General features: G+C 37.3%; 9 protein-coding genes, 1 long non-coding RNA gene and 1 pseudogene across 23 annotated transcripts in view; 3 read left to right on the forward strand and 8 right to left on the reverse strand.

The window, feature by feature from the left end:
• The window catches only part of LOC128598360 (histone H3.3A-like), a 2,300-nt gene extending 1,295 nt beyond the window's left edge, over nucleotides 1-1,005 (forward strand). Inside the window, exons 2-3 of the mRNA XM_053608710.1 lie at nucleotides 19-107; nucleotides 145-1,005. Of these exons, the coding sequence (XP_053464685.1) occupies nucleotides 19-107; nucleotides 145-540 (485 nt within the window). The 3' untranslated portion in view covers nucleotides 541-1,005. The remainder of the gene's footprint in view (nucleotides 1-18; nucleotides 108-144) is intronic.
• Nucleotides 1,006-26,987: 25,982 nt separating this feature from the next.
• Nucleotides 26,988-30,043, reverse strand: FEZF1 (FEZ family zinc finger 1). Its single transcript, XM_053609567.1, has 4 exons — nucleotides 28,937-30,043; nucleotides 28,576-28,710; nucleotides 28,165-28,297; nucleotides 26,988-27,760 (listed from the first exon to the last, which is right to left on the reverse strand). Exons 1-4 carry the CDS (start codon nucleotides 29,735-29,737, stop codon nucleotides 27,417-27,419), a joined length of 1,413 nt encoding a protein of 470 aa, XP_053465542.1. The 5' UTR covers nucleotides 29,738-30,043; the 3' UTR covers nucleotides 26,988-27,416.
• A 16,071-nt stretch (nucleotides 30,044-46,114) lies between these two features.
• On the reverse strand, nucleotides 46,115-550,507 carry CADPS2 (calcium dependent secretion activator 2). 9 transcript variants are annotated; one of them, XM_053609270.1, is made up of 30 exons: nucleotides 549,858-550,507; nucleotides 430,820-430,933; nucleotides 374,978-375,310; nucleotides 358,246-358,326; nucleotides 350,992-351,228; nucleotides 344,943-345,064; nucleotides 302,853-302,964; nucleotides 267,538-267,677; nucleotides 224,497-224,563; nucleotides 207,546-207,654; nucleotides 206,284-206,484; nucleotides 196,416-196,552; nucleotides 193,731-193,918; nucleotides 172,962-173,063; nucleotides 168,118-168,181; nucleotides 164,744-164,867; nucleotides 162,805-162,825; nucleotides 139,723-139,826; nucleotides 130,767-130,923; nucleotides 116,255-116,396; nucleotides 110,646-110,801; nucleotides 108,645-108,792; nucleotides 107,898-107,912; nucleotides 101,365-101,439; nucleotides 85,751-85,834; nucleotides 85,611-85,643; nucleotides 72,423-72,530; nucleotides 52,051-52,155; nucleotides 49,173-49,316; nucleotides 46,115-46,444 (listed from the first exon to the last, which is right to left on the reverse strand). In XM_053609270.1, the coding sequence occupies exons 1-30, from the start codon at nucleotides 550,194-550,196 to the stop codon at nucleotides 46,271-46,273; spliced, it is 3,936 nt and encodes a 1,311-aa protein (XP_053465245.1). In that variant the 5' UTR covers nucleotides 550,197-550,507; the 3' UTR covers nucleotides 46,115-46,270. The 9 variants fall into 9 exon arrangements, with proteins under 9 accessions (XP_053465245.1, XP_053465254.1, XP_053465246.1 ...); XM_053609279.1 differs by lacking the exon at nucleotides 49,173-49,316 and adding an exon at nucleotides 116,010-116,129; XM_053609271.1 differs by lacking the exon at nucleotides 162,805-162,825.
• On the reverse strand, nucleotides 393,176-394,623 carry RNF133 (ring finger protein 133). The gene has a single exon (XM_053609280.1). The coding sequence runs from the start codon at nucleotides 394,380-394,382 to the stop codon at nucleotides 393,252-393,254; it is 1,131 nt and encodes a 376-aa protein (XP_053465255.1). The 5' UTR covers nucleotides 394,383-394,623; the 3' UTR covers nucleotides 393,176-393,251.
• RNF148 (ring finger protein 148) lies at nucleotides 396,992-398,282 on the reverse strand. The gene has a single exon (XM_053609281.1). It carries the CDS (start codon nucleotides 398,070-398,072, stop codon nucleotides 397,161-397,163), a length of 912 nt encoding a protein of 303 aa, XP_053465256.1. The 5' UTR covers nucleotides 398,073-398,282; the 3' UTR covers nucleotides 396,992-397,160.
• Nucleotides 512,361-513,503, forward strand: LOC128598647 (V-type proton ATPase subunit E 1-like; annotated as a pseudogene).
• A 94,965-nt stretch (nucleotides 550,508-645,472) lies between the features above and the next one.
• On the reverse strand, nucleotides 645,473-646,378 carry TAS2R16 (taste 2 receptor member 16). The gene has a single exon (XM_053608711.1). The coding sequence runs from the start codon at nucleotides 646,376-646,378 to the stop codon at nucleotides 645,473-645,475; it is 906 nt and encodes a 301-aa protein (XP_053464686.1).
• A 94,246-nt stretch (nucleotides 646,379-740,624) lies between these two features.
• On the reverse strand, nucleotides 740,625-831,308 carry SLC13A1 (solute carrier family 13 member 1). The gene is made up of 15 exons (XM_053553809.1): nucleotides 831,127-831,308; nucleotides 809,934-810,062; nucleotides 801,056-801,192; nucleotides 798,480-798,667; nucleotides 797,837-797,894; nucleotides 797,707-797,755; nucleotides 774,158-774,309; nucleotides 761,129-761,248; nucleotides 757,413-757,511; nucleotides 756,651-756,752; nucleotides 753,346-753,452; nucleotides 751,208-751,317; nucleotides 745,381-745,542; nucleotides 743,876-744,013; nucleotides 740,625-741,179 (listed from the first exon to the last, which is right to left on the reverse strand). The coding sequence occupies exons 1-15, from the start codon at nucleotides 831,223-831,225 to the stop codon at nucleotides 741,042-741,044; spliced, it is 1,788 nt and encodes a 595-aa protein (XP_053409784.1). The 5' UTR covers nucleotides 831,226-831,308; the 3' UTR covers nucleotides 740,625-741,041.
• Nucleotides 831,309-950,421: 119,113 nt separating this feature from the next.
• On the forward strand, nucleotides 950,422-952,427 carry LOC128598787 (uncharacterized). 2 transcript variants are annotated; one of them, XR_008383704.1, is made up of 3 exons: nucleotides 950,422-950,654; nucleotides 950,749-950,944; nucleotides 952,376-952,427. It is a non-coding gene; the product is annotated as an uncharacterized LOC128598787 (long non-coding RNA). The 2 variants fall into 2 exon arrangements; XR_008383705.1 differs by having other exon boundaries at nucleotides 950,749-950,940.
• A 110,456-nt stretch (nucleotides 952,428-1,062,883) lies between these two features.
• Nucleotides 1,062,884-1,138,513, reverse strand: IQUB (IQ motif and ubiquitin domain containing). Of its 5 annotated transcripts, XM_053553874.1 has the most exons (14): nucleotides 1,138,381-1,138,513; nucleotides 1,138,149-1,138,209; nucleotides 1,120,983-1,121,374; nucleotides 1,118,908-1,119,042; nucleotides 1,115,372-1,115,533; nucleotides 1,115,108-1,115,280; nucleotides 1,114,760-1,114,915; nucleotides 1,103,762-1,103,972; nucleotides 1,087,361-1,087,536; nucleotides 1,077,546-1,077,716; nucleotides 1,073,358-1,073,534; nucleotides 1,069,799-1,070,047; nucleotides 1,066,533-1,066,718; nucleotides 1,062,884-1,063,109 (listed from the first exon to the last, which is right to left on the reverse strand). In XM_053553874.1, exons 3-14 carry the CDS (start codon nucleotides 1,121,368-1,121,370, stop codon nucleotides 1,062,936-1,062,938), a joined length of 2,358 nt encoding a protein of 785 aa, XP_053409849.1. In that variant the 5' UTR covers nucleotides 1,121,371-1,121,374; nucleotides 1,138,149-1,138,209; nucleotides 1,138,381-1,138,513; the 3' UTR covers nucleotides 1,062,884-1,062,935. The 5 variants fall into 5 exon arrangements, with proteins under 5 accessions (XP_053409849.1, XP_053409854.1, XP_053409851.1 ...); XM_053553879.1 differs by lacking the exon at nucleotides 1,077,546-1,077,716; XM_053553876.1 differs by lacking the exons at nucleotides 1,138,149-1,138,209; nucleotides 1,138,381-1,138,513 and adding an exon at nucleotides 1,138,036-1,138,064.
• A 3,699-nt stretch (nucleotides 1,138,514-1,142,212) lies between these two features.
• Nucleotides 1,142,213-1,148,918, reverse strand: NDUFA5 (NADH:ubiquinone oxidoreductase subunit A5). The gene is made up of 5 exons (XM_053553866.1): nucleotides 1,148,823-1,148,918; nucleotides 1,148,460-1,148,504; nucleotides 1,146,518-1,146,634; nucleotides 1,146,244-1,146,309; nucleotides 1,142,213-1,142,529 (listed from the first exon to the last, which is right to left on the reverse strand). Exons 1-5 carry the CDS (start codon nucleotides 1,148,841-1,148,843, stop codon nucleotides 1,142,428-1,142,430), a joined length of 351 nt encoding a protein of 116 aa, XP_053409841.1. The 5' UTR covers nucleotides 1,148,844-1,148,918; the 3' UTR covers nucleotides 1,142,213-1,142,427.
• Between the last annotated feature and the right edge of the window lie 4,515 nt (nucleotides 1,148,919-1,153,433).

The raw sequence follows: 1,153,433 nt of genomic DNA on the forward strand, positions 1-1,153,433 counted from the left end.
CCTGAGATTCAAAAATAGAACTTGAAGAATTGTGTTCGCAGCCGCCGCCGCGCCGCCGTCGCTGTCTAACGCCAGTGCCGCCTCTAGCTCGCCCAAGAAGAAGCGGGGTAAGTAAGGAGGTCTTTATACCACGGCTGTACAAAGCAGACTGCCCGCAAATCCACCCGTGGTAAAGCACCCAGGAAGCAACTGGCTACAAAAGCCGCTCGCAAGAGTGCGCCCTCTACTGGAGGGGTGAAGAAACTTCATCGCTACAGGCCTGGTACTGTGGCACTACGTGAAGTAAGACGTTATCAGAAGTCCACTGAACTTCTGATTCGCAAACTTCCTTTCCAGCGTCTGGTGCGAGAAATTGCTCAGGACTTTAAGACAGATCTACGCTTCCAGAGCACAGTTATTGGTGCTTTGCAGGAGGCAAGTGAGACCTATCTGGTTAGCCTTTTTGAAGACACCAACCTGTGTGCTATCCATGCCAAACGTGTAACAATTATGCCAAAAGGCATCCAGCTAGCACGCCGCATACGTGGAGAACGTGCTTAAGAGTCCACTATGATGGGAAAACATTTCATTATCAAAAAAAAAAAATTCTCTTCTTCCTGTTATTGGTAGTTCTGAACGTTAGATTTTTTTTTCCCCCCATGGGGTCAAAAGATACTTAAGTATATGATTGCGACTGGAAAAATAGGGGACAGAAATCAGGTATTGGCAGTTTTTCCATTTTCATTTGTGTGTGAATTTTTAATATAAAATGCGGAGATGTGCAGCATTAATGCAAGTCAAAATGTTTCAGTGAACAAGTTTCAGCAGTTCAACTTTATAACAATTATAAATCTGTTAAATTTTTCTGGACAATGCCAGCATTTGGATTTTTTTAAAACAAGTAAATTTCTTATTGACGGCAACTAAATGGTGTTTGTAGCATTTTTATCATACAGTAGATTCCATCCATTCACTATACTTTTCTAACTGAGTTGTCCTACATGCAAGCACATGTTTTTAATGTTGTCTGTCTTCTGTGCTGTTCCTGTAAGTTTGCTATTAAAATACATTAAACTGTAAAAAAAAAAAAAAAAAATAGAACTTGAAGAGGTGAGCGTTCTTGCAGAGAGGGGGGTGAAGGTTCCAATCAGAACCAATAGCATAGGCAAAGCTCCTGTAGCAGGAAAGGTCCAGCACATTACCATGTTAGTCTTCATGTTTAAGGAGCTAAGAAAATATCATTGTCAGGATTGTGGAGCAGATGAGCGAAGATGTGGTAAAAAGATATAGGATGACTATTCCACTTTTAAGCTGGCAGAGAAAAAAAAATTTGAGACAAAGTCTCTCTGTTACTCCGGTTAGGGTGCCATGGCCTCAGCCTAGCTCTCAACGACCTCAAACTCCTGCCTCAGCCTCCCAAGTAGCTGGGACTACAGGCACCATTACCATGTCCAGCTAATTTTTTCTATTTTTAGTAAAAATAGAGTCTCACTTTACTCAGGTTGGATGCTTCCACCTACACCTCCCAGAGTACCAGGATTATGGGCATGAGCTCCTGTGCTTAATTCCAGAGAAATCTTTTAAGAAGGAGAAGTAATTGTGTCGGGACTTTAGAATGACCTAGTAAGGAGTTCAGGGCCCCATGCTTCAGTAAAAACAACTTAGATGGCAAAAATTATGTAATTATATATAGATAAATCATTAAATTATCCGAAAATTGTCTTTAAGGACATACAACAAATGAAGCACCATACATTCAAGAAAGCCAACTAGCTCTCAGTAACAACAGTGAGAGTGGCATTTGAACCACAACCCACTCCCTTGTCACCTGCTCTGAGGTCCATCTTAGGGAAGTCCCACCCTGTGTGGGGTCCGCCAGGCCGGAGCAGCAAGAAGGCAGCTCTCTCTCCCCTCAGCTCCCAGGCTGAGGCTTTAGTTTGCCCTAAAAGGTCAAAGCCACTTTCATTTCTCACGTCACAGGATCCAGTTCCAGGACTGAGAGGATCATCTATCCACCCCGACCCCCACGCAGCTCCAACTCACAGGCTGAAAGCTCCGCCTCAGGCACAGCAGGGCTGAGAAAACTGGTGCTCAGAGGAGAGGGGCAAAGGCTGGAGTTCATTTCTATGAGAACAATAATTTTTTAAACAGATTTTAGTCTTAGTTACACAAATCCCATAAATTCTCCTAAATGAATGTACATTTGGGGCAAACTGTGAATTGTGAATTATAGTTCAATAAAGCTGCTTCAAAAATTGTCTGAAGCTTTTACTGACATTTCCTTGTTTAGACTTACAGAAAGGAATCAGTTTCAAGACAAGCTACCAGAACTCTCAAAACCACTAAAATCTTACCTAAACTCCAGAATCAGCCAAGAAAACATCAGATGAAAACTTTCTGGGTGATAGGTGACATACAAAATAGGGAGGTTTTTTTTCTTATTCATATACAGTAATTACTAGTTACAGTTTGAAGCTGAGAAGCCCCTCCAAATTCACAGTTGTCTACAATAAGTCACCATACTGTCCTACTTGGCTAGATGTTGACAATCAGCTTATTTTAGAAAGATTCAATAATGTTAATATGTCTATTTTCACTAAATTGTTCTGTAGATAAAACACGATTCCCCTGTAATTCTTGCAGGATCTTGTGCTTGAATTGACAACCATGTTTTCAAATGTGTATGGAAATCTAAAGTCTTATAATGGTGATAGCAATCTTTAAAATAATTAAATATAATCTTTAAAAATAGCAAAGTAATAGTAAAGGTAAAGGTACAGTAATCAAGAGGGTGTACTATTAGAATAAAGATAGACAAACACATCAACTTAACCGGGCAGCAAGCTGAGATATAGATCTACAAATATATGCTTATTTGATTCTCTACAAAGGCACCAAAAAAGTCCAGTGGGAAAAGGAAAAGTTTCTAAACAAATGCTGACAAAACTATATATGCACACACACACACAAAAAAAATCTCAACTCTTACTTCATATCCTGATCCAAAATTAAATCAAGATGGATTATAAATCTAAATACAAAATCTAGAAATAGAATATATTTAAAAGAAAACAGGAGAAAATTGGGCAGCACCTGTGGCTCAGCGGGTAGGGCGCCGGACCCACGTATGGAGGATGGCGGGTTCAAACCCGGCCCTGGCCAAACTGCAACAAAAAAAATAGCCGGGCGTTGTGGCGGGCACCTGTGGTCCCAGCTACTCGGGAGGCTGAGGCAGGAGAATCGCCTGGGCCCTGGAGTTGGAGGTTGCTGTGAGCTGTGTGACGCCATGACACTCTACCAAGGGCGATAAGGTGAGACCCTGTCTCTACAAAAAAAAAAAAAAAAAAGAAAACAGGAGAAAAGTTTCATGTTTGGGAAAATGGGTAAATGGGTTTCTTAAAGAGAATAAATTAAAGGATTGAAAAAATAAATTTATCAATATTAAAAATTGCATATTAAAACTCATCTTTAAGAAAATTAATTAGCAAACTACAGATTGGGAGAAAATATTTACTAAACATGTTTCTGATGAAGGGCAGGATTTATATATCTAGGATATATAAATAACACCTACAACTTAATGATATAAAGGTGAGAAGCCCAATAAAAACCTAGGTGAAATGTCTAAGTAAATATTTCATTTTTAAAATGAATATATGAAAAGCCAATAATTACATGAAAAAGTGCTCAATGTCATTAGTCATTAAAGAAATGAGATACTAGTAAAAATCCACCACAAGGCTAAGATTAAAATAGTTACCAACATCAAATATTAGCTAAATGCAGATTCACATATAGTTTTGATCGAGTGCAAAATGTTGCTTTGATAAACACTTTCTTTAAAAATTACATATAAATCTTCCTTATGAGGCAAAAATCCCACTTCAAGGTGGTTACTCAAGATAAAAATACGTTCACAAAAAGACTTGTATAAAACGTTCACAGCAGCTTATTCAAAATAGCCAAAATTGGAAAAAACTCCCAGATGTTCATTGCTAGGAGAATACACAAACTGTGGCGTATTCATACAATGAAACGCAGTTACTCTGCAATAAGAAAAATCCTTGCAACGACATGATCAAGCTCAAAAACCCTCTGATTGATGAGAGAAGTCTTACAAAAAAGTATTCATATCATATGATTCTCTTTCCATGATGGAATAGGCAAGTTGATCTACTTTAGAAAAAAACACACATCCTCTTGGATGAGAAGGTGACAGTTGACGTAGATAAAGAACAATTATCTAAAGAACAACAACCCTTTTTGGGTTGAGAGCAATGTTCTGTTTGTTGTTGGGAGTTTGCCATATGTATATGTTTGTATTTGTCACTTAGAACTTCTACATTTCATTTATAAATTTTACTGCAAAAGAAAAATGCTACAAACGTATGGTGAACTCTAGTTAATCTCACACATGCTGAAGTACCTAGCAAGAAGGGTATTGATATCTGAAATTTACTTTGAAATGCATCATGAAATAAGATGGACTGTTAGAATGACAAATGTGTTGATAAACCAAATATAGTAAAATATTTATGGTGGAATCTAGGTGATGAGTATATGTGTTTACTGTAAGATTCCTTCAAATTTACTCAATGTTTTTTTAATGATCAAAAGCTGGGAAAATAAGCAGAAGAACTGTTTTTATTCTTCTGAATCTCTTTATGGGTCATGAAATCCTCCTCCAAAGTAATCCCCAAAAGACTTTCCTCATTTATCACTGGCAGGGACCCAGACAGATATCTACATTACCAGCGTATTATGGAGTAGAACTGCTTGATAATGATTTGCAAGAGCCAATTGTTAGATTCCTAGGAATTTTTTGAGCCAGTTGATTTCACAGTGGTAACTTGAATTGGCCAAATTAGGAGTATTGTTAAGAGCTACAAGTCAGGGTACTTTTTTAAATAGCCTGTTGTTAAACATTTCCCAATATGCCTCTGACTGTCCAGTTTCAATGACCTAGAGCAAAGAAGATAAAACACAATAATATAAATTAAGAAAGACATATTTAAGTTACAAGTCAGAATGTGAATACTTGAACCAAATCAGGTCTTTTCCAGCATGAAAGAAAATAAAAATGACTAATGATAGGCAAACAATAATGTCTGTCACATATACATATACTGATAGCAAATTACAGGCATCAATTAAACCATTTAATCTTTGTAACCAAATTGTCATGTCATTAAATATGTCATATAAGTTTTGATAATTTATTTAAGGATTTTAATTTCATGTTTTTAATCTATTTATTTTTATTCAGACATGAACCATAGCAGCCATTAATTTTTTCAGTGAATTAGTGATCTACTTTTTTAAATTTTGTGTAAAATTAAGTGGTAATAAAGTTTATTTACATATTTTTTTTCAGGTTAGTATTAGGGTACATGAGATTAGGCTACATTATTTGTGTTGGTAAGGTACATACTTGTATTTTTAATAAAAGTCAAAGCTCTAGATTAAACCAAAGCATAGAAGTTCTTTATTAAGTTGTACACAGTAATTGGTTGAAATAGGTTATGGAGTAAAAAACATTGCTTTCTTTGTTAGCAACTAAATTCCTTTTTTTTTTTTAATGTAATGAAACTAGAATAATTGAGTTAGACCCTTCCCATTTTCTATGACTGATCTAAATACTGAGAGGTATACAGCAAAAATGCTCAGTTCCAGCTGTATATTAAAATGTCCTGGGAAGCTTTGATTGCGAGAGAGAAAGAAAGGGAGGGAGGGAGAGAGGAGTTAAAAAAATATATTTTTGAAGCAATTATGGACAAACTTCACACAGAAAACTTTTCCACTAATACAATTAGAGAAAATTATGTTATAAGTCTGTTTCATCGCATCAGAAAACTCGAGGAAGTGAAAATATGGAAGAAGAAGATGGAGAATAGAAGCCCAGAGTGGTAAAGCTGGAATCAGATCCCACTTTCTATTGCTCCTAGCATGCCTTTGGGGAAGGTCTCGGTGGTCCTTATCGTTTAAGTAGTATTTGAAATAGATATCGTAGAATATACATCTGTAATCAACTTTTTGCTCATGCAGGTTTGAGGATTCAGTTCCCTCAAATATTTAGTAGACGTCTTGTCCATTTCCTTCTAAAAAGTTCCTTGAGTCGGTAACCATATACAAAGTTCTTTCCTAGACAAAGCTCTTTCCTTTTACACTTGAGTTTTATTCTTGCTTCACCATGCCTCTCTCTCAACTCAATGATGCCACATGAAATAAGCAGTGTGATTTAAAAAAAATCAAAGCCTCCAAATCTACTCTTTGGGGTTTAATGGGCTTTTAAATCCTGGTGATGACCCCAATTTAGGAACTCTGTATTCATCTCTTTAGTCTAACATCTTCTCAAGCATCAGGTACAAGCCAACCAACATGTACTAACTCTGACTCAGTAGTTAGTAAATAGTACTAACTCAGTAAATAGTTTGCCTTTCCATCTACTGCAGTTGGTAGTTCTGTACTGTAAGCCCCAGAAGTCTGACAGTTTACACTTCCAATCCAATGGAACTATTACCATGTCCCCTCATGGCAGTGTTGCTCCTTAGGGATTAAGTACTCTCAACCATAAAACCCATTGCAGGTATAGAAAGCAAATTTTGGAACAGAGATTTTTAGGAGTAATATTGACTGGAGCCACTCACATTTTTACTCTCTATATTCCTACATTTTATGGTTACAAAGAAGTAACTCAACTACTGGTTGTTGAGTTAGAGCATATGATGTATTCTGTAGTTCAGCTCCATCATCTTTCCTTTCAAGATGTTGCCTCTCAGCTGGCAGGTAAACTGAGTCAACAATAGGCCAGTTTATCAGTCTTAGTTCTATTTCTTCAAGGTAATGGTTACAGGAGAACACTGAAAAAGCATGGATGTGAGCCACTGGTTCTGTTTTTTTGCTGTAAAATTAATTTCTTGGTCTAAAGAAGTCACGTTGTATGATGGTAAATGGGGAGTTTAAAGAATCTATTGATGGAAATGCTGGCAAAAATAACTGTACATGGAAAAGATCTATTTTTATATAGCATAATTGGTTCTTCTACCAAAGACAACATGCTGTCCTCCAGGATAAAAGAGTCTAATATAATCAATGTATCACTAAATGGCTGCCTGGACCCATAGTACCATATCAGAGGCTCAAAGTTAGATTCTAGTATTGGCATAAAGTTTACTTACCCATGAAAGTCATGCCAGTCTTAGACAAAGGGACAGCCATTGAGTCCAGGCATAACTCTCATCATCACCACCCACTCACTTTGTTTATGAACTCACTGAGTAAGTATTGTAATGGCTGGGGAGAGAGACTGATATTCCCAGAAGAGGCCATCTTCTCCACCTGATAATCAGGAGATTTCATCACAATTGATTTCTGTTAAATATCAATTACATGAGACACAAGTACTTGACATGCTGAGTCCATTCAGAAAGGTCCATTTTACCTGTTTTCTGGATTTCTTTTTCACAAATATTCCAACCATGTTCCTTCTCAGTTCTTGACTATCTAGGCAAATAATTAGCTATGCTTCAGAATAAATGTAGATCCAAAATTCTTGTTATCACTACTTCAAGTGGGCAATCAGCTACCTTACTAAAGGGTTTGTTCTGTTTGTTTGTTTAAGAGAGTATTTCTCTTATCCACTCTCTTAGAAGTTTTCCCTGTTTGGAATTACAATGCTTTATGAATTCATTTATAACTAGTGTCAAGATGAAGCGGGTTCACAGTGCACTGGTTGTCATGTCAGCCCACTTCAACTTGGGCAGCAGTGTTTACTACTTGCGTGGGTCTGGTGAGACTGACATGCCTGTGAAAAAGTCAGCAAAGCAACTTTATTAATTACAGATAGGTATAAGGGAAAGAAAAGTCTGGCTGAGGGGGTCAGCCAGTACCCCACAGCTCAGGAAAGCTACCAGGGGCAGATGGAATCCTGTCTGTAGATGCCGTACATCACCTGGGTTTTATACCGCAGGGATAACATGAACTACTGGGCTAAATAAAGCATTATAGGACCTTCTTCCCTCGGAGAAACAGGAACAGAGTTGAGGCTATACCAGCCAGTTCCTCCTAATCTCAGGATGTTATATTCCTGGCATATTTTACAGTTATTCTTTAGAATTAAAAGTACGAAAGGAAGAAGCATCAAGTTGGTCCAATGCACCAGGAAAACTATCTTTCAGTTTGCATATTAGGCGGAATAACCTTTAAACTAGATTCATGTTTTTCCTTCCTTCAGTCAATTATTAAAGAAAATGACCACCAAAATACCATAAATATGCATTAAAATATAAGTGACATGAAAGGCTGGGATATCTGCTCTTGCAGCTTACTTGTGCTTTTAGGAATTAATCACACCCAATTTCATATCTATCACTTTCTTTTGTGACTGGATCATGTTACACATACCCAACTCTGTAGCTTATTTGATTAGAGATGCCCACTTCACATTGAGAAGATCATGTTTTAAAGTTATTTGAGGTCCAATTGTGAGGCGTTCAATCTCTGCCAGATATGAGCACGAGCCAAGATTAAAAAAAAAAAAAAATAGAGCATAGGACCTTCTGGGTAGCTGAACTTGTGGCAGTTCGTGGGGGATGTGTTATCCCTTGCCCCACACCTTGCCCAGGGAGTCTCTTCATCTGTATCCTTTGTAATAAGCTGATAAAGTCCATGTCAGAATCTTTTGGGCTGTCAAAGTGGATGACGTGAATGTGGCACTGCTTATCTAACCCATTATGCCTTTCAAGAGAAACAACAATCAAAATAGAGTCAAATAGATTGGAAGAGGGGAACCAAGGAAGAACATTCTAAACATTGGAGTGTGGACAGGGCCTGGACTGCAGTTGGTCATTGCTGATTCTGCGGCATGGGAGTGAGGAGATAATAGTCAACTGAGAGGGAACCACACAGGAGAGGCAGTGCCCTGAGGCACAGAGCAGCAGCCTTTTTTGGCAAAAATATGGCCCACCCCCAGATATTCCAAAGCCACAATACCTGTCTCCGGGGGCAACCAGAGGAGGCCGGGCATCTTCTCAGATGGCAACCACCATGGAACAGATCTGGGACTGAAACACAGGCCTCGTGAGTAAAGGGTTTGCCTGTGGTGGTACCTGCCCGGGTGGAGCGCGGGGACTAGAAAATGCATGTGCAGAGCTGGGAAATTCCCAGGATGGGGCTGACCCAGAGGACCACTTTACTGAGCCTAAGATGCACCCGGCCCTCAGGGGATCTTCAGCCTATAGACAAAGGAAGGCAGGGGGCTAAAGCTGACCTACTACGAATACAAACCTGCAGGAGTAAAGACAAGGCCTGAGGCACAGGTTCTGGGAACTCAAAACAGCTTCTCTTCTGCAGAAGAATTTAGCGGGGACAGAAACAAATTCCCACAAAGTTGTTCTGTTCTGTCAGTAACATCAATCAGGGGCAGGGCTGGAACTGAGTGAACACGCCCAGCCTCAATCAAACACCTGAGGTTTTCAGGTCTCACCACCCCCTGATGGATAGAAACAGAGAGCAGTGGCCTGGCTGAACAGATACAGATTTCCTTGTGATTCAGGCAGGTGCAAACCCCTGGAGTATCTGAAATGGGAGGCAACTGAATCACAGCCCTACGGGGCTATCAGTAACTGGGTGTGACAGAGGTACAAGGTGGGGAAGGAGGCATCAACCTTCGCAGACTACTCTATTTGCTGGGTGGGTCCTCCTGCCTTCACGGAGCACCCGAGCAAGTCATATTTAAATTGTCACCAGACCCCTACGATACATTTGCCAGAGACTTTTTAAACTATCCCACCTGAGACAGGTGCTGACTGAGACAATTGCTTTGGACCTTTTGAACTGAGCCAATCACCCAAGGACTATTCAAGTGGTGCCCTGGGTGTGTGGTTGTAGGAAGGTTTGATTTTCCTTTTCCAATTGTTGCCTGTGGGGGGGGGGTGTGTGTGACTTAATTGCTGGTATTTCTCCACAGCTGAAACTTCAACCCAGAGTAACTGCTTCACTAGGGTCGAACAGAGACCAGCTGAAAACAAGACAGAACAACAGCCCCACCACACCAAATAGGTCCCCAGTTTCTCAGGTGGTAGCACTGTACGGGTCCTGCTTCTGTGTGGACCCCTTCTCCTGGGGAGCCTTGGGCCCTCTGTGCCAAAGTCACTGGGCTCCAGGCACTCCCAGAACCATGCACACCATCCCCCACCCTGTTGCTGGATCCAGGGGTGCCGGAGCTGCTCCCACAACCAGAACTCCCTGGCTGGGGCAGCCCCAGAAGAGCTACACAGGGTCACTCCCTACAAAGATCCAGCAACAATAGAGTGATCCCCTGAGTCTAATCTTGAAGAGACACCACCCCAAGTCTGAGGACAGCCAGAAGCAATGGTGAAAAACAATCATGAGAGGAAATCAAAGGAAATATGCTGGCAATATGAATAATCAGAGTAGATCAACTCCCCCAAGGGTCAACAGGGCAGACACAGCACAAAATCCCATGCACAAAAAAATAGCTGAGATGTCAGAAATAAAATTCAGAATCTGGATAGCAAATAAGATCGAATTAGAATTCCAAGCACTAACCCAAAAGATGTCTCAAGAATTCAACAAATTCAAAGACCAAATGACCAAATATTTTGACACATTGAGATAAGAAGTTGCAGCCCTCAAAGATCTGAGAAACACAGTAGAATCCCTCAGTAACAGAATGGAGCAAGTAGAAGAAAGGATTTCTGACATTGAAGACAAAGCTTTCGAATGCACCCAAACTCTCAGAGAGGAAGAGAAATGAAGGGCAAAAACAGATCACTCTCTCAGGGAGCTCTGGGATAATTTGAAGAAAACTAATATTCATCTTATAGGGATCCCCAAAAGTGATGAAGTGGCTTCACAAGGCACAGAGTCTCTTCTCCATGAGATTATAAAAGAGAACTTTCCAAATATGCCAAGAGATTCTGAATTTCAGATAGCTGACAGTTTCAGAACTCCAGCACCGAATAAGACATCCCCTAGACACATCATAATCACTTTCACTAAAGTTAATGTGAAGGAAAAAATTCTGAAAGCAGCCAGATGAAAGAAAACCATTACCTACAAGGGGAAGAATGTCAGAATAACTGCAGATCTCTCTGCTGAAACCTTTCAAGCTTGAAGAATGGTCTTTGACTTTTAATCTCCTAAAACAAAATAACTTTCAACCCAGGATCCTGTACCCAGCTAAACTGAGTTTCATTTATGATGGAGAAATTAAATACTTTAATGACATTCACATGTTGAAGAAATTTGCCATAACTAAACCAGCTCTCCAGGATATTCTCAGACCTATCCTCCACAAAGACCAGCATAATCCTCCACCACAAAAGTAAACCTACCCAGAAAATTTTGATCAAATTCCAACTTCCACAGTCGCAAAAGGATTTAAAATATCCACCAGACTCTCGAAAGGCTTATTAATATTCTCAATTAATGTGAAGAGTTTAAATTGTCCTCTAAAAGAGGCACAGGTTGGCTGAGTGGATACAAAAACTCAAACCAGACATCCGCTGCTTACAAGAATCTCATCTTACATTAAAAGACAGATATTGACTTAAGGTGAAGGGATAGTCATCTACACTCCAGGCAAATGGAAAGCAGAAAAAAGCAGGCATTGCAATCCTATTTGCAGATGCAATAGGCTTTAAACCAACCAAAACAAGGAAGGATAAGGATGGACACTTCATATTTGTTAAAGGTAATACTCAATATGATGAGATTTCAATTATTAATATTTATGCACCTGACCACAACGCACCTCAATTTATAAGAGAAACTCTAACAGACATGAGTATCTTGATTTCCTACAGTTCCATAGTAGTTGGAGATTTTCACACCCCTTTAGCAGTGCTAGATAGAGCCTCCAAAAAGAAGTAAGCAAAGAAACCTTAGATTTAAACTTAACCATTCAATATGTGGACTTAACAGACGTCTACAGAACATTTCATCCCGACAAAACTGAATACACATTCTTCTCATCAGCCCAAGGATCATACTCCAAAATCGACCACATCCTAGGCCACAAATCTAACCTCAGAAAATTTAAAAAAATAGAAATTATTCCTTGCATCTTCTCAGACTATCATGGAATAAAAGTTGAACTCAATAACAACAGGAATTTGCATACCCATACAAGAACATGGAAGCTAAATAACCTTATGCTGAAGGATGGATGGGTTATAGACGACATTAAGAAGGAAATCACCAAATTTTTGGAACAAAACAATGAAGACAAAAGTTATAAGAACCTCTAGGATACTGCAAAGGCAGTCCTAAGAGGGAAATTTATAACACTGCAAGCTTTCCTCAAGAAAATGAAAAGAGAGCAACTTAATAACTTAATGGGACATCTCAAGCAACTGGAGAAGGAAGAACATTCCAACCCTAAACCCAGCAGAAGAAAAGAAATAACCAAAATCAGAGCAGAATTAAATGAAATTGAAAACAAAAGAATTATACAACAGATCAATAAATCCAAAAGTTGGTTTTTTGAAAAGATCAATAAAATAGATAAACATTTGGCCAACCTAACCAGGAAAAAAAAAAGAGTATAATCTCTAATTTCATCAATCAGAAATGGTAAAGATGAAATAACAACAGACCCCTCAGATATTCAAAAAATCCTTAACAAATATTACAAGAAACTTTACTCTCAGAAATATGAAAATCTGAAAGAAATCAACCAATACTTGGAACTACACCACCTACCAAGACTTAGCCAGAACAAAGTGGAAATATTGAACAGGCCTATATCAAGTTCTGAAATAGCATCAACTATACAAAATCTCCCTAAAAAGAAAAGCCCAGGACCAGATGGCTTTATGTCAGAATTCTACCAAACCTTTAAAGAAGAACTAGTACCTATATTACTAACCCTCTTCCAAAATATAGAAAAAGAAGGAATACTACCCAACACATTCTACAAAACAAACATCACCTTGATCCCCAAACCAGGGAAAGACCCAACAAGTAAAGAAAATTATAGACCAATATCACTAATGAATATGGATGCAGAAATACTCAATAAGATCCTAACAAACAGAATCCAACAACACATCAAAAAAATTATACACCATGACCAAGTGGGATTTATCTCAGGCTCTCAAGGCTGGTTCAATATATGTAAATCTATAAATGTAATTCAGTACATAAACAAACTTAAAAATAAAGAACATATGATTCTCTCAATTGATGCAGAAAAAGCTTTTGATAATATCCAGCATCCTCTCATGATCAGAACACTTAAGAAAATTGGTACAGAAGGGACATTTCTTAAACTAATAGAAGCCATCTACAGAAAACCCACAGCCAATATCATATTTAATGGAGTTAAATTGAAATCATTTCCACTTAGATCAGGAACCAGGCAAGGTTGCCCATTGTCTCCATTGCTCTTTAACATTGTAATGGAAATTTTAGCCATTGAAATTAGGGAAGAAAAGGTGATCAAGGGTATCAACACAGGGTCAGAAGAGATCAAACTTTCACTCTTCACAGATGACATGATCGTATATCTGGAAAACACTAGGATTCTACTACAAAACTTTTAGAAGTGATCAAGGAATACAGCAATGTCTCAGGCTACAAAATCAACACTCATAAATCTGTAGCCTTTATATATACCAACAATAGCCGAGCCAAAAAAACAGTCAAGGACTCTATTCCTTTCACAGTAGTGCCAAAGAAGATGAAATATTTTGGAGTTTATCTAACAAAGGACGTGAAAGATCTCTATAAAGAGAACTATGAAACTTTAAGAAAAGAAATAGCTGAAGATGTTAACAAATGGAAAAACCTACCATGCTCATGGCTGGGAAGAATCAACATTGTTAAAATGTCTATACTACCCAAAGCCATATATAATTTTAATGCAATTCCTATCAAAGCTCCATTGTCATATTTTAAAGATGTTGAAAAAATAATACTTCGTTTTATATGGAATCAGAAAAAAACTCAAATATCCAAAACGTTACTCAGAAATAAAAACAAAGCAGGAGGAATCACGCTACCAGATCTGAAACTATACTATAAATCAATAGTGATCAAAACAGCATGGTACTGGCACAAAAGCAGAGAAGTAGATGTCTGGAACAGAATAGAGAACCAAGAGATGAACCCAGCTACTTATCATTATTTGATCTTTGACAAGCCAATTAAAAACATCCAGTGGGGAAAGGATTCCCTATTTAACAAATGGTGCTGGATGAACTGGCTGGAGATCTGTAAAAGACTGAAACTGGACCCACACCTTTCACCATTAACTAAGATAGACTCTCACTGGATAAAAGATTTAAACTTAAGACATGAAACTATAAAAATACTTAAAGGAAGTGCAGGGAAAACTCTTGAAGGAATCGGCCTGGGTGAATATTTTGTGAGGAGGACTCCCCAGGCAATTGAAGCAGTATCAAAAATACGTTACTGGGACTGATCAAACTAAAAAGCTTCTGCACAGCCACGAACATAGTAAGTGAAGCAAGCAGACAGCCCTCAGAATGGGAGAAAAATATTTGCAGGTTATACCTCTGATAAAGGTTTTTTTTAACCAGAATCCACAGAGAACGCAAACATATTAGCAAGAAAAGAACAAGTGATCCCATCTCAGGGTGGGCAAGGGACTTGAAGAGAAACTTCTCTAAAGAAGACAGATGCATGATCTACAGACACATGAAAAAAAGCTCATCATCCTTAATCATCAGAGAAATACAAATCAAAACTACTTTAAGATATCACCTAACCCCAGCAAGCAGCCCACATAACAAAATCCCAAAACCAGAGATGTTGGTGTGGATGTGGAGAAAAGGGCACACTTCTACACTGCTGGTGGGAATGCACACTAATACGTTCCTTTTGGAAGGATGTTTGGAGAATACTTAGAGATTTAAAAATAGACCTGCCATTCGATCCTATAATTCTTTTACTAGGTATATACCCAGAAGGCCAAAATCACAATATAACAAAGACATCTGTACCAGAATGTTTATTGCAGCCCAATTCATAATCGCTAAGTCATGGAAGAAGCCCAAATGCCCATGGACCCACGAATGGACTAGCAAATTGTGGTACATGTATACCATGGAATATTATGCAGCCTTAAAGAAAGATGGAGACTTTACCTCTTTCATGCTTACATGGATGGAGCTGGAACATATTCTTCTTAGCAAAGTATCTCAAAAATGGAAGGAAAAGTATCCAATGTACTCAGCCCTACTATGAAGCTAAATTATAGCTTTCACATGAAGGCTATAACCCAACTATAGCACAAGAATATGGGGAAAGGGCCAGGAGAGGGGAAGTGAAGGGAGGGCAATGGGTGGGGCCACACCTACGGTGCATCTTAGAATGGGTACAGGTGAAACCTACTAAATGCAGAATACAAATGTCTACATACAATAACTAAGAAAATGCCATGGGCAGTGCTTGTGGCTCAAAGGAGTGGGGCGCTGGCCCCATATACCAGAGGTGGTGGGTTCAAACCTGGCCCTGGCCAAATACTGCAAATAAAGTAATATAAAATAAAAAAAAAAGAAAGAAAATGCCATGAAGGCTATGTTGAACAGTTTGATGAGAATATTTCAGATTGTATATGAAACCAGCACATTGTACCCCTTGATTGCACAAGTGTACACAGCTATGATTTAACAATAAAAAATATATATAAAATAAAAGTATACTTTTATCTTTAACTATAGAAATATTGAGGAAAAAAACGGAGGGCCCAGCCAGCCCCTGCTAATTAATAATTATAAAATTGACTCATTCTTGGTTCTAGTCCTAAGACATCCATTGTCAGGCCTTGCTAATTCCAAGAGTTTTCTTAGTGGAGATATCTTAAGGTGCCCTCGTCTAGAAGTCAAAAGAATTGACCATGCTCCTAGTCTTCTGGCTTTTGGTTCTTCCTCTTATTAGCTTGGTGACTTTAAGCAACTCTTCTTACCTCTGAAGTCCTTAAAATCATTTTTTGTAAATTGGTGTTCCTAACTTGGTCTTCTTAACTCACAATTTTTTTTTTGTAGAGAATCAAATGAGATTATATACATAAAAGCTTTAAAACATAAAGCAACATACAAACGTTATACCATCATTAATTGTTGTAGACTATTTCTTTTCTAAAGTGACTCTTTTTTTGTTTTGTTTTGTTTTGTTTTGAGACAGAGTCACCCTTGGTGGAGTGCTCTGGTGTTACAGCTCCCAGCAATCTCAAACTCTTGGGCTTAAGTGATTCTCTTGCCTCAGAGAGCCTCCCAGGTATCTGCGACTACAGGCGCCTGCCACAATGCCCAGCTATTTTTTTGTTATAGTTGTCATTGTTGCTTAGCAGGCCCAGGCCAGTTTGAAACCGCCAGCCCCAGTGTATATGGCCAGCAGCCTACACCACTGGGCTACGGGAGCTGAGCCTTCCAAAGCAACTTGACTTCATCTCCTTGCACCAACAGTTAGACTCATCTGGTAAAGGTTCAGTAGTGATTAAGCACCTACTTGTAGGAAACACAGCTCTAGACATTAAGTAAGAGTTATACTAGACAGGCAGGATTATAAACGAAGAGTTAAATGTCCTTCAAAAATTAAGACCTAAAACGTACATTAGAAGTTGTTTACTTTTTTTTATACAAGTAAGTTTTTGTTTGTTCGTTTATTTGTTTGTTTTCCAGTTGCTGGTCTGGTCACAGACCCTTCCTGAGGTAAACAATCCATTCAGCTCTTTCTACATACAGTTTCTATGGTTTACATCATGTGCTTTGGAAGAAACTTAACTGTCCATTCCTACAATAATGGTACTGTGGGTATCAGAGAAGCTCTCCCACTGTAAAAAATTATAACAATGGACAAAATACATGAAAAAACTCTTTCAGGTATTGAATAACAGACTGTGCAGGACTATCACAAAAATCCAAGCTCCCCAAAATATAAAACCTATAACATGTAGCATATAATAAAAATGTCTACTGGACACGAGAAAATATGACATATATTTTGGAAAACAAATCAGCTATAGAAACAGATCCCAAAGATGACAAAAATGTCAGAATTAGCTGGCAAGGACTTTCAAGGAGCTATTATCAAAATCTTCGTTAGTTCAAAGGAAAATATGGGACATAATGAGTAAACAAATGAAGAATCTTAAAATAAGATTAAATAAACAAAATTTATAAACAAAACAAAAAATTAAATAAACAAAACAAACCCAATTTAAATCTTAAACTAAGGGAAAATAAAAGGAAACTATGAAATAAAAGTAAATGAAAATTCTTAGCCGGGCCTTGTGGCAGGTGCCTATAGTCCCAGCTACTCGGGAGGCTGAGGCAAGAGAATCACCTGCACCCAAGAGCTGGAGGTTGCTGTGAGCTGTGATGCCGCAGCACTCTACCAAGGAAGACAAAGTGAGACTCTGTCTCTCTAAAAAAAAAAAAAAAGTAAATGAAAATTCTAAAACTATCACCAGATGAGTTTAATAGAATATTGGACAATGCAGAAGAAAAATCCAATGAACTTTAAGTGAGGTCAATAGAAACCTAAGTTGATATTCTGGCCACAATTGAGTGGACCATGAATTAGGACGCAGAAGAATAGGTCAGGTGAAGAAGCCAAAATGACCCTATTAGCACTTGTTTCAGGAACTTGACCCTCTTAGTCAAGGTTTCTCAATCTTGGCACTATTGACATTTAGGGTCAGATAATTCTTCCCTGTGGGGGACTATCCTATGCATTTTAGGAATTTTAGCAACACCCCTGGTCTCTCTTCGGTTGATACCCAGTTGGATTCTATTCATTATTGTTGACAACCATAAGTCTCCTTGGCCAGTGCCAACGGTCTCCTGGGTGAAAATCATCCCCATAATTGAAACCCATTTCTCTAAGTGAATAAAGAGAAAATGGATTTCAGGCTAAGCTAAAGGTATTCCCACTGTTTGATTTCTGTTTTCCCTGCTAAAATTTAAATTTTATATTGAAAACAATATGAGCCTTGTTTCCTATTCCATATTCAGCACCTACGCAGGTCCTTGCACTTTGGATCAATGAATTAATTAAGGAACAGCAAGTTTTAGTTCTGGTTTCTAGAAGGCCTGCTGTATATCTCAGGCTTTGGACTCAGGGTGATTACACAATGCTGAGATACTATCCCTTTTATTTATTGCCTTTCAATAAACCCACATCTGAGTATGTTTCTTCTCACTACCTGAAATGGCTAACCCATATAAATTTTCAATTGACCTTTGCTCTCAACTCTCTCTTCTTCTCAGGAAGAGAACAGATGACCCAATTAGATAATCTTACAATCATCTAAAAGTAAGATAGATAACACTTCTGTATATCCTTTATATCATTAACTGATAATTATTGAAAGGCATCTTCTACGTCTCGTAAAAACCCTTCTCCCTTCCCACTTCAAATGCTTCTACATACCTTTATTTCACTTAATTTTATATATTTCTACTAATGTTTAAAGCTCTGTATTGTAACAGTATTAGTCTGGAAATTACACCAGGAATGATAATGTAAAAAAGTACAATTAGTGCTTCACAGATTGTGAATGTTCAGGAAAAAAAATGTTTTTGTGACATGGGTGCAACTTACTGTAAGAGATTTAAACAAAATGTTTTGTTGTATAAAATTTCAAACTAAAAAAACAAGCATTCAGAATTTATAACATAATCTTGTTTATCATTATCAAGCTTCAACAATTATTACATGTTTAATCTAAAAGATCTTATTTGATCTATACCTCTACACACTTCCCTGTCCCATATTTCTTCTAAGCAAATCCCAGTAGAACACATTGCTCTAAAAGAACTATTTATAAATAAAACCATAATACATGTTTCACATCTTAAAAAGTAAATATGATTTCTTAATTTTTTTGTTTTTTTTATTAAATCATAAACACATAGTTCCTGTATACATTAATGTATTTATAGGGTACAATGTGCTGATTTCATATAGAATTAGGAATGCTTACATCACACTGATTAATATATACCTCATCTCATAATATTAAGTGTTACCTCACAGTAACACTTAATTATTGTGTTAAGACATTTATACACTGTACTAATAGATCTGACCTGTACCTTTGCATTATGCACCATAGGTGTGATCCCACCATTCACACTCCCTCCATCTGACCTCCCCTCCTCTTTCCTTCATCTTAGGCCATAGTCATGATCTATTCTTCATATGACAGTGTGAGTGATTGTAAATTGGTTTCATAATAGTACTGAGTACACTGGATATTTTTTCTTCCATTCTTGAGATACTTTACTAAGTAGGATATGTTCCAGCTCCATCCATGTAAACATAAAAGAGGTAAAGTCTCCATCTTTTTTAAGGCTGCATAGTATTCCATGGTATACTAATTATTATTAATGGATTATTATTAATCCATTAATTATTATTAATCCATTCATAGTTGATGGGCGCCTGGGCTTCTTCCTGGGCTATTATGAACTGACCTGCAATGAACAATCTGGTGCAAATACCTTTGTTTTTGGTCTTTTGGATATACACCTAATAGAGGAATTACAGTGTCAAATAGAAGGTCTACTTTTAGATCCCTGAGTTTTCTCCATACTTCTATCCAAAAGGGACGTATTAGCTTGCACTCCCACCAGCAGTGCAGGAGTGTTCCCTTTTCTCCACATCCATGCCAGTATCTGTAGTTTGGGGATTTTGTTATGTGAGCCACCCTTATAGGAGTTAGATGATATCTCAAAGTGGTTTTGATTTGCATTTCTCTGATGATTAAAGATGATGAGCTATGAGCCTGTCTTCTTCAGAGAAGCTTCTGTTCAAGTTCCTTGCCCACAATAAAATGGGATTACTTGTTCTTATCTTATTAATAAGTTTGAATTCTCTGTGGATTCTGGTTATCAAACCTTTGTCAGAAACATAACCTGCAAATATCCTCTCCCATTCTGAGGGCTGTCTACTTGCTTTACTTGCTGTGTTCTTGGCTGTGCAGAAGCTTTTTAGTTTGATCAGATTCCAGTAATGTATTTTTGGTGTTGCTTCAATTGCCTGGGGGGGCCTCCTCATAAAGTGTTCTCCCAGGCCAATTGCTTCAAGTGTTTTTCTTGCACTGTCTCCAAGAATCTTTATAGTTTTATGTCTTAAGTTTAAATTTTTTATCCAGTAAGAGTCGATTTTTTTTTAACAGTGAAAGGTATGGGTCCAGTTTCAGTCTTCTACAAGTCGCCAGCCAATTCTCCCAGCACCACTTGTTAAGTAGGGAATCTTTTCCCCAATTTATATTTTTGATGGGCTTATCAAAGATCAAATGACGGTAAGTTTCTAGGTTCATCTCTTGGTTCTCAATTCTATTCCATACATCTACCTCTCTATTTTTGTACCAATACATGCTGTTTTGATTATTATAGATTTATAGTATAGTTTGAAGTCTGGTAGCGTGATTCCTCCTGATTTTTTTTATTTCTGTTATTGTCATGGCTATTTGAAGTTTTTTCTAGTTCCGTATAAAACGAAGTACTATTTTTTCCAGATCATTAAAGTATGACAGTGGTGCTTTGATAGAGATTGCATTAAATTTGTAAATTGCTTTGGGTAATATGGACATTTTAACAATGTTGATTCTTCCGGGACCAGATGGCTTCACATCAGAATTCTACCAAACCTTTAAAGAGGAACTAGTAACTGTATTACGTAACCTTTTCCAAAACACCAATAAAGAAGGAATAATTCCCAGCACATTCTATGAAGCAAATACCACCCTGATCCCCAAACCAGGAAAAGACCCAATAAAAAAAAGAAAACAATAGACCAATATCTTTAATGAGCATAGATACAAAAATAGTCCATGAGATCCTAGCAAACAGAATCCAGCAACACATCAAACGAATTATATACCATGACAGAGTGGGTTTTATCCCAGGGTCTCAAGGTTGGTTCAATATACGTAAATCTATAAATATAATAAATCACATAAACAAAATAAAAAACAAAGACCATATGATTCTCTCAATTGATGCAGAAAAGGCTTTGGAGAATATTCAGCATCCTTTTATAATCAGAACACTTAAGAAAATAGGTGTAGAAGGGACTTTTCTTAAACAGATAGAGGCCATCTACAGCAAACACACAGCCAATATCATGTTAAATGGAGTAAAATTGAAATCATTTCCACTCAGATCAAGAACCAGGCAAGGTTGCCCATTGTCTCCCCTGCTTTTTAACATTGTAATGGAAGCCTTAACCTTCGCAATCAAGCAAGAGAAGGTGATCAAAGGTATACAAATAGGGACACAGGAGATTAAACTTTCACTCTTCACTCTTCGCAGATGATAGATACCTGGAAAACCCCAGGGACTCAACCACAAAACTCTCAGAAGTGATCAAGAATATAGTAGCATCTCAGGATACAAAATCAATACTCACAAATCTTTAGCTTTTATATATACCAATAATAATCAAGCTGAAAAAAAACAGTCAAGGACTCTATTCCCTTTACAGTTGTGCCAAAGATGAAATATTTGGGAATTTACCTAACAAAGGACGTGAAAGATCTCTATAAAGAGAATTATGAAATTCTGAGAAAAGAAATAGCTGAAGATGTTAACAAATGGATTTCTTAATTTTATTAACTACCCAACTATGTTCAAATTCCCAGTAGTTTCAGATGTCATAAATAACTTTTTATTTTTATAGTTTATTGTTTGAATTGAGACTGAAATGAAATTAATACATAAAAATTCTTCTGTTTTTAAATTTTTCTTTAATGATAGATTTTCATGGTTCTCTCTCTCTTCCATGATGATTTGTTGAGGAAAGCAGGTTTATCCTGGAGATATTTTCCAAATCTGAATTTTGCTATAATTTTTTAAACAGAGGTCCATTTTTATTCAGAGTTTTGCATTAAAAAGTACACTTTTGGAGTGTTTCACCCACAGCTATGGATTGAATTGTGTAATTGTGTGGCCGCACAAAATTCAAATGAAATGCTAATTCTGAATCTGATGGTATTTGGAGATAGGGCCTTTCAGAAGTAAACATAGTAAAATGAGGTCTTGAGGATGGAGCCTGAACAGAAAATGTATACGATTTCATAATAACTTTATGCCCATTCAACTGCATGATAAATTTTGACTTTTTCTCAAAGTTCACTAGGGGCAACATGTTACAATACATGCAGAAAAATATAATAATGTAGGAGAGATAGATTTTCCTAGCAAGCAAGGTCATTTAAACACCAGGCTTCCTCTTCTCTATTGCATGGAGATAGATAACCTACGTTGGCTTAAACTATCACTTGCTTTAACACCAAAATTACTCAGATGACCAGATGGCTGATCTGTTACTAAACAAATAGTGTTGATATCACTATTTGTTTTTAGTTTGCTCTGCAGCTGGAATGGACATATGCATTAATTCTTAGAAGCAATAAAATTTATAACAAGTTATCTTCTACTTATAAATACAGTTCATTTTTCAGTTTTTAATTAACCTAATGGAAACATAGAACTTCTTGGACGGTGACTGTGGCTCAAGGAGTAGGGTGCTGGCCCCATATACCAGGAGTGGCAGGTTTGAGCCCAGCCCTGGCCAAAACTGCAAAAACCAAAACAAAACAAGACATACAACTTTTGCTTGAGGGTAATCAATGGTTTTAGCAAAAACAGCAAAAGGGCAATGTTTTATTGGGTTCAAATTTATTTTTCTCTCAACAGCCAAGAACTTCATGTTCTTATCCATTAGGATTAAGGTTGGTTTTAATTTTAATGATTTTAAAAATGCACTCTGGGCCAGGGGCACAGTGGCTCATGCCTGTAATCCTAGCATTCTAGAGGCCTTGGGAGGTAGGTTGTCTGAGCTCAAGAGTTCAGAGACCAGTCTGAGCAAGAGTGAGACCCCTAAAAAACAACAACAAAAAAAAAAAAAAAAAAAAAAACTGGCCAGGCATTGTGGCAGGCGCCTGCAATCCCAGCTACTTGGGAGGCTGAATCAAGAATCACTTGTGCCCAAGAGTTTGAGATTGCTGTGAGCTATGACACCAGAGCACTCTGCCAAGGGCAACAAAATGAGACTCCATCTCAAAAAAAAAAATGCACTCTGGTAACAGAATAAGTCATGATCCCTAAAATTATAAACTTCATGAGTAACAAAGATTTACCTAGTACAAGAGTTTATAGTGTAACAAAGAAATTTTTGTTTCTGCCCCAATTTTGAATATTATATTTTATGTTGGATGTTTTGGGATAAATACTTTACAAAGGAAAAACATGCCCATTATGGTTACATCTTAATTAAATCTTTGAGGTGTCACCACTTCTAGCAAAATTGTGATTTCTGAAATTGGTAACTGACACTGGCAAATATGGGAAATCTACCAAACAGGGTGCACACATTCTGGGAATTGTGACCCTACCACATGCATCTTGTGGATTAATTTCTTCCACATTTGGAAAGGACTAAAGTTCCATAAGAAACTCAACAAGCTTCAAACCTAACAAGTAACTGATTGATGAGATTTAAATATAATGTTTTCATTTATTACTAAAAAATGGCATCTTCTAGTCCTACTCTCACACAATAATTTGTTCTTATACTAAAATTTTGGAAGTCTACACAAATTATAACCTGTAGGAAGAGATTATTGGAAATCAGGATTTAAGTTTAGTGTTGAAATAGAACAGGTAGAAATTAACGCTTACCTTGCTGATTCTATTCTATACTTTGACTTCCAAAACTGAATTATACATAAAGCCACAATAAGTCACAAAACTGGTCCCTGCGACCTTTTCAGAGGAAGGCCATCTTCCTCTGTACCAAAAGTTAATTCTAATGGAGGAGGTTGACAATAAACCATTTATTTCCCTTGGAAGATTATCTAGACACTGGTCTCTCTTCCTAACTAAATATAAAGGAATTTGCTGCTTTACATCTGGTAAAATGAAGGTGAATTGGGATATAGCCAATATGAATGTATTCATATTTTTAGGATACCTGTTTCATGAACAAGCATAAATATCTACGTAAGCACACAAAGACATGCTCATACGCAGACACGCACACATACAGGGTTAGGTAGTTAAGGGGGAAAATACCTTTCAATATTAATCGAAGGGGGGAGAATTGAAAGATTTTCCATTGACTATCAGCTAAGTGTCCAACTTCATCCCTAAGCTCACACTCACTTTAAGAAGATCCTCCTTGGTGGAGGGACGGCTCTGACCTACAATCCTAGCATTCTGGGAGGCCAAGGCAGGAGTATTGCTTGAGCTCAGGAGTTCCAGCTGGAGACCAGCCTGAGCCAGAGGAAGACTCCCCCATAGAAATTGAAAAACTAGCTAGGTATTGTGGTGGATGCCTGTAATCCCAGTTAATCGAGAGGCTGAGGCAGGAGGATCACGTGAGCCCAGGTGTTTGAGGTTGCTGTGAGCTAGGATGAGGCCGCAGCAGCCTAGGTACTCCAGCTCAGGTGACAGAGTCTAGTTAAGTATTTAGTTTCAGAGAGTTTCTTTTTGGCCTCCTCTACTTAATCATCAACACTCAAACTGCGGCCCACGGGCCACATGAGGCGGTGTGATTGCATTTGTTCCCGTTTTGTTTTTTTACTTCAAAATAAGATATGTGCAGTGTGCATAGGAATTTGTTCATAGTTTTTTTAAAAAACTATAGTCTCCTCTCTCCCCCTTCCTTCCTTCCTTCCTCTCTTAATCCTGCTCTCCTTTCTTTTTCTCCCTCCCTGTTTCTTGCTTTCTTTATTGCCACACATCAGTTCTATTCTTCCATGGAAGACTTTTCTCATTACCACACTGGCCTATGTTAGGAGGTAGAGACATTACACACAGATACTTCCTAACTGGAAGTATTTCATGGTTTAGTAATTTTCCTCAACAATGTTTATTGTTTTATTCACCAGTAAAATTGTGCCATCTTGACTGTCTAGAAGAATTACATCCTGCGTTTTGAGAATAAATTCAAATATTTATTGAAAATAAATTCAAGGAGTAAACACCATTTTCTGCCATTTAACTTAAATATATAGGTTGTCAGTTTTAATGACTCTTGACCTCATTCTGCTCACTCAAACCAAATGCTTTCCAGATCTGACTAAGCCATCTCAAAAGGTGATTCCTCATAGATTCTGTGGCGTTTTCCAAAACAGTGTCAGGGGCAGCTGTGAGGGGATGTGCTCAGAGCCTGGGACAAGATTTCCAAGCCAGCTGTGATATTCGGTAGGAGCACAAGCTCTTGAGATGGGCCTCAAGAATGTCGACTCCAAATACAGAATTCCAAGATCCTCCATGGTTTTCCGAAGTCAAATCTCACAAGGGACAAGATGCGGTGATGAGACCAAGAAAAAAAACGGGATCAATCTGATAATTGCAGGGCTGGGACCTGCCCCCAGTGGCCGCGGGGTGCGCGATCTGGGGCCATCACGGGACAGCCTGGACCGAGGTCTGTAGCTGTGTCAAGACTTGCCTGCCCTCAGAGACTTGGACCCTTCACCCTGCGCCTGGCATCTCGGGATCACCCTCAATTTCTCTCCACAACACGAAAGGGACGGGGAAGGGACTTTGTAGGCTGTCACAGAGGGCCGGCTAGCCGGCTCCTGGCAATCACCCCGCAGGGGCCATTATTCATCTCCCCGCCTCGCAGGCCACAGAGTCGCTCGCTCAACTCCCAGCGCTGTCAATCCTTCCCCGCCTTGAAATACGAGTTCCGGCTGCCAAATAAATTGCCCCTGCACTCCTGAAGTGTCCTTTGCTCATCCCTGGCCTCGGTCCGACCTTTGGCCCGCGCTGCGCCCCCTTCCCCTGGGCGCTGCAGGACGCGCGAAATACGGCAGAACCGGAAATGCAAACTTCTTCCCCGAGCCTCCGGCGTGGCCGTCGGGGCGTTCCCGGAGCCGGCAGGCTGCGCTTCCTCGGGGTCTCCGGAGCCCGCGCCGCCTGATGGATCAGCCGTGGGCTCTTCTCTGCGGCCCGGCGAAGCGCCCCCACGGGGCTGGCGGGGCGCCCTGCGGCCGGCGCCCCCGTCCCACTCCCGGGACCACTGAGCTGGGCTGCGCCTGGCAGCTTCTACTGAGCAGCTAGTAGTATAACAACCCGGCTTTGATAAATCTGAACTAATTACCCCTCTTAATTAAAGTCTTTAGCAGTTGCTTCACTGTTTTGGCAAGAAAACAGGGGAGACTTGCAGTTAGAAAATAGCAGAGCCAGAGCTCGCAGCAGAGCTGCTGATTAACACTTGAAGCATTTCAAGGACCTGGCACCCGCCACAGTTTGGTTTTTATCCATGTTTCCTCCTTGAACGGAAGTATAATCGTCTATAAACATATATACACATATGGAAACACGGAGGCTCTCTTTGCCAGCTGTATACAAGTTGGTATGTGTCTTCAGGATGCAAACAATATATACCTGTCTACTTGGTATTACTGTAATGCATTTGTGGAATTGTTTCCCGTGCAACCCCTAGGTGTGTTGCTCCTATTTAATTGGGCCCTACAAACGTCTGAGGCCAAGCCAAATTCATGTTTCGTTAGTAAATTTCACATCCTCCGTTCCTGAACTTTACCAAGTTGTATAACTTTACCCAAAGCTATAACTATTTGAAGAGACTATTTGCACTTGGTGAACTTTCAGATCAAAACATTAAGTATGAATAATCTAGGGCTGAACTTGCTAAAAAGAATGAACGGGTGAAAGGGTCAGAATCAAGAAACCTTAACTGAATAATATGAACAAAACCCTAAAGTTTGTGGATTAAATAAGCAGGTTCCAAGTATTTATTTCCAACAGTCAATGAATCAATTTTCACGTGCAAGAATCAAAACCAAAATTCACAGTCATCCATAAAGAATCACCCTTATCTAAAGTGTATGTGTGTTTATGTGTGTGTGTGTTGACAAGTATGCAATGTGCCATTATAGGTTCACATAACCTTATGCCTGTGTGTATATACAACATACACACCGTATTTTGTTATTTCAGAGAAAAAAGGATAATAAACAATCAGCAGGCATCTTGAGATCGCAGAATCAATACAATGTAAATATATACAATAATAAAATTAAAATGGTGCAGCATTCCCGGGTAGAATAATACAGATCTCAATAAATAAAGCAGAAATTTAAAAAAAACACACACAAAAAAATCAAACATCATCTCTCTGCCTGAGATGAAAAGTCTTTCCATATTAACAAAAATACCAGAAAACAAACAAAACCCTCCAAATTTCTCATAATTGTTAGTGCCTATATAGAATATAATACACAAAACCATTTAGCAGGTGCATGCAAGAGGCAAAAGGCTGGGGACTGCAGAGGCTTCTGGTCGGCGTTAAAGTGTGGAGGCCAATACACCCTGGATTCTGCAGAGGAGCTTGGCCTGGGAGCTCTAGTTTGTCGCTGTCTCACCAGTAGGGGCACGGGCTGGTGCTGGAAGGAAACTTGGCCTTGATCACTGGTGGCCCTGGTGAAGCCCGGGCTGCAAAGGCCCAGGGGGTGGCAGCGGCGGCAACGTCGCAGGCGGCTGTGGCAGAGGCGGCGGCGGGTCGGTGCCTGGTTCCCCAGCAGGCGTGCGGGTCAGCCCCAGGCTGCTGTCGTGAAGCTTGCGGACGTGCTTCTTGAGGTCAAAGTTCCTGCAGAAGCCCTTGCCGCACGTGGGGCAGGTGAAAGGCTTCTTGTCATTGTGGGTGTGCATGTGGAAGGTGAGGTTATAAACCTGGTGGAAAGCCTTGTTGCAGATATTGCACTTGAACTGCTTCTCCCCGCTGTGGGTCAACTTGTGGTTTTTGTAATTTCCTGAAACAGACAAGTGACAAGGACTTGATTCTGGTGAGGAAAAAAGAGCTTACAAAGGGTGGAGCAGATGCATGGAAAGGAGCGAGGCAAGTGGAAGGGTCACCACAGATCCCACAGCCAGCGCAGGGCTGCCACCTGAACCTGGACCTATCTACCCAGGTTTATTTTTAGATACCACACAAGTGAGACGTTTCCTCTCTATTTTAACGCGCATCCACTGATCCAATTACATAAAATGAGAAATATACATACCACTGGAATATGCAATCAGACTTGCAGTAGGAAGTTAGAATGGCACCAAATGAGTCGTGTAACTAGCTACACAATAAAAATCATTTTCTACAATGTTCCAAAAGGATGGCTTTCGGTATACTCCCATGAAAGGCACCGCCTGCGTTCCATACCTTTTTGATGAAATCCTTTGCCGCAGAATTCACATACAAACGGTTTGTAGCCTGCGTGTATTCGCGTGTGAGTGTTTAAAGTGGAACTTCTATTAAACGCTTTGCCACACTGGTTACATTTGTGAGGTTTTTCCTAAGCAAGAGGGAGGAAAAACAGATTTTAAGGTATTTTGTTATTATGTAAAGTCCTGTAAGCTGAAAACACAGTAAAGTTCTAACGCTTTTAAGCAAAACAAAGGTAAACAATTCATGACATCTTCCATCCCCAGCACTTTAAAAAGAAATCATATGGCAAAGGGGAAGGTTTAGTGACCGAATCTTTCTTTTTCTCTTTCTTTCTTTCTTTCTTTTTTTTTTTTTTTGCAAACAGTTCCAAAGTAAACTAGGTGAAATTGAGAAAGATGAACACACCTGTGTGTGAATGATCTTGTGTCTGCACAGCGTGCTGGCTTGCCGGAAACCTTTTCCACACACTTTGCAAACGAAGGGTCTGGCTCCTGTGTGCACCGGCATATGACGGGTTAAGTTATAGTGCGCGTTAAAGACCTTAAAATTAAACACACGTTGAACAAGTTAGCTAAAGAAGTACTTCAAACCGACAGATGGAAGGACGGGAAAGATAACTTTATAACAGGTGTATACAAATAATTCCCCCCCATACATACATATATATATATATATTTTTTTTTTTTAAAGCAAGGAAGGGAACAGGGAGGAAGGAAGTGGGGAAGGAAAGGAGGAACAAAGGACCTCCCTTCTGCGTAGTATTTACCTTTCCGCACACTTCGCAAGTGAAAACTTTGGGCTTGGCATTAGGAGAGCCTCGGCTGAAGTCCGAAGTTTTGAACCCGATTTTCTCCGACAGAAGCTGGGTGCTTTCTTTCATGTAATGCTGCAGCTGAGCCTGGGACAGGTCTTTGAAAGCTACTCCGGAAGGGTACTTCTCCACGGCTGGGACCACCAGTTTATTCCTTTCGGCTAAATACGTTTTTGGCTGCGGGTGCAAAGGGGAACTGAGGAAGTAGGAGGCCACCGGGTGAATGTTCACGCCGGCCGCCGGGTGGCACGGGCCGTCGCCTCGGTTCAGGTAGCACAGGGCGCCCATGGCGTGGAAGGAAGAGTGGTTCACCACACGCGGCCTTACCAACTTGTACTGCTGCAGCGGCAGCGCGTCGCGGGCCAGGTCGCCCTTCAGACTCAGCGCGCAATTGAGCAGGTCGCTGCAGCTGAACGCGGGCGCTGAGGGCACCGCCGCGGGCGCCGCCGGGGCCTCCAGACTCGCCTTCCGCGGCTCAGAGCCGGTCACCCCAGCCTTGGGGCTCGTGTCGTACGCCACAGGAACGAAGGGGAACATGCAGGGGATCGACGAGTTGAGATGCAGAGAGTGCTTGGGGTCTCCCTTGGGCAAGGCTCCCTGCAGGAAATGGGGGACCGGCAGGGCCTTGGGCTCAGGGGTGCGCGCCATGATCCGTTCAATGGAGAAAGCCAAGGGTTTGGATGTGCTCATCACGTTGCCCCGGGCTGGAGCAGTCGCTAACATTTTGGTAGTCGCGCTGTGGCAGCTACTGTCCATGTCTGAGTCGCCAGAGCCCGTTAGCCAGAGCTGGGCTGCGCTGTCGTCTCCTTCCCTGCTTGTCACAGACCTGCGGAGAGGGGGACGGGCACCATCACCACCAGCGGCCTCCTCCTCCTCCGCCCCAGCATCACCAGCCGAACCTGCCTGCCCAGCCCAATGGACTCCTGCCAGCCCATTGCAGAGTTCTTGGCGCACCAATGACTCGGGGACAATCACTACTTATTTCTATCAATAGAAAGTGTTGTGTCAATAACGCAGCCAAGATCTCGCCAATCGTTAACTTCCAAGAGGAGAAGGTAAACTAGATAATTGCTCAATTCGCTTCCAACAGTCAACAGAAAAACTTTTTTTTTTCTTTGCAGTCAGTGACTACTTTTCATTGGCGAATGAGGTTCCCCCGCCCAGAAGAGGCGGGGGCACTCTCTGCCGCACAGCGCTCCCTCCCCTCCGCTCATACACTCTCCCCACACACTTAGCTCCCCTCCCGCCCCCTCCCTCCCCTCCCCCCGCTTTGCTTCCTCTCTTTCTAATTCTCAATCTGCTTAACCAGGCTTTAGAGGCCAAGCAAATCTGAGATCAATTTTCTCGTTTAGCTCTAAGTGACATCATCTAAAATCATTGTGCAAGGGCTAAATAAGGAAACGGAATCTAATTCAGGGGCAAACGCCAGGCTATATTTATTAAACGCCAAGCTCCAGAAAGCCTTGGCCAGGAAGCCTCCAACAGCGAAATCCCGCGTTTCCCTGCTTGGTTCCTCTGGGCCGGAACTGGGTCCGAGTCAGGGCTCTACCACCGCCTCCGTGGCCCTTTTTCTTCCTCCAGGTTGGGGAGCTGCGCGCTCCTGGTATCCCGGAGTCTCCGCTGCCCGAACTGAGTCTGGACCATTTGGAAGACGCCAGCAGGTAACTGGCCTCCCCAAATGCCCCCTGAGAATTAAAGGCCTTGGGAGGCTTGTTAAGTATTTGTCGTTTTGTAAAGGCGATGCCCTTGGCAATAGGCGGGGGAAAGACCCACTGCGGTCCACAAAGTTGAGGAGTTGTAAGGAATAAGCGGGCATTACACCACAAGAAACCTTGACTCAGATCGGACCCTACCAGCTTACAAATAAACGCGCTCCTGCTCTCCCATCAGTTTCCTTTCAGGGTCCCGAAAGAGCATTTCTTTCTTAAGTACCTGAGCTCTGCTCGGAGCATTTTAAATACTAAATGCCGAGTGGAAAAGGGAAATAGAACCTACAGCTCCCTACCCTGGCTATCAGGGTCCGTGTGCCTCCCTGAAGGCGTGCAGGTGGCAGCCAGGGTGTGGGTGCGCCGCGGAGCGTCAAGCAAAAGGACCTGCAGGCGCCAGACTTGTGGCCAAAAATACACGTGGATCTCCCAAAGAGTGCACATAGACCGTGCCCCTGCAGCCCCTCTCAGCCTGGCGTCCTCCGGGTGTGGCTTCTCAGTCCAAACTCCTGGGGTGGGACGGTAGAGCGTAGGTAAGGTTGCTGCCAGAAGCTAGAGGCTACGGCTCCGACTGTGCGGGTTCCCTCTGCTCCAGCAGGCGCGACCCAGAGCGTGCGGGGAGCAGCGGCGCGACGCGCGCCTTCCTCTGCGCAGACCTTTGCAATCCTGAGATCACCCGGAGAAAACCCGGGGCTAGGCGGGCACTAGGGACAGCAGCGAGCTGAAAAACGCAGCGGCTGCGAGCCGGCGCTGGGAAAGCTAGGAGAGCAGGCAGAGCGGCATATACAGTGCGGTTGGATGTCCGGGTGAGTGGACGCCAGCTGCAGCCCAAAGTACTGCCTCGTCTGCCAGGTGAGTTAACCCTGGGGGGCTGAGTGTGGAACGGGTGGTGGCGACTGTCAGATATCCGGCCAAGCATGATGTGGGTGTCCTTCTGCAAGAACCTTGGAAAGGATGGGCAGCGGAAGGCTAGATGAAGGCGGACTGGAAGCCCTGGCATTGTTGAGTCCCTGACCGATTCACTCAAAGATGTGGCGTTGGACCTCAAATGGAGGGCCTCAAAGTATTGCCTCCTATCTACCCCATTCCTAGCACAATCAGGCCGGCGATCTAGGCCCTTCAGCCCCACTCCCACGCTGGCTTTCCTGGAGAGTCAGTTCAGCCCACTACGGTGAGAGCCTAGAGGGTCGGAAGCCGAGAGGGCTGGGTCTGGGAACACACAGGATACCCAGCTGCAAGGCAAGGCAGCCCTGTGGGTGGTGGAAACTCACTCGCTGAAAAAAATGGGGGAGGAATGAGTTCTTTTGGAAGTTGAAGGCGGCCAAGGGGCTGAGGGGGGAGAGGTCTGGCAGAACACTACCCCCGCCTTAGCTGCCAGGCCAGGGAGTGCGTCCGGCTGAGAGCACAGAAACAGCGATGAAGAAGGGCCGAAGGTGTGCGCACAGCGTCTGAGCAGAGCGGGGAAGAGGCGCTCCACTCCCGGGGGCGCTTCGGAGCCGTCTTTGGCCAGGGCACAGCCACTCCGGGTTCCGAAAGCTGGAAATTTCCTTTTTGGGGCCGCGGAATTGTCTCCTTCTTTTCTGAGCTCAGACAAAGAGCACGGGACAGACTTTGCTGGGGGAAAGGGAGGTGCCTGCCCCCTGACAGATGGGTAGCAGTTAGGACTTTAATTGCTGTCTTTTGGGGCAGATCAGGTTCCCTTTCCTACCTGTCACTTCCCAATAGCGAAAATTCTCCTCCTGCTGGACTCCTCCATCTCAGGGCAAGGGCGAAGGAAAGAGCAAAGAAGCACGAAACAGCCCGCTCCGGAAAGCTTTGGACAGCCCAGCTGACTCGCACGACTCACCGGCCTCCGGAGCGTTACCTGCCTTCTCGACTGAACCGGACCAGTTTGTTTTACGTTTGTCGCCGGTCCCTCCCCTCCCCTTCTTCCCCTCCCCCTCCCTTTGCCTTAGCGAGAAAAAAGCCTTTATTTGACCTCGGTAAATTTCTCCCTTGGTGTACACTGAACTAAAAAGGAAAAATATTGGCTAAGGGATGTACATGTTTTATATGGTTAATATTTCAACAGTTTGCTTCTCACTGGTCTTTTCAAGCTTTGCCTTCTTGGCAAGTGTTTGAAAGTGCCATTTGAGTTAATACAAATATGGCAAAATGTCAATTATGGCCTTCCTTTGAGGTAGCCCTGAGCTTGCTAATCCTAACGACTGAAGAGGTGCTGTAGACATCCAGGTCTTGATATTCCAACATATGTTAACTTTTCCATTTAAAACCTAAACAAAAATGTGTTAATCTTTAATAATATCTTCATTAAGTAAGAATTTGTCTTAAAACACAAAACGTATTTAGAAAAGCCTTCCATATTATTGTCAAATCTGTCCAGTACTTTATTTTATTTCCAATCACATTTGAAAATGAATACAAGCAGAGCATACTGGGCAAATTAAGAAGCTTCTAAGACTGGTTTCAGACTTTGAAACTTTTTAATTTACTAAAAGGAATGCAAAGAAGATTTGTTTGTTTTGTTAATGACAAAAGGGAAACTCTGCTATAGTTTCTTTGGATTTTCTAGGAGAATCCTATAATCCCTCCTTTTTTGTTCAGAGCTGATGGTTTCAGTGTTCCTCCTCTTCCAAACCAAGGAAAGGCCGTATTTATAACTTTAAATCACAGTGGAAAGCAAGGTTTAAGTGTATAGTTTGTCCTGTGCGAAATATCCTGAGGGACTCAGAGCAGTTCTTGAGATAGAGAGGGCACATGACAAACTCTGGGTTAAGAGATTCTGAAAGAAAATAAGAAAAAAATGTGCTTTTCTAAAATCATTCAAAATTCTCTCGCTGGGAAATCTAACTTTCAATTCAATGCTTACTAAACTGTGTTCTTGATATAACTCAAGAGCTTGCTTAATTTTCACAGGCTTTGCATGCAAGTCCCTGTCAGAAGCAAATGCACTTTCTGGTTAAGATAACTGTACTGCAAAGTGAAATAAAAGCTCATACATAAAGACATAAATTACCAAGTACTACATAATCTTTAGTCTCTTCTTCCCTGGTAAATCACAAGATACTGTTGAATTTTTTAAAAAAAATTTTGGGGGGAAATTTTATAACTTCTCCAGCCTTCTGCCAAGTGCATTCATTTGTCACCGGTCGTATTTTTACAGTTTTCAGGCCTGTCCAACATCTCTGACCCCCACTTGCTTCACCAAGAACAGCAAACTGCTTTCTATTAGCTTCAACTGCAGTGCAGTAAAGCAGGGGGGAGACAAAAGGCATTATTATTCTGACCCCCACCCAAGACATTCAGAAAAATTCATATTATCCTGTTTAATAAATAGCACCAAAGGCAACCCACTTCTGGAAGAGAAAACACATTTTAAAATTTCTCTACGGTTTTGCTCCTAGTCTTTATCTCCGATGGGTCTTTTGTTATTTCTTTTGGTGTGGAGGCAGAGTGATGGAATAGGACACTAATAGCAAGGGTCTGTAAGGTTCAAGGAAAGAATTTTCCAGCTTCTCAGATTAGTTACGGAATACACCTTGAAAACTAACTGACCAGCACATTAACCATCACATGGACAAGAAGTTCAAACTTAAGGCAACTGCTGTGCTTTTAGTTAGTTTGCTTGCAAATGAAAAATTCTTGCTAATCTTGCATTACCTATAGAGGATGGTTTCACCGGTAAGACAGTATGAAAGGGTGAGTCAACTCAAAGAGCCCTCTCTTTTTGTGGGGGAGAGAGGAACTGGCAGAGTGGTTTGTAGTTTGTCTCTTCAGACCTTTGTTGTTACTCTTTCCTTTATATTAGGATTTTGCATTAACCAGTAAATTGTTCTTCTCAAAACAGCATTTATGTAGTAAATCAGTTTGTAAAAGAAACGCAGAGTCCAAACCCCACGAGCAGTGGAAGAGAGGCGGGCATTATAAGACAGCTATCCCGGAGCTTGCACCGTCCCTCCACTAACGCTAAGATTTTTCTCATCCAGTTCTCACAGGCCTGTGAGGTGCGCTCCGCCAAACTTCGAGGCTACTACCCGGCTGGACTTGATGGAAAAAGTTTATAAACAAGCGACCTAATTTCTCCAACCTTTTCATGGAGTAAAAAAGTCAAACAAAAACCAGCAAAGTTTTGCTTGTAATGTTTAATGGTATTACTGAAACCTGGGAGCCAACAATTGTGAGTCCAAACATTTTGCTGGACACTGATAAATTTGCCTACAATGATAGAAAAAACTGGTTGGGCGTTTTTTCAGCTGTCCCCAAACAAGTTTAAAGTCATGTTGTGGTCAAAATAAAAACGGTATTCAACTCAGTGCGGCTCTTTCTTTGGCACCACCCCCTCGAGGTTTAAGGCGGTTTTGATGTTGTTTTCAAACTTTCTTCCTTAGGTGATCCCATGAAATAAAAGTCATTACTAGAAATCCAAATGGCAGAGAGCAGAGGACGAGCTTAGAGAAATGGAGAAGCAATGGAAGTAAATCAAAATCGAGCCAGAAATCTCTTAAGAGCCCTTTATAAATTCAGTTACCTCTTGAACGCCCGCGGACCGCCGCTCTGGCCCGGGAGCGCCCCGCGCCGACCCACAGCCCTCTGCAGCCTCGGCCTCCATTACTGCGGCGGCCTGGTCGCCCCAGGTGCCCCCTTGGCCCTCGCTGCCCAGGGGAAATGCGTTCCCGCCGGCTTGGGAAGCAGAGGTGCCCGCCTCATTTAAAAGATCCTGTTGCCAGCGCATGACCATTTAATAGGAGCCCGAAGTGAAACACAGAGGCTGGAAAAACCCCTTTCCCCAGCCAGGCTCTCAAACGATTAGAATAACTCTGGCAAGGGGGAGAGTGACCGAGCTCTAAACGGCCACGGAGGGGATAGGGCGCAGTGGCTGGAGAGGCTGGAAGGAGCCTGAATTGCTGGGGCGCAACTCCGGCAACGCGCAGCGGGCCAGACCTCTCCGACCGCGAGGTGCGCTTAAGGGCGGCTCCGGGGCCCCCACTGGTCTCCCGAGTTCCCGGCCGGGCTGTCGACGCTGCACTGCGGGCGATCAGGCCCGCAGACCTCTGGTCTCTGGACTTCCACCGCCGCAGCAGCCCCTCCCGGGCGCGATCACCTCCCTTCTGGGTCCCCGCGAGTCAGCTGCGACTTCATCTTCCCCAACACTAGAGGCCGGGAGACGGCCAGGGAGAATCCAAAGCGTTTCGGGAGGGGGCGTCGGATCCGGTTTAAGAGACCAAGTAACAAACAGCGGAGAGCTCCTGCTTGCAAAGTTTCTTAGTAGTAGTTTTTGGCTAATAGTATTGCCTTGAGGACGCAGGGTGTAACTGAAGGTCATTTAATCTAGATGTCTGGTGAAAGGAAACTAGCTCGGCTGTGCAGCACGCCTAAGAAAGAACGAGAGCATCTTACTACTACTTTTGCCTGTCATTTTGAGTTTCCCAGAAAATACGTTCTTGACCCAATTGTAAAGGGTGTTGGGGGGAGCTGGGGACATCTCTGAGTAACTCCTCCAAAAACATTTTCTTGTCCACCTTCATATGTTTGTTTGTTTGTTTTCCTGTCCACCCCCTTTCTCTGCCAATCTTCTCTTCGGAGATGTTACGACTGACCAACTGTCCTCAAAAGTACGTGGGGTCTCCCGGTGGTCCTAGGGAAAGAGAGAGAATTTTTAAACCAAATCCTCCTGTTTAAAACCATTTTCTTCTACGTTCCCTTCTGGGCCAAGAATTCTTTGTCCTTTTGTTGCGATTCCCGATTTCTCCCGAGCAAAGCCCTGGCTTTCTGAATGAGACGGCCGCCTGCAAAGGGCAATGCCCGGGGCTTCCCGCCTCCGGCTCCCGGGATGCTCGGCCAGGCCCGGGCCCTTCTCTGGGCCAAGCTGGACGCTGCTCTGCTAGTCCCTCCCTTCCCGCCCTTAAGCTTCTCCTAGGCCAGATTGCGCACGTGTTGTGTTCAGTGTTTCAAGAGTTGAACTCCAACATCCACGCTGAGAAAACCCAAAGAGAAAAGAGGTGTGATTCATCTTCACGATTCACACGGACTCGCACTAGTGTTTAAAATGTTAAGTTAAATTATTGCCTTCTTAGTCTGAGTTAATTTGGAAATTACATTCCTCTCCTTCCACCATCTTCTTTTTATTCGAGAGCAGTCAATTCTTTGAATTTCACTAACAGCGGGTCTGTGCTCCTAGTTTCTCATTAATCTCACAGGGGATGAGCGTCGTGGAAAAAAAAAAAAAAAACTCCGGGAAGCGCGAAGCGCTAAGCGCCTGGAGTTGGTGCGAACGCTGGCAACGCGCTCCCTGCACCGGGTCGTCCGCAGTGACCTGGAGGAGCTCGGGCGACCCCAGGAACGCCGCCAGCCAGGTCGACCCGGCTGGAACCGCGGCCTGGGGCTCAGGAGGGAAAGGGAAGTTGGGTCTGGGGTAAAAAGCCGAAGAAGAAACCAACAAGGCCTCAAACCATTCAAAGATTAAATAGGGTCGGCTCCTGTTGCTTGGAAAGCAGACAGGGGTGGGGGCCCTCCTCTGTCTAACCTTGTGATTCACAGCTTCTCGGAAATTTACATAATACAAGGGCGTAGATGTAAATCTAAAAGACAAAAATAATAACTCAACAGCATATATTCCACTTTCACACCGTGGGTCTGGATGTGTTCCCAGTGTTGGCTCATTAGCTGATTTCCAGAGCTTTTTACTCACGACAGAGAATATCTGAACTTTCACACCACTGTTGAAAAGAGAGGAAAAGAGAGAGAAAAAAAAGGGAGTGAGAGAGAAATTGGCTTTAACGATGCTGATTTAGATTTCTGAACAATGAAAAAAGACCTTTTTAAAAAAATTCAGAACATATGTTGTGTACAAAAAAGGGCAGGCATGGTAATATTTGGGGTTTCTTATTTGCCAAACTATATATTCTCCTTTTATTTCTTTGACATTAATGTTTTGTTATAAAAGCAAAGTCATTGCCCTTTAATCTTAATGGGCAATTCCCATTTAATATTCCCCAGAATGAGTGAAGCCCACAACATCTGATGAAGGAGAGAAAGACCTGGCTGTCAACTGGGCCATGACTTGCCAGTTAAAACAGAGATGGAAAAGTGAAACGTGGCAGCTACGAAGTACAGGCGATTTCTGTCATTGCTCAAATGCCATCAGCATTTGAACTCAGATGTCACCAACAACTCAAACTTGGGAACTCTGCTTGCTGTACTTTTTAATGCTTCCCTGGGGAACACAGGAGAGGGGTTGGAGTCAGGGACAGGGACTGTGGGATCTCACTGTTTTAGTTAAGAGGACTCCATCGGTGCAGGAGCCTTTGATTTTGCACTGTGCCTCTTTCAAGTGCAGCTCCGTCCAAAGTCACTTGGAAAGCTAAAGGACACAGCCTTGTGTGCACAGTTGAGCCTTCTCTCCTATTGTTTAGGCGCAGAGCCGTGATTGCTGGGAATGGAAAAGGTATTTCTCTTCCCTTCTCTGACTTCTGCATTTTACTGTTATTTCAGCTTTCCTTTTCTCTGAAAAACTTGTAGACAAAATCATCCATACTTTCTGAATTCCATCTAATTCTTCATTTAATTCTTCTAGTTTGCACATTATCTAAATTTCTAGAAGTTTAATTTTAAAAAGTATAGGTTGTAACTTAAGTTGAGAAAATGTCCACTTTCTCAAACATATACAATCTATTCTGCCCCACCCCACTCCCAATTTCTGCCCCAATAAAGGGTAAAATACAATCCCCTTTTCTCTTCCCTGTCCCTCACTATACTTTTAAACCTGGATTCTTCAATTATCTGTTGAAAAAGAGAACAACTTTTCTCCCCTTTACAAGAAAGTTCTTCGTAAGTATCCACAAGACGAATTTGTCCTGGACATTTTGAGCACTAGAAAAAAAGATGCCCATTTCCTGCCCTGCCTGGCCTTCTAGCCAACTGTCTAAAGCAGGTACCCTCAAACTTTTTAAACAGGGGGCCAGTTCACTGTCCCTCAGACCATTGGAGGGCCAGACTATAGTTTTAAAAAAAGAAAAACTATGAACAAATTCCTATGCACACTGCATATATCTTGTTTTGAAGAAAAAAACAAAAAGGGAACAAATACAATCACACTGTCTCATGTGGCCCGTGGGCCGCAGTTTGAGGACCCCTGGTCTAAAGCTGGATGAAGGCCACACAGCTAGTGGACTTATTGTTCAGTAGCAGACAATGAAAATTCCCCTTTGCCTTGAGTTGTTTTTCTGTAAAATGGGACTAAATCGAAGTCTCCTTCATCCCTGGGAGACATGGAGATTGAAAGAGATTTTAAAATAAAGCCACTTTACATTTGAAAAGCTGATTGAAAAATTAGCTACAAAATTAGCTACAAAAATTTTTCACCTGATTGAAAAATTAGCTACAAAATAGTTTCAGAAAACTGGATTGAAATACAATCCCTCTGCCCAATGATAGATTGCCAGTTAAATACCTAGACTTGAAAATATTGAATATACATATAGGAATCACATTTGCTAAGTTATTTTTCATAACCTCAAGGACATCCCTTGCCCTTAGGGACTTGGGGACTTGCTGTCCTGTATTCAGTCTTACATTTCCCAGGGAATACTTTCTTCCAGTAGATTCAGGAATTAACTCCCACAAAAGCCTTTCCAAAAATCCCAGTTTGATTAAAGCAGATTTCATTTCTTAAGAAGTGGTTATACATTTTTAAAAAATAATCAACTTTCCTTAGGCTACTCTAGTTTTATGAAAGAGCATACCTAGCCATCATGCAGTGTAACAAAAATCTGATGTTTGAATGAATGATACTGAATGAGCTTCTTCCATATAGAAACTTTGAAGTGTGTTTTTAAAAATTATTACCAGGTCATCCAGGAGGGAGGACCTCCCAAAAGCCCTGCCCTCCTCCCATAGTCTGCGGGCTCAGCAGGCCTGTCCATATCCCACTTTCTACTTTTTGATGCCTGTAAGTTTCTAACCTTTTACCATGTGATCTCTCTTTACTGAAACTTTTTCTACCCCTTTACCAAAATCTCCTTCCAAAGTTACAGTGAGTTTTGCTTCCTTGGCATGTTAAGGAAATGCCCACCTAGAATAAACTTTAGCATTAAATCAAGTTTTCTTTCTTTCAGTCTTATCCAAGAGAGTTGTAGCTTGTAGGGTGAGGGAAGAGAGACAGTGCTGAAGGGCAAAACATTGATTTTTGAGTGGAAAAGAAAATGTATCTGATACAACACTTTTAATTTTTGTGTAGGACACAGGGATGTCATCTGTGTGTAGGGACTCTGGAAACAATCCTAGACGGGGGCTTCAGGAAGAGTAACTGCCTTGTCTAATGGTTCTTGGAATCACCTCTTCACTTGCCCTTGGATGTGAAAATCATTGATCCTAGGAGGAATCAACATGGACAGAGATGGGGGACAAGCTTAAAATACATTTAAAATTCACAAATAAGTACACAAATACAACCACCCTCACTGTTAAACTGCGAAGTTCAAGGAGACGGAAGTATTGAGTCCCTGGGTCTGTGACCAGCAGCTGCTGGTCAGCTACTTTAAAGGAATGACTGGGGTGGGGAACACCCCTCCGGTCAAAAAAAGTTGCTCCAGTTTGGGCAAAGGCAGGATGCCAAATCTTCACCCTTTTCCAGAAAGTGCTCAGTTTCTACCCCCCTAAAGCCATCAAGCTGCCAGACCCAGGCACTGCCAGGGAGCATGTCTCTGGAGACACCAAGGAGGAGCCGGATTGTGAGCTGGGGTGTGCCCTCCCCCTGTGCTGGGCCTCTGCAGGGTGCTGCTTGAAGCTCCAGTGTTTCCAGCATAGGTGATGCTAGTTCAGCAACTCCAGAGGGTTGGTTTTGGTGCTGGCTATTGCCCTGAGCCCTAAATGCTTTCCTTCCTTCCTTCCTTCCTTCCTTCCTTCCTTCCTTCCTTCCTTCCTTCCTTCCTTCCTTCCTTCCTTCCTTCTTTCCTCCCTTCCTTCCTTCCTTCCTTCCTTCCTTCCTTCCTTCCTTCTTTCCTCCCTTCCTTCCTTCCTCCCTTCCTTCCTTCCTTCCTTCCTTCCTCCCTTCCTTCTTCCTTCCTTCCTTCCTTCATTCCTCTTTCTTTTATTTCATTATTGGCACAGCTGGGGCCACCTTGGAGCCTGCAGCCCCCTCTGCACTTCTTGGTTCTGCTTTTCTCATTTTGCAAGTGCTTCTTTATGTTCTTCTGATCTGGATGAAGGGAGTCATTAAACCTTAAGGGCGTCCCCTTAAACCATGGGAAACATCAATGCACACCATTTTGCCCCTGTAATTTCCTTGAACTTAACTCACTGGCTATAGACAAGGCTGGGATTTCTCCTTGTGGTCTGGATCATCCTCTTCCTGTTTCAAAGCCCCTCAGTGATATCATCCCCAGGTGGACTCAATAACCTATCTGCAGCTGCCTCCCTTCCTAATCGCAGCTCCCTGCTGTCCACAAGGCTGCCTCTTTCTGGAGAGCAGTTGGCTTGCCCCTCCCTGTCCCCTCCTTTCCTCTTAGAGGCTGGCTGGATAGATAACCCAGGAACTGGATAATTCTAGGCAGCTCTGGGACACTCCAGGGGGGTGCTGAAGATCTTCCAGCTGAGTGTGATCCACAGCGGCAGGGAGACCCCCCAGTGAGAGGGTGGTGCACACTGGCAGAGGAAAGCCTCCTGAGATTCCTTTCCAATCCATGCCTACGGCAGGAAATAGGTAATAATGGCCACACCTTATTACTCGCCTCCAAGGTTTACAACAGCCTTCCATTATTAAGTACCCATTTTACAGAGAGGTTAAGTAGCTTGTACAAGGGCACAGGGCTCAGACTCTTCTGAGTGGCTGTTGATACTCGAACACAGACTTTTCTGACTCTGAGGCAGAGCTCTTTGCCATTGCTCAAGCTGCTATCAGGTGAACTGGATTTCTGGGTAGTCCTTCAAGTCGGGAGTCGCCTTCATTTAGGAAACAGATTGAATTCTTCCTTCATTTCCTCTTCTCTGGATGGCACAAGTTCACACTCCAGTGACTACTTCTCCCTGAAAACAAATCTGCAGGTGACTGTCTCTAGTGACTCCTGGAAACCAGTCTCAGAACTTTGCATTCAGCCCACACGTGCCTCCGCTGCCTTGAATATCTTACTCGGCGTCGCCGCGAAGATCAGGCGAAGGTCGCGCTGTGCTCCATTTTCTATCTCAGAGAGAGCCTCTCCCTGAGTTCCTTGCCTGGGTACTAAGGGGCTTGGTGGGCGTTGCTGCTCCCAGGCCCTTGTTTTCACTGCCCCACGCCCAGCCCCGCGGAAGGACGGGAGTCCATTTACAGCAAAGGACGGGGGCAATCGACTCACAAGCTTCCCCAAAGGTTACTGCAAGCAGGACTTGGAGGGAAAAGGAGCCGCACTTGCCCTGTCCCTGCACAGTCCCGGGACAGGCGGCGGCTTCCTCCCCAAACCCCAACAAACCTGGCCTACAGATTCTGCATAAAACCAAAAGAATGGGATGCCGTGAGCTGTCGGTGGGTGCGTACGTAGGGTTTCTGTGAAGCGAGAGGCGCAAAGCGCACCCCGCGGTGAGGGTGCCGTCCTCCCCCGGGTGTGGATGCCCCGCCGCGGGCCCTGCACGAACATCTTTCAGGAACATGGGATCTAGCATCTCCCTTTGGGAACCCAGGCCGAGAAATTCCCATTTTTTGTTTTTGGGGTAAGGAAAGCAACCGAGTTCTTGTTTTAATCTCCCCCCTCAGGTCCTTCCCCCAAACCCAGGATCAGAACGCGGGGCCGCTCTCCAGGAAGATGGGGCAGGGAGTTTCCCGCGCAGGGCGGACACCAGGTGCCCCGGCCTAGAGGCCCGCAGGCTTTTGCCCAGCGCGTTCCTGTCGGGAGGCGGGCTGTGGAGCAGAGAGGGGTTTCGGGGGATCTCTGAGCAACGACACTGCATGATCTTCGCACTCAAGCTCCTCCTCAAGGAGCTCGCGGACCCTCTCACCCCCGGGAGCGTTGGGTGAAGCGGGGCTGCGCCCACCAGGCCGGCTCCGCCCTGGGGGATGGCGTGGCAGCTCCTGGACACTTGGGCCCGGCGTTTATTGCAAAAGTAGCAGGAAATTCCTTCTCCTGAGAGCGCGACAATGAGCTAGGACTAAAGGGAATTCAAGTGGAAACATCCGTGAATGCAAGAACGACAGAGAGGTTCCCACGAAGCTCTGTGCGATTCTTTCCCTTTCGGAAAAGGTATTCTAATCTTTCTCCAAGGGTTTGGAGAAAGCTTCCTCCTACCGGGCGGCTCACAAGTCGGCCCTGAAGTCGCCATACATAGGGAAAATGGGAAATTGTAGCTAGATGTACTTTGATTTACAAAATATTCATTAGAAAAATTTATAAAATGTTTATAAACATCCACATCTTGGCCACCTCTGTAACATTTTCGTACATTTAGCTGCAATTTCCCATTTTCCCTATTGTGTGGCGACTTTAGGGCCGACCTTTGAGACACCCTAAGACGTGTTATTTAACAAACTCCCACTGGCCAGTACACCGTATCATGTATTTTCTCCTCCAATACCCACTGAACTGTCTTAAAGAATGTACTTTTTTGCTCTGCCCCAAAACAACTTAGAAGGAAAGTTATTTCTTTTAAGTGAAAAATTATTACTTCAAAAAATTCTGCAAAGCTTGTTAGGTTTTCAATTAAATTCATTCAAAGATACTACTCTTTAAAGAATACCACCGTAAAACTTGCCTAACTTTAATAGACACATACTTGGGCATTGATTCTCACAGCTACCAACGCCAATGAACAAGTATTAAGTCGTTTCAAGCAATTTGCAGTTAGTTTTGGGCAAAACCCTCCAAACCAATCTTCATTGGTTTTCAAAGTTACTTCATTTTGTTTTTATCTATCTATTTATTGTTTTGAGACAGAGTCTATGTCGCCCTCGGTAGAGTGCTGTGGCGTCACAGCTCATAGCAACCTCCAACTCTTGGGTTTAAGTGATTCTCTTGCTTTAGCCTCCCAAGTAGCGGGACGACAGGCGCCAGCCACAACGCCCAGCTATTTTTGGCTGCCGTTGTCATTGTTTAGCAGGCCCTGGCCAGGCACAAACCACCCTGGGTGTATGAGGCCTGCGCCCCTACTCACTGAGCTACTGGCGGCAAGCTCAAAGGTACTTTATAATGTGTTTTTCTTCACATAACTTTTTGTGACTCAAAGGTTAGTCTAGGTAATTCTCATAAAGATGTGAGCAACTACACAACCTGCCCTTTCACTGCTGTTGTCTTTGTTGTGGCAGCCACAGGGCAAGGAGGGGTAGGGAGTAGAGTTTTTAGGGATCTCTTAGATGTGAGGAGAAGGACCAAAGAACATCAAAATCTGGAGAGAAGCTCAAGGAATGTGACCAGCAAATGAGGCAAGTGGGCAGGTTAAATAGGCTGGCAAAGCAGCAAGACTGTTCAGAGCTCAAATACTTTCCCCTGAACCACCAGCTTTCCTTATTTCTGAATTCTACCAGCTAAACATTTGAGTAAATACATTAATTGTTATTTTATTTTATTTTTTTAATTTATTTTGAGACAGACTCTCACTTTGTCACCCTTGGTACAATGCCATGGAGTCATAGCTCACAGCAACCTCAAATTCTTGGGCTCAAGCAATCCTCTTGCCTCAGTTTTTTATCTTTCATAGAGACAGGTCTCCCTCTTGCTCAGGCTGGTCTCGAACTTGTGAACTCAAGCAATCCACTGCCTTGGGCTTCTAGAGTGTTAGGATTACAGGCATGAGCCCCTGCACACTGGCCCAAATGCATTATTTTTTATAGTTTCAATAGAGTTACGAAGAATCATCAGTCATTCACACATTAAGACAAAATGGATCAATTGTTCAGAGATGGCAAGGAAATGGACATTTCAGTGAAAGGAAAAGAAGGGGCTCATCTCTGGGTTGAGAAGAGTTTGAGCAGTGGAAAAGCAAGCTTGAGAAGAGTACCACTGGGGAGCTTAGGATAGCATGACCGAACACTTGAGGGGTAAAAGAAAAGGGTATTGGGTATGAAGGCGAAGAAGAAAGACAGTTTTCCAAGACAAACTGCCTTTCAAAAATAGTGGACCTAGGGCAGCGCCTGTGGCTCAAGGAAGTAGGGTGTCAGCCCCATATACTGGAGGTGGTAGGTTCAACCCCAGTCTTGCCCAAAAACTGCAAAAAAAAAAAAAAAGAGCTAGTCACTACTTCAGGAAAAAGGAAGAAGAAATCTCCTTCTCACATGTTTATCTTATCTTACCCCTAGGACTCAGAAAATAAGCCAAAACTAAATAATTTTTAAAAATTAAATAGATTTTTGCATGCTGGTCTGAGTACTTGTGACTGAGTACTGAATCTAAAGATTCAGAATATAGGTTTTCATAAATTCAAGGATATTTCTACTCACTTGGCATAAACTGACTTCATTTGAAAATTATTTTTGAATGAATGCAGGAGCATGATATGCCAGTATATTTTAGGAAAAACTATAAAAATAATTCATAAATTACAAAGCATATTAATGTTATCTTTCAAAATTCTAGGAAGAGACTAATCTGAGGGAATACCACTAATCATGTCAATTGCTACCTTGCATTACTAGCATTACTAACACTAATTATTAGTTAATATTAATTATTAACTAATACACAATATATTATGTACCACACATTTCCTTTGGTACGGAAACATGATGTTATAGTATTAATTCTTTTTGCACATGTGTATGCCTACTAGGTATAAAACGCAGTTTAATCTTTTACTCTTTTGATCAAAAACAAAATATTATAAAACAAAAAAGCCAGAAACAAAAACACAAGAGCCAGATAATTGGGATGTTCAAAATACTGCAAACTTCTTTTACTGCATTTAATCTATACAAATCTCATAAATACAGAAGTGGCTGTAACCAAATGGATTTTTATTGCCTGCAAGCTGTTTGGAGTAGGAGAATATTTTAAGTTGACAGAAGCAAACTTGCTACCCTACCCCTTGGGATTTTTCACACTTGAAAGAAGACATGTTCAGAATGGAACAAGACACAATGCCACTGGATAATCTAGTCTATATTTGAGGCTGGCAGGAATATGCCTGCAGTTCAATTCAGAGTACTAAGAACCAAGGTTAAAGTTTTCATACACATCACAACAAAGGCAAAGTAAGTACAAAACAAACCTCACACATCAATTATGAACTGTAAGGTACACATCAGTTTAACAAGGGTACGATAAAGTTGGCGTGGTGATTAGAAGTGGCTTCTCACCATGTTGTATGATCAGACATACGTATCTCACTTCACACACACGACATTATTCTGATGTGACGACAGAAAGAAAGGTCATCTCTTAAAAAATGTTTATGCTCCAATCACAAAAAGAGCCAAAGCTCATTTTTAGGTCAATCTACACAAAAGAGAATGATTTTCTGCAAAAAAATACTTGGCATTGTGCTCTTTAACTCTACTTCCGGTTTACTTTTTAATGAAATGCAAGCTTTTTTATTTGGTCAAGACAATAAGTGCAATTACATGGACAAGGTAAAAAAAAAAACTACAGTATCAAGGTCCTCCATCCTTTTCCAGAGCTGTGTGTTATCAGCCTTCTTCTTCTTCATCACTGTCTTTCATAGTGATGCCCTGAAGTCCTCCTCCTTCTGAAACAGAGGCTGTGGCTTCTTCTACTGTTAAACGTCTGTGCAGAGTATCATACGTCTTACTGTTCAGCGTTCCTTCTAACACACCCTGCAATCGGAAGTCTCTGTAGGTTTTCTGAAGAAAGAAGACAGAATTTGTTTAGATAGATTACATGTACATAGATATGAGTGTCTTTGTATATAGGTAAATGTACTCAGTTAACATTTCAAAAATTATCTTGGCCAATCACTAATGGGTTCATATGGTCAACATGTCAATCATCTTGTTGGTGTATTTCTGGGGAAAAAAATGGAAGGAGAGGTTTTGGATAGTGTTACTCAAACTGCAGTCACTGTGAATAGATTACAATGTTGTGACTAGTAGATGATGAATTAGCTTTCCTACTAAATGCACAGAATTTACTGTTTGAATAAATTGTGGCAAAAAATAAAATGATACGTCCTTTTGCAAGTTTTTAATAATGAGTTCATTTTTTTAATGTCCTTTAATACTAAAAAATACATTTTATGTTATAAAATGCATTACTTTGAGGGGGGCAGATATGTAAAGGAAGAGGATTAATCCTATTATCAGTAAAAGAAATTCACATTTTCAACATTTGTAGGTTATATAATAGTTTATAATTACCACTGAATAAAAATTTATATATACCTAAATGTCTGTATGAATTTTGCTCTTTCCTATTGAAATCCCCTTGTCATATGAAGTGCCAAATTCTGGCATAAGGCTTCCATAGATGGAAAAATAAAATATTCACCTTTTTGTGGATATATTATAATTCAGTATATTATACATATCAAAAAATAGAACGAACACACTTATTGTTTCTACAACAATTCTTAAAACAAAACCCAAGAGTCTTCTGTGACTCTTAAAATATTAATTTATAAAACTTCACTTATATTTACTTTTTAAAACACAATTTTCTTTATATATGATCTTCCGTGGCTAAACAAGACTGGTATTTTTATTATTATTGGTTTTTAAAGTTGGAGAAAAGGTCCATAGTTCATTAAATGGAGGAAACAAAGAAGATATCCCATTCTGTGGAGGCACTACTAAGGTTATTTTAATGCTCTATATTTTTCAGCATTACTCTTCTATGTTAGATTTAGAATCTTTTTTTTTTTTGTAGAGACAGAGTCTCACTGTACCGCCCTCGGGTAGAGTACCGTGGCGTCACACGGCTTACAGCAACCTCTAACTCTAGGGCTTACGCGATTCTCTTGCCTCAGCCTCCTGAGCAGCTGGGACTACAGGCGTAGATTTAGAATCTTAAGCAGTCAGACTTCAATGTATTGGCCCAAAGTATGGATACATTTTAATATGCCATTATTCCACTCTAAGTGATGGCTAGTAGCCACTTTTTTTTGTTGTTGTTTGCACTTAATAGATGAAAAAAGTCAAATAAGAAAAAAATGCTGTACTTCATGGTCCAACATCATAACTCCAATAGCTGAAAATCAATGTTAAGAGAAGCTTGATTTCACTGAACACAGAAATGTTCATAATACTTATGACACTCAGAAAATAATATAACATTCAGACATGTGAGTTGAAGTTACTTATTCACATGAGGTCAGAAATGCTGATGGAGGACATCCTAATCCTTTCCATCTATACACTTTGCCTTCACTAACTTCCTCCCGGGAAGTAGTAGAGCCATTACAAGGCAGTGAGACCACTGGTATTTTCCCATTTTATCTTCCTGTGTTCTTCTACCTAATTTAGCTTCAGGATCTCATGCCAAGTTTCAGAAATTATATGTCAATAGTAAGAATGGAGAATAATATATATGTATATATATTTCCATTTTGATAGTCTCTTGATATAAAAGTAAAGTTCATATTTGTAAAGTCTATCACAGGTCCAAAAAATAAACTGAACTCTGAAGAATTCTGCATAGTATCTGAGGTCAATTCTCAATAGGGAAGTGAAATTCAGATTCAAAAAGAAATTTTTTTCTTAAGCGATCAAACCTGTTTTCACTTAAATTTCAAGACACATACAATTCACCAACCTTGTATTCTCTTATTCTTTCTCTAAGTTGTAAGTTATTAGATAATTTGCATCAGAGCCAGGAATTAACTTTGAAAATCAAGTTTTACCTAGATAATTTGGTAAGTAATACACAGGGCACTATTACCTTGGAGATTTGAGTCTGTTCCTATAACTGTCTTAAAATTAGATTAAAAATGTTAAACACAAAATGTTCATCTATAGATCACGTACCTAATAGAAAGTATTATCCTCCCCGTAAAAAGCCTGTGAGTCTGACTTTCTCATTTTAGTGGACTGACTCCTTTGATTTAGCTTAATTACCAATATATTGGCCAGGACAGATTTGAATTGTAGTTTTGTAGTCCAGAAACCTTTCTTATACCATTTGCAAGCAATAAATAGTTAGGTGAGTTTCTGGGCAGATATCCTTGCAATCTCAATCTCTCTCTCTCGTAAAATGTTATTGACACTTGGACATTCTCTGTAGCTTCCATGAACATTTGGTTGGCTCTTATTTGAGATAAATGCCTGCTATAGGGTGCCGTTCCCTTTTCTTCTTTTTGCCCAGTAAAAGAAACAGCTGATTTACATTAACTGCTTTTAAATGTCATATCATATGACCACTGGGAGGAACACACATCCAACAACCATTTTGATTATTTGAAGAGTCTACTTTTCCTCTCCCCATATAAATAATTCTGATGTTACAACTTCAAAAATAATGTCGTAGTCCTTAAATGTTTCTGGAAAGCTTACTGGGATTTGTTTCTTCTGAGTAAGCAATATGAACAAATCAATTCTGTAGGTATCTTTGTAGGGCAATGTTGGCTCTTATACATACCACGCCTAAATTTTGATGATGTCTGGGTCTCCATGAGCATAGAAGAATGACAATGTCTGTAGGCAGGAGGCACTGGACTGCTAGAGTCGAGTAACGTGGCTTCTGGGTAGAATGCACAACTCGGCTATAATGTGCAGTCCACGTCTAAGTGGAGGGAAAGCCTGCATGTGGGCTTTGACAATTCTGTATGTGTGTTATTTAATTTAATGTTATTTAAATTCACTGGAAAATGGTCATCATGAACAAAACCATACAAGTTCTGAAGAATAGTGCATCTATGTCTGAAATTAACGAAAAGTCTGTTTATAGTCAAAGTAAAAAACAATTAGAACATTTAAACATTAATTTACCTTGATTTTCATTGTAAAAATAATCATTTTTAATCATTAAATAGAATTCTCTAACTTGATTAAATCTATCAGTTCAAGAAAGCATTGGTTGAGCCTGGGGACTTGCTTGTAAGAAGCAAAACATGTAAACCCTAACATATTCATGAATTTAATTTAATATTTATCAGTTTTGACTATTGAAGGCCATAATGAAGACTATAACAAAATCACATACACTGATTGGCTCAGAGTACAATGGAAATGTCATCATATAACTCATGAACTTATGAACTGTTCTTTTATGCTAAACTATTCACTGGTGAAAATACCTAAGATCTACTTTCTTAGCAAATTTCAAGTACACAATATGTTATTAGCTATAATCACATTGTTTATCTTGAAGATATACAATTTTTATTTGTCAATTATACCTCCATATATTGAAACTATTTCACTAGTGCTTGATATTTAACTGTAAAGATGTGTGAATATTAAAATGAAGCAAATGAAAGGGTAATAAAATTTGGAGGTTTTTATTCTATAAACGAAGTAAAGAACAATCTATCACCTAATATGAGTTGGCTTAATATGTAACTTACGACGTTCTGAGCACAGTGGGCATTAACTTGAAAACATGGCTTATCACACGGATAACTGACTAATTATCATGTAGACAGCGACCTTAACATGTACTTAGAAGGTAAATTTACATTATTCTGATTCCCTTCTATGAAAAACAAACTTCATTTGAAGGCTCTTCCAGTCACATTTACAGAAACAAAGGAAAAACAATGGAGAATGAGGTAAACCAAATATGAACCCATCATATTGTTCTTTCAGTTTCTTTGTGAAATAAATGACACCAAGTAAAAAGTATTCTGGATCAAAGGTATTTTTTACATTGACATATAATGTATAGCTAGCTACACAGTATTAAAAATTTGTGGGTGGCTATAATTTTACTTGCCATTTGTGATTAATCATAATTGCCATTGTTGTGAAATTATAGGTCCGGTTCTACGTTCCAGTAGATTTGCTAATTTCCGATTCTGGAACAGAATTTTTTTATTTGTAAGGCTTTCTAATAAGATAACAAGTGTGCGTGTGGTACCAAAGAGTTTCTATTCTAATTAAACTGCAGGAACCCAGAAAAAAATAAAAAAACAAAAATCTTAAGGCAGATAGAAATTTCTTTTAGTGGCATAATAACACTGTAGTTTTTTGCAAACTTTCGCATGTGTTAGAATCATCTGAAGCAGCGGGTTCTCAGCGGTTCTGGGTGGGTCGCGACCCCTTTGTTACAATGAAAATACCTCCTGCATATCAGATATTTACATTACGATTCATAACAGTAGCAAAATTACAGTTATGAAGTAGCAATGAAAATAATTTTATGGTTGGGGGTCACCACAACTGAAGAACTGTATTAAAGGGTCGCGGCACTAGGAGGCATTAGGAAGGTTGAGAACCACTGATCTAAAGGGACTGTTAATATATAGATTTCTAGGCCCCACCCCCTGAGTTTCTGAATCTTTGGGTCTGGAGTGGGGCCCAAGATGGTGCGGGCCTAACAAGTTCCCAAATGATGATGAAAATGCTAGGTCAGAATGACACTACGAGAACCACTCCGTATGTATGTGTGTGTCTGAATATTCATGCATATACATAACTACACAGATATACATTATTTGTATAGGCACACACACATATGTACCATTAATTAACTAAAATGGAAGCAAAGGTCTTCTGTTTAAAAGAGCAATTGATTCTCCATGGCTTAGAGGTATGTTTTCAACCATACGTTTAACAGAATTTCTGTCTCAATTAAAAAAAAAAAAAGTTAAGTTTTATGCTTCCAGTAGAATTTACAAAGTCTGAAAAATTATGTTGAATAAATATATTATTTTAAAACCCTTACTCACTAAATATAACACATAGGTTATTACCTTTTCTTTTGAAGAGAAGAATTCAAAATGGCCTTGCTGAACTTATGACATCTATGTTAGTAGTTTTGGACAGTCTCCAACACTCCAACTGACTGTCTTTTACATATAAGAAGGAATATACTTTCCAAAGAATTTAGTCAGTGACAATCTATTGCTTTTGTACCAGGATATAATAAAATTACAGAGACTCTCCTTACTCTCTTGGCAAATATAGTTCAAAAGGCCTCATAATGATATATAATCCTACTAAAGTAAATGCATTGTGAGAAAACATTTATATACATAAAACAATTAATGCAGAATTATTTTGGACCTACTACAATTCAGGTAAATATGCTAGGGGCTTTACATACATGATCTTAAAATGTGATTACTTGCCAGCAAATATTTTTAATTTATTAGTACAAAAAGGTACATTTGTGTTTATTTACCAGTCTAACTGAAAATGGAAGTAAACAGCAACATATCACTGCTAATAAGTGATGCTTTTTAAGTTCTTAGATTCACTCAGTTACATCAAATAGGATTTTCTTCTATGTCAATATCTTCCCATTATTCTTTATAGCGTGGCAAGTAATTCACATCTAAACACATTTTGTTTACCTTCACAATCTTGATGAGCGTCTTCAGTTGGTAAATATGAAGCTGGATGTCTAATCTATCAGCCAACCACAGGCAAATGACTTTCATGGAACTGCTGTACCATTGCTGGAAGGAAGGGTTGGGGCAGAGGGGAGGAGGACAAAGAAGAGAACAACCTCTGCAGTATTCATTTAACAGATTCAGTAATGAGGGGGTAATGAAACACTCTGAAATGACCACAGATCAGCACTTGAAGTCAATAATGCTATAATTTCCTGTTAACAGAATTGTATGTTTTGCTAGAAAATCTGCTAAGTTGACCTGGGCTGTTCTTTCCATGAATTAGCATTACAGTCTTTCAGCTGTAACATATTCATGGAAACAGTGTTTTTGCACTTTGCAGCCTAGTGGCCTGCTTTGTAATTTGTAGGGAACAATGGGTACTAAATATATGTTATAGGACTACATGGATTGCCAAGCAGCAGGAAAAAGAGGTAAATTAGTCTCAAAAGAAAATTTTCTGTTAGCCTGAATGTCAAGTAAAAATCAAAAAGATGATGTATTATGCCATAAATTATGTGATCAATATTTAAAAATAACATTTTAAAGGAGTAATGGCAAAAAATAACCACAACTTGCTGAACAGTCATCCTCAATCACACTTTACCTACTATTGATTGTTAAGTATTTGCCAAGACATTTTAAAGCCATGTAAACTAAAGATTTATTGAGATCTTAGGAAGGAACATATCAAGATGGAATTCTTGGGTCTTATAAGAATCACAAAATAGGTGTCACTTGATCAAATTATGAAAGGATCATTTCATTTTGCAAGAGTTTTGAGAGGGTTTATAATTTTTCTCTGTGTTTTACCACTCTTTTGAGGGAAAAACAGAAATCCTTCTCTAATGCAATTTCCTATATAATGTCTGTGATTATAATAAAAGAAGAAATTTTGTTCCTATTTTCAAAAAAAGGAAATATGCCATCAGAGGTGACATTTTAAGGGATTCAGTGATAATGTGCTAGAGGTAGGTTTAGGTTATACTGTAAGAATAACTCACTCAAAAAAACTGTGAGAAATAGCAACATCCATTCCACTCTTAGGAAATTATAATTAGAGTTTTTGAAAGAAGGGATTTTGTGCCTTGCTTATATCCATAAACCCAGTGACAGTTCAGATCACATATGTCTGCGTACACATTCTTAGGTATTCATACACAGAAAAAAAAAATCTAAAAACAAAATTTTCTCCACATAATAAAATAGTACATTCAACTTTGAAGTGTAATCTTAAGGATTCGTTTAAACATTGTTCTAATATGATGTTTATAATAAGAAATGGTATTTTAAATAAAAATTAAAAATGAGTTTCACATTTCATCACACTTATTTTTATTAATTTGTTAGTAAACTTCACATATATGCATACAATGATATAAGCTAATTAAAAGTGAATAACTGATTCTTAATAAATACTATCGATTAAAAAGATGAATGAAAATGCCAAAATTTTAAAATGTGGGACTGTTATTTTTTTAAAAATATACTATTCATGCACCTAATTTTATACCTTCCTACCTAATGATTACTTTCTTATTTTTTAAGACATACACAAATATCAGTAATATATTTTATAAAATAAGACACCTACACAACTAAATTCTTAAATAAACTGTTAGTAAATTTAGCCTCAAAATCTTTCATAGAGACTTTAATTTCTGACATTTAAATTCTATCCTTCCTTACTTCAAATAATTTGAAGTGTCAGCTTCTTGAGTTCTATTTTAATACCAGTAAATACTCACAAGCACTTGAGATGGAATGTGAGTATACTGAATTAGGACCCTCACTGTCCCCACCACCACTCTCAAGATAATTTGAAAGCTAACCTGTCAGAATGTAGGCAACTCTTAAAATTATAGCCCTTCTGCAAAGCATAGTAAATTTTTCTTTTCTGTTGCAGCAGAGAATATATTGTACAATGGCTAGCATAACAAACTCGTTATCTGTCTGACAGACTATGCAGTTACTATGTTCATGGTAAGTTGTATAAATCTGAGAAAAATGAAAATTTTTTCTTAAAATTACTCCATATGCATCTTTATGTTCTTAAAAATCCTTAAGTGAGTTTAAACGAATTTGGCTTTATTTTCCTGCTATCCATAAATGGTAGTTATGATTAAGGACATATAATATGGCACAGAAATCATTAATATAACTTTTAATATAATGCCAAAATTGTAATTTTAGAGGAAAAGAATTTGGGAATAAAATGGCCTCAAGTGAACTATGAAAAGCAGAGAAAAAGAGAACTCTTATTAGGTAAAATGTTTCAGCCACTTTAAGATCATCTTACTATGAAGGCAAGTAAATTGTTTTATTAAAAATGTCACTAAGAAAAATTATCTTACCAGGTCAGAATGCATATTTTGGGTTCACAAATCAGAGCACTTTGAGGAAGGCTTTCAGCTAAATTAGGCAGATGATGAAGGGAAAGTGGTTCTGCCACCAAGAACAGGCTAACAACAAACTCTCACTACCACTGTTTCTTTTCTGTATAAGTTGAAACTTGAACACACATACCCCTCGACCCAACAAACCAAGCCACCAAACAGAAACATCTAGCACCTTCTTATTTCTGGTGCTAGAATATGTCCTTTTAAGACTATGGTAAGTCCCAGTTTTTCATGTTAAAAAAAAGTCAAAGATTGGTTAGCTTCATTCCCTGCCTCCCTCTACCTACCAAACCAAGCCAACCCCCTCCCCCCACCAAAGAAAAAACAACAAAAAAACACAATTTGAAATTTGTAAATGTACACAGTAAAGTCGGTATGCTAGAAACTATCTTCTCATTTTGGAAAACTGAATTTTATAAAACAACTTGGTTGACTATCCACTTTCCCTTCAGGGATGACAGGAAGGGCCCTGCAGCTCACACTGGAGTTACGGGTACGGCATGGCTGCTTTATTCTCTGCTTTGGTCTGCACAGGAATAAAGCAGTAAGTGTATATTTTACAATGTTTTTTCTACATCTATCCATGACAGCAGCCTACCACTTCAGTGAAAAATATGTTTTTTTTTTCCTTCTTCTTTTTGTGGTTCATTCAACTCCTGTAAGGGCATGCGTTACTCACTTCATTTTCTTGAGATATCTCTTTTAAAGCAAAAATAGAAGAAAAAGAAAGGCTAGGGTTGACTCTGTGAGACCCCTGTATTTATTCACACTTATTGTGCATGACTGTAGACTGGTAAATCATATTAGCAGCCCGTCTCCCCATCAAGCTGCTACTTGCTTTCCAGCCCTGGGAAGGCTCAACAAATCAACAGGAGCACGGAAAACAGAACATCAGTCTAATCTAGTGTTTAAGGTGAAGTTTTCAAACCCAATCTAAGAAGATCTTTAGAGCAAGCAACAAGCTGAAGGGCTCAGAAGGTGGTATTGACAATGAAAGAGTGTTGAAATATTGAGAAGTGCAGCACTTGTGCATTTTTAATAACAAGAGGGTCAACAAGGACATAGCTCCCTCAGTGCCAGGAGTTGCCACTGACTATGGAAATTGCCACACCAGGGCTATAAATGCTTGCAGTTCATCAGCTTTCTTAAACAGTTCATCAGCTTTCTTAAACACCCTGAACCCCCTCAGTGGACCTTTAGTCTTGAATTAACAAACCAAAGCAATGAAAGAGGGTGCAGTCTGAATGGCTGGCATTGATCCCCAACTGTGTCAGCACTGCTACAGGCCCTGAAAAACTCTCTCCATTGTCAATAGAAATTGACAAACCTTCTCTCCTAAATAGTGCAGCTGAGCCGGGCGGGATCCACGCAGCTGTAAAGGGCTCTGCTCTTGGGGCCAGGGAGCACTAACAATAGAACAAGCATGAGCTCTTTGTCAGTCCCAGACTCGGCAATTTTCTAACAAGGATTAAAGTTGTTTCTCTGCAGAGCTGGTGAAAAGAGATTTAGCAACATACCGTGCTTTCTTCATGCAAGTTAAAGAGAAGTAGTTAAGGAATTTCATTATTCTGTTGAAGAGTGCAAATACAAAACAAATATATTAAATATGCACAACTCCTCTTTTTTGCCTAATTTATAACATTTTGAGGATGATTCAATTAAATATAATGCTTATCACCTGGATACAAGCACTTCACATTTATTTTGGAAGTTTTATTTTAAAAAGTCCAGCTGCTTGCCACCTGGAATGAGGTCTCAATACATACTAATGCACAATGCCCTGAGCCCCTCGAATGCTTATATTCCTAAATCTGAATCATAAGACCACATAGGGTTTATACATCGTGGCTGCTTCAAGCAAATGACTTCTGTCAGAATGCCGCTTCTGACGATGATGGCAAGGTAAAAATAGCTGCTTTGCTAGGGCAGAAATCGGTGATATGTTTTCTGCTTAAGTGTTTAGCTTTTTATTGATTATGAATCAGTGTATGTAGTTGATATATTTTTATTCTTCTCTGGCTATGCTTGTGTCCAACAGGAGAACAGAGGGGGGAGAAAGAAAGAAAAAGAACCAACACTCCTTAGTGCATTAAGACATGAAATGGCTAAATTTTCACATGATGTATGTTTTTCTTCATTCATTTCAAGAGAAGCTGTCTGTTTGACAAGAATTCAGTCACTGTGTTGAAATGCAGTAACACTTAGAAAATCCCACATAGGCTACATGTACTTTTAAATGTAAAGTTAAATTGAAGAAAAGAACAAACAATATATTTTTTAAATGCTGATGGTTTTGATAAATATAAGACATCCTTTAGGACCATTTAGTAGCTTTAGAAAGCAACAAAATATTTAGAAACCTTAATGCCCTGAAGATTCACAAGTATATGAAGAAGTAAATATAAATGCTTTAATATACATTGAGGATTCATTTTGTCAACAGCAAGCACGTCTATCAAAGTAACTAAATTCATGGCTCTCCTTCACTCAGTTCCCATTTCTAAACACTAAAATGCACATTTTATATTAACACTAGATTTGATACAATAATGCCAATGTTCCCCTCTATTCAAGGCGTCTCACTGAAACTATCATACCTTGTTCCACAAAACAGACTCCCAAAGGACAGGCATTTTGAAAGTTTTAAATGGGAAATTTTTGTTGGCTTGGAATAGGCTTCAGGGCTGTATTTAAGGAAAACTGAAACCAGCCTATTTTGGTTAAAAAGATAGGAAGGTTTCAACCCAACCTAAACCTATCAACATTCCCAGCTTGACCCACAGACAATCTTGAGGGGGAGGACAGAGACTTGAGTCTGGACGTGGCAGCTGAGGGCTGGCTGTCCACACAACAGAGGGCAGGAACGCAGAGCACGGAGGGCGGGAATGCCAGCCCCTCTCACGCTGTTTGCTTGACTGAGCCTGTTGCGTTTCTCATCTGTCATATGCTGGATAGATTATATGCATCTAACTTGGAAATAACAAGATTCTAACATGTTACAGAAATACTGTGACTTTAAATTTGACTATTTTTTTTTTTTTATTAAATCATAGCTGTGTACATTAATGCGATCCTGGGGCACCATACACTGGTTTTATAGACCGCTTGACACATTTTCATCACACTGGTTGACATGGCCTTCCTGGCATTTTCTTAGTTAAGAATAGGCATGAGGAGCTTGTGATTCTTGTAAAAATGAGTGGAAGGGAAAAGCCAAGTTGTCGTTCTGTTTTTAGATGCTGCTTCAAAACAGCTTTGTTCTTCTAGAATAAAGAAAAGTGCAAGGATAGGGTTCCGGAACTTTCTGTTGTTTTTAATTTATTTAAATTATTTGGCCTCTTAGTACTTCACTTATATCCTACATTTGTGAAGTACAGCCAGGGTGTAAAAAAGAAAAAGTATAATGGGAAATAAATGAGATTTATAAAGTATTTTTATTACTAATACTATAGTTTAGGAATTCTGATTATAAAGGTTCCTGGCATTTTCTTTATTTTCCATTGGATGTTCAAGGGAATCAGTAAAATTTCACTTAATTCTTACCACAACCTTGAGGTGGATGTTTTTATTTCCATTTTGTGTAACTCAAAAGTAAGTTCACAAAGGTAGAGTTTATATAAACTGAGTGTAGATTAGGTAGTTATTAAAATTTATACAATAAACATAATAAGTGGCAGGGTTAAAATTATATTTATGTGCCAGACTCTGGGTTCATAACTATTGTGTTATTTCTTTTACCTCTGAAAAAAAATCTGGATTTCTGTTCTGCCGATAAAATCTCTGATTGTTAGGAGCAGTTTGGTGCTTCTAGCAGAAAACTAAGAAGAAAAATTTTATCATTTCCAGTGGTCCCTCACAGTTATCATAATTCAGGATTGTGTGTGAATATAGAAGATGCCTATTAAGAAAAGTAAAGCTAGCTAGGATAGGCGTGGTGACTCATGCCTATAATCCCAGCACTCTGGGAGGCGTGGGTGGACTGCCTGAGCTCACAGGTTCGAGACCGGCCTGAGCCAGAGTGAGACCTCATCTGTAACAATAGCTGAGTGTTGTGGCGGGAGCCTGTAATCTGTAGTCTCAGCTACTTGGGAGGCAGAGGTAGGAGAATCACTTAAGTCCAAGAGTCTGATTTTGGACTCTACCAGGGGTGACAAAGTGAGATTCTGTCTCAAAAAAAAAAACGAAGAAGAAAAGTAAAGCCCATCTAATTTCCTTGTAGGTTGTAGTGATTCACATTACAAAGACCAAACACATCTGAAAGCCCAAAAATGAGGTATGTAATATAAATAAATCCTCTGAAGATAAACAGACAAATGGCTATATGCTACACATCTCCTACCTACTCTGTTAAGACTTGTTTTAAAGTGTCATATATCCTGATGCCTAAAAACACTGGAAAATATTTGTTTTACTGTAACAAAACAGTACAGTTAAAAAAAAAAGATCCGTGGTTCACATATGCTTTCTTCATCTTTTTTTTTTTTTTTCATAAAAAAAACCACACAGAGAACGGAATGGCATTTGATCGATGCCATTTTCTTCCACATTGAATCTAAAAGTCACATTCAGGGCAATTTTCATTTTTTAACTTCACCAGGAAGTTTGTAAATTAGGAGAGCATCACAAAGTCTGGAAGGAAGAAAACATGTGGAAAGTGCTAACATGGAAGGTATAGCATATAAAAGGTGCCTAATTAATGCTTGTTGCATGCTGAAAAAAATTCCAATCTGTAGAGTTCCATAGTTTCTCTTTTCTAACAAAAAGCATGAGTATAATAACTGAGACATTTCTAGATGAACTAGGTCTTATTCAGTTACGTAAAAGGACAAGCTCTTGTCAGTCCACTATAATTACATTCCAAAATGTTCTGAAAGTAATGTTACATTACCTCTTTCTCCACACTGGATGAAGGGTCTTAAAATCAACACCATTCTTTATTATATACTACCATCAAGTGGGCAAGTACCTCCATAAGATTATTTTGTTGCCCTTTTCCTGGTACTAAAAAGAGTAGTAATTATAAAGTGACAATTTCAGATACGCAGCTGTTTTCCACTCCCCTACTCAGTGAGTGATGACAGTATACTCACTGGTTGGCAAGTAATTGGAGTGAAATGACTAATCAATGGTTTTGCCTGAACTCAGTGGCCAATCCAGTTGTAGCGGTGTATGTACCAGTTTGGGGAACAGACACTGTCTAGGAATGATTCATTGGTGCAATACGACCTTTTCATCTGTCATATGGCTCATTTTGAACACTGAACATTGCATCTTAAATCCATAATGCAGGATCTAGATAAAAATACATTGGACTTGGAGAACTGTTATTAAACGGAATAACTTAATTTTGAGATAAAACTCAGGTCTGAGAATTAGCTGTTACCATGTCTTTTTGCTTCAATTTTTTAAAATAAAACATAGGAAATCACTTTTTGAGGCCAATAAGGATGGAGGAAGCAGCTATCCTGTTCCTTGGAGCCGTGGTGCACTCCCATGCCAATCCTTTTCAGCTGAATGACCTGCAGCTCTGCCACCTTGGGCTTCTCTAGACCATTTTTATGGACATGCTTGTCCCTCTGCTTAGACTTCTCTTCCTCTCCCTGGCTGGATTTATGTTAGCTTTAAGACTTAGCTTAACCTTAAACAAAAAAAAAAAAAAAAAACAACAACAAAAAAAAGATTTAGCTTAACCATTTCTCTCATCAAGCTAATACTACTTCCTGCTAGGAAGAATCAGGTGCTCACGTATTTTCTACTCCTATAACTCTGTGCAGGTATCTATACAAATGTTGCACAATACAGTATAGGTCTTCCTCAGGCAGCTGGGAGCATCCACTAGGCAATAACTGAATCTTATTTTTATTGCTATATCTATCCTTTAGCAAAGTGTCTGGCATATACCATGTATTCCCATTTTAATTAAAGGACTAAATGTTTTTAAAATTTGTAACTGCAAAATGCTATATATATATATATACACACATATATACATATATATATATATATATATATATATGTTAACAGCGGGGCAATTTTTCAATAAAAAAGGAACGAATGAGCACCCCGGGTGACTGAGGCAGGAGGATCCCTTGTGCTCAGGAGTTTGAGCCCAGCTTAGGTGAAAGTGAGACTCCATCTCTACTAAAATAGAAAAACTACCCAGAAATATCAGGTTGCTGTGAGCCAGGATGATGCCATGGCCATTTAGGCAATAGAGTGAAACTCCGTCTCAAAAAAAAAAGGAAAAGGAAAGAAAACAGAAGATGAATACCAAAGACAGATTCACTGTTGTGTTGAACCAAGAGTTTAATTAATAGAAAAATAATTTCATAGATCCTAAAGTTATAAAAAAGTACTGAAAAGCAAACAATGGCATTTGGCTAAAAAATATTTAATGCAGGGCTAAAATGGGGTTTAAAATGTGATAGCCTAATTTCATTTTCAGTGAGAAAGGACTATAAATTAATAAACTCACGTCTAGTGAGGTACGTGTGTGCGTGTTCACATGTACACACCCACATACAAAGATACGCTAATACTACAAGTTCAGACACTCATGTGTCCAGCCCTTCAGAAGTTCTCACCCATGCAGGGAGCTGCATTCCAGTACGTGTCCTGGTACCCATTCCTGGGGGTTATCTGAGGCCATGGAGCGCATTTATATATAAAATTTTGGCCAATATTGTATTTTAAATCCATAATGCAGGATCTAGATAAAAAATATATTAGACTTGTAGAACTATTTTTATTTTTTATTTTTTTTTGTAGAGACAGAGTCTCATTGTACCACCCTTGGTAGAATGCCATGGCCTCACACGGCTCACAGCAACCTCCAGCTCTTGGGCTTACGTGATTCTCTTGCCTCAGCCTCCCGAGCAGCTGGGACTACAGGCGCCCACCACAACGCCCGGCTATTTTTTGTTGCAGTTTGGCCGGGGCTGGGTTTGAACCCGCCACCCTTGGCATATGGGGCCGGCGCCCTACTCACTGAGCCACAGGCGCCGCCCCTGTAGAACTATTTTTAAATGGCACAACTTATTTTCAAGATAAACGTCAGGCCTAAGAATTAGCTGATACCAGGTTTTTTTTTTTTGCTTCAGTTTCCTTATAAAAAATGGGAAACATCCTAAAATCACTTTTTGAGGCCAATAAGGTTGGAGGAAACCGCTGTCCTCTGTCTCCAAGTCACGGTGCATGAAGGTGTGGCTTGCTGTGCTGCCTGTCCTTTCACCATTAAGCAACATGTTCCTGGTACCTCCTGTCCTCCTTGGCCTTGTGACTTGCTTTTAACGAAAGGCAGAAAAATATTGTTGATGTGGAAATATTGACTTGTATCTAAAAGACGATGAGAGCTCCTTCAGAGCTGATATAGATACAGAGCTGATAAAGAACTTAGGAAGGGGGCGGCGCCCGTGGCTCAGTCGGTAGGGCGCCAGCCCCATATACCGAGGGTGGCAGGTTCAAACCCTGCCCTGCTAAACTGCAACCAAAAAATAGCTGGGCGTTGTGGCGGGCGCCTGTAGTCCCAGCTACTTGGGAGGCTGAGGCAAGAGAATAGCTTAAGCTCAGGAGTTGGAGGTTTCTGTGAGCTGTGTGAGGCCATGGCACTCTACCGAGGGCCATAAAGTGAGACTCTGTCTCTACAAAAAAAAAAAAAAAAAAAGAACCTAGGAAGGATAGAGAGGAAGACTGTGCTTTCTCTCACAGTCAGGGCAGCTGAAGTTGAAGTGTGAGAACTCAATACACACTGTGTGTTGGCACAAAGCTTTTGGCAAGTTTCTAATCATCTCCTTGGAAACAGAGATAGAAGGACAGACATAATTAAATAAACAATTTTGCAGATAATCACTATTCTATTTTGATTTGCACAGCACAGATGACAAAGTGAAATATTTTATGTGGAAATGAATAATCTCTCAAAAAGACCCATGCAGTCATCAGAATGTAAGCTCCCTTAGGGCAGAGACTTGGTCCATCTTGTTTAATACTGCATTCCCAGCCACTAGCAGAGTGTGTGGTCTATAGAAAATGTTCAATAAATAGCACAGGTTTGATGAATAATTAATGAGAGGTTTCAAGTTTTTATTCTAATTAGAAACCGATTGAGTCATTGTGAGAGAGACACCCAACCATGTGGGACAAAGCCAATGGCCTACTGTTCTAACACCAACATTCACCACCATTTCTTACACTTAGTAAATGAATAGTGAATTGGATTTGTTTTTAAGACTTTACACATGTAAAAACATCACCTGAATGGGTATCCCACATCAACAAACATGTTTACTGCCTATTTCAAAGAGAGTCCATGACTGATAGGGAAGTCGATTAAAAAAAAATGTAGGGAATATACGGAACCAAATTTCGGGAGCTTGGAAGAGCAAAACTATGGGAGAGTAATATACCAGAATGCATGGCTAGGAATAAAGCTTTCAAGAATCTTGTTTAGCCACATTCACACACGGCATCGCATCTCTGACTCTAAATCCTAAGCATGACAGAAAACACTCTGAGAAGTTTCAAAGGACAACCACAAAGATGATTAAAGGGTTAGGAAAGGGGGCTGATGAAGTGAAGTTAAACAAATCGGGATTATATATCCTGGAGTAGACAAGTATGACAGATGCCTTAATAACAGTCTTCATATACAGGAAGGATTATTCCCTGGAGGATGCTGGCTCCCCACTTTTTGTTCTCCACTGAGAGGAAAAGGAGAAATGGGTTTAAAGATCAGCACGTAGAACCAAATATTTTGCCCAGATCAAGACAGCAAACTTTAGATGATCTCTTCTCTAGGGCTAGGCCAAGATTAAGAAATTGAGGGCTCTCTCTAGAGTTTAGGTGTTTATGAGAACCTTGGAAGATTATTTTACATTGTGTCAATGCGTTCAATACACACATCTAATGACAGCCTTTCCACAACAGCCTCTTCATCACACAGAAGCCTTTTTTCTTTTTTAGGTAGATTTATTCAACAGTGGTGACCTGGTGTGCCCACTTGTGAAGGGTGCCAATCTTGCAGAGGGGGCTTCAGGGACAGTCTGAAGAGGGGGTGGCTCACAGAGGGGGAGTACAAAAAGCCACCGCAATGGCCTTTAAGCCACACGTGGCATTTGCTTATGAAGTTAGGACTGAAGGGAGAGAGAGTAGTAGCTATCAGCTCTATGCAAACATTGACAGAGATGCTGGTCTCAGGGGAGGGCTGGGCGCTTCCAGTAATAGGGCACTAGCGGCCAGCTGAAGTGCAGGCATGCAGAGTCACTGTGGAAAAACCAGGCTCCACGTGGAAGAGGCACAATTTCCAGACTATCTTAAAGGTGAAAGAGACATGCATTGAAGTACTTTTGAAATGATCAACACGCTGCTCATAATCAATTCAACTATCTTTTATAAAATCAGCTATCTTTTATAACTTCCTAATGACTATTAAGTCTTCGTTACTAATGTGGTTGGATGAATGCAAATGCACATTTGTGCAATTGGTATTTAGAAAAATTTCTGCGTGTAAAGGAAAGTTTTGTCACCTTCCATCCATGAAAGACAATTTTATCATTGCTAAAGAGAACTTAGATGATCAACAACTATCTTTTTCCTACTCAAGGAAAAACCTCTGATCAGTTTGCATGGGGATTTTTTTTTTTTTTTTTAATTCTGAGCACAATTAAAGGTGAGTTTAGGCTCTGGTGGAAATCTAAAGAGCATCAGCAAATCTGAGCACTGCTCAGCTTTTGAATTGCTTTTCTACTTCTCAGTTCTTTTAAATGGTTTTCTATGGCAGGGACATTTTTCTTAATTAGTCACAGCTAATTAGTGTTCTGGCATAGACAAGTAATCAGAAATGTCAGAGCTGCAAGGCTACATCTCCCTAATCCTTTGATAATAATTTAGCCTCCTGGGAGGGCCCCAAGCTGCGGTAAGTAGTGACTGACAATAAGGCAGAATTAGGTGGGCAGCAGACCATTAGGATAGAAAAATAAAAAGCACTACCAAATCCTGCTGAGCACCATCAGGCAACTAACTGCACTGCCAGATGAGGTGCCTGTTTAAGCCTGTGTTGTTAATTAGCTGATTCTACCAGACCTGCCACATATGTCCAGGTGCCTCATGCAAAGATGTGTATTTCTGGGAATGTGCCAAATGACAATTGTGTACCACGATCACATTTCAAGAATCTAAGTAAGAAGTCTACTATTTCTTAAGGATTCTTTTGAATTATCAAAGAAATAAGATCAACAAGCTACAATACATTTTCTTGTTGAGTTTCTTCTAGGCAATTAGGCACGCTGATCTCAAGTTTCTCAGGTTTTAATTCACCATCAGCTTACAGTCAAATGAGGGCCTTTGGCTTCTCTGAACCGCGCCTGGACTTGCCAGAGCTATTTTGGCATCTACCATACATCAAAAGTTGATCCTTTTATAAATTCTTACACTTACAAATAATAACTTAACATTAGAATGAGGATTATTAACTTAAATGAACCAGACAGCTGTAATCTGAGAGTGGAGATTTTTTTTTTTTTTTAAGAGACAGACTTACTTTATCACCCTCAGTAGAGTGCTGTGGTGTCACAGCTCACAGCAACCTCCAACTCCTGGGCTTCGGTGATTCTCTTGCCTCAGCCTCCCAAGTAGCTGGGACTACAGGCACCTGCCACACTGCCCGGCTATTTTTTGTTGTAGTTTGGCCGGGGACAGGTTTGAACCCACCACCTTCGGTATATGGGGCCAGCGCCCCACCCACTGAGCCACAGGTACTGCCCTGAGAGTGGAGATTTTAAAGGGAAACAAACTTTGAGGGGGATGGGGAAGCCAAGGAGGAAGCCAGCTTTATACGGCATTACTGAGGCAGATACACCAACATAAGGAACAGCTCTTAGTGTCTTAAAAGAAGTCGAACAACTTCAGTGTGAGTCCAAATACCACAGGTAAAACAAAACAGGAATATGTACACTTGACAACAGAACAAAATCTAGGAAACACCTTGTTGAAGCAGCTAAACTACAGGGTCCCAACATGTTAGATGAATGAAATGCTGCTCTTCCAATATACAATGAGTCCAATACATTGTATACAGTTTGTATACAAGGAGGTAGGCTGGTGTACAACATAGCAACACTGAAAAATTCATTACCTCTACCAGCCTCAAGCTTGTCATTGAACTTATATTATCCATCCCTTTCTATTGATCGAAAAAGAAAGTAATGATTATGACATGGGAATGATACTAGTATTTAATTTTGAATGTTGATAGGAAAATCATGGTGGGGCACAGGGGGACTAATTTTCATGTTTTATATTGGACTACTTTTTGTATAGAAACAAAGCCCAAAAAGAAATACTTGGTAAAGGGGACCTGTACTAATTTATGTGGTCCATATAAAAACTGTTCTGTTATTTGAAAGTGAAAGACCAATTAAAAGAAGAAAACTGCTATTTTTAAATTGACATTAAAATGTAAGAATATTTCTAGATTATCACGAAATTATAAGAAATGCAAGAAGGGAAAGACAGTTTTCCATCTCAATAAATTCTAGCCTGCAATTCTAGTAAAGAGGCTGATTACACATACGAAGAAACTCACCCAAAGAATACGATTGAACAAGTGCATGATAAGCTCTAAATACATACAACAAAGTGTGTTATAGTTACTCTTATGTAACCATGTTTTGTTGATTTCAACTATTCTTAGGAAAACAACATGGTAATAAACTGAATCTCTGAGTACATTAAGGATAGTAGCATTGATCTTAATAAGAATAGATAAACTCTGGCACCACAAAATTTGGCCATTGACATGAAACACTAACTCAAAAATTTTGAACACTCCCCTCTTTTTTAATTGGGAGTCCAGAGATAAGTAAGAACATGTAAGTGAAAAAATAGTTTCATTTTGAGAAGTGTATGCACTTAAAATACATGTGTATTTTTCTTTTTCCATTAGCATAAATGGGCTACTGAACCCATTTGTATAGTTTAGGTCAATTTTACTTAAAATGTTTAATTTCAAGTTCCTTGGAATTGAGATTCTTTTCATAGAAAGTCCTGAAAAATTAATCCTTGATAAAACACTATCTGTATGAATATACTTGATTAACTTATCATTAAAGAATTACTCTTAATTTTACAAGACATAATAACAATATTTTTAAAAAAGTCTCAGTGAGATGATATTCCTCAACAATTAAATATTTAATCAGTTTATAACCAAGAGAATGTTCAATCTGCATGATTTACCAATTAAACGCTGCACCCTGATGTGTCTATAGCAACATGAGAGCTAAGATGAGATTGTTTCAAAGGGATTCAAGATGGGCAATGCTCACTCAATAAATGTACAAAGGTTTAGAGAGTTAGGGAGGTATAATGTCTGTCTTGGAAAATAAGGGATGTTTCAGTCAATGGTCAATTGCCTCATGGAGTTTAAGAACTACAAAGGGTCTAGTTGTGGCAAGTACTATAAATGTCAGTTTTGAGTTCTGCAACATCACCATTTTCTAGCCCAGAGAACCAAGGCTCTCCAGGAATGTAGCAGCATCCCTCCTTTCACGTGGAGACTTGTGGCTTGTGCTAAATGTTCAGAAACCTAAGAGAGGGAGCAGCTACTCCACATCATAGTAGGGATACAAATGGAATTAAAGAACTAGGAAATCTTTGTTCTACTTTAATATTGCCATTAAACAAATTGAAGATTTTCTGATTTAATAAACATTTCAAATAACTGCTGACAGGCTGGGGGCAGTGGCTCACACCTGTTAACTTAGTGCTCTGGGAGGCTGAGGTGGGAGGATCCTTTAAGCTCAGGAATTTGAGACCAGCCTGAGCAAGAGTGAGACCCCGTCTCTACTAAAAATGGAAAAAAATAACTGGTGTTGTTGTGGTGGGTGCCTGTAGTCCCCTCTACTTAGGAGGCTGAGGCAGAAGGATCGCTGGAACACAGGAGTTTGAGGTTGCTGTGAGCTATGCTGACTCCATGGCACTCTAGCCTGGGACAGCACAATGAGACTCTGTCTTGAAAAAAATGTACTGTTGACAATGATCCTGCATATATTGTTAGAAAAAGGAAGACAGTGGGTAATCACTCTTGTGCATGGTATTTGGAAATAGACATTTCTCTTATTAAATAAACAAAAAATTATTAAATAAACAAAAATCTTTTGGAATGTTCATAATCTTTCCTACTGTAGGAGAACTTCCTTTAGATTTCACTTGACCAATATGTAACTTTTTTTTAAGACGGAAAGGAATATAACATGTAGCTGGGCGCAGTAACTCATGCCTGTAATCCCAGCGTGATTACCCCTCCTGTGGGAGGCTGAGGAGGGAGAATGGCTTGAGCTCAGGAGTTGGAGACTTGCCTGAGGGAGAGTGAGACCCCGACTCCTAAAAAATGGAAAAACCCAGCTGGGTGCTGTGGCGAGTGCCTGTAATCCCAGAGGTTTCTGGAGGCTGAGGCAGTGGGATGCCCACAGTCTGAGGTTGCAGTGAGCTATGACGCCATTGCACTCTGCTCAGGGCATAGGGTGGGACTCTGTCTCAACGACAACAACAACAAAGCAAAGACATAAAAAATAAGCAAGGAAATAAAAAGAATATAACATGTAGACTTTAAATTTAGCATGTATCTTAGTCACCACTGCAGAGGCAGAGACAGCCTCTGTTTACAGCATCCTGGTCACTTGGGAACAGCATGAATACAGAGCATATGAATTCCAGGTATTTTTCTAAATTTTGGTTTCAGAATGTCATAAGGCATAGCTATTCTTTTAGACAGACCTCCTTTCCCACTTACCTACTGCACTTGCTGTGGCTTCCTAGGGGAGGCGCTCTGCCTTCACCTGGCTATCACTTAAGAACTTAAGCATCACTACCCCAGCCAGGAACTCTGGGAGACCAAGGCGGGTGGATTGCCCGAGCTCAGGAGTTCAAGAACTGCCTGAGGATGAGTGAGATCCCAGTCTCTAATAAGAAAAACTAGCTGGGCCTTGTGGTGGGTGCCTGTAGTCCCAGATACTTAGGAGGTTGAGGTTAAGAAGATCATTTGAGCCCTAGAATCTGAGGTTGCTGTGAGCTATGACACTGGAGAGCTTTCTACCCAGGGAGGTAGAGTGATAATCTGTCTCAAAAAACAAGAAAGAATCACTACTCCTGGGTGCAAGACCTACTTAATGCAATTAATTTCTGTTCTCATGCTAAAATTAAAATGAAAAGAACCATTCGTTTAAAATCTGGAAGGGTTACAGAACTCATTTGGACTTTAGGCCAACATCTTCCATCTATACATACTACTGAAACTGAGTTGGACACAGATGACATAAATCTTTCAAGTTCATCTGGACAATTATGGGCAACCTGGTTGGACTGGTTTCTGTATGCTCAGTCCAGTGTTCTTTCCATAACCCTATTTTATCATTTCAAATTTTGTAAGTGTAAGGTAAGGTAGAAAGAGCAATTGGTTTTCAAACTGAAGAGACATGGTTTCAAAGTATGACTCAACACCCCACAAAACACCGATCTTCTCTGAGTGGGAGATTCTTTAGCTTAAACATAAGGAAAGAATATGAATGATGGCTTCTAGCTCAGAAGGTTGGAAATGATATTGGTGAAGCACCTAGAACACTTCCTGGCACATGGAGGTGCCCAGAGAATGGCAGCGGTGACAGTGGTGACAGCTATGGCTACTATTATTATGACAGCTTGAAAAGATTAGAAACATATCTTAAATAAATTCAGTTCCTTTTGTTAACAAAAAAATCCAGTTCCTTTTATTTGAAATAAATCCAGTGGCAATCATTTATTTATACTTTATTGGGGTTATTTCTGTTTCAAGCAAAAAGAATTTCTGTAAGTTGAACCACTTGTGGGCAGAATGGAATGCCTTCATATTTGTTCCAGTATTAACTTTTCTGACCTTCAAAGTACACTTTCAATTTTAATATTTCAAGATTTGATGTAACAGTCTGGGATTATCCTATGTATGGCCTTTAAGAAAATACAGATTTTAATACTTTCACTTTTTATTACTTTGAAATGAAAAACTATTTTGAATAAATAAAATGATTCATTTGTAAAGACAGGAACAATCATTACAGCAGGGCAAGAATTACACTGGGAACCTCTCTCATTCCCAGGCGTCCCAAGACCATGGACACAAATTTAGGGCAATAGCCAGTTTTTTTTTTTGGTCTTTGTCAGTGGTACAACAATTTACTAACCTTTGGAGTATTTCAAATCACAAATCAGGAATAATTAAGATTTTTAATGATCAAAGACATTTAGAGGCCAGGGATACCACCAGTGGTTAGTTACTGCTGTCTTGGGAAGTTGCACAAACTTTTCAACAGCCTTTCCCAAGGGTAGGGCATCATTTGGGAAGATTATTTAGTAAAATATACTGTTATAAATGGTGGGGAGAGGGCAGAATGAAGGTCTGTTTTACAGACTAGTTGTTTTATATAATAACAGTGTTATATGTGCCATTTCCAAAACTAAAGTAATGTCTTAAAAAGTTAGGTCCTCATATTGCATGACCAAAACCTGTACTCCTCACTGTTTGATCTGGGTTAGGGGATGCCAGGAAGTGTTAACTTACTGTAATGTGTGAGCCCCTCCCTGGGTGTTTGTGTTTTCTTTCACCTGGATCCTAAGTTAGCAAAATCCATTTACTTACATAGGAAGTACTCTAATAGGAGTAGCAAAAGTTTGTCATGGTGCCAGAATAAAACTGTTCTCTTCAATCTTTTATCTGTAATAGGATAAGGTTGCTAACGAGTATTTATAGGGTCGTTATTTTCAACTGTTTCTTGACACCTAACAATATTATTTTAAGCTTCAGCCAACTAGATTTCCAATAATTATATAATGTCTTTCGGTAATGATCTGTTGCTTAAGATACACATTCTACTTTACCTTTCAACACATACTTGATAACCTCTCATTTTCTAACTGTAATTGAGGCAAATTCAGTCTTGGCTAATTAGGGGCTCTTAGGACTCCTCAGACATATTATTCTTGATGACATATCAAAAGTATTAGGGTCTATTTTTATTTTTAATTAAAGTAATAAAAATGTGCAACTTACAGATATTAAGAATGTTTAAGGACATTGCAACTATTTTACAAATAAAAAGTCCAATGTGATACTGGGGATATGCAAAACAACAAACCCCCACAACCTAAAAAGAATGGTTGCTTGTCGAGGGTTCCTTCTAGAAAGAAACCCACAGCCACGTCAGATGCTTAGGTATCAAAATGAAAGTGTACATCACCAGGGCATTTATACTAGTGCAGTATTTTAATGCCAGTCTGCTTGGATCTACTTTAGATAACTCTGTTATTGTTGCCACACAGGAAGTCTTCCAAAGAACTTCAGTGAATAAAGAGAAGTCGAAAGTGGGGAATATCTTCAAGGAGAAAAAAATTCTACTTTTGGTAAGAACTGATGGGAAGAATGGTTAAGTTGCAGTAAATAGGTCACCAAACCAAAACATCAGAAATGTTAGCAAAGTACACACCTGAGTGCACAACCCCAATAAATCTATCTAATGCTGGTCTATTTCCAGAATGGCTCTAGTTTTTTCCACCACAAAATATGTGCTTTAGCTGTTCTAAGAAGAAACATAATGGTAATACCATCAACTCAACTTTCCTTTTCCATTCAACATTTTTGAAAATCACCACAGAAGCAGAAAAAGTAAAAGAGAACTTGGATAGGAAACATATGCTTGTAAATTCAGAGCAATAGCAAAAGCAAGCAGAAGTTGTTAATATGGTTTCAGTATTTTGTGAAAGAGCCAGCTGGATGGATGATAATTTTTCTACCCCTGCAGGGCATCAAAGCTTTTAGGAAATAATTTTTTTCACACATATTAACACTTAGCTTATTAAAACAGATGATACTTTTATTGTAAAATGGCCTGGGTAGAGGCTAAAAACATAAAGTATGAAAAAGATAAGATTCATTTTGGCCACCCATTCTAACAGGGAACACTGGCGGGACAGACCCTGGTGGAGATGATGACGTAGCCGACCTTCTGTAACTGCCACAGCTGAAGTGTCACCAGGAAGCCCGTGAATTGCTGTTATGAAAACATTTGCAGTAACTTGCATAATTAAATGAAACTGCCAGAAAAGCATTCTAAAATGCAGGAAGATGCACATAAATAAGTATACTTCAAAAGCCATATTACATTTCAGAATCAGCATTGTGGTGAATTATGCAAAGTTATATCACAAGCACCATTTCCTCTGAACTTACTGTTAAATAATTTCAAATGAATGACAGCATTCTTATTTAAATTGACTGCTCTCTTAGTCTCCTTTACAGATACTCAATAAATGCAACTTGATGATCTCAGTATCTAAAACCACAATCCTCTACTTCTTGGAGTTGTCATGCTTAAATAAAGACATTCGTACTGATAAGACTGTAATTTCATATTTTCTTTTAGCATTTTTCAGTACTTTAAATCAAGATAAAAATGTTCAACAGCAGCAGAGTGGCAGATAAGAATTTGGCCTTACAGAAGCTTATTTCTTTGTTTAACTGAAGAATATTACACTGACTTAAAAGAAAACTTTGATAGTAAAGGGGACCACATCTATTACAACATGATTGTGTTTATAAAATGTTGCAAAAGGCGGGTGAAATCATGCTGAACACAATGGTGAAATGATTATCGTCTTGCTTATTAAAACTAACCTCAAAAGGGTTTTGAGACTTTCATTCTAATAGTGACAGTGTTCATGTAGAAAAGGAATCTAATTAAAGCTTCCCTCAACAGTCAAGGAAATATAAAGATTATCAACTATATTAGCTACATGGAAAGAAAGGATCAAAAAAGGAGAGCATGCTTTACAAATGTATTATCAAATTGCCATTTTCCTCTCTGCTGTACGTCTATCATGCCAGCATACCTTGCAAGGGTAGTTACTTACATCAAACAACTTTTCAATATACATTTCCTCATTGACCTTTTCTCGAAGAATATCCTGGTTTTGCCGAACAAACATAATGTAGGTGTCTGCCAGATCCATTCCCGGTTTCTGTTGTGAGTGAAAAGCAGGAGGAATAAAACATCAGCTCTCAGTTCTGAAATTCTTTATTCATTACCTGAAAATTAAGTTCGAAAATGACACCAGAAAAATGTGCTCAAGAGCCGATCAATAGTGAGCACTTTCAATAGATTTCATAATTAAGTAAATAAAATAATTTATTACAACTCGAGTATACAGTCATTCATCATTTTAAAATATTTAAAAAGACAACGTTGTATGCCTGAAGATATCATTTTTTAAAAAATGGCTATCTTGACAGGTCAATATGTCCATCAGAATAAGTGAACGAATTTTTCCCCAAATTTTTGCACATGCAATTATCATTTTCTAGCTGAAAAGACAATTCACCTGTCATCATTTCTGCCAGGTTTATCTATGCTATTAAAAAATGTTAGCTTTCCTTGGAGTGCCTCCTTTAACACCATTACGGGTGTTAAAGGAATACAAACTACATTTTCTTATTAGGCAGAATAAAATACAATTAGGAAGATATTGGGGGAAAGATTTACTACATTACAAAATGAACATGAAATATTTTGTAGATTATCTGTTGCTTCTGCTCAATATTTACTGATAATATTCCAAGACTTTATCTTAGAAATGCAGTAAAAATATCAATGAACTTCCTATGTAGAGCCAAAGACATGGATTAGGGAGCTTTCCAAAGTTATCTGACGTGTGGTGTCTTCTCATGGTGCAGGAGGTGGAATAGGTAATGTCGCTTTTCCTTGCTACAGATGCTACAGAATCATGCCTCGGAGGGACAAAAGCCTGAATGGCCGCTACAGAGTTTTTATTCTTGATCTATGTTTAGCTCTTTTTTGAGTTTTATTTTGCTGGACTAGTTAATAAAAATATTATTTGTGTCATCTACACCTGGGCTTGATTCATAATCTGTATTGACTTAGTTATTTGATGACAGTTTGACAGTAATAATAATAAAATGGTAGAAATAATGGCCCAAATAAAACTATGAGCCTTCCATCATTTCATGTCCACAGAAGGTACTTATAATCTTTGTCAGTAGACTCATTTGCAAAAGTAAATATTGTAAGAAAATTAGTTGAAAGAGGATATTGATCATCTAACTATTACTACTGCTGGAAAAATAACTCAAGGTATACATCTGAGTAATGCTAGGATAGGAGTGGCATCTTCTCCCTAAATAAAAGATGGAAGCCAGGCCTGGTGAAATGTCTACAATCCTAGCACTTAGGGAGGCAGAGGTGACTCAGTTTGAGGCCAGGAATTCAAGACCAGCCTATGGGAAACATAGTGAGAACCTACCTCTACAAAAAATAAGTGAGAAAAACTAGCCGAGTTCAGTGGTGTATGCCTACAGTCCCAGACACTTGGGAAGGTGAGACAGGAAGATTGCTTGACCACAGGAGTCTGAGGCTGCAGTGAGCTGTGATCATGCCACTATACACCAACCTGAGCAACAGAGTGACACCCTGCCTCTAAGAAAAGAAAAAGAAAGTTCTTGCTATTTTTTTGAGAGGTGATATATATTACTTATTACACTAAACTTGACCATTTCTTAACCAATATGTAATTTAGGCAATGAACACATCTAAATTATTCCACTTATAAAATTTAATTTGATTTTTTTTTGTTACAAAGCTATTTCTGTGCAGTAAAAATGACTGGAATTTCTTACTGCTCTTATATTTAACCTAAAGAGAAATATAGTAGAACCTCTGTAAGTTGGCCACCCAAGGGACTGTAACAAATGGTTAACATAGGGAGGTGGTCAAGGTAAGGAACCAGGCCTACTGTACTGATAGGAACATGTGGTGCGTGTCCAGTCTATGACAATTAGGTCAACTTAAGAAGATGGTCAATGTAGGGAGGTGGTCAACTATGGAGGTTCTACTGTATATGCCACATAAATTCAAGGATGCTTTCCACATAACTCTGATATAATAAAAGTACTTATAACCTGAAATAACTATTTATATAAATGTCTTCACCAGCCTCCCCTTCAAGAGCATTCTTATACATCATAAGTAATATATCCCAAACTCAAAAGAGGCAACTTCTCAAATTTATGCCTGCAATATTTTTCTTTGCAATTCGCATAAGCAATGTTTGACAGTTTAAACAAAGAAAAATCAATAAAAACAAAGAAAAATCTTTTGTTTGGGCAGTGGAGAGTTATACATTAGTTTTTCAGTGAAGAGGCAGGGTAATTTGCACAAAGACCGCTACTATTAATACCTGACGACAGCTAACTCATAAGGTGCCTATTTTTCTCTGGGCCCGTCAAACTTTGTCAAAACACTGAAACTGAGAACATTCAGAAAACACACTGTCATGAAAGGAAAATGACATAATTCTATACATAATAGTAAGTTAGCTCAGCATCTGACTTTCAGTCCAGTGCTGGGAAACAGGATGCTATAATATACATAATACCAAGGCAGCTGGGTCCAGCCCAGTTAAACTGGGAGGTGAAGAACAGACAAGTGAGAGGCTTGCTTTCTCTCCTATCTTTCCCTATTCCAATCCAATTTTTGTTTCTGCCTTTCAAAGAAAAACTGTGCTTAGAAGTTTAATACAGTCAATCACTAGGCCCATTGGACTTGAGGGAAATTTATGGCTAGGAGGACTGGATAATAATGACTTTAAGCATTCACCACTGACACCAGGGTAATTTCTTTAGTATTTCCTTAATCACTTACCAGATAACATAAGACATCATGAAACACTGCCCAGGAAGAGTTTATCTTTCACCATCTAAAACTAACAAATACTTTACAGATTAAGCCTAACAGAAAACTAAATGCTGTTCTCTATTGGCAGATCCAAGGGATATAATGCTGACATCTATAAGTTGAGATACTTCAAGAACTTTCTAAGGAAATAAGACTCTCTGGTTGGGGGTCTAAGGTAAAGCTTATTTAAAAGTTTGATTTAACAAATTAAGTGTTTCCTTCTTTTTCTCTTTGAAATTGCCTTTTCTCCCCTTTTGGCAAAGTAACATCCACTTGCCTGGAAAAAAATCCTTGGGATTCTGACATTCCCCACTGGCACTATTTCTTCCTTTATCTTTGAGCTGTTTACTTAGTCTCGAGAAACTGTGACATATGGGAATTTCACACCTAGTGAATATATTTTCATGTAGCTTGTGGCATAAGACTATAATCATTAAGAGAATATACACAAGTAAGAGTCACTGCAACAGCTGGTGACATTTACCAATTAGAATTGTAGTTCCTTAAAACACTTTATCCTTCATTTGGTGTACGAAGGGTAATTATCTCTGATAAATTGCTGAAAAAGATGTAATTTTCCTTCTAAACAGTTTCTACATACAGTACAAACGTGTTTGGATAGAAGACATTATCACTGGTTCAGCGCTCCTTGCGCTGTTTCATGGCAGTAAAATTTACGCACTTTGAAAGTCACCACATCTAACTCCATTTCTAAATGTTATCTTATTAGGAAATAAAGTTTAGTTAAAAAAACAAACCAAGGAAGCATACTGTTCAATGTTTGTGGTTCTTCTGGGATGTAAATGAAAGAATGAAGGTGATTTCACTGCAGAGAGACCCCAGATACAGATTCTGATACAAGTGGGCACCTACCGACTTTCCCAAAGGAGTGGGCTGTTAAACTTCAACAACCGGGGATTTGGATGAGTTTTTATCAAGGATATTGTATTTTAAAGAGCTATATTTGGCAATCTTTTATAAATTGATAGTTTTTTTTAAAAAATTATGGTTTTTGAAACAAGAAAATGGCAAAAACCACATAGCAAGCACTCTATGTCTTAAACACCATTTAGAATAAGTAAAGGGCTTTTTTCATTCTCCCATTTAAACCACTGAGATTCTTAGTTCACGAAGCCCTAACTTCACTTTGTTTTTTAAGGTAGCAATCTTCAAATGAAGTTCCTAAATTACTTTTAATCTGATTCAGAAAATAACAGAATTTGGCTAGCAAAGACACAATAAAGGGACAAAAACATCTAAAAAAAATCCCCCATCAGTGTTAAGAAATCAAAACTACAGAAAGAAATGAAATATTTTAAGGTGAGTTCTTCTTGTATTGGTTGTATAAGTAACTGAATACATCAGTGAGTGAATGAGTTTAAGAAAAGGATGCAGACTCCAGCAAATTTTTTTCAAGCGTTAATCACCAGTTAACCTAGCAAGATGAACATGCTGTTCAAAAAAAAAAAAAAAAGAGGAAAAAAAAAATCCTTGTTAATTATATGCTGCAAACACTCTTACTTCCTGCTGCTATACCTAATCCCACAGGTGCAAGTCTTCGCTTTCCCTATTCATGGGTAGGTGGGTGCAACCCTGCAGTCACTTTTCACAGCAACAGATTTAGATACAGAAGAAGCCGCTTAACCTTCCACTGGAGGTTAACAATACACTACACAAACACTGTCATGGTGCCTGTTTAACAAGGAGACAAATTTTTAAATATACTACTCCAGTCTCCAAGATTAACTAGAAGCTACGGTGTAATTGACTTAATTTAAAAGTGTACTTCTCATAACCTAGGAAAGCTTGCCTTAGAGCAACAATCAAGAGTGGAACCGTGATATCCTGACTTATGATAACCTGCATGCTTCATAAATGAAATACTTGTGCCTGGTCATTCACTATCACAGGGAAAGAATGGATCTTTAAAAATATAAGACAATAGCATGTCTTCTAAACTTGAAATTGTAGTAAAGACTATTTACATCTCAACTCTGGCATTTAAGATTCAGTAACAGTTTATAACTGATCATAGAACATAGTTCTGCAAACACAAAATTTATCCTAGGCATTGTTAAAAACAAAAATTTTCTCTTACTATTTAAAATAGCCTTTATTACTTTGGCACTTGTACAACCATTTTTATATTTTGGTATTTGAGTAAAAACATTCTGAAACTTTTCAGAAGCATTTGGAGTAGTTTAAAGAAGGCACATCTTCTCAAATACTTAGAAAAAAGAAGGTGTATGTCTAACAATGATGATTATGTTGTACAAACACTATATTTTACCAAGTTTTCTGCAAAGGAGAATTATTATATTGCATTCACACAGAAAACCAAAAGGAAATATACAGAGCAAAATCCTTCAAATTAGATTTATGTGAACTTAAATATTAAGTCAGCCTGATGGGAAAAGGAATATATGTTCATAAAAAAGGGCAGACAACATTGAAACAATGAAAAAGTCACAAGCATGTGAACTTTTCAGATTTTTTTAATGACAGACTAAGTTTTAAAAACCATGAATAAAAAGTCTCATTGTTATTTAGAAAACTTTCAAAACATTATTTCAGGAATGAAGCAGCCAGAATCTCCTTCCTTTTTGTTAAATTTAGCACTTTTCAAAATTTCATTCATTAACATTATTATTTAGATACTTTGACTCCAAATTGGAAGATAAAATTTCTGAATGAAAGATAATACTACCCACATCTTTTCTGAAAACATCATTTAGACTTGGAGCATGTGACATGTGCTATTCCCTATGTATATTTCCTTAGCCCCAAATTTCTAAGGGATTGTTCCGATATTTCAGAGTTCTTGTTCTGGATAAGGGTCTTCTGTCTGTTCCTTGAACATGACTGTAAAGAACAGAATCCTACTATTATGTTATAAGAGTATCTCATGCCGGATTATAATTAATGCAGCTACAATTTAGGTATTCACATTGTTTTCATTGTTAACATTCACATGGCTGTGTCACTATTTCCTGTAAGTAGTGACATAATTCATATATTCATAGGTTTAGAAAGAATTGGTGTGAGCATTGGTATGCTCAAACACTTTGTTGTGTCACTGGGGAAACTCTCTTTAAAGAGGAGTTTAATCTTAATCTTAAAAGAAAATGGAGCAATAATTTAACATATTAGCCTGAAATACTTAAGGAGAGGAGGCCGCTTAATTTTCTACTGAGATTTATGGATCTATTATACTTTCTGCGTTTGAGATTATGAACATTTAGTGTCTTTCTTGCTGTTTCTGATCTATAAGAAGGCTCACTAAAATCCCAGGGTTTATAAGAATGGCCACTGATACAGCGGCACCGAGCGAGGAATATGCACCCAACACACAAACCATGTACTTCTGTCTTCTTGAGTGATGATCATAAGGATGATGAAAATACTAAATCTCCATTTACAGTGAGGTTCACTACAAGAGGATTTGACAAAGTGACATTAAAAGGCTGTAGATGTGACTTCATTCTTAGCTTTTGAAGTGTAGATGGACTGGGTTAATTGACTCAGCCCAATTTGGAACCTTTTGAATTTTGGCTTAATGGGTGCTAGAATGTCAGGGGCATTCCACGGATTAACCTTCTAGGAGAAGGAAGAGCCAGGCAGACAAAAAAACACAGCAATAAAGATGAGGGAAACAAATGCTCTTCTGGGCAGCACAAGGCACAACGTTCTCTGCTCCTTTAACAGGGAAGCTCATTCTCTGGTCCTGGTGTACTTCTCTCTCCAGGTGAGTACGTCCCAGAGGGCCAGCGCTCCATCCCCCAAGTTCTGCCTGGCTCTCATTCTGACGTAAATCACTGAGTATTCAGGTGGCCTTATCTAAGTAATAAACAATATCAGAAGCCAGTAAACACAGGAAGATTTGTCCATATAATATAGATGGGATCAACACAGGATGGAGTGGAATGATTATTTTCTAGAATCTGGACACTAGCTTTTATTGTAAGCAATAATAACTTATGATAATAGCATTTATTGAGCACCCATTCCACTGCAGAAGCCCTGAAAAGTGCTTGCTTTATTCACAAGAAGCCTATAACAGGCATAATTATATTGATATCTTCATTCCTTAGATAAACTGGTGTACAAAGTCAGCCTGATAAGTGAAGTGAAGGAACAAAGATTCAAACACAGGCAGGTCCGGCGGTGTTTGTAACTGTTCTTTTGCACAGCTGTGGTAGGTCCATAGTGCCCAAGTTTTTCAAAAGCAATTATCCCACATGATTTTTCATGCAAACTACTGAGCACACACTGCTATCAGCTTCAACTTACCTATATTACAGGAGAGCCAACATTTGTTCTAGTTAATTTTGGACAATACTTTGAATTGGCAGTGTTGCTGTCTGGTCCTACATCTAATACCACCTCTCAGGTGTGAGTTCTCTTCTAAGTTACTGCTGAATACCATGAACTCATCCTGTCAAAGTCTTGCTTTCATAAAAATGTATCTGTGGTCTTTGCCAAGTGAATATTCCAATTGTCTATAGTGGAGCCATGAACTGTGTAACTGCACCGGAACTCCTCTCCGGGAGAGGGTTGTTTAACTGACAGTGACCAGACTATACCGAACGCTATTGTTCATCACTGTGATCAGAAATGTACCAAGGAAAGACCTGCTAGCTTCTCTGCCGAGAGGCATGAAACACTGGAATTTAGTTCTGTTCAGGAATATATTGAAGATTTTTTTCTCTTACGTGTCCTTTTCTTGTATAAATGTCATGAAAAGTATACTTTACAAAAATACATAAGACTTGTCTGGTCACAATACATTACATTTAAATGGCTTGGTTTATTTTCTATGAGCTCACACATCTTCAACTGTGCTATAATTACAAGGACTATCTGACAATTGAGTATATTCTGGGAACATGAATTCTTCCTTTTCGGCATTAGCAATGTCACTTAATCTCACAGATAATTTCACTTTACAAAATCAATGTTTTTTATTTGCTTGAAAAGAATTCCTACAAGTGAGTATTGTAAGAGGGTACTGTCCCTTCTCTACAGAATTTTTTCTAGCACTTTATCGTATCTTCAAGGAGATATTTTTGGGGCTCTGCTGTCCCTTAGATGGAACTGGGCAGACATGAAGATTTCACAAAGTGAAAGAATGTTACGATTAGAAGGATTTATGGATTTATGCAGTTCTATAACTTATTCACTTATTTTATAGATGAGTAAATTATGGTCATTTAAGTGAAGTAATGCCCAATGTAATACAGTTAACTCAAAGGCGTATAGCCACCTAAAATCAGCTAAAATCCAGCTATTACTAAATCCAAAGACAGTGCACCTCTCCTTTAAGAACATTTTAGAATAATTTCAGCTTTATAGAAACACTGTGAAGATAGCATGACGTTCCCATATACCCCATGGCCAATTTCCCCTAAAATTGTCATCTGAAGTTAGTATAGTGCATTTGTCATTGAACATATATTAATATAGTATTATTAGCTGAAGTTCACCCTTTATTCAGGTTTCCTTAGTTTTTATCCCACATATTTTTATGTTCTATGATCTCACCCAGGATATAGCACATTTAGTAATTGGGCTTCTTTAGACACCTTGTGGTTGTGTCAGTTTCTCAGACTTTTTTAAGAGGGGAGTTCTTTGTGTTGCCCAGGCTGGAGCACAGGGGCACAATCATACTTCACTGTAAGCTCGAACTCCTGGGCTCAAGCAACTGTCCTGCCTCAGCCTCCAAGTAGCTGGAATAACAGGCTAACACCACCATGTACAACTAATTAAAAAAATATGTGTGCATATATATATTTTAATATATATTAAAATATTTATGTAATAATATACTACATACTATATCATACAATATATCATACAATATATACAATATTATTACATAATATATCATACAATTATAATATATTAATCTAATATATTTATATATAATATATTAATATATTAATGTATACATTATATATATATATATATATATATGAGAGAGAGAGAGAGATACGAAGGTCGTGCTGTGTTGCCCAGGCTAGTTTCAAACTCCTGGCCTCAAGTGATCCTCCCACTTTGGCCTCTAACCTCTTATTCTCACAGTGAGAAACTTCTCATGGACCACCGTTCATTTATATAAATGTTCAATTATAGTATATCTGTACAGTGGCTTCAGAACTGGTAACCTGTGGGGAAAAACTTTATCAACTGGAGTATAATATTCATAGTTCTTTTGTCTTTTATTCTTACAGGCTCCACTCATTTCCAAAGTTACTTACATTGGCACATTTCATCCCCCACCCCCCCATCCCCTTCAGTGAGTTTATTTCATCCACTTGTAACACAGTCAGTTAATTATAGTTTCCTTTTCATCCTGGGTTCCATGTTAATTGAACAAATTATATACAGTTATTTTTGTAACTGTATATACCCTGTTTCCCCGAAAATAAGATAGTGTCTTATTTTAAGGTGTGCTCCCAAAGATGCGCTAGGTCTTATTTTCAGGGGACATCTTATCTTTCCTGTAAGTAGGTCTTATTTTCAGAGGATGTCTTATTTTCAGGGAAACAGGGTATTTGAGTTCATTCTTTGTGTTACAAAATTGAGTCCTCACAAATGTACAGTGTCATGTATCTAGCACTATAGGATCACACAGAATAGTTTCATTACTCCAAAAATCCTCTGTACTTTACCACGCATCCCTCCCTGACCCTAAACTCATGGAAACCACTAAGCTGCTCATAATTTTTATAGTTCTGCTTCTTATAGAATGTGATATAAGTGGAATCATATAGCATGTAGCCTTTAAAAATTGGCTTCTTTTAGCTGTATCCATTTAAAATTTGTCCCTTTGAGTGGCCTGAGGGCGTCTCTCTTTTCTCTCTTGCTGAATAGTACACCACTGTATGGATGTACCACTGCTTGTTTCTCTGCTCAACTATTGAAGGACATTTTTGGTTGTTTCTATTTAGGAGATGCTGCATAAAGCTGCCAGATTTGGGTATGGTCATATGTTTTCAAGTCAGTTGGATAAATACTAAGGACTAGCATTGGTGGGTGGCACAGCAACACTATGTTTAGCTTTTAAGAAGCTGGAAGTCTTCCAAAATTGCCATACAATTTTTGAATGAGAGTTCTTGTTGCTTTTTATCCTTGTCAACATTTTGCTGTTGTCACTGTTTCAGATTTTAGCCATTCTAATAGGTCCATAGTGGTATCTCATTTTTTAAATTTAATTTCTCTGTGACAACTGATATTGAGCATCTTTTCATATGCTTATATTCGATACCTGCATGTCTTTGTTGCAGTATCTGTTCATACTTTTTTTTCCATTTAAAAACCTGGGTTGTTTTCTTATTATTAAGAGTTATTTGAACATTTTGGATGCAAGTCTTCTCAAATATATGTCTTGTAAATATTTTCACCTTTTGTGGATTGTTTTTTCATTCACTGAACAGTGAAGACTGGTACACTTATCAATTCTTAAATCCAACTTATCAATTTTTTTCTTTCTTGGGTTCATTACTGGGGTTATCAAATCCAAGGCCATCTATATTTTCTCCCACATTTTCTTCTACAAGTTTTATTTATGTATTATTTTTTAACATACAGGGTCTCACTCTGTTGCCTATGCTGAAATGCAGTGTTATGATGATAGCTCACTGCAGCCTCCATCTCCCAGTTCAAGCTAGCCTTCTGTCTCAGTCTCCTGCGTAGCAGGGACTATTGGCACAATCAGCACACCAGGCTTAGTTTTTACCTTTTTTTATTTTGTTGTAGAGACAATATCTCACTATGTTGTCTAGGCTGGCCTCAAGTGATCTTCTGTCAGGCCTCCTGAAGTGCTAGGATTACAGGCATGAGTCACTGCACCTGGCCTCTTCTAGAATTTTTATAGTTTTGTGTTGTATAGATAGGTCCTATCATCTTTTTTGAGTTAAGTTTTGTGAAAAGTGACCCAGGTGCTCTTTTTTCTCATGAATCTCTCAAAAGACGCTTCAGAAACACATGCTTGCTAGAATTTGGTATAAAAAAAGAATAACAGCCAAAGGGTCAGCTTTTATGTAATTTATTTGAGACAGAGTCTTGCTCTGTCACCTGAGCTAGAGTCCAGTGTGTCATCAGTGCTCACCGCAACCTCAACCTTCCGAGCAGCTGGGAGTGCACCTCCATGCCTGGCTAAATGTTTCCCTTTTTGTAGATATGGGATGTCACTCTTTTTAGGCAGTTCTCAAACTCTTGGCCTCAAGCAATTCTCCTGCCTCAGCCTCCCAAATTGCTAGCATTACAGGTGTGAGCCACCATGTCTGGCCAGATCTCGTAACTTTTAAAGTTAATACTCACAGACATCAATAAAAGAATGCTCACATTTGAAGGAGAAACTCACCCCTTAATAATTTTTCACAGCAAGACCAGAGCTATGGTACAGTGTGTTGTACTGGATGGGGTGGTGGGGCTTGATTTAACAGTGAGATTGCTAGGCTGAAAGTCATCTAGGAGAGTGATTGGCATTAAGAGTCTGGGTATAATGGTTGTACAGTGTTGTTTGTGATGACATATCTTCTATGTCTTTATCCTCTGTGTTGTGAACCATTGGAAGGCACGAAATGTACATTTCATCATGTATGTCCATGACCTAGCACTCAGTGTGTGTTAAATAGATACTTAATTTGTGGCTTTATTGAAAATCATTGAGAATGTTTAATATAGAAAATAAGAGACCCTCAGACAGTGCATGCCTGTGAATAGTGATCGTACCTCCTGGGAAGAGGAGACATGGCAATTATCACCAAATACGTGAAGCGCTGCCTTGCTGAGGAGGACTCAGAACCAGGACTAATGGGTAGAGTCCACAGAGGTACAGAATTTCAGCTCATAACACTAAGAGTAGGGTAGGCTGCTTTCTGGTGAACCTACAACTGAAATAATTAAACAGAGCCCAAGAGAATCTTTGGGAGGGAGTTTAGAGGAGGGGCTTTCTGCACTGAGAAAAGAGCGAACAAACCATTTTATGTCTCTTTTGACTCTGAATCTAGGGGGTGAAAGGGATCTAGTACAAATAACAAACTTTAAAAGCCGTAAGAACATACAGAATTATGACATCACATTCCATTTGTAAATGAAAAAAAAAATACAAATTATATTATAAGATTGTGTTAGGAAGCCCAACAACATTCAGATGTATATAAGATCACCTGCTCTGTCTTTTTAAGATGCCAAATATAAAATCTTTCCTTATTCTCCCTTTCACTCTTTTGTGCCGCCACTTCGCGGGCCCCTATACCCGTGATTAGTTCTGCTTAGTGCCCAGCATGGCTTTTCTCATTCTAAGTACAAGATAAGGAGCATGCAAAGACTTCTTTAGGAATCATTTATAAATTAAAAAGCCCTGTCCCAGAGAAAACATGTGCAAAGGTAGAAAAGTCCTGGGCTTTTTAATTGATAATGTCCATTTATAACTACAGAAGTAGTAAAGTCAAGGACAAAACGTGGTTATGTAATCTAAAAGTAAGAGCCATGGACAACTGGCACACACAACAGCTTCCTAGGGCTCAAACTGCTAAAACTCATTGTGGTGATCCAGAGATGTGATTTTCCTCACGCGCGAAGTGATGATTTGTATTCCATCTGGTTTTAAATCTGAAGGATTTGTCCAAATATATGATTACACAAAATACCTTAGGTCTTGATCATACATGTCATAATAGAAGTGAAAGCAAATCTATTAATAATTTGGTTTATCAGCTTAAAAATGCCACACAAATTTGCTGGGTTTATCTGTCCAGTGAATTAATTGTAGCTAAATAAATTTCAACATTTCCATGCCTGGGGCAATGTAATTTTTGAACAAATTCATGGGTTATGAATTATTTATGAAGAGTTCTGTGAAAAATCAAATGTTAAAATAAATGACTACTGATTTATAACACTCTGTATTTAGAAAACTAATTCTTTGATGTAACTTGTTTATCTTTGGTATTTTAACTCCTATAGTATATTGGTTAGAGCTTTTACTTAAAGGGAAGAAAAAGTGAGTATTTTTTCTATAAACAGTGTGGGCCATTTTGTATGTCATCCTATGGTGCTGTAACTTCCCTCTGCGACTCGGGCGACATGGTGTCATGATGAACTGACCTCCTTAAGAGTTTCTGAGGTCTAACGGGGAAAGTAAACTGAAATAGCCTTGCCAAGTCTTGTTACGAGGATTAGGGCTTACTTACGAGAACTACTCCTTAAGGGAATGGCACTGGTTGAAAGATTTGAAATAAAATATTTATTGAAATAAACCCATTTCATTACATTTGAAATGAACTATAATTTTTTAAAAAAGGAATTACAATATAGTTTTTAAAAAGATGTAAGAAATACTCACTGGAACATCAACGTATTTGGCAGCTGCTTTCACCTTAAGAGGGGAAGGAAGAGATAATTATGAGAATTATTTTCTTAACTGCTACCTAAATTCTGTAACAACAAGTGAAAGAGCAGAAGAGAACTCATTCATATACTTACAGTGAATGACAGAATGGATGAAAGGAAAGTGCCTTCGTCATACCTCGACAGCTTAGACAACACCCCCTCCAGCACTGAAACAAACTATGATATAATTTGTAGTGAGTATTTAGAAAATTACTGTGTACACATACTAATAGCAGGGCAAACAATTCCTGAATCGGCTTTCCCCATGGCCCCCAAATCCACCATGAATACTGAGGTCAGGCTAACCTGTGATGTTTATTCTTTCACTCTGAACGTGAGCTAATTCTAGAGTGCTTTCCTTTCCCGTGGCTGGAAATAATAATTTTAAAAGGTAATGCATAATAGGAATATAGGAGTCTAGTCACTATACATGTGAGATTACTTAAACCATTAATAAATAATGTTAGGTGGGTTCATGAGATTATTCCTTAAAACATTTTTTAACTTAAGTGTAGAAGTTGGTAAACAATCATGGTCAAGCTTAATCAAATTCCTTTGTATCACATGTTATGTGACCATCCTTTGGGTTTTTCTATATCTACGTAGGATGTTGAATAAAAAAGAATAAATGATGAATGACAATGGAACAAAGTCTGCCGGTCAATAAACATCTACCGAGTGGTTCCAATTGGACATATAAGGACCATCCCTGCTTCCAGAAGCTTATACAGCAGCTGGGGAGAGAAAACAGACACACACACCGCAGAGTACAATAGAAGGGACACTAGGTGGAGAATAAGTATCCCTGTTCCACTGCTGAGTGTTATGCAGGCTCAGTCCCTCCACCAATTAAATAGATCATGTGCGTCTCTCTGTGTGGGGGCAATGAGAGGAGAAGGTGGGATCGAAATTCGTCTCAAAAGTGTTTTACATACCTAAAAATTTATATTTCTATCAAATGAAAAAATCTCAAGTGTACTATAATAAAAATATGGAGAATTTTACTGAGTGGAAACATACTAAGATTTAGCATGAAGATCAATGAATAAGAGATATTAATAAGTATTACAGCTCCACATCTTTCCTCTTTAGAATGAAAACAATATGCACTGTTGACAAATTATACACTCCCAGAGGGAAAATACTGACAAGGTTTTTTAAATATGAAAAGGGAAATTAACAGAGGCTGGTTTTTGTTCACATAGCAGCTTCTTCGACCAAGTGATAATAGTTCTAGGGACACGGCTTATTGGCCTCTGGTGGCCAGAGGACTCACTGTGAGTGCACAGGAGATCATCTTTTCTCTATGGCTGATCAATTACTGCAAAATAGTTTATGCAAAAGAAACAAAAACTTCCCCATAGGTTTCCCCAACACATCACTTGTGACATGATGTAAGAACACAGAAACAAAACTGTGCAGCCTGCTGACAAATTTTTTTTTTTTACAGACTGAGATTAACGTACGGCTGGGTGGTTACCCTAAAGGATACAAACAGCGAAAACCACAACATTACAAATTGCTGACAACTAAAAGGCAATTTACTGTTTCCCTCCTGCCTGTTAGGATTTCTCACCAATCATGAGTGGCTAACTCAACTTGATATGGTTTGCAAAGGCCCAGAAGACTAATACTCTAGGGCTATGGCAGACCAAGGGAAGGGAATTCCAAACTTAATGGCCCTCTGTGGAAAATGCCTCATCTCTTGTAACTCAAATCTTGAGAGCAAGTGTGTCCTGGGTGATCTCATTTGCCACAAGCGACAATTGCTATAGTTACAAGACGGCCTGAACCCGTGAAGGCTCTAGTACAACACCTGATTCTGGACTGCTTCTCGTGAGTGTTTGCATACACTCGTGACTGATGCTCAGGGACAATGAGGCGGAGCTAAGGCTCTTGTACATGGATTGAGGAGACTTCAGTTTGAGCCAGAGCTTTGCTACTGTCTGGCTGTGAGATAATGTCAAGTCATTTTGCTTCTCTTACATCAGTGTACTCATCAGTAAAATGGGAACATGACAGAGGTCCTGGCCATTTTTCAGGGATAGTGTGAAGATCAGGGGTGATGAGAAGGTAGCAAAACAGTAAAGAAATGTAAAATACAACACTAACACTGCTGGTCTGATTAGTTCCTTCACTACCCATTATATGGTAACCTAAATATGTAAAATCACAAGTTCATGGGGGTTGCCTTCAGATTGCTAGTGATAGGAGTAATAATGAGTTTGGTTCTTCTTAGCTAATGGGTCTAATTCAATGAAATCTGTGAGGCTTTTCATGAAGGTAGAATAGAGTTGAGGCTGTAAATCAGAGGATGTTAGAGTTCAAAGATCATTTAGCAGATGGCAGAAAGAGAAAGGCTGTGAATACAGGTGTTATGCTCCAAGGCCCATGTTCTTTACCATCATGCTACGGAGTTGCAAGGTTTAAATGAGAAGATACATGTAACACGCCCAGAAGATAGGAAGTACTCAATGAAGGTCATTTTGTTATAGTTATTATTATTCAGCACCTAAGCTAGTAAATGAAAAGGTACAAGAGCCATAGCCCTTTGCCTTCAACAACGTACAAAGTAGTGGCAGAGATGGTCATGAACACAACCACAGGTGACATGAGGCAGAAGTCTGATGGGCCTGGGCAGATGGGCAAGTGTAACTGAAATGGGAGGAGGGAGAGGGTAACTTTGACCAGCGGATATGGGGTGACCTTCCTTCATTTATGGGTGGCCCAAGAGCAGCAGAGATGTAGGCTAACAGAAATGGAGTGGATAAAGTGAGGCTTGGGAAAGCCTACTTGTGGATGAATTTAGGGCAGAGGTTTCTCTCTACTGTGGTATCTGGCCGCCTGTCTGGCTCAAGTTCTCTTCTGCATATGAAGAAGCTCTGGATTATATCTGAGTAAGTCCTATGCTCTGCTGAGACCATGTCCCAGCATTCAAAAATAGCAGAGAGCCTCTCCTTAAGTTCCTCCTTATAGCAAACGGTGTCTGGGGAGGCGGGGTACAACACGAAATCTAAATGCTTATGTCATAGTGAACAGTGACTGGACCTCTGGAATCAGCCAGCTGACACGGTTCCTACCAGAAGGGTTTCTCCGCAAGATTATTGCTGAGGTACACGTAGCAGAAGAGCTCCCTTAAAAATCAAACTCCATTATTAACATCAAGCTTGACTAGTAATGATACATTTTTGATCTGGCTTTTAATTGCATAAAACAGCAAGATTCCAAAGAAATCCAGTAAATGCTGGGGTTAGTGGCCGCATCTTTAACTGCTTCCTATGGACTCTCTGTTTAGCTCAGGGAGTATATAAATACGCAGGGGTTTGCCTCCTGCTTTCCATTCTCCTGAGGGTGGTGTGGGATCAGAAGGAACACTGTAATCTCTTTGTTTCCCTGCTCTTTATCATGGATGCCTTGTGCTGGGTTTCTTTGAATAATACTGAACATCTGAAGTCTGTCTAGGTAATTACTGCCTTTGCCTCAGTGATAGACTCTCCCAAGGAAATTAAAGATGAAAGCACCTTGAAATGAACATAGAGTGCCGTGAAGCAGGTGGGTCTGCACCTCCTATTGAATTTTGACAGGCTATAAGATTCATAGGCAAGGCAGAACCATACATTCTAAGTGATGGGGAGGATTCTAGCTATAGACTGATGGGTTTAAAACACACAGTTCTTGATTTGTTAATGGTGGTATTTTCTGAAGTAAATGAGATTCTGCATTATTAACACTGCAATTTACAAAATCTTCCACAGGAAACACAGTCATCCAGAGTAAGACTGATCATAAAAAACTAAGTGTTTTTTTTTTTTGTGGGGGACTGAAATTGGGGATATATATTAGCAGGTGTTTGGGGTTTGTTGGCTAAGATTGGCACTATCTAGTATTGTTAAAAATCCACACAGAATATTACAGACTGAAAAAGAAAGTGATGCTTCTCTGAACCAGGATGTAAATGTTATTCCAATATAATATGATTGTTTCTTCTTTTCCCATTGATCCCTCAAGGGTCCTTCCAGATCCCACACATCTTGTGCAGGAAGGATGCCGTTTAACAGCGTGTATTTATCTGTAACATGTCTTATTCTGGGAAGGATCGAAAACAACTTCCAAAACAGCACACTCAGCCCATGTCAGTGAAATCTCCACACTGTTTTCTTTCACTGTTCCTTTTCCCGTGATCCCCACAGACAGAGTGAACGATTTTTTTTGGACTTCTCCTCTGCCAATGGCTCCTAACAGTATATGTTTTTCCTTCTGAGCACATACTTGTATTTGAACAGGTGCCTTCTGAATATATGCTCTTGATAGAAATGAATAAACTGAGTAAATTTAATCAAATTAATTTCACTAGATCGAACTGGGAAGATGCTTTAATTTTATCATCTGGGCAGTTAGATAAGATCTGTCTTCTGTTCATCTTATTCTTACAAAGAATTCAGGGGAAAATATTCTAAGTTTTAAGAAAGATACATGTGCCTATATATACACCTGTATATCTATCTATGCTCTCAATGAGAAAGTCATCCTTTTTTAAATCCCTTATTGCAATAATTGAGGATCTAGGATCATTGTTGTGATGGTCTTTTAATCCATACCTAGAATTGGCCCAGCCCCTGTTCCCAACAGTGCCTTTGGAGAGTCGTCACTTCTTCCATCTTTGCTCTGACAGCTCTCACTTTCAGCTCTTCTAGTTCTTCTCCAGCATCTTCATCACTAAATAAAATACTTTCCACTCTCACCGACCAGACATGCAGTTGCCCTCCCTGGCTGCCTGCCCAAGCTGGTCCCACAGCACATACACGAAAGGGGGGTGCACAGGCTGGTCTGTGCAGCCAGAGACAACGAGGCTGCGAGGGACTAGGAGGGTCAGTCTTCTCTGGCCTTGCTGAGTTCTGAATGGAGTTATGCATGTTAGGTTATAGGCTCAGAGACCACAGGGTCAACTCACAGCTCTGTTGGTGTCTACCATCTGGGCTTGTTTCCTCACCCATGAATCATGGAATTGGACTCTGGTAACCAGGTTTCATTTCCCTTTTCAATCAAAGCAGCTTTGCTTTGAGTGATGTTGTATTTTGCATTGCTAAGACATACCTGAAGGTATCACGCACATATATCTTGTATACATTTTAAATTTATATAAAATATACATCTTATAAACATTATAAAAATGTTTGAAAGTCCCTGTTAGATGACCTTCAGGGCTCTCTTCCAACTCTAGCATTTTTTGAGCTATGGGATTCTAAAGCCTGGGGACAAAAGATGTGCCTCCTCCCCCAGCAAGTTCCACATACACATGGAAGGATTCTTATTTTTTAATTTTAATTTTTTATTTTTTGAGACATAGTCTCACTCTGTGACCCTGGAGAGTGCTCTAGAGTCATAGCTCACAGCAATTTCAAGCTCCCGGGCTCAAGTAATCCTCTGGCCTCAGCCTCCCAAGTAGCTGGAACTACGGGTGCCCACCAAATGACTGGCTAGTTTTTTCTATTTTTAGTAGAGATGGGGTCCTATTCTTGCTCAGACTGGTCTTGAACTTCTGAACTCAGGCTATCCACCCACCTTGGCCTCCCAGAATGCTAGGATTACAGGGATAAGCCACCACCAGGATTCTTATTGCAAACTGAGAATAGACTGTAGATATTTTTTTCATCCAATAGCTTTACTTTTTTGATGAAGACAATGAGTGGTGTAAGGAGACCTAGCTGGTGGGACCAGCGTCCAGCTCCTCTGACTCACCCCAGCCTTTAGCTGATTTAATTTTAACATAAAGTAGCAATAAATATGACATGTCGTGTACCCTTTCCTTGGCAAGATTTAACGTTCCTCCTGTTATTTTTTCTCAACAAAAATGATCTAAATTCCTTTCTGGCTAGAATTATCTTAATTTTTCCTCCTTTCCTTTACACTGGCTTTCCATTTTTTTCTATAGGGATTTCAGTTATAGCACCTCACCTGATAACAGTAGCTACTGATACAGAATCACTTTTAATTGAAATCTTAAAATTACATCTATATTCTGGGCCCATATTCCTCCTTGGAGCTCCGGACCTAAATATCCAGATATTCTCCCTGCTGCTTCCTCCCTTGGATGTTTCAGAAGCAGGTCAACTCCAAACATGTCCAATGTTGTAGCCTTTCCCTCCACATCTGTTCCTCTTCCAGGATACCTACGTCAGTGAGAGATGCCACCATCCACCCCGTGCTTCAAGCCATACACCTAAGAGCTTCTCACCACGCCCTCCCTGTGTTCCTCTTAAATATCTTTAGATTAGTTCACTCCAGACCTACATAACAGCCTCCCACTACCCCCTCTCCAAATGTTTGCTGCAGGCAGTCAGATGAATCTTCTTATAATGCAAATTTGATTTAATTCTCTATCCCCATCCTTCAGTGACTTCCCATTGCTCTTAAGATAAAGACTTTAAGCTCCTTAACGCATCCTACAAGCTTCTGCACTTCTGCAGCCTCATCACACACTAGGCCCTAGTGCCTGTAGTTCCTCCTACTGAAATGGTCCTATTGTCCCTGGGTAACTCTTTTATCCTCTGGAGATTCAGCTTAAGTTTTACCAGCTTGGGAAAACTTTCCCTGTCCTTCCTCATTAGATGAGTCCCTCTATCATAGGTTCTGCTACAAGCCACAGTTGTCTGACTGTAATTCTATGTTTGCTAATGTGTCTCCTCCGAGGGTTAGCCAGCTTGCTGTGGGCAGGGACCTTGTCTATTTTTTTTATCATCAGATTCTCAGCATTGAGGCATATTTTCCTTCCTCCCTCCCTCCCTCCCTCCCTCTCTTCCTTCCTGCTGAGACAGAGTGTCGACTGTTGCCTTAAGTAGAGTACCAGGGCATCATAGCTCACAGCAACCTTCAACTCTTGGGCTCAAGTGATCCTCTTGCCTCAGTTTTTATATTTTAGTAGAGACAGGGTCTTGCTTTTGCTCTCAAGCTAAAGCCTCCCAGAGTGCTAGGATTACAGGTGTGAGCTACCGTGCCTAGCTTTGGGGCCTATTTTCTGGCATATGGCTATACACTGTGACTCTAAAATACCTTTTGGCTATGAATTTCAATCGTTTTTTAAAAATGAATATTGCCCTTTTTCTTTAGGGCAATAAATCAATCAATCACAATAAACAATCTTATATCAATAAAGGGCTTTATTCCATGTTCCAGGTATGGACAGAACAGAACAACAGTACTGATGCCAGAGCGAGTTTCCGGATCATTTTCCTGATTTGCTTCCATCTTCTCTTAATGCCATTTATTCAGCAAACACTCACTGGGTATTTGTTTTGTGACAAGTAGTATAGAAAGCACAAAGGATAAAGAGAGCAAGATTCCTATTCTCAAGGGGTTCAGAGACACACATGTAACCATGTGGGGGAAGCCAGAGGAAGTAGATACACAACCAAGCTAAACGTGCCTAGGAGGGTGAGATGGCTTCTAGGAGGGAGAACACAGCCAGACTTTTCCAGTCAAATTCTAAGAAAAAAGGAAGAAAGGTCTCTCCTTCCGGGGGCAAAGGCAGGATTATGAAAAGGCATAGAGGTCTTGCTAAATGACCAGAACTCTGCAAGGGCAAGAGCTTAGGACGTGGGTGACAATAGTATAAGGACAAGAACAATTAGACTGTGAAAGGACCGATAGGTGTTGCAAAAAACTTTTTTCTTATAGGCCAACCTTTCACAAACCCTATTTTCAGGAATGTTAATTTCTGTTAGATATTATTAGGAATTCTGGTGTAAAGGGTCCCAAGGCTGGTTAAATATAGGAACATTGCACTGTCAGACACTGTATCATCATGAGGCTCAAACATCCTGGGGTCTCCCAAATACATTTTCAACCTCTTCTCAAGAGCAGGGTGCACCTGAGGCAAAATTTAAGACATAATGGCATCAACATAAAAGAATACCAACAACATATGAAAGACACTTTGGCAAGAAATGACCAAGTCTGTATTTTGGAAAGGCAGTCTGGCTGTAGGGTGGAATGGGGGGTGGGGAACATGGTGGAGATCAGTGATGCAAGAATTTAGATGGAGAAGTGATGAGGGTCTGGAAGAGAGTACCATCAGTGAGAATGAAGCGGGCAAGAAAAAGGGGTATTTAGGAAATTGATGCAATAAACCCTGCTGTCCTCTTGTGTGAAGTGCTTGAAAGGATCATAGAATGGTAAGAATTTTAAGACGATGGGGTTTTACAATGGTGTGATCTGTACTGCCAATGGAAAATGCAAAATGCAAATGCAAAATGTGAAGTGCTTGGGGTTGAGGGGAGGTAGATGTCTTTACAGATCTTGAGCTTGTGGAGATACAGAGGAGGCCACTGGCAACTGGGTTTTCAAGTGATAACAAGAGCAACAGTAACAAAATTAACTAATAGAAAAACAGTATTTACAACATGTTGGCCAGTGTTCTAAGTCTCTATTAATATGCACTAATAAGTGGTACTGTTACTCCTACTTTATAGGTAAGAAAACTGAGCCATAGAAAGATTGCTTAAAGTAATTTGCCCAAACTTAGACAGTCGTGGCAGAGTTGGAATTTGAACTCAGGTCTGAAGCTGGGCTTGCGATCACGATTCCCTGTGGCCTTTCACACACACACACAGTTGGGAATCACCATCAGATAGTTGAAACCAGAAGTGTGAAAGTCAAAGAAATTTCTTGAATGAGTTCAAAAGATGACTGATGATGGAAGCCCAGAGAATATCATAATTTAGGTGCTCATGGAAAGAAAAGTACACAGAAATGTGAGGACCAGACAATTTTGAGGAACATGAAAAGTTGGTGCAGGAAGGGTCCACACTGTCAGCTGCTGTGCGTGATTGAGCCCTGGCTCATTCTTTACTATTTGTGGAGACATGTGAGATACGAAGAGGGTAGGGAGGTGGAACTGAAGAGGGGAGAAAGTGTGGCTCCTTATTTATCCAAATGTAGCAAATGGATAAATACCAATATGCTAGGACAACTGAAATATGGGAACAAATATTGGAGATACAAGAAATTAACTATTCATCTACTTTATATTGAGTTAATTATTGTGTTATAAAAATGTCTAGGACATGGCTCTTGGAATCTGGAAGCATAAAGATAGTTAATGTAGAAGTTGTATATTTTAGTTTTTACAAGCTTATTGCTTTTTATGGATTTCCTGGAGATTTAAAATAATCAAGTGCACTAGATTAGGAATCTGAAGCTCAAGGACTTGATTCCTAACCCTCTCACTAAGTAGGTGTGTGACTCTGATCAGTTTATAAAACTACACTAAGAATTATGTTCTTATCACTGACTTAGAGTAAGACTGCCTATTTTATAGATAATTTGAAGTTTAAATAAAATCACACATGTACAATGGTTGTTTCACAGTAGGTCCTTCACAAATCTCTCTTTTTAAAAAAGTTCATCTCCTCTTTAGAAAGAGAAATGTGAACAAATTATCTTATAGCCCTTTTAAAAATGCATACTGAAGTTTAAAGATAATTTACGTGTCAGTCTGGATGGAGATTTACCAGAGCAGTGTTTCTCGAAGTCTGGCTCAGGGTTCCTAACATCAAAATCACCACGGTAGCTGGTTACACATGCACATGTGTAAAAATCATTGTATTATAAAATGTTTAGGTTTTCTTAATGAAATAAAACCACCATTTATCCTGGCCATGGACTCTGGCTCTAGGTCTATCTGCCTATGGACTCTGACAGCAGGCAAGCCCAAAGATCCCACCAGCTGGCCCACATGGACTCTCGAGCTGGGGTGATGGGTGAAGGGCTTTCCCTCCTGAAGTCAATCTGTAAATGGTGGAAGAGGTCACTGTTCCTTCAAATTCACAGAAACCAGTGTTAGCTGTAGGAATGACGAAGAATCAGGGAAACATGACACCACCAAAGGAACAAAGTGAAGCTGACCAATAACAAATAAAGAGACTGGATCAGTACTCAAATACTGCCCCCCTCGCAAATCTAGGACCACATGTATTCTGAAGTGAATTCTGCCAAACATCTATGGAAAAATTAATGCCAAACTTCTTTAAATACTACCAAAAATAATAAGGAATATTTCTGAATTCATTCTATGAGGACAGCATCTTAGCACTCTGGGAGGCCGAAGTGGGATGATCACTTGTGGTCAGGAGCAAGAATGATATCGTGTTTCAACAAAAAATGGAAAAATTAGCTGGGTACGGTAGCATGCACTTATAGTTCCAGCTACCAGGGAGCCTGAAGCAAGAGGATTTTTTAAGCCCAGGAATTTGAGGTTGCTGTGAGCTATGATGATGCCACTGTACTCTAACCCTGGAAATAAGGTAAGAAATGTCTCAAAAAAAAAAGGAAAATTAAGAAACAATTCCATTTACAATAGTATCAAAAAGAATTTAATATCTAGGAATAAACTTACCAAAAAGGTGAAAAATTTGTACACTGAAAAGTATAAAACCCTGAAGGAAGAAACTGAAGCAGGCAACAAAAAAAGGGAAAGACATTCACATTTGTGGATTGGAAGAATTAATCTCACCAAACGTCCATGCTTTTCAAAGGGATCTACACATTCAATGCATTCCTCTCAAATTCCCAATGGAGTGTTTTTCACAGTAATAGAAAAAGTAACCTAAAATTCATTTGGAATAACAAAAAAACCCCAAAGCAAGAATTTTGAGCAAGAACAAAGCTGGAGGTTGGAGAGGATACCTGAGAAGGGTGAGGTCTAGGAGAACAGGTCTTCTCAAGGAGACCACAAAGATACACCTGTGGGGTCCTCTCCACAGTGACTCAGCTCTTGGGAATTTGTAACTTAACATCCTGGAACTTGGAAATGTCCAAGTTCTGTGAAATCCTGTAGTTCTGTAGGGGCTGGAATAGCATCTTCCACTTGATTCAAACTGACCAATGAGAAGGGTACCTGTGGGGTCGAACTTTTTGACTGTCAATAAAAAGGGAAAGACCAAGCCAGTTGGGGAGTGTGGCCATTTGGAATTCTTCTATGCCATAAGCTCCCAGTTGGTGAATAAAACCCTTCCTCTTATAAATGTAGTGTTTGGGTACTCTTTTTCTCCATTGGGCCTCATCTTCCTGCAACAGAGGTACTAAATTTCCTGATTTCAAAATATATTACAGAGGCACAGGATGCAAAATACAATGTTATTGATACAAAAGCAGACCAATTGGACCAATGGAACTGGACTGAGAGCCCAGAAATAAATCCACACATCTATGGGTCAAGTGTGAAAAAGTGTACAATGGGGAAAGGACAGTATTTTCAATAAATGGTTGGGTGAAAAGAGGATATCCACACACAAAAGAACAAAATTGGGCCCTTATTTGATGCTATACACAAAAAAAATCAACAAGAAACTGATTAAAGTCTTAAGACCTGAAATCATGAAAACCTAGGGAAAAGTTTTCTTGACAGAGACCTGGATTTCTTGCCTATCACCCCAAAAGCATAGACAACAAAATAAAAAAGAAATGAGATTACATCAAGCTAAGTAGCTTATACACAGCAAAGGAAACAATCAACATAGTGATCAAACAACCTATAGAATAGGAAGAAATATTTACAAACTCTGTAACTGTTAATACCCCAAATATATGAGGAACTCCTACAATTTAATAGCAAAAAGGGAACAAAACAAAAACCAAAAACCAAAACAAAACAAACAAAAAAACACTCCTCCCTACAAAAATGGGCAAAACACTTAAAATAGATATTCCTCAAAAGAACAAAAAGAACACATACGAAAAGGCAATAGGTATATGAAAATGTGTTTGCTCAACATCACTAATCTTCAGAAAAATGGAAATCAAAACCACAATGAGGTATCAGCTCACACCTGTGTGTACAGCTATTATCAAATAACCAAAAGATAACAAATGTTGGTGAGAATATGGAAAAAAATATACACCGTTAGTGGGAATATAAATTGGTGTAGCCACTGTAGAAAATGATATGGAAGGTCCTCGAAAGTTAAAAGTGGAACTACCATATGATCCAGCAATCCTACTAATGGATATATTATATGTCCAAAGGAACTGAAATCAGTGTATTGAAGAGCCATCTGCACTCCCCTGTTCACTGCAGCATTACTCTCAATAGCCAAGACTGGGAGAAGCAACTTCAATGTCCTCTGAGGTGGACAGTGGCAGGGCCCTCACAGCCTAGGGAACTTTCAGAGAATGAACCCCCAACTGCTTCTCCTCCGATCCGGAAACAGCCATATTCCTTTCTTTATGCTCCCTCTGACAGAAGTCACGTAGCTCTTTCTTTGTCCAGTTAACTATGCAGAGACCCTTGTGATCTTTGCCTTCCTACTTCTTGTAACACGTTAATGAAGCTGAGTAGAAACTACTAAGTCACACAGTTCTTCCTTTATTTTATCAACTATGCTGAGATCCTGGGGATCTTGCTCTTCTTCTTGTCATACGTTAATGAAGTTGAGTAGAAACCATTAACAAGAGGATTTGTCTTTATTAAAGTCAATTATATTTTCCAATTGTACTGTAAGATCAAAATTATGTCTTTTGTTTATGCTATTTTCGAATATTGTCTATGCTACTTCCCCCTGGACAGCCCTGTACAGATATTATAAAATAAGGCTGATTTTGTGCTTTGGTGCTGACTGAGCTGATGGCTTCAGCTCAGTCAGTCCTCCCCATCACATCCTTTATCTCTGTGTCTTCTCTTGTGCTGTATTTTCCTCATTCCCCACCCATTCCACTCTGGTTCTCTCCCCCTCGCTGAGCTGGTTCATGACACTATATGAATGGAAAACCAAAATGTGGCATAGGCATACAACACACTATCCTTCAGCCTTAAATAAAGAAATCCTGTCATTTGAGACAATGCAGATGAATTTGGAATACATTAGGCTCAGTGAAATAGACCAGATATAGAGAACAAATACTCCATGATTCCAGTCATGTGAGGAATCTAAAATAAGTCAAGCCAATAGAAGCAGAGAGGAGACTGGGCATCTATCTGCAGAGAGAGAAATGGGAAGATATTTTGTCAAAGGGTGTTTTCTGTAATGCATGGTAAGTAAGTCCCAGATCTACTCAACAGCACCGTAAACAATACTATTTGCTAAGAGCATTGATCTTAAGGGCTATCACAACAAGAAAAATTAAGAGGGCTGGAGGAAATTTGGGGAGGTGATAGGTTCATGGCATAAATTGTGGTGGTGACTTCACAGCTGTCTACTTACTTCTAGACTCATTAAGATGTACACATTAAGAAATGGTATCAGTGTACAATAATATCTCAATAAAGTAGTTTTATAATACTGCAATTATACAGATTAATTCTGAATCAATTAAAAAATACCACTTACAGTATTACAGAAGCTTGAGGTGTTTGGTTCAACCTTACAAATTTATTTTAATAATTAATTTATACTTTTCAACCAAAGAATTAAAGATAATTAATAAGTACGATTTAACAGCAGGAGAAATGATCCAGACAGAAAAACAATAATCTAATCCTGATTTCCAAAATGCAAAAGCCAGTAGTTATATGCAGCTCCTTTAATTGAAATTAAATTAAATTAAAAATTTCATTCTTCAGCTGCACTAGCCACAATTCAAGTACTCTACAGTCACATGTGACTTGTAGCCACTGCACTGGACCGTGAAGGATAAAATTTTTTATCATTACAGAAATTTCTATTGTATAGCACTGATCTCTGGAAGCTTTTCCTTACTCAACTCAAATATGCCATTTTTAAATTAATCATATGCATCTGATATAGAAAAATTTGTTTCTTAGTTTGTTAGAAATGAATGCACAGATGATGTGTAGCCCTCCCTGCCTTCTCTGTACCCTTCTCTCCCCTCCTACACCCCCTCAAATTAGTTGAATGCTTTTTTTCCTTGTAGCTTAATTCTCCACCCCACCCCCATCATCTGTAGCTAGCAAGTAATTGCCACTTATTATGCAAACTTCTCACAAAATGAAACTTCCAGAAGAGGCCTGTGCTGATGGGGAGGCTGCATCTGGATGAAGTCTCCCCAGGCCTCCCAGAGAAGGGCAAAGTTAACTATTTCACTTTGGAGGGTGGACTGTGCCCTGCTGCAAGGTTCTGTGCTGGGCTCCCCAGGGGATGGAAATCTCACTGTTGGCTCACTTCTCCCCTGACTTGCCAGATGGATTCCTTTTATCCTGTTCCCTTTCCACTTGGTGAGTGTGTGATGCATGTGTATGTATGTGGGGTATTTGGTGCCATGGCAGAAGTCAGGGGAACAAAAACAAGCTGGTGAGGTGCTGCTATTCTAAAATCCTTTCTTCTTCATTGTTTCCCACCTTAAGACCTGCTATCAGAGAACTTGGAAACACACACACAAAATCTCAAAAAAAAAAGCACAAATCAATTATAAATCTCATCACCCAGAGGAAGAAAAGCTTTGTTAACATTCTGCTGTTTATTGTAACAGTCTTTTCTCTACATGATGCCAAATCAGATCATACTCTACCCTTTAAAATATTCATCTTTTTTCACTTGACATATTATGAAGCCTTTCCTTTATGATTAATAGTCTTTGTAAGCATCTTAGTTACTATGGATATCCTGTAATTTACATTTCCTTTATGTTAGAGATTTAAGATGTATCCAAATTTTGATTAGACATAAAGTGACAAATACTGATGTATATAAATTTTGTGCATCTCTCTCAGTAGTGAGAAAAAATGTGAAAAGATGAAAGGGTAGTAATACACTTGATATATCCTGTACAGGAAATGTGAGTGTTTTACCTCTCATTTTTAAAACTGGTGTTACCTTAAAATATTTATGCTAATTTTCTAGAAAAAAATCATATACTATTATAGTTTCACTTTGCATTCCTTAAAGAATTGAGTCTTAATTTTTTTTATGTTTATGAAGGATCTCTTTTTTTCCCTCTAAAAAACATATCCTTTGTCAATATATTAAATTGGGTGTGGCTTTTCCTTTGTTTCTTCTACATTCTTCCAATTGTTTCATAAAGTCTAATTTGGAGGTTCTTTGATGAAGTCTTCTGAGAACTTCATCCACTTGCAAGAAAGTGACACTCTGGGTTCCCCCATCCTCTCTCCTCATCTCTTAAGTTCTTGGTGCTTTCAGATTCTCTCTTCATTTCCTTATCAGCCCCTAATCCCAAATGCCACCCGTGACTGTCTGCTACACCTTAGTGGGAATCTAAATCATCCATGACTTCATCCTTATTTATACAATTAAACATTGCAGTTTCGTCAAAGGTATTATGAGTATAAATTAAATAGGAAATCCTGGGAGATTCCTGGGAGTGGAGAACCTCAGAAACCATCTGGAAGCTTTCTGTATATCTAGAACCAGATCTAGAGTCCAGTGCTGCAACCCCAGTGCTGTAACCATGACAAACAGGCCTGATGACTATTCAAGTTTGCCCTGGAATTAAAACTAACAGTAAGAGAATGCGAATATGGTATAACAAGGAATTACCAGAAGACGTAGTTTTAAAAGGACAATCTCAAAACAAGTCAAAATTCACTGTAAACAAACAACAAAAAATCAAAAGTTGTCGACACAATGTTCATCTCCTATTTTTTGTTTTCAACTTTTTTAAAACTCAAATGTTTTTTGTAGTTATTTTTTAAATTACAATTGATCAAATATTTAGAAACGTAAGACAGATATTTTTAAAAGTACTCAATTGGAAAGTTTTAAAATTTGATTTTAAAAGGTGAATAAATAATACATTACCTTTGAAACTAGTAGTGAAATAATTTCTTTTACGGCGTTGTCAATCAGATCATCTATTTTTGAATGGTACTGTTGCTAGACATTAAAAGACAAAGATGTATTAATTGAAATGGACACAAAAGTTTTGTCCTAAGTCATAAATGCTCTAAAGCTACTAGTTGCGACCTATTCATTTTTTACTTAAAATGATCATTTTAAACATCAAAAAAACAAAACCTTGAAAACGATCCACCCAATCAATACTTTTTACATTGTGGTTTGAAAATTTTCCCATGTGCACTGTTGAGTTAAGCAGCTAATGGGGTTATTATTTAGATGAATTGAGTTCTTATTCTTATTCAGCCAGAGGAATGTGAAGGATACTTTTTGTCTTCTCCTCTATAATTAAGGTGGCTGTGTATTTTTCTAAAGGGTTGGTTTAGCTGGAGAAGCAAAAAGACTAGAAAAAGATTTAATTAATACTGCATTTCATGTCTGACAACTCTCATTCATAAGTTATTTTAAATGTGCTCTAGAAATAAAATGAGCTCCCAATTGTTCACTCTAAAAGGACATTTTTGTCGGCACCGGGAGCAGCAGTACATACAATTCTTACAATACGCTCAAGCAAGGGCAAAATTAAAATTTCATCAACAAAGGTGAATGGATGGTAACAAATTAATAGGCCATAAAAGGTATAATGAAACGGCACTCACTCCCCGTAGTTTTATTACCGCTTCCTCACGGAAAAGACGCCTTTAAGTAAATACAAAAAAGATGTATTTAAAATAAATCTGAAAAACTTTTTTTTTTTCTTCAGAATACTAGAGGGTTCCATTCTTAAATTAGCAGGAGCCTGGGCTTCCGAGGCTTCTGAAGGCACATCCATTTAAACAGTAATTCTTCTTTTAGAAGCATTTATCTGACAGCAGATTGTCCCCCAATAGCCACTTCACAGAAAATGTGACTTGTAAAGACTAACCCTATCTTGATAGTTCAAGGCTTCTTGGAACGGCTAACAAAATGCAAAGAGTAAAAGTATTCAGGTCAGTATAAACATTACACCAACTTAGCTGCCAGCTGAATGGTTTCCTAAGATGTAAGTGTTTGAAAGCTACTACCCGCCCCCCCGAAAACATGTCTCAAAGTTTCCACACAGAACAAAATGTCAATTTAGATCTGCCTTGTAATACTCAGGAAAGTCACTCCACCCCCTTTCTCAAGGGCTTTGACAGTTAACTTTCATCATCTACCCGTATCAATAATAAAGAGAACATATCTTTTTGGGGTGTGTGAATTATTTTCTTTTCCTGCATGTGAGTGTGTATGGGAGTGTGCGTGTGTGATGAAAGTGGCTGGAAATTAACCACACAGGTAGAAACCTGGAACTCGCCAGGTACATGCTGCACCCAATGAAGCCTGCCTCACTTAAAGCTTGACCAATGCCCAAATTTGCGCTTCCCCGAGAACAAACAGAAAAACAGGGGGTGGATTTCTACTGCAGTAAGGCTAATTACTTTTGCTTTTGGAATAGACTGAAGAGAAAGAAAAGAGGAGAGAATAAAGAAAAACAATGTAGAAGAAAAAGAACCTGAAAAAGCAGGCTGGCTGGTAGTTAAGGTTCTGATCCAGTCTAAAATATCAATAATTGTCTGAGCCAGGCAGGCCCTCACATGAACATATCAGAGCCCAGTGAACAGTTCCAGTACATTGGCTGACGAGTAGGGTAACCTCTACAGATATCAGCTACAAAAAAACGGGCCCTCAGTGCTGCTGCGAGCTAGCTAACCGGGGTGGAGGAGCTCATGCTCAGGCTCGCCACTCTCCTTTCATAGCCTTCTTCCTCCAGATCTGTATCTGTGCAGCAAGAAGAAATTAAATACCAGCTTGAGGCTCCTCTTGGGGGGAAAACAGCAAAGGGATCCCGAAGATGGACTTCAAGCTTCTCATTTCCTTTGTATACAGAAAGTGCTCCAAAGGGTATCAGGATTGAGGCACTCAGACCTCCAAACAGGTTCTTAAACTGTCTTATCCTTGGTGTCCACCTGTGTCATACAAAAGCTCTAAAATAACAGAGCTTCTACATATTAAACTTTTGGATTAGATTGATTCTGACACATTTTTTTTTTGAGAAAGGGTTTCACTCTGTCACCCCTGTACTAGAGTACAGCAGTGTCAGCCTAGCTCACTGCAACCTCAAACTTGTGGGGTCCAGTTAGCCTCCTGCCTCAGCCTTCCAAGTAGCTGGGACTACCCATGTACACTACCATGTTTGGTTCATTTTTTTCTTTTTTCCTTTTTTTGTAGAGACAGGGTCTTGCTCTTGGTCAGGCAGGTCTTGAACTTCTGCCCTCCTGCCTCAGTCTCCCATAGTGTTAGCATTGCAGGTATGAGCCACCAGGCCAGCCCTTCTGGCAATTCTTAAAATCAAGTGATGAGCCACTAAAAAGGTTCTTTATGTCCATTTTATTGAAAAGAAATGTCAGCGGACCCCCAAGAGCCAAGAAAATCTCCTAAAATGCATACCTTGAGATTGTTATTTTCTTTGATATCTCACCCAGCCTTAAACAAAGAGAGGGAGGAACGGAAAGGGGAAGGAGTGAGGGAGCGAGAATAAGAATGAAGAAACCAAAACAAAAATATACAAAGTTAAAAAGAAAGGAAGAAGGAAGAAAGAAATGTACATCTTTAATGTATTACCCAGGGGATAAACACAGATTATATGATGTTTGTTAGGCTTTTATTATATTTTGTTATTTACTATAATATGGGATTCTGCTATTATAAATTTACCTGATTAGATATGACTTACACTAATACTGCTGGGAACTTTCAGTATCTGCTTTGGCTGCACAGTTGACAAAGGTGGTTTAGGAACACGAGTGGGAGTGGGGACATGACCTGATAATTCGTACTTCACAGATACATTCTGCAGAGATAATAACCTACACACAGCTGATAGAAAGTTAGCTAAAAACCGTTACTCGTCAGGAGATCAGGATAGCTTTCAAAGACAAACACAAACACTCCAAAACAGATCACAAAGAGGTGAAAATAGAATTTATCTGCATAGACATTTATATTATTTAAGCCAAAATAGGCATTTGTTTTTTTGGATTTAGAATAATGGACATATTTGATAAAAATTTAGAAAGTTTGGTCTCCAATAACGAAAGCTTATTAAAGTCATAAACAGAATACTTCTAGTCGGAGTGATAATTTTACATAACAGGGTTCTGCTAAATTCCAGCTCATTCTTAAGCTAAGATTCCCCATATTGTCCCTCAAAAGCAAACTGTGCCCTGCTTCTCCAGCACATGCTTCTCTGCCTTACGGCAGAATGAATCCTCTCTATGAGGGCTTACCTAATTAAAAGGAAAAGCACAAAGTCCAGAACTCTAAAACATGACCGCCAATGAAAAACAGAGAATGTGTAACTCTCTTATATCATTTACATGTTCTTTCATTTTTTTTTTTTTAATTTTGGCTGGGGCTGGGTTTGAACCCGCCACCTCCGGCATATGGGACCGGCGCCCTACTCCTTGAGCCACAGGCACCACCCTACATGTTCTTTTAAAAACCTAAAGTTGCAGATGAGTTTAAGAGGACCTTCAGGAATCCTTACTTTATGGAACTCACAGAAACCAGAGATCAGGCACAGTCTGAAATCCTAGCTCCCCACACGCAGGTGGATAGCGTTATTTTGCCTCAACATTCTCATGCAAACCAAGAAATAAATGCTACTCAAACATCGGTGTTTTTAAAAAAGATCTGGAAACTTGTCTTGGGATAAACTTTAAAGGTACTGAATAGTTAGCTCTGGAAATGAAAGCATTTTACTTTAGCTGGGAACAAATCCTGCACAAAGGGTCCTCTGCTCCCCAGCGTTGCCACATTCAATGTTTTCAGTCTCATCCTCAACTGATGGGACCACAGGATGAAGTGGCTCTGAGGGCAGACAAATGCCTCCAGCCCACGCCGTCGTCTGCCTTTGCGCAGTTATGGATAACGAGGATTCTGACTACTGTGGTGGTGTTGTGGTCGCCACGTCTGTCCCTAAGGGACTGGTCTGAGATTGCTGACTCATTACACACAGCTGTCACATGAGCGGATCGTTCACTCACTAATCACTCCATTAAACACTCCTCCGGGCCTCAGCTGAACATGTTTGCATTGTCATGTGGCATGTACGAAAACAGAGTCATAATTTAGAAGCACAGAAAGGGGCGGAGCCTGTGGCTCAGTCGGTAAGGCACTGGCCCCATATACCGAGGGTGGCGGGTTCAAACCCAGCCCCCGGCTGAACTGCAACCAAAAAATAGCTGGGCGTTGTGGCGGACGCCTGTGGTCCCAGCTACTCGGGAGGCTGAGGCAAGAGAATCGCTTAAGCCCAGGAGTTGGAGGTTGCTGTGAGCTGTGTGATGCCACGGCACTCTACCATGGGCGATAGAGTGAGACTCTGTCTCTATAAAAAAAAAAAAAAAGAAAAAAAGAAAACTCTAGAAGCACAGAAAGGACTGCATTGTGGGTAAGAAGTTGGGAACATCCATCTCAGTGATAACAGTATTAAAAATTTAGAGGTAATTTCCTTAATAATTTAGACCAAAAAACCCTGCTATGTTTAACTACATAGTATACATTTTTGCATGCTTCCAAATTATCTAATAATTTCATTTTTCAATACCTTTATTTGTTGCTTTCTATGAAATGAGGTTCACTGGCTCACATGTGCATGAAATATATGTACTAATTTACAATTATTCCAAAACTTATCTTAACACATACACAGGGAGAAAGCTGGAGCAATTATGTGGTGTATTTTCTGGAGAGAAAAAGCAAAGTGCAAAATCCTTCTTTTGCATTGAGATTCTTGTTTACCACTTTTCAGGGTTGCTAATGCGTTTTACACCTGCACATTCTGAACTATTATTAATTGTGTGGAAGTTGTGGGGAGCTAATTGTCGCTGGTGAGAAGGTACAGGTGCAGACATAATGAACAGTAGCAAATTACTCTTCAAAACTGTCCACCTATTAATGTAAAGAATCATTGGACAATGCAACAATGTTTGTCATTTGTATGTGTGTGTGTGCCTGTGCCTGTTTTGCTTTTGTAAGTACTAGAGTAAGTTGTTTCTTACAGAAGAGGATTTTTAAAGCCGTGACGACAAATCAGCTTGTTCATTTACTCAGCCAATATTTACTCAATGCCTAGTACGTGTTGGGTAGTTCAGTGCATGCCAAAATAAGAACAAATGGATAAACCAGTATTAGTGGAAGAGAGGCAAGATGATTCTATAAACCAGATGAGAAAAGAATGGATTTATGAAGAGACGAAGGATAACATTCTCAGGCAGCTAATCAAAGGCTTCCATCTGGGTATTAAAAACACAAGGAGATAGATAGGAGCCATTGGTATCCAAACCAGCTGCCCATTCTTTAGATAATTAGAGACAATAAATCATGTAAGTAATCAGTTATCAGATGATAACTACTGAACATTCTATAACACCTATCAGCTACTTAATATATTTGTAAGGTTCCATGCTATGATGTTAGAAATACATGTTTTCTTCCTAAAATGCTTGAAGAAGGAAATGTGTACACATATGTGAACATAAATTGTGGCCATATAGCTACAATCTATATTTATAGGAATATTAAATAGGTATAAAATTCACAAAGGGTGGGCCTTCTCAGCTGTTTCACAGTTAGCTAGTCCCTTCTTCTTAAACGAGAATTGTTAGCTCAGTATGAGTCCTAGTTGTCAACTGAAAGACTTGTAAGATTTAACCTATCCATACAACAGAAAGACATTTTGATTTACAAAAAGAAAAGTATAATCTAGTTAATCCTGTATGATAAAAGTTTTCAAACTATGTATCTTAGAAATTCTGGGGTGGTACTTCAGGACAACGCTTGGTGGGGAGGGTGAAAGTCTCATGACAGAGGCCAGCATCTTCCCCACCTCCGATGTTGGTTACATCCCACGCCAAGGATGGGAGGAGAGCCTGTATTATGGGTGGACCTTGAACCTCACTGAAGACCATCTTTGGATTCATCTGCATGAGGTGACCTTGGGTGTGACCTCCTGGTCCAAGCATTTAGAAGTTATCCTGATATATGCTATATTGTCATCTAAAGCCCCAAAACTCCAAACTCACCTGTAATGAAAGTATGCTATAGACATATGCTTGAAAATGTTAATCCCTCTGCTTCTAAATTTGTTTTGATCTCAATTTAATACATTTGGTTTTAAATAATTTTACTTTTAGAAACGAAAGAGTAGTTTGAAGATTCTACAGCCTAACAGGGAAGAAACATTCCCCTTGACATTCCTCAAAAATTATTTGAGGTATTTAGTATTTACAGTGTTTTAATAGTTTTTGGCTATTCTATATTATAGTTAGCTGTAAACACATGAGGGTTTTAAAAATCTGAAAATGGAATTAATTACATTGCTTTAATTTGAAAAGATGAAAATAAAATAAACATTTACAAAAATAATTAAATCAAATGAAAAATGGGTTTTTATAAAAAAAAAATATGAGACTTACCCACTGACAACCAAACTGGATCATGCCATGGAGGGTGGGGGTGAAAAAATGATGATGAAAGTGAACATAAGGGAAGAACAAAGAAATGATGAAAAAGTAATTACAATGGCAAAAAGAGCAACAAAATGTCAACTGAAACTGATAATCTAAGAAAAATAAATCCATTTTCACCCAGTCCATTTTGTTGTCACCCGCAAGATCATGTGGTAAAATGAAACTATATTTTTGAAAATAAAACCAAATGAAATATAAATAAAATTGAGAGAATGTAATATTAATTGACATGAACTAGGGGTAGATTTTAAACATGTTTCTACTTGATCTTTAAGAAATGGACATTTCTGTAGACGGTACTTCATATGCTATTTTTTTCTTGCTTGCTTTTATGGATGCAAACCCCGGGTACTCTAGATTTGTATAAACAAAGCAGGTCACTTTCTAGGCTTTCTTATTTGCTTATAAAAAGCAAGGTTCATGTAAATATGCAACACCTAAGCTGTCAAAAGTATGTCTCAAAGTCAATGGCTACTTGCAAAATTTTAGGCAGTATTTCTATAAAAAGGGAAAAACTGATCTGAGCAAAGGATAAAGGGCATTCTATTTATTATGATAAGAAAAGATCAAACATATGGTGTTAGAGAAATGGGTCTTTTTAAATCAAATCGAAGAGGGTCTTCTGGGAAGAGCTGTTTTCCTTGCCAGGGCACCCTGTGTTGCATTTCCCTGCGTGGCACACCCTGTGCTTACCTCTTGTCCTCCGTCCAGGGCGCAGAGTTTAGTGCTTTGCTTTTTGGCATCGACTAACACATTAAACATAGTGCACATGGAAGCTGGAATGCGCAAGTCGGTGGTTTTGCTTGCCTTTTGCAGCTTGAGTTCAAATGCGGTTCTTGTTCTAGTTATTAAAACACGAATTCAGAGTAAGAAATTCTGACAGTCATCTCACCTGTTTTGTAAAAATGAAATCAACACCCCCACGAAGCTAATTTAAAACATGCAAATAAAGGGTAAGCAGTGTGGCAGGGCTTGGCGTCCAGAGGGTGAGATGCTCTTCTTTTCAGCAGTCTCAAATAACAGATCAGGCTGTGATATTTTATAGGAAACCTAGCTTCATGCAGTCACTCAGAGAATATCACAACCTAAGTGAAGCTATTTGCTCTATCTAGTGTATCACATTTAATGGAAAAATCTCACTGTTACACTTAACTACCTGAATTACTTTCCAAATAGCAAATGTGTAAGCTTCTCTGTATTAAAGCAGGATGAATCTTCTATATGAGGGATTATCAGATTAAAAAGAAAAGCAGAAGTCTAGAAAACTCGGAAACACAACCATCAATGGAAAACAGAAAATGTGTAATTCTTTTATATCACGTACATTCTCTTTCAAAAAGCTAAAATTGCACATAGGTTTTTGAAAGAAACTGCTAATGGGCAATTTAGAATTGGTTTTGCTGAAGTATCTGATGAATCTCCACAGACTTGAGACATCAGGATTACAGATGATTTTTTAAAAACATCAAATAATCTAATTAATGACTGCTTTAGGGGCCCACTGAACAGTATTCCTAAGACAGAGCTTTTCTTGGTTTAAAAAATGTAGGGATATTCAATTGCTCCAACCAGTGTTAGACTGCTTTTCCAAAATGATACCTAACATTGTTCTTGCATATATATATATTATGAACTAGGGCAATGGAAAAAAATGCTTGACTAAGTAGGAAGCAATGGTGATTTTGTAAAACTATTAAAAATAATGAAAGCACATTGGAAGAACCCAAAACTTCACAAGTTATTTCTGGTTAATTTCTTTTTTTTGTAGAGACAGAGTCTCACTTTATGGCCCTTGGTAGAGTGCCGTGGCCTTACACAGCTCACAGCAACCTCCAACTCCTGGGCTCAAGCGATTCTCCTGCCTCAGCCTCCCGAGTAGCTGGGACTACAGGTGCCTGCTACAATGCCCGGCTATTTTTTGGTTGCAGTTTGGCCGGGGCCGGGTTTGAACCCGCCACCCTCGGTATACAGGGCTGGCGCCTTACCAACTGAGCCACAGGTGCCGCCCTATTTCTGGTTAATTTCTAAAAAAAATGTAAATAAATACAGTAGATCCTTTGTAAATTGACCACTCAAGGACAAGGGACTGTAACAAACTTATCAACATTGAAAGGTGGTCAACGTAAAGAACTAGGCCTACTGTAATGATACACACAGGTGGGACATGTCCACTGTATGAGAATTAGGTCAATGTAGGGAGGTGGTCAACTACAGAGATTGTACTATACTTGGAAGTCATTTGATGTGGACAGAAAGGTGTGAAAAATCCCAGAACTGCTGGTGCTAATCGTATTTTGAGCTCGCCATGCCATTTCACAGCACACCGTCACGGTACATAATGCATGAAGAACTCAACAGACCTTCTCCATATGTCTCAGGAAATATTACCTGGGGTATTTAAAGCACAGAATTCCCAGAGAGATAACAATAAGCACAGAAGAAATCATTAATATCATATGGGTGCTACCGAGTAGGGCCTAGCGGTCACGAGATCTGAAAAATGTATCAGGCCAATTTCATCCCTTACATGGGTCCCCAGATTTTAGGCCACAGAACTTTATTCATGCCATTTAAATTTTGGAATAATAGTGCATATTGAAACCTTCCCTGTGACAATAACATAGCAGGTACAGGGTACGGGATAGTATCCGGGGTGCTGACTCACTAAGCAGTGACTTGAAAATACACGTCTACCTTTTGACACAGGCCTCTATCATATCACTGGCCATTAGTTTAAGTCTTTGCTCTAAGTGGTGGGCAAATTCTTGTTCTGGCCAGTGTAGATCACAGACAAACATTTGCAGGGCATCAAGTTTCCAGAAAAGATCTTCGGATGTTGCTGAACCATTGCTAGAAGGAAAAGGAAAAATGAAGAACATTATAAACTCCCACTGTTAGCTATGTAGACTACCAATACATCGTTTCTCCTTTCTGTATCAATTGCCATCAGTGAAAAAGATACCACATACAATCTGTAATGATCCAATCTTTGTTCAGTCTTCTAATTCTTCCTTTTTACTTCTCAGTAAGGTAGGACAAGGTGAACATCATGGAAATGAATACATTAGTAAGGTTTCAGGAAAAAGGGAGAAAATGAATAAGGATATTTTCCTAAGGAAATAAATCAACTTGTGTACGTAAGAACAAACATTTTAAGTGTTCCTTCTCGATGTCTGGGATACACACTTATTGTCTCTGAGGAATTTTGGCAAGTATGTTTTATATAAGAAGATGGGACAGCAGCTCTCATTCATGCATGCGTGCCTCTGTCAACGCTGTAGCTTCTGTCTGGCTACAGATGGGTTCCACTTATAACCCTCAAATGTCTCGATTCCTGGGAAAGGTTAACACAGGCACTGAAATTAAATGGCTAGTATAGAAGCAATATTTTATTTTTATTTTGAAATGCTTCATGCCTTTTCTGGCTCATAATTAAAACTGAACTTAGTACCAGCTATGATATAATAAAAAAAATGATATTCAGTTAGAGCAAATCATGTATTTCAGGTCCTTATAGCTAACTAAGGAGCCACGGTTTGCTATGCATTTACTACTATGGGAAAAGACAAACATACAACAAAAACACCCCACTGCTGCATGAGTGCTTTGTCCCCAGCTTTCCAACAACTGATTCATCTAGGCGAACCCAAAATTTATACTTTGAGTTTTCGAAAGAAAATTAAAGAAATAAAATAAACTCATTTATCACTAGGGCATAATGAAAAAGTCTTATAAAAAAAATAAACTCGTTTTAAACAATCACATTGTTTAGCTAAATATATCTTAATTAGTCAGCTTTAAAAAAAACCGCCTCTTGCTTTGGCTCATTAAAAGCTTATTTCTGCCCTTCTCTCTGACCTCAGCATCTCAGCTTACACCAGCCTACACTGCTTTCCTTCTTCCATTTTGCCAATAATTCCTTCTGATCTCCTTGTCTACCTAAGACACCCTCAGAATTAAGTTCTCAGGGACCGGTCATAGGAAAGCAGCGAAAGCTTCCCACTTATTTCTTATTTACTCACTGGAAGCCTCCTCACCTCTATATTCAGTGTCCTAAATGTGTTAAATATAATGCGTTGAATAAAAGAACCAGACAACACCATCCTAACACTACTGCGGAAATGACCTTTACTTCTCCCTTTGCCATTTATATAATAAAATAAGAGAAAAAAATGGCCAAGCAAAATCTCCTTATAAATGCACAGTGCTCAGTTTGGTAAACAAGAGTATCTATGTTTTAAGGTTAATTGAATATAATTGGCAAAGAAGCAAATTGACTTCTGATCATCTTCTTACTTTGGAGGAACAGAATTATTTGAAATGTATATATTCTTCAATAACACAGTGAAAACAGAACCAAGTCTAAAATACTAAAGGGAGAATTCTGCTAAAAATGATCTTTCTCATATGATGTGACGATATATTATAGAGGCTATAGATACATTTTTCTTTTGTTTGATGATATGGGAAGAGTCTATGGTAAGATTCTAGACAATGTATGTGTTAAATTGGGAATGTAATTAAGGTAACAAGTGTTTGTTATAATTAAACAGATTAAAAAATGTACATAAGCTTTCTCTGGAGTTGATGTATGTAACCTGCAATTTATTCAGAGCTTTTTCATTTTAAAATTATTTCTAATTAGTGACCTATTCCTCAAAGTATTATTAACAGATTAAAAAATTCAAGTGTGAATAATGGACTCTGAGATAACTCCCTAAAAAATGCCAGCAGGAAACTTACCATACTGACATTCATTTCTAGAGCTAAAAAGCCCAGAATGAAGATTCTTTATACACCTCCTAACTGGATTCATGTGTTAGTAGGTAGGAATGTGTCTTGAAACACATGGTTACTTTTACATTCTTTTCACTTAATCAGTAGTTATATTTTTAATTCTTTAGGTTAAATAGAAATGTTTCTTGCTATTTAATGTTTTAAACTTCAAAAAACAAACTGCAATAGTATTGTAACATCACATGTATTTTTGAGAATTCTGAAAAGGAATCTAATGCTGATAACCTTGGCAGGTAAAAATAACAGTGATAATTTGTACAATATATTTTTTAGTTTGCCCAGAATGGTGAAATTACAATCACTATTTACAAAGCCCTAATTTATCATGATTAGGAATCATTTATCATGATTCCTCTCCTGAGACTCAGAATTTTTTTTTTTTTTTTTTTTTTTGAGACAGAGTCTCACTCTATCACACTGGGTAGGGAGCTGTGATATCACAGCCCACAGCAATCTCAGACTCTTGGGCTCCAGAGATCCTCTTGCTTCAGCCTCCCCAATAGTTGGGATTACAGGCACTTGCCATGACACCTGGCTATTTTTTCTATTTTTAGTCTGGATGGGTCTCCCATCTTGCTCAGGCTGGTATTGAACTCCTGAGCTCAAGCAATCCACCTACTTTGGCCTCTCACAGTGCTAGGATATGAGCCAGCAGGCCCAGCTGGACTCAGACAACTTTAAAAAAGGGGCTCTCAGCTGGGTGTGGTGAATCATGACCATAATCTTGGCACTTTGGGAAGCTGAAGTGGGAGGGTTGCTTGAGGCCAAGAGGTGAAGACCAATCTGGGCAACAAGGAGAGACCCAACCTTTGCAAAAAATTAAAAAATTAACCGGGCATGGTGGCATGAACCTGTAGTCCTAAATACTCTGGGGCCAAGGCAGGGGGATTGGTTGAGTCCAGGAGTCTGAGGTTGAAGGAAACTATGATGACAGCATTATTGTGGACAACAGAATGAGAACCTGTCTGAAACAAAACAAAACAAAACAAAACATATCTTTAATCATAAAGGATTTAGGGTTCATACAAACCTCAAAGCTAATAAAATAGTAATAACAGGCACACTAAATTTTAAGGATAATGTTCATAATAGTTTTCTTGGTTAAAATCAAGGCTGTTAAATAGATGAGAGATGAGGAAGAAGAGAAGTTAAATTATAAAACAGTATAAAATACAAAAAATCATACACTTAGAAAGGTTCATTATACCTCCTAGGTAATTCACGAGCACACAAAACACCACTCTACACACTATAATGGCCCAAAGCATTTGCCTGTAAGCAAAAGACTCACATGTAACATAATATCCTAGTAAGTATTTTAAGTACAGTGATTATTTTTAACTTGGACAAATACTGTCAAATTATTTTGCAAGTTACTATTCTCTTTTTTGGCCTTTTCCTCTCTTTTTTCTTGATTATGTGCAATTTGACAGGGTATAGATTTGAAAGATGGTGGTGGGATAGATGGAAAGGTATTAAGTTCTTAACCACTATGTTCTTTGGAAGCAGAATGAATTAAATATAAGACGGAGGGCTTTGTAGTCGAGCAAACCTAGGTGGACATTTTTCCTCTACCACTTAACTGCCTGTGAGACATTGGGCAAGTTTTGTTTCTTAACTCCTTTATGACTTACTTTCCTTAACTGTAATGAGGATATCACACTTACTTCATAAAGTTATTATAAAGGTTAAACAAGATAAAGAACTTGGTACTATACCTGGAACATAGTAAATTCTCAATAAATAGAAACTATTTTTCTTCTTCTAATTATTATTCTTTCTAGCTGACTTCACATGAGATCTTGGGCAAAACATGTAACTAACTGCCTGAGTTTTCCCATTTATGAACTAGGACTGTTATTTAGTTTTGAGTGCCGTGGGGCTCACAGTTTTAAAAACTATAAAGTTGGGCCAGGCCCAATAACTCCGGCTTATAATCCTAGAACTCTGGGAGTCCAAGGAGGATGGATTGCTTGAGCTCAGGAGTTCGAGACTAGTGTGAGAAAAGTTAAGACCCCGTCTCTATCAAAAAAATAAAAAAATTAGCTGGGCATTTTGGTAGGTGCTTGTAGTCTCAGCCACTTGGGAGGCTGAGGCAGGACAATCGCTTGAGCTTGAGAGTTTGAGGTTACTATGAGCTACAATGACACCCCAGCACTCTACCCAGAGTGACAGAGTGAGACTCTGTCTCAAAAAGAAAATAAATAAAAGTAAACTTTGGAATAAAAAAAACTATAAAGTTATGAATAATAATGACGATGGCTGAGATGAAAATAATAACAACAATAATAATGTACAATGGTTATAATTATAATATATCGAAAGCCTAGAATATGCCAAGTAGTTCCATATGTTTTTTTTTTTTTGCAGTTTTTGTCCGGGGCCGGGTATGAACCTACCACCTCTGGTATATGGGGCAAGCACCCTACTCCTTAAGCCACAGGTGCCACGCCCACTATTGTTTTTAATCCTTACAAAAAATGTTTTTAGAATAGGTGTAATACCATTTTAGAGTCAAAGAAACTGAAGCTAAGAAAGACTTATAATTAAATGTATAGTTAGTAAGTGAAGATCTAAATTCAGTCCTGATCAATCTCAATGTCCACAACTTCTCACTTTAATGACTTTTAGTTACTGATTAGTTACTGAATCTGCAAAAGGCAGGTTCATTACAATGCCAAATTAATAAATATGGTTTTTAGCAATGTTGATATTTGTAAAACAAAGTATACCAATTGATATATGAAAAGAACAAAAGATGAGTTTCCTAGTGTTGGCAAATAAAGGATAATCCCTTTCCTGAAAGGTGCAGTTCTGTTTCTTTGAAGTTGAAGATAAAAATAGAAAAAAGATTATATTCTTGAAACCATTCTTCCAATGCTTTTCTCCATATGTAAGATGTACGTGTGGGCAGTAACAAAGCTGGCGCCAACTAAGAATCCTCAAAGTACTGTTTACCACTTTGATCGTCTACATAAAGGGAACTCTAGTTTTATCAGTTAGTAGAGTCTACAACTTGGGTCACAGTTTGCACATGAACTACATCAAACCAGTGTGTTCTTTTCTCTTTAAGCTACATCATTTATCATCCATCTACTAAGCTTAGCGTACTGGCTTAAAACACTTAAACAAATCAACCAAAAGCAGTAGTCCTCAACCAACGATAATAAATGCCATGCAATCTAAACACGTGTGCACAGAACACAGCCCAGGCCATGCACTAGCTAACACACCACCAGGAAATAAGTGAGGAATACACACGTGGACTCATATAAAGAAGCCATCCACGAAGGAGTAGAAAAGTTAGGAATCTGTGGAAGATTAAGAGGCAGACTTGGAACTTTTGGAAGAGCTACATTGGGAAGACTGTTGGCGATATTCCTGTAAAGAAACAAACAACGTGGGAAGGGACCACCATAAGCGATAACTAGAGACGGCCATGAGTAAAGTCATAAGGTCAGGATTGAAGAGGCAGATACTCTACGGACATGAGGTGAGATACCTACTTGACAGGTTGCCATGTCTCTTGCTCAAAACCTCTGTGAATTGACTGGGCGATGGAAGACTCCATGAGATCCACGTAGCGCACAACCAAGGGCACAAAGATTTCTTGCAAGTGTTTGTGAAACTTTCCGTTACACAAAAGTGCTGAAATAGCCAAGCAGAAACAGTATTTGTCAGAGGGATAATATTGCACATTTGGAAAATATGGGTGAAAAACTTGTCCTGAAAGACTCTGACACGGAAGAACTGATAGGAGTATGGATGATAATGGATCTTGCTCCCCATGTGGAATATCATACCATGGAAATTGATCAAAAGGGATAATTAGCCTTCTATATATGGCTGTCAAAACATAAATAGATTATATCTCTGTAAAATGTTCCTGGAAGGTGGTATGTTTTTATTTTCTAAGAGGTTTAACACATAGGCACATGACTACTTGCTAGAAATTCAAGGGAGCTGCCAGCTTCCCTGAAGGTCCTGACACATGTAAATGCAGCAATTAAGCAAAGAGTTATTTTTGTGCTATGCTGTGTATCACAGAGGAGCTAAACCTGTCGATTCTAAGAGATAAGCTTGATTACTTCTACCAGCTACACTTGTTTAATTTACTGTGTGGGTGACTGTGGCCTTGGGAACATCTACTCTGACTCTTGAATACTTTAGTTATTTGTGGATTTTCTTTTTTAGTCATTTGATTTTGTATATCTGTATTTAAAAACAGTATACCACCTGCATTTTTCAATTTTCTATTTGTCTTTAATGAATTGTAGTATGGAACATCCCACTCAGAGCAGTTAAGTTATAGAAGTCTTAGAATTCATGCTACTGTAACAGACTGCTGGGCAAGGTGCACCCACCTCCTTGGAAGGATATGATTTCATTAGAACACAGGTTAAGTATATGCCTAAGGGCACCATGAAAGAAAACAGAATCCATAGGAAAATACTAAGTAATGCCAAGTAATATTCAATAAATAATTTGTGACTTATTTTATTGGATGACAGTGCTATTGATTGTAAATACAGTAGAACCTCTGCAAGTTGACCACCCAAGGGACTGTAACTAACTGGTCAATGTATAGAGGTGGTCAACATAAGGAATTAGGCCTACTGTACTGATAGGTACATGTAGTGCACATCTGGTCCATGAAAATTAGCTCAACTTAAGAAGGTGGCCAAGATAGAGAGGTGGTCAACTATGGAGGTTCTACTGTATTTCTCAAATGTACACATCCTAAGCCCAGTTGGGACTTTTTAAAAACCTTTGTGAAAACGTGCTCATTTCAAACATCCTCTGTAGTCAATAAAGGCATTTCTGAAGAGATGGTATTTCAGTTCAATCTAGTGACAGAAAATCCTTCCATGGGAGATTTAAAGGAAATGTTTCCAGGTAGGGGACAGAGTTAGCACAAAAGTTTGGGGGAGGAATAAGCTAGTGTCCTTCTAGAAAGATGAAAAGGCCAAAGTAACTGGAGCGTAGTAGTTTATCATGGGGTATAGATCCTAGGACATAATGGGGAGTGTGAGTTTTATTACTTTTATAAGTAGAGAAATAACATAATCTCTCTGGGTGCTGTGTGGAAAAGGGAGTAGGTAGCCAGGGTGGAAGCTGAGGTTTATTGCCAGAGTGGTGAAAGATGAGGTGGCTTTGATCAGGGTGGCAGAAGAGGAAGATGGAGGAAAAAAAAATCTCTCAGTAATCTCATTCACTTTTGTGGATCTGAATATTTATATACTTACAGTTATTGCATCTAATTACTAGCAACTCCAAAAATATTATCTTATTAAATACTCTGCCAATTTCCCACATTATCTTCTTCAAGACAAAAATACCCCCAATAGGCTAGTGTTTTAAAACTTGGGCAAAGTATATGGTTATTTCCATGTGGCATGTATATGAAGATACCCTAGACATATTTCCTTATGTGATTCTGAAATTTGTCAGAGGCTATACAACTCTATACATAAGATTGGCATGGAAGTAATTCTAAATACAGAAGAAAATACAACACTGATTTTTCCCCCTCTCTGATATGACTTAGTATTTTTTTGTGGTTAAATAATCTTTTTCTAAAAGCTAAAAGATTCCACAGTCAAGAGGGAATGATAATCATATTCAATGATAAGTGACTTATTTAGGAGACTAATGTTACCTTAATGATTTTATTAGCACACTGAAAGGAGCTTTATTTATTCCTGGAGATTTAATTATGGAGCTAGAAAGTACTCGAGAGCATGTAATTCAGTTGCTTTTACCAAATGTCATTTAAATAAGGATGCTAGGCTTTAAGAATAAAATATTCTCACTCAAACCATGTAAATCATTGTGTAGGTAAATTAAAAAATATACTGAAATCCAAATTTACTGGATCTATAATTAAGGATCCCTCTTCCCCATACCTAGCATTTTTGAAGTGCCAAGCACTGTGCAAAAGTTCTATATGTTCATTCTCTCATTGAATCATCACAAAAACTCTGTAAGTGAGGAACTTTTCTCTCCCATCTTATCAATAAGGAAACTAAGGCACAAAGAGTTTTCGACACTTGCCTAAGATCATTCAGTCATAAGGCAGAAAATTCAGGATTTGATACCAGAGCTCCACACTAACCTCTTTAGTTTCTAAAACCATCATCCTTCTACTTAGGTTACCACAAACTGTTATCAATCTGTCTATCCATCCATTCAACTAACCATCCTACCTAACATCAGCACTCAAGCATCCTTTAAGAGCTAGAAATGTAGTAGGTTGCTGCAGGTAACAAAAGAATCTTGGATAATACGTTAGAATATATCTTAGACATAATATATATTTGGAACTAGAATTTTGAAAAAAAAACCCAGAATAGGAAAAAATCAAGCAGTTGAGCAAAACTGTTATATTCAGTGAATGAAAAAAAAAAAAGAATCAATACCAGAGATGTTCAATGTGATTATAATACAATATTTACTGAAAGCTAGAAGGTTTTATATCACTGTCTGTACATTAAGACTATATGCCTAAACCTTAATTTATCCAGCCTATTAGAAATACTACATAAAGAATCTTAAGCTCTCCTTCTTGAAGGGTACTGTTACACATTGTCCTTATTTTCAGCTATACCAGGACCAAAACACTTGTTCATGTAACAAATTATTACATTTATAAATTACCACTCTACCTCCTAATTTCAAATGCTACTCTATTATACATTTAGAGATTAGGTGTCTTGACCATAGAATCATACTTAGATAAGGAGACTCACAATCAATATCAGTATTAAATGCTACACTGATCCTATGTTTAGGTATTAATTGACTCAAATATTTTCCTAGCAAGAAGTCCTTCTGATGAGTTTGAAAACCGTGATTCATTGTCCTGGTAAACTGACTTCTTTTCTTGTACTTTCATCCTTGAAGCAAAAATGAAGATTGTCCACCTGATAACCACACCAGTAGCACGGAAGTCATACTCCAAGCCTTTCCCTCACTTCCAAGTTCAATTCATCATCAAGGCCTGTGCGTTTTTTACGCTAAATACCTTTCCAATATGTTCTTTCCTCTTTTTTTCCAACACTGCTGTTGCCCTAGTTCAGCCCTCCCATCTCCTGTTTTAATAAATGTAAGAATCTCCTCATTGGTCTTTAAGCTACTAATTTCCCCTCTGCCAATCCATTTTCTCAAAATCTCAATGAGAGGGGCTTGCTAAAATATAAAACTAATAATGTCACTTCAAAAGATTATAATCCTTCAATAAATTATCACGAAAATTTCAAAAGCCTTAGCATGTCATGAAAGAGCGCCTAGATCTGTCTTAAAGTTCTCTCTTGGGCTCATTTCTGTAGCCTGAACACCAGGTTCCTGTGGTACAGTTATAACGATTTACACGACTCAGTTCATGTACTCACTTGCTCAACTCCTGCCTAGAACTGTTTCCTTCTACTGTCTTCTTGGCCAATTACTGGTTTCGCTTGCTTACTCTCTGACCTGTGTACAGTGTTTCCTTGTTGTAAAATGGTCTTTGTACTTGTCTGCCTTCAAGGATGCAAGGTCCTTGAGGCAGAGGCCACGTCTGTACTTACATTGAGAAACGCCCCTCGCTCATAGCAGTGTTCCAGTGTTAATTGGATGAATGAATACTTAAACATAATACTAAGATTACTATAATATTATTTCAAGAGATTATATTAAATGGCAGACATAGAACCTATTGAGGCCTACACCATCATAATTTATATAAAAATAGATGGTATTAAATGATATTGCTATAAGAAATTCTATTTTTGACCTATATCTAAGATCAGACTGCTAAAATTTCTTTTAGATATAAAGATTGGCTATTTGATATCTCTTATTTTATTTTATTTTATTTTATTATTATTATTATTTTTGAGGCAGAGTCTCACTATGTCACCATGGGTAGAGTGCTGTGGTGTCACAGCTCACAGCAACCTCAAACTCTTGGGCTCAAGCAATTCTTTTGCCTCAGCCTCCCAAGTAGCTGGGACTACAGGCGCCCTCCACAATGCCTGGCTTTTTTTTGCAGTTGTCATTGTTGGTTAGCTGGCCCGGGCTGGGTTTGAACCTGCCAACTTCGGTGTATATGGCTGGTGCCATAACCACTGTGCCACAGGTGCTGAGCTGATGTCTCTTATTTTAATAAATGTAGCGAAGGGATGATTTTCTTTGGCCAATCATGAGTCTTGATAGTGAATAATTATATCCTGCAGAACATGGAGCAAATAAAGATTATCTCTATTTCCTATGAACTGTAACAAATCTTAAATTCTGGTCAAAAATTTGCTCAGATTTCATCTTAAAGTTTCTTTTTATTATTTTTTTTAATCAAATTACAAGCCTACATTTGTGAGTTTTAGAAAAGTGGCCAATTTTGCCATTTCTAATTGTATCATAGGGCTCGATGTCACTGGTGCTTTATTATTTTCTGACAAGGTGATAGCTGGAAATATGGAGTCTTTTGGGGAAAAAAGTTTTATTAGCAAAATCGGTACTAGTTTCTCACTTCTATTGTGACCACTTTTTGAGATTCTTCGGTAATTAGCAATAGAGGGAGATAAAGTGATGAAGGAGAGAGAAAAAGAAGGTTGGGGGAGGGAAAGAGGGGCAAAGGAGAAATAATGGAAAAATATACATGGAGGAAAGAAAGAAAAGAGAGAATCTGGTTTCATAAGGCAGAACTATAGAAATGCACTGTATCCTACACTTGTCTATATAAACGTGTGCTTCTTTTCTTTGCTGTCCATACGCCAGCTTGCATTCCACCCCTATCAGACACTGTCAAAAGACCCTCTGAATATGTAGCCCGGGGCATCAGAATGAGTGCTTCTATGTTCTCCATATGGTTTCCTAAGGATGGGTTATAATCTGGGGCTGTCATCTGTCCAAATTAAGCCTTTACACGGCACTCATTCCAACAGTTCACAGGAAGAGCAGATTCTCAAGGTGGCCTTATCCAAGAACACTTCTGACACTAAAAAGATTGTTCAGAAATCTCAAAAAGTGGTCACAATAGAAGTGAGAAACCAGTACCGATTTTGCTGATAAAAATAACTTTTTTCCCCAAAAGACTCCATATTTCCAGCTATCACCTTGTCAGAAAATAATAAAGCACCAGTGACATTGAGCCCTATGATACAATTAGAAATGGCAAAAAGAAAGTGAGAGGCTTAAATAAAAGCTCTACTCGGGAGGCAGATGTGCCCAATTATTTTGAAAATCCCCAATAATTAAGAAATTAGTGTTGATTATTTACATACCAGAAAGAGTCTTACATTTACAAAAGTACTTGTAGGCTTTTAATGGAAAGATTTCAGCAGAGAATTTAAACGATCTAATTAATTAATAACAATTACTGAGACAATAATCACTGGGCAAAATGAAGAATATGCAAATAAAAGAGTTCCTGTATTGTTTTAGGGTAAAAATATACTGCTGGCATTTGAACTCATATAATCCAATTTTATACTTCCCTACCCCTTTTCTAATTAACATTAATGGATTTCTAGAAAGAATGATTTTGCCCCCTAAAATTGTAATTAGGCATTTTAGAAGGAAATGGGTAATTCATGACTGGCAAAACAAATAGCACCAACCACAATAAAATCAACAGACTTTGTCATGAAACAATTATTCAAGACTACAAATTGCATCAACCCTGAGCAATGCAAGCACAGAGGCCTAAGATATTTTTTAAAAGGCCACTCTTTGTGCTGAAAATGCATACAAAGAAGACCCCCATCACAGGAAATATGAATATGGGCTTTAGAAAAAGAGTCAGAAGTACTGGCCGGGCGCCGTGGCTCATGCCTGTAATCCCTGCACTCTGGGAGGCCAAGGCAGGCAGATTGCATGGGCTCACAAGTTAGAGATCAGCCTGAGCTAGAGCCAGACCCTGTCTCTAAAAATAGCTGGGCATTGTGATGGGCGCCTGTAGGGCCAGTTACTTGGGAGGCTGAGGCAAGAGAATCCCTTGAGCCCAAGAGTCTGAGTTTGCTGTGAGCTGTGACAGCACAGCACTCTACCACGGGTGACAAAGTAAGACTGTCTCAAAAAAAAAAGAGTCAGAAGAACTGCAGCCTAGAACAGCATTATGGATAAGGAACATACACACACACAACCAGACAAAACTCCTCCTGAGATCCGGGAATAGTGCCCAGCCAAGAATCTGGCACCATTAAGGAGGCACTCAATAAAATGTCTGTTTATTAAGTAAATATCACTACAAATCCACCTCCTAAAGGAAACTCTAAGAACTTCCCATTGGAGTTTAAGTAGAATAGGACATACAGTGAATTTCATTCTTAATTAAAAATGTGTATCAGTTGATAATATTCAAATATACCTTAACAAGCATAATAACCTTCTGCAACTATTATATAAGCAACTCTCCCATTCCCCTCAGGGCAGTTGTTAAAAGTAGATAGACATTCACACTCTGGGAGGCTGAGGTGGGTGGATTGCTTGAGCTCAGGAGTTGGAGACCAGCCTGAGCAAAGGCGAGATCTCATCTCTATTTTAAAAAGAAAAATGTCCAAGTGCTGTGGCTGGCGGCTGTAGTCCCAGCTACTTGGGAGGCTGATGCAAGATTACCACTTGAGCCCAAGAGTTTGAGGTGACCATGAGTGACAATGCCACATCACTCTACCCAGGGCAACAAAAGTGAGACTCTGTCTCAAAAAATAAATTAATTAATTGAAAAAATGAAAATAGGCTTGGTGCCTACGGCTCAAGCGGCTAAGGCGCCAGCCACATGCACCTGAGTTGGCGGGTTCCAATCCAGCCTGGGCCCATCAAACAACAATGACAGCTGAAACCAAAGAATAGCTAGGCATTGTGACAACCACCTGTAGTCCCAGCTACTTGGGAAGCGGAGGCAGGAGAATTGCTTGAGCCCAGGAGCTGGAGGTGCTGTGAGCTGTGATGGCACAGCACTCTACCCAGGCTGACAGCTTGAGGCTCTGTCTCAAAAAAAAAAAAAGGAAAATAGACATTCATATACATATACATATACATATATATGCAGAGAGAGAAAGTGACCAAGAGTGACAGAGCACAGATGTTATAAGTTTCTTATTTTTTGGTCAACAAATCCTAATGTAACAGATCCAAGTTTAAGCCCATAATGAAAAATTTCAGAGGAAAGTGTGAACAATTGAATTTTATCTCTTCAGTGTATTATGTTACAGTTAGTAGTAGTATATGTACATGCACGGCTCCCATTTTAAAACTTTTCAAGGCACAAAATATATCTTATTTATCCATGTATCTTCAAGGTGTCTGGGGTTTATAACTTGTAGGCATTCAAACCTGTTTCTCATGGGACTAATTCAGGAAATTGTCAACATAAACCTTAACCAAGGCTTAGGGCAGAGATAATCAAAAAAGTCTCAAGGTCCAGCAGTCCTCGTGCTCTGTCTTTCATGGGCTTATTCAATACACCAGCGGTGCATCTTACAAGGGTATATGTGAAACTTGGTAAATGTGGAATGTAAATGTCTTGGCACAGTAACTGAGAGAATGCCAGGAAGGCTATGTTAACCAGTGTGATGAAAGTGTGTCAAACGGTCTGTGAAGCTAGTGAATGATGCCCCATGATCATATCAATGTACACAGCTATGATTTAATAAAAAAATAAATAAATAAATAAAGCCAAATAGTTGTGTATTTTTACTCCAACTATATATGGCCTGATTGCTGGGATAATTCCCCACAGTACCTACTGATGGGAAGGACTGAACATGGCTGCAACATCATCAGCAGCCGTCAAGAGTGGGGTCTCGTGATCACTACGGTCTTCGGAAGTTACAGATGTTTCTGCAAATCTGCTGTGAAAGACATACCGGCATTCTAGAGCAGGGTACTGTCTTTAAACGGTTAAACCTCCAGAGAATATACGAAACAGACAATTTTTAAAAATCTACATATAGTAATGAAACTAGAGCAGTGCTGTGGAATTCTGCTGAGGAGGAAAAAGGTAGTGACTCCCTGCTTTTATAATTATTATTATACTGGTTAGGAAAACAAATTCTGGCATGCAATTAAGAATTCAATCAACTGTGGCAATTAGAGTTAAACACATTTTCACATTTTGCTGGTCGTTTCATCATTTGTAAAAGTACGTAGCTATAAAACTAAGCTGGCACACAGCCTTGCTATAACTTAGAAGTGACACCCTTTCTGCATTGTTCCCAGTATTTCTGTAGACAGATACATGTATAAACACCACTTCGTGAATTTCAGATGCCTGGCTTGTTTAAGCACTGGGGGAGGTAGAATAACACGCAGGTGTCAGTCCTCCATGTTTCAAAGCTTGGAGATTAACCTAATATACAATATGGTGACCTAACAGTTCTTCATTTGAAAGAAATCTGAAAAATACTCTCTGACACAGCCTAAGTGTGAGAATAACCCAGCGGGATTTCCACCTCTTCATTTCTTAATGAGTTTTTTGATAATGAGAGGTGACTTTGCCAGTCACTCTGGGCTCTATTATGGCTAATTTGACTCTACTTCACTCTCCTTGTTAATTATTAACACTAGCCTTTTTATCCTCATGAGACCACATTCCAAGTTTTTCCTTTTTCGATTTTTTTATGAGCCCATCTTTATGAAGGTGAAAATCTTGGAGAATAGGTTTTCACTTAGTGTAGAGCCTGAGCATTTATTATTCATTTAGGCAGAGATGCTGTGACATTGATTATATAAGCACGGGTGTTCTTCAGGATGGCTTTAATGTGCTAGCAATGTGAAAAGCCTGTTAATTAAAGAAGCACCGTGGTATTTTTCACTTGGGAATCAGTTCCCAATAGAATGGTCATTTGCCACTTGCTAGCATATCCACAGATTAAGAGGTGACTAGCTCCAAGGGTTTGCCTTTCAGTAGTGCTGAAAGAAATGATCTGTGTCATTTGCAGATGGCTTTCATTTGTCAGACGCGGCCACTTGCCATACCCATTATTGACTGGGGAACAGCGTGCAAGGGTAGGATCTATTTGTACCAGCATCGGAGTCATTCAGTATCATTTAACTCACATGTTAATTGCTTTATGATGAAAACATTTATCTTCTCTCAGTTTTACTACATCTCTCTTTCCAAATTGTTTCCTCAGATGCCATTTAAAGGGATTGCCCATCTAATTATCTCTTTAGAAGGGGGTTGGGGACACGGGTGCATGGAGGCAGGGTGGATGGAGATGAGGTGGAGAGGCACTCGGGAGCTCAGTCTTTTTTGGCCAGAAATTAAGGAGGCTGAGTTTGTTTTCATCACTAGACTTGCTTTGGGAATCAGTGTGTGAGTCTGTGAGGGGTGGGAGATTGGGGACAGTTGCTAAAATTGTGGTGCAGCTGGTACTCTTCCCTTGAGGAAAATCACTTTTCTCTCCAAGGGTTCTTAAAGCTACGACTTTCCCTAATCATGACTAAGTGTAAGGAAAGACACACACTCCAGACAGATTTTTTTTTCCTCCTTAAAAGAGTTAACTGAATTTTCTGTCTTGATCTGTCCTCCCACTAACTAGTTCAATCCCACATAGTCACAGACATTTCCTGAAGTTTGTACTAAGAAAACACATACTTTTATCTGAGCCTTTCTGTACCCCTTAACCAACTCTCTTTGGCCCCACAACCCAATTTTCTTATAAATATTTTGAGTTAAAAATAAAAGTTCTTGGACGGGCACCGTGGCTCAGGCCTGTAATCTGAGCACTCTGGGAGGCCAAGGTGGGTAGATTGCCCAGCCCTAGCTCAGGATTTCAAGATCAGCTTGAGCAAGGGCAAGACCCCATATCTACTAAAAATAGAAAAACTAGCTGGCATTGTGGCTAGTGCCTGTAGTCCAGCTGCTCAGGAGGCTGAGGTAAAAGGATCACTTGAGCTCAGGAGTTTGAGGTTGTAGTGAGCTATAACACCAGGGCAACTGAGTGAAACTCTGTCTCAAAAAGAAAGAAAGAAAAAGAAGAAAAAGTTCTTCTTTAAAAAGATTATATTATTTTATGGATGCCCCCCAAATCTGCTTTTATTAATGGGAATAAGACTGATGTGGAGAGCAGGGGCTCAGGCTCTGTGTCACCTCTGTCCCTAATCCCTTGTTCCCAAGCTCCTGCCCAGACTCAAGGTCTTGGAGGGATTTAGTTTCCTCAACTGGAAAATGAAGGACTTTGTTTAAGATTCCTGCTGCACACTCCAAAAACATCTATTTTAAAATGTCAACACATGAAAGATTTTAATTAAAATGGTAAAGATTGGGACCATCTGAATTATTCCTGAAAATAAAAAGAAACAATTCAGCTATCAAGTTTTTAAGCCACTAACAAAGTACAAATTCTAACTAATATCTCCATTAGGTTGAAGAGTCTGAGTAATTTTAAAGTTTGGAAAAGCAAATATAAATATGTGACATTATTAGTGATAAATCACAACCATTTAAAAATCTGTGTATACTTAGCAGCACCCCTCATGTAATACACACACACACACACACACACACACACACACTTTTACTTATGTAAATGCTGTTTTTCAACAAATTAACTCCTTCCAAGATTGGACATTCAGAGTTCTCTGTTTCTTGGCTAAAGTCGTAATTATTGAAATTTAGACTCTGACTCCGATTGGGTCAATTTTGTAAAAACTGTAATTCGCTGGCCATGATGTAAGAATCTTTTTTCAAAGGGGGCTAAAAGGGTAGGTGTTCAGTGTTTTCCCGTAGTTTTCCAAAAGGACAATTTAGAGGCAGCTGTAGGTTGACATTAAACATTTGAATTGAAGCTGCTGAATCACCATCTGAATATCTAAGGAAGCTATTTACAATAGTCTTCACTACCATCATGGATGACAGTAATAGCTGGAAAGATTATGTTTTACCAACTACTAATACTACTCGAGGGTCTTTTTTGTTTTTAATTTTAGATTAATATATGGTTACAAATGATTAGGTTATATCGTTTGCATTTTTTAGGTAAACTCCAAGTTGTAGTCAAGCTGTTCACCCAGGAGGTGTGCCATATACCCCTACACTGCACCTGTTAGGTGAGAGCTTACCAAACCCCTTAGCCCTCCCTCCCCATTCTCCTCGCCTTTCCCTTCTTTCCCTCCCCACATTTGAATTTAATTGTGTGTTTCTTTTTTTTCTTGTGTAGTATTTTATCCACTAGTTTCATATTAGCATTGAGTACATCGGATGCTTGTTTTTCCATTCTTGGGATACTTCGAAAAAATGTGCTCCAAGTGATTGTGGTTTTTGATAGTAACTTGTGAGTTTTTGATGAAAGTCACAGCATTGTACTTTAATTCCCCAGATCACACCATACTCCCAGTACCAAAAGGAAATTATGGCACTGGGGAACTTTTCTATTTACCTTACTTCATGGAGGAGATGTTTTTCTCAGATAATTGATGTTTTCTAAAATTTGTTAATCACTGAAAAATCAAAGCTAAGATCTAGATTTACCCTCAAAATTGAGAATACTCAAAGAGAACAGTAAAAAAACGCCACTCTATTGTGAACAGTGTACAAGAAGATAACAGAAAAGCATATTTTATGTATTTAATAGCAGCCAGTGTTATAGAAATGGTATAAAATAGGAAAGGAATATTGAAACTCCTGAGAATTAAACATTTGAAAATATGGCTGAAAATTTAATTTTTGTAGTTCTCATTTTGGCATCCTGTAAGTTTCCAATTGCAGTGCAAGAACTCGTCTTAAAAATGAATATAAAAGTTAATTTATTGGAATTATAGTAGAAGTTTCCCCAAAACATTTCTAAGACATCCACGAAATGTTTTCTTCTCCATAAAACAAATTCTAATATTTTGAGAAGTTAATGGACCTATCATCTTTACTAACACCTTGACTATGAATATTAATAAATGCCTCATCTTTTAATAAACCCTGATATACATCTAAACATTCTGGAGTTTTTGTTCAAATGGAGAAAGCAGTATTGAAAAAAGTTCCATACCTATTTGTTTTCATTTAGGGACTCAATGAAAAATATAGGCATTTATTTTTGGCAGGATACACCTGTTTTAGGATACTATTAAAAACCTGACTTGTAATTTCTTAGCAGAAAATGAAAGGTGGTAAGAGATTGGGAAAACAAGAGAGTCATTCTAAGATGATAGCTGGCAGCAAAAAACTACATTAGGACTTAAAAACCATCTGAGGATAATCCTAGGAATGAATGACTCATATTTGGATAATTGCATGCAGATTGTTCAGCAACTTCTAAGAACAGACATTGTGGGTGAATTTGAGATATAAGTTGTAGCTTAGTTCTTTGGCTTTATAATAACATATTTTCAAAATGAAATTGGGTAGAAGAATAAATATGATGACTAAAAGAATCGAGGCTACTAGTATCTATAATATTTATTTGTAATCTGCTATATGTGAGTTATCTTATTTAATCCTCACTGCCAACAAAACCGTAGGTGCTGTTAATCTCTTTCTTTTATAGATAACCTAAATCTTGGAGAGGACAAGCTATTGTCAAAGGTCAAATAGTAAGTGGCAAAGGGACATAAATCTGTTTGGCACTGAAGCCCATGTTATTAATTACTATAATATGATGCCTCTCTTGCTAGAACAGAGGTTCTTAAGCTGGTGTCCTAAATCTGTGATGATATGGGAAGTACAACATCACCAAATCACAGGTGATTTGGTACCTGTAAAAATTGTTTCCTAATTTTATCACAGACTTACAGGGATGAACAACTAAAGGTAAAGTAAGAAACACTGGGCTAGAGCCAGGAATAAAACTAACACAGCAATTTTTTTTTTTTTTTTAAACAAAGACAACAGCAAAAACATAGATTTAGGTTTAAAACGAGATTGATATGCAGGGTAGCCTTCAGGCATGAGAACAGCAAAGAGATTTGGAGTTTTAACATATAGAAAGTTCTCAATGTATTACCAGTGAGATGAAGTTCCTTGGAGAGCCCAAGCAGCCTTGGGCTGCAGGTAGACTGGGCAGAAGGAAGGCACCTCTTTGGGGGTCTAGGTTATTCAGGTAAGAAGGTGAGGAAGGACCACACTCCAGACTACACTGAGAAATGGAGTGAAGTCTATTCAGGGGAAGGTGATAAGAATGGTAATGGAAATAAAAACTCTTAACACACGAGGAAGAGTTGAACATTATGTGAATAATGGGTTGGAGAAGAACACACATGACCGAATCAGAGAGATTCTGATCATAGAGAATGAGTCAGAATCAGAGATTAGAAGGAGGGAGAGTTTGACTTGATCTGTAATGAGAAGAATTTTACTGAATAGGGAATTAGTGACCCCCGCCCCCATCACTGCAAGTGTTGAAACAAAGGTTGTCAGCGCGAACCAAGCTCAAGACTAAGCAAAACTTAAAAAACCATCACAGAAAAGGCCCAACAATCTATATGTTAAAATCTTTATGAAAAACTAGGTTGGTATTGTCAGCTAGAAAACCCTCTACCAGAATACTATAAAAGATAATACTGCATTGAGAACAAAATCTCAATAGAAAACATTTACATTCTTTTTAGTTTCTAAACGCTGAATGAGGAAATGATATCATACAGCAAAATGTGATAATCATCTGTAGAAATGAATCCACTCTCAGGCCAACAGCATTACCATAATGCATTTCAGTGGGTGCCGTCACACAGCATGGTTTTTAGAACCATGATAAATTCCTATGGTGTCTTTCAGAGATGTAAATATTCTCAAGTATTCTAGAAATGACAACTTTTGAGGATTGTCTGACATACAAGATACAATGAGAAGGAGCCTATGTTATCAGTCCTCAGTGAATGCAGTAAGGTAGGAAGAAGATGAAATTTAGAACCCAGTGGAAGAATGCGGGAGGGCTGCTGGTCTCCCCAGATTGGGCCTGACATGATCCTGGAGGCTGAGCAAACCTTAATGTAACCTCTGCCAATTCTTGTTGGGCAGGAGCTAGGGCTCTGTCAATACAAATTCACACACATGCAATTCTCCCAGCCCTCCCCATTTCACAGACTAAAGAAAATACAAATGCTCACTGTCATTTCTGAGGAAATTATTAAGCAGTTGGAAAAGAGGAAAACTATCCCAAGAGTCTTGTGGTTGAGCCTCCAGTGCAGTATCCATATCCACTGTGAACAAAGCCCAAAATTTCTCTGCATGTTCGGCCAATAAATCAGGCCACCAGGCAAATGCCTATAAGAGGATAAAGAAAAACAATTACAATAAATTACCTGGTAGAAACGTACATAGACACTGTGCCACATTTTATAACATGTCTTAGTTTCACAAACAAGTGTGACAAAATACAATATTTTTAAAAGGTGTGCATTTAAATAATAAATGTGGCAATGATTCAAAAATAAAATCCAAAATAGAATTAAAATGTACAATGAGGCTCACGGCTTTATAAAAGAAACACATGTTCAGTTTACAACATTTGGAAAACATAAAATGAAACAAAAAGTAAGCTAAATTCTTATAACTTAAGCATAACTACTATGACTGTTTTATTATATTTATCTCCAATATTTATTTTTTCTGTGAAAAGAAACATTAAAAAATTTGGTATCATATTCTATAATATTTTTCCTATGATTTCATTCTCATTGATAGCATTCTATTCTCTTATAAGGATATATTATTTGACCATTCCCCCATTAAAATGTGTGCTTCCAAATTTTTGTTCTTCCTAATGATGCTGTGATAAATATGGTTAAGTAAAAACCTGAAAAAAGTACTGATTATTACCTTAGGATAAACTTCCTAAAATTACTTGATTAAAGGGTATGCATTATAGAGTCATTATACATTGCATTGTGCTCTCCAGGAAAAATGTTTGTTCCCATCCTTTCTTCAGCCATTAGCCAGTCAGCATTTTATTTATTTATTTATTTATTTATTTATTTATTAGACAGAGTCTTTGTCATCCTCGGTAGAATGTCATGGCATCATAGCTCCCAGTAAACTCAAACTCTTGGGCTCCAGCATTCCTCTTGCCTCACCCTCCTGAGTAGGGACTACAGATGCTTCAAACAATACCTGGCTCTTTTTTTTTTTTTTTTTTTTAAAGATAGGCCTGATCAGGCTGGTCTTGAACTCCTGAGCTCAGGCGATCTACCCGCCTCAGCCTTCCAGAGTGCCTGCACCTGGCCCAGACAGCATTTTAAAACATAAAGTGGATCACACTATGTCTCTGCTTAAACTGCTTTTGTTGCTTTCCAATGGATTTAGGATAAAATTCAAAACACTTAAATGGCTTAGAAGGCTTTTATGATCTCTCAGTGTACTCTAAAATATAATTTAATAGAGAGGAATATCTCAACCCTCCAATGTAAATTAGGCATTCCTAGAAAGTCTCTCTGATAACCAATATTATTATTATTATTATTATTGCTTTTTGAGAGTCAGAGTCTTGCTCTGTCGTCCCAGAAAGAATGCAGTGGCAACATCATAGCTCACTGCAACCTCGAGCTCCAAGGTTTAAGCAATCCTCCTGCCTCAGCCTTCTAGAGTGCTAGGATTACAGGTGTGAGCCATTGCAATCAGCCTAATTACTAGTATTTTTATTTCATAGGATTTGGCATTGCTTATATGACAACACATATTTTAATATCTGCTTCAACAATTATACTGTAAACACTATAAGGACAGCAGTCTGTGTATGTTCTTTTTATCATTTTATACTCAGCTAGGCACTTCATTATGCCTTTTATGTAATGGAAATTATCGCTTTTAAAAATCTCTGCTGGTTTGATGGGTGAAAACAATATTTAGTTTTTAGAATGTTCTTGAAAATAATGTGGACTTCTCTGGCTATTGTATCTCAGTTTTGTTTTAGTTTGTATTTCTCTATTTCAAATAAGTTTGAACAGAATTTTATGTTTAAGGATTATTTTGGGGGCAGTGCCTGTGGCTCAAAGGAGTAAGGCGCCGGCCCCATATACCAGAGGTGGTGGGCTCAAACCTGGCTCTGGCCAAAAACTACAAAAACAAATGAAAAAAGGATTATTTTGGTGAATTGTCCTTCAAGTCTTTCTTTCATCTTTCTATTGAGTTTTGGGTACGGTCATACTCTTTTAACTAAATAACTATGAAACATATGCGGTACAGATATTTTTGATATGTGTATTATCCCAATTAAAATTATTTATTTATAAAAAGTAAGATTCATCATACATTAGCCCATATATTTTTAAGAACTCTCTAAGAACATATGCCATATATGTTTGTAAAGCTTCATTCAATTTCTTTAAATAAGGCGGTGCCTGTGGCTCAAGGAGTAGGGCGCTAGCCCCATATACTGGAGGTGGTGGGTTTGAACCCAGCCCCGGCCAAAAACTGCAAAAAAACAAAATTTCTTTAAATATAAATTAGATAATAACTGGAAGAGACAAACCACAAAACAATAAGAAAAGTGGATCATAGCATTTTGACACATTAAATATTTTCTTAAAAACTCATAAAGTGAATATGGTCTAAAAATAATCTTACGGCTGGGCGCCGTGGCTCACACCTGTAATCCTAGTACTTGGGAGGTTGAGGCAGGTGGATTGCCTGAGCTCACAGTTTGGAAACCAGTCTGAGAAAGAGTGAGACCTCATTTCTAAAAATAGTTGGGCATTGTGGTGGGCACCTGTAGTCCCAGCTACTTGGGGGCCAAGGCAAAAGAACTGTTTGAGCCCAAGAGTTTAAATTTGCTATGAGCTATGATGCCACAGCACTCTTGATGCCACGGCACCCTACCAGGGGCAACAAAGTAAGACTCTGCCTCAAAAAAAAAAAAAAAAAAGTAAAAATAATCTTATAAGAATAATGAATATCTTAATAATAAATATTGCCATGTAACTAATTAGCAGGTAGTAAAAGTTGACTTAAGGAAGAATAGTGGAAGGAAGACTTAAAAGGGGTATTTTCCTGCCTATATGCTATAACCAATATATGAAGGTGAAAACCTGTTGGGACTAGTACGGTCTACACAATCCGAGCATCTTACTCTCAGTAAATTTTTTCATTCGTTACTTTTTGCCTAAGTATCCACTGGAATGGGTATATAATAATAAAAAACTAAAATTAACTAATACGTGTGATTATGTCTGTCTTCCTCCTGTCTTTTTGAACTGTAGTGGTGACAAGGAAAAGAACCACCTGAGATTTCTCTGCATTGAGCGACATAAATTGAGTAAAAACGTAGCACCACAGAGAGGTTTCCAAATCTCACTTCCAGTTCACAGCCATTACCTTTGTGAAAAGTTAACATTAAGAAAACCACCATCATTTTAGCTCAGCAATGTTTCAGGTCTCTCAGGAAAATTTCCAAACTCTTTTAAAAGTTAAGTTGGAAGACAGAGCCAGGGTAAAGAATGAAATAAAATAGAATATTTATGTTTTTGAAAAGAAGTTTTAGGTTGGCAAGGTTTTGCCATCAATTAGAAAACTTCACGTTTTGTAGTATTTGTCTCAAATTGTATTCTTGATGATGTTATTTCTGATGAATGTAAGCCAGTCTGTGAGGAATCCCTGTTCTCTTGGTGGTGACTTAAAAGCTTTAACTGATCACCATCTTAGAGAACAACAGCAAGACTTGTGGTTGTCATGAGAACACAGGGTCAATTCTACCACCTCACTCCTCTTTCTTGCCATCTTACTGGGTTGGAGTTGTCCAACCCCCTGGCCAGTAGTGAGAAAAGGGTTGTATAATTTCCTCCCTTGGGTGCCATTTCATGAGAGGTGGCTGAGCTTCCAAAGCACCAGGGTCTCCATGAGGGAGGAGAAAACCCATTTCAGAAATGCATCTGTCTGCAGGGCAGCAACAGAAAGTAGTGATTGTCTGGGTTAAAGTTATCTTAGCCCTATTTATAAGCCACAAATCAGTGTAAATGAGATGGTAGAGAAAGGATGTTTAATTTGCTGGAGAGGAAAATTCAAAACAAAACTTGTATTGTGAAGTCCTTACCACTTCTATCACAGTTCTAACAATAAATAAATCTTGCATAGTGAAAATACTACAAACACACAACACCACGAATATATGGCAAACTGACAATATTTTGGAAGCCTGATTTAATTGAAAATTATGGCAGATTAGAATGAATCATGAACCTAGAAGCAGAGGCCTGAACTTTTGAACTTGGGGTGAAACTTGAATGATCCTGGGCAAATTAGTTCCCTGAGCAGATTTCCATTTCTTCATCTGCAAATTGAACAACAATAATACTTACCCTAACCTCCCCCAGAGTTATAGTGAAAATCAAGTGAACATAAACATTTCTTGCTGTACAAATGTAATAAGTGAATATTGCTATCAGTAATTACACATATGCATTAAAATTCACATAAATCATATGTGGGTTTATGTGTTTTAAAACTCAGAATGTCCAACATGAATTAAATAATACCTATGTACAAAGTACTATTGTAAAGTTTTATAAACATTATCTTCCTAAATCTCCCAAATAACCAGCCATTATAGGTAGAGTGTATAATTATCCTTATTTTATAGGTTAGCAAATGGATTAAATAACTTGCCCAAAGCTGTATAACTGGTAGGGACCAGAGCAATGATTTGAATCTAGGTCAGTTTAAGTTTAGAGACCAAACTCTTACATACATAGTCTCTTCTTCAGTAATTATATTTGTGCATTGCCTATTTACCTAACATCCACATTTTTCAGACCACGATTAATGCCCTCTGATTTCTTCTTGCTAGAAACAACTATTAATATTTGATTTTTTTAAGCACTGAGGCTTTTGGTTACTTTTATCCTCAAAATATAACAAAAAAATTATAATTTAAAACAAAGAAAAGTAGGATGGCTGCATTAATGGACAAAAACAGTGAACCTGACTTTGAAATGTATTATGTGCCTGTTTTTTCCCAAACATGATATTGATTTGGAATTGGTAATTTGTAGATGATCCTGAAATCTCTCGAAATAATCTGGCGTCCATTCTAGAGTATGCACCGTCCCTACCACACATGTACACATATTCACAAAGAAAATGATGCTGAGGAGCCATATTCTAGAAATATGTTAAGCTCCCTGAAGGTGCCAGGGCAAAGGAATAAAACCTTAATACCTAAACTCCTGTCGAACTCAACGTATGTTTTTTAAAACTCTTTTGAGTTTGGATAATCTCACCTGATAATCACGTTCAAATGTAAACATGGATATTGAAATGACCCAATGAAATAAGCTGAAAATGCTTCAAAACATACATTAATTTAAAGAAGGACCCTTATTCTTACATATTTAAGGACACTTTCTGGTCATACTCTTCCAAAATGAAGGAGATTTGTTGGTCCAGAGGCTAACATCATCTTAAATTTAATCCCATCCTAAAAAAGGATAGGTTTATCCTGCTAACTGTGCAGAAAGGCATAAAATGTAACGGAGATCATTTCAAGTGTCAAAATTATTATAATCCTATTAGGCAGTAGGTATTAGATAGATTTTTTTCCTGGTTAATTCTTTCACATAACCACACTTTAAGATATTTCTTAGATATGGATGCCAGTTAGAGAGAAATGATACCAATAAGCATAAACAAATGGAAAAAAAAATCAAATACTCTTTCCCTTTACGTTAGAATCTAATATGAAGCGAAATTTGGTCCAAATAATGATATTTAGGGAATGGGCATACACAAAAATACATGTGCCTGCACTGAACTCCTCCCTCCGTCACAGTTCTGTGGCTGGAGCATCCTGGGCCTGGGTCACAGCCGGGTGAAGTGAAGGAAGAACCAGCCACACAGGGAACCGGGCGCTGCCTAACTGCAAGTACCAAATTACTGCCAACTAACCTTCTTCTCTGTAGTATCACAGAGATGGTGGATGATATATTTTTCTAATTTTTTAGGGACTCTACATCAGTACGCTGTTGTAACAATAAACAATGAAGTGACAACTTAGAGCTGTGCTTTTTTTGTTCACATTTCCTCCAACAGCCCCTCTGTTTATGTTCTCCGCATTCCATCCCCCGTTAGGTGGAGTCCTGGGATATACCAGAGTCTCAGGAAAGGGAGAGAGTGGCAGAATAGAAGGAACAGCCCCAGGCTGACAATAAGGAACAACCCTCATGCATTTGCATATCTGCTGTGAAGCTGCATGTCAAACGTGTCAGCGGAACCAAGGTAGGACAACTCTGGGGCCATTCTGCTTACACAGAAAAGCATCCAGGAGGTTTATTAGAAAATGCCCAGGTCTGGAGTCTGGCAGAGTCTTCACCCAGTTGCCAACTAGCTGTGCACCTCTGGCCAGTCACTCAAGTATCCTGAGTCTGTTTCTTGTCAGTACAATGGCCCATGCTGGTGAGAGTCTGCGGCTTTCCCGGCAAGCATTTCAGACTTTGCAGCCTTGTCAAAGCAAGGGACTATTGGAGGGAGTGTTTTTAGGTCGCTTTGCCTCAAATTTCTGGTCACCGTAATGTGGAGACAGCCTTAAAGCTTTTCTGAATAGAGGCTTAAACTACCTTTCTAAGGAGAAAACAGGAATTCTGCAGAAAAGCCTGGGAGGAGAGAGGCCTTCAGAGAGAAGGGAAGACGGCCATACAAGCAAGTTACTGTCAAAGACCTGACGACCAGGAAACCTGCATAACTGAGAAACTGTTGAAGGATGGAAACCTCTTAGCCCTGTGAACTGCCACTGTGAGAGAAGTAGAATGAAAATAAAAGGAGCTGACACACGAGTCCCTTGAAGGTCTCCGTGAGGCAGACACGTTAACCTCTGCCGAGGGACTTTCAGGGAGTAAAGGAACTCCAGCTTGAACATCCAGCAAAACAAATCTCAGTGTAGAGTGCACTCTACCAATTCACTCTGGAAAGTACGCCGAGGCAGACCAATTCACTCACCAGTATTGTCTGGAGAAAAAGTTAAGATTTTTTTTTTAGGACAAAAAGACACAAGACACAAGACACAATCAAGATACAAACCAAAGTATCAAAATCATTTCAGTCATATTTTACTTAGATCACCATCAGTCATCAGACAAGCAATTGTAAATAAGACACATTCACCTAAACGATATAACAAGATTAGCACGTTCAAAGGGACATGGACAGCCTTCCATTCCAAAGAGAAGTTGGCTTTAAAATTAACTATAATGAGAGTGGACTCTATTTTAAATTTACATAAAAGTTATTTTATGCTAGGAAAACAGTGGGAACAATTTTACTCACCTCTCTTCCCTGAGGGTTTCCAAGAATTTGGAAGCATTGTGGAATAGAAAAATGCCATAGTGTTACGAAGCATTTTCAAAAGGTCATCATAATAGTTCTCTATTTCAGCATATAATAGAGTGAGAGTAATGCACTATGATTATCTCTATTTAATAGGCAGTTAAGTTTTAGGGATTAGAAAATAAATAATATTTATATTTCAATGTTTTGGATACATTATACTTGAATGAGCATTTTAGCACAAAATATAACACTTAATTTTAGTGTTTGTAAAATGATTGGGAATAGTAGATGTACCTATTTAGCTGAAATATATACTGCAATTGCTATACAATCAGATATTTTTTAATTCAAAAAACCCTAATACCCTGATGATACTGCCTTTTAACAAAAGACAAAGACAAAACATACATACATTTTATCATATAATCGTTTTCTTTGTAACATAGCAGTGGCACTAGCTTAGAAAAGAACCTCCTGGGAATTCATTTCAAATTATTGAAGCAGCTGTTTCTTCAGTTTAAAATAAAATATCCATAACGAGTTCACACATGACAGATGCAAGCTAAAAACTAGATTCCACAGTGTGAGCTAAAAGCAGATGTTTTGAATGATCATATTTATAACCAGAGACAATAAATCTTAGTTGCCTATAGTAAGGTTTCATGAATACTCTTTGCTAATAATTGGCTTAAATTGTAGTTCCTGCAGTTTCTTATATTTTTGAAAACTAGGCTTCAATAAATACAAATATTCTATGAACCCATATGTATCTGGTATTCCATTCTTGCTCATTTCTTGTGCTTCCTCAAGAATAAAAGCCCTTCCAGGGCACTGACATTTATACTTATTAAATTCCACACATTTCCCCAACTCAACTCAAAGTCAAAAAAACTTTTTGCTATTGTGAATAAAATGACTATTAGAATAAGAATTTTAAGCCTTAGAATAAGCAGTCTGCCTGGTGAAAAGGTAGCCCAGATCTTGTCAATGGTAATATGTAATGAAAACTTATTTTTTTTTTGAGACAGAGTCTCACTTTGTCACCCTTGGTAGAGTGTTGTGGCGTCACCACTCACAGCAACCTCAAACTCTTGGGCTCAAGGGATCCTCTTGCCTCTCAGCCTCCCAAGTAACTGGGACTACAGGTGCCTACCACGATGCCCAGCTAGTTTTTTTCTATTTTTAGTAGAGATGGGGTCTTACTCTTGCTCAGGGTGGTCTCAAATTCCTGAGCTTAAGCGATCCACCCGCCTTGGCCTCCCTGAGTGCTGGGATTATAGACATGCACACCACATCCAGCCGTAATTAGAACTTCTAAAAATTGTAAGCGATGCTGTTTGACTGAAAATTTAAAGAATAATTTGATGCTAAGGGTACAAAACTAGAGATATCAATTATACAACTATGATATCTTCTATTATATTTTATTTTGCAGCTTATCACAAGTTTCCCTTTTCCATTCTAAATAACTTGCATTTCTAAACAAAAGTAATCAGGGCATGGGGAAAAGAAAGTTATTTGGCGTCACAAGACAGGCTTGGGTTCCATCTTCACTTCTTTCTAGTTATGTTTCTTTGGACGGGTCCCATAAGCTCTCCTATATTCCTGACAGTAAACATGAATTTATATACACATGTAATTGCTTTGTCACACACAGGAGTAACATTTCTAGCAAATAGATGCTCTCCTTTTTTCAGATATGTATCTAGGATTGCCATTAAGCCATTTCCTCCTAGTTGCTCCCGCCACAGCAAAGCATCCTGTGCAGTTAAAACAAGTACAGCTTTAGCTATAGTTAAAATAAGTCATCACCTCTGAGTGATGCTCTTCATTCTGCTGTAAGACTTCTATGCACAGCTCTGCTAGATGAAGAACCTCTTCCAGCTTTCTAGCAGGAGTTGCTTGGTTCATGGTCTCTATATTAAAAAAAAAAATCATAGTATTACCTTGAAAATAAAAGGGCAAACATGTTCTAAGATGTAATGATGAGACCAGGATGTTGAAATGAGAAAGCATATTTTTGAGAAATAAGAGATGCAAGAAATACAAATGAATACATTATTTAGGGGGGAAAAGCCATTTCACCAGATAGCAGAAAATATTTCACCCACAAAGCAATTCCAGGGAAGTGCAGGTGCTTTGCCATTTAACATATAAAACAGGTGCAAGGGCGCATGAGATGCTCAACTTCTGCAACAAACAAGTTATAATTCTCCTCAAGGTCAGCAACACAAAGAAAGCAGATACCACTGTCTTTTCTTCCTCTCTGCATTGTATTATCAATACAATGCCATTCTCACCAGATGAACCATTCCTGCTATTAGCAAAAGCCCTGCTTTTTTGTTGCTATTTGAATTCCCAGCCTGGAATGTCTGTAGTTCGTGCTGATCTTAAATTCAAGAAGTAAAAGTCACCTCAAACAACTCTTGACAGGCTGCAATTAACTGACTTCCTCTCCTCTTCCCCACCACCATCCCACTGCACCTTCCAACTGAGGTGGGGAGGAGGGAGGACAGGAAGAGTTCTTTGATGCTGAACGTTCTTTCAGCATTAAGCCAAAATGGTGTAAAAAGGAGAGGCCACAATAAGATTAAGTGTGGTACCCGAAATGCAGCAATGGAGAAGGCAAAGCAGCTAATTTCTAAGATACTGTGTGCAGCAAACTGGCGGAGATCAGAGGTGTAATGAAGGCGTTTCAACACAATGTGAAGAAGGGAGTTTCCAGTGAGGACATGAACGGCAAATGCCATCTTAGGGTCACGGGCTCTCTTTCTCTGCCCCAGCGAAGAGGTTATGAAAAAGAAAAATCAATTTTCAGTGAAAAAGCTGCTTCTAAGGAATATAACCATTTTTTTTTTAACTGCTACAGATCTTTTCCTTCAACTTAGTTCTCCCTAAAACCTCAGCCTTAAATGTGGAACATTTACTCTGTTTTATGGTGTTCCCAAGGATGTATAATGGCATACAGAAACACGGACTACGATCAGGGTTTGTTCATTAAACATATGTGCACGCCAGGTCAGATGGGTGCGAGGCCTGTGGGTTACACGTTCTGCTAAATGTCCCTGCAGGATGGAAAGCCACTGCTCATCTGTGATAGGGATCAAAAAGGACAGTGATTCTTCAGAAAAATCAGCCTGTCAAACACCATAGTTGAGCGTGCCTATGGAAGTGGGTCTCCCAATCAGCTGCGTTCTAAGTCGTGGGAAGTAGGAGGGAGTGTAAGGCATACCCCTGATCTCAAACAACTCAGAATCCCCAAATCACTACTGAACAGCACCTTAGACATCAGTGATCAATCCTGCTGCTTCCTGAACATTCTCAAACAAGGGTGAGACCAAGAGGCTCATGGCTTTGCCTGACAGCCTACTTCATTTGGGGGCAGCTCTAGCCCTTAAAGATTAGTAAGAAAGAGAAGACCTTAGGAAGGTTTGGAAACCATGGTAAGCAAACAGCAGTGCTGTGGGAGAAAGGAGGAGAGACAGCTGAAAGCAGGCTGGTTTAGGGCAGACGCCAGGGAGAAGGCAGTAACAGACGACCCGGGTAAGAATACAGAGTTGTTTTTTTAGAAAAGGAATTGTATGACACAGATGAGACGCACTGTGGAGGAAGGTGAGGTCAAGGAAGGTTTCAAATGAGAGCAAATTGTGTGTCAGGCACAACGCTGGGCTGCTCCCATGTGTTATCACACTAATTTTCCTAATCGTCTTTATTCTTCATATTACTCATATGTAAAGAAACATCCGAGAGATGAAATGCAATACCTAAAAAGCAGTGATGGTGAACTTCACGGGGGCTCCTAATGCAGATTGCCTGATACGTACCCGGCTGGCATGAGAACATGCTGGGGAGGCTGGGTAACTGTGGCAGCTTCAGGTAAAGTGCTAAGTGGACTAGATGATCATGTCCTGTAGATGACTTGGGGCAATTGTCTCTTAGCAAAGCCTCAGAATGAATTAATTTTAGGAAAATGTATTGGATGGTTGTGTGCAACAAGAATTGTTAACCTGGGTCCCGAGGGTCTGGTCCAGTGGAATGTCCGGAGGGAAGATGTAAGACACTGTGAGTCACTGGAAGGGGCTAGAAATTGCAGGCCAGAGAGGAGCTGAGCCTGAGGTTTGGAGAGTACACGATTCAGAGAATGACGTGTGGTTGATGACACCAGGGAAAGAGTCTTCAATGGCTTTCCCATATATTTTAGTACTAATTACCACATAAGCACAATTTAAAGTTAAATATTCCAAACTAAAAAGTTATTATGCAAAATAAAATCTGCACACACACACACACAGAGTCAGGATCTGGATCTTCTGTCTGGCTAACTAGTTGCCACTCGAGGCTTAACTTCAAATGTTGCCTTACTGTGGCACCTTGTCAGAGTTCTGAGGGCTGAATGAGGTGCTCCTTCCTCTGAACTCCCCTTACGACGCACTCCTAATTCTGATACTAAACTGTGCCTCGCTCCAAGTCAGAAACTGGTTCTCAGTAATGCAGTTACCTTGGGCAGGCTTTGAACCACGGCGGGAATTTAATGAATGTTTACTGAGCATGGAGCAGCATAATTATGGGGAAAAGGCATAGACGTTAAAAATTCAATCAATGCTCAAATTATTTTATTTAACTTTGCATGAGATTGCAAATCGCTCTTCTGTTACTGATACATCAAGGGCGGACGAAAGAGCAAGTCCACACATAAAACACAGCTACAGTCTGAGAACGATGAGAAAACTGCTCAAATAACTGCTTTGTTTTTAAGTTATTAAAGACTCTTTCCGAAAACAGCCCTCAAAATAACTTTTAATTCTCAAGAGCTTATCACTTATCTTAATCTACAAATGAAGATGAAGAGTACGGAGGTAAATTGGAGATTCTTAACCCAGTGAATTAGGGACATGTTTCAGAGGGTTCTTGAACCCCTCAAAATTATAAGCTAGGTTTTGTATGTAGAGTCTTTTTTGGGGGGAGAGGAAGAAGGACCGTAACTTTCATCAGATTCTCAAAATTGTCCCTAAACCAAACAAATGCTGAGAATCACTGACACAGATCATCCTCATCCCTATGATTCTAGCTGAGAGAATCTATGCTTCTTATAAATGTTCGGGTTTATCTACTGGATTATATAATTTAACACACATATTTATAAAAAAACACATTTTTCCTAAGAAAATAGAAAAAAACAAAATGTATTTATCACAGATTAGGAACTTATTTTTCTTACATTCTTTTAGAATAGTATTTACTGAATTCTCAAAACCATTCTCAAGATCCCCATTTCCAGAATCTTGGGGAGTGTGTAGAAGAAGGTGTCTGAAGTCAAATAGCTACCAGTTGAGGTGGGATTAAATCCTTCCTGTGATTAAAATCTTACCTGTGATGCCACACAAATAGCAATTATACAATGACTTAAATTCTTTTTTATTTTCAATTCCCTGAACAAAAATCTCCAACACACACACACGCATACACACTCACACACACACACACCCCTTGCCAATATCCTTAGCCACAAGTATGCAATAATGAAAAAGAATCACAGAAAGAACCTCTAAACTTTTTTCTGTTTATGTGTGAATCTGTCAAAATTAGCTTTAACATTTGACACTATCTTAAGTAACGACTCTGAGAGTACCCTGTGTTCTAGTGAAATTTAAAAACATTCTAAAACATTTTATTTTTCATAGATTAAGTTTATTGAGAGGATTGAAACTTTGTACTTGAACATAATGGCCACTCTAATGCCTTAAAAAAAACCCAGAATTTTATCAAGTACACTATGTATGTCACCCATTTGGCGATAGCCAAGAAGTTTAATGCATTCTGTTATCAGAACTCTATTAAAACAACAAGGTTATCAATAGCTCCATTAAAAATCTGAACACTGTGAATATTTGAGAATCCGCCTTAAAATGTTTTCTTTCATTTGTTTTGTAACGATTCCAAAGCATTACAGATGTCTCTATATTCTTCAAGCCTCACACCAAGTTGCTGATTGTTGTAATACATTTCGAATAGTGACATTTAAAACAAATATGCCAAAAGTAACAAGGTTTCTTGATGAATTTCAATGCACTGTTGTTGGCTATGAATCTTCTTCACTCTGGAACATTTTTCGTTTTCTGTGTTAACACTTTTTGGCTCCCCAAAGCAAATTATTTTAATTATACCCCTGTATATTTAAGAAGAGGTCCCGCTGGAGAAAAAGGCAAGTCTGGGAAAAAGTAAGAAGACAGCTTGACAGTTTGCTTTCCCGGGCTTCAATTCTACTCCCTGGCTTCTGAGCGGGGGTGTGCTCCTGGCACATTTGCTGGGTGGCCTCCCTGGCTGCTATTTCCCGTCAGAGTCCCTAGTGGTGGAGACTTCATGATACTCATGGTGAACGCTGTACGGAGACCTGAGAAAGAAGAACAGTTCCTTTTTCTCCATATATGATATGGAGAAATTTATCAGCCTTTTGACCTTAACTTTTATTTTAAAATATTTTATAAAAACTCCATATATTCAACATGTACCATGTAATGATTTAACATATGTATAAATTGTGTAATGATTATCAAAAAATAATTTTGATGAGAATGGTTTTAAATGTCCTCACTTCTGCCACCCCCATAATGACCTTGGTTTTTAACAGACTGATTGTATCTGTACTTGGAGCTAAACAAGAAATAGTGCTCAAGATGGTGTTAAATTGAAGGATTATGGCAATGACCCCATCCCAATATTGCCCTATCTTCCTCTCCCCCTTGCCTGTAGGCCTTGAGGACCTGCCAGATAGCATGGAGAGAGAAATTCCGTATGTACCCTCAGATTTTCCTCTTGGCCCCAGAGGCTGTGGCCCTGAATTTGATTCCACAAACATTCATTTCATGTAAGGTATTGTACTTGAGACTAAGGGAACACAATGATAAACAAGAGAGCATTTCTGCCTTCAAAGAATTTATGTATATCTTTCCTTAACCAGATTACAAGGCAGAGACTTTGACCCTATGAGGAAGTTAAATGCACTCAGAATGTGAGAACAGGTTTATCAGTGTACAAGAAACAGGATCAAAGATACACCAACCGGAAGGCTTTAAATTGCTCATATATATCATTTGGAGTTCTTCAGAATAAAATTATTATAGGGATGTGTGTTTGATTTTAGGAAGCTAGCAGCAATCTAATGTGGAAGTCTTTTACCTTTTGTCCTCCCATCCAAGGAAAAAGAACTCTTATTTCTCCCCCCAGCTAAACAATAATAATGATGATGATGATGATAATGATAAATTATAATTATATCACAATAAATCAGATATATGAGAAGGCCATGACATTCAGGAGATAGCTGAGGTGAAAAATATAAAAGACTTAAGAAAGGGCTTTAGACATATCCTGAGGAAACTGGGGAAAAAAGTGTCCAAAGGGAGAGAAAACAGGAAAATGGCTACCATCTAATGAAAGGCATTAAAGCAAGGACTACATTTGGGAAGAAGCAGGGATGTTAGTGACATGGAAGCATTCACCTGGGACTTCTCTTGGGTCCAAGTGGAGAGATTTTACCTTGACAGGTTGAAAAGAACAAGGAAGTTGGGCCAAGAATGCAGAATCTGATTTCTTTTACCTGGAACCCCAAAGGTCCTCCAGGGGCAAGAACTTTGGCCTCTTTTCTGTGGACTGCTTATTGGCAAAACTTATCTTAGATTCAGCTGAAGAAATAGTGGAACGGACCCCTCCATCTCTCTCTCCTTACTGAAACAGTGACACGCTCCCCTAGCTCCTCACCCCTGCAAATATAAGGCAGCCCTCAGTTACACACTCGTGTTTACACAATGCTATGGGCATATGAACAACATTCTAATTAGAGAGGGCAGAAAAGGCTCCATCTTAACTGATTCCTCCATGTCAGATGCCATCTGTCCATTCAGAAACCACACACTCCTTTAGTCCACCTGATCAGCGAATTTCTACAGGATCCTTAGTCTATTCTAATTGGAATCTTAACTCTTGTCTTGTGTCAACATTCTCCCACTTTGCATAGTCCAGATTGATGACTCAATTGAAAAGTCTAAATTTTTACGGAGATTTTCTGACCCATCCAGGCAAAGCAAAGTCTGATAAATGACATGGTACGAGAGCTTAGGCTCCAGGGAGTCTTAATCCCGACCAGATCTCAGTACTCACAGGACTTCTCATCCCAAGAGAGAAGGGTGGGAAATCAGATACTTTTTTTCTCCATTAAACAGAACAACCTATTCTTCCCCCTCCCACACACCTGTCTGACTAGGTTAGATGATGCTGGGGGAGCTCTCCGGACTCGGTACCCTAGAGAGAATGGTATATAACTTGCTAAGAAGACTGCCTCAAAATTTGGGGAACATCTGGTTCCTAAAATTCAATATACTTTCCCAACTTTTTTTTTTTTTTTGGCAGTTTCTGGGGCTGGGTTTGAACCCACCACCTCCAGCATATAGGACCAGTGCCTTACTCCTTTGAGCCACAGGCGCTGCCCTACTCTCCCAGCTTTTTAGGGTCAATCTGTCTTGTATTTGCTTCAATACCTGCCATACCCGCCACTGCCAACTAATGGAAAAGAATGAGACATCACTGTCTCTCTCCTGGTTCATCCGGCTGCAATCCAAACAATATTAATATTCCAAGAGTGCTGGAATATATCTTTCTCTTATCAATGCAGTATCTTCAGTGTAGATCTGCGGCTCTTAAGCCTGCATTAGAGTCACCTGGAAGGCTGGCAAAAACATAAATTGCTTGGCATCACTTCCTGAATTTCTGATTCAGTAGGTACTTGGATAAGTCCCCAAAATTAGGATTTCTAACAAGTTCCCAGGCAATGTTCAGGATGCTGGCCTAGGGAATGTACTTTGAGATCTCTACCATTTACAATAAATCAAGTTAAAAACAAAGGCAACCTATGTAAACTTTGATTACTTTCTTCTTTCCCTGAAATCAAGCTACATGTTTATAGAAATCCCATTTTAGGTAAAAGATGATTTTTTCTGCAGAATTTGAACTGACTCCTGGAGATAATGGTGTCCATTCTTGGCATTCCTATCTATCAATGAAAATAATTAATCTAAGATGGCACAGCCTCTATACAGATGAAAACAACTGGTCTGTGGCCTCTTCCTTCCATGGCTCCCCTTGGGACTAACTCATTTAGTGACTATCATTTAAAGTAATAGTTCCAGTTAATATTTCCTTGGAATTAACCATGCTAATGATATAGGGCTTCGGAGTAATTGTTGTGTGATCACTGTCACATTAACTGTTTCACTAGGATTATCTTTCATGTCAGTAAATTCATTTTTAAGCCAATGACCAGCTGTGGAACAAAGGAGAATTGGCCACTAGAATAGAGGCCATAGAAGCTTTCCTGGATTAAACTGAGAGTCTCCATAAGCCATCAGTAGTAGTGACCCATGAGTGATGGGCCAAAGAATGTCAGATACATATGGGAGGGAAAAGTCAGTGCCTCTCTGTGAGACTTCCTTTGGGAGAAATCCTGAGACATATTCTCTTCTGAAGATCTTAAGAGATGATGGTGATGGAATTACAAAGAAAATATTCCTAGGACACCCTCCAAAATTAGTATTTGATTTATCATTCGATACAGGCTTTTATAGTTCTCTGATTCACTGGGTTTCTGAGGGAAACACTGATAACCCTGATTTGAGTTTTATGAAAATTGTCATTTTATTGAGACCATTGGCTCTTCCCAAGTTCGTGAAGTAGGAAAATCTAAGGTCTCACAGTGCCTTCACAGCACTGATAGCTGTAAAGATTATGAAGGCTTGAAGGAAAAGAAAATTTTTCAAACTATGCCCTTAGTGTGCTCTGGTTAGCTATGGATAGAATTACTAATATGTTTTGAGATTCTAATGACAGCATAAAATCTTTCCAGCTCTCTGTATCATGAGAGGTTTTTTAAAAAGACTGGTCCTTAGCCATGTCATATACATATGGGGGTGTGTGTGTGCACGTGTGTGTACACATATACATATATATGTGTGTGCACACACACACTTTCAATAGCTGAAACTAATAAATGGTACCCTTTCTGGTATGGTTTTCTTTATATTCATGTATCCATTTCTTCTAAATATAATTCAAATTCAGAAACTGAAAGCCATTAGAATAATCTCAGTGACTGCCATGCCAATATAGAATCAGACATATCATCTAAAGTCTATAGCATATTTCATTTCATGCCTAGTCCTTCCTATCTTATAGTTGCATTTACCTAAAACAGCCTTTCCATGTCATTTGTTATATTCCTACATAAAAGAAGCACCATCACACCTCCTCATCACATTCTCCCCATCCCTTGCCCTCCTTAACTCTTTTTTCCACTCTAGGAGAATTTCTGCCTGTGACCTGTGGGGGACAGGAAAAGCAGGGTTCAGAGAGGCAATGGGGATGAGGATAGTTTGTTCAGGGGAAGGCAATGGGACATGAAAAGGGATTACAGAGGGTTGCCAGCTGGGAGGGCAGGTCAAGGAGAGGGGAGGGAGGTTTTCAGAAGAGGGTAACCACAACAGGAAAGATTCCATTTGAAAAGACCTGTACTATGGATGATAAGAAATTAGCCAAAAGACCCTGACGTATGTATCCGTGGCTGTGCTTCCTTTGATACATATCAAGGTCATCTAGGGCAGCCAAATCAGGTATTAGCAATGATAAGATACTTGATGCTAAAATTTGGAAAAAGTCTAATGGACATGTGTAAAAATCAAGTGTAGAGAATAAGCTTGAGCTTAGTGCCATCGTAACTGTTTCTACAGCTTTACCATCCTGAGTCTGCCATCCACTGTGAATGTGTGTGTACAGTGCAGAAGCCTCATGGATATTTTAGATGTTTCTAATTTGAAATACATATATATCTGTTAAAAATTAAGGCCAGTTGCTGTGGCTCGGGCCTGTAATCCTTGTGCTCTGGGAGGCTGAGGTGGGTGCCTGAGCTCAGGAGTTCAAAACCAGGCTGAACAAGAGTGAGACCCCATCTTTACTAAAAGATGGGTGTTAGTTGGGTGTTATGGTGGGCCCTGTAGTCCTAACCACTTTAGAGGCTGAGGGAGGAGGACTGCTTGAGCCCAGGAGTTTGAGGTTATTGTGAGGCAGGCTGATGCCACCACACTTTAGCCTGGGGCAACAGAGACTCATTCTCAACAAAAAATTATGTATATGTACCTCTTAAAAGTCTTCAGTTAGGCCTTTTAATTTGGTACTTAAAGTTACATGGCCACTTAGCTATGGCCGACAATTAATGAGTCCTCCTAATTTCCAAAACTATTTCACCTGTGCAGTCTTTAGGTCCATACAAACCCTGTTGATAAATAAAGAGTTAGGAAGCTGTCAGTTTGCATTAGCCTGGTTTTGTCCAATTGCAAAAGACTCTCTAACACTTCTAAACTACTGGGATTAACAAGGTGCTGCAAGAGCCTTGTTGCTGTATGTCACTTGGTTTACCTGCTGACATATGTTAGTAAATTAATAAGAGGCCACTAATCAGTTGCTTTCAAACTCTTGCTTTAGGAATGACAAATTCTGCAAAATTTCTCGTGAAAGGAAGAAGGCTTGTTATTTTAAGACTGCATTTATCTGAGTCACATTGTAAAGTAAAAAAAAAAAAAAACAAATACATGACACACTGTCAAGTGCACAGAGCAAACTGACATCCTCTTTGAGCCTTTTAGAAAACAGGTGTTGAACGCTTGGAATGAGATTTCCGTGCATCTTCAGAACAAGGAGGACAGATTCCAGCAAGAGCTGTTCAGAGGATCACAGATCACAGCTGAGGGAGTAATTGGCTCGTGAAGAGCACACCGAAGGAGACATTATACAAATGTTTTGTTTTTTCAGGAGGGTCTTACATTCTCTCTAAGAATTTTTATAGAAGATACATTCATCAGAGAAGTTTTTGGAAGAACATAAGATTATTTTTTCCAGGTCTCGGGGAACCTGGGATATATTTAATGAACTATTTCTGATGCATCATCAATGTATTTATTTCTGTGTAAAAAATGAAGTAACTAAAATGAGGCATGGTGTGTTTTACCAGAAAGTTAAAACAATTTTGCCTGAACTCAGATATTAGACAAACTTTGAAAATCATCTACAAGAAGGTAAAAATAAAAGTTAGGTGTAGTTACAATAAAGAGAAATTCCTTATTTACAGTGGTAGTTTTTTTAAAAATTACATTTAGATCTCTAATCTCTGGGGAAACCAATTTTCTCTCATAGAGAAATCCAGCTTATTTTATCCATTTAATAAGCCCATCTTTCAAACATCACCTCCTAAATAGACTATCTTTCCCCCACTGAACTATGTCCACTTTTCCTATAAATAAAATACATTAAGCTTCCATATATGCCCGGGCCTGAATCTGTATTTCTATTCTGATTAATCTGCCTAATCCCAGGTTTTTAGATGGCTAGTCTGGTAGGACAAGACTCTAATACTTTTTTCCCCCAAGTTGGCTTAGTTATTCAGTATTCTTTATTCTTGTATTTAAATTTTAAGGTCTAGTTATTGAATTCTTAAAAAAATGGAATATAGATGGGCATTGAAATGAATTTATTTGGGTGAAAAATTTATATCTTACCCTACTAAGTCCTCCCGCTCAGGTCATGGAATACCTCTACCTACATTTATCCAGATCACCTTCTATTACCTTTAAGTTTCCAGGCTGAGATAAGAGAATCACTTGAACCCAAAAGTTTGAGGTTGCTGTGAGTTTGAGGTTGCTATGAGCCATGATGCCTATAGCATTCTACTAAGAGTGACAAGGTAAGACTTTGTAAAAAAAAAAAAAAAAAGTAGCATATAAAGAAATGTGTGAAAGAGGCAAAACATTGTCATGTTTCTCACTAAAAAGTTGTTTTGTTTTATAAAATGCTATTTTTTTTAAAAGATATTTTACTCATATCTTGATGGGTAATGGGTTTACTCTTATTTTTAAACATTGATAAATAAATTATAATTTTCTTAGTATTTCTAATAGGGTAAATATAGGATGATAAAACCCACAGATAAAAGCTCTTTGGGATCTGCAATAATTAAGAGTGTTAATTAATAATTAAGAGTGTTCTAATACTAGGATCGACGCCCGTAGTTCAGCAGCTAGGGCACCAGCCGTATACTCTGGAGCTGGTGGGTTCGAATCCAGCCAGGGCCTGCCAAACAACAATTACAACCAAAAAAGAGTCATGTGTTGTGGCTGGTGCCTGTAGTCCCAGTTACTTGGGAGGCTGAGGCAAAGGAATAGCTTAAGCCCAAGAGTTTGAGGTTGCTGTGAGCTCTGATACCACAGCACTCTACCGAGGGTGACATAGTGAGACTCTGTCTCCAAAAAAAAAAACAAAGAGTTCTAAGGCTAAAAAGCTTGAAAACCACCAGTGTGAAACTGATGTTAAGAAAGTGATTTTAACGGGCGGCGCCTGTGGCTCAGTCGGTAGGGCGCCGGCCCCATATGCCGAGGGTGGCGGGTTCAAACCCGGCCCCAGCTGAACTGCAACCAAAAAAAAAAAAAAAAAAAATAGCCGGGTGTTGTGGCGTGCGCCTGTAGTCCCAGCTACTCGGGAGGCTGAGGCAAGAGAATCGCTTAAGCCCAGGAGTTGGAGGTTGCTGTGAGCTGTATGATGCCATGGCACTCTACCGAGGGCCATAAAGTGAAACTCTGTCTCTACAAAAAAAAAAAAAAAGAAAGTGATTTTAACTATTCAGCTATTAAAAAAAATGGAGACTTTACATCCTTCATATTAACTTGGATGGAAGTGGAAGACATTATTCTTAGTAAAGCATCACAAGAATGGAGAAGCATGAATCCTATGTACTCAATTTTGATATGAGGACAATTAATGACTATTAAGGTTATGGGGTAGGAGGAAAAGCAGAAAGAGGGATGGAGGGAGGGGGGTGGGGCCTTGATGTGTGCCACACCTTCTAGGGGCAAGACATGATTGCAAGAGGGACTTTACCTAACAATTGCAATCAGTGTAACCTGGCTTATTGTACCCTCAATGAATCCCCAACAATTAAAAATAATAATAATAATAAATAAATAAAAAGAAAGTGATTTTACATATCTGGCAAACTTGCTAAACCTAGGACCTGTTGCATTTTCTAGGGAGCTGACAATCTGCAAACAATGATGGGTTTATCTCCTTTCTTGCCATTTCTTTGATTTATTTTTTCATTCTTTCATTCATTCTATGTTACCCAAGATGCTCAGAATTAGGATAGTGTTCCTAATTCAACAAGGAATGCCTCTAAATTTTCTCCATGAAGAAAAATTATTCTCTATAGGTTTTTTTGAGTATTTATAAAAAGTTAAGGATGTATCTTTTCTAAGTTGCTACAGTTTTTAATCATATATAAGTGGTGAAGTATTTCATATTTTTTTGCATCTAATGAGTTTATATGATTTTTGGTCTTACTTGTTTTTCTGATGTTGAACTCCTTTTATATTCCTGTGATAAAATTCCACTGATTGGAATATATTATTTTCTAACACACTGCTGGCTATTGGGAGCTAAGATCGTACTAAGGAGTTTTGCAGATTTGTCTTTATCTGGTTTGGGAATCACAATAGTTGCTCCATGAAATGAACTGGGCAGCTTTCACTCGTTTTCCATTTTATGGAACTTATTTTGGATATAATTTGTATCTTAAAAGCTTGGTAGAACTCACCTCTAAAACCAGTGTGGCTTATGGACTTTGGAGAGGGGTCTTTAAGATATTGCAAAGATTTCCTTAAAGCTTATCTGCCTACGTGAGTTTGGTTTCTTGTGCAGATTTTGCCACGATGTAGTTTTGTAAGAAATGTTCAATTCTAACAAAACTTTCCATTTTTGTATTTGTTCACAATATTCTTCCATTATTTTTGGTGTCTTTTGTCTTATTCTCATCTTTTGGGCTATGTGCCTTTGCATCTCCTTTTTAAATCAGTCTGATGGATGCGTCTGTGACTCTAGTTCTAGTCTCCCCATCACTTAGCTTTCCTTATATATTATCTGCCACTTTCTCCTTTACTGTTGTCCTCATTCTGAATTTCCAAGTTACTCACAAATTCTTTATCTGTATTCATCCTGCATCCTATTTTTCTTACAACGACATCATTTTCATACTCAATATTTTTATCTAATTTTTCATGACTTCTTCCTGAAACAAATTGCTAGTGTCTTTCTATGTTCCCTTGAGAGTATTTATCTTATGTTTAATTTATTAATTTTTTTTTTGAGACAGAGTCTCACTATGTCACCCTTGGTAGAGTGCCATGGTGTCACAGCTCACAGCAACCTCAAACTCTTGGGCTTAACTAATTCTCTTGCCTCAATCTCCCAAGTAGCTGGAACTACAGGTGCCCAACACAACGCCCAGCTATTTTTTTGCTGTTGTTGCAGTTGTCCTTGTTTAGCAGGCCTGGGCCAAGTTTGAACCTACTTGCCTCAGTGTACATAGCCGGCACCCTAACCACTGAGCTACAGGCGCTGAGCCATCTTATGTTTAATTTAAATTCTTGCTTCTTCAATTCTAGCTCGTCCATACCATTCAGCTTGCTACCTTTATAGGAGCTACACTCCTCAAGAGTTGAGTTGTTTTGGCTGAGAGCTCATGATCTTTTGGAATTATTGAGAATGAGATGATAGGGAAGACCCTCCCTGTGTCCCCTGCAGGAAGATTGAGAGGCTTAAGCTTTGGGACACAGAGTCCAGGCAATAGAGAATCAGTGCCGATAATCTCCTGTTACTACTAACCCATTTGGCAACTTCTATGGACAGGGATTCATCTTTAATCTATTTTATTCAAAGCAGCAGCACTTGGCCACACAGAAGGCAGATCAGTCTCCTTGGGCTGTACATCAGGCCTGGGGGGTAGGATGCAGAGGAACGGTGACTGTCTGAGGGTGAGTCGGCCCATTCTTGTTTTCATCGTCTCACTGCAGCAGAAGTGCTGCCCTGTCTTAATATTATTCCCGGACACTGGTGACCTGGCTTACTGCTAACAACTCTTACCCAGCAAAAGGGAAGATATTGATTGTCCTAAGGCAATGCAAGGGAGCGTCAAGGGCAGAATATACAAGCTGATCTCCCTTCCACCTTCCCTCTCACTGCATCATGTTCTGGGCTCGTGTAATCCGTCCAGCAGACAGATTAGTAACGAGAACTGAAGGGACTGACACTATTTTTTGGATGGCAGCTGGAAGGAGAGCTTGGGTAGAGCATGATTTTTAGGGTGACACCATGGTTACAGACGGCAGGGAAGGATCAACAAAGAAGACGGAGTACAAGTCAAGACAGAAAGAAAAGACAGCGATAGAACAAAATCCATCCAGAAAGAGACAGGCGGAATTGGGTTCAATACCTCAGAAGTGTGAGTTGGCTTTGAAGAGGGAGGTACCTCTCCCCTGACACTGGAGGATAGAGTTGGGTTTGTAGGGGTAGAGCTAGAGAGCCGAGGCCCATCATGCTTACAGGTCTTCAAAAAAGCAACCTCCCTCACATACTCCTTACTGTATGTATTGTTTTTGTTTGTTCGTTTATTTAGAGACAGAGTCTCACTCTGTTGCCCTGGGTAGAGTGCCATGGCATCATTGTAGCTCACAACAGCGTCAGACTCCTGGGCTCCAGAGATCCTCTTGTCTCAGTTTTTCTACTTTCAGTAGAGACAGGGTCTCTTTCTAGCTCGGGCTGGTCTCTAACTCCTGAGCTCAACCAATCTGCCGCTTTCAACCTCCCAGAGTGCTAGGATTACAGGTGTGAGCCACCACACCAGGCTCTACGTGTCCTTTAAAAATCAAGTTCCTATGATAGCCTGACTTGGAAAGAGAACATTGTTCAAGACCAAATTAAGTGTTCATTTTTATACGTGGGATTAGCTATGGCCACTGCTGATTGCGATTGTCCTTATCTTTTATAGCTCACACAATAAAATAAGTAAATTAAGTGAGAAAAGGGAAGGACAGTGTGAGTGACTCACTGACAGTTACTGCGGATGAAGGAAAGGTGCCCCTTGTTTGGGTCATGGGACACTTCTGCACCAGCACAAGTCACTGGGTGCCAGTGAGATTAATTTCAATTTAAGGGGTAAAAGCAGGGGCCGGCAGGACAGTGCAGGCAGTGGTTGTTCTAAGTAACACGCATTATTATTTTCCTAGAATTAAACTCAGATAAACCAGGAATGATGTTAAAGGAATGCGGACTCAGACCCAATTTTAGAGGGGAGGGAGGGAAGTGTCAGTAAGCATCTTCATGGTTTCTCTGGGGTTGACAGAGCCCTCGTCCTTTTCTTTGGTCACTAAATCTGTGTGTAAATAGTGAGTGTAGAGGCCCTGGGAGTGTGTCCAGCATGGCTTTCACGTTGCCTCCAGAGCGCTCATGTTCTCACCTGACCTTTCACTTAGTTTGTTATGTGAGTATTCAAGGTATTACTGGGTACTGCATAACACCAACTTCTCCTCTGCATTAATCCAGCTGAAGGTACACACAGGCTTTAAAGCCCATTAGGAGCAAATAGTGTTCATGTGTCCCTTCTAGTCAGTAGTCCCACAGCCTCTGCTTATTTTGCCTCCAAACATCCCTTCTTAATACGTAGGAATTAATCTGTCAGCACTGGGAAGGGCTAACTAATTAGTGTGCACACACATTATACAGCCTGGGCTTGTTTTACTTGGGTGGTTAGTGAGGTTGTAGAGAAGCACCGGAGCAATTAACCAAATAGCCATCTCCATTCATTCCAGATCTAATATGGAAAAGGCCACAGTGAATTAGTATTACTTACATGGTATTTAGAAATGAATATATTACTCATTCTTTTTTGTACATACATTAAATATAATAGAAGTATAACTGTGTGGTCAAGAAGTACCTTTAAAGATGCCTAACTCAATACATTGATAAGAACATATTGATAAGGAGTAGCTTAAAATTAACATTCCAAAGTAATGTACTTTGATTAATTTTTAATTCAACTTGTTAATATGTTGTTTAGGATATTGCATCCTCATTTATAAGTGACATATGTTTGTAATTTCCCCTCTATAATAATATATTTTCTCCAATTTTAATATCAGGTGGACCCAAATAGAGTAGAATGATTTTGAAGGATTTCTTCTTTTTCTCTTATCTATAAGATTTGTCATGATCTGTTTTTCGAAATTATCTTTTACTTTTATTTATAAATATTAGTTGTCTATTTTTTGAGACTTAAAAAAAAAATAATAAGATGTTAACTGATGACTCCATACTGAATCTCAGAGTCAAAGCATTCTATAATGGACATACTTTTATTTGACAATGTGAATGTTACTTTCTTTGCATCATTATTATTATTATTGCTTAATATTTTGATGTAGTGATTGTCTGATTCCTTTTCTGATTGTATTTATGTTCGTTGGTTCTTTACGAGGTTTTTGTTTCTAGTCTTTATCTTAAACATTGTTATTGTTATTAAATTTTAAGCCTTTTTAATTTTGTGAAGGCAAAAAAATGGAAACCTAATAAATACATGTATATGTAAAAAAAAAAATAAAATAAAAAAATTAACATTCCAATTCTATCATATTAGATGATGGAATCAAAGTATTTAATGGCTATCAGAAAAAAAATTACCTTCTTAGGCAATTTAAATAGTTTATTGACTATCTGAAAAATGCCTACATCTTTTCTTTATATATAGCACAAAAACAAATTTCAATTTGTTACCTGTCCAGATGATCACTAAACCAGTGCAGAAAATACTCAAGCAATGAGTATTTTCAACACATACACATACCGTTTTACAAATTAAAAACATTTTCTTAAGTATTCTAAACAAAATGGTATTTTAGTCTCTTCATTTTAGAGCAAAATGACTCTTTATTTTAGAACAAAAAGTCTGTATCTGTCAATTTGTCCCTAATCAGCCAGTGACTTAAAAGCAAAAATGGTCACAGAAGTTTTTACTTTCAAGCCAATGTCCCATCATCAAAGCCACATTGTCCAAAAAGCTGAATGGAAAATTCTTAGATTCCTTCTAGGATGAGGGCTAGGTTTCTTTTAAGATAGAAACCACACTTTGCGAAGTGTTGTCATTGCCTATGGGAAAGTGAAATTTCAAGTCTATTATTTAGATTTCAGAAACTTCAGTTCTTGGAACCCTATAATACTCAAAAAAATTTAAGTGTATTTTGTAAGGAAACATAACATTTTCTGAGAGAAAATTATCTTAGAAATATTAGTAAGAGGCCGAATGTGGTGGGTCGTGCCTATTATCCTAGCACTTTGGGAGGCTGAGGTGGGAGGATTGCTTAAGGCCAGGAGTTCAAGCCAGCCTGAGCAAGAGTGAGACACCTATCTCTAGAAAAAATAGATAACTTAGCCAGACATGGTGGTTCTTGTGTACCTGTGGTCCCAGCTCCTCTGGAAGGTGAGGAGAATCACTTGAGCCCAGGAGTTTGGGGGTGCAGTGAGCTATAAGCACTGCACTCTAGCCTTGGCAACAGAGCAAGACCCTATCTCCAAAAAAAAAAAAAAAAAATGAGAGAGAGACAACCCCCACCCCACAACCAAAAAACCTGGAAATCAGTAAGAAATTATTTACTAATAATATAATTATAACTAAGAAAAAATTATTTCACCAACTGTCCAGTTTTTCGTATACACCTAGCTTCCAGAAACACAGGTTCTTAAGCAGAATGGATTTTATTTACTTATTATTTATCACTGTCATCTGACAGTGGAGTGCCAAATTAAAATGTCACCCACAGGACATGTGCATCCTCATGACGCAAGTACTTAAGCTTCTCTTCTCAAAGAAAGTAAGTGCCACGGCCCTCTGGGAAAGCATCTCTACTTGGTTCAACCAAGACTGAAAGTAAGAGCACTGGGGTTAGACTCGGGAACTTGGCAACCGAGGACCGAGAAAGATCCTCACTCCACAAAGACGTTGCCTGTTCATGTCATGCTACCTTTTGTTCTAGGCACCACCACATTTCTAGATTCCCAATAAAGAGGAGCACCACGTCTTTGTAAAAGATCCATGTCATACAAGGTCTAAGGACCAGCCTCCCCTTTATCTTAAGTCACAACTTGATACCCAGTTTTCAGGAGAAAGCAGGAACTATTATTAGAAACATGATTGCTGCTCTTACCTACAAAGCATTCTTGGAAATAACTAATTGAGTCTTCTTCAAAAATCATACCTAGTTTGCATCGACAAGGCATGTGATTTAAAAAGAAAACACAACTAGGAAAATGAAGTTTCAGTGTCACTTCTGGATCCTAGGTCATAAATAAAAAGGATCTGGATCTCACTATTACATAAGTAGTTAATGATAAAATGAAAACAGAGGTGAATATTCATCAAATTATATCAGTTTAAATCAAAGATTTCTTAACTGGTACTAAAACAAAGCCACTTTAACTAAGTGGTGGAATTTTATAACCCCCAAGTTATAATGAATTGCTTTGTAGAAATTTCAAGTTCTCAAAATAAACTATCCGTTCTAATGAAACCTGCAAATAATACCCAAGAAGGAAAGAAGACATTTAGAGAGAGAGGTCATTTGTTTTATTTAATCCATTATAAAATTTTAACATCCTTGTATTCTGGCAAATTTGTGCTACCCAGCGAGAATTGGAAGAATTTCCAAGGATGGAAGAGAAATGGTCACCATTGAGCAGCATGCGGATTATAAAAACAACCAACAGAGGTGAGATTACTGCATATTGCTAATGCACTGCTATTTATCACTTCCCCTCCTGTAAGAAGGGTATAAATTATGGCTTATTTTCCCCAGTCTGACTATTTTTTAGTGGTTCGTTTTACCCTATGTGTTAATTGTTCAGGGGCAGATATGAATGACCTTTTGCAAGCTACCTTACCAGTTTAAGAATGTTCCTTCTGCTGTAAGTAGCCTGATAATTCCCTGTGCCATAAATCCATTTGTTTATTCAATGTGGGTTTATGGCACAGGGAGTTATCAGGCTACTTACAGCAGAAGGAACATTCATACACAGCTTAGAATACCACCTTCCCTGCCCTCATGCAGCTAACATTCTAGGACAATAAGTAGGATGAATGAACTCTATGGTGTGTTAGATCATAATAAGCTCTGGAGGAAAAAAACTAAAACAAGGATTAGGGAGAAACATTCTGGGTTGAAGGCAAGGTTTGCAAATTTTAATCACTTTCAATATCTGATATTGTGAGATGGGTGGGGAAAAATGAACAAAAAGATTTTGGCTAAGTGCAAATTTAACTAAGCGAGCTTGTCAAGACTGAGAAAGAGGGATATAAAAAGAGCAATAGATAGATATTGGGCTCTGGCCTCCTAAACCTGTTTCCCTGAAAATAAGATAGTGTCTTATTTTAAGGCGTGCTCCCAAAGATGCGCTAGGTCTTATTTTCAGAGGACGTCTTATCGTTCCTGTAAGTAGGTCTTATTTTTGAAGCATGTCTTATTTTCGGGGAAACAGTAGCTATGTTATGATAGACACACATATATGTATAACCACTCTTGTTCAGTTTCCTGGAAAAGGAATAATAATGATACCATTGATTATAAAGGTTTGTTAAAAGGAGAAAATAGTTTATACATATAAAGTGCTTAGAATAGTGGCTGGCACACTAAGTTTTTGTTCTTCTTATTAAAATAACTTATTATTTTTGTGAAAAGTAGCCCTGTTACGAATATTAACACTTGGCTTTTGTGATACGATTGCATGTTTATCATAGAATGCCATCGCTTTCAATCAGACAGTCTTGGAGGCATGGCAGCCAGTGAAAAGAGTATGAAATGCCTTCTGGTATCTGAGAGACTCAGGTATGAATCCCTGGTCTGCTGAATTTTATTGGCAGCAGCAGGACCTTGTCGAGGTTACTAACTTTTTTCTGAAGTCTGAGTAATCTCTTCCGCATAATAGCTACTTTGTACAGTTGTTTCAATAACTAATGAAGCAGTATAAATAGAAAATTTCTGGGGCACATAGGCAGTCAACAGGTGACAAAATTTTGACTAATTCTGGGCAGAATGCTCCCCTTCTGGAGGGTATAAGCGAACAGGAAAATGATAATACTGCTAAAGACTGCCATAAAGTCATATCAAGCATTTGAGTTCTTGCACACTCAACTGATACTCTCATTTTTACTTGCTTTTAAAACACCCTTCCCCCACCTCCAAGAACATTTACTAGGTAACCCTGTTAGGTTAACTTGCTATCAAACGTAACTAAAGGAATATAGCCATACTTAAAAAAAAAACCCATCTCCTGTTACTTTAGAACATTCCTCTATAGATTAGCTTTTCCTCCTATCCATTTAAATATCAGAGATTACAATGATGTTTCTCTTTTCTATACAAGCACTTAATTTTAACCAAAGTATTTTTCCTAGAGTTGCCAACCTGTACAGTGGAACAGTAGCATGGATGCTAAAGAAGTGTGAAGGGAGGTCGTCCATCTGGTGGGAGTGAGGCCGGTGGGAGCCAGCAGCAGCAGGGCACTTGCCCCCGGTGCCTCTGCCCCACACACTTCATGGAGGTGCAGCGTGATCTTTTCATATTTCACAGGGGAAGGAGCGCGGCCCCTGTAGGTTCAGGATCACAACACCTGAGTCCAGTCCCAGCTGGCAGACTTATTTACTCCATGGCAGTGTGAAAGCCACAAACAACCCTGGACTTTTTTGTTTATAAACTACAATAAAAACTGTTTCCACAACAGGAATTTTGTGGGGTATACAACTGTTTGAAAAGTTTGTTGGAGAGCATTAGACTGCCGCCATTAACAATGGAGGTGATGATAATCGTCTCATTTTTTTGCTAATTCATTATTTTCTTTCTTTCATTTTTATTTTTTTCCTTTTAGAGACAGAGTTTCACTTTGTCACCCTCGGTAGAGTACTGTGGTGTCACAGCTCACAGCAACTCCAGCTCTTGGCCTTACAGGATTCTCTTACCTCAGCCTCCTGAGTTTGGGACTACAGGCACCTGCCACAACGCTGGGCTTATTTTTTTGTTGCAGTTTGGCCGGGGGGTTTGAACCCACCACCCTTGGTATATGGGGCCGGTGCCCTACTCACTGAGCCACAGGCATTGCCTCTAATTCATTATTTTCTAAAGTACACTTAGCGATCATTGTAGGTATGTTTTATTCCCTTTTGATGGTTGTGAGCGTTTTGTTCCTGACACTTTCTGAGGTCAAATACTGGACAATAATTGGAAAGGATTGGGCAGGGGAAGAAATAGAACCCTTAATGGAAGACCTAAGTTAAAAACAAAACAAAACAAAACAAAAAAAAAAAAACAAGCAAACTTATCTATAATAGCATTGCAAATGAAATTTGACAAAAATGAGGTAATTAGGACTGAAAAGGTTCATCACTTGTCTCCCGCCCCATTGCTTTCAGATGGAACTCAGTAACCTCTTGCCTCTCTCCAAGGTACCAAGTGCCTGTGTTGTGTCAACAGGCAAAGTGCTCAAGGCTGGGACACAGGAGTGAGCAAGATGCTAAAGACCTGCCTGCAAGAAGCCGCAGAGAAAACAGGATAAACAGATAGTGGCACCTATGTTGAATTAATTACAGTTGTGATAGGGGTACAAGAAAAAGGTAACAAAACCTTTAAAAATTCAGTGACTCAAGAGAACTCTTTCCTAGATATTTCCTGAGTGAGATTTCATAACCTCAGTTCATCCCTATGATTTACAACTTTCAAAGTTAACAAGTGCTTACTTTTTATTTAAAAGTATTTATGCTTTTTTCTCTGTTATTTTCAAGAGTGAGAAAGACAGATGGTCCTCTTTTCTAGCCATAAGAGTCCTTCAAATATTGGCAACAGCTTCCTAATAAGAGCAGCATCTATGCTTAAACACAATGCCGAATATTAATATAGCCTTGGATTCTTTGCTTTCAATTCGTATAAAAAATATTGCCGACCATTTACAGAGATAAATCGCCTAAAGTTTCTCTACAAAGCATTAGCAATAGTTGTGATAAAAATTAAAGCATTTTCAGTATCTTAACCAAAATGATCTAATAAAAGCCCTGAAAAAGAGATCAGCTATTCATCAGTATCAAGATATCACACCACCAAAAGCAAAGGAAACAACAAAATAAAATGGCAACCTGCAGAGTAGGAGAAAATACTTGCAAACCATATATCTGATAAAGGGTTAATATCCAAAATACATAAGTAACTCATATAGCTCAATAGCAAAACTCCAAATAACCCAATTTAAAGGTAGAAAAAGAAACTGAACAGGTATTCCTCACATGAAGACACACAAATGGCCAACAGTCATATGAAAAAGTGCTCAACATCACCAATCTTTAGGGAAATGCAAATCAAAACCACAATAAGATATCATTTCACCCTGTTAGGATAGCTGTTATAAAACAAAACAAAACAAAACAAAGCAAAAGACAGCAAGTGAGGTGAAGATGTGGAGAAAAGTAAACTCTTGTATACTATTGGTGGGAATGAAAATTGGTGCAGATACTATGGAAAACAGGACAGAAGTTCCTGAAACAGGTAAAAATGAAACTGGTTTAGTACAATCCTACTTCTGGGTATACATGTACAGCCAAAGGAACTGAAATCAAGATCTCAAAGAGATCATCCGTTCTCCCACATTCACTGTAACACTATTCCTGATAACCAGGACATGCAGCCAACTCAGCGTCCACTGATGGATGAATGGATAAACAGATGGGTATCTATACACATACACACACACAGTGGAGAGGTATGTGGCCGAGAGTACAGAGATGGCTTCATGGCCAGGTCTTTATCTCCAGATTTATCAATTATATACATTAAAGATGTATAGCTTTTTGTCTGTCAATCATATATCAATAAAGTGGTTTTGAAAATATCACACAACACATGGGAAATAAGAGCACGTGCATGCAAAAATATCAATTACCTGTTTCCTTTTCTGCTGGGCCTAAAACATAAGAAAAGAAAATTTAGGAGAAGAGCAAGCTCTACCCACATTGCTCACAGGATGGAGAAGCCCAACCACGCAAGGAAAAGTAGCCCACTGCGTAATTCTAACTAACATTTAACTTTGTTCTTGGACTGAGCAAAGAACAAAAGCACTTTTTTTTTTTTTGGTAAGATAAAAAATGGAGATGAGGGAAAGGAAGATAACACAACAGCCCAGAAGTCTTTCTCATCTAATGACCAGTTGGGGACTACGTGGCAGTCCTACCTGCATGGAGGGCTTGATCCCTTTTTCAGAATATTCTCACTTTAGACTCTAATGTGCCTGGAGAGAGAGGTGACTTCAGAAAGGCAAAAGGTGGGAATGTTTCCTGCTCACTGTTCATTTGGCCCCACTATTGACTTTTCTCTAACACAAACTTGGTTTTTTTGGCAGAAACAAAAGAAGGTTTCTTATCCATATTGAAATAGACCCTATGACTACATATAATTATAAATAGAAAAACATACTGCTTATCTTTTCTGTATTCTTGGAAAAGGTAATGGCCAAAAATATTCACTAAAAAAGAAGAAAAGAATTCTTATAGTTTTTTTTTTTTGGATAGGTTTTATAACATTTATATAAAACAATGTAGTGTTAATTCAAATTGTGTACAACTTCTTTGGCAGATTTGAAAGGGTTTATTATGTCTATTTTTATATCAATTCTTTACAACTGTGTTCAGAACACTCAAAACTCCCAAAACATTCATTATTTGAATGAATATTTAAAACTGAAAACCAACGTGTTTATCTTCCACTTTCCCCAAATGACTGAATATTCTTAACACAACATGATATCTTAATTAATGATGTTAAACTGGTAACAAAGGAGGTTTCATGTTGTTATTCTCGTGATATAATATTGGTTGCTATAGTGATGAGATGGCTTTTTTGTTAATCACTCAGGAGGTTGGTTATCGCATGCTTGTTAGAAAGGTTGACCAGATTTGGAGAGAAAAAAGGAATAATAACAGAAACAATTATAATCAATCTTTTTCACTGGCTGAATTTTAAGAAAACTAATATCAACTAATTAATAAATGTATAATTCATTACAATTTTATATTAAATGTTACTAAAAATTTTTAAAAGGATAACGTAACTTTTTGTTTTCAGACATGATAATTATTTAACATCAACTGAAAACTCTTTTCTTCCTTTAGTTAATGCTACATGTATTATTATTCAAGCCAGTTTCCTTTTTTGTTATTTTTAATTACATAAATCAAAGGGCTGTTAAGTAAAAGCTGATTTTGTGACTTTCCCTCAAATTCCAATCTACTTATTTCTAAACATTTAAAACATCAGTATACTTAATGAATAAAGCCTGAAGAAAGAGAAAAAAAAAATGCACAGTCTTCTCATGAGACCTAATCTTTCAAATGCATCAATATACTGCAAGCAATTAAAAACTGCAGGAAGTTCTATCGGTTTCTTTCAGCCCTCACTATAATCAACAAGTTTCCTCCTTCTTTTTGAGTGACACTGCAGAAGAGAAAATAAAATTATGTAACACTACACTGTTACTGATCAGGAAAGAATCCACTGTCCATAGTTTAAATGTTAGACATACTTACAGTAATGTCAAAAAATACAACCCACGAAAACACCTTTTGGTTTCCTGAAAACTCAAAATAAGAACAAAGGACAACTTAAGCACGAATCCCGGGTCTTTCATTCAAGCAGAGTCCCAGGAGGCATATTAAAGCAATGAATAGGAAAAAGCTCTTCAGTTCACCAGCTGAGATTTTAATGAGACATTTCCCTTTGCCACCGCACAGGATTGTTCAGGGAAGGAAAGGACTTCTCATAGAAAATGCAGTTAATAGGCATTGTCAGCTCTCCCTGCAACTTTGGCAAGTGCTCACTGCACTGACCTTCTATTTTGGCGTATTCTGTGAGCCTGGTGTAATTGATCAAGGCAGCTTTCTCAAGACACTTTCTGACCACTTTCTTCACCTCCTCTGCTGGTATGGGAGTGGCAATATCTTTCATTAATACCTATCAAGAGAGGAAGAGGGGGTAGAGACAGACAGAGGAAAAGAAAATAGATACTGCATAAAATAAATACTAAAAACGAATTACACAAATTGTCCTGGACCTATTACTAGAAAGGGGGAAGTAATGAGCTGGCCTTCGTAACTGGGATTGTAATCCTCTAACCTTGGCTTCTCCCATCTGAACCTCATTTTATGCCCATCACAACCTCCCACAGACCAGGCCAACCATTCAGGGTGACTGTCACTTTTCCTCTGGGGACCCACAGCACCATTAGACCAACTGTTTCAGATCGGAATTATAGTTCCTGGGACAAGTAATAAAGTTTGTCTTGCACATGCCTTACTTAAAAGCCTTAAATCTTCTGAGCAGTATATTTGAAAACAAAAATGAAAATTCCATTAAGAATAAACATAATTTTTGAACTCTAAAATAATCAAGACCTCTAGTCTCACTAATAAAGCTTTAATGACTGTGATTTTCTGAATATACCATGGCAGATTATAAAAAGTGGGAGGAGTAAAACTCTTTGTTTTAGTGAAATGAATGCTTATGGAGAGTCAAATGTTATTAAATAAAATACATGTAAAATATCTGTGGTTTCCAAAAAATAACTGATTATTCTCTGTTGGCTTCCTGAAATATGCTTTAGAATTTTTTCCTTAAAAAGTTTTATTGCTGGGCAGGGAAAACCTATCATTATATCCAAAGTTCAAAATGTAGTATATTTAAACACTTTTTATATTGATCCATTGATTATCCTCTTTAAAACTTTCTTAGTGATAAAAGTGATCATAATAAGTTTTGTTACGGTTTAGTCAAATTTTTTTTCAGATACTATTTTAAGGCAATTTTTCTTGCTTTGCTTATATTCAAATTATAAAATGTATGGCAGAAGGTTAATATAGAGAAAATAATGCTTTTGTAAGTGGTCTAAGTATTCCATTAGTCTTTTGTTTTGAAAGGAATATTCAAAGAACATGAAAACAACTATTTCACACGTTATCATTTCATTCTATTGCAGTCAGCCTCAGCACTAAGGGTTTTATAATTTTAATTTATTTAATCAGGATGTGTCAGTGATTCTTGACAAGTTTTCTTTTAAGGCTACTCACTGACAACATTTTAAAGCTTTTGTTACATTTATTTCTTACAAATTGCAAATTTTATTATTTAGAAAATTTCTTCCCCTATCAAAGCCAATTGTTCTTCATTATTTTGACATATACTTGGCACTTTAATTAGAACTACATATTACACTGCAGCCAGAAAAATACTTCTGTGCACAGTAAAAAATATACAAGCATTAAACACACACTATTATATGTGATTGTATCTAAAATTTGATGTTAAGATTAATTTTGTTACAAATGTAGAACCACGAACTTTACTATTAGATTTCCCACGGTGACAAAATTTAAATAAAATAAATAGCTGTTAAAATTAGAATGGATATATTTGCCATAGAAGTGAGTCTACGCTTTGAATCAGAAAATAGTTCACATTACCTAGGAGTGAGGCAATTAATATGGAGTGGGGGGAACTAAATCTTCATTGCTGGCAAAGTGCAGATAAAAGGCAGGCAAATGCAAAAAGGGATATGCCAGCCTCTGTTTCATGATTCCTCCATGTTCTTCCAAATGGGGGTTCCAAGAATTCACATGTAGATTGTTTTATTTTTCTATGTCAGGCAGTAAAGAGACATAAAAATGAAGACATGGCCCTTAACATTTCTCTGTCAGTTCAGCAAGTGATGTGATGAATGACTGTCACTGGAATGAAGGTCCCTGTTCACCTGTTACCTGTCAATGGAGGGCACCAGGGCGTCTCAGTTACTGCTAACTCTTCCCTGTTGGGGTGAGGGAGGTGGCTCTGTTATAGAAATCAGAACACCGGCTGTACTACCTGTACCCATGATGGGATGCTTTTCCAAAAAGTAGTGCAATCTTTAAGGATTTTATATATCTTAGTGAACAGGATACAATGAATACTGGGAAAAATCTGAGTTATGTGCAGCTTTCAATATCATACAAATTCTACTAAAACGCAATTACTACAATAATATATCTATCACACAATGCACAATAATCAGGGATAAGACAGGGATCTAAAAATAAAATTGATCTATAATCCGATCTCATTTTAATCAACAGTTCTAACCCTCATCCTCCAAGTTCTTAAATCATGAAATAGAGATGTAATGTCTGAATAATGTCTTCTCTTTTTGCTTTTAATAATGATGCTAACAAACAATGTAATCTCTAAAATAAATTTGGCAGAAAAATGGACAAGAACAAGTATGTGAAGTCAATAAATCCAGATTAGGATAATTAAACTATGAGCTATAGACGATATCTAGAAATTCTTTTAAATCCTGATAAGGAATAGTTAACCACATCACTTAACCATTAGTATCCAACTAGCATATGAATAGCTTGAGAGACACATGAATATACATACTTCTCTTTCAAACTTCAACTTTCATAAAAAATAGGAACAGAGCATATACTTTCCGTAAAAAATTATTTTCTAACTGGATTTTAAATCTTGTTTGGTAGTTATTTTCTGAAGGAGGGAAATGAATTCTCGCAACTTGTAAATTCATTCAAGGTAACACACAAATTGAAGTAAATGAAATAAATTCTCAAATGAATTTTGAATGAGAAATGTTATGTTGGTGAATATTAAATGATAAACTCTTACAGGCATGAGGACTATGACAGGTGGAAATACAAAAATAAAGTTGGAGGAATAATAAAAGGCAACCATGAAGTCTGCAGAGGAAATCATCCTTAACTGAAAAATAAAAATACTATAGGCAGTCCCCGAGTTAGAAACATCTGAGTGATATATGACTATGAATATAGTCACCTATGAATGAAAGCTATTACAGGTAATAAGTAAATGTACCCGTTCCACCTTACATACAAATTCAAGCAAAGAACAAATTTACAGAACCAGTCTCATTCGTAATCCAGGGACTGCCTGTTTTTTATGACTCAAGTAGGAGCAATTGAATACTATCAAAAGGATGCCATAATATCAAGATAGGATGGCAGTGGTAGGCTTTGGAAAGACTGCAGGGAAGAAGTGAGTACAGGGAGAATTTGAATATAAGAAAAGGTGAGAAATTCAGAAAATGTGATAGACTATAAAGAGTACAGAGGAATAGGACTATCTGCTTAGTTCAACAACTAAAACACACAGCAAGTGAAAATGCATCTGGTATTTGTAAAGTAAGGTTCAAACATACCCTTTCAAGCAATGACAGAGTGGCTTTTAGAGCACCTTCAGGTCGTCCAAAGGGAAAACAGTATCTTTAAAAACAAAACAAACAACAAAAATGTCAAATATTTCATACCCAAGACTACTAAATAACTTCCACTTTTTTACTTGGCATTATTGGAGAACAATGAAATGAGATGAAAATAACATCTTCACATTCAGGACATTTTTAGCTATTAAAGTCTACCTAGCTCTTCAATTTCAGTGCCTTTAACAATACAGGTGTAAACTGTGATGAAAAGCTTCCCAAATTTTGATGATACATGTATTAAAATACAGTGAACCAAAAAAAAAAAAGAAGAAGAAGAACTTGAAGGGTCATTAGTAAAGGCATAATATGCATTCCCTAATAATGTCTTGTTTAAAATTTGTTGTTATTTAACTCTAAGAGACAATGAAATGATTCCCCCCATTTGGTGGTTTAGGATGGCCATACACAGAGGACAGTAACTTCTAGGACAAACAGGTTCCAGCTCTCTGCTTTGCTCGCTCACACTTGCCTATCTACCATGGTGGCGAACACTTCAGTCTCCTCGCACAACACACATAAACCCTCCGTGGTTCTTTTGTCAGCAGGGTGATGTATCCCGAGTATTTCCAGTCCTATGTATTCCTACCACACAGTCAACAACCAGAGGCCAGGTTATGGGATGTTCTGAAACCAGGGTCAGAGGCTGGAAGAGGGACTGGGCCACTCAGAAGTTCCTTGCTACAAGCTGGTCACAGGTTTATTGCTCTTTACAAGGAGGTTCCTCTTCAGGTCAATTTCCACTTACAGAGGACTGAACATCATGGCCATTTCATCCCTCTGGAGCTCCTTGCTTTGTTGAGCCAGATTCAGCAAAGCACCCTTCTGGGACTTCAGCTCCAGCCCCAAGATCAAGTGCTACTGGCAGCTGAGCTGTCTGTCCTTACACTGCCACCTTGCTCTGGTTTAGAAATCTGCAAACTAATAACTTAGAACTTTACTTATCTCCATATTTTTTCCATTATTCATGGACTTAGTTGACATGTTTTCTCAGATAATACAAATACTTTTTTACACTGTAATGTGAATGAGTTTCCCTAAAAATATTTAGTTTGTGACCAATTTTAAAGAAAAAAAAGATTTTCCCTGTCTTTTTAAAACAAAGCAATAGTTCAATTTATAGTAGGATTTGGATTTTAGTTTTGTGAAACTGTCATTGGTCTCAGACAAATGCAAATAAATATTACATAAATCTAGTCACTCCAATTTTTCTTTGAAAAAAAAAAAACCTACAGCCAATTTATTTGATAAGTTTCTCCTGGCACTTTTTAGCATTAGCATTAGCAAATTAGCAAAATAGCTTTAATCATTTTGTATACTATAAACCCTAATCCACGTTTAAATAAAACACAAATTGGGTTCTTGTAGTCCCCTCCCCCTGCTTAATCTTTTCAGTATATTTGCATAATCCACCCATTGTCTTTCCTATTGTTTATTTCCATTAACCTGTGGGTGACACATTTTATGAATGGAATGTTACTGATCCCAAGATTACATTTAGCATTTCAGGGCTCTGAGGTCCCACTGGGTATGTTCTGAATTAGCATTAGCTGCCCATGATGTGTAAATAATTCAACACATTTACAGAGTACAAGTAATCCTGAATCAATAAAGTACAGAAAATAACTACACAGAAGCTTAATTAATCTTTACAAAGCAAGTTTTAAAGAAGGGAATCATTTTGTTCTGCCTTTCAGGATAAATATTTGGGGTTTTTACCATTCTGAAAGCCCTATCACAGTAAAGCAAAGTGGAAAACACTCAATTATCAAATAAAATTCAACCACATTTAATACCTAATCTGAATAAACTGAAGTCACCCTTATTTCCACTTTCGTAATTTAATTTATATATATAAAAGATTGTGGCTAGGCTTGTCCGACATAGACTTATCCCTTGAGTAAGCCCTTTCTTTTCCTTATACATTTTTGAATATACTATGTTTTTATCAAAGTTAAATAGGCACATAGTCTAAAGACACTTCTTTAGTTTTAAATAATTTTTTTAATGAAAAACAGAAGTCCTTTACCTCCCCAAGAAATTTTTCTCTAAAAAAAAAAAAATGCAGTCAACTTTTAACTGATTTCTTTGGTAATTAAACTTTATAGCCTTACATTGTATACTAATATTTTTACTTCTTGATTTTTCAGTTTTAGATATCATACCATTAACTTCACACTGATAAAGAAGCACTTAGCTTTTATTTTTTAAATTAACTCATTTAAGGGGCACACAATGAACGGCACATATTTAAAATATATAATTTGATTAGTTTTGACATTTGTATATAATTGTGAAACTAACACCACAATCAAGGTAATTCAATGACTCCCAAATGTTTTCTCTTCACCATGAGCCAACTAATGATGTACTTTCCGTCAGCTGGATTAGTTTTATGTCTATAATTTATTATGGAGGGACCATTATAGTATTTATTTTGGGGGCCTGATTTCTTTCACTTGGTGTAATTACTTTGCTATTTATGCTGTTGTATGTATCAACAGCACATTCCTTTATATCACTGTGTAGTATTCTGTGTTGTTTATCCATTCCTTATTGGTTCATTTGGCTTATGAATATTCATATAAAGGTCTCTGTGTGGACATGTGCTTTCATTTCTCTTGGGAAAATACCAAGGAGTGGAATGGCTTGGTCACATAGTAAGTGTTTATTATTTTAAGAAACTGCCAAAATAATTTCCAAAGTGGGTTGAAACATTTTACATTCTTATCAACAGCATATGAGCGTTCCAGTTTCTCCACAAGCATGCCAACACGTTACATTTGCATTTGCTGTGTTTTGAATTTTAGTTATACCAATTGTTATGTAAAGTAATGTCACTGTCTTTTCACGTTTTTTTCCATTGTTTATGTTTGATAAAAAATGTGTTAAAACTAATTGGGTTAATTTCTTACAATTAAGTTTTAAGAGTTTATATATTCTGAATTAAAAATCTACTATAGGATATGTATTACTTTATCTTTTCATTTCTTTAGCTATATTTTTAGAAGAATGATTATTCCTAATTCTGGGGACATTTTACTTTTTCCATTTATGAATCATGATTTTGGTATATTACTTAAGAATCTTTACTTTGCCCAATGACACAAAGAAATTCTTCTACTAAATTTCCAAAGTATACTTATTTTGAGTTAACTTGTAAACCTAGGGTGAGGTATGACTCAAGATCAATATTTCGCATTTTACTACCTAATACTTGCAGCACCATTTTTGAAAAATTACACTTTGCAACCTGTCCTTGCACATTCAATGAAAATCAGCAGACTATATTGTGTGTAAGTCTATTTCTGAACTCTCAATGGCATACTCCCTTGATCACTGTAACATTACAAATCTTGAAATGGGGTGGTGTTATCATTCCAACGTTTCCCTTTAAAAGTTATTTTGTCTACGGGAAATTCTTTGCATTTATATACAAATTTCAGAATCAGGTTAATTTATATAAGACCCTAATGTGAATTTTCTGGTCTTTTGGGCAGAATAATTCTGCAATGCAGGATTATACCATGTACTGCACTTCTAAATCTAGCACTAAATGCCTGTCTCCCACCCCTGGTTACTGTGGCAATGAAAATTTTCCCTCATTCACTAACCCTAAGGTAGTGACCAGCCTCAGTTGAAAATTACTAATGTAGGGGAATAGATGCATGATATGTGCTTGGAGAATTAATCTTGAAATATTATGTGAAAGTCACAAAATCTAAGTTCTTCCTATTATACAGCAAGAAATGGAGACTTGGAATCACCCTATTCAAATGGTTAAAAAGAATTTTTGGGGGAGCATAGTCATTGAGATTTATATTTTAAATAAGCTTACATAAAATGATTCCACATTGCAAACATGACATGAAGATATATATATATATATATATTTTTTTTTTTCTCTGCAGTTTTTGGCCTGGGCTGGGTTTGACCCCACCACCTCCGGCATATAGGACCCGTGCCCTACTCCGTTAAGCCACAGGCACTGCCCGACATGGTAACATTTTATTGGGGCTAATAATAATAGTGATAACAAAAGAAAGTGTATTGGCCTATTTCTGTTTGTAACATTCGGTTCTATTGAATTCACTATAATCACAGAAAATGTACTGAGATATTTATTGCTCATGCTGCAAATGTTTCCTCATATCGACAGCTAATTTTTCTGTGCAAGGAACTGTGCCAGGTGCTTGTAGCCCATGTTCTCATAGACTATAAATACAAAGATAATTAATGAGCGAAGCAATGCATGTAATAACTATGTTACAAGTGACAAGTGAGGGACACAGATAATGAGTGCTAGAAGACTTCAGAACACTGTTTGCTGGAATCTTTGAGAAAGACCCCACTGTGGAGGTGGGATTTGAGGGTCTCCTGGTCTTGTAACCCAGAGAGAAGGAGCAGTAGTCACCAGAACTAGGGGGAAGGGGCCACGTAAGGATGAGAAATGCGAAAGGCAGGCAACAGGTGCAGTGGAATGGGCAGCCCAGAGGGCTGGGAGACCTAAGAGAGTTGGGGACACTGGATGGCAGGCCGGGAGGCAGACCGCAGACCTAAGAGTGAGGAGGAGGGAGAGATGGCTGACAATTCCTGTGCAGCAGAAAGACACAATCAACAATTTGTACGGGAAGAGAGGGTTGAGGGAAGTATGAAAGCAAATATTAACGAATAGAATACACACCAGATATGGTTCATCTGATAAGTATCTGTATTAGTGAATAGACTATCCATCTGAAAAGGCTTCTCTGATAATTATTTGTATTAAAGAATGGAATATACACCTGAAATGGCTTATCTGATTTTCTAAAAGGGAAGAGAGTCTCTCTTTTATCTCCTCAAATCTCTCTTTTTCTTCCACTGAAACAGTTCCGATTCCATCAGGCCTGAAAAAAACAACGAGAATCAGTAATTTATACTGAGGAAGCATTTACTTTTATATATTTGATACATGTAAATGTATTTCTCTAAAAAGTCCAAATAATTAAAGAAAAGGCTTATCAGTCCATAGTCTACATATTAATTGTGTGTATCGTACAAATTTATTGGAGATATTTGCAGCCATTTGCTCCATATAGTGATGTGAAATGAAAGGAATGAAATTATTCCTTTTACTCAGGCTTCAAGGTAAAGGATTACAATAAATATTTACTGGAGCTACAGAAAACAGTGACTAGTCCTTGAAAATAGCAGTGAAAAGGGTTTCATAGTGGCATCAAGCATTTGATCAACTAAATGAATGTCCTCTGAATGAAAATATTTTTAAAATACGCTGAATGCAAGCTGAAATGCTTCAACTGCTTCTCTTCCAAATAAAAATCAAGCTAACATGAAATTGGAGGTTTAATTTTAATTATTGTATGAAATACAGACATTTTGAATACATGTAGATGCTCTATCCTCTTGCTATTTGTTTGTTTAAATATGTGGCCATATACACAAAAATGAATATTAGAAAGGAAACTTATACAAAGAAGAAAGACTGGTTAGGTTTCTTTCTAAGATTATTGCATTTAACTAAATATCCCTATAGAATCAAAGTGAGTTTCATTAGGATCTGAAAAAGTAGCTATAAAGACCGAAAATAAATCTTTTACTAGGATTAGGATATAAAATATAATAGCACAGATTTAAAATTTATTCTGTATCAATTTAAGTATCTGTATTTATAGTAAAAATTTACAATCATCTAAAAAAATGTAACAATCATATAAAAAGTTAAACACGTCAATTTTATCTCTCTGTCTCTGATAATGTGCAGGGAAAATACATATTAATCACACATTCATTTCAAAGCCTGTTCATAGATTTTAACAACAAGATGCATTTCTTCTACTTAATAATTAACACCAATCATTTCCTACCTTATTAGCTTATTTGTCTAAAGATTATAGTTTCATTCCTCTAAACTTATATATTTATTGTTCCAATGTACTAATTTAATGGTTATATATAAAATGGGTAGACACAGGGATTATAAAAAAAATGAATGGTTAAAATAACTTTGCCAACAAGATTTCTATCTGATGCCCTCACTTAAAAAAATATGTAGATGTACTTATCACATGTACGTATGTTTATGTATATATGTTTGATGCTTGTTAACTACTCAATTAGGAGAGAAGCAATTAAACTTATGTCTGAATCATAATGACATATTGACCTTTGATTCATATCAAAGCATTGTTTAATTATGAGACATTTTCTCAATATAGAATAAAAATTTTTACTTCAGAAACTAACGTGCTGCTGGAATTTACGCTTTGAAAAATTTTCTTACAGTTATATTTCATTCCTAAGTAGGGAGTCATCAATTATTTAATTTCATCTTCAGAATAACACATCAATCACATTTATTCTATCACAATTCATTTTGGATGCTAATTATAGAAAAACTAGTCAAAAAATATTAGTCTTTCAAGTTCATTTAGGGAGGATAAAATTCTGATGCATAAATTAAAAAGCAGTGAACTATGGGCTAAAATTAATGTTTTATTTTAATTATTAATGGATTTCTCACATTATTATTACTTCTGAATCAACTCCCATGGAGCAAATGTTAGCAAAAAACCTAGACTATAACTTATGAATAAGTTCAACCGGGGGGTTTTACATAACCATTCATTTGGGAATTTGGACATTCAGACAAAAACTATTCCTAAATTTTGTTATTACATAGGTAGCAACAAAAACTCAGGTGGTTATTTCAGTAAACATGCCTAAGCAAATTTGACAAAAAGAACAAAGGACTTATCTTTACTATTCTGATGTTTGATATAATCCTTTGGCTTAGCTATCTGGCAAGTGCCATATGGTTACATTTAGGTTAATTTACCAGTTTGGTTCAACTGTCAAATAAGATCATGATCCACAATGATTAAGTTGTCCTGTCACATTAAATGTCACTGTGGCACACGGCCCACCTGACAGGACAGAGGCAGGTGTGCAGGTGTGACAAGTGCAAAGGGTAAGTTAGGGGAGCGCTCTTGTGTTAACCTTCTCTGAGATAACACACAGTGAAGGACCATTGTTTTATTGAGTTTACCACCAAATTAGGTATAAATCTGATAGGTTAAATGCAACATGTAACCATTTGGACTTGCTTTTATTTACATGTCCTTATTTTAGTGTCTATAGATAACAGTCTAGGTACTGAACATCAGATTTATGAAGTAGCTTTCTATATCTAAATTATTGGTAACAAACAGCAACTTTGCTGTAGTCCAGACTAAAGGCCATAGTTCCTCTTCATCATAATTCTTCCCAGTCAATGGAAATACTTCCCGTGTCATCAATATTTTCCTTGTCACTGTAATTATTTAAAAAAAAAAATAGCAGCTAGCAGTTACAGAACTTAAAATCTGCACTAGGCACCATGCTAGCTGTTTTATATAGAGAGTATCAGACTGCGTGCAGTAATCCTGTCTCTGGTTTTCCACTGAGGCTCAGGGAGTTTAGGTTACTTCACCAAGGTCACACAGCTTGAAAGTATAGAGACCTGAACTTGAACCTAAGTCTCTTGCATTCTCCTTCAGTTCAAAGTCAGTACTCTTAATTCCCATGACTTACTCTTTACCCTACATTTTCACAGAAAATAACACAGAACAATTAAAAAAAAAACCTCACTGAACCATGGAAGCCATATATGAGAAACAATAATGATGGAAATATTTGAATTACTCTTGCTTACATCAGGCATTTTCTATTTTACTTATATAAGGTGGTGAAAATTAACAAAATTTAAGAAATAATGCTAACACTGAATTGGTTAAAGACTTGAAAAAAAAAGGGAGTCCTAAAACTTGCTCATTCCTACATTATAAAATATGTTATTGCGGAAGGCATCAAGAAAATTTCAACTAGCTACATGTAGAGTCAGAGTAACAGAGATTTAAAAATTTATACTTTATACAAGCTTAATTTATAAGTTCATTTCTGTCAGCTTTCTTCAAAACGCAGCCAGAGCCTGACTGTGCCTCAACACGCCTACAGCTACTCTGCTGGTCCAGCCACTGTCAGTTTTCCCCGAGGATGGGTGTGGCTTCTTTGGTCTTTTGCTCTTTCTCCTTCAGCTCTTCTTTTGCCAAAATCTCAGCAAAACACTATTATGGGTCTTTTCAAGCATGAGACATATTCCGGTGCACCTTGGCTCAAAACCCTGTAACAGGGGCAGTCAACATAAAAGTCAAAGCCTTTGTAATGGTTTAGAACAAAAATCCCCAACCTTTTTGGCACCAGGGACCAGTTACATGGAAAATAATTTTTCCACGGATTGGGGTGGAAGGGATAGTTTCAGGATGGTGCAAGTAAGCACATTACATCTCCACCTCAGATTATCAGGCAGTCGATTCTCCTAAGAAGTGCGCAGCCCGATCCCCAGCAAGCTGAGTTGCCAGCAGGGTTCATGCTCCTGGGAGAATCTAATGACAGGAGGCGGAGCTCAGGTGGTGATGTAAGCCAGGGGGAGTGGCTGTAAATACAGATGACTGATGCTTCACTCACAGCTGTTCACCTCCTGCTGTGCCACCTGCTTCCCCAGCAGGCCATGGACTGGTACTAGTCTGTGGCCCAATGGTTAGGGACCATAGGTTTAAAAGACATTACGGGCCCCACCCCCCATTCTTACAGCTTGGCCTCTTGTATCCCACACTTGCCCTGTGCCTATACCCCAGCCGTGCGGGCCTCGTAGCTGTCCTCTCACAGGGCCTGCAACTCCAATCTCAGGGATTCTGCAGGTGTCGCTTCCCCTGCCTGGGAGCTGCTCCTCTAGGCAATCAAGGCACACACGGACGCACACACACTCACACACTCCCCTTGCTCATTCATTTCCTTCTGGTCTCTACTTACATGAGGATTAGCAAGTTTATCTACTTACATGAGGATTAGCAAGCTTATCTATAACCATTCTATACAAAGGTATATTTCCCATTCCATGGGACTTATTTCTTTTAATATGCATTGCTGCTGGCCAGTGTACACATGGCCACCATCTGACATTTTTCTCTTTCTCTTTTGTGCTGTATCCCTAGCTCCTAAAACAGTGGGTAGGGCATTGTAGATGTTCAATGTATTTATGCTGAGAAAAGAATAAGTGAAATATAAAAAAAATTACTTAAGATTATAAGAATTTAAAATTTTTTAACATGACAAATTATGCTTATCATGGCTTATTAATAGTATTAATAGGATGTAAATGATTTGGAAATTTTTTTTTTTTTGAGACAGAGCTTCACTATGTCGCCTTTGGTAGAGTACCATGGTGTCACAGCTCACAGCAACTTCAAACTCTTGGGCTTATGGGATTCTCTTGCCTCAGCTTCCCAAGGAGCTAGGACTACAGGTGCCCTCCACAATGCCCAGCTATTTTTTTGTTGCAGTTGTCATTGTTGTTTAGCAGGTCCTGCCTTGGTGTATGTGGCTGGTGCCATAACCACCGAGATATGAGTGCCGAGCCCATTTGGAAAGTTTTAACCAATATCTGTAGGTAAAATAGAAAATTCTGGCTCAGCGCCCATAGCTCAGTGGTTAGGGCGCTGGCCATATACACTGGGGTTGGAAGGTTCAAACCCGGCCCAGGCCTGCTAAACAACAATGACAACTACAACAACACAAAATATAGCCAAGTGTTGTGGTGGGCACCTGTAGTCCCAGCTACTTGGGAGGCTGAGGCAAGAGCATCACTTAAGCCCACGGGTTTGAGGTTGCTGTGAGCTGTGATGCCATAGCACTCTACTGAGGGCAACATACTGAGACTCTGTCTAAAAAAAAAAAAAAAAAATTGTGAAAAACAAACAGAAGTAGAGATTGTAGTTAAGTGTTCTGGGGAAAGGATCTCTAATAAAATTAGCATGTCATTATACTTAGCATCTTTAGCATTCATTTCTATTTTAATTAATAGCAAATAATTTACTTTAAATCTGAAGAATGTTTTCTCTTTAGATAATAAAAGTAAAAATAATAATGATTCTGTGACACTGATAAAAAGTCTATGTTACAATGTGGTTATTCAAAATTCTAACATCAAAGACCAATTTTCTGATTTGAACGTTAACTGGGGTTTAACTCTATGACTGATAATTAAATATTAAAGTGGTTCTAATGAGAAGGTAGGGTATTCTCATGTCTCAAGATTTAATATTTCTTCCATTCCTGGGGCCTACAGTTATTGAAGTTATATGATTCTAATAAAAATGAACTGCTCTGTGAAAGAAGTTTAAGAAACAAACAAATTATAAAACATAGATTAAAAGTAGATACACTTATTTTAATTACAGAAAAAAATCAAAGAAGGTATGACACGGGACTTCCTCCTGGTATTAAATCATAAGCAACTGAATATGGAACACTATTACCTGTTCTAATTATACTTCCATGATTCTTAAAAAGCAGAATGTGTACAATAGAACCTACAGCCACTGAAATTTAATAGTCTGATCTTCTATCCTCGTATGAGTCACATTCTGTTCTCAGAGAATCTCTCTCTCTCTCTCTCTCTCTCTCGTACACACACACACACACACACACACGTGGATACAGAGGCAGACATACCCATGTGCTTACTCACACAGTATCTTTTATGAAAGGCAAATTCATCCAAAAAATAGTTTATGGGGCCTATGCATGATAATTTAATTAAATTTCTCCATGAACTAAAAGATTCTGCAATTTGTGCTACTTATCAATCTGGTAGATTAAGACATTTTAAAACAAAAAACAAACAGTATCCATTTATCTATACTGAACATCTTGCCTCAATTACCAATTTCTCCTGTAACAAGTACAACATGAGCTCTAAAACGATGTTTTTAAAAGACAACTCTGGCACAAAAAGGATAAATAGTAATTCATTTTCCATTACCTCGGATGACTTTGGAGTAGAACAAATAAGAAATTAGTTTCTACAAAGATAAAGAACAATTACACTAAAGATTAAAAAAGATTAAAGAGAAGAAGGGTTTAAAACAGGGCTGCAGAATCTGGTATTCAAGCCAAAGAGAAAATATCAATGAGGGGATTTGTTTAAATATTGAGTTATGGCTCAACCTAGTAGCTTTACTACCCTTGTGTGAACAGTTTGCAGTTCACATGTTATATTGTGAATAATAAAGATTGTCAGAGGTTTATAATAGCAACAAAAACCAATTTGGGCATGTTTAATATCAATTTCTGTTTGGTAAATTTAAGTAAAGAAGGCTCACTGGGTGTCATCATTTTCCAAAACACGTTGTGAGGAATAAAGATTCTGTAAGATGCCAAGAAAATACATTAAACAGCTCAGACATTTTTTGAACAATACAAATTATGCAAACATTTCAGAGGTTCATAGTGCAACCAGGTACGTGAAGGAGTCCACAGAAATCTGATAGTAAAATCTGTTTAACTTTGTTTAGAAAGCACTTTCCAAAATCATTTAGTCATGAGCTCTCACCACCTCTCCTACTTAAAAATCATTCTTTAGCATTGATAAGCATTTTTTATACTTCCAGAGTTATTCCTACGACCTTCCTACATGGACCACCTTAAGTTGACGTAAATTTCATAGGCCAGACATGCACCACACATATGTATCAGTCTGGTAGGCCTAGGTCCTTATGTTGACCCTCTGTGAATGTTGACTAGTTTGTTACAGTCCCTTGGGTGGTCAACTTACATCGGTTCTATTGTATTATTTACTATAATATTTTCTATGGTTATTTTTTCAATTTTTACCAGCAGACAGCTTGTAGATACTTGATGGATAAAGGTGTCCTTGGCTTTATAATCTCTGGGTCCAGAGTGCTCAGGAAGTTTGGGATTGAATGAACATACTGGAGTTAATAGTGTACATAAAAGTCTGATTAGATGGATGAGAGATTTCTTTTAATGACTCCACTCCACTCATATATACACCCCTATAACTGATGGGGTTAAGTTTGTCTTGGAAGTTTGGTGGTTTGTTGTATAAGATTATTTCATAAGCAATGAGTAGGCAAATGACAAAGTTTGTGGTGCTTTTGAGTTTCTCACAGGCTTCTTTTCACTTGCCCTCGCCTATGAGGAATGTGTGGCATCTTCACTTCCTCCGAAGAGAGCTAGAAGGGGAAAGACACCTGCAAGGTGGTGTCTCTGCATTGTCAATTCTGCCTGCAGCACAGCAGCTAAAGTCACTTTGCACTCTGTGTATTTCCCGCCAATAGCCATTAGTGAACACAACAAAAAGGAGAGGCTATCACAGCACGAGAATAAAGGACAAAAGATGATGAGGGAGAAACCAACCCCTTCTTTTTTGTTTCCCAGCTTATAATACCTCCTGCTGTTTCAACAAAAGTGACACATTATTTGGCTAGCTATGCATGTCACATAAACATTGTCTTTTCACTTCCCCTGAACTTTTAAATATTTTGTAAAAAATTTAAGTTGATCCCTATGCGTTCACTGACATAGAAGAAATAGTTTTTCTATGAGAACTATTTTAGAAGATAATATTCTGAAACCATTTTCTTCTTGTTTCATAAACACTCTTTCCTCATAATTTTCTCCCTATTTGGATGTTTTAATGCATTCCAATTTCTATGGAGGCTTTCAACAATGAAAGCAATAATCTGATTCTATGACACGAGATCTTGGGACTTAGTTTTTGTGTTAGAATGGTGATAAACAGGCCAGGGACCAAAAAGTGTTCAATAATTGGCCTCTCCTGGAATCAACCAAATAAAGAAATTTACATCTTTTATACTAACGTGGATTGGGGTAGAACACATTCTTCTTAGTAAAGCATCACAAGAATGGAGAAGCTAGCTAGACACAGTGGCTCATGCCTGTAATCCAGCACTCTGGGAGCCTGAGGAGGGCAGATTGCTTGAGTCTAGGAGTTGGAGACCAGCCTGAGCTTGAGCTAGACCCAGTCTCTAAAAGAAACATAGCCGGGCATTGTGGCAGGTGCCTGTAATCCAAGCTACTCAGGAGGCTGAGGCAAGAGGATCACTTGAGCCCCAGAGTTTGAGGTGGCTGTGAGCTGTGATGCTGCAGCACTCAATCCCGAGGCAACTGAGTGAGACTCTGTCTCAAAAAAAAAAAAAAAAGAAAAGAAAAGAAAAGAAAAAGAAAGAATGGGGAAGCAAGAATCCAATGTACTCAATTCTAATATGAAAACTGTAGGTGATCTAATACAAGGTGGGGTGTAGGCTAACCAGGGAGCCGGGCGAGGGGAGAAGGAAGGGAATGGATAGGACATGCTGTATGGCGCACTTCATGGGGGCGGGGCACGATCGTAAGAGGGACTTTACCTAACAAATGCAATCAGTGTAAACCTAACTTTTTGTACCCTCAATGAATCCCCAAAAATAAAAAAAAAAGGAAAAAAAAACTTTTTGAACTAATGCAAATTAAAACCATTCATTTAATTATTCAACAAATAGTCAGGAAGTACCTAGCCAGGTCATAGGAACAATATAAACACAATACAAACGATCCCTCCCCCAAAAGTGTTTATAGTAGGGAAAGGAATAAAAAAATGAAAATCAGACAAGTATACAATTACATGGAAGAAAGGTAAAAATACGAAGGTTTGATTTAGTTTGGAATGTCAGGGAAGGATTCAGTTTGAGTACAAAAGAGTTAGGTAGAAACTGAAGCACAAGGGTATATGGAAAGGATTCCAAGAAGTTCTCCATGAATACATCCACAGTTTTTTTTTTTTTGCAAAATGCAAATTTCATCACCTGACTACTATTGCCAGCATAGTGGATAGACTTGATACCCCCCAAATTCTTCTTCATTATAAAACACTTCCATACTATAAAAGTTACAACAAACATAGGTTAAATGTAGTTCTACACTTATAAGAAAGCAAATTAATTCTCCCAAGATCAGAAAAACAAAAAATAAACCAGAAGCTGAAACCAGAGTAGGAGTAAATCTGAATACCAGGGCTTCCCTGGGAGCAAATGTCAATACCAAGAAGTCTTTACAACTATGTTCAAGGGAACAGACCCCTGGGGGCCATAGAACAATTTGGGGTGGGTTGCTGAGCTTCAGATGCCTGCATAAAAATGAGACCCTTGAATGGCTGGCTATACTATCAGTGAAAGGATGTTAGTACCACCTAACACTAAGGAAAACCAAGAAAAAAAAAATCGTCTTTGGAAGGGTGCATTCTCAACCTAGTCCTTGTAGAATTCACACAGATTCATTTCAAGAATATGTGCTTACTACAAAAAAAAAAAAAATGCTAGTTACATAGGAAAAGTAGAGAACATGGAAAAAGCATTGGCAGAAACAACAGATATAAAAACTTAGAAATTTCAGTTACTTGAACAGTAAAACAGTTAATGACAAAAAGGTCTAAGGACAAAATCTGGAAATCAAACCTGGAAAGGAATAAGACAGGTAATGAATGTCACAGTTCTGGATTAGAGCTGGAGACATCAGCATGGACTCACAGATCAGTATATATACAGGTATCTCCTAGCTCTGTCCACCAGGAGGGCCTGGACGATGCGTGGTCCTGGTAGAAATGAGAGTATCTGCCTCTCAGGTCCTAGTTTCTAAGTACAAGTCTCTAAAAAAAGGAATCAGAGGTCCCTGGAGAACTGCCCAACTTTTAGGTTGGGATACGGACAATACAAAATGAGCTTGGAACACCAGAAAGTTAAACAAAATACTAAAAAACCAAAGGTTAGGGAGCACCAAAGGGAAGCAATGTGAAAGAGCTCCCAAAGGGTAACACTGGAACAATCTGAGCAACAAAATAATTTAGGTAGTGTTAGATGATGGCCCAAAGCATGAAACAACTATACGTGATTCTAAACAGATGTAAATAAATAGTTAAATAAATAAGTAAACAGGAGAGAAGAGACAAATCTTCCTTATAGAAGAATTCCAAATAATAGTTCCCCTTCTAGCAGGCAGGGTTTAATTCCTCTGTCCAGTATCTGTTGAACTTATTGATTTACTTCAAAATAGAGCGTGGAGAAAAAAAATAATTTTTACAGAGGAGCAACCTGAAAAGCACTACCCAGATGTCAGGCAGCTATGGTGTACTCCCTGATCTGATGTGTTATGATGGGTATTTCTTTATCCATTCACCCACTGATACACAATGGAATATTAGTCAGCCATAAAGAGAATGAAATCCTGTCATTTTTCAGCAACATGGATGGAACTGGAGGTTATTATGTGAAGTGAAATAAGCCAAGCACGGAAAGATAAGTATTGCTCATTGTCATCCATATGTGGGAGCTACAATAGTTGACAGATACCTTAAAGATAGAGAGGAGACGGGTGTTTACTAGAGGCCAAGAAGGGGAGGGTTGAAAAGAGGTTGATTAATAGGATGTAAGCACTCAAATTTGTACAAATAATCAACACATTGAACCCAATAATGGCATAAATGTATTTATGATCTATGTACAAATGACTTAAAATAAATAAAAAAATTCAACACTACAGATGTACCTCTTTGAAAGTCTGATTAAACTCATAAAATGATACTTAGTATAACATTTGCAAAGCATACTATTATATATCTGAAAATAATGCTTTAAATTGTTTTGTCAATAAACTTGTTTTATGATAGATCAAAAAAAAAGAAAAGAGGTTGATTAATCAGTATAAATATATAGTTAGGAGAATTAATACTTAGTGTTTGTTAGACTAGTAGAGTGACTATAATTAACATTAATCCATGGTACTTTTTGAAACAGCTAGAAGAGAATAATTTGAATGTTTCTAACATAAAGAAAAGGCAAATATTTAAGGTGATGGTTGTCCCAATTATACTGATTTTTATCTTTATACATTATATGAATGTATCAAATTATTACATGTACCCTGAAAATATGTACATCTATTACATATCAGTAAATGGGGATATTTCATCTCTTTTCAAAACCCCCAAACTCCAGGATAATCATGAAAATGTCAGACAAGCTCGAATTGTGGAACATACATCAAAATACTTGCCTAAGACTCTTCAAAACTGTCAAGGACATGAACAACAAGGGAAGACTGAGAAATTGTCACAAATGATGACCAATAAATGGAATTTGGTATCCTGAATTGGATCTCAGAACACAAAAAGGACATTAATTAACAGTAGAGTGCCAATGTTAGTTTCCTCGTTTTGACTAATATTCTAGGGAAATGTATGATGATAACATAAGAGGAAAGTGAAATGTTGAAAATCTCTGTACTATCTTTGCCACTGTTCTGTGATCTAAAATGATTCTAAAATTAAACATTTATTTTAAAAAGAAACAATATAGAGTTCAATAAAGCCAAAAGTCGCTCCTTTGAAAAGACTAGTAAAGGTGGTAAACTTGGGTGGTAAGATGGATTGAAGGGAAAAAAGAGAGAGGAGGTAAAAATAAATAAGAATAGAAAAGAGAGGTGGCACCTGTGGCTCAAGGAGTAGGGTGCCGGTCCCATTATGCCAGAGGTGGAGGGTTCAAACCCAGCCCCGGCCAAAAACCAAAAAAAAAAAGAATAGAAAAGAGAGATACCTTCAGATAAAACAAAAAAAAAAATAAAGAAAATAAACTGAAGAACTTAGTATCAATCAATTTGAAAACTGAGGTGAAACCCATCATTTCTTTTTTTTTCTTCTTTTTTCTTTTTGTAGAGACAGAGTCTCACTGTACCGCCCTGGGGTAGAGTGCCGTGGCGTCACATGGCTCACAGCAACCTCTAACTCTTGGGCTTACGCGATTCTCCTGCCTCAGCCTCCCGAGCAGCTGGGACTACAGGCGCCCGCCATAACGCCTGGCTATTTTTTTTGTTGCAGTTTGGCCGGGGCTGGGTTTGAACCCGCCACCCTCGGCATATGGGACCGGTGCCCTACTCACTGAGCTACAGGCGCCGCCCCCCCATCATTTCTTAGAAATTCATAGCTTGTTACATATTACCCAAGAATAAATGGAAAGCCTGAATAGTTCTGTAAATGCAAAATAAACTGGTGCAACAGTTAAACATGTTTCCACCAAGAGATCCCCACGCCAGAGGGTTTAAAAGATGAGTTACTCATAAACTTACAAAAACAAGACATTCAAATCCTGCCCAGAATACTGTGGGATAGCTCCTCATTTCACTTTATATGGCTACAATAAACTGGATATCAAATCCTAAGGGAAACAGCATAAGAAAGAAAAATAACAAGCCAATTTTGTACCAGCATAGATCTAAAAATGCCAAACTAGGCCACAGTAATGGTAAACTGTTTCTTGTTTCTATATAACAGCATTGTATACTACGTTACTGAAAAACTTAGTGTGTTAGAAAACTATGGATCTAACTCAAGACGCAAAACTGTTTTCTACACCTAACTCTACCACTAAGAAGACTCTAAAGATACCTCATTTCTGTGTCTGGTTTCTTTAAAACAGTCTAATATACACTGAAGAATCCCTTTTGTCTTGTCTTTTCCCCAGTCACTTACCTTCAGTAGGCTCTTTAATCCAGTATTTCAGAAAAATCCGGGAGATTTTGCCACCCTCCGACTGGGAGTCTAATTTTTTTTTTTTTCCTCAGCAACATGAGGTGAAGGGCTGGGAGGTCCCAGATCTTCCCCAGAGCTTTTCCCTGCAGTCGTGGATACCTGAAGCACTGACTTGGTGCTCTTCCATTTCTATCCTCCTGTTGGAAACTTGCCTATGGTGTGTTGTTGCAACAATGATGCTCTCGACATTCACCCGAGCACTGTCAGAGTTAAATAGAACAATCCCGCCAAGCTCACTTACCTAATACACTTTATGTAAAATATCACCACTTGTTTTTTAAGCAATATCTTATCACTTACAGAGTGCTCACAGGATTTTATTTGACCTATTTGAGAACTATGTCAAGTAGGTACCCTGATGCTCTATGTACAATGAACAGGTGGGACCTTGACCAACTGCTCAAGGTCAAATAAGTCATAAACAGAAGAACCAGGACAGGAACACAGATGATCTGACTCTTAGCTCAGTGCTATTTTTAATGCACCAAGTCTGACCCTACCGCTGTGCTTTCCTTTTTCTTTGTTTTGTTTTGAAAAGCATTAGTATCTTGCTACACTACTGAACTTAAGGTTAGGTGGGTAGAGATGTTATTGCTGGGAAAATTTGATGAAGGCAGATTTAGGGTTGTTCTTCTGTTTTTGATAATATAAAAAAAGATCCTTCAGTGCAGATTTAAAATATATTCCTTGATAGTTACCCCTTCTGCCTTTGTGCCTTTAACCCAGCAGTTCTCAACCGTCATGACCCGTAGGAACTGTATTAAAGAGCTGCGGCATTAGGAAGGTTGAGAACCACTGCTTTAACCCATCGGATGAAATCTGTCAGGCCACGTTACATAAGGATAACCTCATCTATGACAGGTGAGCTGGTGCCTGCTCTCCACAAAGGAAGTCTCCAGATTTACAATGTGTGTGGCACATACGACTTAGAGCAGCGATCTCAACCTGTGGGTCGGGTCAGGATGGAAGTTTCCCGTCCTGACCCACAGGTTTCTCTAAGTCCTATATCTAAGACTAGAATGAAAAAGTGCTAGTGAATATTTCTGTGGATCCTGTTTGATACGGTTAGCTCAAATTGTGGGGCATATGTCAAAATACTTGCCCAGTACTCTTCAAAACTGTCAAGGACATGGACAATGTAAGACTGAGAAATTGTCAAAAATGATGACAAATAAATGGAATTTCGTATCCTGAACTGGATCTCAGAACAGAAAAAAGGACATTAATGAAGATTTAGGGTTGTTCTACAGTTTTTGATAATATAAAAAAAGATCTTTTAGTGCACATTTATATTCTCCATAAAGTTTCTCTAAGTCCTATGTCTCAGACTAGAACTAAGAAGTGCTAGTGAACGTTTCTGATGATCCTGTTTGATACAGTTATCCATGATTTAACTAAAAAATGCATCACTGCTTCTAAAATTAGAGGTAAGAAGTCAGGGCACAATTTCTAAGGTGAATTGTTAGCATCTGTGAAGACAGGGCTATTGTGATATGATGCTTTGATTGATGCCCATTAAGGTAGACAACTACCCTGTGAAGTGATCTGGAATCCACAGAACACAGAGGGTATTTTATATATAAACTGCAGTGATGCTGTACTCTTGTCCCCTGCACTTGAAAGCGAGCACATCTGGGCCGGCCTTTGTCAGGCAGGCAGCAGCTCTGCACGGCCCTAGGAGACCACAGACGCATCACTGACTACACTGGGTGTCTTACATTAAATTGGAACATAAAAGCCATTTTATGCTGCTGCTTTTGTTTCTCCACCCTCAGCCTGACTAACAAAACCACGATGTATACCCACACACGTCAGCCTAGAACTTTGCCCTGGGATGCATTGTCCCTGAAAGTCTCTTTTCTCCTCCCTGCCAGTCCTCAGCAGCACTGTGGCTCCCTGAGTGTTGTGTTCTTCACAGACGTGTGGCTCTCATCCTGCGTGAGTGTGGCCCTTTCTGTCCTTGACTCATTTTTGCTTTCTTCCTTTTTATTTTCTCTCTCGTCTTCAGTCTTAGTACCAGCCAGACCTTTTCTGTTTAACTCTATTCTTTTATTTCTGAAACACTCAAAGTGCTTTTCAGAGAAGATGTATCTGAACAGAAAGAACACACCTAGAGAGCTCAGCGCTGTGTAATAGGATGCGCTCCCTGAAAAACTTCACATCCAGACAGCACTGCTGTCCTTCACTGCAGTAACAAAAGGAAATCTTTTCTTCTTTTGAATTTACAACAGAGGTAGTTGGAGTAATGAGCAAAATGACTCTCTGAGTATATGTCTTGACAGATATAAAAATAATCAGTAAAAAAAAAAAAAAAGACCATGGAAACACTGCAGAAAAGTCAGACTTAACATTGACGGTATTTTTAACAAAAGTCTATATAAATATCAGATGCTACAGACATGGAGCAAAGAAGCACATTGGCAACAAGGGGAGGTTGCTAAACCCTGAATGTCCCATTAGCAAAGAAATTAAGACAATAATTACCTATACATTGAAATATTTCTCTACTTAGCACGTGGCACATTCCTAACTACTTGTTTTTCATGTTTTTCCTTGTTTCACAATTTACATCCTCTTAGGCTATGTGACAAAGGAAAATACATTTGAACAACACAGTAATCAATACCAATAATAGTACTTCATAATTTTCTAATACCTTCATATTAATGACGTTTATGATAACTTTGAGTTTCAGAATGATTAAGTGATTTGTCAAACATGGGTCTGTTTGCAAATTTTGGTGCCGGGATAGAAGAAGAAATCTTTTGCCTCTTTTTATTCTTTCTTTCTTTTCTTTTTATTAATCTCACATTTTTTATTTTACCAGGAATATATTAAGATTTGTAATACACTTGTTCATTAGAGGAAACTTACAGGGAAAAAAGAAAAGTTGGAAGGAAAAATAATCACCCATTATCCTAATGCAGGAAAAAACAAACTAGCTCTGGGTTTGCCCGTGAACTTCAAGCATCATGATTGGGGTGATAAAAAACAATAAACACAGAGCTACAACATGCCCAGCTGATGGTGTGTCCAGGTAACCCAGCTCCACCCCACCAAGATAAGCTCAGACAAGCACGGTTCCTCTGAACCCAGTTGCACACTCCAAAAACCACAATCTTTAAGGCCACAGATTCCTCTTTGTCTACCTTCCTCTTGGTGAAAGAATTAAGCTTGGAATAAGAATAACTTTATGTGGCCTGGTGCTGTGGCTCACGCCTTTAATCCTAATACTCTGGGAGGTGGAAGGGGAGGATTGCTTGAGTTTACAGTTTCGAGATTAGCCCGAGGCACTGTGAGACCCTGTCTCTACAAATATAGCTGGGATTTGTGGGGGGGAAGGGGGCACCTGTAGTCTCAGCTACTTGGGAGTCTGAGGCAAGAGAATCACTTGAGCCCAAGGGTTTGAGGTTGCTGTGAGCTATGATTCCAGTGCATTCTATCAAGGGTGACAAAGTAAGACTCTGTGTCAAAAAAAAAAAAAAAAAAAGGCTTTATATGTGGGAGTTACAGAAGAAAAAATTCAGCACCTGGTGTTTATGTACCATAAAGTCATTACTGTGCCTCGCTCAACTCTTATTTTCTTTTTTTTTTTGGCCGGGGCTGGGTTTGAACCTACCACCTCCGGCATATGGGACCGGCGCCCTACCCGCTGAGCCACAGGCGCCGCCCTCAACTCTTATTTTCTACCAGTGGAAAGGAGAAGGAAAGTGGCTACATTTAGAGGCTGCATTTTTCTACCCTAGACAGCCAGGATCTATGGGTTGACTAGCTAAGCGGAAGCACTAATGCCCATAACGTAAGGATTTTTGCTTAGGTGCTCTCCTCAGCAACCTCTCTCTCTCCTATTATGACATCAAGTCCACAGGTCCCTGGTCTTTGGCAATTGGAATATCCCATCTTGAAAGTATTCCATTTTCATGTCAATAGAACAAAAGTGTTCTATGGACAACTTCAAGGTGGAACAAATGTACTATTTGATAGACTAAGAAACACTATTTCTAAACCTATGAGAAGATGAAATCTCAGGGGAGTCAGAGGATGTCTGCATATTGCTGGAGGCTTTAATAAGTCAGTCCCTGAACAAAGGCCTTATGCTAATGACGTGTGGGGGTTTTTTTTGTTTTTTTGGGGGGTCCACATATATGGTTTCCTTCTGATTACTTTGAAAGAAATTTAGTTGTGGGCCCATAAGTAAATAAATATTAGTATAGTTGAGTATAATTTACTAATCACTTTTTTTTTTGATTTATCAATAGAAATTTATTTCTCAGAGTTCTGAAGGTGTCTAGGATACAGGCAGAGCCAGAGCAGTGAGGTTCCTGGTGAGGACTGTTTCCTGGGTTGAAGATAGCCCGTACACTTACATGGCAGAGAGAAAGGCCATCGCTGGGGGTCTCTTTTTGTTTTTTAATTTTGGCGTATTATGTGGGTACAAATGTTTCAGTTATGTGAACTGCTTTTGTATAATTTGAGTCAAAGTTATAAGTGTACCCCTCACCTGGACAGTGTGTATTGCACCCATTAGGTGTGAACTTACCCCTCCCCTCCCACCTGGTTGCTTCCCGTTGAGTTTTATTACCAAACGCGCACATGGGTGTCAATCAGCTTTTATTCTTTCATTGTGGCAGCCTGGCATTTCTGAATGACATCAGTAAACATTACAGGAAACACCATAACTTTCACCTTATCTTGGATAACTTCTACCCTAAAATAAGGTTCACATTTCCCTAAAACCCTCTTTAAAAAACCTTCTTTCCTCCTTTCACCTTCTTAAGCTATGTCACCTAAATGTTGAATCAAGGATTGATGCAAATTTCTGTCCTAAACACCACCAGAGATACTGAAATGTATACATAGCTTGATCTTCTGGAAAGTGGATTTAATGAACGTGTAATATGAAAGATAATATATGCATGAACATATAAACATATCTCGAATTACACATTACAGAGTATCATTATAAAGAAAACAAAAGTTTTACAGAATAAAAGTAACTATGGCAACCTCAAGATTCAAATCAGGCTGCCTCCCAGGCAGTGGGCAGCAGCTCCCAGTTGCCTCAGTAACTTCCTATTACAATGTGTCTCAAACACATAAATTTTAGGGGCACATCAGCTGAATTTCTCACTTAATGTTGTCAATTTAATTTTACCTTTCTATGGTGATGCCTACAATAATCTGATTAAACAATATTCTTTGGTTGTGGCTGTTTCACTGCAGTCTCTTACCCTCTTACCTTTCCGAGTGCTGCTTACCCTGGAACGCTACTCTCCTGGCCGCTGCTAGGCAGAAAGAATTAAGACAGAGTGAGGAGGTATGAGGAAGTTTCAGGAAAACAGCCCCTGACATTGGCTATCAAAGGTTGGTTATCCTCACTGGTCCCTGTACCCCAGATCTTCTGAGTAGAGATCGTTTAAATTGGGGTAATAAATAACTACAATCAGCAGCTTTCCCTAATTGCCAAGCGATGCTGGGCTACCTAATAAGGCAAAAGCCTGAACAGATGGATATTAGAATCAGTCTTATTTTACTAAGGGCTGAGAAATGGCAGCATTGGGGACTTCAACAAATATTTACTGTGTACCCACAACATGCAAAGCACTGTGTTAAGGTAATGAGTAGGATAACGGACGAATGAGGACTAGTAGATTTGAACTTTAAAATGACCTAGAGGAAAAGAAGCAGGTGTGTGTGTGCGTGTGTGCACGCGCACATGTACACATGTATTTAGCACACAAGTACACACGACAAAAGTCATAAGCAAAGGCTTTTATTATTTGTATGAGTTAACAGAAGTCTTCTGAGAAGAGTTTTGTGATACTGGGGAAAAAAAAAAAAAAAAACTTTCAGGTGGTGCCTATCGCTCAAGGAGTAGGGTGCCAGCCCCATATACCAGAGGTGGCAGGTTCGAACCCAGCCCCAGCCAAAAAAAAACTGCAAAAAAAAAAAACTTTCCATGGAGAATAAACAGGTTGTCCTGGGTGATACGTGAAGTTTAAGTAGAAAGAATGGGATAATAATGGGAAAACATTGCTACTATAGCTTGGACTTTGTATTTAATAATCAAATGAAAATCACTGAAATACTTTTGAAAGGGGGCATGGTTAAAGTTAATCTATAATTTGAAGGTGTCTGATCGAATACCATAGAAAGAAAAAAATTAACATAGTGATAAATTAAGATGTACAGACATGAATCAAAATGAAGGCCAGAATCATTCCAGATAAAATGAAAATGGAAAAAGAGAGAAATTTGAGAGGTATTATGGAGATATAATACTGACACTGGAGAGTGAGGAGGGTGAAGCAGGAGAGGCGGCTATTGGATCAGAACCTTAGAAATCCAGTTCAGGAAACAAGCTACCCTGAGTGACACGAGAAGTTTGGCTGGGAAGATGAAGAACAGAAGGTTAGCTGGATGGGATAAACGATCAGTTAACAGTTTTGTGAACACTCACGTGCCAGGCACGATGTTAAGTGTTTGATGTTTATTAATGCACTTCATCTCTACCATGATGTGTGACTGAGGAGAGAGATTATTATTATTTCCATCTCACACGTGGGGAAGCTGAGGCACATGCTAAGAAACTTACCCAGGGCAGCGCCTGTGGCTCAAGGAGTAGGGCGCTGGTCCCATATGCCGGAGGTGGCGGGTTCAAACCCAGCCCCGGCCAAAAAAAAACCACACACACACACAAAAAAAAATCACCAGGCACAAGAAACTTACCCAGTACCATGTAGTTAGGGAATGTTAATGGGAACCCAGATGGTGTGACTTCAGAATTAGCTACCCCTGTACTGTGTTGTGAGGCTCCCTGAAGCTTGAGAGTTTTGTGGGAAGAAGTGTAAAGAGGGGGAGATGAGGAATGGTTAAAGCAAGGTCAAAAGGGATGTGATGACAGGCACCCTCTTTATAGGAGGAGGCCTCACAAAGGCTCTCTGAGGACAACATTAAGAAAAGAGAAGGAGTGTGATGTGGGCAATTTTTTTTTTTTTTATTGTTGGGGATTCATTGAGGGTACAATAAGCCAGGTTACACTGATTGCAATTGTTAGGTAAAGTCCCTCTTGCAATCATGTCTTGCCCCCATAAACTGTGACACACACCAAGGCCTCACCCCCTCCCTCCATCCTTCTTTCTGCTTTTCCTCCTCCCCATAACCTTAGTTGTCATTAATTGTCCTCATATCAAAATTGAGTACATAGGATTCATGCTTCTCCATTCTTGTGATGCTTTACTAAGAATAATGTCTTCCACTTCCATCCAGGTTAATACAAAGGATGTAAAGTCTCCATTTTTTTTAATAGCTGAATAGTATTCCATGGTATACATGTACCACAGCTTGTTAATCCATTCCAGGGTTGGTGGGCATTTAGGCTGTTTCCACATTTTGGCGATTGTAAATTGAGCTGCAATAAACAGTCTAGTACAAGTGTCCTTATGATAAAAGGATTTTTTCCCTCTGTATGTGGGCAATTTTTAAACTCAGGAGTACACAGTTGTGGAGCCAAGATTAGATGATTTTTTTTTTTTGTCATCTCGGTGAAGCGATTGGTGAGGTCACTGGCTGAGAGGGCTAAAAGGGGATACTTGTTCCTAAAGCACAGTTAGGGAAGGGGCTAGAAGAAGACACTACATAAAACCCATTATTTATCTTGTTTTATGAGTGAGAGTTGATTCCACAGAGGAAAAGAAAGGATCAAAAGGTATGTACAAATCTATCCACACATCCTAGCCAGGCACACATCCACACTGCAACAGGGATCACAGGGATACCTGTAGCCACGCAGACTCCAGTACTAGGTTTGTGCACAAGAATTAAAAGGCAAGTTCTAATCTCATAGACCTTTCTCTCTCTCTCTCTCTTTCAAGTGGCTTAACCAGCAAAAAACCAAAGTGCAGCCCACCTAAATAAACAGCATACTGATGTGCATTTTTCCTTTGTCATTTTTTTTCCCTCCTAAGAAATGTTTGCTCTTTAAAATCTGTTACCAGGTGATAATAGCCAAGCACATTTCTCTCTGTGTCTTTCATAGTCACCCCCACACATTTCACCGCGTATTTGCAAGTAAAAGTACCTGTTGCCGTGCACGTGAGAGGCACAGAATGCAAAGCTGTAATGAAGCAGGGTAGGGTCAATGACAGCACCATTTTCTGAATGTTCCATCAGTTCTGTAAGGTAGCAGAGATGTCTGTGACAGCCTCGCACACAATAACGGGCACAGTACTCATCTAACACAAAGACTTGGCCAGGACTAAACCAACCCTGTGAGGGGAAAGAAAAAAAGAAAAGAAATGATAAATGTCCATTTCTTTCTATATTAAGATTCACTTGTCTGTAAGCACTTTCAGGCATTAGAAACAGAAGCTGCACAAAAGTGTCTTTTGACACTTACTTTATTAGCGCTACATTTCACGGTATTTTTAGAAGAGCTCAGGTCATCAATTTTGGAGCTGATTTAGGACCCTGGCCACCTAATGCTTTTTTCTGTTTATTGCTGCTGTTATGAAGTTGAGCAAATTGAAGTTATGTTCAATTTGCTCTTCTTCACTGCCATTCGAAAGTAGTCAAATTTATTCATAGGATCTAAACAAAGAGTGATTCTAAGAAATTCACTCTTGTTACAAATCAATTAATAAGAGAATGTTAGGGAGGATACTATATTTGAAATCTCCTCCTTACCAAAAGCATTTGGTAAAGTGAACTCAAAGAAAATGTCAGTAAATCTGCTAGAGGTATATATATGTACCACTTCAGAACTTAAATATCTGAGATATTTTTTTCATTCCGTTTGTCTTTCTACAACAAATGATATCACCAATATAACAGGGTGGATGTTTTACATCAGTAGCTTGTGATCACCCTGAAATGAGATGTTATAATGTGTGAGTGTGCGTGTGTGTGTGTATGCACGCCCTCTGCAACAGCAGGCCGCTGGGTGGCTGACACTGGAGGGCAGGATTAGGCAGACTTGGTTTACAACCTATCTCAATGGATTATATAGATTTACATGGTTTAATTTAAAACACTAAGGGATAAGAAGGGAGAATGGAGAAGTTTTTTTAAAAAGGGGGCAGAATAATCATGCAAAAGAAGGAAAAGCACAGCAAGAATAGGAGAAAGATGAGAAGACAATAAAGAAAAGGAGAAAGAGGAAAGAACCATCATGCATGGTAATTATTATGATTTTCTCATCATGAATAAATAAACTAAGGTTTAGAGGTATTAAGTGAACTGTCTGAGACCACCCTGCAAACTAGTGGTGGAGGCATGATTTACACCCCTGGTCCTCTGTCCCCAGACACTGCAGTCATATCACACTTACTCCCTGTTAGGTGTAGTGGAAGACACCACCGTGTTCTCCTTAGATCACATATTACACTTGGGAGCATCAACAAAATCACAATACTTTTTGATAGTTCAGTAATTAACACCTTTCAATGGAATCCCAGAGGATACCAGCCCTTACTGATGTTTACTCTATGGGCACCTGTCCATGGAATGACATCATAGCGCTTTGCGATGACTTGTTTCAATCTCCACGTAAAGTCTGAGTTAGGTCAGATTTAAACTGTATAGTTACGTGTAGAGTAGCTACTTAACACACAATCTATAAATAAACTAATGAATTGTTAGTGTGATCATGGCAATAATTTGTTTTATTTATTCCTGAAAGTACCTCCAATGAGTTGGGAACACATCCTGTCCAAAAATCTTATTTTAGAGAGAATATTAACTTTATTGTATGAAGTTACAGGTTGAATATCCCTAATTCCACAGTCCAATATCTGAAAGGCTCCATAATCCAAAACATTTTGAGCACCTATATGATACTCAAAGGAATGCTCACTGCAGCATTTAAAATTTCAAATTTTTGTATAAACCAGTAGGTATAATGTACATATTTTAACCCTGAAAAAATCCAAAATCTGAAACACTGTAGGTTCCAAGCATTTTGATTTTACATAAGGGATACTCGAGACAGTACTATGTTCAGTGTTGAAGAGGTTAAAGGGGTCATAGAAATAGGCATATTCTGGCAGGAAAAATTCCAGGGGAATTGCCATTGACACTGTAAATCTTTAGACAGATGGAATTAATTCTTAGGCTATAATGTTTAGCACTCCTATTCTGAGGCATCAAGCATTCCTTCTAAATACAAATTATAATTTTTATCCCAAATTTTGGCTACTGTTCAACACATACCAGGTACCAATTTACTCACTTTCATTCCCTCTCTTTCTTTTGTAAAAGTCAAGTTATCTATGGAGGACAAAATAACATTAAATCTTTCCTCTGTTAGGTATAGCCCCTTTCATACTGCTTATCCTGCTGTTTTATTTTTTTCCCCCTGACACTTAGGCTATCCTAAGAACAACAGAGAGAAATGCAAGGTGTCACTGTCCAGGGAGCAGAATCCAAACCTTAAAATGTCTAGTAGCTATTAGCAAGTGCTGTAATAGAAGTTTCTTTAAATCTTTATTTAAAGCCTTCTTCTTTCACTCCTTCTCCAGAGAGACTGATAAAGCTCGGTTTAGCATATGTTTGAGTCTATTCTCTTTTCTATTGGGTGGCACAGCTGTCATCTTCAAGAGTATAGTTTTCAAATTGGGCAGCAATCGATTGGAATCCTTTATCCCTAACTCTAAGTATGGTTATTCAAGGAATTGGGAATAAAGTGCTACTTTATAACAGGCATTTCTCACTTTCTAAAATCATTTCTTCTATCTAGAGAGGGCCAGCTAGAGCGACTTGTACTCACTAAGCAAGAATAGGAATCATTCAGTCTGTGCTCCAAAGTCTGCCTCTGGAGTATTCTAAAAAGGAAGGCATGGTCCAGCTTGCACGGATTAGCAGAAATAAACTCGTCCATACCATGTTTCTGAAAACGGTCTGCATCTGTAAAGACGGAAAAGCACGCATAGTACATTTATTTGTCTGGCTTAATAATGGAGAAATATAATTTTTTGAAGAACACAAAATTCTGGCTAGCAGTGGTGTCTCACCGCTGTAATCCTAGCACTCTGGGAAGCTGAGGAGGGAGGACTGCTTGAGCCCAGGAGTTAGAAACCAGCCTAAGCAAGAGCAAGACCCCATCTCTATTGAAAATATAAAACATATTAGCCAGGTGTCAGGGCACGCGCTTGTAGCCCCAGCTATTTGGGAGGCTGACGCAGGAGGATTGCTTAAGGCCAGGAGTTCGAGGTTGCAGTGAGCTATGATGACTCCACTGCACTCTAACCTGGGGCAACAGAATGAGATTGTCTCAAAAACAAACAAACAAAAAGAACACAAAATTCCTGCCTTATAACAGAAGACTACCTCCTATCACAGAAAATATGCCAAGAATTCAGCATATTAACATAAATTGCAAATTTCTGAAGCATAATAAATAAGAAATAATCCATAAATCATTTGGAATGAGAAATTCTGCTTTCATTCAAAGCTACTTCTTATTTTCTAATTTTGAGAAAAGTCGATGTACTTTAAATGTGTATTTACTGATGGAATTGACTAGTAAAGAACCACGTTCTATTCATGAAAACAGCAATGATGGCCCGAAGCCTGCTTTCCAAATGGCAAACTAGAGCAGAAATGAACACACAAGCCCCGTCTGGATCATTTCCAGTCTTCTTTTTGAATGAAGCTTTTAATGGGACCAACCTGAATGCAGAAATGGCAATGAGCACTCTCAAGCTTCAAGTTTCAGAGACAGAAAAAAGGGAGCATCATGTCTGTGCAAAGCCTAACGTCCCAAATGGCACTTCAATCAAAGGCCCAAATTTATTGTTCTTTACAGACTGCATCATCTTTCAATGCCTATAGACCCTGCGGGTTTATCAAAAGGCAAGCTTTTATGATTGCTTTCATTAATGGTATGTTTTGTCAAAGTCTTCAGTGTGAGTTATTTACTAAGTATAGAGAGAACAAGCCACGCACTACCCCAAAGGAGTGCTTGGGTGTTATGACATTAGCTCTGTTAGAGACATAATGCATATTGAACGAGTGCTCGTTTATCAAGATAAAAGTAGACTCTTCTCACAATGGCGGAGCTGACGCTCCATTGTCCCTTAAAATTCATAGATAGATCTCTTTCTGGCCTGTCGTAAGAAGAGCAAAGTCCTAAATGTAACCTACATGTAGTTTCTAAAACCTACATGGTACAACCCTAAAATTGTAAAGGGAAAGAGACAAAAGTGTATTGATTAAATCCAATTATAGACCCAGGCTCATAATAAAACTCAATATTGATCTGTGGACATGATGCTAACATAATCAGTCACATTTAGATATTTAGTCCAGATCATATTGATCCATGTCAAGTTCAACTTTCAGCCATATCTGTGGATAGAAGAACTATATAATTCAAGCTGAAGGGCCCTCAGAATCACATTAACAAAAAAAGATACCCAATCTAATGTACATCTCATGTCAATGACAGACATCAAAAGGTGAATGCAGCAAGTAAGGAATGAATGGCAGTGTATTGATATGAAATGGATGAGGTTATGAACCATGTAGAAATAGCATATGTATTCCTCTGCATTTCATAATTACTTACCTGAATGATTAAATACATTTCATGTGATAAATCAGTATTAATTGGATAAAGACAAAACTAAACTGCTTTTCCTGAACTGAGAAATGAGACAATTGAACTTCTCTCATATTTTATTCTTCTGTTGGAGTGTTTTAATATAAAGTTAAATATATGACAATGTGAACGTATCATTATGTATCAAAGTATCAAAATGCAAAGCACATATATTATAAAATTGGAAGTTTATTTTGTGTTTTAAGAAATTTATCTTAGAAACTTCATTTTTCTAAGTAAAAAAAAAATTTAGTATCACCTTTATGAAATTGAATTACTAGTTTTATAAAACATCTGCTGAATTTTATTCCTTATTTCTTTACCAGAGAAGGTTATCACCAGTTAAAAATAATGCCTATTAATGGCTTGAGTGCTGAGTACAGGATATATAATAAATTTCAGAGGAAAAAGATTCATAATTCTTCTTTTACTACAAAAGTCAGTGAAGGCATTTTTTAAAGACAGGGTCCACTCTGTCTCCTGAGCTAGAGCATAGTGGCATCTTCACAGCTCACAGCAACCTCAAACTCCTGGGCTCAAGTGATACTCCTGCCTCAGGTCCCAAGTAGCTGAGACTACAGGTGCACACCACCACATTCCACTAAATTTTCTATTTTTTGTAGAGATGAAGTCTCACTCTTGCTTAGGCTGGTCTTGAACTCCTGGCTTCAGGAGATCCTTCCATCTCAGACTCCCCACGTGCCAGGATAATAGACCTGAACTACTAAACCAAACCTATATAAGCAATTACCTTTTTTTAAGAAAACAATAAGCATTCAGTCTTTAAATAAAACATGTAAGATTCTGAAAACAAATGAATCTATAGTTCATGTCTATAAATCATATATTTTATGAATTTACTAAGTATTTTCCTTATGAAATACAACTCCAAAACATATATTTACGAATGTGACAAGCCTTTCCAAATTACACACGAGTGGAAACTTACATTTCTTTTCAGCAATTGCCATTAACATTAAATATGATATTCATAATAGCCCTTTAAGCCACAAATAGAGTCCATATTGACATTGAAAAAACTGACAGGCAAACAAACCCACTAAAATTTTTATTAAAAAATTCCTTAAATCCCTCCACTATAATTTTATGAAAGTGAAATATGTTTCTAGGGATTATGCTTTTTAAAAAATATAGACTGTATAGACCAAGCATCTCTGCTTCTTTCCTTCTATGTCGGATAAGCACAATTCAAAACATTTTATGCTAAATACTTTCCTATCTATGTACCAGTATTCCACTCCACCGTGTCCCAAAAGTCACCACTCCTGAAGTTACCATACATAGACAGGGAAAATGGGAAATGGTAGCTCGATGTATCTTTATTTACAAAATGTTCATTATAAAACTTTACAAAGAGGTGGCCAACACATAGACAATATTCTGTAAATATTTTGTAAAATTTTATAATGAACACTTCATAAGGATACATTAGCTACCATTTCCCCTTTTCCCTATTTTTATATGGTGACTGTAAGGACATCCTGGAGTTCCTAAGAATTTAAGAAGAAATAAAAATAAAACAAAAGCGCAACAGTTCTGATCTCCTTGTGTGAGAAATCTTTTGGGGATTTTTTGTTTTGTTTTGCTTTTGCCTTTTTTCAGTAAAACTTAATTTTCAAAAACAGGCAGTTGGATTTAGTTTGTCTGCCCTTTGGACCTTTTTTTTTTTTTTTTGTAGAGACAGAGTCTCACTGTACCGCCCTCGGGTAGAGTGCCGTGGCGTCACACGGCTCACAGCAACCTCTTAACTCTTGGGCTTACGCGATTCTCTTGCCTCAGCCTCCCGAGCAGCTGGGACTACAGGCGCCCGCCACAACGCCCGGCTATTTTTTGGTTGCAGTTTGGCCGGGGCTGGGTTTGAACCCGCCACCCTCGGCATATGGGGCTGGCGCCCTACTCACTGAGCCACAGGCGCCGCCCCCTTTGGACCTTTTTTAAAATGAAACTAATACTATAGCAATGAATGCTAGTGTCTAAAACTCTCAAAAGTAAAATGCATGACAACAATACCATCAAATCCAGGAGGGGAGAAATAGGTGTATAATTCATTGTTTTTAAAGGTTCTTTTTTGTTTTGTTTTGTTTTGAGACAGGGTCTCATTCTGATGCCCTTGCATTCTGGGCTACAGTGCAAGGGCATCATCACGGCTCACTATAACATCACACTCCTGTGATCAAGCAATCCTCCTGCCTCATTTTCCCAAGTAGCTGACACTCTAGGTATACACCATCGTGCTCAGCTAATTTTGTTTTATTGTAGAGACAGTGTTGCACTTGCTCAGGTTTGTCTGGAATTCCTGGCCTCAAGTGTTCCTCCTGCCTCAGCTTCCCAAAGTCCAAGGATTATAAGCAAGAACCACCACATCTGGCCAAAAGTTTCATTTTTTTTTTTTTTTTTTTGAGACAGAGTCTCACTCTGTTGCCCTTGGTAGAGTGTAGTGGCGTGGCGTCACAGCTCACAGCAACCTGAAACTCTTGGGCTTAAGCAATTCTCTTGCCTCAACCTCCTAAGTAGCTGGGACTACAGGTGCCTGCTACAACGCCTGGCTTTTTTGGTTGTAGTTGTCATTGTTCAGCAGGCCTGGGCCAGGCTCGAACCCACCACCCTCGGTGTATGTGGCTGGCGCCCTTACTCACTGAGCTATGGGAACTGAGCCTCATTTTTTTTTTTTAATAATATTTTTTTCGGTGTATATTCGAGCTTTAGAACATGATGTTATGGGATACATATAAATAGCAAAATGGTTACCATAGTGAAGCAAATTAATATCTATATCTCATGCAGTTGTTTTTTTTTGTGATAAGAGTAGCTAAAATATACTTATTTAATAGACATTGCCAATATGATACAATTTTATTGACTCTAAACTGCTCTAGACCAGCGGTTCTCAATCTGTGGGTCCCGACCCCTTTGGGGGCTGAACGACCCTTTCACAGGGGTCACCTAAATACCTCCTGCATATCAGATATTTACATTACGATTCATAACGTAGCAAAATTACAGTTATGAAATAGCAACGAAAATAATTTTATGGCTGGGGGTCACCACCACATGAGGAACTGTATTAAAGGGTGGCGGCATTAGGAAGGTTGAGAACCACTGCTCTAGAATCTTTCATCCGCTACTTTGTGTCCTTTGACCTACATCTCCACATCTCCCCCATCTTTCTCTTTAAAGTTCTCTCATGAACTAAAGTAAACCAGGAAATCAGATGTCATTAAAATATTATCTAGTTTGTTATTTTTATTTTATTTTATTATTTATTTATCTTTTTTTTTTTTTTTTTGTAGAGACAGAGTCTCACTTTACTGCCCTCAGTAGAGTGCCATGGCGTCACACGGCTCACAGCAACCTCCAGCTCTTGGGCTTACATGATTCTCTTGCCTCAGCCTCCTGAGCAGCTGGGACTACAGGCACCCGCCACAATGCCCGGCTATTCTTTTGTTGCAGTTTGGCTGGGGCTGGGCTTGAACCCGCCACCCTCGGCATATGGGGCCGGCGCCCTACTCAATGAGCCATAGGCGCCGCCCTGTTTTTTTTTTTTGCAGTTTTTGGCCATGGCCAGGTTTGAACCCGCCACCTCTGGTATATGGGGCCAGCACCCTACTCCTTGAGCCACAGGTGCTACCTTAGTGTGTTATTTTTATAGCAGTATATTTTCCTATAGTTTTCTCCAGACATACCACATATTACATTTTACTCTTTACAGAGGCAGCATCTGGATCAAATGGAAAACATGCTTTCAGTCAATAACATTACCAAATCCAGGGCTTTTAAAATTGGGTTATACTAGATTACCTACAATTAATGTCTATTTTAACACAAAATTATGGTGACTAGTTTTAAACAGAAAATTATTCATGGTACTACTCCAATGTTCTGTGACAATGGCAAATTTCATTTCAGTTTGTCCTCTGAAACAATACAAGAATATTATCAAAGGAAACCAATAAGATAGGAGCTTAAACAATCTATTGCAAAACTGACATAAATTGTGATGATTAACCTATGGACTAACTACAGATGTGGGACATGGTAATTGAGGATACTGGTAGGGTTTCTATGGCAACGATCTGATACATGCTCCAGCGTCTTTAGGTAGCACTGTCACCAGGTGTGCTAACAGTAGATGGAATAAAACCCAAGTGAAGAATGATTACTATGTATTATGGGTTTCAGAAGTTATAGAGGCTTTATTTAATAACCTGAAACCTAATAACCTAAAAATTTTTAATATTTATTAGGATAATAGCTGTTGCAAGGCAAGGTAAAAGGATAAGTTAGCTGACAGTATCCATTTAAATGGTTAACACTGACTTGAAAATAGCACAGAGAACACTGTGAGAACTACCAGCCAGCTGGGAGACCCCACTGGGGGGTAGGGTATTTGGTGGGCACTGCCCATAACCAGCCTCAGAGTGTGCAAAAATACAATTTCCAGGAAAGTCAGTTAAGTCAGACTGGTGACTTAACTGAGCAAAGTATTTTGGTCCGAGAGAGCAGAAAAAGATAGATTAATCAAAGAAATGTTTGGCAGTCTGGCAAAGGCAGCACATGATGTTTGTTTAAACGTGTGCAAATTGTTTAACAGTACAACTCCCACTGCTCTGGATTATTTTACACCCTTAGAATTTCTACGTATCCTGAGAGTCAAAGAAAAAGGGAGGGAAGTAGAATAGATTCTTTTATTAGAGAAGTTTACAAATATATATTATTTATAGACTAAAATAGTGCCATCTTCTAATAAGCTATATTTCATAAATTTATTAATTTGTTTTGATTATTCTTAAATATTCAGTACGCCTAATTTTAAAAATAAGATTTTCTTTAGTTATAAAATACACACTTCAAAGAAAATTCAGAAAATAGAGGAAATAAAGTGGTAATTAATCGTCCAATTAAACTTATGCATCATGAATATTTTGGGCATGATTTTACCTATACTTTTGGGTTTTTTTAATCGGGCATTTTTAATATAGTGAAAATAATACCACATGTATAATTTAGCATTTCTTCCACTTACCATTCATTGACCATTTTTTACATGATAATACCTTTGTGACTACACGAACGGTAGATATTAGGTTGTTTCTACTTTTCACTGGTAATAAGAAGACATTTTTACTTAATAGATGCTTAAACTAATCTAGATATTCTGGGCTTAGCTAGTAAGTAGGAGACTGTAAACAAAATCATGGCATTCATCAAACATCACATCATCACAAAAATTTTAATACATTTAAGCAAAAGGAAATCATGAAAATACTTACCTTTACCAGCTACAGGTCAGCCAGAAAGTGAGAAACAAAGTATATTTAAATGGTTAAGAATACATACATTGACATAAGGAGTCATTTTAATTTTTATGTTTATTTTCTCAATTTCTACTCATGACTACAAAAGTCTTCTAAAATATAGTCAGAAAACAAGAAAAATAAATATGGAGGTCAAGAAACAGAGAAAAATACTAAGGCTAAAATTGCTCTCTGGAAAATACTAAGGCTAGATTGCGCCCTGGAGCAATTCAACGTCATCTCTCTGACATAGGTCAGGGTCAACATTCTCATTCTGATGAGGTAGCAATTTATTTTCTTCTTGTCTTTCTTTTGGTTTTTGTTTCTTTCCTTTTCTCTTCTTTCTGCTTTTTGTTTTTATTTTTTAAGAAATAAAAAAAAATCCGCTTTGATTGAAAACTTTACTAGCAGGCTGAAATACAAGAGAGCTGTTGTTAACATAACCGTAAGTTCGACTTTTTAGTTATACCAATTCAGTTGCCACATGTAGCCTGACCAACACTCACTTGACAATAAATTGGTATCAAATACTGAAGTAGAAAGGGTTTGTTAGAAATAGATTACAAGGCTCTCCAAATGAACTGATTATGTAAATCTTTCATTCATTAATTCTGTATTGGCTCGCCATGGTCTAAATGTTCTGGGCTAGCAGGTCCCACAACTTTTCTCGCCACTGTGTGCAAGATGGATGATATCCAGGAACTCAGCATACTCCTTGGGCATTCTCTGCGCCCTACATGTAAAGAAAAAGTACTGGAAGACAGGTGAATGAGGGTGACAATTTCACAGAAGTAACTATCAAGTCACTGTATTCAGTGGTTCTTAACTGGGGCTGATTTTGCCCCAATTTCAGCACTGCCCTCTAGGACTTTTGGCAACATCTGGAGATAATTTTGGTTGTCACACTTGGGAGTGGAGTCTTTTGGCATCTAGTATGCAGAGGCCAGGTTTGCTGCTAAACATCCTATACGCACAGGACAGTCCTGCACTCTGCCTCATATCTCAAAATAAAGGTCCAATTATCTGGCCCAAAATGTCAGTGGTGCTGAGGTTGAGAAATTCTGCTTTAAGTTATGAAAAAAAAAAAAAATCACTCTGCTCCCATCACAATGGTGTCATTGAGAACAGATTTACCCTTCTATCTGAAATAACTGAAAATTTGTGAAGCAAATATGAATTGAGACAAGGAGGAGGCAGATACCTGGCCCTCTTTGCCAGGTGTCATGGCAGGTACGCAGTTATGAGTAATGCACACCAGCAAACATTTAACGGAACCAGTGAGATAAGTTACGTCTTAGGCCATTGTAGACAGAGAACAATCCTGGATTGGATACTACATTCGATGATACTTCAGTGTTATGTACTCCCTCTGGAACTTAATTTACTCTGGATGAAACGAAAGGAGAAGAGGGAGAGGAAGAATGTAGAATTGGTTGACTTTAAATCTGTCACTAAGTTACTCTGAAATGATGAGTTTAAGTTTTTTGGCAACATTAGAAATAAGAATTTAAAATACGTTCGATCGCAGAGAAATAAAGTTAGATTTCTTTAAACCTTGGTTCTGATGAAATTTCTTATCTGCTGTACCATATTCAACGTGCATTACCAGGGGTAAGAGGAAGAGAGTTAAAATTTTAAATAAAGTGGAAATATATACCACAATATGCTCTTTTTAAAATTTATTTTTAAAAAGAGCAACTAAAAGACAACTAATTTTAAGTGAGAATAAATAAGATGCTTCCGAATCAATTTTTAATACATAATATTCCAAAATAGTTTTCATTATAATTTTTAAAATGTGCCCCTAATCAATTAAGATAACTTATGAAAATGGTCTGAGGTTTCTGAAATAACATAAAGGAAAAAAAAAACCTTCTGTTCCACCTTTAATTATTTGGGCGTAAGTGCTTTTGTTTAAGATGCCAGTGACCGGACGTGGTATTGAAGGGTGTCTAAAAGGAAGGCAGAGTAGTTATTTGATGGATGAAAAGAAGAGGAAGAAAATAATGCATTTCAAGATGTTATTCCCTTGGAGAAGAATCTGGAGAATAAAAAGCCACAATTTCAGCCTAAAGACAAACAGTTGCAGATGAAAACAGAGAAGTTTTGCTAAGGAGTCTAATGAATTAAAACATTTGGTTCAGTGATTATTATAGCTATGTTTGAATCATCAGTAAATTAAAATGAAAAAAAATAGCTCTTAATGATTTAAATCGGCATTCAAAAATGACTTTTTTTAGCATTTGGAAAAATAAAGTTGGCTTTATAATTTATTCTTTTTTATCACCCTACAAGAGAAAAAAGCTCTATTATTCTTGTAGGTTAAGAACAGCTCAAAAAATGAAGGTCCATCATTTTGATGTGCTGGAATCTTATCAATGCAAATTTTATTTTGCAATCCTTTTCCTGTTTCTACAGGACACCTAATTAAAATCCTGGTAAACAAAAATAAACTTTCCCTTGAGAAGTTTTAGTGAACTGTCTTATGTGCTCTTGGGACATAAGAAATATACCAATGTTTGGCAACCGCATGAATCATTTATTCCAGATTTGTGTGAAATTAGATAACTGATTCTCTGACTACTAATATGAACTATTTTTATTTAATTAGGAATCAGTTAATGATGTAAACTATAACAGTGAACAAATTTGCCTCTGGCAATTTTATACCTTATTAGGGTTATTAATTGATAATCTAATTATTTCTTAACAAAACTTACAAAGCTGAGCATCTGCCTGGAGAGTTCCTCCTTTAGGATTCAGCTTCTGAGTTTGAATCGCAGGAATTGGTTTATATGATTGACCTGTGGCTCTGTACATGGCTTGGACCCATAATATTCTGTCTTGTTCATCATCACTGGCAAATATTACCGTATCTCCTTCTTTAACAGCATTGAAGAACATGTGACCACCCTGGAGACCTGTGGAGGGAGAAAAACATCATTAAACATCCTTTGGGCTGGTAGAGTTCAGTCTTATTCACTAACGGGCCTCATGGAAAAGAATGAATTTGATATTAGCAGATCAATGCTTCACAGGATTTTTAGTTGAAGATCAAATCCAAAGTCCAAGATTTGAAGGGAAACAATAATAAAAAGGTTTAAACTTCCTTATCACTTTGGAAATTAAAACAACTCAGGGAAACAAACAGTCCCTGGCACACTAGCATCTTGCAGCATGTGCAAACATATCCCAGGAAAACGTAGAGCAAAATATGATACTTTATGCCAGACAAGGAAGTCTTATCTGTTCATACATTTATTATTCCAGGAAAAATATATGAGTATAGCAGGAAAAATATATAGGTAAAGCAAAAATGGCACTTTCTATTGTATGGTATTTTTATCTTTGGTAAAATTCTTTCACAGAGAAGATAATATTTTGCATTTCCATATGACCAATTAGTGAATCTGATCACAGATTTCTATTTCTTAATCTCTATTCACTCATTTTTAATCTGTAAGTTATTAATATGTACAAATTGAAATCTTGCCACATTAATGTCATTAATATTCATATATTCATTCATTTACTCACTATTCTTAGATACGAGGGACCTAATACCACTCCTATTTAGAAAGAGAGAGAGTACAATAAGGTGTCATGGGGAAGAGTTAGTAGAATATTTAATCATGCATTTTCCACTTCTTTCTCTTTTTCTGTTGTGATTTTGGCTTTCCAGCTCTCCAGTGAAGAAGTTTACGTAAGTGCTATTAATTTCTCACCTAATTGTTCTATTACAGTAAAATTTATGGACTTCATCCTTGTACTAAAATAACAAAGATGATGAATTATGGCTAAAAATAAAAACCCTCAAAAAGACATAATTGGACTCTGCTAAAGTCATGACCCTGTATGTAAGTGAAACACATGGTATGTACCCTATTAATTGTGCGGAGTTTGACATGCAGAACAGACAGAATATTTATAAGAATTTCATGAACACACGCACGGCTGGAAAGGTAAGTTGACTTAGAATTACCTGGGTGGGGATCTGTATAGTCCACAGTGTATCCTTCAAGTTGCATTAATTCTTGTGGTTCCGACTTTTTTTCTCTGTAACTGCACATAGCAAAGGTGTACTGGCTAACCTGATCGAGGAAAAGAGTTTGCTGGTTGGTAATAAATTTACAAAATATAATTTTAAACATTTTCTTTCTCAGAAGACATTTTGTTCAAATAAAAGTAAAACATAATTTACATATAAATTTTCAAACGTAGCCCCAGAATCAAAGCACGTTACATTTATTAGGTCTTTCGCGCCCAGGGTCCAGCATTTCCCAATTTGTATGGGATATTAACACAGCACCATAGATAAGTAGTCATGTCGCCCAGTTTGGAGTCACTAGGTTAAATAAAGATAAACTAATCCTTTACTTCAGGATTTCACATGGCATTTAATATGCTAACATAGATTGTAAATCTCTAAAATGAGATTAGGAGTAGTCCCAAACTTACCTAATTATGGGACCACATTTTCGAGCATACTTATTTCAAGACCTTTAACCAAGATTAAAAAAAAAAAAAAATCTCAATAAGCGTTGAGAATTTACTTTCCACATAACCAAACCCACAGGAAGTGCCAGGGTGAAGTCGGATTTGGGCAGTGGCAACACTGCCACAGTCCGCTCTGCCCCTCAATTCTTCTCTTTCACAACAGGCTTTATTTTCGTGTGCTGGAAGCTCACTTGGCTAGCACCATAGCTGCGGCTAAAGTCTTAAAGACACCTGTCTGATTGTCTCAGCTTGGGTCATAAGGCCATATTTGGACCAAATATTGTGGCTAGGGGGAGAAAGTTTCAGTAGCCCAGTTTGGGTCAATAGTTCACATAGGTGGCCAATAGGCAGGGTTTTAAAACTTCCCCCAAGATAGCATGTAATGCTGTTCCCAGAAGCAGGAAAGGATGTCTTGGCAGATAATAAATATCTAAATCACAAAATACCCTACAAAACAGGTGGAAATAGTTGGTTAATGTGAATTATTTCTCGTTTCCATTTTTAAATATAAAATGAAACTAAGGAAAAGCACCACCCATCGTAGACAATGATTACCTCAAAAGGACCCCAAGAGGAACTAATTATACAAAAAACAAAACAAACAAAATGGCATGAACTACAATAAAATTAGGAAATTCTTTTTGTTAAAGGTACCACGAAGTACAAAAAGCAAAGCCACAGACTACGAGAAGATGTACGAAAAACATACATTCAGCAAAGAACTCACATGGGAAATACACAGAAGGAATACAGACATCCACTGAGAAAACCCAAAACATGAGGTAAAAAAGTGGGTGAAAGATGACTGTTCTTTTACTTTTTCTGTTGCTAGAACAGAGGTGCTCACTCTGCTCTTCTACAAAGTAAAAGGCACAGGTGTTTTGTGAAAATTATATTAAAAATATAAAAGAGTAGCGCACTGGCCCCATATGCTGGAGGTGGCGGGTTCAAACCCAGCCCTGGCCCAAAACTGCAAAAAAAAAAAAAATATATATATATATATATAAATATTTTATTATATATTTCTTATAAATATATATATTTTTTCTAATACATTCTTATATATATAAATATATATAAGAAATTACATTAAAATTTAAAATAAAAAAATTAAAACAATTTTTTTATATATATAAAAGAAATTGTATTAGAGCCAGCCATACTGCACTACACATTTTAGCTTTAAAACTTAAATGATACATCTATTCATTATTTTTAATTCAATAGATTCAGGGAGGACAAGTGGTTTTCTTGTTATGTGGATGAATTGCATAGTGGTGAAGTCGGGCTTTTAGTGGCCTCATTACCCAAATAGTGTATGCCATGCCTGACAGGTAGTTTTTGCTACCTCATTGCTGTCCTATCCTTTTCCACTTAAAATTTAAGATTAACATGACTGTAACGTACCATAAGAAATAATACTGCTTAGATTAGCAAAAATGAAACAGGTGCCAACTGTTACAATGTTGGTAACTACATAGAGAAAAGGACATTTTTATAGACTTGTGGGAATGGAAGCTGCTTCAGACTTTCTGGAAGGTCATTATTTAGGTCATTTATGACCTATAATGTTCTTAAGCTTTATGTATCAACTTGGCCAGGCTCTGGTATCCAGTTATTTCATCAATACTAATCTAGGTCTGATTGTGAAAGCATTTTTGTAGATATGGTTAACATCTATGATCAGTGACGTTGAGTAAAAAATATTATCCTTAATATATAGATGAATCTCATACAAACCAGATCTTAAGAGGAACAACTGAGGTTTCTTGAAAAAGAAAAGAGATTTGCTTCAAGACTACACACCGTATCAACTCCTGAGTGCCGGCCTGCTGCCCTCTCTGGAGAACTTTCACAGACCCACTACCAAATGCCTCACTATTTATTACACACTTTCTTTGATAAAGCAGATTTCCAGCCAGGAACTTAACTCAAGGAAACACATGAAACAATACCAAAAGAGGTGTGTGCAACTTGTTCACTGCAGTGTTGCGCACAAGCAAAAACTGGTGAAACGATCAGATGGTTTGCTGAAATACATTACAGCATAACCACACAATAGAACAGTACGAGACATTAAAAGAGGTGACAGATTTTTTTTCCAAACATGGGAACCACTTCTAAGATACATTATAATATATAAAGAGCAAGTAAAAACCAAAAGTGTAGAGAATGATTTTTTATTTTTAAAGATGGGATCTCATTCTGTTACCTGGGGCATCATAGCTAATTACATCTTCCAATTCCCAGATTCTAGTGATTCTACCTCAGCCTCCTAAGTATCACTACAGGTGTGTACCACCATGCCCAGCGAATTTTTCTCACTTTTATTTTTTGTGAAGACAGGGATTGGCTATCCTGCCTAGGCTTGTCTTAAACTTCTGGCCACAAGTGATCCCCCCATCTCCAAGTTCTACGATTACATGTATGAGCCACCACGCCTGGCCTAAAATGTGATTTTATGAGTCAACATTATATATGAAGAGGAAGATGCATAGTAAAATACTTACAGCGACTATAACAGGGTGGTGAAATTATAGATTATTTTAAACAATCTCTTCAGTGTTTTTTGAGGTTTCCTTTTCAAAGACTATAAATTATTTTTAATGAGAAAAAAGAACAAAGGTATTTCTAGTCTGAAAAATGTAAGCCATCACAGACTTACTGGGGGAGAGTGAGGCCAAAAGGTTGTCTCTCTTCTGGTTCCTGCTATGCTAAGTTTTCCTTTTCTGTTTTTTTTCATCTTACAGACTGTAATGAATTTACTCTTTGCGGTGCACATGTCTAAGGCTTATCAACGAAAGCCTGGGGCTGCCATAAGAGGTTTGTTATTACAACTCAAAGGGTTCAGTTTCCTGTGTGAAAGGTATGACTATATGTGTTTTGAGGGGGAGGAATAAGGAGGGTGGTGGAGTGGTGAGCGATATACAAAGAGTACACTTCTATTGTTCAAAAAAGCAGTCCATCCTCTTACTTCAGGACAATAACTTAATGCAAAATCTCACTGCTTTTACATAAAGCTATTTCACACATGCATTATTTAAAAAATATTGCGAAATATCTCAAACATAAAGAAAAGTACAACAATATATTAACAAGTAAACACTCACCATCTAGCTTTGTGGAATAACATCATATATATATGCTATTTGTGTGTGTGTGTGTGTGTATATATATATATATATACAGTATTTGCATAGATATATATGCCTTAAGGATTTTCTTAAGAAGAGATATAATTGATGCCTACACATGTATTTATATATATATATGTGTGTGTGTGGGGTTTACTTGTGTGTGTATCTATACACACACACATACATACAACCCAAGTCCATTTCCTTTCATTTCTCAGAGGCAACCACTATGCTGAATTTCCACGTTTTAAAACTTTTATTACAGATAAATAAATTGACAAATAAAATGAAGGATTTGTGCATGTTTTCAAACTTTCTATGAGTGGATCATATTCTTCTGCAACGCTTCCCCTCCCAAAGTTTAACGTTTATGATGCTGAACCATCTTGATACATGCATTTATTGCATTGCTTAAATTGCCACACTTCACCTACCATCCTAGTGATGACTGACCTTCCCTGTTTTTCGTTTCTTGCCCAGGCACACAATGCCACAATAGACCTCTTGTACACATCTTCCTGCCTCTGTGTTTGAGAACTGCGCTAGGATTACACCCAGGAGTGGCACTGCCGGGTTGTAGGGCATGCAATCTTCATCTGTGCAGGATGTTGCCAGGTTTCTTTGTACCCTTATCCGGTCATCTGGTGGTATGGAAGAGCTGCAGATGTAACACATCTCTGCCAACTTTGGTATTTTGAATCTTTTCATTTTCTGCCAATTTTGACAGGTTGGAAATACTATTCCACTGTTGAGTTTACAACTCCTATTACCAATAGAGCTGAGAATTTTAATTCCCCTGAGTCTCCCACAAGATCACTGTAAGCACCCACCTCTTCAGTCTTAAGCTGGAGCATAAGTGGAAACAAACAACCTCTAACCCAGTTTTCACTCTCTGGAAGACGTTTACTTAGTGAGGTTGAAATGGGAATTCTTCCTGTCACCACTGTATGTGTCAGAGGTAAATAATTTATTTTGAAAATCAGACAGTCCTCAAAAAACATTTATTTCTGGTTTTGCTTTCAGAAAATATTATAGAAAATGTTAATTTAGTTATAACATGAAAGATATTAATAATAATTTTCATGATATATCACGATGTGTTTGGGCCATTTAACTCAGGGGTTAAAAAAGCAATTTGAGAAACAGTGTTTCTATTATGAAAATATTTCTGTTCCAATCTACATACTTAAGTGAGCCAAGCTTCTGCCTGCTTACAACCTTGAAGATAATAAAAACAAAAAAGTAATTTCTCATTCTAGAATAAATAATATTAATTCACAGACAAATTAGGAAAGGAAGCCATAACCAGCTCATTAAGAAAGGTATTTCCAATAAAATTTAACTTTCTATGTTTAATAATTCTTCAAAATTGGTCATAGATTTCTGTTTTAATTTGTTACATAGTACTCATAATTGCAATCCTACTTCAAAGTAAAAAAAGTTTACCAGAAAAAACCACCAAATAGCCAATACAATGTTAAGAAATAAAAATAAATCTGGAGGCATCACAGCATATTACCAGACTTCAGGTTATACTACAAGTCTACAGTGATTAAAGCAGCATGGTACTGGCACAAAAACAGAGATATAGATGTATGGAATAGAATAGAGAATCTAGAGATGAACTCAGACACTGTTCACTATTTGATCTTTGATAGACCAAACAAAAGCATGCACTGGGGAAAAGAATCCCTGGGTTAAGAAATGGTGTCGGAAGAAAAGGTTAGCCACATGCAGAAGACTGAAGTTGGATCCACAACTTCCACCACTTAGCAAAATTGACTCTCACAGCATAAAAGATTTAAATTTCAGACATGAAATAATAAAAATTCTAGAAGAAATTGTGGGGAAAACTCTTGACGAAATTGGCCTGGGTAAAGATTGTATGAAGAAGACCCCCCTTGGCAATTACAACAACACCAAAAATAAATAAACAAACAAGATCAAGCTAAAAAGCTTCTGCACAGTGAAGGGTAACCACAACTAAAGCAAACAGACAGACTTCAGAATGCAAGAAGATACCTGCATGCAACAGATTTGACAAAGAATCTGTAGAGAAGTCAAATTAATCAACAAGAAAAAAGCAAAGTATCTGCAAACTCTTCATCTGACAGGGAACTAATACCCTGAATATCAAGGAACTCAAACAATTCAACTAAACACAAACAAATAATCCCATTAAAAAGTGGGCAAAGGACATGGATGCTTTTCAAAAAGAAGACACAAAAATAGCCAACATGTATATTTTAAAAATGCTCAACATCACTAATCATCAGAAAAATGCAAATCAAGATCACAATAAGGTATCTCACTTGAGTCAGAATGGCTATTTTTTTTTTTTTTTTTTTTTTTGTAGAGACAGGGTCTCACTTTATGGCCCTCGGTAGAGTGCCGTGGCCTCACACAGCTCACAGCAACCTCCAACTCCTGGGCTTAAGTGATTCTCTTGCCTCAGCCTCCTGAGTAGCTGGGACTACAGGTGCCCGCCACAACGCCCGGCTATTTTTTGGTTGCAGTTTGGCCAGGGCCAGGTTTGAACCCGTCACCCTCGGTATATGGGGCTGGCACTCTACTCACTGAGCCACAGGTGCCGCCCTAATATTATTAAAAAGACAAAAAAATAGCAGAGTTGGCTACGGTGTGGAGAAAAGGGAACTGTTACATAAGGTTGATACAAGTGTAAACTATACAAACATTAGTGTGGACATTTATAAAACAACTAAAAATAGAACTACCATTCAATCCAGCAATCTCATTACTGGCTATTAACCCCCGCAAAAAGGACATGGGTATATAAAAAAGATAGTTGCATTTGTACATTTATCAGAGCTCTATTCACAACATCAAAGATATAGCATCAACCCTAATGTCCATCAACAGATAAATGGATAAAGAAAATGTGGTGTGTACGTGTGTGTGTATACTAAATATTACTCAGCTGTAAAAAAGGATGAATATTTTAGCAATATGGATATGGATGGAGTTGAAGGTTATTACTACAGATGGTGAAAAGAGCCGAATGATAGAAGAGGTGGTATGGGGAAGATGGTGAGAAATTAGTTGATGGGTACAACATACATTATACCCTAAAAGCCCTGACTTGACCATCACACAGTCAATACATATAACAAAATGGCACATGTATTGCATAAATTTGAACAAAAATAAATAAAGACAATCTAAGCATGCTTTCTCAAAAAAAACAAAGATAAAAAATAACTGATATTTTATAACAAAACAAAACTGTGTTGAGGAGACAGATATTAAAGGTGGTCTCATTTTTGATGGTCTGGTCTGAAAAGGCCTCTCTGAAAACAATCATATTAGAGCATTTCAGTTAGAAATGAAGAGGGGATGAACCAGGCTTGACAAATGAGTTTGCCATTTCAAATGTAAGTTCCAATTTCACGTTTTCCCTTGAATTATTTACATGTGTGTGTATACACACACACACACACACACACACCCCTACACAATGAAATACTATTCAGCCATAAAAAAGGATTAAAAGACACACCTTTTGTCAAGACCTCAGGCAAATCACGTTAATCCTCATATGGGTCATTTGATTTTTTTAAATACATAAACAACAACAACACACCTAACACACCTAATTCTTTTGAGGGAATTAGAGATCAAGGCAGGGCACCTAGCAAGATGCTTGCTTGCTATGCAGTAGTCTGCCTATGCATCTAATCCAGTCACCAGGAAACACTATCCTTCCCTCACTTTATTCTCTTTGTGTCTTACAAGAGTCCTTTTGAGTTCAGATGCAGTTTGTTACGGCGACCCAGGGCAGGTACCCAACTGACCTGGGGACTCAACTGCTTTTTGAACCCTAGGCTTACACCGTCTGAGTGAAGTGGGGACCATTGACTCTCTGTGTCTCAGCACTCTGTCTCCTAGTCTCATTTGGCTCTCCCCTCTTCCCACTCTCATGGGCTTTTTCCTTTCATATTTTAATGAAAGAACATAGTGATGGTGTTGAAGACGTTTGTTGAATGAATACACAATTGAATAAGAAATTGAGAAAGAGAGGTTAAAATGGTGAAGTATCTAAATGTAGTTTCAGGTACATTTGCCTATTTCTAATGGATTTTATCCTGAATATTTATTATAATGTATGTTTTAAAGATTAATGTTGTCTTAAAAACAAGAAAATATTGATTATTCTCCAAAACTTTTTACATAAATGATTAATATAGTCAAGTTGTCACGTGTTAAAAATCCAGACTTGATGTGTTTAATCCACCTAAAATGCTAAAAGCTTACTTGCCATTTAAAACCTAGCCCTAAAAATTATCTGTCAAAAGGCATGTAATGTAAAATGCTTACAATATTGCTTTTTCCTTTATATAACTTGAGATACTATTCTAGTTGTTTGATGTATTTCTAGCTAACTTGAAATGATACATTTATTTTTTAACATGATTAATATGTAAAATTTTAAGTGCCAATTTAAAGAGTCTTTAAGGGAACTATAAAACTATAAAAGAAACACAAAAATCTCTAGCTTTAAATGAATCATCCCATTTCTAATGGTCATTCAAATGATAAAGTGTGAAGATATTTGTTTTAGTTTGTACTTCTTTTAATATTGCTTATTTTAATATCTCAAAACTGAGCCAGAATCTGTCAGAGATAATCGTTCCTAGAATTATAACAAAGAGTACAGATGGAAGAGTAATCAAATACCAACGACTAACAAAGCTGTGGCCGAAAATTAGGAAATCTGATCCGCCAGACAAATAAAAAAAAAAAAGGAATTTGGCTTTTGGAACACATCGGCTTCAGAAGAACCAAACTATTTATGCGATCCTTTGACTCACTGAATGGAGGTTCTATTTCCATAAAATGAGGCATATTTCATACTTCTTTTGTTTCCTCTACTACCGTCAGTAGCTCTCACATCCACCCATCCCTTTTGCAGGGTCATACTTAATTATATTCCCAAGGCCAGATGTACAACAAATACACAGTGTAAATTCAGGTGAATCCTTCCATATCAAGGGGAATCTGTTCTCTGAAAGAACTGTCAGTATCAGTTAGCACTAATAGTTAAAATACGCTGCTGAAAGATTACCTAGAGACACCAGGGGGTCGCCCTGCTCCCTGTGCTCAGGGTTAGTGAGAGACAGTGGTTCAGCCTTCACTCAGCCCCAGCACCACACACCAGGGATTTAGAGAAAAACCAGTGCTCTGACCTATTCTAATCTACTATTTGTCTGTGCTTATAATCTTACTTGTGTATTACCGAACAAAGCTTATATAATTTACTATGTGGAAATTGAAAATCCCTTCAATGGGAGAGCAGCAGTGATAAACATTCAATCTCTTTAACCCAATCCATTGTTAATAACTACACGAAGAATGGATTTGTTGAGAATTGGGGGATATAAACAGACTTAAATCTGCAGAGAGTATTAAACAAGGCTTCAGCATCACTACTTTGGATAGGGCACCTTCACTTTAAGTGGCTGTGGTACCATGAGGTACCTGCATCTGGTACAGAAAACCTCCCATTTCGTTCTCAATTGCCAACCTGTTCAACACCTGTTCGTGTCCTAGCACATGTAAGTGCCAACGATCAGATTTTAGAGACTACGGCATTCAAGTTTTTATGTGACGTTCCTACTGCAGGGATCATGTTAACAGCTGGCAGCTTAGCAACTGCCACCATCTAATTTCAGTAAAGATTAAAGCTTTCAAAATCTTTAGCTGGAAACGCTCTTGGCAGAGGCCAAAGGTGCTGCTAAAGATATATATGTATATTATAAATCCCAGAGCTTAGGTTAATAAAAAAAAAAAATGAATGTATGTTCCAGATCCTGATAAACTTGAGGGGACTATATATATAATATATATTACCAAATGGTATAAAAGGATTCAGCAATCAGTGTGCAAATTAGAGAAAAGAAAGGCAGTCTTTTTATAACTAGGTTAAAAGTGATTTGCATATATTAATTTATTTAAGAAATAGTTTCTACTTATGTACCGGGTAGTGTTTAAAGTTCCATAGATCAGTAGACTAAAGGATAGTTAAGGTCCTTATTTTCATGGAGCATACATTCCAATAGGGGTAAAGAAATTAATTAAATGTACAAATAAAAAATGATAATTTGAAAAGGAGATAAATGCTTTGAAAAATATGAAACAAAATAATGTGAAAGGGAACGAGTTGAGAGTGTTTTAAATTGAGCAGGTGGAAAAGTCACATTTGTGAAGGGGACATGTGAAACGATACTTGAAAAGTTGTTAGAACGAGCCAGCCATGGGGAAAATAAAAGATGTAGGATGTTCAGAATTTTTATAGATAGGATTAGGAGGGTTAGCCTAACAATCTGGATGGAAAAAAGGGACTTAACCAAAGGCACATTTGCATAGAAATCACACTTAAAAACAAACCCACATTATTTATTTCTTTGAGGTACCTTTGTGGCACAAGGGCTGTTGACCTGAGGGTGCTAAACTCCTATTCTGGGCACTGGAATTTATCTGGGGACAGAATGTTAGACGTCAAGACATTGCTCAATGACAGGGAAGGATTAAAGAAAAAGGAAGCTTAAGGTAAGAATATGTAGGATACATATTCTCTACATCACAGTTACAGGATATTCAAGGGCAAAGACAAGTCATGGGAAAGACTTAAACATGTAAAAATGGGACTTATATTTCAAATAGACTATTCTTGTATGTGAAGAATAGTTTGTAAGGGGAATTGTAGAAGTGGAATCAGAGAGAATAGCTAGGTTGCTATACTGTAGGAGTCTGTGAAAACGGTGGTGTATCAACTAGTATGGTAGCAGAGGAGAGGTAAATGGAATACTGTTTTGGACATGAAATAACAATATTTTCTGATTAACATGGGATTAAGGAAAAGAGAGATCAAAGATGACACCTAGGTTTTGGTTTAAATATGTTCAAATATAAGAGCATTTTATGTTCCATACAGAGGTTTGAGATGGAACCTAAATGAAAGGACAGATATTCATTTAATAAATATTTCCTGAGTTTCTACTATGCAGCAGGCAGACCATTTGTATTAAACATTTTATAAACATACTTGTATATAATATATGGACACACATATAAAGATATATATGCATATGAACACATAAATATACACAAAGATAAACAGAAACTCACAGCATTTTGAAATGGAGTCTTATAAAGAAATTTTCAGAAAATATTAAGTTTACCAAAGTTTAATTTAGTCTCAATAATATAGAATTCTTACTCATAGGTCCCCTGTTCTTTCATGCAGCTATAAGCTATAAAACAAATGAAATAAGACATTGCCATGAAATTTAAACAAGAAAATAACCAAAAAAATATTTTTTTTCTCAGATATGGGCTCTCACTCTGTTATCCAGGAGCAGTGAAGTGGTATGATTATAGCTTACCACAGCCTTGAACTCCTGGGCTCCAGCAATCCTCCCACCTCAGCGTTTCGAGAATCTGAGCCAGGCATGCATCACCATGCCCAGCTAATTTTTTGTATTTTTTGTATTGCTGAAGTCTCACTATGCTGGTCTCAAACTCTGGCCTCAAGTCATCCTCTCATCATTGCTCCCAAAACACTGGAATCACAGGCATGAGCCACCATGCCTGGCCAACAATATTTTTTTACAGGAACACAGGGTATATGTAAAAGAGAGGAATTTTCAAGTTGGGAACACTGCCTGACCCATTCAAGATTCTCCTTACTAAAGCTAGCCCTGTTTCTACTCCAACTTCTCTGTCTCCTTTTAGAATTTTAGCTCGGATCGTACTTAATATGGGTAAATGCTCATTTTAACATGTATTCACTTTTAGAACTGTTTTAGACAATAAATGCATTAATATTTTTAAAGACAAAGGCAGATCATATAAATTAATATGGCCATTACCATCTTTTATTTTGCCATGAAAACAATATTTCTCTTAAAAATGAAACCTAAAATAAAAAATTATTTTCTGGTGACATTTTGGTCCAAATAAACCCAACAAACAAAAAAATTTTCAATTTGATTTCATATTGAAGATGTACATTTTATTTTATTTTATTTTATTTTATTTTTTCAGACAGAGTGCTGTGGTGTCACAGCTCATAGCAACATCTAACACTTGGGCTAAAGCAACTCTCTTGCCTCAGCTTCCCAAGTAGCTGGGACTACAGGTGCCCGCCACAATGCCTGGCTAGTTTTTTGTTGCAGTTGTCATTGTTGTTTAGTGGGCCCTGGCTGGGTTCCAACTCACCAACCTCAGTGTATGTGGCTGGCACCCTACTCACTGAGCTCCAGGTGCCAAGCAAGATGTACATTTTTAAAAGATAAATAAGTTAAAAACGTAAAAAAGAGAAAAGACAAATAAATAAGTAAGATAAAATAGTATGCAATGAACACATGATGAGTATTTATGAACTATAAAAAGGTGATTTAAATTAAAGAAAAAAAGCAAGCCAAAGTTTTGGTGGATATTTAAGTACACATAAGTCATCTAAATCTAAAGCTTTTATACTCTTCCTAATATTTCGAATATCTATGCCTGGCAATTTTATTTCTATAGGAATACACTTACATATACATGAATATTAATATCTAAGAATTATATATATTGATGGAGGCATTGTTTATTGATTTTAAAAAGTTCAACATCCAAACATGGGGAACCATTAAATAAATTATGTTAATCTAATCATTATGAAATCCAATCACGTTCTTTAATAAAAGAATAAGTTTTTATATGTTAACATGGCAACTTTTCTTTAATATATATTTTTATAAGGGGAACAAAGCAATTCACAGAACAAAAATATGTGGAAAGATTCCATTAGGGATGGACGGACATGTGTACATAACGTAACGATTCAAGTTCAGAAGTTAACACGACTACTCAGCAACGGCTGCCTGGCTACTTTTGAGAAGGAGAATAGAAGAAGGTGGCAGAGGTGATAGTAATAATTTTGTTGGGTTTTTTTTTTGCAACTGTAAAAACTGCCTACTCTGATTTCATCCTACACTGAGCATGCCTTGAGTTTGTAAATTTTAAAGTACTTTACAATGTAAAGCTACAAAGCTTCTATCCTTTGACTTTCTTAATCTAGCAGCAGATTCACTCACTTCACATTGCCTTTTTGCCACAAGCAAACAGCAGCTGATGTCCCAGACAAAACCTGTATCACTCAACTGAACCCCAGGTCCCTCAGGGAGCAGTGAGAGGAGCCTGCTGCAGTGGGTCCCATGTGGGCAGAATACTTCAGAAGTCCACAGGCTGGGGAAGCCACTTCATATTTAAAGCAGATCCTGGCGGCATCTGACTAAGTGCGTCATGCATGTGTGCAGCGTGTATGAATCACTCGGTGGCATGGCTGACTGTTTACATCCTGTGCCAGCTCAGCTGATATGTAATTAACATTACGTCTTGATAGCCTGCTGTTGTTTGCAGCAACTTCAAGTCATGATGCTGACACATTGACAACAAGTAGGGAACACTTTGATACGGGGCCAAAACAACATAGGTGTCTACTGTAGTTCCAGTGAGGCCACACAGGCAGTGGTCTTCATGAGCCCAGACTGTTTCTACCATCCCCCCTCGGCCATTTCTTTAATGTGGTAACACTCTTGTACTTCATGAAATTAATGGAGTGATTATTCATGTATCTGTTTGTCTTCAGATCAACTGTACTTGTGTGCATCAAATTAACCACAATAGCATGGCAGAGGAAATAAAGGCTTAGTCTCTACAGTTTGATAGAAATGGATTTGCTTGACTCTATCACACACTAAACTACAAAGTCCTATATTCTACAGCCCCTCTGTACACCAATTTTCTTATCTGTACAATGAGGATAAAATAATACTCACCCTCATAGGCTTATTCTGAGGAATAAATAAAGTATTGTAAGTACTTTACCCAAATGCTTTCCTCAAAGTAATTGCTTAATAAATGTTAGGTATAACAATAATTACATTAATATAGTAGGTAAGTACTTCAGGAATTTTTGGATTTACCACATATTATGCAATACCTGGGACTTACAGTTATTTAAATAGACCTTAACAGATTATGGAATAACAAATAACTCAGTCGGTTAAATCACAATTTTAAAGCTATTAAATGAGTTTATTATAAAGAGCTATAATAAAATATAAGTATCATAATATCCTCCAAATTTAATACCAAAACATGGAACAATCATAAGAAAAATAATATATATATTTAATTTTGGTAAGATTTCAAGGATATTCTTCAAATTACTGTCCCTTCAATTTGGTTTGAACCAAAATTTACCTTCATTATAAAAATGCAGCCTCTCAGAAAGCCATAAGATCTACATATATTCATTGCTATAACCATATCAACATCAGACTCTAAACAAGGACAAAAGCAAATTTTACTTAGAGGCTAAATACTCAATATCAACAAATATTTACATGCTAAATAAGCACTCAATATTAGCAAATAATTTATTTTCCCATTTTTCAGCTACAATTTAAATATTTACATGAGAATCTTTGAAAAGCCTTTTTTCCTCACTGGCTCCACAAGTGTTCACTTTGAACGACTTTGCAGCTGGTCAAACCTGACTCTCAATCAATTTTTATGAGCACAAATTCTTGAGCTGATGGCTGGATCTCCAGCTATATCACTCATATAATACACACTCTCATGCGGTGATGAGATTCACATTATCACCAGAGCCCCATTCTGCTGATAGCAGCAGAAGAAACACAGCAGGGGTCTACTGTCCTCCCTAAGAAAACGATTCCTTCACCTTTCAATAATGTAGCCTGCAGGTATGGACCTACAAGCTGTGTGCAGATAGAATAAGAGCTGTCTTTAAAAATACTAATAGAAACTACCTAGTTCCTCTAAATGGGTCAGTCTCACTGAATCTCCATACATATCCATTCTGATTTTGAAGTATGTGCCTTCAATTTGTCTTTTCATTACAGTGGAATTGAGTGACAGATTCAATTGTGTTTAAAACTTCAAAAAGTTGTCAGAGTATGTATATATATACTGCATGTATATCTCAATACATTCGGGCATGGGATTCTCTGTGTGAATGCATGTGTGTTATGTACATACATGTATATACATTTATAATGCTTAAACATGTTTTAAGATGTGCTTAGGTGTGCTTAAACAAGTTTTAAGATGATACCTAGGTAGAATAAATCCAAATTCATTATAGGTTTGTATTGTTTTCCTAAATTTCAATTATGGAATGCGTGGGTTTGCCTACTTTGATTTAAGTTAAGATTCTGCCTTTTAAAATGGAAAACATTGAGAGAACTTTTAGCTCCTCCAAGGCATAATTAATCTTCCCCAAAGACATACCAATTAACAATATCAAAGTATTCTTTTCACTTCTAAATGCTCTTATGGGTGATAGAGTATACATGTTTGTCCCATAACATTTGATTCTTCTAGAAAATAAGATAAAGGGCAAAGGATTACCTTGAACCGTACCTGGCCAAAAGCATAGGGTGACCATTTGTCCTCTTAAAACTGGTCTACAAAAGCCTATTTAATATGAAAACTATTACTATATTAAAAATTGTTTTGGCCTACTGTCATTTAATCAGGTTTCCGGACAAACACTCTTTAAAACATAGTGACTAATATGAATGACATGTTGAACATTTGTGGGTATTGAGTTCCCATACTGGTGTGTTTCTACTAGTTAAACTCTACATCATCTAGGTTTTTTTCCGAACTAGTATATGCCAATAACATCAGCTGCTGAAATTATGGAATAAATGAGATTCTATATAAATGCATAAAATATAATTGGAAAATAAGCTGCTATTTCTATGAAAATCAGTTGACTGATTTAGAAAAATTCGATAAAGAAAAATCACTAATAAAATTTTGTCAAATTAGATGTGGATGAGACATTTTATAAGATATGAATAAAATTTAAACGTCCAGAAAGATCTACACTCAAGATCTACATTTACTTAGCAAATGCATATGCCAATGTAAAGAAACCAAATCTAGAAACTATTGTAGATAACTTTCTGGGTATTTCAGAGGACAGATCACACAGAACCCTAAACAAGTGACTTCCACTCTAACAAATGCTTGGGTTCCATATCAAAAAATTGAGAGAGTGTGTTTCTTTTATTAAATTAATCCAAATATTAGTCCTAATAACATGAGGTTACCCTTTAGGCGGAAAACAACACATTGCAGTTTGCCATGTAGATAACACTACTTTTGACTGAATTTTCACACTTTTCATGAAGTTACCATGCTGTCAGGGGACATCAATAAAGTAATTTTAATCCAGCAATTGATGGATGGCTGTGCGTATTTCTGGAAGACAGCAAATGATAATTTTCCTTCCTTGGCATTTCACCATGTTGTTCTGATGTAGCCCAGATAAGCTTGCTTAGATGTGTGATAGCAATCACTGAAATTTTACAGACTGTTTTATGTTAAGAGTTCCAAGGATCGTTCTTATTTCATCTATTTCCACTGGGAATAAAATAGCTTAGATTTATAATGTGATAGAATGACTCTTACTTTGAAATGAGCATATTCTATGAGCAAAGGTTATTGATGATTTACCAAAAAAATATCAGTCAAATCTGTTTATGTTCAGAAGCCAATCATAAACAAATTACATGCCAGTCGAGGTGATGTAAAAGCACATTTAGGTGATGAAGTGATTTGCTGGCTTATTTGTATTAATATGCCTAAAATATATGGCGAAAATTTTATTAAATATGGCCTAAAAGGCAGCATATTTACATTAAATATGCCATTTAGTACAGATATGATGCCCTTATATAAAAATGAGTGATTACATGTATTATGGTTTATCTATAAATGGTGCGGTGGTTCTCAAGGTACAGTCCTGCAATCCCATGTATCAAGATTCTTTCAAAGAGTCTGCAAGGTCAACGCTGTTTTATAACAATAGTCAGACTTTATTTACTTTTGAAAATTTACTCTCCCATGAGTGTATGGTGGAGTTTTCCAGAAGCTACATTTTATCTGATAATACAGCAAATTAATGCAGAAGTTGATACAAGAATACAGTTATAGTCTATCAATCCAGACAGTAAAAAGATACGGAAAAGCATGAAACAATGCCACATGTCACAAAATCATTTAGCTTGGAAAATAGTTATTTTACATAAAAATGTCATCTGTATTAGTATGTAATAAATTTACTTTAAAATAAATATTTTAAAAACTTTTTCAGTTTTCACTTCTAAAATAGTAAATATTAATAGATAAAACACAAACAAATATTTCTTGTCTGAGAGGGACTATGTAATAGGAAAAAAAAAAATCACTCACCTGAACAAGAACAAAGTAGCGTTTTTTCCATCTTTTCCAAACCTTCTGTCCAAGGGCATACAGATATCTGGTAAGAAAAACAAACAAGCAAAAGAACATTTTACATGAATGATGCTGTGGCTCGGAGGAATCCTATTTCTTCTATAGGTATTTATTCTTGAGACCAGCCTGCTAACGGCAAAGTTGAGCTCATTTGGAATCTGAGACAACATGCAGTTTCTGTGTTACAAAATGAGTGAGCTTATTCTAGGTTCTTGAAAGGAAATTGATTTATGTGGCTTATCAATTTGTCAGTCTTTACCATAAATTGAACGAAGTAGGAGTTTAGAAAGGATAATCAAAGAACCAGTCGGAATTTTATTCTTGCACACACTTCTAAGGAGAAACAAAAGGATGTGAATTGAAGACCTGGTTCTCTATGCTTCAGTTCTCAGATGACCACAGCTGTGTGCCCTGAGAAGGAGCTGGTCGTACAGTCAAGAACTCTGGGTTAAGGGTCACTGTCCAGCTGGGTGACCACACAATGTGCCTGTACCAATCCCAGTTTCCATTTCCTTGTCTGTTAAATGAAAGGATGGACTTGCTGATTTATTTTTTATTTCTTTTCCTTTTTTTCCTTTCTTTTTTTTTTTTTTGAGACAGTCTCACTATGTCGCCCTCGGTAGAGTGCTGTGACGTCACAGCTCACAGCAATCTCAAAGTCTTGGGCTTAACAAATTCTCTTGCCTCAGCCTCCCAAGTAGCTGGGACTAAAGGCTCCCAGCACAACGCCCGGCAGTTTTTTATTGCAGTTGTCATTGTTGTTTAGCTGGCTGGGGCTGGAGTTTGAACCCACCAGCCTTGGTGTATGTGGCTGATGCCATAAGCACTGTGGGACAGGCGCCTACCAGGACTTGCTGATTTCTAAGGTCTCTGCTAGCTCCATCATTTGGAATTTATTTGGCTTATAATCATACCTCACTGAAAATTTTTTAGCTATAAAATTCAGACAATAATGAAGATGACAATGTGCAGTTTAACATAGCTTCAACCATGGCTTCCGTTTAAGTTTTTATTGACCTGAATAAACAAAACTGAAATGTTCGAAGTAGTCAATCATTTGAGAATATTGTCCTTACTGAAGATGTACTGAAGTACCAGAAAAAAGAAGAAATTAATCAATTCATCAATTTAGTGAACTTGTTTTAGAGAGCTATTTTATAATCATGCCGCAAAACTAGACACAAACTTCCTACAAAAGTAGAAAATATTGTTATGAGTTTAAAATACAACAGACGGAAGCCCAATTCTAAAAGTGAGGAAAGATTTTTCAAAATCTGTACAATTCCCTTTTCTGAAGTGAAGGTTTAACAGCACAGAGGCTATGCAAACTAAAAATTAATGCATAATGCTAAATGACTGAAAAAGAACATTATGGCTAACATAGTTTATTTAGGGGCTTCAGATCTGTAGACTTCCACAATTTTAAAGCTAAAATCATAGTTTGAATTTTCAGTTTTTTTCTTATTAAAATAATTCTCTTTTGCAAAACAAAGCAAGCATACTATTTGCCTCCTTTAAAAATAGTATCATGGAATATTGACTAAGGTGTGGTGAAATGAATAGGCCCTGTTACTACTTGTGAGAGTGTAACAAAAGAACGCGTTCTGTAGGATAACATGGCAATATGTAGAAATAGTCCTATCCTTTATTTCTGCAATTTATTAAGATAAAAATTAGAGATGACATAAGGATGTGTTTACTCCATGGATTCACATAACAGTGTTATTTATATTGTTAAAAATTATTATATGTAGTAATAACAACTTAAACGTCCAACAGTAGGGGATTTAATTAGTAAATGCTGATATATTTACAGAGATACTTTGCTGTCACTGAAACTTAAACTGTGAAATTGCTTTAGATAAAATCAATAACATAGAAAGTATCTCACTACATAATGTATTTTTTCTTTTTTGAGACAGAGTTTCACGAAAAGAGCACAATTCAAAACTATACGCATACTTAATGGTTTAGAATTTGTAATAAAAAATAAATATTCTAAAATATTATAAAGGCTTTGAGTAGTTAAAATTATGACAGATTTGGGCGGCGCCTGTGGCTCAAGGAGTAGGGCACCGGTCCCATATGCCAGAGGTAGCGGGTTCAAACCCAGCCCCGGCCAAAAGAAAAAATTATGACAGATTTAAGTTTCCTTCTTTATTTCCTGTGTTTTGTAAATTTTCAGAATCAAAAAGAAAACATGGAATTACTAAAAGCCAAAACATAAACAAACTTCTTGCATTGGAAAATATTTCCCAAATGTCCCACATCAATTATATATTTTTCACCTGACACATGAGCTAGCTGACATGCTTGGTGAACTACTTGGCTCTCAGAATGCCCTAACACCTTCCTCTGTGTTTGTGGACATAAGGTGAATTCATTTCATGACTGGCCAAGAAGTTGACGGCTCTTGTTCTCACCTGTTTGCTATTTCTTCTCGAGGTCCCCCTAAAAATCCTCTGCCCCACCTTTGCTCTAACCTCTAATTTCTCTTCCATGGTTCTAAGTGATAGGTGTCCAGCTGCTCTCTTTCTGTATTTGCTATGTAATTTCCCTCTCTTTAATTGAACACACCCATGCTCCTATTATAAGGTTAACAGCAATGACCCCAGGAACTAGATACTGTGGACATGACAGATGCCCTCAATGAATGTGCATGAGCAGGATGTGCACCACATAGCTGTCCAGGAGCCACAGGGGGCATTTGGAATAACCTTTGCCTAGGACCACAGGGACATGTTTTTTTTAGCTCTTTCAAAGTGTCTCACTTTGCAGACTTGCTTATACACAAGTGAAAATGAATAGTGATAGGCATCACAAGTCACTCAGAGACAGTCTTACTGACAGCGAAGGTCTTGCACAAGGCATAAAAGTCACCTGTAACACTGTTAAAAATAATGGGCTAACAGATTTGGAATAAAAATGTCTGGTTTCTCTGAACTAGAAAGCAGAGGGCTGGGTGAATAGGCAAACTTTTGATGCAAAAGAATAGGCATGAGCAAAATACATCAGAAAACATAACCATACTGAATAATAATTCAACAAATTTGGCTATTTTCACCATAAGGATGAGTTCTGAGTTTAGGTGTCAAATACAATTTCTAGCTGCTTCTTCATTGGCAGAAAAGCAGACTTTTGGCATAAGAAATGCCTTTAAAAATGAAAGGAGAGGGCGGCACCTGTGGCTCAGTGAGTAGGGCGCCGGCCCCATATGCCGAGGGTGGCGGGTTCAAGCCCAGCCCCGGCCAAACTGCAACAAAAAATAGCTGGGCGTTGTGGCGGGCGCCTGTAGTCCCAGCTGCTCGGGAGGCTGAGGCAAGAGAATCGCTTAAGCCCAGGAGTTAGAGGTTGCTGCGAGCCGTGTGACGCCACGGCACTCTACCCAAGGGTGGTACAGTGAGACTCTGTCTCTACAAAAAAAAATAAATAAATAAAAAAAAAAAAAAAAAATGAAAGGAGAGAAAAGGAAAAAAGAATTCATCAATGTTGTTTAAGAATAAATACTCAAAGAACAAGAGTGAAACAGTATGGAATGAATAACTTGCTATTAAAAATGATGTAAAAAATAATTACTAATGATGTGGAAAAATTCTTTTTTTTTTTTTTTTTTTTTTGTGGTTTTTGGCCAGGGCTAGGTTTGAACCCGCCACCTTCGGCATATGGGACTGGCGCCCTACTCCTTGAGCCACAGGCGCCACCCGATGTGGAAAAATTCTTATAATATCCATGGAAAAAACTAGAAAAATGTAACAAAGTGTCAAACTTATAGTTAATATCTTATTGTCGAGATTAAAGATGGAATTTTATATTTTTCGTTATGCCTTTCTGTGTTTTTATAATTTCTACATTGATGTCTTCCTTATTAGTTTTAGTAAAAGTTTACTGGTATAGTTTACATAAAGTACAATTCACCTCTTTTAGGTGCCCATTTGACCAGTGTTGACAGAGTTGTGCGGCCATCACCACGCTAACTTATAAAACATTTCCATTTCTCCAAAAGTTCTCTCACGCCTTTTATACCAGTCCCATCCTCACATCTGGCTACCAATAATTTGATTTCTGATCTTATAGTTTTTCATTTTCTAGAATGTCATACAACTAGAACTTACATAGTCTAAAGCCTTTGTGTTTGATTTCTTTGATCTGGTAGAAGGATTCTGAGATTCATATGTGTTTTTGCAAGTATCAGAAGTCCATTGCTTTTTCTTGCTAAGCAATATATTTAATTGCATGAATTTGCCTCAACGTGTTTTTCATTCACCAGTTAGTGGACATGAGTTGTTTCTACATTTTTGGATATCATTGACAAAACTACTCTAAACATTTTTGTGTCAGTCTACATGTAGGCATATGTTTTCATTTTTCCTTGGTAAATATCTCAGAGTAGGACTCCTGGGTCATATTGAAAGTGCATATTTAACTCTACATGAAACTGCCAAATCATTTTCCAAAGTGGCTATACTATTTTGCATCATGACTAACATGTAAGAGAGTATATCCTCTGTCTATAATCATTAAAAATTACTATTATTAAATATTTGTGGGATGAGGTCATTATGACTCTACAAATACGTATTTCTGGTATGACTAATTTGAATACCTAGAGAACCGTAGTAAGGGCTTTATCTCTTTATTTTGAGAACAGAAGAGAAATCTTATAAGCTTTCATGGTTAAATCGGTTTTTCAGTTTTCCAGGCTAGTCTCAAGTTTTGAAATTTATAGATGGATAGTCCTATGACCTTTGGAAGGGTTGGAGTGTGGAAGGGATGAGGAAAAAGAAGACCAAATCCTTTGAATATTTGGTAACTATCAGATAATACATTTACTAGAAATCTGCAAAAATCAAATTGCATTTTGTCCTAACCCATCTTTATGTTTAGCATTGCTGTTGAATCACTGTTCTCTGTGTGTGTGTGTTTTAATGCTCAATATTTGGTTTTATGATACTTAATCTCCAAAAGATTTTTATTTTAGAAAAACATATGGAAGTTATATTTAACCCTTATTATATACTACTAGGCAAATATATTCTGTTCATTATGCTTACCAGCAATGTTGAAGTATCCTTCATTACTGAAAAATGAATTACTCTGTATACAGAGAATCCATAAGCAATTTTTCAAAAAATAATTTTATACAATAAATTGATCTGACTTCAAATTATCATAAAATATAACTTGATCTGTCTTTAATGATTTAGAAAGAGACTTGTAGCATCTCAGAGTCATTATTATTACAATCACTTATATGCATAATGCTGAGAAAGAAAAGGTACAGCCGCTAGGACTAAATCTATCTGGAATACACTTTCATTAAACAAATTCTTGATAGCTATTTACTTATCTCCAAGAAAATGTAGTTTTAACATTTTACTGTCATGTGAATCCTGCACAAATTGATATTCTACTGTTTTATAAAATATAATTCTACCAAATAACACAGGGAAGAATTTCATCCAAGAAATGTGTCAGTCATCGGGAGAGAGAGTATCTTGGCTAGTGTACTGTGATCTGCTAGTGGGTCTGCTCTGCAGCCGAACTCTTTTTTTTTTTTTTTTAATTTATTTTTTTATTGTTAAATCATAGCTGTGTGCAATCAAGGGGTACAATGTGCTGGTTTCATATATAATCTGAAATATTCTCATCAAACTGTTCAACGTAGCCTTCATGGCATTTTCTTAGTTATTGTATGTAGACATTTGTATTCTGCCTTTACTAGGTTTTGCCTGTACCCATTCTAAGATGCACCATAGGTATGGCCCCACCCATTACCCTCCCTTTATCCTAACCTCCCCCCTCCCTTCCCCTTCCTTGGCCCTTTCCTCATAGTCTTGTGCTATAGTTGGGTTATAGCCTTCATGTGAAAGCTATAATTTAGCTTCATAGTAGGGCTGAGTACATTGGATACTTTTCCTTCCATTACTGAGATATTTTGCTAAGAAGAATATGTTCCAGCTCCACCCATGTAAACATGAAAGAGGTAAAGTCTCCATCTTTCTTTAAGGCTGCATAATATTCCATGGTGTACATGTACCACAATTTGTTAGTCCATTCGTGAGTCGATGGGCACTTGGGCTTCTTCCATGACTTAGCAATTATGAATTGGGCTGCAATAAACATTCTGATACAGATGTCTTTGTTATATTGTGATTTTTTGGTCTTCTGGGTATAAACCTAGTAAAGGAATTATAGGATCGAATGGTAGGTCTATTTTTAGGTCTCTAAGTTTCTCCAAACATCCTTCCAGAAGGAATGTATTAGTGTACATTCCCACCAGCAGTGTAGAAGTGTGCCCTTTTCTCCACATCCACGCCAACATCTCTGGTTTTGGGATTTTGTTATGTGGGCTACTCTTATCAGGGTTAGGTGATATCTCAAAGTAGTTTTGATTTGCATTTCTGTGATGATTAAGGATGATGAGCTTTTTTTCATGTGTTTGTAGATGATGCGTCTGTCTTCTTTAGAGAAGTTTATCTTCAAGTCCCTTGCCCACCCTGAGATGGGATCACATGTTCTTTTTTTGCTAATACTTTTGAGTTCTCTGTGGATTTTTGTTATTAGACCTTTATCGGAGGTATAACCTACAAATATTTTCTCCCATTCTGAGGGCCGTCTGCTTGCTTTACTTACTATGTCCTTGGCTGTGCAGAAGCTTTTTAGTTTGATCATGTCCTAGTAGTGTATTTTTGATACTGCTTCAATTGCCTGGGGAGTCCTCCTCATAGAATATTCACCCAAGCTGATTCCTTCAAGAGTTTCCCCTGCACTTTCTTCAAGTATTTTTATAGTTTCAAGTCTTAAGTTTAAATCTTTTATCCAGTGACAGTCTATCTTAGTTAATGGTGAAAGGTGTGGGTCCAGTTTTAATCTTCTACAGGTTGCCAGCCAGTTCACCCAGCACCATTTGTTAAATAGGGAATCTTTTCCCCACTGAATGTTTTTAATTGGCTTGTCAAAGATCAAATAACGGTAAGTAGCTGGGTTCATCTCTTGGTTCCCTATGCTGTTCCAGACATCTACTTTTCTGTTTTTGTGCCAATACCATGCTGTTTTGATCACTATCGATTTATAGTACAGTCTCAGGTCTGGTAGCATGATTCCTCCTGCTGTGTTTTTATTGCTGAGAAATGTTTTGGCTATTCGAGGTTTTTTCTGATTCCATATAAAATGAAGTATTATTTTTTCAAGATCTTTAAAATATGACAATGGAGCTTTAATAGGAATTGCATTAAAATTATATATTGCTTTGGGTAGTAGAGACATTTTAACAAAGTTGATTCTTCCCACCCATGAGCATGGTGTGTTTTTCCATTTTTAACATCTTCATCTATTTCTTTTCTTAAAGTTTCATAGTTCTCTTTGTAGAGATCTTTCACGTCCTTTGTTAGGTGTACTGCCAAATATTTCATCTTCTTTGGCACTACTGTGAATGGAATAGAGTCCTTGACTGTTTTTTCAGCTTGGTTATTGTTGGTATATATAAAGGCTACAGATTTATGGGTGTTGATTTTGTAGCCTGAGACATTACTGTATTCCTTGATCACTTCTAAAAGTTTTGTAGTAGAATCCCTAGTGTTTTCCAGATATACGATCATATCATCTGCGAAGAGTGAAAGTTTGATCTCTTCTGACCCTATGTGGATACCCTTGATCGCCTTTTCTTCTCTAATTGCAATGGCAAAACTTCCATTACAATGTTAAAGAGCAATGGAGACAATGGGCAACCTTGCCTGGTTCCCGTTCTAAGTGGAAATGATTTCAATTTAACTCCATTCAATATGATATTGGCTGTGGGTTTGCTGTAGATGACCTCTATTAGTTTAAGAAATGTCCCTTCTATACCAATTTTCTTAAGTGTTCTGATCATGAAGGGATGCTGGATATTATCAAAAGCTTTTCTGCATCAATTGAAAGAATCAAATGGTCCTTATTTTTTAGTTTGTTTATGTGCTGAATTACATTTATATATTTACATATATTGAACCAGCCTTTTGAGACCATGGGATAAATCCCACTTGGTCGTGGTGTATAAATTTTTTGATGTGTTGTTGGATTCTGTTAGGATCTTATTGAGTATTTTAGCATCAATATTCATTAGTGATATTGGTCTATAATTTTCCTTCCTTGTTGGGTCTTTCCCTGGTTTGGGGATCAAGGTGATGTTTGCTTCGTAGAATGTGTTGGGTAATATTCCTTCTTTTTCTATATTTTGGAAGAGGTTTAGTAATATAGGTACTAGTTCTTCTTTAAAGGTTTGGTAGAATTCTGATGTAAAGTCATCTGGTCTTGTGCTTTTCTTCTTAGGGAGATTTTGTATAGTTGATGCTATTTCAGAACTTGATAACATTTCCACTTCGTTTTGGCTAAGTCTTGGTAGGTGGCGTACTTCCAGGTATTGGTCGATTTCTTTCAGATTTTCATATTTCTGAGAGTAGAATTTCTTGTAGTATTCATTAAGGATTTTTTGAATTTCTGAGGGGTTTGTTGTTATTTCATCGTTACCATTTCTGATTGATAAAATTAGAGATTTTACTCTTTTTTTTCCTGGTTAGGTTGGCCAAAGGTTTATCTATTTTATTGATCTTTTCAAAAACCAACTTGTGGATTTATTGATCTGTTGCATAATTCTTTTGTTTTCAATTTCATTTAATTCTGCTCTGCTTTTGGTTATTTCTTTTCTTCTGCTGGGTTTGGGGTTGGAGTGTTCTTCCTTCTCCAATTGCTTGAGATGTCTCATTAAGTTATTAACTTCCTCTCTTTCTGTTTTCTTGAGAAGGCTTGCAGTGCTATAAATTACCCTCTTAGGACTGCCTTTGCAGTATCCCAGAGGTTCTGGTAATTTGTGTCTTGATTGTTGTTTTGTTCCAAAAATTTGGTGATTTCCTTCTTAATCTCATCTATAACCCATCTATTCTTCAGCATAAGGTTGTTTAGCTTCCATGTTTTTGTATGGGTATGCAGGTTCCTGTTGTTATTGACTTCAACTTTTATTCCATGATGGTCTGAGAAGATGCAAGGAATAATTTCTATTTTTTTAAATTTTCTGAGGTTAGATTTGTGGCCTAGGATGTGGTCGATTTTGGAGTATGTTCCATGGGCTGATGAGAAGAATCTGTATTCAGTTTTGTTGGGATGAAATATTCTGTAGATGTTTGTTAGGTTCAAATGTTGAATGGTTAAGTTTAATTCTACAATTTCTTTGCTTAGCTTCTTTTTGGAGGATCTATCCAGCACTGCTAAAGGGGTGTTAAAATCTCTAAATACTATGGAACTGGAGGAAATCAAGTTGCTCATGTCTGTTAGAGTTTCTCTTATAAATTGAGGTGCGTTCTGGTTGGGTGCATAAATATTAATAATTGAAATCTCATCATATTGATTATTACCTCAAAAAATATGAAGTGTCCATCCTTATCCTTATTTCGGTTGGTTTAAAGCCTATTGAGTCTGCGAATAGGATTACAACACCTGCTTTTTTTCTGCTTTCCATTTGCCTGAAGTATAGATGACCATCCCTTCACTTTGAGTCTATATTTGTCTTTTAATGTAAGATGTAATTCTTGTATGCAGCAGATATATGGCTTGAGTTCTTGTATCCAGTCAGCCAACCTGTGCCTCTTTAGAGGACAGTTTAAACCATTCACATTAATTGAGAATATTGATAAGCCTTTTGAGAGTCCAATGGACATTTTTAATCCTTTTGTGACTGTGGAAGTTGGAATTTGATCAAAATTTTCTGGGTGGGTTTACTGTTGCGGAGGATTACGCTGGTCTTTATGGAGGATAGGTCTGAGAATATTCTGGAGAGCTGGTTTAGTTATGGCAAATTTCTTCAACATGTGAATGTCATTAAAGTATTGAATTTCTCTGTCATAAATGAAACTCAGTTTAGCTGGGTACAGTATCCTGGGTTGAAAGTTATTTTGTTTTAGGAGATTAAAAGTCGATGACCATCCTCTTCTAGCTTGAAAGGTTTCAACAGAGAGATCTGCAGTTATTCTAATATTCTTCCCCTTGTAGGTGATGGTTTTCTTTCATCTGGCTGCTTTCAGAATTTTCTCCTTCATATTAACTTTAGTGAAATTGATGATCATGTGTCGGGGGGATGTCTTATTTGGGTTGAGTCATGCTGGAGTTCTGAAACTGCTATCTGAATTTCAGAATCTCTTGGCATGTCTGGAAAGTTCTCCTTCATAATCTCATGGAGAAGAGACTCTGTCCCTTGTGAAGCCACTTCGTCACTTTTGGGGATCCCTATAAGATGAATATTGGTTTCCTTCAAATTATCCCAGAGCTCTCTGAGAGAGTGATCTATTTTTGCCCTCCATTTCTCTTCCTCTTTGAGGGTTTGGGAGCATTTGAAAGCTTTGTCTTCAGTGTCAGAAATCCTTTCTTCTGCTTGTTCCATTCTGTTACTGAGGGATTCTACTGTGTTTCGCAGATCTTTGAGGGCTGCAACTTCTTGTCTCAATGTGTCAAAATCTTTGGTTATTTGGTCTTTGAATTCGTTGATATATCTTCTTGATATATCTTTTGGGTTACTGCTTGGAATTCTAATTCAATCTTATTTGCTAACCAGATTCTGAATTTGATTTCTGACATCTCAGCTATTTGTTTGTGCATGGGATCTTGTGCTGTGTCTTCCCCATTGATCCTTGGGGGAGTTGATCTATACTGATTATTCATATTACCAGAGTTTTTCTGTTGATTTCGCCTCATGATTGTTTTTCACTGTTGCCTCTGGCTGTCCTCAGAGTTGGGGATGTGTTTCTCCAAGATTAGACCCCAGTGGGATCACTCTATTGTTGCTGGATCTTTGTAGGGAGTGACCCTGTATAGTTCTTCTGGGGCTGTCCCAGTCAGGGAGTTCTGGTTGTGGAAGCAGCTCCGGAGTGTGACACACCCGGATCCAGCAACATGGCGGCAGGTGGTGCGCATGGTTCTGGGAGTGCCTGGTGCCCAGTGACTTTGGCACAAACAGCCCAAGGCTTCAGCAGTCTCTGGCCGGGAGAAGGGCTCTGTGCAGAGGCAGGGAGGGCTCTGGAGGGCACGCGGCTATCAGAGTCCCTGGCCAGATCAGAGGGCCGGGGTGGAGGCAGGGAGGGTACACGAGGGAGGACGCAGGGTAGCGCGGCTCCCGCAGCTCCTTGTCAGGGCATGCAGAGGCCCGGCAGGCATGGGTTGTGGGTCGGGGGTTGCAGTACAGCTCTTATGGAGGTCCTGGTGGCGCCAAGCCTAGGAGTTTGAGGTTGCTATGAGCTGTGACGCCACAGCACTCTATCCAGGGCAATAGCCCGAGGCTCCAGTGTGCCAAAACTGGTCTCACTCTTCCCCTGAGGTTTAAGGCTGTAAGGCATCTCAGTCCCTGCCTTTAGGCTGCTCAGTCACTAGGTTACTAGCTCCTGCCTGATCCTTGCTCTGCGATCCCGAGGGCGGAGCTTGCCAGGGCAGTTCTCTTGCAATGGCTCCCTGTGGCCCAGAGCCGAACACTATTAGCTCCGTCCGGCCCAGTGGCTCAGTTTGGGGCCCTAGACAATGCCCAAAGTTCTCCACACTCTTGCTCAAGCTCCCTCCAAGGCTGTTCAACTGAGTGCCAAGTCCAAAAAACACCAAAACAGTTCACAGGTAAGACCTTTCCAGTTTGCAATCTCACTGCTGCTTGTCCTTATGGCTGCCGGCAGGATTAGGTCGATAGAACACACGCAACCACTTGCCAGTTTTCCACTGTTTTTGTCCTCCTCTTGGGGTCCAGAAGTCCTTTGCTGACTCCCTGTATCCTCAAAGGGATGGTTATAGGCAGATCCCACCAGCCAGAGATGCCTGGAATTTTACCTCCCCAGACTCACCATGCCTAGTTGCAGGGAAGCTGTTACTTGGCCACCATCTTGAATATTCTTTCATGCAGCCGAACTCTTACTGAAAATTTTGTAACCTGCTGAGTCATGACTAGCTTCCTCTTGATTGTATGATTAACTCAAATACAAAAGTTTTAAGGGAATGTAAATCAGGCCTACCAAAAACCAGTCAAACTGAGAAGGCACATTTAACTGGGTTTTATGTGACAATTTATAATGTTACCCAATAAAATAAGTTTATATCACACAGCGTGATAGAGGCATTCTCTACTGGGCTCTCTAGAGGTTTTCTTTTCACCTGATTTTAAAAAAGAAAGCAGTCCTATTTTTTTTTGGTTGGGTTTGAGCCCCCCTTATCTGTGTTAAATTATTTTAGTTAAATCAGAAATGAATAGAGAATGGAAGAACACAAATACCAGCAGTTTTCATGGCCATGCCATGTTCCCTAGTATTCTATTAGCATACAGCCCTAGAAAAAAGTCCCTAAACAGAGTTAAATTTGATCCAAGCATTTAGCTGAATGGGAATATAAAAGAGATATTCTTTTGTATATAACATATTTCATAAGCACATATTTCCAATGCTAATTTATACTAAATATAATACTTTTTCTGTTGAAATATTTCCAATGCAGCACAACACTCAGATAACTAGAGCATTTTGGATTATTTAAAAATATAACCGCTCAGATACTATTTAAAAGAGTGTACTTTCATCAATACATTCAACTTAAGCATGGTATTAAAAAGTTGTTCCCTTTGAACAAAAAAATCGCCTGCTTAACTTTAAAATCTTCTCTTCTTACATAGGATTAGGTAACAAAGAAATAGTAGCACTGATGCAAAGCTCGGATTTAACAATGTAAGAGGAAGGCCTTGAAGCATTTGGTTTATAAATCAGTACAAATACAGTAATAATTGTAAAGTATTAATCTTTCTTCTAGGGCTATTTCTAATGAAGAGCACTGTGTGCTCCAAAGAACCATATGAATTATTGCTAGGAAACAAAGCACAAAAACAACCAAATGTATATGCCAATCAATGTTTCATTCATCTATGCATTTGCTCATTTGGATTCCTAACTAATCTTAGGTCTTATTTATCCCTAAATAACAGAGATATGAGAAACTGAACTGTCAGATTTTTGATTGTATATTTAAAATACGATTTGGATGTGTAGAATATGTACACATATTTCCTATGCTGTTAGGAAAAAAAGTCAAGACAAGGGAAAATTAAAAAAAAATTGATATTTGCTTACTTTATTGATTTTTTTTTTTTTTAGGAAATAACTAGTCCTTAAGACAAAATAGTCACTACCAACAAGGCATACAGTATATTTTTCTATTTTCTACATTCAAAGTTGTACATGGTCATTAGAGTATCTCAATATTTACATCGAAAATTATTCAGCCTTTCCGGTGTCATCATGATCCCTAAGAGAGTCACCTGTTAATGAGCCAGCTGGAAGACATACTACAGTTACTCCTACAAGCTTTCATTTGTGGACAAAAATGGTGTTTATGAAATTTATCACAATGTTCTGTGACAGCAGGAATAAAAACTTCGCTATAGAGAACCATGCGGGTCATTAATAATTTCTAGTACTGATAAAATGGCTCTCAATAGATAGATCAAGCAAAATGAAGTTTAGTAAAAAGAATTTCAAGCAAAACAAAAATCAGCATAATTACTAGGCTTTTTTGTTGTGAAATTTCAAATAGATAATTTACATTTTTTCTCAACATTGCAATGCTTATAAAATAAAACTATTTTAAATGCTTGTTTTTACCCACATTTTTGAGTGTTTTAAAAAATTAGATTTGTAAGTAATATTCTGTGATTTGTCTTTGTTTACCCAAATGTCTCAGAAACAAGTTTTACTAATAAATTAAGGTTTTCTCTATACATATTGTATATTATATAATTACTAACGTTGATAAAATTTTTAGAATTCATTTTCTGATTAGCTTTTAAAATTAATAATATTTAACTTATCTCCATAACACAATGTTTGAACAATATTATGTCCTATCTACTTTAGTAATAGTAAAGACATGGCTAATATTCTTTCACTATATCATATGTGAAAGAGAAAATGATTAACATGAAATAAAGAACTCATTTATCCAAACCCTTTAAAAGACTTTATATACCTTTCTAACTTGAAGACTGTTCAAACAATACTTCAACACGCAACAATTCTCCAAACACATTACTAAGTATTGTAGTATAGTTTCAATTAGATTGGTGATGTATAGTTCTAATAAAAAAGGAGAATATGATAATTTATTTGTACTGAGTCCATGCTGTGAGAGTTCATGGTTTTACTTTATGATGAAAAATCATCACTAATGAATATTTAAAAAACATAATTGTATACAGAAGATGGGAACTATTCGGTGCTTGAGGAAAAGGATGATTATTTTTAGTGGATCATTTATGAGTCCTACATTTTATTCAAAGATATGCAACAATTGATCTATATGTTTCTTTTACAAGCCTTCATTTTTCAAGGAAAAATACAGAATGAAAAAAAAAATCAATATATAGAATGGTTTAGTCCAGGAAGGTGCTTTCATAAGAGAAACCTCAGTCAAGGTTGAAAGAGCAATTAATGCAGGCTCAAAAATCTGGGCCATTCTGATGGAGTTCGGTTAACATGTGGCAGAAGTAATCATCCACTTGTGAAAATGATTTTCGGTTCATTCTCAAACACCTTTCAGACACTCATGATCCCATTTAACTGACAACAATACAGGCTATCTGTGGGCGCCATTGCATCTGAAGTGAAAACCAAGAGGGACCAAGTGCCCTCAGGCACTTGCAGTCATCCCTACAAGGGCTCCAGCTTGCATAAAGAGATCTTCCCTTCGCTGCTACATTCCTTTTTTTACTTAACCCCATAAGATTGGGGACCCCCAACCCTATTTTTAAATTTTATTTCAGCCTAAAGATGAAAAAAGAAACTGATTCAAGACAACATTGTGACCTAGGCATTAAAAAGCCTGGAAGAAAACACTTTGCATTTGGTTTTTATAGTTCCTGAATTCTTATGGGAAAGAGTACAAGAGAGGTGGGGATTTGCAGAAAGGATCCTCGTCAAACAAAATGACACAACATTTTGAGAGAAATTCTAACTGAAGAAAACCCTAAACTCTTACTAGTGAGCAAGAACTTAAAATTTCTGTGCTATACGAACAGACTTTTAACAGCAAACTTAAAGAAAATGCAGAGTTCTTCACTTATTCCAGGTATCACATTTTATAGAATTGGCAATGTAAAAATGGTCACTCTTCCTTTCCCTGAAAAGTTCTGCCTCCTGCTAGTTAAATCTCAGCTAAATCTGAGCTCAGTCTCAGCTCATATCGCCATTACCAAATAAGTATAGCAGTTTAAGGTATAAAAACTATCTTAAATTTGGCTGTCATAGCATAATCTAGAAAATGAATAGAGGCAAACTGCCAAGATAAAAAGACCATGAAATCCTACTCCACTCCTCAAATAAAACATTGGTGAAGGACTACAACTTATGTTTTTTTTTTTTTTTTTTTTAGTGAAGGATTCCTCTTATTTAAAAAAACTATTGGGCGGTGCCTGTGGCTCAAGGAGTAGGGCGCCGGTCCCATATGCCAGAGGTGGCGGGTTCAAACCTGTCCCCGGCCAAAAAAAAAAAACTATTAATACATAATATTTGTACACAGCATGGGGTACATGTGATATTACAATACATGCATATAGTATGTAAGATAAAATCAGGTTTTTTTAGGAAATCCAGCACCTCAAATATTTACCATTGCTTTGTGTTGGGGACACTTCTAATCTATTTGGAAATAATACAATCAACTACTGTTCGCTATTGTCAGCCTATTGTGCCATTTAAGACTAGAACTTTCTCCTCTATCAAATGGTATCTTTGTACCCATTAACCGACCTTTCTTCACGCTTTTCTCAAACCCTTCCTAGCCTCTGGTAACCTGCTTGAGGTCTACTTTTTAACCTCTCATAGGAGGGAAAGCAAGAGGTATCTGTCTTGCTGTGCCTGGCTTATTTCATTTTACATAATGACCTCTAGTTCAATCCACGTTGCTGCAAATGACAAGATTTCATTCCTTTTTTTTTTATATACTAAATAGTATTCTATTATGTATATATACCACATTTGGTTTCTCCATTCGCCCACTGATGTGAACTGAGGTTGATTCTGGATCATGGCTATTGAGAATAGCTCCCCTATAAACATGAGGGTACAGGTGTCCCTCTGATATGTTGATTTTCTTTCTTTTGGATAAATACCCAGTAATGTGATTGCTAGATCTCACAGTAGCTTTATTTTTAATTTTTTCTGAAAAATTTCCATGCTGTTTTCCATAATGGCTGTACTAGTTTGCATTTCCAACAATAGTATCTAAGAGTTCCCTGTTCTCTGCATCCTCACCAGCGTTTTACAACTGATCAGTCTTAAAGGATATGCTATAAAATAAATATCAATGTACCTAGAAGCAATACTGAGCTAGGAAAAGATAACTTTTAATTAGTTTTATGGGAAATAGTTTTAAATACATAAATATAAGCCAAATAACCCAACTAAATCAAACTGTACAGAGATATCTTTCATTAAAATGCAGTTAATGAAAGATATTTATTATTGATAACTGGTCATCATCCTTTAATACCTCAACTAGCATAAATAAGTACTTGATATGTATTTTTTAATAATTCATCATCTCTCCAATATTGATATTTATAAAATTACATAAATGGTTTTTTTTTATAAATTGAAATTGCAAAATGTATATATTTGTCGAGTACATGTTTTGAAATATATATATACTTTGGAAAGGCTACATTAAGTTATTTAACATATATAGGGCGGCGCCTGTGGCTCAGTTGGTAAGGCGCCGGCCCCATATTCCGAGGGTGGCGGGTTCAAACCCGGCCCCGGCCAAACTGCAACCAAAAAATAGCCGGGCGTTGTGGTGGGCGCCTGTAGTCCCAGCTGCTCAGGAGGCTGAGGCAAGAGAATCGCTTAAGCCCAAGATTTGGAGGTTGCTGTGAGCTGTGTGAGGCCACGGCACTCTACCAAGGGCCATAAAGTGAGACTCTGTCTCTACAAAAAAAAGGAAAAAAAAAAAAAAAACATATATATTATCTCAACACAGTCTACCACAAAAGGAATACTTTGTAAAGCATGGTTTTAGGTTTTCCCTCAAAGTCAGTGGGATTTCCACGCTAATTATAAAATGTGAATAAAAGGGAAAAATGGAAGTGAATAAAAGGGAAAAAAGAATTCCAAAGGGTATTGTGCAGCCTCTTCTACCCCAACTAGGCAAACTTGCGGAATCGAGTTTATGACTCCCTCCCTTGTGAAGAGTACAGAGGCCGGGAAAATCTGAATGTATCTGGGGGTAAGACTATGACACATTCCAAAGAGAAGGACATTGTGCACCACAGGGTAAAAGGGCTTGGGGGCAGTCAACAATGAAAAGGAAATCATTCACTAATGCAACCCTAGACATTTTTCTGAGATACTCCATTAAGCTTTTCTCTGTTTAAAAATGCAGATGGGGCTTTGTGCCTATAGCTCAGTGGTTACGACATCAGCCACATACACTGAGAGTGGTGGGTTGGAACCCGGCCTGGGTCAGCTAAACAACTGCAATAACAACAACAAAAAAAGCTGGGTGCTGTGGTAGGTGCCTGTAATCCCAGTTACTTGGGAGGCTGAGGCAAGTGAATCACTTAAGCCCAAGAGTTTGAGGTTTGTTGTGAGCTATGATGCTACAGCACTCTACAGAGGACATAGTGAGACTCTGTCTCAAAAAAAAAAAAAGTAAACAATAATAAAAATGCAAATGGGTTGGCAAGAACAAGTAGTTTTAATGGAGGCTTTCATGCATATATTAAAGTGTATTATAGTGAGTATTGAAAAATACCCTGTCTTTTAGGGCACAATATTCCCAAAGCAAAGCACAATGATCACACATGGTTTAATGTTATGTGCATAGTGTAATACAAGTAAGCCTGAATTAACAAAAACACTTTAGGGTTTAGTTTCCTTTTCTGTAAATGGAGAATTTTAACTGAAATATGCACATAAAATATCCATTGTATAAACCATAGACACTCTAAAAAAAATAATTGAGCAGATAGTTTGGGATTTTGTGTTTTTCACAGTGTGTGTCTTGGAACATTTTTGGATATAAGAAATTATGAAGCAGCAGAGTGGGTTTGGTAGACAAAAGTGAGTTAAATAAAGCTAAACAAGTTCTATATGTAAGGACTTCCAAGAATCTGTGGCAGACACATGGATTGATGTACTGAAGGGTGGCGAGGTAGGGGAGAATGGCGTATATAACGTCTCCAAAGGTACAGAATGTTTTTCCTAGAACATATTGCAGGAGTCAGAGTCCCTAGCACACACTTTGGAAAATTAGCTGGACTAGCTTACTGTTAATGAGTCTTTAAGCCTAATTAGTTAATTAGTCTTTAAGTAATATCCTAGTTGTAATTATACTATCATCTTCACTTCTAAAATATACTTTTACCAGAAATTGTTAGAGAATTATTTGAAAAGAAGAAAGTCATCTTTAAATTTTGGATCACAATCTCTGTGAATCATGATTGATTCCTGAAAGCCCTCTTTTACTGTAATATTGCTCTCTGGTCTTAATGAAGACATTTTTGGAGAGATCTGATATTTAGAAAACAAATTATGTCCATCGTTTGACTAACATCTCCACGTGGCTTATGTACAAAGGTATTTAAATTCCTCCTGATACTCAGAAGGTTTCACTAATTTCCTGTCTCAACAACCTTATTCTACCTAAACTATGTCACTTCAACTTCAATTTTACCCTCTATAACCAATCTTGCCTATAGCTAAGGAGGATCACGGAGTTCTGATTCCAGACTAAGCAGTAAGATACCCTTGCTGTTCTCCCAGCTCTGACCTTATACCTCAGCTCCAGGGTCTCCATCCCTGCCCTGCTTCCTTGTACACATTCTGAGAAGTGCATTGTCAGGCATTTTTATTGCTGTGTGAACATCACAGTGTCCCCACATCAACTTAGATGCCCCAGCTTGCTACTCACTAGGCTGTATGGTATAGTCTATTTTAGCTACAAACCTGAATATCACGTTACCCCCATGAATACTATACACACCTGTAACATAATGCTAAGCATATGCATATTAAAACATAGAAAAGGCACAGCAAACGTACAGCTATTACAGTCTCATGGGACCACTGTTGTACAGATATGTGGTCTGTCTTTGACCTAAACCATCATTATGTGACATGTAACAGTTGTTTTGCTAAGCTGTCCCACACCCCAGGCTGAGGACCCAGCTTTGCTCTTGCTCCTGCTAATCTTCACCTGACACTCTGCTCTTGGATTCTGGCTGTGTTGGTTGGTTGCAGCCATTTCTGTGCTGACATCTGTAAACACTGTCTGGGCCAACCCCTATTGCACTTGTATTGGCTACACTGACACCAAAAACACTGTCTGCGTCCTCACCGGTCCTCCAATTGTTCGCACAGAGCCCACCAGTCCCACGCATCTTATAATTCTTCCCAACACGTATTTTAAACCGATTTAGCTTTTGAATCTCACATTTCATATTTGTTCCCATCCCCACTTCCAGTTCCACTATCTTTTTCTCAGAGCAAACTCCCTGACCTCCCGAATTAAGTCACATCCCCATGTATGTAATTGGTCTCCACAGTCCTGTCATAGCTTGAGGCTTATTGGACTAATGCCCATTTCCAGCACAAAACTGCAAACTCCATGAGGGTCTCGACCTCAGAAGCTGTGATCCACCACTTGGTTCTCATTGCAAGCACGGTGCCTTGAAACAACGGACACTCTATAAACATTGTTAGAATGACTAAATTGTTCCCCCAGTTTTGCTATTAGGAAAAATTACAATAAAAACATATGGAACAAAGTAAATCGTTAGCAAACATTATAGTATATCAAGTATAAAGTCTTGGATAGCTTTTAAATTTCCCACAAAATTTTTATTTTAATACCTATTTGGATCAAAAGTACTCAAATAATTTTAATAATAGAATTTTATCTTAAAATGTAACTTAATATGAAAGATTAAAACATAAGGGAAGCATGGGACAGCTGCTATAGACAAGCAGAGAGGTCCAGGACCCTAGTGACCCCAATAACATTTTGCCCCAACAAGGGCCTTCCAGGGCTTTAGAACCACTGCTGAAAATGGCCCTAAATTCACAGTATTGCAAGGCCTTTCAGAAAAATTGAAGAAAAATATACGGAGTTGTGTGTAAAGATTGCAAAATGCTACCAGATTTATTACTCCCACTAATTGGGTTTCTGAAAGACTTTCTCATCAGGCACAGTGGCTCTGTGAGTATTCCTAGCACTGGGAGGCCAAGGTGGGAGCATCACTTGAGCTCAGGAGTTGGAGCCCAGACTGAGCAGAGTGACATGCTGTCTCTACTAAAAACAGAAAAAAATTAGCTGGGCATTGTGGAGAGTATGTCTAGTCCCAACTACATAGGAAAACTGAGGCAGGAGGATTGCTTGAGCCCAGGAGTTTGAGGTTGCTGTGAGTTAGGCTGCCACAAGGGCACTACGGCTTGAGCAACTAAGTGAGAATCTATCTCAAAAGAAACAAACAAAAAACCTCCAAAACTTTCTGATATATGAACGTGGTTGGAAACTATAAAGGGGCCAAATAATTCTCTACCTCTTTCTTTGCCTGAGTTCTGAACAAATTAAAGACATCAGAGTTGGCAGAGGATGGAAAACACTGCCTTTAATACTGACAAAGATAATGCTGAATTGTGTGGTTTATCTCTGCCAGAGGTGGCTTCCTTATGAAGTTCAGTATTATTCTGAGGGATACTTTCCCCACTGCAGGTGCAGACAGTGCTAGACAAGGACGGGCCTATCCATGGGAAGACCCTGACCATGACAGACTTATGCAGGGAGAATCAGAACAGGTACCCCATCTGGAAAGGTAAGCCTTTCAAGGGAGAAACGGAATACAAAGGGCCAACCTATCCACGTCCAGTTTCTACCCTCAAGATAACTCTCAAGGCAAGGAACCAAACAAAACGAAACCCCAAAATAATGGATATCCCTTTCACATGGAACTGTTTGGCATACAAAATAAATGTGTCTTTTTCCCCCAAAAGAGAAAGAAAAGAGTGAAAGTAATTAGAGATATAAAGAGAGTGAGGGAGAGAGAGACAGAGGGAAAGAGAGAGGGACAGAGAGAGAGAATGGGGAAAGGGAGACAGAAAGACCCAGAAAGAAGAACACGCATGATTGTCTTAAGTCTAACATCCCTTTAGCTTTAATCTGCTATGGGCCAGGCATGCGTTCCACTTTGCTCATGCAGAAAATAGGAAGAGCAATCCTTAGCCTGACTATAACAAGTGGCACTAGAATGATTTATATAAAACAGCCTTTTATTTTTTCTTTCTTTCTTTCTTTTTTTTGAGACAGAGTCTCACTTTGTCACCCTGGGTAGAATGCTGTGGCATCATAGCTCACAGCAACCTCAAATTCTTGGGCTCAAGCCATCCCTTTGCCTCAGTCTCCCAAGTAGCTGGGACTAAATGCACCTACCACAACATTGGGCTATTTTTACAGACAGGGTCTCACTCTTGCTCAGGTTGAGCTCAAGCAGTCTACTGGCCACCGCCTCCCAGAGTGCTAGGATTACAGGGATGAGCCACTGTGTCTGATCCTAAAAGAACCTTTTAAACTCTAAAGTACAATGAAAATCAAGGCATTTGTAATAGCACTATCAGCAGTAAGTTGAACACACAGAAAAATACTCCAACCTAATTTTTTGAAGAATTCTTTGGAAAACTTGGGATGAAATAGTGGCAATTAATTTTTCTATTTTTCCTAATCTGTCTCATGTAAGGAAAAAAGCTTTCAAAGAATGGTGTAAAAACATTAACTATATCCTTTAAAAAGTGAAATATACCTATGATGTCATACAAGTTACGACAACAATAAAAACTAGCTTTTCTTATTCATCAGATAGAAACAATATATCCATAGATTACCTGTGTTAGGTTTCTTTCTTTCTTTCTTTCTTTCTTTTTTTTTTTTTTGAGATAGAGTCTATGTCGACCTGGGTAAAGTGTAGAGTGCTATTGCATCACAGCTCACAGCAACCTCAGACTCCTGGGCTTAAGTGATTCTTTTGCCTCAGCTTCACAAGTAGCTGGGACCACAGGCACCCGCCCGCCAAAACGCCCGGCTATTTTTTGGTTGCAGTTGTCATTGTTGTTTAGCTGGTCTGGGCCAGTTTGAAACTGCCAGCCTTGGTGTCTGTGGCTGGCACCATAACACTGTGCCACCAGTGCTGAGCTGTGTTAGGTTTCTAAGCTACTGAATTCCTTAAATTAGTAAGAAAATGCTACTTATTAACTAGCTAACAAATTCTAGATTACTACAGAAAGGTATACTTTGATGTTGGGGAATGAATAAGAAAGCCGACAGTAATAAGGAGCTCATGTACAGCAAAGTTGGGATTTGTTGAACTAGATAAATGTTCCCTTTCTCCTTTAACTTAAAGCTTAAGAATTTATTTATACAAAGAAAAAGGAAAGCAACACAGTCAATAGAAAAAATACTTTGACATTTACACAACATATTCAGAATTTTAAGGATCACTTATTTTTGGTTGAAATTCATCTTTGATACTTTTTATTATGCATATAATATTAAACATTAAATTTTTTCTAGATTAACTCCATAAAGCGTGTTGACAAGTTTGACATGTCCAAAATGAAATATCTTCTAACCTTTTCTTTTGACATTGTCTTTTAGAAAGAAAGTGTTGTGAAGACTATTTAATTCTACTTAAATAGCAACACATTTATTCTCAAGTTTTCTACTTTATTGAATAGACAGTATTTTCTATTTGGGAGGATTGCTTGCGCCATCTACTGGAAAAATACACACTATGACTTTTTTTAAACAACTACAACAGTATACCCAAAGATACTTGTGAAATTGTTCCCTCTAAAATGCAACTTTGGTACAAAAGCGGCTTCTTTTCTTTCTTTCATATTAAGGTACAAGTCAGTTCAGGAAATCAGTACCTTTTCCTTAAGGCGACACTAACATATATTAGCTCAAATAATTCAACATTTCTATTTTGATGGAACCCTTTCACTGTCACATGTTCACAGGCTAACATACAAATGAGGGAGGTAAAAGACACACCTGGTGGGAAGGAGATAGGTGAAGCAATTATTTCACCATCTATTTAAAAAAGTATACCTGTACCTCACTTTGCAATTAATATAGGCAGAAGTCTTTTCTTTAGCTATAAAACTAGGAATTAAGACTAGAAACCTATTGCACAAATTTGTAGGAGATCGAGATTATTTCACAGAAAGGAATCCAAGAGTTAAAAGCAATCTGGTAGCATCTCTGAACTTTTCTGAACAAATAACATCAACAACAAAAATACTGGAGTTAAGAAAACCATGGAAGACACCTCCAAAGACCTTTTTCCTCCCTTACTTTATGTGGCACAATCTAAATACAATTGAAAAGAAACTTGAGAACTGTTCAATTTCAATTAAAGAATGCTATTTTTCACTAGGAAAATAAAATGGCACTCTTGCTTGAAGATCCAAAAATACGTCTGTGGGTGTAAAATTTGGTTCATTTGCTAGAACATTTATATTTGCTTTTCAGAGGGAAACATAAATAATTAGAAAGTTAAGAAGAATTACAATCTAATTGTAATTGTCTAGATTCTTAATAATCTTAAACTCCTCAGAGGGTTTCTTTTTTTCTTCTTCCTTTGCTCTACAATTAGAAGACAAACTTATTAAAAATACAGACAGAAAACAAACTTATTGAAAATACTATAAAATATACCCTGGAGTTAGCGCTCCCTAGTGATAATGGATTCATTTAGTATTTGCTTTGTGCAGTTGAGAACAGAAGATACGTTTATCATTAGCATCAACGTAAGGCAGCAGGTATTATGAAAGGTAAAGATAAATGACCATGGAAGGGGCTGTGATCTTCAGACTGATGAACACAGGTGAGTAAATGACACTTAGTAATCAAGTAAAAATAAAATGTTTCTCAACTCAATAAAAGTAATACAGAATTTTAGTACATTTCAAAATAATTTTTAACAATAAACTTTGGGGGGGAAAGGCTCCCAGTGAGGCTTAAGTTATTTTACAAAAATAGTAAATTAAGTTTTACTGCATGTGACAGTAAAAGCAAATATTAAAAGAAGAAAATGATAGGCCATGTTACATTATAACATATTCTATATAATATAGAATAGTATACAAACTCTACCGATATTGTTGAAATAATTATTCTCATTATTCAGAAAATAATGGTAGTTCATCACCATTATTTCCCTTATAACAAGCAACCTTTAAAAAAAAAAATCGATGTGCTCAAGTCCATGCATTGTGCTTGGCACTATATATCTCAGTCAGCACTAAAAACCTCACAAAGTAGGGACAATTACAACTGCAGACAACTTGATAAAAATACATTTTATAACCAACTTCTGTTACTTTCAATACTACCAAATCTATGCTAAGAACTTCATTTTTACAACCCATACTTAAAAGCAAAAAGAAAAAGAGCTATATTTAAGTATTAATTCACCAGAGTCAATACATATTTACACTTTTTGACTTTGTTACAAGATTCACTTTAGCATTACAGTTAATTTTGGAATTATGGCCTCATGCATATTAAAACTTCATATAAAGCTTTTATCTCTTATATAAACAGGAGAAGTCTTGATCTCAGCACAAGATCAAGACCAGGCTTTGTATCCTGGGGTGGGGGGGTGGGGGTGGGAACATCCTATGCCCCCTGCTGGCTGGCTGTGAGCAGCCAGGTATTCACCTACACAGAATGTCCTTCCCTGGTGTTGAGTGTTAACTAGGGGATTTCATTTGGAAAAACCAAACAAACACAAACAAAACCAGAAAGTAAAATAGTAGGGGCGTCTCATATAACATGAGGTGCTGTTTAAGATGAGCAGTCCCGAGGAGAGCGCGCAGTACTGCAGACAACAGGCAATGCCGACAGCAACATGACGGCTCATTTTACCAGCGGCTTCCCATCTTCTCTGTGATGACTTTCTCATCTGTTCTCCCTCAGCATAAAGACGCTCCACACTGTAACTGGCCAAAGAGAATCAAGGAAAGGAGTATCCACAGTGGAAGAGAAAGAAAAAGTATTAAGGAAGGATGTGAGAGAACTCCTCACGAAGGGAAAACTCGGAATTCGAGTTCCAGCCTTACAGTCTATCATCTCTACCTCCAAAAGATTGTCCTTTCTAAAATCAGAGACTTGAAGTTCTTCTTTTAAGGGAAATAGTATTCTCTTTTAGTAGTTCCCACTAACTCTCAAGAATGAGCGATAAAATAAGGCACCCCATGAACAGAGAGCCAGTATAATGCTTATGCTGATACTACACTTACAGGTGAGAAGGCTAGAGCTGGTCTCAGGGGAGTCTCACTGTTTTCAAATTGTAAATGGAAGTAATAATTAGTTTTGTGATTGCTTTAAAGGATTATTCAGAGGAGTAAATGACCCGATATATATATATATATATTAGCCCTCTTAATAACTGTAAAGATACTATAGAGATGCAAAGAATCAGTGTGAGCAGCCTTATCTTGAGATCTAGGCCATGTCTCTGATGTCATCACAAGAACTTAAATTTGAGAAATTCCAGCAAGTCACTGATTTATCTACCTAATACAAAATAAATAATTTATTAAAAATTTTCACTGGATTAAAATTACTCTTTGTTGTGGGGGAGATAAAAGTGACTATTAAAATAAATGTTCTGACTCACACCGACCTGGTTGTACAATCATGGACAAAAAAGTTAGCTGAAGTCTTTAGACTCATTTATTTACTGTTAATTTATGAAGATTTTCAAAGAAACATAACATTCCAAACATATTGGATAAGGTAATTGCTAACCTAGCAGTTTTTCAAAATTAATAATAAAAAAGTATTCCAAAATTTACATATTCGAATTCAATGGTTCTCAGGTGTTGGTAAAGCAACAAAATCTTCCATGGAAAGCTTTTGAAAATACAGATTGCTGGACCTCACTCCCGGAGTTTCTGATTCAGTAGATCAGTCCTGAGAATTCGAGTGTTTAATAAAAGTTCTTAGGCGATACAGAGACTTCTTGTTAAGTGAATACTGTTTTAATCTGTAACTATTCTGAAATTTAAACCAACAAAATTGAATATATTTAAAAGGCATTTTATCTCAAAGTATATAGTTAGATTTCCCAATAGCACAATTTTTCTAACTGAAATAAGCTAAACGAAAACCATTTAACTATTTTCTTCTTAAATTTGATCACAGTGCCCCCAAGTGGATAAAAACATTACCAACAGGGAAGAAATACCGAACACATTCTAACTGGAGTGGGTCATACACGTATACATTTTATCTTTGTATTTGCCAGATTGTCCACCCTAGTGCTTGCCCACAATATATTCAGTACAGATTAAATAAATATGCATTCGCTTACACAAACTCCTTTAGAAAAACCTATCTTTCTTACTCTCAGTGTTTTATTTATAAAAACTGACTATAGGGCTGAGTAACCCCGAAATCTCCTGTAGTACTTAAATTCTACACTGGTATGAAGTAATCACAAATCCTATTTAGAATAAAGTAAAATGTAAAGAAATAGGTAACAAGGAAACCAATGCTATTCTATGCTCTCTCATTTTCTCTATCACATAGTTCCTCAAAGCTGTGATGGTCTTGTAATAACTCATTTAGGGTTCAAGAGAAAAACAATTCATAGTTAAATGATTAAATATATGCCAGGTGGTGAGTTGACCTGCAGGCAGATACCCACCTCCCCAACACAGGATACTGGTAGTTGTCTGATTGTGCCAGATTCTAGAGAAATTCTTTGGAAGAAAATTCATTTTTCTTTCTAGGGATAATCAACATGATATCCTTATTGACATGTAAAAATTATTTATAATATAAAACACTTGCAAAGGGAACCTGGCGATTCAAGGTTTAATACTGACTAAATATTTTTCTCAATGGTAATATTCTTACCTGCTTTATTCGTGTCTCTCTGCCTCTCTCTCTTCCACCAACTAGCATTTTTATAACCACTTTTCATTTTCATCATTCTGTTAATTTCAGAAAAGACTCTTCCATTTTAAACATATACCCATGCTCTCAAAATTCTGTAATTTTAATTTGCTCTCAAATTAAAAAATTCCTTCTGCCAAATAGAAGCACAGAAACTCAAAGGGTGGAATCACATAGTTGGGTAGCACCAGGCGGTGGCCCTGGGAAATGCTGTAAGGGGGCTAACGAACACATTTACCTTTTTGTGTCTTCCGGAGCTTCCTTAAGCACATGTATTTATCATACAAAGTACCCAGAAAAGTCTCATGTTATTTTCTGCCAATTAACAAATTGCTAACATGTCATGTTAATAAAAAAAGCAATTGACCTAAGTAGAAGAGCTAATTACACGGAGTAAGATAATTAAACGATTCTCAATATGTAATCAAAAATTATGGCTGAAAGTGTTTCACAATGTTGTCTTTTTGTTTTCAAGTATCTGCCTATCTGCAAAATTCTAATCAGTGTATCCGTATGCACAAAAGACAGATCCAGTGCAGATGTTAATTTGTTGCATGATAGAAATCAGGTGTTCAATTACAAATAATGGGGTGTTATGAGAGAACGTTCAAGATTTCCATTTAGCTGAACACATGCTTCTCAGCCGACAAATGATTGCAAAGCATTCATATTGGAATTAGCTACTAACATGCACCCAAGGCATAGCACATTCAACTCCTTTATTATCCTCATTATATAATATTCACATCTCCAGCCCTGTGTGTTTCTTAATTTGCCACTGATTTAGGAGTTTGAACATTTGCAGACCTCAATTCTATTTATTGTACCTGAATTCTTTTAAAAGGATAATTTTGATTTTTATCTAAACTCCAGAGTACTTTAACACCAGGGATTTTATTTTTTCCTAATCTTACATTTAAACAATCAAAACCATTTGCTTTTGTAGTAAGGTAAATTCCTTGAAGTGGTTACATCAAAATATTCTAGGCTTCTAACACATCAAGCCTATTTCAATAACATCTGGCAAAATACTACCTAAATGATATTTTAGCAAAGTAACTACACAGAGTAGATTAATTATATTTACTTGCTAAAAGATATTATGCAGATTTGCTTTTTATATAATTCACTATAAAGTCACAGGTTTAAAACATAGTTATAAATTGAGCTATTCCCATGCCAAACCTAGAGACCAATACAATTTTGTGACAGGAATAAACATCGGATTGATGTAGAATTCTATGTCCTAAATTAACATCCTATTGCTTAGAGTTTGTGAATTAGATATTGAATAAGTGATAGGGCGATGCCTCAAAAACCTCATTGTCAGATAATCACAGAAGAGACAACAGAAAGATCATTTGATTAGGTAGCAGAGTAACAGCAGTGTACATCAATAAGGATTTCATTATTTTAATTCAGAACATACGACTTTTTTAAAAGTACATGAATTTTTAAATTTTATTCTCTTATTTAAAAAAAATCAATTCCAAAATATATAACTATCTAAGATGTCTTAGTCATTAAGAAAATAAACAAATGTGTTTCTGAGTAAGTAGCATTAGCAGAGCCTCAAAAATTATTCAGAAGTAATAATGGGCTAAAATTACTTCTGCAGACCCAGAAATACAAAGTTATTTCTTATGGCCCAAATCCGGCTTGCAGAGATGGTTTGAAAGGAGAGCATTTTGGAAAATATACATTGAAGTTCGTTTTTCAGGACATGTTCTCTTGATTCTTACAACCCTGTTCATTCTATTCCTCATGACCGCAGGTCAGAGCACTTCACACACATATCTGGCCTGCCTGGCCTTTGGAGGCATTTGAGTGTTGTGAAATCCTGGTTAGTGGGATCACTTGAGGAGCAAAGTACACAGTATCCTTAGCAGTGTTGCCTAGTGGCTTACAGAAAAACTCTGAAATCAGACACACCAAATCACAGAAATTTACTAGCTGTAAGACTTTGGGAAATTTTTAACCATTTTATGCCTCAGTAATTTCATCTCTATTTGATATTGTATCTACACTATAGAGTGGTAAAAAGTAATTGAGAACACAATTTAATGGGCTAGGTATCTCAAATCTAAATCACTCTGCTTTATTTGGATGTCACAGATAGATGAAGTCATACGTTGCACCGTATTTACAAAACAGTGTGTTAGGGATTAAAATGAGGAATTAAGGATGAAATGGACACAGATCAGAGTCAGAGGAAACTTGCAGGTAGGGGAACTAAGAAAAACATCTTCAGCTAGAATTAAAATATATAGTGCAAATTATCCTAGGTATGTGATTCTTGAGATGAAAGTTTTCTACTGAGTGAAAAATCGAATCTATCAAAAATCAAGGTGTCTTCATACTGTAAGCAGAAATCATACCTAGGAGGATTAATAAGATGAAAAGGTCCTCAACTCATTGCATTGCTAAACTGGATGCTTAATGAGAGAGAAAAATAATCACAATTAATCAGGTGTGGCATTTACTGATGAGTGCCCAAACAGGTTGAAATTTTTACACAGGCGGGTCTTATGGAAAACAATCACTTTTTTTTTTTTTTTTTTTTTTTTGCAGTTTTTGGCTGGGGCTGGGTTTTGACCCGCCACCTCCAGCAAATGGGGCTGATGCCCTACTCCTTTGAGCCACGGGCACCGCCCCAAACCATCTTTTTACATAAAGGGGATGTTGGAACAAAGAAGGGGCCCGACAGGGCTTTTTCCCCAGTTGAGTTTTCATATAGGACTTTAAGAGTCAGACAACCTCAGCTCCCCCATCAAAGATCTGGAAAAGTGCTAACAAAGATAAAGGGAAACAGAGACCAAGCCTCCCAGGCAACCACAGACTCATTCATTAGTCAAAAACAAATAATTCACTGATGAGAGTAATGAAAAGCTGACATGGATGAGATTAAGGAAAGTCAACATCTGAGGCTTTCAAGAAGCACATACTCTCCGTAGGTTGTTTAGACAAGCGTCTGTAAATGGTAATATGTGCAAAGATAAGGAACCAAAAGGTATGCTCAGAGAAGACAGAAGCACCATGTAACAGAGGAAAAATTCTAATGGAAAATTGTGAAGGAGAAAAACATGAATATTCAAAATTTCATTAACTTTTCAATGTATGAGGCATGACTTTTATTTTAGGCATTAATTATGTAAAGGAAAAAGTTTTGTCATCTTTGTTTTTTTTTTTTTCTCACTGTTTTCTTTTTGTCTTGTCTTTTCTCATTTTCTCTAATATATCCTGAATCTTGACGGAACTTGAACTGGTGCTTTGAGCTAATCATTATGGCCAAAATGTTTCAAGTCACATTTCATATCTGATTTCACTTTTTTTGTTGTTGTTTTGGCCAGGGCGGGGTTCCCAGATATGGGGCCAGCACCCTACTACTTGAGCCACAGGTGCCACCCTGATTTAACTTTTTTTGTGGTACACTTATTGTTTAAATTCCTTTCAAGTATATGTCCTTTAGATTAACCAAATGTTTGATTTTTAATCTAGAATTTTAAAAGTCCATGAAATCACAACGATATTTGCAAGTTGCTATGTAGTGTTAAGAGGATTTGTAATTCATATATTATACTATAACCTTATCTTTATATCAATATTTGTTTAAAAAGTAGACATTTCCTAAATCATGATAAATACTGAAAGAAAAGAATAAATCAAACAATACCCTAGAAATCTGAAAGCAATTTATGAATTTAACTTAGTGTTCATAGCAATTTAAAAAACACACTGTTTAAAAATACTATAAATTCCATTCTCTGAAGTTCAATGATCCAATAAAAAATTAAATTGTACCAAATTAAAGAAACATTTAAAGTTTTATGATTGTTAACCTTTCTTAACCATAGATTATTTTAACAGAGTCTACTGTGGGTATGCTCTTGAATTTGGAACTAAATTTATAGCTCAGCTCCTACAAACATTCAAGCTAATTATTTCAGAATGAATGTAGAATGACACTTTAATTAGTAATGCGTCTCCTGGCAATTAAGATTCTCTTGCTTCTCTCAGCAATTAAAATGGCAAGGCATATTATTAAGGTCTCACAATTCTTTATACCTCTTTCTGACAATTACCAAGGGAAACATTAAAGGCAAGATCGTGGCTATAATCCATTCACTGACTATTTGGTAGCAGGATAAACACTTTCTTCTCCTTGTTTAGTAATTTTCATTTCACTCACATTACCTATCAATCATTAGTGCAATTTGTGCTCTGGAACACAAAGATCCATTTTCCATTTTATATGACTTATTACAACCAATTGATTTTGCAGAAATTCAAGTTATTGGGATGATTTTAATTAAGACATAATTTTTAACCATTTATTCATGCTATAACTTTAATGGTCAGAAAATTATGGGTACATAGAGAATGCTTAATGCTGGCATAAAATACCAGCAATGAAGTTATTAGGTGCCTAAAATTACCGTAAATTGAATCTATTCATATAACAAAGAGATATGCAGAGAAACAAAAATATATACACAAAACTTTTGATACTGTAGGTAGGAATGGAAGAGAAAAACATTTTTATTTTTAACTTCTATACACCTAAGAACATTTTTCTAAGTAGTATTATTAGATGACTTTTGTTCTTTCTAAAGATTCTAATTTCAATTTTTTATAATGAATATATATACACGTCACTACTGTATAGGATATTTCCAAGTTTAATGATATATATGATTTAATGATGATATATGAAATAAGATCAAAACATTACAATTTGTAAATCATGGTTTAAATTATCTATATTGAGAATAGTTAAAATTGAGTATTAATCATGTGCCAAGGTCTTAGCCACTTTATCAATATTAACTCATTTAACCCTTTGAAATAGTTAGTTATCATATTCCATTTAACACACAAAGAAGTGAGCCAGAGACGAGTTAAGTAACTTGCCCCTGGATTACAGGGCTGTAATTAGGTACTTGCTGTGCACTTCAGGTACACCAACTAAGCTGTACTGCCATGGTACACGTATTACTGCACATTAGTTAAGTTTTAATCACATCCTAAAATATTTCATCAATTACTTATACATTTTGCTATAAACACACCTAATACTCTCATTCTCTCAAATGGCATACTTCCTATATCTTTGAGTGAATAACATACGGCTGTCTAAAACTAAGGGCAAGCTTTGGAAAGCAAATTCTATCAAATATCCATAGCTGTCTTAATTAAGGGCAAATGCTAAACAAATGAGCACTTGTCTTTCTGTAAACAACAACAACAAAAACATAGTTGTGTCTGACAGAAGTATTTGGGGCATGATAACTTTATTCATATTCTTTGCAGTTTTTTTTTTTTTAACAGTAACATTACTTTCCTGTTTCATTGTAGCTGTTTCATTTTAAAGGGTTTCTTCTAGTCCAATACATTTTATTTATTTTATATTTATTTATTTATTTTTGTTATTGTTTCAGGTTAATTGAAGGTACACAGAATTAGGTTACACTGTTTGCATTTGTTAGGTAAAGTCCATCTTATAGTGTGTCCCGCCCCCAAGAGGTGTGCAATACACGGTACCCCCATCTCCTCTCTCCTTCCCTCTCCCCACTCCCTCGTTCTCTGGATCCTCACCTTGAATTGATTTGAATTTTCCTCTTATGTGGGTATTAGATCATCTATTGGCTTAATATTAGAATTGAGTATATTAGATTTTTGCTTCTCCATTCTTGTGATACTTTACCAAGAAGAATGTGTTCCAACTCTATCCAGGTTAAGACAAAAGATGTAAAGTCTCCATTTTTTAAAATAGCTGAACAGTATTCCATGGTGTACATACACCACAGCTTGTTAATCCATTCCTGGATTGGTGGGCATTTAGGTTGTTTCCACATTTTGGTGATTGTAAATTGAGTTGTGATAAACATTCCAGTACAACTATCCTTATGATAAAAGGATTTTTTTTTTCCCTTCTGGGTAGATAACTAGTAATGGGATTGCAGGATCAAATGGGAGGTTTAATTTGAGTTCTTTGAGGATTCTCTATATTTCCTTCCAAAAACGTTGTAATAACACCAACAGTGTGAAAGTATTCCCTTTTCTCCACATCCATGCAGCTTTGAGACTTTGTGATAGGCCTACTGTCACTGGGGTTAGGTGATACCTCAAGGTAGTTTTGATTTGCATTTCTCTGATGATCAGGGACCACTAATATTTTTTCAAATGCTTGTTAGCCATTCATCTGTCTTCATCAGAAAAGATCCATATCTCTTGTCCAATGGTAGATGGGATTGTTTGCTCTTTTTTTTGTTGATTAGGTTGAGCTCTCTGTAGATTCTAGTTATCAATCCTTTATCAGATTAATACCCTGAAAATAGCTTTTCCTATACTGAAGGGTTTCTTTCTGCTTTACTTGTGTCCTTAGCTATGCAGAGCTTTGCAGCTTAATTCTCATTTGTTGTGATAACCATTGAAGTTTCTCATAAAACCTTTCCCCAATCCAGTATCGAGAGTCGTTACCACACTTTCTTCTATGATTTTTATCATGTCATGTCTTAGATTTAAATCTTTTATCTATGTTGAGTCAATTCTTATAAGTGGCGAAAGGTGAGGATCCAGTTTCGATCTTTAACTTGTGGTCATCCAGTTCTCCCAGCATCACTTGTGGAATAGGGATTCTTTTCTCCACTATATGCTTTTGTTTGGTTTCTCACTGATCAGATGGCAAGTAGAGACTAGTTGCATCTCTTGCTTTTCTATTCTGTTCTGTATGTCCATGCCTCTATTTTTGTGCAAATACCATGCTGTTTTGAATACTGTGGACTTGTAATATAGCCTGGAATCTGGTAGGGTGATACCTCCAATTTTGTTTTTATTACTAAAAATGGCCTTTGCTATATGAGATTTTTAATGGTTCTATATATGGTCTTTATTTTTGCTTCTATTGATATAGTGTATTACATTTATGGATCAGCATATGTTAAACCAGCCTTACATCCCCTGGATGAAGCCTACATGATTGTGACATATAATTTTTTTAATGCATAGATGCAATCTATTAACTAAGATTCTGTTCAGTATTTTTGCATTAATATTCATTATAAATTGGTCTTTAGTTCTCCTTTTTATTTGGTTCCATTCCTGGTTTTGGAATCAAAGTGATATTTGCTTCCTAGAATGTGTTAGGGAAGGTTTCTTCCTTCTCAATGTTTTGGAATAGGTTCTGCAGGATAGATATGAGCTCATTTTTGAAGGTGTGATAGAATTCTGATGTGAAACCATCTATTCCCTGTTTTTTTTTTGTTGTTGTTGTTGGAAGCAATTTTATTGTTTCTGCTTGATACTGGTCTGTTCAAGAGATCTATTTCTTCCTGGGTTCTAGGGAGCTGCTGTGATTCCAGGTATTGGTCCATTTCCTTCACATTGCCAAATTTCTTGGCATAGAGTTTTGTGTAGTGGTCAGAAACAATCTCTAGTATCTCTATGGTATTAATTTCATTTCTGATTGAGGTTATTAAAGATTTCATTTTTCTGTTTCTGGTTAATTTGGCCAACGGTTTATTGATTTTATTTATCTTATAAAAGAACAAACATTTTTCATTAATTTTCTAAGTGATTCTTTTATTTTTGATTTCATTTATTTCTGATTTTTAATTTAATTTTAGTTATTTCTTTATTGTGCTAGGTTTGGGATTGGATTACTTTTCCTTTTCTATTTCTTTAAGATGATTCATTAGATTGCTGATGTGCTCTGGGATTGGATTACTTTTCCTTTTCTATTTCTTTAAGATGATTCATTAGATTGCTGATGTGCTCTCTTTCTGTTTTTTTGCATGTGGGCATCTAATGCAATAAATTTCCCTCTTAGGACTACTTTTGCAGTGTCCCACAGATTTTGGTAGCTTGTGTCTTCATTGTAGTTATGCTGAAAAATGTAATAATTTCCTTTTTTATCTTTTCTTAACACAACTGTCATTTAGAATAAGGCTGTTTAGTTTCCATGCCTATGTGTGAGGATGAAAACTTTTGTTGGAGTTTAGTTCCACTTTTATTGCTTTGTGGTCTGAGAAGATACAAGGTATAAGCAAATGACTTATTTATTCCAAAAAGATAATACGAACAAAATTCAAATCTAGAGTATTTTTTATTTTTGCCTTTAATTTTTGATAAGTATTGGTTATATAATACAACATTCTTCTTAAAAATATTAACTCTCAGGCTGGGCATCTGTAGCACAATGATTACAGCATCAGCCACATACACCAAGGCTGGCAGGTTCAAACCCTGCCTAGGCCAAATAAGTAATAATGACAACTGCAACAGAAAAATAGCCATGCATTGTGGCAGGCACCTGAAGTCACAGCTACTACATTGCTTAAGCCCAAGAGTTTGAGGTTGCTGTAAGCTGTGACACCATGGCATTCTACCTAGGATGACATAATGAGACACTGTCTCAAAAAAAAAACAAAAAAAAAACTAACTCTGGGGTATATTCCTACCCATAGGAAATATTGCTGAAACTTCCTCCCATAGATCAACCACACATCACAGGAATGGTTTAAGTATAAATGTTGAAATAGGAACTTTACTTTCTCCATCACGATTAGGCAACAACTCATTAAGGAAAATAAAAACCCTCACTGTAGAAAACAATAACTTTGAATTTTTAGTTTTTTGAGAAAGAATATATTTTTTATAACATAGTCTTTAAGTTCACATAGACATCTGTAGACAAAAGGAATTTCCTATAATTCTTCTGAGGTGGTATGATTTTTGGTACAGTGGTACCAATTAGAAAGTATTATAATTTGAAGTTTATATCCAAATAAGCAGTCCCACACTTAACTTTGAATGTAAAAGAATTGTGAGCATAATTTCTGTAATCTATTCTTTCTTTGGAAAAGAAATCATCCATTCATTCAACTCATATTTATTTAGCTTCTACCAAGTGCTAAGCAATACTCTAAAAATTGGGTTGAACTCTAAGATATCACCTAACTCCAGTAAGATTAGCCCACCTCACAAAGTCCCAAAACTGCAGAAGCTGGCGTGGATGTGGACAGAAGGGAACACTTGTACTGTGGGACTGCAAACTCATACAACCTTTTTGGAAAGAATTATGGAGAATTCTTAAAGAACTAAAGTCAATCTTCCATGTGATCATGCAATCCCATTAATAGGTATCTACCCAAAAGAACAAAAATCATTTTACCACAAAGACATTTGCACCAGAATATTTATTGCAACTCGATTCATAATTGCCAAGTGTAGAAGCAACATAAATGTCCATCATCTCTTGAATTGATCAACAAACTGTGGCACATGTATACCATGGAGTACTATTCAGCCATATGAAAAACTGAAGACTTTGCATCTTTTATGTTTACCTAGATGAATTTGAAACACATTGCTCTGAGTAAAGTACCTCAAGAATGGGAAAAAAAAAATCCAATGTATTCAATACTAATGTGAAACCAATATATAAATAATTGCACATTCACATGAATGATAAAACAGTATAGTCTAGTGGGTGGGGGAAGGATGGATGAGGGCGATTGGAAGGAGAAGGGAGAGAAGGAATCTCACCTAATGTGCACAATGTGAGGGTGTTCAGCACGCCGCCTGGGTGAAGGGTTCAAGGTAGCTTGAACTTTACCTTGGAAGTGAGAACAATGTAACCTAAATATTTGTATCCTCATATTAATTTAAAATAAAAAATGATCTGTGAACAGTTAAAAAAATGGGTTTAAAAATAGTAGCAGACAAGGTTCCTACCCTATGGAAGATAAACTTTGCTGGGGAGCTAGATAGTTAACAAATCATGTTATGGAGATAACACCGTAGTTGGAGGGGTAGCCAATAAATAATAGTCAATAAATATGACATCAAGGTAATGATAAAAGCTTGAAAAAAGAATGAAACAATTTAAAAGGATAGAGAGCTGACAGCAGAGTGAGGAGGAGACTTTGTAGGGTGGACAGGATGGGCCCTCTGGAAATGGCATCTGAGCAGGGACCTCAGACAGGAGAGGAAGCAGGTAGGTGCTAAGAGCATTCTGTATTAGAGAGAGCGATAGCAAAGGTCTTCAGAACCCCAATCTCAATGGCGCTAACCTCTGCCAGCAATTATTTTATCAATCATTACCATATATAATTAGGCCAATTGTTTAATCACATGAGTGATATGGTAACTTAAAAATAAAGTCATTTAGTCCTTAAGTACTGAGCAAGCTGTTCAGGTTTATCAATCCCTCCTCAAATGAAGCACATATAAAACTATAATTTAAAATACACATAAAATACATGAGATGAAATTGAAATTAACTTGATATATAGAAACTAGTGAGATCAACAATGTATCATAAAACTGGACACATTTTTATACCACAATTGGCAAGACCTGATAGACTGTTTAGAGAAAAACAGAGCAAGTCATACTTGTTTAGTGACTTTAAGAAATCAAATGTTAAACTAGCAATTGTGCTAAAACATAAAAAAGTATCAGTAATTGAACGGCGCCTGTGGCTCAAAGGAGTAGGGCGCCAGCCCCATACACTGGAGGTGGTGGGTTCAAACCTCACCCTGGCCAAAAACTGCAAAAAAAAAAGAAAAAAAGAAAAAGAAGTACCAGTAATTTAAAATAAGTTCGAAAATATCTGTAATTTTATAAATAAGTTACATGTCATTAGGCTGAAATAAAGGGGAAAGTGCTATCTCAGGCCTGTCACTTGTCATGGAATAATCTCCAGCTGTTCTTTTTTAGAACCTGAACTATATCTTAGATAAATCATTCAAATTAATTACTCATGGTTAAAGCTTTTATCTAGTATTTTTATCTTTCTCCTTTGGACACAGAGAGAAGACCATATAAAGTTAGCAGCAAAATAAACACACAGAGAAAAACAAACAGCCATAACAGCTGTCAAAGAAAAATGTAAACTGAAGCCTGACATTTAAGCAAAAAGTCCTAATAGGGGACATAACTTTTAGATTCTCAAGGAATTAGTGATGACTTGTATACTTCTATTTTCTCTCAAGCACATCCTTTTGAACAAAGTCAAATGATGTGGTTTAAAAAAGGATATTATTATAATTGAAGACACTAATATAGGATTTCTACGAAATCAGGATTAGAGAGAGAGCATGTTCAGCCCGGCCATATGAAGAGACTGATATAGTTCAGGCAAAGGTAAGATGTCAAAACAATTATTTTAGTTAAGAACATATAGTCAAGTCATTCTCGAAGATAGGATTAGAATGAGAAATCAGTTTCCTCTGGGAAAGAACAGACTTGTTTGTCCTAAGCAAATTCCACCTTGACATAAAAAAGATTTCCCTCCCTTTGCTCATATGACTGTCCCCTAAATTAGTTGGAAATCCTAAATCATAAGCTAAAGAATGCAACTTTATTAGAGTGCAGTCATTTCACTTTATGAGCAAATACAATGTTTGAATGTTAAATGTATGGATAAAGTTTACATAGGGATGATGCCCTAGCTCCTCAATGCCCAGCTGGTCTGTTCTCTCGGACATCATGGAGTCGCAAAGCATGGCCACTTTGGTGGTCATCTTGTTCTTCCTGCTAGATGCTGAACTGCCTTCTCTCCCCTACAGCAATAGAGAGGCCGAATGTCTCTTATGGCTTTATGACATAAACCTTACTGGCTTTATGACAATGTCAAAAATTTTCGGTCTTTCAATCCATCCATTCATTCAACAAACATTGCACAGGCAAGCGTGTCTCTATATGAAGAGAAATACAGGATTTGTACGGCAGTGGTTTTGCTGAGACACTATCTTACACACTCTTAGCTATGGAAAAACTCTTCTATAGTTATATAACTATAAAATCTTTATTCATTATTTACTATAAAAGTAATCAGTTGCTTGCAAACTTCTGATAGATCTAGATAAGGGTCATAACGCTTCCACATAGTAGTGACAGCAAATTTAATTTTCTTTAACATTTTTCTTTCTCCTTTTCAGTTATAGAGTTTATTGTCATAATAGCCATTTGTCTTATTAGTTACATTTTATTTTGCCTTTCTTTTGGTGGAGAAAATAACCTTTGGATTAGGAAATAATTTTATTTAATAAAAACAGGAATAGTATTTCTGAGCTTTAAGTTAATACTGCTACCTAGCCACTAGGCTATGCTAAAGTATAGTACAAAATACTTCTATCTGGATGATACACAAAAAAACGCAGGAAAATAAATTTAAAAGCTGGATACGAATCATTCAACTGTTCAAAATCTAGCTGGTACTTCTTTTCACAGATTTATCTAATAGCTGGTTCCTGTAATTAGTTTATATGACATACCCCAAAGCAATAAACCAAGCTTTTGCTAAGTATATGTCTTATGATAATGCCCAGTTTGATTTTAAAGTGATAGAATCATCATTACTCTTATTTTATCCAAATTAAACATGTATTTTCATTTGCATATAGTTAATCCCACTTAAAAAAACTTTAATGTACAGTCATGGACTAATTTCATAAATATGAGCTTTAGATCAAATTTATAAAATTGTACTTCCTGATCCAAAAAATAGGTCATTTTAAAATTCAACAGTTGAGAAACAGACTCCAGTTATTTCATTTATTTGAGCACTTTTTTATATTACTACCACACTCTATTCCCTGTAACTTGTATTTAGGACCCTTTAAAATTTTCAGTTTGTGAATGCAGCTTGCTCTCATTTTTATTATTTTTTCTTCAGACTCTAAGGGGTACATTATTATCTTTTTCATTATTATTCATGTTAATAGCTATCTTTGGTGATATATTATAAGAGGCACTAGGAATCTAAACAGGTCTAAGAAACTTACAGCACAGTTGGGAACACATACCAAAATATAGATAACATTGATAAAAATATTTATTCAGGGGAAATACAAAGTCTATAGATAAGTGATAATTATAAAATAGGTAATATATGTTAAAATAGTTTACATAAGATATATTTGATACTTACATTATTAAAACAGAGGATAAGTTTTTACTACTAAAATCCCCAAAGACTGCAAAATCTACAGTGCTCTAAAGATAAAAATCCATAACCCTCCAAGTTACTGTTTAATCCACTTGGCAATTGTATCTGTAAACAAGTTTGCCATATTTTAAAGATAAATTAATCTTTAAAAAAAAAAACTTGGATTGTCCCTTTTAAAATTAATTCTACATCTGTTAATTACTCATTACAGAATGAATTATTTATAGAACACAGTCCAGCCTCCAAACAAACTTATATTCCTGTTATGTTACTGCTTTGATGTATGATAGAATACTCAGAAGAAGGAAGGCAGTTGATTTTTTCTTCTTAAAAGTAATTAAGTGCAGTAAAATCCATTTGTGAAACACCTCAGAATACTACACATATAGTTACACTGTAGGTGAAATCATGTTTTCCCATGTACATCTATACACAGAGGCAGTATTCAAAATGTTAAAAATTATTAACACAGGCACTCGGAAACCAGAACGGATGCTATGGTAACGTTCCTTTACCTGGCCCCACCCACAGGGATCAGCTGCTGTTCTAGCAACATTGAAAACGTTTAATTCTGTTAGATCATGTTGAATGTAAGCATTAAAATAGTTTTTGTTGAATAACTATTATGGAATATGTTCTTAATTTAATTCTGCTACATAACACACTAACTCAGTAGCACAACATCACAGAAATCTTCACTTTTGACACTGCAGATACTATCTGGAAATGCCTGTTAGTACCTCTTTGTAGTGGTAGATAACAATTGATGTGACTGAGATACAAAGCATTCCTGGTCTGAATCCTTCAGTCAATTCTTGAACTTTATGGATTAAATTGAGAGACTATCATATCCCATCTTTAGTTTTTCCCTTCACCTATAGTCTTAAGCATAAACCAACTGTGTAGCCATTGCGGGTGGGGGGGTTTCAATTTAGTCAAAGAGATGTGAAAAAACATTTTCTAATGTTTAGTGCAAAGGAATGAAACCCGCCCTGCCCAAATCAAGTCTTATAAGGGGTTAGATTGTCTCACCCACCTGGGAGCATTCTAAACCAATAAACTGCCACATTAGAGCAGGAATTTTGTCTCACTTAAAGCCTTAGAACTTGGCCAATGCTAACTTCATTTCAGTCTTTGATCCTGGGATAAGCTGAAGACCCTGGGGGTATTATTCACCATGGTGCTGGCCATGGCTGTCTTGTTCTTATGATAAATAGGCTCTTGTTTCTTTTTGTGCCATTTGTCAGAAAAAAAGAAAAAAAAGGACTGAGTAAAAAACAGTAGAGAGATAGCTGCAGTTCCTGTGTTCTTGAGAGCATTAGTACTTATGCTCTCAAAACATAAGACACTCCATGACAGGGACACTGAACCTGCGATAATTAGCTAACAGCTTTTCCAGCACTATTGCCTTGTGTATATGCTGTCATGTGACCAGAATGCCATTTCTCCCACCTGTCCACCTGCTCCATTCTTCCTTCAAGTCTAGTTTCACCTCAGAAACCAGGTCTCTCATGAGATTTTCATTGCCCTTCTGCAGCAAAAATTGGGAATTATTTCTGCTAGGTTCCCATTCTTAACACATATATCAGACACTATCATAATTATTATACATGTCAAAATTATATTATTTATAATATAAATGATAAAATTATATTATGCACGTAAAATTATATTATACACGTCAAAATCCCTGACCAATCAGTTCCTATAGGCCTGCAATGCTATCTTGTTGAGGTTTGTCCTCAACAAGACATTGTTGCCCTGATTGGAAGAGAGTAAGTACACTCCGTACACACCTGCTGCATAATAACATGACGGGCAAGCAGGTGGAGGCACAGCCTCTGTATGAAACCCCAGGAGCTCCATCTGCATCATGAGCTGAGCACAGCTTCCCTTTACTTTGCATTAATGCATTGAACACACCTAAGGTACACTCTCCAAATTACTGTTTCCTTTTCTCCCTCCATGAGGCTTATTCTGACATTGCATCTGCTGCCCTCTGAAACCAAGAAAGAAATTTAATCCTTAGTCTCATCCCACTGTAATATACACCCTTGGGCTGCCACTTGCCCAGAGCCTCATGCTGGTTTCCATAAGGGTCATCCAAAGAATCTTCTTTATCTGTGGAATAGATCTAATCTATCTGCTCTAATGTTGGTGATTTGGCTGTGAAGCCAGCAGAGCCCTCTCTTCACAAGAACACACTTTCCCTAGACTGTTTGTAGCTAAACCCTGGGTGAGTCACTTTAGCAACTATTTCTCTCCACAGCAAGAAAAATGGTCACATTCCTTTCCTAATGGCTGATACCCCTTATGCTGGGACTTGGTTGTGGTAAATTCCAATGTGTAACTCCGAGAAAGACCTATGTTTTTGGAAACTCATTTTGTTGTATTCAAGAGTTCAGATCAGTTTCCTCACCAGCTCAAGAGATGAAGAGCCTTGGCAGAGAATAACATTGACTCTGACCCAGGACCATCCCCAGGAGACAGCCCCGGCCTGTCTTATTTGTCTGTCAGCAGCAGTTGCCTCAAACATCGATTTAGTTTTCACTTACACACTGACGAACATGCACATACCTCCTGTTAAATTTTATATAGCCTTCTGGATTAGATCTAAACCATCCTTAGCTTTTATAGATACTATGTACGTTTAATTGCTATATTTTGAAGCTATATTATGTATATATACTATGTACGTTTATATATACTTTTCTATATACTATGTACATTTAACTAACTGTATTTTGAAGCTATTTCTTAGAGTTCACCTCCATACATTGGTGCTATTTATCAATATGACTGGTGTTTAATACCAATACAATCAAGTATCAATATTGTGCTAGCAGGCAACAGTTATACTGCCTATATCTTTTGCTATAAAGATGTTTTTGGATTAAAATATTAGGTAAAACCATCGATGTAGGTGAGCTCTTTGGAAAACTCCATGTGAAAGCCTGATATACCGGGTCTCCCACTAAATGGACAAAAACAATACACTGAAATGAGATTCAATATTTTAGGGGGAAACACCCCATGAACTCACTCACCCACTATGCTTCATATGTGGTGGTTTATCCATCCGCACTGCCAGTTTGATTTTTAAGTCAGAGTCCTGGCTGTTTTTTGGAACTATCATTCGATGTAATTCAGCTGACTTGGGACTATTAGAAGTCGGGTATAATATCACCTGAAAAAAAAAAACACAAACATTTAAATGCCTGATACAGAGTATCTGTTGTTTAGAACTGAAAATTTTCTATGTGTTTTCCTGTTTGAGGAAAAGGTATCAATGCCCAAATGTATCTAATAAACCATTCAACTCCTTCCCATCACACCAGATGGATTTTCAATACAGACGTGTTTATTTTTTGACAAATAATGTGTTTTCACAGTATCATATAATGAGTTTTCTTCCTGTGTTACTTCCTAATGAATGAATACCACAACAAACTACAGCTGAACTGGTGCCGAAAAGTACTTCATGGACACCTACAATTTTAAGAATACTCTAAAATCTTTGGGCAAAGCAGTTCTGAAAGAAATATTCTTTTGAAATTACAGGTAACATGCTTCAAAGGCAAATTCAATTATTTGAAGCAGCACAAACATGCCTCATGTCTGCACATTTTTATTATAAAAGAGCATTAAATGAAATCAACTCAGAGATTCAAAAGACTAACCGTAGCGCAGGCAGGGGTCCTCAAACTGCAGCCCGCGGGCCACATGCGGCGGTGTGATTGTATTTGTTTCCGTTTTGCTTTTTTACTTCAAAATAAGATATGTGCAATGTGCACAGGAATTTGTTCATAGTTTTCTTTTTTTTTAAACTATAGTCCTGCCCTCCAACGGTCAGAGGGACAGTGAACTGGCCCCCTGTTTAAAAAGTTTGAGGACCCTTGCCAGTGTAGAGCATACCAAAGAAGGATTTTCATCCTGACTATATGTTTTCAAAACTTCGAGGATGATAGGACTGAAACAAAATAATCACTTTCAGTAGAACTGCCGAATTACCAAATGATTGTTTTATAGTCGTTCACTTCCCAAAGCTAACTCAGGAAAGAAAACCCCACTCTTCAGATGTTAAGTGCCAGATAAATAAAATAATGTATTTCCCCCCTTTTTAGTCAGTGATGACATCTTTTAAACAAATGGGGTGGGGAACCTGTGGCCTCAATGCTACACGTGGCCTTCCAGGCCCCCAAGTGCTGCCCCCGACCCAATTCAAACCTCACTGAACAAACCCTTTTGGATTTGTTTCATGAAATTTAGAGTCAGTTAAAGGGCCAGATTGAAAGATCCACATGTGGCCCGAAGGCTGAGGAGAAGCCTTCATGGTTATTTAAAAATGTGATTCCTATAGCCAGAAAGACCACACAAAGATAGGAAGTGGTGCAGTGCATTTTAAGCCACTCTTACTTTAAACACATGTGCAAGTAAATAAGCCTAAAGTTTATGTGAATGGTAGAGGAATGCTAAAATTTATTCCTCCCCACAAACAAATGGACACTTTTGTTAAAACTGTATCTCAACATATGCTTTTGTGCATAAACCCCAGGGAGGCCAAAGCAGCAACTGATGACACTGAAAATTATTTCTCTGTAATATTTTGATTACTATTTAACATTAATGTAACAAAGCCCAGGTAGTCTAATCAGTTTAAGGAGGTTGCCTTCTACTGTCCGACTCTGGTGGTAAAGTGTTTTTAAAGCATACATGAATGTGTCGTGCCCACCCTCAGCTTCATTTCCATGTTATAAGTGGAAATATTCGCTAAAAAACCTTCAGGCAAGGCTCTTTCTCTCTAGGAAAAACAACACAGTCATACAAGCTTCCAAACTAGTCTCAGTTTGAAAGTTGTTAAATGTATCTACTATTTTGAGACTTTTCCCAAGCCCATCCTAAAAGACAGGGTGATGTTAAGACCAACGCATCTAGACACTGAAGCATAGAAAGGACACCCAAGAAAAGATTCAAATGGCATTCACGATGTTTTCAAAATTATGATCACACTCTAGAATGAATTCATTTTGACTGTTAAAATATCCAGTATAACATTTTATATATTCTTTCCTAAATGACAGTACAAAAAAAAAGTCGATACTTTTTGGCTCAAATCAGTAGACAAAGGAAAGTCATTATCAACTTAAAAAAATTATTCTGAAAAAGAACCCAAGACAAAGATAGAGATATATGTCCTCTGCAGCTAAAGCTGCTGTTTTCATGGTAGGTCTGGAAAACTTTTTCTTTCTCTTTTTCCCCACCCATCTACCCACTCCTCACTTAAAAATTTTTTTTTGGTATGAGCCAACTACACACTTTATTGCTTTTTAATTCTTTCTATGTTTCTATAATAATTGGTATTGCTCCAAATTCTAAGAAGTCTTATACAGGAGGAGAATATTTAATATTCTAACAATTTCTCATTCTGCAAATGCTGATGATAGGTTACTAAAAGAGGTCCCCATAATCACTAAGTAGAGCTGATACACAGATTAAAGGCCATTCCAGTGTTGAATACCATCATTTTTGCCTCATTTTCTTTTTTAGCCGGGTATTTGTAACTGAGACCGTGGAAGGATTCATGGCTCAGCTCATGACATGAGAACACAAACATGAAAGACACAAATGGCTCGGATCCTCCGAGGAGCTCACAGTCCTCGCTACCGGCACTCTGCTCTCTGCTCACATCACTTTTCCCTCTGTCTTTCCATCCTTAGGACACGCAGGGGTTTCCTGACTTTGACAGTGGCTGGGCTTATTCACCACCTTTTGTTTGGCTTCTCCGTCCACCTCCACAGACCTTAGATCATGCTCAGAGAGGTGTGTCTGATGTTGCCGGTAATAGTAATGAACAGATTTAACAGACATTCAAACATTTACTAAGAATCCTCCTGTACCTAGGTTCACATCTAAATTACAATATAGACCTGTACCAAGGTTAGCTTCTTATATCATTTAGCAAACTATTCTGCTCTTTGCCATTCATTTATCTTGACTTTTCTCGACGTATTGCTGCTGCTTTTAGTTTGCGTTTCTTGCCAACACTTTAAATGTCTTGTGAGGTAGAATGACACAAAAATGTTTATGATTCCTTATCTTAAATGTAAAGCCGCTGTAACTTATGATAAAATGTTAACAATCCTTGTCATCTTTGCTAAGGTGTAATGAAAAACAAAATGATTTTTCTAGGTTTTGTTTAAAAGTCTGTCAAATTTCATCCACAGGAAGATCTCTCTTTTAAATTACACGTAGATAAGCTGGCGTCTCTATGCCATTCCTCTTCTGTTGAGATGCCTTAATTAAAGGCAAGCCATGTGCATTTAAGCACATATCACATTAATTAAACCTTGTGAACTATAAAGTCAAGGCCATCTAAATTTCTAATTCTATTTCAACAAACATCTGAAAAACTAAAAACTAAAATACAAAACAGAAAACACTAGGGGTGAAGCTAGAAAAACAGGAGGGCTAAATAAGCCTTCTGGCTGAACAATTCCCTACCTTTTCCTGAAAGTATCTCTTAGCATAAAGGAAGAAAAAAGACCCTGTAACCACAATTATTTTAGGATATCTTATAATGAAATAATAGAAATACCTATTTGCTACAATTCTAGCTCCTAAGTGGGTGCCGTCAGCAATTTTTGAACACATTGGGACAATCTACATAGAGGAGTTGATGTTTCCTTTGGGAGTTTAAAACAATGCAGAAGATTTACAAGGTGGACACAGAGAAAAATGAAAAATAAACACCTGGGAGATGTTGGAACCAAGTCCTTTATCAGTAGCATTCTATCAAAAGGCACCCAATTCTGATGCTGACATTCTTATTGTCACCCTGGTTTCTCAAGCTCTTCCGGACATGTTCTATGTCTATTCCCTGGACTCCCTCAGTCAGATTCCATTACTTGCCATCAAAAGAACATTAAATGATACCAGCACTTATTACATTTTCTGCCATGGCAATCCTCTTTATGCCCTCAAAAGCTAAGCAGAAGACCCTGTGAGCACCAAATTGTAAGAGTTAGGAAAAGAAAGAGGACTCTGTCACTGAGACCAGAGGACAAGGAGGTAGAAGAAAAATCAAAGGATGGAATGCGTAAGATTGAAGGGGGAGGGTGGTTCAGGGAACAGGAAGTGGTCATTGGTGTCAAATGATGACTAAGAGGTTAAGCCAGGTAGGGCCTGAAACGCAATTGCTTTGTTGAAAACCAGAGGTTAACAGAGTTCAGCAAGAGAAAGTTTAGGTGAACAACAGTCTGAGGGACAAATTCTGTGTGAGGAATGGAGGAAGACTTCACATAAGGGTTGGTTAACCAAGATCAGCTACATTGGGCAGGGTCGTTTTGCCTGAAAAGGTCACTGCGTGCAAAGGCCAGGAGGATGAAGATACTGCCAAGTGGGTTAAGGAGAAAACAAGAAGGTTGTGTTTATGCATGAGACCTGAAAGACAGACTAGGGACAAACTGCAAAATGTGTTTTGCTAAGTGTATACCTCATCATATAGGCAATATGCAGTCAAAAGATGTTTATAAGCTAGAACGGTGACTTTCCACCAGTGTGCTGGGAGAGGATCTTCAGTGTACTGCAAAAAGTTTTAAAGATCTTTAATTAAATTATTTTCCAAAGAAGTTCAAAGCACAATAAGTATATTCATTTTTTACTCTTTTTTTTTTTATCAACATATTTTAAGTGTGCCACGAGGTAAAAAAAGATGGAAAAACACTGAGCTAGAGAATGGCAATCAGATGTTCATCCTCAGCTGTTTGCTATCTTAAAGAAGAGTCGTGTGTGGGCGGTGCCTGTGGCTCAAAGGAGTAGGGCGCTGGCCCCATATACCAGAGGTGTTGGGTTCAAACCCAGCCCCGGCCAAAAACTGCAAAAAAAAAAAAAAAAAAGAGTCATGGGACGCAACATGCAGCTGGGTGTTCTCACAGCCGACTACACGAACTGGCCTTAAAAATCCACATTTAAAACAAAGAAAGGAAGGAAAACTATTCGCTGAAGTACTATTTCAAGGTTTTATTCAAAATACTTTTTTGCTGACAGACAGATGACCTTGAGACAAAGGATCTTTTAAGTAAATGCCTGAGGAGGGAACATCTCTCCGAGGAAGTAGGCACCTATGTCTATGAGAAACCTTGAATTTTTAGTTTCAGTTAACATTTCTCTTTCTCATCCCATTGAAAGAAATTTCATAGTTCAGCAAAGATTCATAATGACTGTTCCTTGTGAACCCTTCAAGTATCTTCTTGAGAAGACCTGGAGATAGTATATGTTGTGAAAGGACTACTTGAATTTCCTTCATTTCAATAAATATTTATTTAGTAGCTGTAAATAATTAGCATGTATTTGCTGAAGTATCAAAACCACTATATGGTGTGAAGACAATGATTCAGGTGATCGTTCTGAGAGAAATCTACATCCTTCCATAGTAACATTTCCCAGTGTTTTAAGACCTTTGCAGTCGCTGAGTCTAAAGTGTTTTCTCTCTGTTTTAATATCACGCTCCCCTGTTCCACTTAGTTGAAACAAAGCACACCTGTCTGCTCTCACTCACATAACACTCTTTTGTAGACTGAAAGATCAGCATTAAGTCTTCTGTCAACCTTATTGTCTACGAGACAAATACAGTTCCCTTTATTTTTAAAACCGGAAAGCATCATGGAATTTACATATGGAACTGATCAAACTTCCAACCTCTTACAAAAAATGTGAACTTGGACAAACAGAGAACCACGCTTCTCCTTGCACATCTTTTCATCAAATGGCCTTTATTGAAATAACAAATAAAATGAAATAAAAGAAGAAAAAAGGAAAGTATATCTTAAGCATATATATTTTCCTTGATTTGAGCTTATTAAATGATAGATGAGAATTTTTTATTTGTATGATGGAGGGTTGAGGATAAAGAAAAGGAAGTGAACACATGTAAATTATTCCTAATTTTTTACTGACATCTCTACTCAGTAATAAACTATTGCATGAAGAAGCATTTGGATACACTTCGCAGGGTGCATTCCTGTGAACAAGCGCTGTTGTACAGTAAATATGATAATCGCTTCATGGTACATAAGGTAATTAAGCCACTATTTTTTTTCTTGCTTTTTTCCCCCATTTTTTATTGAAATTGTATATATTTATGTTATACAGCATGATGTTTTTATATACATCTACCTAGTGGACCGATCACCACAGTCAAGGAATTAACATATCTCTCTCTACACACTGTTACCATTTGTTTTTGTAAAATCTCTTAAAACCATAGTTCCCTTCAAATTCTATTGTAGACCTTCACCAAGTTTTGGTTGGTTGATTGCTTGAAAAGATGGGATGGTTGGATTAATGAATAGATGATTAGAAAAATTAAAATTAAAAAGACAAACGTAAAATTGATACTTCACTGAGGTGAAAAGAGAGTAAGTCTTTCTAACTAAAGTACTGCCAAAATTTGATAAAACAAAATGATGGTAGTAAGGTCCAAAATTTGAATGCCATTTACTTACCAGTGTTTAAAAATTCATTTCTTCCGTTTCTGGAATGTCATGATAGGTAGAGGACTGCCCTCCCAAAGATGCCCATATCCTAATGCGCAGCACCTGTGAATGTCACCTTAAGTGGCAATGGGGAACTGGGTGGCTAATCAGATTATCCACCTATTCCAGTGGGCCCCATATAATCACAAAGCTTCTAAACTCTGGAAGGGGAATGTAGAAGAGCCAGTGTTGGGGCGATGTGATGTGAAAAACACTCAAACAGCCAATACTGGCTTAGAAAGTAAAAGGGGGCTGTGAGCTAGAGAAGGCAAACAGCTTCCAAAAGCTGGAAAAGGCATAAAAAATAAAATTAAATTAAAAACAAAAAAGGAATTCTCTTCTAGAGTTTCTAGAAAGGAACGCAATACTGCCAACATCTTGATTTTTAACCCAGAGATCTAAACTTCTAACCTTCAGAACAGTAAAATAATCAATTTACATGGTTTTAAGTCACTATGTTTTTGGTAATTTGTTGCAACAGCAACAAGAAACTAGCACATAGACCATAAAAGCTGAGATTTGTTCATAAAAGAAAATTAAAGTTACCTTTTAAATTTCTTCAGTCAAGTGTGTGATTCAAAGATACTTTTACATACAGATTTCTACCCCTCACTTTGTTTGCTTAATTTGTGTGTGTGAACTTACTTCTCTCACATTCCTGAAGCATTCTGCCTGTAGCAAATCTTTTGAAACATATAACTTTTTTCTCACTTTGTATTAATTAATGTAGTTATATCAAGGTTTGACTTTTATTACGATAAATCAAAAAATATTTAAAGGTTTAACAATGAGGCTGATTATTCTGGTGACTGGAATGATGACCACCAGGCTCACACTTCTAACAAACTTCAAGTTCCCTGCACCCAAATGAATGAGGATCATTTCTTCCATTTCAAAGCCTTCCTTAAAGAGTTTGAAAGAAATAGAGTTTGTCAGTCACTATAATTCTCATGATTCAGTTTAGGACAATATCCTTCATTCATCTCTGTGTATCATTTTTATTGCTTGTAAGTATCAAGTTCATATGTCTCCTTGGATGGAGAAACATACTCCAATACAGCTACATCTGTGTTTTTAAAGCCTTATCTATACAGGAAAGCATCATTATTATGCTTGATCTAGTCCCCTCAGCCATAAATTATGAATAGCAGTGACCTTTATTTTTTCTTACCTGCATAGTTTGGATTAGAGGACAGAGCATGATGGCTTTATCAAGTTTCTTTTTACTAGTCTGGTTTAATGACGTCTGCCATTTACAGAGAACCTTCTGAGTGTTTCAGAGTGCTTTCTGAAATTTAAATTAATTCTCACATCACCCTTAAAAGGTAGGCATAATCTTATGAAGTAAATAACTTGACACTGAATTTAACACCTATGGAATATTCCTTCATGATGACAATAAATGCTTCCAATTCTACACATCCTTCTCAATCCAAAACCTTAGGGAACTTAATTATTTATCAAACATTATAATATAAAATTTATCTTTGTTCTCACCCTTTGGTTATTAAATGCTATTAAGAATTCATAGACCCAAGTCAATTTCTGTCAGTCCGTAATGTGTCATGGTAGAATGGAAAGGAGTAGGGTACAAATAACGTCTAAACTTACATAATTCAGCTGTATCCTTAAATTGAAGAGCATGGAATGAAAAATTACACCAAAATGTTTTGAGACTAATTAGCTAATTTATGGATTATAGGCAATCAAGTACAGGTTGGCTGAGCATTCCTAATCCACAAGTCCAAAATGAGGAATGTTGCAAAATCCAAAACTTTCTGAGCATTAATGGAAAGGAAATGGTTACTGGAGCACTTTGGATATCAGGTTTCCAGATTAGGGATGCTAAACTGGCAAATCTTTTTTCTTTTGGGAGACAGAGTCTCGGTTCATTGCTCTCAGTAGAGTGCTGTGGCATCACAGCTCACAGCAACCTCCAGCTTTTGGGCTTCTGCAATTCTCTTGCCTCAGCCTCCTGAGTACCTGGGACTACAGGTGCCCACCACAATGCCTGGCTATCAACTGGTAAATCTTATGCAAATATTCCAAATTCCAAAAGGGGGAAAAATGTGAAGGCTATAATACTTTTGTATCCCAAGCATTTTAGATAAGGGATACTCAACCTGTACCACCTTGAAGAATGAAGGGAAATTCTTAGTCTCTTTTTGAATCAGAAACCGATGTAAAGTCTAACAATCACAACCTAACAATTTGCAAATGTGTAAGACTAATAAAAACCTTCCTAATTTGTCATTTTATATGTGTGCAAACTAGTCAGTAGTCCCTTTAAACAATAGGAAAGGAAGACAGGGGAGTATGAAGTTGAGAATTCTCTATGACAAATTTTCATATGGCCTGAAAAACTGAATAAATTCATCAAAGTATGTAATAAGATGGGAGGCCGGTGGGGAACAAAACTCAGAGCATAAAGTATATGGCAGAGGAAGAGAGGTTAAGTAGCTTGTCCATGACCTCATGACTACTGCCCGTACCAGAGCTGATGTCTTCTTGAAGCAGGTTTCAAATTTTTCAGTGTGTCATGCTGAACAACCGACTAATTTAAATCTTGTGTCTTTGACCTTAGGAGTTTTTACTCACACAATTTGTACAGGACAACCTAGCAGGGAACAGAAGAACTCAGCTTTCCACTACCACTGATAAAGTCCATAGAAGTGGATATTTTTTCCAGTTCTTTTGAGATACAGTTGACAAAAATTTATATACAGGGTGGCCATGAAGTTTGTGTGCAGTTTAAAATAGCATGCAATTTAGAACTGCACACGGACTTTCTGGCCATTCTGTATTTACAGAATACAACATGTTTTCATATTCAGGAAACATAGTTTTGTGTGTGTGCTGGGAATATTTACCATCTACTCTCAGCAAATTTTTCAAGTACGTAATATGTTATTATTAACTATAGTCACCATGTCATACAGGAAAACAACCTGTGGTCCTTAGGTGAATTATTTGAAGCTTGTTTTGCTTATCTGAGGTGTCAGATGAAAATTATGCTTGAATTGTTATTTATTTATTTTTTTTGCTCATCAAGTTTTATTAGTTTTTGTGTATTTAGTGTGTGGCCCAAGACAACTCTTCTAATGGGTGGACGGAAAAAAAAAAAAAGGTTGGATACCTCTACCTGAAGATAGTGTCAGGTCTCACAGATTGAGAGGTCAGTTTCCAAGAATATCCCAACTGCCAGACACCAGTTACAAGACCAGGCCTCAGGAAGTTCTGAATGACTAGCTTCAACGTGGGGTTTCCATGACCCGCTCTGTGGGTTTGACTAATTTTCTAAAGTGGCTCATAGAACTCAGGGAAACACATTTGCCCGTTTATTATAAAGGACACAGATGAAGAGACACTCTGGGCAAGGCATGTGAGAAGGGGCGCGCCACTCTCCAGGAACCTGCACTGGTTTTGCTATTTGGAAGTGCTCTGAAGCCAGTCTTCTTGGGTTTTTATGGACAATCTTGTAGAAATATGTATAAACTAGCAGAAAATAGAGGAACTTATCTTTCTGACATCACTGCTAAAGGCAACAGAAATGGATTTTTCCAGGGTGTGGAGTGGATTCTCTCTGGAATGAGAGTCTTACGACTTATAATGGGAAATGTAGGAGAAGGTAAGAGACCTGCCTTGGGGCAGGTGAGAGTCAGTGAGATTCTGTTTTCTGAGGCCTGTTCCTGAGACCTAACACACTCAACATCATAACAAAAGACTGTGACAGTGGATATGGGAGTTAGCGGAAAAAAGCCAATATAGATGTATGCATCCTAAAACCACAGACAGCCATTACAGAAAACAGTATGAAGGTTCTTCAAAGGATTAAAAACAGAACTATCATATTATCCAGCAATCACATGCTCTGTCTGGGTCTACGCCCAAAGGGAATAAAATTGGCATATCAATCTAAGTATCTATCAATGAATAAAATATGGTAGATATTCATAAAGTAGCTTTGGATAGCTCCAAGATACACAAGGATTTCTTTTACTAATGTGTTAACTAGAAGAAGATCTTAGTAATAGACCTGAGGATGTTCTATTCTGCTTTTGTTATAAGTGAGAGATGAACCAAACACACTAGATCCTCACTGCTGCTGTGGGACCTAAATTATACAATAATTGTTCCAGTGTATTACTTGGTTGGGAACCTTAGGTACTGAAACAAAAGTGACTCATTCTACTTTCCACTATAACTTTGCACAGGAGAAATGAAACTGGATTATGCAAACTCTGGAGATCTATTCATTTGTTTATCTATCCTTCAAACATTAATTGGACATGTGCTGTGAGTCATAAACTGGGAGATAGCTGCTGTTGCTAAAATGTATAATATATCCTTAGCGTTATCCTAAAAGGGATAACAACACAGTAGATGCCACCATGAATCTGAATGATTTATAAATTATTTTTGTTATCTCTGGACACATTTCTTCTGGAAAATAAAGAGAATGATTGGGCTAAAGGGGCTCCAGTAACCTTTTTAACCCCAATTTCCACTAATAGAAATGGCCTAAAACAACAATTATTCTTATTTCTTAAATTACAGATAAAATATAGCAATTATGTAAAAACTAAATCAGCAGCGCCTGTGGCTAAAAGTAGTAGGGTGCTGGCCCCATATACTGGAGGTGGTGGGTTCAAACCCAGCCCTGGCCAAAAACTGCAAAAAAGAAAAGAAAAGAAAAACTAAATAATTTATTAGGTTTTCTTCAAAATTTAGCTGAAAATAAAAATTTAGGTTTCATTTACTTAGAAAGCACATGTCGCCGCTAACCCATCCCTTCAGTACCTCAAATTATAATCGGCTCTATGGACAAACACCAAATGACTGCTTCCCATTAGGTATTTACCTGTAGCTGTCTTATGTTTTATATTTGCAGTCCAGTAGGGACTGATGAACAGGACATTATAAACTTTCTGTTTAGCTAACATTTCTTTATCTTTTGAATTGTGCCCCAGAAGTGTGGATTCTTCGCAGGACAACACTGTGAATGGCCACCCATCACTGACCTGTGACTCCTGAGTCAGAACTCCTGACATGCTGCTATCAACACAGCCTTCCCCCTACATGCAGCCACCTCCGGAGCTCCTTTAAAAACCCCACTCTCACTTGGTCGGGGAGATGGATTTATACAGCCTGCCCACTACATGCAGCCACCATCTTGAACCCTTTAAAAATCCTACTCTCACTTGGTCAGGAAGATGAATTTAAGGTAGTTCTTCCATATCCCAGACAATGTTATCCATAATAAACTCCGTTTTTTCACCTGGCAATCCTTGCTGTCTTAGTAATTGGCTTTCTGTATAGTGAGAAACTGGACCTAGGACAGAACTTCCCGGTGGGTTTGGTAACAAAATTATCTACTATCCCACCCAGAAATCCTTAGCTCTTATTTTACCCATAAATATTCTTCTGGCTCAGTTATTTGTTTTATTTGTATTCCTAAGCCTTACAAAAGTATTGACTTGAATGTCAATTCAAGATACTCCCATGAGCTTACTCAACATCCCCTTTTTCTTTCCTGAAATAATTCTGATTTCGTTCAAAGCAATCATTAATTAAGATAAAGATACAATCTCCCCAAGCCTTTCTTGTGATACTAATTCAAAAGATGACAAGTCATTTAAAAAAGGTAAAAACAGTGTAGTGTGGGTTTATAACATGTGTAAAAGTAAAACTTAGGACAACTGTCCCCAACTCCATGAAGGGAGGAGAAAAATAAAGGTATGATATTGTAAGGTTCTTAAACTATACCTTAAGTACTATCATATTACTTGAGGTTAGACCATGATGAGCTAAAGCAACAGCTAAAATAATGAGATAGTTGTCAATAATAAGCCAACATTGAATCTTAAAAAATAATGTAAAATGATCAGAAAAAGAGGAAAAACAGTTAAATGACAGATTAAAGCTCAACCATATCAATAATGACAATTAAGTATAAATAACCTAAATACCCCAATTAAAAGGCAGAGGTTTTCAGATTGAATAAAAATGAAAGACAAAGAAAAAAAAAGATAAAATAATATGCTGCTTCAAGAAACAAAATTCAATTTTAAAGAAACAACTAGACTCAAAGATGGAAAAAGATATACATGCTAACATTAGTCCTAAGAAAGCTAGGGTAGCTAGGGAAAAGTCAATTTTTAAAGCAAAGTACATTACTAGTGAAAAAGCAGGTCATTTCACAATGATACAGGGGTCAATTAGCAATGATTGAGAGTCATTGAAGTAGTGATTGAAGTAGTGATTCTCATTGAAGTAGTGATTCTCTATGTCCCTCATAACAGATCACTAAGAAATATAGAGCAAAAAAGTGACAAAATTAGAGTCAGAGATTTCAATACAAATCCCTCAAAAAATGATTTCAAAGTATAAATAGAAAATATGTAGAGATACTGAAGATCCAGACAACTTTAACTATCTGACATTTGTAAAACACTCTACTGAACAACAGAAAAAATATACTCTTTTCAAATGCAGAAGGAATATTCACCTATTGGGTCATATTCTGGGCTACGAATCAAGCTTTCCTACGTTTCCAAAGGATTAAAGTCCTATCTGAATATAATAGAATTCAATTAGAAATCAAGACAGAAAGAAATCTGGAAAACCCTTAAATATTTGGACACTAAATAACACATTTCTAAGAACTCATGGGCCAACAAACAAAGCAAAGTAAAAGTTAGAGGGTATTTTTGAACAAAAATGGATATGAGTAAAAAAAATTGTGGGATGTAACTAAAGCAATATTTGTACATAGGGGCAAGAACTTACAGTACTAAATATCTATATTAGAAAAAAATTTGTTTCTCAATGATTTTAGTTTTTACTTTGAGAAACAGAAAAGTTATCAAAAACTAAAATCCAAGCAAATAAAAGAAATACTAAAGATACAAGCCAAAAGAGATTAAATAAAAAAAAGCAGAAGACATTTTTAACAATCTGATAGAAAGGACGTACCAAAAGCTTCTGACAAATGCCTTCTAACTGAACACTTTCCCTATGAGATCAAGACCAGAATGAACGCCTTCTAACTGAACACGTACCCTGTAAGATCAAGACCAGGATGAGGATGTTTATTTTTCACTACTTCTGTAACCCTAATTTAGAGGGGTTCTAGCCAGTACAGGAAGGAAGGAAGGAAGGAGAAAGAAAGGGCAAGGGAATGGAGAAAGAGGAGGGGAAGTGGAAGAGAGAGGAGGCGAAGGGGGAAAGAAGAAAAAAGGAAAAGAAAAGAAAGGAAGGAAGAAGGGAGGAAAGAAGACATAGAAGGGAAAAGAAAGCAATCTACCAAGGAAAAAACAAAACTGTATTTATTTATAGACTAATAAATACTGTATATAGAGAAAATACATCTATAACAGCAGTTCTCAACCTGTCGGTCGCAACCCCTTTGTGACAATGAAAATACATCGTGGCATTAGGAAGGTTGAGAACCACTGATCTATAAAATGCTACTAGAGCAGTGGGTCTCAACCTGTGGGTCATGACCCCTTTGGGGGTTTCCTGCACATCTTTCCTGCACATCTGATATTTACATTACAATTCATAACAGTAGCAAAATTACAGTTATGAAGTAGCAACAAAAAAAATTTTATGGTTGGGGATCACCGCAACACGAGGAACTGTATTAAATGGTCGTGGCATCAGGAAGGTTGGGAACCAGTGTACTAGAGCTAATAGATCTAGTGAGTTTGGTAGGGCTCCAGGATATAAATTCAATTTGAGGTGGGCATGGTGGGTTATACCTATAATCCTAACTACTTGTGAGGCTAAGGGGGGAGGACTGGTAGAGCCCAGGAATTTGAAACCTGCCTGGGCAACATAGTAAGATATTGTTTAAGTTAAAAAAAAAATCAGGGCCTGTGAGCCGAGGCTCATCCTGTAATCCTAGTACTCTGGGAGGCTGAGGCTGGTGGATTGCTTGAGTTCAGGAGTTCAAGACCATCCTGAGCAGGATGGAGACCCTATCTCTAGAAATAGCCAGGCATTTTAGCAGGCACCTATAGTCCCAGCTACTTGGGAGGCTGAGGTAAGAAGATCACTTGAGCTCAAGATTTTGAGGTTGTTGTGAGCTATGACATTACAGCACTCTACAGAGGGTGACAGTGAGATTCTATCTTTAAAAAAATCACTGCAGAAAAGTAATTATAATTTAATATATATGTATTAGCAATATTTAAATTAATAATAAATTAATACCATTTAGAATAGCATAAAAATATGAAATAATCAATAATATATCTGACAAAAAATATTTGAAACCTGTACATTAAAAACTGTGAGACACTACTAGAAGAAATAGATTGAACTAAATGAAGAGATATACCGTGTTCATGAATCAGAAGACTCAATATTGTTAAGATGTCTACTCTTTATTCCCAAATTGAGCTACAGATCAAGTCAATTGGAATCAAAATCACATTGGTATTCTTTTTTAATAGAAATTCAGAGATTCTAAAATAAGGCAAAACAAAAAATCCTAAAAAGTAGCCAAATGACTCTGGGGGGAAGAAATGAACAAAGTTAGAAGGGAATCACTACTCGATTTCAAGACTTGTTATGAAGCTATAGTAATCATGGTAGTGTGGCATTGGCATCAAGACAAAATAGAGAGTCCAAAAATAGACCTACAGAAAAATAAACAATGGATTTTCAACAAAGGTGCTAAATAAATTCTGTGGAAAAAGTATTTTCAACAAATTTGGCCAGAACAATTGGCTATTCATATATCAAAAAATAATAATAACTTTGATTTATACATAGCTCTAGATACAAAAGTTGACTAAAAGTAAGTCAAAGAGTAAATGCAAAAATTGAATACTATACAGCTTATAGAAGAAAACACAGGAAAATTCTGGCTTTTAGATTGGCTAATATTTTTTAGATCCATATGGTACCAAGAGCATTAGCCAACTTAAGAACAAAATCATAGATTGGACTTCAAAATTAAAATCTTCTGTTCTTTGAAAAATATTGTTAAGAGGATAAAAAGATAAGCCAAAGACTTGGAGAACAATATTTATATCACATAATCTGATACAGGAGGTCTAAACAGCACATTATGATATTTCCAAACTCAAAAATAAGACAAGCAACCGTTTTAAAAATTTGGGAAATTATCTGAACAGAATCTTTGTCACAGAAAAGGTACAGATGGCAAGTAACCACCCAAAATGATGCTCAGTATCTTTAGTATAAGTTGTCAGTAAGTGCAAATTGAAACCACATGAGAAATAATATATCCCTACATGAAATAGGGATTTGTAAATGCGTCTACTATTTGCTCTATCTGGATCAGAGGAAGGCCTCCATTGTTCTGAGGAAACAGTGAAACATCAGCTTCTGATACTATAATCACCCACACGAAACTCCAGGAGGATGCCTACAGGTAACTAGCTGTCTCCTTTCAGTGGTGAGAAGGTTAGAGAAGCTTCCGCATTTTACTTCTGAAGTGAAGAACCTGACCAGCCCCTCCGGGGACTGAGGAACAACTAACTGATGCATGTTATCCAGTCTTCTTCCGCTCAAAATCAGACCAAGAATGACAAGTCATCGCTTATGACACTTCACAGCACAAGATTTATAAGCCACACATAATTAACTGCTGCTAGAAAAAAAATATTTATAAAGGATTTGCATCTTCTACGAGTTACCTCTGGCTCTTCACCTGTCTGTGACACTGCTCCTCTCACTGGCACGGTGACTTAGATTAGACTAGAAAGTCTCATGTGGAATCACTAAACGATTAGGTGATTAAGCAGCAAGGAGAACATTTCTGTGATTTTTGCATTTCAGAAAAGCTGTATCACTTGATACAACAACAAAAATAAAAGTCTCCCACGTATGGTGCGTTGAAATAGACACGTATGAAATGCAATAGGGTTGTTTGAGCACATGGTATTGATTTGTTAGCTATAGCAGCAGTATCCAGGGCTATTTCAATAAAACTGAATATTCAATTTTGCTTTCAAATTAAAGAAAAATACTTATAATTATGATCTCACTAGCAATATCGATAGTGCTGTTTGACTCATACAGAGATATATAATGCTGGAAATTCTTTTTCGATCCTTAATATAAATTTTGTCTGAGTTAAGGAAAAGCCTTAATTGATTTTTGTTAATTTAACCTTATAATTACTTGTGAAAAATTAATATAGTTAATTACTCAATGAAGTATATCTATTATTTTGTGGGTTGAAATTAGAAATTCTATGATGACTACCTATAAACTAGGCAATTAATGAAATGTTTTTAACTCTATAGCTCAGTTATACGCATGGGGTCCCCAGCTAAGTACGCTTAGCTTACTACGTGGCTTAAATAATTAATGTAGCTCCTAAAAATTTTAACATAAATGAAAAACACATACATAATTCAACTTAACCAGAACTATATAAATGGGAAAAAAGGATATATCCAGTACAATAAGAAAGACATAAAAAGGTAAAAAAAAAAAAATAATAATATAAATGAAAAACTCATAAAGAATTCAACTTAACTAGAACTACATAAATAGGGAAAAAATGATATATCCAGTACAAGAAGAAAGACAAGAAAAGGTAAAAAGAAAAAAAACAGACTTCCCGGTGAATTACAATTCCTAGGACAGTATCTTTCTCCCAAGAAAACAGCTGTCTGAAATGTCATTACATAGTTTCTCTTGTCAGGTTTCAGAAACAAACCAAAATGATACATCTCTTAACTCCTCAGACAGGTCTCCTTCTATGCTTAATAAAGCAAACAGAAGAGGTAAGACAGAAAAGACAAATATCCAAGCTAATTTTTACTTGCTATCTTAAAATGTGATAAGCTGCTTGAAAGATAATAGTTTGTGTCAAAGGAATAATCACTTCAGCAAGGCTAATTTATCTTAATATATTAAAGTGTATATGAAATTAAACATCACCTGGTGTTTTCAAATAGTATTTACATTTGTAAAACAAATATGAAGAGTTTTGTTTTGAGTTGTTAGGTAGGAACATCTCTGCTGGGGGCCCACCTTAGGGGCAGGGTCCTTTAAGACCTGTGGAGCTGGGGACAATCAAATGAAGAAAAATAAAGTTAAAAGTGGCAAGAGATAAAGAGACTGGACACGCAGAATAGAGCTTTGCAAGGTGCAAAGCACAGGGGACCATCACAGTGAATGACCTTCCCTGGGTGTTTGTTCCACTCAGCTTTTATTGAAGGCTATGTGCTCACTTAGAAGTTTCTCTGAGTAAGCATGTTAGTTCTTATTCTTTATATAAACACTAATTTTAAGGGTCTGAGCAGCCTTGAGAAATCTGAAACCTGAGCCTGGGTGGGGCCAGCCTCCCCACAGGTTCCTTGGGGGAGGGCAACCCTCACTAACTCACTGTGGGGCAGACAACCTGATGGTGTGTACTGACAGCAACTGTTTTTATTCCACCTTGCTCAGCTTATTTCTGTTTTTCCCTTTTTCTGGGGGTGTTTTCCCTTGCCAAGAATGGAATCTTGGGTCCCCATTCCGCCTGCACAGGTCCATATTAAAAAATGTTGCATTGATGTACACATAGAAAAAAAGAGAAATATGTAAAATGAAAAACCAAATTTTTGGAATGTTATTGCTCTCAAAATGTGAGCACACTTTTACCTTTTTGCTATCTTGAATGTTATTTAATCAAATTAGAAAAAAAGGATGCTGTGGCCCCACCACTCTGAGAAGGAAAATAAGATTCTCTGATTTGTATGCTCTCCTCATCCCCATAGAAGCAGAGGAATCAGCACCCTCTTATATACACTGAAATGCAGTACCAAGGTCATAAACTCAGAGTGTATGAATGGACAATAGGTTATTTGTCCAACAACTTTCAGAAAGAACATCTTTGTAGAAACGCTTCTAAAAATAAAAAGTGATCTTGGTCACCCCCCACCCCCAATTTTTCTTTTGTCCTCAAGAATGCCACTTGGCAACTTCGATACTCACCCAAGAGTGTATTATACAATAATTCATTCTGAAGGATGCAATGGAAAATGCATGGTCCACAAATAGGTGTCTCGTGGGATTATTAGATTTTTATGAGTATTGAGCTATGTTAAGTAAGCCTTGCTTTTTAAGTTTTCCAGGACAAAAACATCTTACTTATGACAAACTGTATACTTTAGGGTGCTTGACTGGTCAGCTATTTATCTGCTAGGATATACTCATAATTGCTTCCTGAGAAAAATCTCAGTTCTACAACTCCAGATATTCCCTTAGCACCAGGTGGAAGGTTGGCCACCAATTCAGATGAAAAATCTCCATATGCCACCTTCACTTCCATAAATAGGTATTTGCATCTGCCATCCAAAAACAAAATTTGCATGCCAAGCACTTGCCAAAGAACATAACCTTCAACTGCCCAATGCCTATGTAAATAAGAGCTATCATTTCACAAATCTGTGTGCTTGATACCTTTTCTCCCTCTCATCCTATTTAGTCACTGGCTCTGAACATGCCTGCACATCAGTAGCAATGATTCTATTTGTACCAGTGCTTATCAACTGTACATACACATTATTATCTCCTGGGAAGAGTTTAAAACACTCCTTCCTACAATGTGCGCACTGCAAACTAACTAAACGAAAAACTTGGGCCCAGAACATGAATGTTTTGAAAAATCTCCCTCAGGCAATTCTTTTTATAACAACTGCTAGAGATAATATTTTTATAGCAACACTTCTAAAATGAAAACATTATTTTGGTGAAACCTCCAAAACATATTTTGTACTCAATAATACCATTCAACAAGTTAATTAGTTACCAGGAGTATATCTTACAGTAATTCATTCACAAATAAATGTATACCAGCAGCTACAGGGTACCCTAAAAAGATTCAGATCATTGTATAAAATGATATAAAATGTACATGATGTATAAAATGACTTAGCTTTAATACTTGATTCCTGCTTAAAGTCATAAAATTAAATTTTCCTGTATCATAATCTGCAAAACACTAACAAATATCCTCATCTTATCAGGTGTAGCCGCTTAATGATGGTTTAGGGCAATGACTCTCAACTGGTGTGCCATGAGAAGATCTTAGTGTGCCATGAAAATTTTTTTTTAATATTGGATTAAATTATTTTCAAAAGACATTCATAGTACTTTAAGTATATATATCTTTTTACTTTTTTTGGATCAACATAATTTAAGTGTGTCAGGGAAGTTTAACTATAGGTTCAAGTGTCCTGTGAGATAAAAAAAAAAAAAAGTTGAAAACCATTGGTTTAGGGAACAGACTCTGGAGTTAAAAAACCTGAGTTCAAATCCTAACTCTTACACTTGCTGAGAGGTCTTTAACCATTCGGACTCATAATTTCCCTATCTAAAAATGGAACTTTGCTATCATCCTCAGAGTGAATTAAATGGGATTATATTTGAATAGTAAGAGGTAACAGTAACCATTAAACCAATAACATGACAGAACTAGAAAAGAAAACAGAACTTTTATTTTACCTTGCTGTATTGATAGGGGAGAGTCTGGGATTGAGGACATAAACACCTCCAGCTCATAAAGCTGCTTAAGGAGTGAGCGTAGTCAATCTCAGGCAGTTTGACAAAACCAATCAATGAGACTTTTAGTTAGCTGCTTCAACAAAAACTATTATCTGATAGACATGTTGATGAAAATCCTTGTAATGACTAAACCTGCAGTTTCTTCAGTGATTTTCCCTATTGGAATAACAATAAGAAACTTCATCTTCTATTGCACTGGGTTACTTTTTGAACACAGTAGTTAGACATGAACACTTATTGGAATATATTCTAAAGAGAAAAAGAACGGCAAAGAAATACTGAACTTTTCCGTGTAAGTTCATTGTCACTAATGGTACTGATATTGCTGAAACTACCGTAGAATCTTTATAGTTGACCACCTCCTTAAGTTGACCTCATTTTCATAGAGCAGAATACATACCACAGGTACATATCTATACAATAAACCTAGTTCCTTATGCTGACCACCTCTGTATACTGACCAGGTTGTTACAGTCCCTTTGATGCAACTTACAAAGGTTCTACTATATTTTGTATGTATTTGGAGATAGGAAATGAGGAAATATATTGATGTGGGGAACCAGTAAACTCATGACTTTAAAAAATATATATATTTCTTAACTAGGAAGTGATAATACACAGGATATTGGCTTCTAAATTATATTATCACTAAAAAAGAAAAAAAAAGACCCAAAACAACAACAACCAGTGTTGATTATAAGCCTGAGATAGGAGGAATATAACTGAGCCTGTAACATCTCATGCCCCAGAGAGCAAAGACTGATAGGTCCACAATTAAAAAGAAAAAGGTACAAAAGAAAAAGGAAAAGGAACACTACCACCACAACACACATACAGGGACACCTCTGCCACAATCTGATCACAAAAAAAAGACAGAAACTGAATTTTTATTTTATTTACTTATTTATTTATTTAGAAAGAAACTCAAGCTATCACCCTGGGTAGAGTGCCTTGGCGCCATAGCTCACAGCAACCTCCAACTCAGGCTCAAGCGAGCCTGTGCCTCAGTTTTTCTATTTTAAGTAGAGACGGGGTCTTATTTTTTTCTCAGGCTGGTCTCGAACTAATGAGCTCAAGCAATCCACCTGCCTCGGCCTCCCAGAGTGCTAGGATTACAGGCGTGAGAGACCGCACCTAGCCACACTGAATTTTTAAAAATCCATGAATCTGTAGCTAAAACACTGGGTGAAGAATGGTTGTAAAAACTTTCTCAAATTAGTAGCCCATAGTTTATTAAAATAAAAATGAAAAAAGCTACCTTTATAATGGAGAGAACTAGTAGACCAAGTGTTCATACTGAATTAATACCACCAACACTGGGAAAAACTGTCACTATATGGTTTTTGATATAACACACAACATCCAATAGGTGGTATTATTGCAAAAGACATTATCTGACTCCAGTCGTGAAAAAAACAAGACAAATCTAGAAGGAAGAACGTTTTATAGAACTAGTTTGGACTCTTCAAAAATGTGATTATAAACGCGATTGGCGCCGGCCGTACCCCAGTAAGAGCTGCAACGCAACCTGTGACCCCCGATCGGCACCCGCCCAGACCATGTACAAGCTGCAACGTGACCTGCGATCGGCACCCGCGGGACCCCCGGAAGAGCTGTACCGCAGGTGTCTACCTGGACTTCCATAGGAGTGGTCCCATGATCTGCGACCCACCCCCTCTGGGCCTCTGCAGACCCTGACCAGGAACTCCAGGAGCCGCGCACCCCCACATCCTCCCTCCTGTTCCCTCCCTGCCTCCCCCTGGCACACTGGTCTGGCCAGGACTCTGGTAGTCGGAGGCCCTCGGGAGCCCTCGCTGCCTCTGCGCGGAGCCCTTCTCCTGGCCAGAGATTGCTAGAGCCTTGGGCCCCCTGTGTCAAAGTCACTGGGTGCCAGGCACTCCCAGAACTGTGTGCACCATCCCCCGCCCTGTTGCTGGATCTGGGTGTGTCACACTCCAAAGCTGCTCCCACAACCAGAACTCCCTGGCTGGGGCAGCCCCAGAGGAGCTACACAGGGTCACTCCCTACAAAGATCTAGCAACAATAGAGTGATCCCGCTGGGGTCCAATCTTGGAGAGACACCTCCCCAAATCTGAGGACAGCCAGAGGCAATGGAGAAAAACAATCATGAGGCGAAATCAATGGAAATACTCTGGCAATATGAATAATCCGAGTAGATCAACTCCCCCAAGGAAAAATAGGGCAGACACAGCACAAGATCCCATGCACAAACAAATAGCTGAGATGTCAGAAATCTAATTCAGAATGTGGATAGCAAATAAGATCGCATTAGAATTCCAAGCAGTAACCCAAAAGATGTCTCAAGAATTCAACGAATTCAAAGACCAAATGACCAAAGATTTTGACACATTGAGACAAGAAATTGCAGCCCTCAAAGATCTGAGAAATACAGTAGAATCCCTCAGTAACAGAATGGAGCAAGCAGAAGAAAGGATTTATGACATTGAAGACAAAGCTTTCGAATGCTCCCAAATTCTCAAAGAGGAAGAGAAATGGAGGGCAAAAACAGATCACTCTCTCAGAGAGCTCTGGGATAATCTGAAGAAAATCAATATTCGTCTTATGGGGATCCCCAAAAGCAACGAAGTGGCTTCACAAGGCAAAGAGATTATGAAAGAGAACATTCCAGACATGCCAAGAGATTCTGAAATTCAGATAGCAGACAGTTTCAGAGCTCCAGCATGTCTCAACCCGAGTAAGACATCCCCCAGACACATCATAATCAATTTCACTAAAGTTAATATGAAGGAGAAAATTCTGAAAGCAGTCAGAAGAAAGAAAACCATTACCTACAAGGGGAAGAATGTCAGAATAACTGCAGATCTCTCTGCTGAAACCTTTCAAGCTAGAAGAGGATGGTCATCGACTTCTAATCTCCTAAAACAAAATAACTTTCAACACAGGATCCTGTACCCAGCTAAACTGAGTTTCATTTATGATGGAGAAATTAAATACTTTAATGAAATTCACATGTTGAAGAAATTTGCCATAACTAAACCAGCTCTCCAGGATATTCTCAGACCTAGCCTCCATAAAGACCAGCGTAATCCTCCACCACAAAAGTAAACTCTCCCAGAAAATTTTGATCAAATTCCAACTTCCACAGTCGCAAAAGGATTAAAAATGTCCATTGGACTCTCAAAAGGCTTATCAATATTCTCAATTAATGTGAAGAGTTTAAATTGTCCTCTAAAGAGGCACAGGTTGGCTGACTAGATACAAAAACTCAAGCCAGATATCTGCTGCATACAAGAATCTCACCTTACATTAAAAGACAAATATAGACTCTAGGTGAAGGGATGGTCATCTATACTCCAGGCAAATGGAAAGTAGAAAAAAGCAGGTGTTGCAATCCTATTTGTAGATGCAATAGGCTTTAACCCAAACAAAATAAGGACAGATAAAAATGGACACTTCATATTTGTTAAAGGGAATACTCAATATGATGAGATTTCAATTATTAATATTTATGCACCCAACCACAACGCACCTCAATTTATAAGAGAAACTCTAACAGACATGAGCAACTTGATTTCCTCCAGCTCCATTGTAGTTGGAGATTTTAATACCCCTTTACAAGTGCTGGATAGATCCTCCAAAAAGAAGCTAGGCAAGGAAATTTAAACTTAACCATTCAACATCTGGACTTAACAGACATCTACAGAACATTTCATCCCAACAAAACTGAATACACATTCTTCTCATCAGCCCATGGAACATACTCCAAAATTGACCACATCCTAGGCCACAAATCTAACCTCAGCAAATTTAAAAAAATAGAAATTATTCCTTGCATCTTCTCAGACCATCATGGAATAAAAGTTGAACTCAATAACAATAGGAATCTGCATACCTGTACAAAAACATGGAAGCTAAACAACCTTATGCTGAAGGATAGATGGGTTATAGATGAGATTAAGAAGGAAATCACCAAATTTTTGGAACAAAACAACAATCAAGACACGAATTACCAGAACCTCTGGGATACTGCAAAGGCAGTCCTAAGAGGGAAATTTATAGCACTGGAAGCCTTCCTTAAGAAAATAGAAAGAGAAGAAATTAATAACTTAATGGGACATCTCAAGCAATTGGAGAAGGAAGAACATTCCAACCCCAAACCCAGCAGAAGAAAAGAAATAACCAAAATCAGAGCAGAATTAAATCAATTTGAAAACAAAAGAATTATACAACAGATCAATAAATCCAAAAGTTGGTTTTTTGAAAAGATCAATAAAATAGATAAACCTTTGGCCAACCTAACCAGGAAAAAAAGAGTAAAATCTCGAATTTCATCAATCAGAAATGATAAAGATGAAATAACAACAGACCCCTCAGAAATTAAAAAAATCCTTAACGAATACTATAAGAAACTTTACTCTCAGAAATTTGAAAATCTAAAAAAAAAAAAAAAAAAGAAATTTGAAAATCTGAAAGAAATCGACCAATACTTGTAAGTATGCCCCTACTAAGACTTAGCCAGAACGAAGTGTAAATGTTGAACAGGTCTATATCAAGTTCTGAAATATCATTAACTATACAAAATCTCCCTAAAAAGAAAAGCCCAGGACCAGATGGCTTTACGTCAGAATTCTACCAAACCTTTAAAGAAGAACTACCCTGTTTTCCCGAAAATAAGACATCCTCCGAAAATAAGACCTACTTACAGGAAAGATAAGACATCCCCCGAAAATAAGATCTAGTGCATCTTTGGGAGCACACCTTAAAATAAGACACTGTCTTATTTTCGGGGAAACAGGGTAGTACCTATATTACTAAACCTCTTCCAAAATATAGAAAAAGAAGAAAAATACCCAACACATTCTACAAAACAAACATCACCTTGATCCTTAAACCAGGGAAAGACCCAACAAGAAAAGAAAATTATAGACCAATATCACTAATGAATATAGATGCAAAAATACTCATTAAGATCCTAACAAACAGAATCCAACAACACATCAAAAAAATTATACACCATGACCAAGTGGGATTTATCCCAGGGTCTCAAGGCTGGTTCAATATATGTAAATCTATAAATATAATTCAACACATAAACAAACTAAAAAATAAAGACCATATGATTCTCTCAATTGATGCAGAAAAAGTTTTTGATAATATCCAGTATCCCCTCATGATCACAACACTTAAGAAAATTGGTGTAGAAGGGACATTTCTTAAACTGATAGAGGCCATCTACAGCCAACCCACACCCAATATAGTATTGAATGGAGTTAAATTGAAATCATTTCCATTTAGATCAGGAACCAGGCAAGGTTGCCCATTGTCTCCATTGCTCTTTAACATTGTAATAAAAGTTTTAGCCATTGCAATTAGGGAAGAAAAGGTGATCAAGGGTATCCACATAGGGTCAGAAGAGATCAAACTTTCACTCTTCGCAGATGACATGATCGTATATCTGGAAAACACTAGGGATTCTACTACAAAACTTTTAGAAGTGATCAAGGAATACAGCAATGTCTTAGGCTACAAAATCAACACCCATAAATCTGTAGCCTTTATATATACCAACAACAGCCAAGCTGAGAAAACAGTCAAGGACTCTATTCCTTTCACAGTAGTGCCAAAGAAGATGAAATATTTGGGAGTTTATCTAACAAAGGATGTGAAAGATCTCTATAAAGAGAACTATGAAACTCTAAGAAAAGAAAAGAAATAGCTGAAGATGTTAACAAATGGAAAAACATACCATGCTCATGCCTGGGAAGAATCAACACAGGCGAAACCTACCAAATGCAGAATACAAATGTCTATATAAAATAACTAAGAAAACGCCATGAAGGCTACATTGAACAGTTTGATGAGAATATTTCAGATTGTATATGAAACCAGCACATTATACTCTTTGATTGCACTAATGTACACAGCTATGATTTAACAATAAAAAAATTTTTTAAAAAGTGATTATAATGAAAGTTCCCTAAAAAGCCATTTAAAATAACCTTTAGAAGGTTTATAAGACGGAAGAGTCATAACAATCCCATGCAATGCATGACCCTAGATTTAATTCTGAATTACATCATGGATGGAGGGGGCAGCTTTTATAGACATGCTGGGATAATCAGGCCCCTCTGAATATTGACCATATGGCACTTACTTCTGAATCATTATTAAATGTCTTAGGTATAATAATGAAGTGATATAAGAAAATGTTATTTGTTGAAAATTATATGATAAAGTATTTCAAAAATTCAAAGGCTTTTATCATAAATCTTTTCAAGACTAAGATTTATATTTTAGAATAAGAAAAGTTGCAAAGATGGTATAGAGTTCCTATATTCCTCTCATCTAGTTTCTCCCAGAATTAACTGCATGTATTACCATGATACATTTGCTAAAACCGAGAAACTTACAATGCTTTTATTTTTTTTAAATTAAATCATAGCTGTGTACATTAATGTGATCATGGGGCACCATACACTAGTTTTATATACCATTTGACATATTTTCATCACACCGGTTAACATAGTCTTCCTGGCATTTTCTTAGTCATTGTGTTAAGACATTTATATTCTACATTTAGTAAGTTTCACATGTACCCGTATAAGATGCACTGCAGGTGTAATCCCACCAATCACGCTCCCTCTGCCCATCCTCTCCCCTCACTCCCCTCGCTATCCCTCTTCCCCATATTCTTAGGTTATAACTGGGTTATAGCTTTCATGTGAAAGCCATAAATTAGTTTCATAGTAGGGCTGAGTACACTGGATACTTTTTCTTCCATTCCTGAGATACTTTGCTAAGAAGAATATGTTCCAGCTCCATCCATGTAAACATGAAAGAGGTAAAGTCTCCATCTTTCTTTAAGGCTGCATAATATTCCATGGTGTACATATACCACAATTTCTTTGTCCATTCGTGGATCGATGGGCACTTGGGCTTTTTCCATGACTTAGCAATTATGAATTGGGCTGCAATAAACATTCTGGTACAAATATCTTTGTTATAATGTGATTTTTGGTCTTCTGGGTATATACCTAGTAGAGGAATTATAGGAGACACTTACACTGGTATATCACCATTAACTAAATGCCATATGTTATTTGGATTTGACAAGTTTTTTCATTAACGTCCTCTTTCTGTTTCAGCATCCAACCTGGGACAGCACATTGCATTTAGCTGTCATGTCTCCTTAGTCTCCTCCGATCTGCAACACTGTCTCAGTCTTGTTTTTCATGACCTTGACAGTCTTGAAGAACACTGGCCAATTACCCAGTACAAAGTCACCACTCTGGCTTAGTTTCATGTTTTTCACATGATTAGACTGAGTTTATGTTGGAGTTTGGGGAAAGAATATAACAGAGGTAAAGTGTGCCTTTCTCATAACATTATATTAGGAAGTGCATGATATCCACATGACATCATGGGAGTGTTACTCTTCATCTCTTGGGAAAGGCAGTATTTGTAGATTACATTTTTCCCTTAGGTAACTTAGGTCTGTTTCTTTTCTCATCACCTCTTTCAGTGCTCACTTTTGCAATATAATTAATTTCATGTCTCAGTCTGCATTCCATGCTGGGATCCCCATGATGCTGCTGGGAGCTATGTGCATTAGTGAGTGTATGTATATATGTACATGTGCTTTTATTGGTCACACCCTTTGTAATGTACAGATCTATGGGCTTTGGCAAATACAAACAAGTATGTATCTAACACCCAGTACAATACAGAATGGTTCCTTGATGCTAAAAGTGCTCTGTGCATCTATTTGTGACCCCCCTCTCCCTGACTCTTGCTCAAACCTTGGCAAACCTCCAATGTTGCATTCCTATAGTTTTCAAGAATGAATGGAATCATACAATACATAGTCTTTGGGGTCTGACTTCTTTCATTTGCTTTTAAGCTTAACCTATGTTGTTGTATGAATTAACAGCTTGTTTCTTTTTATCCCTGAATAGTGTTCCGTTGTATGGATGCAGCAGTTTGTTTATTCTAATATGGAAGAACACCTTGATTGCTTCCAACTTTCAGTGATTATGAATAAAGCTGTTATAAACATTCACACATGGGCGGCGCCTGTGGCTCAAGGAGTAGGGCGCCAGTCCCATATGCCAGAGGTGGTGGGTTCAAACCTAGCCCTGGCAAAAAAAAAAAAAAAAAAACCATTCACACAAAGACTTTTGTATGGACACAAATTTTGTAAACCTTCAGATAAGTACCTAGCAATGCAGTATTGGAGTGATAAAGTACATCTACACTTAACTTTACACAAAAATTGGCAAGTTGTCTTCCACGGTGGCTGCCTAATTTTGTGGTTTTTCTTTTTTTTAATCTTTGATCCAGAAATCCAATTTCTAAATATTTATGCTAAGAAATAAAACAGTAAATATACAAAGATATACAAGTGCATTTTGAAGCGCATTATCATTCCTTTTTTTTTCAGACTATACCATTTGCCTGAAATATCTTCCTGCCACTTACGCCCTTCTTCACCCAGTAAAACTAGAACTCATCCTTGAGTTCAGAGATCAGTCACTCCACCCTGTCTCAACAGCAATGTAGTCAGATGTGTGTATCATACTGCAACCTTTCCCTCTCACAGAAGACTGTAAATCCTCCAGGGACGATGGTTTGATGTATGTATGTATTTAGCACATATCCATATCTGTACTACCTACACATCAGATGCACAGGAAGGGTCCAAGAAACATGTGTCAAATGAAGGTGTTTTCTTCCTCTTTCCATAAAAATTCTTTGATTTTCAAACAATGAGAACTTTTAAAAGGTATTTCCTAAAATGCTGGTAGACTCCAATATATGTTATAATTCATTCCTGCCTTAAAACATTTAATCAAAGCAAATAGTTCTGTACATTTATAAATATAAATAGTCTCTGAGTCTTTACTTATTATATAAATATATTTACTTATATAAATAGTCTCTGAGTCTTTACTTATTTGTACCTCTTTAAGGTATAAAAAATTCCACACTCGGTCAGAATGGTGGTCTATCTAACCTAGAATTTGATCTCTGAAAATGGTACCAAGAAATATGTTGTAAGAAGATACAGCTGTCCTCCCAGATGCTAAGACATTTAGAAGTGTATTCTAAACAATTTACTTTTCTTCAATAATCTAATGAGAAGCCATCATACTTGAAATCATGTTTAAAATCATGCTTCAATTCTATGCCAGGGCTCTTTTTCATGTGCTCTATTATATAAATAATATTTTACATATTAAATATTTACATATTACATAATCATTTCCGTGCACCCATATATAAGAATTTAAGTAGCTTGGTTATACATTTTCTTTCCAAGTTGAATTGTTTCCAAGTTTCAAAGATGGTTTGTAACAACCTAATCATATCCTCATATCCTTCAGGATTTTGCAAAGTTCAGTTCTATTCCTTTTGGCCTTTGTCTTTCTTTCTTTTTTTTTTTTTTTGGTTTTTGGCCGGGGCTAGGTTTGAACCTGCCACCTCCGGCATATGGGACGGGCGCCCTACTCCCTGAGCCACAGGCACCACCTGGCCTTTGTCTTTCTAAACTGAAGAAATCTCATCTTCCTATTGTATCCTTATATAAAATAACTCTTTATTCTGCACCATTTCACTTTTCTTAATTTTTAGTTATCATATGGGCTTCTAACTGAAACAACAATTCAAGTAGTTCTAAGAAATTTATTTTCATTTTATAAACGTTTACAAAAATTTCACCCCTGATGCAAGTTAGCAAAGGAAGTCTTCAAAAACAGCTGTGCATATTATGAATTGGACGAAAGCTTGATAATTAGGATCTACAGAGAACTCAGATTAATTGACATAAAAAAGGCCAATAATCCTCATATCACTGAGCAAGAGAGATGGACAGAACCTTCTCTAAAGAAGATAGATGAATGGTTAACAAACATATGAAAAAAATGCTCATCATACCTAATCATCAGAGATTTGCAAATCAAAACCACCCTAGGATATCACCTATCCCCAGTGAGAATGACCCACATCACAAAATCTCAAAGCTGCAGATGCTGGTGTGGATGAGGAGAGAAGGGAACACTTTTACATTGCTGGTGGGACTGCAAGCTAATATAATCCTTTTGGAAGGAAGTATGGAGAATCCTGAAAGAACTCAAACTAGACCTCCCATTTTATCCTGCAATCCCAGAAGAAAAAAAAAAAAATCATTCTATCAGAAGGACATTTGCTCTAGACTTTTTATCACAGTTCAATTTACAGTTACCAAACTGTGGAAACAACCTAAAAGCCCACCAATCCAGAAATGGATTAACAAGCTGTGGTCTTCGTATACCATGGAATACTACTTAGCCACTAAAAAAAATGGAGACTTTACGATGAAGAGTGCATGTGGGAATAATTAAGGGAAGAGTGGTATCTTGATGTGCTTGCATTACTGGTAATAATGATTTTATAAGCTTGAAATCAATATTCAATTATTATTGTAAGTAAATTAGAAATTAAATTAGGAATAGGATTGCAGAGAATGGACAAAGGGAAAACAGAGAAAGTAGAAATTGATAGGGGAGAATTCCTGGCTTTGAGTGCAAAGCATGGAGACCCTGTCGCTTTAAATTCTGACAGCTGTCTTGCTGGAGAATTCCCTCTCCGCCCACAGCACTTCCCTGCCACTGGGGCTACGGGCTTCTGTAGCCCTTCTCTGCGAGGGTGGGGCTGCTTGCTCCCGGAGAGTGCTTTTCAGGGAGTTAAGAATGTTTAAACTTTGTTGAACACAGCCAGAATTGCTGTGGACCAGATAAGGAGATGAAATATCTCTTTTCTTCTGTCACCTTAGTTTGGCCAGAGGAGTCTATCTGTCTGGACACAAGGTTTTTAGGGTATTAAAAAAATCACATCTGTGATTTGTGACTGTGGGTCAGATGGGGTATTTGTGACCATGGGTCAGATGCAGTATTTTCCCTGATACTATGCTCCTATTTACCTATCCAAACTCTGTTTCTGTTAAGATTGTAAATAAGAAGTAAATCCATATAATTAACATAGTTGATTGAAGAATTCGTATAGTTAATAGAAATGTAAGCACAGTAAGAACCATGACAGAATTATTTGCCTTGCCTTCACGAGATTTGTGATTGGAAGACTGATGTATGAGATAAACACAGAGCTAGCCTGATATTCGGGGCAGCATACTGGAAGCTTCACGAAGAAGGATGTACTGCCTCCCGAATCCTTGCTGCTCTTCACACTTTCTCCTTTGTGTCTAGTCTATTATTTCTTAATTTTCCTAATAATTTCAATTGGTTTCTCTATTCCACCAGGGCACTAGAAGGAAACCCATAGTGTGTTTGGGGCTGGCTCCCGACATCACATCTTTTGTATTAACCTAGATGGAGTTGAAACACATTCTTCTCAGTAAAGCATCACAAGAATGGAGAAGCAAGAATCCAATGTACTCAATTCTGATATGAGGACAATTGATAACCTAGTACATGGTGGGGAGAAAGGGGGAGTCAAGAGACGGAAGGAGGGAGGGGCTGGGGAGTCACAGTGTGTGACACACCTCTTGGAGGTGGGACACAATTATAAGAGGGACTTTACCTAACAAATGCAATCGGTGTAACTTGGTTCTCTGTACCCTCAATGAATCCTCAAAAATGAAATTAAAAAAAAACAAAAGAAACAAAAAACTATAAACATTAAAAAAAAAAAAAGATTTGACAATCACTGTATCCCAAGACTTATAAGAAGTCATAAAGCAGCCCTCACAGTTGCCTTTGTCATCATCTTGCTGAACACAGGGATCCCGCTAGCATCTGTGATAGCTTAGAGGCACAATCTGCTACCAATACTTCTGAAACTACATCAGAGCTCAGAGGATCAGTGACAATTTCTGCTTCCATTATACTATTGTGGACCACATGTTCAACATGCCCAACATCAGACATGGGTACAGATTCACTTGTCAAGACATGTTCTGGCATAGACACTGAGACTGACGTGATGTCAGAAACTAAAACATCATCTGGGACCCAGCCATGAGCAAAAGACACTTCTTCAGTTACATCTGAGTCCAGCACTTGCTCAGGAATGATGACCGTTTCCGTTATATCTGCTTCTTCCATGATATCTGGGCACTGAACATCTTCTGTAACAAGGTGTTCAATAACATCTTGGATTATAACTAAGTCTGGGTCATCGGGAACAAAATGATGCACAGGTGTGTCTGAATCCACAACATCTGAAACAAAACAGCTTTTTGCACTTCCGTAACACACTGATCACCATCCATGTGCAGGGTCAACTCCTCCCAGGACTGCAGTGAGGTCACATGGGAATGTATAGAAAGTGTTCTGAAAAAATGCTGCATCGAAAAATGAGTTTGGCTCTTGTGATTGTAATTCAAGTACATCTTCATCCGTGGCCTTCAATTATCATCAGTCACAGCTTACAGTGAAAATCGGCAGCCTTCCCCACCTCGCCCCCCACGCGGTGCCCCAGTCCTGGCTGTATAATTTTGTATTCCCACTAGCAATCAATAAGAGTTTCTGTTCTGTATCCTCACCAGTTTTTGTTATAATAGTTACTGTCACTTTTTCTGTATTTTATCTGTTGTAATAGGTCTACAGTAGTACCTTGTAAAATAAACCTATATTATTTCTCTTTTTTCAGATTAATATGAGGGTAAAAATGTTTAGGTGACATTGTTTTCATTTCTAAGGTACAGTTCAAACTGTAATTGAGCCGTTCACCCACAATAAACCTATTTTAAGTGCCCTGTTGCTAGTTTTTCAAATTGAAATGCTACACAAATTTTTAATTAAAAAAAAACTCCCTTTAAAAACCAGGCTCCCCAAATGCACATTCATAAGATTGTAAATCATAAATTTCAGGTCACATAAAGCCTTTTTCTTTGAATTAAAAACATTTTTTCTAATTATAAAAGTAGATAAGACACTGCCGCGAACCCTAATATCCAAAGATGACCAACAGTGTCCTCCAACAGAGGGTGAATTCGGAGACAGTTCAAGTAGATCAGAGGTTCTTTAACTTCACCAAGAGGGCTTATTAAAACAGACTGTGGCCCTCCAGCCCCAGAGTTCCTGATGCAGCTGACTGAGGATGATGCCTGACAATCTGCATGTCTAACAATCTTCCAGGTGCTGCTGGTCCAGGGCCATACCCTGAGAGCTCCTGGCAGGTCTCTTACACTGTGAAGAGGAGTCTGATTTTTATTCCAAATGAATGGGAAGTTACCGGAAGATTTTAAGAACAGAATGCTGTGATTTATTTTGAACTTTGAACAGAGAATAGTGGCAGAGGTGTGAAGGTTGGATCAGAGGGAACAAGGCGGCAACAGGGGAAGTAGTAAATAGAATACCAGACTACATGGGAGAAAGGACCGTGCCTTGGATGTGGGTAGTTGAGTTGTTGAGATGTGGACGGATTCAGAAAAAGCTGACAGAACTTGTGAGTATATTGAATATAAGGGACAGAAAAGGAGAACAAGGGGGATGTCTAGGTCATTGGCTTAACAACTGCCTCCATAGCCGACTTACAAAGAGCACGAATCATAAATTCTCCTTTAAAAATATTTAGTTATACACTTGGAAATACCAAGTTCTCAGGTTAGATATGCAAATCTGAATCTCCACAGGAGAAAAATAATAAGACTTTGGAAGCATTAGCATATAAATGATATTTATAATCCTGGACCCTATTGAGGTCATTAGTATAGATCCGTGGTTCTCAAGCAGGGTTGATTTTGCAAGGCCCTTCAGGGCACATCCAACAATGTCGAGAGACATTTTTGATTGTCTTTCCTCTGGTGGAGGTCAGAGGAAACTACTGACGCTGATAGGCTGATAGTCTAGAGCAGGGGTCCTCAAACTTTTTAAACAGGGGGCCAGTTCACTGTCCCTCAGACCGTTGGAGGGCCAGACTATAGTTTAAAAAAAAAAAAAAACTATGAACACATTCCTATGCACACTGCACATATCTTATTTTGAAGTAAAAAAACAAAACAGGAGCAAATACAATCACACCACCTCATGTGGTCTGCAGGCCGTAGTTTGAGGACCCCTGGTAGAGACTAAAGATGGTGCTAAATATCATAAAATAACACAGGATAACACTCAACACCAAAGACTTGTCTTGTTCAAAATATCATCAGCGCTATGGCTGCAAAACCCTGAGATAGATAGAAAAGTTGTCTTTTTTTTGTATGAAGAGAACAAGGAAACATGAGCCTTTCTCAGATACACAATTTTGTAGAATATATATCATTTATACATCCAATTTAAAAACTGTTTAACTGTTATTTGACTGGCAGAGAAATAAACTGAAAGAAAATAGCTCAAGACTTACTCACAGCAGTAGATTTAAAATGGCTGCTGTTAAATACTGAGAAAAAGTTATGGTAAGGAAATAAGGTAAAATTAATGTAAGAACAGTTCAAAATGAAAAACCTTGACTCATAAACCCAAGAAGATCACAAAGCCTCTCTAAGGGTCTTGCGTTAGATTAGTTTATCTGCACACTTCTGTCGAATAAAAGAAGTACCAGTATATAAGCATATGAATGAATGAACCATACAGCATAGCTCTCTTAGGTATTGATAAATACATGTACCAAGAAAACAGAGCAGAAAATCTGCATTGTGACTGTAGACTCATAACCTCTGCAGTGTTGGTACAGATTTACAACATCCCTAGAAATGGAAGAATTTCAATAGTGTAAAGGAGGTAGGAGAAGAGGATTTGAAATGAATAGAAATCCTGACTTCAGTTTTTAAAAATTTCCATTATACAGAACAATCCTAGCATTCTTCAGTATCTAGCACTGCACAAGCAACTCGTTTATACCAGAAAATGTCAAGTAAGATTTCTAAAGAGTTTATTCTTTGGGAAATATCTGTGAATACAGTTCTTCGGGTCTGGGTAACATAGATTGGCATTACAAAAGACAACTTAGAACCAGCCCTCGGAACACATCCACTCCATGAGTAAAACGACTAATAACCTTTCACACAGAGAAGTGTTGAGATCACAAATCTACCTAATGTTAATGCTTTTACTGCCAGCAGAATCTGGCTACAGTGGGGATATAATATAGGAAAAAATAATTTAATGTTAAAAGGAGACCTTCTCACAGGGAAAATGGAAGAGGGAAGAGAGATAAAGGACTTAGGAGCTATTCTGCAATTACTCAAATCAACTTCAAATATAAAGATGAGATGAGCCTTTTAACCCATGGACGGAAATCACTGGTTACCTTCTCTGAATACAAAGAAGTTAAAACTGTGTTACCTTAGACACTCAGAGCTGAGCATAACTCACCCTTCCCAGTTCTTTATCTTCAAGGGCCAGGACCCCGGTGCTTTCTGTGAAGAGTTTGACTTTGACCACAGGCCGAGGATAGGTGGTGGTGAAATCTCCTTGAGTCCCCCATCTGTAATGAAGTAATGCAGACTTTCTTTAGAAGGCAGCTTTTCTTTCTCCCCGAGAGAGAGTTGTCTCCACATAATATACATTAAGCAATAAGGAATCTTTTGTGTGCAATGAGATTTTAATCTTTGCTTTTGTCTCTAACAGATGGCACAGTCAAGAAGGAAAATAACAATAAGCTTTACAGTTTGTAATAGCTACTCAGCTGTTCAAAAAAGTATCCTGTTGGACTATCGAATGGAGTGTGTTATAAGAATGTAGGCATAGGGAGAGCACCGTGAATGTCACTATTGAAACCTACCATTTCATTAATTCAAATGCACATCATAGCACTATTTTATGGACAGCTGAGAAAAATTGCTCAGAGTTTGTTTATGTAAGAGACAGTTTCTTAGAAAACTATTTTTGCATGCTAAAAACTTTACCCCATCTCTTCTTGGAAAGTCTTTACCAAACCATTTTTTGTTTGTTTTTTGCTTAAGAAAAATGAGGGTAATTATTTCAGATTTATTACTTTATATGACTTTTAAAGCTCCTGTCAAAAAGAAATAAATATGCATCATGAAAATATGAGTGTTTTGCTGTTAATTCCTCATTACATTCTCTTGGGAATGAAATAAGTCTGTCGACATCTGGCTTTTCAAGTCCTCAGAACACAGTAACATGTTTTCTTGGATTATCTTTTAATTAATAGCATCTCGTCTTTCACACATACCAATTCATTCTAGCTCATTTAAAAACTTTACTGGCACACATCTGATGTTAAACAAAGTCTTAGCAATATTTCTCATAACTGAGAGAATACAGGCGATGAGATAGCACAGCATGAAGAAATCACATTGAGCAAAATATCACAAGCAGGGGGAAAGATATGAGATTGAACAAAAAAAATCAAGTTAAAAATTAATACCAAGTAAAAATACCAATATTTTTCTATTGTTGTAAAAAATACCAATTTACCATTTTCATGGAAATGTCTGTATTTTGTAAAGCTCACTGATAAAGCTGTGATGTACAGAAAGCTAAGGAAAGCAAACATAATAAAAATTTCACAATTCTGATCACACTTTCTTCTATCGTAGCGTTCATGATAACATAGTATGTATACAGCAAAGCAGAGCCCATTTCAATGACTGAGGAAAACTAGCATTTAGTTGGAACCTATTCTTTTGAAACTAAAGCCATATGCCAGAGGGAAGAAAAAGATCCAATTAAGGAAAAGCAGCTTAATGTCTAATTTAGACTTCTAGAAATGAGTTAACAAAAAGTCTTTTTGCCATTTCATAGAAATAAGATGGTCTGATATAAAGCCCTGGTGAAACGGGAATAAAAACAAAAACAGATTTATCATCAACATAAGGGAATAGAGAAAAATTTTCTTTTTACTGGGTAGAATCTTAAGCCTTGTATACACTCAGGTAATCTGGTTGACAACCCTGGATCAAATCCCCCTGGCATATTATTTCATATCATGTGGTTAAATTTGGAAGATAACCCTCCGAGATATTTTCTTATAATTAAAATAAAAAGTTTTTGGTAGTCATATAAGAATGGTCTACTACTTTTGCACAGAATTTGCAGATCTTTTAAACTAAGTTCTTTTCTAAAAATTTCCTTTGGGTTATTATATTGATTTTGGGTGTCTCCTTTAATTTCAAAATCCTTTGGAAGTTTTTATACTGCTTGCTATGGTCATTTGAAATGCCCAAAGTACTGCACTAAGAATCTTCAAAGAGAAATATGAGTCCCAGTCCTTCTGGCATCCTACATGAAGGGAAATAGTGTTGCCAATTCCACTTTGCTAGATGGAATAAGGTAACTAAGAATACACAAGCAAAAACTGGGCTCACTCATGGTTCCATGAACTTCAAGAAAAACTGTCTTTCTGTCTCCGAATGGTAACTCATGTCTCTAATCCTTGCTCTTGGGGAGGCTGAAGCAGGAGTATCTCACTTGAAGACAGCAGTTCGAGACCAGCCTGAGCAACAAGGAGAGACCCCCCCCCATCCCTACAAAACTTTAAAAAATTAGCCAGGTGTGGTGGCATATGCCTGTAGTCCCCGCTACTCAGGAGGCTGAGGCGGGAGGTTCATGTGAGCCCAGAGTTTGAGGTTTTAGTGATCTACAGCGATGCCACTGCACTCCAGCCTGGGTGACAGAGCCAGACCTTGTCTCAGGAAAAAAAAAAAAATGCCTTTTACCATTGCTTCTTTCTAGATAAGTATCCTTAAAAGCTATTCTATACTTTTTTTCACTATAGCACATTTATTTGACTCATTAAAATATTTTTGTGCAGTGATACAAAGTTGGACAATTTAGTTCACGAGATCATCCTAGAAAAAGTATTATCTGCCTCGTTGCTGAATATCATGGTCACCAGATGCCCCAGGGCAGTACTGCAAAGGGAACCATGGCGATACTCAGCCAAGAGGGATGTAGCACTTTCTCTAGGAAAAGTTCACAAACTTTATTGTCCGACTTCATATATTTTTAAAAGTGTTCATAAAATGAAGTCCTGGTAAAAATCAAAAATAAAATGAAAGCCAGCCTTCCCATGACTCAGGCTGAGATGGAGAATGCGCCAGCACGTTAAGAGAGTCCCTCTGGGTCCTGCCTTTGACCTTGGCTTCCTCTTCTCTCCTCCCTCCCGACTCTGAAGTAGGTAGAATCCTAAATTTTATGTTTCTAATTCCCTTGAATTTCTTCTTAAAGAGAATATTGTTAGTATTTTACTTCTAAGTGTGATCATTGCTCTGGGTTTTTGGTAGATGACCTTTAATAAGTAAAAGAAATTTCCTTCTTTATGAAAATAGACACACACGTGTAAATAGGATAAACGTGTGTGTGTAAGCACATCATACACATATACATGGCATGTAGAGGATCTATATTGTATATAATAAATACATCATATAGATGATATATGATGAAGCTATGTGTGTATATATATTTATAGAGAGAGAGACAGAAATAAAAAAGACAGAATGTATATCCAGAAATGAATGGATGAACATACTACCATTTTGTTTCGTCTTTTATATCAATGTTCCTTTTTGCAGCTGGCCTGTGGATTTACTTTCTTATATTTTCCTTGGTTTGTTTTATTTATGCTGACTGTGTAAGTTGAAAAATACTGCCTTTAAGGCTATTCGGGCCTTTTCTTTCTCTTTCAGCCAATTTTGATAAGTACCAGTTTTCTAGGAATACATTTATTTCATCTAAGGTTTTTAAAAGTATTTGTAACAACTTGTAAACATCCTTTTATCTGTTGAATCCCTACAATCTCTGTAGTTATTCCTCTTTTTTCATTTATAATATTGTTTTTCTTTTTTTCCCATTGTTACGTTGAATAGTTGCCTCTCCTATTATTCTTTTTAAACAACCATTATCTGACTTGGAGGATCCTCTCTATTACATGTTTATTTCCTTTTCTTTTTCTTTTTTTTTTTTAGCTTGACTTTAGTTTTTCGTTTTTAATTTTTTTTTAATTTTAGAATATCATAGGGGTACAAATATTTTGGCTACATGAATTTCTTTTTTTACACATTGAGTCAAAGTTATAAGTGTGCCCATCACCCAGACAGTACCCAGTAAGTGTGATTTTACCTGTCCTGTCCACCCCACCACCTGCTTGACTTCCATTGAGTTTTACTTCCATATTTACACTGAAAAAACATTGAAGAAATGCACAAATTCTTGGAAACAATCTCCCTAGGCCCAGTCAGGAGGAAACAGAACTCTTGAACAGACCAATATTGAGTAACGAGATTGAAGCAGCAATTAAAATCTTCCAACATGTTTATTTTTTATCCCATTACATTCTAGTCTTCATTATTTTATTCTATTTCATAGGTGTTAATCTTGCTGTTTTGTAATTTTAAATTGAATGAATACATCATTAATTTTAAGCCTTTGTTCTGGTCTATGAAAGCATTTAGAACTATAAGTTTCTTTTAGTCAACTTAACTAAAACAGCCAATAAATTTATAATGTACTATTTTTATTATCACTCAGCTGTTTAGAGGTGATTTTAAGTTTCTATAAATATACATTTTTCTTTTTTTATACTAAGTTCTACCCTTACATCAGTGTAGATGACATCACATATATAATACTAATCATTTGAAATAACTGAAATTGACTCTATATTCCAGAGTTTGTGTGAATATGCATGTATATAACCCTTCCATAGTGTTCAAAAAGAAAAATGTGTTCATTTTGTGTGCATTGTTGTACATATGGCCAAAAGATCATGCTTGTTAGCCATGCTATTTAAATCTTTACTAAGTTTTCATATTCTTTCCATGGTAAGATGGAAGTATTAAGATTTCTCATCAAAACTGAGATGTTATTAATCACCCTTTATATTTTTCTCAATTTCCAATGTCCCATTTGGTGACATAAAAATGAGCAATAGCAATGATATCTATTGATTATAAATAGTTTATTATTAATGATGACCCCAAGACCACAATTACTTTTTCACCATTAGACTTGTATAAAATTAGAAAAATAGCACTATGCTAAGAATGGTGACAAGGGACAGACAAGTTTACACGAGTCACATAAGCAACCTGTATTTCAGTATATACTATCATTATTAGAAAAGGAAGCGTTAACTAAAATATACAGGAAAGCATGAGTAATCTAAGAGCAGGAAAGGAATCCAGAATATCTGTTCCTGAAACTAGCATGCCAATTAAGGCATGGTCTGGTAGGCCATCCACAAGAATCAGTCTACTACCTATGAGGTCTGGAATTTCTAGGTTAATAGCAAGGAATGCTAATGACCATTTGCTATGAAATGAGAAAGGTTTAAATAATGTGTTTTCAGGCAAGGAGAAGCTGAGTACAAGGATACCAGAAGATTCTAATTATAACAGGCCAGAGGACAAAGTTTTTATGGACATTCAACAAAAATATGCCATTTTAAGGAGGTCCATAAATATAAAAGGGCACTGGCATGCACCAAGGCTGGCCAGTTCGAGCCTGGCCTAGGCCTGCCTAATGACAATGACAACTACAACCAAAAACTAGCCAGGCATTGTGGTGGGTGTCTGTAGTCCCAGATACTTGTGAGGCCGAGGCAAGAGAATTGCTTAGGCCTAAGAGTTTGAGGTTGCTGTGAGCTGTGATGCCATGGCACTCTAGCAAGGGTGACATAGTGAGACTCTGTCTCAAAAAAAAAAAAAATGGTAGCACTTAATAGTTCTTATAAATGCCAACAATACAGGATACAAGCATAAATTGGCACCATTTTGATAATTCTTCTGTGAAAAATAAACATTAACTGCCTTGAGCAAGGGCTGATAGCTGTAATCCTAGCACTCTGGGACGCTGAAGTGGGAAGCTCAGGAGTTCAAGATCAGCCTCGCAAGAGCGACACTCTAGTTCTGCTAAATAAGTAGAAAAATTAGTATGTTGTCATGGAAGGTGCCTGTAGTCTCAGCTACTTGGGAGGTTGAGGCAAGAGGGTCACTTGAGCCCAAGAGTTTGAGATTGCTATGAGCTGTGATGCCACAGCACTCTACCCAGGGAACAGAGTGAGACTCTATGGGAGAGAGAGAGAGAGAGAGAGAGAGAGAGAGAGAGAGAGAGAGAGAGAGAGAGAAGGAAACATTAAAAAACATGTACAGTGAGCATTATTAATTCTAGAATGAATGAGTTAAAAAACCCAAGCCTTCCTCTCACTCCCGGAAGGGGATGAGGAGAAAAGAAGATAACTTCCTTGTTTCTTACATAATTGGCACATTTGAACACTTTCAGCAATTTATACTAGTTATTATCTTCCTAATTCTTCAATATTGCAAGATAAAAAAATACATTATCTTGCTGCCAATTTGCTTAGACTCAAAATACATTGCCTTGCTCTATTTTTATGAATGTATTATTTATGAGGATTCAGACTTACAAAGTAAATGTTAAAATGAATAAAATATCTACACAGCCCCTTGATGAGGACAGCAGGACTTCCTGGCTATGAAAATACAGAACAGTTCATACACCAACTGAAATAACATTAATTATGTATTTGCTATTAAATAAAGTATATTGGAAATTTTTATCTAGAAATGTTCACATATTTTAAATCCGTTAGGCTACTTCTGGTAGAATTCAACCTAATGAAATAATTTTAAGTACTAAAAAGAGCATAAGCAAGGACATATTCGTGACAGCATCGTATATAGAAGCAAAAACTTAAGCAACCTAAACATCTACTATTAAGGAAGTCATTATGTAAATTATAGACATATGATGGATTATTTTACTGCCACAGATAATGATAATTATAAGTACAATGTAAAACCATGCATGACCAAGTGAAAAAAGAGGTGAGGATATAAAACAGAATGTGTGACTTTCACACATTCAAAAAAATTCCTGTACTTTGTATGTGGTAGACAATATTCTAGGGTTAGCAACTAAAGTCCTTTTCTCTTTGAGACTTATATCCTAATAGGAAACTCTATATAATAAATAATTTTATTATTATATATTGTAAGATATATTTCTCTACCCTGTCTTCTTAACTGGATACATTCACAGTCCCTTATAGTAGACAGAAAACGAGGTTTATAACTGGGATCTGAAGAATTCTCTAAAATTATGAGCATTTGTGTTTTAGAGTATACTGAAAGTCATGAATAGTAAAACAGTTATGTGAAAACCATTCAAATTCCCTCAAGCCAAAACTCATAATGACACCACACATAATATATACATAATATATCTGTTCTAAAATTTATTAGTAGACTCTATTATGAGAGAAGCTAAATACTTAAAAGTAGACTCAACCCACATTCCTGATCTATAATCAGCATTACAGAATTAAAGTATATATAACTTCAATAATTATTTCATGCGTTATTTTCTATTTAACTCTTATTTATGGAATTTTTAAATGTACAGTTTAAAAACATGAGACAACTGGTTCAATTGATTTGACTTATAGTTTGATTTTGACATCTTCTTTAACCAAAGATTATATGACTGTTAACCTAGATTTCTTCTGAATGTTTTGATTGCTTAAGTCTTCAAGCTGTCTGAAATTTAATTGTGATATGAAATGGCACTTTTACTTAATTTTTCATTTATCTAAATCTCATTTGGTTAAGAAGTTAAATAAATTCATAAAATCATATAAGCTTGTGTGACTTGGCGTCTGTAGCTCAGTGGCTAGGGTGCCAGCCACATACACCGGAGCTGGTGGGTTCGAACCCAGCTGGGCCTGCCAAACAACAATGACAACCACAACCAAAAAAAAGCTGGGCATTGTGGCGGGTGCCTGTAGTCCCAGCTACTTGGGAGGCTGAGACAAGAGAATCACTTAAGATCAAGAGTTTGAGGTTGCTCTGAGCTGTGATGCCACGGCACTCTACCGAGGGTGTCAGCTTGAGACTTTGTCTCAAAAAAAAAAAAAAATCATATAAACTTGTGTTTGGTTTTAAATTTTATGTCCTACAGATTTCTCCTGAGTGGTGCCGCACCTTTTCAATTATTGTAGCTTTATAAGATGTTTATACCTGTGAGAACACAAAGGAAAGTGTCATTTTTAACTTCTTACATTTCTATACAAGAAAAAGAGAAGCCTCTTCATTTATTAAAATATGTTCCCGTATTTATTAGTGGGATCTTAAACTTTTCCTTCTTTTATATAGTTCTACATTCTTTCATTCATTTCACAGTATTCGATATATGGGAGTTCTAAAGTATTTATTTCCTTTATATTGTCTGACTATTGCTGGTATATAAAAAATTTATGGCTAAACTCTAGTCATTTTTCAAATGATAGTTTTTTTTTCTTTTTATTTCCAAAACGTTCTAGTGAATGCTTTTTTAAAATGATGTATTCTTCACTAAATTACTATTAAAACCTGTTACAAAGACTATTATTAAAACTATCAAAAAACAGTAACATATACTTCCCAATGCATCAACTTTATAAATGAAACATTAAATTAAGACCTAGCTACAGGGGTATAAATGAAAGGCTATAAAGAATTATAAATAATTCTTAAGATTTTTCATTTGACATTTTTTAAAAAAAAATCCATCGATAGCTAAATCATTCTCATATCATTCAGGCATTTTAAGATTAAAATGATAGTTTGTATCCTGAAATTAACCTGAAATTAAACCAAAAATTTGGCAGATTGAAGAAAAAAAAAGATTCAAATGGTATAACACATTCATCCAAGAAAAGAATAAAAGTTTTGGTTCTTAATTCAAACATCCAAATACCAGAAATTTGATAGTACTAATACCTATATATTCTCTTGGGAAATAAAATTTTTTTCCAAAAGTTTCCTATACTATACTTCAACTTGGTCTCAGATCCTTCTCCTCTCCAATTGGAGATTTGCTCAAGAAATGACTTGGATTTGCCCAATTTGTGAAACACAATCAGGATTACCTTATTTTAGAATTTGATGAGAAGGTAGAAGGGCACTCTCCCCAAACTCATTAATAGGAAGCAAGACTATAAAGATGCACACTATTATATACCAAGAATAATTAAAAATAAAAATAAATTATGTTCTAAAACAAAAAAAAAGAAAGAATAAAAATCCTTGAGAATGGGATGCAATATGTTGATCAGAAAGGCCTGATAATATTCCTGCAGGGTCAAGCAATATCATCTGTAATTCTGTGCCTCACTGGAGTCTGGAACATAGAAAACTTGCTAGGTTGACTGAGGACATTCATCTATGTCCCTGCTCTGTGTTGCTATGTTTGTGCAGGTCGGCTCTAGGATCCTTTAGTTATATTAAACAATCTTGTATCTGTTAGTGTCTTTCTATTAGTCACTGTCCTGCTCATGATGGCCACATGGACTCTAAAGCCATTCTGAAGCTTCTGGGAAGGAATGTACCTAAAATAGGTACATTAACAGGACATGTAAAACATACCAAGTAGATGCCATCCCTCACTATGACAAATGAACAGTACAATCTCTTTTTACCCAAATAATGTAATACTCTGAAAACTGGGAATTAGGCTTAGTAAGACATTTACTAAGAGCTTGGACATTAATTATATAAATAGAAATTAAATGATAAAAGATTGAAATAATTTACAAAACAAAGCTAAATACTGTACAAATACCTTTTAAAGACAGTATTCTTGGGTGGTGCCTGTGGCTCAGTGAGTAGAGCACTGGCCCCCTATACCAGGCCAAACTGCAACTAAAAAATAGCCAGGCATTGTCGTGGGTGCCTGTAGTCCCCACTACTATGGAGGCTGAGGCAAGAGAATCGCCTAAGCCCAAGAGCTGGAGGTTGCCGTGAGCTGTGAAGCCACAGCACTCTACTGAGAGCGACAAAGTGAGACTCTGTCTCTCTCTCTAAAAAAAAAATAATAAATAATAATCTGAATGTAAGCAATTAAAGCAGTTTTGTGCAAAATGGGGGAAAGGGGGGTGGGTAGACGGAAGGGGATTGGTGGGATTACACCAGCGGTGTACCTTACAAGGGTATATGTGAAACTTGGTAAACAGTCTGTGAAGCTAGTGAATGATGCCCCATGAATATATCAATGTACACAGCTATAATTTAATAAAAAATAAATAAATAAATAAATAAATAAATAAAAGAAAACTCTATGAAGAAGGTGATACTTGTGAAAGAGCTGCTTTTGATATTTAAAAAGTTCAACATTTCTAAATTATTTCACAGGGCCCAACTGTATCAAAGGCATATACAATATTGATGTAATTAAGCCACAGCTTAAGGGAAGAATGGAAAGCTAACTTAGTTTTCATGGGAACATGGATGGCAGGCGACACATCATTTACCCTGCTCCAAACTACAAAAGGTAAAGGAATTTATTCTGGAAAATTCAAGTGTTTGAGTTCAAAATGTTGCTGCACATCAAAATACAGATTTGGGAGTGACTAATACAGAAATGGTAATAAAAGCTATGAGAATGAATGAGCTTACCCAGGTACCCACTAAGACATCAGGATGGTAGGGAATTGCACCTTACAGGTCCAGGCCTATATATGCATCCATAATACTTGTATTACTTAAGTGCATATATATTTTAAGTTTTTAATAAATTTATTGAAGTATAGTTTAAATGCAATAAAATGTACTCATTTCAAGTATATAATCCAATAAATTTTAAAAATACATATAATCATGTAACTATCATCACAAGATATAGAACCTTCCCATCATCAAATAGAGTCCTTTTTGTTAACCCTTCCCTAAGTGATCTATAGATTCAATATGGTCCCCATTAAAATCCTAATAAGATTCTGCAGGAATATAAAAATCCATCCTAAAACCCACAAGGAATCTCCGGGGTCCCCAAATAGCCAAAGCAATCTTGAAAAAAGAAGAAAAACGTTACAGGTCTCACACTTCCTAATTTCCAAACTTACCACATGAAGCCATAGCAATAAAAATAGTATGAGGCTGGCACAAAGGCAGGTGTACAGACCAGTGGACTAGCACAGAGAGCCCAGAAACAAACCCACAGATACACGGTCAAATGTAAATGAATATTTATCATTCATTTAAAAACAGGCTATCCAAACTATTCCATAACTTGGTTTTTTCTTATGCAATAGAGTATCTTGAACTTTATGTATCAGTACATGGATTGACATAATTCTTGTAAAGACTGTAAGTCATTTCCCTTGTGAGGTTGTGCCGTACTTCATTCTGTTCTCTACTTCACTACTGTTCTCACGATGGACTATGTTTCCGTACTTACCTACTGCAGGCAGTGCTGTGACAGACATCTTTGTATATATTCAACTGCTTTTAACTAAATGTTGAAAAGAACAAAATGACAGACTTTTAAGGGAGCCCAAGATTTTAAACTATTCTTAAATGTAAAAGATTATCCTAATAGATAGATTCAGAAAAAATTCACATATCTAAATAATAATGAACATTTACTACAAATTTCTCTGTTAACCACAAGTCAAAAGTTTCAAATAATTCACTGCGATCTAAAATCTAAAATTATTTGGTATAATTTCAAAATTTTATTATAAACAAATATCATCTTCAACTTTAATTGTTAATCTGCAGAACAGGTTTTAAACTTTCATATAGTAAATATGTTTTTCAACACTCTTTAAAACACTAATGTACTTTTCTACCTATCTAATGACTTTAAACTGGGTGATCAATAGCTTTTATAAAAATTGTCCTATCACCATTACTGCTTTTGACAGACTATGAAATTATTTGAAATTTCAATTTGAGAGGTCTACATTGAGCTACATAGAGGTTAATAATGTATCAAATACAATATAGCTATGCCAATAAATGGAATTACAGCATGAATTTCTAGGCAATGAGAAGAACATTTAACTTGTAAATCACACAGTCACTTAAGATATTAGAGTATACGATGCTATCCTTTCAATTAAATAACAGGAATTATTCTGCATGGTAACATATCAGAGATAAGGACCTTAATGAAATGAATGACAAAAATACCATGGTATTGTTTAGTTTCACATAAACATTTGTGAAGAAAAGTCAGATCAAAAGATCTGAGCCAGCCAGTGCCTGAGCCCTGGCCCATGGCAGAGTTCACAGCACTATGCTAGGGAGAAAGACCACAGATGTCAGAGATCGTTTCCAATATGCAAAAAGGACTCCTGGCAAGCAACTGCACCACAACTTAATAACACTCTCCTCATCATACCATTGAAGTGTAAATTAAGATGAGTAGTGTTAACACCTGTAAGAGCACATCACCCGTGACTTAGAACATGCACACCGAATGTTATTTATTCCTATTAGTATTTATATAAACAAGAGTATTAGTATAGCTCTACTGCCTAAGCAAAATGATGCTACCTATAAAAAATGGATAGGTTTGAATGTTGTTTTAATCAGTTCCATAATATCAAATGTTAACCCTAAATTCAAACAAGATAGAAAAACTACAAAGAGAGAAAGAGAGACATTGACTAACAGCAAAACGTGGCAAAGTAGAAAAATAGAAAGACAGAGGAAAAGAAAGAAAGGAAATGAGGGTAGGAATTCAAAAAGAAGAGAGGGAAAGAGAAAGGGCAGAAGAGAAGGGAGGATTCATAAAAACCCAACAGAGTTTAAATTAAGAGTGATTTTACTCTTAAGGCATTTTTGCATGCTGTCTTTTCAACCTTCCTTTAAAAAATAATTTATGGTCTAAAATACAGACATGCTGCAAATATTAATGGAATAACTAAAACAATATCCTGTAAAGTAACTAAGTTACCAGCTAGGCTTTTGGGGACGATCTTTCTAAAACAATGAATATGGGTTTTTATGACACAAGAAGCAGAGAGGAAATCTTGGGATGACATCTTGCACTTTAACGCAGAAAAATATTTGGGGATGAGCTAGGGTGGGTAATAGTAACTTTCGTAATAGGAGAAAAACACTATGGGCTTCACCATCATTCCCTCCCCTATTGTCTCCTAGATATTTCCTTTGAAAGAGATAACTCTCATTTTTTCCTTTTTTTTTTTTTGCTGCACACATTGTGAAAAGCTCAAGAATAACAGGATAAAATTGCCGTTTAAAGGCTTTATTTCTTTTTATGAAGTATTTATGCCATTAAACCTCCATGTACAGAGTAGAAAGAAATCATATTACACTTATACCATTTTCTTCTGGGAAAGTCTAGCAAGCATGTTAGCACAAAATCGGGTTTTAGACATAAAAGGAGCCGTAATCTCTCACAAGCTTTTCCCTTTCTCTTCCTCATAGCAGGATAGTTCAAAGACATTAGCTTGAAGCACCAAATTTTAAAGAGAACAATTTGTCACATCTTGCATTACAATTTTTCTTGGTCAAGACACTACAAAAAAGTGTAACTTTGTAAGATGAAAACCAAGATAAAAAAACATATATAAGAAAACAGGCTAAACAATTGGTATACCACATATAAGTTAATTTAATTTCAAAGCATAAAGTTTGTTATAGACACACAAAATCCCCAGAATGAAGGGGATTTTAAATAATAAAATCCAACGATGTGGAAATGATCACAATACTGTATACAATTAGTTATCTGTCAAAATTTAGCAATATGTTATGCTTGTATGGTTTCTATACCCTCAACTTTGAAGCTTACATGAGAGCCTACTTTCTCCTGTTTTTGACATGAAAATAAAAAAGCTGGATGTGTTATATGAACTGGAAAAAAACCTTTTCAAATGCAATAGAATTAATGCATTATCCTTTAAAAAGTAGTACAGAAATTTAAAATACAGGGTTTCAAATTGTGAGATTATACGTGGTAATTATCCCTAGGTATTCTGTTCAGTATATTACTCCTAGCAAGTTGGGATGTCCATCAGTAACTATTATAGTACTTGCCTTATCAGATTATCTTCCAACAATTAACGCCTAATTTGATAACATTTAAAGGGGTGCCGGAGTTTAATGTTCTTTATGGCCAGTCATATCAGAGTGTGAAAATGTTTTATTAATATTTTTTTGAAGGCCTTGGAGTTGTCAAGTACTATAATATATAGTATCAGCACGTCTTATTCTTAACTACTTACATTTAAATGGTAAAAGCCAAAGCTACTCAGTTGTTCCTAAGTGCTCCAAGGGGAAAACAATGTCTTGGTCCTGCCTTAGAGTCGTATCATGGAGCAATTTAAGGGGAAAGACCAGGCTGAAATATCCATGTGGGTTTATTGCATTTTTCCTAAAAATGGTTCTCCTGGAATCTCTCTGCAGATAAAACAACTTTTTTTTGTCTTTTCTAAATGACAGTTTCTTTATTTGCTATAAAAAAAATTTCCCACTGCACATAAGCTGTAGAGAGGCAGTAGGACCAGTCCCTGTGTTACAGAAACATCCTGGATTCCAGGGAGCATAGACTGGCCTGAGAGGATTTTCGAAAACACCAGGCACTCGACAAGGGCAGGTGAGGCAAGAAGCAGAGACTTTAGCAGGTGCTAAAGTCTATGGTGAAGGCCCCAACCCCACAGGAACATCCAGTGGGCACCAGGAATATGGTCCACTGCAGAAAGGTGGCGTGTCTCACGCAGCCTTGGGGAGTGTGATCTAGTGGTGTGACCTGGCAGTCTTCACCGAGGGGACCGTCACAGGGGGGAGTGCGATCCAGCAGTGTGACCTGCAGTCTTCACCGAGGGGACCGTCACAGGGGGGAGTGTGATCCAGCAGTGTGACCTGCAGTCTTCACCGAGGGGACCGTCACGGGGGGAGTGTGATCCAGCAGTGTGACCTGCAGTCTTCACCGAGGGGACTGTCACGGGGGGAGTGCGATCCAGCAGTGTGACCTGCAGTCTTGACCGAGGGGACCGTCACAGGGGGGAGTGCGATCCAGCAGTGTGACCTGCAGTCTTCACCGAGGGGACCGTCACAAGGGGGAGTGCGATCCAGCAGTGTGACCTGCAGTCTTCACCGAGGGGACCGTCACAGGGGGGAGTGCGATCCAGCAGTGTGACCTGCAGTCTTCACCGAGGGGACCGTCACAGGGGGGAGTGCGATCCAGCAGTGTGACCTGCAGTCTTCACCGAGGGGACCGTCACGGGGGGGTGTGATCCAGCAGTGTGACCTGCAGTCTTCACCGAGGGGACCGTCACGGGGGGGTGTGATCCAGCAGTGTGACCTGCAGTCTTCACCGAGGGGACCGTCACGGGGGGGAGTGTGATCCAGCAGTGTGACCTGCAGTCTTCACCGAGGGGACCGTCACGGGGGGGAGTGATCCAGCAGTGTGACCTGCAGTCTTCACCGAGGGGACCGTCATGGGGGGGTGCGATCCAGCAGTGTGACCTGCAGTCTTCACCGAGGGGACCGTCACGGCGGGGAGTGCGATCCAGCAGTGTGACCTGCAGTCTTCACCAAGGGGACCGTCATGGGGGGGTGTGCGATCCAGCAGTGTGACCTGCAGTCTTCACCGAGGGGACCGTCACGGGGGGGAGTGCGATCCAGCAGTGTGACCGCAGTCTTCACCGACGGGACCGTCACGGGGGGGTGTGATCCAGCAGTGTGACCTGCAGTCTTCACCGAGGGGACCGTCACGGGGGGGAGTGATTCAGCAGTGTGACCTGCAGTCTTCACCGAGGGGACCGTCACGGGGGGGTGTGATCCAGCAGTGTGACCTGCAGTCTTCACCGAGGGGACCGTCACGGGGGGGGGTGTGATCCAGCAGTGTGACCTGCAGTCTTCACCGAGGGGACCGTCACGGGGGGGAGTGATCCAGCAGTGTGACCTGCAGTCTTCACCGAGGGGACCGTCATGGGGGGGAGTGTGATCCAGCAGTGTGACCTGCAGTCTTCACCGACGGGACCGTCACGGGGGGGTGTGATCCAGCAGTGTGACCTGCAGTCTTCACCGAGGGGACCGTCACGGCGGGGAGTGTGATCCAGCAGTGTGACCTGCAGTCTTCACCGAGGGGACCGTCACGGCGGGGAGTGTGATCCAGCAGTGTGACCTGCAGTCTTCACCGAGGGGACCGTCACGGGGGGGTGTGATCCAGCAGTGTGACCTGCAGTCTTCACCGAGGGTACCGTCACGGCGGGGAGTGTGATCCAGCAGTGTGACCTGCAGTCTTCACCGAGGGGACCATCACGGGGGGGAGTGTGATCCAGCAGTGTGACCTGCAGTCTTCACTGAGGGGACTGTCACTGCCAGTATCTAGCTGCTTCCTCTTCCTGTGGTGTCCATTGCTCAGCAAAGAAAATCCTAACCTGATGGCTAGTGACACCTAAATTTTAAGATACACTGGAACAAAAATGCTATGCATGTAAACTTTTAAACCTGGGGCATTGAAATGGATTTTGGGGGGAAGAGTGAAAATAGACACTCAGAACAGTAGCTCTGTGAAGATACAAGAAGGGTGGAAATCGCTGTTATGATCTATCTTTTTACTTACCTTGCACTTGAAGGAACATTTAAATAATTACATTTTCAGTAATTACAGTTCTCATTTGTGTGTACTCTAAAAAGATATCTAATAAAGCACCTATTATGTGCTATCACTGGTATGGATGATGAAAATACAAAGATGAAGAAAAACAGACTCTGGAATCCAGACACTCGGGCTTGTGGCTAAAGGACAAGAGTGACGTGTAAGCAGATAGGACAACAGTGAGAAAAGCTGCACGGTGGCCTTTGTCATGAGGCAGACGCCCACTGCATCACCTTGCTATGTTATTATAATCTCTTAGCAACTACAGCATTCCCCCTACCCCCTACTGCAACCAACACTGTGCTCTAGGCATAAAATGTACACGTGACGTATTCCAGGGAGAAGACAATGATGCGTAGAAAGACTACGGTGTTGGGAATCTTAGAGGACTGGACTGGAATACGGGTTTCACTGCTCAAGAACTGAGTTAATTTAGGTATGTAAGTTAATTTTTTTTTGAGGATCTATTTTATTATCTACAGATAGGAAAACTAACAAGCCCTGCCTCACATAATTATTCAGAAAAAATAAATCAGTAAGTCAATACATACCACCTCTGACAAATCGAAGGCTTACAAAATAAATATTTGCTGTTACACACCCCTTCCGATTGAGCCACACTGCAGTCAAGTCAAAACGCATCACTGTAACTACAGCTTCCTTTTAGACATGTAAACAAACTACAGAACTGTTTGCTACATAATATATTTTTGAAAGACTTGCTTGTATGTGTTATTATTTCTAAGATTTGGAGAATCTGGCAGAAATGGCATTTTTAAAAGGACAGAGACAAGGGGAAAATTCTTACGTCCAAAGCTAAAACACAAATGTTGTTTTAAAACTGAGCACAATTTGTTTTTCTTATTACTTTTTAAAAATTTCAGATTAATATGAGGGTACAAATAATTTGGTTACATTGTTTGTGTTTCCTAGGTAGTTGAGTCCTTTCCCTGGGGGGTGAACCTACATTGTCCACCTTAGGTGACAGCTGGCCAATCACCCTCCCAACTCCTCCCCTTTCCCGCCTCCCCCTCCATTGGAATGCAGGTGTGTTTTTCTCTCTTGTCAGCCTATAGTTGTTTCCCATTGGTTTCGTATTAGCATTGAGTACACTGGATACTTGCTTTTCCATTCTTGTGATACTTTACCAAGAAGTATGTGTTTCAACTCCATCCCCATAAATACAAAAGATGTAAAGTCTCTAGCTTTTTTATGGCCAAATAGTACTCCATGGTGTGTGTGTATATATATACCAAAGTTTATTAATATATATATATATACCAAAGTTTATATATATATATAATATATATATATATATATATATATACCAAAGTTTATTAATCCATTCATGAGTTGATGGGCACTAGAGTTGATCCCACATCTTGGTGATTGTGAACTGGGCTGCAATGGACATTCTAGTGCAAAAGTCCTATGTTAAGATGATTTTTTTCTTCTGGGTAGATACCTGTAATGGGATTGCAGATCCATGGGAGGTCTACTTTCAGCTCTTTGAGGACTCTGCAGAGTTTTTTCCATAGAGGTTGTATTAATTTAAAATCCCGCCAGCACTGCAAAAGTATTTCCTTCTCTTCACACCCTTGCTACCATCTGCATCTCTGGACTTTGTGATGTGGATCATTCTTACTGGGGTTAGATGAGACCTCAGAGTGGTTTTGATTTGCATTTCTTTGATGGTCAGGGACGATCAGCATTGTTTCATGTATTTGCCAGCCATTCGTCTATCTTTCTCAGAGCAGTTTCTGTTCAAGTCTCTTCAAATGGGATTGTTTGCTCATTTCTTATTCACTAGTTAGCCCTTTATCAGATTTATAGCATGCAAATATCTTCTCCCATTCTAAAGATTGTCTGTTTGCTTTAGTTGTGGTACCCTTAGCTGTGTGGAAGTTTTTTAGCTTGATCATGTCCCATTTATTTATTTTTGGTGTTGCTGCAATTGCCAAGGTCTTATTATAAAATCTCTTCCCAGGGCAATTGAAGAATTTCCCCACACTTTCTTCCAAAATTTTTATTATTGGGGTGGCACCTGTGGCTCAAGGAGTAGGGCACCGGCCCCATATACTGGGGGTGGTGGGTTCAAGCCCAGCCCAGGCCAAAACTGCAAAATTAATTAATTAAAATAAAATAAAATAAAATTGTAAAATTAAAAAATATTTTTAAAAAATTTTATTATTTCCTATCTTAAATTTAAATCTTTTATCCAGAGAGGGTCAATTTTTGTATGTGGTAATAGGTGGGGGTTCGCAATAGGAGTTCATTCATATGAGCATCTCCCCCCACAACCTGATATCCTGATAGCTCAGCACCTGCTCAACACCATTGGTGAGCCAGGACTCCCTCAACTGTAAGCTAGGGATGTGGGAATAAAGAGCTGTTTCATCCTTCAACATTCTTTGTCCAGATATGCTAAATTAAGGCTAAAACTTTCCGCTTGACCATGAAGAAGACTTGAGGACCACATCATTCTTCACAAGAAGTTGCCTGGAAAAAGAATTTATTTTCTGCAACTTTGTAAAGGTCTAGAAACAAATAGGTTGTAAAGAACATTAACAATTTAGAGTTACAGTATTTCTAAAATTCTTCAATGTACATGTCCATTGAAGGAGAATTTACCTTACAAAAATAAAAGTATCAGTATATAAGGATACATTCACAAAGATATGTTTATTTCAGCATTGTTTGTAGTGGGGGGAGAAAGGCCCTGAATGTTCATGAGGAGAGGAGAGGGTGAATAAATTCTGGTGCATTTGTACTATGAATTATTATGTTTCTGTTTAAAGGAAGAGTATCTCTGTATATACTGACCTGAAAGGATGTCCACATAAATTCTTGTATTTTAAAACCCACTGACAAAAGACATATATGGTATAAACACCTTTGTATAAAAATAAGAAAAAAAAATGTTTGCTCATAATTTACCTGAGCTTAGCTGCTATGGTCTAAATGTGTGTGGATCCCTAAAATTCATATGCTGAAATCCTAACCTCCAAAGGGGAGTATTAGTGTGTGGGGCCCATGGAAGGTGATGGGTCACCACTGCATCTGCACTCTGCCTGAGAGGAGAATTATTCAGTATACCTGACAATAGTTAAATGCTACACAACTAAGTATTAACCATTATTTTGTCTCTAAGATGAATCTCTGATCATTTTTTTATTCACTAAAAATTCTCTGAAATAAATAACAAAATCCTGAGGCAAAGTCCACTTGTATGTATTGTAAAACCAAATGCTCTTCAAAAGTTACAGAATAGTTTACCTCCAACTTCCCTTCAAATTCCTCACAGACATTAATCAATCAAATAATGTGTCTAAAATGTTCATAACTTTGGGAAAATAAAAAATGTACTTGTGGATTATATTCCAATTTACTGAGGTAGAAGTCTATACAGGCTATTTTTTCAATGAAAGCATACAGAACTTGTGGCAAAAGAAGACTGGGCACAGTTTTTTTTTTACAATTTTGAAAAGGGAATAACATAAAAAAGCACCATTCTAATAAAATATGATCTGCATCCTTTGAACATAAAAATCATATCTGTTTACAAAACTGATGGAATTTAGTTGCCTGCTTAGACAGTTAATTATTTGAAACTATAATTGCCTTTTTCTTAGATTACCTATATGAAAATATTTCTAGTTATTGCTTTGTTAGTCTTTATTAACATATGCAAAAGCCAGTACCAAGAAATGTGGGTGGAAAATTTTTTAGCAAAGCAAGCACAGTTGTGTGTTTGGTTAAATAAAATTATTCTGCCTTTACACTACAAAGACATCTTTTTAAAAGTACCTTCATGCTTTTTAAATTAGAACATTATAATAGGTTTGGGAGCATTAAAATTCCAGCTTACATTTAAGGAGTATTTTCTCCAAAAATTTCCATGTGACTTATTAAGGAGATTTTAGTAAAATATACTGATTTTGTAGCTGCAAAAATGTCCTGGATGTGTAAGATGGAATGCTAATGTTGTATTATTTGCAATTTGTGAAGGAAGGTTCGGCCACAGAAAATGATTTGTACAATGCCACTTAGCAGATCGTACTTAATTGTGTAGTAGGTGGAAACTGGGGTGATGACGGCCTCTCAGCTGCTATCAATTCCATTCAGATTCATGTTTAACTTCCCCACGCATGAATACCAGAAGGCTAGTGAGTACATAGTTCTATGTGCACATTTAATTAGTATCTTTCCTCTAGATGAATTATTCCCACTGATACTTCATTAATATTAATAGATTCAAGATAATACTTTTGGCAGTTATGGGAGGTCAAATGATTCATCAAATAGTGGTTAGTCACTGAGCCAGAGTGTGGAGATACGCTGCTAAATGAGACTGAACTTCTGTCTTTGGGGACCTTACAGTTTTCGAGGGGCAGAATATGGAGACCCCAGAACCTACAGTGAGAGTTCTGGGGACTGAGAACACACAGGTGTTGGGAAGCTCTCCATGGGAGGACGTGAACAGGAGCCCGAGAAAGCCCCACTGAGAAGAACACTCTAAATTCAGCCTTTGAGAAAAATGGGTAGGTAAGTGGGTGCAGAACGAAGGCAGGCAGGCCACCTAGAGGACAGACAGTGCTCTTCCCAGAGATGGTATCTGCTGTTCATGGGGGCACTAAAATGTGTGTGAACAGAAGCCAAGGAGGCTAAATAACCAAGAGGCAGAGGACTCTGATCAAAAAACAACTCCCGCCAAAAGGCAACAGTGCTCCTGCTTAGAAAGTGTAGGTAGGACATAGAATCTAAGCTGGAGAGACGCACTGGTACAGAGCTGGGAGGAAGGCAGATCAAATATAAGCTCCTGAAATAAAACTAGCAGGGGCCCGAACCAAGGCACTGGTGATGATGGTGCAGGAGGATACAGAGTTGTTGGGTTCTAAGGAAACAGCATCAGAATTTAGATGTGGGAATCAGAAAATGGGAGAAATAATAAATGCCCAATTTCTGGCACCTCTGTAGATAGAAATACCACACACACTGAGATGGTAAAACAGAAAAGGAAGAGTGGGTTTAAAGGTGAAAAATAAGTGCTTCTATTTTGAATGTGTTGCATTTCAGAAGTCTGTAAGATATCCAGACAGAAGAAAGATAAGCCACCCAATGTTAATCTGGATAATTAAAAAGCAATTTCTGTTGATTGTAGAATTTCTTATAGTAACAGCTTTCTTTCTGAACTTGAAAACTATTTCTTCATATCCTTTCATAGGTATAGACCCCTTTGTAGAAGATTCTTTCAGATGGACAATACTGCCTACGATATTACACATAATACTTACATATTAAAGTAACACGGACTACACTGCAGCTGTCTCCTATCTAATTCCAGAGAGTGATTACATTTTACTGTGAAATTCTTGCTCATCCATACCATATGGATAAATATTCCTAGATCAGATTAGTTACCTTCCTTGTAATATATCTTCATTCACAGAAGGGGTGCTATAAAACTGTGAATCGTTTTGACCAATTTATAAGAATCTGCTGTTTGATTATTACATCTTTAGATAGATTTTAAAGAAAGGATGATTACAAAATGGATGGATACTTTTGGGCCACCAGAAGCCACACGATGGAAGGAAAACAAAGCACAATAACGCATGCAAGCTAAGTGAAGGAATTAGCCTCTTTGTGACCAGGAAGAGCAGCAGCAGGCAGTCAAAGCCACAAAGCCAAACTCAGCTCGGTGTAAACAAGCTTTCTCTTTCTAAAGAGCCCACCAACTGTGAGAAAACAGCAAAGGTCACTGGCTAGGTTGGGGACCTTCTCTGAAAAACTAAGCCATGAAACATGAACACATATGCCCAAGAAAATATTAATGATGAAATTTTAATGTAATCACCAATCTGTGTGATTATGCAGGAAACAAGTCCATCTGTAAGTGTCATCATAAAAGTGACTAACAGCATTAAGACCATAAACTTACTGCCAGAAATACTGTTAGCTGTGCAATTTTAATGAGTTTGCAGCAGCAGAAATAAGGACCCTTATTCTAAGTTGTTTGTAACTCTAGTCCCACTATCAGTATCATTGTGTGCTTAGCCAAGAATTCAAATAAATAGTAAAGTCCAATAAGATTTTGCCATGACACGAGTTGTTCAGGGCTGAACTCAGAATAACTCACATTTGTTTTGGTCCTGTTTACCAAATGTTTCATTGACCATAGAACTAATGAGTCTCTCTCTCAGAAGCTGGTTCAGTAGCCTTCACCTACAGTCCAGTATTTTCAGAGAGGGAATGTGAGAAAACATGGAACCCTGCTCCCAGGTAAAACAAAAAATTGGACGTGAGCATTTTGAGTTTTCAAAGGCAACCCCTACAGGTAAAGTTATTTAATATTCATGTAGACATTGACCCTTAGATGCTGATTTTAATAAAAATAATACATTAAGATAGCTTTTTAATGAGGATGATGATAGGTTAAATTTTATATTCATAGTGAATAAATACTGCTTCACTTTTTTTTCCTAGACATTCACCTTACTTGAAAGTGAAATAATCAGGACATAAATATAAGGAAAATGTAGAAGATATCCTCACTATCATTTTTGTAGAGTTATATAAAATTTGTGATTTTTTTCACATGCAAATATTAAAATTTTTGAAGATTCTTGTGAGAATTTGCCAAATTCAATATGATCCAAAAGCTGCCATCTGCCAGCAAAGCTATATTATGGCAAAAAAAAAAAAAAAAATAGAAAAGAAAATTAAACATTAGAACACAATGAGAATTTCACAGATTTACTCCAGGTAAAATTTTGCTATTTTATAAGGCAAAAAAGACTTCAAATATTTGCCAACCATATCCATCTTGCATTTTATGTAATAAGGAAATAAGAGCCAGGAAAACAAAAGTGTGACTTGTCTAAAAATTGACCAATTCTTTCCTTTCATTGCTTTTGCACTTTTAACTACTATTGTGATTTCTTTGGGAGTCTTAAGTCAATGAAGTTCTTTCTGAAAGGAAAATAAATTAAAAATGGGCTTGTTTTTCCACCTTTAAAAATGTCTTTTTAAATACTACCATAGAAATATCTTTGTAGGAATGCTTCTAGAGCCTGTAGTTTTAATGTGGAAAATACATAAGTATAAAAAGTAAAAACAAAATAACCCACTGAAATCTACATGGACCTATTCATTTCTAAAACCAAAATAAAACATAAGGAAAAATACTGTTATATCTCCCATGTAATAATATACTTAAAACATTTTCTTCCAATTTCAAAGGGATGGAGAAAATACTATGAACAATGGGCTCCATGTTGCAAAAGTTACCTGATACTTATCAATATTTTAGAAGAATTAAATCTTCTTTTTAAACAAGAAGGCTTAGAAACTATAATTTTTTAAAAACAACTATATTAAGTTAAAAACAATTATCTAGCCGTTAACCTTACTAAACAATGTAGTGACAAAAAAATCTTATAAATATTAATAAAATATGAGGAGGAAAATCGCTGTTATGGATATATTAATAATAGTGTCTCAGTAAGGAAAAAATGTTACTCAGATTAGTTGACCTGAAAGTTTCCTTTAAAGCAGCAGAACTTGTAGCGAACTCGTATACATGTCAAATAATTAATACGATAGATGAATCAATTGTGAATTGGGCTGCAATAATGTTATAATGTGATTTTTGGTCTTCTGGGTATATACCTAGTAGAGGAATTATAGGATTGAATGGCAGATCTATTTTTAGATCTCTAAGTGTTCTCCAAACATCTTTCCAAAAGGAATGTATTAATTTGTATTCCCACCAGCAGTGTAGAAGTGTTCCCTTTTCTCCTTTATTGCAGCCCAATTCACAATTGCTAAGTCATGGAAAAAGCCCAGGTGCCCATCGATCCACAAATGGATCAATAAATTGTGGTATATGTACACCATGGAATATTACACAGCTTTAAAGAAAGATGGAGACTTTACCTCTTTCATGTTCACATGGATGGAGCTGGAACATATTCTTCTTAGTAAAGTATCTCAAGAATGGAAGAAAAGGTATCCAATGTACTCAGCCCTACTATGAAACTAATTTATGGCTTTCATAGGAAAGCTATAACCCAGTTATAACCTAAGAATATGGGGTAGGAGGAGAGGGAGGGGAGGGAGGGAGGAGGTTGGGCAGAGGGAGGGTGATTGGTGGGATTAAACCTGAGGTGCATCTTACAAGGGTACATGTGAAACTTAGTGAATGCAGAATATGATTGTCTTAACACAATAACTAAGAAAATGCCAGGAATGCTATGTTAACCAGTGTGATGAAAATGTGTCGAACTGTTTATAAAACCAGTGCATGGTGCCCCATGATTGCATTAATGTACACAGCTATGATCTAATACTAAAAAAAAGTAATTGAGTGTTGTTATCTAAGTCTTTGGTCACTGCAGTTGAATCAGCACTGGGAGTGCCCCAAGACTAGTAACATTGTGACTCTTGCAGGCTTTGCAATAGGAGGTGTATAAAATATATGTAAACTAAATTTACTGGCAAAGAATGTCAATCTTCATCTTACAACGATTGCAATCACATGGCACACAACCATCTGAAAACATCTCTATGTAATAGTGTGCATATACATAAACTTTTTTCTATGAAGCCCTACAGAAGTCACTAGAGTTAATATAAAAAGTGAAATACATTATAATATACTGTATCAACATCACATCATGTTTAAGTTTAAAACAGCGCTAATAAGAAAGTGCTCTGAGATCAACCTGAGTGCAACTTTCCCAAGCTGAACAGGTCTAGAAATACTAACCAGACCTCCAGGCAGCAGCAGGCCAGGGGAGGCCCGTGTGTACACCTCCAGAAGTGTGCAAGACCTCCAGGCAGCAGCAGGCCAGGGGAAGCCCATGTGTACACCTCCAGAAGTGTGCAAGACCTCCAGGGAGCAGCAGGCCAGGGAAAGCCCGTGTGTACACCTCCAGAGGTGTGCAAGACCTCCAAGCATCAGCAGGCCAGGGGAAGCCCGTGTGTACACCTCCAGACATGTGCAAGACCTCCAGGGAGCAGCAGGCCAGGGGAAGCCCGTGTGTACACCTCCAGACATGTGCAAGACCTCCAGGGGGCAGCAGGCCAGGGGAAGCCCATGTGTACACCCCCAGACGTGTGCATTTTTCTCGTTCACTCTGCTAGATCACCAGGTCATCTGAATACTCTGATTTCCAGAAACGAACTTCTCTATTCTCTTCTCACCAACAAAGGTCTGCAAAGAGTTCCAAGATATTTTTTTGGACTCTTTCAGACTTCCCTATATCTGAAAGAATACCATAAGGTTGCATTCAATTTAGGATTATAAGGTTGCATTCAATTTAGGATTATCTTTTCTTTGCTGATTCACCTATCAGTGATAGTGGGAGTGGAGCTGCATTTTAATTCCTCAGCTCCAGAACAGGTAGCAGTTGGGTGCTCTCACTATAATGCATTAACGTGGGGCCCACATGGAAGACAGGGCCGCGATGTTACTCAACAATGGTGGGAGTATAGCAAGAGAGCGTAATGCATAGTGAGAGAGACCTTTCGATGGCTGCAACTTATCAGAGCAGATACAGACCTTCACTGACATCAAGTGAGAAACAAAACTGATGTTGATATCGAATATATGACAACCAAAGAATGTTCCCTTCATTCTAACATAGGGCATTATTCATTGACTACTGTCTGCTTTTGATTGAAACCAATTCTCAAATCTTTCCAAAAATGACTAAGGGATGCTTATCAGGTACATATTAGATGACAATAAAACACCCAAGATGACAATAAAACACCCAAGCCAAAAATCTCAGGCAGGACTCAGAGACGAAAGCACATTCTGCTTCATAAAGTAATGTTGTTGATGTTGCTAAGACTACTCAATCATTCATTCAATGCTGGGCCCCTCCTGGGAATTTCTAAAAATAGAATGCTAAGAAAAAAAGGTTTAAATGAAGCAATGCACACATGAGTAAAGAAATACAAAAGTAAGGATACTAAACAAAGGCTAAAAGAAAAACAGTGCATGGAGAGGTACAAGCAGATCATGACCAAGGGTTCTTACATTCATCATCCCAGTTAATTCATGACCTAATCTGCGAAGTAAGTCCTGTTATCCCCATTTTACCATGAAGAGAGCAGATTCAAATAGCCTTAAGCAATAAATGGTCACCGGCTAATGCGTGGCAAAGCTAGGATTTATACACCAGCATGTCTCCTCTTTTCTCTTAAAACTATGTTATCCTGCTAAATACCCACTGTAATCACCCTATACTCAACGTTCTAAAATCCTGACATTTTGAATTTTTTAAAATTCTACTACTTGCTTATATGCGGAATCTAATAAAGCCAAATTCACAGACATGAAGAATACAACAGTGCTTGCCAGAGGGCGGTGGTGGGGAAATGCTGATGAAAGGGTACAGATTTTCAGTTGTAAGATAAACAATTTCCAGGAGACAAACAAGTTTATAGCATGGGTTGTGATGGATGTGTTAACTAATTTGATGATAATAGTCAGGACACCATGTATGTGTATTCCGCATAATCATGTCGGATGCCTTAAATATACGCAATTTTTGTCAATTAAATAATTTAAAAGTTTAAAAAAAGAAAAAAAATCTATTTCTTTAACTTCCACCCAATGTATTTCTTCCTATTTTTAAATGCTGGAGATTCTTGTATCAATATTCAAATAGGCCTCTTAAAATGCCTTTCTTAATCTTGAATAGTCTTCTTTTCTTCCATTCATTGATTATTCTGAGAATGCTGATAAATCCTTCATATGTGCTACCTCCACGTCCTCCTCATGGCTATATTCTAAGTAGTTTTTACTGTGCTTGTGTCTCAAAAAAATATTAATGCTTTACTGCCCCCTTGGGAGCCCTGCGATGGGTAAAGATCTGCATCGACTGCACTGCAGGAAGGGAGACCCAGGCCTGTCCCGCAGACTGCTGGCCTGACCTCTGCATGTAAAATAGAAGCATCGAGGAACCAAAGCACTTCTGACTACGTGGGTTCAGAAGTCTGCACGTGAAGCCTGGTAACAGGAAAGTCTTTGGACCTCAGGACTTGTTCGGGCTCCAATACGTGACAGGGCACAACCTAAAAAAGCAGCCTTCAATTTTTTTCTCATGCACATCCTAAACTAATTTTGAAAAGTCATATATCCTCTTTACACTATTTCTTTTTTTAAAGGTAGGATATTGCTCTGCTCCTTGGGTTGAAATGCAATGGCAAGATTACAGCTCGGTGCAGCCTCAAACTACTTGCCCCAGTCTCTTCAGTAGCTGGACTACCGGCATGGGCCACCGTACCCACCTGACTTTTCACACATTTTTAAGTAGACATCTAGAAAATTTTAAAATACAGGGTTTATAATTATAATTTCTGGTGCATTCTAAACATCAACATTTAACATACAATTGTGATGTCATTCTTGAGTAAATCTAATGGAATCTAACTACAGCCATGCATCCCTTAATAATAGGGACGTGTTCAAAAAAATGCATTGTTAGGGGCAGTGCCTGTGGCTCAAAGGATAGGGCACCAGCCCCATATGCTGGAGGCGGCGGGTTCAAACTCAGCCCTGGCCCAAAAAAAAATGCATTGATAGGCAATTTTGTGGTTGTGTTGTGTAGAACATATTTACATAAACTCAGACGGCATGTACTATACACCAAGGCTATGTGGTATAGCCAACTGTTCCTGAACTACAATTTGCACAGAATGTCACTGTCCTGAACACTGTAGGCAATTGTAACACAGTGATACACATGGCCACGAATGGATCAATAAATTGTGGTATATGTACACCATGGAATATTATGCAGCCTTAAAGAAAGATGGAGACTTTACCTCTTTCATGTTTACATGGATGGAGCTGGAACATATTCTTCTTAGTACAGTATCTCAAGAATGGAAGAAAAAGTATCCAATGTACTCAGCCCTACTATGAAACTAATTTATAGCTTTCATATGAAAGCTATAATCCAATTATAGCCCAAGAATATGGGGAAAGGGGAAAGGAAGGGGAGGGAAGTGAGGAGAATGAGTGGCGGGAGGGTACTTGGTGGGATCACACCTACGGTGCATCTTACAAGGGTACATGTGAAACTTACTAAATGTAGAATATAAATGTTTTAAAACAATAACTAAGAAAAAGCCAGAAAGGCTGTGTTAACCAGTGTGATGAAAATATTTCAAATTGTATATAAAACCAGCGCATGGTACCCCATGATTGCATTAATGTACACAGCTATGATTTAATAATAAATAAAATAAACATACCTAGACCTATAAAAGGTACAGTAAAAGATGTTTTCAAAAGGCACTTATATGGGACATGTGCCATAAATGGAGCACACAGGGCTGGGAAGTGAGTCAGAGAGTGGTGGACAGACCTGAAGATCTTTGGGACATCTCTGCATACTACTGTAGACTTTAAAAAACACTCTATTTTTAGGCTACAAGAAATGCATTAAAAATCATTGCACGCTGACATTAGGATGGCTAGGAGGTCACAGTAGGAGATGGGCATTGTTCAGCTCCATTATAATCTTACAGCATCACTGTCCTATATGCCGTGTATTGTTGACCAAAACATCGTTATGTAACACGTGCCTGTATTATATCAATACTACCCCACCATCATTCATTTAAAAAAATACCTGCACAACTCTTTTTAAGCAGAAATTTATATGATTTTCCTAAAATGCCTTGATTCTGTTTTCCCCTCAGAAACTTAGAATTTCGGTCTATTGTAATAAATGTTAATGCCTGAAAGTTAATGACTCTATCGTCATTATTTGCACCGAATTTATAATAATATTAAAATATTTCTTTTCTTTGATCATAAGGTTCTGGTACTAAAAATTCCTAAATTAAGCTTTTATTAGAATTATGAGTAGGACTTATCTACTCAAAATTGATGTGATCTAAAACAAACATATCACAAACATTATTAATGCATGAATAGTGCATGAATAATAAATATAAATAGTAAGTTTGTTTACTAGACATGCATCTAATGAAATGGAGAGTGCCTCTTCTTCCAATCAGTTGATGTATTCATAACTTAATTCTACACTGAGACAGAGTTCAGCATCAATTTTAATCCAGTTTTTGTTTTGTTTTTCTGGTGTAAGCTTTAAGAAAGTAAGTAGATGAGAATGTTATTGCAGTGATTTCCATCAATTTGTTCAATTCCTGCCTATTTAAATGTCCCCAAACCATGCAGTGATTAATAAGGAAAAACTCTTTTTCAATTATTTAGCAGGTGAACACTTGCACAAATCCATCAACTTTATTGAAAGCAAAGTAGAAGCCACCTAATTTGCAGAAGGATTTATTGTATCATCAGTCAACCACTTTCTCAAAACTAAGAGTAATATGCATTTTCCTTTCAAATGGTGCCCTGGACATTTCTCTACTCTGGACAAGAACCAGCACTGTAAAACTTAGGCTAGGTGAAAGGTGTACCTTCTTTTGTAAAATAGGAGAAGAGTGACTTCAAAGGAAGGCTGAAAATGATAATTTGCACGCAGCAGGCCCTTTCCCAGACAGAAAAGCTTTTGGAAAGAGGACTTGTGGGCCTAGAAGATTCACATGACAATCCTATTAAAGTATGCTTGTTCCTATAGATCCCTTGTGAAGTTTTTTTTTTTTTCCTCCAGGTATCCTCACAGTTTGAAAAACACTGTCCCAGCCTAAAGTAAACATACTCAAGAAAAAGACCTGGCCCTTTCAAGTCAATATGATTTCTATGGAACTTCTAGAAAAAGAGGCAGTTGGAATGGGAGAACAAAGACTGGACTCCCTGTTAATCTGGGCAGGTGCTGGCCTATGAGTCATACCCTCAAACCTACTGGGATCCTATGTTTGATGTTCTAACTAGTAGTTAAACACTTTAGCTAGACTACCGAGTGTCTACTGAGCCATATGACTGTGACTTCATGGTAATCAGGGCCAGGAGGTATTAATACACAGCCTTTGCCATTACGGAGCTTAGCAATTTGAGCCCTTGCTAAGGAAATTAAATAAAAACAAGAAGAGAATACATAAGTTTTCTTACTAAACCAGTTGCTCAGGGGAAGAGGAAAAAGGACAGCTATAAGATGTATTATCATCCTTTGAGGAAATGGGGTATGATCAGAACTCCTAACGATGCACCAGAAGAAAGTTCTAAGTGGACACGGGCCTGTGCACAGGGAGACAGAACCAACAAAGAGCAAGTACACACAGATGTCCTGACCCTTCTTCTCTCTTCCTCCTACCAAGCCCAACCCTGACCAAAAGTTGTAGAAAGAAGAGAGAGCAGGTAAAAGAACAAAAAGGGTGGGGGGTAATGAACTGAGTGAAATGAGTGGGCTGGAAGGAAAGGAACAAGCCGTGAACTGGATACGTTTTTATTTAAGCTGGTCTCAGAATGTTAATACTTGAACATGGTCTTTAATGCCCGAAAGGGATGAGAAAAGGTATAATACCTATTATGACATCTTTACGATATGAGAGAGAAAAAAAGAGAAAGAGAGAGAGAAGGGGAAGGAGGAAGGAAGAGAAAGAGAGAATCTTGATCCTAGAGGGTCTGCAGATCGTACTGGGATGAGAATTGCCAGTTAAACTTTGCCAACTTTTTGTAGATGTTACTTTTATCTCATTTGATTACACAGCTATGATTTAATGAAAAAATAAAATAAAATTGATAAATGAGATAAAAAATAAAATAAATTTAATAAATGAGATAAAAGTAACATCTACAAAAAGTTGCTCTGAAGAAAAAGTCATGGAATACATAGGGAGGTTTTCACAAGCTGTAAATCTACCACAGAAACGTTAATAATCATAATTACATAAACTTTCTCTCACATTTCCTGCTGTTTTTCACTGGAGCTCATGCATGCTCTTCAGGCAGCATCTGGAACCTAAGTCCAGCACATTTGCTCATGACTTCAGAGGCTACAATCATGAGGACCCCCAGATGAGCATCCTTTACTTGCAAATAAATCCTCAGTGAATGTGATCTTGGTATTTGGCCAATGGTTGCTCTTCAGGTTTCATTTTGTTCTACTCCAGCAGTATTAGTCTTAAAAAATGTTACTTCTAGTGAATTTATTTATATAAGAGGAAACAATCTGCACAGTTTTAAAGATGGAAATGAGAAGAGGCAAAACTATTGCAGTTTGAATGTTTTCTCATTGATTCATGAAAACAGGCACTTTTTAATAGATCATATAACAAATGTAGCATATTTCATCTCTATAAGAAAAGCTGATTAATGAATTATACTTCAAAAATAATTCTGACATTTTAAATTAAAATAGAAACTAACATACTTTTTAAAAGTGTGGTTAGGTTCTCCTGGTGTGTATGCGGTCTGTATTTAATCTCTTTTAAACACTGTCACAGTACCTGGTCATCCAGATAAGCTTTCCATTTGTAGCTGTAATATTCTTTCCAATAGACTGACAGTGTATCACAATTATGCTTAAGAATTTAAGTTTCCAGAAACGAATACTAAAGACTGTATTTCCTATCATTTTCATGAAGTAAGAGAGTGTTCTACCATAATATCCATAAATATACTTACCTAATGGTGCACAACTCATCAGTTTTTCTTATTGCTTTTTGCCTTTTTATTTTATTACATTCGGGAGTGTGGGGAGGCAAGATCCATTAGTCTACAAAGGCTTTTCATAAAACACCATAATGGGATAAAGAGAGTCAGAGGGCATGACAAAAACAAAGCTGTTTTCTGGTGTTTTTAAAAATGTAACCAATACTTAATTCACTATTCTGATTATCAGGACACTTTTATTTTATAGTAGTACTGTATCACACACTTAAAAATTTATTAGAGGTTGGATCTCATGCTATATGTTCTTCCCTCTGTGTATTTAATAATTACTTTCCTTGATTTTATTTCCCCAGTCCCCTCTGTAAGGTATGTTTGTATAGGCACTCAAAGGATGCTCACCACTTGTAGGGTATAAACGATCAGTACATATTAGGAAACTTATGACTTGTACAGGACCAGAACAAATTGTTTCCCCTCACACACAGCTGTTCATATCCCTTACGATCCCTCCACTTCTTTTTTGGTGGTACCATTAAGGGTATAGACTAAAACTGAAATAAGTGAAATGTCTGCTTATGATCAAATGCTCTAAAAGCACAGCAATGATTGTTCTGTACCTCATGCATAGAGAACAAAACCTTTTCTGGTTCACAAGAGACTATGAGACAATGACTTAAAAAACTATAAATAATAGTGTTTTCTCTGTAATTGAAAAATATCCTTTCCCCACATTCCCTTACCCATTTGAAAAAATAAAAATTAAGAACAAAACTTTCACAAATCAGAGTGCCTCACTGCTACTCTGTAAATCAAACGTGCCCATCAACACCACTTTCATGAGACCCCAGATCCTGTATTCTGAGTTATGTACCAATTTCACATGCTGTTTCCACCTAGTTACTGGCAGGAAATCTGAACTACAGGAATGAAATAGGCAATGGCTAAAAATCTTGATTAAGTTTATTGAAAATATGGACTAAACACGGCACTTTAATTGGCATCAGATAGAAGGATGAACTGATCTCCAACAAAGCGCAAACTATTGAAGCAATAAAATTTAGAAAACGTGTCTGAGGCGTAGTTCTCTGTGATGATGGAGGACACGAAGCTCTTTCCTGTTGTGCAAGATGAGTGCAGGATGAAAGTAATGATACTGCTGAAAAGCCACAGTCGGTCAGCATCGGTGAGATACATTTTTAACATAATCTGCCCTGGGAAACCGTGATAAATACAAATCTTTTAATTCATTTTAAAAGTTAACTCTGTGTTCACACAGAAACCCAGTAAGGCTATTTTAGCCAAATTTCCTTGTAGAGAATAATAGAATAATAATAAAAGCACTGGAGGTTTATTATAATATTTTTTGTCTGATTTCTAAGTATTTTAATTTGTTTAAATTGTTCACTTATATGTTCCCTATAATCAGAATCTTTTTTTTTTTTTTTTTTTGTGGTTTTTGGCCAGGGCTGGGTTTGAACCCGCCACCTCTGGCATATGGGACTGGCACCCTACTCCTTGAGCCACAGGCGCCACCCAATCAGAATCTTTTTTGAGAATATTATGAGTATGTTAGAAATTAAATGAACAATATCCTATGTGAACTTTTACTACTTGTGAAAAAGTGTTAACGTAACTATTCAGAAAGAAGTTAAGGCATTTCATTAACCAAATATTTAAGTATTAATTAAAGATTTCATAAAAATTATGCTAAGTGCAAAAATCCACATACAAAGACTACATATTGCATGATTCCATTTATAGAAAATATCCAGGAAAAGGAAAACTGTAGACCTTGAAAACAGATGAGTGGTTTTTTAAAAATGGGAGTGGCCTGCAAATGGCCAAGACAGAACTTTTCAGTGATGTGTTTTAAAGCTGAATTGTGATGAGAGTTGCATACAATGATGATTACTAAAAATCATCTAACTTGCCCTAGATGGATTTTATGATATATATGTTATACTTAAATAAAACAGAAAAGATGCTAAAAAAAAAAAAAACCCACATGATACTGAGATTCTAAGAGCAGCTGTACTCCCTCAAGCTTTCGTGGACTAGTAAGGTAGGTTAAACAAACTAAGTGCCATAAAAGAGCATCCCCCAACGTTGAGAGGGCGCCCACTGGTGTGCTGCCGATGGGTTTCAGGAGTAACAAGGGCTCAATTTTCTCCAAGCCCTCAACTTTTTCTATTGACTCTATTTACTATACAAATAGCATAGAGTATTTTGCTGGTCAAAGGCACCTCAATGCATGAAAATGAAGACAGACAAAATCAATACTCAACAGATGCAACTAAATCAATGCTTAAGAGTGAAATGTATACTGCAGTTGCCTATATCAAGAAATAAGACAGATTTCAAATCTTTTCATCTTAACATACTGTAAATAGAAAAACAAAGGAAAAGAAGGAAATAAATAATGCAGGGTGGACATTAATGAAATAGGGAATAGAAAAATAAGAGGAGGAGTACAAGAAACCAAAAGCTGCTGCTGTTGTTGTTTATATATTTTAAAAATATAGACAGACTTTTACCTGGCTAAGGAAAAGCTTAGCAAGGTAAAGGTTAGCATATGAGCTAAGAAAAAGGAGAGGACAGTCAAATTGCTAGAATCAGAAATGAAAGAGAGAACATTATTACTTATAGAAATAAAAAAGCTTGCAGATACTATAAATAACTGTCTGACAATAAATTAAATAATTCAGATAAATTGAAAAATTCCCGGAAAAACACAAAATACTGGAACTGATTCAAGAAGAAAGACAATGTGAATATATTTATAATAAGCAAAAAGATCAAATTAGTAATCAAAGAAATGCTCCCAAAGACAAGCTCAGCTCCCAATGGCTTCCCTGGTGAAGTCTACTAAATAAAGAACAATACATACATTTTTTCCATACTCATCCAAAAAATGGAAGAGAAGGGACCATTTGCAATGTCATTTACAAGGTCACTGTTACTCTAATTTCAAAATCAGACAGAGACATTACATATGGATATTACAAGGACAGTATCTCTTAAGGATAGAAAGACAAAAATCCCTAACAAAATACTAGAAAACCAAATCCAGTAACAAATGAAAATTATTCTATATTAAGACCATGTAGAAATTATTCAAGGAATGCCAGGATTGTTTAACACCTGAAAATCAAATAACATAATACATTGTACCATCTCAATAGATTCAGAAAAACATTTCTGAATATCCAGCACCCTTTAATTATAAAGACACTCAACAAACTAGGAAAAGAAAGGAATTTCTTCAAACTGATAAAAGCTTCTATGAAAAACCCACGACTAAAACCATACCTTGCTATAACAGGTTATATGCTTTCCCCCTATGATCAAGAACAGCATTACGTGTTTCTCCTTGACACTTCTATTGAACATTGCACTGGAGGGAAATTAGTTAAAAAAAAAAAAAAGTGAAATAACAGGCATTTAGATAGGACACAAAGAAGTTAAACTATCACTGTTTACAGATAACATGTTCTTGTACATAGAAAAGCCTACAAAATCCACTAAAAATGTTAGATTTAATAAGCAAATTCCACAAAGTTGAAACATAAAATCAATACACAAAATTCAATTCTATTTTCTGTATAAATGAAAGGAATGATCCAAAAATGAAATTAAGGAACGATAACATCACAAACAATAAAATACTTATGTAATAAAAGATGTACAAAACTTATAATTTGAAAGCTACCAGACATTGTTGAAAGAAATAAAAGATCTAAATAATGGAATGACATTCCATGTCCATCAATTGGAAGACTTAATATTAAGGGGGCAATATTCTCCAAATTGACCTATAGACTCAACATAATCCCTATGAGAATCTCAGATGAAGATCTTTCAATTCCTTGAAGAAATTGATAAGCTGATCCTAAAATTCTTATGGAAATTAAGAGTAGCCAAAACAACCTTGGGAAAAATACATTGAGGACATGCACTCTTCATTTCTAAACCCGCTACAGAGTAATAGAAAGCAAGACAATGTCGGACAGGCATAAAGAGAGATATACAGGTTCATGTAAAAAAATAAAGAGAATCACACACCTATGGTTAATTGATTTTCAAAAAGGATGTGAAGAACTTTTAATGGGGAAAGAATAGCTTCTTCAACAAATGGTGCTGAGACAACTAGATGGTCACATGCAAAAGAAGGAAGTCAGGGATGGCACCTGTGGCTCAAAGGAGTAGGGTGCTGGTCCCATAAGACAGAGGTGGCGGGTTCAAACCTGACTCCGGCCAAAAACTGCAAAAAAAAAAAGAAGGAAGTCCGGCCTTCATGTTAAAACCACACACAAAAGTCAACTTAGAATAGATCCTAGATCTAAATGTGAGAGTTAAAACTATTAAAGTCTTAGTAGAAAACATAGGAACGAATCTTTGTGACCTCAGAGCTCACAATACAGTCTTAGATATGACACCAAAATCACAACCAACAAGGAAAAACTAAATTGGCCTTCATCAAAATTTTGTGCTGCAAAAGACAATTCAAGAAAGTGAAAAAAAACCCACAGAATGAGAGAGAACATACTTAGAATCATACATTTGATAAGGGCCTAAAATCAATAACACTTGCAACTTACAACTGGACTCCTATAACCAAACAAGCACAAAACAAATAGCTCGATTAAGAAATGCACAAAGGACATCAAAAGATACTCCTCTTAAGAAGATTTTCAGAGCTCATACAGCACATGGAAAGATGCTCAACATCTTTATTCATAAGGGAAATGCAGATCAAAACCACAGTGAGATCCCACATCATACCTGCTAAGAAAGCTATAAAACATATACGTAGTCACACAATGAAAAATAACAAGTATTGGTGAAAATGTGGAGAAACTGGAACTCTTATATATTGCTGGTGGGAATGTAAATGGTGCAGCAACAGTGCAAAGCAGTTTGGAGGCTCTTCAAAAAGCTAAACATAGAATTACCATATGTCCCAGCAATTCCACTTTCAGGTACATACCCAAAACAACTGAAACAAGGACTCGGACAGATTGTACACTAGTGTTTGTTGTACCGTTTTTCCTAACAGCCAGAAGGTGGAAACAATCCAAGTTTCCATTAAGCCAGGTGAAGGAATAAACTATATATGTATATATGTGAATGCCATGTGGCATGTACCTATAACATGCCTGCATGTGGTATATACATATAATGGAATATTATTAATGTTAATATTAATATTTCCATTAAGCCAGGTGAAGGAATAAACTATATATATATACACACATATCTGAACACCATATGGTATATACGTTCAACATGCATGCATGTGGTATATACATATAATGGAATATTATCCAGTTATATAAATAAAGTCCTGATACATGCTACAAGATGAATGAATCTTGAAAACAGCACTGAGAGAAATCAGTCGCAGAAGGGCACATACCACAGACATTCACTGGATAATGACACTTCGGTCAACAACAGACTGTGTATACATTGGTGGTCCCATAAAATATAATGGAATATATATTAAAAACCTGATATATGGCACTCAATAGTGGTATTGCAGATCAAGTAGGGGAAATGACTGATAGCCAATAATGGAATATTGGGACATTTATTTTCCCATATGAAAAAGAAAATAAAGACAGCATCTAGGTTGATGTGAGGTTGATGTGAGTCCACTCTAGGATGTTCAACAAAATCACCTAACACTTTTCTCAAGTTGTATCCCCGTTGTTAAGCAACATATGACTGCATATAATTCTACTTATATGAAACATCCATAATAGACAAGTCCATAGAGACAGCAAGTACATTAGGGGCTGCTGAGGGCTGGAGAGATTGGGAGTTGAAAGCTAAAGGGATCAGAGTTTCTTTATGAGGTGATGGATATGTTCTAAAATTGATAGTGGTGATGGTTGCACAATTCTTGGAATGTACTAATATGTTACCCTAAAATATTTACTGTGACTAAGTCATAAAAATAAGTTAAATCAACTGACTTAATAAATTCTGACCAAGTACCAACTAGGTCTTAAGATATAAGACTAAACAGGATAAGGTTTGTTTACCCTTTCCTCAAGAGGAATATAATTCAAAATGAATAGATGGGAAACACATCCGTCAAAAAATTAAAAGGTATGCATCTTGAATGAATTTTTGTGAGTGGAGAGAGGTGCAGGTCTAGTTTCAGTCTTTTACATGTGGATAGCCAGTTCTCCCAGCACCATTTATCGAATAGGGAGTCTTTCCCCCAGTGTAGGTTCTTGTTTGGTTTATCAAAGATTAGGTGGCTGATCTAGGTGGTAAGATGTTAGTTTCATTTCCTTGTTTTCTATTCAATTCCAAATGTCTATGTCTCTATTTTTGTGCCAGTACCATGCTGTTTTGATCACTATGGCATTGTAGTATACCCTAAAATCCGTTATACTGATGCCCCCAGCTTTGTTTTTATTGCTAAGAACTGCCTTAGCTATAAGTGTTTTTTTCTGGTTCCATACAAAAGGAAGAATTATTTTTTCCAAGTCTTGAAAGTACAATGTTGGTATTTTAATACAGATGGCTTTGAATCAGCAGATTGCTTTGGAAAGTATAGACATTTTAACAAAGTTGATTCTTCCTAGCCATGGGGATGGTATGTTCTTCCATTTGTTAATATCCTCTGCTATTTCTTTTCTTGGGGGTTCATAATTTTCTTTATAGAGGTCCTTCACCTCCTTTGTTAAGTATATTCCTAAGTATATTCATTTTCTTTGAAACTACGGTGAAGGGAGTTGTGTCCTTAATTAGCTTCTCATCTTAACTGTTATTGGTGTATACAAAGGCTACTGACTTGTGGACATGATTTTATATCCGGAGACATTACTGTATTGTTTGATGACTTCCAGGAGTCTTGTGGTTGAGTCTTTGGGGTTCTGTAAGTATAAGATCATGTCGTCAGCAAAGAGGCAGAGTTTGACCTCCTCTGCTCCCATTTGGATGCCCTTTATTTCCTTCTCTTGCCTGATTACACTGGCTAGAACTTCCAGCACTATGTTGAATAGTAGTAGCGATAAAGGACAACTTTGGCTCCAGTTCTAAGAGGAAACCAGACAGTTTTACTCCATTCAGTAAAATATTAGCTGTGGGTTTGTCATAGATAGCTTTGATCAGTTTATGAAATGTGCCACCTATGCCTATACTCTTCAGTGTTTTAATTAGAAAAGGATGCTGGATATTATCGAATGCTTTTTCTGCATCTATTGAGAGGATCTTATGGTCTTTGTTTTTGCTCATGTTAATATTGTGAATAACGTTTATGGACTTGTGTATGTTAAACCAGTCTTGCATCTCTGGGATGAAGCTTACTTGATCAGGACGTATGACTTTTTTGATGATAAGCTGTAATCTACTGGCTGGGATTTTGTTGAGAATTTTTGCATCTATATTCATTAGTGAAATTGGTCTGAAGTTTTCCTTTTAGTTGGGTCTTTTCCTGGTTTTGGAATCAGGGTGATGTTTGCTTCATAGAACTTGTTAGGGAAGATTACTTCCTCCTCAATTTTTTGGAACAATTTTTGTAGTATGGGAATAAGCTCGTCTTTGAAGGTTTAATAGAATTCTGGTATGAAGCCATCCAGACCAGGGCATTTTTTTTGTTGGGAGATTTTTCATTGTTTCTTTGATCTCAGTGCTTGAAATTGCTCTGTTCAGGAGATATATTTCTTCCTGGCTAAGTCTAGGGAGAGGGTGTCATTCTAAACATAAATCCATTTCTTTAACATTGTCAAATTTCTGGGGATAGAGTGCCTTGTAATATTCAGAGATAATCTCTTGTATCTCTATGGCATCTGTTTTATTTCCCCTTTATCATTTCTGATTGAAGTTACTAGAGATTTTATTTTTCTATTTCTAGTCAGTCTGGCCAAAGGTTTATCTATTTCATTTATTTTTTCAAAATATCAACTCCTTGCTTTATTAATTTTCTGAATGATTCTTTTGTTTTCAATTTCATTAATCTCTGACTTAATTTTTGATATTTCTTTTCTACTGCTGGGTTTAGTCTTAGATTGGTCTTCTTTTTCCAATTCTATAAGATGGTCAGTGTGTTTGTTGATGTGTTCTCTGTTTTTCAGATGTAGGCATCTAAAGTGATAAATTTTCCTCTCAGGACAGCTTTTGCAGTATCCCACAGGTTTTGGTAGCTTTTGTCTTCATTGTTGTTATGCTCAAGGAAGTTAATAATTTCCTCTTTTATAGCTAAGACAGTTCTTAGTAATAAAAACAAAGCTGGGCGCATCAGTATACTAGACCTTAGGCCGTACTACAAGACCATAGAGGTCAAAACAGCATGGTACTGGCACAAAAATAGAGACATAGACATTTGGAATCAAATAGAAAACCAGGAAATGAAACTAACATCTTACAGCCACCTAATCTTTGATAAACTAAACAAGAACCTACACTGGGGGAAAGAATCCCTATTCAATAAATGGGGCTGGGAGAACTGGCTATCCACATGTAAAAGACTGAAACTAGACCTGCACATTTCTCCACTCACAAAAATTGATTCAGATGGGTAAAAAGACCTAAATTTAAGGCATAAAATGATAAAAGTCCTCAAAGAAAGTATAGGAAAAATACTTAAAGATATCGGCCTGGGGAAAGACTTTGTGAAGAAGATTTCCATGGCAATTGGAACAACAAGAAAAGTAAACAAATGGAACTTAATTAAACTGAGAAGCTTCTGTACAGCTAAGGAGACAACAACCAAAGCAAATAAACAACCTACACAATGGGAAAGGATATTTGCATTTTTTGAATCATACCAAAACTTGACAACTAGCATCTGTAGAGACTTCAAATTAGTCAACATGAAAAAAGCCAACAATTTCATACATCAATGGGCAAGAGAGATGAATAGAACCTTCTCTAAAGAAGACAGATGAATGGCTAACAAACATATGAAAAAATGCTCATCGTCCCTAATTATTAGAGAAATCCAAATCAAGATCACCTTGAGATATCATCTAACCCCAGCAAGAATGTCCCTCATCACAAAATCTCAAAACTGCAGATGCTGGTGTGGATATGGAGAGAAGGGAATACTTGTATACCGCTGGTGGGACTATAACTAACCATAGCAACCTTTTTGGAAGGAAGTATGGAGAACCCTCAAAGAACTCAAGCTAGACCTCCTATTTGATCCTGCAATCCCATTACTGGGCATCTACCCAGAAGGAAAAAAAAATCCTTTTATCATAAGGATACTTGCATTAGATTATTTATCACAGCTCAACTTACAATCTCCAAAATGTGGAAACAGCCTAAATGCCCACCAACCCAGAAATGGATCAACAAGCTGTGGTATTTGTATACCATGGAAAACTATTCAGCCATTAAAAAATGATGGAGACTTTACATCTTTTGTATTAACCTGGATGGAAGTGGAAGACATTATTCTTAGTAAAGCATCACAAGAATGGAGAAGCAAGAATCCTATGTACTCAATTCTCATATGAAGACAGTTGATGACCTAGTACATGGAGGGAGGTGGGGGAAGGGGAGAGCAGAGGGAGGGAAAAAGGGAGGGGGTGGGGGAAAGGAAGAGCAGAGAGAAGAAAGGAGGAAGGAGGTGGTGGGGGGTGAGTCATGATCTGTGACACGCCTTTTGAGGGTGGGACACAATTATAAGAGGGACTTAACCTAACAAATGCAATCAATGTAACCTGGTTCTTTGTACCCTGAATGAATCCCCACCAATAAAAAAAAAAAAATTAAAAATTATGAACCAGAAAAATATCTGTTTTCCACTGGGTTATCTAAAGAGAAGTGTTATTCTCAGGAATTGATGTTGAAGTTGAAATTCTCTCAATGCCAAGGAACCAGGTATACAAGCACAGAGGGAAGATGACTGCAGTCAGAGGAAAGGAAATTCAGCAATGAGAAAAGGTTCGTATGTGTTTTGAGGGACCATGTGAAGGCCAGTAGATAGATAGTGGCAGATTAGGGGAAGCGAGAGAACAGATGAGGTCTCCAAAGTAATGAATGAGAAACTGGTCAGAGGCAGACCTGTAGGGCTCTGTTAGGTGGGGTGAGAAGGTCTGACGTGCTTCTTCTCAACCCCATCAACAGGCCCATCTGTTCTAAAGAAAATTAAAGTTCTTTGTTTTATTGTCCATCCTCAGTGCCCAACCAGGGCCTGGCCAGGATCTCGACAGAGGTTTCATAATTCTCATAACTGAGATAGGATCATGTGCTACCTTTTAAGGGAGACATTATGATCAAACATACTTTCCTTAGAAATGATTTACAATCGTTTCATTGCCTGATGATTCGTCTCTTATTTGCATGTTGCATTTTCTGTTTGCACCACACAGGGAATTTGTCACAGTTCTAATGATCACATCATTATCCAGAAAGGTGCACCCTGATTCTAACACAACTGAGACAGAGCTGGCCAAAAAGCAGTTTCAGAGTGTAATACCATATAATACCAAAAATAAATACAGCACATTTCCTTGGGAAAATAAAAACAAAGTCTGTTTTTATTTTTTCAACTAGCTTACTGTGGCCTTGAGGCTTCAGCCTGGTCTGTCTGCAGTTTTTCTCCTCCTTCCACTTCCATCGTACAGTAAACAATTCGATTGGGAGCAACTGACTTCAAACCTTGAACTTCCATGATGACAATCTAAAGATAAAATGATTTAAAAATAATAAGTCAAGGTGACAGCATTTGGCAGCAAACAGAAATCAAGGCACGAACTGAAATGAGGAAGATTAATTTAATAAAACTGGAAGAAAATAGTTTTGTTATCTGTTAACCTCACTGGCATTTTATCTTTTTTATAATGGTACATAATATTTTGAGGAAGTCTGGTAGCTGAAGAAATATCTCCTGCCAGCTATTAAATAAAAGTAAGGTTAAAGGCATAAATAAAAGCCTTTGTAAATTTAATGAATTTAAACTCAGTTCCTTAGCAAATAAAGGCAAGTCTATATGAAGAAAGGGAGAATCATAAATGAAAATTCAGGGAAAACAACAACAGCAGTACATATTGTGTTCTGTATAAAGTGATACAATATTTGTTACTGGTAGATACTGTCATCCTCATACCAGTTCACTGTATCAATATGCGATATCAGAGATTTTTTATGATCACTTATTTTAGATAACTATTACTATTTATAAAATTTTTTTCTTTCTGGTCACCATGTCTTACTATCAAAATAATATGTGAGCTATAATTTGTCACTGAACATCTTAATATTAACTTGGTAAGAAAAAAATTGTATCTATTAAATAAATGTCATAATTTAATGTAGAAAAAGATTAAAAAACTGAAATTGTTTTATGTGTTTATAAATCCTGGGAGAGAGGAAAACATATGTATATTTTCATAACATGTAGATAAAAATATATGTATTTTTTGGTTGCTTGTTTGTTTCATTCTCATTTTTAAAAAATTTCTTAAAATGCATGATTTTTTTACTTTTTTTGTTTCAGGTTAATTGAAGTTACAAAGAATTAGGTTATACTGTTTGCATTTGTTAGGTTAAGTCCCTCTTACAATTGTGTCCCGCCTCCGAGAGGTGTGCGATACACCTTAACTTACGCCCCTTAAGTGAGGGCACCCCCATCCCTTAAGTATCATTTTAATGTTTATTAAAAAGGCTTCCACGCTTAAAATACTGTCACTTATCATTCTCATTGAATGTATAAAATATGGACGTTATTTGTTATAGTTTCTTCCAACCAAAACTTGTATCAACTTTCATAAATTCACATTTACAAAATGTATTCAAATGACTTATATATAGGGTGACCATAAATTTTAAATAATCTATTTTAAATTTCAAGTTGCACATGAACTTTATGACCACCCGTATGTTCCGTAATTTCTTTAATGATATTACTTTGAATTTTTAAAAGCAAGAATAGTGTCATTCTTGCTCCATAGCTATCAAAATATCTGCCACAAATAATATCTGTATCATTTATTGATTATTTAATACCTTGCTAGAATCATTATACTTTTCATAGAGTTGTGATATGAATCTTGATCCAAAAGGTCTCAAAGACCAAACCATTAGAAAAATTTTGTTCTTTCTTTCAACTCTGTGAGAGAATGGTTATGTTTGTAAGTACAGTACATATATCTGGTTTTTGTTTGTTTCTTTTCATAAAAAATATGGAAAACTAATTTCTTAGTTACTTAGTGATAAAAGATCAAACTCATAGCAACTTTCCTTTCTCAACCAAGGCTTTTGCCATTTTGTTGTACTGAAATGCATACCAACATACAAATAAAAATAAAGTTTTAGCTGAAAATAGACTAAGAGAATTACTAGAGAATAGACAAATAAAAGTAACACCTTTCAGGCGGCACCTGTGGCTCAAAGGAGTAGGGTGCCAGACCCATATGCCGGAGGGGGCGAGTTTAAACCCAGCCCCGGCCAAAAACTACAAAAACTAAAAAAAAAAAAAAAAAAAATGGTAACACCTTTCACGGTTGCTTTAATACTCAGGGAAATTGGGGTGAGGTACCAAATCTTGATTAAGGAAAATAAGCAAAAAAGTTGTGCATTTATAATGACTCAAATTTATTGTTGTTAATATTGGAATTTGTTAGATCTTTACACAAATAAAAGTAACAGGAAGCTGAAACAAAAGAAGTATGCAACCATATCAACTGAAAGTCAACCACATTGGGACTCACCACCACAACTCTAATAACTTAGTTCAATAATAGAAATTGCTGATGATCACTTAAAAGATACGAAACAACAGAATTTTGCGTCCCAGAATAAGTGCAGGGATCCTAACAGCATGGGTTCATATCCCAGGAATATTACTGTTTACGCCGCATCTCTTTCTGCTGTCCGTTTAAATAGCCAGAGTGAAAAGACAAGAAAAGAAGCCTCCGCCTGATGTCATTTTTGTCACTTCTACCACACGCTACTATAGACAGGACCTCCTAGAACACAGGACTTGTGAAACAGCACTCTGCTTTCACAACAATACCCCCAACTATGTCAGGAATATTTTATCCTGCAGAATTGCCACTTGCAAAAGATAGAATGTCTGTGATGAACGTATACATATTAATAAAACAACAGCCCAATTCTAGAGACCTGATTTCCAAAAAGAAAACAAAACATCTCTAGTCTCAATCATTAGTCATAAAGATAGCCAAGAATTCCACGAATCATCAATTACCCTTCTTTTCAATAAGTGTTTGGGTTCCCAGCAAAACTTGCTAATGGACCTATAGAATCTAGAACTGTGTTTCATCCTTTCTTTCCCCTGTATCTATCTCTGTGGTTGATGTCTCAAGTATAAATAGACAAAGTCGTCTTAGATGCAAAAAAAGAAAAAAAAATGAGGAGACAGAAGAAGATGGAAGAGGAGGGAAGAGGAGGAGGGAGAAGAGGAGCAGAAAACATAGGCACAATATGAAAACTAGATAATGTGCTTCTGAGTGACACAGTGACCAACTGATCAGAGTTAGATGACACTTTTGTGGGAAATAAATCTACACAGTATAGTGAAATGGAAATTGGGACTCATACAGGGTGGCCATAAAGTTCGTATGCAATTGAAATATACACACACACACACACACACACCTATAACTATTTAAATTGCACATGAACTTTATGTCCACCCCATACAGGGAGGTCATGAGGTCTGCTGCCAGCCTAACAGCAGTGAAAAAACTCAGTGTGAAAAGTCAACTATATTCATGCCACTCACACCATTCCCCATACAACACAGACTTTTCACTTCACAGATGAACATTTGTTTATTTAGGCTCACTTGAAAATTAATACTACACATCATTGAATGGCTTAGTGTATTGAGGGTTTACTTATCTCGCCAGATGCTCAAGGGGAGTGAGCACCTTGACAGTGACCATATTGATACTCAGCAGTGAGATACATAGCACTTTTTCTAGGATGAGTATGTAAACTTAATTGTCCCATTTCCTATGTTAGGTGATAAATGTTTTGGCAAAAATTGAGCTTGATAAGGGAAGAAGATAAGGTATGAGAAGGAAGAAGTGAGAGCAATTTCAAAAAGAAGGTGACATTTGAGTAGAGTTTTCAAATCTGTATTTTATTCTTTAGATTCAGTATACAGTTCTTAGAAAAGATTCCTCCACTAAAGATAGGCACATTGGCTCGGGCCTGCAATCCTAGCACTCTGGGAGGCCGAGGTGGGAAGATCCCTTGAGTTCAGAAGTTTGAGACCAGTCTGAGCAATAGAAAGACCCTGTCTCTTCTAAAAATAGAAAAAATGAGCTGGACATTAAACAGGCACTTGTAGTCCCAGCCACTCAGGAGGCCAAATCAGGAGGATTGCTTGAACCAAGAATTTGAGGTTGATGTGAGCGAGGCTGATGTCATGGCACTCTAGAACACTCTAGCCTGAGTGACAGAGTGAGATTCTGCGTCAAAAAAAAAAAAAAATACTCCACTGGGCCAATTCTAAGCCTAACTAATGAAATATGAAAGCTTAAAATCAGATTAACTGCTTTCCTTTCAGAGTTTTCTCAGGCTGAAATCTGAGGTCTGAGGAGCAAGGCTTGCTTAATGGGGTAGGGATAATCATTCATCTCAGCTTGGCTGATGTCAGAGGCCTTGTGGCAGAGAAGTCTATTCTCTCCAGGGTCCGACAGACAAGCTCTGGACAGTCCTCGCTTAACATTTCATTTTGTTGCTTGACATTACTACTACTTAAAATACTGGGCACATGAGAACAAATTTGTATTACATTATGGTAGAAAAAATATCTGCCTTAAATCAACATAACAACAGAGTATATTAAACACTTTTATACACATGCAAGCTTCTCTGACTTACAAATGAAGTTTTAGCTCATTTTCTCCTCCTAACATTATACTGTATTGCCAAGTGAATAGCCCTTTTTAACATTCTGACAATAGAGCACAGAATAACACTTTATAGATCCACTTAAACATTGACTCATCGCTTAATTTTATTTTTAAAAGACAAAATAGAATTCATAAGTTATTTACAATTGATTAAGAGTTTTGAACAACCAAGGAAAGAAAATGTTCTGAACTGGTTTCACTTCTGCATGTTTAAATATAAAGATAATGATAGATTTGTACATCATAGAAATTATTTGCTCTACAAATTATTTTTTCCATCAATGAATTTAAATGCCAAACTCTTCTTTATAAAAAGTAATTAAATGGCTGATTTTCTTTTGTACAAAGCCTTAGTAAAAAGTAGGCCCACTGCATTTCAGTCAGCAGGTGATCTGAGGCAGGAAGGATGAGAAAAGTCCACATGTAACAAGGCAGGAGAGATTGAGGAAGAAACCCGGTAGCAAAACTATCTGGCAAAGTCATCAGATAAACCCAGAATTAAATCTTGAGTCAGAAGAAAGCCACATATTTCTACTTGGACAGTAAATTTCATCTGTTAACTTACAAAGAAATTATTAGCCTGAAGATAACAAAGGGAGAGGCAGTTGTCTTATCCTTGAGCTTAAATTTATCTTAGAATTCAATAAAATGGAGAAAAAAGACCAGAAGTAGATATTTTTTTTTCTGCCACAAACTAAACAAGTATCAACAAAGAAATTTAAAACTGTTCCCCATAAGACTGTATATGCTTTACTTTGTCAGTTGGAAAATGTGAACTGCAGTCCTGGGAACCAGCAAAGGAAGAATATAACAATATAAGGAAGAAGCCGTAAGCTTCAGTGTAATGTTTTCAGAGAGCTAACAAATTAAAGTTTCACATTGTTAGTATTTATTCATCCAACAAAATCTATGCGTGAAGGAAGAGCTGCTGTTCAAGACAAATAGTAACTTCATCCTCCCAATTATTACAATATAACCTTCTATCTTGTGTTTCATGCACGTGGGTGCTTGTGTGTACTGTTGTGGTGTATCACCCACAGGCAGACTAGATTAGCCCATGTCCATAGATTAGTGATGAAGACGGATAATCATGAAAAACATCGAGGTAGCTGCACTAAGAGCATCTGCCCTCGGTTTCCAGTGATTTGTACAAAAGGGATGAAACTCTGAAGTCTTAGGGAGCACAACTGTAAATGCGGGACACAAGTTCTTGTAAACATTAGGAAGATATTTATGGTGCCTATAATGAAGTCCTAGAGAGGAGGAAATCTCTACTTCTTATTATCTGTGCATTACACCTGATAATGAGTCTAGAAGATGATCCCACAGGTGAACTAAATAGAAAAAAAGAAAAAAAAAGGCAAGGTTAACTAAAAGCCTAAAAGAAGTTCCCAAATTAAATAATTCAATTACGTGTTTAAACCCAATTCCGACCAAGTGTGTTTTGATGCTTATTTTAGCAGTGAACTTCTACTGGCCTTGCTGCATAAAACAGACTTGTCTCAATGCTTTTATTACTTAATCTTAATACTGCTTCCATGGTTAAAAAATATGCATGTTTGCACATGCAACAACCAGAGAGTCCAGCAAATGAAGAATAATTTAACATTTCTGAAATACACTATTGTTTAAGTTGTAGAATTTACCACACAGGTCAGTGGGAATCACTGTGCTCCTTCATCTGTGTTGGCAGAGGAGAGTGGGGGACAAAGCCACTTACCTCTAAGGTGAAGGACAGCACCACGTCAGACTTTGACAGTTGAATCTCACTCTCATCTCCCATGTCCAGAAATGCAGAATTCTGTGAACGCTTTAATTTTTGTAATTTAAATTCTGGGCCACCTTTTGAAACTGGAAGACTTTCCAAATTGGCCATGAGCAGGTTCACTGAAGACCGCAACTCTTCTATATACATAGTCTCCATGTCTTTTGCTATAAATTTCGGAAATTTTCTTTCCTTAAAAATAATTTTTAAAATAACAGTGTTACATAAGTCATATTTCATCAGAGAGATTATATGATGCACCACACTTCACTGTCTTAGAAATTATAACACTGCAATACATGTACAATACGTCTACCCTACTTAAGTTTCTAGGCTTTAAAATCCTCAAGCTTTGGCAATTTTGATTATACCCAAAGGCACCTTGTCAATCTTACTGAGGATCATTGTGTAGAAAACGAAAAATAAATATTATCAAATTAACCTTTCAAAATAGGATTTGCTTAAGGGAAAACCAACTCTGAAAACATACATGTTAGATATTTTAGTATCTAGATAAAAGTATCCTAGTATCTAGGAAAAGCCATTGTCAGGTTTAAATGCTTGGGGAAACTTATCTAGAAGAAAATGTTAGGTCAGGTTTGGTGGCTTATGCCTATAATTCTACCACTCTGGGAAGCCAAGGCAGGAAGACTGCTTGAGCTCAGGAATTCGAGGCCAGCCTGAGCAAGAAGAGCAAGACCTGGTCTTTACTAAAACAGAAAAAAATGATCTAGGTGTGCTGGTTCATGATTGAAGTCACAGCTACTCGGGAAGCAGAGGCAGGAGCATCATTTGAACCCAGGAGTTGGAGGTTGTCATGAGCTATAATGATGCCACTATGCTCTAACCCAGGTAACAGAGTGAGACTCTGTCTTAAAAAAGAGCGGCAGAAGGGGGGGGGAGGGAAAGAGAAAAAGGAAAGAAAGAGAGAAAGAAAGGAAAGGAAGAGAGGAAGAGAGGGAAAGGAAGGGAAGGGAAGGGAAGGGAAGGGAAGGGGAGGGAAGGGAAGGGAAAGCAAGGGAAGGGAAGGGACGGGAAAGCAAGGGAAGGGAAGGGGAGGGAAGGGAAAGCAAGGGAAGGGAAGGGAAAGCAAGGGAAGGGAAGGGAAGGGAAGGGAAGGGAAGGGAAAGCAAGGGAAGGGACGGGAAAGCAAGGGAAGGGAAGGGAAGGGAAGGGAAGGGAAGGGAAGGGGAGGGAAGGGAAAGCAAGGGAAGGGAAGGGAAGGGACGGGATGGGACGGGAAGGGAAGGGAAGGGAAGGGAAGGGAAGGGAAAGGAAGGGGGAGAAGGAGGGAGAGGGAAAGAAAAAGTTTAGGATGACCTGATAGGGAAGGGAAGGGAAGGGAAGGGAAGGGAAGGGAAGGGGAGGCGAGGGGAGGGGAGGGAAGGGAAGGGAAGGGAAGGGAAGGGAAGGGGAGGCGAGGGAAGGGAAGGGAAGGGAAGGGAAAGGAAGGGGGAGAAGGAGGGAGAGGGAAAGAAAAAGTTTAGGATGACCTGATAGGGAAGGGAAGGGAAGGGAAGGGCAGCGAAGGGAAGGGAAGGGAAGGGAAGGGAAGAGAAGAGAAAAGAGAAGGGAAAAGAAGGGAAGAGAGGGAGGAGGAGGAGGAGAAGGAGGGAGAGGGAAAGAAAAAGTTCAGGATGACCTGATAACTTGCTTCACCAGTTAGAAAACAAACTTTTTAACAATATCTCTCTTTCTTACTACAGATGTGGCTTGGTGGAAAGGTATGCTTTTTATAAAGAAGCATTATGTTTCTAAACCATTAGTAAAAACTGAATTTATGGTCAAAAGAGATCTTTGAATTTTGTGTGAGGTGAAAATTCACTAATGTTGAAAAGTCATATGGTCATATTCTAAAATTAGTGAATTTTCACCTCACACAAACATGCCAAGGTTTCTTATCACCCTAAATTCAGTTTTTTACTGCAGGTTTAGGGAAAAATTAAGTTTAAAGGAAAAGGTAAATTTATATACGTGTAAAAGTTGTTACATGAAAAAGTAACTATCAGTTAGGAAGATTCTATTTTCTTGCTGAACTACATGAGCATTGTCATTCAACCCTTTTCTCTCTGCAATCATATTTCTGTTCTTTCTTTCAATTAAAAGGACATTCCAAATATTGATATTTATATACTAACAAATTGTTCTAAGGGAAGATTCTATCAATTTATATACCACTAGAGAGCAGATAAAAGCACTCTGGGGCCTCATACTCTTGGCTCTTATTTTAATCTTTGCCAACTTGGCACTTAGTCCTGCCTCTCTTAAAAGCATAGGTAGATGGGTTTATATCATGAAGCTCAGTGAGATGTGGCCATCCCCACACAGAGATGAAAGCCATCCTCCAAATGACTGGTGCTCTAGAAAATCACTGTCTGTACTGAGGTTTCTCTTGGTATCATTCAAAATTTAACCAAGAGGCTCAGTGCCTGTAGCTCAGGGGCTAGGGTATCAGCCACATACACTGGAGCCTGCAGGTTCGAATCCAGCCCAGGCCTGCCAAACAACAATGACAACTACAACCAAAAAATACCCGGGCATTGTGGCAGGTGCCTGTAGTCCCAGCTACTTAGGAGGCTGAGGCAAGAGAATCGCTTAAGACCAAGCGTTTGCGGTTGCTGTGATCTGTGATGCCACGGCACTCTACCCAGGGTAACAGCTTGAGACCCTGTCTCAAAAAAAAAAAAAAAAAAATTTAACCGAGAAATCTTCCTCTCTTTTACAACTAGAATGAGTCCAGGGTGCTCTTGTCGATCTGCACCAGGTCTCCAGCCCACTTACTGCATTTCCTTCATGGGGTGGGAAGGAACATCTGGCACCATGTCACAGATCTATCCCCAGGCCTCAGACCACCTGTTCTCTTTCCCCCCATATAACCTTCACATATTTCTTTTTTAAAAAATTTGCATACAAAAATATTAAAATTTAATATTATCACAGAGAGGTTAAATACCTAAATTACAATTAATTTTCTTGAAAAAGTTTCCTAAGTATCCTTTTAACACTTCTCTACAGTTTGAAGCAGCATTCTAAAATAGGACATTTGGATCCTCAGGTAAAACATACAACAACCCAGCTATAAAATACCTTGGTTTTCTTTGGGTGGGAGGAACTGTTTTAAAATGGTTTTTTAAAACAAGCAAAGGGGGAACAGCAAATCATACAAAGTGTATTTTTATATTTTTGGATTAACTTTAAAAGCTATCAGGAGAAACATTCCAAACTCAGAGTAAGGCAAAAAGATGAGGGGGCAGGTCCTTTAACACACAGGCAAAGGCCACCCAAGGGCCAGCTGGGGAAATGTACCTAGGACATGTTTCTGTGAGGTTTCATGTTACCTTGTAGGAGTTTGGTTGGAAAAGATGCACATGTTTGTCTGATAGGTAAGATTATCCAATGGTTACGGTTTAAATTTGTTTGAGAAACTAACCACTTTTGCTTGTAATCCATAAATTTTAGCATGCCCCAGAACACCTAATTTCTCAAATACTCTCTGGATTTGTTTTAACATCAAATTGGTTCACTTAACTAATTATTCATTGAACAAAATCTTTGCATCCATTCCATATTTGTATGAAAGTAATAATTTTTCCTTTCTACAAGTTATAATTCAACAAAGAAAAAGGCAAATATATATTTGAAGGTTTCAAAGCATTTTTTTCATTAAATTTTCAACATGTTATTTAATGAAAACTCTAGCATCGGCACATATTTTGAGATCTATCTCTATGTGTCTAGATACACATCTAGACGTTCAGAAGACCTCACGTTGGTTCTCTTTCTCTGGAGACCTGACTACTACAGGAAGCAAGGCCTGGAACAGAAGTGGAAGATCACTGCCGGCAGGGAGAACAGGCAGGGCAAATACCTTGTAGTAGGAGGAACAAGGAGGCCACCCAAGGTGAAGCGAATTGGGCAAGGGAAAGAGGTGACTGGAGGATAAGGTCATAGGGGTAAAACACACCAGATCATTGGAGCCTTTGCAGGCCATTGTAGGAACTTTTATTCTACTCTGAGCAACATGGGGACCCCTGCGTAAGGTTTTGTGCCGAAAATCACTCTCTGCTGTGTTGACCGGGGTGGCATCTGGTAGAGGAGCCACAAGGACAGAATGATTATCCAGGTGAGACGCAATGACTGTCCTACATGAAGGAAGATGGCAACAACTATCACATTCTAGAACTACTTTGGAGGTAGAGGCAAGAGGATTTCCTGATAAATCTTGCATGAGGTATCAGAAAAGGAAAAGAGTCAAAGATGATTCCAAGTCTTTGGGAATTTGTAATCAGAAAGATTGTGCTGCCAAGAACTGGCCTGCCCTGATCACCTGACTGGAAACTGCATCCACCCACCTCTCCCACCTATGCTCCTGAGCCCACGTGCTCTGATCTGTTTTCTAAGTAGCAATGACCACCTCTCACAGTTCAGTTGAAAGGCATGTTTACTGCTTTTCACAGGGCCTCCCAAAATCAAATATGAGCTCCATCAGGGCCTGGCAGGAATATTTTTTGTTTGGTTTTATCCCAATAATCCAAGTACCTACGACAATGGCTGGCTGTTCAAATAAACATTTGCCCTTAAATGTATGGATAGTAAAAAAAATGAGACTCAAAACTGTTAAATCACATACCTATTAATATAACTCTAGGAAACAGCAATCACAGAGTTGACCACAGGTCTTTCTGCCCCTATCCATATTCTTTCCTTCTGTTTTCTAATGATCCCTTGGCTAAATACTAAAGTCAATATTTCTCTCTCTTGAAACAGAGATTTCTGTCCTGTGGCTTTACTGTTATTTGTATTGTGTTATTTTGTAAAGCATGGAAGTGGGCAGTCCTGGTTGCCAACTAATACCTATTAATAGACCACACTTCTAGATCCATCGCCCTGAAGAGGCAGCAGGAGAAAGGAGCCAGCCCAGGCCCTACATACGGCAAGGCCAGGGTTTGAAGCTGCTTCAGCTCAAGTTAAGTTGTTATGCAACCTTGGTGAAGTCAGTCATCTTCCCTAAGCCTCAATTTCCTCTTCTACAAAATTAAATTCATGATATCATCTGTCTTTGTGGGTTCCCAGGATTACTGTAGGAATTTAATGCAACACAGTAGACTGCCATTAGCCTTATAAGTGTTTCATTAAAATGAAATATTCCATTTGGTCACATTGAAGTGGAAAGCAATGAAACCTGCTTGATCTGTTATGTACATATTTTACCGAAAGGTGTCCTGTCTTCAGAGGTATATTTTTCCTTCCAACCCCACTTCTTCCTCCACAGTTTTCCCACTTCACTAACACCTCTAATAAAACCACTGGGGTCCCCTCCAGGAGAAGCCTTCATGGGTTCATCCCCGACCAGTCCTTCTGACGCAGCCCAGGGTTCGCACATGCTCCTTCTTAGACGTGACTTGGGAACATGTTTGAGGCTTTCCTCCTTGTCTCCTAACTTCAGAAAATCAATTAAACTTTTTTCTAAAGCACTGCCTATGCACTCAGGCCCTCAGAGGGATCAGTGCGATTTATGACATTTCCCCATCTTAGCTACAATCTATATCTAAGTAGGCAACTTACAAATGCTGAGTAAAGATTCAGTGCCCCCCACCCACCCACCCCCGCCCATGCTGTCAGGCACAGCCACGCTGCCCCCTCCACCCCCACCCATTCTCTCCTAGCCTCAGGTCTACGAAAAACAAATGCTCTTCCAGCCAGATTAAATACTATTTACCGCTAAAGCTTATAACTGCATCAAATTACTTTATTTCTATCCTATGAAGTTCACATTCAAATTAACAATCCAGCATCTCCCTACATATTCCGAGGACAAAAATACGTGTGTTACTCTTTCTGCCACTGCCCCTTACTCATAGCATCTTCTCTCTTCATTCATCTGGGGATTCTTCCTCATATATCTCTGGCTTGGGTCTCATAACTTACTGTCATTCTTAGTACCTAATTTCTCCCAATTTTTTTCTATTTAATTATTTATCTCTAATTTATCATTTTTCTACTTTTTAATTTAATAAACATTAGAAAAACATAGTATTTGTATTTTAAAAACTAACAGATAGTTGTAAATCTGTATTTTTTTCAGACATCCCAAAATAATTTGATTGTTAAAATTAGTAGGAGATGCATCTTCATTCATGCTGGAAGCGATTACTGTCTTGATTTGGGAATGGTTACACAGGGTCCATATACACATATATTTGTGAAACTGTAAATAAAGATGCATGTATTTATACATGTTATATGAAGTGGGGAAAGCAAGAGAGATAAACTACCCATCAAATACTCAAAGCTTTTGCTTGGCAGTAAGAAAAGGGAGAAAATCTTAACGCTCAGGGCAATTCCACTGGAAAGAACGAATACTTTCATAACACTGAAGTAGATCAACCCATCAATCCACTAAACGATTTAGACAATTAGGTTCCATTCACTCTAAAAACCTAAAGTATTAAAAAGAAAGTCATGGCTTTCATTTGAAATCTATTTCTCTTTGCAAAAACACATGATGGCAAAAATTAAAATCTGTAATATTATACTGAATATATTTTATCTGCCAGACTCTGCACTACTTAACATTTTCCTGTATTGAATCATTCAGTCAAATAATAGTTGTCATAAATATGAGCCAAAAAACCATGCTGGATACTTTAGAATGTATCATATGATTTTGCGGGGAGGAGATTTTTCTTTTTTATTATTTTACTTAGTGCCAATATCAAAACTCTTCTAAATCTAGCAGTTTGAGAGATTCAGGCATTGCTTTCAGAAATCCTATAAAAGTCATCATTGAATTTAATCAGTTGATATTTGGGGATGGATATGCAATGTGGGTAATAATGTTCCATTTATGTAACATGCATTCAGATACTTGGGATTAAGAGGTATACATATAGAAGAGAAAATTATGCTGGAGATATATGTACATATATATATTTGTGTGTGTGAGAGACAAGGTCTTGCTGTGTTATCCAGCTTGAAATACAGAGGCTATTCACAGTGTTCACAGGCACAGTCATAGCACACTGGGACCTCAAACTCCTGGGTTCATGGAATCCTACTGCCTCAACCTTCCGAGTCAATGGGACAACAGGTATGCACCATTGCGCATGGCTTTTCTACTGGCTTTGCTTATACAAAACACCCTTTCAGCCCACAGATATCTAGGTACAGGAAGAAATGGGGTACCATCCATCAAAGTTAATAATTTACCTTTGCCATTTTCTCTGCCAACTGCAGTCGACCATCCAGTTCCCTTCTGATCTGGGCTGCCTGTTCATCCGCATTATCCAGCTTAAAAAGTAAAACAGAAATTACACATAGGTGATTACTTAAGGGCCCTGACCTACAGAGTAACACAAAGATGAAATGACTCAAAAATGTTTTATAATTCTCTCAGCTACCCATTGAGAGGAGAATGGAGAGGTTGTTTAATTACATAGGTAGTCCAGTTGCATTCCCTGGGTAGAAGAAGTACCCCTTCCTCTTTGTGATTTTAATCACAAAAACGTGAGTAAATCTAGGGTTCAAGAGCTTGGTTTAAGGAATCTAATTATAATAATTCTCTGCCCAAATTGTCTCAACAACCCTAAAAAGCAAGAAGTCCTTATTTCCCCGAGGTTACATTAAATTGCATTAAGTGTATTCCATCCAGCCTTCTGTCTTCATGAAGACAGATGAATCTCTTGTTTTGATCTTGCAAATTCCCGTCAGGCACTTCTGGATGATGAGATACTGAGTAATGTTTCACTTCCCTCTTTGTCCTCTTTAAAAACATCCCCTCTAGTGTAGTAAGTTTGTACTAGTGCTAAATTATAAAGGTACCATGTGTTGAGCGGTGTAATTTTCTACCATGTCAGTCTTCATAAAGTCTACATGTCAGTTCCAAAAGTTTCAGACTACCAAGAAGACCTTTCTCTCTTTTACAGACTGGTACTACATGAGGATTCCAGTCTTTTGTTCTCAGTTTGATTGAAAGCAAAAAAAGCATGCTTTCTTTTGTTGTCGTTTTTTGGAAATCCTCTGTTTACATGGAAAATTACTTTCATTTCGCTGAAATAACCCTGAAATTTTTCAATAGCTTCTTTCCAAACTTTCCTACGATACCTTTCCCCCCATTATGCGTTCATTTTTCCCTTATTGTTTTTATTATAAAACATGTTACATTGAGGATGTTAAAAATGTTGAATTTCTCTTCACTCTAAAGCCTTCCTCTCTTCTTCTGTCCTTAAGGTTGGACTACACAATATAATCACACTTTAGTAAAGGTCCATCTAAAGACTATATTAGTACTGAATATAATGTTAAAAACACAGGAAAACATAGTTATACTGTCCCTTTGCCAATGAACAACAAATAAACCAGGTTACATTGTTACATTTTTTAAATAGCCTCAAAAAGAAAACAAAATACAACATTGGGCCTGAAATAGATGCGTAGAAGTGACCCAGATTAACAGGATGTTGGTATGGAAATTTATATGAGGAGTCAAGAGAAGAGGGGGATATTCTGGTAAAAGGACGCCAAAAGTCACGAGGAGGTGAGACCAGACAAGTATGGTGGTTTGGGGAAATGGATACTAGAAACACAGAGGCTGGAGATGGGACAGAGAGAGAAGTGGGCTGCTTCATAAGCTACTCTGCCCAAGCTGTGCTATGGAGTTCCCAGTCAGTTACCACAGCGATGGGACTTCATTGAAAAGTTTCTCTTTTTGCTTTATTTCAGAATATTCCAGGGATACACATGTATGGATAAGTAATTTACTTTTGTACATTTTTAAAGCAAGGTTATAAGTATGCCCTTCACCCAGAAAGTGTACATTGATGCACTGTACCTGTTAGGTATGAGTTAATCCGTCCCTTCCTCCTCCTCCCCCCACTTGATTCCCACTGAGTTTTTTCGTAGAGAGTTAAAAACAGTCAAGATTTTCATAAAGTAAATCCTTGTTAAAAAGTAATTTCTCTGTCATCTCAAAAAGGATAAACTTTTTATTTTAATGGATTAATATCACTCAAAATCAAACAGAGTATGGTCCCCCATGATTGCAAAAAAAAAAAAAATCAAACAGAAAAAGTTTCCTTTCACTGTTAAAACTAAAGTGATTTAAGTTAAATTACTTAAGCATAATTACTAACGTAATTATAAAGGAAAAATCAATGTAACAACTACCTGTTCCAAGTAACCGAAATCTCTCATTAAAAGCTTCAAAAAAATTATGTATAGGAACACTGTAACTACAATACCCCAAACATACTACATACATATGGAATTTCTTCTGCTCTTTGCTTATAAGCTGATGCATATTTTTTCCAGAGAATTAAAAAGTTACTTGTATCTGACAGAATTATAGTTTCCCTTTCAGACCCATCAAAAAATGCATTAGCTATCTTAAAACAAATGGCCACAGTTTTTCAAACTTCACCAAATATTATTATTTAACATCTTCAAAATATTTGCAACTTCATTTTAACAGCTCTTACTTAATTTTAAGTGGAACTGTTTTTGTGATTTCTGGGAGATACTAATATTTTCTTTATGAGACAATTTATGATTATTTTAAAAAAATCTAAATGTCTTAACTGTATTTGTCTGAAAAATATAAGCAAAAATATATACCAATGATGTGCTAAATTTTTTTTTTTTTTTTTTGGCCGGGGCTAGGTTTGAACCCGCCACCTCCGGCATATGGGACCGGCGCCCTACTCCTTGAGCCACAGGCGCCGCCCAACATGCCAAATTTTTTTAATAAACTTATCTTTACATGCTAAATTTTCAGAGGTCTATAGAACACTAACTTCGGTGACTCTTGGTGTCTTTTTAAGAAACTGGAAAAGCATGCTTCCAAAATGACGGTCAAAAAAGGAAAGAAAAAAAAGGAAAAACTAATGACATGAAGACAACAGATAACATTTTAATTGGTTATTCTTGTTTTATGTGATGTGGAATTGAAGGGGATAAATCAGTTGGTTAAAATTATTTAACATGTAAAACTCTTAGTTTAAAATACCATGTTTTGTTTTCTTTTGAGTTTTGAATATTTATTATCTGTGTTTTCAATATAATTTATTTAATTGAAAATATACAACTTTTAGGAACCCTTTCTTTTTTTTTTTTTTTGGCCAGGGCTGGGTTTGAACCCACCACCTCCAGCATATGGGACCGGCGCCCTACTCCTTGAGCCACAGGTGCCGCCCTAGGAACCCTTTCTTAATAGTTAGATAATAATTTTCTTCTCAACGGGATAATGGGAGAAGTTGTAAGAAATAACTGTTATTTATTTTTCTCAGTTTTCCCCAGTGGCAACATTTTATAAAATAGTAATATCCTAGCACAATCAGGGATAGAATGACTTTGCTATCATCACCTATCTTATTCAGATTTCTTGTGTGTTATATACCCTCATGCATGTGTGCGTGGCAAGTTCTCTACCATTTATAACCTACACAGGTCCTTACGTCTACTTACCATAGTCAAGACACTCAACAGTTCTAAACTCATAACAATCTCTCACGATGCCCTTTTATATCACACCTACCTTCCTCTAGCCAGTCTCCAGTGGGTTAGTTTAAATGACGTGTCTCATTTTACGCAATGTTTAAAAATACATTCTATAAAGCCGAATAGGATTTTCTTTTAATTTCCATTAGGAAACTGAAGATGTGCTTCAAGTCTGGGGCCTCTGACCTTTTCTCAATCTGAACACTGACAGATCAATTGTTCTCCTCCAAGTCCGGCGTGATAAAGACCATCTAGTCCCTAAGAACTCTCAAGTGTATTACCTATGCTGCTCTAATCTCTTGCAGGAGTTCTTGACTTGTATTTCCCACTGCCTACTTACCATTTCAGCTTGCATGAAAGAAAGGCACGTTGCACTTAAGGTCAGAATGGAATCTTGATTTTCAGCTCCCGACCCCAATCACTTACGAGTAATGTCACGTCATAAATGGCACTACCCTCTACCCAGTGGCTGACACCCAAAACCTAGGTGTCATCTTTGACCCTTCTCTGTCCCTCACCCCATATCCAGTCCACCTACAGTCATGGACAGCAAAACCTAGAACCACACAGTTAAGGCCGAGGCCAACTAAAATTCAGGCCCTGAGAGACCTTGGCCAGGGCTTCTTCTTAAGAGTGTATGTATATGTGTGTGTGTGTGTGTGTGTGTGTGTATCAAGAGTATTGCTCTAGCTACTTCAAGCACATTTCATTTTTCCAGTATGATCAACAGACACCGTTAAGGTGAAAAAAATTCTCCTTCTTGCCTGAACCCTACAGAGATCTTAAGTAAGTGGCTATATACATGTAAGAGAGAGAGAGAGAAAGAAAGAGAAGAAAGGGGAGAAGAAAGAAAACGTGAATGGATGAATTAGAGATGTGGGGCATTACACTTTAAAATTGTGTTGACACACCAGACCATAGTGTAGATTTGAGCTATGAGAGAAATACAAGTGTAGACTCTCATTTTCATAGAAGGGGTCAAAGGCAAGGCTTCACCCACCAGGGCAACTTCATCTTTTGATCTCATTTTATTTTAATTCCTCATTTCAACATTCTATGTGATGGCAGATCATTCACCTCACCTGTGTACTTTTTACTGACACAGAATATTTTACAGGTCTTTTAAAAAGAGTCATTCAACCTTGACCATAACAGATACTCATGCTCTGTTCTTTAGATCTTTATTCTCTGTAATGCCTCTAGTTTGCATTACACTGAGCATTTTTCTCTTTAATTATCAAAATATTTCACTGACTCAACAAATACAGAAAATATACTTTTATTTGCCTCTTGTTAATTATACAGGGATTGGTGTTTCCACATTCAGAATTCTCCAGGCTAAGGAAGTCTTGCACTTTCAGGAGTCTATGGATCTCTTTTAGTTGTGAGTAAAATTGTGTAGAGATTTGCATTTTTTCCCTTGGGGACTTGTTTGATTTTCAAAGCTTACTCAAGATTCTCCAAAGGGTGGTGAACTCAAAAGAGGTAAAAGGCTTCTTTCTCTATGGAAGTTTCTACTTTTTCATTCTAGGAGAGGCCTATATGACTTTTGAAACATAAAATATGGAAAACAGCCCATCAGTCCTATACATCATCAACTCTATAAAGATTTTCTAAATTCTTCATAAAGGAACTTCAAGACATAGCTCTTAACAATGTTGGCCTTAACAGCCCATGATCACCGTATTAACTTCATTTCCATTTTATCTGCACCTTACTATACAGCAAGCCCTATTACAGGCTCTTTAGTAACTACAAAAGTGCGGCCCTTTAAGAGTTCACATTTTATATGAAAAAAAGTCAAAAAAAATAGTATGTAATAAAGGGCAAAATTGTTACAAGTAAGTGCCTGACCAAATATGTGGGTATTCAGTGATGAAAAAATGTTTTTCTTGATTAGCAGTATCAGAACAGATGTGCAAAAGTGGAAATGTTATGTTAAAAATGGAATGGAAAAAATGCTAACCTCATGCAGAAGTCTATACGTCTTGATTTACAAATCTCAAACCCTATGCTCTTTCTTTACTCTTCTATGGGAGTAGGTCTGGGAAAAAAATAAAAAGATCTTGGAGATTAGCAAAATCTCCCTCTGCAGAAAGAGAGATTTACAGTTGAGGAAATGATAAATAGAGAATAAAAATAACATTCCTAAGTTTTCCCAACAGGTCACTTTTTGTAACTTGTGGAATCACTTTTCTAATAAATACAACATCTAATACTTGAACTCATTAAAATTTGCTAACATCTTTAAAAATCATTTAAAAAATATTTTCCTCAGCATTGTTTAGCATCACTGCCCTCTCTGTTTAAAGTATTTTCTAGAACCAGGATTTAAATGTCTTCATATTAATATAGTTGATCACTAAAAGGGGGAATAAACAGCAGTATTTTTCCATAACAGTGGCTTTATATATGATAACTCTAGTTAATCAAGCTCTTCTTTCTCCCACTGAAAAAAGTCAATTAGTTTTTCCTCTAAATCCTTACTTCAGTTATGGCATACTTTTCTTGCATGAATTGCATTGCTATTTCCTTGTGATATTTATCATTATCGTTTATTATAAAAAATACAAGCAGACTAAGGTGTTACATAAATATAGTGTCTCCCCTGGGATTAACTCATAGTGGTGCTGTTGTACTTGTATTACCTGTAAATCTGGTACAGATAATACATCATGAGACACAACTGGTATAAATCTAATGCTGATTCCAAAAGAAAACTCTTTCTGACACTTTACTGTTCATCATGGAGTTTTCTGGCTGCCCACTGTTTGACCTGATGGCGCCAAGTATGCATGCCTTTTGCAACACGGCCTCAACACACCGGCCAATAACTTTATTACGTACCAGCAAATTAAAATGCCTCATCATTAAGTGTTAATTCTTCACTATCACTTGAAATGTAAATTACTTATCATAAAGGCAGAGCATAACTCTACCCAACTGACTGTGATTGTTTCTGCTATTTGCTCTGCTGGCCCCCCCACTCTCTCAGCCCACAAACATGCCTTGCTCGGTCCTGCACTGGTCTTGGCTTCAAGAGTGATGCAACGGTCTAAGTCAGCACACAGCTTTGGCCTCTCTCCTGAGTTCAAGCTCTGCGATTCCAGTTATAGGCAAAGCTTTTCCTTTTAAGGATCTCACCATGACCTCAAACTAAAACTGAACTCATCCCTTTTACCACCCATTCCTCAACACGGTTCTTCTATTTCTATATGTGAGTCACAGTACCCTTGATCAGACCAAAATCTCAGCTGGGGGATGCAGAGGAGGAGAAGAAAGATGGGGAGATGGAGAGAGGAGGGAGAGAGGAGAGGAGGGAATGAGGAGGGAGGCAGCAAATGAATAAGAATGAATATGACTAAGAGAGAAGGATGCCCAAACACCTCAGCTTAGCATTCAGGCCCTTCCATGTTTTGTATTCATCTACTTTCCTACCTCTCAGATAATTGCACTGTCGGCCCAAACTGATTTATTCATTGTTTATAAACAGATTTTTTTTCTGAGTCATGTATTTCTCCGGCCTGGGATGCTCTACCTCCCTACCTTCATTATCAGATCAAGCTCTAAATCTTCTGAGAATACTGTCTACACCAGTTACTCAGCAACAAAAATAGGTATCTTCATAGCTCTCTTATTGTTGAATTTCTCAGGTATTTATGACTTTTAACTTCAATGTATATCCCTTTTTTAATTTCACCTTACCCTAATGAAAAGAATAAAACAAATGCATCTCCATTAGTTGGATTCAAACAGCTTGTCTTACCTTTAATGGAAATACAAAGAATAATTACACCTGCATCTGCAAGGTTCTTGGCCCCTAACATCCCCCCTATGTTGACCCATCTTCAATGAGGCAATCCCCCCAAAAAACAAAAAGCCCTCTTTTCCTGATCACTGAAAGAGAATTAGCTAACAACTGCAAGGTAACTTATGTTCTTTGTTTTAGTAATTTCATACAACAAAAAGAACATAAGAAAATGAAGTTGTTGCCAAACTCTCAAGAGCAACACATTCCTTACATGACATTATGCATGAAAGAATCAGGTAGCATTCTGTCCACCAGAGTAAAGCTTTTAAAGAACTCTCTTATATCTACATTCTAAATTATGCATATAAAAATCTGACTCCGAAATAGCAGTTCTGCCATGGATTACTGTAGAACAGTTCTAAGAGTCTTAAAAATGCATTTCCCAAACCACAGTTTCCTTTGAAAACTTAAAATAGGGAAAAGATGAATGAGTTAATTAGATACAAAATTACCCTATGTGAACTGAACTAAACTATATTAAATAATGGATCAAAATGTTCAAAGGCAAGAACATATTAAATTTAACCTCGAACATAAAATCCATGGGACATCTATAGCCTACAGTATGTGCATATATATTCTCCAGGTATATACATATGCATATATGTATATATATCTAAAATGGTAAATAGAACATGGCACACTTTTGCACATCACAAAATTTTCTTGAGTATTTTATTTGGTATTAACATTTCATCTTCTGTACAAAAGTAATGAGCTAGAGTATTTTTTAATAGGTACAAGAAAAAGGCTTTAATGATACTTGAAGAAAATTATATCTTTCCTAGAAGTACAACAGTTTCAGATTTTCTAACCAATTAATAAGTTGGTCATTAACTCCATTTCTAAACAATGCACACTTGAAGCTAATATCTGCCCACTGGAATATTCTATCTATAGTGCTTCATTTTTTGGAAGGGTACCGTGGTTTTACCAATCATACTTTTTTTAAATTAGGAAAACGGAAGTTTACCTTCCCATAGTAATATTTCATCGTGAAAATAAAAGAAGGTTTAATTTCATTCCTTGGGAAGGAAATGAGGTTTCAAAATAATGGTTATATTATAATTGGCAGTTCACATTTCAGGTCTTCAGCATTTCAAGGATAAATATATTTATACATATGTATGTATGTGTATATATAGTATATATATTATATATGTGCATATATAATACACACATACACACATATATATGAGAAAATCATTTTTCAGGTAATCAAATGTAACTAGCAGCAGAATGCACTTTTATTTCTGCTGAGTGCACAAACAACTCTGTGTTAAACAAAACATTCTATCACAGGCTACCAGTTGAGAAAAAAGATGACCCCAGTTTCCATGGAGGACTCACATTTTTCCCCAATCTATTGTCCTTTTACACACCTTGAACGGAGGTGTTCAGAACAGTTAATGTCTCGTGGCTCCTGGATTTCTAGGGGAACACGGCCACAACAAAAGGGACAAGAAACACAGCAAATTTATGCATTTTTTTAAGTTCCTGGAGCCAAAATACTTAATCTCAAAAGCTAAAACTTTTAGGGATAGAAGTCATAAACTTGAATTTTATTTTTTAACCATTCATAAGTATCCTTTTTTATCCCTTACAAATTTGCAGATAGTCCTGTGATGTTGCTCAGCACAGTTCTTGTAGTCTTCACATGTAAGGAATTTGGGGGTGGGGGATGTGAAGAGAGCAAAATCTCAGTTAACTTTGACACGTGGTAAATCTGGGTGAGTCTCTTTCTTTAGTTAATGGAATGAGATTATAAAAGATTAATGAAGGTTGCTTCTGGCAGAAAATATCAGGATCTAGGTAACTGTTAAATTCAGTTATTTAATCCTCTTAAAATACAAATATAGATGTAAAAGGACGAGAATTACAGGAGTAGATAATGGTACTACTCACCCATGGAACTCTGGTCGTGGAGGAGTGAATGTTTCTCTACAGTCTATTAATTACCTGCCTCTGCTCCTCCATATGTGCCAGCGGGACTAAAGACTTACAGCTCCCCCAGAAGCCACATTCTCTCACTCCTCCCTAATTCATACATGGTAGTTTCTCTGCCCAACTACCTGAGAATCTTCTTGTTTTGGTGAATTTCTTCATGACACAAAGATGACACTATCTGTCCCAACTCCAAGAAAACAGAACCACACCACTGTAGCATTTACAACAATATATTTTTTTCTATAAACCTAGTAAACACCTTAGTCTTATCCATCTCTAGGTTCCTACATCCTTTAATACAATACTTGGACCATACTGTCTGTATCCCCTACATTATTATACATAAGGGATTAACTAATATTTGAACATACTGCATTCCCTTATGTCGTATTTAAAAATAATCCTTAATAAACACATTTAATTTCTGTTTTAGAAACTGCAGATGATTAACTGGTACCACCACAGTAACAACATTTTCATTAAAAATGTGAAATAAAATTATTTTTATTGTTACTTAATACCATAAAATACACAGCTATAATATCATCTAACATTGTCCCTCTGAAGGACTACCTATATTCACTTAAAATTCACTGTATTTCCTTACAATTTTTTCTGACGTTAAACTTTCCACTGATCGATTATTTTTCCTTCACTCCGTTTTCTTTATTGCACTTGGAATATAGTAATTCAACTAAATCTTCTACCAATTTTAGATTGTTGTATTTTTATGCTGTTCATTTTAGATTGCACACAAACTTCTTCACTGTGTTTTTATCCTAATAGAGTAGAACCTCCATAGTTGACCTAATTTTCACAGACTAGACATGCACCACATGTACATATCAGCAGAGTCGGCCTCATTCCTTACGTTGACCACCCCCATGGGCGGACCAGTTTGTTACAGTCCCTCGCATGGTCAGCTTACAGAGATTTTACTGTTCTCCTGTATTTTGTTCTATGAATGTACGCCACTGCAGATACATTACTCTTAAACCATTGAATCCAAAACGTAGTAATTCATTTTAACGGTACAATAGTCAATCTACAACATACTTATTCTTATTCTTTTTTGTGCTTTTCTAAAATAACAAATAAATAACCTTTTTCCCCCAATTATCGCTGATTTCACATCTTAATTATGGTATGTGCTATCTTCTGACTTAGTGTTTTAGAGGTTTATACCTCAATTTTGTCAATTAACAAGTTACTAGCTCTGAGCAGAGCTATGAAAACTACCCATTTTTAGAAGGCAGCTTGCTGTGATCTCCATTCCTGCCTCCAATCCTGCTGCTCTGGTCAAAAGATAGGACCAAATAATGCTCCTGTTGGTGTCACACAGTAGCCCTGGCATGACTCGGGCATCATTCATGTTCTTCTCTTCTGGAGTCCCCGGGGACCGCTTGGCTGTTACCATCCCGCACAGCTCACCAGAACAGCTCTCTATCCTGAGCTCTGACCCTCAAGCAAGCGACACTCTACACCTCTTTGAGATTCTTCTAGAGCAGCGGTTCTCAACCTTCCTAATGCTGGGATGCATTTTCATTGTTACAAAGGGGTCGCGACCCATAGGTTGAGAACCACTGTTCTAGAGAATTTGCTGGCAAAAACGAGGGACCAGACAAGGGTAAACAAATACAGAAGTTTGTTGCGGTTAGCAGGTGTCTCAAGCCTTTCTTGAAACACAGGGAAGGTGAAGTTCATCTCACAGACAACCCCGAGCCGGGTTCCAGGAGCTCCAGTAGCTTCGGCTTCTCTCTCGCTCCCTCAGGGCCTACTCCACTGTGTCTCTTCTTAAACCACACCTGAAGGGCAGGCTATCTTTGTAATTTCTATTACCATTTCTTCCCTTTCTTCTTTAAACTTTGTTGGAAGACAATAAAAGAACAAATAAAATAAGGGTGTGTGACAAACCTATGTCATGCAAATCGACCAGGGCCATCTTCCTAATGGCATGTGCTTACTTCTTGGTTCTATGTCACATTTTGAAACTTCTTGGATATTTCAAAGTTTTTCATTATTATTATATGTGTTATGATGATCTGTGATCAGTGATCCTTGATGTTACTATTGCAATTCTTGCAGGGCACCATTAACTCCTCCCATGTAAGACAATGAACTTAATGGATACAAGTTACGTGGCCATTCCCTCATCTCTTTCCCTCTGTTTAGGTCTCCCTATCCCCTAAGACACAACAATATTGAAACTAGACCAAATAATAATCCTAAAGTGGGCACTACATGTTCAGGTGCAAAGAAGAACTGCAAACCTCTCACTTTAAATCAGAAGTTAGAAATTTCCACGCTTACTGAGGGAGGTACGTCCAATGCCCAAATAGGCCAAATGCGAGGCCTCTGGCACCAAAGAGTGAGTCCGCCAAGTTGTGAATGCAAAGGAAAAGTTCTTAAAGAAAATAAAACAGTCTACTACAGTGAACACGTAAATGATAACAGAGCAACATAAAAAACGCCTGCTGCTGATAGGAAGAAATTAAGCCAAAGCCTAACCTAGAGCAAGGCCCTAACTCCTCTTCAGTTCTGTGAAGGCTGAGAGAGGTAAGGCAGCTGCAGAAGTAAAGAGCTAGCAGAGGTTGGTTCCTCAGGATTAAGGAAAAAGCCACCTCCATATCATAAAAGTGCAAGGTGAAAAGCAGGCGCTGACGGAAAAGACGCAGCAAGCATTCTATAAAATGCAGCTAAGATCATTGACAACAGTGGCTGCACGGAACAACAGATTTTTAATATAGACGGTACAGCCTTTCCCAGAAGGAAAGGGAGGGAGAAGTCATAGGTAGGGAGAAGTCAATGCCTGGCTTCCAAGTGTCAAAGGAGAGGCTGTCCCACTTGTTAGGGGCCAACACAGCTGGTGACTTTAAGTTGAGGTCAATGATCTTTTACAATTGTGAAAATGCCAGTCTTTAAGAATTATGCTAAATCTACTCTGCCTGTGCTGTATAAATGCAACCACAAAGCCTGCATGACAGCACATCTGTTTGCAATATAATTAAGTGAATGCTGAGACCTACTGCTCAGAAAAGAAGATTCAAAATATTACTGCTCTTTAACAATGCACTGGTCATCTAAGAGTTCTGATGGAGATGTAAAGAAAATTAATGTTTTTTTTTCATGCCTGCTAATACAACATCCATTCTGTAGCCCACAGATCAAGGAGAAATTTGTATTTTCAAGCCTTATTATTACAAATTTTGTAAGGCTCTAGCCTCCACAGATAGTGATTCCTCTAATGGATCTGGACTAAGTAAATGGAAAGCCTTCTGGGAAGGATTCACTATTCTAAGTGTCATTCAGAATATTCATAGTGTTTTATGAGAGGAGATCAAATTATGAATGTTAACAGGTGTTTGGAAGAAGCTAACCCCAACCCTCATGGAAGACTTTGAGAGGTTTAAGACTTCGGTGGAGGAAGTCATAGCCGATGTTCTGGAAATAGCAAGAAAAATAGAATTGGAGGTGAAGCCGGCCACAGTGGCTGACAGCTATAATCCTAGTACTCTGGGAAGCCAAGGTGGGAGGATCTGTTGAGCTCAGGAGTTTGAGACCAGTCTGAGTGAGACCCTACCTCTACCAAAAATAGAAAAAATTATCCAGGTGTGCTGGCACATGCCTGCAGTATCAGCTACTCAGGAGGCTGAGGCAGAAGGATTGCTTGAGCCAAGAGTTTGAGGTCCCAATGAGCTATAGTGATGTCACTGTGCTCTCCCCAAGGTGAAAAAGAGTGAGACTCTGTCTCAAAAGAAAAAAAATAGATTTAGAAGTAAAACCTGGAGATGTCACTGAATTGCTGTAATCTCATGATAAAAACTGAATGGATGAGGAGCTGCTTCTTACAGATAGTAAAGAAAGTCTTTTCTTGAAATGGACGATGGAATCTACTTCTGGTAACAATGGTGTGAATATTGTTGCAATGACAACAATCTAGAATATTATGGAAACTTAGCTGATATTCCAACAGCAGAATCAAAGGATTAATTCTGATTTTGAAAGAAGTTATACTGTGGGTAAAAGCTATTAAACAGTATCACATGGTACCAAGCAATCTTTAATGAAAGGAATAATTAATCACTGACACAAACTTCATTGTTGTCTCATTTTAATAAATTGCCATAGCCACCCTAACCTTCAGCAACCACCAAACTCATCAGTCAGCAGCCACCACCATCAAGGAAAGACTATCCACTGGTAATAAGATTGACTCAGTAAAGCAGTGGTTCTCAACCTTCCTGCTGCCGTGACCCTTTAATACAGTTCCTCATGTTGTGGTTTCGTGCTTCACAACGAAAATAATTTTATGGTTGGGGGTCACCACAACATGAGGAACTGTATTAAAGGGCCGTGGCATTAGGAAGGTTGAGAACCACTGCACTAAAGGCTCAGATGATCGGTACCATTTTTTAGCAATTAAATATTCTTAAATTGTGTAAGTTATTTTTCCCAGATATAAGGCTATTATACACTTAATAGACTACACTATGGTGTTAACATAAGTTTTACATGCACCAAGAAACCAAAACATTTGTGTGACTCATTTTCTTGCAATATTCACTTTATGGCAGTGGTCTGAAACAGAACCTTCAATATCTCCAAAGTAGGCCTGTATGCATTTCAGCAAAAAGTATCATCTATTAATTTAATTTCATAATTTTTGCAAAATAATTGTTATTCCCAAGAAAAACTTTTCACCTATTCATAGAGGTATTTCTTGTAATTTCTTCTGGTTTTAAGATCTATCCAAAATGTAATCCTTAAACTTTTCTTCCAAATCTCAGAACTGAAAGGAATTCCAGCTTCAGTTGAGTTATGCAAAGAGATTAGAAATCGTCACCCCCATCCTTTCAAAAAAAATAAAACTTGGACAAACTGCAAATCAATGACTTTTCTCAAATTTATTAGAGAACTGATGACACAGGGTGAACCACTAGCCCCAAATTTAGAAAGAGAGGCAAATCCAGAAAGACACAGGCCTTGCAACAGAAGTTGCTGAATGCCATCTATGGTAGCAACACGTGCTTGTCTAGTAATTTTGACAAATTACTTATGAGCTGAAGGGTACAGCTCTGAGACAGAGATCCGCTAATAGACTGAGATTGAATCAGATTACAGGATACTCCCTCTCCACTACCTTACTAGGACACAAACACACCTCCAGCAGGACAACAGTAGACAGATCACAGCTAAAAGAGCCTCAAGGCACAGATTTTTCTCTGTGGAGGATACTTAGGGAAGGCAGAACGGGCAAGGAAATGGCACTGGGTACAGAGATGGTAGGATTTAATCCAACTATGAAAGTAATCATTTTAAATGTTAATGGCCTAAACAGAGCCACTGAAGTACAAAGATGGTTAGACTGAATTTAAAAAGGCCCATTATGTGTTGTCTACAAAAAAAGATTATCAGGGACAAAAAGGACCATTATTCCAAGATTAAGGAGCCAATTCTACAAGAAGACATAACAATCCTAATATCAATGTATGTGCCTAACAGAGTATCCAAATATAAGAGGCAAATACTACTAGAATGAAAAAGAAAAATAAATCCACTAAATCTCCATGATCGTTGGAGATCAGAATTAGAAGTATATAGGAGTCTAAAATCAGGGGATCCATACCCCCATCTGATACTCCAGTAAGCAGAGAATTAATTTTAAAACATTTTAATAAACATAAATGAATAGAACACATTTTATTGACTCTATAAAATCCTGTATACTCCAATGCATAAGCAATGGCTCATTTAGTAGCCATTAGAAATGGCTCCACCTGCTCTATTAGACTTTAGCAGGTGGAAGACATTTTATTTTGCTCAACTTGGTTTCCCTAATACCTGCTGAGGTTTTTTACTTGAATGAACATTCAAGTAAATATCTACTGAATGTCTGAATCTGACTTTTATCACTAAAATATGAATACATTCCTTTTGGAAAGATGTTTGGAGAACACTTAGAGATCTAAAAATAGATCTGCCATTCAATCCTATAATTCCTCTGCTAGGTATATACCCAGAAGACCAAAAATCACATATAACAAAGATATTTGTACCAGAATGTTTATTGCAGCCCAATTCATAAATGCTAAGTCATGGAAAAAGCCCAAGTGCCCATCGATCCATGAATGGATTAATAAATTGTGGTATTTGTATACCATGGAATATTATGCAGCCTTAAAGAAAGATGGAGACTTTACCTCTTTCATGTTTACATGGATGGAGCTGGAACATATTCTTCTTAGTAAAGTATCTCAAGAATGGAAGAAAATGTATCCAATGTACTCAGCCCTACTACGAAACTAATTTATGGCTTTCACATGAAAGCTATAACCCAGTTATAACCTAAGAACATGGGGAAGGGGGAGAAGGAGGGGAGGGAGGGGGGAGAATGGACAGAGGGAGGGAGATTGGTGGGATTACACCTGTGGTGCATCTTACAAGGGTACATGTGAAACTTAGTAAATGTAGAAGATAAATGTCTTAACATAGTAACTAAGAAAATGCCAGGAAGGCTATGTTAACCAGTGTGATGAAAATGTGTCAAACGGTGTATAAAACCAGTGTATGGTGCCCCATGATCGCATTAATGTACACAGCTATGATTTAATAAAAAAATAAAATATGTTCATCAACATTTAACTGTACAAGTGAGCTACAGTTTCCTTACAAAACAAAATCCCAGTTTTATTTATCTTAATAATAGAAGATTTGGGTTTTATAGTTATTATCCACTATTACCAAATGACCACCTGCTTCAAAAACACAGTAAAAACAGTTTAGGTGAATATATGAGCTATTAACAGTGTTAAAGTGCCACACTGATTTACTATTAATTAAGTCTGTTAATATATTCTTCTGAAATAATCCACAAATTAGTAACATAAAGTAAGTGCTAGGACTAAAACATAGAAATTAAGAGAAGCAGATTTGCAAAAAGATTAAAAATAAATGTATGTACATTCGAAATGTATGACTGTTCAGGAACACATGAATTTTAAAATACCAGAATTTTATCAATTTAAATTGTATATCAGGGCACAGTTAAATAAATTATACTTCCTAAATAAGCAAACAAAATGCAAATATAGGAGGAATACATTATTAGACAAATCACAGGGTCTTAAAAAAAGGGAGATGTGGTACATGTGATTTTATTCAATTTTTCATATGCATAACTAGAATAACAACTGAAGAGAAAATACATTCATTATTAACTCCATCAAATCTTTAAATTACATAGCTTAGCAATCATATTAAATTCATTTCTATCTGGGTGTGTTAAAGAAAAAATAGAAATTTCATTACTTCCATAAAACTCAGAAGACTATAAAAATTATTTTACACTGAGGCCTGTTTATTATAAATTGCCAAACTTCTTCAGGTAACAGCTGATTTTCCTTCCCCTATTCAGGGCATGACCCATATAGACCTAATAGACACAAATCTGATGTCCTAAAAATAGGGCACACATGAACAGTTACTTACTAGATAAAAAGTATTGATATTCTTTTTCCTCTGTCAAAGCTCCTTTCAAGTGTCACTATATTATTTATTAAAATCCAATTTCACTCAACTTTTCAAGCAAAATGATCACCGGAAAGTAAAGAACGTCTTCCCAGGTGTATCAACACTTGACGTTCATTCCATGAGTCAGACTGGGAATGGAAAATATCATAGACCACTTACCTGACATGCATTATAAAGAAGCTGGTGTTCTAGTTTTTTAATACCCAAAATCTGCTGAAACATTTCATAGAGTTGTTCCTTGCTCAAAATAAGTTCAGACACAGCACTTAGGGCCATTCTGTTTGGCTGTTTGCACAAGTCCTCTTCCCCCCTGTAAATGGCATCGTACTTGGCTATCCATGAGCTCAACACTGTCTCTTTGCTCAGGCCATCTATTTCCGGCAGACTCCTCACACGTTTCTCTATGTTTTTTTTAAACACTTCTCTGAAGTCATTAGCAGAGCACCCTCCACTCTGAACCATTCTGGCCACTCGGTCACTCTTTAGAAAAACCTGAAAAACAAAACAAAACCCATTTACTATTAGGCTCAGACACAAACATGCTTTTAGCCATCCAGACAGAGTTACTGACACCAAATATTCCACAGTGATCCAGAATATTTTACAATATAAGGTATCGAAGGACATGGAAGTAGCCCCAGATCTCTCTAAAATGTTGAACGGTTGAGGAGACACAGTATATAGTGTGAGGAACCTGTAAGGTGATTTGACCTGAGCTACTGCAGCCCTCCGAGGTCAAAGGCACCTCTACAACTGAATCCTTTAAGGCAGAGTCCTCATGAATGGGATTGGTGGCCCAGTGGGGTACCGCAGAGAGCTCGGCACCCCTTGAACCACGTCAGGACAGTGAAAAGACAGTTGACTGTGAATCAGGAAATGGGCCTCTCCAGATTCCAAACCTGCCAACAGCCTCAAGGACTGTCAGAAATAAATTGATGTTGTTTATAAGCCAAAAAACCACAAAACAAATGGCTAAGAAAGTGATTAGAGACATGAACCCGATGTCCCCGCCTGTGTGAGCTCTGGCTTGTTCTTCAGCAGGGAGAAGGGCCATTATCACTGGAGTGAGGATTGAAGGGCAGCAGTATGGTAAGTCCCGTGCCGAGTCAATACCATTCTAGCAGAATGACATTCACCCCCTCAGAACTCACGGATCTGTCTCCATCTCCTTCCTCAAACCCCTCCAATATGACTCCTCTCACTGTGCAGTGGCACTGAAATCAATTACGTATTTATAAACGATAGAAAGTTTATTCACAAGAGATTATATATAAAATAATATATGCAGAAAATATTGACATCTTTATAGATATTCTTATATATTATGTATGTCAATTGTATATATTTATACTCTAATTTCCCCAATAGCTGTAATTTGTTAAGTTGGAACTATGGAAACGTGGTAAAGGAGTGTGCTGTGCCAGCTGCCCAACATGTTGCTTTCCAGCCCCAAATCACCCTCTGCAACCCTCTGGCTGTGTCAGCCAACACAATTTGAAGCAAGTTAGCAGAGGGTGCTGGAGGAGGCATACTGGAGCAAGGTGGGCTCTTCACTTCACCTGATGCCACATGGCACTAACCTGAAGGCAGCTTTTCTCCAGTCCTCCTGGGGTGGCTTCCAAGCGCACCATCCCCACTGGCAGATCTCCAGTGAGTTCTGCAGAATGGACCTGCCTGTGGCCGACTACCCCAGGACCCTGGAAGGTAGCTCCCTTGTAAGTTCCACCAGGGCAGCTCTTCACTGAGCCCCTCTGCCATCTCTGCTATGCAGCACAACAGACCTTTTCTACTAGGCACTGGATCCCAGGCCTGGGAGAGGGCAATGGGAGGGACCCTTTTCCAGATTACTTCCTTTCCTGGGAGCTCTGCTCCCTATTTATATTACTCCTATATTCCTTAGAGTTTTCTTCAAAGTAGACAATTCTTTATTGTTTATATTAAATTTATATTAGTGTACGTTGTGGTCTCTATCTCCATAGCACATCTTATCTCAGACGAATGTACTAAAATTCTACAACATTGTTTCTATGGGAAAACATTGCAGTTGAAACAACCAACTCTAGAAATTTGGTAATATGTCCAAAGTTGAACCAGTAAGATATTTTTTAAATGCCATAAAAATGTCTTAAGACTAACTTAAGAAAAACTTTTAATTGCCTATTTTCTAATACTCCTAAGTGAGGAGGCATTTCATTTTCCCACTTCTTCTGCCTAACAGTCAGAGCTAGATTTCACCCAGTAAACAAACCACATTTTGAAGCCAAAGCACTAATGAACTTTTATTTTTGGATTCTTAATTTCCCCTACAAAACCATACTCAACATCATTCCATTTCAGTCCAACTACATGCAACCTAATTGACGCTTGCTAAGTGGTGGCAGCTTTCCAGGGGTTCTACTACATGTTGGCAGCGCAAAAAGGAATGAGTCCCCCCCCCACACACACACACACTGTTACCTAGCCCATCCTACCTGGGAGATACAGGGTAAGCAAAAAATAGGGTAGGAACAAAAGCAGGAAGCCACACAAAGAAAAGAAAAAAAAGAAGGTATTAATTTCATAGGGGCCAGAGTTAGAAAGGACAGAGAAAAGACCTATGTCTTGAACAATCTGAGAGTTGTGTGAAAGTAAGAGGGGAAATATAAGACATTTCAGGAAAAAAAAAAGAACGGGGGTGGGGATGGGGGAAGCACAGAAGAATAAAGCAGCCAGGCCATTTAAGTGAAATGTAAGAACGTCCACACGGCCGAGGTGTTGCCTATAAGGGCAAGGGCAGCAGAAGCTGAGCCAGGCAGAGACCAGATGGCAAATGCCAACTGCCACTGGAGGGCTCTCTGAGGTTGTGACATTGGTGACGGGTGGGTGGCCTGGGCACTAACATGGGGAGAAGCACCTTTCAGACAAATAACTGGTGGTGGCCCTGAGGGTAGACAAGAAATAACCAGAGCACAGACTGGGGCCGGTTACCAGGTGAGGACAGCAGACCTGACTAGGGCTGGGCTACAGAAGAAGCAGGAGGCAAGACGCAGTGGGAGATGGAAGGAGCACATCCTGGTGACTTACGGAACGTGGGAACGAAAGGAGGAAAAGCTTGATGACTCACAGATTTTTACTGGGTTGTCTGGATTCCACTAACCAAAAATAAAGAACACAGTCTGTGACCTCATCAGAGACCTTAAGCAGAAACACCCAGCTAAGCATTCCCAGATTCCTCATCCTGAGAGATGGCCAGGTAATGCATGCAGTTGTTCAAGCCCCAAGGTTTTGGGATAATTTGTTACAAAGCAGTAAATAATACAACTCATACATTCACGGGATTTTATCTCTTATTCATGGGGTCTCAGTGCAGGCAGCTGAGAGGAAGCTCTGTCCTCCTCCTACCACCTCATTATCATCCTTTCCCTCTTATCTTGCTCTATTTTCCTTTTTAGCACATAACATCATCTGATCTGGATTTATTGTCTTTCTCCCCAAAATAGAAGGTAAGCGCCCCAGAGGAGAGACTTTCTTTTGTTTGCTAATGAATGCAGCCCTTTAACACACAGCCTGGCCCACAGGAAGGGCTCTATAAAGACTTGCTTAAGAAAAGTAATAACTATCTCTAGACACTGAAACCCCAAGGCTATAAAGAAGAGGATTAGATGGGCTTCTTGCTCACAGACTTCCTAAGTTATGGATGGCTGTGGGAAAGCAACCAGAGGATGGGTGAACATCCAGGACCTCAAAGTCAGCAAGTGGTAGAGCTGAAAGGCATGAACTCCATTCAGAAGGAAAAAGAGTTTTTAGAGAGGGAGGAAGAGTAATTATCTAAAGCAGGAATAAAGAACAGGTCTCGTGCCCCTATGCACCAAGGACAGAGGAAGGCCTATATCCCAAGGAGGATGCGTTTCCTCTCTGTCCTTCGTTCCCCAGCTAGGTCAGGCCACTTACCTGTGCTCCCAACCCAGTGACAGAGTGTGATCCACCAGCCTTGACATCCTAATACTTGAGCTCCAGACTCAACCTCCCAGATGCCCTAACATACCTCCTCAGATGTCTCACAGGCATCCTACACTCAACAAGTCTCAATTCATGAGTTCATAATTTCCCCCACAAAGTTTCTCCACCTTCTGCCTGCCTCTGTGAGCCTTAGTCACCCATTCCATTCTTTGAGGGACCTGGAAGCCATTCCTGACACCTCCATATCCTCCATGTTTAGATTGCCCAACACACACTGTTATGACCCTGTACAGATTCTGCTCCTAAGACCCTGTCCATCCTTCCTCACTCCCCATCTTCCCACAGCAGTTCTCCAAGCCCCACCCTGGGACTCCACATGACAACAGCAAGCAGCCTCCTCACTGGGCTCCCAGCCTCAGAAGTGTTTCTGGCAGCCACCCTGTTCCTACCATCATTTCTTCCCAACTTATACTCTTCATTGGCAGCAAATAATATGTTTTTAAAATTCTGGTCATTCTAATCCTTTTCCAGCTTAAAATTCTTCCCTAGTGTTCCATTAAAATCATCCCTGAGGCTCCCTTTAAAAATGTCCCATGCTATCTCTCTGGCTTTGTTCTGTCTCTCAACAAATTGTTCTTTCTTCCCAGATCTTCCTGCTCCACTTCCGCCAGCCATTTAAAGCCTCCCCTTGTCCATCTCACCCTCTCCCGACTACCTTAGTCACCTCTCAGACCTCCACTCAGTGGACCCTTCCTCAGAGATTTCTTTCCCAGTCACCCTGGCTTAGCTATATCCCGTGTTGTATGTGCTTATAGCACCTCTCTTTTTTCCCCCTTTAAAGTACTTATCACATTGAAACTATAAAATTTAAGTAAACAGTTTAATTCATATCTGTTTTAATCACAACTCAGTACATTCCAGGATTACAAAAACTGTTTCACTCACTACTCTATATGTAGCACCTAGCAATATAGCAAGTCCCTAGGAAATGCTCCCAGGATGAGTGAGTGGACAGTGAATAAGTTGTTTGGCTGGTGAAAGATTTGATTTCATTCCCCTGCACAATTTAAATAATTAACAAACCAGAGTTAAGGTGGACTGATTAAGAAACAGGCATAATACTACAGAAGGAAAGGATCACAATGAAAAATGTCACAGAGGAAAGAATGAGCCTGGTTTTGTAGGGAGAAGCACCTGATCACCAGCTTGGAGGGCAGGGCTCACCCATGGAGAATGGTGAGGGACAGTGCTCATCCAGCAAAGGAGGAGAGTTCAGAGATGCCATCTCACACAGGAAGCAACAGGGAGCACTGGAGTGAAGCAGGAAGGAAGTGACATGTCGAAAAAATATATATATTTTGGAGGAAAGCAAATGTTTGAGCACAACTACAGCAGCCTTTAAAGTTGTGAAATGCGAATGTACATTTGCATGATTTAAATCATTATAGAACCAGTAAGGTTTATTGATTTCCTGTTATACGCTCATGTAAGGAAGAAGCGTAAGATATGCACCTTATCCATGTGAAAAGGCAGAAGAAAAGACTCACTAGAACAGCGGTTCTCAACCTGTGGTCGTGACCCACAGGAACTGCATTAAACGGTCGTGGCATTAGGAAGGTTGAGAACCACTGCACTAGAGGGAGGCAAGCACGGTGAGTGATATCAGAGAGGAAGGAGACGGGTTTCATGAGAAAAATAAGATTTTATGTTGTCTAATAAATATCACTTAGTAATTCCCCAAATCTGTGCTGGTCTTGAAGAAATAATGATACATAATTCTTTCCCAAATACTTTTTCAAGTGACTGCAGTTATGAAACTGTGACAGTGACGAATTTAAGCTCAGCAAATACAAATCTCTTAAATTTGTATCTTGTCTCAATAGTCACCAAGTTAAAGGCATTGAGGTGTGGCTACATGCAAGGACTTGTCGCAGAATTGGTGTCAGGCCAGGAGTGGATGCATACAGCTTTCTGCTCTGGGCCCCAGGATTCGCCATGAAAGTCTATCTGGAGCTCCACTAGTGGGTGCTATGTTGGTGTTGAAGCACCACAGGGACTATGTATATCAGCAAACCCACTGAGGAGCAGACATTCTGTCTCCCTAGAGCTTTCACACATTATATCCTTTAATGCTCACAACCAGCCTGTGCCTTTTCTAGTATCATTCTCTTTGACAGGGTAAGTGGCTTAAGCTGAGGAGATAATTATTGACCCAAGGTCACAGTTATTGGGAAAATAGAGATTGACTCCTGGCCTTTGGACTCCAAAAACACTACTTCTCGACCCCTTCGTGGTGCACTGCTGGCAGCTGGATGACCTGTTGGCCAACACTTATGGAATTATCAGTCAGTGATCTTCCTGTGAAAATGCCACTGAACACACAACCAAGTCAGCAAGTGGGTTGGAACCTCATATCAGAACACTTTAAACATAGTACATATGTTCCACTGATCCACAGGTCAGTGAATTTTGACTGTTGACATTGCCTTCCATCTGAGCCCCTACCAACTGCCACAATCCCCTTCACCTGGTCAGCTTCTACACAGAAGAAGTCATCTTAGCAAAGTCATGGTCTGTGAACTAAGCTGAAATGTGATGACTACCTCAAGAAACCCTATCCATGAAGGCTACGTCTGCTCAGCTGTCCCAACAAGCCTTCAAATATACTTCTCCGCAAAGCCCTTATTGTTCACACACGGCTGTTGGTCTGAACCAGCAATGCTTCTTTGATTCAAAAGGATTTTATAATGACAAGAGAAACATTATTTGCTTGCCAAATCATTGTGGCTATCTATGAGATGGTTCCGGGAAGACTGCCAACACATGCTCAGCCAGGGAAACGTTGAGAAAGTACAAGAGCCCCACTTATGAGAAATGCCTTCTTCTCCTTAATAATGCCAAGTAAATACTGTCTCACAATTCCAATAATCTATGCTGTCCTGGGAAAATCAGTGAGACAGTTTCTAAAACTAATTTGTATTTGTTAGCAACTCCAGTGAGTTTAGTGTCGCAGGAAATTAAATAACTTTAAGTGTCCCAGCACATAAACATCAGTATCTTTTTAGGTCACTTTGTATCAAAGTCAGTCAATGTATTCCTTCATTGGTGCTGTACCCTGCCGGTGTCTCCACCCACCCAAGTCTTCCTCAACCTGCCTTTCCAGGTTTCTCTTCCACTGCTCCTGAGAACACATTCTCTATTCCAATAAAGAGGAAGACTTGGGTAGCCCGCCACAGTCTCCATATGTTCCCTCTCCCATACCTCATCTGTTTGTTTGATAAATATTTACCAAGACAAACTAAGGACTGGGCAATGTGATCAGTGCTGGGAATAAACTCACAGGCAAAACGAGCTGGAGCTGAGAGTGGGGAAACAAATGGCTCCACAAACTGATATGCCTGTGGCTTCACAAATACTAGTAAGAGTTTCTACTGCCAGGGGAGCTCACAACAAAGTTTGAAACGTAGTTGGAGAAGTTACAGAGGCTTTCCTGAGGAGAAGAGATCTGCAGATGGAAAGAAATTACCTTGGAAATGAAGTGGGGACCAATAGCCAGTGGGTGGAGGGAACACAGACAGACTGGGTGGGCCCTGGAAAGGCCTGCTGGGCTGCAGTGAAGTGACCGAGAGTGGAGTGCTGTGGCCGGAGGCTGGACAGGGGGGTGGGGGTGGGGGTGGGGCTTTGTCAGACCTAGAAAGGCTGCCAGGCTTTGTCCCAAGAGTACAAAATGCCATCCAGACATTTATGACAGATAGTCACAAGATAAAACATACACTTTGAAAACAGATAAATTTGTTTGGGGGGCATGATAAAAATTAACCTTCATGACCACATAAGGAAGGAGCTAAGTATCTATCTTAAAGAAGAGGAGAGGAGGGGAGGGGAGGGAGAGGGGAGGAGGGGAAGAAAAAGTCAAAAGCATGGAGAGTTAAGGAGACATGGCAACGATTACTCAACCAGAATGTGGAAGAGTCAACATTTAAGCCCATTCTTGCTTTAGAGCATCCGTTGTCACCACTTTGGTTTTTAAGCAAACAATTTTGGTTTTTAGGCAACCAAAATTGGTGACTTATCAATTTATGGCTCATTTAACTGAGATGGAAAGGTGAAGGAGTGGATGGACTGGTGAGGATTAGAAGACTGGCAAGGGTTTGGAGAATAATATGCTCTTGTTAGTCTCTGCCTCCTTGGTGAAGTGTCCCGCAGCTTGATATGATTTCCTTACATGAACTTCATGAGAGCTGCATTCTTAAGCTTGTGTAGTGTCAGGTACCATTATATTACTTCAATTTTAATGGAAAAAAATCAGGTCCTTGTAATAATGGATTTTGGAACGTTGCTGATTCCGAGGGCTGGCTGGTGTTTTGACCAGTACGAGATAAAGTTTTCATGGATTCAAACACAAGGATACAAAGAACATTTTAATAAATCTGAATTTACTCAAATATTCTACTAGTTGAAACTATGTACAACAAAGTCTTCTTCTGTAATACGATGTTATTAATCGTAAATGGTGGCATTTTTGTTGGTGCTGTTGTAAGGGCTAATGATCTTTCTAGGCAAAAACAGAAAACGAAGCTATAGTTGACCTCTGTTTTTGTTTATTGATCCATGAATTTCAAAGGTTTAGAAACCACTGACATAACCAATCCTATTCCTTTATGTATTAAATTTGAAGAAATCACAACTTAAAACTGTTATCAAGTAATCTACTTTGTTTAAAAAATAAACTAAGGTAAGAAATGCCTCTAGAGTCTAGACCTCTGCCTATATACCAATAAATAGTTGCTCTCATAGAACCCTTCCTTGTAAATAATCTAAATTCCTTACAAAGTTCTCAGCTGCCAATGCCTCCTCACGTTCTGCTCTAGGAACTGAAATGTGTCTGTCCACAAATGAGTATCAATGGGATCTGAAAAGCATCAGGCTTTGGGGGGAAAATACCTATGTGTGACATTCTCATCATTTTATCAATATTATGACGTTGTTTGAAAGTTTTCTTCTAATATCAGCTAGTAGAAAATCCTTTAGTCTTCCTTTTTGTGTATTTTATTTATAAACTAAGTGATTAGTTTAAACTTCTGTCAGCCAATGACAAACTCTCTGTAACTGTAGAGACCACAACTGGAGAACTTTCCAAAGCTCTTGCTACAAGCACAAATGTGAAAGATGATCTCTGGGCACTACCTGGGCTGAAAATCCATGTGACATGGCAACAAAGACCCAGAGCCTGAAGGAGAAGAAAAATCACGTTCCTCACAGTTGAAAAGGGGAGCAATGACACGGGAAATATGAACTTCTAAAGAAATGCCTTTATATGTGGACACAAAGTTAAAGAAGATACTACACCTTCCAGGCCATCTCTTCATCCTTCTCTTATTTTATTCAGTGTTTCATGAAATGAAGGAAAAGTCTGAAAATTCCTTGTTCGGCTGCCTCCTTTTGATTATTCTGAGAAGAATTTTTGAGGGGTGGGGGAGGGGTCTTCATGATAACGTTACAGAAAATGCATTTTTATAATTTAGTGTATTATTTTCGGAACCTCATAAATTATCTAACATTCAATAAATTCTTAAAATTCATTGTCTTTATTACATACAACAAATAAAACATGTTTCCCTCTGCCTTAGAGTTCTATAATATTCTAACTTTAATGGTATAATTCTGTTCACCTCATTCACACTTCTGCTGTGTCACTCTCCTCTGTCAGCTGGGAAAACAATGTAACAAAATGTAGAAGGGCGTCAGAAGCCCTGAGAGTTCAAGAGGGACACAAGCTAAGAGACTCTGAACCATTCGGCATCAGTTTCCTCACCTGTGGATTAAAGACAACATAACTTTTTAAAAAGAAAATTATGCTCAGTTGATAAATAATAATTGTATATATTTATGGAGTACACTGTGATGTCTTGATATATGGTTACACTGTAGAAGGAAACTTTTCTCAACACATTTCTTTTTAATGTTACATGAGATTATACAATGAAATAAACTCTAAAATCAATGCTACTCAAAGTGTGATTTGTGGACCAACGCCAGTAACTGAACCGTCATCTGCCCCTCAGCAAGTACAGCAGGTCTTTGAATAATGCCCTTTCATTATAATGTTAACGCAGGAAAAGAAAGAAGAATTTGATTTCAGGTTGGGGTCACTGTCTGTGGAGACGGCTTGTGCATTCCACCCCTGCCTGGGTTTTCTAGGGGTGCTCCAGTTCCCTCCTCAGCCCAAAGCAGTTTCCATTAGGTTCACTGGTGTGTGTACATTGTCCTAGGATGAGTGTGTGTGTGTGTGAGTGTGTGTGTGTGCGCTTGCGCACACATGCGCGTATCCTGTCCAAATCTGGTTGCTGTCCTGTGCCCAGTACTCCTGGGACAGGCTCCAGCCACCCTGCCACACTGAATTAGAATCACTGGGTAAACATTTACCTTACTTACTGCTATTATTTGTACATGTATGTATATGAGTAGTTCACATTTTTTCCATGTTTAACATCAGAAGTGTTCTGGTCTTTATTGAGAATAAATAAATAAATATTTGGTGAAGTTTTTGTGACCAAAAATATGCTGTTAAGAAGTCAACTTTTGTTTATATGAATTAGCATGTGATAAAATAGATTTCATCATGTAAGTTGTTTGACTTAAAGTAATAGTTTTCAAAAACCTATCAACTATGTTAAGTTTTTAGAAGCTTCTGAAATTATATGATAATGCCAAAGCATCCAAAAGCGTGATTTCTCCAACATTTTATAAAACTGTTTAAACATATAGAAAAGTTGAAAAAAGTTTGTAGGGAGCACATATATACCTACTACCTAATCCTACAATTAACATTTCACTCTATTTGTTCTTTTACATGTCTGTCCAACCCTCCGCCAATTCAGATTAGTTTTGTTGGGCATTTCAGAGTAAGTCAAATGTGTGATTTTGTATTTTATAAAATATTCAATAATGTATTAGAAATCAATAAATACCTGTCCTTTGCTGCAGACATAATGTCTCAACTAACTTTTCTTTGTGAAGATGAGTGATGTACCAATGTTGACATGGAAGTTGAGGGAAAAGATTTGTCTAAAAACCAAAACATATTTTCCACAATACTACCAAGACACCAGAGAATGAGTTGCTGCCTTCTCAAATCCTAGGTTTATAAAACATAAATCTTGAGAATAGCAAATTATTTACTTTTGATAATCCAAGAGCCTACAGCAGAGAAACCAAGCTCCCAAATAAAAATGGAAAAAGAAAGAAAGAAAATTTCTGGAAAGTAAATCAATTTCAAAAGCAAACATTCTGATAAGTTGATGAAAAATGAACCCAAAACTTCCATGACATATAGTGGCTTTCAGTAAATACTTGTTGAATAGATTTTATAGTTTATGCCTTGTAGTTATTTTTTTCACCAGATGGCAACTATGCGTAGAAGAATAACAATGTTATTGCTTTTTAAACCCAGAATCTGATTCTCAGGATTCTAAGGGACTGCAAAGGTATAAATCCAATCACACTTCCAAGTCTGAATTCCCTCACCATCATCACCATAAAACAATATCGAATTTATTTCAGAAAAAGAGTATCTGCTCTCTAAAGGCAATTACCTGTCTACTGGCAGGACTCATTTCTGGAAAGTTCTTTTCTGGCAAGGCTCTTCCTGTACCTGTCATTCTCTCACCTAGTTCTAAAACCTGGAACAATAAAGAAAATCCACATTCTTCCCATCAATTTCTTCAAGTGTTTGAGGTCAGCTAACACTGTCTTCTGCCTTCCAGGTGAAAGGTTCCTCAGATATGGCTCAGACAACTAGACCACTTACTCCCCTGAAGGCTCTCCTTGGACCTCACCTCCCTCTCTCCATCTGGGCAGACTAGAGCACTTACCCCCCTGTAGGCTCACTTTGGACCACACCCTACTCTCTGCATCTGGATCCTGGAGCAGACTAGATCAGTTACCTCCCTGAAGGCTCTCCTTGGATCTCACCTCCCTCTCTCCATCAGGGTCCTGGAGCAGACTAGATCAGTTACCTCCCTGAAGGCTCTCCTTGGATCTCACCTCACTCTCTCCATCTGGGTCCTGGAGCAGACTAGACCACTTACCTCCCTGAAGGCTTTCCTTGGACCACACCTCTCTCTCTCCATCTGGGTCCTGGAGCAGACTAGAGCAGTTACCCCCGTGAAGGCTCTCCTTGGACCTCACCTCCCTCTCTCCATCTGGGTCCTTGAGCAGACTAGACCACTTACCCCCCTGAAGGCTCTCCTTGGACCACACCTCCCTCTCTCCATCTGGGTCCTGGAGCAGACTAGACCACTTACCCCCCTGAAGGCTCTCCTTGGACCACACCTCCCTCTCTCCATCTGGGTCCTGGAGCAGACTAGACCACTTACCCCCCTGAAGGCTCTCCTTGGACCACACCTCCCTCTCTCCATCTGGGTCCTGGAGCAGACTAGACCACTTACCCCCCTGAAGGCTCTCCTTGGACCTCACCTCCCTCTCTCCATCTGGATCCTGGAGCAGACTAGAGCACTTACCCCCCTTGAAGGCTCTCCTTGGACCTCACCTCCCTCTCTCCATCTGGATCCTGGAGCAGACTAGAGCACTTACCCCCCTTGAAGGCTCTCCTTGGACCTCACCTCCCTCTCTCCATCTGGGTCCTGGAGCAGACTAGAGCACTTACCCCCCTGAAGGCTCTCCTTGGACCACACCTCCCTCTCTCCATCTGGGTCCTGGAGCAGACTAGACCACTTATCCCCCTGAAGGATCTCCTTGGACCACACCTCCCTCTCTCCATCTGGGTCCTGGAGCAGACTAGAGCACTTACCCCCCTGAAGGCTCTCCTTGGACCACACCTCCCTCTCTCCATCTGGGTCCTGGAGCAGACTAGACCACTTATCCCCCTGAAGGCTCTCCTTGGACCACACCTTCCTCTCTCCATCTGGGTCCTGGAGCAGACTAGACCACTTACCCCCCTGAAGGCTCTCCTTGGACCACACCTCCCTCTCTCCATCTGGGTCCTGGAGCAGACTAGAGCAGTTACCCCCTGAAGGCTCTCCTTGGACCACACCTCCCTCTCTCCATCTGGGTCCTGGAGCAGACTAGAGCAGTTACCCCCCTGAAGGCTCTCCTTAGACCTCACCTCCCTCTCTCCATCTGGGTCCTGGAGCAGACTAGAGCAGTTACCCCCCTGAAGGCTCTCCTTGGACCTCACCTCCCTCTCTCCATCTGGGTCCTGGAGCAGGCCCTCATTCCTTCCAGGTCTTTCTTCAGCTGTTTATCTTTTTAGTGACATCTCTTCTTTTTAAACTTTGTCTTCCACACCTCTCTACTGTTTTTTCTGTTTTTTCGTTCTCTTACAACTGCTCAGCACATGATATTTATTTCCTTCCCACTATTAAGTAAGCTCCATGAAAATAAGGAGCTTTGTATGGTTTACCACTGTACTTCCAGGACAGTCAATAGTTTTTGAAGGAATAAATGAATTAATGAAACTGCCATCTGGGTAAGATCTTATAATCAAGGAGAAGGAAGGACAGTGATTACATCTAGATATAGAAGTCATGCTACTATTAATGCCCAAAATGCCATGTTCCCTTAGAGGGCCCACTTACATGCCTGGTGGTTCCTCCTGAACTTATTGTCAGCTACATTTTTGTATGGAAGCAAAATTGAATCTCCCTCTAGTCTCTGTGATACTGGTTTATATACTCAAACCTAGGAATTTACACGACTCCCTTCATCTTTGCCCCCCTGTTTTAATATGCTGACACCTTCTCAGACCTTTAATGAACAGGTGGAATTAAAAATTATCCTCTTCCACTGTGGGCTGCCCAGTCAAGTGTATGAACTTGCTCTTCGGAACAGCCCCCTGGCAGTGGTTCTCAATCAGGTGCACACATTGGAATTACCTGGGCAATTAAAAAAATTATTGTTGCCTGGGTCCCATCCCAGAGGTCTTGAGTGTAACCTGGTCATTGAGAGTTTTAAAAGCATCCCAGATAGGGCGGCGCCTGTGGCTCAGTCGGTAAGGCGCCGGCCCCATATACTGAGGGTGGCGGGTTCAAACCCGGCCCCGGCCGAACTGCAACCAAAAAAATAGCCGGGCGTTGTGGCGGGTGCCTGTAGTCCCAGCTACTCGGGAGGCTGAGGAAAGAGAATCACTTAAGCCCAGGAGTTGGAGGTTGCTGTGAGCAGTGTGATGCCACGGCACTCTACCCAGGGCCATAAAGTGAGACTCTGTCTCTACAAAAAAAAAAGAAAAAGAAAAAGCAACCCAGATAATTCTGATGCACAGCCAAGGCTTAGAAGTATGCTCTGTGAGGTACATAAAAGGGAGTTAAGAGAATAGAGGATATTAAATAGAAGCAAATATCTGGTTAAAATCAGAAAATAAACACTCCAACTTGAGTAAAAGTGGCTGCTATGAAAAATAAGTATCAAAAGCAGACAGTAGGGATGATTCAGGGTAGCCACATGATCCTACAGAAAACACGCAGGAGGTGAATGACTGCGCAGCATTTAGTAACGCAAAACTAAAATGACTTAAATGGGCTCTAGGCTTAAATTGGAAAAGAAGAGATGGACCACTAAGGGAAACTCTGGAATGAGAACCCAGAAAAAGTCTGAAGAAGTGATGGGGGTGAGAGGTCAGTTAAGTTCAAAGAGAGAATTCTGAAAAAGAGAATCTAGGTTGGGAAGATTCCGAGACAAAAGAACCTGTGTGTGGCAACAACAGTGTTGCCAAATTGTAGAAGGCTCCATATGTAGAGAAGCTTTGGAATAAGGGTTACCTTGGCCATTAAGAGTAATGAAACATATTCATGGCAATCATGGCACACAGTGATGGGGAAGTCTGACAGTGATGACGCCGTAATTGTGGAGAGGGTGGTAGAATAATCACTTGTGCATAGGGAGCAACTTTTTCTAAAGTTAAAATGCATTACCCCTCCCAAAGTTCTTGCCCTTTAGAAAAACAGGTTGGGGTGGAGGGAGGGTAATTGGAGGGTAATTCTACGGTGCGTCTTAGAATGGGTACAGGCGAAACTTACTAAATGCAGAATACAAATGTCTTCATACAATAACTAAGAAAATGCCATGAAGGCTATGTTAAACAGTTTGATGAAAATATTTCAGATAGTATATGAAACCAGGACATTGTACCCCTTGACTGCACTAATGTACACAGCTATGACTTAATAATAATAAAAAAAAAAACAGGTGGGCATTTTAAGATATTTCTATGCTCATAAATGTACTAACCTATAATCTTTATTTTTCATCATTAAGACGGAACATTAAAGGAAAATGCAGTAAATACCAAACCAAAGAAACAAATTTATTAAAAAAAAATACAAAAACAGGTGTTCGTAGTGAACAAAGAACAGGAGGGTGGAACTGACACGCTCAGTGTCAGCCTGTGAAGACGTCCTCTGTGCGCTCCAATGCTTCCTCAAACTCTGGTTGTTCCCCTACTTGTTTCCTCCACACTGCTTCAAAACCCAGTGCATGTGGGGAAGAGAATTTGCCAAATGTACACTTAGTTTAAATCCCATCAGAAAACTCCAATCCCTGGTTCACTAAATCCTTCAAAGGGCTCACAACAACGCAAACAATGGCTAACCAAAATTCATTACAGGTAATTCTGTGGCAAGAGAGGAGCACTATCAATGCAGTATACCTCTTAATAAGAGGTACTCTTCAAATGGGAGTAATTTCACCCATAGGATCACCCAATTAGAGGCACAGTCCTACAGAATATTTTTCATGTTAGTGAAATATTAAACCTAATGTATCCAAGCAATGATGAAAAAATCAAGCTTAATTTTTAGGAGGAATATCAAACCCCTACTGGATAGGGAGTAAGGAATCAAAACTTTATTATTAGAGAATGCAAAAACATAAAAAGGAGGAATACAAGGAAACCCATTATGACACTAGTATTAGGAGCAAAATAATCCGCATTGCATTCCCATGTCATTACGGCAAAGCACATTTGCATCCCTAAATAAAAGAGAAAATTGTGTGTCCCCTTAGATAGGGTGAAAATCTACTACAATGAATAATAAATAATATTTGACAGAGCAGTGCTATTTCTAGGTCACAGTTATTAATCCCAAAGTGAAAGTGGTTCATTCATCTATTTACAACATTCTAAAGACAAAGATTAAAACTACTGCTTTATTCTGACATGCAAGAAACAGCTACATAAAGCATTCAGCCCACTGCCTGGTAAGCACCCAGCAGACAGTTCCCAAGTTCACTGACTGGACCCTTCCTCTCTAACCACAAGTACAGAGCTTAACCACCCTTTCACAAAAATCCACTGGAAACTCTCAGATTAAGCAGGGACATTGTGTTAAACATTAAATGTCCATATTTTAAAAAGCCATCTTATAAAAGTGTGCATATGCTAATTTATTACAAATGGGATAAGTCAGAGAATGAAGAACAAAAGGGGGAAAAAAGAAGAAAAAGGGAAGGGAAGGAGTAAGGAATGAGAATGCAGAGAGAGGAAGGAGACCACAAGGGCAATGTTAGTGTGAAGAGCAAATTCCTCAAGTGCCAGGTTCTCTCCTGGAAGATCCCACACGTATGGCTAAGAGTTATGTAGAGCTGTGAAGCTCTTAGATCTCTGGATTCAGGGACTTCCAGAACTACAAGTACATTCATTCTCATAGCTCCTGCGATTTTCTTGGCAAGCAGCGGAAATGACTCTAGCCGCCCCGTCTCTTCCATTAGTTGCCAGCCTCTAATGGCAGCAATAGTAGCCAATTTCAGATGAAAACTTATCCTGGCTTAGGAGCTGATCCTTTCCGGGATGGCTCTGGGGGTGGGGTGGGGGAGGGGGTCTTTAGTGTCCTCTCTCTTAAGTATGGTGCTTGGTCCCTCAGGCAATGACTCTACTCTCTCAGGGTAAATTCAAAATGTCACTCAAAAGGAGTGGCCCTGCTAAGTTCTCCAGCAGCCCTGGTGCTAGGCAGTTCTTTTAAAAAATAGCTCTGGTGATTGACAAAGGTTGGGTATAAAACGGCCTGTGCTTGCCAAGCAAGGCGTTGTTCCCATCTGGGCATCTGCCCAGTGTTTACTGTGTTCTGATTCTTCCTGGCCTTAGACGAGTGCCTCTCCTCCTTTTAACTCGTCTTCCTTGGGTTTGCAGTTGCAGCCAGTAATGACCATTCTGCCTGTGTCTCGATTCCAGTATTGCTAGCCGTTAGAAACCCACAAAATTCCTTTCTGCTAGGTCTCTCTCCAGGATTGAGAGACATTCAAGTCCATGTGTCAGCCTTAGATAATTCAAAGCTACTCATTTAAAGTTATCCATGCTACATTGTAATAATGAATTCTGGATAATATAATAATTTAACATTTTTTCAAAGTATTTAGAATGAAACTAAGCATCCCCCCTTATTTTGTGTGATTGGAATAAACAGCTCAGTTTTCATATTAACAAATACTTGAATTATGAAAAAGAAGTTGATTGTTTTCATTCATTTATTCAGAAACACTTGAGTGTCAGGGACTGTACTAGACCTTAGGTAAACTAAACAAACATGAATACAGTGAACTAAACAAATGTGATCCCAAGATGGGATTTCAAAAATAACTTCTACATTGCTCTACTTGTCTCCAAAATAATTTGGCATATTTTAAACCTTTTCTTTAATGGAAATGGAAAAAATAAATTGTGGAATAGGGACGAGGAACACATAGAAGTAAAGATGTTATGACTAAATATCATTAAGAATTCTTTCTCATTCAATTTATGTTTAGGAATACATAACAATTATGGTAAGTTACACTGGGCACCGAAATACTCGCTGTTCACTGAAAGGATGCTAATATTTTATTTTTACAGTTGCTCTCATTATTCAGATCACATAAAATGTTACTAATTGCTTGAACAGAACTGTTTATCAAAAGTAAGAGTAAAATTCGGTACAAAAAAAAATTGTCATTCCAAGAATGAAAAAAACACAGCACAATGACTTCAAAACTAATATATTATACTATAAGTATACTGTCAGATGGTAAGTTTTACTCTTGTTAACACATAAAAGAAATTCATGGTTTTCAAATTTAATTGATAGTTCCTGTAGTATACATGAACATGCAAATATATTAACAATTTTCTTACCAAAATAAGCCAAATATATTAACAATTTTCTTACCAAAATATATACATACAGAAAATATTTAGGAAAAAAGAAGTTTGCACTTGATTTTAACATGCACATGAACATAAAAATAAATACATGTTTTTTATACTCACAGGAGTCACATACGTTAGCAAAAAGTTATATATAGAAAAGGTCAAAAATTAAGGAAAAAAAATTCTGCTAGGCCTTTTTTTCCTTTTTTCTGTCTTTGAGGCTTCACAAGAACATAGAAAATCACCAAAGAACCAAAATAGGACACAAAAACCACACTTCAAACAGACAAACTGCTTGTCAGTATTTAGACCTGATTTGACAAACAGGTTTAATCCACTTCCTCAAAGGTCGTGCCGTCAAGGTGAAGGATGAACATCTTCCACTTCTGAGTTAGGCCGATTGTCATTATTCTGCGAAGGAAGGTTCTCTTCTACATGCAGTACTTTATTTGACCTTCTTTCAGGAGGACGATCAGTATTTGTCTCCTCCATAACAGGTGATAAGGTTTCAGGCAATTCATTGGACATTAGAACTTGCAAAGATTCTGTTCCGTCTTCAACATCCACTTGAATCCCTAAAGCTTTAAGAATGTCACACTTGCACATGGGGCACGTTCCATGGGCTAAAATCCAGGGGTCAATGCAATTCTTGTGGAAAAAATGTTTACAAGTCAGAATACGAATTGTATCATTAGCCTTATAAGGTTCAAAGCAAACTACACAGCTATCTCCATTTGGATTTATTTCCTCATCTCCTTCTTTTAATACCCTAACTTGGAGCTGGCCAAATGCTTTCTTGAGATCTGCTGTTATTCGTCGCCATCTCCTGTTCTGAATCCTTGCTACCCAAAGTCTTCGGATATGGTAAAAGATGAAATATGCTAAGGTAGCAGTTGTGACAATCACAAAAGACACAAAATAGTGATTCATCCAGATGATGTGTTTTCTCCCCACCTCCACCATGACTGTAATGTGAACTCCCTTCTGAATTAACTGGAAAATTTCCATGCCTTTTAAGTTACCAATCATAACCACGACGATGCCTTCAAATGCCTGATGAGACATGGGAAACACCTGGTTGCCAGTTCCTGGAAAGTTATAGATGATCACTCCACTGGCTCCTTTCTCTGTTGCCACCTTAATTTTCTGCGTGAAGGTACAACCTCCCCGTTCAATAAGTGCAAGCCAGGTGTTTGAGTTCCTTGCTGGGCTAAAACTGGTATTGGGATTACATGCATATTGGATTTTTCCCTCTGGTGGTACTATAACTCCTGTCACCCTCTTCAAAGCGGAGTTTCTTCCAAATACTCCAGTCTCCCCTAACTCTGACAACATGCGATTCCCAACGTGAAAGGATATGTTCATGAAAGCAGTCCAAACAGCACTTGCTCTGCAACAATTGTGACTAAACAGACAAAGAAAACTGAATTTGATAAGCAAGGAAGACGCACTGTTGTTTCTCCAAGTGTCAGTCCTGAGTAGATTCATCTCTCTCTTCACCTAGTGGCTTAAGAACCAACCCAACAGATGTGGTTTCCACATCTGTTGAAAATCAATTTAAAATAATGAAGAGAAAAAAAGGTTCCAGATGAAAACAAGATCCACGGTCTTCCAACATGATTTCTTAAGCAATTCTTACAGATGTATTCTGAGTTTCAGATGTTTTATTTGAGAGAGAAAGAGAAAAACTTTAGATTGAAAAATAAACCCCTGTCTCACTACTGTAACTCTAGATCGCACTTACTGTGGTGTAATGTGATTATGACATATGAAACAAAGCAGCCAATTAGAGAAAAGTTTAGAGCAAACTGCAAACCTATTGGCTTAAATGTTTCCAATATTGTTATGAGTGATTTCTAGGTTTTTACAGGATGGCTTCGATAACTGAGCAACACATAATGATAGCAGGCAGCATACTAAAGTAAAAATACAATTAAAAAATGTATACAGTACTTGCTCTTTAAAACCTGAAAGCATATGCAAGAATGCCATGTGATTATTATTGCTCTTTACAAGTGAATAAAATACTTCCAACTAAATGGAAAGTTTTAAAAAAAAAAAAGAATGACAATTAAAAATCAAGACTAGCCAAACGTGAGGTCAAAGTGGCAAGCTCAGTGACATTACTTTTACATCACATTTGGTCATAATGCTAATTTTTGATATATCATGTAAACCATCATATTATATTTATTTAATTCAAGCTTGCTTAGAAGTTGGTTGATACAACTACATACCCACACAAGGAATAAACACAACTAAATTCAAGTGGGGAGGAGGAGGAGAGAGAGAGGGGAGGAGGTTTGGTAAGTGTCACATGCTGGGTACAATGTAGGGGTTTACGGCACCTCCTGGGTGAAGGGCTCCACTATAACTTGGACCTTATCTAAATAAGTGCAAACAATGAAACCTAATCACAGGTACCCATATATTAACCTGAAAATTTAAAAAGGACATGATAATAGTAACTAAATTTAAAAACAAAAAACGAATGGGTTGGTTTTGTTTTGTTGTTTTTATTTTTAAAAGCAGAGGATTCCACTCAATCTATTTATACTTCACATTTTCTCACTCTTACTATGACCAGGACCTATGGACTGTGTCTGACAGGAGTAAAAAAAGAAAAGACTAATATTTAGGGACACACACCCTGACATCTATTCTTAATCAAATAATATTGTGAGGGAAGAGTAGAAAGGGTATAGTAAATATAGGAGCATTAGTTTAGCAAAATTCATTTCCTTAAAATGTAACTACTGAGTTTAAAAAGAAAAAGTTCAAGGTCCCCAAAGTTAACCAATGACAGCGTCAACAGTAAAAGGTCATATGCAGAGGCCTTTAACAAAACTTTCTGCCAAACTCAGCCATCGTCCCTGCTGAAAGATGTCCCCAGGCACTGCCTATAATTTTGCTACCCTCGTATCTGTGGCACAACATGACTTGTAAGCTAAAGGACGCGTGTGAACTAACCAAACATGGGCAGCTACTACGGCTGCGGACACACTTTTGGGGGGTGTATCTCAGTGGGTTTTTTCATACGCTGGGAAATCAAAGCCAAGCATTTCAATCTAGAACATAAATGTCTCCGACCTCTATATATTGCATGCTAGGAGACATTTTTGGTCGGGTCTCACCAGGACTAGGGGTGCTGGTACTTCTTATGAAATGTGAATTTTCAACATTCTAATTTGCTAGAAGAGGAGGAAGAAGCAAGGGACCCTGTGGGTCCAACAAAAAGTGGCATAAAAAGAAAATAATACTGATGTGAAACCTTCAGTGCACACTGGATAATTTGCTTTCCCTAAAATCATTAATCTGATTTTGTTCGCACATAATCCCCCACCTTTGTTTTTTCAAGAAAAGTGTAGTACACAGTGGACAGGCTCAGAAAATGCCCTCTGAGTTGGACATCAAAGGTTTAACATATCATCCAGAAAGAGAGTTTCTTCAGTACAACAAAACACAAATCTTTCTGCCTTTCAATGTTACATAGGTGTTTATTCTTCTCTAGAAAAGAGAAAGATGTAAAAAATAAGGCAAAAGATACAATAAGGAAAGGCAATTGCCCCAAATTTCCCAGCTCTGGTCTGTTATCACAATGTCCCAAAGAAACACTCATTTCTGTCTGGAGAAGAAAAGAGAAGCATTTACTAGAGATAATTCCAGAATGGAAATCTGCTACCATAGCCTGATGTATTATACTAGGATTTAAAGAGCTCTGGAAAACAGAGGTGAATGTTTGCAAGGCTGTCCTAAATAAGACTTATAATAATTTAGAACACTTTTAGTTATATAACCCAAAGTACTATCATCTAAAATATTACGTAGAATCCATTACCCATCCAAACAATAGCTTTGCAAACCATATTTCCTGGGTTCTAATGAAATTAATCAACCATGGAAATCAGAGATACAAATTATTAGATACCAAAATCAAAACATGGAAACAAAGTATAAAAATTAGGATTAACTTTCCGTGGCAATGTCATAATCATAATTTGAAGACAAAATTGTTTTTAACACATACTAATGTCCTTATTTGGATAAAGGCAAAAATGACTAATAATTAAAACTGACTAGAAAGACAAGTTCAAATAGCTGGGTGTGATACAGAGTTTTATTTTTAAAACACACGAATTTCACCCTCTTTAGTACTTGAATAGGGAAGGTGAAATTTTCTCTTTATGTGAAATGCAATGAGAGAATTCACGTAATCTTAAAATTTAGGAAGATCTGGTTACATCTGCAGGAGATTCTCTGGATTGCTTAAGTTTTCAGAATGTCATACTTGCACATGGGGCATGTCCTATGGGCTAAAAGCCAGGGATCAATGCATGCCTTATGGAAAAAATGTTTGCAAGTTAAAATACGTACTACATCTTGGGGCTTGTATATGTCAAAGCAAACAACACAATTGTCTTCATCTGGATCTAGTTCCTTGTCTCCTTCTGTGAGCACTCGCAGTTGAAGCTGACCAATGGCTTTCTTCACATCTGCCTTTGTCTGTCTTCGCCTCCTGGTGGAAGAATTGGGCACTCTAGGTCTCCAGGCACAGTACAGGAACAGGTAGGCAATGGTGGCCGCCAGGAAGGTGAATAGAGACACGACATAATGGCTGAGCCAGGGCATGTGCATTCTCCCCACTTCAATGATGATCGTCACGAAGACTCCTTTCTGAATCAAGTGCAAAAGTTCCATGCCTTTCAGGTTGCCTATCATCACAGCGACTATATTTTCTGTCCCCTGGTGAGACATGGGAAAGACCTTGTTGCCTGTCCCTGGATAATTATAGATGATCACCCCATTCGCTCCCTTCTCTGCTGCTACGTTGATCTTATGTGTAAAGGTACAGCCTCCCCGTTCAATGAGTGCCAGCCACGAGTCTGCATGTTCAGGCCTGCTGAAATTGGTCAAAGGATTACATGCATTCTGATTCCATCCTTCAGGAAGTACCAGCGCACCGGACACCCTTTCCAGAGGAGAATGATTCCCGAACACTCCACTCTCTCCTAATTCTGATATAATCCGATTTCCCACCTGAAATGTTATATTCAGGTGAGCGGTCCAAATGGCTTTTCCTTTTGAGTCAGGAAGGCTAAGCAGTAGAAAGATGCTAAGCCTTAATAGTTGAGATGAAACACAACTGTGAGTTGACGGAGTGATTCTAAGTAGGTTCATCCCTCCATTTGCCTATTAACTGACAAACATGAAAAACAAAACATCAGTTGTAAATGAAAGTAAAGGTGCCAGCTCCAAGTGCTAGCAGCAGATGACTACGGTACATACATGGAAAAGATCTGCATGGATCAAAGACATCCTGTTCCTTCCAGCATTTTTATTTTTGGTAGTTTATCTTTCTTACAATGAAACAAAATAACAAGAGTTGTTATTAGTGCAGTGTATTTCAAGAAAATTATGACTTCCTCATAGGGAAATTGTGACATCAGAGATAGTTAAGCCAATCCAAGAGTTTATATTAGTACACTGCATACTAAAGTCCTATTGGCCAAAAAGCTACTAAGCTATAAGACAAGATGTGTAATAATCTGAATAAACTCCAAAGCAATAAATAACTAGGTAAGACTTTAAAAACAAACAAACAAACAAAAAAACCCTTGTGTTTCTCCGCTAGTTCTGAACAGATGGAAAATCTATGTAACCACTTAACACTGTTCGTTTTTCTATCTGCAAGGCAAAGACAAAATCAGCCCTGGCCTGGGTCAGCACAGGTACTGACCAGTAGCCAGTTCTCATCTCTAGTTCTACCCTCTCTACGATGGCATTTTCTGGGAATTAGGAGCAAATCATTACCACTTACTTCCAACATGAAATGCTTATCCCAGGTTTAACTAGTCCACATGCAGAAGACAGAATATGCATTTATGTTGTTGGCCTGGTAAAGTCCCACCTTTGAGGTAAATTCAACTTTGTTCACCGGCATAGCTGCTGAAAACTATGTGCTAGGCAAACACTGAGTAAGGTGCACATATTGGGGGAAGAAAACAAACCTGCTTCTATTCTTGTAGAGATTAAGATTTTAGATGACATCCCAAGGACAAGAGAAGCATGCTGTGGAGCTCTAAGCCTTAGAAGTGACTTAAACATGTTTCAAAATGTTCACTTTTTAAAAAGTACATTTTGGCTGCTTTCTGGGGGAAATGGATAGGAGGAGGGAAAGTATAATGTGGAAATGAGCTTAGGCAAAAAAAGATAGTGGCTTGGACTCCTGAAGAAGCAGAAAAGATGCAGAGATATGGAGAAGTCTAAGAGTGATTCTAAAGGCAGAATTAACAGACTCAGTAGCTGGAAAGGTAGCAGTGGGTAGAGGAGAGGAGGAAAACAACCATCTCAAATCACTACATGACTTCATTTTTGCAAACTACACAGTTTTTACCGTTTTAAGATACTTTATATGTTTGCTTTTATTTTAAATCTTTACTTGAAGCCTTTTTGCAGAAATTCAATAAATTGGCAACATCCACTCAAATATTTATTATCTGCCATGTATAGGACATCCCCTATGGACCTAGCATGTTGCAACGTCCCAACCACACAAATAGAAAAGACTCTGCCTTGTAGGTGAAATGGACACACACGTTTAAATCACAGGCATGGGGAGTTTTGTCATTTTGACAATAGCATTTATTATACCCCTGACTCATAATATCTTAACATTTCCTTTTAAAAAATAAAGTGGGCCCCATGCATATAAAGTTCTGAACTGGCCTTACAGGTCAGCTTTTCTCAAGTTCAAATGGAGTGTGAACTGCTGCATGAGTCTATTAACAGTGGCAAACTCATCCTCCCTAAGAAGTCAGGTTCACATCTTTTTATTAGAGGCTATTTGTTAAACTGGTGGTTATTCAACCTTTGGGGGTAAGATTAAAAATGATGTAATTCTCACTTTTTTATTCTACTGATGTTTTTAAAGGTAAAGAATTTAAGCAGTGACTATATTTGAGCTCAAAACATAACTCAAAAGACTCTTTCTATGGTTGAAAGGACTGATTCAAACAACCTACTAATTCATTCTATTTTTTTCACTATAATATAATGTGGTTAAGTCAATGACAGAACTCTTGTCTCTTCTTCCCCAGTCTTAGGGTAAAATGGACCCATAAAAAATAATCCTCTGTCTCTAACACAATGGTTCTCCAATAGGGGACAATGTGGCCTCCCATGGGACATGGAGCTAATTCTGGAGACATTTCTTATTGTCACAACTTGAGAGTGATACTGACATCTAGTAAGTAGAGGCCAGGACTGCTGCTAAGCATCCTAAAATGCACAGAGCAGCCCTATAATAAGGACTTATTGGCCCAAAATGTTAACAGTAAAATTAAAGACCCCAGTGTAATGGAACAGCCTTGGGAGTGAGCAACCACCCCCAAAGTCATGCATCTCTGGTGGCTGCTCAGGTCGGAGTTCTTCAACACGAGTCTGCGTCTGTAACTGGCAATGCTGCCCTCAAGGATGATGCCCTTACTGCAACTCCATGTTTACAGTTTTCCAGGACTAGAAACAGCAGAGATCTGCACAGGTGACCAACTAGTCCATGAAGTGTAATTATGAACTGCACTTGTTTTATCAGAACCAGATCCTGGAATCTTCCTGGGCCAGAATAGTTGAAGAGACAGAGGGACCGTATGGAAGTATGCTGGAATGCCTCCTATGTCGGGTTCCCTTCACGATCCTCCAAGATCGCTTAAAGTATCAAGAGACAGACAATATCCTGAAGCAGAAAGAGATGCTTCTCTCTCCATAACTCTCAAGGAATAATTTTTTCCAAAAACTTATCAAATTTCCCTCAATGTTTTCTTGGCTAGAATTACTTCACAAACCCATGTCTAAGAGGACCCCTGGAAATGTGAGTGGAATAGTCACGCTTTATCCTGCTGGGGAGAGCTCCTTTCCTGGCTGAGCACGTGGCCAGGGGCAGGGTGAAGATTTTAGTGTTCTACCACCAACGGGAGGAGGCTGAACTGGAAGGAAAGTAGGTAAACAAAAGGCAGTTACAGGCCCTAAAAAGGAATAATACCTATGTAACTATGACAACAAATATGCAATATGCATTTTATACGAGGTGCTGAAATGAGCCAGGGTCTAAAAGGGACCCAGCATGGTTCTGTTCCTAAGGAGGGAATCATCCAGCTGGGATAAAAGAGTTACATGCAAATTGGGTGTATATGCATATGTGTCCTATAACTTCCAGGTTCCAATTAAAATGTTGAGAAAGTTATAATTAAGTAAGGGGGAAAAAAATCAACTGATCTCTACCCTTCTGCTATTCTTTGATTTCTACTTGTAAGAAAAGTCACACTTCCAGACACCTCTACTCTGATAAAGAAAAGCAGCCAAATATAATCACATTGCACTGCCCAGATAGCATCCCTAAGATGTAGGGAAAACCAATGAGCCTTCAATAAATCATCCAGCAAGCCACAGTTTACAGGACTATGGAATTGTTAAAGATCTCTAGGAATCCACAAAACAAACTTATTTTGCTTCTAAACTCAAAATCAACTGTATAGATTTTCTGCAAGGAATTGAATGCATCATAACAGGGCACGGGGGAACAGAACTGCTAATGATAGGTTTTTTTCTGAAATCAAAATCTTTATTTTTACAAAATTTTTAGCATTATATATATATTTTAGATTTTAAATATAACATTTTATATTATATTTATAATATAAAAGATTAGAATATACAATATAATAAAAATACATATTTATAATTGTATATATTATATAAATAATATATAATTTTATAATATATAAATATAAAATATGAATAAAATATAAAAATATATTTTTTTAGATTTTAAATATTAAATTTTTAGCATTATATATAATTTTTAGTATTTTATATAAAATGCTAAAAATTTTGTATATATACATAGATTATTTTGACAAGCATTCCCTCTAATTACAGCTAACAGTTCAGTAGTTTTAAAAAACAAAAACATAACCTGCAAATATCCTCTCCCATTCTGAGGGCTGTCCGCTAGCTTTACTTACTGTGTCCTTGGCTGTGCAGAAGCTTTGTAATTTGATCAGATCCTAGTAATATATTTTTGGTGTTGCTTCAATTGCCTGGGGGGTCCTCCTCGTAAAGTATTTTTCCAAGCCAATTTCCTCAAGTGTTTCCCCTGCACTCTGTCCAAGTATCTTTATAGTTTCATGTCTTAAGTTTAAATCTTTTATCCAGTAAGAATTAATTTTTGTTAATGATGAAAGGTGTGGGTCCAGTTTCAGTCTTCTACAAGTCGCCAGTCAATTCACCCAGCACCATTTGTTAAATAGGGAATCTTTCCCCCAATTTATGTTTTTGATAGGCTTATCAAAGATCAAATGATGGTAAGTGGCTGGGTTCATCTCTTGGCTCTATTCTGTTCCATGTATCTACTTCTCTATTTTTGTGCCAGTACTAGGCTGTTTTGATCACTATTGATTTATAGTATAGCCTGAAGTCTGGTAGCATGATTCCTCCTGATTTGTTTTTATTTCTGAGTAATGTCTTGGCTATTCAAGGTTTTTTCTGATTCCATATAAAACAAAGTATCTTTAAAGTCTTTTTAAAGTATGACAGCGGTGCTTTAATAGGAATTGCATTAAATTTGTATATTGCTTTGGGTAGCATGGGTAGGTTATGTTTCTGACAAAGGTTTGATAACTAGAATCCACAGAGAACTCAAACTAATTAATAAGAACAAGCGATTCCATTTTATTGTGGGCAAGAGACTTGAACAGAAGCTTCTCTGAAGACAGGCTCATGACCTACAGACACATGAAAAAATGCTCATCATCTTTAATTATAAGAGAAATGCAAATCAAAACCACTTTTAGATATCATCTAACTCCAGTAAGAATAGCCCATATCACAAAATCCCAAAACTACAGATGTTGGCGTGGATGTGAAGGAAAGGGAACACTTCTGCACTGCTGGTGGGAATGTAGCTAATACGTTCCTTTTGCAAAGAAGTTTGGAGAACTCTTTAGGGAACTAAAAGTAGACCTGCTGTTCCATCCTGCAATTCCTCTACTAGGTATATATACAGAAGACCAAAAATCATTTTACAACAAAGATATTTGCACCAGAATGTTTATTGCAGCCCAATTCATAATAGCCAAGTCATGGAAGAAGCCCAAGTGTCCATCGACCCAAGAATGGACTAATTAACTGTAGTATATGTATACCATGGAATATCATGCAGCCTTAAAAAACAAGGAGACTTTACCTCTTTTATGTTTACATGGATAGAGCTGGATCATATTCTTCTTAGTAAAGTATCTCAAGAATGGAAAAAATATCCAATGTACTCAATACTATTATGAAATCAATATACAATCACCTACACTTTCATATGAAAGATATAACACAATTATAACCCAGAAAGAAGGAGAGAAGGTGAGGGGCGGGGAGGGGATGGAAGAGGGTAGATGGGTGGTAGGAGGGTAATTGGTGGAACCTCACCTACGGTGTATACTGCAAGGGTACGTGTCAAATCTAGTAACAGTACAGTACAAATGTATTAACACAATAATTAGGCAAGTGGGGTGAGGGCTATGTCAATCAGTTTGATGTAAGCATTCCAAATTATATATAAAATCAGCACATTGTACCCCATAAAGGCATTAATGTACATAGTTATGATTTAATTAAAAAAAAATTGAGAAAAAAACAACTTCATAGTTTCATGTAATAAAAATATCTTCTATAAAAGGCATTTTGGGATAGTAGCAACTATAATTCTAACCTCCATATGTATTTTTTAATCAATTTTGTTGTGTATATATTTAGGGTATATAACATGAAGTTATAAGACACACACACGTATATATAAAGTGGAACAAACCAACATATTCATTATCTCACATGGTTTCCCATTTCTCCCCTACAGCAAATACAGCTATAATCCACCCATTTAGCAAAAATCCTTAATACATTGATATAGTTACCTCTACAAAGTCATCTATTCTATTAATCTCCATGAGAGGTGGAATTAAATCTTACTCTCATCTTTCTAAATCCAGCTTCTAACACATTATCTAGGACATTACAGGTCCTCAATAAAAGCTGAGTTAAATTGGTAGTGTCATTATTTTCTGTATTCTAACCTATAATATTCCTTATGCAATAACATATCTATAATATTTAGTTTGACCTTCAGAAGGGTGACCATTTCAGTAAAAGTAAAGAATAATTCAAATAAGCATAATGAGTTCAACAACCTTTAATTCTTCTACAGATTTCATACTCATGAAACCTGACTTCTTTGGCATAAGTTAATGCAAAGATAAATGAGCACTAGGGATAAGAACAAATCCCTTTAACTTGTAATGGGGAGAAATCAAACAACATAAATTATAATCTCTGCTTCATGTTAAATTCAACTCAAAGTCTATATAATTTTAACAATAAATTAAAAACAATTTTCCCTCATTCAGTCTACCAAGTTAGGAGACTCATTATTACTCTGGGACGCAGTGAGGGGGAACAAAGAACTCCCACCGTCCTCTTTGTACGAGGAGGAGGAAGGAGGATTCTTAAGTGGACACAAAATTAAGGATTAGAATGAACAAGTGGTAGTACACATACTTTTGCTTGAGATTAGAATAAAATGTGTCTTAGTATCAAAGCAGCTCTTTAGACTGTATTTTTTGCTCGAGAGATTAAAGAATCGGCACCATCCTCAAAAGAGGAAAAAAATATACCCAAGCAGAATCCTTTGAATAATTGCCAAAACTCATTCTATTCTCTTAACTGACTACTCTGTTTCTGTCATTAACAAGACTCAAGAATGGAAACCAAATGGGTGTGGAAGCTGCTTTAGGGCTGTGCTATTTCATAATTGTCCAAAAACTTTAAAACAGATTCTTCCTAAGCTACAATCAGTCGTGGAAGGTTTGCATAAGCTTTGCCTGCTGGAGACAAGTCAGTGGATCGTGATTAACTCTGAGTGAGCTCGCAGCAGACAGACAGAGCAGGGCAGAGGTGACGAAGGAGATTTTCCCATTTAGATCCCTTATGTTTTTCTAATCCACAGATGACAAAACCCTTTCTCATTTATTATGCAATTTAATCCCTGATCGGAGGGAAAAAAAAACACATAAGTATGGCGTCATATACAGCAGAAACAGTATACCAAAGCACCAGGTTAGGGACAGACCTGATCAAACCAGTCTCCACTACATGTTAGCCAGGTCAGCTGAGCTACACTCAGTTTTCTCATCTGTGGGATGAAAGGTAAGCCGTGCCTCTGGGAGCCATGGGAAGAATCCGATGACATATTTCACATCCATCTGTAAATCACCAAGCGTGCTGCTAGCTTGGTAGTGGTTCATTAAGTGAGTCTTTCTTCTCCTTCCCAATCTTAAAAAGCCCCCTTCTTCTGTTTCAAAATTATTAAAATGTACCTTATCCTTCAACACCCATCTCAATCTCCCTTTTGTGAGCTCCCTAGTTGACATAACCTGTTTCTGTAAAAGTCATTGAATTTTGCCTTACATACAGTTAGAGGTACGTACGTCTGTCTGTACTTTCACTTGTTTTAGAATATCTTGTAAGGAGCAGTTCTGCCCTAATCATTTTATAAATGCTCTTTCTTCCCTCTTGTCCCTAGACTAGCAAAAGAAAATTTGCTCAAAGTCCCTGACAAACGTTTGATTTTTAAGCACTTAGACTTCAAAATATTAAGACATATCAGCTGCTTTTGCAACCTATGCTTTATGCAATCACCCATTAAAAAAAGAGAACAAGCTATGATTTGACAAGTCTTCCCTCAGCTAAAAGTTATGTTGACAACAGTTGTCTGGAAAAAGACTTATTTAATATCATAGGATCAGAGGCCACCTGTCTTACATTTTCTCTCCAAAAGTCAAGAATAAATTTTACCCACATCAGGTACAATAAATTGTACCTGAAAAATGGAATAAATATGCAATAATGTGCAGCCATAAAGTAACAACTATTTCTAATATACAAGCAAACAGTCTTAATTGGATTAAAAAAATCCTCCTTTAATTATTTTATATAAATGAATTTATAGCTGTTTTCTCAAGATATGTTAATATAAACTCATAAGCCCCAAATGGAAATTATCAAGAGAAAATTATACAATATTATATACCTTGGTACCTCAAAGAAAGCTTGAATATCATATCATTAGTTATAATTAAGGCAATAATTTCTAACTGCAACAAAATTTCTCTCTAACCCAGAGTGCCTTCTAATCCCACCCCAAGATGCAGTCAAATCCTGCAATGCCTACAAAACTTCCCTGATTAATCTACTCAAAATTGAGCTTTCTACTATGAACTATTACATTTTCAAACATTTTTGTATTTATAATATATCTTCCAGTAAAACTGTACATAAAGATACATGTGCATTTTTACGTAAAACACTCATATAAGACATAAGTACTATTCTATTTTTTTTTCATTTTTCTACATTCTTCCTTAGGAAATTGTTTACTGACTTCTGATGTTATTTGTAGGCACTAAAAAAAAATGTTAATTTACTTTTCTCTTCCTTTCTCAAATTGTAAGATTTTGAGGGTAGGACTTAGCCGTTTTCCTTTGTATTCCTACGGGATCTAGTTCACTGATTTATATAAAATCAATTCCGTATTTGATTTGATGTAATAAAGATGGTTCCCTGGCATGGTTAAGGACCTGCCGTGTCCTAATGCCTTTCATACTCCCTTTAGTGCAATCCAAAAACCATCTTCTCAATAGATTCTTTCCTTCATTCATTCAACTATTTTTCAAGAACCTACTCTGTGCACAATACTGGGTTCTGGGGTTAGAGAAATGATGAAAAGAGAACAATTCCCTTTCTTAACGCATCTCTCACGTACCCAGGGATTCAAAGATGGAGTTACGGTTGCATCTTATCCAAGAAGCTGATATTCTCACGTGATCAATAAGGTCTGGATAAGGTATGATGTGCCAGAAAAGCATGCTGTCTTGTCTTCATCTGGGCTACTATAGAAAAATACCATAAACTGGGTACCTTATGAACAACAGAAATTTATTTTGTGCAGTTCCGGAGGCTGAATTCCACGATCAAGGCAGATATGGTGTCTGGTGAGGGCCCATCATCTGGCCCACAGACAGCACCTTTTTGCTGTGTTCTCCCATGGAAGAGCCCCTATGCTAAGGGTCTCTCTCGGTCTCTTCTACGCCACTCAAGAAGGCTCGCTTCTAATCACTTCCCCCGTTCCTAATACCGTCACCTTGGTAGTTGGGATTTCAGCATACCAAGGGGGACATCCATACAATGGCATACAAAATGATAAATCCTGCCCCAAGATGGTACAATTTATTCAACACACAGTTCTGATATCCTAATGTTTAACTTTCCCTAGTAGATCTCATTCAATTAAAAACAAAGCAGTCTGTTACAACATAGTCGTTCACAAAGTCTCCTGGATTCAAACCTCATGGAGCTTCAAAATTTTATATTTAAAAACAAATCTTCATTTTATATAATTTTTCATAGTTGGCCTCCTTAGTAGGTCTCCTTAGTACCAGAGATAACAAATGATAAATTTCACAGGTTTAATTAATTCTTAAGCCAGACTTCCTGGTTTTAAATCCTCTGTCTATCTACACTAGCTTTGCCACCTTGGGCAGGATATCTCAACTATGTGCCTCAGTTTCCTTACCTACAAAACAGAGATAAGAAGGGTACCAATTTTTAGGATTCTAATGAGGTTTAAATGAGACAATACACAGTATTTAAAGGACTTAGTACACTGCTTTAGAATAATAAGCAAAGCCCTAGGTAAAAACAATTATTGAAAGAATCCATGGTAAACTAGAAAGATCAAGCTACACAAAATTTGCTTTTGCTTTTTTTTTCTTTTTTACATTTATGTCTCAACAAAACTACATGTATACAAGATGGGCTACTGCGGGTAAAGACGAGATAATCTTTAGCACAAAATTAGCCTAGCACAAAATCCGCTGCTGTGCATAGGAAATTGCCTATATACTCTCCAGGTGTTAGGTTCAATGTGCTCACAAACCATACTAGCTAATATTTCAGGTATAGCACATATAATTGCTGAATAATAGTAAACCGCCATGCTATTGTTATGAATAATTACAACAAGGTTCAATTTGAGTCTTGACTGAATACTTGTAGTTTGGTCCTCTATTTCTTATCTCACTTAAAGTTCACAACAATGCAATGAAGTAGATACTATTGGAATCTCATTTTGCAAATCAGAAAAATGAAACCAAGCAAATAATCTGTTAAAGACTGCACAGCTCGTTAAGTAGATGGACCAGGATTTGACTCCAGTGTCTATGTGAATATGTTATAACCCAGTTACCTTTGTTTTGTTTTTTATAACCAGGTCCAGATGCATAATTATTTCCCATGTTGGATCCTGGCCAATAGCAATGTTTGATGCTGAGTTAATCCTCCGCTTTTTTTCTAAATTTAACTCATTACAGGAAGTGCACTGTCGGGTTCTCTAACAAGCACCAGCTATGATTCCATCTGTAATATTTAAAGCACTGTTCATTTTGTCAATTATACATACATCAATTTTATTCTTTATGTTCACCATAAAGTTTAATTACAGAATAGTCAACAAAATTAATGGGGACTTATTTGACTTAAATTATTTTTATGATGCAATTAAAAAAAAGAAATTAAGGGCAGCTCCTGTGGCTCAAAGGAGTAGGGCGCTGGCCCCATATGCCAGAGGTAGTGGGTTCAAACCCAGCCGTGGTCAAAAACTGCAAAAAAAAAAAAAAAAAAGGTTAGCAAAAAAAAAAGAAAGAAATTAAAAAGAGAAATACATAAAGAATTACGAAATGCTCATGTATTCATCGACCAGCTTTAATATACCCGACTTTTTGGACAGATACTCATTTTGTACAGCTGCTATAACAAAGCACCACAGAAATGACATCTTTATACAATAGTAGGTTATTTTGTTACAGTTCTGGAGATTGGAGTTCTACAATCCAGGTGTGGGTAGGACTGGTTTCTACTTGAGGCTCTGAGCCGAATCTGCTCCCTGCCTCTTCCTTAGCTTCTGGGGGTTGCCAGTAATCCTTGTTGTCCCTTGGTTTGCAGACACATCCCTCTAATCTCTGCTATAAACCAAGGAAATCAAAGAATGTCAACAGCCACCAAGAGCTGGAAGAAGACCTCTCCCCTGGAGCTTCTGGAGAGAGTAAAGCCCCCTTGACACTTTGATCTCAGACTTCTGTCCTCCACACTATAGGAGAATAAATTCTTGTTATTTTCAGCAATGCAGTTTGTGGCAATTGCTTACAATAACTACATCAAACTAATACAGCATATGGCCATTTAGGTTTCTTATTCTCTGAATTGTTAGTAATATCTCTTCTTCATATTGTTCAAGATGCCTTTGCCTTTTTGCCTTTGCCTTTCATACTGAGATACAGAAGTTTTGCATACATCTTAGATATTAATCCTCTGTTGATTGTAAGGATTACCATATCTTTCTCAGTCTCTGGCAGCTGCTGTCCCTAGTTGGGATTGGTCAGGCCTTATCACCCTGTGTCCTAGGTTAGGGTTCTCCTTCCCTAAGGAACCCAGCTGGGCAAAGTGATAACTTGAACCTGGGATACTTATTCTTCTATAACCCATATGAGATTTCTGTGCCTTACAATTTAAAAGCAGCAAATAATGTTCTGTCTATGCCTCAAAAACATGAAAAGATCCTCTCTTCTGGCTCAACGCCTGTGGCTCAGTGGCTAGAGCTCCAGCCGCATACATTGGAGCTGGCAGGTTCGAATCCAGCCCAGGGCCTGCTGAACAACAACAACAACTACAACCAAAAAATATCCAGGCATTGTGGCAGGTGCCTGTAGTTCCAGCTACTTTAGAGGCTGAGGCAAGAGAATGATTTAAGCCCAAGATTTGGAGGTTGCTGTGAGCTGTGACGCCACAGCACTCTACCCAGGGTGACATAGTGAGATTCTGTCTCCAAAACAATAAAAATAAAAAAATAAAAGGATCCTGTTTTCTATATGCAACCCAAACTGAGGTCGTGCTCCTTTGAATGAGGCCTGGAATATATATAATTCTGCCTCTAAATAGAAAACTGCTTTCCCCTGGACAAAGAGAGTGGCACTCATTTCCCATGGTCAAAATTCACCCTGCCATAAGGCTTAAAACCTCTCAATATAACGTATTGCAAAGAAAAAGAAAAAACAAAATTGTACAAGTATTAAAAACCCTGGCAAGGTTAATAGTCTGGAAGAACAGAGGGTGAAGAAGGGACTCTGAGCCAGCAGAAAGCTCCACACACAAAGGCAGGCTTCCCTGGTTTCTCCTTCCAGTAGGTAAATCCCTGGGGGAGGTAGTCCAAGGTGGGGAGGGACCAGGGGCACTCACTGTACTAATGTGATGGTTCTTGGGAGGGGCTGGGGATGGAAGCAGGCCCATAAAGGAAACTGATTTATAGACAAGAAAATAGAATACAAAGGAAATAATGCAGCTTAATTTCTACTTGGAATGTGGACATGTCTTTGCTCTATTGCAACACAAGATGAAATTTCAAGGACTAAAAATCTCTGCAACACACGCACATTATATGTGATTTTCAATATTGCCACAAAGTTTACCACTTAACATAACTTTATAATGAACTAAATGGCAAAATGAAGATTCCTTTTTGTAGTGTGAATAATACATCGTAATACATCTGTTCTTCATATTCATACTTTTGAAGTGAGGAGATGATTTGTCCCACAGCTTGTTTTCAACATATTTGGTATTATTCATCCCTTTTTATCATTTTGAGTTAATTTCTCAAATAGGCTTGTCAAAACCCAATTCAGAAGTTATCTCTTCTTGTCAGGCTGGACCCACCAAGCAAGTAAAGATGACAGATCTTTAGGAGCAATGCCTGAGGAGTCTGGCACTTCAAAATGTGTAAATTGAGGGTAAAAAAACACATAAAAACACAGACTATAAGTAATTCTTGTTGCATTAAAAAATCAAAAAAAAACAAGAACATTAAACTGATAAGGCCACATAAAAATGTTTACAGAAAGTATAAGCTACTGACTTAAGACACTTAACTTACAAATGATGCAGTTTAGATTTTTCTATCTGGAAGTTATGTTGGAATGAAAAAGGTAATAAGTTTCATATGCAAAAGTAAATAGTAAAAATGAAGCAGCTTCAAGATTAAGCTGAGTAAACAATACTTTAATATTGAAAATCTTAACAACATTCAGCAACTGAAATCTTTCCATACCTTTCACCTTTTAGCTAATGGGCCTGAAATTTAAGAATGGATCTTGGTGGGGGAGGTGGGGAGAAATAAGGATTTCCTTCATTCAGTAAAATTATTGGACAGAAAATATTTAAGTACTACTTAATTATTATCTCTTAGCCTTACAGCAATATAGCCCACATGCCTTGCTTTAAAAAAAAAAATTAAAAACAACGGAAAGTTTACAAAGGAGGAAACTTTGTATGTGTATTTTACACAATTCAACCATTACCCCTTAATATGACTATTCAAAGAATTTCATGTCCACATCCTCCATTATATTCCTAAATATTTGAAGTGCTTTAACATGGATGATTGATGAGTTGGGGTACAAAGGTAAGGAAGGGGCAGAAAAAAAGCAGGTTAAGGGGGAAAGAGAAGGAATGGACAGGGCAGAGAAGAGGATGGGAGACGAGGTGGAAGGTCAGGGCGAGTCCCTGGAGGACGTGTCCAGGGAGCTGGGGCGCACAGGACAGGTGGAGTCTCCAGGTACACAAGAGTGGCCAGGGTCCTCTAAATAGGAAAGAGAGTAATGAAAAAAATAAAAAATAAAAAAATGACACACAGCATATTCAGGTTACCATAGGCTGTCCTCCATTGCACAAACATCGAGTGGGTACAAGCCTGGTAAAATGAGGGGATACGAATCGACAGGGAAGGGACTAAACAGGGCCATGTTATGGATTTTATTATTCAAGTATTACTACACAAGGCTTAAAGGATGAACCAAATACTGTGAAGCGCGGAGGAGCTGAAGCCCTGACCACCAACAACCTCTTGGAGGACAACATTACGGTCTCAGGACCCTATCAGCTGAGATAACAGAGAGCAGGAAAGATACAGATTGAACCTGTGACTCAGAGAGAATCTGCCAGGGCTCATGGTGGACTCTCTCCTCCAGCCTGGCTTTTGTGGAATCTGCAATGCTTTTATTTGCCAATTACTGTTTTTAAGATAAACTTTCAATGATTGCCATCCTGGGCAAGCAGGATCTTCCCACATGGGAGGAGGCAACCACAGCCGCCAGTCACCACAGAGGCTTTGGGGGCCGGCCTGACTAATGCACAGACTTCTGCAAAGACGGGGAAAGAAGCAGGGGAAGGGAAGAAAATAAGAGGTGGAAGGGATGTGAGATAAAAGGAGCTGGTGGCTTCATGCAGGGAATTCTGCATGAGGAGAGCAAGCTAGAAGCCCCCAAACACAGCCCTTCCTCTCTGCTCTGAACTTGCTCAAATTATCCTCTTCCCTTGACGATCCCCTTAAAGAAAGTAGGGGGCCAGGTTCACACCAGGACTTCTACCTGTGAATGCAGGAGAGCATACAATAAAGCCAATTTAATACACAAAGACACACTGGGCAGAAAGGGAAGAGAAAAGGCTGGTCTCCTGTTTTTAACACATCATGCATGAACATTCATTCAAGACGAATTCCTTTCCTCTTTAAGGGTCCTTCACACCCATCTGTAATAATCACTGGTTTAACACCTCTGTCCATGCTATACCATCAAATGTGCACACAATTTTATAAGAAAAATGGATAGAAGATTGCCTAAATTCTTCTAGGTGACATAGAAGTTTTTAGAGCAGAGAACTCAATAGTCAAGCTAAAGTAATAGCATATAAAAGGATTAAATATATTTCAAGGTGATTGAAAAAATCACAAAAGGAGAGATTATCATTTATAACTTCATCAAAACATGTACAGGTTAAAGTTCATTGAGGAAAAAAACTAAACTCTGCAACTATTTATTGTAACTTAGAAAGCAAAGACCATATAAACCATCTCAAAGAGGAAAACAATTGCTCAAAATAGGAGAATTCTTACAATAGAAAACAATCATTACTAAAATAATGTTTTCTAAATATTATGCTTGAATTAAACACTGTGGTCTCCTCGTAATTTTGGAGCACTGGACTATTTCAATTCCAAATAATCAGTGGACACTGAAATATTAACTGAGCAGACTTAAAATAAATGTGATTATCATGCTAAGGGTCCATCAGAACTAATGAGTAATTTTAAACTATTTTAAAGTCAATAAATGTATGTCATAGTAAAAACAACGTCATTAAATACAACTATTAATTATAATTTCTAAATGTGGTCTGAGAGGACATGCCAAACATTTAGAAGCCAAATTAAAAACACGCACAACATTATTAATGCTGTTATAAATATATATTCTTAAATATAATTTGATAGTAACGTTTAAGGTATTGTCAAAGTGTAAAATGTAACTTCATAGAGGTATAAATATGAGGACCTTCTGGAGTCTCCAAATACTCCCATAGAGATAAAATATCTCCTATGATGTTCCTGAAAGTAAATCACCTGGAGTCTTAACTGAAACTAGATAATTCGTAAGATTACTGCCACACATGAGGCTACCCATTAGAGATAACAGGTTTTGCTGTTTTGAATACTGTTAAATTTAGTCATACGAAGCTGCCTTTTTTGATACATCAAAAATGGCCAAATACTTGCAGTTTCATCAGTTCGAACTAAAATTATACTTGGAACATAATATGATCCAGGCCTTGTGCTAAGTATCTTAACATCCCTAATCCTACTTAATGTTCACAGCCTCATGAGCAATTCATACAATATCCATTTCTACGTGCATAACATTTTTATTGTGAGGTAGATGCCAGCACATTCATGTCTTCTAGTTTTGCTCAACTCAAAAAGGAAAGCATTAAAAGAGAGATATGGTCTCTGTTGGTAACCTTCTCCAAGCTGGCGACGTGGGCCAGGATGATTTTAATAATTAACTGCTGCTCAGCCATGGGTCCCTGCCAATAGACTCAGGGCTCTCTGAAGTAAAAGAATTGCCTTGTTCATCCTTACATTTCCAGCACATATGGCTGTCCATGACTAGCACTTCAATAGATCTTTGTTTAATTAGGTGAATTCTTTAATTCAGACAAATTGATTACTTAATTTAATATCTATTATATGCTCAATACTGCATAAACCATGGTGTCCTGCTCTGAAAGAGCTTATAATTATGAGAAAACAGTATACATGATAATATAAATTATGTCCTGAATTGTGCAAAACCATGGCAGATACTTGTGGGAAAGCAGTGTTCTAGGTAATGACAATGATATAACTCAAGCCCTGTGCACAGCAATCTCGATTCCTTAATTGTTTTAATCATCAACCATTCTGGGAGGCAAGTGCATTATTATCTGTGTTTTACAGATGAAGAAACTCTAGTACAGGAGGATTACATAAACTACCACAGCCACACAGATCTGGAATTGCAACCTAGATAGAAACAAAACTCCCAATGTTTTTCACCTTTTTCTTTTCTTTTTTTTTTTTTTAGAGACAGAGTCTCACTTTTATGGCCCTTGGTAGAGTGCCGTGGCCTCACACAGCTCACAGCAACCTCCAACTCCTGGGCTTAAGCGAGTCTCTTCCTCAGCCTCCCAAGTAGCTGGGACTACAGGTGCCCGCCACAACGCCCAGCTATTTTTTGGTTGCAGTTCGGCCGGGGCCGGGTTTGAACCCGCCACCCTCGGTACATGGGGCCGGCGCCTTACTGACTGAACCACAGGCGCAATTTCCTCTATGATGAAGCCTTTTGAAGTCCTGTAAGTCAGAGGTTTCTCAGCATTTTTGTAACATGAAACTTTTGGCAGTCTGGTATAGCCCACAGGTCCCTTCTCGGGATAATGCTTTTAAAAGCACAAAATTAAGTATGTGGGGGAAAGCAGTCATAATAAAATAGTTACAGAAATTTTTTAAAAACAAATTTTTGCAGAAGTACTATATGTGTTTCTTTAATAACTCATTAAATAACAAAATGTAACGGAATTTAAGTGTAATTTCAGTGCAGTTCATGAAGGTGAACAATGGAGAGGTGCAGTCAAATATAACGTGATGTGAGAATATATGTGTTCCTATTGGTGATGGAGCCACAGGTACAGTGAGCACTTCTGAGACTTGCCGTTTACATTCGTAACGTAAGTCAATGCTGAATTGCAGTTGGAGCTTACTGGAAATATAGAGTCAATGTTTTTCTGAGTTCACGGGCCCCATGAATTCTATCCAAATTAAAAAATACTCACTGCAAACTGCAACTCATCCTTTGCTCTATGAAACCATCATTTTTATTCTTCTAGTACGTGCCATAGTCCTCGCTCACATCTTATCTGAGAACGTCAGAAATGGACCTTAACTCTGCACAAAGTATTAAAGTACCTAAGAACAAGCTGGAACCATGAGCCCTGGAGGGCTCCTGCAAAGGCACCTCACGGTACCTGTTCACGGGATAAATGCATCTCAATCTCATATTCTCCCCTTGCCCGTACAAATAGTAAGTACTGTTTTTTTTTTTTTCAAGAAGAGCCTTTATTCAAGACACCAAATCTTACCTTACCAAGTCAACCATTGAAACTAAAACTCCCATCACAAAGCTAGATTCAGATTAAAAAAAAAAAAGTGCTCTTTCCAATGATCTTATGAAAATAAGATTCTCTGTCCTGTCCTAGAGGAATGTTCAGTGACAAAAATGAATATCATTTAAAATGGTAAGGCGACTGTGTCTTTACTGTTTTATGTTGTGCCAAATGAAAACAGTCCTTTCAATAATAAGTATTTTTGTAGCAACTAATATAAAAATAGTTAAATGTTATAAATGAAGGCAATAATGTACTAGGAAACAGATGAGCAATGACTACCTTAGCTAGTGACAGTCTTGCATATTTAAGTTGAATGCTTTATGCTCCAAGACTTCAATCTTACCCATTTTTATGACAATAGGAGAGAAAAGCTTTAAATATATCAAGGTGAGACCAGCGCCCATGGTGACTGTACAGACAAGGTTACACATGTTTTCTCTCAAAATACCATCCCTGAAGCCACAGAAAAGAGAGAAATCTTTAAAAATAGAAGCTTAATGATTTAAAAAAAAAAAAAAGGGACTATGTAGTAAATCTGATGGACAATGAGCAAAGGAAATATATTTAATTGGCATAAAAGTAGGAACAAAATCTCATGTTTTCAGGGTCAGAGTCAGGGGAATGGAATCATTTACCCCTGAAAACATTTAGAAATAGAACTTAAAGCAAATTTTAACTCTAAAATTAGAAAGAACTTTCGGATACAAAGTAACCATCCCCCTAAGATGGCACTGGGCTGAAAAGGTAGATCACTGTAGATGTTCAAAGAAATGTTACTTAGGATAACAAGACAATTTAAAGTGAAAAAGGTGCAACTAAACAGCTTCGCAGAAAGGCATTTACAGTTAAAGAGCATTTCCCTGATTAATGAAGGAGTGATCTTAGAACATGGAATCTACAATCAGCAGGGCTTCCCCTCAGGAAGCTGCAGCAGGGTCACTGTTCACAGCTCCAACATGGAATTTGCCCTCAGGAAGGATGGTGGTTTTGCTAGCACTGAGTTTAGTTAAGGAACCAAGAATATCAGAGAGCTTAATAGTTACACACTCCCTTAAAACGGTTTATAAATGGATACGAGTGTAAACGTTTTCTGAACCGGGGGTCCAATTTAAAACCTTAAAAAGACTATGGTATAGCTAGCACAAAATTAAGCATCTCTGATTTGTCAAGCACTCTGCCTCCTTGGGTCTGGAAAGTAGAGAATACTACAAGAAAGTACGTCGTTTTTGCCCTCCATTTCTGTTCCTCTTTGAGAGTTTGGGAGCGTTCAAAGGCTTTGTCTTCAATGTCAGAAATCCTTTCTTCTGCTTGCTCCACTCTGTTATTGAGGGATTCTACTGTATTTTTCAGATCTTTGAGGACTGCAAATTCTTGCTTCGATGTGTCAAAATCTTTGGTGGTTTTGTCTTTAAATTTGTTGAATTCTTAAGACAACTTTTGAATTTTACCTCTTGCATGTTTACATGGATGGAGCTGGAACATATTCTTCTTAGTAAAGTATCTCAAGAATGGAAGAAAAACTATGCAATGTACTCAGCCCTACTATGAAACTAATTTATGGCTTTCACATGAAAGCTATAACCCAGTTATAACCTAAGAATAGGGGAAAGGGGGAGAGGGAGGAAAGGGAAGGGGGAGGATAGACGGAGAGAGGGTGATTAGTGGGCTTACACCTACAGTGCATTTTACAAGGGTACATGTGAAACTTGGTAAATGCAGAATATAAATGTCTTAACCTAATAACTAAGAAAATGCCGGGAAGGCTATGTTAACCAGTGTGATGAAAATATGTTAAATGGTCTATGAAACCAGTGTGTGGTGCCCCATGATTGCATTAATGTACACAGCTATGATTTAATAAAAAAATAAAATTATGAAAAAAAAAAGAAAGTACGTCGCATGTGCTCTAACGGCTACCTAGCTTGGGTTGAATTTTTCTAGACCAGTGGTTTTTCAATTGGTGTGCCGTAAGAGTATCTTAGGTGAACCACAAACATTTTTAAAGATCACTAAATTATTTCTGAATGACGTTCAAAGCACAGTAAGGATAGTCTTTTTTACTCTTTTTTTTTTTTTTTGGATCAACATAGTTTAAGTGTGCCGTGAAAGGTTAACTATAGGTTCAAGTGTTCCATGAGATAAAAAGAGTTGAGAAACAGTTCTGTAGATCATTGACTAAATGGAGAATGTATGCTAGGTTTACTCACCCACAGCCTACCTGTAAAGACACAGTGTCCTTTTTATAGGACTATAGAAGCAGAAGGAAGCACAAAGACAGAGAGTTAACAAAGATGTCCAGTCCTGCCCTCTGCCACAAATTTGGTAACTGAGCGTGAAAAATTCACACTCTAAAGGTTTCCCTAAAACAGCATGAGAAAAGAGGAGGAAAATGCTCCAACATGATGATTTCCTCAGCTATCGTCAAGCAAGAAAAGTTTATAACATCTGCATTATCCTGTCTCTGTAACAACATGGATGCCGTCAGGAACGCAGGCAGCTCTGCAGAGCACAGACAGGCCGCAGAAGCCCGGACACTGAATAGAAATGGGAATCTCACACATGAAAAGACATTTTCCAGGTTCTTACAAAACACTTAATTTAAAATGCCAGCCTTAGAATCGATGAAAATATGATGTGAAATAAAACGGCAAATATCAACAGCAACAAATACAATGTGATCTGCAGAACTCAGTGCAAATTTAAAACCTCACTTCTCATTACTGGTTACGGATTTCATCTATGAATACACTGACCTTTTTTTATCCCCTCCTGACACAGGCTGCCAATCTTGGTTTACTTAGCAATCACCAATTCACTATGAAAAATAGGCCTTTCCATGGCATTACTGCAAAGTTTAAAAGATATTTTGACAGGGCCAACATCCCTTGGAATATGAAAAGTAAATCTTTCTATTCCAAAGTAAAAATGACAAAAAAACTTTCACAGAAATACTTGAACGCTGATCTTCCCAGCTCCTTTCTCTCTAGCTTGTACATGTAAGACAGAGAAATAGTGTACATATCAACTCTCAAAAAGTAAGGTACTTATCTAAAACAAAATGCCTTAAGATTTAACTCTCCGTTTTCAAAAAACCAATAATTAAATAATTGCACTTAATTTTCAAATAAATATCAAGAGTTGGGGTATAATGTCAGGTAAGAAGGTTGATAAATGAAAAGGAGGGATACCAACGGGATGGCTAGATTTGTGAAATTAGAGCAGGTAGTCCCAAATTTCTTGGGAAGAATTTGGCTGCTGAGATCAAGTTCCTTGGTATTGACGTAAGAATGTGCATAAAGTTTTAAAAGTCAGAGCTTAATGATTCATCCTATAGGTAAGTAATATCAAGCCATCCTCCTTTTTGGCTCTTCACATTTGGGGGGATGCAAAAGCACACAGGACAAAGAACAGAAGAGACAAGGTAACATTTGGAGACCTACACAATTAGAATGAGGGTTTTCTTTTTTCACTTTATAGTTTTTTAAATTATTTTTAGACACATTATATTTATATGTATTTATGGAATACATATATTTTGTTACATGCATAGAATTCAGGTCAGGGTTTTTAGGGTATCTATCACCAAAGTATTTGTCATTTATATGTGTTGGGTACATTTCAAGCCCTTTCTTCTAGCTATTTTGAAATTTATATGTTATTAATTCAGTAACCTTCCTCTTATTAAACATTAATTCCTTCTGTCTAACTGTTCCAACTTCTCTTCCTTCTCCACCCCATACACACACCCTTCCCAGCCTCTGGCATCTACCATTCCACTCTCTCTCCATGTAATCAACTTTTGTGGCTTTCACATATAAGAACATGTGATATTTGTGGTTTTGTGCCTGGCTCATTTCACATAACACAATGACCTCTAGTTCCATCCGTATTGCTGCAAATGACATGATTTCATTCTTTTTGTATGACCAGAGAGTATTCCATTCTGTAAATATGCAACTTATTTATTGATTGATTTATTCACCCACTTATGTATGTTTAAGTTGAACCTTTGCTATTACAAATGCTTCTGCAATGACCATGTGAACACAGGTATCTCTTTGATATATTGAAGTACCCTGCAGTGGGACTGTTGGGTCACACAGTAGTTCTACTTTTAGTTTTCTGTGAAATCTCCATACTATTTTCCGCAGTGGCCATACCAATTCACATTCCTACCAACAGTGTTTAAGAGTTCCCTTTCATCTACATCCTCAAAAAAATATTTTATTTTTTTCCTGAGTCATTCTAACTGGTAAGATGATATCTTATTGTACTTTTAATGTGCATTTCCCTGACTAGTTATGTTGAGCATGTTTTTTGTTCTGCAATTTTTTTTCATTCAACCACATAATATAAGCAGCTTTCCATGTCATTATATATATATATTTTTTTTTTTAAATTAAATCATAACTTTGTACATTGACACACTTATGGGGTTCAGTGTTCTACTTTGATACACAATGTGAAATGCTTACATGGAACTAAGTAACACATCCATCACAATTACACTCGTTTTTTTTTTTTCTTGTAGAGACAGAGTCTCACTTTATCGCCCTCGGTAGAGTGCCATGGCATCACACAGCGCACAGCAACCTCCAACTCCTGGGCTGAAGCGATTCTCTTGCCTCAGCCTCCCGAGTAGCTGGGACTACAGGTGCCCGCCACAACGCCCAGCTATTTTTTGGTTTGCAGTTCAGCCAGGGCTGGGTTTGAACCCACCACCCTCGGTATATGGGGCCCGTGCCTTACCGACTGAGCCACAGGCGCTGCCCTACACTCGTTTTGGAATGTACCATTGCATCATGCACATTAGGTGAAGTTCCCCCCAAATACCCTTCCTCCTCCCATATCCTTATCTTATTAAGTGCCTTCCACTTATTCCTTAATATGTGTATCTCTTAATTTATTTAACCGATATCCTACCGTTAAACATTATGGTTGAGCATTTTTTTCACATGTCTGTTGGTCATATGAATATCTTCTTTTCAGAAATACCTATTCATGTCCTTGGCTCATATTTTAATGAAAGTATTTTGATTTTTTTACTGTTGTTTGAGTCCCTTGTATATTCTGGATATTAGTCCCCTCATCTTACCCTTTCTACACAAGGGGAAAGAGGTCCATAGCAATGGCAGGAGTTACACCAGCATAGTCAACTATTGAGTAGAACCTAACTATTGAGTAGAACACACAGCTACTAAAGCCAAAAGGGGTAGTAACTAGAATGAAGAGGAGGCAGGGGAGAGAGACGTATGGTGGAAATCACCATCAGCAATGATTTCTGAATCCAAAGAAAAAAAATGAGGTGTAGCCTCTACCTGGACTGTGAATGTATTTTTCATTTGACTAGAAAAGGAAATGAGTTAATATCAGAGTTAAGAAACTTATACAAATTAAATGCAAAAGACATAAAAACAAACTGAAGAAAATAAATGCAGCCTAACAAAAGGTATTTATACAGTATTATACAGTATTTAAAACGTGACCATTTTGATGAAAAAAACCCAAAGGACATGGGTAATTTACAAAGAAGAAATATGAATAAAAAATACAGAAATGCTAAACTTCACTAACAGTAAAATAAGTGAAACAGCTCACATTTATTCATGATAATATCAAGTATCCAGAAAAGATAGCACTCATATATTGTTGTGACAGAATAAACTGTCACTGCTTTTCTTTAGGGCAGTTTGGTAATTTATGTAACGAACTTAGAGAACTTATCACTTATCACCAGTAATTTCACTTGCAGAAATTCATCAAAGATAATCAATTTAAGAATATTAATAATCACCTAACCATTTTTTCATAGTAAAAATTAAAAAAAAGTCTAACAATAAGAAAATTAAATAATATTTAGAGATGTCCATTGTACATCACATTAATAATTTGTTATTTTTGGATTAAGTCCACCTGAATTCAGTGAAACAGAAGCAGATTATCTGATGGGAAGAACAGCTTGGAAAGTAACAAATTTCAATAAACCTATGTTTACCCATCTGCAGAGTCAGCTGAAGTTTCCTAAATTGAAAAACAAACAAATGACAATAATGTAACCAGAAACAAAAAGCAAATACTCATAAAATTAGTGTCCATCTTATGCCTTCCAATGCTTAAAGAAAAATATCAAAAACTTAAACAGGAAAAAAAATGATTTTAACAAAAAAATACAAAAATATGAAAGTATATCAGAATCTCACAACAACTAGCATCCATAAAATTATCAAGATTATAAATGCTAACTTTTATTAAGTAGTTAGGTATGGTACTTGCCACATTTCTTTCTTCCTCTTTTTATTTATTTATTTTTTTTTCTGGTCTTTCTCTATCATAGTGACTGCCTAATTGGATGGTTTAGATATTTGGGTCCTTTTCTTGGTAATTATGTCAACTTTGTGAGAAAAAGTATTGATGCAGAGGAGAGCAAGATGGCGGCCAAGTAACAGCTTCCTTGCATCCGGGAGTCTGGGGAGATAGGACTCCAGGCATCTCTGGCTGGTGGGATCTGCCTATCATCACTCCTGTGAGGATACAGAAAGTCAGCGAGAGACTTCTGGACCCCAAGAAGAGGACTAAAACAGTGGAAAACTGGCAAGTGGTCGCATGTGTTCAATTGGTCTAAACCCGCCTTCAACTGTAAGTTCAGTAGCAGCGAGACTGCAAACGGGAAAGGCCTTAGTGAACTGTTTTGGTGTCTTTGGACTTGGCACTCAGTTGAACTGCCTTGGGGAGAGCCTGAGCAGGAATGTGGAGAATTTTGGCCATTGTCTAGGGCACCAGTCTGAGCCACTGAGCCAGACAGAGCTAATAGTGTTTGGCTGTGGGCCACAGGGAGCCATTGTGAACGATCTGCCCCGGCAAGCTCCACCCTCAGGGTCGCAGAGCTAGATTCGGGTGGGAGCCAGTAACCCAGCAACCGAGTAGCCTAAGGGTGGGGTCTGAGCCACCTTGCAGCCCTAACCCTCAGGGGCAGAGTGAGACCAGTTTTGGCACACTGGGTAAGTGGATAGCCACTTCAGCAGTGATTCCAGCGACAAGCACTTTCCTGGGAAAGCTTCTGCTCAGCAAGTTTACAAGTTCAAAGTGCCTTTTAAGTGGGCTGAAGAGAGACTTAGGGTGTCTACCTGCTGGGGTTTGAGAAATCAGCAGCCTCCAGTCATATCAGAACTGTGATTAACATCTCATACCCCAGAAGACCATGTGTTGCCCAGGCAATATTGAACAACATATACATACTGCTTTGTTTTTGGTTGTGTTTTGTTTTTTTTGTTTTTTTGTTTTTTTTTTGTTTGTTTGTTTTTGGTTTGTTTCTTTTTTGTTTATTTTGACGTTGTTGATGTTGTTTTGTTTTTTAATTTCAACCTTTTCCATACAGATCTTTTTTCTTTCTCAATTTTTCTAGTTTAATTATAATTTCCCATTGCTGCCTTTTTTAATAACTAGAACTTCATTTCTGCTAGTGTTTCTACCGCTATTATTTGGTTTTTCACCTGATTTTATCCCATAAAGTTTTCTGTTTGCTTGTTTTGGTTTGATTTATACCATTTTTGTCTTTCCTTTCTACTTGGTGGAGGTGGGGTATTGTGTTTGATCAGGTTAGCAAAGAGCTGCTGACCTCAAGGGACCCACCCAACTAGGCACCCCCAGAAGGTGGGTTTTTTTTAAAAGGTTGTGTCAAAGTACCCTACTGTACACCTATATTGCTCTGTCTCCCTCTTTCTGTGCCTCTCTTCTTTCTGTCAATATTCCTTTTACCCACCCCCTCTCCTTTCTCTATTTTTTTTTTTCTTTTCACTCAGTCCTCCTTTCTTTCATTCCTTTCTTGCTCTTCAACCTTCTCACCCTTCTGGTCCTATACCAAAAGGACTCATCTAACCCTTAGTCCACAGGCACGAGAATTTAAAGAGCAAGAGGAAGTGAAAGGAAAATTAGGGCAAGGAAACAGATAAAAGAAATCACTCATGAGGAAGAATCAGCAGAAAACTCCAGGCAACATGAAGAACCAGTCTGGAACAACCCCGCCAAGGGACCATGAGGTACCTACTGCAGAGGATTCCACCTATAAAGAAATGTTAGTAATGACAGAAAGGGAATTTAGAATACACATGATGAAAACAATGAAGTAAATGATGGAAACAAGGAAGGAAACTGCTAATAAAGTGGAAAATAACCAAAAGGAAATCCAAAAACAGAATCAAATAAGAGATGAACGATATGAAGAATATAAAAAGGATATAGCAGAGCTGAAGGAACTGAAACAGTCAATTAGGGAACTTAAAGATGCAATGGAAAGTATCAGCAACAGGTTAGACCATGCAGAAGAAAGAATTTCAGAGGTAGAAGACAAAGTTCTTGAGATAACTCAGATAGTAAAAGAGGCAGAAAAGAAGAGAGAGAAAGCAGAATGTTCACTGTCAGAATTATGGGACTCTATGAAGCGTTCCAACATACGAGTTATAGGAATTCCAGAAGGGGAAGAAGAATGCCCCAGAGGAATGGAAGCCATACTAGAGAATATTATAAAAGAAAATTTCCCAAATATCACCAAAGATTCTGACACACTGCTTTCAGAGGGCTATCGGACCCCAGGTCGCCTCAACTCTAACCGAGCTTCTCCAAGACACATTGTGATGAACCTGTCCAAAGTCAAGATAAAAGAAAAGATTCTGCAAGCTGCCAGGAGTAAGCACCAGTTGACCTACAGGGGCAAATCCATCAGAGTGACCGCAGACTTCTCTAATGAAACTTTCCAAGCAAGAAGACAATGGTCATCTACCTTTAATCTACTTAAACAGAACAATTTCCAGCCCAGAATTCTGTACCCTGCTAAGCTAAGCTTCAAAATTCATGGAGAAATCAAATCATTTACGGATATACAAACATTGAGGAAATTCTCCACAACAAGACCAGCTCTACAGGAAATACTTCAACCTGTTCTGCACACTGACCACCACAATGGATCAGCAGCAAAGTAAGAACTCAGAAAGGACACAACCTAACTTCACACTGATGCAAAAGATAAAATTAAGCAATGGACTCTCACAAAATAAGATGAATAGAATACTACCACACTTATCAATTATCTCAATAAATGTTAATGGCTTGAATTCCCCACTGAAGAGACATAGATTGGCTGACTGGATTAAAAAACAAAACCATCCATTTGCTGTCTGCAAGAAACACACCTGGCTTCAAAAGATAAATTAAAGCTCCGAGTCAAGGGTTGGAAGACAATTTTTCAGGCAAATGGCATTCAGAAGAAAAGAGGAGTTGCAATCTTATTTTCAGGTTCATGTGGATTTAAAGCAACTAAAGTCAAAAAAGACAAAGATGGTCACTTTATATTGGTCAAGGGAAAAATATAACAAGAAGATGTTTCAATTCTAAATATTTATGCACCCAATTTAAATGCTCCCAGATTCTTGAAACAGAACTTACTCAGTCTGAGCAATATGATATCTGATAATACCATAATGACAGGGGACTTTAACACTCCTCTTACAAAGCTGGACAGATCCTCTAAACAGAAATTAAACAAAGATATAAGAGATTTAAATGAGACCCTAGAACAACTGAGCTTCATAGACGCATATAGAACACACCATCGCAAAGATAAAGAATATACATTCTTCTCATCACCCCATGGGACATTCTCCAAAATTGATCATATCCTGGGACAAAAAACAAATATCAACAGAATCAAAAGAACTGAAATTTTACCTTGTATCTTCTCAGACCATAAGGCATTAAAGGTGGAACTCAACTCTAACAAAAACGCTCCACCCCACACAAAGGCATGGAAATTAAACAATCTTCTGTTGAATAACAGATGGGTGCAGGAAGAAATAAAACAGGAAATCATTAACTTCCTTGAGCATAACAACAAAACCTGTGGGATACTGGAAAAGCAGTTTTGAGAGGAAAATTCATCGCTTTAGATGCCTACATTCGAAAAACAGAAAGAGAGCACATCAACAATCTCACAAGCCATCTTATGGAATTGGAAAAAGAAGAACAATCGAAGCCTAAACTCAGTAGAAGAAAAGAAATATCCAAAATCAAATCAGAGATCAATGAAATTGAAAACAAAAGAATCATTCAGAAAATTAATGAAACAAGGAGTTGGTTTTTTGAAAAAATAAATAAAATACATAAACCATTGGCCAGACTAACGAGAAATAGAAAAGTAAAATCTCTAGTAACCTCAATCAAAAATGATAAAGGGGAAATAACAACTGATCCCACAGAGATACAAGACATTATCTCTGAATACTATAATACACTCTATGCCAAGAAATTTGACAATGGGAAGGAAATGGATCAATATTTGGAATCACATCCTCTCCCTAGACTTACCCAGGAAGAAATAGAGCTCCTGAACAGACCAATTTCAAGCACTAAGATCAAAGAAACAATAAAAAAGCTTCCAACTAAAAAATGCCCTGGCTTCACACAGAATTCTATCAAACCTTCAAGGAAGAGCTTATTCCTGTACTGCAGAAATTATTCCAAAAAATTGAGGAAGAAGGAATCCTCCCCAACACATTCTATGAAGTAAACATCACCCTGATACCAAAACCAGGAAAAGACGCAAACAAAAAGGAGAATTTCAGACCAATCTCACTCATGAATATACATGCAAAAATTCTCAACAAAATCCCAGCCAATAGATTACAGCTTATCATCAAAAAAGTCATTCATCATGATCAAGTAGGCTTCATCCCAGGGATGCAAGGCTGGTTTAACATGCGCAAGTCCATAAACGTTATCCACCATATTAACAGAGGCAAAAATAAAGATCACATGATCCTCTCAATAGATGAAGAAAAAGCATTTGATAAAATCCAGCATCCTTTTCTAATTAGAACACTGAAGAGTATAGGCATAGGTGGCATATTTCTAAAACTGATTGAAGCTATCTATGACAAACCCACAGCTAATATTTTACTGAATGGAGTAAAACTGAAAGCTTTTCCTCTTAGAACAGGAACCGGACAAGGTTGTCCTTTGTCACCTTTACTATTCAACATAGTGCTGGAAGTTCTAGCCAATACAATTAGGCAAGACAAGGAAATAAAGGGCATCCAAATGGGAGCAGAGGAGGTCAAACTCTCCCTCTTTGCTGACGACATGATCTTACACTTAAAGAATCCCAAAGACTCAACCACAAGACTCCTAGAAGTCATCAAAAAATACAGTAATGTTTCAGGATACAAAATCAATGTCCACAAGTCAGTAGACTTTGTATACACCAATAACAGTCAAGATGAGAAGCTAATTAAGGACACAACTCCCTTCACCATAGTTTCAAAGAAAATAAAATACCTAGGAATATACCTAACAAAGGAGACGAAGGACCTCTATAAAGAAAATTATGAAATCCTCAGAAAGGAAATAGCAGAGGATATTTACAAATGGAAGAACATACCATGCTCATGGATTGGAAGAATCAACATTGTTAAAATGTCTATACGTCCCAAAGCAATCTACCTATTCAATGCCATTCCTATCAAAATACCAACATTGTACTTTCAAGATTTGGAGAAAATGATTTGGCATTTTGTATGGAATCGGAAAAAAACCCGTACAGCTAAGGCAGTACTTAGTAATAAAAATAAAGCTGGGGGCATAAGCATACCAGATCTTAGTCTGTACTACAAAGCCATAGTGGTCAAGACAGCATGGTACTGGCACAAAAACAGAGACATAGACACTTGGAATCAAATTGAAAGCCAAGAAATGAAACTAACATCTTACAACCACCTAATCTTCGATAAACCAAACAAGAACATACCTTGGGGGAAAGATTCCCTATTCAATAAATGGTGTTGGGAGAACTGGATGTCTCCATGTAAAAGACTGAAACTGGACCCACACCTTTCCCCACTCACAAAAATTGATTCAACATGGATAAAGGACTTAAATTTAAGGCATGAAACAATAAAAATCCTCCAAGAAAGCATAGGAAAAACACTGGAAGATATTGGCCTGGGGAAAGACTTCTTGAAGAAGACTGCCATGGCAATTGCAACAACAACAAAAATAAACAAATGGGACTTCATTGAACTGAAAAGCTTCTGTACAGCTAAGGAGACAATAACCAAAGCAAAGAGACAACCTACACAATGGGAAAGGATATTTGCACATTTTCAATCAGATAAAAGCTTGATAACTAGGATCTATAGAGAACTCAAATTAATCCACATGAAATAAGCCAACAATCCCATATATCAATGGGCGAGGGACATGAATAGAACCTTCTCTAAAGATGACAGATGAATGGCTAACAAACACATGAAAAAATGTTCATCATCTCTATATATTAGAGAAATGCAAATCAAAACAACCCTGAGATATCATCTAACCCCAGTGAGAATGACCCACATCACAAAATCTCAAAACTGCAGATGCTGGAGTGGATGTGGAGAGAAGGGAACACTTTTACACTGCTGGTGGGACTACAAACTAGTACAACCTTTCTGCAAGGAAGTATGGAGAAACCTCGAAGCACTCAACCTAGACCTCCCATTTGATCCTGCAATCCCATTACTGGGCATCTACCCAGAAGGAAAAAAATCCTTTTATCATAAGGACACTTGTACTAGACTGTTTATTGCAGCTGAATTTACAATCGCCAAAATGTAGAAACAGCCTAAATGCTCACCAACCCAGGAATGGATTAACAAGCTGTGGTATATGTATACCATGGAATACTATTCAGCTATTAAAAAAATGGAGACTTCACATCCTTCGTATTAACCTGGATGGAAGTGGAAGACATTACTCTTAGTAAAGCATCACAAGAATGGAGAAGCATGAATCCTAAGTACTCAATTTTGATATGAGGACAATTAATGACAATTAAGGTTATGGGGGGGGAGTAGAAAGAGGGATGGAGGGAGGGGGTGGGGCCTTGGTGTGTGTCACACTTTATGGGGGCAAGACATGATTGCAAGAGGGACATTGCCTAACAATTGCAATCAATGTAACCTGGCTTATTGTACCCTCAGTGAATCCTCAACAATAAAAAAAAAAAAAGAAAAAGTATTGATCGATTTTAAAAAAGATTTTTTCTTTGTTATTCTTATTACTTTATAGTACTTAAGACATCACTTAAACAAGACTTGACAGAAATTATATTGCCATATAAAATTCATTATTACCTCCTCACTATAAGCTTTTATGTAAAATATTAAAGAGTATCCACAGTAAATACTAATTAAAATTGACACATAGACACACCAAGCCAACCCCTCCCAAGAGAATACCACATGGAAATACCCAGAAAAATTGACTCTTATCATGATCTAGTTATTAATAGTTGAAAGAAATTGTTTACTTTTTTTTTTAAAGAATATACTATTATGACATGTTTTTGGTCAAGTTACGTAGAGACAAAGAAACATATCTTGGGTTTCATACTAAATTACATGTATTAAAGATAGCTAAAGCAAACCAAATACCTGAAGGTATAACCACTATAAGAACAGACAGGTAATTCTTAATTGCCCATAGAAAATACAGACCTACAATCAAGATGGAAAAAGCTATTATAAAATCATTTAGGAAAGAGCATTCATTAATCTGAGAGAGAGGAAAACAATATAATAACAGCAACCAATAGCAAATTGAGAGAACTTATATCTAAAGAATATAAAGACAAATTTTCAATTTAATTGATAATACTATTTATTAATCTGATGCAAGTGCACATATAGGGCATTACATTTCTTTCTGTTAAGAGTCACGGTAGGGCTGGGTGCTGTGGCTCACACCTGCAATCCTAGCAGTCTTGGAGGCTGAGGCAGGTGGATTGCCTGAGCTCAGAAGTTCAAGACTAGTCTGAACAAGAGCAAGACACTGTCATTACTAAAAACAGAAAAACTAGCTGGTCATTGTGGCAGGAGCCTGTACTCTCACTACCCGAAAGTCTAAGGCAAGAGGACTGCTCTAGCCCAAGAGTTTGAGGTTGCTGTGAGTTATGCTGCCACAGTAACTCAACCCGGGGCAATGGAGTGAGACTCTAGCTCAAAAAAAAGAAAAAAAGAGTCGAGGTAAGATTTTCATAGTTTAAGTCTTGGGCTTTATAAGAAGAAATAGTAAACTCTTGTACTGGTTAAGATTCTTGAGCTTTAAGATATTCTAAGTCAAAGTCCAGTAAGACAACATACTTACTATTGCCAATACATTTATGTCACACACATAATCTGGTAAATATGTCCATACTTTCATCTCATTCAATAGGCAAAGGCTTGGGGTAATGTAAACTTCCCTGCAGTTTCATAAAGTGCCCTCGCTGAATGCATACCAACCCTAAATTACAAATCCAATCAGTTATCTGTAAATCCAGTTATGTAATTTTTGACACAAAATTATTCCCTGCCTCAGGGAAGCTCAGACTGCGTGTGTCTCCACCTTTGCCTTTCTTCACCGGTCTAATACTCATTTGAATGCTATGCTTCTTCAGCTACGGGTTTAGAGCAGCGGTGGGAATTCTGCAGCCTTCAGGCCATGTGTGGCCTTCAAGATCCTTACGTGCAGCCTTTTGACCAAATCCAAATTCAATTCAGAGTATCTGTGAAATAGAAGGAATCCATCCCCCTGATGACTCTGAAATCCTTAGGAAAAAATCCTAAACTTAGCATGTACTGGCAACTCACTCAAGCAGTTAATGACCATGTGTGAAAACTGGTGCTCACAGGAAATCCATAGAGAATTCCTGATGAGTCACGAGCCAAAACCAGAAAAACAGCAACGTGGCAGTGGTAGTGTTATTTCTTCAGGACGAAGAGAGAATTCAATTTATCCTCTTGAATTTAGTTACGGGCTTTAATTATTATAAAACTTAGAGAACAAAATGGCAAAAGATATCAATTTAATATTGAAATCCTGATTAAAAAGGATAATTTAGGCATATGGACCTAAAGATAACTCCACTTAGTTGTATCAATCACGGCCAGAAGATTTTTCTCAACAGTTTATTTCTCCTCAAAAGATACTAATTTCTAATTCTGTTTATCTCTTAAAACCAGGCTGTGGAATTAGTGTGTGTTTTTTTAAATTGTGAAACAAAATTGACAATACTTTCAAGAAGGTTGCAAACTCACAGCCTTCCTGTCATACATACACCAGTGGGCTTCTTAAAATGGGAACTCCATTTAAAAAAAAAAAAGGTTCTAAGTGAGAAATCCATTTAAAAAGCACCAAAGTGCCAAAAAAACAAAGCTCTTTAAACATACCTCATAGTAGCTCCGAACTGCATTGCAAAATGCTTCATCGGCTACAATTTGAGTTTCCCCGTTGAGGAAGGCCTGGAACCGTTCTTTCAGTAACTGCAACTGCTGTTTGTTAAGCTACAGGAAAAACAGAAAATAAGCTGATAAATGAGCCAATGAATAAAACGTCATGATTACTAAAAGTTACATTTGCTGTATGTGTATCTAATGATCTGACATTTAGAATTAACTTTATGGTAAAGAAAAATGAAAAGGTAAAATATCCTAGGACTTGTACTAACTGCTAGATTTTACAACCTTGCCAAGTCAATTCCTCACGTGCTCCATAATTCTGATATGAAAAGACAGACATCTAAATTTCTACTCCAGACACAATTCCTGTGCCTACCACCGCCATACTATCTCTGAAGACACAGGGAAAATCTAAAACACGGATAGTAAATTAACTATTGTACAAAATTCCCAGCTGTCCTAAATAGGGGAAGCAGGGAAGATAAGAACCTGGAGATGAAGGGATGATGTTGTGAACAAGAAGTAACAGGAAGAGAGGCTGTAGAGGACAAAGGGACCCTAGGAGAAAGAATCCGCTGGAAAGGATAACTATTAGGTGCCAGAAGTCTGGATTTCATGAACAAATAGACATCAATGCCTGGGTTGAGATAAAGGAAGGATTAATAGGTAGGAGACAAATCCAAAAAGAAAACAGAGACTCTGTAACAGGTGGACAGTGAATGCATCCTCAAGCACTTAGGGGAAAGAGCTGTGACCCAGGGAGGGGAATGCAAGTTTACAGCCAGATTTCCTAACCCTGGGTCTAGCCAGCGTAGTTATTACTGAAGGTAGGGTTGACACAGACTATGACTCACCAACCAGGTCTTCTACTTATCAGCACAGTCAGGGTCAGGGTCTTAACTTTTAGTGCCCAATGAAAAACGAAGATCTTTTAACCAAAAATTAAGAATTTCATGACAGCAGGAACAGAGCATTAAACCAAATATGGACCCCTTCTAAACTGGCTTACAAGTAATCTGTAACCCCAAGGTGCATGCCCATGAAGCTGGTCCTGGCTACAGGACTATTAGGAAAAGCATATTAAGTTACATAGAAGCATTGTTTTTCTTATGTATAACTGGAGAGAGAACAACATAGTCCTAGAAATAAAACAACAAATCCACAAATACATCAGGAATAGCAAAGGAGTGATCCTTTCACTTCATTCGATCCTCATCAGACTTTATTAAAGGCCTCAGTACAGTTGTGGAATCCACAGAGAGATACGAAGAATTGTGAAATACGCCGTGGATAGAATGCTTAAAAGATTAAAAAGACTAAACAAATTGGAGTGATTTGGCTTCGAAAAGAAGGCTGATGAAAAATAAGTTTGAAAGGCTTCTTAAAATGCCGTTTAAATATAAGGAAAACAAGCTCTTTTTTTAAAAACATGTGTTTTATTTGGGAGTCTAACAAACAACAGTTTGTAAGAAAACTTCTGCTGTGAGTAACAGACTTATAAAGAAGTGTCCAGTTGTACCCAGGTGGAAAAGAAACCCTCTTGCCCTGAGCGGTGAGGAGAGAAGACCAATCCATTTCTTTACTAATATCACCTTCATTTTAGGAGAAGCTAAACCAAGCTGAAATGCAGGAACATGGCCATTATATTACAATCTCCACTTCAATAATAGGAAGAAAAGGGAAGCAGGGGCATTTTGTGTATTTCTTTGTGAGTATGTACCGGCAAGGCAAATTAAGTCTATGACTTGAGCTCTTTAAACATGATTCACAATAGATAGAAATAAGACAGCGATTGCTCAGAGTGAGACGGCTGAGAGCATCGTAGTTGTCAAGCCCTGGGAATCACCTTGCAAACCAAGTGAAATAGCCAAAAGGGAAAACGCAGGGGAGACCAACCAAGAGCTGCAGGGGACCTTAATGAGTATTTGTTCCAACTCCTCCATTTGATAAATAATAAATATATACTATTCAAAAACTAGAACTTTTGTATTTTTTCTTTCAACTTTATTTTATCAAAGGCATCTTTTAAAAAATGTTTGAGAGACGAGGTCTCACTCTGTTACTCAGTCCAGAGTACAATGTGACACAATGATAGCTCACTGCAAAGTAAAACTCCTGGGTGCAAGAGATCTTCCTGCCTCAGCCTCCCCAATGGCTAGGACTACAAGCATGCACCATCATGCTTGATTAATTTTTTATTTTTTGAAGAGATGAGGTCTTGCTTTGTTTCCCAGCTGGGATCAAATTCCTGGCCTCAAGCCTTCCTCTATCCTTGCTCCCCTGCCTCAAATTCTGGGATTACCAGTATGAAAACTACCTGCCATGTCCAGCTTCAATGGCATTTTTTGTTCTTTACAAATTATTCTAAAGTGCTATATTTGCATTATTTAGTTTAATTGGCATATAAGTACAACTATTACAACCATGAGTCACTTTGTGGAGATTATAGTGTGAAAAATTCATGGATATAAATCAAAACAAGGAGATTTGACCAAATCACCTCCTTGGAAACTCCAACAAAGTTAAAACAGTTCACAAAATATGCCAGAGGTACCTAGCTAAATTATCAGTCCTCAACTTTTTGATGAATAAATGATAGTATAGTTATACTTAAGACATAAAATGGCATCAAATATTACAACGAAATACAAAAAGCTAGCAAATGGACACTTCATTAGTACAGAGAAGGGTCTACATTTTCACACAGACAAGACAGGAAAAGAAAAAGGAAATTAAACTTAAAATCTAACACTGGGGATAGCTATCAGAAAGTATAATTTCCTAAATGCTAGATGCCTTACCAAAATAAACTGTATCAGACACCCGTAGAGAGACTGCTGGAGCAGACCCCAGAAATAGACCCCAATACAATCAGCACATACCACAAAACACTATCTCAAAACAGGATCTTCACTGATTTGAGATGCTATACACTAAATGTTCATCTATTCACTAAGTGGTGATAGAATAACTTGGGTAGTCATCTGAAAAAAAATTCAATTGCACCATGCTGTGGTCCAAATGGATAAAAGCTTTTACTTTATAAAATTGAAGTCATGAAGGCACCAGAAAAAGAAAAAAAAACATAAAAAACATGGCAGATTCTTTTAAACATTGATATGAGGAAATTGTTTCTAACTATGGATCAAAATCCGTAAGACCAGTACAAGAAAGAAAGCTATAGACCAGTATTTTTCATGAGCATTAATATGAAATTGTCAACACAATATCAACAAATTAAATCCAATGATGTATAAAAAGGTATACAAAAAAAGGTAAAATGACCCACTTTCACCAAGATTTATCCTAGGTAAGCAAGGCTACTTCAACAGTCAAGAATCAGGTATGTAATCTATGAGACCAGTAGGTTAAAGAAGAAAAATCACAGGCGGTGTCTGTGGCCAAGGAGTAGGGCGCTGGCCCCATATACCGGGTGGCAGGTTCAAGCCCGGCCCCAGCCTAAACTGCAAAAAAAAAGAAGAAGAAAAATCACATGATCCTTGATGCAGAAAAAGAAGTAAACAAAATCCAGCCCAGCCATTCATGATAAAAAAACACGCAATATCCTAAGATGAGAGGGTAACTTCCTCTACTTGATAAAGAACATGTACACCCACACACTCTTGTATTACCTCTGTAAGCCTATTCTAATTTGGGGCAGCTATAAAAAATTTAAAATCTGCTTTTATACGGCTTCCACACAACTCTAGTCATGTACTATCTAGTACCCCAAAAATGCATAAATGTATTCATGATCTATGTGCATATGACTTAATAAAAGGAAAAAAAATACAAAAACACAGTAAATGATGAAACATCAGATAAAATAAATAAAAATTAAAGAAGTACCAAAAGAACAAATAAAACAAAGTCAACTAAGTGTTAATTTCATTCTTCAACATAGCAGACCAAGAATTTGAAGACAGGCACTGCATTATTTGGGAGTCTTCCCTTTTTTTAGGATAAATTTTTCCAGTTTTCCCCCAATATTCTGGGTATTCATTCTCCTAAGGATTTACTCCAGTTTGCCTTAAAATAAGCGTGTTAAATAAAATTAAGTACAATACTTGGATCCAATGGATCATAACTGTTCTAAGTTTAAAGATGTACAATGTTGGTATTAAAGCTTATTTTAAATCTAAATTAATTAAAATTTGTAGATAATAAGGTCCTTTGATATAAAAACCCCAAATGAGAGCACTTTGAAAGCTGTCAGATTAAGCAGATGAAACATACTGTGACAGCAATGCCCCTTTTAAAATGTCCTGAATAGATTGATCAACGTTCTCCTAGGACAGTGTGGCCGACACAGACCTGTGGGAGGACCACTTCCCACATTTTAAGCACTTTTTGTCTATTAATTCAGCCTAAAAACCAATTAACTCCTCTTGGCAGTCACATCGACTGACTCACACAGTGCTTATCATCCACAAAATCTAAAACATCCTTACATGGGCTCCACTAAGCCATGCTTCAGCTGGCTATATTTATTTGGTCCTACTGTTTCAGTTGATTTTATTTTTAGAATTCTGATTCCTTTATCCAATGGTCACAGAGATCTCATAGCTTTCTTATATCAACTAACATAACAAAGTAGTAACCATAGTCTTCATCCACGTCATTATAAAAATATTTACCAGTTGAGAATTAAGAAATGAATCCTAAATCTTGTCATTACATATACTCTTCCTGTTTGATAAAATTTATCATTTGTTATTTTTGGGGGAAGTTGATACTTTTTAGCCTATGTTTTGATTTTGTCCATATTTAGTCTTCTGACTATTATTATGTATTTGCCAATGAATGAATGACATTACTTTTTAAATAAAAAGAAAAATTTAACCAGCAGAAATCATCTAATGGGAATGTTTTAAAATGAGGGGCCAGGGAGAGGGGAGTAGGGAGGTAGAAGAGGTGTCCTTGGGGGCGGGATACAATTACAAGAGGGACTTTACCTAACAACTGCAATCAGCATAACCTAATTCTTTGTACCCTCAATGAATTCCAAACAAAAAAATAAAATTTTACAGAGCTTCTCATATAAAACCAAATTACAGAAACTTAACTAAAACACAAATATCATCACAAATATCTAAATACAACCAAAGAGATTAGCTTTAGAAAATACTTTGACAGTAAAGCTAAATTTTATAAATTGTGGCTGGCTGTGATACTTTATCCATAATAATAACTGCCACAGGAAAAACACTTCAGATTATAGAATTTGGCAATGTTTCATGTTTCTTAGGTATGTGTTGTGTATTTGTTTTTCCTTTTCCTTTTTTTTATTATTTGGGATTCATTGAGGGTACAAAGAATTAGGTTACAGAGATTGTATTTGTTAAAGTCCCTCTTTTAATTGTGTCCCGCCCCCAAGAGGTGTGCCATAAACCGTGACCCTCCATTCTCCTCCTTCTCCCCTCACCCCAATGCCTCATTCCCCTACCCCACCCTTTGTATTAGCTCATCTACTGCCTTCAGATTAGAATTGAGTACATTAAATTCTTGCTTCTCCTTTCTTGTGATGCTTTACTAAGAAGAATGTGTTCCACCTCCATCCAGGTCAATACAAAAGATGTAAAGCCTCCATCTTTTTTTATGGCTGAAGAATATTCCATGGTGTACATATACCACAGCTTGTTAATCCATTCCTGGGTTGGTGGGCATTTAGGTTGTTTCCACATTTTGGCAATTATAATTTGAACTGCAAAAAACAATTTAGTACAAATGTACTTATGATAAAATGATTAATGAAATTGAAAACAAAAGAATCATTCAGAAAATTAATGAAAAGTTGGTTTTTCAAAAAAAATAAATAAAATCAATAAGCATTTGGACAGATTAACTAGAAACAGAAAAGCAAAATCTCTAATAACATCAATCAGAAATGATAAAGGGGAAATAATAACAGACAACACAGAGATACAAGATTATCTCTGAATACTACAAGAAACTACATCCAGAAATCTGACAATGTAGAGGCAATGGACCAATACCTGGAATACCTCTCCCTAGACTTTACCAGGAAGAAAATAGATATCTTGAACAGACTGATTTCAAGAACTGAGATCAAAGAAACAATAAAAATCTCCCAAACAAAAAAATACCCTCGTCTGGATGGCTTCACATCAGAATTCTATCAAACCTTCAAAGAAGACCTTATACCCATGCTGCAGAAATTATTCCAAAAAATTGAGGATGAAGGAATCTTCCCCAACATGTTCTATGAAGCAAATACCACATTGATACCAAAAACAGGAAAAGACCTAACTAAAAAAGAGAATTTCAGACCAATTTCACTAATGAATATAGATGCAAAAATTCTGAACAAAATCCTAGCCAATAGATTACAGCTACACACTAAAAAAATCATTCATCACAATCAAGTAGCTTTCACCCCAGGGATGCAAGGCTGTTTTTACATATGAAAATCCATAAACATGGTTCACCATATCAACAGAAGGAAAAACAAAGACCATGTGATCCTCTCAAGAAATTCAGAAAATATATTCTATAAAATTCAGCATCCTTTTCTAATTAGAACATTTAAGAATATGGGCATAGGTGGTATAATTATTTTTTAATGTTCAAGTTAGATTCTAGCCTTTTCATTCTAAATTGTGGATCAACTGAAGATTTATGCCAGGGCCTTTATTACAGCTGCAGACCAGCCAACATGGTACTCAGGATCCCAGCAACCACCACTGTGCAGAGCCTGCCCTGACCTGCAGTTCCCATTGTGAATCTTAATACTCACAGTGGAGGCTGCATGACACCCTGGTGAGGAAAGGAGGTCACAGTCAAATTCCAGAGCAAAGTGGCCGGTGACCAGTGGGTGCCATATTTCTATGACTGGTGGGTGGGGAGGGGTGGGGTATGTGTATTTACCTCATACAGGTCAAAGAGCGGCAGGAAAAGAAGGGTGTTTCGTTTTTTTTTTTTTTTTTTTCCAAAAAGGTAAAAGGCTTTACTCCAGGAACAAATGTGGCTGAAAATGCACAAAGGCATAGATTTAAATAAAGACTGTCAATTAGATAGAGTGAAAGATATTAACAAGAAAAAACTAAAGGATAGATGTTATTTTTTTCCTCCCTCTCTGTTAACACTCTGGCAAAAACATCTGCAATCGAGGTGTCCAAATTTTTTTTTCTCTGCTGCACATTGAAAAAAGAGTTGTCCTGGGCCACACGTTAAAAACACAAACACTAGGGCGGCACCTGTGGCTCAAAGAGTAGGGCACTGGCCCCATATACCCACAAACACTAACAAAACCTGGTCCGTGTATAAATTTTTGTGATATCTGACACCACAGATAAACAAAAAAGGTCCTCAAAAACTCAGCATGTGGTCCTCAGGGCACGGTCTACGTCAAACCGCGGAGGCAACATCATCAGTGCCTCCCATGTTTCTGATGCAATGGAGCTCCCCACACTGCATATCAAAACAGAATAACAGAGGGGATCCATCCGCATCTTTTACATTATCAATCCTATCAGAGGCACTGATAATACATGTCCTATCTGAATAACTTTTCTTGCCCTCTTCCATAAGCAAGATAGTTGAGATAGTGACTACTCCCACCTAAGACTGTACCAGGTCAGATAGTAGATACAGCCACCCTCAAGTGACTAAGTTGAAGCCAATGAAATATAAGAAAATGGGAGCATGAGTTCCAGCCTCCTTCCACTAAAAGAGGCTAAAACCTCTTTCTCTCTTCCTGCTGGCTTGAATTTGATGTGCTGGTTGTAATGGTCACCATGACCCATGAAAATGGGTCAAAGGAAAATAAAGATTCTGAGACGCAGAATGTGGGACAGTGTTGCATCCTTGACTGCTATCTTCCAATTTCCCTGATGTGAGAGAGAAACATTCATGTGCACACACCCCTCTTATCTGGGCGTTATGGGTAACATTCAGTAAGTGGGAATATGGTACTAAATCCTATCTGTAAAGAGCCCAGTGAGGAACCCAGCAAGAAGGAAACTCTCATGCACTGTCCTTCCTTACGGGCAAGCTTTACCTTCATTTATTCTAAGAATTGTCTTTCCATCTGTTATTTCGCATGAAAAACTCTTTATCCAATGAAGTTGTCCCAGTGAACAGTTAAACCCAAGTCTAAGTGTCTGAGGTAGAATGAAAATAAAGTTATTTTGGTAAAAGAAAAAAAAACCTTTGGCCTCACAGTACTGAGAGAATTTAAGTCTCAAACTTACAAATATTGCTTCAGCATATTTTGCAATAAAATGTCTATTAACTGATGAGTACAAAATAACTAAATCCTTCTGCTATGTTGACAGCTGGGCCCCAGGCCAGGCTCAGTCCACTGCTAAGTGAATGACTTCTGCTTATATTTTCATTGCCTCTGAGGTGAACTCAAACCTCAGCAAACTACATGCCATTAGGTATTGGGTGGCAGGTGGGTGTGGGGGCAAGGGGTCTGGTGATACTAAACTCCAAACATTAAATCCATTAAATCCACGTGTTTTCCTGCCAGGCTGTACTGAGCACATTCCATGCATACCTCATTTTTCTTTTTTTAATTTATTGAGCTACAACTGACAGAAACTGTACATTTCTAAGGTGTATACATAACATTTCATGATATCCACCATGAAATAATTATCACAATTAAGCTAATTAACATAGTCATCACCCCACAGTCATCTTTTGTGTGTGTGTGTGTGTGGGAATCAGTAAGGTTATGTGTAACTTATGGGACAGTGGGATAAGTAATTAAGAGCTCTGGAGTCAGACTAATTCTGTTTATATCCAGAATCCTAAACAAGTGATAGGGTATTAAGAAGATCCTTTCATCTCAGTGCCTCAAGTTCTTCATATACTAGGAGGCTAGTAATAACTCATATCTACCAGGGCTATTGTGTTAAATGAGAGAACAAAACTACTTAAAATATATTGAATGCTTTAAAAGTGCTATTATAAGTGTATTATTAAATACATATTAATTTTATTTCAGCAATTGCAGAAGCCACAGATAAAAATGTCAAGATAAATGCTGATGAATAACAAACAACAGACGGATCCAGAACTGTGTTGTCCAGTACCAGGGTCACTAACCACGCATGCCTACTGAGCACTTCCAATGTGGCCAGTCCAAGTTGACATATGTTCTATGTTATAAAATACATACCAGATTTCAAATGCTCATTTCAACAAAAAGAAGAACATAAAACCTATTGCTAATACCTGTATATTGGTTATATGTTGAAAAACATTTGGGATATATGCGGTAAAATAAATTATTAAAATATTCTTTATCTGTTTATTTTTATGTGTCTTTAAAGCATTAAAGATACACATGTGGCTCACATGATGTCAACTGGACAGCAATGACGGAAATGTCTATGACGGTCATGTGTCCTTGGAAGACACAGTGAACAGGACTATGCTTCACCAAGCACAGGCATGAGCTCATTCACAGAGGCAGGCTCCACTGTATGTAAGCTCGGAGCAAGGTCTAGTACTATGACTGATTAAAGAAAAACTGAACAAAAGCCAAAAAGCAATGCCTCGGTTATACCAGGTGTTGTTCATTGTCAGAGAGTAAAGTAGGTGTTATTACCCCCCACCTCCCCCCAGTAATGCACACACTCTCTGGATGAGAAAACAGACTTGAAAGCTTAAGGTATCAAACCTGTTAGGTCATAGAAGTGGGACCCTAACTATCCTGAACACAAGGCCTCAGTTTTCACTCCCATCACATTCTCCCCACCCCACTGGCCTTTAATCGTCTGTCCCCACTAACAATACAAGCTTATCCAGAGAGAATGCAAAGCAATTATCACAAATAGTGAGCTCTTGAGCAACCACAATTCAAAGATGCATGCAGAGGTAGAGCGCTGAAAGAGAAACAGGAAATTATCAGTCATTCTGAGAAGTCCTTAGGGAAATCCAAAGTCATCCCTCCCTCTTGCCCAGCCACCTCTTAAGATCTGACAAAATGAAAGAGGCTGCACAAACAAGTCTTCCTGGAGGTGAACTACAGAGTAAAGGCAGGAAACGGGAAGAAGGCCAGCACACACTGTGCCACCTTATGGTCCTGCAAAATCGAAAACGTCTGTCTTCAGCTGTCAGAGAAAGTTTCTAGCCAATGCTCTCCTAAAAATAATTCTAGTGGACTATATCAAAGTGGATCATGAGGTGAATACCCTCTGGAAGCAATCTGATTTCCCTTTGACTACCCTTATTGTGTATATCTCTTAACAACTAGTAACAACAGCTGACTTTTATTGACCCCTTACAATATGCAACGCATAACTCTAACCTCTTTAGGTGGATTATTTGAAAGTCAGTTCTCTATGAGGTGGTGTCCTTGTTTCCCAAATGAAGAAGCCAGAGCCCAGAGAGGTTAAGAAAAGTGGCTCAGGTGGTAAAATATGGGGAGAGAGTCACCTGAGGGTCATGAGCTTGGGCACTGGCTTGAACTCTCCAAGTCACATTCTCTAGACTCCAGTCAAGACACAGGACGACCAGAGCCTCACAATGCCAATTATGTAATTTAATCAGCCTATGGACACGAGTAAAATCTCCCATCCTTCTCAGCTACCTTTGAAACTCTTACCATGCCTGTTCATGCCATTGTGCCTTTGTACAAAATGTTTGTTCCCTCTGGCTGAAATACCCTTCCTTTCACCTTATTCAGATGAAACGCCAGGAAATCTTCCTCTTGCCACTCCCCCAAATTAGGTCATCTTATCCTTTTTGTGTCCCTCCTATACCTCATACACACATCTGTCCCTTGCTATGTGTCCTTGCCCTTACTGGGGTACAGATTCCTGAAACATGGAAGTCAGTAAGTGCAATGCTTGCTGGTATGAATTCATCCCAGAAGAAAATCCACCATTCACCATTACTTTTCCCGACATATATCTTATTATAACCAGTGAACAAACGCTTGAGCAGTGAAGTGAGTGAAGAAAAGCAAACAAAGTCTTAGAAAAGAATTCCACGATAGCATTTGTGTTGTCCAAATAAGTTCGCGGCCAGACTGAGCGAGGCCCAAGAAGCAGCATTGGATTTCTGTGAGAGGCTGCAGCGCGAGGAGCTCGCTTTTGCAGACAATATTGTTCTCAGGCAGGAAGGACTTTGCGCCTCGGTACCATCTGGTATTTCATGGCAATGTTCCACAGGCTGAAGCTATGTTTGTAAGAAATTGGTGATTTTTATCTTCATCACAAGGATTGGGACAGACTCGGCAGCAGACAAGCATGTGCCAATCTAAAAGTTTAAAAATGTCCACCAGCTCATCACGCCAATGGCCCTTTCCAGTAGCAGATAAGTGGTTTGACAGAGCTGCTTTAAAAGCAGGAAATATAACTTAAAATTACTTTCCTCAGAAATGTTAGAAATTTTTGCTGTGTTTCTAAATTAGGTGTGTTATGGATGAAAAAATGGTTTATTTGCAAAGGAAGAGAAAAAGAGGAGGAAGGCCAGGGATTCTCAGCCCTCCATCCCTGTGGACCAGCTTCCTGACATAAGTAATGGTAGAATCTCCATAAGATGAACATGAGGTTTCATTCCTTCAATTTAATTTGAATACTTTTGAATAAAAGTAACAGAACCCCCTAAAAATGTCCTATTGAATAAAGAATGACAGGAGGTTATTATCACACATCTCAGTATGTCGGAAAGTAAGAGGGCTCCAGTTGGTTAACTGGGCTGCTCGGCAAAGTTTTCTTATCCATTCATTGGGGATGTCCAATCTTTTTTTTTTTTTCCTGACACATACTGGAAGAATAAGAGTTGTCTTGGCCCACACATTAAATACACAAATGCTAAGGAAAGCTGATGAACAAAAGATCCACGCAGACTTTTCATGGTGCCTGACACCAGACAAGCAAAGCAGCCCTCAATCTACCTGCAGCCCCTGGGCCACAGGGTGGTTGTGTGGGCCCCAAAGAGGCTATGAACTCTGTGAAAAGCTTCCTTACACAAAACTGAAGAAGAAAAAAATTTTATTCTGAGAAAAAAGTAAAAGAGGAGGAAACATTGCCAGTAGCAGCACGCTTTCTCTGTGCATGCCCCCCACGTGTCACTGGCCGTAATTAGTTCATGTGTTTACCCCTAAAGAAATCACAGCGGTGGCGGCGCCTGTGGCTCAGTGAGTAGGGCGCCGGCCCCATATGCCGAGGGTGGCGGGTTCAAACCCAGCCCCGGCCAAACTGCAACAACAAAAAAAAATAGCCGGGCGTTGTGGCAGGCACCTGTAGTCCCAGCTGCTCGGGAGGCTGAGACAAGAGAATCACGTAAGCCCAAGAGTTAGAGGTTGCTGTGAGCCATGTGACGCCACGGCACTCTACCCGAGGGCGGTACAGTGAGACTCTGTCTCTACAAAAAAAAAAAAAAAAAAGAAATCACAGTGATAAGGGAAATAGAATGTCATGACTAAGCATCTTAGACTCACCATGGGGACTAAGGACACATCCAGCCACCTCCCTATAATAGTGTGAGCCTGATATCTGAATAAACCCAAGGGTCTGTTAAGGAAAAAGCAAGAAGAAGGGTAACTAGAAAACAGTTAGGCTCCTAGCCCTGCTGCTCTGTCCTGGCCTTCCCAGAAAGGAAGCCTGAACTGGAAAAACGCGTACAAAAGACCAAGACTAATAGCTTCTACCTCCTATTTGAGTATTTCTCTAACAAATAATGAAATCCTATTCAGCACATAAAACAGATAGCTGCAACAACTTTAAAAATAACTTATTTGAAATAAGTGCAATCATATTTATTATTGCATTTATATGCATGCATTTAGGGACTCAAAATGCAAGGGTCAGACTACTCTCTTAATAATGAATACCAACTTATACCAATTCCTTTTTTCAATATTACAAAATTTAGCTGGCAAAAAATGCCATGATCCCTCCAACAGGTCATTACAAACATTTACATTAGCAAACTCAAGGATTTGTGAAGATTAAAGAGACAAAAGCCCTCTGCAATGCCTTTTACTGGCATTAAAAGACCTGAATACCTGTGCTGAGGTGACATAAATATTTGCTTTAGATTTTCCGATTATAAAAGCAATTCTGAATTTACATATAGAATACTACTGATAAGACAGACAAATTTTTAGCACATTTGGAAGGTTAAAAAAAAAGAATATGTAATCATTGTCCTAGTAATAGAGATAAGCAAATAAAAGTTTAATCTATCAGTTATAAGTAATTAACAAGGAAACAATAAACAAACCAAAACTAAAAGTACTTTAAAAAGAAGGCTGCCTCTAGGCCTAGTTTTAATTGAACAGCTATTTTCTACTTCACTGCTGAATTTAGCAAGCTGTCACATGCTTCTTTCACATCAGGTAGAGTTGCCAAGCTAAATCTAGGATCCCTATTTAAATTGAAATTCCAGGCAAACAATGGATAATTTAAATTTGTGTATTTTATTGTTATCTGAAATGCATTCTTAATATAACTATGTGCCATGTAATGTTTGGGATAGACACTGTAAAGTATCTATTATTTATCTAAAATCCTAATTCAAATGTAACTGGTTGTCCTACATTTCTACCTATATTGTATATTCTGACCCCCAACTCTAAGTCTTTGACAACTTCTTCCCTTTGTTCTTGGGATTGTCTAGTTTCTCTGCCCAGTTACCTTCATGTCTTTGGACTTAATAATGTCTCTTGGCTCCAGTCAGCTCCAAATCCTTAATCTTTTTAGTGCTGTCTGAAAAAGAAGCTCAAAGGAAACTGCCACAGAACTCAACACGCTGTGCAAAACTATAGCCAGACAAATAGATGAGATGCCACTGAGAGGCATGTGGATCACTTTTAAAGAATGAAGAACAAGTGAGCAAGTCCCAAGGACGGGTAGATGCCATCTCCTATAAAGTGTTGTTTGCTTTGTTTCAATGCAGGTACTGAAGAGCTACACAATACCTATTTTTTTTCTGAATTTTGGAAAGCAATACAGTTATATACTCCCTGGGGGAGTGTGGTGTTTAGCTAGGTTTGGGATTTGCTAGAGATAGCAATGAAGAGCTAAGAAATATACCCAAAGGTAAGGAGGGGTCAGTAAGTATATTTAGACTTACTTACGCAGCAGGCTGCTTTGCTGTAACTTCTAGTTTTGTTTGACTGACATAAATGGAAAGATATATACAGGATACACAGGATAAGATTCAAACCAATTTTTATATCAGGCTTTCCCTAACAAAGAAATAGGAGCAGAATCACTGCCTGGTTTGTGTAATTATGAATCATATTTTAAGATACAGGCACTTCTTATAACTCTTAACCTTTTGTCTACTTAGAAAACATGGCACATAAAGACAATTTCTCACTGGACATGATATAGGGTGGAACTGAAATAATGGGTCCCTAAGATTCATCCATCTAGAGAGGGGAAGCCTGGCCAAAATGCAGTGGAAACTAACAACTTGTTCTCCTTTACCTGGTGCCCAGGAAAATTTTTCCTCAGTCACAACCTAACCTTAATCTGCCTGAATCTTGTAGAAGGTGGATGACAATCTTTTGTGGTGACTTTACACCAAACCTACAAGAAAAGTTTTTTTGTAAGACAAAACCTGCCATATTGTAGTAAGTAAACATGGAAAGGGCTCCCACGGTAGACACAGTACAAACAAGCCTCCAAAGTCAGCAGAAACCACAAGGTGGAGATGGGTCACCTCATACTGAACTCCTTGGTGACCAAGTGCCCCACACACTGCCACATGATACACTGGTCCAAAGACAAGACCTACATGATACCAAACACATCAAGAAGGCCACTATGTAGTGAAATGCTACGTAACAAGCTATGGGATGTGCATTTTGGTCCTACACCCTGGTCTCTTGGTAAGAGGCAGGTGTCTCTTTGGCCCCACCCCATCTGCTGCCCACCTATGGACAGACAAGAGGGCCAAGTCAACTTGGAAAAGGGCAAGTCCTTAGCAACTCTCCATTAGCGTTAGAAGTATTATCAACTCCACCTTGTAGGATAAACTTAAATTCACAAAACAGATGTCCAAGAAAACTCAAAAAAGGAATTCAGGAAGCTAAAAACTGAAAGACATAATCTAGGATGTGAATAAATAGAACAGAAAAACTTAAATATTTTTGTGCTAAAATGGATCTGAATTTTTTCATACTGGAAGACATTATTCTAACATTAGTTTCTTTCTTAGTTAATTTCTCTTGCACAAAATTCTATTAACAAACACCATTTACCCTCTAAAGGCATCTATGTTATTAAATTATAGAATCACTGAAAATTATTTTCACAGCAAAGAATGGATAGCACACTCCCTTGCTTTCTGGAAGAGAATTCTAAACTCCTGAGTGTTGTAAATCCCTGAAATGTACCTGCACATAAGTGTAGAATTTGGCTAATAGGTAAGGTGGAAAAAGAATTATAATATCACACAGAAATTAAAGGATTACATGAAAAATTACAAATATAATTTATCACCAAAACTGTTAGTATATTATAAATAATTATGTGAAGTAGATTAAATGTCAAAACTTAAGACAAATTTTGCACAATCCAAAGACCTCCGTGTGACAGTCTGAGATTCATCACCTTTTCCCAAACATTAATCACACACCCTCCCTTTGCCTGTCGAAATGCCTGGTATTCTACAATGACAAATCTTAATAAGTTACAGTATTGTTTTCAAGGCCTCTTCCTTGAAAAACTGCCTGCAATAGGTTAAAATGTAAACCCATCAGTTTACATTTATACTAAAAGCATAACTGCTCACCGTAAGCTCACTAGGCTAACAACCTGCTCCTAAAGGAATAGGGTATGTCAAATCATAATTTTCCCCACTGTTTGGGAATTGGGAAAGGCAGATGAAAAGATGAGAGGGGACAACCAGATGATTGTAGAAGGAAAGGAAGAGGAAGCAAGGAGACACATGGGAGTGTATATAATCTGATACTGAGACTGGAACCTCTACACCCCAAAGGAGACATCCCAAGCAAGTAATCCGTGGACATTTTGGCATACGGCAACTTACTGCCCAGTCCCAGGGTAAAAGGATTACTTATTCCTGAAAATGATGGGTACCTATAAATTAGTTTCCTAATAGTGCTCACATCCTGCAAGCATGTTTTTGAATCAAAATCTGGTAGGATATAAATAACTAAGTCAAAGATAAATTCTCTAGGAAAAAGAGATGCATTTTTTCTGCTACATATACATGAAGCACAGAAATTTATTCTTACATTATTCCCTGTTTAAGCCTAAAGCTTTTTGCATCACTTCTCTTTTACTGCACCACCCTCCAGTTCCCTAACTGCATGCAAACAGGAAGATTTAAACTTTAAAGCAATTAACTGACTCACTTTGTAGTTAGAAGGACTCTGTTATCATTTATTATTTATTTAAACAGCCAGTAACTCAAACATTCAGCCACTATTTCATGAGAACCTATGACATAACAAATACTCTGACAGAAACGGAAGAGGTAAAAACAAAATAAGCCTAATGTTAAAAAACGGTATAGTTACATGGTGGGAAAAATACACCCTCATTTTCTAATCCTTTGTGAAATAAACAAAGGTACTTCAAAAGGAGTGTTCAAATATAGTTCTGATTGAATAAAGGAAAAGTTTCTCTTCCTAGGATCTTGGTTTGTAAAATAGTAGAGTTTAGCCAACAGCTATGGCTGCCAAAATTAGATGACTCATGTAAAGCAAGCTCAATTCTACATAGTACATAAACACACAAATGATGCAAGGGATTGCATGCTCTTAAGGACACATACAGACTCCACCCACCGGGGGAGGGGGTACCTATTTCCCTGAGTGAGTGTACAGCTTTCCCAATCAATATGCTGCAGGTCACGAAAGAGACCTTTTATATTTTATTTTTGCTTTACCCTTTTAAGCAACCATTCAAAAATTTAAAGCAGTTGAATTTTAACAATACAATACAATAAACATTTTCCCCCATAAACATTTTTAATTCAGCAATTTGTCATTTAGCAAGTAAGGCGTGGTACTCCCCACCAAAAAGAGGCTAGCTGTCCTTCCAAAAATCACTTCTCTCTTTCTCTCTCTCTCAACCTCTTGCTAAATCATTCAGTCAGTAGGATTAATTTAGTCACAATTTATCATCAAAAAAAAATTTTATTTTGCGAGAAAGCAGGAGGGGCTTTTCTGGGGGAGGGGCTTTCTCTGGGGCAATTACCTAACATTCCTCCCTTCTTATTAAAAATATGGGGTTGGCCTTGGGATAGGGGACGTAGAGTTCTCTCTTCTCTATTTCTACCTGCTAAGAGGGGCTCCTAGTTTTTAACTGGTCAACTAGAGGACGATTATGATCTTTTTTGTTGGGAGGATGTATGTGTGTGAAATCAAGTTGCCAGTTTGTTTCAGGAAGAAGTCCCCTAGCCTGAGCTTAGAGTATTGGTTAAAATAATAAAAACATTATGCCAGGGTCGGACAGAGACCAGCTGAAAACAAGACAGAGACACTTTGCCCCACCACACCAAACACGTCCCTAGTTTCTCAGGGCGTAGCACTATACGGGTCGTCAGCAAAGCTCCAGGGGAAAAGTCAAATGGTGTAAAATAATCATGGGCCAGAATCAGCAGAAAACTCTGGTAACACGAATAACCAGAGTAGATCAACCCCTCCAAGGAAAGATATGGCAGATGTAACTGAAGATCCCATTCATTAAACAGATAGCCAAGATGTCAGAAATTGATCTCAGAATTTGGATTGCAAACAAGATTAATAGAATGGAGGAAAATTTGGAATTAGAAATTTGAGGAGCAATTCAAAAGTTGGAATTAGAAATTCAAGGAAAAATTCAAAAGTTGTCTCAAGAATTCAATGAATTTAAAGACAAAACCACCAAAGATTTTGACACATTGAAGCAAGAATTTGCAGTCCTCAAAGATCTGAAAAATACAGTAGAATCCCTCAGTAACAGAGTGGAGCAAGCAGAAGAAAGTATTTCTGACATTGAAGACAAAGTCTTTGAACACTCCCAAACTCTCAAAGAGGAAGAAAAATGGAGAGCAAAAACGGATCATTCTCTCAGAGAGCTCTGGGATAATATGAAGAAGGCTAATATCCGCCTCATTGGAAATCCTGAAAGAGATGAAGTGGCTTCACAAAGCACAGAGGCCCTTCTCCATGAAATTATGAAAGAGAATTTTACAGACATGCCAAGAGATTCTGAAATTCTGATAGCAGACAGTTTCAGAACCCCAGCACGACTTAACCCAAATTAGACATCCCCCAGGCACATCATAATTAACTTCACTAAAGTTAATATGAAGGAGAAAATTCTGAAAGTAGCCAGACGTAAGAAAACCATTACCTACAAAGGGAAGAATATTAGAATGACTGCAGATCTCTCTGCTGAAACTTTTCAAGCCAGAAGAGGGTGGTCATCGACTTTTAATCTCCTAAAACAAAATAACTTTCAACCCTGGATCCTGTATCCAGCTAAACTGAGTTTCATTTATGATAGAGAAATTAAATACTTTAATGACATTCACATGTTGAAGAAATTTGCCATAACCAAACCAGCTCTTCAGGATATTCTCAGACCTATCCTCCATAATGACCAGCCCAATCCTCTACCACAAAAGTAAACTCACTCAGAAACCTTTGATCAAACTCCAACTTCCACAGTGGCGAAAGCATTAAAAATGTCCACTGGACTTTCGAAAAACTCGATACCCAAAATTTTACCAGAGTTATCTATATTCTCCATTAATGTGAATGGCTTAAACTGTCCTCTAAAGAGGCACAGGTTCTGACTGGATACAAAAACTCACATCCTACCTTAAAAGATAAATATAGACTCAGGGTGAAAGGATGGTCGTCCATATTTCAGGCAAATGGTAATCAGAAAAAGCAGGTGTTGCAATTCTATTTGCAGATACAATAGGCTTTAAACCAACAAAAGTAAGGAAGGATAAGAGTGGTCACTTCATATTTGCTAAGGGTAATACTCAATATGATGAGATTTCAATTATTAATATTTATGCACCCAACCAGAATGTGCCTCAATTTATAAGAGAAACTGTAACAGACATGAGCAACTTGATTTCCTCGAGCTCCATAATAGTCAGAGATTTCAACACTCCTTTGGCAGTGTTGGATAGATCCTCCAATAAGAAGCTGAGCAAAAAAATCTTAGATTTAAACCTAACCATCCAACATTTGGATTTAGCAGACATATACACAACATTTCATCCCAACAAAACTGAATACACACACTTTTCATCAGTCCACGGAACATACTCCAAAATCGATGACATCTTAGGTCACAAGTCTAACCTCAGTAAATTTAAAGGAACAGAAATTATTCCTTGCATCTTCTCGGACCACCATTGAATAAAAGTTGAACTCAGTAACAACAGAAATCTGAATACTCATACAAAAACATGGATGTTAAATAACCTTATGCTGAATGATACCTGGCTCATAGACGAGATTAAGAAGGAAATTGCCAAAATTTTTGGAACAACAATGAAGGCACGAATTATCAGAACCTCTGGGATACCACAAAGGCAGTTCTAAGAGGGAAATTTATAGCCCTGCAAGCCTTCCTCGAGAGAACGGAAAGAGAGGAAGTGAACAACTTAATGGGACATCTCAAGCAACTGGAAAAGAAAGAACATTCCAACCCCAAACCCAGTAGAAGAAAAGAAATAACCAAAATTAGAGCAGAATTAAATGAAATTGAAAACAACAGATCACTAAATCAAAAAGTTGGTTTTTTGAAAAGGTCAATAAAATAGATAAACCTTTGGCTAACCTAATCAGGAAAAAAAGAGTAAAATCTCTAATTTCATCAATCAGAAATGACAAAGATGAAATAACAACAGACTCCTCAGAAATTCAAAAAATCCTTAATGAATATTACAAGAAACTTTATTCTCAGAAATATGAAAATCTGAAGGAAACTGACCAATACTTGGAAGCACGTCACCTTCCAAGACTTAGCCAGAATCAAGTGGAAATGTTGAACAGGCCTATATCAAGTTCTGAAATAGCATCAACCATACAAAATCTCCCTAAAAAGAAAAGACTGGGACCAGATAGCTTCACAACAGAATTCTACCAAACTTTTAAAGAGGAATCAGTACCTATATTACTCAACCTGTTCCAAAATATAGAAAAAGAAGGAAGACTACACAACACGTTCTATGAAGCAAACATCACCCTGATCTCCAAACCAGGAAAAGACCCAACAAGAAAAGAAAATTATAGACCAATATCACTAATGAATATAGATGCAAAAATATTCAACAAGATCCTAACAAACAGAATCCAGCAACACATCAAACAAATTATACATCATGACCAAGTCGGTTTTATCCCAGGGTCTCAAGGCTGGTTCCATATACATAAATCTGTAAGTATAATTCAGCACATAAACAAATTAAAAAACAAAGACCATATGATTCTCTCATTTGATGCAGAAAAAGCTTTTGATAATATCCAGCATCCCTTCTCAGAACACTTAAGAAAACTTAAGTATAGAAGGGACATTTCTTAAACTGATAGAGGCCATCTACAGCAAACCCCTGGCTAATATCGTATTGAATTGAATTAAATTGAAATCATTTCCACTCAGATCAGGAACCAGACAAGGTTGCCCATTATGTCCACTGCTCTTTAACATTGTAATGGAAGTTTTATCCATTGCAATTAGGGAAGAAAAGGCGATCAAGGGTATCCATATAGGGTCAGAAGAGATCAAACTTTCCTCTTCACAGATGATATGTGATTGTATATCTGGAAAACACCAGGGATTCTACTACAAAACTCTTAGAAGTAATCAAGGAATACAGCAGCGTCTCAGGTTACAAAATCAACATTCATAAATCCGTAGCCTTTATATATACCAACAACAGTCAAGCTGAAAGAACAGTTAAGGACTCTATTCCATTCACAGTAGTGCCAAAGAAGATGAAATATTTGGGAGTTTATCTAACAAAGGATGTGAAAGATCTCTATAAAGAGAACTATGAAACTCTAAGAAAATAAATAGCTGAAAATGTTAACAAATGGAAAACATACCATGCTCATGGCTGGGAAGAATCAACATTGTTAAAATGTTCATATTACCCAAAGCAATATACAATTTTAATGCAATCCCTATTAAAGCTCCATTGTCATACTTTAAAGATTTTGAAAAAATAATACTTCATTTTATGTGCAATCAGAAAAAACCTGAATAGCCAAGACATTACTCAGAAATAAAAACAAAGCAGGAGGAATCATGCTACCAAACCTCAGACTATACTATAAATCGATAGTGATCAAAACATCATGGTACTGACACAAAAACAGAGAGGTAGATGTATGGAACAGAATAGAGAACCAAGAGATGAACCCAGCTACCTACCGTTATTTAATCTTTGACAAGCCAATTAAAAACATTCAGTGGGGAAAAGATTCCCTATTTAACAAATGGTGCTGGGTGAATTGGCTGGCAACCTGTAGAAGACTGAAACTGGACCCACACCTTTCACCATTAACTAAGATAGTCTCTCACTGGATTAAAGATTTAAACTTAGACACGCAACTATAAAAATACTAGAAGAGAGTGCAGTGAAAACTCTTGAAGAAATCGGTCTGGGGTAGTATTTTATGAGGAGGACCCCCCGGGCAATTGAAGCAGCTTCAAAAATACACTACTGGGACCTGATCAAACTAAAAAGCTTCTGCACAGCCGAGAACACACTAAGTAAAGCAAGCAGACAGCCCTCAGAATGGGAGAAGATATTTGCAGGTTATGTCTCTGACAAAGGTTTAATAACCAGAATCCACAGAGAACTCAAACATATAAGCAAGGGAAGAACAAGTGATCCCATCGCAGGCTGTGCAAAGGATTTGAAGAGAAACTTCTCTGAAGGCGCGCAGCCTACAGACATATGAAAAAATGCTCATCATCCTTAATCATCAGAGAAATGCAAATCAAAACTACTTTGAGATATCATCTAACTCCAGTAAGATTAGCCCATATCACAAAATCCCAAGACCAGAGATGTTGGCGTGGATGTGGAGAAAAGGGAACACTTCTACTCTGCTGGTGGGAATGCAAATTAATACATTCCTTTTGGAAAGATGTTTGGAGAACACTTAGAGATCTAAAAATAGATCTGCCATTCAATCCTATAATTTCTCTACTAGGCATATACTCAGAAGACCAAAAATTACATTATAGCAAAGATATCTGTACCAGAATGTTTATTGCAGCCCAATTCATAATTGCTAAGTCATGGAAAAAGCCCCAGTGCCCATCGATCCACAAATGGATTAATAAATTGTGGTATATGTACACCATGGAATATTATGCGACATGTAAGAAAGATGTAGACTTTACCTCTTTCATGTTCACATGGATGGAGCTGGAACATATTCTTCTTAGTAAAGTATCTCAAGAATGGAAGAAAATGTATCCAATGTACTCAGCCCTACTATGAAACTAATTTATGGCTTTCACATGACCCAGTTATAACCTAAGAATATGGGGAAGGAGGAGAGGGAGGGGAGGATGGTCAAAGGGAGGGTAATTGGTGGGATTACACCTACAGTGCATCTTACAAGGGTACCTGTGAAACTTAGTAAATGTAAATGTCCTAACACAATAAAAAAAAGTTTTATTTTGCATACACATGTATTTAGTTTTCATTGTAATTAATTGTTCCTGCTTTTCACAATTTTCCTTATTAGCATACAAAGTAGTTCATTTTTACATTCTTCAATTAATATTCCTAAGTTGAATTTAATTGTGTATTTATTGATATTTCTTTATCTACTATAACTTTTGTTTTATCAGTTAACTATAATATGACTTTTGAAGAAATTCGATAAATAAGTAGAAAAGTTTCCTTATAAAATAGTAATAATTAATGCAATTTAATTCAGATGATTTACTGAAGGGCCTTCAGAATATGTATTTTTCAAACTTTGTACCTTATGAATTTAATATCTATATAGTATGAATTTCCAAATTTTAATTATTAGATTAAATAAAAATTTATATTTCAGTATCTCCTAAACTGCTTTTATAATTTTTTGTGCAGTTTGTTTTAAAACATTCTTAAGAACATAGGCAAACTTGATTTTTTGGTTCATAGTGTCCTTTAGAACTTACTATCTACATAGATTAATCTTTTACAGATCTCTTTTCCTATTAAAACAGCCAACTTGCTTTTTCTTTTTAATCGAAAATGTCTTTAGATAACAGTAATGACGAAAAGAAAGTTTGCTATTAGTCAAGCAACACGATGGGGATAAGATCTTGAAAATTATCTAATGAACTAGGGTGTAAAAGTAGCATTTTGAAGTCAAGGTCATGAAATACATACCTAAAACCAAAATGTCTCACAAAAACTGTAAAATCACTTATCAGTTACATATTTCAAAATTATATTGTATTTGGGACCAAAGAAGCAAAGGATATTGAAAAGATAACCATTGTCAAATTTTTTAGAAAAGACAAAGGTATCACATGACAGAGACAACACTAATTCAAAAGATTATTTAATGAAATGAATTTCCATTACATATTAATGAATACCCAAATGTTAAAAATGATATTCTAGTTTAAAGAAAAATGAAAATCTCTGAAAAGGAATGCTTGGAAGAGTACTATTTGTTTTGCAACGGAACACCCAAATAAACTCCTGAGGATAAAATTCAGAGTGGCAAAAGAAAACTGGGAAGTGTAATCAGACATTATACAAACAGGGCCTATGTCTGTAGTCTGCACTGATAGGAATATGCAAAGGCTTCTACATCAAGAGCTTATTCTGAAAACATTGCGATTCAAGTAACACATAGTTCTCTTCCAAAGAAGAAGTTTCCCTAGATTCCACATTAAATTATGTTAACATAATAGTGAATATAATAAAATCCAAGCTGCTCCTGTCCCATCTGTTTTCGGCTTTTATGTGAAGAAATGAGATCAGAGCAGCATTTTTGGTGATTGTTCCCTACCACAGCATTCTAATGGTCCAGAAAGGGGTTTAAGTTTAATCAAGAGTTTATGAGTTATGAGTTTTTTGAAATTTTTTTGTTTAAGAGAATTGAAACACCCTTTTTTTTACATTTCAAATTCATTGGGTAATTATTACTTTCAAAGGTAACTAATTTAACTGAGGGAAGGAAAAGTGAAAGCACTAAGTAAAAATTACAAGAACTGCATGAATATACATCAACATGTACAAAATTCATAGATTCAAAACAAAAATTTGGCTTAGAAAAAGTAAGGTTAAACAAGTCACAAGTTGCTTTAGTTATCATTCGTATCCTAATACTATAGAGCGACATCTAAATATGGCTATATAATCATCACTATTTTCAAATTTTTGATATGAGAATGTTTAAATCATTTGACATTCATTTATCACATATATATCATTATCGAATATATATAATCACATTTGTTAGAAGAGATATCAGACTTAAAGAATAAGAAGTTAGATTTAAAAGAAAAAAAAAGGAAGAGATGTTAAAGAATATTTGGACCCTCGATATGTAATTGAATTCCCAAATATTTTTATGTTTTCCATGTTATCATCACGTATTATAAAGAAAATGGCATGAATTCTTTCTTCCAGCAGTCCCAGTCTCCTTAAATTTATGAATTAAGATAGAGAAGGTACCATCACACTGAGCAACTTGAGGGGGGCTTTTTTCAGTGAGCGACATTTGTTGGGCAAGCCTTGTATCTGCACATGTGTGGGGGAAAGCTCTGAAACAGGGCCCAAAGACAAACTTTTCAAATACTGGTCAGCTTCTGCTAACATAAGTTAGGCCTATTGTTTAAGGGCTCTATATTTTAACAAATTTAGCATCTCTAACTCCTCTATGACAACACAGGGAATGATAATGTCTTTAGTTGGGAGTCACTAGGCCAAACTCAGAACTCTAGTTTCCAGTCCAGATGCTTTATGATAATTTATGTTCCAATTGTAAGCAGCCCTCACATATGTATGTATCTCAAAAATGAGCTGAATTTGAAAAATTGACTAACACCCTAGTGTCCAAACTCTTGTTTGGACATGCAAATCTCTAGTTGAATTTTTTTTTTTAACCAAAACAACCCACTAGCAACTACTACATACTTGCAGACTAGAAGTACCTGCCTAAAAATTAGAATCCAGTGATGTAATACCATTTATTATGTCCCTGAGAAGCAGTATTTCATTGAAAAGACATGCATTCTTAAGAACGATGTAGCAGATTCAGCTTGCCAAACACATGATGAAAGATGTGGATTAAAATGTAAAAATTAGAAAAAAATCAAAATGCTATTTTAATAACCTAACTTTTTTTTTTTTGATCCAGGATCTCACTCTGCTGGCTGCGATAGCATGTAATGATGTCATCGTAGCTCACTGCAACCTCAAACTCCCAAGCTCAAGAGATCCTCCAGGCTGACTCACAAGTAGCTAGGACCGTGGGTGCCCACCACTACACCTGGCTAATATTTCTATTTTCCATAGAGTTGGTATCTTGCTTTGTATCTCAGGCTAGTCTCAAACTCTAGCTTCAAACGATTCTCTTGTCGTCAGCCTACCAAAGTGCTAGGATTACGGGTGTGAGCCACAGCATCCAGCTAGAGTTACATTTCTTTTCTGATTTTCAAAAGTACAAGCAGAAAAAGATTACCAGCACATTTTATCGTGGAAATCACATTGTAAATGGAAGTAGATAGTAGGGGTAGTGTTTCCGAATGGTCAGAAATTACTTTGGGTTTTACATAAAAGGCTATTGAAACTTCTGAAAATTATGTAGAAGAGCTAATTTCATCAGACTACATAGCCATTATACTGATTTATAGAGGACTTTAATGATTTTAATGGATTAACAGGGTGATATTCAGAAATGAGACTACAGGAATACAGAATTCTTTCTTGTCCAGACTTCTGCTATTAATCCAATTGTCACCACTTCTGAAGAAAGCCACTTATCATCATAATTTGATTTTAATATTACATTGCCTAATTCTATTCAAATTATATGGTAAACGTTTGAAGCTAGCTAAGGAAGAATCACAGTCTAAATAGGTGAGAATATAAGTCCTAAGTGAGAATATAAAATAGAAGCCAACTACAGCTCACATAAACTCTTTATTAACTAATTTAGTCATAAGTTTATATTCATGTGGGTGTAATTTGTATACGTAGACCCACAGCATGCACATATATATATATATATATATATATATATATGGACATAGGCATAGAGTACAATGAATAATACTACATAAAGAATATAATAATCAATTACACATTACACATAAACATATATTGGTACATCCACATTTTATAATTACTAAGTAAACTGTATAATTACCCAATCAACTGGGCACATAAAAATACATTAAGCACTGTATGTGCTAAGCAAACAAACAAGTCTTAGGTTTGGGGAATACAAAGGAAAGGATGGAAATATAATCATATTGTAAAACAATCTTCAGTTATGAAAATATAAAAATATAAAACTCTGCATGTGTATGTACTTAGGTGATGCATATTTATAAATATCTTCAATTACTAATTTGTTTTTCATGTTTAGTAGCAATAAATTAGCATTCAATTGTATATATTCCTAATAAATCTCGCTAAAAGCATATTTTCAAGACAAACTATAAGGATGAAAGCAATAAGAGTCAATGGCACCAAAGTTTGGGAAACTAGAAAAAGTATGGATAACCATTAACTGAACTAGCAGAATCCAGAAAGCTAAATTCTAACCTGATAATGGAAAGAGTCAACCGTGATCGATAGGATCCCCGAAAAAAATCTCAAACACTGTCAGCATCAAATACCTCTGGCACTGTACGGGTAAAAGTAGGTTTAGAAGGTGAATAAAACTCAAAGCCTTGTTGAAAGCAGTTTATGAAACATCCTTACATCTCCTGCCCAGTTCTACACTGCTGGGCAACAACCCCTCACCATCTAATAAAAAGACTGAATGTTTTATTTCTGCTCTGGAAAAAAGAGGGTCTCTAGCCTAGAAGATTCAGACATAACTGAAGGTGAATACAATACTGAAAACAAAGGAATTAAGTGAATATTAACATAAATATGTTAAGCACCAAGCTTTTTTCTCCACTCCCACCTGGAACATTGTCAGCCAGGCCAATATTCATCTCTGAGGAATTAGCCTAAAGCCAAGCTAAAAATAAATAAATAAATAAATAAAAAATAAACAAACAAACGTAACTGATGGCCAGGGTTCCTCCAAAATAATTAAGCCAGATCACAAATTAGTAAGTTTCACCTATATGCTGACAGCTTACAAATAGTTTTTGAATAACCTTAACTCTTGCCCAAGAGGTAAGAAAAGCTTTTAATACAAAAGCTAAAAAAATCAAAACAAGTAGTAAAAGGTAACTTAGAAGAACAGACCGGAAAAAGGTCAAAAATATCAACCACCACCCTACTCTAACTACTTATATGAAAAATAAAGGTAAACAACATGAAACAGGAATATGAAGCCATGAAAAAGTATTCAGAGTTAACAAGAAGGAATTGGAAATTAAAAATACAACAAAAGAAATGAAGTACTCAACAGAGGGGTTGGAAAATAAAGTTCAAGAAATCTCCCAAAGGTAGTGGGAAAAGAAGGATTTAGAAAATAAAAGTAAAAACATAAATCAGTGAATGAGCAAGGAAGTCCAACAGCTCAGTGGAATTCCAGAAAGAGCAGAGAGAACTGAAAAGCAAATCATCAACAAACAATTCAAGAAAATCTCCAACAAGGAAAACACATAAATTCAGAAGGCTGGGTTCCTAGGGCAAAGGATGGAAATTAACATGAATCAAAGCACATCATTGAAATTAGAAGATGAGAATTAGAATGGCTTCAGTCACCTCACCAGAAACTAAGGCAACGGGCAAAGGCTTCAAAAGTGAAGGAAACAGATTTTTACTTAAAATTCTTACCTGGTTTTTAAACTATCAGTTGAGTGTGTGAGAAAAAAAAAAAGACATGTTTCAAAATCAAGAACTTTAAAAATATTTCTCCATGCACGTCTCTCGGGATGCTGTTAGAGAAAGTATTTCATCAAAATGAGATACTTTTCCAAGAAAGAGAAGGATAAAGTTATAGAAAACAAAAACTTCAACTAAGGACAGAGGAATAGGGAATTCTCAAGATGTTGGTGAGGATCTTAAGGGTGATCTAGAAGCACCAGCCACAGAGGTCCCCAGTCCAGATGACAGCAGTTGTCTCTCATGGCAGGTTTGATGAAGGCTGTCGTCATGGTGCACACTCAGCTGTAGTTCATTGCCTTCAACCTTATGGAGCTATCAAAGAATGTGGGCCACCAAAACAAGGGAAAGGCCAAGAAAGAGAAAGATAGGAGGATTTCGGTAACAAGGAAAACGGCTCAGAGAAAGGACAAAAGGAATACCCCAAACAAGAACAAAGGAAAATTCAGAAACATCTAACAGGGTGTCCAACCTTTTCAATTCTCTGCTGCAAACTAGAATAATGAGTTGCCTTGGGCCACATATTAAATACACAAACACTATCAAAAACTGATAAGCAAAAAAAAGAGAAAGTCTGTGCATATTTTTCAGGATATCCAATACCATAGATTAGCAAACCAGGCCTCAACTAATCAGCAGGGCTGCAAGTTGGACACCCTGAAAGGTGACCCACAAAGCAAATAGCCCAGATAGTAGATAGAGATCTAGGAAAATACAGAACCACAGAAAAGAAAGAAAGAAAAAAAGGAAGGGAGGGAGGGAAGGAAGGAGGGAAGTAGGGAAGGAGGGAGGGAGGGAAGGAGGGAGGAAGGTTGGTTCAGTCAAGAGCTGTGGTTCATGCCTATAACCCCAGATACTCAGGAGGCTGAGGCAGGAAGATGGCTTGAGGCCAGGAGTTTGAGACTGCAATGAACTATGATTGCAACACTGCACTTCAGTTTGGGCAACAGAGATTTTGTCTCAAAAATAAAATAAAAATTAGAAAAGATGTGTTCCTGAATGTGACCAAATTTTTGGAGGGCTGTATTGAGAGGCATTCGGATATGATGGGAAAATTAGCAACTGATAGAGAAAATTAAGCACACATACAAGTCATCATTTGCTTTAGAAAAACAAAAGGAAAGAAATATAATCATATAGCACAATGATGCTCGGTTGCCAATAATATTTGGATATGTACAGTATTAATATGAATAGTAATCTGAGTCAAAAAATTAATACAACACTATGGAAGTAAAGAGAAACAATAGCAAAGGGGCTAGTGGGATGAGAGTACTAGATACTAACGCAAGATGACAGGAAATCTGCAGGTAATGGTTAAAGTTGACAAACTCAGCTACAGCAGTATATTAACATTACAGTAGAACCTCCGTAAATTAATCACCCAGGGACTGTAACAAACTTGTCAACACACAGAGGCGATCAACATAAGGAACTAGGTCTTTTGTACTCATCTGTACATGTGGTGCATGTGTGGTCTATGAGAATTAGGTCAGCTTAACAAAGTGGTCAGTGTAGGGAGGTGGCAAACTATGGAGGTTCTTCTATGTGTAGAAAATTTAGGAGCAATGTTATACAATTTGTATACAATTGTATAACGTTATACAAATTGATATATATAGGGACATCAGTAATATGAGCATGTCCATATTCAAAAAGGACTATATCACAAACATCCAAAATGTTTGAGTATAAAGAGTTCTTATCCATCTTAGTTCCTTATGCCTGGCACAAATAATAACAATGGTTATTACTGAAGGAATGAATGCGCCTCCCAACACAACTCAGCTTGGTACAATTTCACTGTTCCTCCTGAGATACAGAGTTACTCCCTGATTTGTCTCTTATAAATTTATTACAAACAAAGGGGCTCATTTGACACTTTGATGGATTATACAATTGGACTATACATGATCTAGCATGTAACAGAGTTCGGGAACTACAAAACAGTGTGTTGGCCAGATCAAGATTTAGAAGGCTCATGGTTGTATACTCCAGAGAAAGTCAGGGCTCAAGTTACAATTCCATTAAGTAGAGTCTCAAGAGCTCTAATTCAAGGTTTTAAAAAAATCCCATTTGAAAGCACATATAATTACATATATATTTCCTCCTACTAGAAGATGATTTATTACAATGGTCATGGAGAATTCTGGTAAGCTTATACTGCCTACTGTTGGCCTGTATTAAAATATGATACATTAATAAATCCATTCTGGAAGCTAAAGGTAGACAGTCATCATCCAGAACCATGACCAGAACATGGTCGAAATCTAAACAAATGCTTGATGAGTACCTGGAAGAATGACACTTCAGTTAGTCCCTGAGAGATGGCAGAGGCACCTAGGAACTCATGTCACAAGCCCCCAGACTCCACGTCTGGACGAGCATGTCATCAGCTGCATCTGGGATACTGATCTTCCCATAGCACCTGCTCCAGTAATAATGCTACAATGTCTATTTAAAATAAAGCTGTCTACAATATTTCTTCAACTAGAGCAAGCTCCATTCATTAGGGACACGGTATCTCCTGGGTACAGAGGAACATACAGAATAACTGTAACAATTCTAGCAGTTGAAGTAGTAGCTAGCAATAATTGAAAACCTGGTGTGTACATGCAATATGCTAGCTGAAATGCAAATTCACTTAACCTTCAAATACAAACCTATATGGTGAACTTTTTTTTTTTTTTTTTTGCAGTTTTTGGCCAGGGCCAGGTTTGAACCCTCCACCTCCAGTATATTGGGCCGGGGCCCTATTCCTTGAACCATAGTCGCCACCCTAAATGGTGAATTTTTGATCTCTATTTTATAGTTGATGAGACATACTTGTCAGGTGATAGTCCCAAGGTCACACAGCTGCTGGCTGTGGAGCTATTATACAAATCCCAGGTTTGTTTGATTTTTCACTTAAATTCCTCTGTCCCTTATGAAAGTAAATAGATAATGTCTTGGTCTGATTTGTGTTTCCATCACAGAATACCTGAGATTAGGAAAGACATAAAGAAAATTATATTTGGTTCACAATTCTGGAGGTTAGAAAGTCTATCTTCGGGCAGCCTATCTGGGGAGGGTCTCATGCAACTTTAATTCATGGCAGAAAACGGAAGGCGGGTTGAGTGTGTGCAGAGACCAAACACGAGATGGAGCAAGCAGCTCTCGTGCTAACTAATGCAGTCCAATGAGAGTAAAAACTTACTCCAAGGAGATGGCATTAATACATTCATGAGGGAGCTGACCCCACAACCAAATCCACCCACTAGCCCTCTCTCTCAATGCTACCAAACATAATCAAAGTTCAACATTAGGTTTGGAGAGGGAAAACCACAATTGAGCTATAGCAGACAATACGTAGAAAATTTCTGAATTATTTGAACCAAGGTCATGCAAAAGCAATAAAGTGACTGCTAGCCAGGAAAATAATTCAGAAATATTTTATATCAATTTAAGAATATTTCTACATCTCTAATCATGTTACCAATATGCTAGTTTACCACCCTCAACCAAACCTAATGATTGCTGTTATCCAGCCTTAAAGACCATGTTGTTGGACCCTGGGGCAGAAAAATGAAAAGAACCGTCATTCCTTTCACCATTTTTATAAGGACAGATTCTTCGACAGAAAAACATGCCCTTTAACACCAATACAGTTTTGAAAAGCCATCTTGCTGACACCTGGGGAAAGGTGTTAGTAAGGGTTGATACCACTATAAAAGACACTAAATCTCAAACAAATAAGGACTATTTTAAAAGCTGAATAAAAATACTTTATGCAGAGATATGGAAAAATGCATGCCTGGAGACCTTGACATCCTAGCTGAGGGGAAGAGGGGTGGCAGGTAAAAATTCAAGCCCTATAGCAGAACTGATGTTAAACCCCAGCTCTAGAATTTGCTCACTGCCTTTACTGGAAAAGTAACTCACATCCTCATATTCTCTAAAGCTCTGCTTCCTATATATGAAGTGGGAATAACAATAGTTTCTACTTTGCAGGACGGATGTAAGAATGAAATTAACTAATAAATATAAAGAACCAAGACAAATATTTTAAAAAGTCTAGCATTTAGAAACTACTTAAATTTTAAAAATCATTATTCCCTAGAACAATTTAAAAATGGATTCAGGAGAAAGCTGCTTTCCGAAGTAGGTTTCAATGCACACTCTTCTGAAGCAGATACTTTCAGAATTTTTATTTAATTACTTTTTAAATACATAGTTAACGTCCTTGTGATTTTTTTCTCCCCTCAATAGCTAAAGGATCTTCATTTATTGAATGCTTCCTAGGTTTCAGATGCTAAACTGAAAATCCTTTTTTTCATCTAATCCTTACAACTCTGTGAGGCTGATGTTATTACTCTCATTTTATTTTTTTCTTATTTTTTGAGACAGAGTCTCAAGCTGTCATCCTGGGTAAGAATGCCATAGTGTCAAAGCGCACATCAATCTCCAACTCTTGCCTCAGTTTTTCTATTTTTAGTAGAGGCGGGGGTCTCACTTTTGCTCAGGCTGGTCTCAAACTCATAAACTCAGGTAATCCACCCACATCAGCCTCCCAGAATGCTGGGATTACAGGTGTGAGCCATCGCCCGCCCTTTTAAAAGTAAGAAAACATGGACTCGGAACTTAAGGAAACTTCCCGTGCAGATAAACATTGGAGCTGGGATTCAAAACCCAGGTCTGTTTGATTCCAAAGTCTAGGCTTTGAAATATTGTGCTACCTAACCCCTTATTTCCTCAGAGACCACGGTTGTGCCAACCATAGTTTTTTTTTTTCAGGAAAGTTAAGCTTCTCAGTTGGAGAGAGATTACTGTATGATTATTTCTAAAAGGAAAAGTCAATAGTTGAGAGAGGCATTCAAAAGCACTCAGGGACACCCACAAAGGCCTAATTCTGTGCAGCTGGCACACTCTTGCCCCTTTCTCTTATTCCCTTTGACCTTCTCCTAGGCGGTGTGTAAATGGTTTTAGTAACTGTAAATTAGTCATTTATTGATATTCCAAATAATATAATCCCAAGCACCTTTAGTAAAATGTGATAGTGGAAGCTATCACTAATGTGAAAAGCTTTCAAATTTTAAGTCTATTCATTAGATTGCAGTTAGAATAAAGAAATCATTTCCTAGAACTTAGATAATCACTCCATTGAAAAATTCAGTTTCTAGAACTCTGGGTTCCTTCCTGTAACTGACCTGCTGCCTCTCATCTGTTATTTCACTAGGGAGACAATAAGCTTGCATTCCTTTTTGTTCACAATTCTAGAAAAATACAGATGGCTAAAATGAGTGTCTGGCCTTACGTGCAGCTTCTATCACAGTTTGCAGCCTGTTGCCAATCACAAAATAACAAAGGGAAATGCGGTAATTAAAGCTAAACCTCTTCCTTAATAAAGTAGGGTTTAAAGCAGAAACCTTCAAGTTCCTTTAATTGCTGACTTGGCTGAGGGAGATAAACACCTGGCATGTATTAGTCAGAGAAAAACAGTTGATCTTGGGAAGCCCAGATCCAGGGCTACGGCCTTCATTTCCTCTTCACTGTTAGTAATGCTACTGTAGCAAAGGTGAAGATAATATAGAGATTTAAGTTAGCCATGTCAGAAATATACAACAAAGCCATATATACAATCTAAGCAAAATCATCCAGTTAGAAAAGTAAGGATTAAAAAATATATATTCCTCTTTGTTCCAAAACTGATTTAAAATATTTCTAAAACCAAACACAGGAAGCTGATAGATGATTACTTAATCTTAAGGTCCAAGAAAAGAGGAACCCAAAGGCTTTAGAAATGCTATGCTACTTTACCCACTGATCATTCAGTAGTGATATTTAAAACAGTATCAGACTAGTATTCTGATTTTTTTAAAGCTGAAAACAAAATGCCTACAAAAAAGGACACAACATTGTTTTCAATTTTGCAGAAATAAAATGAATGCTATTTTTAAAATTTCCTCTTAGATGTGAAGAAAATCATATTTCAGATAATTATGTAAGTAATAATTCCTCTGCAAGCCATAGGTATAGGCTTATAAGGAAATATTTTCCCTTTTATGTCCTGTATTTCAGCACTGAATAGCTCAGAGATCCCACGTAGTACATAAAGTCACAAGCAAGCAGAGAAGATACGTGTTTATTCTGAGAAGAAAACCCAAATGAGGAATGACAACCAAATGGCAAAGCACAGAGTTGGTGGTGGCAAATGGAGACATCTGAAAGACAGCACCTGCTGGTGAGTGCCACTATCAAAAAGAAGTCACAGGGGCCCCAGTGTGGGGGTCTAGATCACAGCAAGACGCCATTCAAACTGCACTGTCAAATTGGGTCTACGCTTAACGTGAGACACATCGACACATCTCCCAAGAGTTTTAGGGACTCAAGGGAGTAACTGAGTGAGACAACTATAACTAATGTAACTTTCTGCTCTCAAGACAACACAGCTTAGTTTTACACATATTGGATAAGAGAACACTTAGTTCTTATTTTTCTGTCAACACATGGTTTTAAAATTCATAGCTGAAAGTGAAGAGTCCATATCTCCTTCTCTCTGTTCACTCCAAATTCGTAAGAGGCCGGAGGTTTCTATACTTTGGAAAGGGCACACTTGGACCCACAGCTCATCCTGGCACAACTGTGAGGACTCACTGAGGCCTTCAGGCCACAGAATCTCTGCTATTCTTTAACTCTACCTCTTTTTGTTCACTGCAGAACTTTAGACAATGATTCACTGGAGGCTGCACAGGGAACAGAATAGGGAAGCTGAGACAGAGAGGTGTCCAACAACACCAGCTATAATTAAAGGAACACAACCTAGAACCAGGTCTGTCTGAAGAACTTTTAACCCTCAGGACACTTTGAATCACAATTAATGTGAATGCTGGCAGGGCCTGATGGCTCACACCTAGAATCCTAGCACTCGGGGAGGCTGAGGCAGCTGGATTGCTTGAACCTGGGAGTTTGAGATCACCCTAAGCAAGAGTGAGACTCTGTTTCTACCAAAAATAGAAAAATTATCCAGGTGTTATGGGAGGCACTTGTAGTCCCATTTACTTGGGAGGCTGGGGCAGGAGGACTGCTTCAGCCCAACAACTGGAGGTTGCTGTGAGCTGTGATGCCATAGCCCTCTACTGAGGGCAACAAGGTAAGACTTTGTCTTCAAAAGTAAGTAGGTAAATAAATTAATTAATTCTTAATTAATTAATAAGAATGTTGTATATATGATCAGTTCACACACTGCCAGCCACACAAATAAATGTTCATTTCTTTTTCTTCTTTCCTATCCCAATTATCACCTCCCCCACCATGAAATAAGTGGGAAAAGAACACAACACTATTACGTGTCTAGTGAAAGGTACTGAAAATATGAGGGATCAAGAGGAGCTCCTAGATTAAAACCTAAAGGAAACCCGTCACTTTAAAGAGTCAGAAGAACCATCTTCCAACTTATTCAGTGACAAAGTGACTTCCTTAGAGAGGAATCTACACAGAACACAGTATCCTCTGCAGGTCACAACAGTCACATAGAGTCACAAACTCTAACTCTCAGGCTCCCAGGCTCACTCCCCCTGAGTTCAGTTCCTACTGGAGAATAAGGTACTTTTGTTTCATCTGATGGTCATTTAACAGAATAAACACAAAAACACGAGAAAGACTTTACTGCCTCTTCAACCTAATGCCCTGAATAGCTTGAAAGAGCAAACACAGAGATCAAGTATCTCTAAAACTCTCCAAAGAACATGACCTGGCTTCTGGCCACTGCGGATCCAAGAGTGTCCGCAGTGTGCACGGGACACACTGGGCAGCCCTGAGGAGCCCACAGGATGCATGGGGCACCAGTGGGCAGTCCTGAGGAGCCCCACGGTGTGCACGGGGCACCACTGGGCAGTCCTGAGGAGCCCCACGGTGTGCACGGGGCACCATTGGGCAGTCCTGAGTAGCAACCATCCCGTCACATGGCAGAAGCACCAGCAGCTGCAGCACGAGCTGACACAGGGCACTCGGCAGGTTCCCGGGCCTGAAGGAGTGAAGGACCTCAGAGTGTGAAGCGCAGGTCCGCAGGAAGATAGGCAGCACCCCCAAGGCTTCATCAGCCTTTATTCAGGCATTTCCAGATATACTGAGTGACGGGAAGCTGAAGGAAATTCTGAAGCTGCAGACATGGCGAGTTTAATCTTGCTGCACACTAGAATCAAGGAGGTTTCTGAAAATGCCCGTGCTGAGCTCCACTCAGGGAATGATTTAATTGGTCTAGGGCAGGGCCTAGATGATCCTGGAATTTCTAAAGCTGTCCAGGGGACCCCAACCTGCAGTAGGAGCTGAGAGCCACACACAGCCTTGGGCTGTTCACGTGTGGAGATAGGCTGCTTAGAGTACTTTATCATGTAGGTGTTGTGAGTCATTAAAGGATTTGCAATGCTGTTGTAAAAGGATTGGATTTATCTTTTAGGAAAAACAGGCTAGTAGCTGTGAGGAGAGGAAAAGACCAGGCTACAGACACTACACACTATAACGTAGGCTGCGGGCAGTCTGTCCACCCCCGCCCTAGGCAACCACCCAATAAATACATATTGAATCTCTGTTATTAAGGAGGCACAGTGAATAAGATAAAGAAAGCACACAACTGGCTCTCGAGGAGCTCCCAATGGAGAAAGAGGCAAAAAAACAATTAAAATGCTGGGCAGTCAGAAGAATAGAATGGGACAACACCTAAAATCAGCGTGAATGGCCAAGATGTTATAAAACATGTCCAAGATGAAGTGGATTCCAAGCCAAATAGGAAGCTGTCGTGGCCAAGCAAACAAGGCAGCAGATCGTTCTGCGCTATGGGAGCCCCGTATCATCTCTCTGTAAATCAAGTGATGTCACAAGGCTAAAACAAGGGAAGCTATGGAGCCCGAAGACAATCCAGGAGATGACTCAGTGAAAGAGTTTCACCTTCACAGCAAAGGTGATGGCACGTCACTGCTCAACTTTAAAAACTGAACTGGCATCATCTGCTTTGTGTTTAGAGAGAAAAATAAGTCTGACAGAAAAATGGAAGAGAGACGAGAAGGAAAAGTACTATGCAAAGACATTCTAAAAACCCAGGTGAAGATGGTGAGAAATAGTGAGGAGATGAGTAGGGGCGGAGATTTCTATTTACTTAGTGGCAGGACTGGTTTCGAACTGATACACTCCATATGGAGGAAGGTTTAGAATTAAGTTAGAATGACGAAGTAAAACCTCGAAGATGGGACTAAAGAACACAGGCAGAATGTGGGATGTGAAAACTCGAGAAAATTGTTCTTATACTAAATATTTAAGAGAAAAAAAGTGAATCAATTACATTATTTACTAAGACTAGGTCGTATTTCCTTAAGAATGGTGTGTTAAAGTAAATATTTGATTAATATATCACTTTGATAAGCTAAACTTTTTGAAAACAAACTGATCTTAATACATGCCCAAAAGTTATTGCTCAAACTCAGTATCTGTTCCTTTTATTTCTTTTTTTTCAGTTTTTGGCCGGGGCTGGGTTTGAACCCACCACCTCTGGCATATGGGGCCAGCGCCCCACTCTGTTGAGCCACAGGCACCACCCTGTTCCTTTTTTTTTTTTTAAGCAAATAAATCAATATTGAGGATAATAAATAAATATTAAGGTAACTCTCAAAATAAATAGCTTTCTAATAATGAGTGAAAATTAATGAGTCCCATTAAAAGCCAGAACAAAATAATGCACTTTCATTTAGATGTAACTTTCTGTCAAGAAAATCAGAATTAACAAAGTAGCTACTGGAGAATGAGTAGCTACTGGTAAAATCAAGGGCTATAGTTCATTTCTCCCCAAACCAAGAGCTTTCCCATATAGTAAAAACAATTATTTAATGTAATAGAAAAATCCACTGCAAAAGAAATCACAAACTAAAATTAAAAAAAAAAAGGCTCAAAGATTCTATATAAAGAAAACAAATCTTTACTGAGAGATTTAAAGAAGGCTTAAAAATTGGAGAGACATACCATATGTTTCTAGATGGAAAGCTTATGTGAGTTCTTTCCAAATCCATATGCATAATTATAGCAAATCCAATAAACACAATGAACTCCTTTTACACCTGGATGAAATAAACCATACAAAGCCACATACACAAAAAAATAAAGGTAAAAATTCTAGGCTCTTGACAGGAAAGGACTTACCAGGCAAAGGAGATGACAAGGGACCAATGAGTGTAAATATGCAAAACTTGCTTATCAAAATAGATACTAAGGAAAACTGAAAAGCAAACAAATGACTAAAACAGGACCATATAAAATGGGTACAATGTTAATAACTTTATCACAGTTATATCTCAATAAAATGAAGGACAGAAGACACGCACCCTTCATGAGTTAACAAACTTTTTAAAGTTAAGTCCAATCGCTCTATAATGAAAAGAAAGCACACTAAAGTAGAGTGTTTCTATTGATCAAATTAACAAAGATTTTAATATCATGATGTTCAACGTTGGAGAAGATGTGGTGATGCAGGAATTTTCAAATCTTGATGAGCATAAAAACAGCGCATTTCTGAAAAGCCTGTTGCCTTACAGCCTAACGACTGCTTTATACTACTTGAACATGTAACTCCTTTCTATAATAAATCAATCTCAGCAAGATAATTGATTCAAAATACCAGTGTTCATCTTATTACTTAGTGCTGATAATTATGGCACCAAAGGAACAGCAATGAATTGCTAATGATATAAAAATGGCAACATTGACTTTAAGGGTATCTAGTCTAGTAAGAAAGATAAAAAGAGATAACTTTAATATTGTGCATTAAACACTCTGAAGAATGTAAAGGGTGTCTTGGCACAAAAGGAATACAACTCAGACAAGAAGTTCAAAAGAGGCATCCTAAAGGAAGTGCAGGATTCATACAGACTATGTTCACGTGTAAACACTCATCCTATGTGCTGTGCAATAAGCAAGTATGACTTAGCAGGCCTTGCTTTAAGCTCAGAAAAAGGTTGGCATATAAAATACTTTTTAAAACCCTCTTTTGTAGTTGTACTGAACTACTTTTCTGTAGCTGTATTTCAAATTCTCACTCCAGTTTTCTTGCAAAGCTTTCCTTAAATCACCTTTCACATTTTCAAAGAATGGAGGCAGCTTGTGCTCACTCGTTTTGCTCTCTGAGGTCTGGCGTTCATGCTTTCCTTCAGCCTATTTGTTCTGATGTTACAAATTTGCTTGGTTTTCTGTCTTGCATGAGCTTTGTATATTACAGGTAAAGTTTTTATTAATAGGCTGAAGAAAAACAATGCAGTTAGAGATACCAAATTACAGTCTTGTAAGCACTTTCGATGTTAAAAAGGACAAAGAAAACTTTTCCATTTAATTTTCTGTTTCAACCACTGGCTACCGCTGGGTATATTCATCTCTGTCTAAATTATTAAAAGTTGATTTTTAAGTTAAAGAAAATCAATGTTAAAATTTACTCAAGTCTTTTCTACAAAAACAAAACACACACACACTCTGGAAACATACTAACTGACAAAAAATCATCTCAAGCCAATTTATTTCCTTTAAAGTGTAAAAAGCTGTATTTTTTTCTTTTCTAAAAATGGAACAATGTGTTAACACAGGCTTATATTTAGCTATAAGAATCAGAACCATTTCCAAGGAAAAGTTAGTTAAGACTAGTTTCTAAGCCTGAACTCATTTATTTTGAGATCACTAATAGAAGCATAGGTTAGAAATTCACTACCAAGTATGATTTCTCCACTTACATAACCTTTCCTATTATAGAGTTTGTCTCTTATCAACCCTAAAGCCTAATTTCACATTTGATATCCTCATTGATCCCAAAATTATTTAGAAGAACGCTTCATTTCTGTTAGGTTAGCATTTTTAGTCATTATAAATTTCAAGTTTAAATGGATTTTGGCAAATAAAGACAATTATGTCTACTCTTGAATATTTATTGAAACTTCCTTGAGGCCTAAAATATACATTCAGTGTTTTTAACTGTTTCATGGGCATTTAATTTATATTACCTTTTTAAATCAATGATATGTGTCTGTGCATATATATATATATATCCACAAATATTCAATGTGCACCCACTCTAGATTTTGAGGGTAATAGTCAAATCTGCTAAAATTATTTATATTTGCTTCTTTGATCTATCAAATTCTGGAAGAATTATGTTAAAAGTCTCTCAACTATTAATCCTTTTTTAAAATACAAAATAACCTATCTAGAAGTTTTAGTCTTATTTATTAGCTGTCATGTTGTTCTAGATTATAAAAGTTTTATGTAATTATACTCATTCTGGGTATAATGTGCCTTTTATCTGGGAGTGATATTAAAAACATTTAAGGAAGAGTTAAACAAAATGTTTGTGTAAAGTCTGAGGTTTTACTGTATTTGCAAGATAATAAATTAGCCTACCATGGTTTCATAGATACTGGTATAAGTCATGACACTCCTGGGTCACAGAGAAAGGACGTTGTCACCCACAAAACAGAAGGCAGCCTCAGCTTCCCACTCCCATGGGCTCTCTGCTCTGCCAGGTCCCACAGGGGTGATCTGAGGTGGCCCAAGTGGATATTACATAGAAAGTGGGTTTGTGTCACAGAAATGCCAGAAGTTCAAGAAAGGCCAATTTTTTTTAAGGGGCTACTAGCAAATCTATCTAAACTTGGCCTGAGAGGAAATATATTTAACACCCTGATTAGGAAACAAATTAGCCCACTGCACCAGGGGAAGAGTTTTATGTGCATACACCCACATGTGTGGCTATACATATATTAATATTGCATTTCTTTATTAGTGGTTACCTTTAAATTAGCCTATTTAAAAATGTATTTACTTATCCAAATTAAGACTTTATATGATCATTTCTCCTAACAAAATATGATCACAAACATGGTTTTAATTTCCCTTATATACCAACTTCCTGAATTTTATTCACATTAGATTTCTAATTTTTTTTATTAGCAGTGAAGTTCTTGAATTCTGCCAATCTTTTCCTAACAATTGCGTTAAACTTCATAGCTTTCTTATGAAGTCATTTAAATGTAATCCTCAGTTTTACTAGTTTCAGTATTTACTGGTATTTCTTCTATTCCACTTTTTTCTTATATTCCTTATTACGATTCTCTTTAATTTGACACAATACTTTTTCAGGTTCTAAATTTTTTCTAGTAAAGTTAGATGAGTATAAACTTTCCTAGGCCTGCATGATAGCAACAAAAGATGTATAAACAGGTGTATGTGTATACAGTGTCTGTGTGTATGTATATGTGTGTTATGTATATAAGGTTCCTAGGCCTGTATAATAATAAAAAAGGGTGTGAGTGCATGTGTGTGTGTAATTATGAGTTGATCTTAGTGACCCCCTCTTTACGACTGAGTCTTCTACTCATAACCATCCCACAGCAACATCTTCCGTCTCTGTGAGTGCTAACAATTGATAATACAACTTTGCATATTTTTCTCCACGATCATAAATTCTATAGATAAAAATATGCACACAACTATATATAGGCCTAGCAAAGTTTATGCTCATCTATATATTTTATATATATATACACATATAAAATATATATTTATATTTATATATATTTATATAAATGAGTATAAACTTTCATAGGCCTGGATGATAGCAATATATTTATACTTACATATTTATATTTATATATTTATATTCATATATATTTATATATTATATTTATATATACTTATATATGTTTATATGTTTATATTTATATATTTATATATTATATTTATATATATTTATGTTATATTTATATTTATATATATTTATATATGTTATAATTATATATAATACTAATATATACATATATAAATATAATATAAATATATAATATAATATATAATAATATAATGTATATACATTATTTTCATATACCAACCAACCACAGAATCACAGTGCAAACACTAAGCCTTTGTTTCACATTTGAGCTGGTACAGTTCTGCTTACCGGTCAACTAAGGTGACTATTCCACTGGTTTCATTCTGAATTGGGTGCAAGGAACAAAAGGCACCAAAACATGTTAACATGTTCTGTATGTGGTAGAGGTCAGCAGCAGTCAGGGAACAAAGCCCAGACCTACAGCACATTTCAAGCCTCTGCTCACATCATTTCCACTAACATTCCATTGGATAAAGCAAGTCAGAAGGCCAAGCTCAAATCCAGAGGACAAAAAAGTAGATTCTGCCCAGAGTGGACAAGATGGAGAATGGGCATTTGCTGAACAATGATCTTCTAAAGTGTGATACTCATCCACAATATAGTACTGAACATAGACTTCTTGGTTCATGATTTCCCCCTCTCCCATAAATATTCGCTCAATGTCTTCAAGATTTAAATCCTACAGGAAAAGCAGGAGTTTCCCATGTAGAACCCACTGATGTATGCTCCAAGGGCCTTCATTTTTTATACCCTGTAAACTGCCTTCCCTCCCCCCACCCCACATTGTACTCCAGGATCTTGCCACTTTGAACCTGTGGACTTGCTTCTGGGTGAATCCTATTCACCGGCTTCATTGGTTCCTTCCCAGGCAAGCCCATTTCTTGTCTGTATGGGATCAAACACCAGTCAACACGGATAAGCTTTCTTTTTCTGATCCTGACAGTTGAAGCATTGCTAAAAATTCCTCCAAATCTTAGTTCCTTGCTGGCATCCTTCCATGTTTTCCAACATTGAAGTTGTTTTCTAATTTTTATATATTTTTTGGTCCTTTCAATATTTGTAGGAAAAATGAGGTAAACCTGGAGGCTCAACTTATCTTGAAATCAGAAATCCAGAAGAGAGACTATAATAGTTTTTAAAATACTATTTCTATATACACATATACACGTTTACATAAATACATAAATATAATCACAATCACAATTGTTTTTAATATACATCTATTTTCTTTTCTGCTTGTCTCCGTTAAAGGAGCTCAGGAAAATTCACTGCAAAATACTGATTCTTTGGTATAAAGAGGATTTTGAATGAAAGGCCCTCAGAGATCAATAGACCCTTGGAAAGCACTTTCCCTCTGTCTGCATAAGCCAGACTGACCCATCAAAAAGAACGACTGACTTTCCTTCCCCTCCCTGTTATTTCAATACATTGCAGGAAGGAAAATCAAGAATGCAACTAGACCTGGCCCAAATAATTTTAAACATTTAATACCTATGTCTCAGGTTAATTTACAAGTCAATCTGTTTCTCTCATCCTTTCATCCTCCCTAGAATTCATTGCCCCAAAACAGAATTACTTATATTCCTCATAGCCCCTTCTCCTCTTAAAAGGATATTTTTATAAATATCTGGATCCCACTGGGATATTGATTGGGTAATCACTCTGTATTCTCCCCTTGTGCATGGTAAATAAAACTCTTCCTTTTATTAACGGGCCTTAATTATGAGTTGATCTTTAGTGACCCCCTCTCTACGACTGAGTCTTCTACTCATAACCATCCCATAGCAACATCTTCCGTCTCTGTGAGTGCTAACAATTGATAATACAACTTTGAATATTTTTCTCCACGATCTTAAATTCTACAGATAAAAATATGCACACAACTACATAAACTACATACAGAAGGATTTTTAATCATGGCCATTGCTCATGTTTTTTAAAAATGGGAACAAAGGGATAGCCTTGCCAATGAAATAACAGAAGAAAAGTTGTCTGATCCACAGTCTGTAGGTAAGGCTAAGATCAATCAGATGATCTCTCATTAGTTGGCTCCCCATGAGGTTCTGTTTTCACAATCATGTCACATTGAGATGTGAAAAAAAGCATGGGGAGACAAGGGAAATGTAAATTATCCTCTTACATTCACCAGCCCTATAGAGTAAAATGCTTTCAAGAGTATTGTTAAACAGCCTTGAAGGGCTCCTGGGTGGATAGTGCCCAGCCCAAAACCGTTGGTTCAAGGGAAAAATCACTGACAAGTTCACATTCCCAGTGATAATCCTGTCTCCAAGGGAAAGAAAAAGTAGAGAGAGTAGAGAGGCCAACACTTCTACATCTCACACTGCTTCTGTTATCAGCCTGCCGCTAAGAAAAAGAACCAAGTGGGTCCGTCGGTTTAACAGCTGTACGCTACCACTGGAGCTATAGCCATAACTCTTCTGCCTCCCCTTTATAGCTCCTAATAGCCCCAGTGGCTGCTTTTCTATGCTTACACCCCTCCCCCTTTCACAGCCTTGCTGGCCCATTTTCAGTTTAGAAAAAGTAAAATAAACTTCTCCTTCTTTCTATCCTAACCTTGGTTTGGAGAAATCTTTTTCAAAGTCTGCGTTCACTAGATTGCACCCTAACAGGAACATCACATTTTTTTCATAGACTGTGTTTCTTTCACAACTATACCGCCAAATATCTCCCACCTAACCCCACCCCCCTGTACCAGGATTTAAATCTAAGCCATTCTTATAAGGGCTGTATAATATAAACTGTGGTGCAGCCATGTACCATGTACTATTATTATATAAAAACAGCATCTATACTGGTTTCAGTTTTACGTCACTACAGATAATGCGCCCACAACTACTCTTACACATGTCCTTACTTAAGGTTGTTTTTTCATTCTATGGGATTGAATCTCATATGTGGTAAGGCTGGCCCCCAAAAGTAGATACATTTAATTTTAATAGATTTTGACAAATTGCTTTATGAAAAATCATGTACGAGAGTATTTCCTTACCACATCCATGATAGACAAAGTCTGATGGGTAGAAAGCAAACTTTTTTGTTACTTTGTTGATAAATTTGTTGATCATTTACATTTGCTCTCCACTTAACTATTTATTTCTTACCTTTTATCCTACTGTCTCTTTCTTGTCTATTACAAAGAAGTTTTCCCATATAATCACTACAAATACACTGTCATCTACACTACATTTGCAGGGGGTGGGGTATCATCATCGTAGTCCATCAACCTTGGTATATGCTTTTCTGCCATTCAAAAGATGTTTACTTCTCAAATATTTTCTCTTCTTTAATAGTTTCTCTGTTTCTAGCCTCTATAACAAGGTTTTTATTTCTCCATTTATCTCTTATCCCATTTTTACTTTATTTTATTCTGACACATAAGAGAATTCATGTTTATTTACTTAACCTGTGTCAGCATCACTCACAAGGAATCTATCCTTTCCCAATCTATCACTTTCCTAATCAATTATCAACATTATCATGTTCAATTTTCTTCCATTTGAAAATATACTTCTAGATTTGTTTTACTGACCAACTTATATATAATAATACATTGATCATATTTAATTTATAGTATTTTATTCAAAGAATATTCTAATTTGAGTAACCAATTTCCCTTTTAGTAACTTTTCTTTAACAGGCATTTTTCCCCCACAAAAATTTTAATTTTTTCATCCACTATTTGCATGAATGAAATCATGGATGAAATGAATACAAAGGCTTTACATCTGTGTATTTATTTCGGTTGATTTGACATTCACATGCTATTACATCTTTCATCTAAGAACAAGAAATGGCAATCCATTTGTCAGATTTAATTGTATGTCAAAAAATTTACTTTCTTAAGTCTTATCTTGTTAAATGTGCCATTAAGTCTTTTATAATTGTATCTTTATCCTAAGTAGAATTATTTGCACTTTCGTTTTTTAGATGCTTAGGGTCAGAATAAAGAAAAGCTATTGATTTTGTATATTTTTATTACATCTAGCAACTTTATCAAATTCTCACAATTCTACTTTTTTTCTTTCCTAAATTCCTATGGAAGTGACATCGATTAGCAAAAAGGATATTCTCCTCTTACAATGCTTTTGCAGTACAATGACTATTCCATTTGCCTAAATCTTCAAAGAAATGTAAAAATAACTGGGCAGTTCAATGTACTGGCTGTTACTGAAACAAATATTTATTCAAAATTTTGAAGACTGGTTTAAAATTTCTTTATATTCCTATTTTACTTAATTTTTATTGGAAATATATGAAGTATATTAGTATATTGATGAAGTATATCAATATATTCTAAAAATGTATTTGGCCATCTGCATCAAGTGTACTGGATGTTATAAATTATGTGCATGAATTTTTCTATTCTAATTACATTTTTTGCTTAAATTTTATCTAATATATTGTTTGGTACCCCCATATTTTTCACTCATCTTCAAAATAAACTTGCCTTTTATAGTCACTTAATATTTTTTACCCTACTTTTTCTTTCCTTATGTTTACTTTATCAACTTATTTTGCATATCCCTGTATCATTTGTATATATTTCTGTATAAACACACTAAAGACAACGCAATAAATAGCAAATAGCTAGGTTTACTTTTATAATAGAGTTTGGCATCTGGCTTTTATTTTTACAATCCAACCTATTCATATTTAGTATAATATTAACTCATGTGGTTGATTTTATTCCTTCCCTCGCACACTGTGTGTATCATGTTATATGGCTGTTGTTGCCTTTCCTTATGTTCCAGGGGCTGATCAAGTTCTTATTTTTCCCTCGTTAACTTGAAAATTCTGCTTTATTCTTTCATTCCCTTAGTGGTCACCTCATTTCACTCATTCTCATAATTAGATGGTGTGACTCTATTCTTTGAAAATAACATGACCACATCCATTTAAATACAATGTACTTTTCCCCACCATGACTCATATTTATACCCTATAGCCTCTGGCAAGCTCAGTTTTTTTAGAATAGTTTTATTTCCACTCTCTCATCCTCCTAAGATCTTTTTAGAATGCATCTATTTTTCTGTTCACCATTCCTAACTTTTTGGTTGAAGGGTATAGTTTGCTCTTAGGTTGTCTAAGAAGTTCAATATGGCTTTATTTTGCATTTAAATTACGAATCCCCTAACATCCATTTAAGTTGAATTTCTAAATATCCTTGCACTCACGTGTTAAATTTTGCTGTGACTGAAGACAAAGTAAGAGTACACAGCTATGATTTAATATTAATAAAAAAAGAACAAGAAAAGAAAAATTTATTGTGACTATTTCCTCTTCACGTTTTCCCATTTTCAAGTCTCTGCTCTGGTTCATTTAACAACTACCCTGAAAGGGGATATGTGGGTGATCCTCTGAATTATAACATATCTCCAAACTCCTTTCTTCACCTAGGCAGGTAAATGACCTAAGTTGATAGCAGAACTTTTAGATTGGGGTTCATTTCTCTTAGTTACGTCCTCTCCTCTTTTCCTAACTTGTAGAGAGAAAAATCAACGCCAGGCTGGTTCCCACCCTTCATCTTTTCCTTCGGGTAACTTGATTCTTTTTCCTGGAACCATCTATATTATTAGAAAACTTAAGAATTTTACTACAATATGTCTAGACATTGGTCTCTTCTCATGAGGTGAGCCTAGACCTTACCAAGCCCCTTTAATTTGCAGGTCAAAATCTTTCTTTAGCTTAGGTCAGGAATATTGTCTATTACCTAATTATCTTCTTTCCTATTTATGTTCCTTTTTTCACCTTACTGAACTCTGATTATTTTCAAGTCTCTGGGATCAATACTTTATGGCTCCTATCCCTCCCACCCCCTGAGATTTCTCTTAATCATCTTTCATATTTTTCCTCTGTGACTCAGGACATTTTTTATACTTGATCAACCAGGAAAATAAATCAGGTCTCGGCAGTAATTAGCCTTCTTCTCTTTAACTTATGAACGGTATCATTTCACTAGGAACCATTCTTAAGATTTTTTAGGTGTTGCAAATGAATCTCCCTAGGTATTTTATCTGTTTCAAATGTTCATGTCTCTTCCAACATTGCTACTTCGTTTTACAATTTTTTCTATTTGGTTTTCCTCTCTTTGCTTGCAGGTCATCTTCAATAGACTGTCACGTTTGGTGGCTCAGTTCTGATTGTCTGCTGTCTAATTTGGCTGCACATTAGAATCACTTGGGGAGTTTTGTTTGTTTGTCATTGACAATCTCTGAAAGAGGTAATGGAGGGGGAGGCATTATTACTTACGTAAAAACCCCTGGTGAATGTCAAAGGCGAACCACAGTCCTAAAGGGTCTAAGTCTTACTTGGTGAGATGAGTACAGAGGAGACTTGGTGAGATGTATACAGAGAACCCTGCAGAGACAGCAGGAAAAGTCCTTTAATTCTCAGGCCTCCCTGTTTCTTGGGCTACGAGGTTTGAGAACCCAATGCATCTAGTCAGCTCTTCTTAGGTTGTTGGAGAGTCAGGGAGACCCAGCACACTCTTATAGCCCCTTTTCCAATAATTTTCTAACCTTTAAAGACCAGATTCTAGGATCTGCCTCTCTGAATCTCTTTATCCTAGGTGCCAACGCTATTCTCTCAGCAAGGCACAGATCATTTAGAGAAAGCACTCTACCACCACCATTTTCCTTTCCTAAAGCCCTACCCAGCACACAGTCTCCAATAAATCAGTGGCCTATGAGTCTTTCTGGCTCATATGATGCAGTAACATGGTTCTAGAAATAAACCACATTCAGATCTTTGAATTATAACTCCTAGGAGGGATCATATGGGTTTTTGCATTTTTAGGCTCCCAATGTTTATAGTCAACATCCAAATACAGGTTTTGTTCTTGTAAGTAGAAAATTAGCATCACTGGAAAGATTGGTGAGAGGCCAGGGAAGATGGTAGGTCTGCTAATAATGAGCACAAGAATACAAATGGCAAATTTCCAAGGAGAGGACAGAGGATTAAACAGGCAAGAAACTGGGAGAAAGGACGATGAGATAATGCCTATAGCAAAGCTGAAATAATTTATAGGTATCGCGAACAGACAAGCACTACATTTATAGAGTAACATTTCTACAACAAAGACGTTCAGCTGGAGGAGGGTAAATAGGGAGTGACTTTCTTCTACCTCTTCTATGTATCAATGTGGGGTAATCTTACTTGTAAGAATTCATCAAGAACTTTGATATTTGTGGATTTAACACTGAGCATATGGTACCCACCAATGAGATAAATCTACGATACAACTTTTGAGGTGTAAACATTTTTTTTTACTCATGTGAGTTCCATGTTTAAGACAGGATTATAAATACTACCTTCAGAATCCTCTCCTTTACATGAGAATTGAGTAAAGGGCAATAAAACATCACCAAATTCCTGTCATTTTTTTTTCTATAAGAGTGGTTTTCAACTTTGTTTTGGCCATTCTTTGTTTAAAAGAAAACAACTAAAAGCTCACGCCAAAAAAAAAAAAAAAAGATTATTGTGTAACCAAGCCTGTTTGTGACCCCATCAGTAAAGCAGCTCTAAGCATTCTCCCCTCTTGAAACCAGGTTTGATGAGAATAGGTCTTTGTGCTTTTTATGCTTACATCTCCAATATTAGAAAATGCCAGGTATGTTTAGGCCCTGCTAAATATTTAAGAAATGAATTCTGTAAGGGTGTACAGGACTGTCTGAAAACCATTACTCTCAACCATCTTATCTAAATATTGTCTGGGGAAGCTATTCCAGAAAGGATAAAAATTTTAAGCTTCAGGAACAGGTGGTGCTCCTATCCCCTGAGTAATCATTTGAGATGAGACATCCCTGCACCTCAATCTAATGAGGGTTTTATGAGATGCCTTCATACCTCAAAAAAAAAAAAAAAAAGCTAAAGGCTTAACCACTTGTGCTTTATTCCATTCAATAGCAGTGTAAAAGGACCATGAACATGTACATATATATACTTCCCTTGGAGAATTACAGACAAGAGTACAGAAACCACAGGCCTACCAGATAATTACTTGTTATCAATTACAAATTTTCTGGACGATGTGTGCTCTCTCTCACACTCTTTCTAAACTTAAAATCTGACTTGCCTTGAAGCCTAGACACATTCCAATGCAAAGCCCAAATCCCAGATGACTGAAAAATTATTAAACTTCAAGGGGGACTTAGGAATGAATAGGCAGTCAGCCATCATCAGCTTTGTGTTCTCAACACATTTTATTTACCTTTATTCTACTACAATAGTGTACTGTAAAAATTTCTTCTATATCCACCTCCCCTGATAGTGGGCTCCTTGAAGAAGAAAACCACATTGTATCCACCTTCAGTGGTTCTCAACCTTCCTAATGCCACAACCCTTTAATACAGTTCCTCATGTTGTGGTGACCCCCCCCACCATAAAATTATTTTCATTGCTGCTGCATAACTGTAATTTTGCTTCATAACTGTAATCATAATGTAAATATCTGATATGCAGGATGTGTTTTCTGATGGTCCAAAGGGATCGTGACCCACAGGTTGAGAACTGCTGACCTAAGTAATCAATCTAAGTGTCTAGTGCATTTGAGATGAGGATCTTTTGCCTCGAGGATCTAAGTTACTCTGACACTGAGAAATAGCCTTGATTTACAAACCAGATGTAGAGCTTCAGAAAAGGGGTTTCTGGATGTAACATTTCAGGTTACTTTTAATTTTGTGGTTTCTTTTTTTTTTTTTTTATTGTTGGGGATTCATTGAGGGTACAATAAGTCAGGTTACACTGATTGCAATTGTTAGGCAAAGTCCCTCTTGCAATCACTAAGGAGACAAGACCCTGATTCATTTGTAAGCGATATTGACCCAAATAGTGAGATCCAAAGATACACAGCCCTGCCTTGCTTTGAAGCTATCAAAATGTTTTTTCATTTAGATTTCACTAAAACTCTGCCCTTCTCCTAACTCCCGTACACACTCTTTTCTTTTGACTGGTGATCATCTCTATGAGTGGTTCCTCTGGGCTGTGCTGTCTCTCATTATAATAAGTCAACAAACCTGCTCTTGTTGGACTAGAACTTTGCCCCCCTGGTGGTCTTAGGCTGGTTGAGCTATGGAAAGACTCAAACATATTTTTTGGTAGCCACCTCTCCATAATTGAGTTGAGATTCAAGCAAAGCCTTACATGATAAAACTGGTCCCCTGATGGTCACAGGGCTCCACTTTGCCCCCTGTGTTCATTCAAGCTGCAGTGACCTACTTTGCCCCCTATGTTCATTCAAGCTGCAGCGACCTGGTCCTCTACAGGACCTATGTCCCCAATCAAGATTGTCACCAAGATTGAGGAAAGTCCTGCTTCAGCAGTAGAAAGGTTATCATTTCCCTTTCATTAAGCCTTGATTTCAACATTTAGCACACCTTGATTCTTCTTGCTGGACACTAACCACAAGGAAGAGGCTGCACTCACTCTCATCTCTAATGGTTGGCCCCAGAATGTAAGAAGCTCAGAGTGCACAAGCCCTCAGTGATGACGGAAAGGGCCAGATGGCAGAGGCAGTGGTAATGGTTTCTCTTCATCCTCAGCTTTGCTATGCTGGCCACTCCTGGGAATCAGGCAGATGAAGGTGTGAGGGGAGTACCAGCAGAGGAGTAGATTTCAATTATCCACAAATCATTGGAAGTGGAAGGATGCAGAATGCAAACTAGAGCAGCCTAGAGTGGTCTAGTCAGGGTTTACAGCTTCTATAACACCTTTCTTATCTGTCTCCCCCACAGCAAGAAGGGTTAGATTCTAATTGGTTCATTTACTCCAGAGGTCCATTAATTAGTAGTGAGAACTCTTAGTTAATTGCCTCGACCACTTTGTCTTGCTTTGGGAAGCAATCAAAAAGGAAAAGGGTCTTGCAAGGGATATCTGCTATGGAAAACAAAAAGCTCAGCCATTTCCTATAAGCACTGTATCCTAATCCCAAACCTAGAGGATATTAATAAAAATATTAATAAAAAATATTAATAAAAATATTTCCCCACACACAGTCACAGAACAAAATAATGACAACGATATGCTTTACAAAATTAACTTGCAACTTAAAATATCTATAGACAAATGTGTACCTTTGACAAATACTTTCAAAAGTTATTCACAGATGCCAAAAGGAAAACACAGATAATTTGACTACATAAAACTCTTAATGTTGTTAATGAAAACAAACAAATAAAAAAGGACATAAAATACCACGTAGAAAGGCAAAAAATTATATGGGGGAAATATGTGACATGCTGAGAGATAAAGACCTCATTTCCTACACAAGTAGTCTAATCATGAATAGGAATGAACAGGTCATAGAAAATGAAATAAAAATGGCCCTCATCCATTTTCTTAGACAAAAAAGCTATAGTTAAAGATAGAATGCTGAAGGAAAGAAACAAGAAATTCTACATGTTTCCAATAAAGAATCAAACACTGGGTAAATTTTCTTGAAAAGAGAAATACAGGTCCCTGTATCAAAGTTTGAAAAGATAAGTTTATGTGTTCAACATAGAAAAAAGTTTTCTGAGTGGATGGATTTTTCCTCCAGTAGGCTTTTATTAATATTCTTACAACCCAAGAAAATGTTCGCAACTTTCACCACCCTAGTACAATTTAATTGTTGAAAATAAAGACTTTGTATAGTATAGCAGTGAACTGAAAAAAAAAAAAAAACCCAGGAACTATAGGGCTTAAAAATACTAAGGCATATAAAGATCAAACTAGCTCTTCTTATGAATAAAACTTAATCCATATGAAATTTTCTTTAAAGTGCCTAAATCTAATACTAATATCCCTCAGTCATTCTTCAAATTATAGCTTGTGAACACCATCCAAGTCTGAAATTTGTTTCAAGATAGCTCTTAAAGATACTGCAAGGCATGACTAGCTCTGCCCAATTGATCTACCACTTGAAAATTCACACATGAAATCCAAGCCTTCTTGTATAGCCGAGCTCTCCCAAGAGCCCCGTGTTTATAATTTTCCTAGCCGTCGATTCTTAACACTACTGAATTTAGGAACATTAACTATGAGGAGGTATATAAGGACAAGGTAGCACCCAGAAGAAAGCAAAGGAAAAAGGTACAAATCATTTGAAATTCGGACTTCAATATGCAATATGTCCATAGAACCTGCTCAGGCACTTCAATGCCCCCAGCCGTCTGAATGTCTGTTCTTAAACACTGTCCATGCTGAGCACCAGAGCAAAGTAAAATAAAACAAGTTACACTACACTGTGCCAACAGGGTGAGAGAGAAAACTGTTAACCAATTTGTAATGTATGAGGTTCAGATGCTGAAGTTCTTAGTTTGACATCACACTCTTACATGAGAAATTATTCTTCCTCTTGGGTATAAGGTAATATTGTCTAACTCTCAGATTTCATATGACAGAAAAAAAAAAACCTTAGGGAAACGACAGATGAAATGAGATGGGGTTATTTTCAGAAAGACACAAATACACAAATAAATTATTAAATCTTGGTTTTCTTCTTTCAAAAGTTCTAATCTTCCTTTGGTCTGAGTTTTTCCCCAGCTGAGCAAAGGATACGAGAGTCAACCACACTGTGAGATATACAGACACAGCAACTAATGTAGCTGCCAGATTAACAATAATTTTTCAAACATATTCTAAATAAAGATTATACAGGATGCCATTAACAAGTACATTGTGATTTAATGACTTTATTAACCTGATTTCATTGCTACTTAATAATTCTAACTATAGTAACACAGGATGAAATAATTTTCACTCAAAAAAAACCTTTCTTAGAAGTTTTACGATTTCAGAGTAAATTTTTTTTCTTTTTTTTTTTTGAGTCTCAAGCTGTCACCCTGGGTAGAGTGCTGTGTCATCACAGCTCACAGTAAACACCAACTCTGGAGCTCAGGCAATCTTCTTACCTGTTTTCTATTTTTAATAGAGACAGGGTCTTGCTTTTGCTCTGGCTGGTCTCCAACTCATGAGCTCAAGCAATCCACCCGCCTCGGCCACCCACAGTGCTAGGATTACAGGCGTGAGCCATCGTGTCCAGCCTCAGAGTAAATTTTAGAGTCTTTTAAAAAATGAACTCAGATCTGCCATTCAATCCTATAATTACTCTACTAGGTATATACCCAGAAGACCAAAAATCACATTATAACAAAGATATTTGTACCAGAATGTTTACTGCAGCCCAATTCATAATTGCTAAGTCATGGAAAAAGCCCAGGTACCCATCGATCCATGAATGGATTAATAAATTGTGGTACATGTATACCATGGAATATTATGCAGCCTTAAAGAAAGATGGAGACTTTACCCTTTCATGTTTACATGGATGGAGCTGGAACATATTTTTCTTAGTAAAGTATCTCAAGAATGGAAGAAAAAGTATCCCATGTACTCAGCCCTACTATGAAACTAATTTATGGCTTTCATATGACAACTATAACCCAGTTATAACCTAAGAATAGGGGGAAGGGAGGGGGATTGGTGGAATTACACCTGCAGTGCATCTTACAAGGGTACATGTGAAACTTAGTAAATGTCTTAACACAATAACTAAGAAAATGCCAGGAAGGCTATGTTAACCAGTATGATGAAAATGTGTCAAACGGTCTATAAAGCCAGTGTATGGTGCCCCATGATCGCATTAATGTACACAGCTATGATTTAATAATAAAAATATAACTCAATCTAATTATAAAACACAATATAAAATGTTCAAAATTAAAGGTGTAAGTATCAGAATTTACCAATAAAAAGAGTTGATTAAAACATAAATGCATTTTATTTATATCCCTTATATAACGATTAAAAATAGCCTGATTAAGTACACCTAATTATTTTAACAAATCATCATTGCTAAAGAAAATATATTTTATACTAATGTTTGAGCCTTAAGGGAACTAAATCAAATGGCTAAATCAGTCTCCAAACAACAGACCAACTCCCACAAACCACATTTTCTAGTGGTAAATACTGAAAAGGATGTAACATCAAAACAAAAGCAAACTCTGTGCCTGACCATCAAGCCATTACCTGGTACCAAGCAGGAGGCACTGAAAAGCACACCCTTTGGTGAACAGAGGATATCATTATTGTTCTGATAACATGCTGATAAAAACGTGTCCAAAAAAAATTTCATTTCAAACTGACGTGGTATGAGTGTTTGTGTCCCCACAAATTCAAATGTTGAAATGTTCACCCCCAAGGTGATATTTGGGGATGGGGCTTTTGAGATGTGATTAGTTCATGAGGAATTACTTCTCTTATAAAAGAAGCAAGAGAGAGAGATCATTCAACATGTGAGGTCATACTGGAAATAACATCTGTTTATGAACCAGGACATGGGCCCTCATCAGACACTAAATCTTTCCAGCCTCCAGAATAGTATGAAATAAACGCATGTATCTGTCGTTTATAAGCCACGCAGTTTATGGTATCTTGTTGCAGCTTGAAAAGACTAAGACACTATAAAGACTAAGACAACAAACTAGAGAGAAGTGCTGTAAGATTCTCAGAGGTATTTTATAGTATGACATCATAGATCTCGAGTAAATTAGATTTGGTGGTCCTTTAAACAGCTATTTTCTTTATAAGCAAAGCCAAGAAATTGAGCCAATTACAAGATGTTCACTTTTAAACATACATTAAATAAACAAACAAAAGTAGACTGCTCACCCCAGGCCAAGAAACAAGTTAGAGTAAAACATCTGGTCTTCCCAGAGCAACTGCTCACCTAGTAGCACCACACTTTCAGCAACTTGTAGTTCCATACATCACAAATAGCATTTGTGCAATTCTAACTTGAGTCAAGACAGACTATATATTTCTACAAATTAAAGCAATCATATTGAATCTTTGTTCACAAAGTTCTGAATGCAAATGAAAAGATATAAATGCCATACCTTTTATACATCATTATATGCTGTAAAAGACCCTCTAGAAGAAACAATGATTTGTTATGCCAAACACATAAAAGGACCATTCAGGCCCTCCTTTAACTTTTCTCTCATTTTTCTTTCTATTTCCATTGCTTAAAACTCCTTTTAGTCCATCTCTCCAACTCCTGTGTCTTTGAATATTATTCTATTCCTGAATCTCAGACCAAGAATTTTCATCTTTATAGTATCTTTTTAAAAAGAGCACAGAAGTGCTCTAACACCATGATAAAGCTTTAACCAAGGAGGTTTTCCTTTCTTCCCTCAATCCCTTATTCTAATTAACAAGAGGAAGAAACAGGGAGACAAAGGAGCTGTGATCCTCCTAAAAACGCTCCTTCCTCCTAGAAACAACATTCAATGTCTGCCCAGGGCTACAGCTTACCCAGATCCAGATCAAGGAAAAACACCATTCTTCCTGAATAAGAGTCAAAATAAAACACACAACCTTCATCATAAATTAACTATTTAAACTGGAACAGCAACTACCCAGAAGATATTTGTTTATAGCCTCTATATCTAAATCAACATACACAGATGCCCTATATTACCCAACACTGCAAAGCCGATCAAAAGTTAATCTTCACAATTCTTACTTTTATTTTACTCTTAATGTGTAATATTACAGGGAAATGTTTCTGACAAAAGTCTTACTGACGGCCTCTTACTTAAATCACTATAGGAAACTACCACTGCCTCCATTATAAACACGCTCATTTTTTGTAGATTCAATTATATTGAAACTGTAGAGGCTTTTATTATTATTTATTATAAACTGTACTTTATCAAGTATTTGCTCCAGGAGGAAACTAAGAGAGCTAAACTATGGGAAGGATGTTTGAGGTTCCCTGAGCTCAGAGAAAGTATTTATGCAGATTTGCCTGATCTTTTGCTTAATTTTTCCAAGATAGGGCCTAAGTAAGGGGAAGAAGTCGCCTTTTCCAGAAGGCACTTGTTAACACAGCTACTTTGGGCAGGTAAGTGGTTGCCCAATGAAAAGACAGCTTCTTTTCCATGGCAAGGAGGCCGAGTGCAATCATTTCTTCAGGTGTGCCTCACATTTACAGAAATGACATTCCCACTGGGAAAATGATGTCACATTTTGATACATTCACAGAATAAATAAGAACTGCCTTGTAAACAAAATCTTAAATAAATTCAAATGTTTAATCTTTCTAAAGATTCAAAAATACTGTCATTGCCTTAAATATCAGCTCTGAGATATTGCCAACTTACTTGAAAATACGACCTAAAAATGTGGGACGTAAGAATGCTGTGAATAAATCATGAAGAAACAACGGAACGCAACCAGTACTATTCTTTACCATTTAGATTAAGAGAAAAGAATATTTTAATAGGTACAGCTATATAAACTAAATATACAATATATAATCAACCTAAAGAATTTAAATGGAATTAAATGAAAGACTATTATATTCTTTTTTTTTTTTAATTAAATCATAGCTGTGTACATTGATATGATCATGGGGCATCATACACTCGCTTCATAGACCATTTGACACATTTTCATCACACTGGTTAACATAGCCTTCCTGGCATTATCTCAGTTACTGTGCCAAGACATTTACATTCTACATTTACCAAGTTTCGCAAATACCCCTGTAAGATGTGAACACTGGCACTTAAATGATTCAGTGTACACCTAACAAAACATTTTTTAATATTCAATTTTTCACTTTCTCGCATAGAGAATCTGGTCAATTCCTCATATTCACATGTTTTTTCAGCCGTGTTTATTGTTATATGGGAAAAGCCACTAAAACTCAAATTGGAGGTATGAATTTGCATCATTGCTCTGCCACTTTTAAGTTCTGTGACTGCAGAAAGTCTGCCTCTGGCTACTGCTCAGAAAAAAAGACGTGCAACCACAACCACCCAGTTATCCTGTGAAGAAAACAACTCCATCTGCAAATATCACTCTGTAAATGGCATTTAAGAAGTGGCATTTACATAAAAAAAGAGACTATTTTACTATTATCTAGTACAGTGCCTACATTATCTTATACATTCAATAAAATCACATTAATAAAATATTTGGAGTTATAATATTTTTATTCATGCTAAACATTTATTGATTCACGATATAAAACTTATGAGAAAGATTTTGATTAATATATAATTACGTTGGAAAACTCAACGGCTCTCTAAGAATTCTCAAACTAAACAGCACATACAGTGTTCAACACAACTTGTCAAAATAAATTATTAGAGCAAAATTTCTGACTTGTAAAGCACTTATGTGACCTTTATAAAAACTAAGTTCCTAAGGCTGGACATGGTGGTTCAAGCCCATAATCCTAGCATTCTGGAAGGCTGAGGCAGGAGGATACTTTGGCCTAAGGAGTTCGAGACCAGCCTGAGCTAGAGCAAGGCCCCCTCTCTACTGAAAATAGAAAAATTAGCAGAGCATTGTGGCAGGTGCCCATAGTCCCAGCTATTTGGAAGGCTGACGCAGGAGTACTGCTTGAGCCCAGGAGTTTGAGGTTGCTGTGAGCTATGATGAAGTCACTGCACTCTAACCCTGGATGGCAGAGTGAGATACTGTCTCAAAAAAATAAATAAAATAAATAAAATCTAAGTTCCAGAACAGTAATGGCTTTTTAACTTCAGTGTTCAAATGAATCATTTGAGAGTCCTTCAAACACACATTCTAATTTAGTAGATAAAGAAATGTGGCCTGGGAATCAAAGCTCCGAGATGACCATGATGCTGCCTTTCTGGGGACCATGTTTTGAACAGCAGTGTTCTAGACCACAAAGAAAAACATCAAAGTGTAGGAGAATTTAATCATAGACCCAGGACAGTAAAATAAGCATTTATAACAACAACAACAAAAAAAAAAAAAATCAAGTGAACCTCCCACCTTGGTAATTAGGAAAGACATTATCTATTTGGACTAGGGAAAAAATTAAAATGAAGACTAAATTTTTTTTTTTAAAACTATAAAAGATATGGGTGGCTCCTGTGGCTCAGTGAGTAGGGCGCTGGCCCCATATGCCTAGGGTGGCGGGTTCAAACCCAGCCCCGGCCAAATTGCAACCAAAAAAAAATAGCCGGGCGTTGTGGCTGGTGCCTGTAGTCCCAGCTGCTCGGGAGGCTGAGGCAAGAGAATCGCTTAAGCCCAGGAGCTGGAGGTTGCTGTGAGCTGTGTGATGCCATGGCACTCTACCAAGGGCCATAAAGTGAGACTCTGTCTCTACAAAAAAAAAAAAAAAAAACTATAAAAGATAGCACTTTATTTCAAACTAGGAATGCCACCAGCCAAAGCAGCACTCAAAATATATAGGAATATATAAAGAGAAACTGAAAACAGAATAAATACTAAAGTATAAAACTAATTCAATCCAGTAGCCAAAACCAGACTAGTGTAGCACCAAAAGCCAATAGAAGTTATGAGGAATCATGCAAAGGCCCTTAGCCCACTGAAGTTTATACCAGAAATGCATACGTGGTCCAATGTGAAAAAGACAGGCACAGGGATCTGTTACACCAACAGGTCAAAGGCCAAGACCCATGTGATCATATGATCATGTGATCAGTAAGTGCTTAGAAGGATTTTATCTGAGTTATTAATGACTATTTGATAACAAAATGTGTTATTAAGGAATAGTATTCAAGGATTTAATAAAGGGTACTAAAAATACACACTTTCTGAGATTTCCTAGGTACTGCCTTCAAGTCAACTATTATTTCTCATTCAAATTCACCAGGCTGCCTATAGAAGTTCTAACCCTCCTATGTTTGCTATTTCCATTACCTATACTTAAAAACTAGATAAGTAAATTTACCAAAATTGTACAAGCAACAATAAATTAACTCTGAGAATTGATAGGAATTATTCTTATCAATCACGAGCCTGTGTTCTTCAGTGGGAGGGTTTTGTCCCATCTATTTAGAGATATGCCACCTGTTTAATATTACTTGTGTTTGTTTCCTGTCTTCCTTTATTAACAGCTAGATTCTTACGAACAAAAGCCACCTGGATCTTCTTTGTATTTCCATAGCTAACCCCTAGAGCAGTGCCTTAATAAATATTGAATGAATTTTGAAGTTTTATTTGAATTTCATTTTTTACTTCCTTTAATTATATTTTAGATAGTTTTAAGTTCAGATGAATAATGTTTTTGCTAAGTTTAACATTTGAACTAAAACCTGAAATGTTTTATAGTTAAATGGAATTAACTTACAGTCTAAGTTGTAGTTCATCCAAAATTAGCATCTCTTTTACTCTGACATGTCACATAAGCATCTTTCCTAGCCATGATCCAAGTAACTACCTGACAACCAGGAGAGGTATGAGAAGGAGCCACTGTGGAGGGTGTCTGAACTGTGAAGGGCTCGTGAAGGGCTCACACTGACAATGGTATCGTTACACATGCACCACTTACTTACCATGAAATATGTTTCCCATCACCCACAAGAGAAACTCCTCCCCCAACAAAAAAAGAAAAAGAAAAATGCACATGGATACTACTAATCTGCTACAGGCCTCTGCGTGAGTAAACTTGAATAGGGTGATAAAAAAAGGTATGATGATGACCTACGCCTTCATGGACGTTCTGTGTCTTTAAACTTGAACCCTCCAACAAAATAGTGTTTTCTTTTTTAAAAGGAATGCCTTTTTATCTGTATTAACATTTATATTAAACCACTATACATACAAAATTTTATTGTATGATCTTCTCTGAATGTAGAAAAAAGGGTACTAACTTTACTTCTAGTTTATGGATAGTCTTACTGTGCCAGAGCCAGGATAGATGACACTCCCATTGTCAGAAACTGTCCCTTATGTAAATAACTTACGAAACCAAAAAGTTGCTAAAACTGACTCCACAGAAATGTTTTCTTATTTCTGAGAATGTATTAGTGTGCACTTGTCAATGAATAAATCACCTTTATGATGATCTCAGTTCTACACTAAAATAAACGTGCTTAGAATTAGTAATAAAAAATAATTTGACTTTGTCACTTTTGTTTTTGATCACTGCATCTATAGAACTCAAATAAAATATAATAAAATGTTCTGATTAGGAAATAAGGGCCAGATTCTAGAATTTATTGCCAAATTAATTCCCTCTCTTTTTTTTTTGAGACAGAGTCCCACTTTCTTGTCCCGGGTAGAGTGCTGTTGACATCATAGCTCACAACAACCTCACACTCCGGAGCTCAAGTGATCCTCTTGGCTCAGCGTCCCAAGTAGCTGGGACTACAGGCACTTACCACAACATCCCACTATTTTTTTTTTTTTTTTCAGAAAGGAGGTCTTGCTCTTCCTCAGGCTGCTCTCACTCTTGCTCAGGCTAGTTTAGAACTCCTGAGCGCAAGCATCCACCTGCCTCGGACTCCCAGAGTGCTAGGATTACAGGTGTGAGCCACAGCACCCAGCCCTTTAATTCCCTCTTTAGTAACTTCACTATTTTGGCAAGGACAATTAATGGATTTATAATACCTTAAGGTGCTTAGATAAACATATTGATCATCAGAGTCCTACTATCTATTAACAGCAACCCTAATGATTTTGTCTTTCACTCACAGTTTACTATTAATGTAGTCTGAAATATTCTAAGATAGCAATCTTGGCAAATAATGTAGATTATTTAAACCATGAGTGATTTAGGTTAATGCCAAAAATTTTTACCAGAACTACTACATGTGTAATCTTTTCTTCTTGATTTTTTAATTGTATTCAAGTCTAGAAATCTTTTAGTTTAGCCTACCGTCTAAGGATGGGTGATTTTTAAACCAGAATAAGTCAGTCAGAAGGTTTTTTCTGTTGTTTTCTTGTTCTTATGATTCTCCCCCCAAAACTTTAAAGAATTGTGTTAATTTACAGGATATGGCACCAATATATGTGACAGCTATCGATCTATTATTACCTCTTGGGTCCAAATCACCCTTCATTGCCTGCTTTTAGATAAGAGAGTTGAACGTTGGAAGTTAAATATTCCTCCTTTGTAGTGACTGTAATGTTAATCTTTGTCAGTAGAGGATGCCGAAGAGACATTACAGCGGGAGTGGGCTTTCTTTCCTGGTTCTAATGTACTTGACATTTGCTTCTTTTTGGTCTTGCCACCCAGTTACATACAGTGCACTTCCGGACTATCCTCCCAGAGACTTACTGAGCCTATAGCCCTACCTGGCCCAGTGAACCTCCCAACACAGATTCTGCACACTCCACAATTCCCATCACTTGGCCAGTGAGTAAGTTCTCATTGCCTGAATGCCTGTGTGTCCAGCTACTAGCCTGCCCAACCTGAACCCTTGAAGAGTGGTCCCTGCCTGCCAGACTCAAGTTGCCTATAGTCTGGAGAGAGATTTTTTGCTCTGCTGTGGACAACTCAGCAAACTTTTCTGACCCAGGAGGCTATAAACATGCTTTCTGCAATCCCTATATTAGAAAGGGGCTGCCCGTCTAATTTTGTGCCTTCCTTGGTATATTAGTTTTCTAGAGCTGCTATAATAAAATACTGTGTCCTACTCACAGTTTCTTCACAGTTCTAGGGGCTAGAAGTCCAAGAGCAAAGTGTAGGTTCAGTTTCTCCAGAGGCTTCCCCACTGACTTGCAGAGGGCTGCCTGTTTGCTACGTCTTCACATGATCTCTCCTTTGTGCACATACATTTCCGAGGTTCTGTTTTTCCAAATATCCTCCTCTTAGAATGTCACCAATGAGATCAGATTAGGGATCATCCTAAAGGCCTCAGTTTTATTTAATCACCTCTATAAAGACCTTATTTCCAAATACAGTTATATTCTGAGGTACTGGAGGTACCAAATGGCCCCTATTTTGTTTGGGGGCAATTAAATTTTGTAGAGAACACAATTCGGCTCACAACACTTCTGCACACTCAGTCAACTTATTAAGACATTGTGTAACGTTCTTTTTAGCATTTTGATTAATTATCTCTTATACTTAACTTTTTAGTAAACATTTCTTGTTCAGATTGCTGTGTGGCTTCTGCTTCCTGACTGGTCTTTCTGACATGCCTACTGGTGCAGTCATGTTGTTTAACTGCCCCTCGTCCACATTCTATGTCCATGTTTTTAATGACTTCAGTACCATTTCTATAGTTTTGGACCTTTCTCATTTAGAATGAAGAAAGTAAAATGTGACTTTGCAATATAAAAGTATATCCTGTTGAACTCTCTTCCACTTATTACTCTCAACCACTATGACAACTTTATTGATCAAGTACATAAGGTCCTGTGGTACAGCATTAAGAAATAACAGTGCCTTTACCTACTGCTAAACTGATGAAATACACACAATCACCTGCTTGATATGGGAGCAAACCCTTGAAGACACTTAAAAGTGTTGCTTTGGGGCACATGAAGAGTTAGATGTCAAGCTGTTTCTTAGATCTAAACTGAAGTTTTCGTTGTAAATGTAAAACAAACCAAATTCACACAGTTCTAAACAGAAGCATAGCATACTTCTAACATTTTTTGAAACCCCAGCATTTGCCAGAATAATGTTCTGCTTCAATATAACTAAGAGATTGGATGAATTTATGGAAAGCAGTACTTGAGGAGCTCAGCATTAGCAGTAAGAATGCTACTACTAGATTGGTTACTGTACTGTATTTTTACATTAGAATGAGGAAAGAACTAGAAAAATAGGGATTTGTCACTAATTTTATATGTATATATACATACATATATATACACACATATACCACAGATGAGTTAAACCTTGTGTGTATGGTGCATATGTGTATATATATGTATTTTATATATTTATATATATATATAATAAGCATGATGTAGATGTGTGTATATATGTGAAAACTCATACCATCACACTGATAATCCCAATGTAAATTTAGGACTACAGGTTACTTTACCATCTTCTTAATAGGAGAGGACACTAGCAGGCCTGTAGGTACTTGGCAAGGCTCTATAACATGTTGTCACCAAAATGAGGGTATTTGCCTTTAATAGTTCATTAAGGTACATATTTCATGTGGTTTTCTGTACATATATTATGTGTATGTGTGTATATATTTTGTATAACAAAGTTTTAAGATAACTGAAATGGCAAAGTCAAAATATAGAAAGAGTCCAAGACAAAAATATGTTCACTCACATCCTAGTACGAAGCAACTTTGTGATAAACTTTCTAAAATTATTATTCACTTTTACGATCATTAATTTAAGAGATTGCTTCATGCTAGGAGTTCGAGATGATGTTCCTCAATTAAACATCTTGGTCTACTTGGCAATTTTATAGTAGATCAAGGAAGCACTAATTATAAGAAGTCATATAGCGACAAGCCATTCTCAGGGAAATCAGTTGCCTCCTGCTACTGTGAGGATAGATGGAAGCTGGAATAGATAAATTCATGTCCTCCCCTCAAAAAGGAAGAGAGTATTTCCTATATCATACATGTACAACTCTAAAGATGAACAGAGTCTACCCTTTGGTTTTGTTCTTCCACTTGTCAACCACTAAGCCAGAATTTCCAAAACTATAATTACCAGAAGATGCTAACAGGACCAGGTCTCCCACACACAGAGGCACACGTATGTGCACGTGCATGAGTTCTACGTCAAACAAGTTAGGAAACATTGCATAGTATTGCCTACTTGGAGACCCAAGGCTCTGGAATTTCCTCTGTACCTTCAGTAGAGGAAACTGATTGAATTCATTTAGTCTAGCTTCTCCCCAATATATCTGCACCTAGAATCCTTCTGCCCCCACCCCCCCGCTCCAGAATTAGATTTGCAAATACTAGTTGTATTAAGTAATGACTTTGCTTCACTTCTAGAAATAATTTAGGAAGAAGCAAATTGTTTCTTCCCGTCTGCCTTGGAACTCTTCATACCCACAATCAGTAGGAACAAGGAAATTTATTCCTCTTGCTGACCTATCTCATCCACACTGAAGACCCATTCACATTTTGCACACAGCCTTTGTTCCAGACACAGACCTAAATGTGAACTCAGTTTTTGCCTTGCAGATCATCTGCATAATTTTTATATTGCTCATAGCACAATCTGTTGTTTCTCTAAGAAAACCTTGATAAACTGGTTGTTTCTAAGTTGAAGAATTTTAAAGACCATAATGACCAGGAGTCACAGGCTTCAAAGTAAAAAGAATCTCCTGGAGTTCTATTTAAAATGCAGATTCTAAGAGCTGATTCCAAGCAGGCTAGGTAGGTTTAAGAAAGTAATTTAATCATTTGTATGTAGGGAAATAAAATATAAATATAAATATAAATGTTACTAGGTAGGTCTGGTGTGGGCCTGAGGAATCTTCCTTTTTAGCCAGCATCCCAAGAGATTCTAAGCAAGTGGACTATAGGTCATGCTCTGAAAAACACTGCGTTAGACTAAATTAGCTGTCCCTATCCATCTTGCCTCTGACTTTTGTTAATGTGCTAGATGTTAGCAATTAACACATTCTAGTGCTTATATAAACTACGTATGAAGGGCAAATCCCTTTGGCATGCTAGAAAGATGCCAGAGTATGTCACATTCTGATAAACAAGGATAAGGGAAGAAAAGCATTTTCTAGTAAATACCAGCTATTTCCAACTCTGACAAGATAGACAAATGCACCGTCCTTTCCTGAGTACATGCTGTGCACAGACAGTGTGCTACCCACATAATCTCATTCAATTCTCCCACTAACACCCTGATATTCTATTTAGCTGATTAAAAAAAAAAAAAAAACTAAGGGCAAATAAATTACAAAGGCCCTTTAGCTAGTAAGTTGCATACTGCTACCTTCTAAATTACTCAATCTCTTTTCAACCCCTATTTCCTTATCAGTAAAATAACATGGCTATAAAGTCATGTTTGGATATTTTGATGCATACCTAGTATGATTTTCGAGAATTAAAAATGTAGATGGTACTAGTAAGTTCAACACTTGGATAATTTTGAACTTCCAAAATAAGTTTTCATGTCTTTACATATTATAGTGCCATTGATTTGTAAAGAAATTTAAACTGCTTGCATTTTAGGGCTTAACTTTAAGATAATAATGAACTTGACAGTAGAAAATTTATTTAAGTCAGTCATTTTTAAAAATCCATATACCTATAAGACAGCATTTAAGTATAAATATTTTCAAACTAACATGAACAGGGATAACATATTTATAATGATTTAAAAATCTGCTTTCTATAATTTTAAAATTCAAAATGATGCTTCTTGGTGCACATTATATAAAATTACAGAGTTGTTTTATGTCATAATTACCTAAGCACATCAACATGTTTCTTTGATAACTTCACTAGACCAAAGTGGTCTTGCATATGGAGATAAAAGAATCAATGTGTTCAAGGACATTTTATTATATCACACTGTGCTAAGCAGAACTGTTGATCAGCCAGATAATTTACAAAAGGGAGAAAACTCTTCTTTCACTTAATTATACACTCAGCTACTTAAATCATTTACTGTTGCTTTTTCCTCTTTTAATTTTAATATTTCAGTCTTCTCAGTCCTCAGTTAATCTGGGATTTCACTTATGTTTTCCCTTCGATGTATTTCTGTTCACAGAACTTGGTTGACAAGGTCTAAAAAAACTAGGATTCTATTTTCCCAATGTCTTATTCAGACATATCTGAAGCAAATCAATTCCCCCTTAATAAGATGGAAACCTGGTATATTCATGGAAGTTACACATGTTGATAAAAATTGTTTTAAAAGTTCTTCATGACATATTAATTTAAAAAAAAATTGAACTCAGAAGACATAAGTAGCATTTAGTTCTTCTAGTTGGCAAAAGTGTTCTAAAATTTTGAACTAAAAAATCATAGAAGGTAAAAAGTGTATTAGGTGATAAGCATTGTGGAAAACAAAAAAGAAAACTACTTCCTAAAAAAACTGCTTTCTAAAGTGAAAATACTAAGGAAGGGAGGCAAGGGGAGGCCAGAGGGCAGGGAAGGGGAGGGAGAGAGTGGGGAGGGGAGTGAAGGGAGGAGGGGAAGGGAGGGAAAAAAGAAAGAAAAGTAGAAGCTCTGGCCCAGCAGCTAGCCTGGGACCTGTCATGAACGAGGTGGGAGTCATTGTAGAACTGAACAGAATTCCTAGGTAATGGCTAGAATTTTGATTTCAAAGACAAATACTGGCATTCACTTTCTAATAATAAATAGTCTATTTTTTCTCCTCCAAATCAAAACACATATGTAGATGTGTATTTTGGTAGTAGAGGGAGTCGTCTTTCTTTACAATAGGGCCAAGATGTTATTTACTTCAGACTGTCTACAGTGCTCAGCACACAGTATTTATTTATGCATTCAAAAGGATACTACAGTCCCTGCTATCTCTCAGGCATTATGGGAGACTAGACGGCAAAGATAAAACCTAGTCATCTTAGTACCAGTAAGCCATTTTTGAAGTACATGCAGTGTCCTACTATAAGCTTACCCGACAGAGCCACTGTTATTGTTTAACACACACTGAAAACATACTGGACATTAACAGTTGGTGCTGCCTGTTAATTGTTCTTTGGACCCCAGAAGCTCAGAATCAGATTATTTTCATGTTATATCCAATATGGAACGCAGCTGGAAAAGTAATAATAAAAGGGCCAAGGACCTATCAATTCTCATTGCTCTTCCTCCACTCAATCAGATTTCAAAGCAGCACAGGCAGGGAGTAAAAATTAAAACGAGAAACAAAAAAACTCTACATTATTATCCTAGAGAAAAGTGCAAGCTGATTTTTACCAAGTTTCTTTTGACCCTGCTTGCAAAATGTAAACCAATACCTACATTTATATATTTTCCTTCGCTTCCCACTCCCAATTAAAAACATATTTATACCAAAATCATGAAAAGGAACACTTTAATTTTCTATACAAGTTCAATTTTTAGAAGATTTAATTACAAGAACCTACTGTAGTTATATTGCTTAATTATGCTAATTTGAAATAATTATATTTAAGTCTTTTTGCTCACGTTATTGTGAAATTATGTAACACATCATTCCAAACGGTTGATTCCCATAAATAAATAGTTCCCTAGTCAAAAAACACTTAAGACCCTTGTCACTTGTCCATTACCTCACTTATTTATGCAGAAACGTTCTTAAAAACTGAACTTTATCATCAAGTTGGACTTCAGTAAATGCCTGAAAATTCTGGACACTGCAAAGGGACATTCTGACAATTTCACTGCATAAAAATCATAATTATGTTTGATAAAATGACTTTTCCTCAAAAAAATAAAAACTGTAATTCTGAAGAACTGCCTTATCACAATTTTTTTTAAGGCTTTATTTGATAACTCAGTTTTTAGGAGAATAAAAGACAGTAGATATTGTAAAATACTTCTTAGTGAATACATGGTGTTTCTTTTTAAACTACGTATGTACTCGCTTCCCATTATTTTCAAATACTTCCCCTTACATTAATGCTGAGCAAATGAATATGTCCCATAAAAATGTTAACAAGAAAGAAATAAGGTATAAGTGGGATTTTGAAGCAATAATTACTATCCATGCTAGCTTTTATTTTTTTGATTTGACAATTACTTCACTGATGCGTGTGTAGGGATGTGTGAAGGCAAAGTTTGTCCTGTTATTCCCATTTTACAGCTGAATACACTGAGGCCAAGGAAAAGTTCAGCGACTCAGTTCAGATCACACAGCTGGGCATGTGGAATCTGACTTCAAAGTCTTTAACTACATAAAGCTATTCTGCTTCCCAACTGACATCTTGCTGAGAAGTCTGAAAAACAAGAAAGGAAAAAAAATTAAGCAAAGCATTTTTGATGGTAATAAAATGCAGAATCTTTAGTGATATAAATAAATAAGGAGAGTTGTACTAGTAGACCACATAAGGAAAATGATGACATGGTATTCTCTTCTTGGTAAAGTCGGAAACAAATTTTTGAAAATCAAATGTTTCAAATTACTCCAAGAAGCGTCTTAATCACAACACTAGAACTCTAACAGGGTTGGTAAAAATCGTGATCTTGGTAATCTGGGAGTCTCCAAACTGTTTTTCTGTGTCTTGTAAGCTAAGAAGATCTGCGCATGTTTAAAAGGCTGGAAATAAATAAGAAGACATGTCAAAATTACATGGAATTAAAATTTTAGGATCCATAAACACAGTTTTACTGGGACACAGCTGCACCCATTCATTTGTGTACTATACTAGTGAACTGAACCTGTTAGACAATATGGTCCACAAGGCATGAAATATTTACTATGAGGTCCTTTACAGAAAATGTTTGCTGACTTCTGCTTGAAGGAACACATCCAATTGAATCCACTATGTTCTCATTGAATCCCTTAAGTTTTCATAATATGGTTTTAAAAATAGCCAGCATTTCATTATTATTTTTACTATAATGAAACCACCATGAATCAAGAAACTATGGTGTCAACCATCAAATGGAATTGAAGTTCCTTAATTAAAATCATCATAGTTTGAGTAAATAGAAACTTCCTACATACACTTTTGATACAGGGTCTGCTTACTCTAACAGCCTGTGCAGAACTTTTTCCTAGCTCAGTCCTGGAGTCCTTGTACAAAGTTTAGACAGCATGAAGGAAACAAACAAACAAACAAACGAAGCAGGTAGTTTTACAGGGAAAAGTCCAGGAGAAGTTAAGATGTAAAGGAGGCTTAAAAAGAAGAGAAGAAGAGAGACTGTTCTGCATAGACTTTGCAACACAGCTACAAAAAATTACAGTAGTTTGGATGTTATGCTTGCAATTCATTAAACTGTCATTCTACACGTAATGTCCTACTTTTTTACATATACATATAATTTTTGAGACAGTCTTGCTGTATTGCCCAGGTTACTATCCTATGGCTTCAGCCTACCTCACAGCAACCTCAAACTCCTGAGCTCAAGCAAACCTCCTGCCTCAGCCTCCCAAGTAGCTGGGACTATAGACACTTACCACTACTCTCAGCTAATATTTCTATTCTTAGTAGAGCCAGGGTCTCACTCTTGCTCATAATAGAGTCAATCTGTATAGCTCATCTACTAGAGATACATTCTTAACTTATAACCAAAAATGTGAGCTAATTTGCTTTTGGCAAGAAATGTGCTAAAGGTCCCAAGTAATACTCAAGCATTAGAAAGTTGTTCAACTGATAATGCATTTACCTTATATCTGGAAAAAATGAACTAATTTTTGTTCATGCAAAAATTGCATGAAAAATTCATGCTCAATTTGTAACAATTTGACCTTATGGTCAAAACATTAGTCCTTGTTTAGAAGTCAGTGAAAATAAGTAAATCTGAAAGTTTTCTGTCTCACTTAAGACTAAGCAGTAGTCCAAGGTGGGAAACATGAAGAAACTCAATAGAAATAGATTTGAAGTAAGAAACACTCACAGCTAATAATGAAAAGTATTAGAAAAATTCATAGCACATCCAGAGAATCATTACACCTTGGCAAAACTAATATAGCAATAAATCCATGTGAATTCCCATATTATTATAAAACTGCATTATTATAACATCTAGACTAGCAGACACTCATAAAAAAAAAAAAAGTCCTTTCCTTTTTACTTGAAGAGCAGCTCCAACTGAAATAATTTTACCAAAGAATGAATCAACTGAGTTACCATGAAAAAACAAAAGAAAGATGAAGTTGCACTTCCTCTCAAAGATAAAATTTTATTTAAATTTTAAAGGAATTATTTTGTATCAAGGAGTACCCCCAAATTCAATGCTTATCACCAGGGAAACGTCTTATGGTCATTTCATAGTTTATCCTTAATTTCACAATGCCATGCAATTTTAGGGGCAGGGTGGAGAAAGACTTCACTGTGCCTCAGTTTCCTCCTCTGTAAAAGTGGTAGATTAGAAACTATTTCCCTAAATTTAAGATATTAAGTGACATAATATGTACATGTAACACAAATAAATCTCAATCTCTCCTTCCCTTTCATCTCCTATCCTACCAAGCACCTCTCACATTTTAATGTGCGTAGAAGTGCTCTGGAGATCGACCATGTTTACCTACAGGAGGAGGGAGGGAACAGGAAGAGGAAGCAGGGTCAGACGAAAGATTTCTATGAACTCTGTTTTGACTTTTAAAATAATTATTTTTTCTTCAATTTTATCTTTAAACTCTTTAACTTTTACTATTAGTATCATTATTATTATTATTATTACTATTTTGAAATGGTACCTTGCTTTGTTGCCTGGACATGAGGGCTTTGTTGCATGATTACACCTCACAGCAACCTCAAACTCCTGGGCTCAAGTGATCCTCCTGCCTCATCCTCATGAGTAGCTGGGACTACAGGTAAGTACCACATAGCCCAGCTAATTTTTCTATATATATATATATATAAAATGTATATATATAAATATATATATTTTATGTATATATATAAATATATATATTTATATAAAATATATATATATATTTTTTTTCCTTTTTTATAGAGGTGGGGGATCTCACTGTGTTGCTTAGGCTGGTCATGAACTCTTGACCTCAAGCGAAACTCTTCCCTCAGCTTCCCAAAGTACTAGACTTATAGGCATGGGCCACTGTGCCTAACTTATTATTTTTAATTGAAACTTTTACAGATATAATTTCATAATTACATACAGTTGTAAGAAAAAAAAATTGACAAATACACAGAGGTCCTCAAGACCCACAGACTCCTGGTCTGAGCCCAATAAAGACTTTATTCCTTAAAAAAAAAAAAAAAAAAAGGAAGAAAGAAAAAAAGAAATAACATAGTCATCCAACAATACTTTGCCAATTTGCCCCAATGGTAACATTTTGTAAAATTATAGCATATTACAATAAGTATAGTGACATCAACACAATCTACCTGTCTTATTAAAATCTGTTCCATCCCCACTCGTGTCAGCAAAGATTCAGTGGAAGTCCAGGATTCCACTCCCTGGAAAGAATTTAACAAGATGCCAACACTTCCACCAGAGCAGTGTAAGAGAAGCCCAAGCCACGGGCCAGTACCATCATGCCCACTGGGTGGTAAGAAAGCCCATGGTCTGTGTTAACTTCAGCACCCCCCAAGACAGTAAGATGGCACCCCTCCAACTCCCTCTGAAGTAGTGACAGAGGTGGCCTAGGGAAGAGCAAGGACTTCTATCATTACCCAATGGGAACACCATGCTGTATGTAGAAGGGGATGGGCAGAAATTCCATCCCCAGCCGGTACTGATGAAGACCCCCGGCCCCAATACCACTCGAAGCTGAGTAAGGAACTTTTTTACCTCCACCCGGCAATAATAAAGCAGTCCTCTCTTTCTCCTGAACAACACTGCTGAAGCAGTATGCAAAGCAACTACTTAAAGTACAAGGTTTAAATAATATCCAGAGTCCCACGATATGAAAATGTCTAGGTTTCAACATTAAAATGCAAAAACTAGGAAGATCTCAACCTAAAAGCCAAGGGGTAATATATACCAACACCGAAATGCCTCAGATATTAGATTTACCTCAGAAAGACATTTTAAACCAGCCATTATTAAAAATGAACAATTAAAAATGAATAAAAAAAAACAGAAAGCCTCAGCAAAGAAACAAAAAGTTTCAGCAAGGAAACAGATATATATATATATATAAATAAAAATAGGTTGATTTTTGTAAGTCATAAACTCTAATCTATCGTGTATACACATATTTCTTAAAGTTCTTTGCTCCCTATTTCTTCCTGATTCTCCAAGGTTTCTTTTCTTTTCTTTTTTTTTTGTTTGCAGTTTTTGGCAGGGGCTGGGTATGAACCCGCCACCTCTGGCATATGGGGCCAGCACCCTACCCCTTTGAGCCACAGGCGCTGCCCCTCCAAAGTTTCTTCTTTTATCATTTCCTTTCTGTTTAAAGAACTTTAACCAACCTTTCAACAAAAGTCTCTTAGCAATGGGTTGTTTACCTTTATCTGAGAATCTTTTTATTTTCCTTTTTTCCCTCTGAATGATAGTTTCATTGGATACAAAACTTGGAGTTGATAGTTCCATTCTATTAACACATTGAAAATGTTCCAGGTTATCGGACAAGAAATGTTATGTCTAGACAGCCATCTAGATGTAAAGTCTAAAAATATTTTAAATAATTTAAAAATGAATATTATATTTTTAAAATTCTCTTCATCTCTAAATGAGTGTCATAAAAAATATAAAGTCAGACATCGAAAATACGATTATTCTGTTCTTACTCATCAGTACCTGGGTGTGCTCAGCCAAAGGCCAGTATTAGTAATACCCAGGTATTCTCTTGATTATCTAAGAGCACTCTCCTCTACTCCTCTCAAACCTGATCAGTTCTACCCACTACATTTTAAGATGGTATGAAATTTATACCATTGGCACTAATCAATTCTAACAAGCTATATTTTTCCATTGACACAAAGATGAAGCAAAGAATCTAAAAAAACTACTCAGAAATATTCTCCCCTCACACTTTGAAGGAGGAGCTATTATATCAATTTTATTCACAAACGTGTTTTAGAAGAAGAAAAAAAATCTTACAGATAGCATTATAAAATCAACCTCCCAGATAGCTACCTGTTCGTACAAAGCCACACTCAAATAAATCAACTTTTTCTCTATTCTATGGTAAGAAATTGTAATAGATTCATCCGACAGCTTTATAACATATTACATGAAAAAGGCATTACATAAAAGTTTTGTAAGAAAACCTTATAATACAGTTCAACAGTTATGTAAATAGTCTCCTTCACTCCTTCACTCTTAAATAACTTTAAGTCATCAGCTCCCATCATTTCATGTATTAAATGTATTTTTAAATTACTGTAAAATATAACTTGACAGGATACTTTTCAAGAACACAGTGAGCTCAGAAGTAAAGCTAAGACTCATATTTTACAATTTGTTTTAAGAGTCTTCAATAACAATAATCTTCTATGGTACCTCAAAGATGGCATTATACTATAATCCCTCAAAATTCACCAATCAAATGATTATGATTCATTTAGACCAAGATCATTCAAAACAGCACAAGAGCAGCCACCTTTCCAAACTATAGTAAGAAGAGCCTGAGGAACAAAACAAATTCATACACGCCAGGTGAGGTGGCTCACGCCTGTGATTCTAGCACTCTGAGAGGCCGAGGCAGGTGGATGGCCTGAGCTCAGGAGGTCGAGACCAGTCTGAGCAAAGGCGAAAACTTGTCTCTACTAAAAATAGAAAAACTAGCTGGGTGTCATGGCAGGTGTCTGTAGTCCCAGCTTTTCGGAGGCTGAGGCAAAAGGATCACTTGAGCACAAGAGACTGAGGTTGCTGTGAGCTATGATGACGCCATGGCTCTCTAGCCAGGGTGACAGAGGGACACTATGTCTCAAAAAAAGTAATAAATAAATAAAACAAATACATATAAATTAAAAAATGAGATATACTATTCATCTATTCATTATATTTCATAGCGATGATCATAGTATTAAAAAAATAGCCCAGTTAGGAACCATTACTCCCATTTCAAGGTAAGAACTATTTAGACACAGAAAAGTTAACTAGCTTGACCAAGCTAGGTAAGTTAAGAGGCAAAACCACCATTCCAACCCAAGCTGTGCATCTCCAGGATCTCAGACCTTAACCAACACACACACACACACACACACACACACACACACTGCAGAAAGACTTTTGATCTTAGAAATACCGCTAAAGGAGTGCAGGTATTCTACTTCACAATGAAAGGGAAATAAATGTAAAATCTACAAAGACTTGAAGGGAGGACAAGGACAAACAGCATTCCTTTCACTGACACTGCAACAAAAATAGTATGAAATCAATTAGACCTCCTTATTATGATACTGCTAAAAATCAAAGAAGGCAAATCTCACGGATCTCAAAAATTCTGCAAAAATGTAAGATAACCCTGAATAATAATATGCAACAATTTAAAAATAAGTACACAGGATGTACTAAAATAAAATGAAAAGAAATTTAATTCCTCCCATACACAGTGCATTAGCAAAGGATAAATACAAAAGATAGGCTCAATGAATATTTTTTCAATAATTTGCATTTTCAACTTGTAATAACTGCAAACAAATTTGCATCTGGACACTGGGGTATGTTAAATTTCTATATTGTAGGTTATACCGAAAACAATGAGAAAAGCCAAAAGATTAGTCAGAAAGCGAACAATCTATAGACTACAAACGTAAAAGAAGGTTAAAAATAGTTTCAAGTCCAGTAACAAAATACTTCTTTTAGCTTATTACTTATTTTTGTTATTGTTGCTGTTGTTCTTGTTGTTGTTGAGACAGGGTGTTATTCTGTCATCCAGGCCAGAGTAACTCAGTCATAGCTCACTACAACTTTGAACTTCTGGGCTAAAGCATTCTTCCTACCCTAGCCTCCCTAGTAGCTGGGACCACAGGTCTGGCTAATTTTTCTATTTTTTGTAGAGATGAGATCTTGCTCTTGCTCAGGCTGATTTCAAACTCCTAACACCAATAGATTCTCTCACCTTGGCCTCCCAAAGTGCTGAGTTTATAGCTACGAGCCACAGAACCTTTTTTACAGCTTAAAAAAAATAATAATCATTCTAATTAAAACAACAATTTGAGATTTCCATATGTAAATCCCAAGTATACAATAATAAAACTTCAAATAAGGTACTTATAAAGTGTTATCATTAAAAGAAAATAATCAGAACTTCCACTGGACAGAAGTTACAATGAAAACAAATAGAAGAAACAGAGAATTTAAGTGGAAAGGAGAAGTCCAAGATCAGAATTTTTTTTTAACGAAAAAAATTAAAATTTGGGTGCCCTACTGTTAGTCTATTAAAAGGGAAAGAAAAATTTGGAAGATGTGCTGGAAGAAGTATTATCATGCAAAACTCAATGAGCTATTAGAAAGCTGGCCTCTATTCCTTCTCTCCCCTGAATAGGATCAATTGAGACTATTAATATTCAGCTCCTGCCCTTATTACAAAAGGCAAACCAAGTTCAACATCACACCATCAAGGTTTAAGCAACTAGTCCAATAATACACCATTACCTCAAGCAACAAAAATGATTGTTCATTACTGATGGTGTCATTTTGGGTTTTCCTCTATCTCTGATAAAATGGATGTAAGCCTATGTCATTTGTACCGTGAAAAAGAGAAACATTCTGGTCTTTAAAAGCAATCAGTATCTTCAACTATGGAGATTTTCATCAGCGCTTATAATCACTTTTATATTTCAATAAGAGACATATAAATAAAACTGAGTTATATGCCCAAACAGGGAAGTACTTCAACAATTCCTCTTGAAGGAGGGAGGGGGATGTGGTTTAACATGAAGGCCTTAGAATTAGTGTCAATAAAATTTCAATCACATGAACCTCACTCCTAACTGTTCCCTCCAACAGGGGCCAAAGCCTCAACATGTGAAGAAATGCATTACTCTCCCACTATAGCAATATTGATTACAGGTCCCTTTTTACTATGAGTGCTGGAAAAAGAGGTCGATAAGAGGGTACCACAGGGAAGTTTATAATAAACTGAAGTTTATAATAAATTAAGATGCCTCCCCCTCCTCAGAAAACTAATGAAAGTCTATATTGCAAAATGCAAATGCCAATTTAGAGTGAAAGGAAAATTATATTTCAATGTTCCAAAAAGGAGGTGAGAATGGTCCCATCCTACTGGAAAACATGAATACAACACAAATGACATTATAAAATACTCTAACTTTATGTGGTCCAGGTATGTTTGTGCACATGTGTGTTTATTCACTTTAAAATCATTCAAAAATTTCCAGTGAGTACCAACTGTGTATCAAGCATTATTAAAATATATGGATATCAGTTCTGTCCTTTATGGAATTACGGTCTCATGGTGGAGAATAACATGTAAACAACCTTAAAACCAAAGTATTTTCTTAAAATATTTTTGGCAAGGTCACAGTTTTCAACATCACAGTCTTAAGTAAAACAGATTTAGGAAAATAATTAGAGATAGAAAAATGTAAAAAGCATATATGCACACACACATTAGTAAATAAGAAGCCTAAAATTGTGAGCTTACAGGCTGAGTATGGTGGCTCACACCTGTAATTCCAACACTCTGGAGGTTGAAGCAGGTGGATTGCTCGAGCTCATGAGTTTGAGACCAGCCTGAGCAAAAGGAAGACCCTGTCTCTACTAAAAATAGAAAAACTGATGCAAAAGGATCGCTTGAGCTCAAGAGTTGGAGGTCGCTGTTATACATGACACCACGGCACTCTACCCAGGTTGACAGCTTGAGACTCTGTCACAAAAAAAATAAAACAACTGTGAGCTTACAAGATAGTTTAGTATCATGAGCATTTAGAAATTTGGTCTTGTAGGTGGCCCTTTGGTTATACTAACCGTGCAAGAAGTCTTGGTATCCAGACTACCAAAGCCTATTTATCCTAAGTTCATCATATACAACCATCCCTTCCAGAAGTTGTCTGGAGATTTACAGGCATATTTCCCCCAGGTCTAGTCTTTCATCTGCATTGAGTGGGGGTGGAATGCAAGTAAACCTTCTTTACCTGACACCACAGACCCACCAGCACATCTGTGGAAGGAGACAGCAGTATTATTGTTTCATTCCACCATTTAAAGGTGACAAAGGTAAATACTGCATATGTAAAAATGAACAAATGTTAAAATTCTGGTAGACACGGGCGGCGCCTGTGGCTCAGTGAGTAGGGCACCAGCCCCATATGCCGAGGGTGGCGGGTTCAAACCCAGCCCCGGCCAAACTGCAACAAAAAATAGCTGGGTGTTGTGGTGGGCGCCTGTAGTCCCAGCTGCTCGGGAGGCTGAGGCAAGAGAATCGCGTAAGCCCAAGAGTTAGAGGCTGCTGTAAGCCGTGTGATGCCACGGCACTCTACCCGAGGGCAGTACAGTGAGACTCTGTCTCTACAAAAAAAAAAAAAAAATTCTGGTAGACACATATAAACTGAAATAATTCAAAACCACAGCTGGTGAAACTGTAATAGACAGGAAGTTAGAGTACAATGCCTAATACAAACTGCCAGAAGACAGTGAGATTTACAATCACCCAAGTTCTCATTTTCCATGAAAGTAAACAATGTTAATATTGAAAAATAAGAGACCATTGGCTCTTTTCAAAATACAGTTTAATGATAATGAAACAATTCATTTCTTTTCACTTCTGTTCCCCTTTCCAGCTGATGTGAACATGTTCCTCCTCTTCAATTTTAGAATGGCAATAAAATAGGTCACAACACCTATTTCCTACCAAAAAAAAAAAATGTGGGAAACAAGCTAGGGAGGGGGAAAGATAGGTTCCCTATCCATACACAACCACTGCTAACATTTTCATATTTCCTTCCAGATAATGCTCTGTCCATAACATTTTTATTTTTGTTTTATCTAATTGTGATCATATAAGATAATTTTTAGTGGCAAGATGACAGGCCATAACAGGATTCAAAATGTTTAATAATTTAATAGATGAAAAAGGTATCTAGCTGTTTGCACTGTTCTAAGCACTGCTGAAGTTGACTATTTATATCGCACCTTGCTAAATTACATGTTATTATGATTCAGTTCAGGAAAGAATTAAGAAATTGATATGTACCATCTTTAAATATTAAAGAATTTAAATACTAAACATATGAGTGTGTTTAAATATTAAAGTTGAAAAAAGATAAATGGTTAAGTAACAAAATGTTCTTTAAAAGTATATTTTCACTTCTCAACATTCAATTTGTACCCAAAGATAGTTCCCCCGAAAATTCAGTTCAGCAGCACTAAGCAGGGGTTTTAAACCATAGTTTAGGTTAACAATAAAAGTCCTTGACTAATTGGAACATGACTTACAACAATTGCTGTAAGAATTTTAAAAATAGTATATATTATCAGATTGAAGTGTTCTGGAAAGGTTTCAGATGAGAAACAGATTTCACCTCATTATTAAGGCTTTAGCTGCTACAGAGAAAGACAATATCCAAGAACAAGAGAATAACTTAATAAACAGGCTTGACTAAGTAAACTCATAAAAATTGAGGAAGGTGTGTCCTTCAAATTAACAACCAAGACAGAACTGGAAGAGCAGGGATGACAGGTAATATGATGATAGTACGTAAGATAATTCAAGTAGAAAGGCTCAATAAAAATAACCACAAATGAAACCCTCACCTTTGAGAAATTACCCCCAAATAAGGAGCTGAAGGCATCTGAGTTGCTAAAAAACAGAAGTTTCAAGAATCAAGAGTATCCCATATTCCAGAAGTGCTGGAATATGCCACCTGGGAAGAGGCCAATGGATTCTGAGTAAAGCCATTCGACAATTCAATCTCAGCAGAAAGGACAGGCTAAGGCAGCCTACAGATTTTGCAGTTTATCTTTTTCCAAAAATGACCAGCACAGACCTAAGCCCCCCTAATACCTAACTTGATGATATACAGGCAAATTGAAAATCAGCAAGTCAAGTTATCAAGAATTGTCAGGGTTGGTCTCATAGAGAAGGTTCCACCTGAGACAGACCTTGAAGATGGTAAAGGAGTGAGCCACGCACATGTTTAGGGAAGAGCCTTCCAGGAATGGGAAACTGGAACGCTGAGAGGAACAGGCCTGGCATGTGCAAGGACCTGCAGAGAGACCAGGGTGGGGTGAGGGTGGGGGGACGGGGGTGGACAAGAACACAGGGGCAGGGACAGACAAGACCTGAAGTCAGAGGGCTGATGGGACTTAAGACAGAAGGACTCTAGCTTTTCAGAACTATTCGGATTGTTTCGGCAGAAGAGTGAAAAAACACATGTGCAGAGTCCTGAGCTACAAAACAGCATAATTCAATGACTGAAGCGGATCCTCTAGTACTTTCTGTGATCAACATCAACAGTGTTGGAAACTTGTGTTAATAGGTCACACCTGTAATCCGAGCACTTGAGAGGCCAAGGCCGGTAAACTGCTTGACCTCAGGAGTGAAAGATCAGCCTGAGCAAGAGCAAGACCCGGTCTCTACTAAAAATAGAAAAATTAACTGGGCATTGTGGCAGGCGACTGCAGTCCCAGCTACGTGGGAGGATGAGGCAAGAGGACTGCTTGAGCTCAAGAGTTTGAGGTTGCCATGAGCTGTGATGATGCCAGGGCACTAAACCCTGGGCATCCGAGTGGCAAAACAAAACAAAACAAAAGAAAACATGTTATTTGCTGGCTAGATTTGCAATGAGTGCTACACTGGAGCTGTAAAGCAGCAAGCAGGCTGGGCCCAGGGCAGCAAGAATGACCCAACATCGTCAGCTCCAAGAGAGGGTACAGCCTTCCCACTTACCCAAAGGCAACAAGCAAATATCACTTTCATTGCCATTAGATAGCACTTTACTTGTTCTATAACATGGGAAAGATTAGAAAGCATTTTCAACAGGTAGGCAAGCCTTGATTACCTGTTAACTAAGCATTTCAGTTATAATTTTATAGGAAAAAGAACTAAGAAATATCCTGGAATTATATTATTTTCATAAATCTTAGATTATTATAGAAAAAAATCTCAAGTATTAGAGTGCAAGTTACTTTTGTTTTTACATTTTGGCAAAGCCAAATATAATTGTAAGAAGTGATAATCTCTTAGTACTTCCAATTCTTTATCTAGCCAACCATAGTAGCTTTCAGCCTAAGTCATTTTTAAGTAGTAAATATCACATGTAAAATGAATTTTATATGTATAACTATAATATAGAATTTATCTTCAGTGAAATAATTCAGGCCATTCTATTTTTCAGTTGTAGTTGAAGGTGATTATAGGTATCCAACAGCTTATAAAAGTACCAATAAATTTTAAATTAAACACTAATTTTTGGTTTTATAATTGACTTACAATAAAGATTACAATGCTTTATTAGCAGAGAGTGTAAACATATTTACCCCATGTATACATGGGTATACGTGAACCATACAAGTCTTATCTGTGTACTAAACACACAATACCATAATTGTATGTCCGCTTTCTAATTATAATATGAACCATCACCACACATGCTCTCCAACCATCACTAATAAATAATTTAAAGTAATACCAGCATGAGCATCAAAAGGAATTCTTCATTTATTTTATTCTGGAAAAAAGACAGTTAAACGATGATCTTATACCACTGCATATAGCGTCTAATATGGCATCTACAAAACAACACTGAAAAGAATGACGACAATGAAAATGAGAAGAGCACATCATCACCAACTCCAGCCTCCTTTTGGTTTTCTTGCTTCACCTCTTCTGTGCCACTGTATATACAGCTAAATAGGTAGGCTCAAGCCTCTTTCAGGGAGATACTGGCAAAGGGCATACATTCATCATATTGCCTGTGTCAAAAACCTAATACTAGTGCACCTAAAACTAATCAAAGGTTTACCCCAAAAGAATTACATACCACAGATTAAGAAGGACAAATAATAGCAGACTCTAACTTAACAAAAAGATTTTGTTAGCTCGATGCCCATAGCACAATGGTTACCATGCCAACCACATACACTGAGGCTGGCAGGTTCGAACCCAGCCCAGGCCAGCTAAACAACAATGACAACTGCAACAACAATAACAAAAAATAGCTGGGCATTGTGGTGGGCATCTGTAGTCCCAGCTGTTTGGGAGGCTGAGGCAAGAGAATTTCTTAAGCCCAAGAGTTTGAGTTTGCTGTGAGCTGTGACACCACGGCACTCTACCCAGGGCGACATAGTGAGACTGTGTCCCCACTCCCCTCAAAATAATAAAAATACTTTGCTACTATGTTTACTCTCTGAAAATCACAAAACTATTTTCCATTATTTTTCTGAATTAAAACATTAAAAAAATAAGAATAGTGGGAAGTTAATACACATAATAAAATATATCATTGTAAACAAAGAGCCAAAATATGTTTGATCAAGGAAAACTGGGGAACTTCTCTTCAAATATATCAGCTCCCAAAAGAAGCTCACTAGCACCATTATTAAAATTCTTTTAAAAATTCTTAATGTGGGAAGCCAATTCCTGGGCCAAGGCTTCTCTTCCCTTTCCTTCCAGCTCTCTTTACATCCTTAACTCTAGCCTGTTGCCTACCCACCTACCACTGCTTTCTCCATGGCTCTCAGCAATGCCGAGGTGCAGAAGCAGATTAAGCATAGGATGGCTTTCATTGAACAAGAAGCCAATGAAAAAGCAGAAGAATTAGATGCAAAGGCAGGAGAAGAGTTCAACATTGAAAAAGGTCAGCTTGTGCAAACCCAAAGACTAAAGATTACGGAATACTATGAGAAGAAAGAGAAGCAGATTGAGCAGAAGAAAATCCAGATGTCCAATTTGATGAATCAAGCAAGGCTCAAAGTGCTAAGAGCAAGAGATAACCTTATCACAGACCTACTAAATGAAGCAAAACATAGACTCAGCAAAGTGGTAGAAGATACAACCAGGTACCAAGTGCTGCTGGATGGACTGGTCCTCCAGGGTTTGTACCAATTTCTGGAGCCCTGAATGACTGTTCATTGTAGGAAACAAGATTTACCTCTGGTAAAGGCTGCAGTGCAAAAGGCAATCCCTACGTACAAAACTGCCACTAAAAACGCTATTGGTGTCCAAATTGATGAGGAGTCCTACCGGCCTGAGGAAACAGCTGGTGGTGTTGAAATCTATAATGGGGATCGTAAAATAAAGGTTCCAATACCCTAGAAAGCTGGCTGGACCTCATAGCCCAGCAGATGATGCCAGAAGTACGGGGAGCCTTGTTTGGTGCAAATGCCAACAGGAAGTTTTTGGACTAGGCCTTTGGGAGAGAGAGTCCATCCACTGCGCTACTGCTATGATGTGGAAGCTTCTGATGTTTAAAGAAACAAGAGTGTCTGTGTTGCTTCCTCTTTGCTGTCCTAATATTGGTCTGTATTTATCAGTGGAAACCCTTCTGTGTCTAATGCCCTTGGCCTAACTGTTAACAGTGGGAGAATGTTTCATTTGCTTTGATCAGGAACCCACCCCTAGTTCATCTCAAAGTAACACAGCGCTAGGCTGGTCCTACATCGTTAGGCGGTGGCTGCATGAACTTCACCGAGCTTCCTGCTCTTTCTCCACCTCCCTGTTAACTAGTCTAGAGGGTGATGTTTATGGTGTTCTTGGCCTTGAGGTCTCTGCTCTTTAGGTTTCAAATGCATGTGGCACATGCGTTCCTCCCAGCAGTAGGAGCTTCACTGTTACCTACTGGGGCCTACAAGTTTTCCTCATCTGTAAATGTGATTTGAAACCTAAACCATGAATATGCTTTATTTACTAAAGTAAAAAATGTATGTGGAAAAAAAATGCTTAATGTGGTGAAACAAAGTAACAAATACTATAAATGACGATGATATTGCAGCAATATCTACTGAAACTCTATTAACAATGTTTAGTAAAGAAGCAATGTAAATAATAAACACTGTGTTCTTTTATACTAATAACTAGGTAATCACTACACAAGAAGAAAGTCCACGAGACCAAAAAAAAATTATAAAATGCTAAAACTAAGCAAGATCTTATGTAACTTACAAAAAAATATTATGTAACAGTACTGTAAGACATTATTCAATGTAAGTAATAACTCAAATGAAGAAAAAATGTGGTTCTTTATGAAAAAGGCAAATATTGCAAAAATGTCAATTTTATTTTAGTTAATTCCTGTATTTCCTAACATATTAAACTATCAAGTTCATAAATCAAAACTTAATGGATGACAGGCACACTATGAGCATGACTCTGACTCAACTCTTATTCAAGCAATCCATGTAACCAAATATATTTGTACCCCTGTCATACTTTGAAATAAAACAATACAAAAAATAAAAAAGAAGAAAAAAGAAAAGTTAATTTGAAAGAAAAAAATACACTGTCAAATACCCTAAAAGAAAATATGGACAGGAAAAAGCATCAGTCTTCCTTGATAAATTCTTTACAACATAACAATCATTAAAACCCTCACATACTACCATAAAATAAGAAAAGTAGATTGATGTAAAAATCAGAAGTCCTAGAAAAGATCTAATTACCTAGAATTTAATATATAATAAATAAGAACTCACCAAACTAAAGGATTAGGAAGAATTACTTGATAAATAAATAATGTATCACAGAAAATTTTTAAAACTTAAATCTATACTTACAGCATAAAATGTTATAGTTATAATAAGTACATTCTGAAACCAACCTATGAAAGTACAGATAGAAAAGAAAACTGAATATTAAGTTTCTTGTAGGGATATTAATTTCCCTCAAGCTTTGTTGCAAGAGGAGGAGAAAATACCAAGCCACCAAAGAAAAAAAATCCAAACATCTGATTATGATTTAAAAAAAAGTAGAAATTCTCTACACACCATTAAATGATATCCAAAGAAAAGGGAAAGCTGCCTTAGATTCTTAGCTATACCTTCTACAACCATTCAATGAAGGAAAAATGGAAAACCTTCAGCATGAGCTAAGATGACCCAAGATTAGTGGTATATTTAAGAGCCTAATTCCTACTATGGGGAGTCTCTGAAATTTTCCGCTCTAAGCAAAATATCTGGTATGACCAAAGTCGCAAAAGGGATGAAACACTCAAAATGGGATAATGTGGAGGGTTTACTTACAAAAGGGTGATTTACAACGTGTGTGCAGGAGACCAGTAGGGATGGTACACTGACCTGGGCTCGCAGAAGCTGAGCTTTTCACTGTCACTAGAAAGGAAGTGATGAGGACAGTTATGGAAATCTCAGGACAGTCACACAGTTGGTTGCTTAGTGGGGAGCATGAGGGACGGAGCCCACCCAGGTGCCCTTGCAAAGAGAGAGCCAGGGCATCAAAACTTGGATTTCCCTTTCCTTCCTCTCTCTAGCTTCCACCAGCTTCCATATGGGTCAAACTCAACCAGAAGACAAAGGGCAAGTATCTCCACAGGTCAGCCTCCGGAGCAGAAAGCAGGATGAAGACAGATGGGAGATGTGTCAAAAAACGCGAGTGAGAGAAATCTGGTACCACAGGGTAAGCCTATTGTGTCCATTCTCATAACATCTCTTCTGCTTCATGTTCTGGTTTGCTGCTTTATTCTTGCCAATTTTAACTCTGCCACAAAATCCAGTAACAGTGCCTTGACGATGTGAAAACCTTCCATAATTCCCCTTTAACCACCACAAAGACTCGATGCTTAGTATCAAAACCCAAAAATTCAACATAATCCAAATGACCAACAGATGTGACAATGTATTTAGAAATGATAACTGAGCTCACCATTAAGAAATCTAATGTCAAATGTGCTTATAGAATGATATATGAAAAACAGATTATTTATGTGTTAAAGTTATAAGCACGTGAACAATGTATGGATTCAATGAAAAATGGAAAGTTGGTATTAAAATGGTGTATTTTAATATATCCTAGAAATTGAAAGATGATATGCCAGAAGGCATATTGAGGGGGGAAGGAAATAAGAAAGGAAAAGAAAATTTTCTGACACTATCCAATAAGGGCCAGGCAATGGTTAGGGTGAGAACAATCATGATTTTCCTCTAAAGACAATTACAGGAAACAGCCGGGGAGCCTGCTAAGCCTTTCAGTGACCACAGTACCACAGAAGTGTTTCAAAAACAGAACTATAATCAGGACAGAAATCAAAACACAACTATCCTTTTTGAATGTGGAAGATGACACAAAGGAAAACAATGCTTTAATCTCACATGATTAAGGTACTTAAGACGCTGTGTTGATTTTCAAAATTAGCTAAGGATATCTAAGTTGGAAAAGCAAAAAGCTCCATCAAAGGAGCAGTGCTTTCTGTGAATACCAGATAACTCATCTCGAATGGATGTTAGACAAAAGCCCGTACATGTGATATTTTTTCTTCCCCAGCATAAGGTCATAGTGGAAGAAATTTCTCCTCAACCATACATGAGGATGGAGAATGAAAGCTGCAGAACTTAATCACACACATTTGCCATATGGAAAAAAGATTTCAAAATAACACCGAATGGTAAATCTAGAACGGCGGTTCTCAACCTGTGGGTCGCGACCTCTTCGTAACAAGGAAAATACATCCTGTATATCAGATATTTACATTACGATTCATAACAGTAGCAAAATTACAGTTATGAAATAGCAAGGAAAGTAATTTTATGGTTGGGGGTCACCACAACTTGAGGAACTGTATTAAAGGGTTGCGGCATTAGGAGACATAGGAAGGTTGAGAACCACTGTTCTAGGACTAGACCACTCCTGTGCCCCATGAGGTATCACTGCTACTGTAGAAAAGCTCCAAACAGTGTTTGGCATGACGGCATACTTAACACAAATAACAGGATTGCAAAGCCAGACGTACAAGAGTTCCAGGACAGTGTTCAGCAGCCCCAGCACAGTAAAGAATGTGCGTGTGATTTCCCTAAGAAGTCAGGATATTTTCAGGCTGGATTATGACACTTGACAAAAGATTATTTCACCATAAATCTGTATCATCTGACAAGAGAGACTAGAGAAGATTAGACTTGAAATTTCACACTGATCAGAAAAGAAAACAAGAGCAAGAAAAAAGGAGAAACAGTGAATGAAGAGTTGGTAAAGAGGGTGTGGGTCTAACAGCAGAGCCAAGCTGAACAGGTGAGTCTGCAAGCTGAAAGCAGGTTGGGGGGTGAGGGGGCAGTGTCATCACAAGGTAAAAGTTCAAAGAGAAAACAGGATCAAGGTGAGGGCTGTCAGCTTAGAAGGCATTTGAGAGGAGCGGCCTGACAAAAAGGCAAGCAAAGAATTCAAAATGAGCGCAAAATGAGCGCCCTGAGTCTGAAAGCAAATGGAGACACCCAGCAGTGGAGTGAGTACAGATGAGCAAGGCAGGAACCCAGCTTTCAGGCAACTGGGCACCAGGATGAGCGAACACCAAACGCAGACCCAACCCCTGGTGAACTTTTTTTTTAAGACAGAGTCTTAAGCTGTTGTCCTGGGTAGAGTGCTGTCACATCACAGCTCACAGCAACCTCCAACTCCTGGGCTCAAGCAATTCTCCTGCCTCCACCTCCCAAGTAGCTGGGACTACAGGTGCCTGCCACAACGCCCAGCCATTTTTTGGTTGCAGCTGTCATTGTTGCTTGGCAGCCCGGGCTGGGTGCCCGCCAGCTCAGGTGCATGTGGCTGGCACCCTAGCCGCTTGAGCCACAGGCGCCGAGCCTAGAAGCTTCTTAAATGGCCCCAGCAGAGATAGATGAGTCCCGCCTGTAGGGTGAGGCTAAAGGTGCACATCGGGGTTTAATGTCACAAAGGCAAGAACAGGAGAAAAGGAGGAAAAGAACACAATCCAGAGATAATGAAGTTAGTTTCACATTCATATGAAAATTTGCGTCTTTTAAAATTGGTAATAAACATTTCCTTTCAGTTTTTGAGTTAAAAAACATCCTGCTTGCCCTTAATTCCAAAAAGGATATTCAATCATGCACTAAAAATTGGGATTCTTTATAACAAACTCCTTATTTCCAATAGATCAATCACGTAAAGGACATAATTCCAATCACTTTCTCAGAGTTTCCTTCTCAAACGCCACCTAGGATGCTCAATACTCAAAGGCATTAAAACTACCATCGGCTATCCTGCATTACCACATTAACGCATGGGAAACATCCTAGGATGCTGAGTCTCAAATATTAACATAAAAAGCAATATTAACAAACTAAATATAAACGTATTTTTTTGTAAACTGTGTTCTAAGTTACACAGTTATGTCCAGGGACGCAAGTATAACGTCTGCAATCAAGAGTTTATCAAAAGTCACATCAGATATTGAACACAATAATTAAGAAAATGCCAGGCTATGTTAACCAATTCAGTGAAAATATTTCAGACTGTATATGGAATCAGCACATTGTACCTCATGATTGCATTATTATACACAGCTACAATTTAATAAAAAAAAAAATAGAAAAAAAAAAAGAATTTGAAATCCAGGGAATCTGACGTGATTTAAAAGGTCAGACATATTTAAGTTTAAGGGGGAAAAAAAGTGAGGGGGTTTGATTTATATAAGGCAAAATTCAGAGGCAAAGAAAGACATCATATGGCCTAAAATGGCATCATCAAAAAGAAAAGTGGTAAAAATAATCATCTTATTATTTTTTGTTTCATTTTTCTAGACTTTCTTACCTCGTAAGCTCAAACTAAGGGCATTATCAAGGTGCTTTTGAGAGACTTAACATTTAAAAAATAAAGCTTCCCAGTCACTGTTCTCTGCTGATAAAATAAATATTAGCCAAATAACTATCTTACATTCTCTATCACAAGTCCCAGGAATGAGGGAGAAGAGGGGTTATCACCATCAGTCAGAAGCAGGATACGGAACATAGAAGATTTGGGGTGATAAGTGTCACTCTCACACATCCTTTGACTGGCTGGCTGTGCAGACAGCTCCTACCCATTCTTGGGTCCACCTGTGCTAAGGACAGATGTGAACCTTGAAATGGGGAGTTGTTCACAGACCTCACACAGGCAACCTCTTGCCTAGCAAGAGATCTCAAAAGAAAGTGGATAAGCTCTATTGTCAAAGAGCAAGCTATCAGAAGAGAGGCACAGACAGCCAGAGCCAGATGCTCCCAGGAGGAAATCTTTAAAAAGCAAGGGTGAAGAAAACCAGAGGGCATCCATAGGGAGCTAACTCTAAACTCTTGCCAAGCCCAGAGTAGGCCAATGACACATGGCACCCGTCCTCCTTGGCTGGCACTGCCCCCTCTCCATGGAGACAGACACCAGGCCAGCAAGCTGGGGCTGAGAAGACACCCACTGCCTGAGGCTCCCCAGCAGGGAGCAGGCTCTCCCAGACACTGGGGAGAATCGTCAATTATAAATGAAGCTTAGGTTTTTGACTGCGACACAGGACTGAACATTAATTAATGAAATGAGACTTTACAGGCTATAAGCAACAGGAGAAGTGGATAAAGTATTCATGTTATTACTTGGGAAGAGTTATAGCACCCAGGTCAGATTCTATCCAAGGATAAAGATTAAAAAATAGCATCAAAAGTGTTTGAGAGGATAGAGAGGAAAACACAAAGTCACATTATGAGCCCGTATCAATACTATCATGTTCCCTTATTTAACACAATCATTAAAAGAACATCAAAGGAGAAAACTGGAGCATCTATATATTCTAAAAAGTCAAGAGCAATGAAATGCGATGGGTTCTGCCAGTTTATGTGTAGGGATTTCACAGTTACGTTTTTGAATCATTTATTATAATGCAAGGTACTAAATGGCGAGCATTACATCTTACATCCTCCATTTAGCCATACTAAAATTAAAGTGTTAAGAATATTCAAATATTAGGTGGTAAAGTACTATAAAATCTGGTAAGCAAAGTGTATCCATCTTTACTCCAAGGAGTAAAAAGGTGTAAATCTGATTTAACAGCCCACTGCCTGTTAAAGAAAAATTGCTGGAAAGATTGTATACTAAATTGCAGCCTAAAGCGAAAAGTATAAATCTCTGAAATGCCAAAAAAAAAATCACTGTAAACATTTTACAAATGTTGAGAATCTTGATAGGTGTGCTTGGTCGAAAGTAATCTTTAGGTTGAGCTCAGTTAGATGCAAAAGTGGCCTGACACAGAAAAAGGAAAGCCAAGAGTGACGCAGTTGAAATTCTACCTCAGAATATTTAAAGGAACTATATAGATTCAGATTCAGCATGAAAAGTTAATACAGAAATACAAAGATAAAAGAATTGTGATATAAGCTTGAAAATGAAGACTATGTTGGCAACTCTCTAAATATGGGAGGCAATAATTTCAAAGAGGCAGACCGATATTTTTACATCTTGATAAGGAGCAAGCAAGAATGAATAGGCTGGGCAGGGCCAAAAATGAGATCCTAGGAAACCAAACACAAAATACTAAAGGTGATTATATGGCAAAGACAACGAAATCTCTCTTTTGCTTCCTGAGACCGACCGTCCTCAAGTCGGTACCCACCCCCTTACAGAGTTTGCCACGCTATGTATGATCTTGCAGCAAACATCTAGTAAAGTTTCCTAGTATGGCCAGGAACCAAAGCAGAGCGTTTATTAAGATGCAGTTAGTGACATTGTGGCCCACACACTACATGCCTGGAGCAGGCCCAGGAACATGGATGTTATAGCTGTGGCCTCCAACCCATGGCTGGGAGCCCATTAGGAACAGGGCCACACAGCAGGAGGTGAGCAAGCCCTGCTTCATCTGTATGTAAGGTTTACAGCGGTGCATCACCTGCATCGCAATTTGAGCTCCACCTCCTCCTGTCAGATCAGTGGAGGCAACAGATTCCAGAAGGAGCAGGAACCCTGCTGTAACCTGCGCCTGGGAGGGATCTAGGTTGAGCACCCCTTATAAGACACTGGGAACCATCAAGTTGCAAGAAAGCAAGCTCAGGGCTCCCACTGATTGTTCATGATGGTGAGTTGCGTAATTATTTCATTATATATTACAATGTAATAATGATAGAAATTGCACAATAAATGCAATGTACTTGAATCATCCCGAAACCATCCTCTATCCCTGTCCCTAGTCCATGGAAAAATTGTCTTCCTAGTACCAAAAAGGTTGCAGATCACTGTGTTAAAGGACTCCTCAGGGGACTGGAGTGCATGCTGGAGTTGAGAGCCACTGCTCTAATCACCTGAGTTAAGTCTCTCTTCTCCATTATCCCTCATACCCATCCCTTCCAGTCTAGTTGAACATTCACCTACTGTCAGAAGTCTTCTGTGATAAACTCCATTCGCTGCTGATGAATCTTTGGCTTTCTTGAATAATTATGCCTTCAGCTCTGTATCTTTTTGAAACCATTTTATTTGTTGCTTTTTTTCATTCCACTTGTTTGTTCCATAAAAACAGCCAACACACATTAAATGTTTGCTGTATCTACTTAACTCAGATCAAAAGAGTTAAGTAGAAATTTGTATTTCTTTTATGCCCCAAAACAAGGGAAAACCAAGGTTTTTCAAAGGAAGTTTGCCTCAGCTCACACCGCTAGAAAATAGGAAAGCTACAATTCAAAGCCAGATAGTCTTATCAGTAATTACTCTGAATTATTAATTACTTGAACTTTAATCTCCTTAAAGCAAATTTTGTTTCACAATATAAAAAGGAAACAAGAAAAAAATAACAGGTGGCACAGAACAGAAGTAGTGGTTAGAGTGGTGAAGGTATTAAAGCAGAGGTTCTCAACCTGTGGGTCGCGACCCACAGGAACTATATTAAAGAGTTGCAGCATTAGGAGGTTGAGAACCACTGTATTAAAGGGATCAAAGCACGTGACCGAAAGCAGTCTAGCAAAGCCAGTGGACGAAAACATAAATGTCTAGGTGAAAACAGCAGTACTAGGTGGGAATGGAAGAAAACTATTGTTCCAGAATAACTACCTGGTAATTTGCCAGGACAGAAGATTTAAACTTTCCATCCTGATCTCATTAGAATACTCAACACTTGGTCGGTGGCTAAATCTCATTAGACTACTCAACACTTTGCCTGTAGCTAAGGTCTTGATCTCATTAGAATACTCAACACTTTGCCTTTAGCTAAGGTCACCTCCTTTTATAAATGTTCCTGATAAAAGCAACCTCCTTACTGTTAAGCCCAGCAACCAGTATGCCTAAGAGAAGTACCCAGGGAGGGAGGCAATGATATGGGAAGATGAGCTCATCCTCTGAGACAACCCTCAGAGTTCACTGCTGGGACAGTGGGGAAACAGGAATCTGAATCTCTCCTCAACTTCAACAGAAAGATTTAAGAGGAAAAATTCCCCCTTACATTGGTAAACACTGCACACTTCCTAGAGAAAAGACCACTTATCTACATGTTACCATGAGCCAGGTCTATGCTAAGTGTTCTCCTCGGAGAGGAGGAGCCAGGGTCCCCAAAGGATCTAACATGTTCAAGAACAGATGCTAGAAAGTGGCAAAGCTGTGATTCCAACAGATGCCACAGCTTCACACATCCATATTTTTCTCCCCTCAATACACATTTTGTTTCATTCTTTCAGAAGTCCCCACAGGTTAGAATAAATATTTCCAAGTTAATGGACTGTATTAATATTTTGCATCTGTATGTAAAATGCAATAAACTAACTCTTTTCCTAAGGAGTTTCAGACACCAAAGCAGCTTCAAGCAACTCATGCAGATAAGGACAGTGGGACACCACTTCTAAGAAACCTAGAGATTTACACAGAAAAGTGAAACTAGGCTTTAATTTGATCAAGTCTCCTGCTTTTCACTATTTTTCTTTTTCCATGAAACTGAAGGCCACAACCCTAAGTGCTGACACTTAACCTTCACTAGCTCCTTTGCAGATAAAATCCCCAAGTCGTCATTGCAATGATCGCTTCAGTTGTTTTTTAGGAACTTGGGGCAGCTCTTGTCCATTTCAAACCAGTTAAGACCACTTATCCTTCAACTGGGCCTGCACAAGTGCCCAGGAGATGGCCTTCTGAACTTGGAAGACAAAAACTCCACTCTCAGATCATGCTAACAAGGCCATTTTCTATACATATGTCCTATGAAATGCTTGTGCAGAATCAACTGTTACTTTATTTTTCACCACTGCCAATCACTTTTTCCCATGCCTTAGACTCCCCTCCTTGCTATATGCCTAACCCTTATCTTCAGGGACGCAGATTTGAGAACTGTTCTGCCTCCTCGTTCAGCACCCTGGCGATTAAATCTTTTAACTTTTACAAAACCTGTGTCACAGTGATTACTTTACTACACAGGCAGAATGGACCTGGACCTAGTAGTAATAAAAACTATTTTTCTGAAGACTTCACTCCCCCCCCCACCGCAAGAAAAATCCTCCAAAAGTATCCTGAAACTGCTTTTCATTTCTATTAAGAGTTTCAATGCAAAAGCATGAAACCTGCTTTTCAAAGTCCAAGGCAGGTTAACAAATAATTACCAAACCATTCAACCCTCTGCATCTGCAGTTTTCAGTTGAAGGCTAACAGGGGAATTCAGTTTAAGCTTAGTCTCCTTTCTCAGCTATACAAAAACAACTCAGAAATTTGTGCTTCTATCAGTGATTCATGTAAACATTTTAGTTGCCGGCTATTTTTCACAAATACAAATCTTGTCGACAAAAAAATCCACTTATCAAATTTTTTAAAGCTTTTTTTCCAAAGAATGTTGGAGCACTCTGAAAAGCTCCTTAGTCTGTAAATATATATGGAATAAACCATTATTTTTTCACTATATTTAATCTGCTTAGTCAAAAACCATGAAAACCATTTTAATTTGCATTTTACCAAGCCACTTTTAAAATATTTCTACATCATAGAAGAATTCTGAAAGCTTATTATTTGTACTCAACATGCTGGAAATGCCATTGCATAGATTTCCAGGGATGTTCCTTTGGTAAAACTGCGAAGTTAATAAAGTCTAGAGTCCTCAGTTGTCAGCAATATCTTTATCACCCACTCATACTTACGAAGCAAAGTGAAATGGATTCCATAGATTAAGGAATGTTAATTTAACAATTTGTTCATTAAGCATTTATATGTTCACAACTATACACAGCTGCTGTGGCAGATTTAAAAAAGCATTCAATTGCTTCTTTGCCTACAAGGACCTTTCAATTCAAAAAGCTACTGATGTCTCTCAGTAGAAATGCCAACAACGGCCAGTGAAGGCACTCACAAGTTTAACAGATGCTCTCTGTCTAACATGGCAACTCTGTCCAGGATATGGCAGTTAGTGAGGTCTTCCCTGGCCACCCAAATGCTCTCACTAGGACCAGTTAACTGGTATTTCTCAACTCACTACGTCAGTTTTATTCATTGTTGTAAACAATTGTAATTATTTCATGTGCATTAGTTTGGGTCACCGAGGAGCAGAAATCAAGACAAGAATAGACATCCAAAAGACATATTGGTGTAGAGATCAGAAGGAGGGAGGGACATGCCTAGCAGGTTCCATGAACAAGGTGCAGGTCAAACACCTGCAGAAGGAAAGAGGGAAGGAAAAAGGAAAGGAAAGAGGGAACACAAGAGGGAAGGAAAAGAGGAAGGAAAGAGGGAAGGCTGGGGACTATAGTATAGAATACAATGCATGGATACAATCACTGGAACCACAGTTAAGGAAAAGACCTTGCCCTTCACGCCAGTCCTTGGCCTGTTTGGTCTCCCAAGCCTTCCCCTGCCTTCCACGTCACATGACTAAGTCCCGCCTGCAAACAGCGGGACTTGACAGCTGGCTTCCAAACCAAGCAGCCAGTGAGAGACCAGGAGGAGAATGGCGTGGCTTCTCTCCCTCCCTCCATCTCATGTGGCATCTCCAGAAGCAGCCACACTTCTCCACTACTCCAGCTCCCTGTAGACAGCCCCTCCCTGGTTCCAGCCACCAGCAGGTGGCTCAGGGTCTGGATTCTGCTCCCACCAGGCAGCACTTCAGCTGCAGTTAGGTTCCCACCAGGCAGCTCCCCGCATCACATCAATTGATCCCATCAATTCTTTCCTTTGTGCCTCTGGCCCAATGGCTTGCTGCAGTTGGTAACCTCTGCATTACAGCATGATCCCTATTTGAAATTGCAGCTCTTTCAGTAACTTTGTAATTAGTTCCCTAGATTAAATTCCCTCTATTGAACCATTTGGTGATGGTTGTTTTCCTTACTAGATCCTGATGAACACACCCCTGCACAAATGAATGTCCACGTACATAACTGTAATTAAAATCTTAAATCTCATATTGTTCTGTGTGATCCCCACTACTCATATCAAGGCCTTCTCAGACAAATTAGAAGATAGGGCTGGGTGGGGGGAGATGGGAGAGCAGAGGGGAGGCAGGAGGAAAAAAAAAGGATGTGGTAGGAGGGAGGGCAGGTTAAGAGTTGGAAAGCATGTACCAAACTATGCCAAGGTTTCAGTGTTTTACTAATATTTCCTTTCTGGAACCCAAGGCAAAGGCCCAGAGGCTTCTTGTACTGTGGGGAGTCACAGTGAAAACCCCAGCCCCATCCTTTCTTCAGAGAGCCTGCTCCCATCTGTCAACACCAACAGGCTGGCGCTACAGTAACTCCTGGGACAAAGTCCTAGGAGCTGCCAGAAATAAAGGTCTTGCTTTCATCTGCCCTCTACTCACAGCACATAATAAGAAAAAGCCAGAGGAGACGAGGAACATGAACTGAAAAGCAATAGAAAGCAACTTGCACCACGGAGGTGTCAAGACAAAGATACCACCCACGTGTAGTGTAGAAATCATCAAACAGCACACCACGTGCCATGCAGGTCAGCTGTGTCTTAACAAGGTGCGCCGCACACAGGCAAGGCCGGGGAGACTCCAGGAGCAGGTCAGCTGTGCCAGAACAAGGCATGCTGCACACAGGCAAGGCCAAGGAGACTCCAGGAGTAACCCCAGAACTAACGCTTACTGTCACCGATGAAGGGTAAGCATAAACAATGACACACAATTTCACTTTAAGGACCTGCTCTCTCGCAGAGAGAAAAGCACTTAAGGTTATTGTGCTTCATAAGTGTTTGGTAGAAAGAGAACACGGACCTGACCCCGGGCAACAGGTCCTCTCACTATCATGAAAACACTGCTTCAGCGCACTGGCTGTTACACACCACTTAGTGTAATTCAAGAAGGGACCATGTCCTTGAAAATCATAGTATAAATGGTATCACTCCATCTGTGTAAGACCTAAAAGATTAGATAATGTTTACTGACCTGTTTTATATAAAAATATAATCCCTACAAATATAACTTATACCAGGTTTCAAATTGCTTAAAAAGCCTTCTTCCCTGGAGAGGAAGTAGCTGGCAATGGAGTCTGTAAGCTTCTGAAGTGTGACTCTGAGCCCCATCTGCTGTTGTCACTGATGGGAGAAAAAGCAAGACCTTAGAGAAAGGGGTTGCCAAATTCCCGGAGGGACCATCTCCTTAGTATCAGGGGTAGTATTCCTGAGCAGTCAGTATTCTGTGTGGAAGCCAGCTCCTCCTGCATCAAATCACAGAGAGGGAGAACCAAAGGTAGGAGCCACTGAAAATGAGAGGTTCTATTCACACATAAACTTGTTTACTCCCATTACCAATCCATTCCCTTATATGTGAAAAGGTATACAGAGTAGAGTCGAAAAATCCCATACTGCTAATAAACGAAGTTTGGAATTCAATTTCCAAACATGGCTGAAGGGCCCTCCCATTCATACTATAAGCACACATACCTCAGGAAAAGTTTTGAGGGAAATTAATAAAATAATAGTGGCAAATTGGACCAGAATGATGGCATGTCACAGGGAAGCTGACCTTGGGGCTAGAACGTGTTGGGGTGTGAATTTGATACAAGAAAATGACCTGAGATGGAATTAATGGAATTTAAGATACAGGGGAAGCTATGGAAACAGGAGGAAAAAAATCCTGAAGAGTTTTGAAGTCCTTCAGATATAAGACTGAATATGAAACAAATGCAGACGACTCTACATCTTTCAACCCTTGACAACGTCCCCTAAATTCTAGGCACCTATTTTCCATTACGTAAACATCTTCTCCACAAACAAGGCCAAAATTAAATTTATCATCTGCCCCTTTATTTGCATAATGCTAGTAGTTTAACTCTTTTTCTCGAAGGCAGAGATTGGTAAGAAAAATACTAATATCCCAGTCTTCCTTACAGCTGTGGTTTGCCTGTAAGATGTGGAAAGAAGCTGAGGTGGGGAAAAAACACTTAACAGGAAAAAAAAAAAAAAAAAAAAAGAGTCTCTAGCACAGAGCTGAGGACCCCTGTCCCCTTTCTTTCTGCCTGGAACACACACACTTCACCCGCAGGCACTTACCACTACGAAGGCAAAGGCTAGGGAGGGAAGAGTAATAATGCAGGCGTGTCTCTGGGCAGTAACCATTCCAGGCCCTGCGTTCTTGTTTAAAAAAAAAAAAAGCCCAAGTGGTTTCAGCTACAATTAGACGTGCTTTCTGTTCAGAGCCAACTCTCGCTGGGATATCCCCAAATTCTTTTCTTCTCAGGTTGTTTCACATCCTGGTAATGATACCCTCATCCCACCAGTGGCACCAGCAGGATTCTGAGAATAATCTTAAAACTTCCTAATCCAGTCCTATTTGCTTCTCATTCTATTTCTGCTTTCTTCTCTATCTTTTCCATTTTTATCTACATTATTTCATTCATGCCCTCCTTCCTTACATTTCGAAAATGCCACCAAACTCTGCTTCCCACCACCAATTCGCTAATCTTCCTACATGCACAAACCTCCACAGAGAAGTTTTTCACACACCTTGAAGTCTTGGCTCCCAGCTTGTTTCATAAGAGCACTCACAATACGAGGGTCCAATGATGGCCAAAAAACATGTGCAAAGTACACACTGCAACATAAAAGAACAAATAAATAGGTCTGGCACAGTGGCTCATAGCTGTAATGCTAGCACTTTGGGAGGCTGAGGTAGGAGAATTGCTTCTGGGCAGGAATTCAAGACCAGACTGGTTTTAAAATTAGCAGGGTATAGTGGTAAGTGCCTGCTAGTTCCAGCTATTCGGGAGGCTAAGGCAGGAAGATTGCTTGAGCCCAGGAGTTCAAAGCTGCACTGAGGTATGATCATGCCACTCTCTCCAGCCTGGGTGACAAGGCAAGACCTTATTTCTTTAAAGAAAAAAAAAAGATGAAAAACAAAGTAAAACAACAAGATAACAATTTGTGTTCATAAGCTATACAAAGAAGTCTAATAAACTCTCCATAAAGCATAGTAAACACTATATAAATTTTTGTTAATAAAGGAAGTCAACTTTATGAAGACATATTTAATATAACATTCAAGATTAGCAAGCCTACAGTGAGATCTCTATTCTTCCAAACTATTCATAGTAGTATATATATTAGCACACATTTTAGAGAAGTATTCAGTATATATTAAAAGTATATTTATATACACACATAAATCAGCACATTCATTTTTGAATTATTCAATATATACATTATTAAAAAAATCTCAAAATATGTATACTCTTCCAACTCATTATTCCTAGTCTAGAAATATTCTGAAATCCACCCTTCTCCCTATAAGGTATGGCAGGTGATCATGATGGCATAAATGTTAATTATATGTATATAGGAAGAAATAATATATCATCATTAAAAATATTAACAAAAATTTTTGATAAGAAAATATTCAGGATGCAATGCTAAGGTGGGGAACAGGATATAAAATTGTGTCTATGGCATCATTAATGGAGGAAAACAGAGATACAAACCATAATGATAAGGATGAATTACTCAGAACTAATTGTTACCTGAGGTCAGATGAGAAGTGCTTTCCCCCCTATTTTTTTTTATTAACATGTTTCCCTATTTTTCCAAATACTTTATAACAAGCATATGTGATTTTTATATTCAGGAAAATATATGACAATCCTAGAGATTTATAAATAATAAATTAAAAAGTACAAACTATAAAAACAAAATAGAAATTGAGGTTGAGATATTTATTAAATTATGATAACTTTCATAATGAAATTTAATGTTACTTTGAGGAGGGGAGCAGGAAGCTCCAAGTACATGGGTCGTGAGAAAAATCATTCACAGTCAAGATCAATAACCCTCTTAGCACTTAAACAGACTCTATTAAAGTTTGTGAAAATTCACAATTCCAATTATGAGGTCCTGACATCTTAAAATTTTCTACTCAATCTCCCAAACAATCCTGAACAAAGTCACTGCTGAAGATGAAAATACTCAAATCACCTCACGTCCAGCTTTAGCCGTACGTAGCAGTGCTTTAGGGGCACGTGATTTGTCCTGTAATACACACAGGTATTTCTGAATTCAGTGCAGTCTAATAAAAGTTTTAAATAAGACCTTCTACACTAGGATCAAAATAGTCCTTATTTTGCAAGAAAAAAGAAAGACACCTTGAGAAACACCTGAGGTAAAGATCCAAGCATTTGGAGGCACAGAAACCCAAGAAGTTCAAATTCAAAGACCATCAAACTGTATGACCTGTCAGATTGTTTATGTTCTCTGAACAAATACAGAAATGGAAAAAGATGAGCTCAGACTTCTAAGACTTAAACATGTCATTTAATCCCACCTATTTCTTTTACATGTGTGTTTTATCACTTGCTTTTTAACCTTCATCCTCCAAGGAACATCCTCTCACAACCTGATAAGCACTAGTATTTCAGTATTGTGTATAGGTGACATTTTAAACTATATTTTTTCGTAATAATATGGAGACTATACTGCTATGTGGACATGAAATATGTGATTCTAAAATAAATGAAAACATCGGGGTCTTTGTGGGATCACTGGTACAAGAAAAAAGTAAAAAGTGTCATATTTAGGCACATATGCTGAATAAAGCTGTCTTTAATGAAAACAGAAGAAACTGCTTTCTAAAATGTTAAAATGTTCTCATTGTCACGCGTTTGGCCCTTAGGGGAAAAAATACACAGATCGTACTACCTTCTGAAACCATTACATATTGATATGGTCAGGGAACAGGGCCTGAGGGCCTGAGGGCCATGCAAATAAAAAGAATCAGGCGACTTCTGCCAAAAGTTTCTAACGGAATTCAGGTGTCCCAACCTTAGCACGTAGCTCAGAAGCTGTTTTTCAGAACATACTCCTGATTTCCTCCCTATCCTTCCCTCATTGTTTTACTCCTAAAATGGCTTTACATTTTCAATTTGATTGGATTTTGGTTAAATGAAAATTTACATTAGTTTACAATTTTAAAAAAATCCCCCAGGGCAGCACCTGTGGCTCAAAGGAGTAGGGCGCTGGCCCCATATGCTGGAGGTGGTGGGTTCAAACCCAGCCCCGGCCAAAAAAAAAACTGCAAAAAAAAAAAAAAATTCCCTGAACCCTTATAAATGATTGACTGAACATGGAGCCTTATGTTGAAATAGCTAGATGATTAATTAGATGAGAATCTTTTAATTTTTATTCTAACGAATGAATGAATACCAAAACTTAGTTATTCTTCCTATCTGTAACTTTATACCTGTTGTCCAAATACTACCTAGTTCCCCTGTCCCATCACCTCCACACTACTTACCTTTTGGTAACAACTATTCTACTTTTTACTTTAGATCATCAACATTTTAGATCACACATGAGTGATATGATACAGTATTTGTCATCGTGTACATGGTTTTTTTGACTTAGCGTAATATCCTGGGTTTATCCATGTTATTGCAAATAACAGGATTTCGTTCTTTTACGACTAACTAGCATTCCATTGTATGTATGTACCACATTGTAGGCATTCATCCTTTGACTGACTTAGGTTGACTCCCTATTTTGGTATTGTGAATAGTGCTGAAATAAAAACAGGAGTGCAAATATTTCTTCAACCTCCTGATTTCATTTCCTTTGAATAAATACTCAACGGTGGGACTGTTGGATCATATAATAGTTCTCATTTTAGTTTGTTGAGAAATTTCCATACTGTTGTCCATATGACTGTTCTGATTTACATTTCCAGAGTTCACTTTCTTCACTTTCTTTTGCCATCACTTGTTATATTTTGTCATTTTGATAAGAGTGATTCTAATAGGAATTAAATGATATCTCACCGTAGTTTTGATTTATATTTCTCTGATGATTAGTGACAGTCAACATTTTTTCATATACCTGTTAGCCATTTGTAAATCATCTTTTGAGAAATGTCTATTCAGAACTTTTGCCCAATTTATAACTTGATTATTTGTTTTTGCTATTGAGTTCTTTATATATCCTGAATATTAACAGTTAAATGCATACATAGCAAATATTTTCTTCCTCTTTTGAGGTGACAGATATGCTAATTATCCTGATTGGATCATTAAACAATTTATCAAAATATCACAATGTACCCAGTAAATATGTACAATGATGTATCAATTAAAAACAAAATAAAACTTATAAAAAAAGAATGAAACCAGATTTTAAACTTTTCATTAGGGACACTAGAATCCAGAAGATAGTAATGCCTTAAGTTTTCTGAGCGAGAATGATTTCCACTCAGAATTCTATGCCCAGCCAATTTTCCCATTAAATAAAGAAAATTTCAGACCTGCATGGAATGAGAAAATTTATCACACACACTTTCTTTCAAAGATGAAGGTATCAAAAAACAGTGGCTCCAATTTAAAAGAATTATGAAGAGATAATGAGATAATGGCAATTCTCAGCCTGCTGTCCAAACACTAGCTCAGATTAGAGCAAGCCAGAAAGCAGCTATAGGAAGGACATACCTGGGGAGAAAAGCAACAATAGAAAGATTAAGGCCATCCTTTGAAATAGAGATTCTTAAACCTAAACAGGAACAACACCTTGTCCTGGATATCTACCCCCGCCCCCACCTGTCCTCTAAATTCTCTTTCTCCTAGTCTCTACCCTGCTCTGTGCCGTGGGAGGCTAATGAACCATAACAGCCAGGCATTTTTGGTTTTCCGATTCTCTTTGGGTTTCCCTTTGGTAAAGTGCAAGCACAAAATCAGAGAAGAGAAAGATGATGGGGGATTTGCTACCTTGGCTTCTTCCCTGCCACACAGGGTTGGAAAGTGATGAGACTCTTTGCTGCAGACCACAGGTTCTTTTAAACGGCCTCTGTCCCATGGTGTTAGCTCCCCCCATCCAGTTCTAGCCAGGTTCCCTTGTTTTGCCCATTTTAAGCCCAGGGGCTCTCCTACTCCCCACCCCCCACTCCCACACAGCTAATCTCCAAATGTTTCACCAACTCTCCCTAGTTCTATATATTGTGCCCAATTCTCTATAATTTGTGAACTGCCCCTTAAAGTGTCATAATTATTTTTTGCTGGGTCCTAACCAATAAGCCCCCTTTCAATTAAAAAAAAATAATAATCTTTTTTGTGTTATCCATAAATAACATAAATATCAAGACATAACTAGTCTAAAAAGATAAAACTAGATATGTTGTATACCCAATTATACAATGAAGAAGTCTAGGTTTAGCAGAAGTTAGGCAATATTTAACTGAATATTGTCAACACTATTCTCTTTTTTGACGCATTTGAAATAAGGGCTTGCTAGTTTTTGTATAATTTTGTATGATATACCCATAAAATCAAAGAGAATGTGACAACTGAAAATGAAGGCTCAGACAAGCATCCAGTGTCAGTAAAACAAACATCACAAGCATCATTGCTGTTGGTGACACTGTTTTCCGAGATAGTGAGCAATTCTCTGTAAAGTTCCTAACAAGAAAAATTTACTCTTCCCTCAATTTACCTGAGTGTTTTCTACATATTTACAAAAACGTGCCACATATTAAAATTACATGTGTATACAAAAGATATTTTGCATTTTAAAATAAAGAGTTCTAGGCTAAAACAAACAGGACACTGGGATGTCATGTAGCATGAAGAACAGTTCTGCAGCATTTATGTCAGGATCTCCATAAGCCCTAGACATTTCCTACTAAATACCAGTAGCAACCTCCAATCAGTGAGAAAAAACCAAAACATCCCCACAGACAATCTTTGAAACGTCTGCTGGGGAGTACTGCTGTCCCCACTGAGAACCAGGGTTTATAATTTATAACAACATAAGGGGGCACTGAAAGGGGTAAAGCAGAAAACACAAAACTATAAGAAAACCTGAATGAATAGAAATATCATCAAAGCACAGTACACGGCTGTGCAGTGAAACATAGTTAATCTTCCTGATAATGTAGTAGTTTTCAATTTGTATAATAAAGAGATTTTAATGATGGTTACAGAGCAAAAAATAATCAACCTTGGAAGGGATGTCCTCACAGAAAAATGTCTGAATGCAGCTGCTGCTGGCAATTGTTTGGGACTCACTTATGTCTGAACCAGCACTTGTGAAATTCCCTTAGTATTATCCTCAGAGTCACAAGGTGATAATGACGGGGTGGAGCCACGCTGACAACGCTAACAACGTGCTTCCCGTCTCATACAACAAAACGTATGTCTCACGGCCACCTGTAGCTTCCAGGAAAGCTAGAAAAACAGCTATCTTACCTAGGGTTGGAAACACGGCAGCAAGAAAGGAGGAGGGAAAATGACTATCAGGCAGGCAATTAACGCTGTCAGCAGGAAAAAGTATGTGCATAATTTGACGGTTAAAGGAATAAGAAATAAATGGACGGGTATCATATTTAAATTGAAAGGCAAAGGGCATAATAGAGCATGTATATAACAGAGACCTACCAGAACCATGCCTTAAGTTAAATAAATTAATATAAACAAATTTGCTTACACATGACAGACATTCACTCTTCTCTCATGTGCAAGTCTGAAATAAGGTGAAGGCATTCCTCTGCAAAGCTGTGGGCATCCCATCCTTCTAACTTGTAGCTCTCCTCTTGCCAACAAATAGAAACCACCGACTCATCCAAATGAGTGCTCTAACTCCTACTACAATGACAGTAATATTCCAGCCAGTAGAAAGGGGAGAGACCAGGGAGAACCTGTTCTTCCTTCTGAGGGGAATTTCCTCTGCAATTCCTCATTAAGACTGATGCTAAGGGATCTGGTCCTATTTTCACATGGGAAAAAGAAAGCAGGTGTTCCCCAGGGCTGTGTTCTCAAGCCACATTCTCTGTGGACAATCATGCTCAATCCCACCGCACAGGGGAAGAGGAGAAGATGAGAAATGGCATTTTCAGCTGGGCAGCCATGTACCCAATTCAAAATTCTACTGCATGTAAGAAGGGGAGAACATATCAAAAGTCTACTAGCCGAAGACAATAATGGTAAATAACCATATTCCCAGTACAAGAAAGAGGAGCCAGATGCTCATGTGAGTGAGCTAATCCCTCGTAGTGAGCTAAATTCCTATGCAAGAAGTTCTGCTATCATTCAAGTCTGATAAATAGGTGAATGAGGAAGAGTGGGGCAGCCCTCTTGTTTTGATTTTTGAAGCATTTTTTCAGAAAACTTAATATAATTAATAATTAAGAGTTCAAAGGTCACTCTCTGGGAACTTGCCTGGGAATGAGGAAAAGTGAGGCTGGGAACTATCGCTTTCTTCTGTAAATTCTGCAAGGCTCAGATTTTTAACCATACAAAAATGTTTATGATTTTAATAAATATTTATTTATTATTAAATTATTTTTAGCTATGCAGCAAACTCAAAATAGCACAGTTTAACCCAATCGCTCATTTTTATGTATTTATGAACTTAAATAATATTGGGTAAATATTTTCTACCTAAATTGTGTATTACTTTTCAAGCCACCAACCATTCAAACAATATCCCCTGCCAAAGCCTCCCAACTGGTCTTCCTGCTTCCATTCTTGTCCCTGGAGTCTACTCTCAAGGCTGTGCAACTAGAAGCGGGTAGCTAAAATTCCACGCAAACAGTGTTTCCAGGGTTGAGTCATGTGGTGGTACTGTCCATTCTCAGATCACACAAAGAGATCTTCTAGAATCCGAATCAGATCATTTGTGAACCCATCCAAAACTTTCAATGGCTTTCTATCACACAAATTCTAAATATCTTGCCACAGCCTATCTACATAAGTCAGCCTCTACCTACCTCTCCATATTCATTCCTTCCACTTTCCTCTAGTCACATCACTCTAGACAACATGCACTGCTGTGCTCTTATAAGAAATGCTTGTTTTATTCCATAACACGGCTTTTTGCACTTGCTTTTAGTGACATCTTAAATACTCTTTCCTCTTCCATGTCCAAGTGGCTTAATCCTTCACTTGATTCAAGTCTTGCTCAACAACCACCTGCTTCAGAGGCTTTCTAGGACCACCCTGTCTCCAACAGCTACGGACATCAGAACACATTCCATGACTCCTCTCCCTTAATAGGAATGTACATGTCTATAGCTGTTGCATCTCTCTCTCTTCAACTAAAATATATTATTTCAAAAGCTCTATCTTGAGCAACCTGATAGAAGAGAAGGTTCTTGACTATCCTTCCTCCCAAAGACGCACCAAGGAATCAATTCTCTCCAAGAGAAAGAATCCGGTTGAAAGACTCCTACACACAAGATACTGAGAAAATTCTTACATAAAATCAGGTACAAAAAGCTGAGATACACTGGCACACTAACCCTACCCTGAACACAGTGTCTTATGATCAGGAAGAAAAGTTCAACTCCCAAAGGGAGAGGGGCTTGTACCACATACACAGTGTTCAGTCTCTGCTGAGGGCTTGGCTTGTAAATCACCATACTTGAGTGTCAGAGAGAGGGTAACAGAGGATCTCCCTCAAGCACAAACAACAAAAGCGGGTTTTGAACTACATGAGCATTCCCAGCTGCTGTAGCCCCAAGGATCAACCTAAACCCATCTTTGCCCTGAAAGGACTTTGGGCTGCATGCTTTTCCAGCAAATCTCTGCAGTTTTGCCCTTCAATGAGCACATATCTGCAAGCCAAAATCACAAATAAAAAATAAACTTCTTTGAGCTTAACCAGGATGCATGGCACCTCCATTGCTCTAAGAACAATTCTGCCCCCATGGAAAATATCTCCATGTAAAGAGGTTGGAGGCCTCTGACAGTAAGAACAGAAGAACAATATTCCTTGAGCCTTCTTCCCTGGCTTGCTCCTGACATAAATGTTTTCAATGTCTCATTGTAAGGAGGCCCTCGCCTACTTAGGTACCTCCTAAGGTACCTCCTCCTACTCCCGAAAGTGGGGAGTGGGCACTCCCTGCCCCAACCTCTCTGGCTTACTTCAATGGAAACTCCTGTTGCCCAGAGGATGTGAGAATTCTGCTTGTTTGAACAGAAGAGTGGGAACTCCTGGAGCCATCTTCCCTGCCTTGCTAGAGGAATAAATTCATCTTGGTGGACACTCCCTGAAAGTAGTTTCTGCATGCGTTAAATGCCCCAACTTTTACAGCTTTCACCTGAATGACTGGCTCCTAAATAAACCAGCCTGGGGAGCTGATGGAAAGCTGTACTGCTGAGAATAAAAAGGTGCCTTTAAACTTACAAACATCTAGAAGTTATCTTCGCAGCTTAAAAGTGACCCAACCAATCAAGAGCACAGCCATCTGTCTTGGACTCTCTTCTTGATGTAGTGCAGACTGAGTAGGAGATACACTCTGGCTCTCAGTTTCTCCACAAAGAAAGGAGAAACTGGAACACACGTGTAATACTCCAGCCTCTCCACCTGTATCCCCAGGGAGCTCCTTCTATCCACCCTTCTCATATCATCAATACAACTGGACAATCTAATTTGGAGAAAGGGATCACTAAGAACAAAGCAGCTTGGTCAAACACAAATAGCTTAGACCCTAGAATCTCTTAATAGACTGCTTGGAAAGAAACATCTTTTATGCAAGATCAACATAACAAGACAGAAAACGGTGGTTTTCTTATCCAATGTGCAGAAACCAACAGAAAGAATCAAGGAAAACAAAGAAATAGGGAAATATACTCCAAATTAAAAAACAAGATAAACATCCAGAAACTGATCCTAATGAAATGGGAGATGTATGACTTTCCTGACAGGGCATTAAAAAAAAAATAGTCCTAAAGATGCTTACCAAGATAAGAACAAAGAATAAACTCAGAATTTCAGCAAAGAAAGAATATTAAAAAGTTCTAAACAAAATCATTGAGCTGAAGAATAACTGAACTCAAAAATTCAAAAGAGGAGCTCACATAAGACTAAATCAAGCAAAAAAACAAGATTAGAAAACTTGAAGACAGGTCGCTAGGAATCACCAAATCTGAGAAGCAAAAATAAATGAGAGTGAAAAAGATTGTAGCCAGCCTGAGGGACTCACAGGACGCCATCAAGCTGAGTAACGTATGCATTAACAGAGTACCAGAAGGAGAAAAAAGAGAGAGAAGGACACAGAATATATTCAAAGAAATAATAGCTGAAAACTTCTCAAGACTTGAAAAGGAATAAGAAATCTAAATTCAGAAACCTCAACGAATAACTAAATCTGACAAATCCAAAGAAATCTATAACAAGACATGTTATAATCAAACCGTAAACTAAAATAAAAATTTAAAGTAAAACACAAAGAGAATATTAGAAAAGCTGCAAGAGAAAGTGACTTGTTACATAAAAAGGTACCTTCAGGGCGGCGCCTGTGGCTCAGTCGGTAGGGCGCCGGCCCCATATACCGAGGGTGGCGGGTTCAAACCCGGCCTCGGCCGAACTGCAACCAAAAAATAGCCGGGCGTTGTGGCGGGCGCCTGTAGTCCCAGCTACTCGGGAGGCTGAGGCAAGAGAATCGCTTAAGCCCAGGAGTTGGAGGTTGCTGTGAGCTGTGTGAGGCCACGGCACTCTACCGAGGGCCATAAAGTGAGACTCTGTCTCTACAAAAAAAAAAAAAAAAAAAAAAAGGTACCTTCATAAGACTATCAGTAGATTTTTTTCAACAGAAACCCTGAAAGCCAGAAGGGGATGGGATGATACAGTCAAAAACCTGAAAGGAAACAAAGCTGCCAACCAAGGATATTATACCCAGAAATCTTGTCTTTCCAAAATGAAGGGGATACAAAAATTTTCTCAGACAAACAAAAGCTGAGGGAATTTATCACTACTAGACCTGCCTTACAGAAAATGTTTTTAAAAAGCCCTTTAAGCTGAAGGAAAATATTGACAAGCAACAACATAAAAATATAAAACTTACTGGGCAGCACCTGTGGCTCAAAGGAGTAGGGCGCTGGCTCCATATAATGGAGGTGGAAGGTTCAAACCCTGCCACAGCCAAAAATTGCAAAAAAAAATTAAACACACACACACACACATATGAAACTTACTAGTAAAAGTATGTAATAAATCTCACAACATTCTCATACTGTCCCAGTAGTGTGAAAACAAATTATATCTCCAGTATGAAGGTTAAAAGACAAAACTATTCAAAATAAGTAGCGCTACAATCATTTGTTTAAGGGATACAAACAATAAAGGATACAAGATGTACCATCAGAAATAAAATGTTGGGAGGAGTAAAAGTATAGAGTCAAAGTATAGAGTCTGCGCAAGTGATCAAAGTTACCATTAACTTAAAACATCCTGTTATTAGTATAAGATTATGTAAGCCTCATGGTAACCACAAAGCAAACACCCTTAGTAGATACACAAAAGGTTAAAAGAGAGCATGTAAAGCACACTACTACAGAAATTAAAATATCAAACCACCAAAGAAGACAGAAAGAGGAACAGAGGGACAACGCATCTGCAAATGAACCAGAAAACAAATAACTAAATGAAATAGTGAAGTCCGTACCTATCAATAATTTGAATGTAAATAGATTAAATTACCCAATCAAAAGACATCAGGCGCCTGAATGAATTAAAAAACACCCGACTAAATGCTGCCTCAAAGAGACTAATTTCTTCTCTAAGGATACACACAAATTGAAAGTGAAAGAAAAAGATAATCCATGCAAATACAAATAAAAAGAGAGTAAGGTAGCTATATTTTAGCAGATAAAATGCACTTTAAGTTGCAGACTGTAAAAACAAAGGCCTCTGTATAACATGAAGGGGTCAATTCATAAAGAAGTTAAAACAATTGTAAATATGCACGCATAGAAACAGAGTAGAAAGAGGATTACCAGAGCTGGGGGAAAGGGAGGATGGAGAAAGAGGAAAGGTTGATCAAAAATTGCAAAGTTTCAGTTAGACTGGAGGAATAATTTTAGTGACCTATTCCACCACAGGGTGACTAAAGTTAATAATAATGTATTGTATACTTCCAAACTGCTAAAATAATAGATTTTTTTAATCTCCTCACCCCAAAAGTAGGTTTGTGAGGTGATGGATATGTTAATTATCATAACTGAATCTTTCTGCAGTCTACGCATAGATCAAAACATCACCTTGTACCCCATAACTAAACACAATTATTTTTCAAATAAAAATTAATTTCAAAAGGGTATCTTGTCCACAGCTATATTCAAGGGCCCAAAAGAGTGCCTCCCACACAACATCTGTGCAAATAGTGCCTCAATATTTTTCGACTAAATGCAATATGCTTTATAATACAACTTTCCCCAGATATAAATTATTAGGAAAATTTAAAAGGTCACTCTTCAGAGATGTACTCCATACCAGGGACTATACTAGATGATTTTCAGAAATTATTTTACAAATCATGATAGCAGCTCACTTGAGTATGAATCATTTCACAGATGAAGAGACATCAATTTAGAAAGAACAAGGAAGGAAAGACTCCAACTCTACTACAGATAGGGTTATCCTAACAAGATAGAAAATTAAAGACAAAGTCTAAGAAAGAAGAGAATGGAGGAGGGGAGAGAAAGATTATCATTGAGCTAAAAAAAAAAAAAAGTATTACAAATAACCTGGTTTCATTCTACTTTTTATGTATTCCAGCATTTGCACAATTCTTTGAGTTTGCTCTTTTCATTCACAATTGAAATGAAAACCAACTAAACCTAATAGTACCCAATTAATGTCAGAGATGTGCTATTTGCAGTATTCTTCCTGATCTTTGTCTCAGCTGAGCCACATTTGAAACCTATGCTTATCAGTTTTAAATTTGCTTTGATAAAACAAAAGCACAACAAATACATATGTATGTACACACATTTTTATATAGTTTCTCCCCCACAGATAAGCACAGAGAAGGGCAATTCTGCTGAAGCTTAATTGTTGAGCACCAAAGCACCAAGTTATAACTCAAGCTGTTCAACAGCTAAAGAAAGAAAAAGGCTGAATTCAGCATACAAAATACAGCTTAGGAATGTGAATGTTATGAAAAAATGGCTTGTGTGAAATTAAGCCCAAAACGAGTTCCTAGAGTCACCAATGTTGGGGTCATCTCCACATCGCTATGTCCAATTAACATTTCAATTCCTGTCTTACTTGACCTCAGTAGCACTTGACATTATTTTCTACTCCCTCAACAGCTATTTATTTCCTTAGTTTCTGTGATACTGATCATCTCAGCTTTCTTTTTATACATCTGGCTCTTCCTTCTCCATTTTCTTTTCCAGGTCAGCCTTCAAATACTGAAGTTCGTTAAGGGCAGTCCTTAAAATCTTCTTACTAAATTTCCTTTTTCTAGGACTCATAATCCAACCCATGGCTTCAATCACTATCCATGAGACAACTCTCCAGTTTGACTCCTGTGCCCAAATCCCTTCCCTGAGCTCCAGACAATTGACTTTCTAATCCATTCTTATTTGCAGGATTACAAACTCAACATCTCACTTATTAGATGCCAATTTCTTACAGCAAGATCTATGGTGGATTAACTTGTATATCACTTAGCTCTTCAATAGTTTTAAGGGACAAAAAGGAAAGGGAAAAACATTCAAAGCCTAGGATTCTAAGATTTGGCAATCGGTCTTCACAGGAATTCTTGTAGTATTGCACACTTGAATCACAGAACTTTAATTTTTCATACTTATTTGACATTTTGGCACCTCTCTGTCGTTTTAGGTATATTGGGCTAAAACTATAAATAGAAACATTTATTTATTCACATGGAAATTTATATAGCAGCTTATTATAAAAAGATGTAAGCGGAGTGAACCTAATTGAAGCAAGGAGGAGAGAAGAAGAATGAGCTTTATCTCAATTTTCCTACTTACTACTGCTCAAGAATATATGCAATTCTTCTGGTTAAGAAAACAAGAGCTTCCCAAGCGTAGGCTAGAGTTGTCTTGTTATATTTCAGAATTTTTTTCTGATGATATTCAGCATTTTGTAAGCCTTTTTAGCTAAAGCAGTATTTTTAGTCTTAGCATTTTTTTCCCTAAAGAACCAAATTAAGACTCTCATCTCTTTAAATAAAATTTGGAATATATTTCCCTAAATATGTTAAAGTAGTAAGAATATAGTCTTCCTGGTAACAGAACTTATTTTTCCCCATCTTCTAATAAAATATTCCATGCAGATCCAGAAATATATATATTTTTAAAATAGGGTAACAACACTGTAGACTAAATATAAAACTATAAACCAACTGCCAGAGGCATGTCCGCTAATTTTATAACCCATGGATAAAATTGGAGATGAACATCAACACAGGTGTTCTCCCTGTTGAATCAGAATAGCAAGACTCATAATGAGGATGACCTACCCTACCCTCCAGGATAAGACAGCTAAAATGCCCTAAAATAAAGGTAGTCGAATGCCACCCCAAGGACCATATTTGGAGAAAGCATCCTCTCCCACTATGTAACACTCCATTTCCAGATATATTAAAAAGACAGTGTCTATATAGCAAAAGATATAAAACAAAAATCAAAGGAAACAGAACACACTGAACAAAATGGAAAACAGTAAGATTAAATACATCAATAAGGACTTATAAAACGTTTCAAACTCTATTATTAAAGACTAGGCAAAAATCATATGCAATAATTTTCCTCAGTTACACAATAATCCAGAAATGTGCATGTGTACACCTATGCAGATTTACAGGTGTACATGTTTATACTGTATGTACACGTAGGTGAATCTATGCATGGGGTGTGTCTGTAATATAGATACTAACCAATCTCTGACAAACTCCACTAAAAGAAAGTAGTTTCAATGTTAAATCTGGACAAAATAGAATCCTTATCCAACACACATACTAAACAGACCAAAGAAAGTTACATTTCACTGACTCTAAGAATATTCTTACAAATCTTTATACTACTATGAGTCCGGTATCAAAACATATCAATTAAACATGGTTATAAAGGCAAAAATACAATTTCAGTAGGATAATTTACTCAAAGAAGATATAAGATAGAAATTATTACTATAATAATGTTAATTATTAGATACAGCAAACTTGTAATCTTAAAAGTCAAGTTTATGATGGAAAACATAACAAAACTAAAAATAATAACACCAAGAATAGTTCAGTCAACTACATTCTCTGTCAACATAAAATTATATGTCTATTATTAAACAGAAAACAAACTCAACAGTTGAAATTTTAAAATCATTCTAATTATTTTATTTATTTATTTTTTTTTTTGTAGAGACAGAGTCTCATTGTACCGCCCTCGGTAGAGTGCCGTGGCGTCACACGGCTCACAGCAACCTCTAACTCTTGGGCTTACGCGATTCTCTTGCCTCAGCCTCCAGAGCAGCTCCCGGGACTACAGGCGCCCGCCACAACGCCCGGCTAAAAATCATTCTAATTAATTATGTCAATACTGGTTCAAGAAAAAACATCTGAAATAAGATTAAATATTTACATAAAAATAAGTTTTTAATGTAACATGTACTGAGGTCAAAATGTACTCAGAGGTAAATTCATAGCTTTGTATATTTTCATTATGTTACTATGAAAAGCAGAAAATAAAGTAAGCATCCTAACCAAGAAGTCAGATTAAAGAACCACTTTCTTACTATAGGTACCCTTCCCTTAGCTGTCTTTTTTAAAAAACTCTAAGGGAAACACAAAGGAAGGACAGAAACTACTGATTTATAAAACAGCAGAATTTATAAAGTTAACAAGTATATCTGTGAAACCCAGATAATTTGGCAGATCTAATAAATACTTTTTAAAACAGAGAATGCGAGGCCGGGCGTGGTAGCTTACACTTATAATCCTAGCACTCTGGGAGGCTGAGGTGGGTGGACTGTTTGAGCTCAGGAGTTCAAGACAGCAGCCTAAGCAACAGCAAGACCCTATCTCTAGAAAAATAGCCAGGTGCCTGTAGTCTCATGTATGCAGGAGGCTGAGGCAAGAGAATCACTTGAGCCCAAGAATTTGAGGTTGCTGTGAGCTATTATGCTATGGCACTCTACTGAGGGTGACTGAGACACTGTCTCAAATGAAAGAGAAAAGAGGGGACAGGAGGGTAGGGGAGAGGAGAGGAGAAGGGAGGAGAGGGGAGGGGAGGGAGAGAGAAAAAGAGAAAGAAAGAGAGGGAGGGAGGAAGGAAGGAAGAAAGGCAGGCAGGCAATAGTCACATACTCCACAAAAGAATACGCCACCCTTCATATGATACCCTTCATACATATATGCTTCCTTCACATCAGTTAATAAAATCAAAATTTCACTAGAAAAATGGGAAAAGGATACTAGACTACAAAAACAAAAATTCACCCTCACAACCAATCACAAAGGAATGAACTCAGTAGCTCAGCTATCTGACTGACAAATACAGCCTCTAAATTGTTCAGGCCCTTTGCCCAGTCACATTTCCATGATAAAAATTCATCACCAACTTGAAAGTTATAAAATGAAAATATTCAAACCATAAAGTTTACAAAGTAATGTGTAACGTTTCAAGACGCAAAGCAGAGCATCGATAATGCTGTATAAATTACAGGCTCCCAAACACAAACCAATAGTTATTTAATTTTTTAAAGCAATTTGAAGAAAAGAAAGACTTTTCCTTACTATTCACCTAATATTAGAATTTTGGAGCTAGCAGAACTTAGATCAATTCTTGTTTAATAGTTTTAATTATTTAATGAGACAATTACATGAGAACACCTTTTAAAGCTTACCTTTTTTTTTTTTTGGCTGGGGCTGAACCCACCACCCCCAGTATATGGGGCCAGCACCCTACCACTTTGAGCCACAGGCACTGCCCATTAAAGCTTACTTTTTGAAACGCCTATATGCATATGCTGAGCAAACACTCCGCCTGTTAAAGATCTGGTAACACCACTGTGAAATATACTGTTAGTTAGGAACTACTCAGTGTCAGCTCCAACTTTGAGATTTTTCTATATTCTCCTTCCAAGTTCATTCTGGAATGGAAAGCAACACTCATGCTCAGCGTCCAATATTTATTTTCTGTTGCTAATGTGGTGATTTATCTGTGGTTTTATAATGAATAAATTACACAACTGCCAATGTAATTTAAAAGCCTCCAGCACATCACCTAATTAAAGACTATTTAAAAGTCTAAATAAACATGCACTGGCCTTTCCACTGTATTGGCCTGACAAACTTATAGCGTATTACTCAGTTGTGCTTTTTGTTCCTTAATCTAGACTATCATTTTAATTACTCAGTCATCTCACTCATTACTGAAAATAGTTTCACCATTTCTAGGTGAAAATAAGCCATTTTTCTGTAGTTCTCTTTAGAACAGTAGTTTTCCATCTCGGCTATACACTGAAACCACCTGAGAAGCTTTAAGACTACATCCCCTGAGACTAATTTAATTAGTGGAGGGTACAACCTGAATAATGAGATTTTTTTAAAAGCTCTCCGGGTGATTCTAACATGCAGCCAAGGTAAGAATCACCACTTTTTTTTTTTTTTCTTAAGAAAGGAAATCATATCAAAGTCTTTAAGTAATTTAAAACATAGTGGACATAAAATGACATTTTTGAACAACAGTTCCATAATGTGATGCTTGCATATTATTCAAATTCTAAGAAATAACATCATTTGCCCCATTGATATGTCTACTATTTACAATCTTAGACCTATCCTAGCCTAAAACTTGAAATAGCAATATTACGACACTGTGAAACCCACCTCTTCTTCCCCAAAGAAAGATCTCAATTAATTTGAAATGCTATAAAGTAACAAAAGCGGCCTGCCTCACTAGCAAATGACAATTGGAAAGATTTCCCACTCAGAATTCCCATACTTTATTTTTTGGCAGTCTGCCTTTTGAATTTCATTTTGAAAGATCTCACGAACTATATTGTTTATCTTGTCAGAGTACAAATGAAGAGAGCTGTTTCCATTATAAACAAAACAAAACAAAACCTGACAGGGGGAAAAATATTCAAAATATCTTAGTTCACTTTATAAGTAGCCATTACATATCAAAATCAGCTGATTTTGTTTTTGAAAGAAAGCGGCAAACGCCACTATTGCTTACTCGATTTGAGTTGTCATTAACGCAACTCATCACTTCCATTTAAGTGCTGTGATCTCAGGATACCCTGTGGAGGGTGAGAAGAATCGGTGGGAGCAACAAGCATTTTTTTCTCTGAGATACTGTATTAAGTCCAGTCTCAGGTTTTACTTAATGTGTGGTTTTCCACTCGCTCCCCACAGGACAAGGCCTTTCCTATTATTACCAGCAGCAAACCCTATAATCCATCTTTTCTGTATTTGCACCATAATGTATCAAAACCCAAGGAGCACACAGGATAAATGATGGTAGCTCCATTAAGAGTATGGCATTTGAGACTATCACTAGATCTGCTGGGAACCCGCCAGCAAGAAAACAAGGCACACTGTGAGATCCGATGCTGCTTACTTGTCTCTGGGGTTTGGTAGTGGCCCTAGGAAAGTGTCACTTCAAAGTCACCAGTTCTATACCAACAGGTTTTATCATTTTTACAGCCTTCTTTAGAAAGATGAGGTGAACTCTGGCATTCTCAGAATATGCTCAACAACACTAGTCTCCACAGAAAAGTAGAAGCTCCTTTCATTTTGCCTTTATATTAGCTTTCCTCTGTCTTAGACCTCACTAATTCTTTAAGGCATGGACTGAATCAGAGTCTTACCTGTATGCAACAGACACTTGCTAAGTTCTTATATGTCATGCACGCATGTGCTCAGAACACATCAGACATCGATTGATAGTGTTATAAAAGTCCCAGAGAGCAACACAATGTTAAGGTATAAGGCACCTGTCACAAGAAAAGGATTCTCAGCCTTTGTAGAGCCATAGCTCAAATTTAATAAATCTGGTTCTTTTCCTGAGCTTGGGGATCACCTCAGTAACCGTAGGATTAAAAACAAACAAATAAATGAATAAATAAAAATGGAACTACTGCTTACAAAGGGAGATAGAGGTGGCCGTTTTATTGCACAACGTTCAGATAAGAGTTGGAGGCAAAAAGCCCACTGTGTATTATTTCTCCACAATGCTCTCTTCCAGATCAATTTTACTCAAGTTTACCTCCCCACCATCTGCAACCCCACAGCATTATTTATATACATTCTCAAACTTAAGATTCTATCATGGAAAATCATACAAAGTGGTGGGAGTGGTGATGACACAAAAAGGTTTAATAAGGTACCACTGAGTGTGCTTCAAGCGGCAATGCACGCTGAACCATAAAGAACATGGGCATGTGAACCATAAGGAAAGTTACTAGGTACCATTTTAATGTTTTTAATTCCCTCCTCACTATTTCTAGTTAAAAAATTAGTAGCTGGCTTCTTTTCAGCATCTGACTTCTACCAAATTTAATAACAAAAACAAAAATAATGAACAGAGCAATTACTGAGTAGAAACCCATAGAATCTGGCTAATCAAAACTATCAGTTCTTTAAGTCATATGCATTTAAATGGAGTTATGAATTTAGAGCTGAAGTTTGTGAACTCACATCTACATCCGAGTGAAGGTCCTTAACCTCTTCTGTGCTGGTCATTATCTTTGCCAGGCTCTCCCTACCTTCTAATCATCAAGCTCTTCTATTATTTTTTCCTCCAATATTTCAATGCTTTCCAGAAATATGATGAATTTCCTTTATTTATACCTTATTTGCTAGCTTATTGTTTTTCTGGTTTCCATACTGATGTCACCTTTAATCAAAGAGCTAAAATCATCCAAAGTTCATGATCAGGGTCATTGGACTGCAAAAGTAATCACAATAAATAAGTATTACGGGCTTAACCACCATTCACTCTCGAAGTCATTTTTCAGTGGCTCTTTGTCACCTCATACTCCTGTCACGTGCACCCCCCTTGGATGTGTTCATTTAGGTGTGATCACATGGCATCTAGCATTCTGTCCGTGTCTAGCCCATACTCACCCTCAGAATTTTCTGTAAAGCTGTCAGTAGTCAATTGGAGGGCCTACTATTATTCCTCTCAGTTGAAATAATCCAGCCAAAAGCAAATAAATACATGTTTGTTAACTGTGCATTTAACTCTACTAAGCTTTCTCCAGTAGCTCATGGATACGACCTCTTACTAGCTTTGTGGGCCACTTTAGGCAGGTGAAAAACAAAACAACAAAAAACAGTGCTGCTCAGCTCTGGTTCACCAGTCCTACAGAGTGAAAGAATTTTGACAGAGGAGAAACCTGAGTTCTGGCCTCCAGAGTAAAGCTCTCATCTCTGTGATTAATTTTCTTCATTTGTAAAAGGAGGACCCTTTCAGATCCCAACTTCTGAGTCTTTAAATTCCCAAAGTTGAAAGAAGTGAGTAAGCAGCAATATGCATTACAATGACAACAATTTAAGCTACTAAATCTTTTTACTGAATGTCTGACTAGTTGAAGGTACAGAATAAAAATATACAATGGATTAGTGATTTTGCAATTATCCTGTTACTTCTTTTATATAACCCAACTGTATAATTCAAGACTTACAGTAAGTTTTTGGCATTAATTATTGGCTTGTGCATCAAATTCACATGAACATAGTTAAATTCTCATTTCGTTTTGCCCTAGGAGGAAACCAGCCTGCCAAGAATTGTTTCTGCTGCCTTTAGTAAGCAGCATGTTACTATAAGGAATGAGGCTTTTGAATAAGGTAAACACTTAGGTTGTCATGGGGCATCCATCTTAATAAAAAAAAAAAAAAATTCCTAAAATTTAATTTATACTCAATGCTCTAAGCACTTAGAAAATACAAATTTCTAACCATTCCAACTATTTTGTCATAGAATATATGTAGTGTTTTGCTGCTTTTTTTTTTTTGTAGTTTAAAATGATTTTTGGTAATGTCTGGATAAGGTTACACTAATAGTCTCCTCAGGGGTATTGTGAATGTACTTGTTTGCCAATTCAAATAATTTTGAACAAACATTCTATTTAAACAGGTGGAGTCAGGGAAAACTGTGCTATTTGAACAACCAAACAACCAAGGGAGAGTCTGCTTCATAAACAAAACGCAACAAGTATTCACAGCAAAGTCAACTAGTAAATGACTTTTTGTAAAAGGCATCGTCAAGGATAATAGCACAAGGAGCAATAGCCTCTTAATTGGACTAAACATTATTTTTATATTTAGTATACTAAGTACAAGCTTAAATGCAACTTGAATGATAAAATTGGAGACTGGATGATATATACTTTATTATGAATTCATACTACAAAATAGATATCAAAAATTGTGCTGAGCTTAAGAATGACTACTAAAGTTGACATTCACTTGAACTGAGCTGAGAAGAGTACATGGATAACTGCCTCAGAAAAGACTTAACACAAGCAACTGGTTAGGCAGGCTGGGATGCATGCTGGAGTGGAGTGCAGCACTCATCACAACACTGCAAGGCACTCAGAACTGACCTTAGGGAAGGTGGCTTTAATCAAGACAACCCGTTTGGGCATGGGGAATGATACCACCATTTATTTCTCTTCTCCAACATGAGGCACTGGCTAGAGGATATGGAATTCCCTTCCAGCTCTAACTTTCTGTGACTCTAAACTACCTGGAGGGTTAGGTTACCAGAACTGCAGGGAAATATGCCATAAGCACTCCCAGAGTATAAATGATTCCAAAACTGCTGCTCAGTTGGTGCCTGTTTTTAAAGGTTGAGTGAGCACACTTATAAAACTTTCTAAGAGGGTAGATCCTAAGTATATAATACAGTATTGATAACTATATGCAGTTTCATAGGTGTACAATTACTCCCAAACTCACGGAGTTGTATACATTATATATGCGCAGCTTTTTACACATCAAGCATACCTCAAAAAAATTAACCTCAAAGGTGAAATGGGAGTAGGAGGGTGTTGAGAGGGTTTAGGGAGGTTAGGGAGACTGCATTTATTCTGAATTACGGTTATATTTCAAGTCAATTCAAAACCTCTCCAAATTTCTAAAAATGCCTCATTTTCTGAAGTTAAGACCTCAGAAAACTAATAAATGTCTGTAAATCTAGGTATGCCTTTAGCAAACTACAATCTCTCTAGATCTCTTGTCACAGACCAAGGGAATTCTTAGATTTCTACAGAACCTTCGAGGTCCTACATTCTATTAACTAAATTTCTTAGACAGTTTCTATTGTAAACATTTACCCATTTAGGCAATGTGAATCATTACCTTCGTCTGCCACAGAACATCAGACTCCTGGAGTCTCGTTTTAAAACTAAAGTTAGTAGACATTCCACCCGAGAAACAAACCCCTTACCTCTTTGGGGAGTAAGCAAAAAACAAAACAAAGCCTTCTGAAAGCATTTTGTTATGTAGTAATCATCAACAGTGCGTTTCATTAGGCCTGCCCAGACCAAGACTATTTTACAAAACTGCATACCTTCTTCAGTGTTTGTTTATTTGACGTCCTGGTCGTATGGCAGTAGAGGAAACTTTGGTTTTTAGTCATTGAGAAAATTTTCTACACCTCTCCCTAGTGAAGATTTCTCTCTAACAGAAGAAAAGTGCTCAGACTTCACCTGTTTCACCTGGCTAGACACTCATTCAGACCCAGGGCAAAGCCCAGCTCTAGCAATAGCGCGCCACGCCGGGCTGGGGTGCAGTGGGGAGTGGGGGTAGGGGCGGGTGGGGAGGTACAGGAATGCATCACTGCTGTTAGAAATTAAAGTTGATGGGAGTTGCATTCTTATCCGGCCAGAGCTGCGCCTGCCCGGTGCGACCACAGCACGGCGGGCGCTGTGGGTCGAGCTGGGTCTCACGGATGGTGAGCTGACAGCTCCCGCCAGCCCGCGCTGAGGGGAGAAGAGGAGTCCGCCGCTACCCCACACCCGGCGTGCGAAAACACCGTCTTGTCCTCAAAGATTATTTCACAGAAGAGCGGAAGGCAGGGACCCCAGAGGTCTCCCAGGAGAAAACCCCAGGGAGAAGTGGTGACAGGAGGCTCCGGTCCCGCCACTCACCTTCTGCTGCCTCCGGGCCATGTCGGTGGGCTGCTTGGCGTTGAAGGGGTACGCGATGCACCTCACCACGAAGACGTAGAGCTGCAAGCGGATCCTCCGCTCCTGCTCTTCGTCCAGCTGCCGTTCCGGCTCGTCTCGTCCCTCGCTGAGCACCGAGGGGCTCGGGCTCACCGGTCTGGCCGCGCCGCCGCCGCCCGAGCGTCCCAGCGCGTCCCGCCGCCCTTCCCGAGCCGCGGCCGGCGGAGCTCGCTGCGAGCCTCCCGCCGCCACCAGCACATCGCGGCTTTCCTCTTCCAGCCCCTCGTCCGACTCCTCTTCGCTGGAAGACGGGTCCAGCATGGTGCTCGGGGGACCCTGCCGCTCGGCTCGCTGCCCCCAGGCGCCTCACCCCGGCGGCGGCACCTGCAGGTCCGGAGGAGTCGCTGGACCGGCAGTAGCGGCCGCAGAACGAAAGGGAAACTGGCCAGGGCTTTCCGGACACGTCGAGTTAGACACAGGAATGTTTCCTACCACCGGGCGAAAGGGGCGGGCAGGAGCGAGGAGGAGGGCTGGGAGGGGGGAGCGGGAGCCGCCGGAGGGAATAGGCGGAGCGCGGGGGACGAGCCTGAGCGCCCGGGGAGCTGCTCCGCCAGCCCCCGGCGCGCCGGCCCTGCGGTCGGGCAGAACCCGCCCACCGGCGGAGCGGAGTGGCCGGAGCGCTCGGACGCAGGTGGGGAACCTGTGGCGCCTACAACTAGCAACACGTGGAGTGGAAGGTGGCGGCGCTGGGCGGCCGAGTGCGCGTGCGCGCGCCGCGGCCGGGCCCGGGCGCCGGGGCTCCCGGAGCGCGTAGTCTGCTAAAGCAAGGGGGTCCCCACCCGGGGCTGCTTGGACTGCCCTGAGCCCACCACACATCATCTTCTCCTCCCTGAGGCTTCCTGGGGAGATGCGAATGGGCTAGGGGGACGGGGAGGGTTGGCCTCAGCGCCTGGGACTTCTCTCAGGCGCGAACCTGATGCCCAGGGTTGAATCCAAGCGCGGAAAAGTGGGACTGGAGCCGATCATCTCCAAACGTCGTTGCGAGGAGACTTTGAAAAGTCTCTCGGCTTGCTCTGCTGCTGTTTGATTTTTATGCTGAAGTCCAATTTATAAAAGTTGGCACGTAATGGAAAGAAAAAAAAAACACGAGGTTTACTTTTTGAACTCTTTCATCCCTGCAGACGCAAGAACAAGATAGGTTTGATATTTGTAAAATGACACTTGGATTCTGTTCAAACATAGCTCGATTATTTTCTGGGTTGGGGTGAGATTTACTCAAAACAGGCTGTATATTGCAGACATTTATTCAGTAACGTGTGAGCGACCGCCGGGTATGCATCACTGTAGTTAGCCTTTTCCGAGCCCGCGGTACACCGAAGCTTTCAACACTTGGTCTCTGCTGGTTTTGGCCTCAAGTGGGCGTCTCATAGCTGTACAGGAGCCCTACCTTTTCTGACCACATCGGCTCAGTCGTGATGCCAGAACCTCGTAGGCGTTTCTTTTTGTGATTCTGTGTCCTTGGTCCTGACAGAGGGGAGACATGGGCAAAACAGTGCGTTCAACACAAGTGTCGTAGTGTGCAGGGGCCAGGCTGTCAGGGGGGTGACGAAGCTCAGTGGAAGTAACACGGGGCAAATGAAACTACTACCAGCTCTGAGCTTGTCTAATGCATAGCCAAATAGCAGTGTTAGCTTTTACAGGCCACTTCCGTGGTGAGGTACACAGAGATCTTTTGTACATTTACTGCCATTCTCCTTAAATGGGGTAAAAGACAGGAGGCATTTACTCTTGGGGAAAACTTGCTTATTTATCAATCCTTAACAGAGCCCATAGTGATAGAAGTTATTTTACTAAGGGCATGGCTGTGGGCTGTGGGATGTGGTCTAATGGCCAACTGCCAAGAAATAGGAAATCTCAAAAACTGATGACTGTAAAGACAGGGCTTTATTTTTGACAAGGCAAACGATAAATCACAATTTTATTCATTTAAGTCGTAATTATCTAATAATTTGCAGTCTGCAAAACTCTATGAAACTGTTTATCTAATAACGCCATAGAAATAACCTTCTGAGGCAGATGATATTATTATTGATTGCCTTTTGTACCAGATATTTTGCACTAAGCTCTTTACATACATTGTCTCACTATCTTTACTTCCAGAACATTGGTAAGGAACCTGAGACTTAGAAAATCGTCTTTTGTTAGGTAACAGAACTAGCAACCAGTGCAATAGAACTCAACACCATTTTGTATTTTCAAATATTGCCATTTTCTACTGTAGTTTGCCTTCATAATCATTACATTAAATGTATGATGTTTATTAAAATGATAAATAAGAATTTAATTTCTAGGGAAATCAAAGTAAAATTTAAATAAAGCAGCTTTATTGCCTTTTTCTTGCCAGCCAACCAAAGGTATATTTTTCAGTTTCTTTTATTAATTAATACTACTTGATATGATCACTTATTTTCTTATTAAAAATGGTTATCAAATAAAAGATCTTCAAGCCTAGGGGATCCCAATGGAAAATATGTAATAATTTTTACAACTTCTTATACAGTACATTCTCCATGAAAATGAAGATAGTTAAGAGGTATAAAGTAGAGAAATATCCAAATGACAACGAAGAGAATATTTAAGGATTTTACTAATTAAACATACATTGATTAAGAAACTAACACATGTTAAAGCTATCCTGGATGTATTTGGAAAAAGACAGTGCTTAAGAAGTTTATCAGTTAAGGAATATCAAATGAAAAAACAATTTATTAAAAAAGGATATCAATGGAGTGGAGAGGGGTGGGGCTCATGGTGTATGACACTCCTCTTGGAGGCTGGACATAATTATAATAGGGACTTTACCTGACAAATGAGATCAGTGGAACCTGGTTCTCTGTACCCTCAATGATCCCCAAAAATTAAAAAAAGTGGATAATAAATAAAAAACAAACTAAACAAAAAAAGGAAATCAATATTGGGATTGAAGTCCCATAATTGTTCCATTGACCTGGAAAATAATGGCAATACAGAAAAAAAAAAAAAAAAACTCATTCAGGAAATAGTAAGAGAAGGTTCCAAGGATGCCTGACATAGTTCTTGAAGAATGGTTCAGAGTCCTCAAGGTGAGAGCCCTGCAGACAGGAAGAACAGCATGTGCAAGGGCATAAAATTGTCTGTCACATTTGGAGAAATGCAAGTAAACTGCTATGACGGAAGTGAAAGTCATATTTGAAGATGTGGGAGGTAAGACTAGAGAACAGGCAAGAGTAAATTCAGGATTGGTCTCGATTCCATGCTTTGAATTTTAAACTATATTCTAAAGAAAATGGTTATATATGTATATATACACACATATGTTTTAAGTAAGGTAGAATGATTCCTAAGAATCATTCTGGAGCAATATAAAGTCAATAAACAAAAGCCAAGATACCAAGAAGAGATTACTAAGACAATCTGGGAAAGAAACAACAGGGCCTTGAATATAAAAGAGAGGACAAGAAGAGAAGGAAAGTTTAAGAGATGGACAAAGGAATTAATAGCTCTTAATGCATGAAGAGCTGAGGAAGTGGGCAAAAGATGGAACACACTCTTCAGACTCGGGCAACTTGATTAATGGTAGATGAAATATGGTCTTCTAGAAGACAAGTTGGTTTGGAGAAGCAGCAATTCTTTGTGGAGCTTATATAACATAAGACGGTGATTCTAGACATAGCTGCAAGTGCACACTTGTTACTCAAATCTGGATTAGACAATGATCAGCATATTGGTGGGGGCCGAAGTTATAGATACAAATGATAAAGTCCAGAAATTATATGTTTAGAGTGAGAAGAGGGCGAATAATGGGTCTCAGGGGAAATGTTTTTGCTTATCCTCAAATTAAAGGCTGGTTTAAAACCTGGAAAGAAGACCTGATAATTAATAATCGTACCTGAATAATTTTAATTCAAGTTTTCAATTTTGTGCTTACTCTAAAGTTCTTGCCAAAAATCTACCTTACATTTTAACTTTTCAGGTCATTATAATGTTTGGTTGATAAACATTGATGTTTGGTTGACATAAATATAAACTATATTTAAACTTATGCAGTGATTCATTTTTACTTTTGTCAAGGTGAACATAAAAACAAATTGAACTTATACTGCTTTTTAATGAAACACCTCTAGTGCTAAGGAAAGATGGATACACAGTAATAAAATGGAATATAAAATGTGTTTTGGCAATAATATTTAAGGGAAAAGGTGTGTGGCCTGAATACCTATAAGTGGGCTGTTTTCTGATTGAGAGTAGATTTATGCATTTGGCATGAAAGGAAACTATGAACTCTTTGCAAATCACAGATGAAGTCATTCTTTCACTGGTCACATTTTGGGGTACTCCCTTTAGACCAGGCATCCTCAAACTTTTTCAACAGGGGGCCAATTCACTGTCCCTCAGACTGTTGGAGGGCCAGACTATAGTTAAAAAAAAAACAACTATGAACAAATTCCTATGCACACTGCACATATCTTATTTTGAAGTAAAAAACAAAACAGGAACAAATACAATTCAAACCGCTTAATGTGGCCCACGGGCCGCAGTTTGAGGACGCCTGCTTTAGACTATGTACTAGTCTGAACACATAAAAACAATAAAAATTTAGTCCCTAAGAAGATGCTTATAAAACAGACATGAGAACAAAATAAACATTCATGGTAATATAGGCTCTTATGCTAGAGAAAAATTCTCAAAACATCCCTGAAGTGTTTTGAAAGTGGGCAGTCCATTATATTTTGTAGTATAGCTAAAATGATTTTACAACAGAGAAAAGAATCTTTCAGGTCAAATGGAAGGACAAGTTTGGCAATGTCTACAGGAAAACTGTCAACTCACAAACGCAGCTAATAGAAGGAATATAAATTTACAGAAGTAAGATAAAATTAAGATTATTTTAAAACTTTAGGGTAACTATATGTTAAGAGGCAATAATCTTCCTGAAAATAATCTACCTAAAAACCAACTTTTCTCCTTTTACTCATCTTTGTCCTTTTTTCCCTCTCCAGTTGGAATCTGAGTCCTGGCAGAGAACTATTCTGGGAGGGCACATTTTACAGTTAATTGGCAAAACTACATGCCGATGATAAGCACACATTGACCAGTAAATGAGTAGTCCACACACACATGTATACCTGCACACACGTATACATACACACGCATGTATACACACAATGTATACGCAAAGGATTTTTGTGAAGAATAACTTAGATATCCATGAAAAGTACTTAACAGACTGTCTGGTTTACAGTAAATTCTCATTTTATGCCAAGCATTTTACTGTACGGTGATCACTATATCATTGGTAATGGTTGGTAATCATTTACTACATGGTAATCACTTGATTACTAAGCTCGTTTCTAGCCACAAAACTTTAGAAATAAAATGAAAAGTTGAAAATCATTCTATATTTTTATTTATTGCATTTTACACAGCTCATAATCTGTATTTCTAAATTATTAGCCTGGAAACAATCAGACTAAACTTCCAGATGTACATTGCAATATTTTATTAAGATCACAGAGATTATCTGATTTTTACAAGAAAGCTTGACCCCCAACTCAGAAGCTACCATCCTTCTGCTCCCATTCAATCTGTGGGAATTCATTAGTGATTAATTATAGTTCTGTTGTTCTTTAATATTTTATGTTAAATTTGAATGAATTTGAAGCACAGAAGTAAGTTGGATTGGGAAGTGCAATGAGGATGGAAATGTAGATGCCCATTGTGGCTTATGTATTTGAAGTGTCACAAGAAAAGTCTTGCATTCATTTAAGATACATATATCTGTATGAAGAGTATTATGATCTCCAGAAAAGCAGATATTTAGCCTGGAAGAGGATGTTTGGGTTTTACACATTAATAAAGCCACAAACTATGTGAGATTTTTGTGGCAATATATGCAATCTAGGGATTATGTTCATACATGGATAAAGCAATAAATAGAGCCTTTTACCCACCAGCTTTCATACTTTTTGTACTTAACATTGACTTTGTTGTTAGACCCATTTCTGCCACTCAATATCATATATATCGAGTGCCTGGTCTATATTAAACACCACACTAGGAAACAAAAGAGAAGATTGCATTGATTGACTAAAAATTCAACCAATTTTTCACCCAAGAGGAGAATTCTACTATTGTATAGCACTGACATCATTTCAACAGTAATGATCAAGAAAATGAAGTTAGCATTTTTACTACAGAAAAATTATAAGCCTAGTAAAAATGACATCAAGTGGGAAAAATATAGATGTGTCTTTATTAACCATTTGCTATTAGTTTGGGCTACAACCAAAAAAAATGTTATCAAACTTTTATTCTCAGGACTCATTTTCACTTTTAAAAATTATTGATGACCCCAAAGAACTTTTTTTGGTGTGGTTATATTTATAAGTATTTCTCATATTAAAAATATAACAAAGAAAATTTAGAAGTAACTATTAATTCATTTAAATAAAAAATCTTTCTTAACAAATTGCATATTTTAATGAAAAAATCTACTATATTTCCAAAATAAATAGTTGAGTGACAATAATGTTACTACTGTACATTCTAGAAATCTCTGTCGTGTTTGGTTTAATATAATTCATCTGGATTCTCCTATCTTCTTCTGCTTCAGTCTGTTGGAACACATTGTTTTGGTTGAAAATCTGACTTCATATAGCTATGTAGTTGAAAAAGGAAGGTGTAGGTTAATAGCCTTTTTATGTAATTGTGGATATTCTTTGATATTACACCAAAAGTCAACAAGTAGTAGCTTCTTAAAGGTTAGGCATGGTATGGAAAACCATATCAATAAACATTTCTTACCCCATGAAATTAAAAAATCTACTAGTCTATCTTGTAATACGAATGAGTCTATTACCTAAGCATGATTTTGTAACATTTATTGGTCCTGCAGAAAATGTTGGCTCACTGACTTATACAGCAATTGCAAAGATTGACACATTTTATTAAACAGGATCAAAAAGATCATATTTGTCAATAACTACCAATCACATAAAAAAAGTCTTTACTAGAATACCGTTAAGCTCACAGTGGCAGATATAAGTTTTACAATATTCTACTTTTTGATTAAAAGCTTGAATTGTATTGCTGCCAACAGTCCTGTCAGCTGTTTTCCTTAAAATGACAAGCTTGCTTTCCTCACTTTTAAGAAGATGTCAGCAAAATAGCCAAGTCTGAATAATTGTAATTTGTCTGTCAGTTGTTTTTCTCAAGTAAAAATGGGGTTCCATGAAAAAGCAGCTAGTTCAGCTTGCAACTCAAACCATTGCTTCTCCTCCTGGAAACAACCATTGCATTCATTAAGTTACAGAAGTGCTTGATGTGTACTTCCCATTTTGCCCCATAGAATATATTTAAAAATACACCCAGGCATTGAGGTTTAACCAAATTAATGATCTTTATTGCTTAACTAGAAGCATTCCTAAGTGAAATTGGCTTTTCCCCCATGGGAGTGTATAATACTGAAGAACGCACAATAACTAGCACATTTTAGAGCCACTGCCTTGATTCTTGCTAAAACCAGCAGTTTTACCACCACTGCTTCTCTACCCTCTATGCAATGTCAATACGGTGAAAAAGACAAATAAAGTCTTAGTATTCTTATGAAAATAGTCTCAGCAACTCCCAGGGGTTTGAGGACCACATTTTAAGAATCCTTAGTCTAGGGTTATGTCTTTAATGTCACTATTGCACAACTAACATATTGTTAAAACTCAGCAAATACTTTCAAATATTCCTCTCTCTGCCTGACTTGAGGATAAAGTATGTGTTGAGTAAAAAGACACAGATCTTTTTTTGCACTTATAAACTCTGAAAATGTTTTAATTCCTAGATTAAATAATCAGGTATCTAATTTTTCATGAATTTTTGTGTTATATGCCCTCTTTTATGAAAGTATTGTATTCAGTTAGCGAGATAACTGTATAACATTAATGTATAAAATCAAATTTTTAAGTAAACATCATTCTGCATTTGATAACTTGAAATTTTTTCTTTTAACATCTAATATAATGCCTTGGATCTGAATTTAAACATCATGCCCTATTATAAATCTGAACATTTCCCAAGTTTCTCATTAAGCTAACAAATGCCTTTCCACATCTCAGAAGTAAACACAAAAATATATATATGATATGGTTAGAATTTTTCAACCTTATTTTTTTCTATTAGCATGGACATCTCAAATGTGGACATTATTAAATTCGTGACAAGTTAACATTTGAAACAAAATTTTAAGTCAAGAGCCTATCCTATATAGAATAGATTCCTAATGAGATGTTATTAGAACAACTACTATCACGTGAGGATAAAGTCAAGGGTTCTACATTGTTGTTGGTAGTAAACATTACATTGTTACATCTCACCTTAAAGAAAGAAACACGAAAATGCGCTAATAAAAAGAAGCACATAAGAGCCCTTTTATTACACTGTTCTTTTCATATAATTTAGCTGTGGGGGGAAATGAGTCAAAATCGAATAGGACTATGTATATGTTTGTGTATGTGTGTGAGGGAGAGGAAGGGGCAGAGAGAGAGAGGTAGGGAGAGGGAATGCATTACAAATGCTCTCTACCGCAAGAAGACTGTTCCTAGCTTTATAATTCACCTCCTGTATTTTATTCATCAAAATTATGACCCCAAAGAAATATGTGTTAAAGCAAGAATACTATTTAAAACCATAACACATGAATGAACTCTAGAGAGCCCAGAAATACTGAAAATTGTATTATACTCGTGGACTTTTTTCTAAAAAGAGGACCCAAAATTCGTATCATAGGGTCTTAAGATACGAAAAAGCTAAGAACTGCTGTATCTGTGTCTTGGTTAGAGGGCATAATTCTGCACTATTTGACCTGGATAAATCATAAAATGCCTCGGGTCCATATTTGGTAACTAAGGTGAACTAAAGATAAAGGCTATGAACTAGACACACATAACCATGCCTCAGTAATGCATTGGGAGAGTTTTGTCCATCAATTCTTTTTATAACATCCTTAGACTGGCTGTATGTTTTACATTAAAATAACAAAAAATGGTATTAGGATGTGTTTATTTTAAAATAGCTCCATATAAAATCTGAACAAAAATAATGAGCATAAATTACTTATAAAAATAAAGTGCGAGATTAAATATAAGGACACTTTATTACTAGTTACACAGTTTCAGAAGACAGTTAAATAGGTTTATTATCATATCTAAGTGTCTCAGCACTCTTTAGAAAGTGTGGCCCATGCCTAGTAAAAACATTTCTACTTCCCGCTGGTTCCCTGAGTGTCCTCGAAGGGTGATACTCAGTGATGTCCCATGTCCTTTAAAGACTGAAAATATTCTTGGCCAAATGTCTTGCTTCACAAAGTTATGATTTGCATTGTAATAACAGTTATTTGATTTTTTTCTTAGTAGAATTAATGATTTTTAAATGAGGAAAAAAATATACTTTTTCTGTGCCTTTATTTAACATGCCATCACAAATACACCTGTATACACACGAGAAGCTATACATACACTGGGTTTATTCAATACCATATCATTTTTCCTTGATATTAAAATGTTCTCTTCCCACAGTATTTTTATTGACAAAGTTTTTTATTCCTAAACTAAAAAATATGTTTTGCATTTCTAAATTTTACAAATATAGAAATATCCATAAGATGGTGCTATGTCTTTAATTTAATCTGGTCAGATACTTGAATGCAAAGTACGTCCATTACAAATGTGGTTAAAAGATTGGGTTAAGAGTTTAATCTTCAATAAATCTTATGCTGAGCAACCGACCGTGTAAGTGTAATCAGAATCTTTTAAGTAACACATTTTTCACATATCATATAATTGCTAAAGTATCTTATTCCTGATCTAGTTGTCAACTATAGGTGAAAAAAATTGAAATTCTCATTTCAACTGACATTTTCTGAATAATAGACACTTTTCACACCTCACATTAGATAAATGACACAGTTTAATTATATACAGTATGATTTTCTACCAAGGCCCATAGTAGTCTTTTAAAGTCCTTTGAAACATAAAATTTTATGGAAATTAGAAATGACATTGCACACAGTACTTCCTTTCAAATATCTAAGACTTAAAGAAATTAATTCAATTCCTCTAGTAAAATTATTAATATTTATCAAGTGAGGAAAGGTAATTTAGAATATAATGCTTACATAATGTATTTCTAATTTACGGTGATTCAGTCAGGATAAGTAATATTTCATTTCCTACTGAATCATTGCTCAGAAACACATTTAATGTATATAGTGGTTACAATCTCGTTATATAATCCATTATTTTTAAGATAAACAATCTTAGGCCAAAGGAATAGAGATCTCTTATGATGGAGGTGACAGTGGAAAGCATGCTCATGAAGGAAAATATTTAATGTCATGAATAGCAATTGTGTGTGTGTGTGTGAGTGTGTGTGGCCAAGACCGGAGCCTAATCTCCATCGCAGAATCACATGGAAATCTCAAATGAAATATTTACTGCTATAATTCAGGGGCATATTTGATTTGATAGATTTGCCTTTTTTCTTGTTTTCCTTTTTTTTTTTTTTTTTTTTGCAGTTTTTGGCTGGGGCTGGGTTTGAACCTGCTACCTCCGGCATATGGGACCGGCACCCTACTCCTTTGAGCCACAGGTGCCACCCCAATATTTTGTTGTTGTTGTTGTTGTTGTTGCAGTTTGCCGGAGGCCAGGTTCAATCCCGCCACCCTCAGTATATGGGACCGGCACCCTACTCATTGAGCCACAGGCACCGCCCAGATTTGCCTTTTTTCAATTGCTCAGAATTTTGTCTTCCTTTGAATAGTGCCACCTTCTGAATGACACCTTCATGATACCTCTTAATCCGAAATGATGCTATATAATACTATGGACAAAAGTGAACAGATTAGTAGACACCACGAGAGAATCCTATTTAGCATTATTTTGCAAAACAATAAAACCTAATAAATACTTATGGTTAAGAACTTATACATTTAAGCTAGATATAAAATAATTTCAAGAAAGATGTGACATTATATTTATGAAGTCTCTTTTAGTTCCTCAAAATTTTTCCAGAATTTAAATTTCTTCATTTTTCTTTATGTACATTTTCTTATTCCTATTTAAATAGGAAGTTTATGTATCATTGGAGTGCATGTAAATAAATGACTCTGTAAAAATTAGACTTCTTTAATTTAGAATAAATATTAAAATGAAGAAGCTAAAGTCAAGTAACATTGTTGACAATCATTCTCACTAAGGTAATTCATCCACCTTTTGACTAATTATTAGTCTACTCTTTTGATCCTAGCGTTGGTGTACCATAAAGAGTAACAATGTCAATGGCACCTTTCCCCAGACTGCTTCCTTTTCTTAATGCTGTTCTATATTCAGTAGAAAGTGGTTTTATGAATAAGAAATATCTAATGAGCATTAAAAAGCTTAAGAAAATAAACATTACTTGTATGTTTTGTTTGTGAATTCATTTTAAAAATAGACCAACTGCATCTGTTGGAAAATCATAATTTATCAGGTGCTTCAGAAGAAATCAAAGAGAAAATAAAAGGCTATATTGGGAGAGACTAAAGGCACCACAGGGCAGGTGCTGTGTTCATCGATCAAAAGACCATGGAGAGTGCTAAGAAAGCAGCAACAGATGGGGGTTCCATTATGGAAAACCCTCACTGCTTAATTCACCAGATATTTATTAAGAATTCACTTTGGTCATATACTCTGATGAGTGAAGGAGATGGAATGATGAGCAAAATAGATAAAATTTCTCTCTTTTGTGGAATAAAGTTGAGAGGGGTAGAGAGACAGTAATTCAAAACCACACAAGTGAAGGCATAATACATGTTGAAATAATTATTATAAAGTAATAGTGCTTGGTGCCAATATGATGTAGTTTGGCAAAGGGATGTGGGAAGCAGATGGCACTTGAGCAGACATCTGAAGAATAAGCATGGGGTAGAGAATATTTCATAATATGTCTGGGATTTGCTTCTAAATTATTTGGAGTGGGGGTGGGGTGGGTGATGCTCTGGATAAAATTAGACACATATTGTTATGTTTGATAATTTCAATAATAAATACTATACACACATAAATGTATAGTATTTTAGGCAGAAAGTGGGACATACTATATTTGAAGGCCTGGAGGCAAGAAATAACTTGTTTTTTTTAAGTTCCTAAAAGAAAGTCAGGTTGGCTAGAAAGCAGAGGACTGAAGGTAGATACTGTAAGGCCCTGTAGTTCATACTGAATGTTTCAGTCTTTATCCTAAGAGCAATGACAGGTGTTAGACATCAGAGTTACAATCATATGTTTTGTTTTCATAGCAAAAATCAATCAGGTTGTACCCTAGACATTCGAAGAAAGCAAGAATAGGGGAAGGCAATGGAAATGGAGGAAATGAAAATGGAAAGAATACAGGCCATATGGGCAGTGCCTGTGGCTCAAAGGAGTAGGGTGCTGGCCCCATATACTGGAGGCGGCAGGTTCAAACCCAGCCCTGGCCAAAAACTGCAAAAAAAATACAGGCCATACAGTTGAAATAACTTGATGCTAAGAATGTATCCTAAATTTTTGAGTTTGTGCAACTTTGGGCTTAAGAAATTCTTTTAACATTTCTTATTAGATTTCAATAATAGCACTTTCGTCTTGCTATCTGCTAAGAAATCCAGGGTACTAATTATATACGTGTTTCTACATTTTATTTCCCTTCTAAGATCTTATAGATTTCCTTATTCTTCTTAGCAAAGTATCTCAAGAATAGAAGAGAAAGTATCCAATGTATTCAGCCCTACCATGGAACCAATTTACAGCTTTCATATGAAATCTATAACACAATTAAAGCCCAAGAATATGGGGAAAGGGGAAGGGGAGGGGAGGGGAGAGGGGAGGATGGGTGGAGGGAGGGTAATCGGTGGGACCACACCTATTACAGCTGTGCATCTTACAAGGGTACATGTGAAACTTACTAAATGTAGAATATAAATGTCTTAACACAATAATTAAGAAAATGCCGCGAAGGCTATGTTAACCAGTTTGACGAAAATATTTCAAATTGCATATAAAAGCAGCACATTGTACCCCATGATTGCATTGATGTACACAGCTATGATTTAATTTAAAAAAAAAAAAAGAATTACAAACATGTTGTCACTGGATAGATAAAGAAAGATACTCAAGAAATAAAGAAATCATTATGATGAAAATCTACAGGAAAAATAATTAGGAGATTGTTTTTTTCCTTTCTTTCAATGCGATAGTCTATAACTCTTAATATGCTAATGACAATGATAGATTAAATTACGTTCCTGGTACCTATTAACTAGAGGCCAGAAATGGTTCAGGATTAGGGATAGCTATTAAAAGATGTTAGCCGAGACAGAAGGAGATCTGCTCAAAACGCTCACTGGAGAATATCTGTCACAGGATGAAGCACTCATGACAATGAAGGCTACTTAAGTAAAATTTATTGCTTCCAAATTGTTAGTTTCATGTCAGCAATGCAATACTGTTCAAATGTTCTACTTTGATATTTTAACAGCAAAGTTTGGAGCAGAAAGAACCCTTTAATTACACCCGTAAGGATGTTCTCCAAAAATTATCAGGAAGGTTTCAAGATAAAAAGGCAGCACACATTATAGTAGAAAGCAGAACAAGTTGAATAACATCCTTTGGTTGAATTTCTCTGTAACTTGATGTGAAGACCCTGTCCATGTAACCCACACCCAAACTCTAACGAGCCCCCCAATCTGAACCTTTAGTGAATAAAATGCAAATGTCTTAAAAGTAAGACATCTCATTAGGTTATGTTTTGCTTTACAGTAAACAAAGAAGGAAAACTACCAAATGCACATTTCTTGCTAACCCGGTGACCTAACTTTCCAATTCAGATGTTCATTTGGCTTTCTAAACTATCTGTATTTTATAAATAAAGCTCAATTTTTTTTAGCTGCAGGACAGTTAATAAATTTAAATAGATGCCCACTAATAAAACACTCTGCACACTAACATAAGACTGAAACAATACTCTCATTTAATCTTGAGATTTACAGAACATTAGTTTTGTGGGTAGGGTAACTAACACAAGTACTCTGCTGTAAAAGAAAGTGATTTTCTCGACCTTTATTTCCCAAATTCTTGCCCGTAATAGAAGTTAATTACTTCCTTCATTGCAAATATATTTTTCGTTTTTGCTATTTATGAACTGAGGATTTTTTTTCACTGTTTAATAGACTGGGTCTTGTTGTGCTGCCCAGGTTGGGGTGCAGTGGCATAATCATAGCTCAGTGCAGCTTTGAACTCCTGGGCTCAAGCAAAACTCCTAACCTCAGCCTCCCATGAGGATACCATTGAAAAATAATTCATTTCAATTTAGTTTAACAAATATTTACCGAGTACCTTCTTCACACTAGCCACTGTTCTAAACACAGAATACAGCGGGAAAGAAAATGGATTTTTTTTTTTTTTAACTTGCACTTCTGTAAGAGTTTTAACATTTTCAAAGAACTTAGATGGGCATTTTATCCAATAGCCTCAGAAGAAAATCAGAGAGGTTAAAATGATTTTCTAAGATTTGGTTTGTTAATTGATACCCTGTTTTCCCGAAAATAAGACAGTGTCTTATTTTAAGGTGTGCTCCCAAAGATGCACTAGGTCTTATTTTCAGGCAACGTCTTATCTTTCCTGTAAGTAGGTCTTATTTTCGGAGGATGTCTTATTTTCGGGGAAATGGGGTAGTATAGTCTCTTAATTCCAGACCCATATTTTCCTCCTAAATTGTAGACTTGTACTTAATTTGCCAACTGATTGGCTTTACCTGGATGTCTGAAGATAGCTCACTATTTCTTGTATGAGTATCAGGGTGATGTAAACTCTGTACCTGTACTGTCAGGGTTCAAATCCTTTCTGCCAGGGTGGCGCCTATGGCTCAAAGGAGTAAGGCGCTGGCCCCACATGCCAGAGGTGGCGGGTTCAAACCCAGCCCCGGCCAAAAACCACACACACACACACACACACACAAATCCTTTCTGTCACCTAGGTGCCTGAATAACAAACCACCCTAAAACTCTGTGAAATGAATAACAACCAACTATGCCTTCTCTCACACACACCTGTTTGTGGGTTACCTGAATGACGCTGTGCTGTGCTCCAAGTTTACAAGTTGTTTCCAGGTCTGCTCCTCCCCTTTGTCCTCTTTGGACCATCCAGGGCATATGCTCACAGTGATGGCAGAGGTCTACGAGGAGAGCCCACCTCTGCACACCTATTTCAAACCTCTAATTGTGTCATGTCCGCTATCATCCTATTGGCCAAAGTAAGTTACATGGTCAAGCCCAGAGTCTTTCTATATAAAGGAAGAATAAAGTGCAATCTGTTCAGACATATCAATGAGATGGGGAAATGAGGATAGGATAGAGTAAATACTTTTAAAGAGTAATATACTATGGAAGACTTGACATCTCTTGTCTCAGTTTCTCTCTGTGTAAAACCCCCATAAAGTTGCTGTGACAATTCAAAAAAGCACTTAAGAAGCTTGGTGTGTGATGAGTGGTAGGTATATGTGGGCAGTATGTCTGTCTGTATGTATGTATGTCTGTATGTCTCTGCTCGTCAAATGGATCCCCACCTCCATCCAGGGTGCTCAGATCCATCCTCTTTTCTCTCATACCTCTTTTTCCTAGGACGTATGTTTGGCCCAAGACCAAATGTTTACACTCAAGTGAGGCCACCTGTGGTAACCATGTCACTAAAATGACTCATCAGTAGGGAAAATCTATCAGGTAAAACCAGTGTATGGTGCCCCACGATCGCATTAATGTACACAGCTATGATTTAATAATAAAAAAATAATCATGCAGATTTGCCTTTTTTACTTAAAGCCCATCTCTTCAATTGTACTTTCAAGAGATTGCAAGATTAAAGAAAGTTCAGCTTAGGCTTGGTGCCTGTGCCACAGTGGTTACGGTGCAGCCACATACACTGAAGGTGGCAGGTTCAAACCTGGCCCAGGCCAGCTAAACAACTGCAATAAAAATATAGCCAGGCATTAGGGCGGGTACCTGTAGTCCCAGCTACTTAGGAGGCTGAGGCAAGAGAATTGCTTAAGCCCAAGAGTTTGAGGTTGCTGTGAGCTGTGACACCACAGCACACTACTGAGGGTGACATAGTGAGACTCTGTCTCTGAAAAAAAAAAAAAAGAAGAAGATCCAGATTAAAAAAGCAAAATAATCACTGAAATACTTACAGAAGGTGATGACATATGCCACACAAAGATCTTATGATCTAACTGTTCAGTGATATTAGAAATATATGTGACATACACAGAAATCAATTACAGCTACTCAGCAGAGACCTCTTGAATTTTCAATCCCAAAGTTTCCTTAAGGAAGCTTTTTGTTATATCTTATGTAAAAGGCAATTTTTAATACTTGTCAAAAACACTCTCATGAGATCAGATAACTCTAAAGCCAGAAAATAGATCCTATCATAGCTAATGAAAAAGGTCCCTGGAGTAAAGAAAGAGTAGTACAAGGAAGCTCATTTATGAAGAAACAATATATTAAAAAGCATGTGGCAAGGGAGAAAGAGGTTCAGGAGGTGCCCACCACATACACATAACCTACCTGCCAGCAATTTGTTTCTCTGACCAAAAGCTGAAAGAAGAGTTATATATGCCTGTATATACCTTTTCTAAATTCTATATATATATAGAGGTAAATACAGGCATATATGTGTATATATATATATACACATTCTATATATTCTATATACATTCTAATTCTATATATATATATATATATATATATATATAGAATTTAGGCTTGGTGCCTGTGCCACAGTGAATTATATATATATTAGAATATAGAATATATATATATATGCCTGTATTTACCTTTTCTAAATTATCTGTAATGAATGTGTTTCTTTTTGGAAAAAAGGCAAAAAGCTATTATAATAAAGATAACCTAGTTCAAGTGCTACCACCTCTGTGATGTTTTTTCCAACTTTCCTAGTAAGTTAACTTCCTTCCTCTGCAATGATTGATATATCTTTTCAAAACCTTTTTTACAGCAGGGACCAGATTATATGCAGCATGATTTTATGTGTATGCCTGCCCCTCTCAATGAGAGAATTTCTAAGAAATGATTTCTTATTCTTATCACAAGCGCATGATACAAAATAAAAAGTGACCAATAATATATTTATTGGATAGAATTAGGAGTAAAACAGAAATGGAACCTGGCAAAAGATCATTGGATTTTGCTGCAGCCCTACTTTGAAAAGTGGTATTCATGAAAAAAATAAAGTTCACTGTTTGTTAAATATACCTCAATAAAATTATTTAAAAAATAATTTTGGATTATTACCCTTTTACCAACAGAATGTGATATCTACTGCATGATAGGTATTAATATTTCTGAACACTTTAAAAGTGAACTTTTGCTAGTATTAGAATTAACATTAAACAGAATATGGAGGGTAGCCTAAAAATAGTCTTTTCAGCAAATGGTGCTAGATCAACTGAATGCTCACACAAAAAATAAGCAACCCTTTTCTCACATCATATGTAAAAAATAATGTAAAATAGATGATAGACCCATGACAAAGCTAAATCTATGAACTTTCCAGAAGAAAACATAGGAGAAAAATCTTTCTGACCTTGAGTTATGCAAAGATTCCTTAGATAAATGCAAAAACATGAAACATAAAATAGAAAATGAATAAATGTCTTTATCAAAATTAAAAACTTGTTTTCTTAAAAAGACACCATGATGGAACAAAAAGACTCCAGGATGAAAGAAAATATTCATAATATATAAATCTGACAAAGGGCTTATTTCCATAAGCCCTTTAATGGACTATTAAATATAATGGACCATTATAATTCACTAAGAAAAAAATCAAACAACACAACTTAAATATAGGCAGAAGAGTTATTTAAACAGTTATTTCATAAAAGAAAATATTCAAATGGTGAATGTGCACATGGTAAGATGCTCAGCATCATTAATCATTAGAGAAAATGGAGATTAAAACCACAGTGAGGGGCGGCGCCTGTGGCTCAAGGAGTAGGGCGCCGGTCCCATATGCCAGAGGTGGCAGGTTCAAACCTAGCCCTGGCCAAAATAAAAAAAAAAAAAAAAAAAAAAACACAGTGAGACAGTACTTACATATCTGCTTGACTTAAAATTTTAAAGAGATTAAAAATACGAAATATTGGTGAGGATGAGGGAGCAACTGAAACTTACCTTGTGCTGGTAGGAATGTAAAATGATATAATCACTTTGGAAAACTATTTGGCAGTTTCTTATATAGTTATATGGATAATTACCAGGTGACCCAGCAATTCCACTCCTGTGTATGAAACCCTGCGTTCATACACAAATTTGAACATGAATGCTTAGATCAACGTTATTTATTTTTAGCTAAAAGTTAGAAGCTATCCAATGTTCATCAAAAGATGAATGGATAAAAAGAAGTGGTAAATCGATACAGCAGAACAGTACTCAGCAATGAAAAGGAAAAGACAACTGATGTGTTCAACACGCAGGGCTCTCAGAAAGGGCTGTGGTGTGTGAAAGAAGCCAGACGCAGGAAGTGAATATGTATATTTTCTTTCTAGAAATGGAAAACTAGCCTATCATGATAAAAGGCAGGTCAGGGTTTGGCTGGGGCCAAGAGCAGAGGAGGAAATGGCTAGCGGGCAATGAGAACATTCTCTATTTTGATTTGTAACAGGGGTTTTCTAGGTGCACACACCTGCCAAAACTCAACAAATTGTGTAGTTTACGTGGACGCAGTTCACCATTGTAAATCCGATTTTCCAAATACGAAGAGAATTAACATTTTATTAGCAGATAAAATATATTACAAGATGTAGAAGAGTAACACGGTTGAACACACAAAAAATATACTTTAGTTAGTGCTAAAAAACCAACACTGTACAAAGATTGAGGGCAGCATAATCAAATACAATTTAATTGCACATGAACTTTATGGCCACCCTGTATAATTTGTTTTAATCTTTACTTTCTAGTTGTATGAAATCTTTACCCTCGCGTTACCTCTCCTTCCCCACTTCCTTTTAAGAACAGAAGGACATTATTGCTTTCTCTTCCTCCCTTCCCGGCTCTCCTTACTACCCTCCCCTCCACGCTGAAAACAAAATCTATTCTTTTAGGTACTACTGATTACACAAAAACAGTGATCTTTTTAACTTGGGAAAGAATTTCCAACTGCAAATAAAAATAGTGGGGGTAGTATGTTGTTAAAGCAATTTAAGTACTGACAATAAAATGCATTAAACATTTCCTACATTGTCCCCCAAATTCAGAGAAAGTGTTCCCTCGGTCATGGTAACATACACATGCTCATGATCTTCAGACCTAATTTAGCGCATCTCGGAGGAGACCACTGTCACACTTGACTCTGCAAGTTGATCTTACATTTTTTTCTTTTCTTATTTTAAAATTTCCTATTTAAAAAGTTTATAAAGAACAGAATAGAGTAAATGCATATACTTGTTTACTAGTAGGGTGTACACATTCTTCCTAATAGTATTAAAGAAACACAAGTGTATCTTACTTTTTTACTATATTCTTTTAGAATTCACATTTACTCTGTCACACTAGCTACAACATGATTATTGTTTCCCTGTTGCCACAATAAGGTATCACATGCTTAATGGATTAAAACAATACAAGTGTATCTTATAGCTTTGTAGGTCAGAAGGTCTAAATGCACCTCCATGAGCTAAAATCAAGGTGTCAGCAAAGCTGCATTCCTTCCTGGAGGCCTCAGGAGGGAAGGATTTTCCTGCCTTTTGTAGTTTCCAGAGATGAATTGTATTCCTCTGCGCTTAAAGCAGGTGAGGATGGCCTGTTGATCTTTCTCACATTATGTCACTCTGACACTCACCCTTCTGCTCCTCGCTTCCTCATTTTTGGAACTTTTTTATTATATTGGGCCTAATGGATAATCTGGGATAATATCCCTATTTTAAAGTCATCTGATGGGCAACCTAAATTCCCTCTTCTATCTTAATTCCTTTTGCCATGTAACGTAACATGGATATGAAATCTAAGGGTTAGGATATAGGTACTGTTGGGAGGCCGTTATTCTGTCTACCACATTGTTAAGATGTTAATGAGATATATATATATATGTATATATATATATGTATATATATATGTATATATATATATGTATATATATATGTATATATATGTGTGTGTATATATATATATATATATATATATATATATACCTAATGTGTGTATACATTTAATCTTTACAGAGGTTAATACCCTGCCCAAGGGGACATAGGCAGCTGAATAACAGAGCTAGGATGCAAATCTAAGCCATCAGATTTTAGACGCTGTGCTCTTTTCCAAAGGATGCCTTACTGACTCAAGTAATACTTTTCTCCTTACCCTAGAAGTATTTTCCTCTCTCTGGCCACTCTTTCGTTTCCTCGTACTTCTAGGATTTATTCTGTTGTCCTCATGTTCCCTGCCTCTTGCAGTGAGCTCTCCAAAGATCTCTTGACCACAGGACAGATTCCCATTGGCTTTCTATTATTCAAGGTCTCTTTACCTTCTATTTTAATCTGCCCATTGTAAAAGTCTATAACTGTTCTTTCAAAATGTCCTCCTATTTGGGAGGGTTTTTATTACTGCTTCTATCTTGTTACTTGTGGTTGGTCTCTTCAGCTTTTGGATTCCTTTCTGGTTTCTATTTGGTAAGGTGTATGCTTCTAGAAATGTATCCATTTCTTTCAGGTTTTCCAATTTATTGGCACATAGTTGCTCATCATAGTCTCTAATGATCTTCTGAGTTTCTGGAGTATCAGTTGTAATGTCTTCTTTTTCATTTCTGCTTTTATTTATTGGAGTTTTCTCTCTTGTTCTTAGTGAATCTGGCTAAAGACTTGTCAATTTTATCTTTAAAAAAAACCAACTTTTTGTTTCATTGATCTATTATAGTTTTTTGTTTTGATTTCATTTATTTCTATTCTGATATGTATTATTTCTTTTCTTCTACTAATTTTAATTTTGGTTTGCTTTTGTTTTTCTAGTTCTTTGAGATGCATAATTAGATTGTTTATTTGAAGTTTTTCTACTTTTTGAAGTAGGTGGTTATTGCTATAAACTTTCCTTATAGTACTGTTTTTACTGTATCCTGTAGGTTTGGGTATGTCATGTTTCCATTTTCATTAGTTTAAGAAATTTTTCAATTTTCTTATTAATTTTTTCACTGACCCACTGGTCATTCAGGAGCATATTGTTTAATTTCCACATGTTTGTGTAATTTCCCCCGGCCATTGATCCCAAGTTTTATTTCATTGGTCAGAGAAAACACTTGACTTGATTTCAATTAGTTTTGAATTTTTAAAGACTTGTTTTGTGTTCCATCATATTGTCTATTGTTGAGAATGATCTTTCTACTGACTAAAAGACTGTGTAGCTATTAAATAAAATGTTCTATAAATATCTGTTAAGTCCATTGGTATATACTCCAGATTAAGTCAATTTTTATTGTTGATTTTCTGTCTAGATGATCTGTCCATTAATGAAAGTAGGGTGTTGAGGTCTCCAGTTATTACAGTATTGGGGTCTATCTCTCTATTTAGGTCTTATAATGTTTGCTTTATATATCTGGATTCTCCAGACTTGAGTGTAGATATATATTTAGAGTTGTTATATCCTTTGACTGATTTTACCTCTTTAATATTACACATTGACCTTCTTTGTCTGTTTTTATAATTTTTGTCTTGAAACCTATTTGTTCTGAGAGAAGTATAGCTACTCCTGCCCTTCTTTCGTTTCTATTAACATGGGGTATCTTTTTCTATTCCTTCCTTTTTAGTTGACGTGTGTCTTTATACATGAAGTGAGTTTCTTGTAGACAACATATATTAGTGTTTTGTTGTTTTTATATGCCATCTATGCATTTTGATTGGAGAATTAGTCCATTTACATTCAATATTATTATTGATCAGTAAGAATGATTGATGATGTTATGTGATTTCTGGTTGTTTTGCAGTTCTCTCTTTCTTTGTTCCTTCCTTCCTGTCTTCCTTGGTGTGAAAGTGATTTACTTTGGCAGTGTGTTTTAATTTCTTGCTTTTTATTTTTTGTGTATCTAATTGTAGGTTTTTAATTTAAGATTACTATGAGGCTTTTTAAAAAATCGTGTAATCAATTGTTTTAAACTCACGATAACTGTGATTATAACAAACAAGCAAAGAGAAAGCTGAAAAAATTCTCTATACTTTAACACTAGTCTGCCTGCTTTTTATACTTTCTATTTGTGTGTTTTTCTACTATCTATCTCTTAAAAGTTGTTGCACTTATCTGTTTGTTTTTTAGTCTTCTTAGTCAAAATACAGGTGGCTTCCACATCCGTTATTATACCGTTATTACAGCAACAGAGTATTACGTATGTATTGGTTTACTTACTGTTATCAGTGAATTTTTTACCTTCAAATGATTTTTTATTATTTGTTAACATCCTTTGCTTTCAGATTAAAGAACTCCTTATAGAATTTCTAATAGGAAATTTCAGAGTGTTGAGGAAATCCCTCAGCTATTGTTTGTCTGGAAATGTCTTTAGTTCTCATTCATGTTTGAAGAATATTTTTGCTAGATATAGTATTCTAGGATTAAAGTCTTTTTCCTTCAACACCTTGAATATGTCATGCTACTCTCTCCAGACCTATAAGTGTTCCACTGAGAAATCTGCTGCTGAACATATTGGGTGTATATCTTCTTGATGTATATATTTTTTTCTCTTGATGCTCTAAGGAGCATTTCTTTATTCCTGACCTCTGGGAATTTGGTTATTAAATGCCTTAAGGTACTATTATTTGGATTAAATCTACTTTATGTTCTTTTACCTTCTTATACCTACTATCTTTCTCTAGGTTTGGAAAGTTCTCTGTTATTATTTCTTTAAATAAACTTTTTACCTTGATTTCTCTCTCTACCTCCTCTTTTAGAGTAATAACTCTTGCATTTGCTCTTTTGAGGTTATTTCCGGATCCTACAGTCATGCTTAATTCTTTCTTATTCTTTTCTTCTTCTGATTGTGTATTTTCATGTATACCCCTTTGAAACTTATTAATTATTTCTTTTGCTTGATCAATTCTGCTGTTCAGAGACTATTCTCCATTATTTTAGTTTGTCAGTTGGGTTTTTCAACTCTAGAATTCCTGCTTGACTTTATTATTATTTAAATCCTTTTGTGAAACTTCTCTGATAGGACTCTGAATTCTTCTCTGTTTTGTCTTGAAGTTTGTTTATCTTCAAAACAGCTATTTTGAATTCTATGCCTGAAAGGTTAAATATAGATAGAGACATCACTCTGGGGTTGGTCATTGGCATCTTATTTAGTTTGTTTGATGAGGTCATGTTTTCCTAAATGTTCTTTGTGCTTTTTGATGTTTGTTGATGTGTAGGCATTAAATGGTTACATATGTATTCTAATCTTTGTAGTTTGGGCTTGTTTGTACAGATCCCTCTTGAGAAGCCTCTTCAGGTGTTAGAAAGGAATTGAGTATTGTAGTCTAAGTTTTATCATTGCAACTGTATTAGCACTAGGGGGCACCCCAACCCCAGTAACACTGAGACTTTTGCAGACTCCTGGTGGTACCACCTTTTGGGTTTTGGTAAGTTATGGGAGAATTCCCTGGATCACCAAGCAAAGTCTTTCACTCTCTTCTCTCATTCTCCCCGCCCCCACCCAAAGGAGTTTCACTTTCCATGCTGGACTGCCTAGAGTTGGGGGATGGGTGGCACAAGCACGCCTCTGTAGTCACCACAGTTCAGACTGCGCTGGATAGTATCTGAAGTCAGCACAGTCTTCCCCAATGCCTGTGACAACTATTACCTGACTACTACTGATGTTTGCTCAAGGTCCAAGGGATCTTTAGTCAGCAGATGGTGAGTTTGCCAGGACTGGGTCCTCACCTTCAGGTCAACAGATACTCTTCTGGCCCAGGACAGGTCTAGGAATGCTGTGCAGGAACTAAGGCCTATGGTCAGGGGCTTCAGGAATCTGCTTTGTGCTTTATTTTTCTATGGGCCGAGTTAGTGCCCAAGTTGCAAGACAAAGACCTCTGTATTCTTCCCTTTTTCTCCCCCAGTGGAAGCAGTCAATACTGCCTGGAGTTGAGAGGGATTTGACACAGGCACTCCCTTGGCTGCACAGCTGGTGTCCCATTGGGTCATGTGACTCCCAAGTTGCTGGCTCTGAGCCCATTGCAGCACAGGACTTGCCAAAGGACTGCAGTCATTGTAGCCAGTCTGCCTTTCAAATTTGCTCTGGGCCTCAGGCTACTTTAGTCAGCTGATATTGGACCTAGCTAGAACTCAGATTCCTGGCACTAGGATAGAGGATTCCCCTCCACCAGGGCTGGTCTAAATGGTACTCCATGGGCTCCAGTAGAATTCACACGTGTATTGTATTTCCCTATGACAGAGCTGCCCTGAGTTCCATTGCTAAGTCTTACCATCACTTCCTTTTTCAGTGTTCTTCCCCTTGATATTATGTTAACATCAGGTACATACTGTGACCACTTGCCTGATTTTTGGTGCTCATGGAGGTATTTTCGTGAGTGTATAGTCATTCAATCTGGTGTTCCTGCAGGGGTGGGAGAATGATTGTTGGAGGGTTCTATTTGGCTATCTTGTTCAGCTTCCCTACAATTCTATTTAACATTCAATAGGCAAGTACATACTCTGTAATATTCTTAAATATTTCAGTGTACCATTATTTTTCTGGTTGCACTTGTTTTCACTTTATTTCTCATACTACTTTTTAAATATATAGCTCATTTAAAAACTTTCCAGTATTTTGCATAATTGTATTTCATTTAATATTATGATGTTCACTGTACAAGAACTATTGACTATAACAGGGAAAACCAATAATAAATTCATTAGATTTTTACTTGTTTTTTTCTATAGAAGCTGGCATTATTTTATTATTTTATTTCAAAATATCCTCATTGATTTCACTATTTTTTGAGGGAATATAATTTTTGAATTTCTACACTATTTTACTACTAGTAGAGATTTAACTGAAGCTGCAATCTAGTCATGTAGAGAAGCCATCTTACTGTATTGTCATCTTTTTAATAACGTAACTAGAATCTGAATCTAGCCCTGTTATAACCTGAATGGTGTTTTTGTTCATATTAGGAGAAAATCTCCTTTCCTTAAGTCATATACACCTGCCTGATAAACAATAATTATCAATAAATACACAAATCCAGGGCAACTGTGAATATGAATGGCATCCCTAGATCTGTACATAACCAGCCATCTTCCTTGGCTCTCAGAAAAACCATATCATACTCCATTTTTTTTTTCAGCAAACTTTTGCTGACAAAACTCCTCCAGCACAAAAATAACCTGAAGTAATTAGATATAAGTAATTTAATTCTTTGCAACTGAGCCTCAGGTATACTAAGATAAAATAAAAAAAAAATTGACCTTTTAGTTTTCATGGCACTTTAGATACTACTGAGTTCCAATGAATCTTACTATTTATCAGAATTCACTTTAATCTCAAATTTCTTTTCTAGTAGTGAAGATTGAATGCAGCATTCTAATACGCTTTCGAACAATCAGACATGAAATGGCATTCTACCACCCATTATAATTTAGTTACTTAAATCTCAAAATTGTGTTACACCTTTTTAAAGAAATCATATCCTTATGATGTAATAATGTAATAATGTCATGGTAATATTTTAATTGTAACAGCCACATTTTCCATGTATAATTTGTTTGATTAGCATTGAAAAGGATTAGACAAAAAAATTAAGGGTAATAGTAAAAGTTCCTACAATTCAAGAGTTACTAAAATCAGGTGGGTTTTTGGGAAGTGGAGATGGTAATACACATTTTTTTTTATTATTTTAAATGAGATTTGTGACCTTTTACAGTGAAGCAAAAGGCCACTTAGTAACCAACTATATGTAACATATGATAAAATAGGACATTTTAAAACAAGCTTTTATAAAGATTATTAAAAATTTTATAAAAGCTATGGGAAGAAAACTTCCAATATACATTTCACCCATAAGCAAAGCACAAAATATTATCAGGAATTAGAAAAAAAAGGACTTGTGTGTATATATATATTTTTATATATTGTGTGTATTTACATGTGATTGATAGATAGGTAGATACATAGATACTGTGGTGAAGTTCAGAAGTAGTATTTAGGTTGGCTCTTAAAGTATAGATTGGTTCAACATTCTCATTCATTCTCTCTTCTGTCAAATTCCCATTTTAAAATTACATGGGAGACTTTGAAGGAAGTCTATAAAATATTCTTTCCATTGTCAAATGACCGTTTTTTTCTACATGCTGGTTTTCATCATTGGTAAGTATGATGGACAATGATTGCATATTTTATGCATTTAGGGGCACAGTCTTTGAGGTAAGTCTTGGAGATTATTAGCCTACTCATCTATTACTTTCTAAACAACAAAAAAAAACAAAGCAGTGAAACTAGGGAGGCAACTAAAATGAAACCAGCCGCTATTTTCATACACATTTTTAGTTTCCAGATGAGGTTAATGTGAATAACAATTTTTAAAATACATCTTAGTCCATGGCACAGCACCAAAATGTTTCATAACCAAAACTCAACCTAATCTCAAAACCAAAAATTGGCAAGCTAAAAGATTTCTTCATAAATAAACAGTAGCTAGAAAGCTACAGAGTAAGATACTCATACATCAAGTAATCCAAAATTTAAATGAATATAATCCCAGTGGCTTTGTTTCTTAAGCAATATATAGGTGTTCAGACTGTGTGTCTAGGTGAGGTTTTATATAGGTCATTACAAAAGTGTTGAGATATACAAAACTCAAGAGACATAAAATCCACACACAGAGAGACAAATGAAGCCCTCCGAGCAACACCAATAAGCCAAGCAAGCTGAAACTTGGATGGGTGAATCAGAAAGGACATCCTATTCCTTGGAAGTGAAATAATAGACCATAACACAGTCTGTCTCAAAACTTTTGTACTGACTCATGTATCCATGGATTTAGGTTATATATAATATAGGCTAGAGAAAAACTGAAAGATTAAGGAATGACTACTCTGAGCAAAAAAAGCCAACTCCAAAATCAGGGGTATGGAATGAGCATAGAATCAGAGCAAAGGCAGCCGTGTTATGGAAATATAATAAGAAACAAAACCTCCTTCTAACCCAGAAAACTTCACTGCAAAGGCAGCAGAGAAAGAAAACAACTTTATTATTTAAAAAAGCTTTAAACCACAATGTAATGCGAATCACAGGCAATTCACTAAAACTGCAAAGACAGGAGGCAGTTTGGCAACTTGGGATGAAGCGGCCCACCTAAGTTAGGCTACTACCCGTAACAGAAAATGGGAGGCCGGGTGCTATCTTCCTTAAAGATTGCATTTCAAAGAGATGGTCAGTTGGTCCTCAGAAAGACATTCACGTGTCATTAAACAGGTGAGAAGCACACTTACACTTTTAGAAAGATTTTTTAACATACACATTTCAATAAGAAAAGAAAGAATTTACTAGCTTTTTAAAGTAAATGCTCCAAGAAAAGAGAAAGTGTTTCTTCTCTTATTTTCAACGGGGAGAATACAGTCTCTTATGAATTTGCATTTGCCCTTAGAGTTGAAATAGTCCATTGTTTAATTTACATCAGACGTGCTTTGGCTGGATTCCCCTCTGGATGGTTGGATTTGTCCCTCTGCTTTGCAGTCTCAGTTTCTCTCCTCCTTTCTGCCCTCCCAGCCCCCAGCACACTCTTTTCTTCATTCATTAGCACGTTCTTCCTTGTGAATGTGTTGCTATGCCATTCAATCAGGTCACAATTAGCCAGGGGAGCCATTCAATCTCTTTGAGGCAAATTTGCTTACTGATGCTTTATACATTGATTTCAAAGTTTGTCTCTTAGCGCAAACTCATTTCCTCTTCTTCCAAGTTCTTGAGAGGCACTCGTTGTAGCTCTACATAAAAAAAATCTAACGACACAGAGTTTACCTGGAGTAGTGCACCCCCAGAACAGGCATTCAGCAAATATTGCCCATCGATTGAGAAACCTCATTAACTGAAAGCCTGGCATAGCTTCCATTCCAGTTCAACTGGATTCTGTGTAAAGTTGCATATCGGCAATTACAGAAACGGTTTCCATTTCCCTTTGTTAAAGAAACTAGCAGACTTCAGCAATCAATGACATTACCAAAATAATGACTGCATCTAAAATGGAAACATTCTGATTGGCTTGGGAATCATTATTCAACCTCTGGAGAACTTCTTGAGATTTACCTGAGCTTGTACAATCACTTTGCTGTAAAAATTTAAAATAAACAGAAATCTTGTGGCTGAACTAAGACTAGAGACCTACTCAGCGCCCAGAGCATTCATCTACTTTATTAGCATGTTCATTGCTGTGGGTTCTGTTACTGCCTTTGGCATTAGGAGACACTCAAATTAACATGCATATGGGATACCTTTACCTTGATTCCGTAGGGCTTGATTTATCTAAAATTACCTTTGGAAGCAGCTCTGCTGATCTGTGTTCACTGATGTCATAAGAAACAATCACCATTTTTAAGAATAAGAAACCTTGAGCTGCTAAGTTAGTTTGTGCTTCCTGCTTCAGAGGCATCTTCCTCTGAACAAGATTGCTTGCTGTGGATAACACAAACAACGACGAGAAGAAATTAATACTGCTTTCTTTAAATAGCACCTAAAAATTAGCAACCAAATGTCATATTTCTACAGGACATTTTAGTAACACAGTTTCTGCAAGACCACTACTAACCCATTTATGTATTTAGAAATAAAAGCAAACTGGCTCCTGTTTTAATGTCAAGATTTTGTATCTCCATCAGATAATAAATAATTTATAAAAAGCCACAACTCCTCAATATTATTTCTATATCATTATAAACTGTCTCTCATTTGGTATCAATGTGCTTGAAATTCAAATCTGGCAAAGATGTTTCATAGGGAACAATTTTCCAGATACAAGGCAGGAAAGCAAGGCACTCCCTCTTTGAAGATAACAAAAAGGCCTGGTCTCAAAGTGAGTTTATAAGACAGAAGAGACCTGAAAACAGACCCATCTCTGCAAAATACTAGATCTGTGGGCGTGGGTAAGTGGTTCATCTCCATGAGCCCTAATTTTCTCACACATGTATTTTTACCTTATAGTTGCTGTACAGAATACTGTAATATGGTTTATAACAGAGTGTTAAAGGAAAACACATAAAAGAACTGGCAGATGTTCAATAAAAGATAGCTATTACTGTTTTCCTATCAGAAGTTCTGTAGTATCCTGTTTAGAGATCACTGGAAAATGACAACTATAATTTGCTTGGCGCTCCTCCCCTGGACTCTGATGGCATAATTTCTGTACCTGGTATATTAGTGCATGCTTTCATAACGAGCTCTAATTTGTTCCTAACACATTATTCTTTTTCTGCAAAAACACCCAAATCGTGTGTTAGTCAGATCTGAAAAAAACATTCCATTAAAATACGTATTCATGCTTATCGGAAATGTACCTTACATATTCATCATAAGGTAGCACCATTTTGTTTTTACTCAAAGCATAATACCAAATAATAGGAAAATTTCCATGGTGTATATATGTATAAAAATAACACTTTCTAAAAGGGAAAAAGCAAAATGAGATTTTGTCTAACAAAGAATTTTAAAACATCAATAAGTGTTGAATTTTGCTACTGATAGGGACCTGGAGCCCTCTTACTCACTTCCCTCACTCCTCTTCCACCTCCCCATGTCTTTCACACGAGAAAACTAATATTCAGAAACATTAAATAATCTTACCTTGATATTGTTAACAGCAAAGTTCAGAATTTCCTGACATTCTATTACAGCATGGTGGTAACTTTCTTCATTATTTGTTTGCATACAGAGCTTCCAGAAAAGATGAGAACTGGCAAGTTTTCAAACTTCAATTCTATAGATGATACAAGTGATTATAAATATAAAGACTATAAAGATACGTATTTGCTAGTTTTGCCTGCTTGGAATGGATTGCCCTTCTTCTGGTAATAGAACGAATATTTACTATGTTATCCACTCCACCCTTCTTTGGTCCACATGATGGCATGGACTGACGTGTTCACTTCTTGCCCCAGATGAGTGACGCTGGCGTGGCCAGTCAGAATCCATTGGTCAAGAGTGATTCGTTCATAAATGGACACATCACACATTCTCCAAAAAGACTTAATTGGGACTGTGAATTGTTGAAAACAAAAATATCTTTGATGTTGCATTTAATCACAAACATGTAGATTTGGAGCCTTTGGAGGGCATCAGTAAGAGAGCTTTTACGAGTATAAAACCAAATCAGAGGAAGACAGAATGTAGTGATATTGAATTCTGAAGATAATATCTAAACACCATGCATGAAGTTACTTCTACCTTTGGACTTTTCTATGAATGAAATTTATAAATCCCTACCCTCCCCCACTTTTTATTTTTGCTTAAGGGTATCTGGGCTGAGTGTATCGTGAGTTGCAAATGAAACTTAATACAAAAAGAAGAAATAAAAGTTAAAGAAATAAAAAGGGGCTATCGTGAATTATATTCTAATTTTGTCAGCCATAACCAGGGTACAAGGGTAGAATTAAATCTTCCACAAGACTTATTCATCTCCCCCCTTAACTCAGGACTTGCTAAGTCACAAACAAATCAAGTAGCTGCTTCAGGTTAACTTCTTTTTCTGTATTGAAGCCTCAGGTCTTATTTGGGTGAAACAAACTCAAATTTATTATTTCTTTTGGTCTTTAAATTTATTTAACATTTTTCATAAGTTTTTGAATTAAGTAATTGAAATTTAAAATCAAGATATATGCCTTTCAAAATATTTTTGATTGACAAATTAATACCTTAGTATTCTGAAATATTTGAAGAATTAGCAAAAAGAGGATAAAAATTAATAACATCATCTCCCAGAAAAATTATTTTTTATATATATTTATAATGTTTTCTATATAAATGTATTGATGTCTTTTGAACATTGTGATTTTGCAAGTTTCACTGAGTAAGTTGTTCTAAATCTTTTTCTGGTCAAAAAGATTTCAAATATTCTTCCAAAACCTAATTTTATCACTCAGGATTGTGTTTGCAATCCTGAGTGCAGGATTGGCTGCACTGGCTCTAGTTATCCTAAACAAAAAAGCAGAAAAGGAATATATATGAATACATGGAGACATATAAAATTCAAGGAAATCTTAAGAACAGTCATAAAGAATCATCTTCCCTTGTGAATTGAAAGAGAAGAATACAGTGCATAATTTCTTCAAGGTAGGATGAATAAATATCAACTTCAGAACTCTTATCTTCCAAATTCCATGCTTATAACATCTGTCCAATCTTGTCTCATACGCTCACTATGGTGGATACATACCATCAAGACAATAGCTGGTGTTGGCAGAGATATTATCCCAAAGAAAAATTGGGATGCTACTATTAAAAGAAGGGATATGAATGTCAAGAGAAGTCCACTATGATAAGTTTTAATAATTAGATAGCATTCATTGTATAAGATAATATATGAAAATGTATTTCATAATATATGAAAATGTATTAAACTAGTCTGCCACTATTAAACACTTAGGATGTTTATAATGTGTTATTATTGTAGGTAATAATGTGATTAATGTGATAAAAGACCTTATATATTTAAATACTCTTTTTTTTTCTGAGACAGTCTCACTTTGTCATCCTCTGTAGAGTGCTATAGCATCACAGCTCACAGCAACCTCAAAATCTTGGGCTTAAGCAATTCTGTTCCCTCAGCCTCCCAAGTAGCTAGGGAGTCCACCACAATGCCCGGCTTTTTTTTTTTTTTTTTTTTTTTTAGGAGATGAGGTCTTGCTCAGGCCCAGGCTGGTCTCAAACTCATGAGCTCAGGCAATCCACCTCTCTCAACCTCCCAGAGTACTAGGATTACAGGCGTGAGCCATTGTGTCCAGCCTAGTTTTAAATACTTTTTGAAAAAATGCAAAGAATATTTATGGGGGTAATTGAAGGAATAATTTGGAGGAAAAAGTAAAATCTCCATATTTTAGAGTGGCTTATGCTGCAATACTGACAAATCTGACCTAGCTCTTTCGTCTCACTCTTTGTACAAACAAGTGTTAAGAATGTATTATGGACCTGCTTTTATTGTTAGAACTACATTAGACACCGAAGGGAAAAATACATTTTCTCTCTCTCTCTCTTTTTTTTTTTTTTTTTGAGACAGAGTCTCATTATGTTGCCCTCGGTAGAGTGCCGTGGCATCACAAGCTCACAGCGACCTCAAACTCTTGGGCTTAAGTGATTCTCTTGCCTCAGTCTTCCAAGTAGCTGGGACTACAGGTGCCCACCACAACGCCCAGCTATTTTTTGGTTGTAATTGTCATTGTTGTTTTGGCAGGCCCAGGCTGGGTTCGAACCTGCCAGCCCTGGTGTACATGGCTGGCCCCCTAGCCACTGAGCTAAGGCACCGAGCTGGGGAAAAAATATTTTCTGTTTTTATGAAGTACACAAAATATATGTATGTATAGATAGATAGATAAAGTAGCCTCAAAAAAAGAATCTGGAACTATCTTCTGGAAAGGTGAAAAATGTGCATACTACTGGCATGAACTGTTCTTTCATCACTCACTTCTGAAAGAAACAGTACTGGATGCTATCAATTATGATTACCCAACTTCTTAGAATACCTTCCTTCCATTTTTTTTTTTTTTTTTTTTGCAGTTTTTGGCCAGGGCTGGGTTTGAACTCTGCACCTCCGGTATATGAGGCCAGTGCCCTGCTCCTTTGAGCCACAGGCACTGCCCTGCCTTCCTTCCATTTTGATAATGAGTTGAGTTTTCTCAAAATACAAGTCAGAAAACTCATACTCTTAGACCCCCTTACAAAAAGGTACTGAATTTTTAGTCTGATTGATTCTGTGATTAGACTATCCACGTGAACAATGTGAGGAAGTGACCATCCATGGGGAAAATTACTCTACAGGGTGGCATCAGCTGCTGAACTTCACAGGGTCCAAGCCCGAGTAGCCTGCATAGGGCAAGTACATTGTTCCAAGCTATGTGTGTGTGGCGTCAAGGTGTGGCTCTCCAGGCCTTCTGGTGAGCTTGTGAATTAGCTTATATTTTTTGATAAAGTCATTTTTAACTTAAATTCACCTAGGAACCTTGACTGATACATTTACTGGTACCAGAAGCAGGGAGAAATTGATACAATATCTCTTACATGACTAAATGTTAGCATAGTGAGGACCCAGCAACCAAGAAGAACCTCTAGGACCTTTAGTTGTAAGATGACTTGTGTCAGCACATGTTTTTAGCAGAAAGCATGCCTACTAAAGGCAAAGTTTTACAGACAGAAGTGTCTGTGGCTGTCAACCATTATAAAGCACAAGGGGAATATATGGCAGCTTCTAATTATATTGGAGAAAGAAAACAAGTCACATTTTAAGTTCTTTACTGAAGTCTATCTGGTCAGAGAATCGGGGAATTCCTATGACTGTTCTATAAGGATTTCTAATTAAATTGATGTAGTAGAAAATCTAATATACAATCTGATCCTAAAAAGCTATTGCAATTGTGATAATTTTCATTTATAGTTTCATTAAGTTTCTCCTGTGAAGGTTATAGGATCATACATGAAAGAGAATTGACATTTCTTCAATCTAAGATAATGGAGATAATCAGCATTATTTGACACATAGAGTTTTTAGACCAAATTGGATGGGCATTTCATTAAGGTTTTGTTTGAACTATGTAATATCAACAAAAACAACACACTAAGTCTGGTAATAAGAGACCTGAATTGAGAAACCATGATGAAAGAACCATGGTCTTATTCCATATAAGGTGAGGGAGTTCCGGAGGCTTCCTACAATGATCATCACTTCCAGAGATAGGAAGCCACTGCAGCATTTCGCCAGGTGATAAATATACCTATTTGAATAGTACATATATATGCACCTCTTTTCTTGGTTCAAAAATGGTCCTTTTCTTGTCTGGGCTCACCTGGTGAAAAGGATGAAAGTCTTCCTGAGGCCTCTTTTAGAAGGGAAATAATTTCATTTGTGAGAGTTCCAGCCTGATGACCTAATCACCTTCCAAAGGCCTCACTTCCTAATAGCATCACCTTGGTGCTTACGATTTCAACAAAAGAATTTAGCAGGGACACACTCAAACCATAGCAACTATTGTCCATTATAAAGCTGAGACTAGGCAAGTAAAACCGAGGATACAAGGATTGTGCAAATGCAGCGGCAGCACTCGCGTGAGGCAGGGAGTGAGTGCCTTTTTACCTTTTGTGTTCTAGGTACTTCATTTGCCTCACCAAAGGCCCACCCTGGTTGCTCATCTGATTACTGATTAGTGGTAGTTCACAGACCCAATGCATTTTGTAGACCTAAAATACTTTGACCAAAGGGGAGGTAATGATGTTACAAACATAACAGAAAATTTCCTCAGCCTCCTCCAAAGGAATCAAGACATTTATTATACTAAAAAAAAAAAAATGCATGGGTAAAGAGAAATACATGAACTTTGTTGAGAGAAATTATTAGACACTAACTCTGAGCCAGTGTCAATCCTTGGGGACCCAGAATGCTTTTCTAGTCATCCGGGTCACAGAGTAAAAAGAGAAATTTTGATCCAAAATTATTTCACAGTGGGCCCCGAGGTTCTCCAAATAATCCTGAGTTTCCCCCCAAGTGCTTACACATGTACTATATCAAATAGATACACTTCAAACCTGGCAAACCTGCTGCGTTGGCTTCCTATAATGTGAAGTCATGGTTATTGCAGGAAGGACCAAATAGAAGCCTCTGGAACTCCCTCATCTTGAAGTGATTGTGGAAAAGTTATGAACTCTACTAGCAAACCCTGATAGGACAATCATGCCAAAAGCTCTAGGTTTTTACAGCTCTTTTGCTGTAAAACAAACTGCATTATTTTATGTTGCCACTAGAAAATAGCCACACTTCTGCTGAGAAACAGTCTCCCTCTTGTTTCTGGCTTCTGATAAGACCAACTTTCCGATCCCTGGCCTCCAGGAGCACCCTTCTCATAGGTCTCAGCAAGTAGGAATCGGGTTCTGGGCCCAGAACTGCAGGGGGTCAGACTTTCGAGGGCTTTCTTTGAAATTTTTGAAATGCCCCTGTGTTGTTGACAACTAGTCAGAGCTTTCAGTGCAAACGGGGTGGTATATGGTTTACGTCAGGACTGAGCTCTCAGTGCCCCATTTCCTGTTTCTCTACTTCCGTGGCCCCTCCCCACTGCCACACACGGACCAGGTGGCCTGCAGAGCTCCAAATGCTCACTGTGGTTCCGTAGCCAGGTGCTATTTATAGGAAAGTGGCTGTGTGAACAGATCACTTCTACTAGCTGATGTATTATTGCTTTCATGGGATCCCTTGAGGTGGGATTGCCAAAACAATCCTGACATGCTGATTTCAGGTGACCTTCATTTAAGACAGATGACAAGTGCAGGGGTCTGGGCTATTGGCAGTTCACTGCTGATTCTTCAGCTGCCCATATGTTGGCTCCGCCTGTTGGTGTTCTGACAGCGGTGCTGCTCCTGGTGTATTGCACCCCCCATCGGCTCCCTTTGCAGCCTCCCCTTTCTCCTCACCACTGGCACCTGGACAGCCACCCAATTCCTTGTAGGTCTCTGTACTCTGTGGGGAGTCTGTGTTCAGGGATAGCAAAAGGAATAATACAATGTCATAAGTAATAATGTAACCATTTTTAAGAAGAGGTATTAGGAGATTGCAAGGGCATATGTATCTATATTATTTCAGTGTCATAAATTCTAAAGTGACCTGTCCTGCCTTAGGAATAATGAAATGTTGCTACTCTTACTTCATGGTGGGAGATGTGACATGGGACAGAATTGATAAATGTGACAAAAACAAGCATTCAAAGGGTCTGTTGAAAATAGTACATAGACAGGATCAGGAAAAGACTGCCTGAAAACTACTTCCTAAATAACGAAGAACCTCTCCTTTGCTATGTCACTCTACCACACGTGGACCCATGAATTTTGTAATGTATTTTTTAATTAAATTGTTTACATAGAGGGAATTCCTACCAAAAAAAAAAAAAAAAAAGCATTTTCCCATATTGTTTGTTCTACCCAGTCATTCATCTGGCACATACAGCAATGTGATTGGGCTGGGGCAGGTCCTGAAGGCTGTGCAAGTGGATTGCACTCCCATGTGCCCTCTCTCACACTGCCCACTCCCTCTCTGTCACTCTAGGGAGTGACAAGCACACAAGACAAGGCTGAATCAAGAATGATGGTCGTGGCCCATCAAGTACCAGTAAGCTCTTTTTGATTGGACAGATTATCACTTACATAGACAGCAAAAGCAAGAGTAGCCAAATATGACGGCTACCTGTAGTCCTTGTTCCACTCCCCCAAAAGGACAATTCCAGTACAAAAGGGGTCACATGACTTGAATAGGAGCTTTAGGATACCATACTGCTAAAGGACTCATTCTCAACCACCACCGAGGGGTTTTATAGCCAGCAACTAAACCCAGAGAGGGGCTTAGACGAAAAACCTCTTTCCTTATCAGAACCCAGAAGGGATGATGAGACACTGTCTCATGTCAGTCTAGACTAGAGAGGAAAATAAGTGACGGGGAAATAAGAAGTAGGTAGGGAAATGAGAGAGAAAAATGGTCGTATAGCAGCTCCTCATGAGGTTTCCAAAAGCTCCTGTTCCAGGAGGATCCATCATAAGGAGTTCTGCCAAGACTCAGATTAGCTGCAGTTCCCTCCACGCTCATGTGCCCTGTGTGGATGAATGTTAAGGTTGTGAGGTCCCCTCCGCAGGGAGCCATCTCATGGCAAGTTCATTACTGTGGATCCTTTTCATCATTGGGAGAAGTCCTGTGTCCTCCATGGAGGCCATGTTCATTCTGGATTTAGATTTGCCTTCCTTGCCCCCCTGCTCCTGTCAGCAACATTATGCGTAGATCACCTACTTTGTGGCAGTCTGCGCAGAAGAGTTTCTGTCCAAGAAATTCATCTCCCACTGCAAGAAGCAAAGCAAGGGGCTATGCTTGCGGTGCTCACTGCTGACTCCTTGTCCCACATCATTATGGAGAGCCCCCAGGGGTTTTCAGAAATGCTAGTCAGGCTTCCAGCCAAGGCCTTTGCATCTGCTTTTCCCCTTTTCTAGCGTACACTTTACCCAGGCAACTGCAGTGGCTCGCTTTTACCTCTTCCTCAAGTCTTTGCTAAAATGTCATCTTCTCAGCAAGGTATTTCTTGGATGCCTTATTTAAAACTGAAACCATCTCTTGGCCCTCCCCACTTACCTTTCGTGTTTTATGTTTCTCCATATCATTGTCGGCATCCAGTATAGTATAAATGTCATTTTTATAATTTTGTTTGTGGTCATATTTTTGTGTATATGTACGCTGCTGAAACAGCAGTGCCTGCAACAGCCATCTGTGACATGTTCATTTTAATGGACACTTCTTATGTGAATGAAATAATGAGATAAGCTGCATTTTATTAACCAGAAGTGGATCTATACATTAAAAAAAATAATATATAGTGGTAAAGGATGTTATTTATGATGTCTAAAGACAACTTGGGGTATATTTATGTATCTTTCATCACAAGTTACTCAAATTTCTCAGCTTCGATGCCATAAAAACAATAGTTCTCAAGATTATAAAAAGCAGCAGAAGGTGCTTTGCAACATATTTTTTAACAAAGCTCAGAACATGGGCTGGGAGGAGTATAGACAGAACCTGGGGACTACCTCATATCCTCTGGTATGGTCATGTTCCCTAGAACTAATGGCACTAGGGAAAATCTATTCATTCAGGACCATTCAGGATTCACTCCTCTAAGGAATAAAGTTTGGGTCTCCATCCCAATTAATCAGACCTTAATTAGCTGAAGTGGTCACTGAGGGCAAATGTTGCACAGATAAAGAAGGAAGGAAGCCATAAAAGCCAGCTATGGCCTGGTAATTATTTGGAGAAAAGAAGGCAGTATTTAAAGTCAGCCCTCCATATCCATATTGAGAGTTTTCAGTTCCCTGGAGTCAACCAACCACAGATTGAAAATGTGAATTAAAAAAAAAATTAAAAATACAAAAGTAGGGGCCTCAAGCTGGCTGACTAGCAGAGCAAAAGTAACGAATACAGAATCACACTTGGAATCTGTCATCTAGGAGAGAACACTGGAATCAACAGAGAAGAACAGGAAACACCTCAGGCCAGCCAGGAGAGGGAAAGGAGGCAGCCTGCTCAGCCTGTATGAGCTGTGAGTCCAGAGACTCCCCTGCGGGCAAAAGTGTAAGTGGGATTCCTGCAAACCTAGCCAGAGGCCAGCCCCTTCACCCTATGGGCCCTGAAACTAACACAGGGTGCTGCCAGAAAAGGCGACATTAGCATCACTCCAGATAGGGAGCATATGTGGAGTGTCACACACCTCCTGAGTCCTAAGGGCTTCAGTACAGTGCTATTTTGAAAGGACAATCCCTGAAGCCTCATGCCCTGGAGCCCAATAGCTCTTGCATCTCAATGTTCCTGGAACCCTGTTTATAACCCCTAGCTGCTGTTGCTCCTGCTGGATGATGCTTCCAGAGCCAAAGAAATTGCCACTGGTAATTGTCACTGCTGAGGGTAGCAAGTGTGCCCTCCTCGGCAGCAGGCTCAGTGCAGCCACTGCCACTCCCAACTGGGCATTCCGTCAGGAATCACTGTTGACAGAAATTTAAATTCTATACGTATATTTTAAACCCCAGAGACATTACTAACGTTGTTGTATAAAGGAGAAATTTATACTATGGCTTACCTCTCAATTTATACTACTGTTACCTTTTAAGCTTTCCTTTAACACCACAGTTCTCTGTAGGATCATTTTTCTTCTGTCTAAATAGATATTTCCTTTATAAACTGGCTTACTTTATTTTCTTTTCTTTTTTTTTTTTTTTTTTTTTGTAGAGACCGAGTCTCACTGTACCGCCCTCAGGTAGAGTGCCGTGGCATCACACGGCTCACAGCAACCTCTTAACTCTTGGGCTTACGTGATTCTCTTGCCTCAGCCTCCCAAGCAGCTGGGACTACAGGCGCCCGCCACAACGCCCGGCTATTTTTTGGTTGCAGTTTGGCCGGGGCTGGGTTTGAACCTGCCACCCTTGGCATATGGGGCTGGCGCCCTACTCACTGAGCCACAGGCGCCGCCCGGCTTACTTTATTTTCATTTTTGAAAAGTATTTAAGTATTATTTTTTGTTGCATATAGAATTCTAGTTTGATTGCCCCTCTCCATAAACACACGTTTAAAGATTATGTTCCAATGTCATTTGACTGCTATCTTTCAGGTAAGATGTATACTGTCAGCCTCATTGTTGTACTTTTAAATCTACTGCAATTTTTAAATTAAAAATTTCAGATTTTCTCTTTTTCTTTTTGTGTCCTGTGCAGATGAGCTCTTCTTTGTATTTATTCTACTTACAACTCAATCTTGAATCTGTGGGTCCTTTTATTTTTTCTGTTTTGGGAAATGTTTTATATCTCTAAATTTTGCTTCTCTTTTTCCATCTACACTCCCACAGGGAATTGAGTTGCATGCAACTCAATACAACTGTTTCCCAATTATTATACATTTCTCTGTCTTTTTTATTATGTTATTTTTCTGTGCTATAGGTTATCCAGTTTTTTGGTTCTGATTTTAGGTTTATTAATAAATAACTCATGTTGTTTCTAATCTTCTATGAAAGTTTGAAAACAAATTTTTGATTTTGGATACTCCATTGTTTTCAGTTTTATAATGTTTACTTTATATTTACAACTGTTTTCCTTTGGCAGTTTAAAGATGACTTTTGGCTTCTGGCTTTCTGAAATTACGCTGAAAAGCCAATCATCATTCTTATTATTTTTCTGAAAGAAATAAAAATTTTTCTCTAGTTTGATTATATATTTTCCCCTTATCTTTTATTTTTTAGTACTTTAATTATTATGTGCCTATATGTGGGTTTTAAAAAATATTCCACACAGGTTTGCAATTGGTTTCACATTCTTCATCAGTTTTGTAAAATTTCCATTGATTATATATATATATATATTTTATTCTTTGGGATTCATTGAGGGTACGAAGAATTAGGTTACATTGATTGTAGTTGTTAAGTAAAGTTCTTATAATTGTGTCTGCCCCCAAGAGGTGTGCCATACCCTGTAACCCCCATCCCCTTCCCTCCTCCCCTTTTCCCACTCCCTCATTTCCCTACCCACCACCTTGTATTAGCTCATCTACTGCCTTCATATTAGAATTGAGTACATTGGATTCTTGCTTCTCTGTTCTTATGATGCTCTACTAAGAAGAATATGTTCCACTTCAATCCAGGGTAATACAAAATATGTCAAGTCTCCATCTTTTTTAATGGCTGAATAGTATTCTATGGTATACATATACCACAGCTTGTTAATTCATTCCTGGCTTAGTGGACATTTAGGCTGTTTCCACATTTTGGTGATTATAAATTGAGCTGTGATAAACAGTCTAGTGCAAATGTCCTTATGATAAAAGGTTTTTGTTCTTCTGGGTATATGCCTAGTAATGGGATTGCAGGATCAAATGAGATGTCTAATTTGAGTTCTTTGAGGATTCTCCATACTTCCTTCCAAAAAGGTTGTATTAGTTTGCAGTCCCACTACAGTGTGAAAGTGTTCCCTTCTCTACGCATCCATGCCAGGATCTGCAGCTTTGAGACTTTGTGATGTGGGCTATTCTCACTAGTGTTAGTTAATATGTCAGGGTAGTTTTGATTTGCATTTCTCTGAAGAGTAGGCACAATGAGCATTTTTTCATATGTTTTTCATATGTTGTTTGTTAGCCATTCGCCTGTCTTCTTTAGAGAAGATTCTATTCATGTCTCTTACCCAGTGATACATGGGATTGTTTGGTGTTTTTTTGTTAATGAATTTGGGTTCTCTATTAATCCTAGTTATCAAGCATTTGTCTGATTCATAATATGCAAATGTCTTTTTCCATTCTGAAGGTTGTCTGTTTGCTTTGGTTGTTTCCTTAGACATACAGAAGCTTTTCAGTTTAATTAAGTCTCATTTGTTTATTTTGTTGTTACAGTTGTTATGGAAGTCTTCCTCATAAAATATTTCCCCAGGCTGATATCTTCAAGTGTTTTCCCCACACTTTCTTTAAGGGTTTTTATTGTTTCATGCCTTAGATTAAAATCTTTTATCCATCTTGAATCAAATTTTGTAAGTGGTGAGAGGTGTGGGTCCAGCTTCAGTCTTTTACATGTGGTTATCTAGTTCTCCCAACACCATTTCCTGAATAGGAGTTCTTTTCCCCAGTATACGTTCTCGTTTGGTTTATTAAAGATTAGGTGGCTTAGGATGTTAGTTTCATCTTACAGTTTCTATTCAATTCCAAATGTCAGTGTCTCTATTTTTGTGTCAATATCATGCTGTTTTGATCACTATGGCCTTCTAGTATAACCAAAAGCTAGTGAAGGGGCACAGTCCCCTGCACCCTTGTAAGGTGAATCAATCTCATTTGTACTCCTTGAGGTATGAGGCCCTGAGAAGGAACATTTCCAGTACTTGGGCTAGATGTGAATTTTGGGGAATATTCTCCCCCCAGCTCGCATAAGCGGCTTTGCTGAAAAATGCAGGCAGTCATGCTTAAAGGAAAGAATATGCCAGAGGGCCCTCGCCAAGTCCTAGCTGGAGACAGATCATCTGCCTGGGGCAATGGATCATTGTACTTAATCCCCTACCTCTATTTACACAATAACTTTCAGTTAGTCATATAGGAAAGTGGGCAAACAAAACAGACAACCCAGCACTTTTGTGGTTTATCTCCATTGTTGTTTATCTCCAAACAAGATATTCTTAGTTTAGAAAGGTGTGTATGTACTTTGCTGTAATAAGGCTGATAAGTAATCTTAATGACAGTTTTGTTACCTTTTGTCTTCCTTATTCTTAGATTATTTTTATCTGATGAGTTTAGGTATATAAGAAAGTGAATAAAGACAAGTGATTGCTCTTGTGCCTGAGCGAGCACCAGCCATCCCTTTTAAAATCATTAATTTCATCTGTGGTGGGGCCTCTGCATCATTGACTAGAAGCCCAGTGGACAGCAACAGCCTGGTTTTGTTTTTATTACTGAGAATTGCCTTGCACGTACAGGTTTCTTCTGGTTCCATACAAAATGAAGAATTATTTTTTCAAAAGTATGATGATGGTATTTTAATGGGGACTGCATTGAATCTGTAAATTGCTTTGGGTAGTATAGACATTTTAACAATGTTGATTCTTCCAAGCCATTAGCATGGTATGTTCTTCCATTTGTTAATATCTTCTGCTATTTCTTTTCTTAAGGTTTCATAATTTTCTTTGTAGCGTTCTTTCACCTCTTTTGTTATGTATATCCTGGATATTACATTTTTTTTTTTTTTGAAGCTCCTGTGAAGAGAATTGTGTACTTGATTAGCCTCTCATCTTGGCTTTTTGGCATGTAAAAGGGCTACTGATTTGGGACATTGATTTTGTATCCTGAAACACTGCTGTATTTTTGATCACTTCCAGGAGTCTTGTGCTTGAGTCTTTGGGGTTCTCTAAGTATAAGATCATATTGTCAGCAAAGAGCAAGAGTTTGACCTCCTCTACAGCAATTTGCATGCCCTTTATTTCCTTTTCTTTCCTGATTGTATTGACTAGAACTTCCAGCACTGTGTTGAATAGTAGTGGTAATAGAGGACAACCTTGTCTTGTTCCAGTTCTAAGTGGAAAAGTTTTTAGTTTTACTCCATTCAGTATAATATCAGCTGTGGATTTGTCATAGATGGCTTTGATCAGATTAAGAAATGTGCCACCTATGCCTATATTCTTAAGTGTTCTAATAAGAAAATGATGCTGAATTTTATGGCTGTGCCTCTGTAGGTCAGATGGTGCTTACTTCTGGCTGCTTGCAGAATTTTTTATTTCATCTTGACTTTGGACAGGTTCACTACAATGTGTCTTGGAGAGGCTCTGTTTGAGTTGAGACAAGCTAGGGTTCAATATGCTTCTGAAAAGAGTGTGTCAGGGTCTTTAATAAAACCTGGGAAGTTTTCATTTATGGTAGTGTCCAGTAGGGCATCCATTCTTTGGGAAAATCTTCTTCCCCTTCAGAAATCTTTATTATTTGTATGTTTGAACAATTCATGGAGTCCCATAGTTCTCTAAGCACCTGTTCTGTCTTCTCTCCTTTCTTTTCTCCCTCTTTAACTACCTGGATTAATTTGAAAACTTTGTCCTCTATCTCTGAGGTTATTTCTTCTGCATGGTCTAACTTATTTTTGATATTTTCTACTGCATCTTTATAGTCCCTGATTGTCTCCTTCATTTCCTTAAGCTCTGTCATCTCCTTTCTACATTCTATACATCTCTTATCTGACTTTTGGTTCTATCTTTCCATTTTCTTGTCTGTTCCTTTTATTGTCCATATCATCGATATTTTAAATCCCCTTTCTGTCAAGTCCATTAATTCTTTATAGGTGGAGTCTTCAGTAGTAGCTGCCTCATGGTCCCTTGGGGGAGTTCTTCTGTTTTGGTTTTTCATGTGGCCCAAATTTTTCTGTTGGTTCCTCCTCATAGGTTCTTTCTTCTTCTTCACCTCCTAATCCTTTTTCCTTCTCACTGCCTGTTTTGCTTCAAATCCCTGGTCTCAGAGCTTAGGTCTTGAAGTGGCTTCAGCCTAAGTAAAGCCAAAATCTTCCTTCTGGCCAAATAAACACAAGTTCTTGCTCTTGATGACAATATTTTGCAATGTGTCACCAGGGCACCAGATGGTGCTGTGGTTTCTTTTAGAAGATGGAGAGTACTGCCAGCAACCTCTATGGTCCTTATTTCAAACTCAGTTCCCTTCAGTGATTGCTTGATTATTTTCCTAGCATTAAGGACCCCTGGGGTTGGGATCTTAAAGCTCACAAGAATCCTTCAATGGTAGGTCTCACAGTGTTCCCTGACTCCAGTTTCCATGGGGTGAGGGAGTCCCTCAGCCTGTCTCAAGAGTGGCGTTCTGATCCTGGCAGGTGGAATTAAGATAGCTGTGCTTTAGGTCCCTGCTAAGACCTTCTCATGATCTTTCCACAATGGAAGCCCCCTGTTAGGCAAGACATTCTCAGTCTGGCTGTCTCACCAGCTGCCAAACCAATTGCAAATCCACTCCACCTGGGATTCAAATCTGGTTGTTGTATACTATTCAAGTCTGCCCACTCTTCCAAGCTTTCCACTTAATGTGCAGCTTTCCCCAACAACTGAAAACTCTGGAAAGGCTTCCTCCCATCTTGAATCTCTGTAGGGGGCCACCTCAATCCCAGTTGGTCACCATCATTTGCCTAATTCATCAGATTTCCACTGCTATGGATCACACACTGATCTAACTCACCACCACCTCACTGTGCTCCCTGAGTACACTCTGGGTAAGATCCCCATGCCAGGTATGGCTGGGTTCTCTTTTTTTCCCCAGTTGTTCTTGGAGAGCTCACCTGAAGGATCCTTCTGGTTCACCATCTTGCTCTGTCCCTCTCTTCATTCATTATATTTAAAAAAATTTCTTCATCTTCATTTTCTCCTATCCTTCTTAGACTCCACTTGCTTAGATTTAATTAGATGTAAAGTCTACTTTTTATTCTCTTCTCTTTGTATTTCTGTTTTTGTTTTTTTTTTGTCCTTATAGAACCTATGCTACATCCAGTTTACAACTAGTAAATTCTTAATGGTAGATACTATATTTTACTGTCCTAAAATGTTCCTTTAATTCATTTTGTGAATTTCAATTCTCTTTTGAAAAATTTCTAACTTTTTGTCCATTATACTGGACATTTTCTTTGATATAATTACTTTAGAATTAGTTGCTAGCTTCAATATTTAGATTAGGTCTTCATTATTTAGATTATCTTAGGTCTACCCCATTGTCTATTGAATTCTCTTTATTATTGGTCTCACTATTATGGCTCTTTGCGTGTCTTGTAATTCTTTATTTTGCATTTGACCCTGTGTATAAAATAATTATAGACACTGCATTCAATATTATTTTTTTTCCCCAGGGAAGTTTTGTCATTTCTTTCATTAGGTAAAAGAAGCAAGAGACCAATAACTTCAATCTACTCAAACATTAAACTGAGCTCCTCTTTATATAGCTTCAGTTCACTTATTATTTTTCTTTTTTATTAAGTAGGAGGCTTCTGGGTTTTTAATTAAAGCCTGCCAGCTCCCTGTGACCTCAGACATGAAACATAGGGAGAGGCATCTTGGCCTTCAGAAGTTTAAGTTTAGGTTTGTGTTTTTCCACTTTATGTAACTTTCTTCAAAATCTGACAGTTCTTTTGAGTATGATACTTTATATGGTTTTGGTGCAAACTCCCTCCCATTGCTAAGACTTAATTTCCAAAGCACTGCAAGATGTGAGTATTGCCTTTCCACTTCCTGGAATTTTCTGGCTTAGCCACACTCACATTCCTATTTCACCCTGCCCCTGAGCAAATGCTCTTAAAAAACAAACAAACAAACAAACAAACAAAAAAAAAAAAACAATTGGAAATAGACTTGGGAGATCTTCTATATTTGAATCCATCATGCCAGCCCTTATGGACATCAAAAGCTATATTTGTTGCTCTTTTTTCCAGTAACTGAGTCCCTGTGCCCAGGTCATGAACAATTTTATTAGTTATCTAGTACTGTGTAACAACCCACATCACTTATTCGTTTGATTGTAATTCTGTAGGTCAGCAATTTGGGCTGGCCTTGCCTAACGTCCTCATGCAGCGTTAATAATCTCTCAGATCAATTGAGAATGGATGGTTTAAGAGGGACTCATTCACATATTGGTACACGGTGCTGCCTATAAACTTAAGCATCTCCATTCTCTTCTACTTGGACTATCACAGTCTAGTATATTCAACTAGACATCTCACAAGTAGTGTCAGGTAATTGTCCTGAGAGAGAGGGAAAAAGACATCTTGAGGCTTAGACTTCAGAACTCACTTCAATTCTGCCCCAGATATTGGTCAATACAAGTCACAATGCTAGCCTATATTCAAGAGATGGGGAAATATTTTCTACCTCTTGATAGGAGCAGGGCCAATATCACATGGCAAAGAGTACTCTTACATGTATGGGTTGAATTATCACAGCTATCTTTACAAACAATCTAAAACTCATTGCTAAAATTGGCAAATATTTTTGGGGATATAAATGTCTGGTATTAGTTTACCAAGGGAAGAGAGGGTTCTTTTCTGCTGTTTTAACTCAAGTGATCTTCATACATCCCAGAGTATTCTTAAAAGTATGTTCTTAAAAATATAATTTTGTAATTCTTCTTCCTGTTTTATTTAGGTGTTTCAGTGGCTGCTGGGACTACTATTATCTACAATAACTTTGTAGATAATACAAGACTGCTTCTGTAGCAAGAACTGTTTTCACAAATTATGTCTGTAATACTATTTAAGTCTTATTGTATCTTTTGAATTTAATAGGATGAATAAAATAATTGATTTAAATTTTGATAGACAAAAGATACTAATATGCAAATATTGTCAAAATTCAATATATTTGAACAAAAATGAACTAACTTAATTTTTCATTTTTTGTTCAACCAAAACATAAAATTGCTTCTAAACTCATAAACTTAATTATATTTAGGACTAAAGAAAGCTAATTAAAATACTTTTGCAGTACAACACAGACTTTCAAAATAGCACATTTCCCTTGAATTTAACTTATCTGTTTAGTGGTTTCTATGGTTTCTCTGCAATGTTATCCATTCATTTTGCAACTACTTTTCACAGTGTATTTAATACAAAACATGAACTTAAGAAGTAAAATAAAATTTACTTTTAGTGTATTTTATTTTTGTTAAGCCATTTTCTCTCAATTTCAAACCTACCCCTTTCTGCCATATCTTTCTGGGGTTAGGACTCTGCTAACCACACTTCTGCTTTACTAGCTGCCTATCTGTTTGACTTTGACAGTAGTGAATTCTAAAGAAGGGCTGGAGGCCTAGAGTAGAAAAAGGGGACATGCCTTTTCCTGTCAACATCACCTGAGCAATGGTTTTTCACCCTGGAAATGGTACTGGGTAACCGTAGCAACTGATTTCAGTTTTTAGTTTTTCCACCAAACTCCTATAACCCAGCCTTATCACAGAGATCAGCTCCAGTTCTCTGACATCTTATCTTTAGACATCTATTTACCCTTAAATATTCATATTTTTAAAATTTTTTTTACAAAAATATCTTCCCTTTAGGGATAATTTTTAATAACTTTACATGTCAACAGACATGTTTCAAGAACATTGTCTTAAAATACTACGCAATAATTTATGTGACACAATTACTTATTTAACCAATCCTAGGTTACTGGAAATTTTCTGACTTTAATAATGCAAGTATATTTTTGCAGATTTCATTATTTCCTCAGAGAAATTTTTTTAGGAGAGAAATTTCTAAGTCATTAAATGTATATTTCAGGTATTTGGTACAGACATTTTAATTATCAGAAAGTTTATTATGTATCACCCAATTGCCAAGAAGTCAATATCAATTAACATTGACTTCATCAATATAAAAGATTATTTATTATTTGTTTTTGGTTTTAGTTTCAACATATTTATTGTTATCATCTTTAATATACAATAATTTTGGAGTATTATATTATTATTTTAATAAAGATTTTACAATTTGTTAGCTATGATTTTTCTTTTGTGAATTGATCTATTTCTATGAGTTATTCTTTATCTGTATAATTTGGAACAGCTGAAAGGAAGTTATTCAATTTCCTTTTTAGGTTTTAGTGTTTGATCTTTGAACCCATCAACTTTGAAAGTTCATATTATATTAATTTTGTAAGTACCACTGAGGTTTAAGCCAATTTCTCTGTCTTCTCATCTCAATCTCTATTTTATTAAAAAAAAATTTCATCACAGAAATAAGTGTTCATTACCTTATCAGGAATTGCATATTAACCTGCTATAACTCTGGTCAAAAGCTAAAATACAGATATCTTAATAAATAGCACTCAAGAATAATAAATCCACAAGGAGAGGGATTGAATTAGTTATAAAGCTTATCTACTTAAGGCTCATGAACTTTGTATATTAACTAATTTGATTACAAGATATATTAATGAGAGTTAATGGCTTAAAATATTATTTACTTCAAGTATCACATTTGAATTTCAACAGAAGATTTATGGAGACTAAATATTTTAATTTTAAAAATGTGAAAAGTTTACAAGAATAAGAAATATTTGGGGCAGCTGTACATTCTTCACAGTTCAAATGTCATCAGTGTCATTTATAACCTCACCTGGAGATGACCAGTCAGTAGGGAACTGGCTAAATTTTAAATACAAAAGATGAAAACAAACATGAGTAAAGGGAAGTTAAAATCTTATAGAACATGAAATATAAAAATAAGTGTATTACTTAAAAGAATGCAAAGTGCAAGTGAAACAATTTAAGTCCTTGCCATTACTGGAAGATTATTTCAAAACTGTAATTCATATAGTTTGTAGTCAGTGGATTATAGTTTTTAGCTTCACATTGCCTGATTTCTGGTAATTTCCCAAGTATATATGGTATAGGTGTTACCAGCGACAAAACAATTAAAAATATGTTATGATTCTTGGGAAAACATCACCCTGAAACATTCTGATTTTCTTTTTTTATATATCTTCCGATTCTGTCTGTGGAAAATAACAAAATAATCACACATATTAATGCTCAAGATGTAAGATATTTCCATATTGTATGTCTGTATCAAAACATTACATGCATCTCAAAAATGTACATTGTTATGTACCCATAGTAATTAAAAAATTAAAAATTAAAATGAACATATCCTGGTGCTGTTTGAAAGGAAGAACTTTTGGTATTGTCAAAGTCTCTAATTCATTTCTTACAGGGAACAGAGTTGTCAACCTCAAGGCTTAATGAGAATGCAAAGAAGTCTGGAAAGACCTGAGAATGGTATTGGCTCAATGGAGATAGGTGAGGATAGAACACAGGGAACAAAGTGCATTTCTCAATAAGGAAAGGATTTTTATCACTGAAGAATTTATGTTCAGTTGTTTCACAAGTCATTAAGAATTGAGGATCTATCTTCACGCTCTGTGTTGGTTTCTTATGCTTCCTACCTCATGTTATAAACATCTCTGGCAGCTCAAGGTACTATTTCTGTTCTAGGAAGCAAGTGCAAAGGATGAACATCACCAGCTCTATCTATCTGCCACTTTTCTCAAGAAAGCATAAACTTCCCTAGACTGCCCCTCTTTATCCCAGTACCAGCTGATTTCTGCTTTCACCTCATTGGTTAGGACCAAGTCACATGAACACAATGAGATGCAAAGGAATATGGAAAGTTCACTGGCACACATTGTCCTCACTAATAATATGAGGTACCCACCTGCTGGCAAAGGAAAAGAGGGAAAGGATAAGTAGTCAGCTGGTGACTATTGGTGTTGCTTTCATATTCTGAGGTATTTAGAAAAATTAAGTCATTAGTAGCGGTCATATGACTAATAGAGGTTTTTCTTTTTAGTTTCTACTAGTCAAATGTAACTACTAAAGCTTAAAAATTTCACAAAAATCACAAAATAGTTTGATTTTTTAAAAGAAAAACCATTTTCTTAAGATAAAGTTAACATTTTAAATATGTGGTAAGCTTAAAATGAAAGAAAAACTTGACATAGATCTGAACACTTAAAGGTATTTACATTTTTATAATGAGGTCTAAAAGTATAATTACTAGAATTTTAAGAACATGTTTTATTCATAGAAAGATGGGGCCTTTGAAGCAGATATATTAAACACACGTATTCTGAAACATTTTTAAAGAAGTTAAAGTCTATGAAGTTTTTAGAGCTTTTTTAGTACTTTACGTGTAAAATTTCTAATGTAGTTACTTTGGACAAAATTTCAAATATATTGAAGAATATATTGAAGTATATCTATATATACTTAAGAAGCAAAGTTTCCTTGATAGTACATATTTTTAATGCAGAAAGCTGAACTATTGTTTTTTAGGTGTGGATACAAATGGAAATTTTCTCCTGGGTAAATTTGCAAATTATTTAATCTAACATGTTTATAATGGCTAATTGAAGGTTTCTTACCAAATGCTTTAACAAAAACCCTGAGTTTATGGTCACCCAAAAGTATAGTATCTAAATTTACATTATTTACTTTTTTAAAAAAATTATTGAAGAAACTTTAGAAATTGTGTACAAGCAGAGGGAAAATAAAATCACCCCAATCCAATATATATGTAATTTTTTTGCTGTTTTTGCTTGTATTTTCAAAGATAATTCTGATAGCAATACCATTTATTGAATGCTTACTATGTTCTAGGCCCTGTGGTAAGCACTTTGAATATATTATTTCTTTTAATCTTTAAAAATCTCAGTTATGTAAATAGAATTACCCTTATTTTTATATGATCAATCTAAAAAGTAAAGAAATTAAGTAAACTACTATGTCAGTTTTGGTCCTTTGGGATGGGATTAGACATGCAAAAGTTTTATTGGAGGAAATTATTGTGAAGGATAAAAAGGAGAATGTGAAGGCAGGGAGAGACTTCAGACACTTGAGGAAAGAGAGATGAAGGATAAGTGGTGTCAGAAGTGGGATAGTAAACGCCACTGACACATATAATTCTAAAATAATTTACATTAATTTTTATATAATCCAGGGAAGATATATTTAAAGATAGTTTCAAAATACGTTCTGAATTTAATACAAATTTGATCATATATATTTGTGAACTTGCTAATATAAATGACTGTTAAATTGATTAATGATGTATGTATAATAATGAAGTATATATCTAACAACTCAAAATAATGTCCTACAATTCTTTAAGAGATAAGTATTGTCATACAGATGATAAATATAAAATGATTTCTTGAAGACAATTTGATTATCTGTATGAAAGCCTATATGTATGTATTAAAATGCATAGATTTGACCTACCAATTTATGTGCATTTATGACAAAGAAATATGTCTTTTAATAAATAGCATGTAATGAGAAACATATCTAAAGCTTTATTTACAATAGCAATCATAAAAGTAGAAAGTCAGAGGCTACCTAAATATAAATAACTAGTGTATTTGGTAAATAAACTATGGCATAGCCATATGATAATGACATACTATTATACTTGCTGGTTTTTTTTTTTAATGATTGGGGATTCATTGAGGGTACAAAGAACAAAGTTACATTGATTGCATTTGTTAGGTAAAGTCCCTCTTATATTGTTTGTGTTTGGTGTTCAGAAGTTTCACTAAGCATCTCCTCCCTTTCTCTCTCTGTTTTGTATTAAAAGAAAAACTTACCTAGATTTTTGAGGCATAATCACCCAACATCCAACTAAGGTGTGTTAGTTAAGATGAAAATCATGCTTTATAAATATATGTAAGGACAGTTTCATTCCTTTTATTTTGAAAAACAATTTTGTTGTAGTGTAACTCAGATAGTCCAAGAGCACAGGCTCATACGTAGACAAGATGAGACAGTCTTACCTGTACTGTGTTCTAGAAAAACTCTGGGAGCTGGATTCAACTGTAGAAGTATATTTATTCAGGAGCAGGGCCAGGGAAGAATGGGAAAGGATGCTTGACTTAACCTTCCTTCCTAACCTCTCTGTTTCCACTCTGGGACAGGCCAACAACAATTCACAACTCCTAAGTTGTCCATAACCAGATCTTTTACTTGCCATTTAGTTCTTGGCCTTCCCTGCTCTAACATGTCTGGGACAACAGAAATACTGGAGAGCAAGTCTGAACATGAGTGCTAAATAAGGGCATTTTGTAGGAGTTTTAAACATACCACAGTCAACTAGTTTCATATAACTTTTCCCCACAAGAGGATTAATTTGCATTGGGGTTAAAATGCTTATAATCAAACTTTTGAATATGGCTTAAAAATGATTTCAGAAAACACTCCTTAAAATGTTACCACTTAAAATATAGACGAGAAAATAATTTCTTAAATCATATCATGAATACTGATTTTCATTTTAGAAAATGTTAACTATATTTTTAAGCTAGAGAAGAAGGTAACAGACATCAAATTTTTAGTTTTTAAAATTCCTGTAAAATAACATTAAAGAAAATGAGGTTTACATTTCATTTACTATTTGTTAACACTGAAAAAACATATATTTATTGGACGTTTATACATGTACTAGTATATGATAATTGCTAATTGTCACAATTGTCAATAAACATTCAGAAATTATTGTTACTTCTTAAATTTCTTATTTGACCACAATTTACTCATTGAGGGATAATGTTTAATAAATACCTGCAAGAGGTGAAATGTTTGCTTGCTTTTATAAAAATCTGAATACATATAGGTGGTGTCTCTGCCATTGAGATGCTATTAAGAATTAAACCAAGTTTAGCATAAACTAAATGTGTTATATATAAAACTCAAAATTTAAAATAAGTGCCCTGATATCCTAATGTAAAAACAGACCCTAAATTATTCTGATTTAGTAGATCAGAGCCTTCCCTAATCTTTGATTGTAGCCTTGAAACACAGTAAGAAGTATAGATGTAAAAAATCCTTTCCTACATGTCTTTTAGATGTTAGTGATTCTCCATGCCTGCTGGACTAAAGGGGGATGAAAAGACTTTCTCTGAAGTGTGTTGAATTGGAGTAACCTCAGTGTTTCTTTTCTGGCATTACTTTGTGAAACTAGATTGGGACACTCTTTTCCCTGAAGAGCTTTACATTCACAAATGTTTCCGATTACATGAAATCCTTCAGAGTGTGAAGGGTCATCACACAGACGAGAGTGTCCAACTTTCCCCTGTTGCCTTGAATGACAGAATAAGAGAATATGAGTTTAAATTGAAAGAGAAGAAAGGATGTGGCTTACCTATGGGGAAGGTTTATTATTTAAAACCTTCTGTCTGAGTAGCACGGGCTTCCTGCAGTGTATAAGATCTAAGAGCTACTTGGAACTTACTGTGTGTCAGGCATTATCTTAAGCCTTTTACCTCTGTTAACTCACTACTTATTGAAACAGTCTTGCAAAGCAGATATGGTATTCTCCCCTTATCTGCTGGTGATGTATTCCAGGACCCCCAGAGGATGCCTGAAACTGCGGATAGTACAGAACCCTACATGTACTACATCTTTTTCTACATCTACATGCCTATGACAAAGTTTAACTTATAAATTAGGCATGATAAATAATTACCAACAGTAAGTAATGATAAAATAGAAAAATTATTAAACTATGCTATGATAAAAATGTGGACTTTTTCACTATCTCAAAATATTTCATCTGTATTCAACTTTCTTATTGTGATCTGTTGATTTGATAACCCAGGCAGCTACAAAATGACTCGCAGGCAGGTGGCATGGAGTGTGGACACTCTGAATGAAAGGATAAATCATGGCCCTGGGACAGAATGGGATGGCATGAGATTTCATCACTCTACTCAGGAAGGAATACAATTAAAAACTTATGAATTTTTTAGTTCTAGAACTTTCCATTTAATATTTTTGGAGCATGGTTGACTACCTTAACTGATACTGAGGAAAAGTGAAATGACAGATAACTGGTACTGCTGTATTATCATTACCGCTACTTTACAGATGAAGAGGCCGAGGCACAAGTTAAGCCCCAAACCTTAAATAGAAGAGTTAGAATTATAAACCCTGACACAAGAGAGAAAGAAAAAGTTCCATGCCCTCAACTGCCAGATTATTTGGCCCCTCACCTGTGTTGTCTTGGTTCTCCACCTGTCTCAACTTCTTTCATGTTTAACCTTTCTGATCTTTCCAATAGGGCCCACCTTCTGATGGTTGCTTATTGGCACTGCTTCTCCAAATCCCATCGACAGAATCATGTAGTTTTAATTAAATCTCCCGTAATAATTTTACAGGTATCTTATTGCCCATTTAATCTTTTCAAGGTTGTTACAGGCTGGGGAGAGTTCATCTCCACTGCTTCTAATAAAGTAGTTCATATGTTTCACATTGTCACGTAGCAATACAATTTTCCAGTGATACTTTATGTATTTTTCTAATCATATTTATAGACGCCTATTAATCCAGAAGTAGTCAATTAAAAGGTATTTCAAGAAATATTTGAGTATGAGAATATCTAACAAACAATATAAGAAGATAATGGTTACGTTTATCTTTTCTAAAAAAAAAAAATGTTCTGTTCTTGGTGGCAAAGTTTTATTGTTGTTTTTTTTTTCCCCTGAAATCTCACATTACATTTGCCCCTTGAACAGCATGGTGGTTAGGGGTGCTTGAATTTATTCAGGACAGTTGAAAATCCATATGTAACCTTGACTCCCCCAACCATGACTACTAATAGGCTACTGTTGACCAGAAGCCTTACCAATAGTATAGTCAATTAATACATATTTTCTCTGTTATAAGTACATATACTATATTCTTAACAATGAAATAAGCTAGAAAAAATGAAAATATTGTTAAGAAAATCATATAGTAGAGAAAATACTTTTACTACTCATTAAGTAGAAATAAATCATCACAAAGGTCTTCATTTTTGTCATCTTCAGTAGGCTGTAGAGGAGGAGGAAGAGGAGAGGAGGAAGAGGACCATATGATGGTCTTGCTGTCATAGGGGTGTGTGGCAGGAGAAGAGGTGGTGGAGGTGGAAGGAGGCAGAGAAGCAGACTCACGTGATGTTAGTTTTATTGAAAAGAATCTGCATCCAACTGGACCATGCATTTCAGAACCTTCTTGTTCAAGGGTTAACCTAATAAAATACTGAAAGCTAAGTTAACTAAACTTAATTTCTCATTGGTCAAAGATTATGCTTTGCTCCCTCCCAATATGAATCAGCATTTCCTGCTATCATTAGTTGTTCTTTGCTCCATTTTTCCTGCTACCATCTCCACTGGGCTATGATCTAGTCTGGTTTCCAAGCCCAGCTGAGCTGGGTCTTCTTCTAATAGCCTTTATTCCGACCATGCCTGACAGTATACAAGTGAGGATGGTAGTGAATTATAGCCGCTTTGCATCAACTCATCTCTGATACACCATTTCTTCTTATTTTGATGTGATAAATAACATCTTAAATGTTCTTTTTCTCTCTAATAAGTTTTCTTTTCATTCTGTGGGTGTCTTTGTCCTATACTGAAACAAACTTTATTTATTTATTTATAGAGACAGAGTCTCACTTTGTCGCCCTTCAGTAGAGTCCCTGGAGTCACGCAGCTCACAGCAACCTCCAGCTCTTGGGCTTAGGTGATTCGCTAGCCTCAGCCTCCTGACTAGCTGGGACTACAGGTGCCCACCACAATGCCCGGCTATTTTTTGTTGCAGTTTGGTCAGGGCCTGGTTTGAACCAGCCACCCTAGGTATATGGGGCCGGCACCCTACTCACTGAGCCAGAGGCTCCACCCCTGAAAAAAACTTTAAACAACATTAATTCCAGATTCTGTGGCCAGGTAAATAGATTAATGTGACTTCGGACAAAGCAGAGAACAGTGATAAAACATCAATTTATTAATGTCTTCTATACAAAACATCCCAGTGAGTGATTCTTTGCCACTTTCATCAGAACACTGAAGGTGGTTTCCAAAAATGGAGACAATGGTTTCCTTATTCGACCAAAACATCTAGGTACTGTGTACTGAAACCTTCATTTGAAATAAGCATCCAGGTTAATGTTGTAAACCTGTGTTTGAGAACTGGTGTTTTATTTAGACAGTACTTACCTACAGAAGCAGGGACATGAGACAGAAACTGTGGATAAGTGCATCCTTCAGACTCTTTCTAAGGAAATGATCTTATATTTTAGTTATTATGGTATATTCCAGATGCAAAAACTAAACCATTATAGATACTCATGGATGCAGCTATGGATAGGTACCCTGCATAAAGCAAACATGTAAGGTATATTACTGAGATGGCTTAGTGCAAAATTTGTTCTAATCGGGATGTTTCATGGGTCCATGGGCACTTAGGTTGCTCCCACAACTTGGTAATTATGAATTGAGCTGCAATAAACTTTCTGGTGCTAATGCCCATCAACCCATGAATGGATCAACAAACTGTGGTGTATGTATACCATGTAATACTATTCAGCCATTGAAAAAGATGGAGACTTTACATCTTCTACATGTAAAGAATGTAGAAGAATGTAACTGAATGAAGTTGAAATATATTCTTAGTAAAGTATCCCAAGAATGGAAAAACAAATATACCCCATACTAATATGAAACCCATATATAAACAATTACATGTTCATATGAACAATAAAACCCAAATATAGTCTAGTATGGAGGTAGTAGAAGACAGGAGGGGGCCTGGGGGGAGGATAACTGGCAAAAGGAGGGAGGACATGAGGTGAGGTCTCACCTAATGTGCACATTGTGAGGGTGTATAACACGCCCCTAGGTGAGGGACTCTTTTACAACTGGAACTTTACCCTGGAAGTAACAATGTAATCTAAAAATTTGTACCCTCGTATTAATCTGAAATAAAAAAAATAATTGGGGTATTTCATAATGGATGATCTCTTCAATGTAAAGCTGCCCCCAATAAGAAGCAGCTGCCTAGGCCATATTCTAAAATATTTTGGCTGAAAATCTGTTTGTTACAGGTCTTTGAGGAGCTCAATGTGATCCCAGTCCTGGAGATGATTCACTTTTCATCAGAAGTATAGCTGCTGAGATGGATTTTCATGCATCTTTGCTTTGCACAGATTCCTTACAATATCCCATTTGGTTTGTGTTTTCCTTGCAACCTCAGAGGATTTAGTGAAGAATTAGTATAGAAACTGAATTTAATAAGTTTTAAAGAATTGCTATTAAGGAGTGGCAAAGGGAGAAAGGCCATCAGTAATAGAAACACAGCAATTTTCACTTTATAAAAAAATCTAAGTCTCTACTGACCAGTTATATTTATGTCTGCTCTCTTTTATTAGTAACAGAGGAAAACTGCAAAACCAGAATTCTAATTTTGTGAAAAATAATAGTCTTGAAAATCAGCGCTTGGACATCTTACACAGAGTATGTTATGGAACATTTCTTTATAGTTTTAAAGCTTTTAATTTTTCATTTTTCATCAGGAGGCTGCACATAGGTATGTGTCTCAGGTGCTAATTAGTTAAATGTGATTCAACAAAAGTAGCATTAGTGCAGAGTGTGGAGAGTAATCCTCTTCTTCTAACTCTCTTTTGAAATTCTTAAACAAGATAAGTGATATTAATAAATACTAGGACGTTAAGTATATATTGAGCTTTTTCTTTGCAAAAAATAGTGAAGTGGAAGGAAAACATTCAAGAAATATAAGCTCACTTCAATGGGAAGTCTCTCAGGTCGTCGTTCCTTCCTGGCTATTGGCCAGGCAGCCTCCTTTCAACTCCTTAATCCACTCTCTCTCTTGAATGTGGCTCCCTCCATATTCAAACCAGCACATCAGTCCTTTCTCATCCTTCAAGTCTTTTTGTCTTCCTTTTCTGCTTCCTCTTTGGCTTGCAAAAGGTTGATATGATCAGGCCCAGCTGGATAATCCACAGACACTCTCCCTATCTTAAGAAAAATGAATTAGTAACCTAGGACCCAGTAATTAGTAACCTTCCTGACATCTGTAAAGTCCTTTTTGCCATGCAATGCAACATATTCTTTTTTTCTTTTCTTTTTTTTTTTTTTTTAGAGACAGAGTGTCACTAAGTCACCCTTGGTAGAGTGCTATGGCATCACAGCTCACAGCAACCTCCAGCTCTTGGGCTTAGGCAATTCTCTTGCCTCAGCTTCCCGAGTAGCTGGGACTCCAGGTGCCCACCACACCACCTGGCTATTTTTTTGTTGCAGTTTGGCTGGGGCCAGGTTTGAACCCGCCACCCTCAGTATAAGAGGCTGGTGCCCTACTCATGGAGCCACAGGCACTGCCCGCAATGTAACATATTCTTAAGCATGATATTTCATTATACTCACAGTTTCTGGAATTAGGCCAAAATAATCCTGGGGAATTTTTTTTTTTTTTAGAATTCTGCCTACTGTAGCCCCTTTAGAATGAGTGAACCCTCAGATTCAGAAGAGTGAAGGCCCAGAGAGAAAGAGAATGGACTTGCCAACCTGGACATGTGGGAACTTCAGTGGTTGATTTCAATATTAAAAGGTGATCATTGACTCAATTCATTAATCGAAAAGTAATTATTATCCATTTCATGCCAGCCCTCTTCTAGAGATTAAGTACTAGACATTGAATAAGGAGGAAAATGTTAGCCAAAGAGGTAGCTAATTCACATAGGACCTTGTTGGCCATTGTCAGCACTTTGGTTCTTCTCAGATATCAAGGTAAATCATTAGAGTTTAATGCGTAGAATGCAATGTGATAGAGTTATATTAAAACACACACACACGCAAACTGGACTTTCTCTTCCAGAAATATGGAGCAGATGTACCTTTCTCTATTCCTCTCACTAAATATATTCCTCAGGCAACTCAAAGTTCTGAATGTTATGCATAAAACAAACACAAGACTCTGAAAGATGAGGAAGTTGACTGTCTAGGAATCTTGGGACTCAAGAAATGACATAGTGGGGAATTGTATGGGTTTTATGTTTGCACGTATATCCCAGACTCAGTTAAAGAACTCAGCAACATGGGGCGGCGCCTGTGGCTCAGTGAGTAGGGCGCCAGCCCCGTATGCCGAGGGTGGTGGGTTCAAGCCCAGCCCCGGCCAAACTGCAACAAAAAAATAGCCGGGCGTTGTGGCGGGCGCCTGTAGTCCCAGCTGCTCGGGAGGCTGAGGCAAGAGAATCGCATAAGCCCAAGAGTTAGAGGTTGCTGTGAGCCGTGTGACGCCACGGCACTCTACCCGAGGGCGGTACAGTGAGACTCTGTCTCTACAAAAAAAAAAAAAAAAAAGAACTCAGCAACATGAATATACTAATAGGCACAGACAAAAATAGTTCCCCCCCAAATCTACTCTGTCTAGCCAAAGAACCAGTAAATGGGCATCTCAGCAAGACAGAAAATGTTTAGACAATAGCTACTTCCACCAAACACCATAGAAAAAGACTGTGGTTCTTTCCCCCACCTCCCACACTAGCAAAGGCCTGGACTTTCAGCATTGCTGAGATATAACAATATGTTCCAACTCCCCTGCTGGGATAGGGCCAAAGAAGGATAACTAGGGAGTGAGAACTTCCATTCCCATCAGGAGTAATGAGGCCCCCACCAGCAAGAGCACATAGATTCTTCATCATATAGCTAAACAGAGCATCTCTTCATTTCACTGCTGAGTGGTGCCAGAGAGAGCTGGTGGACAGTAATGACTTTTACCACTTCCCTTTCACGGTGTCAGTGGAGGCCCCGTGGGGACCAGTAATGAAGCACTCCTGCATCTTCCAGCCAGAAGTGTTGACTACATGTAGACCCTGAAGAACAGCACATTGATTTGCTACATTGATAGCATCATGGTGATTGGGCAGAATAAGCAAGAAGGGGTTACCATTCTGGAAGCCTTAATGAGACACATATGCTCTGGATGGAAGACATATCCTATGAACATTAAGGAAGCTGATGCATCATAAAGCATTTAGGCGTCCAATTACTAATTATATCCTGTTGGTATGGGAGTTCAGTAAGAAGAATATATAGGTCTGGTAACCAAGGGATGGATGCAAGTCTCAGTTACTCTGACTCATAATGACCTGCTGAGAGACGTTGTGCTTGCTGTTTCCACAACCCTGGGTTCTTCCTACAAGGTTAAAAGCCCTGGTATCCAAATGATGCTCACTTTTTGTAAGAGACATAACAAAGGCACCATTGAACTATAACCATGGCTACTAACTATCTGAGGACTTTGGATTCCTTGTATCTATGAACAAGTTGGAAAGAAAAGTAGTTAACATCTCAGGGATAATTGACACCAATCAGAAGGAAGTAGAGCTTCAGCTAAGCATTCGCAGCAGGTAAGAATAATTGTAAAGCTCTGGTAATCTAGTTAGATACCTCTTGCCTGACTGTATTGTGAATGGACAAGTGAAGCAATCGATGCCTGAAAAGTGTATGATGATTACAGGGTCAGTCAGAGGTCCTCAAACTTGTTAAACAGGGGGCCAGTTCACTGTCCCTCAGACTGTTGGAGGGCTGGACTATAGTTTAAAAAAAAAACAAAACTATGAACAAATTCCATTGCACACTGCACATATTTTATTTTGAAATAAAAAAAAAAACGAGAACAAATACAATCACACCACCGCATGTGGCCCGTGGGTCGCAGTTTGAGGACCCCTGTATCAGGTAAGTCAGGAAGAACAGTTGGGGTGATGACTAAGAGTGTAAAGAATTTAGGATACATAGTGGAGGGAAAGACAATAAATCACAGTTGCAGACCCAAGACCAACTGCAGTGATGAGGATTATGGTTTATTCCACTAAGAAGTTTCCTCTGGGGGATAGAGGCCTGAAAGGACTGTGAAGGAGCTTCTCCAAGAGGATTCGCGCAGGGTAGAGGACTGCTGTAGCCATAAGGGTGTCCCACTCTGATTTCCTTCAAGAGACAACCTGCCAAAAAGAGTATCATTAGCTGACAGCCTCCAGTTGAGGTACCTTTAGGATTTGCTTCAATATTCAAACTAAGGTCATATTCTTCCCAGGAATCCCCAGACACTGACTAAGCCTGCTGGGAATACTTGGGCCTGACTATTTTGGCATAATATGGCACTGCTCTATGGGGAATCTTTGGCTGAAGATGCGTTTGGGGCTGACTTAGACTTTTTCAAGCTACCACATAGTCCAAGACTTGACCTACCAAGATTCCTTTATTGCCCCTCCTTTCAAAGGTGTCTGAACTGCACTGTGGTCTGATGGCTTTCCCTGCCTACTCCTGCTCCCCCACCCTTGATTTTCCTCAAGCAATGCCCTCATTGATTCTTTTGTACTTCTGTGTATTGGCATTTTCTTTCTGAATGCGCATTCCTACTATTCCATTATATAATAAAAACTCAAATTTCCTTTGAGAGATGGGATTAATAATTTTGGTTGATGCTGCAACCTTCCCCGCCTCCTCCACCTGTTGGTTCAGTTGTATAAGTAGTCCAAAATAGCTAGGTGGCACTCTCAGCTTCGAGATTAAAGGAACAATTGCTGTATTCCCTCATGGAAGAATTCATCTCTTGAGAACTGGGACCACTAAACCAGCAGAGTCCAAAGTTGTGATAACAGCAAGCAAAACCCTTGCAAGGGGATTATTAGGAGTAATAGTGGGAGAACCACTCATTTTCACCAGTGACTTCTGAACCCAGTAATCCTTTACTACAAGAAAATCACCACTGTATGCATGCATTAATTGCTTGTTTAGAGCATACAAGTTCAGATATGACGTTCATAAACTCATTCCAGAAAAAGTGCTGTATACCCTATTACTAAATATCAAGATGGTCACCGTTGAAGTGCCCCTTTGGCTGTCTGGTGGTTGTAGTGATATTCAGCAATGAGGTATGTAGCACTTTTTGTAGGATGGGTTTGTAATCCTAATTGCAATTAATTAACCTTGTCTGACCCCATATGCCCCATATTAGAGGATATTAGCTATCTCCACCATGTGTTGTCCACTAGTTGACACTGTGACTGAGTCTTCAAAAGTACATTATGCCATAGTACATGTATCAGGCCGGTTCAGTGGGTTCCACTATGATATATCTAGTGAAGATGTTTCCTCTGAAATGAATTTCTTGGTCAAGAGCAATGCTGTGTAGAATATCTTAAAGATTAATAGGTTTTATGTAAATAATAAGATGGTGGTTTTTCATGTCTCTTGCCCATTGATATATGGGATTGTTGGCTTTTTTCATGTGGATTAATTTGAGTTCTCTACAGATCCTAGTTATCAAGCTTTTGTCTGATTGAAAATATGCAAATATCCTTTCCCATTGTGTAGGTTGTCTCTTTGCTTTGGTTATTGTCTCCTTAGCTGTACAGAAGCTTTTCAGTTTAATGAAGTCCCATTTGTTTATTTTTGTTGTTGTTACAATTGCTATGGCAGTCTTCTTCATGAAGTCTTTCCCCAGGCCAATATCTTCCAGTGTTTTTCCTATGCTTTCTTGGAGGATTTTTATTGTTTCATGCCTTAAATTTAAGTCCTTTATCCATCTTGAATCAATTTCTGTGAGTGGGGAAAGGTGTGGGTCCAGTTTCAGTCTTTCACATGTAGACATCCAGTTCTCCCAACACCATTTATTGAATAGGGAGTCTTTCCCCCAAGGTATGTTCTTGTTTGGTTTATTGAAGATTAGGTGGTTGTAAGATGTTAGTTTCATTTCTTGGTTTTCAATTCGATTCCAAGTGTCTATGTCTCAGTTTTTGTGCCAGTACCATGCTGTCTTGAGCACTATGGCTTTGTAGTACAGACTAAGATGTGGTATGCTGATGCCCCCAGCTTTATTTTTATTACTAAGAACTGCCTTAGCTATACGGGGTTTTTTCCGGTTCCATACAAAACGCAGAATCATTTTTTCCAAATCTTGAAAGTACGATGTTGATATTTTGATAGGAATGGCATTGAATAGGTAGATTGCTTTGGGAAGTATAGACATTTTAACAATGTTGATTCTTCCCGTCCATGAGCATGGTATGTTCTTCCATTTGTTGATATCCTCTGCTATTTCCTTTCTGAGGATTTCATAGTTTTCTTTATAGAGGTCCTTCACCTCCTTCGTTAGGTATATTCCTAGGTATTTCATTTTCTTTGAAACTTTGGTGAAGGGAGTTGTGTCCATAATTAGCTTCTCATCTTGACCGTTATTGGTGTATACAAAGGCTACTGACTTGTGGACATTGATTTTATATCCCGAAATATTACTGTATTTTTTGATGACTTCTAGGAGTCTTGTGGTTGAGTCTTTGGGGTTCTTTAAGTATAAGATCATGTCGTCAGCAAAGAGAGAGAGTTTGACCTCCTCTGCTCCCATTTGGATTCCCTTTATTTCCTTGTCTTGCCTAATTGTATTGGCTAGAACTTCCAGCACTATGTTGAATAGTAAAGGTGACAGAGGACAACATTGTCTGGTTCCAGTTCTAAGAGGAAAAGCTTTCAGTTTTACTCCATTCAGTAAAATATTGGCTGTGGGTTTGTACTAGACTGTTTATTGCAGCTCAATTTACAATCGCCAAAATGTGGAAACAGCCTAAAGGCCCACCAACCCAGGAATGGATTAACAAGCTGTGGTATATGTATACCATTAAATACTGTTCAGCCATTAAAAAAAATGGAGACTTTACATCCTTCGTATTAACCTGGATGGACGTGGAAGACATTATTCTTAGTAAAGCATCACAAGAATGGAGAAGCATGAATCCTATGTACTCAATTTTGATATGAGGACAATTAATGACAATTAAGGTTATGGGGGGGAGCAGAAAGATGGACGGAGGGAGGGGGTTGGGGCCTTTGTGTGTGTCACACTTTATGGGGGCAAGACATGATTGCAAGAGGGACTTTACCTAACAATTGCAATCAGTGTAACCTGGCTTATTGTACCCTCAATGAATCCCCAACAATAAAAAAAAAAAAAAAAAAAAGATGGTGGTTTTGTCAGGAGCATTGATGGTAAGGAAGGTAAACACATATCCAGAATAAGTGTCTATTTCAATGAGAAATAAATAGTTTCTTTTCCAGAGGAGAGTGGTCCCATTATCTCCAGAGAATTATATTATTTCAGAGAATCAGTGTTGATCTCTGGTGTTGGCAGTCTGGTCACTCAGTAGTAAAGGCTTGGTGAGTGGAAGTCATGATACTGGGTGTAAGCAAAGCCTCCTTCCCTGCCACTATGACTCCTTTGTACACAAATACATTGCCAAGGATAGAGTAGCTGGGGAAAGAGGGTGACTAACAGAATGAGTTATTTGGTACTCTTTTACAGAGATTGTTATACTCTGTGCTCTTTCAGAGAGTCACAGATCTAATCTGCAGACCTTCTAGTCATTAATTTTCAAAATGTGTTCCTTCCAAATTTTTGACATCTAGCAGAACCATTGTCATTACCCATGAACCTGTATAGACCCACACACTGGAACATATATTCTTACAGGAAAAATAAAAAGTCAGGAGTACTGTTCTAAATTCTCCCTGCTGGGAGGATTTCCTTTCACCTTTCAGGATCACCCCTGAAGTGGGGCTCTTCACTGTGGGTGGGGCCATAGTATTGTACAGAATCATCTGAATATTTTCTTCATCTTTCAACTGGTTGTAGTGAATTTCCCATGAGACGATCAGTGTAGGCTGAGAGAGAGGAGATGCAGCTGGCATAGGAGCTGTGGCAATCTGAGCCACTTACATTGTACTTGTGCTTCTGGACCTGCTCAATCCTGACCTCATTATCTTTCCCTTATGTGGAAGTATTGCTGTGCGCACTCAAATTATGGGTAGCTCATAAAATATGTCAACTTGAGGACAAATAATCAATAATTCAGTCTCTCTTTGGCCTTGTTGATAGGCCATAGCTGTTTTTCAAAAGGAAAATAGTTACCTGCAGAGGATGGCATATCTTTCCCCTATAATCTTAAAGGTTTATTCTGTATTTCATCTATAGGTGCTGGCTGAAGAGATCCATCCAGCATCCCTGTCTGCCACATACACTTCAAACACGGCTGGATCTGCTAGGCCACATGACCCAAGTGGCAAAACAACTGCATCCAAGCCTGGAACTGCTGCAGAGCTGTCTTGACTTGGGGTCTGCTCATGTTTGCAGCCTTTCACATTTCTCACTAAACGGTTTGGAGCAGCACCAAGCTTACAGTGAAGCCATTGGGTCTTTTTTTTAGTGGTATGAGAGGCTTTTCAATATAAGGGCTATTTTAATGAGCTCCAGATCACGGGACTCCTAGAAATTTCATGGGAGTGTCAGATTCCTGGATTTTCATGGGAATTCTTTCTCACCATCTGGCCCAAATGTTATCCTATCAAGGTTTTCATTTCCTGACCACCGGGAAGGTCCAGTCAGTGTGAGATCATCGTACAAGACCAGCATTATCATGTCCTACGGGATGGAGAGATGACCAGTGTCTGAAAACTAAATATGACAGAGGGATGGAGAGTTGAAAGCAAAAGCAAACTATTCCTAGTGGTCTTTATAAACAAGTAAAGAGGAAAAAAGTTCACCCACTCAATAGCTATATACCAGGTAACCATAACTATGTTGATTTGTTTTAGCCGGAATAGTCATTGCAGCTGGAGTTGCTGTCTGATTTTTATCATAATTCAACACCTTCGCAGTTCTAGAGGCTTCCTGTTGGCCTCCCCTGCTATAATAGCCCTCACTTCTTGGATCAGGAGACTGCTTTAAGGATTAGGGATTCTGTCAATTGTTAAATATGTCTATTGTAAATCTGCTTTTAAGACTGAGAAATTAATAAGGGTGGGTAGAATACCTCCTGGAGCCTGATATGAACCAAAACTTTATCATTTGACTTCTGCTAGCCCGTCTTGACTGTGGATAAGAGCTGGAGTTTTATCTCCCAAATTAGATTTAGTTTAGAGTTAGGGTCCAATAAGTCTCTCAAACTCTGGGTGTTTCCTTTTGCTCAATACATGGTCACTTTGGTAAATATCCATAGCCCCTTTGAGGAAGGCGAGGAAGAAATATTACAAGATAAATTATGGCAATGTAGGAAGGCCCCCTTAAGTTAACCCAGCAGCATTTCTCCACATTGAGGAGGCGTGGTGTCTGTAAAATGGCCCAAGTCTGAGAATTAGTTGAGCAGCCAGGACTTTGTATAAAGGTGATTTAAGTTAGATTTCTGTTCACTATAACAAGCGTTATTTTGATTATTCAAATGAAGTACAACTTTTCCAGTCTGCCTATGTATTTCACACCCAGGACACCTATAATCAATATGCCAGGACCAGAGATCACTGCTGTTCATAACCTGCTTTGCTATAGTAACTGTATTTATTTTGACCCTAGAAATTAAGACCTGCAACTTGGCTCTCAGTACACTGTAATTGCATCATCCCACATTGAATCCAGATAACTCACTTAAGAGCAACATTTCCCACTGCTACCCCTGGCCTGTAGGGAATAGCTGTTTGAGAGCCATTCAGGAACCTTAGTGTTTCCCTCCCCATGCACTCCTCAAAGCCTTTATAAAGCAAATGTCCTCTGGTCTTCCCTGGGGAACATAATTAGAAGATGAATAAGAAGGTCACACGGAGTAAAGTTATCACTCCACTCCATTTTCCTAAATATTTCCTAACTTTTTCTACAGAATACCAAGGTAATTCTAGTCTCTTGAGAACCACCTTTAGTTCTTAATTTTAGTCAAGCAATCAAGCTGACATAGCCATTCCAAGGTACTTTACATAATAAATAAAGAATTTCTGGTTGATTACACTGTTTCAGTAAATTCAGCCTCTTTTTACCGTTCTTCTACCTGATCCAAACACATAGAATGCATTCTGATAAATATTCCCTGGGTTTTAATTAATGTACATTGGCAAAATCTTGCTATTAGCGCATATACTGCTTCCTCACAGATTATATTTTGTGCCCAAAGCCTTGGATTTTAATATAGTTATAGGTCAGAAGTAATCATAATAAGATTAGAGAAGAAGAAGATTTAGATTTTCCTGCAAGGCAACGTTATTGGAAAGGTTATTACAGGTTCTTTGGGCAAGAGGAGTCTAATCTTCCTCGTCTATGAGAAGGAATTGCTTCTATGGCGAAGGAGGCACAGTAGAATTTGGGTACTCAAGGTCTCTAGGTTCTCTGGAACGTGTCCAGATGGTCTCATTAAAATATTCATAGCTCTCATTTTTTCCCAACTAATGCTGTGACTTTAATATAAGAGAATATGTGACTGTGAGTTCTATGTACATTATAATTTAGCCATGTGTAGGATTAGACTTTGGGCTTGTTTTCAGAAATCTCAATCCTTCAACTATATGAGATAAGTAATGATTTTTTGAGGGAAAACATGGAAGATTTCTGGTTCATAGCCTAGACCTTGAACTGAGAATTCAAGATTCTAAGCTCATTATTTTCTTTTCCCCAGTTTTTGTGTGGGTGTGTGTATAACCAACAACCAACTTCACAGTCCTTATACTCTTTCTTTCCTCTAAAAATCTGGCCTTCGATAAGCACTTAACTCCAGATGACAAAAATTTATCTCATGGCGCATCCCCACAACTGCGAATGAGGTTTGTCCAACCCAAATAACATGACCAAGAAGGAGTGGGAATGGAACCCTTTCATGGGACACCAGGTGTTGTTGGTGGAAGGTGACAAATGAGAACACAAGCGAAACATCCAGCCACCCTGTCCACAGTCAGTCTTCTTTGCAAAGTTCAGTATAAAATGTAGTGTACTATTGCCATTATTTATAAGCTCCTTCCCTGAGAGTGAGGCTAATAAGGAGTGGGTCAGAGGTTAGGACAGGGAAAGAGGTAAAGAGGTAGAAGAGAATATAAAGGTACAAAGTACTTGACTGATTTGGAGAAGAGCTCAACAAGAAGATGAAAGCAGAACAACTAGGCAGGAAGTGAAGACAGAGGCTCTGCCTACCCTGCAATTTTCTTTAGAACTATAACTAATAATAGTTGAGCCGATGTCATCACATCCACCATTAAGTTTTGAAAATAAATAGAAAAACTTTTCACATTAAAAATACCCTACAATCTGAAAGAGAAATCATGTTAGGTCACGTATGTGTGAATGATAATAAGTTCTGTCCTGAAATAAATGCGAATTCTTATATTCTGGCATTATTTTAGTAATAAACACTGTTACTTTAATGATTTTTGTTCCTTATTTTCACCCTATTTTCATGTTTTTGTCAGAATGGGATCTCGTATGCTACTTTCTAAAGGGAGTATCACTAAACTTTTTCTTCTCACACACCACAATCATTTCTAGGGTATTGAAAGTTGTGAAGTTATTTTCCCAATGGCAGTATCTTGATGAATATTATTTATGATTCATATGTCAATGGCATATTTTAGGGACTTCACATAACTCAAGTTATATAATTTTGGGTACTACCTATAAAATGCTCCAGCATCGGCAAATATTAATCAAGGCTCTTGTGAGTCCCAAAACCTTAACCAGTTGCTATGAAATCTCAAAATAGAGCTTTATCAATTCTTGAGTAGACTCAAATTGGATGAGCTGGGTAATGGAAGCATCTGGCTTTAACTTCTGTTTTTCTGAAGTTTTACCATAGGGATTTTTATAATGACTCTGCTTAACCTGATTTTCATTTGTCAGTGTCAGCCTCTTCTGTGGGAGTCTTTAGTTTATCTTCTGTGACCTGCTGGTCATTGAGCAGAGCTAAAAATATGAGAATACCTTTTGAGGCTTTAGTGTCAGGTAAGATCTTCAAGAAATAAACCTTAAACATCTGCTCTTAAATTCTCAAATTCCCATCTTGCTTAACTATCAGACTCATATGGATCAATTCAGTGACACCATGCAATTTTTTTTAAAAGAAGCAGCTCTGACATATTATTATATATTGTCCTTTCAAACTGACTTTGCAGCTTAATACTATATTTTTATATTGCAGACAACTGTGAAGAGACTTGAACATTAGGCCTAAAAGTTTGTATTTAATTTGGTGAGCAATGGAACAGTAAGATCATAAAAGGTTGCCATGACAAAATTTTTGTAAATACAATTTCATCTTTTCTCTGGATTAAGAAATCACCTGGAACTTTAAGCAGACTGCTGTTTGTCTATTGATATCCATTTTAGGCTTCCTTTATAGTAATGGGATATTCAGTGAACCATTTGACCAACCAGCCTCCATCATATTTAAATGTGACCATGTGAAGTAGTCTTTACCAAAATACAGTAGACCCTCCATAGTTGACCACCTCCCTACACTGACCACCTCAAGTTGACTTAATTTTCATAGACCAGACATGTACTATGTGTACATGTCAGTACAATAGACCTATTTCTTTATGTTGACCGTCTCCCTACGTTGTTCAGTTAGGTACAGCTCCTTGGGTGGTGGACTTAACAAAGGTTCTATTATATATCACTTAAAGAGAAAGAACTTTCTCTCTTTTGGTTTCTTCCTTTATCCTGCTACCTGGGAAATAGTAGACAGGTGCAGAGATAGCTTTGAATCTATAGCTGCTCCAATGATCAGAGAGAAACAACAAGAAAAATGCGAACTTTCTAGACAATTTGCAATATGACTATTGTAAGAAAAAGAAATAAACTTCTATCACATCTGAGCCATTTTTAAATTTAGTTATCAGTAAAAGCAGCTCAACCTGTATCCTAACTAATTTAATCTAGCTTTATGCATGCAAGTAACTGTTCTCTAGTATGAAATGTTCTCTGTGAAGAACAATACAAAGTATAAATATGATAGCTTTAGTAAAAAAAGACCTCTTATGGTATTTATTCTTTCTGCATATGATTTATGACAATGACAATAGCAGATAAGGTGAGTGGGTCTATACTGCATGATTTTTTTCATACATTGTTTCCTGAAGTTCGTACAGTCTTTTACTATTATTATAACACTCTCCATGTTCATGTCCACTCTTAATATAATTTATTTAATATTTACTTTAAGTTGACTTTATATAACTAATTTAAACAAAAATGGATACAATTTGGAGTAGACAACATTTATAAAAATAAATGCATTAACCTAACACACAAAAATTAAATTAAGGCAAAATGCTACTGCCTGCCAAAGCCCTGGGCCTGAGGCATTATCTCTATTTATTTAAAGAGATTGGTTAGATTTAGAGGCACATTTAAGACACTCTAGCAAGAAGTTGAAACTTTCCTTTTGGTATAATCAGTAGAAAGGTAATTGAAAGGGAAAAATCTTTATTTCAGGGAAATTAAATTTTATATAATGCTATTGGAGTAGCATTCAGGAGTACTCACTGCACACTTTACAGAACTCTGTCCTTTCCTTTTTTCATAAATAAATGAGAGATAGTAATAATCAGAAAAAATATTGGGGTGTGGAGTGTCAGCCGTGTTTTAGCCCTAGTGGATAGTATCCTTTCAGTCTATACCTACTATTGTTTTGAAAAATCAATGGAAAGATAGTCAACTAAGTGGTAGTAGTCCCTGCTACTTGTTACATTTTCTCAAAGTTTCGCTTTTGAATTAGACATTAAATAATTTTTAAAAGTAACTCCAGCCAGCTAATGTATGATACCAAGAGTAAAATCATGATTTTTATGTAACATAATTGTGGACTGAGCCTGAAATAGATGTCAGGAGCAAACTAGCCAAGCTTGAATGGACATTTAATCTTGGACATGAAAATAATATGCATCATTAAAGAACCAGATGAAAAGAGACTGGGTCAATAACAGGCAAATACCGATTTGTTTAATTTGAATGGTTTCTGATTACAGAGCATTTTACAAACCTTTGAGTAGTATTTGTTTGGAAACTGTGAGAATATGATGATGTGTGTGTAAATGTGTTGCCTGCAAAAGTGGAGGAGTAAAAGTGCTGCCTATGAAGAACAACATGGTGTGGGCAGATGTTATAGGAGCCTCCCAATGGGGCATCTCTTATACACTGGGTCATCGAGAAAGGATTGATTATTTTATTGGCATAGATTTGTCATTAACAGGAACAGCCATAGTACATCATATGAATGTTTCTAATTGTAATTTATAGTTCTGGATTTACACTCACAAAAATCCTTTTTTCCATAGTGCTTCCTAAACAAGTGTGAATTTCATTATTTCAGGTTCTTCATTTAGCATTTGATATTATAAATCCCTCACAGAGGAAAAACTTTAAAGAAACTTAAGAAAAATTTTATTCTCTGTTTTTATTCTAAAATTCGTCTGGATTTTCATAACACCACAATGCTTCCCTAATTTAAACATTAGATGTGTGCCAGATAGCTGCATATTCACGTATTCATCATAATCTATTTTCTTAGACTTCATTACCTACCCTTGAGTGCTGCTCTGTAATTAGTTTCTAGCCAATGGAACGCAGGAGAAGGGTTATATGCCACTTTCAGTGTAATCCATAGGAGTAATTGCATCATCTTCCCTGACTTCTCTCTCTTCCCATATCAGCCAACTGGGTTTCTGGAGCTCAGTTGAGAGCTAAAGAGTTCTGAGGAGATGGTGGAAATATGGAACACAAGGAGCCCTCTCCCACCACTGACTGGAATTCATGAGAGCAAGAAATAAGCCTTCATTGTGTTAATGCACTGTTGTTTTGAGGTTGTCCCTAATCCAATGCTGCTTGTTATGATCAAAAGTACCAGATGACAGATGATAATTTTAAAGCTGAAGCAGAACTGGAGGCTGTGATTTAAACCAGGACTTTACCTGACAGATCTCCATGCAAGCCTACACAACACACAACCACCATATGGTGCAAACAGGAAGGAGAGTAACGCCCTTTCCACACTCTTTTCCAAGACTTTAGGATCAAGCTCTTCATTCCAGGCTAAAATCTCAAGATCAAGAGAAAAAAGATAAATGTCTCTAAATAAAATAATCTAACATCTACTTTGAGACAGACTTTAAATTATTTATCCAAGATCATTGATTTTTACTCAGTAATTAAATTGGGACTATAACCTAAGTCTCCTAAATTTCAGGCCTGGTGATTCATTTTTATAGGTCATTAAAATCAGCTCTATTCTGAAGTATTTAAGAATAATTATGAAGTATAAATTGTCAAGGAACTTATTTATTTCTAAGATATCTCTGGTAGATTATAAATGACCTCACATTCTTAGCTATTCCACCATTGAGACATAGAATCTAAATCCCCTCTCTTTGAATTGGTCTAACCCTTCCTGCTTGATCAAGACTACAGAAAAAAAGGGCTTCCAAGTTTAAGGAATAATAATCCAGAGAACCTTCCACTTGGTTCTCTGGGAGAATCTCTTTATGAGAGCTCTGAGTTGCCTTCTAAGTATAAAAGTTTGATTTCCCCAAGCCTGTTGGCCAGATGGTCATGTGTAGAACCTTAAGTCAACTGTTCCAGCCAAGCCCAGCTTTCCATCCATCTTTGCCAATGTGCCAGCCTATTGCAAGTGAAGACATTTTGGACTCTTCAGCTCAGCTCATTAGATCACCTGAAAACCACAAATTGACCTCAGTTGATATTACATGGAACAGAAGAATTGCCCGTCTGAGCCCTGTTTGTCCTCCTGACCCAAGAAATTATGAGATATGACAAAAATGGTACTTGGTTTAAGAAGCTAAGTTTTGGGGAAATTTTTTTTGATACTGACAGACACCTTGTGACTGAGATATTCTCTACTGTATGGTGTACTGATTAAAAGCATGCAATGGAGCCAGTCTGCCCAGGTGCAAATCCTGACTCCACCATTAGCTAGTTGTATGAGTGAGAACAAATTACTTAACTTTATGTATCTCAGTTGCCCAACTGTAAAATCTGGATAAAAATAGGGTCTACCTTATAATGGGGATTAAACAAATTAATAAATCATTAGAACATTGAAAATAATATATGAGGATTAGTTTTAGTCTGCTTGTTTTATTTCCTCACCGTAATACAATTCTTCTTTTCTCTGGTTGCCTCAGTAGGATACTGATGTATTAGTTTATCAATCCTAACAATTTGGAAATCCCCCCTGACCACAGAATTGGACATTTGGGCAGCAAAAATGAAGCAGCAACCAGAGAGGTCCGTATTAGTTTCCTGAGGTTGCTGTGACAAATTAGCACCAACACAGTGACTTAAAACACTAGAATTTTTTTTTTTTTCTCACAGTCTGGATGTTAGAAGTCCAAACTCCATTTCACTGAACCAAGATCAAGGTGTGGGTAGGACTGTGCTTCCTCTGGAGGCTCTGGTGAGCATCTGACTTGCCTATTCCAACTTCTGAAATCGGCAGTCATTTCTCTTTGAAGATCATCTTAGTGAGGCAGAAATGACAGACAGAGAGGTCATAGTGGGTTCTAGACTTTCCTTGCTTTCCAGTAATAGCTTAAACAGAAGCAAACCTCAAAATCTTAGGTCTTGTTAGGCCACAATTTTAGAACTAGAGGACCTACAATAATATAGATGATAATTGTGTCCTATTTTTGGTAGGTTAGATCTCAAGTGCTATCATTTATTTTGAAGGTGCATACTAATTTAAAAATATTCAATACAGGGAAGTACAAAGAAAAAAACAAAAAGATTACTTTTACCATTTTAACCTTAGATGAATGTCATTCCAAACAATAAATAGGTAAACAGAAAGAAGATGAATGAAGGAAAGGATAAATTTACAGATAGATATGTAAAAGTAATTTCATAAATAAATAAATATTTGGCAGTAATATAGCCCTTAGATTTTTTGTGTTCCAAAAGAATTCAAATCTCATTTTTGCTTAAACAGAGAGGATTTTAACATTCAGTATAAGAACGTATTAAAAGAAACCAACTTGAATGCCTTCCCAGCCATTTCTAATCTTCATAATTAATGAAGTTTTTCATTATTTAAATAAAGAACTGTGATGAAACCATTTATGTGAAGTAGCAGTTACATATTAAACTGAATTGTTACTAGGAGTGGGCAGTATTTAAGAATTTATGTACACTATAACATTAAATGTTAATGAACGTGTTTTTTAAATAATGCACTTAGCCATGATTTTGCTTCCTAATTAGTATGCCATTTGATAGTGCTGGGGGAAAAAACGCTTTACAATACATTATCATGCTTTTGCTTTCACCACTAAAAGCATTAATGTATATGTTAACAATCCAATTTATACACTTTCCTGTTTGTTTTACACTCACCGGTAACACCATTCTCCGTCCTGGTTGTGTCCTCATCACAGGCTTCTTCCTTGATCCCTCACCTTTTGGCTTGGTTACTCCTTAGTGCCTCAAGCTCAAGTCCAATTCCCTGTAAGGAGGTCACCGAATATGTGGATATACCTTTCTTCATCCTCCTCTTTTTCCTTCCTTTCTTTTTCTTTCCTTCTCTATTGCCTCTTCTCCTTTTCCTCTTCTCTTTCTTCCGGGTTCTGCTTTTCCAGAGGAGTGGAAATGAGCTGAACAGATACCCCAAAGGTTCTGCCATGTTGCTGTAAAATTTTTGTCATTGTATTTAAAAAACACCCCTTCCATTTTGTTCTGTAGGTTGCACACCTCTTGCTGGCAGGGGGGAAAAACACTGGAAGAAGAAAGGCAAGGAAGAAGTAGAGGGCAGTAAGAAGACGGGAGAGATAAGTATGGGAAATTGGGAGGAAAATAAAAATTTGGAATGGGCTTGCAAGAAAAAGACAAAGGTCGTGGTTAAAGTGAGATCCAAGAACTCTGATAAAACATAGGTGAAAGAATAAGAATGGATATTGATACTAATGCCCCATCCCGCCCCTAGTGTTTGTGTATTTTGTTTTAGCATGTTCATCTCCGTCACATTCAGTTTGCTTTCTCTGACTTTTTCTTTATTTTATAAAATTAAATTGTTAATAGACTCCAGCAAATGAAAAACAAAAAACCAAACCAAACATAAATAAATAAATAAACAAATAAATAAATGAATAAACCAGATCACCATCTTTCAAAAGCTCTCTAAATCCAGAGATTGTGACCCAGACCTCCCATGATTATTTCAGCATCCATCCACTCCAAACCTCGCTGCACCATGTGCTGTGAGCTATGTCCAGGGACTCAGGGAGATACAATATGCACTTGACTTTCTTTTCAGTCTTGTCGTTTTCTTTTGTGCCTTAAATATTTCTTACTTACAGATTGTGACTACTCACAGCTTAGTAAGGTAGAATATTCCTTTTTATTCGTTGTGACTAGATATGTAACATTTGCTTTTCCCCTCTCTGAATAAAATGCTCTTCTTAATATGTCACTATTTCTCAAAAATTCCTGTGGTGCAGAGTTAGTTAATCCATTTTAAATTAGTAGCCCGCCTGCCCGCCTTTGGCCCTTCCCTCTTCGCCCTCCCTCACCTTTTTCTTTCTTTTTTTCCTTACTTCCCTTGGGTGATTTTTCTCTGACACAGTATAGAGCTTCCTAGTCCCTCAGCACAAAGGAAGTAGGTGTTATTTCCTGAGGGAGAGACTTATCAACTTTTAGTGTTTGCACATCAAGATCTTATACTGTATATAAATACAAGCTGTGCTCTATGTAAATACAAGGACCTTTTAATGTTCTTAGAGCTGTTTATCCAACTGAATGAAATATACATTTCTGACGGAAATGAACGCTTTACTCATAACCCTGACTTTAGCTTATAATATTTTTCTCACTCCCTCCCCACATGTTGGTGGGGAAAGAGGATGAGCGAGCCTTTTATTCCACTAAGAATGCAAATATGGAAAATAATTTATAAAGCATACATCATAAATATTAATAATGGCTATATGTGCAGCAAAATTTAAACATTTAAAGAGATGAAGTATGATGGTTGAGGGAGATGTGGAGCAATATTAGGAAATGCTATTGTATTATAATATTCTTTCTGTAATTTGAAAAAGCAAATTCTAGCTGGATAATGAAGTCCCAGCATCAGAGAAGAAGCTGATCTAAGTTTTCACATATCAAATATTTATGTTTTAGCGAAAAGCATAGCCTTCCCTTCTTGTTTTGCTTGTCTCCACAAGATTGAAATTTTGAAATTAGCCTTTCTTCTAAGAGTGAAATTACTAACACTCTATGAAAATCTCTCTTCTTATATGGTCTGTCTCTTAAAATGAGTGCCTCTGTGGGATCCTTAGTTTCTTAGAGATATCTTTCATGCACATCATCACCCTGTAACCTGGGCAACAGCAGTAGAGAACCCAGGTTGTGCTACTGCAGAAAGAACAATGACATGCAATGTCACACTCGCCTTAACCAGAGACAATGAGAGTCCTGTCACTCCTGTGGCTGAGGTCAGCTCAGACTGTGAGAACAGCCTGGAAAAGTGGGCTGTAATTCCACACAAATATGTTGTTTCATTACTTGCCTTGTTACTCAAATCATGAACACTGAGGATCTGAGGTTTGTATCTCCTGGTAGGGGAGGAGGAGCCTAGGATATGCAGGCAAGCCAGGTAGCCAGAGAGGCAAGGATGGGGGTTGGGGAGGAAAAGTTATGGAAAAGCACAGAAAGTTTTAGAAATCAAAAAAAGCTGAAATACGCAGGTGAATTCATCTTCCAGAGAGGCCTTGTGTTCAGTGATAACTGAGATCCTAGAATAATAGAACTATTGTAGAGGGGCTCATTGTGTTGTCTCGTTATGTCTGAGAGCAGGACAGGCATTAAAACATTCAGAAAACTATAAATGAATGGGAAAGGATGTGGGGCATGAGAAAGCCTGGAAATTAAAATTAGTCAAGCTAACTTTCTTTCTTTTTCTCTTATTTTTCTCCATGTTCTTTTTCTAAATCCTTCTGATTATGTAAGATATTTATTCATTGCAGAAAATCTGTAAAGTGCAGAAATGTACAGTAAGAAAGAAAATGAATTGCAATCTACCATTAAGACAACCAATAATACCAAGAACATTTTGGTGCATTTACTTCTTAATCATTTCTATTTGGCTTTTATATCTTGAAATGTCGTTTAGTTTTAGTTTTTATCCAAGTCATGCGTACACAGGGCTTTAAGAGAATAGGAGTTTTGCAAAATTTGTTATGAAAAATGGTATTTCAAGTTTTAATGGATTCTTTTGATATTAACTACCTTTAAATAACATGTTTGACTTAAAAAAAACCCTCAGTTTTAGGCATTATCTCTTTTTTATTTGTACAAATTGGTGGTACATGTGAAATTAATGATCAAGCCAATGTGTTCAGGGTGTGCCTTATCTGAGCACTACATATTTTTGTTAATAGTCACCCAAACTCTCCTATGAAAAGTAAAATTTGTTCCATTTCCCTTAAAGCTTGTTTGACCCCTTTAACCTATTTCTCTTCTTCTTCCCATTCCTCCACTACCCTCCCCAGTTTCTACTACCTGTTTTTCCACTCTTTACCTCCATGTTATCAAATTTTTATTTCCCACATATAGGTGAGACAAGGAATACGTATCTTTTTGTGCCTAGGTTATTTCACTTAAGACAATGACCTCCATTTCCATTCATATTGTCGCAAATAACATGATTTCACTCTACTAATGTATCTTTGCTATTGGGAATAGTTCTGCAGAATCATAATCACTTTAATATGTTGATCTCTTCTCTTTGGGTAGATAACTAATAGTGGGATTATTGGATCACCTGGTAGCTCTATTTCTAGATTTTTCAGAAATACCCATACTGTTTTTCATAATGGCTATACTAATTTACATTCCTACCAACGGTGTGTAAGAGTTCCCTTTTATCCACAGCCTCACCAACATCTATTATTTTTGGTCTTTTTAGTATTAGCCATTCAGACTGGGGTAAGAGAATATCCCATGTGGTTTTGATTTGAATTTCTGGGATAATTAGTAATGTTGAACATTTTTTCATATACCTACTGGCTATGTGCCTTCTTTCCAACAATTTCTGTTCTGTCCTTTGCCCACTTTATTTTTATTTTTTATTTGTTTGGAGACAGAGTCTCACTCTGGTACCCTGAGTAGAGTGCTGTAACATCATAGCTCACAACAACCTCAAGCTCTTGGGCTCAAGAGATCCTCTTGCCTCACTTCTTCCATTTTTAGTAGAGCTGGGTGTCACTCTTGCTCAGGCTGGTGTCAAACTCCCGAGTTCAAGAAATCCACCTTCCTCAGCCTCCCAGAATGCTAGGATTACAGACTTGAGCCACCGTGCCTGGCTTATCCTTTGCCCACTTTTTAATGAGATTATTTGTTTTTTGATGGTGAGTTGTTTGAGCTCCTAATATTTTCTGGATATTTGTCCTCTGTTAGATGAATAGTTTGCATGTATTTTATCCCAGCCAACTCTCTCTATAGACTCTGTTTCTTTTGCAGCAGAGAAACTTTTTAGTTTAAGTCCATTAAAATAGTTTCTCCATTTTTACTTTTGTTGCCTCTGCTTTTGAGGTCTTAGTCACAAATGCTTTGCTTAGATCAATGTCTAGGAGAGTTTACCCTAGGATTTCTTCTGGTATTTTTATAGTTTGGGATCTTACGTTTAAGTCCTTAATCCATTTTAGTTGATGTTTGTATATTGTGACAGATAGGGACCAGGTTCACTCTTCTGCTTGTGGCTCTCCAGTTTCCCTAACATCATTCTTTGAGGAGGGGAATGCCATCAGGAGCTCCTGCAAGGTGGAAATATGGGAGCTACTGTTTCCAGGGCAGATTGTTCATGCTCACACACAAGCAAGGCTGCCTCTTTGGGCTTGTTCTAGAGAAAAAGAACTCAGTAAGGAGTAAGGTCCAGGAAATGCAGACCTACGTGGGCACACCTGCCTCCACCTAGAAGCTCTGAGGAATGATGGGAGGAGATTGGGGTCTCCTGTTTCTTCTCTCTGTTTTCTGAGCCACAGACTGTATGCTTCCCTTTTCTCCAATCAAGCCAATTTCTTTACCCCTACTCTGTGACTTTGTGAACTTTTTCCCAAAACCTGGTTCATGTTGGAGTTGGGGCAGGGTACAGAAGGGGCCTACTTTGTGTAACAGTGGTCACACACACACAAAAAAAAATCATAATTTTTAGTCTTTTTATGGCATTAGAAAGTACTCGCAATGTTACATACCATAAAAACCATGCAAAATTATAAAACTTTATATTTAGCATATAATAGTGATTTTTTTAAAACATAAAGGTACATGTATTTATTTCCCACTTAACGCTCAAGGCGGAGGTGAAGAGGCATAGTCCCAAAGGCACGTGGTGGGGATTTCAATGGGCAATATTGTAATTTGTCATGAGAACTTTAAAAGTCATAGGTATTTTCTGAAAAAACTAAAAATAAAGTAAGCATTTAATTATAACTAAACTTTCTGGATTTTCTTATTAAAATGAAATTAGAGTAGTTAAGGGTTTCGTTAAAGGTAAACAACACAAAAATGTTCCGTATGAGAGTACAGTTCTGTTTATCCCTCTAGCTAAATACATTCTAAATGTAAATTTTCTCTAACTGCAAAAGGCAGCAAAAAAGAAAATGCTCCAACTGTGTGTTTCTCACTAGCACTCTCTAAACACTCTCATCCATTCCAAAGCTACCAAGAGCCAACGCAGTTCAGTTCTGGCAACCTGCACTTACTATTCTGTGAGAGAGATTGAGTGGTGGGCTGAGGTTGGATGGGGTAGAAAGTTAGTTCTCATGACAACGCAAGAAAGAAGGCAGAGGGAAAGGAAGTGGAGAGGAGATGGATTCTTGCCACTCCTGAGTCATACATTTGTGCCCCACGCTCTACTCCTGATCCTGGAGGTGTCTCACGGGATATGTAGACGTGTAAATGGCTTATATCCCAGAGCTGTTGAGAGTGAGGACTGGGGCTTGCTGACTGGAGCAGGTGATGAGCTTTTAGAATGGCTCGGAGGCAGCACCTCACAAACAGTGTCTCTTTTCCCAAGCACACTTCTTAATGGATCTTGCTGCAGGAAGTCTCACAAAGGAGAAATGCAAGCTCCATGTTTTCTCTGAGATAGGACTTTTGCCTGGTGAGCAATATCCATCCAGTAAAGGTTCTCTCTCTTTGAACTTTATGAAATTATTTTTTAATTGTGAGAGGGTAAAAGCATACATACCTTAAAAGTACTATTTTTAAAAAGAAAAAACTTATATAAGTACTTACCGAGGAAGAGATTCCTGTTTGTGTGTGCATACACACACACACAGACATACACTCACACACACAGAGAACCCTTACCTTAAATAAATCATTAGTTGCAGGGTTCCACATGGCTCAGTCTGTATAGTGAGTCATTTTTAAAGAAGAACGACCAAGGACCTCTAACTCGTTAAAAAGGAAACACAAATCATTTCTCGAAGGGTATATGAGGTCGGACAAGTAAGGGAGAATACTCATTCTAGAAAAAGTGCTACACACCTCACTGTTGAATATCAGTGCGGTCACCTTAGAAGTCCTCCCCTTGGGAAGCTATGCACCGACGCCAGTGCCTATTTCACCCTTCAGAGTACGTTTGAAACTCTTTTTCTGGTAAAGACCTTCAGAGGTGTCATCATACGAGGTCTGATAATTACGTTTGCGAACTCATCCTAGAAAAAAGTATTATATGCCTCATGGCTGAATATCACTATAGTCAGCAGATGGCAGAGGGGAGTGCTTCAAAGGTGACCATATAGCACATAAACATACTATAGATTGTGTCTTTTTAAATTTTGTATTATTTACACACACCATTCTCAAATTTAAAGTAAATTACAAAAAGGAGAATCATACCTATTCATTTTAGAAAATTATGAAAATATTAAAACGTTAAAAATTAAAACTAAATTAATCGTAATCCCACCATTGGGAGTTACTGGCTATAAGGATTTTCATTTGTTTCTCTACACTCTTTGTGTATGTGTAATTAATAGAAGCAATAGTTATGAATATGTGTGCCAAAGAGGGAAGAGATAAGAATTGAGAACATGTATCTCTGTAAAATAAACTGCTAGGAAAGAAGGAGAATGAGAGGGGAAAAAAGTGGCTGTGGTTAAGACTTGAGAAATCTGAAGGTTTTAGTGTATGTGATGCTTCAGAGGCGCTCATAAAAGTAAACCGCCTCAGCCCAGTCCCTTAATCCTCCATTTCCTTCCCAGAAACAACCCATATCAAGTTGGTTCTTCATAATCAAATGTAAAGCCTTACATTTGTTAGACACAAGAGAATATGTTGTAAATACTCATTGAAGTAGAATTTTATCCCTTAAATGATCTTGGAGGTCATTCTGAATCTCATACGCATGCACTAGTATCACTATTTTTATTATTATAGCTTTGTCAAGGATTTTCTTATCTGGAGGACTATCGCCTCTTTTTACCCCCACCCATCCACAAAATTTTAGAACCTATGCTTACGTATTCATTTCCCATATAAATTTTAGAAAATGTTTATTTGATTTTAAAAAGTGTTGAGAACATTTTAATGGAAAAATCATTAACCTGTATTGATTTTCGAATGGATATCCGTCTGAGTCATTTTGTCCTTGCCTTCTTTCAAGTTTTCCCTTGTGCTCTTCCGTAGCATTTTAAAGGTTGCTCATACTTATGTCACACATTTCCTGTCAAAGCTATTCCTAGAAATGTTCAACTTTGTTACTGCTCTCATCTATGGGTAATTTTCTCCCATTAAATTTTCCGACTATTTTGGCTGGGTATAGTGGCTCACGCCTGTAATCCCGGCACTCTGGGAGGTCAAGGGGGATGATCCCTTGAGCTCAGGAGTTCCAGACCGGTTTGAGCAAGAGTGACCACGAGTCTACTAAAAACAGAAAATATGAGCTGGGCGTTGTGGTGGGCGTCTGTAGTCTCAGCTGCTGGGGAGACTGAGGCAGGAAGATCACTTGAACTCAGGAGTTCGAGGTTGCTGTGAGCTAGGCTGATCCCAAGTGAGACTGTCTCAAAAAAATAAAAAAAATCTGTTTTGAGAAACTTTTCCTTTTAGTAGACATGTACTTAAATTTGTTGATGTAACAGACATGTTTGGCTTTATTTGTGATATACTTTGGTGTATGTGTCTTCTGCTTTTCACCCTTTGTATATGACCTGTGTTTGCTTGATTTGGTATATGTATTTATAATATGTAATGATATGTATATGTCTGATAATATGAAATGTTTGCAATCTGTACATAGTTATCTAGTGGTTACTATGGTAACTAACTTTTATGTAATATAATCTTCTTCCTACATCGTTAGCTCTAGAAATGCTAGTTATAGTATTGTTTTTATATTATCATAGTACAAAAGTTGCATGCCCCTGTTTAACCCTCATTCCTGGGGTTATTTTGATTTTAGACCAACATTGTAGGGTATTCAATGCTCTGCCAGTTATTTTCTTTTTATATACAATTTATTAATTTTATAAGAATATGACTCATTGTTCAAAATTTTATGTTCATTTCCCTAGAAATTTGCGTATGTTTTCATTCTGTAGTTTCAGATCTCTCATAATGTCAGAAAAACATTCTTAAAGCTTTTTCAAAAAGCAATTTTTCTCTTCTTCATAAGTCACCAATAATGCATGTTAGGGGTCCTTGCCTATTTAATTGTTATTTCTATTTTTTAATGCAATTTTTTTTCTAGAAATACAGCATACGTACATAAAAGTGAGCAAATTATGAATGCATGCTCCATGAATAATGAGTAACGTATCTGTGTAATTACCATCTACAATTTCTTAGTTTGTATTCAGCAGTTTTTTAAAATTTTCTTTCAGCTGCTTCTTTCATGTGTAATGATTTTACTATCTTCTTTCACACCACAAGTTTATTTTTTTCTCATTTCTTATAAGAAAATAAGAAATGAGAATTTCTCACGTGTCATATTTCTTACTTAGTTTAGTTTTATAGAGGGCGTATTTTCATTACTTTCTTTTGAGCTTTTGGAAATATGTTTGATGGCAATTTTAATCTTCTACCTTGAGACATTTTCAGTAATATAATCTTCATCTGTATTATTTGTTCTTCATTTTGTTTTGTGTATTTTGCATGAGTTAGATATTGGTTTCTGTAGGATTATTATTAATTATCAAATACGATGAGTTCTACCTGGATGAATTATTCATACAGAGATTTATATGTGAGAAGAGCAAGTTCAGTGCTCTGGGCTGGCAAGTTTTGTCTAGTTCAAACAGTAGATTTCATGTCATCGATTTTGAGACTATCTGTATATATGAGCTTGTTTAGTTTTTTCTTTGGACTAAATTGAAAAATATTAGATAGATATAGATATGTATCAGTGAGGCTTCTACAGATAGCCCATAAGTTCCAGTTGTGTTGTCACAACTATTTTGTAAGATACCACACTCTGAAGTTGTGAGCTTTTCTGAGAAACACGTAATATCTCTTGATATCCAATCTGAACTTGATCAAGTTTTCATTGCACTTTTCAACCCTTTAAAAAACATATATATATATATATATGTATAGCATGATAGCTGTACCCTAATTTCATCAAATGTGGAAATTCAGTTTCAGCTTCACATCCTCCCTGACGTTTTGGAGTAATGGAGAAGTACTCAGATATACTCTATCTTCCTAAAAACTGACCTTTGGAATTGTTTTTTATTCCCCTTGAGAAATTAAACAGAAAACTAACTTTAGTTATGTTATTTTGATCATTATTTATATTTATAGATCTTTGGAGATGATAGCTTGCATCTAGTTCCTTTGTCTTCTGGTTTCTGCTGCTTTGGAAGACAGGAAATAGGCGGAGAATGCTAAGCATAATTGTTTTCTGATTATAAAAAAAAAAAAAAACAAATTAGAGCTGATTGTATCCATAATCAAGACCCTCTCCACTGGTCACACACACCAGAAGCAGATCTTATTCAAAGTGCTTAAGAAAGGAAGAGAAAGGGATTATACGGGTTCATTTCTCCCATTCCTTCAACAACCCCAACCGATATCTCTCTCTTGGCTTTTCCTTTTATCATTCTTTGGTGTGAGAAAGAGCAAACATTCACCCTTCAGTGACGGGGTTGGCAAACTATGATAAATAACCCAAATACAGTGGGGTGCTTGATTTTGTAAATAGTTTTCCTGGCACAGAGACTTTTTTGTTGGTTCTCACGACACTTTCTTTTTCTTCTTTCTTTTTTTTCTTTTCTTTTCTTTTTTTGCAGTTTTGTGGCCGGGGCTGGATTTGAACCCTCCACCTCTGGTATATGGGGCGGGTGCCCTACTCCTTTGAGCCACAGGCACCGCCCAACACAACACTTTCTTTATTGTGCATGGTTGCTGTTGTGCTGCGTCAGATTTCCATAGTTGTGCCTAAGACTGGCCATTTCTAGTACTAAGTATTTGACCTTCTCCAGAAAAAGTTTACTTAATTCTGTTTTATGGCATTAATTTTTCAATGTAATCTAAATCATTCTGGATGCTTTTTAAAAAATGCAGTTTCCTGGGTTCCACTCTTAAAATATTAATTTCAGTAAGTCTATGGAGGCCTAGGATTTAGCCACTTTGAACACATCATTCAAGTACTTCTGGCTCAGATAACCTTAATCCAAATATTGAGAAACACAGCTTCATGGTCAACAAGGAAACTCAAGAGGTAGGTAGTTTTTAGGGCACAAAAACTCAAGAGGTAGGTAGTTTTTAGGGCTTATAGTATGTCTATTCCTTTTCCCCAAATTAAAACCAAACCTCAGATGCCCCTTGTCTTTTGGACAAAAGGTAAAGTTCTTGTCTTTAGAAACTTTCCCTTTTATTGAGACAAATATATTTTCAGAAATTTCACAAAGAGACTCTCAAACTAGAGATTAAGACATACTTGCAAGAGATTTGGAGCAGTGATTCTGCAACTCATCAGTCATGTGTTCAGGAATAAATTTGGGTTTGTTCCTGCTCATATAATTTTACAGGCACTAGACTAATTTGTTTTCAAAGTTTATATCTTGTTATTGAATAGTTTTTAAAGAAAATTTCCAGCAAAATAAATAGAATAATTTGATTAGTTTTCTTTTTTTTTTTGTAGAGACAGAGTCTCACTTTATGGCCATCGGTAGAGTGCCGTGGCCTCACACAGCTCACAGCAACCTCCAACTCCTGGGCTCAATTTTGATTAGTTTTCTATCAACTTTTCACTAAAATTTACTTACTATGACATGAATTCAATATTGAGTTTCTTCTGTTCATACCTCCAGAAAGGAAATTATTGTTTAACAAGAACATACACAGTTCCTAGTATTTAAGACTTTGGTTTTAAGTGTAATTTTGCCTTGATCATCAGCTAGTATACAAAAGTGTTGTTTACAGCAAAAGTTCTGAAGATACTGTGTTATAAGACTTTTCGCCAAACAATTCTGGAGAAAAAAGGAATCCCACAGGCCTTGTTTTAAAATGCACATTCTGAGAAAATTCTCCTAGAGAATTCTGACTTGTTAATCTGGAATAGGTTTCAAAATCTATATTTTTAACAAAAACTACATGATTCTTACAATAAGGAAAGTTTAGGAAATGTTGCAAGGTTAGATTTTACAAGTCAAAAGTGATCATTATAGACTTTTTTTTTTTTCATTTAGGAATTACCAGAAAAATAAAGTGGGCTATTCTCAGGTATCTTGTGGAAAGATTCTCCTTATTTCTTCTCATACAGATTTCTGCAGCTGGTGAGAGAATAGAGATGTTTAATTTGGGTCTGTGCCATCATTTCAGCTCTTTGGCTGTTTGGTGCTTGCAACATTTTGCTCTGACACGCTGTTTTTAGAAGGGCTAGTTCTGTTACATACAATTTAATCCATCTTTTAACCTTCTCCTTAAAAAAAAGCTGAAATGTAACCTTCCCCCCTCTGCCCTTTTTATGTATTTCATTCTTGTGACTACTATATTGATATGTAACACCTATATAAATAATTTTATGCATAACTTCTCTTTATAGGCATATGTATAGACAAAAATATCTGTTTGGTGGGTGTTTGGAATAAGTGAAACATTTTCAAATTGAGGAGGGAGAAGATTCCATATGGTGTTTTAACCAGAAGCAGGAAAGGCATGTATAGTTTGAAAACATTCTAAATATTACATATTTTTATTAGTAAAACAAAAAAAAAATTCTATCCTTTTCATGAGTTCAGCTAAAAAGGTACAACAGACTTTTCTTATTACTGGTGATAAGTGGAAGACACAATTTTATTTTTTATTTATTTTTATTTTATAGATTTAGGGACCTAAATCAGTTTCTTTACATGGGTATATTGTGTAGTGGAGAAGTCGGGGTTTTTTGTATACTTCACCCAAATCGTGTACATTACACTCAATAGATAAATTTCATCCCTCACCAATCTCCCACCTTTTGGAATCGCCAACATCTATCATTCTACTCTGACACACTGATATTTAACTGGAATCAGCTGCTTCTTGAAGGAAATATGAGGAGGAAAATTTAATTTTAACAAAATAAGATATGGTTTAAATCTTTTGAAACTAAGATACGTGTCTTCTAATGTTCTTTCCAAAATTATTTCTGTGAGTTTTAAAACATTCAAATGTCTTATTATAAAATACATTATTCTAATTATTTCTTTTTTATTTTTCTTCCTTCTATGTGCAAGTTTTATCATTGTATACATAATTAATAATTTAATAATACAATATTATTATTATACATTTAATAATACAATATTAAAGTGAAATTTTTTAAAAGTTCTGCTTACTGCTAGGACAAAGAAAGCTGAAAAGAATGGGGCTTTCATCTCTAAATTGGAAATAAATGAATAACAAATGACAATCATTATAATTTTTCTTGAACTAATCAGAGAAATAAAGACAGAAGACACCAAGCAGTCTGAAATCCACAGAGGGACAACCTCCCTCAAGAAAACAAAGGTGTGTCAACCTGATCACCTCTGGCAGAGCAGGGGAGGAAGAGGTGTCGGCCATTCTACTTACACACTGACAGAAGAAATGGCATGTTGACTTATCTCAGCCCGTACTATTCTACCTAAGTGTCTGACATTCAGCCAAAGATTATGATACACAGAAGTGAGAAACATAAAGTCACTCTCAAGATTAAAAAAAATACCCACATGTTGGGAAGAATTAGGAAATTTAATTGTTCTTTCTTATAAAGAGCTTTGGATTTTAGAATAAATAGTTTGGGATTTACAGAAGAGTTTTGAAGATAACACAGAAAGTAATAATGCCTGGTTCTCTTATTGTTACTCAGACCACACACAGCACATATGATACATTGACATGACTAAGACCCCCACTTGGTACATGACTGTGAACTAACCTGATTTTTTTTTTTTTCATGTCCTTTTTCTCTTCCAGGAAGCTTCCTATTTGGTTAGCATTATTCTTCGATCTGTGATGGTTGCTCAGACTTTCTAATAAACAGCAGTTTTGTGGAGGACTGGTCAGATATTTTGTAGAACACCCTTCACTTTGGGTTTTTCTTCTATTTATCTTACAATTAGACTAGGAAGAAGATCACAGAAGTGTCATTCTTGTTACTTCCCACCAAGGGTACCTGGTGGTAACATGACATATTACTGATGGGGTTAACCTTGATCACCTGGCCTAGGTAATATTTTCCAAACTTTTTCCACTGTTAAAGTTAGTGTTTTCTCCCTTTTTATATTCTTCTCTTTGGAAGAAAGTCTCTAAGTATAGTCACAGTGATGGAGTAGAGATTTGATCTCCACATCCTTGAGGGGAGAGTGCCTATATACATTTTTTTCTTCGTTATTTCTACCTATTTTCCATTACAACAATATTGAAATTCTAGGTTTTCATTAATATTCCCTGGAAACAAATGAGCAGATTTTTGTTCAAGTGATGTATTGCGGGAATGTTCTCAGGAGAAAGTGAGTGAGGTATGCCGGGTGAAGCAAGGGGGAAAGCTCTGGAAGACTGTGGGCTGAGCTGCAGACCAGCTTTAAATTGAGCCCAAGGGGCATTCTGAGCATAGTTGCACTATTGAGTTAGTCTGCCTCCCAGGGGTGGACTTTATACCCCCAGATCATTTAGTCATTACCTGAAGGCTGCAGTGTTGTGAGTTGGGAATAATCTCCCAAGTGAGGCTGCTCTTGCTGTGGGTTGTTGGCAGCCGGCACTGACAACAGCTGGAGGGGACATGCACTTGACCTGGTCAAGTGGATGAGGGAGGGAAACGAAGAGCATGTAAGTCATAACCTCTTCTTCTCCTTTCTTACTATGAAATTTAAGTCTCTTTCCCCACCGAAACAGAGTGCAAATGGTATCGCGAGTGGTGGTGGGGCAGTATGTACTGTCAAGGGACTAAAGTCTTATGAGTGCTGTACATATTCCTAGTACATCCTTGACATTGTTAGAATCTGGGACCTTTGATTTCAACAAATGTGAAGTAGACATATTAGATTATTTTGTTTCTTTATTTTCCCAGTATTGATTGAGAACTTCCATGATTTATTTTCATATCTACGATAGGTGCAAAAACATTTTTTATGATGTCTAATTTTAAACTTCTTGAACAATGGAGATAGATGTGTGAGCCATACTGGAGCCTGTAATTTACAGAATTTTGGTACTTAAGGAAGAATGAAGAACAGCTCTTTGTCTCCCTCTCCTGCCTTATGCTCCATTTCTGTGACCCTTCAGTGGAGGCCGGATAGCTAAACATGATGCAGAGTGGATTAGGCTCTATGCATGATCCAGGTTCAGCCAAGCAGAGGCCCCCACGGAGCCACAGCAAGAGAAAAGAAGCATCATTTGGTGGCGGCTGCAAAGGTGAGATATGATCCTGGGTCAGAGGCACTTGACTTCCCTGGGGCAGCTGTGCTGCAAGTTTGTTGCCTTTTCCCTAACACCATAAGTGCCAAGTGGTAGGGGGTGTTGCTGGGACAATCGGTGATGTGACTGGGCATTTCTTATGGTTGCCCTGCATCTACCTTCTTTCCTAGCACTCCCTGGAACTTTACATGGGGCCTGAAAACTTGTAGTAGACTCTCTCTCCTCAAACCATCTACACTGGATTTCACTGGTTATAACTAAGACCACTGACTTAGACAGTGACAGTATCATCCTAAGTACTGGCAAGGCTATTCTCAAAGTGACATCTCAATGAGGTTGCCACACTCTGGATTTTGGTCCTTTGCTTTCGGGTCCAGAAATCCATTCTCGTCATTTCTCCAGGATGAGCAGTTTGACAAACTCATACTATTGAAACTAAAGCTGAAAAAAAATGAGACTGAGGTGGGCACAAGCATGGATTAATTAAATGATTAAGGTATCAGGGAAATGTGTGCCTAAACTGAGGATACATAATCTTAAGCCTCAGTCAAGAAAACTGGAACTGAGTGCGAAGGTTATGGAAATGAACCTTGCAGACACCAAAATATCAATGTTTATGAAGTATCAAAAACAGTAACTGAGGAGGCACAGGGGGAGAGCCAGTTTGTAGCCCTGCCTTTCTGTTTTTCACAGGTGTCCTCAGGGTGAGGGTAAAGGTAAAAGGGCAACTTGAGTGGGATGTCAGCTACCCATCCTAGGATCCTGGACCTGTGTCCTGAAAGTCTGGCTGAGCCCTCCTCACGTATGCCTGTATGTTCTGCATCCTCCATTTGCCTGTACTCATACTTTGGGACTTAGGAATTGCCCCCTTTTGTCTACTTAGAGGTACAGGCATAGCCAATTACAACATGAAATGTCAAATCATAATCAGATGAGTAAATAAAGAGTAAAAGATAAGGACATTTTTATGATCTTGTGACAAATGCCTCAGGTAGCACATTGAAGGACTTGTCAATAGAATTAGAAAGCTTCCAGTTGATTGATCAAACAACATCCCTCAACCTCAGGCAGACATGGATGAACATAATGAAGGTCACATTCATTACCTTTTGTTTGCTAAAGTTTGTACTCCCTTCCTGTGGAGTACAGTACAATCTTGAATCTGCCTCCATCTAAATCTGGAGGGTTGATCAAAGAACCTTCGAGCCACTCATTTTTCCTGGTTAATTCTTAGGTTGTTTTATATGTGGCAGAAGTAGGAAGAGAAGTTCCTTCTTCATTTTTCCCATCAGAAGACCATCTTATTTTCGAGTTCTTGGAGTGAGCCTCATTCAATCCCTCAAGTACTGACAAACAGTAACCTGCCAAGATTCTCAAGAAATATCTACCTACACAGTCTATCTTTAGGCCTTAAGAATGAAGGCTTGTAAAATTTGTCTTTCCTCTAATTTTAAACTTAAATTTTAAGATCTACTTTCCCCCAGCAAATATGAGGGATTATTCTTAGTCATTTTGACTGCACTGTAGCTGGGTTTCAGTTACTTACATCCAGCACATTTTGAAAATAAAATTTCATTTAAAAAAAATATGTCATTTAGATAAAAATATAAAGAAAAACCTAATTCATGGTAAAGAATTTATCTCTTATCCAACCAGTATAGTCTGCCATTTTTAATAAATTTTACTCTAAAAATGATTTGAAGAAACTTGGCATAGTAATAGAGTTTATCCAAATAAATCCTTGCCATCAAGTTTAGCAAAAAGCCAGTTTACACTTAGGATCAGTTTTGTAACTTTTTTTTTTTTTCTAAATAGAAGAAATCACCTCAAAGAAATGTTGCTTTGGGAGTTTGAGACATAGCTAATGGATAGAAAATGAATCTCAAGAATTCCATTGAAAGCTCTGTGTAGAGAGGCCATGGAAGATGCATTTTCCATTCCCATTAGAAAGCCTTTGGCATTGTTAATAGTAACAGGAATAAGTTGTGTTATACTGATTAGAAGTGCATGCTCCTCTAGACTTTATTGAAAAAGAGTTTCCAAAATTTCCTTCCATGATATGCATTTCTGGAACAAAGGTAAATGTAGATAATTTTTAAAGATTGGTTTATAATTGCAATTATGTCATCATTGCTTTATTGTTGCAGAGCTATTCCTCCATTACCCTTGGTAGTCTTTCTTTCTCTTCTTTTGTTCTTTATTTCCTTTTTAAGAAAGCAAGATCAATTTCAGAAAGAACTTGCATAATTTATAATAGAAATACAACAGCAATAGGGAAAAACATCGTTAACAAAATATAAACAATCGCACCAGAATGGAAGAGGAGCAGACGTTTATGTCATAAGTTCTTAGATACAAAAAGTATTGCAATCAAGCAAAAATGTAGTGGTGCTTTATCTAATTCAGGTGAAAGGAAATGCGATGGCGGCAGAGATGGGCCTTTGCCTTGGTGTTTGGTTTATCTCCTTCTGAGAAAGGAACTTACTGTGTCTTTTTTGCAATTGGCACGCAGTACGCAACACCTGATGAGGAATCTCGGAGCCTACGCAGAGACCGGAGAGACCGTTCACATGGTCCTGACCTTGGCTGTCTCCTGTAACAATTGTGTTGAATAGACTGAGCTCCAAAGAAAAACGTTTTTCTTTGACCTCCTCTTCCAAACGTGTTCGTAAGATCGCCCTTTCCCAATCCTTAATGACATTATAGATTCCATGGCTTCAAAGAATGGTCTCATTCTCAACCTTTAAAGAATCTAAATCAGACGTTAATCTCGTAAGCCATTAAAATCTTCTCTTCCTCTGCCTTTGGCCTGATACCGAGGTTGGGGACTCCCAGGGAAGAAAGTTAAGGTCAGTTGTTTCAGTTCCCCGCCACGTCCTCTTTGGTCTCCCCAAGGCCAACATCGCGTTTGGTGCTGTTGTCGTCTGGCCCTCCCTGCCCTCTTTCTGGGAAGGAGTCCAGGCACAGGCTGCGGTTGTCATCTGGCTGTCCCTGCCCCCTGTCAGGGAGCAAGTCCAGGTGCAGGCGGTATTCTGTTCTTCTGAATCCGGGGACGATTTCTGTGCTCTGTCCTTCCTTGGGAAGGGCGCGGCCCTGAACTGCTGAGCAGCCCTCAGTTCTCGCCCCACCGTGGAACACCCACAGCCTCTTCCAACTCTTCTCAAAACCAGAACTGTCAGGGCTGATGTAAGCCGACCCACCGCAGAGAACGTAACCGGTAGGTGAAACTCTGGAGAAAGGGCCCTGGTTTCTCAGGAGAAGCTCACGTTGCTCAAGCAGCCAGCCCGTCTTTGCATTTCCAGCAGTGCCCCGTCGATTGGCGGTAAACACCGAATGAATGACACCACCTGTAATTTCAAATTCCAGAATTCAGGGTTACTACTCATCATCCCATTTCACAATCATCATCACCATTTAGTAGTAATTGAATTTTCCGTGTGTTGAAAACTGTATTGTAAAGGCAGAGGGAAAAGACAGATTTAATAATGGGAAATAACTGACATCCGGTGCCAAGTAAGCGATAGAGACAGCAGCTGTAACATGAGGAGGAGCCACCTAGGGGACAGAAGGCAACCGCCAGGTTTGGCGTTCCTGCACGCACTGGGCTGGCGCCAGGTCAGGAAGGGAGGACAGAACTTAGTTAATGGTCACGAAGGAGGGAAAACAGAGAAAGAAAGGCAAATGGCATCAACAAATGAGGGAAGCACTTGTCCTATGCACAGATGCAAATGCAAATATCCCATGCGTGGATATTCAGGGAACAATAGGAGGAGATGTGTCTAGTGCAAATAGTTGGGTTTCTGTTGGAGAGTACTGAGAGTTAAAACCGGGAGGCCGGCTCTCACATGGTAGGAATGGGGAAGGGAAAATACCATTCAGTGAATAAATTCTTTGGAGTGTCTGATTAGGAATAGACTCCATCTCACGTGCAGGCAGGAATTTCCCACTGTTGCCAGCTTCCTCTGCATCACAAGGCCTTCATTAATTCATAGGACATCATCTGAAGGGTGGAGGATCTACTTTACAGTTTGGGATGGTTTGGGGTACATGTGTGTGTGTACAGGCACCAGGCTACAGCACCTACAGGCTCCTCTGAAATGTATTGCCACCACCTATGGGCTTCTAAACATTTGCTCCTAAAACCCAGGGACACAGCTTTCTTATTCTTCTGCTCTTTTATTTTTGGTGAGTTATCATGTAATGTATTCCTGCTTTGGATAAAGAACATGACAGAGGGTTGTATAGATTGGACAAAACAGGTACATTAGCCTCTTGGTGCCTTAATTTCATATCTAGCTAAATGAAACTATCCAAAACATTTTCTTTCATCTTGGTCATAGTCTTCATGTTATTCTTTCTAAAGTATCTCCCTTTTAAATCCTATCTTGTTCCAAATTAAAATTCTTTGTTCCATTAAAATTTATCCCTTGGTTTCCTGTCCCTTTTCACTGACCTTAGGTTTGGAATTAACCAGTAATGGGAATTTAGGTAAATAAATCCAATAAATAATTTGATTTTATTAGGTCTGTTTTCTAGCCAGTTTGGAGTGAGTAATCTTGATCTGTTCTTTCAGTTAACACCGAAAAAAAAGAAAGTATGTAAAAATCTCTTTGCAAACTATTAGGTACTGTAACTATAAAGGGGGTTTATTATTTATGTTTTATATTTTATTTTTTCTAACTTTGATATGCCCTCAACTTCTTCTAACACCCCCACTTTATGCATATATTTTATTTCCTGGATAAGATTTGGATAAGATTTCCATTGCACTTTACTCTAAAGAAGACAGTAAGAGCACTAAAAATATTTAGCAGCTTCTGGAGTAGTGTCCGTAAGATAGCAGAGGTGGGTGTTCTTTTTTTCTTGTTCTCTATTTCTACACACATGAGGGAAATGGCTTCTATATCTTTCAGCTCTCTGAAATTTTAAAACAGACAAGACCTCATCTGGATGTGGATACGTATGACAAATTACATTATAATCCAAATCTCATGGGCTCCTGTCCAACCTTTTCCAGGAGGATCCCAAACCCTTTTGCAATTTACCCCCTAAGAATCCCTGGGAATCTAGTCAGATAGAACAATACCAATATTTACCTTTTCTTCTTCCTTTTACTGCCCAGTCCCAGATTAATAGGGCTCTTTTTCCCGGACATTCCAAGTTCCATCCTTGCTTCTACTGTAGTTGAACCACTGGAGCTTGGGAGATGCCAAGGCTGCTCAGCATGCTGCTGTGGAGGGGCACAGAGTGCTTCCCTCCCCTTTCTGCCCAGCAGCAGGAATGCTGCTGAGAGCTCACTGATGCAGAGTCTTGGTGAAAGTAGTTTTTAAGTTTTTACTTGTGTATTACACCTCGGTTTCAAATATGACTTTGACTTGGAGACAAATCAGAGTGATAGACCTAAGACCAGATCAGAATTTCCATTCCTTTCCAGGGACTAAGGCTTCCTTCCACAGTCAAGCTTGAGATCTTTGCATTTTTACCCATAAGATGGTCTCTTTCAGATGGTGTTTTGATCTGCTGATGGCAGAACCAGAGTTTCAGTCCATCAGGCATGCCCAGTAGATAGTCTCAAGGTTGGAAAACATTATATTCTTAACCCCTGGCATCGGAATGCTGTAAGAGATGAACCTAGCTTTGGGAAAAATATCTTGATAAGTGCCTGGTAGACAGTGACCTGGGGTAGACACAAAGGCCTTGGAGTTGGCCATTACCAAAATACTTGGTTGCTAATGGGTGCTGATGAAGAGGAGGGAAATGAGAGGGAAGAAGAAAGAAAAGAGACAGGGTGAGATGGGGCTCTGCAAAGGAGTCTGTCAGATGAGGAGGTAGAAAGGATATCTAGAGAATGAGAGGGTGGCGCCTGTGGCTCAAGGAGTAGGGCGCCGGCCCCATATACCAGAGGTGGTGGGTTCAAACCCTGCCTTGGCCAAAAACAACAACAACAAAATAAATAAATAAAAAAAGAGAATGAGAGCAACTTATAGGTAATTTTAAATTGATTACTGTTTGTTTTTGTGTTCTTATTTGGGGAGGGGTTTGGACTATTACAGTGCACAGACTAAAAGAATATAGAAAATTTAAGCCAATATCATTCAGATTTTATGAATTAAGAGGGTTTTCCAGCTGACATTTGGGTTATATATCACCAAAACCTAGCTATGCCTCAATATCGGAACCTGTCCAGAAAGTTTGCTTCAACTTACAGTTCAATAAAAGGCAAGAATAGAGCCAGTGGAAACCGTGTGTAGTTGACACAATTAAATCACCAATATTTGGAGAATATTAAGGATAGACTTCGATTGGGTAAGTGGCACTACTATTCTGGGGAAAAGTATAATATTTTGGCAAATGAAAATGAAAGAAGAGTTAAATGTCAATTTGGGGTTTGAAGGGAGAAAGACTGTATTTGGAGGAGAATGAAATAAGAACATTGTATTACAGGGTAAAAATCTAGAGGAAAGAAGCAGCAGCTGGAAAGAGAGAAAGAGAGAGGTGGTTAGACTTTTTCTTTTTTTTTTTGAGACAGAGCCTCAAGCTGTCACCCTGGGTAGAGTGCCGGGGCGTCACAGCTCACAGCAACCTCCAACTCTTGGGCTTAAGCGATTCTCTTGCCTCAGGCTCCCAAGTAGCTGGGACCACAGGCGCCCACCACAATACCTGGCTATTTTTTTATTGTACTTGTCATTGTTGTTTGGCAGGCCTGGGCTGTATGCGAACCTGCCAGGTCTGGGGTGTGTCACTGGTGCCTTAGCCGCTTGAGCTACAGCGCCAAGCCTAGACTTTTTCTTGATTAAAGTTAAAGAAGTGAATTGGTGGCTTGGCATGGGGAGTGTTCAGTGAATGAGCAATGAGTTCTTGTGGAAGGAGATCCATGTGAATGGATGATGTAACTGGTGGTCACAAGAAGGTGAAAGTACCGAGTGGACCCCATGATGCTGACGGTCTTGTACAAAATATACTGGGAGTAAGTTCCAGAGGTGGTAAGGACTAAGAAAAGACAGGAAATTGTTAAAAGGTCAAAAAGTAGGAAACCTGAGGATTATGGAAGGGAAAGGAAAGTAGTGCAGCAGAATAGAAAAAGTACTGATTATTCAAAGTAGATGGCTGTGGGAATGAACGAGAATGAGGCTTGCTTTCCTAGCAATTCACTACCACCTAGGAGACTGATAAGAGCAATGCGTATTATTGGTATTCATTGCATCATTGTGGAGTCCCATTTGCCCTGGGGTCTTATTGTGCCCCGGGTTCTTGTTGCACCCTGTGCTTTAGGCAGCCTCTAGGCCCCAGCACTTTACCTTCAGGGCCCTTTTCAGTGTAGGGCTGCTCGACATCAGTGAAGTGGAGTTAATAGACACTACTCCATAGATGACTGCTTCCCAGACCCAGTACCAAAATCCATTAAGGGACTGATTGTGTGTAAAGGAAACGAGTATGGTCAGGAAGTAAGAGGTGAAGAAGATAAATAAGGTGGCAAGAGACCTCAGGGCAGCAGCGTGAGCTTTCAGGCTGGTGTTGCCCTGGCTGGTGGTGTGACGTTGCATCCGCTGCACGTGCTGGGTCAGTGAGGCTATGAGTGCAATGATGGAGGTCAGGAACAGGAGGAAAGGAAAACCAATGGCAAGCAGTTTATGAGCTCTGATCAAGTGCTGCCGAAGCATCTCAAGCCTCACAATCACAGTGCTGTTCCTTGGTAAATGCTCTGTGGTGGTTAACTGGATCCGGATGAGATTATTAATAACTGAAGGGATGATTGCCACACAAGAAATCATCACAGAACCCAGTAACAACCAGGGAACCAACCTCACAATTCTCCACCTCAGCCAGAGGAAGGTGGAGTGGGTGAATGAAAAGACTTTGACGCAGTAGACGACAGTAAGCAAGCCAGTTAACCAGAATATAAGAATATTACTATATTCCCAGATGATTGATATGTACCAAAACACATGATCTGGGTTAAAATAGGAGCAGAAATTGAACAGTATTGATGCCCACTGTAGACAGAAGCGACAGATGCCCAGGCTGATGAGAATCATGTCCACAGGTGACAACTTTCGGACCTGCAGCCATTCTCTTCCCAGCACTGCAACAACTAAGCTGCTCTGTACAATAATTGTCAAGGACTCAAGCACATAGATGATCAAGATGAAGATAACAAGTTGGGAGGGTATCATCCTTGCACTTCGGAGTATGTTCCTGGACAAACACTCAGAATCTCTGCACCAGTTTCCAGATAGGGAAGCGGGTCCCGAGGCCACCACGGTCTGTTGCGAGTTTCCCTTGGGATGAAAATTTTCCCCAGCTCATTTTTAATTTTTCTGTTTTCCCATCCATGAGATTTGTTTATGCTTTGCTTTCTGCTTTGTTATCACATCTGAATGTAGGGAAATGTTGTTGATTGTGGATTCCTGCTCCAGAGGTGATTTGATTATTCCCAGAATGGCACTAGGCTATTTATTTCCTCTTTATCTGTCTAAAGTGGACTTAGCTCATTTCTCCATCTTTTCTTTGTGACTGATACCTTCACACTTTTAACCTAAAATTTGAGCCATAGGAAAGACAGATCCTTCACTGTCCACTCATATTCTGGGTAACGTTTCTATTCTGCTGAAAGCTGTACCAACAACACTAAGTCCAGAAGCCCTGTCTTCCCAGTTTCCACAATGGCTGGCAGTGGATGCAAATCAAGAGTGAGGGTAAATAGAAATGAAAATAAAAAGTGTTTCCTCTGATATTCCACCTAAACATCATTGGAACCCAGCCAACACAGGCCACCCTCCTAACTGCCCTTGAATCCCCCAATGCTGAGAAATCAGACTGCAGAGAAATCCCTGCACATAACCCCTCGGACTCCCTCCAGTGGAGACACAGTATTGCAACCAATTGTTCTTCCATCAGTTCCAATGCCTTGAGCATATGCTTTACGTATTTTGAAAATTGTTCTTGTCCTATTAAACATGACTATTTCCCCCTCCTTTCATGGCTATGTTCTTTTCCTCACTGGTCTGTTGCCCAAGATGAATTGAAAGAAGACCATCAGGGCGTTGGCTGTGGCTCAAAGGAGTAGGGCGTCGGCCCCATATGCTGGAGGTGGTGGGTTCAAACCCAGCCCTGGCCAAAAACTTCTAAAAAAAAAGTAAAACATACTGCTTCTAATTATGCAGGGAATACTTACTTCATAGCTATACAAGCAGGTTAGAGAAGGAGCACATTAACTGTTGTCCTCAGTTAAGGACAACAATAGATGCCAAATATTTAATTAGTGGCTCTCGAAATGAGAGGTGAGTTACAATAATTGCTAGTTGGTGAGGAAGACAAAGTAGAATTTGCTAACTCTCTGTATGATAAACTCAAAGTCCACATGGATTTGATTCATTCAAGGAAGAGAAAACAGAAGCAAGCCAACACGGCTTTTAGGGTTCTTAAACATAAAACAGGAAACTACTGAACTCTTGATGCCAAGGTCAGCCTTATCTTAAAAAATTAGACTTAAAAACAGAATTAAATATTAAGAAGTGTTTGCTTTGTGTTCTCAATAAAATGCAAGAAATGGGCAATTAAAAAAAAAGAAATGATAAAACAGGGCAGTACCTGTGGCTCAAAGGAGTAGGGTGCTGGCCCTATTTGCCAGAGGTGGCGGGTTCAAACCCAGCCCTGGCCAAAAACTGCCAAAAAAAAAAAAAAAAAGAAAGAAATGATAAAACATTCAATTGAAATGTACTCAATTAAAAGATGGATTTTTTGAGGCACATCCAGGCAAAGGAGGGGAGAAGGATGAAATAAGAAATATTTGTTTGTGAAATATGCAATAATAGCACGAGCATTTGACTTTATGTCCTGGCTACACCAAGTGAGTTGCCTCCCATACATACTAACTCATTCTGAGTAAACTTAGAAGGACTGTGATGCTCTAAACCTCTGTCTGAGGGGTTCTTGAAGTGCAGTCACCATCTTACACCTCTCATGGTTGGACACCAGCCACAGCAACTTGTCCTGAAATAAGTATCTATCCAAAGCAACCCTTCACTGGCTGGCCTGCAGCGTGAGAAATGGCCTGGCACTGTTCTGCTTTCCAGGTGCATTTTCTATATGATGACGGGAAATTAAATAACCCAGATACTCTTTGTGGGAAAGTTTAAACGTGGGACTTAAGTAGAGAGTCCATAAACTGGTGATTGATGTTCCCTGGGGTTAGGAGTTCCAAGGCTGGCTCTTTCATTATGTGTGCATGTTAGTCCCTCCAGGGTATTAATTCACATCTTGGGGGTGTCTGCACTGTGCTGGTCCCCACTCTGACTCTGCCTGGCCCTCGTCCAGGGTCCTTCAGCTCACACCCTCAGCCCTTTTCCTTATTAGGCTGGGAATTGCTGCCCGTGAACTATCTCTGGTTGGGCAGGTGCTAGCAAGGTGACTAAAGTCCAGCGGCCTTCTGCAGTGTGCACTTTGAGCCAGACTCAGTCATTTCTTGCCAAAGTGATGGAAGACGTTCTGGCCCATGCTGTGTTCTCTCTCCACTCCATCATCTCTCCAATTCTCTTCCTCCCTTTTCAGACAAATAGGAGAGAAGGCCAACCGTTTGTTTCCTAATCTATTGTCCAACTGGGGAAAGGAATGCCAATTCTCCTTACAGGCATCTAAACCTTCACTGTTAGAGATTTTATCTTTTCTTCACACCTGGTTTTCCTGAGCAGATTCATAGTCTCCCCTGGAGGAGGAAGATTATTTTCTCTCTTTTTTTTTTTTTTTTTTTGTGATTTTTGGCCGGGGCTGGGTTTGAACCCTCCACCTCCGGCATATGGGACCGGCACCCTATTCCTTGAGCCACAGGCGCCGCCCGAGATTATTTTCTCTTATTTGAAAATTTGGTAAAATAATTTATCCAATCTTAAAATTTACTATTACTAAATATGTTATGTAAATTAACATAAATAAATTAAATATATAATATTCTAGAGACAAATCTTTTTGATATATATGTGTTCATATATATACATTTCATAATAAACATTAAAACAGAAAGATAAAACAACAGGCAAATCTCCAAAGGTTAACAATAATAGCCAACAAATTCACTGAGTTGCTTAATCTCACTTATAATCAGAAAAAAAAAAATGATGCTGAGGAAACACTTTTCATCCTTCACATTGCAAGAACAAAATAAAATTCAGATAATATGAGAGAAGACATGAAAAAAATGGCTGGAAGGAGTGTAAATTTATACAGTTAAACTGGAAAGCAATTTGCTTATTTGTATTTAATAGAAAATTTACAGACCCTATGGTCATTCTACTTCTAGGTGAACATAATATATTGTGTAGAGAAATCCTTATGCACATATTTGTTGTATGTGGAAAATTTACGGATATTTTCAGAGTTGTCCACAATACCAAAAACATGGAAACTAAATAAATAACTCTCGGTTGAGTAATAGATAAAACTTGGTATCATCATATGATGAATTAAGCCACAAAGACATTGTTTGCCATCCCAAAAGCTAGTTTGCTGCATTTTTCTCCTACTAGCAGAACTCGTCTCTTTCTGAAGAAGCTTTAAATGTCAGAGTCTTACTTTAATGTTTCCTTAGCATGCTTAGTTGGGCATGAGAATCAATACTGGGCTCTTAGAATAGAGGAGAATCTTGTGGATGCCTTTGAAAAACATTCCTTTCTAATCATAATAGAGAGATTCACGAGGAAAAACTATTTTCTCTTTTGAACCTGTGTTGGATGTTATTCTGTAATGTGTGATACTGGGAGCTGCTGCAGCCATCTTGTGACCCTGAGGAGAAAGCAGGAGGACATTCCAAAGAAACCGACACAGAGACTGATATTGTTGAATGCTTATTAATACTGGACTGAGCTACCTCTGAAATACTGCTTTGTGAGCAGAATACACCCTGAGTTCTGGAGTTCCAGAAGTAAAACATAAAGAATGATAATAATGATCACCAAGATTCAGTAAAAACACACAGGTTACAACATGGAGATAACAGAGTAAATGTGTCCACATGTTCACATAAAAATCATGTATTCAATCAAACAAAAATATATAGATTTATAACAATATGCAGAGAAGTCTATTCTGCAGAGTTCTAATTTAAAAGAAAGCAGGTCAATGTGTGTGGTTGTCCTCAGCAAGTGAAGCAACCTGAGCCAGGAACAGGGCAGCACTCTACACAACTGCCTGTGGAGAGGGAACATCACAGAGGCAACCCTGGGTATTGGGGAGAGAGGCCAGAGTAAGGTTTGCCAACAAGAGGCAGATATGGGCCTTCTATCATGTGATTCGGCTAGTCAACTCAAGACATTTTTGAGAATAATGCTGACTAATGAAAAGATGAGTACGTTGGAATTATAAAGGGAAGAAACTCGACATCCAGTCCCGATGAGAGGAGCAGTTGAAAAATGCTTGTGGCCTCAAAAGCACGGAAGCAGGAAGCTGACCAAGGAGGGTGTGGGCCCTGTCGGGAAAGCTCCAATTGCTCCAAGTCCAGAATTGGGATCCCCATCAAACTCTACCTGGATCTCAAAGGCTCAAAAGCTCAATTGAGCTACAGTTTTAGGTTTCTTTACTAGAGAAACGGATAATATCTGGGGTGAATGACAAAGATTGCAACTTAGGTATTTCTGATTTCCGACAAACGAGCACAGAGGAGTGGGAGCGGAGCTGACTCACACCAGAACGTTTCCTAGACGTCTGTCCCAGAGTCAGAAGAAAACAACCAGACACGCTGAGGCAGTGTTAGGATTAGAGAGAGGCATTGTTTGAGGTGGTCAGGGTACTTCAGACAAAGTTGGATATACTTAGTCTCAGGGAATGTTTTTTCATGTTTGATTTCATCTTTAATTGACAAATAATAATCGTATATATTTATGAAATATAATGTAATATTTTAATTCATGCATATACTGTGAAATGATCAAGTCAGGCTAATTATAAAGTAACATATCCATCTCCTCAAATGCTTATCATTTCTTTGTGATAAGAACACATAAAATCTGCTTTTTAGCTATTTTGAAATACACAGTACATTATTATTAACTATAGGCACCATGCTGTGTAATAAATCACCAGGTCTGCTTACTCCCATCTCACTGAAACTGAGGACCCTTTGACCAATGTCTCCCTCCCGTCCCCATCACCCTGACCCCTTCCCCAGCCTCTAGGACCACCATTCTACTCTCCATTTCTGTGAGCTCAACTTCTTTAGATTTCACAGAGAAGCAAGATCGCAGGGTGATTGTATTCCTCTGCCTGGCTTATTTCACTTAGAAAATGTCCTGTATGTTCAGCTGCATCATCATGAATGACAAAACTTCTTATGTTCTAAGGCCTGAATCAGATTCCATTGTATATGTACCACACATTTTTTACCCACTCCTCTGCTGATGGGAATTTTGGTTGTTTCTGTCACTTGGCTATTGTGAATAATGTTGTAATGAACACATACATCTATCTCTTTGACATACTGAATTCAGTTCCTTTGGATAATACCCACAAGTAGGATTGCTGGATCATACAGCAATTCTATTTTTATGTTTTTTGAGGAAACTCCATGCCACCAATAGTGGCGTTGTTTTCCTGTAAATCTATGGGAATTTATCAGAGTCTCAAATATTCTCTCTTTAAACCACAGGGTAAAAGTTGCTGTTCAACTAGTCTGTGTTGGCATGTCAGTTTTTAAAAAGCACATGGACCCTTCCCTTAGGGAATTGAGCTACTTTTTGTACTAGAAGTGAGTGTCACACTCATGGAATGGAGTTCCAGAGATTGGAGAGGTAAATTCTGAGTTGGGATAGAGCACACCACTGAAATGGTGCAGGAGAATGGGAGGGGAAGGAAATACTGGGAGCAATTCTAGTTTTCTGTGGCCTCATGGCTATAAAGGTTTCCCTGTGTGGTCTCCACAGATGAGTGACTAATGGTATTCCAACAGCTTACATACTAAGCTCCTGACCACAGCTAGAAGAAAAAGAGCTCTTTTCTCCATGTGTTAGCCTGTTACAGAGATTGAAAAAAAAATTCCATGAGTATCATGGAGTAAAAATTTTGAAGATCAGTCCCCATTCAAGCAAATCATAAGGAGAAGAATTTCTATCAAAACAGTACATTAAAATACGGACTTTCACAGAAACATAAGGAGCTTTATTTTTCACTAGCTCCCCCCAAAATCCATTTCTCAATGGAGGGAGGGAACAGGAGGAAATTGAAACATTGGCAGTTTTCAGGGAGCAAGAAGAACAGAGTTAGAAGGGGAGTCATCAGTTTAGACTTGGGGAGAACGGAAGATGATTCAATTTCACACTCCCCTGTGTTGGAATCCTGAACAAGGAAGATCTGGGAAGTGGAAGTAAGTAGGTCCTTCCCTCTGGACAAAAGAGTCTTCAGGCAAAAGAGGTTCTGGCCAACAATTTTTTTTCTGTTTGCAAATAATGGGGTTTGACATACATACTGAGTGGTATCAAATAAGACACAGTATGAGAGAGATTATAGAAATAAAAATTTTATAAAATTCTATGAAGTGAAAATACTCTATTTTTTTTCCAGATTCAGGAAGTTTGGGAAATGAATGACAAACCAGTGTGATAAACACTTCCATAACTATGAGGAATACGATTAGTAGACAGTCCATTTCAGCTTTCCTTTTAGGAGCAGAGAACTCAGGTGGGGGTGCTGAAATAGGGGTCTACCTGTCTGAAAATGCTACTTACTCATGGGCAGGCATGAGATTCTTGGGGGAGGAATTCTGATTAGGAAAGGCAGGGTATCTTTGGAAAAAACCTAACTTGGAATTTCCACCCATTTCCTCAACTATCTTTTTTTTTTTTTTTCAATTTAAAAATAATTCAATTTATTTCAATTCAATTCAATTTAAAAAATAAATTCTACAACACAATCAACAGTAACGTTTTTCTGGGACATTTTCAGGAGAGAAGCCAAAGCATTAGAACCATGGTAGCTTGTACTGATCCCTTTGGTTGATCTTCCAAGGGCACACCTTACTAAGAGGCAGAGATTCTCTTCCCTATTTTTGCAATTTTGAAACTAATAAAACTTTTCTTATCCATTTTTTGTTAGGGAATATGCATATATCCACCAAGGTAATCAGTAATACGTTAGCCAACTAAATGAAAGTTACAGCTCTTAAATTATAAATGATGAATGCAGTCTTATTTAATTTATAGGACCAAGCTTGGGATGTATGGGTAAACGTCATGCCTATTTAATGTAATTCTTGCTCTCTAAACATGTATGTAAATATGTATACATCTGTATATATCCACATATCCACACACATTTTAATTGTAAGCTGTCTTAGTTAGTTGAAGCTGTTACAACAAATTTCCATAGAGTATGTTGTTTAAACGATTAACTTATCTCATGGTTATGGAGGTTAGAAGACTAGGATCTAAGTGTCCGTGTGGTCCTGGTCTGGAGAAGACCTGCTCTTAGAAAGCAGACTGCTAACTCCTCCTTGTATTTCCCCACGGCAGAAGGAGGGCTAGTTAACTCTCTGACCTCTTCCTGTAAGAACATTAATCCCATGTCTGAGGTCTCTGGCCTCATAACCTAGTCACCTCCTCACACCATCTCTTTGGGACTGAAGTTTTAGCCCATGAATTTTGGATGACACAGCCATCCAGTCCATTGTACAAATTAGAAAACTTTCTGACTATGAGGAGACAGTGGGTCAAGGTAAACATGGTTCATTTTAGAGAAGATCTGAAGTTGGCAGTGGAAAGAAGAATGACCAAATATGTAAAATGCAAAGAAGACATTCTGCAGACATTTTCTGCAGTAGAAAAATGATATGCCAAAACCACTTGATACATTAGAGCAATGGTTATAAAATAATTTTAGACATAACTCTATCAAATGGGAACCTGATACCATATGTATACTGATGTCACATACACATAAACAGATTAAAGGAGAAATATCAAGGTTAATGTTAGGCAATGATCCTAGGATTTGTATATTCTAACTACTTCATTCCTCCATCCCTGGAAATACCTCCTGAGAACTAAGCACAGTTTGAAAAATTTATAAAACTCACTTCCTCAACTATCTTTAAATTCCTAATATTACTTAGGAATATTCCTTTGGCCCCACATCCTGCCCCTACATTTACCTGGTAACCCAGGGATATACCTGAATTATCGCACTAGGAAAAAGGAGGTCTAATCTGGACAACTATGATTTCATAGGAGAAGGTGACAAACGTTCCCTATATTTAACTCCATTTAGCCCTTTTATGTAGATGGGGGGAGGCAGAAAAAACCCTTGAGGTTAGCAAAAAATGAAATAAAAACATGCACATACACCTTTACTTTGAACTAATTCTTAGCCCAGATACATTTACTTTCATTACTTACATAGCAATCAAAATATTTGCTTAAGTGCAATCAATAATAAGAGCAATGGCTTTCAGTGTGGACACTAACCATCAGGCTTATTTTGTGGATTGAAGGATTTTAAAGTGCTGCACAAAACAGGTTTTCATAGGTCCCTTAGTCAGCAACTAGGTCACTAGTACTTAGAAAATATCAGTTGAATGATTGATGTGGACAGGGAGAACAGGTCAGAGAATTCTACGTTACTAATGCAAGGGCCTTGGAAATCGTAAAACCAGCGTCCTGACAGATTAGAGAAATATGCCTTGTTATGACGTGATTGTATTCCTACGCCTTTCAAACAACTGAATTTGGCAAAGATGACAAAACATGGTGTACCCAAATTGGCAGCTGGTTTTTAGGAAGAAACATGCCTTTGGGGGCATTTCATTTGAATGAATGCATTGAAACTGAATGAGACAATTGGTGGTTGTAAATTCCCAGAAATCAGCTATGACATTGTGGTAAGAGTGGTTCCCAGATCTGCCCTGCTGTGAGTGTGCACCACTGACCCTTGTTTAGACTAACAGGCCTGGCGCAGGGGGCCCCATGTGAATACAGTCTGAAGGCAGCAATGCTCTGGTGTGGCCCCCATCTCCTGTTAGTTTACTATCACTGCTGTAGGTAGAATAATGGCTCCTCAAAATGTCCAAATCCTAATCTCCCAAGCCTGTGAATATGTCAGTTTATATGGCACAAGGGACTTTGCTGGTGTGGACTGTGAAGTAACTCTGCATGATTTTAAGCCATTAAGTCGATAGTAATTTGTTACAGCAGCGGTAGGAAATGAACACATACCAACTGTAAGAACTAGATCACCAAACCTTAGTTGCCATATTTTTAATCTGTAGGTACATATATATTTACTACTAAAATAGTGAGTTTTTATGCTGGGAAAATGTCAATAGATAAAACAGAATAAGCCGAGTGTTGAAAATCAGGTTAAACAAAAAGACAGAAGAGGGCTACTTACTACATACCTGACTTTTGCCAGAAATGCCTTTGGACTCACCTGAGGAGCTTTGAAAACAATAGAGGAGCCGTGAGTCCTCTGGCTAATATTCTTACTTGAGTGTAGCTGGGTATCAAGATTTAACCAATCACCCCGCCTGATTCTGAAGTGCAGCTCAGGTTGCGATCTCCTGCTTTAAAGCCACATCTGTGTTACTCTTATCACCATCCACATGGGTGGTGAGAATAACTGCCTCCTATGCTTCTACCTTGAAAATCATGGGTAAGGCAAAGGGACCTCTTAATTTTCGAATTCCTTAGTAGTTGAAAGAACTTCAGGAGTGTCCAGCTCTCCAGGAAATATTCCTTGTTGATCCACATTGTGAAGATGATCCTCTTAAATACAATACTATCCCTAAGTCCGTACATACATTGTCAATCTTGCCGGAGCTTATCCAGTTTCCAATTTTGTGAATACGCAACACATCCTTCTGATATAAACCCCAAATCTGGCACATTTATTATGCCAGAAAAGCTACCACTTTTCTGTGACTATACACCTAATGTTGAATGCTTTTTGCTGTCCTCTAGCTATGTGTGTTTTAATTATCTAAGAGCATTGGAACCTGCAGGGTATGCAGATGTGGGGCCATGGCTTCCAGATAAAGTATCCTTCTCTGAAGATTTTATGAAAATGTATATACCCATGTCATATAAATCTGGAGATAATTCCGTTTTAAGGGTACCTTAAATCTGCGCCTGCTCTTAATATACTAGGGGATATTCTTCTTGTCAGCCTGTGACTCAATCACGTTTTTCTTGGTATGTATTTCTGTTCTATGGAAGAAGTTTGCAAGACTTGCAAGACCTTGCAAGACTGTGGAGGACACTATTTCATCCCCACTCCTGATGAACAGCACACTTTATCTGTCTTCCTTTTTATTACATTCCTTTCCTAAAAATTGGAGTTCCTTTTCCCACAGGTCTGTCTTGACTGAAGTATTCTGCCTTTGACCCTTGGTAAAGTAGTCCAGATTTTAACCAAACCAACACAAAACAGACAAAACAGTGGATTCAGAAGTTTCCCAATTAGCCAAACACATTCTGTTCCTTGTGTTGCCAGCTTTCAATAACAATTAGGCATGATGTTTTTCATGGGGCAATGGCTCAGAAATGGTCTGCATTTTAAATGCATATCTAATAGTAACCCAAAGGTAAGGTTGTCCAAGCAAAGAGTTAGGGAAGCATTCTCTCTACTGTTTCTAATGTTGCCACCAACCTGTGTAGCCTGAAGCAAGTAGTTTTTTTCTTTGCTTTTTATCTCCTTCCTTCAATAAGAATCATAGCACTAATTTGTTTAGCTTCCAATTTATTGAATGTACACATTACTGAAACCCTGGGAGCATGTACTCAGTCAACTGGCAAATTGCAAATTATAGAAAATACAAGAACTGTAACTTAATACTAAAATGAAGCCACCCAAAGGCCTTGGATAAATTTATGACCAGAAGGAGCTAAAGACCACCACTATCACCATCACGAACAACAAAACCATAATGATTCAGGTGACATTCGTACCCCCTGTCCCCCACCCCAGGCACTGCCTGCACTATTCTTACTGGGCACTAACCCTTACGCCCTGTACCATTTGGACATTCAAGGTGCAGAGCTTTCAGTGATCTGCGGTAAGGTGGAGGAGGATAATTCCTCTCTCTCCTGTTATATTCAGTTAGAGGGGTGCCTAACATGCACTCCCATGCTGCAGAGATGTTTCCCTCACGTTGTCTTTCTCTCCATGGGACATAATATAAGTCTATGATGCCAGGAAGAGTCAGGGCAGAATGATAAACACCACCCTCAGAGATATCTCTCTCTCATAATTTCCAAAGCAGTGGTTCACAGCATCACATGGAAAATGGTTAGAAATGCAGCCTTGGGCTCTTTCTCAGACCCGCTGATTCAGAAGTTCCGAGGATGGATCCCACAATCTGAATTTTAATAAGCCTTTTAGGTGATTTGTATGCTCAATAGAATAAAGTTTGAGAATCGTAAGTACATCATGCCTAGTCTTGGGATGACTCAGTCTTTGCACTTTCAGGACGCTCCAGTTATAAATAGATTTGTTTGACTGATGGAAGATACAACTGGCCCAAGCTGAGACTCCATCTGACATATAAAAGAAGTGAGGCTTTTCTTAATTATAATAAAAAATTTGCAATCACGTCTTGCCCACCTGGCTTATTGTACCCTCAATGAATCCCCAACAATAAAAAAAAAAATGTGAAAATTGTCTTGTTCTTAGATTGAAGGAATATAATATTTTCAGAGATAACCTATCTTAGAGGTTTTAGAATAAATCCCTACTCTATAATATGTGGTAAAAGAAAATGAGAGGTAGCTGGGGTGCTAAAGAGCTGCAAGGAACCATTGGTTGGTTATCTCCCTCAAATACCAGGAGTGAGTTATCAGCCCTCATGGATGCCTGGGATACCTCTGTGCCAACTAAAGAAGGTGCAGAGGGAAAAAAGGAACAGGACATTGAATGGGAAGTAGTTAAGAAATGAGGGAGTGAAAGAGGACAAGATTTCCCAAGCCTCCTGGTTTTTATTTCATCCCAGCATTCAGAGTGGCTCGAGGCTGTCTCAAACCTCTTTATTTTTATTTATTTATTTATTTTTAAATTTCAGATTAATATATGGGTACAAATTATTAGGTTACATTGTTTGCATTTGTTAAGTCCAAGTTGTAGTTGAGCCCTTCACCCAGGAGGTGTGCCATATACCCCTACATTGCACCCCTTAGGAGAAACTTACCGACCCTTGAATTTAACTGTGCTTTATTTTTTCTTGAGTGGGCTTGTCACTCAAGATCATCTACTAATTTCATATTAGTAATGAGTACAGCAGATGCTTGTTTTTCCATTCTTGTGATACTTAGGAGGATGTTCTCCAAATTTATCCAGGTAAACACAAAAGTCGTAAAGTCCCCATCTTTCTTTCATAGTATTCCATGATAGACACACACCATAGTTTATCTATCTGTGAGTTGATGGGCACTTGCATTGTTTCTACATGGACAATTGCGAATTGAGCTGCAATAATCAACTCTTTTTGGAGAGGCAAGGAAGTATTGGCTGGGACCATGTCTCTGGAAGTGATATAGTGTGAAAAAAGTCATTTCTCATGGATAAAGATGCCACTGTTCTGCTAGAACCAGCCTCTATCCCTCAAACCTTAATACCCAAACACATAAAGAAAATAATAAAAGCTGTTAATTAATTCATAGAAGAAGAAAAGGGTGTCAGTGCTATAAAACAACTTTAACCAAATCATACCTGATGAATATTTGTTGTTTCTTTTCTCAAAATTTTTAAGGCTGGAAATTATCAACTGAGTGTCTAGTCGGACTCAATATTTTAAAATTGTCACCCCACCCCGTGCATGGTTTAAATAAATAAAAAGCAACAATTAAAAGATAACAAATGTTTGTGTTACATGAAGACATACTCTAATGCTGAAGTCAGGGCCTTCAGTGGGCCCATCACCAGGATAGTTTTCATTGCACGCTACAGGAAAGCTTTCATCCCTCACCCCCTCCCACTGTCCTGCTTCCTCAGCTTCCAGTGTCCTTTGTGTCTCTGTAACCATTTGTACCCATTGTTAGCTCCCACTTATTCGTGAAAACATGTGGTGTTTAGTTTTCCATTCCTGAGACATGTGTACTTTGCTAAGGATAATAATGGTCTCCAGTTCCATCAAAGCTGCTGCAAAAGACATTATTTTATTTCTTTTTATGGCTTCAGAGTACTCTATTGTGTATATTTATATATACATATCTTATATATACACCGTATTTTCTCTATACACTTGTGAATTGATGGGCACTTAAGTTGATTCCACATCTTTGCAATTGTGTTGTGGTAAACATTCGAGTGTAATAGACGAGTCATATTGAATATGCATTACTTTGGAATAGAAACGAAAATAGACAACATAATAACTGTGAGGCTTATTAAAGAATCCAGAAGCACACTGACGGAGAACTGGAAGCGAGCCAGCTTTCATTTGCTACTAATTAGTTATGGTAGTCATTCCTTTTTCTGCGGACCCTATGATCACATGTGTATTTTCCATTAAAAAAGTCGATTTAAATAAAACTATTAAATTATTAAAAGACATGAAATAAAAATAAATTTAAAACAATTAAAATAAGAAAATACAGATAAATTATATATGTACTAGTCACAAAATACAATTTTTTTTTTTTTTATTGTTGGGGATTCATTGAGGGTACAATAAGCCAAGTTACACTGATTGCAATTCTTAGGTAAAGTCCCTCTTGCAATCATGTCTTGCCCCCATAAAGTGTGACACACACCAAGGCCCACCCCCTCCCTCCTTCCCTCTTTCTGTTTCCCCCCCCATAACCATAATTGTCATAAATTGTCCTCATATCAAAATTGAGTACATAGGATTCATGCTTCTCCATTCTTGTGATGCTTTACTAAGAATAATGTCTTCCACGTCCATCCAGGTTAATACAAAGGATGTAAAGTCTCCATTTTTTTTAATGGCTGAATAGTATTCCATGGTATACATATACCACAGCTTGTTAATCCATTCCTGGGTCGGTGGGCATTTAGGCTGTTTCCACATTTTGGCGATTGTAAATTGAGCTGCAATAAACAGTCTAGTACAAGTATCCTTCTGATAAAAGGATTTTTTTCCTTCTGGGTAGATGCCCAGTAGTGGGATTGCAGGATCAAATGGGAGGTCTAGGTTGAGTGCTTTGAGGTTTCTCCATACTTCCTTCCAGAAAGGTTGTACTAGTTTGCAGTCCCACCAGCAGTGTAAAAGTGTTCCCTTCTCTCCACATCCACGCCAGCATCTGCAGTTTTGAGATTTTGTGATGTGGGCCATTCTCACTGGGGTTAGATGATATCTCAGGATTGTTTTGATTTGCATTTCTCTAATATATAGGGATGATGAACATTTTTTCATGTGTTTGTTAGCCATTCGTCTGTCGTCTTTAGAGAAAGTTCTATTCATGTCTCTTGCCCATTGATATATGGGATTGTTGGCTTTTTTCATGTGGATTAATTTAAGTTCTCTATAGATCCTAGTTATCAAGCTTTTGTCTGATTGAAAATATGCAAATATCCTTTCCCATTGTGTAGGTTGTCTCTTTGCTTTGGTTATTGTCTCCTTAGCTGTACAGAAGCTTTTCAGTTCAATGAAGTCCCATTTGTTTATTTTTGTTGTTGTTGCAATTGCCATGGCAGTCTTCTTCATGAAGTCTTTCCCCAGGCCAATATCTTCCAGTGTTTTTCCTATGCTTTCTTGGAGGATTTTTATTGTTTCATGCCTTAAATTTAAGTCCTTTATCCATCTTGAATCAATTTTTGTGAGTGGGGAAAGGTGTGGGTCCAGTTTCAGTCTTTTACATGTAGACATCCAGTTCTCCCAACACCATTTGTTGAATAGGGAGTCTTTCCCCCAAGGTATGTTCTTGTTTGGTTTATCGAAGATTAGGTGATTGTAAGATGTTAGTTTCATTTCTTGATTTTCAATTTGATTCCAAGTGTCTATGTCTCTGTTTTTGTGCCAACAAAATATAAATTTTTTAAAGTACAAATATGTTTATAATAAAATTTTAGCTTAATTTTTACCTGATAAGAATAAAAATGGTATTTAAATATGAATTCCATTATAAAAAAGGTGGATGTAATAAAGTATATTTAGTTATAAAAAATAAAGAAACACTCCAGCAAATTGACAGGGAAATATGCATTAGAAGATGCTTGTAAATAGGTTAATAGGTTTGGAACTTCCCTGCAAAAGCTTTTCCATGAACACAGTAATGAGAAAATTGTAAAATGCAAATAGAAGGGACATAATTTTTTAAAAGTTTGTTCTTAGACAAAGACTAATTCTAAGTTTAACCATGGCATTCATACAAACTCCCTTGCTGGTAGCAAAGAGCTTCCTGTTCCATCCTATTATTTTAATTTCACAAACTAGCTAAAGAAACAAACATTAATTACGCAACCATAGTTTAATTCACAAGTGTGAGAGTTTTCTCCATAGACATAAATGATGCTTGTTGTAATTGTGTTCACTCATTCATTCAGCAAATATTTATTTAGCATCTATTATTGACTTGGCTCCCTCTGGGCCCTGAGAAAGGGAAGAAGTAGAAGAGAAGGAGTTTGTGCATGTTAAGTTAGAGATGCTTGTTTTAGATATTGTTTCAGAGATGAGTGAACCATTGAGTATAAAAATGTAGAGTTCAAGGGTAAGGTTTGGGCTGGAGATACAAATCTGGGACTCCTCAGCATATCTGGATGCTATTTTTTTCTTTTAGCAAAAGGCTAATTTCAATACATGAACATCTTTTATAAATCTATTAGAAAAAGACTAAAATATGCATTAACACAAGACTTGAACAGTCATTCCATATAAAAGAAAATATAAATGGATTTTTAAAATATGAAAGATTAAATTGCTTAATTTAAGAAATGAAAATGATGGGGAGAAGAAGGAAATACAATTCTTCCCTTACAACGTTTGAAAAGATCTAAAAGTTGGGAACAGAGGTGTTCAACAGGGAAATATAATGTTTGTGGCATTGTGAAGTGTGACCTCATTCAAGAATGATTATGTGTGTGTGTGTATATATATAATTATTTCAGGCCTACATATGTAAATATATGTAAATAATTGCATGGATCACTTTTGTAATGTTTGGGTAAGGGTAAAAGGTGTGCCCATCACTTGGATTATGCTCATTGTACCTGTTACATAGGTTTTCCCATTCCCTATTCCCTCCTCCCCCTGATTGATTTCCAGAGTTTTGCTCCCCTCTGTGCACAGGTGTGCTCCTCTGTTAGTTCCAGTTTAATAGTGAGTACATGTTGTATTTGTTTTTTCATTCTTTAGATACCATACTTAGGATAATGATCCCTACTCCAAACTGTTGCAAAAGGCATTAATTCATCCTTCTTCATGGCTGATTAGTATTTCTTGATATATGCTAGGGGTCAGGGGACCTGATTCCCCAAATCTAGTTGACCTGGTTTGATTACTCAGCTGAGCTAGAAAGTTCAACCAAGGCGCAGCAGTAATCAAAAGCAAAAGTGAGTGGAAACTGAAAATAAAATTGGAACAGTATAGGTAGTGTGGATAGAAAGTAAAAGTAACTTACATAAGTTTCAGGATAACAAAGAGAGATTTTATTTAGGAAGAACAAAGAGAAAGTTTAGAGCACTTCCAAAGAAAGTTGGAAGTGAGTCCCTCTCATGAAGGAGAGTGACTGAGACAGAGGCCTGCAGGGGTATTAAATACTTCATTTGAAATTGGCTGCAAGTCTTTTATTGGCCTCTCTGCCTATCCAGGCATATTTCCCTTTGCTATTGGTCACCTTGATGGTCTTTTTCCGTTGGTCATTGGTTACCCAGGTTATTTCATACCCACATTCTTATGGGTCCCCTAGACTTCCTGGTTCAGCAGGGAGGTTTTCCTTTCCTCTTCCTCCCTTTCTCAGTGTCCCTTCTCATTCTCCTCTGAAGAGATATAGTCCTGAAATCATGAAGGCAAAAATGGACTATTACCATTCTTAACTACTTCCTGCTGTTGGAAAGGGGCATTGGCCTACCTATCAGGGACCCTCCTTACTTCCCTACTCTACAGGAATTTCAGGGGTTGGAAGTTTCTGACCACTTGGTCAACAGGTTCCATCAGTATTTGCTGGAATCCCTGAATCACCATCATCTTAATGTGAAACTGCTGGAGCCTAAAAGACAAAACTTAATAATGAGATTGAACACGCAGGGTCTAAACATTTGGAAGAGGATGATCATAATTTTAGACCCAAGGAAAGGATATAGACATAAAGGTTTCTTTAAGTTAGGTATTTTTAAAAGAGCCGGTTGCAAAGCTTGGAAGGTTTTTTCATTTGTTTGTTTTTTGTTTGTTTGTTTCCTACTCCACGTTAGTCTTCATCTTTTTCTCTGGAAGTGGCTCCTTCTCATGGAGTAGAGGTGAGACAAACAGACACAAAGGCTTTCAAGGCTATTAAATAATCCATTTGAAATTGGCTGCAAGTCTTTCATTGGTCTCTATGCGCCTCCAGGCAGTATTGGTCATTGATGGTCTCTTTCTATTGGTCATTAATTACTTAGTTTACTTCATACCCACATTCTTACAGGTCTTCCAGATGTCCTGTTCAGCAGGCCAGGTTTTCTTTTCATGCCCCTTGAAGCCCCTTTCTCAATATATGTATGCCACATTTTGCTAATATACTTGGGTCAATTCCGTGTCTTTACAATTGTGAATTGTGCTGCAGTAAACATTCCAGTGCACTTTTTTTGATAAAATGCTTCTTTTCATTTGGGTAAATACCCAGTAGTGGGGTTCCTGGGTCATATGGTAGGTCTACTTTTAGCTCTTTGGGGAATTTCCACATTATTTTCCATAGAGGTTGTACTAATTTGCAGTTCTACAAACAGTGTATAAGCATTCCTTTCTCTCTGAATCCACACCAGAAACTATTATTTTTGAACTTTTAAATAAAAGCCATTCAGTCTAGGTTAAGGTGGTATCTCACTGTGTTTTTAATTTGCATATCTTATTCTGCTGAATAAGAATACTGAACATTTTTTATATGTTTACGTGCCATTTGCCTATCTTCTTAAGGAAATCTTCTGTTCATGTCTTTTGCTCATTTTTAAATGGGGTTGTTTGTTTTATTCTTGCTGATTTGCTTGAGTTCTTTGTAAATTATGGTTATTAGCCTTTTAGTGGATATTTAGCTTGCAAATATTTTCTCCCATTCTGTAGGTTGTCTATATGCTCTGTTGAGTATTCCTTTAGTTGTGCAGAAGCTTTTTAATTTAATAAAGTCACATTTATTTATTTTTGTTGTTGCCATAATTGACATTGGCATCTTTTTCATAAATTCTTTACCTAGGCTGATATCTAGAAGAGTTTTTCCAACTTTTTCTTCTACAGTTCTTATGGCTTCATGCTTTTCATTTAAATGTTTATCCATCTTGAATTATTTTTTGTGAATTTTGAGAGATATGGACCTTATTTTGGTCTCCTATATGTGGCTATTCAATTTTCCCAACACCATTTATTGAAGAGGGTTGCTTTTCCCCAGTGTATATTGTTGTACACTTTGTCAAAGATTAGTTAGCTGTATGTGGATGGTCTTATATCTGAGTCTCTGTTCTGTTTCCTTGGTTTATGTCTCTATTTTTGTGCCAATATCATGTTGTTTTGGTTACTATAGTCTTGTAGTATAATTTTAAGTCTGAGTTATTAACTGTACAAAATGTGATTGATTAAGAAAGGTAATTGTTGAGAATTGACATTGGATTTTGGAAACATAAGATTATTGGTAATCATGTGGTATAAACTGAATTGTGTTGTCCTAAAATTCATAAGGTCAGGTCCTAACTGCACAGTACCTCATAATATAACTGCACTTATAGATAAGGCCTTTAAAGAGGTAATTCATTTAAAATGTACCATTATGATTATATCTAATCCAGTATGACTAGTTTCCCTATAAAAAGAGGCAATTGGGACAGAAACATGTGCCCACTGAAGGAAAGCCACCAGAAGATAGCCATCTACAAGCCAAGGAGAGAGAGGCCTTAGAAGAAACCAGTCCTAATGACATCTTGATTGCAGACTTCTAGCCTCAAGAACCATGAGAAAATAAATTCCTATTTTTAAGCCACCCAGTCTGTAGTACTTTGTTAAGGTAGCTCCAGCAAGTGAATATATCATTGAAGACCAGTCTTGGCTTGAGAGGATAGAAATGAAAATAAGGAGAGAGAAACAGATATATTGATTAGTTTCTGGAAGGGATGAGTCTCAGTATTTTTTAAAAGTTAAATAATAGTGTATTTGTATATGATGACAGTGTTCCACATTTAGTGGGGATTTATAAACAAGAGAACGAGAAAGAGAGGAAGAGAGAAAGAGAGAGAGAGACTGACTTTGAGATTGAGTATGCAAGAAGAGGTTGAATCCAGTCAAAGGGAGGAGTTTAGTTTTGTTGTATTATAGTAAGAAAAAGAAGTGCATACATGGTGATAGCACATAGAAGCTCCTTTCTTGTGTTTATTTTATCAGGAAAATAGGAAGTAAGGTCTAATTAGCAAGAATGATGAAGGGATGAAAATGCCAATGTTTTGAAAAAAATATGAATTTGTGCAGTTGATATTTAGAGGTCAGAGACATCTAGGGGTTGTGCCTTGGAGAACTCCAGAAGGCAACATTTGCATGGACAAATCATCCAGGAAAAAGTGTCAGCTCTGCCTATGAAAATGTACTGCTTCGATTCTCTGCTGTTGGAAACTTGACTACACCCCAGTTTCAGCCTTCCTAGGATCACAACCACATTTGCACCAAAAGTCAATGAGTAGAAGGAGAAATCATATAGGTCTATTCCTGGGAGATGAGGGAATCCTCAATTATGTGATTTTTGGCTCTGGGATATTGTTATCAGTCTGGTCAAACTTTCTTGGAAGTACACTGTTGTCTAAGAATCTTTCTACCAATTCTTCTTTCCTCCCTCTTTCCCTTTATAGAAGTCAGGTCAGCATCTTAGTGTCTAGAATTTATCTCTGTATTCTATAGATTCATCTCCTTTTTGTTCCCCATTAAATGTCTTGTACATTGACTACTGTTTCAGTGTCTGCTTCCTGGAAGTCTGAACTAAGTAGCATCTACCAGGAATGGTCTGAGAAACAGATGATAAAATGGGGTTAGAAACTGGCTCATTCATATTCAAGCAGGCACAGAGGACGTCAATCTGTGTATTATTTGGTGCAGAAATAGTCCCTGATATAATTATATGGTGGCCTGGTTGCTACAGATTCCACCAGTGGTGACCTTGGAAAGCATCTCAGTGGAATAAATGCTCCATGCAGTAATAATGATTCAGTCATTTCAAAGAGACAGAAATAACAATACCTACAGAGACAAAGAGATGGCTGTGGTGCATTCATATAGTGAAATATTCAACACTAAATAGAAGTGAACTATTGAGCAATACAAAGACACGGAGGAACCCTAAATGCATTTCTAAGTGAAGAAAGATAATCTGAAAAGGCTATACATGCCATGATTCCAACTAAATGACATTCTCATAAAGGAAAATTATGGATACAATAAAAATATCAATGGTTATCAGGAGCTAGGGAGAATACAGAGGATTTTTCAAGTGTTCCATATTATACTATAATAGTTGATTCATGTTATTATATATATTTGCCAAAATCCGTAAGTTATATCAGACCAAAAGGTCAAAAGTAATGTGATTTATAGACTTTGGATGATGATCACGTGCCAATATAAATTCATTAATTGTAACAACTGTATCCTGCTGAGGCAGAATGTAGATAGTAGGTTGGCTGTGCATGTGAAGGGGCAGGAAGCATATGGGACCCTTCTCTAATTCATGTTCAATTTTGCTGTGAAATTAAAATGCTATAAAAAAATGTATTTAAAAATTCAAGTAGGAAAAATCTCCAAATTTTATGAAAATTATAAATTCACCATGGGGTCTACTGATCACGTATTAATTATTTAGAAGGAATAGTGTCATGTACTGGCATGGGAGAGGGACCTCTCATGACCCAGTGTGAGAAGAGAGAGTGGAGCTGAGTGGAACGGTGGGAAATGAAGAAGAGGAACACACCAGAACAAAACACACATAAGAGGAGAGTTAGGTTGGTGTCGGGAGGACTGATGCAGCTGATGGCTGCAGCCAGCACCTGAACTGTGGAAACAGCTTTATTTATACAGTATCTTAACAAGATTGCATAAATGTTATACATGGGTTAGAGATCATCCTTAAAGAGGAAAAACTATGTGCTTGATGATAACAAGGAAAGTCTGTGTGGGCTACGTGACTTTTGGCTGGTGAAAAGAATGTTGTTAAAGGAGAAGCAGCTGGTGATTGTTCCCTGAATGCCACCCCAGGCTGTGGGGACCCTACCACCCACAGCCCGCTCCCCACAGAATAGGCTTCTAAAAACACAGGTGCAGTGTCAACTCAGAGGCAAGAATTTGAAAGGATGGAATGTCTTGGGAAATACTTACCATATGTATAAAATTAGAGACTTCTATATAGCATTGTTGCACAGATAGGAAGAATACATGGATATGGAAGCTTACATTTAAGCAAAAGTGGTTTCCCTCACATCTACTGAAGATTCTGTGCTTTGCATACCTGCAGCTCTGGGTTCATCAGGGTTGAAGTTTGTGCTTTCAATAAGGGCATATTCTGTTAAGAGGCTTATCAGGGTCCCTTTAAATTATAATATATGGCTACCACCAGGATACCTTAGACCCCTTGTGCTGAGAACTCACAGCTAAAGCATCACAATATAGGCAGAGTATTTGACTCTAATAAACAGGAGGTGGTAAGGATAAATTTGGAGATGATATGCAGAGAATCTCAGTTGCAGGTTAGAGTTCCTAATTGTAATTAAGAGTCTAAAATGAGCCCAGATGCCAGCATAACAAGAGTAAGAAAATATTTGAGATATTTAAGGTTACTTAATATTTTTTTGTGAAGTGGGGAGCAAAGAAACAGGAAATCGTTTAGTAAACTCACCTCGTAGGGAAAGACATTGTCAGCAAAGAAAAGATGTTCTCCAACTATAATCTTAAGTATTAGATCAACCAAAGAAAGAATGAAGAACTTTCTATTAATTATAACTCAGCTCCACGTGTCTAGAGAATACTAATTTGTTGATATACCACTAACAACTGTTGGGTAAAAAAAGATTTACTGATGCCAGGCACAGTAGGTCACACCTGTATTCCTGGCACTTTGAGAAGCTGAAGGCAGTGGATTGTCTGAGCTCAGGAGTTTGAGACCAGCCTGAGCAAGAGCAAGACCCTGTTTTTACTAAAAATAGAAAAACTAGCTGAGAGTGGTGGTGAGTACCTGTAGTCCCAGCTACTTGGGAGGCTGAGGCAGGAGGAGCCCTTGAAACCAGTAGTTTGAGGTTGCTGTGAGCTATGATGCTATGGCACTCTACTCAGGGCACAGAGTGAAACTATCTTAAAAAAAAATTACTTGTAACGGATGAGCTTTCTTTGTCTTTTTAATGTTTTTAGGAATGTAATTCTTTCCTCTTGGTTTAGCCTAGAGTAAAATGAGATAGAAGATTTCATTTAAAAAAAATATTTAAAATTTCTTTTTATTATTAAAAAGAAAATAATGTTTCAATAATAAGTTGAAGTGGACGCAAAGTTTTAATATTTGCCTATCTTGATAAAACATATTTCCTTAGTTTTCTACTTCCTACTCCAGGATATGCTCGTTTGATGGATTTTGATATTTTCTATTTTGTGTGAAAATCTAGCCATAATTGCTTTCCTTTCTAGTGGTCTTCTCCAGGCCATTTGTCTGAAAGTGCTTGTCTACCTTATTATCACAACTCAAAGATTTAAGAAATGATATGATTTTAATATTTTATACATTCGAGGCAGAACCATTATTCAATCTGCTCAACATAATTAGTTGTGGTCTGTCTAATTTGTCTGGAAGAGACAGAAATCTTTATTACTCTGTGTAAATAAAATAAAGCATCAACAATGATAATAAAATCTAATAAATGCTTGTATGGGCCAGGTACTCTTTTAAGTGCTTTATAATTTCCCTTTATTTTCAAACAATCCTATGAGGTAGGTACTGTTGTTATCTCCACATTGCCAGTGAGGAAGTGGTGACATAGCTGGTGCAGGTGGAAGGGTTCTGGCTACAGAGCATCTGCCCTTTTTCATCATGTGCCATGATACACATATTGGGCATTATGGCTAAAAGTTATTAAAGTTATTGGAATACCCAGTCTTCTGCCAAAATATTCTCTTGGAAAGTAAATATGAGGTATAACAGAAAGGAAAATAAAAATAATTGAATCTTACAAATGTGAAATCCTTTTTGTGGTTTTTCAATTTCAAATTTAAGAGTGCTTCTTTCCTGTACAAAGTGTTGTTAGAAAATGCACCTGGTAAAAATGAAATAAAAAGCAAATGCTATGTTTTACCCAATTAGTAAAAGCAAGGACTTTATAGAACCTGTAATCAAATAAATATCCTAAGTGTAATTTTCAATCTTTAGTTTGCTTGTAAATACTATAATATTTCTATTAACAAAGAGAAAACTAAGCAAGAAGAGCGCCTAGTTTTTGGAGACTATATCAAACTAATGACATACGTTGGCTATCAGTCAGGGTGCATCTTGGCTTACTTTGCATTCCCACTTGTTTCATATATATGTATATTTGTAACCTAATCATTCTTACTTTCCTTTAATCTCCTTCTGGAGAAAGATATTAGGTGAAAAAAGATTCAAATTAATTCAAATATTATCATATATATGTGATATTGTCACATTATGTTAAAACATACAGCATGTCAGTTTCAATATTCCTTCCCAGTTTTTTGCAGCGTAATCTGTTGTTTTGGGTATGATTTGTCAGCTTGTTTTTTTTTTCAATTTCATTTTAGGTAAACAGGAGAAAGACCACCTCTAAGACCACAAGGAATAAGGATACATAACTTAGATGAATTAGCTGGTCATTTAATAGCTTACAAATGAAATTTCATTCCCGTAGTAGTATACACAGGGTTTCACTATTCACATCGGAGCCTTCAGGTTCTTACTGACCCATACTCTCTGCCCTTACAATGTTCCACAACTTCAAGTCAAAGGTGAGAAAAAAGGAAATAAAACAGAGACAGTGGGCATAAAGGCTGAGCATTCCTAATGTCAGAGTTTTTTTTTTTTTTTGATACAATATATTAAAGACTGTTTTGGAGAAGGGGGGAAATAGAACAGACAGAAGTTGAAGTTGGTAATATAGAATTCGAGATAAAGAAAAATATATACCCATTTTAGGCAACATTGGGTGTTTTACTTTTTGTTGTTGTTGTTGTTGGGGATTCATTGAGGGTACAATAGACCAGATTACACTGATTGCATTTGTTAGGCAAAGTCCCTCTTGCAATCGTTTCTTGTCCCCAAGAGCAGAGAGAGGGAAGGAGGGAGTGGGGTGGGGCCTTGGTGTGTGCCACACCTTTGGGGAGTTTTACTTTTATCATTGAACTTTGCTTCATTAGGTCAGTCAATTCATCCCAAAAGAAAAAGATATCCATTAGTATTGTATTTTTTAAGATTTTTTTTATCATGGTAAAATACATACAACTTAAAATTTATCATATTACTCATTTTTAAGTGTACAGTTCAATAGTATTAGACATCCATTATGTTGTGCAATCATCACCACCACCCATCTTTCTCTTTTTAGCTTATTAAACTGAAACTCTATTCCCATTAAACATTGGTTCCCCATTTCCCTCTCTCCCTATCCCCTGGAACCCAACCTTCTATCTTTTATCTCTGTGATTTTGACTACGCGTGGTAGTAGCTTGTTTGAGTGGTATCATACAGTATTTGTGTTTTTGTGATGATTATTTCACTTAGCCTAATGTCCTCCAGGGTAATCCATGTTGTAGCACATGTCAGAATTTACTTTCTTTTTAAGGCTAAGTACTAGTCAATTGTATATATACCACATTTTATCAGTCCGTGGACAAGGAGGGTGGCTGTAACTGTTAATAACGCTGCTACGCACATGGGTTTACAAATATCTGTTTGCCATTCTACTTTCAACTCTTTTGGGTATGTGTCTGGAAAATGGAATTGCTAGATTCTGTGGTAATTCCATTTTGTGAGGAACTGCCATGCTGTTTTCCATAGTAAACCATTTTACACTCTCACCAACAGGGTGCAAAGGTACCAATTTCTCCACTTTCTTGCACACATTTGCTATTTTGTCTTTTTTAATAGTGGCCATCATAATTGGCATAAGGCAATATTATATACCTCATTGTAGTTTAGATTTACATTTCCCTAGTAATTAGTCCTGTTGAGCGTATTTGTGCGTGCTTATTGGCCACTTATACATCTTTTCTATAGAAATGTCTGTTCAAGCCCTTTGCCCATTTTTTAAAAATTTATGTTGTTTTGTTGTTGAGTTAGGTGCTCTCCATGTCTTTCATTATCAGATGCTTATTTACAAATATTTTCTCTAATTCTGTGTGTTGATTTTTTACTCTGTTGATACTATCCTTTTAAAAAAATTTTTAAAAATTTTTTTGAAGTTCAATTTTCCTAATTTTTCTCTTGTTACCTCTGTCTTTTATGAGATATCCAAGAAATCATTGCCAAAATCTAATGAAGCTTTTGTCCTATAGTTTCCTACCTGTAGTTTTACACTTAGAACTTTGATCGATTTTGAGTTAATTTATGATGTTAGGTTTCACTCTTTTGCATGGGGATTTCCAGTTTTCCCAGCACTATTTGGAACAAACTGTCCTTTTCCCTTGAATAATCTTGTCATTCTTTTCAAAAATCATTTGACCATATTATGGGAGGGTTTACTTCTAGCTGTTTCTTCTATTTCTTTGATTTATATACCTGTCATTATGTTAGTACCACAATTTGGATAACTGTAGGTTTGGAGTAAGTATTGAAATCAGTAACTCTGAAACCTCTAGTTTTAGTCTTCCTTTTCAAGATTGCTTTAACTATTTGGAGATTTTATATAAATTTTAAGATGCATTTTTCTATTTCTGCAAGAAACATCATTGTGATTTTAATAGGTATTGCACTAAATATGTAGATCACTCTGGTTAGTGCTGACGTCTTAATACTAAGCCATCCAACCCATAACCATGGAATGCGTTTCCATTTATTTATGTCTTCTTTACTTCCTTTCAGCAATGTGTTGTAGGTTTTATTGTGCAAGTCTTTCATCTCCTTGGTTAAGCCAAGTATTTTATTATTTAATGCGATAGTAAATGAAAATTTTTTCATCATTCCCTTTCCAGACTGTCATTGTTAGTGTATTAAAATGGAATTGATTTTTGTATATTGCATATTGACTTTTTTATTTTGCCACTTTGCTGTTTTATCTATTGGCTATAAGTTTTGGGGGATGGAATCTTTAATTTTTTTACATATAAAATTATAACATTTGTGAACAGAAATTATTTTACTTCTTCCTTTCCAATTTGAATATCCTTTAATACTTTTTCTAGTCTAATCTTCTGGATGGAACTTTTAGTACTATAACAAATATAAGTGGTGAAAGTGCGCATCCTTTTCCTGTACCTGACTTTAGAGGAGCTTTCAGCCTTTCAGCATTGAGTTTGCTATTTGCCGTGAGTGTTTAGTATATGCCTTGTATTAGGCCATGATAGAGTCCTTCTATTCTTAGTTCATTGAATGCTTTTATCATAAAAGGCAGGTGGCTTACTTGAGGTCAGGAGTTTAAGACCAGCCTGAAGAAGAGCAAGACCCCATCTCTAAAAACTAGCTGGATGTTGTAGTGGGCGCCTGCAGTCTCAGCTCCTCAGAAAAGCAACAAGTTTGCTCCTCCTGCAGTCAGCTCTGTTGCTTCAAAAGGCAACTCCAACTTTTCAGTTGCTAATGTCAAAACTTTGGTGTAACTTACGACTCCTCTTTTTCATATTTCATGTTACATTCATTAGCAAATTAGTAAAAATGTACTCAGAAACTTATCACTTCTGACCTTTTCTGTTGCTACTATCTTAGATCAAGCTTCCATCATCTCTCACCTCAAGCGTATTGCAACAGCCTTTTTGAAATCCCTCTGATTCCACTATTGCCCATCCACTGTATATTCTCAACACAGTGTCCAGAGTCATCTTTTAAAAATATAATTCAGCCATTTTATTTCTCTGTACAAAATCCTCCAATGATTTTCCATCTTACGATCTTCCTCTCTCTGGTCCCATAATTTCTCTGACCATACATACTCCAACTTTAGAGTCTCTTAGAGTCTTTAAATTTGCTGTTCATAGTCCTGCTTAACTTAATCCCCCAAATATCCAGTTTATTATCTCAAGTCCTGATATTTATTCAAATATCACCTTCACCAAGAGGCCTTCTCTGGTCTTCTTATTTAAGATCGCATTTTCTTTCTCCTCACCGTCCACTTCACCTGAACTATCTTTCTCTTCTTCCTTTCTCATGACACCTATTATCATCTGACATATTATATATTAAGATTTGTTTAGGGTCTGTTCTTTGCACTGTAGTGAAAGTGTCATAAAGGCAGAAACTTTGTTTTATACACTATGCTATCTTCATTACCCACAGGATCATAATAAGATCCTGGTGACATTTTATTGAATGATTTATTGAATTTTATTAACAACATCTCAATCATTTCTATGGCTAAGTTCTTGAAAGTGTTTGCTCATTACTGTAAGGGGTACAATATGAGGGACTATGGATAGATGATGAAAAATCATCCATGTTGGGGAAATGATTCAGGAAGAGTGCTACCGTGGCACTAAAAACAGGGGGATCTCTTCCAGGAGAAATGCAGCACCTGCATTAACACAGTTAAAAGTTATCACTGGTGGCAGTTTGGCCCTGTGTTGGGAGAACATATACGTGCATATGCTGATTTGTTAATTATTTCTTGGACCGATAGTTCAAGATTTAATTTAAGCAAAGAGATAAGTTTGTAAATAGTGTCATGGAAATGGAATGTGGTGGTGGTGGGGAAAATGGAAGGAGTACTTGAGAAAAATGTCAGTTTAGTATAATGACTCTGTGATTATGAAATATGATAATAAACAATATGCCATTGCCTTGAATATCTCCAAAGATTAAATCTGTACAGGATGTTCTTCTTTTCCTTTTCTGTTGTCATGTGCTAAAATAGCACATTTTTAAAAATTACCTTGGAATGCAACGACCTGATTAGGGAACACTTAGCAGAGAAAAAGTCTACTCACCTCTCAATGCCCCTGCTCACCCCAGTCTTCTTCTCTAGGTACCCAGACCCTGTTCCCAGCAACCTTTATCTCTATCTGTTTTACTTGCTCCCTTACCTTAGTGAAAGCTTTGCTTTCCCATTGTGATTTTTTAATTAGCTCCTTCAGGGTTACCTTTGCTACCATCCTGACTTGCCCATCTGAAGAAATATTCTCCTACAGTTTTTCTCCAGATTGTTTCTAAGGAGAAAAGCTAGATTATTAACTTAATGTTGGCTAGAAAATGGGTATAAAGAATACAAATAGGGAGGCGCCTGTTGCTCAAAGGGGTAGGGCGCTGGCCTCATATGCCAGAGGTGGCAGGTTCAAACTCAGCCCTGGCCAAAAGCTGCAAAAAAAAAAAAACGAAGAAAGAAAGAATATAAATGGATGTAAAATACATAAGGTAAGAGAATAAGTATGGATTTAAAAACAGCACATGAGGGCGGCGCCTGTGGCTCAGTGAGAAGGGTGCCGGCCCCATATACCGAGGGTGGCGGGTTCAGACCCAGCCCCGGCCAAACTGCAACCAAAAAATAGCCGGGCACTGTGGCGGGCACCTGTAGTCCCAGCTGCTCGGGAGGCTGAGGCAAGAGAATCACCTAAGCCCAAGAGCTAAAGGTTGCTGTGAATCCTGTGATGTCATGGCAATCTACTAAGGGCGATAAAGTGAGACTCTGTCTCTACAAAAAAAAAAAACCAGCACATGAGACAAGTACAGAAGTAAGAACAGAAACTCACTGATCCGACTGGGTTAGATCCTGGAGTCACCACTTCATTGTTCCATGATTTTGGTCAAATTACTTACCTCATTAAGTTGCTTTTCTGTAAAATGGGCATATAATTATAACCACTTCAAAGGTTAGCTTGAGAGTTTTAAAAAAATCTATGTAAATAATTTGGCTCATTGCCTAATTTTGCCCAAACTCTTAATAAATGTCAATTATCTTTATTATCAAATTGACCACAAAAATACAAGTAATACTGTAAAGAATAAGATGGAGGAAGATATCAAACCTTGATTTGTCAAATAGTTCTTAAAGAAATATTGCAAATAAAAATATACGCAATAGTTTTTGCATATGCGTGAGGTATAGCACGTATTTTGTCTGTAATGACTATTATTCCCTCATTCTTTATTTCGTGTCTTTTGGAGTTTGTGGGAGAGACTGCTAATTGCTCTCCATGTCTGTTTTTCCCATCTTCTGTAATAACAGAACTTTGATTTTTTTAGTTGGCCACCTTGTGGCCTCTATTTAAGAGACTACATTTTCCAGACTCCTTTGCAACTATGTTATGATCACAAACTAAGTTCTGGCAAAGGAGATGGAAGCACACATAATGAATGGAGTTTCAAGGAGTCCTTCCCTTATCGCTTCTTGCTTGGAATGGGAATACGAGATTGAGGGCCGAGCAGCCATATTGGATCATAAGTCAGCCTGCTAAGGATTCAATGACAGCAAGGTACGAAAAGCCTAATGACAGGGAGACTGCACCCCTTTTCTGGACTGCCTACACGTAGATTCCTTTTATGAGAAAAACAAACTATTTTATTTATGACATTGTTCTTGTTCTTGTTGCTGTCGTTGCTACATGTTGTGGTGTCTGATCCTACCTGACATGGAATACTTTTCAATTGCCTTCCTTTGATATTTTACTTCAATTACCTCTATTTCACTCATCTATTGCTTTATGGTTTTCCAAGTTTTACTCACAAAGAGCAGCAGGCACTCCAAATGAGTCGAACCACATTTTTATTTTCAAAATATTTTCCATTTATTAGTATTGCAATATTCGATTGAATTGGCAACACAAGCTGATTGTTTTATTTATTATATTAATATGTTTATTCTCCCGATGTTAGAATAAACAAAGAATAATTTTGCTAGATGGAAGATAGAAAAGTGAATGATTAATCAAACATTGTAAGGAAAAAACTTTGGTAAAAGAAGTTAAAAAAAAATATTGCTTTCCTCAAAGAATGACTTTAAAAGGAGCCAGTTATTTTAGGGTGGACTGTGCCATGAGAAATGACAAATATTTAAAAAGAAGTGTTTGTTTTCAAATGCTTCAATCCCAATAGAGGAAGACTGCCTCCTTTAGAAGTGATTGTAGTGTGTAAGTAAGAGGCCAAAACAGATGGAACATAGTAATCAAGATTTAATAAGAATGGGTCACAAAGGCAGGGTAAGTCACTGAGGCTGAATTCCGGAGATGAACAGCACAGACCTGTAACCATGGAAACACAATAGGCCAAGGATAATGCTAAATCTCTGATCAGTTTTTGCTTAGTATTAAATGCCGCTTAGAAAAGAAGGAAAATGAAGTGAAGTGCTGACAATAGCCAGATGGACACTTCACAAACCTTTTTAAAGCTGAATAAGCAGGGAGATATTGAAGGTTTGCCATGACGACTGGCAAGTTCATATGCTGATGCTTATCAAAGCAGATACAGAAATGGGTCCTCACAGAGGAAGTAACAGGACTAGCAACACTTTTCATTCTTCTGTTGGTAGAGGAAATCAAAGTCATTAGAGACAAGTGATCAGTCTTGGGATGTGATTGAGAGAAATAAAATAGTGCAGATATTTGTAGATCTTTCAGTTTATATTACACCAAAAAGAGAAGTCACAGTACTATTTAAATTCAACATATTTCCATTTCATTCAATTACCAAACATTTATTGGCATCTTCTGTGTACATAGAACTGACTGTGATTAGCAACTGCAACCCAGCTAAGACGTGTCCCTGTGACAGAGTATTACCGCCTCAGGAAGCAGGTGAAAAGGCCCTACGCACAGTGAAATGCACTTCCTACAAGTCTCAGGATTACCTATCTGCGTAAAGAAAATCTTTCAGATCCTCATTTGCAATACATTTATTCTTGGTTTTTATACAATTTTGTTAAATGTAAATTTCTGGTTTATAAGGAGGTTAGATGCCAAATCTAAGAAAGGAATGAAGTCACAGCAAAAGGAACCTTGACAAGTGTGACTATTGCATACATGGGTGATGAAAAACAAGAAAGAGAACTGAATGACATAGTTTTAAAACATGAAGGAAAAACACAAGTATATTCAAGCGAGAGGGAGGGTGGAGGAGGGAAAGGGAAAGGGGGAGGAGGGAGGATGGCTGACAAGTTCTCACCTTGTGCACAATGTGAGGGTATATAGTGCACCCCCTGGGTGTGGGCTCAACTACAACTTGAACTTTTCCTTACAAACGAAAACAATGTAACCTAAACATTTGTACACGCATATTAATCTGAAAAAAAAAAAATGAAAACTTGGGGGATAATAATTTGCAGTTATTTATTTGAGGCATTTGATGGCCCTGCTTACCTTATAAACCACAAAGACATCATATTATATAATAAAGAACAACAATTGACATTAACTAATATGTGTTAACAATAACTTACTAAGTGCTAGCGACTGGGTAGGTATTTGAATATACGTGTTATCTTATTTAATCTTGAAACAACCATGTGATAAAGACATTATTACTTTTATTTTATAGGTGAGGGAAGGATCAGTTAATTTAATTAATTTGCTCTACATCAAGAAACTGTGGACAGCTAAAATGTGATTCAAACTCTAACCTTTAGGCCAGGTGCGGTGGCTCACGCCTGTAATCCCAGTACTTGGGAGGCCAAGGCAGGTGGATTGCCTGAGCTCACGAGTTCGAGACCAGACTGAGCTAGAACGAGACCTTGTTTTGAAAAATAGCTGGGCATTGTGGTGGGTGCCTGTAGTCCCAGCTACTTGGGAGGCTGAGGCAAGAGAATTGCTTGATCCCAAGAGTTTGAGGTTGCTGTGAGCTATGTTGCCACAGTACTCTACTCAAGGGTGACAAAGTGAGACTCTGTCTAAAAACAACAACAAAAACAAACAAATAAACAAACATAAAACAACCTCTGCTCTTTAAAACTGCAAAGCTCTTGCTTTTTAAATATCTTTGTGACATTCTTCATTACCTTACTTTGCATCTTAAAAGAAAAATGTTGTTTATCAATGCATTTTCTTTTTAACTAGAAGGGAAGTGAGCTAATCATGTTCTATTTACTCTAGAATTTAATTCCAGAATAAGGATTGTATAGTGGGAGAGGAGTATATGCCAGACACTAAGCTAGACTTAGATGAATTATTTCATTTTCATTTTCTAGTTTAGCCATATCAGAGAAATACTATTAGTATCCACATTCAGCTACCAAAGAAACTAAATTATAGAGAAGTTTTACTCTTCAATTGTCACGCAAAATTTAAATGGCAGAGTGGAGTTGGAGTTAAAAGAGCTATTTCTATTTCCATCTGGCTGGATGGAGGAACCTGGGCTGCAATATTGGGATATGTTCTTGGAAATCCTTGGACAAATTCTGTTTAATAGACCTAAAAAGACTCTTTGATATTTATAACATAATTAATAGCTCTTTTTCCTTCCCCTTGGAAAAACAGAGTTAACAATAATGCTAATTAGAGCAGTTCTCTCAAGGTCTATGTACAGGTTTCTGAGAGTTATAAAATACAACACAGTTCATGAAGGGACTGTGTAATCTTTGCTGAGAACCCAACGTGTGTTCTGGAAATTATCCTTACTTAAGGCTGCTTATCAAGATGACAAGAGGCAAAGGGACCTGCCAATGAACCCGCTTTTCAGTGCGTCAAATGAGGAAGTGAGATTTTGATGGGCCGTGTCACTGAAAACTATGTCTCTCTTAGTAGATGCAACATTTTCCCCTTTTAAGCAGTTGCGTAACTGTGTCCACAGTGCTGTATGGGGCCCACTGTGACACCCAGATGATGGCATCAAGACTTCCTGCCACAGGAATAATGATTGTCTGAATACCCCAGGTGCTGCTACGTGTTAAAATCTATCATTGCACCTGCGCCTTGCCCACACCTATGACCTAGTGAGGTGGGGATACTGAGGCAGGCCTACTTCTGGGAGAAATGTGACTCCTTTTTAGCCAGCTTTGGATTGACAAATTCACGAATGGTGCCGAAACTACAGCCTCTTAATCCGTCTCTTCTACACTCAGGGTCCGATTTGCCTCATGATCTGGCCACTCTCACATTCCGTTTCTCTCCTTCCCTATTTCCCATCCCATGAATGTTCCCCCGAGCCCCAAATCCCATGTGTATCCTCTCCCAGTTTGGTGTCTTCTTCTCTGGGAACTAGTACAGGTGAAACAAAGAGTGCTCCGAAAAAAATGCACGGTAAGGTAGGAATTTGATATCTTACCCACCACCCAGCAGGTAACGAGGATCATGAGACTGGTAGATGGGGCCTGGGTAATCTCTAGTATAGGGTGGCAGTTCAGCTCCTAAATTTTTACTGGTGGTGACTTAGACAGATGTACTGATGGAAAGCTGTGGCAGCTAGTAGGATGCAGGCATTTTGAAAACGTGGGGAGAATAATTCCCACAGAGACAGCAGAGTTGAGTGATTATTACTAAGTTGTATGAACACTGGTATAAGGGCTAAAAGCTATTGCCAGGCAGTTAACTAGCTAAGGGTGAGAACCAGTGAGCTGTGGTGGTAGTGTGAAAAGAGGCACTCATCACCTGTGCTGGGATGAAATGGAGATGCAATCGACTGGCAGGGTGAAGACCTATTTGTGACAGTAGAAGAGCTCTATTTCAGTTATGTGAAACTCAGGGACCTGCAAGGAGAAAGTGAGGACCTGAAAACTGGGACAGGTGCTAGTTAGATGGATGTTGCTGAGGTGGGAGAGGTGCTAGTTAGACGGATGCTGCTGAGGTGGGACAGGGGCTAGGTAGACGGATGCTGCTGAGGTGAGACAGGGGCTAGCTAGACGGATGCTGCTGAGGTGGGACAGGGGCTAGGTAGACGGATGCTGCTGAGGTGGGACAGGGGCTAGGTAGACGGATGCTGCTGAGGTGGGACAGGGGCTAGCTAGACGGATGCTGCTGAGGTGGGACAGGGGCTAGCTAGACGGATGCTGCTGAGGTGGGACAGGGGCTAGGTAGACGGATGCTGCTGAGGTGGGACGGGGCTAGCTAGACGGATGCTGCTGAGGTGGGACAGGTGTTAGCTAGACGGATGCTGCTGAGGTGGGACAGGGGCTAAGTAGACGGATGCTGCTGAGGTGGGACAGGGGCTAAGTAGACGGATGCTGCTGAGGTGGGACAGGTGTTAGCTAGACGGATGCTGCTGAGGTGGGACAGGGGCTAGCTAGACGGATGCTGCTGAGGTGGGACTGGGGCTAAGTAGACGGATGCTACTGTGGTGGGACAGGTGCTAGCTAAATGGATGCTGCTGAGGTGGGACAGGTGTTAGCTAGATGGATGCTGCTGAGGTGGGACATGGGCTAAGTAGATGGATGCTGCTGAGGTGGGACAGGGGCTAGCTAGACGGACGCTGCTGAGGTGGGACAGGGGCTAAGTAGACGGATGCTGCTGAGGTGGGACTGGGGCTAAGTAGATGGATGCTACTGTGGTGGGACAGGTGCTAGCTAGACGGATGCTGCTGAGGTGGGACAGGTATTAGCTAGATGGATGCTGCTGAGGTGGGACAGGGGCTAAGTAGACGGATGTTGCTGAGGTGGGACGGGGCTAAGTAGATAGATGCTGCTGAGGTGGGACTGGGGCTAAGTAGACGGATGCTACTGTGGTGGGACAGGTGCTAGCTAGACGGATGCTGCTGAGGTTACTATGTCAACGAATCTCCCTGTGACATGTAGATTTTCAGAGGTTGCCATTCCCCTGTAAGGATTATCACTTCTGCTTTATTGGAAGATGCTGCAAACACCTTTTGCTCCTTCCTTGACACAAGGTATTAACTCCAAAGATTCCCTCATTTCCTCTCCTGACTGCCTGCCTGCCTGCCTGGGACAGGCACATCTAAGGAGAGAGGGAAAAGACTACACATTCTAAAGCCAGGCTTCTCTACCACGGCACTGTTGACAATTTAGGCTGGTTATTATTTTTTTCTTGTGGAGTCTGTCCTGTGTCTTGTGGGATGTTTAGTCTCATCCTTGGCCTCTCCCCACTAGATGCCAGTCATACTCTCCCTAGTTGTGACACACGGAAATAACTCCAGATGGTGTGAAACGTCCCCTGGGGGAAAAGGCTGCAGATGAGAACAACCCAAAGAATAACAAAAAGTAGTTGACCTCCTTTTTTATCAGTGCCCTGATGTTTGCAGAAAAGCAAGAGATAAAGGGGGTACTTTGGGGTAGATTTTGACTGCATTCTGTTGGAGCCTGGTTTTCAAAGCAAGATTAGCAAGAATTCATTTCTTGGGACATGAAATTGAACATGCTACATGGCAGATGGGCGAGGAAAGAACAAAAAGACTGAAGGAAGTGGGTGTAGTAGAATGGATTTATTTTATATGGCCAGAAGACCACCAGAGTGTTTTGCTCTGAGAGAGCTCAGAGAATGCATGTGTTATCATCATGGAATATGCTGGTGAGACGGGCACCAGTATCACCAAGCAATGTTACACAGGCCAGTGGTAACAGTAGGAGAGAGGGCCTCAGAGTGGGACTTACTGACATCTATGGGAAGGAGGGGTGTCTACAGTAGAAAGCCAGGTGGTGTTGCTTAACTGTGAGAAGCCAGGAAGCTGTAACAATGGTTATGATCAGCTGAGTCATTATAGATATGGCTAATAGAGCCTGTTCCTAAAAGCAAAAAATGGAAAGCAAACAAGAGTGCTATAAAGACAGTGCACTCTACACTTGGAATGATCTACCTGGTAACATAGAAGGCTGCTATCTCTGATTGAAGCCAAGGGTAGAAAAAAGTCCTGTGTCACGGCCAGGTTGTGGTGGAATCAGCTCTGCTGCTTGACCATATATTCTAACAGACCTTATGGTGGTGGAAGTATCAGCAGTAGGAAAAGAGGCCACATAAAACTAATAAAATGATCCAACGTGAAAGAAAATCATATTGAAGACCCCTGAGATTTTGAGGTTAAAGTCATGCCTTCCACAACAGAGATTTTCATGCCTTTGGAAGAAGAGCTCTTGCAGGTTACCAGACCCTGCTGGACACGGAATGCTTAAGCAAGTCAATGACCATGTGATACGGTTTGAGTGTTTGTTCCCTCCAAATCTCATGTTGAAATCTGATCCCGAGTGTTGGATATGGGGCCTGGTGGGAGCTGTTTAGATCACAGGGTCAGATAGAGCGTCCTTCCCACAATTTTGGGTTCTCACTTGATTAGTTCACGGGACAGCCAGTTGTTTAAAAGATCTGGCCCTAGCTCATCCCTCTTGTTCCTTCTCTCACCACATGACACCCTTGCTCCCCTTTTGTCTTCTGCCTTGACTGGAAAATCCGTGAGGCCCTTACCAGAAGTAGATGCTGGTGTGCGGCTTCTTGGACAGCCTGGAGAGCTGTGAGCCAAATTTTCTTTGTAAATCACCCAGTCTCAGGTATTCCTTTATACACATAGCAGTGCAAAAGAAACTAACACGCCACGTGTCTGGAACTTCCCATTGTGAGATGGGCCCTGTTGGATGAGCCCAGTGGTAGGTAAGAGGGAAATAAATGGTGTATATAAGATCAAACCCGAGTGGATCCTGAGGCATGAGTGATCTGCATGAGCAGATGACCCAGACCTTCCCGACAACCACCACTGTTGCATAAATGACCTTTCCCCAGCTTGTATCAATGATCATTTGTGAGGTACCATCTCATCGCCAGAAGAGGGTAGAAAAATTCCAAGTTTGAGTTATAGATGAGTTGATTTGGTCTATAGTCACAAAGTAAGTATGGATGGTGTCTGCATTATAGTCTCATATAGAGCTGCATTCTTTCTGGGAGCTTTCGGTGAGAATGTACTTTCTTGCCTTCTTGAACTTCTTAGAGGCCACCTGCATTTCTTGATTTGAGGCCCCTATATCCATGTGCAAGGCCAAAAGTATGGTGTTGTCAAATCTTTCTCTTTCTCTCCGGTCTTCAGTCACAACATCTTCTTCTTGGACTCTGCTTCTTTGCTTCTGTTATCACATTGCCTTCTCTCAACCTGACCCTTAAGAACCTTATAATTGACCTGGATAACCTATGACAATTTTCCTTTCTCGAGATCCTTAATTTGATCATATTTGCAAATGTAACACATTTATAGGTTTTGGAGATCAGGACAAGGACATGAGTGGGGGATTATTATCCTACCTACGACAATAGTTTTACTAGTAACAACAGAGTCAATACGAGTTAAGAAAAATACAGGTTCTCTGTATTTGGTCTATGGGAGTATAACCTAAAAAAATTCTGTAAGGCATTTTATTTATATATACCAAAGGGTCTGAAATAACTATATTCTTTTGCTTTTGTCCCTGTGTTTCTGTGTATAGATAACAATATTGTTTATCAGAAAGAATTTCACTTGTAATAAGTAGAAAAACTTAATGTTCAATGCAGGAGTTAGTTAAATACATTTTGATGTATCTGTAATGATGTGTCAATATGTTTCATCATCCTTAGTAAAATTACTTTACAAATTTATTCAGTAATATAGAAAACAAAAAGCCTTTATGGTTATTTTCCTAAGTGAGCAAAAAGTTACGCCACATTATCTACCCTAATTTTTCCATATGATCCCAGTTTTTCAAATGTACCTATTATTATGTATAGGCATATATGAAAAATGAAAGGATACATATTAATAGGAAGATGCTCACTCTTCATATGTGAACAATGGAGTTTGAGTAATTTGATTTTTATGTATGTGTTTTCCTATGCTTCTTAGTTTTCTAAGTTGAATATATATTGTTACTATAAAAAAAAGAATAAATAATTTTTAGTATTTTAATGATCTTAATCCATTGGGGATAAACATGTTTTAGAAAAGTGCTTTTATAATGTAAGCATACTAATTATAGCTTCTCAGGTCATAGAAAAAGCATGGATGGGCTATAGCATTTTAATTGAAGTCATCAAAAATGCTTTCCAAACATCTGCTGTTTCTCATAAATATCTCAGATTTTGTATTGCTTTGTTTTTTATTTTATTATTAATTACTTAAGTGTTTTGCTTATGGAGAAATTGAAGGAATTATTTTTCTTGTTTACCTACTTAATTAAATTCCTTGTAAACTGTATTAATATTGTTATTAGTTATCTTGTCAGATTTTAGTTTGTGTAATTACCATACTTCTAAAAATACATTGTTTAAAAATGAAACCATGCAATTGTACACATATAAAAAAATTTCTGTGGCAAATCTTTGCATTGCCCCAGCAATTTTATTATATAAGGTGATGAATGCTTAATAAGCCAGAAAGTTTGAGGAGTAATCAAAACAATTTACTCTTCTGTTATACCAGTTAAATAAATATTTGCATATTTAACACTACTTTGTACCAATACCTTAGAAATATACTGTAAATTTGTGGGGTGTTACAGTTGTAATAATCTTGGAGGTGATTTGCTATCGAGAGCTGGGATTAGCCTCAAGAAGTTAATACGTCAAATAACTGATTTGCTTTACTTACAGAATCAACCAGGCACTTTCTTTCAGTAATTGTTAACATTCTAGGGACTTTTCATCATTTCACATTTGCAGATTTAAGACAAATCATTAGCATAATGCTAATAATAGGATATTTATTTGCTGGTAGCCATCTAGGAGTCCTGTGTCATGACATAGACAAGTCACCCTCTGGGCTTCAGTTTTCTCGTCCTTTGATAGAGAACAGAAGAGAGATATGGAGGCTTCAAATGTCTAAGTGACTCTTCAAGTGTCTTAGAGAGGGGATGTTAAATGCTAGTAACCACATAACTCTCTCATACGGATTTTAGGAAATTTCTTGGAGATCAGAGGAAACCAAAGGGAAATCTATTTGAAAATACATGCAGAGCCATCACTGAGCTGTGTTACCCAGTGGGCCAGAAGGGTCAGAGGTCTGGAGAATATAACCAAGAGTCAGGCTGGGTGCTGTTCACAGAGAGAGCAAACGGGAGAGGTGCTTCAGGGCTAACGGAATGAAAGTATTGATTCTATAGGAACTATGATGACTCAGACTAACAGTAGACCAGGCTGTCACATACAGAGTGGAATGTGACCTGACACTGGAATTTAGGAGGAAGCCAGGGAACCTTCTGATGCATTGTAGGAAAGATCTTTAGATGGCGTGAGAGACTGGGATATAAGACTTCTCTGATTTTAAACGTCTATTTTTCAATGACCTAAACAATAGGTCAAACAGCAATGAAGATAAAAGTATGTAAGTAAAAATTATTTTATTTAATTTTTATTTTTAATTCATGGAGTGGCCTTTGGGGAGTGGAGTCAGATGACTGTTTCAGTCAAAGTTCTAATTCCTCCTTAGTGTGTGGCCCTGACTAAGTCACTTAAAGTCTCTAAGTTTCCCCGACTGTACCACCACATTATCAACGAGCTATATCTTTCTTGAGTTTGTGGTGATATCAAATTAGAAAACAAACGTGTATAATATCTGCATGGAAGGCAGAGGGAAGAGATAAACCCTTTTGCATCACTTGAAGTCCTAAACAACCATTCACTAGCTGCTGTTATTCTTCTTCCTGTTATAACCTCTTCTACGGATCATGTATAGGAACTTTCTCCATTCTCTTATCTATCTAAAAGTATTTTTCATCTCTATTTTACAGTTTAAAAATGCAACTGACTGCAGCTTAAATTATTAGTCATAACTAAGCCCAGAATAGGAAAGATTTTCTTCTCAGCAGAGAAATGAAGATGCTCTTTTTCAGGAAGAGGAGACAATGCAATGAGCGCCTTCATTTCAATTTACCATGCTTGAAATTGGTGCTCATAGTTACTGGTGTCTGATGTGTAATTTGATCAGCTAATGGATGAAAGCTGGAAAATGACAGAAAGAAGTAGTGGGGCTGAAACTAAGGGGTATACTTCCCAGGAACAAAGGAAAGAGTATTTGTAAATTGCACAAGGTAGGCCGGCTCCTGAGGCAGCCTGAGTGCACCAACAGCCATGAGTACTTATGAGGTGGGAATCACTTAATTTGACATAGATTTTATCAGACTTTAAGCTGTCTCTCAATATGTCTCTTGGAAAGGTCATATTTTCAATTTTCCCAGTGGGTGAGGGAAAAATTGCCTTTCATTAACACCAGACATTTTTCTCTTTACTTTTTGTGAAAGACTGAAAGTACAAGAATGGAAGTTAAAGTCATTCTATATTTCCTGGCTGGTTGAAGTAGAAGGAAATAGAAGGCCTAAGGAACAGATAAACCTAAAAAAGATGGTCCAAGTCTTGCCAAGAGAAACAAAACAAAATATGAAAAGTTACCTGCCTGCCAATATTCACCACTTGAAAAATGCAATTGTTCTTATTAAAGAATTATGGAAAGCTATAGGGAATGAGACACCCAGCTGTGATCAGCTCAGGGGGGTGTGTGTTATGTTGTCTCGGAGCTGAGAGAATACACACGAATATGAGGAATGGCTCTAGTTCCTAAACTGCTGTGATTTGGGGGTTGATAAATTTGCCTTTCTCAAGAAATGAAAACAACCTTCATGATGGAGTTAATGGAAAATAAAATTCTTAAAGGTTTTGTGTGGGATTATTTTCATAACATTGACATAGCACTTACACTTTTCACTATGTATTAATTTAAAAGGTAAATTGGATGGTAATTGGAAAGGAAACACAGGAGTAATGAAAGGAGTAGAGTGATCAATCAGAATGATATTTTTAAAGCAGAAATGTCAAAAGTTCATCAGTTTTATATAATAAGCATGGTTGTAATAATGACTTTTATGTAACAGACGATTGCTTCAGCAAGGAATATTAAAAGGTTTTCTGGAAGGAAATATGTGGCAAATTCTGTCATTGTACTAACCTTTGGCAGTGAGAATGTCAAAGTACAAACCAATATATTAATAATTTACTTACAAAGCCTGTTTATCGGCAAGCAAAAGGAAAGAAAAGGTTCACTAGGAAAGATGTCACATATTTTTTTTCTAGAATCAAAAGGTTCTCACGTGATAGTTCTCTATTCTATTTTTCTTAACTTTCTCTGATCTCTTCTATAAACACAGGCAAGCTTCTAAAATTTTTTAGAGATAACTAAAAAATCCATGGAACTCTAATCTGATCAAGACAACAGAGAATGTTCTAATTTAGCTTCTCAGCTTGTCTCCTTCTGTTGTCACAAGTTCAAGCCCTGATTTGCTTAAAATACTTTCCCAGCTATACAAGGATATTTTAATTAATTATCAGCTGGAAAAGACCTCTGATCTCCCAGGTGCATGACAATGTGGCTATAACCATAGACCTGGAGATTAATGCTGCTACAATGAAGCAAACCAAGAAGTACCCAGGCCCTACGGTCTGAGAAGAAGATAAAATATTTCAACATATTTTTCTTCCCTCCTTCAACTGAAATTTGTACTTGTAAAACTTTCCCTCACTCTCTCTTTCTCAGTATACCTATATATTTGGTTTGGCTATCTCAATACTTGTATTTTCTTATGATGTATTATGGAACTATGAAAAGAAGGCATTCATACATAGGATGACCACCAGTGCAAATTTCATGACTCGGTATTTGGAAATGACTTTATTTTGATGAATGCATTTATTCCTGTTCACAATATCTAGAAATGAATTTGGGTACGGTTCATTATGAGAAAGAAAACAAATTCACGAGTAGCTGATTCAGATGCAAATGGAGCTCTGTGGTTGGGTAAGACTTGACCCGCTAACATCAAGTTCCTTTTCTGTGAGGTACATACAGAGTCAGTATCTTATAGAAATGCCTTCCTTCTCTAGTCTCTGTCCTCCTAGCCTTCCCCTGTGGGGTCCAGCTCCATTCTCTCAGGCCTCCGTGGTCAGGGTGACTAACATTTCCCATGGCCCTATAGTGATAGGTCATTACCATTCCTCAGAGCAAGAGGCTTTTTATTTCAATCTCTTCAGAAGGGACCTTCTATACTACACATGTTCAATTATGCTTCATGGCAACATCTTACGAAGCAAATGAAGACTCTGTCTTACCAAAGGACTCTCCTCACAACGAGGAGGAGTATATGGAAGAGGCGTGAGAGGAAACAGAGAAACTGTGTGACCACCATTTTCCTGCGGTCCCCTTACTCCAAAACACATTTGACCAGCACCTGCTTGGAGGGACTTTGTGTTAGCTTCCTAATATTTACCTTTGAATTATTTAGGCAAATGTGTAGACTCTTTTTGATATCAACTTGGAAGTAAACTGCCATCATTTCCTCAACTTTCTGAAGGGTGAAGAAACTGGGCTTATGTAATAGTAACAACATCCTGTCAATTTAGTTAAAAATCAGTCTGCTCCCTATTCCCTTCACAAAGAGCCCCTAATCTTACAAAATTGGGCTTCTAGTTTTATTTTCACTCCTTACCATCCACGGCTTTTCTGTTTCTTCTTGAAGATAATGGGGAGAGTATTACAGTCCACCGATTTCACTGGGTTATTGTGATGAGTAAATGAAACTATATGGGAAAAAAGGGCTTTGAATTGTGCACAAAAAATTATATAACTGAGGAATAGCATGTCCCCAAAGCCTTCAAATGAGTTTTCCCATTTTCAAGCTACGTAGCTTGAGCACAGGGGCCTATGTGAGGTGATAAAGATAGTATTTAATCTCTCCTTTTTGTCTCTCACAGAACTTTGATTTAGTGAGGACAGCCATATGCCTGACCAGGGGACCTTCGTGACCATAGGCAGCCATGTTTCAGAGCTTGCCCACTGAGGTGTGGATAGATGAAATCCCACTAGGACTAAATTCCACTGTCATATGACTTTCGTTCTGCCTTCTTTTCTTCCTTCCTTCATGGAATATGCATGTTTTGGCTCAAACTGTGGCAGGCATTTTATGAGCTTACGGTGGGTGACCTTAAGACTGGAAACCAACAGAAAGTAAAGAGGAAAGAGGAAAGGCCCGGGTGGCCAGGGTCACTGATGAAATGCTGCAGCTGAAGCATCGGCCCCTAGAATATCCGACTCCAGATTTGTCACATTACATGGAAAAATCCCTATCTTTAAAATCTACTGTTTCATATATTTATTATTCACAGTTAGGGAAATTTCTAGCTGAACCGGGATAATTACCGATAATTCCTACCACTTGATTTTAAGGACTTGTATGTCCAAAGGTGATATCTGATATTCCTACTCGGATCTTATATGCATCTTATAGGTCCCACTGGCATTTCATATGAAGGGGCTCTTCAATTAATCCTCACAAAAGTTATTTCTTATCTTTTATTATTAAATTCCATGAAAGGTATCATTATTCTATTAGTCAATAAAGCAAAAATGTGGGTGTTTCACTTTTAATCCTCTTGAAGGTATTAATTCTATCTTCTTGTCATCAAGTTTCAACTCAGTATCTTCAAAATCTTCGTGCTGACCTTTGCAATATTTTTAGTTCCTGGTGTTCCTTTTATCCTGCATGTAATTCACTAGCTTAAGTCTTAGAAAGCTCATTACTATTTCTGAGAGTCTATCTCTATCCTTTGTCATGTCACATGTGAAAATGACTTGTATGTGGAGGGAAACTGATGAGACTTTGTGACCAGAGCGGCCACCCTGGAAACTTTGATTATCTCCTCAGCCACCCCTGGGATGAGTTGCTCATGACATGTGTACCTGTAACAGATTCAGCACATCACTTGGATGTGATTCACTGTTTGGGAAAGTTTAGATGACAGCAACAAAGTTAAAATATCTCAATCCATCATGTAAAGCTCTTTGCCTTTCCTTCCAACCTTATTTCAAGATGCATTTCTTTTCTTCTCCTTTCCTCACCCTGTCCAGCCCATGATCATATATATGACAGGGCTGTGCAGAAAGTATCCATAGAGTATGATGAATATATGCTAAAGTATCCATATAGTATATGAATATATACATATATAAAAATAGTTATGCATATATGTATATATAAGTATATACAAATGTGCACATACAAATATTTTTTGCAAAATAGCATATGTGATTGGACAGATCAATGTACATTGTTCTAGCTATTTTAGGAATTTTTATCATGGAATATACTGAATTTTTCCATCTTGCTCATGTCATTTCATCTCTGATGTACATGTTCAATATTAATTCATCTCTTCAAACTCAATTCAAGGGTTATCTCTGCTAAGAAATCTTTCCTTCTCCATCTGGTAAACTTGACTTTTTCCTTTTGTGCACTCACTGGCCCCACTAACAATTCTGTAGCACTTCACTGCCGTTTTATTAATGTGGTGTTCTCTCAGTCCCAAGTTATAGACTACTGACAGCCAGGGACCACAGATTATTCATCATTGTACCCCAGAGTGAATTTACAGCATTGCCTGACTTATTATACTCAATAATACTCAAGAAATATTTGTAAAAATTTTGCATTATTACCTAAAAAATAAAGTGCTTTGGGAAAATAATTAGAAACATTATGCTAAATCTGTTGATCCTACAGAAAATTTCCATATTCACCCTGCGTAAGACCTTAGTGCTTGTTAAAAACAAAGCCTAGAAGTTTGTCCCCTGGCAATTGCACTCTATGAATTGTGGCTAATCTGTAATACAAAATGCTACATTTTTAATAGTTCTTTTATCATTACCACACTGGTTATGGTCTTGCAGCATAATATAAGGGTTTAAAACACTTAGCTCTTACTAAAACAAACAAACAAACAAACAAAAAACAAAACAACAACCAAACAAGCAGATGTTTAGCTTGCTTGAAGATTTACATGTGCATGGTATATGGTATCTGTCAATGATCATGAACTTTACTACTGATGCTTTTCAAAATCATTTGGCAATGCTCTAAAGCCTTTAGTCCATCCAAAGAACTACAGTGACTTGGAATCAGTGTAAAAATAGGAAGGATTTGACAAATGACAGAAACATCTACACATTGGGTTAGTTAATTTTCATGGATTAGATAGGAATAGTAACATTCTTTACTGCCCCATCTGTATTATTAAAAATAATTTCCAAGGAATCTATTGCATCCTAAATGCTACTTCTTATTAAGATAAGGATGTTCATATCTCCAAAATACAAAAAGGTTGATTATATCAAGGTAGATGTATCTTCCATGGATTTGCTATTCTCATCAGTGATTTTCCATTAAAAAATTTATTGCTGAAAGACCAATTGATAGCATCTATCAAAATTTAAAATGTATGTTTTTTTAATCCAGAAATTCTGCTTCATGTGTGAAATAATGTACATACAAGGATATTGGCTAAAACCTTACTTGTACTAGCAAAATTTGGAAAATAACTAAATGCCCTTCAGTAAGTGATTGATTAAATGCATTATGGTATATTCACTTTTATATGTTTTAATCTGAATGGATTTTTAATACGAGGTCTGACAAGTTCGCAAAGTTATCCTAAAAAAAGTGCTACTTACCTCATTGCTGAATATCACTATGGCCACTTCCCAAGTCCTCCTCTTGGGAAGCTATGCACTAACTCCAGGGCCTAGCCCACCCTTCAAAGAACTTTTTCTAGGATGAGTTTGTGAACTAAATTGTTAGACCTCATATATGGTAGTTAGCAAATAAAACAGAGACAAAAGAGTGTATATACTATGCTGTCCTCTATATTAAAAAGCAGAATATACATATCTAGTGTGAAAAGCACAGTATCTCTTGAGAAAAATATATAGGAAACTGGTAAAAGTATTGGTTTGGAGGATAGGGCCTGGTCATATAGGAAGGGAAATGGGATGGAGATTTACCTTTCATTGTTTGTAGATTTCACCTTTTAAATAATCTACTGGGTGGCACCTGTGGCTCAAGGAGTAGGGTGCCGACCCCATACACTAGAGGTGGTGGGTTCAAGCCCAGCCCCGGCCAAAAACTGCAACAACAAATAAATAATCAACCAAGAATATATATTACCTATTAATCAGATGAGTGTATTTCAAAAAATCATGTTATTATTTCAAAAAGAATGAAATTCATATGTTAAGGTATCATAAGATAAAGGTGAAACTAGGTTTAGACCCCAGTTTTGCTAGGTTACATAAAAATTATATGGCAAAAGATTAAGTCCACAAAACTTACTTCTGAATAATTTGTAGTTGGCAGGCTATCCTCTTGAATAAACAGGATGTACAGTTTTTTAAAAAATTCTAAATGTCTATAACTTTATCAAGGCAAGCATGAAACAAAGTTTATTGAGTAAGGGAAAGACAGGCTCATGGAGTAAGAAAGTTTACAAAGCAGGATACACTGGCCATAGACAGCAAGGAGCCTCCATTGCCTGGGTAAACAAGCGGAGAGGACATCAGTTTTACTAATTTAGAATATAACATATGGACTCCTTCTTGAAATTGGATAATAAGTATCACTAGGTCAGTGACTATTTTTATTTTTCTAATGCATCAAAATACCGCCATATAGTCCCAAACTACTTGGGAGGCTGAGGCAAGAGAATCACCTAAGCCCATGAGTTGGAGGTTGCTGTGAACTGTGATGCCACAGCACTCTACGGAGGGCGACAAAGTGAGACTCTGTCTCTAAAAAAAAAAAAAAAAAAAATACCCACCATAGTATCTTAGGCAGTAGGAGGTCAATTTTTTTATTGATTATGTAAGAAATAAATTAGTGATGGGTTTTAGCATCTTTAGTAATCTCTGCTTCTAGCGGTGTGGAATCAAAATGTAGTCATTTCTGTGCCTATGAATAAAAACTTAGCATGTGCCACCTTCTTTAGTAGTTGAGTGATCTTAGAGAGTTATTAGTTATTAGCTGGATTTATTGAGTGTACTCTTCAAATAGGCCTCTAGATATATTCATAAAACTATGAAATAAAATATGGAACTGTTGGTGTTAGGCTTATAATAAAATTCATCTACAGACAATTCATAAAAGAAAGTATTGTTATACTTGTATACCCTATGACTAGATAAGGAACACACTCAGTTTGGGGAGAGGAATGAGATTCATGTTCTCCTTAACTATAGTGTGCTTACCTTCCTTAATATCCAGCATTACTTTTCTTCCTGTATAGCTATTTTAATGACACATTGGAAATCTTGAAAGGTCTCAAAAAATGCCCATTGAAGGAAAAAATATATTGGGGCGACCCTTCCTTGTGACTTAAGATTCAAATGAACCCTTTGGGGTATCCCTTAAAGGGATTGATTTGGAGCTGATGGAGTCATATATGTTGCTAGCCAAATCTTTTATGGGAGAAGGGATACGCACAAAAAAAAAAAAAAAAGAAAGAAAGAAAGAGCTGCTCTGGTACAGCCCCAGATCTGTGAGAATGTGCACGTCCTGGTCTTAGTGGTGCTTTCTAGGTAAGATCCTAACAGCAAGAAATGTGATGGAGCAGCAATGATGTCTTGCAGAATCGGAATTGTTTGAGAATGCAATGGGGATTCATGAGATTCCCAGAAACCGCAGGGGCTGAGGTTTTAGTTGAGGAAAGGGACAGGAAATGAAATGAGCTATTATCATTACACTGTTCTCTAACTTACGTAAATGAATTCAGTAAAGAAATATAACCATGAGTATATATTCATATCATGTCGGGTAACTAATTTTTTCTGAATCAAAAAATATTAACTTGCTATTTAGGCATAAAATCAGAATAGGCATGCTGTTGTTTAATCAAGTGTTAAAGCTCACAATTAATAAATAGCATCTCTGCAACTAAACTCCACACATTTTGCTACTAAGAATGTTTTTGTACTTACAAGAACAGATGTAGTGATAAGAGAATTCTGACTTTCTCTATTAAAGAATTCTAAATTTATAGTATAACTATGCACATATAATATTTTTGTGTGTTTGTGTGTGTTCCTGCCCCTACAAAATGGGAATATGTAACATTTATAATACATCTTGAGTTCTTGGGTAAAATCTTCTTCACCATGTAAAGGGAGTTGCTTTCAAAGCAATGCTGTATTTTTTGTGTTTATCTTATTTAATCATCAGAAATTCAATGTTTACTTGAATCATCCGAAAAATTATTTCAGATGACAACTGACATTTTCTCATATTAAAAACGTGAATCCTTGAGATGACAGACATCCAGCAGTAGGAGGTAAAGCTTGAGCTGACAGTTGCTTCCTTGCACAGACGTTTAATTACAGAGTCAGCATGCCGGCTTCAGAAGCCCCCAGGAGTCATAGCTAACATTAACATTCTTCAACCCATCCCTAGAACCGTCACAGGAAGAAGTGTGGCAATTAAGTGTGGGTTTCCGTGAGAACATGCAGGGTATATAATCTGTTCTAGGACCATGAGCATTAATTTGATATCATTTCATCTATCTTAACTCTATCAGAAAATGGAGCGCATCCATAATTAAAATGTTACAGAACCAAGGCTTCGAATTTATTCACTGAAATACTGAAGCCCTTTAGATTCCTAAACCACATCTTTGTAATGTCTATTGTATTAAATATTTCCTATCTCTTAAGAACAATTTTCTGAATAAAATATCAACTTTTCCCATGCAACCAAGTCCCAGTGATAAATTTCAGTCTTATATCAGCTACTCTTTTTCAACACCCACTTTTAGCACAGCACTCCTTCTAGACTACCTAAAAGGCTGTTTTATGTAATCAAGGTGTATAGGTGACCAAGTTGATTGGATTAAAATTTTTTTTATCATTATTTTAAATCAATAGGTTTTAATTGGAAGTTCAAAAGAAGGCTTCTCCCTTCCCATGAACTCCGCATTTTATTATTGCTACTTTTCTAATCAACTCCCCAAATATTTTCAGAGTATCTATTATATGCCACGCATGAAGGAAGTTGCCAAAAAGGTGCTATTTTGATGAGCAAAAATGCCACTGATCTAAAGTGCTTCCGAAAGCACTGGCTACAGGTTTTGATATTTCTCCCTGGGCGTCCACAATCCCCAGGCATGGTCAAGAACTCTTGTTTTTTAACATTTTCTGCATCAGCAGAGGATCACACTTCACCTCTCCAGATTTGTAATTTTAGAATCAGGATTACAGTGTTTGCTGCAGTTATGTCACCCTTTACAACCCCCCACCCCTAGTAAAGTTCTGAGCTGAGTGTCTAAAAAAGCCCCCTCATCTCTGTAAAGTGTGTCTCCCCCACATGCTTGCTCGAAAATAAAGGTTCTATGGAAATTTGTGTAGACCCAATTGAAGAAAATATATAGAGATAGCAAACAGGAAAGGAGATAAGGGAACTTTGCACTATTGGTTAGCTTTAAATCCTTCATGGAATAAAATAATATAAACTAACATACAAACTCACTTTGCTGGCTTTACAGTTTCTGCGACTCTTCAACTTTCCCTTTTAAGAAGAATCAGTGTTTTATTTTTATTATTTTATCTTTTTTTTGTTTGAGACAGAGTCTCACTATGTTGCCCTCGGTAGAGTGCCATGGCATCACAGCTTACAGTAATGTCAAACTCCTGGGCTTAAACGATTCTCTTGCCTCAGTCTCCCAAGTAGCTGAGACTATAGGTGCCCGCCACAAGGCTCAGCTATTTTTGGTTGCAGTTGCATTGATGTTTAGCTGGCCAAGGCTGGGTTCAAATCTGCCAGCCTCAGCGCATGTGGCCGGTGCCGTAACCATTGTGCTATGGGCACTGAGCCAAGAATCAGTGTTTGAAACAACATGGACTCTTTTAAAAAAATCCACTTCAGCTCAACTAAATTCAAAATTTCTAAGCTTTTCCCTTACTATTAAAAAAAAAATTAAGGCTGGATGCAGTGGCTCATGCCTGTAATCCCAACAATCTGGGAGGTTGAGGTAGGTGGATTGCTTGAGCTTAGGAGTTGGAGACCAGATTGAGCAAGAGCGAGATGTGGTCTCTAAAACTAGCCAGGTGTTGTGGCGGGCACCTGTAGTCCCAGCTACTTGGGAAGCTGAGGCAAGGGGATCACTTGAGCCCAAGAATCTGAGGTTGCTGTGAGCTATGATGCCACATACTACTGAAGTGACAAAGTGAGACTCTGTATCAAAAACAAAACAAAACAAACAAACAAAAAAAAACTTAAGCCTTCCCAGGTGACCATCTAATGTATGATTGAGGCTGACACTACTGAATTAGATCAATTGAAAATGGACAATGAATAGACACTGCTTTTGCAAAGGCCCGTTCTGAACATCCATCTATCTTACTTAATCTAATTTCTAAGATAGTATCACTTAAATAGAAAGTTTGAACAAAAATTATTGTAAATAATCATTAGAAAATTTGTAAAAGAAAGGCAACATATCAGGTATCCATTTTTCCACCAGAGGACATAATCATAGACTATAGAATGTGAAAAGAATGTTTCATATTTTGACATTTCAGTAATGGTTATTAATTATAACTTTCCATTTTACTATTGAAAATTTTCCATTTAAATACCATTTGTTAATTATAATATTTTTTGGAAATCTATTCACATGTGGTCTAAGAGTAGAAATAGTTTATAAACTTATCTTGAATTATATATCAAATTGAAACACCTTCTGCTAAAAATAACCTGGAATAGAAAGGACATTGTGCAGGTCACTAAAAACGTATGCTCTGGAGAGAGAAGTAGGTGAGCTAGTTTTTACCTACTTTGACTTTTTTTCTTTACAAAGTATTCATATGATAAAAGGTAATTTGTAAAAAAGTTCAGGAAATAAGAAAGTTACATTAGTTTCTTTTGACTCATATGAAAACTTTAAATAAAAGTCTTATAACTTTCTCCTCCAGGATGCCTAGAATTCCTCAAAGAATAAAATGTCAAAACTGTTGGAATTAAAGGAAAATCTCTTTCTACCTTTTTACAGGGATGTCTATGTTATATTTATCCCTAAATTAAAAAGATCACATTTTGAAACATCAGGATTATTCATTTACTTTTTGATCCATCTGTTAGAATTGTTCTGGACAAAATTAAGGGATCTTAACACCTTAAAAAATAACTAAAGGCTGAAAGCACTCAGACTTTTTTCATGCAATCAATAGTGTCTTAGAATTTTTAAGACTGCAAGGAAGAGAAGTGCTCAGGTGAACTTGGCAGTGAGGCTTTATCTCAGAGACAAATGGCAATGCAGGGATCTTAGGATGCATCACAGGCGGCTGAGCCGCTATGCTGCTGTCAGTACCTCCAGCTGATCATCATCTGTCATACGGAAATGGGCTCCAGGATGGATAAATAATCCACCAGGGAGTCTGGAAACCAGAGTCTCAGAACTTGCCCTCATAACCACTGAACTGCACTGCATCCCTGAGAACCTGAATCAGATAAAGCAGAGGATCCCGGGAGCCTGGAAAGCCCAAGTTAGGAGATGAACTTTGTAATTTACTTAGGAGCAGGGGATGCCAACTGTGAAACTTTAGAATTTAATTTATTTAGTAATTAAATGATAATTTTTCAATAGTAAAATAGAAGTCTGTTATTAATGACAAGACTTATTTATCCTAAAGTCCTGAAATTATTAACTGTAAAAAAAAGAAAAACAAAAGAGAAATAGGTCACATTACAAATTCACTATTACAAAATACAGTTGAGTGAGGAGGAAATACTTCCAATTATGACCATTCAGACTGTCCTGGAGGCAAAGGAAGTGATTCCGTTTCTCCATAATGCCTAAGAGGTAAGTAAGAAGCACCTTTGAGGGTGACTCAGGCTGGCCAAAGTCTAAACTCCTCTTCATACATTCAAGTTGGGGAATTCCAAAAAGGTTGTTTCTAGTTTGTTTTAGCTTGATTTAAAAAAAAAAAACAAAAAAACAAAAAAACAGCACAATGTTTTACCAACTATGTCTAAGAGTAGAAATGTAAGGAGAAAGAGAAATATCTAAACCTATCTTGAGGTGTAGATGTGTGTCTTTCTGATGCATCCCCAAGTGACCCAGTTTTATCGTGTTCATATTAAGATTTAAGATGTAAGATTTGAGTTGCCCACCTACAACTCTGATTGAGTTGGTACCCTATGACATCACATTGCCAAGCATGCTTGATTTATGGTTTTAAAAGAATAGATGACAACTACTTTAGGATAAGGAGGATTATAACCTAGTCTAAAACAGGAATTAGAACTATTGTGAGAATATAACACCGGGAACTTGATACAGTAGTCAAAGAATGGAAGAGGAAGTCAAGCCTCCTGTAATCAATAGAACTTTTCACACTTTCTGTAAAAGTTAAAAAACACAATTTTAAAGTATCCTTAATGGTTTACTCTCTTAAATATGTTTCAAAACCTGTTCATAGACCTTCAGTGTGGCTTTCATCTGTGTTCTCCTGATTTTGTTAGATAATGGAATCAGGGTTGAACTGACTGCTCATTTATCAAGAAATGAGATTTTCCTCGGTCTCGGGCTGATGAACTCATTCTTTTCAGAATACATATAAAAGCCATATTTCGAATTTCCCAGTATAAGTTTTCATTATTTTTTTCCCACACAGAAGAATTAGATTTTGGCACTGTTATAGGAGATACCCAGAATGAAAGAGTGTAAGAAACTCTAGTTCATAGTTGGAGGCTTGACATGAGTTTTCATCTTGCTTCCTCGGACAATCAATGTATTTAAGAATTAGAGAACTTCCTGGGAAAGAAGCCAAGATATCTGACACTCGTAGTTTGATTGGGGACTTGGTAATAGCTGAAACCAGCTCTCGTGAAGACTGGGATGCTAAAATCAAGTATGTCTGGATGACACTTTTTGTCACGTGTAAGATACCAGTCATGAGGAATTTCACAGGTTATCACTGTGTCAGGGATGAGGGAGGAACTCCTAACAGGCTTCAGTGAGAAAGGACAACTGATGGCAGAGTGTGTCTCTACAAAAACAAACAAATAAACAAAAATACAAATACCCTATTATTCTTCTTTGGAAGGGGGCAAGATCCCTGGAACAAGAGGGAGAGGTAATTTAATTCTGATGTTGCAGTGTTGGTTTTTTGAATAGTTACCGGTTTTCCAGTATCAAGCTAAGCTCGTTTTCATGCTTGTTCTCAACTCACACATACATACATCCCATGTATTTATACAGGACGGCCATAACGTTTGTGTGTAATTTAAAGTGGTATGTAGTTAAAATTGCACATGAACTTTATGTTCACCCTGTATGTTCATACTCACATGTCTGTAGTGATATCTTCACTGTAAAAAAAAAAAAGTATTCTTAGCTACTTATAATATTATAGGATATTTCTTCAAAGTATGGGTGATTTTCAAGTTTAAAAAAAGGACATTTGTTTATTTATTTGGCAAACATACACTGAATACTCACAACAATTCAAATATTGTTTGGGATGCTAGGAATGTAAAACAGACAAGGTCCCTATTCTTGTGACATCTGCATTTAAGGTTGAGAAGATACAAAATAAACAAATACATAATCAAATCAATCCCCCATAGTAATAATTGCTATAAAGAAATTAAAGCGGGGGAAAGTATTTGAGAATGCATGAGATGAGCGTGGGCACATTAGGCAAGACCTCGTAGACAACATTGAAGTGGAAAAACCTGAAATGATAAGAGTTCAACCACACAAATGTCTGGAGGATAGAGATGTGAACGTTTTAGATTTTTCTTTTGAGAAAACTAGTCCAACTTTTGACCAGCTGTGTCCAAGAGTAGAAATTTAAGGAGAAAGAGAAAAATAGATATCTGAGGTGGATACCTATGTTTTTCTGTTAAATCATCATTTTGAGTCCCCAAGTGACCTAGTGGGGCCCAATGTGGTCCTATTAAGGTTGTGGCCATAGCAAGCAACACTGATCTTGGCCTTTTGGAAGAACTGAAAGAAAGCACTGGAAGAAGGAAATGAGTAAGAGCGTGTAAGGCTGATGTTGAAGATATAGAAGACAAATCACTCAAAATTTACAGGCCATAATGGATGGGTTCTAATCTCACAGCTAGTAGAAGATACTGGAGTTTTAAGCAGGAGAGTGATACGAACTCGTTTGTATTTTAACAAGTATGTCCTTCTCGTTGCTCCACAGAAATGCCGCATAGGGTAGAAAGAGTGGAATCAGGGAAGTAGCCTTTGAAGTTTCAGACCTATCAAATTAGAAGGGTGTGGGAGACACTTTGGGCATTCTACATCTATGCCAAGCAAAATGTGTAAGCAAGCCTAATCAAATTCAAGTCAATTGACTTATAATTAAACTACCTGCTTAAAAAAAAAAAGCACAGAACTATTCATAGGAATACTACAGAATTCAGAGTCTGAACAATGACTCATCCATAAAGCCCAGTGTATAATCAAAAGCCACTGGGAATGCAAAAACAAAAACAGGAAACTATAATTCATAACCAAGAAAAAAAGCCACCAACTCCCCCAGCACTGTCCCAGACAAGATAAGTCACATGTGGATTAACAGACACATATTTGAAAGCAATATTACACAAATATTTTAAAATTTATGGAAAATATAAACAAATAGCTGGAGAAAAATATTTTCTTAACAAAGGAACAAGTAAATATAGATAAGGAAGCGGAATTGTAAAATGTAAATCCTATAACAGAAAAGTGTAGTAACTGAAATTAAAAAAAACAAACCACTTTACAGTATAGGCTTAGAAGAAGTTTTAAGATGGTAGAAGATTAAATCAGTGATCTTTAAGATATAACAGACATTTTCCAGTCAGAAGAATACAAAAAAAAAAAAATGGGGAAAACTGAACTATTATTCGGAAATACAAGTGATACTATCAAATAAATAGTCTAAAATGGACGTGTCCAACCTTTTTTCTTTTCTGCCACACATTCGCAGAGTAGGAGTTGTCTTGGGTCACATATTAAACACATGAACACTGAAGAAAGCTGATTAGTAAAAAAAAAAAGTCCTTGAATACTTTTCATGATATCTGACACCATAGATAAGCAAAAATGTCCTCACTAAGTCAGCATGTGGCCCCACAGGCCGCAGGTTGGATACCCCTGGACTTTCACATATGTGTTGTTAAAGTCCCAGGATAAGAAAAGAATGAGAATGAGTTAAACAAAATATTTGGAGACAATGGCCAAAAATTTCTCAAACTTAATGAAAACTTAAATAACTGAGAAGCCCAGTGACCTCAAGCAAGGTATTCTTCCATCTACCAATTGCACACTGCACAGTTTCTGTCATATCTGACAATTTAAATCTATAGCATCCAATATGGTAACCACTGGTCCCTTGTGCTCACTGAGCTTTTGAAATGTGGCTAAAACAATATGGTAGAATGATATGCTGGATTAAATAAAGATATACTATTGAAATTAACTTCTATCTATTGTTTGTTTTTGTTTCTTTAAATTATGCTGATAGACTAGGAAAACATAACCTAGTTGATCAGATATGGCCTGTGCATAAAAATAATGATCAAATAACTAAATCTGAAATCAGGAAGATTAGAACTACATATTTGTTGTGAGTGTTTTTAAAAAATTGATATTTCTTACCACTTAGTTTAGTTTTGGTTGTTTATTTTGAACTTGCTTTAATTTGAGTTTCTAGAAAGAAACCAGAAACACAGTGGGTATCAGAAAATATCTGTCATTAGTAATTAACAATATGCAATTCTGAATTCATTATAACAGACTTAGGAATTTTAAGGTTATCAGTTTGGACTAATTTAACTCTATTTCATGATCCACAATAGTGAAGGGGTATGACTTGGTCTGTTTATTTCTACATTTCTTTCAACTGTTTCAAAAACTCAAATGTTATGTGTAATGAAACCTATGTAACATACCACTTGAAATACAGTAGAAATGTTTTATTTTTATCTTTCATTCTTTGGACACCTTTATTTTACTTTTATCTGATAAACATTAAGTTAAGAGAACAAATACTACCTGTAGTAGTTATTAAAAATTCTTTCCAAATTATTATTTACTAAGTTAAGTTTTGTAGGCTTAATGTGAACTATTAAAAGGAAAATATTGAAGTGGTTTATTCATTTACTGGAGCACCCACTATGTGCCAAGCAATACTTTAGATGCTGGAACACAACAGTTTACACAATCTATGTGATTCTTTCCCTCAAAGAACTAATTGTCCTATGTATGGAAATTTACTTTCCAGAGTTTGCTTCCCCCCAAATGTTCTGTTCGAGTTTTGTCTTTGATCTCACAGACTTCAACTTCTAAAAAGCAAGTAGCATGAAGTTTTCTCTTTATGAGCTCCCTCTGTTGACACTCAAATTCCAGTTTCCCTCTTCAGATGCAGCTGTAAGCTTGCAAGAGGGCATGAGGGTTACTGAAATGGCTCAGACAAATACAATTCCTACAATCTATTAGATATCATGAGGCCAAAAAGTTCAAATTGAGGGTTTTCATAATTACTAGAATTTCCTAAAGTTAGTAGTTTGCCAACTGTGAGATATCAAGAAATCACCATTGCAAATCTTTCTGTCTCTGGCAAGAAGACAAAGTCATACTTTTACTTGGATAAACTCTGTATGAATAATTTTGCTGGAAATATTTTGTTCAAACAGATTTTCTGTTTCTGTCACCACAGTATGCCTTGGCCTGAACAGTGTCTATTTCCAGCAGTACGTATATTTATAAAGGGCATTGCAAATCTGTTGCCGTAGTACTGAGAACTGTAAGGTGTTCTAACAAAGGGAACAAAGGTGAGAAAAATCTGTAATAAAAGTGCCTAAATACATAGGATTAGAATCTGAGTTACTGTAGGGATTCAAATTTAAGTGTGCGTGTGAATATATATATATATATCTCAATAATTTCTAGAAAACAATGAAAGTTACCTTTGCTGTGTCTTTTAAAATTTTATTTAAAAAAATAGAAAAGTGAATTCCAAGGCTTCTGTATAAACATGGATGGGAGAAGTTAGCAAAGGCATCTTTCTCATATATTCTCAACTAAAAAAAAAAAAAAAATACAAGGTGACATAAAATAGTATTAAAACTTGCAACTGTGTCAGAAACTAGTTAGAGAATTGTCCATGTGGCAGAAAGGTCAAAGGAATTCTGCTACATGTACGTACTAAATCTGCCTGGATATTCTGAGAAACAGCAGCATCCTGGGAAGGACAATCCCAGGAACCCTGTAGGAAGTTCCTTCCCCTTCCTAAGAGTAGACAGCATTTGGACCTAATTATCTATCATCACACACTAACTAGTGTACTCAACAGTAACATTCCACCAAAGGCCCACGTTTACTTATACCAAGTAGGAAGTTTCAGTAGTAGTAGTACTATGAGAACAGTTAACATGGGATAAGGGCTGAATAAACAAGAGGAGAAAAAATTCTGTTGAGCAAAGGCAACATTATATTCATATAGTGAAAAAAATATATTCTCAGGAAAAAACCCAAGAAACAGAAGGAAACTGTAGAAAACACCTGCTTTGCGTTCTCAAAATAAAACAATACCTTCCTAAACTTTACAAAATGATACATTTAAAAGTGATGATAAGACAAAAAATTGAGAGGAAAATGTTTGATGAGAGGGGAGCAAAAATAAAAATTCTTCACCTTCCAGGTTGCCAACTCAAATAGCTTCAAACATATGCTCTGCAGAGGTCAGCTGAATTATTTCCTTCTTGTTAGATGTCCATTATTGGAATTATTATAGAAATGTTGAAACTTCAGTTAAGGGTGAATGTGAACACAATTTTTTAAGAAGTCGAAATTTGTGGCCACTAACTCAATTCAGTAGCCAGACATACACTAAAAGAACAGAATTTCCTCTCAAGAAAACACATGGGAAGACTAAGGAGCCACTGTGGGTGGTTAGAGTCCAGCGTTTCATAGAAAAGTAACAATTAAGGCCACATTATAGGCCAGAGATTGGATAGTTTTTGATGGCTGCTGGTAGAAGAAAAATGCTATGGGGAACAATTTTTGCAGTTATAGGTGATTCATTTCAACTAAGGCCAAGGGGATGAATGTTAGGAAATGAAGATCATACTTTTGCTAAGTAAGCTTCTTTCTAATTTATTTTGTTGCTTGTATGTAGGATCAGAAATATGCAAAGAAATTTATACACAGAAAATTGTTCTTTAAATAATAGCTCTTTTATTAGTTAGAGCAAGTGTTACAATTATAAGGATGAGAATTGATTTCCATTTAGAAGCAATTCATTGTTGTTTCCATTAACCATCTTACAGATTGACTTAAAATACAGTGAATTTTATTTATATGATGCCTGCAGGCTTCTGGGTGCCTAAAGAAATATAATTTGAACCATGAATTAAGATTGAGTTGTTAAAGAAGTGTCTTAGCTCCCCCCAAAATAACATAGATAAAATAAAATAAAATAAAATAGTGCCAGGACTGGAAGTGAGGGAAGTTTTGGGATGGGAATGAAAGATAAAGTCATTGATTCTTTTTTTTTTTTTTTTTTGCAGTTTTCTAAGTAGTTCACTTAATGCTTATGGAGTCCATAAGAATCCTTCTGTGCTGTTGACCTAAGTCAGTAATTAGGCTCATATCTAGAAAATGTTAACAATATTATGCTTTGAAATACTTTACTTTTTGACAATAACTTATGACTCTGTAGCTGTTAACAATCCACTTATCCTTTATTTGGGAGGGGGAGGAGACGAGTTCTTGCTCTGTTGCCCAGGCTAGAATACAGTGCTGCATCATAGCACACTGAAGCATCATACTCTTGAACTTAAGTGATTCTCCCACCTCACCCACCCAAGTAGCTAGAACTTCAGATATACACCACCGTGTCCAGCTCACTTTAACATTTTTTTTTTTTTTTTTTGGAGAGATGTGTCTTGCTTTGTTGCCCAGGCTGGTCTCAAACTCCTGGCCTCAAGCAGTTCTCCCATCTCAGCCTCCCAACGTGCTGGGATTACAGATGTAAGCCACCACACTCAGCACATATTTGTATTTAATCAATCAACATATACTTTTGAGTTAGTATTAAGTCCCAGACACAATCATGTGAGTTACATGTGTATAAATTCATTTGTGGGTTGAGAAAGCGAGGGTAATGGAAATTGAACGACTTGTTCAATATCACAAAGCTAGTAATTTTTAGATCTGGGGCTTGTACCCAGAAAGTAAAACAAATGCAGTACTTTTCTCATTACTTTTAGATTTGGGAGTGGAAATTACTTTGGCGGGGCAAATCACTAATATCTAGAGCTTGCTGCTGGTAGGTGAAATTTGAACTTTAAAGTGTAAGTGTGTGTGTCTTTTTTCCCCTAAGATTTAATTCTTCCTCCATGTGTTGTGAGGCTAGCTTAGGAACGAATGAAATACTATGATACCATACCTCTGTATTTCATCATTTCTAGAAGGAAAGGAAGTACATCTAGTTTAGGTACATAATGTCACTTTACATCACCTATGCTACGCTCATGGATCTAACACTATGTAACTACTACTCTTTGATTTGTGTATGTCTTAGAACATTATCAGCAAATAAACTTTGTACGATTATTTAAGGACATTTTCTGAGAAGCTTGCCATGTTCTAAGATTAGTCATTTTCCTAAATTTTCTAGCCTTATTCTGGCAAGGCAATGGTGGCACAGGGAATTTAAATGAACTGAACAATGTTTGTATACATGAAGTGAGTAACAAATTTGAATTAAAAGTACAGACAATTGTGGTTGTGTTTATATTAGAACTCATATTAATTGTATATTTGACTTATTCTTTTAGAAATGACAGCCATGTTTCCTAAGAATATAGCTGCAATCAAATTTTCTTCCAGTATTTATGCAGTGTCATCAAGGAAGCATCGCCATGTATACAAGTCAGTATAAACCTGATTATGCTGTGTTGAATTATTAACCGCTAACTCCAGTGGTTTACTCTGTATCATGTCCTGTTATCAAGTCAGGGCAGATGAGGCCCTGCTTTACAGAGTCACTCAAGAATCCGACATATTCACATGAGGATTCAGGGTTTACCGCAGTAGCAAAAGGGAGAGACTGGAGAACTGCGTAAGATTTTTTTCCCTGCCTTAGCCTGGAGGTGACATGTCCTTTCTACTCACATTTCTTTGGCTGGGACTAGTAGCATTGGCCTGTCTCATGAAAATAATTCCTTAGGAACCTTAGGAATATGTTGTATTTATCTCACCGTGTACATCATATGTATCGGATGTGTCATATTTATCTCAACATGCTTGTGATGCTGACAGCGCCTATACGGGCTCTGACAGTAGAGAAGATGGAAAAGTGTGTGAACCAGTTACCTGGGTGCAGGAGAATGAATCTGGCTACTCAGTACTGTAGATAACCCCTTTTAGGTCAGGATGTGTATTTATTTTCTACACATTGTTGATACATGATCAACAAATCATTTCTTTACCCACTCAAGTGTCATAACTCTACCAGCTCTGAGAGCAAGGAAGATGGGCTTTCCCTGGGAGCAATGCTTGATGATTAAATATTCTATTCTAGGCTCATCCAGATTTATGATTTCTTAAAAATAAATGACTTTAGTAATAATATTTTCAGAATTATTGAAAAGTAGTTTGTTTTAACTCTAAGACCTCGTGGCGTTGTTTAGTCCTGATCAGTAAATTCCTTCACAAATTTCATTTTTGTGGGTGATTCTAAACCACTAAACCATTACAATCGTTTATACAAATTTTTCATGTCGTTTACGTCAAGTAGGGCAACATTTCTACCATACAGTACTTGAAATGTGTATTAAAATTCTTTCTATGCTAAGAATTGGATAATTAGAATACAATAGCAACATAAAAAGTTGAAAATGAATTGCTGCCTTAAAAAGAGTTACTCAAGTCTTAAAAGCAGAAGAAAGGAAGAAATTATCAAGAGTTAGAAGACTTCATGAATTCACTTCTCACTAGTGTTTCTTTTGTAAAGAACACATCTGAAGCACTTATTCTGTGTCTCTGAATTAATAAAATGAGAGTAATCATGTTGTCACCAATTTCTAGAGCACTGGACCAAGATTAACAAGGTAATGTAAGTAAATTGCTGTAGAATTTCAGATAAAGGGCATTCAGTAAGAAAGTAATTAGCTAAACAGTGATCACAATATAACCACAAACATGCAAGGATGTGCGCGCGTGCACACACACACACTTATGTGGAGATGTACATAAGGGATCCACATGTCCCTGTGTTATTGGAACAGGATTTCTCAACATCACGACTGTTGACATCTGGGGTCAGACAGTTCCTTGTTGTAAGGGCTGTCCTGCATGCTGTAGGTTGTTTAATAGCATCCCAGGTCTCCACTCACTAGATATTGTCTCCACTCACCTCCTCAACCAGAGGTGCCGCTCCCTTCAGTTGTGATAAGCAGAAAGGTCTTCAGACATCGTCAGATGTCCTCTGGTCGGCAAAACCACCTCTGTTTTAGAACCACTGATTTAGAGGCTAGCATAGAACCACTGCGAGGAATTTAGAATACGAAATTTATTATTTAAAAATGGTTTTGTTGAAAGACATCTGAGAAGTATCTGTCAATGAGAAAATAATAAATATGCTCAGTAATTCCATTGTTGTAAAAAAAAAGGAGAGAAAAATTCATAGATTTGGTCAAAAGAAAGGTTTTAAATTAAAAAGAGAATGAAATGGTTATTTCATTATTTAAAAGTGATAGTTAAAAGGAATCACCTTTAGGGAACTTGACAGGCTTTCCCCTAAATTTATAATGAACAAAAAGGACAAGAATACCTAAGGTAATTGTGAACAAAATTGGTAGGAGAATTATTATCCTTTTGATTGGTTGTTATATTAATTCAGGAAGCGTAATATTGGTATAGAAATGGATAAATCAACAAATGAAATATGATAGAGAACACAGAAATATACACAAAGACAAGAAACGCCTAACATTTGTGGGATTGGGGTAAGTAGACCTCTGATTCTCACTCTGAGACTCAGCTCAACACACTTAGATTCTCACTCCCAAGAGTGTTAGGCACATCTATGTGTGGACACCAGAGTCCTTGCCCTCTTTTTACACACCCTAAAACAAGCTCCATTTGGCCAGCCCTCAAACTTAGAAGTGTGCCTGTTAGTGATGTGGGCTGTCCTCAGGGGAAGCATGTTTACAGGTCGTGTGAGTAGGCTGAGTTTTGCAACAGGGAATTCTAGGATCCAGGGTATTACCAGGTAAATTTAAAACTGGGGCATGGGCTCTAGTTTGGAATATCTCTTGCCTTACAACCTCTTTTTACCACAGGCAGGGATGAGGAAGGAGGAAGAGCAGTTTGGACCCTTCGAATCTTGCATCCTCAACTAGAGGGTCCCTTTCTGGGTTCTATGGGTGGCATTGTACAGACGTACATGAAGATCCTGTGATAGGATAGAGACTTTCAAACCAGGTAGGAAAGGCTAGAGTATTCAACAAACAAGAGTGGTAAACCTGGTTATCCATAAAGAAAAAATAAAATTATATCCTTTTCTGATAGCAGCACAACATAAATTCAAGATATTTTGAATATAAAAATATGAAAAACAAAGTATTAAAGCTTTTAATAAATAATTATAGGATAATAACGATGATACCGGGGAAAGTAACGTAATAGACACAGGAAAAAGTCAGACAAACACAACACAGAGACTATCACCCCAGGTTAAAGTGACACCTGCAGAGAACTTTAAACGAACAGTCAGTCTGTGATTATGCATTCGTAAGGACACAGGTTAGCACCTGGATTCAAAGAATTCTAAATTTGTTCCAATGTACAATGTTATTGTTATGATTACCCTACTGAGACAGGATTGACACCTTCCTCTTTTAAAAAATTTGGTTCAAGTGAAATATGTTTGTAATTTCCCTTTATAATAATATTTTTTTTCCAATTTTAATATCGGGTATATCTAGATGAAGTAGAATGATTTTGAAGTATTTCTTCTTTTTCTGTTGTCTATAAGAGTTGGCATTTGGCATGATCTGTTTTTCTAAATTATCTTTTATTTTTCTTTATAAATATTAGTTGTCTATTTTATGAGACTTTGGAAAAAACATAATAAGAAGAAGTTAACTGATGACTCCATACTGAACCTCAGAGTCAAAGCATTCTATAATAGACATTCTCTTATTTGACAATGTGAATGTTACTTTTTTTACATTATTATTATTGCTCAATATTTCATTGCAGCAATCGTCTTATTTCTTTTCTGAATGTATTTATCTTCGTTCAGTCTTTACGAGGTTTTTGTTTATAGTCCTTATCTTAAACATTGTTATTGTTATTAAATTTTAAGCTTTTTTGATTTTGTGAAGGCAAAACATGGAAACCAAATAAACACATGTACATGTAAAAAAAATTCTTTTTTATTGTTGGGGATTCATTGAGGGTACAAGAAACCAGGTTACACTGATTGCATAAAAAAATTTTAAAAAAAGGAAAAAAGAAAACAAAAATTGGTTCCGATGTCAGTCTGATAACATCATGCATACACCAAGAAGGTGTATAAAATTTTATTATTTACATAATGAATTTTCTTGGCACTCGACTGGGTCTAAAAACACAGAACCCCATTCTGATCATGAGAAAAACATCAGACAAATCCAAATACAGTGACTTTCTATCAAATAAATGACCAACATTTATCAAAACTGTCAGGTTCATCAAAAGTAAGGGAAGTCTGGCAAACTGTTAATTGAGAGGAGCTTAAATGTAATGTGGTCTTCTAGATAAGGGTGGAACAGAAAAAGACATTAGGTAAAAACTAAAAAACATCACTAAAGAATGGACTTGAATTAATAATAATGTGCCAGTTTTACATTATGATACTAATGTAATAAATTAATATGAGGGAATTGGGTGCAAAATATATGGAAACTCTGTATTATCTTTACAATTTTCTGAAAATCCAAATTCTCCTAAAAATTAAAACTTATAAAAAATTTATTTTAAGAAACCTGGGCCAATCCTTCAATGAAAGAGGATATAATATACACACAAAGATTATTCTTAGAAGGGAATTTGGCATATGAAAATGATAGTTTCATAAATAAGTAGGAAAACAGTATAGTTATCAAATATGTTGCTGGTGTTCTTTATACTTAAAAAGTAAAAAATAGATCACTATTTTCAGTATTTATAAAAGCATTAAAAAGTAATATGGAAAGAAACACTTTAAATATTTAAAATTAATTACAGGGAATAATGCTGTTACAGTGGAGTAAGGAATACTTTTCTTTTTTTTTTTTTTTTTTTTTTGTAGAGACAGAGTTTCACTTTATGGCCCTCGGTAGAGTGCCGTGGCCTCACACAGCTCACAGCAACCTCCAACTCCTGGGCTTAAGCGATTCTCCTGCCTCAGCCTCCCGAGTAGCTGGGACTACAGGCACCCACCACAACGCCCGGCTATTTTTTGATTGCAGTTTAGCCGGGGCCGGGTTTGAACCCGCCACCCTCGGTATATGGGGCCGGCGCCCTACTCACTGAGCCACAGGCGCCGCCCCAGGAATACTTTTCTTAAAGACGCACATGGAATAAAACACAGGGGAAATATTAGGTTAACTGGGTAAAAATTACTAAGAATCTAAAGCTAGTTTGATGAGGGTTTAAAAATAAGAACTATGAAACAAAGGGAAAAGGCAGTTTTTCACTAACATGAGCTATATGTAAATAAAACAAGTGACAAAGAACTATGGGCAAGAATACTAAAGAATTGTTTAGTAAATTGAAGTCCAACAGTTTTATAGAAAAATAAATGGAAAGGAGATAAAAGCAGGCAATTTGGGGAAGAAGAAATGAAAACATTCACCTTTATGAATAATCAAGGAAGGAGAAACACTAATTACCTAGACATCAGATTGACCAAGACAAGAAATTGCTAAAATCAACTGTAGAGAAGAATGATGGTAAAATGAAAATTATCAGTAATTTTGGTGGAGTGGAAATTGGGATAACTAATTTCCAGGGCTACTTGGCAAAATGCAATGTAGATTTGCACATACCACTAGACAGCTACTGGACAGAAACTCTTACAGAGGTGTGCACAGAAGTCACAGTTAAGATTTTTGATTGCGATATATTTGCAATATGGAACAGCTGTAAATGATCTCAATGCATGGTAGTGGGTACTATGGTTTTGAATGCGTCTCCCTAAAAGCCTGTGTTAGAAAATTAATCATTGATACAACATTGTTGGGAGGTGGAGCCTAATGAGAGGTGATTAGGACACAAGGGCTCTGACCTCATCAATGAATTAATGCCAGTCATGGGACTGTGGGAGTGTGGGAGTAGGTTTCTTATGGAAGAAGTGGGTTAACTATAAGAGAATAATTTTGGTCCCTTTTTGTTCTCTTTCTCTCCTTTGTACCGTTTTGCCATAGGATTATGTAGCAAAAAGGTCCTCACAAGATACCACCTCCTCAATCTTGAATTTCCCAGCCTCCAAAACTATAAACCAATACATTTCTGTTCATTATAGATACCCTAGTATTCTGTTATGCAGTGAAAACCAGACCATGACATCAAAGAAAGGGCAATTACTTCAAGGTATAGCCTTACTATGAAACCTTCTACATTTATTATAAATGACTAAAATATGTATAGCGTTATGACATATGAGAAGTATTCAAAAAGTTCACAGAAAATGCAGATGTGAAAAAACTGTGCATGAATTTCAAAACTTTTTTGCACCAAAATAAACTAATAATAATTTTTTTTTTTACTTTGTGGGTTTCATGTTCAATTTGCATATTTTATTCCTTTGGAATTAATCCTTTTTTTATTAAATCATAGCTGTGTACATTAATGCAGTCGTGGGGTACAATGTGCTGGTTTTATATACAATTTGAAATATTTTCATCAAACTGGTTAACATAGCCTTCACGGCAGTTTCTTAGTCATTGTGTTAAGACATTTATATTCTACATTTAGTAAATTTCACATGTACCCTTATAAGATGCACCGTAGGTGTGGTCCCACCAATTACCCTCCCTCCATCCATCCTCCCCTTCCCCTCCCTTCCCCCTCCCCTTTTCCCATGTTCTTGGGCTATAATTGGATTATAGGTTTCATATGAAAGCTATAAATTAGTTTCATAGTAGGGCTGAGTACATTGGATACTTTTTCTTCCATTCTTGAGATACTTTGCTAAGAAGAATATAATTTTTTATAACATATCTTAACAAGATCTAGTTTGAGGCACTAAGAAGGGTGAGACATCAGTTTGAAAAAAAGCCCCTATCAGAGCAACATGAATTCTGCTAAAATTCAATCAAGAACAAACACCAAATTTATGGTGGAGCTCGAGTGGAAGAATGATGAAAGCATTTACGTATTATGAAAAATTTATGGGGACAATGCCCCAAGGAAATCAGCAGTTTACAAATGAGTAACTCATTTTAAGAAGGGATGAGATTATGCTGACAATGAAGACCATAGCAGCAGACCTTTCATATCAATTTGGGAGGTAAAAATTCATCTGCTAGATGCCCACATTGAGGAAGACTGATGACTAACAGCTGATGATTAACAGCAGAAACTATGGCTAACATCACAGACATCTCCATGGGGTCAGCTTACATAATTCTGACTAAAAACTTAAAGTTGAGCAAACTTTCCCTTTGATGGATCCCAAAACCATTGTACCCAGATCAGCTGCAGACAAAAGTTGTTTCGATGGAAATTTTAAGTAAGTGGCATCAAGTTCCTGAAGCAATTATGTGAAAAATTGCAACAGGAGATGAAACACGGCTTTAACAGCAGGATCCTGAAGACACAGCACAATTAAACAATGGCTACCAAGAGGTAAAAGTAGTCCAGCCAAAGCAAAAGCAGATCCCACAAGAGCAAAGGTCACGGGAGCAGGTTTTTTTGGATGCTTGAAGCATTTGCTTGTTGACTGGATGGCCAAACAATGAAAACATCTGCTTATTATGAACATGTTTTGAAAAAGTTAGCCAGAACATTAGCAGAAAAATGCCCAGCAAAGCTTTACCAGAAAGATCTCCACCCTGACAATGCTCCTGTTTGTTCCTCCCTTTGAACTAGGGCAATTCTGTGAGAGTTTGCATGGGAAGTCACTAGGCATCTGCCTAACAGCCCTGTTTGGCTCATTCTAATTTATTTTTTTGCAATCTTAAAAATATCTGTAAAGGACATCCATTAGTTAATACTGTATAAAAGACTGCCCTGACAAGGTTACATAACCAGGGATTTAAATGGCTGGTATCATAGCTTACAAAAGTGTCTTGAACCTGATGAAGCTTATGTCGAGAAAGAAAGTTTCCATTTTTTTATTTTTGTCTTTCAATTTCATTTTCCATAAACTTTTTGAAGTCCCCGTGTACCTTGGATACATATTGTAAAGGGAAATATACAAATTGAAGAAACCCATGTACAAACATGAACGAATTTTATCTAGTCCCCAAAACAGATCCTAAAATTGTTAATTTGGCAATGTTTTTATTAACATTGAATTGAACATTACTATTGAATAACAATAGTAAGGTATTTGTTTGAATAACAATAGTAAGGTAAAAAACTAGTTCATAAAATAATTTTTGATAACTTGTAATAATCCTCCACTGACTAAAATTAGTAAAATTTTACTTTTTTTTTGACAACTGCAAAAGTACACAGTAGTTTGGCAAAATATTAAAATAATGAAAATATTTAGAATTAAACTTTTATTCAATATCTACTTCATACATACTAGCTCTATATTCCTGAAGTTATATAAATTATTATCTTCAGAAAAACTATTTTCATGCATTTTAGCTGAAGGCAATGACTGTTTTTTTCTGTATCTCTTGCTCTGTGAAGAGTTTCTGGGGGAGAGTAATCATTTCAAAGTTGCTGTATTAATGAATAGTGGGCATTGGTCTCTAGGATACAAAATGCCCAACAGCTAGCTTCCAGGCCCTGGTAGCTATAATGCAATTTTCTTGGTTAACATTTTCCCCATGTTCTGGATTATTTAATATTTTACACAATCTAATCAATTTTTAAAAATATTCCATTTGCTTTTAAATATCAAATTTCAAAACATTTTCTTATACTAGCCACCCTTGATGTCTATAATTATTCATTTTTTGAATATTAGACTAATATTATCTATAATTTTAACTAAATATATGTATAATGAAACATCAGTGGTCCTCAACTTGGGGTACTTTTGCCTCCCGGGGATATTTGGCAATGTCCTGAGATATTTTTGGTTGTCATACCTGGAGGGTAGTTGCTACTGGCATCTGGTAAGGAGAAGGAATTCTGCAAAACAGTCTGCAATGCAAAGGGTGGGCTGCTCACCACAGAGGCTTATTCTGGCTGAAATGTTGGCAGGGCTACTGTGGGAAAATGACTTATTCTGAAATGAGAGGGAAAATGAACCACCCAGACGCTAGCCAGTATGCTAGTTCTCCAACGTGAGAACTCAGAGAACACAGAGGAATCAGAATCCCCTGGAATCAGAAATTTCAATGCATATCCAAGGCTTGTATGTTTTGTTTGCTTGATTTGATTTAATTCTTTTCCTCAGCAAGAATTGGTAGGTGTTCCCCATCCTCTTTCCTATACTCAAAGGGACCGGAAGCGGGGCAGATCCTGACTGATGGCAGATTAGAAAGAAGAATTTTTTGCTCAGAGTAAAAAGACTGGGGACAAATCTAAAGAAGTTGAGTCAAAAGAAAGTTAAAACCTGACTCAGTTGGCTCTGTGAGTTACATTATGGAGCTAAAAAAGGAAACGCCAGGGCATAGGTAGTGATGTTTGGAAACAATCGTCTGTTAGAGACCTGGGTTCGTAGGAAAACATAATGAAGCCAGATCTTGTCTCCATAGAGTATATGAGAAATATTTATGTACTTTTCCCTCATCTATGTAAACATTAGTGAAAACTATTAAATAAGCATGCAAAGGCAGTGAATATAGCTTTCATAAATAGCACCAAATGAATGGAGAAGAGAAATTTTAAAAATTTGCAGGGATCATTTATATTATACTATAATCAATGGCAAGAGTTTAAGTGTATTAAAGACCACAATAATAAATTACACTGGGCTGACTTTGCATGTTTTCCATAGCCTATGCAAATAATAATGGAAATTATGCTAATCTAATGTGTTGTGGCAATCTTAACTTAATCTTAACCATGAGGCAAGAAGAAAATGCTGAAAATTATTTATCACTAACCCTGCTAACACGATATGAACTAAATTAATTTTCCTACCTTGAACAAATTGGTGAGATAAACAGCAAATACATCTAACTCTAGGAAGAAGGTTAAAATGCTATTTATGACTACCTTTGAAATAAATAATCCACATCCAAATTGTGAGAGTAAATTCATATAAATCCCCTAGAACCATGTCTGCTACACAATGAGCACTCAATATATGTGTGCTACTTTTTAAAAGCGACATTTTGAAAGCTTGGTCCCAATACAGCTTTAAATCTAACAAGTATCTTATAACCAACAAATTGAAGAACGCGTTAAGTGTTCCTAGTTTAGAAGTCTTTATGTTGCTGATTCTGAACATCCGGGGGAAAAAATATCTGGGGGGAAAACTTCCAATTATAAGAAGACTATAGTCTTCCAAGATAGCAATACCAGTTACAGCAATGAACTATTGTCATTCTATGTGCCCCAAAGTAACCACTTTTCAGAGTCAGAAAAAGAACAAGTAATCCGAATAGGAATAGAAATATGAGTAATAAAAATCATTGGCATATGCTTCTCATTGCAAGAACAGATGGGATGACAGTTTTTAGACATGTTGAAACAAGCAAAGGGAGGCACTTACCGAGCATAGCAAATTAATGGAACTCTGTATGGAATCCCATGTAAAGAGAAGCTTGGTTGAAAAGCATTTGTTCTGCTGATGATAACATTAGTAACATAAGATAAGCGTGAGACCTATAAAAATAAAACTGCGGCTCCTTATTAAAGGAGAGAAAATGAAATTTGAACAAATACAGGACAAAAGAAAAATGCATATTGACTATAACCACATATCACTTGGTAGCAATAAATTCTGTAAGCACAGTTGATGTTACGGGCAAGTAACATATATAAAATAATGTAGCATACACAATAGCATAACTCAAATACAAGTCACATTGTGTTACAATTTATTAGAAATTGTTTGTTAAATCTGCAAACCCACAGGGGTATTTTGAACTATCATTTATCCATGAACTACCAATTTTGTTGCATTGCGGTCAGAAGATATTGTCTAAAATTATTTTTTTTGTAATTTGTTCAGACTCTTTTTGTGGCCTGGGTCAATTAATTTGTAATAAAAGGAGACATAGCACATAGTTACAGACACAGTGGCCAGTTAAGATAGCAAGGATCACATTATAATTTTTATTCTAATAATTATGAAAACTAAAGTGAGAGTCTCTCATAACAAAATTAAAACTTTGAGTTATTGTAAAACATTAATGAATCAGAATTAATGGGTAAAATCTACTTACTACTCAAAAGTACTAGTTGGATCGAGGGATTGAAGGATGAACAGACATGTGATAAACAAGTGGAGCAAAATCAGTAGAACCGAGGTGGTAGCTGTAGGTATATTCACTAAAATTCTTCCAACTTTGCTGTGTGTTTGTGTTTGGGAATTTTCATAAGAAAATGCTGGGGAAAAATTCTCAATATTAATATAGTCAAAACTTCTAACAAGCCATAAAAGAAAAATAATTCCTATATAATGTAAATGATTCTAGAGAATAGAAAATGTGGGCATGACACTCTACTCACATAAAATTTCTAGACAATAAATTTAACCTTGACAGTAAAATTGGACAAGAGCAACAAAAAGAAGAAAAATTATAGGTTAATTTTATATACAGAGATTTATACAAAACATAAGAAAATAGCTCTATGACCTTGGGCATACGGAAGTGTTTTTTAAACAAGTTGCATAGAATATATCCACCAAGGAGAAAAAAGGCAAAAACTCAGAGGCTAAAAGAAAAGATGCATGTATTTTACAATTTTGAAATACAAAATGTTTTTAAAAGAAAATATACTACACACCATTAAAAAAATACAAAACAAGCTGCCAACCAGAGAAAAGATTATTATCTAAAGAAAAAAACCATGAAGCAATAAAAATAAATAGTAGAAAATTAGGGAAATATATATACAGACAATTCAAACAAGATCAAACTCTAAAGACTAATAAATATGCAAAAAATGTACAACCTCATGACTAATCAGGGAAATGTTAAGTAAAGTAATATCAAGATAAAATTTCTATAAGAAAGCCAATAAATATATTTGTAATAGTAACCATTGGAGAAGGCGGCTGTGGCCAACTGGAAACTTTTATTTATTTGTGTCAGGCGTATAAATGGGTACAAATACTACAAAAAACAATGGCTCAATACCTAATGTTAATATTGGAGATGTCCCTGCTGCAGAAATGAGCAATTGAACAGCATTGATCTTCCCTCTTACGTGTACACAAGGAGTCATGCACAAAGGTGTTACAAGGAAAATACAGGAAAAAGTCAATCACCAATTACTGGGAAATAGATAAAAATGGTCTTTTAAAATAAAATCTGATAGTGAAAATGAATAAACTACATATTTTATGGTTAATAAAAATAAATTGTAAAAATATGCACATAGAGTAATATGTTATGCAAAATGTTTAAAACATGTTAGAAACAGCACTGTAAATTGTTTGTGCATAATTACAAACATAGAAAAAGTAAGAAAATATGGTTGGTTGGGAATAATACAAACAAAATTTGGGCTGGTAGGGCGCCGGCTCCATATGACGGAGATGGCGGGTTCAAACCCAGCTCTGGCCAAAAATGGCAAAATAAATAAATAAATAAATGAATAAAAAATAAAAAATTGGGGCTGGTGATTACCTCTAGGAAAGGAGGTGGTAGTAATGAATCAAGGGGCTTGAATTGTCATGTAGAATATTTATTCCTTTGGGAAAACATATTAAACAAATGGTGTAAATTATTATTTTTTTAAATCTGCATGGTTGGTAGATGGGGATAGTAGATGTGTTAGTGTTGGTTTTGAAATTTTTCTGTATGTTTAAAGTACTTCATTATTAAACATTTTAAAAATATAAAAAGTATTGATATAACGTGTAATATAGTTTGATGACGATAATGGTCATTCTTTAGATATAATCTTTAAAATCAAGCCAGTCTATACGCTGCCTCACTCTATAGAACCTTACGCCCCTCCAGTCCACCTCTACCCTGGGGCATTGCAAGAGTTGCTCTTCTTTAGTGATGTTTTCTCATTATTCTATGGGATTTCATTATAGAAAATCATAAGAAGCATCTCAGGAACTTAATTGTTATAGTAATTTCATTACGATTCCATTAATGAAATCTTCACCTTTCATTAAGGTTTCTAAATCCTATATCACCACAGCAGAAAGGTACATGACTATATGGAATGTGTGTTGAATGTTCTGTATTATGTTTAGCTTCAACTGATTATCTTCTATTTATTTTCCCTATACTCTTTCTTCCTCGATTTTTAAATTCTTGTTTGATTCTAATATCTACAGTATGATTAGAACCTTTCCTGGAAGAAAAGGAAGTCCAGGTTAAACATTAAAAATATACAGATTTAAAAAATTGCCGTTCCTTTTCTAAAAGAAGTGAGAAATATTTTCTCCTATTCTATGGTTGCCTTCTCATGTTGTTTCCTTTGCTATCAAGAAGTTTTCTGCTTTTATATAGTATTTAAAAAAAAATTTTCTTTTTGCTTTTATTGCCTGTGATTGTGGTGTCTTATCCAAAAAAAAAAAAAAAAAAAAAATCCTTTGTCAAGGCCAATATTGAGGACCTTGATCCTGGTTTTCTTTTAGGAGTTTTAAAGTTTCAGAGATTACATTTCAGGCTTTAATCCATTTTTAGTTAACTTTTGTACATAGTATAAGACAGCATTCAATTTCATTTTTCGTATGTGGATATCCAATTTCCCTGACACCATTTATTGAATAACTTTTCTTTCTTTATGTTCTATTCTTAGAACCCTGTCAAAGATTAGCTGACTATGTATGTGAGGGGTTTTCTATTTCATAACATTGGTCTATGTGTCTGCTTTTATGCCAGTATCCTGTTGTTTCAATTACTCCAGCTTTGTATTCAAATGGGAAGTCAGGGAGTGTGATGCCTTCAGCTTTCATCTTTTGCAAGCTTATGATTTTTAAGATAGTATATTAGGGGGGCGAGCAAGATGGTGGACTAGAGGTATCAGAACTCCACTCTTGAGAGAGCCTGAGGGGCTTCCACCCCCCGTGGGAACTGGAGTCAGGGGGGCACTATGAGAACTTCATGGGTGGTGATGGATGTTTGAAGTAACTTGATTATGGTAATCATTACACAATGCATATATATTTTAAACCATCACATTGTACATTTCGAATGCATACAATTTTCATTTGTCAATTAAACATTAAAAATTCAATAAAATAAATTATCCAGGGGTAAGATTGAACATTTTGGAGGTTAAAAACAACATTTAGTGAGATAAAGAAAATATTGGGGGAGCAGTTTTCCATTCAATTATACAGTTGGGAGCAGAATTCCGAATTTTGAAAAGTTTGAAAGAAAGGTTAGACTCCTGCTGATTCCTGTACTTTCTTTTCTTTCTTTTAAAATTTATTTGAGATGAACGTGAGGTTAAAAACAATTAGGTTATACTGCTTGTGTTTGTTAAGTACAGTTCAAGTTGTAGTGAAGCCTTTCACCCAGGGGGTGTACCGTATACCCTTACCTTATGCCCATAGGCGAGAGCTTATCAATCCCCTTTACTCCTCCCCTGCCCCTTCCCTCTTTTTCCCTCCCTTCCACTTGAATTTAATTGTGTTTTTCTTTTACGTAGGGGTGTAGTTGTTTATCTATCAGTTTCATATTAGTATTGTGTACATTGGATACTTGCTTTTCCAGTCTTATGATACTTTACTAAGAAGAATGTTCTTCAAATCCATCCAGGTGAATACAAAAGATGTAAAGTCTCCATCTTTTTTAATGGTTGAATAGTATTCCATGGTATACCTATACCATAGTTTATTAATCCATTCATGAGTTGATGGGCACGTGGGTCGATTCCAAGTCTTGGGAATTCTGAATTGAATCGTGATAAACATTCTAGAGGAAATACCCTTATGGTAAAATGATTTTATTTTCTTCTGGGTAGATACCTAGAAATGGGATTGCAGAATCAAATGGAAGATTTACTTTTACCTCTAGAGAATTCTCCATACTTGTTTTCATTGAGGATGTAGTAGTTTGCAATCCCACCAACAGTGTGAACGTGTCCCCTTCTCTCCACGTCCATGCCTGTACCTGTAGCTTTGGTACTTTGTGATGTGAGCTATTCTCACTGGGGTTAGGTGATAGCTCAGGTGCTTTTGATCTGTATTTCTCTTCTGTTCAGGGACAATGAACATTTTTCTTTTATGTGTTTGTTGGCCATTCACCTGTCTTCTTCAGAGAAAGTTCTGTTCAAGTCTCTTGCCCACATATAAATGGAGTTTTTTGCTCATTTCTTGTTTGGATTCTGTGCAGATTCCAGTTATCTGTCCTTTGTCAGGTTCACAGTATGCAAATATCTTCTCACATTCTGAAGGCTGTTTGTTTGCTTTTCTGGTTTGTACCCTTAGCCGTGCAGAAACTTTTTAGTCTGATCATGTCCATTCGTTTATTTTTAGTGTTGTTGCAATTTCCAAGAAGGTCTTCTTCATAAAATATTTTACCAGGCCAATGTTGTTAAGAGTTTTTCCCACGCTTTATTCTAGGGTTTTTATCATTTCATGTCTTAAATTTGAATCCTGTATCTAGTGAGAGTCGATTTTTGTAACTAGTGACAGGTCAGGGTCCAGGTGCAGTCTTCTCCATGTGGCAATCAATTTTCCCAGGACCATTTATTAAATACAAATTCTTTTCCCCAGTGTATGCTTTTGTTTGGTTTATTGAAGATCAGATGTTGATATGTGACCGGGTTCCTCTCTAGGTTCTCCATTCTGTTTCATAGATCTATATCTCTATTTTTGTGCCAGTACCATGCTGTTTTGATCAATGTAGACTTGTAGAATAACCTGAAGTCTGGTAACATCATGCCCCCAGATTTGTTTTTAATTCTTAGAATTGCATTAGCTATTTGGGATTTTTCTAGTTCCATATGAAACAGAAAAGTGTTTTTTCAAGTTCTTCAAAGTGGATGTTGGTACTTTCATGGAGATTGCATTAAATCTGTAAATTGCTTTGGATAGTATGAACATTTTAACAATGTTGATTCTTCTCAGCCATAAGCATGGTGTGTTCTTCCATTTGTTTATGTCTTCTCCTATTTCTTTTCTCAGGGTTTCGTAATTCTCTCTGTAAAGATCCTTCGCGTCCTTTGTTAGATATATTTCCAGGTATTTCGTTTTCTTTGAAGCTACTGTGAAGGGTGTTGTGTCTTTGATTTGATTTTCAGCGTGACTGTTATTGGCATATATAAAGGCTGCTGATTTGTACCTTAAGATGTTACTGTATTCCTCCATTCCTTCCAGGAGCCTTGTGGTGGAGTTCCTGGGGTTTTCTAAGTACAAGATCATATAATAGCAAAGAGTGAGAGTTTCACATCCTCTGTTCCCTTTTCTAAACTTTCTTTTCTTTTTCTCATTCTGGGAAATGATTTTTCCCCAGAATATTTCTTTGACTAAAGAATCAGGTTAATAAGTCACCTCATGATTGAACCCCGGCATAATACATATATAATCTACTATTTTAAGACAAAAAGGAAAACAGATCTGCCATACAGTCACTAAGCACATATCTCAAAGCCAAATGAAACTATGCCATTTTAACTAGCATCTAAGATAGTGATTTTGCAGCCTCTAAAAAAAAAAAAAATCAAAAGAATTCAAAAAGGAGTTGGATCCTTAATCATTCTATGGCAAGAAAAGCAGGGATTTATGTAGGCAAATACTTATCATTTTCAAAAACAATAATAAAATAGCAGGTAATTTTTAAAAATGATTCCTAAACCTAGCACATGCTTTATATCTTATAATCTTAATGAGGTAGCATCCTAATGCCATTATCATGGCATTTTACAGACAGGGAAACTGGAACATTTAGAGTTAAATAATGCCAAAGTAATGCAATTAGAAAATGACAATAGCCAGCCTCTGAGCACTTATTTTTGACTTTCTTAATCTTTTACTAGATAACAGTATTCTGGCAAATAAACTAAATATCATGTAATTTTAGATAATATTGTACAAAATATTTCCTACTCTACCCTTTTAAGAAATTTCTCTTCACCTTATCCTCCCACCCCTGGGCTTTTACAACTTCACTCAAACATTGAAAACAAATTGTTCACATATTCTTTAGAAATCAACTGATCAATGAGCTTTTTATAAAGACAGATCTTTATGCACTTGTATTTATCTATAAAGTAAAAATGAGGGGTAAATGGTTCTTGTCTAGAAGACCATGGTCGGTTTTGATTTGATTTTTCCTTAGAGTGACTGGAATATGTGTTACAGTGGTGCATTTGCATGAATAACTAGAGCCCGTCAGAGAATATTGCTTTTACATAATGCTTTGCACCGTGAGTGGCATCAACCCATGATTTATTCTAACCTCTGAATGAGTATGAATGCTGATTATCCAACTTTCCTGAGAATTCTTATACATATTCATTGGAATTTGGAATAACTGTGATCCAACACTATTAAATTATTATTTTTTTGTCAAATCAATAGAAGAATTAGAAATGTCAATAATTTGTGGAAAATCTAATTCACAAGTTGACTTTTTTCATGCAGATGTGTTAGAAGTAATTCTGGCAGACTACTTTGCCCTAATTTAGATATCATTGCTTTGTCTCTTACAAGGCACAAAATCAGGCTCTAATAAAAATGAAAAATATAAAAATTCTTAGAGTACATGCAATTATGGTATGATACATCTTTCAGTTGCACACACTGACATTCTGAGTGTTTTAAAAAGGTACTCCACCAGCCATTCAGATAATAGGAATGAAGAACAGATGGGTTGTGAAGGATAAAAATAGGGACAGAAAAATAGGCTCCCTGTCACGGCTGTGTGTGCAGAGTGATGCATTTCCAAAGTTCGGGCCTCGCTGGAAAGTTGCCATTCTGTGCCTTTAAAGCCCATCTGTCAGCAGCACTACCCCTTGGACATCTTTGTCCTATGTCTTTTTTTTTAAAGTCATAATTACAATATGTAGTGTGAAAGCTTAGCATAGATAAGGAATAAATATTTACAGCTACTCCCACAAAACTCTTGTCATTTCAATAATGCAAAACATCACTGACACTGAAGGGATGCTAAAGATACACCTGGTCAGTGCATGTGGCCAGAAACAGCCCTCTTGAAAAACCCCTCTGGGGAGCTGGGAATGGGGGTAAAGTCTGTGGGCTCAGCTACTTGAGAGGCTAATGCAGGAGCATCACTTGAGCCCAGGAGTTCAAGGTCGTAGAGTGCTATGATTGCACCTGTGAAAAGCCGTTAGACTCCAGTCTGGACAATTTAGTGTGACACTGCTTCAAAATTAAAATTCTGTTAGAGAGATTTGTTAAAGCATACAAAATCACAGGTAGATAGGAGGAATAAGTTTTAGTGTTCTATAGCCCTGTAGGATGACTATAGTTTACAGTCATATATACTTTCAAATAGCTAGCGTGGATATTGACTGTTCCCAACACAAAGAAATGGTAACTATGTGAGGTTGTAGATATGCTAATGGACTGATCTGATCACTGTGCATCATACGCACTGAAACATCACTATGCTGATCTGATCACCGTGCATCATACGCACTGAAACATCACTATGCTGATCTGATCACCGTGCATCATACGCACTGAAACATCACTATGCTGACCTGATCACCGTGCATCATACGCACTGAAACATCACTATGCTGACCTGATCACCGTGCATCATACGCACTGAAACATCACTATGCTGACCTGATCACTGTGCATCATACGCACTGAAACATCACTACGCAACATCAATACATACAATTATTATATGCCAATTATAAATAAAATAAAATAAATCCTGAGCTATTAAGAGTATCCACCTCAGTGAAAAGCAAAGGCAAAGCGTTCTCATTTGTTCCCACCTTCCCCCCTACTTACACTCGGCCACACTGAGTAGAAAGTGGGGATAGAGCGTAAGTAGGTGTGGCTAAGAAGGGCAGTATCAGAGACAGTTCCTGTGGTAGAACTAGTCTGAATCTTCAATGTTTAAATACTGCTTGTAATATTTTTCTTCCAACTACTGATCTGTATTCATTTCAATAATCTCTTACATTAGAAATGTTTATGAATGGAATTACATGGTATATAAGTTTGTGAGACTGGATTTTTTAAATTCAATCTTAATTCTCTGGAAAGTCATCTTACTTTTAATGTACATCAATAGTTTGTCCTTTTTTAATGCTGAGTATTGTTCCATAGTATAGATGTACCACAGTTTGCTTCATCATTATGAACATGTTGAAGGACATCTAGGTTGTTCCTAATTTTTGACTTAAGCTGTTGTAAATATTTTTATGTAAGTTCTTATGTAACCATGATTTTCACTTCTCAGGAATAATTTCCTAGGAATGCAATTGCTTGGTCACATGGTAGTTTCACATTTAGTTTTCTGTAAAGAAACTGCCAATCTGTTTTCCAAATTGACTGTACCTTTTATATTACTGCCAGAACTATGTGAATGATTGAGTTTTTCCACATCCTTTCCAGCACTTGGTATTGTCATTATTCCTTATTTTAGTCAGTCTGACAGGGGTCCAGTAATATCTCATGGTGATTTTTATTCACATCTTTCTAGTGGATCATGGTGTTAGTGTTGAAAGGGCTTTTCATGTGTTTATTTGACATGTATATTTCCTCCTCTGTGAAGTGTCACTTCATATATTTTGCTCATTTTCTAGATTATGTGTTTGTTGTTTCTTTACTGAGGGCTGAGTTCTTTATATATTCTACATATTAGTCATCGTAGAATACGTGGTTTTCACATATTTTCTCCCCTTCTATAGCTTGTCTTCATCTTCTTGATGGGGGTCTTTTACTGAGAAAAAATTTTTAAATTAGATGAACTTCTTTATAACCATCACAGTTCTGGCTTTGAGAAAAACAGGGAAGCCAACACAAGTAACCCCAGTCTTCAGAAATATATTAACTAGTTAAGTGGCTTTAACCCAAAGCATAAATTATCTAGCACGTGAAAATTGCACACGTAATCCTGGTCAAAGGTGCAAGAGTGAAAGAATTTCAAATTCTTGCTTTGACAATAGCTTTTGGCCCTTTTTAAAATCTAGAGAGGGCCTGTGGGTCAATTCAATTTGAAATAGGGAGAGGGTGTCACTGAGAAACCTACCAGGTTCCTAGAGGACAGGACTGATCATTTCTAGTGGGCCCCCAACTCTGACCCAAAACAATTATTTTCACAACTGACATGGAGAACAGAAAAACAAAGACAAAACAAAGAAGTACAAGGAAACTTTTGGAGGTTCTGCATGTATTTACTATCGGAATTGTGGTGATAGTAACGTGGTGCATAGGGACACTCAGCATCTTATATACATTAAGTATTGCAGGTTTTCTGTATCAATTATACCTCCATAAATCTGGCAAAACTGAATAAATAAAATGTTCTAGAACATAAATATTAGTTATCTAAAATAATACTGGAGTTTCAGACATAATAATGGAGTTTTCTTAAGCATTTTGGTACATGCTAGACTTACTTCGTCTTGCATAAGCATCATATTTTAAACTGGAAATGTAGGTATGCCCACTCTCCTCAGCTTCCCATTTGGATTATTAAAATGCCCATTAGTCGTCTGCACACATGGGCCTAAGATCTCCCAAGGCAGTTCAACGGGGCGCCCAAGTCCAAGAAAACCAAAACAGCCCATAGGTAAGACTTTTCCTGCTTGCAGTCTCGCTGTTGCTATGGGTACAGCTGCAGGCAGCCTCCAACCGAACAAAGGCACCTACCACTTGCCAGTTTTCCACTGCTTCTGTCCTCCTCATGAGGTCCAGAAGTCTCTCACAAGCTTTCTGTGTCACCAAAGGGAGGCCTCTGGGCAAAACCCACCTGCCAGAGATGCCTGGAGTGTTCTTTTGCCACTCTCACTGCACCCAGCTGCACAGAAGCTGTTGACTTTGGGCATTGTCTGGGGCCCCAGCCTGAGCCACTGAGCTGGAAAGCAGCTAATATTGTTCAGCTGTGGGCTGCCCTTGCATGTTGCAGTGCAGAGATCAGCCAGGAGACCTTGGGCGAGCAATCTAGTGACTGAGCTGCCCAAAGGCAAGCACTCAGATGCTGGGGAAGTGCAGAGATCCAAGTGTGGCAGATTAACAGCCGTGACCCTCAGGGGCATAGTGGGAGTCTGGACTTGGTGCACTGGATAAGCAGACAGGAGAGATCCCAGGGCTAAGTGCTTTCTTTGGCCAAGGTTCATAGTTTGGAGTGTCTTTTAAGTGGGCTGAGGAGACTTTTGGGCTCCCAAGCCTGTGGGGTCTGAGAGATCAGCAGATGCCTCCAGTCTCCATCTCATACAGCTGTATCAACATTGTGATTAACATCTTATTCCTCAGAAGATCACCTGTTGCCCAGACAATATTCAGCAAGATATGTGTGTGTGTGTGTGTGTGTGTGTATATATATATATACTGTTTGGTTCTTTGATTTTGGGGTTTGGGTTTTCTTTTTTTTAATTTGTTTGCTTGTTTTTTCTTAATTTCAACATTTTTCCTTGGAATTTTCTTTTCTTTTCTTTTCTTTTTTCCCCCTTTATTTCTTCATTATTCTAGCTTAAATACAATCTTCTATTTTTGCTTTCTTTAACAATTAGAATTTCATTTTTGCCAGTGTTTCTGCCCCTATTATTTGTTTTTTTCCCCCTCAATATCTCATAAGGGTTCTTGCTTGTTTGTTTTGGTTTGATTTATAGTATTTTGGGCTTTCCTCTCTACCTGGTGGATGTGGGGCACTGTGTCTGATCCAGCTGGCAAAGAGCTGTTGACATCAAGGGAATCACCCAACCCAGCATGCCCAGAGGTTGGGGGTCTTCAAGGTTGGGTCATAGTACCCTACTATACACCTATATTACTCCTGTTTCTTTCTTTCGGTGTCTTTCTTCTTTTTTGTAATATTTCCTTTTACTCACCCTCTCTTCTTAATCTTTTTTCTTTCTTTTTTGAATCTTTTTTTCCTTACTGCTCTTCAATTTTCTCATCTTTCTTGTCCCGTACCAAAAGAACTTATTAAAACTTTAAAGAGCAAGAAGAAGTGAAAGGAGAATTAGGGTAAGAAAACAGATAAAAGAAAGCACTCATGAAGAAGAATCGGCAGAAAAATACTGGTAACATGAAGTACCAGTCCAGAGTAACCCCTTCTAGGGATTGCAAGGTAGCTACAGCAGAGGACTCCTCCTATAAAGAAATGTTAAAAATGACAGAAGGGGAATTTAAAATACAGATGATGAAAACAATGAAGGAAATTGCTGAGAAAGTGGAGAATAACCAAAAGGAAATCCAAAAACAGAATCAAATAAGAGATGAATGATACAAAAATTATAGAAAGGATATAGCAGAACTGAAGGAACTGAAGCAGTCAATTAGGGAATTTAAGGATGCATTAGAAAGTATCAACAACAGATTAGATCATGCAGAAGAAAGAATCTCAGAGGTAAAGGATAAAGCTGTTGAGATAACTCAGATAGTTAAAGAGGCAGAAAAGAAGAGAGAGAAAGCAGAATATTCACTGACAGAATTATGGGACTCTATGAAGCGTTCAAACAAACGACTGATAGGTGTCCCAGAAGGGGAAGAAGAATGCCCCAGAGGAATGGAAGCCATTCTAGAGAATATTATAAATGAAAATTTCCCAAATATCACCAAAGATTCTGACTACTCCTTTCAGAGGGATATCAGTCTCCTGGTTGCCTCAATTCAAATAGAGCTTCTCCAAGGCACATTGTGATGAATCTATATAAAATCAAGACAAAAGTAAAGATTTTGCAAGCTGCCAGAAGCAAGCGCCAACTGACCCACAGGGGAAAATCCATCAGGATAACCACAGACTTCTCTAATGAAACTTTGATGGTCATTAGACATTAGTTGATGGTCAAAGACAATGGTCATCTATCTTTAATCTACTTAAACAGAACAACTTTCAACCCAGAATTCTATATCCTGCTAAGCTAAGCTTCAAAATTGATGGAGAAATCAAATCTTTTATTGATATGCAAACATTGAGGAAATTTGCCACAACAAGAACAGCTCTACAGGAAATATTTTAACCTGTCCTACACACTGACCATCACAATGGACCTTCAGCAAAGTAAACACCCAGAAATTAAAGGACAGAACCTAGTTTCCATGAAGATGCAAAAGACAAAACTAAGCAATGGACTTTCACAAAATAAGTTGAATAGAACGCTACCACACTTATCAATTATCTCAACAAATGTCAATGGCTTGAATTCCCCACTGAAGAGGGTGATTGGATTAAAAAACACAAGCCATCTATTTGCTGTCTGCAGGAAACACACCTCACATCAGAAGACAAATTAAAACTTAGAGTTAAAGGTTGGAAGTCAATTTTTCAGGCAAACAGAATTCAGAAGAAAAGAGGGGTTGCAATCTTGTTTTCAGATACATGTGGATTTAAAGCAACTAAAGTCAAAAAAGACAATGATGGTCACTTCATGTTGGTCAAGGGAAAAATACAACAATAAGACGTCTCAATTCTAAATATTTATGCACCCAATTTAAATGCACCCAGATTCTTGAAACAGACCTTGCTTAGTTTTAGCAATATGATATCCTATAACACCATAATAACAGGGGACTTCAACACCCCTGTCCCAGAGCTGGACAGGTCCTCTAAACAGAAATTTAAAAAGGATGTTAGAGATTTAAATGAGACCCTAGAACAACTGTGCTTGATAGACATATATAGACTTCATCCCAAAGATAAAGAATGTACATTCTTCTCATCATCCCATGGAACTTTCTCCAAAATTGATCATATCCCAGGACACAAAACAAACCTCAACAGAATCAAAAGAATTAAAATTTTACCTCGCAGCTTCTCAAACCACAAGGCACTAAAAGTGGAACTCAACTCCAACAATAATGCTCAACCTCACACAAAGTCATGGAAGTTAAACAACCTTATGCTGAATGACTGTTGGGTGTGGGAAGAAATAAAAAAGGAAATCATTAACTTCCTTGAATATAACAATGAAGACACAAGTTACCAAAATCTATGGGATACAGCAAAAGCAGTCCTCAGAGGAAAATTTATCTCTTTAGAAGCCTACATTCGAAAAACAGAAAGAGAGCACATCAACAAACTCACAAGCCATCTGATGGAATTGGAAAAAGAACAATCTAAGCCTAAACCCAGAAGAAGAAGAAAAGAAATATCCAAAATTGGGCGGCGCCTGTGGCTCAGTCAGTAAGGTGCTGGCCCCATATACCAAGGGTGGCGGGTTCAAACCCGGCCCCGGCCAAACTGCAACCAAAAAATAGCAGGCATTGTGGCGGATGCCTGTGGTCCCAGCTACTCGGGAGGCTGAGGCAAGAGAATTGCTTAAGCCCAGGAGTTGGAGGTTGCTGTGAGCTGTGTGAGGCCACGGCACTCTACCGAGGACCATAAAGTGAGACTCTGTCTCTACAAAAAAAAAAAAAAAAAAAAGAAGAAATATCCAAAATTAAATCAGGGATTAATGAAATTAAAAATAAAAGAATCATTCAGAAAATGAATGAAACAAGGAGTTGGTTTTTTTGAAAAAATAAATAAAATAGATAAACCTTTGGTTAGACTAACTAAAAATAAAAAAGTAAAATCTCTAATAACCTCAATCAGAAATGACTGAGGGATTGATCCCTGTGAATCGAATAGTGACTAATTCTCACATAAATTGGATTTAATTTTGACCAAAGTACATTATTTAAACATTAATTTTTAATTCAACTTGTTAATATGTTATTTAGGATATTACATCCTTATTTATGAGTGACATATGTTTGTAATTTCCCCTTTATAATAATATATTTTCTTCAATTTTAATATCAGGTGTACCCAGATCAAGTAGAATGATTTTGAAGTATTTCTTCTTTTTCTATTGTCTATAAGATTTGGCATGATCTGTTTTTTGAAATTATCTATTACTTTTATTTATAAATATTAGTTGTTTATTTTTTTGAGGCTTAAAAACCATAATAAGAAGAGATTACCTAATGACTCCATGCTGAACCTCAGAGTCAAAGCATTCTATAACAGACATACTCTTATTTGACAATGTAAATGTTACTTTCTTTGCATGATGATGATGATTATTATTATTGCTTAATATTTCGATGTAGCAATTGTCTGATTATTTTTCTGAATGTATTTATGTTTGTTTGTCTTTACAAGGTTTTTGTTTCTAGTCCTTATTTTAAAAATTGTTATTGTTATTAAAATTTAAACCTTTTTAATTTTGTGAAGGCAAAATTAATGGAAACCTAATAAACACATGTATATGTAAAAATAAAAAAATTTTAAAGAAAAAAAAAATTCCCATTAGTTACTTCCTCCTGATTATTGCACAGGTGCTGAATGAATCCCAAACTCAACAAATTTCAAATTGCACTGAAGAAGTACCTCCAAACCCACATCCCAATACTAGAGGCTCCTTATCAAGTATTTATCCTTTCATTTAATACCTTCATTCTACATTTGCAATTAGAGTTGGAGATTTAACAGCTATGCCATAAACTCAATTTGTCCTGATTCTGAGTTTGCTGGGAAAATAAAAGAGTTCAAAATCAAATTAAAAACGATCGAATTATTAAGCTCTTCTAGAGACTTCCACTTTTGACAAGGCAGCATTAGGGACAGGTTTACTTTTTTGCCTGAAACAACTACAAAACACATTATATAAAAATAGTTTTCAAACAAACATTGAGCATCAGGTAACACAGTACAGTGGTTTCTGAAAGGGGAGAAATAAATTCGTGGAGACTATGATTACTCCAGGTAATAGCATTGGACAAATTTTCAGGATAGCACTCAGAAATCACCCAGGTAGTTTCTGGTGATCATCTTGAACTAAATTGAGGGAGCTAGGAGTCTGATGAGGACAAGATAGCTAGAGTTTGTAGAGAAGAGCACCAGAGATGAGAGAAATACACAGAGCTCCAGAAACTAGAAGAGTCCTTAGACCTCTCCTGTTTTCTATTCTGCTGAATACTGTCATCAAATGTGTATTAGGGAACTACCTGAGTGAAGGAAAGAAATCACTCAAAATTACCATATGGGGCAATTCTAAAGGCTCAGACAGAGCTGAGAATAATTCATGTTCCCATCAGCCAGGGTGAAAAAACCCTCAAAATTAGTGGCCATCAGGAACACTAATCAGACATTGCCTTAGTAGAAGGAAAAATGTAGCCCAGATTAAAAGTTGTTTTGGTTCTACCCCCCAAATTTTAAGAGCAAGCTTTGAAAGGATAAAATCATTTCTAAATAACTTAATGGTGCCTCTAGAATAACACTCAATAATATTTACAGGAATTTTTAAAAATCGAGTACCAAAGAATCTGAAATTGGCAATATGTGGTTCTCATTTAAAAAAAGAATGACCAAACAGGTGTCTTTATTATTATTTTTTTAAAAAATAAAATATCTGTTTTTCCCTTTCGTTAAATGCCTAATAGTGGGATTGCTGGATCAAATGGTAAAGCGACATTTAGTTCTTTCAGGTGTCTCCATACTACTTTCCATAGAGGTTGTACCAGACCGCTGTCCCACCAGCAGTGTATGAGTGCTCCTTCTCTTTGCATCCACACTAGCACTTGCTGTGTTGGGACTTCTTGATAACAGCATTCTTGCTGGAGTCCCATGATATCTCATTGTGGTTTTGATCCACATTTCCCTCCTGATTACAGATGCAGAGCATTTTTTATGTGTTTGTTAGCCATTACTATATCTTCTTTTGAAAAGTTTCTATTAATGTCTTTTGCCCACTTTTTCATGGAGTTGTGCAGTTTTTTTTTTGTTGTTTTTTTTTTTGTGTGTGTGTGTGCAAAATTGCTTGAATTCTTTGTATATTCTGGTGATCAGCCCTTTATCAGATATAGAGCATGCAAATATTTTCTCCTATTCCGTTGGTTACCTGTTTGCTCTATTGATTGTGTTCTTGGCTCTGCAGAAGCTTTTTAATTTGATCAGGTCTTATTTATTTTTGTTGTTGCTGTAATTGTGTTGGGATCTTCTTCATAAATTCTTTGCTTAGGTGAATATCTATGAGTGTTTCCAGCATTTTCTTCCAGAATCCCTATAGTTTCATGTCTATTTCTATGTGAGTAGGAATTGTTTATTTTTGCTTTTTATTTACTTTTCTTGTTTTTCTCCATTATCTAGGGTTTCTGGTTAAGTGTGTAGCTGAACTGGTGTTAAAAGGAATTTTTGTTTTAATTTCCATTAAAAAGGGTAAGTTTTAACCTTAACCCTAATTCTAAACGTTAATCTTATTCCTAACTGGATACTGAATATTGTATTCTAGGTCTTAACTCTTTGTTGTTGTTAAGTCTTTGAAAATTTCCTTTATCACTAATGACAAATTACTTTACAATCACAAATGGATTTTGAAATTTGTTAAAAATTTTACCCCACAGAGAGAGTTAATTATATGGTTTTCTTGCTCAATCTGTTAATGTGGTAAATTTCATTAACTTGTTTTTAATATTAAATTTGAAATTAATGACATAATACACATGAAATTTATGACATGTCAATATTGAACTCAAAATTAACTCACACACACACATAAGATGATGGTGTTTGTTTTTTAAGATTTTTAAAATTTATATTTGAGAGTGAAATTAATCTATGATTTTTCTTTCTTTTACCATTTTTGTCTGGTTTTAGTGTCAAGGTGATACTAGCTTCATCAAATTAATTGGGCAGTGTTCTCTTTTTCTTAATTCTCCAAATTTTTTAAAACAAATCTTCCAGAAGATTTGCTAAATTTGCTGTTAAATTTGTTCAAGTCTAGCATTTTCTTTGTGGGAAGAAATTTTATTGAAATTTTGTAATGTTTACAAGATCATACATTTATCATTATTTATCATTTTTATGTTTTTTAAAATATCAGACTATTACCACAGTACACACATTTCTGTTACTAAATTTGTTTTTGTACATTTTAAGTCAAAGTTATGAGTGTGTCCTTCACCCAAAATCTGTGCCTTGTACCAGTTAGGTGTGAATTTACCATCCCCCTCATCCCCCTCCCCACCTACTTGGTAAAACTTGCACACAGTAGAAAGTTTATAGCAGCACAAGTCACAATTGCAAACATGCAACAAAAAACCCAAGTTCCCACCAGTACATGAGTGGATTATCATTTATTGTTGCATCAGTTCCAGAAGTTACACATTTGTCCACTTTATCCAATTTTTAACTTTTATTAGAATAACATTATTCATTATATTTTATATCTTATTATTTTTTTCATCCTTGTTTTTTTTTCTCATTCTCAATGTTCATTTTTACTTTCTTGCTTACCTATCCTATCAGTCTTGCTAGGAGTTTTTCAGTTTTGTTAGTTTTTCTCAAGGGTAAACATTTGGCTTTTTTGAACTTCTCTGTGAATCTTTTCAATTTTATTAGTTTCTGCACCTTAATAATTCCATACCTTCTATGATTTATTTAGTTGTTCTTTTAAAACTTAATTACAAGGAATATCTCATTAATTTTGACTTATGTTTCTTAATGCTATATGAGCACTGAAGCCCATAATATTGTTTCTAACATATGCTTTTAGTCACAAATTTCGTATTTGGCATCTTCATTTTCACCCAGTTCTAAGTTTTTCAAACCTTTGATGTGATTATTTCTTTGGTTTCTGAATATATAAAAAAGATTAAAAATTTTCAAGCATGTGGAGGTTTTCAATTTATTATTATTAATTGTTAATTGCTTTGTAATTCAGTAAGTAGATTTTGTGACTAATATTTACAGGTCTCTTGAGACTTATGTGTATATATGGACTATGTGTGGTCAATTTTTATAAGAGACAATGCATACTTGAATATGCTTCCAGAGGCTGCCTGAAACATTTTAATGTATAAAGTGTATTATTCAAATTTTGAGTACTTATATTGAATTTGTTTTTGATAACTCAATTATTGAAAGAGGTATTTTAAATTCTTTTTTGTTGATAGTTGTTTTCTCTAGTTCTGACAATTTTCCTTTATATAATTTGAGTATAGATTATTAGATGTATATAATTTTGAACATTTATAGCTTCCTAGTGATTTTTTCCTTTGTTACATTATTTAATAATTTGCTTTATTTGTATTCAAGTTTTGCCCTCAATTTTTTTTTGTCTAATTTCAATATTTTATCTGTTATACCAAGTATATTTTGATTGGTACTTATTTAGAATATTTTCTCTCTGCTCTTTCTTTTAGATTTTATTTTATTTATTTATTTATTTATTTTTGTGGTTTTTGGCCGGGGCTGGGTTTGAACTCACCACCTCCAACATATGGGACCGGTGCCCTTCCCCTTTGAGCCACAGGTGCCGCCCTCTCTCTGCTCTTTCTTTTAACTGTTATTTATCTTTATGTTTTAGGAATATTTCATGTAAACAATACCAAATTTAAATAACAATATTTAATTTTTATTTGGTTATTTTAACCTGATAATTGGTATTTTTAGAACTATTTCTCTATTTTATGCTTTCGTTCTTGCCCTAGTATTTCTAATTTCATTTTTTTTTCATTCCTGTTTTTACTAGGATTGATTTGATATTTTCCCCAAAAGTCCCTGGCTCCTACTGCTTATTTAAGAAATATTTATTTTTGTTTTTATAGTAGCTATCTCAAAAATGCTAAAGTGTATATCAACAAATTCCAATACCAGGAATATTTCTACCCATCTGAAAAAGGCCACAATTTGAGAATGCTTTGATTTCCCTTCAAACTGAAATACTATGCACTTCCAGTATTTTAATTTTAATACTAGCTTTTAGTAACCAATGTTTTTTCATCAATTTGCTTACTCACCATTTCTTGTTGTGTCACATATCTTCCTTCTTGAATTATTTTTCTTATTCCCTTGGTACATCCATTAAGAGTGACTTTGTGAACTCTGGTTGGTAGTAAATTCCTTCAGTTTTTGGTGGATTGTTATGTCTTTATTTTCCTTTCATTCTTGAAACAGGTATAGAAGTCCAGGTAGATAATCTTTTGTTTCAGCACTTGAAGTTGCTCAACAGTCTAAATCTAATTGTACTTTCCTATATTTAGTCTTTCTCTCTTTCGCTTTTTTTTTTTTTTTTTGGTATTCTATGATTTGTCATCATGTAGGTAAGTGAAAATTTCCTTTTAAAAATGTTTTAAAATCCTGCTTTGGTTCATAATGCTTCCTGGAAATCCTGCTTTTGATCAATATTAAAAATTCTTGGCAATTGTCTTTATAATGATTATATCTCCCTGATTCTCTTCATAATCTTCTTTTAGAATTCTGATTAAATAGGTATTACATTTCTCATTCCCCTTTGATTTTTTTAACTTCTGTTTCTGAGTTCCATTTCATTGTGTCTCTTTGTACTGTATTCTAATTAAATTTTTGGAATGTGTCTTCAAGTTTATACACTTTTTTTCTAGTTTGCATAATGTGCTATTTAGCCCCTTCACTAAATTTTTCATTAGAATTATACTTTTCATTTCTAAAATTTCTACTTGATATCTTGTCGGATTTGGGGGGTCACTTTCACAGTATCATGTTGCTTATTGTATTTGTTTTCTATTGTCGTAGCAATTACTACAAAAGAATACTTATTATTTCCTTACAGTTCTATTGATTCAAAGCCCAGAGTGAGTCTTGCAGAACTAAAGCCATAGTGCCTGTAGGGCTGCATTTCTTATTGGAAGCTCTTAGGGACAGTCCACTCCTAGACTGACGCAGATTGCTGGCAGAATCCAGTTCCATACAGCTGTATGTTTGAGGCCCCTGCTTCCTTGCTGGGTTTCTACTATAGGGAATTGTCTGCTTTTAGAGGAGGTCTGAATTCCCTGGCTTGTGACTTCTTTCCTCTTCAAAGCCATCAAGGCTGAGTTGAGTCCTTCTTATCCTTCAGATCTCTCTGGCTTCTCAGTGTTTCATCTCATCCACCTGACTCTTCTGTCTTCCTCTTCTGCGTTTAAGGGCTCATATGATATTTTAGGCATTTGTGAATACTCCAGGCTACTCTGCATATTTTAAAAGTCAGCTGATGAGCAACCTTAATTACATCTGCAAAGTCCCTTCACAGCAATACCTACATTAGTGTTTGCTTAAATAACCAGGAGACAAAAATCTTAGGGGAGCATTTTAGAATGGTGTTTATCATACTTATGTTTTCAACACCCTCTTTTACATTTGCAAACAACATACTTACCCATTTTATATTTGATAATTGTAATATCTGTTTTTCTTGTACTTTGTATTCTGTTTCTTTTGTTTATGTGGCTCTTGCATATTATGCTTCATGTATTGGTGGCATTTGTGAGTCTTGATTAAAATATGACATAAAATTTAGCCCTAGTGATTTTTTTGGGCTTTAAGTTGAAGAAGGTGTTTCCTTCTTTTGCTAGATCCTTGGGAATACCATTAACTCAGGATTGTTTAAAATGGAATTTTAGATTAGGTCCAATCCTTTCCTCTGCCCCACCCAACACACACGCGCGCGCGCGCGCGCGCACACACACACACACACACACACACACTGGTATGGAGCCTTTAGGTCCTCACTTGTATGGTAGATCTTTGCCCCTCCACCTCATGCATAGACCAAACACAAAAGTTCCCTTGCTTTTTCCCCTGTGGGATGATTTTTTAAATCTAGCAGGCATTTTCACTGAGGGTAGTCTTTTGTGATCTTAACTCTATATTGGTTTCCATTTAGCTCTAACTTAAGTGGGTTTAGGCTTGTCATCTCTCTCTTGTTCCCTGTGTAGCTATTAAGAGGGACTTTCAAGAGCTCTAGGGATTAGCAGAATCTCTGGATTTTTGCTTTCTTTTTTGAGGACTTTTATTGTTTTCTTGCAGACACAATGATGGATGCTATTCAATATTTTTTATTGTCTTCAAGAATATTTTTTTCTTCTGGTATCTATAGAACAATACTATCAGTGAGAAAAATCCTTTTTATTTCTTTTTAAAAATCCCTTGTCTTTTTCTTTCTAGACAAATGAAGATACCCACATTTTGAAAGCCTTTTAATTTCTGGCTCAGTAATATGTTATTTTTACTGTTTATTCCTGGACTATTCTGTTCTTGCCTCTACAATGGGGATCTGGGGTTTTGACATTTGCATTCCCAAAACTTTTCTAGCAAATACTACTGAATCATTTTTTCATTTGCACATAATGTGGTTAATACTGCCTTGGAGGAACAATTTTAACTATCTCCCCTTTTAGATAATTTTAGAATAATAAAACTAACACAGTTTGTTCGGTTTTACTTTGTGTTCTTAATACAATCCTTCCCCTACTAAAAATTAAAAAAAAAAAAAGCGTTTAATTTGATTGAAACCACATACTCAAGCAAAGATAAAATGCATTAATTAAACCAATACAAAGAGACACCAATTTTATAAAAAATTTAGCCATAGTAGAGATATAGTAAGATGTCCAACAATACTCTTTTACAAATAATAATACATGGCACATATATCAAGACACCATTAATGTGCTATGATATGGTTTGATCAGTTTTTGCTAATAATGTTCATTGGTAGCATTGGCTAAAAGTGTGTGCTTCCTCAACTCACAGGCTGACATGGAGAGAACAATGCCTTTGATACCAAAGTGAACACACTGCACACATTTGAGAGAAAGGAAGTCTGAATTCTAGAGATGCTATAATATACATAGCCGCAGTAGGGGTGAATGAAAGACACACATATGCCAGGGGGCCTTTCAAGTACTTGGAAGAACAGACAGTAAATAGGCACTTAGTGAAATTGCTACTATTATCTAGACAAGATTCCATCCTAAGTGAAATGCTGAAATTTAAAGTGACAAAGATTTCCAGTTAACCTTTAAGTAATGATAGGGGTAATAACAAAAACACTATCTACATAGAGTGAAAGGACAAAGATTTGTTTGATCATCTGTTTCAGGTTGGAAACTTTCAAAGACAATGTGCCACCCTCAAGCTAAAAGAACTTCAGGAATTTGATGTAAATGTGACAAATGTGAAGTGGATAAGTTGAGTCCTTTTTCATATATCAACCAAACATGAAGATGTAGCAAGAGAACTATATGGCTTAATTAAATATATTTTGACTGAATATTTTTTCTATATTCATCTGGTTGAAAATTATCTTAAAATTATTCAAACAGAAATGTTTATATTATTTTCTTTTCTTTTCTTTTTTTTTTTTGTAGAGACAGAGTCTCACTGTACCGCCCTCGGGTAGAGTGCCGTGGCGTCACACGGCTCACAGCAACCTCTAACTCTTGGGCTTACTCGATTCTCTTGCCTCAGCCTCCCGAGCAGCTGGGACTACAGGCGCCCGCCACAACGCCCGGCTATTTTTTTGTTGCAGTTTGGCCGGGGCTGGGTTTGAACCCACCACCCTCGGCATATGGGGCCGGCGCCCTACTCACTGAGCCACAGGTGCCTCCCTATACCAAAACATACTCATTATAATTTGAAAAGCCATTTTATTCTTTGAAATGAAAATGTATCCATCATACAATGTAATTCAGTAGTGACAAATTTAACAACTAGGAAAAAGGCATAAATGTAATAAATACTATGGATCATAAATAAATGTGTAAAATGCGATAAAGAAAGGAATAAGCGAATAGAATGAACATAGATGTTTACATAAAGCAGCAATATTAGCTTTTAAGCTTTAACTAGACAAATTTTTCTTTGAAAAAAATGATGAATTTTTCATTGACCAATTAATAAACCTAGACCAAATAATGAAGATGGGCAACTCATGTATATTTTAAAAAGAAATGTTATTTGTAAAAGCCCTATTTACTATATTTAATTTCAAGAATGTTTTAATAAATATTATTTATATTACACAAACTATACCAAATCTGTAACATCTAGAAAATGTGCCAATAAAGATTAAAAATAGCAAAGGTATTTTTTTTTTTGACACAGAGTGTCACTATGTCACCTTCAATACAGTTCCCTGGTGTCACAGCTCACAGCAACCTCCAACTCTTGGGTTTAAGAGATTCTCTTGCCTCAGACTCCCAAGTATCTGGGACTACAGGTGCCCACACAACACCTGGCTATTTTTCTGTTGCAGTTGTCATTGTTGCTTAGCTGGCCTTGCCCCAGTTCAAACCCACCAGCCTTGGTGTATGTGGCTGATGCCGTAACCACTGTGCTATGAGTGCTGGGCCATAAGGGTATTTTTTTTTTTTGACCTTATCTTCCATTTTATTTTTAGCATGAGAATTGCTATCCTCTAATATTTACATCTTTTTCTAATTGTGCATGTTATTTTGTTTTTGGTTGTCATTCTTTTTTCTTTAGTCTAATTTTGAAATGTCAAGAGACTTTGTTTTAAACTTTTATTTATTGATGTATAATAGTTGTATATATTTGGGGTGGACATGATATGTTCATACCTGTATACACTGTGTTGTGACCACACCAGGAAATTGGGACCTTGCTCTTTTTCTCATCCTGACTGCTATAAGGCCATTCTTATCCTACTTTTGTTTAAATATTCAGGTTGTTTTCTTTTTGGTTTGCTCATAAATGATTTATATTTGTCTTTCATATGTTTGTCAACAGTTTCAATTTTTATTCTGTATTTTCCTTCTGATATTTTCCTTCCATGTTAAGGTAATGGAGTTATGTGACCTTTCTATATCTGTATACACAGTGAAATTCATTAACCGCCTATGTCTCTTTTTTAAACATAAGAAATTATGTATTTTTGAAATAAGATAAATATAAGAAAATTATTATACATACACATAAATATATAGATGATGTTTAGCTTTTTTTTTCTTTTCCATACTGTGATAGTATTGCAAATCATAACAGGCCTTTTCCACAACTCTACAAAATACATTTTTCAGTGCATTGAGATCATAAAAATATGAATAATATTAATGTAACTGTAGGGTCAAGTAGAAACTAATCCTTATTTGTGAGTTTTTTGTAATTTAGTAGATTCAGCTATAATTTTTGAAATTATTACTTCCATTTAAATTGTTATACTATATGTATATATTAAGAATAATCCAATTGGATTTTTTTAATGAGGAAATGAACATTTCATTTAGATTAAACTTTTCTCTGTGTCACCAGATGACCATGCTTTTAGTTTCTCTGCAAATTCTCTTGAGCAACACTGTAGAAATGATAATACAAGTACCTAATTAACTTGTATATTTTATTTTCTATTTTTAGTTTCATGGGAAGTTTTTGAAATAATACATTGATGTTCAAAATGTTATACTGAATTCTAACTGTAAAGTGAAGCAAATGGGCTAATCTGTTTGAAGGTCAACTTATAAATTATTCTTATGATGAAACAAGATACAGATGGTCCATGAGAAAAGTCTCAACCATCAGCTTCCTGATGAAGGTGCTTAGATGTTCTTTGGTTGCATTTCAAAGGAAATGTGGACTCTGAGTTATGCCAGCAGGTTGTGGATGTTCACTGGGATTGTAGCAGCTATACCATAACTGATTTAAATGTGTCATCAGTTACTCAGAGCCACATTTCACAGTGAATTATTAATCGTTCCCAAAAGTCACCACGACATTTAGTCAGAACTTCTGTGCTTATCATGGCATAGTCTCATTTCTAATTGCAGGAGCCCAAGAAGGATAAGTGTTGAGGTCAAATATGGGTGTGATCCAGGTAGCCATGCCAAGCATCACCACAGCAACACCAATAATATTAACACCAAGTCCAGCTTTAACCTTGAATAGGAAAGAGCATATATGGCATTATTTCAAAGAGATTTAGAATACTATTGTAGAAAGTACATACCAGAATTACATGTATCCTGAATGATTAGTATAAACTGCTATCATTTCTCAAAATCAGGGGTTGTTCTCCACTCATGTCAGAATAAAATCTTTTAGATGAAGAGTCTCAGAGAGGTTCCTAGGAATATGCTTAAGACGTTCTCGTTAGAAAAAATCCCCTTCAAAACCTGCCATTTCATGTTAAATCAGAATTTGAGTTTTATAGATTTATATTTCAATGGGTAAGATTTAGTGCAGGCAGAATGGAGACTGAAGGCTATTATTTCATTTAGCCCAGAGGGTAGGCTGAGGAAGGGAACTTTAAGGATCTGAGCAGCCTTGAGTCTGAGCAGCATTCTTGGCATGGGAAAACACCCCCAGAAAAAGGGAAAAATGGAGAAATAAGCTGAACAAGGTCAGGTAAAAACAGTTTAGCTAGTTAACTTTTAAACCAGCAGCTAAATTACTTATCTGAGCAGTTCCTGCTTGTACTAGAAGCCTGACTGGCAAGGGATGCTTGCAAACACCCCTGGTGGGTCTGTAAACACTCTAAAGAAGTAATGGCCTTAGAAGGAAGCTGTGTTCAAGGCCTGGGGGGGAAACCAACCAAGTAGTCCCCTGTTGACAGTCAATAGTCAAAGCAAATACTCATTGTGGGGATTTGTATTATGGCCAGGGCAGAGATCAAGGGAATAGCTCAAGCCCTGAAATATGGGCAGGAGGGCTTGTACCCCCTTCTCACGGAGGAAGACACCTCTGAGTGGAGATCAGAGGAAAATTCTTCTGTTTCACTGATTCTTTAGAGGAGCCTGACACCATCATGTCTGCTCCACAGTGAACGAGTGGGGATTAACCTCCCCCAAGGAATTTGTGTGTGTAACCACAGACAGGAGGCTGTCCCCCACCCCCCACACAACACTCAGGTTTTGGACTTCTCAAGGCTGCTCAGACCCTTAAAATTAATGATTATAGTTGATTATAGATTGAATAAGAACTAACATGCTTACTCAGAGAAACTGCTGACATTTTTGTTCTCTTTGTCAGCTTACCCTCTGGGCAAAATGAGATAATAGCCTTCAATAAAAGCTACTGATGAAACAAACTCTCAGGGCCATTTGCTGGAACCCTACAAGCTCATGGTGGTCCCCTGTGTTCCCACCTTTGAAAACTATTCATTCTGTCCTGTCTTTTTATCTCTCGCCACTTTTAACTTTACTTTTCTTCAGTCCATCTCTGCCAGATCCACAGGTCTTAACGGACCCTGCCCGCGGGATGGGACTCCAGCAGCATCTAACTGTATCCTTCATATTCACTCAATTTTATTATTAATTTACCCTTTAATATTATCTTATTAAGATTTTATAATGCCACATCTATTCATCTTTCTTAGCATTCACATCTTTTTAGATTTTATATCGTCTTTCTAGTGTCCATTAAACAATCTCAAAATTGCTTTCTATTAAAACAGAGATTGTAAAACTGCCCTTGATCTGTTTTTTGTAAGTATAGTTTTATTAGACACTGCAACTATGCCTGTTTGTTTATGTTAATATATTGCCTTGACTGCCTTCATGATAGAAGGCTGAGTGGAGTAGTTGTGAGTGAGGCCATGTGGCCTATAGAACCTCAAATATTAACTGTATGTTCCTTTACAGAGAAAATTAGATTGTCCCTGCATTCTCTGCAATAAAACATGGAGTCCAAAAGTAAGAGGGAGATACCTAGTGATAATTATTATAGAGACTTTTTTCTGTATCCATGCAAGCCACTCATTAATACCAGAATCTTGTTATTCTTTTTAATACATGTACATTGGGGATTACTTATACGGTATCATGCATGTTTTTATTAGCAAATGAATATTATGAAATTACTGTATAAAAGAAGCTCCAGAATTTTCTGTTGCAAGGTTTAGGGACACCAATCTGTGTAGGAGAAAGGGAGCTGGAATTTACCCTGGAACTGCATTTGCCTAGGAAACTCACTGAATTTGGTTATATTCTTAATTGGCTTGGTTTGGAATTTGGTGATGAAGATTTGTGGATTGACTAGAATATTCTTAAGCCAGTTCTTACCGACCACCACTTTAGTAATTTGGTAAAAATGTGCATGTTTTACCACTTATATTCTCCATTATCACTTGTTTGGGTTTTCATGTCAGGTTCTATTCTTAGAGTCACAACAATACAGATGCCTTTTTATCAGTCAGGCACTGACCCAACGTCTTCTTCAAAGCAAATATTGATTGCATAAATATTTGTGATAGCAAAGCAGAGTTTTATTTTAATTGCTGGATTTCATCGACCCAATTCTTTTCTATGGCCTGTGTCAGGATAGATCCTGACCTTGACAAGTTAAGTTTAAGCTGATGTGTTGAGCATGTCACTGCTCTTTTCCTTCTTCCAGGGCATTACTAATGCACTGAAGTGTCTCTGCATATCTGATCATAAATTCTAATGGCATGTTCACTTTTGGTTATCCCTTATAAAAACAATTATATGACCAGTCATGCACACACCTTTATAAACAGATCTCAGGCCATGCTTTTCCTGGTGGTTGATTGGTGTGTAAAAAAGGAAGATAATTTAAGACATCACACACACAAAAACTGTGCATTGGATTTGATAGTACTGTTTCAGGTAACTCACCATGTCAATGACTTTCAGATGACCGTATGAAAAGACAATAGCATTGGGTGGATTTGCTACTGGTAGGAGGAACGCAAATGAGGTACACAGAGTACAAGGTATCAAGATTAAGAGAGGGTTCACTTCAATGGCCTCAGCCTGTTGTAAACGACAAAAGGAATCTAAGTCAAATTTTAAGGGTAGGTGCCAAACATTGAAATAAACAAATTTATTATAATAGGCTTTCCAAAAAATCAGGTTGAAATCTAATGCCATAAAATTATACACATAATTACAGTTATAACTTGAACAATATTTTTAAGAAAATATCTGTTCCTCTTGTTGTTTATATAGTTATTGATGCCTATTTCAACATTATAGTCCAGTTCATTTAAAAATAAACTATCACTTATTCCAAAAACTAAATAAAAATAGCAACCATATATAGTGCTAGGTGCTATGATAAATGTTTACATATACATATATATTCATACATTTATATAATTATATATTGTATGCAACATAACATAAATGACACATCTGCATTTATATACACATAGTAATTTTCACAATGATCTGCTGAGATGACTACTATAGGCTTAAGTCACAGATGAAGAAATGGAGACCCAAAGAGGCTAACATAACCAGCCCAAGCATGTAGCTGGTGAGTGAAGAACTTAGATAGTCTCAGGTCTCTCTGGCTTTAGCACTTCATTAACTTTACTGCCTCTGTGACATATATAATTTACAATTTTCTTAAAGGTCATTACAGAAAAGTTACTGCTATTCTTAATTCAACACATAATTTTTTAACTGTTCCATGTTGAGAAATAAAACCAAAAAAAGAAAAAAAGAGATAAAGATAAAAACGCAAATGATATTTCATCAATATTTTTTTTCCCATAATTTGAAGCAGCAGGTCAAGAACATGAGCATAAGGTCTTTGAGTTTGTGGCAGAACAATTCCACAAAGACAATCCTTCTTAATTTAAAGAGCTTTCTTTCCACCAGACTTGTCCATACCACTGAGATAAACATTTTACTTAAAGGTAACTCTTTCTTGTAATTGCTAGCTAGGTGGGGAGAAAAAAAAATTATAATCTTTCTCTCTCTTAGCAAACCTATTTCTTATTTTCCTTTTCCACCATTCTTCCTTTCGCAGTAGATAATCATGTAGAAAGTATTTAAGCCTGAAGCTTGAAAGTATAAGCCTCATTTTTCACTCATTTGCAAATCACTTAAATGAAGCACTTTTCAGAAATTTAGGAGCAATGTTCTGGAGGGAGAAGTGTCTGTGCTAGAGATTTAAGTACTAACATTGCCAGGAAACACTAAATTCTGCTCGAACATGAAAACTTGAAAATAGTTCTCTTGAGTCAAGGTCCCAGAACAGCATTAATACAAATAAAGACCACTATAGAAGTTGCTTTAAAGGTGGCACAGGTAGGCCCAAAAGGATTCCATATCAACAACATGAAAACCTGCATTCCAGAGTAGAACACTGCCTTGACAAATGAGATACTCACCAGTGGAGATAATATCGGGAGAAGGAGGGTAATGGTGGCTGGATTGCTGGCTACCTCTGTTAAAGTTGTGACCATCAAAGAAGTTATCAGAATTATTAGCCATATTGGTAATGAACCTAGAGGAGATAATTTATTTCCTATCCACTGAGATAGTCCTGACACCTAAAAAGCAAATTCACAATATTTGTGATTCACTAATAGCTCATTTTAATCAGACACAATTTAAATATATATAGGCATCATTTGCTCTGAAAATTAGTTTCTAAAATATCATTTTAATCTCTCATTTTTCTGTGGTTTGGTAGATCTGGGTGGCTTTGATAGGAAGGCTTTTTTAGTCTTTAGCATTGTCAGTATACTTCAGGAAGTTTGAAATGTCTTCCCACGTTTTTCAATTATACTTTAATTTTCTCTAATTAATATATGTGGGTTTAACAAGTCATATAGTACTGTGGGACTTTAAGGAAAGAGCAGTGCTTCTGTTCACCTCTCCTTACTCCTGAGTGGTCCTCCCCAGAAACAGTAACTTTCAGCCCTTCTCATGATCGTATGCTCAGGTATTTGTAGTTGTCTTTCAAGATAATATTCTAATTATATTTTTTTCTTGATTTTCAAGTTCAGATATTGTTTACTGACTTTCTAGTGTTACTTGTGGATTTATTTTTCTTACATATGTTTTTTAACTCTTCATTCCCCCACACTCATCTATAACATTTTTAGTTAAATAATGTTTAATATTTGCCACTATGATTATATAAACATTGCCCATAGTTGAGCTGCTTAGCATAGTATGATCATATTTACTTTCTTTGTTTTACTCTTTACTCCCTTCCCAAAATAGTGCCCTCATTCAGCTATCATTGATTCATCACATGTTCTAGTAAAACTGGAAAACTCTCCCACAAATGGACAATCATATCAGGTGATTGTTTCATTTTTTCATGTTTCCGCATGAAGATGTGTGGTCTGCAATATTCCTGGGCACTGTACCACCTGAGTTAGTTGCTCTTTATGTACTTAACTGTTGTTGTTCTGGAACATATCTGTATTATCATACTATAAATTTCCTTCTCCTTCCCCCTTCCTGGAAGGAAATTTATAGGGAATTTATATAGGGAATTTATTTCCTGGAAGGGGGAAGGAGAAGGAATCCTTTCCTTTTTACTTATTTACTGGAATCCTTTCCTTTTTACTTATTTGTATTGTGGGAACACATCCTTCTATAATTTTCTAAGAATTAGTGCAAGGAGGTAAAGTTTTTGCATCTCTGCATGTTTTGTTTCTTTTCTTTTCTTTTCTTTTTTGACAGAGTCTCACTTTGTCACCTTGGGTAGACTGCGGTGGCATCATAGCTCATAACCTCAAACTCTTGGGCTCAAGCGATTCTCTGGTCTCTGCTTCCTGAGTAGCTGGGACTACAGGTGCCCACAACAATGCCTGGCTATTTTTAGAGATGGGGTCTAGCTCTTACTCAAGCTGGTCTCAAACCTGTGAGCTCAGGAAATCACCCGCTTTGGCCTCCCAGAGTGCTGGGATGGGCCTAAGCCACCGTGCCTGGCCCCTGCATCTCTGCATATTTGAAAACACTTTTTTTTTTTTTTTTTTTTTGTAGAGACAGAGTCTCACTGTACCGCCCTCGGGTAGAGTGCCGTGGCGTCACATGGCTCACAGCAACCTCTAACTCTTGGGCTTCCGCGATTCTCTTGCCTCAGCCTCCCGAGCAGCTGGGACTACAGGCGCCCGCCACAACGCCCGGCTATTTTTTTTTTTTTTATTGCAGTTTGGCCGGGGCTGGGTTTGAACCCACCACCCTCGGCATATGGGGCCGGCGCCCTACTCACTGAGCCACAGGTGCCGCCCTGAAAACACTTTTTAAAATTTTCTTTTCACACTGTTTTGATAGTTTAGTCTTTGTGAAATTCAGGATTTCAAATAACTGCCTCTCAACAGTTTTGCATTATCACTCAATTCCCTGGCTTCTAGTCAGATTCTTTAGAAGCCTGGTCACATTTTGGTCTTTGGTTCATTGTATATCATGCAGAAGAATGGGCTGCACTCAGATTAGCAAGCACACTTTTCTTTTTTTCTCCCCCAAAATGAAAGGGAAAATCCTCTTTTGGTTAGAAGATTTAAATGTTCTGCTTACTGCATGTATGAATCTTTATGATCACAATAGTCAGACTTGGCATCAGAATGCTCTAACTATAAGCAGTAAACCTGCAGATCAAAAGTTGGCACAAAAAACCTCAGATGTTTTTTTGGTGGATACCAGATACCATATGTGTTATTTGTGGTTTTGGCTTATATTTTTTATTGTTTTTTCTTTTTTTAAATCTTTTCTTGGTAATGACTTTTAGATGAGGTAAGACTGTCTGCCACTGAAGTCACATTGTACACAAGTTCATCCTAGAATATGGATACCTCAAGAATGTTTAATTAGATGTGGAAAAGACTGTACTATATAATGTTCCCCCTCTCAGGAGGTCATTGGGATCACATCTTCATCTTCTATTTCAAAAATTAGCAAATTTATTATAATATTAAAAAATTCTGTATCTGAAGGGCTTTGGAAATGGGGACTCAGTAGCTTTCTCAGTCTTCAATCTCAGTCTTCAGTTCTGGGAAATTTCTGTGCATTATTTTTTTGGAATGTCTTCTTTTTTTATTTTTATCCTCTTTCTGAAATTCCTGCTAGTTGGCTATTGGCCATTTTGAATTGCTGATTTAATTTTCTTATCTTTTAAAAAATACTTACTTCTTGTAAATATTAACTGAATAATATCAATTGCTATTAAACATTTTTAGATCTGTTGTCATATGTATTTCTCATCTCGGGGGCTCTTTTCTTAAATGATTACTCTTTCTTTTGTAAAAAGCAACTCTATTGTAGTTCCTTATCTTTAACATTTCTAAGGTCTCTTTGTATTAGTGACGAATCTGCAAAATTTTCTTTTGCTTCACACATTTTCCTTGCTTTTTATGTGCTCCTTTTTTTTTTATTTTTTATTTTTGCGATTACTTTTTGTTACTGGATATTGTATCAGAGGCTTCCCTATCAGGTGACCCTGGACTACCTATTTATGTTAAGAAGGAAACAATTAAATGATGATTGGAAGGTCCTTTGCCTGAGCAATGATTGTCAAAGAAAGACTTTATTGTAAGTGACTGAGCCATGAGTCAGTGTCTCACTGGTTCAGTTTTGCTACAGAGAAAATATCAATTGTCTGCCAGGGAAAAGCAAGAACAACTTCTTGGCTATCCAGGGCTGGGGAAAGTATCTTGGTGGCCCATAGCTCCTTACACACTTTTTATACCATTCTCAATATTCAGTTCTGGTGTCTACCCAAGTTTCAGACTTATCTGCTGCCTCCAATTCCTCAGCTCTTCCAGGATCCCATGGATAAATTTGTTGGTTTCTTATGGGCTGTTCCTGTTGACAATCTATAGATTTCATTTTTCACTACTTTTCTACTTGCACAAAGTCAAGTCTTTCCATCTTGTACATTTTATCAGTCTGTCTTGTTTCTTACTGTAACTGTCATATAATCTCTATCTTTGGGGACTGATACTTTTTTATTCTGTTATTGCCACTTTACTGGAGATATGAAAAACTAGTATTAAATCCTATATGTTTAACCTAGGAGAAAAATTTTGAGAAATGTGTGAAAGGAGAAGAGGAGGAGTTAGTCACTGATAAGAATAAGAAGGTCATGAGAAATCAATCATGTTATAACAAAATCAGGGAGCATTTAGGAGAGAGTTAATAGCAGTGAGATGAAGGTGCTCTGTCTCACTGTCTCCAGCTGGAAGGGTTGTCTGGATTTGAACATTTGCCAGACTAATTATAATTTGGAACAACATTTTAAAAAATTAACTGTCTCCAAATATTTATAAAACCAATTTCTAGAGGAATACTTGTCCACAGCCATATTTTTGAAGCTCATGGCTTTAATCTGGCCACTTAGGGGTAGGATTATACTGAATATCCTGTAGAAGCCTGATTCTCTGTACTAAGATTTTTATTTTTATAGTAAATTAGACCTTTTTCAATGGTTCCTTAACTCTCCCACTGAGAGAACTAATGTATCAGACTAAGTCCATGCATTTTCATTTCCTCAGATTTTGCTATTCTATGGTCTAGCCATTGCTTTTAAAACCATTTTCAGTGTCTAAAGTCCGATCTAGATGGATATTCTGAGAAGGAGAGAGGAGCAAAGTTCATATCCACTACACATTTGATGATTCCAATTTCCTCACAATTATACTAGCAGAATAGGAATGGAAGTCACTTATTCTGAGAATTTAGAGTTTATAAATAGAGAAAAAAAGTGTATTTATCTCATATCTTTATCATTTCTATTTGGATAGTCTGTGAAGCCAGGCAAATCTACACATAACAATAACATCAGAAATGCACTCAGTCAATTTTCAAGACTTCCAGCCATTATGACATCCTCCTGCTAAAAGCTCAGTATCTAAACACTGAGTAGAGCGTCCTGCACTCAAGAGTTGTCATCCATCCTTATATAGTGCCTACTGGGATACAGCTACAGTAGATACAACTCTACCTAAGAAATGCAAACATTGTAACCTAATCATACCTCACATTATTCTGAAATAATAAATAAATAAATACTATGCAGAAAAATCGCCAATAAAGGTTTGGTGCCTGTAGCTCAATGAGTAGTGTGCTGGCCATATACACCAAAGCTGGCGGGTCTGAGCCCAGCCCGGGCCTGCAAAACAACAATGATAACTGCAATTAAAAAATAGCCAAGCATTGTGGCAGGTGCTTGTAATTCAGCTACTCAGGAAGCTGAGACAAGAGATTCACTTGAGCCCAAGAGTTTGAGGTTGCTGTGAGCTGTGATGCCACAGCCCTCTACCAAGGGTGGCATAGTGAGACTCTGTCTCAAAAAAAAATGCCAATAAAGTTAGAAGCAAATAATTGTCTTCCTGTTGGTTATCAAAAGACAAGAGACAGTTATTTGTCTTGAGAAGTATAAAAATGTAACTTCCTGGAAGCTGTATACAATATCTCTCTTACACTCTTTTCAAAATTTGATGAATGAGTAAGGAAATGGAGCAGCCATAAGCTTTGAGTATTTCATGAAATGTTATGAAATCCAGAAATGAGTGGTTTTTAATTTGTCTAAGAGACAAGGATTTTCATGAAACTTTCAGAGACAATAACTTCTCTTGCAGAAACCCTACAATGACTGGGATAATTACAAGACACAAGAGCCTCCTCCAAACTGAGACTGGATATCAGCTAGAGAGCTAGGCCAAGAAACAGCCAAGTGTATTTCTCATGGTGTTTTTATTTCTTCCTAGGATTAGATATAATCTTAGGCATTGTCATGTGAAATTTCCTCTGAACATTTATTAAGTATCCTTAACGCTAATATTATTTTTCATTCTCCTTCATCAGTAACAATATGGCCATGACATATCAAAGTCTGAGGGTTGTTCAAATTCATCATGCACTAAGTTAAAGGCATAAACAGAAAATATGCTCCACAGGCTGTCACTTTGCATTTTATTTATTTAGTTTTTACTAAACTTGCCCTTTAATACTATTCCATGGATTAAAAATTTTAATCTTTTTTGCATTATTTCTGTTGATATGATGAAGAACCATAAGAAATAATGTTTTCTGTTGGCAGCCTATACAAATTCTTAGACTCTGATCTTACTTCCTATATATGGTATACTCACTGCATAGCCATTAAGATTTATATCATTAAAATGATAAAATAGCTTGACTGTCTCTGTGTTCTTTGAACTGTCTAGTTGATTGGTAAATAGCTTATACACAGAGCATTACCTCACAGCCATCTGCCAGGGCAAACCCTCCACCAACGAGAATGGCTATATCCCAGGGCATGAATGACTGAAATTCTTTCCAAGTAATCAGTGGTGAGTAATCAAAAGCAACTGCAAAACAAAAGTCACACATTGCTTAGCATATGACAATAGGACACTTTGTTTTATCACCTTAAATAACCATCTCACAGGAAGTTTGTAATATTCCTATATTGTTTTTAAAGAGAGGATTTGATCTAAATTTTGAGGGATTTCCAGCTGGCCTAAGAGGGACATTATAGTATAAAATATGCTATAACTTAGAAAAATCCTTTGGATAATATTACAGAATGAGTTTGATAAATAATAACATTGTCATTTATAATGACATTCACTCATGCATTCATCCTGCTGACATCTTACTCTACTATGACTAACTACACTTACTTTAGACTATACTATTCTCTGCTATGTAAGATGTCTGTAATGTTCCATTGGTTCCAAGAGCATCGGTGTAGATTTTTAATTATTATTCACTAACATTTATTTATTTATTTTTTTTAAGTCATAAGAAGAGTCATGATAGGTTCATCAGGGTTCAGTTTCAAGGTAAGTCAAGGTTAAGATTAAATAATTTAAGTGTTATTTGTGAGACCCTTACAATGCTCATAAAGTCATTATAATGATTTGTCTTTGATATTTGCATTCTGATCTGTCCAATATTTTACTGATAAGTAAGTTCATTTATGGAAACAGCATATCCATTTAACATTTGTGCCTAACAGGAAACGCTCTACATGTGAGATTTTAAGGTCACTTATGAGCCTTCTTCCTATCACCTTTCCCCAAACCCAAACCAAACCAACCCTCACAGGTGACTGAAATGTTACTACTGGGTTTCTTACTTGGGTTAAGACCATATATCCTGTTAAAACACAAACTTCTCTGATAAATATTTCTTATTTAAAATTTAATATGTCTCATCTGTCATCTTTAAACCTAGTAGGAATATGTTCATCAGGGACAGGTGTTGAAGAATGAAGGGAGAGGGAGAGGTGGGCAGAAGCAAGGCTCTTTCTAAGGGAGGGGATTCAGACGTGGGAGCCAGGGAGCCTCAGGCTAACCACTGGGTCTTCCATATTTGCCATTGCAATGGTCAGAGTCCTCAGGGTCTCACAGATATCAATGCTCAATATTACAACATCTCCTTAACACACAGTGAGATATTCTACTCTCAAGGAAAAACAAAAGGCATCATTTCTATACTATGCTGTTCACAAATATCAGTGAATTTATTTGGAAATCTGACACATTTGTCATTCATGGATTCTGACTCAAAGAGTCAGGTGGACCAACTCAACCACATGAATCCTAGTTTCATCCTACTTTGTAAGAACAAAAAGCAAAACCACAACTCTACTAGCTTATTTTCGAACAATTGTAAATTATTTTTCCCATATTGACAATACAGGAATCTGACAACCCAAAACATGGTGTTGTTATAAAGCATAGCCAGGGATGAATCCTAAGCTTGAGAAGTGTACGTGTGTGTGTGTGTGTGTGTGTGTGTGTGTGTGTGTGGAGTACACGCATACGCATATGCACGCTTTTTTTGTCCATATGTCTAAACACAATGAGTGTTCCCACTGAATACCTTCCTGTCCATTATAACCTTAGGTTATGGCCATGTGAAGTTGGTTTGCTTTTTCTCTAGGACTACTTTGAAACTGTAAATGTTCTTTCTCTTGAAATTCCTCTCCTTTTAGATCCTCAGAATTTATTACCAAGGGCTCATCATGAAGCAATCATTTCCAAATTCTTGTTCTTACTTTTACAATAGTATGATTAATTCTGATTATGGCAGCAGGCTTATCCTGGCTCAAATAGTAGGTGGAAGTAGGTTTATCCTGGCTCAAATAGTTCCACTCAGTAGCAGACCCCGAAATCTACTTTTTACTTCTGCAAAGTGAGCTGATCCTGCTCATGGATGGAAGTTATGTGCTGGCTAATTATGAGTTTGTAGCGTGCGAAGAGGGTACGGGAAGCCAGGGGTTCTGCTGGCATAGCCATTCTTTCTGTTCTAAGTGATAACTAAAACTGATGGCATTTTATGTTTTACTCTTCTGTCACATTCATTCAGAATGATTAATGATACTCCACCAATTTCTCCTGTAGGTTTAGTTTTGGTCAATCTCTTAGCCGGGATAAGAAAAAATAGAAGTCCTACAAGTAAGGCAACAGTTGAGTCTGTGATAAAGCCAGAGTACCTGAAAAAGAACAAATATGTGTATTAAAAAATGGCATCAATCGATTATGATAATAGTATGTAAGCAGTAATGGTGGCATAACGTATTTTTTCTGGATAATCTGTTCTAAAGTCTATGAATTTCCAACTAAATGATGTAATTTACTGAGCCAATACTTTTAGATTACATTTCTATTATTCCCATATTTCTCCTTATTTTTAATACCACATACACACATGCTGACAAATTAGGTCAATGTGGTAAACTTTCCTTTTTGGGTAAACTTACAGATTTGTTAAATGATTTCTTCTTTGAATTATTTCTTTTAATCATGTTGGTAGAGAATAGAAGTTGAAACAGTTGCCAGGGTAGGCAAAGCCTCATATAATTGATATATAACATTCATTGATCAAATTGTAGCAAAGCATGATGTTTCTGGAGTCCCCAGAATCTCTTCTGTAATTGTGAAAATAAATTGATCTTTTTTCCAATGTATAACACCTGCTTCTGTGGTTATAGGCCTTAGCCATATAAAATAAATGGAATCAACCCATTTTATGCTTTGTACCCTATGAAACTCAATTAAGAATATAAATTATTGGAGTGGTTCATGCAATGCTCATAAATGATTGTTGTACAAATTAAAAGTGATTTGGGAACAGGTGGGTCTTAGAATCACTGAGCCATTCCAACAGCTAAGACAGGTTCCCAGAAGACTCAATAGATAAGACACACCTGGACACCAGATATAAATGAAATAGGCACAAATAATTAGATTCAATTTTAAAAGTCAGCAACATTGCCTTGTACATTTTTATAACCTGAGAAGAAATGTGTACATTCTAAAGATTATTTTGCTACCTTGTAACTCGGTAATGTATACAGTCTTAGAGAAGCTTTTTCTACGACTAATTTACTTGAAAAATCTAAATAACCAGGAAAATTAATTCCCTTTCTCAACCTAACAGTTTGTAAAGAAGTCTGCTTTTTAAAAATATACACTTATTTTCTCTAGTGATTGACTACCTACTTCAACATAATTTATTATATAAACTTGACCAATATTTGTAATTTTATTGTTTCTTATTTATTTTACTGCAGTTATAATTTTTGGCTGAATTTTCAGAAAATTGGGCTGGGCATCATGTAAATGGGCTTTGTTTTACGTGAAAAGACACATTGAAATCAATCCAAGTTCAAACAGATGAAATGAAAACATTAGTTAGTAGCTATAAATCTTGATATATAATTCTAGCTTTAGAAATTCAAAACACCTAGAACCTCTACATAACAAATATATTTTCCAGAATATATACCTTAAATACATAAAATCAGGGCATAAACACTGAAATAATTTATTTTCAAAAATGTCTTAAATGATGATTATTTCATTATAACATAGTTTTTGTTTATTATAGATTAAGTTTTCTTGGTATTACAAAATAGTAAGCTTATGCAAATTGTATTTGCTTTGGGTTTCCCAATTAGATCGATATTTTCCACTCTCATCATTTTTCAAACATTCTCTTCTTTCCTATTGTTTTCTCTCAGAATTTCGGGTGCTGCGAGCACCTTCCCAAGGCCAGTACACTATTTTCCCACTGCAAAAAAAAAATGTCGTGTATTACCGTTTCCTTCCGTAAGGAATAGTCAGTAGAAGTTGACTGTACTGAATTTCTGTTGGAATTTCTGCCAGGTTTTTATTATCTATTGTCTTATTTCATTCAGTTCTTACATACTGGTATTTACAGAAAAAAATCTTCCTTATCTAGGGGGGAAAGTTAGATACTAAAAAGAGGAATAATGATTTTTGATGTCTGTCCAGATCCTACCACAAAGTACTAGTCCGCTATTAAACAATAACTTGCTTTAAATATTTGCTTGGTACCTTCCTTGAGTACTTCTTAAAATAAAATTTTACTCCTAAAGGAAATTAAACGTTTGTATAGCTGAAACTGACCTTTCCAAACTTGCTACCACCCTGCATTGCTTGACTTGTGTAGTTGTTAGGAATTTGGATTCAGACTTTGCACTCTTTAAAAAATAAATATTGGCAGTGCCTGTAAATCCACAAGGTTCTAATTGAGGGAAGGAGGAATTTCTTTATTCCATGTGGGCAGAATATACTTGACACAAACAATTCTGGTCTCTGCTCCACAATGCATGGATTTTTGCTGGGGGATGTGAGACAGGAAGTCCAAGAAATCTGTTGAATTTAGCAATTGGAGTACTTTAGAAAAAGATAGATTGGGAACAAAAATCTCACAACCGAATTATTTATATTACATGTGGGATGGTCCTTAACTTAGAAAATTATGCTCTTCTCTTCCTCCTTACTTCCCATGACTCAGCAGTGACTGCTTCTATATAAGACACTGCGTGCTAAAATTAACTCTGACCTGGCTCCTACCATCACCTTCAAAAATCAGTCTTATTACTTATTCGAGAATTCCTTATCTATGAAATGGGGCTGGGCCAAATTTGTAGTGAACTGGTGCACAAATGTTCATAAAAAGAGAAAAAGACCAGATACTGAATCAAATAAGCTGTCCTTTATAGAAGTAAACAAAAAATTAAGATGACAAAAATTGCAGAATATGAATTTATATCAGTTTACTAAGGGGCATCGAGTGGCATTTACTTTACATAATAAATATTGATGTAGTTCTCTACTAGGTTGAAAGGCAACACTACCCTGAGCCTATGACCACTTTTATTTTCCAGATGAAGAAACTGAAAGTTAAGTGACTTGCCCAAAGTAAGTGGAAGAGTCAGGAATGAAGAATGTCTCCAAAATCTATGCTCCTAACCACCGCAGAACATACGCTTTCTGCAGATTATATTTCTAGTTTTGTAAGGACAGGAAGAGTCTCGTGCAATGGACTGTGGGTTTTACCCTGTTTCCCCGAAAATAAGACATCCCCCGAAAATAAGACCTAGCACATCTTTGGGAGCACACCTTAAAATAAGACACTGTCTTATTTACAGGGAAACAGGGTAGTTGCAGGGTATCACGATTACCCTTTGTGTGGTGTTCCCTTTGATATCATTCCTTATACTTTGTGGGGGGTTTTCTGTAAAGATTCCAAGGAAAAATATCTTTTCAAGAGAAGGGAAGAAAAAAAAATCTCACACACTCTTCCAAAGTTACAGGAATCACACAGGCAGGAAGCAGAGTATTAAATGGGAAAGGCTGACAAATGAAACAAGGACGCTTACTCTGAAAAAAGCGTGACCCAGCCAGGAGCAAACCCAGGGTCTCGGCTAAACCACAGCAGGGCCATGATGATGAAGAGGACTAAGGTCACAATTTCTTGATACCTGTGGAAAAATATCAATGCCATCATTTCCTATTTTCTTAGTCAGGACATTTGTAGAAAATCCCTGAGCTACTGTCTGGAGTAATCTCAGCAGAACTCTAAAGACTGGAGCAACTGGATGTGGCAATAATGTGAGAGTATCAGCACAGGTGGAAAAAGCCTTAGTCCTCTGTGGGGCCTCTCGGTTTCTTTTCATTCTATCTGGCAAGTTTTATTTAGACAACAATATATGTTTTGTCATGTTGAGTTATATCCACAATGCTTAGCAATCTGGGGCGGGGGGGGCAAATCAAGTATTATGAAGACTAAAGGTAAGAATTATACTGCATTTGGGATTCATGCTAAATGAATAGATTTTAGTTGTTCATGCCACACATTTAAAAACTGGTACCTATGTAAGGTGACGGATATGTTAATTTGCCTCAGTATTATAACCTTTGCGTTATCTATATGCATCTTGCAGCATGTTATATACTTTAAACATGCATAATAAAATTTATTTTAAAAATAACAAAACAAAACAAAAACACCTTGCAGGTATTTAAGTGCTTATTTTCTAATTAAACAGCTACTTGCAATATAAGCAGCACATATCTCTGTATGGATGTGCGTGCCCACACACGTGTGTGTGTGTGTGTGTGTGTGTGTCTGTTTATCTTACCTCATTGGCCCAAGTTTTTGGTATTCCTTCTTAATCACCTCAGCACAAGCTTTTTGTTGCAATGTTTTGGTTTTGCCACATTTGAACATCTCCTTGAAACTAAAAAAAAAAAAAAAAGAATTATTTCCTTGTCACCTTCCTTTAATGGAAAATATTTTTTTGGTAAAATCATCATAAAATATGAATCTCCCTGCGAATAACAGAAATCTGTGCTTTCCTTCATATTCCTATCTTCTTTTTTGAATATCCCCATTTTTCTATTTTTGCCTGGTTTGCTCACTTTCCGAAGCTTGATTTTCTTTGTCTATTTTCCACATCTTCCAATCTCTTTTTTTGTCAACTCTATTTGCACTAACACCTAATAGTGTTATAATAGTGATAATCTATTATCACTAACACTTTATTATATACTTGACCATTAAGTTATATTTTCAAAATATGTTTATTATATCTCTTGGTAGTTAATTGCTGCACACAGGTAATTGTTATCCCAGCAGTTGTAATAGATACATTATCCTGAGTACAGGATAGTGACGATGGTGCAGAAGTTTCCTTTGGCCCAGTATCTCTAAGCACTGGCATACACCGTAAATACTTAGCTCATTCACTCAGTAGTACTTCTGGCACATTTATAAGACAGTTGATGTCAGATTCCTCAATTGTCACAGGTATGCTAAACTTCAGTTAGACATGAGGGCAGGAGAGTCCCACAGACTGATCAAAGTCCACATCTGAACGAAGTCTATTCTCAGAAGTAAAACCAACTCGACTACATTTTTTCTTTAAGATTCTTCAGCCCTGTGTCCTAAAAGTATCTCCTATAAAATCTTTCAGTTTATCTCCAATGATAACTGCCACTCTCCATCACATTTCACTGTTGGTTTAGCGACCCCTTCCCCTGTGACGAATTTTTCTGTCCTGAAGTACAGGGTCTTCAAAACTTTGAACAGCTTTTATAACACACTTTTCTAGATATAGATTTGTAAAACTTTCTCCAGAGGAAAAAACAAATAGGAAAGTGTCTAGATTCTTATAGATTATCTCCTGTAACTTCTGTGAGTAGTTCCGTTAGTTTAATTATACATAGGAAATGAAAGCAGGGGCATTTTCTTTCCTAAATTTGTTGGACATTTCTGAGGGAGTGCATAGGAAGGCTGGGATGGTGGGAGAGTAGTTATTACTCAGAGACAGTTACAGTTGTTCCTGTAACTCTGCTGTTTATACATATTTGGACTGTGATTCTCTTTAAAGGAGAAGAATTTCTGGAACTCTTAAGCTACCCATCCTCTACATTCATAATCACCCTAACGCATGTACCCCAACACGGCACGTGAGTAGATGGACAACACTGCATTTATGATCAGTGAGTCAATAATTGCTTTTTACAACCTCAATTAAATTACTGATGAGTGCTAGTCTTGAAATTTTAACCGTTGTCACAACATAAATACTAAGCATTATAAGACATGAATCCATGGGCCACCCAGAGAACTATCAGTGGAAGATAAAATTATAGTCAAAGCAAGAGATAAGGATTCCCTTAGAAACTATTTCCCATCCAGTTCACTCCTCCACGTACTTTGCCACTTGGTGGCAGACAATAAATAGTTAAGCGAAAAGCCAGATTGGCTTTGCTACAGATGAAGGTTAATGCTTTCACAAAGGAACTGGAGAAGCGTATGACCATGTATCAGCCTCTCCATTTAAATAAATTCAGTGACACTGATGGATGAGCTTCTCTTCCCAAGTATGTTGAGGTCATTTATAATGGGTGAGTTAACTGTGTTAACAGTCAGCACACTAATCGCAACGTATGCCAGTCCTGCAGGGGAGTGGCTGGTGATCTGTGTTTGTCATCTAAAACCTTTGGAGGTGAACACCTGATAGACTGAAAAGGACGCCGAAAAACTAGCAGAAGCATGAAGGTACGTGGCGTCTCAACAATAGTGGACACCAAGGGGACTGTTTCAATATGCTATTGATCATGATTTATGGAGCTTGCCTAATGTATATACTTCAAAAAATTTTTTTTCTCATTAAAAACAAGTATAGTTGTCAGTATAGCTGACTGTTATCTTTCTAATATCTCCTTTTTAAGTGGTAGCCCATTTTAAAATAATGACAATGGTTGTATATATTGTATAATGTCAGTATGTGCAGCAAGCAACAAAGAATGAAACAATTGTGGGCCTGTGAGTCTACCGACCTGAGATTCCTGTCCCTCTGCCCCACGTTGCCACCTGTACAATTGAATAGGGCCTCAAAGGCTTAGCTTTCCTGGAAGAGGCACTGAGCATGCAGCTGGCCTGCACCCCGATGCCCACCTGCTGAATCCAGGGACATTCTACACGTTTCCTTCAGCAGGAGGACGGCCACATACTGCGCCCACAATCTGGATAGAATTTTTCCAAAAAACTCATAGTACCATCTTCTTACTACTAACAAATCTGTGCCAGTTCTGGAGCAAAAACAGAAATCAGAATCCAGAGGGGAGAATGTCAGCCCTCATCCTACAAGGCTTGGAAAACATGGGCACAGGCATCGAGCCGAACCCTATCACAGCACGCATGTCGTTTTGCAAAGGAAGAACAAATAGCTGACTTCAAGTTCACTGGCTTGGTCACTGAAATTAGTTAAGCAAAACCCTACAGAAATTGTTTGAATTGTTTTATTTTTCAGAAAAAGAAATTCCCACGGTTTGATATACAGCTATGTTACTTTTCTTTTTGGAGTATTGTTAAATGATTTGAAAACACACTGTTGCATTTCAGACTTTGCTCAGGAGCCTTTCACATTTGGTAAACACTACCTGTCATTTAAATCATTAACACACTAGTATTTATGAACTTTGGCATTTATGATCCCAGCCAATGCAATACACTGAAATTCTCTTCAATATTACACATTAGAAATTTTAGTGGCAGAAGTAGGTCTTTATTAATTGATAATTGTTTCTTCCACTATGTGTGTTCAACATGGATCTGTGTGTGTACGAATTATGGCTTTGGCAGCGACCTTCCTGATCTTCTGAGTCAGTTATATCATTTGGCATTTGAAGATACTGAGACCGAGAATGGGTCTGGACTTGCATTCATTTGGTCTTTGAAAAGCCACAGTTTTATGCCTGGTTTCACGATTCCTAATTCAATATTCTTCTCACAGAGAACATTCTCAGATTTTTATTTTACTTAATATTTTGGGGGTGATGTGAATTTTTGGTGCCAACATGAAGCAGGAAGCCCTGCATGCTATAGATTAAAGAAATTTGATAACCCAAGGAAATCTTCCATTAACCAAGTGAAGGGCAAACCTTCTTAGAATTCTGAGGGAGAGGAAAAGAAAGAAAAAAAATTATATTTATTGTCACTGATCTGGTAAAGATGGTAAATTACATATATATACATTTTACTTCAATAAAAATAGAAATAAATTTAAAAATTACTTTAACCAGTGGGATATCAAAGTAAGTTTCTTATGTCCTTCTGGCCTATTAATATGTTATCAGCTTAGGATTCAAGGTTCCCAGAATGGATTTGCTTTCTACTGACTCTTCCACAGCCAATGCTGTTTAAATGAGATCCTGATTTATTCTTAAAATACATGTTTTGTGAGTAGGAGAAATGCAGAAATACAGCGTGCTTGGTAATAAATAGGTAAAAGAGCATTTGAAACATAGACACTTTTATTTATCCTATTAACATGGAATATTTACTTACTTGAATCCTAGGAAAAGCCACTGAAGCCAGATCCAGGACAAGAGTAAAATAATAACAGTAGCCGGAAAGGATAATATAAACCACGATCCAAAGTTGATGCAACGGCAGTCAGGATAGCGTCTGTGTATAAATACGGAGAAGTGTTCAGGGAAGAAGGGACAGTGGAGACCTTTCTGCTGGTGACTGGGAAGCAGAAATCCACATCTATCCCTTTCTGCTGGCCAACAAGGAGGCCCTGGGATATACTCACCATTAAGTAGCACAGTTTTACTCCTTATCTCCTGTCTCGACTCTGTAACTGTGTGATTATTGCTTCATCCCACAAAAGCAAGAGTGGGCATGTTTGGATTTTGTTCCCCATGTTCCATCTTTAAGGAAGTGCTTATGAGAAAATCCAGTATAGTAGTTGATATTCACTGAATGTGCACAAGGGGAAGTGCTTTTTTTTTTTTTTTTTTTTTTTTGTGCAGTTTTTGGCTAGGACTGGATTTGAACCTGCCACCTCCAGCATATGGGGCCGGTGCCCTACCCCTTTGAGCCACAGGAGCCACCCCGGGAAGTGTGTTTTGTTGTTACTCTTATATTAGTACATGAGAGAGGAAAAGCTTATGAAATTAACAGGACTGAGAGTCTGGCACGGTGGCTCAGGCCTATAACCCCAGCACTCAGGGAGGCTGAGGGGGGGGTTCAAGACCAGCCTGAGGGAAGTAAGACCCTGTCTCTACTAATAGAAAAATTAGCCAAGCATGGTGGTGCCTCCCTATAGTCCCCAAAACTGAGGAAGCTGAGACAGGAGGATCACCTGGACCCAGGAGTTTGAGGTTGCTGTGCATGAGGCTAAGGCCATGAGACTCTAACCCAGGGGACACAGCAAAACTCTGCCTGTGGCTCAGTCTGTAAGGCGCTGACCCCATATACCGAGGGTGGCGGGTTCAAACCCGGCCTCGGCTGAACTGCAACCAAAAAATAGCTGGGCGTTGTGGCGCGCGCCTGTAGTCCCAGCTACTCGGGAGGCTGAGGCAAGAGAATCGCTTAAGCCCAGGAGTTGGAGGTTGCTGTGAGCTGTGTGATGCCACGGCACTCTACCGAGGGCCATAAAGTGAGACTCTGTCTCTATAAAAAAAAAAAAAAATTAGTAGGACTGAATGTTCCCATTTTACCTTGGTAGCTGGAACCCTTGGCACCCAAAAAGGGACTGAGTCAGTGATACAGCCCATCTCATCTCTCACGGCCGTTTCCCTCTCTGATTCTTCTGTCTCAAAGTACTACAACCATCTTACCAGGTATATGACGGCCCTTTTCTTCCCAGAACTAGATTGTGCCTTGGAGCTTGGTCAAATGGAATAACACTGAACCAGGTAAAAATAATTTAGAAGTTCTATGAAACATATTGACTTTTTTTTTTTTTTGCAGTTTTTGGCCGGGGCTGGGTTTGAACCCACCACCTCCAGCATATGGGGCCGGCGCCCTACTCCTTTGAGCCACAGGGGCTACCCCACATTAACTTTTCCTTTAACTTTTCTAGTTAATTTTAACTTCTAAATTCACATAACAGCACAATAGCAATGGAAAATAAAGGTCAGATACAAACACAGTTTCTTTTGTGATCTCACATTCATTGTTCTAAAACATAGTCTAAATACTAACTAAATTCTCATAAAGTCATTCATGTTATAACTATGGAAAAACAACATGAAATTCAAGGAACAGTTATCGTTAATTTTTTTGTTGAAGTGATAAGGCAGAGTTGGAAATTTAATTCAGCAAATGTATGAAAGTAATAAAAACATAATTAACATCTTAAATAATTTTAAAATTATTTTCAAATAATTTCAAGGCCTATATTTAAATCATACCTTATATTTTGTCATCTTGAAAAGATCATGTAAATAAATAAAATGTTTCATGCAACATCTGTGTAGCAAATTTATTAATATTTCAGAGCATTTTTTATTCTACTTTAAGATGGTCCCCAAGTGATGCAAAAATAGTTGTTCACATATCCTACAAGTGAAGTGACTGCAAACTTAAAAAAAATAGTTTCTCAAAACTCCAGATTTCTAATGTTTTCTACAATTTTCTTTGACTTTATGAAAAGTTACAGATTTCCCTGAGCCCCAGAGTTATCCCTATCAACTTGAGACTAATTTTTATCTACCTTGAAGAGATACAAGGATCGATTTACATACTAATGCAATTGGAAAGTGGCAAATAACAATGAGAAATGTTAGAAAGTACACAGAATCAGATGGGTGGAAAATACTTTAACACACAAGAGGATCTATTGAAAATTGCTCATATTTGAAAAATGTTTATTGTCTTTAATTGGAAAATAAAATGAGGAAAAGGCTTCAGCTGATTTCCTATCAGCTTACTAGAATTGGATGATAGGATGACCTGTGCTATTCTATTAAGCAAATATAACAACACCTGGAGATACTACTGGGATTAGGGTTAGAACAAGGCTCCCAAGTCTGGCTTCATTCTTCACCCTCTGTGGCTCACACCTTGAATTCTGGCTGCATGGCTCTGCCTACCCACTGTAGAGATTCCTGCAAAATGTGTTTAACTAAAGAGTTTTTCAGAATTTTTTACTTGGAGGGATAGTTTGTCAAAAAAAAAAAAAGAAGAAGAAGAAGAAAAGAGGCTAGGTGCCCCTAGCTCAGTGAGTAGGGCGTCAGCCACATATACTGAAGCTGGCAGGTTTGAGCCCCACCCAGGCCTGCTCAACAATAATGACAACTGCAACCAAAAAATAGTCGGGCACTGTGGCAGGCATCTGTAGTCCCAGCTACTTGAGAGGCTGAGGCAAGAGAATCGCTTAAGCCCAAGAGTTGGAGGTTGCTGTGATCTTTGACACCACGGCATTCTACGGAGGTTGACATAGACATAGTGAGACTCAAAAAAAAAAAAAAAAAAAGAGAGAGAGAAGAAAAAGAAAAGAAATCTTGAAAAACTTAAATTTTATTTATTTTTTTTTCTTCAATAGGTAACGAAGTATACAAATTTCCACATGAGACTGTGGCTCCTTCAATTATAACTTTTACCCTTAGATTTACAGTGAATATTGTAAATAAATAATGAAATTAATGGCACATTCTAAGGGATTAATTTTGCTGTCATGTCCCTTTTTTTCCCTTTGCCTCATATCCTACAAGTGAAGTGACTGCAAGTGTTTGCCTATAGCAAGCACAGATTTCTTCTATCATGAACTATGCTAAGATATTTAATTATGATACAAATCCTTTTCTTTCATCCGACCCTGTTGGGGTGTCTACCATGTAGGTGTTATTCCAGCTACTGGCAATGCAGGGGTGAATGAGATGGTTGTGGTCTAGGCTCTCATGAAGTTTACATGAAAATGAGACACACAGGCAAGGAAAGGTAAGCATATAATAAAATAAACAATAAAACAGAATAATGTAATAAAAAGTTATTATTTCACATAATGTGGTCAAGGCAGGTGATGTTTGAGATGATATTCAAATAGCAAGAAATTCTGTGAGTAATTGGGACACAGTGTTCCAGAGAGAAGAAAGAGCCAGTACAAAGGCCTTTATAATGGAATGAATTTGGTGTGTTTACGCACCAGACAGAAGCCCACTGTGGATGTGGGTAGAGAGCTAAGGTTACAATGACATGAAATAAAATGCAAGAAGTGGCCAATACGGGTCAGATCATAACCACGTAGGTTTTCAAAAAGAATTTGGATTGTATTACAAATGCAGTCGGAAGTAATTGGGACATAGTAAGTTAGTGATGACATCTAATTAGTGATTTGCATTAAACATGGTGGCTCCTGGGTACATTCTCAGGCTTGAAGATAACAAAAGTAGAAGCCAGGGTGTGGTGGGCAGAGTTCCAAGAAGGTGCTACAATTCCTTTTTCCTGGAGCATATGCCTTGTACAATCTCTTCCTCTTCTATACGGGTAGAACTTATAAACACCATCAGATCTCCTGTGATCAGGTTGTTTTATGGCAAAAAAATAAAGGGATTTTACTCAGGTCATCAAAGACCCTATCAATTGACTTCACATTAATCAAATGGGGATTAACCTGAATGGGCCTGACTTAATCAGGTAAGCCCTTATAAAAGCCTTTTCTGCTAGCCTGAGGAAGTAAACTTCCACATTGTCAGAGGAAAGGGCCACATAGCAAGAGCCTGGGGGTAACTGCTAGGAGGTGACAATGACCCCTTGACAATAGCCAAGGAGAAAAGGTAATACCTCAGTAATGAAACTGCAAGGAACTGAATTCTGCCCCCAACCTGAATGTGTTTGGAAGAATACCCTGAGCCCCTGTCTGAGTTACAAGCCTGGCTGATACCTTGATGTCAGCTTGGTGTGACCCTGAGCAAAAAATCCACTTAACCTGTGCCTGGACTTTGGGCCCTCAAAAATAAGGAGACAATAAGGTGTGCTATTTTAAGCCACTAAGATGTTTGCCATTGATAATGTAGTAATAGAAGATGAATATACTGGGAAGGCAAAGAAATAAAGAAATTTTCCAGGGGAAGCAGGGAGGAGTGGAGTGGATTTTAGTGTAAATTAGGTTAGTCCTGGTGACAATGAAAAAAAGGCAAGAGATGTAGATCTGTTGGGGATAAAAGTGAGGAATGGGGGGATGTGACATATATGGAAATGGTGAAGTCCGAGGCAAGAGCAAGGTGGCTGGAGGGCTGGGGAGGGGGCAGGCCCAGAATGCTGTCATAGGTATATTGACTTGAGACGTCCCTTAGTTTTCCAAGTGGTCGTGTTGAATAGGCTGCTGGATACATAAGTCTGGAATTCAGAGCACAGGGCAGGGGTAGCTTATAAAATTGGAGGTTACCAGCAGATAGGCAGCCTCTTGAACAGTGGAAATTGGTGCGATAACTGTGAGTGGAGACGTAGAAGTTGAGAGGAGCTGGCAGAACACCTGGGGGGCTTTCTAAGTTTTAAAGATCAGGCCAAGTTTATAGGAATGGATGATCTCAACACTTTTAATCCTGAGAGGAAAGCATGATATTCACTTTGCACAGGAAGTAAGAAACAGCTAAGGAGGTTCAGTGGGTTACTCAAGAACACAGATTATATAGTCAATTAAGCTGGGGGTTTTAACCCAGGAAACATTTAAAAGACTACCTTTTACCTCATTAAGCTCCTAGGCCCTCAACTTCAGCTCCCAGGTGAAAATAGAAAATGCCATATAGATTGCAAAACATCCATAAGCTAGAATGTAAACCTCCTGTATGTTTTAAGGGCATTTTTAAAACAACTATAGACATGATTGTACCACAGTGCAGAGACATGCTTCGACCTAAAGCATATGCAGGCGTCCCTGTTGACACTTAGGCAGATGATATTGTCATTGCAGCTCTTACGCCCAACTACAAAATGACAAATAACTTTAATACCCACGAAACACACGGAAATAGCTTCAAAAAGGTGGATGCAGTTGTGGTAATTCACAACCTTGTAATAGATTTTGGCCATTAAGAGTCACAATAAGCTAGTAGCCACACTAATGACAGTCTTTTTGATTACTTCTGAGACAAAACAACTTTTCAGTTTCGCATGTGTATATTTCCAGAAGTTGCTCCTCAAAATGTTAACTATTTGTTATTCATGATCCAGGCTTAGATTTCTAATAGCAACGGCAAAAATATAAGCATTGACAATAACAACAGCTTGAGTTTTTAAGAAGTTGCTGTGGGCCAGGCCCTCTGCTACAGCCACACCGTCCCTATGATGCCACTAAATTCTTATAATAGTGTTGTAAGTCCTGGTATTGTCTCTATTTTACAGATGAGGAAACTTACGTTCACAGAAGTCAAACTAATATATGGTAGACTTGAAATATGAATTAAAGTCTGAGTCCAAACTCTGTGATGTTCAAATTTCTTCTATCATATTTGCCAGAGAAATTATTACTGATAAATAGAAACTATTACTAAGAAATGTATGTGGCTGGTTTCTGCAGGGAAAAGTTGTAGTAGCCTTTGAGAGTGATTATTTCTAGGTACAGTTATCCCTTGGTATCTCCTGGGAAGTGGCTCCAGGGAACTTCACAGATGCCAAAACCCAGGCATAGTCCAGTCCCAGAGTGGGCTCAGCAAAGCTGTGTATATACATAGTATGTACACGAGCAATTGGCCCTGCTCATTCATAGGTTTCCTGTCCGTTGAACTATGTATTTTCTAACTGCATTGTTTACAGTGGCAGAACTCACCTGTTTGGAATCCATGGATAGTGGAGGGCCAACTATATTTACCAGAAAAAAAATAACAAAAAATAAAAACAACGTCTAAGCAGAATTGCACAGTTTGAATCTGTGCCTTTTAAGAGTCAGCTGTAATTAGTTTAACTTCTTCCTCTTCAATTAATAAAGGAGAGAGGCTAGGAAGATGAACTTTGGATATAAGACATCTACAAAGATATTTCTTTTACCATTCCTTGACTTGTGAGCCTTTGGTGGTTTTTAACACACAATTATCAACAATGACTGCGCTGATGATTGATAACCCAAGGCTTTTCCAAGCTGCTTTCTATACCTGTAGATTTCACAGCTGACACCTACAAACTAAATAATCAGCAAGCTATGAAATTTTACATGTAATAAATTATCTTCTACTTTTTATCCTGTAGATCTTTTGTGCTCTTAACTAATAGCTGTTGTATTATTTAGGTGATACTGATGAATCAAAATGGTTGCTCACCTGTGACAGCAGTAATTGCCCCTAATAATTTTTCTTTTCATAAATTAATTCTGATAGCAAAAGATTATTCAGTTATTTACATGATTTCCAAGAATAACTAGCATTTCATTAGGTCTTGATACCAATTCATCTCAACCAATGTTTATTAGTCCCCTACTGTGTCCCTTATGGGCTAAAAAGCATTAGGACAATGATTCCTTCATTACAAGCCTACAATCCTCAAGAGTGGTAGTTGTACATGTGTATGGATGAAACCAGTTTATGGATGTATGAATACAGATCATGATAAAAAGTGATATGAATGGTGATTAAGAAATAGCTGAGTAGAGTTTCAAATGATATAACATGTCTATGAGCAGAGAAAAATGGTGGAGGTGGCTGGGGTAGGGTCCCTCAGGTTCCCCTGCTTTCTTTCTGTGTTTGGATCAAAAGAGTGACTTGGCCTCTCTGTCACCCAACAAGACATAGGTTTTCCCCAGCATGCTTAAAACAAAGAGGAGCCTTGAATATTCACAGACACTGATAAAGATATCTAGGTATACTAGGAAGAAATTGGCCCTAGCCCTGAACCAATTTCTTGAGTGCCTGTGTGATAACCATTCCCTAACTCCCTCACTGAGGGCACAGCAGAGTATTCCTCCCCTCTCACTGCCCATGAGGAAGACTGCTGCAGTGTTCTGTAAGTAAGTTCCCTTGGTAAATACTTTGGACTGATCATTCTGGTATTTATCTTGTGCTTCTTTCTTTGGAATCACGATCAGATCCATTTCAGGACAATTTGGGACACTCTTTGTGGTAATTCCCCTTTTGTGGCTTTTGGGGTGACTCCACCTAAGTGTTGATTGAGGATGAAACAGCTGATCTTTGAAGAATCAGAGTAGGAAGTAAAAGGTTAAATGCAGAATAATATTTACTAGAATAGTGTTAGGGAAGGAGATCAAGTGGCAACTGGAAGGGTAAGGATATCAGTGGAGCAGAAGAAGAGAAGGGTCAAGTAGAAAAAGCAAACAGCCAAGGAAAACCTAATGAATCTCAAAGATTATAACAGGAGGTGGTAGAACAAAGAATACTTCCAGAATGCCCTGCTCTGAGGATTTGTCAAAGGCAATGGTGAAATAATAACATGGGAGAATAGGGTTTTCAGAATTTAGGTGCCATAGCTCCTAAATCCTAAGAATGAAAAAATATTTCATATTTCATAACTGAATTAGATAATTTGCTCAGTCTGGTTAGTATTATTCTGAAATTTTACTTTCCAAACCACACATTAGCACATGAGATTGGCAACAAAGGAAAAGTAGTCTAGTTGGTCACATAGTCAGCATCGCAGATCTTTTAAATAGTATTTATTATGTGTACATGTTTACATTTTATAAGAAGAAAATGCAACAAAAGAATGTGAATGCTCAGATAGTTCTTACTTATCTCTGGCAGCATAAAATTTGCTTTCTTTTAGAAAGAAAATGATCTGTGACCATAGGCCTGGCACCCTGCTCTATGAGCACAGACTTGTGAGGTAGTGAGGCTGCAGAATGGAAAGGGCCCTGGGACTCAGGCTACCTGCCTCCACCTCCCAGCTCCTTGGCTGACTATCATCACTTAAACTCTCTGGGCCTTAGTTTCCTCTTTTGTGAAATGAGGCATTTGTACACATGTTTTGAAATTTCTCTGTCTTCACTTGTCCTCTCCCTCCCTCCTGTTATCACCAAGAAGGACACATCCTTCTCTTTCAAGACCAACATCTCTGGCTGGGTGCAGTGGCTCAGGCCTATAATCCCAGCACTCTGGGAGGCTGAGATGGGCAGATCGCTTGAGCTCAGGAGTTCAAGACCAGCCTCAGCAAGAGAGAGATGCTGTCCTCAAAAATAGCTGCGTGTTGTTGTGGGCACCTGTAGGCCCAGCTACTTGGGAGGCTGAGACCAGAGAATCACTGGAGCCCAGGAGTTTGAAGTTGCTGTGAGCTATGACAGCCACAGCACTCTACCTAGGGCAACCAAGTGCAACAAAAAAACAAAACAAAACAAACCTAACATTTCCATTCTAGCTTGCAATTTCTCTTCTTTTAATTGTTGGGGATTCATTGAGGGTACAATAAGCCAGGTTACACAATTTGTTAGGTAAAGACCCTCTTGCAATCATGTCTTTCCCCCAGAAGCTTGCAATTTCATTCCTTTATTCTGTTTAATATTATTTTATTTCTTTTCAACATCTCATGTGTCTGTGTTTTTACTGTCTACTTTCCCTGACTATAAAGCCAAACAGACATTTCAACCTCATTCTAAAAGGAGGTTCTGCCTCTGACAATGTCAGGCTTGTTGTCTTCTTTTCTTTGTCAAACTTGAAAGAAACATTTCAACTTGCTGCCGTCCCTTCCCACTACGTACTCATTCCTTAATGTTTTTAGTGTGAAATCTACCCCAATCTTTGCTATTCCACTGAACCTGGCCTCTTGGAGAATGCTGATGAGGAACAAAGCCCTTTTCTTGGCCATCATCTGCCTTGACTGCTACACATGCCCTTGACTCATATTCCATTTTGAAGATGGTTTCCTGCTTTGGTTTTCCAGGCACCCACATGCATGATCCATCTCTTACCTTGATAACCTTTCCTCATCTTCTTTTCTGTCCATATCAACCAAGAGTGTATCCTTATCTTGATTCTTTTAATGTTTTTTTCCCTATGTGACCATTTCTGCACTCAAGAATTTAATTTTTGCTTATCAATATCTCTATCTCTCTATATATTTGGTTATCTACATATATCTAGATCCCCAGATGAATAACTAACTCAAATAACGCATTTGCAAACACCTGCTGAAAATTTCCTGTGGATACTCTCCACAGGCCATTACAATGGATTCAAATCCAAATGTATTACTTTTTCCAATGAACCTGAACTTCCCATGTCTTCTCAAGGAGTTCATGGTTGCCATCATCACCTATCCAGCTTTATGGAAAAAGTCACCTGAGTTGCCCTAACTCCTCTGTATCCTCAAATCCTCCCACTTAATTACTCACAACCTTTTGACGTCTCAATGTCTTGAGTCCAAATCCTCCTATTACTACAAAACTAGGCTGGATCCGCCTTTCATCATTTGTCAGCACTTTGATCACAGACTCCTAATTGGTATCCTGTCTCCAGATTCTGACAGCGCTGATCTGCACATTGCTATTGTAAACTGCAACATGCACGGATTATTCCACTCTTCCCTAAGAAAACCTGTTATGGACTTTGGAACTTTGACCTTATGAATTATTTTCAATCATTTTCTCCATAAATATGGCGTTTACCTCTCTTGAAATTGTTTCAAGTTGTGTAGACCAAGGGATATTGCACAAAGCTATAGCCCTCTTTTAGGACACACCTTGAGGTATGTTTGTAGGAAGGTAAATTTTTACCTTTGGGATCTGATTGACCTTGGTTTGCTCTTTAATCTGCCAAATTGAACTTCAGTTCTCTCAATGTTAGTAATAATAATAACTGGCATGTATTGAGCACATGCTTTGTGCTAGGCCCTAAGTGATATTTATTTTATATAAAACTCAAAACAGTCCTCTAAAGGAGAGATTGTTATTTTCATAATTTTTCTGGAAAGAAAAAAGGCTTAGAAAGCTTAAATAATTGTCCAAAGTTACCTAGCTGGTGAACGGAAGAGCTGGGATTTGAACACAGACATTCTATCTCCAAGGCCTATGTTTTTGATCGTCATTGTATACCACCTCCACAGCAAGGATATATAATGCATATGTAAGTTATCTGGCAATACCTATCACCACCTATCTGTCAAAAAGCAAATGATATGATGTTTACCAATTTTAATGGTTTTCATTACAAAAGTGATCATTGTAAATGAAAACGATTCTACCCCTGCAATATTTTGAAACTAAAAATTTTTTTATGTTTTTCCCATATGCATGTTTTGTTTAGATAATCAGATGGAGTCTTCCTCTCAGAATGTTTTATTTTTTGTATTCTCTAATAGAATTAAAAACAGTATACTGTCATTGTCAGTCCTCAAAAAATGTTTGTTGATTGAGTGAAAGAATGGAGGTCTGCTTTTGTGTGCACTGAATAACTTTTAGCCGACTCAGAAATCATTATTATTTTCTTGGTTTTAAAAAAGAGAACAAACAACATAAGGCCATTATTATTACAATATAGACATTTTCTATAAAGACATTTTATGTGTATGTGTATATATGAGGTATACCTATAAAAAGAATAGAGCTACAGAATATTTTATACCATCTCTCCCTCCAATAGTTTATTTGTAAGATGTAATTTTTATCTAATGTAAATTGTAGGATGCCATTAACTCTGAGGTCTTTAGAGCTGGGAGAGATCCAAAATGAAATCGTTCCAAACAACCATTGATACTGCTCAAAATGTGGCAGGTAGTGCCAATGTGGCATTATTGCAGTAGATATGTGGATAAAGGGTGATTTCTCTCTAGATCCAAACATATAAACAAATAATGTAATATTTTTTGAAGTTTTAAGCTTTTATAACATTTCCCAATGGAAGAGAATGCATTGCTTTTCGTTGTTGCTTTAGGATGTTATTGTATTTTAAAGTGCCAACATTTTTTTAAAAGTCATTAAATATCTAGCTCAGATAGGGGGATTTTTTCTCTTCTATTCTTGTACTTTATATCAAAAAATGATTCTTTGAGATTTTTTTCACTTTGCATATAATTCCTAATGTGAAGGCAACCTTTTTTTTTTTTAATTTTTTTATTAAATCATAACTGTATACAATGATATGATCATGGGGCATCATACACTCACTTCATAAACCATTTGACACATTTTTATCACAGTGGTTAACATAGCCTTTCCGGCGTTATCTCAGTTACTGTGCCAAAACATTTATATTCTACATCTACCAAGTTTCGCAAATACCCCTGTAACCTTTTGAAGAAAAAAAAACCACTAAATTTTTAGGCATTCTCTAAATTTACAAGACTTCTTAATGATGAGGAGAATTAGAAGGTCAGACAAGTAGGAAAAATAGCTACTGAAATATTTTGTTCAAAGTGCTAAAATGTTTTCAATCTGCCATTACAAATGGATAAATGAATTCAAAGAGTAAAGAAAAAGTTAAATAAAACAGAAAATTTGGTTGATACACTGTGCAAGACACAAAGATGTTTTGTACTCGGTACTAATTTCTTCAAACTCGGAACTAATTACTTCAACTGTCTCAAGTAATTTCACAGGAATGGTAGAAGCCATCGATTCTTAACATCAACAAAGATAAAACAATAAGAATTTTGGATAAATGGTAGAAAAAGAAACTCATGGAGGCGATTAAGATATGGAATCTTTTCCCTTGGGGAAATTATGAGAAAGTATATGAATCTCAGAAAGAAATGAGGTACATTTCCTCTCTTGAATTGGGTAATATATTGCATACATCCTCTCTGGCACTGTGAATTTCAGAAATCTCTCATTTATTTAAACCAAAAGTCTTTTAACAGTTTCTTTCTAAATTGGTTGTTGTAGTATTCATAATAGATGTGCATTCATAGAGATTATTACACATGGAGGTCTGTATAGTAGTGATACTAAAGCTTTATACTATTGTCCTTTGTACATAAGCTCACATTCTTTCTAGAATGAAGGTTGACATCCCTTGAGTCCTGGATTTCATGGAGAATATGTACATACAGAACATTTTTCAAATAATTTCAAAAACTTTGTAGAATCTGTGAATCTGTTTCTTGCCTCTGAGCTCTAATTTTTCTGTGAGCTGATGACCTGTTCCTAGGCTTCCTCAATGCTGCCCACCTTCTTGGAACTCTGACTATTATCTGTCTTGTTAGTAGAATCAGTCTTACATTTATGACATTTCTTATTACTAACTTATACAATCTTTCAAATCTTGTTTGAATTCAAACACGAAGTTTTCCATAGTTAGTACCTCAGTCCACCACTCATTATTTAGGTTCAAATACCAGTCCTCAAACACTAGATAAATTGTCTTATGAAAATAATTTCTCTTTATTTTAGCTAACTACCCTTTGCAGTATTATTTGTAATAAAGAAAAATGTCTTCCCTGTTGATTAGAGTGATTAATCTAAATGATCCCTTAACTCTTGGCTAAGAGTTACCTCCTCTGAGCTGACATAAGGTATCTGTAGGTGTAAGTTAATACCCTATGCCCTCACTATTTAAATCTCAGTCTGAAGAAAGATTTACAGACATAGATGTCCTGATGGGGGACAAAAGGAGAGTTAACATAACATCTCTGTCCTTGAATTTTCTTAATCAAGTAAGAATAATTTTATAATTTATGCATTTGTTAAATTGCCAATTCCTTGTTACTTACGTATTGAAATGCTCAGCAAAGATCAGGTTGGTGGAGGTACCAGTGATGGTTGACAGTCCACCAATGGTAGAAGAGTAAGTAATGCATAAACACAATAGTTTACACATCATGTGGTTCTTCTTTGTTCGATATTTGGTTCCTGTGCTTGAGTTCTATTCAACAACAAAAAATATATACCATGAGAACAGCTCTATTTGTGGTCATAACAAGTAGTTATGGACATTTGTTAAGGACTGAACATTTGTTATGGACTGAATGTTTTTGCCCTCTTTCAATTCATATGTTGAATCTCTAACTTCTGATGTGATAGTATTTGGAGACAGGGTCTTCAGAAGACAATCAGGGTTAGATAAAGTCATGAGGATGGAGTCCTGGTCTGTGGGATTAATATCCTTATAAGAGGAAATATCCAAGAGCTTAATGTCTCTCTCTCTCTGCCAAACAAGGATACAGTGAGAAGATGGGCATCTTCAGTCTTGGAGAAGGAGCCCTCACCATACATCAAATCCTACCAGACCTTAATCCAGTCTCCAGAATTATGAGAAACACATTTTTGTTATTTAACCCACCTAGTTTGTGGATTTTGTTAAGGTAGCCTGACTAGTATGGCACTTATCATTTCCATCAATAATTTTTTTCTTTTTTTATTTAGAGACAGGGTCTCGCTATGTTGCACAGGCTGGAGTGCAGTGGCTATTCACAGGTGTGATCCCACTACTGAACAGCAAGGGAGCTTTGACCTGCTCCATTTCTGACCTGGGATGGTACACCCTTCCTTAGGCAACCTGGTGCCCCCTGCTCCTGGGAGGTCACCTTATTGATGCTGAACTTAGTGCAAATACCCCATCGGCAAAGCACAGTACAGCCCAGTACTCTTGGACTCAATCTATCCTCCAGCCTCAGCCTCCTGAGTAGCTGGAACTACAGGTACATGCCACTGCCTTGGGAATCATCAACAGAAATTTTAAAAATAAAGGCCATTTAAATTGAAACCACTGAGATATTTTACAAACATAATTTCATTCATTCCCTCATGCTTCTGATCCATCCTTTCCCTCATGCCTTCCCCTCTGACCACTCTTCCCAAAGCTTTCTGTTGTTTTTCTGCTAATATTGGTGGTACATAGTAAGGGCCTCAACCTCTTTATGGAGGCTTTCCCCACCTTGGTACCTCACGGGATAGTTCCTAGAGGATACCATGCCTAATGTTGAATGTTTTCAACCCCGTATATATACCTCAGCATTGAGAGGTGAAGTTAGTGTCCTCCTTTTTCCCTACTATCTCTTCCAGAACATTAATCCTTAGTCATACAAAATGAACCAATTTTTCTCCAAAGGTTGTGTAATTTGGGTGTATCTTTCTTTTCCCATTCTTTTAACCATGACACTCTGATCTCCCCATCACCTACTAATGTCACTTCAGATAACATTTGCACTTGGCACACAATCATCGTCTCTATTCCAAATCATGTCAGTATCTAGATGTCTATACCATGTTCGTGAATAACTTTTTGACTATCCTGGCCTCACAGATTTTTGACCTCATTTCCAAACACCTTCAACTCTACTCCACCTCTGTACCCTTCCCCACCAGTTACATGTAGGATGGTGGCATAGACTCAAATGGTTCCATCTAGGAAATCAATATTCCAACTGTAAGTGTTTTCTTTAACAACAGGACTTTGTAGGGAGCAAGTCAAAAGCACCTTCATTTTTTTCTCTCACCCATATAAATACACTTTGTTGGTTTGATTCTTGCTGTTTTTACAGTGAAATTCAGGGCATTGACCTCTTCTCAATCTAGGAAGCAGATACTAAGATAGATAGCCTCAATATCTATCTTACCATGGCAGGTAGGAGACTCTTCCCTTCCCTCCTCATGGAAGCCAAAGTCCCTTCATCTTGGATACTAATCTAACATCTACCATACTTTAGTTCCAGGAATGCCTGTACGGTGACTACTTTATCTACTGTTCCTTATGTAAGAGGATGTACTTACCATAAATCCTGCCCTTAGGTCAAAACACCATGATATTATCACACAAATTCTAGGCTATGAGATACAGAACATTCTTGCTTTTTCCTGGAAGGGTTGGTTTTAATTGTCCTTCTGACAGTCATATACCTTTTTCCTATAGTACACAAACCTGGGTCTGGGAGGTAATAATGCAGAGATCTATCTGTCTTGCTATAACCCAGGAGCATACTTCTCTTTCTGAGTTTCCCAATAAACGTCCACATACCAATGAAGTGGATTCGTCTGCCTCATTTTTTATTTCTTTGCTAGTCTTCTGCTTTTGGAGGTTGCTCTACATATATATTCCTTTCATAAAACACTCCTTTATGGTGGTACAGGTGTCCGGGTGGGAAGGGGATTGGAGAAATACTCCAACTTTCTCCATAAGTAGACTATCTCTCAGCCTTTTCATTTTTACACTAAGTTTAAAAGTCTAAAATTGTTTTTGGTCACCTCACTTGCAAATCCTGTGTAAGTGGAATGTGGGAATACCTGTGGTATATAATGGGGGATAGAAAGAATCTAATTTTACCATCCTCCACACCAAGAAATTGACACACTTGCCAGTTTCTTCTTCCAACTTTGCTGTTGAGTTATTTCTATCTCTACTGTCCTTCAAGTCCATTGGCAAGTCTAGGTCTCTTATTCCCAGTGGATTGGTCCTCTCCTTTCCTCACTTACTTCTTTATTCAGTTTAGATTTCATAGTAAATCATTTAAATAATTTTCTTAACAAACCTCTATAAACTCTTTTTCTTTGAGTGGTATTTATTTATTAAAATTCCAACTTTTGATTAACCTAATTATTTTCTCCATGTCAGGTCTGCTTCTTAGTAGCCAACCACTGCTGGTAAGAATTACACACAGTAGAGCTCATTGGATTCCCTACATTCATGTTCACAGATGTCAACTGTTGTGTCATGCTGTTCTACCGTACTATATTTCTCTGACTAAATTACCTGTCTCTGCTAGAAAATTTAAAACCTCTTTTGATCTCTTTACACCTTTCTCTCAATGCTCCTTCACAGTAAAATGTAGAAACCTACTTAGATCTTCCTCACCTTCTCCTCTTTATCTGCATATGTATAACAGAGCCAACCTCTCTTCTCTAACTTCTTCTTTCTGAACTCTATCATCTCAGCCCTTCTCAGGAAACTTTCAGTATAGCCTATTGGAATTGTCATCAACATTTATTATTTTTAAGTCATCTTTACAGGAAGAAAGAAGGCTTTCTTAAACCTTTTCTCAATTAAACAATGGCCCATGTCATCTTCATTTTCATTGCCAAACTACCCAAAAGAGTTGTCTACATTTACTGACTCCATCCCCTTCTGGATCCTCATCTCATTCCTCCTAAAATATACTTGTTATGGTATTGACAACCTTCACACAGCTAAACACAATAGTTTCTTCGCAGTATCAACTTTATAGACCTCTAGCACCACCTAAAATAGTTACTCACTCTTCTTTACTGAACAAAGCTATGCCTTGAGCTCCTGTGATATCTCACTCTTCCAGACTTCCTTCAGTATCTCTGAATATTCCTCCATTTCCCTTGCCAGTCTTTTTGTCTTAACCCTTCCATAAAACTGTAATTTTTCGAAACTCTGCCATAGCCCTTGTGTCTTTTCACTCTAGTGTTTCTCCTTAGAAAATCTCATGTTTTCATTGATTTACTGAATATTCATATATTAGATCACCAGATTTCTGTGTCTGGCCCAGGCTCCCCTTAGATTGGAATATCTACTTGCTAATTTGAATGTCTTAACTAAAACTCTCACTTAAAAATGTTCAAAATCAATTCATTTCCTCCTTTCTCTAAGCTCACTTTCCAGGATCACCCATATAAGCTAGTGGCATCAGTGTCACTATGATAACAAAAACTTACAATGTGCTTAGTGTGTAATAAGCACCAGTCTAAGTTAAATTAAGATATACACTTTAGTTTATTTAAATTTTACCATGCAGTGAGGTAGATATTATGATAATGCCATTTTGCAGATGAAGGACATGAGAACAGAGAAGTTAAATGAATTGTCCAGGGGCCTGAAAATGGCAGATTTGGGTTTAGAAACCAGGCTGCCCTGCTTTAGAGCTCATACTCTAAGCCACTGTATATACTGTTTGTCTTCCTTAAAAACATTCTCTTCTGTATCACACCACACTCTGTCAATTTTACCCACTTGAATATGTCTGGATTCTGTTTTCTCCACCCTTACTGTTGTTGCCACCTTGGTCTATATCAGTATTGACCTAGGTTACTAAAATAGCACCTTTATAGATTTTTTTTGCACCAATTCTTACTTATTTCAGACCTGTTCTCTACATGGTAGACTTTAAACAAAAAAATCCAAATGTACTTAAAAACTATATGAACACTTCTTATCTTTTTTCTTTTTATGTTCATATGTTTCCAAAATACATTTGTATTTTTCCTTAAGGTTGCAGCAGTTAGGATAGGTCTGAAATAGGTAAGAATAGATACAAAGAGATACATAAGGAGGTTATTGCAGGAACTTATACTACAAGTTCTTTATCCACTCATCCATCAACGAAAACATGGGTTGTTTTCATATCTTGGCTATTGTGAATAATGCTGCAATTAACATGAGGGTGCAGATATCTCATTGACATACATATATCTACATATATCAGTACCCCCCCCAGAAGTGGGGTTACTGACATATCAATTTGTTTTCTAATTTTTTTAAGATCTGCAGTGTTTTCCAAAATAGCTGCACCGATTTCTATTCCCACCAACGGTGTACCCTTTTCTCTAGGATGAACAGAAATGTCCTTATGCACACAGATAAGCATGTTGTCTGAGACATTAGCACTGAAAGATCTTTTGGAGAAGTCATGATAAGAAAAAATTACTACTCACTGAAAGTCATCACGGATGGGGAAATGCATTTAGCATGGCAGGATCAGGTGCACTGGATTGTAACTTACCTTACACTTTCTAATATACTTAAAAGTCAGCCCCCAAAGGAATCTATGCCTCAAACAAAATAAATTCATTTGTAAATGTCCCCTTTTCCTTATGTTTTATACATGGAAATTATTTATATTTTCCATATGATAAAAATTTCCACTGAAAACGTCAAAATAAATAGTATGTAAATAAAATAGAAAAACAAGTTTAAAATTTCTTATGAGTGATGCAAAGTGACAAGTCAAATGTATGGCTGAAGTAATAAACATTTTATTATTGGGAAGATTTCAAACACAAATCAAAAAGTGATGCTATTTTTACTGAGGGCTCATGTTCACTGGGCTGAACTAGTGAAAAGGTAATAACGCTGAAGTAAGGAGCAAGGTTTGAAGACAAGGCAGGCAGTAGTAATATGTACTGAGCAGAAAAATATCTCCTAGGAAAGTCTCAAACGAGCCGCCAATTAAGACAACTAGTGGTACAGAAAGTATCAAAGGGTGGGGGGGTGTATTCCAGCAGATCAATCTTTAGTCTTTTGCCCAGATTGTAGCTTCAATGAGAGCAAGAGTTTGACTCTAGCCCAATAGGGAGTTGAAATAAGTTGTGCGAGGAGAAATTAAGACTCTGATCGTGAGGGCACACGTGTTTTCAGACAGCAAAACAACAAAATAATCACTTTTCTCTACAAGTAGAGGATGAATTTGGTGTGTGTGTGTGCACGCATGTGTGTGTGTCTGTGTATTTTAAGAGTGTGGGAGAGATAAAAAATTCCAAAGCAAAGAGTAAATGAAGGGCAAGCATCTAGCGAGGTGAGGATAGCAACTGCCATGGTTGAAGTGGCCAGGGTAAGTTTTTTGTGCTAAAGTGACCATAAGACATTATCACAAGTATTTTCTGTATGGAAAGTATCAAAAATTTGACTGTCTGAACAGGTCTCCCGAGCAACATTGGAAACTCAGTGATAATAGAAAAAGAAATGCCTTGAAAATACTGAGTAACACTTATTTCCAATCTAATATAATTATAATATATAAGAAAACTTGTATTATAATATGTAAGAAGACTTATGTAAAATTAAATATATAGAAAGATGTAATTTTTTAAATGGAAAAAATCCACATACTTGTATGTGACTAGAAATAAGGTTGAAATTGAATAAGTCAAAACATTAACAGTGGCTACTTCTTGATCTGCTACCTTCTTGATATTTCCAATATCTTCTACAATCACAAAGAAGTTTTTAACATATAAGATAATCATGGACTATTAAAGTAGACAGATATTTAGAGGTTATCTGATACAAAGCCCTACTATTTTGGAAGAGCAAAGTGAATCTGAAATGTGACTCAGCTGGTTAACCCAGAATTGAAAGCAGAACCCACGTATCTGGGTATCGTCCTTGTGATTTTCTTCTGTATCACATTCTTTTTATTTGCGTGAACTTTTAAAACTACATCTGAGACTTTACATTTAGTTCCACTTCATACTGCTTTTACCAGAATCATAGCCCGTTGTTTTATTCTAGTCCTATTCGGTCATAAATTAGTTACTCCACACAAATATACTACATTTAAGACCTTGTGAGTGTGCCTTCGTCATCTTCTTCCAAGTAACTGAAAAAATTTCTACTAGGACTTGACCAAATGCAGAATCCTATGACATCATCACAACGGACCTGTCCGTACAGAAATCCCAGCAGGTTCAGATATAACTCCCTATTGCCACCTAGTGGCAGTAATTCTAGATTTCTTTCACAGCTTCCTTCACTGAATATGCACATTTTTGTCCCCATTGTGGCTATATCATAACTTTGCTTACAGTACAGAATTCAGGTTTTCAACGTGTGGTCTAAAGCTCAATTAACAGCTGAGTAATATGATATATATTACTTTTTCTGTCCTCTTTTCCCTGTAAATTAGAAAATATCTTGCCCCAAACCTCTCCCTCCTGTGCTTACTTTCTTAAGTATATATGACTGAATCAGTCCCAAATATTCCCTGATTATTTATATCTTCTCTCAACGTAATCCAGAGAAAATATACCTAGACCACATCAATGTCATACCAATTTCATTGTCTTGGTGGCATCTCTTCCAAGGACTTCCTACCTGTCCTAGATCTAGTTACTTTTTTCTTTTAACTGCAAAGAGCTATCTAGACTGAAATCTACACTCTTATCAATACTTGAGCTGAATATTGACTCTAGATTGGAAATAAATGTTACTCAGTATTTTCAAGGCATTTTTTTTCTATTGTCACTGAGTTTCCAATGTTACTTGGGAGACATGTTCAGGCAGTCAAATTTTTGATCCTTTCTAAAGAATCAGTTTTTCTTCTTTGAAAATATTTAAGTCTTCTTATATATTTATTATTCTGAAATCAGGAAATTTAAAATATACCTTCCCTGTGTGCATTTATTTCATCCATTTTAATTGTACCTGGGGGCCTTGTAATCATAAAAATTGCATTCTTCCAGTATGGAAGTTTAAAAAAAATTTTTTTACATAGTCTTTTCTTTTTTCTCTCATTTTAGGGAACTTTAACTCTTTTGTGGGAGGTAGATAGGTTGACTTTTCAGTAAGGACCTCGCCTTACTCCAGGGATAGCCAGGGGAAAGCGCAGACCCGAGACCCTGGGCTGCAGACCCAAGATCCCCAGGGGCTTATCAAGACCACTGGAAGATGAAAAGAGCACAGAGGGACCTGGACAGGAGGGACTATCCCTGTGGCCTAGACTCAACAGGTGAGGCAGGGGGCGGGACTGAAGCAGAGCAGAATCCTTTGAACTCCTGATCTGCAGTTAGATTAGGGAACCTGGTTTACTTCCCCACAGGGAGGTGGTTTTCCCCTCCCTTTAGCCTCTCCCTGTCTAGTCTTCCTGCAGACTTGGGATTCTTTTAACCCTATCGTTTGGTATTTTGCACACGTGCTTTTGTTAGAAATCACTAAAAGCCTTCTGAAGAAGCCAGAGAATTGCTGCACTGTCCCCGTCTGCCACTGGACCTGAGATGATGTCTGCCTTTCTCTAGGCATTCACAGACTCTATGTCTTAAACTGGGGTAAATCGCTGTCATTGTCCTCAGTGAGGTTTCCCCGGGGGACTCTCAACCAGGTTGGGGTACCAGGCCATGACCCCAATATTCCTTCATCTTGGTCTTCCTATTTTGCCTATTGAACTTTTCATTTGTTTGTGTATCTTTTTGTGTTACATTTATACTTTATGCATTTATTTTATAGTTTACATTTATATATTTTATATTTTTGTATTCTTCCTCTTTTATAGAATGCTACTTATAGTTCATGAATACAACTTCTTAATTTCTTAATATAGTAATGATATTTTCTTTTCTCATTTGTTTTTCTTCTTGCCAAGTCTCTGTTTCTTACTAGTTGCTGTTTTCTTTTGTTTGTTTAACTAGAACCCTCTTTTTCATGCCTAAGGCTTTCTCTCTTCGGCTATCCAGGAACTTTTGGTTGTCTGCTCACATTTCCCGCAGTGAAAAGCTGCTTAGAAGCTTTGCACCTGTCTTTTGGGACGTGGTATTGAGCTTTGCTGTGGTATCCTCTGACTGGGCCTTTTTTTTGTTGTTGTTGTTGGTTTTTTAGAAAACTCTAATGCCAATGTGCTTTCATCTTTTCTCTTGTACTGATTGTGTTTACCAGGGCAGAATCCTCTGGCCGCCTACCTGCTGACACCTGGAAGGCACAGACCTAGCAGCCAGGCAGATGCTGCGGAAAGCAGAGTTCTCAACATTCAGCATATAAATATTCACTCAGCGCCCCTATTTCTGTTGTGACATCCTCCCCCCAGAAAAATCATGCCAGGTTCTTCTTAGTCTCTATTTAAACTTTAAAGATTATACTTCACTGGAGCAGAAGGGGTTGCATCTATGTGGAGGCAGTGGGGAGGCTTTAACTGCTTCAGAAGCAATATTTTCTTATACCCACATTTAAACATTTTAAAAAATTTAAAGGCTGCTGGTTGCAAATTGGATTGTTTATTGGGTTTCCCCACTACTGATTTAGGATTCAGCTTCTATGGAATTACTGGATATAACTGAATCAGTTTCTATCAGTCCTTTTACTTTCTAGCTTACCAAATGATTTTTGCTGTCATCCTTTCTGTTGGTATTTATACAACTGTGCTTACTGACACAGGGAACTGGCAGGTACTGCTTTAGGTAGTGCTTTGGACATTGCTGCAGGCACTGCCTTAGGCATATACTGGGAGTGGCAGGTTCAAGCCAAGCCCCAGCAAAAAAAAAAAAAAAAAAAAAAAAAAGAAAGAAAAAAGAAAGAAAGAAAGAAAATAATTTCCATAAAGAAATCAGAGAGTGAAAATATTACCTACATTGACTAGCAAGAAAACGTTAAGAGGGGATCCTTCCCTTACTTCTGGCGTGAACTCTTCATGAAGATCTAGTAAAGACCTAATTACTAATATCCCAAAGAATCCAGAGGAGTTGGCAATAAAATTGAAGTTATCACTAAGACTCTTAGAAATTGATTTATATCCACTGTAGTAAGTAATGAACTATTAGATATTATGAATCGGGATATAAGTTTATACAGTAAAAACTTATATTTATTGTGCCTGTGATGAACAGAAAGATAATTAAAATTTAGCACTCAGGACATGAGAACTGTTTAATTTTCAGCAGTGTTGAAAATCATGATTAAATCTAAGATTTACTTACGCAATTTTATTTTCCTAAATTTTTTTTACCATAATATTAAATTTATTTTATTAGATTATAAAAGCTAGTTAGAAACTTGGTAAGATACTTTTTTTTTTGTTTTTTGTTTTTTGTTTTGTTTTGTTTTTTGTGGCTTTTGGCCAGGGCTAGGTTTGAACCCGCCACCCTCGGCATATGGGACTGGCGCCCTGCTCCTTGAGCCACAGGTGCCGCCCCACTTTTTTTTTTTTTTAAATCATAGCTGTGTACATCCATATGATCATGGGGCATCATTCACTAGCTTCACAGACTGTTTACCAAGTTTCACATATACCCTTGTAAGATGCACTGCTGGTGTAATCCCACCAGTCACCTTTCCTCTACCCATCTCCCCCCTCCCTCCCCTCCCTTTCCCCCTTCCCCCTATTCTTAGGTTGTAACTGGGTTATAGCTTTCATGTGACTATTTAGCAACTTCCTTTGTAATTTCTTATCAAAGATCAAAAGTACCCAAACTACATGTGCCATTGAGAAAAATGTTTTCTCTATAGTGGTAAGAATGACTGTAACAAAATACAAATAACATAGCAGATTTGTGTATCCAGTAGCATGACGGATTGGATTCCCCGTTAAACAAAATGCTTCTCCAAATAATAAAAGTCACCTTTTAAAATGTATCATTATTTTAAAACAGAGTTTTAAGCAGGACTTCAGTTTATCTTGTTGCAAGGAAAGCCTGGAATGAAAGATAACACCTAAAATCAATTGTGTATGGAGAATCATACAGAAAAACACTCATAAAGCTAGTGTCCTTTGCAGAAGTAGATACCAAAGAAATGTCACACTGACTTAAGGGAAAGCATCACATTCCCTGAGCTATGTGCACTGTTTAAAGCATACATTGGTTGGTGTTACTTGTGTATTAAAAGAGAAATAGCAATGTAATTGAAAACTTACAGGCAGCTGCAAAACCCAGAACTTAAAGAATTTACATAGACATTTCAAAAGAAAGTAGCCTTTCTATGTTTAAAAGTGCAAGAAAATAAGGCAACAAAATTAGAACCAGCAGAAAAAAATAAGAAGCCAAATAGAGAGACCCACGAGGACATCAGATACTGCATCTATTAGATGTGCACACAGAATATAAGTAAATTTATTCATAACTAATAAACTTAGAGAAGGGATTGAAAATTTAAGTACGGAGAAAGATAGTATAAAAATTACCAGGTAAATCTTAAATGTGACAAATATAATTTATAGAAATTAAAATTGAAGTAACTGAATTTCAAAACTCAGTGGATGGGTCAATAATAAAGCAGACATAGCTGAAGAGAGAATTAACTGGAAGATAAATCAGAAGTTACTGCCCATAAAGCAGCTCAGAAAAAAAGTCCAGAAAAATAAAATAAAAAGAGATGTTAAGAAGCCTAGAAAATACAGTGAGAAAGCATAACTTGTACTTAATTGGAGACGTAGAAGGAGGGAATAAAGAGAACTAGTAGGAGGCATCCGAATATTGAGAAATAGCACCAGAGAATTCTCAAGAATTTTTGGAAAAGATAAATACACAAATGTAGGAGGAATATACACTTAGACATATTAAAATATAGCCCTAGAAAACACACACCCACCCCACACACAAACACACAAGTCTTTAAGCACCCAAAGAGAAAAGCTTGCTTACAAAGAAATGATTTGGCTGATTCCTAGCTGCCCTTTCAAAAGGACAAAAGAAAGCCAAAACACACTGAACTACATACCAACGTACAAAGAAAAAATAATAGTTTCTCTAAGCTGTCTATAACCACTAAAACTAGATTTCAAGAATTATATGGCTCGGCGGCTGTGGCTCAAGCGGCTAAGGCTCCAGCCACATACAACTGAGCTGGCGGGTTTGAATCCAGCCTGGGCCCACCGAACAACAATGAAGGCTGCAACCAAAAAATAGCCGGGCGTTGTGGCGGATGCCTGTGGTCCCAGCTACTTGGGAAGCGGAAGCAGGAGAATCGCTTGAGTCCAGGAGTTGGAGGTTGCTGTGAGCTGTGATGTCACAGCACTCTACCCAGGTTGAGAGCTTGAAGCTCTGTCTCAAAAAAAAAGAATCATAAAGACCTGTCTCTCAAACAAAAGCTGAGAGTTTGGGGTGGTGCCTGTGGCTCAAAGGAGAGGGGTGCCAGCCCCATCTGTCAGAGGTGGTGGATTCAAACCCAGTCCTGGACAGAAACTGCAAAAAAAAAAAAAAAAAAAAAAGCTGAGAGTTTCTATGGACAGGCATACTCCAATGGACATTCAAAAGATGTGTTCTTACACCATGGAATATTATGCAGCCTTAAGGAAAGATGGAGATTTTACCTCTTTCATGTTTACATGGATGGAGCTTGAACATATTCTTCTTAGTAAAGTATCTCAAGAATGGAAGAAAAAGTACCCAATGTACTCAGCCCTACTATGAAACTAATTTAGGGCTTTCACATGAAAGCTATAACCCAGTTACAACCTAAGAATAGGGGGAAGGGGGAAGAGGGGGTGGGTAGAGGGAAGGGGATTGGTGGGATTACACCAGCGGTGCATCTTACAAGGGTATATGTGAAACTTGGTAAATGGTCTGTGAAGCTAATGAATGATGCCCCATGAATATATCAATGTACACAGCTATTATTTAATAAAAAAAAAAAAGACGTGTTCAAGGCAGAGGGAGCATGACCCCCAGTGGTGGGTCTGAGAAGCGAGAAAACAACAGTGAACAAAATACTAATGAATATAAACATAATCCTCCAAATTATTGATCAAAAATAATAAAATTATATAATTTATAGAAGAATAGAGTGGAACTAAAAAAAATTAGAGAACAATAGCATGTACATAGAAAAGGATGGTCCAAAATAAAATGTACTAAGGTCTTTGCACTGTTCAGGAGGAAGAAAATAAATGGATTACTTTTAGATTTTTATATATTACATATATATGATATTATAGACGACTTATGTCCCTTGATACTCAGATGTTGCAGGACTAACCCTCAGTAGGACTATTTATCTCTAAACAAGGGCTTTTATGAGTCTCATTTTGTTGCCTTATTTTCTTACATGTTCTATACATTTTTTTTTTTTTGTAGAGACAGAGTCTCACTGTACTGCCCTCAGGTAGAGTGCCGTGGTGTCACATGGCTCACAGCAACCTCTAACTCTTGGGCTTACGCGATTCTCTTGCCTCAGCCTCCCGAGCAGCTGGGACTACAGGCGCGCGCCACAACACCCAGCTATTTTTTTTTTTGGTTGCAGTTTGGCCGGGGCTGGGCTTGAACCCGCCACCCTCGGCATATGGGGCTGGCGCCCTATTCACTGAGCCACAGGCACCGCCCCTCATGTTCTATACTTTTATAGAGATAATTAATGTTAAATGACAGTGGAGCTCTATGTGACAGGACTGGTGTCCTTATAAAAAGAGTAAATGAGAACAGGGATCTCTCTCTCTACCGGATGTGCACAGAGGAAAGGCCATGTGAAGACACAGTGAGTAGTGCCCGTGTCCACCACACATTAGCCCTGACAGCACCTTGATCTTGTACTTTTAATCCCCAAGACTGTGAGAAAATTAATTCTAAGGTTTACACCACCATTTGGTGGTGTTCTGTTACGTCAGCCCTTGCTGCCCAACAACATGGTAAAATGATCAGGACAACCACAACAGTAGACACTAAGTATAGACTAGAATGTCCGTGTGTGTGTGTGTGTGTGTGTGTGTGTGTGTGTGTGTGAGTGAGAGACAAGGTAAAAAAAAAAAAGGAAAAGAATGCAGAAAGACAGGGAAAGAATATTTGAGAAACATAGAAAGCTGGCAATATAAATAATTCTAAATAATATCATAAATAATTTAAATGAATAAAGCTTGTCAAGTAGAGACAAAAAATTTTCATCCTTAGTAAAAGCACAAAAACAAGCAATAGGGTTTTCATAAGATATTCACTTACAGTGTAATGACAGATATTTACAGCAAAAGGATAGAAAAAAATTCCAGGTAAATATTAGCCTAAAGAAACTTGTTTTACCACATTAGCAACAGAAAAATAAACTGTAAGATCAAAAATGTTTACTATAGATGAGGAGGTACATTGCAAAATGGTAAAAGGTTAATTAGCCAGAAATACATAAACATTATAAATGGATTCTAAATACCACATAATCTAACAATATATAAACACCAAAATTGGTGGTACTATCAGGAGAAATAGACATAAGAAGGGGAGATTTTGAAAGATGGTGGCCGAGTAACAGCTTCCCTGCAACTGGGCATGGTGAGTCTGGGGAGATAAGACTCCAGGCATCTCTGGCTGGTGGAATCTGCCTATAATCATCCCTTTGAGGATACAGGGAGTCAGCAAGGGACTTCCGGACCCCAAGAGGAAGACAAAAACAGTGGGAAACTGGCAAGAGGTCACGTGTGTTCTATCGACCTAATCACACCGGCAACCGTAAATACAAGCATCAGTGAGACTGCAAGCCGGAAAGGCCTTACCTGTGAACTGTTTTGGTGTTTTTGGACTTGGCACTCAGTTGAACTGCCTTGGGGAGAGCTTGAGCAGGAGTGCAGAGAACTTTGGTCATTGTCTGGGGCCACAGACAGAGCCACTGAGCTGGGCTGCAGGGAGCCATTGTGTGAGAGAACTGCCCCAGCAAGCTCCACCCTCAGGGTCCCAGAGCAAGGATCAGGCGGGACCTACCATGTTTTCCCCAAAATAAGACATCCTCTGAAAATAAGACCTACTTACAGGAAAGATAAGATGTCCCCTGAAAATAAGACCTAGTGCATCTTTGGGAACACACCTTAAAATAAGACACTGTCTTATTTTCAGGGAAACAGGGTAGTAACTAGTGACTGAGCAGCCTAAAGGCGGGGACTGAGCTGCCTTACAGCCTTAACCCTCAGGGGCAGAGTGAGACGGTTTTGGCACACTGGAAGCTCAGGCTGTTGCCCTGGGTAGAGTGCCGTGGTTTCACAGCTCATAGCAACCTCAAATTCCTGGGCTTGGTGCTGCTCAGACCTCCATAAGATCTGTGCCACGACCCCGTACCAACTGGGCCTCTGCATGCCCTGACCAGGAACTGCAAAAGCCATGCAACCATTCATCTTCCCTCCTGTGTCCTCCCAGCCTCCACACTGTCCTGCTTGTCTGGTCAGGGATACTGGTAGCCGTGTGCCCCCTGGAGCCCTCCTTGCCTCTGCGCAGAGCCCTTCTCCTGGCCAGAGACTGCTGGAGCCTTGGGCTCTCTGTGCCAAAGTCACTGGGTGCCAGGCACTCCCAGAACCATGCGCACCACCTCCCACCCTGTTGCTGGATCCGGGTGTGTGTCACACTCTGGGGCTGCTTCCACAACCAGAACTCCCTAGCTGGAGCAGCCCCAGAGGAACTACACAGGGTCACTCTCTACAAAGATCAAGCAACAATAGAGTGATCCCGTTGGGATCTAATCTTGGAGAGATACCTCCCCAACTCTGAGGACGGCCAGAGGCAACAGTGAAAAACAATCATGAGGCAAAATCAACAGAAAAACTTTGGCATACGAATAATCAGAGTAGATCAACTCTCCCAAGGATCAATGGGGCAGACACAGCACAAGATCCCATGCATAAACAAATAGTTGAGATGTCAGAAATCGAATTCAGAATCTGGATAGCAAATAAGATTGAATTAGAACTCCAAGCAGTAATCCAAAAGATATCTCAAGAATTCAACAAATTCAAAGACCAAATGACCAAAGATTTTGACACATTGAGACAAGAAGTTGCATCCCTCAGAGATTTGAGAAACACAGTAGAATCCCTCAGTAACAGAATGGAGCAAGCAGAAGAAAGAATTTCTGACATTGAAGACAAAGTTTTCAAACGCTCCCAAACTCTCAAAGAGGATGAGAAATGGAGGGCAAAAACAGATCACTCTCTCAGAGAGCTCTGGGATAATTCAAAGCAAACTAATATTCGTCTTATAGGGATCCCTGAAAGCAACGAAGTGGCTTCACAAGGCACAGAGTCTCTTCTGCATGAGATTATGAAAGAGAACTTTCCAGATATGCCAAGAGATTCTGAAATTCAGATAGCAGACAGTTTCAGAACTCCAGCATGACTCAACCCAAATAAGACATTCCCCAGACACATCATAATCAATTTCACTAAAGTTAATATGAAGGAGAAAATTCTGAAAGCTGCCAGATGAAAGAAAACCATTAACTACAAGGGGAAGAATATTAGAATAACTGCAGATCTCTCTGCTGAAAACTTTCAAGCTAGAAGAGGATGGTCATCGACTTTTAATCTCCTAAAACAAAATAACTTTCAACCCAGGATCCTATACCCGGCTAAACTGAGTTTCATTTATGACGGAGAAATTAAATACTTCAATGACATTCACATGTTGAAGAAATTTGCCATAACTAAATCAGCTCTCCAGGATATTCTCAGACCTATCCTCCATAAAGACCAGCGTAATCAAAAAAAAAAAAAAAAGACCAGCGTAATCCTCCACCACAAAAGTAAACTCACCCTGAAAATTTTGATCAAATTCGAACTTCCACTGTTGCAAAAGGATTAAAAAAAGTCCACTGGACTCTTGAAAGGCTTACCAATATTCTCAATTAATGTGAATGGTTTAAATTGTCCTCTAAAGAGGCACAGGTTGGCTGACTGAATACAAAAATTCAAGCCAGACATCTGCTGCATACAAGTATCACATCTTACATTAAAAGACAAATATAGACTCAAGGTGAAGGGATGGTCATCTATATTCCAGGCAAATGGAAAGTAGAAAAAGCAGGTGTTGCAATCCTGTTCGCAGACGCAATAGGCTTTAAACCAACCAAAATAATTAAGGATAAGGACGGACACTTCATATTTGTTAAAGGTAATACTCAATATGATGAGATCTCTATTATTAATATTTATGCACCCAACCACAACGCACCTCAATTTATAAGAGAAACTCTAACAGACATGAGCAACTTGATTTCCTCCACTTCCATAGTAGTTGGAGATTTTAACACCCCTTTAGCAGTGCTGGGTAGATCCTCCAAAAAGAAGCTAAGCAAAAAATCTTAGATTTAAACTCAACCATTCAACATCTGGACTTAACAGACATCTACAGAACATTTCATCCCAACAGAACTGAATACACATTCTTCTCCTCAGCCCATGGAACGTACTCCAAAATCAACCACATACTAGGCCACAAATCTAACCTCAGCAAATTTTAAAAAATGGAAATTATTCCTTGCATCTTCTCAGACCATCATGGAATAAAAGTTGAACTGAATAACAACAGGAACCTGCATACCCATACAAAAACATGGAAGCTAAACAACCTTATGCTGAAGGATAGATGGGTTATAGACGAGATTAAGAAGGAAATCACCAAATTTTTGGAACAAAACAACAATCAAGACACGAATTACCAGAACTTCTGGGATACTGCAAAGACAGTCCTAAAAGGGAAATTTATAGCACAACAAGCCTTCCTCAAGAAAACGGAAACAGAGGAAGTTAATAACTTAATGGGACATCTCAAGCAACTGGAGAAGGAAGAACACTCCAACCCCAAACCTAGCAGAAGAAAAGAAATAATCAAAATCAGAGCAGAACTAAATGAAATTGAAAACAAAAGAATTATACAACAGATCAATAAATCCAAAAGTTGGTTTTTTAAAAAGATTAATAAAATAGATAAACCTTTGGCCAACCTAACCAGGAAAAAAAGAGCAAAATCTCGAATTTCATTAATCAGAAATGGTAAAGGCAAAATAACAACAGACCCCTCAGAAATTCAAAAAATCCTTAACGAATACTACAAGAAACTCTACTCTCACAAATATGAAAATCTGAAAGAAATTGACCAATACCTGGAAGTATGCCACCTACCAAGAGTTAGCCAGAACGAAGTGGAAATGTTGAATAGTCCTATATCAAGTTCTTAAATAGCATCAACTATACAAAATCTCCCTAAAAAGAAAAGCCCAGGACCAGATGGCTTTACGTCAGAATTCTACCAAACATTTAAAGAAGAACTGCTACCTATACTACTAAACCTCATTCAAAATATAGAAAAAGAAGGAATATTACCCAACACATTCTATGAAGCAAACATCACCTTGATCCCCAAACCAGGGAAAGACCCAACAAGAAAAGAAAATTATAGACAAATATCACTAATGAATATTGATGCTACAGTACTCAATAAGATCCTAACAAACAGAATCCAACAACACATCAAAAAAATTATACACCACAACCAAGTGGAATTTATCCCAGAGTCTCAAGGCTGGTTCAATATACGTAAATCTATAAATGTAATTCAACACATAAACAAACTAAAAAATAAGGACCATATGATTCTTTCAATTGATGCAGAAAAAGCTATGATAATATCCAGCATCCCTTCATGATCAGAACACTTAAGAAAATTGGTATAAAAGGGACATTTCTTAAACTAATAGAGGCCATCTACAGCAAACCCACAGCCAATATCGTATTGAATGGAGTTAAATTGAAATCATTTCCACTTAGATCAGGAACCAGGCAAGGTTGCCCATTGTCTCCATTGCTCTTTGACATTGTAATGGAAGATTTAGCCATTGCAATTGGGGAAGAAAAGGCGATCAAGGGTATCCACATAGGGTCAGAAGAGATCAAACTTTCACTCTTCGCAGATGATATGATCGTATATCTGGAAAACACTAGGGATTCTAGTATAAAACTTTTAGAAGTTATCAAGGAATATAGCAATGTCTCAGGCTACAAAATCAACACCCTTAAATCTGTAGCCTTTATATATACCAACAATAACCAAGCTGAAAAAACAGTCAAGGACTCTATTCCATTCACAGTAGTGCCAAAGAAGATGAAATATTTGGGAGTATACCTAACAAAGGATGTGAAAGATCTCTACAAAGAGAACTATGAAACTTTAAGAAAAGAAATAGCTGAAGATGTTAACAGATGGAAAAACATACCATGCTCATGGCTGAGAAGAATCGACATTGTTAAAATGTCCATACTACCCAAAGCAATATATAATTTTAATGCAATTCCTATTAAAGCTCCATTGTCATATTTTAAAGATCTTGAAAAAGTAATACTTTGTAACCACTGTGGGTGGCAAGACCGAAAGGCAAACAAGAATGATTAACACAAAATTTTGGACTATGGCTACCTTGGCAAGAGGACAGCAGTGATTGTGTAAGGAAAAGGAACAGAATCAGAGAAAAGCTCGTGGATACTTTTGTTCCAGTCTATTTCTTAAGCAGGGGTGTGGTATATATCTTATTGTTTACAAGGTCCAGTTACACTTTTGAAATGTGTATAGGTTCAAAATATTTCACAATCAAAATATCTAAAAGATAATTTGAGGACAAAACAAATGTATTTCTTTGTTAGAAATATCACTAGAGGATACATAGAAAAACATTGATGAAGATTTAGAGAAAATACAGTATTCGAATAAGCCACACAGGGTGGGGGCTTTATCATACATTGAGATGCTGTCAATGTAGTTGAGCTTATATTTGCCAGATAATGTTTTGCTAACAAAATATGAAGGCCTGCCTATATTTTTGTAATTTATAAAATAAAAATATATAGAGGAAAAGGTATCAACCGTCAATTACTTCTTCAATAACATAATGTTTTACAGAAAAACAACTAAGTATGGCTATCAATGGAACTAGGACTTTGACTGCAATAAAGATTGAAATCTTTTGTAAGTTCAAGTTCATAGGTTGTGGCTGTAATTCCTAAAAGGCATGAGGTAGTCTTCTTCTCTTTCCCTACTCACCTCCTGTATAAATATTTTCTATAAACCATAGGATTTGCCTGGATGAGTAAAAGGAGACATGTAGGTTTTATCAGACAGGACAAAATAATTGCCTTTGACCCACTTTCACCCAGTCTAAGAACAGGAAAGCATAATCAAGGAGAATCAACTTTTGCTTGTAGGACCTATGTAATCTAAGCTAAAATACATTTTTCATATTTGATGTAGGGTCCGTATATTGTAGAGTTGATATCTCCTTATTTAGCAGAATTAATACCCTAGCTCCCGCTGTTATGAACCATGCTTACTACTGTCCTTACGGGGGTCTCTGCATTCTCAGCGAACATTAAAAGGTGTATCTTGCAGTGTTTGACTTTAAGTATTTTTACTCTTTGAGCTAAACAGCACCTAATTAAAAGCAAGATGCTATTTGTTCAAGATGCTATTTTCTTTGAACTCAACCCTTTGAGAAACCACAAATTCTATTAAATGAATGAAAAACAATTATCTCAAAACTTTTGTTAAAAGCATACTGATTTTCCAATTTTTTTAATTTGAAAATGGCCAGAGGTTTAGAAATTGAGCTAATCTAAACTGTGGGGTGTCTCTTGGAATAATACTAATGCTTATAGTGGAAGGAAAGCACCAGCAAGTTGATTCCTCCTTTGGTATTTACAAATGGATTTTTCAAGACCTGGAACTCATTTCTTATGGAAACTGAAAGAGTGATAGTTGGTCTCCAGTTGCACTGATGGATCCTGACAAACATACACAGGGTACACATTTCAGGCGAAAAAGCTATCCTGTTCATACCTGTCACGTGGTGATGCTGGCATTCATTTGATTAAGGCCGTCTTTTGGGTGAATGTCTGACTACGCTTTGCAATCATAATTCAATTCAACTTCAATAGGTAATACATAGATAATGTCTCTTAAAATATATATACATTTTTTGAAATCCCCAGTATACCTTCATATACTTTTGGGTATTTCTTTCTTCTCCCAATTCCTTCTCTTCTCTAAAAATATTTCAGCTGCTTTTAAGGGAAGCATGAGATTTATGGGCTAAGGACCTGCCTGTTGCATTTCTTCTGGGCAAGAAGGATGCCCTGTTAGTGTCTGAGTTGTGGCCTATGCAGAAGAGAACTTCATGGACGTGAAGTCATGGAAAACATTTCATTTTAGGTATGCAGCTTAGGAATAAGGACCTTAGATATGAATACTCCTAAATGAGATTCTGTACTCTGTGGACTACTAAGTATCTTTTTCTTTAATACTAACATATAATCATTATTATCACTATCACCACCACCGCCAGCAGCCTCTATAGCAGCACAATTATCATCATTATCATCTATATGAGAACTTTGTTGTTCTTTTAACAAGAATTTTAGAGCTGATAAATTAGAGTTTCAAGCCATTTTTTATCTTACTACCCGAAAGGAAACCAATCTGATCCGTAGTTTTATCTTTAAACCTTTATCCCCTTGCTTCTTTTCTTGTTATAGTTTACAGCATGAGATATTTTAATCTAGTTGTAATAATTAGGGAAACTATTACTGAATTTACTCAGCAAATATTTACTAAATACTTGCCCATACAGCAGTCAACGCTCTACATACCCGAGATACATATTAAATGGATAAAAATCTCTGACCCTGTGAATCTTACACTTACACAGTAAAAAACCCAAATAAAATTTAACTAATATTTGTGTCTTTTTTGCCTTATAGGTCAAATTCAAAGTCAAGTCCTACAGGAGTTATTTTAATTGAATACTCCACTCACTTCAAGAAGAAAGCATAAGACTGAAGTATTATTAATATAAACATTTCTTCTGTTTTATAGGGAGATGAAGTAGGTGTAGATTCTTCCATATTGTCAGTTAAATTCTTCCATATAGTCAGTGTTAAATTATCTAGGGTAAACATGGCAAAGAAGATGTGCGTTTGTTATAACTGCAAAACAGTATGTTTATTCTTAAAAAGCCATTTGTAATTATTAAAAACCAATTCACTGGGTGGCACCTGTGGCTCAATGAGTAGGGCACTGGTCCCATATGCCGGAGGTGGCGGGTTCAAACCTAGCCCCAGCCAAAAACCAAAAAAATAAAATAAAATAAAAACCAATTCACAATTTCATGCAATCTCTTATAAAGAACACTTTTGTACAGCAAAAAGTTGTCCCTTTTTATAAATACAAGGTTGAATTTTTATTCGTTGAGTCCTAGAAAGACCATAGGATCAGCCCTCAAGAAGGCCGTGGTCTCTTCTCTTAAACTCAGATATTAATCTGTATTGGCTAAAATGCACCCAAATCACTTTACTTTTCTCCATCGAGAAACTATTCCTCCCTCTGTGTTCTCCATCCCAATCAATGGCATCAAAATCTACCTTCATGTAGTTTAGAGCAGTGAATATATCATACTTTTCCCCCTCTGATCTCAGTCAAGTCCACACCTTATTGCCCTTCACACTGTTATCAGAGCAAGCTTCCCCAAAAGCAAAACTCACCATGCTGCCCCTCCACCCCCAGCTTCAAGGCTCCCTCATCCCATAAGACCCACTCTAAACTCCATGGCATTTCATGAAGAGCTAATTCTAACCTGGCCAAACTTATTCAACCATTTCACTCTTCACAAAAGCTCATCCCTAACACTGGTATTGCGACTTGTTGCATTGTATCTCTTGAATATCTACTGTGTCAGGCAGGTGGAATGTGCTAGAGTCTCAGCTGGCTATGAAGTGTAGACGTGTCCCTGCTGGTGGAATTCTTATTGCCTTGCTGTCCCTGCATGTGCTATCATCTCCCCAAACTCAAGTCTTCCACTCAAACCCCCTCCTCCCAATATGCCCAGATTGAACTAATGGCTCCTGCTTCTGGAACGCTTGGCCTTTGTTGTGGAATTTAAGTCAGACTTTTTTTTTTTTTTTTTTTTAAATACTCCATCTTCTCCATTCACCTCTGAGCTGCTTATAGTAAGGAGCAGATTTTTTTCAATCCAGAGACCTTCCTATAATGCCTAGGACAGTACTAGATATCAAGTGAATTTGAAAAGCTTTGATTCAATAGTTAGGCATTATGCTAGAAACCTTCGCTTCTGAAAAAGACCACAGGAAAATTACTGAGTGCATGTGTGTTCTTTATGTTTAGGCATGGCAGTTTTCATACACTTCTAACATATTATAATACACCTGGCACACTCTTGATGTTTTATGTTTTAAAAGAATTACTTCTATGGGTAAAGATAATACGGTTTTCATAAATATATATGAAATTCCTCTCTTTGAAAAGCTTTAATGTATACTATAGCTAATGCCTTAAAATTATCTTTGCATTCATTTTCTCTTTATATATAAATTGCTCTAGCCTTAAAGTTTTCTGTAATAAACTAGAGGTTTTTATTTTTTTCCATTGAGCTTCTTATTAATGCATTATATCCAGATGAGGAAACATACACCTCACTCTCTTATTCCTATGGCATGGTCACTGTAGGACTGTTTCTATTTATGATGATTTTCAGATCTTGAGGTACATTGCTTCCAAAGCAACCTAGTATAGTATTTTTACATTGATATATTTTTTGGGAAGGATTCTATAGGATAGCTTAGAAAGATCTCCTTTAAAATCTAGAATGGCTACAACAAGTCCTCTGCCTGCATTTGACAGAAGCAACTCATACATTCTGCATTGAATTTTTAGTGGCAATGGAAACACTAAAGGTAACTGGACTTATAATAGTATGAATCAGACTTGCTCTAAGTTCATAGCCTGGGGGAAATATAATGTTCCTAATGAAAATCAGGCTACTAGGACAGCAAGATTTTAATAAGAAAATGTACTAAATTTATATTTCTTTAAACTACATTGGCTGTCATCCTTATGATTCTAGTAAAGTGAGAAAATAATGATGCTAAATTTTCAGAGCCTAAAATGGTCCCTATCCAGATATCAGTTTCAGTCTGTCCATGAAGTCTTATCAAACCATTACACTATCCTTTGACTTAGTCAAGGAAAATAATTTATATAAAAGAAAGTAAGAAACAGGTTTTAAAATGCACACATATATAACTACAGCTCTAATATAATTTCATGTATAATTATTTAGAAAGAATAAAATTTAATGTACCTTTTCTAACTCCATCTTACTTGGACTTTTCCCTGTATCATTACTGTGCCTGAAAAATAAATTGGCCCAGTTTATAATTTCATTAAAATGTAATTTGGAACATCCTAATCAAAATGTCAATATTCTTTACCTGGGAACTTGTTTTGTTTTCTCTTTGCTCTCATTTACTTCATGTCCATTAACACTTTCTGCAAAACATTAAATAAAAAAAAAAATTTTAAACAGGGGTTATTATTTGGTTTGCATAAACATGTGTATGTGTGAGAAAACGGAAATACACTAGAAAGTTAAAATAAAAACTTCATCTTATACTGACATCTTGACAAAATATTTCATAAATACAAATATCCCTCCAACATTTGTTCACTGCATGAGAGGAGTTCATCAGAGCTAGAAATACCCACAGTGAAATTTGGTTCTGTATCCAAATAGAATGCAAAAATTCAAGTATTCCAATATTATTCAGGAAAGTCACTTCAGGACAGGAAAGAGAAACCTGGAGGTTTACAGATAAAGATATGAGAGAGTGTTTTATCAGACTGGCTGCAGGACAGAAAAGGTATTCTTCCTCTTTTTGCCAGAGATTATAAAGCCAACAATTTAAGGTAAAATATTTTTATAATTTCTTTTCATACATATTGGAAACTATAGAAAAAAGGTTAAATTCACACCCTGCATGTATGGCCAGTTAATTCAAACAACCCAGCATTCCTGAGTTTACACCTATTGCCCAAATAACTAGACCTCAATATGTGACTATCAACACATGATACCATCAATTTCCAGTGCATGGTTGGCAGCTCCAGTAAAATAAGTCATCTGTGTGGCCTCGACCTCTGCCTCGGCACTGATGATCTGCTGTGCCACAGCCTCCACGATGGGCATCACCATGGCAGCAGTAGAAGTGTTGCTAAGCCACATAGATAAGAAGGCGGTGCTGCTCATGAACCCCAAGGTCAGCCTGAAATGAGAAAGCCCTCTAGCTTAATTAGCTCTGTATTTAACTGTAAAGCATTTAAGTTTTTCAAAACATAGAAAGTTAAGGTTCTGCCCAGATGGTGAACTCCAAGTGCAGTTTATAGCCAGGTAGAAATCAAAATGGTGATTGTAAAAGTGGAGTTAAGAGATTTTTCTTCCAGGAAATTGTAAGAAGTTCCTCTCCACAAACAGAAATATGATTAAACTTATGATCAAACTGCAAACTGTTATGTCATATAACAGTTAGTAATAACACACCAATATTTGAAGTTCTTTATAGATGATTATTTACCTTCAAAGGCTAGAAGGTAAAAATACAACCAAAGTTTGAATGTTGAAAGAAGGGGCCCTTCTTTTTTTCTTTGATCTTTCAGCCATATCTGCTTTACCCAAGAAGGCACAGAGACAAGGAGATTAATATTTATAAAGCTTTCTTTTATTTGTTCACTATTCTAGTTCAATATATGGTGAGCGGAGAAAATAGCTAAGATCACTTCCTAGAAAGAGGTTTCAGAATTTTCTGCATGTTCTATTATTTCTGCTCTCCTGGCTCTGACATCATTCCTCTGTTTTGTCAAGAACTGGATGCACCGCACTGTCTTTCCTTATAAATAGAGTAGTTCTTCTCCCTTCAATACTGACATACGTAATTCCAGAGGACTTTAAACCATGTCTATAAACTTTCAGAACCACACTAGGGAAAAAAAGCCTGAAGGAAGAGGCCCTAGAAAATCCTTTAGGCACACATCTTTCCATATAGCCATATGTGAAATTCTCTGACTCCCTTTTAAAACGTTATCTATGAGAATAATTCCACACTGTAAGTTTGAAATTGAGATAAGATGAATATTTTTTATGCATAAAACAAAATAATAGAAAACTATTTAGAAATCTGATTAAATAAGAAATAATTCTTAATAGAAAGGTAACTAGAGACCCAACTCCTAAAAAAAAATGGAAAAACCCAGCCAGGTGCTGCAACGAGCACCTGTAATCCCAGCAGCTTCTGGAGGCTGAGCAGCAGGACTGCCCACAGCCTGAGTCTGAGGTTGCAGTGAGCTGTGACAACATTGCACTCTGCTCAGAGGCATAGGGTGGGACTCTGTCTCAACAACAACAGCAAAACAAACAACAACAACAACAAAAAACAAAGAAATAAAAAATAAGCAAGGAAATAAAAAAAAGAAAAAGGAAAACTAGAAACACTTTTAATTTAAGGCATTTGGTAAGACATGAAATCTTACTGTTAAAAATGTTAGGATCAGATAAAGCTTTTGTATGGTGAAAATGCCTTAAATTGAAAAGTCACTAAGTGGCACAGTGGATAGGACTCCTACCCCACTGTGCAGTGCATCATCCCGTCCCCTAAAGTCAGTGAGCAGATGCTCAGAAGAAAGAGATATATTCCATAGCACCCCAGGAGGCAGGGAGCACCATCAAGAGAAGCTTTAATCACACATATGCTATAACATTTTTAATTTTAAAAAATGGTTTAATTTTTTTCATCTGAGCAACTGACTTTCTTTTGTATTTAACAAAACAAATTTATGTCATAAGTGATGAACACAGAAGTGGCTTTGGCCTAGAATAAATTATGCAACAGAGGTCAATGCAACATTCTTATTGTCAAAGAAAGGTGAAAAGGGGAAAGAACCATCTAAGGCTTTAAAGCAAAATGACACCACGCAAATGATACAGCGCTGGAAATTTTCTTTAGCTTACATTCATGTTCTGAACAAGAGGTAGAATAAAACCAAAATAGCTGATTAATTTCATGAAAAAAAGAATTCATTTCAGGGGAAGCAAATTGGTCAAATGAGTAATTTCACATTCTATAGATCAAAAATCTTAACTGATGATTGTTTCACTTTGCAAAAGTTGATTGTTAAAAAGTGTTCACCTTGGACTCTTTCTCCACACAATTGCGATTTGTCGGTAATGTCTTTGCTTTGATTCTTAACATCCTCCCTGATGATAAAGGGTGGTCTTCAACAAGTTCTGAATGTGTAATCAGCCAAATAAACAAGATAGGCCTGAATCTACTCTGAAGTCTATCAATCTTATCTGTTGAGGTCCAAGGGTTCCCTCAGCTTTGACTTCTATGGTGTGTAAAAGGTGAGTGACTTGCATGCACTTATTCAAATCTCTCTGCAGGTAGACCTGCAGTGAAAGGAACAGTGGAGTTTTTTTTTCCTCCTATAACTCAAGTACACTTTATATCACTTTTGTATGTGCAAAGGATAAGAAAGTCATGAATTATACGGTGATGCAAACAATTCTTTGGACATGCATTTCTTATTTGGCTGTTTGCTCTGAACAAAACATGATCTGTTCAGAATGTCAACTGAAAGCAAGTGAATGCAGGACTCACCATGCAGGCTCCACACCCACCATCATCACCATTCTCAGGGCAATCCTTTTATGCAAATTCCATTTTTCTATTGATGTTGCTAAACAGATGACTCCAATCAGCAGTAGGTGAAAATCTTTGAAATAAGCAGATGCCACCTGTGATTTCAATTAAACTCATAGTTATTCACATGGAGTTGGGTGGGAGAACACTGCACAAGAAACACATTATTACGCTGCTCTTAAATTTGAACTTCAAGTACATAATCTGTCTATTTTGTTGAGAAAAATGTAGACGTGTTTGTATTCAAACACGTTCTGTATTCTTACCCAGAAATAGTGTTATGTAAAAATATACAGAAAATAGAGTACTTAGGGTAGTGGATTATTGAATAAGTGTGTAACATCAAACAAGCCTTCTGTGTCCTGGTTTTTCCAGATGTGAACTGGGGTCAATCTATTTATGATCCTGTGGTAGAATAACAATAACTGCGATTTGGAAAAGGCTTGAATCAAGATCCAACCTACCAATACCTTCTTCACCACCCATTATGCTGTAGCTATACAGTCTCTCCATTTATTAAATGGTTTTACCTTCAAATTATATATTATGAAACAAATATCTAAAATGAGGGCCAACTTGTTTAAGCTATTTTCAAAGACTAACCATTCAGAGATTAGTAAAGTGTCCAGTCACCTTTAAGCAATCATTTGCAGCAGTATTTCCCAAAGAAGGCTCTGAAATAGGTTAGGTATATAATCTTTTTTTTTTTTTTTTAATTACATTTAGAAAACATAGAATTTTGAAATGCTAATCTTTTTTTTTTTTTTTTTTTTTTTTTGCAGTTTTTGGCCGGGGCTGGGTTTGAACCCCCGACCTCTGGCATTTGGGGCTGGCGCCCTACTCCTTTGAGCCACAGGTGCCGCTTTTTTATTTATTTATTTTTTTTGCTGTAGCTTTTCTCAAAACCTTTATAATAGTGTATATTGTCATTCTCAAGGAGTGGGATATCACATATTGCATAGTTTTCCAAACTTATTTAATCATTACAAGTTTATTTCTATCTCTTTTTAGTTGGAACACTTCACAGAACTGCTTTTCGAGAGAACTTACTGTAGGAAATACTTGACTAAATCTAAACACAAAGCTGTGCTTTGAGGAAAGGCTCAGAGCAGGAAATATCCCCTTAAAAATCAAATAATGTCTAACAGAAGAAATGGAAGTGTTGGGTCAAAACCATCCTAATGTTAGGAAACCATGAAGGAAAATGAAAATAAATTCTATTTTTTGGTATAATATTTTAAATTGTGTCTGCATTTTAAATATAGTTTACAAAGCTTGGTTTCCATGAAAGGCAAAAAAAAATTAATAATTACCTGTTGAAATTAAAGGTAGACAAGTGGATAACTTACGTGTGTTTTTATACAAATGTAATTTATGATGTTTTCAAAGTTTTATTCATCTCTTTATATTTTGCAGTGATCGGGTAATAGAAAATACATGATTATTATCAATTTTTTATTATTTCATTCACATGAAAAAAAACATCTGCTATGCACCAAAAATGTTGTAAGGGCAAAGGAATAAATGTCTTATATATTTTTTCCTCTTTGCGTATCTTCAGTTCTCAAATATCAAGCCTTTCTAAATAGATCCCACTAATTTTCTGTATCATGGAGCCCTATTTTTTTAGTAGCATATCATGTTACACAGATTCTGGTCATTTACCTGCTGGTTATTGGTTTTCCCTATCGTACTACACATTCTGTGAGGACCAGGACCTGTTTTGTTCACCCCTGCATATTGGGCATATAGCACAGTCTTGCACAGAGTAAGAGAGCTCAGCAAATAGTACTGAATGAATGAGGGAGTGAGTGAGGGAGGGAATGAATAAGCTATGGTCTCTGAGCGTCTAAACCGCAGTTGCTTACACTGTGCCCCCACCTCCTGTTCTTCTAACTCTTTCAACCCTTACCCTAGGTATAAGTTATTTATCAATTGACTACTATTTACAGATTTCTGAGCCATTATTTTTTTCTCCCTGTTTCTATTCCTGAATTGAATTTTTCTTTTTTGCCTGCTTTGAAAATTAGTTTTTCCTCTGTTCTTCTAAAGCTGGTATTCTACAGGCTTCTGTCCATAGCCTTTTTGTTTTATACATCCAATGGCTGAATTTTAAGAATTCAACTTCTATTTCTAGAGGACCAAAATAATGTCTGGCATCTATATGGTAGCTACTAAATATGTATCTGTTAAATGAATGCTGACTACACCAGGATCTCTATATTCAGACAGATATGTCTTCTGAGTTTCAAACTGGTGTATCCAACTGGTCATTTCCATTTGAATATTCTACAACATACCCAAATAACACTCCTCATCTTCTTACTCTCCATCATTCTAACAAGCCCTTCCTCTTATACCCCTATTTGTGGTGAATGAAACTTCTGTATACTTAGTTGCCCGAGCCAGAAACCTAAGGGTCAGCTGTGATTCCTTTTTCTCTTTCAGCATGCATGTATTAGTCATTACGCTTTATTATTCTTATGTCTTTCGTAGCTTTATTAAGGGCTTCACTGTTCCTCACCTGGCTACTGTACGATCCGTCTTTATCTAATTCATCCTCTAACCGTCATAGTAACTTTTCTAAAGTATGAATTTGATCACGTAATGCCTTCATACATTCCTTTAGTGAATCTCATGTGCTAAAGAAAAATCCCAGTGTTCTTTCTTAACATGGTACACAAGATCCTTTGTCAACCGTCCCACTTCACCTCTCTAGTCATTTTACTGATCCATACTGCTTTTTCCTAGTTCCCCAAACACAGAAATGCTTTAACACTTGCTTGTAATTCAACCTAGAACGACCCTTTCCTCTTGCTTTGATTGCTCTTAATAGCCCCTCATGGAGTAACTCAGATGTCAGTTCTTCCAACATCCCTTCCCTAAGACCTTAAACTGCTATGAACGATATCCTCCTTTCTTATAGCACATTTAATCTATATAATCATCATTTCTTCATTTATCTGTCCCCTTTGGTACATTAGGCATATACTAAAAGCAGGCTGTGTCTTATTGACTGTCATATATACAGCCTTAGCCCTTACCTACACATATTGGCACTCAGTAGATGTTGGATTAATAACTGCCTAGACTCAATGAGTTTACAGGTTGTTAGATGAGCTGTTTCTGGTCCCTATCTTAAACATTGTTATTATTGTTAAATTTTAAGCCTTTTTAATTTCATGAAGGCAAAAAGTGGAAGCCTAATTTACACATGTATATGTGAAAATTAAAAAAAAAATCCAAAATAAGATGAGAAAAAACAAATTAACAAAGAGTATCATATGTGCATGAGAAATACCTCCGAAGGCAGGGTTGGGATTCAAAGAATAAGTGGAATAAGGGGTAATTTTTTTCTTCTAGGGATTAGGAAGGTTTTATTACAGGACCTTATACTTAAGTTTATTACTGAAAGATGAATGATATTTCAGGGTTTTTTTTTTTTTTTGGCCTTATCTCTTTTGCAATTTTCCTCATGGAAATACACCCCTGTGACTGATATAGTGAGAATGTTGGTATCCCCCACAAATTCATATCTTAGCACCTAATATGAACCTAAGATGTGGCTCCAGCCACATGCCTGGAATTAGTGTCCTTACAAAGTAGGCTTCATGGAGCTCCCTTACTCCTTCCACCACATGATGGTGATGGTATAACAAGGTGCCACCCATGGAGCAGAGAGTTTATATTATTAGTAAGTGATTAGCAAGTGATTAAACACAGAATGAAGTCCAGGACCATGAAATGTTCTTGTTGTAATCTATTCATGTTATCTGAGAAGTGAGTACTTTGTAGGGTCCAGACAGTAAATATTCTAGACTTTGTGAGCCATCTGGTCTCTATTGCAAATTATACAAATTCATTGTTGTGGCACAAAGAGCCAAAGGCAACATGTAAACGAATGGCTTTGGCTTTATTCCAATAAAAATTTATCTTAAAAATTAGGCAGCACACTGGATTTGACCTTCTAGACCCATAGTTTGCTAATTCCTCAAAAGACCATACAAACAAACATGGCCTTCACTCTAAATGAAATTAGTTGTTGAACCTAAGGAGGAATTTTCACATTCTCTATGTTTTCACTCTATTACCTATTCTCTGGTTTTCATGGATATTTACAGAAAAACATTAGTTACCTTTTTTGTCCAGGACATACTAGAAGAAGGTGCTACTGTAAATCACACTGATACATATAACTATTTTCAAGGTAAAATTGGTAAGTCAAGTAAAAGTTCTAAGGAAATTTGAAATCTATTTGCAAAATCAAGGTAAGTATCCTTCTGTCTCAAAGTGGGATTTCGTCAAAAAACATGGACTTCTGCAGCCATAGCACCCAGGTTTTCTCTTAGCTCTGTAATTTACCAGGTGAGCAACCTTTTTGCAATCAATAAAAAGTTGTAAAAATTAACTAGTAACTTTACATCAAGTTTATAAATTAAACAAGATAATTTTTTTTTTAGAAGTGCTTTGTTAGGTATAATGTTGTTTTGCTAAATCCAATGGCTTATATCTAGTTATCGTATTAACTGCCTTATCAGCAGATTTGATACACATGATCATTACCTCATCTTGAAAACACTGCTTCACCCTCCTGGTTTTCCTCCTATCTCAGTAACCTTCTCACTCTCTTTGGCTTGTACCTTCTCTTCTCACTAACTTCTTACCATGGCAGTTATGCAGAGCTCAGCTCATTTTCCTCTTTGCTTTTCTATCTTTACTCATTTCCTGAGTGATCTCATCAAATCTTAGGACTTTAAATAACATCTACATGCCGATGACTCTCAGGTCTATATCTCTGATCAACACTTTCTTTCATGGACTCTGGACTCATTTATAGTCTACTGCCTATTCAGCATCACACTTAGATGTCTGGTAGGTGTTTCAAATGTACATGTCCATCACTGAATCCCCCGTGGCAGACCTTGTCTATAGTAAAAACCAGCTCTGCCCAGAGTCTTTCCCATTTCAATTGATAACAGCTTCATTTTTTCCACTTGGCAGGTCATAAATCTGGGAGGCATCCTTGAATCTCTTCTTTCAATCATATGCCACATTCAATAATTTGGGGAAGTTTGTTGATTTTTACCTTCAAAGCTTATCAATAATATATTCAAGGTCTCTATTACTGTCCCTGGTCTGAATTACCATGTTTCTTTCACGGAGATTGCAATAACTTAGAATATGTATCTCTCTTTCTTCCTTATTTCTTATAAAACAGCCCCAGTAATCCTTTTAAGATCAAAGTCAGGTTGATAATGTCAGTCTTCTGTTAAAAATGCTTCAGAGAGGGGTGGCACCTGTGGCTCAAGGAGTAGGACTCTGGTCCCATATAGTGGAGGTGGCGGGTTCAAACTTGGCCCCAGTCAAAAAAAAAAAAAAAGAAAAAGTGCTTCAGAGGGTCCCGTTTCATTCTGAATTAAAATTGTATAGTGACCTGCTTTGTTCCTAGCCGATCCATTCCCTCCTCACGTTATCTCCATGACATAATCTATAATTCTTCACTTCACTCATTCTTCTTCAGTTGCACTGCAGACATGTGCCTTCACTGGGTATTCCCCTTCTGCAATGGTTATTCCCTCAGATATTCAAATGAAAAACTTCCTCGTTTCCTATAAATCTTTTTTTCAGTGACTCCATCTCAATGAGTCTAACCTGAATATCCTTTTTAAAACTTCCACCCTTTCTGATATCCACTAGTTTATTGCATTTTCCCCCCACCAAAAATTACATTTCTAACTCACTATCCTGTATAACTTATCTGTTTATCAGATATATTGTTTATTGCCTCTTTTTCCCAGTAAAGATAGAAAACTTTTATATGTTTTTATTCATTGATGTATATCTAAGTTCCAAGCAAAGTCCCACCACATAAATATTTATTGAATGACTGGGGATACATGGGATATAATATATATTATACATAAACATATATTTTCACATTCATATGTTTAAAATTTATATGTAAACATATTTTATTGTAATAACATTGATATCAAATTTTCCACGCTGTAAATGTCTTAGCATTTCAGGTTTACTTTGATAGATACAAGAGAAGTTCAATATTTGTTGACATTCTCCAAGTGCCATAATGTGTCCCAGCAAGATACAGGTTTTTAGCACTTGCTGAACTAAGGTTAAAACAATGATGAACAAAGACAGAAGTGTTTAGGGCTCTGAACTTAGCTGAGGTTATTAATGACACATTTGTGACTCAAAGATGCTGCAATAGGCTAGAACGACCATTTAAATCTCTCCAAACAAACCACTTGTGAATATTAAAACTCATAAGAATGTTTGAAATTTAGTTTGCATCACTGTTTAACAGAGATTATTTAGTTTGATTGTTATTACAACCCATGGGCTCTGTGTCATTATCATGTCCCATTACAGATGATAAATAAGAGTTATCAAGAAATGTGCCTAGGATCATAACAAGTAATTAGGGGTAAATAGCAGGTTTTGATCTCAGGCTGTTGGATTAAATCTCTAGATCTTTCCATAATAACCTTTATCTTTGGTCAGCTATTTGTGAATAAAAAAATAAGTTTCCCGCATGGAAAGAGGATCAGAAGACTAAAAAATCAGTTATTTCCACTAAAAGTCCTGAGTCTTTGATTTGCTAAAAGTGCCAATTCAGGTTACTAGGTGAAGAAAGGCACAGAAAGTTTAAAACAAATTCAAGCTGAAATGCTAGAAGGGAGATGACTCATTTACCTTTGCAACACTCAGAATGTTTCTAGAATACTCCATTCACTTTTGTCAATATACAAATAATATTAGGTTACATATATTGAGTGTTTGCTATGTAACAGACTTTGCATATATTAACTAATGTAGTTCTTAAGTATCATTGACAAACTAGAGTTAGTTTCATGGAGAGAAAAGAAGATGGTGATGGTGACAGAGCTGGAGGTGGTAGATTTGGGCATGGGAGTTCTGGACCAGAGAGACTCAAGGTGGAAAGAGATAAGAAAGTAATAATATTAATTTTCAAATCCAAGCAATACTATCATGCAAGAAAAAAGAGAAGGTCTAATTGTGGAATCCTAAATGTTAGAAAAATATTTAGTGTGTCAAAGTGACTGAGTTTTAGACTTAGGTTCAATAAAGGTGATTTGCTTAAGAGTTAAAACTATTCAAAAATGGTATGAATTTCTTTGAAGGATAATAGAAGCCCACAACCTAGAGAGTATTTAAGCATTTTCTGAATGATCCTGTCTATAAGAGACATTATGGAAGGGGTCCATGTCCTAGGTGAGAGTTGACCCAGTAAAACTCCTTTCCCAAGTTTGAGATTTAATGATTATTAAATTAGCCTGAGGCCAGCACTTTTGGGAATAAAAGAATTTTGGGCAGGTACCTTCAGCTGGAGTGATGCAACTTTTATTGGCACCTGTGATTTTGCTGCCTCTTGTTAGGCCTTTGTATACCAGGAAGAGGTAGAGAGATATATCTTTGTCAGCTCCCACCACGCCCGACCTTCCTAGGTACTTTTTTCTTTCTGTTTCCCTCTAGTGCTCCTATATGTGTGCCCTCTCACAAAGCTGCTTGCTACAGAAATGCTTCATTACTCCAGTGAACTTCATTCTACCTCAGCCTTTTTTTCCCCCCTTAAAGTTAATTTAATCAGTTTTTTGTTATTAAATCATGAGAGATAAAACTAACTGTTAAACTATCCCTGGAGACAGAACCATCTAAGACAGTAGCACTGGGATTAACAATTTGACATCCAATTTTTGAGAACTTGTCAATCATTTCTTTTTATATTCCCTTTATTTAAATGCACATAGCACACTGGTGCATTTAAGAAACATCATAGAGAACAGATCTCAGATTCCATGATGTGACAGCATGTCAGTCTGGGGACAGGAGGAAATGAAGGACAGCATGGGCCAAATGCTCTTCCAAATTGATGATGATAAGAAGAGGGTCAAGATAAAGATGAAAAGGAAAATGCAGTAAGAAAAGAGGAGCAGAGAGGATTAAAGATGCAAAAAGATGGCATGTGCTCCAAAACAGAGAAGAACAACACAAAAATAAAGAAGAGAATGGCCCCTCTAACAGGAAGAACTGTAATCAAGGGTAAGTTAGAGTGGAAATTCCCCACCCACATTAAAGGTGAGCCTCAAGATAACAATGCTGAACCCAGGCAAAAGGCAGAAGTCCAGAGGTCATAAATGGCAGTGACTGGGCATGTTGAACTCAACATCCTTCCTGATAAAGTTTCAGCTGTGGTTTGGTGGTTGGAGACTCCATGGACATGGATATTTCTGGTTTCAATACATTTCATGCTTTTAGTGAGAAAATAAATCCATTTTCTGCAGATGGGTACCCATAGATGGTATAAAGGTATGCCTTTCAGCATGACTGAACTCCTCTCAGCAAGAACAAAATGGAAATAAACATGAAAGTTACTGTGACTTTATATTTTAAATGGTTTTTCTGAAAAAGAGCATGACGAAGCTCTTTCTTCATTAAAAACAAAAAAATTTTTTCCATCACTATGAGGCCAAATTCTGCTGCACAGAAGAAGCATACACAGAAGGCAAAGAGGTTTCCTCACTTGTTGGGAGCGAGGCACTAGGTAGAGATGTCATGTCAGTGACAGAAGATGACGCATGTGACTCAAGAAGGTGCAGCCCAGAGGGTCTGTGTTCCCTGAATCTAGATGCATGTGCAGAATTCCTAAGTCAAGAAACAACTGGAAATTTGGGGGACTTATGTGGAAGCTTTATCAATGGGACCATTGCTTCCTTTAAACACAACTCTTTTTCCAGTGGAAATTTTTGCACAAATAAGGCATCTGCTTTTGATGAACATTTGCAGGAGAACTTACCTCCTTAGAAGACATGATCCCAAACATGGGGAATAATAAGCCAGGCAGCAAAGCTGTTACTGACAGAGGCAAAGATTCCGTGAGCCAAAGTATGGCCACAACGAAGAGAGTGTAGGCACATTCTGCTTCCTGGAAAGGACACAAGGTGAAATAATGAGACTTGGGAAGTCATCGTTCACATCATAGCTATGTTTGCTGGATGGAACCGTGCTGCAGAGAAAATGAGAAGCTCTGAAAACCTCTGCATCTTTGAGTAGCTAGAAAATAGTTATGTCTTAGGGGTTCTAAGGGCCAAAATGTAATAACATGGAAAATAAAAAACAGAAAAGAATTCCCACTCATAAATGCTTTTACACATTTCCTTCAAAACAGATAACATTATGTTGGGGTCCCGCCCGAGAGCAGCATCCACTGAGACCTGTGGAAACTGGCAGCAGTTGACTGAAGAAACACAGAGTTAGAAGCTACAGTAAAGACAGACAAGAGACATAGCTCAGGGTTCCATTGCTGTGGGATTCAGGAAATGGTCCAGAATATTTGCTCCACTCTGATTTTATTGAAGTCTGTTTGCTCAGAGGGTAAGACGAGGGAGGGAACAAAGACATCAGCAGTTTCTCAGATTGATGGTATCAGCTCTTATTATTATTATTAACCTTAAGGGTAGCCTTCAGAAATCTGAAATCTGAGCCTTATATTGGGAGAGCCTCCTGCTTAAGGTTTCTCACACACACAGATTTCTAGGGAGGTGTTAAGTTCTGCTAGTTCTCTGTGGAGTAAAATGCCACCGGCATTAATCTCCTCTGAGGGATCCGTGGGATGGGGGCATTTTCCTCCCATCACCACCACAGAGGATTTTCCTCTGCTATAAGGGATATTAGCTCTTCTGCCCATATCTCAGGGCTCGAGCTACTCCCTTAGTCTCTGCTCCAGGCAAATGCAAATCTCCACAATGGGTATCTGCTTTGCCTGTTTAATGGGCAGGAAACACCCAGAAGGTGTATCTTTTCCAGGACATTGTCATAGCCTCTTCTATGACCATTATTCTCCTCAGAATGCTCACAGACCCAGTAGGGGTGTTTGTAAGCTATGTCCCAACAGGCTAGAATTTTAGAAAAGGCAAGAAGCTTGCTAGCAATGGCTAGCTTAAATGTAAACTAGCTAACTTTTCTTTGTTCCGGCTCACCCAGCTTACTTTTTAGTTTTCCTCTTTTTCTGGGGATGCTTTCCCTTGCCAAGTTTGGGATCTTCAGTCCCCATTCCCCCAGCACATTATATAGTCAATTTTCTGTGCTCATGTCATGAGCGTGTACACTCTATGTGTATATTTATTTATACATGTATGTGCATATGGGTGTTTTCACTCATCTTCACTCAGCCTATACAATGTACTTCCAGAGCTACTAGAGTGCCGAAATAGTCAGGTTACAGCCTTTCCCCAGGGCAGGACACCTTCTTTCTAATTGCATTCCTTGATGGGAATGACCCAATTTCTGATTGGGTCTGACCCATGCACACTTGTCGTCCTCTGGTCCTTACTAAAAGGGAAAGGAAAAGTTTTCCCTAGGGATACTATGCCTAACACTCAGACTAATACTCTGTCTCAGAGAAAAGGCAATGATAAGGTACGTGAGCTGTGATTCCATAGCACTCTACTAAGAGCAACATCGTGAGACTCTGTCTTAAAAAAAAAAAAAAAAGTGTAGGTTTCTGTTTTAGGACACTGTTCAGTGGTTACATTTTATTATTATATTTGACTTACATAGACAAGATTATATGAAATCACTCAGAATGTGCCAAGTGATCGATAAAGGTTGGCAGCTATCACGTGCCTCTGCTTTGCTCTCACACTGCTTACTCTCTGAAAATTTTAAGTTGTGCCTGAAAAATTCACAACAACTCATTTGGGTTAAATGAGTTCTTTTACTTACAGTTTATACAATGCCTAGTTCTGCTTCCTCTGATTCACCTACCTCTGGACAGGTCCTCTGGGCTGGTGTCGCCCAACATCGCTGCACCTTCAGTGGGTTTCTAAGAAACCTTAACAAGCCGGCCTGATGCCATATCGTTATTGTGATATCTTTTGAAGAAGAAAGAATAAAGGCATTTTGATGTTGACAGTTTTATACAGAGTCTACATCTACAGTCTTGACAAACAATAAAACAGCAAAATATAGCTGAGCTTTGGCTGAATCTTCCTGAACTGCTCTAGAGAGAATTCGTGAATACGAGCTTCATTTAAAATGCCGATGTAAAAGAAAGGTTGTGCATTTTCTCTAAATGAGAACATATGGAGAACGCCAAAGTTTCTCCTTATGACTTGACGTTTTCTATCATCCTTGTAAGATCCTAGGTTTCCAAGACAAAAGGGACCCTTTTCTATCTTGCTCTCTAATTGGGAGGTCCTGTCTATTCCTCTCTCATTTTACTTCTCACATCCACTCCTCTGCCTCTATGCCACCCCACCACAGCAAGGCTGTTCCCAAACAAGATCACTTCCCCGAATCCATTTTGCTTTTATCATTCCCCTACATAAAGCTAGGTTAAGGGGCTAAGCCACCCCTTAAGCCCTTACTCCCCTACATAAAGGGGCATTCCCCTACATAAAGCTAGATTAAGGGGCTAAGCCACCCTGATGGAGCACCAACCTATAAAGATTAACTAAAACATCAGAAAAACAGGTACGATACTTGGCACTAGGTAATTTTGTTTGCCCCGTCGAACCCTTGCTGCACTGTTGAACATTCTCATTAAAGTGGGTCTACTTTAGCTAGAGAGTCATAGTTGCCTCAGATGGGGCAAATTTGAAGGCAAAACAAAGAGCAAAATTTCAAGTATTAAATTTTTAGCTTTCTTGGACTTCTTTCACATTTTAAGTAGGGCAACTCTGACTTAGAGCAATAAGAAGCTGGTGACTTTCATTTGCTTATTGAAAGCGATTTAAAGTCCTCATTTTGTATTCAAAGCCACCTATAATAAGTCTTAACTCAATACTTCCTGACATTAGCTCTCTGTTCCCAGAGTCGTCTTTACATGTCTTCTGCATATTTAAGTTCTAATCCTTGTTCCTCACCACGTATACTTTTTTAAAACTCTAATTCGTAAACTTCAGCCAAGCGTTATACTAGTAAGCCCCCACATACTCTCCTGTGCTAGTTTCTATTGTGCCCGTATTTTGGACCCTTTGACCTTGTTACATGGAGTGGATGAAGCAGTTACAAACTGATGGCCAGGACTATTGAGAAAATTCTATTTATTTGACTCATAATTTTGTGTGTGTGTGTGTGTATGTGTAATTTGAGACAGGATTTACAAACCAGAAGATTTAATATAAAAATAAAGTCCTAATTTCTGGCTTCTCTTAAAACCCTGAGGGATTTGGTAACATTGGGATCATGTTCTTCCACGGCAGCAATTCTCCAGCCTCTCCTTCAGTGGTCAGCTTGCGCTCGGCAGTGGTCCCCACCACCACAGAGGTACAACCATACCACTTCGCTCACCTTCCTACCTCCTCAGCTTTTGTCAGCATTTGAGTAAATCTCTGGTAGGAAGAAATACTGCCTGCCTGCTCTGCTGTTCAAGCCTTGCTTCACCATCCCAGAATCAACACTCAGATTGCTCATTTGTCCTTTGACCCCTTTCCCACCCTACCATGTGGCCCTTGAACCAGTTGCATCAGCAGGATCTGGAAGCTTGTGAGAAATGCACAGTGTCAGGCCCTTCTCCTGACACACCAAGTCAATCAGCACTGTCGAGTTTTCCAGATGATTCTTATCCTGGTTAAAGTTTGAAAAGTGCTAAGCTATACCCTTTTCCAGACCTTCCATCTCCTTTAACTCTGGGTCTAGAAACTTGCTTCCAAGTAGTATCCTTCTGCCCAAGCGGAATCCCTGGATTTATAACCTATTTGGAAAACCTGTCCATCCTTCCTTGTGCAGTTTAATTTTATGTCTCCTCCATGGATATTCCCCCAAACACATACATGCATTTCATATTTTTGCATATGAGTCCCAGGGGATTATAATTACAGCTGGCTGTAGAACTGTATCCCTATTGTCCCTGATGGCTGCCTTCTCTAAATTTGTGAAAATTGTCCCATTTTTCCATGTCTGAAGGAAAGCATCTCAAAAGGGCTATAAATGGAAGAAAACAGAATGACTCCAATAGGAGTGCTCCTTATTATTTTTGCTTTTTAGAATTTGACAGATAAAGTCATGTTTATTGTGTGCGGCCCTGAGCTATCTTCTAACCCCAGTGAGAATGGTCCATGTCACAAAGTCTCAAAGCTGCAGATGTCGGCTTCTCAACAACAGCGTGCAAGGTGTTTCTCCACATTTTTTCCAACACTTGATGTCTTTTATCTTTTTTGTATTAGCCATTCTAATGATGTGAGGTGATATCTCATTGTGGTTTTGATTTGCATTTCCTTCCTTCATTTTTTCGTATACCTGTCAGCCTGTATATCTTCTTTTAGAAATGTCTCTTCAGGTCCTGTTCTTATTTTTAAATTGAGTTATATTTTTTGTTAATATTGAGTTGTTTGAGTTCCTCCTACATTTTAGATATTAAGTATATAGTATACACATATTTCTCTTATTCTCTGGGTTGTCTCTTCCTTCTGTTTATGGTTTGATGTACGGAAGCATTTAAGTTCAAGGTAATTCTATTTGTCTATTTCTGCTTTTGGTTCGTAAGATTTGGAGGGCATCTCCAAAAAGTCAGCATCCACACCAATGTCATGGAGCTTTTCCCTTATGTTTTCTTCTAGTATTTTCATAGTTTGGGGTCCTATATTTAAGTATTTAATTTGTTTTGGGTTAATTTTTGTACATGTTGAGAGACAAGGGTCTAATTTCATGGTTCTGCACACGGCTATCCAGTGTTCCCAACGACATTTACTGAATAAACTGGCCTTTTCTCCATTGTGTGTTCTTGATGCTTTTATTGAAAATTAACTGATATAAAAGTGTAGATTTATTTCTGTGTCTTCTGTTCTATTTCATTAGTCTATGTGACTGTTTTTATGCTAGTATCCTGCTTTTTGGTACTATAGCCTTGTACTATATTTTGGAGGTATGATGCCTCCAGCTTTGTTCTTTTTGCTCAATGTGAATTTTAGAATCATCTGCATGCTCTCTAATGGGTAGGATTACCATCTGTCCTGGTTTTCTCAGGACTGAGCTGGTTTACACCTGTTGTACAGGTGTCCCTTCTTATTAGCAGCCCTCTTCATTCTAAAAGATGTGCCTCTTTGGCTGATAAATTATACAGACATCCTATTAATAGCCAGAATAGCTCCTTCCTTCAATTTCTGTTCTGTATTTTGTGATCTTTCTTAGTCAGGCTTGGAGTTGTGGGCAGAAAAGAATTCTTTCCATCAATAGTCCTTAGGCATTTAATAACAGAAGTTAAGCCCAGACACGATTCCTAGTATTTTCTTTTAAGGTTATCATATTAAAGTATGCAGGGTTATTTGTTTTGTTTGGAATCAAAGATCTGTGAATATTCTTGATAAAAAGAATAAAAATGCTTAATATAAAGAAAAACAAAAATTTTGTTCTTTCTTATTACATCTGTTTTTAAAAAAACTAATATGAGGGTAGTTTCAGTGAACAGATTATTCTGATGAGGAAGAAAACTCAGAACTTGCCTTTGTTACAATTCAAAAGGGAGCCTGGATACTTGATTTCTAGAAACAGTTTTGAGGTACAGAATAAAATAGTTTCATTTTGTCACTAAAAAATCATAGAGTGATACATTTTCTCAAGCGATAGCATTTGTCTCCTGTTAATCTCTTCCAAATTTTCTCTTCTCCCTCTCTTTATGAAGCTTCTTGACAGGACCCTTACTCTTCAAACATAACTGCCACCCTGTCACCATCATCACATACAACCAGCACAACAACAGAACGATGAGGTCAGTTGTCAAGTTAGAGTGTGGAATCTCTTGAATCTCATGAATCTCTTTCCCCCTTCAAACCACCCCAAAGTATTGTGAATGAATCTCTTTTCCCCCTCCAAACTACCCCAAAGTACAGTGGAAATTATTGATACATCTAATATTTTTATTAGATTTTAGTCAAATTAATATTTTAATCAAATTCTGTTCTAGAGATAGCAACATACTTGAGCATTATGAATTCTTAAACTGAAAGATAGCAACAAAAAATAATGTTTACTTTCACTTTATTTATTTATTGGGAAGGAAAATATAGAAAGAGAAAATAATATGGAATTATGACTACCATTGACCTCACACTTTTAAAAAAAATTATGATTCCTTCTCAAAATAAAGAAACAAAAATGAGAAACAAATCCCAGAAGGTATATATTAGATCGTCTACTAGCTTCTCATTAGAATTGATTACATTGGATTCTTGTTTCTCCATTCTTGTGGTACTTTACTAAGAAGAATATGTTCCAACTCTATCCAAGTTAGTACAAAGATGTAAAGTCTCCATCTTTTATTTATTTATTTATTTATTATTTTTTTTTATTGTTGGGGATTCATTGAGGGTACAATAAGCCAGGTTACACTGATAAGTCTCCATCTTTTTAAATGGGTGAATAGTATCCCATGGTATATATATCTATATGAGAGAAAAATTCAAATCAATTCAATGTGGGGGCCAGGAGAACTAGGGCATGGGGAGAGAGGAGGAAGCAGAGGGATGGGGGTCATGGTGTATGGCTTGGTGTATGGTGTATGTATGGTTATGGGCAGGACACAATTGTAAGAGGGACTTTAACAAATGCGTACCATGTGATCTAATTATTTGTACCTTCAATGAGTCTGAAGCAATTAAAAAAATATCCCAAAGGACTTCCTCAAAAATATTAGTTGTCTGCTCAAAAATTTCTATGCTTCTTGCCACTTTTAAACATTACGTCAAGAAATTCTGCCAACAAATCATATGCAGCCAGAGAGAGGCAGTTGTATAGAAAGCAGAGGGAATTCCAGAAGGTCAGATGAAGTGGAAAGTCACTTAACTCCAATCCGGCTCTGTGTGTCTATACCATGCCTGGCTGGCTCATGCATAGCTATCTCCATCTTTCCCACTGTGAGAAGTTTTTCTCACACTTCCAGAGTTACGAAACTATTATGGGCAGTTTTCATTACCCTACATTTAAAAACTAATTGAAAGTACTAGAAACATTTTAGCAATATAGTTGTTAAAAAAGTTTTCAAAATTATGAAATACTTAGAACACACTTGTACACTTTTTCACATTTAACAGATGTTGACATTTTCCCACAATTGGCTGAATTCTTTAAGTAAATAAAGTGTTCTGCATATAGTTCAGGACTGATAAGGACCACTCCTTCATTGCTTTTTCTGTCTGTCCCCAAAGTTAACCGCTGTCTACAATGCAGTGTGTATCCTTTCCAGCCCATTTTTGTGATTTTCCTGCATGTAGACATGAATACATTAGTAAACAACATGTGGCTTTAAAATTAAATAACATTTGCTCTATATCATTTTGCAACTTGTTTTCTCCAACAGGATTTTATGTATTTCAAATGCATTTATGTTCCTGCATGTAGAACTGTTATTACTTCCTTTTAATTGATATAGTATTATTTGTTATCAATGTGTTACTATTTATTTTATTTTAATCATCAGTATTTTCCTACTGATGATTGTTTGGACTTTTCCCTCTATGTTTCACTATTATAAGGCTGTAAAGCTACGAATATCTTTCTACCTATCACCACATACATGGATATGGAAAGGGGATTTTCTAAGCTAGAGTGAAAAATTAGCAGTGGAATTTCTGGGTGGAAAGTGTCTGTTTGGACATGACTAGGTATTACGTATTTACTATCCAAGATGGTTGTTCTAGTTTATGTTAGCACCAACAATGTCAATGGTTCCATTTCACCAAATTTAGTATATTGGATTACTTTTTTTACTTGACAATATGATGGTGTGAAAAGTTATTTAATTTGCATTTGCTTGAATACCAGTGAAGTATTTTTCATGGTTATAACATAATTATTTCTCTTTTGCAAATTACCGATTTAAAGTTATTTTCCATTTCTCTGTTGGGTTGTTTGCTGCTGCTTCTTCTTTTTTTTTTTTATTGTTGGGGATTCATTGAGGGTACAATAAGCCAGGTTACACTGATTGCATTTGTTAGGTAAAGTCCCTCTTGCAATCATGTCTTGCCCCCAGAAGGTGTGGCACGCACCAAGGCCCCGCCCCCTCCCGCCTCCCCTCTCTCTGCTTTTTCTCATAAATTATGGAGTTATTTTTAGATCCTTAATATTCTTTCCTTATAAATTACGTATTTGTAGACATTTATCTTAGTCTCTAGCTTGTCTATGAAATTTGCTTTATTATATCTTTGGTTGAAAAGAGGATTTTAATCTTAATGCAGTAACTTTTCTGTTATGTTTTATGTTTTTACTATCTTGCATGAGAAAATCTTCCTATTTTATACATTTTCACAGTTTTCTAAAGTTAAAAAATAATTTTAAGTGTTGGCCTTTAATTGACTTATATAGGGATCTGGTATGTAATTTTTTCTCTAAATAGACTAAGTTCTCTGGCTTTTTATATTGAATGGTTCATCTTCTACCTACTAATTCATGTTGTTAACGTATTTCCTATGCTGAATTTCCACAAATAAATTTCTACATAAATGCTTCTGTACCCTTATTTTCCCTCCCCATTTCCCACTACCACTTGCTAAAAATCAGTTCTTGCAGAATTATCATGCTCTTTCAATGTTTATACCTTTTATTTTTATTTTTTATTTTGGTAGTTTTCCTAATATTTACTTTTTTATTATTAACTCATAGCTGTGTACATTTAAATAAGCTTTACAATCTGTACAGCAAATCTCTTGTCTTACATTTTTCTCAAACTTGTCTTGAAAGTATTAGGCTTTTATTCTTCTTTTTGAATTTTCAAAAAGTACAGTTTAAGTTGGAAACTATTTAGATTTTAACTCGAATAGAATTTATAGAGTAATAAATAGCCTTAAGTATTTTCATCTATAAACTTCTCTATTCATTTGTATGTTCATTAAATGTCTTCCATAATATTTTGTGGGTTTCTCCACAAGGGTCTGTTAGATATCTACCTAACAAGATATCTGTTAGGTATCTTCATTATTGTTGAGAATGAGATATTTATTTAATTATTACCCTTTTGAAGAGATTTTTATTTCCTTTTGTGCTATGTAGCTTTAAAATTTCTCCTTATCTCTGATCTGAAGTTTAATTTATGATGTGTAAATATGGATTAAAATTTAATTAAATTGTTTGCATTTAGAAATGCATGAGACTCTTCTTTAATTATGGAGAATTCAGCCATTATTATTTTGAATATAGTCTCTCCTTAATTCTCTTTTTCAAGAATAGTTTTATGTGGTTGGTGACATTCTGATTCATTCTTCAGATTATTCTCTCACTTAAAAATATCTCTTAATTGGGCGGCGCCTGTGGCTCAGCGAGTAGGGCGCCGGCCCCATATGCCGAGGGTGGCGGGTTCAAGCCCAGCCCCGGCCAAACTGCAACAAAAAAATAGCCGGGAGTTGTGGCGGACGCCTGTAGTCCCAGCTACTCGGGAGGCTGAGGCAAGAGAATCACGGAAGCCCAGGAGTTAGAGGTTGCTGTGAGCTGTGTGACGCCACAGCACTCTACCCGAGGGCGGTACAGTGAGACTCTGTCTCTACAAAAAACAAAAAACAAAAAAAAAAAAAAAAAAATCTCTTAATTATTCTGTCTGATATGTCAGATGAATTCCTAGTGTTCTGTCTCAGTTCACTGATAATATCTTCACATATACTTGTTTAAAGTTTATTTCATCTTGTACTATACTACAACAGACAGAGTGTGGCTATAAGATTAATGATAGCTATAAAGCTCACTCAAAGCTTCTGCTTCCTAGAAGCTACATTAGTCTAGCTACTCACTGACACTAGATGTCACCTGGTATGTCACGCAGGAGGGTTGACATTATGTGTCACTTAGCAACGTGATGCACTTTGGCCCAGAGATTTTCAAGGCTGGCCTGAGGATTTCAAGGGGGACAAGACCACCTCAGCACAGATACAACTTTCATAAACGAACAAAAAGAGCTTACCCTTATAAGAATAGTTAAACACTTTTTATGGAAGAAACACTTGATAACTCACCAAAGCCAAATATGGGTGTAAAAAAGGGAGAACAACTTTTCAAATTCTGAGAATTGTCTTTGGATAGAAACCTTCTGGGCAGTGGTTCACCTAACTATATCTGGCCTGCTTCTGCTGTAAGTGCTGCGGGAATAAATAAATTGCTAGAGCATTATAGATGGTCTCTAAAACTCATCTCTGATTCCACCTGAGCCAAAGGGCAGAAGTGGTCCCTAGGGAAGCTGGCTAACAGGACCACCTGATACCTCCAAACCGAACATCTGTTGAAGTTTCTTGTTTTTTGTTGTTTTTCAAATTTTAGGGGCCAAATTTTTCATTGCCAGAGTATCTAACTCATTTTTATTTTCACCTGTTCTTGCTTTATATTTCTATTTTTAAAAATAATTTGGTTCTCTTTTTGTGGATTTTTTTCTTTCCTGACTTGCTAATTTCCCCAATATTTTTGTTTCATCTAAGTTTATTTTGTCAGTCTTTCTTAATTATTTTATTGTCTTTTGAAATCTTATTTTCAAAACCATCTGAGTGTCAGTTGTTTTACTTTCTTGTTTTCTCCTACACTCATTGTTCCTGATCTAGCAGTTTCACAGTCGCTTCCATTCAGCCCTTACTTCCCTGTCTGGGTGGGTTTCGTGTCAGCAGCCTGGAGTCCCTTTCCTGCCAGGATAATACAGATTCGGTGATCTAGCTGGGTCAGGTAGCTTGGCGGGAAGTCCTGGCTAGAGGCTGGAGAGCGTCTGCTTCCTAGAAGCTACATTAGTCTAGCTACTTTTTGTTTGTTTGTTTGGTCTTTTACAGCTTTGAAAAAAAACACTGTCCAGCTTTTAGTATCTGGCACTGAATTTGACTCTAGCCCCAGAAAAATGTAGGAGTACTTTAAACCACAAGTTCTCACTTTGAAGTCACTTATTTGCTTTTCTGACCCATTTTGACCTATAGAAATGTTCATTTTATTTGTGTTTAGAGTCGAGAAAGGGCTTCAGGAGGGGGAGACTTGGTTGTATAAAACCTTATCCAGATTGTTGATCATAGGCTTTATAGATAGAAAAACTTATTTAAAATGTAAGAATATTTTCCAGGGAATGAGATACATCTGTTTTCTGACTTATGATTAAGTCATTGGATGAGAAAATAACATTCACAAACGCTGTACATGCCAGATGCAATATTTGATGCCCCACACCACTTATTTCATACTCACCAAAATTCTATCGGGTAGATTTTGTAATTCCATATTGAACTAAGGTTCAATGATCACACTGCTAGTACATGATAGAGTTGGGATAAAATTCACATAAAAACTCCCAGGGATTCTATAATGTGTTTTTCAAATTTACAACCTATTCTTCATCCATGAACCAGTGCCCAACAAAAAGTATGTGCTCGATAATATTTGTTTAGTGAATGTCCTTCTTCTTCGTCTTCTTTCTACTGTTATTTTTATTCATATATCTTGATCCATATATAAACAGGCATAGGCATAAGATTCGTAGCTTAAGAGCTCCTTTCTCTTTCCTCATTCCCTTTTCTTTTTTCACCCCAGCACTGGATATCTTGATACTCACGCCAGTGGGTGACGTCTCTACATTTTTCCCAGATCCCTTATCTCTCTTGTTGATAATCAGTATCGGAACTAAAGTGTTTACCTGTCTAGGCTAATTCCCCATTTCTGACCTGCCCGCTTCTCCAGCTCCCATTGAACAATATCACAGTCTTATCAGGTCTTAACGACCTCAGCCAAGTGCAACCAGGGCACTTGCTGGCAGGGACAGAAAAAGCAAATAAAACTATGACTAGGAAATTTGGATATTTATTTTTGTTTTTCCCCTCACAAAGCTCTGACTGCCAAATTATCTTGGGGAATGTGGCTGATTATATTTAAAAATCACCTTGGTTCTCTTTTAAATTATAGCCCCACAAAGAAATGAAGTATAAATTCAGTTTTAAAATACTGGCTTTTTTTTTTTTTATCCCTTTCCCCTTTTTAAATGACACACTCACTGATATTAGGGAGTAATTTGGCTGATGAATTAGTACAGATGTGGGTATGATCTCCCAGCACAGCGTGAAGAAAGCAGGACCAATCACAGGCCTCACTCTCTGCAACTGATTTTCTAAGGACAACACAAAGCAATTAAGAAAGGAAAAAAAATCATGCATTCTCAATCTGTGTATGGCAAGAAAAACACTATTATTATTTGGCAGCACCTGTAAAGGGCTTTGCATGGTTCTTGATACTCCCATCCCCTTCACGAGCAGTGATTTCTCAAGACTCAGTCCATGTTAATTGCAAAGCCTAAAATGCTCTGAAATAGCCTCATCTTGGAAGATGGAATAAGAAGGCGATCAATTACAAATTCAAGGGGAAAAAAATCACTAGCATTTCTTGATAGTTTTTAGCCCAAACAGGTAGCAGTGAAAGGCAATTAGTAGCCCTAGAATGGAAACAACCAGGAAAAATTTTACTCCTCCCTTTCACTCATTCTCTCCAGCACCCACAACGTACTATTTCCACACACCATGCATACAGTGGAGCTGGGGCAAAAATAGAGATCACCTAGTTCTCAAATCTGACTGTGATAGAAATGCAGTCCATGAATTAACTGCTTCAGAACCACCCAGGGTGGCATCTCTTAAATGTATAGCATGTTTGGTGAACGTATAAAAGAAAAACTCAATGGAAATGGAGCAGGCGGGAGGGGCAGAAGAAGCTATGCACACACCAGGGACACAGTGCATACTATCTGGGCGATCAGCGCCCTCGTAACTTGACTCAAACTGCACAAAAGCAATTTATATAACTGAAACAGTTGTACCCCTGCAATATTGCAAAACAAACAAACAAACAAACAAACAAAAACCAGTAATGCCTCCTGTACTTTCCATGGTAAGAGGTTGTGATTTTATACAAGTATCAAAGTAAATCTGGGGCAACTGAGCTACAATCTTGAAAATTTTTGAAAATAATCTTGTTCATTTTATAGATGAGAAAATGAGTCAAGGGCAAGCATGCCAGAATCACTTGAGGAACTTTGTAGACGATGCTATGGAAGTCAAGGCAGCCTAGGCTGTGCTGTGGCAAAACTCCCCAAATCTTAGAAGCTTAAAATAACCACAGGTTATTTCTTACTCATACTATTTGTCTGTCATTGGTAGAGGTTACTCTGTAATCCAGGCTAAAAGAGGCCTCATCTCAATGCATGCGTTTGTGATTCCAAATGCAGAAACAGGGGAATAAGGCAAACACAGCACAGGTGTTATAGCATCTGATATAGATAGCATTAAAAGAGGCAATGACTTCTATGAACTTGGGAGTCAGATAGGTTTGTGTTCAAACCCTCTGGCTTCTTGGATGGACTGTGTGCCTTTAGGCACATTTCTTAACCTCTTTGAGTTTCTGTTCATCTACAAAATGGAAATAATATTGGCAATTTGTAATAGTAGTTATGAAGCTCAGCATTGGCACATTTATTAATATGACCAAATGATAAATAAAAATACAGCATGAAAGCAAAGAGGAGCTTTGTAGAAGAGACACCTTCCTGTTTCGCCCACACCTGTTGTGTTCCTTCATCGTTCTTTTCACGCTATTGACTTCCCGTCCATCTATCCAATACTTTCCCCTGTGTCCTGTCCTTCCCACCAGCTCCAGCTTTAGCCCTACATCCTTGTGCCTGGCAAGATCATTCATTCATCATCCATCCATCCATTCAGCAGTTATTGACTATCTGCTCTGTGACAAGCATTGTGTTTGGTGCTGGACGAGACAGAAACTAAGCAACATGCTCCATGTTCTTATTTACAGTACAGAGCGGGAGGCGAAGATAAAAGTGCAACATAGAATGTACACTGAAGGCCAATGTTTCTGTGCTGTGGTGAAAGCATTAAGAATGATTCTCAATTTGCATCATGGCCTGAGCCTCCCTTCCCAATAAGGTGGGGGCAAAAGGAGAAGGAATTCTAGGAAGAGGCCACAGTATGCACCATGGCAGAGAGGCAAGGTAGTCGCGTATCCTGGAGACTGCAGATAGCGAAGTATTGCTACCGTGGAACGTGTGAATATGGGTGATATGTTTTAGGGGCTTTGGGAACTCTTGTTAGGACAAAAAAAGGACAAAAGAGTAAATCCCATCAATGTACTCTTGCTTTATTTAGATATTTTTTTCCCTATAGTTAAAAGGGAGCCATTGAAGAAGTTTGACCAGCCGCACAATAGGACTGAGTTGGCATTTTACAAAGAGTACTTGGCAGGAGACTTTGGGAGATTAAGAGTGTGAAAAATGCTCTACGAAAGAATGAGGTGAAGACAGCCTTGATCAAAGCAGCACTAGCAGCAAAATGGACAGAAATAAGCAGAGGGGTGAAGAGAGGGGATTTGGGAGGATTTAGATTGTGGTGACACAGAATCCTTTGCATGATGAGGGCTTATGGATATTTGCAGCAGCTGCGATGACACGCAGGTTTCTGGCCTGGGAAGCAGTGAAGAGGAGCATTTTCTGGGATAAGGAAAATAGAAGGAGTATCAGGTGGTGAATAAGGGGCTTGGTGTGGGGTTGGGGGAATGGAGTGCCTGGAGGGTGATGAATCTTAGTGATTTATCCACCTTTAAATTACACGGCCGTGGCACAAATGTTTCATTTAAATCATTTCGCACAGGTTTACGTACAACTTTATTTTGTCACTAACCTGGTCATAGCATATACTGACTTTCCAGCAATTCTGCAATCTCCTTGAAGGCAGAAACACGAACTTAGACTCCTGCTCATTTCACACAATTCACCTGGCATGACACCTTGGACTTAGAAAGTTCTCATAACACATTTGTAAAACAAAAATACATCAAACTTGGATTTTCTGGTTTTGTTCATTTATCGCACTACCATTAACATGTTTCCCAATTTTTTTCTTGCCCTCCATCATTTCTGCACTCTGGTGTCTCAAACATTCACTTTCTTGGCATTTATAGCATCTTCTTCTGAATCTTAAATCCCTACAATATTTTTAAACCAAAGCTGAAGGCAATCTCCATTGCTTCCATTAGTATATTTAACTATTTGATTTGGCCATTTAAGAATTCTTTATGTTTTCTTGGAATTTCTCCCCTCCCTTTTCTTTCACTTACAGTCTTTTCACATTCTCTCCCACTCATCTGCATCGTCTTTGACAGACTTCTCAGCCTGCCACCTCCCTCTTCTAGTAGATGCTTTCTCACATTGAAGTTTACATTTCCTTCCAATCATTCTATTTCTCCCATCTGTTTACTTTATTTTTAGAAGTAGCACCACACGTCTCTCATTATGTATCATTTATTTATTATAATATCCATTCTAACTTGGAAAGTCATGATGCTTCACGTGAATATATTGACATCCAAAGTTAGAATACTAGGTATTTTCTAAGGAAAGCCAGAAATACCTGAGAGAAAATTGAAATCTGGTCTTTTTGTACAACCCAGCAGCAAGGGAGTGCTGCTCAACACCAATGTGGTTGTTTCTTTGTCTTCTCTCAAAAAGGGGATCCCCAATGAATGGGCAAATCAGAGCGAGCAAAGCCTCCCAGGAAGAAATGCGCTACACATACCGTGTGTTGTTGCTGAATTTTATCCTCTCACTACTCCTCAAACACACCTGGCCTTTCTGTCTTTTTGTTTTATGACTAGAAATACAAATAAAAAATAAGAACTGGAAAAATAAGGAAATAGTAGAGAAAACTGAAAAGAGTAAAAATGAACCAAATGCTAGACCCAGTCCTAAAAGAGCAGAGCTTCACAAAAGATACCACTAGGACTATGGCACATAGCCTAGGCCAGTCTTCAGTTTTATATCTTGACATATTTGAGAAATTTGTTTCTAAAATAGGAAAAATTCAGTGTGATTATTTCATTCAAATAAATAGTAATGGCATTAATTACATTACAGGCGTGTTTACTGATAATTACTAATTGGAAAAAGACGAAGATTACTTTTATGTTCAGGGGACAATTAAAAATAATTTCTGATGCTTCGGTGTGAATTAATAACAAAACAGAATCTCATTAGCAACGTAAGATTTACACAGTGTATTAGAGTATATTTACACTCATGATGGAAGGTATAAAGACATAGCTATCAGTTGTGGTTATAATCATGGGGTCTAGCATCAGACAGACGTTGGTTAAAACATCTGTGTAGCTAGATTTTGGCAAGCTACTTGTTCCTTTCTCTCTTTCTAATCTGCAAAACTTGAATAATAGTAGTCAATTTACAAAGATTAGAGCTGGGTGCTATGGCTCATGCCTGTAATCCTAGCCCTGGAGGAGGCCAACGCAAGAAGATACATTGAGCTCAGGAATTTGAGACCAGCCTGAGCAAGAGCAAGACCCTGTCTTACTGAAAATAGCGAAATAAGCTGGGCCTTATGGTGGGCGCCTATAGTCCCAGCTACTCGGGAGGCTGAGCCAGGAGGATCATTTGAACTCAGGATTTTGAGATTGCTGTGGGCTAGCCTGACACCACGTCACTCTAGCCTGGAGCAACAGAGTGAGACTCTGTCTCAAACAAAAAAGAGATCATGAAGATTCAATTTGAGCTTCTATTTTACTTAAATGCTCATGGGGTTCTAGGGTGAGATATATTCTCCTGCCTTGCTATAAAATACCACACCCATTAAAACACTGAAAAATCGGTCCCAAGGTCTCTTCCAAGGAGACACATTAAGATGCCATAGCAAGCATTTGGACTCAAGTATGAAGACAAAGTGCACCTTATCCCAACAAGCTGACTGTTGGATTTGCAAGGCTGGAATGCTGCAACACCCAGCAAATGACACTCTTGTACACAGTTCCTTGTGCTTCACTTCTCATAAGCTGATTAGTGGTTAGAAATGCACTTTCCTACCTTCAGGATACTGAGTAACACAAGGTCAAGTGAGGAAATGGCTAAAGTAGACTCTTCTATGATTTGATCTGTCTGGAGCACTTCCACGAAGAGAAATGCCTGAGTGGCTGATAAATGATTAACAAGGCTGAGAGAGAAAAGCCTCAGAAACACACAATATAGAAAGGACTAAAACATTTATCTTATCTAAAACCACTTTAAAGCACAAATTTTGAGTTCTGACAGGACCTGAGTTCAAATCCACTTTCTACAGTTTCTGGGTGGCTTTTGTTGAGTTACGCGTCTGTTAGCATCAGTTCTCTCAAATGTGTAATGACAAGCACATACGTGTTTATCAGTGGGTTTTTTTTTTCTTTTTTGTGTGAAACAGAGTCTCACTTCGTCACCCTTGGTAGAGTGCTATGACATCATAGCTCACAGCAACCTCAAACTCCTGAGCTCAAGTGATCGTCTTGCCTCAGCCTCTCAAGTTTTTAATAAAGGTTATATAAGGTAATTTGAGGAAAGTGGTTGGCAGAATACCTGTAAGAGATGAGTACTCCAGAAAGTGAGTCTGTTCTCCCTCCCTTTCAACACTACTTTGAAAAACCTGTTTGAGTCTCTTTTCACTGTAACTCTTTTTGATTTGAGATGGAATTAAGAAAAAAGTTAAGTCCAATCTATTGAAACAACTCAATAACCAGTAGGAAAATGAAGAAAAAAAAATAGTCAATAATTTGTTGCTTGTTGGTTCTACATTATGTAGATTTATTGTGCTTTTATAAAAGCAAACTCGGATTTTTGTTTTGATTGAATTATTTAGTTACCCTCTTACTGTGTCTTTAGAAGAAGTTGGTTCTCCAGTTTTTACACCTGAAAGTTACCCATCAGTTGATTTGCATACATGTTATATAAGGCTTTCCTTAAATTTCATACCTTCCAAAGCCCAGCATTCTCTGGAAAGAAGTCCTGCCTCTATTGTAAGCAACAGTTAAAATAGTATTCTGTGGGTTCAATTTGCAATTGATTGAATGATTAAATATGTGTTTAAAGTGGCCAAAAAATAAAATCATGTTATTATATCAGGAAAAATCCTCCCATGGACATTAATTGAGTTTTAACAAATGAGCTGATTAGAAGGGAAGGAAAGAGGGACACAGTTCACCAAATGCCAACTTGGTGCCAGGCACCTGCTTTCAGAACAGACCTAATGTACTTTTGTCATAGAAAAAATAAACAATGGCTACATTTCTTAACTATAGTCCACTTTCCAATTAATGAATCGTGCACAAAAACTGCTTTTATTTACTTGTTTTCTTTTTCAAAAAATTTATATTCATTTTCTCTGAAAATTATGGAGGGCAATCAAAGTGTCATGCATTTATATGTCAAAAAAGCAGCACAGATGAGATGTAATCATGGCCTAAGTTTGCTGTAACTAGTTTAATTTTCTGTTTTCTCTGCCATAAGTAAGGCCCTGTGTTGAGACTAACTCAGAAATAGTAAAATATGTAAGAGCAGAGCTCCAGGTATGAGCCAACGGGAGTTCATGATAGAATTCAGCTGGGTCTGGGAGACCCATGGGGCCAGGGGAGTTGAAAAGAAAAGGTCATTATACTTATTAACACAAAAAGAAAAACACAAGTATAGGCTAGTGAGGGGGAGGGGAAAAGAAAAGGGAGACAGGGAGAAAAGAAGACGATTGGCTGGATCTCACCTAATGTTCACAAATGTGAGGGTGTTCAGTATGTCTCCTGGGTGACAGGCTCAACTACAACTTGAACTTTACTTTAGAAATGAAAACAATGTAACCTAAACATTTGTACCCTCATATTCATCTAAAATAAAAAAATCAAAAGGTCATCTACTTATTAGATGGAATAAATATTAGATCATACTTATTAGATGGGGTGTGGGGTGAGAGCAGACTAGAGCTCTGTGTCTGGGACTCAAATTTGTCATCTGATGTGGCTGCCAGAGATTCACATGAGTCCTCAAAAGTAGCTGGGACAGGATGGGAGTGGCAAGGGGGAAGGAGAGGGTTAGTTACACAGAATTTGAAAGACAAAACCAACAAAGCAAAAAACCACTAGCTGCACCTGCTGTTTTCATCCCAAATTCTGTGAGAATTTGCGGGCACAGAACAATGTTAGACTGTGAGGGCTGAGGAGGTTTGCCCTCCCTCCACCAAGGCCTCCAGAGGCCCGAGTGCAAGGAGAGAGCCAGGCCCAGGATGCTGCAGCCAGTAGATGGCCCCTGGCAAGAAACAACCTGCCCACAGCAGGGCCCAGCCCAAAGCCTTGCAGGTGGAGGAGACCTTCACAGAGCCCCAAAAGGACTTTGTGTTAGCTCACAAGAGATTCCCAGATCATTGGCAGCCAAATCTGAGGGGGGCTGGAGGACCCACCAAATCATTAATAATGTGATTCTATTTTAACCCAGATGGGTATAATCTTAACTCTTGTGGGAGAACAAAGTTCTCTGCCACGAAGAGAAGGGGTTATGACCATGAGTGTTTGGAATTGCCTCAGCTGTGGAGACAACGTATCTAGGGAGACTTACCTCCTGTGTGTCAGGCTAGGCTGCAGGTAAGTCTTGATGAGAGTTTACTCATTTAATCCTCACTACAAGCGTGCATCTATCCCACCTTATATATAAGAAAACAGAAGCAGGCTCAGCCCATAGCACAGTGGTTATGGTGTCAACCATAAACAATGGAGCTGGCAGGTTCGAACCCAGCCTGGGCCTGCCAAACAACATGACAAGTACAACAAAAAAATAGCCGGGCGTTGTGGTGGGCACCTGTAGTCCCAGCTACTTGGGAGGCTGAGGCAAGAGAATCGCTTAAGCCCAGGAGTTGGAGGTTGCTGTGAGCTGTGACACCACAGCACTCTACCAAGGGTGATGTAGTGACTCTGTCTCAAGGAAAAAAAAGAAAGAAAGAAAGGAGGGAGGGAGGGAGGGAGGGAGGGAGGGAGGGAGGAAAGAAGGAAAGAAAGAAAGAAAGAAAGAAAGAAAGAAAGAAAGAAAGAAAGAAAGAAAGAAAGAAAGAAAGAAAGAAAGAAAGAAAGAAAGAAAGAAAGAAAGAAAGAAAGAAAGAAAGAAAGAAAGAAAGAAAGAAAGAAAGAAAGAAAGAAAGAAAGAAAGAAAGAAAGAAAGAAAGAAAGAAAGAAAGAAAGAAAGAAAGAAAGAAAGAAAGAAAGAAAGAAAGAAAGAAAGAAAGAAAGAAAGAAAGAAAGAAAGAGGAGGCAGTTCCTATGGCTCAGTGGGTAGGGTGCCAGCCCCATACACCAAAGGTGGCAGGTTCAAACCCAGCCCTGGCCAAATTGCAACAACAACAACAATAAACAAAAAAGAAAGAAAAGAAACAGAAGCACAGAGAGGTTAAGTAATTTGCCCATATCACATAGTTAATAAATACTGAATCTGGGATCTGAAGCAGAGAACCTGGCTCCAAAGCCTGTTCTTTTCTAAGTTACTAAGTAACTCTTGTGCCTGCACAGAGAAGGTGCTCACTGAATGTTGATTCAATCAACTTACTGAGGGATTGAAAATGCATTTAGTTTATTATTCTGGACTTAACAAATTGATTACTCTTAAAAGCTAATAGAAAAATAAATACAAGTACACCAAAATGAAATAAAATCTGAAATTATAAGAACATGATTTATTAGATTTTCTGATTAAACAAAGAAAATTACTGTATGTTTTTAGTGCCATCTTAGCCTGTGAAGAAATTACATTTCTAGGAAATTCTGCGACCAAGCTGCAGAGCTGACAAGTGAACTAGTCTTTGTCAGAACCCAGGACCCCCGTTCCTCTGCCTTTTCCCCCCAGGATCACATGATGGCTGCCTTTTTTCAGGGGAAGAGATTGTTCCACCCCAGCGTGCTCCCAGAGGTTGGCAACTTGCACTGCAAATCTCAAGAACTGTACTTCTGTTCTTCCTCTTGTCTAATGGACAGTCAAAGGAAAATTCTGATTGACTATTCTATATAACTATTTTTAGAAAAAATCAACCAACACTAACCATTAAAAAAAGACAACAGAAAAAAACATGATGTACAACCACCCTGACTTCAGGCACAAAGTATCAATGCTCATTCAGCTATGAGCCAGGCAGTTAAACAGGAAAAATAAAAGACCATTAAATTAATTGAAAATCAGAAAATCCTCCAGTCTGTCCTCCAGTTTCACTTACCTTGGTGTGGAGAACGATAGGCAGAGGCAGTAAAAGCAACAGAGCAAAAACCACGAGGAGAAGCCGGCGATAAACCAAAATATAACTGAGAAGTTTCATTGTCCCGAGAAGGCGTCTTTGATAGCGTCCTCCTCAACATTAGGTAGATGTTAAATAGCAACCTGGATTAATATTTTTCCAGCCCATCATCTTCATTCACTGCCCTAGACTAACATCAGTTAAAATTAAATCTAATTTTTTTTTATTGTTTTACTGTCACAATTAACATGGAGTGATAAGCCCAAGGCTGTTTAGGAGAAATCAAAACCATTTGCTCACGTGGTTTTTGAAAGGTAAATCCTTCTTTCCTGGACACGTCCAGGACAAGGCAGAATTGTGAGGTATTCATATGTCACCTTTGCTGACAGTGAGGGCCCTTTGCCCTTTGTGCTGTCCTCTTTTTTTTTAAAAAGCCAAAAATATTTATTGTAGTGGTCTCTGAACAGTGGAATTATGGATAAATTTCTTAAGTCTTAAAAAATTTATAGTACTTCACACTTTTTCCATAGTCTGTACTGAGTTTTATTTTGTTTTAATTTTTTGTATAGACAGGGTTTCACTATATTCCTCAGGCTGGTCTTGAACTCCTGTGCCCAGCCAAATTTTTTTTTTTTTTTTATTGTTGAGGATTCATTGAGGGAACAATAAGCCAGGTTACATTGATTGCAATTGTTAGGCAATGTCCCTCTTGCAATCATGTCTTGCCCCCATAAAGTGTGACACACACCAAAGCCCCACCCCCTCCCTCCGTCCCTCTTTCTGCTTTTCCTCCCCCCCATAACCTTAATTGTTGTTAATTGTCCTCATATCAAAATTGAGTACATAGGATTCATGCTTTTCCATTCTTGTGATGCTTTACTAAGAATAATGTCTTCCACTTCCATCCAGGTTAATACGAAGGATGTAAAATCAGAAAATCCTCCAGTCTGTCCTCCAGTTTCACTTACCTTGGTGTGGACAACTAGTTCACTTGTCATCTTTCTTCTTCTCAGTAGAAGAAAATAAATATCCAAAATCAAATCAGAGATCAATGAAATTGAAAACAAAAGAATCATTCAGAAAATTAATGAAACAAGGAGTCGGTTTTTTGAAAAAAATAAATAAAATAGATAAACCATTGGCCAGACTAATGAGAAATAGAAAAGTAAAATCTCTAGTAACCTCAATCAGAAATGATAAAGGGGAAATAACAACTGATCCCACAGAGATACAAGAGATCATCTCTGAATACTACCAGAAACTGTATGCCCAGAAATTTGACAATGTGAAGGAAATGGAAATATTTGGAATCACACCCTCTCCCTAGACTTACCCAGGAAGAAATAGAGCTCCTGAACAGAACAATTTCAAGCACTGAGATCAAAGAAACAATAAAAAATCTTCCAACCAAAAAATGCCCTGGTCCAGATGGCTTCACACCAGAATTCTATCAAACCTTCAAGGAAGAGCTTATTTCTGTACTGCAGAAATTATTCCAAAAAATTGAAGAAGGAATCTTCCCCAACACATTCTATGAAGCAAACATCACCCTGATACCAAAACTAGGAAAAGACCCAAACAAAAAGGAGAATTTCAGACCAATCTCACTCATGAATATAGATGCAAAAATTCTCAACAAAATCCTAGCCAATAGATTATAGCTTATCATCAAAAAAGTCATTCACCATGATCAAGTAGGCTTCATTCCAGGGATGCAAGGCTGGTTTAACATACGCAAGTCCATAAACATCATCCACCATATTAACAGAGGCAAAAATAAAGATCACATGATCCTCTCAATAGATGCAGAAAAAGCATTTGATAAAACCCAACATCCTTTTCTAATTAAAACACTGAAGAGTATAGGCATAGGTGGCAAATTTCTAAAATTGATCGAAGCTATCTATGACAAACCGCAGCTAGTATTTTACTGAATGGAGTAAAACTGAAAGCTTTTCCTCTTAGAACTGGAACCAGACAAGGTTGTCCTCTGTCACCTTTACTATTCAGCATGGTGCTGGAAGTTCTAGCCAATACAATTAGGCAAGACAAGGAAATAAAGGGAATCCAAATGTGCTGTCCTCTTAACAGGACACGTCTCCACTGGCTGCCTTCCCTTTCTAAGGAAGTACCTTTGCAGTGTGTAAATTAAAATAGCAACTTCCATAGGAGGGATTTCAGTGCATGGCAGTGTGAAAAGGAAAGGTTTTCTGATACAGTTGGATTTGGGGGAAGCTTCTCAGATAATATATTGAGGCAGGCCCCTGCAAAACTATCACAAATTATTTCTATTGTGTGAAAACAAAGTTCTGTGTACTTCTTGGACCTCACTGCCTCTTGCAATGGTAAACAAAAAGTCATCAGATAGTCTTGTATAAGCTCTCCACTTTATGACCTTTGCAGGCTGAAGTTGATACTATTGTGCTGATAGTGAATACATAATTATCAGGGAATCTGCAGATGGACGCATCATTGGCATCATCCAAGGGGAATGTGTGTGTGTGCATGTGAGCACCTGCATGTGTGTTCATGTGAAGATGGGGATTGGCCCGGCAGAGATGGAAGGTGTATTTTCAGATCCTCAGGGACAGGGATTCTCTGTTGTGTTTCACATTGCGTTGTGAATCAAACATCCAATAAACCTCAAGTAAGCAACTACTAAACACTCAGCCTTAGAATAAAAAAACTCCATAACTTCCAGGCACTGCCCTGGGAAGGGGGTACTTGTTAGTGACATATATGAGCTGAGCTCCCAAATGTCTTTAGATACTATTAAAACTAAGGTGATTTTTTTCCCCTCCAACTAGCATCTAGTAGTCATTTACTTTGGTGCATTTTATTTTATTTTATTTTATTTTTCAGGATCTAAATGTACAGGTTTGGGCAGTGCCTGTGGCTCAGCGGATAGGGCACTGGCCCCATATACCAAGGGTGGTGGGTTCGAACCTGACCCTGGCCAAACTACAACAAAAAATAGCCGGGCATTGTGGCGGGTACCTCTGGTCCCAACTTTTCAGGAGGCTGAAGCAAGAGAATCACCTAAGCCCCGGAGTTGGTGGTTGATGTGAGCTGTGACACCACGACACTTTACTGAGGGTGATAAAGTGAGACTCTGTCTCAAAAAATAAATAAATAATAAAATAAAATAAAATAAAAATACAGGTTTATTTCACCTTAGGAAGAGAGAAAAGGTGGGAGAGAGAAAAGTACAGGAGATGGCCTGGCAACCCAAAGAAAGAAAGGAAAAGAAAGTTGGTGCTTTCCAACATTTTCAATTTCTTCTGCTCACCTCTCTGTTCCTTCAGGCGATGAATCTTCTTGATTTACATAGATAATGTATGTAGTGAAATTTCCAGGTCCACATCAATTTAGGTCTATCAGGTTTACTTTCATTTCCTAAAATACAGAGTACAATATTTAACTAAGGTAGAATAATCTCCTCTAGAGACTAGATTCATTCTCAAATCTCTAAACACTCAAATTGGCATTGTTTATTATTAACCACAACTTTAATAATTATTCTTTCAGTATCCTGAAATAAATAACCAACTGACTAGATGGAGATTGAACGATGACCCACAAGGTGAGAACCTGAACTCCCAGGAACTAAGAAGCAAAACAAATTCTAAAAGAGAAAATCTCCTCTAGCAAAATCAGAGGTGCAAAAACAGTATCTCAGCACTGAGGCCAAGACTCAGTGGTCATGCCCTCCACCAAGTCCAGAGGAATGCTATTCTCCTGACCACGCCTCACCATATTTTTATTTTGGGTTCTCTGAGAGATGAAGGGGGAAAATTCAAGGATGGGAAGAGGAAAGTGGGGATGTAGGAAATAAGGGAAGAAAAGAGAAAACATTCCAGAACACTTAACATTATTTTGGAAAAGAGAAGTTGAGTTAAGCTACCCTCAAGTGTCTAGAACGCTGTGTGCTGTTGCCCCTTCTGTTTGGTCCTTACTCCCCTGCCTGACTGTTCTGTGTAACGGTCACTTTTCCAGCTTGACACAAGCATCAGTACTGCGATCCTGTGAGAACTTGGAGAGTGTGCAGAGGGCAATCCTGGACTTCTGGATCTGGCACTTATTAGGTCAGCACCTGGGTGGTGGGTGACTGCTGCGACTCTAGGAATCTTAGAAATGGAAATCCGCATAAATGGATCATGTATCACTACCCCATGATCCCAGCACAGCCAAGTGTTCCCTGTGCTTGTCAAGTCAGAAGGTTTCCATATCATTCAAACTAGTCATTCAGAAATTGCTTTGTATATAGCTTGAGACACTAAAGAAGCTAGTCAGGTAAACATTTCCCCCAATATCTCAGCCGTACTACAGATTTGCTATTGCTGGCAGTCAAATGTGTCCATTTTTCCCTCTCAGGAAAAAAAGAAAAAAATCTGATACTACTTCCACCATCTTTACTACCAAAAATATTATACCTTTGGAATATCTCCTGTTCCTAATAACAGTGAAAAAAGATAAAGTGTTAACATAGTTCCTAACGGTGAATTCATTTTGAGGATAGTAAGTGGCATTGACACAATCCAGCTTCCTGTCAAGCTGACCCACCATCTTTGGAAATTATTTTTTTACCTAAATGTAGAATATCTAACAATATGTTATTTACATGAGTATGGGAAGTTAGCCAGGCTGCCCTCTCACAGTAATTTGCTGTTGGCATAGCTACAGCATTCATTGCTCCTCACCACTTAGCTTCTTTTATTATTTGGAGTTGGTGGCTTTTGTTTCAAAACTGTTGCTTCTAAAGAAACTTCAGTGTTTAAAAGAAATTGTGCCTTACTATATGTGATTTGTGAAGAGACACACCATTTATTCTGACAAGTCCTTTATGCTTACATTTTTTGGTTCATTTTGTTTATCATAGATCCACAGAGATATATTTTGAGAACAATATGGTCTTATCAACACATATCATTGTGTAGATAAACCACATTAATCTACAGACCATGGGGAGAGGGGTGGAGCAAGATGGTGGCCAAGTAATAGCTTCTTTGCAACCAGGAGCAGTGAGATTGGAGAAAGAAGACTCCAGGCATATCTGGTTTGTGGGCTCTGCCCAGAAACATGTCTTTGGGGATGCAAGGAGATGGCACGAGACTTTTGGATGCCAGGAGGAGGACAAAAGAAGTGGAGAAGTGGCAAGTGGTTGTGATCCGGCTGCTGCTGCTGTAACTACAACAGTAGTGAGATTGCAGGCAGGGAAAACCTTCCCGGTGGGTTGTTTTCTTTGGACTTAGGCACTCTGTTGAATTACCTTGGGAGAACTTAGGTGAGAGTGTGGGTGACTTTAAGCATTATTCAGGGCACCATACTGAGTCCCAGGGTGGAACGAAGCTGACATTGTTTGGCTGTGAGCTGTGTGCACAGCCATTGTGGGAGAACTGCCCCTGCAGGCTTCTGCCCTCAGGGTTGCAGAGCAAGGCTCAGTCTGGGAAACCTTGGGCAAGTGACCTAGTAACCGTGAGTAGCACCAAAGGCCAGGACTGAGATGCTGCAGAAGAGTGGAGCTTCCAATATTTGGCAGTGGGAGGGAAGCCTTGCAGCCTGGGCCCTCTGGGACATACAGTGAGGCCAATTTTGGCACACTGGGTAAGCGGGCAGCCACTTCAGGAGAGATCCCAGCAACAAGTACTTTCCTGAGAAAGCTTCTGCTTAGCCAAGGTTAATGGTTTAAAGTGTCTTTTAAGTGGGCTAAGGAGAGATTTAAGCTCTCAATCCTGCTGGGTTTGAGGGCAAAGAAGTCAGCTGAAGCCTCCAATCTCTCTCTCATACAGCTGTATTAGCATTGTGATTAGCATCTCATACCTCAGAAGATAACCTGTTGCCCAGACAATATTCAGCAAGATACACATACTGCTTTGCTTTTTGAGTTTTTTCCCCTACTTCAACATTTTCTCCCTAGATTGCTCTTTTTTTCCCCCTTCCCTTTCTTCATTTTTCTAGTTTAAGTATAATTTTCCATTGCTGCCTTCTTTAATAATAATAACTTCATTTTTACTAGTGTTTCCACCCCTGTTATTTGGTTATTTCCCCAATTTTATCCTATAAGGTTTTCTGTTTGTCTTGATTTGATTTATAGTAATTTTATTTTTCCTCTCTATTTGGTGGAGGTGGGTACCATATCTGCTCAGACTGGCAAAGAGCTGCTGATCTCAAGGGAACCACCCAATCCTGCCCCCCCCAGAGGTTGGGAGTTTTTAAAGTGTGAGTCAAAATACCCTTCTCTACTCCTTTATTACTCCTGTCTACCCCTTTCTATGCCTCTCTTATTTTTGTCAGTATTCCCTTTTATTCACCCCCTCTCATTTCTCTTTTTTCTTTTTTTTTTTCCCCTTCTTGCTCTTCATTCTTCACATCCTTTTATTTCTGTACCAAAAGGACTCATTGAACCTTAGGCCAGAGGCAATGTAACTTCAAGAGGAAGAGGAAGTGAAAGTAAAATTAGGGCAAGGAAACAGATAGGAGAAAACAATCATGAGAAAGAATCAGCAGAAAAATCCTGGCAACTGAAAAACCAGTCCAGAGCAACCTCCACCCAACAAGGGACCTTGAGGTACCTACTGCAGAGGATTCCACCTATAAAGAAATGTTAGAAATGAAAAAAGGGGAATTTAAAATATGGATGATGAAAACAATGAAGGAAATTGCTGAGAAAGTAGAAAATAACCAAAAGGAAATCAAAAACAGAATCAAATAAGAGATGATGATATGAAGAATATAGAAAGGATATAGCAGAGCTGAAGGAATTGAAGCAGTCAATTACAGAACTTAATGCAGCAATGGAAAGTCAACAACAGATTAGACTATGCAGAAGAAAGAATCTCAAGAGGTAAAGGGCAAAGTTCTTGAGATAACTCAGATAGTTAAAGAGGCAAAAAAAAAAAAAAAAGAAAGAGAGAAAGCAGAACGTTCACTGACAGAATTATGGGACTTTATGAAATGTTCAAATATATGAGTTATAGATATCCCAGAAGGGGAAGAAGAATTCCCCAGAGGAATGGAAGCCATATTAGAGAATATTATAAATGAAAATTTCCCAAATATCATCAAAGATTCTGACACAGTGCTTTCAGAGGAATATCAGACCCCAGGTGGTCTCAACTCTAATAGAGCTTTTACAAGACACATAGTGATGAACTTGTCCAAAGTCAAGACAAAAGAAAAGATTCTTCAAGCTGCCAGGAGTAAGTGACAATTGACCTACAGGGGCAAATCCATTAGAGTGACTGCAAACTTCTCTAATGAAACTTTTCAAATCAGAAGACAATGGTCATCTACCTTTAATCTACTTAAACAAAACAATTTCCAGCCCAGAATTCTATGTCCTGCTAAGCTCAGTTTTAAAATTGACAGAGAAATCAAATCTTTTACTGATATGCAAATATTGAGGAAATTTGCCATAACAAGACCAGCTCTACAGGAAATACTTCAACCTGTTCTACACACTAACAATCACAATGACCACCTGCAAAGTAAGCACCCAGAAATTAAATGACAGAACCTAGATTCCACAATGATGCAAAAGATAAAACTAAGCAATGGACTTTTACAAAATAAGGTGAATAGAACACTACCACTTTATCAATTATCTCAATAAATGTTAATGACTTGAATTCTCCATCAAAGAGGCATAGACTGGCTGATTGGATTAAAAAACACAAACCATCCATCTGCTCAATTCAGGAAACACACTTAGCCTCAAAACATAAATTAAAACTGAGATTGAAGGGTTGGAAGACAATTTTCAAGGCAAATGGAATTCAGAAGAAAAGAGGGGTTGCAATCTTATTTTCAGAAACAAGTGGATTTAAAGAAACTAAAGTCAAAAAAGACAAAGATGGACACTTTCTATTGGTCAAGGAAAAATACAATAAGAAGACATTTCAATTCTAAATATTTATGCACCCAAATTAAATGCTCCCAGATTCTTGAAATAGACCTTAATTAGTCTGAGCAATATGATATCCTATAACACCATAATAATAGGGGACTTTAACAGAGTTGGACAAAATTTAAATTTAACAGAAATTAAACAAAGATATTAGGGACTTAAATGAGACCCTAAAACAATTGTGCTTTAAAGATGTATATAGAACACATCATCCCAATGCTAAGAATATATTAAGAAATATATAAAGAATAAAGAATATTCTTCTCATCGGTCCATAGAATATTCTCCGAAATTGATCATATCCTAGGACACAAAACAAACCTCAACAGAATAAAAAAAAAATTGAAATTTTACCTTGTATCTTCTCAGACCACAAAGTGTTAAAGATGGAACTCAACTCCAACAAAAGTGTTCAACCCCACATAAAGGCATGGAAATTAAACAACCTTATGTTGAATGACAGTTGGGTGTAGGAAGAAATAAAAGAGGAAATCATTTACTTCCTTGAGCATAACAACAATGAAGACAAAAGTTACCAAAACCTGTGGGACACAGCAAAAGCAGTCCTGAGAGGAAAATTTATCACTTTAGATGCCTACATCAGGAAAACAGACAAAGCACATGAACAAACTCACAAGCCATCTTATGGAATTGGAAAAAGAAGAACAATCTAAGCCTAAACCCAGTAGAAGAAAAGAAATATCCAAAATTAAATCAGAGATTAATGAAATTGAAAACAGAAGAATCATTCAGAAAATTAATGAAACAAGGAGTCAGTTTTTTGAAAACATAAATAAAATAGATAAACCTTTGACCAGACTAACTAGAAATAGAAAAGTAAAATATCTAGTAACCTCAATCAGAAATGATAAATGGGACATAACAACATGCCACAGAAATACAAGAGATTATCTCTGAATACTATAATACACTCTATGCCCAGAAATTTAACAATGTGAAGGAAATGGATCAATATTGGGAATCACACCCTCTCCCTAGACTTAGCCCATAAGAAATAGAGCTCCTGAAGAGACCAATTTCAAGCACTGAGATCAAAGAAACAATAAAAACTCTCCCAACAAAAAAATGCCCTGGTCCAGATGGCTTCACACCAGAATTCTATCAAATCTTCAAAGAAGAGCTTATTCCCATACTGCAAAAATTATTCCCAAAAATTGAGGAGAAAATAATCTACCCCAACATGTTCTATGAAACAAATATTACCTGATACCGAAACCCGGGAAAGACCCTACTAAAAAGGAGAACTTTAGACCAATTTCACTAATGAATATAGATGCAAAAATTCTCAACAAAATCCTAGCCAATAGATTATACAGCTTATCATCAAGAAAGTCATACATCATGATCAAGTAGGCTTCATCCCAGGGATGCAAGGCTGGTTTAACATACACAAGTCTATAAACGTTATTCACCGTATCAACAGAAGCAAAAACAAAGACCATAAGATCCTCCCAATAGATGCAGAAAAAGCATTCAATAAAATCCAGCATCCTTGTCTAATTAGAACACTGAAGAGTATAGGCATAGGTGACACATTTCTTAAACTGATCAAAACTATCTATGACAAATCGATAGCTAATATTTACTGAAAGCTTTTCCTCTTCGAACTGGAACCAGACAAGGTTGTCCTCTATTGCCACTTCTATTTAACATAGTGCTGGAAGTTCTAGCCAATGCAATTAGGCTAGAGAAGGAAATAAAGGGCATCCAAATGGGAGCAGAGGAGGTCAAACTCTCCCTCTTTACTGATGACATGATCTTATATTTAGAGAACCCCAAAGACTCAACCACAAGACTCCTGGAAGTCATCAAAAAATACAGTAATGTCTCAGGATACAAAATCAACATCCATAAGTCATTTGCCTTTGTATATGCCAATAACAGCCAAAATGAGAGGCTAGTTAAGGACAGAACTCCCTTCACCATAGCTTTAAAGAAAATGAAATATCTAGAAATAAACCTAACAAAAGAGATGAAGGACTTCTATAAAGAAAATTATGAAACCCTAAGAAAAAAAATAGCAGAAGATATTAACAAATGGAAGAACATACCATGCTCATGGCTTGGAAGAATCAACATTGTTAAAATGTCTATCCTTCCCAAAGCAATGTACCAATTCAATGCCATCCCTATTAAACTACTAACATTGTACTTTCAAGACTTGGAAAAAATAGTTCTTCATTTTGCATAGAACCAGAGAAAACCCACATAGGTAAGGCAGTTCTTAGTAATAAAAACAAAGCTGGGGGCATCAGCCTACCAAACTTTAGGTTGTACCACAAGGCCATAGTGGTCAAAACAGCATGGTACTGGCACAAAAATAGAGACATAGACATTTGGAATAGAATAGAAAACCAGGAAATGAAACTAACATCTTACGGCCACCTAATCTTTGGTATACCAAACAAGAACTGACACTGAGGGAAAGAATCCCTATTCAATAAATGGTGCTGGGAGAACCAGATATCCACATGTAAAAGACTGAAACTGGACCCACACCTTTCTCCACTCACAAAAACTGATTCAACATGGATAAAAGTACTTAATATAAGGTATGAAACAATTAAAATCCTCAAAGAAAGTGTGGGGAAAACGCTGGAAGCTATCGGCCTGGGGAAGGACTTTATGAGGAAGACTTCGGGGCAATCACAACAACAAAAATAAACAAATAATACTTAATGAAACTGAAAAGCTTCTATATAACTAAGGAAACAACAACCAAAGCAAATAGACAACCTATACAATGGGCAAGGATATTTGTATATTTTGAAACAGACAAAAGCTTTATTCTAGGATCTATAGAGAACTCAAATTAATCCACATGAAAAAAGCCAAATATCCCATATACCAGTGGACAAGAGACATGAATAGAATGTTCTCTAAAGAAGACAGACCAATAGCTAGCAAACATATGAAAAAAATGCTCATCATCCCTATTTATTAGAGAAATGCAAATCAAAACCACCCTGAGATACCATCTAACCCCAGTGAGAATGGCCCACATCACAAAATCTCGAAACTGCAGCTGCTGACATGGATGTGGAGAGAAAGGAACACTTTTAAACTGCTGGTGGGACTGCAAACTAATACAACCTTTTTGGAAGGAAGTATGGAGAACTTTCAAAGAACTCAAAGAACTCTCATTTGATCCTGCAATCCCATTAATGGGCATCTACCCAGAAGGAAAAACATCCTTTTATCACAAGAACACTTGTACTAGAATGTTTATAGCAGTTCAATTTACGATTGCCAAAATTTGGAAACAGCCTAAATGCTCACCAATCTAGGAATAAATTAACAAACTGTGGTATATGTACACCGTGGAATGCTATTCAGCCATTAAAAAGATAGAGACTGTTCATCCTTTGTATTAACCTGGATGGAAGCAGAACACATTATTATTAGTAAAGCACTGCAAGAATGGAGAAGCATGATTCCTATGTACTCAATTTTGATACGAGGACAATTAATGACCTAGTACACAGTGGGGGGGCAGGGCAAGGGGAGAGTACAGAGAAAGAGAGGGAGGGGGAAGGAAGAGCAGAGAGAAGGAAGGAGGTGGGGAGGGGTTCTCAGTGTGTGACACACCTTTTGCGGGCAAGACACAAGTATAAGAAGTACTTTACCGAACAAATGCAAACAGTGTAACCTGATTTCTTGTACCCTCAATGAATCCCAGACAATAAAAGAATAGTCTACAGACCATGAGGACCCAGCTTAGTTTATACTTTTGGCCTAGATAAACAAATGATAGTGGTAAAGAGTTGCTGGATCTCTGGGAGCTTTTAGAAGAAAAGAGTCTACTAAAATGGACCCAAATGTAAATTTTTCTACGGAAGTGAATTGATATAAGATACTGTTTCTTCACAAGGGGCAGATAGCCTGCCCACAGAAAATGAACTCCAAGTGACTTAGTAGAGCATAAGACAAATAAAATTGGAGGACAATTAATTCTAACTGCTCTGTTATTTGGAAGAAAATCTCCATTTTAATAACCCCATACAACAATTAATTATAAATTCTCATGGTAAGAGTCTTGATGTAATGTGTATTTCTGGATTTTTTGAGAATCATATTATTTCTGGTGTAGAAAACTGTTCTAGGGCTCCATGAAACATCCACACCAAATAGCCCATTCTTTTTCAGCCCATTATTGAATGTCTATAATGATGCTTGACCCATTTCTCATTCCATATTGAAATATCTCCTCTCCCCTCCAAAGACTTACTTTCTTCTTAACATTGAGACAAAATTTGTCTTTCTGAAGCTTTGTATACTGTTTTACTTCTGTTTCTTGGAACCACTGGAAAAAAGAACTCAAGCTCCTTTTCCATATGACAGCCTTTATGTATTTGAAGTCCTCTTTTTTCCACTTTCTTCAACTATTCCTGGTGTCTCAAATTTTAAGTCTCTGCACTGTCCTGGGCACTCATTTCTCTATCTGTGACCTGTTCCTAAATTAAATGTTATAGCTCAGACTCAGTTTGGCAGTGAGGAGCAGCACTAGACCATCACCAGCTTGGCTCTGGATGTGGTCCTTATAGCAATATGGGCTAAATTCCATACTTTTTTTGCAATGATCCAAAACATTTCAGAAACACTTCGAGCTTACTACCAATAAACTTTTAAAATCCTTTTTAATGTGCTACAGCTAAGTAATCTCTATCTTGTTATAGTAATAAATGTGGCAAATTTTTCCTATTTTCATCTTGTTAGATTAGTACATATGTTTAAAATTGCCATGACTTTGGCATTCATCACATAAACGCTATTTATACACAGTATTTGATAATAGTGACTTCCCTATTTTTATCTAAAATCATTGATTATATATGAAATAGGTTCCCTCCTTCAAATACCTTCCTTCAAGATGATATGCATTAGAAAGCAGCTTTTGGTACTATTGTTAACTTGGATCCACCAAACTGTCACCTATTAATAGCCCATTCTAGAATCTGGCCCAAGATTTATGTCTAACACTGATGTACAGTTAATAGCAGTGATATTTGCCTTACTTACAAGCAAGGTGGTATTACCTGTCTCCTGTTTAGAACAAAAAAAATCCATATTTTCTATAAAATATTTGAAATCTTCCATCTAGAAGTGTAGGTTATACATAGTATATCTGATCATTTCTAGCCTTCTAGTCCTCGACTAGCATAAGTGCAAAAAAAGGGCAACAGAGTTTTTTCTAAGTCATCAATTACTTTCAGCTTTAACAGCCAATTCTTTCTTTGAATTCAATACTTTGAAATAAGTATTTGTCCAGGGAAGAAGAGTAATTATACTCTTGTATAATTACTGTATTATTTATTTTTTATTATTATAAAAATAATAATATACATTATTATATTATATATTTTTATATAATAATAAATAATAAAGTAATAATAATTACTTTATTATTAGAAGAATTATACTTCAATAATTATTTAAATATTTAAAATGTTTATGTTTTCTAGGAAGGAAATGTTCTCAGCACTAAATGAGTGTGAGTGCCTGTGTGTGACTCTACAAACAGACATCCCGAAAAATACATGTAGCATTAGTGTAATGCTCATAATATTGGAAACTACTAACATATTTCTTCCTGGGATCTCTTCCTTCTCTTTTCTCCTGTAAGAATGTTATGTTCTGGAGGCGGAGCAAGATGGCAGCCGAATAACAGCTTCCTTGCATCTGGGCACCGTGAGTCTGGGGAGATAGGACTCCAGGCATCTCTGGCTGGTGGGAACTGCCTATCATCACTCCTATGAGGATACAGGGAGTCAGCGAGAGACTTCTGGACCCTAAGAGGAGGACTAAAACAGTGGAAAACCGGCAACTGGTCGCGTGTGTTCAATCCGTCTAAACCCGCCCACAACTGTAAGTTCAGTAGCAGTGAGACTGCAAACCAGAAAGGCCTTACCTGTGAACTGTTTTGATGTCCTTGGACTTGGCACTGAGTTGAACTGCCTTGGGGAAGGCCTGAGCGGGAGTGCGGAGAACTTTGGCCGTTGTCTAGGGCCCCAGTCTGAGCCACTGAGCCAGACGGAGCTAATAGTGTTTGGCGGTGGGTCACACGGAACCATTGTCAGTGATCTGCCCGGCAAGCTCCGCCCTCAGGGTCGCAGAGCTAGAAATGGGTGGGAGCTGGTAACCCAGCAACCAAGTAGCCTAAGGGTGGGGTCTGAGCCGCCTTGCAGCCCTACCCTCAGGAGCGGAGTGAGACCGGTTTTGGCACACTGGGTAAGTGGATAACCACTTCAGCAGTGATTCCAGCGAGAAAGCTGGGAAAGCTTCTGCTCAGCAAGTTTACAAGTTCAAAGTGCCTTTTAAGTGGGCTGAAGAGAGATTTAGGGTGTTTACCTGCTGGGGTTTGAGAAATCAGCAGCCTCCAGTCGTATCAGAACTGTGACTAACATCTCATACCCCAGAAGAACACGTGTTGCCCAGACAATATTCGATAACATATACAAATTGCTTTGTTTTTGGTTGTGTATTTTTTTCTTTTTTTTTTGTTTGTTTATTTTGATGTTGTTGATGTTCTTTTGTTTTTTAAATTCAATCTTTTCCATACAGATCCCTTTTTCTTTCTCAATTTTTCTAGTTTAATTATAATTTCCCATTGCTGCCTTTTTTAATAACTAGAACTTCATTTTTGCTAGTGTTTCTACCGCTATCATTTGGTTTTTCACCCAATTTTACCCCTGTAAAGTTTTCTGTTTGCTTGTTTTGGTTTGATTTATAGCATTTTTGTCTTTCCTCTCTACTTGGTGGAGGTGGGGTACTGTGTCTGATCAGGTTAGCAAAGAGCTGCTGACCTCAAGGGAACCACCCAACTGGGCACCCCCAGAAGGTGGGTTTTTTTAAGGTTGTGTCAAAGTACCCTACTGTACACCTATATTGCCCTGTCTCCCTCTTTCTGTGCCTCTCTTCTTTTTGTCAATATTCCTTATCCCCACCCCCTCACCTTTCTCTATCTTTCTTTTTTTTCTTATCACTCGGTCCCCCTTTCTTTCATCCCTTTTTTGCTCTTCAACCTTCTCACACTTCTGGTCCTGTAACCCTTAGTCCACAGGCACAAGAACTTAAAGAGCAAGAGGAAGTGAAAGGAAAATTAGGGCAAGGAAACAGATAAAAGAAATCACTCATGAGGAAGAATCAGCAGAAAACTCCAGGCAACATGAAGAACCAGTCCAGAACAACCCCGCCAAGGGACCATGAGGTAGCTACTGCAGAGGATTCCACCTATACAGAAATGTTAGGAATGACAGAAAGGGAATTTAGAATACACATGTTGAAAACAATGAAAGAAATGATGGAAACAGTGAAGGAAACTGCTAATAAAGTGGAAAATAACCAAAAGGAAATCCAAAAACAGAATCAAATCAGAGATGAACGATATGAAGAATATAAAAAGCATATAGCAGAGCTGAAGGAAATGAAACAGTCAATCAGGGAACTTAAAGATGCAATGGAAAGTATCAGCAACAGGTTACACCATGCAGAAGAAAGAATTTCAGAGGTAGAAGACAAAGTTTTTGAGATAACTCAGATAGTAAAAGAGGCAGAAAAGAAGAGAGAGAAAGCAGAACGTTCACTGTCAGAATTATGGGACTTTATGAAGTGTTCCAACATACGAGGTATAGGAATTCCAGAAGGGGAAGAAGAATGCCCCAGAGGAATGGAAGCCATACTAGAGAATATTATAAAAGAAAATTTCCCAAACATCACCAAAGATTCTGACACACTGCTTTCCGAGGGCTATCGGACCCCAGGTCGCCTCAACTCTAACCGAGCTTCTCCAAGACACATTGTGATGAACCTGTCCAAAGTCAAGACAAAAGAAAAGATTCTGCAAGCTGCCAGGAGTAAGCGCCAGTTGACCTACAGGGGCAAATCCATCAGAGTGACCGCAGACTTCTCTAATGAAACTTTCCAAGCAAGAAGACAATGGTCATCTACCTTTAATCTACTTAAACAGAACAATTTTCAGCCCAGAATTCTGTACCCTGCTAAGCTAAGCTTCAAAATTGATGGAGAAATCAAATCATTTACGGATATACAAACATTGAGGAAATTCGCCACAACAAGACCAGCTCTACAGGAAATACTTCAACCTGTTCTGCACACTGACCACCACAATGGATCAGCAGCAAAGTAAGAACTCAGAAATCAAAGGACAGAACCTAACCTCCACACTGATGCAAAAGATAAAACTAAGCAATGGACTCTCACCAAATAAGACGAATAGAATACTACCACACTTATCAATTATCTCAATAAATGTTAATGGCTTGAATTCCCCACAGAAGAGACATAGATTGGCTGACTGGATTAAAAAACACAAGCCATCCATTTGCTGTCTGCAAGAAACACACCTGGCTTCAAAAGACAAATTAAAGCTCCGAGTCAAGGGTTGGAAGACAATTTTTCAGGCAAATGGAATTCAGAAGAAAAGAGGAGTTGCAATCTTATTTTCAGATACATGTGGATTTAAAGCAACTAAAGTCAAAAAAGACAAAGATGGTCACTTTATATTGGTCAAGGGAAAACTACAACAAGAAGACATTTCAATTCTAAATATTTATGCACCCAATTTAAATGCTCCCAGATTCTTGAAGCAGACCTTACTCAGTCTGAGCAATATGATATCTGATAATACCATCATAACAGGGGACTTTAACACACCTCTTACAGAGCTGGACAGGTCCTCTAAACAGAAATTAAACAAAGATAAGAGATTTAAATGAGACCCTAGAACAACTATGCTTGATAGATGCATATAGAACACTCCACCCCAAAGATAAAGAATATACATTCTTCTCATCACCCCATGGAACATTCTCCAAAATTGATCATATCCTGGGACACAAAACAAATATCAACAGAATCAAAAGAATTGAAATTTTACCTTGTATCTTTTCAGACCATAAGGCACTAAAGGTGGAACTCAACTCTAACAAAAATGCTCGACCCCACCCAAAGGCATGGAAACTAAACAATCTTCTGTTCAATAACAGATGGGTGCAGGAAGAAATAAAAGAGGAAATCATTAACTTCATTGAGCATAACAACAATGAAGACACAAGCTACCAAAACCTGTGGGATACTGCAAAAGCAGTTTTGAGAGGAAAATTCATCGCTTTAGATGCCTACATTCGAAAAACAGAAAGCGAGCACATCAACAATCTCACAAGAGATCTTATGGAATTGGAAAAAGAAGAACAATCTAAGCCTAAACTCAGTAGAAGAAAAGAAATATCCAAAATCAAATCAGAGATCAATGAAATTGAAAACAAAAGAATCATTCAGAAAATTAATGAAACAAGGAGTTGGTTTTTTGAAAAAATAAATAAAATAGATAAACCATTGGCCAGACTAACGAGGAATAGAAAAGTAAAATCTCTAGTAACCTCAATCAGAAATGATAAAGGAGAAATAACAACTGATCCCACAGAGATACAAGAGATCATCTCTGAATACTACCAGAAACTCTATGCCCAGAAATTTGACAATGTGAAAGAAATGGATCAATATTTGGAATCACACCCTCTCCCTAGACTCAGCCAGGAAGAAATAGAGCTCCTGAACAGACCAATTTCAAGCACTGAGATCAAAGAAACAATAAAAAATCTTCCAACCAAAAAATGCCCTGGTCCAGATGGCTTCACTCCAGAATTCTATCAAACCTTCAAGGAAGACCTTATTCCTGTACTGCAGAAATTATTCCAAAAAATTGAGGAAGAAGGAATCTTCCCCAACACATTCTATGAAGCAAACATCACCCTGATACCAAAACCAGGAAAAGACCCAAACAAAAAGGAGAATTTCAGACCAATCTCACTCATGAACATAGACGCAAAAATTCTCAACAAAATCCTAGCCAATAGATTACAGCTTATCATCACAAAAGTCATTCATCATGATCAAGTAGGCTTCATCCCAGGGATGCAAGGCTGGTTTAACATACGCAAGTCCATAAACGTTATCCACCATATTAACAGAGGCAAAAATAAAGATCACATGATCCTCTCAATAGATGCAGAAAAAGCATTTGATAAAATCCAGCATCCTTTTCTATTTAGAACACTGAAGAGTATAGGCATAGGTGGCACATTTCTAAAACTAATTGAAGCTATCTATGACAAACCCACAGCCAATATTTTACTGAATGGAATAAAACTGAAAGCTTTTCCTCTTAGAACTGGAACCAGACAAGGTTGTCCTCTGTCACCTTTACTATTCAACATAGTGCTAGAAGTTCTAGCCAATACAATTAGGCAAGACAAGGAAATAAAGGGAATCCAAACGGGAGCAGAGGAGGTCAAACTCTCCCTCTTTGCTGACGACACGATCTTATACTTAGAGAACCCCAAAGACTCAACCACAAGACTCCTAGAAGTCATCAAAAAATACAGTAATGTTTCAGGATATAAAATCAATGTCCACAAGTCAGTAGCCTTTGTATACACCAATAACAATCAAGATGAGAAGCTAATTAAGGACACAACTCCCTTCACCATAGTTTCAAAGAAAATGAAATACCTAGGAGTATACTTCACGAAGGAGGTGAAGGACCTCTATAAAGAAAACTATGAACTCCTCAGAAAGGAAATAGCAGAGGATATTAACAAATGGAAGAACATACCATGCTCATGGATGGGAAGAATTAACATTGTTAAAATGTCTATACTTCCCAAAGCAATCTACCTATTCAATGCCATTCCTATCAAAGTACCTACATCGTACTTTCAAGATTTGGAAAAAATGATTCTGCGTTTTGTATGGAACCGGAAAAAACCCCGTATAGCTAAGGCAGTTCTCTGTAACAAAAATAAAGCTGGGGGCATCAGCATACCAGATTTTAGTCTGTACTACAAAGCCATAGTGCTCAAGACAGCATGGTACTGGCACAAAAACAGAGACATAGACACTTGGAATCGAATTCTACACCAAGAAATGAAACTAACATCTTACAACCACCTAATCTTCGATAAACCAAATAAGAACTTACGTTGGGGGAAAGACTCCCTATTCAATAAATGGTGTTGGGAGAATTGGATGTCTACATGTAAAAGACTGAAACTGGACCCACACCTTTCCCCACTCACAAAAATTGATTCAACATGGATAAAGGACTTAAATTTAAGGCATGGAAACAATAAAAATCCTCAAAGAAAGCATAGGAAAAACACTGGAAGATATTGGCCTGGGGAAAGACTTCATGAAGAAGACTGCCATGGCAATTGCAACAACAACAAAAATAAACAAATGGGACTTCATTAAACTGAAAAGCTTCTGTACAGCTAAGGAGACAATAACCAAAGCAAAGAGACAACCCACACAATGGGAAAGGATATTTGCATATTTTCAATCAGACAAAAGCTTGATAACTAGGATCTATAGAGAACTCAAATTAATCCACATGAAAAAAGCCAACAATCCCTTATATCAATGGGCAAGAGACATGAATAGAACTTTCTCTAAAGACGACAGATGAATGGCTAACAAACACATGAAAAAATGTTCATCATCTCTATATATTAGAGAAATGCAAATCAAAACAACCCTGAGATATCATCTAACCCCAGTGAGAATGGCCCACATCACAAAATCTCAAAACTGCAAATGCTGGCGTGGATGTGGAGAGAAGGGAACACTTTTACACTGCTGGTGGGACTGCAAACTAGTACAACCTTTCTGGAAGGAAGTATGGAGAAACCTCAAAGCACTCAACCTAGACCTCCCATTCGATCCTGCAATCCCATTACTGGGCATCTACCCAGAAGGAAAAAAATCCTTTTATCATAAGGACACTTGTACTAGACTGTTTATTGCAGCTCAATTTACAATCACCAAAATGTGGAAACAGCCTAAATGCCCACCAACCCAGGAATGGATTAACAAGCTGTGGTATATGTACACCATGGAATACTATTCAGCTATTAAAAAAAATGGAAACTTCACATCCTTTGTATTAACCTGAATGGAAGTGGAAGACATTATTCTTAGTAAAGCATCACAAGAATGGAGAAGCATGAATCCTATGTACTCAATCTTGATATGAGGACAATTAATGACAATTAAGGTTATGGGGGGGGAAGCAGAAAGAGGGATGGAGGGAAGGGGATGGGGCAAGACATGATTGCAAGAGGGACTTTACCTAACAATTGCAATCAGTGTAACTGGCTTATTGTACCCTCAATGAATCCCGAACAATAAAAAAAAAAAAAAAAAAAAAAAAGAATGTTATGTTCTGGACAGATTCAGCAGCCATTCATCAATCTCAGGAGAGGCCACTGAGGAAAGAGAAAGCCTGGATTGGGAAGGACCAAAGGTGAGAGAGTAGCTGAACTCAGACTCTGTGCTGAGGTGAAGGAGACATCATCTGAAATTGTCAAGACCCAAGGAAAGAAAGATCAAATGCTGATGGCTAGAATTTTATATCTGTCATATCACTGATGTCCAGCAACAATCTCACTTTCACAGATGAGAATTCAAGAGGGTAAGTACCTTGCATGAGGTCACTCATTCAAACAAAATCCAGATTACAGTCAGTTTGACTCCAGAGATATTTAGTGCTCTTCCCCCTCTAACTCCCTACCTATTCTAGCTTCCTATATGTACTGTAATCAAGTGCCACCTAGCGAGTGCCACCTAGGGCACAGAGCACAAGGGTCCAAAAATCAGAGAGACTGGAGTTGCTTCAGAGAAGCTGTCTTGCTGGATATTTCCGACCAGAGGCGGGAGACAGGATGCAGCCTCTGAGAGGAAGAGATAGAGATAGCTGCATAGATAGATTGCAACTTTAAAGACTGCACTTGGGTCAAGTAGTTGTCCAGCCCAGGTGGCCAATCTGTTCTTGAACTGAGAGTGGGTATAAATGCATTAATGTAGAAGACTTGGCAGAGATAGGGATAGGGGTGGCAGATTAGTGGCTCTGGAAGTGCTTGGTGGTGAACTCAGGGACCGGCATATCAGTTTCATCACCAGAGTGACAAATTGTACTAGTTTACCTGAAACTGAGTTTGCTGGGTCATTGGACACTCACTGTTAAAATTAAAATTAGGAGAGTTCCAGGCAAATTGGATTGTATGATCACCCCATCATAGTCTGGAGAAGAAGGTCTCTAGCCCAGGTCAACCTGACTCTTGCACTCACACTGCTTGTTCCATCTACCCTCAAGGCTCTTGTTTCTACTTCCTGCAATGTTTTCACACTTATTTTCACCCTTCCTGTTCTTGTTCAGGCTTCTGCCATCCCTCACTATTTCCAGGCCTCCTGACTGGTCTCAGTATCCATTCCTGACAACTTCCACAATGCTGCAAGCTCCACAGTGCCACCAAGGGGGATCATCTCAAACAAAACCTAACTTGTCTTCCTTTTCAGACAGTCAATGTATTCTCCTCCATGCTGGAAAAAAGAAAGTCCGATCTCCACAAATAGTTTAAAAGACCCTGCAGAATCTCATGTCAGCCTATATTCAGCCTCTGCTTCCCACACTATCCTGCTTCACACTGGATGCTTTTCCATAAGGCAGCCCTCACCCCGCAAACCCAACCCCAACCAAACCAAACCAGAACCTGTGCTGTCATGCCTCCAAGCTTCTGCATCTAATTTTCATTTTCCTTCTCCTAAGCCTCATCATATATACAATTCCTATTTATAATTCAAAATATTTTGTTAGGAGAGGAGAAGAATACCTATGAAAACATCTTTAGGGAGAATCCCCTGTGTGGCTGAAAAGAATTTGTTGATAAACTGCTTCGAGTTGGAGGTGACTTCTAAAATGTCAAATAGTATGATCTGATTTTTTGAAAGCAAACTGCATAGCTATATCAACAAGCCACATACTGTGCATCAGGACTGCCTTTTTCTTTTTTCCTTCAGTATGTGTCCTAATAAGATTGAACTGTAGGTATTTCTCAGAAAATGAAATTTTGCACTCACTGTCACTCAATGCTTAATTCCTCTAAGAAAATGATTGAAGATGAATGATAAAGGTTGTGGTCCTAGGATCAGCAGCACCAACATCACTTGAGAACTTCCTAGTAATATAAATCTCAGGACCGGTGAGGCTTATTGAATCAGAAACTAGAAGGAGTCAGGAGGGTAGGAATCTCTGATCTGACAAGATCTCCTGGTGATTCTAAATCATTCTAATTCTGGAGAACCATTGCTCTGGTTGTGTGGTTTTTAAGTTGTCTACCTGAATTAAAATCACCTGTGCAGCTTTGTTACATATGGAGATAATTCTTTTTTCTTTTTTTCATTTCAGAATATTACAGGGGTATACATATTTTGGTTACATAATTTGCTTTTGTACATCTTAAGTCAAAGTTATAAAGATGCCCTTTATCTAGAAAGTGTGTGTTGTACCGGTTAGGTGTGAATTTACAGAACTCCTGCTCTGTCTTCCCACCTACTTGATTTCCTTTGAGTTTTACTTCCACATGTGCACATATGTGTTGATCAACTAGTTCCGATTTAGTATTGAGTGCATGTAGGGCTTGTTATTCCATCTTGTAATACTTCACTAAGAACGGTCTTCAGTTCCAGCCAAGTTGTTATAAAAGATACTAGATCACCATTTTTTATGGCTAAGTAGTACTCCATGGTATAGATACACATTTTATTAATCCACTCATGCATTAATGAGCATATTTGTAATTGTGAATTGTGCTGCTATACACATTCGAATACAAGTGTCTTTTTGATAAAATGTCTTATTTTTTTCCTTAGGGTAAATACCTAGCAGTGGGAATGCTGGATCAAATGGTAAGTAGGTCTGCTTTTAATTCTTTGAGGAATCTCTATACTACTTCCCATAGAGGTACTAGTTTACAGTCCCACCAACAGTATATGAATGTTTCTTTCTCTTCCCATCTATGCCGGCACTTTTTGTTTTGGAACTTTTTTTTAATATAATTTTTTCTTTATTTCAGATGAATATGAGGGTACAAAAGTTTAGGTTACATTATTTTAATTTCTAAGGAATGATTCAAGTTGTAATTGAGCCCTTCATCCAAGGGGCATGCTGAATACTCTTACACTGTGCACATTAGGTGAGAATGTGCCAATCACCCTCCCCTTTCCCCTTTCACTCTTCTCTCCTCCCCCTCACTAGAGTACATTGGCTTTTTCCTTTTGTTTGGGCATGTATATATTGGTTTTGTATTAGTATTGAGTACAATGGAGATTTTTTTCCCCCATTTTCCATACTTTACTAAGAAGAATGTGTTTCAGCTTCACCCAGGTAAACATAAAAGGCGTGAAGTCTCCGTCTTTTCTTATGGTTAACTGGTACTCCATGGTATACATATACCACAGTTTGTTAATCCATTCATGGGTTGATGGGCCCTTGAGTTGCTTCCATGTCTTGGCAATTATGAATAGAGCTACAATAAACACACTAGTGCAAATGTATTTGTGGTAAAATCATTTTTTTTCTTCTGGTTAGATACCTAGAAATGGGATTGCCGGATCAAATGGAAAGACCACTTTTAGTTCTTTAAGAATTCTCTATACTTCTTTCCATAGAGATTGTATTCGTTTGCAATCCCACCAGCAGTGCAAAAATGTTCCCTTCTCTCCATGTCCACGTCAGTATCTGCAGCTTTGGGATTTTGTGATGTAGGCTATTCCCACTGGGCTTAGGTGATAGCTCAGAGTGGTTTTGATTTGCATTTCTCTGATGATCAGGGACAATGAACATTTTTTCGTGGGGTTGTCATTCATTTCATCTGTCATCTTCAGAGAAGTTTCTGTTCAAGTCTCTTGCCCACTTGTAAATGGGGTTGTTCACTCTTTTCTTGTTGATTGAGTTCTCTGTAGATTTTAGTTGTCAGCCCTTTGTCAGATTCATGACATCTTCTCCCATTCGAAAGGCTGTCCGTTTATATTAGTTGTTGCACCCTAAGCTGTGCAGATGCTTTTCAGCTCACTATGTCCTATTTATTTATTTTTGCTACAATTGCCAATGAGGTCATCTTCATAAAATCTTTCCCAGGCTGATTTTGTCAAGAGTTTTTCTTACACTTTCTTCTAGGATTTTTATTGCTTCGTGTCTTAAATTTAAATCTTTTATCCAGGGACAGTCAATTTTTGTACGAGGTGAGAGGTGCAGTTCCATTTTCAGTTTTCCACATGTGTTTTCAATATTCCTTCCACACCTGAAACTTTCACAACAGCTATCTACTATTCCCCTATCACGCATTTTCATAGAGGACTATTACTTAACATTTATCTCTTATGCTGATAGTGCCTTGGTTTGACAGCTTTTTGGTAATTCTTTTCCTCTTAACCTGGCTACCTAGTTTCTGTTGGTTTAGTTCATGTAGTCTTCTCATAGTGATAGGTCAACCCTTTCATATTAGGAGAAGTACTTTAGTTCTTTACTGCAAAGATAGTTTTTCCAAATATGTATGGTATCTGGATTATTACTACAAGTTTGAAAATTCTTCTATTTGTCAACTCTTTCAAAACCTTTGCTAAAGCCTTCCATTTTCCTAATGCCATGATTATTTTTCTGTAAAACAGGGGTTCAACTTTATTTATTTTTGTAAGTAAATATCCAGTTGTCTCAGAACCATTTGTTGAAATGGCTTAGTCTTTCCCTCATTGAATTATGTTGGTACTTTTTCCAGAGTAGCTTTGCTTTTGCCTCAATTTTTCTTGTTTTCCAGTTAGTCTTGACTAGTTGTGCCTTTGCCCAAGTTTAAAGTGCACTTTTCCAAACCAGATAATTAGAGAAAACATGTGTCATCCACTAGATAAATAACTTTACCTTTGCAGGCTTTGGTATTATCTCTTTAAAAATCAAGGATTTACATTATAAGATCTCACATCTTTTAGCTCTTATATTCTGTATTTTTGGGATTGAAATATAGTCAAAGAATTTCTTTTCAATACATACCTTAAATTTTCCCTTTAAATAAATTTAGAATTTTCAAAAATCTCAGAAGAGTTTTTAATCTTTGAGGCTATACTTGTTCTTAAAAAAAAAAAAAACTGTTAAAAATATAAAAGAAGCTACCTAAAGTCAATCAAAACAAGTAGTAAAAAAAAAAAAAAAAAGCTGCATAAAACATTTTGAGGTGCAACCTCCTGTTAAGACCTCAGTAAATCCAGTCTATATAGATAAGAGAAACTTTAAAATGTTTTTTACCTGGAATCTTCCATCTTCTGATAGAGCCAGCAGTTTGCTGTGATCACTTATCCTGGAAGATGTTTTCACAGACATTAAATTAAACTGTTTCCTAGAATTGACTTCATTACCACGTGTTTTCTCTAATTATCTGGCAGCTACTTCTTAGGGGAATGTGCACTTTACACCTGGGCAAAGACACAATTAGTCAAGGCTAACTGGAAAACAAGAAATATCGAAAACAAGAAAATGAAACTGATAAAGATACTAAGATAATTCAATGAGAGAAAGAATAGTCTTTTCAACAAATAGTTCTGGGATTACTGCATATTCCCATGCCAAACATAAATAAATAAATAAATGTGGAACATCTGCCTCAAACTATATATAAAGATTAACTTAAAATAGATCAAAGACTTAAAAATAAGAGAGTTAAAACTATAAAACTCATAGAGAAAAACAGGTTTAAAAATTAGTGACTTTGAATTTGGTATTTTTTAAAAGAGATAATCCCTGAACAAAAGAAAAACTAGAAAAATTGGACCTCATTAAAATTAAAAACTTTTGTGTTTCAAAGACTCAATCAAGAAAAGTGAAAGGCAACTATAGAATGGAGAAAATATATGCAAATTATATATCTCTTAAAGGTTTAGTATCTATAATATATACAGTTATTAAAACTTAACAATAAAAGATAAATAGCCCAATTTTTTTAACAATAGGCAACAAAATTGAATAAACATTTCAGTGAAGAAGACACAAATGGCCAGCAAACGTGAGAAAATTGTCAAGGTCCTTAGACATCAGGAAATGCAAACCAAAATCACAATGAGTTAGCACAAGGAGGATTACTATAATGAAAAAGAGACATTGACAAGTGTTAACAAGGATGTAGAAAAGTTGAATCCTCATACACTGTTAGTGGGAACAACAACAACAACAAAAAAACAAAACTGAGCAACCTTTTTGGAAAATAGTTTGGCGGTTCCTCAAAAAGTAAGAGATAGAATTATACCATGACCCAGCAATTCTATTCTTAGGTACATAACTGAAGGAGATGAAAACATATCTACACACAAAAATTTGTACCTGAATGTTCATAGCAGCAGTGTTAATGATAGCTTAAAAAAACAGAAACAGAGCGGTGCCTGTGGCTCAAAGGAGTAGGGTGCCGGCCCCATATACCAGAAGTGGCGGGTTCAAACCCAGCCCCGGCCAAAAAAAAAAAACAAAAACAAAAACCAGAAACAATGTCCACCAATTGATGAATGAATAAACAAAATGGGGTGGATATATATATATATACACACACACATATACACCACAATAGTATATTATTCAGTCATAAAATGGAATAAAGTTCTGAGTCATGCTATAATGTGGATGAACCTTGAAAATATAGTGCTAGTTTTTCAATTTAGCCCTGAGTGCCTGTGACACTTGTTTTCAATACTTGTGACACTTCTCTTAGGAGAATGTTCTCCAAATCCATCCAGGTTGTTACAAAAGCTACAAACAGGGTGGCATCTATGGTTCAGTGGGTAGGGCGCTGGCCCCACATACTGAGGGTGGCAGGTTCAAACCCGGCCCCAGCCAGCTAAAAACAGCAGTGGCAACTGCAACAAAAAATAGCCGGGCGTTGTGGTGGGTGCCTGTGTCCCAGCTACTCGGGAGGCTGAGGTGGGAGAATTGCTTAAGCCCAAGAGTTTGAGGTTGCTGTGAGCTGTGACGCCATGACACTCTACCACAGGTGACAAAGTGGTACTGTGTCTCAACTCCCTCCCCCCCAAAAAAACCAAAAGCTACAAACTCTCCATCTGTTTACAGCTGCATAACATTCTATGATATGTGTATACCACAATTTATTAAATCATTCATGTGCTTAAAAGCACTTATATCAGAGATGAATTTCTTGGATGAGAGATGACTTGAGCCATGACCACATTAAGACAATGTTTTTCTCACCTGTGCACCCACTGTATTTTAACATGCCTCTACAATAAAAGCATAAGGCACAAACATTTCAATAGTGTCTTCTCCACCAATTTCTTAGTTATAAATAATGCACATTGAAAGCATATTCAACAAAATAATCTACTGTTTGTAGGGAAAACATTGGTATGTGATCTTTACCTGCTATTTGCCATATTAATCATTTCTTCTAAATGATATAACACACAAAACACAATGTGCCTTTATAAAACCCTATTAAAGCACCTCTGTCATACTTTAAAGATCTGGAAAAACTAGTACTTCACTTTATATGGAAACAGAAAAAAACCTCAAATAGCCAAGACATTACTCATAAATAAAAACAAATCAGGTGCAATCACACTACCAGACTTAGGACTATACTATAAATCTATAGTAATCAAAACAACATGGTATTGGCACAAAAATAGAGAGGTAAATGTATGGAACAGAATTGAGAACCAAGAGATGAATACAGACACTTATCATCATTTGATATTTGATAAGCCTATCAAAAACTTAAATTGGGGGAAAGACTCCCTATTTAACAAATGGTGCTGGGCGAATTGGCTGGCAACTTGTAGAAGACTGAAACTGGACACACCTTTCACCTCTAACAAAAATTGACTCTCACTGGATAAAAGACTTAAACCTAAAACATGAAACCATAAAGATTCTTGGAAAGAGTGTAGGGGGAGCACTTGAAGAAATTGGCCTAGGAGAAAACTTTATGAGGAAGACCCCCAGGGCAATTGAAGCAATACCAAAAATACATTCCTGGGATCTGATCAAACTGAAAATCTTCTGTACTGCCAAGAACACAGTAAGTAAAGCAAGTAGACAGCACTCAGAATGGGAGAGGATATTTGCAGGCTATGTTTCTGACAAAGGTGTGATAACCAGAATCCACAGAGAACTCAAACTTATTAATAAGAAAAGAACAAGTGATACCATTTGACTATGGGCAAGAGACCTGAACAGAAGCTTCTCTGAAGAAGACAGGCTCATGGTAAACAGACACATTAAAAAATGTTCATCATCTTTAATCACCAGAGAAATGCAAATCAAAACCACTTTGAGATACCCTTAACTCAGTAAGAGTAACCCACATCACAAAATCCCTAAACCAGAGATATTGGTGTGGATCTGGAGAAAAGGGAACACTTCTCCACTGCTGGTGGGAATGCAAACTAAAACGTTCCTTTTGAAAAGAAGTTTGGAGAACTCTCAGGGATTTAAAAATTGACCTGCCGATGGATACTGCAATTCCTCTACTAGGAGTATACCCAAAAGACGAAAAATCACTTTGCAAAAAAGATATTTGCACCAGATTATTCATCGCAGCTCAATTCATAATTGCCAAGTCATGGAAGAAGCCCAAGTGCCCATCAACCCATTAATGGATTAATAAATTGTGGTGTATGTAATACTATGCAGCCTTAAGAAAAGATGGAGCCTTTACCTCTTTTATGTTTACATGGAGGGACCTGGAACATATTCTCCTGTGTAAAGTATCTCAAGAATGGAGGAAAAAGTATCCAATGTACTCAGTACTTCTATGAAACCAACTTATATTTACTCACACCTTCTTCTGAAAGATAGAACACAACTATAGCCCAGGATGAAGAAGAGAAATGGAGTGGGAAGGGTGGGGATGAGGGAGGTTTGAGAGAGGGAGGGTAAAAGGTGGGACCACACCAGTGGAGCATATTGCAAGGGTACAAGTCAAATCTGTAAAGTATAGAACATAAACATTTATAGAACATAAATGTCTTAACACAATAATCAAGGAAATGAGGCAAAAGCTATGTTGATTGGTTTGATATAAGCATGTCAGACTGTATAAAATAATTCAACACATTATACCCCACACATGCATAAATGTATTCATGATCTATGTGTATATGAGTTAATAAAAAAATAAAAAATATAGTGTCAATATTTATTAAAGTACCAGCAGGATTCTTACTTCAAGGGGTTAGACAAAATCAGATAGCCAGTGAATTGGATTGTAGATTGGAGTCAGTGCTTTGAAGATAGCCCTTAAAGAAGAATCAGAACGTGGTGATCTATGACATCCCCAAGCTACTAGCAACTTTAGAAAGAAGAAACACTGGTCCCCAAACCACTCAATTGAAGAGAAAAGAAGGAAAAGAGGAAAAGGGAGAAAACATTGAAATTTCGATGGTAGCATCATTTGACTAAAATGAATTTAGACTGAAATCTCTGAAAATGTCCAGATGAACCCTTTTGGAGCTTCCTTTAGAATGCTGGATAAAAATACTACTACATGTAAACATGAAAGAGGTAAAGTCCCATTTTTCTTTAAGGCGGCATAATATTCCATGGTATACATGTACCACAATTTGTTAATCCATTCGTGGGTCCATGGGCACTTGAGTTTCTTCCATGAATTAGCGACTATGAATTGGGCTGCAATAAACATTCTGGTACAGATGTTTTTGTTATATTGTGATTTTTGGTCTTCTGGGTATATACCTAGTAAAGGAATTATAGGATCGAATGGCAGGTCTATTTTTAGATCTCTAAGTATTCTCCAAACATCCTTCCAAAAGGAACGTATTAGTGTGCATTTCCACCAGCAGTGTAGAAGTGTGCCCTTTTCTCCACATCCATGCCAACATCTCTGGTTTTGGGATTTTGTTATGTGGGCTACTCTTACTGGGGTTAGGTGATATCTCAAAGTAATTTTGATTTGCATTTCCCTGATGATTAAGGATGATGAGCATTTTTTCATGTGTCTGTAGATCGTGCATCTGTCTTCTTTAAAGAAGTTTCTCTTCAAGTCCCTTGCCCTCCCTGAGATGGGATCATTTGTTCTTTTCTTGCTAATACGTTTGAGTTCTCTGTGGATTCTGGTTATTAAACCTTTATCAGAGGTATAACCTGCAAATATTTTCTCACATTCTGAGAGCTGTCTGCTTGCTATACTTACTATGTTCATGGCTGTGCAGAAGCTTTTTAGTTTGATCAGGTCCATGGATGGAGCTGGAACATATTCTTCTTAGCAAAGTATCTCAAGAATGGAAGAAAAAGTATCCATTGTACTCAGTCCTACTATGAAGCTAAATTATAGCTTTCACATGAAGACTATAACCCAACTATAGCACAAGACTATGAGGAAAGGGCCAAGAAAGGGGAAGGGAGGGGGGAGGTTATGGTGGAGGGAGGGTAATGGGTGGGGCCACACCTACTGTGAATCTTAGAATGGGCACAGGCGAAACTTACTAAAGGCAGAATACAAATGTCTACATACAATAACTAAGAAAATGCCATGAAGGCTACATTGAACAGTTTGATGAGAATATTTCAGATTGTATATGAAACCAGCACATTGTAACCCTTGATTGCACTAATGTACACAGCTATGATTTAACAATAAAAAAAAATTAATTAAAAAAAAAAGAAAAATAAATTGTCCAGAAATGAGAGGATGAGAAACTTACAGCCTGTTCGATGAGGCCACCGTCTAAATAATCAATTTCAGCAAGCAATAGGTGTTAAAATAGAGATTTTCAGGACACATTGTATAAATATAGAGGGGAAAAATACATAACTCTGCCAACCAATGAGGGCATGCAGATAATAAAAGTCAGGGATGAAGTAGATATGAAGGATGAGCAGGCATTTTCTGGGCAGAGAGGAGTGGAGATAGAAGTAATCCAGGCGAAGTGTGTAGTACTAAAGACAAAATGGTCTTACATATTTTGTGATGTGTCTGGATCATAATATGCATGTGGGAGAAGGTAGGCAAGAGACTGGAAAAGTCAATGTACCCAAAAGGGTAATGGGCCATAAATGTCAGATTAAAAAATGTATTTGATACAAAAAAAAAAAAGCTACGTTTAGGAATGACACTCCAATTCATGCTCAGAACTGACTCCATAGAACAAGACTATCTGGGTTGCTGCTCCACTGAGTGCTACCATGATTCTTGTGCCAGAACCAGACATCCTTGCACAATACTAGCCAACATCATGGAATCCATGGGGAGCTTCTGCCCCCTATCTACTCACTTCTGAATTCAAGTGTAGCTTGAGTGAGCCTAATTAACAAAGCCCAAGTTTCATAACTCCACCTTTGCTACTGAGAAGGCAGAGAAAGTAATTTCTGGGTTCTACCATAAGAAGGGGTGTCCACAGTATTGGAGATTCTCCAAGCATTCCATGCATGGCCCAGAGGTGCTGGGCTGTCCTGCAGATAGACAGATAGACAGCTTACCTTGTAACAGTGCTAATGGTGAGTTGGAAACAGACACCCCTATGGAAAATTAAAAACATTCTTCAATATTTCAGGTGATACATGAACACGGATGCTGACAATGGAAATTGGAAACAAGAACCAAAACTAAATACGTAAAGTTTTAAGTAGAACTACAGAACAAGACATATTAGATAAGGGATCTGAGCTAGAAGAGAGCCGTAAGAATACTAATCTTAACTAGAACTAGGGAAAAAGAAGAAATAGAGGTAATGATGATAAAAGTAGAAATAGAGGAATGTATATTTTTATATCTATAAGATTTGCTTTTAGTGGTCTAGAAGTTCACTTTATTTATATTTTTTTTCTAAAAAGTCTGACCAAATTGGAAAAATCATTTATTTATAAAGCCCTTGGTTGTGTTCAAGGAATTGAGATGCTCCCTCAAACTCAAAACTATTTGACTTCTATTCTCTGGAGTAGATATGCATTATAAGTTTTCAAATTATAGATAGAAACATTAGGGTTGACATTTTCAACATGTCATCAGATGGTACTTTTCTTGATACTTAGTTCTGTCTAGTTAGGGATTAACTAGTTAGTACTTTTAAATGCATTCTTTGCCTCCCTATGTGGTACCTACAGAGAACGTTTCTCTCTGCATCATTTTATGGTGATAGCTACCACAAGTGAACCAGTCCAGACCGTGAGGTAAGATGACAACAGGATGAATTGCTATTCATCCCATATGTACGTTGAATCTATTTAATTTAGGCAAGCCCCATGTAAATTTCTTGGGAGGGTCATTGGGGAGGTGGTATCCCTAATCTGCCCCCACCGGAAATGTGGGAGTCAATGTGCATGGCTAGGACCATGTGAAGGCAACTTTGAGTCAATGAGCATAGCTAGGACCATGTGAAGGCAGCTTTGAGTCAATGAGCACGGCTAGGACCATGTGAAGGCAGCTTTGAGTCAATGAGCACGGCTAGGACCATGTGAAGGCAGCTTTGAGTCAATGAGCACGGCTAGGACCATGTGAAGGCAGCTTTGAGTCAATGAGCATGGCTAGGACCATGTGAAGGCAGCTTTGAGTCAATGAGCACGGCTAGGACCATGTGAAGGCAGCTTTGAGTCAATGAGCACGGCTAGGACCATGTGAAGGCAGCTTTGAGTCAATGAGCATGGCTAGGACCATGTGAAGGCAGCTTTGATAGGCAGGTGGATTCTTCCCCCAGGGAGATACACAAATAAAGTAAGTCCCTGCAGCAATGCAAAGGCCTTCCACATGTTGGCTGCTTCCTAGAGCTCCCACAGGTTTCTTAGGACCTACATCTGTTTGACAAGGCAAAACTCTTTCCTTTTCATCAGTAGAATCTGTACAGAACCCTTTCTTTTCTTTACATTTGTGCCTAAAGATGGTAGGTATTCATATCCTCTGGGAAGCAGCCACTGAGTAAATAATATCCTCTGAACAAAGATCTATCTGCATAGATTCCTTTCATCTCGACAATCTTGACTAGCTTCTGTTATGTGGTTTGAAAAATCTGCCCTTCATCTTTTGATTCTATCATTCTTATAAAAACAACAAAACATAGAGTGCTTCTAACATCTTTGTACTGTCAAAAAACCTAGACAAGTGAGTCTAGCTTATCAAAACAATCTTTACTCAGCTGCATATAATATACATAATCTAATAAGCAAAAACACTACTGCAATGAGATGGAAAGAGGCTCAGGCTTGGAATCACCAGGCTTGGGTTCTAATCTTTACTCTGCAGATTGATTTTAAGCTGTGTAAACCTGGGGAAGTCGATTAGCATCTTTCAGCATCATCAAAAAGATAGGACTCTACTGAGGACAGTAAGGTAATACTGCATTAACCACCAAGAAATAAACAAAAAGATGTGTCACTGACACAACAGAGGAACAGAAGGGACGTGATATACTCAGTGCAACATACAAGGTCCTAGGCAATCTGCCCACCTTGAAGAAATACTTTCCTTCTCCCTCTACCACTCTCCCTGACTCATTGTGCTGCAGCCACCCACTGAGTGTGCATTCCACATCAGGACTTGGCAAGGCTATTGTCTTCGCCAACAGCTCTCCCCATTCCATTCTGCATTCTCACTACCTCTTGTTCATTCTTCAAATTTCAGCCTATTAGTTGTTCATATAAACCTTCCTGGCCCTCTAGAGTGAGTGGTGTTGACCCAACTAGACCTTCATAGTTCCTATGCTTCTTTATAGCATTTCTCAGAATTGTAATTTGAGCATTTCTACAATTAATGATATAATGCCAGTATTTACCGTTAGACTATAATGCCTGTAAAAGTGGGGTGGTTTTTATATGGTTATTGGTAACTAGCTCTTATGTCCTTATGCCTGGGATATAGAATATACTCAATAAGTATTTGTTTGGCTCCTGCATTCAGTAGGTATTCACAACCATCTGACTCACGGTGCAGAGGTGAAGGGTACCACAGGTGCACAGAAGTACTATGGATATTGTAGTGGTGAGTGAGGGTCCTTACTGTAAGCTTTCTTGGTTCACAGTCTCATTTCTCCACTTTTTACCTCAGTGAGTTGAGGCAGGTCACTTAATATTATTGTCAGAAATGAAGATAATGGTAGTCTTAACTTCCAGGCTTACTAGGAGAAGCAAATAAGTTAAAGTGCTTAGAATAGCATCTGGCTTATATTAAGATGAATATCATACAACTTATACAAAGAATTGTATTTATTTTTACTAATTTAATTAAATAATTGTTATATTATAGGCAAGGCAAATAATTTCAATGCCATTTCACAAAAAATGGCAAACATGTTAGTAGGACAATTTTTGTGTTTTCTTTTAGTCCCAAATGTTGAGAAGCTGAGCAGGATAGTATTTAGATTAAAAAAAAAAATGAAGAAAGTACAGTTTCCTCCAAAAAGAATTGTCAGAATCTAAGACACTTTAATCAGTGGGGACTTCTGAAGACAGTACAAGTAAATTGGTTAATGTATGGGGTATTCTGCTTGCCTACCAAAGTGAGAGTTTTCCATAGTTTAGAGGAAAATTTAATGAACTTCTTGAATTCATATCTATGTGAATATATACTTTCACCCTAGGAAAAGACATACATGCATTCATATGTCAGTCTCAGATATGCTGTATTCTTTAATTCAGACTCACAGGCTGTAGGCTGCTTTGTGTAAAATAAAGTGAAAAGAGACCTTGCTTCAGTGTTGGACCCCTTAGACAACCCAGATAACATATTCTCAGTAGATATTGACTATTATTATAATTCCCTAGAGGAAAATTTGACGCTTTCTAAGAGTCAACACCCTTAAATTAGTAGGACACCTGAATGACCAAGGGAAGTTCCACAGTTCTTGGAGATTTATACTGGGTTGCTAAAGATACATTGGAGAGTAAGACCTATCTAAAGATTCTCAGTCCAAAAAAGGACAGACTTTGAGGTTGAAACCAGACATGGATCTCCATTTGATGACTAGGTCTTATTTCCTTCATGTCCTGACAGCATCATAAACTTCCTACAAAGGTAATTTGCCAAAGTCCTTGATCTTTAGGTTGACTACACAAGTAAATCTGGTGCACATTCTGATCTTGAGTCATCTTGGTTCATTCATTCATGGCCAGCAGATATGTGTTGAGTATCTAATATGTATGCGTGCTAGAGACTGTACTGGGTACCGGACCATAGTGATGTCCAAGATGGGCATAGTTCCATTCTTATCAAAGTTGCTCAAAGAAGACATTCTAACATTCAGATATTGATGTATTTTCTATATATATTTCAAAGAATCTACCAATAGAACTATTATTTTCATACTCAAAACTTGCCTGCAATCAGCAGATCATATACCACTTTGTAACTTTATTTTTAAACTTAAAATTAGGACATTAAAAGTTAAAAACCATGGCTCTTCCTATTAATGCTCTTTTCACATTCAGTGGGCACAGAAGGATAATCATAAAGTTTTACATTATTCTCAACAGTGCCTCCATTATTTGTTGCCCCAGGTTTAAGAAATTTTCCTGTTATATGAGACTGTGATTTCTAAGAATCAAATCCTTAGGTTCAGATATTTCAGCTGCAAGTGCTGTTCGTTTTCTTAGGTTCTCTATAAGGTACAATTTTCCTGAAAGACTAAGCCTAGGTCTAGGATGTCTTTCCTCTCTTCTTTCCCTTTTCTTTTCCTCCCTCTCAGCACCATGGTACAAGATGTTTTGGGTTTCACTTTGCCTCTTCACAGTTTATAAATGGAGCATCCTTTCATTATAGGAAAGCACCTTACACAGATGTTAATTTCACAGCACATAATTTTTAAACTTTTTTTCCTAAGTTTAAGGATCATGACCTAATAGCTTGATCTGCTATTTCTGATATGGCCCCTGTTTGCGACAATCAAGCTTTCTAGTTATTTCCCTCAGTTTTTCAAGTTTTCCCTTAAGGCTTGGAAAAACCAAGCCTATATATTCTAACATTCTGTTGGCTCAAAAATACACTGATTCTTCCTATCTGAGAACACAAAAACAATGTCAAGTTAAGACATCAGTCACTTTTCTCAGAGCAATTGCAACTAAATAGAAAAAATGTAAACACCATGGCAATAATAATAATTGCTATGATAACTGCACATAACTTATGCAATAACAGAAAAAGTTTTATGAGAATTACATATGGGTGTTACATAATAATGTATGTGTATATATGCTTATATGCGTACATGTGTGCCAAAATCATACATATAGATATATACGTTAAAAATACGGTGCGAACAAATAGACAGTAAGCACTTTGAGAATTCAGAAAACTGAAAAATTAAGGATTAAGTTGCTTAGGAAGGATCTTAACAAAAATAATAAGTAAAGTGGGTTGAGGTAGATGAGAAGAACTTAGGAAAGAGAAGTAGACAGGACTCTTCAGGGGGAAGAATGACATAATCAGTGAGTTAGCAAACACAAAGCATTCCTTAGGGATATTAAAAAGGCCTTAAAAATTATTTTCCCAGGAATTGTACAGTCTATTGCAAAAAATGAGTAAGCCAAGAAGTTTGGGAAAGGAGAATTTTTCCAAAGTAGGCAAGTTGTATAGAGCCAGGAAGCTAGGCTCAGGAGTTTGCACTTAGATATGACACCTCGCCAGGGTAAGCGCAGCATGGAAGGTCATTTTATATCCCTGGTCATTGGTGATTTTCTGTTTTGTCACGATTATTAACATTTGCATAAACATTTTTTGTGGATATATTTTTTTCATTTCTTTTGAATAAATACTTAGGAGTGGGATTATTGAGTCATCTGGAAAGTGTGTGATAAAAAAACTACCATTCCACTTTCCAAATGACATTTTACATTCACAAGTAGAGTGTGAGCTCCAGTTTACCACATTCTCATTAGCATATAGTACTGGTAGTTTTTTGTTTGTTTGTTTGTTTTAATTTTAGATCTTCTGGTGGGTGTGCAGTGGTATTCAATATGGTTTAGGTTTTTATTTCTCTATTGTGTAGTGATGTTGATTATCTTTTCATGTGCTTATGAATAATTTATGTCTATTATTTGGTGACATCTGTTTAAATATTTTGCCTGGTTTTAAAAATCAGGATGCTTTTCTTCCTGCTATTTCTGTTATTGTCATTATTATTGAGTAATAAGTGTTCTATATGTACTGTCAATGCAAGTATTTTATCAGATACATGTTTTCTGACAAGTCACATTTTATATACTGGTGCCTAGCATTAAAGATACTTGTTCTATTATTTCAAATTCCTTTCTGTTATTTCAAATTCCTTACAAGAATTCTGCCTTACATGGACATGCACTGTATATTGTCATGGGTAAAGGCTTTCCAATTAATATTAATGGTGCTATGGTGAAAAATGTAAATAAAAAAGGCAGAATGGTAATGGAATTTCTGAGCATGTGAGTACTGCATTTGTGAATACATTAACCCTTTGTCTAGTGGGTAGGGAAAGCCTATCTAGGCAAGTTTTTGTCTCTGTATTTTATCCCGTCTCTTGCTTTTTCTTAGAATGATTTCCTTTTAGAAAACCATTGATCATTTCAGCATATTGATCATTCTTTCAATGTAAATTTTCACATCTGTAATATACCTGTACTCTACTCATGAAGAAGATAGGTTATACTGAACACAATAAACAGACACACACGCTTTTCTTACCATTTCTTACTGATTAGTAATCAATAATAAATAATAAGCAAACATGCTTATTTCACGTAATTTAATGATAGAAGATTCCAAACCTTAAATTTCCATTTCTGAATTGTTTAATAGAAAATGTTTCCCATAACAGATATTCATGATATGTTTCTAAGATCAAATTATGGTGGAAATGTTTCCAAAATGCCTTTCCCACCTATGATCCATATATATTAATAACATGAACAATTCTCCTGGCTTGTTGAAGTTGTCTATTGGCAGTGCCTTGGTCTCAAACAGATTGTAGCTTGACCACTGACTTCAAGCTTCATGCGAGGGTCTCCACGAAGAGAATTTAAGTATTTTCTTTTAGAAATGGCTGGCACCCTGTGTATCTTCCCCAGTAGATCCGAGTGTGTGTGTGTGTGTATTTATGTATATATACATGTGTACATACATGAATATATATGCCCAGATGGAGATTTTTCCATGATTTTATCCAAAGCACCTCATCTAAAGCCATAATCTTTCCACCCAAACATGGTACCCTCAGATAATGCACCATAATCCATCCCGTTGTGCAGATAACATCTAGATGTTTCTCTTACCATCTTCTCTTTCTTACTGCTCTATTTAATCCACTGTCAAGTCTTTCTGTTTTGTCTCCTAAATACCTTTTGTTTTGTTTCTTTACATCTCTCCTCTATCAACACAAGCCTAATTTAAGTACTGTCACATTGGGCCTACTGATGGATCTCTCTGAATTCATCCCTACTGCCTTTCAATACTTTCTTGGCATTGTTGCAAACTGATGCATCACTGCCATCTCTGCCTCTTTACTGATTTCCCCGTGTCCACTAGTCTACAAATCTTTACTAGATCTTCCTCTAACTCTCTCCCCAGCCTCCTCACACATCGTGGTCCCTGTCACTCCCTATGCTTCAGCAGCTCTGGTCTGTAGTTCTTCACAGGTACTAAGCTTCTACCATAAACATAGCATTTTTGCCTGTGATAAAAATATTTTCATCTTTCTATGTCTAATTTATAATTCCTATTTGTTCCTCAATCTCAATTTATTTTCTCAGGGACGTCTTCACTGGCTTTGCGATTTTACATTCATTTGGGAACTCATCTTATTTAATGTCTGTCATTTACCCACATATAAATTTTATGATGAATCTCTATCCACCTTCAATAGCTAGCATAGAGCATGTACTAAAAAAAAATAGTTACTGAAGGAATAAAAGACTAAATTATTACTTTAAGCCTTTAAACCCCACAGAATGCATAAGCATTCCTTGTAAGGTCTTCTCTCCTTCCACATTCTCTGGATTTTCATATATTCTAATAATCCCAGCTCAAGTCCTTCCCGTCTAAACTTCAGGCAACTCCTTAAGGGAAAGAATTCTGCCTTTTTAATCTCTATAATTCCCACAGTGCCAAATGTGCTGTTTTAAATCATGAGTGATTATCTATCATGAATGAATAAAGAGGGAGTGTGAGTGAATACATGCCCTACCCTGCCTCGTCTCGTTCCATTTCTCTGGTCTTGTGTAATTGAACCTATTGCCCATCTGATTTGATGGAAAGATTTTACTAGCTAATATTACTCCAATTTCTTGAATAGTACCATTTATCACATACAGCACTCTGCAATAGATTCACAGCTTCCCACTCCACACCTTGACTCATGCAGATTCACAGCACACAGCTATGCAACATGGACATATCCAGCTTTTACATTTCTCCAAAGCACAAACTTACTGCACTGGACCTGCCTTTTCCTCTTCTCCTCACAGATATGATGCTCTTTCCTGGCTCTAAGTATGTGTCTACACTGTTATATTTCTCCTTTTCAAAACGGTTTTTCTCTTCTCCCTTGTGTATTGAAATCCACATCAATTTTCTAAAGACCGATTTCATTTATTATAGCCTACTACAAAGTATATTTCCGTAGAGTACTGATTGGGAGTCAGATAAACTTGCTTCAAGTATGACTTCTGGCATTGCTAGCTCTGTGACCATGGTAGAATTACATAACCACATTAAGACTCAGTATCCTCATTTATAAAATGGAAATAATAAGATTATGTTGTTTCCTCTTTTTAAGTAGGAAGCATAAAAGTGTTTTTTTAAGGATTAAAACAGAGAAGGCACACAAAGTGGTTTGTACAGTACCTGGCTTGTGGTGAGCACTTAATCTTTAATAAATGCTAGCCATTGTTGTTATAATGATAGTAATTGATAATAATAATTTTAAAGCCTTTGTCTATTTAGCCCACACTGATCTCTCCTTTCTCTGAATTTTTATTGTGTGAGAGTCAACTCTACCCAGCTTGACTGTCATTATTCTTTTACAATTTTCACACGTGGAGATTTTGCCTCCTCAATTCTATTGCCAGCTCCCAGAGAGCCCCTGACAAAAAGCCGATCACATAGTAGGGACACTGTGTGACTTGCTGATTGGTTGATGACTTTTACCTCCAGCCTCCTAAAATAAAACCTAATAATGTCACCAAGGAAAGCAATTCAGATCAGGAATGGGCCTTTTCTGATCCTCTGAAATCTAATCAAGGGGGCAAGGTTTGTGCTATAGCATCAGATACAAGGCAAGGAAACAATTAGTGTTCTTGTCTGAACCAGAATGGTTCCCTACATAAAATGCCCTGAATCTGGGCTCCAGAGCATCACATACGCAGTTCTCTCTAATAAATGCAGTTTGTATTCTGCTTTCGTAAACATTCATTTGTCTTCAGACTGGAACATCTTTTTCTGAAGCCACAGATTTGTTTGCTATCAACACCTGTGATATGAAATTCTTTCATCATTCTGGCAATGATAATTAAGAACATGGCCAGTGGAGTAGAGCATGATCACAAACATCAGGAAAACAATGAATAACATAAATGAAAAAAAATAAAAACCACTTCATTCATTTGTTCTTTGGAGGGTTTTGCTCTCATTTTCAAGCAATCGCTTCTTTAAATTTTCCTTTCCTAATCACTGCTACCACCACCCTCTACCATCTCCTGCCTGCTCTGCTGTCCTGTTCTGCTAAAGCCACTTTTGTCTCCTACATGTCTTCAACAACTTGTTTCATTTATTCTCTTTACCTTTCCAACCTTGTCCTGGCATCTCTAAATTCCATGTTGTGTTAATCAGGGTTTTCCAGAAAAACAAAACCAATAAGAGATTATATAAATATAGATACAGATAAAGAAATAGAAATATATGAGGAAAGATTTATTATAGGAAGTTGCTCTTGTGATTATGGAGGCTGAGAGCTCCCAATATATGCCATCCAGAAGCTATAGAATCACAAAAAGCCAGTATTATAATTCAGTTGGAATCAAAAAACTTGAGAACCAGGGGAACCAATGTTGCAACTCCCAGTCAAGGGCCTGAGAATGACTGGAGTCTGGTCTGGCTGCTAAAGTCTCCGAGTCCAAAGAACCAGGGACTCTAATATCCAAAAGCTAAAGAAGATGACTATCTCAGCATAAGAAGAAACGGAAAATTTGTTCTGTCTTTGCCATTTTGTTCTGTTTAGACTCTCAATGGACTGGTTGGTGCAGCCTACACTGGAGAGGGCATATCTCTTTTACTCGGTCTATTGATTCAAATGTTTTTTTTTGTAGAGACAGAGTCTCACTTTATGGCCCTCGGTAGAGTGCCATGGCATCACACAGCTCACAGCAACCTCCAGCTCCTGGGCTTAAGCGATTCTCCTGCCTCAGCCTCCCGAGCAGCTGGGACTACAGGCGCCCGCCACAACGCCCGGCTATTTTTTGGTTGCAGTTTGGCCGGGGCCGGGTTTGAACCCGCCACCCTCAGTATATGGGGCCAGCGCCTTACCGACTGAACCACAGGCGCTGCCCCTATTGATTCAAATGTTAATCCCTTCCATGTACACCCTCACAGACATACCAGGAATGATTTATTTACCAGCTCTCTGAGCATCTCTTAACTCGGTCAAGTTAACACATAAAATTAACCACCATAAGTTCATCCCTTGTCAGCTTGCCATATATAGGCATCTCATTAAACCATATTTAATCTCCAAATAAAGATAATCATAAAGTCATAATTCTGCCTAATATAATACAATTATACTGAATACAACTGAAATGCACTTACTTTTTCCCGAGAAGAGTAAATAAAGACTTTTAGTCATATTGACTTTTCTCCTGATACCCTGTGACTTAAATACTATGATAAAAATTAATAATTCTTAAATACTGTAATATAAAATCAATACAACTCAAAAATCAAGATAAAATCAGCACAACTTATGTTACATGATAAAAGAACGAGAGGAAAGAAAAATACATTTGCTTAATATGTATTTATAAATATATTTATAAAAAATAAGAGAAAGTACTCATGATAATTACAGCCCTTGTTTCTGGAACTGGTCACATGGTCATAGCTAGTATTTATAACGACCTTGTTCTACTTCCCTTTCTGTATTCCCCTTGTCTTTAGCAAGAACCTCAGATGGTTGTGATTCTTTACCTGACAGGTGAACCAAACTTTCATTCCTTTGAAGCAGTGGTTCTAAACCTGTGGGTCGAGACCGCTTTTTAACAGTGAAAATACATTGCAGCATTAGGAATGTTGAGAACCACTGCCTTAAAGAGATGGATCATTTGTAGTTTTGCCTAGATTGTAGTTTTCCATTGACAGTGTTCACAGGGAACAATAATATTGAGAGATACTCTAAATTATCTCTTGTATTTCAGACATGCTCTTCCTGACCTCTTTTATGGGGTAGTAATCCAATTTCCCCTTAGCAGTCCATATCCGTCACCCCAGCCAACACTGTGATTCCCTTCTTGGCCTGTTGACTCAGAGGCATTAAAAATTCATAGTGGCTGAATGGCAGTCTTAACTTCCAGTTCAAAGGAACCATTGTTGTGTTTACTGGTGAAAATATTTCTCTCCCTGGAGAGAGTTCCCAGCGAACTTCTATCGTGCTAAAAATCCATAAGTTCATTTGAAGAAGGCTTAAGGAAAGATTAACAGTGAAATTTTCAATAGTGTACCAGGATCCTTCCTCAAGAGAACATTCATTCAAGAGGTTGTCAGTCTATAAACTGGCTGAAGTCTGGAAATTTATTGATGGGTTGTGTCTATTTTTATTATTTGAGTTAAATTTATTAAGTTCACTTTGAAATTTTATGCTTATACAGATTAAGAAATTAGTAGGTTTCCTATCTATTTCACCCCTAAGAACACCATAATTAACTAATCAACTTCATAGATCTGCATGAGTCAGATTCTTTTTATTACTTACTTGACTCTGTTATACATGATGATAACTATATTCACCTTTCCATTGGTCACTGGGTGCCACCACCTGGCCCTTGACACCCCATAATCCAATTACTCCCATTGCATTTAGGTTTTTCCATTGAGTGGCTGAAGTTGCCATTGTAAAGTTGGTCCTGCAGAGAAGAGCCATCCTGGAGCTTTTCAAGAATCTTGGAGCTCCCCTCAAAAATTTATTTCTCAAGCGGTGGTAAAAGACATGTCTTCCGGACCATCCCAGGGCAGATAAGTAGGTCTTAAATAACAAATGCATTTTAACATCCCAACTCCCTAATCCGTTGAATCCTTTTTTCCACATTAAACCAAGGAAGATTAGACATTTCCAATTTCTTCATGGTAGGCCATCTTTTGATTCATGTTTCAGTCAACCAACCAACCAAATGAACACTGTCCTTTCTAACTCTATGAGCTGCAATATTTAATGCAGAATGTCTGCTTAGTTGTCTCATGTCAATAAATTTAGCTTTTTTTTCCTTCTGCAATTATATTATACCCTTATTATTCATTACCACTCATGTTCTCTGGAACATGCCAGAAAATTCAAGTATTTCTCTTCAAATATAATGGATTTATTCATAGGTTACACATCATGGGACATCTCAGCCCTGCAAATCATGTTTGACAATTCACTTGATCAATTTCCTCTTAGATATCTGTATACAATCTATTAGTTCTTATTCCTTGGGGGACTCTGACTAATACAGATTTTGGTGCTAAGAGGGGTTCTAGAGAAAAATTTTTAGGATAAGTTTTCTGAAATTGACTCTCTGATCTGATTAAATTTAAAGGTGCTAATGATATGAGAAAGAGGTGGGCGAAGGATCACTATTGTAAGTTCTGGACTCCAAAGGCCCGAGAACCACATCCAAGGGCTGGAGAAGAAGGATGTCCCAGATCCTAGAAAAGGGAGGGAATTTTCCTGCCCTCTGCCTTTTTGTTTTATTTGATCCTTCAGTAGATTAAATGATGCCTGCCCACGCTGGTGTGGGCAGATCATCTTTACTCTGTTTACTGATTCAAATGTTAATGTCTCCGGGAAACATCCTCACACACCCCCAGAGATAATGTTTTACCAACAGTGTTGGCATTACTTAGCCCTATCAAGTAAAGACATAAAATTAATCATGACACATGCTAATCTGACACCCTGATAGCAACATGTACCACGTTTCTCAGTAGAATTTGTTGAATAATCACTTACTGAGTATTAAGTATGTATCTGATACTGTGCTAAACACCTATGAACATAACCCATGTGAAGGGCCTATTTAGCCCTGAAGTAACCATTCTTATTTTCTCTGAACAGAATGAAGTTGTTCACCAAGTTCCGTATCAGTCATTTGCCACTCCAGCTAAATGTCATATCCTACCATGGAAGGCACTGTTTTATCTCCAGCATCTTGAATTTGATACTTACTCAACTTCTTGGGCTGCCTTCAACTCCTTAACTAGTTTTTACTTAACATCCACTCACACTTGGTGAGTCTGCTTTTCATCCTCCATTCTCTGTCACTTCCTCTGTTTTTATTCTACCCACACAGTTTGAGTGATACGATACTTGACAAGTTGCCTCCTCTAAAGTTGTTCTCGCCACTATCACACACGCACTACTCTTGATATTCTGGCATTCCAACCTGTAATAATGCATCAGTAGCCTTTGGGCTCTCATTTTCCCGCCCTGAGTGCTTCTTAAAAATCATTTATCAGTTGGGAAGCTTGAATCCCTACACAGAATAATATATACATTTGCTCAGTTCTTTCTCACCTCAGCTGGGCTCTTGCTGCTATTTGGCAATTCATTTATCCAGTTTTTATTGATTTGTTGGTATCCTCTTTGCCCCTGACTACCCGTAAACTTGAAAGTAATGGAGTTGTAAGAAAAAATATCTCCGGCTTGAGAAAACAAACTATTTTGAGTTTATACTCCTTGATTTAAGTCATAACTTGTTAATACAAAAGTAAATTATGATATATGAGGCATATAATTTATTCAACCAATAAACAATGCTGAATATTTTTTATAACTTTTTAAGGTCCTTGTAATAACTCCGTGTTCTACAGGTGGATCTTATTGGGAAATAGGCAATACAGCCCACTTTATCTCTCATTAATTACTTCATGGTATCTATTTCATGTGCTTATGTCATATTTCCTCACTATTACGTAAAATTCTTGATCCTATGTTTTTTCTTTGAAAAACAAATCTATATAATGGCAATACTAAGAGTATTTGCCCCATAAGGTTGTTGTGAAAATTAAACGATCTAAAGCACATAAATTGCCCTATATATTACCCAACACATAGAAATCACAAAATAAATATTACGTGCTGAAATTACTAATATTATTATTATGAGTTGATAGTGGTTGCTCAATAAATACAGCTCAGTCGGAATGCAAAATGTTCCATTTCCCTCAAGTCAAGTCGACTTCATGATTGTCACGATGACCCATGAGTAGATACAATTTTTCATCCAAATTGGAACACTGTTGAGAGTTAAATGGAGTCTTTTAGTATTTATGCTGGGACGGAATTATGGTCGCCCTACCATGAGAAATGTCTTTAGGGAGCCATTTTCCAATAGTTCAATTTAATAGCTCTGTGCCTCTTTCTTTTTCAGGTTGGCTTTAAAGATATAATCTCTTAACAGCTGGCCACATTGCCTATACTATTATCAATTACAATGTCAAAATTTTAAACCCTAAAATCACTAATTATTAACTGTTATTTACTCATTGCTGTTCCTATAATGAGTTGTTTATGCATATTAATTTATAAGTGAAACCCTTGCCCAAAACATTTGGAACAAATGGTAAATTCCCTAGCCAGTACTGGGAGGTCCAGATTTCTGGCATTATCCCTATCACTATTGTCCGAAAGCATTTATGCGTATATATCTTGCCTTTAAATTTCTCCTGCATATTTTTCATCATTATTTCTTTTTGGATTAAATATCTCCTTGATGATAAAGAGGAGCAGATCCTGAAAAAAAGACATTGCCATGTGCTCTCCAGGTAATGCAGAAACACAGGGTAGGTTCACACCAATTGGGATACTATTAATTCTATTTTATTCTAACCTCTTCTCCTCTACCTTCCCATTTCATTGCTTTAAGCAATGAAGACTTAATACATACCTGTTACATACTTAACACTGAGTTAGCCCTGGAAAATAATTTTCTTTTATGAGCATTAAAAAATATAATTGACTCATACCACCTTGTTTTCTGTAGAATCATTTTTATTCCTGTCACATGGAATGAATGAAGCAATAAATTCTGTGAGTCTCTATGTATAATTTTTCTAAGGGGTTATTCATTTACAGTGCCAAAAATAAGAGGAAGACAATTTACCTTTTCTTTGATAATAGCCTACTTCATACAGGGCCAAAAGGCCATTTCATTTAACCAGTAATTTGTAAAATTTGAAAAATGCCTTCCATCCCCCACACCTTGATTCTGTCCTGACACCAACCCCAATAACATTAAAAAACAACAAAAAGGAGAGAAAATGAGCACCAGCCTTTGTCACAGCCCCAGATTTTATCCTTGCCATCATTGCTAAAATACGAGGAGAAGCATAATTTTCTTCCTCACAACCAGTGTGGCCCTGGTCCTGGTGGTTAGGTAAAGTTTTCTATAAAGAAACAAAAAGTTTGAAGACCCATCATAAGAAAATCAGAGATGAAGCGACTTGTCTTTTCTTACTAACTTCTTGCAGACATAGATCCAGTTTCTGCTACTAATGTAAAGGACTGTGATCTAAACCAAAATGTAGATGTTCAGATTTTTTCTGTTGATACCAAAATGTTTTTCCCTGTGTTTGTAGATGAATCTACTGATCCCACTGATAAAAAGCCATGCTCTTGGAGTTGTTTTTAGTTATAATACAGTTGAAATTATGGTCTTCCACCAAGAGCCTCTCTTTGGGTTTCCCTTGTGTCCAACTGCAGAGCTTCCAAGGATAATGGCTGGTTTTAAGGCCTCTCTGCATACAGCCATTCACGTTGTGAGAGGTACAGCTCATAACATATTATACTCACAGTAGCAACTCATCACTTGAACATGTCAATGCTGTAATAATTTGTTAAGAACAGAACATCCAAGCAGTTAATACCGAGACCAACTGACAAATTCAAAATACACAATTAAACAATCTAAATAGCCACTGATATCCCCTGAATTTATGCCTTGAACATTATATGTTTTTTATGTAGAAATGATGTCTTGATGAGAAGAAAAACTTATTCTTTACCTTTGTGCAGTCAACTAATTTTTCAAATAGATTACAGTATACGCTATACAGTATACAGTATACAACGAAGCCCAGAAGATTGCATGGTGAAAGGATATAAGAACTCGCTCCCTCCACATTTCCACTCTACTTCTGAGCACTCTAGTTCATTTGGCTCATGCTAAAATGTTCCCTCTTTCAGAAGTCTCTTCTGTACCCCTCAACCAGATAGGCATTCCCACTATATGCTTTGAAATGTTGCCTGCTGTCCTTGTGTGTAACTACTTGTGGAACCAGGGCTGTTATAGTTTAGATATCCAAGACTTATTCAGTCTGTCCTTCCCCAGGGTTTGGGAATGTTGTCCTCTATCTGCCAGTCCCCAACCTCCTCAGAGGCATGAATCTCTCTTCTGTCCCTTCTAGGGTTTGCAGCATAATCTCCTCCATAAAATTAGGCCATACAAAAATGTTAGAGAGAAAATTAAAGAAAACAAAATGCTCTTTAAATATTCTTTAATAACCTCATTAGGTGGATTGTCCTATACCAGCAAGAACAAAACATGAATTAATATCTCAATAGATCATCCTGCCACAATATGCAAGAATAGCAAGGTGGATTCTATAATATAAGAGGTCTGGCAAGGCCTACCTGAAGGCTGAAAGAGGCAAAGACACCACCTGTGAACAGAGCAGGGTTGGGGAACACACTGGCAGGAAAGCTACCATGAGGATAGGCCTGCAGGTGGACCACAGCCCAGAGGGCTCCCAGACTGAAAGACCAGTTTGAATGGAGCTTATTCGATGATGCAGAGAGTGTTATGGAATCATCTTGGAGAGATTTAAAACAGGAATCTTTCCAAACACCAATCACTTATTTATATCCTTAAGTATAACATCTCATCTTCACGACTGGTCTTTCCTAAGAACTGTCTTTGTAACTAGCACAAACACATCATTCCACCTTTGAGATACACATATTCTGGAGAAGAGATGCAAGCAAATAAGAAATAACAACATCGTGGGTGGTGCCTGTGGCTCATTGGGTAGGGTGCCGGCCCCATAAAATGAGGATGGCAGGTTCGAACCCAGCCAGAGCCAAACTGCAACAACAACAACAAAAATAGGTGGGTGTTTTGGCGGGTGCCTGTAGTCCCCAGCTACTTGGGAGGTTGAGGCAAGAAAATCGCCTAAGCCCAAGAGCTGGGGGTTGCTGTGAGCTGTGACGCCATAGTACTCTACTCTACTGAGGGTGATAAAGTGAGACTCTACCTCTTAAAAAAAAAAAAAAAAGAAAGAAAGAAAAGAAATAACAATATCGTATTGAAGGTAAACAAGCACGTGGAAGAACAGCACTTTTCCAGAACAGTGGAGACCAAAGAGACTTTTGGGAAGCTGTATATGTGGGGTGAAGCTGAAGGGACAGCGAGGTGTCCCATTCCGTGGGATTCCCATGTATAGAAGATTGAGGGACGAGAGTTCCAGGTGCATATGAAAATCACTGGAAGCTCTCTCCCAAATGTCAACAACTCTGTTGCTCAGAATTCAGTCAACTCCTGCTTGGTGCAGCACAGACACTGGAGCCAGTCTTCTTGGGTTGGAGTCTTGCAGCTTCCGTTTATTAGCTAGTAACAGTGGCAGTTTCCTGAATGCCTGTGTCTCGTTTCTTCATCAGCACTCCCCATGCTTAAAAATAGGCATAAGCAGATCCCAAAATATTCTTTTTTCTTCTTTTTAAATTTCTTTTTAAACTGACTTACTCTATACTTGCATTGCATCATATTACTGAGGTTTTAAAATTACTCTCACTGGAGAACACAGTGAAATACTCTAGGAAGGATTAGTTTGAGTTATAATACTTGAGTCTCCATTTTTACATCATTACACAGTCAGATTTAGAAGTCTATCTACCATGAAACCTAATCTCTCAAAACCTAGGCACACTTCATCTTATCAAGGCCTCTTCCCATTTCTCAGCTATGTATTATATTTGTCATTTTTACTCCATGGAAAATCCCCAATGAGACTCATCAATGCCCCAGCCTGCAGTCTGACCTCCTCTCCCCAAACACAGCAGATCCTGTGCAAAGGTGGCACCCAGAGAAGGCCGTGGAGGTCTTATTTGTTGGTATAACCCCTTTGTTCCATTTGCCTGGACCACTGTGAGATTTTTCATTCTTGCTTCTTGTGTTAACCTTTTTTTTTAAAATAACTCTAAAAATAGAAAAGATATATTTGAAATCAAAAAGTAAGGCATCAGACCTGGACTAGTACATGTTTTTTATAGCATATATTTTAGTTTGATATTTCTTAAGTAAAAAGACTAGTAAACTAAGCAAGCTCCATATATAGTTGTGAAGTGGGAAAGGTTCACTTCTGACATTGTGCCCTTTTGTGGACAGCCCTTCCAATGTCCTGTGGCCTCCACAAACCTCTGCTCTAACTTTAGCTATTCAGGTTCCCAGCCACAGTGTCCAGTGTAGGTTTACAGTTCCCTTTCACCAGCCTGTTCTCTACATCCTTATCTTACTCATCCATCTGTTCATTTATCCATTCTACGAATATTTATGCAGAATCTACTGTGTCCTAGATGCTGTGTTTGATGTTCAGGTTACAACAGTAAGCCAGACAAGCTTGCCACTCCCTTAGTGGAATTGCATTTGATAAGGGAGACATTACCAAATATCATGTAAATAAAATAATTACAAGTTCTACTAGTTCTCTGAATTAACTAACAAGGAAGTGAGAAAAGAAAAGGGAGAGGAGGCTACTTTAAGGTGGTCATATAGACCTTTCTGAAATCCAAATGACGAGAAGCATTCAGTCATGAGAACGGGGGCCAGCCATTTCCAAATTCATTATTAATTTGGGTGAACAATTTTGTTCTAAAAACATGCTCTTAAAATGCTTTAAGAACATTGGCCTTGGAATTGTATAAAGTCTTGGTTTGTATCTTTTCTCTAACACTAAGTATAACTTCTTTAAAAATTTGGATAAAAATATCTAGCCTAGAGGAGTGGGGTAAGAATTAAATGAGATGGGAGAACCTTTAACCAGTAAGTGTTCATTCTATTAGTTAGTTATCACTGCATAACAAACCACTCAGAAACATATTAACTTAAAATTACAGAGACTCATGTGTATAAAGGCCAGCTGACGGTCAACTGGTCCAGACTAGACTGCCCTGCTGCTTGACCTCTGGTTTTCTATGTCATGCTGGAGCCCATACTGAAGGGACAACAGCTTCCTCAGGGAAGTATGGCAACCTAAGACATCGAGATCAATCATGCAACCTCATTTCAAGTTTACTAACTTCCCTCTGGCCAAAGCAGGGCACACAGCTGAGCCCAAAGAACACAGAATTATATTCTGCCCCTTCTAAGTCGCAAGCAAATCATATGCCAAGCCTAATATATAATTATTTTTGAAAAATAATTTAATCTACCATAATTATGGTGCTTGAAAATAACAACCTAATAGGTTACCTAACCCGAGAATATTTACATTATCATGAGACTGTTATTAACACATAAATAAATAAATAAATGAAATCTACAGCAAACAATTGCTATAGAGTAAGAAATAGTTCCTTCTTATTCAGGAATTGACTGACTATGCACCACAATTCGTCTTGTACCTTTGGAAATTAGTACTATGTGGTGTTTCTACCTAAAGGCCACACTTGTATTTTCCTTTTAAATTCATTATGATAGAACCACTGAGATTGAAAAGTATTTCACTGATTGATCCTAATGTCAGACTTGCCATTTTGTAGCAGTGTTGGAGTAACAAAATCAATTTCATTGTCCTTCTGGACAAAATAAGAGAGCTGGATGGTCAGGAAACGTATGCCTGTAACTACAAGGCAACTACCAGATTCATTTTACAAAAGAGGGAATAAAAAATGTGAAGAGTCATACGTGTAAATAATAACCATTAGGGGCTGGGACACTGTCCTACTCCCACAGAGGGGTGAGAATACTGAAATACATTACAGCCTAATTCCTGATGAAATCAGTCCAGCCAAATTGCCTTAGTTTGGTGCCATGATGGCTCATGGAGAAAGGTATGAGAGTAGCCGGCATGAGAGTAGCTTCCCAGGGCTCTCTTCACAGATGCACCAGAGCTTTAGAATCACAGAGAAAGCTGAAAAGGTTGTCTAGAGACTAAATAATTACCTGTCCCATACTGTGCTTGGTTTTATAAAAGAGCAAATAGGACCTAAAGTGAACCAAATTGCCAAAGATCATATTGAGTTTTCATTCACAGACCTTTGAGGGCCTTTTTATCCCCAGGATGGAAATTAACTTGATTTTATAAGGTACTAAGCTGGAATCATTTTATGTTTGATCTCGGTAAAGATGCTGTTAATTTTCATTATTTCTCAACCATGAGAGTGAGAAGAGAAATCAGTATCATGCTGTTTAAATTCTAATTATGCTCAAGGAAATAACTTGAACTATTTAAAAATCTCCCTGTCTCCATATCCCCCTCACATCCTCTTTCCCCCTCATCCTTGTTCCAGAAATGTTTTAAAAATACAAAGCAAAACTTATTTTATACAGAAAAAAATAAAGCCAAACCCAAATAGGATATTTTTGGAATATCTGAGGTTTTAATAACTATTTTCTGAGAGAACTAATGGGTAGTTTCTGTTTTGGTCCATTGCAATACTTTGTTCTCTTTTTCTGGATCACAAAATATGCACTTGGGTTGTTATATTAACCTGGAAACTATACCTAATAAGGTTACAGCACTTTATGAAGGTAATATTTTAATGTGTGCAGTTGTGCATGTGTGTTTGGTACCTGGTGCAGAGGGAAAGTCCAGCCAGAAATACAACTGCAGAGAACACTCATCACCAAATGAAGAAGAGGCTGGGGAGCCATCTCAAGGGGTTTGAATTTTCTCCTTAGGGCACTATGAAGTCACTGCGTAAAAAGCCTGGGAAACTTCTCAGAGTATAGTAGGAAAGTACTATGAATTGAACTAAGATGTTTGTTCTAATATTAAATACACATTTCACAAGACAAAGGGGTATTTGAATGAACTGTTGGGAAGGCTGGACAGGTGGCTCACACCTATAATCCCAGCATTTGGAAGCTCAAAGTGGGTGGATTGCCTGAGCTCATAGGTTCAAGACCAGCCTGAGCCAGAGAGAGACTCCATCTCTAAAAAGTAGCTGGGTGTTGGGGCGGATGCCTGTAGTCCCAGCTACTTGGGAGGCTGAGGCAAGAGGATCACTTGAACCTTAGAATTTGAGGCTGCTGTGAGCTAAGACACCACAGCAATCTACTGAGGGTGACCAAGTGACTCTGTCTCAATGAAGAAAAAAAAAAAAAAAAAGAACTATTGGGGAGAGAGACTCCTATAGGAAGCAGTTGGGAATAAAAGCACCCAGGTTTGAGGATCCCTCCACCACCTTGTTGAGGCAGTTAGACCTTGCACCCATAATAATGCTCAGATCATCAAGTCTTCCTCTTAGGAACCAATTCTCCCTCTAGTTGAGAGTGTTATAAAAAGCAGTATACTGGCTTGGCGCCTGTAGCATAGTGGTTACAGAGCCAGCCACATACACCAAGGCTGGCTGGTTTGAACCCAGCCAGGCCAGTGAAACAACAATGACAATTACAACAAAAAATAGCCAGGCAGTGTGGCAGGCACCTGTAGTCCCAGCTACTTGAGGTTGCTGTGAACTGTGACGCCATGGCACTCTACCGAGGGTGACATAATGAGACTCTGTCTAAAAAAAAAAACAAAAAACAAGCAATGTACTAAATCTTCATGAGGTCTGACAATTAAGTTGGCAAATTTACTGCCATGAACTTAACATTGGCTGCGCCATACATACAACCAAAGAGGATTCCGTAGCCTTAGTATATTGGTGTTCCGCAGCTGCATTCCTATCGATGTGTGGCAGTGTCTTGGTGAGTGGTATTCATAATTATTGTGTGTTTTTTGTTTGTTTGTTTTGCAGTTTTTGGCTTGGGCTGGCCACCTTTGATATATGGGGCTGGCGCCCTACTCCTTTGAGCCGTAGGTGCTGCCCTTATTGAGTGTTTCTGTACAGTATCTGAGTTTAAATAAGAGCAATGAACAAACATTAAATTTCTTATTCAACTTGGCAAGAGTGGAAGTTTAGTCCAAGTTTATGGAGATAATCCCATGAAGAAAATAGCAGTGTATGGATGGATGAATTAATGTTTTTTCTGAGAGGAGAGAAAGTTCATTGATGAAGAGAAGTCAGGGCAACCAGTAATGAGCAGAACTGCAAAAACATTACAAAAATACATTGTATTGTGTGTCAAAATTGTCAGATGACTGTGAGAAGCATAGAAGACCAAGGAAACATCAATAGAGAAACAATTAGGTAAATCTTGGCATGAGAAAGGTGTGGCTTCTGCATCACAACAATGCACCACACAGTAGTGTTTGTGAGAAAGTTCTTGGCTGGTAAACAAATAATGTATTGGAACACCCTCTCTATTCACCTCATCTGGCTCCAATGACTTTTTCTTTACCCCAAGATAGAGAAAATATTGAAAGAAAGACATTTTGATGACATCCGGGACATCAAGTCTATTATGACATATGATGACAGCTCTGACAGCCATTTCAGAAAAAGAGTTTCAAAAATTGCTCTGAAGGCTAGACCAGGCATGGAATTGGTGCATAGCTTCTGAAGGGGAGTTTTTCAATGATGACCATAGTGATATTCAGCAATGAGGTATGTGGCACTTTTTCCAGAATGAATTTGCAAACTCAATTGTTAGACCTCGTATATCCAGACTCTGACCACTTATCACCACTTCCACACCCTTCAAGATGTCCAAGCCACCTTCAGTGTAAACGGAATTCCTGCCATTACCTCCTAAGAAGCTCCCTACTTCCACTCTCGCCTCTACCTCAAACACTCTTCAGTCTACTCTTCACAGAGTGGCTTGGCTAGAGAAAGATTTATATGACATTAGTCATACCACTTAATAACTGCTTATTGGCTTCCCACTTTTTCACTCAAAGCCAAAGTGTTTAAATAAATCTAAAAATCCTGTGTGTTCGGTCCACCACCAACCCCCACTTCTCTGACTTCCTCTCTTTCGTAGGCCTTATTGCTGTTCATCAAACAATCTAAGTGCTTTGCACTTGCTGCTCCCTCTGCCTGGAATTCTCTCCCCGCAGATGTCTTCATTGCTCTCGGCCCTGTTTCCTCCTCATCGGATATCTGGCTATAGCTTATTGTGTGAAAATTTAATCCCCAATGTTGCAGTACTGAGAGGTGGGGACTTTAAGAGTCAGCGCTCTTGTGAATAGATTATTCCATTTATGGCTTCCTTGATTAAAAATTTAACTGACTAAGGAGTTATCATGGCAGTAGAACCTGCTTTATAAAAAGAGGAAGAGAGGCCTGAGCTAGCTTGTTTGCATGTCCAGCCTCTCCCCATGTGATACCCTGTGCCACCTTGGAACTCTGCAGAGTTCCCACCAGCAAAAAATCTCTCACCAGATGTAGCACCTTCACAACCATAACCATAAAAAATAATTCTTTTTGTTTTTTAATAAATTACCCAATTTCAGGTGTTCTGATCAACAAAAAACAGACTAAGATATAAAATTGGTACCAGAAATGAATGTTGCTGATCACGAATACCAAAAAAAGTAGAAGTGGCCTTGGAACTGAGCAATGGGCAGAGGCTAGGAGAACTGGAAGGCATAATCTAGAAAAAGGCTAGATACTGGTGAGGGCAAGAAAATAGGAAAGTTTAGAACTTTTTAGAGATTGGTTAAATGGTCATGACCAGAATGCTTATAGTAATATGATCAATATGGGTCATTCTAGGGAGGTTTCAGATGGAATGGGGAGTGGAGGAAAACATTGGAAACTGGAATAAAGCCCATCCTTGATGTAAATTGGCAAAGAACTTGGCTGAACCGTGCCCATGGCTGCTAAAGTGATGGAGCAGGGTAGAAGGAAGCCAGGTGCTATTCCTCAAAATAATGAAAGAAAGACCACAAAGACCACAAAGTATTCAGAAATCGTCAAGACTGCCCCTCCCATTACAGGTCCAGAGGTCTACAGCAGAAGAGTGATTTCAGACAACAGACCTGGTGTGCTGTCAGTGGGCTCATTGCCCGGGGCCACCTGAAGACTGTGCTCAGTGACCCCTGGCACACCACTCTCTAGCCACCCCAGCCACGGCTCAGTGGGCCAAGGGGCAGCTCCAGAAGGTATAAGTCATCGACCTTGGCAGTGTCCACACCGTGTCTATTCTGCAGGCTTGCAGAAAGCAAGAGATGAGGAGGCTTGGTAGCCTTCCCCTAAATTTCAGGGAATTTAATGGAAATCCCTGAGGCCTAAGCCCAGTCTTGTTGCAGGGGTAGAACCATCACAGAGAAGCCCCCAAGAGCAGTACTGAGCAGAAATGTGGGGTTCGGACTGCCACAGAGAGTCCCCACCAGAGCAATTCCCAGTGGAGCTGTGAAAGCCACTGCAGAGAATCCCCACAAGGGGGAAGCCTGGCAGAGCTGTGGGAGGAGGTCTGCGACTGGAACCACAGAACAATGGCATCCCTGCAGCATGCAACACCTTTCTGAAAAAGCTTCAGGCATCAAACTCCAACCCACAGAAGCAGCCATGTGGGCTGTACCCAGCAAAGCCATAGGGGTGTCCAGAGAGAGTCAAAGAGATTATTCTCCAGCTTTAAGATGTAATGTTCCTCCTGCTGGGTTTTGACTTGCTTGTTACCTCTTTCTGTTGGTATATTTCTCCTTTTTTGAGTGGGAATGTCTACTTTATGCCTGGATATCACTACTGTATCTTGAAAATAGATAACTTATTTTTATTTCACAGGCTCACAATGAGACTTCCTTGGAGTTTTGAGTTTGTGCTGAAATGAGTTAAGACTTTGTGGGAATGGAGATGGAAGGAATGTATTTGTATAAGGACATTAGCTTGGGGAGTCCATGGGCAGAATGCTATGATTTGAATGTCCCTCTAAAACTCATGTTGATACTTAATCCCCAGTAAGACATTACTGAAAGGTGGGAACTTTAAGAAGTGGTTGATCATGAGGGCGTTGCCTTCTTTAATAGATTAATCCATCCATGGATTAATAGGTTATCATAAAGGGAAACTAGCAGCTTTATAAGAGGAAGAAAGACCTGGGTTAGAAGGTTAGCCTGATCAGTACCTGCCAAGTAATGTCCTGAATCACTGGGGGACTGAGTGGAGAGTCCCTACCAGCAGGAAGGTTCTCTCCAGATTCAGCCTCCACAATTATAAGAAATAAATTGCTTTTCTTTATAAAATACACAATTTCAGGCATTCTGTTTTAAGCAACAGAAAATAGATTCAGACACAACTTAAGAAAACTTCTTCAGATCACTCTAAGTAAAATCCAGGAATTTTCTTATAAGTAACCAATGCAATTCTTAAGTCTGTTATGATGCAAACTTAAAGTTGCCATTCCTTTATTCTGTCTTTGCAAATCTTCATGTTGGAAAAGTAACTTTGTGTTAGGAAATCTTTGGTTACATTATTCGATTTAAGTCTCTAAATTATTTTCTAGCTCTAGCTTTTTTTATTACTCTTTAGTGCCCTTCCATGTTACATCAGAGCAGTGCTATATCCTCAGAATTTTCTCATGAAAACGACTGTGGTTTCTGCTGTGTCCCATCTGACAGCCTCAGCCTTATTCTATCCCCATTCCAGCTGATTATATTGAGATATGCAAATTATTTACAGGATAATCTAATATTCTTAGAACTAATGAAGGTCAGCCAGGCAGAAGAGCCACAATATTCACAAAATAATGATGATAACAAATTCCTCACTCCCCATGCCTCCATCCTGCTTTATTTTTCTCTATTACACTTATACCTGCTGGCTCATTCATTTCTCATCTCCCTCCCCATGTATATAGTTCAGGAAGGGAATTTAGCTTTGTTCACTGAAGCACTTCAGCAGATGTAATAAACACACCATAAATATGTATTAAATATATTTAAAGTAAATGAATAAATATATTCTATGAATGGAATTTTTCAAGAAGCCTTTGTAATAGCAATTTAGATTTTATAAGCCCTTGCAAGTATACACCCTAACCCTTTAAGAATACATGTCTCCTCTTCTGTTTCATCTTTTCTTTGCAATTGATCTGGAGATAAACTTTGAAGGGGAAATTCAAGTACACACGTGTACACACACACACACACCCCACCCCAGGACACACAGAACAGTTTCAGTCACAAGACACTGAAACTGTAACAACTACAGTGCTAAGCATGTTACATGGGTGCTCTGATGGCCTCTCCAGCGAAGAGTGAGAAACTTCCCCCAGAGATGCCCAGAGAACAGATTTGAATGAAGTAATCTGACCCTGCAATCCAGTCTTCTGACTGCCATGCCATCTACTTAGTCTTCATTATTCTTGCAGAATCTTCTTAAATATATAGCAATACCCCACTGTGTTTTTTTCATGCCGGCCTAGTACATGTTACTGTGATAGCTCCCAGATAATTCAAGAATTACTGGCAGCTTGGGCTTCCCGATATATACATGGCTTACTCTTCTAGGTTTGTATGAAACCAAAGAGTTTAACTGCACATAGCACATTTAACCAGGAAGCAGAACATTAATAACCTTGGAATTCAGTAAAACAGTGCTCAAAACATGATTTAACAAATTCCTTCCTGTGCTAGGATTTTATTTTTCAGGCATCCTGTAATGGGAGGAAAGGCTTTCTATGGACTGAGACTGAGAAGGCAACTGTGTTGGGAAAGGGAATGAGATCTTCAGCCAGAAAGGTGAGTGGTTGGGCCAGCAGAATGGGAGAAGGGCAGAGACCTGAGGCAGAGGCAAATGTGACACTGGCTGGAAAGGAGGATGGAGAAGAAGAAAGGCTGGAGATGTTTTGGTGCAACCAAGGAAATATCCTGGGTTAACGGCTAGAGGAGAGTGGTGAAGGAGTGGGAAGAATCATGGAGGGGCAGAGAGACTTCTACCAGTATGTCTAGGTGGGCAGGTGGATGTGGTAGTTGAGCTGAAGCAGATCCTGTCCAGTAACTTCAATTCCACTGTGTTCACTTGTTATCTAAGAGTTAATCAACCAGTTATAAGTTAACCATGCTGAACTATCATCTCACAGATTTTGGTCTCTTCACATGAATATAATTAAATTATCGGCCAATGTTAGTTAAAATCTAGATAGCCTCTATTTCCTCATCTCTTATCTATCAGTCTTATGACTGGAAATAAAGTTACTTTGTACCATAACAATAGAATATCATACAATAAAATATAATATAATACGTAATAATTCCTGCTATTAATAGAGAACCAGTAGTAAGCACCAACTATGTGCCAGACACCTGGTCTACTCCCATTCTCACAACAAACAGAATGAGTTAGCAGGAATGAAGCAAGGCTTCGAAGGGCTGAGTAACTTGCCAAATTCATGTATATGTGGCTGAGCCAAGGTTTAAACTGATATTATTTGAGTCTAGACCCCCAATCCCTAACAGGTAACGACCTTGCTTTTTCACTTGCTTTCTTTTCTAAGTCTCCCCAAATCATTTTTAAAATTACTAAAGACATTTCCTTACCTATAAATATTTTTCCTATAATTACTACTAATTATACTTCCCTCAATATACATGCAGACAAAACATAATTTTTAGATACATAAAATCAATGCATTTTTAATTTTTAATGCATTCAAAAGAATCAGAACTATATGGATTAACAATTTAGTACAACGAAATATTTCTTTTTATTCTTCTCTTATAAATTATGTTTACTTTTTTCTTATTATTTTTATGATTGAAATGTTCACACTTAAACATTTGCCTCAATACACATAATTAAATTCAGAACAATTTCAGCTTAAATGGCTAAATCTTAGCAATACTAGACTTAATGCATAAAATATAGGATGAGCTAAGATGGCATAACATTTTCTGAATATAATTACTGAAATTTCACTCTCACTGCCTGAGCCTTCAATACTAATTTAATCTATTTAAAAAGAAAAAACTCTTTGATTTGAAAAGATGCAGCAGAAAATTGATGGGCATGAGTCTGGCATTTTGTCACTCAAGTGAATATTGGTAATTATGGTATCATTAGGCGAAATAATAATGTGACAGTTTCATATAATGAAGGAACACTTCTGTGCCAGAGAATTTAAATGTCAAGCACCTGGATTTCCAGATGTTTACCAGTTTCCATCACACAGAACCCTCTGCTAACCTGTGCTCTCTGAATATAACCTTGAAAGGTGTTGGGCAGTGATAGAACAGAGGCCGAAAAAATATAATAATTGCTTGTAGCAGGGGAAGTGACGTTCCTTTGTAAAAATCAATCTGTATTTACTCAATTAGCATATCATAATTTAGATTACTGCAGAAAGACAGAAAATAGAGTTCAGCTGTGATCTTTAGTCTCATATACTTTTAAAGTATTCCTTTGGAAAGGACAGTTTTATGTCTTATCCATATTAATTTCTTCAGATGTAAACAGGAGAAGGAGAGACAGTGCTGGGGTGGGAGTATCTTCCTAGTGGAATCGGATTGCCCCTCATTTAGAAACCAATCTAACCTCCTCCATTGTCCTATGATTACTGGTTCACAGAAGCCCTGGGATTTGTGTGGAAGCCAAGTTCCTGAGTGGCTGCTGTTTACTCAGCCACTTCCTGTGATTCATAGGTGTCTTGGCATCTAGAGGAACAGGTAAATAATTACTAAGCTTCCTCCTTCATTGTCCTTCCAAGGACAATGTCCTGCCTTCTTTATAGTTAAGAAACACAATATAATAACCTGAGCAATTATTACCTACTGCGAAAACAGCCTTGTTCAGGTGGTGGTGAATTATTTTTGTTCAATTCTCCAAAGCAATCATGTGGTATACACCTGCTCACTAAAACTAGACAGTGAAGGGTACAAATTTCTTGTACAAATTACTTTACTCAATGACCTTCGCACATACAAAGTTATACATTTCAGTAATCTAAGTTTTATGTGAGGTCAGAGAAAAACACCTAAGTAATCCTGATGTGCTTAGAGGTTAAAAAAAAAAAAAAAACATTGTGCAAACAGCGGTAGTTCAATCTTGCCTTGTACACTTCAGGAGTACTTGGAGGGACTCAAAAACAATGATTACTGGTCTCTTCTCCAAAGATTCTGCTGTAATTGTTCTGGGCTATGGTCTGGGACTCAGCCAGCATGTTCTGAAGATCCCCGGTTGATTCTAATGTGCAGCTAATGCTGAGCTTCTCTGGTCAAGAGGCTTGGTAACCACTCAGTCAACAGGTGCTCAGTATTTGGATCCCCTTCTGGACACTGGTTCTTTTTTTCCACATGTATCCTGACTTACTTCACTGAGTTAATTAATTACTTACTTAAAATTCTCAGAACAAGCAAAGCACTCTTTGTGAATGTCAATTTATTGAAGGGTACGGCTATAGGGCACAAGGTTTGATTTTTGTTTACATTTGAAAGATCAACCTAAGCTTATTTAAGAGATTTAGAAGGGATATCCAAGTTTATTTCCTGTGACCACTCTCTTATTATCATTCTTAGAAGTGAATAAAAAAAGCTATTCTGCTTTTTCTGGCTATTAGTTATAATATTTTTAACCTAGAAAAATAATGAATCCTACCAATTGGTTTAGTGTTCTTACTCTTTTTTTTTTTTATTGTTGGGGATTCATTGAGGGTACAATAAGCCAGGTTACACTGATTGCAGTTGTTAGGCAATGTCCCTCTTGCAATCATGTCTTGCCCCCATAAAGTGTGACACACACCAAAGCCCCACCCCCCTCCCTCCGTCCCTCTTTCTGCTTTTCCTCCCCCCCATAACCTTAATTGTCATTAATTGTCCTCATATCAAAATTGAGTACATAGGATTCATGCTTCTCCATTCTTGTGATGCTTTACTAAGAATAATGTCTTCCACTTCCATCCAGGTTAACTGTGGTATATGTATACCGTGGAATACTATTCAGCTATTAAAAAAAAATGGAGACTTTACATCCTTCGTAATGTTCTTATTCTTAACACAGTGGGAAAAGGGTGGCTTATCTGTCTCAATCAGGTCCCTTATTCTACAGCAGTGATTTTCACATTGTGTGCTGCAAAAACCTTTTAAAGATCATTAATTAAATTATTTTTGAAAGATGTTCAAATCACAGTAAGTATATTCTTTTTTGTTTTACTCTTTTTAAAAAATTAACACAATTGAAGTGTGCCCTGGAAGTTTAACTACAAGTTCAAGTGTGCCATGAGATAAAAATGTTTGAAAATCACTGTTCTAGAGGGCGGCCCTTGAACTGTGATATTTGGAGGAATCTTTTTTGTTTGTTTGTTTTGGGATTTTTTTTGAGACAGAGTCTTACTTTGTAAGTAAGTCTCTTACAGAGTCTTACTTTGTAGAGTGCTGTGGAAGCATAGATCATGGCAACCTCAAACTTGGGCTTGAGCAATTCTCTTGCCTCAGCCTCCAGAGTGGGTTGGGACTACAGGCACCTGCCACAATGCCTGGCTATTTTTCAAGGAGAAGTCTCGCCCTGGCTCGGGCTAGTCTTGAACCTGTGAGCTCAGGCAATCCACTGGCTTGGGCCTCCCAGAGTGCTAGGGTTATAGGCGTGAGCCATGGCACCTGGCCTAGGGAATCAGAACTTTATATAGAACTCTAGGAATTTATGCCTGGCTGTAGAGTTTATGGCCTACCAAAAAATCAGGCTTTATCTATAGGTATTCCTATAAAGAAACAAAAATTATATTTGAATGATAAATGTTAGTGTTTGCTATAAAAAGGTCATTTTAATTTGAAAATCTTGGCACGTGATAGTCGTAGCCATATATCTAGGTCAAATAATGTTATATTTTTTGATATTAAGATATTATATCCCTTTCTTGATTCAAATAATTAAAAACCTCTCAAATAAATTGAAATTCAATATATGACATATTTTGCTTAGCTGAATGATTTTTTATATCTATTTTTGATATTTTCTGAGACTTAAGATAGCATCATTTCAAATCTTTGAGATGGGGATAAATTAAATTGGAAATTGAATTTTCGACAAGTCAAAATTCAGTTATAAACCATCCCATCAGCTTCCCAGGTTTTTCTAGAAAAATTCACAAGTTATGGGTATATGTGGCTGAGCCTAGAGCAGGCAAACATGTTTGTTAGTCTGGCCTGCCCAAAGGGTCACTCCAGAGTCAGAGGCTAGTACTCAAGATGAGAGTAAAAAGCATATCCTGAGAAACTGAATAACCTGAAAATTGAGATTCCTCCAGCTTTGTTGAGGCCCCAGTTTAAAGCTTCTTACACAGAGATCGGGCAATCAGTCTTGGTTCAAACGTTGCCAGGATTAGAAAAGTTTCATGTTTCTATACCGCCTGCTTCTGCAATAACATTAGGGCTGTCTGCCTTATGCCAGTGTGATTTGGGTCAGGTTAACCGATCCCCTGTTAGATTGAATAATCTGAAGTTAGCCAATATAGTATCATTCCCTCTCTTTTAATATCTGAGTCAAATGTTCTTCCTGCCAAGTATGTCATGATTCCGTCCCTGCACTCCAGGCCCTCTGCTGCACCCTCAGGTCAGCCCAGCACCCTGCCAGCTGCACTGCAGCTTCCTTTCTGATGACGTCCTCTTCTCTCCTCCTCCCAATTTTACACACATTAGTTAAGTCGTCATTGGCCTTTGACCATATTTATTCTCCCCTTAATTTTCTCTACTCTATCCTTTTATAATAAAACCCAGATTCTTTACCACAGGCCTACTTTTCTCCCCAACCTGATCTATCCTCTTCTCTTCCACCATTCAGACCTTTCAATGTCTCAAACTTGCCAAGCCTGCAACCGTCTGAGAGCCTTTGAAGTTCCTTTACTCACGCTGGTAAATGTGGGGAGTTTGTCCATGTATTCAACAATCATTATAAAGGTATCTATTACTGTGTAACAAATGATCTCAGAACCTTGTAGCTTAACACAACAATTTTTTTTTTTTTTTTGTATTTTGGCAGGGGTAGGTCAGAAATTTGGGAACAACTTCTTTGAAGGACTGTGACTTGGAGTCTCTTACGAAGTTGCAATCAAGATGTTTAGCAGAATCAACTGGTAAGCTCTCAGTCAGTATAAAGTAGGGGTAAGTAACACACCTCCTGGTTGAAGGGCTCAGCTACAACTTGGACTTCACCTAACAAATGCAGATAATGTAACCTAATATTTTTACCCATATATTAAACTGAAACAAACAAACAAAAAAATCAAAAAAAAAAAAGCAAGTGTCAAACAGGGTTGCAAGCATCTCCAGGTTTGACTGGAGCTGGAAGTTCTGCTTCCAAGACGGCTCACTCCCATAGCTGTTGAATTCAGGTGTCAGGTCCTTGCTGAATTTTTGCAGAAAAGTCTTAGTTCCTCACCACAAAGGCTTCTCCTCAGAGTTTCCTGAGTGTCCTCACAACATGGCGGGGGAGTTTCCTTCAGAGTGAGTGATCAGGGAGAGGAAACACATCCCTTTAATGATCTATGCACACACTCTTCCTATGTTCTGTTTTTTATAAGTGAAGTCCATGCCACATTCAAAGAGAAGAGAATTTGGTTTCACTTTTTGGAATGAGAAATATAGAAAATATATCTTAAAACTCTGGTCAATATCATCAAAGTTTCAAATTAGATGTTATTCCTTTACAGAAGGGGCACAGTCCCCTGCACCCTTGTAAGGTGAATCAGTCTCATTTGGGCTCCTTGATGTACGAGGCCCTGAGAAGGAACATTTCCAGTACTTGGGCTAGAAGTGAGTTTTGGGGGATATTCTCCCCCAGCTCACATAAGCAGCTTTGCTGATAAATGCAGGCAGTCACACCTTAAAGGAAAGAATATGCCAGAGGGCCCTCCCCAAGTCATAGCTGGAGACAGATCATCTGCCTGGGGCAATGGACCGTTGCACTTAATCCCCTACCTCTATTTACACAATAACTTTCAGTTAGTCATATAGGGAAGTAGGCAAACAGAACAGACAACCCAGCCCTTTGTGGTTCATCTCCATTGTTGTTTATCTCCAAACAAGATATTCTTGGTTTAGAAAGGTGTGTACATACTTTGCTGTATTAACGCTGATAAGGAATCTTTACCTTTTGTCTTCCTTGTTCTTGGATTATTTTTATCTGATGAGTTTGGGTATATAAGAAAGTGAATAAAGACAGCTGATGGCTGTTGTGCCTGAGCGAGCACCAGCTATCCCTTTTAAAATCGTTCATTTCATCTGCAGTGTCTGCCTCCGTGTTTCTGACTAACCCAGTGGACAGCAACACTTTACTCAACCCCATTAGGCAGAAAACTTTCCCAGTCACATTCACTTTGTTCTGTTTATCATTCTATTAAATTATCCTGTTTACTTCTTGTGTGTCTCCATCCATTAGAATGTAAGCCTTGTGGGGGAAGACTCCTGTCTGCCTCCTCCACTACGGAATTTCCAGAGCCTGGGAACATGCGTGGCACAGATAGGTGCTTCATTAATATTCCTCATCTGAGTGAAAGTGACCCTATCACCCACTTCATTGACGTGAAAAGCCTAGTGCCCTCTGCCACATTTCTGAGAAACTTCCATTCTTTACTCCTAAACATTACAGCTTAAAATAAATCCAGAGAGTCAAATAGCTTCCTATGCTTGGGCCATCTCAGTTAGGAAAGAGAGACTGCTCAATATCTTCTGGTTTTTCTCTTCACACATACTTTAGAGAATTCTGAGAAAGAAAATTATTTCTGTAAACTCCAATTTTGCCAGATTTAACAAAGCAACAAGGCCAGAAATTAGCTTGATATCAGTGTTTTTGAAACTTGGAGATAGGAGAACATTGTATAGATAGAGATATCTCTATTGTAGAGACAGAGGAGTAATGTTTTAAACTAAGCATTATATTTAATTTGGCTATACGTTTTGATCTTAGAATTTTAAGGAATCCAAATGGAAAATTATATCTGTACAAGGTGCTTCTCCATACCTTCAAAGTCTAGATTTTATTCCCATTGCAACCGCATAGTCACTTACAATGTTGGGCAATATTTTTGGGTTAATGTCACCAATTTTAAAAAGATAGACTCACATCTCTGAGTCTCTCTTTCAATAAAGAAAGTGTGAATGAAATTTTGCATATTACATTTGGTCTCGGCAAAGCTTAAAACACTTATGAAGGGAAAGATGACCCAAGAATTATGTGGAAAGATGTTGCCTTTGGTGGAGATGATACCCCGTTGGATGCTTCCCCTTTTCCTAACAGTGAAGATCCCATATGTCCTCTTGCCTAATTCCCCAACTCCCCACCTATCTACTGCCAAATATTTGTATTGACAAGATGGCAAGTCGAGGTTCAGGATGCATTCTGCTTGGGTTGGCCATCAAAAGAATTGAGTGCAACAATGTTAGCAATGAAAGTGATGTGCAAATGAGCTGTGAGGACTCATGGAACACAAGAACTTCGTAAAGGAAGGTTTGAGTAAAACACCATTAAGTTAGACTATAACTCTTATTCTGACAGATTTTTGATAACTTCTCTCTCATAGAAAGAACCCAGCTGAAAAATCTTTAACATTAAAAAATTGTTGAGAAGATAGGATACTACCAGTCATAAAATCTATGTACCTTATGACTGAGAGGACCACCTGTCAGGCCTCACCTCAAGCCTATTCATTTAAAATATAGTATTTACTCCTTTAGCTCAGATAGAAAGATGAGCTATGGAAATTATGCATTTATTAGTCTCCCATTTATCTCATAAGATCTTCGTGAATATCAAATATATACTTAAATACTAACCAGGTTGCATTGAATTACATCCTCTCAAAAGCCAGCATATTTTTTTTTTAAAAAGCCTAAGAGACTCAGAACATATTTTCTCAATTCAAATAAAGGCAATTTTTAAATCTACTTTTTAGCAAATTTGGTTAAAAACAGATTATCAAAAGCAGTAGGAGGTGACTGGTAGAAACTTATCAACAGCTAGTAGCAAGAATAGCAAGGAGGAAAAAGACTCAAGAACTTATAAAAGAGAGAGAGAGAGATACTGGGCTTATTTGGTTTAATGGTTAACAGTTGTTGCTACCTCAAAAGCTTATCTGTGTTATTACGACCCAAACCTCCATGTTCATAACAGTGTTCTTAATTATTAGGAAAGACAAATTGTAATTAGCATGTTCTGCTTGTTGTGATAGAGAAATGCAAAACATATTTAAAACAAGTTTCTTTCTAAAAATTAATGTTGGCAAACAAAACATAACTTTATTTTTTGCAATTTTTTGCCAGGGCCAGCGCCCTACTCCTTGAGCCACAGGCGCCACCCAAAACATAAGATTTTGATAGCTTAGACAATTGACTTGCATGGAAATCTAATTCTTAGTTTTCTCTGATTTAGTGGTTTAGGACAAATTTTTTACCCTATAATTTTATAGGTTGGAGTCCAACACATATCTCACTGAGTGAAATTAAAGACATCAGCAGAACTGTTTCCTTCTAAGGGTATTTGGGAAGAATCTATTCCTTCCTTTTTCCAGCTTCTAGAGGCTTCCCACATTCTTTGGCTTTTGGTGTCATTCCTTCATCCTCAATGCCAAGCAACATCAGTCCAATCTTTCTCACATAGCATTGACTCGGACCTTCTCTGCCTCACTCTTCCACTTTGAAGGACTTTTACCTTTACAGGGATCCTATTGGGATAATACAGAATAAACTCTCTAAGGGATTAATATCTGATTATAAATCTTAATGTTGTCTACAATCTTAACTCCATTTCACCATGAAACCTTTACACATTCAGTTTCCAGGAATTAAGATAGTGACATCATTGTTCTGCTGACTACATTTGTTATATATTTAGGTAAAGTTTGTTTACTAACACAAACCATAGGAAAAATTTTTGATGTCATCAAAATAATAAAATAATAGTTAATATAATATTATCCAGCTCAGAGGATTATTAGGAAAATTAAATGAGGAAACATTCATGAAAAACTCTTGGGAAACTACCCATTCCCTTCCACCTGCAGTCTTGGCCAAGATGTTAGATTTGCCAAGATGCCGGCACTTACTGTTGGGTTCAATGACAAAAGACTCTATAACCACAACATAACCATTGCTTTTATCACCTACTCAGACTGTGTAACTACTATTACCACTTCTTTCAGAGAAGAAAGATGCTGACACCAGGTTTACGTCACAAAAGAATTTTCCTGCTGAAGGCTTCCCAGTTGAGTGAGTTCACATCTAATGTCTGCCTAGTTCCTACTGACCTATAGCAGGGGTGGTCCAGCACAATAAGCAGCCACACTTTAGAAACCATGTATCATCTGTCTAAAGTAAAACTTCTCATGATTTGTCCTAAGTGCAGAGGTTTCTCCACAATATGCAACAGCACATGTGCTACAGGTTGCTAAAATATTGATCTCTACAATCCCAGTGTGATCTTCATCCATGATCAATTTCTACATGGACTATGATGACAAAAATAGGTAGGTAATATATGCAAGATCAGATAGAAATGTTGGTGCCCTGCCCTTGACCCCCTTTAAGCAACCTTAGTAGTTCTCCAGGGCCCCTCTGTGGCCTTCCAGTATCTCAGGTGGAAACTTTGCTCTTGTCTCTCCCCTCCTCTTTTCATAGCTATTGTACGTACCATATTCTTTTACATCAGATGTCCTACTAGGAAACATACAAAGTATCTCGTACTACGGAGCTCACTTTGATAATGATTCAGTATATTTCCACCACTCCAAACAAGAATTGCAACCCCTGCGTTAGGAATCTTAAAGCAATTAATGATGCTTGTAATGGAATCTGTAATGGAAAGCAGGGATGAGGGGTGTGTGTGTGTGTGTAAAACTCTACCACAACTTCTTCCCTGTTTCACCTCAAGCCTACCCTGGATTTTCACTGACATAAAGAATGGAACATAAAGAAAAGAAGTTAGAAATTGCTTAATCAATGAGGCCCATTTTTATTATTGTTTGTGAGGATCAGTTATTTAGAAAATCTTGCCTTCAGGTCCAGATTTCATAATCTCCATGAAAAAAAAAAAAACAACTCCGAATGAAAGTGAAGTGCATAATGAAGATATATACGTTCTATATATATTCTGCCTCTAAACCCTAGTGAGTAGTTTGCCATTAAGAAATGCAGGATTATCTGTCACCTAGTACCTTATCTTACGATGTAAAATAGCTAACACCTTCACTCTCAAAACCGATTTCTGCATAAAGGCAGTAAATTACAAGCTGACTGTATGATTACTCAGGGGCATATGGATGTACATTTATACATATGTATTATACTATTATACATCTAGTGAACATTGGGAAAATATTAAAACCAAATTAACAGATACCTGTTGCTCAGCCCCGCCTCCTTCAATGTGACTAGATGAATGCGTTTCAGTTTGTTTCGTGAGTCCCAGGTGCATGTTAATATCCTCAGATGCATTCCTGGGGCACATCCCAAAAGGTGAGGCTACATTCAGTCCATGCCCTGTTTACCTTAGCAGCAGGCAACCTCCCAAACTTAAAATTGAGTTTCTCCCCTGCACTCTATCTTCTACCTTTCTGTTCCCACTGCAACTATTATGTAGAATTAGGTATGAGACTCATTTTTTTTTCCTGCATCCTCCCATGAAATATTGTACCATGGATTCTGAAGTAGTAGCCCAAATCCCTTATCACTGCTCAAATACCAGGAATGAGATTCTATACCTAAGGGAAATTACTGTGGAGGACAGCAAGTACATTTCCCTGTTCTATAGCCACTCTGAAGAAGGCTTAAAGTTTCAGGAAGGGGAATTGCAGAAGAAAAGAATTCAACTTTCACATCTCAGAGACAGCAAGGGTAACAAGTGAGGTCTGGAAATAAATGAATAACCTAAGTAACCTACCATAAGGCCATTATATTCCCCAGGGAAGAATATAGTTAACATTCTCATTACCAATGTTTGGCACTCAAGAGGGCTTAATTTTGTCTTTTGGGAGGGAGGGGGAACTCATTATTGTAAAAGAAGCTAAAGGAAATGCTCTCAAATTTTTGGTATAATTGACAGGATTTGAAATGGAAAAATAAGTGCATACATCAACAAATGACAAGGATTTGCTTTGGGGCTATGATTAGGTCAATTTTGTCACATAGAATTCACTTTTTGAGCCTCTGTGTCAAAGGGTCTTGGTGTTTCTTAGGGTAAAGGTAAGTTTCTTTTAAAGTCTCTCTGTTTCCTGCAAAGTTCTGCAACAAGTATATTTCCTATAGAGAAATCAGAAACATGCTTTAAATTAATGGTAGTGATAAAAAAAAAGTCACTAGTTTTAGAGAAGTAAAAAATGCTTTTTAAATAACCTTAAATAAAAGTTGTAGGAGGAAATTTTGGTCTGAATTTCTACAAGAAGCCCAGCAGACCAAACCAAAATGGAATCACTCATGGTAAAGTTCCACACTACCAAGTTTAACTGAGTTGTTTATTTGGCCTTCAAAAAAAAAAAAAAAAAAAATCATGAGGGAGGGAGATAGTAACCAAATCTCCAAACAGGCCAGTTTAAACTTGCATGATGAGAATGCCCCTTCTTCTTTGACTTTTAATTTTGAAACCATCGATCTACTTCCCTCAGGCAATTTCTACTTGTAAAGCCAACTTCCTTTGCTCAGTATGTTAGAACTGTTTGTCAGTATGTTTATTTTATAGAATAAGGTATTTCACAATTCCAAAATCACAAATAAAAGTCAATTAAATATTTAAATGTTATTTTGTGAATTGGATTAAAAATGTGGACTATATATGTAATCAAATACTATTCAGTCATAAAAAAGAACAAAATCATGTCTTTTGCAGCAAAATGGATGGAATTGGAGGCCATTATCTTAAGTAAAACAATTCAGAAAATGAAAGTCAAATACCATATGTTTTTGTTTGAAAGTGGGAGTTAAGTAATACTTACACGTGGACATAGAGAATGGAATAATGGTCACTGGAGATTCATAAGTGTTGGAGGATGGGAAGGAATGAGGGACAAGAAATAATTTAAGGGGTAACAATGTGTATTGTTTGAGTGTTGGTTACACTGGTTACACCAGACTTCACCACTACATAAGATATCCATATATCAAAACTGAGCTAGTGTACCTTAAATTTATACAACTAAAAAAGTTGTAATTTTGTCTTTTGACATTTTCCATGTAGTAATATCTCAAAATCTAATCATTCTCTTTCCCATGGTTAAAATCAGCTCCCCAATCCAGACTTCCTGAAAAAATTTAATTTGTCCTTCAATAATGTTTAGATACCACTTCCTCTATGACATTTCTTCTCTGATCATTCCAAAAGCCACTAAAAGAGAGATTTGTCTTACATGTCCACTTCCATCATTATTTGTTTATAATCTCACCTACTCAACCATGGGCAACTTGAAGCCAGGGAAGATACTCTGCTCATCTCTGTACCTTTGTTATGCAGCACGGTGTGTGCTCCATAAGGATCTTCAATAAGGTTGGTGTGTAGGTGATGACGCTAATGATTGTGGTAATGATGACAATGAAGGCAATGACTACTGTTATCTCCTCCCGAAGCTCAGAAAATACATTATTGAATTGTGTTTGTTTCCTAGGACCAATTCTAATATTTACTTATAATCTTAAAAGCCTGCTTTGGAAAAATCAGGTTTTAGTTAACTGGTGGCTGAGTAGACTCCCCATCTCTAAAGAAGTCAGAATTTCTGCAGTGTTGGTGCTCCATAAGGATCTTCAATAAATGAATAATAATAAAACATGCGCATATTTTCCATTTTGTGAATTCCGAGACTTTGATACAGCAAAACACACAAAGCATCTACTGGACTCTAGTGCTAAGTGTGGGTTGCAACCCCTAAACCCATCAGAAAACACATCCTGCACATCAGATATTTACATTACAATTCATAACAGTAGCAAAATTACAGTTATGAAGTAGCAATGAAAATAATTTTACGGTTGGGGGTCACCACAACATGAGGAACTGTATTAAAGGGTCACAGCATTAGGAAGGTTGAGAACCACTAACTAGAAGCAGGACAAGAATCACATGTGATAAGTTTTTAACTCCACCCATCCTCTCCATTTACTTTATGAAATATGCTCACCATCGGTAATCATCAGGGAAATGCAAATCTGAACCACAATGAGATATGTACTACCACCTAACTCTAGTGAGAATGGCTTTTTATCAAAAAGTTTCCAAAAAAACCAATGCTGATATGAATGTGGAGAGAAAGCAACACTTATACACTTGGAAGGACTGCAAACTAATACAACCTATATGGAAATTAGTATAGAGGTATCTCAAAGAGGTAAAGTTAGACCCTCATTTATTCCAGCAATCCCACTACTGGGTCTTTACCCAGAGGATACAAAGTCATTTTATCAAAAAGACACCTGCACTTGAATGTTCATAGCAGCACAATTCACAATCACAAAGATGTGGTATCAACCCAAGTGCCCATTCATACATGAATAGATTAATAATATGTGGTATATGTATACCATGGAGTACTACTCTGCCATGAACAGTTGGGGTATTAATATCTTTTGTAACAACCTAGATGGAATTGGAGAACATTCTTCTAAGTGAAGTAGATTGGAAAAACAAACACCACATGTGCCTGCTATTAAATTATAAGTAATCAATCACCACTCTGCACATTTGATAGTAAAACTCAATGGAATGAAAACAGGTGGGATGAGTAAATTCACACTTACCAAGTACAATGCACACTATTTAGATAATGGCCATACTTATAGCTTTGACACAAACTGTACAAAAGCAATCCCTGTAACCAAAACATTTGCATGCTATAATATTGTGAATTTTTTTTAAATCAAGAGAAGTTTTAGGTAGTTAATTGTGTTCCTTGCAATACAAATCTTTTCTATAAGGCACTTAATTATAGTCATCATCTCAGTAATCTCCAACATCGTTCTCAAAGATCTATTCACGCGTAGAAGTGTACAAACAGGTATAGATTTTAATGTCACTCAATATGAGAAATCAAATCACTATATTGCATGTATTTTAAAATCTCACAATTGTAACTTTCAGTATTTTAAGCTAGAACTTCATTCTCACTCTTAGGGAAAATCTCTGCTTTTATCAATTTCATTATTACATTTAAATGTTGAGACTTTTCACTTTCTCTGGCCGATAGGAGCCTAGTCTGGTTCTGTGGGAACACCTGCAGATGCAAATATGTTGCTGTCCACTGGCTTAGTCAGAGACATGAAGGCAAGCACTGTAGACGAAATGAATGATTTACTAAGGGATGGCTGGTGCTTGCTCAGGCAGAGCAGCAATCAGCCATCTTTATTCACTTTCTTATATACCCAAACTCATCAGATAAAAATAATCCAAGAACTAGGAAGACAAAAGGTAAAGATTCCTTATGAGCATTAATACAGCAAAGTACGTACACACCTTTCTAAACCAAGAATATCTGATTTGGAGATAAACAACAATGGAAATGAACCACAAAGGGCTGGGTTGTCTGTTCTGTTTGCCTACTTCCCTATATGACTAACTGAAAGTTATTGTGTAAATAGAGGTAGGGGATTAAGTGCAATGATCCATTGCCCCAGGCAAATGATCTGTCTCCAGCTACGACTTGGTGAGGGTCTCCAGCACATTCTTTCCTTTAAGGTGTGACTGCAGCCCAAGTACTGGAAATGTTCCTTCTCAGAGCCTTATGCCTCAAGGAGCACAAATGAGACTGATTCACCTTACAAGGGTGCAGTGGACTGTGCCCCTTCACAAATTAGTATGAATTGTATCTAAATGTGGTGACTGTTAACTTTTTTAACCAACTCCATATATTTTCATACAATAATTCAAATTCATGAAACGTCAAGAATGGGAGAGATGTTGGAGAGGCTTTAGTTTAATTCTATTTAATGGTAAAGTGTTATATAAACATGAAAAACTTTTAAAGAATGAAACTGAGATGCAGAGGAATAGTATAACAGCAGAGATAACACGAGGTTGTGCCAGAAGAAAAGCTAACATTTCTCTCTCTTTTTTTTTTTTTTGTAGAGACAGAGTCTCACTTTATCACCCTTGGTAGAGTGCCGTGGCGTCACACAGCTCACAGCAACCTCCAACTCCTAGGCTTAGGCGATTCTCTTGCCTCAGCCTCCCAGGTAGCTGGGATTATAGGCGCCCACCACAACACCCGGCTATTTTTTTTTTGTTGCAGTTTGGCCGGGGCCGGGTTTGAACCCACCACCCTCGGCATGTGGGGCTGGCGCCCTACCCGCTGAGCCACAGACATCCAATTTTTTTTTATTTTTTTTTGTAGAGACAGAGTCTCACTTTATGGCCCTCAGTAAAGTGCTGTGGCATCACAGCTCACAGCAACCTCCAACTCCTGGGCTTAAGCGATTCTCTTGCCTCAGCCTCCCGAGTAGCTGGGACTACAGGTGCCCGCCACAACACCCAGTTATTTTTTGGTTGCAGTTCAGCCGGGGCCAGGTTTGAACCTGCCACCCAATTTGTGCGTGTTGCCATCTAGGTGAAAAACTACATCACTCAGGATCCTGTGCAGTTAGGTGTAAGCATGGGCCCAATCATGTGGCTAACTAAAGAATATTTTGTACAGTTTCTTTAAAAGTGCAAGCAAGGGGGAATTCTGCTTTCAGGAATAATGATAGTTCACAATAACCCTGTCACTAAAAGCAATTAGAAAAGAAGAATATATTTTTAAAAACAAAGCAAGTGGAGACATGAGAGGTTCAGTGAGGTAAAGCATTATATGGCTGGGGTATAGGTGAAGTGAGCATAGAACTTACAGTTTCCTCATGGGCATGTTCTCATCAAGGTGTGTCCAGAAATATACTGCACACTTAAAGGTGTAATTGAAGTGTGCTTAATGGTGGGAGTATTTACAGATTCAGGGGATGATTGAGGAAAAACACTAATGAAACAATGGCAAAGTCCCTAATATTAGAAACAAATTAGAAACAAGAGGAACAATCAGTGCCACTGGGATGGAAGGAACAAGAGGGAGAACGATCATTTAAATTTGGAAATTAGCTCTACTGTAGAAAAGTAAAATAGTGGGAAGCAGGTTAGCCTAGGGTGAATACATGAAATATAGAGCATAACAGCTTAGGACATATGAGGTCCTAAAATGTTCTCTGAGAAGCTGATCAGAGGCTTTGACACATTTATTGAGCTAAAGAAATAAAAATTTGAGTTCAATAACCTCCAAAGAGGAAGTTCTGAGACTAAGACTAATCTAAGACTTTAGATTGGTGCTGTGAAAAACTGAAACTTAAGGGGGGGGGGGGCAGAAAGAGATCAATCCTTGCAGGAAGTTACAGAAACTTAGGCTTCAACTTATCTTAATTCTTCATTGGATTAAAATAATTTAGGATAGCTAGTGATCCGAGATGCCTGTCAGAAGGAAATATGCCTCCCAGGGAAAATAGCATCATCTTATTCCTTAAATTATATCAACAAATTAATTATGTTTAATATGTTGAAATAAAAGGTAAATTGAGAATATCAGCAAAAATGTTGATAATAATAATAAAAATGTTAACACTAAAAGTAAAATAACTGATACTAACATCTCAACTAATGGGTTAACAGCATATTGTACAAAACTGAAAAGCAAAAGAGCAAAGTAGAATTTAGGTCAGAAGGTAATACCAATAATACAGACAAAAATGATGGAAATAGAGAAAACATCTGAGACACAGGCATATACTTTAACTTACGTACAACTGAAATCCAAAAAAGAAGGAAAAGAGAAAATAGGTGGCACCAGAATGGGGCAGGAAAAAAAATTGTTGAGATAAGAACTCTTGAAAAGATTAGAACTTTTAAACAAATAAAGACTCATGGTTTCCAAAACTGATGAAAGATATCAGTTCATATAAGGTCTAACAGTTAAGTTTGCAATTCCCATGCACTCACATTGGCAGCACTGTGCAAACAACTCAGTAAAGTTTCACAACTTTGGTATAACACTGTCTTATGGCTGTTTCATGTTGATGTGTAGAGGTGCCTTGCTGATCGACATTCATCATTGTTGTTGCATGTTTTTGTGTGCCATCATGAGAATGATGGAGCTTGAATTAGAACAATGAACAAACATTACATTTCTTGTTAAACTTGGCAAGAGTGGAAGTGTAATGAAGGACATGTTAGTCCAAGCTTATGGAGATAATTTCATGAGGAAAATGGCAGTGGACAAACGGATTAAACATTTTTCTGAAGGGTTGGAAAGTGTTGCTGATGAAGAGAGGTCAAGGCAGCCAGTAATGAACAGGACCAATGAAAACATTGCAAAAAATTTATTTAATTATGTGTCAAAATCATCAGTTGACTCTGAGAAGCATAGCAGTCCGAGTAAACATCAATAGAGGAACAGTTAGGAAATTCTTGACTGAAAATCTTTGCACGAGAAAGGTGTGACTTTTGCATCACAACAATGTGCTAGCTCACACAACACTGTCTTTGAGGAAGTTTTTAGCCGGTAAACAAATAACCATATTGGAACACCCTCTGTATTCACTTGATCTAACTCCAAGAACTTTTTTCTTTACCCAAAGTTAAAGGAAATATTGAAAGGAAAACATTTTGATAGCACTCAGGATATCAAGGGCAATATGATGACATATCTGATGGTCATTCCAGAGAAAGAGTTCCAAAATTGCTTTGGAGAGTGGAGTAGGCACTGATTCATGGCTTCCCAGGGGCAGTACTTTGAAGAAGACCATAGTGATGTTCAAAAATGTGGTACATAGCTCTTTTTCTAGGATGAGTTCGTGAACTTAATAGTCAGACCTTGTAGACTCAAGAATCACTAAAAACACCAAGCAAGACAAATTCAAAGAAAAACAGACCTAAGGGTGTCATAGCAAAAGTGCTGGACAGAAAAGACAAAGAGAAATTGGACGGTATGCCTTTAAAATTGCAACAAAAGATTTACAGGTGAGTTTTCTGTTCTGTTAAACAACAGAATCTAGAGGAACATCAAATGATATTTTCAAAGTACATTGGCCTTTGAACAACATGAGTTTAAACTGTGTGGATGCAACTTATATACAGATTTTCTCTAATAAATACCTTAGGAAATAGTTGGAGATTTTCAACAATTTGGAAAAACTTGCAGATGACCTGCCTTCCTGGAGACAAGAGCAATCCTTCCTCTTTCTCCTTCTTCTCTTCAGTCTACTCAACTTGAAGAGGAGGATGAAGACCCTTATGATGATTCTCTTTCTCTTCTACTTAGTGAATAGTATATACATATTCTTTTTTTGTCTTACTAATAACATTTTTTCTGTTACATTATTACAGTGATACAGTATATAATATATATACAAAATATGTGTTAGTCAAGTGTTTATGTTGTTAGTAAAGCTTATGGTCAACAGTAGGCTATTGGTAGTAAAATTTTTGGGAAGTCAAAAGTTATATGTAGATTTCCAACAGTAAAAAATATCAATGTTATTTAAGGGTCAACTGTGCTTCAATAGAATGTAACCACATAAAATAACAGGGTTAATCCACTAAAATAAGGTGGCATGAGGGAATCCAAACTCAAAAGAATATAATTCTGTATGTTTTATTTGTAGAAAATGTAATAATAATAAAAGTTGATCTAGAATGATACAAGTGAAAATGGTTACTATCGTTGGGGGCAGGAGGAGGCTCTGGGGATTGGTGGGACAAAAGAAGAGCTTCTATGATGCGGGTAATATTCTATACCTTGACCTTGATTGAGTCTACTTAGGTGAATTTGCTTTGTGATTATTTATTGATCTGTACTCATGATTTGAACATATTTTTGTATGAGTGTTATATTCAATTATGAAATTATAAAGTAGAAAAATATTCTTTTTCTCTTCATACAATGAAACACAGATGTCATGGACAGATCTCCAGCAGCCACTTTGAACTCCAGGGTGAAGAAGAGATTTTTGAGTCCCTGACTTCTTGGTGGGAATTCCATATTGGTTCTGGGCAGTCTATCTCCTAAATTAATTTACCAAATTAATTTACCTGAAAGAAAATAAGCCTGTAGTTTAAGACAGTCTTCTTTTGTGTTTTTATTTTATATGTAGGCAAACTTAATCCCAACAGACACAACTGATATGGCACATTTGCATCATGACCCCCACTGCCCTTTCCCGATCTTCTCAATTTAATGACACTTCAAATTTTCATTAACTCCTTATCAGAATTTACATTATCGTAACTGTAGAGATACGAAAAGAAAATGCACTTATTTCTTCATGGCACACCGTGGGTGGGAGGATTTGTTTACTTACTCTAGTACACTAGTGTCACAGCAAGGAATTGTCCTTTTACCAGCCCTAATTATGATACTCTATAAAAGTATTACAATCTTGGTACCTAAAAACTACTAGGTCAGATTGTAGGCAAACCAGTGAGACTGTGACTAATCCTGGAAGTGGAAAAAAAAAAAAAAAGGGAAGAAAGAATTAAACAAAAGAACTTTGGGAATTTAATTTTTACAGTTATCCATGTATATGACAAGGAACATTCCTACTCAAGGCTTCTCACTCATTGAGAATTAATTTATTGTAAGAAATGTTTAAAGGTAACATGCAAGTATTTATAAGAGTATGAATCAGAAAGAGTCTTATATCCAAAATTAAAATATTAACAAAATAAATGACGATATATTAAGTACATGTACACATACAAGTTGGACATACTTCAGGTTTGGTTCCAGACTATTGCAATAAAGAGAATCACACAAATGTTTTGATTTCTTGATGCATAAAAAATTAAGTTTATACTATACTGTTGTCTCTTAAGTGTGCTATACCATTATGTCTAAAAAGGTACATAACTAAAAATACATTACTGCTTAAAAATGCTAACAATCATCTAAGCCTTGTACGAATCATAATCTTTTTGCAAATGGGGAGAGTGAAGTGATCGTAGGACTTTGGATTGAAACTAGTACAGGGGGACATAACACAGGGCAGAATTCTGCCAGTGCCCACAGAGGGAGCATTTGGCACAGCCTAGCCAGAGCAAAATACTCTACCCTGATCCCCGGGGAGCTAGCTCCACCTCTCACTGACCAAAAGGCAGCTCGAAGCCTGGACTAAATTCACAAATTAGTTGGGCCACAAAGACTGAACTCCTTGGGCAATTCTGAAGGCTGTGCCAGCTCAGACCCAGGAGATACCAGCAGCTACTGCCAAACCCGTGCCTAAGTCATCCCTACCACAATTACAGGCAGTCTTCTTCCATTTAGGAAAAGGAAAAGGAGAATTTCAGAGGACTTTGTATATTAACTTGGCTACCAGCCCAACCAAAGTAAAACAAAATATTGAGCTGACTCCTGAATCCCCTAAATCCAGGTTTTAGCTCCTGAAATGCCTTTCTGGACCCCCCACACACACCCAGAACCAGAAGAAAACATGTTGCCCTGAGGGGAATGACCCAGTTCTGATAGGATGCACGCTTGCTGACTAAAGAGAGCTGCTGGACCTTAAATAAACATCAGAGATAGCCAGACAATGGGCTTTGGGTGAAACTGGGTTGGCTTCGAGGGTGACTTATGCTGGTGGCCAAGAGGGAGTGCCCACATAGCTCCTTCTCCAATTCCAGGAGCCCAGAACAGAGAGTGATGAAAGAGAGTGAGAGACTTTGGCTGGTATTTTAAATAATTGTCTTGTATCTTACTCAAGCTCACCAAAACAGTAGCACCTAGAGTCTGCAAGAGTCACAGTATTACTGAGCTTGGGGCACCTCCAGTGCTGTTATAGCTGCAGTGACCAGAGACTTAAGCTGCAGCACTATTCCCTTGGAGTATTTGATACTTTAAAGAAGGATGAGATCAAACAGACTGTGAAGATTAAAATAAAAACCTAACTCTTCAATGCCTAGACACTGATGAACATGCACAAGCATCAAGATCACCCAGGAAGACAGGACCCTGCCAAACAAACTACACAGGGTACCAGTGATCATCCCCAGAGTGATAAATACAGAATTCAAAGCAGATGCCCTGAAGAACCTCAGTGAACTTCAAGAAAACATAGAGAAGGAATACAGAAGCATATCAGAAAAATTTAAGAAAGGGATTGAAGTAATTAAAAAAAACTGAAATTCTAGAGCATGAGAATTCAATTGACAAACTGAGAAAAGTATCAAAGTCTTTCAATAGCAGAGCTGAACAAGCAGAAGAAAGAATTAATGATCTTGAAGTCAGTGTATTTGAAAATACATAGTCAGAAGAGAAAAAAGAAGAATAAATAAGAAAGAAACAAACCTACAAGATATAAAAAAATAGCCTCAAAAGAGAAAATTTAAGAGTTATTGTCTCTAAAGAGGGCACAGGTAGAGAGAGAGAGTGATTGGAGTAGAATATTTATTAAAAGAAATAATAATAAAGAACTTTCCAAACCTAGACAAAGATATCAATATTCAAGTTCAAGAAAGTCATAAAACACCAAGCAGATTTAACTCAAATAAGGCTACCTCAAGGTATTTTATAATGAAGCTCCCAAAGGTCACTGATTAAAAAATATCCAAAGGGAAGTGAAAGAAAAAAGAAAAAACATAAATGAGCTCTGATATGTCTAGAAGTAGATTGCTCAGCGGACACCTTACTGGCCAGAAGAGAGTGACATGACTTATTCAAAGTGCTGAAGGAAAATACCCTTCACCCTAGAACATTATATCCTGCAAAAATATCTTTCATGCATGAAGGAAAAATAGACTTTCCCAGACAAACGAATCCAAGGGATTTCATCAACATCAGTCCTACCCTTCAAGAAATGCTAAAAGGAGTTTTCCAATCAGAAAGAAAAGGACATTGATGAACAATGAGAAATCATTTGTGGGTATACAAACCATTGCTAACAGTAGGTACAGAATTCAGAGTACTGTACTGCTGTGACTTCAGTGTAAAAGACTTAAACCACTTACATCTTGAGTAGGAAGACTAAAAGACAAACCTATCAAAAATAACTACAACTTTTTGAGAGATAGATACTCTATAAAGACATAGATGGAAGCAAAAAGAGTTTTAAAAAATGAGGTGGAGGAGAAGAAGGTAGAGGGTAGAATTTCTGTTAGACTTCTCTTTGCTTGTTTGTTTGTAAGGAAAGTTGTCATATGTTTAAAATAATTGATTATAAAATGCATTTGGCAAGCCTCATGGACTGCCTCACATTGAATAACTTACAAAAGATATGCAAAAAATAAAAAGCAAGAAATTAAAACACATTACCAGAGAAAATCACTTTTAATAAAGGAAGACAGGAAGAAAGTAAGAAGGAAAGGGAGGACCTCAAAATAACCAGATATCAAATAGCAACACGGTGGTAGTTAGTCCTTATTTATCCATAATAACATTGAATGTGAATGAACTAAACTCTCCAATCAGAAGATTGAGTATCTGTCCGGACAAAACATCCCAAGCCAACTACATGTTGACTGCAAGAAACACACTTCACCTACAAAGACACACAGAGACTGAAAATACAGAGACGAAAAGGATTCCATGCAAATGGTACAGATAAGAGCAAAAGTAGGAATCCTTCTATTAGATAAAATAAGTTTCCAGAAAAAACTATAAAAAGAGACAAAGAAGGTCATTATATAATGATAAAAGGGTTAATTCAGCCAGAGCATAAAACAACTCTAAATATATGTACCCAACACTGGAGGACCCAGGTGAATAAAGTAAATATTATCGTAGGTCAAAAGAGCACTAGACCCCAATATGATAATCCTTGAAGACCTCAGCACTTACACATTGGACAGATCATTGAGAGAGAAAACCAACTAAGCAACATTGGACTGACCTGCACTACAGACCAAAAGGACTAAACAGGTTATTTACAGAATGTTTCATCCAACAGCTGCAGAATACACGTTCCTCTACTCAGCTCATGAATCATTCTCAAAGATCAACCATACGTTAAGCCACCAAAAAAACTTAAAAAATACAAAAAAGTTGAAATCATATCAAATATTTTCCCTGACCACAATGGAATGAAACTAGACCTTAATAGGAATATTAGAAACTGTACAAACACATAGAAATTAAAAAATATGGTTCTGAATGACCACTGGGTCAATGAAGAGATTAAGAAGGAAATTTTAAAATTTCTCAAAACAAATGAAAGTGAAAACTAATATATCATAACCTGTGGGATATATCAAAAGGAGTAATAAGAGGGAAATTTATAATAATACTTCCCTATATGCAAAAAGTAGAAAAGCAGCAAATAACGTCAATTATCACTAATACCAGATACAACCATGAAAAAGTTTGAAATATTGGAAGAATTAACAAAATACAGCACAGAGACATGAAGTGAGCACTTGCTGTTGGAAAAGTGGTACCCAAAGACTTATTCAATGCAAGGTTGCCACAAACTTTCAATTTGAAAAAACAAAAAACAGAATCTCACAATATTTGTGAAACACAATAATACAAAATGCATAAAAGATGTATCAGAATAATAATCAAATGTCTAAAATGTTATAACGGAAGAATATTTAATGGCTCTAAAAAATGTTTAACTTATGCTTTTAAGTTAAAGAAAATTATATGACAAAGTTTTCATTAAGAAATAGAAGCATATACTATTAAAACATTTGTGATGATAATCCCTGAATTATAGATTATAACTTTTATTTTCTTATTTATGTTTTTTTATTTTTTAACGGTAAAATTGTTCTGCATTTTAAATCAGAAAGATGGATGTGATGTCACAGAAAACTAGAGGAAAATTAGGAAGAGAGACCTCAAGGCTAACACAATCACTTTGGCTTCTCTGGCAAAACAAGATAGAAGGCTGAAACACTGCTCCTGTTCATCTGCTTGTGTTATTTTATGTAATAATTAGAAAATGCCAAGGGAAAACATTTAAATATCTCAAAACAAAAGCAATCAGAATTTTAAACACCGGGATAGAAATGCCCAATTAACTTAAAAAAAACAAAAAGCAAAAAAGCCTCCCTGTTGAATTTCATGTTATGATCAGAACAAAAGTGACATTGTGTGCCTGGACTTTAAAATACATAATTCAATATCTCAAACTATAAAAAAATCACATTAATTTAAACTAATTTGCATTAGTACATGAGATAAACATCAACTGAAAGAGAGTAAGGAGGAAAAACAAACTATATGTTAGGTTGGATGACAATATTTCCAGTTATAAGGAGGCATTTGCTCAGTCTACTACAAATATCCATAATAATGTAATTCACAACATATTTACTAACTTCCTACTGCATGCAAAGCATTGTGTGAGTCCCGTGAGAAATGCAAACTCTCTGCCTTAAACATACTTATAATCTGGTAGGGAAAATGAACACAACTAATCATATGAAAGTTTTAGGGGGAGGTGTTAAAAAAGAAGCATAAACTATGTTTTATAGAGATTAAGAGAACAGATTTTGTCTTTATTAATAATCTAATATAGGAAATGAACTTCTCAAAAGCCACAATGGCTGATGATTCCTAATTGGATGTCATTAAACAAACCTAGTGTGGAGAGAAAGGTGATGTAAATTCCCCCAAAATGTGTGCAAATGGGAACAGAAACAAACAAAATGAGCTCAATTTGTAAATAGAAGAAGCTCATCTGAAAATAGTCTCTCAGCGGCATAAATACATGCATATCCCATGAACAAAGCCAAGAAAGTGGAATTTCTCAAGATCTGAGGATTAATGAATATGCTAACTCCTGGATCATTAAACTGTATAGATATGTACTAAAACATCAAATTATACTCCATAAATATGTGCAATTAACAATGTGACAATTCAAAAAATAAAACCTATGGGCTGAGTCACAATTAGTTACAAGTCAGTCTTACAACCAAAGGCCTAATGTTGGGGTCTTCAATAAGTAAAGATGATGAAGGGGCCTCCAAGAACAGAATATAAAGGGATAGTCACTGTGGTAAAGCTCTGCTAGGAAAGACTATTCCATTATCTCAGAAAAAGAGATAACAAATCACAAGAGAGCGCAGGAGAAAGAATTAAAGGTCTTTTGGAATCAAGAACAGGGGGGCAGGTGTTGGGGAATACAGCTTAAATAAAGATATCACTTAAGTAAAAACAAAGTCTAAGTATGATAGGGAAAAAGTTGCAGAGGAAGAAAGACAGCCAGCCGCTCGAATCATGCCTTCTAGCACAGGACAGTGACAAAAACCACGCAGCTATCAAAACATGGTTAGTTCAGAAACTATAGCTTCAATAATTATTGGCTAACTTGGATTGCAACCGAAGCAATCAAATTAAGGACAGAATAAACCCAATCGACTGTACCCTGGCAGATTGAACAGTTATTTTTTTTTCTTTTTAAAAGACATTTTAAAAGATCAAATTAAGTAATGTTTTTGTTCAAATTCAGAAAACTACTTGAAACAAAGCATGTTGTAAGCTCTTTTAATCAAGGTGCCTAAAGGTATCTGAAATAGTTGTCAGTAAGTAGGTATTTTTTGAAAGCATCTCAATGCACATTTGTGAGCTACTTCAAGTCACTGTTGCATGGCAACAAGCTACTAGCCCTGGTGACCCCCCCCTTACAAAAGTGTTGGTTTGGGAGTAACTCGATCACTTCGGGTAATAAGTATGGTTAATAAGTGTGGGAGACTGAAGCAATTCATCTTTACTGGGGTATGACAAGGGGAGTATAATATTCCTTTTTAATCATCATAGTTGAGTGCTAGAAGATGATGGGCAAACCACGTTTTATTTTCTCCTTGCCCTGCCACCTATTCCTCTTCTTTATAATATACGTCTATACTGCAAATTAGTATCAGCTTGACTGCCATATATCAGGAAGAAAACGTTAAATTAATACTTGAAAATTAAACATCCTCATGGTCATGCCGTAATTTCCATTTCAAACTCATCTTTGATTCATTCACACTCAAGAAAATATATTCTGAACCTAAACAATTAGTTAACTTTTACATTTTCTAAAGGTAAGTTCATTATTAAAAAGTACTCAATAGCTGAATAGTATTCCAAGTCATACATATACCACAGTTGATTAATCCATTCATGAGTTGATGGGCACGTGGGTTCATTCTGTATCTTAGCCATTATAAATTGAGCTTGGATAAACATTCTAGTGCAAATGTCCTTATGGTAAAATGATATTCTTCTTCTGGGTAGCGCATACTAATAGATGGTGACCCTACATCTTTTGTATTAACCTGGATGGAGTTGAAGAACATTCTCCTTAGTGAAGTATCACAAGAATGAAAAAGCAAGTATCCAATGTACTCAAATCCATTGTGAAACCAATAGAAAAACAACTATACAGCCACACAAAAGAAAAATACAATTAAATTCAAGTGGGGGGAGAGGTAAGAGAGGTAGAAGGCGAGGAGAAAGGAGAGAGGACGGAGGAGGATTGGTAAACTCTCATTGAAAGGGCACAATACAAGGGTATACAGCACAGACCCTGGGTGAAGGGCTCAACTACAACTTGGACTTTGCCTGACAAACACAAACAATGTAAGCTTATCATTTGTACCCTCATCTTCATCTGAAAGAATTTTAAAAGCACTCAATAAAATACTCTTAATTCTTGAGCTCTCATCATAATGGAGAGTTATAAACCAAACTTACATCTGGGGCTGAGGAAGCCAAATGCACCTGAATTCCCTGCAGCACTGGTGTTACCCTCTGACAACAAGGATGGGGACTCCGAAGGAAAGAAGAAACTCCATAGCATCAGCCTATTTTCCCCTAAAGCAGAATGTAGCTGCCCTTTGAGAATGTTTGTCTCTATTATCCAAGGTCAACTCAAGCTAGTGAATTAAAGCTCCTCCTTGCTTTAGAAGAGACCTGGGGCACCGCCCTTCTGTGTTCTGCTGTGGCTTCTTTTGTGCTCCTGTTCTAGCTGCTCAGCTCTGAAGCTCTGGTTCAGTCGCCTCCTCTGGGGCACCTGAACATCAAACCTCCAGACTACAGAGCTCTTTCTCCGGTCACAAAATGGTTCACAGGCTCTAAAGCACCATGAGTTTATATCTGAATCCTTAACATAATTTCTTCCTACTTAGCAAATAACTAATGGTCAACATAAATGAGAACAAAATCACTGGACACTTTAACAACTTTATAGTATGGTAAAAACTTTCTATTGAATATTCATTTCTATTATGCCAGAAAGCAAAATTTAATTTTTAAAAAACAATAAGAAAAATATCTGTCTGAATGTTTTAGAGCAGATATGCAATTTATTATTTTTTTTATTAAATCAGAGCTGTGTACATTAATGCAATTATGGGGTACAATGTGCTAGTTTATATACAATTTGAAATGCTTTTATCAATCTGGTTAACATAGCCTTTGCAGCATTTTCTCAGTTATTGTGTTAAGACATTTATATTCTACACTTAGTAGATTTAACATGTACCCTTGTAAAATGCACTATAGGTGTAGTCCCACTAATTACCCTCCCTCCACCCATCCTCCCCCCTCTTTAAATTAAAATGAGGAGTCTTTATTAGATTACAGAATATGTATAGTTACAACAGATGCTAATTTATTCCCAGATGTCAGAAACCCAGGAAGCCACTTTGGTGAAAAGAAGACCTTAATTCTGATGTCACATTTCTGAACACTAGATAATCAGTCCGTTAAAATAATAGCATAAAGTGATCAGGCAAATCAAGAGAATTCTAGAAATAAGCTTGGGTAGTGAAGTAGTATTCCAGTGATCTCAGGAGAGCATGGGCTCACCTGTGTGGGGACAGATAATCTGGACATCCCCGTCTCCTTTGTTCCCAAAGACCAGTTTTTGCTGAGACCTCCTAAGTTTTCCCTTTTCTGTACTTCGAACATCAATGCTTTCTCCTTCCCACTTTTGTATTACCCTGCTGCGTCCAGCTTTTAATATCACTAATCTTAATAAATTTCCATCATTATTGCTTTGAGTTCATTTTTCTTAATTATCCAGGAGTTTAAGCATGTTTCATCATATCATTTGTTAATTAATACCTTATTTTCCATGGAATGAGAACCCTCAAGGCATTACGACCTCTGACAATACAAATATATCCATGAGCAGACTCTACAGGTCATTTAAATAAGTGACTTGATTAAGGAAAGCCACTGAGCTGTTTCAGGCCTTTATCTCAGCATTAAGAAAAGCCACTGAGCTGTTTCAGGCCTTTATCTCAGTCTGCAATTAACTCTGAGGTGGCAGCTGGCCAGATTGTCATTGTCATGACCCCGAGGTTTGTATTGTGCAGCTACTATAGCCAAGACCATGCTATTTCTGTGTCTGACTTTTGAAGATTTTAAGATTGAAGTAAATTAGAAACCATATGTTTGTGCTCAAATATATCAAACCAGAGAAGACTATATTCACTCATAACATGGTATTAAGAAAACGTGTTTTAGGATATCCCAGACAAGCCTGTATTTTCTGAAGAACTAACTGACCAGTGTCTGTCTCCTGGGTTATCTACTTTGTTGTTTGTGGTAGATGTAAGATCATGTGGACTGCAAATATCAGTCTCCCGTGTGAATTTATTAATATTCCTGAGCTATTCAAATGTCAGGAAGCAGGAACAAGAGTAACTTTATATGAATGCAAGGTGTTTTTGTGACACCAAAGCCTAGAATCTACAAACAGAAGAGATTGCAGAGACATGGAAAAATTCCTAGGAGGTTTGCTCTACTAATGTTAGCTTTAAGATAAACACCACAGAAATTCTTTTTCACTTCAACCAATTTTTTTTCCTCTGAGGAGACACAGATCTTTACTAATATAATCTTTATTTACCAGCTGCTCTCTCCACTTTGCAAATGCTACCATGTTAAACTGTAACACTAGGGAAAAAAATATTGAAGCAAGGAAATCTCTACAATCATTTAATTGTTAGTGTTTTCTTTTTTTTTATTATTGTTGGAGATTCATTGAGGGTACAATAAGCCAGGTTACACTGATTGCAATTGTTAGGTAAAGTCCTTCTTGCAATCATGTCTTGCCCCAAGAAGGTGTGGCATACACCAAGGCCCCACACCCCTCCCTCCGTCCCTCTTTCTGCTTTTCCTCCCCCCCCATAACCTTAATTGTCATTAATTGTCCTCATATCAAAATTGAGTACATAGGATTCATGCTTCTCCATTCTTGTGATGCTTTACTAAGAATAATGTCTTCCACTGCCATCCAGGTTAATACGAAGGATGTAAAGTCTCCATTTTTTTTAATGGCTGAATAGTATTCCATGGTATACATATACCACAGCTTGTTAATCCATTCCTGGATTGGTGGGCATTTAGGCTGTTTCCACATTTTGGCGATTGTAAATTGAGCTGCAATAAGCAGTCTAGTACAAGTGTCCTTATGATAAAAGGATTTTTTTCCTTCTGGGTAGATGCCCAGTAATGGGATTGCAGGATCAAATGGGAGGTCTAGCTTGAGTGCTTTGAGGTTTCTCCATACTTCCTTCCAGAAAGGTTGTACTAGTTTGTAGTCCCACCAGCAGTGTAAAAGTGTTCCCTTCTCTCCACATCCACGCCAGCATCTGCAGTTTTGAGATTTTGTGATGTGGGCCATTCTCACTGGGGTTAGATGAAATCTCAGGGTTGTTTTGATTTGCATTTCTCTAATATATAGAGATGATGAACATTTTTTCATGTGTTTGTTAGTCATTCATCTCTCATCTTTAGAGAAGGTTCTATTCATATCTCTTGCCCATTGATATATGGGATTGTTGGCTTTTTTCATGTGGATTAATTTGAGTTCTCTATAGATCCTAGTTATCAAGCTTTTGTCTGATTGAAAATATGCAAATATCCTTTCCCATTGTGTAGGTTGTCTCTTTGCTTTGGTTAGTGTCTCCTTAGCTGTTGAGAAGCTTTTCAGTTTAATGAAGTCCCATTTGTTTATTTTTGTTGTTGTTGCGATTGCCATGGCAGTCTTCTTCATGAAATCTTTCCCCAGGCCAATATCTTCCAGTGTTTTTCCTATGCTTTCTTGGAGGATTTTTATTGTTTCATGCCTTAAATTTAAGTCCATTATCCATCTTGAATCAATTTTTGTGAGTGGGGAAAGGTGTGGGTCCAGTTTCAGTCTTTTACATGTAGACATCCAGTTCTCCCAACACCATTTATTGAATAGGGAGTCTTTCCCCCAAGGTATGTTCTTGTTTGGTTTATCGAAGATTAGGTGGTTGTAAGATGATTGAAACAATTTCTTGGTTTTCAATTTGATTCCAAGTGTCTTTGTCTCTGTTTCTGTGCCAGTACCATGCTGTCTTGACCACTATGGCTTTGTAGTACAGACTAAAATCTGGTATGCTGATGCCCCCAGCTTTATTTTTATTACTAAGAACTGCCTTAGCTATACGGGGTTTTTTCCGGTTCCATACAAAACGCAGAATCATTTTCTCCAAATTTTGAAAGTATGATGTTGATATTTTGATAGGAATGGCATTGAATAGGTAGATTGATTTGGGAAGTATAGACATTTTAACAATGTTGATTCTTCCCATCCATGAGCCTGGTATGTTCTTCCATTTGTTAATATCCTCTGCTATTTCCTTTCTGAGGATTTCATAGTTTTCTTTATAGAGGTCCTTCACCTCCTTTGTTAGGTGTATTCCTAGGTATTTCATTTTCTTTGAAACTATGGTGAAGGGAGTTGTGTCCTTAATTAGCTTCTCATCTTGACTGTTATTGGCATATACAAAGGCTACTGACTTGTGGACATTGATTTTATATCCTGAAACATTACTGTATTTTTTGATGATTTCAAGGAGTCTTGTGGTTGAGTCTTTGGGGTTCTCTAAGTATAAGATCATGTCATCAGCAAAGAGGGAGAGTTTGACCTCCTCTGCTCCCATTTGGAATCCCTTTATTTCCTTGTCTTGCCTAATTGTATTGGCTAGAACTTCCAGCCCTATGTTGAATAGTAAAGGTGACAGTGGACAACCTTGTCTCATTCCAGTTCTAAGAGGAAAAGCTTTCAGTTTTACTCCATTCAGTAAAATATTAGCTGTGGGTTTGTCATAGATAACTTCAATCAGTTTTAGAAATGTACCACCTATGCCTATACTCTTCAATGTTCTAATTAGAAAAGGATGCTGGATTTTATCAAATGCTTTTTCTGCATCTATTGAGAGGGTCATGTGATCTTTATTTTTGCCTCTGTTAATATGGTGGATAACGTTTATGGACTTGCGTATGTTAAACCAGCCTTGCATCCCTGGGATGAAGCCTACTTGATCATGATGAATGACTTTTTTGATGATAAGCTGTAATCTATTGGCTAGGATTTTGTTGAGAATTTTTGCATCTATATTCATGAGTGAGATTGGTCTGAAATTCTCCTTTTTGTTTGGGTCTTTTCCTGGTTTTGGTATCAGGGTGATGTTTGCTTCATAGAATGTGTTTGGGAAGATTCCTTCTTCCTCAATTTTTTGGAATAATTTCTGTAGTACAGGGATAAGCTCTTCCTTTAAGGTTTGATAGAATTCTGGAGTGAAGCCATCTGGACCAGGGCATTTTTTGGTTGGAAGATTTTTTATTGTTTCTTTGATCTCAGTGCTTGAAATTGGTCTCTTCAGGAGCTCTATTTCTTCCTGGCTAAGGCTAGGGGGAGGGTGTGATTCCAAATATTGATCCATTTCCTTCACATTGTCAAATTTCTGGGCATAGAGTTTCTGGTAGTATTCAGAGATGATCTCTTGTATCTCTGTGGGATCAGTTGTTATTTCTCCTTTATCATTTCTGATTGAGGTTACTAGAGATTTTACTTTTCTATTCCTCGTTAGTCTGGCCAATGGTTTATCTAGTTTATTAATTTTTTCAAAAAACCAACTCCTTGTTTCATTAATTTTCTGAATGATTCTTTTGTTTTCAATTTCATTGATCTCTGATTTGATTTTGGATATTTCTTTTCTTCTACTGAGTTTAGGCTTGAATTGTTCTTCTTTTTCCAATTCCATAAGATGGCTTGTGAGATTGTTGATGCACTCTCTTTCTGTTTTTCAAATGTAGGCATCTAAAGCGATGAATTTTCCTCTCAAAACTGCTTTTGCAGTATCCCACAGGTTTTGGTAGCTTGTGTCTTCATTGTTGTTATGCTCAAGGAAGTTAATGATTTCCTGTTTTATTTCTTCCTGCACCCATCTGTTATTCAACAGAAGATTGTTTAATTTCCATGTCTTTGTGTGGGGTCGAGCGTTTTTGTTAGAGTTGATTTCCACCTTTAGTGCCTTATGGTCTGAGAAGATGCAAGGTAAAATTTCAATTCTTTTGATTCTGTTGATATTTGTTTTGTGTCCCAGGATATGATCAATTTTGGAGAATGTTCCATGGGGTGATGAGAAGAATGTATATTCTTTATCTTTGGGATGGAGTGTTCTATATGCGTCTATCAAGCACAGTTGTTCTAGGGTCTCATTTAAATCTCTGATATCTTTGTTTAATTTCTGTTTAGAGGATCTGTCCAGCTCTGTAAGAGGAGTGTTAAAGTCCTCTGTTATTATGGTATTATCGGATATCATATTGCTCAGACTGAGTAAGGTCTGTTTCAAGAATCTGGGAGCATTTAAATTGGGTGCATCAATATTTAGAATTGAAACGTCTTCTTGTTGTATTTTTCCCTTGACCAATATAAAGTGACCATCTTTGTCTTTTTTGACTTTAGTTGCTTTAAATCCACATGTATCTGAAAGTAAGATCGCAACTCCTCTTTTCTTCTGAATTCCATTTACCTGAAAAATTGTCTTCCAACCCTTGACTCAGAACTTTAATTTGTCTTTTGAAGCCAGGTGTGTTTCTTGCAGACAGCAAATGGATGGCTTGTGTTTTTTAATCCAGTCAGCCAATCTATGTCTTTTCAGTGGGGAATTCAAGCCATTAACATTTATTGAGATAATTGATAAGTGTGGTAGTATTCTATTCGTCTTATTTGGTGAGAGTCCATTGCTTAGTTTATCTTTTACATCAGTGTGGACGTTAGGTTCTGTCCTTTAATTTCTGAGTTCTTACTTTGCTGCTGATCCATTGTGGTTGTCAGTGTGCCGAACAGGTTGAAGTATTTCCTGTAGAGCTGGTCTTGTTGTGGCGAATTTCCTCAATGTTTGTATATCCATAAATGATTTGATTTCTCCGTCAATTTTTAAGGTTAGCTTAGCAGGGTACAGAATTCTGGGCTGAAAGTTGTTCTGTTTAAGTAGATTAAAGGTAGATGACCATTGTCTTTTTGCTTGGAAAGTTTCATTTGAGAAGTCTGCGGTCACTCTGATGGATTTGCCCCTGTAGGTCAACTGCTGCTTACTCCTGGCAGCTTGCAGAATCTTTTCTTTTGTCTTGACTTTGGACAGGTTCATCACAATATGTCTTGGAGAAGCTCAGTTAGAGTTGAGGTGACCTGGGGTCCGATGTCCCTCTGAAAGCAGTGTGTCAGAGTCTTTGGTGATATTTGGGAAATTTTCTTTTATAATATTCTCTAGCATGGCTTCCATTCCTCTGAGGCATTCTTCTTCCCCTTCTGGGATTCCTATAAGTTATATGTTGGAACGCTTCATAAAGTCCCATAATTCTGACAGTGAACGTTCTGCTTTCTCTCTCTTGTTTTCTGCCTCTTTTACTATCTGAGTTATCTCAAGAACTTTGTCTTCTACCTCTGAAATTCTTTCTTCTGCATGGTCTAACCTGTTGCTGATACTTTCCATTGCATCTTTAAGTTCCCTAATTGACTGTTTCAGTTCCTTCAGCTCTGCTATATGCTTTTTATATTCTTCATATCGTTCATCTCTCATTTGATTCTGTTTTTGGATTTCCTTTTGGTTATTTTCCACTTTATTAGCAGTTTCCTTCATTGTTTCCATCATTTCTTTCATTGTTTTCAACATGTGTATTCTAAATTCCCTTTCTGTCATTCCTGACATTTCTTTATAGGTGGAATCCTCTGCAGTAGCTACCACATGGTCCCTTGGCGGGGTTGTTCTGGACTGGTTCTTCATGTTGCCTGGAGTTTTCTGCTGATTCTTCCTCATAAGTGATTTCTTTTATCTGTTTCCTTGCCCTAATTTTCCTTTCACTTCCTCTTGCTCTTTAAGTTCTAGTGCCTGTGGACTAAGATTTGGATGAGTTCTTTTGGTACAGGACCAGAAGGGTGAGAAACTTGAAGAGCAAGAAAGGGATGAAAGAAAGGAGGACCGAGTGATAAGAAAAAGAAAAAAATAGAGAAAGCAGAGGGGGTGGGTAAAAGGAATATTGACAAAAAGAAGAGAGGCACAGAAAGAGGGAGACAGAGCAATATAGGTGTACAGTAGGGTACTTTGACACAACCTTAAAAAACCCACCTTCTGGGGGTGCCCAGTTGGGTGGTTCCCTTCAGTTCAGCAGCTCTTTGCTAACCTGATCAGACACAGTACCCCACCTCCACCAAGTAGGGAGGAAAGACAAAAATGCTATAAATCAAACCAAAACAAGCAAACAAAAAACTTTATGGGATAAAATGGGGTGAAAAACCAAATAATAGCAGTAGAAACACTAGCAAAAATGAAGTTCTAGTTATTGAAAAAGGCAGCAATGGGAAAGTATAATTATACTACAAAAATTGAGAAAGAAAAAAGATCTATACAGAAAAGGTTGAAATTAAAAAACAAAACAACATCAACAACATCAAAATAAACAAAAAAAACCAAGCAAACCAAAAAAAAAAAAACACAACCAAAAACAAAGCAGTATGTATATGTTGTTGAATATTGTCCGGGGAACACGTGGTCTTCTGGGGTATGAGATGTTAATCACAGTTCTGATATGACTGGAAGCCACTGATTTCTCAAACCTCGGCAGGTAGACACCCTAAATCTCTCTTCAGCCCTCTTAAAAGGCACTTTGAACTTATAAACTTGCTGAACAGAAGCTTTCCCAGGAAAGTGCTTGTCACTGGAATCACTGCTGAAGTGACTATCCACTTACCCAGTGTGCCAAAACCGGTCTCACTCTGCCCCTGAGGGTTACGGCTGCAAGGCAGCTCAGACCCCACCATTAGGCTGCTAGGTTATCAGCTCCCACCCGGATTCTAGCTCTGCGACCCTGAGGGCAGAGCTTGCTGGGGCAGATCACTCACAATGGCTCCCTGTGGCCCACAGCCAAACACTATTAGTTCCGTCTGGCTCAGAAGCTCAGACTAGGGCCCTAGACAATGGCCAAAGTTCTCCGCACTCTCACTCAGGCTCTCCCAAGATAGTTCAACTGAGTGCCAAGTCCAAAGACATCAAAACAGTTCACAGGTAAGGCCTTTCTGGTTTGCAGTCTCGCTGCTACTGAACTTACAGTTGCGGGCGGGTTTAGACCGATTGAACACATGCGACCACTTGCCATTTTTCCACTGTTTTAGTCCTCCTCTTGGGGTCCAGAAGTCTCTCGCTGACTCCCTGTATCCTCACAGGGGTGATGATAGGCAGATCCCACCAGCCAGAGATGCCTGGAGTCCTATCTCCCCAGATTCACCATGCCCAGATGCAAGGAAGCTGTTACTCAGCTGCCATCTTGCTCTCCGCTGTTAGTGTTTTCTTATAACCAGTATGAAATTTGTCATCTATAAATGTTAGAGGAAGATGTAGAAATAAAGTTAGAAACAACCAAGCAAAGCTACTGCAGAGCTTAGGAATTGTAAGATTAGGGATGCAGGACTAAGTAACAAATACAGAGTAGAAAATGAGCTTAGTCTGAAAGAACAGGGCTATGAACTTCTGTCTTCTTAACCCTTCATCTCTTAGCCCTAAACTGTTAATCTCTGTCTTCCCCTCTTTCATTTCTAGAAGAAAAAGACACTGTGGCTATAGGAATTTGACGGTGAGAATGACACTGTATATAATCTCCCATCTTTAATTTAAGGGGAAAATTAAAATACGAGTAAATAAAGAATTCATCTTTGGCTGTTAAATCCCTGTTTTCCAAATTCTCACTTTGACAGAAAGCAGTACTTGGTAGAGAAAAACCCTATTTGCTCCATGAGTAGATGGAAACAGGTGATAGTATTGGACTATTGTTTACACCTATGAAACGCCCCCTAACTGAATGCATAGCTGAAGAACAACGTTTCTACAAATCTTTGGTTTACAAAAGGATAAAATTTTCTGAATTCTCATATGAAAACTTCCCCTCACTTTAGGAATTCCCAAATGCTTTCTCAAATGCTTCTGACAGCCCCCAAATCGTCTTCCTATTTTCTTATCTGGTGGTGGGTGCACCAGGTGGTTACATAATACAGTTTGTGAATGATGCAGATTTTAGGCACATCTTCCTTTCCTAGCATATGATGAAATCCTTATCATAAGTAGCCCAGGGCTACAGAAACAAAGCCAAAAGGCCAATGCTTCTAAACCAAATGTGGCCATTAGCTACTGACTCTCCGTAGAACTTGATCTGCCAACTTTGTATAAATTCCAAGGAAGGAAATGAATGAAATGAAAAGAAAGAAGGTTTGAATATGTACATAATTCGTATATATTTCATATTGCATATATATTGAAATATGTAGATAATATTGTAACAGAGGGGTAGATCTACTCTTTCTTAGATCTATTAGAATGATGGAGATGATACAGTACTGTCCTAAAGCAGAGTCAGGGGCAATGATTTTAATCTCTTGTACACATAATGCCTCCTTGGTGGTAGTAGCATAACCACAGTACATCATGTGGTCTTCGTGTCTTAACATGAAGAAAGGTCTTCATGTCTTAATATGGAAGTTTTTAAAAATTACCATTACTCAGTTATGACGAGGTTGGCAGGCCAGCAGATGACTGCCATTAAAGAGATAGTTTGTTACAGTCTCGTTTCCGAGATCTCATGTGATTCTCCCACACCACACCTGATGAACCAGGAGTAGTCAGGAGGCAGAGAGGGAGGGGAAATATGAAGAGAAGTCTTTATTTTTGTTACCTGGGGGATGGAATGGGAGAGGCTGGATCAGCAGGTGCAGGATTGACCAGTTTAAATAATTTCAGTAGGCTCTAGGATTTAGGACCTGACCTTCCTGGCCCTGGGGTGATTAAGGCAAGTAGATAGTGGCCTGGAAGAAGGAGAGCCTGATAAAGGAGACTATCTGCTGGGGCTCTGGATAGGTTGCTTTGCATTTGAAAAGTGTGTTAATGGGTGAGTTGTTTACCTTGCTCAGGAACTGGTTAGCTCTGGAAGGGAGAGTGCCTCCAGGATCAGCCAGACTACAGACTGTAAAAGCATCCAATACAGACAATAGGAGACTTGCTTAGTCCACTCTATTGTCCAGCAGAGGCCCCAGGTGTCAAGAGCCAAGGATTTCTATCACAGCCATCAGTAATTATCTATGCAATTTTAAAAGGTCACTTTTCCAGCCTTTAAGTCCTCTACCAGTAAAATAAACATTATTTGACTTGATAAATCTTTAATATATTTTAAGTATTTATTTAGCATTCTTTGAGTTACAATTGCATGACAAAATGACGTTCATTATTTATTATATTTCACAAGATAGTGGGATAAGAATTTAGATTGTAAATTCCTGGTAAATTTTGTTTGATGTAAGAAAATTGGGTTTGAGTACACATGGTTTTCTTATCCAGTCTCCAAAGCTGTCATGTTGTTTCTGTAACTCACAGTACAACAAATTGTAATATAAAAAGTAAGAGTGCCTGCTTATGCCCCATGGCTTCTGCTAATGGCTTCCTATGTCAGGAATCATTTTTACTGATTCCTGACATAGACAAACAGCACCCACATTTCATCTTCTTATTATTCAGCTTTTATGTAATAAAGAGGACATGGAAAACTCACTAAAAAATTGGTAATCAATAACTTTGTGCATAACTGCCAGCAGCCAGCAAGGCAAATAAAGAGTCTTTAAGCAAAACACAAACCTGGATTTGAAATAGTAAGACAAAGTTCAGGATGTTGTTTCTAACCATATGGGAACATCCTTGTGAAATATACATACTTCTAACATTTCTAACATTTTGGCAATAATTCTTCACTACTTTCCTTACTCCCAAACCTAATACCTGACTGGACATTATTCACAATTTTTATGTTTTAGTTGTATGTCAGTACATATACATATATATATATACATATATATATACACACACACACATTTTTGAACTGGAAAGTTCCAGTTTCAGGGTAGCAGTAGGTTGCTAAAAAACATTATATAGTATGATCATATTTTTGTAAGTGCAAATACAGATATTTAAAACCTTGAAAAAAATAAATGTCAAACATTAACAGACATTTTCTTTCAATGATAAGATTGTTTCTTTCAGTAATGAAAAGATTAATTTTCTTCTACATATTTTTAATATTTTCTGAGCTGCTTTCATGACTTTACATTTCCTTCATAATGAGAGAAATTAAAGTTATTCCTCATTTTCAAAACATGGCTTATTTCCCTTACTTAGGAACTTCAGTTGCTAATTAGTGAAATCTCTGGTATGTGGATAGTATTTTAAGGTCATGAAGCCAGATACTATAAGGAAGACTAATTGAAAATTGTTCTTGGTCATAGTTCAGTAAAGCACCCCTGTATTCTAAGGTTATAGAAGGTATACTAAAGGAGAGAAGTTATTTAAGTATTTAAAGGAATTAAAATAGTTCATCACATACTAGGAAGGTCCCACTTCAAACCATTTATGAGCCTCAGCTCCTCAGGGTTCATTCTGCCTGTTTGATGGTTGTAGCTAAAAGGTCCTCTTTTTTGATCCAAGTTGCAGAATAATGAGGTTGAATGTGCCCATTAATTCATGAGTGGATTAACAAAATGCGGTATATGTATACTATGGAATACTACTCAGCCAGGAAGAAGGATGAATTAAAGCCTTTTACAATCATTTGGGTAGAATTGGAGACCATTATCCTAACTGAAGTATTTAAAGAATGGAAAAACAAATGCCACGTGTGTACTTGCTATTAAATTGGAACTAATGAATGAGCCTATATGTGCACAGAAGGAAATGAAATTCAGTGGCAATCAAGCAGAGATGAGAGCAGAGGAGATGAGTGAAAACTTACCTAATAGGTACAATGAACATTTTCTGAGTGATGGACACATTTAAAACCTGACTTAAACATAACTAAAGTGATCCATCTAACCAAAAACACTTGTGCCCCATACTATTTTGAAATAATAAAAAATAAATAATTTTTTAAAAACTTAAAACCCTTTTTACTAGATGGTTTTACATAAGGAATAACTTCTTTGCAGTCAAAGACTGTGCCAGGATCTCCAGCCAGGCCTTCTGCAAACCCAAGAGTCTCAAACTGAGTTGCTCAGGAGCAAGCCTGTGACCAAAGCAAATAGAAGTCTATTACCACTAGTTCCAAAGCACTTTAGCTTGCTCCTGTGATAACAGGTCAAAAGCAGATTCAGGTTCAAATAACAGGATTTATAAGGTGGGATTACAGTATAGACAAGTTCTCTAAATTCCTCTCTTAAGTAAACCATCTGAAACTCCCTGGTCAAAGCAATGGGGAATCTCATGTGGTCCAGCAACTTAATAAGTCTGTGAACTCTGATATGTTAGATGTTCATCATAGCTTCAAAATCAAGAGATTTTTAAAGCTGGTACGTAAAATTTGAGAAGTCAGAGAGCAAAAGAGAAGGAAAAGTTTCTCTGTAAATAACTGAAGTGGCAGTCAGTCCCTCTTAGTTTAATGTTTTCCTGTTCATTCCTCTTTGTTATTTATGAAAGAAAAAGGATAGGAGAAACTGATTTAAATTAGAAACTTTTGCAAGGCACTGCATTAAAGAATTAGTATTTATACTGTTTTTTATAGAATCACTTATCAGTTTTTTTGGTTTTTTTTCTCATTGCCTGCAGCATAGCAAATTTCCAAACTTTATGTTTCAGTTCTGGAGGGTGTCAATGACGGATATCACAAACATTTCACCAACTAGGCTTAGTGTTGAAATTATTGTTACTAATTAATTATACATTGAATCACCAAAGATTTATGTTGAAAGACGAAATACCTTTAAATATACCCATTCTCATAATTCTCCTTGAAAATAATATTATTACCCTTGTTCCCAAAACAAGTATTTGAATAAGTGTAAAAGAATGGAGTTTGTTTGGTGGAACAAAGGCTACCTTGCAGGAGCAGGAGTAAAAGCAACTCGTAGTGCTAAATATTATCCACTCAGTTTTTTAATGGGTTCTAAGGTCAAAGGTCACATGTCTCCCCTTAGATATGTCAGCTGTCGCACAGTTTAGATGGAATGAGACGTAATATGCAATAAGTAAACTCAAGGTCTCTGCCAGCATGGAATAAGGCAGGGTCATCTTGGAATAAAATTGTTGCTTATAAAGCGGAAAGGTAAATGATTTTTAAAATTTTTTTAAAAATTTTAAATTTGGATTAATATGAGGGCACATACTGTTAGGTTACATGGTTTGTGTTTGCAAGGTAAAGTCTGAGTTGCAGTTGTGACCTCCGCCCAGGAAGTGTGCCATTTACCCCTACATTGTATCCATTAGGTGGGAACTTACCAAACCCCCTCTACTCCTCCCTCCTTGAAATGAGTTGAACTTTTCTATCTTGTGTGCACATTGTTGATAATCTATAAGTTTCAATTTAGTGTTGAGTATGCGGGATGTTTGATTTTCCATCTCGTGATGCCTTACTCAGGAGAGTGTTCTCGTCTCTAAATCCATCCAACTTATAATAAAATCTCCATCTTTTTACGGCTGAATAGTGTTCCTTGGTATACATGCACCACAGTTTATTAATCCATTCATGTGTTGAAGGGCACTTGCATTGTTTCCACATCTTTGCAATTGTAAATGGGGCTGCTGTAAACATTCAAGTGCAAATGTCTTTATGATAAATGACTTTTTTCTTTGGGTTAGATTGAATTGCAGGATCAAAAGGAAAGTGTATTTTGAGTTCTTTGAGGACTGTCCATACTTCTGTCCACAAAGACTGTATTAATAATGAAAATTGCTTATACGACCAGGTTTTTTAAAAAATCTCAAAAGATAATAATAAATGTAAAAAAACTCACAAGAATGTAGTATTTGGTAGATTATTAACTTGCCATCAAAATATGCAAAATGGTAACATGATATCTTTATGTTTAATTTTTTCTTACTCAAAATTTCAAACAAAAGAACATAAAGAATCCTCATGTACTATCACTGATTCAACCATTATTTATCTGTCCAGGGCCAAGTCTGTTTTCTACCTACTCTTCTCCTGTACTACAAGCAGACCCCAAGTGCATACAATTTCATCCACCAACAGTTCCTATGTATGCCTACAATGTAAAGACTCTGTTATTTATATAACCACAGAACCATTACATTTAAATATTTAGGTTTAACATGTAGATGTTAAAATAAAATCTAAAAAATGTAGAAGCCATCTTTTGATATTATCATATATTAAAATCTTGACAGTGTTCACATTTCCAATTGTTCATAAATATGTAATATATTTCCACAGTTGTCTCTTTGAATCGGGATCCAATAAAGTCCACCTTGAATTTGATTGCTTTGGCTCTTAAGTTTCTGTTAATGTGTAAATTTCCTATCTCTCTTTTTTCTTCTTTCATTTAAAGTTTTGAAGAAACTACGACATTGTTTGTATTTTACTCTGGACTTTGTTGTTGTATTCCTTGGTGTCATTTACCATGTTCTCCTGGAGTCCAAACTAACTAAATGGGTAGTAGGAGACAAAAGCTTGAGCATACTCAATATCTATTTTTTTTCCTAAAACACTTCATAGGAGTAGTTGTGTTTTTCCTTTAAAGGGAACATTACAATGTTACCCTGTTTCCCTGAAAATAAGACACTGTGCTCCCAAAGATGCGCTAGGTCTTATTTTCAGGGGACGTCTTATCTTTCCTGTAAGTAGGTCTTATTTTTGCAGGATGTCTTATTTTTGGGGAAACAGGGTATCTCTCTTTGTGATGTTATAATCATTGATGATCTTAGCTCCAGTAATTTATCAGGATTCACATAATGATAATTCCTTATTTTTACCATTTTTTCATCTATTACCTGGAATTCCTTTATAAAAAGAAATTAAACTCTACCAATATTTGGTTAGCCAGTAATACAAATTTAATAAGGAAGACAAAATAAATTATAGCTACAAACAGAATAAATGATTTCCTTCTTTATTTACTAGTTTTCAACTATTACAGATTAAGAGTCTTTAACTTTTTTTTTTAGTTTTAAAGCACATTTTAAGCTATTTTATACTGAATAAACACATTTAAGCTATTTTATACTGATGAATATTTGTATTATTAAAGGTTGTTTTTTTTAAAGTCAATATACTATATGAAGTTATTACTTTGTGCATTTGTATTCCTCAGCTCGCCTAAACAAATTTGTTCCAAATTAATAAAAGAAAGCAAAAGAGGAAATATAGAGGTGGGCCGAATGTTACAGCTAGTGATTTTTACTGTGAAAGAGTTGGTTAAGCCTGAGGGGTTAAGCCTGTAATAAAAGTAAAGATATCCTCGGGAGCTTCAAAAAGCAGAGGAATTGCTTTCTGTTTACCTGTAACAGAATATAGGGTATTTTTAAAACTTACTTTTCTTAAAGACAAAAAATGAAAAAAGGCTATGGCCAAAACAAGAAAGACCCTCAGTGGCCAATACTGATTCCATGAGGACCCCTTGTGCTCCCTCATGTGTCCTTGGTGTCCTGAAGAGGTCATGCTGCTCAGCATCCCTTTAACACTAAGCATCTAGCCAGGGTCATGGCTATGCATGGTTCTAGTGGGTCAGAAGAACATTTTGCCATCTATGTCTGAGAGGAAACAAAACCCGGGCTTCTTAAATACCTTGCCACTTCCGATGGGATAAACCCCAACTTTGTAACTTGCCATTCAAGGTCCCTACAAACTGTCCTATCTTAATCATCCCAGCTAAATAGTATCCACTAGATTTCTGTCACCATCTCCTCACTAAAGTGGCTGTAACCTAGAAGAGAAGCAACTAAACTCTCAGCTCTTCTCTGATTATACTCGAAGTCCCCTTTCCAGGCTTTGCTTATGCTGCTTCCCTTCTCCAGTTATCAAATTCCTTCCCTCTCCTTGTCATCTTTGATCCCTCTACCCTTGAGAAACAAAATTTTCCCCTCAGGTAAAATAATGGCCTCCAACGAGGTCCACATCCTAATCCCTAGAACCAGCCAATATGTTACTTTATGGGGCAACAGGGAATTAAGGCTGCAGCTGGCGTTAAGTTTGCTAAAGAATCAGCCTTAAAAGAGGGAGATGAAGTTGGGTTACATGGGTGGGCTCCGTGTAATCACAGAGTTCTTAAAAGTGGAAGAAGAAAGCAGAAAATTAGGTGGAAATGATGTGATGTGAGGACTTAACCCATCATTGCTGGCTTTGACAATGAGGAGGACCATGAGCCAAGGAACGGAGACAGCCTTGAGAAAATGGAAAGGGCAGGAACATTCTTTCCTAGGACTACACAATCTAGGATACCTTGATTTTAGACCACTAACATCTATGTTGGACTTCCAACTTAAAGAACTGTAAGAAAGATGTATTTGTGTTAGTTTAATTAAGCCAGGGAGAGTGTGGTAGTCTGTTACAGCAGGCACAGAAAACTAATACCCCATCCTTTTTGTTCACTTGATGATGCTTGGTAATGTTATACTGGTGTAGTCATAAGCAGTAAATGTGCTTCCGAGTAAGGGAACACTTAGATTCAAATTTCTTTCTTACGACTTCTAAGTTGTGTGACCTTAGGCAATTAAAGTCATTTCTTTGAACCTCACTGACATTATGTCATATGTTTACAACTTTCTATGCACATAGCTCCACTCCTTTGAGGGATTTATTACAGTTGGAATTACATAATCAATTGAGCACATAGTTAAATGTCTGTCTCTCCCTCAACATATCGGTCTCCTGAAGGGAAGAAGCCCCCTGGCTCTTCTTAGCTGCAAACTTGCCTCCCTAATGCAAAGCCTCTTTAAAATTGAATGGATTTGAGAAAATTTACCACCTTAATTTTAACTTTATGGGGTACAATATGATGATTTGATGTACAACGTGGAATGCTCAAATCAAACTGATTAACATAACCATCACCCCACTTATTTTTTGTGGTAAGACATCTATAATTTACTCTTAGTTATTTGGAAATATACTCTTGCATTATTCACTTTAGTTTCCTATAAATAAAACTTCCCAATAAAATATCAATATATTCAGAACAAAAAAAATAAATTCACTGAGTAAGTATAATACAGGGTCTTACAGAACATCACTCAAGAGATTTCATAATCTCCCCTTTCGACTCTCATTCTCTAAGTTATTTTATTTTTTGGTGTTTTCTTGCCCTTTGTCTTGCTAATAAGGAGGTGCTTTCCTGTCAAGTCTGTCACTGGCAGGTGCTGGGTTTCCCAGCTGAAGTTACGCCCTCCCAGAGCATCTCCTCATATGTGGGCACTCTGTAAGTCCTTAAATTTAATGTGATAAGCTCTGGAGGCCTGATGCAGGCTAATCAGCCAAAGGACCATTCACTAATTGACAGTGAGAACTGTACTGGGAAGAGGAATTGTTTGTCCTACACAGGCTTATCACTTCTTTACTCAGAAAGAAAATTTCCTTAGGAAAAAATGTTTTCGTTAAGTTTTAAAAAAGTGAAGAACAGTCAAATACTATCTACATAACTTATAAATACAAAGCATATGTGGAGGCTGTATAAGCAACTCTGACTTACAATGCTATTTACAAAGAATATTCATAAAAGAATAATTCTGACTTTTATTTGAATGCATCTAGAATTGCAATTTATTATGCAATGATCAGGTATAAAAGGCTATATAAATAAGTATCTTATATCCAGATCGTCCTCCAAAATAAGCAGCTTTTAAAATGTTGTAACAATGTCCCTTGTAACACTGCACATCTTGTTTCTGAATCTTAAAGACCTTTTATTTCAATTAACAAATGTCTAAACTGTAGGCATTTTCCAGAAAGTTCTATCCCAAATAGTTTCTTGATATGCATATAAGCCCTGTTGAGACAATTAGTATTTAAAAAGGACTCTATAGAACATTGTAATGGTGCATCGTTCATGGGTTTTGAAATTATAGCTTTAAACGGAGCCCGGCTTGGTTGTCTCAAGGAACTTTAATTCCCCTAAAAACACTTTCCTTCCATTGTATTGAGCTCTCAGGGGGTATAAAAAATGTCTGTAAGAAAGAAGACATAAGGAAGAATACATACAGGAAGAATGTATCTGCACTCTCTAGGAGAAAATGGGAGATTATGTTGCTTTAGACAGCTCATTATTCCTGCACAATCACAAAGGCCTGAATTATCAGTCAAATTCACATGAAGTAAGTTTTCCTTAGCCTCAAGCTTTATTGATAATTAAAACCAAAGAATTCAAACCAATAATGGTAGTATCATTAATATTCAGAAAGCCCCAAACATTAGTCGCAGTTTTCAGAGTACCCTTTTCTCCACCAGGGTTCATTGGATTTCAGAGTTATACCTTCTAATCAGTTGCCAATCAAATTAGCACAGGGAAACCACTGATTTGAGGATCTCATCGGATTACACGCCTCATTAATCACACAGCCCTGCCCTGGCTACGTACGTAACTGAATTCCACTCTTTAGCACAGCTGCAACACATAAACTCATAAATTTCAGATTTTTAATAATAATCAAACTAGACAAATTAGATACACTTTTCTAAAAGCTGTCCTGTAAGACCTCACTTGTCTCTGAGTGGATACGTTCTATGAGTCTGTGTTTTTAAGGATTCAGGTCAATTTTACCTCATACCTCCTTAAAAAAGGGATGAGGCTATTAACCCATTGTTACCTTATTGTTTTCTTCTCATTTCCTATATAAAGGTCCTTGGAATAAACAAAAGGATTTGTTTGGATAAACTCAAATGATTTAGCAAGGCAAAAAGTCACTCTTAAGAAGCTGTTCTTACTTTCAACTGACATGGAGAATTATATAATTCCATATATTTCCTTCTTTTTTTTTTTGCTTTAGATTTCATAATATGTGCCGAAAATGAGTACATAATATAAATTATTTAAATCTGAGGTTTTATTTATACCTTATATATTTTCCCTTTTGAAATGGATCTTTCATTTTAAGTAAGCTCAAACTGTTTTAAAAATAACTATAGTACAAATAGCTAAATGTTGTATATTTATCTAGAAAAAAATCAGTTCCTTTTTCTTTCATGTAAGCTCTTATATCTATAATTGTCATTGCCAAAAAAAAAAAAAAAAAAGGTTTCTGATGACAGTATTATTTCTTCCCCCCAGCTTCTTTACCCTCTCATGCTCCCTTATCGCAAACTACGATTTATACACATTGTGGTCAAAGGTCACATAACTTCCTATTACTGAAAATGATCCTTCCCTACCATGTTTTCCAAGAGCAAAGCTCCCTGAGGTAACTGTCCTGACCCTGCATCACAAACCCACGAAACTTAATCAGCTGTTGCCTATTCACTCTTTCTGAAGTGCCAAAGTTCCTGGGCCCTGGACAGCTTGAGGGAATAGAAATTCTAATCCCAGGGTTGAATAACTGGTCATGGGCTGCAGACATGATCATCAGGATGAGGGGAGACATGGGGAGTGGAGGTGATCTACGGTTGTGCAAGGTAGAAAGAAGAATTTGTAGGAACGGGTCTTACGTTTTATGATTAGGCAGAGACCAAAGGGAAACATAATCAGGAAGGAAAATCAAAAGAGTCAAGCACATGACTTTTTTTTCTTTCATTTAGGAAGATTAAACATCCTAGAATTCTAAAATATTGAGATTAAAGGACTTTAGAAATCATTTTATCTAACTCTTTATTCAAAGGAATTTAAGGTCAAACCGAGAAGAGAAAGACTAATTACAGGGCAAAGCAAATCTTTTTCTTTCCAAGTTTCTTATTTTTCTTTTATTTATTTATTTATTTATTTATTTATTTATTTATTTTTATTAAATCATAGCTGTGTACATTAGTATGATCATGGGGCACCATACACTTGGTTCACAGATCGTTTGACACATTTTCATCACACTATTTTTCTTTTAAATGTTCTTATGGTTTTTCTTTTCCATGAAAAATTTTTGTGGGTCAGTTTTCTCAGCCTTTTCCTTAATAGAATCAAGAATTTTAGTTGTAAATAGGAAAGTTCTTTTCTATTTCTGTTTACAGAAGAATTCATTTATTTCTAGTGCACACAGAGTTGGTTTGTAGTTTTCATTTTAAAAAAATATATTCATATCTCTAGTCGATCAGAGAAGTTATTCTTATGTATAATTTGAGGTAAGAGCCAAATTTTATTTTTTTTTGTAATCATAACAATTTGTTTAAACTCATGGTTTCTTTTTTTTCTCTTAAACACAAATGGAAAGATAGTAGGGAATGTAATTTTTTATATAAAAATGTATCTTTTTTGGAATATTTATTTGGTTAATGCAATTTTTTGAAAACTGTCTTTTCCCAGTGATGTACAATGCAGAAATTATTATACAAGGTGTCCACAAAGTTTGTATCCAATGCAACCTGGACGCCTTGCATATACTCAGGTATATAGGGGAGTTTTAAATTGTGTTCCATTAGACCATGGAAAGCTATGGAGAACATCATTTTATCTATTAATGTAGAGGCTATGGAGAACATCATTTTATCTATTAAGGACATCCTTCTCACTTTCCATTGCCCTTTTTCTCTATATTTTTTCACAGTTATTCAAGTTTCATAATTTTTTTTACATAAGCTTCAAAATTAATTTATCAAATAGTATTGTTTAAATTGGAATTTTTATTAATATCTTATTTCACCTTGGGTAGAATTAATATCTTTATGATGGCTATTCACCCTTTCTAAGAATATGTGATACCTTTCTATTCATTCAAATATACTGTATATTTTACAAGTGCTTTAAAATTTTCCTTTTACCTTCTGCACATTTAACTTTATACTTTACCACTTTTAGTTGTGTTATTTCTATTTATTCAGGGAGTTTTAAATTTACATTATACTCTCCTGCCTTTATTCTCATCTTCGTTTTAACTTAGATGTTGCAATTAAATATGTGCAGAGATGCTCACCAGCCATCCTTTTACTAAAATTATCTCTTGATTGGATGAAAATTGTTCTATTGCCTATTTCTTAAAAAGTACTCATGAGTGCCTTATTCTCTGAGTGCTTAAGTGGTTAGAATGAATTTCCTTTAGCTGTGAAAATTGAAGTATGGAGTATAAAACCCTTGGTTCACATGTTCTTCCTTGAATTTCTATTTATCTAACATTTTATGCTGGTGATGACAATTTCTGGTCTGAGTTTTTATATTTCTTATGTATGGGTTGTCTTTTGTAGCTTCAATTACTCATTTAATTATGTTCAATTCATGTTTCAATATTCTGTAAAAATTTCTCTTTCATTTATGGCTTTTTCTCAGGGCAAGGCATAATTATCATAATCCTATGAAACACTTCCATTTTATTTTCCTTTCTTTGTTTAAAAGAAAAGTGAACAAGTAAGTAGTGCTCACCATCTCATCTAGAGAAGGATAAGAGATGTTTCAATATCAAGTAAAATGTGGCCAATTTCCCATTATTTCTTTGGGAAATATTTGCCTTCTTATGAGTTGATTTTCTCTTCCTGGGACTCAGATGTCTCTTTGCTACCAAATAAACCCTCTGGCTGCTTGTCCATTACTTATTTTCAATTATTCTTTTAAATGCTATTTCAGTATCAGAAACGATGAGAAATTGAGCATTTTTTCTTGCTAGTGAGCCCTACATATCCAAAATCAATAACCTCTGTTTCTTCCCACATTCCCTAAGATTTAAAGAAAAATTAGAATGCTGTAAATAAATGTGGTACCAGATGCACTCCAGCAAATGATAGCTCTTGGAATAGCATTTGAAATGACAATGTGTACTCACTTGGAATTCAGAAATGAAAATGTCCCAGTGCCTTGCTTTATTGCTGAAGGGAATCAGCCTTATACCACAGCAATTGCCTGTTCCCTCCAGCTGACAATGAAATGAATACGCTGTAGGAGATGAGATGATTGTAGCATTAAACTTAGCAGCCTCTCTATGATCCTACAAGACTGCTACTGAATCTAAACTAAATCAGTTCTGAGAGGAGTCTGTACAACACTTGTTCATCACTTAAAATCTGGTGGGGAAAAATGAGTGAAATCAAATGAGTTAGAAAAGACATTATAAACTAAGAGACAGCTCGGGGATCTGTTGTAGAGTAGGCTGAGAAAATAGGACAGAAACAGCCAAACAGCCTGAGGAGAGTTGAAAGCATCTGTGAAAACCTCAGAGATGATTTTATTATTGTCATCAGTCGTAATGATGAGAATAATAGTGATCTGGTGAGCAATGAACACAAAACAATGCACTGGTACCATCACTGGCTGCAGGAAGAAAAGAATAATATAGATTCCCTGGCCGGTAAGTGTGGCATTTAAGAAGCTCAGGCTATGAGCAGAGCTGAGACACTGAGAGAATTAAGAGTAGATGCCTGAGATGAAGAAGCATCCACACTCGTGGTGACATTAGTCTTCCTATCTGATGTCTTGTTTAGAAAGGTAAAAGTGAACGAAAGATTAGTCCCAGGTGTCCTAGGGGTGAAGGGAGCAAGGAGAAGGAGCAAAGCGTAATATGCATGGGTAAAGCTTTCTACTTAAGGATGTAAGATTCACAGCAATTCAGTCAGTTAGGTGCTGGTTTCCATTCTACATATGAAGTAATTGAGATTTGGGAAAGTTAAGAAAATTGCCCAAATGCACCCAGTGAGTAAAGAGAACAGGTGGCTGGATGCCCAGTGAGGCAGAGACCCCAATTCCAGATTGAGGGCCTTAGACCAAAGCTGGACAAGGAGGTGACATGGAAATGCTGAAGATGTGACGTCCTCCATAGGGGCCTCCCTCATCTACATGACACTGCTGTGAGTCACTCCTTTTTTAATCTTAAAGAAATTGGATAGCCCGTGAAGACGGGGCACCACACGTGAATGTATAATGGAAGAACCGCATTTTTATAATATTGTCATTTAGTCATATGTTGCTTAATGACGGGGATACATTTCGAAAAAGGCAATGTTAGGCGATTTTGTTGTTGGCAAACCTCATCGAGCGCCTTACACAAACCTGGGTGATATAGCCTGATAGGCACCCGGGCTCTATGTTGTTAGTAGGCAGCAAGACTGTCCGCATGTTTCTGTGCTGAATACTGCAGGTAATAAAACGGTAAGTAATTGTGTCTCTAAACATTTCTAAACCTAGAAAAGATGCAGTAAATATACAGTATTATAATCTTATGGGATCACTGTCCTACATGCAGTCTGTTGTTGAGCAAAACGTCTTTATGGGGTGCACAACTGTATTTATATTTACGCCCCTATCTGCAAGTGAATAGGTCCAGAAAGATGTAACAGACTCATCAATTGGATGAGCATAAAATTCCCCACTTTAAGACCAATTTTGGCTCCGGTAACAGACCTTAGTAGCTAAAATATAAACCTATTTGGAAAATATGAAAAATTTCTTGTGGTCAAATGCAATTTTAAGTCTGTGATAATCAGCCTTCATAAATGTTGATGCAATTATAAATCATATCAAACTTCATTTCCTAATGACCACTATTTATAAGAGAATTATGCAAGAATTTGCATCTAACCTGGGTAACATAGTGATACCCCATATCTGAAAATTAAAAATTAAAAACAAAATTATGTTTGAAATAGTACTGTATTGTCAGTTTGCTTTTTTACTTCTTTCCTGCGTATGTTTGTGATATTTGTGAAGAATCCCTGGCAATTAGTTGTTTTGTGAAAGCACACAGCCACAACCATTAGTCAATACCTTTAATGAATGTACAAACTAAGGGAAAAGAAACAAATTAAATATTTTTAATTTATGTTGTTATCTGCAGTGATTTTTTGCATGCTCGATCTATCAATTTCAGAAAAATAGGACTAAATATCCTATTGTGTTTTGAATTTGTCTTTTTTTTGCAGATCTATCAATTCTTGATTGATATATTTGAAAGATTTATATTTGAAAGACTTTAGTTTAAAAGTTGGTGAATTAATACTTTCAAAAATTATAATATGACCTTGTTTATCTTTAATAATGATATTTTATTTAAAATTTTTCTTTGTATGATGCTAATGTAAGTATACTAACTTTGCTTTGGTTGGGTACAATTTTCTTTCTTTTGACTTAAATTTTCTTTGTGTGATACTAACATAAGTATACGAGATTTTGTATTGGTTAGGATTGATCAGAATTATCTTTTTCTACTCTGATTTTGAGCAATTTGGGGTCCTTAATGTTTTAAATGTCTCTTATCAAAATGATATAGCTGAATTATATGCATGAGTTGACATTCTACTGTAACAAAGAGTTTTCCCTTATTTCTAATTACTTAGTCATTTATTTGTAGACATATAAATTCTTATTTTATACACTGAATTATGAATTGTTACTATCATTTTTTTTGGCTCGGTACTCCCAGATTTAGACAGTGGAATCCTCTTTAACCTGACTGCTCCTGTGTCTATTTGACATGAACCCATAAATCTTTGAGCACTTCCTTATTATTACAAAAAGATGCATTGGGTTGATTTTATACTCTGCCAGTCTCTGTCCTAGTCCCAGAATTAGTCCTTTCTTTAAGGATCCCTGATGTTTTAGTGTAAAATGGTACAGTAAATAACCCCTTCACTATGGGAGATATATTCCAAGATCCTCAGTGGATGCCTGTAACCACAGTTGGTATCAAATCATACATGTAATAATTATGTCCTTAGATATGTATATCTATGACAAAGTTTAATTTATAAATTAGACACAGCAAGAGATTAGCAACAATATAATAAAATAGAGCCACTATAACAGTATACTGTAATAAAAGTTATGTGAATGTGGTTTCTCTCTCAAAATACCTTAATGTACTGTATTCACCTAGGTTCTGATCATAATTGACCATGAGTAATTGAACTTATGTTCAGTACTTTTTCTTGTTTTCACTATTCAGTCTTTCATTTTTAATTTTTCAGCTTTAATATTATGTTATAGGGACTAATATATTTTAAAACATACACACACACATATATACACATATACATATGTGAATAGGGGAAACACAGAGAAGTCTAGGGCAGTGAAGCTATTCTGTGTGATACTATAGAATCACATTTTTTTCCAAACCCATAGAATGCACAACACCCAAGAGTGAACTCCAATGAAAATTGTGGGCTTTGAGTGGATTACAATACATTAATGTAACTTTATCACTTGAAAAAAATATACCACTTTTGGTAGGAAATTTTGCTAATAGGTAAGGCCATGTATGTGTAGGAGCAGAGAATATATAGCAAATATATATACTTTCTGCTTAGCTTTGCTATGCAGAAACTTCTCTGAAAAATATTTTTTTAGGTATGCACAATAGATGTGTTCATTACTACTGGAATGTCATTGCTTCCAAACTCTCTCAGCAGAAATAGCTAAAAAGTACAAACGCTCATACAGCTTACTTTTTCCTTGTATTTTCCCACTTAATTTCTACCTGGACATTTTAATTACTTTTTCGTTCATCCATTGTATCCATTCAATCTGTAAATTCTTTAAGATCTACCATGTGCTAAACCTACTTTATTTCAGGGAGGTAATATTCCAAGTATGTTAGTCTATGAAGATCATTTACTGTAAGATAACTTTAGATGACTTATCATTCCCACCATTTATGTATTTTTAGTCTGCAAGATACATCTATGTCTTACAATACTGATAATATAACAATAATTAGCACATCAAAGGGAATTTATCAAGTTTTGGCTAAGATTTTTTCCTCAAATAGCAAAAAGTAAGCTTGAAATATTTAGAAAATAGGGGTGGGGATAGAACAAGATGGCTAAATAGAAATCTCCAGTAATCATCCCTCCCCATAAACACCAAATTCAACTGGTATGCCCATAAACACCAAATTCAATACAAGCAAGCACCTTCAGAAGAATGAAAAATCAGGTGGATATATTGTATTGAGAAAAGACCTTCTGAGGGGCTAAATATGCCAACTTTCCCTCCTCTCATTTCCCAGAAATGCCACACTGACTTCTGAGTGGAGAGGGAATTTGTATGTCTAAGGAAGGGAGAATGAAGAGATTGTGGCATTTTCCATTAAAACTCAGGGCCACCCTGGAAAAGGGGACCACAGCACAGTCTGGCATAGTCCTCGGGTACCTACGGAGGCAGCATTTAGAATAGTACACCCAGCCAGAGGGAAATCCTCTGCCCTTAAAACCCAAGTTCCAGCTAGCCCCACTACCAGCTGACAAAAAGCAGCCTAGGAATTGTCCAAAGTGTGAATTCATACACTACTTATGAATTTAGTGCAGACCTTGGGGTACTGAAGCAAATTAGAAAGGTGAAAAAGCACAATAAATGAGTGGAATGCCTCAGAAGCTTACTGAAAATCAGAATAATCATTGTCTTAATGTGCATTAAAATGATGTATAACATAAACACATTTATTTAAGATATTCTACTACCAAACGACAAATTTCAACAATGCAAAAACTGCAATTACTTTTGCACCAACCTATTATTAGATTTGCTTTAAACTCCACTTGAAATTTATGTTCAGTATTTTTTTCTCTATTTGATCTTTCATTTTTAATTTTTCTGCTTTAATATTATGTCATAGTAATATAATTATTGTGATTTATTCTTTATTTAAATATAATATACTATTTTTGATCAGTGATTTAGGCATCATCTTTCACAAAAATAATTGCTATACTAGTCCTCTGTCTTTCTGTATTAGCTTTATTTTAAAGTTAAACTTTTGGGGGAGGTCTATTCTCAATGATTGTGTTTGTTATATAGAATCCTTTTTCTTTTTTTGCTTTGTCTTATAACACTAGTACTTTTGTTTTTCAAAACATGTTTTAAAAATGAAATCACCCACCAAAACTCTTTCAAGCTTTTTTTTTTTTTACCCTCCATCTCCAGCATATGGGGCTGGTGCCCTACACTTTTGACTCTTTCAAGTTTTTAAAGTGAAATCACCCACCAAAACTCTTTCAAGTTAATCATTGATTATGTCCTGCAAACAGATTTGAGAACTTTGTTCTCTTTTATAACGCAGGGAGCATTTCACATTTGGACCTTCTCTCCCTGCATGCTTTGACCTTTACCAACTTAGTCTAATCTAAGGGCCTACGTTTGTGGTATGTGAGGGGGAGGAAGTTTAACCGAACCGAGCTTTTGGTCTAACAATTATCTAAAATAATCAACCACGTCCCTCCCTTCTCTTTGTCTCATAATTTATTCTTGTTCCATCATTATCTGTTCTCCCAGTTCAGTTTTTATTAATGTAAATTTCTGCAGAACAGAAAAAAAGAAAGTGCCAAAAAAATGGCAGCTTTTTTGCATTATGGTCTAGAGAGGGGCAATACTTTTGTTTAGAAAAAAATCAGAGCAAAACTTCATGCTTCAATTTTAGGAGAATTCATGTTTCTCTAATAGGGTCTCTTTTTACACTAATATCTCAAATCCTTCTTAGTGTCTCAAATTAGATCCTGTTCAGACAATTATAACAAGTTAGTATGACATCGTTTTGATTTAAAAATGAGATCTGTGTATAGATTTTTAAAATACAAGTTTGCCATAAACTTTTTTAAAACCCTTTCTGTCATGGGAAATGGGACCAAATTTCTTACAATCCCCCATCATGGAAGCCAGATATTAAAATAAATTGTGACCATGGAGAATATAAGAATTTTGGGAAAATATGATTTCATTTAAAATAGGTATTTTTTTCTTAGGGTCATACTTATGCCCTTTCCAATTTGAGAATTTTCTTTTAAAAAGCAACCCTAAAAATTGTGGGAAATGCTCTCTACTACAATAATGGTTTATGGCATTTGGGGGTCATAGGTCTCATTGATAAAAATGATCCTTTACTCATACACACAAAATGTTGTCTAAATTTTAATTTTTTTCAAAACCCTGAAACTTAGACCATTATGTCTTCCTTCTTAAAATTTAATTTTACATAGTTATTTGTTTCTACTTGTTTCTACTTGTTACAACAAATACCTTCAATTTCTGCTCTTATTTTGTTTTTAAGATGCATTCCCTGCCCTAGGACATTAGAAACTTGATGGCTGATTCTGTTTCATCTGCTCTATTTTCAGAACATTCATTATTTCTATTAATTTGTCTTCTTACATGCCATAATTTCTCACATTCTCTTGATGTATTTGGATGTGTTCTTCAAATCTTTTGGGGCTATACTAGGAACTTGCAAAGGTAAAGGAGTAAATTGTTTCATTCATTACTTCATGCCCTTCATCTTGCATAGCAGCTAAACATGGATGATACTCAATAAATATTTACTGAATGGAACTGAGTTTTACTTGTCTCATTTATTGCAGCATGTGTTTTAATGCCTCTGGTAATTATTAAAAAATTATATAATCTGTTCATATCTGCTGAAGCATGGCTGATATGTCTTTTATAAAATATTCATGGATTTTTTGTGTGAATAAAGTGACCATGAATTTGTCATTCAAACAAAGACACTTTTGAGAGTGGCAATTAAGTCTATCAATATTTATGCTAGGGCATCAGGCATAAAAAGGACCTGTGCTGAGAAAATCAGATTATATAGTCTTCTTCCTATAAAGGAAACTATGTCAGATTGATGTTATAGGTTGTAATATGTCTTCCTCCATCACCTCCAAAAATTTGCATGTTGAAGTCCTCATCAGTAATACCCCAGAATGTGATTATATATTGTGATAGGCCTTTTAAACAGATAGTTAAGGTAAAATGAGGTGATACAGATAATAATCCAATATCACTGAAGTCCTTATGAGGAAGGAAAATTAGGACATAGATAGGCACAGAAGGAGGCCCATGTGAAGACAACTGGAGAATTCAGACATCTAGAAACCAAGGAGAGAATGAAACCATAGAATGAAACCAAGTCTGCCAACATCCTCATCTGGAACTTCGATCCTCCAGATAGAGTATGATGAAATGCCTTCCTGTTATTTAAACCACCCAGTCTGTGGTATTTTACATCAAAGCCCTAGCAAATTAATAATGTTAGTTGATCACTCTGATTTTATTTTCTTAATTTTTAACATATATCTTATTTTTTTATGGAGGTGACAAAATGGTAAATCATCAGCTAATCTCTCATTTGTTGGACTTCCATGGTACTTTAAAGTTTTGATAGTTTACCTAAAAAATCTGGATTCTTGGCTCTTCTTAAAAATCTCAGAAAATCTGACAACATTTGGGCATCTGTTTCCCATGGGACTAATTACCGTTTTATTTATTTATTATAGTAGTGCAGACTTTTAGCATTTTGACCTTTGCTTTTCATACATTTATTGAATCATCTCATTGAGTGACATGACCAACATTTTTTCCCCTTTTTGGGCAATATGTGCTTGCAATTGGTTAATCCTTAGAAAGATGGTTAGAGGAAAGGCTGATTTGACCTCCTCTCTTAAATATGCAAACACTTGTTGAGTCTAGCACATCCATTTAGCGCTTAGGCAAACCCACAAATGCCATAATCAAATCTGAGCAAATTCTGTAGTTTAGTAATGGGATTGTGGAATCAAATGAAAGAAGATGAAAGTTTGGTCATTGAGACTATTTTTCTTCCCCCTTATTCAGTGTCAGCCCCATCACAGAGGGGACATTTGACCTACTCGTAGAATCTCTTTCACCAATTGGACATTGTGGCTGAAGAGTGGAACTGTCTCTGAAGTGTGGGATTGACTCCTATCTTTTCTGTGTTCAAGGCTGGTAATGTTCCACCTCTTCCTTACACCTTGGCTATGAAGTTTAGTTAGATTACTTTCCTCAGATTGAATCATACTCTGTTCTTTTTTTTAAATTTCAGACTAACATGAGGGTACAAATGTTTAGGTTACATTGTTTTCATTTCTAAGGTAAAGTTCAAGTTGTAGTTGAGCCCTTCACCCAGGGGGTGTACTACATATCCTTATATTGTTCACATTAGGTGAGAACTTACCAGTCATCCTCCTCTGTCCTCTTTCCCTCTTCCCTGCCCTCCCTCACTTGAATATACTTGTGCTTTGCTTTCATGTGGGCATGTAGTTATTTATCTATTGGTTTCATATTAATATTGAGTACATTGGATGCTTGCTTTTCCATTCTTGTGATATGTCACTAAAAAGAATGTGTTTCAACTACATCCAGGCAAACATAAAAGATGTAAAGTTGCCATCCTTTTTGATGTCTGAATAGTACTCCCTGGTTGCCAGGGTTCTGCCCCAGGGCAGGATACTTTAAGACCTGTGGAACCAGTGGCAATCAACTGGGGAAAAATAATGTTAAAAGTGGCAAGAGATAAAGAGACACAGGGCACACAGAATAGAGCTTTCAAAGGTCAGTACAGGGGACCACTGCTAGCTTGTGGGGCTTTAGTGAGTGGCCCTGAGTGTCTGTTCCACCCCACTTTTATTGAAAGCGATTATCTTATTTAGCCAAGGGATAAGCTGAGGAAGGGACTAAAAGCTTCAGCAGTAAGCATGTTAGTTCTTATTCTATCTATAATCATTAACTTTAAGAGTCTAGGCATCCTTCAGAAATCTGGAACCTGAGCCTTGTGTAGGGGCAGCCTCCTGTCAGTGGTCACACGCACAGATTCCTTGGGGGAGGTTAATCTTCACTACCTCACTGTGGAGCAGACACCCCAATGGCATCAGTCTCCTCTGAAGAATCCATGGGAAAGAGGAATTTCTCCGTTATCTCCAACCAAAGGCATTTCCCTATATGGTTATTGTACAAGCCCTCCTGCCCATATTTCAGGGCATGAGCTGTTCCCTGGATCACTGCCCTGGCCATTACACAAATCCCTACAATGAGTATTTACTTTGTTGACTGGTCAGGGATTGGCCTGGTTAATGTTCCTTCCCAGGCCTTGCATGCAGCTTCTGCTACAGCCATTGTTCTTCAGAGTGCTTACAGACCTAGAAGGGGTGTTTGGAAACTGTATCTCTTAGAGGCCAGGCTTCCAGTAAAAGCATAAACTGCTCAGATAAGTAATTTTACTGTTAGTTTAATAAGATAGCTAAACTGTTTTTATTCCACCTTGCTCAGCTAATTTCTTTGTTTTTCCCCTTGTCTGGTGGTGTTTTCCCTTGTGGAGAATAGGGTCTTTATTCCCCATTCTGCCTGCACCCCGTATATATATACTCCAGTTTGTTAATCCATTCCTGAGTTGATGGGCACTGTAGTTGTTTCCACACCTTGGTGAGTATGAATTAGGCCGCAATGCACATTCTAATGGAAATGCCTTTGTGATAAAATGCTTTTTTTTCTTTTAGGTAGAAACCCTAGTAATGGGACCGTGGAATCAAATGGAAAGTCTAGTTTTAGCTCTTTGAAGATTCTCCATACTTTCTTTCATAGAGACTATATTTGTAATTTCAGCAGTAGTGTAAAAATGTTCTCTGCTGTCCATACCAGCACCTATAGATTTGGGATTTTATGATGTGAGCTATTCTCACTGGAATTAGGTGATATGTCAGAGGGGGTGTGATTTACATTTCTCTGAAGATTAGAAATGATAAACATTTTTCCATGTGTTTGTTAGCCATTCGTCTGTCTTCTTCAGAGAAGTTTCTGTTCGAGTCTCTTGCCCACTGTAAATGAGATCAAAGATACAATATTCTTTGCCTTTTTCTAATACAGTAGAGACAAAATATTTAACAAACTGATTCATAGATTCTGTGCAAGTGGAAATATTCTATAAATTTAAATTAGTTAAAATGGACATTGACTGTAAATCATTACAGACACCCCAATGGCATCTCTCATACCAAACCACAAAACTCATTGAATTTTCTATGTCTCAGTTTTTCCTACCTCAAACCAATATAGTAACTACTTGGACTTGTTCCCTTATACACATTTCTTTTTAATGCCTTTTAACATCATAGTTATAAAGGGGATGTCTGAATAATAGAATTTTCTAAAAAGAGGTTTAAACTATTGGAGTTGAATTTTTCATTACTAAAGAGCTTGTTCACTTACTGATTGTCTTTTAGGCAGTAGAGAGCATCACCCCATCTCTGAGCACTTTCAGGAACATGTTAGTGGAGTGATACTATGTTCTCTGTGTCTACTAAGGCCTTGTGTCAAGCCTAGCTTTCAATGCTCACATTTCATATTAATTAAAAAAGAATTTCTTGAACACCTACTTATATATCAGGCATAGTTCTAAACACTAAGGATACAAATATAAAATGCAGACTGTTTAAACATCCAAGAATTTCACAACCTTCTTAGCTAAGAAAATGGTCAGTATTATTTAGGGCTATCATTCTAGGTAAGTAATACTGTATCTCCCTTCTATAAATTTATAATCTAACCAGGTATGAGAAATAGAAAATTATGTAATGATGCAAGGTTATAATAATTTAAATGCCAAGCAAGTTGCATGAATATTAAATACTAAAGAAATTCAGGAGAAAAATAAAGCACATAGTTCAACTTTTAGGAGACCAGGAAAATTTTCTGAAATCATTCATCCATTAAGTTGAGAGATGTTACCAGCCTGAAGTAAATTAGTTTTGTCATTTTTTTCCAGCAAGTGTCCCCGGAACATGGTGTTCCACATTATTAGAGTCATTATGTGTATGTCCATTAAATATTAAAGGTGTAAGAATACAATAACCAACCTTGTTTGCCTGCCTATATGGAAAAAATATATATCAGAGAGAATTTGAGACAATCTAAATTATTCACTATGAACAATACACATCTTTTTGTAATGCAAGAGTTGTCATTAAGTTTGCCAGGTAACATTGATTTGTTGCAACCATTCTCAGGGGTTGGATTAATCCTTGTGCAGTTACCTGCTGAAAGTAATACTCATGCTTCAGGTCAAATTTGGGCCAATGAACCCGAGGCAAGGTTTCACTTGACAAAAAGTAAGGGGTTTCTTTTTCCCCCCACATATATTCAAGAACACCCTATTTTGAGGAGCTCCCAGCTGAACTGGAGTAGAAGAGTGGCTAGCAATCCCACCATAACAGGGAATAAAGGGAAGGAGGTGGTGTGAAATTTATAGTGTGCCTTTTGTAGGATAGTTCTTTTACCTGCCAGACATCCCAATGCCTAGTTGTTGGACCTGTGACTAGGAGTTCCCAAACATGGGAAGCTTGTTGACACTGGCAGACACCCTTCTGTCTCGTCTGACCAGTTTATGTTGATGCCTTGATCGTTGCTCTGGCACTGGGAGCCCAGCCTTTGTTCTCCCTGGCATCTGCAGATGATTTGATGGCCAGGTCATCTAGTGCTAAGATAGCTGCCTGAAGTTTGACCAAGTGTGTTATTTCTTGGGTCCTGCCCTTTATTTTTATTTCAAAGTATTATAGGGAACAAATATTTTTGGTTACATGGATCACTTTTGTAATACTTGGGTCATGGTTATAAGTGTGCCCATCACCCCTGTTAGAATGGCTTTTATTAATTATCCCTTTATTAGTTAGGTTGTATACAATAAGTTTTAATCCTTGAAGGTGCTGTTTTAACTTACATTGGGCCATATTAACTATTTTGTAGTTCACAGGTCCCCATTTTATCAAGCCAATTTGTAAGTACTGAAGACTTATTTTAATTTTAATTTATCATTTATTGTGTCAGAGCATCTACAACTGCCATAAAATGTGTTACAACAATGGATATAAAACTATGGAAAGTTTACTCCAAATTACAGTTGAAATGAGGCATACTGATTTTTCTCTATTTTATATTTACTTCCCTTCTCAAGATTATAAAGACAAAATGTTTAAATTTAGTGGAAGCCTCAGATATAATTATAATTGATAAAGTCTATGAATGTTTGTCAATTGGTACATTAAAAAAAAATTAATTAAACCCATGTTATAAAGGCACCGAAGCCAGTTAGTGCCCTTTTTAATTATTTTATGATATAAATTCCTTAGTATACAAACTAGTACATGAATCTTAAATTTTCAATTGAACCAAAATATAGAACTTTGTTCTGATTTGGTGATGTATTATATATGTATACTTTATCTATTATATTGTATTTTTGTATTAAAACATCACATACAGTTTATTTAATCACCTTTTATTTTCCTCCTGTATCTAGGAGTTTGTTCATAAGTCAATAAGTAATCTAGGGCTAGTATTATGTTTGTTAGACCTGGAATTTGCTCAATATTTAACCTTTCAATTTCCTCTATTTATTTTCTCTTGAACTTGTAGCCACATAAAGTGACAGTGTGACACAGTCTCTCTCTCTTTCTCTCTCTCTCTCTCCTTTTCTCTTTCTCTGTCTTTCTCTCTCTTCCTCTTTTTTCTTCTCTTTCTTACTTTTTAGGACTTTTGGCCACCTGAAGCCAAGATTCTTAGTTGCCGTGTCTAGCTGGGAAGGGGGAAAGGGAGAGGAAGAAAGAGACCAGTGCCTTTGGACAATAGCTTCTCTCTGGGACAGCCCCCATGACAAGGTGATTGCTTCCTTTCCCCTTTTTCTTTTAAGTAAAATCCTTAGAATAACTTGCAAATCCAGGTGGCTGAAATGGGTGTGTATGTTCTTCTCAGGAAACTTGTTTATACTGGCAGATATCCTTGTGGCTCTCGTCTGACCTGTGTCCAGTTTAGGCCTGTCTGGCCATGGCTCTGGCTCTGAGAGCCTGGCGTTGTGCTCTCCCTTGGCGTCCGAGGGAAAATCTGTCCTGGATCAGTCTCCGGTTCTTTGGACGGAAGGTGCAAATTTAATATGCTACCACAATAGTGAGTAAGTTCACAAATGTTTTAGCTTAACTTACTGATCCTGGGTGGAAAGAGCACAGTGAATCGGGAGGGCTGCCCTTTGTCCCCTGGTCGTGTGAGTTAGGAATGATGCTTTAGGCAGAGGGAGAAAGTTTGTGTGTGTGAGTGTGTGTGAATGTGTGTGTGGCGACTAGCAGTACATAATATAAGGGTACAGCGTGTGGTCACTTTAATCATGGTCAAATGCCTGAACAGTTAGTTTAAAGGACACAGCTGAAAAATGTAAGCTTGTTCTGCTGGGTGAGAGAGACACTCCTAAGCTCTTTCTCCCACCAGCTTGATCCTCTTGGGTGTGATGTGGGCCTAGAAACTGTGTTGAGCATGATGATGCCAGACTTCAGGCAGGGAACAGTTAAACACATATTCAAAAAGATGCAGAAACATCGTAAAATCGTTAAGAATTCACTACTATACCACTCAGTGGTGATTCTCAATCAGTCATGCCGTTTCCTAAGTCCTAGTCCCAGGGATTCTGCTCAGGTAGATCCAGAAACCACCACTTTTGTTACCTAGATGAATCTTAACACAGGTGGTCAGCATAAACACCCCCGATCTTTCAAGGAGACAACATATGAGGACAGGTCAAAAGTAAGGACCAGTTCTGTCAGAACAAAGTTGTGAATGTGTTTAAACATTTAAAAAGCCTTTACAGATGAATTTTCCAAGATGTGAAAATCAGGGTCCAGAAGTTACTCTCTTTCCTATTAATTTTTGGGTTTGGGTGGGTCTTCTACATAAGGATAAAAAAGAATAAGTGTCCATTTGACTGGCAGTGTATCTTGGCGATTTCAATCATTTTCTGCTTTGGTATTTCCAATGGTCTACCTGAGCTGCTTTTATTCACAACACTTCTGATACCAAATGGGTGGGGGAATTTTTCCCTTCACCTACTAACAACTGGGTGTCTACAATTCAATTCTGCACTCTTCCTGGAGTAAGCTCAGACCCCACATAGAAAGGGCTCAGTCCCTCAAGACTTCAGATGCCAGTCGCAAATCCCAGCTTGTCACCTCTACTTCCAACCAACCAGCTATAGATCTGAGGTTTCCCACAACCCCTTCATCAGGTCCAATAATTTGCTAGAGTCACCACAGAATTCAGGAAAGCCCTTTACTTACTATTCCTGGTTTGTAATAAAAGATAGAACACAGGAACAGCCAGATGGAGAAGATGCACAGGGCAGGGGATAGGAGGAGGGATGTGGAACTTCTGTGCCTTCTCTGGGCACATCATTGTCCCAGCACACTGATGCTTAACTAACCCAGAAACTCTCTGAACCTTGCTGTTTAGGGTTTATTTTAACTGGGGATTTTAATGGAGGTTTTATTACGTAAGCATGATTGATTATAGTTTTGGCCAATGGTGATTAACCATAAATCTATCAAATCCTCCAAAGGAAATCTCAAATCCACTAAGGTGTAACTGCTGGCTCAAGAAGTGCATATTGCGGGGCGGTGCCTGTGGCTCAGTGAGTAGGGCGCCGGTCCCATATACCAAGGGTGGCGGGTTCAAACTCAGCCCCGGCCAAACTGCAACAACAAAAAAAAATAGCCGGGCGTTGTGGCGGGCGCCTGTAGTCCCAGCTGCTCGGGAGGCTGAGGCAAGAGAATCGTGTAAGCCCAAGAGTTAGAGGTTGCTGTGAGCCGTGTGATGCCACGGCACTCTACCTGAGGGCGGTACAGTGAGACTCTGTCTCTACAAAAAAAAAAAAAAAAAAAAAGAAGTGCATATTGCTTTATATTGGCTGTGCTTGGAGGAAGACAGATCTTGCTCAGGAATGCAGAAATCTGAAAAGATGAAGAGCACAGGGATCATGAGTTTTTTTGTTTTTTTTTTTAGATAAAGGAGATATGACATAAAATAATATGTTTTGGCTCTAAAGGAGGACAAGAGAGCATTTGTTGTTGTATGGCACAGTGTTTTAAAGGTATAAAAAATAAGAGGGAAAATAAGGAATTCAGTTGGAAGATGTAATAGTTGGGCCCAATAGAACTGTTGTTGTGTCTATTTATATTATAAATCCTTATCTTTGAGTGTTTATAAAATCCAGTTAGACCTGAAAGAAAATACACTAGACTCTATCCAGCAAGTAATTTAAAAAAATTAAATATGGGCGGCTCCTGTGGCTCAGTCGGTAAGGCGCCGGCCCCATATACCGAGGGTGGCGGGTTCAAACCCGGCCCCGGCTGAACTGCAACCAAAAAATAGCTGGGCGTTGTGGCGGGCGCCTGTAGTCCCAGCTGCTCGGGAGGCTGAGGCAAGAGAATCGCTTAAGCCCAGGAGTTGGAGGTTGCTGTGAGCTGTGTGAGGCCATGACACTCTACCGAGGGCCATAAAGTGAGACTCTGTCTCTACAAAAAAAATAAAAAAAATAAAAAAAAATTAAATAATCACTTTTAACTCCAGGCCTTGCAAATTATTCTAACACCAAGCCACCCTGAATGTACCCAACTTCCTTTAATTGAGATTAAAGTTGATTTTTTCAGACACACTCAAGGTATATATAACTGTGGTAAATGATCTTCAAAGGTTCTTTAATTTGGATACATGTAGAAAGTATGCTTTAAGGGGTGTTACCGTCAGAATAGAGTTGATGCTCTATATTGCTTAATTAAGCAGTTTCAGTAAATTCTTTATAAGCACTGAATTTAATTTGAATAGTGCATAGCATTTTAAAGGCCTAAATGAAATTAAGGCCTAAACTATGATTCAGTAGATAATATTCACTAAAAATAACATTTGCAGTGCCAGACACAGAAACCTACACAACGTAAGTCCTCAAGCATTGTGTACTCAATCAATCAACCCTTCCTTTCTCCAGAATTCTCCATAAATGTTGGCAGTGCTGTATTGATTTTGTCTGAAAGACAAAAAATAGAAAAAGAAGAGAAACATCAATAGAATAGATGCTGAAAAGATAGTAAAGAACTAGAAAATAAAGTTGGGGAAGAGAAAAAATGAGAAGACACAAGTGACCCAGAAGTAGACGCACATTGATAATTTACTCAATGGGCAATATGCTATTATCCCATTTAACTGTTAACCATTCATTTATTTAACAGATAATCAGTTATGGACAAGTAGTACCCAAGGATTACATTGATTCACGAATACTAGAATTGTAAAACATTTTTTAGAATCTTGTAAGTGCCAGCACTTTTTTGGTCTGTATTTCTCCTTGAAGAATAAAAAATAAAAAAGAAAAGAAAAGAAAGAAAATTAATAACAAAATATTTCTAAGATCTAAAGACAGTTTATGACCTAGGATGATGTTAGTCAAATTTTACCAGGCAGTAAACTCTACATTAGAAGCAATTTTTTTCTGTAATAAAATATATATTAAAAAATTTACCATCTTCACGATTTCATTGTACAATTCAGTGATATTAAGTACCTTTATATTTTTGTGAACCCCTAATCACCATCCATCTACAGAACTCTTTTCATCTTGAATTTTTATACCAATTGAACAAAAACTCCCCCCTCTCTCCTCTCCTCAGCCCCTGGGAACCATCTTTCTGTTTTCTGTTTCGATGTACCTTCTATAATGGCTATAAGTGGAATCATACGGTATTTGTTTGTGACTGATTTATTTCACTTAGGACACAGACCTCGAAGTTTCTTCATGTTGTAACATGTGTCAGCATTTCCTTTCTTTTAAGGGCTGAATAAATGTGTATATCACATTTTGTTTATCCATTCACAACATGAATTCATGGGCAGGAATTTTATGTTTTGTTCACTGTCAAATGCAAAAGTTCACAGCACTTGCAAAAGTTCCTGGCATGAATTTTTTTACATTCCCACATTTCTGAGCAAAGTCTGTCTTCATCTAAACAATTCGATAGAAAGTGATCTGCATTTTGTATGCCAGCAATCATGCCCTGGTTCATGGGAGATTGCTTGTGACAGATTTGATAGATTTACAGTCGGTTCTCTGAAAGCACATCATACCTCATCAGGGTTTTAAAACAGTAGAACTGCAGGTAATGCAGAAGTTCTTAAGATACAGAGCAGCTACAGTATGCAAATCAGACGGAAACAAAAAGACAGGCTAGCGATGAATTATGCTTGCTAGGTTGGGTAGCTTATGTGGAAAGCCATTAGAGAATCACCCAAGTGCCTTTCTCATCTCCCAAAATTGCCCTCGCACATTGTCACTTTACTAACCTCGTTCTCTCCTACTTACACTGAAATTCTCGTTGTTCCTTTTGGGTTATATGAAACTCAAAAGCACTATTGAAATTTATCAAATAAATAAAGCTTAGAAGAACAATTAAAATTTGTTATATGGTAAAAATAAGTAGAGAAAAGTTCTCTGTATATATTAGCTTGAATTATATGTACTCAATCACCTCAAACACATCAGATGTCATACAGAGACTGAGGGAAATTGGATACTAACAGGGAGGTATTCGGTAACTCCAATATCTACAACAACTAAAGGCCATTTCTAGTATTTTTGCGGTTGTTGTTGCAATTTGGCCAGAGTCAGATTCAAACCCGCCACCCTTGGTATATGGGGCCGGCACCCTACCCACTGAACCACAGGTGCCACCCCAATTTCTAGTATTTTTTTAATTAGTCATTTCTCCTTGTTTTCCACAGCCTGGTAATTTGTAATTGAATGCTATCTATAGGCTATGAAAATTCTAGAGAAGTTTTGTAATTCTGGGGTTGGATACGCTAAAAGCCCTGTCTACCACTGTACAATCTACACATTTGACAGAATTGCACGTGGACTCCGTGTTTATACAAAATTTTTTTTTTTTTTTGTAGAGACAGAGTCTCACTTTATGGCCCTCAGTAGAGTGCCGTGGCCTCACACAGCTCACAGCAACCTCCAACTCCTGGGCTTAAGCGATTCTCTTGCTTCAGCCTCCCTAGCAGCTGGGACTACAGGCACCCGCCATAACGCCCGGCTATTTTTTGGTTGCAGTTTGGCCGGGGCCGGGTTTGAACCCGCCACCCTCGGCATATGGGGCCGGCGCCTTACCGACTGAGCCACGCTAAAGAAAAATAATTGAAAGAAGTTTTTGCTCTTGGTAAGCAATTAGATTAAGAGAAATTTACTTCAATCCAGTCTGAAATTGAAATTGAGCTAGTTTTAAGCTGAATGTTGTCTTTTATGGGCTGATCTGTTGCTGGTTTGCCTTTATTACAAAGGGATAACTCTTTAGGCATCCCAGTTGAAATCCTCTAATGTTAACTAGGTCTCTACTTCACAGTGATTCCCTGAATTCCATGTTTTTGTCTCATAGACAAAGCTCTTACCAGATGTACAGCCTCTTAACCATCAGTTACAAATTAGCAAATGCCTGAAGAGGAAACACGGAGCAGAATGTGGACTCGTTCACTTTCTTTTCCTTCTTTCCAGCAATTTGGCCCTTGTGTCCTTACTGCTGTGGAGTCTTCTTCATGTCCTCAGAGAATGTGTGTGTGTCTGTGTGTGTGTGTGTGTGTGTGTCTATTTGTGTGTCCGTGGGTGTGTCCCTGCTATAAGCTAGTCTGGTCTGCCATAGTGAAAGCAGAAGTCATAGTGAGCAATTGGAACGGGCACAGTATATCAAATAAGAAGCCATGGAATGGGAAAAATGGGTAAGCTTTCTTGTGTGTGTGCACGCGCGCGTGTGTGTAGTTTTGTTTTCCGTTTTTGTTTTCTCTGGGAGAGTTACCTTTCTACTGGTTGCAATAACATTTTCTTAGACTCCTCTTTCCAGGGCCCCCAACACCACTCTTCCCCCTGAGGGGCAATCCTTCAGAAACATTAGGACTGCTTTGACAGCTCTTTGACCCGTCTTACAAATCTGTCATTTATGCTTGTTGTGTGGCCTTTGGCATTCTCACTGAAGGAAACTGTAGAGAGCTAAACATTGTTCTAGTGATTTTTAATCACTAAGTTTATCTAAGTAATAGTTCTCCCATAGCTTGTAACAAACACAACGCATGGAATTGTAAGAGATCTTAAAGAACACACAGACTTTATGAAGTCTCTTACGAAGATGACAACTTTCCCAAGGTCCCACGCTGTCTGGTGGAAGGAACAGTGTCTGCTTCCTGTCCAGGGCTCTTTCAATAACACTCTGTTGCTTGTGGTAGATCAGTTCCTTCATGGAAAGATTTCTACTGACCAATAACACTTGATATCTGCAGGAATTCTATACTCCCTGAAAACAGAGTCATTTGTGAACAATTTTTTCTACCTAAACTTTTTTTTCTTTGAGCTACTTGTCTAGAGATCAAAAGACGACTGTGATTTTCAAGCAAATATGTTAATGTACACATGAGAATGTTGTTTTAAGTCAGTTCTGCCTGAAACAGACATGCACATGCGGGAAGTTTACTGGCAAACTTGGTGGTAGAATGTGGGGAGTGGGGCTGGACAGTGGAACAGTTTAAACTTGATGAAGTCACAACAAAGGTGGGTACTCTGGAGGAGGGATGCCCCCTCAGAGTTGTCCCACCTTTAGGTAAGGAGGTTGGATGTTTATGCTCCGACCTAGGTAAGTCAACCAGGCACCTGATGGAGGCTGAGCCCAGGGAAAGGCTTTCCACGGGGTGGCTATTTTTCGGCTAAGGGGATTTCCCAGAGAGACAGAGATCTTTAACTTAGAGATGACAAATCTTTCAGGCTTCATTCCGGAAAGGGTAACTGGGACAGCACACTACAGCATCTGCTCCAGGTACTAAATTAAACCAAAGTCTGTAACAAGTAAAAATTAAAAGGGAGTTATTAAAAGCAAAAGCCAATAAACCAAATTCATCTGTTTCTGTCTGTTAGGTTGTCTTTGAAATAAATAGCAGGCAGCAAGAATCTAGATGTGCCATAATTTAATGGTTTTATTCATAAGCATTTTGCACTTGTTATCAAAGATGAGTGAGGCATTAAGGAGGCATGCAAATTTTACCTTCATTCTGTCTTTTAGGAAAGGAGGAAGGTTATCAGAGTTCAGGTAATTGCTTTCTAAGGAGTATCTCTCTTGTTCTCATGTTTCCTGTGCAAGTTTTACTGAGAGGCTTAGTAGAATAATGATCTTAAAGTCAAAGGAGGTAAAGAGCAGACAGTATCCTTAGGTCTTGCACTTCATCATGTTTGAAGCTGAATAAATGTTTATTTAATAAGAGCAGTCACTGTGTTGTCAGAAAGAAATGTTTGTGCTTGGGCTTTGGGCAATGATTGCAAGTATTCATTAATATATTTCGTGGAAGAAATTAATGTTCTTCAACAGAAGAGCTGTCATATTAGTAACTTTATTGAGTTAGTTTAAAGACATGAGTCAAGCACATCATCTCTGAAATTGTCAAATTCCAAGTTTTTAAGGGCATCAAATATGATAAATGAAACAAACTTTTAAAAGATGATTTATTTGTATACAGCTTTGGTCTTCTCAGCTCCAGCAAAATTGAAAATGAATGGAAGTTTTTATTACCATCTTGAAACTTCAAAGCTTGTCTTTTATTAGTCAACCTACATTTGAGTGTGGGTGTGTGTGCAGTTATTATTACAGATTACATATTTGAGGTCATAATGTTTTTAGAGAGAATAGAGAAGAAATATTTCTGTATGAGAGCATCAAATAAAAAAATTAAGCATTGATTTAAAGAGATGAAAAAAACAAAATTCCTGGTAAATTGTTCCTCCTTACCTTTCAGAGAATTCTTATCTTTTACCACATGTAAAATTACCACATGTATTTGCAGTGTGATTCAAGGAATATCTCAGATCCATACCTCATGTTAGACATCTTTCCCCAAAAAAGGTCCTAAACTTTTGTCCTTTCAATCTATCCATAATCCCTGTCTACTGAAGAATCTAGTGAGAACACTGTGACCGTCATACTTGATACTTGGACGGAAGCCTAGGTGCTGAGATAATTTTTATATTCATATGTGATTCTTAGATATTTTATTCTTTTGCACACATGCAATGCTTAGATATTTTGCTGTCATTAACACAGAGTAATTCAGCAGATTGTCTACTGGAGAGGCTTGGAAAGATGGTAGAACATAGAAAGGAGACTTTAAAAATGTTGGCAGGTGGGGCTCTGCTCGTTTAGTGGAGGAAGCGTGAGTATATATGGCCAGGAGACGGAGTAAAGGATCCAAGGACATATTTCCTGATTTCACAGTTCTTTCTGATGTCAATTCTATTAGCTCACCTCCTATTTTCTAATATTCTCAAAATTAATAACTTTCTGATTTGCATTGAGGGTTCCTTGCACCTTTTCATATTTTGATTTTCAGAATGTTGACATGCACATGAATGCTTTCTCTTCTTACCTCTGAAGACTTTTATTTATTCCTAAGCACAGCCAAGAAACATGCTAAGAGTCAAGAAACGAAAACATGGCCACTTACAAGCAAACTATTGGCTATTTATGTCTTATTATCAATGAAATAAGAAATACATTTGAGTACCTTTGCTGTTGATGTTATTTCTTATTTCCAAGCCACATTGCATTCTCCTCATTCATTCTTTGTGTGTGTGTGTGTGTCTGTCATATTTATTTTCTATTCCTTTCCCACTTTTCCCCCCTTCTCTGGTTTTATTTTTTTATTAATATTAAATCATAGCTGTGTACATTAATGCGATCATGGGGACCATACATTAGTTTTATAAACAGTTTGACACAATTTCATCACACTGGTTAACATAGCCTTCCTGGCATTTTCTTAGTTATTGCGTTAAGACAATTATATTCTACATTCACTAAGTTTCACATGTACCCTTGTAAGATGCACCACAGGTCCCACCAATCACCCTCCCTCCGCCCATTCTCCCCTTCCCTCCCCTCCCCCCCCCTTTTCCCATTCATTCTTAACATGGATCATTAGGGACAAACTGACATGACCATGCCTTGTTACCATTACCATTTTCGAAGATAATATTCTGTTAAATATTCTCTAGGTTTTCCAATAATTACTCTTCATATTAATATCCTTTGGATCTTAATATTCAATAAACCCTGTATCAAAGTCTTTATGACTTTCGGTAAAGAAGTAAAAAACATTTGCAATTTACCAGTCTCAAAGATAGATTTTTAAAGCAATAATGGCCATTAAAAGACCATTTTTTGCAGTGAAATCCATTATGCATATCTTAGTCGGGATATAGATGCTGTTTTGCTATAGTTGTAGCCTTTTTACATAAAGGTTACTAGTTTGTTAGCTGGTTTTACACCCCTTATAGAGGCTAATCTGCATATTGGTCCCTACTCTTTGATATATTTTATTTAAAGTATTTTATCTGTATCAAGTATAGTGATGGAAATAAAACTGTGGGATATATGTATATACACACACATATATAAACACACATTTATGTGTATACATAGATATATGTATGTAAATATTATCAAATAGGAATTTTTAATGAGTGTATCTCAACAATTTGAATACTTATCTATAGGTAACGATAGAATCTAAACATGAATTTCCAACATGGCTCTTTAAAGTATATTACTATTTGAACTATAGAGATAGAAATGCTGGGCAGAGCCTGTGGCTCAGTGAGTAGAGTGCCAGCCCCATATGCCAGAGGTGGCAGGTTCAAACCTGGCCTCCGGCCAAAAACTGCAAAAAAAAAAAAAAGATAGAAATAGAAAAGCAAGTAATTATATAGTATTTATTTATTTATTTTGGTTTCAGGCTCTATCTAAAATAAGAGCTAAACTTCAAAGGCACACTAGAACTTTGAATGTTTGGGAATTTAGTGTAAGGAATTTCTCTGCTCTTTTGCCTACCTGATAAATCACTTACTTCAGCAGACAAAACTTTTCTTTTAAAAAAGCTTCCTTTGAAAAAATATCTCAAAATAGAGTTGAAACAGGAACACTGTACTTGCTGTGTATACGAACCTACCAAAAATAGAAAAGTGGTTGGCTTTTTACTGAAGACCCAGTGAAAAAAATGGAAAGAATTCGATTTACATGAGAAAGGTATATTTAAAAATCCTTTCTACTAAAATATTAGGACATTAAATGTGAAATGTCCATTTTGAATCAAAAGTTTAGTTTATTATATCTCAAACAAGAAGCAGTAAAATTAATCAAAGTGTGTGCCGAAACTATCAACGTAGCTTTGCCATCTTAATGGAAGCTTCTTTATGTCAGCAGCAAAGATGCCTGGAGAGCAAGTGGCAATGTAATTATAAGAGGCGTTTTCCACAGCTTGTTGAGAATTTAATACTTTTCATTGCATGGAGCAGTCCAAAACTTGGAAGAGGTGGTGGTCAGTTGGTGTGAGGTCCATTGGAAAGAGTGGATTACACAGTTTCTAAGTCCAGCTTCTTAGTTTGAGCAGCACTGTTTGTGTGACTTCTGGGGAACACTGTTTTGTTGTTGTTGTTTTTAGAAAAAGATTCTTACTTTGTCACCTTTGGTAGAGTGCTGTAGCGTCACAGCTCACAGCAACCTCCAGCTCTTGGGCTCAGATGATTCTTTTGCCTCAGCCTCCCAAGTAGCTGGGACTACAGGCGTCTGCCACAATGCCTGGCTATTTTTTTTTTTTTTTTTTTTTTGAGGCAGAGTCTCACTTATTAACCCTTGGTAGATTGCCGTCACAGCTCACAGCAACCTCCAAATCCTTGGGCTTAGGCAATTCTCTTGCCTCAGCATCCCGAGTAGCTGGGAGTACAGGCACCCGCCATAATGCCTGGCTATTTTTTTGTTGCAGTTTGGTCAGGGCTGGGTTTGAACCCGCCACCCTCAGTATATGGGGCTGGCGCCTTACCCACTGAGCCACAGGCGCCAACTGGGAACACTGTTTTGCAAGAGGAATGACCTGTCTCTATTAAATGCACGCATCCTCATCATTTCATCCATCTGATTGCAGTAGACATCTGCTATAATTGATTGACCGGGTCTTCACATAGCTGTAGTGAACAACACCAGCCCTGGACCATTAAACAGACATCATAGCTTTTTTGGATGAATATTTGGTTTTGGACTGTGTTTTGGTACTTCATCTTTATCCAATCATTGTGCCAAATGCTTGTGATTGTCCAAAAGAACGCATTTTTCCTCACATGTAACAATATGGTGTAGCAATGGTTCACCTTAGGGCAGGACAGCAAAGAAAGGCAAATTTTGAGACAATGTCTCTTCTGATGCTCATTTAATTCACGTGGAACCCATCTATCCAGCTTCCTCACCTTGCCAATTTCTTTCTAATGGTCCAGTATTATTGGAATAGTAACATTAAATCTTGCTGCTAGTTCGCCCATAGGTCCAGATGGATTCACTTCTGCTACAGATTTCAGCTCATCCTTATCCACCTTGGTCAAGTCATCTTTGTGGCACATTTTCTATATTAAAGTCACCAGAAAAGAATTCTAAAACATCAGTATACTGTGCATTCATGAGCCACATCCTTCTCATATACTTTGTTGATATTTTGAGCTGTGTTGCATTGATTCCACGACAGAACTCACATTCAAAAATAACAACTTTTTTGACTTATTCATGGTTTCACAAAAATTGCTGAAAAAAATTGAAAGATAAACACAAACCAAAACGTGCATTGGAAATAATGGGGACATACCTTCACAATAAGAATAAAATGAGGAGTATCGAAGCAAAATGTCAGAGATACCAACTGCTGAACTTAGTACTTAAGGAAATCGGAGATTTTATGCTTAATGACTATACAAAACTCTACAAATTATTGGATGCACAGGGTTTAAATTTTGATAGTAGTGGAACTATGCTGATACGTATGTTTTTGTTTTGTTTTGTTTTGTTTGCAGTTTTTGGCCGGGGCTGGGTTTGAACCCGCCACCTCCAGCATATGGGGCCGGCACCCTACTCCTGTGAGCCACAGGCGTCACCCCAGATATGCATGTTTTTGCCCAAAGACCTAAAGGGCAAAATAACACTCCCTTCTACAGTGATTCCTGCCTCCATTTTCCCCACATTTTTTCTAACAATGCTACAGACCATCCACCTTTCCTATAGTAATGCTTATAATGCTTTGCTGTAAGTTTGCTACTTACAGTCCTGTTTATAAACAAACACACATACAAACAAAAACTATTGCTTCCCATGCTGGCAAGGTTCTGAGGAAAACAGGACTTTATTTCTATCTATGCTATTTTAGGATAAATGACTACAACCCCTTTTGAAAATAGTTTGTAAAACTGGAATGTGAGCTATAAATGTTTATTAATTTGGTCTTTCTAATCTAAAGTATAGAAATACATTCTCAAGGAACAATTCAGAGAACATGGCTATGGAAAGGTATATTTCCTAACATGTTCATTAGAATATAATTACGTAGTTCCACATTAACACCTGCATTAATTTCCTAGAGTGGCTATAACGAAGGCAACTTTGCTATAGACCACCAACTGAGATATATTATCCATTGATGTGGATTGAAAATGGGAGAGGCTGGTCTTGGGCTGAATCCTGTTTCTACCAGATGACCTGGTTTGTGGGTGTATTATTATAGATTATGACCTTGCTAACTGTTACTGCCATGAGGACCACTTCCTAAAAGTGGTCCCTCTCAGTGTCTGTGGTGGAGGGAGTCACCATGCCTCTCTGTAGGACATCAGTCAGTACCATTATGTTTGGTGTTCATTATTCAAACCCTCCAAACTCTTCAAGTAAGAAGAGCTGCCTAATCCATAGATTCAACCAGGACACCTTTGAGCCCTAACTCTTTAGAAGCCACACAAAGAAATGAAAAGTTGTCATTGTTAGGACTTACATTTAAAACTTTAAAATGTAATGAAAATTGCATTGTTAGTATAACATGGTTCTTGAGATTTAAACATGTACTTATGGAAAATATCTCATTTTATAGCATATTTTAATTTCTAATAAAGTAAGAAATGGTCCAGTAGATAGTATAATTTGTATGCCTACCTATGTCATTGATAAGAAGAAGAGAAAAAAAAATAGCCTCTGGGCCTCCAAACTGAAAGGTTCCCCAAGTTGGAAAGGAACAAAATAAAAATGAAATACAATAGGAAAAACTCATTATCTTAATCATTCCAAAAAAAAATTATATTGTTTTTTGACACAGAGAAAAGATGTAAACAACACCAGAAAATATCCTTTCAGCAGACATGTTAGTCATAAATGAGATTTCATCATTTATATGCGTGTCCAAAGTGGCAATTTAGAACTACTGCTACCAGCTTTGGCTGTATCCAGAATGATAATTATGAAGTAAGTGGTGAGCAGATGCTTAGAAATAAAAGTTTGCCCTGAGCCACCAGGGGTCTAAGGACAAAGATAGCAATTCTTAGAAACCGTTAGTTTGAGGACAGAATTATCAATACAGCCCCAGTCTATCAATTTGCTGAGCATCGATGGCTATTAGCTGTGGCATACAAAAATGGATTATTTTAAGAAAATAAATTGCTCCTGACATATTATTCTTTTTGTTTTTCTTTCTATGGATCTGTGCCTATTGCAAATATCTTAAAGCATCAACTCAAAATTCAATTCATATGAAAAAAGAAAACCAGGGTAGTAAAAATTGTACTATAAGCTCACAGCAAAAAGTAGGTGCTTGAAATGAGATTTATTCTTTCTTATTGCTTTTGGAATGGATACTTAATTTTTTTCCTAAAATGAGATGAAATTTTTAGAAAAATACATGGCTGCTGAGAGAGCAGTTTCTCACATGCCAACAATGTAAGCAAAGTTAGGAATAAATCACCAAGGAAATCTGACTCGCACTACACTGCACTTCATGCAAGATAATATTTAACTTCCTTTTTTTTTATTAAATCATAGCTGTGTACATTGATATGATCATGGGGCATCATTCACTAGCCACATGAAGCATCATGGGTAGACAACTGAGTTCACTGAATGAGCTAATGAGTTCACTGAATTCTGTGAAATAATATCTTGGAATCATAGACAATTTAGTATTCCTCCACTTTTCCTTCATGCTCTGAGTAGTCTTTTTATATATTCCCTTGTCCTCTTCCACTTTCCATTGCTATTTCTCTAGAGGTATGTTCCTTGTTCTAACGTTGAAAGGTTTACACTACTATCCTCAGGCCCTCAGCTTCCTTCCCTTCTCATTGCCATCACTGATATTAAGGCTCCTTTCCTGGAAGGCCTTCCAGGTGGCAAGGATGAAGAGCCACAGAATTGTTCTCCATCTTCTCAGACTGTGGCTATGGTGTATAGTGATTGGTATTTTTCATTTTAAATGAGAACAATGATTGGTAGTCTTTGCACAAATAGACTTAAATTTCTACCTTTTTTCTTTGAATGCATTTTGAGATTGTGATCTAAATAAATTGAAAAACATTTGACTAACGATTATGAAATGTAAAAGTTTTGAGATAAGGAAGAGCAGAGAGAGTGAAGGGAGAGGGTGAGTCTTTGGTGGGGGTCAAGATACGATTGCAAGAGGGACTTTGCCTAACTAATGCAATCAGTGTAACCAGGTTTCTTATACCCTCAGTTTTGAGATGAAAAATTGTCTTTGTCATTCTGTGGCTTCTCTTCTTTTTCCATTTTTTTTTTTTTTTTTGAGACAGAATCTAACTGTGTTGCCCTGGGTTGAGGGCCGTGGCATCATAGCTCACAACAATCTCAAATTCCTGGGCTCAAGTGATCCTCCTACCTCAGCCTCATTCTGTGGCTTCTAATAAATATTGCCATTGATCTAGCCAATAAAAATGAGTCATATATGTAGTATGTACAGTATATTTATTGACTATATACTAAGAAGTTTTATTAAATATAAACACACTTATGTAAAATATTCTTAATATTCATGTCAATTACAGTAATATATTATGATTTAGGAACAAAAGTTAATAATAAATAATATTTTTGGAGTGCCTACTATGTGTCAGAGACTTTCATTTTTTTTTTTTTTTTGCAGTTTCTGGCTGGGCCCGGGTTCAAACTTGCCACCTCCAGCATATGGGGCCAGCGCCTTACCCCCTTGAGCCACAGGCACCGCCCAGAGACTTTCCATTTTTATTTAATACACACATACTGCCCTATGACAGTTACAGCTATCTCTGTTACAGCAATGAAAAGTTAGTCTCAGAGAAATTATGTCATGTGTCCAAATTCTGCTGTCCTGCTAAGCCTTTCATAGCCTCAAACATAAATTTAATTTTATTTTCTCCCCATGATTTAATGATATATTTGACTAATTTGAAAAACATGAACTTATTTTGATAGAGCGTAGTCCATTTATATAGGGAAATATAATAGGATTTTACTGTGTTTATATCTTACTCCTGAAGTTCTTACTAGTAAATTATTATGGGTTTTATTTTCTTAAATCATAAGAACGAAATCTATACTTCTTCCTGAACTTGAACTTGTCACTTAGTGCAGTGCTTATGCATTCAGGGGAGGCCAAACTTCCCTTAACAGGAGGTTTTGCCAAAGATCCTTTGCTAACACATGAACACATGTTTTATTGAATCCAAGGAGCACACAAGTAGACTTTCCTCAGCCACCAGTAGCAATTCTGACTGTGATGGAATGGGTTGAGGAAAAAAGCATAATCAAATGCCTAATAGCTTGCCCTTTGGAAGGAAAATGGCAAATGTTTTTATTCTAGGAGTTCAGCTTGCCCCAGGACAGTCATGTGAAAATTAAATCAAGTTAATTATCTCTTTCTATGAAAATGGACTTCTGGACATTCAAGTTAAACATTAGGACGTAGAGAAATCAATTTTTTAAACTGCCTGCCTCAGAGAAGTATTACAGATTAGGAGAAGTATATTGAAATTATTTAGTAGTGAAGTTGTTTTAGCAGAAGCAGGACCCTGTGCTCAACTGAGATGTGTGGATCACTTGAAAGAAGATTCTATTATCAACTTGATTTTTTTCATAATCATGAAAAAATTGTCAGCAAGGGACAGACAGTTGGTGATGGTTCAGATGGTTAAATTCAGTCAAAGAGGCATGAAAATGTTGTTTTCCTCAGAAGAACCTTGAACCCTGAGCATCGCAGACCTACCTCATTAATTTTAGCATCACTAGAGTGAAAACCAGAACCAAATGAGATAACCATAGGAAATGCTTCTTTAACATAAAATTATATATCATATATGATATTAAAATATTGAATGCATAATGCATATTATAACTTCATATGCATGTAGTAATTTAATCTTTACAACTCTGAAGTACATACTATTTTATCCCCCATTTTGTTGATGGAAACACTAGAACACTTCTGAGTTTAAGTAATTTTCCCAAAGTCACATTTTTGGCAATGAGCTCAGCTGGGGATTGAACTCAGGATTCTCTTGCCCCAACATCCATGTTCCTAACTATCTTGCTATTCCTGCCTTTCATAAATTCCCATAATATAGTGTTTTTCTAAGTACAAAGTATTATGTACTTGGTCATGAATGCCAGTTGTCATTTTCCTTATTATACTATGAGAATTTGTTATGTATTATTTAATTTTTAGTTTTAATAATACATAGGAGTTGTACATATTTATGGACAACTATGTGATACTTTGATACAAGCATGCAATGCTGTGCAGATAATTTTGATATCTATTACCTCAAAACATTTGTCATTTCTTTGTGTTCAGAACATTTTGGATCTTAGCTATTCTGAAACATACAATAAATTATCATTAACTATGGTTGCCCTGTTGTGCTATTGAACACCAGAAACTTATTCCATCTAATTCTATTTTAGTACCCATTAACCAACCCTCTTCATTCTCCCTTTCCCACTAGCCTTGCCAGCCTCTGGTAGCCACTATTCTACTCACTACCTCCATGAGATCAATTTTTTAGCTTCCAAATATGGGAAAGAACATGCAATATTTGTGTTTCTCTGCCTGGCTTATTTCATATAGCATAATGCCCTCCAGTTTCATCCATGTTGCTGCCAATGACATGATTCACATTTTTGGTTGAATAGTATATTTTTTTTTAATTTAACAAGATATCTTGTATTTTTATTTGCTAAATCTGGTAACCCTATTAGGTAGATTTGGGGTATTGATGAAAATAAGTATTTTGCCTTTCTTTGGATAAGCAAAGTTCGGAAGTATAGTGATTTTTTACTATGAAACTAATTTAGGACTTTCACATGAAAGCTATAACCCAGTTACAACCTAAGAATAGGGGGATGGGGGAAAGAGTGGGGAGGGAGTGGGGAGGTGGGTAGGGGGAGGGGCATTGAAAGGATCACACCTGTGGTGCATCTTACAAGGGTATATGTGAGGCTTGGTAAATGTGGAATGTAAATGTCTTAGCAAAGTAAGAAAATGCCAGGAGGGCTATGTCAACTAATGTGATGAAAATGTGTCAAATGATTGAATAATATTTTATTGTGGATATATATCACATTTTCTTTATCCATTCATCTGTTGAGGGACACTTTTAGCTATTGTGAATAGTGCTGCAAAAAACATGGGAGTTCAGATACGTCTCTTCAATAAATGGATTTTCTCTCTTCTGGATATACACCAAGCAGTGAGATTGCTGGACCATGTGCAGATTATATTTGATTATATGGAGTTTTGAGGAAACTCCATACTGTCTTCTATAGTGACTATACTAACTCACATTCTTCCCAACAGTATATGAGTGTTCCCCTTTTTATTGTATCTTCACCGGCATTTATTATTTTCAGTATTTTTTATAACAGCCACTTTAACTAGGAAATACAAATCAAAACCATAGTGAGATATCATCTCACCTTGGTTCAAACAGGCTGTGAACCCTTAAACTCTTTCAGACAGTATTAGAAGGCCATTTACCTCTGAAACTAGTCAAGCACATCTTTGAACATGCTGGGTTGTTTATGGTTGACAAAAAATCAAAACAAAATCCTTACCTCAGAGGAAAGGACGGCCATGGTGGAAACCTTCAGAGGTAACACAGGTATGAATAATAATTATGCTGGAATTCAAGATTCTCAGAGACAAAGCCATTGTTCATTCCAACACTTTATTACAAAAGTCCCCTAAGAAAGGAGAAGTAAAGTGTACACAGACTAGAGGTCAGACTAAAACAAGAAACCCCCAGAACCCAGAGCTCTTTAGGGAGAGCCTGAAGCATAACGAAGGGAAGTATAGTTTTCTCAGGTCAGGTTTACTGTGACAACACTTCAAAAGTAGGTTTAGAGAAACACCAAATAGCCACCAGCTCAGAAATTTCTGCTAGTGCTAACATATATAACGTGTAGAGGGAACCTTTTCCTATTTGGGTGTTTTTATCTTCTTCCATCACCAGATTAGTTTATCAGATTAGTCATTTGGCATCTGTAGAACAAAATACAGGAAAGAGAGATTTTAGTGGGTTAGCAAAAAAGGGAATGTAAATGGCATGAGTGAGAATAATGATTTTCAGGGCGGCGCCTGTGGCTTAAGGAGTAGGGCGCTGGTCCCATATGCTGGAGGTGGCGGGTTCAAACCCAGCCCCTGCCAAAACACACACACACACAGAAGAGAATAATGACTTTCAGATATCAGTGAGTCAGCCAGTGGGAGGCCTGCAGATCTCAGCTGGCCTCTGGTGATGGCAAACTTGAATGACACCTTGCCATCACTTGTGGATAAAATGTTTTACTAAGTATATGAGGACCTAATATTTTTACAAACTGTGTACCATTGAACAAGTGACCTTCCTCCGTTTCCTCATCTGCAAAATAGGAATGGACTGGTCTAGATGATTCCTGTGGTTCCTTCCAGCTCCCAGCATGCTAGAGAATCAGGGATCAACAGCAAGGTCATCAAGGCCAAAGTCAGCTTTCACCACTCAGTAGTCAGAGTTGGCAGTGCCTGAGAAGTAGAAGGCCTGACCTAGCCCTCACCCTGTCCAGCATTCCCTTTGTCCTTAAAATAGCATGGATTTTCCTGTTCTGATTTCTTCAAAAGCTACCCAGGACCATGCTAGGTTAAGTAATAAAAAAATAAATTAAAGAAAATCTTTGAAAAATATTCTCAAAGGAAGAATTAAAAAGGGATAAACGAAGTAAAGAAGGAAAGATAAGCCTCCCATGTTCTCATTCATACATGGCAGCTAAATGTTAAAATGACTGATCTCATGGAGATCAAAGGGTGGAACGATGATTACTGGTGGCTGAAAAGGGTAGCAGAGAGGGAGGTGATAAAGTGGGGATGGTTAGTGGATACAAAGATACAGTTAGATAAGTAGATAAACAAATAATATTTAAGACAAAGAGAGCTAGGCGCCTGTAATCCTAGCACTTTGGGATACTAAGATGAGTGGATCACTTGAGCTCAGGAGTTTGAGACCAGCCTCAACAAAAGTGAGGCCTGGTCTCTACCAAAAATAGAATAAAAGTAGAAAAAAAATAGCCAGATGAGGTTGTGGGCACCTGTAGTCCCAGCTACACAGGGAGGCTCAGGCAAGAGGATAGCTTGAGCCCAGGAATTTGAGGTTGCTGTGAGCTATGACAACATGGCCCTCTAGCTTGGGGCAATAGTGTGAAACTCTGTCTCAAAAAAAAAAAAAAGAAAAAAACAGACACAAAAAGGAATGGCTATAATCAACAATATGTTAGGGTATACTTTAAAATAACTAAAAGTAGAACTGGAGTGTTCCTAACACAAAGAAATGATAAACGCTTGAGGTGATGGATTCTTCAATTACTCTAGTTTGATCAATTCACTTTGTATACCTACATCAAAATATCACATGTACCCTGTGAAGGCATACAACTATTATGTACCCATAAAAATTAAAAATCAATTTCTTTAAAAGAATAAAGAATTCATGATTGGTAATGCTCAATTCAGACATCCTTCAGCTATCACAAACAAAATATTTGCAAAACCAAGAAAAATAGCTCTCAATTGTATAGTTATGTGTCATGAAAAGTTTGGAACCATGTCAAATATGTAAACCCAGTGAAAAATTATTTTATGAGTTCTCTAAGGGTCCAAAGATTTCTTATTTCAAGCCTTTGTTCTATTCCAAAATAGTAATAAATCTGAGACAAAACAAGTCAGATACACAGAAGGAATCTAGAATCATATTCTATTTATTTACAAATAGTGCTGTTCCTACACCATACGGTTTGAACAAAGACAACAAAACATGAAAACAACAGCAGGTCTCAGGCATTGCTGCTGTAGAGATAGCTCAGTTTCCAGGTCTGGACTATTCTCACAGAAACATCTACTCACAGACACCTGTGTTCAATCACAGACACTTCTGTTTGAAAAATGTACATTCGGAACTCCATTTTCTCTCTTTCCACCATGGATGAATTAAATTAATCCTTTTCATAAAAACTGATCCTCCCCATTCCAGTGGTTCTTCAAGAATAATATTTTGTCTGACCATTCAAATATTGCTTGAAATGACATATGATCAAGGCCAATGAAATCCAAGTAATGGCAAGAGAGCTTTGTCTTCAGCTTCTGTGTTCCCCGACTCTGATGCCCTTCCTCCCTCCTCTCAGTTCACTGTTGCCTTCACCTGTCTCCCAGCTCTGCCAGGCTCCCATGTTAAGTCTTTCTGTTCCATTTCCTTCCTCACAACTGCCAATAGTCAGTCTCGTCTTCCCTACCATGCTCTAGTACACACTCACTTTAAAAAATATATATGTTCTAAACATCTAATCTGTGAATTAGTAGAACCTGATGAAGGTATTAGCTAAAAAAAAAAAAAAAAAGAAGAAGAAAGAAAAGAAAAACACATATATTTAGGAGGGAAGGATGAAATAGTGTCTATAAAATGTTTTTGAAATCAAGTGACATAGCTTTAAGCTCCTATTTTACAATATGGTAACGTTTCTTCTACTAGGTCTAAATGTTATTTTTCCCTTGTGAAATAATAATAATTTCAGATCTGTCAAGCATTAATTATGTCAAATATTGTTCAAACCGTTTATCTGCATGATCCCATTTAATCTTCACAACTGTCCTCTGAACTATGTTGAGTCATGCTTCGTTCATGACTCAACCTCACTTCAAAATAAGAAAATCAAAATAAGAAAAGCTTTTAGAGGTTAACAAACTTAACTAGATTTAGGATTTCAATCTACATTAATCTAAACCCAGTACCAAGTCTCACCTTGCAAGGTTTTTATAAGGATCAAATAAAGTGGTGTACGTAAGGATGTAGTGCTACATAAGTGCAAGCCATTGTCCTAACCAACACTTCAAATTAAGGAAAATAGAAAGTGCAGGCATTATGTAGTCTTGGAGAGGGAGAAACCTAAAGGGCCTGAGTCAAACTTACAGACTTCCTGCTAGGGGGAATAAGCACTCAGCATCCAGGAGGATCAAAATATTGTACAAGAAATAACCATAAACAAAATGAGCTATATGGCTAAGATAAAATAGAAGCTTCTTGGCCAAGGGAGCTCAGGAATGGAAAAAAGTAAAATAAGAAAATATTGAATTTAATAACCATTTCTTTCTTTAGTTTTCCTTGTCACTATCTTTAATTCTTCCCAAATTCTCCAATAGGAGGAGGACATGTTTCTTAATGCTGTTTTCCAAACTGTCAAAGAAAAGATGCACTGAACATGCTAAACAGACAATTAAGACCTACTAATAATTTCATATTATTGCAATAGGAGTTAAGACCATTATACTACATAATACAATAGTGGAGACAAATTTAACTCTACACCTCTAAACAAAAACAGAGGAGTTTTTAAGTCCTGGTGTGAACCAGCAGAATAGTGCCAAGGCTGAGGACTTTGAGAGGATGTTCAGTCAATGTGATTAGGCCAGCTATGTTTGCTAACTGGTGCTTATCAAGTTAGGCTCCTAACCCTCCACAGAGACTGGGAGATAGGAGCCCTCCCCTCTTGCTGATGACATTTTATTTATTTATTTATTTATTTATTTATTTATTTATTTATTTTTACTGTCAAGGATTCATTGAGGGTACAATAAGTCAGGTTACACTGATTGCATTTTTTAGGTAAAGTCCCTCTTGCGATCGTGACTTGCCCCCACAAGGTGTGGCACACACCAAGGCCCCACCCCACTCCCTCCTTCCCTCTCTCTGCTATTCTTTTCCCCACCCCTCCCTCCTTCTTTCTCTCTCTGCTCTCCCCTTCCCCAATCCCCACCATGACCTTAATTATCATTAATTGTCCTCATATCAAAACTGAGCACATAGGATTCATACTTCTTCATTCTTATGATGCTTTACTAAGAATAATGTCTTCCACTTCCATCCAGGTTCATACGAAGGATGTACAGTCTCCATTTTTTTTAACAGCTGAATAGTATTCCATGGTGTACATACACCACAGCTTGTTAATCCATTCCTAGGTTGGTAGGAATTTAGGCTGTTTCCACATTTTGGTGATTGTAAATTGAGCTGCAATAAGCAGTCTAGTACAAGTGTCCTTATGATAAAAGGATTTTTTTCCTTCTGGGTAGATGCCCAGTAATGGGATTGAAGGATCAAATGGGAGGTCTAGCTTGAGTGCTTGGAGGTTTCTCCATACTTCCTTCCAGAAAGGTTGTACTAGTTTGCAGTCCCACCAGCAGTGTAAAAGTGTTCCCTTCTCTCCACATCCACGCCAGCATCTGCAATTTTGAGATTTTGTGATGTGGGCCATTCTCACTGGGGTTAGATGGTATCTCAGGGTGGTTTTGATTTTGATTTGCATTTCTCTAATAGATAGGGATGATGAACATTTTTTCATATGTTTCTCAGCCATTCGTCTGTCTTCTTTAGAGAAGGCTCTATTCATGTCTCTTGCCCATTGATATATGGGATTGTTGGCTTTTTTCATGTGGATTAATTTGAGTTCTCTATAGATCCTAGTCATCAAGCTTTTGTATGATTCAAAATATGCAAATATCCTTTCCCATTGTGTAGGTTGTCTGTTTGCTTTGGTTATTGTCTCCTTAGCTGTACAGAAGTTTTTCAGTTTAATGAAGTCCCATTTGTTTATTTTGGTTGTTGTTTCAATTGACATGGCAGTCTTCTTCATGAAGTCTTTCCCCAGGCCAGTATTTCCAGTATTTTTCCTATGCTTTCTTTGAGGATTTTTATTGTTTCATGCCTTAAATTTAAGTCCTTTATCTATCTTGAATCAATTTTTGTGAGTGGGGAAAGGTGTGGGTCCAGTTTCAGTCTTTTACATGTGGATATCCAGTTCTCCCAACACCATTTATTGAATAGAGAGTCTTTCCCCCAAGTTATATTCTTGTTTGGTTTATCAAAGATTAGGTGGTTGTAAGATGTTAGTTTCATTTCCTGGTTTTCTATTCTATTCCAAGTGTCTATGTCTCTGTTTTTGTGCCAGTACCATGGTGTCTTGACCAGTATGGCTTTGTAGTACAGACTAAAATGTGGTATGCTGATGCCTCCAGCTTTATTTTTATTGCTAAGACCTGCCTTAGCTATACGGGTTTTTTTTCTGGTTCCATACAAAATGCAGAATCATTTTCTCCAAATCTTGAAAGTACGATGTTGGTATTTTAATAGGAATGGCATTGAATAAGTAGATTGCTTTGGGAAGTATAGACATTTTAACAATGTTGATTCTTCCAATCCATGAGCATGGTATGTTCTTCCATTTGTTAATATCTTCTGCTATTTCCTTTCTGAGGATTTCATAATTTTCTTTATAGAGGTCTTCACTTCCTTCATTAGGTATATTCCTAGGTATTTCATTTTCTTTGAAACTATGGTGAAGGGAGTTGTGTCCTTAATTAGTTTCTCATCTTGACTGTTTTGGCAGTTGTGTCCTTAATTAGCTTCTCATCTTGACTGTTAGAAAGGTTACTGACTTGTGGACATTGATTTTATATCCTGAAACATTACTGTATTTTTTGATGACTTCTAGGAGTCTTGTGGTTGAGTCTTTGGGATTCTTTAAGTATAAGAGCATGTCATCAGCAAAGAGGGAGAGTTTGACCTCCTCTGCTCCCATTTGGATTCCCTTTATTTCCTTGTCTTGCCTAATTGTATTGGCTAGAACTTCCAGCACTATGTTGAATAGTAAAGGTGGCAGAGGACAACCTTGTCTGGTTCCAGTTCTAAGAGGAAAAACTTTCAGTTTTACTCCATTCAGTAAAATATTGGCTGTGGGTTTGTCATAGATAGCTTCAATCAGTTTTAGAAATGTGCCACCTATGCCTATACTCTTCAGTGTTCTAATTAGAAAAGGATGCTGGATTTTATCAAATGCTTTTTCTGCATCTATTGAGGGGATCATATGATCTTTATTTTTGTGTCTGTTAATATGGTGGATAACGTTTATGGACTTGTGTGTGTTAAACCAGCCTTGCATCCCTGGGATGAAGCCTACTTGATCATGATGAATGACTTTTTTGATGATAAGCTATAATCTATTGGCTAGGATTTTGTTGAGAATTTTTGCATCTATATTCATGAGTAAAATTGGTCTGAAATTCTCCTTTTTGATTGGGTCTTTTCCTGGTTTTGGTACCAGGGGGATGTTTGCTTCATAGAACATTTTGGGGAATAGTCCTTCTTTCTTGATTTTTTTGAATAATTTCTGCAGTACAGGAATAAGCTCTTCCTTGAAGGTTTGATAGAATCCTGGTGTGAAGCCATCTGGACCAGGGCATTTTTTGGTTGGAAGCTTTTTTATTGTTTCTTTAATCTCAGTGCTTGAAATTGGTCTGTTCAGGAACTCTATTTCTTCCTGGCTAAGTCTAGGGAGAGGGCATGATTCCAAATATTGGTCAATTTCCTTCACATTGTCAAATTTCTGGGCATAGAGATTCTGGTAGTATTCAGAGATGATCTCTTGTATCTCTGTGGGATCAGTTGTTATTTCCCCTTTATCATTTCTGATTCAGGTTACTGGAGATTTTACTTTTCTATTTCTCATTAGTCTGGCCAATGGTTTATCTATTTTTTTAATTTTTTCAAAAAACCAACTCCTCATTTCATTAATTTTCTGAATGATTCTTTTGTTTTCAATTCCATTGATCTCTGATTTGATTTTGGATATTTCTTTTCTTCTAATGGGTTTAGGCTTAGATTGTTCTTCTTTTTCTAATTCCATAAGATGGCTTGTGAGTTTGTTGATGCGTTCTCTTTCTGTTTTTCGAATGTAGCCTTCCAAAGTGATAAATTTTCCTCTCAAAACTGCTTTTGCAGTATCCCACAGGTTTTCGTAGTTTGTGTCTTCATTGTTTTTATGCTCAAGGAAGTTAATGATTGCCTATTTTATTTCTTCCTGCACCCATCTGTCATTCAACAGAAGGTTGTTTAATTTCCATGCCTTTGTGTGGGTTCTAGCGTTTTTGTTAGAGTTGAGTTCCACTTTTAGTGCCGTATGGTCTGAGAAGATACAAGGTAAAATTTCAATTCTTTTGATTCTGTTTATATTTGTTTTGTGTCCCAGGATATGATCAATTTTGGAGAATGTTCCATGGGGTGATGAGAAGAATGTATATTCTTTATCTTTGGGATGGAGTGTTCTATATGCTTCTATCAAGCACAGTTGTTCTAGGGTCTCATTTAAATCTCTGATATCTTTGTTTAATTTCTGTTTAGAGGATCTGTCCAGCTCTGTAAGAGGAGTGTTAAAGTCCCCTGTCATTATAGTATTATTGGATATCATATTGCTCAGACTGAGTAAGGTCTGTTTCAAGAATCTAGGAGCATTTAAATTGGGTACATAAATATTTAGAATTGAAATGTCTTCTTGTTGTATTTTTCCCTTGACCAACATAAATGACCATGTTTGTCTTTTTTGACTTCAGTTGCTTTAAATCCACATGTATCTGAAAATAAGATTGCAACTCCTCTTTCCTTCTGAATTCCATTTGCCTGAAAAATTGTCTTCCAATCCTTGACTTGGAGTTTTAATTTGTCTTTTGAAGCCAGGTGTGTTTCTTACAGACAGCAAAATGGATGGCTTGTGTTTTTTAATCCAGTCAGCCAATCTATGTCTCTTCAGTGGGGAATTCGAGCCATTGACATTTGTTGAGATAACTGATAAGCATGGTAGTGTTCTATTCATCTTATTTTGTGAGAGTCTATTGCTTAGTTTTATCTTTTGCATCAGTGTGGAGGTTAGGATCTGTCCTTTAATTTCTGAGTTCTTACTTTGCTGCTGATCCATTGTGATGATCAGTGTGTAGAACAGTTTGAAGTATTTCCTGTAGAGCTGGCCTTGTTGTGGCGAATTTCCTCAATGTTTGTATATCCACAAATGATTTGATTTCTCCATCAATTTTAAAGCTTAGCTTAGCAAAGTACAGAATTCTGGGCTGGAAATTGTTCTGTTTAAGTAGATTAAAGGTAGATGACCATTGTCTTCTTGCTTGGAAAGATCCATTAGAGAAGTCTGCAGTCACTCTGATGGATTTTCCCCATAGGTCAACTGGCGCTTACTCCTGGCGCTTACTCCTGGCAGCTTTTCTTTTGTCTTGACTTTGGACAGGTTCATCACAATGTGTCTTGGAGAAGCTCAGTTAGAGTTGAGGCGACCTGGGGTCCGATATCCCTATAAAAGCAGTGTGTCAGAATCTTTGGTGATATTTGGGAAATTTTCTTTTATAATATTCTCTAGTATGGCTTCCATTCCTCTGGGGGCATTCTTCTTCCCCTTCTGGGATTATTATAACTCATATGTTGGAACATTTCATAAGGTCCCATAATTCTGACAGTGAACGTTCTGCTTTCTCTCTCTTCTTTTCTGCCTCTTTAACTATCTGAGTTATCTCAAGAACTTTGTCCTCTACCTCTGAAATTCTTTCTTCTGCATGGTCTAACCTGTTGCTGATACTTTCCATTGCATCTTTCAGTTCCCTAATTGACTGCTTCAGTTCCTTCAGCTCTGCTATATCCTTTCTATATTCTTCATGTCATTCATCGCTTATTCGATTCTGCTTTTGGATTTCCTTTTGGTTATTTTCCACTTTATTAGCAGTTTCCTTCATTGTTTCCATCATTTCATTCATTGTTTTCATCATGTGTATTCTAAATTCCCTTTCTGTCATTCCTGACATTTCTTTGTAGGTCAAATCCTCTGTAGTAGCTACCTCATGGTCCCTTGGAAGGGTTGCTCTTGATTGGTTCTTTATGTTGACTGGAGTTTTCTGCTGATTCTTCCTCATGAGTGATTTCTTTTATCTGTTTCCTTGCCCTAATTTTCCTTTTACTTCCTCCTGCTCTTTAAGTTCATGTGCCTGTGGACTAAGGTTTCGATGAGTTAGCTGCTGGTGGGATTAGACCAAATGAACACATGCAACCACTCGCCAGTTTTCCACTGTTTTTGTCCTCTTCTTAGGGTCCAGAAGTCTCTCAATGACTCCCTGTATCCTCAAAAGGATGATTATAGGCAAATCCCACCAGTCAGAGATGCCTGGAGTCTTATCGCTCCAGACTCACAGTGCCCAATTGCAGGGAAGCTGTTACTCAGCTGCCATCTTGCTTTCATCAGGTCTTTTTTTTTTTTTTTTTTTTTGAGACACAGTCTGACTCTGCCACCCAAGGTAGAGTGCTGTGGTGTCATAGCTCACAAGTAACCTCAAACTCTTGTATTGAAGTGATCCTCTTGCCTCACTCTCCCAAGCAGCTGCAACTACAGGTTCTTGCCACAACTCCCAACTAGGTTTTCTATTTTAAGTATAGATGGGGGCTCACTCTGCTCAGACTGGTCTCAGACTTCTCACTGATGACATTTTTAAAAGATAGGGCTCTCAGGCCTTGAGAAAGACATTTCTGGGTAATAACATTGTCAAGAAGCTGGAGGAAAATTTATATCTCAAAAGGGCACAAAAAGAACTAACACTTGCAAGTTTTTTAAAGTAAGAGTTCTAAGAAAAGGTAGATGGGGACTTGATAGAGAGGAAGCAGCCTGTCTGCACATTACTCAAGCAGATGAGAAGGTTGAAGCCATCTTGATCAGCACCTGTGAGCACATCAGATAATTAGATCCTTTATATCTTTTTTCTTTTCTGGGCCTGATGTACAGCTGTCAATGCAGGACTTCCTTTGCCTCGCTTCCCTTACCTGGAGACACTGATTGAGTAAACACATTGATTTAGTACAATACTTTAACATCCTAAAGCATGGTACATAAAAATAAAATTTTAAAACCTTAGACTTCTGAAAAATTTTTATATGTAGTCTCACTCTTGACAAACCATCAGGCTGCGTATAGAATTCTGTAACTTAATAATCATTTTTCCATCATAATTTTGAAGTTTTTTTTTTTTTGGCACTGTCTTCTAAATTTCACTGCTACTATCAAGAAGTCTAATGCTACTTGGTCCTCAGTTTACTAAACACTACTCATTTTTTTTCTAAAACTTTGTTTCACATTATTCACGCTGCTATCACAAAATATTAGAAACAGTACAATTTATAAACAACATAAATGTATTTGTCACAGTTGTAAAGACTGGGAATTCCTAGATCAAACCACTAGCAATTCAGTGTCTGGTGAGGTCTCTTTCCTGACCCACAGAGAAACATATCAATCGGTCTTCTCTCTATAACCTCACATAGTGGAAAGATTGAGCTGTCCCTGTTAGATCTCTCTGATAAGGACACCAATGTCATTCACCAGGAGTCTACCCTTACAACCTAAATCACATCCCCAAAGCCCCATCTCCTAATACTATCACATTGGGGGTTTAGGATTCCAACATATTAATTTTGTGAAGATATGACATTCAGTCTATAACAAAGTTTTTGAAACTTTATTCATGCACTGAGTTTTCAGTGACCCTCGTCATTCTGAAATCATACATTCTTCAGTGGTGCAGACGTTACTCTATTAATTATGTGAAATTTTTCTCCCTTTATTTCTTCTGTGTTATCTTTTGGGAACTCTCATAAATGAGATATTAGATCTCATGGACTTATTATTTAATTTTTTCTCCTACTCCAAATTTTTTGCCTTATTATTGTTCTATTTTCTCAAAGATTCCTTGATTTTATAATCCTATTGATTTATTTTATTTTGTATTTTTATCTCTAAAATAAAATTTTATTGCTTCTCTTAAAATATTCTGGTTTTTTTTGTTTGTTTATTTCACGAATAAAATATCTTTCATTTATTTAAGCCTTTGGATTTAACTATCATTTAAATCCCTAGGGTTTATTTTTGTTGTTCTTCTCTGTGGTTCTTGGATTTTGATTGATTATTTGGTTGGTTTGTCTTTCAGTTGTCTTTCAAGTTGGAGATTTTCCAAACTGAGTAATCCTTGGCTGTCCATTCATATTTAAGAATGTGACATCAAAGAGCTACTTGGAAGTACACTTTAATAGACTTCTAAAGTAGATTGCTAAAGTAGACTCTAGTAGAAATCTAAAGAATGTTAAATTTGGAGCACAGAAGTTTCATTACAGGATTTTCCGGTGGCATTATCTCTGCTACCTGTTGTGTTTACACACTGCTCCCAAAATGCCTTTTCTCTATTTTTCTCTGTGCTACTCCACCCATGGAAACCGACCCGGAGAACTACACACTTGGACTCCCCAAACAACTGGACACAGATGGGTAGACACGCTGAGAATATTAATCAGCAGAAAAGGAGAGATGTCAGGGTACATTTTCCCTGATTCCCTCTCTGTTTCAGCACAGAGTTTCTAGTAGTATTTGTAACTCTCCATACTTCAGTTTCTGCTGTGAGGGTTTTGTTTCACTCTTACCTTCTCATTGGCTTCTGTTTCCCCCTGTCATCCCTTCAACTTTGGAGATGCAATGGCTTCCCACTGTTGCTAGTTGCTGGTGACTCATCAGCCTTCATTTGTTCACTTACATGATGATAAAGTGAGTTCCTTTATTAATCTCTCTTCAATCAAATCATCTAGGGTGAACGTGCTTTCCTGCTAGGACAGTATCCACAGGTTTTTCTTTGGAATGGTTCACTTTCTCCAGAAAAGAATTCTCTAGCACTTTCCCAGGGCATGGGGAAGCATGTGCCTGACTATGAAGGCTCCTGAGTCAAGTACCTGTGGGCTAGGGGTTCACGTTTCTATATGTAGTCTTCCTTGCCATGTTATCACCATTTTATTGCAGTAGCTGTATCCTATCTGCAGGTATCCCTGGTGTTTTTAAGATTCATTCTCCACAAAGTAAACTTCTAGCTTTGGGGTGGAGTTGAGCTATAGAGCATGCAGGAAAAGATCACCAAGTGTAATTGCCCCTCAATGAAGCTTTTAGCCAATTATTTTTGTTTTGAGCCCCCACCTCTCACCCCAACCTCCTGCAGTATAGGAACCTCTAAGTCCCGAATCTTTCTCAAGTGACATGCTTTGAGATGAAGTGACATGCTTTGAGATGAACTGACCTGCTTCAATGCACATCATTCTGATGGCTCTTTCCCATGTCTATTTTCTATCTTTTAAAACTCTGGTGCATCTCTGACCTGCTGGTCTGATTGCACTGCTGATTCTTTTTGCCTTTTGGTGTTCAAACCCTATTTATACTTTTATTCCAACTTAACTATCATTTTAGTGGGATTCATAGTGGAGCAAATAAAAAGGTCTTTATGTCACCACTAAGCTGTAAATTTTCCCCATAACCTTTTAGCAAGTATAGATCCTGGCACTGAGGACATCTATTATGGTGACAGGTTATTGGGGGGGTAGAGGGGGGAGGTGGAACAGGGGCAAAGAGCAAAGTTATGTTCATAGGACCTAAAGGGAAGATCTGGGAGTTGGGAACCAGAGCAGAGGGGAAAGCCAAAAAGGAAAATAGAGATTTCATGATGTCTACCAAGTCTTCTGTATTCTATAACCTCTTTATTATGTCCTCCCCAAATCTTCTAAACAATAAGAGTATAAAACTTTGTTTTATTCACTTCTGCTTTCCGTCACAGGTAGGCTTTTAGGGAAAAGTGCTACATCCCATTGCAAGTTAACACCACATGAAGGCAAGCAGCATTTGGGTCCTGCTGCTTCCTATTTTCCTTTCTTCATTTCTCTCTCTTTTCTTTCTTCCATTGAATAAGTAGTAAATATGATCCAGTTAGGTATTATGCTAGATACTATGTATTATAAATATCTTTTGTTGATAAATGGACAGTATGGTTGGAAACACCATTGTTATGGAAAAGTAAAGCAAGTGTGGGAAGTGCTGCATCTGGCTGGTTAATGAACAGAGACCTAACATTTCCAACAAGGGCACTTAGCATATACCAATTAACATGTCGTTAATAATATACATTGTATACTTGACATTGCCAAGAGATGAGATTTTAAATGTTCTCACCACACTCATAAATACAAAAAGATAACTAATGTGAGATATTAATTAGCTTCATTGCAATTATCATTTCACAGTGTATTCACATATCAAAGCACTATGCTGTATATGCTTACATATATATAGCTTTGTCAATTATACCACAAAAAATCTGAGGAAAAAAGCATCACTTAAAAGAATGCATATTTTGTACAAAAAATGTGTTAATACATGTAGCATTTTATTAATTGCTTCAATAAATATGCATTAAATACCTTTAGAAAAAATTAATAGATGAATAAGGCAAGAAAGACTATTCTAGAGAGTGCCAAGGTATGCAAAGATTCAGCACACCTGAAGCTGAGTGACATTTTCAGGGGTGATCATGCCACTTAGGGTAGAAACAAGTTAAGAATTGTCCAAGGTGAGCCTGGGGTAGACTGTAGCCCATTGTGAATTTCAGCCTGATAACTGTGGGTGGATGTTAAAGAATTTCAGGATAACATGAGATATAGATGCAGATTTAGACTTTTAGAAGACAATTTGTGGGAGCATTGCAGAAGTTAATGAGTTGGGGGCTCTATCTGTGGCAGGGAAGCTAGACATAAAAGAGTAGAGATTGTGGAAGGTAGGTAAAATCTGTATAATTTGGTCCTGTTTCTTTGGATAGGGATGGAAGTAGAATTAAAAATATGTAGGAAAAAGATCTAAGATGATCCTCAGGACTTCTGCTTGGACACCTGGTTTCAAGGGACTTCAAAAGTAGTTTGGAGATCCTAAATTGCACCCAAATGACATCTGGAGAGTTGATGATCAAGAGCAAAGTGGAAAAACCAGACTGAAGTGATGGAGCTAATAAATAATAGTTGCTTAACTGAAGATTTTAGAGGCTAGACATTTTTAGCCAAAACTCTAATTTGAGTGATTTCCTAATGCTTTTCTCAACTTGAGGATCTTAGGAGGAAATGCAATCCTCTTAGCACAACTGAGGCTGCAGCTAGAGCTGATGTTGGGTCCATCTGGTGGAGTTTGTGGAAACTACACCGGGTCCCTCTGTGAACATCCTGGGAAACACAATCTCATGGCTCTGTATCCTGGGGGTGGGGCAGCACACTTAGAAGTAACAGAAAACCTGACCAAATGGGGGTCCTGTAACCGCATATAATATGTACCTGAGTAGGTAAATCCATAAAAACAGAAAGTAAAATTATGGTTTCCAGGGACTTGGGGGTGGGGAAGGATGAGGGTAATTTGCTGCTGAATATGGGTTTCCTTTCTAAGATAATGAAAATGTTTTTAAATTCAATAGTTATGATGGTTGCACAATCTTGTGAATACATTTAAAAACACTGAATTGTATTCTTTAGAAGAGTGAATGCTATGGTATGTGAGTTATATCTCTCTCAATTAAAAAAAAAAAAAAGAGAGAGAGAAAAATATAGCCGAGTCCCAGGATCCAGGTACTACCAAGGTTATGTGAGTCTTCTCCTTGTTCTAGGACCTTTGGACCACAGCACTACCTTCTAAGCTAGGCTTAGAAGACCTAAGACTAGAAATCTTCAATATTGGCAGGTATAAGTGTTGTTTATGATTGTGGACTTTACAACACTTCTGGTCATCTTTAGCTTCTTATTCTTAGGCAGGAGCCTATTATCCCAAAAATAAAATGTTATAGAAGAAACAGGATGGGAGGAAACAGTCATTCCAACTGGCCAAGATGAAAAGTGTCTGCAACTTCTAACTTACAGACACTGATTTTCTGTAGGACACTGAGACTTACTTCATTAAAGAAATAAGCACACACATAAACACATGCCAAGTAGGTATTTACCAAGGAAATGCAACATCTATCTTCTTCGTCTTCATTATGTTTGAAACCTAATAGACATTTTTGATTAGATCAGAAAGTAAGAATGATATATTGAATCATTTTAATAAAACTGAAACGGATTTTTCTTACCAAAAGCTAAATGCTGCATACCTTTGGATAGTGTAAGTCAGTAAGATATGGGGTTCACCACTAGCACTTTACGATCTTGGAAAAGTTGTTTGGAAGATAAGTCTTCATTTCATTAGCTCCACATTGAAGATAAAATGGATTAAATGCCATAAAGTATGCAAACTGTCTAGCACCATTTAGCAAGATGTTTTCAATGACCATTTGCTCCAATCCTTGTTATAACAAAGAAGGATGGAGTTCTTGAGCCTTTTTTCCTCCCTGTTCTGTTCTCTCTCTCTTCTTTAAAAATACCTGGGGCATTTGAATTTTCCACTAAAAAGGAGATACAGAAATCTAAAATTCTGTAAGTCTTTGAATGTCTTTTTAAATTTTGGTTGTTTCCATAAGTCATGTAAACATAAAAATAGGGGGGGATTCTGGAAGCTCAGTGATTTTCCATCACTTAGCCACAATAATGCAGTTGATAAGCTGCTCTGGCCTTTTCATCGTCACTTTCATCCTAGCCACGTTCAGTTAGCATATCATTTGCATGTTGGCAAGACAGTTACTTTAATGTACAGTCATAAGAAAACGACCTAACCCAAACAGGAAAATAGAACACCTTTTTAATAACTTGATGAATTAAATGAGAGACAGTTTTCTTTTATGAAACTATATTGGTTGACCTTCTGCAGAGGCAAGCTCCTTGGATTTAATTTTGAGGAACTGATTACATTTTTTCTAGCCAGAGATGGTTTGATTTGACTGAAGTCTGGTTAGGATGCAGAGAGGCTATTAAAACAATTTTATCATGTTTTTCTAAAGAGCGGTGCATTAATTGCTTGGGAATATTCATCCCTCAAACCTCCTACTCTATTAGGCTCAAACCAGAGTTGTAATATTATGATGCTTTTTATTGATGCAATTAATAACAAATGTTACTCGTTAACTCAGCTCTCGCCAAATTGGATATCTGACAAATGTACTGAGAGCCTGGCTCCAGTGAATTTAATATAGATATGAGGCAACACATCGACCACAAAAGATGAAATCAAGAATATTACCGGGGAAATTTTTTAAAAGTGGAGAAAGCATTTTACCAATTTTAGGTAAAGTAAAACATAATGATTTTTAACACTAATTCTTTTTAGGTTTCTTTGAACACCATGTTCAATATAAGACATCTGTTAATATATAACATCAATTGAAATGTAAAAAACTACCTCAAAACACCAGAAGTTAGAAGAACACTAAAAAAAGCAATATACAACATGTAGAGATTAGATCATGGGAAAAAAAATAAATAACCAACCACTTTGCTCCATTTTTCATTCTACAACCAAGAAAATATGGCTCCTATTTAATCAAAAAATGCAAAGAGTAACAGCAATGACAACCATCTGCCCTATTATAATTCTGCAAATTGTAACCTTGAAAATTGTATTCAGATGTGTATCAGTTGATCTGAATTATGAAAAATCATAGAGAACTACATTAACAAATGTCAACAAAGGACCTAAAATAAGATTTTAAATCAGACGACACTAATTTGGAATTTGTCGATGTTTACCTTCATGTTCCTTGAAAGAAAAAAATCAGAAAGTAGTGAGGATTTCTCTCTTATTTAAAGAAATAAACTATTTTCCAGCTTTAAGCAACACCTTTACCTTGTTAATCTCTGACCCATAGGAACAGGTAGGGAGGGGGTGATACCAATGTGAGGAGCAGCAAAGCAGGTGGACATTCGTGTCAACTGGACCACACATAAACAGTAGGTAGCTAGCGAAGCATCTGGTTTCCATGAGGCCAGAGTACGGTGCTGTTTGATCAAATTTTACAGTCAGAAACCAAAGCCAAGGTGTTGTTACTTGTGCAAAATCCCATAGCTGGTTAATTGTAGGGTAGAAATCAATTCCAAGTCTTCTGTCTCTGCAAACCTGACTTTTCCCGGTAGGCTACCTTCAGAAAGATAATGAAAGATCCTCATAGGGTACCTGATCAACAAAACACCTTTATAATTAAGCTTCTTTTAATAAGAAAATTGAGCCACTGGACAGGTGGCTCAGGGCACTCATCTACCACCTCACTACCCCCTCAGCCCACTTCTTTTGTTGGTGTTCTCCTGAGGCTCTGCTTTTCTCTCCTCAGGGCCCCTAGGATATGTGAGTGTGAGCTGAGGCCTCAGTAGCTAGAAATGAAGATGTCCCCTTCTCCCTCACATTTAAAGCTCACCATTGTGTTACGCACCACCTGAGGATGCAGAGAAACACCATACAATCCTTTAACAAGATGCTTGTAGGCTGATTAGCAGACATGAGCAGGGTCATCCTTGCTTTCAGCCATCAAAAGTCAATATAATGAGAATTTCAGGCAACGATGGAAGAAATTTGGGAGAGTTGTTTTTGGTCAAGAGGACTTTTAAGGGTTCTACTTATTAAACCACAAAAGTGGGGGTCAACTTTTCAAATGCATAAAGACATGCATATTTATGTAGGTGTGAAAACATCACTCCAGTCCTTTTTAGTATTTTCACATCCCCTGCTCTATTGCCTACCTCAGATTTCCAACTACCTAAGGCCTATCTTAACTGTGCAGGACAATTTATGTTCAACATCTTTTGTTTTGTTTTCTTTACTTTCAAATTTACCAGTTCTATTTCTCATTCTTAGTACTCTGCTCTCTCCTGGGAAAATTCAAACTTAAGTGCTTATTTTCCCAGATAAAATTATCTTTTAATAGTTGTGGGGAGATGCTGTTAGTGGCAATACTAGACATCAAAGTTAACTATGTAGATTTTTAAAGAAAATCACAAAAACTTCCAAAGGAATTTTTATTATGTATTCTTACTCTGACCATATTGTAGGATAATGGCTTCTAAATCTATCTTAGAAAAATTTTGATTAATTGTGATTTAAGTTAAAGGATAATTAATACAGTTGATATTTTAACCTTATGCAAATTATTCAAATTTCTTTTTGCTTGTTGCTTGTGTTAAAAAACCACTTGAACAACTATGCCTATTTAGTTAAAAATAATTCATTGAAGATACTCCAAGTCTTTCAGTATAGTGCCTATGACACAATTTGCCCAGTTAAAAAGAAATTTGCTTCGGCTTTCTCTTCACATTTTCACTGTATTTTTATAATTATTAATTCTTAATAAATATTGAAAACAGAGTTCAATGTATTGGAGATCCCATGATACCTACACACACAAAACAGAAAAACAGAATCTTGTAGGTAAATCCTATGTCACGGAAAAAGTGAAAGAATGGAAGACTAAACTAGGGTTGCCATTTAAATTGTTTGAATCAAAATTGCGCTATGTAGTTATTAAGCTCTTTTTCTGTGTAAGTAATCTCAATTCACTTCTATAAACTGGCATAAGGATTTCAATTCAAAATAAGTCCAAAGTGCTTAAATCCAAAATGAACTTATGAACATTGCTAAGACACAAAAGCTAACTATAATCATCATAAATATAATTGGATTTGAAATCTTGTTTAGAAATAACCCTCCAATGAAACGATTTGTAAATAGGTTGCTCAAGCAAGTCTATCTCCTAAATCTCAACAAGTAATTTCTGGTTCCATATAAAATAAATAAAGCATTTTGAAATATAATTGATTAGGAGAACTATCATCTTAGAAAATATTACGTCTTTTATGAGAAAGTACAGTACCATAGGACTGAATTTTATGGTAACTAAGTCATTCTAAATGCTCTAAATAGCTAAAGATGCAATAGTAAGAAAATTCACCAGTGTGTTTTCATCACTGTCTAAGGGGCTAGTTAATATCCATCTAGAAATGAATCCCTCTAGTGTAAATGGATGCTAATGCTCTTCAGTTTATTATTTTAATTGCCCCATGAGACTGTATGACTCCCTGCTTTATAGCATTATGGTAACTGTAAGTGATAACATAACATAACTGGTATTCTAATGTCAAAGAAACTTTCTTATAGGAAACACAATTTATAGGCCAGCTTAAAAGAGATTCTTGTTGATTTCTTAGTATTTGTTATAAAAATTGGTATTCTTATATATAAATAAACTCTTTCAGGATGATTTGGTCTCCAAGAATTACCCCTCACTAAAATGAGAAAATTGGGGTTCTGCACCTGCTCATTGGAGGGTATGTGATGACCCCATTCAGAAGCTGACACTCTTTGAGATTTAAGCTCTGAAAAACAGCTTTCTGGTTCCTCATTACGTCAAAAAATGTTAACCTTAAAGACTACACACTGTTACTTTCATCATTTTTACATGCATATTTACAAATAATTTCTACTGCCTTGATCTAACTTTAGACAGGAGAAATTACCCACATATTTACACTGATGTTTTAAGAGCAAATTTGTAGCCCACTTAATTTGAGTAATATATGCCAGGCCACATTTCAGAAGGGAAAATGGACTGAAATCAATCAGTAAATGAAAGAGAGTAACTTCAGAAACATTATGGGGTTCTCATGTCTGGAACAATAAAGACTCTCTGCAGGATGAAGCAATACCAGCTGTCATAACACAAACATCAGGGACATTTGGGGCAGCAAAATGTAGGCCCTGCCTTCTGGGCGGGCAGAACATGTTCAGCTTGTAACCTGCTCATGCATAACTACCAAAACCTATGGCTAGTTGCCTTTTTAAAAATTATATAATTGTGGATCCACATAATTAATAACTATTTTTAACTATATAAAAGAGTTAACCTCAGCTGACTATATTTATTTATTTTGGTATTATTATTGGTTTTTGTTTTATTTCTTAAATTATTTTTTATTAAATCATAACTTTGTACATTGATACATTTATGGGGATCAGGGTACTGCTTCGATAGACAATGTGAAATGCTTACATTGAACTAAATAACACATCCATCACGATTATACTCATTTCTAAATAGTTTTGAAATGTACCATTGCATCATGCATATTAGCTAACATGCCCCAAAATACGCTCCCTCTTCCCAGATCCCCCCTCCCCTCTCCTCTCTCTCCTCTTCCCTTCTACTTTCTGAACTATAGTTATGTTTTGCCATTCGTATGAGTGTATAGGTGGTAATATATTGATTTCATAGTAGTAATGGATTGGATTGTAGTAGTAGCACATTGGATTGGATATTTTTTTTTTCCATTCTTGAGATACTTTGCTAAGAAGAATATGTTCCAGCTCCATCCAGGTAAACATAAAAGATGTGAAATCTCCATCCTTTTTATGGCTGCATAGTATTCCATGTTGTACATATACCACAATTTGTTAATCCATTCATGGGTCGATGGGCACTTGGGCTATTTCCATGTCTTGGCTGTTATGAATTGGGCTGCAATAAACAATTTGGTGCAAATGTCTTTGTTGTAAAATAATTTTTGATCATCTGGGTATATACCTAGTAGAGGATCAAATGGTATGTCTACTTTTAGTTCCTTGAGTATTCTCCAAACTTCTTTCCAAAAAGGTCGTATTAGCTTGCATTCCCACCAGCAGTGTAGAAGTGTTCCCTTCTCTCCACATCCATGCCAACATCTGTAGTTTTGGGATTTTGTGATGAGAGCTAATCTTACTGGAGTTAGATGATATTTCAAAGTGGTTTTGATTTGCATTTCTCTGATGATTAAGGATTATGAGCATTTTTTCATCTGTTTGTAGGCCATGCACCTGTCTTCATCAAAGAAGTTTCTGTTCAAGACTCTTGCCCACATAGAAATGGGGTTATTTATTCTTTTCTTATTGATTAGTTTGAGTTCTCTGTAGATTCTAGTTATCAGACCTTTGTTGGAAGGGTAACTTGCAAAAATCTTCTCCCATTCGGGAGGTTGTCTGTTTGTTTTGCTTACTGTGCTCTTGGCTGTGCAATAGCTTTTTAGTTTGATCATATCTCAGTAATGTATTTTTGGTGTTGTTTCCTCCTCATAAAATATTCTCCCAGGCCAATTTCTTCAGGTGTTTTCCCTGCACTCTCTTCTAGTAACAATAAAGGAGAAAGAACAACAGACACTTCAGAAATTCAAAAAATCCTCAATGATTACTAAAATCTCCATTCCCAGAAATATGAAAATCTGAAGGAAATGGACCAATACCTGGAAGGACACCACCTTCCTAGATTCAACCAGAAAGAATTAGAAATCTTGAATAGCATCAACCACGGAAATAGCATCAACAATATGAAATTTCCCTAAAAAAAAAAAAGTCCAGGACCAGATGGCTTCACATTTGAATTCTATCAAATCTTTTAAGAGGAACTAGTAGCTATGTTATACAACATTTTCCAAAGCATAGACAAAAAAGGAATACTTCCCAACACATTCTATGAAGCAAATATCACCCTGATCCCCAAACTAGGAAAGTATCCAACAAAGAAAGAAAATTATGGACCAATATCATTAATGAATATTGATGCAAAAATATTGAGTAAGATCTTAGCAAACAAAATTCAACAATACATCAAAAAAATATAGACCATGATCAAGTTGGTTTTATTCCAGGGTTACAGGATTGGTTCAACATACACAAACATATAAATATAATACATGACATCAATGAAATAAAAAACAAAAACCATATAATTCTCTCAATTGATGCAGAAAAAGCCTTTGATGATACTGAGCATCCTTTCATGATAAGAATTCTTAAGAAAATAGGCATAGAAGGGGCATTTCTTAAATTAATAGAAGCCATTTAAACCCACAGTCAATATCAATGTGGGTTTGAATCACAATCAGACAAGAGAAGGCAATCAAGGGTATACAAATAGGGTCAGAGGAGATCAAATTCTCACTCTTTGCTGATGATATGATCCTATTACTGGAAAATCCCAGGGACTCAACTTCAAAACTCTTAGAAGTGATCAAGGAATACAGCAGTGTCTGAGAATACAAACTAAATACTTACAAGTCAGTAGCTTTCATATATGCCAATAGTCAAGCTGATGTCATACTTTAAAGAACTTGAAAAAATAGTACTTCTTTTTATATGGAATATATGGAAAAAAACTCAAATAGCAAATACATTACTCAGAAGTAAGAACATATCAGTATGTATCACATTACAGACTTCGGGCTATACTATAAATCTATAGTAATCAAAACAGCATGGTACTGGCACAAAAATAGAGTGGTAGATTTATGGAACAGAATAGAGAACCAAGAGATGAACCCAGCTACTTGTCTCCATTTCATCTTCAACAAGCCTATCAGAAATATTCAGTGGGGGAAAGACTCTCTATTTAACAAATTCTGCTGGGTGAACTGGTTGGCGACCTGTAGAAGACTGAAACTGGACCCCCACCTTTCACAATTAACAAAAATTGATTCTCACTGGATAAAAGATTTAAGCTTAAGACATGAAACTCACTATATTTAAATAGTTAACCAAAAGTTAACTATTTTTAACTTATTTTATTTAACTATAATTATTTCATAACTATTTTAGCACCTAGCTAAGCTGCATTCTTGGTATTTCCAATGAGAAAAAGTTTTGCCCAAATCTTCAGGATTTGCCTTTCACAGTGTCTCCCAGAAATAAGCTGGGACTTTCCAACTACAGCCTCTCCCTTGTTTCTGTTCTCACTTTAGACTCACTATAGTTTCATCCCTTAGAAGCATTATATTGACCACAGGTAAATAATGATTTTATATAAGTCCAATTGACTTTAATTTGGCTTGTCTTGGCCCCAACCTTTATTCCCCGAAATCAGTCTAATGTGAGCAATGGACTGTGTTCCGTTTGCTATGTTTCAGGGCTCCCTGTGCCTATCTGCTTGGCGTAGGAGATGAGTAACCACCACACTGCTAAGTGGAAAGTTTCGACTGCTAGAAAAAAAAAAAAAAAAAGTAAAAGAACTAAGCCCTCCAAGCTAAAAAGATAAAAAATCATCCACAAGAAAGATGGCTGGGGTGGGCGCCTGTAGTCCCAGCTACTTGGGAGGCTGAGGCAAGAGAATTCCTTAAGCCCAAGAGTCTGACACTGTGAGGCCATGGCATTCTACCAAGGGCAACATAGTGAGACTCTGTCTCAAAAAAAAAAAGATGGTTGGGCATCAAATTTATATGCACTTTGTCTTCACTTTTAGGTTAAGAATTTTTTTTCTAAAGAATTTCCTAAGGTACTTTGAACACATTTTTTTTTCCATTTTACATAGGCCCAAATTGTATTCAAAGAAGCTTTTCCACAATAGACAAACATTTAGTTAAGAATGACTAATCTAGCATGTGGCCCACCATATGTGAAAATAACATAAGAAGAATAACAGTCTTCAAACTGTTTCATTTAATATATTTAAACTATATTTAAGTAAGTATAAGTAAGTAAGTAAATTAAGTACAAGTTATTTTTTTAATGGCATCATAGATTTTTTTTGTTTTATTTAGGAAATGAATTTGTTTACTATCTCAGCTGCCATAAACCCAATTTAATTAACCCATTCTATTTATCAAAAATAGAGCAAGCAGATGGCTCAAGACAACTTGCCTGCAGGGACAACTCAGCACATAGATCATAGTAGGGTGTCAGTAGGATCATCTAATATGAAGAAGAGTACATTTATCCCAGGGTAAACTAATGTCTGAGGTTTAATGGTACTAACCCACCCTGAAGTCAATACTGGTATTTCAGGACCCTCCTTGGAATTAATGATAATTTTTCCTGATATCTCAATCATTCATTCATAAAACATTTTTTTGCTTAGTTACACAGTAACAGGGCTGTGCACCATGCCTCACTATGCTAGGGGCCAAGAACACAAAGTCAAATAGCACAGGAATTTCTCCTTTAAAGATCACATGCTAATTTGAAGGATTCTTATTCAGCTGCAACATACCAATGATTTTGAAGGCTAATTCTATTCTGATTGGTTGATACCTGTGTCCTATTGGGGGTTTTTTGTTTGTTTGTTTTTCAGTTTTGGCCAGGGCCGGGCTTGAACCCACCACCCCTGGTATATGGGACCAGCACCTTACTCCTTGAGCCACAGGCACTGCCCTGTCCTGTTGGTTTTTAAATGTTTTGCACATCCTCCACTCCCTTTCTTATTGCACTTATAAATTTTAGAAGCATGGAAGAACTTAATAAACATGGCCCTGAGTTATAATAGAAATACACACGTAGGTCCCACAGGAGAATTCCTATAAGGAGTGCTGAACTTCACATGAGGGCATTTGGGAAGACTTCATGGTGAAAAAAGATGCTGGCCCTGAATCTTAAAGAATGATAATGGTTCAATAATAATGGCAAATTATTCTGGGGATAAAAGTAGGCATGGGGAAAGGGACTTGCAAGGGTAGAAAAAGTCTGGAATTTCCAGAATTACAGGGCATAGTCTCTCTTACTGAATGATATTTAGAAGCAGCTTAAGATATGTACATAAATATAGAAATTTTATTTAGATGTTTAAAAAAGCAAGATTTTTTTTTTTTTTGCCTCTTAGATTACTTTTAATATTTTCCCCCAAATATTCAGGGACATCTGGGAACATTGTTTTATAATATTTAAAAGGTAAGAAAGCATACAATAAACAGAAAACAGGAAAGATTGTCACTCGAAAGGTCTGTAAAGTGAATGAACCCTTCGCTCCTTCTCCATGCCTGGAGGATAGCCTTGCTAGTCTGTTCTGGACTGAGGCTGTTCAGGAGAAACCGTGGGGAGGATGTCTTTTGGCTGCCTGCCATCCTCTGAACTGGGGCCAATAAACCACTAAAGTACAATAATAATGGTAAATTATTCTGTCTTGTTCCAAATGATTTTAATGTTACTTGGAGAGTTTTCACATGCTTTAGAATTAAGAGAATGATTGTAATCCTAAATTTTAGGAACATGAGAAAAATTTAAATTATCCTATTAAACTTGAGGTTTTCTTTCTTTCTTAAGATGCATTATTTTACAAATCTTTTCACATTTCATGGTCCAAGTAGACTTTTAAAATGTTTTTAGAACCCTAACTTCTTTATTTTTAAGGAAATTAATATGGACTCTTACACGCATAAATCAAATATATATTCAAATATCCAACAGCGAAGAATGTTGCATATTAGCTTGTTAGGTTGAATTATAGTTTATGAGTAAACAAACCTAGAGTATATGAATGACACCAGATGGAGAACCAAAAGCATCAGTGTATGCCGGGTTTTAACTGGCTAGCTAGTGGGCCGGGAGCTCAGCTGTGCACCATGCCTCAACCCTGACCTCCAGAGGCTGTTCTGAGAATGACAGAGGTGTTTTACCACTTACACTTCACTGAACTTTATTAAAGCTATCAGATTTGTCCATGGGCTTTATTTAGTTATCTTGTCCCACATCACAGTAAATAGATGAGGAAATTATCCTGTTTTAATCCAGAGTGAATAATTCCAAGACTCTCTCATTTTCAATGCAATCCTTAATGCTTTCCAGCTGGCTGGAATTTCTGACCTATTCAAGCACTGCTATTTACATTTTATGAACTCTTCTTTCTATTCCTTATGAAGAATCATTAACAGAATTCAACAAAATTATCTTTATTTTATTATTATGAATAATCAGAAAGATGGTTTTTAGTTTTCCTGAATTATCTTTTAATCTTTTTCTTCACATCTTATTTGAATCTTTACCAAGTTTTACGTGTCTAAGACCTTTGTAGACGACCATTAAAGTTCATGTGTCAGTGATAAAGAAGATAGATTTATTTGGGCATCTTAGGGAATTTTCATGCATGTATACATATAAGCTACCAAAGACTATCCTGGAAAACTGAAGTTAATTAAGTAATTTAGCTCATAAGGAAGCTACTAATGAGATTTAAACAACATGAATATATGTTACTTAAAGCTCACTAATATTTCTTACACCTTAAAGTGTTATTTGGATGTGTATGTATGAACATGGTGGTGTCAGATGCCATGTAGGATCTTGTTCTCCAAGAATTGACTGCTAATGTTCCTTCTGTTCATACTCAACCCGTGCTAAAGATCAGAGAAATCAGAATTGCTGAGATCAGCACTTCTCTGAAGAGCTTGTTGAGAGCATCGTTTTGGCAAGACCATCACATCACTCCAAGCACACCTCCACCATTATCCACCAAACTTCTCCTTTGCTATTCTCAAGGTATATAGAATATGAGGCCCATAAGTTATCAGCTTGGGGACTACAGAGGGCAGTGCGATTGGGACCTATGGTCTTGTTGAGGTTCACCACAAGCAGAGGCAAAGAAGTACATTATCTCAGGGGGATGTGGTAAGAGTCCTCCAAGAGTCTTGGTATCTGGGAGAGCTGAACTTGAGTGTAAGTGCCATGAGATGAGATGGTAATGAATGAACTCTTACCACATATCCATAGGGAGCCTAGGTCAAAATGTTAGTTCAGCAGTTACAGCCAACCAAGGAGAGGTCAATGACTGATCAAAGCAACCAAGAACATACCTGCCTTTTGAGCATAACTTTCTTATCCTCACTCCATCACCAAAAGGAGGGAAACATGGGAAGGCTTGTGTCTTTCTCTCTCTCTGTTTCTTTCCTCTTTTCTTTCTGCTGGGGAGGAGGAGAGAGTAAGGTCAAATAATGAGTATGAATGAACACTGCCTTCAAGCAGCTCACCTTCTGTTAGAATAAATCAATATGACTATTTTCAAATGTCATGCAGAGGTCACATGTATAAATACTATTTAGCAATTTGTTGAAATATATAATCTATAAACTTCATTTTATATATCACCCCTCATAAAACCACCTATATGCTAGTGATTTAAAATATTTATATTTAATCCCATTTCTTTAATATGGTCTGACCTACTTGGGGGCTACATACCTGCTGTCCCAAAAGACAAGCTAGAAATACTTGCAAAGGCTGTTTGCACCCCTCCTCATTTGTTCTGATCTTCTGTTTCAGTCCAGTTCATCTTTTTATCCTGATTCTTGACTTCAGTTTCATTTTATTAAACTAGGTTTTGCTACTTTGGATTTGACATTTATATCTGATCTCTTTGGCTCCTGGCTTATAGATCTGACCTGGATCCCCCAACCAACTCTCCCTGTTAATTCAACATGGTGGACAGAAATGAGACCCTCTGATCTTAACCTTCCTAGGTCCAATTCTAAACTTAACCTTCTCCCAGATATTTAAGTACCCAGAGAAAAATGCTAGCTTGTTAAGCTCCACAAATGTGGCCATCTCCCATCTCATAAAGTTTACTCATCTTTGGAGATTGGCCCAGTGAAAATGGCAGAAACTAAAGATTGTTATTAGTCTTCCGATTATTATTCTTAATGTACAAAAACACATAGTACCTTGGCAATGCAAGGGTTGAAGTAAGTAATGACAGAGATGTGATGGCACAGAACAGTGTGAGATCTCACAGGTAGGCTGGAGTCTTAATCTCCGTTACAGAGCCCACTGGTGTTTCCTGGGACCAGTGACTTTCAACAGGCAGGCACTGCCCACCCACCCCCAGCCATAAGGGAATTCTGAAATGCTACGGAGGTGGAGATGGTATTTTTGTCTGTTGATAATTGCCTGGGCACAGGCCAGGCACACAATGCATTGGATGGTACAGCAAAATAAAGAATTGTCCCACATCCCACAGAATTTGTGAATAATCCACTTGACGTTAGCATAGATGAAAACCTCCTTCTAATTATCTAAGTATAGAGCCAATCTCCTTGTGACAAAGACACATGAAGTACTTTTTACACCATTTTAATCATGCCAAATTTTCTAGGAATGCTACTCTATGCAAATTAAGATAATTATTGTACTTTGTTTTGTTGAGAATTTTAAAAAGAAATGTCAGTATTCCATGTGAATGCATCATAGACAGCAAGGTTGTTTTTGGTAGTTAAATGACTGATACATGTGTATTAATCCGTATTTGTGGTTATTATACATGTGGTGAGTCTGCATAAGTGCAATCCTACTGCTACTGTGTTATATAATTTAATACAGCCATCTCAGACTGTGTACATAGTGAAATATGCATTATTTATTATAAATCACTTTCGTTTTATTTCTCATTTATATTTTAGCTAAGAATTTCATCCATTGGTTTGCAGAATTATGTGTTATCACTTAAGGATAGAAAGGAGATGTTGTAAAATATCTTTCATAAAAGGAGCATCTGGGTCTGGCTTAGTTGAAAACCACTGATTTGGTTTAATCTGACAGTTCCAAAGTCCGTTCTACTTTGCCTCTTCTCGGTTACCAGTCTCTCGACCATGAAAACAAAAGTAAACATACAACATATTTATTTAAGGATCATCAACCAAAGATGGCAAAGAATATTTTGTAAACAGAGAAAGAGATTTTTAAGGAATGTGTATTCAAATAATTAAAAAAATATTTTTTTTTTCCAAAAGTGTTGTTAAATTCAAGCAGCCCCTCTAATGCTTGGAGTTGGGGACAGAGGTGTGAGAAGGTTCAGCATTCATTAGAAAGTCAATTCCGAATGTGGTATGCAAGTGAATAACGTCAAAAAGTTTCTGCTTAAAAAGCCAAAATTCACACTCAAATTATTTCATGTGTCCTTGGAAGTAGGTTGTCTTGATATGTGTGGTGTTCATGACAGAATCACAGGTGGCATCAAGGACCTACACAACTCGGCTTCCCCGTCCAAGTCCAAATTGAGCTCATGTCACAGACCCCAGTAATGGCTCCAGAAAATACATCAGAGAAGAATTCTACTTGGCATCATCACCCACTGTTTTAAGGGGAGACAATACCATACCTTGGACAAAATGGCAACGATTAACAGAAATATTTTAAAGCATATTTAGTAGAGCATTTCTACATTAGTAAAGTGTGCCTTTTATTATAGTATAAGTAAAGTCAAAACAATTTTAATCTCCCTGTAAATACGTTCTCACAAATAAGAAGTGGGAGACTCAAGAAAACTTTTATTAACATCATTTTTTCAATAGACAACAGCATAGTGAGGCTGTGATTTACATTTCCAAGCTATTGGGTTAATCTCCCATCTCTTCTGTTTGTTACTATTGTTCCCTAAAGTGAGAGGAACATTTCAATTTTTGATGAACACTTTAAAAAATCAGGTTTATACTTATGTTTTTCCAGGTTTGTATAGATTAGCCAAGAAAAACTCAACATAAACATTATCAGAAAGTAGCTTTAGAAATAATCACTAGTTAAATATTATTTTTTTAATGAAGATAAGAAAAATATTTTCCTAGGGAATTATTTTTTAATTAATAGGTCTTTTTTCTAAGTTGAAAGACATTAGCATTCACTTTTGTGGAACAGCTAGATGTCACTTTATCATCAAGAAAATTATACCTGTGACTCAAAGGAGTAGGGTGCTGGTCCCATATGCTGGAGGTGGCGGGTTCAAGCCCAGCCCCAGCCAAAAGAAAAAGAAAAAAGGAAATTATGACTAGCACTCCATAGGAGTATTGCCTAGAAAAATGAATGTTTATGTCATTAAGGTTTTCGAAATGACTTCTGAGATGATATATTATTTTACATTCCAGGAAAAGAAGGGACAACTGTAACTATAGTTATTCAATGTACCAAAGACCCCTACTTTCCAGAATAGCTTGTATTTAATCACAGTACATAAATACTAAGTATTTATTCAAAAATTTGTTATGTGAACACACTTAGGGACAGGAGATTGGAAAATAAATGTATCCATCACAAACATTTTAATATGCAACATTTCTTATCTTCATTTATCTGTAAAACAATTCATGAAAACATCTTTGAAACATCTTCTTTGAGATATCTTTCCTTGAGTTGTCTAGGACAAAAACCAGCCCATGTTTGTTACTGTCGTGGCAGGATGGGTGTTTATTTTCTGTACCTCGTGCGCCCATCTAGTTATTATTCCCAGAGATGGCCTTGATTTGTTTAATACTTTTAACTGGTAACAAAGAACTCTCATTGGTTAAGCAGGCAGAAAGCAGAATCCCCAGCTCACATTGCCTCCAGAAACACCTCCTCTATTTCACAGAGATACACAATTCCAATGTGCTGGGTCACTTTTTTAAGTAATAATCTATTAATGTACATCCCTGGGGCTGAGATACAGGCTGTATTATTTATTCTGCATACTGGTACTCAATATATTTAGCTTATTCAGAGTGTATAAAAATGTTGGATCTAAAATCAGGTAGGGATACTAGATCTTTTATTAGATTTCTGAGTATCACCAAGTTAAATAATCTCTCTAAAACTCTGTAATTCAAATATAGCACAAATAATAATAATATTAAGCACCCAATTAATGCAATCAGAAATTAAAATTACATTAAAGGACAAGATATTCATAAACTGTCCAATGGCTTCATTTTTAAAGCCTTCCCTGCTTCAGGAGTTGCTTCTCTCTGGTGCATTTGGCAAGTGCAGGGCTGTCTTTCAGCCCTTCGTAAGCCAACCCCTTCAGACTCCGCATGTTCCTCTGGGCTGTTCCTGCTTCACAGACTACTGACCTTCTGGATGTAGCGCTGACTCCATAGCCTCAGCAAGACTCACTCCCCTTTGCTTACCTATGCACAGTGCGAACTCACAGCACTACAGCAAGAAACACCAGAAAGGAGGAGACTAAATAAAAGGAATCAGAACATGGCAGGGAAAAAAGATGAAAATCACATTATGAATGAAACCATGTCCATAGTCCACAGTAAAAGAATATCATTTTTTCACAGATTATGTTCTTGTAACTAAAAATCAGGTAGTGCAAATTTTAAGCAAGCAGTTTCTAAAAAAAAAACAAACAAACAGTACAAAGTCTATAACACACAAAGACGACGGCCCATTACATTACTATGCACAGGGCTTCAGTTCCTTTTGTTCATCTGTTTGAGACACGAATTGCCATCCTAACCTCCAGCTGGTGAGGCTTCAACTCCCTTTGCAGAACTGCAGCTGTCCCCTCTGTCTCAGCCAGAGAGACTGAGGGAACCAAGGAACTGTGGCAATGGCTGCTATTTTTCTTCTACGAAGAGCCAATAGAGGTCTTAGTATATGGAAACACTTTTGATTTTGTGGACAAATTATCAAATTATTTTATCTGGTGTAATTAATTGTGTTGAGTATTTTGGATAGTCTATGTATAAATAATAGCACTATAAATTAGAAGAACTCAGATGTCTCTTATCTAATATTTTTGCCTAAATATCATGACCAAATTCTTGGAGCAATTTCATAGTATATACTCTATAAATTATTGGTGTTGTTAGAAAAATATAGGTCCAAATATCAAAGACATTTGTTTTTTGAAAGCAACCATTAGATTAATAGGGATGAGAGTGGTTATTTAAATCAAAGAAAGAATAAAATAAATTTATTCAATTGCACAAAAATTAGGAAAAGAAAAGAAGAATGAGGTCAAGAAATCATAATAAAAACAAAATAGGACTTTTGCGTTTAGACTTAACAGAGCAATTGGTAGGAGCACAGCTGCCACTCACTCTGACAGCAACGATAAAACTCAAAAAACTCAGGTATTAAACAATAGGCAGTACAGGACTATAGCTCTCTAGAGAAGAATAACACACACTATGAGCCTTGAGATTGCCTGGATTTCTGCCTGGAGGTACTTTTCTGCTTTGGCTTGGGTAGGTGGCCTCCAAGAGGAGTTGCAGGAATTAAGGAGACTGAAATTGGATTTCCAGGCTGCTGAGGGGTTAAATTTAGAGGGAAGCTACCCGAGTTCTATTAATAGAGGACAGGCAAAAGTCTGCACAGGGAGTCAGTGAAGTGTATTGGAGTCAGCTGAATGGGAAACTTAGAAGAGATTGTCTGCTACAGGGATGAGAGCTGCATAAGGATGTCGGAGGTGAAGTAGGGCTAGAATACAATGGGATTCTAGCCCAACCAGATTGGAAATGCCTTGCTGAGAACCTCAGACATTCCGTTAAAGCCCCACAAATGTCAATCTAATAAGGACCATGCCTTAAAATAATGAAATCCAAAATGGATTCTAACACAGAATAGTTTTGCAAGTTCACCACCCCTACAAGTAAATGGTTGAGGTATATATACTCTGAAACAAAATCTTTCTGACTCCATAGCCAGTGCCCTGAAACACTCTATTCCTGTTTTAGAGAGCTTCCAGCCTTCAGGTAGGTCAGGAAACCTCCAAAGTATTGAAATCACTAGATCTCATAACAGACATTTTTGGCAAATGTTATAGAATCACTTAGAAATCAACATTATTAGCCAATCTGAGTCAAAATAGGGCGATAATTAAGGACATAAGCCAGTGTTAAGAGTATGAATCACAATGTCAATAACGAGAAAACAAATGAGCAGTTGTAAATAGTGCTCCCTCTAAGTGGGGAAATCCTATGGTAAATAGGCATTAAATCTGAATAGCCAAAGAAAGGCACAGCTGTTAGTGACTGCTACAGTAGCCATCATATCTCCCTGGGAAATTGCAACATGCATTTGTTTCTTTTTCCTGGCTGTGTGAATGGGCTGGGGGTTGGGTGATCTAGACTGGGTTAGCTAGACCTGGTTCTAACCTCAGATTGGTTCCAGGCCTCTCCCATGCGTCTGGCCCTCCCAGGAACAGCAGCTACCTAGGGGAACAGGCGGGAGTGCAGGAGGCAAGTTTCCCTGTCCCAGCACATTTTAAGCCTCTGCTCAGATCATATCCACTAACATCTCTTTGGCCAAGGAAGTCACATGGGCACACCCAAAGCAAAGGGCTGGGAAAATTTCTCTTTCCTCTATTAACTTTTCTTTTGCCAGGAATGCGTGGAGAGGACAGCATAGACTTAGCATCAGAAAGAATATAGATTTGCAAATTAAAAAAATAAAACTGATTCCGAAAAGCTATTTTCATATTGTTAACTCCACCTACAATACACTTTACATGCTAGTACAGAGTTATTCTTTTATATTTAAAGTCACTGCTAATCATATTATCCTTGAGAATTATGAATACATTAAGTAATAATGTTCTAATTTTGTGGAAAAGTAAATAGAAAGCTTTATGTTTATCTACCTTTTTTTCTCCCTGAACAGCATACTCATATACCAATGATTATCAGTTTCTTATACTGTTCATTTGGTGAGTAAATTTTCTGTATAATCAATAAGTAATATACAGATAGAGCAGAAATGGGAAATCCGAAGCCAAGAGAAATTAAGAGTTTGCGATGTGTCGCGTAGAGAAGCACAGCTTATACCAGATCTCTGTTGCTGATCCATATTCTTCCCACTGTGTCCCCAGAATAGGAAGATTGAGGCTTCTCTATGCAATAGTGTGTTTTTAAAATGTTCTCAACTGCATGTAATGACCTTTCAAATTTATCCTATCATAACACTTCAGCTTAGGTATTCTACCATTCTTACGCATGTTCACTTTTGAGGCATATTTCTTCCAATTCTACAACAGCAGCGACCACCTTTAGGAATAAGTAAGACACTACTAACTGGCCCCATTTGCAAGATAGCCTTTTATTGTGTAGTCTTCCTTATGGGTGCACGGACTTACAGAATCAGAATCCTGATTCAGAGACTTGCCCCAGGCCTAATTAACCCAGCTTGCACTGAAAACTTGCAGTTTTTCTTTTGTTGTCATTGTTTTTCAGGTAGTCTTGCTCTGTCACCCAGGCTAGAGCGCAGTGGCATCATGGTAGTTCACTGCATCCTCAAAATTCCTTTTGAGCTGGAAGTCCCTACTTGGATCACAAGTCCTTCAAGTAAGACCAATGTGCAGTTTGAAGCTAAGGTGTATGCGGGAGTATCCGGGACCTGAGGACTGCCATCAACTCTCATTTATTCTGTTTTCAGGGAGAAGGGAAACATTTAATTCCTTGAGGTTAAAATTTTAAGTTTCGTCAACAGCCAATGTGTAATTTAACTTACAGGACTTTTGCAGTTTGGAAGAAGCAAAGACATCAACTCCGTCATTCTTTTCTGTTTATTCATTTTTCATGATGCTTTTTTTAATAAGAAAACAGATTTTAGGCCAGGCATGGTGGTTCTCACCTGTAATCCTACCACTTTAAGAGACCGAGACAAGAGGATCACTTAAGCTCAGGAGTTCAAGACCAGCCTGAGCAACAGTGAAACTCTGTGTCTACTAAAAATAGAAATAAGTAGCTGGGCATTGTGGCAGGTACCTATAGTCCCAGCTACTTGGGAGGCTAAGGCAAGAGGACTGTTTGAGCCCAAGAGTTTGAGGTTGCTATGAGCCTGGGTGATGCCAGGGCACTCAATCCCAGGGATTACACTTGCGGTGCATCTTACAAGGGTATATGTGAAACTTAGTAAATGTAGAATGTAAATGTTTTAACACAATAACTAAGAAAATGCCAGGAAGGCTATGTTAACCAGTGTGATGAAAATGTGTCAAACAGTCTATAAAACCAGTTTGGTGCCCCATGATCACATTAATGTACACAGCTATGATTTAATAATAAAAAATAAATTAAAAAATTTAAAAAATTTAAAAAATAAACTGGGAGTTAAGAGATAGGGTGACATTTGGCTGAAACAAAAATATTAGTTTATCAAAGGCCTCAGAGGATATACAGGGCGGCCATAAAGTTCATATGCAATTTTAAATAGTTACTATTTTAAGCTGCACACGAACTTTATGGCCACCTTGTATAATCTTCTTTACTATCTGGGCAGCAGGGGAGTGGGGGCCAGATCAGGAATGACTTACCTAATGTGCAAAATTTAAGGGGCTATCAAAAAACTCAGTAATTAAGATCGGTAACTTTCTCTTTTTTTTACTTCTTTACATTTCAATAGATTTAGGGGATACAAGTGGTTGTTGGTTATATATATGAATTGTACAGTCTTAAACTCGGGGTTTTTAGTGTACCAGTCACCAAAAAATCGTGTACATTGTACCTGATAGGTGCTTTTTCATCCCTTGCTTTCTTTCTACCCTCTCCCCTCTGAGTCCACTGCATACATATGTCACCCTGTATGGCCATGAATACCCACTGCTTAGCTCCCTCTTACAAGTGAGAACATGTGAGATTTCTCTGTTCCTGAGAGACTTCACTTAGAATTATGGCTTCCAGTTCCTCTGAGTTGCTGCAAAAGACATTATCTCATTCTTTCTTATGGCTGAATAGTATTCCAGAGAGAGAACTATATACATTTCTTTATCCACTCATCAGTTTATCCATCAGTTGATGGGCCCTTAGGTTGATTCCACACCTTTGCAATTGTGAATTGTGAAGTGATAAACATACAAGTGTAGATGTCTTTCTGATATAATGACCTCTTCCTTTTGATATGATGACCTCTTTTCTTTGATGTGATGACCTCTTTCCTTTGATGTGATGACCTCTTTCCTTTGTTGTGATGACCTCTTCCCTTTGATGTGATGACCTCTTTCCTTTGATGTGATGACCTCTTCCTTTTGATATGATGACCTCTTTTCTTTGATGTGATGACTTCTTTCCTTTGTTATGATGACCTCTTTTCTTTGATGTGATGACCTCTTTCCTTTGATGTGATGACCTCTTCCTTTTGATATGATGACCTCTTTTCTTTGATGTGATGACTTCTTTCCTTTGTTATGATGACCTCTTTTCTTTGATGTGATGACCTCTTTCCTTTGATGTGATGACCTCTTTCCTTTGATGTGATGACCTCTTTCCTTTGTTGTGATGACCTCTTCCCTTTGATGTGATGACCTCTTCCCTTTGATGTGATGACCTTTTTTCCTTTGTTGTGATGACCTCTTCCCTTTGATGTGATGACCTCTTTCCTTTGATGTGATGACTTCTTTTCCTTGGGGTATCTAGGATTGCTAGATGGAATAAGTAGGTCTACTTTCAGGTCTTTGAGGAATCTCCATGCTGTTTTCCTAGATGTTATACAAATTTACATTCCCACCAAGAGTGTATCTGTATTCCTTTTTTTACTGTATCTGAGCCACCCTCTATTGTTTTTTTACTTTTTAGTAATGGCCATCCGACTTGGGTAAAGGGGCCTCTCATTATGGTTTTCATTTGCATTCCCCTGATGGTTACTGATGTTGAATACTTATTAATATGTTTGCTTGGCTATTTGAATAATTTCTGTTGAAAAATGTCTGCTCAGCTCAGCGACCGTATCTCAGTAGTTAGGGCACCAGTCACATACACAGGGGCTGATGGGTTTGATCTGGCCCAGGCCTGCTAAACAACAATGACAGCTACAATAAAAAAAAAAAACAAAAAAAAAACAGGCATTGTCATGGGCACCCATAGTCTCAGCTACTTGGGAGGCTGAGGCAAGAGAATGGCTTAAGCCCAAGAGTTTGAGGTTGCTGTGAGCTGTGACACCACAGCACTCTACTGAGGGCAACATAGTGAGATTCTGTCTCTTAAAAAAAAAAAAAATGTTTGTTCATGTCTTTGGCCCACATTTTAATAGGGTTCTTTTCTTTTCTTTTCTTGCTGATTTAAGTTCCTTGTAGATTCTGGATATTAGTCCTTTGTCAGATGTATAGTTGGAGAATATTTTTTCCCCGCTCTGTAGATTGTTTATTTAATCTGTTGATGATTTCTTTTGCTGTGCTGAAACATTTTAGTTCAATTAAGTCTCATTTATTTATTTTTATTGCTGCTATATTTGCTCTTGGGAATCTTAATTATAAATTGGTAAAGTCTAGAAAAGTTTTTCCAAAGATATATTCTAGAACTTTTATGGTTTCGGGACTTACATTTAAGCTGTTAATACACCTTGCATTAATTTTTGTGTATGGTAAGAGATAGAAATGGAATTTTTTTCTGCACATGACTATTCATTTTTCTCAGTACCATTTATTGAATAGGACATTCTTTCCCCAGTGTATTTTTTTTTCTGTTTTGTTAAAAATTAGTTGACTGTAGTTACATAGTTTTATTTCTATGTTTGTTTTCTATTCTGTTCCATTGATCTATGTGTCTACTTTTATACCAGAAGCATACTTTTTGGCTACCATAGCCTTGGAGGATAATTTAAAGTCAGGCAATGTGATACCTCCAGATTTGTTCTTTTTGCTTATGATTGCTTTGGCTATTTGAGCTCTTTTTTGATTACACATGAAATATATGATTGTTTTTTCTAATTCTGCAAAAAGTGATCTTGGTATTTTGATGGGGATTGCATTGAATCTGTCTGTAAATCGCTTTAGACAGTATGAACATGCTGACAATACTGATTTCTCCAATCCATGAGCATGGGATACTTTTCAATTTGTTTGTGAGATCTGGGATTTCTTTCATCAGTGTTCCATAGTTCTCCATGTAGAGATCTTTCACCTCCTTGGTTAGGCATATTCCCAGGTATTTATTTTATTTTATTTTATTTTGCAGTTCTTGAAAATGGTGTTGAGTTCTTGATTTGATTCTTAGATTCGCCATTACAGGGAATCCCTGGATCACAAACAAGATAATCTACATGTTGGATGAATAAATTAATCAAGAAAATGTAATAAAATGATCATCTGCATGCAGTTGATACCTCCTTTTGGCAGTATAAATCTAAGTAATTAAAACTTATTTGTTAAGTAGATTTATAGGTAGATTTACCTGCTACCTGTAATAGCCTCTATTTGTGTGAGTCATATATCAGTTGAATGTTTATAATTTGGGGATTTACTCTAATTATGTATTACTAAGTGTGAGTTGTACGTAAGTTGGATGTTTATAACTCAGAGACTGCTGTATTAGCAGTTGGACTGATTGTGTATATTAGTTTTGTAACCTGAAAATTTACTGAATTTATCAATGCTAAGCGTATTCTAGAGAGGCTTTAGGATCTTTTTAGATGTAAGAGTCTATCACTGGCAAGCAGGGATAGTTTGAACTCTTTTTTTCTGATTTGGATGCCCTTCATTTCTTTCTCTTGCCTGATTGCTTTGCCTAGGACTTCTAGCACTGTGTTGGAAGTGGTATAAGTGGTCTTGTCTTGTTCTAGTTCTTACAGGGAATGCTTTCAACTTTTCCCAAGTCAGTATGATATTGGCTATGGGTTTGTCATGTATGGCTTTTATAATTTTGAGATATAGATGTACATTCCTTCTATGCATAGTTTGTTAAGAGTTTTTATCATGAAAGGATGCTGGCTTTTATTGAATGCATTGTCTGCTTTTATTGAGATGATCATAGAGTTTTAGTTTCTTAATTCTGCTCATACGGTGAATCACACTTATTGAATTGCATATGTTGAATCCTCCTTGAATCTCTGAGATGAAATCATTTGATTGTGGTGACTTATCTTTATGATGTGTTTTTGGATTCAGTTTCAAGATCAATAATATTGAGCAAGATTTAAAGTCAAAATTGGCAATCTGCCACTATAAGCAGATCACCTAATTTTGTAAAGAAGTTTTTATTAGACTGAAGAATAGTGATAAAGTTTAAGACCTTGTATAATATTCACAATAAAACTGGAGTTTTCTACAAGAAAGCTGGAAATGTTCGCCCCTGAGCAGTCACTAGTGGCTGGCAGCACTTGTCAGCTCCTGGTGTGTTTTTGCTTGTTCTGCTTTGTCTCCTCTTGCTGAAGGACAACACATGAGAGGAGAATCATGTGGTAGTTAGGAGTTACCAGGGCTGTCTGGAAGAGGTAAAATTTTTAAACTAACACTTAACCAAACAGTTAAACTAGTTTATGCTTCAACAAATTCAGAAATGGCATTTTCCAAGCAGTTAACATTCATTTTAAGTTGAGCAAAGGGGAGATTATTTTTCAATTATTTTCATTCAACTTAAACAAGAAATAGAAAAAAGCCCAGAAGCTACTATGTGAAGAAACTAAATGAGAATGCAGCTAAATTAGTGAAATACCCCAGAGTGCACGGCAGTCAGGCCCTGGGGTGATGTTACATGAGTTTCTTTAAACTTCTAAAATCACTTCTGTTTCCATAATCATTTTCTAGTAAGTCACATACAGCATATAGATCTCAATTTTAGACACCTTTAGCTAAGAAATATCAATTGATTTGTGACTCATCTGTCGTGTGTGGATTAGTTCTGCTCTTAATTTTGCTGGACCATGAGAGCAAGAAAAACCAGAGAGGCTAATATGTATGAGACCTGGTTTCCTCCCATGTTAGAGGGCTCAACCATGAGAGATACTAACAAATAAGTTTTAATTACTTAGATTTATACTGCCAAAAGGAGGTATCAACTGCATGCAGATGATCATTTTATTACATTTTCTTGATTAATTTATTCATCCAACATTCAACAAATGATTTTTTAGTACAAATGATTTTTTAGTATTATTATATGTCAGGTTCTGTCCTGGGTGCACAGGTAATTGAATAGTGAAGGAAACTGATCTGTGCCCTCATGCAGCTATGGAGTTTGAACATAATGGCAATTAAGTTAATATGATTCAAAGGTCAGAGTTACACCCACTGTGGCACTGTGGGGTTTTTTTAAATAAGTTATCCTTTTTATTTTTTCACTTGGTTTGGCTTTAATCTTTATTTCAATAGTTTAGACTGTTCATTAAAAAAATTACATTGGTTTTATTTATAATAATCAAGTATCAATGCATAGTGTTTTAACTGCTTATAGTTGAAAAATTGTACAAACTGAAAATCTATTCTAAAAAAAAAATTCAATTTATAGAAGCAGAGATTAAAAGGATGGTTAACAGATGCTGGAGGAAGGGGAATTACTCAGATGGCCAAAGGATACAAAATTTCAGCCAAATAAGAGGAATAATTTTAAGGATTTATTACACATCATGGTGAATATAGTTAATAAGAACATATTATATATTTAAAAATTGTTAAAATGGGCAGCACCTGTAGCTCAGTGGGTAGGGCACAAGCCAAATACACTGAGGTTGGCAGGTTCAAACCCGATTCAGGCCAGCTAAAACAATAGTGACAACTGCAAAGACAACCCAGAAACAGCGGGGCGTTGTGGTGAGCACCTGTAGTCCCAGTTACTTGGGAGGCTGAGGCAAGAGAATTGCTTAAGCCCAAGAGTTTGAGGTTGCTGTGAGCTATGACACCATGGCACCCTACGGAGGGCAACATAGTGAGACTCTGTCTCAAAAAAAAAACCTGTTAAAATGTAGATTTTATGTGTTCTCACCACACACACAAAAAAGTAGGTAAGGTAGGGCAGTGCCTGTGACTCAGTGGAGTAGGACACCGGCCCCATATGCTGGAGCCCTGGCCAAGAACTGCAAAAAAAAAAAAAAAAGTAGGTAAGGTAATATATAAGTTAAACTATTTTATTCATCCACTCTCCAATGTTTACACATATCAAAACATCGTGTCATATCTCATAGCTACATATAATTTTTACTTGCCAATTAAATAAGTAAATTTTTAAAAATAATGAAAAATGGATAAAATTATTTTACTAAAAGAATGCTCATTGTAGTTTTATTAGAGCATGATTTAATCCATATATTGAATGTTTTCTGCAGTGATCAGGTAGTGCTTTTGTCAGAAAAATATTACTTTTTATTTTTTTAAATTTAGTTTCTTATATTGTCCATAAAAAATTAGGTCATGAATAAATAAGTACAAAATTTGGTTCTAAAATAAGGTTTTATTGATCCTAGAAGTCTACAAGCATAGATATAACATAATTAAACCAAATTATGCAATCAATTGCTGCCTCTTTGACTGAAAAATTAGGACATTTTCTAAAGCAATGAACTGGAGAAAAACCTTTTGGTGTAATATTCCTTGGGTAATCAAGCTTTAAGATAGTCTTTTCTGGCATGCAATTATAAAATATTTTCATATGAAGAAACAATAATCTGTAAAAAGCAAGCTTTCTGATGTCTAAAATGAAATGCTATTACATCATGACATCTGTCCCGAATTTAAGAATTGCCCTGGATGAATAGTCAAATCCTTTACAGTTAATGCTTTCCTGGAGAGAGCTGCAAACAAAAAAGCAGGAAAAGAAATGAAATCAAGTTAAATACTAAGACACAAATTCACATCGCCTATCTGACTGGTGAAATTAGAAAGTATTGTTAAGAATACGTCTATCTTTTAAAAAGGTGAGGAGGATAAAGGTACTTGTCAATGCATCAGGCACACGGTCAGTCTTTCCTGAATGCTATATACAAGTGCACTGTTTTGTGAGTCAGTGTACCGTAGGTTTGATAATATTAGTGAACAAAGGAATAACAGAATACACCGTGGTTTCTACATGTCCAGAAATGTGGATGTTGCTAACAAGAAATATTTTGAGCTCATTTATTTTTGGCAAGTTACTTGAGGTTGAAGAAAAAATTTCCTCATTTTCATTTCAGTTTAGGGTTTGCTACACTGGTTGCTAATATCTGAATTTTAGAAAAAGAAACTTGAAGAAAATTTCTTTTGCAAAGGTAAATAATGCACAGGATAGTCACTGAAAAATCCATTGCTAATGTAGCTAAAAAACTGAATATCTTGAAATGTCTTTTAGGATCATGATTCTATAAGTCCATGTTAGAGTATGTTTATCCATCTATTTTACATTAAACAAATATTTTCTGAACACCTTTGTGTCCATACATTGTTCTGGACATGGGGGAAATTGGAAAGGAAATAAAATAGACAAGATCTTGCCCTTTGAGAGCTAGATTATGCACACATTTTGGTAAATATTTTAGGGGAAATTAATAGGAAGCTGAATAGAGAATAATCAGAAAGGGGAGAATTGGTTTTTGATAAAAAAAAAAAAGCCAAAGAGATGAAATTTAAGTTTTAAAGGCTAAGCAGGAGCCTATGGGGATTGCTCAAAGGCAACTGGGAAAAGATAAGGTCAGAAAAGTCGAAGCAGACAGGAGTGGGATCTCTGCATTCTCATAAATTAGATGCCTTTATTCCTTCCATGTCATGAATCCCTTCAAATATCAAGTGAAAGTTATGGACTTTCATCCCCTCAGAAAATATATATGAAAAATGTATGTAAAATTTTGCATACAATTTTAGAGGTTTCACAGAGTTCCATTCATGTGTAGATTGTATTTGGTACAAAAGACCCAGCCCATTCCATTTGAGTGAAACACTTTCCTTGGCTCCATCTTTCCCTATCCCACACTGAGAAACCTGGGGGAAATCTCTCCCTGGAGAATCCTGAAAGTTTCCCTCAGTTCCTTAACATACAGGCACATAACCAAAGGCACAGCAGAAGAAAATTTTAGTTAATGGTGTAGAAAAATTCATCGATCTTTTCCTTCATTAAGTTATGATTTCTCAATAACCTTACCAGGTCTAACCATGAGTCTTCCCCCAATAACATGTGGGGTCCTAGTTGGGGAACTTCTAATCCTTCCTGTTCTACTTTTTCTGTTGCTCAGGGACAAACCCTGATCTTCAGGCCTCTGTTCTTTGTGTAGATACCCCTACTCTCCTGGACGCTTGAATTTATGTTGGCTGAGGATGTGTGGAAGTCCTCACCCAGGCATTTCAGCACCTCACTACTGAGATAAGATGCCAGAGCAGGGCTACCCCTGCCCAAGGGAAAGTCTCGAGTGCCCTCAGTGTGGAGCCTCAGCCTCCATTCCTACCCCAATCTGTGTCCTCTGCTTATGACTGGGACTAGACAGCCTTCACATTTCCTGAAGGGGAACATTGTTAATGAAAGTCCTGAGCTCAGAATTGTTTCTCTGACTTATTTTTTCAAATGCCTACTTAGGCTAGTTAGACTACTAAAAATACCAGCTTTGAAATCTTATTACAGAAAACAAAAGCAATATGAAGTTACTACAAGATGCATGAAAATTTCCTATACCAGTCTGCTGCTGAAGTCTATATTCTAGAGAAATAAAGTAGTTTTGACAGTGCTGTAAAATTCATAGTAATAGTCCTAATGCACAAATAGCATTTCATTGATTGTTCATTCACCCATGGGCTCTGTCCTAGTATGGGACTTCACTTTGACGTGTCCTATAGGGTGCCAGGGTAGGTTGGATTGTTGATGTCCTAATTCCAGTACCTATGACTGTGACCTTATTTGGAAATAGAGTTTTTGGAAAGGGGTCTATTTCCAAATTAAAAATGAGGTTACACTGGATTAGGATGGCCCTAACCCAATGACCAGTGTCCTTATAACAGAGAAATTAGGACAAAGACTTACAAAGGCAGAGACTGGAGTGATGGGTCCACAAGCCAACAAAGACCAAGGATTGGTGACGGCCAACAGAAGATAGCAGAGAGACATGGAACCAGGTTCTTTCTGAGAGCTCCTAGGAGGAACCAATCCAGCTGACACTTTGTGAATTTCCGGCCTTGTGAACCATAAGAAAATAAATTGTTTGAAGCCATCTCGTTTGTGGTACTTTGTTTTAATAGCCCTAGAAAACTAAAATAGGAGCCAACAGGCCAAATATGAGGGGAAGGTCACACAGGGTATTTTCTTTATTATAAGATGCAGAATGTCATTTTTTTAAAGAGAGTATAAAAAATATAAAATAGGTGTGCATTACTTCACTGGAAAGTTAAAAGCAGCTAATAGCCCCTTCAGTTCTTGAAATTCTGTAATTTTCTGACTCTTAGACCACAAACCATATGCAGTCAGGCAATTATCTATGCATTTGGGTTCTCATGAACTAGCCTTGGAACCTAAGCTGGGAAGCCTTCATTAATGCACCCTGGTGAAACGTTATGTGGAGATTTCTTTATATCAAAGGAGAGTTTAGGCCTGGTTTATCCACTGTGCCTGTGAAAATTGAGTGCAACAAAATTTCAGGTATTGCACAAACATGACTTCTCTGTTCATATAATTTTGTTTTTATCAGCAACCAAATACTTAAAGTACTTTAAAACAGTGAAGTCTTCTTTCTATTTTGGGATACATGAATTTGTAATATAAATTTTTTAAACCAAGAAAAACTGCGATGTGATTTCAACAACATTTTCACCTTGAACCAAATAAAAGTGACTCAGTATTTTCTTGTGGAGATATGCTCCTACAAATTGAAAAGTTTAAAACACAAACCTTGAGTTTTTAAAGACAAACAGAAAAGGTCTCACCCCACAACCGACCACCACAGAAAATGTTGACATAGCAGAAGATGTCAAAGGAGAAAAATGTTAACCTTTTAAAAAAAATCCTCTTCATTTCCCACAGACTTAAAGAGCCTTTCCATTTTAAAGAAAATTTCTTTCCTATCTTTTCATAGCAGGAAAGAATATAAATCAATCTGGCATTGCCTAATAAAAACCAGACTTGCAATAAACCGTCTCCACTAAACAGGAGCAACAAAGGTGTGAAATTATCTCCCTTCTCCAGCGCTGCTTTTCCTTCAAGAGCCACAGAGCATAAATAATAGAGACTACTAACAGTCAAAGGTTGCTCAACAGGGACCGAAATGAGCTATAATGTTAAGTGTCCTCTCCTCTGATCCAGTGCAATAGAGCAGAGTGGCAGGGCCACTGGGCCACTGCACAGCTCCAGGGGCACCTTTCCCATCGTACAGTTCTGTTTGCGACGTCTCTGCAGAATAGTCCCAAGCCAACCTCTGGAGCAAGTGAAAGGGAGCCAATACGGTTTTATGACCTCCTAGCCACATCACCTTAGTGAGTAACATAACCACCCATGCCTTAGCTTCCTTCTATTGAACAGGATAGTAATGTTACCTACTTTATGGGGTTGCGAAAGGGCATAAAAGAATGTAAGGAACCAGAACACAGTAGAAAGAAATTATATGTGGTTAATATGTACACGTTTAGAATATGCTAAATGAGAAAAAATTAAACTTCCCTTCTGGGTTTCTCCTCTGCAAGTACATTCATATGATTTGTCCCCACTCCACTTTTGATATTCTCATGTATTTTATTTGCAAAACATAAACAGGTAACTCTTAAAGTTAAGAGTCTTCTGTGCCTTCCATAGAAGAGTGCTGCTGTCTCAGCTACTGAGGCAGATAGAGATTCAGCTTTCAATTTGCAGTCAGCAGTGTGAGGCATTCAGACCTCTGCGTTGATACTGTGTCAGTGGCCTAGAGAAGCCCCACACAGCAGAAGTGGGAGCATTTGTGTCAGCTCACCAGTGGATTAACCTCTGAGGAGTTAGTGACCTCCTCACCCAGACACTAGGGCTTGTTGGCCAAAGAACCAAAAGTCTTGGGGAGGCTGCTGTTCCCCCCAAACACTGAGCCTGAAGGAATACACTAATTGCAGCTAGATCAAATGTTTTACTTTAACCACAAATCAACACAAAAGAAGAAAGTTGATGCTAGGTGCCTCCCTTAAATGCCAATTAGTGCATCAGTGATCTTGGATCAAAGCTGTTGAGCCATATCAGTTTTCAGATAGTTCTGGAAGATGGAACTATCTTAGTGCAGGAAGTTCTCTGAGTATGTCATCCATTAGATCTAGGGAATTTGTCAACTATATAAGGGTTTCTTACATTAAGTCACAGTAAATGTTTTAACTTTTGGAATGAATGTTTTTTGTCTTCATTCACCTTCGTCTGACCCAAAGTAAGATTAGTCTTATTTTGGAAGTGTTAAGATTAGGTCTTAGCTTTGGTAGGAATGAAACAAACAAAAATTTTAGTGAACTCATGACTATTTGGAATGATACGTCTTTGGAGATGATTCAATGTGTCATTTTTATAGTCGGTGCTGTGTATCCTAATAAACATCCTGGAAGATGTGTTTAGATAAAAATTGCAAGAAAACATTATCTCAGGATGAAATTCTAATACTTGTTACTTCCCACCAACCACAAGCTCATTAAGTGAGATTTCATTTGTCAGTCAAGGATGACTTTTACAATTCAAGTCTAAAATTATTTTTGAAACCCATTGGAATAGTGCTTGCTGAAGACATGTAATTGATTAAAATGTTACAAGGTGCCTTATGAAATCTTACAGCTTTGCTGTGTGTGCTGTCAATGTCTTTTTTAAAAGAAAAAAACATCAGTTCAGAAAGACATCTCTGGTCACTAAGAAGGGTCCTCCTGACCTACAAAATAGTGAAAAACAACTACCCTATGTTTGTGAAATAAGAATTTATTGGAATTGTGCATTAACCTGGTCATATGAATATGTTCCATGTGTGCTTTGGTGTGTGCTCTTTGTCAAATGAAGGATAATGTTTCCATAATGAGTTGCACATAAACTAGCAATTATACTCATTCAGTTATTCCCAAAGTTGAAAATGTACCATGATAGACAATAAAAGCTAATGCTATACCATAGACTTCAGAAAAGAATTTATATATCTGTATAAACAAATATCATAATTATCCAAAACCACTTTTATGAAAATGTCCAGTCAAAAAAAGTTCTACATTGAAGTGTTTATCATTTTACAAGGTATTTTAATTTATTTCCAATGCTTCCTTTTTATGCAATATTCTTCAACCTTTTAAAGGAAACATTTCCTATAAAATTTTTGCAGAATTACATTTACGGACAAAATGATTTTTAAATGCCATTAAACCAATTGAAAAGAAAATTTTTCACACTGCATCGGGCATCCTTTTCTAAATGATGGAGCCTAGATATAAAACTAACTTAACTCCATTGAAATTCTACTTGAAAAGTGTAAGGTTTCAAAGGCTTTTCTGAAAATTGTGTCTCTGTATTATGACTACCATCAAGAATGACATTGAATGCTTTCCACGTACCAGACACGATGTCAAGTGTTTTACATAGTATTTTGATATCTCCATTTTGAATTTGCCAAAAAAATGCATGCAAATGTCATAAGTAAGTTCCTCTGGTATTCAGTTAGTGGCATTTGAAACACAAGTTCTTACTTAGGCCTATGTCCTGAAGTCATTAGGACTGCTTTTCAGTGTCTCAAGTGAAAGCTTTGATGTGTTGATTTTAAGTTGCAGATGTGAAAACAATTGAAGCATAAAATCTCTTGATACCCAACATGATCTGAAAATTTAACTTTTTTTTTCTAAAAGGTAATGGAAATTCAAAGCTTTCATGAAGACAGGAACATTTGACACATTTGCCCTGTTCATAAGGAGACCAAGGTGGTGGTTAGGTTTCAGGTTTCTGCTTTGTTCCTAGTGCTGTTCTGCCTCAAAGCTTCCATTATGTTTCTCAGGATCCCAAATGCAGCCTTCTGAGTGTCCCTTCTGCCCTTCTATTTTTAATGATTCTGACATGCACAATTCAGGCTGCAGCCTCCCCTCTCCTGAGTTCCATTCCCTGACTCCAGCTGTTTCCTGCGAACCTCCACTACATGTATCACCAGCACCATATCCTAAATAAGTCCAAATGAAATTCACCATCGCTCTTCAAACCTACTTTTCTTCTCCAGAATTCTATCCTTTTTGATCGATGCTATCTTTACCCACCAAATCTCCCAAATTGAGCACAACAGTGTCATTGTTCCCTCACCCAATTACTTAAATTCCACAATTGATTATGACATCTTATATTCTTGCATCCAAGGAATTTGTTTCTTGCATTCACGTATCTTTATATCTATCCTGGTTCAAGCCCTTAACATTCCCTCTCAGGTCTCTTACGGTAGAATCCTGGATGATTTCTAGTTCTTGCTCTCTAGCTAATTCTCTAAATAGTAGGCTCAGTGATTTTTCTAAAGAGCGGAACTATTCATGTCACTCTGCTCCACAAAAGCTTCCGCAACTTTTCACTGACCACAAGATCTAAATTCCTTTTCAGGGGTTACAAGACACTATGCAACTCATCTTCTCCCTGAAGTTCTATGTGTCTACTTTACTATTTATAGCAAATAAATAAGCATATGGTAGACCCCAACCCAGATGCTCCTTCATATTAAAGCCTGTGTTCACTGTATTTCCTTGGCCTGAAATTGTCTCCATTAAACCTCTGCTGAAAATGTCTTATTCTCTTGATGACACCTCTTCTTTGAAGCCCTCCCGTACTCCCGTATCTTTCCACACATCTTCCCTGCTCTTCCATAACTCTTTGGATGTGCTTTCCTAAAGCTTTAATTATATATATTGTGTCATAATATTCTGATGTCTCTTTCTCTTTCTCCACTATGACTTTCTAAAAAGCAATAGGTGTTTTAATTATCTTTGTACTCATAATAGTTACTTAGGTGCTAAACTTTTGAAAATGTCAGATTTCTCATTTTTTTACAACAATAAAATCAGTTCAAACTACATACATTTTTGAAGAAGGAAGATTTTATCCCTCTCTTAATTTTACTTTAATTTCTACAAAGTGAATAAACAATTGCATTTGACTGTTATCTGTACCTTAAGCATGCCAAGTATATACAAATAAGCAGGTTTTTAAAATATTTCTGCTAATCAAACACTACTAAAATTAAAATAAGTGAGAGTAGAAATGTTACTTTTTGTATTTGGCTCACTGGTTAAGTTAGCTTGCCCTGAGTGTTGTTGACAATTGGGAACATTATTCAATTTATTAAGTCTATATATGGCATACATCTGCAGATTTTTCAAAATGCTAACAGGATAGAAACGAAAGTATAGATTTAGCATTGAAATCAACATGTACACATATAGTTTAAAATCTCTGTAAAAATATTTAACAAACACATCAAACTTTTTTCTCATCACAATACTGTCATTGGCAGCAACAATAGCAGACAACTGACAGGGTTAGTACTATGACAATTGAACTAAAATTTTTAGAGGGCAGAGAAGACTTTCATTGCAGACCATTACATGGTGGTCCAAGCCTGTAAGGCTCATAGATGTATCTGGAGTGCCAACTCTAGGATGGGCTGATGGAAAATGTCTTTGACTTTAGAAACTTGTTCTCAACTATTCACCCCCACATAACCATTAAGGTTTCAAAACTCTGTATTATTTTGATTATGCCTCTGTGCCTGAAACTCAAAGTTGAGTGCAAGTTCTCTTTGAAACTTCTTAGGTGCTCTGGGAAGTGTCATGACCAGGTTAAACCTTCTCAGAAGGATCATTCTAAAATGTCTACTGTCATTCATAACTCAGGTTTGAGAGAATTGTTTTTAATGGTAGGAAGGATGTAAGCTAGACTTTTGTTTTAAAAGTTCTGAGTCCTTTAAAATGAGAATTTATTCTCCTCTTATATCCATTTGTCCAACAGAAGTGAGGACCTAAGTCAGGACATTCTCCTATACCACTGTCTTGACTTTGTTTTGTGCTGCTATAATAGAAAACCCGAGAACGGGTGGTTTACTATGAACAGAAATGTATTGGCTCATGTTCTGGAGGCTGGGAAGTCCAATATCAAAGTTCTGGCATCTGGCTGCAGCACAACTCTGTGGGGCAAACCAATAACAAACCTACTTGAGATGATGGTGCAAATCTATTTAGGAGAGTGGAATTTTTGTGGCATAAATATCTCTTAAAGGTCCCAGTTCCCAATACTGTCCCAGTGGAAACTAGACTTCAGCTGGAGTTTTGGTGAGGACAAACATTCAAAACATTCTAAAGTGCTCTGGCACTGTTCTGAAAGAAATAAATAAGAACTTCTACATGGTAAAACTGTGTAAGGTTACTCACCTGGTAGCTTTTGTTCAGATCTTCTGAAGTACTGGCCATACTTTTTAAAAACAAGTGTTTATATGCACATGTTATTTATGAATTTATTTTACTGCTTTCCTGCTAAGATGACCTAGAAAATATCATTGTTGCATTTTCTTTTTCTAGAAGACCAGTACAATAAAGTGAGAAAGGGACAAGGGATTGGAAAGTATATCTAAAGGAGTAATTATATGATTGCCCATAAATCTAAATTGAGGCAACAGTGAAGGCAGCAGCAGTGAGGGGACAGTGAAAAAGTCATAGGTCAGTGATATTAGGTCCTGATGGGATCAAAGGAGTGTTGAAGTGAGGATACCAAAGGCAGTGAGCTGAGCAAAGAGGAGATGACAGTGTCAGAGAGAAGTGTTTGGAATTGCAATTATAGACACTTACATTGCAGCTCTTACATAAATACTGTAATTGGAGAAAAACTTTTTTCCCTCCTCTGATATGAAAAGAAAGCTCAACTACTGGCCCCTTTCTGTGTCTTAATTCACTCTATCCCTGTGCAGGTGATTGACTCACATGAATCATAAATTTGGGAGAATAACCCACGCTTAGCTGAGCTCTGCTGAGAGCACAAATTCTCTTTTGGCCTCTGTTATGTAAACAGGCATGCAGAACCCCAGCTCTGTATTTAGGGGGAGATTGAGGAGGGGCATGGGAAGAGGAGAAGTCAGCTTGACCCAGTGTTGCTAAGGGAAAGGGCGGGGCATCCATCTAATTCCTGGGTTGAAAATCGGATGTTCACATGGCTTGCAAAGCTACAATTCTCTGTTAGAGTTAGGAAAGGGAATTGCTGCTGAGAATTTGAAACTCTAAGGTGACTCTATACTAGAATAGATGATTCTAGGAGTGGTAGCATCACCAGCTACAAATTTTCAATTAAGGAGAACAAACTTAAGAGCCAAATATGTAAAGTGAGAAACTACAGATGAAAGAACCCTCTCCCAGAAATTAAAGAGCTAAATAAGACTGTTCTGAAGCTGAAAGGTGGCAGTAAGATGTACTACAAAAACAGTCATAAATTCATCATTTAGGTTTAGTACATACTCATGAAATACTGGAAAAACAAGATTTTAGAGCAGTGGTTCTCAACCTTCCTAATGCCGCAACCCTTTAATACAGTTCCTTATGTTGTGGTGACCCCCAACCATAAAATTATTTTCCTTGCTATTTCATAACTGTAATTTTGCTACTGTTATGAATCGTAATATAAATATCTGATATGCAGGAGGTATTTAGGGGACTCCTGTGAAAGGGTCGTTCAAGACCCTTTCAGGTTGAGAAAGGTTGAGAACCGCTGTGTTAGAGTATAACGAAGATTCCACTTCTACCTTTGCCCTTTGCTTGTAAACTTCTTAAAATCTTGTCTGTTACATAAAATAGGATGTTGATGCCAAACTTGCCAGGATATTATAAACCATTTATTTCTAATAAATGTGTCTGTCAATGTATTGCAGCACCTTGTGTTTATAAGGTAATCACTAAATTGTAGATAACAATGGAAGCTGGAAGATGTCCCCTTATAAATGGGAATAGTAATAGGGAGGGATTGAAAATAATGATGTCATGATTTAAAACCATGTGGGAAATGTTCCTCAATCACATGTACTTTGTTCATGACACAGGGGGAGTTTAGTTTGGTCCCACAACTAACTGTGGACAATGTGGACAAAGTGGAGCCTCCTGAAAGAAGGGAAAGCTGGTGTTTGTGATCCTGGGTAGATAAGCCTGGAGAACATAACCCAAGACTTCACAGCTTATAGGAGATCTGAGAGTATATCTAGCTTTGATTTAAAATCTAAATAGGACAAAACATGAATTTTGTCTCAAGCTTTAATTTTTATTTTATTAATCTTTATTAACAGATATACCTTAGTCTTCTCTAAAAAATAAATAAATTGTGAGTTGCTAAGATCCTTTCAAAAGCACTTATCTAAATCAAAGCATCTTTAAGCAAGTCCATTCCAAGTTTTGATAATTTCCATCTCCTAATATTTACCTATGTCAAATAATTTAAATTAGAAATTTAAATAGCCTGGTAGGACAAATGTTGGTAACCATGTGTAAAATAAATATTATCACAAAAACAATAAGCATTTTGACACTTCTTGTTGCATGCCTAATAAGAACACCATTCTTGGCACAGGAAATACAGGACACAGGCCTTTTTTATGCTGTTTTTTTTTTTTTTTGGTTTCTCTTTGGAGGCGAAGATCCAATTCTAAAATGATGTACTCAAGACTCAAAGATTGATTGGAGAATTGTGCCCAATTATGGAGACCCATCCAAAGCAGAATGGGGACTCACTTCCAGAGCCATGGGCCCAGATCACAGTCCAACTCTTCAGGTTCTTTGGTTAGTTACCTTCTAACTCTGTGCCTCAATGTTTTGGTCTAAAAGATGAATAAACACTGAGCACAAGAGGTAGGAAATTAGTATGAAGAGTAAATTTAAACTAGATAGCAAAAGCAACCAACTTTGAAAATATAAACTAGTGACAGTGTTTGCCTTATGCCTTGAAGATTTTTGTTATCAAGAGAGTTGGTTTAATTCATATTTTATCCCATCTTCCTTTTAATGACTAAAAAGGGTTTTTTCCACTTTTGACTTTTTTCTTGCTTTTGCTTTTTTGTTTTCTACTCTACAGTAGAAATTATTTAGGTGGTAGATATTGCCTTTTTACTAAAGTAGAAAGGAAAATGATAAACACATTTAATTTTGTGGGGGAGACATGGTCTCACTCTGTTGCCAGGGCTAGGGGCATCACCTTAATTCACTGCAACCTCAGACTTCTGGGCTCAAGGGTCTCACAACAGGGCATGAGGAGGGAGAGTTGACCTGAGTGGAAATGATGGGAAGTGGAGAAATAAAGCCATGAAAGACAAGGAGAGAAACAAAGACAGACAGGAGACAAGGGATAGGATGGTGTCGGGAGGACTGATGCAGCTGATGGCTGCAGCCAGCACCTAAACCATGGAAACAGCTTTATTTACACAGTATCTTAACAAGGTTGTACAAATCTTAGCACATGAGGTAGAGCTCAACCTTAAAGAGGAAAAAGTGTGTACTTGCTGATAACAAGGAAAGTATGCCTGGGCTACATGACTTCTGGCAGGTGGAAAGAATGTTGTTAAAGGAGGAGAAGTCGTTGGGGGTCACTCTCTGAGCATTTCCCAGGCTGTGGGGGCCCCGCCACCCACAGCCTTCTCCCCACACAAGGGATTCCCCTGTCTTACCCTAAAAAGCGGCTGAGACACTAAGTACACCCCACTGTGCCTGGATATTTATTGTTTGTTGAGACAAGATCTCATTATGTTACTCAAGCTGTTCTTGAACTCTTAGCCTCAAGCAATTCTTCTGCCTCAGCACCCAAAAGTTCTAGGATTACAGGCATGAGCCACTATACCCAGACTTATCACCTAAAAGTTATCTCCAGATTTATTTTAACTAATCCCTCTCCAAGGAGTTCCTCTAGAACCTGAGCACAGCTTTCCCAAGGAATGTTATTGACTGTCTCTCAGGAACAAAGCACACCCTTTTGACACAAACTTTGAGTTTGTTCAGGTTACACAGGTATGCAATCTTTTCTTTTTGAGACTGAGTCTCACTATGTCACCCTCAGTAGGGTGCTATGGTGTCATAGCTCATAGCAACCTCAAACTCTTGGGCTTGAGCTATTCTCTTGCCTCCTCCTTCCAAGTAGCTGGGACTACAGGCACCGGCCACAACGTCTGGATATTTTCTTTTTGTTGTTGTAGTTGTTATTGTTGTTTGGCAGGCCCGGGCTGGGTTTGAATCCACCACCCTTAGTGTATGTGGCTGGCACCCTAGCTGCTGAGCTACAGGCACTGAGCCCATATGCAACCATTTTATAACAAGAACCCTTTCTGTGTTGGCAGCCAGTAAACAAAAACAAATTATGGAGATTCAGATAAATTTGGAGTGCTTTCTTTACAGAATGACTTGCCATAGAATTTCTCCTACCAATTCTGCTGCAGGTGATCAAACACATTTTAAAAAATTGTCACCTGCTACATATAACACCCTTTGTGAGGTCATAAAGGAGAATGACTAACTGTTCCCAAGGAATTGCAGTTAGGATGGGATAGAGCTATATAAACGATTAACTGTGATTCAATCTTTAAATCAATTTAAAATAGGGGTGCAAGTAACATGTTATAAACATGGAGAGAAGGCAGTAATGCATTCTGATTAAAATATGAGTGAAGATTCAGCAGTTTTAATTTTCTTCATTAACATACCAGAGGAAGCATTTGGATAAAAGGTGCAACAGACTGTCTTAGTGGCCCACTCTGATCCCCTGCTATCTTCTACTGGTTTGGTTGATGCTCCCAAACCTTTGTTGTGAGGTATGTTGGCCAACGGTTTGTAAGACCAGCCTTCTCTGACGGAGTTCCCTGGGTGACTGAAGCTCTCTTGCCCCTGCTTACCTCATTGACAATGGTCAGTGATTGATTGAATGAGAAAAGCCCCACCTCCTCATCTCAAGGTGGGACAGTATCTATGGCGCAATTTACATTCCCCATTGGGTCATGCTGGTACATGCTGTGCCGTAGCCAGCCCTTCCCCTGCTCTTTCTGTTTCCCTCACTTACATCATGCCATAGATAGGTGCAGTTCCCGGCTGCATCTGCTGGAACCAGGAAACTGTGTGCAGGCGTGATGCTGGGGTGCAAAATGATGCACCCTAAGGCTGGATAAAGCAGAGTTTATTAATACTGAGGCATTCCTGGGAGACAGAATCGCATGCCCTGGCAAGAATCCTGATGACCTGCTGGGAAGGCCCACAGGAGCTTAGAAAATCGTTAGCGCCCATTAAAAGAATAGCAATCTTAGAATTGCGTTGGGTGGGGATAGAAAGGGATCAAAGACTCAGGGGAGCAGGTCTATTATATAAGTCCCAGAACTCACAGCAGACTGCATTTCTCAGAAAGCCTGGAGGACTTTCTTTCACTTGGTGAGTCTCACTACTGGCAGCAACGATTTGATCCAGAGAGTCTTGGGTGAGGACCTGCATCACACAGTTCTGTTCCCTGGTCAGCCCAGTGATCTCAGAGTGGGAGATTAGGGACTTGGCATATAAACATGAGACTCTGGAAGTGGCACAGAGCAGAACCTCTACATGAGTGTGAAAGCTCTTACCCACTGGGAAGACAAACATTGTAAATGGTACTGAGTGTACCATAACAAGAGCAGTTACAGCCAGAGTGGTTGCAGCCTTGAGAATCAGTGCTTCTGTTCTTCTGTCACAGAGGGAGGATTTGGAGCCACTGACACATGGTGCGTTGGGAGGGAGCATAATGTTGGCCCCAGAGAAAGGTGCTCTGTAGCGATGAAAATATGGTTCTCCTCCTGGCAACATCTGTCACCTTTGCTTATGCCCAAAGTGTGGTTACTGTTGCTTTTTTCAGAACATACTTGGGATTTTCATTTTAGGCAAGATATCACATACACATCGCCCATCAACTCTCTTACAGCATTTGCTGAGACATATGGGAAGAGGAGTGGGGAGCAGAATATCGCTGGGAAAAGTAACAGAAGAGCAGAGCCCAGATCAGTTCTCATCAGTTAAACCAGAGTTCACCCAGAACGGAGTCCTAGGAACAAGAATGTTGGCAAAATATAAGAACTGTTGGTCATTCTTATCCAACTGCTGCAATGCTGCTGTTTGAAGATTATATAAGTCTTTGCAATAAATATAAAATAAAGTACTCAAGTTTTGCACACACTAACAGCTTCACTCCAACTATTGTGCTGTTTGTATGCCTTTAACTTTCATTAAACCTTTCAAGTTAATATTTTCTATTTGAAATCCATTGGGTCTATTGTCTTTTTAAAAAAATGAAACTGAGAAAAGCTGATTGGATTTAACTTGATTCATTACTGGGTTTTCTTGTTAGAGTAAAGCAGCCACAAAATAACACCACGATCCTCTGTGATGGTGGGCTGCCCATCTAGCCTCTCTCTGAGAGATACAGCTTAGTCATCTGAGATAACTAAAAAGCTTTATTCCCCGGCTGTTCTCTATTCTGGCATTTACCTTTCCTCATTCATCCAGGTCAGCATGATGATGCCACGGGTGGTCAGAGCAGAGGCCCCTGAAGGTGGGCTACATCTAAAGTTGAGTGATTATCTCTTCTCCCCATAGGAAAACTCAGATTTTTTCCCTCAGAACTTTGTTTATATAATGATCCTTTTGGATCTAGGCATAACTGACCAGCCCCATGACACAGCTGACTAGCCTCATGGCACAGCTGACCAGCCCTATGGCACAGCTGATCAGCCCCATGGCACAGCTGATCAACCCCAGGGCATAGCTGACCAGCCTCATGGCACAGCTGACCAGTCCCATGGCACAGCTGACTAGCCTCAGACTGCTCCAATACCAGAGATGGCATTAATGTCAATACATTTTCATCTGTCTATTGGCACTTTTTAGAATGTTTTTCTTTTAATGCCTTCTTTTCAGAGCTCATGACTCAGTCCAAATTAGATCAAAATTAATACATTTATTTCTATTCCCCATATTAAGGAAGACTGGGTATCCCAAAGAAGGGGAAAAACCCTCTAGTTCAAAACAACTAAAAATGCTACAAAAAAAGAAAGAAATACATCTTTAATGCAAAGCTTTGCTTATGAAAAAATGAAGGAAATCCAGAGGCCCAAACCCACACAAAAAAGCACAAACCAGAGAGCTGAGCACACACTGAAGCTGGCAATTTCTCCACAGACTTGGGTTGCATGAATCACAATGATGTTAGAAGACAAATTCAAGACCTAGCTCATATGGAAAGTTGTATTAAAGACCTCGATGAACATGTTTCCAAAAGTCAACACCCTCAATGGATAAAATTCAAGATCAAGCAAATGGGAACACCAGAGGGCACAGGCAGGGAAGTTTATACATCTCAACCTTGGGCAGTTCTAGGTGTCAGGTAGAACTTCCTCCTGAGAATTCATAACCACAAGTTCATACTGATGGAATTCACATTTCTGGGGAGGACTCAATGTCTCAAGCTGAAAATCCAGCTTGAAGTGCTCCTGATTGCCAGTTCGTCTAGGCACCCTGTAGAGCCAAAGGTAAATCCTCGGTAGAGAGGAGCATTTTCTTTTTTTTTTTTTTTTTATTGTTGGGGATTCATTGAGGGTACAATAAGCCAGGTTACACTGATTGCAATTGTTAGGTAAAGTCCCTCTTGCAATCATGTCTTGCCCCCATAAAGTGTGACACACACCAAGGCCCCACCCCCCTCCCTCCTTCCCTCTTTCTGCTTCCCCCCCCATAACCTTAATTGTCATTAATTGTCCTCATATCAAAATTGAGTACATAGGATTCATGCTTCTCCATTCTTGGGATGCTTTGAGAGGAGCATTTTCATGTTAGGCCGCTTAAAATTCTTAAGATTAAATTCAACCCAATGGGCGCTTACCAGGTTGCCGGTGTTTGGGGGATTCAGCGTCAGTCCATGGAAGCCAGTGCCCTGGGCTTTGGGACCCTGGGTAGTCGAGAGAAAGGGAGAGCAACTCGAGAACCCCACAGAGAGGCCACACTTTCAGGGAAAGTACATGCTTGAGGAAAATCTTTCTACCTGAGGCAAAACTTCAGAAAGAACCTAAAACTTCAGAGTGGGGACAAAATGTAACAATAATAGTCTTGAAATTTCTCACTGTCAACTGGCCCACATTTGGGCCTGGGATTCAAATTTAAGTAATTAACAAGATCATGAAAGACCTATGTCAAGAAATTTAATTCAAGTGATCTACCCCAGGTTGGTTTCCCCAGAAACAGCACAGAGGTAAGAGTTTTGGATTATGGTTGTTTATTAGAGATTAAGCCTGTGAAAGAAAGGAAGAGGGAGCAAGATGGAACAGAAGGAAAAGATGAATAGTGGTGCAGGCACAACAAAACGCCAGCCAAAAAGCAGGGAGATACGGAAGAAGTGGTTCTTGTCAAGGAATTCGAGACACATCTGATTTTCTATGTGACTACGTAAAAAAACAACAACAACAACAAAAAAAATCTGTGAATTGCAAGAATGTTTCCTAGTTTGCAAATGCCTATCTTAAATGGTAGGGGACAGAAACATGTACTTAGAAACAAAAGGCAGGCAAAGAAGGTGTCCAGGCTGGGTTTTGGTGACTAATTATAAATGCAGTAATTCAGGCTGTTCATTTGCTTATCAGTCAGCAGCCAATGAGGAAAACATAAACTGTGGGGATGTATTTCTAACAAAGGGATTTAATACAGGGAATTGGTAAGAAATGTGTTACAAAAGCTGGCTGAGCAAAAGAGAGGCAAGGTGTTACCCAAAACCCAGAATACCGTTACCACTGCTGGGGCAAATTCATGAGCCTACACTCAAAACTGATCCTTTTGGAGACATTCAGCCACTGATGCTAAGAAGAAGCTGCCCTTACCAGAGACCCTCCTGCCAACTCTGAGCAGCAGCTGCCACCGAGGCTGCTGGAACCAAGGACACCACAGAAGAACCTGAGATTTCTCACCACTTCCAGAGCCAGAAACTGAAGTGCCTCCCTTCCTCCCGCCATCTACTTTGGCTTCAGAGCCTCCCACCAGCAGCAACTATCTGAAACCCAGCCCTCCAAAGAGTCCAGGAACATGATTTCAGTCTTTCTGTGGAAGAGAGAGATTGTGTCTCAGTATTAGCAGACAGGACTTGCAAACGTACATATTTTTGAAACATGATCTTATTGAAACAGACTTGTATCTTACTATCTCTGGCTTAATACACATAAAAAATGCCCAAGAGAAGAATTGTACATAGTTTCAAGAACAGAAAAGATTTTCTTAGGGAGTAATGCATAATGAAACAGGCAGTTGACTCAGGCTAGCTTTTAAATTCTGTTTACTAGAAAAATAAATAAAAACCAAGTTCATGTGATTTACCATTGAGCTGATCTTCAGAATCAATGGTATTTTCTAATGTGGAACTTTACTTCTCTGTGAAGTAGGAAGCTGAAACACATGATCATTTATTCACCCCTTCAACAGTTTGATTGGCATGGGGGGGGCTATCTTCATTGTTCTGACTTCTATGGATAAGGTGTGAGGACATTATGGCCTCATCTGCAAATTCACACTTGAAGGGGATAGTCTTTTAATAAAGACTTAGAGCATACTGGATGCACAAAATGCATGCATGAAGGCGTGAAGATGAGGTGAGGGAAAGCATTAGAGGGTGGAAGAAATAGCATGGAAAATGATGTGGGCTCAGGAAGTGATTTTTTTTTTTTTTTTAGAGTGAGAAACTCTATAGACTAGAATGTCTCGTACTGTATTTCTTTTTTCTTTTTATACAACAACATTTAGTTTTCAATGAGAATAGTAGGAAAAGAAAATTATCTTCCACACTGTTTCTTTTTTAAATTATATATTTACAAGGTATACAAAATGTTTCTATATATACATATATACACACACACACTCTGTAAAATAATTTAATCAAGCTATTTAACCTATCCATCACCTTATATATTTATCATTTTTGTAATGGAAACATTTAAGTTGTCTCTCAACAGTTTTAAATCATCCAAGACATTGTTATGAATTATAGTCACCATATTGTACGATAGAGCAATAGGTCTCCAGGACTTATTTATCCCGTCTAACTGAAACTTTGTACCCTTTGATCAATATCTCCCCATTTTCTGCCCCACACTCCCCATCACCTCCAGCCTCTGGAAACCACCATTCTGCTCTCTGTGGGAAGTACTGTTGAATGCTGTTTCAGAATCAGTATCACCACACAGAACAGAATCCCTAAGTCCTTATGAGGCCCTGCATGATCTGGCCCCTGGCTACCACTTGGCCCTCATCTGCTCCTACCCTGGCTGTCTTGCTGTTCTAACCTCAAGGTGTGTCCTTAGCTCTTCCCTCTGCCCGGAACTGTCCCCCTCTAAGTATTTGATTGGATTGTTTCTTTGCTTCATCAGGTTGCTGTTCAATTATCACTTCATAAAAAAGGTCTTTCCTTTCCAATATAACGAATACAGATGCTCTCTTCTTCCCTTGATTGACTTTTCCTAATGGCATTTATCTCTAGCTGCCTTTACTTGTTTTTACATACATGTACATAATATACTCATCCATTGTCATTACATACTTGTACATTATATACTCATCCATTGACATTACATACTTGTGCATTATATACTCATCCATTGTCATTACATATTTGTACATTACATACTCATCTGTTGTCATTACATGATTCTACATTGTCTCCCATTACACACACACACACACAGAGCTATGTACTTTGCTTTATTTGCTGCTGTACTTCATCACCTAAAATAATATAGTACATGGTAGATATTTGATAATTACTTTTGATATAAACTAATAAATAGTTGAATGAAAAGATGAATCAGTGGAATGAAAATAGATGAATAGTTTAATGAAAAGATGAACCAAAAGATGAAAAAGGTGAAGAGGTGGATAGGATGCCTTGGTAGAAAAAGAGAATGACCTGTTAGGATATCAGACCGTGCTATTTTGTGGTCAGAGAAGTATCAACAGAATGAGAGCATACAAAGGGAAGGTCTTAGTCACTTTTCTAGGTTATGAATTTTGCCTGAAATTGGCCCTTTGGCCAATCATTTTGGCTTTTAAATCCAAGAGAAAATGCTTTTGTTATATTTATGAGACTTACAAGGGAGAAACTACTTAGGCTCATATCAAAATTGTGCCTAAAATCTAAAAAAGGAGAGAGAGATTTACTTCCAAATACCGTAGCCAGAATAAAATATGCTAAAGATAAAAATATTACAGAATCTGGTTGGATGACTAACTTGTGAAATCCCCTACCCATCCTCCTTTCCCAATCACTGTCGCCTACAACAACTGCAGGGAAATCTCCTAGAGAAGCATATAGTGAACAAGTGATCAGTTCCAAGGAAAAAAATGCAGGGGAGGGAGGCAGAGAGATAAAAATTAGAATGATGACATGGCAAATAAAATTAGCATGAGAAAAAGAGATCTGGGAATCCAAGCCAGCCTGACCAGCACAGCACAGCCCAGCCCAGTTCAGCCAGCTGCCCTGTGGCATGTATTGAGGGGACTGGAGAGGGCTCTGCCTCCTGCAAGAACTTTTCCTACCTCCATGAGGACAACTTCCATCCACTACACTCTGGAACATTCTGTCACTCCCTCCCTCTGACCTTGGAGCCCAGGCTTGTTTCCCTGGTGCCTTGTCAAGAACGAGATATACATTCTACATAAATGTAAAACAAATTCCCTGAGCCCCTTGTGAATGAATCCTCCTAAAGAGTTTGCTTTCTGGGCTGCTTAGTTAATAAGACTAGCACATAGATTTCCTAAGTTTATTCAAAAACATAAGACACTTAACAGAGGACATTAGAGAATCTAGATTAGGAAGCAAAGTACCTTCTTTTGCTGCCCTAACAAGGCTTTGTAAGGTGGTTGGATCATGGCCGTCTTTCTATAATCATGATAGTTAGGTAAGTCATGATTATGATAAGCACAGGACAGAAGTAAAATTAATGCACCATTAATGAATTTAATCTGTTCTGCCTGTTCTGTTTCGTTTTGTTCTGCTGCACTTGAACACTTTTGAGAGTGAAATGGGACAGGAAAGAGGGCAAAAAAGTTTATTAAATATATGCATAGACTAATGACCAATAAACTTGAAAAAATATTCAGTGTGTCTTATTATCAAGCAAATGCAAAGCAAAACCACAATGAGATATCATCTAACTCCACTGAGGATAGTTTTTATCATAAAGTCTGTGTGTGTTTGGGGGAGTCATTTTATCAAAAAGGCATGTACACAAATATTTATTGCAGCACGATTCATAATCAGAAAGATGTGGAATCAACCCAAGTGCCCCTTATACATGGGTGGGTTACTTCAATGTGGTATATGTATACCGTGGAGTACCACTCAGCCATAAAAAGCAATGGTGAACTAGTATCTTTTGCAACAATCTGGATGGAACTGGAGACCATTCTTCTAAATGAAGTATCTCAAGAATGGAAAAGCAAACATCACATGTATTCACTATTAAATTGGAACTAATCAGTCCACACCAGTGTGCACTTTTGGTAATAAAGTTCAATGGAAAGCAAGCAGATGGGAAGAGCCAGAAGAGAAGGGATACATTCACACCTAATGGGTCCAAGGCATGCAATACGGGTGATGGGCACACTTACAACTTTAGCTCAAACTGCACCAAAGCTATTCATATAACTAAAACATCTGTACCCCATGATATTCTGAGATAAAAGAAAAAAGTACATATATGTCCCCACCAAAAATATATATCTATGTGCACAATAAAAATAATTTTTTTAGTTCTAGCCTAGGGAAAGTTTTCTTCAATTTTCTACCATTTACCAAATGAATTGAGCCCCCCCTCAAAAGCCAAAGGATCACCACTGCAGTAGAGTTGCCAGGTTTGATAAATAAAAATACAGAAAATAAATATTTAAATTTAGTATATGCATATATATGTATATGTTTTTCTTTTTTCTTTTTTTTGCAGCTCTGTCTGGTAGGGCTATTGCCTTATTTGTTGTCATCATTAAGAACACGGTTCTCAAGACAGTTCAGTTCTGTCAGTTCTGTGACAGTTCTAAGTGAGTAACAATCTCACAAAGCCTCAGTTTCCTCATTCATAGAATTAGTTAATAATAGTGCCTACTTCATTTAATTGTTTTGAGAATTAAACTATTTAGTTTATATGATTCTACACAGGATGGCATTTCACACATAAAAAATATTTAATTCATTATTAGTAAAGGGATGGTGAATTTTTTATTTGATGCATGAAATCAGTAGATTTTTTACTTGTAAAGTTCAACCACATTTGCAGGGGTTTTAAAATTCATTTCAACATTTGGAATTGCACTTGAAAGTAAGAACAATGATCATGCAAAATTATTACATAATATTAAAAATAATCTACCCTTCAGTTTCTACCTTGACTACTGGAGGAAGGATAAGAGAGAGGAACAGTAGAGAAGAACACAAATTAGATAAGAAAAAGAAGCCAAGATATGCAGATGCACTTGTTTAGCCTGTATGGTATTTTAAAATGTTTTAATTTCCAACACCTAAAACTAGGAAAATTCACATAATTTTATAAAATTATGGCTTTTCTGAACAAATCAGAATTTAGGGCCCCCAAAGCCTTGAGTAGCAATAAAAGTATGTGCACCCCAGTTCTGCCATTCTCGGACACTGAAGCCTAGGGGTAGTCACCATTAGTCAATTCATTTACACTGCGTTATTTTTATAGCTTACCAGTTTTACTCATGCATTTCACCTGCCTGGTACAATAGGGGGGCCCAGGCATGGTTAGGATTGCATTTACCCTTCAAATAATCTCTAACAGCAACCCCAGGCAATGCAAATAAACGTACAAAGTAAAAAAATAATGGGCATGGTGAGCTAAAATCGCTTAAGACAAGTCACCTAGACCCATAGACTTTAAATGTTTATGCTCAAGTATCTCCTAAATGAATTTTGAAAACTTTGCTCTTTTGCACATTTTCTATTGAAATCTAAATTTTTTGTCACATTTAGATAGTGCACACGATATACATTCTAGCATAATGTCACAGTTTGCCTTCCCACTTGAGCTCCCTCCACACCTTGATTAATATTCTTTTATTTATATACAGTAGAATTCTCTCTTTGTGGTGCACAGCTCTACGGGTTTGCCCATGGTCATACATTCAATATGTTTCATCATCCTTAAAAAGCAGAACAGTTCTATCATCACCCCATATTCCTTCATGCTGCCTCTCTGGTTATACTATTGCTTTTTATTAGTAATATATGATATCTCTTCATGAGGAGAGATACTTGGAAAACAGGAACAAAAATTGAACTACAAAACAATAAAATAAATTATAACCTTATGGAAGGCAGTGAGGAAGTGCCAGTTAATCTAATAACCACTTTCCTCTTCTCCAATAATCAAGAACCCCCAGTTTTTCGTGGAACACTTGATCATTGAGAATATACTTTTCTGTCTCCCCCTATCTAGGTTTGGCCATGTCCCTAAGCTCTGGTCAACAGAACAGAAGTGGGAGAATCGAGTGACAACATGTATGGATAAATCTCACTTGCAAGATGGAGTTACCTCTGCTCCTTTCTCTATTATATCTTGCTCTATTATCCTAGCTGAAACTGGGACATGATACGTGATGGTTGGCTCACAAGCTGCCAGCTTGGCTGTCTTGCTAGTGGGCCAAGGGGCACTCCATACACAGCCCAGTTTGAAAGGATTTTGTGGAACTGAACTACCATTTCAGTCCCAGACTGCCTACCTCTGAACCATTAGATAAAGGAAAAGTAAGTGTCTAGCTTGTGTAAGACATTATATGTTATTTTGTTATTCCTTTATCAGCTAAGTATAGTTGAATATAATTATAATTATTATAGCTATTGATGTTTTAAATAATACTAGGTTGAATCCTTTGACATTGCCCCAAATGGTAAGATATTGAAAGTTCCTTGGAGTTCAACTTAACACATGCTTATAGGGGAATGAATGTGAGGGAATATGGATTACATAAGTAAAGAGAAACACATGAACATTAGTAACATCACTCAGAGATAAATCATCTTAACATTTTTGCTATGTGTATTAACATTTTTCTTTGTGCTTATATGTGCCAAAATTAACTTGTCAGTATTATCATCATCCTATTTGAGAGATGATGCGCAACTAGAATAAAATGATTAGTTTTTCACATCATGGCCACTACTTAGAATTATTCTATTCAATACCATATTCTCAGAGAGTCGAATGAGGATGTCTTGTAACTTTAATATTGGCAGCAGGTAATTGGCTCCAAGCTTTTGGATTATCATACGTGTCTTCTCTCCTAAATATAGTTTTGGCTTTGGGGGGTATTAAAATGTATAAATTTATCTTTAAGAATAAACTGAAATAAAAATAATCTATCTTTCATTATCCAAGCTTATTATAGGAACTCTGTGATCCATATGTTGATTCTAAAGATACTTTTCAAAAGCCACATCCACACATAAATTTACACTGGCAACATTTCTTTCTTCCTGCTGTAGTGCTTTAAAATTCAAATACAAAGAGACCATCCCGAATTTATCTTGCCTTGTGAGTGACATCCTCTATTAAGGCCTAAATTTACCTCCAACCCACATAGATCCAGTGTTCATGGAGTTTGCTGCTATGAATTTTAATAGTTGGAATGAAGAATAGTTGGATAGAGGTTTGAGAAATTACTTCTGCTGAAAAAAACCTAACCTTCCATCAACGTAGCTATCCTTCCTGAACATTTATTTAGCTTTGGAGAGAGAGATTTATAGAGGAACTGATTGTGACTGAGACTCAGAAAGAAATAAGAGACATGAGTCAGTATACATAAGGGGGGGAGGGGGAGGGGGGTGGCCTATGTTTTTGTCACTGAGATCAGGCATGCTTTGAGAACTGCCTTCTGACACCTCCCATGCAATAAAACTAGAGTTAAAGGGAGAGGAGGGAAGTGACATTTCTGTGGTGTGTCACTACATAAAGAAATTTCAAAAATGTATTATAACATCTGTAGAAATAAGTTATAAACATAAGGTCAAAAGTTAACTGAAATTTATACATGTTAAATGGCAGGTTATTGTACAAAAGAAGATGATAATAGTGATTCTCTGATTTCATTGAGAATAGAACATAAATATACATATCTGGTCTGTAACATGTGAGACTTCAGTTACATACGGGGAATTTTCTAGCAGAAAGAACTATGAGTTAACAAGCGAAGGTATTAGGGTTCTGTTAGTGAAAGCACGTTGGAATCTATATACATTTACACATACATAGAATATAGAATTAGTAGCTCCTACCTTTTAAAAAAATGTTTCTAGAATAAAAAATAGAAAAATATACTTGGTCACTAGCCAAGTGCCTATGTACTCTTCCCACCCCTCATTCTCCAATTAAGGGACAGGTGAGAAGCGTCACCTCCATCAAGTGTAAGACAAACAAAACTCACCATGGAAATAGAAAGCTAAACACACATGGTGGGTGAATGTTTTTGGACAGAAAGTTGAGATAAGAGGGGAAAGTTGTGAGATGATAAGCAGACACTAGCAAGAGCAGCTTGGGTGGGGAGGGGGGATCCAAGTGCCCCCCTTCTTCAGGACGAGCCTTACAAAAAATGAGAGGCAGAATCTGCAGCGCCACGCAGGTCCAGGCATGTTTAGGAAGTGGGCAAAGTTTGCTGGTAGCTCAGCTCACGAATTATCAGAACCTGTGGGATACTGAAAAGACAGTCCTAAGAGGGAAATTTATAGTGCTGCAAGCCTTCCTCAAGAGAGTGGAAAGAGAGGAAGTCAATAACTTAAGGGGATATCTTAAGGAAAAGGAAGAACATTCCAACCCCAAATCCAGCAGAAGAAAAGAAATAACTAAAATTAGAGCAGAATTAAATGAAATCAAAAATAAAAGAATTATTCAAAAGATCAACCACAAAACTCTTAGAAGTGATCAAGGAATACAGTAGCATCTCAGGATACAAAATCAATACTCACAAATCAGCAGCTTTTATATATACCAATAATAGTCAAGTCAAAAAAACAGTCAAGGACTCTATTCCATTCACAGTACTGCCAAAGAAGATGACATATCTGGAAATTTACCTAACAGAGGACATGAAAGATCTCTATAAAGAGAACTGTGAAACTCTGAGAAAAGAAATAGCTGAAGATGTTAACAAATGGAAAAACATACCATGCTCATGGCTAGGAAGAATCAATATTGTTAAAATGTCTGTATTACCCAAAGCAATTTACAAATTTAATGCAATCCCTATCAAAGCACCACTGATCTGTAAAAAAAGTACTTCATTTTATATGGAAACAGAAAAAAACTCAAATAGCCAAGATATTACTCAGAAATAAAAACAAATCAGGAGGAATCACACTACCAGACTTCAAACTACACTATAAATCTATGGTGATCAAAGCAGCATGGTATTGGCACAAAAATAGAGAAGTAGATGTATGGAACAGAATTGAGAACCAAGAGATAAACCGAGACACTTATCATCATTTGATCTTTGATAAGCCCATCAAAAATATAAATTGAGGGAAAGATTCCCTATTTAACAAATGGTGCTGGGAGAATTGGCTGGTGACTTGTCGAAGACTGAAACTGAACCTACACCTTTCACCATTAAAAAAAAAATTGACTCTCACTGGATAAAAGATTTAAACTTAAGACAGGAAACTATAAAGATTCTTGGAGAGAGTGCAGGGGAAACACTTGAAGAAATTGGCCTGGGAGAATACTTTATGAGGAGGACCCCCCAGACAATTAAAGCAACACCAAAAATACGTTACTGGGATCTTATCAAACTAAAAAGCTTCCACACAGCCAAAAACACAGTAAGTAAAGCAAGCAGACAGCCCTCAGAATAGGAGAGGATATTTGCAGGTTATGCTTCTGACAAAGGTTTGATAACCAGAATCCACAAAGAACTCAAACTTATTAATAAGAAAAGAATAAGTAATCCCATTTTATTGTGGGCAAGGGACTTGAACAGAAGCTTCTTTGAAGATAGGCACATGGCCTACAGACACATGAAAAAATGTTCATCATCTTTAATCATCAGAGAAATGCAAATCAAAACCACTTTGAGATATCATCTAACTCCTGTAAGACTGGCTCACACAACAAAACTAACAGATGTTGGCGTGGATGTGGAGAAAGGGAACATTTCTGCACTGCTGGTGGAAGTGCAAGCTAATATGTCCCTCTTGGAAAGAAGTATGGAGAATACTCAGGGATCCAAAATTAGACCTGCCATTTGATCCTGCAATTCTTCTTGTAGGTGTATATCCAAAAGACCAAAAATCACTTTATAACAAAGATATTTGCATCAGATTTTTCGTCGCAGCTCAATTCATAATAGCCCAGTCGTGGAAGAAGCCCAAGTGCCCATTGACCCATAAATGAATTAATAAATTGTGGCACATGTATACCATGGAATATTATGCAGCCTTAAAAAAGATGGAGACTTTACCTCTTTTACGTTTATGTGGATGGAGCCGAAACATATCCTACTTAGTAAAGTATCTCAAGAATGGAAGAAAAAATATCTAATGTACTCAATACTATTATGAAACCAATTTACAATCACTCACACTTTCATATGAAGAATAGATCACAACTATGGCCCAAGATGAAGGAGAGTGGAGGGGTAGTGGGAGGATGGGGTAGAGGTAAGATCCAGGGAGGGTGAATGGTGGGATCACACCTATGGTGCATAATGCAAGGGTACGTATTGGATATACTAATATAGAGTATAAATGTCTTAACACAATAATTATGTAAACGAGATGAAGTATATATTAACCAGTGTGATGTAAGCATTCCCAATTCTGCATGAAATCAGCACAATGTACCCCATAAATGCATTAATGTATACATGATCTATGTGTTTATGATTTAGTAAAAAAAAAAAAAGAAAAACAATTATCTCAACCAGCCATGTTTAAAATTACTGAGTTTATATCAATCATTTTCTTACCATTGGTTCATCTTCTTCATCCTTATTTCATTCCTTGAACTTGCAACTTTTCTCATTCTCTCTATAGACACTTGCATCTTCGCTTTTTCTACCCCCTCTTCTTTGTTTCTTCCCTCTTTGTTCCTTTCTCTCTTTCCACTTCTGTCTGCATTATGGATTTACGTGCTCTAATGTCTACAGAAGTTAGGTCAGTGATAGCCCAAGAATGGCTATACAAGAGGAAAAAAGGGCCAGCAATTGCTTGGGAGGGGAAGGTAAAGCCAGTGATCTTCAGGCTGAAGAATGTGGCTCTTGGAGTAAAGGAAGACTTTCAAGAGATGCAAGGATTCCAATGGTTTTAAAAGAATAAATTTCCCATACTCTCAATGTACTTTAGCATTTTTTCCCTAGCATCAAGTAGATTGTATTATCTATCTTCCTTTTCACAATATCCCTTCTCCTAACATAAGTCCTATCTTTAGCCATTAGGAATCTCAGCATGGTAAATATCTCCAGAGGGTAAGTAACTTCCAATGTAAAAACCTCAGGGGAAAGTACAAGTACTATTACTTGGGAACCTCCTTAAATGAGCAAAAACACAGAAAAGTTTAACCCAATCTTAATGGAATATGTTTTCAGTTTTATATCATTTTGAGGTACGGCTGAGGAAATTGGGTATTTGTAGGCTTGATAGCTTGATCTAAAATCAAGTATATTGCAGACCATGGTTAATAAGAATGGTGATTTTTCTTTTTACAATTTTAATCCCTCTATACTTAAACTATTAGCAAAGAATTGCTCAGGAAGGTGCGAGCAAAGAAAAGAGGTAATATGAAAAAATATAAATGCTGAAAATGGTATTTTAACTTAAATGTGAGAATTTGTTTTCCATGTTTTGCAGTATTTATCACCAGAAAGAGTGACTAGCTATTATAAGAGGCACCTACAAATACCCAAAGAAGTACTACATCATCTAATTATGAAAAATAAAATGTGCAGATGCAAATTTAATGTGAAATCATTTAAATTTCTTATAATTAAAACAAGATAACACAATTAAGAACTTATTACACACATATAAAATTACATGATGAAATATAAGTATGTGTTACATGTATATTTTGTATAAATAATGAAGACTTTATTTCCAGTGTATTTATTATTATTTCATTCAGTCTTATAAAAAGTTTAATAATGAGTATTTGCCATGTTCCATTAACAACACATAAAATAGTAGTAGGTTCTGGATCAGTTAGTTTTAGAAGTTTGTATTTCTTTCTTTTGTTAGTACACAGGAAAAGGTTAATCTTAACATCAAATGAAATTAATGGATATGTTTCTGACTTTTCATACATAATTTTTTAAATTATTCCCAAAAGATGGACATCACAGTCTAATATTAGCATGTACACTCATTCACTCAAGAAATACTGTACCTTTTACCAAGTTCTTTGCTTCATAAATAAACTATAATTTTAACTACTCATACAATGCATTATTAAAAATGAAGTAATTGATGGGCAGCACCCGTGGCTCAAAGGAGTAGGGCACGAGCCCCAGATGCTGGAGGTGGTGGCCAAAAATTGCAAAAAAAAAAAAAGAAGAAGAAGAAGTAATTGGTAACATATAAATTTATCAATGTTTCTATAACATTCCAAAGACATAAATCACATTAATTATATTAGTATTAATTGCATTAGTTCCTAACTCATTTTTTCCATGTAATTTTTTTTATTGTTGAATCATAGCTGTGTACATTAGTGCAATCAGGGGGTACAATGCGCTGGTTTCATACACAATCTGAAATATTCTCATCAAACTGTTTAACGTAGCCTTCATGGCATTTTCTTAGTTATTGTATGTAGACATTTGTATTCTGCCTTTAGTAAGTTTTGCCTGTACCCATTCTAAGATGCACTATAGGTGTGGCCCCACCCATTACCCTCCCTCCACCTTGACTTCCTCCCTCCCTTCCCCTTAAGATTGTTTTTTACCATTGTCTCTGGCCATCCCCAGAGTTGGAGAGGTGTCTCTCCAAGATTAGACCCCAGTGGGATCACTCTATTGTTGCTAGATCTTTGTAGGGAGTGACCCTGGTTGTGGAAGCAGCTCCGGAGTGCGACACACCCAGATCCAGCAACAGGGCTGGAAGTGGTGTGCATGGTTCTGGGAGTGCCTGGCACCCAGTGACTTTGGCACAGAGAGCCCAAGGCTCCAGCAGTCTCTGGCCTGGAGAAGGGCTCTGTGCAGAGGCAGGGAGGGATCTGGAGGGCATGTGGCTACCAGAGTCCCTGGCCAGATGAGCAGGCTGGTGTGGCGGCAGGGAAGGTATAGGAGGGAGGACGCAGGGTTGCGCAGCTCCTGCAGTTCCTGGTCAGGGCATGCAGAGGCCCAGCAGGCACGGGTCGCGGGTCAGGGGTCACAGCGCAGCTCTTATGGAGGTCTGGGTGATGCAAGCCCAGAAGTTTGAGGTTGCTATGAGCTGTGACTCCAAGGCACTCTCACCCAGGGCAACAGCCTGAGGCTCCAGTCTGCCAAAACTGGTCTCACTCTGCCCCTGAGGGCTAAGGCTATAAGGCAGCTCGGTCCCCGCCTTTAGGCTGCTCAGTCACTAGGTTACTAGCTCCCACCCGATCCTTGCTCTGGGACCCTGAGGGCGGAGCTTGCCAGGGCATTTCTCTCACAATGGCTCCCTGCAGCCTACAACCAAACACTAATAGTTCCCTCTGGCTCAGCGGCTCAGACTGAGACCCTAGACAATGCCCAAAGTTCTCTGCACTCCTGCTCAAGCTCTCCTCAAGGCCTAACTCATTTTAATCTTAAGTTTCCTGCTTTCAGTAATATTTTATGATATACTTTGTAATTTATCTTGGGCATTTTTATTATATTCCAAAAAGTTGTATTAACATGTTTGTGTAAATTGTAAAAGGAAGCCATACTTTCCTGACAGACTTGAAGTTGACCTTGGCTGATTGTGTTGACTGTGAGAATTGGCTTTGGTTATGTTGTATGGTAGATGATATACAGGGTGCTCATAAAGTTCGTGTGCAATTTAAAATACTTTAACACTTGGGGGCAAGACATGATTGCAAGAGGGACTTTACCTAACAATTGCAAAAAAAAAAAAATAAAATAAAAATAAAATACTTTAACACTGTAAACTGCACGCAAACTTTATGGACACCCTGTATATAAATTTTTGTTAGTTGAGGTCCTCCAAGAAGGATGTGCCACAACAGGAATAGATGTGCAAGAGATTAATTAAGAGGGAAAATCCTACTGAGGAAAAGGGGAAGGAGCTGGATGGGTGAGAAGTGAGAACAGCCGTCAGACTGCAAGCCGGGTCTGATGCATCTGAAAGGACGGGGCAAAGGAAAGTAGGGTAGGCAGTGTCTCAGACAGCAACACAATTCTGAGAAAGTTTTGGCCAGGACAATGGACAATCCCAGGCTGAAGCTGCCTACTAGAGGAATCCTATCCCCTCAGGAATGAGCCAGCATTATGAAACCCACCATTGGCTGGGAACATCTGAAGACAAGTAAAGTCTCCATGCAAATCCAGTAGGGAATCTGAAAAGCAGCAGATAGACCACAGGCCAACTCTGCTCTCAAAGCAGGAGATCTGAGGGGTGTGTTCCATAGCCATCAAAACTCGAATAAGTTAAATCTCTAATCTTTACTCTTAAGCTTTGAAAAAAAGTTTAAATATGTAATAAAAGAAAAAAGTATTCTTGACCAAAATAGTGCCTTGGCAAAGGTCTTTTGAAATGAACAACATTTGATTTTCACAAACTTCTTTAGGTAATTGGGGTTAAAAAGTTGTCTCAAAGTGGAAAACTAACAGGTGCAACTAACAGCCATCTGATAAGTCTGATCAGTTCTCAGGATTAGAAAAATATATTATAAAGGCTGAGTAATAAATCCTTTTGTGAGCCTAAGTGGCTTTCAGTTTTTTCCTTGAACAAAGGTAAAGAAGAATCTAACTGAGTCATCGGCTGGTAAGTTAAAATAATTTTTGAAGATAGAACATAATATGATTTTTAGCATACAATTCTAGAGTTTAAGGAATTAAATGACATAGCCAAAAACTTGAAATTCCAGTTTGTATGAATGCTTTGTATGCAGAGAAATATGACATATGACTTTCAGGCATAAATATGTATCATATCAGGATAAAATTCTGTGAAAGAAGCAGAATTGAGAAAATCCAGGCTACACACCTCGTACTATGGAAAAGGTTTTACTTATGAATATTTATGTATATGATGGCGAATATTAAATCACCATTGTATCAGTTTAAGCTGAGATATAAGAACTGGAAGGAGCATCAATCTCACACCCTGCAAAAAGGAACAATTTCCCTTTATCCAACCGAGGGCACAGAGGAAACAGCTCACCTGAACCCTTGGGAGAGACAGGGGCCTGCAGGGAGAAGCAGACACTGTCAAACACAACAGGACCAGTATAAAGAGTCAGCTAGACATTTTTAATGAATTACAAAAAGATAAGTGTGGGCTAGTACAAAAATGTGAAGCTCCTGAGAGGCATAGATACATGAGGATTCCAGCTCTCTTGCAAGATTTTCCCCACCAGTCATACAAGGCTCTCAAAGAAATGATTCAGAGAATCCAGAAGAGCCTCCCTAATGGTGCTCTTTGGGGTGCTGTTCAGCCCCTGCTGAAACTCCACCCAGACCTATCTCCCAGTGCCTCACAATCTACAGGGGAAAGAAAAGCGACAAGAACAACAAAACCCAAAAACGTGTTGCCTCGGGATCCTTATGAAGATCCATTGTAGTTGGAGGAAGGGAAGATGGGGGAGTAGTTTCACCTTTGCAGCGGGGTCAGGACTACCTGACAGACCCAGCACTGCAGCTGCAGGAGAGGAAGAAGCATTTTTGAGAGATGTCATCCACTGTCTGTGGTGATGCTGATATAAACAAACCTACCGTGCTGGTGCTGCCAGTCACGTAAAACTACACAGTGACATCCTCGGCGCCACAGTCACTCACTGCTCACTCACTGACTCATCCAGAGAGACTTCCAGGCCTGCATGCCCCATTCAGGTGAGTGCCCTGGACAGGTGCACCATCTGTTATCTTTTATAACACATCCTTATTATGAATTTTCTGTGTTTAGATATGTAAATACTTGCTACCCTGTTTCTCCGAAAATAAGAGTGTCCTAATTTAAGGTGTGCTTCCAAAGATGCTCTAGGTCTTATTTTCAGGGACTTCTTATCCTTCCTGCAAGTAGGTCTTATTTTCAGAGGATGTCTTATTTTCAGGGAAACAGGGTATTGCACTACAACTGCCTACAGTATTCTGTACACTGACATGGTGTACAGGCCCGCAGCCTGGGAACAATGGACTACACCATATAGCCTAGGTGTGTAGTGGGCTGTACCATCTGGGTTTGTGTAAGTCTACTCTCCGATGTTCGTACAGCAACCAAATTGCCCAAGGAAGATTTCCACAGAACATATCCCTGTCGTTAAGAAATACCTGACTGTAAGTTTGTCGCCAGTGTCTGTCAGGGAAAGAAGTTCAAATAAACAAATGATGGATGGTTAGACTGTAAACAGTTATGCTGGGATGGACTCTGAAGTATTAGTATTAACATTTATTTTAATGTATAGAATGATATATTCAGAAATACAGACACGTACATGGATAAATACACATATTTTCTAGCTCTGTCCTCTTTGAGGGACTAGAATCAGTGGCATTCCAGCAACAAGCACATCTTGCATCCATCTCAGTTTATCAGGGCCATTTCTAAACAAAAAGAAGCACAGTGTCTTGGAAAATTGGCTAATTGCTAGAGGGAGTAGAGAAAATATAAATGTAGAGTATTTTACGGTGCTGAAAAGTAAGGATGTGATGAGAGAGAGGAATAAATAGGAACGAAAGGGAAGGTATTGGGGGCGTGTCAAAAGGCCAACTTATAAAAGCTCCCAATAACCAAAGCTAGAATGAAGGTCATGCTCATTTTTGTTTTTTGAGACAGTTTCATTCTGCTACCCTGGGCAGAACCTGTGGCATCATCACAGCTCACAGCAACCTAAAATTCTTGAGCTCAAGAGATGCTCTTGCCTCAGCATACCAAGTAGCTGGGACTACACACATGTGCCACCATACGCAGCTAGTTTTTCTGTTTTTAATAGAGATGGGGTGTCGCTTTTGCCCAGGCTTGTCTGGAACTCCTGAGCTCAGGTGATCTACCTACCTCAGACTCCCAGAGTGCTAGGATTACAGGAGAGAGCCACCTCCATGCCCGGCCTAGGTTATGCTCATTTAAATAAATGGCTGAATTAATAATTAAACTGGGGAGAAGAAAAGAATTTCAGGTAAAATATATAAAAGGAATGGGGAAATAAAAAAAGCATCATTAAAACAATCCAATAATAATTGCTCCAGGCAAGATCCACCGAGGAGCATACCGCTAGAGCGTGAGAGTTTGAGGAGAGAATTGCACAGCTTTGAAGTATGTAACTCCCAACTACATGGCAGTTTTAACCTATGCCATAAATTCTTTGACACTTCTTACTGCAGAAGATGGAGATCAATTCATCTCTCCATGTGTGTGGTCTTGACTTTCTATCTTGCTTCTAAGTAGGAAGTAATCCTGAATAATAAGACATACTGACACCATGTCCCTTCCGACGGGATGTTACACGAAGAGGACGTCATCTCCGTGGAATTCTTCACAAAAGCAAACCTGTCTTAACATGAGAAAACATCAAACCAACTCAAACGGAGGGATCCGCTACAAACACGACCAGTGCTCTGAAAAACTGTCAAAAGTCATGAAAGATGACAGGAGTCTGAGAAACTCTCCAAGACAGAAGGAGACTGAGGAAACACGGTGACTGAGTAATGTGGGATCCTGTATTGACTCCTGGGACACAAAAAAGACATTAATGAAAAAACTGATGAAACTCCCAAAATATTTTTAGTCTTGCTAATAGTACTATAACCTTGTTAATTTCTTAGTTTGTGTTTTTCAACCATTTTTATCTCACAGCACACTAGAACCTATAATTAAACTTCCACAGAACACTTACATTATGTTGATCAGAATGAGGAGAATAAAATAGAATAGACTGGGGCAGCACCTGTGGCTCAAAGGAGTAGGGCATCGGCCCCATATACCGGAGGTGGTGGGTTCAAACCCAGCCCCAGCCAAAAACTGCAAAAAAAAAAAAAAAAAAACAGAATATACTTACTGTGTCTTGAACTTCTTTCTAAAATAGTGTAGTTAATGATCTTTAAAAGTTTTCATGGCACACCTAAGATCCCCTCACAGCACACCAGTGTGCCACAGTACAGTGGTTAAGCCACAGTGATATAAGATGTTATCACGGGGTGAGCTGGAAGAAGGGCGTATGCAATTATGTATGATCTTTACAGTCTTTCTCTCAGTCTGAAATTATCTTGAATAAAAGCTCAAATTAAACAAACTACTGGCACCTAGATCATCAGCTGAAAGGCATGATAATGGTAGCATTCCTAGACGCTAATTCCAGCTTTGCCATTTACTGGCTGCACTACTCCTGAACTGAAACACAAGCTGCAGGAAAACAGAGCACTTGTTTGTTTTGCTTACCTTTGTATCACCCAGCATCTATCAATGCCTAGTGTATAATAGGTTCCCAACAAACGTTGGTCTATCGAAAAAAAGATAAAAAAGCATTGGAGCATAGGACAGAAAATCTGGAGTACAGAACATGACCAACACCTCATGTCACCAAGATGTCACTTAAGCTTTTGTTTTCGATCTCCGTAAATTGATGGCATTGGGTAAATTAGCCATCCTCATTTCATTTCACTTTCAGAAGGCCTCCGATTTTAGCAACCTATAGAACAAATCAGTCATAAAAAGCAATGAAATAATATCATTTGCAGCCACTTGGATAGAATTAGAGATCATGGAAAAACACCCCATGTTGTCACTAATAAGTGGGAGCTAAATGATGGGTACATATGGGCACAAAAAGACACAAAGATCATTGGAGGGGAGGTTGCCAGGGAAGGGAGGGATGAAAACTTACCTGTGGGTGCGATGAACACTGCCCTGGTGGCAGGCACACTAGAAGTCGTGACTTCGGCATTGTACAGTATAACCATGTAGCAAAAACATTTGCACTCCCGTAATATTTTGAAATTAAAATAAAATAAAATTAGTGGTATTTATATAATCCTGGAAAACTTCAGCGTCAAAGGTGAAGAAGAAGCCAATAAAAAATTAAGTTACTCAGCATCATTTTTAGAGATGTATATAAAGCAAAACATTTTGCTGCTAGAGCCTGGTTGGTAGTGCCAGGCACATAGACAGCCATCATCTGGGGGTTGCTCAATGGACTGGAAGAACACTGACAAAAACATTGCAGATGTTATTCTTCTCCTGAGTCTACCCGAATTCCTAGCTGGTTTTTGGGTACTGCAGACCTAAACTCTAGGGATACAAGTCATCATAGAGAACAGCTACGCCACATGGCTCATTGTACAGATGGATAAATTAAGTTACCTACTCAAAATCATAGGCATAGTCAAATGCAGCGTCAGAGCTCAAAACTAACTGTTTTCAAATGTACACAGTTCTTTTCAGTTATACCTTCTGATTCTTTAGCTTGTGGTATGCATATACGTTCCAGCCTAAACATGTGAGAAAACTACAAAAATTTTAAATTTGATTTTCCGTGCAACCTAAGGAGTTAGCCACATTGGGGTCCTCAAACTTTTTAAACAGGGGGCCAGTTCACTGTTCCTCAGACTGTTGGAGGGCCGGACTATAGTTTAAAAAAAACCAGGAAAAAATCCCTGTGCACACTGCACATACCTTATTTTGAAGTAAAAAAACAAAACGGAAACAAATACAATCACACCGCCTCATGTGGCCCACGGGTGTAGTTTGAGGATCCCAATGTGTATGTTTACACACATTATTTTAGATCTCCGTTATCTATTATTTTAGATAATGTGTGGTTTTTATAGGAAAAAAGTATATTGTGAGAAATAAGCATTAAAGACAGAAATGCTAATTAACATTCTTTCTATGAACAGATGAAAATTAGCCATCCTGATTAATGCTGGCAAATGAAAATACGGATTATTGCAGAGAGAGTATTATTTTGTTTTCTGACTGGAACTATCTTCCCAGAAACATGGTTGATATTTTCCAACATGTCCGAAGTTTTCTGAGGCATATTTAGCATCTCCCACAAGGCAGCATCAGAACAATTCAGAGAATGGGGGTTGGGGGAGAGAGAGAACAGTAATCTTAAAGTATTTTCACATTAAAATTAAAAAACATTCATCATCTGGATTTTATAGTTGAGCAAACTACTAAAATAAATTTTTCTTGAACATTCCTATTTTATAGATTGAGTAGTTTTTAAAATCTAATAAATTCAGCTGATGTGATAACATCATAAATTATTTTAGAGGAAGTCATTTTTATGTCCAGTCAAATTATGCATTACATATATAATTACATATGAATATAAACTTGCCTCAAACTTTCCTTCTGAAAAAACGTGTCTTTAGTTCATATGTGAATCTGAGGAACATAATATTCATGAAGTCAAATAAAAGATATGACTGAATATTTTTTCATGGAAAATAAAGCTTTTATTAAAATAATAGCACTTGACTATTTTGAATATTTTACAAGGTAAACTTATATTGAATATACAACATAATACATTTGTAAACATAGCTAGATCACTGCTTGTAGGGAAATTTACAGCATGAAATACTTACGACAGAAAAGAAAAGAAAAAAGGTTTCAAATCAATTATCAAAGTTTCTACTTGAAGAGACTGGGAAAAATGTCTCAGTGCCTATAGCTCAGCAGCTAGGGTGCCAGCCACATACACCAGAGCTGGTGGGTTCAAACCCAGCCCAGGCCTGCCAAACAATGACAATTACAACAAAAAAATAGCCAGGTGTTTTGGAAGGCACCTGTAGTCCCAGCTACTTGGGAGGCTAAGGCAAGAGAATCGCTTAAGCCTAAGAGTTGGAGGTTGCTATGATCTCGGATGCCCTGGCACTCTACCAAGGGTGACATAGTGAGACTCTGTCTCAAAAAAAAAAAAAAAAAAAAAGAAAAGAAAAGAAAAAGAAACTGGAGAAAGACAAGCATATTAACCAAAAGAGCAGAAGCAAGGAATTAATAAAATAAGAGGAGAAATCACAATAGAAGAAAATCAATTAAACTAGAAATTTGTTCATTGTGAAGTAAAAGAAAAAATAATAAATCTCTAGCAAGTTAACTGCCTTGATCTACAATAACAAAGACAACACAATTTGCCAATATTAAAAATAAGAAGTTATATCCCTAGAAATCGCACATAAGGACGGTGCAAGAAATGTATACACATTTCAAGAAAGGAAACAAATGTATTAAAATTGTAAAGCTCAATGTATACTGATGACATTTGTTATCGTGTATATCTTTTATCTTTTGTATTTGTAGAAGTCAAACATGACTTGAGTATTACAGTTTTAATATATTTTTTCTTTTCTTAAAATGTGTATACAGTTTTGGCTCTCTCTATAGAAAGGGATAAAAGGAAATATTATTAACAAATTTATGCCAATAAATTCAACTCATGTGAAATGGAAATTTTTTTTTTTTACATTTTTATTTTTATTTATTTATTTATTTATTTATTTTTTATTGTTGGGGATTCATTGAGGGTACAATAAGCCAGGTTACTCTGATGGCAATTGTTAGGTAGTCCCTCTTGCAATCATGTCTTGCCCCCATAAAGTGTGACACACACCAAGGCCCCACCCCCCTCCCTCCTTCCCTCTTTCTGCTTCCTCCCCCATAACCTTAATTGTCATTAATTGTCCTCATATCAAAATTGAGTACATAGGATTCATGCTTCTCGATTCTTGTGATGCTTTACTAAGAATAATGTCTTCCACGTCCATCCAGGCTAATACGAAGGATGTAAAGTCTCCATTTTTTTTAATAGCTGAATAGTATTCCATGGTATACATATACCACAGCTTGTTAATCCATTCCTGGGTTGGTGGACATTTAGGCTGTTTCCACATTTTGGCAATTGTAAATTGAGCTGCAATAAACAGTCTAGTACAAGTGTCCTTATGATAAAAGGATTTTTTTCCTTCTGGGTAGATGCCCAGTAGTGGGATTGCAGGATCAAATGGGAGGTCTAGCTTGAGTGCTTTGAGGTTTCTCCATACTTCCTTCCAGAAAGGTTGTACTAGTTTGCAGTCCCACCAGCAGTGTAAAAGTGTTCCCTTCTCTCCACATCCACGCCAGCATCTGCAGTTTTGAGATTTTGTGATGTGGGCCATTCTCACTGGGGTTAGATGATATCTCAGGGTTGTTTTGATTGGCATTTCTCTAGTATATAGAGATGATGAACATTTTTTCATGTGTTTGTTAGCCATTCGTCTGTCGTCTTTAGAGAAAGTTCTATTCATGTCTCTTGCCCATTGATATTTGGGATTGTTGGCTTTTTTCATGTGGATTAATTTGAGTTCTCTATAGATCCTGGTTATCAAGCTTTTGTCTGATTGAAAATATGCAAATATCCTTTCCCATTGTGTAGGTTGTCTCTTTGCTTTGGTTATTGTCTCCTTAGCTGTACAGAAGCTTTTCAGTTTGATGAAGTCCCATTTGTTTATTTTTGTTGTTGTTGCAATTGCCATGGCAGTCTTCTTCATGAAGTCTTTCCCCAGACCAATATCTTCCAGTGTTTTCCCTATGCTTTCTTGGAGGATTTTTATTGTTTCATGCCTTAAATTTAAGTCCTTTATCCATCTTGAATCAATTTTTGTGAGTGGGGAAAGGTGTGGGTCCAGTTTCAGTCTTTTACATGTAGACATCCAGTTCTCCCAACACCATTTATTGAATAGGGAGTCTTTCCCCCAAGGTATGTTCTTGTTTGGTTTATCAAAGATTAGGTGGTTGTAAAATGTTAGTTTCATTTCTTTGTTTTCAATTTGATTCCAAGTATCTATGTCTCTGTTTTTGTGCCAGTACCATGCTGTCTTGAGCACTATGGCTTTGTAGTACAGATTAAAATCTGGTATGCTGATGCCCCCAGCTTTATTTTTGTTACAGAGAACTGCCTTAGTTATACAGGGTTTTTTCCAGTTCCATACAAAACGCAGAATCATTTTTTCCAAATTTTGAAAGTATGATGTTGGTATTTTTATAGGAATGGCATTGAATAGGTAGATTGCTTTGGGAAGTATAGACATTTTAACAATATTGATTCTTCCCATCCATGAGCATGGTATGTTCTTCCATTTGTTAATATCCTCTGCTATTTCCTTTCTGAGGATTTCATAGTTTTCTTTATAGAGGTCCTTCACCTCCTTCGTTAGGTATATACCTAGGTATTTCATTTTCTTTGAAACTATGGTGAAGGGAGTTGTGTCCTTAATAAGCTTCTCATCTTGACTGTTATTGGTGTATACAAAGGCTACTGACTTGTGCTCATTGATTTTATATCCTGAAACATTACTGTATTTTTTGATGACTTCTAGGAGTCTTGTGGTTGAGTCTTTGGGGTTCTCTAAGTATAAGATCATGTCGTCAGCAAAGAGGGAGAGTTTGATCTCCTCTGCTCCCATTTGGATTCCCTTGTCTTGCCTAATTGTATTGGCTAGAACCTCCAGCACTATGTTGAATAGTAAAGGTGACAGAGGACAACCTTGTCTGGTTCCAGTTCTAAGAGGAAAAGCTTTGAGTTTTACTCCATTCAGTAAAATATTGGCTGTGGGTTTGTCATAAATAGCTTCAGTCAGTTTTAGAAATGTGCCACCTATGCCTATACTCTTCAGTGTTCTAATTAGAAAAGGATGCTGGATTTTATCAAATGCTTTTCCTGCATCTATTGAGAGGATCATGTGATCTTTATTTTTGCCTCTGTTAATATGGTGGATAACGTTTATAGACTTGCGTATGTTAAACCAGCCTTGCATCCCTGGGATGAAGCCTACTTGATCATGATGAATGACTTTTTTGATGATAAGCTGTAATCTATTGGCTAGGATTTTGTTGAGAATTTTTGCATCTATATTCATGAGTGAGATTGGTCTGAAATTCTCCTTTTTGTTTGGGTCTTTTCCTGGTTTTGGTATCAGGGTGATGTTTGCTTCATAGAATGTGTTGGGGAAGATTCCTTCTTCCTCAATTTTTTGGAATAATTTCTGCAGTACAGGAATAAGCTCTTCCTTGAAGGTTTGATAGAATTCTGGTGTGAAGCCATCTGGACCAGGGCATTTTTTGGTTGGAAGATTTTTTATTGTTTCTTTGATCTCAGTGCTTGAAATTGGTCTGTTCAGGAGCTCTATTTCTTCCTGGCTGAGTCTAGGGAGAGGGTGTGATTCCAAATATTGATCCATTTCTTTCACATTGTCAAATGTCTGGGCATAGAGTTTCTGGTAGTATTCAGAGATGATCTCTTGTATCTCTGTGGGATCAGTTGTTATTTCCCCTTTATCATTTCTGATTGAGGTTACTAGAGATTTTACTTTTCTATTCCTCGTTAGTCTGGCCAATGGTTTATCTATTTTATTTATTTTTTCAAAAAACCAACTCCTTGTTTCATTAATTTTCTGAATGATTCTTTTGTTTTCAATTTCATTGATCTCTGATTTGATTTTGGCTATTTCTTTTCTTCTACTGAGTTTAGGCTTAGATTGTTCTTCTTTTTCCAATTCCATAAGATCTCTTGTGAGATTGCTGATGCGCTCTCTTTCTGTTTTTTGAATGTAGGCATCTAAAGTGATGAATTTTCCTCTCAAAACTGCTTTTGCAGTATCCCACAGGTTTTGGTATCTTGTGTCTTCATTGTTGTTATGCTCAAGGAAGTTAATGATTTCCTGTTTTATTTCTTCCTTCACCCATCTGTTATTCAACAGAAGATTGTTTAATTTCCGTGCCTTTGGATGGGGTTGAGCGTTTTTGTTAGAGTTGAGTTCCACCTTTAGCGCCTTATGGTCTGAGAAGATACAAGGTAAAATTTCAATTCTTTTGATTCTGTTGATATTTGTTTTGTGTCCCAGGATATGATCAATTTTGGAGAATGTTCCATGGGGTGATGAGAAGAATGTATATTCTTTATCTTTGGGATGGAGTGTTCTATATGCGTCTATCAAGCACAGTTGTTCTAGGGTCTCATTTAAATCTCTTATATCCTTGTTTAATTTCTGTTTAGAGGATCTGTCCAGCTCTGTAAGAGGAGTGTTAAGGTCTCCTGTTATTATGGTATTATCAGATATCATATTGCTCAGACGGAGTAAGGTCTGTTTCAAGAATCTGGGAGCATTTAAATTGGATGCATAAATATTTAGAATTGAAATGTCTTCTTGTTGTATTTTTCCCTTGACCAATATAAAGTGACCATCTTTGTCTTTTTTGACTTTAGTTACTTTAAATCCATATGTATCTGAAAATAAGATTGCAACTCCTCTTTTCTTCTGAATTCCATTTGCCTGAAAATTTGTCTTCCTACCCTTGACTCGGAGCTTTAATTTGTCTTTTGAAGCCAGATGTGTTTCTTGCAGACAGCAAATGGATGGCTTGTGTTTTTTAATCCAGTCAACCAATCTATGTCTCTTCAGTGGGGAATTCAAGCCATTAACATTTATTGAGATAATTGATAAGTGTGGTAGTATTTTATTCATCTTATTTTGTGAGAGTCCATTGCTTAGTTTTATCTTTTGCATCAGTGTGGAGGTTAGGTTCTGTCCTTCAATTTCTGAGTTCTTACTTTGCTGCTGATCCATTGTGGTGGTCAGTGTGCAGAGCAGGTTGAAGTATTTCCTGTAGAGCTGATCTTGTTGTGGCGAATTTCCTCAATGTTTGTATATCCGTAAATGATTTGATTTCTCCATCAATTTTGAAGCTTAGCTTAGCAGGGTACAGATTTCTGGGCTGGAAATTGTTCTGTTTAAGTAGATTAAAGGTAGATGACCATTGTCTTCCTGCTTGGAAAGTTTCATTAGAGAAGTCTGTGGTCACTCTGATGGATTTGCCCCTGTAGGTCAACTGGTGCTTACTCCTGGCAGCTTGCAGAATCTTTTCTTTTGTCTTGACTTTGGACAGGTTCATCACAATGTGTCTTGGAGAAGCTCGGTTAGAGTTGAGGCGACCTGGGGTCCGATAGCCCTCTGAAAGCAGTGTGTCAGAATCTTTGGTGATATTTGGGAAATTTTCTTTTATAATATTCTCTAGTATGGCTTCCATTCCTCTGAGGCATTCTTCTTCCCCTTCTGGAATTCCTATAACTCGTACGTTGGAACGCTTCATAAAGTCCCATAATTCTGACAGTGAACATTCTGCTTTCTCTCTCTTCTTTTCTGCCTCTTTTACTATCTGAATTATCTCAAAAACTTTGTCTTCTACCTCTGAAATTCTTTCTTCTGCATGGTCTAACCTGTTGCTGATACTTTCCATTGCATCTTTAAGTTCCCTAATTGACTGTTTCAGTTCCTTCAGCTCTGCTATATCCTTTTTTATATTCTTCATATCGTTCATCTCTTATTTGATTCTGTTTTTGAATTTCCTTTTGGTTATTTTCCACTTTATTAGCAGTTTCCTTCATTGTTTCCATCATTTCTTTCATTGTTTTCAACATGTGTATTCTAAATTCCCTTTCTGTCATTCCTAACATTTCTGTATAGGTGGAATCCTCTGCAGTAGCTACCTCATGGTCTCTTGGCGGGGTTGTTCTGGACTGGTTCTTCATGTTGCCTGGAGTTTTCTGCTGATTCTTCCTCATGAGTGTTTTCTTTTATCTGTTTCCTTGCCCTAATTTTCCTTTCACTTCCTCTTGCTCTTTAATTTCTCGTTCCTGTGGAAGTTGCAGGCGGGTTTAGACGGATTGAACACACGCGACCACTTGCCGGTTTTCCGCTGTTTTAGTCCTCCTCTTGGGGTCCAGAAGTCTCTCGCTGACTCCCTGTATCCTCTCAGGGGTGATGATAGGCAGATCCCACCAGCCAGAGATACCTGGAGTCCTATCTCCCCAGACTCACTGTGCCCAGATGCAAGGAAGCTGTTACTCGGCTGCCATCTTGCTCCCTTTTGATCGAAATGGAAATTTTTTAAACACACAATTCTAAAATAGACACTAGAACAGACAATCTGGAGAGCCCAAAGCTTACGTTATAAAAGAACTTAAATTTGTTATTAAACTCATTACGCAAAATGACCTCAGTCCCAGATGGTTTTGCTTATGAATTTTTTCAGATATTTAAAAGAGAAATTCCCTTCATTCCAATGTCATTTAAGAAGCCAGCAAATCCTCATACAAAATACTGTTCAAAAATACTTCAACGAAAGAAAAATCAGAGACCAATATCTTCACAAACATAGATGCAAAAGTCTTGAACAAAATATTAGCAAATTTAATAAAGCAATATATGAAAAGGATGCTATGTCATAACCAACTGGGGTTCCCCTCAGGAATGCAAAGTTAGTTTTAACATTCAAATATCAGTCAATGTAGTCACAACATTAGAATAATAATGAATAAAAGCCACATAATCATTTCAATAAATGTGGAAGGCATTTGACAAAATTCAAAATCTATTAATAAATAAAACTCAACAAATTAAGAATAGAATCTTCAACTTAAGAAACCCTATATATTAAAAACTTATAGTTAAATAATGTATAATCAGCTAGTTTGTGCAAAAAGGCAAGAAAAAATAAATAGAATACATAAACACTAGAAAGATGTAAACCTGTCTTTTTCACAGACAATATGAAATTTTTATAAAAAAAAAAATCCTATGGTGTTTAAGAAACACTATTGAAATTAATAAGTAAGTAATTGCAGCAAAGTCTCAGACATAAGGTGTGTGTGTACACACATATGTATATTACATAGCAGCAATTAGAAAATAAAAACAATGAGAATAAAATACTAAAAAGATACATGTAACCTCCCCTTACATAACTACCAAAAACAGCTAATGAAAATTTTAAAAGACTTAAATAAATCTACACCAAGTTCTGGGATTGGAAGACCCTATCTGGATAAGATAGCGATACTCTCCAAATTGATCTACAGATTCAGTGTAATCCCAATCCAAATATTCACAAGACTTCTTTTTTTTCTTTTCTGTTTTTGTAACAATTGTTAATTTATGAGTTGATTCTAAAAGTTACATAGAAATGAAAAAAAAATAGCTAGGGACAAACATAAAAAAAAAGTTGGAGATCTCGTATAATACTCCCCAGTTTTAAATTCTAATATAAAGATACACAGTCAAGACAAATAGATTAATGGAGTGCAAGAGAAAGTCATGAAACAAGCCATCACATACACTGTCAGTTGGTTCTCTTTTTTATTTCAGATTAATATGGGTATGCATACAATTAGGTTACATAAACTTCAACCTTTTGTAAGGTTGAAGTCCAAGTTGTAGCTGTGTCCTTCACCCAGGAAGTGTGTAATATACCCATGCAACGTACCCACGGGGCGGGAATTTATCTTGAAATTACTATATTGAGCAAAAGAATCCAGGCACAAAAGGTCCTTTATAAAAATCAAGAACTGACAATGCTAATCTTTGACGAATGAAATCAGAACAGTGATTTTTATGGTGGGAAATTACAATAAGAAGTCACAAAAGAACTTTCTAGGGGTACATAAATATTCTGTAACTTAATTAGCATGTTGGTTATACAGGTGTGCACATTTTTCAAAATCCATTGAACTACACAACTAAGATCTATGCATTTTACTGCGTAAAGATTTTATCTCATCTATGAAATGATCCAATAAAAATACTATTCCTTATGTACACTTCAACCACTGCAAATAAAAATTAAAAGTACAAGTACATTGGAGAATCTGGGGTCTTTTTTATGAATGTCTTCATAAATTGTCAAATTTGTGTCTTGGAAAATATTACTTTTAGTAAAAAAACATTTTACTATTTTTTGTTATTTCTTACTCATAGCATTTATATAAGTACATCAAATTTTTTTTTTTTAAATAAGAGTATTGTTATTTTTTTGTCCAGTGCTGCTTTTCTTCTCCACATTTTATGGAGAGAACCTGGCCAGTGTGTAAAATTTTGGTTTATATAATGAAATTTCCCCCCATGAATTATTCCATAGGTGTGTGGAAAAGATGGTTAAAAGGGAGACCAAGATGTGTTAGGTAAAATAATAATGTAATTTAAAAGCTGGAATAAAACAGCATATGTTAAATTTGTTCTACAAATAGTTAATTTCACTGGAATTTTCTCCAAAGAACAATTACAAAAACCCAGTATTTTTAATATAAAAACAGCTGGGAGGGGTTTGTTTAGCAAATGAGAATTTCTTTACTTGCTAAAGCAATTTGAAAACGTGTTTTTTCAACCCAAGGGTCCTTTCCTGGCTACTTGTTCTACATAATAGAAATTAAATACTAGTTTCTTACTTACGATGGGAAATAAACTCTGGTTGGTTTTATTCACATCAACTTAAAAACAGATAAGGAGAAGAGAACTATCACTATGTCTGATGTTTATTTATTCTAATAATTGGTGTTTGTGTAAACTTCTACATGGTTATAGAATATTTGTAGAACAACAAAACCTAAAAAGTTTAAGTTCTTTGTTGTGAAGCTAAATCAGTCTCCTTAAGTTTGAGAGAATTACTGGCTTTACAATTTAGAAAAGAGAGAATATTGAGTTGTTGTCTTCCTAAAATTGCCCAGCTGCCTTTAATTTGAGAAAGATAAATGCAGGTTGGAAAAATGATTGGAACCTGCCAAACAGAAGCGTTAGCAGAGGCCAAGCTGAGTGGGAGGAGAGAGACTGAACAATGAATTTGCAGATTAAACTCTTAGGAATTTCAGGACGTTTTTCTGAGGAAATGCCACAGAAAATTCATAATAATGTCCTCAAATTTTATAGCTTTAAAGTATCAGCAGTAACTGTTCACACCTTACATACCCAAAACCTTTACCTCTACAAAGCAGAGTTCTCTTTTTAATAGTTTTCATATACATTAAAAGGAAACAGTAAGGATAAGAGATGATACTTGGATGAAATTACAATAGTAGAACTATTGGGCAAATTCCTGTAGTGGCATGTCACCGTTCTAGAGTTAACAGTGACATATATCACTAAGAAAATGACCAATCATTGGATGGTAAACTAACATACTGCATATAAAACTATAAAAGAAGGGGGAAAATCATGCCTGTTTTAAAGCGATAATTTAAACAAGCACGTTACTCATTTAACATTCAGTACTTCCTGCGTCCAATATATTTTACACAGACAGTCTAATTTTTAACAATCCAGTTGCTGAAGTATTGCCAACCTCGCGTTACAGATGGGAAAACACAGGAAGATGCAGTTACTTTTCAGCCTGTCTACATGGCTAACTTGAGGGTATATGGCATTTTACTTGCCATCATGGCCTCAAAGCCTAATGACTAGTCCATATTAAATTCAAGAAATATGTTTTGAATAAATGAAGTAAATAAACAAATGAGGTACAGTTGGTCTAATCTTGAAAAAATGCGTAGTGTTAAAAATAAGGGGAAGCAGGCGAGTGAAGGCAGAAAACACCAAAGGGAATCCAATGTGTGGAAATAAACAATATCAAAAAGAGATAGGCTGGTAGCTATCACTTGCCAGGCTTCTATAAAAAAAACAAAAAACAAACAGTCCAGTCTCCTTATTCATTACTTGTGCTTATTCCTAATTCGATTCACAATCCAATACTGACACATGAAATGCTTAACTCTAATAAATTACTTTGCAAGAGAATCAGACTCTGAATAGTGCAAAACTTTTATGCTCTGTTCAAGATTGATTTGTTTCTGCCTTCCTCATATTCACCTTCACATCAAGTAATTTGAGTCTTCAACGATTAAACATTTCTGAATTCAGTTTTGATATGTTCTTAATTTTCTTTGTTATGATATAAAAGTGTCAAGTCTCTGGAATCTGAGAGCAATTACTCTTAGAATGTTTATGTTGGAATTGTAATTTAATTCTGCATTACATGTGGTAATGAAGAAATTCAAATTCATTTTATGTTTTAGAAACATCTTATCACAACTATTCACAATGTACTATGAGAAGCAAACATCGACTCTGTCATCATCACAAACCATTCATATCCGATAGCTTCATAGTTTAGTATATATTTTCCTTTTCAGATTGTACAAATGTATAAGATTTATGGAAATACCTCCTTATGAGTTATCAAGACTAAAAATTGAACATGGGTATATGTTTTTTAAATTGATATTCATTGGTAACATTTTAATCTGTCTTTTTATGTACATCAGATGTATGTACTATGAGGAATCTTTTTTAATTTTCAATTCATTCAAGTTGGCAATATTCTCTCCAAGCCAAGAGCACATGTTAAAAAATAACATATTATTTTCTTGACCAAACTCTTTCTCAGGTCTAGTTCTAAAATAGTATCACTTTTAAATATCTATTATGATTCTTCAAAATACAGTGTATGGTATTTTTTAGAGTTGAAAATGATGCTTCATCGTGCCTAGATGCAATGATATATTATGTATTCCATATGCAGCTCTTGGATACAGTAAAACAAACACCATGGTGTATCTACCTACTAGGGCATCATAGGATACTACATGGAATATCATTTGGAGTCACTTATGAAATTTGATAATAAAATACAACTATAACAAAAATCTGTGAAAATGTGCTTTTTCAATTAGCTATTGGTAGCTTTCAACCTGTGGGAAAAAAAATTATAGCCTATTCATTTAGGAATACATATGTACTTAACTATTTGGGCCCTCTAAAGAATTGCTTTATGAATCTCAAATTCCAGTCTACTGAAAATGTTACTATGTTCCCTGGAGGAGTGCCTCCTTTGGTTATTAAGAGCTCCAAATCCCCATGACTCCAATATTAAAAGGATGAAGAGCAATAATTCTTTAGGTAAGTCATGTGGTATAATAATGAAAGAGGCTATTCTCAGCTTTACCCTTTTTTCCCAGTCCTATATCTATGAAGATAAGGGAGAAAATATCCACCAGCCAACTTTACCCATTCTTTCCCAACTGATGCATTCTGGCTGGGAAGGAGGCCCCACCACACCACTGGCCAGTGATTTTAGGTATTCACTTCAACCTGTCAGACAGCACTCTAACCTCTTAAGATGTGACCCAGATGATCCAAATGGTGCTGTCTGTTCATGTCATTTTATCTAACCATATATCTCTGGGTGATAGCAACATGGCAAAACCAATAAATTCTATGAGCATAAATCCGCTGTCTCACTTCCTTCTCTGTAAAATTAGTTTCTTAGTTGATAGCAATATGATATGTGATACTATAGTGATAAGCAAAGTTTTCTGTAGGTCTATGAATGACTTTGTGGACAGAAAGACTATAAACAGAGAAGAAAAATCCATATGCATATTAAATATCTACATTCATGAGTGCAAACATCTGCCCACTCTGTGATGGAAGGGATCCGATATAATCAACCAGCCACCAGACGGCCAGCTGGTTGTCCTGGGAAATATTAGCATCTCATGGCTTATTAGGGACTGTGCTGTTGGTAGATGAAACACCAAGCAGTGGTGGTAACCAAGTGAGCCTTGGTGAGAAAAAAATTGCTTTGTCAAGTCCACGAATAAGCTTCACCCATACTGTCACCATTACTTCATAAATGAACCCATTGAGCAAGCACCAGGAAGGCTACCAAAAGAAGCTGACTGGTATCCACCGGAGGAATCCCCTTGTCCACTTGATCACCAGTAGCCTCCTCTGCAGTGGATATTACCTGGAGTGCACTTTAGAAAAGCATGTCTATCCATATACATCTCCCCCAGACCTCTTTATCACTTTTAATATTATTCTTTCCAAGTATCTTTCTTATTGATTAACTTTTTAGTCACTATCCACAAATCATTGCAGAGCTATACCATCAGCCATATCACCTTCCACAAATCATGAGTAAACAGATGCACTACCTGAAATTCTTCCCTCTGAAAGAACTCTCATCACTGTCTTTCATGGCCAACCCAAGTGGAGCTATAAAACAGTGGCCAGCGTGTGTGTAAACCCTTCTCCCAGTAATATCACACTTCTTTTTTTTTTTTTTCTTTTTTTTTTGTAAAGACAGGGTCTCACTCTATGGCCCTCGGTAGAGTGCCGTGGCCTCACACAGCTCACAGCAACCTCCAACTCCTGGGCCTAAGCGATTCTCTTGCCTCAGCCTCCCGAGCAGCTGGGACTACAGGCGCCTGCCACAACGCCCGGCTATTTTTTGGTTGCAGTTAGGCCGGGGCCGGGTTTGAACCCGCCACCCTCGGTATATGGGGCCGACGCCTTACCGACTGAGCCACAGGCGCCGCCCAATATCACACTTCTTACACTATGGTGTGCAGACCCTTCTGTAAACTGGTTCATTTTTTTTTCTTTCATTTAGTGGTCATAGGGAACTCTTCATGAAGCTCAATTAAAAAAAATAATTCTCTTGGCCTTTTCTGCTATAATAATCCTCATGATACGGGTCAGAAAATGTTAGAAAACCCATGCGGAATACTGCCAGTTATTAAGTGTATGTACCCACTGTATTTTCTGGGATTAGATGAATGAACACAGAATGAGTCCATGATTATAGTACACCCATTGCTGGATAAATTTAGACCAATCAATGTATCTTCTAGCCATCAAGGCTCCCTCTCTGACCAGTGGGCAACAATGATGTTGTGAATCTCTTGGCCTGAGTCACTTCAGAGCTGGTTTTCTAAGAATCTCCAGAAAGTCTGGGTATTTGCCTCTCCCCACAGAACTGTTCTGTGGTAAAGGGCTGAGGTCCCACTGGAGAAAGCTTGGAGAAACATTCATAGTAAACATCTATAAGTTTCTGGAAGGCAGATACTGCCTTACAGAGGCAGCCTTTTCTTCCATCAAAAGTCTCTATCAGGGGTCCTCAAACTTTTTAAACAGGGGGCCAGTTCACCGTCCCTTACATCATTGGAGGGCCAAACTATAGTTTAAAAAAAAAACTATGAACAAATTCCTATGCACACTGTACATATCTTATTTTGAAGTAAAAAAACAAAACGGGAACAAGTACAATCACACACCGCCTCATGTGGCCCACAAGCCGCAGTTTGAGGACCCCTGCAAGTGGCTGAAGTCTGAGAACTCTGTAAAAGAACTCTGCAAAAGTTCCTCATGACAGCATCTTAAATACATAAAATTTTTTCTACCCTCCAGAGCTAGAATCTCTCTGCTCATATATGTCAAGTAGAACACAGTATGTTGTTGCAGTGAGTTGAGTGGTGGCCCCTAAAAAAAGTTCCTAATTCGTCCATGTCCTAATAACTTGGATCCTGTGAATGTGACCTGATTTTGGACAAAGGGTCTTGGCAGCTGCAAATAAATTGAGGATTTTGAGATGCAATTATCCTGGATTAGCCAGTGGGCCTTAACATTTAGTCTGATATTCTAAGGGTATTAGAGTAGAAAGGATGTTTGTCATGTGTACAATGACAAGTGTCCTTATTAGAGACAGAGGACACAAACACACAAGAAGAAGGCAATGTGACTACAGCAGCTGAGATTAGAGTGATGCAGCCATGGAAGCCAAGGAATGCTGGAAGGCACCAGAAGCTAGGAGAGGCAAGGAAGGATTTTCCATAGGATTACAGGGGGGGGGGGGCGCGTCTCTTCTGACACTTTGCTTTTAGACTTCCGGCCTCCACTACTGTGAGAGCTTGTCTTTGTTATTTTAAGCCACCCAGTCTGTGGCAATTTTTTATGACAGTCCTAGGAAACTAATACATCTGCCCCATTTCGTTCATGTGTATATGATGATCAATTAATCCTTGAAATAAATCCTTGCAGGGTCAAACTCTGTCTCTAAAACCTCTTTTAAAAATTGTGTTGTGGCAAAGACACTTAGCTTGAACTACCACCTTAACATATTTGTATGTGTAAAATACCTCATTGTTATCCATAGGCACAATGTTGCCCATCAGATCTCTAGAGCTTATTCATCATGCATGTCTAAAATCTTATGTCTATTGATGTCTATTCTGCTTTCTCCTTCCCCTACTCCTTCCAGCCTCTGCCAACCACAATTATATTATTTGCTTCCATGAGTTTGACTACTTTATAGACTTTATGTAAATGGAATCATGCAGTATTTGCCCTTTCTGACTGGCTGATTTCAGTGGTCCCCAACCTTTTTGGCACCAGGAGCCAGTTTTGTGGAAGACAATTTTTCCATGGAGGTGGAGGATGGCAGGCTGTATGTGGGGCTTAGGCAGTGATGGGAGTAATAGAGAGCAGTTGGTGCCTATAAATACAGATGAAGCTTCTTGACTAGGCATCTCACCTTCTACTATGCAGCCAATTCCTAAGTTCCATAGAAAACAATTTTAACATGGAACACAATTTTTCCACAGATGGGGGGGAGTGGAGACAGGGAAGGGGCAGGAGGATGGGGGAAGGCAGAGCTCTGCAGCCCCACTACCAACAAGAAATGGACAGGTACTATTCCATGCCCCAACCACAGTTTTACTTCATTAGTATAATGTCCTTCAGGTTCATCTATGTTGTTGAATATTAAAAATCTTCCTTTTTAAACTAAATAATATTTCATTGTGTGTATATACCACTTATTTTACCCATTTATTTATGAAAATTCAGTCTGCATTTTGGGTATTGTGAATTGTGCTGCAATAAACATGAGAATGCTAATACTTCTTTGAGATTTTTATTTCCATTCTTTTGGATAAATATTCACAAGTGGAATTGCTAGATCATATGGTAGTTCTACTTATAATTTTTTTGAGAAACCTCTGTACTGTTTTCCACAACAGCTGCACAATTTTGCATTGCCACCAATGGTGTACAAGGGTCCCAATTTCTCCACAACTTCACAAACGTTCAGTGTACTTAGGTTTCTTGTCCCTTAGGCTTCTTAATATCACTCTACTTTTTCTCACACAATTAAGCTTTACATGTCTGGCTTCTAACATTTGAGATCAATAGATAGAATTCTATTTCAACATGCAAAGTACCATCCTAGTCTACAAACATATATCCATCATGGATCTTTTTACTGATGCTGACAATCTATTTGTTCAGGCATTTCTTAATGCCTTGGTGAAGGCCTGCCTATGGTTGTTTACAAGACCTTGCAGGTAGGTTGTTTTGAGAACAGAGATGATTTAAGAACCTGAGAGGTTTCCAAGAAGTCACTGATAGTCCTCAAAGTTGTGTGTAAAATCCCAAACTGTGCTTTCCATGGAGCATTCAGTCACTAGGATGGGGCTCGGCTTACTGTTTATAAATTTTCTTTCTTTTTTTCTTTTTTTTTTGGCTAAAACTTTACTTGCTTTTTTCTATTATTTAAGCCACTACCTTGAGCCACCACAATGCTCTACTATCACCACTGTCCCACAAGGAGATTTTCTTTCATAGAAAAAAGCAGAGTTTATCCTTTTTTGTAGCATAGAATGCAGATTTTTTGTTTATAAATAGTTTTCATTGTTTTAGTGTGACTATGACAAGGATAGATAAGGATAGAAGGTATAAGTAGACAATAAGAAGCAAAGATGCAAATCTCTATATTGAAATATAAACTCTTTTACCGTTCACATAAAGATCTTTAAGAAAAAGAATTCTATAGTATTTCTTCCCATCCATATGCTGGCTGGTCTCCTATGACTACATTTTATCTAAAATTAATAATTTGAAAGTTAAGCCTAGTTTTTATCTGGCTATTGATTTTAACTATAATACACTTAAAACATTTTAAAAATTTTAATGTGAAAACATGTAAAAATAGAATGTTCTCCTTAAAATATTCATTTGAGTAACAAAATTGCATTCCAATTTTGCACTAATTGCCAGCAATAAAACATTTACAAAGGGATGTTTTCTCTTTATACAACTTACAATACTATGGAAAACAAAACACAATCAATAAAAAAAGATAAAATTCCACTTCCGTATTGTCTGACCTCTGTATTGCCCTATTAGCAGTGGATAAAAATATCAGTCTTCTAAGATTATTGCCCATTGGATTCTATAATCTTAGGTGTTTCTGACTGATATTTCATTCTGATTTCACCTATTTCATCATCATCAAGTAAAAATGAAGCCAACACAGGAATCTGAGAAAAATAGTTCTTAGCCAGGATATGTTTGTGCTTGATCTTGTGGATAAATGACTCTCTATATCCCTGCAAAGAAAAAGAAAAAACAAATTCTGTTAAATATCACAGATGTATTTTGCTGGTTAAAAACACTGGCGTGCTTCAGTGCCTTTGCTTATCAGTTCTTTCTGTCCAAAATATACAGGGTGTCCATAAATTTCGTGTGCAATTTAAAATAGTAAACTACTACGACTTTGTCTATCACCTTTTAGGATGCAGATCCTATGACATTTTAACTTGGAAGCTTTCCTCAATTCTTCTTATGACCTAAGTTCAAACTACTGCTAGTTACCAGTTCAATACTCACTCTCCCTTTCATTCGTATTTAGAGATCTAATTTTATATAGGGTGTAATGTGCCCAGCTTTCCTAATCTTCATCCTAAGTAGGACTAGCTATGTGATGTGGTAAGTTTTTGATTTATAAGAGTCTGATACATACAAGTATATATCTCAGTGGATAAAGCTTACAGAAAAGCTTTTAAAAGAGGTTTTTAAGAGTGGGAAGACTCACCAACAGCATGAGAGTGAAAGCCAAAGTTCAAATACAACTGAGGAAAAAGTTAGAGCACCCGAGTCTCTGAAAGCACCTTCAGAGGAAGGTGCCATACGTGTACCAGCCCCAGACTGCCAACCTCTGGACTTCTTATTACAGAAGAAAAACAAAACCATATTTGATTAAGTTATTATAAATTTTCTGTTATTTGCACCTGAAACTGAAAATGAAGAATTATACTCAAAACATATTTACTGGTTTCTTTTCAAGCATTAGGCATATTCAAAAGCAAATTCTGATTAAATTAATAAATTCTATTTATTCTCTTTATTAATCTTAATTGGCCCTCTTTTCAATCAAATCACAAATACTATTTGTACTTTCTCCTACAGTTTATTTTCTGAGAGTGAGACATTCCTTCACTAAACGTATCTTCACAGGCTCAAATACAAGATAAAAGAAATTCCTGGGGGAAAGGATCTTAAGAACTTGATATTTTTGTAGAAAGTATTATGTAGGCATATTCTAGACTTATTTAAAAGTTTCCTCTTTACAGACAAATGTACTATGTTAAAATACTCATCCTTTGTACTAATACAACTGTTCCCATTTCTTAGCCCATATTTCATTCAAGAAAAGCTAACACATTCCTGATATACAGAACTTTATAGGTTTTCAAAGTACCTTTATAGACGAAAAATTATTAAAGATGAGATAAGCATATTATGGTTTATACCTTCAAAGGAATAATAAGTAACTTTAAAAACATATAATTTGGAAAAATATCCAATATCTATTGTTAGGCAAAGCAAATAAACCAAGTTTCAGAGTAACTTCACATGAAATGAATGCTACTAAAAATCTATATGTTATTTACATCCACATAGAAAACTTCAGGAAAGATTTCAATAAATTATACATAAGAAATAGTGGTTATCCCTGCAATGTGGAGATAGAGATGGGTGGCTATCAGGAGAGTTACAATTCCACCCTTTTATTCTTCCAGATTTTTCTAAACCAATAATGTCTTGCAATTATCATAATTAGAAGTAAAATGTTCCAAAAATGTTTAAAGTGCTTTTATATATAGTGTCACTAAGTTGATTCATACAAAAACTATGCCAAGAGCTTTAAATATTGGTCTATTTAGTGCTCAAAGCTTAACATTTAGCAAACTTGCCTAATTTCTCCCATGTCATAAATGATAGAACCAGAAGTCAAGGCCAGGGCTGTTTTTATTTCTCTTTTCTGATTCCACATTTTAAGCTAGTCTTTTGAAAAATTTATGAAGCAAAAGGGGCAGGTCTTAATGTCCTGTAAGTTGTTAATGACAGAGACAGAAAAGAATTGTATCAGTGGTTTTAAGTCCATGATTGCTCCTACTTTGGCCAATGTGCACGCATGAGAGACCAGGTGGCCCCACTTAGAGTTCACAGAACAGAAGTCCTTTGCAGTGTTTCCTATAACCTGTGTCAGTGAGTCAAGATTATTTTAACTTTTGAGTATTTTTTACTGTCTGAAAAAGTAAATATTGCTGTGACTCAAGGAAACTCTAAAAATACTGCAAGATTTGCAAGATATAAACTATCCTTTAACTAGACTGAGTATTAATACCTAAAAGATTACATCAGCCTAAAACCATAAAAAATAAGCAAATGGTTTTTGAGTTTGTCTGGTTGTGAACCTTAGCTCTATTTACAGAAATTCGATAAGATTGGCATCCTGAAATTAGACATGCGTGTGAATAGAACATTTAATTTGATACTGCAGAAATTTGATTAAATGCAGAAAGGGAGTTGTGTGGATTAATTGAAGAAGCACTGAGCTATCAGCTTTTGGGAATGAACTTCAATCTCATTGTGGGCCCTAGATAAAATGATATTCCTTGTATTGGCTGTGCTTTCAGAGATTAAATATTTATGAGGCAGCTTAGTTTACTAAATATAACATTTAACACAGCTTCAATTTTTTGCTGCCCTTTCTTTCAGTCCCCAGAGTGAAATTTTTCTCAGCCTGAATTTTTAAACTGAAAAATTATTTCAAAGGCTAAAAATTTAATCTGTTCTCGTTACATAATCTCCACTCTCTCTTGAAAAGAATAAACAGGAAATAGCACTGTTCAAAACGACTATTATATTTGACGTCATTTCTTCATTTTCCCTTAGCAGACATCTTGCATGAAATTAAAAGCACAGCAATTTAATCAGTATGAAACAAAGAGTCAGTATCAGCTCTTAAAATCCTGGGCTCAGTACAAATGGAGCTCTCCAGGATGTCATCAGGGGCCTCTCAGTTCTGCTTATCAAAATGCTTTACAGATTGCATCTTGTAAGTTACTGAAATTACAGTAAATGACATTTAATTTTTGCAATGCTTTCTCCACTCCTGATTAGTTGAAAACAAATGAAAAATAGAGCCTCAAAGCTATACTCCATCAGTATGATTGCTACTAAGAGCAGAAAACTATGAACAAAATTTATTTGATAATTGAGTGTGCTTTTACAAAGACTCATGATGCTTAATCAAAGAAGGACAGATTCCGGTGTCATAATACCCATCTGCTTGTCATATTCATTTATTCATTCAACAAATATGTATTAAACCCCTAATCTGTAACACACTAATGTAAGTGTTAGAGAGATAGATGAAAATAAGGTAAACAAAGGCCCTGCCTTTATAGAATGTATTGGCGAATATGCTTAAACTTGCTATTAGGAGGGAGTGGGAGCACATTTAGAACTTACAATATGTTTGAATCTCTTACATTGAACTTTTAGGTGTCTCTTTAGCTCCCTTTTAATTTTAATCTCTGCCATATATACCACCCACACATTTTGTTACTGTTAATACATGAATTCTATTTCTTCATCTGATGGAAGTATTTTTTATGGCAGTTGTTATCTCTAATAACTCCAATGATTAAAATAACCTCCTAAATAAAGTTCACCTTTCTTACCTCTTCGGTGCTTGTTAGCTTGAGATGAGCAGCCCCTTCATCTTTGGTAAGAAGAATGCAGTTCCAAGGGGACCACTCCAAGGACTTATCCCATCTGACCATGACCAGATCATTGAGATCTTTCCAGGCACTGAGTACTGACTGGGATGCCCAAATGTTTTCTATCAGGTACTGAATATCTTGTAGCTTCATGTAAAAACAAGTTTAAAAAATAGTATCATTCTCTTCTAAATATAAATTTTTGAGATTACTAAATTACTTGAGGAAATAAATTACATGCTCCTCTAGAATATTTTTATTCAATATGTATGCTAGTTAATTTCATGCGTTAACTTGTCTGGGCCACAGGGTTCTCAGATATTTGGTTAAACAATATCTGAGTGCTTCTGTGAGAGCATTTTTGGGTAATATTGACATTTAAATCGGTAGACTGAACAAAGCAAGCTTAATGTGGGTGGGCCTCATCTAATCAGTTGAAGGCCTAAATAGAACAAAAGTCTGAGTCCCTTCCTCCCAGTAGGGAGAATCTGCCTGTCTGCCTGATGACCTTGGAAGGGAGACTGGCTGACTGGCTCTTGCTGATTCTACAGCAACTTGTAGGCCTTCAGGCTTGTACCAGAACATTAGCTCTTTAAATTTTGGAATTGTCAACCTCCAAAATTGTGTGAGGCAATTCCTTATAATTATTTATATATTATATATATATATAATCTCCTGCTTGTTGTTTCTCTGGAGAAACTCAAATGATGCAGTATGAGTTACTGAGGTGACACTTGTAGGTTGAAGTATATTTAAAACCCAAACAAACTCAAGATTCCTAACAGGAAAATTACATCTGTCATATCAACAATTCCTAGGAAAAAGCATAAAACAATTTAAACTCTGAAATAAGCATCCTCTTTATTAATAAAATATTTTTTCTATTGAAAAACTATGTGTTTGTTTCAATCTGTGTTTTTCAAACTATGAGTTCCTACCTCTTTAGTGACACCAAACTTTTCCAAGAGGAAATTATAACAAGAAAATTTGGATGGAATAGAAAATATAAGAATGTATCCATAGTGGTAAAGGTAAATTTTGTTTTAAGAAACATTTGTTTCTGAGGTTGAACAGCATATGTTTACATGTATGGACTCTGGGAACCAATTGCCTAGATCCGAATCCCAGCAGTGGTACTCACGAGTGTTAACTGGGCAAGTTAGTTAACCTCTCAGTACTCCGTTTTCTCATCTGCAGAATGAAAATAATACTTTTTTTTTTTTTTTGGCAGTTTTTGGCCAGGGCTGGGTTTGAACCCGCCACCTCCGGCATATGGGGCTGGCGTCCTACTCCTTTAAGCCACAGGCGCCACCCAAAAATAATACCTATTTTGATAGAACTATTGCATTGATGAAATCAATAAAGTGTGTTGAGCCATGTAAACATTATCTGAGTGTTTTACTATCATTATTATCATGCATAGTTATACTAGACAAATTATAAATAGAATTTTTACTATAAATTGTGATTTAAAAGTTTATTTTTATTTTTTTTAATTTATTTATTTTTATTAAACCATAGCTGTGTACGAATGGATTAATAAATTGTGGTATATGTACACCATGGAATATTATGCAGCCTTAAAGAAAGATGGAGACTTTACCTCTTTCATGTTTACATGGAAGGAGCTGGAAGATATTCTTCTTAGTAAAAGTTTAAAAGCTATTGGTTCAGAAGAATTTTTGAACAAAACACATTACATTTGGAATCTTTTAAATCTCTAAAATTTTTATTCATAGAAGGGCCTATTTTCATACTAGTTTGTTATGAAAGTTTTGACTTACACAAAAATCAAGAAACATAAAATCTGCATAGACAGAACCAAATGAAGTCCTCTACCAACACTGATAAGCTAAGCCAGTTGGAAGTTGCACAGGTGGGCCAGGAGTGGTAGCTTATGCCTGTAATCCTACAACTCTGGGAGGCCGAGACAGGTAGATCACTTGAGCTCAGGAGTTCAAAACCAGCCTGAGCAAGAGCAAAACCCTGGTCTCTACCAAAAGTAGAAAAATTAACCATGTGTTCCGGCAGGCACCTGCAGTCCCAGCTACTGGGGAGGCTGAGGCGGAGAATTACTTGAACCCAGGAAGTTGAGCTTGTTGTGAGATAAACTAGTCTGATGTCAGAGCTCTCTATCCTGGGCAACAAAGTGAGATAAGACTCTGTCTCAAAAAATAAATGTTGCACAGAACATTTATCTGCACAGAACCTAGGAAAAGTGCTATTGACTATGCTTCTTGGAAGTGAAATAATGGACCATAACCCAGTCTGTCTCAAAACTTTCCTAGTGACTTACATATTCTTAATTCAATATAATTTAGTTAACATTAATTAACTTTTAATTTACAAAAAATTTTGCCTTTTTTGACTGCCTATGAACACAAATATCACAATTGAGATCAATTGTGCTCTATGAGTTACTTTTATTAATAAGCTGCTAATGTTACACAAAGTCACATCAACAAGTCTTTTTCTTTTCTCACTCCAGTACATAAGTCCGAATAGTGTCAGGAATTTGATTTTATTTTGTAGAGACAAAGATTCTCCTTTGGTCTAAATAGCCCAATAGAAATCATGGAAGAACCAAAGAGAGCAAAGAAGTGGTTAAGTTAGGAATTCAGGTCACAGTCCAGGACCCCAGAGGCCCAGCCTCTTTCAGAGCCAGGAGATGTTCTTATAACTGACAGGGTCAATAATTCAATGCAATTGTTCTTCCAAGAGAACTCTGGCCAGAAACTTTCCAGGTATGGGTTGTGGATGATAACATACCTATAATTTAAGTAGAGGAGTATATCTATTCAAAGCCCTTCCCTAAAGTACTGTTTTTTTGTTTTTTTTTTTTTTTTTTTTGCTTTCTATGAGCCTTAGTTTTCTCTTTTCCTATTAGTTACCATCATAGTCATATTGGGTATATACTAATTATTACCGTTATCCATAAATGCTAACATGTGCATTTGCAACATCAATTTCTGCAAATGCATTCATTCATTCAACAAATATTGAGGACCTATATTTGGCATTGTATTAGGCTACAGAGATATAATGGGGAGCAGGAGGAGAAAACAGGCATAGCCCTGCCCTTGCAGAACACACTGTCTAGCAGAATAGTTACTAAACAATCTCACACACACACACACACACACACACAAACTCATACATAAGATTGCAAGATAGACTCCTTGACAGAGACAAATTTCAGCTTTGCTGGCACCAACTACTAAGGATACCTGCATTAAGAAAGCAATTTTAGAGTCATCTTCATAATTAGCTTCTGAATAGTAGAGCCGTTGAAGTAAACATTTGTACTTCAAAAATGATTCTCGTTGTCTAGCTTCATTCTCAAGACTAACGCAGTGACGGCACCGGTGGACGTGGTGTGTGGTAGATAATATGGCAAACTCTGTAGACGGCAAATATAGCTGACAACTCTCGCAAAAGTAAATCTTCTTATAAAACTTCAGTGGGTCTTGAGGGATCTAGATAGTAAAAACAAAGGAAGAGAGGAAGGAAGAAAGGAAAGAAGGGAGGGAGGGAGAGAGGGAAGGAAGAAAAATGGTATAAAAGCAATGCCAAATACTTCAAATGCTGCATTAACCAACTATGTACTGCATAGACTTTCATTTATATGTGAATCTAGCTATTGCCTACAGGAATAATTATCATTTATCACACTACACCAATAGCTTTTCTTATGTCATTTATCTTGAAAATAAGTTTAAATTAGTTCAATAATCAGTTTTCAAAATTTGAAACTCTGCATCTAAAGCAGTGGAAGGAAATGATTCTACCCCAGAAGATTCTACCACAGTGATTCTTCAGGGGCTAAAGCAGTATGAATGAAGGAATAAACAAGTGACCATTTCCAGCACAAAATGGACCATCCAGTCTTTTCTAATTTACGATTCATCAGTATTTCTGCCCTCCACTAGAGGAAAGATCAAGCTGCAGCAGAGTTGGCATCTGATAATTAAAACCTTCAAAAGTATTTTTTATAATGGAGGAAATGGGCATCAAGGTTCTGTAATATTTTTCTCTTATGCAAGGTGGATCTGAAATAATCACTATTGTAATCTCTTCTTATGTTTTACTTTCTTCTGAATCTCTGATACTTTCTGCACTTCGCCCTGTATGCTGGTTTACTTTTCTTAAATGCGCATCTTCTCAAAAGGTAATTTTTTTTTAATATTTTATTGCACCATGCCTTATAATTTGGGGAGGTAAGACAATGTGCAAGTGTAAAAGATAGTAAGTTCTACTGGAGAAAACAAGAGTGATCTAGGAACGCGATCCGAGTACTAGCAGGCAACATCTCTGAGTTCTTTTCTTATACTGAGATCACATATTTAATTTAACTCAGACGGTTATTTTCTCTTCCTGCCTCCTAGCTAATAAACTGGACAAATATACAAGTCAACTTCATAAAAACCAATTATCACACCTCTTCCTTATGAATGGATAGACTATTTAATAGCCATGCAAATATATTCTCTACCCATCTGAAATTGTGCAAGAAAGAAGAGTATCCTCATCATGAGTATGATGGCAAAGGGCTTCATGTAAGGTACAGAATTTAACTCTATAAGAATTATCCAGATAGCATTGAGTGTTTTGTCCTAGTTCACTCTCAGAAGGTGATAGTGGAGATAGTGGTGTCCTTTCAAATTCTTCTCTCATTATACAAACCAAATAAGGCATTCCCTTTTATACAAACCAAATAAGGCATTCCCTTTTAATTTCAATAATGTCATTTTTTCAACCTAGCATGTATTTGGGGATATTAAAGAGTATTATCCCTACCCAAAATAGGAGTAAAAGATAATCCATGCATTTCTCCTAGATATAAGGAAAAAACTTAAATCCTTTGCTTTAATTAATATATTTCTTATACATTGCATGTGGGAATGCAACATGATACAACCAGTTTGGAAAAAAGTTTTGTAGTCTCTTATAAAAGTAAATAGCATTTACCATGTGATTCAACAAAGCCACTTTCTAGGTATTTACCCCCAAACAATCAATTTATCCAAAAACTCATATCAAATACTTACAGTGACTTTATTAATAAAAGCCTTCAACTCTAAACAACCCAAATGTCCACAACTGTGAAAGATTAAAATAAAAACTCCTATATAGGCAAACTATAAGAATATTGCTCAACAATAACAAATGACTGATACCTTCAAAAACATGGCTGAACCACAATTGTAATATGCTAAATGAAAGAAGTCGGTCTCAAAAGACTACACACTATAGCATTATTCCATTTATATGACATTCCAAAATAGATAAAACTATAAAAGTAAAATGCTAATCCATGTTTTCCAGGGATCTGGAGATTAGGGAAAGTGTTGACTATCAAGTGGTAGCATGAAGGGTGATGGGGCTATTGTTTGTCTTAACTCTGCTGTTGGTTAGGTGACTCTATGCATTTTTCAAAAAATCATCAAAAACAGTGAATTTTACCAAAGGTAAATTTTAAAAGTAAATAAAAAGATAGGATGTTATGCAAACTTACAGAATGTAAAACTCTATTACTCCAAATATATAGAAACTGAGTAGAGAAGAACTAGAATTAGAACTTTTGTTATAATTTAACATTTTTGCAAAACAATTAAGCTTTTCAAAAACCAATTTCAAAGGCTATAATATAAAAATTAAATTATTTTTATTCTTCTAGAAGTGTGGACTGACTATTGAGATTTTGTTTTGTAAAAAGAGGCTAATGATGTGTAGTCAGCAAAAATAATCATTGAAATAAAATACTATTGGCCGGGTGCAGTGGCTCATGCCTGTAAATCCTAGGACTCTGGGAGGCCAAGGTGGGGGGATTGCCTGAACTCAGAAGTTTGAGATCAGCCTGAGCCAGAGCGTGACCACGTCTCTAAAAGTAGCCAGGCACTGTGGCAGGCGTCTGTAGTCCCAGCTACTCAGGAGGCTGAAGCAAGAGAATTGCTTGACCCAAGAGTTTGAGGTTGCTGTGAGCTATGTACCATGGCACTCTACTGAGGGTGACAAAGTAAGACCCTGTCTCAGAAAAGAACACTAATAAAAATAAAATAAAATGTACACTTGTTTTGTTTAAAACAACAAAAAAAGAAAGAAATAGAACACTGTAAGTATTGGACAACACTACCCACATTATAGTGAAAATGCTTTAAATATTTCTTTACAGCAAGATGGCAAGGAAGCATTTATCTTGGCTTTAGACAAAGAGCAAAATCACCACAAAAGCCTGGAGTTGGATAAGATAGTTCAGTTTGACGACATGTTACATTTGAAGTTCTCTCAGAATATCTGTATGGAGATGATCTGTAAGTCTAACTGTGGGATAAGTATTATAAAGAACACAGACAAGCTATAACACAGAATCTCAGCGATGAAGACTTTAACTCTCTCTGAGGCCTCATGAAGAAGGGAGCATGAGAGTTGAGTCTTAAATGAGCATGACTCGGCTGGGTAAAATGGGACAGGACTCCAGGCAGAAGGAAAGTATACACAAAAGCATGTAGATATCAGGCAGGCGATGCATTCAGCACATCCAACTAGAAAGTCAGTTCCGAGATTAGGAAAGAATTCAGAGTTGGAAATACAGACATGGAATAAGTTAAATGAATGTTTAGCTAAATGACGTACAAAGTAATCATTTAAAGAAGATTTCACCAAGAAGATGATCTTCCATGTGGTTTCCAAGTAGTTTGTTAAGACAAAATTCAAATATATTTCAATTGGCCTTCACATCTCCCAGAATTTTGAAGAAGTAATAAGTGAAAAAGAAAAGTAGACTACCTTATGGTGTCTTGCCACTTCCGGATTAAACAGGGGTGTTTTGATGTAATGAAAAAAGAGGGTTGCGATTCTTTTTCGGAGTCCTTCAAGGTTCTGGGGTTTGACTCCCCTCATCATAAGGTCAACCTCTCTGTCAATCAATTCTAGAATTTCCTGAGTCAGTTTGCATTCATGTTCCTACAAAAAACACAAGATATATTCAGTAACAATTTTTAAAAATAACTACATTTGAAATTACCACCCCAACAAACCAAAAACTATATTCTAAAAGCAACAGAACATTGCTAAAAGAAATATAAACTGGTAAAACTAATTTGAAAAAAAGATATTATCTAATGGTAGAGCTGAAGATATGTGTAATCTATGACCAGCAATTCCGCTCTCAGGCACTTTAGAGAAAGACGCACACACAGCTGTATTGGTCACATCAGCCCAAAATTGGAAACAACAAAATATCCATAAATAAACCAATTACATAAACAAATCATAGTTCATTCATACAATAGAATATCATCTAATATATGGAAAGGAAGGAACTGTAGCTATATGCAATAACAAGTTTAAATCTCACAAATTAATTTTGAGCTAAATAAGCAAGGCACAAAATAATACATATAGTATAATTTTATTAAATTAAATTCAAAAATTGGCAACACTAGACCATATTATTTAAGGATTACAGAAGGGGTAAAACTATGAAGAAAAATCAAAGACGTGACTCCATGAAAGTCAGTATGGTAGTTACTTCTAGGAGACTAGAGGAGGAATTGCTCACTATTAGAAGGGGAAGAAAGACCCGGAGATGTTGGCAATATCCTGTTTAATATCAGCTAAACTGTATTGTATGCATGTGTATATTGTAAAATGTACGCATTCTTCTGCATGTTTTATAGTTCACAATGATTTTTAATAGTTATAGAAATGAGTGTGGCTGAATGAGATAGCTACAAGTGGTTAATGTAGAAGTATTTCTAAGTAGTAAAATACAAGGCAGTCCCCCCCAACTACACAAGGTAAAACTGCAAGACACACATTTAAATGAAGAAGTCAGAAAGTAAAGCCAGAGACAGCCTGTACCTCCATGCCATACTGAAGAAAGCATCTGTCAAGTATCTTGTTAGATTGGAGAATTCAGAAGTGTAAGTCAGAGACCAAATATTTTGAGCTGAATTGTCCATTTATTTATACTACCATAATATATACCCAACATTCCCTATAATTTGTGTTAGAAAATGCAAGAGCTATACTAATAGTCCTAATGATACCAGAGTTTTCACCCTTAACATAAAAAAAAAAACCCGTTGCAATAAATGCTTTGGTGGGCTTCCCAGATTACCTGCACTTTAGCACTGACGCTCCCCCGACACCCAGTCTCTCAGCTGCAGGCTGTGGCATCTGACAACTCTCAGCTGAGCCTCTCCCTCGGGGTTTACCCTCTGCTAAAGAGAGCCGTCTTGGCTGAAGATAGCTATCATGAGCAGAAAAACACTGCCTCATGATAGGTCATGCTTTCTTCTCAGGGACTTCCTGAGTCAAATAACTAATCATTGTGAGGTTATAAAGGCCCAGGACCCTGGGAAAGTCTCAGGTGTGTGGGGGAAAAAAATAAATGGAATTTTGGCCCATATCCAGGTCACAATAGATCCATTGGTTTCACAGGGCCACCCAGAACTCAATTCCCTGGTCCTTAAATACAGTATACAATAGGAATGGAATACTTGGTAGTTGGTCCAGCCTCCCTACCCTTGATTTCTTGATATGTGGGGTATGAGCTGACAGGATGGAGAAGACAGTATGGACGCCCTTGAAACTGTCCTACCCAGGGAACAAGTGGAGTGAAAGTAGAAGTGGCCCCACTTACTACCTGGGAAATATTGTTGGACATGTTAAAGGATTTGGGGGTTATTTTTAGCAGTTTAAATTTTTTATTTTTTAAGGACTGTGGATACATAATAGTGTCCCTATAACTCTGGATTCCTCAGGTTTAGAGGTCCTCATTCCCGGAGGGAAAATGCTTCTCACAGAGCACACAGCATGAATCCTATTACACCTTGAGCTGTAACTAATGCCTAGACTCTTCTGGCCAAGAGACATGGGCCAAGTACAACATCGCCATGCTCATAGACCCTGATCTTCCAAGGCAGTGGGGCTATTGTTACCCAATGAAGACAGGGAAGAATGTTTGACACCCTGATAAAGGGCATTTCTTGGTGTACTTTTGCCTAGTTTGACTATTTTGATAGTCAATGGAAGTCTAGCAACTTCACTTGTGGTCTAGCCCTTTCAAGGTGCGGGTCACCCCTAGATCACTCAAGACACTAGTTGAGTATGAAGGAAATCTAAAATGAACACTAAAGAGACAATGAGTATCTGTTGTGGACCTAAAGCCAATGAGTATAATAGGAGCTGTAGCTTTTCTTATTAACATTGTTCCCATAAATTTCTCCAGGGGGGAAAAAAAAAAAGTCTATCCACGTCTAGAAGAGCTGCTCCTAAAACTTACAGTGTGAAGCAGTAGATCCAAGCAACAGTAAGTATGTGTGCAGCAGCCAGACCTGAAGCACCTGTTGTCCCCCTCCTGGTCAGGTATTGGCTGATAACACTCAGCTGAGTCTGTTTCTGAGCATGGCTGGCTGATGAAGAAAGGCACCTCATCCAAAGTCACACCCCACATCCAATAAATAGGCAGTGTGGGAGTAAAATGTCAGGACAACTCGGGAGGCCTTGCCAGTGTCAGAACTCCCAGTGACGCTAGCTGATGTCATTGAGGAGCCTCCACCACAGTTTAATTTCTCCATCTGCCCATTCCTGCCTTCTCTGTTCCCTCATTGGAACTACCCCAATAGCACTCACTGATTAACTTCCCACATGCAAATCTCATCTCAGAGTCTGTTAACTGGGAAAACCTGACCTGTGATATATACTCTAACTTTGTTTGCATTGAAAGTAGGATTAACTCCAGGATAGCTCCATTCTTCTTAATAACCGTGACAATGGGAAAGCAAGTATACAATGTGCATAATACTAATATGAAAGTAACCGATGAACAACTACATCCCCACATGAGAGAAAAACACAATTAAATTCAAGTGGGAGAAGGGTGGGGAGGGAAAAAGGGAAAGTGAGGAGCAGGGAGAATTGATAGGCTCTCACCTAATGTGCACAATGTAAGGGTCTACAGCACACCCCCTCAGCGAAGGGCTCAACTACAACTTGAATTCTACCTACCAAACGTAAACTATGTAACCTAATCATTTGTACCCTCATATTAATCTTCAATTTAAAAAAATAATGTTTTTTGGAAAGTAGGATTAAAAACACATAAAATCCACTCCTGCCCCAGTTCAAGAGCCAGGTCTCTGAGCACACTTATGCCTTCGACACACCTATCCTTTCTAACATGTGACCTTCAAATGTAATTGCAGCATCTCGAACAGTCATTTAATAAACAAGGAAGAAATCAGGCATGCTAAAAAAACACATAAAATCCATAATTGATGAGAAAAAAATAAAAGTACACTGGAGCTGCTTTAAAAATGCTAAAAATAAATATTTTGTTGAAAAAAAGTCAAAGTATGCAGTTGGTAATTGCTGTTTTATCAAAGTAAGTATTAATCTCATGATATACATTTACATATATTTGCCTTCATTGAATAATTGCATACTTAAATTTAGAAGATTCATGATGCTATGTGTACATTTATTATGTCTCATAGTATGTATTTAGAGCACTTTTTGGTATGTATTAATGCATAAATCATATATTTCTCAAATTATAATAAAATAATACTTAATTCTGGGCAGTGCCCAAAGCTCAGTGGGTAGGGTGCCGGCCATATACACCAAAGCTGGCGGGTTCAAACCCAGCCTGGGCCAGATAAAACGACAATCACAACTGCAACAACAGCAACAAAAATAGCCGGGTGTTGTGCCTGGCGCCTGTAGTCCCAGCTACTTAGGAGGCTGAGGCAAGGGAATTGCTTAAGCCCAAAGAGTTTCATGTTGCTATGAGCTGCGATGCCACAGCACTCTACCAAGGGCAACATAGTGAGACTCTGTCTCAAAAATAATAATAATAATAATAATAATAATAACACTTAATGCAAAATACTGTGCTTTAGAATTCCATTAAGTTTTTTTTTTTTTTATTAATAGTGGACTCTACCTCCAAACGAAGAGCTAGCATACCTTCACAGTGTGTTTAAGAGTTAAGAGTACGTCCAGCCTCTCGTCTTGAGAGAGATTTTTCAGCAGGATGCATTTGTAGATGCTCTGGAGCTCTCTCGCTCTGATGGTGAACTGTGTGTCCATCTCAATGACCTTGCCTTTAGGTGTTCTCCACATCTTCGGGGCTGAGCACTTAAAAAATACATTTATAATTATCAGCTAATAAAAGGCTAAAAGTAACAATGTTGTTTCTTCTACCAAGTTTAACTTAATATCATGGGCTTCATAGTTAAAAGTGTCACTAAAACTTAAGAAAATTAATTAATGGCTTTGTAAACCAGTGATATATTTTAGAAAAAAAAAAAAAGAGAGAGAGCCATTCAGCATGTAGACGTGTAAAATACACGGGATTCAAGATTTGCTGCTAATTTGTATGTTGAATAGTTTGAGAGAGATATATAGAGTTACTCACTAACCTCATGTAGGGAAAAGCATGCCATTTGGAATGTTGAAAAAAATGTTTGGGGCGGTGCCTGTGGCTCAAGGAGTAGGGCGCCGGTCCCATATGCCGGAGGTGGTGGGTTCAAACCCAGCCCCGGCCAAAAAAAAAAAGTTTGGTTCAATTATTTTGAGTGTACATAAATGCATCTGATCATGCTGTGCCATCTGAAGGAGGATTCTGTGAAGCAATTGTGATGATCCTCAATGTATTTAGGCCCAAAGATATATCAAAAATGGACTCTGTGAGTTACGGCTTGATGTTTGGTGAAAATAAATCTATATAACAAGTTCGAAATTCTTCACAAAGCAAATGATGCCCGTAGTCATACAGCCACATTGCTATCTCAGCAGTGCGCTGATCCCTACCTCCCTGACACTGGCTAAGATCCTTATTCCCTATTTCCAATCCGGGTCGATGCCTCTGGATCTACCCCACCTCCTGAATGAAGGGCCAAAGAGAGAGTGCACTTTCCTCAAAGCTCATCTGAGGATTCTCAGGCTAAGAACCCAGAGACTACAGATCAGAGATGAACTGAGTCTTCTACAGACTCAGCGAAACCAGGATGATCTTCAACAATGGTCATTCTGTGGGTGCCTCTGCTCCTATTCCCTCCTACTGAGACTTTCAGAGAAGATGCACTCACCTAGAATTTTCTCAGTGAAAACTTACTGCCTATTTGCCCTTCTACTCTAAGGCATAAAGCTGCTCAGTTTCTTTACCTGATTATAATCTTTCAGAAGCAAGGTTCTATTCATCATGATTGCAAATTGTTCATATGCTTGATGTTTTTGTAGGCTAACTGGTAATTGTGTTGAGGTCCTTAAAGTCCAATAAATGCCATGCTTGCAACCATTTAAATCTTAGACATGATATAATTTAAAATTTAAGTAGGAACTCTATGTATTAAAACAAATCATCAGGAATGCAGACTAGACAAATAGATACATAATTATTATAGGGCTGTATTTAGAATGATGGTATTATGAGAAATTATTTATAACATCAATTTACTTCTGATTTTTTTACAATTCATATTAGCTAAGTTACCTTGAGAACTGCAAGTTACCTCTTAAAAACAACTGTATTTTATGTGTTTTCAAAGTAAAATGGCATCATATTCTGATCAAAGCTAAAATAAAATGCTGTTCAAAACTAGGAAACTTCATCAGAAACTTCAAAGTCTCAGTTCTCATTTTAATCCAGTGAGATGGATTACTTTATATTATTAGAGAATAATAATAGTTAATTTATGCTGAAGCCCTATAGTTAATTTATATTATTAGAGAATAAGTGTAACATTAAATAATGTATTCTTTTAATTAGCAGACTGGTCAAATTAAGCAAAATTAATTAAAGGATTATAAAAGAAAAATAACTCAATAATAAAATATTTTAACCTTCAATTATGATTTATTATTTTTTTATTTCAAAATATAAACAGGGTACAAATTTTTTTCATTGTATAATGCTGAAGTGAGGGCTTTTAGTGTGCCTGTTACCCGAGTAGTGCACATTGGATCCAACAGGTGAGTTTTTGTCACTCATATCCTTTCCATCCCTCCTCCTTAGTTTCCAATGTCCTTTACATCTCTCTGTGCCCGAGTCTCCACTTCCATCCAAATTGCTCCAAAAGTCATTATTTCATTTCTTTTTACAGCTAACCAGTACTTCATGGTGTGTGTGTTTGCATACGTGTATGTATATGTACGTGTGTATACACATATATCTCTCACATTTTTCTTTATACACTCAGGAATTGATGGGCACTGATATTGAGTCCATGTCACTGCAATTATGAATTGTGCTGTGATAAACATCAGAGTGCAGGTTAACTTTTTGATAAAATGACTTATTTTCCTTTGGGTACATACCCTGTAGAGTGAGTGCTGGAGCAAATGGTAAGTTTACTTTCATTTCTTTGAGGAATATCCATACGGTTTTCCACAGAGGCTGTACTAATTTGTAGTTCCACCAACAATGTATAAGCATTCCTTTCTCTCTGCATACATGCCAACATCTACTGTTTTGGGACATTTTAATAAAAGCCATTTTAACCGGGGTAAGGTGATATCTTATTGTGGTTTTCACTTGTATTTCCCTGATGACTAATGATGTTGAACATTCTTTCATATGTTTATTGGCCATTTATCTATCTTCTTTGAGAAACTTCTGTTTATGTCTTTTGTTCACTTTTTGACAGTGTTTGTGTTCTTTGTAGATTCTAGATATTAGCCCTTTGTCCCATATATAGTTAATGACTATTGTTTCCCATTCTGTAAGTTGTCTATTTATTCTGCTATGTTTATAAACATTTTAAAGAATAAGCATCCTTTAAGACAAAGGTTCATAGTACAATATTAGAAAGCTGAACTAATTTCTTAATCTTTGCATGTAATTTTCTTCAGGGTAGCTCTATTAAATGTAATTTCCTTTCTTTCGTAAATGTGAACTATAACTTTTACTTTTCAGAGTAGTAACTTATTTGCAATAAACCAAGTATAATAACCTTTTTATGAAATGCGTACTTTTTTTATTTCATGGTATTTTTTTCATTTAAAGCAATGATTTGGTTCTACCCTCCCTCCAAGCTTTTAGCCCTATCAAATACAGTAGACTATGGTAATATATTAGACTTTTCCAAATATATTCTACATCTAAACCCTTTCCATTCTTCAATTTAAACTCAAACCTTACTTTTCCCATAAAGATTCTTCTAACTACTATAATTTGAACCAATCATATCACTAGCATCTGTAATCCTATTGCACTTGCAAAAATACACAAACACATACAAACAGGCAGTATCTCTATTTCAGTCACTAGAAGTAGTGAAATTTGGATCCAAATGCTCTATAATTATTTTATGTTTCTTAATTATATTCTCCCAAAAGATTATAAGAAACTTCTCATGTAGTTCTTTTTTTCTCACAGGGATTTCAGTACTCATTCATCTGTTCAATGAATATTTACTATGCTTACCACATATTAGTTAATGTACTAAGCACCGAGTATTTAAAATATAGTCCCGATAGCCAGAATTTTCAAATTTTATGATATGTAAAGTTAAGAGAAGTAATTAAAATGAAAGTTGAGTATATTTGATGATTGCAGATAAAAGGGTAACTATGGGTTGCTAGGAAGCACTTAACTGGTGAAAAGCAAACAGACCTGAAGAACAGCTAGGAGTTAGCCAGATTAAAAAGTACTAAATGATACAATCAAAGAATTCTAGATTTGAAGTTCAAGTTCCCTAGAGCTGGCACTGAGAAGATACAAAAAAAATATGTTCAGCAAAGCTGTTTTATATTTGGATGTATTTCTGCCAACATTGATTAAAACTTCATCTTCAAGTCTCGGCTTTTTTGATTTCAGGCCGTAAGGTGATTTTTATTCTCATGCAGGAAAAATGTCAACTTTGCTTATTTCTCTTCCCTATTTCCTTTTCTCTTTTGAAAGCATTGGCTGTAATAGGAGATATACAACAATCATGTTCTTAAATTGACTCAGAAACTAGGAGCGTAATGAATTCCATCTAGCTGTCAACAAATGAGACAGCATAGCCTCTGGAAGAGAGAAACAGAAGAACAGCAGGGAGACACATTTCAGAGGAGGGAAGGTGCACGGATGACAAAAACCTTGAGAGCAGCAGGCCTCACAGAAAAGAATAAATGACTGCACGGCCAGACTCCATCTTTCCTTCCTCCTACATTAATTCCCAAATCCCTAAGGGCACAAATTAAGCATAACCTTAAACCCCGCCCCCCACCTCGTCAAAAGCAACTAGGTAGTGATCAACTTTTCTTTTACACAGCAAAGGGGTTTTGTTCACCACAGAGGCACCCTGTTTAATGCAGTGCTCAGAAAAAGGGGGCATTTTTTTTTTTTATCCCATTAACTGTTAGCCACCTGAGTACGGAGAAAAAGCATTTAAATGACACAGCTAACAGCAATTACAGTTTTTTTCAAGCTTGTGATTGTAAGAAGTGCTTTATAAATCAAAGAGAATCAAAGAAATAAATGGCCTTGGCTCTAGGGAAAACCTCTTACAGAAATTCAAATGTTCTCTGTACATAGGTACATTGAGTTCTTTATCCAAACAGGTCAAGAACACCCAAGATACGTTAGAAACCAGCTGATGATTTTTCATACAAATTTCTTGACCTGAATTTCTTCACTTCCATCAACCTAGGAGTTTTTCATATTTGATAACCTGTGGAAGTTAATGTTTGATGTGTTAAAATTACAAATTATTTAATGCTTTAAAAAAAATCTTTAGAGTCTGTCTTTTATTAAGAACGAGAACTTAGTATAGGGTCTATTATACTGCATTAGTTAGATGCTTTGATTAGACGAATTTAAAATCATATCATTCATTATTCAGAGATATTCTATGTTATAAAAAGAATAAAAATAAAATACTGGTTCAGTAAACCACGTAGTACTTGGACTCAATGAAGTTAAACTAAAACTAGAAAACAAAATTATATTCTCCGATGTGATTTCCAAATAATAGGAAATATTTTTCTTACACATCTCTAGGCTATGGTGCTAAATGTAGAGCATACAGCTCCGGTTGTTTGTTACTTTTGTCATCTGAAAAACTGAATGTATCTCGCCTTACAGATTAATTATAAGGCATTTCTCCTTAGTGATCAAAAAAACTGGAGAATAATAAGTTATTTTATCCAAATTTTATGATACCAACACTAACTTCACCTGAATATTAGTGACAATACTAGACATGGGGATGGGGAAGGTGGACAGGCACAATTTATAGAGGAATAGACATCGTGTGAGTATTTATGAGAAAAGACTATAAAATTTAATTACTTCTATGGTTCTTAGTTGACATCATATGCGAAAAGATGATTAAAAATGATTTTGTAGTAGAGTAGCAATGAGTTTTTAATTTATTGTAACAGAATAGAAGCAAGCCAAAAGTTACTGTTAGTTAATGTTTTTAAGGTCTGGATAATTAGGCTATATAAAGGGACTGGGGATTGTCTCAAGCATAGTTAATTCATTCTGTGACTGTTTTTTCTGGTCCTGTACAATAAACAGTGTGGTCAAAACTGAGGTGAAATCTCCTTGCATCAGCTAAAATGTCCATTTCCTCTTCATTTAGCCTGGGGATTGATGAGATTACCTGGTTTATCAGCTGGAGTGACTATAGATTTGGAACTCCAAGTCCAACGCTCAGGACCCTCAGAAAGTCTTCCCTCTGATTTCGACAAGTCTGGGGCTAACTTTTCCAACTTCCCTCAATATTTTGGCCTTTTATCCTCATGTGCTGCCCCGCATCATTCTGGACAGGAAGCCCAGATGATGTCCCTAGTCCCTTCTTCCCTTCCAAAACAAAAAGTTGCCTTGCACCTAATATTTCATGTATTTAGTAACATAACTAAAGAAGCCACAAAAGTGACCTCACACTGCCCTCACTGCCTCCCAAATGCCTCCTCACTCTTCATTCTCTCTTTCTCTCCAGGACAACCCTTAAAAATCTCCACAGTAAATGGAGATTTCCTGGCACAGAACAATTCATCTTCTACTCATCTTTCTACAGGGTTTCAGATTCTACCCTAACAACTTATCAAAGTATTTACGAAAAAAAAAAAAAAAACAGATCTTCCCTCCCCATTTCACCTTTTCTTTCTATTGGTGAGATTTACATACAGACATTCTTAGAGTGCTGTACTTCATGACAAAAGGTAATTCATGGCCATCAATTGGCTCTGAAGTTGCTTCTATATGTATTGGGCCTTGATCCACTTATAGACTCTGTATATGCAATTTCAAAAAACATTTTTTTAACTGTTTAGAGACAATGCTAAACACGGAGCCTGGGGTAGCAAGTGTTCTAGAGAAAAAGAAGAATAGACATTGTAGAAGTATTTACAACAATAGAATTTATAATAGTTTATATAGGAAAGAGAAAGTAGCTTGATAGCACACATGAGAAATCCTGTAGAAGGCTCAGTGTCACCTAAGGAAGGATGCCACCCAGTGTCCCTGTCCACAGGTATTCAGACGCTGAAGCTCCTTGAAGCCATCTTGTTACCTGGTTCCATGGGTCAGTCCTTTCTAGTGAGGTTAGAAGACAATCTGAAGCTGGATGCAAGATAAACCAACTTACTGAATAAGTAAGTTTCATTCAAAATACGACTGTGGGATGGGTGCAGTGGCTCACACCTGTAATCCTAGCACTCTGGGAGGCTGAAGTGGAAAGATCACTTGAGTTCAGGAGTTTCAGATCAGCCCAAGCATGAGTAAGCCCTCCCCTCAATCTCGATTAAAAAAAATATAGAAAAATTAGTCAAGTTGAGTGGCTCACACCTGTAATCCCAGCACTCTGGGAGGCTGCGATAGGAGGATAAATTGAGGTCAGGAATTGGAGACCAGCCTGAATGAGAGCAAGATCCCATCTCTACTAAAAATAGAAAAAGTAGCTGGGTATTGTGGTGGGCAACTCTGGCCCCATCTACTCACAAGGCTGAGGGAGAAGGATTGATTGACCCTGGAGTTTGAACTTGCCATAAGCTTGGCTGATGCCACAGCACTCTAGCCTGTGGCAATAGAGTAAGACCCTGTCTTTACAAAAAATAAAAAGGTTAGCCTGGAGTGGTGGTGCACACCTGTAGTCCCCACTAGTCAAGAGTCTGATGCAGGAGGATTGCTTGAGCTCAGGAGTTCCAAGATGCCATGAGTTGTGATTGTGCACTGGACCCCAGCCTGGGTGACAGAGTGAGACCCTGTCTCTAAAATTCTTTTTATGTTTAGAATTTAAAAATATAGGAAAATATGACTCTGTGGAATTATGAATATTATGGTTTCCCTACAGTGAATCAATCATTTTTAGAATTAATATATTCAAGAATTTAAATGCCACTATCTGTATTACATAATATTTTGATGTTACTTGGAATATAAAATTACACAACCATTATTTCTGTTCATTATCTTTCCTCTTTGCTTTCTTCCACAAGCATTTATTGATACTCTATGATAAGCACTGTACTAAGATATGAGGAAACAGAGATAAAAGACAGCTCTTTCCTTGAAAAGTTCAGAGCCTAAGAAGAATCCAGAAATGTAAATAGACACAATAAAAATTGACCACTATGTACAAAGACAGAGGCAAGAGACAGTCTGAAGAGAGCCTACAGGACAGGCTAAATTAGGAGGAACAGCAAGACCTTTCTAGCTGAGGAGGCATCTGAGCTTGTTTTAAAAGGTCAGTAGCTGTCTATGAAAGGATGAAGAAAAGGATGTTCTATGTAAAGGCAATACCAGATGCAAAAGCATCACAGACATATGGTCTTTCTGGGGGCATGCATGTAACTGAGCACTGCTAGACAGTGTGGGAGCAAAAACGGCAGTGACACAGCAGTGGGGATCCTTGGGGTGTGCAAAGAACAGATCATGAAAAGCCTCTTCCCGGAGCACAGCAGGGAGGGAGGGGCAGGGTCACAGCTGGATTTAGTGAGCACAGGACAGCATTGGTATAGAGGATGGAGGAAGGAGTTGAGAAAGGAGACCAGAGGCCAGAGCACAGTTTGGAAACATGTAAGCCAAATGAGAAGGAAATCCAGATTCAATTACATCACAGTCGAGCTCACCTACATGAGAGAAGACAAGGCTGGCCTGTCACGTGCCATCATCCCAGGGCAGATAGGGAGGCAAGAGGGAGTGCAGCCCACAGCAGCTGCTTAAAAACCTCTCATCCTTTCATATTCCAGGAGGATCACAAAGCATTCTGACAAGACTCACATTAGCTGCAGTTCAAGTCTTTGCCGACATGGCCTTTTTGATATATGCAAAGTCATCAGGGCACTCATAGCTGACCCATTTCCCTACAGGTAATGGTAATCTGGTTAAAAAGAAAGAGTGAAGGAATTAAGGAGATATTAAAGTGATAGAACAAACTGGTTGGTAACTAAATGAGGAAGTCGAGAATAACTACCACCAAGGTTTCTGCTGGAGCAACTGAGAAGATGATGAAATACTCATAGAGATAGGTCACGCCAGTGCTACAGAGCAAGAGTGGGCTGGAGGTGAAGAGGGCGAGGGATGGTGAAATGGTATGACTTAGGGGTTCCCAGGCCAACTTGATTTGTACTCTTGTGATATTCAAAGAGCAAGGACAACAGCAATTGGATGTATCACTTGCAAGTTCCTTTGAGAAATCTGGCCTGCAACTGTAGGGTGTTCGAGGATACAAGTAGTAGTGAAAGCCATAAATAAACTGAGATCAGATAGCAGAGTGTATAAATAAGATGAGAGGACATTTTAAATGTCATAAAAATATATATGATTTTTAAGAACCAATGTCTTCAAATAATAAGAATCATAGAATCACTACAACTTAGTATCTTGAAGAAATGCATCCCCTTTCTTCTGTAGCTGGAACGGCTTTAAATTGTTTGGAAAGATCAGGTTTATAAAAGGAAATTGTTCACTATGGAAACAGGCTATTCAAAATCGAACAGGCAGTTTGACCACAAAAAGGGTAATTACCTTAGTTTTTCCCTTAATTGTATATTTTCATGGTTTTCAATAATTATATATTCTCTTGGTCAGAAATTTACAGTCAGTTAATGATGTGGTAAACAAAAGCAAAAACACTAGTCTATAGCTATTTTCCCCATGTTGCTTGCTATTGGGGCACTTCAGACCCAGACATTTGGTGACTTTAATACTCTGCATTTTGTCACAGTGTGCAACTCATCTGAATGACATGGCCAGCCTAAATCTAAATGAACAGTCACAAGAATGGTGTCTCCATCTTTTCCTTCTTGGTTAAATCCCTTTAGTTAAGAATACATTAATTTCATTTTGCTTGTCAACCTTCATTGAGGCTGAAGTTAAAATCTAAGCTACACCAGAATAAATAAATAAATATATATGTAATTTTTTTTTTTTTGTAGAGACAGAGTCTCACTTTACCGCCCTCGGTAGGTAGAGTGCCATGATGTCACAGGACTCACAGCAACCTCCAGCTCTTGGGGTTACGCGATTCTCCTGCCTCAGCCTCCCGAGCAGCTGGGACTACAGGCACCCGCCATAATGCCCAGCTATTTTTTTGTTGCAGTTTGGCCAGGGCTGGGTTTGAACACACCACCCTCAGTATATGGGGCCAGCACCCTACTCACTGAGCCACAGGCACCACTCCTGTATGTAAACATATATATATATATATAATTTAAAGAAGTATGCCATCAAAATGCTAAACAAAATTCATGTAAATTCTTACAATGTAAATCTCTCCATTAGTTCATTATTCCACATTTTTTAATTCAGGATGCATTCATATTTAAATAAAAGTTACCGTACTAACCTTATTCAGAAAAGCTTGTACTTCTGCATTCTGACTCTCTATATGAGCTGTGTATCTATGTCTCCCAATGCAAGCAATTATCTGAGTCTCTTTTTCCAGAATTTCGCACAAAGCAGCTTTCCTTTCAGCTCCAGTGAAAGTCTCGTTAATGCGTGTAAGTTCGTCTTGCCGCCAGACTAGAGGAATAATAAGAAAGATTCTTTAGTTTTTAAAATCCCACATCTTTACAGAGTATTTTTCACCATCACATCCTGACAAGGGCATTTTATGTTTGCATCGGTTTAAACACAGTTATGTATTGAATCATTCATATTGTACACCTGATGTGTGTGTGGGGGGGTGGGGGGGAGATGAAATGGATGCTTAGAGGCTTAAACAGAGTCCACAGAAGATCAGTACAGACAGTGACAAATTATGCCTTTAAGTAAGCATGAGCACTCCCCAGCACTAAAAAAATAAGACTTGGCTCTTGTGGTGGCCATGAATGTGCACTGCTCAGATCCCTTTAAGGAGAGTACCTGTCGCGAAGAGTAGAGGGGGTTGACAGCTTCAGCTCCAGCACTTGGAGCACCGCTGCAGTGTTGGAGCAGAGGCCGCACTCTACCCACGGAGCGCACAGTGACTGAGAACCATGAGGGAATCAGAGCCTGGCTGTGTCTGCCCAGCAGTGGACTCTTCTGGGGTCATTCGTCTCCGAGCTACCATTGGACTGGTTTAGACTTCCTTAGAGCTGTATCAGTTTGAGGCTCTCCACACCCTATCCCCTTTCCCTTCCTCTCTCAGCTTCCTCAGGTGTTAACCTCATCTCTGTCTGGAGACTCCCCTTGCTCCCCTCCCCTTGGTCTTTTCACTTCCTAACTCCCTTGGTGTCAGCTTCCTCTGGACCCCAATTGACACACTTTTGTGTAAAATTGTTGCCTTTGATTGTTTTCTTCATTCACTTAGTTATCATTTTCCATTCCCTTGTGAAACCCCCAATTATAGCAGCAAGTGTTATAAACATTTAGCTAAAGTACTTGCATTTACTCTTAACCATAAATAAAGAATATGTTACCCAAACTTATATAAATCAAAATTTCTGAGCTCAGATATAAGCATTTTAACAAGTACTCCATTCAATTTTTATACACACTAAATTTGGGGTCAAAAAGTCTTTTTATTCCACATTTCAAAAATGTCAACCTTATTGACATTAACAGAAGAATAAAGTTGTAAAGAAACTTGGGAATTAAATTGCTCAACTCCATATTTAAGAAAGTGTCTTCCTCTCAGCTTAGCCTGTAAGGTACCACTGCATCAATCTGTTTCTTGAGCTGCGTGGTATTCCTTTGGGATACCTGAAGGTAATCATCACATCCCATTTGTGTTCCTTCTTCTCCAGATATACACACTCCCATTTATTAAACGTGTATCATTCAACTTATTTCTCATCCCATCTAAGTCAAGCTTCTCTGGTTTATCACAACATCTCTTAAAATATGGTACATACATCAAAGCAGTGGAAAAGCAGCAAGTGTTTGCATTAGGGCAGAGGCCAGCTAGCAGTAGCGGGTGCAGTGGCAATGGTGGCAAGAGTTTGCAGACAGCGAAGGCTTTCCCTGTGGGTTGTTTTTGTTTTAGGGCACTTGGTTGGGTTGCCTTGGGAGAGCATGGGCAAGTGAGCAAGTGACTTTGAACAGAGCCCAGAGGCTGGGACTGAGCCACTGGATGGAACAAAGCTTTCATTGTTCAGCTATAGGTCGGGGCCAGCCATTGTGGGAGAGCTGCCTTGCAGGCTCAGCCCTCAGTGTCCCAGAGCAAGGCCAGTTCTGGTGCATCTGATAAGTGGGACAGCCACTTTTGGAGAGATATGAGTGACACACACTTTCCTGGGAAAGCCACTGCATAGCCAAGGGACACAGTTTGGAAAGGATAAGGGGTATCTATTAAGCAGGCTAAGGAGAGATTCAGGTTCTCAACCCTGGGGGGTTTGAGGGCAAAGTAGTCAGCAGAGGTTTCCAGTCTCCATCTTATACAGCTGTATCAGTGTCACGATTAGCATCTCATACCCCAGAAGATCACCTGTTGCCCAGGCAATATTTAGCAAGATATACATACATATATACATATATATTGTTTTTTCTTTTTAAAAAATTGTTTTCAACATTTTCCAACATTTCCCCCCCTAGATTTTTCTTTTTTTCTTTGTTTTTCCCATATAAATATAATTTTTCATTCTTGACTTTTTGAAAATAAGGACTTCATTTTTGCTGGTTTTTCTGCCCCTGTTATTCATTCCCTCCCCCCCCCCCCATTTTATACCCTAAGGTTTTTCATTTGTTTATTTTGGTTTAATTTACAGTATTTTTATTTTTCTTCTCTATTTGGTGGAGGTAGTGTCTTGTGTCTTCTCAGGGTGGCAAAGAGCTGTGGATGTCAAGGGAACTACCCAAACCACCCCCTTCAGAGGTTGAGATTTGTGGGTGTAGGTCAAAGTACCCTACTGTACACCATGATTACTCCTCTCTTTCTTTCTGTTCCTCTCTTCTTTTCATCAATCTTCCCTTTTATTCATCCTTTTTCCTTTCTCTTTTCTCTTTATCTTTTATCTATTCTTGCTTTTCACTCTTCCTTTCACTCTTCCTCTATCCTTACCAAAAGGATACTTCAGCACCTTAGAGGACCTGAAAGGAAAAAATAGGGCAAGGAAACAGACAAAAATAAAACACTCATTTTGAGGAAGAAACAGGAGAAAAATCCTGGCAACATGAAAAACTAGACTAGAGCAACACCCCCTTTCCAAAGGACCATGAGGTAGCTACTGCAGAGGATTCCACCTATAAAGAAATGTTAGAAATGACTGAAGGGAAATTTAAAATATGGATGATAAAAACAATGAAGGAAATTGCTGAGAACGTGAAAAATAACCAAAAGGAAATCCAAAAACAGAATCAAATAAGAGATGAATGATATGAAGAATATAAACAGGATATATATATCAGAGCTTAAGGTATTGAAGCAGTCAATCAGGGAACTTAAAGATGCATTAGAAAGTATCAATAACAGATTAGAATACGTAGAAAAAAGAATCTCAGAGGTAGAGGACCAAGCTCTTGAGCTAACTCAGACAGTTGAAGAGTCAGGAAAAAAAAGAGAGAAAGCATAAAGTTCACTGACAGAATCATGGGACTTCATGAAGCATTCAAACATATGAGTTGTAGGTATCCCAGAAGGGGAAGAAGAATGCCCCAGAGGAATGGAAGCCCTTCTAGAGAATATCATAAATTAAAATTTCCCAAATATCATCAAAGATTCTGACACATTCCTTTCAGAGGAATATTGAGCCAGGTTATATCAACTCAAATACAGCTACTCCAAGACATATTGTAATGAACCTGTCCAAAGTCAAGACAAAAGAAAAGATTCTGCAAGCTGCCAGAAGTAAGTGCCAATTGACCTACAAGGGACAGTAGTAACTGCAGACTTCTCAAAGGAAACATTTCAAGCCTGAAGACAATGATCATCTACCTTTAATCTACTTAAACAAAACAATTCTATCTCCTGATAAGCTAAGCTTTAAAATTGATAGAGAAATCAAATCTTTCACTGACACACAAACATTGAGAAAGTTTGCCACAACAAGACGAGCTCTACAGGAAATATTTATACCTCTTCTACATACTGACCATCATAATGGACAACCAGCAAACTAAACACCCAGCAAGTAAAGGACAAAACCTAGCTTCCACAATGATGCAAAAGATAAAACTAAACAATGAACTTTTACAAAATGAGATAAATAGACTGCTACCACATTTATCAATTTTCTTAATAAATGTTAATGGCTTGAATTCCCCACAAGCATAGACTGGCTGGTTGGATAAAAATACACAAGCCATCCATTTGCTGCCTTCAGGAAACATACCTAGCCACAAAGAACAAAATTAAAACTCCTGGTTAGGGGATGGATGACAATTTTTCAGGCAAATGGAATTCAGAAGAAACAAGGGGTTGCTATCTTATTTTCAGATATGAGCATATTTAAAGCAACTAAAGTCAAAAAAGACAAACATGGAAACTTCATACTAGTCAAGAAAAAAATACAAGAAGACATTTGAATTCTAAATATTTATGCACCCAATTTAAATGCTCCCAGATTCCTGAAACATACCTTACTTAGACTGAGCAATATGATATCCATAACACCATAATAGCAGGGGACTTTAACACTCCTCCTACAGAGTTGGACAGATCCTCTAAACAGAAACTAAACAAAGGTACAAGGGACTTAAATGTGACCCTGGAACAACTGTGCTTGATATACATATATAGAACCCTCCATCCCAAAGCTAAAGAATATACATTCTTCTCATTGGCCCATGGAACATTCTCCAAAATTAATCATATCCTAGGACACAAATCAAACCTCAGTAAAATCAAAAGAATTGAATTTTTACCTTGTATCTTCTCAGACTGTAAGGCAATAAAGTTGGAACTCAACTCCAACAAAAATGTTCAACCCCACACAAAGGCATGGAAATTAAACAACCTTATGGTGAATGACAGTTGGATGCAGAAAGAGATAAAAGACTAAAAACCAACTCCCTCGAGCATGAACAATGAAGACACAAGCTACCAAAACCTGTGGGACACTGCAAAAGCAGTCCTAAGAGGGAAATTTAAGATATTCGATGCCTACACTTAAAAAATAGAAAGAAAGCACATCAATAGCCTAATGAATCAACTTCAAGAAATAGAAAAAGAAGAGCAATCTAATCTCAAACTACCCTGTTTCCCCCAAAATAAGACAGTGTCTTATTTATTTTAAGGTGTGCTCCCAAAGATGCTCTAGGTCTTATTTTCAGGGGACGTCTTATCTTTCCTGTAAGTAGGTCTTATTTTCAGAAGATGTCTTATTTTCGGGAAAACAGGGTAGCAGAAGAAAAAAAACAACCAAAATTAAATCAGAAATAAATGAAATTGAAAATAAAAGAATCATTCAGAAAATTAATGAAACAAAAGGTTGGTTCTTTGAAAAGATAAAATCAATAAACCATTGGCCAGATTAACCAGAAATGCAAAAGTAAAATCTTTAATAAACTCAATCAGAAATGAAAAGGGGAAAATAAAAACTAATACTGCAGAGATACAAGAGATTATGACTACCATCAAAAACTTTATGCCCAGAAATTTGACAATGTGGAGGAAATGGACCAATACCTTGAATCACAACATCTTCCTAGATTTAACCAGGAAGAAATATGTCTCTTGAACAGACCAATATCAAGTACTGATATTGCAGAAACAATAAAAAATATGTCATAAAAAAAAAAAAAAAGCCCAGGACCGGCTGGCTTCATATCAGATTTCTATCACACCTTCAAAGATGAGCTTGCATCTATACTGCAGAACACATTCCAAAACATTGAGAAGGAAGGAACCTTCCCTACCCCATTCTATAAAGCAAACATCACCTTGATTCCAAAACCAGGAAAGGACACAACTAAAAAGGAGAACTGCAGACCTATTTCACTAATAAATATCAATGTAAAGTACTCAACAAAATCTTAGCTAACAGATTGCAGCTACTCATTTAAAAAAATTATACATCATAATCAAGTAGGTTTCATTCAAGTGATGCAAGTTTGGTTTAACAGACACAAATCCATAAATGTAATACATTATATCAATAGAAGCAAAAACAAAGATCATTATGATCTTCTTAACAGACATAGAAAAAGCATTTGACAAAATCCTTTTCTAACAAGAACACTTAAGAAAACAGGCATAGGTGGCACATTTCTTAAGCTGATTGAAACTTATGACAAGCCCACAACTAACATTATATTAAATTGTGTAAAACTGATAGCTTTTCCACTTGAACTAGAGCCAGACAAGGATGTCCACTATCGTCGCTATTATTCAACATTGTGCTAGAATTTCTATCCAGTGCAATCAGACAAGAGAAGGCTATAAAGGGCATTCAAATGGGGGCAGAGGAGGTCAAACTCTCCCTCTTTGCTGATGCTATGATTTTATACTTAGAAAACCCCAGAGACTCAACCATAAAACTCCTAGAAGTCAGCAAGAAATACAGTAATGTCTCAGGGTATAAAAATAAATGTCCACAAATCAGTACCTTTGTATATGCCAATAATAGCCAAGTTGAGAAGGAAATCAAGGACACAGTTTCCTTCACAGGAATCAACATTGTCAAAATGTCTATTCTACCTAAATCAATCTACAGATTGAAAGCAATCCCAATTAAAATACCAATGAAAATCTCAATTTTATTTTGAAGAACTGGAAAAGATAATACTTCATTTTTGTATGGAACCAGAAAAAAAAAAACCCATATAGCTAAGGCTATTCTTAGTAATAAAAACAAAGTCAGAGACATTGTTATAGGGTATATTATAATCCACAGTAATCAGAACAGCATAGTACTGGCACAAAAATAGAGGTATAGACATATAGAACAGAATAGAAAACCAAGAGATAAAAGCAGTCTCTACTTTCCATCTGATCTTTGATAAACCAAACAGAAGTATACAGTGGGGAAAATTGTCCCTCTTCAATAAATGGTTCTGGGAGAACTGGATAACCACACGTAAAAGACTATTACTTGACCCACACCTTTCACACCTTAAAAAATTAACTGAAGATGGATAAAAGACTTAAATCTAAAACATGAAACAATAAAAATCTTAGAAGAAAGTGTGCGGAAAATTCTTGATGATGATGTACTGGAGAAAGATAAAAGACTTCATAAAAAAGAATTCAGCAGCCATCATAACAACAAAAATTAACAAATGGGACTGTATTAAGCTGAAAAGCTTCTGCACAGCTAAGGACACAACAAATAAAGCAAAAAGACAACTTTCAGAATGGGAAAAGATATTTGCAAGATATAATCTGACAAAAGGTTGATAACTAGAATCTACAAAGAACTCAAATTTATCAACATGAAAAAGGGTAAACAAGCCCATCTACCTCTGGGCAAGAGATATGAACAGAACCTTCTCTGACAAAGATAGACAAATGGCTAACAAACATTAGAAAAAATGCTTATCATCCCTGATAGTCAGAGAAATGCAAATCAAAACCACTCTGAAATATCACCGAACCCAGTGAGAAGAGTCCACATCACAAACTCTCAAAACTGGAGATGCTGGCGTGAGCGTGGAGAGAAGGAAACACTTTCACACTGCAAACTAATACAACCTTTTGGGAAGGAAGTATGGATAATCCTCAAAGAACTCAAATTAGACCTCCCATTTGATCCTGCAATCCCATTACTAGGTATCTATCCAGAAGAAAAAAAATATCATTTTATCATAAGGACATTTGCACTAGACTGTTTATGGCAGCTCAATTTACAGTTGCCAAAATGTGGAAAAACCTAAATGCCCACCAACCCATGAATGGATTAACAAGCTATAGTATATGTATACTGTGGAATACTATTCAGCCACTAAAAAATGGAGACTCAAAATTTTTGTAGTAACCTGGATTAAGGTGGAACACATTCTGCTTAGGAAAGCACCACAAGAATGGAGAAGCAGGAATTCATTGTACTCAATTCTAATATGAAGGCAGTAGATGACCTAAGAGAAAGTAGAGGTTAGGGGAATAAGGGAGTGGGGAGAGGGGATGAGGAAGGAGGATAGGGTATCATGGTGTGTGACACTCCCCTTGGGGATGGGACACAATTACAAGAGGGACTTTACCTAACAAACATAATCAGTATAACCTAAGTCTTTGTATCCTCAATGAATCCCAAACAATAAAAAAAATAATGATGACATAATCCATATACCAGAAGGAAGTTTATAAGTGAAGAGAAATATTGCTTGTTTGTGGAAATAATAACAAAACATTTACTTCATAAGATTATGTAGATGTTCCCCAAAAGCAAATAAAAATTAAATTGTATTATTAATCCTATTTTACTGCCAGGCTCGGTGACGCATGCCTCTAATCCCAGCACTGTGGGAGGCTGAGGATGGAGAATTGCTTGAGCTCAGGAGTTGGAGACTTGCTTGAGGGAGAGTGAGACCCTGACTCATTAAAAAAAAAAAAAAACCCACCAGGCACCCCAGCAAATGCCTGTAATCCAGGTGGCTTCTGGAGGCTGAGGCACAGGGATGCCCACAGGCCAAATCTGAGGTTGCAGTGAGCTATGATGCCATTGCACTCTGCTCAGGGCATAGGGTGGGACTCTGTCTCAACAACAACAACAACAAAAAAATCGTATTTTACTTCCCAATTTTATATTGGAAACCTTTAAAAACTGTAATAAATTTATGCTACTAGGTTATTATTTAAGCTATTCTGGAAAACTTAAAGAGCAATATACTACTCTCCCAGACAAATACTTAAATCCTAGGTAAATCTGGAGATACACATATAAATTGTATAAAAATACACTTGCATTCATATATATCCAGAGTTTCCATTTTGGTTAGACTATTGGCATTACTTTTAAAAGGAAAACAACCCAACTAAGCTAATTAGGAATGAAAATAATGGACCTTAATTCCAATAAAATTCTCTATTAGATAAATAATCTCCCTGTAAATCTATAACAAGGGATAGAAAATGTCAGCAGAAAAATACTATGTGCAATCTGAAGTTTCCAAAACTATACAAAGAAGACTCTGTGTGCAGATAACAAGAGAGAGTATGCTGTCTTTCATAAAAGGTATGTTCCCCCCCCCAAAAAAAAAAAGATATGTTTCCTAGGGATGATAATAAAAAAAAAAATTGAGATGCTGCACGAGTTTGCTAGGGCTTCCATAACAAAGTGACACAGACATGGCAGTTTAAAAAATATAAAGTGGTTTTTACAAATTTCTACAGGATAGAGGTTCCTGATTAAAATGTTGGCAAGCGTGGTTTCTTCTGAAGGCCTCCCCTTGCCTTCTGGATGGCCAGCTTCCACGGGGTCTTCATCTGATCTTCCCTCTCTACGCGTGCGTCCTACTTTCCTCTTCTTGCTAAGTATACCAATTATACTGAACTAAGGTCTACCCGCATGACCTCATTTTTTTCTTGATTACCACTTTAAAAACCCTATCTCCAAATACAGTCACATGCTAAAGTACCAAAGGTTAGGACTTCAACAAATAAGTTTTAGGGGAACATTAAGTCAGGCAGGTAGTCAAATAATAGACACAGCTGGACATGACCTACAGTGATGACAGTACTCTCCACCACAGTGACATCACTGGAGCCCTCACCCGAGAGGTCAGTAGGAAGAGCTCGCAGCCAAATAAAAAATCCTATACCTTCCTTGAAGCTTTCCCTGACAACTTCTCAGCTCCCTGGAGCAGAAGACATCTTCCTAACTTTGCAGAATGTCACTCGACTTCCCCACTAAAGTAATTATGCATCCAACTCTGTATTACAATCATTGTGACTGTGACTTATCCTCTATACCCAGGCATCTAGTTTCTGGCACAGTACATAGCCTTAATATTTATAACTGGGAAAAATAACAAAAGTGACGTCAAATCTGAAGAGAGGCAATAAAAATAAAGACAAATTATTTTATACATAGTACTACTATGCGGAGTACTTACTATATCTAAGACACTGTCTTGACTGGTTTATATATACTCTCTCATTTAATTTTCTCTAAAATCTGTCAGGACTATACTGTACACTTGAGGAGGTAGAAAGTCAGGAATAAATAAAAGCACATGCTCTGTCAGGACTCCTGGGATTTGGAGTAGTCCTTAGGATATTTCAAAGTAGTTGTGTGCAGGTAACAAGTTTATATGGAATTTGTGTCATTCAGCCTGATAAGTGTTATTAGAAAGTTGGTAACGTGGTGAGCCAGTTGGTGCTGGCTCACCTTGCCTAAGGATGATAAACTACAAGGCCAATTACAGAGACTAACGGCACAAGTTCTATCTTGGTGCAGCACAGAACCTCGGTAAAAACTCATACTTGGGCTGGACAGTCATAGCTCAGTGGTTAGAGCACCCCATACATTGTGGGTAGCAGGTTTGAACCCAGCCCTGGCCTATTTAATGGAGAAAAAAAAAAAATCAACTCATACTTATTGGAATAGGACAATTGGAACTCTGTCAAATGATGTACAGGTTTCATTTGCAACTAACATCTGCCATTTAACAAAATAATAGACTGTCCCTGTGATGACAATTTTGTCTTAAACCATACATGGTAACTAACAGGTTCAGCTCTTTATAGAGGATATTAGCGTACCAGAGAAGAACTTTTCAAACCTGACAAAATGACAAACGATTGCTGTGTTTCATCTTTTTTAAACCACTATTTTCTTGTGTTCTATTCACTGATAAGAGAGCAAAGTAAATCATTAAGAGCAGAAATGCCAAAGCAGCTGCAATTCACTAACTCGCTGGACCTCAATAGATCGGTGCTAACTAGGCGATATTGGCTGTGACACGTACATACACTTGACATGTGTATAGTGCTTTCTTTCATAGTAAAATCTCTCACTACAGAAGTTATCCCCGATGTGGGTATTTTAATATTCTTGTCATGCAGGATTCATTCAAAGGGCTTTCTAGGTGACTCTCTCTCCAAGCAGTTCAAAATACAGTGAAAATCAATGCCTAGCAGTAACTCTATCACTCAGCAGTATAGCAGAAACTTGTTTATATTCTTTTTTAAAAAATGCACAACTGCTACATACTTGGAAAATACAATAAACACTTTTCTAAAAGAAGAGCTGATTATACAAGAAATTAAATAAAGCCCCTATGGGTTAAAAGGCAAAATGAAGAAACTAAAATCCACGGGGATAAATAGGTACCAACAGCTTCAAGAGTTCTGAGCATATACTAGGCACCATGGCCTTTAGGGCTAAAGGGGTTAAGTCCTTGGAACTTGAACAGGTAAGAAATGGAACTGAGTCTTTACTTCCCTTCACAAGCAGAGTAAGAAAACTGTACCTTCAATACAAAACAAAAAAATCCATAGGCCAAGAAAAGGTAGGGTGTTTGTTGAGACTTAACTCACCCTAAGCCTGCTGGGAATTCTAAACAAATAAGAAAAAAATTCTAGTTCACTTAAGTTTGCAATGCAATTTTTAAAAATATTCAGGAGTACATATATCCACTGACAAGTGTATGTAAGAAATACTGATAACAATTTTATTCATAAAAACCAAAAATTAGAAGCAACATTTAGCAACTGGAAAACGGATAAATTGTGATGTACTATCGAATACTCTGGAAACTTAAAAAAAAACTAACTGGAACTTTAAGCAACAGTGTGGATGAATCTCAGCTATAACACTGAGGCTAAGAAGTCAGAAATAAAAGAGAATATTCTACACAATCCAATTTAATGAAGCTTAGAAGCAGGAACAATTTGTCTATGGCAATCAAAGTCAGACTAGTGGTTGCAGGGGTGGAAGTGGAGTATTGACTTAGAAGATGAGAGGACCTTCTAGGGCATAAATACATTCTATATATGTAACTACAAACATAAAAATTAAAGCTGTACCCTTAAGACGTGTGAGTTTATTATATGCACATCATACTTCAATATTTTAAAATATTAAAAAGATAAGTAAAAATCAGCAAGTATATAGACTTGTCAAAAAGTTCAGACAACAAAGTTGTTTTTGGCTGAGCACCTGTGGCTCAATGGGTAGGGTACCAGCCACATACACCGAAGCTGACGGGTTCTAGCCCGGCCTGGGCCTGCTAAACAACAATGACAACGGCAACCAAAAAATAGCTGGGCATTGTGGTGGGCGCCTGTAGTCCCAGCTACTGGGGAGGCTGAGGCAAGAAAATTGCTTAAGCCCAAGAGTTGGAGGTTGCTGTGAGTTGTGATGCCATGGCACTCTATGGAGGGCACATAGTGAGACTCTGTCTCAAAAAAAAAAAAAAATTTTTTTTTGTTTTATTTTAACTATAAAATAAAATTTTCTAAAATGAGAGACCATTAAAAGTATAATAAACATCAAATGAATTTGAAAATAGTCAACAAAACATTAAAAATATATTTATATTTTTAAACTTAAAACTTCATGGATGAGTTAGCAATTTTTAAAAATCCTCAAAAGAAAATTGGCAAGCTAAAAGATACATACGAAGTAACTGGCCACAAATTAGTACAAAGAGACTAAAGGATAAAAATATAAAATGAAGAATAGCATAAAATCAGAATAGCATCACCAAGATATGTCTAATAGGGTGAGACGCTAGAAAGCGAAAAGGTGATAGAGAGATAGCAGCTAAGAATTATCCAGAATTCATAAGAATCACAGATTCTCAAGCTCATTATGGGCTGAAATTCCAAAGAGGATAAAAATAAATAAGTGTAGACAAACTTAAATACATAATAGTAAGCAGGTAAATGCTAACTAGAATTAAACACTTAAAAGTAATAAAAGAGGCAAGTAAAAAATGAATAAAAGATTTATATCCAACTATATCCATCAATCATCACACTATATGTGGATGGTCTAAATATCTCGTTTAGAAGTTAGAGATTATCATATTTAAAAATATGATACAGTTATACATTGCATATAAAAACCACACTTTGAATATAAAGATACAAAGAAGTTAAAAAATAGTGAGATGGAAAAAGATAGACCATGCTTTGTAAAAGATACCTCATGTAGTAATCAAAAGAAAGCTGGAAAGAGTCCATCAATATTAGGCAAAGTGACTTGATATCAAAGAATATCATTAAGATAAAAGGCTTGATTTACAACAGGACATAGCAATCATAAATGTTTATACATCTAATAAGGGAGTTTCAAAATACACAAAGCAAAATCTGATACAATGGCAAAGATAAGATCCCTGCATCTGTCTAGACGGCCCCCTGTACAGCAGAACCCAAGAGGACCCCAAATCACCACACCCACTCTCTCTTGCTTTCTCCACTGTGTAATCCCCTTTTGACAAAAGCCCTGCACATATCTATGCTCAAGAAAATTGGGGAGCGCTGTGACTCTCAATGCGGCAGCTCTATTTAATACCAAAGCCATTTGCCATCCCTCCTCCAGATCTCTAGATTTCCTGGATTTGGAGCCAGACCCCAACCTAACACTCTGTTCAAGGTTCAGGTACCAATCTGTGTCTCCCAAACACAAGATATGTATTTCACAGTTCCCAGGGGGGCTCCGTTGAGGTTCCCCTCACTAAGTAGTCAGAAAATAGCACAACCCACCACATTCACCTCAAAGCATTGCAATGGCACCGTCCAAAGAAACCACTTCATTAACCTCTTCAAAGCTCTCTCCCTTTCTATTCCTTTGATCTTTCTGAGTGGTCCATGAACCAAAAAAATGGGTCCTACTTTATTTCATTTGTAGATTCTTTCTGAGGGAGAAAGATGGTCTCTCACAGGCTCACCTATTAGAGCTTTATTCAAAAGTGAGGCGGACACAACGGGGAAGAAGTCCCAGGGCTGGGAAGGATGAAACTCTCCTACTCTCCCGCGGGGGTATAAACCGGCTCATCCTCTGAAAAACTTCCTACTAGGATCCCCCATATGAGACACGCGTGTCCCATGAACGAGCAATTCCACTTCTGGGTTTATAACTAAGAGAAATGTATATATACCTTTACAAAAAGATGTTTGTAGCAGCTGCCAAAACTGAGGCATAAAAATCCAACAGTACAATGGGTAAGTCAATGGTGATACATTTGTGCAGTGGCACACTACATAGAAACGAGAACAGATAAACTGCAACCACACACAAGAGCATGATATAATATTGAATTTTGAAAGCTAGACACACACACAAAAATTCATTTTGCATAATTCCATCTATATAAAAAATGTAAATGAGGGAAAAAACAACCCCAATTATTGCAGGTTATTCGGGATGTCTTAGAATAAGACATATTATACGTGTAAATTTGTTTTCTTAAATTGATGCCATTTTGCTTTTATTATTAGAGAACAGGTTATCTTCAGGAAAAATTAAGCTTCATATTATAAATTATAGTTCAAACCACACAAATTATCACTATGAGCCACAAGAGGGCAGCAATTTCACGGACTGGAATTATGAACAAGAACTGAAAACTGTATTAAAATAAAAGAGTAAATTATTGATATTGTGAACCAGAGATTTTTAATAACAAAAAACAACTTTAAAATTATTATTCTGTGGGTTTTAATTTAGGATTTTAGAATTAGAAAAAACTGAGAGATGTCTCTTTTACATACGAAATTTCATTTGCTTCATTTTTGTTTTCTTCCATACAAATCATGTTTCACGTGCTTTAATTTGTATGTTTCACTTTATATAGAAACTCTGTATAAAATCATTTAAATCGAACAGTAATTCACATATCAATAGGTCTTTGCATTTTAAGTACTTTCAAAATGTAATGTTTTATATATTTTTATTTTATTAAGCCTTCTGAAGTAGATGTGCCATGAATTATCTAGTCCTTTTTTACAGGTGAAAAAACTGAGGCTTAGGAGAAGTGAGGAACTTTCCCTAGTTAATAACACCAATAAGTAGAAAAGGCAGGACCTCATTTAATATATTTTCTATTATTTGCACAGGTACCTCTTAACCAAAAATAACAATGATATCCTTTACTTAATTTATACATAAACTTGGAATATCTTTAATTGAGCTCTGCTCTAATAGAACTTGTCAATAAGACCTTTCACAGACACCTGGCTGACAGTGCTCTCTATTGAACTACCAGTGCTTGGGAATAATCTTTGTTACCACTTGACAGAGAAAAAGAAAGTAGAAGTGAAGTTTAAAGTCGAAATGAAGTTTAAAGTAAAACAAAGAGTATTTCCAGAGATCAGCAATTAGGAGAAAAAGAGAACCAGACCTACAAATCTAGGTAAAAGGCTTAACAGTGACCTCAAACACTACCACGTAAATTGTAAATATTCTTAAAGCCACCCAATTTCATATATTACCAGAGAGATAAATTTATTAACATTGTTTGCTAGACCTAGTGTTTAATTATATCTTCGATGCATAGAGTATTGTCTTACAGTTATTAAAATAAACCAAATAACACCTAAAAAAGGAATTCAATTAGAAAGAAAACTTTGACTTCAGTAATAGGACACACAACACATACACACACACACAAAGGCATCTAAGAAGATTGTTAAAGTTAATATAATGAATAATCAGAAGTCAAAGACTTACTTACCTGGATAAAAGTACCCCACTCAACTGCAAAAAATAGTTTGGCTATTTTTAATTTTCAAAATTCTTCTATGTCTTCAGAGAGTCTAATTTTTCTACTCTCAGATATCTAATGTAATAAATAACTCATCTGTTCCATTTATTTCCAGCGTAACAGATACTGCTGGCAAGGCAGAAAGTTATAGTTACATTACTCCATCCTGCATTTCTTCCTTTCATTCATTCACGCATTTTATCGACATTTTTTGTCCATGTGACATAAGCACAGAAAGAGAGCTCATCAAAACATAAATGGGTTATTCCCTCCTGGAACTTACAATACAGTGCAAGAAATAAATAGTAAACAAAATATGTATTATTGCAAACTGTAGTGATATAAATGGAAAGTATTAAAGGCAGTGAGAAGCATGAGATGACAATAGAATGTCCAAGCTGTATCATTAGTTGCAAAAACCTTGGACCAGAAAGTAGGCAATAGGGAAATGGCTCCAAGAAAGGGAATAATGACTCTACTGCCCTGAATAAAGAGTGGTTGGCTTATTCAAATAACTGAAGCTTTTATTTTATCAATGACTAGCACACATACTATAGGAGACATGAGGTATAAAAGTCAATATATAGAGAATACACATTTATATATTATTACTGATAAAGGGGAATTAAAGAAGTATTTCCAAGCCCCTCCTCTAAAGAGCAAGATCAGATTGGATGCTGGATTGAGGAATTAAAGAATAGCTCAACTCTTAGCCAGGCGTTGTGGTGGGTGCCTGTAGTCCCAGCTACTCGGGAGGCTGAGGCAAGAGAATCGCTTAAACCCAGGAGTTGGAGGTTGCTGTGAGCTGTGTGAGGCCATGGCACTCTACCGAGGGCCATAAAGTGAGACCCTGTCTCTACAAAAAAAAAAAAAAAAAGAATAGCTCAACTCTAAATTCAAAAATTCCCAAAACCATCGGAAAACCAGATTAGACAGTACTTTCTCTCTTTATCTCATGTGGATGAAAATCAAATTAGTAATATACTAAACTGAATAATTCACCGAGCAGTGTGCACATTTATTAATTGTTAATACAAAAGCACTTTTAATCTTATTTCAGCCTTAATTTTTGTACCAAACGTAAGATATTATTCCTCTTTCTAAATTCTCTAGTCCAGATTCCCAAGACACCTCCAGGAAATACTAATGTCTTCCTTTTGACTTCAGTAAACCTATTTTGCCTGTTAATGAAATATTTAAAAATTAACATTTTATGCAAAATCTGTGTCAAACTTACGTTCCAGTGCATTATAAAGAAGTTCAAAGTCTTCATTTGTTTTGGGATAATGTCTCCGGTAATAGTCTAATCTCATCCATTCTTCTTTTTCTCTTATCTTTCGTAGTTCTTCCCGAGCTTCCCACTCCAGTCTCAATCTTTTCTGTCTTCTTATATTCTCTACAAAAACCTTAGCATGCCATTGCCTATAATAAGTCTGTAGCACTAATACCTATAGTTAAATCAAAAGGAAATAAAAAGAGTCTATTATCAACTTTTTGATCAGACAATGATGAAAGGCAATGATGATTATTTCCATTCCAATTTCACAAGAACACAATACTGCCAATATGGTTTTAGCTCTATGTTGGGTATTTTCACATATACTAACGCACACAAAAAAAATAGATAATATATGTCACTGCTATGCAACTTTGAAATCTAGCAAATACACCTTCATAGAAGGAGGTTAGTATTATACAATGCTTAAGAGCACAGACAGACTCTGGAGTAAAACTTAGTTTGAATCCTACCTCTGCTAGTCACTCTATGTTTTATTTGGGGTAAGTTACGTGTCATCTTTGTGCTTTAGTACTCTCATCTGTAAAACAATACACCTACAAAGTTATATTGGCCAAGCCTGGTATATCCCATCTGCTTAATAAATGCTATTATTATGAATATTAATTATCTCTATCTTTTATCTTAATTTCCATTGGCTTAGGATCATATTTTGAACTAAATTGTTTTCCAAACACACAGTAGATAGGTACTTATGGAAACTACCAAAGGTAAGCTAAATAAAAGGGAGACTTAAGCAAACAAATATTTATTAGATAACATAAAATATAGATATGTTTGAAAGCACAGCATAGTACTAGCCTCTCAAAAAGGTTGTGATATAGCTGAGAAAGTTCATAATTTTATTTGCTAAACTCGTAAACAAAAGTAAAATGTGGAGAGGCTGGATCAAGATTGAACATAGAGCATATGCTGGCACATCCCTTTCCCTCATCAATCAAGACACTGTGTCATATTGAAAGAGCCCCCCGAAAGGACAAAAACTTTGAAAAATTCCTTCAAGAGGAGAAACAAGTAGAATAAATTGAAGTGTCTATAGTTTGTTTAATCATTTACTGGAAAGAAAGCTAAAAAATGTCAGTGGCTCGAAGGTTGCTTCAAGTCCCAAACTGGTACATGTTCTCAGCAGAATGACAACTAACCAGGTGACTACTTAAAACATACTAAAAAAAAAAAAAGGCTTCTCTAAAACAATTTAAGTAAGAATAAAACAGAGGTATTTGTCCAAGAAACTAGCTCTGTCCCAGAATTAAGCTTTACACAAACCCTAAAACCACTAGTCAGACTGTGGTAAATAAATATGCTGTCAGTATATTAGACATGCAGAATCTCAAAAACATTTATCAGTACCTACCTAGGAATAACCAAACTTTTGAGAAGAATCAACAAAATAAAAGGCTTCTCACTCAACAATGAGAAGAATTTATACTTGTTTGAAGAGTAACATCAGCAACATCTGCAAAATTAATAGCAATGGAAATTTTCAGGTCCACCCAGAGCTACTGAATCAGAAACTCTGGGTTGAAGTATAGCATTCCTCAGATTAAAAAATTCTCCAGGGGTGCTGATGCTAAAGTTGTCACATTACCTTGCTAGAGAAAATCAAAACAAACAAAAAACAAGACCAAACTAGCTATAGCTAACATTTTCAGAGAGAATTGAAAGGCTATAAATATAAAATAAACAATGTAATGATCCAAGACTATGAAAAATTTTTCATTTTATGAAAATCAAAAAAAAAATAGTAAAATATGAAGTCTGAAATTTCCACCATAGCTTACATCAGCAGCATTGTACAAATAATTCAGTAAGATTTCATAGCCCTGGTATATCAGTGTCTGTCAGTTTTGCTTGTGTGGCAGTATCTTGCTGAGTGCCATTCATTATTGTGTGTTTCTGTGTGCTGTTTCGAGAATATCAGAGCTTGAATTAGAGCAACAAATAAACATTCATAAATTTCTTGTTAAATTTGGCAAGGGTAGAAGTGAAATCAGGGACATGTTAGTCCAAGTTTATGGGGATAATGCCAAATGGATTAAATGGCTTTTCTGAGGAAAAAGAAAGCATCACTCATGAAAAGAAGTCAGAGTGGCCAGTAATGAGCAGAACTGATGAAAACATTGCAAAAAGTTGACAGATAGTGCATCAAAATTACCAGACGACTATAAGAAGCATAGAAGACCAACTAAACATTGACAGAGAAACAGGAAAATCTTAAAAATCCTGGCCAAAAACTCTTGTCTCTTGCATCACAACAGTGCATCAGCTCACACAGCACTGTCTGTGTGGGAGTTTTCAGCCAGTAAACAAATAACTGTATTGGAATACCCTCCCTACTCACCTGATCTGGCCCCTATGACTTTTTTCTTTACCCAAAGATAAAGAAAATATTAAAAGGAAGACATTTTGATGACATTTAGGACACCAAGGGTAAAACAACAGCATTGATGGTCATTCCAGAAAAAGGGCTCCAAAATTGCTTTGAAGAGTGGCCTAGGTGCTGGCATCAGTATGTAGCTTCCCCAAGGGACATTCAGAAGTGAGGTATGTAGCACTTTTTCTAGAATGAATTCGTGAACTTAATTGTCAGACCTCGTATATATTAGCTTGGGCACTATTAAACTTGTTAAACTTAATAAAGATATCAAAACACAGATGTTTCAATTACACATTTTTTTCCCTCTCAACAAATAATCCAACCTGCAGAACCCAAGGAGGATTGGCAACACAGTTTAGGCCTAGTGGGAAAACTGTAATATTTAACAAATGGCTTCCTACTTGTATGTTCCAGCTGGCTGGTCCACTGCTCATCATTTTCCAACCATTAAAAAGTAGGAAGAGAGCAAAAATCACTTTAAGAGCAACACTTATAAATGGCTGACAGCATTGTCCCTTATAGCCCACTGTCCAGATCTTAGTTACATGATCTCACTGATACACAAAGGAATTATGAAATGTGTTGTTCAATGGGGCAGCCACATGCCCAGATAAACCTTTACTATGATAGGAAAATTCAGGCAGAATGGGGATCAAAGACCCCATTCTTGGCAAAGGAAAACACCCCCAGAAAAAAAGGGAAAAATTTGAAAGTAAGCTGAGTCGGAACAAAGGAAATTTAGCTAGTTTACCTTTAAACCAGCTGCTACTAAATTTCTTATCTGAGCAAGTTTCCTGCTTTTCCTAGAGCTCTGGCCTATTGGGGATACAGCTTACTAACACCTCTGTTCGGTCTGTAAACAGTCTGAGGGAATAATGGCCACAGAAGATGCTGTGGCAAGGCCTGTCAAGATACATGAACTATGCCATGTGCTGCCAAGTTAACAGTCAAAGCAAATATCCATTGTGTATATTAATATTTACCTGGAGCAGAGATCAAGGGAACAGCTTCAGCCCTGAAATATGGGTAGGAGGGCTTATATCCCCTATTGTACAGGAAGTTCCTCTGTGGTAGTAATGAGAGGAAAATTCCTCTCTCCTATTCTTCAGAGGAGATTGATGCCAATGGCATTTTACTTCACAGTGAACTAATGGGATTAACACCCCACTAAGAATCTGTGTGTGTGACCTCAGATAAGAGACTGCCCCTACACAAGGCTCAGGTTCCAGATTTCTCAAGGCTGCTCAGGCCCTTAAAGTTAATGATTATAGAAACAACAGGAGCTGATATGCTCACTCAGAGAAACTGTTTGCATCTTTCTTCCCTTCCTCAGCTTACCTTCTGGGCTAATGAGCAAATAGCCTTCAATAAAAGCTGAGTGGAATTGACTCTTGGGGCCACTGTCAGAACCCAACATGCGGGCTGTGGTCCCCTAGGTTCCCACTTTTGAAAATTCTATTCTGTGTGCCTTGTCTCTTTTTTTCTCATCGTTTCTAATTTTATATTTCTTCAGTCAAACACCGCCAGATCCACGGGTCTTAATGGACCCTGCCCCTGGGCCAGGACCCCAGCAGGAAAAGGAAAAAATGGGTATTGGTAGAAAACTAGTAGTTTATTGTAAGTAGACCTGCAGAGTGTGCAGAACCTACAGAACCCAAAAAGGAATATATAAGCAAGAAACTGACCTGAAAGTGCAAACAGTGTAACCTAAAATTGTACCCTCATATTAAATAAAAAAAAAATTTTAAATTAAAATGAAGAAATTAGGTGAGAGAATCTTTTAGCATGCAGGACAAAAGGTCATAAAAATAATTTTAAAAGAAGAAAAGTAAGAGACATGAAAAATAAATTCAAACATTCCAAACTATGTCTGATATAAGTTCCACATAGAATGAAGAAAGTTGACTTAAAAATTAATCAAAACATAACAGAATCAGAATGGTAAACCAGACACAAGTAGTATATACCTTCTCCATGGAAAGCAACCAGAATTGTAAGCAGATAATCACACTTCAAACACGTCGTCTAGGAAAGAATGCTAAGATTTACCCAGGAAGTGATAGGAAGCAGCACCGAAAGTAAGTTAAAAACACTGGAAGATATTGGCCTTGGGAAAGACTTCATGAAGAAGACTGCCATGGCAATTGCAATAACAACAAAAATAAACAAATGGGATTTCATCAAACTGAAAAGCTTCTGTACAGCTAAGGAGACAACAACTAAGGCAAAGAGACAACTTACACAATGGGAAAGGATATTTGCATATTTTGAATAAGACAAAAGCTTGATAACTAGGATCTATAGAGAACTCAAATTAATCCACATGAAAAAAGCCAACAATCCCATATATCAATGGGCAAGAGACATGAATAGAACCTTCTCCAAAGAAGACAGACGAATGGCTAACAAACATATAAAAAGATGTTCATCATCCCTATATATTAGAGAAATGCAAATCAAAAGCACCCTGAGATACTATCTAACCCCAGTGAGAATGGCCCATATCACAAAATCTCAAAACTGCAGATGCTGGCGTAGATGTGGAGAGAAGGGAACACTTTTACACTGCTGGTGGGACTGCAAACTAATACAACCTTTCTGGAAGGAAGTATGGAGAAACCTCAAAGCACTCAAGCTAGACCTCCCATTCGATCCTGCAATCCCATTACTGGGCATCTACCCAGAAGGAAAGAAATCCTTTTATCATAAGGACACTTGTACTAGACTGTTTATTGCAGCTCAATTTACAATCGCCAAAATGTGGAAACAGCCTAAATGCCCACCAACCCAGGAATGGATTAACAAGCTGTGGTATATGTATACCATGGAATACTATTCAGCTATTAAAAAAAATGGAGACTTTACATCCTTTGTATTAACCTGGATGGACGTGGAAGACATTATTCTTAGTAAAGCATCACAAGAATGGAGAAGCATGAATCCTATGTACTCAATTTTGATATGAGGACAATTAATGACAATTAAGGTCATGGGGGGGAGGAAAAGCAGAGAGAGGGAAGGAGGGAGAAGGGTGGGGACTCCCTGTGTGCCACACCTTCTGGGGGCAAGACATTATTGCAAGAGGAACTTTACCTAACAAATGCAATCAGTGTAACCCAGCTTATTGTGCCCTCAATGAATCCCCAACAATAAAAAAAAAAAAAAAAGAGTTCAATGTTTTATGGCTTGCCTGATCAGGGACTGGCTGAGAACTCAGAGAAGCTCCTGGACATGGGCAAACAGCAAGAAAGAAACCCCTAAGGCTCAATACTCCAAAAGGAGGTTAACAATCTTGGCTACCTGTAGCAGCCCGTACAGCCTATGGCTAGGAGGAGTGAGAGTTGCAAGTAACATCTGTATAGCTCAATAATGGAATACCTTGGTAAAAAGGGCATGGGCAGGGATTTAGCTCTCGTAAGAAGCATGAGCAAGCTCGTGAGATGAGAGCATTAGTGAATTGGCAGTCTCCACATCGGTGGTGTTGAGAGGCACGAGATCAGCCTTGTATTAGGCTGGAGGAGAAGGCAGTCGGGAGCATGCGCATTCTATCACGGACCTGCTTGCTCTGACTCAGTCACTTCTCCTGCCAGCAGAACACCAGTATGGTGTCTCTCTGCTGAAGATCACTAAGCTCTGCTAAAGACTAAGATCTATTCTAAGATTACTTTGCTCTCAAAGACTTACTCACTCTCTCTCTCTCTCCCCCTCCCTCCCTTCTACTAAAGTAAATGGCCCTCAGGCACCAAAGAGCAATTGAGATAACAGCATAGCGGTCTGCCTCTGGAACACAACTAGATAGGCTGGGGCCTGAGACCAACCAGTCCCGGGCCGGATAAGTGGCATCCACATGGGGACCCCAACAGCTATCAGATAACCTCCTGACCCATGCAGGTTGTGGGCCTAACAAAAGCAGCTGCCCAGAGAGATTTCACGGAGACATTACTCCAGATAAGAAACCCACATAGAATCATGCAGACATCTGAAGCTAGAATAGCTTTAATCAGGTGCCAGTCTAAGAACCTAGATACTGGCAATCTATGGATGTACCTGCTACCTCACACTGAGTTTGAGGTTACACAGCTGTATCTGCCACCTCCCTCCGAGGAGAAAAAGAAGTCCAATCTGTCCTACACAGAGCTAGGAAACACCACCACCCAGGCTTGGGCTACTGTGAGATTGAGACCTGAGTGGACTGCACTCCCAACAGCTTATTGCCCACATCACTCACCTGAAAGGGCCTCCCTTCTTTGATTACAGACCTACACTGAGTACCATTTTGATAGTTTAACACTGGCCTGAGCTCCATTCTCACATAAAGTTCAAGGTTAGATGGCCAGGAGGGGCAGGGGAGAAACAGAACTCTTAAACACACTTAGGACAATACCCACCAACCTGATGCAGGCAACTGTGGGGGGGGGGGGGGCTGGCACACCCAACCCATTGGTGTGACCAGCAACACCAACACATACCACATGGGTCCCAGCAGGTGGCTCCACCACTGCTACTGTTACTACCCACAACACACCAGCTGCACAGGGGCCTAATAACCTCCCCACACATGAGCAGCCCTCTGCCCCCACTACTAGCTTTTGAGCAACCCAACTGGAGGCCCAAGAATCAGCTCTCCAAGACCTACTAACACTCCTGCCAGTGTAAGCTGCTCTGGAGGCTAAAAATAGGCCTACCCAGACCACTGGGGCCTCCAACTTCCTCAGCTGGTGTTTAAGACTATCCCCCCAAATTTCATGACAGCCTCTACTTTGGCAATACATAGGTAACAATGACCCTGAGTACTGCTAAAGAAATCATACAAATATCACACTACCACAGGCATCAAAAACTAACGCCAATGTGTCTTAATCAGCCAATAATATATACACACCTGCAGGAAAATATTCTCCCCTATGAAAGGAATTTCCAAAAAATGGAACAAGTACTTATTATACCAGATGCACAAATATTAATGTATGGACATAGGAGACATGAAAAGCAAGAAAATGTGACATCATCAAACGACCACAATAATTATCCAGCAATGGATCCCAACCAAAAAGAATTCCTAAACATGCCAGCTAAAGAATTCAAAATATTGATTTTTATAGAAGTTCAATGAAATGCAAAGGAAATCAGAAAATCAATTCATGATATGAATGAAAAATTTATAGAAAAAAACAGAAATTCTAGAGCTGAGAAATTCACAGAAGGAAACAGTAAATACATTTGAAAGCTTCAAATAGACTGGACCAAGCAGAGTGAAAAAAAAATCTCAGAACTTGAAAATAGGTCTTCTGAAAAAATCCTTTAGACAAAGATAAAAAAAAAAAAAAATTAAAAAGAATGAGCAAAGCCTTTGAGATGTCTGACACTATGTAGAGTGACCAAAATTATAAATAGTCATATTCCCAAGGAAGGAGAAATAAAAAAGAATATTCTACACAATCCTATTTAAATGAAGCTTAAAAACAGGAATAATTTCTCTATGGCAGTCAAAGTCACACTAGTGGTTGTAGGGGTGGGAGTGGGGCATTGACCTACATGGAGAGGACCTTCTGGGGCATAAATACATTCTATATTTTAATACAAGTTGTTGCTATATATGAATCTACAAAGCCTCAGGTTATACAATTCACATACGAGGTTGGACCATTAAGTTAAAAAGTGCTACCGTATTACTATGGTCACATGATGGCCAAGGAGAGTACTTTGAAAGTGATCATAGTGATATTCAGCAATGAGATGTAGCACTTTTTCTAGGATGAGGTAACTTAATTGTCTGACCTCATATAATAATCAATAGCATTTCTACATGCCAATAATGACCAAGCTGACATCCAAAAGAAAAATCAATCCCATATTAAATAGCTGCAAAAAAAAAAAAAAAAAAAACCCACAGGTGACACAAACAAATGTAAAAACATCCCGTGTTCATGAATTTGAATGACCGTACTAGCCAAAGCATTCTAAAGAGTCAATGTAGTTCCTATCAAAATACAAATGTCATCTTTCTGTCTGCGTTACAACTTCAAAAAATAAACAACTGATATAATTCATCTCATGTATTTGTTGTCCCTGTATATTTATCCTTTTTTCTTTAAAATCATTTTATTGCACTTTGAAAAGTGTTGTATAGATTTCTATTTCCCTTCCTAATATCTAGTCTCCCTACTTTTTCTTACTAAGAAAATCTCAATTTTACTGAGGAGGAACAGTATGCTACTTTAAAAATTCATTCATCACACATTCTTGCAGTGCAGATGAGAGGCAAGTGGAAGTTACTGGGTGAGGTTTTCTGGGGAAACCCTTGAAGGTCATATACATGGGACTCCCTTGACTTTTTCCTTTTTCCTACATAGAATGCAGACATGACAATGAAAGTTAGGCAACCATTTTATAATATAGACATAAGTTTATGAGTTCATGATGGGACAGGTTAATAGAGTGGAAAGGTCAAAGAATTTAGGTTCCTAAGGACATCATGGAGTCCCCATCCAATCCCAGTGCAATCAGAAAGTAAAAGTTAGTTTAGATGGAGAAAGTAAAAAATCATCAAGCTGGAATAACAGGCACTAATAAAGCCAGCTATAAAATTAATAAGAAACAGTATTTCTCCCAAGAACACTCTGTAGCTATAAAATGTTTTAACAATCCCCTTCTTTGAGTGACTACTACTTTCTTAATCACTGAGAAACTTTATTCTCTAAAATCATAAACTATTAGAAACTTTACTGTTTGGAATTAGATCAGTAAGAATGAAACACTCCACTCCTGCCTACAGGATGAGTCACTTTGACAGAGAAGTGGCCTCAATTTACAACCAAGATGCTGAGCTGCAGAGAAGGAACAACATTCTACAATTCTTTTAACTTTGTTCCAAATGAACATGACCCTGGTCCACTTTGAAGTCTAGAAATGATGTTGACCTGTTTACTTACAGCCTTGTTTTGCATTGAGAATAACAAGATAATACTTCACTTCTATTCACCTAAACTTCGCTCTTCCCCACAATTCTATACTGGCTACATCTTTTCCTTTATTAGATGAAAACTAATTTGGACTGCAAGTAAAATTTTACCAGGCTAGAATAACTAGCAGTCAGAAAGTTGTCTATACAGTTAGCCCTGTGGTTCCCCAGTGTGCAGTCATAAAAACAATGAGCCAACAGACTTGACTCTTTTGCACTACAAGTTTGTGTTACTCTTGAGCTGTATTACTCTTGAGTTTGTGTTACTCTTGGGCTAAAACAACAGACTAACTCTAGATTTCTTGTCATTTAAAAACCAGTATCTGTTTGTTTGTTTTTTATTTTCTCTATACATATACATGCGTTTATTTGGTTTCCACTTTTTGCCTTCACAAAATTAAAAGGCTTAAAACTTAATAACAATAACAATGTTTAAGATAAGGACTAAAAACAAAAACCTCATAAAGAACAAACAAAGATAAATACATTCAGAAAAGAAATCAGACGATTGCTGCAATGAAATATTGAGCAATAATAATAATAATGTAAAAAAGGTAACATTCACATTGTCAGATAAGAGTACGTCTATTATAGAATGCTTTGACTCTGAGGTTCGGATTGGAGTCATCAGTTAACTTCTTTTTTTTCTAAGAAAAAAACTTAGAAAACTTTCTAACTTCTTTTTTTTTTGTCTCAAAAAATAGACAACTAATATTTATAAATAAAAAATAGAAGATAATTGCAAAAAGAAGATCATGCCAAATCTTATAGACAATAGGAAAAGAAGAAATACATCAAAATCATTCTACTTCATCTGGATATACCTGATATTAAAATTGGAGAAAATATATTATTATAAAGGGAAATTACAAACATATTTCATTTATAAATCAGGATGCAATATCCTAAACAACATATTAACAAGTTTAATTAAAAATTAATGTTCAAATAATATCAGTTAAGTCACTGCTTTCAGGTCAGTTTTGCTCACAGCAAATGATGCTAGGAAGTAGATCCAATTATGCTGTCTGTGAGAGATCACATAGGTTAAAAGTAAAAGGATGAAAAAAAGACCATGCAAACAATTAAATAAGAGAGATGGAGCACCCATACTCACATCAAAGAGAATAGACTTTACTGTCCTGTTTGGTTTCAATTAGTCTGGAAAGGGACCTAAGTGATAACTACTATGAGAAAGGTTAAAGCCAGTGGACAGAAGTATTGAGAAGGCTAATAATGGCCAAAGGCAACAGGCAAAGTACCTGGGTTTCCCTAAGGCAAAGAGAAGAAGTGGGAAAGTTTAGAATTCTGGTTCCTCCCTGTATGAAGTGAGCATGGGATGGGATATTGGAGATAAAGACTACTTATATTAGCAATGAAATGTAACCCACACTTATGTCACTCCTTTCTCAAGCAATGGTGCCTTAGAGAAACAGACATGCCAGAAGAATTGATATATATAAATCTATAACTCTCAATTAGAAATATAAATAATAATCATAAAACCCTAAAAACATTTAAAAATAAAAACATGCTATAAAAATATATATATATTTATTTATTTATAATTTTTAGTCATCCACAACAAAAGTTACCTTACCGCCCTTAATCTTTGAGCATGGTATTCTTCTGCTGAGAAATATATTCCTGGTTTTACCAGTTTATCAGTCATATTAGACACATACACACCAATTTTAGTCATCTGTGTAGATGTTGTATTTGTAGTTTGTTGTAATTTTTTTCTCTGAAAAACTGTCTAAAAGAATGTAAAATTTGAAATAAGTATCCACCACATGCATATATGAGTGAAAATATTTGTCTACATACTTAAATTAGTTTTCTTTTAATTGATATATAATTACTATTTTTTTTAATTTGAGAGCCATACAATATAACTATTGTTGATTCAATAGCTTCACAGATCTAAATGGAAAATTTTAAATGTTACCTGTGTATCCCTACAAAATAAACCAAGTCTTTCAGGAATCTTTTTAGGTACAGTTTGTGTTCCAGCATTGTGATATTCTATTCCTGTTAGTTTATGCCTGAATCCACCAAGAAATGGTTTATGAAAGTCACATTTTAAAATTTCAACAGGTACATCTTGGTATTGATCAATGCCTAAAAAGATAAATAAAACACAAGATTGAAGGAAAGTTCAACTACAAAGGGACTCAAAAATACTTTATCTATAAGGCCTCAAATAACCAACCAGTTTGTATGGTGACACTTATGATTTGAGAGACATCATATAATCTTTGTATCCTTTTAATTGGATATTTCTCTGGATATACAGAAGAAATTTCCACTTGTACAACTTCATGTGGATTAACTCCATGTTGTTGTAGAGTGTCGTTATTTTTAAGAATTATTCCTAAAATACAAAATAAAATTTTAAGAAGTTTTATGACAAAGAAATGACTATTCATTGGTTTTCTTTTTTAGTTTTTAATAGACAAATACTGTATACATCTCTGATGAACAACATAAGGTTTTGATATATGTATACATCGTGAAATGGCTAAATAGAGCTAATTAACATACACATTATCTCACATGTTTACCACTTTTGTGGCAAGAACACTAAAATAATCTACCCTTGTATTAATTTTCAAGTCTAAAATATATTAATGATAGACACTATGATGCTTATATATTTTAGATTTCTAAAAATGGCTGATTATTTGTGCTCATTTTAAGGAGGTATAAAACATCAAAGATACTTACAGAAACACTTATCATTTAATTACTAAATACAGTATTAATTGTTTCCACCTCTTGCTATATAAGTTAGTACAGCAAACTCTATAATAGTAAGAGTCCTAATATTGGCATTCTCGTGCAAGCATTCAGAATTATAAATAAAGCTACAACTCTCAAATATAAATATATATTAATCATAAACATTTAAAAATAAAAACATGTTATAGTATGAGCAAAATCATATTCTAAATATTGACCTATATAAAACCACAATATGTTACATGTAAGCAAAAAGCATATCCATATTGGGGAAAGGACAATTATTTTAATGCCCATCCCACTCAGCCCCCAATGCAGAAAAGCATTATCTGCAGAATTCCAAAGAATCCCTTCCTTGTTCCCTTTTCATAATCAGAAACTCATATAAATCAATTCATGCCAAGGTGAAAGTAAACCTCAACCTCTGTACACTTCATTTTTATACTGCTATTGCTTCAACTTGTATTCCCTGCTCACACCTCCACTTGACCATTGGTGTATTCAATGAGTCAACTAATTTTCTTTGTCTATTATGAGTATACAAAAACTTAATAATGTTATTGACTGCTATTTTGTGTCATGGAAACGTTATTGATGGAATCTATATAAACCTTCAAAAGTATGGTCTTCTGAAATTACAAATTAGAATCAGAATAGGACAAAACTATACTCATTCTTAGAAATAGATCCCACCCCACTACAGATCATGTCTGACTTATCAATAACTTGACTTATAATTTTCCAACTTGATGATGGTACAAATGTGATACACAGTCAGCAGCTACCACACTTGGAGTAACCACATAATCATTCTGTTTTTTACTTCCAATGCAGTATGCAATAAATTACATGAAATACTCAAAGCTTTATTATAAAATGGTCTTCATAGTAGATGATTTTGCCCAACTATAGGCTAAGGTTAAGTGTTCTGAGCACATCTAAGGTAGGCTAAGCTAAGCTATGATGTTCTGTAAGTTAGATGTATTAAATGCATTTTCGACTTATGACATTTTCGATTCATGATGGGTTTACTGGGATGTAGCACAATCATACGTCAGGGACCATCTGTGGTCTATTTTAGCTACGTTCAGGAAAGCACATTCTAAGATCTTTGAGTTCTAATTTTATATCCTAAGTTCTTTAATTTAAAAAAATCAACATCAATGTCTTATCAGCTTTGTGATAGGTTGAACAATGAACCCCAAAATCCTTACATCCTAACCTCCAGGACCTATAATGGCAAAAGTGACTTTGCAGATTTGATTAAGAATTTTGAGATGGAGAGAGTATCCTGGGTTCTTGGTCAGGCCCTGAATGTAATCACAAGTGTCCTTATCAAAAGAATGAATGTAATCACAAATGTCCTTATCAAAAGAAGGAAGGAGATCTGAGAGGAGAAGGCAATGTGACAGAAGCAAAGAGAGGGGGCTCTGAAAATGGAAGGGCCCAATAAGCCAGTGAATGCCTGGAATGCAACTGTAGAAGCTGGGCAAGGAAGCAGAATCTCTCCTGCTGCCTCCAGGAGGATAACTGGCTCTGCCGGCACCTCGACTTTATCCCAATGAAACTGATTTAGGATTTCTGGCCTCCAGAACTATTGTTACCACAGCCATAGAAAATGAATACTGATTCCCCAGAACCCTTCTGCTCCTGTATTTATGTATGTAGTGGGGTTGGTCCCACCCACGTGAGCACCAGTTCTAGTACTTGCTAAAAGCACCTATCTTAGAAGACAGTGGGCATGAAATCAAGGTCTTTTATAATTGCTGCTGACACGAACCACTACCCAGTGGTGATGCCTGGCACTTCCACACAAAGAAGAAAGGTCATGAAAAGAAAGAATACAGAGAACCTTAAGTACCACTGGCCAGATACTACAGTCTCAAAGCACTTTCACTTCTCCAATTTTGAACTCTGCCTTTAGTTAATGCCCAGCTGTTTCAAATTCCCTCTTTACAAATCATCATCATTTTCGTTACTAATACTAATAATTATTTAAATTTTAGCTTTGTTTGCCCAATCTAGCATATAAATCAGTTATTTGAATATGAACATCTTACTTTTGGAGTACATTCACTACAAGAGAATTTTTTAAATAATTTTAAAATTGAATTTATTTTTCTCTGGAAACTTTTTATGGCATGTGTATAAATAAGTCAATACCAAAACTTTTAAAGCTAAAATATCAGGATCTGGTCAGATATATTCTATAGAAACATACATTTAGCCATGTTAGTCTGATAAAATTTTTGCAGTTACAAAGACTATGTCCTCTCATGACACAAAGGTAATATAAATTCAGTAGGCTGCTCAATATCATTCATAAAATACAAATAAACCTGATATCATGAGAAAGTGAGTTGACCTTAATGTATAAAACACTTATAAACCATTTCGGTCTTCTTCTACACATTCTCCTTTATCATCTACGTCTTCAATTTTATCTCCTTCCACTGCCCATGTGTAATCTACTTACAGCCACTCAAAACTTCTTACCACTTCCCCAAAGCTCCAGATTTTCTCATATTTTCATTTTCATTAAATGAAACTTTCTAGAATCTCCCAGGGAGGTCCCTTTCTCCCTGTTCTCTTAGCTTTTTGTGCATATTTTTAGTAAAGCATTTACACACTCTATGGCAACTATTAAATGCATCTTCTTCCTTACTAGTCTGTAAGCAACTTGAGAACGCGAATCTTGTTTCGTGTTTCTCTGTATCTTCATTACTTAGCACAGTATCTAGAACAAAGTATGTCCTCAATAAAAAAATCTTGAATTAGGGTGGCGCCTGTGGCTCAAGAAGGAGGGCACCAGTCCCATATGCTGGAGATGGCGGGTTCAAACCCAGCCCCGGCCAAAAACCAAAAAAAAAAAAAAAAATCTTGACTTAATGAATGCATTAGCACAATACAATGTTCACATAATAAATAGAAAGATATTTAACAAATCAAAAATCTTTATTGTTTATATGTTAAAATTAGAGAAGTCTTGATGGCCTCCAAACGTACCTGAATGGGTTATCTGCAGTACGTAAGATGGAATACCTAATAGGAGTGAAAAATGATCCTTGAGGTTTTTAATAATGCTGTCAACTTTAAAAGGCATTGTAATTTCCTGACCCACAGGAATAAGTACAACTTTTACTGTAGATGAAAAGAGAAAGGAAAAAACAATAGTTAAATACAGCAAAAGTCAATAAACTATAGTATGCAAAGATACAGAATGTGTCCATCCCTAACCAAATGGAGTGCAGGTTGATTTTGTCATGTTTCCTCACCACACCTCACTGATAAGAGTTACTCCTAAGTTTCTATAAGAGAAGTGATCAACATTCATCTGCAACTTCTGCTTCATCAATTAATCCATAATCTCAAGAATTAGCTTCAATGTTCAATACTTTATATGTTATGCAGGTATAAGCATAGGAAACATCTCAGGAAATCAGGGAGGCATTTTTATAGAGGGAATGTAGGAAAAGGAGACTTTGAGATAGAGAAGGTGTCCAGAACTTAGAAATGCACTATAACTTCTTTACACGAGAATGGACATTATGGACTCATGCCAAAAGGGCTAGACGTTGCTTTTGATGGTACACACGTACAATATGCAGATAAAAATACTACATACTTTGGGAACAATTTTTAAAATCTATATTATAAAATTATTATCTGTTCACAAATTACAGGAAGAGAAATACAGTATTTTAAAACTAAATAATATCAAGTAATTTTTTTTCTTTTAGATCTATAGACTTTAAATTTTTAATGAAAAAGCTACAATAACTAAGATGGGATATAGAATGTACACTGCAGGCCAAAAAGTTTTGTTTATTTCTAGATGGCTGACATAACAGTTTCTTTACTGCTAAATGAGACATTTGTTCCATAACAACATTGTACTAAACATTGGTGATGCTGAGATTCTTCAAGCTTGTTAAAACTTGTTTTCACAATTCTCTATTAACAAAAAGAACCGTTTCACAGATGTTAAATCATCAAAAAGTGATTTTAATTGTTTTATGAGTATAAAAAGCTATGATCCATATATTTTAAAACTTTTATACAATGACTTCTTAAGATTTGGGAAGGGAGGTGTGTTAAGGGACTGAAGCTCAAACAGGACAGGACCAAGGCAACTGTTTTTTAAATCACCACGTGTTTGACACAAGTTACAATATCAGAGAATGACAGAAATATTCAAAAATGAAATCCAAGTTTACAATGAATAATAAAATTGGGAGACACCCACTTCAGTTAGATATAATTTGGCTTAATTAGTTTTCTCTCCTTCCTCCTTTTCATTCTTGCGTGGACATACCACATGAAGGTAAACGCCACTGCATTCAAAAGCTACATTTGATCAGCCAATCTAAGCTGCTGTTATTAGTGTTAAACCACGGCCCATGCTGTCGAAACTCATGGACAAGGAGGAAAAAGAGCAGTCAGTTAATGGTACAAGTAGAATAGTTCTCAGGGTAACCACCATATTGCTTCTCTCCCTTTTCTCTTTTACTAAGAATGTAGTAATAACTGCTACATGCCATCAACATTGTTTTTATGTCTTTAAAATTAACCTACAATAAAAGACAACAAGGATTTTTCTGAAGCTAAACATAAGAGATGATTTTTTGAAGCTAAATAGAAGATTAACTGTAAGCAGACTACAGAAATACATAATAGCAACATGATATATGGAATGAGCACTAGATATAAAACTAGGAAATCTGAACTATGTATAACAATTAACTTCAAATGGCCAGTCAAAAAAAATTGCAAAGTTCCCTGAATATTTTTAAAACTATAAATAAAGTATTTGAAAATAAAATATTTGAAAACAACATAAATATTAACTAAAAATTTGCTGATGCATGATTATTGAGGAAGAATAGGTACTATAGGATAGAGAAGTTTTCACATGTAGTTAAGAGATTTCAAATTATATAACTACAAAAATTCAGTGGATAAGGGACAGGGAAAGTTATATCAAATACAAAACAAATCTTCAAGCAAAAAATAAACAAACAAGAAAGAGCAACCACTCTTGAAATGAGGAAATGAAACACCCTATCTTCCCGAGGTAATACCTGCTGCTGAAGAATCTTGCACAGATTTTTGCAAAGATGACCTTATAGCTTTTATTTTATCCAAAAATGCCAAGTTATCATACTCTGGACTTAGCGATGCGTAGTCTTGTCTTTGTGTAGGTGAAATCCCCATGAGGGACATATCCTTTCCCATGAGTTCTTCATAGATTGAATCCAGGCTTGAAGAGCTCCGCTCACTCTCCTCCTCAGCAGGTATTTTATAGTCCGCATTAAGTTGTTCTAATTCATAATCATGCTCTTCAGTTTGATCTAACTCTTGAGGCTCTTCTGGAGGAACTGGAACATTGACAGTGTTAGAAGCATCATCATTTTTTTCTGTTGACTCATCTTCATCCTCACCATCAAACTGTTCCTCCTGATCAGACATTTTCCTGAATTAAGAAAAATAAACACATTTACTACATAGATAAGTTTCCATACCAAATATCAAATTCAGTGCTAGTGCAATATTGCTTACTATTTTTAAAGTTAATTATATTACTAATGTCACCATGTAGAAAATATTGGTAATTTTTTCTTTTTCTTTTTTTTTTTTTTTTTTTGGTAGAGACAGTCTCAATTTATTGCCTTCAGTAGAGTGCCATGGAATCACACAGCTCACAGCAACCTCTAACTCCTGAGCTTAGGCGATTCTCTTGCCTCAGCCTCCTGAGTAAGCTGGACTACAGGTGTCCGCCACAATGCCCGACTACTTTTTTGCTGCAGTTCAGCCGGGGCCAGGTTTGAACCCATCACCCTTGGTATATGGGGCCAGCACCCTACACACTGAGCCACAGGTGCCACCCAAAATATTGGTAAATTTTTAAAAATAATATACTATGGAAAAATAAAAAATTACTAACAAAAAGGGAACTCTAAAACAATAAATTTCAAAGTAATATTCTCTGAAGAATATATGAAAATACTTTAAAATATCCTGTCATCTTCTCCTGATTCAATGAAGAATGTCTTGTCAAAGGAGGATTTTTTGAATTACTTTTTTTTCTGATATAAAACTGACATAGATTTATGCTTCTGGTATTACAAAAGATTAGAAACTCTAAGGAACCAGCCAGATTCACAGCAACTGTACCCCCTAACAGAAAATATCCTTTGGGTAGAGCCCTGTGGCTCAAAGGAGTAGGATGCTGGCCTCATATACCAGAGGTGGTGGGTTCAAACCCAGCCCTGACCAAAAACTGCAAAAAAAAAAAAAAAAAAACTCTTTGCAGGAGCTCCGCTATTAGACAAATTATAGCAGAGTTCTTTAATGACCTCTATCCCTCAAAATAAACATATTAACAACAAATATGGGTTACTATGGAGCTGAGTACAGTTACATCTATAGCAACCAAGTGCTTGGGCTTGGGAAACGGGATAGCAGCACCTAGAAGCTTGGGTCAGGGTAGTCAGGGTATTCCAGAGCCAGGCTGTAGAGGCAGGAGTTGGATCAAAACAGGAAGGAGTCTGTCTACCTATAGAAGCCAGAAGCCAGAAAGGGAGAATAAGGGAGATAGTCCCAAGGCCAGATTTCTATGACAATAGCAGGGACAAGGTTAAACCTTGGAATAGTTGTAAGGTGGCAAAGCTCTTTTAGGGGCTTTTTCTCTGAGCAAAAATCCTTATGGAAGAAAAAAAAAATCACCCATAGTCAGTGGAGTTTTTTGGCTATTAGGTGACAAGTTTTTAAAAATGGTAACATTTGAAATAAAAATATATAAAACGGCTAAACTCAAAAAATAACCTGTATAGGACTAGAGAGAGTTGAAGAGAGAATTAGTGAATCAAAAGACAAATAAAATTGTATGTCGAAGTATGCAAAGACAGGAGGATATGAAAAATATGAGCAAAAAAGAGCCAGGGAGAAAAGAAAAAGAAAGCCTAGTATGTTTTTGCTAAGCATATATTCCGTTGTGAGTGAAGAATGGCTTTGTACTATGAAAACAAAAAATATACAAATGGGGCTATATGTGGCCTATGCAGCCTAAAAGAAAAGGCCCCCGAATCCCTTTTCCCAAAAAATTTGCTAGCCCCTGCTATAGCATAAGTCAAAATAGAGTCCCAGAAGGAAATAATAAAAAGATGGAGGAGAAGAAACTAACAAAAAAATATAGACCCTTCGGTCCATGAAGCACAACATAAGTATATATATAACAGAGTAAATAAAAATAATTCCTAACCATATGCATTATAATAAATTACAGAATATCAAAGACAAAGAGAAGATGTTGAAAGTAAAGTGTCATATTGATACCAGAATTTCACTCTTCAGTAGGTCCTTGGTCTTGGGGATTCGAAGAATGAATCCACGGACCACAGATCAGTGGTAAGATAGGACTTTTATTAGAAGTTAGAAAGGAATACAGAAGAAGTAAAAAAGCACCAGAGCTTCTGGAAGGCGGAAAGAACTGAAGAACTCACTGGGGAGTCTCCATGTGGGCTCTTTTATCTAGGGGTCTTAAGTCTAGAGGATTACACGTGGCTGGTAGTTGGTAGATGGAAAAACATCTTTTCAAAGTTAATGAGTGTATTAACAAATGAATGGATGTAGTTCCTCTTTCACTTGGGCGAGGTTATCAGGTCCTTTACAGTCTTTGTAATTTTTCAAGAAAGAAAACAGACGGTATTTACAATTAAAGTACCAAGTTACTACCAAGATTTCTTCTCTAAAGAAATTCTAAAGGCTACACATGAAGGAGGAAGAAGATCCTAAGAGAAGTCTGAAGTGCAAAAAAGAAAGGTGAACACACAACCTCATAAACATATGAGTAAATCCAAACAATACTGTCAATACAAAATAATAGAAGATTGAAATATTAGACAATAATATTTAATTGGGAAGGAAAAGACCAGACTAAACTATTAACAAAATTAGGGAATATCGTCTTACCTTAGACTTTAGTAAGTTAAATATGCCTACTTAAATCTCGAGTACAAACAATAAAATAAATAAAGTTTGAAAATTCCAAGACAATAAAGAAGGAAAAAAGGTGGCATGAAAATTAAGTAAGAATTCAATTTTTAAAAATATTTATCTTTTTATTTCAAATTAGTATGAGGGTACAAATTTGTATGTTATATTGTTCTCTCTTCCAAGGTAAAGTTCAAGTTGTAGAAGAACCCTTCACCCAGAAAGTATGGTGAACACCCTCACATTGTGCATATTAGGTGAAATCTCACCAATTGCCCTCCCCCCAAGAACCCTTCTCCCTCCATACTTTCTTCTCCCTCCTCTCTGTCCCCTTGCTAGATTATATTTGTGTTTTATTATTTATGTGTGTGTGAAATTGCTTATATATTAGTTTTGTATTAGTATTGAGTACAGTGGATATGTTTTTTCCATTCTTGAGATATTTTACTAAGAAAAATGTGTTTCAGCTCTATCCAGGTAAACATAAAAGATGTAAGGTCTTCATCTTTTATTACGGCTGAATAATATTCCATGGTATACATATCCCTCAGTTTGTTAATCCATTCATGGGTTGATGTGCATTTGGGTTGCTTTCACAACTTTGCAATTATGTGTTGGTCTTCAATAAACACTCCTGCACAAAAATGTTTATGGTACAGTGATTTTTGTTCTTCTAGTAATAGAATTACAGGATCAAATGGAAAGTCAACTTTTAGTTCTTTGAGGATTTACCATACTTCTTTCCATAAAGGTTATATTAGTTTGCAATCCCACCAGCAGCATGGAAGTGTTCCTTTCTCTCCACAATCCATGCCAGAATCTGCAGTTTGGGGACTTTGTGATGTGGACTAGTCTTTTTTTTTTTTCATGGAAATGTACAATTTATTAACATGAGATACTTACCAGAAAATGTTAATAAACATTTTAAAACAGTAAAGATAATTTTTATTATGTTATTAATATATTGCTATTTTTACAAAACCTGAAAAGGTTTAATTCACCCTTTAGAAGCAATCAAAAAAGTTCATAAATAAAATAAAAACATTAACCTTGTAAAATATGATAAATCATACTATTTAAAATAAGCATTTGGGAAAAATTAAAAGATGTAGACTAGTCTTACTGGAGTTAGGTTATATCTCAGAGTGGTTTTGATTTGCATTTCTCTGATGATTAAAGACAATGAGGATTTTTACATGTGTTTGTTGGCCATTTATCTATCATCTTCAGAGAAGTTTCCAAGTCTTTTGCCGTCTTATAAATGGGGTTGTTTGCTCTTTTCTTGTTGATTAATTTGAGTTCTCTGTAGATTCTAGTTATTAGGCCTTTCTCAGATTTGTAACATGCAAAAATCTTCTCCATTCCAAAAGCTGTTTGTTTGGTATGGTTTTTGTACCCCTAGCAGTACAGAAGTTTTTTATCTTGATCAAATCCCATGTATTTATTTTTGGAGCTACTGCAATTGCCAGGGGTGGAAGATGAGTCTTCCTCATAAAATCTTTTCCCAGGCCAAGGTTTTTAAGCATTTTGCCCACACATCTTCTAGAATGTTTATTGTTTTGTGTCTTAAATATAAATCTTTTATCCAGCAAGAATCAATTTTTTTCAAAGGTGAGAGGTGTGGGTCCAGTTTCAGACTTCTACATGTGGCTAACCTGTTGTCCCAGAACCATTTATTAAATAGGAAATCTTTTTCCCAATGCATGTTTTGTTAGGTTTATCAAAAATCAGATGGTGACATGCAGCTGGGTTTATCTCTAGATTTTCTATTCTATTCCATAGATCTATGGCTCTGGTTTTTTGCCAATACCATGCTGTTTTGATCACTACAGACTTTTAGTATAACCTGAAGACTGGTAATGTGATGCCTCCAGATTTGTTTTTATTTCTTAGGATTTCATTGGCTATTACGGCTTTTCTCTGGTTCCATATAAAATGAAGTAGTATTTTTTCAAATTCTTCAAAGCATGACATTGTTGCTTTGATGGGGATTTCATTAAATCCGTAGATTGCTTTGGGTAATATGAACATTTTAATGATGTTGATTCTTCCCAACCATGAGTATGGGGTATTCTTCCATTTGCTAATGTCTTCAGCTATTTCTTTTACCAGAGTTTCATAGTTCATGTGCTTTGTTAGATATATTCACAGGTATTTTATTTTCTTTGGAGCTAAAGAGGCACTTTGTTGAGGTTAGACTTGTGTCCTAAAATACAATCAGTTTTGGAGAATGATCATAGATTGATAAGCAGAATGTCTATTCAGTTTTGTTAGGATGAAATGTTCTGTATATCTCTGTTAAGCCATTCATTCTAAGGTCATGTTCAAGACTATTATTTCTTTGTGCCTCGGCCCACGGGGAATTCAACGGGGACCTGGGAAACAAAGGGGTCAGTCGAATGAGGGGACAAGAGACACGAAAGAATGAGAGCAAGTCAAGAGTCTGATCAAGCTCCGAAGAGTTTATTTTTTCGGCTGTGCTTATAAGCATTCAAATGAGGAAGTAACTAAGGGCTATTCCTAACAGGGCGGGGAGGGGGCTAGTTTCTGGAAAATTACTAGGAGAAGGACCCTAAGGTGGGGGGTGCATTTTTGAGGAGATATGCAAGGGGAAAGTACCGTTGCTGTTTATGGTTGAATTCCTGAGAATAGTTTGCTCGTAAAATCAAGATAGCAAGGGGCATTTTTGTGATATGTTTTGGCTCCGGGCATCTTTGTTTAGTTCTGCTTGGAGGATCTATCCAGGCTGTTAAAGGGTATTAAGGTTTCTAACTATTATAGTGTAGGAAGATATACTTTTCAGATCATTTAAGGTTTGTTTTACAAATGGAAGAGATTTCAGGTAGGCAGAAATGTTAATTTTTGAAATCTCTTCATGTTGTGTGCTTCCCTTAACAAGCAGGTAGTGTCCATCCTTGTCTTTCCTTATTTTTGTTGGTTTAAATCCAGTTGTATCTGTAAAAAAGATTGCAACTCCTTATTTCTTCTGATTTCCATTTGTCTGGATGATTGTTTTCCATTCCTTCACCCTGAGTCTTGTTTTATCCTTTGAGGTTATGTGTGTTTCTTAGAGACAACAGATACTGGCCTCAGCTTTTATATCCAGTCAGCTAAGCTGTGCCTCTTTAGAGGAAAATTCAAGCCATTCCCATTTATTGAGAAAATTGATAGGTATGGTGGAGTTTTAGTCATCTCATTTTTCAGAGGTCCAGAACTTATTTTTATCCCTTTCACTATTGTGGAAGCTAGGCTTTGAGCCTTAATTTCTGGATGTGCTTACTCGTTGGTGGACCACAGTGCTAGTCATTATGAAGAATGAGTCTAAGTACTTATTAAATAGGGTGAGTCTAGTCATGACAAATACCTCAACATTTGGATATCAGCAAAATATTTAATTTCTTTGTCACAAATGAAATTCAGTTTAGCAGGATCCTGGATGGGAAAATTGTTATATTTAAGAAGGTTAAAGACCAATGACCATCCTCTTCTGGCTTGAAAAGTTTCAGCTGAAATATCTGCAGTCATCCTGGTATTTTTTCCCTTTGTAGGTAAGACTTTTCTTACACCTGGCTCAGTGGCCCACACAACACTCTGGCCTCTGCAGGGGACAGTTTGGCAACCAGACAGGAGTAAGGGTGAGCTATAGGCTCAGGACTGCAGAGAGAGAATATTTGTTCACTTCTGTGCCAGGCAGGATAGGTCTGGGCACAGAGGTCCTTTGTTTTCTGCTCCCTTGGAGAAATCCTCTGAGGACCTCCCAGTTGGGGAAGGGGTCTTCTGTCCCCTAGGCAACAGGCACCTTCAACTAGTCACTCCATACCTGATCTTGGTTATCTTTGTTCCTCTTTCTTGGCCTTGCAGCTTGTCTCAGCTGATGTGCCCATTCTTCACCCTGTGCTCAACTCCCCACTTTGAGCTTCTCTGAGTTCATGTCACTCCAACTTCTCTCCCTCTGGACAGGAGCCTCTGGTGAAACCTGCTTCTAGTTGGCCATCTTGACTCCTACCACATAACTCTGAATTCAATTTTTTAAAAGTTCAAGAAACTTCATTAGGTTCTCTCTCACAAAAAAAGAAGTCCTCATTTCAATTACTTTCTCTCATAATAGAGCTTAATGTCCTGATTAGAAAGAATATATCATAAAGAAGCCCTAACTTCTAACAACATATTTATCTGCCATCTTTGGAGAGTCTGAGGTAATGCTTTTGTTTCTATCTGATGGGTCAACCTCCCCTCAGAGTGGCCAACTGGCATCTTCCAAAAATAGCAACAACAAGAAAAAAATATAGGTCATACCGGGTGACTCGCTCCTGCGATCCCAGCACTCTGAGAGGCCAAGGTGAGTGGATTGCCTGAGCTCATAGGTTTGAAACCAGCCCGAGAAAGAGCAAGACCCATCTCTAAAAAAAAAAAAAAAAATAGTCAGGCATTGTGGTAGGCACCTGTAGTCTGTAGTCTCAGCTACTACGGATGCTAAGACAAGAGAATTGCTTTAGACCAAGAGTTTGAGGTTGCTGCGAGCTATGATGCCATAGCACTCTACTGAGGGTGACAAAGTAAGACTCTGTCTCAAAAAAAAAAAAAAGAAAAGAAAAAAGAAAGAAAAGGAAAAAAAACTAAAATAGACACTACACCTCCTTTTTACTGTTTTTTTTTTTATTGTCTATATATTCTGGATACAAGAATTAGATATGTATTTAGCAAAATTATCTCTCAGTCTATAATTTGTATTTTTATTTTTCTACTTGTATACTCTGAAGAGCAGAAATTCTTGAATTTCTTGATGTTGTTGTCTCTTGAGCAGAAATGCAAGAGAACTATGGGGAATTGCCTTCCACCAGCAATGAAAACCACCCATCAGTAGTTCCAAGGAGCCTCAGGGAGTCAGCATTTTGTTATTATTCTCATAGCCATTCACTAAAACAACCCTTTTACAACATCAATTTTATTTCTCTCATGCAGACAGCAAAAACTATGCTTGCTCATCTATCCTTTGAAATTTTGTCAGGCTCCATCTGACACTACCTAGTGGGAATAAGGCTTCACTAATGGCCTACAACATTTAAATGCACTCCCAGAGTAGACGCCTGAAGGGGAAACTGTGCCTATAGCCAACCAAAGTGGAAAGACAGCAAACACTCAGATACCACCTAAGGCAGCAGAGTAGATCTCACACTAGCCCTAAGACAATAAATTTCATAACTGTAATATGAGTAAACTATATACAACAGTGTAATTATGTATGTGTGTATATATAATATATATGTGTGTGTATATATATATATATATCATAACCAAGTAAGGTTTACTTTTGGAGTCATCCTTAATTTTTCCCTTTCTCGAATTCATTATCCAGTCACTAACCATGTCAACCTGAAAATTTAGTTTCAGTCTACTTTTGTCCATCACCCTGGACAATACTACTGGACATCACAATACTACTACAATATCCTCTAGCTGGTCAGTTTAATTTCATTCTTGAACACCCTCCTCCCCCCCACCAAAAAATCCATTATTCTCACAGCAGCCAGAGAAATATTTTTTGTAAATTATATTATACCCCTTTCATACTTAAAAACCTCTAGAATGCTTTCTAGAATAAAATCTAAACTATTCAATATGGTCTTCAAAGTCCTAAATGATATCTCCTTACTCTGTGTCTGACCTCATCCTTTAACCTCCTTCCCCACCTCGAATGTAGGTTGGAGATATTTAGGGTTGATCTCCACTTTAAGGCTTTTCATTTTCTGTTTCCTCTGTTAAGAATATGTTGCTACAGATCTTTATAACTAACTCCTTCTAATTTCCCATGTCTCAACTTGAATGCAAGTTCTCTAGGGAACTAATCATCCCCAATTTTACTTTCACACCCTTATCATCTCCTATTTTACTTTTATTCCAAATCTAATTAAGTTGAAAACCATGGGTTATTCATTCACTTACTTGTTACTGTCATCTCTTTTTTTTTTTTTCTTTTTTTTTTTTTTTTATTGTTGGGGATTCATTGAGGGTACAATAAGCCAGGTTACACTGATTGCAATTGTTAGGTAAAGTCCCTCTTGCAATCATGTCTTGCCCCCATAGTTACTGTCATCTCTTACTACAGTAATACTTTCACAGGAAGTAGAATCTTTTCTGCCTCATCAATGTTGCTCCTCCACATCCAGAAATAAGCCTGACAATTTAGTACATCCTCAAAAAAATCTTGACTTAAATATGTACATAAATAATAAAGGAAGTAAAGATCAACATTATAAAATCTGTTAACATAATTCACTATATTAACTGAGCAAAAGGGAAAAACATTGATTATCTACATATGCCAAAAATCAGTACATATTTCTGACTTTTCTTTAAATTATGAGCTAAAAATAAAACTGAACCTCCTTTTCTTGATAAAGGGTATATACTTGTAACATCATACTTAAATAAATACTAGATGCACTCTCATTAAGACTAGGAACAAAAGGAAGATGCCTGTTACCATTGCTCTTAAACATCAAGGAAAAGAAATGAAGTATAAATATTTGAAATATAGTGACAAAATTTTACATTTATATGAGTACTAAATTGACAGAACTATCCCCCATTAAAGGAAACATTCAAAAATTAGAAAATGTAATATGTTGGTTCACCTTCTCCAGCCATGCAATGTCCACTTTCAAAGCAAAAATAAAAGTCCTTGGATATTCTACAAAGCTATAGTAACCAAAACGACACAGAGATAGAACCCAGAAATAAATTCATGCATTTTTGACAAAGACACTAAGAACATACATTGGGGAAACGATAGTCTCTTCAATAAATGGTGCTCAGAAAACTGGGCATCCATATGCAAAATGATAATAGACCCCTATTTCTCATCATATAAAAATGCAAATCAAAATGTATTAAGAACTTAAATGTAAGACCCAAAACTATGAAACTACTACAAGAAAACATTGAAAATGTTTCAGGACCTTGATCTGGGCAAAGATATTTTGTATAAGACCCCAAAAGCACAATCAACAAAAAATAAAAATAGACAAATCGGATTACAGCAAGCTAAAAAGCTTCACACAGCAAAAGAAATGCTCAACAGAGTGAAAAGACAACCTACAGGAGAAAATATATGAAAACTATCCACCTGACAAGGAATTAATAATCATGATATTTAAGGAACTCAACACAATAACAAAAATAAAATCCAATGAAGATAACAGATAAATGATCAGAATAGACATTTCTCAAAAGAAGTCATGCAAATAGCCAACAGGTATATTAAAAAATGTTCCATTAATTATCAGGGAAATGCAACTCAAAACTACAATGAGATATCATCTCACCCTAGTTAAAATGGCTACTATCAAAAAGGCAGAAAATAATAAATGCCAGCAGGGATGCAGAGAAAGGGGAACACTCACAGGTAGTTGGTGGGTATGTAAATTAGTAAAGTCATTAAGGAAAACAGCATGGATCGGAATAAGAAAATTTGGTATGTATACACAATTGATCATTCAGCCATAAAAAAGAATGAAATTCTGTCATTTGCAGCAACATGAATGAATTGGGGAATATTAATATTATGTAATGTGAAATAAGCCAGGCACAGAAAGACAAATATCAGATATTCTCACCCATGTGTGAGAGCTAAAAATGTTGATCTTATGTAAGTAAACAGTAAAATCATGGTTGTCAGAGGATGGGATGAGTAGCAGGGCAAGAAGGGATAAGGTAGAGATGGTCAATGAGTACCAAAAATATTCAGAAGGACTAAGCTAAGTAGGGTGACTATACTTAACAATAATTCATTACATATTTCCAAATAGCTGGAAGAGAAGATGTGGAATGCTCCCAGCACAAAAAAAAAAAAAAAAAAAAATGTTTGAGGTGATGAAGATCCCAATTACTCTGATATGATTGTTATATATTTTATACATGTATCAAATATCACAAATATCCCATAAATATTCACAATAATTGTGTATCGATAAAAATTTTTTTTTAATTTTTTGAATTAGCTATGGCCATGACTGAATTCATTCATTCAACAAATTTTTATTGGGTATCTGCTCATTACCAGTCACTCTTCTTGCTGTGTCTAAAGACACAGAAGTGAACAAAACAGATAAAAATCCCTACAGTAACGAAGTTTACATTCAGAGAAGAAACAACTAAATTAGTACCGTAAGTACTGGGTCAGAGAAGAATAAGTGCTAGGAAAATAATAAAGTGGAAAAGTAGGCTAGGGAATATGACAGTGTCAGAAGGAGGTATGGCTGAGCAGAATGGTGGGTTTTTGTTAAAGTATTTGTGGTGGGGAAGTATAAAGAATATGTCACCTTTGGTAAGGTGACATTTGAGCAAGAGGCCAAAGTGAGAAAATAAGCAAGGCATAAGGACAAATGGAGAAATAAAAAACAGCAAATATCTGAGGAACAGCCATTCATCTCATGTGACTGGAGAGCAGTGAGCTATGGGAAAGAACAGTCAAAGATGAAACCAGAGAGGAGATTGTGACAAGAGAGCATCAGATCACACTGATCTTGCACACCATTCCAAAGATTGACTTGACTCTAAATGAGGCTCACCAGAAGGTTTTAAAAAAAAATGACCTAACTTACAATTTAGAAGACTCACTTGGGCTGCTGTTTTGTTAAAGAGATTATGGGAGGAAGAGGAATGAGAAGCTGGCGAAACAGCAGGAGCCTACTGGAATTCTCTGCAGTAACCCAGGAGGTGAAATGAACCAAGGTGATGGTATAGGAAGGAGATGGGGAGAAGTGGTTAGATTCTGGATATATTTTGAAAATAGAGCCAAAAGATTTGAAGAGTGTGGACACTGAGATAAAGAGAGAAATAAAGAATACTTATAATTATTTTTAGACTGGGCAAGTAGAAGAAGCTGAATTTACAGGAATTAGGAAAATTGCAAATAAAGCAGCTTTGAGGTGCAGAAGGAAGTTAGATCACAGTTTGATTCTGGGCGGTCTAAGTTTGAGATGCCCATGGGTTGGTAGCTTGGAATTCTTAGAAATTGACATGGAAATAGAAATCGAAGAGGAAAAAGTCTATAGATGGTATTATTTATTTATTTATTTACTTATTTTTTATTTTTTTGAGACAGAGTCTTACTCTGAATGCTGTGGGATCACAGCCCACAGCAACCTAAACCTTTTAGGCTTTAGCAATCCTCTTGCCTCAGCCTCCCAAATAGCTTGGACTACAGACATGTGCCACTACATCCGGCTAGTTTTTCTGTTTTTAGAAGAGCCAGGTTCTCGCTCTTGCTCAGGCAGGTCTCGAGCTCTTGAGCTCAAGCAAAATTTAAAGCCATGAGACATGAAATCAATGCAATCACAAGTCACAAATAGAAGCCACGTGCATACTATAAAGTGGTTCCTGTGGTAGGGACAAGATAAACACCCCTCCATTTTCCTTATCAACGCAACTACCCCCTTTCCTAGTTGCTGTGGTTTCTAATGCTTATACTCATCTCACTAATAGTTTAGTAAGCTAAATATCCCGGATTTCTTCCCTCCAAAGAACGTATCTCCTTATAAATAAAATGGCACTGATCACACTTCTCCATAACCTGTTTCTGTGTGTGGTAGGACCTAAGGTTCATAGGAGATCCTTAATCAATGATATAAACAAGTCAGCTAAATAATTACCTAAGTTTTCAAGCTGTTGTTTTTAAAGAGGGTGGCTGGCAATTATCTTTATGATAATGAGCATCTGTTCAACCTAAAAACAAATTTTAAGATTCCTAATTCATAAAAGCATGGAGATCATAAACCAGAAAGAACCTCATTGTCATCCAATATAGCAATGCTCAGCTTGGGTTTCCCAAAGTGGGCTTTCAGGAAAGTCAACTCTAGAGCCAGACCGCCTGGGTTTGAATCCTAATTTAACAACTACCCCTTGACACAGGCAATCTGCTGTAGCTGTGGGAGGCCCTACATATTCATGCTGAGTATGATAAAAATGCAAGGTCATTCCCACTGTTTACCCAGGCCATATCTCAGGGTTGTGTTAGCAACAAGAAACAACAACGTTTGAGATTACATTTTCCCCCCAAGCAAAGTGAGTAGGCTTTCTTAAGTTAACTATAAAAGTGGTAGAATTTTCATGTAGACTAACCCTGTGTTGCCCAGGCTTGGGCAGATGGGAAACTGGCACAAACTTGAAGCACTAGCTACTTCTTTTGCCATGAGACCTTTGTCTCTGACCTCACACCCAAGAAACAGTGACAAACTTAATTACTAGCCTGCAAATAGGGTAAAACTCCACATCCCTCACAGTTCTCAGTACTCACTAGCAGCGTGACTGTGACAGTAATTTCTTAACATCTCAAAGTCTCATTTTCCTCACTTGGTATATGGAATAAGTCTCAAAATCAAAGCTTCTCGTGAGAATTAATTATAAAATATTTAGCCAACAGTGACTGGCATACAGTGAGCACTTAATAAATGTTTGCTAATTACTAATGAACTATTTCTAAAATTTCTAAAAGCCTAATAATCATACATTCATAATGCCTTAGAAGTATTACATAATTACTCACTTAACTCAGTATGAAAGAAGCACTTTTGAAATAAAGCATATTAGCAAATAAATTATTTAATTCTCATAGGTAGATTATGTCATTATGCTCATTTTACAGATAAAGAAATTAACACAGAGAGGTTAAATAATGTGTCCAAGATCACAAAGCTAGTAAGCAGTAGAGCTGGGATCCAAACCCAGGCAGTCTGGATCCGTGTTCTTAACCACTGCACTGTGTTCTTAACCACCCGTGTTCTTAACCACTGCACTGTGCTACATCTCAGTAGGAGTCCATTGGGAGTTGAAAGGGATTGGGAAGGGAACCCAGGATCAGGAAATAGTCCAGGAACTGGATTGTTCTTTCTTTAGATGAAAAAGCAAAGACCCAGGAATGCCTTGTGTAGGGTAGTGGTAGGTGGATCCAGAATTTAAATAACAATTTTTCCATCAGACACATTATCAGAGAATATCTTTTATCTTAAGTGAGAAACATAACTGTAATTTAAAATCGAGCAGAAAATATTCAATAGGGATTTTTTTTCACCCAGCTAGAAGGAGGAGCTAATTATATTGATTCCTAATACTTCTGTAGTTATATTAATTTGCTTGTATACATTAACATGTGTAACTCACTGCAGCAGATGTAAAGAGCAAATGACAAAGCACACATATTACAATGCGAAATGTAAAATGTTGTCAAATTCTAACCCAAACAGGTAGCAACAGCCTGCTAGCTGGTTTGAAAAGACTATTTAAATTTTTTATTACTGTTAATTTAGTTGTTTCTAAGAGATCAGTATGTGCTTTCAAGAAAAATAAATCTGACAGAAAGGGATAAAGTAAAAGTACTAATTAGGCAAGGTGAACAGTTTATCCTTCCAGAAATTGTCTAATAAGCTACAATTATAAAATATCACATACGAGGTCTGACAACTCAGTTCGCAAACTCATCCTGGGAAAGGGGCTACACACCTCATTGCTGAATATCACTACAGTCCCCTTTGAAGTCGTCCCCTTGGGAAGCTGTGCATTGATGCCAGTGCCTACTCCACCACCCTTTAAAGCAATTTTGGAACTCTTCTTCTGGAATGGCCATCAAAGCTTTTATTGTATTACCCTTGATGTCCTGAATGTCATCAAAATGTCTTCCTTTCAATAAGTCATGGGGGGGCCAGATCAGGTGAGAAGGGAGGATGTTCCAATACAAGTATTTGTTTGCTGGCTAAAAACTCCCTCACAGACACTGCCCTCATCAGCATAATGCAAGAGTCACAAGTTGCTGGCCAAGGTTTTTAGTTAAGATTTTCCTGTTTCTCTACTGATGCTTACGTGGTCTGCTATGCTTCTCAGTCACCAGACAACTTTGACATGCAATTTGACAAAGTTTTGCAATGTTTTCATCAAATCTGCTTGTTAATGGCTGCCTCAACCTCTCCATCAGTGATGCTTTCTCTTCCCTCAGGAAAATGTTTAATCCATTTGTACACTGCTATTTTCTTCGTGGCATTATTCCCATAAAACTTGAAAAAATATGTTCCTTATTTCTCTTCCTCTCTTGCCAAGTTTAACAAGAAATTTAATGTTTGTTTGTTGCTCTAATTTAAGCACTGACATTCTTGCAATAGCACAGAGAAACACACAACACCACACTCAGCAAGACACTGCCACATGTGGACACGAACAAAGCTGTGAGCCACTGATACACTGAGGTTATAAACTTACAAGTGGTTTCTACAGTGCTGCCAATGTAGCGCACAGAGGCAAGTTTGCAAACTTAATTATCAGAGTTCATGTATACATTTACTGTACATATAAATTTGTTGGCCAGTAGTGGCCACTCACACCTGTAATCCTAGCACTCTGGGAGGCCAAAGAGAGTGGATTGTCTGAGCTCAGGAGTTAGAGACCAGTCTGAGCAAAAGTGAGACCCTGGATCCACTAAAAACAGAAAAGAAAAAAGAAAAAAACCTAGTCAGGCTTAGTGGCACAAGCCTATAGTCCCAGCTACTTGTGAGGCTAAGGCAAGAGGATTGCTCAAGACCAGTTGGAGGTTGCTATAAGCTATGATGCCACCACACTCTACCCAGGGCAACAGAGTAAGACTCTGTCTCAAAAAAAAAAAAAAAATTGCTTATGATACTATCACTATATCTTTAATATATAAACAATATTTCTATTTTAAACTTACATCTTAACATATTTATTCTATAAAAAACATGATTCTGCCTCTTTAGTTTCAATAACCTCATAGTAATTTCATTGCAGAGCTGAGCCATATTATAATCAACTGTTGTCCTTGTGATGGGCATTTGTTGCCTCTAGTTTCTTACTATTGAACATAGTGCTGCTTGTACATATACTTCTGTATACATATGTAAGTATACCATGAAATAAATTCTCAGAATGGACAAATCAAGGGCAGGCAGATCATAATTCTGTTAAATCCCATCAAATTGCTTTCTAAAAAGGCAGCACAAAGGCCACGTGCAGTGGCTCACACGTGTAATCTTAGCCCTCTGGGAGGCGGGGGGGAGGACTGCTTAAGCTCACCAGTTTGAGACTGAGAGCAAGACCCCTTCTCTAAAAATAGTCAGGCACTTGCTTCAGCAGCACATATTCTAAAAATGGTCGAGTCTGTAGTGCCGCTACTCAAGAGGCTGAGGCAAGAGGATCTCTTGAGCCCAAGAGTTTGAGGTTGTTATGAGCTACCACGCCACTGCACTCTACCACGGGTGACAAAGTAAGACTCTGTTTCAAAATTAATTAATTAAAAGGCAGCACAATATATGTTAGGTAAAATTTATCTTTTTGCTTATTAGAGTTTCCAAATTTTCTGACATGCATGGAAATACTTTCCCACAATTACAAGTAAATCCATACATTCACCCATACATAAATGAGACCAATCTGTAAATATTGATAGAAAATGATTCGAAGATACAGTGTTAAGTTTAAAAGCAGAGCACAGAACAGTATGTGCACTGTTACATATGTGTATGTGTACACCACCTCTGGAAGGTAAACTGGCCTGAGGAGAATGGGTAGAAGGCAGATTTTCACTGTTCATCCATTTTACTATTTGAACTTTTTATCCTTTTTGTGTACCATCTATTCAAATATAAATGTTTTAACCTTATTGTTTAAAAGAACAGTCTCTATTACGTTTACAAAAAAGTTCGTTTTTTCACCTATAATATTCATAATTTCACCTATAATTTCATTTCTTACCTTTTAAAGCTTGATGCATTTAGAATGTCAGTAGTGTAAGTACTAAGTCAGGGATCAAGTCGTGCCTTCTACCCAATAGATAAGCTTGTTGAATGTTGAAGGTTTTAGGAGGCAAAGACCATGAGTGGAGGGGAAGAGTAAGAGCGTCAGTTGAGGATGGTCTAAAAGCCCTTGACTGAAAATGGTCGCTGCGGAAGGCTAAACGTTTTCCAGGCCCATACCTGGGTTATACACAGGGCTTGCTTCTATACTATTACCGAGCTAAGCACTCGGGGTGCAAGGTGAGGTTCACCTCCTAGCTGGATGCCGCTGCTTCCAATGCCAAATCAGAGAGGGGAGTCAGAAAAGGAGCCCTGAAAGGTGAGGCGATGTGCATTCTTGACCCACCAGGCAACCCGGCAGCCCAGCAGCCCCGCACACAGTCCTCGGAGTCCAGCACCGTTGAGTCACTGGCCCTAAGCCCAGGGCCAGGACAGGGCATCCAGACCCTGTCCTCCTACCTGTCTACGAAACACAGCTGCTCGCGTGGAAGAGGTGGCTCCTTGAAAGCAGCGTCGGTACCTGCAGGATTCTCAGTTACCAACCGGATCCTAGCAACGGCCCTAGCTCCACCTGCCCTCGCCAGGGCACCGCCCCCAGGAGAAGGGGGCGAGGCGGGGAAAAGGGGTAGGGGAGGGGCAGAGGACGGGGAGGGGCCCGATCCGAGAAAGTGAAAGGGACAGGGACGCTAACCTCTCCAAGATCCCTTTACACTCGTGAAAGGGCACAGTTCTAGGAACCAAGCGCTGACAGCAATTTAAGCTTACGGATATGAAAAAATCAGAATCAGAGAAGACATAAATATGAACTTAGAGGCAAGAAATTGTCCAAGGAGAAAGCAGGTGTACAACAGAAAGCGACTACTTGTTTTTGTTGAATTTACAACTTGGCTCATAGCTTTTTGCCAGCCAAAGAGAACAAGAAGTCAGCAGCTATTTATTCCTCTTATAATTAGGAAAAACAAAATTTACGTTAAACACTAACTTATAATGATTTTTTTCCTATCAGTAACTTTTTTCAATAAAGCTAGTTTTTAAAGAGGCACAAACAGTATTGAGGAAAAGGTCAAGAATATTCCTGTTACAAATGTAGTGACAGTACATGTGGCTATCTCATAATAACAGCAAACATGTATTAAATATTGTCACTGAACACCTTACGTTTTTTATTTCATCCTTACAATTTTGTTAAGAATTACTATTAGTCCTATCTCACTAATGAGGAAATTAAGACATTGAGGTTTAGAGAGGGGACCAGGATTAAACCCACACACTCTGACTCCAGAGCCCAAATTTTAAATCACTATTTTCTGGTTCTAGGTGTAACACCCTTTGATATTTAAAAAGGATAATATCAATGTACTATGTACTTAATATCAAAGACAATGTACTATAATAAGAACAGTACAAATCCATTCTCTCATTCATAATGTTCAGTGTCTTCATTTCCCCATTAACTTCCTAATGGCCAATGTCATTTTTAAGTCTTCATCTCATTTTAAAATAGATATTTTACTAGAACATTAAATACTTATTATATGCTCAGATAAAATTGGCTTAGCTTTAGTTATGACTGTAAATAACAGCAAATGCATTTTAATCACATCCATGAAGAACAAAGAGGGAAAGGAGGTATAAGGTAAACACTAGGGTGAGTTTTTTACCTATAAGGTAAACACTATGGACAGACAGGTGGGGAGGTGTGCAGACAAGTTTTTCTAAATACCCACTTCCATGTCCAAAATCATAGTGTATCTTAAATTCTACTACTACTAAGAATTTCATTGATTTTATTTACACACTTTTATTTACACACATTGATTTTATTTACACACTCCAATTCATGATACACTGACCTCCATGTTAAAACGGTATGAAAATACTAAGTTTAGGAATAGAGGCAAGAGATGGAGGAAAAAAAGATAGGTGGGGTAAGTACCTCAAAATGTGACTTGATATCCACTATATGTTCTTATTTTATCAACAGTTTGTTGTGAAGATGAATTTATACAACTCAATCTTAACATAAGAGCCTAACTTAATAGGTTTCTTGGGCAGCCTGTAAGATTGTGAAAGGTTAGAGTCAATTCCAAAAATAAGAGTCATTTTACCATATCATTTTCCTTTTCACAACAAATCTATGCATTTTCAAAGGACTTATTATCCAAAATGACTCCTTTTTCTCTTGAAACATTTACCTTTATTTATCGTAGCATTTATTTATGCAATATACATTCTTTTCTGTGGTTTTATATTTACAAAGTGCCACCTAGTGGCTTTATAAAAAATCAACCATTTCAAAGTATTTCCCATAGTTATTCCAGGCTAAAATGAATAATTTTTTTTTAATATTAGAATAATTCAGAAAACTAAGGACCTGAAAATTATGCTTTGCAAATTATCAACGTGTATTAAATTTGGATTATAATGCCTCTTTGTAAGCTTGTCCAGAAGTGGAAATATAGGTCCATTGTCCCTTTTCTGAAACCTTTTGAGGTAGATGTATTCTGTAAAAGGGAACATGGGACACACACCTTATGTAACACCTTCAGTAGGTCTGGGAAAATAGTCCAGAACCAAATACATTGATATTTCCATAGTAGCATAAGACCACAGATAGCCTTATATCAATTCAGGTCAAGTTTGCTGCCAATGAGTTAGGAAAAACTATTTTCTGTGATTTTTGAAACTTGAAATGTAGATGAGGAATTATGGAGCTGTTTTACCCAGAAAAGAAAAAATCCACCCCTTCAGTTTATAAAGCTAAACATCGCTTTGAAAATTATTATTGATGACAAGACATGCCAAGTTCAGTTTATATTAACTCCATGGCAAATTGAAAACAAATTTTTAGCCTTGGTTTTGTTTCTATGTGTGATTTGCCATGTTCTAATTCATCATTACTATGTTCATTTAAGTATGTGCTGATGGTGCCATGCTCAGCCTGAATCTCTTGTATAACTCTTACACACTGTCAAACCTCCTTTGACATGAAATATGAATAAAAACCAAACTTGTGTTAAGACACTGGGATTTAAGGATAGCCTATGCTAAGTCACTACTTTTCTAATTTTCTTCACTGTCTTAAAGTATTAATTTATACTATCAGTAGTCTTTCAGATAGATTCCTCCAGTCCCCATCAATAAGCCAAACCCCTTATCATATCCCCACTTTGATTTCCTGTGAATCGTAAAATAAAACCTCATCCTCCTCTAAACCCAACTCCTAGCTATCACTTAATTTGATTTTTTTCTCAAAAACTAAGCATTACTAAACTATTATACCATAGGCTATGAACTCATTCAACATTGACTTTTAATGAAAAGACAGCACTCAGCAAATGCAAAAGACAATACACCCAGCAACTTGATACTAATATTTAATTCTACAACCCTGAATTTACTTGTGCAAGGTGTTAACTTGTTTGTTTATATAACCATGGTAGGTAGGAGGGAAAAGGTAAAGCTGATACTAGCCTATCAGTAGAAATTTTCCTATGCAGACCTAGTTGAATTTCTCCCTTTGAAATTAGACACATTAATAAATACTGTTACTGGCTTAATTAGCTTCACCCCTCTGGCTACAGTTTAGGATTAAAAAAATACACAATAAAAGATAAGCTCTAATTCTGAGGAAAAGGCAGGGTGACAGGAGAGTGCTGGAGAGTAAAGGGCTACGATGAAACCTGAGGCCTGACTGCACACAATCACTGTTACTGTTGGTATCATGTTTATTCTATTCACATGATAGACTTGTTCCTCCTGATGTAGGAAGGATGGTGCTTTACTGCTGTAGGACGCCATACGTCCTGTTTGTCTAGGACATACATTACCCTTATGAAGTTATTAATAATTTCATCCTCAAAATCATTCAAGGTTGAATGATAAATTACATGGTTATCCCAAATACAAGCCATTTTCATCCCAAAGGAAAAGAATGCCCAGAAATTAGAAATCTTCTCCACTAAGTCCAGGTGTAGAAGAAAACAGGGAGAAATGAAACAGGCCATTCTGAAAATTACTCAAGTTAGTGCAGAAGGTTCTCAAAACAATGAACATCTTTGATTAGAAGAATCATTTGCAAAGTGATCAGAATGCTTAATCTGGAAATGTATAGGAACAACTAGAAAAAGACAGAAGGAATAAAAACAATCAGGTGTAAGACTGTGTGGGTAGCTGGGATGGCAGAAAGAATGACAGAATAAATTGCAATACTTTTAGAAACCTACCTCATTGACATTACCTGGTTATGGGCAACATGAAGATCTTTGCTCACAGGCAATATTAGTCACAATTTCAAATTTTACCACTAGCTACTTTAGCTATTTTATCACATTTGAAAATATTTGCTCTTACCACTTACCTATAAATTTGTTTACACAATAATTGCCTTTTCTTTTTGTCAGGATATTTAAAAAAATGAAATGACATATTGAAGATACTACTAAAGATTTTACTTTTCTTATGTCCTCTGCATTGAAGACCTATAGAAATTTTTCTAATTAATTTTCCAATCTTCCCATAACCTCTGTTCAAAGAAATATCATCTTTGAAATAATCTGTGACTCCTTTACAAATCAAAAACTGATTCACCAGACCTTATTACCATAATCATCAATTTTAATGAGTCTCTTAAATAGGTTTTCACTTTGATAATGTCACATAATTTAGACACATTTTTTAAATAAAACATTTAATTACATCAATTTCCCATCAACCCACCAAAGTCATTCAACAATGATTATATTGGCCATTTCCACTGATTGGCAGGAGCCTCTTCCACTAACGGCTCCCATGGCTTCCACTGCATCATTTTTCTTGCCAGACTTAGTTCATGTTCAGCCTGTTAATAAATTTTTTTTAAAAGATCATTTGATTTTATTGTTTAACAGATATTTATTAGAGCAAACAACTGAAATCTAACGATTAGAGCTACTACTTTCATATTAATATCACATGACCTATTCCACCATTAACTGTGGAGTATTATATATTGAAATTACCTTAGTTCCCACAGCTACACAATCATAGTAAGAAAAGATATCTTCTGATTTCTTCTAATTAGAGTACAAAAGTTTAGTCGGTGAGCTTTAGATCTTAATTTTGTTTCTCTTTCTTTTCTGAGACAGAACCTCAAGCTGTCTTCCTGGATAGAGTACTATGGCATCACAGCTCACAGCAACCTCCAACTCCTGGGCTTAAGCGATTCTCTTGCCTCAGCCTCCTGAGTAGCTGGGACTACAGGCACCTACCACAATGCCCAGCTATTTTTTGGGTTGTAGTTGTCATTGTTGTTTGGCAGGTCCATGCTGGATTCGAACCCACCAGGTCTAGTGTATGTGGCTGGTGCCTTAGCCACTTGAGCTATAGGGCAGCGAGCCTTAATTGTGCTTCTGAAGTTTTTTGAGAATCAGAAATATGTCTCTCCATCTATGCCAGTGGCTTACAAACTTCATTTTACTGTTGCTCACAGTAAAAAAATACACTTTACTATGGAATCCACAATACACAGTAAATAAAACTAAAAACATTACTATCTTCACTAGCAGTAATATATTCTATTTTCCATTGTATTTTTTAATGTTAATCACAGTATTAATAAATTTCATGACCCATAATTGCTTAAGACTCAGAGTTTGTAAAATAGTTATCTGTAGAATGCAGGACACAATAGGTATACAATAAATACTTACTAAATTAATTTCTTGATGAGATTATATTTCAATATTCTTTCAAACACAATTTATAACATATTTAACAAATATATTTCAGGTAATTCCTTTTTTGTTTGTTTTTAATGACAGGGTCTTGACCCTAGAGTTTAGGCTATGGTGCAGTGGCACAATCATAGCTCACTGTAACCTTGAAGTCCTGGGCTCAAGTGATCATCCTACCTCAGCCTCCTAACTTATTTCATATTTTTTCTACAACAAAAAAGACATATGACAAATCTAGCCTGCTTAAAAGATGATTATTATTAAGCGCCTGTCAAAATGTCAAGAAGGAACTCAAAAACAGAGTAAGTGCTTGTTATACCAGATGATATTATTCTCCTGCAGTTAAAAGGCAATGTCCCATTTATGCCAGTGCTCAAAAGCCAAACTGTAGCAGCAACTACACAGAAACAATGAATTAAAGAGTAAATAAATAGAAATCGGAGTAGAGCCATTACTAACACTGAAATGAGAAAATAATTTAAATACTAATAAAGTATTACCTAAGGATGGCTGTCTCTCTGACCACCTTTTGCCTTGGGTCTCCTGAACATCCATGTTTTCTCTAAGGCAGTTTATAGCATGAGGTGGGTACCTATCCCTTGGGCACCTGGACCCAGCTGTATCTGGCCCATGCCACCCATTTCCTCTCTTTTCTGACACTGTCTCTCATACCATCCATCTAGAAATGAGGCTATCTAACATGGTAACCACTACCCTTATGTGGCTACTGAGCAGCTAGTCCAAATCCTGTAAAATACACCCCACATTTTGCAGACTTAGTATTAAAAAAGGAATGTACATAGTAAAATTATCTCAATATTTTTATAATTATTATATGTTTAAATGACAATATTTTAGCTATACTGGATTAAATAAGACAAGCCTCCACTTATACAAGAAAAAAAACTACAGTTTAATTTTGTTTAATCTGAATTTGAATGCTTTCCCTTTGGTTCTATATAGATTGTAGAAATAAGTAGGCTACAGAGGTAAATAAGCTAAAAACACATTATTTTGAATATTCTGTAGTTGGCTTTTAAATCATCTGCAGTATTTTTGTTATGAAAAACAGTGAAACAGTGAACATAGCTCATCTTAATAATAGCTTAAAGTAGTAATGATCAGGTTTTTTTCTATGCCTTAAATTTAGATAAATTATAATATTGGACTAGATTTATACTAACCCAAGGTACATGCTAAAATGAGCTACTGAATAAATCCTTTTCATCAAAATAAAGTCTTACTCCCTGTGTTTTACTTAAATTAAGAGCTGCTTATATAGCAAAATGACCTTTTTTAATGAAACATAGCTGACAACATAGAAAATAAAACAAAAATCAAATGCTAAATAACATTTTTTGGTAGAAATTGTTTCTCGTAAAAGTTTTAACATCATTACAGAAAAATTTAAGAAATAGAGAAAAAAGCCTTCTGTTGTATGACTAATGATTTGATTAATATGTTTGTTTTTGTTTTTGTAGTTTTTGGCCGGGGCTGGGTTTGAACCCTCCACTTCCTGCATATGGGGCCAGCACCCTACTCCTTTGAATGATTAATATGTTTGTACAAACCACACTTTCCATTTTCTTGTTATTTTATTAGCATCAGTTATTTCAAGTGAAATTATTAGTCAAACATCCTTACATAATTTAAGTTAAATCCTTGATACACATTACTAAACTACTTTCCAAAGGGGTTAATTTAGGCCCAGTGCAGTAGCTCATACTTGTAATCTTAGCACTCTGGGAAGCCAAGGCAAGAGTTCAAGACCAGCCTGAGCAACAGTGAGACCCTGTCTCTAAAAATAGCCAGGCGTTGTGGCAGGCATCTGTAGTCCAACTACTTGAGAGGCTAAGTCAAGAGGATAACTCGAGCCCAAGAGTTTGACGTTGCTGTGAGCTATGATGCCATGGCACTCTATTAAGGGTAACAAAGTGAGACAAAAAAAGAGGGTTAATTTGTTAATTTTTAGTGCCACAGCAGTATCCCAAAACACCACCTTTGAAAACACACATCTATGCTAGTTTAATTTAATCAAGGAAAATTATCCCTTTTTAAAAAAAGTAGTACATTTCCCCTCATTGCTAGTAAACTTTTAAAGTATGTTCCTGTATTTTATAAATTATAACAATATTTTTATATATGATTTGGTTTTAATTATACTTACATATTTGAACATTTTTTAATAAAAGATACCTTAAACAAAATTAAACTGTAGTTTTCTTGTAAAGATTTCTAAACATAATAATTTAAGATTTACATATCTTAAATATAATTAATGTTAATAATTTTTCCAGTCCCCATTTCTCTTCATAATCATGTTTATATCTTACTATTCACTATATTGTTTGTCTAGTTAGCATTTGAGAAACAATGTAAACCCAAGGTCTTAAATATACTGTACAATTAATTGTTAACTTGGTCAAAAGCTCTAAAATCCAAAAATAAAAGTATGTTTTATTATTCAAAACATCTGCATTTTTCTCTATTAAAATATGCCATACTCTTAGAATAAGCTATTATATCTAAAAAGATAAAAACTATTAAAATGACAGTAATATTGAACGAATTACTAATTTAAACTAAAGAGAGCAGGCTGACTAATCCTGAGAGTATGATACTCCAAACTTCTAACAAAGCCTCACAAATTCATCTACAATCAATTATATTTAATTGACATACACATTAGAAGTACCACATTTTCTGCATGTAACTAGTCTTATAGTTGATGAATTGATATAAATAAATTTAATTTCCTTTCTGTATGGAATGTTAGTTTTGTGTTTTTATATAAAATGAAAATTTGAAACCAAACACCTAAATATTCAACTTTTCTTTACCTGAAGAATCACCTCTTCTATTTGGCCACCCTGAAGTTGGTCTTCTAATTTTTTAACATCTGGTTCCTATTGTTTCAGGAAAAATGTAAAAAAAAAAAAAGTTTTAATGTACAATATCTGAATGTTTCAATATTCTACATTTTTAAAATTCATATGTAAAGAAGGGTTTATAACCAACAGTTTTTCTTATATCATATTCTTACGAAGGTTTTTACTAATTATTTGGCAGAGGATAACATAAATTCAAGAAGAAAAAACTGATTTAGCTACTTACTGCTTTAACCATAGCCAGCTTCTCATTTGTAATCTGTTCTGTGTACTTTCTATACGCTGCAGTTTTAGGGATTTGCTCAAGAACATCAAGAATCTTTGTATACAATATCCTTAACCTCTGAAAAGACAAACCACACAAATTTCCATAGGTTAAAATGTCATCAAAGATTTAAAGGAATACTTTAACAAGTCTCACAGACCAAAATAAAAGGGCATACCCCCCCAAAAAAAAACCCAAAACAAAAAATCACATACCTGCTTTTTTAAAAAGCATTTAACTTTTCTTTAAGATTTAACTTTTCTTCATGCCCTATCCACACTCTTTACAGCTTAGGAAAAAATGTGAGTATAAATATGGAAAATCTTTCTATAAATTGTATGTATAACAAAAATTGTACATAAGTCAATAAAACTTACTGCTAATGACCTTTTTCAGAAATCAAATAATTCACTAAATCAGTATTTCTCAAATTGAAGTTCTAGACACTGCATATTCTTCTTCCCCAATTTTTCTTACTCAAATGTCTACAGAAATAAATAAATATACATATGTATGCATTAGATCATCAATATGATCAAATTTAAATGAATATAGTAATAGACTCAGTGGACAAGCTGGCACACACCTACATGCCCAGCTACTTAGGAGGCTAAAGAATGATGATCGACTGAGCCCAGGAGTTAGGAAGTTAATGCAATTATTCACAAAAGTGATGATAGTGGCTAAGAAAATGGTAGCAGCAGATGAGGTGGTGAGAGAGTCAAAATCTGGATATCTTTTTAAAGTGGAACCCAGAGTTTTTACTGAAATATGTATACCAAATGTGGAGTAAGAAAAAAGGAAGAGTTTAATGATTTCAAGGTTTTGACCAGAGTCAAAACAATGAAACTGCCATTAGAGAGGAGCAAGCCCCAGGGAAAGGCAGGTTTTAGGAAGAAGATGAGGAACCCCATTTTGGACATGGTAAGTTTGGGTTGCCTGTCTAATTCAAACATGCAGATGTCCACTTGTCCAATTAAATATACAAGACTTTCATAACGGAAGAGGCCAGTGTTCGATATGGAAATCTAAGAATTTGAAGCGGTATAGGTGGAATTTAAAACTCTCAGACTGGGTCCAGTCATCAAGAGATAGCAAATATAATAGAGAAAAAGTCAAAGAACTAAGTCCTGAAGAATTCCAAAATTTAAAAGTAGGGATAAAAGTACTAACCAGAAAAACAAAGCCCAGTTAACAAAGTGCTTGATGTATAGAGACTCAAATGTGTAAAATACGGGTACTGGGTCAATTAAGAAAAGAAATAAGAACTGACCACCTGATGAAGCATCATAGAGATCACGGGTGACTTTGAAAAGAGGTTTAGCCAAGGTTTGACTAAAGTGCTTCAAGAGTGAATAAAAGAAAAAAAATAAAAACAGTAGGTACAGATAACTCTTTTTGAGTTTTACCTGTAAGGGGAAATAGAGAAATGGGTCAATTATTGAAGGGAGGAGAAGATCAGGGTTGTTTTATTTTGTTTGGGTTTTGATGGGTGCATTTCTGAATACTGATGGGAAAAACCTAGCAGAACAGAAAACGGGGCAATTGATAATGCAATATCTTCAGTAAGCTCAACTCTAGGAAATCTAGGGCACCCTAAGCAGAAATTGTAGCAGGAGACGGTGGGAAGAAAGGCAAAAAAATGTAAATACAGATTTGGGAGGGCACTGACAGCACATATACAAGCGAAGTCACGAAAATGACAAGGAAAAAGTCAACAAGAGTGGCACGACAAAAAGGTCATGGCAAAGGGGGTGGGGCATCAGACCAACTTAATGGATAGATACTGTCTTTGGGGCTTGAAATATACGTATCCCATTAACCTTGCAACGGTTAATGGCTGCAAGGTCGCAGGGTTCTAGTCTTGGGAATTTAGAAACCGTGAAACAGAAGAGGTACATACCTCGTGTGGAGTCTCACATACGGCCAATCCCACAAGGCCAGTAGTCTGTGCAGAAACAAAACACGATTCATGCCTTTTATTATGGTTTCCACGCGTCCACTATGCTAAGGAAAAGCAAAAGCACAGCCCCCCTGCCAAAAACTGGTCTAAAGCCAGCTAGCTACTCTGTCCCGCCCGCTGGGAGCTTTTTTTCTGCCTCTCTAAGCAAAGCCACTAACCTGGCCCTAAAGGCATTGCAGAACCACAACCCAAAAGGAACCGCCCGCCCGCGCCAGTTACGGCAGCTGGCGGTGGGAGGAGGGAGTATCGGACTGATTCTGCCCTTACAATCTAAACTCCAACAGTGACCTCCAGTCCTCTCACCTTCTTCAGCGCACCCGCCATGACAGCGCCAACTGGACCACGCGCAGCACTCTGGGAACCTCGCTCAGACCTGCTCAATCGTCCACCGAGACTGCCGCTCCGTCACCTTGGAAACAACTTGGCTCCACCCTCTTAGGATCCCCGCAGGAGCTAACGCTTGGCCCTGCCCATCTCAAAGAAAGAAAATTGACGCCTGCGCAATGAGTACGGAAGCGTTCGCCTTAGACTGGAGGAAGACAATTGCGGAAAGGGTTGTGTGTTAGGTTTCTTCTGCCTCGGCTCCTGTCTCTCCACCGCTGATGGCCTGTCCAAGGAATGGGGGAGACACTCAAGACTACCAAAATATTCCTCTTACATAATCATTCTAGGAACCTGCACTCTGCTCAACCTTTGGCGAATTTCTCAACCTTCCTCAGTTTAGCAAAATGAGGATGTGAGGGATCGCTCAGCTGAAAAGTTAGTACTTCGGCACAAGGGTATCAGTATTCTCGGTGTTAGGAACCAAAGCCGAATGCAGTGAAAGACCATTTCAACGCTTTTTTCTGTTTCATTTGCTGAAGTACCTAGTCCATTTCCTAATTATCCCCGTTGAAGTGTTACTACTTTCCCCCTACTTGCCTCCATAAATATCTTATTGAGCACCCACTACTACGTTTAAGTTACTGGATATACTTTTCCATGACGAGATCTCATATACTAGAATTTACAGAATTTGAAGAAAGCATGCATTGATACATAATTTGGTAGGTATTCAAAAAAATTTTTTTGTGAAGTTCAGTGGTAGTAATTGAATTAACCAAAAATAGTTGATGACGAATTTAAAAACCGTGAATGAGAAAAAGTACAAAATTTCAGAACATGTACAAAAGAATAAAGGTAAAAATATAAATTTTCCAGGTTATTTGATATGAGTGGAAAGGCAGATTTTTGATTGATAAAATAAACTGGTTAAGGTCATGAACGACCTTGTTTCCATTCAAAAGAATTTGAATTTTACTTTGTAAAGAATGGAAGCAATCAGATTTTCGGCATCTGGCAACAGTTGAGGAAGATAAGCTGGAAAAGGTGGGGCATGATTAAAGGCATGAGACTAGAAAAGGAACAGAAAAGTAAACCAAAAGCATGCAGAAGAAAGGAAATAATAGAGATTAGAGCAGAAATAAACAGAATATTGACAGAGAAAATCAATGAAACCATAAGTTGGTTCTCTGAAAAGATAGACAAAATAGGCAGACCTTTGGTTAAGGTTTAAATTACTTTTGCCAAGACACATATTAATAAAACCAGGAGTAAAAGAATCATCACTAACAACCTTACAGAATTAAAAGAAGGACTACTATAAACAACTGTGTGCTAAAAAATTAGATAAGACGAGTATAATGGGTAAATACCTATGAAGACACAACTATCCAACTCATGAAGAAATAAAAAATTTAAATAGGTCTAAAATAAGTGAACAGATTTAATTAGCAAGCAAAAAACTTATCCAGTATAAAAAGCCCAGGCTCAAATGGTTCACTGATAAATTTCACCAAACATTTAGCTATTCTAAAATATAGAAGAGGAGGAATTACTTTGTAACTCATTCAACAAGGCAAGGGTTACACTGAAACCAACCAGAAAAAGAAATCACCAGAAAATTTCAGTCCAATATCCCTTGTAAATAGATACAAAAATCCTATTTAAAATACTAGCAAAGTCTGGGCATGGTGGCTCACACCTGTAATCCTAGCACTCTGGGTGGCCGAGGTGAGTGGATTGCCTGAGCTCAAGAGTTGGAGACCAGCCTGAGTCAGGGCTAGACACTGTTTCTAAAAGTAGCCAGGCTTTGGGGTTGGTACCTTTAGTCCCAGCAACTCAAGAAGCTGAGGCAAGGGAATCACTCAAGCCCAAGAGTTTGAGGTTGCTGTGAGCTATGATGCCCCTGCACTCTACCAAAGACAACAAAGTGAGACTGTCTCAAAAAGAAAAAAAATACTATTCTTCTACTAGGAATAGAAGAGAAATTTCTCAACTTGATAAAAGGCAGTTAGAGAAATCTCACAATTCGCATCATACTTGAGCGTGAAAAACAGAATTCTTTACTCAAAGATAAGTACAAGAAAGAAATTTCTTGAAATTTCTGTTCAACATTGTATTGGAAGTGTTAGCCAAGGTAATTAGTCAAGGAAAAGACTGAAAAATGCATACAGAATAGACAAAGAGGTAAAACTGTCTCTATTCACAGATGCATAATCTTGTATACAGAGAAATTAAATAACACACACACACACAGAGATGAGGGGAGCTTTTAGAACCAACAAATTCAGCAAGGTTGCATTATTCATGATCGATCAGGGTCAACTTAGGCTACCACAAAAAAATTCAAGTGATTAGGTGGTTTAAACAACAGAAATATATTTCTCACAGTTGTGTAAGATTAAGGCCAGCAAGGTAGATTTCATTCTAATGCCTTATCTCTTGGCTTATTGGTGGCCACCATCCACTAATCCTTATATTTACCTATTTTTGTGTATGCTTGGAGTAGGAGGTACACAGCAAGCTCTCTGGTATCTCTTTTTATTAGAACACTAATTCCATCATGAGGGCTCTACTCCCATGACCGCTCTAAACCCAGTTTTTCCCCAAAGCCCCCACTCCTAGTACACTGTGGTACAAACAGTAGCATATGTTTGGGAGAGGGATAGTTCATGCTATAAAGCAGATGTGCTATCATCCACACTTTATTGTTCCATTTTTAGAGTACAAGGAGTAGATGTAGCATAATTCTTAAGGGCTCTAGTATTTTTGGAATTGTGAATGAACACTGGCTTTGAAAAAGTCACCAAGTGCCTTAACCCCTACTAAGAGAATCAAACTTTGAAGTTTGAAGGCAGGTCTTGGCTTCTCCTGTCTATCTAGTCCTAGAGGGTGTCTTGGACCAATAGAAGGCTGTTTCATCTATGCTGAAAATCTGCTGTTTAGTGTAGCCGCCTTCATCAATGATCTTAATTGATGGTCTTTTGGAGAGCTTGTTGCAGCTTCTCCATCAGCACTTGCTGCTTAATCTTGTACTTTTATCTTACAGAGACAGCTTTCTTCCTTAAACCTCATGAACCAGACTCTACTAGCTTCAGTCTTTTCTTCTGCAGCTTTATCATCTCTTTAAGCCTTCATTGAATTAAAGAGACACTTAGAGGGCCTTGCTCTGGGTTAGGCTTTTTAAAATATTTTTTATTTAATTATTATGGGTACATAATAGTTACATGTCTTTATAGGATACATGTAATGTCTTATATTGGCATATAGTGTGAATTTATCAAACCAGGGTGATTGTGGTATACATCAACTCAGGCATTTATCATTTCTTTATGTTATGAACATTCCAATTCCACTTTTAGTTATTTTAAAGTAGACCCTAACATTTTTGATTATAGTCACTTATTTGTACTATGAAATATTGTTCATTCTATCCAACTAACTACATTTTTGCACCCATTAACCATCCCTACTTTATCCTTACCCTTCCAATGCCCTTATTAGGCTTTGATAACTATCATTCTCCTCCGTCTCCCTGAGATCAATTGTTCTAAATATTTAGTTCCCATATATCAGTGAGAACACGTGAGGTTTGTCTCTCTGTGCTTCACTTATTTTAATTAACATAATTTGCTCCATTTCCATCCATCTTTTCCATTCACGTCATATCTAATCCACTTCTGCAGGAAAAAATGCTGTTCCTCTCCATTTAAAAGTGAGAAAGAAAAATGATAAAAGGCAAAGATGCTTAAGGAGATGAAAACAAATGTTTTATTGGATTAAAATGAATAAACGTTACTAATATAAACAATAAAAGAATATACTAATAAATGAAATAGTGACAAAACAATAATAATTTTTAAAAGGAATAACTTAAAGGAATTTAGAAATAGATAAATTTCAGTATAAGAAAAAGTTTCAAAAATCATGAAAGATATCATAATGTTGATATGAATTGTTAATCTAATTCAACACAAAATAACAAATGAAATAAATAAACAAGATAAAACAGGGAGGAAGAAAATAGCTAACATATAGGAGGGACTTCAGAAATGTGAGATGAAGAATATGATCATTTTTTAAAAACTTCAAATCCCAGCTGCTCAGGAGGCTGAGGCAGGAGAATCGCAGAAGCCCAAGAGCTAGAGGTTGCTGTGAGTCCTGTGACATCACGGCACTCTACTGAAGGCGGTAAAGTGAGACTCTGTCTCTACAAAAAAAAAAAAAAAACTTCATAAACAGCTAAAACAATCACTTGTCAAACTAACGTAGAGTGATCGCTTAACTCTGAAACCGCCACAGGTACTGGGGATCCTGGGAACCTGTCTCAGTCACCAGTACTTTGCTCCAGTGGCCAGACATATTGTAAATAAACAAATTAGTGAACAAAATTACCAAATGTGATTATTTTTCAAGAGGCAATGAAGTGTGTGCTGTGATAGAAGAGTATCCAGAAGGAAGGGCAGGAAAGCCTTTCTGAAAAGGTGACTGACATTTATGCTGAGAACTGAGTTTTAACAAAAACAGGAGTATTCCAGCAGAGGGACCAGAAAGGACAAAAGTACTGAGGAGGGAAAGTGTGGCTGGGGTAAA

This window comes from Nycticebus coucang, chromosome 11, assembly GCF_027406575.1.
Source record: "Nycticebus coucang isolate mNycCou1 chromosome 11, mNycCou1.pri, whole genome shotgun sequence".
Classification (NCBI taxonomy): Eukaryota; Metazoa; Chordata; class Mammalia; order Primates; family Lorisidae; genus Nycticebus; species Nycticebus coucang.

Bases quoted from the DNA above. Each gene is read 5' to 3' on its own strand.
- FEZF1 (XM_053609567.1), bottom strand. From the start codon at position 29,737: ATGGACAGTAGCTGCCACAGCGCGACTACCAAAATGTTAGCGACTGCT. The intron at 28,711-28,936 runs GTAAATACTACG...TTTAATTTTAAG, and splicing joins CTTGCGAAGTGTGCGGAAAG to GTCTTTAACGCGCACTATAA. The intron at 28,298-28,575 runs GTGTGTTCATCT...CCTCTTGCTTAG, and splicing joins ACAAGATCATTCACACACAG to GAAAAACCTCACAAATGTAA.
- SLC13A1 (XM_053553809.1), bottom strand. From the start codon at position 831,225: ATGAAACTTCTCAGTTATATTTTGGTTTATCGCCGGCTTCTCCTCGTG. The intron at 801,193-809,933 runs GTAAGTTCTCCT...TTGAAATCACAG, and splicing joins GGATCATGTCTTCTAAGGAG to GTGGCATCTGCTTATTTCAA. The intron at 756,753-757,412 runs GTAAGATAAACA...ATTTTTCCACAG, and splicing joins CAAAAACTTGGGCCAATGAG to GTATCAAGAAATTGTGACCT.
- CADPS2 (XM_053609270.1), bottom strand. From the start codon at position 550,196: ATGCTGGACCCGTCTTCCAGCGAAGAGGAGTCGGACGAGGGGCTGGAA. The intron at 267,678-302,852 runs GTGAGTTATGCT...TTTTTTTTTCAG, and splicing joins AAGATAAAGAACTGGGAAGG to GTGATATTATACCCGACTTC. The intron at 85,644-85,750 runs GTAAGTATATGA...TCCCCTCTTAAG, and splicing joins CATCCATTCTGTCATTCACT to GTGAAAGCAGCTGCCAAATA.
- TAS2R16 (XM_053608711.1), bottom strand. From the start codon at position 646,378: ATGATACCCTCCCAACTTGTTATCTTCATCTTGATCATCTATGTGCTT.
- RNF133 (XM_053609280.1), bottom strand. From the start codon at position 394,382: ATGAATCTACTCAGGACTGACACTTGGAGAAACAACAGTGCGTCTTCC.
- RNF148 (XM_053609281.1), bottom strand. From the start codon at position 398,072: ATGAACCTACTTAGAATCACTCCGTCAACTCACAGTTGTGTTTCATCT.
- NDUFA5 (XM_053553866.1), bottom strand. From the start codon at position 1,148,843: ATGGCGGGTGCGCTGAAGAAG. The intron at 1,146,310-1,146,517 runs GTAAGTAGCTAA...CTGAAACAATAG, and splicing joins AGCTGGCTATGGTTAAAGCA to GAACCAGATGTTAAAAAATT. The intron at 1,142,530-1,146,243 runs GTAAAGAAAAGT...ATTTATTAACAG, and splicing joins TAGAAGAGGTGATTCTTCAG to GCTGAACATGAACTAAGTCT.
- IQUB (XM_053553874.1), bottom strand. From the start codon at position 1,121,370: ATGTCTGATCAGGAGGAACAGTTTGATGGTGAGGATGAAGATGAGTCA. The intron at 1,087,537-1,103,761 runs GTAAGTTTGACA...TTATTCCTCTAG, and splicing joins TCTTTATAATGCACTGGAAC to TCTGGCGGCAAGACGAACTT. The intron at 1,070,048-1,073,357 runs GTAGTCTACTTT...TTTACTATCTAG, and splicing joins AAGTGGCAAGACACCATAAG to ATCCCTCAAGACCCACTGAA.